The sequence below is a fragment of the Ovis canadensis genome, chromosome 2, assembly GCF_042477335.2.
Source record: "Ovis canadensis isolate MfBH-ARS-UI-01 breed Bighorn chromosome 2, ARS-UI_OviCan_v2, whole genome shotgun sequence".
NCBI classification, from domain to species: Eukaryota; Metazoa; Chordata; class Mammalia; order Artiodactyla; family Bovidae; genus Ovis; species Ovis canadensis.
The window spans coordinates 53,319,887-54,473,319 of record NC_091246.1 but is presented as its reverse complement, the minus strand read 5'-3'; the positions used below and the strand labels follow the sequence as shown (position 1 = coordinate 54,473,319).

General features: G+C 42.2%; 21 protein-coding genes, 3 long non-coding RNA genes, 2 other non-coding genes and 3 pseudogenes across 63 annotated transcripts in view; 11 read left to right on the top strand and 18 right to left on the bottom strand.

The window, feature by feature from the left end:
- Nucleotides 1-163,958: 163,958 nt before the first annotated feature.
- On the bottom strand, nucleotides 163,959-164,094 carry LOC138434897 (small nucleolar RNA SNORA2/SNORA34 family). Its single transcript, XR_011254955.1, has one exon. It is a non-coding gene; the product is annotated as a small nucleolar RNA SNORA2/SNORA34 family (small nucleolar RNA).
- Nucleotides 164,095-284,767: 120,673 nt separating this feature from the next.
- Nucleotides 284,768-292,182, bottom strand: LOC138433506 (protein SPATA31F1-like). 2 transcript variants are annotated; one of them, XM_069576281.1, is made up of 5 exons: nucleotides 292,042-292,182; nucleotides 291,331-291,376; nucleotides 291,007-291,067; nucleotides 289,941-290,039; nucleotides 284,768-286,682 (listed from the first exon to the last, which is right to left on the bottom strand). In XM_069576281.1, the coding sequence occupies exons 1-5, from the start codon at nucleotides 292,180-292,182 to the stop codon at nucleotides 286,277-286,279; spliced, it is 753 nt and encodes a 250-aa protein (XP_069432382.1). In that variant the 3' UTR covers nucleotides 284,768-286,276. The 2 variants fall into 2 exon arrangements, with proteins under 2 accessions (XP_069432382.1, XP_069432381.1); XM_069576280.1 differs by having other exon boundaries at nucleotides 284,768-290,039.
- A 32,944-nt stretch (nucleotides 292,183-325,126) lies between these two features.
- On the bottom strand, nucleotides 325,127-506,575 carry LOC138433503 (protein SPATA31F3-like). Of its 2 annotated transcripts, XM_069576276.1 has the most exons (7): nucleotides 506,376-506,575; nucleotides 403,030-403,075; nucleotides 402,706-402,766; nucleotides 401,636-401,739; nucleotides 329,307-329,367; nucleotides 327,846-328,390; nucleotides 325,127-325,657 (listed from the first exon to the last, which is right to left on the bottom strand). In XM_069576276.1, the coding sequence occupies exons 1-7, from the start codon at nucleotides 506,526-506,528 to the stop codon at nucleotides 325,206-325,208; spliced, it is 1,422 nt and encodes a 473-aa protein (XP_069432377.1). In that variant the 5' UTR covers nucleotides 506,529-506,575; the 3' UTR covers nucleotides 325,127-325,205. The 2 variants fall into 2 exon arrangements, with proteins under 2 accessions (XP_069432377.1, XP_069432378.1); XM_069576277.1 differs by lacking the exons at nucleotides 325,127-325,657; nucleotides 327,846-328,390; nucleotides 329,307-329,367; ... (1 more) ...; nucleotides 402,706-402,766; nucleotides 403,030-403,075 and adding exons at nucleotides 444,138-444,668; nucleotides 446,861-447,387; nucleotides 448,304-448,364 and having other exon boundaries at nucleotides 506,261-506,575.
- Nucleotides 506,576-506,629: 54 nt separating this feature from the next.
- On the top strand, nucleotides 506,630-529,200 carry PHF24 (PHD finger protein 24). Of its 2 annotated transcripts, none has more exons than XM_069576278.1 (8): nucleotides 506,630-506,840; nucleotides 519,560-519,941; nucleotides 520,586-520,771; nucleotides 523,494-523,572; nucleotides 523,870-524,075; nucleotides 524,423-524,583; nucleotides 524,901-524,996; nucleotides 525,313-529,196. In XM_069576278.1, the coding sequence occupies exons 2-8, from the start codon at nucleotides 519,564-519,566 to the stop codon at nucleotides 525,407-525,409; spliced, it is 1,203 nt and encodes a 400-aa protein (XP_069432379.1). In that variant the 5' UTR covers nucleotides 506,630-506,840; nucleotides 519,560-519,563; the 3' UTR covers nucleotides 525,410-529,196. The 2 variants fall into 2 exon arrangements, with proteins under 2 accessions (XP_069432379.1, XP_069432380.1); XM_069576279.1 differs by having other exon boundaries at nucleotides 506,656-506,840; nucleotides 520,586-520,723; nucleotides 525,313-529,200.
- Nucleotides 529,201-531,848: 2,648 nt separating this feature from the next.
- LOC138434803 (U6 spliceosomal RNA) lies at nucleotides 531,849-531,955 on the bottom strand. Its single transcript, XR_011254883.1, has one exon. It is a non-coding gene; the product is annotated as a U6 spliceosomal RNA (small nuclear RNA).
- Nucleotides 531,956-537,119: 5,164 nt separating this feature from the next.
- On the top strand, nucleotides 537,120-545,888 carry DNAJB5 (DnaJ heat shock protein family (Hsp40) member B5). 5 transcript variants are annotated; one of them, XM_069576272.1, is made up of 5 exons: nucleotides 537,222-537,378; nucleotides 538,231-538,372; nucleotides 540,696-540,940; nucleotides 543,726-544,327; nucleotides 544,467-545,888. In XM_069576272.1, exons 2-5 carry the CDS (start codon nucleotides 538,305-538,307, stop codon nucleotides 544,698-544,700), a joined length of 1,149 nt encoding a protein of 382 aa, XP_069432373.1. In that variant the 5' UTR covers nucleotides 537,222-537,378; nucleotides 538,231-538,304; the 3' UTR covers nucleotides 544,701-545,888. The 5 variants fall into 5 exon arrangements, with proteins under 5 accessions (XP_069432375.1, XP_069432373.1, XP_069432374.1 ...); XM_069576273.1 differs by having other exon boundaries at nucleotides 537,233-537,378; nucleotides 538,228-538,372; XM_069576275.1 differs by lacking the exon at nucleotides 538,231-538,372 and adding an exon at nucleotides 538,061-538,171 and having other exon boundaries at nucleotides 537,233-537,378.
- Nucleotides 545,889-551,701: 5,813 nt separating this feature from the next.
- Nucleotides 551,702-569,500, bottom strand: LOC138433501 (uncharacterized). 2 transcript variants are annotated; one of them, XR_011254334.1, is made up of 3 exons: nucleotides 568,915-569,500; nucleotides 555,644-555,683; nucleotides 551,702-555,121 (listed from the first exon to the last, which is right to left on the bottom strand). It is a non-coding gene; the product is annotated as an uncharacterized lncRNA (long non-coding RNA). The 2 variants fall into 2 exon arrangements; XR_011254335.1 differs by having other exon boundaries at nucleotides 552,235-555,121; nucleotides 555,640-555,683; nucleotides 568,915-569,479.
- Nucleotides 569,501-577,572: 8,072 nt separating this feature from the next.
- On the top strand, nucleotides 577,573-579,595 carry SPATA31G1 (SPATA31 subfamily G member 1). Its single transcript, XM_069573710.1, has 3 exons — nucleotides 577,573-577,719; nucleotides 578,191-578,973; nucleotides 579,536-579,595. Exons 1-3 carry the CDS (start codon nucleotides 577,573-577,575, stop codon nucleotides 579,593-579,595), a joined length of 990 nt encoding a protein of 329 aa, XP_069429811.1.
- A 6,946-nt stretch (nucleotides 579,596-586,541) lies between these two features.
- On the bottom strand, nucleotides 586,542-602,420 carry VCP (valosin containing protein). 3 transcript variants are annotated; one of them, XM_070292248.1, is made up of 18 exons: nucleotides 602,330-602,344; nucleotides 600,762-601,042; nucleotides 596,913-597,024; nucleotides 596,555-596,727; nucleotides 595,327-595,469; nucleotides 594,629-594,759; nucleotides 593,784-593,915; nucleotides 592,432-592,534; nucleotides 591,648-591,781; nucleotides 591,434-591,569; nucleotides 590,918-591,030; nucleotides 590,342-590,506; nucleotides 590,129-590,251; nucleotides 589,669-589,881; nucleotides 589,165-589,473; nucleotides 588,742-588,897; nucleotides 587,354-587,508; nucleotides 586,542-587,202 (listed from the first exon to the last, which is right to left on the bottom strand). In XM_070292248.1, exons 2-18 carry the CDS (start codon nucleotides 600,776-600,778, stop codon nucleotides 587,097-587,099), a joined length of 2,421 nt encoding a protein of 806 aa, XP_070148349.1. In that variant the 5' UTR covers nucleotides 600,779-601,042; nucleotides 602,330-602,344; the 3' UTR covers nucleotides 586,542-587,096. The 3 variants fall into 3 exon arrangements, with proteins under 3 accessions (XP_070148349.1, XP_069432368.1, XP_069432367.1); XM_069576267.1 differs by lacking the exon at nucleotides 600,762-601,042 and having other exon boundaries at nucleotides 602,330-602,420; XM_069576266.1 differs by lacking the exon at nucleotides 602,330-602,344 and having other exon boundaries at nucleotides 600,762-601,644.
- FANCG (FA complementation group G) lies at nucleotides 602,197-609,072 on the bottom strand. 3 transcript variants are annotated; one of them, XR_011254333.1, is made up of 15 exons: nucleotides 607,960-609,072; nucleotides 607,586-607,650; nucleotides 607,306-607,396; nucleotides 606,655-606,786; nucleotides 606,220-606,422; nucleotides 605,587-605,722; nucleotides 605,279-605,409; nucleotides 605,045-605,191; nucleotides 604,766-604,917; nucleotides 604,329-604,395; nucleotides 603,786-604,075; nucleotides 603,589-603,635; nucleotides 603,264-603,396; nucleotides 602,689-602,812; nucleotides 602,197-602,560 (listed from the first exon to the last, which is right to left on the bottom strand). XR_011254333.1 is itself a non-coding variant. In XM_069576268.1 (15 exons), exons 1-15 carry the CDS (start codon nucleotides 608,168-608,170, stop codon nucleotides 602,464-602,466), a joined length of 2,049 nt encoding a protein of 682 aa, XP_069432369.1. In that variant the 5' UTR covers nucleotides 608,171-609,072; the 3' UTR covers nucleotides 602,197-602,463. The 3 variants fall into 3 exon arrangements, 2 of the variants coding, with proteins under 2 accessions (XP_069432369.1, XP_069432370.1); XM_069576268.1 differs by having other exon boundaries at nucleotides 603,264-603,419; XM_069576269.1 differs by having other exon boundaries at nucleotides 603,799-604,075.
- Nucleotides 609,073-609,647: 575 nt separating this feature from the next.
- On the bottom strand, nucleotides 609,648-617,375 carry PIGO (phosphatidylinositol glycan anchor biosynthesis class O). Of its 2 annotated transcripts, none has more exons than XM_069576264.1 (11): nucleotides 617,320-617,375; nucleotides 615,789-616,329; nucleotides 615,071-615,214; nucleotides 614,759-614,882; nucleotides 614,288-614,447; nucleotides 613,765-613,944; nucleotides 611,992-613,516; nucleotides 611,246-611,449; nucleotides 610,821-611,035; nucleotides 610,146-610,216; nucleotides 609,648-609,994 (listed from the first exon to the last, which is right to left on the bottom strand). In XM_069576264.1, exons 2-11 carry the CDS (start codon nucleotides 616,297-616,299, stop codon nucleotides 609,733-609,735), a joined length of 3,396 nt encoding a protein of 1,131 aa, XP_069432365.1. In that variant the 5' UTR covers nucleotides 616,300-616,329; nucleotides 617,320-617,375; the 3' UTR covers nucleotides 609,648-609,732. The 2 variants fall into 2 exon arrangements, with proteins under 2 accessions (XP_069432365.1, XP_069432366.1); XM_069576265.1 differs by having other exon boundaries at nucleotides 615,789-616,300; nucleotides 617,320-617,372.
- Nucleotides 617,376-622,438: 5,063 nt separating this feature from the next.
- STOML2 (stomatin like 2) lies at nucleotides 622,439-625,686 on the bottom strand. 2 transcript variants are annotated; one of them, XM_069576263.1, is made up of 10 exons: nucleotides 625,523-625,686; nucleotides 625,147-625,284; nucleotides 624,580-624,679; nucleotides 624,404-624,462; nucleotides 624,220-624,321; nucleotides 623,943-624,077; nucleotides 623,648-623,792; nucleotides 623,449-623,528; nucleotides 623,092-623,220; nucleotides 622,439-622,717 (listed from the first exon to the last, which is right to left on the bottom strand). In XM_069576263.1, the coding sequence occupies exons 1-10, from the start codon at nucleotides 625,565-625,567 to the stop codon at nucleotides 622,580-622,582; spliced, it is 1,071 nt and encodes a 356-aa protein (XP_069432364.1). In that variant the 5' UTR covers nucleotides 625,568-625,686; the 3' UTR covers nucleotides 622,439-622,579. The 2 variants fall into 2 exon arrangements, with proteins under 2 accessions (XP_069432364.1, XP_069432363.1); XM_069576262.1 differs by lacking the exons at nucleotides 625,147-625,284; nucleotides 625,523-625,686 and having other exon boundaries at nucleotides 624,580-625,025.
- Nucleotides 625,687-626,575: 889 nt separating this feature from the next.
- ATOSB (atos homolog B) lies at nucleotides 626,576-637,835 on the bottom strand. Of its 4 annotated transcripts, none has more exons than XR_011254332.1 (10): nucleotides 637,731-637,835; nucleotides 630,548-630,691; nucleotides 629,332-630,301; nucleotides 629,133-629,191; nucleotides 628,857-628,962; nucleotides 628,580-628,738; nucleotides 628,218-628,286; nucleotides 627,959-628,134; nucleotides 627,385-627,822; nucleotides 626,576-627,234 (listed from the first exon to the last, which is right to left on the bottom strand). XR_011254332.1 is itself a non-coding variant. In XM_069576261.1 (9 exons), exons 3-9 carry the CDS (start codon nucleotides 630,223-630,225, stop codon nucleotides 627,669-627,671), a joined length of 1,617 nt encoding a protein of 538 aa, XP_069432362.1. In that variant the 5' UTR covers nucleotides 630,226-630,301; nucleotides 630,548-630,691; nucleotides 637,731-637,835; the 3' UTR covers nucleotides 626,576-627,668. The 4 variants fall into 4 exon arrangements, 2 of the variants coding, with proteins under 2 accessions (XP_069432362.1, XP_069432361.1); XR_011254331.1 differs by lacking the exon at nucleotides 637,731-637,835 and adding an exon at nucleotides 633,242-633,580; XM_069576261.1 differs by having other exon boundaries at nucleotides 626,576-627,822.
- A 12,244-nt stretch (nucleotides 637,836-650,079) lies between these two features.
- Nucleotides 650,080-877,521, top strand: UNC13B (unc-13 homolog B). Of its 3 annotated transcripts, XM_069576259.1 has the most exons (40): nucleotides 650,080-650,468; nucleotides 700,286-700,315; nucleotides 703,047-703,146; nucleotides 710,938-711,055; nucleotides 712,137-712,260; nucleotides 717,791-717,864; nucleotides 743,982-744,039; nucleotides 773,222-773,456; nucleotides 778,224-786,230; nucleotides 788,330-788,641; nucleotides 790,859-790,949; nucleotides 839,355-839,401; nucleotides 842,065-842,143; nucleotides 843,796-843,870; nucleotides 844,337-844,556; nucleotides 846,938-847,165; nucleotides 847,775-847,916; nucleotides 849,950-850,119; nucleotides 850,566-850,681; nucleotides 851,025-851,188; nucleotides 853,620-853,770; nucleotides 855,141-855,209; nucleotides 856,597-856,686; nucleotides 856,991-857,119; nucleotides 863,031-863,158; nucleotides 863,792-863,877; nucleotides 868,901-869,027; nucleotides 869,161-869,257; nucleotides 869,491-869,634; nucleotides 869,942-870,019; nucleotides 870,490-870,567; nucleotides 870,808-870,896; nucleotides 871,133-871,285; nucleotides 871,408-871,531; nucleotides 871,641-871,697; nucleotides 871,890-871,970; nucleotides 872,897-873,044; nucleotides 875,359-875,451; nucleotides 875,628-875,787; nucleotides 875,952-877,521. In XM_069576259.1, the coding sequence occupies exons 1-40, from the start codon at nucleotides 650,447-650,449 to the stop codon at nucleotides 876,235-876,237; spliced, it is 12,780 nt and encodes a 4,259-aa protein (XP_069432360.1). In that variant the 5' UTR covers nucleotides 650,080-650,446; the 3' UTR covers nucleotides 876,238-877,521. The 3 variants fall into 3 exon arrangements, with proteins under 3 accessions (XP_069432360.1, XP_069432357.1, XP_069432358.1); XM_069576256.1 differs by lacking the exon at nucleotides 778,224-786,230; XM_069576257.1 differs by lacking the exons at nucleotides 650,080-650,468; nucleotides 778,224-786,230 and adding an exon at nucleotides 684,100-684,254.
- On the top strand, nucleotides 699,551-700,023 carry LOC138433112 (glycine cleavage system H protein, mitochondrial-like; annotated as a pseudogene).
- Nucleotides 819,495-820,835, bottom strand: LOC138931478 (small ribosomal subunit protein eS26 pseudogene; annotated as a pseudogene).
- Nucleotides 877,522-877,744: 223 nt separating the features above from the next.
- LOC138433493 (phospholipid-transporting ATPase FetA-like) lies at nucleotides 877,745-1,002,508 on the top strand. Its single transcript, XM_069576255.1, has 29 exons — nucleotides 877,745-877,812; nucleotides 887,359-887,402; nucleotides 918,254-918,331; nucleotides 929,991-930,049; nucleotides 935,839-935,952; nucleotides 936,780-936,878; nucleotides 938,468-938,529; nucleotides 941,333-941,405; nucleotides 941,763-941,833; nucleotides 943,062-943,144; nucleotides 944,596-944,754; nucleotides 945,989-946,077; nucleotides 961,613-961,809; nucleotides 967,918-968,126; nucleotides 972,753-972,796; nucleotides 981,719-981,884; nucleotides 983,831-984,019; nucleotides 984,726-984,841; nucleotides 989,621-989,785; nucleotides 992,299-992,410; nucleotides 992,804-992,909; nucleotides 993,282-993,429; nucleotides 993,947-994,130; nucleotides 995,743-995,966; nucleotides 997,223-997,306; nucleotides 998,623-998,868; nucleotides 999,040-999,178; nucleotides 999,957-1,000,087; nucleotides 1,000,183-1,002,508. The coding sequence occupies exons 3-29, from the start codon at nucleotides 918,289-918,291 to the stop codon at nucleotides 1,000,372-1,000,374; spliced, it is 3,504 nt and encodes a 1,167-aa protein (XP_069432356.1). The 5' UTR covers nucleotides 877,745-877,812; nucleotides 887,359-887,402; nucleotides 918,254-918,288; the 3' UTR covers nucleotides 1,000,375-1,002,508.
- On the bottom strand, nucleotides 943,202-943,645 carry LOC138434558 (large ribosomal subunit protein uL15-like; annotated as a pseudogene).
- An 11,799-nt stretch (nucleotides 1,002,509-1,014,307) lies between the features above and the next one.
- RUSC2 (RUN and SH3 domain containing 2) lies at nucleotides 1,014,308-1,077,614 on the top strand. Of its 9 annotated transcripts, none has more exons than XM_069576187.1 (12): nucleotides 1,014,308-1,014,598; nucleotides 1,064,246-1,066,342; nucleotides 1,071,444-1,072,106; nucleotides 1,072,320-1,072,505; nucleotides 1,072,667-1,072,807; nucleotides 1,073,983-1,074,059; nucleotides 1,074,264-1,074,438; nucleotides 1,074,524-1,074,629; nucleotides 1,075,302-1,075,348; nucleotides 1,075,800-1,076,601; nucleotides 1,076,694-1,076,831; nucleotides 1,076,915-1,077,614. In XM_069576187.1, the coding sequence occupies exons 2-12, from the start codon at nucleotides 1,064,314-1,064,316 to the stop codon at nucleotides 1,077,114-1,077,116; spliced, it is 4,566 nt and encodes a 1,521-aa protein (XP_069432288.1). In that variant the 5' UTR covers nucleotides 1,014,308-1,014,598; nucleotides 1,064,246-1,064,313; the 3' UTR covers nucleotides 1,077,117-1,077,614. The 9 variants fall into 9 exon arrangements, with proteins under 9 accessions (XP_069432288.1, XP_069432294.1, XP_069432296.1 ...); XM_069576190.1 differs by lacking the exon at nucleotides 1,014,308-1,014,598 and adding an exon at nucleotides 1,040,830-1,041,130 and having other exon boundaries at nucleotides 1,071,477-1,072,106; XM_069576186.1 differs by lacking the exon at nucleotides 1,014,308-1,014,598 and adding an exon at nucleotides 1,041,059-1,041,130.
- Nucleotides 1,077,549-1,079,695, bottom strand: CIMIP2B (ciliary microtubule inner protein 2B). 2 transcript variants are annotated; one of them, XM_069576242.1, is made up of 6 exons: nucleotides 1,079,532-1,079,695; nucleotides 1,078,928-1,079,151; nucleotides 1,078,623-1,078,840; nucleotides 1,078,375-1,078,426; nucleotides 1,078,101-1,078,298; nucleotides 1,077,549-1,077,806 (listed from the first exon to the last, which is right to left on the bottom strand). In XM_069576242.1, the coding sequence occupies exons 1-6, from the start codon at nucleotides 1,079,591-1,079,593 to the stop codon at nucleotides 1,077,718-1,077,720; spliced, it is 843 nt and encodes a 280-aa protein (XP_069432343.1). In that variant the 5' UTR covers nucleotides 1,079,594-1,079,695; the 3' UTR covers nucleotides 1,077,549-1,077,717. The 2 variants fall into 2 exon arrangements, with proteins under 2 accessions (XP_069432343.1, XP_069432341.1); XM_069576240.1 differs by having other exon boundaries at nucleotides 1,078,623-1,079,151.
- A 1,308-nt stretch (nucleotides 1,079,696-1,081,003) lies between these two features.
- LOC138433491 (uncharacterized) lies at nucleotides 1,081,004-1,087,014 on the bottom strand. The gene is made up of 2 exons (XR_011254329.1): nucleotides 1,086,842-1,087,014; nucleotides 1,081,004-1,082,882 (listed from the first exon to the last, which is right to left on the bottom strand). It is a non-coding gene; the product is annotated as an uncharacterized lncRNA (long non-coding RNA).
- Nucleotides 1,087,015-1,088,803: 1,789 nt separating this feature from the next.
- TESK1 (testis associated actin remodelling kinase 1) lies at nucleotides 1,088,804-1,093,476 on the top strand. The gene is made up of 10 exons (XM_069576206.1): nucleotides 1,088,804-1,089,402; nucleotides 1,089,526-1,089,647; nucleotides 1,089,776-1,089,824; nucleotides 1,090,351-1,090,497; nucleotides 1,090,840-1,090,922; nucleotides 1,091,089-1,091,179; nucleotides 1,091,408-1,091,491; nucleotides 1,091,642-1,091,731; nucleotides 1,091,847-1,091,961; nucleotides 1,092,284-1,093,476. The coding sequence occupies exons 1-10, from the start codon at nucleotides 1,089,184-1,089,186 to the stop codon at nucleotides 1,093,174-1,093,176; spliced, it is 1,893 nt and encodes a 630-aa protein (XP_069432307.1). The 5' UTR covers nucleotides 1,088,804-1,089,183; the 3' UTR covers nucleotides 1,093,177-1,093,476.
- CD72 (CD72 molecule) lies at nucleotides 1,093,417-1,102,419 on the bottom strand. 2 transcript variants are annotated; one of them, XM_069576237.1, is made up of 9 exons: nucleotides 1,101,962-1,102,419; nucleotides 1,101,751-1,101,852; nucleotides 1,101,098-1,101,169; nucleotides 1,100,840-1,100,929; nucleotides 1,100,169-1,100,504; nucleotides 1,095,614-1,095,762; nucleotides 1,094,897-1,095,003; nucleotides 1,094,050-1,094,193; nucleotides 1,093,417-1,093,748 (listed from the first exon to the last, which is right to left on the bottom strand). In XM_069576237.1, exons 1-8 carry the CDS (start codon nucleotides 1,102,041-1,102,043, stop codon nucleotides 1,094,055-1,094,057), a joined length of 1,077 nt encoding a protein of 358 aa, XP_069432338.1. In that variant the 5' UTR covers nucleotides 1,102,044-1,102,419; the 3' UTR covers nucleotides 1,093,417-1,093,748; nucleotides 1,094,050-1,094,054. The 2 variants fall into 2 exon arrangements, with proteins under 2 accessions (XP_069432338.1, XP_069432337.1); XM_069576236.1 differs by having other exon boundaries at nucleotides 1,094,897-1,095,012; nucleotides 1,101,962-1,102,255.
- Nucleotides 1,101,124-1,106,289, top strand: LOC138433492 (uncharacterized). The gene is made up of 3 exons (XR_011254330.1): nucleotides 1,101,124-1,101,821; nucleotides 1,104,700-1,104,878; nucleotides 1,105,581-1,106,289. It is a non-coding gene; the product is annotated as an uncharacterized lncRNA (long non-coding RNA).
- Nucleotides 1,106,290-1,122,892: 16,603 nt separating this feature from the next.
- Nucleotides 1,122,893-1,125,186, bottom strand: SIT1 (signaling threshold regulating transmembrane adaptor 1). Its single transcript, XM_069576249.1, has 5 exons — nucleotides 1,124,035-1,125,186; nucleotides 1,123,781-1,123,916; nucleotides 1,123,635-1,123,693; nucleotides 1,123,480-1,123,541; nucleotides 1,122,893-1,123,391 (listed from the first exon to the last, which is right to left on the bottom strand). The coding sequence occupies exons 1-5, from the start codon at nucleotides 1,124,081-1,124,083 to the stop codon at nucleotides 1,123,158-1,123,160; spliced, it is 540 nt and encodes a 179-aa protein (XP_069432350.1). The 5' UTR covers nucleotides 1,124,084-1,125,186; the 3' UTR covers nucleotides 1,122,893-1,123,157.
- A 4,089-nt stretch (nucleotides 1,125,187-1,129,275) lies between these two features.
- CCDC107 (coiled-coil domain containing 107) lies at nucleotides 1,129,276-1,131,861 on the top strand. 2 transcript variants are annotated; one of them, XM_069576244.1, is made up of 6 exons: nucleotides 1,129,276-1,129,502; nucleotides 1,129,592-1,129,746; nucleotides 1,131,080-1,131,137; nucleotides 1,131,225-1,131,315; nucleotides 1,131,413-1,131,525; nucleotides 1,131,609-1,131,861. In XM_069576244.1, exons 1-6 carry the CDS (start codon nucleotides 1,129,397-1,129,399, stop codon nucleotides 1,131,854-1,131,856), a joined length of 771 nt encoding a protein of 256 aa, XP_069432345.1. In that variant the 5' UTR covers nucleotides 1,129,276-1,129,396; the 3' UTR covers nucleotides 1,131,857-1,131,861. The 2 variants fall into 2 exon arrangements, with proteins under 2 accessions (XP_069432345.1, XP_069432344.1); XM_069576243.1 differs by having other exon boundaries at nucleotides 1,129,289-1,129,502; nucleotides 1,131,077-1,131,137.
- Nucleotides 1,131,862-1,132,117: 256 nt separating this feature from the next.
- ARHGEF39 (Rho guanine nucleotide exchange factor 39) lies at nucleotides 1,132,118-1,135,958 on the bottom strand. 2 transcript variants are annotated; one of them, XM_069576238.1, is made up of 9 exons: nucleotides 1,135,566-1,135,958; nucleotides 1,135,331-1,135,425; nucleotides 1,134,824-1,134,944; nucleotides 1,134,449-1,134,567; nucleotides 1,133,811-1,133,881; nucleotides 1,133,435-1,133,563; nucleotides 1,133,033-1,133,262; nucleotides 1,132,693-1,132,781; nucleotides 1,132,118-1,132,509 (listed from the first exon to the last, which is right to left on the bottom strand). In XM_069576238.1, the coding sequence occupies exons 1-9, from the start codon at nucleotides 1,135,701-1,135,703 to the stop codon at nucleotides 1,132,494-1,132,496; spliced, it is 1,008 nt and encodes a 335-aa protein (XP_069432339.1). In that variant the 5' UTR covers nucleotides 1,135,704-1,135,958; the 3' UTR covers nucleotides 1,132,118-1,132,493. The 2 variants fall into 2 exon arrangements, with proteins under 2 accessions (XP_069432339.1, XP_069432340.1); XM_069576239.1 differs by having other exon boundaries at nucleotides 1,132,118-1,132,506; nucleotides 1,135,566-1,135,745.
- A 5,342-nt stretch (nucleotides 1,135,959-1,141,300) lies between these two features.
- Nucleotides 1,141,301-1,150,467, top strand: CA9 (carbonic anhydrase 9). 3 transcript variants are annotated; one of them, XM_069576219.1, is made up of 12 exons: nucleotides 1,141,301-1,141,594; nucleotides 1,144,784-1,145,018; nucleotides 1,145,820-1,145,849; nucleotides 1,146,091-1,146,261; nucleotides 1,146,386-1,146,528; nucleotides 1,146,610-1,146,702; nucleotides 1,147,740-1,147,806; nucleotides 1,149,018-1,149,175; nucleotides 1,149,330-1,149,474; nucleotides 1,149,603-1,149,629; nucleotides 1,150,042-1,150,123; nucleotides 1,150,251-1,150,467. In XM_069576219.1, the coding sequence occupies exons 2-12, from the start codon at nucleotides 1,144,913-1,144,915 to the stop codon at nucleotides 1,150,315-1,150,317; spliced, it is 1,089 nt and encodes a 362-aa protein (XP_069432320.1). In that variant the 5' UTR covers nucleotides 1,141,301-1,141,594; nucleotides 1,144,784-1,144,912; the 3' UTR covers nucleotides 1,150,318-1,150,467. The 3 variants fall into 3 exon arrangements, with proteins under 3 accessions (XP_069432320.1, XP_069432319.1, XP_069432318.1); XM_069576218.1 differs by having other exon boundaries at nucleotides 1,141,312-1,141,594; nucleotides 1,144,766-1,145,018; XM_069576217.1 differs by lacking the exon at nucleotides 1,141,301-1,141,594 and having other exon boundaries at nucleotides 1,142,259-1,145,018.
- Nucleotides 1,150,468-1,151,435: 968 nt separating this feature from the next.
- The window catches only part of TPM2 (tropomyosin 2), an 8,450-nt gene continuing 6,452 nt past the window's right edge, over nucleotides 1,151,436-1,153,433 (bottom strand). For 3 of the 5 annotated variants that reach the window (XR_011254328.1, XM_069576247.1, XM_069576246.1), the window contains exon 9: nucleotides 1,151,436-1,151,582. Coding sequence is in view for 4 of the 5 variants with exons in the window: in XM_069576247.1 (XP_069432348.1) it covers nucleotides 1,151,500-1,151,582 (83 nt within the window). In the remaining variant the exon portion in view is untranslated. Of the gene's footprint in view, nucleotides 1,152,669-1,153,433 lie in introns of all 5 variants that reach the window. The other 2 variants (XM_069576248.1, XM_069576245.1) reach the window with 1 other exon arrangement.

Sequence of the window (1,153,433 nt, the reverse complement as noted above, 5' to 3'; positions counted from 1 at the left end):
TGCTTGTGGGAGCAGTTTTTCCAGCATGGGAGTCTGTTAGTCCCAGATGTATAAAGAAAAAAAAGTGCCCATGCTGTACAATACTGTTTTCCTAAGCGGTGGGCAATTAAACTAAACAGTTTCAGAACTGCATAATTTATTAGTTCAAAACCAAAGTATATATCATAACAATCAATCCCAAATGATAAAGAATTTTATTTTCCAATTATTGGAATAATTCATCTCTTTTTACAGAATGCAATATGTTTCCATAATACAATAAACTCGTTACCCATCTGCTGTCTTCAAAGTGTAACACATATTTTGTAATCTCCAGTAGGTCAGACATTATGTCTCAAATCCTATTCTCCTGTGCCACACACAGCAAACAAATACTGTTTTGGCTTCTTAGTGGCAGTCAAAATTGTGATGTTTACAAGTTTACTATCTTATAAACTCTATGAGGCAGTTAGAAAGGAAAAACTATAAAATTCCTGGCCAAATGTCTCCAGGAGTCTATCTAAAGAAAATGTTAATTATCAAGTCACCTTGTGCTAATAGTGAGGAAAGGCTAATTCCAGCAACAACCATGCCTTCTTCCTGTAATTCACTCATAGCACACAAAAAAATTCCTAAGAATTAGAAAGCATTTTTGCCTTATTATGTTATTATGAATACTACTCAACAAAAATAAAGCTCAAGTATAGTACACCTACATTCAGGATCAGCTAAGGAATCTGCCAGGCCTAGTACAAACTGAAATTGAAGGGTGCCTGTCTATGTTCATGTGTCACCCTCTCACATGGGGGACACGTCAGAGACTACCACAAATCCCCAGTGAAATACTTTTCACCACTCCTCACTAGGCCTGTCCCTGAAACAGACGCAATGACACTATTTCCCTATCTCATTTCTTTTAATTCTGTATCAAGTGTTTGGGTGAACTCCTTCACAATCCCCATTTAGCCACTGTCAAATTAGACATTTTATCTTTAATTTATCCAAAATATCTGTTTTGCACAGAAAAAAAAAAAAAAGCCTTTGTGGGTCTTTTCAAACACCAGTCATGAGAACTAGCAGTTGGTTCACTTTTCAGGGCCAGTCACAAAGCTGGATGGCCCTTCATTTTCATGGACAAATTGGTGGGTTTGGGAAAGCAGGAATGAAGGTACATTTGAGATGGGCACAACTGTTCTACATAAAAGTGGGAGAAGAATTTGCTGTTTGAGGAGTAATTTAGGAAGGCTAGAACAAGGAGAAGAGAGGGGGAGAAGATGCAGGAAACAAGCTTTGTGATATGCTCTATGATTCTTTTTCTTAACCCCAAGGTTATCAACAAGATGTATGTGACTGGGTATTTCTGAAACTCAGAAGAAAGAAAACGCAGAGTGCTACCCTGGGTTTCTATGGCACAGAACAGTGGCAACTAATGCAGAAGAAACAGAAGGATGACTAAGGACTCTTAAGAGCAAGAGAAACTTCTGCCATTAGTCACTCCTATAAGGAAGAATGGGAATTTTGGACTTCTATGGGCCATGAAATTAAAGAACTAGAGCCACACTTTCTAGTTGCAGAGGTAATGGGTATTCCAAAGTCCCAAGTGACTCACATTAATAATCATGAGAGCTTTACTGTGTGCCAGCCCTCATGATCACAACCCCACACCCATCAGCTCTTCTACTCATTCAACAATCCTATCAAAGAGATACTATTTTGCAGACAATGCAAATAGGACACAAGGAGATTACAGAATTTTCCCAGGATCAGACACTTACTAAATATTGGAGATTAGACCAGAAAACAGGCAATCAACTTCCAAAACTAACGACTAGCCTAAAACTCTATCTCTTGTGATGTCCCATAGGGTCCAGGAAAGTAGATACTATCATTCAGAACTTACAAGTGAAGGAACTGAAGTCAGAAACATTAAGCACTTACTCAAGGAAGCTAGTCAGTGGCAGAATCAGGATCAAAATAGATGTGGCTGATTCCACACCTTTGCTTTTCCTCCCTTTTGGCTCGTCTGGACATAGTTCCAAGGTTTATCTTCTAGCCCTGTCCTTCATGGTCTGTGCAACCTGAGCAAATCACCAAGCCTGCTGGACTCTTCTTTTTCTCATCTGTAATGTTGCAATTATAACCACTTTGAAGTATTTCTTATAGGATATAAAATAAGACATGTGAGCAGGAATGTATTATGCAAATATATAGTATATTTGCTGCTGCTGTTTTGGAATGAGAGGACAGTACTTCCCATGATGCTTTTCACTCCCCCATTGCTCAGTATATACTAAGGAGAGAAGGAAGAGATATATCTTTTGAACAATGTTAATTTCATCCCACAGCTTTTGATTATTCATCCCTCTGAGTGATCCAGTCTCATTATATTCAGTCATTCTCTCTAAATGCTTGGCAGGCATCCAAACAGTTATTTGTTCAACTCAATAATCTAAGTTTATTGTCTTAAATAAATCACACCTGACAAATAACTCATGCTTCAAAATGATCTTTAAAAATGAGTACTAAAGTGACATTGTCAATTACAAAAATCACAGGTAATTTTAAGGCTTTTGACAAAACAACTTAAAAGCTTGACATTTTAATTTATTGCTATACTGCTTCCTATAACTGTACTTTGACTGGTTTTCACTACATACTAGGCAGTAATTTTTTTCATGTGAAATATAATTTACACTTTAAGAAGATATGAGCTATCGGGGGTGTAAGCACGAGCAAGGTAAACATAAAACTTTTCTTGAGGAGCCAATGCTTCACTTCATTTAATTTTCACATTTTTAAAATGTTAATATCAGAGGCCACAAATGTATAAAAAGCAGGGTATATCTAAGTTCCATAAAAAGATATTGGACACTCATTTGTATAATCTTGGAAGCACACTGAGGAGTGTGACAAAGTATCTTTCTCATTGTATGTTATAAAAATAAAAGAAAACCAGATTAATAATATGAATTGTCACACATATTGGACTTTAGAAGCTACACTAGGAACAGATAAAGTAATAAAATAACGTCTAACCAACTTGAACAATGTAAGGTTAAAATCAGGCTTCCTGATACACCACATTAAAAAGTTGAAAGATAAAAAACCGTAAGATTTCTTTCCTTCTACTAATTTTGGGTGTTTTTTCCTTCCTCTTTCTTCAGTTGCTTTAGGTGTAAAGTTAGGTTGTCTATTCAATGTTTTTCTTGTTTCTTGAGGTAGGATTGTATTGCAATAAACTTCCCTCTTAGAACTGCTTTTGCTGCATCCCATAGGTTTTTGAGTTGTCATGTTCTCATTGTCATTTGTTTTGAGAAATTTTTGGATTCCTTCAGTAACCTGTTATTTAGAAACATGTTGTTTAATCTCCATGTGTTTGTGTTTCTTACCGTTTTTTTATTGTAATTGATATCCAGTCTCATAGCATTGTGGTTGGAGAAGATGCTTGATATGATTTCAATTTTCTTAAATTTACTGAGGGTTTTTTTGTGACCCAAGATGTGGTCTATCCTGGAGAATGTCCCATGTGCACTTTAAAAGAAGTTATATTCTTCTGAATTTGGATGGAATGTCCTGAAGATATCAATGAGATCCATCTCATCTAATGTATCATTTAAGACTTGTGTTTCCTTATTAATTTACTGATTTGATGATCTGTCCATTGATGTGAGTGGGGTGTTAAAGTCTCCTACTGTTATTGCGTTACTGCCAATTTCTCCTGTTATGTCTGTTAGTGTTTCTTTTATGTATTAAAGTGCTCCTATGTTGGGTACATAGATATTTACAATTTTTATGTCTACTTCTTGGATTGACCCCTTGATCATTATGTAGTGTCCTTCCTTATCTCTTGTAATCTTCTTTAAGCTCCATTTTGTCTGATATGAGGATTGCTACTCCAGCTTTCTTTTGCTTCCCATTTGCATGGAATATATTTTTCCATCCGCTTATTTTCAGTCTCTTTGTGTCTTGAGGTCTGAAGTGGGTTTATTATAAACAGCATATATATGGGTCTTATTTTTGTATCCATTCAGCCAATCTGTGTCTTTTGGTTGGAGCATTTAATCCATTTATATTTAAAGTAATTATTGATATATAGGTTCCCATTGCCATTTTCTAATTGTTTGGGGTTGATTTTGTAGATCTTTTTTCATCTGTTGTATTTCCAGAAATAAATGAAAAAGAAATGAAAGAAACAATAGTAAAGTTTCATAAAACTAACAGCTGGTTCTTTGAGAAGATAAACAAAATTGGCAAACCCTTAGCCAGACTCATCAAGAAAAAAAGAGAGAAGAATCAAATCAACAAAATTAGAAATGAAAAAGGAGAGGTTACAACAGACAACTCAGAAATACAAAGGATTATAAGAAACTATTATGAACAACTATATGGCAATAAAATAGATAACCTGGAAGAAATGGACAGATTCTTAGAAAAGTTCAATCTTCCAAGACTGAACCAGGAAAAAATAGAAATTATGAACAACCCAGTTACAAGCACTGAAATTGAAGCTGTGACCAAAAATATCCCAAAAAACAAAAGCCCAGGACCAGATGGCTTCACAGGAGAATTCTATCAAACATCTAGAGAAGAGCTAATGCCTGTCTTTCTAAAACTCTTTCAAAAAATTGCAGAGGAAGGAACACTTTCAAATTCATTCTACGAGGGCACTATCACCCTGCTACCAAAACCAAAGAACACACAAAAAGAAAACTCTAGGCCAATATCACTGATGAACATACTTGCAAAAATCCTCAACAAAATTTTAGCAAACAGAGTTCAGCAACATATCAAAAAGCTCATACACCATGATCAAGTTTGGTTTATTCCATGGATACAGGATTCTTCAATGTATGGAAATCAATCAATGTGATACACCATGTTAACAAATTGAACCATAAAAACCATATGATCATCTCAATAGATGCAGTAAAAGCCTTTGACAAAATTCAGCACCTATTTATGATTAAAACTCTTCAAAAAATGGGCATAGAAGGAACCTACCTCAACCAAGGAAAGGCCATATATGATAAGCCTACAGCAAACATTATTCTCAATGGTGAAAAACTGAAAGCATTCCCGTTAAGATCAGGAACAAGACAAGGGTGTCCATTTTCATCAATATTATTCAAAATACTTCTGGAAGTCCTAGCTGCAGCAACCAGAGAAGAAAAAGAGATAAAAGTAATCCAGATCAGAAAGAAGAAGTAAAGCTCTCATTGTTTGCAGATGACTGACACAGTACATCAGTTCAGTTTAGTTCAATCATTCAGTCATGTCCAACTCTTGGACCCCATGAATCATAGCACGCCAGGCCTCCTTGTCCATCACCAGCTCCCGGAGTTTACTCAGACTCATGTCCATCGAGTTGGTGATGCCATCCAGCTATCTCATCCTCTGTCGTCCCCTTCTCCTCCTGCCCCCAATCCCTCCCAGCATCAGAGTCTTTTCCAATGGGTCAACTCTTCACATGAGGTGGCCAAAGCACTGGAGTTTCAACTTTAGCATCATTCCTTCCAAAGAAATCACAGGGCTGATCTCCTTCAGAATGGACTGGATCTCCTTGCAGTCCAAGGGACTCTCAAGAGTCTTCTCCAACACCACAGTTCAAAAGCATCAATTCTTCGGTGCTCAGCTCTCTTCACAGTCCAACTCTCACATCCATATATGAATACAGGAAAAACCATAGCCTTGACTAGATGGACCTTTGTTGGCAAAGTAACATCTCTGCTTTTCAATATGTTATCTAGGTTGGTCATAACTTTCCTTCCAAGGAATAAGCGTCTTTTAATTTCATAGCTGCAATCACTATCTGCAGTGATTTTAGAGCCCCCAAAAATAAAGCCTGATACTGTTTCCACTGTTTCCTGATCTATTTCCATGAAGTGATGGGACTGGATGCCATGATCTTTGTTTCCTGAATGTTGAGCTTTAAGCCAACTTTTTCACTCTCCACTTCCACTTGTATCAAGAGGCTTTTTAGCTCCTCTTCACTTTCTGCCATAAGGGTGGTGTCATCTGCATATCTGAGGTTATTGATATCTCTCCCAGCAATCTAGATTCCAGCTTGTGCTTCCTCCAGCCCAGCACGTCTCATGATGTACTCCGCATAGAAGTTAAATAATCAGGGTGATAATATACAGCCTTGACGTACTCCTTTTCCTATTTGAAACCAGTCTGTTGTTTCATGTCCTGTTCTAACTGTTGCTTCCTGACCTGCATATAGGTTTCTCAAGAGGCAGGTCAGGTGGGTCTGGTATTCCTTTCTCTTTCAGAATTTTCCACAGTTTATTCTGATCCACACAGTCAAAGACTTTGGCATATCAATAAAGCAGAAATAGATGTTTTTCTGGAACTCTCTTGCTTTTTCCATGATCCAGCGGATGTTGACAATTTGATCTCTGGTTCCTCTGCCTTTTCTAAAACCAGCTTGAACATCAGGGAGTTCACGGTTCACGTACTGAAGTCTGGCTTGGAGAATTTTGAGCATTACTTTACTAGCATGTGAGATGAGTTCAATTGTGTGGTAGTTTGAGCATTCTTTTGCATTGCCTTTCTTTGGGATTGGAATGAAAACTGACCTTTTCCAGTCCTGTGGCCACTGCTGAGTTTTCCAACCTTGCTGGCATATTGAGTGCAGCACTTTCACAGCATCATCTTTCAGGATTTGAAATAGCTCAACTGTACATAGAAAACCCTAAAATAGTATTAGAAAATTGCTAGAGCTAATTAGTGAATTTAGCAAAGTTGCAAGATACAAAATCAATACACAGAAATCACTTGCATTTTTGTATACTAACAATGAAAAGACAGAAAGAGAAATTAAGGAATCAGTCCTACTCACCATTGCAACAAAAAGAACTAAATATCCAGGAATAAACTTACCTAAGGAGATGAAAGAATTGTACACAGAAAATTGCAAGACATTAATGAAAGAGAAGAGATGGCTGGATCGCATCACTGACTCAATGGACATGAGTTTGAGCGAACTCCGGGATGGAGTGGGAGGCCTGGTGTTCTGTGATTCATGGGGTCCCAAAGAGTCAGACATGACTGAGTGACTGAACTGAACTGAATGAAAGAAATCAAAGATAACATAAACAGATGGAGAGATATTCCATGTTCCTGGGTAGGAAGAATCAATACTGTGAAAATGACTATACTACCAAATTCAATCTACAGATTCAGTGTAATCCCTATCATATTTCCAATGGCAGTTTTCACAGAACTAGAACAAAAAATTTCACAATTCATATGGAAACACAAAAGACCTCAACTAGCCAAAGCAGTCTTGAGAAAGAAGAATGGAGCTGGAGGAATCAACCTTCCTGACTTCAGGTTATACTACGAAGCTACAGTCATCAAGGCAGTATGGTACTGGCACAAAAACAGAAGTATAGTCCAATGGAACAAGATAGAAATCCCAGAAATAAACCCACACACCTATGGGTACCTTATTTTTGACAAAGGAGGCAAAAATAAACAGCCTCTTCAATAAATGGTGCTGGGGAAACTGGACAGCTACATGTAAAAGAATTAAATTAGAATTCTTCCTAACACCAAACACAAAATAAACTCAAAATGGATTAAAGACCTAAATGTAAGACCAAAAACTATAAAACTCTTAAAGGAAAACATAGGCAGAACAATTGATGACATAAATCAAAGCAAGATCCTCTATGACCCACCTCCTAAAGTAACAGAAATAAAAGCAAAAGTAAACAAGTGGAACCTGATTAAACTTAAAAGCTGTTGCACAGCAAAGGAAACTCTATGCAAGGTGAAAAGAAAACCCTCAGAATGGGAAAAAATAATAGCAAACGAAACAACTGACAGAGGATTAATTTCCAAAATATACAAGCAGCTCATACAACTCAATACCAGAAAAACAAACAACCCAATCAAAAAGTGGGGAAAAGACCTAAACAGATATTTCTCCAAAGAAGACATACAGATGGCTAACAAACACATGAAAAGATGCTCAACATCGCTCATCATTGGAGAAATGCAAATCAAAACTACAATGATATATCACCTCACAATGGTCAGAATGGCCTCATTAAAAAGTCTACAAACAATAAATGCTGGAGAGGGTGTGGAGAAAAGGAAATGCTCTTGCACTGCTGGTGAGAATGTAAATTGATACAGCCACTATGGAAGATGGTATGGAGATTCCTTTAAAAACTAGGAATTTAAAACACTATATGACCCAGCAATCCCACTCCTAGGCATATACCCTGAGGAAACCAAATTGAAAAAGACATATGTATCCCATTGTTCCCATTGCAGCACTATTTACAATAGCTGGAACATGGAAGCAACCTAGATGTCCATTGACAGATGAATGGATAAAGAATTTGTGATACACATACACAATGGAATATTACTCAGCCATAAAAAGGAATGCATTTGAGTCAGTTCTGATGAGGTGGGTGAACATAGACCCTATTATACAGAGTGAAGTGAGTCAGAAAGAGAAAGACAAATACTGTATTCTAACAAAAATATATGGAATCTAGAAAAATGGTACTGAAGAATTTATTTATAGGGCAACAATAGAGAAACAGACTTAGAGAACAGACTTATGGACGTGGGGAGAGGGTAGGAGAGGGTGAGATGTATGGAAAGAGTAACATGGAAACTTACATTACCATATGTAAAATAGATAGCCAATAGGGATTTGCTGTATGGCTCAGGAAACTCAAAAAGGGGCTCTGTGTCAACCTAGAGGGAGGGATGGAGAGGGAGGTGGATGGGGGGATATATGTATACCTATGGCTGATTCATGTTGAGGTTTGACAGAAAACAGCAAAATTCTGTAAAGCAATTATCCTTCAATAAAAATAAACTAATTTTTTAAAAAACACATGATTATCTCAATAGGTGTAGAGAAAGCCTTTGACAATATTCAATACCTACTTATGATTAAAAAAAGAAAAAAACTCTGGGGTGGGAGGTGGGAGGGGGGTTCATGTTTGGGAACACATGTACACCCGTGGTGGATTCATGTCAATGTATGGCAAAACCAATACAGTATTGTAAAGTAAAATAAAGTAAAAATAAAAATTAAAAAAAAAGATATATTTACAAGAAAGAAGAGGACTGGATTATTTAAATAAAAAGAAAAACAGAAGAAAAGCATCATAATGAAGAACTTATAAACTTCAAGATAGAAATGATTTAAAATTTTTTTTTAATTTCACAATTTCCAATGCTCTCTTAAAACAATTTTAAAGTTTTGGCATTGCAGCAGAAATAAAGAATGTACTCTGGATTTTGTTTAAAAAAAAAAAAACAACTCCAGAAAGCAGACAGGAACATACCTCAACATGATAAAAGTGATATATGACAAACCCGCAGAAAACATTATCCTCAATGGTGAAAAACGGAAATCATTTCCTCTAAAATCAGGAATGTGACAAGGGTGCCCACTCTCACCACTACTATTCACCATAGTTCTGGAAGTCCTAGCCGCAGTAATCAGAGAAGAAAAAGAAATAAAAGAAATCCAGATTGGAAAAGAAGAAAACTCTCACTGTTTGCAGATGACATTATCCTCTACATAGAAACCCTAAAGATAACACCAGAAAATTACTAAAACTAATCAGTGAATATAGTAAATTTGCAGGGTGTAAAATTAATGCACAGAAATCCCTTGCATTACTATATACTAACAATGAAAAAACAGAGAACAATCCCATTCACCATTACAATGAAAACAATAAAATACTTAGAAATAAATTTACCTAAAGAAACAAAAGACCTATTATAGAAAACTATAAAACACTGATGAAAGAAATCAACAATGACATATATAGATGGAGAAATATACCATGTTCATGGATTAGAAGAATCAATATAGCAAAAATGAGTTTACTCCCCCCAAAGCAATCTATATATTCAATGCAATTCCTATCAAGCTACCAATGGTATTTTTCACAGAACTAGAACAAATAATTTCACAGTTTGTATGCAAACACAAAAAAATCTCAAATAGCCAAAGCAATCTTGAGAAAAAAGAATGGAACTGGAGGAATCAACCTTCCTAACTTCAGACTATACTACAAAGCTACAGTCATCAAGACAGTTGGATACCTCATTTTTGACAAAGGAGGCAAAAATATACAGTGGAGAAAAGACGATCTCTTTAACAAGTGGTGCTGAGAAAACTGGTCAACCACATGTAAAAGAATGAAACTAGAATACTTTCTAACACCATACACAAAAACAAACTCAAAATGGATTAAAGATTTAAGACCAGAGCTATAAAACTCTTAGAGGAAAACAGAGGCAGAACATTCTCTGACATAAATCCCAGCAAAATCCTCTATGACCCACCTCCCAGAGTAATGGAAATAAAAGCAAAAATAAACAAAAGGGACCTGATTAAACTTAAAAGCTTCTGCACAATGAAGAAAACTATAAGCAAAGTGAAAAGGCAGCCTTCAGAATGGGAGAAAATGATAGCAAATGAAACAACTGACAAAGAATTAATCTCAAAATATACAAGCACCTCATGCAACTCAATTCCAGAAAAACAAACAACCCAATCAAAAATTGGGCCAAAGAACTAAACAGACATTTCTCCAAGGAAGACATCCAGATGGCTAACAAACACATGGAAAGATATTCAACATCACTTGCTATTAGAGAAATGCAAATCAAAACCACAATGAGGTATCATTTCATGCAAGTCAGAATGGCTACCACCAAAAAGTCTACAAACAATAAATGCTGGAGAAGGTGTGGGGAAAAGTAGGAATGTGAACTGGTACAGCCACTATGGAGAAGAGTATGGAGATTCCTTAAAAAACTGGAACTAGAACTGCCATATGACCTAGCAGTCCCATTACTGGGCATACACACCAAGAAAATCAGAAGTGAAAGAGACACGTGTACATCAGTATTCACTGAAGCGCCGTTTACCATAGCTAGGACATGAAACAATGTCCACCAGCAGATAAATAGATAAGGAAGCTGTGGTATATATACACAATGGGGTATTACCCAGCTATAAAAAAGAACGCAATTGAGTCAGTTCTAATGAGGTGGATGAAACTGAAGCCTATTATACAGAGTGAAGTGAATCAGAAAGAGAAACAACAATATAGTATATTAACACATATATATGGAATTTAGAAAGACAGTAAATACGATCCTATATGCAAGGCAACAAAAGAGACACAGATGTAAAGAACAGACTTTTGGACTCTGTGAGAGAAGGCAAGGGTGGAATGACTTGAGAGAGTAACACTGAGACATTTATATTACCATAGGTAAAATAGATGACCAGTGCAAGTTCAAAGCATGAGGCAGGGTACTCAAGGCCAGTGCTCTGGGATGACCCAGAGAAATGGGGTGTAAAAGGAGGTGGGAGGAGAGTTCAAGGATGGGGAAACACATGTGCACCCATGGGTGATTCATGTCAATGTATGAAAAAAAACACACAATATTGCAAAGACATTCTTCTCCAATTAAAATAAATTAATTAATTAAAATAAGTTGGGCTTCCCTGGTGGCTCAGACAGGGTTGGAAAAATCCCCTGGAGAAGGGAATGGCAACCCACTCCAGTATTCTTGCCTAGAGAATCCCATGGACAGAGGAGCCTGGAGGGTACAGTCCATGGTGTTGCAAAGAGTTAGACACAGCTGAGTGACTAAGCACAGTGCAAGATTAAAATCAATGAATAAGTAGATGTTTTTACTTACTCTTTAATCATAAAGAATGTTTATAATTTCAATAAGTGAAAGTTATCATGTCTTAGTGGAGGAATGTATTGGCATGAATAACCCACAAGAGGATATCATCAAAACAATTTATACTAAATATATGAGTTCTTTGCTCTTTATTTGGATGTAAGCTTTGGGCACAACCAATTTTGTGTGACGTTAGGCAAAACGGTTGTCTGCGGAGGTCTCACAAAAATCTCAGAAAAGAAGAGAGGTGAAAGACAAAGGAGAAAAGAAAAGATATACTCATCTGAATGCAGAGTTCCAAAGAATAGCAAAGAGAGATAAGAAAGCCTTCCTCAGTGATCAGTGCAAAGAAATAGAGGAAAACAATGGAATGGAAAAGACTAGAGATCTCTTCAAGAAAATTAGAGAGACAAAAGAACATTTCATGCAAAGATGGGCTCGATAAAGGACAGAAATGGTATGAACCTAACAGAACCAGAAGATAGTAAGACAAGGTGGCAAGAATACACAGAAGAACTATACCAAAAAGATCTTAATGACTCAGATAACCATGATGGTGTGATCCCTGACCTAGAGCCAGAATTCTGCAGTGTGAAGTCAAGTAGGCCTTAGGAAACACCACTATGAACAAAGCCAGTGGAGGTGATGGAATTCCAGTTGAGCTATTTTAAATCCTAAAAGATGATGCTGTGAGTGTGCTGCACTCAATATGCCATCAAATTTGGAAAACTCAGCAGTGGCCATAGGACTGGAAAAGGTCAGTTTTCATTCCAATCCCAAAGAAAGGCAATGTCAAAGAATGTTCAAACTACTGCACAATTGCACTCATTTCACATGCTATCAAAGTAATGCTCAAAATTCTCCAAACTAGGCTTCAATAGTATGTGAACCATGAATTTCCAGATGTTCAAGCTGGATTAAAAAAAGAAGAAGAAGAAGAAGAAGAAGAAGAAGAACCAGAGATCAAATTGCCTACATCTGTTGGATCATGAAAAAAGAGAATTCCAGAAAAACATCTATTTCTGCTTCACTGACTATGCTAAAGCCTTTGACTGTGTGGATCACAACAAACAACAGAAAATTCTTTTAAGATATGGGAATACTAGACCACCTTACCTGCCTTCTGAGAAACCTGTATGCAGGTCAGAAGCAACAGTTAGAACTGGACATGGAACTATGGACTAGTTCCAAATTGGGAAAGGAGTACATCAAGGCTGTATGTTTTCATCCTGCTTATTTAACCTATATGCAAAGTACATCATGTAAATATGCCAGGCTGGATGAAGCACAAGCTGCAATCAAGACTGCCAGGAGAAACATCAGTAACCTCAGATATGCAGAAGATACCACCCTTATGGCAGAAAGTGAAGAAGAACTAAAGAGCCTCTTGATGAAGATGAAAGAGGAAGAGTCAAAAGCTGACTTAAAATTGAACATTCAAAAAACAAAGATCATGGCATCTGGTCCAATCATGTCATGGCAAATAGATAGGGAAACAGTGGAAACAGTGACAGACTTTATTTTCTTGGACTCTAAAATCACTGCAGATGGTGACTGCAGCCATGAAATTAAAAGATGCTTACTCCTTGGAAGAAAAACTATGACAAACCTAGACAGCATATGAAAAATCAGAGACATTACTTTGCCGACAAAGATCCATATAGTCAAAGCTATGGTTTTTCCAATAGTCATGTATGGGATGAGATTTGTACCATAAAGAAGGTTGAGTGCCAAAGAATTGATGGTTTTGAACTGTGGCATTGGAGAAGACTCTTGAGATTTCCTTGGAGAGCAAGAAGATCAAACCAGTCAATTCTAAAGGAAATCAACCCTGAATATTCATTGGAAAGACTGATGCTGAAGCTCCAATATTTTGGCCACGTGATGTGAAGAGACGACTCATTGGAAAAGACCCTGATGCTTTGGGAAAGACTGAAGACAGGAGGAGAAGAGGGCAACAGAGGATGAGATGGTTGGATGGCATCACTAACTCAATGGACACGAGTTTGAGCAAGCTCCAGGAGATGGTGAAAGACAGGGAAGCCTGGCATGCTACAGTCCATGAAGTCACAAAGAGTGAGACTCAAGTGAGGGACTGAACAACAGTAACTAAATAATGGGTATAAACTGGAAATATCCAATTAAGAATAATTGGTAAAACTGGTACGATTTCCCATTGTTTTTCCTAGCTCATTAAGCTTCCTCTTCCATGACAGAACAGAGAACATGTTATGACTAATCCAAAGCGCTAACCTAAAACTAACCTGCGTTCTCCCCCTGACTGCTTAACTACTTTCTCATTCAGTTAGAAGAAGTCAATATAAAACTAGGTAGCTTAATTTAAATGGTCCTCCCTTTGGTCTGTCCTCAAGTAATCATCATCCTCATGTCCAAAAAAGACAGAAAGAAAGCAAATTAAGAGCCCATGTAAATATGCTGGAATCGAGATATGATGTAGTCCATGTTCCAGCAGATAACTGAGAACAGAATGTTTTGTGATTAAATATAACACATTCCATGCAATGTTATGTCTCAGTAAGCATAATTTTGTAATATAGTAACTAGATCCAAAAAGAGAGCCTTAAATTACTTAGATAGAAACCTATTTACAATGTTGAACTTTTCTGTCAGATTCAGATTGCGGTGAATTGACTTATAATTTTATTATTAGTTTAAAATATTAACAGAATAGGTTTTCAAATGTATTGCTCAACATTTGCCTCATATTAATAATTAAAGTAATAGACTGTTAAGTGCTTATGTAATAAAAATAACAATTCAGGGTTATTTTGAATACCACGTATTGACTGTTTAACTTGTTTTCATATTCAACCACCTACAGGGATGCCTACATTTCTTTAGGAGGAATAAATATGTTTCCTCCACATAGGAATATTTCAGGTCACCCTAAGGAAGTCAAACTCTAGCATATGACACAGTTACCTGGTACTATGGGGACTATCCACCAGAAAACCCAGGTAATTTAGACAAAGATATAGGCTTCTTTTTTTAACTTGAAATTATAGGGTCAGCAGAGTAGAAGGTCCTAAAGGCATCGGCTAATTAAGCAATCCTCTGCTGCACTGGGGCTATTTAGAGATTTCATTTTAAAAGTAACCCATGGATCAAATAGTGTAGAACTATATAGACACACACACACATACACGTGCATACACAGACACAGGTAGATGAGTGCATGTAAAGACTGGGGAAAAGAATAAGATCTGGAATCTAATTACTCGCATTGTATTAATGTCAGTTACCTCATTTTTATGTTGTAATGCAGTTACATAAGATGTCACCATTTAAGAGAATGTAGTCAAAGGGTACATGGGACTCTATGTACTGTTTTTGTAACTTTCTGTGAATAGACAATTATTTCAAAATAAGTTTTGTTGTTGTTGTTGTTTTATGAAGTATCTCCATAGACAATTCTGCCTCAGTGAACTGACACATTACTACATTTTGAATTCTAGATCAGTATCATGGGAAAAGATCTAAATGGAAATTATTAAAACAACAAGGCATTAATTTGCTGTCATTGCCACCACTTTTTGATCCAAAGACCTGGATTCAGTCCCTGGGTTGGGAAGATCTGCTGGAGAAGGGAAAGGATACCTACTCCAGTATTCTGGCCTGGAGAATTCCATGGACTATAGTCCATGGGGCCACAAAGAGTCAGACACAACTGAGCGACTTTCACTTTAAAAAGTAAACAACTAAATTTAGATTAAGATTAGCATCATAATTAGTGGTATGCTTTTAAATGTTTCAACAACCAGTTCTTGAGTAGGGAGCCCTGGGATTGTAGCATTTGTCATATGCCATAGTGTAAATGTTCCACCATGGCCAGCTGCAAACTACAAATGTAATAAGTGGCTCACAAATTCCTAAAAATTCAGCAATCAGTTCTCATATGAAAACTGCTTCATCAGGAAGGAGAATGAGCTCTTAGTAGGTATATATCCTCGGTTCCTTTGACTCTCTGTCCCACAGGGAGGGTCACAGCAGGACAAGGGCCAGAACTGAGCCTCTGTGACTCAGGTTCCCTCTTGTTTAGCTCTAAATCATCTTATAGAACAGCTTCATCTTGCCCAATCCTCTTCCGTCCATTTATTTTATATCTGAACCAGAATTCAGCCAAGATCAGAAGTATCTGATAAGAGTTATAGAGACAAGCTCATCATGGATTATTTACTGGGGCAATTTCTATTTCAATGGTTTTCCTACCATATCACATAGCAGAAACATGCCATGGGCTGTAACCAATTTGCTTATCACTGACTTTAAAGAACCAAAGCACCTTTTTATATTAGTACCCAGTACATTCCAGTAATCACTCTCACAAATGAAGAATGAGAGCTTCTTCAGAGATTTTGTGTTCTTGGCTGAAAATTCATTTCTCTTCTGTCAGAAAGAATCATGCTTTATGACAAAGCAGGTGTCTTTGCGGGATAGGACAGCAACTGAGCAGTGGGAGAGTCCAAGGATACTTAGCTAGGCAAACCAGATTCTTCTGAGCATTGCCATGTGGTGATTGGTGCCAACATCAACCTAATCATAACTGGCTAGTCCCATATAAAAAGTTTAATACACATACAGAAGGCTAATAGGCACATGAAAAGATGCTTGACATTGCATATTATTAGAGAAATGCAATCCAAAACTACAATGAGGTATTACCTCACATTGGTCAGAATGGCCATCTTTGAAAAGTCTACAAATAACAAATACTAGACAGGATGTAGAGCAAAAGGAACCTTTCTATACTGTTGGTGGGAATGTAAGTTGGTGCAGCCACTATGGAAAACAGTATGGAGGTTCCTCAAAAAACTAAAAATAGAGTTGGCATATGATTCAGTAATCCCACTCCTGTGCAAATATCCAGACAAAACTATGGTCCTAAAAGATACATGTTCCCCTCTGTTCATAGCAGCACTGTTTACAATAGCCAAGACATGGAAACAACCTAAATGTCCATCAACAGATAAATGGACAAAGAAGATATGTTACATACATACAATGGAATATCACTTAGCCATAAAACAGAATGAAATAATTCCATATGCAACTACATAGATGGACCTAGGATTATCATACTAAGTGAATGTAAGTCAGAAAGAGAAAGACAAATAATGTAGATCATTTCACTGTGGATTCTAAAACATGACACAAATGAATTTATAAAACAGAAATAGACTCACAGACATAGAGAACAGACTTGTGGTTTTCAAGGGCAGGGGTGGGGGAGAGTTGGATTGGGAGTTTGGGACTGGCAGATGCAAAATATACAGAATGATTAAACAAGGTCTTATTATATAGCACAGGGAACTGTATTCAATATCTTTTCATAAACCATAATGAAAAAGAAAAAAAAACTTCAATACAAAATGGACTAACAAAATTCAAAAAGAATGATTTGATACCACATTTTAAACAATGAGCTTCTCTGGTGGCTCAAATGGTAGAGAATCCACCTGAAATCCAGGAGACATGGATTTGACCCCTGGGTCAGGAAGAACCCCTGGAGAAGGAAATAGCAACCCACTCTCAGTATTCTTGCCTGGAGAATTCCATGGCCAGAGGAGCCAGGCTACAGTCCATGGGGTCACAAAGAGTCAGAAATGACAGAGTGACTAACACTTTAAACAATGACTCTAAATGTTAAGACAGCAAAATTGAAGGATAACTACCAAAACTCAAATTGATTTTAAATTATTTAGAGGGCTGATGTGCATTTAGTCTTTCCAAAAAGCATCTGCTTCATTGACTATGTTAAAGCGTTTGACTATGTGGATCACAGCAAACTGTGGAAATTTTTATTTTATTGTCTTTCATTGTCGCCTACTTGTTTAACTTATATGCAGAGTACATCATGTGAATATGCCAGGCTGGATGAAGCACAAGCTGCAATCAAGATTGCTGGGAGAAATATCAATACCTCAGATATGCAGATGACTCCACCCTTATGACAGAAAGCAAAGAACTAAAGAGCCTCTTGATGAAACTGAATGAGGAGAATGAAACTGGGGAAATCTGGGTAAAAGTTACATGGAATATTATATTATTTCAAACTGTTGCAGTTGAATCAACAGTTATCTTAAAACAAAGTTTAATGAAAACAAGTTTTCCAATGAACATAAAACAACACCCTATTTATTTAGAACTTTAAAATTTTTTCTCAGACATGTGTTATATTTTTTATGTAAAGGTTAGATTGCTAGGTGGCTGAGGTTTTAACAATACTGTAAATGATACCTTTTTTAAAAATTTATTTTCTAATTGCAAGTGTATACAACTGATTTTGTATGTCTATTTGTATATTCAGTAATCTTGCTAAATTTGTTTAATTGTAATGGTTTATTTTTACATTATTTTATATCTTCAATAAGCATAATTATATCTATGAATTATATAATTCACTAGAATTATATAATTCTATTTTTTAAAAGCATATAAGTTTTTCTTTCCTTTTTAAATTTTTTCAGTTTTATTGGGATATAATTGACATATATCATTCTATAAGTTTAAGGTGTGAAATATAGTGGTTTGACTAACATTTATTCTGAAATGATTACCAGAATATACTCAGTTAGCATCTGTCATATGCTAACTCACATAGATACAAGAAAAAATTTTCTTCATGTGAGAACTCAGGATTTATTCTAACATTTTCATATGTATCATATAGTACTGTTAACTATAGTTATCATATTATACATGTCTAGTACTGTTTATCTTATAACTAGAAGTGAGTAGCTTTTGACCTCCTCCAATTCCCATATCCTCATCCCTCCACCCCCATAGCAACCACAATCTTATGTTTTTTTCTATGCATTTGGTGTTTGGTTTTGAGTCCACATGTAAGTGAGACCATATAGTATTTTTCACTGTCTGACATATTTCACTTAGCATAATATCCTCAAAGTCCATCCATGTTTTCACAAATGGCAAGATTTCCTCATTTTTTACAGCTAAGTAATATTTCATTTTATATATATGTATACCATAACTTTTTTAGTCCTTTTCTTGATTCATTGTACTAGCTAAGATCGCCAGTAAAATACTGATTAGAAATTGTATTAGGACAGATCCTTGCCTTGTTCATAAACTCATGAGAACATGCTCATATTTTACCACAGCATGTTAGCTATAAGTTTTATCAAATGTTTTTATTCATCTTTTTATACTACGATATGATTTTTCTCATTATTCTGCTGCTGCTGAGTCACTGCAGTCGTGTGACCACATAGACGGCAGCCCACCAGGCTCCCCCGTCCCTGGGATTCTCCAGGCAAGAACACTGGAGTGGGCTGCCGTTTCCTTCTCCACATTATTCTGCTAGAGTGAGTGTTTCACAAGTGTCATATTCTACTCTTTCCATTTTTTTTCTCAGTGCAGTTCAGTTTGGATATTTCTTGATGACTAGTTTTTTAATTTGCTAAGCCTATCTTCTGCTCTATCCAGTCAACTCTTAAACCAATCCAATAAGTTCTTAGTTTCACAAATTACTTTTTCAGTTTTAATATAGTTAGTTTTTTCATTTAGACTTAAATTCTCTTTCAAAATTCTCCAAACTTTTACAGATTCTGTTCATGTTTTTCTCTGTCTTCTTTAATGTATATTTAATAGGTATTTTAAAATACTTGACTGCTAACTCCAAGATTTCAATCATCTTCCATTGCTTGTTTTCTCCTTTATCAGTTTTATTTTTCTCCCTTTTACAAACCTGGTCACTGTTTCATTGTATCTAAGAAATTGTGACTAAAGCAATCATGGAAGGATGCCAGGAATTCAGTCCCTGGTCAGGGAGCTATATCCCACATGCCCACAACTAAGAGTTCATATGCAGCAATGAAGGCCCAGTGAGCCAAGTAAATTAATTTTGAAAAAAAGAAAAAAAGGATCACAGAGACTGAAGTCGATGTTGTTTTCCCCCAGAGAGGGTTCACTCTTTCCTTTGTTAGGCAGATGGAGTGAGGAGCTGATCTGACTGAGGACAGACTGAAGCATAAGATACTCTCTCTACTTCTGGTCTCAAGCACCCTGAGCATGAGATCAGTCTTATTTGCAGATCTAACCAGAAGACCATGGGATGCTGGCCTTGTATCAAACACCCCATCAGGCCTTCAGTTCAGTTCAGTCCAGTCACTCAGTCATGTCCAACTGTTTGCAAGCCCATGAACTGCAGCACGCCAGGCCTCCTTGTCCATCACCAACTCCTGGAATTCACTCAAATTCACATCCATCGAGTCGGTGATGCCATCCAGCCATCTCATCCTCTGTCATCCCCTTCTCCTCCTGCCCCCAATCCCTCCCAGCATCAGAGTCTTTTCCAATGAGTCAACTCTTTGCATGAGGTGGCCAAAGTACTGGAGTTTCAGCTTCAGCATCAGTCCTGCCAAAGAACATCCAGGACTGATCTCCTTTAGGATGGACTGGTTGGATCTCCTTGCAGTCCAAGGGACTCTCAAGAGCCTTCTCCAACACCACAGTTCAAAAGCATCAATTCTTCGGCACTCAGCCTTCTTCACAGTCCAACTCTCACATCCATACATGACTACTGGAAAAACTATAGCCTTGACTAGATGGACCTTTGTTGGCAAAGTAATGTCTCTGCTTTTCAATATGCTATCTAGTTTGGTCATAACTTTCCTTCCAAGGAGTACGTGTCTTTTAATTTCATGGCTGCAATCACCATCTGCAGTGATTTTGGAGCCCAAAAAGATAAAGTCTGACACTGTTTCCGCTGTTTCCCCATCTATTTGCCATGAAGTGATGGGACCCGATGCCATGATCTACGTTTTCTGAATGTTGAGCTTTAAGCCAACTTTTTCACTCTCCACTTTCACTTTCATCAAGAGGCTTTTTAGTAAGCAGAAATAGATGTTTTTCTGGAACTCTCTTGCTTTTTCGATGATCCAGTGGATGTTGGCAATTTGATCTCTGGTTCCTCTACCTTTTCTAAAACCACCTTGAACATCTGGAAGTTCACGGTTCACATATTGCTGAAGCCTGGCTTGGAAAATTTTGAGCATTACTTTACTAGCGTGTGAGATGAGTGCAATTGTACAATAGTCTGAACATTCTTTGGCATTGACTTTGTTTGAGATTGGAATGAAAACTGACATTTTCCAGTCCTGTGGCCAGTGCTGAGTTTTCCAAATTTGCTGGCATATTGAGGGCAGCACTTTCACAGCATCATCTTTCAGAATTTGAAATAGCTCAACTGGAATTCCATCACCTCTACTAGCTTTGCTCGTAGTGATGCTTCCTAAGGCCCACCTGACTTCACATTCCAGGATGTCTGATTCTAGGTGAGTGTGAATGATCACACCTTCATGATTATCTGGGTCGTGAAGATCTTTTTTGTACAGTTATTCTGTGTATTCCTGCCACCTCTTCTTAATACCTTCTGCTTCTGTTAGGTCAATACAATTTCTGTCCTTTATTGAGCCCATCTTTGCATGAAATGTTCCCTTGGTATCTCTAATTTTCTTGAAGAGATCTCTAGTCTTTTCCATTCTGTTGTTTTCCTCTATTTCTTTGCATTGATTGCTGAGGAAGGCTTTCTTATCTCTCCTTGCTATTCTTTGGAACTCTGCATTCAGATGCTTATATCTTTCCTTTCCTCCTTTGCTTTTCACTTCTCTTCTTTTCACAGCTATTTGTAAGGCCTCCCCAGACAGCCATTTTGCTTTTTTGCATTTCTTTTCCATGGGGATGGTCTTGATCCCTGTCTCCTGTACAATGTCACGAACCTCCTTCCATAGTTCATCAGGCACTCTATCAGATCTTAGAACTAAGCAAATTTTACACAGAGAAAATTGGACATATACTTAGCGATTTTTTAGATTCTAGTTCGTAATGCCAGTCCACATAAAAATACTTGCTGGTTTTTCTTCCTTCCAATAAAGCATCTATGCCTATGGCAAGCTCAATCCTCAGCCAGTCCCCAGACCTGGCAGATGCCCCTAGGCATGCATATCTCAGCACATCAAAAAAAGAGCTCTTCAAACAACCCAACTTAAAAAATGGGCAAAAGACTTAAATAGACGTTTCTTCAATACACACACACACAAATGGCCAAAAGCACATGAAAAGATTCTCAACATCATTAGTCATTAGTGGTTTAGTCACTAAGTTGTGTCCAACCCTTGCAATCCCATGGACTGTAACCCACCAGGCTCCTCTGTCCATGGGATTCTCCAGGCTAAAGTACTGGAGTGGGTTGCCATTTCATTCTCCAGAGGATCTTCCTGACCCAGGAATTTAACCTAGGTCTCCTGCATTGTAGGCAGATTTTTTACCAACTGAGCTATAAGGGAAGCTCCATCATTAGTCATTAGAGAAATGCAAGTCTAAACCACAAGAAGATATCACCTTGTACCTGTTGTGAAAGTTGCTCATTCATGTCATACTCTTTGAGACCCCATGGACTATATAGTCCATGGAATTCTCCAGGCCAGAACACTGGAGTGGGTTCAGTTCAGCTGCTCAGTCATGTCCGACTCTTTGCCACCCCATGGACTGCAGCACGCCAGGCCTCCCTGTCCATCACCAACTCCCAGAGTTTACTCAAACTCATCTCCATTGAGTTGGTTATGCCATCCAACCATCTCATCCTCTGTCATCCCCTTCTCCTCCTACCTTCAATCTTTACCAGCATCAAGGTCTTTTCAAATTAGTCAGTTCTTTGCATCATGTGGCCAAAGTTTTGGAGTTTCAGCTACAGCATCAGTCCTTCCAATGAACATTCAGGACCGATTTCCTTTAGGATGGACTGGTTGGATCTTCTTGCAGTCCAAGGGACTCTCAAGAGTCTTCTCCAACACCACAGTTCAAAAGCATCAATTCTTTGGCCCTCAGCTTTCTTTATAGTCCAGCTCTCACCTCCATACATGACTACTGGAAAAACCATAGCCTTGACTAGACAGACCTTTATTGGCAAAGTAATGTCTCTGCTTTTTAATAAGCTGTCTAGGTTTGGTCATAACTTTTCTCCCAAAGAGTAAGCGTCTTTTAATTTCATGGCTGCAGTCACCATCTGCAGTGATTTTGGAGCCCCCCAAAATAAAGTCAGCCACTGTTTCCACTGTTTCTCCATCTATTTGCCGTGAAGTGAAGTTGGTAGCCTTTCCTTTCTCCAGGGGATCTTCCCAACCCAGGGATCAAACCCAGGTCTCCTGAATTGCAGGAGGATTCTTTACCAGTTGAGCCACAAGGGAAACCCTGTACCTGTTATGGTGTATATTATCAAAAATACAAGATATAACAGATGTTGATGAGTAAGTAGAGAAACTGAAGCCCTCTGACATGGCTGATAGGAATGCAAAATGGTTCGGCCCCTTTAAAAAATAGTTAAGTGATTCCTCAGAAAATTAACGTAGAATTACCACCATTTTCATTTCTAGGTATATAGCCAAAGAAATTGAAAATAGGTGCTCAAACAAATACATGTACATGTGTGTTCATAGCAGCAACATTCACAACCATCAAAATATGGAAACAATCCAAATATCCATCAATTAATGAATGGATAAACAAATTATAGTATATATACACATATATATGGAAAAATATTATTCAGTCTTTAGTATGAAGTAATGGTACATACTGTAAGACAAGTGAACTTTGGATTATTATGATAAGTGAAACACAGTGGGTGCAAAAAGACAAATATCATATAATTCCATTTATATGAGATAGCCTAAAGAAGTAAATCCACAGTGATAGAACATAGACTGATTGCTTCCAGGGGCTGGGGCCAATAGAAGAATGAGGAGCAACACCTTGGTGGACACAGGGTTTTCTTTGGGGATGATGAAAATGTGTTGGAACTAGGCAGAGGGGGCACAACACTGCAAACATACTACATGCCAGTGGACTGTTCATTTTTAAATGTTTAATTTTATGTTTTGTGAATTTTGACTAAAAAAAAAATGGGTTCTTCCCTCTAGGGAAGTTTAATTTGAATACCTCTCTATACTTCATTAACTCTACAGTGTCTTTTAAAAAATGATGTAAAAGTTTTTCCACATCTTTCTAGTTGGTGCAGTGAAAAGAATAGCCTACCCAGAAGTAAACCTCTACATGTTACCTTTTTAAGTGTTTTTAATCATTTATGACTTGGGGGAATTATTTTGTTGAGGTACTTATTTCCTTCTTTATTTTCTGTCTCTGATGATCCTTTGCACCCATGCCCTGATGCCCCTTCAGACTCTCTCAGAACAGGGACCTTGTGCATTTTCTTCATTGCTTTATCTGTACACCTAATGTGCTAAGTCACCTCAGTCATGTCCAACTGTATGTGACCCCATGGTCTGTAGCCCACCAGGTTCCTCTGCCCATGGGATTCTCCAGGCAAGAATACTGGAGTGGGTTGCCATCCTGCCTCCAGGGGAGCTTCCCAACCCAGGGATCAGACCCTTGCCTCTCACGTCTCCTGCATTGGCAGGCAGGTTCTTTACCACTAGCTCCACCTGGGAAACTCCCATACATCTAGAGCAAGGTTCAAGTCACAGCAGGCACTCAACAGACAATTCCTGAATACACAGAATGTTTTCAGGAGGAACAGCACCTTTCTCTTTTAATATTAGTTCATAAAGTGGTGGTTTAATTGCTCAGTTGTGTCCTACTCTTGTGACCCTATGGACTGTACCCCACCAGGCTCCTCATTCCATGGAATTTCCCAGGCAAGAATACTGGAATGGGTTGACATTCCCTTTTCCAGGGGATCTTCCTGACCCAGGAATTGAACCTGGGTCTCCTGCATTTCAGAGATTCCCTTGTAGCTCAATCGGTAGAGTTTGTCTGCAGTGCAGGAGGCCCGGGTTCAATCCCTTGGTCAGGAAGATCCCCTGGAGAAGGAAATGGCCACCCACTCCAGTATTCTTGGCTGGAGAATCCCATGGACAGAGGAGCCGGGAGGGCTACAGTCCATAGGGTTGCAAGAGTCGGACATGACTTAGTGACTAAACCACCGCCACCACCCCTGCATTGCAGGTGGATCCTTTACCAACTGAGCTACAAGGGAAGCCCATTAGTTCATATAAAACTCCTATTTATCTTTGTCCCTGAAATAAGTACACGGTTGTTAAGGGTTATATTTCTATTGTCTCTAGAGCAAAAGGGCTCAGCTGGTAAAGAATCTGCCTGCAATGCAGGGAACCTGGGTTCGATCCCTCAGTTGGGAAGATCCCCTGAAGAAGGGAGAGGCTACCCATTCCAGTGTTCTGGCCTGGAGAATTCCATGAACTGTATCACCAATGGGGTCGCAAAGAGTAGGACACAACTGAGTGACTTTCACTAGAGGAAAATTCAGAGGGGAAGAATGGAGAATAATTTTTTCAAGTCTTGGTCACAACATAATAAAAGGAGATTCACTGACACCAAAGATTCACACATGAAACAAGTAAGCTGAACAACTATCGAATGAAGCTGAAGTGAATGTAAGTTGCTACTGTTATCCTAGAGTATCATAAGATCGTGGCAACCTAGAAGCCTTCATATAAAAGACTGCTCTGCGGACAAGACTCAACATGAAGTGGCATGAATTAAAGCAGTCGGGTCAGGTGCTAGCTTGTCAAGCAGTTCTTGAGATCAGAGGGTGACAGAAAATATTTGCTTACCTGATCTCAACTGACTGACCAAAGTCTGAAGGACCAAAAAGAGATCTTTCCAATCAATGAACCCGCTCTGAGCAGTGGTTTTCAAGAGCTTCTCAGCTCTCCTTTAGCTCAAACTGCAACATGAAAACAGCTCTGAAGATATTCACCCAGCCTTGCTTCATTAAATGTTCTCGCCAAATTTAGATCTCACTTCAAGCGTGTGGGTGCTTAGGTTTCCAACCAACCTTGATTTTGGAATTTATGTAACAAGTTCCACTGAACTGGTGGGACACTGGATTTAATATTTCTAAATAAATTGGACTTAGCAGACAAGGAAATGGTTAAGGAGTCTTCTAAAAAATCAAATAGCTGTTTTGGAAAATGGAGACAACTTGAATACATTAAGATCACCCTTGAAAAAGTATTTAGGTAAAAAAATATACAATTCAAGTTCCTGGTGCTTACTTATTCCTCTGTCTTGTACTTCCAATGGAAGTTTAACCAGAAAGGTAAGAGTTGAAATATATCATTATATCTTCCAAGATTTTATTTCCATGTAGCTTGCACTGAATAAATCATTCTTTATTTTCATATGCTCTTAGGTGTATAATCTATCATCCCCCATGCCAATTCACTCATTTTGGGTTTGTTGTACCACAAACATCTAGCAACACATTCAAAACAGTCTTTAAATAGATTTCATATGATGTGTGTATTGCCTTATAGGTAGTATTTTATATGTGAAGTATCTTTAGTAGCTCAAATAAAAATATATACTAGCTAATGAGAACAGCCCTGGGATTTCTTTGGAAGGAATGATGCTAAAGCTGAAACTCCAGTACTTTGGCCACCTCATGCGAAGAGTTGACTCATTGGAAAAGACTCTGATGCTGGGAGGGATTAGGGGCAGGAGGAGAAGGGGAGAACAGAAGATGAGATGGCTGGATGGCATCACTGACTCGATGGACGTGCGTCTGAGTGAACTCCGGGAGTTGGTGATGGACAGGGAGGCCTGGTGTGCTGTGATTCATGGGGTCGCAAAGAGCTGGACATGACTGAGCAATTGAACTGAACTGAACTGAACTTGTACAGGCACTATGGAGAACAGAGTGGAGATTCCTTTAAAAAAATGAAAATAGAACTGCCATACAACTCATGCATTGCCGTGCATACACTCTAAGGAAACCAGAATGGAAAGAGACACGTACCCCAATGTTCGTGGCAGCATTATTTAATAGCCAGGACATGGAAGCAACCTAGATATCCATCAGCAGATGAATGGATAAAGAAGTTGTGCTACATATACACAATGAAATATTACTCAACTATAAAAAGGAATTCATCTGACTCAGTTCTAATGAGGTGCATGAAACTGGAGCCTATTATACAGAGTGAAGTCAGTCAGAAAGAGAAACACAAATACTGTATATTAACGCATATATATGGCATTTAGAATGATGGTAACAATGATCCTACATGCAGAGCATCACAAGAGACACAGATGTAAAGAACAGAGTTTTGGTCTCTGTGGGAGAAAGTGAGGGTGGGATGGTTTGAGAGAATAGCATTGAAACGTGTATATTACCGCATGTAAAATAGATGACCAGTGCAAGTTTGACGCATGAAGCAGGGCACCCAAAGTCAGTGTTCTGGGACAACCCAGAGGGATAGGGAGGAGAGGGAGTTGGGAGAGGGCGTTCAGGATGGGGGCACATGTATACCCATGGCTGATTCAAGTTGATGTATGGCAAAAACCATCACAATATTGTAAAGTAATTATCCTCCAATTAAAATAAATAAATATGCATATATATACACTAAAGTGTTCCAATAACATGTTTACCTTACCACCTTAATATCATTCATTATTTCTGAGAGTCTTTCTTAATTCTTGATAAAGCTTGGATTTTGACACATTGATAACATATATGATAATTTTATAAGTTCAACTCAGTGAGACTAAGTTCAATTTCTGTATAAACTATAGACCTGACATTCAATAAGTCCTTGGAATCTGAAAATAATAATAGAAATAATAACAGTATTAAATGATTTAGCTTTTTTCCTTCTTCTCAAGAAGGTCATGTTTAATTGCTTCCCAAAATGACCCCAAAGTCTTGGGATCAATAAATCTGATTTATAGATCATCTCAAAACATTCTTCAAAACAGAAGAGTACCTTCCTAACACTGGTGTGGCATTTTCCCTTTAATTCCTATTTTTGCCTGCTAATCTTCACTGTGTGAGAAAAAGTGGTATTGATTTTATCTACAGTTTCAAAAAGCACCATTTGCAGAATCCTTACAATTAACCTCTTTGGCACATATTTCTCATTTTATTTATGAATGACCTCTATTTGTGAATGCATTTAGTAGAAAGCAATCACAAACTCTGAATACTACTGGTGGCCAACAATAGAAATAGGTAACAAAATTATCCTTTTCATCCTTTGTAGGATGAGGGCTTCCCTGACATCCAGGAGTTGAAGAAATGCTCAGGACAGGCATTTCCATTTCAGATTGTTCCTGGGCGAGCAAGTACTGCAGGGCAGGAGCAGAGAGTACAATCTCCACTCATAGGGCCACCAAAAGACCACTGGGACAGAAGGAACAAACATTTCTACCAAAAAAATGTGGTAACATTGCATGGGTTGTGGGATCACTGGATCATTGCAGTGATTTTCTCAGTTGAAACTTGTGGTTTATAAAAACAAATGTGTCCTCTTGTTTGAAAAAAAATCACTTCTTTAATTTTGAGGGCAATGGGTGCTGAAAACTATATACTGCAGGCCCTAAGCTCTCTAGTCAGGGCCTCTGGTGTAGGCGGCTGGAAATTACCCCACCACCACCACCACCACCTTTAAACACATTCTGATTTTGTTTGTGCCTTTACTTCATTTACAGACTGTTTCCTTATCAAAATTCACTTTTTATAGAAATGAGATAGATCCAGAAACAACTCCTGTTCCCCCTCCAAAGTTTAAACTTTTTTTGTAATTTCACTTCCATAGGTTCTGTTCCTCCTTTTGGATCATCTGCTTTTTGGTGACTCTCTCTCTCTGTGCAGAAACAGCAGCGTGAGGGATAATCAGATGCTTCCCCAGATATCCTTGGAGGTGTTGAGTAACAGATCTGTTTGACAGATAGTGAATTATCTGTCTAAAATTGGAAAAATCATGAATACCAAAAGTTTGGGATAGGCAGAGGCTTCTGTTGGCCTATTTCAGCAATGAAGCCTGTGCGTGCATGCGTGCTCAGTTGTATCTGACTCTTTGCAACCCCATGGACTGTAGTCCTCCAGGCTCCTCTCTCCATGGTATTCTCCAGGCAAGAATACTGGAGTGGGTTGCCATTTCCTTTTCCAAGGGATCTCCCTGACCCAGGAAACACACATCTCTTGCATCTCCTGCATTGGCAGGCTGGTTCTTTACCACTAGCACCACCTGGGAAGGCTGGAGTCTGAATGAAGCCAGAGCAGTAAATAAACCTTTACCGTGTTCACTGAGACTTTGTTGTTCAGTCGCTAAGTTGTGTCTAACTCTGTGATCCCATCCTGGCTGATACGGCTCCCAATCAAAAAATCTTAATTTGTCAGAAAGGTGTCCCTTTTCATATACTATTAATCCATATAAATTAAATGGCATATGTTAAACAGGATAAAGTTTAAATATATCTGTAAGTTATACTTATTAAAGATGTATTAAATAAACCTTAAAATGAGTTATTTGAGATATCCTGATTCAACATATTTTTAATTAACAGAGTACATGATTTTCAGTTACTTTCAAGGAGGATTTCCCAGATTGTATATTACTGGGAAAGAGTAAGGGTGAGCCCATAGTCTCATCAGTTCCTTGCAACCCTGTTTTCTCTGACACTGTTCTTTGATGACTGCCAGGACAGAAGCTGCCCTCAGCTTTTATAGTGGCTTCTAATCAAAGGGATATAACAGAAGGGAAGCCTTGGAGCTGAAGCATCACTTTGGTTGAATCCTAATAACTTTCACTTCAGTAATCTGCCAAGGCTGTACAGTAATTTTGAAGGGATTACTTCAGCTGAAAACCAAGAATTGAGGCTTTTGAACTGTGGTGTTGGAGAAGACTGTTGAGAGTCCCTTGGACTGCAAGGAGATCCAACAGAGCAATTCTAAAGAAAATCTATCCTGAATATTCATTGGAAGGACAGAGCTGAAGCTAAAACTCCAATACTTTGGCCACCTGATGCAAAGAGCTGACTCATTAGAAAGACCCTGACGCTGGGAAAGATTGAAGGCAGAAGAAAGTGACGACAAAGGGTGAAATGGTAGGATGGCATCATCAACTCAATGGACATGAGTTTGAGTAAGCTCCAGGAGTTGGTGAAGGAAAGGGAAGCCTGGCATGCTGCAGTCCATGGGGTCACAAAGAGTCGGACATGACTGAGTGACTGAACAACAACAAATTTTGAAAAAAATTACTACCTGTCTCCCCTTACAGTGCATAGAAATTGTTTAGTAGTAGAAGAATTCAAAGAAAATTCTCTATGCAAAAATTTCATTGCTAGTACAAGATCTATTTATTAGGAAACATGATCATTTTTCAAATTTAACTACATCTTTTTAAAAGCTATTACCTTGAATTAGAGTTCCAGCTTCAAACTGCTTGATCAGGAAGATCAGGTATGTGGGAAAGAAGGTTCTTTGTATAAACAAAGTAATGAACTGTGAGATTGGGGTAGGGGGCGCTGTTTCTAGCTTCCTCCCCCCTGAAATCTGCACCACAGAGTTAAGTCAAATTCTCATGTGTTACATCAGCTCCTATTACTTCCCCAACCCTAAGTTAGTTGTTACAGAGATTGCCAAAAAACATTTAAAAGGCAAATTTTAATTAGGTGTCAAAAGTCAGAAATATTCAGAACTGCACTATTTCACTGCTAGAAATTTATTCAAATGAATTATTGATATACAAAAATATTTTTCTATCAAGATGTTAATCATAGTTTTTTCATTTTAATAAAATCAGTGAAAAGATGGTGATAAAGTAAATGTCCAAGAATAGAAAATTGTTTAAGTAAATTTTCATGTAAAACAAATGGAGTCAACAAGAGCAAGTCTTTGCAGTCACGTGTAGTAGGATTGGAATGACAGCTTCACTCTTGACCAATTCAATCTTGGGCAAGATACTTAGCTTCTTTAACAGCTATTTTCTTGTCTGTAAAATAGGGATAACATTTTATAAAAAAGCAATTAGGGGGAGTCAAATTATGTAAGTTAGGTACACTATGTACCACAGAGTCTAGCATATAGTAAGCACTCATCATATAATTAATATTTATTGCTGTAAAAATAAAACAGGATACAAGTATTAAAGTTATATTGTAGAAAATATTTTCCTATAAGAAAATGTTCACAATTTATTGTTAAAGTAGAAAAAAATATTAATGAAATAGAGTATAGTAAATGACATCTTTTTAAAAAAAACAAATTATCCGTTTAGACATAAAATAGCAGAAAAGATGCAACATACTTTAATAGTGTTTACTCTTAATGCTAGAATTATGGATGAATTTTGCTTTATATTTTTTAGGTGTTTTGCTTCCATAATTAGTTTATGTACTGCTTAACTGAGGGCTTCCCCTGTGGCTCAGCAGTGAAGAATCTGCCTGCAATGCAGGAGCTACAGGAGACACAGGTTCAATCCCTGGATCAGGAAGATCCCCTAGAGAAGGGCATGGCAATCCACTCCAGTATTCTTGCCTAGAGAATCCCATGGACAGGGGAGCCTTGTGGGCTACACAGTCCATGGGGTCGCAAAGAGTCAGACACCACTGAAGCGACTTAGCACGCATGCACTGCTTAACTGAATAAACATGTTTATGCAAACATAGAAAGATGACTACTGCCACAAAAAAAAAAATAAAGTAACTTGCTGTAAGGAGAGGAAGAGATTGCTTCCAGCCAGGGAGATTTGGCTCAGCTGGTAAAGAATCCACCTGCAATGCGGGAGATCTAGGTTCGATCCATGGATTGGGACGATCCCTTGGAGAAGGGAAAGACTACCCACTCCAGTATTCTGGTCTGGAGAATTCCATGGACTGTATAGTCAATGGGGTCACAAAAAGTCGGACACTACTGAGTGACTTTCATTTCGCTTCAGAGGGATAGGGAGGCTATCACATACGTAAGGGTCCCCAGAGTATATGTGGGATTTGGTCAGGCTTGGACTTGGAGGACACTTCCAAGAGAAAATAGAAGGAAGGGAAATGCAAAAGGGCTAAATGTTTAGGCTTGTTTAGGGAAGAACTCATTAAGTTTAGGTTGCATGAAATAAGGAAATGGTTTCCCACATCCAGATCAGAAAGAGTTTGACGGTCCGGATAAGAATTTGGACTTTATTCTAAATCTGAAGGTTCTAAGCAAAAGGTTAATAATGCTCCCGGAAAGAAAAAGAAGAGAACTGCAGTCAAGTAAGTTAAGGAAGAGCTTCACGTTTTACCCTCTGTAGATATTCCCAGTGTGATTTTAGTGTATTAAAAGCCTTGCCAAATTGTACCTTTAAGACAGAAAACCATATTTAACTTTGTTTAATTCAGTAGTTGTATATGGATCAAAACACCCTTTCTCTATGCCACCTGAAGAATGCCATCAAGTGCAGATGGACTTCGATAGAGAAGGAATGGAAAGATGGCTCTGAGTATGGGAGTCCTGTTCATGTGGGGAAATCATCAATGAAATGTTCCAGAGAGGCTTTTTTAGGACCCCAAGAAGCAGAATGTTGGAAAGGAACACACTAAGGGATGAAAGAGAGAAGGCAGAAAACAAACTTTGTCTCCTTACTCATCCTGCCTGAGCTGACCTCATCTGCAACATAATGACCCAAAGGCTCTGTCATGAGAAATAAGGTGGGAAATCTTTATGGCATAAGATGCAATGGGAATAAGTTCATTTGTACTATATTTTTTAGAGTCCACATATAAGCAATATCATGATATTTGTCTTTCTCTGACTTACTTCACTCAGTATAACAATCTCTGGGTCCATCGTTGCTGCAAATGGCATTATTTCATTCTTTTCTATGGTTGAATGGCATTCCATTGTATATATGTACCACGTCTTCTTGATCCACTCCTCCACTGATGGACATTTAGGTTGCTTCCATGTCCACTATTGTAAATATCACTGCAATGAACACTGGGGTGCATGTATCTTTTCAAATTGTGGTTTTCTCGATATATGCCCAGGAGTGGGATTGCTGGATCATATGGTAGCTCTATTTTTAGTTTTTCAAGGAAACTTCATACTGTTCTCCATAGTTACTGCACCAACTTACATTCCCAACAACAGTGTAGGGGGGTTCCCTTTTCTCCACATCCTCTCCAGCATGTATTGTATGTAGATAAATCGGAAGATTGAGATTGACGTACACACACTACTAAATGTAAAATACATAATAATAACCTATTGTATAGCATAGGGAACTCCACTCAATACTCTGTAATAACTGTATGCAAACAGAATCTTAAAGAGTAGATATATGTATATGTATAGTTGATTTACTTTGCTGTACAGCAGAAACTAACACAACATTGTAAATCAACTATACTCCAATAAAAATTATTTTTTTAAGAAAAAGATACAATAGAAGATGTCAAGAGGGTCAGTCTTGGAAAAAGCAAGCACTTAGCTCCTAGTCTAACCCACACTTTCCAATCCCTCATTAGACACAGTGACAAAGGGGAAGGTCGACAGCTCTCTGGCTGCTGACCAAGTGAAAAGGAGCAGCGATGAAGTCCCGTGTGGTTCTTCATGCCCTTTTCCAACCTGCTCTCTTCACATCACTATCTTTATCTGCATGGCACTATCCACATGTGTCATTTCATTAATAAACGTAACAACTCCATTGAAGAAAGTGGAGCAGATAACCTCCGTTCACAAGTTTGTTAAAGTTAAGACTATAATGAATACACTCCTAAAGAGGCCTCTACCACATGGCCACAAGGCAACAATTTAATCACAAAGTTCTGGAAGCATTTACTAACTGTGATTAATAAATACTAGCAATTATAAACATATAACATAAATATACAAACAGATATGCTAACAAATATAAATATTACTTAAGTCATAACTGTAAGATGAAAAATACCAGTATTACATGTGTAAAATGTCCAAAAACAGTGTAAAAATATGGGAGACTTTGGCACACAATGGGAATAATCAGAGAAAATATGCACAACCATCACATCAAAATCAACTGATTTCTAAAATGCGCTTAGTTGTGTCTTGAATAACATAAGGCACACTTAAAAGGACTGCTCTGGAACTATCCCAACTTGTTAAAGCACTTTATATATTTTACTTTTTTAAATTATAGCATATAATTTGTTAGCACTGTTTGTTAGCACTGTTCTAACAAACACATCTAGTTTCTTTCTCATTGATGACTTGATAGGGTCAAAATCAATTTTAGTGACAAATGTGGGGGCAGGGAGTGACATGAAAAACAACACAGTAGATTCTTATATCCCATGGAATTTCCTTCTCTAGAGACAAACACCAAGTTATCAGTCTAGTTTGTAAACTACAGAAAAATCATAGGTCCTCAAAGATCCCTTGTTGAACTTTTTTGTAGAATGAAGTTAAGGCAATATTGTTACTAAGTCATGGGAGAAAAGAGAGTTTAGAGTTTGGATTTGTTAAATTATTAGGTAATCGCTTGTTGTTCCACAGAAATTATGAAGTTGAACTGCAGCCAGTTACAAATTTAATTTAGCCAAATGTACTCCCAAAACTCTATACATTCGGGTTCAGGGCAAGTGCCTAAAAACTAGAAACACTTTAGTAATGCTTAAAGATAAGAAAATCAAATGTATTAGGTCTTGTCATAAGCACATCAAGCACATTTTGTAATAATTTTTATAAAGAACACACTACAGTTTAATGGACACTTCAGGGTATGACTAATTATCTAACTTTAGATATCTGAGACAAAGACAGTGGAAAGTTCTCTGAAAAAAATGAGATTCAGATGATTAGACTTTTTGTGTATGTGCAGGCAAAAAGCCTCTTGATGAAAGTGAAAGAGGGGAGTGAAAAAGTTGGCTTAAAGCTCAACATTCAGAAAACGAAGATCATGGCATCTGGTCCCATCACTTCATGGGAAATAGATGGGGAAACAGTGGAAACAGTGTCAGACTTTATTTTGGGGGGCTCCAAAATCACTGCAGATGGTGATTGCAGCCATGAAATTAAAAGATGCTTACTCCTTGGAAGGAAAGTTATGACCAAACTAGATAGCATATTCAAAAGCAGAGACATTACTTTACCAACAAAGGTCCATCTAGTCAAGGCTATGGTTTCTCCTGTGGTCATGTATGGATGTGAGAGTTGGACTGTGAAGAAAGCTGAGCACTGAAGAATTGATGCTTTTGAACTGTGGTGTTGGAGAAGGCTCTTGAGAGTCCCTTGGACTGCAAGGAGATCCAACCAGTCCATCCTAAAGAAAATCAGTCCTGGGTGTTCATTGGAAGGACTGATGCTGAAGCTGAAACTCCAATACTTTGGCCACCACATGCAAAGAGTTGACTCATGGGAAAAGACCCTGATGCTGGGAGGGATTGGGGGCAGGAGGAGAAGGGGACGACAGAGGATGAGATGGCTGGATGGCATCACCGACTTGATGGACATGAGTTTGGGTGAACTCCAGGAGTTGGTGATGGACAGGGAGGCCTGGCGTGCTGCGATTCATGAGGTCGCAGAGTCGGACATGACTGAGCGACTGAACTAATGCATGCATGTACATATGTACAAAGATATGGAGGGGGTGGTGAGAGAGAGTTGAAAAATAGGTGGGAACAGAGATAGAAATTATATTTATTTTCCTTAAAGATATTAACAAAAAGCAGCTCTGAAATATATTTAACTGATCATTCCTTATTCCAAATTTACTCCATCAATACTTAAAAACAGTTTCTTTGCTAGAATATTATAGTATCCATTTTTGCCTGAGTTTATAGAATCTCATGAGGTTTTAAAAACTCATTAGCTAATACAATTGCTCTAGATCTGGAGGTTCACTAATAAAATAAAATTCTCTAGTGTTTAACTAGCAAATTGTACTTGATAATTGGTTCTCTGTAAATTGCACTTTGATGGACCTTGTCCACAGCATATTTGATGGAGGGGAAAATACATATAATTCAATTAAAAAATCAGTGTCTCTATATTTATACCATGAATAGCTTAAATGCTATGTTTCCTGAACACATTAACTATTGAAATACAAGGGCTATATATACCACTCTATTTTACATCTTATATAAAAGTTTGTCCTTTAAATATTTGAATGTCATGTATTTCTTTTCTTGATTCATATTTTAGTTATTTGCATCTTGAATACTTTCATAAAGAGCCAAGTCCAAAGGATTGGATCATCTTGAATGAAGTTAACCCGACAAGATTCTCTCTAGCATACAGCCAACTTTCACGTGAAATTTGAGATTACTTCTAGAGATTTAACAAGTTTGGCTGATCTGGAAGGAATAAAGCTACATTTTGCTATTATAGAAAACTCAGTGTGGTCAAAACAGGATTTATACCAACCTGGAAAGTTTTTCTCTTTGGCCTCAACTCTTTAAGAAATAATGATATTTCTGTTTTTTTACTTTCCTACGATCCAGTCTTTTTTAACTTGACTGACTTATACACGTTTACCATCAAATATTGTTATTGATCTGCTTATTAAGAATACAATATTCTGATCATGAAAAGGGAGGCAATATTCCTCAGAATATGGACATTTAACAAAATTCATTTTCCTAATTTCCAAGTAATATAAGGAAATCCATTTGGAGAGAACACAACGTATGAGACAATCTATACTTAGAAAAAATGTGGCAGGATTCTCTCATTTATTAACATACATAGATACTTATACTTTAATAGTTATCTATGTACATGTATACAAAATGAATATAAATGTATTTACAATAATCAAATATACTTGTACTAATTTATTGGCAGTGAAATATTAGTTTATTTTTAATACTTTGGCAATTGCAAAGCTTTGTCAGAGAAAATGACCACACAATTGTGACATTTATGTTTTCTCTTTTTATCTCCTGTGTGCAAGTGATGTAGTAGGTACAGTTTGGGAAAGGAAGGGTGGTAAGATGGGGGCATTTGATAAGTATACTGAATTCAGTTCAACAACTTATCAAATGCCATCCATAATTAATATAGCAATAAGCTTCATTGTTGTAGAATATATGAAGGAGATTATATGAAGACTGGATATACAAAACTACTTAGGGAAGTAAATCATTCTTAACATTCAGGATGGCTATGGTTTTACCTGTTTAAACTCACAATTACCCTTTACATTTCTTACATTCAATGATTTCTCATATCTACAAATGAATGGATTTAGATCATTTAGTCTGCTCTTATTTCCATATCTTTACACCAACACCATGTTATGTAATTCAATACAATGTTATAATAATATTTTGAGATTTCATACAGCAGGCTCCTCTTTGTCATTTCTTCCTATTCAAATTATCTTATGTATTATTAAACATTTACCCTTTCATATGAATCTTAAAATTCTTTTCACAACTTGAGTGCAAAAAATTTGAGAACTTTGATTAGAATTTCACTGCCTTTATAACATAATTTGTATAGAATTGACATCTACTAAATACTAAAATCACTGCAGGTGGTGACTGCAGCTATGAAATTTAAAACACTTACTCCTTAGAAAAAAGTTATGACCAACCTAGACAGCATATTAAAAAGCAGAGACGTTACTTTGCCAACAAAGTTCTGTCTAGTCAAAGTGATGGTTTTTCCAGTAGCCATGTATGGATATGAGAATTGGACTATAAAGAAAGCTGAGCACCAAGGAATTGATGCTTTTGAACTGTGGTGTTAGAGAAGACTCTTGAGAGTCCCCTGGACTACAAGGAGATCCAACCAGTCCATCCTAAAGGAGATCAGTCCTGAATATTCATTGGAAGGACTGATGCTGAAGCTGAGACTCCAATACTTTGGCCACCTGATGCAAAGAACTGACTCATTGGAAAAGATCCGGAAGCTGGGAAAGATTGAAGGTGGGAGGAGAAAGGGATGACAGAGGATGAGATGGTTGGATGGCATCACCGACTCAATGGACATAAGTTTGAGTAAACTCTGGAAGTTGATGATGGACAGGGAGGCCTGGCGTGCTGCAGACCATGGCGTCACAAAGAGTCAGACATGACTGAGCAACTGAACTGAACTACTAAATATTTTTATCATAAAATATGGCATATCTCTCCATATATTCAGGTTTTACTTTGTGTTCAATAAAATACTATAATTTACTCATCAAATCTTATATGTGACTGTAAGAAGTGTTCTTAAAATCTCTGAAAGGTTTAATGTGGTGCTTAATAAATCCTTCCAGCCATATGAAAGGGCTTCTAGAAGTCTCAAGTTTATTGTCTCAAAACAACATGAAATATCCAGAACAAGACTAAGTCTAGATTAAGAGATATGTCTCAGAAACAACTATACATGTGGTTTGGCACATAGAGTGAAATAGATGCAAATATGTTGAAAATCCACTGGTTGAGACACCTCTAGGCAAAAGTTACCATCTTGTGGTAAAAGTGACTTAAGCTAAAAGGCTTAGGCTTTTAAAATGTAGAAAAGGCCTCTGGACTCTCAGTTTCCTACAGGCAGGAAGATGGTTGAAGAAAACATTGCAAAGGGTATATTCTTTAGTGTCCTCTTCACAATGGCCAAGGACAATTATGGAAAAGGAAGAAGTCCCAGAAAGCAAAGACAGGAACAATGGAGAATACTGGACTGAGAACCTACGTCAGGAAAGAGAACCACAGCCTAATCAATGAATGATTCCCATCCCAGAATAGAAAGACCTGCCAATATTTGACCAGTAGAATTTCAAATTTTCTATGGACCAATGTCTGTTAAAGTGCCTCATGATCTCCTTTTCAAAGGTGAGGGTTTATTTGGTTATTTTTATCCTGTCTTATTATTATATGTTGGATGTGTGGTAGTAAATAACTTATCTTTGAATTATAGTTCAAAAAATTTTTAATCAAAAGGAGCCACATGTGGACCCTATAAAAATCATTACACCCTAGACTTTGAGCCCAATGCCTTGAATGGAAAGTTTTGAGGTATCTGAGATAAGGATGAGACTATCTTGCATTTGATGAGTTGAGAATACTTGTGGTCATAGGAGTGGACAGTGGCAGATTGTACTCTGCGTACCCTTACATTTTGCCAAGTAACTTTAATACCTTACCTCCATGTGGGGGTAATCTACGACAACTCTTTTCATTGGGCTCAATCACCTAGACATGGTAATGAACTCAGCCAAGATTATTCTAATTGCCTAACCAATTACAGCTGACAATAGACACGTGTACCATAGAGTTTAATATTTTTGCCACTGAAATGAGTGTGGTGCTTTGTTATATGACACTATTATTTAAAAAACTAAGATCATTGCATCTGGTCCCAATGCTGCTGCTAAGCTGCTAAGTCGCTTCAGTCGTGTCCAACTCTGTGCAACCCCATAGATGGCAACCCACCAGGCTCCACCATCCCTGGGATTGTACAGGCAAGAACACTGGAGTAGATGGGGGTGAAATGGAAACAGTGACAGACTTCATTTTCTTGGGCTCCAAAATCGCCACAGATGGTGACTGTAGCCATGAAATTAAAAGACACTTGCTCCTTGGAAGAAAACCTATGACAAACCTAGACAGCATATTAAAAAGCAGAGACATCACTTTGCCAACAAAGATTTGTCTAGTCAAAGCTATGGATTTTCCATTAGTCATATATGGAAGGGAGAGTTGGGCCATAAAGAAGGTTGAGCACCAAAGAACTGATGCTTTCAAACTGTGGTGCTGAAGAAGACTGTTGAAACTCCCTTGAACTGCAAAGAGATCAAATCAGTCAATCCTAAAGGAAATCAGTTTTTAATATTCATTGGAAGGACTGATGCTGAAGTTCCAATATTCTGGCAACCCGATGTGAAGACCCAACTCATTGGAAAAGACCCTGATACTGGGGAAGATGAGAGCAAGAGGAGAAGGGGTGACAGAGGATGGGAAGGTTGGAGGGCATCACTGACTCAATGCACTTGAGTTTGAGCAAACTCTGGAAGATAGTTCAGTTCAGTCACTCAGTCATGTCCGACTCTTTGTGACCCCATGAATCGCAGCATGCCAGGCCTCCATGTCCATCACCATCTCACGGAGTTCACTCAGACTCACATCCATCGAGTCAGTGATGCCATCCAGCCATCTCATCCTCTGTCGTCCCCTTCTTCTCCTGCCCCCAATCTCTCCCAGCAATCAGAGTCTTCTCCCAATGAGTCAACTCTTCACTTGAGGTGGCCAAAGTACTGGAGCTTCAGCTTTAACATCAATCCTTCCAAAGAAATCCCAGGGTTGATCTCCTTGCAGTCCAAGGGACCCTCAATTCTTCGGCGCTCAGCCTTCTTCACAGTCCAACTCTCACATCCATACATGACCACAGGAAAAACTATAGCCTTGACTAGACGGACCTTAGTCGGCAAGGTAATGTCTCTGCTTTTGAATATACTATCTAGGTTGGTTATAACTTTTCTCCCAAGGAGTAAGCGTTTTTTTTAATTTCATGGCTACAGTCGCCATCAGCAGTGATTTTGGAGCCCAGAAAAATAAAGTCTGACGCTGTCCCGACTGTTTCCTCATGTATTTCCCATGAAGTGATGGGACCAGATGCCGTGATCTTCGTTTTCTGAATGTTGAGCTTTAAGTCAACTTTTTCACTCTCCTCTTTCACTTTCATCAAGAGGCTTTTTAGTTCCTCTTCACTTTCTTCCATATGCAGGTGGTGTCATCTGCATATCTGAGGTTATTGATATTTCTCCCAGCAATCTTGATTCCAGCTTGTTTCTTCCAGTCCAGCATTTCTCATGATGTACTCTGCATATAAGCTAAATAAGCAGGGTGACAATATACAGCCTTGACATACTCCTTTTCCTATTTGGAACCAGTCTGTTGTCCCATGTCCAGTTCTAACTGTTGCTTCCTGACCTGCATACAGATTTCTCAAGAGGCAGGTTGGGTGGTCTGGTATTCCCATCTCTGTCAGAATTTTCCACAGTTTATTGTGATCCACACAGTCAAAGGCTTTAGCATAGTCAATAAAGCAGAAATAGATGTTTTTCTGGAACTCTCTTGCTTTTTCCATGATCCAGCGGATGTTGACAATTTGATCTCTGGTTCCTCTGCCTTTTCTAAAACCAGCTTGAACATCAGGGAGTTCACAGTTCACGTATTGCTGAAGTCTGGCTTGGAGAATTTTGAGCATTACTTTACTAGCATGTGAGATGAGTGCAATTGTGTGGTAGTTTGAGCATTCTTTTGCATTGCCTTTCTTTGGGATTGGAATGAAAACTGACCTTTTCCAGTCCTGTGGCCACTGCTGAGTTTTCCAAACTTGCTGGCATATTGAGTGCAGCACTTTCACAGCATCATCTTTCAGGATTTGAAATAGCTCAATTGGAATTCCATCACCTCCACTAGCTTTGTTCGTAGTGATACTTTCTAAGGCCCACTTGACTTTACATTCCAGGATGTCTGGCTCTAGCTGAGTGATCACATCATCATGATTACCTGGATTGTGAAGATCTTCTTTGTACAGTTCTTCTGTGTATTCTTGCCACCTCTTCTTAATACCTTCTGCTTCTGTTAGGTCAATACAATTTCTGTCCTTTATTGAGCCCATCTTTGCATGAAATGTTCCCTTGGTATCTCTAATTTTCTTGAAGAGATCTCTAGTCTTTCCCATTCTGTTGTTTGCCTCTATTTCTTTGCATTGATCGCTGAAGACGGCTTTCTTATCTCTTCTTGCTATTCTTTGGAACTCTGCATTCAGATGCTTATATCTTTCCTTTTCTCCTTTGCTTTTCACTTCTCTTCTTTTCACTTCTCTTCTTTTCACAGCTATTTGTAAGGCCTCCCCAGACAGCCATTTTGCTTTTTTGCATTTCTTTTCCATGGGGATGGTCTTGTTCCCTGTCTCCTGTACAATGTCACAAATCTCATTCCATAGTTCATCAGGCACTCTATCTATCAGATCTAGGCCCTTAAATCTATTTCTCACTTCCTCTGTATAATCATAAAGGATTTGATTTAGGTCATACCTGAATGGTCTAGCGGTTTTCCCTACTTTCTTCAATTTAAGTCTGAATTTGGTAATAAGGAGTTCACGATCTGAGCCACAGTCAGCTCCTGGTCTTGTTTTTGTTGACTGTATAGAGCTTCTCCATCTTTGGCTGCAAAGAATAGAATCAATCTGATTTCAGTGTTGACCACCTGGTGATGTCCATGTGTAGAGTCTTCTCTTGTGTTGTTGGAAGAGGGTGTTTGCTATGACCAGTGCATTTTCTTGGCAAAACTCTATTAGTCTTTGCCCTGCTTCATTCCGCATTCCAAGGCCAAATTTGCCTATTACTCTGGATGTTTCTTGACTTCCTGCTTTTGCATTCCAGTACCCTAGAATGAAAAGGACATCTTTTTTGGGTGTTAGTTTTAAAAGATCTTGTAGGTCTTCATAAAACTGTTCAACTTCAGTTTCAACAGCATTACTGGTTGGGGCATAGACTTGGATAACTGTGATATTTAATGGTTTGCCTTGGAGACGAACAGAGATCATTCTGTCATTTTTGAGATTGCATCCAAGTACTGCATTTTGGACTCTTTTGTTGACCATGATGGCTACTCCATTTCTTCTGAGGGATTCCTGCCTGCAGTAGTAGATGTAATGGTCATCTGAGTTAAATTCACCCCTTCCAGTCCATTTTAGTTCACTTATTCCTCAAATGTCGACGTTCACCCTTGCCATCTCTTGTTTGACCACTTCCAATTTGCCTTGATTCGTGGACCTGACATTCCAGATTCCTATGCAATATTGCTCTTTACAGCATCGGATCTTGCTTCTATCACCAGTCACATCCACAACTGGGTATAGTAAAGGAATTGTAAAGCTAATAGAGCACATAAGTTAGAATACTGAAAAAGTTGTATTCTAAAATTACATTCCCAAATTTATACTCTATAAATTGGAATACAAAAAAAAAATCTTATGAACCAAAATTTGGTAGGAAAGGATGGCCAGAAGAACAAAAATGAAGAACAAATAGTAAGTCTCAAACTCATCTCTATCAAAAATAACATTAAATGTAAATACACTAAATACACTGAGGTAGAGAAATTTTCAGACTGAAAGAGTAATATCAAATGACATGCACCCTACAAAAAATATTTTTTAAATATAAAGACACTCAGAGGATGAAAGTAAGAGGGTAGAAAAATATACAACATGAAACCAGTAAGTATAAAAAAGTTTGTGTCCCTATAGAATGGCAAAGACTTCAAGAAATTACTAGGGGTAAGGAAGAATATGTCATAATGACAAAAAGGGAAATTTATCGGTAAGAAATATCAGTCCTAAACATGTGTAGCACCTAAATAATCAGCTTCAAAACATATGGGGAAAAAATTGATGGAATAACAGATAAAAATCAAAATACCCAAATTCATACTTGTAGATATTTAACACCCTTGTCTTAGTAATGGATATTAATAGAATAAATAAAAACTCAGAAAGGCTGTCAACAAGCCAAACAACAGAATCAGATAACTTAAGTGATATTTATAAAACATAACTCCAGCACCTGCAAAGTATACAATTATTTTCAAGTGCACATGGAATGGTCACTGATATAGACCATATGCTAGCCTACAAAATAACTCTTAGTAAATCCCAAGCCTAGAAATCTTGAAAGTATGCCCTCTGACCACATTGTAATTAAATTCAAAATCAACAAGTTGTATATAATAAAATTCAAAGTATTTTGAAATTAAGTGACAGAACCCTAAATAAACCATGGATCAAGCAGGAAATCATTACAGAGATTTCCCTGGTGAACCAGTGGCTAAGACTCAATGCTCCCAATACAAGAGGCCCAGGTTCAATTCCTGGTCAGGGAACTAGATCTCACATGTCACAGCTAAGAGTTCACATGCTGCAACTAAAGACTACCCCATGCCACAACTAAAAGATCCTGCATGCCACAAATATTCCACATGCCACTACTAAGAGATGGCAAAGCCAAATAAATAACTTTTTTAAAAAAATACTTTTAAAAGTAAATATTTTATATAAAATATTACTAAAAACACAACACTTCAAAATTTGTGGGATAAAGCTAAAATGTTGTATAAGAGAATCTTGATAGTTTTAAAAGACTATATTAGAAATACAAAGTTTAAAATAAATGATTTACATTTATGCTTTAGAAAACTAGAAAAATAAAAGCAAATTAAACCAAATAATTAGAAAGATCATAATAAATATAACAATAGAAATCAATGAAATAAAAACATACAAACAACAGAGAAAATAACATTTTTGAATCTTTGAAAATGTTAAGAAAATTAATAAAACCCATAAGTACCAGTCAAGAAAAAAAGAAAAAATTTAGTGCTAATAATAAAAGATGAGATATTACTATAGATCCCCATGTGACTGCAGCCATGAAATTGAAAAACGTTTACTCCTTGAAAGGAAAGTTATGACCAACCTAGATAGCACATTAAAAAGCACAGGCATCACTTTGCCAACAAAAGTCCATCTGGTCAAGGCTATGGTTTTTCCAGTGGTCATATACGGATGTGAGAGTTGGACTATAAAGAAAGCTGAGCGCTGAAGAATTGATGCTTTTGAACTGTGGTGTTGGAGAAGACTCTTGAGAGTCCCTTGGACTGCAAGGAGATTCAAACAGTCCATCCTAAAGGAGATCAGACCTGGGTGTTCATTGGAAGGACAGATGTTGAAGCTGAAACTCCAATACTTCAGTCACCTGATGTGGAGAGCTGACTCATTGGAAAAGACCCTGATGCTGGGAAAGATTGGGGGCAGGAGGAGAAGGGGACGACAGAGGATGAGATGGTTGGATGGCATCACTGACTCAATGGACATGGGTTTGGGTGGATTCTGGGAGTTGGTGATGGACAGGGAGGCCTGGCATGCTGCAGTTCATGGGGTCACAGAGTTGGTCAAGACTGAACAACTCAACTGAACTGAATATAAAAGGATAATAAATGAACAAAATGAACAACTTTTGCCAGTAAAACTGATAACTTAGAGGAAGTGGATATATTCTTTGAAAAGTATTATTTACTGTTAGTTCCATCCATAGGATTTTCCAGGTAAGAATACTGGAGTGGGTTGCCATTTCCTTCTCCAGAGGATCTTCCTGACCCGGGGATCAAACCAAGGTCTCCCGCATTGTAGGCAGAGGCTTTACTGTCTGAGCCACCAGGGAAATCCCACCAAAGTTAGCTCAAGAATAAGCAGAATAGAAAGCTTTAATATATTTATTAATGATATTAAGTTGAAAAGAAAAAATTTTCCAATAAATAAAACTCCAAAGTTAGATGGTTTCACTAGTGAATTTTATCATATATTTAATAAGGAAATAGTGACAATTTTACACAAGATCTTTCACTTACTAAAGAAAAGAATGCTTCTCAATTCATTTTATGAAGGCAGCATAACAATAACAGAATCAGACAAAGATATCAGAAGAAAACATTATTACAGACTATTATCTATTTAGAACAAAAATGCAAAAATTCCCAACAGACTCATATCAAATAGAATCAGCACTGTGTATCAAAGATAATACTTCATGACTAAGTAGGGTTTATCCCATGAATGCAAGGTTATTTAAACATTTAGAAACTGATCAGTGTAGTTCATCACATTGACAGAACAAAAGAAAAAGTCAAATTAATATCTCAGTGCTTTAAGAAAAAGCACTGGAAAATTCAGTTATTTATAATAAAAATCAGAAATAGAAGGGACTTTTCTTAACTTGATGAAAGGTGTACATAAAATACTTACAGCTAACCTACTTAAAGATCAGAAACTGAACACTAAGAGCAGAAATAAGGCAAGAATATCCACTCCTCCTCGAGATCAGGAACAAGGCAATGGTGCCCACTCTCACCACTATTATTCAATATAGTTTTGGAAGTCTTAGCCACAGCAATCAGAGAAGAAAAAGAAATAAAAGGAAATCAGATTGGAAAAGAAGAAGTAAAACTCTCACTATTTGCAGATGACATGATACTGTACATAGAAAACCCTAAAAATGCCACCAGAAAATTACTAGAGCTAACCAACAAGTATAATTGCAGGATATAAAAGTAATATGCAGAAATCCATGGCACTCCAATACACTACCAGTGAAAAATTAGAAAGAGAAATTAGGAGGGGGGGGGGGGAATCCCATTTACCATTGCAACAAAAAGAATAAAATAACTAGGAATGAACCTACCTAAAGAGACAAAGTGAAAGTGAACGTGAAGTCGTGAAGTTGTGTCCAACTCTTTGCAACCCCATGGACTGTAGCCTACTAGCTCATCTGTTCATGGGATTTTCCAGGCAAGAATACTGGAGTGGGCTGCCATTTCCTTCTCCAGACGATCTTCCCAGCCCAGGGATCGAACCCAGGTCTCCTACATTGCAGGCAGACACTTTACCATTTGAGCCACCAGGGAAGCACAGGAATAAATCTACCTAAAGAGACAAAAGATCTGTATAAAGAAAACTATAAGACACAGATGAAAGAAATTAAAGATGATGCAAAAAGATGATGCTTCATGTTCTTGGCCTGGAAGAATATTGTGAAAATGAATATACTACCCAAAGCAATCTATAGGTTCAATGCAATCCCTATCAAATTACCAACTGCATTTGTCACAGAATTAGAACAAAAAATTTCAGTTTTTATGGAAACACAAAAGACCCTGAATAACCAAAGCAATGGTGAGAAAGAAAAATGTAGGAATCAACCTTATTGACTTCAGACTATACTACAAACCTACAGTAATCAACACAGTATTGTACTGGCACAAAAACAGAAATATACACCAATGAAACAAGATAGAAAGCCCAGAGAAAAATCCATGAACCTATGGGCACCTTATCTTTGATAAAGGAGGCAAGAATATTCAATAGAGAAAAGACAGCCTCTTCAATAAGTGGTGCTGGGAAAAGAGTGAAATTAGAACACTTCATAACACCTTACACAAAATAAACTCAAAATGGATTAAAGACTGAAATGTAAGGCCAGAAACTATAAAACTCTTAGAGGAAAACATAGGCAAAACACTCTTTTAATAAGTTACAGCAAATCCTCTTTGACCCACCTCCTAGAGTAATGGATTTGAAACAAAAATAAACAAGTGGGACTTAATTAAATTTAAAAGTTCTTGTTATTTCAAAGGAAATGATAAACAAGATGAAAAGACAACCCTCAGGATGGGGGGAAATAATTGCAAATGAAACAACTAACAAAGGATTAATTTCCAAAATATAAAGCAGCTCATACAGCTCAATACCAGAAAAATGGAAAACTCAATCAAAAAGTAGGAGGAAGACCTGAACAAACATTTCTCCAAAGAGGACATAGAGATGCCCAACAAACATATAAAAAGATGTTCAACACTGCTGCTTATTCACTTCAGTTCAGTTGCTCAGTTGTGTCTGACTCTTTGTGACCCCATGGACCACAGCTCACCAGCCTCTCCATCCATCACCAACTCCTGGAGTCCACCCAAACCCATGTCTATTGAGTCAGTGATAGCATCCAACCATCTATTCATCTGTCATCCCCTTCTCCTCCTGCCCTCAATCTTTCCCAACATTAGGGCCTTTTCCAATGGGTCAACTCTCTGCATCAGGTGGCCAAAGTATTGGAGTTTCAGCTTCAACATCAGTCCTTCCAATGAACACCCAGGACTGATTTACTTCAAGATGGACTGGTTGGATCTCCTTGCACTCCAAGGGACTCTCAAGAGCGAGACAGCGAAAGAGACACAGATGTATAGAACAGACTTTTGGACTCTGTGGGAGAGGGAAAGGGTGGGATGATTTGGGAGAATGGCATTGAAACATGTATACTAACATGTAAGAAACGTATCACCACTCTAGGTTCGATACAGATACAGGATGCTTGGGGCTGGTGCACTGGGATGACCCAGAGAGATGATATGGGGAGAGAGGTGGGGGGGTGGGGGTTCAGGATTGGGAACTCATGTACACCCATGGTGGATTCATGTCAATGTATGGCAAAACCAATACAGTATTGTAAAGTAAAAAAAAAAAAAAAAAAAAAAAAAACTAATAAATTAGGTTGTGTTTTTTTTAAGAGTCTTCTCCAATACCACAGTTCAAAAGCATCCATTCTTTGGTGCTCAGCTTTCTATAAAGTCCAAATCTCAAATCCATACATGACCACTGGAAAAACCATAGTCTTGACTAGACGGACCTTTGTTGACAAAGTGATTCCTCTGCTTTTTAATATGCTACCTACGTTGGTCATAACTTTCCTTCCAAGGAGCAAGTGTCTTTTAATTTCATGGCTGCAGTCACCATTTGCAGTGATTTTGGAGCCCAGAAAAATAAAGTCAGCCACTATTTCCACTGTTACCCCATCTATTTCCCATGAAGTGATGGGACCAGATGCCATGATCTTTGTTTTCTGAATGTTGAGCTTTAAGCCAACTTTTTCACTGTCCACTTTCACTTTCATCAAGAGGCTCTTTAGTTCTTCTTCACTTTCTGCCATAAAGGTGGTGTCATCTGCGTATCTGAGGTTATTGATATTTCTCCTGGCAATCTTGATTCCCGCTTGTGCTTCTTCCAGCCCAGTGTTTCTCATGATGTACTCTGCATAGAGGTTAAATAAGTAGGGTGACAATATACAGCCTTGACATACCCCTTTTCCTATTTGGACCCAGTCTGTTGTTCCATATCCAGTCCTAACTGTCACTTCCTGACCTGCATATATATTTCTCAAGAGGCAGGTCAGGTGGTCTGGTATTCCCATCTCTTGCAGAATTTTCCAGTTTATTGTGATCCACATAGTCGAAGGCTCTGGCATAGTCAATAAAGCAGAAATAGATGTTTTCTGGAACTCTCTTGCTTTTTCGATGATCCAGTGGATGTTGGCAATTTGGTCTCTGGTTCTTCTGGATTTTCTAAAACCAGCTTGAACATCTGGAAGTTCACAGTTCACATATGGCTAAAGCCTGGCTTGGAAATTTTGAGCACTACTTTACTAGTGATGAGATGAGTGCAGTTGTGCTTCCTAAAGCTCACCTGACTTCACATTCCAGGATGTCTGGCTCTTGGTGAGTGCGAGTGATCACACCTTCGTGATTATCTGGGTCATGAAGATCTTTTTTGTACAGTTCTTCTGTGTATTCTTGCCACCTCTTCTTAATATCTTCTGCTTCTGTTAGGTCCATACCATTTCTGTCCTTTATCAAGCCCATCTTTGCATGAAAGGGTCCCTTGGTATCTCTAATTTTCTTGAAGAGATCTCTAGTCTTTCCCATTCTATTGTTTCCCATTCTATTGTTTCTAATGTTCTTTGCATTGATCGCTGAGGAAGGCTTTCTTATCTCTCCTTGCTATTCTTTGGAACTCTGCATTCAAATGGGTATATAGTTCCTTTTCTCCTTTGCTTTTCACTTCTCTTCTTTTCACAGCTATTTGTTAAGGCCTCCTCAGACAGCCATTTTGCTTTTTTGCATTTTTTTTTCCTTTGGGATGGTCTTGATCCCTGTCTCCTGCACAATGTCACGAACCTCCGTCCATGGTTCATCAGGCACTCTGTCTATCAGATCTCATCCCTTAAATCTATTTCTCACTTCCACTGTATAATCATAAGGGATTTGATTTAGGTCATACCTGAATAATCTAGTGGTTTTCCCCACTTTCTTCAATTTAAGTCTGAATTTGGCAATGAGGAGTTCATGATCTGAGCCACAGTCAGCTCCTGGTCTTGTTTTTGCTGACTGTATAGAGCTTCTCCATCTTTGGCTGCAATGGTTATAATCAATCTGATTTCGGTGTTGACGATCTGGTGATGTCCATGTGTAGAGTCTTCTCTTGTGTTATTGGAAGAGGGTGTTTGCTATGACCAGTGCATTCTCTTGGCAGAAGTCTGTTAGCCTTTGCCCTGCTTCATTCTGTATTCCAAGGCCAAATTTGCCTGTTACTCCAGGTGTTTCTTGCTGCTTATTAGAGAAATGCAAATCAAAACTACTATCACCTCACACCAATCAGAATGGCCATCATCAAAAAATCTATAAACAATAAATGCTGGAGACAGTGTGGAGAAAAGGGAACCTCTTGCACTGTTGGCAGGAATGTAAATTGGTACAGCCACTATGGAGAACAGTATGGAAATTTCTTTTACAATCTAGGAGTAAAACTACCACAATATCCAGCAATCCCATTAATGGGCAAATATATACTGAGAAAACCATAACTGAAAAAGACATATGTAGCCCAACATTCATAGCAGCACAATTTACAATAGCTAGGACATGGAAACAACCTAGATGTCCATCAGCAGATGAATGTATAAAGAAGTGTGGTAGATATACACAACAGAATATTACTCATCCATAAAAGGAATGCATTTGAGTCAGTTCTAGTGAGATGGATGAACCTAGGGCCTGTTATACAGAGTGAAGTCAAAAAGAGAAAATCAAATTTTGTATATTAACATATATATACAGAATCTAGAAAAATGATGCTAATGAACATATTTGCAGGGCAGGAATAGCAATGCAAACATAGAGAACAGACTTTGGATATAGTATGGGTAGGAGAGGGTGGGACAAATTGAAAAAGTAACATTGATATATATACATTACCATGTGTAAAATAGATAGCTAGTGGAAAGCTGCTGTACAGACACAGGGAGCTCAACCCAGTGCTCTATGACAACCTAGAGGAGTGGGATGGGGTGGGAAGTCACGGGGGGGTTCTGGAGGGAGGGGACATATTTGTATTTGTGGCTTATTCATGTTGTTGTATGGCAGAAGCCAACACAATATTGAAAAGCTCGTGTTGATATATGGCAAAACCAATACAATATTGTAAAGTAAAAAAAATAAATAAATAAAATTAAATTAAAATATCCCTAAAATAAATAAATAAAAATAAATTTTTAAAAAGAAAAATATCCACTCTTGCAGTTTCTATTTAATATTATACTGAAGGTCCAGCCAGTGCAATAAGAAGAGGAAATAAATGTCATAAAGATTAAAAACAAGTAAACCTGTTTATATTGTCAGATGATGTTTATCTTGTTGAAAATACCAGGGAATCTACCCCCAAAAAGTACTAAAATTAGTAAAGGAATTCAACAAGATCACAAGATACAAGATCAGTATATGAAAATCAGATATAAATTGGTTATCATTGAAATTTAAGACCTCTTATCTTCAAGAGAAATTGTTAAGAAACTAAAAAGCCATGTCCTACTGGAATAAAATATTCACAAAATATATGTGCATAAAAGACAAATAAAATATGGACAAGAGTCTTTTGCACATATTCCACAAGGGAAGATATAACATATATAATAAGCACATGAAATGACGCACAGTCATTAGTCATCATGGGAATCCACATTAGAGTCAAAATGAGATACTACTAGGGTGCTGTGCTGCCATGCTGTGCTTAGTCACTCAGTCATGTCCAACTCTTTGTGACCCCATGGACTATAGCCCACCAGACTCCTCTGTCCATGGGGATTCTCCAGGCAAGAATATTAAAGTGGGTTGCCATGCCCTCCTCCAGGGGATCTTCCCAATCCAGGAATCAAACCCAGGTGTCCCACATTGCAGGTGGATTCTTTACCATCTGAGCCACCAGGAAGGCCAAGAATACTGGAGTAAGTAGCCTATCCCTTCTCCAGGGGATCTTCCTGATCCAGGAATTGAACTGGGGTCTCCTGCATTAGAGGCAGATTCTTTCCCAGTTGAGTTACCAGGAAAGCTCTAGGGTTACCAAAATTAAAAGTATGAAAATTCTAAGTGTTGACAAAGATGTGGAACAAATTGATTTTCATACATCCCTAGTGGGTACAACTACTTTGACCATTTTGGGAAAGAGTTTGGTAGTTTTTAGGAAGTCAAATGTACATTTATCAGGACTTCTCTGGTAGTCCAGTGGCTAAGGCTCCACGTTCCCAGTGCAGAGGGTCCAAGTTCAATCCCTGGTGGGGAAATTAGATTTCATATGCCACAACTAAAAGAGTTCACATGCTGCAAATAAAAGATCCTGCATGCCACAGTGAAGATCAAAGATCCCACATGCCATGACTAAGACCCAGTGCAGCCAAGTAAGTAAAAATAAATAAATTTTAAATATATAGAGAGAGACATTTATCACATGATTTGGCAGCTCCGCTTCTAGGTATTTACCCAAAGAGAAATGAATATATATGTATACCTCCAAAAAATTTTCAAAAATGCTATTAGTTTTGTTTGTAAGAGTCCCAAATTAAAAACAACTCAATGTTTTCAACTCAATGTCCATCAAGGGAATAGATAAAAACACCATAGGATGATCATAAGGTGATGTCATAGTCAACAATTTTTTTTAATTACTGTTTTAAGCAGTAATATGGATGATTTTCTAAAACATATGACTAATGGAAAAGATCAGACAAGTCCTAGTACAAGCAAAACAGTTTCTAGTCAAAGAAAATCAGTGATAGGTGCCAAGAGAAAGATGGAGTGACTGACTGCAAAGGGACACAAGGAAACATTCTGGAACAACAGAAATCTATGTCATGAGTGGGGTGGTGGTGACATGGGTGCACATGTTTGTCAAAACTTGTTAAACTATTCGCTTGAACATATGTTTATAAATTATAGCTCAATACGTTTATTTAAAAAGGAATCACTCTGACAAGAACAATGAAGACAGTCACAGAGCAAGGATGGAAGGAAAAAATATCATGAGGTACGCACAGTAAGTTTACCTCTTTGAGGATAGAAAGACTTTTTTGTAACTGCAATAATGACTCCAGATAAAGACTAATGAGAATAAAAGCAGTTTCAAAGAACTCAATTCAGCCATTGGTAGAACAGGCTTTTCTTTCTTTCTTTTTTTTTTTTTTTCATTGAAAGATAATTGCTTTACAGTATTGTGTAGAACAGGCATTTTTAATGTGAAATAAGGAAAAGGACATTAAAGTGTAATGGGGACTGAGTCTTATTCCAGGAGGCACTCTAGCAGAAGCAGGGAAGAAGCATATGCTATTCAGAACATTGATATAACCCATTGGTTTCATAGAAGTAGAACTTTCCTGCTTCAGAATTATGAGGCTATATGAATATATTTTCTGTTTTCAATATGAGTTAGATTGAATTGTCCTGGAGAATAAATGTTTGTTCTTGGGAGAGATGCAAACATATGTCTTTAATTTTAAAGAAACAGATATGCTCACAAGTCAAGCTGCAGAGCCCTGGACACTCCATCCCTCTTCTGTGAACAGCAAAAGATCTTAGACACCATTGATCCTTTCTCTCAGAGTCCAGACCAAACACCCTAGATCTGAATCTTGGTTATTTGAATGTGGGATAAGAAATACTTTCAAGTACTTGATTTCCTTTGGGTTTTGGCATGAAGACCCCAGGCAGGTGGGTTACAATTATCAAGAGATGAGAAGGAACTGAAAAAAAAAAGGGCACAAACCTTGGATCAGAGGAGCAGGTTAACAAATGGCTTGAATCCTTAGGCAACTCCCTTTGGACTCCTAGGTACACCATATCTAGCAAGAAATTTAAACTCGACTCTCTTGTGTTATAATTCCCATGGCAAACTGCTATGTACCTTCAGTGAAAAACTAAATTTCTACAAAGCCTGATAAGATGATTTTGGGGACGCTCAAGCCAAGTTACAAAGGAGAAGAGAGTCAACCATTCTGAACTTCATAGGGCCTCTGATAGGGGCTTAACTTAGATCTGATAAAGTGTGTTGAATTCCATGAAAAGCAAACCTAGTTCACTGAGCCTGATAGAAAAAAATGAGTAATGGGGGAGAAGCAGAAGCTCCTTCTTTTGGAAGCAAAGTGCCAGAACGCTAAGAGAAAGAGGGAAGAAAGATATTCTCAAGCAATAAAAACCAAGAGTGACAAATATTTACTGTGTACTACAATGCACCTGGTACTGTTACAAGGCCTTAGGGCATAGCAGCTCTTAGAGGTTCCCAATCACATTAGAAACAGGTATTATTATTATTTCAGCAATAATGAAATTGATGTTCAGGGGATTCTAATAAATTACTAGAGGCTATATAACTAGTTAATGTTGCATGATGTCAGGTTTAAAATTCAAGTTTCTACAGCTTAGAAGTCATAATTTAAAAAAAGAAGAGAAAGTCACAGAATAGGAAAGAGAAATGAATCCAAACTCACATAGCAGAGAGTGCAGCAGGAGGAGGGTACACAATTTCTATGGTATTAGGCCAGGATAACACTGAAACCTCACTCTTCCTGGATGTGGTAATTAGCTAATTAGCCAGCAGTCACCACTCTTCTGTGAGATCCTTCACTCTGAAATCCTCAGACTAGCTGAAGCCTCTTTTTTCTTGAATCTTAAAATGTAGCTACAGATACCAGCAGAGGTATCATCTCCATCTGGAAACTTGCTAGAAATGCACATTCTCAGATCCATCCCCAGAGCAGAAACTCTGGCGGAGAGGTTCAGCAAATGCATTTTTAATATAATTTTGTGTTTTTTTGGTCTAAAACAACACAGATTTCTTATCTTGCAGTTATGTTGGTTAGAATTCCTAAATAGACCTCACTTAACTAAAGTCAAGGTGTCAGTAGGGTTGAGCTTCATTCTGGAGATGCTAGAAGAGAATTCACTTTCCTGCTTTTTCCAGCTTCTAGAAGCCACATGCTTTCCTTGGCTCATAGCCCCTTATTCCATCTTCACAGTCAGCAGCCATGAGTCAAGTCCTTCTCACATCACATCACTCTGACCTCCTCTTCTGCCTCCCTCTTCTGCTTTTAAGGAGACTAGTGCTGACTGGACCCACTCAGATAATTCAGGAGAGTCTCCCTAGTTTAAGATCAACTAATTAGTAACCTTAATTCCATCTGCAATTTTGTCTGGGCTTAGACTACAGACATCTTCAGCAGCTATATGTAGCCAGCTGGAAAGTGTGGCCACTCAAAAGTTTGAGATCCAGCACTTAGGCCTCAGCATTTGTCAAAGTCTTGTCCCCAGGTCTCCCCAAGCCACATGATTAGAGCCCCAGTTTCCAGAATCTGAAAGAAACTAGACCATAGCTAAAAGGCCCGGGTACAAATGATGTTATTAGGATGAAATCACAACCACCAGGCTGCAATGAACTTTTCCCTGCTACTAAAGCTTGTCACCTTTGAAATATCATCATTAAGAACCTGGATGGTATTCAAGAGCTAGTATAATTTACAAAGAATCTGTTAAACAAGCCAGGCCTGTGGAGTTGTTCCGCTACACGAGCATTTTTCACATTAATGATTAGGTTGAGAAGAAAAGGAACCAGCTCTCCTATCCAGATAGTCGAGCTGAGCTGTCTTTTCTTAGATCCTTCTATGTCTACGACAAAACTGTCACACTGAGAAATAATGGGCCCTGGTTATTGGGTCATTGAATATTCCTTTATTCCTCCTAATCTCCGCAGTAACAGAATTTGGATATATGAGTAGCAGAGAGAGATCACCGATAATGCTTTGTCTTGGTTGAAAACATTTTGCCAAAGATGCTGTGCACATTTCCTCAATTAGATTTTTTCATTAAATTTCTTCGTACTTTTCTTTTTTTTTCCCCTCCAAACTTGAACCTGACCTAATGTTCACCTTGATATTTAGTTGATGCTGACTGGCTTATTTTCTTTCTTTTTTAATATGCAGTGTTCATAAGAACGTGTTTTAAGAGTTACATGTGGGCAAAAAGGTTACTCGAGCTGAATTAAACCAAATTACAGTAAGTAACAATAGAGGAAATAAGATATTTCATTAAAATGATACATTCTTATTATGTATTATTATGTATTTAATACAGGACTTGCTATACATCACAAGTGTGTTATTACTATGCATATTTAGGGTAGGAAAGTAATGAAAACAATATTTCATTCTGTAATAGTAAAGTAGTTTTATGGGCAAAATTTGAATGGGAAGCAGTAAAATCAAAAAGTAAACCTGATAATCTCTGAAATAAGGTTGGGATGGGAGGGTAGGTTTGGGGAGAGGGTGCTAGAAAGAGATGTGGAAGGAAACAGATAACTGGGAGAGAAAATAAATTCCCATTTGTTCGGCAGTAGGTCTGTGTTTGTGAGTGCTAAAGTTAGTGGGGGCTCCAAGCTGTAGTGAACCAGGGTTCACTTTGATGGGGAAAGCAAGAAACAACTGAACCCCGTGGTCAAGAGAGTCACCATCATTTCTTGAGTCGGAGGAGACAGTTGAAGATGAAAAACGTGATAAAATAAAGCAATAAGGAAGTGGTCACAGTCTTAAGGGAATGAGGAGTAGGACAGCCAAAAACTCCAGACAAAATCAGGGTGCTGCAATAAATTTACCCCACACAAATACATCGTGGCGAGCCCATTTCTCCTTCTCGGGTTCAGAGGGTTATTTTCTCTGTGCACATCGAAATGGCCTGGAAAGTATTTAACTCTGGAGTTATGCTTCCAGATTTCTCTTTACTTGGGAACAGAAGCAAAAGAGTACACACTTAAAATGGTTCAGGAAACCATGATACAATCATTTCGAGGTATTTAAGAACCATGGGATGTGTGAGACACACACAGTGCCTTTGCGTCTTAACTAAAATCCAGTGGCATGGGCTTCCCTAGTGACTCAGTGGTGAAGAACCTGCCTACCAAAGCAGGAGACATGGGTTTGATCCCCGCTTCGAGAAGATCCCACATGACACAGAGCAGCTAAGCCCGTGCACCACAACTAATGAGCCTGTGCCCCACAACTAGTGAAGACCACAGGGCCTAGAGCCCATGCTCCACAGTAAGAGAAGCCACTGCGATGAGAGGCCTGAGCACGGCAACTAGAGAACAGCCACTGCTCACTGCAACTGGAGAAAAGCCCATGCACCAACGAAGACTCAGTGCAGCCAAAAACCACCACTTAAAAAAGTAAAAATCATTTTTAAAATTCCAGCAGCATGTGAATCCCACTTTGAGCACAGGGAAGGTATATTGCCTTCATTTGTTCGCTTTAAACGACCTGAGTATAATTCACACTGAAGTTGCTATGAAGGAGGAAGTAGGATAGATTAACCTTTCGGTGCCACACCTGGTCTCCGGATTTCCCAACGTGTTAATGAATTTCCTGAGATGGGAGCGTCAGACCTGCTGGCAGTACATTAATCTGAGGGAGCATGCAGCAATACATCCTCCAGACTCAAAGGTGGGTGAACCAATTTAGAAAGTGTTAAATCAAGTCCAAGCCATTCCCTAAAGACAGTACCAACTGCAAAGCCCAAAGACATCTGGAAAAGTTACTCTGGCACGGCTTACTCAGTTGCTGCTGAATTTCTAGCCTCCTTTCTTCATCTGCATCTAGAAAACAGGGGATTTGACCCTATGCCTCTCTGAAATTCCTTCAGAGTAAAGAGGAACTATAAACATAACAAGAAGCTATCTCTCAAATGTACCAACCCATAGGTCAGCACCTACTCTGTTCAATTAATGAACAGCCTGACTATAGAGATAAATATATGCTTTTAAAAAGATATCTTGTCATTGGAAGTAACTGAGGATGAGAATCTACTGGGAAGTAAGCATTTTTAAAGTAACTAATTTTTAGATTTTTTTTTTTTTCTGGTGGAATTCAAAAGCATGTTTAAGATGGGCTGGTGAAAATGATGAGCAGATAAGAAGACAACAAGGAATCTTCTTAAAGGGATTTACTAAATTTAAACTCCTGAGGCCAAATCCAGTGTGAACAAAACTGGAAAGCCCACTTGGGCTGTGTTCTGGAGGAGTCAGGCTAGGCCACACTTCACAGAAACCAAGGGGCATCTATGCTGATGTGTGCAGAGTAGGAACAGGATCCTGGGGATTCTTCAACCTAAGTACATAAACCCAAGGCATGGAGAGAACTGCAAATAAAATGGAGATTGTTCAGGGAGAAAGAAACTGGAAAGTAGCTTCCCCAGCCCCACTGAGGAGCCTGGACAGTGAGCTAAGCCGAGGGCAGACCTTGCTCTGTCCTGCTCCAAACGAATCCTTTGTCCAAATTCTCGCTTCCCCGGGATGAGGGCAGGGAAGACAGATTCTCTCTGTTATTCTAGCTCTAAAACTGAGTGGGATACCAGGCGTAGAGCAGAGGGGTTCATAAATGTGCAGACTGAATCAGTATGGCAACCATTCAACCCACATGTGAAACCACATGGTGGGATCATATCCCCGACACTTAATCTTGGCGTTCCCTGGGGTTTCCTGCCCCTCTGCCTTAAAACATACCCTGAGGGCTTGGCTTTTTCCAGGAGCCTGCATGGATTGGCAGAAGTTATATACTGTGCGAGCTGCCGTAGGCTATAAGACTGTAGCTTTAATTTTAGGAGATACTATTAGAGTACTTGCCAAAAAACTCTGCATCAATTCACATTTCAGAAGTTTATGAGTATACACTTTTCCCTGCTTTCCTACCTAAAATTATTATCCTCATTCTAGTTTTTGACAATCAGATAGGTATAAAGGGAAAGTTAATAACTGCTTTCATTTGTATTTTGCTCACTACTAGTCAATATGAGCATATTCTCATATATTTATTGGCAATTTGTATTTGTTCATCTGTAAATTACTTATTCATTTTTAATCTATTTTTCTATTACATTGTCTCTTTTGTTTATTTGGCTTTACCAATTTGTAAAAGTCCATTAAACATGATAGATATTAGCTCTGTTACACATTTTAAATTTGCTTCCATATAAAATTCCTCTGTTAATTCTGCTTATGTTATCTTTGTGTGCCCACTGTGGTGAATTTAAGCATAATGTTAGGCACCTCCCTGGTCATCCAGTAGCTAAGACTCCGTGCTCCTAATGCAGGAGGCCTGGGTTCCATCCCTGGTCCGGGAACTAGGTCCCACGTGTTGCAGCTAAGAGTTCATATGCCGCCACTAAAGATCCATGACAAAGATCAAAGATCCAAGTGCCTCAACTAAAGTCCTGGCACAGCTAAGAAAATAAAGAAATTTTTTTTTAAGAAAAGGGACATTAGCTGTTTTATATTTTGGTGGAGCAGTGGAGAAACTGACTCAGGGTTAAGAATCAAAGAATGCTGTCCAATCCGTGATGCAGAACCAACCCATCTGGGATTATTACACCCAACACACATGCCAGCAACTTGCTTCACTGCAACCACAGGGCTAATGTCCCCACGATCGGTGAGCAGGCCTCTCTCTCTTCAGTTGGACGTAATAGGGAAGTATGTCATCCTGACCACAAGTTGGCAGCTCCCTTGAGATCTGAGGGTCACCTGTCTTAGGATGTAGCTGAACATGGGATGGCAGAACAGGCAGACAGAAGCCAAGTGTGGCAACATTAAACCACTGCCTGAAACAATCTTGAAGTCAGTGATTCCTCTGTATTCCCTGTTCGATGAAATAACAACTATCCAGATCATTTAAGCTTACATCAGGGTTTCTGATGCTGGAGCCAAAAATGTCCTAAGAGATGCAGAAGACACCATGTTCTCATACTTTTGTTTGTGGTGGACGTTTAAAAACATTTTCTATGTTTCCGACAATAGATCAATTGATCTAGGAAACCACCCATTCTATTTAGGTTTTCTAATTTATGTCAGAAGAAGCAAGTAAAATTATTTTATGATGTGTTCTATGTTGTCCAGTATTTTCAAATACCTTTTAATTCATTGGTGCTGTTCTTTCAAAGGGAAACAGACAGAGTTATTTTGTTGAAAAAGGTGAAGAAAATACTAGAGCTCCACATTGCTCATATTTCTCAGTGGACCCCAAAGCAGTAAGGTTCCACAGAATACCAGGTGAGAAACACTGCTGTAATTCCACCACCACCACAGTCTAAGAGTAAAGTTCACCCTATAGTTTGCTTTTGGAGAAGGCAATGGCATCCCACTCCAGTACTCTTGCCTGGAAAATCCCATGGACGGAGGAGCCTGGTAGGCTGCAGTCCATGAGGTTGCACAGAGTCGGACACAACTGAAGCGACTTAGCTAGCTAGCTAGCTATAGTTTGTTTTAGTTCTATTTTGTGGTGCAGAGGTTAAAGCGTCTGCCTGCAATGTGGGAGACCTGGGTTTGATCCCTAGGTTGGGAAGATCCCCTGGAGAAGGAAACGGCAACCCACTCCAGTATTCTTGCCTGGAGAATCCCATGGACAGAGGAGCTGGGTGGACTACAGTCCACGGGTTGCAAAGAGTCGGACACAACTGAGTGACTTCACTTTCACTTTGCAGATTTTTAAAATTTATTTTTAGATACATAATATATTCATTTGGTTCAAACACCAAAAATATGAAATGTCATTTGGTAAAACATATCTCTACATCCCCCATACCACATTTACCCAGTTCCCTGTCTGGCCAGTATTATGTTTAATATTCCCATTTCCAGATAATCTTTAAATTAATATGAATATAAAAATTATATATACTACACAGCTACATATATTCACACACACCTATATATCTTATTTTTGTAGTGCTTTAGATAAATGGTAGCTTACTGTATACGTATATGCATATATGTATATGTATGATATGTATATGTGTGTATATATTTGTATTTGTCAAAATTTTTCCCCTGATAATGTATACCAGAGGCCTCTCTACCTTAGAGATAGATGACATGATGTTCTATTATAGATATAGAGCATGACTAATCAGTTCCTTGCTGATGGCATTAAGATGTTTCTGTGTTTTTGCTATTGTAAATCACTGTTGTGAATAATCTTGTACATGTGTCATTTCAAACGTACTTGAGCATATCTACAGGATACATGCTGAGACATGGAATTTCTGGGTGACAGGATAAACACATCTGTAAATTTGATATATACTTTCCAGTCTCTAATTGCACTAATTTGCATTCCCACCAGTTATGAATGTCTGTTTCCTCTACTGCCTCACCACTATCTTGTGTTATCAAATTTTTAGATTTCTGCCAATATTATAGAATAAGATTGGATCTCTGTGTTTTATTTCTGTTTTTCCTTTTATGAATGAGATTGCACATCACTGTCTATGTATAAGAGTTATTTGAAAGTCATCAGTCATCTTCTGTGAACTCCCATTCTCCTTCTTTGCCTATTTCGGTTTGTTGCTCTTTTTGTTACTTAGAGTTTATAGAAATTCTATGTTTGAGAAGTTAACCACTTAGCAGTGATGGCATTTGCAAATATTATTCTCAGTTTGTCATTTGTATTTACTTACAGCATTTTTGCCATGCAAAATATTGTATCTTAATCTGTGTACAAATTAGATTTGTTTACAAATATTTGATGGCTTTTTCATCTTGTGTCAGCTACAAAGGACTTTTCCATTTCAAGGCTAAATACTATTCTCCATGTTTTCTTTTTTATTTCTATGTGTTTCACTTTTGAGACTGACTTAACAATTTTCCAATTTTCATGCTAAGTGTTGTGAAATATACTAGGATATTCACCTACCCCAATATTATTTCCCTTATAGTCCATCTTTTCCACAGTGATTGAAATTAAACCTTTATCATACATAAGGAGTCCATTTCTTGATTTCATAGCATTGATTTGCCTATTCATTTTCCAGTGTCATAATGTTTAACACCTGGAGAAATATGGTCTAATTTTTAGGTGATAGCTCTGGTCTCCCTTCTTGCTTTTCTTTTATTGAGCTTTGGTTATTCTTAGTTGAAATGGATCAATTTCTTAAAAGACACAATCTACAAAAACTCACATGAGGTGAAACAGATTTTCTGAACAGGCATACCTATGTATCTTAAATAAATTGAGTCAATAATTAATTGCTTTCCAAAACAGAAAGTGCCAGATCTTGATGGTTTCACAGGTAAATTCTACCAAACACTGAAGGAAAAAATTATACCAATTCTCTACCATCTTTTGTAGAAAATACAAGCAGAAGAGACTGTCTTATGAGGCCAACATTATCCTAATACCAAAATCAGATTGTGGTGCTGGGGAAGATTCTTGAGAGTCCCTTGGACTGCAAGGAGATCAAACCAGTCAATCCTAAAGGAAATCAGTCCTGAATGTTCATTGGAAGGACTGATGCTGAAGCTCCAATACTTTGGCTACCTGATAGAAAGAGCCAACTCATTGGAAAAGACCCTGATGCTGGGAAAGGTTGAAGGCAGGAGGAGAAGAGGGAAACAGAGGATGAGATGGTTGGATGGCATCACCAACTCGATGGACATGAGTTTGAGCAAACTCTGGCAGATAGTGAAAGACAGGGAGGCCTGGCATGCTGCAGTCCCTGGGGTGGCAAAGAGTCAGACATGACTGAGAACTGAACAACAACAACATTATAATAAAATAAAACTACTGATCAATAACTCTTCTGAGCATAGACATAAAAATCCTCAACAAAATATTAGCAAATTGAATCCAACAATGTATATATATATACACCATAACTAAGTGGGATTTATTCCAAGTAGCCAAGGTTGGTTCAGCATTCAGAAACAAGTTTATGCAATCCCTCACATCAACAGGCTAAAGAAGAAAAATCATGTCATATCAATAGGTGCAGAAAAAGCATTTGACAAAATTCAACATGCATTGAAAGGGACTCAGCCATACATATACATGTATCTATTCTCCCCCAGACTCCTCTCCCATCCAGGTTAACATAACATTTAGCAAGATTCCCTGTGCTATACAGTAGGACCTTGTTGGTTATCCATTTTAATGAAGAACTGTATGTTAGCGCCAACTCACTGAATTTTTTTTGCTCTAGCCTTTTCTAGATATACAAACATATTGTCATAGATTTTTCTTTTGTTCACTTTTTATTACTTTTTTTTCTTTTCTGTTACATGAGAAAGTACCAAATTACAGCGTTAATTAATGGTAGTGAAATTCTTTGTCTTCTTCCTCACTTAGAGATATTTTGTCCCTGCTTAAGCCTGATACTGGATTTGGGCTGGAATATTATTATGATATTGAGTGCTTTTAATAAGAAAGCTTTTGATGTCAAATGACTTTATAGACCTAAAGATTTGATGATCTAATATTTTCTAATATTTATATAATAAACTATATTTATAGAATTCCTAATGTTGAATCATCCTTGCATTTTCAGAATAAATATCATTTGGACTCAATATTTTTTTAGCATGCTGCTAGATTCTGTTTGCTAATATTTTATTTAACATTTTATATCAATATTTATAACTGAGACTGTTCTTTAGTTTTCATTTCTAAACATTCTTTGTCTAATGTTGGTATTGACATAATGTTTGCTTCATTAAGAGAATTTGGAAGCTTTCCTCAAACTTTCAGTTTTTGGTTTTTTTTTTAGTTTCTTTTCAATTTTTTTTAGTTGGAATCTCTACTTATTAATAGCCATGACAGATTTCACCTATGAAACTATCATGTTCAGTAAATTGGGAAAGGAAGCATTTGCCAAGTTCCCTTATGTTTTCCTATGAAGTTCAATTTGTTTACATTTTACAATCTCATCTATGTATGTCTTGACAAATTATACTAGTTGAAAATCATCTATTTTGTCTATGATTTAAAAGTTGTCTTCTTAGAATCAAATAAATTCATTTCCTATGATTTTTTTGTTTTTGTTTTCAGAAAATCAGCTTTTAGTTTTGTCTGCTATATATTTTGTCTATTTTCTAGAGGGTTTTATTTTGATGTTATCTTCAATTTTAAAATTTTTTTCTTTCCTTTGTACCTTGGTTCACTTTGCTGTTTCTTTTCTGATTTTTTAAAATCAAACACTTCATACTTTATTCTCATTAATACTATTTTTGTTGATATTAATATTTAAATCAGTATACTCCTTGGTAAAAATTTAACTGTATCCCATGTTATTTTTTTAATTATTTTTTTATTGAAGGATAACTACTTTACAGAATTTTGGTGTTTTCTGTCAAACCTCAACATGAATCAGCCATAAGTATACCTATATCTGCTCCCTTTTGAACCTCCCTCCCATCTCCCTCCCCATCCCACCCCTCTAGGTTGATACAGAGCCCCTGTTTGAGTTTGCTGAGCCATATAGCAAATTCCCATTGGCTATCTATTTTACATATGGTAATGTAAGTTTCCATGTTACTCTTTCCATACATCTCACCCTCTCCTCCCCTCTCCGCATGTCCATAAGTCTATTATATATGTCTGTTTCTCCATTGCTGCCCTGTAAATAAGTTCTTCAGTACCATTCTTCTAGATTCCATATGTATGTGCTAAAATACTATATTTATCTCTGACTCACTTCACTCTGTATAATAGGTTCTAGGTTCATCCACCTCATCAGAACTGACTCAAATGCATTCCTTTTTATAGCTGAGTAATATTTCATTGTGTATATGTACCACAACTCTTTATCCATTCATCTGTTGATGGACATCTAGGTTGCTTCCATGTTCTAGCTATTGTAAATAGTGCTACAATGAACAATGGGTGTATCCCTTGCTGTTTTTTTTTAATTATTATCTTTTATCTGCTTCACAACTTTTTGTTTGTACTTTCCTCCTTAACTGAAAAGTTGTTCAAGGTTTCAAGTTGTTGTTGCTGTTTTCCCTAAAGGTAGGAATGCTGTCTTCTCTCTTTTTGTTATTTTCCCACTTTAATATGTTACGATCATAGTGTCCATACTATTTCTACTTTTTTAAGTCATAAAAATTACTTTGTGGCCAAAAATATGGAGCCAATCCCATATTCTTTTGTGCCAATCCCAGGGGCGTTTGGGGGAAAAAAATCATGCAGTCTCTAATTTTAAAATATTAGGTATGTGTACTATTCCACTCAGACTGTCATAATAAAACACCTTACATTGGGTGGCTTAAACAACAAAAATTCATTTTCTTACAGTTCTGGAGCTTGGAAAAGTTCAAGATCAAGATTCTGGCAGAGTTCAGTTTCTAGTGAGGCTTGTCTGGGAGTCTTGCCTTTGAACGTAGAAGAGGGAAAGATTTTCCTCTTTCTCTTCTTATAAGGCCACCCATCTTATTGTTTTAGGGCCCCACCCATATGACCTCATTTAATTTTAATTACCTCCTAAATTCTCCAAGCCAGGCTTCAGCAATACATGAACAGTGAAATTCCAGATGTTCAAGCTGGTTTTAGAAAAGGCAGAAGAACCAGAGATCAAATTGCCAACATCCACTGGATCATCGAAAAAGCAAGAGAGTTCCAGAAAAACATCTATTTCTGCTTTATTGACTATGACACAGCCTTCGACTGTGTAGATCACAATAAACTGTGGCAAATTCTGAAAGAGATGGGAATATCAGACCACTTGACCTGCCTCTTGAGAAACCTATATGTAGGTCAGGAAGCAACAGAACTGGATATGGAACAACAGACACGTTCCAAATAGGAAAAGGAGTACGGCAAGGCTGTATATTGTCACTCTGCTTATTTTACTTCTATGCAGAGTACATCATGAGAAACCCTGGGCTGGAAGAAGCACAAGCTGGAATCAAGATTGCAGAGAGAAATATCAATAACGTCAGCTATACAGATGACACCACCCTTATGGCAGAAAGTGAAGAATAACAACAGAGCTTCTTGATAAAAGTGCAAGAGGAGAGTGAAAAAGTTGGCTTAAAGCTCAACATTCAGAAAACGAAGATCATGGCATCTGGTCCCATCACTTCATGGCAAATAGATGGGGAAACAGTGGAAACAGTGGCTGACTTTATTTTTTGGGGCTCCAAAATCACTGCAGTTGGTGACTGCAGCCATGAAATTAAAAGATGCTTACTCCTTGGAAGGAAAGTTATTACCAACCTAGACAGCATATTCAAAAGCAGAGACATTACTTTACCAACAAAGGTCCATCTAGTCAAGGCTATGGTTTTTCCAGTAGTCATGTATGGATGTGAGAGTTGGACTATAAAGAAAACTGAGCGCCGAAGAATTGATGCTTTTGAACTGTGGCATTGGAGAAGACTCTTGAGAGACCCTTGGACTGCAAGGAGATCAAACCAGTCCATCCTAAACAAGATCAGCTCTGAGTGTTCATTGGAAGGACTGATGTTAAAGCTTGCCAGTAATGCCTAATGTGGCAGGAGCCATGTTAGGCATTACTGACAAAAGCTGAAACTCCAATACTTTGGCCACCTGATGCAAAGAGCTGATTCATTTGAAAAGACCCTGATGCTGGGAAAGATTGAAGGTGGGAGGAGAAGGGGACAACAGAGGATGAGATGCTTGGATGGCATCATCAACTCAATGGACACGAGTTTGAGTAAACTCCAGGAGCTGCTGATGGACAGGAAGGCCTGGCATGCAACAGTCCATGGAATCGCAGAGTAGGACACAACTGAGCAACTGAACTGAACTGAACCTCCTAAAGGCCTTGTCTCCACATATAGTCATGCTGGGGTTTAATGGCTTCAACATATGAACTTGGAAGAGAATTTAGTTGATTGCACTATATAAGAATCAAAAATCTGTCCTATTGATTGTGTTATTGGTGACTATTTTGTGATTGAAAAACAGATAAAAATACATAGGTACAAGTTTCCTTAATTTCAGACAAGACTTGTTAAATTACATCTTGGGGTTTTTTGGTCATTGTATCATTTCTTTCTTAATGATAATGCTTTTCTTTTGGGTCTCCTTTTCCTATCCTCTTTTGAATCCTTTTATACTCTTTAATAGGAGAAGGCAATGGCACCCCACCCCAGTCCTCTTGCCTGGAAAATCCCATGGACGGAGGAGCCTGGTATGCTGCAGTCCATGGGATCGCTAAGAGTCAGACACAACTGAGCAACTTCCCTTTGACTTTTCACTTTCATGCACTGGAGAAGGAAATGGCAACCCACTCCAGTGTTCTTGCCTGGAGAATCCCAGGGACAGGGGAGCCTGGTAGGCTGCCGTCTATGGGGTCGCACAGAGTAGGACACGACTAAAGTGACTTAGCAGCAGCAGCATACTCTTTATTTCATATTTCAAATATTTTAATTTTTTTCAGTTCTCTCTTCTTTATTTCTTACTGTACATGTTTTCTACAATGCATGACAGACAAGCCTTCCTCCAGTTTTGTCTTCCTCCATGACAATTTTTCTTTCTTCTACTTACTTCCTGAGTTCCACCAGCTCATATTTTATTTCTTCTCATTGCCTCATCATTTCTTCCCTGAGTTTTTGGTTTGATTTTTTGTACATGGTTTTGCTTCAAAGAAGCAGCTGGATCATAAAGTTTTTGGTCCATGTTGAACTATGTATTCATAATTTTCATCTGTCCCAGGAAAACAATTTTTGGTGAATATTACTTGTCAATAAATTTTACTGTTAATTCCTCCTATTTTGTAATATATTTTTATAGATGCTGTGCAAGCTCTATTATGGACCAACTATTTTCAAGGAATTTCTGTAGGTGGGGAGGACCAATGTAGGATTTCATATCACAGAGGGCTCTCTTCTCTTTAGCTGACACAGGTAACACAGCTTTTTGCAAGTAACTGGCCTGTGGGGTTTTGTTTGTAATAGACCCTCTTTCCCTCCTCTGAACCTAATTGCTTCTCCAGGGTGTGTTCTCTTTCTCATCTCTATCTATCTCTATTTCTAACATCTCTTTCCCCTCCTTCTCTTGCTCATGCCCAGGGTCTCTTGTGTGAAACTAAACTTATTTTGGCACCTTTAACAAATTATTTCACATTCTCTTTTTGAGTTTCTCAGAAAATGGCATTTGTATTTTTGTTTTTATGTCTCTTTGTTGATTGATTTTGTTTGGTTTCCTGGAAAAGATGGAGATTGCCTTATCTGTGTAGTGTTCATCCTAGAAATCTTCCACTAGAAATTATGCAATCTACAGTTAGGACAGACCATGTAGATTTTGTAAACCAGCTACTCAGTTGATGCCTGAATACAACCTTGTTTTATTCATTTCTGTAACTCTGGCACTACAGAAATGTGTCAGCCTAGGGTACCACTGGGTTTGGTACAGCTGAAAGAGCCGCAGGCCAGGAACATATATAAAAGATGTGGTGTTTAATATTTCCTTGGCCACTGTCCAAGGTAAAGCAAGACAATTTTCTGTGTGGGCCTCCAATTCTCCAACTGAATTGGGTGAAAGGATGACAATTAACCCTCCTTTTTAAGAAAGGTCAGCAATTTTTAATAAATATTTGGACAAATATATGATATCAGATTTCAGGATATATTCTACATTATAAAGATAAAATTTTATATTAAAAATACATGATTTGCACTGAGTCAAACTTCTGAAAATGTCCTCAGCCATGACACCTCCAGGAGGGAGATATCCCAGTATATCTTCATCATATCCTTACTAGGCTCAAACTTTTTAAATTTGGCTTTTCCAACAAACATAACTTAAAAGTGTGGGGAGATGTTTTCCCTTTTCCCAACACTTGGCATTTTAATTATTAAATGCTTTTCCAAGTTATATTTCGAGTGCACAAGCCATGCTGCTGTCTAATAATTTAATTTGGCAAACAAATTATATGTAATTTCCCTGACAATCTGAAATCTATAAACCACTAAAAGAGAGCCAAGTCATTGAGATGCATGATAATTAATGTTTATAATAAAATAATTATATTTTACATTGCAAAGGTCTAAAAATTCACAGTAATTCTTCATTTCTTTTTTTGCTTACTGACATTAGGAAAACAGAACGAGCTTGCTTCACTTCAAAAAAACTGAAGGTTTTAATATCTGCAAAAAGAATCATCTTTCATTATAAAACTGTGAAGATAAGACAGTTGTAAATGCTCTAAGTCAAAATGCTCTTCCACCGTAACCTAGAGATCTGCGGAGGTGGTTTAAATCCAGTCACCAGGGGACAATTTAGTAAGTATCTGCAACTTGGGCATTAGTTACTGTGGCCTTCTAATCTTTTATTTCCTAACAATCATATTTGTGTTCAATAAATCGGTAACTAAATATAAGCAGGACAGAATAACTAATGCCCAGGTCCTAGATACTAACTAGATTATTTACTTTTGTTTTTGATAAATAAAATGCTATCTTGGATTCTCCTTACAAAAAGTAGATTTGTTTTAAACTTTAAAATGAAAATATACTTGATAAGTATTCTTATCGTGACTAAACAACCTAACCTAAAATAAAAATGCAGACTTTCTCAGCTTGCCTTGCCTACTGTTCATTTTACAAACTCAACTTAATGTTTGATTTGCTTGACAAAGCAGGTGTGTAACATAAACTCTCTCAGCGTTCCTCAACATTGTTTCTAGTATTTTCAAGGTGTATGAACTGAATGTATCCCCCTCAAAATTCATGTTGGTAGCTTGCCCTCCAGTGTGATGGTATTAGGTCAGGAGGGTGGAGTACTTCTGAATGGAGTGCTTTTATGCCTTTATGAAAGAGACCTCAGAGAGTTCCCTTGTTCTTTTCTTCCACATGAGGACACAGCAAGAAGATGGCTGTCTTTAAACCAGGAAGCCACCACTTAACAGACACTAAATCTGCCAGAACCATGATTTTGAACTTCCCAGTCTCCAGAATTATAATAAGGGTTTGTTGTTCAAACTACCAAGTATATGGTATTTTTTTGTGCATGCTAAGTCACTTCAGTCACATCCAGCTCTTTGAAACTCAATGGACTGTAGCCCACTCTAGGCTGCTCTGTCCATGGGTTTCTACTGGAGTGGGTAGCCATTTCCTCCTCCAGGGGATCTTCCTGACTCAGGGACTGAAGCTATGTCTCTTATGTCTGCTGCTTTGGCAAGCAAGTTCTTTACCACTAGCGCCACCTGGGAAGCCCCATGATATTTTTGTTATAGCAGCCCAAACACAAACGAAATATAATTATCCCATTTTACAGATGTGGAATTCAATAACCAAAGAGGTGAGGCAGGAGACAGGAGTAATGGAGTGCAGACTCTACTCTGTTATCTGCCTGACTTAACCCCAAACCCCTGATCTCTCTACTCACCTTTGTGAACACACACTTAAACAGTCCATTAGGAGAACAGGAAAACACCATGTCCCAACTGCACTCCACAATCAGAATCCACAATTAACACACAGTTGGAAAAGGGACCTGGTGAAGTGAAAGATGCCACTCCCACTCACATTTTATTCAACAAGGCAAGTCACACAATCACATTTAACCACCCTGTGTTCAAAAACAGGGGAGATAGAAATACTTGGTAGGCAGCACTGATGACTGTGGTATTTAGTCTAGAGGTGGTGTCTATAGTTTATGAGGCTAATGAAGTCAGCTTGTACTTAATGCTGAAGGACTTTGAACTCCATGTTCTAGGACATCCGGAACCAGTGAAGGTTTTGAGCAAGAACATGACACCATAATGGATTGAGCAGCAATCTGAATTCCCATAAAAGACATGGGCTACTAGACTCTGAGACCTGCTCTCCAATTATCGTTTCAAACCAACCTAGTTCATGCTTTTTTCTCACTCATCAAAGCAGAACCTGGGGCATGCCTCCTCAGGCCAGCTTCTCCTTCCTAAGAACCGCAGAACGATATGATCTTTTAACACTAAAAGCAAAAGCTATTATCTGGCACAGGGTGAAGAGTCCTGCTGACACCACTTCAGGTGAATTGTAGTTGTATGTGGCAGGAAGGTGATCGAAGGCTCTCAGAGGAGAGCAGCCTGCCCCCAGGAGCAGGTACTATCACACAGCTGTGTAATTGAAGTTGTTCCTTTTATTTAGTGGCAAAACCTTAGAAGTTCCCTCTCTGAAAAAGAAAATGCATACAAACAGAGACACAGAAAATATAAGCCTTACTATGATTCATCTTGTTTTTTAGGGACAGATTCCAAGCTTTATGCTCATCAGAGCAAAAGGCGGTTGGGCCCATTTCCTCAAGTCTAGACAATTTGTGGCCATATTGTTGTCACTTCATGTACTTTAAGACTGACATTATTTACAAATTCCTTCTACATGAAGTTCTTTTACAATGTCTCAGATAGAACCATGTAAAATTAAATATTTAATACTATGAGACAATGTGTATACATATATATGTAGATATACATATATGACTATATGTAGCAACAGATTTGTATACAGAATATATAAAAAAGTACACAAATATACAAATAAAAAATTATTTATATATGAAATATATTTAAAAATTAAGGGTGTTAAATACAATAAATATGGACAAAAGACTTACACACTCCTCCAAGGAAGATATATGAATAGCAAATAAGTACATGAAAAATGCTCAGTATCACTAGTTATCAGGGAAATGTAAATTAAAACAACATAATCATACCATACCCACTAGAACAGATAACATTAAAAAGATACCAATATTAACTACCGTCAAGGATGTGAAACAACTGAAATTTTCATCCACTGCTTCAGGAGTGTAAAATTGTACAACTGATCTGGAAATGTAAGAAGTTTCTGATAAAGTTATACTTTCATTTACCCTATCACTGGAACATTTCACTCTCAGGTGACTACCTTAGTGAAATTAAAATATATATTCACAAAAAAGACACAAAAATATTCCACCTGCTTCATTCAAAACACCTGAAAAGTAGATATCAACCCAGATGCAAATGACAATATATTTATACAATGGAAAACTACTCAGCAATGTAAAAGAACAAGCAATTGCTTCTTCAAACAACATGCTTGAATCTGAAAAGCATTTTACTAAAAGAAGTTGAACACAAAAGTTCATACTATATGGTTCCATTTATATAAAGTCCTAAAATAGGCAAAGTTAATCTATGGCAACAGACCCTTCGACTGTGACCTATGGGTAGACAGAGCAAGTTTTGACTGCAGCGGATAAAAGGGAATTTTCTAGAATAATGGGAATGTTCAACATCTTAGTATATCAATAATGTAGGAAATAAGCATTTGTCAAAATTCATTGCATACTGCAATCAGTATCTGTGCATTTCACTATATGTTACTATATCTCAAAATATTAAAAATAGTTATTTAATAACCTGATCTAAATAATGACAGCTAGAATTTCTTAGAAATGCATTAGCCCTGATACATCTGCTATATTTAGTTCCTATTTTGGAAACTTCTAACATATAGCATGATAAAATATAGGAATCACAAAATTAAAAGTCTGCAGTAGACAATAGCCAACATAAATCAATAAAATGGTCTGGATAAAGCAGTAAGGAGTTGGCCCATGGTGAACTGCAGAGAGAATGCTACATTTTAGAAGCCTTCAGATATGGCTCCAGCCAATGTTTGCTTCTTGGATTTGCTGGCCCAGAGTTACTGTGTTTCCTGGTTTCTCAAAAGAAATCAGAAATATATATATATATGAAACATACCAGCATTTATATTTGCAAAATTAGTTTTAAAACTAAACACCAAGCAAGACAAACATTGTGTTTGATATAAATTTTAAGCAACATAAAATGACCCTAGCCTTCTCAGCCCCACCTAGATTCCAGTTTTCTCACTACAGAATTGCTTTCTAAGATCAAAAGGAAGCAAGAAGAAATAATCATTGCTCAGAAACTAAAATGTCAAGACATGCTTCCTTAATCCAATCAAACCCAAGTTCTTTCTGGATGGTAATGGAGGGAAACATCGTTTCCAACTCTTTCAGTATTTTCCTCCTTCTTGCTAATGTCCTTTGTCACCTCTCCATGGCAGCCCTAGGAGGCACTATTCACAGTTGAAATCTATGCCATATCACACGCACACACACCTCAAAAGCTGATGTCAGACTTAAAAGCTTAAACTCATCTTCAATAAAGTTTCTGAAGAAAAAAGAACATACAGAAAGATAATCTAATTTGTGAGACTAAGTTATCTCAATCTATTATGTTATCTTTCCCTTATGATGCCATGGCATTGACAAGTGGATTCTTTCCCCCTGCCTCACCTGAGAAGTTGTAGACCTCTGCATCTCTGACTAAATACTAGCCTGCATCCATGGATCAAAGGTAGATTAATCTCACACCCCATTTTTCTTGGGATAATCCTTGGTATATACATATTTTGTTGGCATAATTATTAATAGCTTCTCTTTAACTCTCAGAGTTGGCCTGGCTTGAAAGACAAATTTTACAGTCCCCCTCGTCAGAGGGCACCTTAAAACTGGAATAAGTATCATATCTAGACTTTGAGCCTATAACCAAGAGGGAGGGAAAGTTTCTTCTTGCCTATCCATGGCTCACCTTTTACATGCCAATTTCCTAGCAAAAGAACCTATAAATAACAAAGAATTCCACTTCATTTCTGAAATGATTTTAAAATTTATAATAAAAAAATAAGCATTGAAAGTCAATGGACATGTGGTTTGCTGAAACTAAGCATTATATGAAAAGATTATCTGAGTCCCTAAATCCTTGATTTTAATATGACTGTAGTACATAGATTTAATAAGAACTTTGGGAAGAAGACTTGATGGTGTAAAAGCAAGATCTCTGACCAAAGGAAATGGAATTGATAAAATGGAGGAGGAGGAATGAAAGAAAGAGGGCATAAATGGAGTCCTTGAGAAAGCATATCTTTTCCCACCTTAAAAGTCAAGATCCTGAGTGAAGTCAGTGGGTTAAAGTTAGTGAAGACTTTACGTGTGTTCAGGGGGGTCACCAGGTCAGAGGGTACCTGTGCCTCCTGTCTCAGCACAGAGTTGAAGGGGAGCTACAGGCCTTTAGACAGAAACCTCGTACCATCATGGTGTGAGAGCTGCAGGGTGTCAAAGGCTAAGTAAGGGGTACAAGCAGGCAGACGAGGGCAACCCATAAAGACTCAGACAATCCAGCTAGTGTGAACAGAACATCAGAAAACCTCTAGAACCTCATTTTCCCTTCTACTTTCTCCATGCAGACTAATTCACGGAAAACTTTTTGTAGACCACCAACCTCACAAGTTCTCAGACTTATCAGATGTGTTAATGTCATGACACTGGATATTGCAAGCCTAAAAACTAGATAACTTCACCTTTCAAATTCTGTAGCAGTTGTAAAATGTAATGCTTTTTTGAAAATATGTATATGTGCCTATATAATTGCATGCCTAGAAAGAAAAAGTATGCAAAAACCAGTGTTCATCTCTGAATGTTGAGATTAAATGTGCATTTTTGCAAAGAATTTGATTACTTTTTCCATCAGAAAAAAATAAGTAACTGTTTTTAAATTTTGCAGTAAGTGATTGATGTGTGTAGTATGAAATACAGAATTCATTACACAAAGGTAGAAACTGGTTACTTGTTTCTTTAATTTGAAGACATTATATTACAAAAAAAAGTCACATCATTTCTCAAAGTAGAACTAATGCAAACACTACTAAGCATCACCCTTTCTAACACGTGATTGTTTTTGCAACACATCTTATATGGTCATCACCAACACCAAGCCTTAGGAGGCATTACTATAAAGAATTAGAATCATGTTTCAATTGTTGGTCTTGTATAGGAAAATACATTGAAGGCCCTAAATTCCCTTTCTCTACTTATAGATTGATACATTAAATTGTTCATTGTATTTTAAAAAATAAAAGGGAACAAGAGAGTCTTTAGGACCCCACATGTGGGGCTCATATATGGCTGAGAAATGGGTTGTAGACCAGCCAGCCTTCATGAGTGGTTCAAAAAGGAAACAGATGGCCTGAAATGTTAGCCAGAGTCCTTGGCAGATGAGTGATCACAGAGGATACCAGTCGGTGACAGAGGACAAAGAGCAAATGACCAAGATGAGACGCATCTTTGCGGGTGCAGAGGACAACCATGGGCAAGTGGCCCTGCCCAGTACCATGAAGCCCAAAAGCCCTTGGAAGCTCAGTTGTTACACTGGGGAGAATGACCAAGAGGGTAAGAATCCTAGTTTCTGACCATGTTTATGTTGAAATGCCTGAAAAATGAAGTTGGTTGAGTTTATCTGGAATCAGGATAACTATGTTTTCAACTTTAAGTGAAAAAGGGGTATGAAATGAAAGCTACATTCTTGGTTTTTACACATCTGAGTCTGTGACCTGTGAATTTCTTACCCACTCTATTGTATTTCCCCAGGTACTCTATGGTTTTTGTTATTGCTTTCCACCTGGTAGCATAAAAAGCCTAAAAATCTTAAGGAAAAGCAAATTTGGTGACTGGATTGCATCAAAAATATATATATTTGAAGTTGATACAACACCCAGAGAAACCATAAATCTGACCTCTGCATGGCATTTCAAGTAGTGGACTCATTATCCATAATGTTCCCACAATCAGGAAATGTAATTTTTGTCATTTGTTTCAAACTCTGCCCCCACCAAAACCTGAACCTGAACTGCCAAGAATAACAAAATTGACAGATTTGTAATTCAACTCTCCATTTCCCCTTCCTGTTTGTTTGATGGATGTGTAGATTAGCAGTGAAATGGCCCAAGACTAGCAAGAAAATGAGGGGAAAATATCTGGTCGTGGTCTCATAACAGAACTTTACCACTGTAACCTGCCCACCTTCTGCATCTGTATCTTTGCTTTAACATGTGCACACAGAGAGGCATGCACACATGCACACACGCTCATCCTCTACAAACCTATTGTTCTTAATATTTCTAGAGCAAATACATCTTTAAAATAGGAATCCATTATTTGTACTTTAACTTTTTTTAATTTACATTGGTCCGCTTGTATTTTTCTTTAATCTCAGGGAGCTCCTTTTAAAGAAAAATTGTCCTTGGCCTCCAAAACTCTCTTAAACTAAGCCTCCACATTCTTCTCATAAACACAACATATGGAAGCCTTGTACCTTCCAAGCCCTGTACCTTCACACAACAACCTCTTGTCCTTCATGGATCTCCCATCCAATTTAGCCATCCTCTTCTTTTTCAAGCACCCAAGTCAGAGTACCAGCCTCAGACCTCTGCCATTGCCCTTGCACATGATGGTGGAACTTGGATGCAAGATTTGCATTTGACGCAAAACCCTCAAATGCCCTCCCTCCTCTCAGCCCCATGCACGGGCCCACTGCACATAAATAAATCACCTGCTATGTGGCCAGATCTCATTCACCATTACCCCTAGACATTGCTCTCCTCCAAGGTCTCCACTTACAGACATTTCTTTCTTCTGACCATAACTCATCTCTTTCCATTTTTTTTCTAAATTCCACACTCCCAATGACTGTTTTTTATGATCATTATGATCTCTAGATCCTTGAACTCTGTCATGCCTCTTGGATGTCCAAGGACCTTTTTCTGGACTCATTGACTCTCTAACTGTCCTGGACCCAATGGCAGTCATGATCACTAATACTCTACTACCTTTCTTTCAAAGATACTCCAACTTTTTGCTTTCCTCAATATGGCCCCATTACCCCCTGCCAAGCATCCATGAAAGATACTTCTAGAAAGACAAGTTTATTAACCTGAAACAAGTTGTCCTTTTGTGCCCTGTTGGATCTTTCTCATATTTCTTGAGCATGGTATCTAAACTCCTACCTCCAATGCCATCCAGGATCCCCCAACTTCAGCCTTACCAAGATCAATCAATGGATTATTGATCTCAAAATATTTCTCTATTTTGCTTGATTCCATCTCTTCCTGATTTGCTCCAGAATTTTTTTCCCTCTGTTTTGCATTTTCAATCTCTCCCCCTCCAAGTTCCTTCAACTAAGCTGAGCATCATGCTAAATTTTCCCACATCTTAAAACACTTCCCTCTGCTCTGACTAGAATGAGATGCTCATTTCATGTCTCTTATCTTTTTAATCACAATTTATTGAACAAGGACTCTAATTCTATTCCCCCTTCTGGCTTCCCACTCACCTCTTACCATTTAGGACCAGCCTTCCCTTCTCAGAGACCACATCTCAGTGCCTACCCTCCATCTTTTCTCTGAAATCTTTGACACTGCTAACCCTGCTGCTGCTGCTGCTGCTGCTGATGCTGCTGCTGCTGCATCGCCTCAGTCGTGTCTGACTCTGTGCGACCCCATAGACAGCAGCCCACCAGGCTCCCCTGTCCCTGGGATTCTCCAGGCAAGAACATTGGAGTGGACTGCCATTTCCTTCTCCAATGCACGAAATTGAAAAGTGAAAGTGAAGTCGCTCAGTCATGTCAGACCCTCAGCGACCCCATGGACTGCAGCCTTCCAGGCTCCTCCTTCCATGAGATTTTCCAAGCAAGAGTACTGGGGTGGGGTGCCATTGCCTTCTCCACTGCTAACCCTAGCCTCACTGAAATTTCTCTCTTGAATGTGCTGAAACTGGCCCTCCTCCTACCTCTCTGATCAATCTCTGCCCCATTTTTAGCTCTGCTTTATCCTCCTGCTTCCCCAAGTGTAGGCAGTTTCATGACTATCCTCAGCCAGGAGCTTTCTCTATATATACCCTTTTCTCCAGGGACTATCTCCCTCCTAACATTTTCAGTCATCTCCCAGACATCTTCATTTGAACATCCCATTTAGATCACAAAGTGAGAAACTGCAAATTTGAATGCGTCTTCTTTCCCCTATCTACCACTTTTCCCAGAATTTTCCATTTTTTGTTAACATTCTTTATCATCCTTTATGTCACACAGAGTTAAACCTCAAAGTAGTTGCCAAGCCATATATCATCTTTTGCTTCCATATCCAGGCTTTGTCTAATAGCCAGCATCTTCCAAACTTTCTGTCTCTATCTGAAGTCACATTTGTGATGACTCACCTTATATTTTAGTTTAAACTCTTGGTATCACACATTGAAACTCCTGAAATAGCTAAATTGCCTCCCCTCTCATTTCTTCCTTCTCTGAGACAACCCAGATACTTCTGTCAAACTAATCTTTTGAAGGCATAGATTTAACAATACAACTTCCCCTACTCAAAACAGTCAATGGCACCCCATTGTCGTCTTAGTTAGTGATAAATTCTCCATTCTGGCATTCGAGGACTTCTACAATATGGCCCCAGCCTGTGTTCCAGTCATATATTCTACTTATCCTCATGCTCTAATCATTTGAGTAAACTGAAGAAAAATACTGACAAGGGTTAAAACTAAAAAATTTCTTTTTCCCCTTACTTTGTATGTCCTCTGTAAGAAGATTTATCATTTAAATTATCTACTTAAATGTCCACGTACTCTAGTAAACTTTTCATCTTTAACCTCCTGTCATTCTGTGGGTGGATCTGGATAAAGGAGAACAACAAAGAAACATATTTCTCAAGGAGCCAACACTAAGGACTTCCCTGGTGGTGCAAGACTCTGCACTCCCAATGCAGGGGCTCCAGGTTTGATCCCTGGTTGGGGAACCAGGTCTCCATGCCACAACTAAAGATCCTGCATGCCACAACAAAGACCTGGAGCAACCAAATAAATAAAATAAATTTTTTAAAAAATGTTTTAAGCCAACACTTTTTTTTCCTAAATAGAGCTAGAACACTGAGTTAAAAAAAGTTTAACACAACACCAGCACTAGATAAATGATATTTATTATTATGGCTATGACTTAGTCTAAACTACATTTTTCATAACTCTGTAGAGATGAAGCCTAATACTTACAAACTTATAGCAATGCAATGAATTCTTGCCCATAGACAAGCAAATTAAAGTCCACCCAAACCAGTTTTGAAATTTCAAATTCATTTCCAACATTCCTAATCCACAAATTCATCTGTTCATTGAATTCTACTTTAAACTTATTGTAACATCTTTTTCCCTCATTTAATTAATGTGTTAAACAATGTCTTCGAGATATATTTATTTTATATATGTATGAGAGTCATGTACCTTCATCACTCTGACTACAACTACCACTGAGGATGTCAGATCTGCCAGCCACTCACAGAGCACACCAGCGGTCACTCCAATACTACAAACCTAAAGCCTTACTTAGCCTGCTGGCACCCATGGTGTTTTTGAGTAAAGGAGCTTCTACAGCTACCTTCATCTTTTCCCAGGGGTTATGGTGAGGCGGCATCAAGTTAGCTTGGGGGTAAATATGATATTTGGGCTTCCCTGGTGGCTCAGATGGTAAAGTGTCTGCCTGCAATGCGGGAGACCTGGGTTCAATCCCTGGGTTGGGAAGATCCCCTGGAGAAGGTAATGGCAACCCACTCCAGGACTCTTACCTGGAAAATCCCATGGACAGAGGAGCCTGGTAGGCTACAGTCCATGGGGTCGCAAAGAGTCGGACACAACTGAGCAAATTCACTCACTCAAATATAATATTTAGGACCCTAGCAGCACCCTAAAAGGCTATATGAGTTAGCACACCCTGGTCCTAAAGCCTCTAATATGTGTCAAGGGAATCTCTTAAGCCCTAGGGAAAATCCAGTTCATCATAAGGAAAGATTTTACAGATAAAGAGAACTGAATTGCAATCCTAGAAAGGTGAGTCTTGCCAATACCAATCAAAAAGCAAGTCAGTGTGAGAAGTGGGGTGGCAGTCTGTGGCCCAGAAGGCCCAGCACCATTGGAGTATTGCCGTGTGTCCAGGGCACATGCTCTACCTGAGCCATCCCATGGTCTCACTGAATTCAGCAAAAGACAGATCCCTTCTTGGAGGTGGGGAGGGGTGCATTTATCCTTCCCAGAAATCTGCTGAGAAGAGCCGCTGCTACAGCTGAGCATAAAACTAAGAGGTCTCACTCTTTCGAATCTGAGCAAAGGACAGTCTAGATCTAAGTGCTTCCCAAAAGTCAGTCAATTCATTATCACTTCCACCCCTTTCCTGAGAAGCTGGGGGACAAAGGAGATCTCTGCATATGATCCCTGAATGTCTCCAGCATTTCCTAAACATTTGGCCAGAAATAGACATAAGAGAGTGCTGTGTATTGGCCACTTAACCTGCTTCATCCCTACCCTATTAGGACAACAGTGCTCTGGGTGTAGCCCACACGCACGCCCCTTTCTAGCCTTGGACAGCTGCCAAGGATGCTGTCAGCAAGCCCAATTCCAGAGTTACCCCACAACAATAAAATCTGGCTCTTCTTCCACTGTGTATCTCTCAAAGTCACTTAATTTCCCCCTTTTTCCCATTAGTTGACATTATAAAAACATTGTTCTAGTTTAGGTGGAATTTTTTTCCTGCTTCATTACACTTGCTTTTTTTTTTTTTTTTTTTTGGACTTCCCTCCGCTATATCTGCAATGAGTACACACCACCTCCCTTGCAGCCTCTCTGCTTTTAGCAATAATTTGCACATAATGGAACAGCCAGAGGGGGTTTGATCAATGACCTCTGTCTCAGAGATGCTGTTCCTAGGGAAACACATCTGCCAACATAAAGTATTGGAGCAATCACAGCTCAGTGAACGCAGTAATAAGCAACTGTTACTCTGGCGCCATCAGTCATGTTCAGTTACAGACCTGAAAGGAAATGGCACCTCAGGGAGCAATGTCCTTCCATAAATTTGGGCAACAATGAAGAATGATTTGCAATCAAGTAATAAAAGGCCCAAAAAAGGTCCACCATGCATACTAACATCCAGTATAGCTGACAAAGGAAATAAAAAACCTTGGCATTGTTTGCTCGTTATGTAAACTACACAGCTGTCCAAGCAATTAAGATATGATTTTGGGAATTCTCTCGTAAAAATTTGCTAACAGTGCTTCCACTTGTGAAAGTGACATTCTTCTATATCAGTAAAGTGCATTTCATTAAGGTAATGCAATTTCATCAAACTTAATAGTAGGAATTGCTTAACCTTATGGCAAGAGTACGTAAACAACATAAAATTAATGTCACTCCTCATGTGGGAGAATAGATCTGCATCAGTGACAGTGCTGATCCAATAATAAAGAAAGCCAGTGGCAGAGCCTTCAGGTCCAGGGGCTCTGGGGACAAACAGCTGCTCCCTAACTCACATGTTAGAAATCTGCACCGGCAATAACACAGTTAAATGTTAACCTTCATGCACAGTGTTAAGCTGGAAGGAAAGAAACTACTGAAGATAGGTGAGAAGAAGGGGCTGACTTTAGAACAAAACAGGGCACTGATCTTACCAAGAAGAGGCACAGGCTTGCTAAGCAATCAAAAGAAATGGAAAGGAAAGTAACATTCCCCACCGAACTGAGTTGCATTAGTCCGAGAGATAAATGACCCCTTCAGTTTGTTGTAGACCCCACAGCCATTATCTCTTACACTGGAGGTCTTCTCTGGACACTGGATAGTGGATGGAAACAGGAAGTCCTTGCTAAGAAGAATTCCATTTGGACTCTTCACTTGCACCAATTCAAGCTAAGCTGAATTTCCCCCTCACAAAGCAAATGCTATTATAGAGTTCCCACAGGAGAGCTGGTACTTGAAAATCACTGTCAATAGAAGAAAGAGCCCTTCATCTTCTAAACAGAGCCCAAAAACATGGTTACCTTGAAAAGTTTCAGCCTTCTCCTCAATGTGTACTTTCATCAAAATTGTTTATGATAAACACAATTGATTCACTTCAAATCTCCTTCTCAAATTTCCGTAGTAAAGGAGTGGGGAAGTAGAAAAATGAAAGCAAATAATCTAGATTATCTCCAGATTATGCAATTAACAGCCAAATGATTAGATACTCATCCTGCAAGGAAGCTCACTCCTTCTCTACTGAATACATAGTCACTGCTCACTATGTGTTTCCAGATGTGAGAATGATGGAGGCCGTGCCTTCAGGAAGCAAGTGGTCTGATAAGGAAGACAAGCATGCAAATAAAGGGAAGGTTGAATGAAATGAGCGGCACTTTGATTTGGTATCAGCGGTAGAGAGGAGTGCAGGTTTAATTTTGACTGTGGGGTAAGGTTGTGAGTCTCCATGACCACGGTAGCATTTGTTGATGAGCAGGCCATCCCAGAAAACGATGCTATCATGGAGTCCTTTGAGAAGAGGGTAGAGATGGTTAATGAGACGCACTGACAGATGTGGCTGGATTGAGAACTGAGCCAGATCATGGAAAGCCTTGAATGACTCAGGGTTCTTTGGGAACCAGATGGCACATTCAGATGAGCTCATCAAGGAAAGGTTAATAATGGGATATTTACAGAAGTGTGGGCAGGATTAAGGGAAAGCAACAAGGGAAAGTGAAATAGTCTATAACTACCAAATACAGGGAGTCCTTATCACCCTGGAGGATACTGAAGATGGAAGAATTCAGAAACCTAAAGAAAAATTTATAGCTGTGGCTATAGGATTCAGTGTCCCAGAGAGCGCTGCTGTCTTAGAGGGATACATCCCAGCAAGGAGGAATGCACAGGAACAAATACTTTGATGACTCTCTCTCTCTCTCCCAAAGGGAAGCCAGAAGGCAAGGGAGCCCACAGTTTCAGTCAATAAATGCCAGTCTCAATGACAAAGCACAGGGGGAAAAAGAAAAAAGAATAGTGAGTTGGTCTAGAGAGGCACATGGTAAATATCCCGCAAAGCCTAATTACCATGATAAGAAATTTAGACAGGGTTTAACCACTTTGGTTATAATTCTGGTATTAATTCTATGTGAGTAGGACTGTAAGATTCTCATTTTAGATTATGAGCTATTTAAAAGCAAAGCACTGTGTCTTTATCATCGTTTTATCCCCTGCATCTCATGTAGGCAGGCACAAGTAGCAATGTGAGAATATTAGTGACTAGCAGTTAAACAAGACTGATACTGTCAAGCCTCAAATACCACAAAGAATTTTTGCTTATGGACTCTGGAAACTCACAATAGTCCCCTCAATAAGAACCACAGTAAATGGATGTCAAAGTTCATGGCATGCTACTTTTGCCGTACAATTTTAGGTCAGCCCTGAGTATATGACCAAATCCTGAATGGGCTAGAGTTTTACCCTGGCCAAGCATCTTCTATTGCAAAGGGAAACCAAAAGCAAGTCACTGGGCAATAAGGCCACCTAATCGTTAAACTCTGTATTGTATGCTGTGCTTAACATCAGTTTGGGTCCACAGAGAGGATGAAAGCACACTACACTGGCTCCCTCTGCCTGCAGAGAATGGGAGACAAGGGTCACTTTTCCCTGGAGATGAAAAGGGAAGGATAAGGGTAGCAGCCTTGTAGTACAAAGAGCCTTGGGCTTGTTATGAGCGGCCCCAAGTTTGGGGCCCAGAGCCACAGTATATGACTAACATGACCATCAACTCTCTGAACCTCACTGAGCTGGAGCTGCTCACAGGTCAGGTCAAGATAATTCCTACAACCAAGGTTGTAGCTAGCATAAATGAAATACCATGTAGAAAAGCGGTTTATAAACTGCCACACAGCATGCAAGTAGAAGGTATTATTCTGGCCACTGCTTCCTAGCATTCAACAATTATTCAGCCTCTGCAGAGGCATCCTATCAACTCCTCTTCCCCCAGTAATAAGTAAAAGGGTAAAACTAAACAATCTGGGGGTTAACAAGTTTTTCATGGACATTTCTTTTAAGACTTTTACAGCACATAGGAGAGAAAGTAATCAGACTTTTCAATTGTATTTTATTTATTCTACCTATAAATGAAGCCTGTTGTCTATTGTTTGATTGATTCAGGGTACTCTGTCAGTTTTGCTAAATTTTCCATCAAATCCACATGGGCAATGAATAGCTAGCTACCACTTTTAATTCGTCATGAATGCCCACAGAATGAATGAATGCTTCAATACCCTATACTAGGATTCTCAAGACAGTCAAATGATGGAGATGATAGACAATAAAAACATAGCTGTGGGAGATAACTGTACTATGGGAAGTTTCATCAAGTATGTCGTATGATCAGGGGCACCAGAGTGTTAAAGCAAAGGTAGTTCTTTGTCAGAAATGTTCAGTCAACTGCTATTTTTGTTTCTGTTTTCACTGAGATACAGCTGACATACGACATTGTATTAGTTTCAGATTTATGACTTAATGACTCAATATTTGTATATATTACAAAATGATCACCACAATAAGTCTAGTTAACATTTGTCACCATAACAGTTAACAAATTTTTTTCTTGCAATAAGAACTCTTAAGATCTACTCCCAATAACTTTCAAATATATAATACATATTAGCAACTATAGTAAATAAGCATGCTGTATATTAAATCCCCAGGACTAGTTGATTGATTTATACTTACTTATTTTATCACTGTAAGTTTGTATCTTTCGATCTCCTTCACCCATTTCACCCATTCACCCATCCTCTGTCCCAGCCTTTGGGAACCACTAATCTTTGTAGTTAAGAACTTGGTTTGGTTTTTTTAGGTTCTACAATAAGTGAGATAATAAAGATTTGTCTTTCTCTGTCTGATTTATTTCACTTGATGTAATGCTTTCAAAGTCCATCCATACTGTTGCAGGTGGCAAGATTTTATTCTTTTTTATGGCTGAAATACACACACACACAATTTCTTTATCCATTCTTCTATCAGTGGATACTTCTGTTGTTTCCATATCTTTTCTACTATAAATAATGCTGTGATGAGCATGGGGATACAGATGTCTTTCTGAGATACTATTTCTGTTTTCTTTGGAAAAATACTCTGAAGTGTTTTAAATTCTCTCCCCCTCATATGCTTCCACCACTATGACCATAGCTGCTGCTGCTGCTGCTAAGTCACTTCAGTCGTGTCCAACTCTGTGCGAGCCCAGAGACCATAGCAGTCAGCCTTTAATAATGGCCAAATCTGTTGATTTTGCTTTCATCTTGATATCTGTCTTTATGAGGCAGAATAACTTAGTTTTAAAAACCACTCTCTGGAGCCATATGGCCTGGGTTCAAATCCTGTCTCTGCCATTACAAGTCACATGACCACAGAAAAAAGTTATATAACCTGGTTATGCCTTCATTTCCTCAAATGTGAAATGGGAATAATAAGAGAACCCACTTCATAGGGTGTTACAGTGCCTGGCACATGGCTTTACAAGTAGTACAGTGCCTGGCACATGGCTTTACAAGTAGTTTTTATTTTAAAACTTCTTATGATTTCAAAAAATAAACGTTTTTGACAGTTTTCTGAATCTCTGTAAACAATTCCTTTATTTCTAAATAAGAACTTGGAGACCTTCTTTCTAAATCAGTGGTTTAATGCATAGTTCTCCAGGTATGTTGGTTTCAAATTCTAATGTTGCTAAAAAATTTGCTTCTAAAAATTTGTTCATGGACCTTAATGACCACCATGGAAAATTCTTTCACCAAATCCACCAACAACTCTGTCAAAAGACCTAGACTCTAGGCCAAGATCTCTGCCATAGGGAATTGGGTCACTAACTAGCATGTGTGAGAAATTCATTTAACTTTTTTGCATTTGAACGTCCCTAAATTCAACAACACTGAAAGAGGAGGTGCTGGGACTTGGAAACAAACCTATGAGTGCTTTCAGGGATTCAGACATGAACAGAAATGTTCAGAGATGACAATGGGTTTTGGATTCCCTCATTAGAAAGTCAGCAAGATCAACAAGGACCTACTGTATAGCACAGGAACTATACGTAATATTTTGTAATAACTTCTAAGGTAAAAGAATCTGAAAAAGAATACATATATATATACAGTTGTTTAGTCACTAAGTCATATATGATTCTTTTGCAACTGCTTGGACTACAGCCCACCAGGCTCCTCTGTCCATGGAATTTCCTAGGCAAGAACACTAGAGTGGGTTGCTATTCCCTTCTCCAGGGGATCTCCCCGACCCGAGGGTCAAACCTGCATCTCCTGCATTGGCAGGCAGATCCTTTACCAGTGAGCCACCAGAGAAGACCAAATATATATATATATACACACACACACATACATTCATAGGGTTGGCTAAAATGTTCATTTGGTTTTAAGTAAAAAAAAGACATACTTTGCATTTTCACCAAGAACTTGAGTGAACAACGTATTCCCCAACTGAACAAACTGTTTGGCCAATCCAATCATACATATGTGTATGAATCGCTGTGCTATACACCTGAAACTATCACATTGCAAATCAACTATGCTCCAATAAGTAAATAATTTTCCCTCCTCCCCTCCCCCCCAAAAAAGACAAGAAGACATTTCTGAATAGACTACCTAAATCTGCTAGGTAGAATCACTAATTCAACATTATTAGGCCCAGGAACTTCTCTTGCTTTTACATTTCAGAAAGGATGAGTAATATGGGATGGACAGAAGGGTGAGGAAAATAGCCTATGAGAGCAATTTGATTTGAAGGCCCTCATTCTTCTCTGCTTTTCAACAAGCAATGAGAAGTCATTCACTATGAAACACATAGCATGATACCCCTCTCTGGGTATCCCTGCAACCTAAAAGGATAGAGAAGATACCCAGCAAACTCTCAACTGCCCTTAATGATGGAAGCACCAATGTGGAAGGATGTTAAAGCCCAAACCTGAGGTTATCGGCTCATTTAGGACAGCAGCCCTTAAGGCACTCTCACCACAGGCTCCTGCTCCTGGGCAGCTCCAGTCCACCTAGAAGCAACTGTGATAGAATAGAAAGGACACTGGACAAAGACTCAAAAGACCTAGATTTGAAGCCAGTCTCACAAGTTCACACAACAGCAAGTATTTTTCAGAACTTTGGAGTCTAGAAAAAATGGATGGACAGACTTGGACATAAAAGCTACGCATCTGAGGGTCTGTGACAACCCTCAGATGACTCAACTTTATGATGATTGCTGCTGACTCAGCTTTACTCAGAGCTATCCATGGTATCATTGGGCTTCACTGGTAAAAAATCCACCTGCAATGCAGGAGACCTGGGTTCAATCCCTAGGTTGGGAAGATCCTCTGGAAAAGAGAGAGGCTACCCACTCCAGTATTCTGGCCTGAAGATTTCCATGGACTGTATAGTCCATGGGGTCACAAAGAGTTGGACACAACTGAGCAACTTTCTGTTCAAATTGATACTTTTGAATTGTGGTGTTGGAGAATCCCTTGGACTGCAAGGAGATCGAACAAGTCCATTCTGAAGGAGATCAGCCCTGGGGTTACTTTGGAAGGAATGATTCTAAAGCTGAAACTCCAGTACTTTGGCCACCTCACGTGAGGAGTTGACTCATTGGAAGAGACTCTGATGCTGGAAGGGATTGGGGGCAGGAGGAGAAGGGGACGACAGAGGATGAGATGGCTGTATGGTATCACTGACTCGATGGACATGAGTTTGAGCAAGCCCCAGGAGTTGATGATGGACAGGGAAGCCTGTGTGCTGCAGTTCATGGGGTCATAAAGAGTTGGACATGACTGAGCAACTGAACTGAGCGACTTTCACTTTCACTTTTCATGATACCATTATTCTCATTTCTTAATCAAAGATGAGAGAAGCACAGAGACAGGGCAAACAAAACGCAGGCTGACACATTAACATGTGTGGGGCATTAGAATCTGGACATCGTTGTGGGGCTATGATTCTTCCACACCTGTACTACATTAGGGTGAGGGGGATGTTTAACAACCTTTCACAAAAAGTGTCAGACTACCATTCAGGGAGGTCTTTCTGCGAATCAGGCTACTGGCACTAAACGCCTCTCCTCCGCAAGGAAATACCAAGGGTCTCTCCCACTCCCATCATCAGGACACTCAGAACTCAAAGCCAGGAATATCAAGCCAAAATAGAATTCGGAGAGATCAATGACTCACAGATAGTAAGTCAGGCAGCTAGACTTAGGAACACATATTGAGCTAAGCATCCATAAGTTCTAACTAACTTAAAGACTATCTCCTAGGAAGTGACATTAGACAAAATAATCTGGGAATATAAACCACCCCACAATGTCCTAGATTAATGTTAACCCCTTGACCACACTGTCAGTTTCATCACCCATTGCCTTGTCAACAAAAACCATAAAGTGATCACTGATATGAAATCAATGTAGTATCACTATAGTTCCAGAACTTAATATCCAACATAGAATGGATGCTCAACAAGCCTACAAAAAATAATGAATGGATGAATGCTATTTGGGGGCCTATTCTCTCATAGCTACACAAGTGATAATGTTTTATATGAGATTTTTTTTAATTTCTATAATCACACAATTTTTAATGAAGATCAACAACCACTGTGATGAAACATATGCTATACATTAATAAAGCTGTACGTTTACATCATGGGATAATGCATACATGTCTAGATGTGTGTCTGTGTGTGTGTGTGTGTGTGTGTGAGATTTCATAATGTCATTAAGGAACAGTTAAATCCTGCTCTGCTCTATAATAAATGACTAACATGCCTGCATATGGGCCAGGAGTTTTAAGATCACACACCTATAGAGGGCAGACAAGCAACAAAGGCAGGAATCAGGCAGGACAGAAAGCAAAGCTGCTAAGTGTTTACTTCTCAATCAGACAAGCTGGTCTCCAATAGCAATCACTTCACAAGGTTGTCAAAAGGATACAGAACCATATAAAATGCTTTGCTAAGCAACTAAAATAGACAACAGAACATCTCCCTGGACTCTGTAAACAATATAGCATAGTCCCTTGACTCAGACCAGGACAGGGGTATTGTCTGGGGTCCTCCCCAGACATCCTGTGATTCTAAAAAGAAAAGAGTTCTCCCTAAGTGAAAGCCAGCAGAGTAACAAGGGAAGCAGTAAGACAGGTGATTAATTCTTTTTAAAGCAGTAAACCGACAGATCTAGGGGAAAACAATCTGTAGTACCTAATGACCCTCCAAAAAAATGGTAGTGATCTATCGTCTATCAAGGGAGTAGAAGTGGAAAGTAACAGAACTTGTTTTAATTATGACAATTTAATTTTTACAAGGCAGTAAAGACTATAGACATAACAATTATTGAAGTGTAGTGCACACGGGCATGTGCCTGCACACACCCAATATCATTAATTTATATAATGATACAGCAATGAGAATTTTGTTTTTGAGGGAGGAGACATTTAAGTTGTTTTTTTCTCCCTGTAATTTTACAATTTAGGACATTAACAATCTAGGTTTTGAGGTAAAAATTTTAAATAATGGTCAATGCTACTATAAATTTTTCTCAGCCACTTATGCCATAAGTTAAGATATTGAATATTTGGGGAAAATTTGCAACTAAAGAGCAAAATCTTCCAAGTCTCTGTACCTAATGAAAGAAGCCGAATGAGAAGGGTTTTTATTAATCAAAACTTACCTCCAAACCATTTATTCATTCACAGTCAATTTTTTAGCTCTGACTTTGAGTATAGAATTTTTTGTAATTTTTTTTATTTTTAGTTGAAGGTAATTGCTTGACAGAATCATGTTGGTTTCTACCAAACATCAACATGAATCAGCCAATTAAATCAAAAGGTTGATATCTTCTCTCTTTACAGTATTAGCAATTTCACCCACCCCTGGGCCTTTGTATCAGAGACTATTTGGAGTATAGAAAAACTGAGGCCACTCATCTTAGTCATTCGATCTTTTAACAATGCAAATTAGTTTCCAAAGGATTGTCCTTTAGGGTACAATGCAGTGTTTTAATTAATTTGGTATCTACAGAAATTTGGGGACTGTTTGTTGCTTTTCCTATGACAAAATAACAAAGCTTTAAGTTGGAGAGTTCTCCTGCTAAGACCTCATTCCACACTATAGTGCTGAATGTTGCCAGTCTTTGATGTGCCATTAGTATTTCTTTCCCAAATACAAAGCTGTATACAAAGTACAGCCTTTATAAAATTTTCAAAAATTTTTTTCACTTTACCAGTAACTCATGACCCAGCTGATCCATGAAAAAAATGTCTTATCCTGGAAGAAACAACAAAAATCACAACAAAAACCAAGGTGGTTTAGAAAAGGCCGTTTCAAAGCCTGGAGTTTTAAAAAGAAAAAACGCACACACAAAACAAAACAATTAATACATCAGAGAATTCAGTCAGGGTTTTGTAGCATTACAAGTTTTCTCAGCTATAAAGAAACATATTGAATGTTTAGAGCACAGCCCATTCTTCACTGCTTCAGTTGTTTCCTTTTGTTTACAAGTCTCTGCCATCCTTCTTTGTGAATTGAATGCTAAACTATCTCTGGAGAGATGTTATATTGCTTACAGAATGCTTCAGCAGATGGTGCTTCCTGTTGCAACAGAAGGCTGTGATTATACCTGAACTCTTCAAGAACTCTAACACTGAAAAACAAGATAAATGAAAGTCTTGAAAAGTTTTATCTCTTCCCTCCCTAGCTATATAGATGCTCAGCCAACCACCGGTCCTTCTTTGTCAATTTACCAAATAGAAGCAACTCTCCCCACCTCATCCCATCTCCTCCAAACCAAGGAAGCCTTTTTTTTTTTTTTTTTTTTTTTTTTCCTAATGGCTTAAGTCCCCTATCAGCAGAATTTGTTTAAGAATTATTAAGAGTATTGCTGATTCAGATGCCTGGTCACTGTGCATTCGGATATTTGAACAACCCATTATAAACAATAAAGAAAAGGGAATAGGTCTTCATCAGGAAGTGTCTATAAAAATAAATCGAAATACTGAGAAGGCCACCTGGTGCCAAAAATTCAGGCCTATTGAGAAATTTATCTCCACACATTTTGAGAGAAATTGTCCTTTTCGAAAGACTCTTGTACTCATCCTTTGCAGTAATACCGTCATCTTTGAAACTGAACAGCACTTCTTGGTGAGTCTCAAGGACCTGTCACTTTACCCTTGAACCTCTTTTCTATTTTTCTCTCCCTAAATGTCTTTCATGCATTTCCTGCCATGATCCGTTTAGTTCACTGTCCAAAGTGAAGGGTAATTCCTAATTTGTCTTATCCTGTCTCTGCATTCAAAGGAAAAATGTCACAATATATAATAGAAGCAAGAGGAGAGAAACCACATACACACATAGTTACTTCATAGATATAATTTGGAAGATAGCAGAGTTCCTCTTTAGAACTCTGCTGATACATAGCATCCTGAAGCTTTAAGCCCTTTATTTGTGTGATGCACTGATCTGGCCTTCCGTTATCCCTGCAATTAACCCATGAGCCAAAACTCTTCCCTCCCATAACACAAAAAACTCACTCTTAGGGCTCTGCCTTCTCATATGACAATGGATGAGAAAGATTCAGGCAGGTTGTAGCCGAAGTGAAATGCAGCCTTCCAAGGAAATTCATCACGTGGAACTTCAGAGCTGAAGACTATTCAAACAATCATCTAATTCATACCCCTCATCTCAGAAATAAAACCCAAAATGTTTATTGATTTGCCCAACACCATAGAAAGAGCCAAGACTGTCCTAGAACTTAAGTCTAGTTATTAAACATATTACCAGCCCTGGTCTTAAATATGCAAAATTTCACAAGTGCTGGAATGAGTAAAGCATTAAAAATTTCAACTGATCTCTGGGTTTGGTGCATCAGTACATCTAGCTACCACCTTTATGCACCTTTAGCTGGAAAAATCAACCGGCAGACCCTTCTAGAGTGACGTCACTACCTGCTTGCATCCAAGGTCACTGTCAAGGTCAGGAACTGGGGACATAGTGATAGTCTATTTATATTCAAGGAGAATAACAATATTTATTAATACGGTGTACCCCAGTTAAGACTAGCAATATTTCAAGGACTCAATAGCCATATTTGTGTAGTGGCTACTATGTAAGCACAATTCTGTAGAGTTTGAATAACAATGTACAAAAGTTATAATGCTTCTTTCTGATACATTTCTTAGCTAATCATAAAAAAGTCAAAATATGCAATGTCTGTGCCTTTCTTTTTTCCCTGCTTATCCCAGTATGTCCTGGCCTTATGCCACCTCATCGTTTAACACCATACTCAGAGTATTTAGAAATGAAATCTTTTATTATTTTTGTGCTACAGAAGTTTTGCTTCCCTTTCATTATTGCAATAAAGTAAAAGGCTTTCCATTCCTGCTACCACACATCTTAAATCTTCTATCCCCTAAAAATGTACAGGCCCAGCGTGTGCATGTTGTCAAGCAGACTCTGTGCCATTACAGCCTGAGCCAATAAAAAGGAAGTTTATTAATAACAAAGGGCAACATGGCAGATGGGAGAATCTAGGTTCATCCAGCTTGGAAACTAAAGACCAAAAGAAATGTCTTATGGGGCATGTTGGAAAAATGTCTCCAAACTACGCCAGCTGACTTCCTTCTGTTCCCTGGTTCACCTGAGCTGCTGACTGAACGTGAAACTCGAGAGCTTCACGTTGGTGAGAAAGAGCTCAGGCTAAACCTTCTGCGTTCATCCCAATTGCAGGATTCTCAAACAAGAAACTGTTAAATATCACGGAATGAAGAGGAAGGGGCGATAAAGAATAGTGAGAAAGAATGAGAAAGAAAGGAGGGAAAATAACAAGAAAGGATATAGAGAAGTGACAAATTATGCAAAAAATACATCTCTAATCCAGAAAAAAGTTATCTTTGCAGTACTGGCCACCCAGCGTTCCAGGGGGCCCGCCACAAGCCCTGGTACTTAGAGGCCCCTGATCTGTAGGCTTTTGGCTGTAACATCCCTCATAGGAAATATCTGTGAGCCCATAAGGAGAGCCCAACTGAGACCCATCCGCCTTCCTCCTTCCAGATAATGCTGTGTGTATCCAGGAGCCTAGAAATCCCTGCCGACAAGACCCTCAGGTGCCTGGAGGGTTCGTGAGGGCCTTTCCTTCTGTCTGCACGATGGTGATGGTCCCTGGGGCTGCTCAGCAGTGGCCGGAGTAGCTGTCTGGGTGGAGGAAAGAAAGGGGGCTTGACAAGATGGGGGCATCCCTCAGTGAGCATGCAAAACAGCTCAGGATTTGGAAGGGACTCAGAAGCGGGAAGGAAAGGAATCTTCATGTTCTGGACACACAATATTAGGGCCTGGTGACCTTTTTCACATAAGGCAGTCGATCCAGTCATGCAGTATTGCTACATTTCTCATTGAGAGAAAAATATGCTGGATTAGACCTTCCTGTAATATTTTTCTTCATGGAAGGGTCTTTCTTTCGCTTATGGCATCTTACAATTACAGGCTGCCCACCTGGATCTGCTAGTCCTAACTTCAACACACGGGTGAAGCGTGGGCGCCAGTGTCTGTACCTCTCCTTCATTGTCAGTGTGTAGTTTATGCAGAAAAGGGTGAACCAAGCCAGGGAGCATTCCTGGTTTGAGAGCCTGAAATCATAATCAAAGAGCTACCCGAAGTCTGCATGAGTCCAATCACAGTAGTCCATAGACTGCACAGCTCCACTCAGAATGGAGCTAGAGGGGAAGAAAAGTTAGACATTTATGCGGCAAATCTGTAGGAACCACTTAAGAGATGCAAAAAGAGAGCTATCTGAATCAGACAGAGAAAGCTGAAAGACCATTTTTATTTGGTGAATTACTTTGGCTTTAGGGATACAAAGGTAATCAAAAAAAGATGGAGTCTTGGTGATTTAAGCATATGGAGTTCTCAGACATACATTCATTTTAGGGGTTTTTTTTTCTCCTCCCACATTTTTGGAAAATTTATCCTAGCAATTGCTTTCTTGATGGAGACATGAATTATGCGTTCTGAATAGTGATGAGTAAATTTAAAAGGGTTCAGGGCTGAATGCATGAATACTCAGTCAGCTCCTTCTTCTTAACTCATAATTCCAGCTTTCCCAACCATTAAAATCAAATGGATAAGCTTGTAAGAATAGGCTTGCTTAAAATACGGTCAGGACTTCAGTCCAATTTGGCTTAGACCAGGTATATCATAAAATTATAAAAGAAAGAATTAAGACAAAAGTGAACCTCAAAAATATCCCGTTTAAAAGTTAAGATGATTGGTTAAAAAATTTTAAAGTAGGACTGTTAATCTCTAAGAAATAGTAATTTGATCTGCATATTTAGTTTGTAGCAACTAAATATTATTCTGGTTTTCAATCACTTCTTTTCTCCTTCAAGTTTCATATGTAAAAGAGAAAATACTGCATATGAAATATTGTAGTATACTTGATATACTGCAGTATAGTAGTGTTAGTATACTATTATATATTAGAGGTACAAGGTAAGTGAGACACCAGTCTTTTTAAACACAAACTTGAGATTTTTAAACCGACTGACATTCAATCCAAATTGTTTACCTACCAATGACAATGAGTTCATCGCTTATTGGCAGCCTAAGGAAAAAACTTGAATATCATTTGTTACCTGTCTTTTTAAATTTTCTGGCAGCATATGTTTGTGTACGTTTGTGTGTGTTTATCTCTGTAATCACTTTTGTGTGTCTTTGTTTCCCTCAGAGTAACTCTGCATAAAGGTAAAGACCATAATCAGATCACCACTTGATCATTTTAAGTTCTACTTCATACCTTTACACTGACATGTCAATATGTGCTCAGTTGCTAAGTCACGTCTGACTCTTTGTGAACCCATGGACTGTAGCTGGCCAGGCCCCTCTGTCCACGGGATTCTCCAGACAAGAATACTGAAGTGAGTTCTCCAGAGATATTCTCTACCCAGGGATCAAACCTGCATCAGCAAGCAGATTCTTTACCAGCTGAGCCACCTTACACTAACACAGTTTCCCCTCATCTCTAAGTCTCCAGACAATCTAACCAGACTTGAGCTCCATCTTTATCAAGTTCCGGTAACTAACAGTAGATACATGGGTATCATTGTACGTGTGAAATGACTGACTCTAGTCTGAAAGAAAAGGGAAGTTCTCAATTTAGAGAACAGGGACAGAATTAAGGAGGCATTACACACTTCACGGCGTTTATTTGGTTTCATTATACAGCATCTACAGTTAGTCACACAGGAGAAAAGAATAAAAGAGGAGTGTGAGTTAGGTGTTTAAATTTGTTCAAGTATTACAGTAATGAGTTCCACAACTTACCTCCCCCCCACCCCAAGAAAAAAGTACAGTAAAACACTGCTCTAAAATAGCACAGCAAGCCCCATTAGTCACTGTGGGGAAAGCAAAGTGCTTTAATTCCTTCCAAACTGTCAAGAAGACAGTGAGGGATGGAGCGCTTAAAAGTGCCTTTGTTAAGGATGTTATTGCTAACCCATCTAGAAATAAAGGTGGTGCTGGGCTGGGGAAACATAAAAAAAAATCTTTTCTTTGTACATCATGTTATCTTTTCTCAACTGGGACACTCTTAGTTTCCTGGGGCTGCTCTAACACATTACCACAAACTTGGTGGCTTGAAACAACATACGTTTATTCTCTCACAATTCTGAAGGTCCTAAGTCACTTTCACAGACTTAAAATCAAGGTGTCAGCGGGGCCATGCTCCCTCTAAAGACTTTAAGGGAGAATCTGCTTCTTGCCTCGTGCAGCTCCTGGACGCTGATAGCATGCCCTGGCTGGGCTCACATCACTCCAGGTTCTGCCACCATTGTCACACTGGAAACGCCTCTATTCTGCACGTGCATGTGTGCGTGCGTGCGTGCATGTGTGTGTGTGTTAGATCACCCTTGGCCTCTCTCTTATTTAAACACGTGTGTATTTGCATGTAGGGCTCACCTAGAACATATAAAATACTCTTCCAGCTCAAGATACTTAGTGAATTGCATCTGAAAGAAAGTGAAAGTCGCTCAGTCATGTCTGACTCTTTGCAACCCCATTTATTGTAGCCTGCCAGACTCTTCTGTCCGTGGGATTCTCCAGGCAAGAATACTAGAGTGGGTTCCCATGCCATTCTCCAGAGGATATTTCTGACCCAGGGATCGAACCTAGGTCTCGTGCATTGCAGACAGATTCTTTACCATCTGAGCCACCAGGAAGCTTTTTTCTTTTTCTTTTCTTTTTTTGTTTGTTTTTGTGGGGTTTCCTTTGCTTGGTTGATTTTTTGGTCATGTAAGGTCACATTTACAAGATCCAGAAATTAGAATGTGGATACCTTTAGGGAGTCCTTTTATAGCCTACACAGACACCACTGAGGTGAATGGTAGTATCTCAAGTCCTTGAGGGTGGTCTCCAACACCCAGCATCAAAATACTAAAGATGACAGAGAATAATTCCCTTATCTCTGCCCCCCAGCAATTCCAATGAAAGGACAACATGGGCAAGGGTACAAACACAGATCCCTGTACCCACAGCCACCTTATGTGGCCCAAAACAGCATCTACTTCCTTAAGAATGTGACTCTAAAGGGTTTCTGACAAGCACAGGTTTTCCTTATCTTGACAGACCATCTCTTGTGATGATGCCTCTTCGCACGGCCATCTTATTTAAATCCTCATTCTCATGTCTACATTTTATCACCACCCACTCACTCCTAATTCTCTAAATTGTCTTCCATTTGTCTTCATCCCTCAACTGAAAGTTCCTTCTATGTCCTCTAAGAAAAGTGGCTGTCCTGGTCCCTGTCTTCCTCACCCAGTCCTGACCCTCCCCCTCTTCCATTTCCCCACTCTCCTCTCACTGGCCTTCCTTTTGAGCAGGAGCGTGGACCTCACACTGCTCTCATACCCTCTTGCCTCTCTCAGAACTCAATCTTTTGTGGCTCTCGAATTGATATCACCAACTGCTGTCCCTCATGTTCTCATCTGGTAACCCACAAGTGCCTCCCAGAAAGCCTGATAAAATGCATATTCCTGGATCCCATCCAAGTTTCTAGCTCAATAGATCTGAAAAGGAACTCAGAAATTCCATCTTACACGCACTCAAGTGATTCTGATGCATGCGGTCTGGAAGCCAATGTTCAAGAAACACTGTTCTGGAACCATATTGTTATTGCCTCATGAACCCACTGAGGTGTTTGTTCACCACCAAAAACTAAACTTACATAAAAAGCAAATATGACCTCACCAGATTGACCTTCCTGTTTTGTTTCCCTTAGTGACATTACCATACTTCCAGACATCCAAGAGGACGTCTTTGACTTTCTCCTTGGCCCCACTGTACCCAGATTCCAATCCACATCTAGAATATTACACTGAACACCCTGGACACCTCTCTTAGACTACAGAATCATAGGATTCTAGAGAGAGGAAGCTCTGAGAAGTAATCTAGCCATCCCAGTGCTTCCAACTGTCAGGACCTTGAAGCCCAGAGAGGTTATATTAGAAGCTGCAAAGCACCTGAAAATACCCCTGGGGTCATAGGTTCATAAAAGAGATCCTACAGCCCAGATTTTCTGAATGAGCATGCTCTCTAAAGCCAGACTGCTTGGACTTAAAGCCCCAGCTCGGCCACCTACCAGGTACATGATATATGACACAGAAAAGCAACCTAACTTCTCTGTGCCACCATCGCAAAATGGAGATAATAGTAATTCCTACTAGTTTGCTGTGAGGATTAGTGGGTCAACATATAGAAAATGCATAGAACAATATACGGGCTTAGTTGCTCAGTTGTGTCCAACTCCTTGTGACCCCATGGACTGTCTGTCCATGTCTGTTCCTCTGTCCATGGGGATTCTTCAGGCAAGAATGCTGGATTGGGTTCCCATCCCCTCCTCCGGGGATCTTCCCAACCCAGGGATTGAACCCAGGTCTCTTGCATTGCAGACGGATTCTTTACCAGCTGAGCTACCAGGGAAGCCCCATAGAACAGTATATAGGTAATGGTAGTTAAGTGTCAGCAATCACTATTGTAACCATAGAGCCATCAGGAGTATCTCCTAAATTAAAGTTTGACTTCTGTTTCCAATACCTGTCTGCTAACTCTATAGTTTTGCATCACACTTGTACTGCTCAGTCTAAAGGACATCATTTGACTGAGAAAAAGGTTGCAGACTCCCAGCTGTCACAATTTTACAGGAATGAAGAACATGCAAGCCACAGGTATCAAAAAAATGAGGTGTAGCTCCACCATTTGCCTGAAAAATAAAGGTTATCTATGACACATACTATATAGCTGGCATGCAGCTATTATTATAAAATATTCATTGGCACTACAAAATGCTGCAGGCACTGCACAAAATATAAAGTAACAATCTCTCCAGGCCCTAATTGATTATAGGCCATATATTTTTAAGGGAAGATGCTACTGAGTTACTTAACAGAGAATGAGACTCCAGGCTTTTAGGCAAAGGAAAAATCATATAGTCTTGAAGGACAATGACAATTTATGGTGTGTCTAGAGGGTGTATCTGTGTTTCCTCTTCAGCAGCAGCACATCTGAACTGCCCACAGGCTTTGTACAAAGCAAGTGCGGTGCTGGTCCTTACACTGACCTAAGCACAGCTTCCAGTTATAGGATTATCACATAGACTAAAGACCTCTCCGATCTGAAGTCAGACACAAGGGTACGAGACAACATTATGTGTTACAAATATCAGACCACACCCGCAGGAGCACAAAAGTTTCAATTATGTTTGCATGGGGCAGGTTGGAAGGCAAGAAAACTGCAGCTGAAACGAAATAAAATATTTGAAAATGAGTTTTCATTTGGGGAATTTCAAAGTCAAAATATTTTTACTCATTGTATCGTTACTACTCTGTTCTTTAACTGTGCTTTTCATCCCTATCCTTTTTCTTTCCTTTAAAAGAAGAAAATGCCCTTAAGATAAAACTTTGTGTAAATAACAGTAAATCTCAGGACAAGCCACTCAAGGCTTAATTTTTTAAAAAATAAAATCTCATGTCTTTTTCTACGAGGCCCCTGAACATATGTGCAAACAGCGCTCTTTTCAGCTATCCTTAAGAGACAATAATCCCCAAAGTCAGAGAAAATTCTTAGTTGACAACCTAGTCATTTGAAAGTGTATATATGCATGTGTTCCACAGTCTCAAAAATAGCCAACACTATGAAGAAATAAATGGGGAGAGGAATGCTGAATGTAAAACAGTGTTACCTTTTTCTCTTTTCCTTTTCTATTTTATCTTTCATTCAGTAGAAGTTCACACAGTGACACCTAGTGCAACTGGCGAGGCTATGACAGCCTAGAAGAGTGAATGAGAGAAGCTGCTTGGCAAACTCCAGGTTTAATTTCAGCTAATTCAGTAAAACCGAAAGGCTTGCCTTTCGTCTTAGACCCCAATATGCATGCATATCCTAATTATCATTTGAATCTATTTAAAAATGTATCATGCTTATGGACCATAATTCCAGCTCAGTTCATTTCCTAACAGTTAGAAATGCTGGATCATTACTATCCATAATGAAGTAGAACTGCAATTAAGGGACTCAGCAAAAAAAGCCCCCCACCTCTTTCTAAGAGGCTTGCCAAGATAAGCTCGGCGGGTTTTGAGGAATCTTCCTGAGCATTTCCATGGTGTTTTCTCCTTAAAGACCTCCCTTCCTCTGAGTCTGTTACAAGAAACCCGCCAGAGACCTGCAGACACTGTGTGCCACATTATGCAAAGCAGCCTTAAGACATTTGAGTCAACTGATCTCTGACTCAGATGACCTTCTATATCAGAACAATCCAGAAACTCCCTCAGTGAGGTTTGATGCTCTTCAAGTGTCAAGATCACCCTGCCCAGCCTTGGCATCCTCCCAACAGCTACAACAGCCTATAGCCTTACATACAATAAGTGCTCAATTAATTGTTGCTGAATGGATTTTCTTTTGTTCTGTTTAGAAACAGGGCTTAGGGCCGCCTCTTTAAATTTCTCTCATTCCTATACTTCTGTGTCACCCATGTGCATTATTTTCTACCAATTCTGTTTGGAGATTGGATAAGAGCTAAAAGAGAATCCAATGGTGAGAAATACATGCCACACACATAGCTTTAACTTCTGCACTTGGGCAGGGGCATTTGTCAAAGCTCCACTACTTACTCTGACAGAAGGTAATGGATGCAAGATGAAGCCATCTCCCCAACACTCAAGAGAGTAGGATTGCCTGAGGAATATTTATCAAAAAATTTCACTGTTACTCACATTAAGTTTGAGTCCATACGCTAAGCTGCCCCAAGACATAAATTCAAAATACCACGCCTTTCCACAAAGGAAATTCAACATCTCAAAACGAATTCTAAATAAAGGTATACATAAAAATAGGTCTACTCATTACAGCTGATTCATCATAGCAAAATCAAAAGGATACAACTTAAATGTCCAATATTATCCATCCATTTAATTAGTGTGGCTGATTATCTATCCCAGTGTCTTGCTCCAAGGCCCAGGCCTGCCCTTCCCACTAAGTTCACCAGCTGTTGATACAGAATTTCCAGCCCCTGGCAGTTTCCTATTTCCGGTGCCTCTGTCTCTCTTGCTTTTTTGTCAGACAGCTCTCTCTGGCACCAAAGAAGGGCCAGGGAGTCAACAAGCCCAGAGGGTCATTTCCAGGAGTGTGTGGTGAGAGACCGCGGACATTCCATGTGGTGTCTCTGTGGATCTCCAGCAGGACTGCCCTGCCCCCAAGCCCCGCTGGTGACCCTGTGATAAACCTCTCATCAGTGTACTCCCTTCCCTGCCTCACTTTTCCCGTTTATCAGCTGCGGTTGTTGGGATCCGCTATGAATACTGCCACACCCAAGTCCTTGTCTCAGGTCTGGAGAGCCCAAAGTCAGTCAATTAGGCTATATGCATAAGTGAATATGTAGTAATAAAAACTAATGCCTACGTGCCAGATTCACACTATTTCCAGAGCTCGAGTTGGTGACTGTGCCCACAGCTGAAAACCAAGGTACCATACACCCTGATTTTCTAAACGGACCACAGAGCAGCCACACAAAGTCAGAAGCCAGACGTCATCTTATCTGGTTTACACAGAGGCAGCAGAATCAGCCCTTCTCCTCCCAGCTTTTCCCTCCCAATGCTCCTATGAAGACAGCTGGCAAGGTGGGACCATCCTGAGCCTTTGGGTGAGGTGCTGAGTTCATGCTGAAGTGCTGTCTCCTCCCCTTCCGCAGGATGCTCCTTCCTGCCCAAAGCCAAGAGATGAAGCTCCAAAGGAAAACTTGTAAGGGTTTCAGGATGTCCTGAAGGAGGAGAATTGAGAACCTTGCTTCCCTGCAGGAAGGTTGCTGAGATGTAGCAGCCAACAGCCTCCATCTGAAGCCAGGGAGAACTGTGGGAGGGGTCAGCATGTGCTCTGTGAAGATCCAGACACAGCGGGCACTGGAAATGGTGCTGAGTCTGATGGGGAGACTTCTAAAGGAGGGGGTGCCTACTGGAGTAGCCAAGATAGTAAGGCTCAAAGAGCCCAAAGTGCAACCTCTTAGGGAAGCCAGCAGGGCAGGTCCACATATAAGAGTGTTCTGTGGCCTTGGAGAAGGCAAAAGTCACCCCCAGCAATTCCTATGACTCCTCATAAAGGGGATCAAGATTTGGGGAGGGCCTGGGCTCTTGAGAAAAAAGAGGCTTATCTAAGAGAAGGCATCTGAGGCCTGGATAGCTTAGAGATCAGGCCCATGGAGAAACTGTACACAGCTGTCCCTCTCAGTAGGCTCCCAGGGATGGAGGAGGGCACAATGAAGCCAAATACCACCCCAAGGAAACTATCCATAGCCCCTCACTCAGAATAGACACATCCATCAAATCAGATGGAACCGGAAAGTGGTGGAGACCATCTCGTCAACAGGCACCTGAGGACAGAACTCCTGCCCCAGGATCTAAGGTGACAGCCTGGGATTGGGCAGGGAACAAGGACTAGAGCCCGGTCATTCTCCCCACTGCCACTCCAGCTTCCCAGCACCAGGGTCAAAGAGCTATCCTGTTCTGGAGAGGAAATGAGCAAAGCTTTGAAACTTGAAGTGTTGAAATGAACACAATTCATTCAGCTTTAAAGAACTGAAAACAGGACTGCTGCAGTAAGAGATAACAATGGGAAAGTTGGAGAATCTGACCAGGATGTCATTAAGAGCTGACACCCCAGGAGGAGAGGAGTTTAAGCTAGAAACAGTGACGGGAAGTAAAACCATGTCACATGTACACCCAGAACACCGACTCTTCAGTAAATCTATTACTTTCATGAAAAATTCTCAAAGATGTCACAAAATACTTATGTCTATAGCAAAATAGAGAGATATGGATAGATAGTGAAGGACAGGGAAACCTAGCATGCTGCAGTCCATGGAGTGGCAAAGAGTCAGACGTGACTTAGCAATTGAACAACAACATATAGTAAAATATAAAATATTAAGTGAACAAGTATATAATATGCCATTAGAGGTGATGAGAAGGAAGGAGGGAAGGAAATAGATGGATTGGTAAAGAAGCAGACACACTCACAATTTTAAGCAAAGTTATCTTTGAAAATTAAAATTACAGGCGACTTGATCTTCTTTATAATACTCTATTGTCTATAAATTTCTTAAGGCAAGAACTTCTGAAATTATAACTTGTGAAATTAGAAGAAAACGTTAGAAGGATACATAAGAAAATAAGTACCAAGATACAGTCTTCTTTTAAAAATATAAACTTTAACTCCTGCACCTCCCTCTACTTGCAAACCAGTACCTGCCCAGGACTAATGACTGACCACAAGCTGCCAACAGCCCTGAACAATGCTCTTGTCCCCTGCCCACCTAAGTAATAAAATTCTCACGGGGACCACTATTCTATTACTCAATATGTATTAAATAAAAGGTTAAAAACAATAAATCAGTGGGGGAAAGAACATTAAAGGAAAATTCCTTAACCTTATACTGTATTTACATGAATAACATTTTGTAACTGTGGACAGTCCTAAGAGGGAGGGAAGAATTAGATAGAAGACCCCCACTGAGTAATATGTTTCAAACCACTGTGTTCCGAAACAAATTATCCTTTGTGTTTTAGAGAAAAACCACGGACCTTGAATACAACCCTAGACAAGACACCAAGGCAGAACAGCACAGTGCTGTGGACACTGCTCTGGAGCAAGGTCAGCCTGGGTTGATTCAAGTTCTGCTACTTCTTGGCTGTGTGACTTTGGGCAAATGACTTAACCCCTTTGTGTCTCAGTTTCCTTATTTAAAAAGGTGGGTTCTGAGGGTTAAATAAGTCAACATATGAAAAATTCTTGGAAGAGTGCCTGATGCTCAGTGAGTGGTCCAGTGAGCCTCATGGGGGTAACTGAACCACAGACTCCTATTAAGAAATGACAGCTTTCATTCACTTAGGAGTGTATCGACCGAACAGTGAAATTTCCAGCTTCTCCTTCGCCCATCTTTAGGAAGCTCCATGACTTCAGCAACTTTACCCAGAAAAACAAGAAATCACAGGTTCTGATGTCACACAGATAACACTTCACTGTCACACAAGTGGTAAAGTCACCTTTTAACTGTGCCTTGGTTTCCTCAAGAGTAAAATGACTGTTGTCATTTGCCCCACCAATTTCACAAGACTGTCAAAGAGCAGCAAGCCAAAGAATGTATGTGGAACTAGTTTGAAAAAGTAAAAAGCGCCATATAATACAAAAAATTTTAAATAGACCAACAATTAAAATATGAAGATAAGACTAAACTTGGGCCTTCCTGGTTCTTAAGAAGAACTCTCACAAAGGCTAAAATCTAAATTATGTCTAAATTTTATCATTCCAGGCTTTCTGGGGTTATTATTGCTATTTATTTTTTATTGAATATAGTTGATTTACAATATTAGTTTCAGATATACAGCATAGTGATTCAGTATGATTCATTTATATATTATGAAATTACACGTGTATAAAATAGATAAGCAATAGGATGTATTATACAGCCATTACCATGTCCATTATTTTGTAATAATATTAAATAGAGAGTAACTTTCTACTTTTTATATATGGCCACTAGAAAAATTTTAATTACAGGTATGGCCCACATTATGTTTCTATTGGGAAGTGCAGCCTTGGACAATAACAGGTCCATTTGTAAGAAGGACTTGGACAGTCTCAGTAAATGAAGTACCTGGAGGCACGTGAGATGGGAAACAGCAGGATTCTGGCAACTACCAGAATCCTGGTAAGTGTTTTGTACCACATCTTCCCTTTGTTACTAGTTGCCTGAACATTAAAGCATACTAGAAAGGTAAATAGAAACTCTAGTAGGCTGAAAAGAAACATTAAATTACATGACCCTTCTTAGACAAAGAGTTGCTATGGAAGAATCACAACCACAATCACGAGCATGCACTTGTGGTTCCATAGAAGCGCCCGCCGTGAGCCTAAGTAAGACCACAGAGCCCCCAGGTGCGTCCAATGTTTGCCTCAATTACTACAAAGCATGCCTGAACAGATGTGGGAGAACATTTGAGCCAGACATTCAGGGGCTACAGAAAGCACAAACCCCTGCGATGCCTTTTATAGACGGTGTGGTCTGAGAGATGTCAACTTCATAGAACAGAACGAGGAGATGCATGCCACATGCTGAGTTCTAAAAGAACATTTTGGAAGGACAAGACCAAGAGCAGCAGGAAAGGGCCTTTCTTACCTATTCAGCTCTGTATATATACACCAACAATTGTGGAGTTTCTGGACCATGGGCAAACAGAACATAAAAATAGTTTGACTTTAGCCAACAAAGATCCTGGAGCCAAAGAACCAGCCACATCTCCATTTCGGGTACAGTTCATGTTTGGTGCTGGTCACCTGAGTTCAAGGCACAGGCAATAACTAGACTGTAGAGGGCTTGGCTGCCTGCAGTGGATGCATTTGAGGCCAAATGCATGATGCATCAAAGAGAAAAAGATGAAGATTCATTACAATATGAATCAATTTAAAGTATATTTAATGTTCCATTGGTTTCCATAAAAAGAGGACCTAGAATTAGTAATGAATATTGATTTCCAATTATTGGAAGGGAAGAATTCAACAATTAAATGAGAAGTAAATAACTGTCCCACATAGACCTATTGTGAGCAGAAAAAAATAGTACACAGACCAATTGCAAATATCAATTCAGAGAAATGTATTGTAAATGTTCAGTATCAGTAGCCAATTCTTAAAAATTTATCAAGGCAATATCCTTCTTGCTTATAAGGAAACAGACAATACAATCTGAAAAGAAATCATACCTACAAGTATTTAGAATTGAAACAAAAAATGATTAAGTATCTCATCCTCAAAACATTGAAGTTTTATAAATATCTTTTGAAGAAATTCCAAGTGAAGTATCTTTAGTGCTCTTCTACGGGGCTTCCCTGGTGGCTCAGATGGTAAAGCATCTGCCTGCAGTGCAGGAGACCCGGGTTTGATCCCTAGGTTGGGAAGATCCCCTGGAGAAGGAAATGGCAAGCCACTCCAGTACTCTTGCCTGGAAAATTCCATGGACTGAGGAGCCTGGTGGGCTACAGTCCATGGGGTCACAAAGAGTCGGACACGACTGAGCGACCACATTCATTCTAACCTTAAATTCTTAGCTTTACATGAAAAGTAGATAAAAACAAACTTCAAATACTAGAGCACACAAGATGTCATTGCTGTAGAACTTGTCCACTAATAAGGAGAAAGGCTATGGGAAATTTGTTTGAATTCAGTTTTTTCTTTTTTTTTTTTTTAAGCCAGCCAGCTTGTCAGCTTGCCACAATTTTTTTTTTCAGAGTTTGTCTGTTTGGAATATTGGCAGGAATGGTCAACAAATTTCATCATGAAGGCTACCCAAGCTCTGTGTTGAGAAGGACTCCGAGGTCATGTCTGTGCTCAGGCTCAGCAGGAAGGAGTACGGCCATTGATTAGTGATGTGTGACTAGAGAGGAAGTGGCCATCCTTGGGCTATGTCTTTGCTTTCCCTCCAAAGAAAAGCACAGCTGTAGAAACACCTTTCCTACCTGCAATTCTGATCAGTGTCAGTATATTTAGATGAGATCATTTCAAAAGCTAGTGATTATAGAATCAGACCACTCCACCCAGAAAAGCAGGGTGCAAGAGATATTAATTCCTGAGCTCACCTTTCTACTCCTCTGACCCTCTTTTCTACAAAAGGCACTTGTACTTGCTCATTATCCCTCTTTTAAGGACACGTTAACCTCTTTCATCTCCAAAACAAAAAGTTCTTCTCCAACACATGAAAATTTCTTTGTTGTGTATAAACCAGGGAATGATAGAAATTCTGCAAAAGTAAAAATCTTCTGCACCCTCCCCCACCAACAAAAATCCCATTTATCACCAATATAATGTTCTCTTCTCAAATTATTCAGACCTAATTTTTTGACTTAATTAATGCCAGCACTGCCCTTTTGCTCACTGCCATCTGCCAGGAGTCATCTCCCAGGCAGAAAGGTCACAGTGCTGAGCGTGACACAGGCATCGGAGACACACGGGATCCAGGCTTCCCTCGCCTTGTCATTCACCTCTCCTGCACCAACACCAGCCAGCATCAATTATCACTGTCATTGTCGGACAGTCACATATCATCAATCAGGGGTGGCAAAAGCTCAGCAGCTTCTGAGCTCGCCTTAAGAAAGCATGCAGATGCTTGTACCCACTTGGCGAAACAACTAAAATGTGTAGGAAGGAAAGCACATCTTTTCCATTTAGAGTGCTATCTATTAATGCAGAGAGCACAGTCATAGATTGAGCCACATGGAACTGCCATTTTTCTAAGCCAGTGACAGTAAATTACTAGCAATTCCAGATGGTTCAGACTAACAGAGTACAGACGACTGCACCACTTTGGCAGGTACTTAACTAAGACCTGAACTGAGTTCGTTACCTGAGACATGTAACATTATAAGGAAATATCTTATTTCAGAAGCATTTCAGGCTGTTACAATTACCTAATGAAAGGAAATATGCTTCTATGAACTGAATACCTATGTCAGGCTCTGCAATGGGTATCCAGTGATACCCCTGTGCTAGTGGAAGAGACAGATATATGAGGAAGGATCTGTGAGAGGGAAGCCAGGGTTCATAGGGAATACATCAGAGATCCACCCAGACTCCTCTGGAGGGGTCCAGGCAGACTCTTGGAGGAGACAGCATCTTGGCTGGGTTTTCAAGGATGTGTCAGGAGAGCCAAACTGAAGTCCAAGAGTCGGTGGACTGAGAGAAGGGGGTGGTGAGGACAGAATCAACTTCTAGGCAGTCCCACTTCCAAAAAAGTTTGGCAAAGAATGTTTCCATTCACAGCATCTCTGGCTTGTTCCTGTTATTCTGATTCATTATAACTGTCTTTTCCAGCATTAACTCAGGCCAGTGGTTGCAATGAATAAAGAGCAACATTAAAATACCACCAGGAAAGATCCATCATTCTCAGCTTCTGACTGGGGAGAGAAAATGTCTTAAAGCTTCATAGGTGTTTCTGTTTAATCTGGGGACCCATGTCATATTAACTAACTAGATAAATACCTGGGGTACTCAATCTTGCTACTAACATTTTAATCCCTCCCAGTCCCATTAAAATTGTGCCTAATATCTGGTGACTACAAATAACATAAAACAGACCTAAAATTCATTTTCAGGGGGGAAAAATGTGCAAGGAGAGAGGTCCACCTCTGCAATAACCTTCTCATTACAGGATTGCCATTTGAGATTGCCCGGCTGGCATTTGATTCCTGCAGTGTGTGGAGTCCCCTCTCTTGCTAATTTAGCTGCAGGTCAGACCTCGCTCTGCTTTAGAACTGCATTAAGGGAATTGTCTTCTCTGGCTGGGAAAGACTGCTGGAATCCAGAGAAGGAAAAACAAAGGGCGCCCTCCTCAGAGAAGCTGCCAAACGCTCAGACCTTTCATGTTGAATTACACTTGTCACCCTGGGATCTGTGTTGCTGGCCTCTTCCCCCTCCCATTTGCAGTCATCAAACCCTCCCCATTCAGAATCCACAGTGAGCATTCAACTGCTTCAACCCAGGGAGAAAATCCAATACTTTTTCTACATCTCATTATTAAAGCAAAAATGGAACAGTAGCTGCCTAATTCAGCTTATGTAAGAAACTCAGTGAATTACATTGCCATGAACTAAAAAAATAAATCCAAATGTTAGCATCTCTGGGACTGAGACAGCAACAAGAAAGGTACCTTGGGCAGAATCATACACCTCTGCACATGGAGCCCAGCCTGGCATCTGAGTGATCCTGGCAAGGATCTTATCTGCCCCTCCTTTTTTTCTCACATGGTTCCTTTTGCAACTTTTTCAGCCTTTGGGACCTTGAATCAAGGAGCAGGCAGCTCTACGTTGTCAGCTAAACTGAGCTAAAATACCACACGCTAAGATGTACATGCACTCCTCCTTCTAAGCTAAAGATCTCCTTTAGGTGAGGAATGTGGAAGTTGAGGGAATAATGGGCAGAGTGTTATGTCATTCCGAACTGGGACAGTTACAAAAAAATCTTCTGACTAAGGCATAACAAACATACAAAGAAGGGCACAAATCATACGTGCTCAGTGACTACCCTTGTGGAAACTGCACCCAGATTAAAATCAGAACATTATGCCAGAAGCCCCTTCCTGGGATCCCACCTTGCTTCTCCCCATAGCCAGGGTAACCACTCTATTGACTGCTAACACTATTGATTTATTTGACCTCAAATTAGAATACTTTTAAGAGACCCATGCTGAAGCTCTGATACTTTGGCCACCGGATGTGAAGAACTGACTCATTAGAAAAGACCCTGATGTTGGGAAAGATTGAAGCCAGGAGAAAAAAGAAGGGGATGACAGAGGATGAAATGGTTGGATGGCATCACTGACTCAACGGATATAAGTTTGAGCAAGCTCCAGGAGCTGGTGATGGACAGGGAAGCCTGGTGTGCTGCAGTCCATGGGGTCACAAAGAGTCAGACACAACTGAACAATTGAACTGAACTGAATCATGCTGGGACAACAGCATAAACCAGGCTCTCTGTGGCCAACCCAGATGTATGTTGTATAAACATCAGTCACATCTGGTCTGTTTCCCAAGGCACTTTACACTGACCCCTGTTCTAACATGTGTCACATTCTGCATAGTTGCCAAGTTTTGCAACAAACTCCCTGTTTCTGGAGGTCAAGGTCAAGTCTGAGTCTTCTCTTTTTTCTACCAGTATCATTCAGTGTCTGTCTCATGCCACCTGATGAAGGATCCAACAGCACTTGGGTTTCCAAATTCCTATCCCTCATTAGCAGGTTGGGCAGAGAATATACCATTTTATCTCCATCCTGGCCTGATGATGGGGTCTTCTGGAGGCAGATTTTGCCTGAGGAAAGTTTCCTGTCAGCCAAGAGTCTGCCTGGCCCCTTCCTGCAATGAAACCATCATATGACCTGTGCTCTCAGCCTGCCCACTTTTTGTGCATACCCCACCCACCCTCCCACCTGTATGTGTGTCTGGCAGGGGAGGAAGGAGGCAGGAGAGAGGGGAGAAAAAGACCTTCTCCTTGATTATCAGGCTCCTCTCAGCCCTCCAGGCCTCAACCTGCAGTGTCCATCTTTGTAGGACTCACACTGCCCAGTTTTAGCAAGAATCTTGTTAGGTCAATCTAAAAAGAACACCCACCTTCAATACCTAACAGCTCTCAGTGTCTGATTAAATTCCTCATCCACCACCCTTGGTACCTGACCACCCCGGCCAGCCTTCAGCAAGCATCCCGTCCAGTCCATTTAGCCGCAATGCCCCCATACTCCTGATGTTTCCTCTTAGCAATTTTCCATCCATCACCCCCAGCCTTGCTCCTTTGCTATAAATCCCCACTTGTCCGTGCTGTACTTGGAATTGAGCCCAGCTCTAAACTGAGGTCTCTTTTCCCTGATTGCAATAATTCCTGGGTAAAATCTGTTTTATGCTTTAACTACAGTCGGACTCTGGTTGTCTTTGGGATGGAGGGCACATGCTGTGCACACATGTGCGTGTTTCTTCTTCTTGGTTCTGCTGCCACTGGTCTATGTTAAAACAAAAAGCTTCCTTTCCAGCCCCTACCCCTTCACTCCTCACATCCACCATTTGACCTGCAGGCAAATGAAGCCATTCAAATATTTGCTCATCATGTCATCTATTCCCATCCGACCTTGCAATTCCTGTCATGCCCCACATGTCAGTTTGAAGCATAACGTCATTAATACCTCCAGTGCACTAATGGATGCTTCACACATGAACGCATTAATGAAATGTGTTATTGTTTTCCCTCACAGGACATTAACAATCTACCTCACGCTGGGTCCCGGAGCCCCTCAGAGTTGCTGAAAACCACTAGCTATCAAATGAACCCTCAGTTCCGCCTCAGTAACTTTAAGTTCAAGTTTATCACTGAAGCGTCACTCATGTGAGAAGAAAATACAAGCCTCTGAGGGCTTTGGGGCCCAGCTTCAATTACCATAAAGAGTAACAGGCAGTGATGGCTGCAGGACGGGGTGGGGGGAGCCAGCGCCCCATGGAAACAAATCCTGTCAAAATGAAATAGGAAAGATCTGGGTGTCGCCGGCATGATTTGTTTCTTGTTCCTCCCCTTTGTCTATGGGCTGATGGTTTGAATAATGAAGACAGTATTGGTTTTCTTCCTGAGCTCGCTGGCACAGGAAGGAGGTCTGCTTTTCTGACGCACAGCTGACATATTAAGAGGGATTAAAGTTTCTGTACACAGGCAATGTTTAAATTAGCTTCCTTAAGCCCCAAAGAAATCTTTCCAGCTGATTTGCAAAATGAACCCCAGCACAGCCCGCAGCCACCCTGCACTGGTTGCCTAAACAGAGCCTCGGGTTTCTATTTGGCCAGCTGTTTTGCAAAATCGGAAGAAAAGGAAAGGTAATTCCCTTTCAACGTTGCCTCAGCCAGTATTTCTTCTGTAATTAAAATTGAAAGCTTTCCCCAACAGGTTCTCAGAGGCTCTCCTGGAGAAACAGATTTCTCTTTTCCTGTATAATTAAGCGCAAATTGTAAGGTGCGGGGCTTTGCCATTGCGGAGGGATGGATGGTCAAGAGGTGTTCCATGCAAGGCTGGGGGACAGCTTTTGTGTTTGGTTAGCTGTTAGGAAATGCTAATTGCCTTTTCTCTTGCCATTAGGCACTAATCCCCCGCTGTGCCAGAAATTTTTTGCAGGCTGGGGCCAGAAAGGTGGAGGGAGATGTATAGCACAAATACCACACAATCACCTGCACTGGGAAATTGCGGCTCGGCCAGGAAGGTGATTGTTCGCCCAGCGTTTGTGCCAACAACATGCCCCCAAACTTCTTTTCTTCTTGTCCTTGGGAGCAGGCTTAAGAGTAGGTACGAAATCCAGTCTCTGAATGTCTCAGGTCACTAAGCATGTACCCTACACTTAAAGCTTCCAACAGCAATTAAGCATCTAATCAAAAACTCCTGGCTCAGGAACAAAAGTCAAGGCTTAACTCTTTCCTGCAAGGAGATCCTTGTTGCCTGCCTGTCAGAGCTCTGTCCCTGAGTCCCCACATCTATCCTCTGAAGGGCAGACAGCACACAGCAAGCTCCCAGAGCCCCCCAGCACAGCCACCTAGAAAGCTCAGGAGGCCAGTGTGTGTTCCTACTCCCTCCCACAAATACAAGGCAAAATGGTCTGGACCCACATCACCCTAACACCTCTGCCCCTGCAGGTCTCATCCCAGAAATGCCCTTGACTTTTAAAGAACCAGAACTGTGAGCACAGATGACAATTTTTCTGTCATTTTACGTTAGCCCTATGCAAAAAGTCTCCAGGGCGGCCCTAAGACTCTGTTCCCCTGGTGTTGACACCCTGTATGGTCACCACCTCCCTCTCAGCATAGACAGAATCTGTGACTTTTTTCTAAACAATTGAGTATGGCGAAGGTGAAGGAGTTTGGCAGATGTTACGAAGGTCTCAAGTCAAAAAGGTATATCAACAAAGGAGATTATCCTGTGGGGCCTTGTCACATGAGAGCTCATCAAAGATGAACCAGGCCTTCCACAAGCCAAAGACCCTCCTTGCTGGCTGGCTGAAGGAAGCAGCCACACTGAAGAAGCCTATGGGGAGGAATTTCAGGGCCTCCAGGACCTGGGGGGCCTCCAGGACCTGGGGGGCCTCCAACAACAATCAGCAAAAAGCTGGGGACCCCAGTCTTAGAGCAACCAAGAAATGAATTCCGCCAACAACGTGAATGAACGTGAAAGTGCATTTCTCCCCAGGTCATTGTCCACAAGACAACGTGGTCCTCCCAACAGGTTTATCAGAACCTGGTGAGACCCCAAGCAGAGGACACAGTACCTGGACTCTTGACCCATAAAATGTGTAGTTATAAGCCACTAATTTGTTACCCAGAAAATAGATAACCAATACAAGTTGGATACATTCAGATTCAACATGTTTAAATGACTACTGATTCAGCTATATTGCAGCCATGGTTCTTCATCATTAATATCTTCAAATCACCAGGCAATTAATATGTTCCTTCTATGCACTGCCACTTGGGGGCATGGTGCATATTTTGAGACCACTGTGTGAGATATTCTATCAGTCATTTCTCATTTCTTCTCAACCTTGCCTTTTTAGTCCCTGAGACAGCCCATGTTGCAAAGAAAGACTTTAAAGCAAGTGAAAAATGACATTAAACAAAAAGATATGGATCCTATGCTTGACACACATATATTGCAAAGGTATATTCTTTTTCTTTCAAGCTTTCACTTGTACAAAAAATGAGAAAATCATATTTTATTCCTGTTTGTCTTAAGCCTACTAAGTCTTTGGTTCATAAGCTTCTGGACAACTTTCACTTCAAAGTTCTCAAAAAATAAGTTTTGTAGTTCAGATCATTTTAGAAATCAACTGCCTAGACTGGTGATTCATTTCTTATATGATATTATACATGTTTCAACGCCATTCTCCCAAATCATCCCACTAGGTTCGATGCAGGATACAGGATGCTTGGGGCTAGTGCACTGGGATGACCCAGAGAGATGGTATGGGGAGGGAGGTGGGAGGGGGGTTCAGGATTGGGAACATGTGAACACCTGTGGCAGATTCATGTTGATGTATGGCAAAACCAATACGGTACTGTAAAGTAAAATAAAATACAATATTTTAAAAAACTGAAAAAAAAAAAAAGAAATCAACTGCCATATACCAACAGGACTTTTTCCCCATGAAGCTTGACAAGCTAAACCTATTTATATAGAAAAGCAGACCAAGAAACATGAAGATACTTTTGAAGACTCTAAATATCAGATACAGTGATAATTTATGGTATATTACACAGTGTGATACTTGCACAATGATTTAAAGAAATAATAAACCAGCAGAATAAAAAGGAGTGCCCAACACAGGCCCATGAATGTACTGAAATTTGATATATAGAAGATAGGACATTACAAACCAGAGGGAAGCAATGTCCTGCATAGTAAATGGTACCCGATGATAGGTTTCCAATACAGAGGTGGGGATGACTAAATTCCTAAATGAAGGTTGCTTCCATTTTCTTCCATTTCATTTAACTACCAAACAATTAAAAGAGAAATAAAAAAGGTACAAGCGAATATTTTTAAACTATAACACAGAAAATAGTTATATAAATCATGTTACTTCACTGTATTTTGCAACCATTTCATTATTATCTTAAAATAATCTAAGATTCAGTGGAGCTGACTGACCTTTTAAAAAATATATTAATTACTGCCTATGATTCAACTCTTAACACACATGCCAAATTTGTGATTGAGAAAGGGGATTCGTTTTCTTAAAAAACAGTTTTAACATGCCTTTGGCCTAACAAAAGCCAAACATAGGATATATTTCAAAATCGTAGGATTATGAAGATTTGATAGGAGTATGAATGAAACAAGATTGGTCATAAATTGTTAAATATTGAAGCAAAATAATGGGCATCTAGGGCTTTATTATGCATGTATTTAACTTTTCCATAACTCTTTTTTTAAAGGAAAGAAAGAGTATTTGATAAAGCATCTCAAGAAAGTAAGCTATACAGAACTTGTGTGCTATGATTTTAAGAAAATACACATGTATATGTGTGCATATATATAATATGGATATATAGACATACTAAAATATATGTGCATAGAAGTTATGCTATATATACACATACATATATACATAAGTAACTTTGGGGAGTAGGCAATTCTGCATTCTTACGCCTTTATGTTACAGGTAAGGATCCTAAACCCTCCTGGGTGGTTATCTTCTGTTTGCCCTCCAGGTCCCCTCTCCAGCCTTCTCTGGTGATCTGCAAGGGTGAGGCTTACAGGATCCCCAACCCTCTAACTGGGTCTGAGCTATGAAGAGCCTGAGAGAGACATAGGGCTTCCCTGATGGCTCAGCTGCTAAAGAATCTGCCCACAATGTGGGAGACCTGGTTCAATCCCTGGGTTAGAAAGATCCCCTGGAGAAGGGAAAGGCTACCCACTCCAGTATTCTGGCCTAGAGAATTCAATGGACTGTATAGTCCATAGGGTCGTAAAGAGTCAGACATGACTCAGCAACTTTTACTCAGCGAGACATATGGGAGGGAGGCAGAAGGTAAAGTCACAGCATTTGTTACCCTGACTCTCTCCCCACCAGACAGCCTCCGCATGGGCTCTAACCTTCCACTAAAGGTTACCATACCTCTCAAGAAGACCAGTTCTACAAGACTGCTTTCTGCTGGGTTCCTGAAACTGATCCCTCTCTTTTCTCCTCTGGACATAGAATTTGCTTCAGCTCCGCTGCCACTATCCCCAGATTCCTGCACAATCGTTTGTATGGGGTTATACTCACACCTTCATAACAGTTTTGTGTGCCATCTGTTTTCTTTAAGGACCCTAATTACCATACTCTTCATTAAACAATAGATGGCACACAGTTATGATGAATAGAGATGGGGAGATTTTATTCTCTACATGTGCAAGTATTTCCAATACTGCAGTTATATTCTAGGTGATTCCCAGGCTGAACACAGCATAGGTAGGAGTAAATTTTAAAAGTTGTAGAATTGGGGGTATCGGCTAGATACTTACTGGTCCACAACCTAGTTCCCTTTGCTAACAGACATGAAAGGAACTAGAGAACAGTCCTTTCTCTGAAAAGCCCAAATTGTGAGAGTAACTCAGCTCTTCTAACTTTTGCCATATTCAAACCTAAACTCAGTGCTATAACATTATTAAAGCATAAATATTACACTATAATTACCTGAGTACATGTATTTATCTCCTCCAGTAGGCTGTCAGCAATTCAAGGAAGAGTCTATCTCATTCAACTTTATATCCTCACCATCTAGCATAGTGTCTGGCACATAACAGACACACAGTAAATGTTAATTGAATGAATAAATGTCTGCTTGAATAAATGAATGCCAGTGGGGCCTGTGTGTTCCATAGCAGGGCTCTAAACAGGGGCTCTTCTCACCTTCTAGTTGCCATCTGGCTTCCAAAAGCAGCAGCAAATCCAAATGTGACCTTCATACCATGGAATAAAGAATCTTTCTCATCTGAATCACTCCCATCTGCCTGGCTACAGTCAATGTAAGGTCTTGAGGCTGAGACACACCTTCATTCGTTAAAAGGGGATGAGGGAGCAGATGGCAAATGAAGGTACTAAAGCTCATTAATTCCTAATGGAGGCTTCCTCCTGGATGTAATTAGAACAAAAAGAAGGAAGAGCCAAAGGAGGAGTGTTTGGGAGATAAAGTAGGCAGCTGGAAGAGGTTTATGAAAGGTATAAACCCTCAGGGAGCTTTCCATTAGTGAGGAAAATAATACCCACACTTCACAATGGCATAGTTTTCCATAACCAGCAAAACATGTCTGCATACATTATTTCATCAGAGTCTCAGGAAAGGATTGTGAGACATCAAGGAGAGTTTTATTTTTCCAATTGCATAGATTTAAAAAGTGGTACTCAGAGAAGTTAGGCCACCTGCCCTGAGTAACATGGCTAGAAAGTGACAGAATAAGGATGGATTTAAATGACGCTGAATTTGGCCTCCATCCGTTTCATGGCTATAAATGGAAAGAGACCCCCAGACCAGTTCTCAAAAGCAAGTGACACTCCACCCAGTTCAGCTATTGCATACCATGGTCTTTTCTTCCATGCCCATTACCAATCGCTTAAAGACATCCAGTTGCCTTCTATTTATGATTGGCAAGTGAAACATAGGAGTTCTTATAGGCCCCACAGTTTTTATTTCTTTATGTCCCCATGGAAGACCAAGCCAAGAGAGAAAGGAATTCTTCCTGTTAGACCTAGTTAACTGACTCCATTTATTCCCATTGTTCCCAACGCAAAATAAAGGTATTCAAATATACAGTTGCACAGAAATTAAGAATTACATATTGTACTTTGATCTTAAGGAAAGTGTACAGCATAGGTCTGAGATACCAGCATTAAATGCAGAGACTTTATTATCAAGGGTTTGCTAATCATACTCAACATCAGTCTATCCAAAAAAGGATTACATTACTTGAAAACTGACTCTTTACATTAAAGTAAACTTTCCCCTTGAAGTGTTTTTCTTCCTCTCTCAAAGGCACACAGCTGACAGTTCAAAAGCAAGCGGAAGCGGAAAAGAAAAAGGAAGATGTTCTATTTAACCAGCATCAATTGCTTATAGCTATCCTGTTCTCAATATCCTTTCCCCTCAAGGAAGCATTCAGCCAACATTTTTATTGGACTGATGCCCAGATAGCTCCATTAATTCATGCAACTACCTTTGTTGGAGCGCTCCAGGCATTATTACTCATGAATCCTACAGAGCACAAATATATCTCTAGAAAAACTGTCATTTGTATTACATATGACCTTAAAGCATCTTCATAAATTATACCTTCAAAGCAAACTAGAGAGCACCGCAATCTTTTGCTATGTTAGTCATCTTAATTTCAGCAGACCTACTGTCTTTTATTTACATATACAATGTAATTAAATTGGTTTCAGTGAGCTAGGTCTTTCGGTTTCATCAATATCATAAGGTACTTTTGATGATGTATGATCTTTAAATCTGTAATGGTATCTTTCTACTCTGTGGGTTTCATTGGTTCATACTTGTCCTCTAATTATGCCGTCCTGTGATGTATTCTAGCTATGATGCGGACTTATAGGCTGTGGTTTAATTCTGATACTACATCTAGTATGTAATAGAACAAGAAAAATCGTACTTTGGCTTCATATACATTAGACTGTTTAGCATGAAACCTGTCCATTTTCAAAGATTTTTGGCAACAGAAATATAGTCAATTATTATATTAGTTACCTTATCCTAAAGTGTCAGTAGCCCACCATGGTAATAAGAAAATTCTTTCCCAAAATAAGTACCATTTTATTTCTAACTGATTATAAAATGAGCACTGTTTTTTACCCCAGATTTCCATGAAATCTTTTAATAAATATTCTTGTTTCACATTAGGAGTTTAAATGAATAAAGCGTTATTCACATAAAGGGAAGAAGTACTTTGACCTACTATACTATTTTCTAAAAGAAACTGGAATCACAGTTCATGTTAATATCCTGAAGATGATCTGGGACATACAAAAATTCAGTATTATCTGTGAACACTTTAGCAAAACTTTTTTGTCTGCAGATAGAAAGCAATGATTTCGTTCAGCTATTTGCATATGGCCCAGATATTAAAAAGGAACTGTTTCCTGCTCTCTGTGAAGGAAAACTATGAACTAATATCACTGGGGTCATTATCAACTGCACATGGTAACAGGTAGCTTGCAACAAAGTAGTGTCAGAAAAAAATGGATGTGGAGCAAGAAAATCTGTCTTAAGGCATGATTGGGGGTAAGAGATTAACTAAGGATAAATATTTGTGTTGCCTGGCAAAGTTCTCCAAGTGCCCAGATGAGGAAAGTTCTTTCACACAGATATGGAGTTTTCCAGGAGAGTTCTAGAACCTTTCAACCTCAGAATATATCTGGCCTGTCCTCTTTTCAAAAGTTAAACTGGTGTGATCTTGGAGAAATGGGAGTTGAACCAACTCTTAGAGCTCTTCAGAGAACAGGAATTCCTGCTTCCTGACTCAACCATGGTGCTTCCATCTAGTTTATTTTACATGGCCACATTTACCACACTTACAATGCAGCCCAAATCCACCTGTTCTGTTTTTTTTAAGCAGCATTCACTCATTTATTCAATAATTATATATTGAGCACCTCTTACATTCCAGGTACAACTTTAGGAGCTGGGATTAAACAAGAAACCAAATTCTTCCTCTTGGGGTCGTTATTATTCTAGCAATAAACTATTCAGTTCCAGTAACATCTATATTTCTTGCATGACACTGGGTCAACTACTTGGATCAAAACTAGTTTTGTTAGAATTCCTTTAACAAAAAAAAAACTCAGCGACATGAAAACCAACATTAGGTTTATACTCACAATTTGACCACATTTGGGGCTGGTTCTTTTATATTATTTGTCATCTTCATGTATCCTAGAGGTCTACCCTGAACTGAAGAGCTGTTTTCCCTCATTCTGGAAGGACACCCAGTTCAAACCTATATGCCTCTCTGAAGGAACACAGGTGGAATGTGGAGAGAGAGGGTGCCTAGCCAGCTACAGGCCCATTCAACCTTGGGAAAAATGGGATTGTCCCTACACCAAGTTTCCTAGGAGGGATACAAGGAAAGGCTGTACTGTAATTACTATTCCAGCTAATGTGTAATGACTACTACTACTACCACTGTGCTTTGACCTCACAAACATTAGAATACTTATGCAACTTAAATACTTAGCAACTCCATGAGGAACAGATGAGGAAACAGGCCAGATAAAGTTAAGCGACTTGTCTACAATCAAGAACTCTGGCAAATGGTGGTGCTGGGATTCAAACTTAAGTCTGTCTGATTTCAGGGGTCCCTCTCTTATGAAAAACCTATGAGGTTATTTATCTAATAAAACCACAGAAAGGAATTATCAAACTTTAACCATCACTATTTCACATCCTACAGAATGACATAACCCAAGATAAAAATACAGAGTTTAAACATCAGTCATGTATTTTCAGTTCCTTCTCTGAATCTTAGCTATGAATCTATGCTTATTTTGAACATTGTTTTGTATGCAATCTCATAAGAAGACCACCTATGTCTGTATCAATTAAAATATAAAAGAAACAAATATTCAGTGCAGATATCTGGTTCACTTACCTTGAACAAAGGAGCATCCACTTTTGAAGATGGGGAAAGATCAGACAGGAATGAAGTTCACTTTAGTTTGGTCCAGGAAAAACAAAGATTCACAGTTCTGGGAATAAAGAAAGAATCAGACCTTATCAGGACATTTGGTTCTAATTACTAGTGACAAAATGTTTCTACCAACTACATAAAAGTAGTTGAGTCATTTGAGCTACAGAAGGTCAAAAACAATGATTATGATCAAGATATGATTATTATTGCATATACTTTTGATTCTTAGGAGTGAGTCTTCCTTTCTCTTTTCCTTATTAAAATTAAGATTTTACGGTTTATCAGAGTAAAGTTGATAAGTAAACAAGATAATTTAATATTATTTTGATAATGAAGCATATTCCTTGTAAAACAAATTCTCTGGAGCCGTAGTCTCTCAATTCCCCTTGTTCTATCCCAACAAAGCTTCCTCTGTCTAGTATCTAGCCATAGCTTTGCTCAAAAAAGCAAAACAAAACACAAATCATCTAATGCTAGCCTTTAGAATGAAGACCTGGCCCAGAAGACCAAAAAAAATGCCATTTGACATAAAACAATAGGATGTCGTGGTCTAAACTACTCATCTGGCTTGTACCATAAATCCCTGAGTATCATTAGTTAGTTGTCTTTTCAGATAAACTCAATGAAAGCTTATTGAATAATTTTCCATGTGCAAGCACTGTACTAGATATTAAGAACAAGGAGGCAAATAGAAGATTTATCATTGAAGAAGGGGATATACGCAAACAATCCTGACATCAAGTGATAATTTCAGGGATAGACAGAAAAATAGCATACTTTTGAAGAATAATGCTAACTTGATATGATATTTTTTCTGATTTATTATATAAACCCTTGCAAACCATAAATCTGTATTTTCCAGGATCTTTGCGTTCATGAGTGTAAGGACAGAAATTCGGTATATTCTAAAGTACATGTGTAACCTGATATCGGCTTCAGACACAGGTAGATCAGGCTTTTTAAAGAGGACATAAGAATTTCTTTATCTACTCCTTGGCTCTGGATCTTAGCTTCATTCTTCAAAGATCCTCTAATAGTGGGATTAAAGATAGCCCCAGAAATACTGCACCTGGTTAGTAATCTTGGGAGAAAGAGCTTCTCTTCCCCACAGTTTAAGTCAGAAGTCATAGAATTCATTCCTAGTAGACTGCTTTATGTTGTATGTCCATCATCATACAAGCCACTGGGGCCAGAGGGATGGGATACACTGACTGGCCAATCTGAGTCATGTGCCTCCTGCCGGAGCTCCTGGAAAATCCCAAGCACATGACTGAGAGCTGTAGGGGGAGGTTCACCTAAGGGAAACCTAAGTGTAGTTATCATATGAAAGGGAAATGTCTCCTGAGCAAGGCAAACACCATGCACCCACCACAAAAGGTACTCAGCAAATATTTGTTAATTGATGTATTGATCAGTAAGCCTGGGATAAGTGAGATGATGATAAATACTATGTGTGAAAGGAAACAGAGCCTAGATAAATTGTGAAATGAAGCTACAGAAGTGGGCAGTATCCTGCAAGGCCTTTTGGAAATAGATCAACAAAAAGGAGCCGATCTTGACTGTTTTGCACCATTTGAGAATTAACTGAGTCTGTAATCAATAAACAATCCTGAGGGCTTGCTAAGGTGAGTGCTGCCTTCCGTGATATGAAAAACGTGTCATAGGTTTCAGAAGGTGAACATGGCTGTGATTGCCACAAAACAAGAAAAAATAATAGAAATCTTAAATGAGTCCTTGAATCACAACAGATACAATTATGAAAACTAGACTATCCATTTACCAGACTTTCATGTTATTACTTTAAAAGACTTCCCTGAAAAGCCACAAGGAAAAGATATCTCTTATTTGAATCAGGGAATGATCTGAAATGGCAACAAACCTTTGCTTCAAAAGAAAATCAATTAGTCCTATAAAAACAGTGTCTATAAAAATGCACATAACTTTGATAATACATTATATTTGCAAGGTAGAGGAACCTTTAAAAATGCATCAGTGACTTAAATGACTTTTCATTATTATACTACCTTAAACAAATCTTACTTAATGCATTAAAAGCTCTGTGCAGTTCTTACTTTATCCAACCAGGAACTAAAAAATGTTTCAAGAGGTCTTCAAGTCCAGCCACCTGCCTCCAAGAAAAGCTACACGTACAGTATCATAGACAATGGCCTCATGTGTCCATGCTGGCATCTCATAATTCATGCCACTTGCCTAGCTCTTTGCAAAAGCCCATTTTTACATAGAAATGATTCATTTAGTATAATTAGAAAGCCATAAGTTTTCACTTATTCATTCAGAAATGATTTTTAGTTCCTATAGACACTGTGCTAGAAAATAACATGTAAAAATGAATGAAATATGTCTCTTGCTCCTAAGGAACTCACAGGCTAAAGACACCAAGGTGAGCCAAAAATTACCATACAGTATGATGAGCACTGTGGAGAAGAAAATGACAACTTGCTCCAGTATTCTTGCCTGGAGAATCCTGTGAACAGAGGAGTCTGGTGGGCTGCTGTCCATGGGGTTGCATAGAGTAGGACATGACTGAAGCAACTTAGCATGCATGCATGCGTTGGAGAAGGAAATGGCAACCCACTCCAGTGTTCTTGCCTGGAGAATCCCAGGGACAGAGGAGCCTGGTGGGCTGCTGTCTATGGGGTCGCACAGTGTCAGACAAGACTGAAGTGACTTGGCAGCAGCATAATGAGCACGGAGACAGGGAGACATGAAAGGTAAAAGGGGCTACAAGCCCTCTCTGTACCTGGCCACACTATTTAAAAAGTTGGGGGGGGGGGGGAGTTGGCCATTCTGAAGTACATTATCTCCAAAGATTTATATGATCCTAATTTCTCCATCATTTCCACACTAAGGAATTTCCTAACTGTCCCAAAACTAGAGTGTCTTTTGTATGGAAAAACTGCTACAGGGCAATCATTAACAGCATTTACTAATATAATACCCAACCAGAGAAACCACTCTTTGCCATGATAAGTTTTTCAAACTATGAGGAGCAGTAGGGCTGAAATGAATCTAGTCATGAATGAAAACAAAATGATTGAATGAAAACAGTTTGTTTAAAAGTATACACTTGACATTTCCACTCCAGACATACAGATTAAGAGGCTGTCTATCAAGGTAAATCAATTTGAAAGTTGAGCCTGACTCTCTCCACCCTCAAGAAGTGATTTGCAGGTATTTGTGGTCTTTCATTTTGGTTTGACTGTTATTTCATGTTTTACTGGTAATTCTTCTTATGGAACACTAAGAACATTTATTTGTTCTTCAGTCAGGTTTATTGAGGTATAATTTATAGTCAGTAAAATGCACCCTTTCTAGCATACAGTTCTATGAGTTTTGACAAATGTATATAGTCATGCAACCACCACCACAGCGAAGATAGAGAATAGTTCCAACATCCTGAAAATTTTTCCCTGCACCTTGGAAGTCAACCTCTACCCCCTGACAACCATGGTAAATAAATAGAAGCCCCTGTTTCCCAACTTTTAGCTATTCAAGTTCCACCTTTCATAATTGTGCCTCTACCTGTGCATCACCCATATCATTATTTATTAACAATTATATGATTTGCAGTTTTATTGAGAAATTTATTTTCAAATGGAAATTTATTCTTTCCTATTTTAAATGAGAATCCCTTGCCATATATAAAACTATGAACAATATCCAACAATATAAAACTCTATCTGTATGAGTAGATGTGCCTCCCCAGATCCTGAGTTCTTGAATGTCCCTGGTGGGGGCAGTATACACACCTACACACGCTTTTGGAAACACACCAGTGATGGTAGCTATCCCATGTTCTAAATGCTTTCTCCTTGACTGTATATTCTGTGTATGCTCAAAGAGTCAGATTAGAGCTCAAGTAAAGCATTAAAACCTATTTAAAATTACAAAATTAAAAATCTATTTAAAATTTTAAAAGCTATTAAAATTGCTACATCTTTCTACCTACATCAGGCCTTGGATGCCTACTGCTTATTTGCCAAACAGGTTACCAAGGCTGGTTTTTATGGAAATACAGACCAGATGGACCTTTTTCCTCATCTCTTCAAAATGGTCCTTTCTAAACAAGACCAAGGCCAGTGTGATTCAGCAACACCTATTTTTGTCACACTTGACATATGGTATCTCCTTACTCTAGATGAAAAAGCGGAATAGAACCTTGGCCCCCAAAACACTTAGAGAATTTATTCACCAATTCTTATCCTTGTGTGAGTATTATCTTATATATCTGGTGATTGCTATAGGAATCTATGTAGATAATCACATTTTTAAAGGAAATACACTATTGAAATTTCTTCTAACCCATGGTCACTATGCTCCTTGACAACAATAGTTGATCTTCATGATATTAACCATCTCTTCTGTTTGAAAGGGACTAAAATGTTTGTTCTGCTTCCTGTTTAATAAAGCCATAAAAAGGATTAATGAGGGAAAACCTCTAGAATACTCCAAGCACTTTCCAAAAAGGCAGCAGTAAAACAGCAGGTGCCTCTTGTGAACACACATTTTTCTTCTTCCTGTAAACTCATCCTGAAGGACATCAGGCTTCCAGCTTATATTTAATTGGCTGATTATGTTGTCACTCTTGAGCTCCTTGCCAAGTTACAGGGAAGAGTTTTCTTGGAAACCGTAGTTCCCCAACTTTCTCCAGCTATGCAGTTTAATTACATCTAGCAAAATGACAACAGAGCTCCTAATTAGCCTGGAGATTAATTACTGCTGAATCAGTCCAAACACCACAGCTGCCAAATTCAACACAGGTGCTTAGATGAAGGGAAAGAGTTTTCTCAATACCCAACAGAAGGTGGACATGGAAGGTATGCTTTAGGACTCTCTTCCTGTGAGCTTAAACACACAACCTGTGCAAAATACCTTGTGTCTTTAGAGCCAGGATACCCTGAAGTATTCAAAAAAGAACTAGACTCAAAAACATTTCAAATACTGATATCACATATTCTGAAATGTGCATACTTTCTTGCTATACAAATTTATGCAAACTAGAGCTCCCTTTCCCCTTCTCATTTTACTGAGGAGTCTAAAAATCCTACATAATTCATCTACTTCTTCAAAACTATAAATGAGTGATATAGAGAAAATAAAAAGCAAGCAAAAAATCGTGCTGTATCTCATGTCCATCTTGTGACTTCTAAGAGTGTCTATAAGCCTGTAGGGTGGATACCACAATACCAGGGTGATAAATGCATTGTCATATCAAAGTCTTAAAAGCCAACCACCACGCAGTGGAAACTCCTATTTTCAACTAGAGAATTCCTGAAAGAGGAAAAGGCTAGATTAGCTAGGTAGAGAAAGGAAGGTGTTGATGCCACTTACAAATGCTATCCATTTCTTACTTCTTTTTATGTACAAGTCACTTGAGGTATGTTTAAATATATATACACCTAGAATCCAACAAACATGAATTAAACCCCCAAGTGATTCTAATATCTGGCCAGAGTTGAGACCAGCTGGTCTGGTGTAACCAAAAAGTTGCCCAGAGGGTATAACTGTATAAGACTTAGGAAAGTGACAAAACCAGAAAATGGAGAAATAGACCAGAAAGAATGAAGCTACAAATCAGAATTCCAAAAGCTCAGGGACTTCCCTAGTGGTCCAGTGGCTAAGACTCTGAGCTCCCAATGCAGGAGGCCCAGGTTTGATCCGTGGTCAGGGAACTAGATCCCACATGCCAAAACTAAGACCCCGTGCAGCCAAATAAAAAATTTTTAAGTTAAAAAAAAATTCCAGAATCTCATATTCAAAAGAAATTCAAGGCATGTGGAATTAGATGCATGCTTGATTCTTAAACCATGTAAGAAACAAGCAAACTATCGCCTAATTAGAAGTTGATGTGATAGTGTTGAAGAAGCACTTTTAATGCATTCAGTTCAGTTCAGTCACTCAGTCGTGTCCGACTCTTTGCGACTCCATGAATCACAGCACGCCAGGCCTCCCTGTCCATAACCAACTCCCGGAGTTTACTCAGACTCACGTCCATTGAGTCAGTGATGCCATCCAGCCATCTCATCCTCTGTCATCCCCTTCTCCTCCTGCCCCCAATCCCTCCCAGCATCAGAGTCTTTTCCAATGAGTCAACTCTTCGCATGAGGTGGCCAAAGTACTGGAGTTTCAGCTTTAGCATCATTCCTTCCAAAGAAATCCCAGGGCTGATCTCCTTCAGAATGGACTGGTTGGATCTCCTTGCAGTCCAAGGGACTTTCAGGATGCAAGCCTTTGTTGGTCTGATTTCCTGTTTGCTTCTTTGTGTGTTCAGAGGAGTTGTGGGATTTTGTTGGGAATTTTAAAAAAATAAATAATCCTGACATTGACTAAAAAGAAAAACTACTCAAACAACCCAAAGGGAAATCCATAGGAGGAAAGGCGGAAATGACGTCTGAAAAAGACTTTGTGGAAAGATTCAAGAAAGAGAAATGTACACAAATACATAGGCCTGATGCGTGTGCTTCACTTACACCAGGACTGGGCAAAGCTGCTGCAAAGCCATTTGCTTGCACAGGACTGGAGGAGAGAGTACATGGCTGCCAGGAGAGGAATGTTGTCAGAACGACTTCAGAATGAGCTCAGCCATGCTCTCCAGCACTGGGAAGCCCGACCACTGTGCAAGCAGCCGCCCCACCATCTGTACAGGGTAGCTCCTCGGTGCTGGGCCAACCCAAGCTGGGCCACAAGGCCACCTCCTGGGACAGCTTCTGTGTGTGGACACACACCCACATCCACACGTGGTAGGAAATGGCACTCAGAGACAGGTGTTCCCGTCATTCTCAGCTTCTGAAGTGGCACTGCTCACGGTGACATGACTTGAAATCCAAAGATACATGTTCAAGACTCAAGCCTACAGCTTACTTCCTGGATGACCACTGGCAAATCATTTCATTTCTGTGAACCATAGTGTCATCATTTTGTAAATGGACATAACATAGAATTTGAGAGTTCATCCAGTCTAACTGTTATCATTTCACAGCTGAAGAAATTGAGAACCAGAGAATATAAAGTGAATGCCCACCTTCAGCCAGCGGATGGATGGGTAAGCAGAATTCACACTCAAATTTTCCAGCCTGAGTTACCTTTCTTCCCTAACCATTGGAATCTTCTGCCTCAGTGCTTCCCCTGACTCGCAGGACTGTTTTAAGAAAGGAGGTTAGGAGGGTAAGAGCTTCTGGTTCGTGATGGTGAACTGAAACCACATCTCACTCCCAATGCCTCCCCAAAAGCCCACAGAACTTATGGAAAAGATTTTTTAAAGGAGAAAGAGGAATAAACAGATGAGAAGGGAGGAAAGGGCACCAGCAATGAACTCTGAATAAATCCTAGGAGATTGCAAGCACACTGGGATCGAATTGGTGGAGAAAATTTTTTTAAGTAATAAACCAGTTTCAGTTAAAAAAAGGGTGCTTCCATCAGTGAAAATATTTCCCTCTCCAGGGAATCTTCCCAACTCAGGTATCCTAACTGGGTCTCCCGCATTGTAGGCAGATTCTTTACTGTCCGAGCCACCATGGAAGCCCTTAAAAAGAATATATAACTTTAAACCTAATATTAATGCATTAAATATATTTATAAATATGCAATGTTAAATATATGTTAATTCATACATATGATAGACTACTACTGTGCAGCATTTGGCATTCATAGAAGTTGGGAAGACCTTCATATACTGACACGGAAAGGTAATAATGTAATGTCACATGAACAAGAGAGGCATCAAAACGATACAAATAACACAAACCTATGAGTGCATGTCATATATTCCTACAGTAAAAATAGAAAATGCCTAAGTGCTTGTCATGTAAATGCCTACCAGATTGTGATAAGCACCATTTTGTACATAAGGAAAATGAGAAACAGAGAGGTTAAGTAATTTGCCCAAGGTCACAAAGAAACAGTTGAGTAAATGATGGGGCTGGGACACAAATCAAGGTCATGTGGCTCCTGAGGTGATGTGTACTCCCCAGCAGCTCTCAGCCTGCAGAATTGCAGAGAGAGCTCTAAAAAGAGCTCTGGATTGAGTTAGGGAGGCAAGGAGTGAAAACTCCCCATTTTACTTTCACATTGCCCTATTGTTTAATAGTCTTCAGTAAGAATGTGTTTTTCACTTTAAAATTGGCTCTTTTTTGAGGTGCAGTTTTATGAATTGTAGCACATGCATGGGTTCATGTAACCACCGGCACACTCAGGATACAGAACAGTTTCATTACACCCAAAACCTCCCCATTGCTCTCCCCGTCTCAAACCCCTGGCAACCACTGACCTACTCTCCATTACTCTACAGTTGACCCTTGAACAGCAGTTACAGTTTGAACTGCACGGGTTCAAATTATACATGTGGTCCACTTATACATGAATTTTTTTATAGTAAATACTGTAGCACTACACAAGTTTGCTTGAATCTGCAGATGCAAAACCATGGGTGAGAAGGGCTGACTATAGTTATATTCTGATTTCAACTGGGAGGGGGTGGTTAGCACCCCTAATCCCTTGTTGTTCAGGGTTAACTGTAGTTCTGACTCCTTGAGAACACCATGGTGTATGTAGCCTTCTGATGATGGCTTCTTTCATTCTACAGAGTGCCTTTGCAATTGTGCAATTAATTACATGCATCAAAAATATGCTCCTTTATATTACTGAGTAGTATTCTATTACATAAATGCAGCAGTTAAAGCACATTTAGGCTGGTTCTAGTTTGGGGTGATTATGAATACAGCTACTATAAACATTTGTGTAGAGTTTTTGTATGAACACAGATTTTCATTTCTCTTGGGCAAACACCTAGGAGTACACTTGCTGAGTCTTATAAGTGTGTATCCTTCATAGAGAACTGCCAAGCCATTTTCTAGAGTTGCTAGACAATTCCCCATTTCATCAATAATGGATTATAGTCCCTATTGCTCTACATTCTCATCAGCATTTGGTACTTTCAATATTTTAATTTTAGCCATTCTGATAGGTGTGCAGTAAGAATCTATTACTTAAACTTTTTAAAAATGAAACAGAATTGAATGGCATAGGTAAATATAAAACAGATCTCCTCCTAAGCTGTTGGTAGGTAGAAACACAAATAAGAACTGTTTGGGGAAATTCCTTTCACCCATTAACTATTTCTTGAGCACCTAACATATGTCCACTAGACTCTTCATACACATGTTTCAAAGGCTTAGGAATTCTCATGTACTTTATGATTTTATTTTGTCATCTCTATCTTCTATTTAGTTATAATACCCATAGTCTGTGTCACATAACACTAAAATGTAGATTTAAAAAGTAGTAGAGCTCAAAAAAGATAACATTAAACTAAATTATTGTTTACATTAATAATTTGTAATTTTGGAAAACACTGTACTCTACAGATACACAAATAGAAGTTCAGCTATAGAATTTTACCTGTTCCTTCCACCCTGAATCTCTTTGTTTTGTCAAAACAGGTAGAAGAGTTAGTTTATTTCCTACCAAGGCCCTGTGAGTGCTTGACAATGAGAAATTAATTAGAGACGATATAAGCACCAATTGATTTTCTGTTTGCCAACTGTGGACACTCTGCAGATTATTTATGGAAGCCAGAAAATAAATAGAAAAAAAGGCAAAGATGTGTGCCTGGGTTGGAAAGCAGCAAGGGGCTGCCCAGGAATTCAATTACAGTAATCCCTGCTGGCTCAAGACTTCCTGCAACTTTGCCACGTCCTTCCTGCCAAACGTAGGCCACCTGGGCCAAAGGACTCCGAGTGTAATACATTAGCATCTCAAAGACCTCTTTCTCCTGGTTTGTATAGACTGTCAACAGCATCTTCAATAGTAGAGAGAGAACAGATGCAAGAAAGTCAGTTTGGAGTATAAAAATTCACTGTTACAAAGAGGCCAGACAACATGGCCCTGGACTGAAGGAAAATCAGGAAAAGAAATTATTCTCAGAAATTACTTTTAGCCAAAGAAAGTATTATATTCAGGGAAAAACTTGCATTTCTCCCCAGGGTAGTCTCATGTTGGTTCCTGACCCCAGTTCTCCTGTGTGTGCTTAGTCACTCAGTCATGTCCAGCTCTTTGAGACTATAGCCCTCCAGGTTTCTCTGTCCATGGGGATTCTCCAGGCAAGAATACTAGAGTGGGTTGCCATGCCCTCCTCCAGGGGATCTTCCCAACCCAAGGACTGAACCTAGGTCTCACATTGCAGTCCAGGAAGCCCCAAGTTTCCTAAACCAGATTAAATTTAACTAATTGGCTAGAAATGCTTTTCATAATTCTTTTGTATATGGTCCTAATCATGGAGACCTAGAATTTTAAGTTGGTTGAATATGTGATTCAAATTTTAGCTCAGATTTCACAGATGGGACCCCAAGCCTTGGAGGAGCAAGAGTTCAGCAGTGTCAGAGCAGAGCCATGACCAGAAGGAAAGTTTTCAGATACCGAGTCTAGAACACAGGTTAAACTTACTTTACATAATTGTTCTGCCTCTTCAAGGAGAGCTATTCATACGCATTGCTTTTGGATATTACTGTTATCACCTACCAAAAATGGTGCTCATAGTGACATTCCTTGCAGAAATGCTCCTCAAGAAAGGAAAAGGGGAAACAGAGGAGGAAAATCTTCAGAAAGAAACTATTGCAAATTAATGAGAATAACTTTCATTGAAGCTGGTTTTAAGCATAAGTAGCTCATTCTTAATGAGATTCAGTTGATCTTAAATATTGTACAGTTTTACCTCATCATAATTGTATTCCAGTCTTCCTGTCATTCAGATCAAGAGGCATGATACAGCTTCAAATTAAGTTCAATTTCTCAATTTTTAAGGACTGTGAAATTCAACCACAATACTTCAACTATCACTATCCAAGAACTACTAGTGTGGACTTGGCCGTCAAAGAGAGCAAGAATAAAAGGGACCCAAGAAAATGGATGAGATTTCCGGAAGCAAAGATAAGTAATGGATTTTCCATTTCCAGGGAGTTCATTCCTCAGGTATATAAAAATACATTTAAGTTATGCCTATTCAAATCCTATCTAACTTTTATGTTCTTACCCTTATTTAGGGGCTTCTCATATGGTAAAGAACTTGCCTGCCAATGCAGGAGACGTAAGAGACTCAATCCCTGGGTCAAGAAGATCCTCTGGAGGAGGAAATGGTAAACCACTCCAGTATTCTTGCCTGGAGAATCCCATGGACAGAGCAGCATGGTGGGCTACAGTCCATCAGGTCGCAAAATGTCAGACGTGACTGAAGCAACTTAGAACAGATAGACCCATATTTAAGGTCTAGAGCACCTAATATATCTGATGATGTGATCTGTCCTAGCAGAGTGATTGCCAATGCTGGTTAAATCCTCTTGGTTTATCTATCTTTGCTTAAACTACCTGAATGGATACTTTTATTTCAAGACTTTACAAATAATTATTAAGCCCTAACTATGTGTCAGGTGCTCTTTTTAACAAATAACATGTACTAATTCATTTAAATCTCAAACAAACCTATGAGATGAGCATTACTGTTATCCTCATTTTACAGCTGAAGAAACTGAGGCAATTGAGGCTAAGATACAGGTGATCAAAGTCACAGTGTATAAAAGCTGGGAAATAAGCCCACACTTGAAAAGCAAAACCCATTAATGAACAAAATATGTAGAGTTTGAGAGTTAATTTAAGTGTATGTGGGAATAGATAAGGATATATAGTAAATTATTAAGAATTAACATCGACGACCATGGTCTAGGTTTATTGTTAACTCTACTTCACTATATAAGCTATTAGCAACAAGCGATAAGCAGCAGATCTTTATCCTGAACTACACCCATCTCGCTGAGTGTCTCACCAGTTATATTACCTGATGCTGAGTGTCTCTTCTGTTTCCGGTAGCTCCACACCTCATACTCTTCCATAGTGCCCTTGCTTGGATCACCCAGTGCCTTTTTTTCATAACAAGTAAACATACTGCAAAGAGCCTTAACTCCTTTCCTACTATTACACCATTTCGTTCCTTAAAGCAGAGAGCTTTCTTGCCTTAACTATAAAAATTTCCTGTCTACAACACAAATGAACATATCTTTGAGACAGAGGCAGAGACAGGAGGTCGGTGAGGGAGGAAAGGATTGGGAGTTTGGAATTAGCAGATGGAAAGTATTATTTAGAGAATGGATAAACAACAAGGTCCTACTGTTTAGCACAGGGAACTTTACCCAATCTCCTGGGACAAACAATAATGGAAGATTTTTTTTTTAATGAATGTATGTACATGTATAACTGACTCATTTTGCTGTACAGCAAAAGTTAACACATTATCAACTATACTTCAATAAAATTTTTAAAAATAAAAATTTCCAGTGAAAGTCTATTGCTCTAGCTGTTGCTGTTTTCACCAGCACTGAATGTGTAATTCCTTCCACTGGCATGCCCTCTTTAAATGCCTTCTTAGAACCTGTTAATATCCCCTGGGTTGTATAGGTCTCCCTGGCTTTGACAGCACCCAGTTCAAGGACTGCCCATAGACAGCTTCTTAAACCCGAATGTTCATATGAATCAGCTGCCGATATTAAAATACAGATTTTGACTTAGTATCTCTGGGGTAAAGCCTCAGATGCTGCATTTCTAACAAGCTTCCAGGTGATACTTCTGTATTGTGGTCTTTGAAACAACAATCAGCAAGAACCTCATAGACTTGTCACCTCTTCCTTACCAGTTTCTTTTATCCCACCATTCAGTTCAGTTCAGTCACTCAGTCGTGTCTGACTCTTTGCGACCCCATGGACTGCAGCATGCCAGGCTTCCCTGTGCTTCACCATTTCCTGGACCTTGCTCAAATTCATGTCCATTGAGTCAGTGATACCATCCAACCATCTCATCCTCCGTTGTCCCCTTCTCCTCCTGCCTTCAATCTTTCCCAGCATCAGGGTCTTTTCAAATGAGTCATTTCTTCACATCAGGAGGCCAAAGTATTGGAGTTTCAGCTACAGCATCAGTCCTTCCAATGAATATTCAGGACTGATTTCCTTCAGAATGGACTGGTTGGATCTCCTTGCAGTCCAAGGGACTCTTAAGAGTCTTCTCCAACACCACAGTTCAAAAGCATCAATTCTTCAGTGCTCAGCTTTCTTCACAGTCCAACTCTCACATCCATACATGACTACTGGAAAAACCACAGCTTTGACTAAACGGACCTTTGCAACTATCTATTCACACAGCCTTTGGCATAAGCCCTCTTGGACCATTAACCCCACCATATAGCCACCAAGCAGACGACCCACAGACTGCAGAACAATTATACCAAAGAAGTTCTCGCACTGTTAAGAAAGTTCTACAACCCACAACAAATTTCCCAACCTGGGGATCTGGCAAAGGGACTGAGAACTCTCAAGAGAATTTGACTTTGGAGGCCGGTGGGACTTGATTACAGAATTGACACAGAACTGGGGAAACAGTCTCTTGGAGGACACAAACAAAACCTTGTGTACACCAGGACCCAGGAGAAAGGAGTAGTGACCTCACAAGAGACTGGCCCAGATTTGCCTTGAGTGTCCAGGAGTCTCCAGCAGAGGTGCGGGTGGGCGGTGGCCTATTGCAGGGTCGAGGCACTGAGTGCAGCAGCGAGTGCATGGAACCTTTTGAAGGAGGTCACTATTATCTTCATTCCCTCCACCATAGTTTGGGCTCAGGTCAAACAGGGAGGGAACAGGGCCCCGTCCATCAACAGAATCCCACCATTAATGCCCCAGTATCTTCCTTCCATCTCCCGCCTGAGCTGCAACACCTGGGTTACACATAACAAATGTCTGAGTTTTTTTCTTCCTGTTCCTATGGTCACTAAACATGTATGTTTCTCAGTTCTCCCAAGAGTATAATTGACCAAATAATCTAGAGATTTTCTCATTCAGGGCAACTGAAAGAATGAGAAAAACATCACCAGCACTACCCTTAAAATTTTAATTCATAAATAGATAGGCTGCAAAGCTGCCCTCTTCTTAGCTCATATTTATTCTCCTCTAGCAGCTGGAAGTCTAACTTATGAGGAAATGGAAAATAGATGAGAGGAGGGCTTTGCCCAAGAGAGCTTTCATCAGTAAAGTACCAAAGTAATTACTGCACCTGACAAATTCCTACTCCTTGTTTTAGCCCAGTTTTAATAAAAGAAAGATTCAACAATGGTTTATATTACCTGGCATTGCCTTTAATTTCATCAAGCTCCAGCATGAAGACTTGCCACATTTACACTAAACTTCTTTTTTCTCCTGAAGTTCATTTGTGAAGGCAGCTGCTGGGGCTTTAATCATCTTTTCTTCAATCTTTCATTTCTAACACACTGTGAGTGATAATGGCTCTCCCAGGCCCCCCTGCAAACTAGGCAAATTCTCCTTCATGTCACTCCCAGGTAGTCAGTGGTACAGAAAGCATCTACTAATTAAGAACTGAAAGGCCATTTCAAATGCTCTGGCTATAAAGACTTACCATTTCATATTCACGTTGGGCCCCATGCAAAGGTAAGGTCCTCCGACCTGCTGGACCAGGCAGTATTTCTCCTATCTTAGGAACAGCAGGCAGACTCTTGGCATTTCAGAGGTTCTGCAGAAATCTAGGGTAATGAAATGCTGCTCATGTTTGAGAGCACAAAGCCCTTAGAATAACCTTGTCAGTATTAAGTAGATCACAGGAGTTCAAATCTCAATCATTGAGGCCCTGATGTCTCAAGGAGCACTTAGAAAAACCTCGACAATGTTTTATGCCTCCAGGATCATTCTTTTCACACTGATGCTACTTTAAAAGTTTATTTCTTATGATTTTCTCTAAAAACCTGTAGGCTACAAGCTGTTGCATGATTTGAAGACTGTTTAAAACTCCATCTGGCTCAGACTGTAAAGCGTCTGTCTATGAGGGAGACCTAGGTTCGATCCCTGGGTCAGGAAGATCCCCTGGAGAAGGAATGGCAATCCACTCCAGTACTACTGCCTGGAAAATCCCATGGACAGAGGAGCCTTGTAGGCTACAGTCCATGGCGTTGCAAAGAGTCGGACACGACTGAACGACTTCACTCTTTCACTTTAAAATTCCATCTAGAAAAGTTACTGTTCAAGATGGCAACACAGGAAGATCCCAAACTGACCTCCTCCCATAGACACACTGAATTTAGAGCTACATATGGACAGGTTTTTCTCTTAAGAAAACCTAAAGTTAGGCTGAGTGGCAAACAAGAAGGAAACCATATGGAAAGAGACATACAGTCTCAATATAAACCCCTCTCCCCGCACAGCGAGCCACAACCAGAAGAAAATTCAAAACCCAGAATTTCTCCCCAAGAGGAAAAACTTTGAGCCCCACATTGGACAACTTACCTTTCAGTACCTGCACCTGAGAGAGGAGCCCCCAAAAGCTCTAACTTTGAAAGTGAACAGGGCTCACATCCTGAGACCCACAGGATGATAGCATCCTGAGAGCACGCTTTTAAAGGGTGCATGTGCTCAGCTCTACCCACTCCGGGACCCAGCTTGGAGGCCGCCAATCAAGCCCTGAGTTAAATGGAGACTCACCAGCTGATAAGAGTGTTGTCCCGAGGGGCAGGCATCTAATTAACACCCACCTCTAGGAGCCTGCTGGAACTCTACAGCAACGGAGGCTGGGGAGGGGGCCATCTTCACACTCTCCCTTTGCTCTGGAGCCCCAGCATCATCCAGAAGCGAGCTTTTACCTGCGTCTGGTGCCCAGATCTCTGTGACTGCCACCAGGGGCAGTGGGTACCTCTTGACTACCAGGCTCTGGAGGCAAACAGAGCTTGCATTCCTGGTCCTGTGGGACTGTAATAGTATTACCCAGAAAAGAGCTCATACCCTAATTTTTGCAGCTGCTACCAGAGGACACGTCTGTAACACCAGCCTCTGGCAACCAGTGGGGCTTACACCTGTAGGTCTCACAAGACTGTAACCAAAGGAGAAAGAGTTCTTAAGTAGCTACCACTCCTCAGGGCACAGCAAGAGCTGGCAGACCCAGAAGCCTGTCTCTGGGAAGAAGTGCTTAGTCATTCAGTCATGTCCGACTCTTTGTGACCCCGTGGACCATAGCCCTCCAGGCTCCTCTGTCCATAGGGATTCTCCAAGCAAGAATACTGGAGTGGGTTGCCATGCCATCCTCCAGGGGATCTCCCGCATTGCAGGTGAATTCCTTACCATCTGAGCCACCAAGGAAGCCCAGAAATACTGGAATGGGTACCTTAACCCTTCTTCAGGGGATTTTCCCAACCCAGGAAATAAACTAGAGTCTCCTGCATTGCAGGTGGATTCTTTACCAGCTGAGCTACCAGGGAAGTCCCCTGGGAAGAGGCCTATTAGCTTATCATCATGGTTGTGGCCTGAGGGGCAGGCTTCTAATTAAACACACATCCAGTGGCTGACTGTAACCCTTTGCAGAGACCTTGGAGGACAGGCACTGCCTCCAGGCTTTCCTGTTGCTGTGCTCCAAGGAGCCAGTGTCTCCTGGAGAGGAGCTTTCCGCTTGGCCCCAGCCTTGGCTTTTGCATCCAGTGCCCCCAGGTTTGCAGTTGCTGCCTAGGGGATGCCCTTTGATAGCCTGGTTCTGGTGGACAGGGGGCGGGGTGCTTGCATTCATGGATCCTACAGAATTGTGACAAATCAAAGAGCCGGTCCTTGGAAGGCAGCCAGCCCGGGGAATGTGCGGACAGCAGACTGACGCTGCCCCACCCCAACCCGCCAGTCTCTCTGTGAAGGAGGTTTCTTGGCTTGTCCTGGAGCTCTGGCCTGAGGGGCAGGTGTGAGACCCCCCGCCCCCCACTGCCATGCATCTAGCAGACTCTGGAGCGGCTCTCAAGCAACGCAGGCTGTGGGTACCACCTTGGCAATCTCCTTCTGTCTTGTTACAGCTCGCCAGTATCTCCCAGAGAGAGCTTCTACAGTTCTTTGGAGCTCCAACTGTTGTGACTGCCAGATCACCTGGCTAGCAGAGTATATGCTTATGATCCCACAAAAAAAAATGTATATATTTTCATACTTTAAAAAGCCACTGCCTGAGGGGTCTGGCTTCTAAACAGCCTAAATCTAGATGCTGAGATCTTCCCCCTAGAAACACTGACAGGTCTTGCCACATCCTCAATTACTGAGAGTTACTAAAATTATAATAGGCTGCTTGGATAAGCACAAAGGTTTGAGAGACAACAAAGCATTAGAGCAGGGTTGAACAACAAGGTTCATCTCCTACATGAGGCCACTCCTTCAAGGCTGGGAGAAGTGGTTGTTTCACCAACTGTATAGAAGCCAACACGGAGTGTCAAGCAAAATGAAGAAACAAATGAAAGAACAAGGTAAAATCTCGGGGGGGGGAAAGACCTTAATGAAATGGAGGTAATAGGAAAGAGCAACAGGATAAGCATCTCCAAATAAGGGGTGAAGATGACAGGGCCAGCTGACAAGAACCATCTTTTTTGACAATTTCCTCGTCATCCCCATCTGGAATGTGGGTAGTAATGTCCTGGGATAGAACTGATCCTGGGACAATGAAAAGCCCCGATCAGACTTCTACTTCTTTGAGACTAGCTTGCGGCATCATCTGGCCTGCTTTCCTGGGAGCTCTCTGGTTTCCACAAAGGAAAGCCAAGTGTATTGTAGAGGGAGCGGAGGGGAATTTTATAATAATGAGAGTCAATCCAACAAAAGGACCTAACATATGTACATATATATGCAGCCAACACAGAAGCACTTAGATATATAGGCAAGCATTAACAGATCTAAACAGAGAAACAAACAGCAATATAATGGTTCAGCTCAGCTCAGCTGCTCAGTCATGTCCGACTCTTTGCGACCCCATGAATCGCAGCACGCCAGGACTCCCTGTCCATCACCAACTCCTGGAGTTTACTCAGACTCACGGCCATCGAGTCCGTGATGCCATCCAGCCATCTCATCCTCTGTCGTCCCCTTCTCCTCCTGCCCCCAATCCCTCCCAGCATCAGAGGCTTTTCCAATGAGTCAATTCTTCGCATGAGGTGGCCAAAGTACTGGAGTTTCAGCTTTAGCATCATTCCTTCCAAAGAAATCCCAGGGTTGATCTCCTTCAGAATGGACTGGTTGGATCTCCTTGCAGGCCAAGGGACTCTCAAGAGTCTTCTCCAACACCACAGTTCAAAAGCATCAATTCTTCGGTGCTCAGCCTTCTTCACAGTCCAACTCTCACATCCATACGTGACTACTGGAAAAACCATAGAATTGACTAGACGGACCTTAGTCTGCAAAGTAATGTCTCTGCTTTGAATATGCTATCTAGGTTGGTCATAACTTTTCTTCCAAGGAGTAAGCATCTTGGCTTACTCCTTGGCTGCAGTCACCATCTGCAGTGATTTTGGAGCCCAAAAAATAAAGTCTGACACTATTTCCCCATCTATTTCCCATGAAGGGATGGGACCGGATGCCATGATCTTAATTTTCTGAATGGTGAGCTTTAAGCCAACTTTTTCACTCTCCTCTTTCACTTACATCAAGAGGCTCTTTAGTTCCTCTTCACTTTCTGCCACAAGGGTGGTGTCATCTGCATATCTGAGGTGATTGATATTTCTCCCGGCAATCTTGATTCCAGCTTGTGCTCCTGCCAGTCCAGCGTTATAGGGTATTTTAAAATCACACTTACATCAATAGATAGATGATCCACATGGAAAATCAATAAGGAAACATCAGCCTCAAATGACACATTAGATCAAATGAGATTAACATACAGAACATTCCATCCAAAAGCAACAGAATACACATTCTTCTCAAGTACACATGAAGCATTTTCTAGGATAGGTAATATGTTAGGTCAAAAAACAAGTCTTAATAAATTTAAGTGGGCTAAATTCATATCAAGTATCTTTTCTAGCACAATGGTATGAAACTAGAAATTAATTACATGAAGAAAGCTGGAAAAACATGTGGAGATTAAACAACATAGTACTAAAAAACCAATGGGTCAAAGAAGAAATAAAGAGAAAAATTTGAAAATACAAAAATGGAAATATACCAAAATTTGGGGGATGTTGCAAATGCAGTTCTAAGAGGGAATTTCATAGCAATAAATATCTACTTCAAGAAACAAGTCTGAAATAAACACCAAATTTTACATGTCAAGGAAGCAGAAAAAGAAGAACAAATGAAACTCAAAGTTAGTAGAAGGAAGGAAATAACAAAGGTTACATAGAAATAGAGACCACAATGACAGTACAGAAGTTCAAACTTAGAGCTGGTTCTTTGAAAAGATAAATGAAATTGACAAGTCTTTAAACAGACTTAACCAAGAAAAAGAGGACTCAATATCAGAAATAAAAAAGGAAATACTACAAATGATATAGCATAAATACAAAGGATCACAAGAAGCGGCTATGAAAAATTATACATCAACAAACTGAACAACCTAGAAGAAATGGATAAATTCACAGAAATATACAACCTACCAAGACAGAATCATGATTAAATAGAAAATGTGAACAGACCAATTACTAGTAAGAAGATTGAATCAGTAATCTAGAAGGATGTCAACATCATTAATCATCAGGGAAATGCAAATTAAAACTACAATAAGATATTACTGCAAATTAGAATGGCTACTATCAACAAGACAAGAAATAGCAAACATTGGTGAAGATGTGGAGGAAAGGGAACCTTGTGATTGTTGATGGGAAAATAAATTGGTGCCATCACAATGAAAAACAGTTGAGAGGTTCCTCAGAAAATTAAAAATATAACTACCATAGGACCTAGTAGTTCCACTTCTGGGTGTTTGTCTAAATAAAACACTAACTCAAAAATATATTTTCACCTCCATATTCATTGCAGCATTATTTAACAATAGCCAAGATATGGAAACAACTGAAGTGTCTATCAATGGATGAATGAATAAAGAAGTTATTGGGTGTGTTTACTTATATGCTGGGAATGCAACACTGACAGAAATAACTGAGCAATACACTCCATACCTTGACCCCTGCATAAGACCTATAGAGTCCTTCACCTCAGGTGGCTGAATCCATAGAATATGATTGGAATTCATTTATAATCTACCTAAAACAATCTAGAAGTTTTTTTGTTTTTTTTTTTAACGTATACAGCAAAGGCTAATGCCTAACTACTCTAATTCTACCACATGAAGATGCAGAGTGGTACAGAAATTTACTGTATGACTATTTCCACTTTGTGCCAGTATATAAACTTTTCATCTCTTCATTGATAGCTCATCATGAGACTACATGATCACTTAATACATCAGTTCTTCAAACGGGGCAATTTCAATTACATGGAAGCCTCCCAACATTGTCATTAACAAGGAAACATAGTAGGCGGCAAAATCCCAGGCTAGATGTTCATACGGAAGAACTAATGATTACCTCCAAAGTCCACATTTCCTTAATTATAGCATCACGTTCAGTAAAATTAAAGCTTTGTCAGCCATCTCTGTGTTTATGGGGGAAAGGAATTTGTATCATTCAAAATTGACATGTTGTACAAGGGAAGGTTACCATCAAAGCGGAATGAAGCAGACTGCACTGCAGTCTTCCTTTTTAGAACAACACATTCTCCCAAAAGAAAGAAAATGAATAGAAGGGTAAATCATCTCTGTTGTTACATTATTTCTAAATTTTGCGCTCTTGTGACACCCAAAAAAGAATGCACTCCACAGAGTGTATACTCAAACATGAAGCAGCTTGATTGCTAGTCCTGACAACTGCATAAATTAATGACAACTCTCCATCAAGAAAAGATCTAATTTGATGATGTTTCAAAACAAGTTTTTTGCAGTACCCAGATAAGATGTAACAAATAATTTCAGTTAGTGCTTCTTGGGCTAGATGTGACAAGCTATGACCTAAATGAAAGAAATACTCTTGTTTTCTGTGATTATTTCTCCTCTGAAGGATATAATAAATCTAAATCTAGATCTTTTACAAGATACGCTATTAAGCTGGACTCAATACTGCCCTATAAAATGAGAAGGATGACTCGTGGGGTTGGAAAGTAGTGAAGAGGTAGAAATGCTCAGTCACTGTAGTGGCTGACTCTTTGTGACCCCATGGACTATAGCCTACCAGGCTCCTCTATTCATGGAATTTCCCAGGCCAAGAATACTGGAGTGGGTTGCCATTTCCTTCTCCAGGGAGAAGTGAATGAGAAAGAGAAGGGAAATACATCCTACTGACAATGATGGGAGAGAAGAAATTATCCAATCTCTCCATGTTAGTACCAGGTGACCCGGTCAACTCAGCTGAACTATATTTCCTTTCCAGGTTTGTGAAGGGAGTGAGGAAGGAGAGAAATATTTGTCAGGGAAAGGATTCTAGCTAACATAGTCTTAGATAGTACAGTTCAACAGAAAATGAAATCAGCCTGAATCTGAGGAGTCTTGATTCCTATCCCAGCTTCACTACTGATTTTCTCCGTGGCTTTGGAAATGCGCCAGTGCCTCCAGTTCTCCATTTTATCACCTGTAAAGGGGATCATCTCTAAACTATTGCTCTCCAGAAAATGTACATAGTAGCACAAATGATTTATCGAAAATGCTATGCAAAGAGCTAAGTGATGCTCACCAAGAGAAAACTGTGTCCACATCTCTATTTGCATTTATGATTTGATCATATATTTTTAATAATAAGGTCATAAGTTAAACTGGCCAAGAGGCAAATGAGTCACTCTAAATGTTCCTAATAAACTTGTATCAGAATCAGTTTTTCAAGAGGGAAAAATCAAACAAGTTTTTCAATCCGTCTCAATTTCTCTTTCTAGAGTCCCACACTTTCCACCGTCTTCCTAGTTACAACAAGCCACTGTCACACCTCAAGTGTGAACCAGCCAGTATGGCTCATGCTAGTTTCTCTGCCCTCTTCATGACAGCCCTTGACAAAATACCTTTGGAGGGGAGACCTCATTCCCCACCTCCACATAATCTTAGAATGTGCTTCTTACGTCTGACTTTCCCCTCTCCCCAGATTCTTTCCCAGCTTCTCGTGCAGAATCCTCTTTCAGCCTTCCTTGGGATGTCACCTGCCCTCCCTCAGCACACACCAAACTATCCCCTTTGCTGCTCACCCCCAGAATGACAGAGTCCATCCCATGTCCTCTGTACAGAACTGTCTTTGGAGTCCACTGGTATTGATGGAGGCTTCTGCAGACATTCCATGGGGTTGCAAAGAGTCAGACATGACTGAGCGACTTCACTTTCACTTTTCTGCAGACTTAGTCTCGAAGAAAGAGTGTATTCTTTGTGGGTGGAAGGGTGCGATGAGCTCAGCTCATCTCTCTACAGCAGCGTTGCTGGGCTGGGGGCAGTGAGTCCTCTAACTGCAAATACAGCTGTTCTCCGTTATGAGTCATCATGTTCTGGAGGTCACCTGGGCCTGTGGATCTGAAGCCTGACCTCTCTACCTACACCCAACCTAGGAAGCAGTTCCTAAGACTGCTTTTACAAGGCCAACTCTAACCCAGCGGCCAGAGTATTCCCCCGGCCACATAATCCTGAAAGCGCTCTTGCTGCTTTCCAGGGTCACTTTCACCTACAGAAACTCATATTAACTCCTGGAGACAACACAGATGTGGACTAGTACACAGTTCACTCCAGCTCTCCTATCACCAAATTTCTGCCTCTGTGGTGGGGAAAGGAGCTTCAGTGCTTCCACCAATGAATCATGTGTGTGTTTCATAAGGAAGCAGATGACTCAAGTTACATGAATATATAAATTAATTCCCCCCAAAGACCTAAAATGGAAAGAAAAAAAAAATCTATGAATTCTCACAAGTGTACCTGGTGAATGGAGAGTCCCAGTGGGTTCAGCAAGGATGGGAATGGGAATCTCAGGACCCCACCTCCACATAATCTTTACGCCCTGCCTGCCTGAGCTCAGAAAAGACTCTTTCTTGCTAATCTTTCATCTTCCCCATCACCAAAATGATGAGTCAGATTCTCTGTCCCTAAGTTCCCTGCCAAGCCAGACACTCAAGGATTTCTATCATACACTTTTCTTCCATAAACAGTGAAAGCAACTGCTTCATTTTACCTTAGCAGCTCACTTTTTGGTAGTCAGATTTCCAATGGTAGCCCAGAATTATTTCTATATACACTAACTTGGGAAGCAAAGGAAACACTTACTTTTTTTCCTCATTATAAAAAATTGCACAATAAAATAATATGGAAATGTAACTTAGAGATAGTAACACATTATCTTACTTCTCTTGTGAAAATAAGTTGGTTACAGTTTCTTTCACAGTTTTATAAGACAAACACACCTTATTCTTACTGTTAATATTTTAATAAAAACAGATTTACATTAAATAGACTTATTACCAAATTGTCTTTGTGTTTAGAAGTCCTTTCTTGTCAGCAAGTATAAATCTCTCTCTTTCTTTCTTACCAACTGCATTAGAGTCCTCTGTGGGTGTGTACCATAATATGGGCATCCTTTTAATAAAATTTTTTGTCTGATTTCCTAATCACAAATTTTCTAAACCCATAGTATCTTTATACATATAAATGACTATTATAGAATAATTAAACCAAGACTGGAGCTTACCAACTTATTTCAGGTTGTGTTTTGGTTTATTCATAAACCAACATGTCAGCATCCATCATTTAGTCAAATATGGCACAACACAATGTCCTGGAAGGCAAATAAGAGGTACCCAGAATGTAAGTTATTATATATGATAAAATTTAATTAGCCATTTGCCTCAAAATGATTATATCTCTTTTAAAATGTCTGCCTCCTTTGTTTGCTATAAATATTCATTTAGATACATAAAATATACTAAGCAGCATTTTGTCTGCATCCCATCAAGCAAATCCACTGAGGCGTGAGGGCTATATAAGCAGTGGAGCAGAAGACCATGCTATTACATGGATAAATGCTCTGGAGTTACTGAAGCAAGACAAAAACAATCACGGGAACATGGATTTGGAATATGCAGAAGCAACCATGTTTGGGGGGATGGGGGAAAAAAGGAGAGTTGCTCATAAATAAGAAAATACAGATGTCATGATATTCCATAAAATTGAGTCTGTTTAGTCTGATTCAGACAGATTGTTACTGTTATGCTATCTGCCTATCAGATATTTTAAGTTCATCAAGAAGCCATGGTCAGTTAACAGACCTACATAATGGAATGTTTTATAAGATGATTTTCTTTTAATCACCCAGAGGTCTAATAGGGTGGTTGGCCTGCTTCCCTAATAAAATTTAAATAGCTTTGCCTCAGGTCAAAGTGAAGTCGGCCATCCTACAAGGAGTTCATCTGTGACATCCATAATAGCTGCCCAGTCTCAAGGGACCATTTGAGGTTACTGCTTCTGTCGGAAAATAAATAGTCACACACACACACACACACACTGCAAGCAGCAGTTTCCTAGCCAAAATGAATTTCAACCCATAGTCTATGTCTTTGTTTTCAAGGGCTGAGTAAGCAGACTAACCTCATTCTATATCTTCCTGGCCCAGCACACTTCATGACTTCCTCCTCACCTACCGCAGAGTTCCCAGACTCCCTGTGGAAGGTACCACAGCCAGAGGCCAGCAGTACAGCACCTCTCTGCAGGCCCCATTCTCATCCCTTGGGCTATAGGTGTGACTCTCTAGTGGTTCTGTGGCCTCACCCCGCACTTTCTGCCCCCTTGCTTCATCCATGCCTCTATTGTACTTTCTGCTTGACTTTTAGTGGTGTCTTCAGCCTTGGGCCCATTCTCTAATGCTGAGCCCAGATCCCAGGGCCTAAGGCACTTAAATGGGAGGAGATTGAACCTACGCAGTTGATAAGCCTTTAACTGGTAATTACACATGGCACACATGTGCAAGGACGCACACACACATACACATGTTAATAAATGTATCTAACCATGTATGGGTAGACCTGCCCAGTTACTTTTACAAGTGAAGCTCAGAAGGCTTCCCAGGGCTTGATTTCTCTCCCTACATATCTTTAGGCCCATTTTCTGTTTGTGGGCAACCTTACTGTGCACAAATGGTAGTAAGGGGAGAGGACCGTGGCAGCTCCAGTCCGCCAAGATCAAGCCCAGGGGAAAACATCTCTGCCTCGTCCTTGAATTCTCAGGCGTACATTTGATTGTATTTTACTGGCTTTTCAGTCTGTCTCATGACATTCCCTGAACCAAATGTTTTCTGGCCAGAAAATCGTAAACACTGATGCCTTCCAAATGCACCTGAAGCACAGGTTAAGGACTGGAGAGAACCCCCAGAGATTCTGAAGATTTACTGCTGGAATAAGAGAGAATGAATGTTGGGGTGAATGATCAAGTACCTGGACGTTAAGATAACCAAACCAATTGCTTCATATTTTTGTGCCAATTATATAAGTTAAGAAGCAGTTCAATCAAGAGTTTCAAACGACTCACAGGCTCAGATACTAAGACACCTTAGCAATCACATAGCTCCTGGCTGTTTAAATGTGCTTCCTGGACCAGCAACCATAGCATCACCAGTTTTAGAGCTGCAGCATCTCAGACCCCCTGGCCCTGCTGAATCAGAATCTGCAGTTTAACAAGATCTGCAGTATATATAGTAAGGTTCAAAATGAATAATCCAAATTTAACTCTCAGTTTACAGATAGGGAACCTGGGATGAGGCAGATGAAGATCCTCGCCCAAAGGCATACATCCAGTAAGTGGGATATTAGAATCCAGATCTCCTGTCATATATGGGAGGCTTTACTCCAAACTGACGCCACTTTGCACTGTCAATTTTTCAACCAATCACAATTATATTTTCAATGATGTATTTGTTAGTAAAACATACAAATCAGGAAAGAAGTCAGCATAGCATAATGGTTCAGAAGTACAACTCTGAAATCAAAGAGGTCTGGATTCAAATCTCAGCTCCAGCATTTATTACCTCAGAATTTTGGGAAAGTTATTTGACAGCTGTAAAATGTGGCTTCTCAACTACCTACCTTACAGAATTATTGTAGGAATTGAAAAAGGCGTATATATATATATATATATATATATATATATATACACACACACATACATATATATGTTAAAAATTTTATCAGTATGTCGAGCATGTGGAGCTTAAAATATTATTTTTATCATAGAATAACCTTTTCCACCCATTTATTCTTTTCATCTCTGTCTTCACAGGTATCAGCAATACAGACATGGATGAAAATGAGTGCCTGCCGTCAAGAAGACTACATTCTATCAGAGGAGGCAGAGTAGCAACAACTAGGTTGTGACAGATGCTAAACCATCAGCATGCACAAAGTGCCACCAAACCACAGAGAAGAAGCACTTAATTTTGCCTAGCAAAGGAGAACAGGCTCCTCAGAAAAAAAATCATATAGCTTGCACCTGAAGGGGGCCTAAAAGTGCATCAAGGTATTCAATTGCAGTGAGTTTTTGAGGAATTAACATATATGTGGTGTTGAGGGTTGAGGACATTAAAAAATTAATGAGATAACATCCCCAACAGCATCATAAGATCATCAAGTGCAGAACTATAAGTGACTGCTGCAGGACGCTGTGAGGCTCAACCAATTATCTCCCCACACCCTTGCCATTATATGGGGCCATGAAATTAGTTGTTACAAAGAAGGGGTAGACATAATGTGTATCTGATCCAGAGCAGAGCATGGGAGAGAGGGCCCAAGTACACACATTCCATCCGGTGCAGCTACAGGATGGTAGAGCTTTGTTCATTGGAAGGACTGATGCTGAAGCTGAAGCACCAGTACTTTGGCCACCTGTTGCTAAGAGCCAACTCACTGGAAAAGAAACCCCTGATGCTGGAAAAGATTGAAGACAAAAGGAAAAGAGGGTGGCAGAGGACGAGATGGTTGGATGACATCACTGACTCAACTGACATGAGTTTGAGCAAACTCCGGGAGATAGAGAAGGACAGGGAAGCCTGGCGTTCTGCAGTCCATGGGGATCACAAAGAATCGGACACGACTTAGCAACTGAACAACAACAAGAACTTTGTGATGGCTTCACAATAAAGTTTCCCGCTGCCCGAGTTAGTCATGCTGTGTGGGCTAGAAATACACTTTAGTGGAGTAAATCGCTCTGACTTGGGGGTTGCTTATTAGCATAACCCAGAACACCTGACTCACGTGGGATGATACTATTCATGAAGGGTGACTCCAAGGAAACTATGACTTCAGAAGGGGTAGAGGGAGGGAATTGGCTTCAAATCAAGTGTGTTTTGGGGGGTAGGGGGCTGCCGGAGGAAGTTTCTTACTGCTGCTGCTGCTGTGCCGCTTCAGTCATGTCCGACTCTTCGCGACCCCTTGGTCTGCAGCCTACCAGGCTCCTCCATCATGGGATTTTCCAGGCAAGTGTACTGGAGTGGGGTGCCATAATGTGTTACTAAGCAAAACCTGCTAATATTTCCCTGCTGAAATAACAGTATTTTTCAGAATTTCATCTTGAAATCCTCTTAAGGATGCACCCTCTCTCACAGCTAGTGAAACCACCATACGTCACCGGGTCACAGTGCATGTCAGTGTTACAAAAACAGTTATGAATCGCTTTAAGCAAAGCAAATCCAGCTGTCCGTCTTTCCATGCTACTTCAAAGCCGCCCGACCATCTAAAGTCAAACTTCTCTGGATTAAATAGGCTACAAGGCTGAAGTCCAGCAAGTGTCTCTTTTAACCTCTAGCAAATTTTCACAGCCCAGTGGCAAACTCCTCCCAAACAACATTTCTAATGGGAGGCTGACAGACTTCTAACTAAAGCAGTTCCAATGTGCCACTATAATAACCTACTTCTTTTGATTGCATTTATTTTTAATGATTATTTTCCCTGCGTGCCAATCCAACCTGTGCTTCCAGCCCAGAAAGATGGGGGAGGGGAGGAAGCCAGGAAGAGAACGTTGTCTTGGGCTGCACTGCCACCTAGAGGTACCGCGGCAGAACTGACGCATTGCTCTTCAAAGAGCCTTGGGCGCTGTTGAAATAAACAGGAACCTTTCTCCCTCTGCATAGGGTTGGGTAAAATAACTGAAATGAGCCCCTCAGTTTCGCTTAAACAAAATATAATAAAACAATCATAAAATTTATAATAATTTTTCACTTAACACACCCAAGGTGGTCCTAAAGAGGGAGATCCTGTAAGAAATGGTTCTGAGGAGCTCTTAGAAAAGAACAGTTTTCAGTATTACAACAGTTAGATTTGATTTGCAGCTTGAACTGCATAGATGGAAAAATCATTTGGAAATTGATTGTTACAAAAGTCTGAATAGGTCTATCTGGTCAGAACTACACCTCGATTGCAAAACTGAAATTTATTCAAAAGTTATTCAGGCTCAAATCAGAAGCCAAGGAGTATCATGAAGATAGAAAAAAGGACAAGGCTGATGATGTCTTGATTACTGAAGTTCTGCAAGTGACAAAATTAGACAGGTTCATTCCTAATTGTCATTATTTCAAGGGCAAAGTCAAAAGTTTGTTGTTGACAAGGTCTTTGACGTTCTCCTTAGGCAATGTCAGCTTGTACACAAACGCAAGCTATTTTAAATAAACCTGAAGAACTTGTATTTCAGGAGGATGTTATTTCCAAACGATTAGTACAATGAACACACAATTCAGGGAAAAGATAATTTGGGCATGCTTTGGGAGAGGTAATGATTTAGTCCACATTATTAATGGCACTTGCGATGAAAGAGGGGCAAAAACCTGAGATGAATCATTCAAGGGCTTGAGGATTTTCAGCTGCAATCTCTCTGTGACATTTTAAGCCAGGAATGATGGGCTGTTCTTTGAATTTAATGAGCACATGTACATTCAGGAACACATCCCAGGACCACAGACTGTGTGTTCCCTTCGTTTGCATCACTTCTCTGCGATCAAAACACTTGGGGTATTGAAGTTGAAAAGACAAGAAAGCAAAGAAACAAAAAAGGGGAGAAAAAAGTTATTTTGCAATGCAAAAAGCCTATTACCCTTACTAGTACAAAATTCAAAATTAGGCAAATTATCAGTTCCACTCACTGGAAGAGGGTTATTTTGGGAAAGTCAAAACAGCACAGTTAAAATAACTGTTTACATTTTTGAGTACTCACAGTGGTCCTGCTGCTATCTTTGGTCTTTACTCATTTAGTCCTCAAACTGCCATGTAGGGTGGATACTATCACGTCCCTATTTTACAAATGAGGACAGTGAAATCCAGAGAGGTAAAATAAAGATAAAAACTCAGGCAGTTATTCTGACTCCAGAGTATCCATTCTTAAAAACCATGCTATTAAGCTATCTCATTAAAGAACATTTTTTATAGGACAACACAAGAAACTACTGCTTTTTCCTGTGGGATGTTTCAAGACGGTGCCTCTTGATGACTTGATGAAAGTCATTGCCTTCCTGGACCATTCCAGCTGCCCCTCTGTAAGTTTCCTTTCCTGCTCAATGCCCATTCAGGTCAGATCACCTCACTAATAGAAGAGGCCATAACCCTATTAGTGTTCAGGGCCTGGTGGCTTTCCCTCTTGGACCCTTCTCTGGTTGGAGCTGAGCCAGCCCATTCTTCAGTCACCCCATGAGGAATTTCCTTTTCCCACCCAGAGTCCACATGTGCCCTCCCCTCCCAGGCCTTGGGTGAAGGTGACTTTTCTGAAGTCAATCTGAGGTAGGTGTTCAATAAACAGCTGAATAGGATCGATGGAGGTATTTCCGAAGCTTAATCAAGCTGGAGACGTTTTTCAATATTGATGGTGTTCCTGGCAGCTCTTCTAACCTCACCCAAGATCCCTGATGGCTACAGATAGACAGTGGTCGATGGTCTACAGACATTCCTTGCTTTCCCTAAGATGCCCTCTGAAAAAAACTGGAACACTGAAAAGCCTCGATAATAAGGATTTTTACTGGTTCAGGAAAAAAAAAAAAATCAGCCGAGAGAAATAAAACTTGCCTGCAAATGTCATTAAACTGAACACTTCTTGGTTATAGATCCTTTCCAGTGAGCATGAAAGGAAGGTCATTTAATTGTAACCCCCAGAAACTGCCTCTGTTAATGTAACATGTTCAGTTGGTTTAATTATTCAGTCTTATGCTATCAGAATGTGATAAAACCTAAATTATCCATGCAGTTGGGGAAAAGGAAAAGTAGAGGGAAATGAAATTCCCAGGCACATCTCTAATATTAATTCCACTGAACCATAGCTTGTTTCTCAGGTTCAGAAGTATTGAATGAATGAATGAACAAATGAACCAACAAATCAACCTTTGAAGAAACAAGTGAATGAAGAAACCAAGATGGCCCAGGCTAATCACAGGTAAAATGTCACCACAGAGAGCTCCAGTAATACATCTACACAATGGACAACCACATAGACCATTCCTTCCCTGTGCCTCGGTAGGCTCTGTGGCCAGGAGACGCCTGTTGTCTAGTGACCTGGCTGGCCTGGCCAGGAGTCAGCTGGCTCCAGAAGGCTGAGTCCCGCAGAGCCAGAGAACATGCATGGCATCGTGTCCAAGAGAGAGAGCACCAGAGATGGAAGCCAGAGGAGCCTGTCTGAAATGGGTTTTCAGGACAAAGGAGGCTGGTGGTGGGTACTGGGAGTCAGGAGAGAGCCAAGGTGAGGATCCAAGAGGCCAGTGAGTCAAAGGAGATTGGTCCAAGCACATTAGACTAGATGAGTGGGATCGCTGTTAGTGCCAGCACTGAAACCACAAGAATTTTATTTGTTTGGCTGGCCTTTCTATTTGCTTTGTGTTTATTTTTTCTAAATAGGAAATACATGTACATTAAGCAAATCTCCAAAAAGATTCCAAAGGGTATACTAAATGGTAATCTCATTCTCACCCTTGGCTCCCAGCTCTCCAATTCTCCTCCCCTGAATTTCTTCTGGGTCCTTCCATAGGTAACATGTACATATATACGCATAAATGTATTTATGTCCTATGTATCACAAATCATATCATATTATACTTATCAGTTCTTTATCTTTCTTTTACATTTACCAACACATCTTAGAAATGGTTCCATAAGTATATGGAGAGCTGGTTCATCTTGATGGCTGAGTAACATCCCTTTGCACAGACCCACCAAAATTAACCCTGTTAAAATGTCTATTTAGCTCCTTCGTAAACTTTACTATAACAGATAATGCTGCAGTGATGGACATGTTGGGTGCATGTGAATATATCTGTAAAAGTGAAAACAGGTTAATAAAGTTCATTTTAAATTTTGATAGGTATTGCCAAATTATTCTCCAAAGAGGTGACACCAATTAATATTCCAAACCGTACTCTAGTATCCAAGACATCTGGGTTTGGAGTCTGATGTTGATGGAACGGGGTTTGATGGAACACCTACTACATGCAGACACACTTGCCCCTCACAAGCAGAAACTTGCTCTTCCACAGTGCTATTGTTTATCAGAGAAAAGTTGGTTAAATGGTTTTTCTAAAGCTACATGACAAACCTAGGTGTGCCAATCTGCTACTCACAAGCTGTGCGACCTTGGGTAAATGGTAACTCACCCAAGAGAGGTCTCAGGTTTCCCAAAGAATTTGTCAAAAACCTGGAGTCATTATCTCCTAGTCTTCCAGTTCTCAGTCTGCAGTACCTTGTAATATGGCAAAAATTCAGATGTCCCATAGGGAAAAGAAAAGCAAAGGTCCTGGCTCATGAACATGCATTAACATAGCTGGCTCAAAAACCAGAGTCACTATGGGTCCCCTCCTCTCTTATGACCAGCTCAACTCTTCATATGAAACAAGAGCTAGGGCAATGGTCACAACTTAATTCAAGCCAACCCAGTAGGAATTTACCATGTACAAGAGGAGCTGGGAAGGGGTGACACTGGAGCCACGTGGGTCCTCAGAAGCTGGTGGCCTCTGCACATTTCCCCCTTGAATCCCAGCTAGAAGTATTTTCAGACAGAATTTTCTTACCCTCTACTCTCCGATTTCTTCATTTTGGCGAAGAACCTCAAAACAATTCCAAACAACTCTAAATACTACTGTTGTTCTTTCAGTGGTTGAAAATTCTGGCCTCAGTTCTCATTGAGGCTGATCTCAATGATGGCCTCATTCCAAAGACTCACTAACATCTCCTCTCCCCACAGTGTTTCTTGCTATCACTTCCTGCATAGAAAGTGTAACACACAGATGTCACGATGGATGTCACCTGTCCTCAACTGCTGTTCTGAAAAGTGGATAAACCAGTGAATGGGATGGGGCCATCACTAAGGTTCCTAACAATACTGCTGGACTCTGAGTGCCTGAAAGTAAAAAAAAAAAAAAAAAAAAAACTGTTCTCTGCATCTCTTTGGTCCTCTCTTCCCCACCATGCACACTTCTCAAAGCTTCTAGCTCTAGCAGGAATTCTGGAAATGTCTGAGGACTGTGTTTGTTTCCAAGGGTAACTGGAACAAATGACCACAAACTATGTGATTTAAAACAACACATATGAATGCTGGAGAAAGTGTGGAGAAAAGGGAACCCTCTTACACTGTTGATGGGAATGCAAACTAGTACAGCCACTATGCAGAACAGTCTGAACATTCCTTAAAAAACTGGAAATAGAACTGCCTTATGACCCAGCTATCCCACTGCTGGGCATACACACTGAGCAAACCAGAATTGAAAGAGACACGTGTACCCCAATGTTCATCACAGCACTGTTTATAATAGCCAGGACATGGAAGCAACCTAGATGTCCATTAGCAGACGAATGGATAAGAAAGCTGTGGTACATATACACAATGGAGTATTACTCAGCCATTAAAAAGAATACATTTGAATCAGTTCTAATGAGGTGGATGAAACTGGAACCTATTATACAGAGTGAAGTAAGCCAGAAAGAAAAACACCAATACAGTATACTAACACATATATATGGAATTTAGAAAGATGGTAACAATAACCCTGTATGCGAGACAGCAAAAGAGACACAGATGTGTAGAACAGTCTTTTGGACTCTGTGGGAGAGGGTGAGGGTGGGGTGATTTGGGAGAATGGCATTGTAACATGTATAATATCATATAAGAAATGAATCGCCAGTCTAGGTTCAATGCAGGATACAGGATGCTTGGGGCTGGTGCAGTGGGAGGACCCAGAGAGATGGTATAGGGAGGGAGGTGGGAGGGGGGTTCAGGATTGAGAACACATGTACACCCATGGTGGATTCATGTTGATGTATGGCAAAACCAATACAGTATTCTAAAGTAAAATAAAATTTAAAAAATAAAAACAAAAATATATAAATAAAAAAAAAACACATATGTATGCTCTCTCAATTCTGGAGGTCAGAAGTCCAAAATCAAAGAGTTGACAAGTCCAGGCCCTCTATAAAGGCTCTAGGGGTAAATGTGGTCTGTGCCTTCCTCTTAGTTTCCGGTGTTGCTGGCTATTGTTAGGGTCCCTTGACGTTGCAGCTGCATTGCTCTCATCTCAGAGTCCATCATCGCATGCTGTACCCCCTGCCTGCCAGTCTGCCTTTTGAAGCGCACGCCGGTCACATGGGACTAGGAATCACCCTAGTCAGGTATGACCGCATCTTAGTTTGAGTATATCTGCAGAGACCTTATTTCCAAGTAAAGTCACATTCACCAATACTAAAAGTTAGAATTTCCACATATCTTCTGGAGGGGATACAATTCAACCCACAACTGTGATTTAATGGAAAATGCAAGTACGTGAGCAAGTTCATGCTTCACAGAAAGAAGAAAGGAAGGAGGAAGGAAAAGAAGAAAGGAAAAAACTGAATTTTTCATAAGATATGCATGATAAGAAAGTATCATAATTTATGTATCTAAGTATCACATCAGGAGGAAAAAAGGCCATTTTAACTTGGTTTTCTGAATTTATGTCCTGCAGTCATTATGCGATTTGTAGTCCTTTATATAACTGAGGACACATGAACAGCTCTTTTCCTCTTAATTTCTTCTTTTGCCTACTAGCTTGCTTATTAAAAAAAAAAAAAAAGATTACCTGACAGTGAGAGCTTTGCATTACATACTGAGTATTTTAGGTTAAGGTCTTATTTTAAGGGGAAAAAAATTACTTCTAAGTTTAATAGGGGCTTCCCTGGAAGCCTAGTTGGTAAAGAATCCACCTGCAATGCAGGAGAGCCCAGTTCAATTCCTGAGTCAGGAAGAACCACTGGAAAGGGGATAAGCTACCCACTCCAGTATTCTTGGGCTTCCCTGGTGGCTCAGCTGGTAAAGAATCCACCTGCAATGTGGGAGACCTGGGTTCGATCCCTGGGTTGGGAAGATCCCCTGGAGAAGGGAAAGGCTACCCACTCCAGTATTCTGGCCTGGAGAATTACATGGATTGTATAGTCCATGGGGTCACAAAGAGTTGGACACGACTGAGCGACTTTCACGCACACACCCACACACGTGCTCAACAGAGAAGTCACTAATGATAGGGCCATATGCCTCTAGTTGTCATTCTTTCCTTATGGGGCTGAAACAAAGCCCCCACATGTCTTGTGCCTTTACCTCCACACTCAAGAGAAATGGAAGGAAGGAAGGGAGGGAAGAAGGGAAAAGCCAGCCCCCACTCTCAGCTCCCAGTCCTGCAAAGGAGGAATAAATGTGTCGGCTTGAAGACAGGAACCCTGAGCTCTCCATCTGGCTCTGAAACCACACCAGACCATCACAAGCTATCCAGTTACCTCACCAATTAAATACAAAGTGCTTAGGATGGATAATCTCTAAAATCCCTCTCAGCGGGGCATTTGTTCTATCCTGGGTATCCACTCACTGGATTAGGTCCATGGAGAGATGAGTATTTCTTCTGCTCACCATCCAGTTGAGAAAACATGAACTGGTTCTTTGAAGAACTTGAGAGCTTCCAATACTCAAGAGGGAGGGAGAAAAACCCTATGGAAACCAGTCGTTCTAAAACAAAAACAGCAAGGGACCTGGCCTGCCACAGGGCAAATGCCACTGAGATGACTCTGAATGTGAATCTGAGCAAGGGTCACATTACAGTCTTTTCCCTCCTTCCAAGGAGTCAAAACAACAGATAGATGTTTCCTATAATTTTTAAGACACACACACACACACACACACACACACATACACACATATATATACTTACTTAATAATAATTAAGTAGTAAAATATTTTCTTCTCCAAAATCATCTGGACTCAGTAAATCCAGTATTCTTTAACACATACATTGTCTGAGGCAGGGTGCTATAGTGGAAAGACTCAAACAGGCCTAGGTTAAATCCTATCACTGCCCTTCAGGCCCTCAGTCAACTGAGCTAAATCACTCACCCTGGTTAAGCGTGTTTCCTCTTCTGTTAAAACAGGAGTTCTTGAAAGGATACCATGAGAAGATCTGTAGAAAGTTTGTGGGACACAGTATTTAGGAAATACTCGTTTTTCTGACTAAAATAAGAAATATATGTCCTCGCCATACCTTGCCCAATCTAAGTGAGCCACAGTCTGGTTGATGCTCTGCAGTACCCTCTGGTATCAGCTCCCTTTATGATAGAGCATCTGCAAAAGGTCAGCCGAACATGCTGTGATGTGTATTTTCAGTTGTTCATCTGTGTGCTTGCCCAATGCTCCCACCAAAATCCCATCGAGTCTACAATCTCCAGAGTTATAAACTCCTCAAAGGACCATATCCATTTACAGCCATTTGAACAGCCTCTAAAATGATAAGAGGCGCAGAGTACACATTAACCCAGTGGCTAGTGGAGAAGCCCATGGGAACACACATTCTCTCAGTCACTACACAGCTGGAATTTATCAATGGCTCCATTTTCTCCAGCGCAGAGGAGATGGCCTCTTCTGGGATCTTGTCAACTAAATGATATGTTCCTCAGGAATAGGGAGCATACTTTTGTTTTCTTTCTGCCCAGCCTTTCAGAGAGCATTTCCTCTAATCGATGCTATGTAAGTGTGTAGTTGGCCAACTCTATGTCAGGTTGCATTTATTTAGATGAACATTATGTTTGAAATGATAAATGTTCATTTCCTATTTTCAAAAAGCATCTATGAATTTTTAAAAATCACTTCACATGCAAGTATTAAATAGGTCTCAAAATGTTTGGTTCTGTGCTTCTATTTAGGTTCTCAAAATCAGAAGATGAAAAGGCAAACTATGGAAGAGTGTAAAAGCATTCTTCCTTTACAACATTTAAATCACTTAGCCTACAAAGAAAAAAATAAAGGTACAAAATTATTGTGTTATGGCAGTAGTGAGACTAATAGCCCACCAAAGTACCAATCCACAGAAACTGTAATATGTTGTTACCTTATTGGCAAAAGGATCTTTGTGGATGTGACTAATGATCTTGAGATGCAGAGAGCATTCTGGATTATTCAGGTCATCTCAAGAAAATCACAAGGGTCCTCAGAAGAGAAGGAGCAAGGGAGGAAGTCAGAACCAGAAAGAGATATGAAGGCAGAAAAGGAAGTTGAATGATGTCACTGCTGGAGGGCAGGGGGAGTGATGTCATGCCAGGAGCCACAGAACTTGGGCAGCCTCTGCTGCTGATTCTCCAGGCAAGAACACCAGAGTGGTTTGCTATTTGCTTCTCCAATGCATGAAAGTGAAAAGTGAAAGTGAAGACGCTCAGTCATGTCCGACTCTTAACAACCCCACGGACTGCACCCTACCAGGCTCCTCTGTCCGTGAGATTTTCCAGGCAAGAGTACTGGAGTAGGTTGCCACTGCCTTCTCCTAAGGAGCTGGAAACAACAAGGAACAGATCCTCTCTGCAATCTCCAGAAGAAATTTCATCCTGTTGACATTGTGATTTTAGTCTTTGAGACCCACTTTGTACTTGTGGCCTCCGAAACTGTAAAATCACTTTATGCTGTTTTCAGTCATAGGGTTTGTGGTAATTTGTCAGATCAAGAAGAAAAACAGGACAAAATACATATAATATACTAATTATTGGGGTGGGGTGTTGATACCAAAATTAAGAGGTGTTACTTGTAAACAAACTAGAAAGATTAATGGATTAATTGTATTTACATTTTTTTAGTATTAGCAGAAAATAATCTTATCCATAGGCCTTGGGTAACTCATAGGAAGTGAGAAGGCTTAAGAACCAGTGCAGATTACAGATTACAAGCAGATATCAACCAAGGGGAGCTCAGTCCTGGGGAGTACAGCCACGGCCATGCCCCAGAGGGTCCAGGGTCCAGCCAAGACTGCCAGTGTAGCACCCCCTACCATCACTGTGGGGTGCGTGATTTAATAACTACCTTTAAGTCTGTAACATTCCTTTAGAGAGAGGTACTAAGAAGTCGAGGCTGTACACATAAGCCTGGGTTTTAGAAGATGAAGAGAGGAATGTTTGTTCCTTTAAGTTTCTCTCAGGATCTGTGGAGTTCTGCTTCCCACTAACATCCATGGTGTGGGATTCCAGCTAAAGAGGAAGGGTACTCAGATGCTGGTAGTATACAAAGTGACAAATGGCTGTCAGAGAGTCTGATAACCTGAATTATCTAGCACAGTACTTAATTAAGAAATTTAAAATTCTATCGTGAAGACCCATTTGTCTGTAGTAAGGAAAAACAGAGGCAGGTGAGTCAAAAACTTTAGAGTGAAATTCAAGTATCTAAATTAGAGAATATTTAAAAATTGTGTACCATGTAATACTAATCCACCTCTTCCATCCCTCCCTTCCTCTTTATTTCCTCCCTTTCTTCCTTTCTTCCTTCCTCCCTCCTTCTGGATACATCAGTTGAAAGTCCAGTGAGCTACTCTCTGGAAACAAGGCTCCCTAGAGATGCGCAGTCTGAGAGGCTCTCGGGAGAGCGGGCACGGGATGTCTGCGGCAGTATAGGCAGGGAGAGTGCACAGCGCTCTCTCTTTCCCTCCCTCTCCCCCTCCTTGCTTCCCTTCCTCCCTCCCTCCTTCTCTCTTTTGTTTTATAGTCCATGCAGTCTCCCACCAAGAAGCAGAAACAGAATAATCCTATGAGGCAGAATGAACAGCTAATCTAAGCAGCAGGGCAGGAAGGGAAGGAAGCAGGACCCTATTCAGCATGTGGAGGCAAGGACAGGAGAGCACAGCTGAGATAGAACTGGGGTCAGGCTCTCCCCACCTTCTGTCCTCAGATGAAAAGATGGTGTAATGGCACTTCATGATGACAGCTTTCTCTTTTTTCTTTTTATTTTAAATGGACTTTTGTGGGGGGTTTTCCCTTCAGTATTATTAAGATATAATTCACATTCATTGTTTAGGCTTGTGGTGTACAGCATAATGACTTGACTTACATATATCGTTAAAGTCTTATCACAAATTTAGTGAACATCCATCATTTCATTTATATAAAAATTTAAAAAACAGAAAAAAGTTTTTCTTGTGATGAGAACTCCTACACCTTCTCTGTTAACATTCATGTATAGCATTCAGCAGTGTTAGCTATATTTAGATTATAGCTTTCTTAAGTCATACGGGTCCAATTTGGACCAGTATCCTTTTGCACCTGGCAAAGTCTCCCATCCTGGGATCTCCCTTCAGTATCTTTCTCAGAATATTCCTATGCTGAGTTTCTTACTTCCTGTATTCTGTGTTACTTACTCTTGCTTTGTTGGAACAAGTTCTCCAAGAACTTCTTTTAAAAGCATGTAGAGTGTATGAAAGAGTTTTCTGAGATTGTGAATGTCTTGAAAATGTCATCATTAATGACATTTTACTTACTGACAGTTTGGCTAGGTATGGAATTAAAGGTTAGAAATTATTTTCTTTCAGAAATCTGAAAGCATTGTTTCACTGCCTTGTGCTTCTGATGTCTCCATTGCAATGTGCACAGCCATTCTAATCCTTGTTTCCTAATTTTATTTCTTCTTTTCTCTGGAAACTTGCAGAGACCCTAGGCATAGGATCCTAAGAACCTTGTACTCTATCTTCATTCCTTCTTCTGATTTCTAGATAGGCTGTTTCAATCTAGCAACATGTTTTTTGGTTCTGAAAGTTTTGTCTTGAGTATTTACGTCATCCTGATTTCTCTGTTGTTGCCTTCTGAAATAGCTATTTTTGAATGTTGGCCTTCCTTTCTCTCCTGGTTTCTCTTTGTGCTTTTCTTTCTGGAAGACTCCTTGAATCTGTATTCCAAACTCTGGTGTAGATTGTTTGCTTTTTGAAACTTTTACTGTCATATTTCTAAGAGCTTATTTTTGCTCTATGAATGTTCTTCATTGATAGTACCTTGTTCTTATTTCATGGCTGCAAAAGTCTTGTCTCTCTCTAAATATATTAATGATACCTTTTTTTCTCTGCATAAGCTCTATTCCCCTCACCCACCCCAGGTTGATATTTTTGTTTATTTGCTCTCAATTTTATATGTTAGAGCCTTTCCATAAAAATCCAGTGACCCTTCAATTGTTCAGAGGAGCTAAAATCCTGATTGAAAGCTCCAAGTAATGGGAACAACTTGCCAACTTTGAACTTTACTGTAGGGTGAAGAGGACAGGGCCTGTTTCTTAGAAAGGGGTCTTTCCTCTTAGCTGACCAGTATTACAGGGAAAAGTCTTTCAGTCTCTGAAAGATAAAGGCATCAGTGTCCTGAAAGCTGAGTGCATATTATCAGTTTTTAGCACTGAGCACTCAGATAGTGTCACTTAACTCCTGCTTTTTGGACAGTACAAACACAGTCAACAGTGCCCAGCCTAGTCCCTAATCTAGCATCCCTCCCTTTCACTCCAGAATATACACCTCCAGACTTTGGTCACAGTAGTAGTGGCACAGCAAGGGAGAATATTTAAGAATAGAACTGCTTCTCAAACTGCTTCCTCCTGCCCACCTTCCCTTTTAAACCCCATGCTTCCACCAACTCCTGAGCTTTGGGAGAAATCTGCATTGTAAATCTAGATTACTCTCAGCTTTCTCCTACTACTGGCTTCAGATTCAGCTTTCTTAGGCTGTTAGCTCATTTCCAAACTTTCTATCTGCTCTCCAGTTTCATAACTTAGTTGCTACTGTCTTCTTTCTTTGCGGGTTTGTACCTTTAAAAGAAATATCCATTTGACTCTAGTTTCAATGGAGTTTAGAGAGAAGAAAAATGATATACCATCTCACCCCAGAAAACATTCAATATTTCTGATTCTTAACCCAGTTATATTCAGTCTTTAAACCTTCCTTACTTCCTCAGCCCATGTTCATGACTGTAAGAGGGATGATTAAATCAGGTTAGTCTCAGAGCTCCAGTTTTAAGGCAGGAGTAGACTATACAACACATTCCTGCAAGGACCAACACATTTTATCCTTAAACTTCAGCACACTTGATGGTCAAGAACTACTGGCCACATGCATCTTTTTCTTCTGTGAGATTTAGCTTGCTAACATATGAAACAGCATATATGGTGTGAGCACCAGGCTCCCCTTGCTTGGAGCCTCAAGAGGTATCTATGTATTAGCAGTAAGCAGTAGATCAGAGGTGCAGGACAGAGCAGGAAACCAAGCCCTCCTTCCCACAGAAGTCTTCCAGGCTCAAGCAGCGCTGAATGAGAGCCTATAAAAAACTAACATCTCTAAGTCAAGTTTGGAGTTTTGATTACTACATGGGAATTCTCATCTGAATATACTACATTTGCAGTAGTATAAGAACCCCTACCCTTCTCACTTAGGGTAGGGGTTCTTATAATACTTAGAGTCATGGTCTCATTGGGTCTATGGATAAAAATCCCTATTTCTATCTCAGATGGGAAAAAAATTACGTTTTCGGTCAATGCCCACCAGAATGTAATCTGCTTGAGAATCTGTCTTACCCACTACACTTCCCCAGTGTCTAGAATCATATCCAGGACATGGTCAAGCTCAATAAACACAAGTGAATTAGTGAGGGAACAGTTAGGAGGGAGATCACCAAGGGCCTGAGAGATCATGCTAAAAAGTTTTGGAGTTTTATCTGAGACAAAATATCTATTTCTGGAATAACCAATCAAGAAGAGATGATATTTGTGGGACATTAATGGACATGGAACAACAGACTGGTTCCAAATAGGAAAAGGAGTACAGCAAGGCTGTATATTGTCACCCTGACTATTTAACTTATATGCAGAATACATTATGAGAAATGCTGGACTGGAAGAAGCACAAGCTGGAATCAAGATTGCTGGGAGAAATATCAATAATCTCAGATATGCAGATGACAAACACCCTTATGGCAGAAAGTGAAGAGGAACTAAAAAGCCTCTTGATGAAAGTGAAAGAGAAGAGTGAAAAAGTTGGCTTAAAGCTCAACATTCAGAAAATGGGACCAGATCATGGCATCTGGTCCCATCACTTCATGAGAAATAGAAGGGGAAACAGTGGAAACAGTGTCAGACTTTATTTTTTTGAGCTCCAAAATCATTGCAGATGGTGATTGCAGCCATGAAATTAAAAGATGCTTACTCCTTGGAAGGAAAGTTATGACCAACCTAGACAGCATATTAAAAAGCAGAGACATTACTTTGCCAACAAAGGTCCGTCTAGTCAAAGCTATGGTTTTTCCAGTGGTCGTGTACGGATGTGAGAGTTGGACTGTGAAGAAGGCTGAGCACCGAAGAATTGATGCTTTTGAAGTGTGGTGCTGGAGAAAACTCTTGAGTGTCCCTTGGCCTGCAAGGAGATCCAACCAGTCCATTCTAAAGGAGACCAGTCCTGGGTGTTCATTGGAAGGACAAATGCTGAGGCTGAAACTCCAATACTTTGGCCACCTCATGCGAAGAGTTGACTCATTGGAAAAGACCCTGATGCTGGGAGGGATTGGAGGCAGGAGGAGAAGGGGACAACAGAGAATGAGATGGCTGGATGGCATCACCGACTCGATGCACATGAGTTTGGGTGAACTCTGGGAGTTGGTGATAGACAGGGAGGCCTGGTGTGCTGCAATTCATGGGGTCACAAAGAGTCGGACACGACTGAGTGGCTGAACTGAACTGAACTAAAAGAACATTAATTTTACACCTAAAACCACACTGGAACTACTCATAAGACTCCCTGTTAAGAGATCTTTATCCAGCTCCTGAGTTGTATCCTGCTGCACAGCAATGGGATGATGTGCCAGAAAACTGGGGTTGAAAAGTTTTTAGAAAGCCAAAATCCCAAGAACAGCGTGGGACTCTACAAAAATATATTTCTAATGCCACGGAACATGGTTTATGCATTGCCAGCCTGCAAGGTCAAAAGTTAAAGGGTCTTACAACTAAATTTCCACTCTCTGAAAATATTTAAGAAACATAAATTCACAAATAAACCTGATACACAGATGCAGAAAAAAAAATTTTAATGAGTAATTATTCCTAGAATTTTGCACATGAAAATTCATCTTGCCCTGCAATTTCTAGTTGAAGCATTTATGCCTATTTTCCATTTTCAGCTATGAAGACATATCTTAACATCTAGATCTGGATAGAAGAGACATTATTTTTACTTTAAGGCTTGCAAAACAATATGCTTTGCTAGGGATGTATTCTCATTTTGTGGTGTTTTGGGTATATCGACTGGAGATCCCTGTTGACAGGCTACATCCTATTATTAACATAAAGGTTAGCGTCCATGTAGTTAGAAGTCACCACCACTACATTTACTGTCATTTAGATTCAAAATCTTGGTTAGAATTCTTGTATATTCTTAATCCCTTCATCTAATCAGCCCTTAATAACTGGAAATCCCATACTCCATTCACAACTTTACATTCTAATTCCATGGGCCTCATTTTTCTTTGTGATTTCCTTCTCTTTTAATCCACTCTACACAATATCCTATCCTATATGATATACCAACTTTGTGTCCATCAAAACACCAAAAATATATGTGAGAGGTTAATGAACTTATGTCTAAATGAATCCTCTACAATGCCCCATCCCCCAGGTAACATGGTAAATTTCAGGAGTTGTCATGTACTTATGGTAGTATCCAGGGTTCTGAACAAGATAAATGCAATCAACGGTGCTTCAGATTTTTCTTTTTTAATTGACTGATCAAAGTGCCAGATACTGTTCCAAGCCCTTTTCATACATTAACTCATTTAGTCTTCATAACAACTCTATGAGAAAGCTACTGTCATCACCCCTATTTTACCAGTGAAGAAGCTGGGATACACAGAGGTTATGCCCCTTGCTCATAGTTACCTACTGGTAAGTACATGGGGCCAGGTTCAAACTAGGCAGGCTGGCTGCAGAGTTCAAACCCATGGCCACTAAATATGCTGTCTCTTATTTATACTGTCCTTGTCCACTGTGTATGAGTGTCTCTGTGTATGTGTGCCTGCAATAACTCTGCAAATCCTGCCTTAAACAGTTAATTTTTGAAGGACTGTATAAAGCAGAGGGGAAGCAGTAACAAGCAAGGATAAAGCTCAGGGCATATGTCTAACTGAAGAAATATAAGAACAGTAAAGATATTGACCAGTTGGAAAGGGTGCTACGCAAAGATAGCAGGTGGCATCATCCTGGTTTGGGGTCAAGAGGGTAAACTTCCTGAAAGAAGTGATGTTTACGCTAAAGCAAAAGGGGACTTCCCTAGTGTTCCAGTGGCTAAGAATCTGTGCTCCCAATGCAGAGAGCTCAGGTCCAATCCCTGGTCAGGGAACTAGATCTCACATGCTGCAACTAAGAGCTCACAGGCTGCAACTAAGACCTGGCTCAGCCAAATAAAAAAATAAACCTTAAAAAAAATACTAAAACAAAAGGATGAATAAAAGCTATCTGGAGGACAGAGGGCAGGCAGTGAGGTCGGGGGGGTGGTCAGAGAAAGGAACTAACCCCTGAGATCATGAGGATGACCAGAGCACATCCTGAAAATTTTCTACAACAGCCTCACCATTCCTAACCATCACACTCCAAGCTGGTCAACTGGCTGAGACGACAAGGCTATGCCACAGCACTGCAGACCATATGTTCATCCTCCTCACACAGGCCAGAAAACAACAGTGTTTTAAGGCACGGTTTCCTGAAGGTACATCCGAGAACTAAAACTGCTTCAGGGATGCCTGAAGCCAGGCTGAAAGGGAACACCCTGAAGGCCCAAGTAAGCATGCTGTACTGAATTTACAATGCAGCAAACATTTGTAGTTCCTTAGACATTTGCATTGCTATAAAAATTATACTTTATGGGATAATTATTAATGGTTTGAAGAGACATAAACAGTACAAACGAAATATAGCTGATACTATGAAAATGTAAACCATGTAAATCAAAATCATAAAACAATTATTTAATACTCAGAGGCCTACTTAATATATACATATGAAATTTCTTACACACATATGCAATAAAAGCCCACAAAAACCATCACTCTAAAGTCATTCACTATAAAAATATGAAAATAAATCTTTATCTTTAACCTCAGTTTTATCTTCAGCAAGAGGGTTGTGCAGTTTGGCTTTATGCAAATCACATTTAGTATTAAATAATCAAATGTCACATATGTCATATAAAGCAGCAAGTGGAAAAAAATAAATTATGAAAATGTATGAGGCTAAAAGTTAACAGTGAAAAATGTCTCCATATTCAATGTTCTTTTCCATGATGAAACTAAAATATTATCCAATGTATCAGGATACATAAAAGAGTATAGCATAATTGTGATTTTAAAATCTCTCAAAGGAAAAATTGAGCCAAGATGAGTTACTTGCACAGAACTATGCAAATGTATTGAATTAAGCCTAAGTTAAAAACATTAGATACTTTTGTTCTTACCAAAAATATTATTTAAACTTGTGAACACCTTCATGAAATCAAATGTTGGTAATAATCTTGATTTCCATTGCAAAGCAACAGAAAGAGCTTTTGTTTAAACATGATTGCTAACTGGAACTTTAAGTCTCTAATTTGGATTTTGTTGCAAAAATATTTATCCAGGTTCAAATAGCTAAAGGTGACAGCTTTGTCTATCAGAGGTACCATTGTAATCTAATCAGTTTGGGTAAACTGGTGGTAAAACCCAGAAGCAAAGAACAAGATGATACTTCTATATCAAAGGTACATTCTTATATATAAATTTTAAGACAAATATTGACACTTTGATACATGGAACTGTTTTAATTCAACAAAAAAGGATGTTCTTAGATTACTTAGTACAATAAGTAAGAACTATTATTTCTGTTTTTCTCAGCAAGCTACTTGACCTGGCCCTATGAACCAAGGTAAATTCAAGTCTCTGTCTGGGAATTACTTGATTGGTTCAGGTCACTGAAAACCAAAACCTGAATACCAGGCCTCAGTGAGCCAGCCTGGGGTCAGGCGTTGACTCCTTCAGCTCTTAAAGACATTTTGGTAGGGAAGTCTGGGAGGCAACATAGCTTCCAGCAAGCAGGACCCACCAGGCTGTGTGCAAGAGTAAGTCATCAGTCACCTCAGACAAAAGACTCCGACTTGCCTGTCCCTTAACCACAAAATCCCTTAAGAGATGACTTTCCAAAACCACACAGAACATTTTACTCACCGTTCATTATTTAAGAAAGAGAATGCAGGGAGAGTTAAGAAATTTGCATTATATTAGAGATTATGCTTCTAAACCGCGGAGAGATTCAAGCATGCATACTTTCATTTGGCAAGATGTTAAATCATTCTAAGTACTAGTGTATTTTTTTTCAGTCAGTTCAGTTCAGCTGCTCAGTCATGTCCAACTCTTTGCAACCCCATGGACTGCAGCATGCCAGGCCTCCCTGTCCATCACCAACTCCAAGAGTATACTCAAACTCATATCCATTGAGTCAGTGATGCCATCCAACTATCTCATCCTTTGTTGTCCCCTTCTCCTCCTGCCCTCAATCTTTCCCAGCATCAGGGTCTTTTCCAATGAGTCAGCTCTTCACATCAGGTGGCCAAAGTATTGGAGTTTTAGCATCAACATCAGTCCTTCCAATGAATGTTCAGGACTGATTTCCCTTAGGATGGACTGGTTGGATCTCCTTGCAGTCCAAGGGACTCTCAAGAGTCTTCTCCAACACCACAGTTCAAAAGCATCAATTCTGCACTCAGCTTTCTTTATAGTCAAACTCTCATATCCATACATGACCATGGGAAAAACTACAACCTTGACTAGATGGAGCTTTGTTGGCAAAATAATGTCTCTACTCTTTTTTTCAACATTATTATAATTTTAATGAAAAAGTTAAACCAGGGATCTCTAAATTTTGGGATCCTAGTATTAATCAACTACAAATAAGTATAAGCCCCTATCACCAACGGCTGAGATGTTTCTTTCTAATGAATTGACCATTACATTTCTAAGATCTGAAATGGCCAACAGACCATAGAAAGAGACTTCTTTAGGCTCCTGTTCGAAACCAACAGCTTCAGCAAACAGCTGGCCTTGATTCAGGGCCAATGTCTCTGCTTTTTAATATGCTGTCTAGGTTGGTAATAACTTTTCTCCCAAGGAGCAAGCGTCTTTTAATTTCATGGCTGCAGTCACCATCTGCAGTGATTTTGGAGCCCCCAGAAAATAAAGTCTGCCACTCTTTCCACTGTTTCTCCATCTATTTCCCATGAAGTGATGGGACCAGATGCCATGATCTTTGTTTTCTGAATGCTGAGCTTTAAGCCAACTTTTTCACTCTCCACTTTCACTTTCATCAAGAGGCTCTTTAGTTCTTCTTCACTTTCTGCCATAAGGGTGGTGTCATCTGCATATCTGAGGTTATTGATATTTCTCCCAGCAATCTTGATTCCAGCTTGTGCTTCTTCCAGCCCAGCATTTCTCATGGTGTACTCTGCATATAAGTTAAATAAGCAGGGTGACAATATACAGCCTTGACGGACTCCTTTTCCTATTTGGAACAAGTCTGTTGTTCCATGTCCAGTTCTAACTGTTGCTTCCTGACCTATATATAGGTTTCTCAAGAGGCAGGTCAGGTGGTCTGGTATTCCCATCTCTTTCAGAATTTTCCACGGTTTATTGTAATCTACACAGTCAAAGGCTTTGGCATTAATGAGATATAATTCACATACCATAATATTCACCATTTCAAATACACAATTTAGTGGGTTTTAGTATATTCACAAAGTTGTACAATATTACCACGGTACAATTATAGAACATTTTCATCATCCTCCAAAGAAACTATACCCCTTAGTAGTCACTCTGTTTCTCCTTCACCAGCCCCTGGCAGTCACTTGCTGGTGTGTGCTTTTTAGTGAAATGTGACAATTTTCCTGCACATTATATTTTCAGTAGTGTGTTGCTTTATCTGTTCTCATCAGAACTTTTAACACAGAATTCAAACCATGAACTTTATAAGTATTCTGAGATTTAAAAATACCCTCTTCTATACACAAACTTTTTCTCTTGCAAAAATATTTTCATTCTTTATACATGGAAAATAGATTTTTCTGTCTCCACTGGAGTTTAAAACATTACTATTTTTCCTCTCAATTAAATTTTGTTCTTGTATAAAAAGTGAGACGAATCAATGCTCCAATATTTAAAAATCATGAAGGACAAGAGTCCTTATTAACTGTGGCCGTCATGTTCTCCTTCCCACTGCTATGAGCTGAGAGGGTCCAGGTCTGAGAGGCCATGCTGCCTGCTTACAGAGGAGGAAAATGGATCTATGTGGGCTGGTGATCACAAGACTAGTTAACAGTGCAGCTAGGATGGTAACCCCCATTTCCTAGTTTTCCAGTATTGAATGCTGGAAGTAAATGTTATAGGTTATCTACAAAGTCAGCAGTCTTCTATAGCTTTGATCTGAGCATATGATTTTTTAACCACTTTAAAAACATTTGCATGCCATCTGGTAAGATTTTGTAATGACAAGACAGGTATATTTAACCAGAGGGTCCAAATCATTCATTGAAACACAGAAAAAAAAAAAGCCAAGGTTCTGGAGGGACCCCAGAGCACTGCTCAGATTCCACACATGGTAACTCTGCACACGACAGTGTCCACGGGATGCACCCCTCTACATAAGAAGCACACAAGACACATGCATTCAGTTCTCTGAGAACAAAGGCTTCACAGGCCAAGGATGTTTGGGATTTTACCACTGCAACAATTCTTATCTGGGTTGATTTTTTGGAACTGGTCCCACTTAGATTGGTAATTGTCATCCTCATTTTCATCATTTTTTTTTCTTCCCTGGAGAGATAAAAAGACAGAGAGAGAAAGATTACTGAGGTATAAAACTGAACCATAAACAGAGAAATAAAATAGCACTGCTGAGCACTTACTATGTGCTACCCAGACAGCATTCTAAATCCTCTGTAGGTCCTGACTTATTCCTTGTAACAACTATGCGATTTTGTTGTGACCCACATTATATGTGAGGAAATGAAAGGAAAAAAGTGAAGAAATTTCCCTTGGGTCACAAAGCTGGAGAAGTGGCAGGGCTGGGATTCCAACCATGCAGGTGGGCTCCACTGCCTTCATTCTGAGCACCAGACTACACACTCATGCATGCATGCACACACACACACACCCAAATGCATACATACATGTGTACACACTCACATGCACACACAGGCTACTCCTGCCCTCTCTTGTGGTTTCACATGATTTATATATAGTCTGCCACACACAGCTCACTCCTTAGAACTCTGGAACATGGCTCCCATTCCAACCTAATGCTTATGATAAAACTCATTGCTTTATTACCATTTATGATCATGGAGATAACAGATGGTTAAAATCCAGGGGGATAAGTCTTCCTCTTGCCTCTTCCTAAATTTCTTGCAGCATTAACTGCTAGAGGCAATATTGCACCAAAAATATCCACAATCTTAAGAAAAAGAAGTCTCTTACCCCTGGGGATGCGTGGGAAATACACACTCAGAAACTGTCTCTGGGTGAGGAGAATGTGACAGCTCGTCCCCAAGAGTTCCACCTCCCTGCAGTGTCTGGCACTTCCCGCGAAGTGGTGAAGCTTGTGCTGCTCCCTCATGGCCAGTACCTACCTGCTCTGTGACTGTTCAGACCAGTAGAAAAGCGAGGAAAGGCTGTGCTGACACTTTCAAGCCAGGCATTAGTAAGGTCTAGAGACCTCCCTGGTAACCCAGTGGCCAAGACTCTGTGCTCCCAACGCAGGGGGCCTAGGTTTGATCCCTGGTTAGGGAACTAGATCCTGCATACCACAACTAAGACCTGGCATAACCAAATAAATAAATAAATGCTTTTTAAAAAGAGGTCTGGCTACTCTGAGCTGCAATAAAAGCAGCCCAGGGATCTTCACTGGAAAGAAGACAGCAGAGATGTCCCAAGGGCTGAGATGCACAGGGAGGAGCATCCCGGCAGCAGACAGCGAACTGCGTCTAAGTCCATGTTCATCTGACTGCAAACACATGAGGGAGAGGAACTATGGACACTCCAGTGAGATCCAGTCAACTCCAATAATTATAAAAACTAAAAAGTGGTGTTCTAGGCAACTACAGTTTGGGTGGTTTGTTACAGAGCAGTAGATGCTGATTCCCAGAACGGTGACACTGTTGAAGAGGAATAGACTGTAATCCACAAATGTCATTAAAACGCTTCAGCAGCCACATCCAAAATGTAAACAGAAATAGGTCAGATTAATTTTATTAATATATTTTAACTCAGTATTGCAAAGATATGATAATATCTTCAGCATGTTACCAATAAAAATATCAATGAGGCATTTTACAATGTTTATACCATCTTCAAAAGCCAGTATTTATTTAATACATTCAGCACATCTCAGCTTGGATGAGCCACACTTCAGGCAGCCAATGGCTGCTAAACTGGTCAGCATAGCCCAGGAAGGAGCTGATATGTGCTAATTTCACTGCCCTGTGAGTAGGGGAAAAAGGAAAAACTAGTTATTGCTCTTTTGAGTTCATAAACACAATGCTACAGATTTTCACATATTCCTTATTTAATACATGCAATGCACATCCACAAAATCCTGATGGGTAACAGACGAGCATCAGTCTACTTACTTCACAGATGAGGAAACAAAGACTCAGGAAAAGAAGGGAGTTGAACCTTCTTCACAGTTCAACCCATAAACCATATCAGACTCAGTTCAGAATTTTAACCTCCAGAACTGCATGATAATACATTTTTATTGTTTAAACCACTAGGCCAATGGGGATTTGTTACAGTGACAACAGAAAATTCATTCAACTTTCAAATGCAAAATAGCAACCATTTGGTCATTCAGCAAATGTCTGATTTATGCCAAGCTCTGGGACCCTCAACCAGTGAGCTTTGAGAGAGAGAGAGAGACAGCTGTCTTCTAAATAAATCATTAGCAGGTGCCTAAAAGAAAGTTGCTAACATACAAGCACAGCGTTTGCAGGAACACAAAATGTGCACTACAGCCATACTGGGGTAAGGGGAAGGCAGACTTTGTGGAGATGGAGTTTCATGGAGACTTTGACAGTGGGACAACCTCTTGGATAGGAATTCACCTCCATTTAATGAGGGAGATCCTAGGTGTAGGAAACAGCACGTATGAGGCAAAGAGGCATAAAAGAAAGTGGCCATGACAGGAAGAAAAGTTTGCTGTGTCTATAGATTATCAGTTACTTGGGAAGCAAGATAGGAGGTGCAAACAAAGGCAGGTGATGCTGGGCTCTGAGGGACTATTTGCCACTTGCTAGGGAACTTGCACTCTCTGGTGTAGGTAGAACACCAATGTCGGGGTGCAAGAAAAAAAGTATGAACTGGATTTTCACTTATAAAGATTACCCTGATTACAGGGTAAAGAATGAACTGATGTTGGAGAAACTCTGAGGCAGAAACTTAGGTGCCTCCTGAACTAACTGGGGTAGGAAATTCTCAGGCCTAAAGAAGAACAGAGAGAGAAGAGAAAACATGGACAGATTCAAGAAAGATTACAGAGAGGTCACTAAGTCAATAGGGACCCAGAACCCACTAAAGGTAGGTGATGGACAGCAGATGAATGGATAAGAAAGCTGTGGTACATATACACAATGGAGTATTACTCAGCCGTTAAAAAGAATTCATTTGAATCAGTTCTGTTGAGATGGATGAAACTGGAGCCGATTATACAGAGTGAAGTAAGCCAGAAAGAAAAACACCAATACAGTATACTAACACATATATATGGAATTTAGGAAGATGGCAATGACGACCCTGTATGCAAGACAGGGAAAGAGACACAGATGTGTATAATGGACTTTTGGACTCAGAGGGAGAGGGAGAGGGTGGGATGATTTGGGAGAATGACATTCTAACATGTATACTATCATGTGAATTGAATCGCCAGTCTATGTCTGACGCAGGATGCAGCATGCTTGGGGCTGGTGCATGGGGATGACCCAGAAAGTGTTATGGGGAGGGAGGTGGGAGGGGGGTTCATGTTTGGGAATGCATGTAAGAATTAAAGATTTTAAAATTTAAAAAATAAAAAACTAAAATTAAAAAAAAAAAAAAAAAAAAAGGTAGGTGATGGAGAAAGCCAGGAAGGAGTCAAGACTGATTCTGGGTGACTATCTTTTAGTGATAATGTTGGTAGTTTCTGAGAAAGGGAATGTAGAATGAGGAATAATTTTAGAGAAAAATTAACACATTAGATTTTAGATATGTTGGGGGCAGTCATGCCTATGGAATTTCCATCTGTTGGTGGGTGGGAATGTGATCATGGAATTTTTTTAAAAGATGGAGATTAAAATACAGAAAAATACAGAAATTGGAAGTCATCAGCTAGACAAAGTTCTAGAAACCATGAGGGTAGAAAACAGTCAGAGAGAGCGAGAGTAAAGAGGAAGAGAGAACAGAATCTTCAGATTACAACATTAAAGACAAGCCAGAGGTTCAGAGTGGCAAAAAGTTCCAATTTTGCCAGTTAGTATTAGGTTGGTGCAAAAGAAATTGTGGTTTTTCATTGTTGAACTTTGCTGTTTTGATATTGGAATACATTCTTAAATAAATGCAGCTCTGTTATACATCATTTTAATGTGCATTTCTCGCTTTATGTTTTTTACTAATGACTTATTACTCACTGTTTATTTTATATTTATTTTAGACTATAGAAATTATGTTAGACAAAAAGCAAATTCAAGGCATTTTCTTATTCGAGTTCAAAATGTGTCATAAAGCAGTGGAGACAACTTGCAACATTAACAATGCATTTTCCAGGAACTGCTAACTAGCATACAATGCAGTGGTGGTTCAAGAAGTTTTGCAAAGGAGTGGAGAGCCTTGAAGATGAGGAGCCCAGTGGCTGGCCATCGGAAGCTGACAACAAATTGAGAAGATCATCTAAGCTCATCCACTTACAATTGCACAAGAAGTCGCCAAAGAACTCAGTGTCAACCATTCTACAGCTGTTTGCCACCTGAAGCAAATTGGAACCGTGAAAAAGCTTGATAATTGGGTGCCTCATAAGCTGGCCGAAAATCAAAAAAAAAAATCGTTTTGAAGTGTCATCTTCTCCTATTCTATGCAACAACAACAAAACCATTTCTCAATCGGATTGTGACATGCAACAAAAAGTGGATTTTATAATGACAACTGGTGACAACCAGCTCAGTGGTTGGACCAAGAAGAAACTCCAAAGCACTTCCCAAAGCCAAATTTGCACCCAAAAAAGGTCAAGGTCACTGTTTGGTACTCTGCTGCCTGTCTGATTGACAACAGCTTTCTGAATCCTGGTGAAACCACTACATCTGGGAAATATGCTGAGTAAATTGATAAGATGCACTGAAAACTGCAATGCCTGCACCCAGCATTGGTCAACAGAATGGGCCCAATTCTTCCCCACGACAACGTTCAACCACATGTCACACAACCAACACTTCAAAAATTGAACGAATTGGGCTACGGAGTTTTATCTCATTCACTATATTCACCTGACCTCTCACTAACCAACCGCCACTTCTTCAAGCATCTCAACAACTTTTTGCAGGAAAAACACTTCCACAACCAGCAGGAAGCAGAAAATGCCTTCCAAGAGTTCAGTGAATCCTGAAGCAGGGATCTTTACCCTACAGGAATGTGTGTGTGTTCATTCACTCAGCTGTGTCCTGACTCTTAGCGACCCCATGGACTGTAGCCCACCAGACTTCTCTGTCCATGGGATTTTCCAGGCAAGAATACTGGAGTATTCTTCCTCCTCCAGGGGATCTTCCCGACCCAGGGATCGAACCTGCATCTCTTGTGCCCCTTCTTTGTCAGGTGGATTCTTTATTATTGCACCACCTGGGAAACCCAAACTACAGGAATAAATAAACATTTCTCATTGGCAAAAAATGTGCTGATTGTAATGGTTCCTATTTTGATTAATAAAGATGTCTTTGAACCTAGTTATAATGACTTAAACTTCACGGTCCAAAAGTAACCACGGTTACTTTTGTACAAACCTAAGGCAATGGCACCCCACTCCAGTACTCTGGCCTGGAAAATCCAATGGATGGAGGAGCCTGGTGGGCTGTAGTCCATGGGGTCGCTAAGAGTCGGACACGACTGAGTGACTTCACTTTCACTTTTCACTTTCATGCATTGGAGAAGGAGATGGCAACCCACTCCAGTATTCTTGCCTGGAGAATCCCAGGGATGGGGAGCCTGGTGGGCTTCCATCTATGGGGTCGCACAGAGTTGGACACAACTGAAGTGACTTAGCAGCAGCAACAGCCGTGTCAGTTTGAGCAAGCTGATTAAGCAGTCCAATTTCCCATTTTCTTATGTACAGTGGGTATAATAATCACAGCATCCTCACAAGACATCCTCACATCTCTCCCTTAGGCCTCTATCAGCTATATATCGTATGACTGCCTGGTCATATAGTTTCTTTTTTCTCTAATGTTAAATTACATGGCCTATCTTATATACCCCGATGTACAGGGCTTTCATACCACCTACTCATAATAATGGAGACATTACTGAACCTGAATGCAAACATTAAGAGAGAAAAGTACCCATATTGTTCACCTGGCCTTCAGTTTCTTTAATCCACCAAAAATACGGACACATTCCACTTTAAGGAAATCAGGAAGACACAATTCTAAACATCTAAAGCAGGTTTAAGGCTGAGAAAATTAAATTACCTCACCAAAAAATACCATATGCTTAACAATTGCATTTTAAAAGACTCACTCTTATGGACAGATTTATACCCAGTAGGGTCAGCAATCGGGAAAGGCAATGGCACCCCACCCCAGTACTCTTGCCTGGAAAATCCAATGGATGGAGGAGCCTGGTGGGCTGCAGTCCATGGGGTCGCTAAGAGTCGGACACGACTGAGCGACTTCACTTTCACTTTTCACTCTCATGCATTGGAGAAGGAAATGGCAACCCACTCCAGTATTCTTGCCTGGAGAATCCCAGGGTTGGGGGAGCCCAGTGGGCTGCCGTCTGTGGGGTCCCACAGAGTCGGACATGACTGAGGCGACTTAGCAGCAGCAGCAGCAGCAGCAGCAGGGTCAACAATGGAGCTCCACTGATACCTCGCCCAGATTTTTTTTTCTTTTTTTCAAATTTCAGGTCATTGATCAATTTAATGCCTGTTGAACTTGAATTTACTGCAAAATGTTGAATGTTTGTGGCTCCAGTGACAGCAAATGTACTTACAGTGGTTAGGATGAATGTCCTATTAGCCATACAGGAAACTGCATTTCAGGGAGAAACTTTTCCTGGGATTGAGAGGTTTTCCAGGAAAAAGCAGTGTTCAGGTTGTTAAGCAAACATGTATGGCTTTCCTTCCAAAATGAATTCTGTTTCAGACAGTGTAAATCTTCAGCTCTTTTAGTTCAAGTTTTTTATGACATGCTGCTGCTGCTGCTGCTGCTAAGTCGCTTCAGTCCTGTCCGACTCTGTGCGACCCCAGAGACAGCAGCCCACCAGGCTCCCCCATCCCTGGGATTCTCCAGGCAAGAACACTGGAGTGGGTTGCCATTTCCTTCTCCTGTGACATGGTAGGAATTATCTTATGAGATCTAAATAAAGAATTTAACATGTTTTCCATTATACATAAAGTTCTAAAGGCTGTAAAACTTTTAAATGGTAAAGTTATCTGTGGAAACTATATTGTTTTCATTTAAGATTTGGGTACTTTGCAAGTAAATCTGATGCCACAATAAGAAAGCAAATTAAAGTCTTTACATGACTATTTACTTTTAATTTTCATATTTAACACATTGTTAACATAACTTAGAGCCTCAAGTTAGGCCATAATACCATAACAACAATTTTTAAAACTCCTTGATAAATGGTTCACAGGAAGTGCTTATGTTACCAAAACACTTCTGCATAAGGTGTTTTAGGTAAAGAAATGTAAGCCTGGGTGGAAGCTACACTGTAAACAGCGTGGCTGCTGAGCTAACCCAGTTCACCCATAGGAGCAGGTGGGGGAAGGTCATAGATAGCCTCCAGCTCTCCTATCTTTATGATATAATAAAGAGGATTGATCCTGTACTCTGGGTGTGACCATGGCAATCTGGAGTCATTTAACTGTAATATGATTCCACAAGACAACTCAGCGTTAAATAGTGATTATGTTATTCAGTAGAGTCTAGGCTGTTAAACATACAGAAGCATACACCGTCAGAACTAGAAAGGGCCTTAGGCACCATCTTCTTCAGCCCCTTCCCTCACTGTACAGATTCAGTTCAGTTCAGTTCAGTTCAGTCGCTCAGTCGTGTCCGACTCTGCGATCCCATGAATCGCAGCACGCCAGGCCTCCCTGGCCACCGCTAACTCCCAGAGTTCACTCAAACTCACATCCATCGAGTTGGTGATGCCATCCAGCCATCTCATCCTCTGTCATCCCCTTTTCCTCCTACCCTCAATCCCTCCAAGCATCAGAGTCTTTTCCAGTGAGTTAACTCTTCACATGAGATGGCCAAAGTTTAGAGATACCTAAAAAAGACTAAGAGACTTAGTCAAAATTGCACAGGTGTTCAGGGTAGACTTAAGACTGGACTTTGAACCTCCTGACACCACACTCCTCCAATGTGCTGGGCAGAAGCCAAGAGCCACACAGAGGGCCTGACCTGCAGCATCTTTTCCTGCTCAGTAGGGCCAGCAATTCAGCAATCCCTGTTTGAGGCCACAGTAGCACTGAGCCCCTTATTCTACTAAAGTTAAGATTCTTATGAAACCAGAATCTCAGAAATAATCAGGGGAAGAACTACATGCCTAAAGTTACGTTTTTGCTTTGTCAGCAACTAAAGATCATTATGTACGGATGTGAGAGTTGGACTGTAAATAAGGCTGAGTGACGAAGAATCAATGCTTTCAAATTGTGGTGCTGGATAAGATTCTTGAGAGTCCCTTGGACTGCAAGGAGATCAAACCAGTCAATCCTACAGGAAATCAACCCTGGATATTTGATGCAAGGACTGATTCTCAAGTTCCAATACTTTGGCCGCCTGATAGGAAGAGCTGCCTCACTGGAAAAGACCCTGATGCTGGGAAAGATTGAGAGCAGGAGAAGGGGCTGGAAGAGGAAGAGATGGTTAGACAGTACCACTGACTCAATGGACATGAATTTGAGCAAACTCTGGGAGATAGTGAAGGACAGAGGAGCCTAGAGTGCTGCAGTCCATGAGGTCACAAAGAGTCAGACACAACTTAGCAACTGAACAAAAACAAAAAGATCATTAGTCTAGATTTTGTTAATGCACATTGTTTTAATATTTAATTCTTTTAGACCAGCAAAGACTCATCTTTTCATTTGTGACAGAAAACTGTACAGAAGAAATAAATTCAACGTAAAACATTGTTATTTCTTAAGAATACTGCAAGGATTAAAGTACAGTTAAATCCAAATTCCTCAATGATGCAATTTTCATTCTAATCCATATCTTAAAATGTTATTTATTATTAACACCATTGCCTTAGCTTAATAATTACCTGAGTAATAATTTAAACAAAGTGCTTCCAACTGGCATGATATACAATTTGCTTTATTCAGTTTTTCCCCCCTTTACCTTGAAAAATGTCATAATAGACAGTTATATTCATAATAGTCTCTTGTGTTTAAAATCCAGCTCCTGGAATTGATTCATACACATCAACTATTCGCTTTGTGATGACATTTGCAGAAATGTCAACGATTTCTCAGATGCACCTGCTTTGTTTGGCAGCAAAGGTATTATATTTTGCCAAAGTTCACAGTGAACAAGCAGCACTACCAGTTTTTATAAAAACTACATTTAATTGTTTCTCCAACTACTACTGAAAGGCTAGACAGTGTTTTCTGATGCAGACTCATGTTAGGGTCAAGAATCTTGGCACATGCAACAGCTAAGTGAAAATTCTATCTTGCATCCAGTTTTCCAAATATAAGGCAAAACTCTACCAAACTTCCACTATATTCAAATCATCTTTTAGGCTGTTTTACAAAATAATGCCCCACAGATCTATAAATACACATACACACACACACACACACACACACACACACCATTAAGTGAAGGCTTTGATTAGGTTTCCTGGAATGTTAGCTTTTAAAACTAATAAAAGAAAATAAAAATATTCCCCTGTTGAGTTTGGTAAAACAAATAGTTAAGAAACTGGATTCATTTTTTTACTTAAAAACAAAAAAAAAAAGGTTTGAGCCTAGTTATTCCAGGAACAACTCCTAACTAGATTTTTATTTGTATCCAAAAAAACCCAAAACAAAACCCTATAGTACAAAATTTCGTGATTTATGCTTCTTACTTCCAAGAGTCACCCAGGCTGCCAAGTGTTCTCTACCAATAATTTTAGAGAGAAAAATGATAGCTTAAGGTAAGCACTCAGTAATTAAATGTCCTTCAAAAGTGCATCTTCTCTTGGCCAGAAGCTAACACACTTCCCCCTTCACCCTATCATCCCTATCATCGTTTCCTACCAAGATTCAGCAGCCTATGTCGCTGCTGTCTGGTCCACCATATTTCAACCTCCCCCAGGGGTTATGCGCATGATCATCCATCGTACTACTCTCCTGCTTCAAACCCTTTAATGCTTCCCCCATCCTGCTCATGTTGAAATGCTTACCCAGCTGATAAGACCTCACTTGTATGTGGCCCCAGCCAACCTTCCAGTTTTATCTGCCACCTCTCCTCCTCACTCACAAGGCTCAAGTTACCCTGGCTGTCCCCCTATCTCCCCAATGCTCCAAATTCGCTGCCACCTCAGGACCTTTGTACCTGCTGTCCCCATGATCTAGGTTATTCCCTGCCCCCATTAACCCCCTTTACCAGGCTTCTACCTACCTTCTAGATGTTTAGGTAATCCTCGCTTGAAGTTCAGTGTTTTCTAACTCTGAAAAGTTGATATTAGGTTCTCCTATTATTAAACCTCTTGACTTACGTATTTTCCCAGCACGACTCTAACTGACAAAGTTATTTATGTGTGTTTTTGTTGAATAAGCTGGAGACAATTTCCCTTAGAAAAGGAGAACTGGATGTGCTGTGGGGCTGGGTGTGGCTACACAGTCCAGTGTGGGAGACAGGGAGAGTGTGGTAGATGTTCTGGAGCAGGGAAAGAGGGAAGAACCAGGTAACAGGGAGAGACTACTATGAAACCTCTACCCATGAGCCCCCAGATCCATAGAGAACCTTAAATGAATGTATTTCTAGTTGAATGGCTAGTGCTGCTGCTAAGTTTCATAATCAATATATTATGGGGTAAAATAGAGACTCCCTTTGAAGATACAAGAGGATGGAGGTCAAGAGATGCATAATCAACAACCAAATCTGAAAAATTGTGGTTAGGGGATAAAACTTGCATGTAGCCAGGAATTACAAGATCTCTAGGGGGGACATGTGCATTATGTGAGTTTAATATCTGTCTGCCCCTGAGAGCAAACCATGTGAGGGCAAGGACAGTCTGCTTTATTCTTTACCCTCTGCTCAGCTCACACTGAAGTGCTTTTCATGTGGTGGATACAATTAAATATGTGCTGAAAGAATCTGTTGTATTTCATTGCCTAGTTTTTGATTTTATTATATCAGGTTCACAGTTCTAAAGCTTAAAACAAGGAATAATTCTAACTTAAAATAGTGAACTCAGAACTTCCTTTTAAAGTTCATGTGTATATACTACAAAGCAGTCTTTTCATGGTGGCAAGGACAGACATCAATGATCACATCAGGTCAGACTGCTATATTATGAACTTCTTATTTGACCCATCTGGTTCCTTGCTCAGGTTGTTGTTCAGTTGCTCAGTCATGTCCAACTCTTTGTGACCCCATGGACTGCGGCACACGAGGCTTCCCTGTCCTTCACCATCTCCCAGAGTTTGCTCAAACTCATGTCCACTGAGTCAGCAATGCCATCCAACCATCTCATTTTCTGTTGTCCCCTTCTCCTCCTGCCTTCAGTCTTTCCCAGCATCGGGGTCTTTTCCAATGAGTTGGCTCTTCAGTCAGGTGGCCAAAGTATTGGAGCTTCAGCTTCAGCATCAGTCTTTCCAATCAATATTCAGGGTTGATTTCTTTTAGGATTGACTGGTTTGATCTTGCTATCCAAGGGACTCTCAAGAGTCTTCTCCAGCACCATAATTTGAAAGCCTCAATTCTTCAGCACTCAGTCTTCTTTATGGTCCAGCTCTCACATCTGTACATGACTACTATGGTTTATAGCTTTGACTATACATACCTTCGGAGAAGGCAATGGCACCCCACTCCAATACTCTTGCCTGGAAAATCCCATGGATGGAGGAACCTGGTAGGCTGCAGTCCATGAGGTCACTGAGTAGGACACAACTGAGCGACTTTACTTTCACTTTTCACTCTCATGCACTGGAGAAGGAGATGGCAACCCACTCCAGTGTTCTTGCCTGGAGAATCCCAGGGACGGGGGAGCCTGGTGGGAGGCCGTCTATGGGGTTGCACAGAGTCGAACATGACTGAAGCGACTTAGCAGCAGCAGCAGCAGCATACATACCTTGTTCAGGTAGGATAAGTCATAAGAGACCCACATAGCATTCTGACACAGTGCCAAAATAATAACAAGAGAATAAACACTGCTCACAGTAATAATGGGGACAGAAATGGTATTCAACTTCAATACAAACACATAGCCAAAAATAATACTATTCCAACTGAGTACGAATCCTGGAGAAAAGAACAATTTTTCCAACTCTCTTCACCTCTTCACCAAGGTGACACACTGCACCATCTACCTCCCCCTGGCACAGAGATCTTCCAGAATCAAACCCATCTTTTCCAAATAGAATATCCATTATTTTTCCTTTACCTGGATTCCAGGACAAGAAAAGAATTTCAGAAACAGGAAGAGTAAGGAGGAAGATGGAATAATTTTGCCTCCTCTTTGTCATTGATACTCAGCAGGGGGAAAAGCTCATGTGATGGTTTTATCTCTACAAGGGATTTAATTTTTGGTGCAATTACTTACCTTCACGGGGCAGAAGGGGGCCACTGGGATTACTGCCTGTATAAGAACAAAAGACCCAACAAACAGAGTGGAGGTTTGTCAAACAACCTCTTCAGCAAAGTTAGACAACAGTGAAAGACCCCTTCCAGTTTGGACCCACTCTCTCTCTTATCACAGCCAGTTTTCCTCCAAGGTATCCTGGGACACATTTTTGTCCCTTTGCTTCAGCAGCATCATGAAGATCAGCCTTGTTTCATGTCAACACAGAGGAATGCTCTCACGGGCTACCTCTTACCTCAAAGAGAAGAAGAAAACTGTGCACATGTCCAACATTTCGTAAGTTACCAGGATGATGATGACAACAGCTACCAGTTCCAAAAGCCCCTTATGTGCCGCATGATTTATAGACAATATCTTCAAACCTCAAACTATCTATAAGAGGAGCCAAACTTTTTCCCCCTGCCAGGTGAGGAGTTAAATAAGACCTTGTAAGGCCAGGACCAGGGTCTAAACTGACTCTATCACCCTTGCCACTGCACAAACAATACAAACTCAAGAGGCATGACCACAAAATTTTATTTGGCTGTGGCACCCACGTAATTTTGAACAATTTTCACTCCAGACAGTGGTGATTATGAGTCAACTTCATTATTCCAGATACAAAACACACAAGAATTCCCTTAGCTATGATGGGGCAAAATTGGAGTTTGAAAGTTCCACACTTGCTCTTATCTGGTTTATAACAAAAGCAAAATACAGAGGCCCTAAAGGTCAACTTTCTCCTTGTGAGGAGTCAATGAGCAATCATTCAAAGCTACAGATTCTCAGGATAATACTCCCAAATCAGCACAGCACTCCATGCCTCAGCCCTGGCATGCACAGAGGAGCTGGAAGCACAGTGGAAGATGTGAGAGGCAGAGTTAAGCTGGAGACCCCGCCCCTCCCACCACCTCACTGCTCACTGGCTGTGTGAAATCAGGCAGGTGTCTTCCTGTTTTTGCCTCCATTTCCCTACGTGTAAATCTAAGGAGTCAGTAAGGGCACATTCCCCGCTCAGCAAGCGGGATGAGAACAGAGGACAACTTGACTAGAAAAATAGGTTTCTGGTGTCTGAACAAGAAAGGCAGCAGTCCTGACTGAAATGTGGGGAATGACTCTTTGTGGTGCCGAAAGGCATCCAAGTGCTCATCTACTCCGGTGCCACACCTGAGACAGCATCAAAAAATAAGCCTCAAAAGCAATGAAACTATATTCAACTTCCTTTCTCTTCAGACCATTTTCCTTCAATGGTAGGCACCAGAGCAAAGTAAAAGCAAAGGGGAGAAGGAAATGAATGGCCTCCCCCAAAACTAGATCCCCTACCCGTTAATGTTTTAAGTAATTGCATTTGGTGGGGAACCACTCAGGATCCAAGGAGGCATCACATGGAAGCCATGAGTCGAATATTTACTTAAGTGAGCCAAAAGTCTGAGCGTCTAAATGACTTCCCACAGGCATACAGGTAAAACAAATACTGGCACCTTCTCCAAGTCCTGACTCAAATATCACCTTCTGGTGCAGCTACCCTGACCACACTATCTGTAGCCCACTGCCTCACTATGAGGCCTATCACCTTTCCCTCTTTTTGTTTTTATAACATTTATCACTTTCTATCATCCTATTTATTTTACTTATGTTTGCCCTGTGTTATGTCTCCCACACTGGAGCACAAGCTCCATAAGGGTAGGGCTCCTTGTTTTGTTAGTGGATATACTGCAAGCTGGTGACTGCAGCCATGAAATTAAAAGAAGCTTACTCCTTGGAAGGAAAGTTATGACCAACCCAGATAGTATATTGAAAAGCAGAGGCATTACTTTGCCAACAAAGGTCCGTCTAGTCAAGGCTATGATTTTTCCAGCGGTCATGTATGCATGTGAGAGTTGGACTGTGAAGAAAGCTGAGCACTGAAGAATTGATGCTTTTGAACTGTGGTGTTGGAGAAGACTCTTGAGAGTCCCTTGGACTGCAAGGAGATCCAACCAGTCCACTCTAAGGGAGATCAGTCCTGGGTGTTCATTGGAAGGACTGATGCTGAAGCTGAAACTCCAGTACTCTGGCCACCTCATGCAAAGAGTTGACTCATTGGAAAAGACTCTGATGCTGGGAGGGATTTGGGGGCAGGAGGAGAAGGGGATGACAGAGGATGAGATGGCTGGATGGCATCACTGACTCGATGGACGTGAGTCTGAGTGAACTCCAGGAGTTGGTGATGGACAGGGAGGCCTGGTGTGCTGCAATTCATGGGGTCACAAAGAGCTGGACATGACTGAGCGACTGAAGTGAACTGACCTGACTGATACTGCAAGCACTAGCCAGTACATGCACAAAGCAGGCATCCTCAAAATACTTTTGAAGATGTAAAAGTCAGAAAGATATCTCACATAAATATTCAAACAATAAATTATTCATGACAGGTAAGTAAATGGCCTTACTTTTATTGTAAGATTTTATAACTTGGTGGTTTTCAATCAAAGTGTATGAATTATTAATTCAGATGGTCCATTCACCACTGACGTTCGACAGCTGCTCAATCCTCTGGCCTATCCCAACAATCTCACCATGAGTTTTTACCCACTTATAGTGACCATATAAATCATCCCAGTACAACTGCCTCAAATCAGAAAATTTAAGCCATGACAAAGTTTCATCGTGGTTAGTGAAAGTCAAATGCCAAGTGGCATCTAATTTTTTCTCCGTAACAAATTCAAGAATTCATCCTGAATACAGTTTTCTTCCTTTTCAGATCATATGAAAGGTAATACAAATAGCTAAACAGGTCACTTATCACATGTAGATGCTTATTTAGCAAATTATGGCGGTGGGGCCCCTGGCACAGGCCACGACATCTGGTCACTCAGGGCTGTCTCAACCCAGGGGCTGACCCTGTCGTCTGTGCCTCCTTTCCTTGAAAATAATCTAAAGTCTTAAAATGAAGACCAAGTCCAACAGTTTCAGCAATAAAAGGTTTTGCTATAAAGCTGATATATCTGTGGGTATGAGTGAGCAAGAGTTATCCATTCTCACAGGGTTCTCTGAACTCACTGGTCTATCCCAGGAAGGTCTTCTGTCCCCTCGGGCAGATCCCTCTCAGCTACACACTAACTACCTTGGAGATCCTTTCTTGATAGCAAAATTTGTTCCTTCCTTAGCCTCCTGCATACTCGTGTTTAATCAAAGGAGCAACCAGTATTTATTGAATTAGGAGGTCAAATTCCCCCTTCCACCCCCAACCTCTTAATAAACAAACACCAGCATCATATACTTTCTATGCCTCAGGTTTCTCATAAAAAGAGCGAATAGTATTATATTTGCTACCTTCTTTCTCATACAGGTTACAGAGAAGAACACAACATGTGGAAAATTTTGTGAAATAAAATACAATATAAAAGTCAACACACTTTCATTGTATTTACAATCATTTTAAGTCATATTTCAGTTGAACAACATGCATTATTATTGCCTGAATCTTATCGTTAATTTCAACCAGTCTTTGCTTTCCTTTTTATTTTTTTTTTTAAATTGGCCATATCTCAGCATGTGGGATCTTAGTTCCCGGACCAGGGATTGAACCAGCACCCCTTGCAGTGGAAGCACAGTCTTAACCACTGGACTGCCAGGTAAGTCCCTGAACCAGTCATTTCTTACTTCTTTAGTTAAAAAGAATACACATTCCAGTGTTTCACAGGGTATGAAACAGGACCAACTGAAGAATCTAGAGGCTAGCTTGAGATCAGATAGCAATCAGTTCTCCGTTCAGCCACCTCTTCACTTAATGCCTGTTAAAAAATTACAGACAATAGACTTACTTGAAAAATTGTATTAGCCATGGGTTTTGTTTTTTTTTTCCAAGAGAGTATGATGAACCATGGCTTGAACTGTACTTTTATAGTGATTAATGACGGTTGGTAGCACACTAACTATGGTCAAAATCATTTCCTACTTTAAAAAATTATTTACCATGAAACCAAAAGATACGAAACCCTCTCAGATGAAAGACACCATCTTACTAGAGCAAAAGAAAGCACAGATACCCACATAAGCTAAAAATACCAAAGGTATTTCAGTGGTATCTTGGGATGTTTAAATCACCCAAACCACTACCTGAAAGAATAAGGTTGAAAACATGGCTCTTACGGAATCTGGACCTGGCACAAGCTCACACTCAGATGGTGTTCCATCTATGCTTCCAGCACATGTGGAAGCCCCAATTACACCTCCAATCACACTCCACACTCAGCTCCACTGCCCCCTTGTTTGTGAGAGGTGCTGCTCCTTCTTGGGCTGCCTGAATTTTTGCTTACTGCCAATGGGATTCTGATTTTATCTATAAGAAAATGAAGAAGTTTTTTCTTTTTTCCCCAGAAGCTCACTTTAGTAGTGTCCTTGGCTCTGTGGGAACTTGCCCAGCTACTAAGGCAGAGATCAATATTGCCAGATGCCACTGGGAACCCCCCTTCTCACACCCAGTTCTTTTTGATAGCCTGGATCAGTGGCTTGTAATCAAGTTCATTTTGACAAAGGAAAAAAATAGCATTCTCCAGGACAGCCTGTAACTCTCCAGTGTAACTTTTTTGCTTCTCTGTTTGATTTCTCACCTCAATCATTCTTGTGCATTAAGAGAGATTTTCTCACACATAACATCATACAGCAGCAAAACACCATCTGCACTTCTGAAGTAAGACTTGGCAATACTTATGAATCTGGAAAACAGAAAATCTCATTATGTAACAGTTCTAATCAATCAGTTTGGTGCTGCCTCATTCTTCATCTCTTTAATGCTCACTTTTTTCTCATCTTCTAAAATAAGCCCTGATTGAGAAGAATCTAATGGCAGCCTATTACTGTGATAAAGCCATCCCCAAGGCAGAGTAACCTGGTGAAAGGGAACAGGATAAGAATCTGGGCTACTGGTTTAGAAGAGCCATCATTCTCTCCACCAAATAATTCCAAGAATATCTACAAACCCCAAAGCATAACTAGAACAAGGCTGAAAGCACAATTTTTTAAAAAAGTTTCAGCCTCAGCAACAAGCTGGAGAAGGCAATGGCACCCCCACTCCAGTACTCTTGCCTGTAAAATCCCATGTATGGAGAAGCCTGGTAGGCTGCAGTCCCTGGGGTCGCTAAGAGTCAGACACGACTGAGCGACTTCCCTATCACTTTTCACTTTCATGCATTGGAGGAAATAGCAACCCACTCCAGTGTTCTTGTCTGGAGAATCCCAGCGACGGAGGAGCCTGGTGAGTGGCCATCTATGGAGTCACACAGAGTCAGACACAACTGAAGCAACTTAGCAGCAGCAGCAGCAACAAGCTACCAGATCCCGCATGTGGGACACAGAGAAAAATGGAATGAGATGCACATCTGAGACAGATTATTTAGGGGGTGGTGGGTAGGGAGTATTGTGGGTGGGGGGAAGAACTAACCATGTGGAAAACCACAGGGCACATGCACAGAGTATGGGACGGGGCGGGGGGTGGTGGCGGGCCTCACCAGTGGAAGGGCATATCTCCACCCACATTTCCTATCTCTAAACCCAGTGCAGCACTTCACAGGATCTTAAACAGGGCCATGTCAACCACATGTTTTGTTTTTTTTAATTGGAGGATAATTGCTTTACAATGTTGTGTTAGTTTCTGCCATACAACAATGTGAACCAGCCACAAGTGTGTGTGTGTGTGTGTGTGTGTGTATGTCCCCTCCCTTTCAAACCTCCCTCCCACCCATCATACCACCCCTTCTGTGTTGTCACAGAGTATGACATTAAGCTCCCTGCATCATATAGCAAATTTCTACTGGCTATCTGTTTTACATATGGTAATGTTTATGTTTCAATGCTACTTTCTCAATTTGTCCTACCCTCTCCTTCCCCCACTGTGTCCACAAGTCTTTACTCTATGTCTGCATCCCTATTACTGCCCTGCAAACTGATTCATCAGTGCCACTTTTCTAGATCCCATATATATGTGGTAATACACAGTATTTGTTCTTCTCTGACTTATTTTACTCTATAGGCATTAGGTTCATCCACCTCACTAAAACTGACTCCAATTCATTCCTTTCTGTGGCTGAGTAATAGTCCATTGTGTATACGTGTACCATGATTTCTTTATCCATTCATCTGTTAATGAACATATAGATGGCTTCCATGTCCTGCTGCTGCTGCTGCTAAGTCACTTCAGTCATGTCCAACTCTATGCAACCCCACAGATGGCAGCCCATCAGGCTCCCCCGTCCCTGGGATTCTCCAGGCAAGAACACTGGAGTGGGTTGCCATTTCCTTCTCCAATGCATGAAAGTGAAAAGTGAAAGGGAAGTCACTCAGTCGTGTCCAACTCTGTGCGACCCCATGGACTGCCTATTGTAAATAGTGCTACAAAGAACATTGGGGTACGTGTGTCTTTTAGAATTGCAGTTTTCTCCAGAAGGCAATGGCACCCCACTCCAGTACTCTTGCCTGGAAAATCCCATGGATGGAGAAGCCTGTTGGGCTGCAGTCCATGGGGTTGCTAAGAGTCGGACATGACTGAGCAACTTCACTTTCACTTTTCACTTTCATTCATTGGAGAAGGAAATGGCAACCCACTCCAGTGTTTTTCTCTGGAGAATCCCAGGGATGGGGGAGCCTGGTGGGCTGCCGTCTATCGGGTCGCACAGTGTCGGACACAGCTGAAGCAACTTAGCAGCAGCAGCAGCAGCAGCAGGGTATATGTCCAGTAGTGGGACTGCTGAGTCACATGGTGGTTTTATTCCTAGAGTTTTTAAGAAATCTCCATATTGTTCTCCATCATGGCTGCATTGATTACCTATTCCCACCAATAGTACAAGAGGTCCCTTTGTTCCACACCCTCTCCAGCATCTACTCCAATATTTATTGTTTGTAGATTTTTTGATGATAGCCATTCTGACCAGTGGTGAGGTGATACCTCATTACAATTCTGATTTGCATTTCTCTAATAATGAGCAGTGTTGAGCATCTTTTCATGTGTTTATCGGCCATCTGTATTTTTTCTTTAAAGAGTTGTCTGTTTAGGTCTTCTGCCCGTTTTGTAATTGGGCTGTTAGTTTTTTTGATATAGAGCTGCATGAGTTGCTTGTATATTTTGGAGATTAATCCTTTATCACTTGCTTCATTTGAAATTCTTTTCTTTCATTATGAGAGTTCTTTTTTATCTTGTTTAGTTTCCTTTGCTGTGCAAATCTTTTAAGTTCAATTAGGTCCCATTTCTTTATTTTTATTTTCATTATAGGTAGGTCAAAAAGGATCTTGCTGAAATTCATGTCAAAGAGTGTTCTGCCTATGCTTTCCTCTAAGAGTTTTCTAGTTTCTGGCCTTACATTGGGTCTTTAATCCATTTTCAGTTTTTTGTGTGTATGGTGTTAGGAAGTATCCTAATTTCAGTCTTTTACACGTAGCTGTCCCGTTTTCCCAGCACCGCTTATTGAAGAGACTGTTTTTTATCCATAGTGTGTTCTTTCCTCCTTTATCAAAGATAAGGCACCCATAGGTTCATGGTCAACCACATACATTTTTTAAATGGTTTGTCTGTCTCAACAGAACTCAAAGCATCTTGCCTCTCCTGCCCAGCAGTATCCCAGCATTGCAATATGGTTCCTCTATAATGAGAGTTTTCATTCGGAAATCAATTTCTAAAAAAATATTCCATTGGTTTTTACTTTCAAGCTCTCTTTGGATTAGACAAGGGCCAACAAGTCAAAGTTCAGCGAAGTAGAGAGGAATGAACCTGGCTTTCAAGAAGAGTGACCTTCACAAACTATATGTCAGATCACACATGTGCACACAGACACACATCTGCAGGCTGGCTGACTTAAGGAAGGAGTTGATCTACAGATTAAAGGAAAATCCATGTTCTATTTGTCCATGTAATTAGATGGACTCAGTTATATCTGTGTGTACATGCACATAAACATGTCTATGTGTATACATATAAATGTATATATGCAAGAATATTCTATGCATATATGTACATGTATATGATACATATATATGCCATGCTCTCTAGCAACTGAACCAGTATCTTTTCATGAATTAAATTGAAATGAAATTTCAACTTTGGTACCTTCAAGAATATAACAGGGAACCACAAATTTACAAAAATACCCATTGTGAAGATGGTAATCAATCTGTTCTAACATTTCTGGTTATCAAAATAAGAACTCTTTAGATGAGAAAAAATAAATGATAATTTTCATATTTTCAACTCCTTTTTCAGATTATGCAAATTTGGGAAGTCAAGACAGTACTTTTTCCTTGTTTTGAGAGGTATTACTCATATATCCCATTGTGAAGAAAGGGAAAGAAAATGCAGCTACAATTTTGACCATAATGGCAAACTGGGCATCAGTAAGATCACGTTACCAACAAAAGATGATACCTGATGACAAAGTCTTTCCTTAGGCACCCTGCGTAAAACTGTACCTCTCCCAAACTTTATTTTTTTAATTTGCTTTTCATCCAATTCCCTCCTTTGGGATGTAAGCTCCTTTCAGACTAGGATTTAGTCAACTTTGTTTATTGTGCATCCACAGTCCTATAACAGCATATGACTCACAGGAAGACTCAGGAAGTGCTGCTGCATAAATGAATCTGTCATCTCTGGCTCTAAATTTGGTTTGGTTGATCTCACTGGGTAAATATATATCTAAGTTATTTGTCAGTCTTCCTTTCCCAAATTTAGGCCTTAGCCAGAACAGAGGAGGACTACTCTATACACAAGGACACACACGCCCCTACTTATATGCACATGTATCATACCAAGAGAAAAAGCAAGACCTGTGTATGCATGCATGCTGTGCTTAGTCCCTGGGTCATGTCCAACTCTTTGTCACCCTGTTGGACTGCAGCCCACCAGGCTTCTCTGTCCATGAGATTCTCCAGGCAAGAATACTGGAGTGGGTTGCCATGCCCTCCTCCAGGGATCTTCCCAACCCAGGGATTGAACCCAGGTCTCCTGCATTGCAGGTGGATTCTTTACCATCTAAGCCACCAGGGAAGCCCATGTATCATAAAGAAAGAGCAAGACCTATGTGTGTGTGTATATAACCCCTAAAGAAAATAGAATCAAGCTAAAGAAAGTTTTCTTCCCATTACTCACTGAAAAAGGAACCGTACCCAGGGTGGCACCTATATTTCCTCAAAGCCGTCCTTGCAAGTCTCATGAGGAAACTTGGCTTCCCCACTGCAGCAGCCCCAACCAGCACAATCTTGTGAGGCTTCTGTGAACCACAGGATTTGTGATTATCATCCACCACCCATTTAGGGAAAGAAAGCCACCATCGATGACAAACGTAGTGTCAGCTTTCTTCCTAGTAAGTTATATGGCTCGAAAATTAAGTGTTCGTGAATACAAGTGCCTGCAAAACCAACTATCTGTGATGAAAGACCTAAGATGAGCTTTCATGAGGAGCTAACAACGCTGTCTTCACTGGCAGATCCCAGGGCTTCCAACCCAGGATGGAAGCTGCACCTTCTGAGCCATACATATCTTCATCCCTTATATTCAGGAAGCTTTTTTTTAAATTTTTAGTCAGCTATTATAAAACAGTCTTTCATTACACATATATATCACAAAGTAAAAAGAAGAAATATATGTACCTGAATCTACAGTCAATGATGTTATGGAACAAAATGGCCCCCAAAGGAAACCTGTGAGTTTTTCCTAACTTAGTAGAGAAAAACACTCTCCTGTGTTTCACATGTATAACCTTTAAAACAATGCCCATGACAGATAAAGGTCAAACAGGATGATACATGTTTTTCTACTGAAGATGGAGCCTAGGTGAGCAGTGATTTAAGGCCTTATGTCTGTGTCTCAAAATTGCCTTCAAAACTCTCCTGTAAACCCTGTGATCTCTGGAATCCCCTCTGGTGCTGGTATTCCACCTCTGAGTCCTACTCATTGTAGTCTCTCAGGGTAGACAGGCTACTGTCAAAGCAGTTTTTGGGCAGGGTGTCAATGCCACAATTCATCCTCTGCATGGGATCCCAGAGGGCCAGAGAGCCACAGTCCTCACCCATGCAGGGAGACAGGATGACCTGGTGACAAAGGAGAGGACCTTTGTACCTGAAGGCTGGCAATGTTCAAGACAATACAGCAGTGAAATCAGACAGCAAGGGAATCAAGAAGACTGACATTTTCATTCTTGCCAAGAGCCACAGTGTATTCCATGATTAAGCATCAGGGGAAATAAAATGCTCAGAGCAATATCAGTTCATTCCATGCAACAATCAATTAAGATAAAGACATTTAAATCAAACAATTAATAAAATAAACTATTTTTTAAATTACCTTCTTTATTTCCTGATACAAAATGAATTAGAATGCCCAGGACATAAATGTAATCTCAAATTGTGTTAAGGAAAAGGCACACAGAACATATGAACCTTTCTACTCTGATGTGATCAGACCATATTCTGAACAGCTATCCATTTCTGGATATTATTTCTACTGAGAAGCGATGCAGAGAACCTGGATAAGAAACTCACCTGACGACATGACACTTAAAACCCTCAGGTCAGTGCGCTGAGTTTAAATTGTAATGGTTTCTCTCTCCAAACACCTGAAGAGCTGACACAGAAAGAATATACTGCCTCAGGTTGCACAAGACAAAATAAGGGTCAACTTAACTTTTCTGGGAGTCACATCTCTAATCACCATAGTAAGAATAGCAGGCAATTAGAAATGTGGCTCTGGAATGGTTTGACATCTGAGATGAGTTTTCTGCCACTAAGTGGTGACATGTGTGGAAGACTCCTAAGGAAGAGACTTAACAGGGAGGTGCCTCACACAAAGGCTGGAACTCCTGACTTCTAGAGTTGGGAAATTCTAACATTTTATAAGTAAGAGAGAAATTAACATCAAGGAGGGGAATAAAAGAATCAAAGAAAATGCATTTTTAAATTTACTTTGGCTTTTCCATAATTAAGTTTATATTGAAATAAAAACAATGGCTACAACTTATTTAGTCCCCACTACACACTGGGCACCATCCTAATCACCTGGCACACATGACATCATCAGAAAGAGGCAGGGTGCACGGGTCTCCAGATACAATAGTAAGACATGGGTGTTCTTAGAGAAGAGAGGGTAAATTAGTTCCTTGGTATCTTTTCTTTTAGAATCCACACATAAGCGGTATCAAATGATATTTGTGTTTCTCTGTGTGACTTCCTTCACTTGACCCGATAATCTCCAGACTCATTGACTTAGGGAATGAACGTATGGTTACCAGGGAGGGGTAAGGATGGAGGGGAGGGAGGAGAGATAGACTGGGAGTTTCGGATTGATAGTACATACTGCTGCATTTAAAACAGATATACAGTCCAGGTTCTATGCATGATACAGGATGCTCGGGGCTGGTGCACTGGGATGACCCATAGGGATGGTATGGGGAGGGAGGAGGGAGGGGGTTCAGGATGGGGAACACGTGTACACCGTGGTGGATTCACGTTGATGTATGGCAAAACGAATATAATATTGTAAAGTAATTAGCCCCCAATTAAAATAAATAAATTTATATTAAAAAAAGAAATATTTTACTTCAGGAAGCTCTGGAAACAATGTTTTGATATTTTATTTCATTTCAGTTATTCTTCCCATGGACTATTTTTATACTTACTAAACTCAGAGTCAAAGAAAAAAACAGATATACAAAAAGGACCTACTGTACAGCACAGAGAATTCTGCTTAATATTCTGTAATAATCTAAATGGGAAAAGAGTTTGAAAAAGAACAGATACACATATATGTATAACTGAATCACTTTGCTGTACACTTGAAACTAACACAACATTGTCAATCAACTATACTCCAACATAAAATAAATTTTTTTACAAAATAATAAAGTAAAAATTGGCTAAAAAATAAAAGAGGGTAATCTTAAATATAAGCCATATAAATCTAAGTCAAAAGTGTTTTTGTGCCATTAGCTAATGTTTAAAATTAACTAAAAGGGTAATTTAACCACCAAGCTCGCTCTAAATATACTGTTCAATTTTAAAGTCTTCATCCCAGAACAGGAATTTCATATCATATCTCAATCTACCTAGCTAACTCCGTGTGTGTAAGTTTCTGTATATTTTTTCTGTTAGTCTCATCATTTATGAAACTCTCTTTCTGAAACTGATTTTAGATCAATCTGTAAGAAACCTAAGGAAGCCATTCGACTATAATGTAGTACAAATTTAGTTCCATGTCATTATTAGTCAGAATTTTATTTATTTTTTAATCTATTCATATTTTTGATAGGAAATGAAGGAGAAAAAATCCTGAATTGAAAAATCAACTCTATTAATATATAGAATCTAAATTAATAATATAGCTATAGATCAGATTTTCTCAAACTCAAATTATATAAATACCCTTTTAAAAGTAAACTATTCTTATCTGCCCAAAGAGTACTTTCATTACAATTAAATACGTAAAAACATAAAATAAGTTATATTTTTGTTAATGTTCTTAGAAAAAACACAAAACTAAAACAAATATACAAGTTAAAACCCAGTAAGTCCACAAAAGAAATAAAATTAAATTTACAAGATGCTTTTACATTTTTAAAAAATTTATTGAAGTATAGCTGATATATATCATATAAATGACAGGTATACAATATAATGACTCACAATTTTTAAAGGTTACTTCATTTATAGTGGCTTCCTTCATAGCTCAGTTGGTAAAGAATCCGCCTGCAATGCAGGAGAGCCCGGTTCTATTCCTGGGTCAGGGAATCGACCCAATAGCCAATAATTGTAAATATTGGCTATATTCTCCATGTTGTACAATATGTCCTTGTAGCTTATTTTATATCCTGCAGTTTGCACCTTTTAATCCTGCCCTATATTGCCCCTCCTCCCTCCTCTCTCCCCATGGGTAGCCACTAGTTTGTTCTCTACATCAGTGAGTCTGCTTCTTGTTACATCCACTAGTTTGTTGTATTTTTTGGATTTCACATATAAGTGATGTCATGTAGAATTTATCTTTCTCTGTCTGACTTCTTTCACTTAGCATAATATCCTCCAAGTCCATCCATGTTACTGCAAATGGCAAAATTTCATTCTTTTTATGGCTGAGTAATTTTCCATTCTATGTATATTTACATTCCCACCAACAGTATATCAGGGTTCCCTTTTCTCTAGATCCTAACATTTGTTATTTGTGGCATTTTTGATGACAGCCATTCTGACAGGTGTGAGGAGACATCTCATTGTGGTTTTGACTTGCATTTCCCTGACGATTAGTAATGTTGAGTATTTTTTCATGTGCCGAATGGCCATCTACATTTCTTCTTTGTAAAAATGTCTACTTAGTTCTTTACCCATTTTTTACCAGGTTGTTTGTTTTTTTGATGTTGAGTTAAATGAGCTGTTTATATACACTGAATATTAACCCCTTACACATGCTAAGTCACTCCAGTGGTGCCTAACTCTCTGTGACCCTATGGACTGTAGCCTGCCAGGCTCCTCTGTCCATGGGATTCTCCAGGCAAGAATACTGGAGTGGGTTGCCATGCCCTTATCCAGGGAATCTTTTCAACTCAGGGACTGAACCCACATCTCTTACGTATCCTGAATTGGCAGGTGGGTTCTTTACCACTAGAGCCACTCTTTATAAGTTATACCATTTCCAAATATTTTCTCTCCTTCAGTAGGTTGTCTGTTTGTTTTGTTTGTGGTTTCCTGTGCTATTCAAAAGCTTTTGTTTCTTTAAAAAAAGAAGAAGAAATCATTGGAGGCTTCCAGTTCAGTGTGGTGGATAGAACACATGAATTTGTCTTCTTTCCCTTTTGAGATCATTAATATAGAATTCCAAAGGAAATAAACCAATAAAAGTTAAAAGAAGGGGAGAGAAGTCCATCAGCAGTCAAGTAACCTAAACACCTTGCTAGAAAAAGGAAACTGGATGGCAATGTGCTAACAAAGGGAGGAGGGTTGGGGAAACGGAGATCCAAAAGATGTGCATGGAAGGTTCTGCTGTAGAGCAAAGAAGAAACAAATGGTCGTGCAGAACCCCAGAAAGTGAGAAGGAGGGTTGAAAATAGAGACTCACATTGTATAGTAAGGCACACTGCCTCTCCAGTCTGTACCTGCTCTTACTCTATAGAAGAGCAGATAAGCCAGAGCTGATTCCAAAAGAATTGATGCTTTTTTTTTTTTTTTTTTTTTAGAATTGATGCTTTTAAAATGTGATGTTGGGAGAAGATTCTTGAGAGTCCCTTGAACTGCAAGGAGATCAAACCAGTCAATCCTAAAGAAAATCAGTCCTGAATATTCATTGGAAGGACTGAACCTGAAGCTCCAATACTTTGGCCACCTGATGTGAAGAACTGACTCATTGGAAAAGACCCTGATGCTGGGAAAGATTGAAGGCAGAAGAAGGGGCCAACAGAGGATGAGATGGTTGGATGGCATCACCAACTCAATGAACATGAGTTTGAGGAAGCACTGGGAGTTGGTGGTGGACAGGGAAGCCTGGCGTGCTGCAGTCCATGATGTCACAAAGAATCGGACATGAGTGAGCGACTGAACTACTGATTTCAAAAGCAGTAAAACATTGTTTGTCTTTAAAAAAAAAAATAACTGAATGATTCCCCAAAGGAAAGCTAAGGCTTCTCTTTGAACATCTATGCCCAATGCACCTAGTAATCAAGATCACAGCTTCACGCACAGAGCTCTGAGGAAGATGATCTTTCAAGGAGACACCTTGAGCTAAAAAGATCTATTTGCCTACTTATACAGGAATCTGTATAGTACTTTACAGCCAATAAGAGGCTCTCACATAAATCATCTCTGACTTTCACGCAACCTATCAGGCAGGCAGGAAGTCTGGAAAAAGCAAGAAAGCACTAATAGTGTAAAGAGAAAGACAACCCATTGCTCATTAGCTGAGGGACTTTGAACAAGTTATTAAACCTGTAACTCAGTGTTTTCAGCTATAAAAGTGGAAAATTTGTACCTTCCTCAGGGAAAGTTTGAGAATTTGATTTTTTTAATTATGAAAAACAGCATAATTAACTACAGTCAATAAAATGTCAATTTTGGTAAGATAGGACAGTTTATTATTAATCCCTTTTTACAGATGAGATGTTAACAAACAGAATGATGAAAACAACTGTCTCACATGTTACAGGCAAAAATTAGCATAGTCTTAATAAGGACTCTGGTCTTGTCACCCCTGACTCTTACTGTTAAGTGCCTATATGGTCTTCATCATATGCTGTATCAAGGCAAGAAATTCTGTGTTCTCTTGCAAACATTTAGGATGATGTGGAAATAAGTAAAAACAGTGTCTAGTAGCATCAGTGACTCTAGCATAAAGCAAAGAATTGGTTCAAATTCTGTAATAAAAGCATAGTAAGTATAGTCTAATGACCTCTGGAAATCACATATAAGGTTGACATTGATAATTTTCCAAGGAGGATACTGGGGAGAATTCTTTAAAATTCCAGAGGTTTAAATGGCAATAGCCCACAAAATGTACTTAACTGTCAAAACTCCAGTATGAACACTGGAAAGAGCACTAAAGATTATCTTATGAACAACTGGAAAAGCAAAGTGAGGTATCCAAATTTTACAATGCCACTTTCATGGATGATTATTTTTTAAGCACCCATTTTCATTTTAGTTGAGATATTTCCATTAGTTATAGAGAAAATCCACATGCAGGAAGTGAATCCAGTTCTGTGCCAGAGCCAATGTGTGCCAGCAAGTGACAGCCTACTTATTTTAATCATCTCTTCCCCAACTCTGCATTCAGTGCTGTCAGCTTGGTAGCTTGAAATCAGAAATGGTGGAGTAATTATTCCGTGGAGATTGTCAAACACTAAAAATTCCTCCTTCCCTTCTCCGTCTCTGCAGAGCCTGTTGTTAAACACCTACCAGCACAGCAGAGTGAAACTGACCTACTCATCAGAAACCAAACAAAGCAAAGGCCAAAACTAATCACACTTTTGCTTTCACTTCAACAGATTCTCTCCCACTTCTTGCTGATCAGGGATCCTCTAGATCTGGAACTTTCACAGGGAAAAGAAATATTCTTTTCATTTAATAAATATTCACTGAATACATGTACCTTGCAGTAAGCTAGGTATAGGGCTGCATGACTAGGAAAGGCGGTGTCGCTGCTGTCATGAGAAGACAGTCCACTGAACACCTAGGGTTTGAGTTGGTTGGTAAAGACCAACAAAAGAAAACTGAGGTCTGAAGAACAACTGTTCAAGGGATCAGAAATATCTATTCAATTCAGTTCAGTTCAGTCACTCAGTCGTGTCTGACTCTTTGCGACCCCATGAATCACAGCACACCAGGACTCCCTGTCCATCACCAACTCCCGGAGTTTACTCAGACTCATGCCCATCGAGTCAGTGATGCCATCCAGCCATCTCTTCCTCTGTTGTCCCCTTCTCCTCCTGCCCCCAATCTCTCCCAGCATCAGGGTCTTTTCCAATGAGTCAACTCTTCACATGAGGTGGCCAAAGTATTGGAGTTTCAGCTTTAGCATCAGTCCTTCCAAAGAACACTCAGGACTGATCTCCTTTAGAATGGACTGGTTGGATCTCCTTGCAGTCCAAGGGACACGCAAGAGTCTTCTCCAGCACCACAGTTCAAAAGCATCAATTCTTCGGTGCTCAGCTTTCTTCACAGTCCAACTCTCACATCCATACATGACCGCAGGAAAAACCATAGCCTTGACTAGACGGATCCTTGTTGGCAAAGTAATGTCTCTGCTTTTGAATATGCTATCTAGGTTGGTCATAACTTTCCTTCCAAGGAGTAAGTGTTTTTGAATTTCATGGCTGCAATCACCATCTGCAGTGATTTTGGAAACCAAAAAAATAAAGTCTGACACTGTTTCCACTGTTTCCCCATCTATTTCCCATGAAGTGATGGGACCGGATGCCATGATCTTTGTTTTCTGAATGTCGAGCTTTAAGCCAACTTTTTCACTCTCCTCTTTCACTTTCATCAAGAAGCTTTTTAGTTCCTTTTCACTTTCTGCCATAAGGATGTTTGTCATCTTCATATCTGAGGTTATTGATATTTCTCCCGGCAATCTTGATTCCAGCTTGTGCTTCTTCCAGCCCAGCGTTTCTCATGATGTACTCTGCATATAAGTTAAATAAGCAGGATGACAATATACAGCCTTGCCGTACTCCTTTTCCTATTTGGAACAAGTCTGTTTTTCCATGTCCAGTTCTAACTGTTGCTTCCTGACCTGCATATAGTTTTCTATGACTGGTGCCCCGATGTTCATTGCAGCACTATTTACAATAGCTAGAACATGGAAGCAACCTAGATGTCCATCAACAGATGCATATATAAGCCATGGCATATGTGTGTGTCTGTGTGTGAATATATATATATATATATATATATATATATATATAATGGATTATTACTCAGCCATAAAAAGGAATGCATTTGAGTCAGTGCTAATAAGGTGGATGAATCTAGAACCTATTACACAGAGTGAAGTAAGTCAGAAAGTGAAAAAAAATATTGTATATTAATGCATATACATGAAATCTAGAAAGATGATACTGATGAACCTATTTGCAGGGCAGCAATGGAGATGCAGACATAGAGAACAGACTTGTAGACATGGTGCAGAAGGAGAGGGTGGGACAAATGGAGAGTATCATGGAAATATGTAGATTACCATATATAAAATAGATAGCCATTGGGAATTTGCTGTGTGAGTCGGGGAACTCAAACTGGGCTCTGTGACAACCTAGAAGGGTGAGATAGGGTGGGAGGTGGGAGGGAGGTTCAAGAGGGAGGGGAAAATTTATGACCAACCTAGATAGCATGTTGAAAAGCAGAGACATTACTTTGCCAACAAAGGTCCGTCTAGTCAAGGCTATGGTTTTTCCAGTAGTCATGTATGGATGTGAGAGTTGGACTGTGAAGAAGGCTGAGTGCTGAAGAATTGATGCTTTTAAACTGTGGTGTTGGAGAAGACTCTAGAGACTCCCTTGGAATGCAAGGAGATCCAACCAGTCCATTCTGAAGGAGATCAGCCCTGGGATTTCTTTGGAGGGAATGATGCTAAAGCTGAAACTCCAGTACTTTGGCCACCTCGTGTGAAGAGTTGACTCACTGGAAAAGACTCTGATGCTGGGAGGGATTTGGGGGCAGGAGGAGAAGGGGACAACAGAGGATGAGATGGCTGGATGGCATCACTGACTCGATGGAAGTGAGTCTGAGTGAACTCCGGGAGTTGGTGACGGACAGGGAGGCCTGGCGTGCTGTGATTCATGGGGTCGCAAAGAGCTGGACACGACTGAGCGACTGAACTGAACTGAACTGATGGCTGATTCATGTTGATATATGACAGAAACTAACACAATATTATAAAGCAATCATCCTTCAATGAAAAATAAATATTTTCTTTAAAGGTAGGCTTCCCTTAGAAACAGAAAAAGAAATTAGAGGCCTTTTAAAAATTTTTTCTTGCCAGGGAGTCCAATTTGATTCTGAAATCTGATCCATCCACTGCTTCAATATGATTACATATGTTTTAGGTTGCTAGTTATTCATACACACTGAAGTATCCTCAGAGTCCAGCTGCCCTGTACCTACCTTTTTGAGTTTCTTTTTCATCACTGTAGATATGTCAGTTGTGTTTTATACAGGTCACTGAGGGCTTCCTCAGCTTTGCATTTTTCCTGAGAGAAAAATATTTTTTTTTATTTAAATAAATTCTTCAAAACCATGTAGGTGAGAAACATATTGTGTCAAACTAAGGCTGATGCCAAGTCTCCTACAGTGATAGCTTCCAGTCTTTCTGTTTAATGCAAAGAGAGACCAAAAAAATATCAAACTAAAATTTAAAAAAAAAGAAATTTTCTTACAAATTTTCTTGAACACATTTCCCCTTTAAAACAAAATGCTGTTGATATCTTCAATTTTGACATTTCAATGGTTAAAACCCTTTGAGAGTGTCTTGGTCTCATTCAATGATGCCTGGGGTGTATTAATATTTTCCACAAGGTAGAAGTTTCCTGAGTTACACTTCACTGCTCATCAACTTTGCACTTCACTGCTTCCCCCAGAAACCTCCAGGAAAGTTTAATTACTTTTTCATTTGATTTTCTGAAGAACCGAAGGGTGATTTTCTGAAATGTTATTTAAAAGGAAGGTAGCCAAAAATCCTATTAAGACCTGACTTTTTCACATTATACCAGGATCAGTTGCCCTGAAAACTAGTCCACTTTTAAGCTCCCAGGGGTACAGCTCACTAAAAAAGCATATAGTCTTCAGATTTGCAAACACTATGTCCCGAAGTAATCTGACCTCAAACCTCAGGAAAACTAAGAAAAGAAAAGTCAGTCTTGGGCTTCCCAGGTGGCTCAGTGGTAAAAAGAAAAATCCACCTGCCAATGCAGGAGACACTGGTTTGATCCCTGGTCCAGGGAGATCCCACGTGCTGCAGAGCAACTAAGCCCATGCACCACAACTACTGAGCTTGTGCTCTAGAGCCTGGAAGCCACAACCACTAAACCCACATGCCACACCCTGGAGCCCGAGCTCCCCAACAAAAGAAGTCACCACAAGGAGAAGCCTGTGCATTGCAACAAAGAGTAGCCCCCACTCTCCGCAACTAGAGAAAAGCCTGCACAGCAGTGAAGACCCAGCTATTGAGTAATTAAATTATTTTTTAAGTCAGTCTTAATTGACTCATCACTTAACTCACTGGTTCATCAGATAAGGAAAAGGCAATTTCAATCAACTGTGTATTTACATTTACCTCAGTTTACATTTTTCATCCCAACCCTTTATTCTTCCGTGGTTTCCAGTTCTGGTTCCCTGAGGTATGAGTTGCCCTCTCTCACCTGTGTGGGTAACATCCTTCTGGGCAGTACAACTGGTTTAAAAGCTACCAATCAAAATAGAAATAAATGCAGAATGGTTTCTTTAAAAGCAAGTGGTGCTAAAGAAGGAGCTGTAATAAAGTTATTACAGTAATCTTCTTGAATGGACTAGGAGAACCTACAAAGTGGTAGTATCTGTTTCCCTCCATGAACAATTTCTGTAGCATTTTCTCAAGACTCAGGAGAAAAAAGAGCATTATAAATAATTTCAGTGACCAACCATTGAGCTGAGGGCCCAAGACACAGATGCAAGCCCGTATCTTGCCAGATTCTTGTGGCTTCATATCAGCATAATACTATGCCCACTCTTGGCCAGATAGCTACTTCTAACATGTATTAGTGATACTATAAATCCATGTTTTGTGTTGACCTTTTGAAATGGCATGATTTCTATAAAGGTAATTTAGAACTACAGTGTCTATTTTGGTGAACTTTCAAAATGAACAAAAGAGGGAAATGAGTTAAAATATACATCAAAATGGAAAAGGAATAAAATGGTTAAAAATAATAATAATGATTTCAAAATGACAGCAGTACTCCAGTCATCTGAAATTCACGTATTTGGTACCATGAAGAATCCAAAAGCAGACTGAAAATCAAGAAAGAATGAACAGCAGGATGTGAGATATCCCTCCTTGGCACAGGAATAACCTGTGCTCAAAACAGGTTAAAATACAATTCTAGTGTACCTGATCATTTTGCTCTCTGAGTTTTCAGGTACCCAGGAAGGAAGGAAGGATTGACCATCATAAATTGTAACACAGTAGCCTGACAGCAAGAACACAAATGAAAATGCACACAAGAACTCAAAAAGCCAAGCTGAACTATCATCCCCACAAATCCTGGGGATATCACTATACCACAGCCCAGGACGAAACTCAGCTTCATAATGATGACCCTGAGTTTACAAGGAAAGCTGAAGTTACTTCAACAGTTATTAAAAGCAAGGCATCGAGTGACTCCATATGTTTACCAAAAGATGTATGATGGACTGCCCATGGCAGCACTATATGCGACAACCAGAAAGTACCAAGTACCCGAATGGCCATGAATAGTAAAATGGGTAAATGAATTGTGGTATCTTCACCCAATGAATACTCTATAGCAATGGAAATGAAAGATCTACAAAAGCTCACAAGCAACAGTGTTGAATGCTAGAAGCCAAACCCATGTAGTAAGAAAAAGAAGGCAAGAGCTTGTGCGGGGCGGGGGACAGAGAAGGGCTGTAGTGATGGGAAGGGAGCATGGGGGCTTCTAGTAACATGCTTTTTCCTGATCTGGGTGCTGAGTATGCAAATCGAGTATGCAAATCTTTCCATCTGGAAAGATTAGGCAAGCTGTACACCAACTCTGCGTCCTTTTCCCTATGTGCATTTGTCTCTGAAGAACACATTCACAAAATATTACACAATATACTTGGAAATATAAATTTCATATCTTCATGGTAAATCCAATCATGAATACTTCACAATTCAGATTTCAAGTAACCAGAGGCAACCCTCTGCAAAATCTGAAGCACATAATTTATCTTTCCTACCTCAGTTCTACATTCTCTTTCTAGGGCTTTTCTACCTTTTGAAAAGCGACTCCCAACCAAATGTGGTCACACACCACACCCTCATTTCTCATTTCCTCAGGAGAGTTTAACATACAAATCTCCCAAAATGCTTCAGGAGGTCTGTGGCAGGACCTAAAGCCTGCATGCCTAGAAAAGCTCCCTGCTGCTGCTGCTGCCAAGTCGCTTCAGTCATGTCTGACTCTGTATGACCCCACAGATGGCAGCCCACCAGGCTCCCCCATCCCTGGGATTCTCCAGGCAAAAACACTGGAGTGGGTTGCCATTTCCTTCTCCAATGCATGAAAGTGAAAAGTGAAAGTGAAGTCGCTCAGTCATGTCCGACTCTTAGCGACCACATGAACTGCAGCCTACCAGGCTCCTCCGTCCACAGGATTTTCAAGGCAAGAGTTCTGGAGTGGGTTGCCATTGCCTTCTCTCAGAAAAGCTCCCAGCGGTGGCTAATATTACTGGTCTTCAGAGCCTGACAAAAGATGCAACTTAATACCAGTGTCTGCCAAGCTCCTGGGACCTGAGGAATGCCTCATCCCAAGAATCTGAGCATAGACGTTTTAGAACTCATATCTGTTACAACATTCTGGGCATCCCTTTGCCTCTCTAACTGCATCCCTGTTCAGTCAGTTCACTTAAGCCACTCAGTCATGTCCAACTCTTTGCGACCCCATGGACTGCAGCACACCAGGCTTCCCTGTCCTTCAACCATCTCCTGGAGCTAGTTCAAACTCAGTCAATCAAGTGGGTGATGCCACCCAACCATCTCATCTTCTGTCATCCCAATTCCTACTGTCATCCCCTACTCCTGCCTTCAACCCTTCCCAGCATCAGGGTCTTCTCCAATGAGTCAGTTCCTCACATCATATGGCCAAAGTATGGGAGTTTCAGCTTTAGCATCAGTCCTTCCAATAAATATTCAGGACTGATTTCCTCTAGGAAATCTAGACTGGTTTGATCTCCTTGCTGTCCAAGGGACTCTCAAGAATCTTCTCCAACACCACACTTCAAAAGCATCAATTCTTCAGCACTCAACTTTCTTTATGGTCCAACTCTCACATCCATACATGACTGCTGGAAAAACCACAGCTTTGACTAGAACTCTGTTGGCAAGGTAATGTCTCTGCTTTTTAATATGCTGTCTAGGTTGGTCATACTTTTCTTCCAAGGAGCAAGTGTCTTTTAATTCCATGGCTGCAGTCACTGGCTGAAGTCACCATCTTCAATGATTTTGGAGACCAAGAAAATAGTCTCTCCCTGTTTCCACTGTTTCCCCATCTATTTGCCATGAATTTATGGGACCAGCTGCCACGATCTTAGTTTTCTGAATGTTGATTTTACGCCAGCTTTTTCACTCTCCTCTTTCACTTTCATCAAGACTTTAGTTCCTCTTCACTTTCTGCCATAAGGGTGGTGTCATCTGCATATCTGAGGTTATTGATATTACTCCCGGTAATCTGAATTCCAGCTTGTGCTTCATCCAGCCTGGCATTTCACATGATGTACTCTGCATATAAGTTAAATAAGCAGGGTGACAAAATACAGCCTTGTCGTACTCCGTTCATTTGGAACCAGTCCATTTTTCCATGTCTGGTTCTAACTGTTGCTTCTTGACCCCTGCATCCCTGTTAGCATCCACCACCTCAAGGACAAAAACTAGCAGCTGGGGAGAGTAAAGTAAGAACCAGTTCCTTCTGGAGGGAGTTTTGTACTATTTCTCATTAAAATTTTACCTTTGGACTTGTTAGATAGTGTCTTTTCCACAGCATTTGCAGAGGGAAGGAGGGAGAAGGAGGGAAAGGAAATGAGCAAGCAAGCAGTTAGTCTGCCTGGGAAAGTGCAGCAAAGAAAAGTGCTGGCATGACTTGCCAGATGGCTGAGACTTCTTAAATTCAAGATGTCTCTTCTGTGAGGGGGCTCAGTTTGAAGTTAAGGATATTGTGATAAGTGAGATTGTAGAGTGAGAATGGAGGGGTAGACATTAAGATGAGTAAGCCCTCTTTTTCCAGGGCGGCATCTCAAAGTCATGAACACAGGTAGGCCAAGACTTTTCTTGACAGTTAGAAAAATGTTAATAACTTTACAGCCACCCCAGAAACTTGGTATGTGGTTCTGAAGTGTTTAGGCATTTGGAAGGGTGCCAGGGGAATATAACATATGTACAGGGATTTTTCCCAGATTCAAATAAATATTTGAAAATTTTCTGGTGCATATTTTATCAGATGGAAGCATTTTTTTTTAAATGCTCTCTGATCTCTCCAAAACTGGTTCCTATAACATAGGAAATCTCAAAAACAGAGTATCTGAAAAAAAAATTTTTAGCAGCGGCAAAGGTTAATTTTTTGTGTCACTTTAGCTAGGCTGCAATGCTTAAAATATTTGGTCATACATGTCTGGATGGTGCATGAGACTAATAGATTATACATGAAATTTATAGATTTTGAGTAAAGTAGATTACCCTCCATAATGTGGGTAGGCCTCTTCCAACGAGTGGAAGATCTTTAAATGAAGACTGGCCACCCACAACAGCAGGAATTCTGCCAGTCCACTGCCTTTGGACTCAAACTGCTATTATCAACTCTTCCCTGGGTCTCCAGTCTGCTGACCCACCCTGCAGATTTCAAACTTGCCAGCTTCCACAATCATATGAGTCGATTTCTTAAAATAAATCCAGCCCCCGCCTCTATATACTCACACCCACTCACATCTTCTTAGTTGTTTCTCTGGATAACCCTAACTAATATAATGAGTTATATATCATTGTACTTTCACTGGAGTTAATTACATAAACAAATGTACCAGCTTCACAGTGAATATATGTTAGCACTGCTTAAAAGAGTTGAGTAAGATTATTCAGCTTACTTACAGTTGAATAAGTTGAATTCAATAAGAACTGAATTCTTACTTGGCTGCTGAATGAGAATTTTAATTTTAAATATCATTCAACAGAATAGGTCACTTTTTAAGGGCCCAAATGCTTCACCTATAATGTAATATTTTAATTCTTGCCAGGGTTCATTAGGATTGTAACAGCCTGTCTAATAGCTATAAAGACTTTTGTGGACAGGTTTTATTAGCCTGAAGACAGCTTATTCTCTGTAATCTTTTAGGAAAGAGGCAATTCACTATCTGTTCAGACCAATATAAAACTTCCAGATCTGTACACACAGAATCAATCTAACTCTCATTTCTGGCTTGGTGCCATGCTTTAGCCTCCCATGAATTTGGACTGAAGAGTAGGACTGCTCAGGCACAGTGCATGTTCCTACAGCATCAATCAGCTTGTCCCCTAGGTCAACAGGTGAATGATACAGGAGTGGAAGTTGCATTTTCCAGCATGTCAATGCTCTGGGCCCAAGTAACAGCCACCCAATGCAAGCCCATTACTACAACTGAATGCAGTCAGCTGAAAGTGAACACACAGTGCTGGGCAAAATGCCCGCTCCCCGGGCACTTCCTCCTGGCACAGACTGTCCACATGCTTCGTCTTTGCGCATGCTATCCTTTTCCCAATGACTCGGTGGTCACAGTCTATATACCTCCATCCATTAAATTACCTTCACTTTAAAAAAGAACCCACGAAATCCTATATTTTTGCTGTTTATAACATCAACAGTTGAGGCTCGAACAAGATGGCGGAGTAGGTAGATGAATACATCTCTCTCCAAGGATACATCAGGAATACACCTTCAGATATAGAAATGCAGGCAGAACACCAGCTGAGAGCAGACAGGAGTACCTGACCAGCAGAAAAGAATATAGAGAACCACACAAAACTCAGTAGGACAAAGGAACTAGGGGGAAAAACAGGAGTGTTAGTAGGACTGAACCTGCCCTGGGAGGCTGGGGGAAACTGAAGCAGGGGTCCGATCCCCACACTGGGGCAATTGTCTGAGTCAGAGGAGAAACATTCAAGGCTGAGAGTGAAACAGCTGATCTGTGGAAGCCTAAATGGAATGAGAATCAGACAGTCCTTGCTGCAGCCATACATTTGCAGGACAGGAACGCTAGTCTCCTAGAAGGCACAACAGCTGGCAGCTGGAGTTTAGGGATTGTGGAGCAATCCCAGGACAAGCACTGCTGTTGACTTGGAGAGATAGATTGAGGGGATGTGAGGGAGGAGATCCTAGTGGGAAATGCCAGTGGAGGAAATCAGGCAGCCATGGAAGCAAGGCGATACCCCTGAGTCATGCATAGGGGATGCAACCATCACCATAGCCTCTCACTCCCCACACACACCAGCATCAGCTGCTGAACAATAGAGAGGCTGGTCCATTAAATGCCAGATGCACTGAACTACAGAGTAGGATCCCACCCAGGATGCTCCTTTAAGAGACTGATGCACTGTTCTACAGAGTAGGACCCCAGCCCAGGGGCCCCCATCTATGTACCTGTCACACCAAACAACAGAAGGACCCAGGCAAGGGAGCCCGCTAAATGCCTGAATGGGCAGAGCTACAGAAAAAGACTGGCCAAAGAGGCCTTCTGATAGCCAGCTACAAGAGGCTCAAAAAAAGACTCTGATAGGGCCATAACTCCTGCAGTAGCAGTCCATGTCCCTGCACACTTGGTGCTGCCAGGGTCCCCACAAACCAAGCAGCTGCGCCACCTTCATGCTCAACTCTCACTGGGGCAGAGCTGCACAGGCAAAAAAAAGGTCTTGCCATCTATGTGCACAGGGTTGCTTCAGTCATGTCTAATTCTTTGCAACCCATTAGACTGTGGCCTGCCAGGTTTCTCTGTCAGGGAGGGGGGTTCTCCAGGCAAGAATACTGGAGCATATTGGCCAATACTGGTTGCCATACTCTTCTGCTGCTGCTGCTGCTGCTGCTGCTGCTGCTGCTGCTGCTGCTAAGTCACTTCAGTTGTGTACGACTCTGTGCAACCCCATTGACCAGCAGCCCACCAGGCTCCCCCGTCCCTGGGATTCTCCAGGCAAGAACACTGGAGTGGGTTGCCATTTCCTTCTCCAATGCATGAAAGTGAAAAGTGAAAGGGAAGTCGCTCAGTCATGTCTGACTCCTAGCGACCCCAGAGCACTATATATCCTGCTGCCCTGGCTATCAACTCCCCTGAGCACCTGGTGCTGCCAGAACCCCTGCGACCCAAGAAGCTGCACCACCTCTACACCTGGCCTTCACAGGGGCAAACCCAAGTCCTGCAGGGCAGCCTCAGGAGCAAATCCCAGTGGACAAACCACATGTAGTGGTGGAAATAACACCACAATTGAAACTCAGGGGCAGTGTGCCTAAGGAAGAAAACGCAAAACCTTCCCACTAGCTGTATTAGCTGCAGATTAAATCCACACAATCTACTAGGCAGAGTCTGTATCTATAGAATATATAAAAAGTCATTGAGAGCTCCCACAAAAGAAAACTATTTAGATAGCTGTGGACATTGGAGGCAAGAACACATAGGAATAGGACCAGATTAGAATCTGAGTTGCCCCCACAGCAGCACCAGAGATCAGCACAATGTTGGAGGGCAACCTAGGGAAGTAAGGTGGACTGTGACTCCCAGTGAGGGAAAGGACTCTGACAGCAGTGACTCAAGAAAAACATTTCTCTTATTTTTTGACCGTTCTATAGATTCTTTTAGATTTTCCCTTCTTCCCCTACTCTGTTGTCATTCTCCATTTTATAGGCACTATAAAATCCAATTAAGCCTTTGAGGGGTTTTTTTTTTTCACAAACACATTTTTTTATTGTTGTTATAAACTTCTGACCCTGTGCTGGGCTTTTGCAGTTCTGTGGAGTTTTCCTTCTTTGTTTTCTTTTCTCTTTTTTTAATTTTAATTTTTAATTTTTTAACCTATTATTATTTTATCTACATGTATTCCTTTGTTAGTTTTCCTACTGTTCCTATCCCCTTGCAATTAATCTTTAACATATATATCTTCTTTATCTACCTCTATCTAACTTTGCATATCTATTCTTTCTTTTCTTTCTCTCCTTCACCTCAAAATATTTGTTAGTTTTATTTTCATTGCTTTATTCCCCAATTGGCACCTTGCTTTAGTTTTGTTTTCCTGTTTCTGCTTTAATTAGTTTTGCTCTGGCAGATATAATTTTTTGGTTTCCTTTGTTCGCCAGGTCAATCTATTGTACTTTATTTTTGTTGCACTATTTTGAAATTGATTATGGGTGTATATGTATACATGTATATTCAGTCACACTTTTTATTGTTTTTATAAACCTCTGTCTCTACGTTGGGCTATTGCAATTCTGTGGAGTTTTCCTTTTCATTTCCTTTTTTCTTCCTTCTGTTTTTTTTTCTTTCTCTTTTTTATAATTTCAACTTTTAAATTTTTTAAACCTATTATATTTTTTCTACATTTATTCCTTTGTTTGCCTTTCCTACTGTTCTTTTCCCCTTGCAGTTAATCTTTAATGTATATAAATCTTTTTCATCTATCTTTATTTAACTTTGCATACCTATTCTTTCTTTTCTTTCCTTCCCTCTCAACATATTTGTTGGTTTTTATTTCATTTCTTTATTCCCTACTTGGCACCTTGCTTTAGTTTTATTTTCCAGTTTGTGCTTAAGTTAGTTTTGTTCTTAACTCATAAATATAATTTTTTATTTCATTTGTTTGCTGGGTCAATCTACTGTACTTTATTTTTGTTGGACTATTTTGACTTTGCTCATGGATATGTAAGTATATGTGTATATTCCATTATTTTAATAATTATTTGTCTGATATTGTAATTGCCATTTGTCTGGGATTCGTCTTTGGTATCTTGATTTTAGATATCTGTTTTAATCTCACTTAATGCCATAACAAACCACTTGTGGAATCTTCATTCCTGACCAGAGATCAAGCCCTGAGCCTTTGGAGTGGGAATACTGACTCCAAGATCCTAGACTACCAGAGAACTAACCCTAGGGAGTATCAAATAGTGAGAACTCACACAAAAGAAACCACTGGAATACAAGATCCTGCATCACCCAACCATCAGTAGCACCCTGTGCAGGACGCCTCATCTAAACAACAACAAAACAAAAACACAAACTAAATCATCAACAGACAGGATTACCACCTCACTCAGCCTTGCCCATCAGAGGAAAAACAAACAAACAAAAACCTATATGAAGCTTACACAAACCACTGGACCAAACTTAGGAGGGCAGAAACCAAAAGGAAGAAAGAATTCAACCTTCTTTAAGGAAGGAATTCACCTTTCCCTGCAGCCTGGGGAAAGGAGACCTCAAACACAATAACTTTAAAAAAAAATAAGGAAAAGGCAGAGAAATACTACGTAAATGAAGAAACAAACTAGAAACACAGAAGTCCAAAGAAATGAAGAGGAAATAGGCAAATTCCCTGAAAAAGAATTAAGAATAATGATAGTATAGATGATCAAAAACCTTGAAAACAAAATGGGGAAAATGTAAGAATCAATTAACAAAGACCTAGAAGAATTAAAGAATAAACATACAGAGATGAACAACACAATTACTGAAATTAAAAATACTCTAGAAGGAATCAATAGCAGAATATCTGAAACAGAAGAACAAATCAGAAGGTAAAATGGTGGAAATAACTTCTGCAGAGCAGAATAAAGTAAGAAGAATGAAAAGAACTGAGGATAGTCTCAGAGACCTCTGGCACAATATCAAACACACCAACATTAGAATTATAGGGGTCCCAGAAGAAGAAGAGAAAAAGAAAGGATATGAAAAAATCTTTGAAGAGATTACATTTGAAAATTTCCCCAACATGGAAAAGGAAATAGTCAAGTCCAAGAGGCCCAAAGAGTCCTATAGAGGATACACACCAAGGAGAAACACGCCAAGACACACACTAATCAAACTAACAAAGACTAAACTCAAAAAAGAATATTAAAAAGCAGCAAGGGAGAAGCAACAAGTAACATACAAGGGAAACCACATATGCTTTACAGCTGATCTTTCAGCAGAAACTCTGCAGGCCAGAAGGGAATGGCAGGATATATTTAAAGTATTGAACGGGAAAAATCTACAACCAAGATTACTGTAACCAGCAAGGATCTCATTCAAAACTGATGCAAGAATAAAAAGCTTTTCAAACAAGCAAAACTCAAGAGAATTCAGTACCATGAAACCAGCTTTACAACAAATGTTAAAGGGACTCATATAGTCAAGAAATAAAACAGAAGAAAAAAGATCTACAAAATCAACCCCAAACAATTAAGAAAATGGCAATAGGAAAATATATATCAATAATTACTTTAAATATAAATGGATTAAATGCTCCAATCAAAAGAAACAAACTGGCTGAATGGATACAAAAACAAGACCCACATATTTGCTGTCTACAAGAAACCCCCTTGTAGAGACCTAAAGACACATATAGACTGAAAGCGAGAGGATGGAAAAATATATTCCATGCAAATGGGAAGCAAAAGAAAGCTGAAGTAGCAATCCTTTTATCAGACAAAATAGACCTTAAAATAAAGAAGATTACAAGAGATAAGGAAGGATACTACATAAGGATCAAGGGATCAATCCAAAAGGAAGACACAATTGTAAATATCTATGCACCCAACATAGGAGCATCTCAATACATAACACAAACACTAATAGACATAAAAGGAGAGATTGACAGTAACACAATAATAGTAGGAGACTTGAACACCTCACTCACACCAATGGACAGATCATCAAAACAGAAAATTAATTAGGAAACACAAGTCATAAATAATGCATTAGATGAGATGGATTTCATTGATATCTTTAGGACATTCCATCCAAATGCAGAATATACCTTCTCAGGTGCACATGGAACATTCTCCAGGATAGACCACATCTTGGGTCACAAATCAAACCTCAGTAAATTTAAGAAAATTGAAATCATATCAAGCATCTTCTCTGACCACAATGCTATGAGGCTAGATATCAATTACAAGAAAAAAACTGTAAGAAATATAAACACATGGAGAATAAACAACACGTTTCTAAATAACCAACAGGTTACTGAAGAAATCAGAAGGGAAATCAAAAAATTTCTAGAAACAAATGACAATGAAAACATGACAACTCAAAACCTATGGGATGTAGCAAAAGCAGTTCTGAGAGGGAATTTATAGCAATACAATCCTACCTCAAGAAGCAAGAAAAACATCAAAAAGACAACCTAACTTTACACCTAAAACAACTGGAAAAAGAACCACAACCAAAAAAAAGTAATAGAAGGAAAGAAATCATAAATATCTGAGCAGAAATAAATGAAAAAGAAATGAAAGAAACAATAGTAAACAGTCATAAAAATAAAAGCTGGTTCTTTGAGAAGATAAAGAAAATTGATAAAACTTTACCAAACTCATCAAGAAAACAAAAGAGAAGAATCAAATCAACAAAATTAGAAATGAAAAAGGAGAGGTTACAACAGACAATGAGGAAATACAAAGGATTATGAGACTATTATGAACAATTATATGACAACAAAATAGATAACCTGGAAGAAATGGACAGATTCTTAGAAAAGTTCAATCTTCCAAGACTGAACTAGGAAGAAATAGAAATTAGGAACAACGCAATTACAAGCACTGAGATTGAAGCTGTGCTCAAAAATCTCCCAAAAAAACAAAAGTCCAAGACCAGATGGCTTCACAGGAGAATTCTATCAAACATTTAGAGTATAGCTAATACATATACTTCTAAAACTCTTTCAAAAAATTGCAGAGGAAGGAACACTTCCAAACTCATTCTACGAGCTCACCATTACCCTGAAACCAAGACCAGACAAAGGCAACACAAAAAAAGAACACTACACACCAATATCACTGATGAACATGGATGCAAAAATCCTCAACAAAATTTTAGCTAACAGAATTCAGCAACACATCAAAAAGCTCATACACCATGGTCAAGTTGGATTTATTCCAGGGTTTCAAAGATTCTTCAATATACACAAATCAATCAATGTGATATACCATATTAACAAATTAAAAGATAAAACCCATATGGTAATCTCAATAGATGCAGAAAAAGCCTTTGACAAAATTCAGCACCCATTTATTGTTAAAACTCTTCCAAAAATGGGCATAGAAGAAACCTACCTCAACATACTAAAGGCCATATATGATAAGTCTAAAGCAAACATTATTCTCAATGGTGAAAAACTGAAAGCATTCCCCCTAAGATCAGGAACAAGACAGGGGGTCCACTTTCACTACTATTATTCAACATAGTTCTGGTTCTAGCTACAGCAATCAGAGTGGAAAAAGGAAAAGAAATAAAAGGATTGGAAAAGAAGAAGTAAAGCTCTCACTGTTTGCAGATGACATGATACTGTACATAGAAAACCCTAAAGATGGTATCAGAAAATTACTAGAGCTAATCAGTGAATTTAGCAAAGTTTCAGGATACAAAATCAATACACAGAAATCAATTGCATTTCTATATACCAACAATGAAAAATCAGAATGAGAAATTAAGGAAGCAATCTCATTCACCACTGCAACAAAAAGAAATAAACATCTAAGAATAAACTTACCTAAGGAGTCAAAAGAACTACACACAGAAAATCATAAGATACTAATGAAAGAAATCAAAGATGACATAAACAGATGGAGAGATATTCCATGTTCCTGGGTAGGAAGAATCAATACTGTGAAAATGACTATACTACCAAACACAATCTACAGACTCAATGTGATCCCTATCAAATTACCAATGGCATTTTTCACAGAAGTAGAACAAAAAATTTCACAGTTCATATGGAAACACAAAAGACCCCAAATAGCTAAAGGAGTATTGAGAAAGAATAATGGAGCTGGAGGAATTAACCTTCCTGACTTCATATTATACTACAAAGCTACAGTCATCAAGACAGTATGGTACTGACACAAAAACAGAAATATAGACCGATGGAACAAAATAGAAAGCCCAGAAATAAATCCATGTACCTACGGGGCCCTTATTTTTGACAAAGGAGGCAAGAATATACAATGGGGCAAAGACAGCCTCTTCAATAAATGGTGCTGGGAAAACTGGACAGCTACATGTAAAAGAATGAAATTAGAACACTTCCTAACACCATACACAAAGATAAACTCAAAATGGATTAAAGACCTAAATGTAAGACCAGAAACTATAAAACTCTTAGAGGAAAACATAGGCAGAACACTCGATGACATAAATCAAAGCAAGATCCTCTATGACCCACCTCCTAGAATAATGGAAATAAAACAAAAGTAAACAAGTGGGACCTGATTAAACTTAAAATCTTTTGCATAGCAAAGGAAACTATAAGCAAGGTGAAAAGACAACCCTCAGAATGGGACAAAATAATAGCAAATGAAAGAACTGATAAAGGGTTAATTCCCAAAATATACAAGCAGCTTGTACAACTCAATACCAGAAAGAAAGAAAAAAAATCAAAAAGTGAGAAAAAGACCTAAACAGACATTTCTCCAAAAAAGACATACAAATAGCTAACAAACACATGAAAAGATGCTCAACATCACTCATCATTAGAAAATGCAAATCAAAATTACGATGAGGTATCACCTCACATCAGTCAGAATGGCCCTCATCAAAAAGTCTACAAACAATAAATGCTGGTAGGGTGTGCAGAAAAGGGAACACTCTTGCACTGTTGGTGGAAATGTAAATGGATACAGCCACTATGGAAGACAGTATGGAGATTCCTTAAAAATCTAGGAATAAAACCATCATATGACCCAGCAATCCTACTCCTAAGCATATACCCTGGGGAAACCAAAATTGAAAAATACACATGTATCACATTGTTCATTGCAGCACTATTTATGATAGCTAGAATATGGAAGCAACCCAGATGTCCATCAACAGATGAATGGATACAGAAGTCACAGTACATATACACAATGGAATATTACTCGGCCATAAAAAGAAATGCATTTGGGTCAGTTCTAATGAGGTGGATGAACCTAGAACCTATTATACAGAGTGAAGTAAGTGAAGAGATAAATATAGTATTTTAACACATATATACAGATCTAGAAAACTGGTACTGAAGAATTTATTTGCAGGGCAACAATGGAGAAACAGACATAGAGAACAGACTTATGCACATGGGGAGCGGGGAGGAGAGGGTGAGATGTATGGAAAGAGTAACATGGAAACTTACATTACCATATGTAAAATAGATAGCCAATGGGAATTTGCTATATGGCTCAGCAAACTCAAACAGGGGATCTGTATCAACCTAGAGGGGTGGGATAGGGAAGGTGATGGGAGGGAGGTTCAAAAGGGAGGGGATATATGTATACCTACGGCTGATTCATGCTGAGGTTTGACAGAAAACAACAAAATTCTGTAAAGCAATTATCCTTCAATTAAAAATAAATATACTTTTTTTTTAATCAACAGTTTATTCTGCACTGGTATTCTGGATTGTTTCATGTCTCTATTAAGAATCTAACATGGGACTTATTATTGTGCTAACATCTTATTAGGATGGTTACTATTTTTTGAGTATTCTGGTTGCAAATCTATACAGATATGGAGAGACTTGCCCCATTCCTACTTTTTTCCCCATATGTCCTATGTGTGTTTGCAGAATATTAGGTTTTTCTGGAATGCATACACTAAATTAGAGCAGAAATTCATATACTGTAATTCATTCATTAACATCCCCAAGCTAACCATATCTGCCAGACTGAAGTACATGCTATGCCAACAGATCCCAAGAAGGAAAAGAAAAACTATTTGCATCACAAAGGCTAACACTAGTTTATGGCATGTTTTTCTGAAAACATGACCTATGAACATCCTAAAACATGGATTTTCTAAGCAAATGTCAGTTGACTCCTCACAAATTCTTATACCTCAGCCAGAGTAGACTGTAACTCTGTTTTACAGGAAAGAATTATGAGGTGACTGTCACATGAAGGGATGAACTGTACAGCCACCACACCTAAGGGACTGGCAACAAGCCAGCCCATGCTGCCACAACCTCCCTGACCCTCCACCTGGGGACCCTCCACCTGGGGACCAAGGAGGCTCCTGGCAGGGGAGACTTCTACCACTGCATTCAGGTTTCAGAATGAACAACTCACTTGCACTTTTTTGTTTTCTAGCCAGACATAATACTCTAGGTCAGAGATACCATTATGACAAAAAGGCCACTTAGGTAGGCTCCATAATTGTGTAGTTATAAATGATCACAAGCAGGTATCATGGCTCATATGTATGTATGTGCTAAGCCACTCAGTCATGTCCAACTCTTCGCAGCCTCATGGACTGTAGGCCACCAGGCTCCTCTGCCCAAGAAATTTTCCAGGCAAGAAGACTGAATAGAGTGCCATCTCCTTCTCCAGGTGATGTTCCCAGCCCAGGGATCAAACCTGTGTCTCTTGCATCTCCTGCCTTGGCATGTAGATTCTTTACCACTGCACCAACTGGGGTGCCCCCACCTCAAAGAAAAAAAAAACAAAACAGATGTATCTTTGGAGGGCAACCCTTGGGACTTCTCTGGTGGTTCAGTAGTTAAGACTGTGCTTCCAATCCGGAGGGCCCAGTTTCAATCCCTGGTCAGGGAACTAAGATCCCACATGCTACACAGTGAGACCAGAGAAAACAAAGGGGCAGCCCTTGGTGGAGCCTGTATTTGGTACTGACCCCAAAAGATACAAGACACAGATCTTTTGTGGCTATCCAAATTTCTTATCTCTATAAAAAAGAAATTTCATATGCCCATAATGTTTGCTTTTCCTGTGTCTAAGAAATATATAATGTGATACCTACCTTCTTAACAAACTTGCAAGTATACAGAAACATATAATGTTATAAGTTAAACTTACAAGTATAAGGTATTGTCACGTGTACCATCAATTCAGTTCAGTTCAGTCGCTCAGTTGTATTGACTCTTTGCAACCCCATGAATCGCAGCACACCAGGACTCCCTGTCCATTACCAACTCCCAGAGTTCACTCAAACTCACATCCATCGAGTCGGTGATGCCATCCAGCCATCTCATCCTCTGTTGTCCTCTTTTCCTCCTGCCCCCAATCCCTCCCAGCTTCAGAGTCTTTTCCAATGAGTCAATTCTTTGCATGAGGTGGCCAAAGTATTGGAGTTTCAGCTTTAGCATCATTCCTTCCAAAGAAATCCCAGGGCTGATCTCCTTCAGAATGGACTGGTTGGATCTCCTTGCAGTCCAAAGGACTCTCAAGAGTCTTCTCCAATACCACAGTTCAAAAGCATCAATTCTTCTGTGCTCAGCTTTCTTCACAGTCCAACTCTCACATCCATACATGACCACTGGAAAAACCATAGCCTTGACTAGACAGACCTTTGTTGGCAAAGAAATGTCTCTGCTTTTCAATATGCTGTCTAGGTTGGTCATAACTTTCCTTCCAAGGAATAAGTGTCTTTTAATTTCATGGCTGCAATCACCATCTGCAGTGATTTTGGAAACCAAAAAAATAAAGTCTGACACTGTTTCCACTGTTTCCCCATCTATTTCCCATGAAGTGATGGGACCAGATGCCATGATCTTTGTTTTCTGAATGTTGAGCTTTAAGCCAACTTTTTCACTCTTCTCTTTCACTTTCATCAAGAGGCTTTTTAGTTCCTCTTCATTTTCTGCCACAAGGGTGGTGTCATCTGCATATCTGAGGTGATTGATATTTCTCCTGGCAATCTTGATTCCAGCTTGTGCTTCTTCCAGTCCAGCGTTTTTCATGATGTACTCTGCATATAAGTTAAATAAGAAGGGTGACAATATACAGCCTTGCCGTACTCCTTTTCCTATTTGGAACCAGTCTGTTGTTCCATGTCCAGTTCTAACTGTTGCTTCCTGACCTGTATATATCACATGGAAAACCTCTAGAGCTTGTTCATGTTAAACAACTGAAACTATAAACTGCTGCTGCTGCTGCTGCTGCTGCTGCTAAGTTGCTTCAGTCATGTCCAACTCTGTGCGACCCCTTAGACAGCAGCCCACCAGGCTCCCCCGTCCCCAGGATTCTCCAGGCAAGAACACTAGAGTGGGTTGCCATTTCCTTCTCCTATGTATGAAAGTGAAAGGTGAAAGTAAAGTCGCTCAGTCATGTCCAACTCTTAGCGACCCAGAGGACTGCAGCCCACCAGGCTCCTCTGCCCATGGGATTTTCCAGGCAAGAGTACTGCAGTGGGGTGCCATTGCCTTCTTTGGAAACTAAAAACTACTGAACAGCAACTCTTCATTTCCCAATCCCCTAGCCTCTGGCAACCATCATTATACTTTCTAATAGCTGGCTACTTTAGATACCTCATATAAGTGGAATTACACAAGGTTGGTCCTTCTGTGACTGGTTTATTTCACTTAGTATAACGTCCTCAAGGTCCACCCATATTTTCATACTGAGTGATATTCCATTGTATGTGTACATCCCATTTTCTTCCTTCATTCGTCTGTCAATGAGTGCTTGAAATGTTTCCACCTCTTGGCTACTGTGACTAGTGCTGCAAATACCACAGGTGTACAGATGTCTGTTCAAGATGTTGATTTCAACCCTTTAGCTCTATGCATGCAGAAGTGAGATTGCTGAATCATATGGTAGTTCTATTTCTAATTTTTCTGAGGAATCTCCACATTGTTTTCCATAGTGGCCACACTTTTCATTCCCAGCAACAGTGTACAAAGGTCCCAATTTCTCGACATTCTCACTAGCACTTACTACTTTCTGTGTTTTGGTAACAGCCATCATAACAGATATAAATTATATTTCACTGCAATTTTGATCTGTACTTCTCTGATGACTAGTGATGTTGAACACCTTTTCATCCCCTAAAAGTTTTTTTTGTTTTTTTACCTGAAGGACAAAATATCCCAACAATGAAAGGATATACCACTGTGGTACCAGAAAACATAACTCTCATCACTAAATTTCCTTATTTTTAATCAGAAATAATGCCATTCCAATTGATTTTTAACATGTGACAGATAAGTACTTTTAGCTTTAAATGAAGATAAGGAAGACAGTGGGGTAAAAGGTGTTCTGGTCATCTCAAAGCTTTCAGAGCTCAGCCTTCCTCCCCCAACAACACACCTAATAGAGCAGCATAATCTGGAGGCAGAAAATACTGTACAGCAACATCTGTGGAGCCTGAACAAGGTAAATCTAAAAAGTACAAGAACATCCAAGAGTGAAAAAGAGAGTAAAGACAGACTACTTTTGGGTCAAAATACGATCCCGCAAAATTGGAAGGGGAACAAGTAACATGATTAAAGTTCTAAGTTAGGGCACCATTGAACCACAGGTCTTCAAACCAAGTTTAAACCACCAAGTCTTCAAAGTAAAGTCTTCAAAGCAAGTTCACAAGTGACACTTGAATTTACCAGGGCATGTTCACATGTAGGAAACAGGGACTTCAAACTGGAAACAGTATCTTTTCCACCTCACAAAATATGCAAAATTGGAAACTTATATGGAAAGGTTAGATGTTTCACCATGCTTCATAAGTTGGCATTGCTGGCAACACTGGGCATACATCCTGCATGGCAGCATCTGTCCCTGACCTCAGCAGATAAAGCAAAGACTGGCACTGTGCCCCAACTCCACTCTAACAAGTCAGTGTTTCCTGAATGACCCAGAGGTTTTGAGTTCCCCCTTCATGACATCACACAACCCATGAGATGGTGAAGATTAGGCGGAGGGGACCAGGAGATAATCCGACCAGGGCCTAAAGTCTCTCTTGCTAAACTATAACTCCACCACACAAGATAAATGAAGATAATTTCCCTACTGAAGAGAGGCAGAAACCCCCTGAATTTAGTTGGTCTGCTTGATTTCTGACCTCTAGTGAGAGCTCAACCCAGACTACCTACCTTGTGATTCCCATTCATTACATTCAATGGTGCCATCACCTCTAGAAAGAGAGTAACTGACCAAAAAACTTTGATCTTTGACTGGATATGATTTAAAGCACACAATTCTTAGTGTAGCCCTAGGCATGAGTAGATTTTAAAAAAACAACAACAACGTTTTTTAAATGAAGGAACTGAATGACAAAGGGAAAAGGCAAGAGGAGTTTCTTCTGTGGGCAAAAGACAAAGATGATCCTTAAGACTGGGACCAATTTAAAATGAACTTCTTTAACAATACCATGCCCTCAATTTAAATGACAGACAAGATCAAAAAGCAAGAAAAATGGAGAAAATAATGTTTTCAATCTTTTACAGTTGTTAAGGAGTTTAAGTTCCTTTAGAACAGTATTTTTCACACTTGAGTAACATACAGACCTTATTAAAGAAAATATTTCCCAAGGACTCTAGAAATGATGTAAACACTGTTTGCATCATGCTACTTAACTATGAACCAACATAAACCAGATGTAAGCTCCTTGTGGGCTTCCCTTGTGGCTCAGCTGGGTAAAGAATCCACCTGCAATGCGGGAGACCTGGGTTCGATCCCTGGTCTGGGGCGATCTCCTGGAGCAGGTAAAGGCTACCCCACTCCAGTATTCTGGCCTGGAGAATTCCATGGACTGTATAGTTATATATGTATATAATATGTAATAGTTTTTTTTTTAAGGACTTCCCTGGTGGCTGAGCTGGGAAAGAATCTGCTACTTATACTGATAACGCCAAAACATTTATGTGCTCAACACACATTTGCAAAACCAATGGAATGATAAGTAGCAACATTCATTTAATCTGATGAGGGATGCACCTCTGCTGAAATTACATCCCCACAGCTAATGTCAGCAAGTACTGGCAGCTTGAGAGCTGCACTTTTGAGCCACATTTATAGGACTAAAACCCCGTTCCCCCATCACTTTTCTATTGGGAACACAGACAACCCAACCCTCTGTGTTGTCAGTCACTTTCGATTTACATGGATACGCCATTTACACTAAGCCCATTGGTGTGTCTTCCTCATCAGCCCATGACAAAGAATGTAGTGCTGCAGGTGCCACACAAGCAATCTGAAAACCAGAGGCAGGTTTTGAAATGGTGTAGTCAAGTCTTTCACGTAAGAGTCATTCGGATGATTGCAAATGTTCTCAGATTAATTTGTTTTATATTATCATATAATGATAACATAAAATGAAAACAAAAATATTTAATCTTCTAAGACTCCCATGCTTACAAGTAAAGACCCGAAGGACCCCTGACTTGAGAAGCATTGTTGACATAGTCCGAGGATGTGCCTAGAGGTATTTTTCTATTTATTATATAGCATCCTAGATCCTTCAGGGGTCAGAAACTCCTAGGTATTTTAAAAGGTGAGACAATAAGCTTCTGAAAGGTCAGCGTCATTCTAGTGCCTGGGATACCGGCAGGCATGTGAATACTGAGGGAGTTAGAGAAAGAATTATAGAAAGATGCCTGAGCTACTGCCTCTATACATCTTTATATTAAGAAATACAGACTAAGGTCTTAAGGTTTAAAATTCACTTTTTTCTTTTTATAATTACTCTGACAAAAGCAATTACAAATTTGGAAGACCCCAAATATTCATGAGCTAAAGCAATGAAACTGTCCTTTTGAGGAACTGATTTCAAAGAAATCATATGTTTTATTCCACCATTACAACTTTCCTCAGTTGAAACAGTGCTTACTTCCCCTTTCACAATGTGGCGTGAGACTAATATAGCCAGATGGAAGCAGCCTGAATACCATGATAAAAATCTCTTCCCATTTCTTCCTTCCGACGACATACCACAGTCAGATGCCACCTAAGCTTTAACAAGCTACACATGAAGCAAGAAAATATATTGTATATACTCTCTCAGGAGAAAAAAGTAGACATTTGAATCGCTACAGCAACTTAACCTCTCCTATCATCTAAAAGGTCTCTCTGCCGTCAGCCACCACGCTTCCATTCAAAGCAGATTAGCCTGATTCAGCTACTTCTATTTTACAAATGAAATAAGCTCATGTAACCTGGGAAGAAATGGAGAAAAAGGAAAAGATGTTTATATGTTCAAAGTGACAGGAGTAGTATGACTATAAATTTGAACAGTGATTCAAGATAGCAGTAAATGAAAACTTCAGGCTAAAAAACAAGTCAGAAAAGAGTCTGTGGTTCTTGGAACAGTCTTCCAGTGACACCCCATTTTAAGCATTTCTCTTTTTGCCCACACCGTAAGGCAGAGTAAACAATCTCTCATCAAAACCTGACAACAAACTCACAAAAATCAGTGCGGTCTGAGCATCAGAGTCAGCCATTTTCCCAATGGCCAACACTGACAGTCCTCTAAGGATGGGAAAGCCAGAATACCTTTATGGGGCCAGGAGGCCAAAAAGAAAGTACTATCTTGAGATGTAACTCAAATATTAGAACCAGAAAGGGTCACCATCAGCAAGCAGAGCTCATAAAAACTAAGCCACAAACAGACTCCTCCTGGGTCCAGGAGCAAGGTTTGAAAGCTTCAAGATAGAGCTGTTGTCTTAACAGACATGTTTCTCCCACTCAGGAGTAGGGTAATATAATAATTGTGATAGAGGATATACTGAAGAGAGAAAACAAAAAGCAATATACCAGCAACAGTCAGAAAATAAAGATACATAGAGAGATACACAGATAAAGATACATAAAGATATTCAATTATCTATATCTATCTCTATATACCTCCAGTTCTGAATGCATAAAAGGCAGAGACTAACTGGAAAACTCATGGCTAGCACACTGACGGGGTCCAAAGCCAGTGCCAAAGGAAAGCATCACACACAGTCAAAAACACCCCTGAACTTCTTCCAGGACTGAGGGTCAAGCCACCATTATGTCTCAAGGCCAGAACAAATCTTTTATCTCCTTGGATGAGCATCAGACACTTCTGGCCATAGGAGTGAAAGAAATGTATTTTTATCCTCAAACACTAAAAACACACTCCAAAGCACCCAGATGCTCACATTGGGAAGATACTCAAGAGCTGAGATCAACCAGAGAACAGCCGATTTAACTCTCACATCAAAAGCTGCCTCAGGGCCATAACCTCATTGAGCAGGAAGAGAGGGGAAATTGAGGCCTCACTCCATATCTCCAACCCTCTCTCTGTGTTTATTTCTCTTGGCATCCACCTCTCTTCTCTCCCTTTCCCATCTTGCAAAGCACAATATCATGTAGGCAAAGTGGGAAAAGCCCTAAAGTGGAACCCAAGAAAGGGAAATGTAAAGGAAACCCTGACCGGTGCTGAAGCTATGCCTCTGCCCACTTGTAGCTGTGTGTGTGTTTAAAATCTCCTAGTGAAGTGGGTCTGGCCCTGTGGAACCTGTTGCTCTTCTCCTCTCTATTTTAGTCGTCATCTTTATAGTTATTCATCAGGCTGAAATAAACCATTTGACAGCCCATATCCAGGTCACACATGGGTAGGTTCGGTTCTTCCCAACTAAATTTCTTGACTCTAAACTATTCAGCAGAAGACTCTTCAACATTGTACATGCAGAAAGGATACAAATCATGTGAAACAGCTGACCACACAGGTTCAATTTTAGTGCCTGAACAAATCCCACCCCAGCCCTGTCTGGCAGGTCACCAGATCACACTAACTGCACCCACACTGGAAGCACCCACTCTGACTGTGGTCTGGTTGTTGGGGGGGGAAGTCAGTGCTCATTCACAAATGCACTGTGGTCCCAGTGCTGCTGGAACCCTGTGTTTCTGCTTCTGAGGATGTGGGATTCTAACTTAATTTATTGATGTGAATCAGTCCACAAATGACATTATCACTACAAATGAAAATGAGAAAAGTCTGAAAAGTTTTGGCTCTCACTCAGAGAGATGAACTCCTGCCATGCACCTGCCTCAGTCAAATGCTCAATATGCACGAGTGTGTGTGTGTAAGCACACCCATATGCACACACACATACACCCTATATCCTTCTCTCCTTGCCAATCTCAGAACATACCAGCTCTCACTAGGAACTGGAAAATACAGGGATGCATGTTCCATTGCTCAGTTGTATCTGACTCTTTGCAACCCTCTGGACTATAGCCTGCCAGGCTCCTCTGGCCATGGGGTTTCCCAGGTAAGAATGCTGGAGTGGGTTGCCATTTCCTTTTCCCAAAGTATAGAGAGGGAACCAACAAAAGAAATGAAGAGAAAGCAGGCAGCATGAGCTGCAGTCTCAGTATATGAAGCAAGGCATCAAAGAACACAGGTTTATTTGATTCATTCAGCAAATACTGAGTACATTTACTAAGTACCTACTAGGTTTAAACCCCACTTTCATCAAGATAATGCCCCTGGCACCAGAAATTGGCTAGCCTAGGTTATTACAGGTCTGTTCTCTGTTTCTCCCCAGACATTCTCCAACCACTGCATATACTTTTTTGGCCTAATACAATCCTCCTTCCAGAGTTCTCTTACATAACTACATTCCCTTGCCCATTCCGGTTTCACCTGTCAGTTGACCTCGTTCCAGCTTAATAGGAAGTGGTGATAGCCCAGCCTGACCCTGTTAACCATTTACACCGGCCCAGCTCAGGTCAACAGATTACATGCCTGCTCAAAACACTCCCTTCCTTGGCCTTCAAGGAAAAGAGTCCCTCAGTTTTCTAAGAAGAAATGAACTTAAGAATGTATTAACAACATCCCAGAGACCATTTTTATTCTTTCCCAATGCAATATTATTTTCTAATTATCACCATTATTGATGACTGAGGAATTTAACCCACATTTGCTTAATATTTTGATCTAAGAGCTTGAATTTATCTTTGAAATTGAAATCACCACTACATTTTGCCTTTACAGGAACCAAATGTTCTCATATTCTCCTCAAACTGTACATGAACACCTCCCAGGATAGGCATGGGACAGGGTGACCTGGGGGGAGATGGAATGCCAGGTGGGAAACTAAGTCACCAGATGAAATGGCACACCTTCCCAGAGAGACAATTTTCCCCTTGGAAGAAAATATAACATTTTAAGTTAAAACAAGCCCCAATATAGAGTAAAATGAACAAATACGGTACATGATTTTTTAAGATAAGAACTCAAGAAGACTTTAAAGAAAGTTCCTGTTCTGTCTGTTGGTCAGGCTATGGCCACAATATATGGAGCTTCCTGCAAGTAACTCTCCTGCCTTTACAAGCTCTTCAAGGAAATTTGTGAGAAATGTTTCATTCACACTATGAAATTCTTGAGAGCACAAATCAAAATGGAGCAGGACACTATGGTCCTTGCCCCTGAATGCCTCTTTTATCTTTGGAAAAGCTTTAGTCAAAGAATAAATTTAATCAGAGAAATAAGAACTCACAGAAATTAAAACAGTCCAAGGGGACCAAATAATAATGTACTCATTAAGCAAAGTCAATGGCCTTTAGCTCCTTCTCAAGGACTATAGGTAATATTCTGAGCCATATCCTGTGAGCTGTCTCGTAGAGACTGAAACCCCCACCAGGTGGAAGAAATTAACTACATGATAACCAGACTATAGCCATGAAATAAGCTGCCACAATTCTGAGATTTGGCCTCAAAGAAATGGAAAGGAATTGACCCTGGTATTGAAGATTCAGTTCAGTTCAGTTCAGTCTCTCAGTCGTGTCCAACTCTTTGCGACACCATGAATCGCAGCACGCCAGGCCTCCCTGTCCATCACCAACGCCCGGAGTTCACTCAAACTCACGTCCATCGAGTCAGTGATGCCATCCAGCCCTCTCATCCTCTGTCGTCCCCTTCTCCTCCGGCCCCAAATCCTTCGCAGCATCAGAGTATTTTCCAATAAGTCAACTATTCGCATGAGGTGGCCAAAGTACTGTACTTAAAACATCCAAGATGACACTGGTCAGACCACTGATGACCAATTTAAAGACAATCATGAGAGATGACTTTTTTTGCATGGTGCCCCTCCCTCTGTCTATAAAAGCTCTTACTTACCCCTGCTTCTGGGGGGTGGAAGGGGGTGGCGGGACTTGGCCTTTGGATAGATGTCCAACCCCCCACACCCATTGTCAGCATCTGAAATAAAGCAAACTTTCCACCAGCCTGGCCTCTTTATTGGCTTTTAAACATCAAGCAGCCAGACCCCTCTTTTGGTAACAAAACTACATATTCTCTCCCTCTTTGTCTCACAGGGACCTAGGACAGTGTGTGAGACAGTGCCTGGCACAAAACAGGCACTCTAATGTGTGCAGAATAATTTGGGTGAAATAATGGCAATAACACTGTCAATGATAAAAAGTTTTTCTTTTTTTTAATCACATTTGAATGGGAGGAAGGGAAGGTGAACAGCTGTATGAGAACATGGAATAGAAGCAACCCAATTTACCCAAACAGCTAATGGCTGCCAAGTAAGCAATCAGATGAAGCAACTCAGTTCAGTTCTTCTCTACTTGAACAAGTACAGTAAGGCAAATATCATACTTGTTAATTTCACAGAAAACAGTCGTAGGGCTTAGGACACAAGTCTACCAAATGACACTGGTGACATTAAGTTTAATAACTTATGAAGAGTTGGAAGAGCATTGTGATAATAATGTCTCCAATGATATTAAGTCCTGGTTTAACAATGACCTTAAGAAGGTTATTTTGATCATTTGAAAGTTATATCAAATATTTCCTGCTGAGACTTGACAACTCTGAAAAGTAATTCGGTGTGTGTGTGTATAAAATATGGTGTGGGCTCACCTCTCCTTATTCCTAATATCGTTACCTTTTTCAACCAGCTGGACCCAAACCAAGTTTTTTAAGATGAAAGATGATTCAAAGTATATGGCTTATAGCAAAATTTAAATTTTTCTACTTCCCTGGTGAAAGTACTGCATTTTCACTCATTTGTAAATAATAGAAAAGATGGGTATCACACACATACACATTGTCTACACAAGCCATCTTATACTGCAATGAGTCACCTTCCATGCCCAGTATACTCCAAACTTTCCAAACTGGAGGGAGAAGCTGGGCAGAGGAGGAATTGAGGACCCCCAGCCCTCAGGTCTAAGCTGTGAATGGTGAGCCAGACCACTACTGCCTTCTGCAGCTATTTCCTTTGCTAAGTCTTATGCCTCAAATACAGGAACTGTCAACCAAAATCATACCTTTCAGATCTTCCCAACAATGGCAGCCAGAGATCCATAAAATATCAACAGAAATCCAGAGAGCAGAAAAACATTTTCTAGTATTAACATGTTTGTAGCTCCTGAGGAAGAAGTGAAAATAGCTCAAGACCTACCATGACTCCAGGCAGAGACAGATACAAATTAATCTCAATAAAACCTGAATATCTTTCCCTCATGTATGTTATTTCTGTAGGAGCCACAGGAATAGAGTGTCTATTTTTGATGATTTTATCATTTTATTCTTGGTTTAAAAGAGAGATTTTGGTTTACAACATCTAGGAATCAAATGTTCTTTTATTAACTGGACAAGTCCCTTAACATTTTTAGGTCTAAAACTCTTCATCAATCAGAAATAAAGTGTATGACCCCATCTAATTCTGAAAATTAAATGAATGAACTTGTAAAATAGGTATCGATGAATACCTGTGTCTAGCAATATAAATGCACAATAATGTCTTGTTTTCTACACAGCAGCAGGAAAGCAACAAATACAAAAACTACTACAGAATGCCAAACTGGCTAACAGCGGGGCCACAGGACTGACGCTAAGGTGCAGCCTAGAGGCCTGGAGTAGAAGGTGACGTAACCAAGTCGCTGAGAAGCCGGGTCTCCTAAAACAAGTCGGGGAAGAATCTCCAGTCGCTGTATAACAACACTCTAACTACAGAGTGCCCTTTTCAGGGCCCAGATACAAGCAAGTAAAACTTTCTCCCCAAACTCGGACTCTGAACTTGCCCTTGCCCCCGAGGTGTGCCTGGAAGTCCTGTCAGGCCCGTCGGAGGTCGCCAGGTCCCAGGGGCAGCCAGAGCCACCTCCTCATCTTCATCATCCTCCTCCTCCTTGCTTTCCCCGGAGTCAGACCCGCCTGGTTCTTGGCAGAGAGCAATATTTGAACAAGAACCGAGGTAGCTTTTGTTTTTCCTTTTAACAAACCTTATAGGAATTATATGTCCAGATGCATGTTAACTTTTGATCTTAAACCCTTATTTCAACAGTGTTATTGTATTTTTAATACTGGCTATTTAACAAGTATAAGATCTTCAAAAGTGAGAAGGAGAACGAAAAAGTTGGCTTAAAGCTCAACATTCAGAAAACTAAGATCATGGCATCCCGTCCCATCACTTCATGGCAGATAGATGGGGAAACAGTGGAAACAGTGGCTGATTTTATTTTAGGGGGCTCTAAAATCACTGCAGATGGTGACTGTAGCCATGAAATTGAAAGACGCTTACTCCTTGGAAGGAAAGTTATGACCAACCTAGATAGCATATCAAAAAGCAGAGACATTACGTTGCCAACAAAGGTCCATCTAGTCAAAGTAATGGTTTTTCCAGTAGTCATGTTTGGATGTGAGAGTTGGATTGTGAAGAAAGCTGAGTGCGGAAAAATTGATACCTTTGACCTGTGGTGTTGGAGAAGACTCTTGACAGTCCCTTGGACTGCAAGGAGATCCAACCAGTCTATCCTAAAGGAGACCAGTCCTGAGTGTTCATTGGAGGGACTGATGTTGAAGCTGAAACTCCAATACTTTGGCCACCTGATGCGAAGAGCTGACTCATTTGAAAAGACCCTGATGCTGGGAAAGATTGAGGGCAGGAGGAGATGGGGATGACAGAGGATGAGACGGTTGCATGGCATCATTGACTTAATGGATATGAGTTTGGGTAGACTCCGGGAGTTGGTGATGGACAGGGAGGCCTGGTGTGCTGTGGTTCATGGAGTCGCAAAGAGTCGGACATGATTGACTGACTGAACTGAATTGAACTGATCCTTTTATTAAAAATTTTGTCTTATTTTCAAGAGACCATCACTCTGTCATACGGCTTATGTAATGTTCCTTTGGGATTCTCATACCTTGTGAATATGCATTTGGGTTGTTTCACTTTATTCACATCAATTCCCTCCACTTTTTAAACTTTTTATTTCCATTTCTTTTACTTATGACTGTATTACATTTATTCTCATTCTGGATTCTCTTTATTGCTTACTACTTTGCTTTTAAGATAATAATAATAGACGATTTGACTGACACATTTCTTCAAGTTGGTTTTCTTAAACAGAAAGCTAAATGCTAAACATCTGAAGAACTGTTTCTTCTTGCATAGTACAAATAAGGTCAACACTCACAGCATCTGTCAAGCTGTAAATGCCACTGAGATTTGCCATCTGTAAATTTAACTGGTAAATTATGAGAGGTGTTCTATTAAAAAGCTCCAGTCTTAGCAATCTAATTGCTAAGTGAATATAATTCTGTATAAGTAGAGAGCTAATACATTGAAATTAATTTTATTATTAGTGCAATATAAATTGTTATTAATTTTGAGTTTATGTGCTTTCCTGTTTATTCTAAAGATTGATTTTTCCACATAAAGTAAAAAGTAGCTACCTCAGTAATGCCTAAGCTTTACAAACATACTTATTAAACTGAATCTTTGAAACATTATCATTATCTGTTAGCAATTAATAAGTGTCTATTTTTCAAAATAGATAAGTTAATATTTTTAACTGTTTAGGCAGAAATGTCTTTTTCTTTTTTTCAGAAATGTTTTCTTGAATACTGCTAGTGCAATTTCCTTCCTTAACACACACTGACCTATATACTCCTTTTTAAATTCTTATATTCTTTTGACCTTCTTTGTCCTTTCAATAGGCCCCTTCACTGAAGAGTCATCAAGAAACGCGGATTATTCCAAATGTCTTATGTACACAACTTCTCATTTCCACTGATTTTAATCTACTTCAGACATATTACAACAGTTTCTATCACTTCATAACAACACAACAAAGTAATTCAAAACAGCAACCATTTTATTTGCATAATTTCATTGCCATCAACTTGGGTAGGGCTCAGGTAGGTGGTTTTGCTGGTGGCTTGCCTGGGATCATGTAGTCATGGTAGCTTTATTGTGGCTTCATAGTCTTAAAGTGCCTCACTCATACGTTTGGAAGTTGGTGCTGGCTGTTAGCTGGGCATATGTCTTCAGAAGGCTCACACTGGCTTTGTCACATAGTGGCAGTGTTTCAAGAGGTTTAGTAGTAGTGCACAAATGCTTTTTGAACCTCAGCACCTACCATATTTGTTAATATTCCATTGATCAAAGCAAGTCACACGGCCAAGCCCTAAGTCAACGGGGGAGGGGATTATACAAGGTCATGAACATAGGGAGAGGCCCTTACTATAGCAATACACCATGGTTGTTATTTAGCCACTAAGTTGTGTCTGACTCTTTCGTGACCCCATGGACTGTAGCCCACCAGGATCCTCTGTCCATGGGATTACCCAGGCAAAATACTGGAGTGGGTTGCCATTTCCTTCTCCTAAGGATTGAACCCACATCTCCTGCATTGGCAGGCAGATTCTTTACCACTGAACCACCTAGGAAGCCCAATAATATACCATACCTAGCCTCTTAATACATTCTCTCAGCCTCCTGTCCTAAGAAATTCCAGTTTATTCTATACAACCACAGCTGGACAGTCCTTCTTAAACACTAATTATTCTATCATTTTGGAGCTTAGTGTTTCTCAACCAGTGGTAATTTTGTTCCCCAGGAGACATTTGGCAATAACAGTTTTTAGTTGTCACAATCTGAAAAGTGGGAGATACCACTACCATCCATTAGAGGCCAGGGATGCTGCTAAACATCCTATGATACACAGGCCCAGCCACCCATAATGAAACAAATTATCTGGTCAAAAATGTCAGTCGTGAGACTGAGAAAACCTGCACCCTAGCTCATCAACCCCTGCTGATGCTGCTAAGTCGCTTCAGTCGTGTCCGACTCTGTGCGACCCCAGAGACGGGGGCCCACTGTCTCTGGGATTCTCCAGGCAAGAACACTGGAGTGGGTTGCCATTTCCTTCTCCAATGCATGAACGTGAAAAGCAAAAGTGAAGTTGTTCAGTCGTGCCTGACTCTTAGCGACCCCATGGACTGCAGCCTACCAGACTCCTCCGTCCATGGGATTTTCCAGGCAAGAGTACTGGAGTGGGGTGCCATTGCCTTCTCGGCATCAACCCCTAGAGATGCCCCAATAAAAAAGAGAATGAAGGGTAAACTCTGTCCAGACGTCCAAAATCTACAATCTGATCTCACTTTATATATACAAACATTTTTCCCTTTAGTCTCAATCAGGGTTCCTGCTGTTCTCCAAATATGCCACACTTGATTGCATGACTAACTTGATAGCTCGTCATTGTGACAAAATGTAAATATCAAATATCCTTTAGCTTTTTCCTTTCTGCCTAACCAAATCATTTCCCAGCCTCAGGGGAAGAGTTGGATCCTGCTTTTCCTACCAAAGTTTCCACAATTTCACTGTGACCTTACAAGGACATTGCATAGCATGTACTATGTCAGCTCAGGCCACAGAATGCTTTTTTATTTCTAGTCTTTTTCACAGTTTTATTTGTCATTTTAAAGCTCTGATTCATCTGGAATTTATTTTGGGTCAGGTGTGAGCTGAAAGATTCAGCTTTGTTTTGTCCTGAATTTCTACCTAGTTATCTCAACACCATTTATGTAACAATCTCGTCCCCTCAGATTTAAATACCACCTTTAGCATGTACTAAATTCTCGTATATATTTCAGTTTATTTCTGGACTTTCTAGTCTGTTCTCTTGAGTAATTACATTTTGAAAGGATTCTTCAGCTTATAAAAAAGATTCCTAAAGGAATCTTATTGGATTGTCTTTTGTATTTTTAACTGTTTAAAGTACTTCACAAGGTCCTAAGGAATGCTTTTGAATATTCCCAGCAATATTCTCAGGGGAATGCCAAGGTTACATAATCTGTCTCTTATATTTTTAATAATTAGAGAAAAGAGAGGAGGGAAAAAGAAAGAAGAGGCATTTCTTTTCTATTTTAGCATCCAGAAACAGCTAAAAGCAGTGCACAACTATCTCCTTGGCATAAAATATACTCTACTGTGACTTAAGTCTAAGGGTGTGGCGTTGTCTGCAATTTGTGAAAAGACCCTATGGAATACATGGGCTACCTGGAAGCCACTGCAGTGCCCTGACACAGGTCCTGCTGAAATCAACACATCTGACATTGTTGTAGTACACAGAAACCCAGAGTATATACAATTAAACATCTGAATTAAAAGAGAAAAAATATTCCTCCCAGAGTTATCCAGCTTACTCTTCTCTCATAATAAGTGACTGAAGAAAAGTAGATTGCAATGTACCATAGTAATGTCAAGTAAAAATTTAAATGCATTGCAAATAAATGATAAAAACAAGGAAATATAAATACTTAAAACATACTTTTTTTACTTTATCATTATTTAGAGGGGTAGATGGGGCAGAGATAGATGCAAAATGCATTGTTTTTGTATGAGATGCCAAAATTTCATATGCAATTACCCCTTGATTATCTCCATCTAAATTTGAAAAGGATTTATGTCTTACTTTAATAGGGAAATTTTAAAATAGGCTTATTTAAGTATATTTTCAAAGTCTTTGTTGCTAGAAATTCTATTTTCCTGAAAACATGAGCAGATAAGAGCAGACATATGAAATACTATGACTCTTTTGTAAGCTTCTTTTATTTTGCACAGGTCAGAAGTGATAGTACAGCCACAAAAATGGACAATCTTCAATATAAAAAAGGAAAGACAAGGCCATAGATTTGTGGCAGAGATACAATTGAGCCTGGATTCTAAGCATGATATATTCATGAAAAGTCTTTAAAGTAACCTTGACTTGTACTTTAGGTTTTTCAAAGGAGAGAGATGCCATCAAACTTGAGAATAACAGATACATTTTTTAAATCTGTCACATACGTGAAGGAATAGTGAGAATGTCTGAAGTTAAAGATCAGCTATGTTCCAAAGGAAAGGGTATTAGGCCCTGCAGTGCACTGTCCATAAAGTTTTTTTGGAACACAGTCAAACCTGTTCACTTTCACGCTATAGAAACACAGCTGAGTAGCTGCAACAGACACATATGACCTGCATAGCCTAAAATATTTATTCCCTGTCCCTTTACAGAGAAAGTTTACTAACACTGCTATCTATGAAGAAATGCATAGGCAAAGAATTTTCTTAATTTCAAACCATTCTACCCTGAAGGTAGTATCAGTGCTTCTAAAAATTCTTCAAACACAATAAAAACAGAATAATTCAACTTACAGGAGAATTAAAGTCATCACAAGGGAATGGTGATAGGATAAAAGAATAATGCAGAAATTCTACTAAAGATATTTTACTTAACATTTTTTAAAATAAGAAAATACCAGCTAACCAGAATCTTGTGCAATTTTGTCTGGTTGGTAAGTTTTTCTGTTCCTCAGCAATACAGAAGAATGATAAATTGTGCTTAGAATGCATTAATTTTCCCTTTAATGAAGAATTGCCAAGCCTCCTATTAGAAGGCAAAAAGGACCATGGTTTCATGGTATAATATTTCCCATCTTGTTTCCCTGCCAGTGGTTTCAATTTACATTCAGTGCTAAAATGCAGAACTTAAAGAGTTTGACCTCAATTCCATTGATGCTCTTTCTCTAGTTGGTTTCTGATCAAAAACATTCTTAGTTTAATTTTGAATTGTTCAGCTGTATAGATGTGTGTGTGTGTGTGTGTGTGCGCGTGCGCGCGCGCGCACGTAACTATAAAATGTCTCAAAGCCTTTTTGAAAGCAGGCAGTATTTATAAATTATAAATAATTGTAAACAACTATTAGATGATTATGTTCATTTTAATATTGGTAAATTTGGAATGATAATTATGTCAATATTTCCTTGTTAGCAATTTCCTATTTATTTTAGAACTGGTCAGGACACACACAACTTTTTCCCAAACTTGTATTCTAACAATAGGCAGATCATGTTCTAAGAACACAATGAATTTTTTCCTAGGGAAGCCTATATTTTATCTCAAAACTCAAAAATGACTTTTAGCTCTAGAGAATGCAATGTGTGCATTGTTAGATCAGAGATACATTTATATTCACCTAAGATAATGGAAAAATGTACATTTCTGTGTGACATGAAAGTTGTTCTGAATTCTATAATATGAAAAGATGTTAAAATATTAATCCCATTTTTTAGACCAAAAAAGATTATAGCTTCTATTCCCAGAAGTACAAAATGAGACAAACTATATCAGTCAGAAAGAGATCTATAAAATTCTAAAATCATCCCTATTCCTTTGGAAAGGATTATATAATTCAGAATACAAAGGCTGAGGTATTCAAATAAGGTTCTTTTCACCAAAACCCAAGAGCCTCAGCTTAGCAATGAACTAAGACACTCATTTTTTTTAAACTAATACAGTAACTGGAAATATAGAATCAGGATTTCTAATGTTGTTCTCTGTATTCCTTAATTTGCAACTCTTAAATGTTATAAAAGATGAGAGAATAACATGAAAGTTACCTTTAAAAAGAAAGTAACAGGTCACATTTGCACCATACAATGAGATAGAATTCTTGCCCACCAATGCATTTGTTGAGAATGCAATACCTTTGAAGATGATTTTTTAAAATATGTAGGTTTCATTATGTCTTTTATGCTCCCAATTCATATCTCCCAGTAATAAACAAATTATTAATCTTTATATTTACAGTTGTAAAAAGGAATTTCTTCAAACTATTTCGATTTTGTTTGTTTTGAAACCTAAAAAGTTCCAGGGCCCCATATACAAATATGTGTTCTGTGTATTCTGCAGTTTTTCTATGGATCCCCCCATTTCATGAAAGATTATTATAAACCTTAGATTTCATTTAAGAACTCAGATTTCACAACGTGGACTAGACCTAACAAAATAATTTTTGAAATATAGAGACTCTTGAAATGGGTAATTTCATCTCTGGTAACTCCTAAATGTTTTTCTTTCCTTAGTTTGTATAATTCTAGTAAATGGTGTTCTAAGGACAGAGGCCAAAATAACTGAAAGGCATTTCATTAAAGTTTTCCAAATTTTTCTTTCCAAACTTTTTAATGAATTCATAAGTACATTTGAGATGTCATGAAGACTTCCTTTAGTCTTTTCCTGTCTTTGTTTTCCTTTTGTCTTTTTTTTTTCAGGGCCTACATATATTTATTTTTTGACAAAATTTACTGACCCGAACCCCATCCCAGTACTGGGTTTCTCCTGAGCAGCTGTAGGCCTGTGCTTATGACATGAATAGCCCAGGAAGGGAGCCAATAGGAGCTGGGACCAACGGAGGGGAGGCCATAGCAGCCTGCTACAAGTCACCTTGGTTTAGCCTTAAATGAAGTTACCAGAAGCTATTTTGGGGGAAATATTTAATGATTGCCAGAACTCTCTGAATAAAATGGAAATGATGGCAAGGATTTATAAGGAAGCACAAATCAATGCACAGCTAATAGCAAGCTTCCTCTTCACTTCATGATGGCATTTAGGGCTGAAAGAGATACGGGTGGAAAACATCAACATTCTCTTACTGTCTACAATTTTTCCAAAGTTTTTTTTAACCACATCCAGGATGACATTCTTGCAGGAACTGAGTTTTACACATTCTAAACTAATATGACAATAATTATTCAAAGACCAAACCCTGGAAAAGAGAAAGAGGATGAAAGAGGACTATCTAATAATAGTTTATTAGAGTAGATCATGAAATGTACTTATTATGAAGTCTATGAAAATTCAACCCTCAAATTTACCTTACCCCTAAAAGTCAAAGTCGCTCAGTTGAGTCCAACTCTTCATGACCCACTGTACTATACAGTCCATGGAATTCTCCAGGCCAGAATACTAGAGTGGGTAGCCTTTCCCCTCTCCAGGGGATCTTCCTAACACAGGGATTGAACCCAGGTGTCCCACATCACAGGCAGATTCTTTACCAGCTGAGCCACAAAGAAAGCCCAAGAATACTGGAGTGGGTAGCCTATCCCTTTTCCGGGGGATCTTCCCAACCCGGGAATTGAATCAGGGTCTCCTGCATTGCAGGCAGATTCTTCACCAACTGAGCTATGAGGGGAGTGCCTACATATCGACTAACCCCACCATCCCAGCCCTCCTCGCCTCTGGTCCTGCCCTTCCAACCAGACTGAGGCTACAAATGGAACGTTCAGAAACACACACAATGACCACACCTAATACAATTTCTAGACCATAAAAATCAAGTAAATAAGTAAAAATTACAGAGGCAAAGATCTAAAGATGTCAAAGTTTCATTTTAGGATGCTTAGAAAAGCAGTAATAGTAAATAAATCAAGATAATGTTTTCATTTTTGAGTGTGTTTAATAATAATGAGGTTTCTACTGAGTGTTTTCTTGAGCACACGAATGGTGTTCCATATTTTCCTGAAAACAAATTCACTTATGTGAGAAATGCAATGTAAGGACAAGTTTTATATTTCTCTAACATGTTTTTCTCAAATTATTCAACCACCATTGGAAGCTCCCATTATCACTTTGAAAATATAACTTTTTTTTCTCTTATAATTGAGTAAATCTTGCTAAAATTAGCCAGGCTCTCCTCAAGAGATACCATTGTTCAAAGAATTGTAGTAGGAGAAGAAGATGGCAGAGGACTAGGTGGACGTAGAGTACATCTCTCTCCATGGACACATCAGGAATACATCACTTCAGACACAGAAGTGCACACAGAACACCAGTTGAGAGTAGACAGGAGTACCTGACCAGTGGAAAAGAATATACAGAACCACACAAAACTGAGTAGGATGAAGGAACTAGAGGGGAAAACAGGAGTGTTAGTAGGACTGGACCTGCCCTCAGCAGGGGGAGGAACTGAAGCAGGGGTCTGATTCCCACAGTGGGGCAACTGTCTGAGTCAGAGGAGAAACATTTAAGGCTGAGAGTGAAACAACTGATCTGTGGAAGCCTAAATGGAATGAGAATCAGACAGTCCTTGCCACATCCACACATACCCTGGACAGGAATGCTGGCCTCCTGGAAGGTGCAGTGGCTGGGAGCTGGAGTTTAGGGATTGTGGAGCAATCCCAGGGCAAGTGCTGCTGTTGACTGCGGAGAGAGGGATTGAGGGGATGTGAGGGAGGAGATCCTGGTGGGAAATGCTGGTGGAGGAAAGCCAGGCAGCCATGGAAGCAAGGAGACACTGCTTAGTCATGCATAGGGGATGGAGCCATCACCATAGCCTCTTGCTCCCCACACACTCCAGCATCCACAGCTGAACAATAGAGGCTGGCCCATCAAATGCCGGATGCCCTGAACTACAGAGTAGGACCCCACCCAGGGAGCGTCTTTAAGAGACTGATGCGCCAGCCCAGGGGCACCCATCTATGTACCTGACACACCAAACAACCGAAGGACCCCTGGCAAGGGAGCCCGCTAAATGCCTGAACGGGAGGAGCTACGGAGAAAGACTGGCCAAAGGGGCCTTCTGATCACCAGCTACAAGAAGCTCAAAAAAAACTCTGATAGGGCCATACCTCCTGTGACAAAGGCAGTCTGAGTCCCTGCACACTTGGTGCCACCAGGGTTCCCACAAGCCAAGCAGATGCTCCACCTTCACGTTCAACTCTCACTGGAACAGAGCTGCCACAGGCAAGAAGTCTTGCTGCTAGGCACTCTGGGTCGCTTTGCTCGTGTCTGACTCTTGACCCTGGAGACTGTGTCTTTTCAGGCTTCTCTGCAAGAGAGGGGGTTCTCCAGGCAAGAACACTGGAGCGTATTGGCCAATACTGGTCGCCATACCCTTCTAGAGCACTATATATCCTGATGCCCTAGCCACCAACTCCCCTGAGTACCTGGTGCTTCCAGAACCCCTGTGACCCAGGCAGCTGCACTACCTCCGCACCTGGCCCTCACAAGTGCAAACCCAAGCCCTCCAGGGCAGCCTCAGGAGCTAAACCCCAGGGGACAACCCACATGCAAATGTGGAATAAAACCACAGCTGAAACCCAGGGGCAGTGTGGCTAAGGAAGAAGACCCAAAACCTTCTCACCAGCTGTATTAGCTGCAGATTAAAACCACATGATCAACTAAGCAGACTGTGTGTCTATGGAATATACAAAAGGTCATTGAGAGCTCCCACAAAAGAAAACACACTAGCTCTGATAGCTGTGGACATTGGAGGCAAGAACACGCAGGAGTAGGACCAGAATAGAATCTAAGCTGCCCCCACAGCAGGTCCAGAGATCAGCACAGTGTTGGAGGGAATCCTAGGGAGGAGAGGTAGACTGGGACTACCAGCAAGGGAAAGGACTGTGACATCAGACTATGACTCAAGAAGAACATTTATTATTCTTATTTTTTGACTTATTCTGTAGATTCGTTTTGATTTTTCCTTTGTTTCCCTTTGCTTCCCCCTCTATTGTAGTTGTTGATTTTATTGGCACTAAGAAATCCAATTAAGCTTTTGAGTTTTGTTTTTTTTTCCTCAGTCACACTTTTAATTGTTGTCATAAACCTCTGCCTGTACATTGGGCTTTTGCAATTCTGTGGAGTTTTCTTCTTTTTTTTCTTTTTTTAATTTTAATTTTTTAAACCTATTGTTATTTTTTCTACATTTATTCCTTTATTTGCTTTTCCTACTGTTCTTTTCCCCTTTCAGTTAATATTTAACATATATAAATCTTCATTATCTACCTCTATTTAACTTTGCATATCTATTCTTTCTCTTGTTTCCTCTCAACATATTTGTTAGTTTTATTTTCATTGCTTTATTCCCCAATTGGCACCTTGCTTTAGTTTTGTTTTCCAGTTTGTGCTTTAATTAGTTTTGTTCTGGTAGATATAATTTTTGATTTCCTTTGTTCACCAGTTAATCTAGTGTACTTTATTTTTGTTGGACTGTTTTGATTTTGATTATGGGTGTAAATGTATATATGTATAGTCAGTCACACTTTTTATTGTTTTTATAAACCTCTTCCTCTATGATGTGCTTTTGCAGTTCTGTGGATTTTTCCTTTTCCTTTTTGCCTTCTTTGGTTTTTTTTTTTTTTCCTCTTTTTTTAATTTAAGTTTTTAATTTTTTTAAACCTATTATATTTTTTCCACATTTATCCCTTTGCCTCTCTAACTGTTCTTTCCCCCTTGCAGTTACTCTTTAATGTATGTAAATCTTCAGCTACCTTTATTTAACTTTGCATATCTATTCATTCTTACTTTTCTTTCTTTCCTTTCCTGTCAACATATTTGTTAGTTTTGAGTTCATCGCTTTATTCCCCACTTGGCACCTTGCTTTAGTTGGTTTTCCAGTTTGTGCTTAAGTCAGTTTTGTTGTTAACTCATAAATATATTTTTTTATTTCCTTTGTTCACCAGGTCAGTCTACTGTACTGTACTTTTGTTGGACTGCTTTCACTTTTCTCACGGATGTATATGTATATGTGTATATTCCATTATTTTAATTACTATTTGCCTGATTTTTTAACTGCCATTTCTCTGGGGTTCATCTTTGGTTTCTCATTATTGGAAATTTATTTTAATCTCAATACCACAAAAAACCACTTGTGGAATCTTCATTCCTGACCAGAGATCAAGCCCTGAGCCTTTGGAGTAGGAGAACTGACTCCAGAGAACTAACCCTAGGGAGTATCAAATAGTGAGAACTCACACAAAGAAAACCATTTGAATACAAGACCCTGCATCACCCAATCACCTGTAGCACCCTGTGCAGGAGGCCTCATCTAAACAACAAACAAAACAAAAATACAAACCCAATCATCAGCAGACAGGATTACTACCTCACTCAGCCTTGCCCATCAAAGGAAAAACAAACAAAAACTCAGCAGCAAATCTCACCCTATATGAAGCTCACACAAACCACTGGACCAATCTTACGATGGCAGAAACCAAAAGTAAGAAAGAATTCAACTTTCTTTAAGGAAAGAATTCAACTTACCTTGAAGCCTGAGAAAAGGAGACCTCAAACACAATAACTTTAAAAATAATAATAATAAAAGGTAGAGAAATGCTACACAAATGAAGGAACAAGCTAGAAACACAGAAGTCCAAAGAAATGAAGAGGAAATAGGCAAATTCCCTGAAAAAGAATTAAGAATAATGATAGAAAAGATGATCAAAAACCTTGAAAACAAATTGGAGAAAATGCAAGAATCAGTTAATAAGGACCTAGAAGAATTAAAGAATAAACATACAGAGAAAAACAACACAATTACTGAAATTAAAAATGCTCTAGAAGGAATCAATAGCAAAATATCTGAAACAGAAGAACAAATCAGTGAGCTGGAAGGTAAAATGGTGGAAATAACTTCTGCAGAGCAGAATAAAGTAAGAAGAATGAAAAGAACTGAGGATAGTCTCAGAGACCTCTGGCACAATATCAAACACACCAACATTCAAATTATAGGGGTCCCAGAAGAAGAAGAGAAAAAGAAAGGATATGATAAAAATTTTGAAGAGATTAGAGCTGAAAATTTTCCCAACATGGAAAAGGAAATAATCAAGTACAAGAGGCACAAATAGTCCCATACAGGCTACACAAGTCCAAGAGGTGCAAAGAGTCCCATACAGGATACACCCAAGGAGAAACATGCCAAGACACACACTAATCAAACTAACAAAGACTAAACACAAAGAAAGAATATTAAAAGCAGCAAGGGAGAAGCAACAAGTAACATACAAGGGAAATCCCATATGCTTAATAGCTGATCTTTCAGCAGAAACTCTGTAGGCCAGAAGGGAATGGCAGGATGTATTTAAAGTACTGAAGGGGAAAAATCTACAACTAAGATTACTGTACCTGGCAAGGATCTCATTCAAAATTGATGGAGAAATAAAAAGCTTTTCAGACAAGCAAAACTCAAGAGAATTCAGTACTACCAAACCAGCTTTACAACAAATGTTAAAGGGACTCATATAGTCAAGAAATAAAACAGAAGAAAAAAGATCTACAAAATCAACCCCAAACAACTGAGAAAATGGCAATAGGAAAATATATATCAATAATTACTTTAAATGTAAATGGATTAAATGCTCTAAGCAAAAGACACAGACTGACTGAATGGATACAAAGCAAGACCCATACATATGCTGTCTACAAGAAACTCACTTCAGACCTAAAGACACATATAGACTGAAAGTGAGCGGATGCAAAAATATATTCCATGCAAATGGGAAGCAAAAGAAAGCTGGAGTAGCAATCCTCATATCAGACAAAATAGACCTTAAAATAAAGAAGATTCCAAGAGATAAGGAAGGATGCTACATAATGATCAGGGGATCAATCCAGGAGGAAAACATAACAATTGTAAATATCTATGCAGCCAACATAGGAGCACCTCAATACATAAAACAAACACTAACAGACATAAAAGGAGAAATTGACAGTAACACAATAATAATAGGAGACTTTAATACCCCACTCATATCAATGGAGAGATCATCAAGACAGAAAATTAATTAGGAAACACAAGTCATAAATGATACATTAGATGAGATGGATCTCATTGATACCTTCAGGAAATTCCATCCAAATGCAGAAGAATATACCTTCATCTCAAGTGCACTTGGGATATTCTCCAGGATAGACCACATCTTGGGTCACAAAGATGACCCAAGAGAAAAATAAAATAAAATCAACAAAATTAGAAATGAAAAAGGAGAGGTTACAACAGACAATGCAGAAATACAAAGGATTATAAGAGACGATGATGAAAAAGTATATGGCAATAAAACAGATGACCTGGAAGAAATGGACAGATTCTTAGAAAAGTTCAATCTTCCAAGACTGAACCAGGAAGAAATAGAAATTAGGAACAACCCAATTACAAGCACTGAAATTGAAGCTGTGCTCAAAAATCTCCCAAAAAATAAAAGCCCGGGACCAGATGGCTTCACAGGAGAATTCTATCAAACATTTAGAGAAGAGCTAATGCCTATCCTTCCAAAACTCTTTCAAAAATTGCAGAGGAACACTTCCAAACTCATTCTATGAGGCCACCATCACCCTGATTCCAAAACCAGACAAAGACAACACAAAAAAAGAAAACTACATGCCAATATCACTGATGAACATAGATGAAAAAATCCTCAACAAAATTTTAGCTAACAGAATTCAGCAACACATCAAAAAGCTCATACATGATGATCAAGTTGGATTTATTCCAGGGATGCAAGGATTCTTCAATATATACAAATAAATCAATGTGATATGCCATATTAACATTGAAAGATAAAAACCATATAATAATCTCAATAGATGCAGAAAAAGCCTTTGACAAAATTCAGCACCCATTTATGGTTAAAACTCTTCCAAAAATGGGCATAGAAAAAACCTACCTCAACATACTGAAGGCCATATATGATAAGCCTATAGCAAACATTATTCTCAATGGTGAAAAACTGAATGCATTCCCCCTAAGAAAATTATAAGACACTAATGAAAGAAATCAAAGATGACATAAACAGATGGAGAGATATTCCATGTTCCTGAGTCGAAAGAATCAATACTGTGAAAATGACATACCCATAGGTGCATGGGTTTATTTCTGAGCTTTCTATCTTTTTCCATTGGTCTATATTTCTGTTTTTGTGCCAGTACCATACTGTCTTGATGACTATAGCTTTGTAGTATAATATGAAGTCAGGAAGGTTAATTCCTCCAGCTCCATTCTTCTTTCTCAAGACTGCTTTGGCTATTTGGGGTCTTTTGTGTTTCCATGGCTGCGAGCCGGTGCACTGAGCATGGCAGAGAGGAGCTACCCCACGTCCGAGGTCAGGGGCAGCACCTAGAGTGCCAGGCTGCGACAGCGCAGGAACGGCCAAGAGGAGCTACCCTGCTTCTGAGGTCAGTGGCAGCCAGGAGGAGCTACCCCGCGTCCAAGGTCAGGGGCGGCAGCCGGGAGGAGACACCCCGCGTCCGAGGTCAGGGGCAGCCAGGAGAAGCCACCTCGTGCCCGAGGCCAGGAGCAGTGACCCTGAGGAGCCATCCCGAGCCCGAGGCCAGGGCCGGCGGCCGGGAGGAGCAACCAGAGGAGCGGTGGCTACACAGGCGCAAGAGGGCCTAGAGGAGCTATCCCACGTTGAAGGTCAGGAACAGCGGCAGTAAGGAGATACCCCTCATCCAAGGCAAGGAGCAGCTGCTGTGCTTTGCTGGAGCAGCCGTGAAGAGATACCCCACGCCCAAGGTAAGAGAAACCCAAGTAAGATGGTAGCTGTTGCAAGAGGGCATCAGAGGGCAGACACACTGAAGCCATACTCACAGAAAACTAGTCAATCTAATCACACTAGGACCACAGCCTTGTCTAACTCAATGAAACCAAGCCATGCCCGTGGGGCAACCCAAGATGGGCGGGTCATGGTGGAGAGGTCTGACAGAATGTGGTCCACTGGAGAAGGGAATGGCAAGCCACTTCAGTATTCTTGCCTTGAGAACCCCATGAAAAGTATGAAAAGGCAAAATGATAAGATACCAAAGAGGAACTCCCCAGGTCATTAGGTCCCCAATATGCTACTGGAGATCAATGGAGAAATAACTCCAGAAAGAATGAAGGGATGGAGCCAAAGCAAAAACAATACCCAGTTGTGAATGTGACTGGTGATAGAAGCAAGATCCGATGCTGTAAAGAGCAATATTGCATAGGAACCTGGAATGTCAGGTCCATGAATCAAGGCAAATTGGAAGTGGTCAAGCAAGAGATGGCAAGGGTGAACGTCGACATTCTAGGAATCAGCAAACTAAAATGGACTGGAATGGGTGAATTTAACTCAGATGACCATTATATCTACTACTGCGGTCAGGGATCCCTCAGAAGAAATGCAGTAGCCATCATGGTCAACAAAAGAGTCCGAAATGCAGTACTTGGATGCAATCTCAAAAACGACAGAATGATCTCTGTTCATCTCCAAGGCAAACCATTCAATATCATGGTAATCCAAATCTATGTCCCAACCTGTAATGCTGAAGAAGCTGAAGTTGAACGGTTTTATGAAGACCTACAAGACCTTTTAGAACTAACACCCAAAAAAGATGTCCTTTTCATTATAGGGGAGTGGAATGCAAAAGTGGGAAGTCAAGAAACATCCAGAGTAATAGGCAAATTTGGCCTTGGAATGCGGAATGAAGCAGGGCAAACACTAATAGAGTTTTGCCAAGAAAATGCACTGGTCATAGCAAACACCCTCTTCCAACAACACAAGGGAAGACTCTACATAAGGACATTACCAGGTGGTCAACACCGAAATCAGATTGATTATATTCTTTGCAGCCAAGGATGGAGAAGCTCTAGACGGTCAACAAAAACAGACCAGGAGCTGACTGTGGCTCAGATCATGAACTACTTATTACCAAATTCAGACTCAAATTGAAGAAAGTAGGGAAAACCGCTAGACCATTCAGGTATGACCTAAATAAAATCCCTTATGATTATACAGTGGAAGTGAGAAATAGATTTAAGGGCCTAGATTTGATAGATAGAGTGCCTGATGAACTATGGACTGAGGTTCGTGACATTGTACAGGAGACAGGGATCAAGACCATCCCCATGGAAAAGAAATGCAAAAAAGCAAAATGGCTGTCTGGGAAGGCCTTACAAATAGCTATGAAAAGAAGAGAGGCAAAAAGCAAAGGAGAAAAGGAAAGATATAAGCATCTGAATGCAGAGTTCCAAAGAATAGCAAGAAGAGATAAGAAAGCTTTCTTCAGCAATCAATGCAAAGAAATAGAGGAAAAGAACAGAATGGGAAAGACTAGAGATCTCTTCAAGAAAATTAGAGATACAAGGGAACATTTCATGCAAAGATGGGCTCGATAAAGGTCAGAAATGGTATGGACCTAACAGAAGCAGAAGATATTAAGAAGAGGTGGCAAGAATACTGTACAAAAAAGATCTTCATGACCCAGATAATCATGATGGTGTGATCACTCATCTAGAGCCAGACATCCTGGAATGTGAAGTCAAGTGGGCCTTAGAAAGCATCACTGTGAACAAAGCTAGTGGAGGTGATGGAATTCCAATTGAGCTATTTCAAATCCTGAAAGATGATGCTGTGAAAGTGGTGCACTCAATATGCCAGCAAATTTGGAAAACTCAGCAGTGGTCACAGGACTGGAAAAGGTCAGTTTTCATTCCAATCCCAAAGAAAGGCAATGCAAAAGAATGCTCAAACTACTGCATAATTGCACTCATCTCACATGCTAGTAAAGCAATGCTCTAAATTCTCCAAGCCAGGCTTCAGCAATACGTGAACCGTGAACTCCCTGATGTTCAAGCTGGTTTTCGAAAAGGCAGAGGAACGAGAGATCAAATTGCCAACATCCACTGGATCATGGAAAAAGTGAGAGAGTTCCAGAAAAACATCTATTTCTGCTTTATTGACTATGCCAAAGCCTTTGACTGTGTGGATCACAATAAACTGTGGAAAATTCTGAAAGAGATGGGAATACCAGACCACCTGACCTGCCTCTTGAGAAATCTGTATGCAGGTCAGGAAGCAACAGTTAGAACTGGACATGGAACAACAGACTGGTTCCAAATAGGAAAAGGAGTCCATCGAGGCTATATATTGTCACCCTGCTTATTTAACTTCTATGCAGAGTACATCATGAGAAACGCTGGACTGGAAGAAACACAAGCTGGAATCAAGATTGCCGGGAGAAAATCAATAACCTCAGATATGCAGATGATACCACCCTTATGGCAGAAAGTGAAGAGGAGCTAAAAAGCCTCTTGAAGAAAGTGAAAGAGGAAAGTGAAAAAGTTGGCTTAAAGCTCAACATTCAGAAAACGAAGATCATGGCATCCGGTCCCATCACTTCATGGGAAATAGATGGGGAAACAGTGGAAACAGTGGCAGACTTTATTTTTGGGGGCTCCAAAATCACTGCAGATGGTGATTGCAGCCATGAAATTAAAAGACGCTTACTCCTTGGAAGAAAAGTTAAGACCAATAGTATATTCAAAAGCAGAGACACTACTTTGCAGACTAAGGTCCATTTAGTCAAGGCCATGGTTTTTCCTGTGGTCATGTATGGATGTGAGAGTTGGACTGTGAAGAAAGCTGAGGGCCAAAGAATTGATGCTTTTGAACTGTGGTGTTGGAGAAGACTCTTGAGAGTCCCTTGGACTGCAAAGAGATCCAACCAGTCCATTCTGAAGGAGATTGGCCCTGGGATTTCTTTGGAAGGAATGATGCTAAAGGTGAAGCTCCAGTACTTTGGCCACCTCATGCGAAGAGTTGACTCACTGGAAAAGACTGATGCTGGGAGGGATTGGGGGCAGGAGGAGAAGGGGACGACCGAGGATGAGGTGGCTGGATGGCATCACGGACTCGATGGATGTGAGTCTGAGTAAACTCTAGGAGATGGTGATGGACAGGGAGGCCTGGCTGCTGCAATTCATGGGTTGCAAAGAGTCAGACACGACTGAGCGACTGAACTGAACTGAACTGAACCCAGGAACATGGAATATCTCTCCATCTGTTTATGTCATCTTTGATTTCTTCCATTAGTGACTTACAATTTTCTGTGTACAGTTCTTTTGCCTCCTTAGGTAAGTTTTGGAGAAGGCAATGGCACCCCACTCCAGTACTCTTGCCTGGAAAATCCCATGGATGGAAGAGCCTGGTGGGCTGCAGTCCCTGGGGTCGCTAAGAGTCGGACACAACTGAACAACTTCTCTTTCACTTTTCACTTTCATGCATTGGAGAAGGAAATGGCAACCCACTCCAATGTTCTTGCCTGGAGAATCCCAGGGTTGGGGGAGTCTGGTGGGCTGCCATCTATGGGGTCTCACAGAGTTGGACACAACTGAAGCAACTTAGCAGCAGCAGCAGCAGCAGCAGGTAAGTTTATTCCTAGATATTTAATTCTTTTTGTTGCAGTGGTGAATGGGATTGCTGCCTTAATTTCTCATTCTGATTTTTCATTGTTAGTATATAGAAATGCAATTGATTTCTGTGTATTGATTTTGTATCCTGCAACTTTGCTAAATTCACTGATTAGCTCTAGTAATTTTCTGATACCATCTTTAGGGTTTTCTACATACAGTATCATGTCATCTGCAAACAATGAGAGCTTTACTTCTTCTTTCTGATCCTTTTATTTCATTTTCTTCTCTGATTGCTGCAGCTAGAACTATCAGAACTATGTTGAATAATAGTGGTGAAAGTGGACCCCCTTGTCTTGTTCCTGATCTTAGAGTGAATATTACTCGGTCACAAAAAGGAACTCATTTGAGTCAGTTCTAATAAGATGGATGAATCTAGAACCTATTATACAGAGTGAAGTGTGTCAGAAACATTGAACTGTGGTATTGGAGAAGACTCTTGAGAATCTCTTGGACTGCAAGGAGGTCCATCCTAAAGCAGATCAGTCCTGGGTGTTCACTGGAAGGACTGATGATGAAGCTGAAAGTCCAACACTTCAGCCACCTGATGCAAAGAGCTGACTCATTTGAAAAGACCATGATGCTGGGAAAGACTGAGGGCAGGAGGAGAAGGGGACCACAGAGGATGAGATGGTTGGATGGCATCACCAACTCAATGGACATGGGTTTGGGTAGACTCTGGCAGTTGGTGATAGACAGGGAGGCCTGGCATGCTGCAGTTCATAGAGTAGCAAAGAGTCGGACACGACTGAGTGACTGAACTGAACTGAACTGAACTGAATACATATATACGGAATCTAGAAAAATGGTACTGAAGAATTTACTTACAGGGCAACAGTGAGAAACAGACATAGAAAATAGACATATGGACATGGGGAGAGGGGAGGAGAGGGTGAGATGTATGGAAAGAGTAACATGGAAACTTACATCACCATATGTAAAATAGATAGCCAATGGGAATTTTCTGTATGGCTCAGGAAACTCAAACAGGGGGTCTGTATCAACCCAGAGGGGTGGGATGGGGAGGAATGGAAGAGAGTTTCAAAAGGGAGCGGATATATGTATACCTATGGCTGATTCATGAAGAAGGAAATGGCAACCCACTCCAGTATTCTTGCCTGGGAAATCCCATGGATGCAGGAGCCTGGTGGCCTACAGTCCATGGGGTCGCAAAGAGTCGGACACGACTGAGCGACTTCACTTTCATATGGCTGATTCATGTTGACGTTTGACAGAAAACAACAAATTTCTGTAAAGTAATTATCCTTCAATAAAAATAAATTTGAAAAAAGAATTGTAGTGAAACAATGACACACCAGGGTGTCCACATGCCTGTCAGATATTTACCTGTTTGATCACCTCTCTATATATTAAACTATTGAAGTACTGACTAGGGTACAATAAATAATGCAGTGTAACTGGTTTTGAATTCATATTTGAATTGACTGAATTGTTCATTTAAGACATGGAAGTAAAATATAAATGGAAGATATCAAGAAGGACTGAAGGAGATAATCCTCTAAGAGAGTGCCAGGAGAGCACTCCTAGAGGAAAATGGAGATGTTGCCATAGCTACCAGGAAACACAGTACTAGAATCTCAGTGTCAGAAGGAAATTGAAAATGTAGTAAAATAAGCTCAATTCAATGGTCATTTTTGCCTCTGTACTTTAATTAATGTGATCTTGGCCTTTGGAAGCAACCCAGAATAGGGGGATGGGGGGAGGGGGGCCACAGGGGCAGGGTGGGGAGTGTCTTAAATTCTTCCTATTGGCAACAATCTATTTCTGCCCTAGTTTTTAAGATTTCTTTCCTTCTACTAACCCTGGGGTTCTTCATTTCTTCCTTTTCTAGTTGCTTTAGGTGTAGAGTTAGGTTATTTATTTGACTTTTTTCTTGTTTCTTGAGGTATGCCTGTATTGCTATGAACTTTCCCCTTAGCACTGCTTTTACAGTGTCCCACAGGTTTTGGGTTGTTGTGTTTTCATTTTCATTCGTTTCTATGCATATTTTGATTTCTTTTTTGATTTCTTCTGTGATTTGTTGGTTATTCAGCAGCCTGTCAATACAATATTGTAAAGTAATTAACCTCCAATTAAAATAAATAAACATACTTTAAAAAAATTTTTTTAAAAGAAACAATCTATTCTTATGAAGCTCTCTCTCTGGAGCCTCTATTACAAATCAGTGTAATCAGAGACACAGCCTCCTTCTAAAATGATCTCCTGATTAAGGAATTGATCTGACCTGGAAACCCACCACAATCAGTAACCTAGGAAAACTGTGGTTCTAGTAGAATCACCCTTTTGTCAGTTTTATATCATCCATGGGAGCTATTTTTGTCTCATAGACAAAGTCAGTAGTAAAAATCTAATAGTTGCTTATCATTGGCCCCAGCATACACTATATTCACTTTTTTCCTCATTTTATTTTAGTAAGACTTATAAATGAAATTCAAATATTTATAGCAAGCTGATCAAAGGGACTATAATCACAATATTCACAGGTGAAAGACACAAAGAAAGGCAGAGAGAGGAAGAGAATTTCTAACTGTAACAAGCTTATACACAATAATAAACTAGGCCTAAAGTAAAATTGGGCTAGGGACTTTCCTGGTGGTCCAGTGATTAAGAATCCACCTTCCAATGCAGGGGTCATGGGTTTGATCCCTGGTGTGGGAACTAAGACCCCACATCCTGCGGGGCAACTAAGCCCACATGGTGCAACTACTGAGTCTGCACTCTGCAACAGGAGAAGCCCACAAGAGAAGTCATGCCCTCAATGAAGAGTCTATGCACCTCAACAAAGACCCAGGAGAGCTAAATTTAAAAAAAAGAAAGTTGGGTATCATGAAGTACATTTATTACGTCTTCCTATTAACTGATTTTTCTCATATAAAAGTTTGTAGGACTCTGAGAAGTCTACTCGGTCTACCAACTGCTACATAAATGATGGAGATTACAGATAGAAATATAATTAGAAAAAAGGACATCTGTGAAGTAACAAACAGGAAGGGAAGCATGCTAATGTTGGAAATCTAACAGAAATCAGTGAGCCCAGTGATCTGTAAGTGTAGCACTGTGTATCTGTGGTAAATGAGTGAAAAATACTTGAGTAGCTTGAATTCATGTCTATTCAATATCACCTGACTTTTCTCCATTCAGACCCATTTCTGGACCTTGTATCTCATATATGCAAAGCTCCACAGGAAGAAATCGAGTACAATCACTTTCTTCTAGAATATCAATAGGTTATGACTTAAATGCCATCTGAGAGCAGATGAGTTCCATAAAGAGCTTTGTGTGTGACTCTCCATAATTGGTAAATGATTGCTCATATATTATCTTTAATCAGAGATTTTCAAGTGTAAGAACTTTATATGCTTATCATTTTAAGTCATGTATATTTTGTACATAATATGTACTCAGTATATCAAAAAAACTCAAGAGAATTAACTGAAAAACTTCATATATTATATACTTGGATTAATTTGTACAAAATATTTTAAAGACTAAGAATTAGTATTATAATATCTCTAAAGAATATGTGAACAGTGAACTTCCAGATGTTCAGGCTAGTTTTAGAAAAGGCGGAGGAACCAGAGATCAAATTGCCAATATCCGCTGGATCATGGGAAAAGCAAGAGAGTTCCAGAAAAACATCTATTTCTGCTTTATTAACTATGGCAAAGCCTTTGACTATGTGGATCACAATAAACTGTGGAAAATTCTAAAAGAGGTGGGCATACCAGACCACCTGACCTGCCTCTTGAGAAAACTGTATGCAGGTCAGGAAGCAACAGTTAGAACTGGGCATGGAAAAACAGACTGGTTCCAAATAGGAAAAGGAGTACGGCAAGGCTGTATATTGTCACCCTGCTTATTTAAATTATATGCAGAGTACATCATGAGAAACACTGGGCTGGAAGAAGCACAAGCTGGAATCAAGATTGCCGGGAGAAATATCAATAACTTCAGATATGCAGATAACACCACCCTTATGGCAGAAAATGAAGAGGAACTAAAAAGCTTCTTGATGAAAGTGAAAGAGAAGAGTGAAAAAGTTGACTTAAAGCTCAACATTCAGAAAATGAAGATCATGGCATCCGGTCCCATCACTTCATGGGAAGTAGATGAGGAAACAGTGGAAACAGTGTCAGACTTTATGTCTTTGGGCTCCAAAATCACTGCAAATGGTGACTGCAGCCATGAAATTAAAAGACGCTTACTCCTTGGAAGAAAAGTTATGACCAACCTAAATAGCATATTGAAAAGCAGAAACATTACTTTGCCAACAAAGGTCCATCTAGTCAAAGCTATGGTTTTTCCTGTGGTCATGTATGGATGTGAGAGTTGGACTGTGAAGAAAGCTGAGCACCAAAGAACTGATGCTTTGAACTGTGGTGTTGGAGAGGACTCTTGAGAGTCCCTTGGACTGCAAGGAGATCCAACCAGTCCATTCTAAAGGAGATCAGCCCTGGGATTTCTTTGGAAGGAATGATGCTAAAGCTGAAACTCCAGTAGTTTGGCCACCTGATGTGAAGAGTTGACTCATTGGAAAAGACTCTGATGCTGGGAGGGATTGGGGGCAGGAGGAGAAGGGGACGACAGAGGATGAGATGGCTGGATGGCATCACCAACTCGATGGACGTGAGTTTGAGTGAACTCCAGGAGATGGTGATGGATAGGGAGGCCTGGCGTGCTACGATTCATGGGGAGGCAAAGAGTCGGACACAACTGAGCAACTGAACTGAACTGAACTGAAAGAATATGTACAAATCTACGAGATAAGATGTATGTTTAAATAGTAAAAGGAGGGGGGAAATCCACACATAAACACACACACACATAAGAAACCAAAAAATGCAAAATGCCATTAAGAATATTTTTTTAAATTAATGTCAAAAATCATCAAAGGACTTTTCTGGTCACCCAATGGATGGGAATCTGCCTTGCTGTGCCAGAGACACAGGTTCAATCCCTGGTCCAGGAGGCTACCACATGCACAGAGCAGCTAAGCCCATGCACCACAACTACTGAGCCTGTACTGAAGCCCGCCAGCCCTAGAGCCCATATGCTGCAACTACTGAGCCTGCGTGCCTAAGAGCATGTGCTCCACAACAAAAGAAGCCACTGCAGTGAGAAGCCTGTGCATTGCAACAAACAACAGCCCCTACTCGCCACAACTAGAGAAAGCCCACATAAAGCAATGAAGAACCAGTGCAGCCCCAAAAAATAAATAAATATAAGTAATCATCAGGAAACAATTTAAAATAAGATACCCTCTACATAATATTGGCTATATGGTTAACAGAGCACTGATGTTTCCAATGGTGTGGCAAAATAGGCATTTCCATACATCACTATTAGAAGAATAAATTATACAGTCTACTTGAGGACAGTTTAGCAATTTTTATTTGAAATCTTTTAAAATGTTCATTTTGTAACTTTTGAGCCAGTAATTCCATTTCTATGGCTTCATTCCAATTAAACAATAAAAAATGTAAACATTTGAGTGTAAGAACATTTTTTACTGTCATATTTCTCATGAGTGAAATTAGAAGCAAACTGTGCATCCTGTAGGTTCAACATAGGGTAATATTTAAATAAATTATATAAAATTTCTATAATGGAATAGCAAGCACGCATCTAAACAATGTTTTTTTAAAAAATGGATAAAAAGAACATCGTACAAATTTAGATGGAAAATAGACAGATACAAACCTATATTTACAGTATAATCCATACTGAAGTATGTTATAATAATCTTAATTTTTAATTATAAACATCTTAATTTCCTTTTAATAAACTAAAAATGTTTCATTTGATCATAAAGATACTAAATCAGTGATCAACACACTTTTTCTTAAAGGTAAGATCACAAATACTGATAGTTTAGGCATTGCAGGATTTAATTTGTATTATATTTTGTATGTGATCACAGGCTAAGAGGCAAAATCAAGGATATAATAGACGTTACCATATAACCATTACAAAACAACAACTTAAAGTTGTAAAATCATTTTCAGGTTGTAGGCATTTTAAAAATAACAGGCAGCTGACTGCAATTTTCCAACTCCCATCCTATATGGACAAACTTAGTAAGTTCTCAAGTCATTTTCTGGTTTAAAATGTCCTATTCAACAGGTGTGAATATTAATACCTGCCCTGGGTACCTCATGGATTGTAATAAGAAGGTGACGTGTAAAAAAGCTTTGGGCAAATATAATATTTTTAAAAAATCACAATATGGAAGAATTTGCTCTCACCTTCTGCCCACCTAAATCCTACCAGTCCTTCAAGGACTATCTGAGATTAAACCATTTTCCAAGAGGCCACTCCCACTCCTAAAGCTCCAGCAATCTCTTTCTTCTTCAGAGGATAACAATACCATTTAGATTTCTGCATGTGGTGGCACTAGTGGTGAAGAACCTGTCTGCTAATGCAGGAGACATGAGAGATGTAGGTATGATCCCTGGGTCAAGAGGATCCCCTGGAGGAGGACACAGCAACCCACTCCAGTATTCTTGCCTGGAGAACCCCATAGTTAGAGGAGCCTAGCAGGCTACAGTCCATGGGGTCACAAAGAGTCAGAAACGACTAAGTGACTAACACTTTCACTTTCATGTGTATGTGATATTAATTTTTTTCTCAAATTAGATGATACGTGTCGAGGAAAAACTTGTCTTGGACATTATTTTCTATCTCTCACTACAAATAACTAACCATAATCATTTTAATTTATTATACATTTAAAATGGGCTTCCCTGATGCCTCATCAGGTTAAAAAAATATCCACTTGCAATGAAGGATATGCAGGAGATGTGGGTTCAATCCCAGGGTCAGGAATATCCCCTGGAGGAGGACATGACAACCCGCTCTAGTATTCTTGCCTAAAAAATCCCATGGACAGAGGAGCCTGGTGGGCTACAATCCAAAGGGTCACAAAGGGGGGTCAGACACGACTGAGCAACAGAGCACACACACATGTACATTTAAAATATACCAATTAAATTAAATGACAGGAATTGTACTATTGCATCTGTTCAGAAATACTCAACTTTGTGATCCCAGGGAATAAGACTTAACTACAAAGCAGTCTTTTATTTTAAATTTTTAAAAGACATGTACCAATAAAAACAAACAGGTACAAAAACATTATTTAACTTTCCAGGGAAGCAAAACTGCTTCCAGTAAACCACAGCTACCACCATGATCTCCCACTTCACTGCAAACTGAAAACAGTAATAGTTCATGATCAAATATCTAGGACTAGGGAGTCCATTTACTTCCAATAATCATAGGGAATTGATTGTCTATATATTCAGTTATTCTAAGCTATTCTCATTTACAAATATAAAATCTCAATTTTTATGACATGAAATCATTATAAATATCATTAAAAAGAAGCTGCAAAACTTCAAATAGTGATTAATAATGTGCATGTGATGACCCTTCACACTGCTCATATTCCAAACCAATATCCCCTCTATGTTTATTTCATTACTTTTATCTTAAAAAAATTTTTTCAGGTATCTTTGGCAAGCTATGACAAACTTAGACAGCATATTAAAAAACAAAGACATCACTCTGCCGACAAAGGTCCATATAGTCAAAACTATGATTTTTCCAGTAATCATGTACAGATGTGAGAATTGGACCATAAAAAAGGCTGAGCACTGACAAATTCATGCTTTCAGATTGTGGTGCTAGAGAAGACTCTTGAAGGTCCCTTGGACTGCAAGGAGATTAAACAAGTCCTAAAGGAAATCAACCCTGAATATTTATTGGAAGGACTGATACTAAAGCTGAGGCTACAATTTTGGCCACCTGATGTGAAGAGCTGACTCACTGGGAAAGACCCTGATGCTGGGAAAGACTGAAGGCAAAAGGAGAGGAGGGCAGCAGAGGAAATGGTTAGATAGCATCACCAACTCAGTGGGCATGAACGTGAGCAAACTCCGGGAGATAGTAGAGGACAGGGAAGCCAGGCATGTTGCAATCCATTGGGTCGCAAAGGGATGGACACCACTTAGCAACTGAACAACAAATCTTTGGCAAAGATACTTTAAGCAACGAAGTATTATTTGGAGCTTATCCCTGAATGACCTAATTGTATGCTAAATGTGCTAGGTGTTATGAAGAATGTGAAGAAGTACAATTAACCTCATAAAATCACAGTAGACTGTGCTGTAAGGCCAGGGAACAGTCATTCTGGGTATACCATTTCTTGGCCTTCTGGAAGTGAGATAGATTTTAAACAAACAAAAGAAACTCTAGGAGATAGTAAAATCAAAAGAGATGCCCTCAAGGCCATCATTAAAAGGTCTACAAATAAAGATTTTTGGAAAGGGTATGGAGAAAAAGGAACCCTCCTATATACTGCTGATAGTAATGTAAACTGGCATAGCCACTGTGGATAACAGTTTGGAGTTTCCCTAAAAAACTAAAATCAGAACTACCATATGACTTTGCAATCCCACTCCTGGGTATATACCTGGAGAAAACCATACTTCAAAAAGATACATGTGCCCCAATGTTCATAAGAGCACTATTTACAATAGCCAAGACAGGGTAGCAACCTAAAAGTCCATCAACTGAGGAATGGATAAAGATGTGGTGTGTGTGTGTATAGATGCAGGGAAGGGTCAGCAAAGCCCCAGATGTCAAAATATCAGAATAAAAAGACATGTGTAATACACATCTCCAAAGGCCACTCTCCTCTGGTTATGCTCACACTCTTCAGTGGGTCCATAGGTGCCACAAGACCAAAAGAGGGAGCTTCTGCCCAGAGCAGTTGAAGTCAAATACCTAAGGAATAGTTTTTACAGGGCATAGTCACATCTACTACAAAGTGTAAAATGACTTAAAAATGAGACCCAGGCTTGAAACCCACTGCCTCTGAGAATGTCATTTAACCACTCAAAAAAAAAAATCTGTTTAAAAAAAAAATCTGCTCAATACTGGTGATAATATACATCAAATTTTTGTAATAATCTGATGAAGACAGGCTAGAACTATAAAGCACTATGTAAGTTTTAGCATTTGTAGTTATTTTAACAGCATAAAAATAGATTGACAGGATTGAATACTAAAGTATTTATGGTTGAAATAATATATGCAGAATTTTCTTGAAGTGATCCCAGAAAACAAACAAAAAAGTGGAGATTGATGATAGAAGATTGAAAAAAAAAAAGTAATTATTGAAGCTGAGTGATGTATATGGGAATTCATTACACAGTTCTTCTTTTGTGTATCCATGAATATTTTCATAGTAAAATATTTTAATGTAATTTGAGAGATAAAGAAAAGAAGCATTAGCAATCATTAGAGTACTACTATTTTATTCAAACCCAAACTCTACTGTACAATATTTATGAATCAAAAGCCAATCCTCTTTCTATAGATTCCTGGATTACTAAGATTACTTGATCTTTTTTCAATGGTTCCAAATATCTCCAGGCTAAAACTGACTTAGGTTAATCAAATTCTTATTATTATCCAGTTGTGTTAAGCAATGGAATTCCTAATGGTAAAACTATAATCAACATGTTATAACTGTTTCATGATGAAAGGTCCTATCCAATTAGGGAATTTCCCTTATCAAAGGCCCTTCACCCTCAAGAGAGCTTTGCTGAATAGCAATGGAGGTTGCTTAATTAGTGAGGTTAAAACATCCTTCAGAAACAAGGTCAAGATGACATTTCTATCTGTGCCAAGTAGATGAAAGAATCCTCCAAATACAGCACTCAGTCATCTTGGTGTGAACATTTCTTTAAGACTTAACCAACAGAAAGAAAGGGAAATACATTGATCTTAATGGTATCAACAAAATTTTCTAGCACATTCTAGGTATTAGAATTACGTAAGTATTTCCATGAAGTTTCCATAAAATGACCAACTTTTGCTTGAGAAAACTTTTCCCCAAGTTCATTGTTTTGTTTTAAGAAATAAGAATCTTTTAAAAACAACCATGAAACATAATTCCGTAACTATAAAACAATCAACAGAGGAAATTTAAAAAGAAGCAATTCTCTGAAAATCTTCTTTTCATGATATCTATAAAGCCTCTTAAAGAGACTGCAGGAAATATTGAGTTAGTCTGTGATTATCTCTCAGGAGATGAACAACATAAAAGACCCTTTAATCAAAATACTGTATTCAACAATACAGCACTTGATAATCAGTATCTGTTAAAGGAAAAGAGAGAGGATGCATCTACACAAATATACTTGGTGGTGTCAGACCATTCAAACTGCAAAGAATCATTTCCTTTTTCTTCCCACACACACAAAAAATCTCAATGACACACCCCCCAAAATTCTTTGCTACATCTGACCAAACAATTCTGTATTTTCTAAATGATTAAATTATTGGTAGACAGCATCAACTGTCAAAATTCTCATCAATTTTGTATACTTTAATATAGCTTTGTGTACTTTAATACAGTTACAATGATATAAAGATGTACGATGCTAAGTTTCAACACTTCATCCCCTTTCTACATCTTTTTGCTACTTCAAAGTCCAAACTGAGCTTCACATTACTAGCTAACTGTTCGGGATAGCTGCCACTGTCACCCAGTCTTGAAGAGTCACAAAGCTAAATGAGAAAATAGAGATTCATGCATTGAGGAACACTGTTAAGGTTTGACAGAAAACAACAAAATTCTGTAAAGCAATTCAGTTCAGTTCAACCGCCTAGTCATGTCCGACTCCACGAACCACAGCACACCAGGCTCCCTATCCATCACCAACTCACAGAGTTTACCCAAACTCATGTCCATTGAGTCAGTGATGCCATCTAACCACCTCATCCTCTGTTGTCCCCTTCTCCTCCTGCCTTCAATGTTTCCCAACATCAGGGGCTTTTCAAATGAGTCAGCTCTTTGCATCAGGTGGCCAAAGTGTTGGAGTTTCAGCTTCAACATCAGTCCTTCCAATGAACACCCAGGACTGGTCTCCTTTAGGATGGACTGGTTGGATCTCCTTGCAGTCCAAGGGGCTCTCAAGAGTCTTCTCCAACACCACATTTCAAAAGCATCAATTCTTCTGCACTCAGCTTTCTTTATAGTCCAACTCTCACATCCATACATTAAAAAAAAATTTTTTTAAGTGAAAAAAATGAAGAATGAAGAGAAGTCATCATCAAGTCTAGAAAACAGCATGAAGACCCACCTGCTGTAAGTTAGTTTCAACTTCATCCATTCAGAGTCACTGAAAATTGACAAAGGGAACATGTTGCCTTTCACTCTCCCCCACCTTATTTTTTAAATATTAACCCCCTTCAATGTGTGTTTTGTTTCTACTTGACAACCCAGTTAGTCTAATTGAAACTATTAACCCAAAATAAAATTCTCTTTTCTCAGCCTTAATTGTGAAAAAGCCATAAAAGAAAAGCTTTGTTTTTATGAAGACAAAGTAAAATGCATACTATGGGATCATTGAAAATTGTTCTAAAAGCTGTTAACAATATGGAAGTGTATGACTGCATTACTATAGATGCCAGCCAAATTATGCAAGCAACTATGATAGTAGGATACAAAAGCTGACCCAAATCATAGCCAGGAATTTGGGTTATAAAGTTGAATGCCCCAGCTGCAGGGTTGCAGTGTAGAAGAACAGCACCGAAGGCCAAGTGACTGCAGAAATTGAAGCTGCTCAGACCAACATCTTTTAAGAGAAGTCTCAAAAGTCCATTACCCCTTGCCCCCTCTTTTAAAAGAGATTAACTGAAAGCCTACTTTGCATGTTCTCCAGGAATACCCAAAGAATGCATCTCTGGCCATCCATTCTCTCCTCCACTCGCATCCCTTCTGCTTGGTACTTTGGGATCCTTGACCGTTCCCATCTATGTCCTATGCATTCTAAACACTGAACTGAGCAGTGCTCGTAGAAGCATTATTTGCAATATGCCAAAATTGGACAGCCTCAATGTCCAAAAGTAATAGACCTGATAAATACAAAAAGTGCAACATATCAATGATATGGGATACTAAACGTTAATTAAATTAATGCACCACAACCATATGCCTTACACCAGTGTAATATTAAACAAAAGAAGCAATTCACAAAGTAAGGTAAACAGAATGATTCCAGTCATAAAGATTTTTTAAAGAGGCAAAATTAAGCAATATTTTTAAGATGCATACATATGTGGCAAAACTATAAATAAAAACAGGATGATGGTTATCACAAGGGTCAGGCCATTTATGGTCTCTATTTTAGAAACAGGGTAATGTACTGAAAGGATTTTTATTGTTTCGATAATATTTTATTTCTTAAGATAATTGATAGCTATACGAGTGGTTTCCAGTTAGTCTCTATGCTTTATAATTATCTTTCGAATTGTCTATATGCTATAAATATCATTTACATATAAGAAATTTTTCACATACACACAATGTTTAAAAATATAAAACTAACAAAGACTTTTGTACTGAAAATGTTATTTGTGAAACATCTAAAAACAGGTCTTTGGAATTATAGAGAAGGGTAGGAAGGCTATAATGGGCAAAAGTGCTATATAAACTGTTACTACTAATTTAGGCTGTGGAAGGAATGATGCTAAAGCTGAAACTCCAATACTTTGGCCACATCATGCGAAGAGTTGACTCATTGAAAAAGACTCTGATGCTGGGAGGAATTGGGGGCAGGAGGAGAAGGGGACAACAGAGGATGAGATGGCTGGATGGTATCACTGACCCGATGCACATGAGTTTGGGTGAACTCCGGGAGCTGGTGATGGACAGGGAGGCCTGGCGTGTTGCAATTCATTGGTTCGCAAAGAGTCGGACACGACTGAGCGACTGAACTGAACTGTTATAAAATATGGGAGTCATTGGAATCATTGTGTAAATGAAGTCCCCAAATAAGTGGTATGTGTGTGTGAGCTGGGGTTCAGCAAAGAGGTAACACACACATGAACGTGAACTGTTATGAACAACAGTTCCTAGAGAGATAGTGGGCAAGCTGAAGTAAGAGATGAAAATCAACAAAGTCAGATGTTTTCATAAAAACATCTGTATGTTGGAGGAAGGTCAAGTTGCCATGAAGTAATAACCTGCTTAACAAAACAGCACTGGAAGATGCAATGGACCTAAGTCCATGTGAAGATGGTAGGCCCCAAAATGTGTTAACAATCTAAGAGCAAATGTTATGCCAACATTTACTGCATAAAGGTAGAGGTAGTTAGGTAGAATCATAAGAACTAAGCAGGTAACTATTATGACACAGAGAGTGCAGGACTTTCTTAAGAAAAATTTACTGTAAATCTAATAGAGGAAAACCTTGAAAGTCTAGACATAGGAATGGTGGAAAATATATGTTGCTCCAGCAGGAACCCACATTCTTAAGTTCCCATGGCTACAAAAAATTCAGGGGCAGAAGCAATCCAGAGCTGGATAATAATCTGGACAGGTATTCAGAGCTACCATCATTCACCTAATTTCATAAGGAAAATTCCTAGTAATCATCCTTGGTATCTTCTGTTCTTCATGTACTATTCCAGTTTCTCAGGAATTTCTAATCCATTTTAACTCACCAATATCTTATTCCTGAGTTTGTACTGTCACTGCCCTCGGATACCATCATCTCTGGTCTAAACCATATCAATAATGATTACTAGATGAGAGTCCTACTCAGAGTTTGTTTCACATGCAAGCAGCATTAGTGCTCTGTAGGGACTGGCCAGATATACAGAGTCTCAGGCTACACCAGGACCAACTGACTCATAATCTGCATTTTAACAAAACCCCCAGGTGGTTTGCATGCACATTAAAATCTGAGAAGCACCGGATTAAAGGGCATTAGACACTTCTTTAGGATTCTATGGACAAATGGCAGTATTAAGCCAAATTAGTTCCCACCAATCTGAGGGTAAAGAGAAACAAGAGCCTTCACTCGTTAATAATATGTCTAGACCTTTACTCTCTCCAATGACAAAGAATACTCAGAGCTCATGTTTCAATTTGTTGATGTAATCTGTTATTTGTAGCAGGTCTTGAATTGCAATTTTTGTTTTTGTGGTTTAACTCCAAGTGGTAGGAGGGTGGAGACAAGAATTCTCCTGCATCTTCTTGTGGCCCTTAGTCCAGTGACACAAACACCAAAAGGACCAAGAAAATCTTGCTATTTCAGCAAGAAGGGTCTTTTGGAATAACAATATTATAAATTAACCAGGACATCTAAACAAAAATTCTGTGTGTTCAAAAACAGATGAATCTCAAAACATTACATTGAGTAAAAGAAGCCAAACACACATACACAAATACATATTGCTCTACAATCTCATGTAAATGAAGTTTAAGGAAAGATAAAATTGGAGAAGGAAATGGCAACCCACTTCAGTACTCTTGCCTAGAAAATCCCATGGACGGAGGAGCCTGGCGCAGGCTACTGTCCATGGGGTCACAGAGTCGGACACCACTGAGTGACTTCACTTTCACTGATGTCAAGTGGTTAAGACTCCACACATCCTTTGCAGGGGGCACAGATTTGATCCTCGCTCAGGGAATTAATAATCCCACATGCATGTGGCGCAGTCAAAATTTTTTTAAAAAGAAAAGGTAAAACTAAGTTATTATGATAGAAGAAAGAAGAATGGTTATTTCTGGGGGAGGAAGAAGATTATGACTAAAAGGAATATAAGAGACGTTTCTGAAGTGATGGAAATATTCTATATTTTGATGTGGGTGGTGGCTACGTGGGTATTTACATATGCAAAACTTCACTAAGCTGTACATTTAAGAATTGTTCATTTTATTCCATGTAAATTATACTTCAATAAGAAAAAAACAAAATTAAGTAAATAAAATTCATATGTTAAATATGATTTTTTAAAGCAATTACAGTTAATTTACAATGCTGTGTTGTCAGTTTTATGTGTACAGCAAAGTAAATATAATTTATATAAAAGGGAAAACTTGAATGTACTTCAGCACAGAATTTTCAAAGTTCCATCTTAACAAATCATAGCCTAAATCAGAAGTGGGAAACCTAAGGCCCCTGGGCTACAGCCACACCCATCTGTTTACAGAGACAAAATGCTATTCAAAGCCTAAAATATTTATTACCTGTACTTTTCAGAAAAAAATTCACCAACCCCTGCTTTAGGCCAATAGTTCACAACTTTTTTAGGAATTCATTACTATCTTAGAATCCAGTGAAAGCTATAGATTATCTACTCAGGAAAACACACAGCTTCTTAAATATAGAATGTTATTCATAATTCCAGGAAATTCATAGATCCTCTGAGGCAGTCATCAACCCCAACTTAAGACTTCTTGTTTGAGGTTTTCATCACACATTACTAAACCACTCTACTGAGAACAGTTCACAGATTGGCTCTCTTTTCTTTGAACCACAAATAATTGAACTTCCATTTCACATTCTTTTTTGCTCCACGGAACTAATCACAGTTATAGGCAATAACAAAGTTGCCCAGGTCACACCATCTAGTCCTGTGTCAATCAAATTTTTTCTCCCTCTAGGTGACAGTCTATATACTGCTGCTGCTGCTAAGTCACTTCAGTCGTGTCCGACTCTATGTGACCCCATAGATGGCAGCCCACCAGGCTCTTTCATCCCTGGGATTCTCCAGGCAAGAACACTGGAGTGGGTTGCCATTTCTTTCTCCAAAGTATGAAAGTAAAAAGTGAAAGTGAAGTCGCTCAGTCGTGTCCGACCCTTAGCAACCCCATGGACTGCAGCCCACCAGACTCCTCCGTCCATGGGATTTTCCAGGCAAGAGTACTGGAGTAGGGTGCCATTGCCTTCTCCGGTCTATATACTACTTAGCCGTAAGAAGTCTTTCTGAAAATGTAATATAGTTTGGTGCCAAGGGAGACCAAAAATATCAGAAGTGAGGAACCAGCAGTCCCCAGCCTTTGTTTTAGGGGAAAAAAAGCACAAAACAAGAGTTTACAGACAGAGAAGTGAGAAGTGTCACATTCACATGTGAATAACATTGCATGTTTCCACTCCTGGGCATATACCCAGAGAAAACCATAATTCAAGAAGACACATACCCGCCAATGTTCACTATAGCACTGTTCACAATAGCCAGGACATGGAAACAACCTAAATGTCCACTAACAGAGGAATGGATAAATAAGATGTAATACATATATACAATGGATTATTACTCAGTCATAAAAAGGAACAAAATTGGGTCCTTTGTAGAGACTGTCATACAGAGTGAAGTAAGAAAGATAAAAATAAATGTATATTATTCTATGTATTTGGAATCTAAAAAAATTGTTATAGACTATCTTATTTACAAAGCAGAAATAGACATGCAGACGTTGAGAAAAGTATGGATACGAAGGGGAGAAGGTGGGGAAGGGTATAGAGAATGAATTGGGAAATTGGGATTGACATATATAAACTATTGATACTATTTATAAAACAGATAACTAATGAGAACGTACTATATAGCACAAGAAATTCTACTCAGTGCTCTGTGATGACCTACATGGGAAGGAAATCTGAGAAAAAGGGGATATGTATATACATATAGCTGATTCATTTTGCTGTATGGTAGAAATTATAACAACATTGTAAGGCAACTATAGTCCAAAAAAATTTTTTTTTAATATTGGCAGATGTATTCAATAGATCAAAAATGTGGAGGAAGACTATATGGGGATTCCTTGGTAGCTCAGAGATAAAAGAATCCGCTGCCAATGCAGGAAACATGGTTCAATCCCTGATCCTGGAAGATCCCACATGCCTTGGAGCAACTAAGCCTGTGTGCCACAACTGTTGAGCCTGTGCTCTAGAGCCCAGGAGCCACAGCTACTGAGCCCACCTGCAGCAACTACTGAAGCCTGCACACCCTAGAGCCCGGGCACCGCAACTTTAGAGGAGCTTCCCCTTGCCACAACGGGAGAGAAAGCCCTCTCAGCAATGAAAACCCAGTACAGCCAAAAATAAATAAATAAAATAAAATAAAAGAATATAGACAAAGTAAAAAATTGTGGACCAAACAATGGCACATATATGGATACTATAAACTCTTTTATAGCAGGGCCATTTTTGTGCATCCACATAGTCCCTGCAGTGCCTTACACATTGTAGGAACCTAGCAATAAAAAAATAAAAGCATGGATTAAATTAAACCAGTTTATAAAAACAAAGTCATTATTTTATAATTAGGTTTAAGCTTAAACCTATTTTATAATTAGGTTTAAGCTTCCTGGGAGCACTATGATAGTTCGATTTATTTTGAATTCCAGAAAAAGACAACCATGAGTGGGGAACACTCCCTATGTTTCTATAATTCTGAATTCTTATTCATGTGCTCATACAACATATATTAAATGTCTAGTTGGTAGGGGGCTGGCCAACTTATTAGCACCATTTATTTTTCTAAAAGAAGCACTTACAGAAGTCATTTGAGGAGGACAATGCATGTTTTGACCAATTTCAGAATAATTTAAAAAAAAAGTCGTCACACAAAACAAAGACACTGTAGCCAGCATGATCTCTGATCTAATGCTAGTTCTTCAATTTTTCATTACTGCCTTCCTCACTGCTGTATGAACAGTGGGTGGCATTCAGCAAAAGCTGATTAATGCAGGGATTTCAAATTGCTGAAAACTGAAGGAATGTGCCCCCATGCTGACAATTTGTTAATCAAAAATTGTCATTTCTACCACCATGCAAGCTCTAACTCATCTAATTTTCTTCCCAGATGCAGTATTATATATTCCCCTTTCAATGAGATTGAATGCTTTTTTCCTAACAGTAAAAAGATAATATGGGTTCAACAAGAGGCAAAATCTCTCCAAAAAAATCAATTTCTAAAGTGGAGGGAACACATATTTCGTTCATATTTGCTACTTCTTGTATCAAGCTGATTAAGAATCCATAGATTTGTGTGGACTCTGAACTCTTACAAGTTTATTTTAAAAAAGCATTTTCTTGATTATCAATTATATTTTTAAAGAAAAGTAGATATGTGTATTCATTCTAGTAGTTGGCAACCCACTCCAGTGTTCTTGCCTGGAGAATTCCAGGGTCGGCAGAGCCTGGTGGGTTGCCATCGTGGGGTCACACAGAGTCAGACACGACTGAAGTGAATTAGCAGCAGTGACAGAGGATGAGATGGCTGGATGGCATCACTGACTCGATGGATGTGAGTCTGAGTGAACTCTGGGAGTTGGTGATAGACAGGGAGGCCTGGTGTGCTACGATTCATGGGGTCGCAAAGAGTCAGACACGACTGAGTGACTGAACTGAACTGAGCATTATCAAGGCTTCAGAGCAGTTGGCACATATTAGCCTATACAAAGTGGCCATCTTAACATGGACACATGACAACTATCAGAACAACCATATTTAGGAGGCAGAATGGACTCAAGGAGGGCTTCCCAGGTGGCACAAGTGGTAAAGAACCCATCTGCCAATGCAGGTAGATGTAAGAGATGCAGGTTCTATCCCTGGTTCCAGAAGATCTCCTGGAGGAGGGCACGACAACACATTCCAGTATTCTGCTTGGAGAATCCCTTGGACAGAGGAGTCTGGCAGGTTGCAGTCCAAAGGGTTGCACAGAGTTTGACACACCTGAAGCAACTTAGAACACACATACACACACACAGAGACTCAAAGAACAGAAAAAGGACATAAGGTCCTGTGGCTCCTAAACTACAGGGGACATGGGCCAAAACTCTCCTAGTGGTTCTCATCACCCTTTCCTCTTGATGTGAGGTCAAGGACACTTCCCTTCCCCATAAGGATATACCAGTGACTCATTTCAAGATAGTCCCTCCCCCCAACTCCAACTTCCACTTCTCATACAAGCTGAGGGTAGGTGTTTGCCATTCTGCAAAACTAATATCACACTCCCTTAATATGCCCTATGTGGGTGGCCTAGTATCTTTTTTATATATACAAGTTAACTTTATTTCTTTGTATCAGCAATAAAAGATTAGAAAAAATTTTAATGGAAAGGTATACTTCATTTACAAATTGGAATTGATCTAAGCAATTCCAATAAAAAGCGAAGTAGGTATTTTGTTGTTGCTGTTGTTGTTGTTGTTGTTCAGTCACTAAGTCATGTCTGACTCTTTGTGACCCTGTGAACTGCAGCACACCAGGCTTCCCTGTCCTTCACTATCTCCCAGAGTTAGCTCAGACTCATGTCCATTGAATCAGTGATGCCATCCAGCCATCTCATCCTCTGTCATCCCCTTCTCCTCCTGCCCTCGATCTCTCCCAGCATCAGGGTCTTTTTCAGTGAGTCAGCTCTTCACATCAGGTAGCCAAAGTATTGGAGCTTCAGCTTAAACATCAGTCCTTTCAATGAATATTCAGGACTGATTTCCTTTAGGATTGACGGTTTTCATCTCCTTGCTCTCTAAGGGACTGTCAAGAGTCTTCTATCAATTATTTGGTGCTCAGCCTTTTTAATGGTCCAACTCTCACATCCATACATGGCTACTGAAAAAACCATAGCTTTGACTAGACGGACCTTTGTCAGCAAATGTTTATAAATGCTGACAATTCTTCCAAACTAACTTAAAGTTCTGCAAAGAATTTAAGAAGAAAATTCTAGAGAAAATTCCCATATTTCTTAGATGTGTTGCTATTTGCTTCTATTCACTGATCTGAAACTCAAAGAACAAAGCCAAGGAAAAGAGTGTCTACCACTACAAAGGGATTTTTTTGAAAAATCTAATGGAATTATATCCAACACTTCTTCTCTGCTCTGTAATTCATGTAAAGACAAAATATTTTCATTATGGAGGGCAGTCCTACGATGGCAGAGGAATAGGACAGGGAGACCACTTTCTCCCCCACAAATTCATTTAAAAAAAAAAAAAACATTTAAACGCTGAGTAAATTCCACAGAACAACTTCTGAATGCCAGCAGAGGACATCAGGCACCCAGAAAAGCAGCCCATTGTCTTCAAAAGGAGGTAGGAAAAAATATAAAAGACAAAAATAGAGACAAAAGAGGTAGGGACAGAGCTCCATCCCAGGAAGGGAGTCTTAAAAAAGAAAGAAGTTTCCAAACACCAGGAAACACTCTCATTGTTGAGTCTGTGGTGAGCCTTGGAACCACAGAGGGCAACATAACCTGGAGGAAAAATAAATAAATAATTAAAACCCATAGATTACATGCCCAATGGTAACTCCAGCGGAGAAGCAGCACAGATGCCTGCACCTGCCACTAGCAAGCAGGGGCTGGGCAGGGAGGCCTGGGCTGCTTTGCTTAGAGTAAGGACCAGGCCTGAATGCCCCAAGGGCAATCTGAGGGAACTAACTTGGGCCAGCAAACCAGACTGGGATAGCTACCATGCAAAAAGCCCTAACCTAAGACACCGCCAGGCCCACGCACAGAACAAAGGACTGAGCAGAGCTAGCCGGCTGCTGACCATCCCCCTCCGGTGACAGGCAGCCAGAGCCAGAAGGGGGCAATCGTGGCCCCAAACGGGCATTATCTACCAAACTGCAAGCAGGCTTCATCGCTAACTAAGACTTCTTGGGATTCTAGATGGTCAACATCCACCTGAGAAGGTGCACCAGTTGTACACCCAGAAAACCGAGCGGCAGGGACGGGGGAGGCGATAAGTTGTAGCGACCATGCTCACTAAACACCTGGTCACCTGAGCTGCTCGGATCTGGGAATGGCACAAAACACAGGCCCAACTGAGTCTGCTCCTCTGAGGACTACCCGAGTACCTGAACCTGAGGGGCTTAGACCTGGGAAGTGCATACAACCCAGGGCCAGCCTCAGACAGTTCCCAGCAGAGCAACCTAGAGCCTAAACAGTGTTGACAGGGAAAGCACACACGCCGTGAGTGGAGGCAAACCCAGTGTGGCTGAGACACTGCAAGCACATGCCAGTGTTATTTGTTTGCAGCGTCCCTCCCTCCCCAGAGCACGACTGAACAAGTGTCAGGGCAGAAATTAGACACTGAAGAGAACAGCAAACAGAAGAAGCTAAAACAGTGGGAACTTTCTTGGACATGACAGGTGCAATAGATTAAAACTCTGTAGTTAGTACTGACTAAATAGGAAGGGGCCTATGGATCTTGAGAAATATAAGCCAGATCAAGGAACTATCCAAAAATGAATTGACCCCACACTGCCCACAACAACACCAGAGAAAGTCCTAGATATATTTTTACTATTTTTACTATGATTCTTTATTTCTTTAATTTTTAAGTCCTACCCCTTTTTCATTTTTATAACCTACTATTACTTTGCAAAAAAAGAGAGAGACCCTATTTTTTAAAGCAAACTTCATATATATATATATTTTTTATAAATTTTGTGACTCTTTTTTTCTTTAATATTGCATTTTTTAAAATCCAACCTCTACTCTAGATTTTTAATCTTTGCTTTTTGGTATTTGTTATCAATTTTGTACTTTTAAGAACCCAATCTTCAGTACCAATTTTTACTTGGGAGCAAGATTACTGGCTTGACTGCTCTCTCCCCCTTTGGACTGTCCTTCTTCTCTACCAGGTCGCCTCTATCTCCTCCCTCCCCCTTCTCTTCTCTACACACTTTGTGAATCTCTTTGTGTGTTCCAGATGGTGGAGAACACTTAAGGAACTGATTACTGGCTGGATCTGTCTCTCTCCTTTTGATTCCCCTCTTTATCCTCCTGGCCACCTCTGTCACCTTCCTCCCTCTTCTCTTCTCTCTATAACTCTGTGAACATCTCTGAGTGGTCCAGTTGTGGAGTGCACATAAGGAAGTGATTACTGGCTAGCTTGCTCTCTCCTCCTTTGATTCCACCTCATCTCATTTGGGTCACCTCTATCTTCCTCTTCCCTCTTCTCTTCTCCATGTAACTCTGTGAACCTCTCTGGGTGTCCCTTACTGTGGAGAAACTTTTCATCTTTAACCTAGATGTTTTATCAACAGTGTTGTATAGATGGAGAAGTCTTGTGGCTACTGTAAAAATTAGACTGAAAACCAGAAGCAGGAGCCTTAAGTCCAAATCCTGAGAACACCAGAGAACTCCTGACTTCAGGGAACATTAATCGACAGGAGCTCATCAAATGCCTCCATACCTACACTGAAACCAAGCAACACCCAAGGGCCAACAAGTTCCAGAGCAAGACATACCATGCAAATTCTCCAGCAACACAGGAACACAGCCCTGAGCTCCAATATACAGGCTGCCCAAAGTCACTCAAAACCCACTGACATCTCGTAACTCATTACTGGACACTTCATTGAACTCCAGAGAGAAGAAATCCAGTTCCACCCACCAGAACACCGACACAAGCCACCCTAACCAGGAAACCTTGACAAGCCACCCGTACAACCCCACCCACAGCTAGGAAACTCCACAACAAAGAGAACTCCACAAATTCCCAGAATACAGAAAGGTCACCCCAAACACAGCAATATAAACAAGATGAAGAGAAAGAGGAATACCCAGCAGGTACAGGAACAGGATAAATGCCCATGAAACCAAACAAAAGAGGAAGAGATAGGGAATCTACCTGATAAAGAATTCTGAATAATGATAGTGAAAATGATTCAAAATCACAAAAACAAAATGGAATCACAGATAAATAGCCTAGAAGCAAGGATTGAAAAGATGCAAGAAAGGTTTAACAAGGACCTAGAAGAAGCAAAAAAGTGTCAATATATAATGAATAATGCAATAAATGAGATAAAAAACACTCTGGAGGGAGCAAATAGTAAAATAATGGAGGCAGAAGATAGGATTAGTGAGGTAGAAGATAGAATGGTAGAAATAAATGAATCAGGGAGGAAAAAGGAAAAATGAATTAAAAGAAATGAGGACAATCTCAGAGACCTCTGGGACAATGTTAAATGCCCCAACATTCAAATCATAGGAGTCCCAGAAGAACAAGACAAAGAGAAAGATCATGAGAAAAGACTTAAGGAGATAATAGTCAAAAACGTCCCTAAAATGGGGAAGGAAATAATCACCCAAGTCCAAGAAACACAGAGAGTCCCAAATAAGATAAACCCAAGGTGAAACAGCCCAAGACACATATTAATCAAATTAACAAAGATCAAACACAAACAACAAATATTAAAAGCAGCAAGGGAAAAACAACAAATAACACACAAGGGGATTCCCATAAGGGTAATAGCTCATCTTTCAATAGAAACTCTTCAGGCCAGAAGGAACTGGCAGGACATACTTAAAGTGATGGAAGAAAATAACCTACAGCCCAGATTACTGTACCCAGCAAGGATCTCATTCAAATATGAAGGAAAAATCAAAAGCTTTACAGACAAGCCAAAGCTGAGACAATTCAGCACCACCAAACCAGCTCTCCAACAAATGCTAAAGGATATTCTCTAGACAGGAAACAAAAAAAGGGTGTATAAACCAGAACCCAAAACAATAAAGTAAACGGCAACGGAATCATACTTATCAATAATTACCTTAAACATAAATGGGTTGAATGCCCCAACCAAAAGACAAAGACTGGCTGAATGGATACGAAAACAAGACCCCTATATATGTTGTCTACAAGAGACCCACCTCAAAACAAGGGACACATACAGGCTGAAAGTGAACAGATGGAAAAAGATATGCCATGCAAATAGAGACCAAAAGAAAGCAGGAGTAGCAATACTCATATTAGATAAAATAGACTTTAAAACAAAGGCTGTGAAAAGAGACAAAGATGGACACTACTTAATGATCAAAGGATCAATCCAAGAAGAAGATATAACAATTATAAATATATATGTGCCCAAAATAGGAGCACCGCAATATGTAAGACAAATGCTAACAAGTATGAAAGGGGAAATTAACAATAACACAATAATAGTGAGAGACTTTAATACCCCACTCACACCTATGGACAGATCAACTAAACAGAAAATTAACAAAGAAACACAAACTTTAAATGATGCAATAGACCAGTTAGACCTAATTGATATCTATAGGACATTTCACCCCAAAACAATGAATTTCACCTTTTTCTCAAGTGCACACAGAACCTTGTCCAGGATAGATCACATTCTAGGCCATAAATCTAGCCTAGGTAAATTCAAAAAAATTGAAATCATTCCAAGCTTCTTTTCTGACCACAATACAGTAAGATTAGATCTCAGTTACAAGAGAAAAACTATTAAAAATTCCACCATATGGAGGCTGAACAACACGCTGCTGAATAACCAACAAATCAAAGAAGAAATCAAAAAAGAAATCAAAATATGCATAGAAGCAAATGAAAATGAAAAGACAACAACCCAAAACCTGTGGGACACCGTAAAAGCAGTGCTAAGGGGAAGGTTCATAGCAATACAGGCATACTTCAAGAAACAAGAAAAAAAGTCAAATAAATAACCTAACTCTACACCTAAAGCAACTAGAAAAGGAACAAATGCAGAACCCCAGGGTTAGTAGAAGGAAAGAAATCTTAAAACTTAGGCCAGAAATAAATGCAAAAGAAACAAAAGAGACCAAAGCAAAAATCAACAAAGCCAAAAGCTGGTTCTTTGAAAGGATAAATAAAATTGACAAACCATTAGCCAGATCCATCAAGAAACAAAGGGAGAAAAATCAAATCAATAAAATTAGAAATGAAAATGGAGAGATCACAACAGACAACACAGAAATACAAAGGATCATAAGAGACTACTATCAGCAATCATATGCCAATAAAATGGACAATGTGGAAGAAATGGACAAATTCTTAGAAAAGTACAACTTTCCAAAACTGAGCCAGGAAGAAACAGAAAATCTTAACAGACCCATCACAAGCACGGACATTGAAACGGTAATCAGAAATCTTCCAGCAAACAAAAGCCCAGGTCCAGACGGCTTCACAGCTGAATTCAACCAAAAATTTAGAGAAGAGCTAACACCTATCCTACTCAAACTCTTCTAGAAAATTGCAGAGGAAGGTAAACTTCCAAACTCATTCTATGAGCCATCATCATCCTAATACCAAAACCTGACAAAGATGCCACAAAAAAAGAAAACTACAGGCCAATATCACTGATGAACATAGATGCAGAAATCCTTAACAAAATTATAGCAATCAGAATCCAACAACACATTAAAAACATCATACATCATGACCAAGTGGGCTTTATCCCAGGGATGCAAGGATTCTTCAATATCCGCAAATCAATCAATGTAATACACCATATTAACAAATTGACAAATAAAAGCCATATGATTATCTCAATAGATGCAGAGAAAGCCTTTGACAAAATTCAACATCCATTTATGATAAAAAAAAAAAAACCTCTCCAGAAAGCAGGAATAGAAGGAACATACCTCAACATAATAAAAGCTATCTATGACAAACCCACAGCAAACATTATCCTCAAAGGTGAAAAATTGAAAGCATTTCCCTTAAAGTCAGGAACAAGACAAGGGTGCCCACTTTCACCACTACTATTCAACGTAGTTTTGGAAGTATTGGCCACAGCAATCAGACCAGAAAAAGAAATAAAAGGAATCCAAATTGGAAAAGAAGTAAAACTCTCACTGTTTGCAGATGACATGATCCTCCACATAGAAAACCCTAAAGACTCCACCAGAAAATTACTAGAGCTAATCAATGAATATACTAACGTTGCAGGATATAAAATCAACACACAGAAATCCCTTGCATTCCTATACACTAATGAGAAAATAGAAAGAGAAATTAAGGAAACAATTCCATTTCATTGCAATGAAAAGAATAAAATACTTAGGAATATATCTACCTAAAGAAACTAAAGACCTATATATAGGAAACTATAAAACACTGATGAAAGAAATCAAAGAAGACACTAATGGAGAAATATACCATGTTCATGGATTGCAAGAATCAATATAGTGAAAATAAGTATACTACCCAAAGCAATTTATAGATTCAATGCAATCCCTATCAAGCTACCAACGGTATTTTTCACAGAGCTAGAACAAATAATTTCAGTTTGCATGGAAATACAGAAAACCTCGAATAGCCAAAGCAATCTTGAGAAAGAAGAATGGAACTGGAGGAATCAACCTGCCTGACTTTATGCTCTACTACAAAGCCACAATCGTCAAGACAGTATGGTACTGGTACAAAGACAGAAATATAGATCAATGGAACAAAATAGAAAACCCAGAGATAAATCCACGCACCTATGGACACCTTATCTTTGACAAAGGAGGCAAGAATATACAATGGAGAAAGACAATCTCTTTAACTAGTGGTGCTGGGAAAACTGGTCAACCACTTGTGAAAGAATGAAACTAGAACACTTTCTCACACCACACAGAAAATAAACTCAAAATGGATTAAACATCTAAACATAAGACCAGAAACTATAAAATTCCCAGAGGAGAACATAGGCAAAACACTCTCTGACATAAATCACAGCAGGATCCTCTATGACCCACCTCCCAAATATTGGATATAAAAGTAAAAATAAACAAATGGGACCTAATTAAAATTAAAAGCTTCTGCACAACAAAGGAAACTATAAGCAAGGTAAAAAGACAGCCTTCTGAATGGGAGAAAATTATAGCAAATGAAGCAACTGACAAAGAATTAATCTCAAAAATTTACAAGCAACTCCTGCAGCTCAACTCCAGAAAAGTAAATGACCCAATCAAAAAAATAGGCCAAAGAACTAAACAGACATTTCTCCAAAGAAGACACACAGATGGCTAACAAACACATGAAAAGATGCTCACCATCACTCATTATCAGAGAAATGCAAATCAAAACCACAATGAGGTACCAATTCACACCAGTCAGAATGGCAGCTATCCAAAAGTCTACAAGCAATAAATGCTGGAGAGGGTGTGGAGAAAAGCAAACCCTCTTACACTGTTGGTGGGAATACAAACTAGTACAGCCACTATGGAGAATAGTGTGGAGATTCCTTAAAAAACTGGAAATAGAACTGCCTTATGACCTAGCAATCCTACTGCTGGGCATACACACTGAGGAAACCAGAATTGAAAGACACGTGTGTGCCCCAATGTTCATCGCAGCACTGTTTATAATAGCCAGGACATGGAAGCAACCTAGATGTCCATCAGCACATGAATAGATAAGAAAGCTGTGGTACATATACACAATGGAGTATTACTCAGCCATTAAAAAGAATACATTTGAATCAGTTCTAATGAGGTGGATGAAACTGGAGCCGATTATACAGAGTGAAGTAAGCCAGAAAGAAAAACAACAACACAGTATACCCATGCATATATATGGAATTTAGAAAGATGGTAATGATAACCCTGTATGCAAGACAGCAAAAGAAACACAGTTGTATAAAAGTCTTTTGGACTCTTGGGAGAGGGCGAGGGTGGGGTGATTTGGGAGAATGGCATTGAAACATGTATAATATCATATGTGAAATAAATCGCCAGTCCAGGTTCAATACATGATACAGGATGCTCGGGGCTGGTGCACTGGGATGACCCAGAGGGATGGTAGTATGGGGAGGGAGGTGGGAGGGGCGTTCAGGATGGGGAACACGTGTACACCCATGGCAGTTTCACATTGATGTATGGCAAAACCAATACAATATTGTAAAGTAATTAGCCTCCAATTAAAATAAATAAATTTTTATTAAAAATATATTTTTATTATGAAACATTTAGCCATTCTAAACTCTTTAATAATGATGGTGACAGCTTCAATATAATGGTTTTTATTCCACATTATTTTATTATTTTAAATTCATACTCTAATATTTTGTTAACCACAATTTCAGCAAAATCAATGGGTTCTACCCCCTATACTCGTCAGTTACCTTTAAATAAAAATGAAGAGAAAAATCAAGTAGTTATCTATGTCAAACTATATACTCTTAATTCTTGTCAGATGATTTACAAATAGTGCCTTTGGGGACAAGATGGCTCAGGGTAAAATCAATAAAAATTCATCACTAGTATGGGAATGAATTTTAAGTACCTTGACTTACAGTCCATTCAAGGTAATTTTAAAATGATGTAGCTGCTTTGGAAAAGAGTCTATCTATTCCCCAGAATACAGAGTTCCGATATGACCCTGCAATTCTATTCCTAGGTACACAGCCAGGAGGAGTGAAAACAAATATATATTCATACAAACACATATCCACGCAAATGCTCATAGCAATATGATCATAGAATGTCCAGAGCCATGTTAGGCATTACTGACAAAATGGAGGCATGGCCCCAACGCCCTCTCCTCATCTTGCAGGCACAGCCCCAGGATAAAGGAGTTAGGCCTTGTGATTCTGACTTGTTCTTTCCTTTCTTTGGTTGAGTTGGCTGGAAAGAATGTTAAAGTGCTTGAGAGAAGCAGGAGAAAGCACAAAGCCTTCTACAGTTGTGCCCAGAAAATAATCTATAAAGTAACCATTGACATTTGTTCAAGGATCTTTATAAAGAATGTCCCAGGATGAGCACTAGGCTGCAGCTTGAGGCCATGGGAAGGATTGTTATCTGAGACCTGTTTGTGAGGGAAATATTTATGGCAAAAGAAGATTGTTGAGTTTAGGGTTTAGGAATAATTAAGAATAGCTAACGGGTGAATTTAACTCAGATGACCATTATATCTACTACTGTGGGAAGGAATCCCTCAGAAGAAATGGAGTAGCCATCATGGTCAACAAAAGAGTCCAAAATGCAGTACTTGGATGCAATCTCAAAAACGACAGAATGATCTCTGTTCATTTCCAAGGCAAACCATTCAATATCACAGTAATCCAGGTCTATCCCCCAACCAGTAATGCTGAAGAAGCTGAAGTTGAACGGTTCTATGAAGACCTACAAGACCTTTTAGAACTAACACCCAGAAAAGATGTCCTCTTCATTATAGGGGACTGGAATGCAAAAGCAGGAAGTCAAGAAACACCTGGAGTAACAGGCAAATTTGGCCTTGGAATGCAGAATGAAGCAGGGCAAGGCTAATAGAGTTTTGCCAAGAAAATGCACTGGTCATAGCAAACACGCTCTTCCAACAACACAAGAGTAGACTCTACACATGGACATCACCAGATGGTCAACACCGAAATCAGATTGATTATATTCTTTGCAGCGAAAGATGGAGAAGTTCTAGACAGTCAACAAAAACAAGACCAGGAGCTGACTGTGGCTCAGATCATGAACTCCTTATTACCAAATTCAGACTTAAATTGACGAAAGTAGGGAAAACCGCTAGACCATTCAGGTATGACCTAAATCAAATCCCTTATGATTATACAGTGGAAGTGACAAATATATTTAAGGGACTAGATCTCATAGATAGAGTGACTAATGAATTACGGAATGAAGTTCATGACATTGTACAGGAGACAGGGATCAAGACCATCCCCATGGAAAAGAAATGCAAAAAAGCAAAATGGCTGTCTGGGAAGGCCTTACAAATAGCTGTGAAAAGAAGAGAGGCAAAAAGCAAAGGAGAAAAGGAAAGATAAAGCATCTCAATGCAGAGTTCCAGAGAATAGCAAGAAGAGATAAGAAAGCCTTCTTCAGCGATCAATGCAAAGAAATAGAGGAAAACAACAGAATGGAAAAGACTAGAGATCTCTTCAAGAAAATTAGAGATACCAAAGGAACATTTCATGCAAAGATGGGCTCGATAAAGGACAGAAATGGTATGGACCTAACAGAAGCAGAAGATATTAACAAGAGGTGGCAAGAATACACATAAGAACTGTACAAAAAAGATCTTCATGGTAATCATGATGGTATGATCACTCATCTACAGCCAGACATCCTGGAATGTGAAGTCAAGTGGGCCCTAGAAAGCATCACTACAAACAAAGCCTGTGGAGGTGATGGAATTCCAGTAGAGCTAATTCAAATCCTGAAAGATGATGCTGTGAAAGTGGTGCACTCAATATGCCAGCAAATTTGGAAAACTCAGCAGTGGCAACAGGACTGGAAAAGGTCAGTTTTCATTCTAATCCCAAAGAAAGGCAATGTAAAAGAATGCTCAAACTACCGCACAATTGCACTCATCTCACATGCTAGTAAAATAATGCTCAAAATTCTCCAAGCCAGGCTTCAGCAATACGTGAACTGTGAACTTCCTGATGTTCAAGCTGGTTTTAGAAAAGGCAGAGGAACCAGAGATCAAATTGCCAACATCCACTGGATCATCAAAAAAGCAAGAGAGTTCCAGAAAAACATCTATTTCTGCTTTATTGACTATGCCAAAGCCTTTGACTGTGTGGATCACAATAAACTGTGGACAATTCTGACAGAGATGGGAATACCAGACCACCTGACCTGCCTCTTGAGAAATCTGTATGCAGGTCAGGAAGCAACAGCTAGAACTGGGCATGGAAAAACAGACTGGTTCCAAATAGGAAAAGGAGTATGTCAAGGCTGTATATTGTCACCCTGCTTATTTAACTTATATGCAGAGTACATCATGAGAAACACTGGACTGGAAGAAACACAAGCTGGAATCAAGATTGCTGGGAGAAATATCAATAACCTCAGATATGCAGATGATACCACCCTTATGGCGGAAAGTGAAGAGGAGCTAAAAAGCCTCTTGATGAAAGTGAAAGAGAAGAGTGAAAAAGTTGGCTTAAAGCTCAACATTCAGAAAACGAAGATCATGGCATCCGCTCCCATCACTTCATGGGAAATAGATGGGGAACCAGTTAAAACAGTGTCAGACTTTATTTTTGGGGGCTCCAAAATCACTGCAGATGGTGACTGTAGCCATGAAATTAAAAGATGCTTACTCCTTGGAAGAAAAGTTATGACCAACCTAGATAGCCTATTCAAAAGCAGAGACATTACTTTGCCAACAAAGGTCCATCTAGTCAAAGCTATGGTTTTTCCAGTAGTCATGTATGGATGTGAGAGTTGGACTGTGAAGAAGGCTGAGCGCCAAAGAATTGATGCTTTTGAAATGTGGTGTTGGAGAAGACTCTTGAGAGTCCCTTGGACTGCAAGGAGATCCAACCAGTCCATTCTGAAGGAGATTGGCCCTGGGATTTCTTTGGAAGGAATGATGCTAAAGCTGAAGCTCCAGTACTTTGGCCACCTCATGTGAAGAGTTGACTCATTGGAAAAGACTCTGATGCTGGGAGGGATTGGGGGCAGGTGGAGAAGGGGACGACAGAGGATGAGATGGCTGGACGGCATCACCGACTCGAAGGACATGAGCTGAGTGAACTCTGGGAGATGGTGATGGACAGGGAGGCCTGGTTTGCTGCGATTCATGTGGTCGCAAAGAGTCGGACACGACTGAGAGACTGAACTAAACTGCTAATGGGCACAGGGTTTCTTTAGTGGTATAAAATTCAATAGAGGGCTTCCCTGCTGGCTCAGTGGTAAAGAATCTGCCTCCCAGTGCAGGAAACATGAGTTTGATCCCTGGTCCAGGAGGATCCAGCATGTTATGGAGCAACTAAGCCTGTGTACCACAACTACTGAGCCTGTGCCCTAGAGCCCAAGAGCTGCAACTATTGAGCTCTCACTGCTCGAGCCCATGCTCGGCAACAAGAGAACCCACCACACTGAGAAGCCCACAGACCACTAAAGAGTGGTGGTGTGTGGTAGAAAGCGGTACTCTCTACCACAACTAGAGAGTAACCTACACTCTCTGCAACTAGAGAAAAGGTTGTGCGGCAATGAAGACCCAGCACAGCCAAAAATAAATAAATAGAATTATAAAAAATATTTTAAATTTGATAGAAGTGATAATTCTACAATTCAGTAAATATACTAAAAATCACTGCATTATACACTTTTAAGGGGTGCTGTAGTTTGTAAATTATATCTCAATAAACCAGTTATTTCTTTAACACATGTAAATCCAAGACATAAAAATAAGTACAGTTAATATTTTCAGTGTTGCAAATTATCTCCTAGTGGGTATCCACCAGTCAATCCATTCAAAAATGGCCCCATCAGTTGTTGCTGCAACTACAGCTTGGGATGCCTCTAAGCCTTGTTCTCTATATGCAGAAAACATGACATGCTTTCTGCTTCATAGGTCTGTTAAGGTAGACAATGCCTCAAGAACTTTTCTTCCAAGTTTCCCCTCAATCTTTAGTTGACATCACGCTTCCTGCTCTCTTGTAAATATTCATTAATGAGTATATCAGGCTTCCCTGGTGACTCAGTGGGTAAAGAATCCTCCTGCAATGCAGGACACTTAGGAGATGCAGGTTCAATCCCTGGGTTGGGAAGATCCCCTGGAGGAGAGAGCATGGAAACCCACTCCAGTATTCTTGCTTAGGAAATCCTATGGACAGAGCAGCCTGGTGGGCTACAGTCTAGGGGTCGCAAAAGAGTCTGACACAACTTAGTGACTAAACCATGACCACGGTGAATTTATCACTGGTGGAGAGCCTATTGGTCAGTAAGTAACAACTACAATTTCCCTAGGAGACCAACAGCTTTACTCAGTTCAGTTGCTCAGTCATGTCCGACTCTTTGTAACCCCATGGACCGCAGCAAGCCAGGCTTCCCTGTCTTCCCTGTCCATCACCAACTCTCGGAACTGACACAAACTCAGGTCCATCGAGTCGGTGATGCCATCCAACAGCTTTACTAGGCTCCTAAGAATGTAAATTAAATATACATAAATTTATGGAAATATATGGATAAATATTATATACAGAAACCATTTTATATTTCTTAATTAAAACTGATATTAAAAATATATAAAACAATAATAGTAAGACAAGTCCATAACCCACATAAAACTGATTTTATTTATACATGCATGCATGTCTTTTATGTGCTAATAGAATTTTTATAGTTGCAATCAGAACATAATAATATGCATCCTGTTTAATAATATTTGCGTGGTTTCATAACAAACCCTTTGCACAAAGTGAAAATGCAAGCAATCATTCTCCTAATATTAAATATTATAAAGTTAGATTGAATATCTTTAGCATATAAATATAGAGAGAATATAGAAATATTCACTATTTATATCTATTAATCTATACATATGAAATATTAATATTTAACCTTGGCTACTTCATTAGGATAAATTTATGCCTGAGGTATCATATGCCCTTATTACAAATTAACATGTTACCTCCAAAAGGTTACTAATTTAAAGAGCCGCTACAAGGAATATGTACCAATTCTACGATAACACTGCTGATACTGTATGCTTTTTTTGACTATTTTAGTTGGCATGTTTTAGCTGTCCAGAGTTATTTATTTCACTTATTCATCCATACAGTAATAAGACTTTAAGATCTTGCAGTAATAAGATTTTACTTTTTATTTGTGGCCCTCTAATCATTTATTTACTCAATACTGATTATATACCTATTATCTGTGAGTGTCATGTGCTCAGTCATGTCCAACTCTTTGTGACCCCATGCATTGTAGCCCTCCAGACTCCTCTGTCCATGAGATTCTCCAAGAAAGAATACTGGAATGGGTTGCATTTCCTTCTCTAGGGGATTTTCCTGACCCAGGGATTGAACCCACGTCTCCTATGTCTCCTGCATTGCAGGTGGATTCTTTGCCGGCTGAGCCATCAGGCATTCTCTGTGAAGTATCAGAAAATGTCCCTGTCCTCTCAGAGCTTACAATCTAGTGAAATGCATTGATACCCTCTTTTTTATTAATCCTTCCAAGTTTGAATGTCTTCTTTATAAATGTGAACTTTAAAAAATATTATATATATCAGCCCCTTTGGATTTTTTTAGTGGTACAGAAATCTCAAATACATATATTCTTGAAGCTATCAATCATCCATTTATACCTTTTTAACTTTCTTCCAAAAGGAATGTTATCCTCCTTCTAGATATTTCATAAATGATTTAATCTTTGTCAATTTCTATTATAATTTGGTTCAATGTTTACATTTTTATTCCATATGGATTGACTTTGAAACACAATAAAGGAGGGATTCACCTTAAACTACTGAAATGTTACCCTGTTTCTATAATACCCTATCTTAAACAACACTTCCTGAACCTCTCTAAACATACAGAGTTTTATATACATATAATTGTCTATGTTGGTACTCTCTAGTCTATTGTATTAATTGACATTCCTATTATTATTACAGTAAATACTATTTGGGAAATTGCAGGTTTATGGACTAACCTTGATAGTACACATAAAAAAAGAACATAAGTTAGTATGTAATGAAAAATAAGAATCATAAAAACTGAGTAAGTCGAAGTAGGTAGATAAGGGCTGTGAAATATTTGTCTTAAAAGTTAATATTGATAAATGTATTGCTAGGTCTGTCTTCAAGTGAGATTTCCTATAATAGTGGAACATAATTTAGTAGACAACAAAAAGGACAATTATGAATGTTCAGAAAGACTAGAGACAGCAAAATAATAACAGATGAGTTCATGCTGATAATAATAAAAATAGAGCCATACCAATAAATATTAAAAAAACTTGCTCCCTGAAGTCAGAAGCTAGATCTGCAGGGACAGGGTCTACTGGATAATGCTTTACAGAATGATATAGAAATTCATGAAAAGCTTAATTAGGTACAGTTTGGAACCCAGAAGAGTTAGGAGGCTGGAAATTCAGTAGGGAGTGTTGAAGCGGCCATAAGGGATTTTTTTATATGACGGGACTGAAAAGGAGAGCATTAAATGCTAAGAGGCAGGGAGGGAAGAAGGCAGGAAGGAAAGGAGAGATGGCTATAGGCTAAGGCAGCAACAAACTGCTTCTTAAAAAGTAAGATGAAAGATACTTAAAAGAATAGTTTTTGGTAGAGAATATACAAAACTAGACCATTATTGAACAGAGCTGACCTATTTTAAGACATATATGAAATTTAATTTTTAGTTATTTTATGAAACTTAAAGTACTAAAAACAACTATAATGAATTGTCCAAGGCTACAGAACTGGTGTCAATGCTACATGCATTAATTTGCTTTTCCCAAACATTTAAGGCATTTAAAGCTTCCAGGGCATGGTTGCTTTTCTGCCTGTATCCACTGACCAAACCACCCCAACAAGCTATTTTCAGGTGGTGCTATCACTGAAAACACCACCATTACCTTTCTTGTACATGAGATCAAGTTTACTCTTTGGGCATTTCTAGCTAAATGCCTTGTAATCCTGAGCTACAACATATAAACTGAAAATGCCAATCATGAAGATTCTCTAAAGAAAATATTATAACAAGAAAGTAATTACGTTGGAGGAGAGGTCTAGAAAACAGTGAACAACAAGCAGGGAGAGGAATAAAAGCAGTCTTATCCTGAAAATTAACTCATTTAAGTCTGACACCATGAAAATGCCCAAGTTGGCAAACAAAAGACTACACACTACGAGTGATTTGGGCCCCAAATCACAGTCAGAGCCTGCCAACTCTTCTAGCACAGTACTGCTCTTACCATCAGTATCCACATCACCAGGGATCTTGTGAGAACTGCAGAATCTGCATTTTAATAGCATCCCCAGGGGATCCATATGCACATGAAATGTTTAGAAGCACTGTATATTAAAATGTGATGTTTGCTGCTCTAGTACACACTCCTCCAAATATTTCTGTGCATAGAAACTATAGCAGAAAATGTATTTTTCAGGGATATAAGCTAAAAAGCTTATAGTATATGCATGCTCAGTTATGCCCAACTCTGCAACCCCATGGACTGTAGCCTGCCAGGATCCTCTGTCCATGGCATTTTCCAAGCAACAATATTGGAGTGGGTCTCCATGCTCTCCTCGAGGGGATCTTCCCAACCCAAGGATGGAACCCGTGTCTCTTTCATCTCCTGCATTGACAAGCAGATTCTTTACCCTTAAGGGTTCTATTAGTTAGCCAGTATTTGGATACTTTCAGTATAAGACAGCAGGTCATTAATTTCCCCCTCAAATTTAATACCGATGTGGTATGAAAATACAATAGCAGAGGAAACTAAAGATATAAATCAATGATATCAATGGTGTGTTTTAATCACTGGAAGGAATTAGTTCTGTTATGTAGATGGGTCATACTGAGAAATGATGGCCAGTGTGCTCATATAAGTGTCTCTGAAAGACATTAACCATCATATTAGAGACCTAGTTCCTGAGGGGAATCTTCCTCTCTAAGAGAATTCTCCCCTCAGGACTCTTCAGTGCTTCATTCCTAGATTCACTTTGGAGTCTTATAACATCCAGTAATTGAACTTGGCCCATCAGTATTATACCCTGTGGTGTCAAGGCATGAGTTGGGGGGCAGGGTGCAGAAAGAGAAAGAAATACACACTGGAGACTGGATTACCCATGCTCTACTTCCAACAAAGCAGAGTTACCATGCTGACTCAACGTTTTCAGTAGTAAATACACTAGTTCAGAGTTAGAAAACCAGGTAATGGGAACAAAGTCATGACTCAGTAAAGTAATGCTGAACTGGATAAATGTCTTCTAGACATTAAAAACTTAAATGCTGGGATGCGTGCATCTGCTTGGCTTTTAGCTTCTTTCGTGAAAGAGAATTGTAACAGTACACTGGTGAATGGTGAAAGAATCCAAATAGAATATGAGACCTATCAGCTGGCAAATATCAGACTAGATCTATCCTCTTTGTTCAAAGTTGAGTAAATTAGGAAAATTATATAAAATGAAGCATTTGAAAATCAAAGAATACCATTGTTCCAAAAATAGAGAAACAATTTTCTTACTAATACTATGAAATCAAATAAAAAACATGAAAGAAACTTTATAAAATTAAGAAAAAAAAATGATAAAAATAAACTGAGATGCCAGACTGATGTAAAGAGGTAGACAGCAAGGACACAATACAAACTTAAACCTAATATTGCAATAGTTAACTAAAGCCCATCTCAAAGACACTGCAGAGTAGAAGAAACAGAGATGATGATGATAAGATAAAGAGAGACAGCAATTAATTACACAGTTCCAACCAGCTGGTCACTGATATCATTGAGGAAAAAAAAAAAACAAACAAACATAGAAGTGAGCCTTCTAGCTAATGGCTGACTTAGGAAGTCAGCAAAGCATTTTCCTCAAAACAACTGCAAACAATAATCTGTGAAATATTTGTGCTTAAAAAAACAGCTGAACTTTAAGTAGGAACAGTGAGAGTCTGAAGCATTCTTGTCTGAAGCAGCTCCAATCACTCCCCAGCTCAGTAAGGTTCTGCCAGGGCAGGGGACAAGTTGTGCTAGGGTGGAAGGAAGTTCACCATGTGGAGTGATGGCAACACCCATGTCCAGTGGCATTGCTGGGAAGTGATGACCTCAGTGATGAGTGAATAAGGAGGGCCAATAACTGCCCAAGGTTGAGGTCATGACTGGGGCAAGTATATTTCTGGCTTAAGTTTGGCTAGAGCTGGGGCAGGGGGGTGGGAGTGGGCAAGGGGTGGTGTGGCTGGCAGCAGGGATCAACTGCAATTAAGAACAAAAGGACTTTGGGGGATGATGAAAATGTTCTGAAATCAAAAATCATTGAACAGTTTACCACTTAGCATGTGTAAATTGTATATGAAATTTTAAATTTAAAACTATATACCCAAAGGAAAACTTGCTAGGGTGAAAAAACAGTTTAAATCTACAGCTCTAATGAGCTCACCAAGCCCCTGGCAAAAATTAATTTAATGTTGCTCAGTTTTTAATTTGTCTTGACAACAGTTTCATTTTTGTGATTAAAAGCTATATAAAAAGAATTATCTTATCTATGCAGGAAGAGAAAGCCAAACAAAAAGATTACTTGTAAAGGAAGAACATTTACACTGAACTTGAACTTCTCCTGTGCAAAAGTAAATGTCATAATAATAAAATAAATTTTTACAGAATTTTAATAGGACAAATTGAGCTCTTGGAATTATATGCCAGGCTAAGAGGTAGCTCTTGTCAAGGAAATAGAAATATAATCCAATGTGCTCATTTGATGTACAAAAGAGTTAAGTGTATAGTTACAGCGGATTCCTCTGAATAGCAAACTACATACATCTCAGATGGAATTTGTCAATAATATTTTTCAACAATATTTCTTAGAAACACATCTGTTGCAAATCTGAGGACTCAAGTTCAGTTGTCTTCAGTGACCAGCAGGTAACACAAATACAGGAAAAAGGCCAGGTGTATTTCCATGGAATGCCAGAGTCACTATTTTGGGGGCTTAGTGCTGCTCTTAATACATAGTTTCTGCATCAGGGAAACTTTAGGGAATAATGAGGTCTGTGCTAAACTGGAGAAGGTTCCAGAAGATTGACACTTTTCAAGAATGAGAAACAAAAACCTTATTGCTGGGTCTTTAAATTTTTTCAAAAGAAATCAAATTACCTCGATTTTATATTAAAAAAATGTTCAATTCACTCATCCGAAAATAGCTTGTCCCCAGTCATTGGCTTTCATGCTGTGTTATGCCATGGAAGCCTTTCTTCAAATTAAATTCTCCATAAAACACAAAATATATGAGCCAGAACTAGATTATCTTTCAAATACCTGTGATTCTATGGAATCCTAAATAAGAGTTGTCTGAGTAATGAATGGTCTGTTATCTAGCTAGTCAGCATATTTACCTTATGCCAGTTTAATTCATTAGGTTAACTCAATTTAACACATATTAAGTGATTATTATGCACCAGACACTGTGCTTTTATGGATGCATGATCCCACCACTGAGAGTCATACATACCTATTTCAGGGCAGGGAAAGTAGAATAACACAGAGGATGTAGAAAACTCTGCTTCTAGAGGAAGACGTCAGCCAAGGGCACATTTCTACCATGTCTTAAAGGATGGGTTAAGTTTTGCAAAGTTAAAGTAGGACAGTGGGTGTCTGGAAAAGCCTGAAGAAACACACAGAGCTGTTAAAGTACATAGTACCTCCAGGGAAAACGAGACAGCTTGTACACAAAAGGAAGCAGCACCCAGAAATTAAGCATTAACCTGTTGAGTAACTGAGTTACAGTAAGCAGTCATCTTCTTACCGGATTTGCATGGAGGAGGAGAAAAAACAGGCCAGAGAGTGGTGAGGATGTAAACCCTAACTTACATGAATAAAAGTTTATATAATTATATACTTTAAGATAAAATAATAAGGATAATTTTATTTTAATTGTTTTCTTTTTGTATTAACAGATTTTAATCTTAGAAATTAAGACTAGAAATATTGATGAGAATCAAGCCCATGAGAGGCTGTGTTAAAATCTATACATGTACAAAAATGATGAGGCCATGCTCCCTATTTGCTAGGACTTGGCGTTTAACAGGAAAAGGGATTTTGTGGAGAAGCCATTCTTCTCCACTGCAGGAGAGGTCAGATGCCTTAAATTCTCTCTCCAGAATTCTGAAATGCTCTCTGCAGAGACCAAGAGAAGGACTCCAAAAGGTCAGAGCCTTTTGCCATGACAACATGGTATCTCAGAGGGCAGAGGCAAACTCCAAGTATCCCAAGCAAACGTTGATATATTCTTAGCATCTACCACCACTTATGGAATAGTGAATACTTGAGGTGTTCCCTGCCATGAGAGTTTTCATTCTCATTTTGCCTCTTGAGCTGAGGGGGAGCTGGAAGGTGGGGCCTGTGCTAGGGTTATAGGATGGGATGAGCAAGGCTTCATCTCCCTGCAACATCCTACATGAATCATAGGCTCTGACACTTCTCTCACCTCTTGACTCAGCTGAGACTGAAGAATCCTGAATGTCTTTGTTTCAGATCAACTCTCTGCCCCCAGCTCTTTGTTGCAAAACTTGGTCAGCACTGTGAATTCACGGTTTTCTAGGGCAGGCAGCTTGTAGAAGACCAAGGAAAGGACCTGCACCACGTCAGCCCAGAATGTGGGCACATTAAACTCAGCTTCCCACCTGTCACTGCTGTGACCCTTCTGAGTCACATTCTTTCTCCTGCGCATCCTCCTACGTGGCTCTCAGCCCAACTCCCACCAGGAAGGGAGGATCTGCCTGTCACAAGACCTCTTATGACCTTTGGGGATGCTTTTAGGAAAACTCTGGAAGATGTGGTTCAGCTGGCCTGGGCCTTGTGCCTCCTCGCCCTGGGGGCCACAATAGGGGCTGGGCTGCCACCCCTTAGACACAGAGTCACCATTCAGAGGAGGGACTCACTCATGCTTCTTCCCATCCTGCCTTTTCTGCATCCAGCTGGCAGTGGACACACTGTGCTAAGTACTGGGTCCTATCTGAGGAGACTCCCACCACCGCTGCTGGTTGTGGTATGTGGAGCCATCCTGAATTTCCTTCAGAGTCAGTGAGGCAGGGCATCCCACAGCCCTCATACCACACCATGAAGAGGCCACAGCCCTTTCTGCCTTTCTTCTTTCCTCTGGTAGGTCAGAGGTGGGGAATGCAGAGGTGCCGCCTTCTGAGAGAAATGAAGTGTCCAGAACAGAGCCCTCCCATCCGCTCAGGGCAGCCTTTTTCTGCTTCCTACTTCCCTCCTCCAGCCCCCAAAACTCCCTGGTCCCTGACTGAAAATTAGGATGCCACACCTGTTCCCACGTGACCACTCACCTCAACTTTGTCTTCCTGCTCACCAGGATTCACATGCTACTACCAATTCCGTAGGCCCTAACAAAAAAAAAAAAAAACTCCGCCATGGTAACTTCCAGAATTCCTCTTCATCTCTGGCTTTGGCTCTTGGTATCAACCCCTCCCCCAGCCATGATCTTTACCAGTTCCTCATTCACCCCTTTAGGTATTTGCCTTGCTCCCTTAATTGTAGAGAAACCATTCTTCACATGAGACACAGAGTCCCTCCTCACTACGGTTACTTTCTCTCTACTTACCACCAGTGAAGCATCTGTGCTTTTAGCCAAGGCCAACCCCTCAACCGGGGCCTTCCTCCTACCACGTCACACTTCTACACCACGACACTGCCTCTCTTGTAGTTCTCCCTTTCTCTCCTGCATCATGGTTTTCCTCCCACCTCACTGACTACTTCTCAGTCTCTGCTTATTGGTTCCTACTTTTCCCTCCAAATCCTTTATGTTGGGGTGTACCAGGCCTGGTCCTCAGACCTTTGCTTCATTAACAATCATTGTCTGGGTGATCTTATCCAGTCTCATGGTCTTACATGCCTTTCTTTCTCCTCCCCTCCTCCCTCTCCCCCTCCTCCTTCTTCTTCTTCATCATGATCATCATCTAACCTTAATCTATCTTTCTCTCTAGCTGTCTATAGTCAGGACTTCCCCTGAGGAGTATTAAGCTTCTGTGTTGAGAACAGACTGTTAGAAGTGTGGTCTCAGGCAGAAGGTGGGGTTAGTTATGATACTACTGCAGTAATCATAGCAGCAGAGTGAGTGAGAAGTGGTCGTGTTATGAATTCATTTCAGAAGGTAGAGACAAGAGAGTGGACTGGATACGCACAGTTAGGGGAACAATGTCAAGGAAGACATCAATGTTTTTGTCCTGAACAACTGCAAAGATGCTGTTGCCATTAACTGATGTTATGCATACTGTGATTAGAGCATGTTTCATACATGTAATGAGATAATGGATGGGCACAGGGAATCAAGAAGTTACTGTTCTATAGTGTGAGATGAGTATTAGACATTCAAGTATATGTGCTGATTAGAGAATCTGGGCATGTACACTGTCTATCCCATGAAATCACGAGTTCCACTTTTAAATTCTGTCTTTGCCATGTTAGTTATAACTATTTGCATACAGTAAAAAAACATTTTAGTTGAATGTAAAATAGTTCTCAAAGTTATTTTTTAAGTTTATTTCATCTTCCTTCCATTTTTGAGATATAATTGACATGCAGCACTGTGTGCGTTTAAGGTGCACAGCATAATCAAGGTTATCTTATTGCGGCCCTTCTGGGGTCCTTCTGAGCTGAGTACCCCGGTAATCCCATGGCAGGACTCCTTATTCCATAGCACTCAACATACTAATGTAATGATTTGTCTGCCTCCACAGCCCAGACTTTGTATTCAACTACCATTAAGGTATTATTATGCCAGCCACTATCCTAGGCCCTGGGCATATGAGACACTATTGTATTATTTAGGTAAGAATGAGTGAGTAATTTAACAAACAGAGACAGTAAACACAGACAAAAAGGGGGCAAAGTTGAGATATATCAAGATTAGAACACAATCACTAACTTCATGTTGGAGCTGAGCAAAAACACGGTTTGTAGGTATACCAATCCCTAAAACTGGACAATTTCGTAGGGTGGAGAGTGAGTGTTCAGAAATTTTAATTTGCATTGCCTTTGGACAACAAGATTCAACTCACTGCTCTTCATCACACTATGAACCACCAAAACTCAGTTTATTCATCCCCATCCCCTAAAAGCACATGGGCACTGGGTTGGATTCCTGGTTCAAGCAAACCAGTCTTTTCTCTTATTATGCCCTCTTCAGGACCATGTCAGCGTCTATCCCAAGTACTCAGACTTCCATCTACATGCTCTCCCTTCCTGCTTCTCACCTGCCTACCCTCGGGAGTTTCCATGTCCTACTGTGATCTTCATTCCCAGCGTCACTTATTCCATGCAGCTGATAGACAGAGGAGGTGGGATACAGGCAAGAGAACTAGAGCCGCCTCCCAGGTGAGCTCTCCAGAAAGACCTAACATAACCAGCAGGAGCAGAAGGGGAGATTCTATCATTCGTTTTTGGTATTTGTCATATTATCTATATGCTACTGATAGTATGAAGCACCACCTCAAGATTGGAACACTGGCACTCTCCTAAATATCTCCCCTCCAGATTGTGAGCATATATATAGAAGTCATCAGTGAATTTTGCCTGGGGCAAAAAATTCCTGGCCCCTCATTCTTGACAGTACTAACTTCCACATGGCTTCTCAGGGCCCAGGGACACGATGATATTAATCAAATTCAAGTCTGACCTTTAACTTCAATGTACCTTAAACAAGGGCCTTCCTTCTCTGCTCAAGTCCCTTTTATCCACAGTCCAGGGGGTTTGGGGTGGGAGGTGGGGTGTGGAATGCTGTCCCAGCTTAAGAGTGGGTTAAAGCTCCTTCCCTAGATAGGAAGGACATTTACCTCCATTATGCCTTCCCTGAGCACACCATGATGGAGAAAAGCAGCAGACACACACCTCTCTGCTTAGAGATATATAGTGTATTGGGGTGGTATTCTGCCCACTTGCACATTAATAAAATTGACAGGAGCAGTCCTCATCAAGGGATGCAGACACTGGGGAGACTACAAAGTCTTCTGACTGTGTTGGGGCTTCTTGAGCAGACCAGAGTTTCCTTCCGAGGTAAGAGCTGAGAGTTAGGGTGAGTTCTTTGGTTGGGTGGCACAAGCCCCTCGAGGACAGTGCCGAGGGCAGTGGCGGGGGGTGCCCAGGACTGAAGCCAAGTGGAGTTGATGGGAGCGGGAGTGGTGCCGGAGCTTACTATATGGGGAGTGGGTAACATCCATGAAAGCCAGGCCCATCTGCTTCTTGGCAGGTGGAAACTGGGCCTTGAGGTCCCCTCTTGTCTTCTCTGTCTTAGTTAGTCCCTTGGGACTTTTGGCTAGAGCCAAGCTTTTTTCCACATTTTCTTTTCTGGTCCTGGCCACTTTCTCAGATGCAGAGGATATGGATGCCTCATGCCCTTTGCCTTTTGTCTGGGGTATAACACAGTGCAAAAGAGATTTTATCTTATTTCTCAGGCCATATTCTGGAAGGCTGGGCCTCGTGTGAGTACGGCCTTGCACTACCTGCCTCTGAAAGACCTGACCTTGTAAAACTCGGCCCTCCAATGGCTTACCCACAGTGAGCTGGCCCAGGAAAGTCTGGCCTCGTGACGCTTGGGGCACCACAGGCTGGGCATTCTCAGGAACCTTTGCTGGTTTGAGGGTAACACTGAGCTTGGCTTGACTGTCTTGCAGGTCCTTTTTCTGAGAATCCTTCCCCCTAGGGACTCCTCCAGGAGGTAGCTCTGGGAGTTTAGGCTGAGGGCAATGCTTAGGATTGTGTTGACAGGAAGCATCAAGGTGAAAGCGATGTCTCCGTTGCCAGGGGCTGCGGGGTGTCCTATTCAGAAGTATCCCTTCTGGCCTCTGGCCTTCAACAGAGTGGCTTTTTCCTCTTGTGGAGGAGAGTGTGAACCCAGCATCCCCTTCTCCATGGTCCCCAACCAATATGGGTTTGCCTGGCTCCTCCCTCTTTTCTGCCAGTGTGGGGACTTGGGCTGAGTCCTTGCTCTTGTCAGGCATATGGGGCTCAGGGCTCCGGGGCTCAGGGCTCCAAGGCTCCCCCAGACTGGGGTTGTTCACACTGGCCTCCAGCTGAACACAAAGCACCTGGGCCTCTGTCATGTCCCCACTGACTGAGATACTGGAAGCCCCGTGGACAGAACCATGGGGTACTATGCTGCAACTGGGTTGCTTCTGTTTCTGGTGCACCGCCTTTAACTCAGTGGCCAGCTGTTCTTTGAGGTGGAGCCACTCTGGGTCTGGGGCACATGGCATATCTGGTGGGATGGGGAGTTCCTGGAGCAGTGGTTGTCCTTGGTTGTTTAAACTCTCAAGAGACTCCTGTGTACATACATCCTCTGACATTCCTGCAACTTGTTCCCTAGACTCTCTTGCCTTTATGGGAATTCCAATCTGTGCCTCTAGGATCTTCTTTCTCAGATGGAAATTCATTTTGGCCAAGATGTGCTCCCCAAGTGAAGAGGGCCTCTCAGGCTCTGTTTCGCTTTCTATAGGCAGCATCTCAATTACTCCTTCCACCTGCTCATCAGCCTGGAATTCTTCTGCAGTGTTTGAAAGAGCCTCATTGGCCTCTTGAAAGCCTGGCCCAGGACTTGGGCCCTGCTCTTCAGGTGAGGTCACCTGAGTCACAGGTTCTGTTGAGAATTGGACAGGCTCAGGCACCATCTCTGTGACCATGGCTGGGGACGTGATTGACGTGGTTGCTGGGGCCATGACCCTGGAGGGAGACACACAATAAAGAGCAGGCAGCCCTGACAAGAAGGCCAGATACTTGTGCCGTAAAGTCATCTCCAGTTTCTCAATGGCTGCCTCTGACAGGACTCCGGGCAGCTTGGGATGTTCAACGACAGCTTTTGGTGAGACCTGTTGCTGCTGATCAAGGGCCTCTGGCATCCCCGGTATAACTTCCTGTTGAAGGTCCTGGTCAGCTGCTGCCTGGAGTTCCAGGGGCTTGCTTTCCAGGATGCAGCTGAAGGGAGTCACTTCCAGGCCCCCAGGAATTATGCACTCCCAAGATCTATATACAGAGGCAGGGATGTTGCCCTGGTGAATTTGCCCACATCTGGAGGCGATATGGCCCTGCAATATTGCCTTGGCCTTGTCAAACAAGTGTGGCATGGGGACTGACAGTGGGTCCACAATAGGTGAGAATGGGTCATCAGCTCCAGTGGCCTCCAGAGATGTAGGCTGGGGGCCATTCACACTGTCTAGGGCTGTGCTGCTCCAGGGTATAGTCTGCTGGTTAGTGGGGGACCGGAGCAACTGGATGGACTGCTGGATCTTCTGGGGCAGGCCCCAGCGGTGGTGAATCAGCTGTCTCTGGAGGTGGTACTCCAGCAGCCTCCTGGTGTGCTGCGGGAAGACTGGTTCCCTTGTGAGGACTGAGACAGGCTGCCCCGACCAGGAAGTTTTCAGAGTCTCAGAAGACTGGGCTTTGTCACCGGGCTTACATTGCACGGGGCTCTGGACATGTTGATCTCTCTGAAAAACATCTGGCAAGTCCCACTGAAGCTGGAGCTGCCTCTGCAGCAGGTGCCACTCCAAGGCTTCACACTCGTCCAGAGTCAGAAATGGGACATTGATGTGAGCTTGTTGGTGATCAGATGGAGCAACACAATCTTGACAAGACAGAGAAGACAGTGGAGTTGACTGGGTTGGAGTTTTAGGCAGCAAAGGGAGGAAGGAGAGTTCCTTGGGATCCTTCAAGAGAAAGGGGTCCTTCAAGTGGGTCTTGGACATGCTCTCGTCGTTGGAGAGGCCTTGAGAAGCCAAGAAGGTGTCAACCAGCGACTCACTGTGCAGAGAAGGCAGGCCACAGAATAGCTGGCTGTATTTTGGCTGCACGGGGCCCACTGAGTCACTGGCCTGTTGCCCAGACATTAGATAGAGGCCACTTAATTCTTTAAGGACTGACGAGGGCAGGGCTAAAGCCTTATGGCTGGGGATTTGCTGGTAGAGGTGTCTTTGTTCTGGATCCGTAACGCACCATTCAGAAACCCAGAAGGCCTGGGTAGGCTGGCCGGCCATACCTGAACCCCAGTTCTGGTACAAAATGGTCCCACATTTCTCAACAGAGAAATGAGAAGTATTATTGTGGATGAAAGAAACTGGTTGGTTATATACAGTTTGGTAAACTAGTGGCGGGTTTGGCATCAGCTGCCTCAGGGACTCTTCTACACGCCTGGGGAGCCCCCACCTCTGGAAATGCATCCATTTTTTCACATGGACCTCAAGAAGTCTCAGGACTTCAGGACTCAGGAACGGCAGGTGGGCAGGGAGGACAGTGACCATCGGCAAGGCCACTGAATGTGTCAGGGTAGTAATTTCTTGTTTCAAAGGCAGCAGAGACACCTGGGGACTTAAGGGCTGCTGGACTTGGTTCCCACAGATGAGGCTGAGGTTGCTCTGCATCATCTCCTGCAGATTCACTAAAATTCTTGGCTCCTCAGTCCCTGAGGGAACCTCTGGCACTTGGAATCCCTGCCTTAGCTTGAGATGTTCAGCCCAGTAATCATGGATGCCAGCTGCACTAGGTGACTGGGCCACGGACTGGGCTAAGGATTTCTGTGACACTGTGAGGGTTGCAGACGGAACTGAAAGGTCTTTGGAGTGTGGGGAACGAAGTTCCAGACTCTGCTCAAAAGGCACAGTAGACATGGGCAGAACCTCTAGGCAAGAGGAGCCCTGAGAGGTGTCCCCTGAAGTTGGGGAAATCAGGGTGTTCTCACCCAACAACTGCTGAATCTCCAGAGCCATGGTGTTGCAGGTTTGGCAGCAGGGATCTGCACACAGGATCTGCCGCACAGCCCCCTCCTGAGGTAGCCAGCCCTGGCTGCGAAGGGAAACATAGCAAATGTTTGTTACTGATGGACAGTTTGTTACTGTTTGTTACACTTGGCCAGTGTGTGGCCTGGAGATTGGGCCTGCCCTCCCCTAGTCCCATAAACTCTGAGGCCTGCAACAGCTGGGTGTTTAAGTGTCTACTTTTCTTCCTAGGGAAATGCCATTTGGCAACTGTAGCGGGCTGGGCTGAGAGCCTGGAGCTTGTTGAGCAAGGTCTCAGAAAACTAGTGGGAACACCGGGCCTTGAGAAACTGGGAGGTGGGTAAGCTCTCTGCTGACCTGTGCTGAGAAGCTGAATTAGAAGGGAATCAGGCAGGTCGGGGAGCCAACGGTTAGCTGATGGGGCAGCACCAGAGACGTCACCAGGTAGAACCTGGAGTCAGCCTCGCTTCGGGCCATGGAAGTCCTGTGGGAGCTCTGCATTCTGGGGATTAGGAGATGCACACAACATCTCTCAAGAGCCAATTTCTCATTCTGCAGAGCTCTTAGGAGGGGATAGCATGACAAGCTCCTGCCTGAGGGTTGTCCCAGGAACTGGCCTCCCTCAAGACAGAACCAGAAGAGGTAATGTCAGCAGGGTCCAGGGGTCTGCCCTTGAAAGGGTGTGGCTATAAAGAGAATATGAAAATGATGACTTCTTTATGCACTTAACTATCCATTCTCCTGACTGGGTAACTTGTCTCATGGTTGGGAGAAAACCCACAGAGTTACATTCTGTCAAATCCTGACTTCCAGCACCTTTGTGAGCCTAGCCCAGAGCACAGCTGAAAGACCACTCTCCACTGAGACGTCTGACCCCACCCTCTCCTCCAGCAACTCTCACCCAGGGCTCCAGGCTCCCTGTGTCTGGCTCCCTCTCAGCCATTCTCCTTCTGCCCAACCCTGCCCCAGGCCAAACACAGAAATCACCACAGGCCACGCTGGGAGGTGGGAGACTGCAAAGAGCAAGAGATCACCTTCGCATGAGCGAGAGCAGCTCCCACGGCTTGTCAGCTTCTTTCCGGGAATGTCTCCTAGCTGAGAAAACAGGAGACAGTGTTACACAGAACAAGAGGGGATTCAGGGACATCCTACAGGAATCTAAAAGCCTTGAATGGCAGGAGACTGCAGACCCCTACCCCACCCCCTATAAAAGTCTTCTGGGAGAATCTGTCACCTTGGGGATTGGAGCCTTCAGCAGTTAGAGCACCTGGTGCCTGGCACTAAGGGTCACTGGGGAACAGGGTCCATGGGAACCTCACCCCCAGGGGAGGGAAGTCGGAGCCGAGACAGGACTTTACCTCTCAATGCTGCATCTCTAGCCCTTTGTCTGACTTTTCGGTGACGCTGAAAAGACAAAAAAGTTGGAGTGTGAAGTTGGGACACCATTTTCTTTTTCACGTCCAAACCAAGACCAAGCCAATATAGATTACCGAATCCTTTTTAATTTACCTGTATTTTATTTAATTTCCTAACTTTCCACACTCCTATTTTTTTCATCCCAATACTTGTCTTCTCTTATTTCTGGTTCATTTTGAGGCTCTTCTGTCCTCCACACCTCCCATTTATTTCCTAAGAGAAGTTCTGTATCAAGCTTATAATGGAACAAGAGAAAGGGTGGAACACAATAAAGTTGTGTAGATTTAATAATCAAAGGACTTCAATTTACAAATGCCTTAATGGACCACAAACCAGAAAAATCTCCCATAAAGGGAAGTCTTCTAAGATCCAGTGAGGCACAATCCATTTCATCTAAGTCTCAACCCAAGCCAGATAGAGATGTTCTTGATTTTTCAATTAGAATACATTGCGGATGGTCTGGTAAGAAATGATTTCTAGGTGCTGAGAAGAGAAATACCATATGAGTAACTAATGGATGGTAAAAAAAAAAAAAAAAAAACACATATGGGTGGGGCGGTAGACACATGGAGAGGAGGGATAAAAGGAGAAGGAGCTTAAAGCGGATTATCTAAGGCTTAATTAGTTCAGTCCTGGTCACAGTGTTTCCCTACCCGGCAGCAGCTCCTTTTATGTTCCGTTAATCCATGGTAACTCTTTTTCACTTGCCAGATAATTAGAATAATAACGAAGATGGAGCCATAGGTATATAAGGGATACCCCAAATCCCACAGAACAAAAGTCTGGCTCAGCATGGTCTAAACCTCATAATCGCGAGGAGACCAACCATCCCTATGAATGTAGGCATTCAGAGTTCTGGCACCTACTGACTTCCAGTGCTACATTGTCGTCTCCGCCTCACAGATGACGGAACCAAGCCACCAGACTGCATCACAAAGCCCTTCTGTTTCACAAGGTAGGTATGGTGTCAAAGAGCTTCACCTGTCTAGGAAGTCCCTGTGGGAATTCCGTCTGCAGATGAGGGGGTCTGCTTGTAAGCAATGAAGGTGCCACTCACAGGCAGTGTCTGTGTTCCCACTCTGTCTTCACTCTCCATACCCTCCGCCAGCCTGGTGGCCAGTCTGGTTATGGCTTGGAAATGGAGAGCTTTGATGTTACAGGCAGTGGGTGATGGGAAATCACAGGTGCATGAAGGGACCATGGCTGAAGTGGCAGGGACAGGTAAAAGTGGTAGCATCTTTAAAATGATACTGTGGGAATCAGAAAGGAATGCCTCCCAGACTGTGTGGCCTCAAGCTTGCGGATGAGTGAGAAGAGACTGTAAACGCTGCCTTCCCCTGAGACACACTAATGAGATTTCCTTGTGCATCTCCTTTAAGAGTTAGTTTTCTACAGCTGTTTGTAACCATGTTACAGAATTCTGTCTTCTCACAGAGATGCGTACCTGCAGAGATGTGTCAGTGACCACTTCTGACTTAAAGTCATAAAGTAGTTGCTGATTGTGGTGAGATCTACTCGTCTATTCTGGCTGTCTGCGGTTTGCCTAAAGGAATTTTGTTTGTTTGCTTGTTTTTTAACTAGAATTTTTGAAAACTTTAAGCAAGCCAGTTGTTTTCTAATTCATCACCAGGGCCCATCACTCCTATACGCTGACCATTTACTTACACATTTATGTTACCTACCTGACCTCTGTCGATATTGTCATAGTTCTCTAACACTCTAATTTTTTTAATTTTTTTATTTCTTTGAGGGAAAAAAACTCTTTCCCTGGTGACAGTGGTCTCACAGGCAAAAATCCTTCAGCTCAAAATCTCTGAAGATACTCCTTGGTCCTTCCTCCAGTATCTAATCTTTCATCCAAGTGAAGGCTGCTGCTGCTGCTGCTAAATCGTTTCAGTCATGTCCAGCTCTATGCGACCCCATAGACAGCAGCCCACCAGGCTCCTCCGTCCCGGGGATTCTCCAAGCAAGAATACTGGAGTGTGTTGCCATTTCCTTCTCCAATGCACCATGCAGGCTAAGTCACTTCAGTCATGTCCGACTCTGTGTGACCCTATGAACAGCAGCCCTCCAGGCTCCTCTGTCCACAGGATCCTCCAGGCAAGAATACTGGAGTGGGTTGCCATTTCCTTCTCCCAACTGGGGACTGGTGAGCCCTCAATCTATGCTCAGCCCTAAGCAAGACAGTGTTAAGAGTACAAAGACGTTTGAGTCATGCTGCCTTTTTGCTATCCAGACAGCCTATTTTCCAACATAAGACATCACACAAAGCAAGAGCCAACAATCCAAAACATATGGGATCATACACTCATTTGTGAGGCCCAGGTCACAAACACCCATTCCAGAGGAGAGAAAGCATAGTGAGGATCAGTGTGGTGAGACAGGGCTCCTGGGTAGAGTAACATTAGAGTTAGGTCTAAAAGTGCAGGCCACAGGCAAAAGGAGTGTATTCTAGGTGGGAAAGAAACTTGCTAACAAATGCAGAACACTGAGGAATGGGCCACTAGCACATCTGGCAGTTAGAAAGGTGGTCCATTTCTAGCAGAGGCGTAGGTGGGCAGACTGGGGAGGACTTATGGGATAAAGATTGGAGAAGTTGGGCTTCTTGATAAAGGATCAATGCATTTAACTGATTTCAATCACTCTTTTTTTTTTTTTTCAAGTAGACAGACATATACATGGTGGGCTTCCCCTGTGGCTCAGTTGGTAAGAATCCACCTTTAATGCGGGAGACCTGGGTTTGATCCCTGGGTTGGGAAGACCGCTGGAGAAGGGAAAGGCTACCCACTCCAGTATTCTGGCCTGGAGAATTCCACAGACTGTATAGTCCATGGGGTCTCAAAGAGTCAGCACAACTGAGTGACTTTCACACTTCACATATGCATGGTACAAAATTCAATAGGCAGAATAAGGTATGTAGAAAATATGTTTTCTTCCCAACCTCTTATCTCCCATTTTTCTTCCCTTGAGACAGTCATTTCTATCAGATTCTTGTGTATCTTTCTTAACTAGTCTAATATAGCCAAAACCAAATGGATTTGTATGTATTTCTCCAAGAACGGTAGTATAGACAGTTTTCTCTCTTATTTAATTTGATAATTAAATATATCTTGTGCATGTCAGTTTTTTAAATGGCTGTCATGTCTTCCTTGATATGACTATAACACAAGTCACCTTCAGTTCTCCATTCATGGATATTTACTTATGTACAGTCTTTTGCACTAAGTAAAAATCTCATATATATAAATCCTTATATACACATATGGGTATATATGTAAGAAAAATTCCTACAAGTGAACTGATATCTTAACAATATTGTCTTTCAATTCACAGAAATGGTACATCTCTCCACTTTTTTAGGGTATTTTTATTTTCTCCTAGAAATTTTTTAATTTCTTTGTACAAGTCTTGTGCATATTTTGTGAATTTATCCCTATGTCAAATCTATGATGTTATTCAAAGTGATATTGTTTTCTATTTCAATTTCTAATGTTTGTTGCTTGTATATAGAAATAGAAATTGAATATGTATCTTCTATGTTGCAGTCTTGCTAAATTCACTCATTGGTTGTAGTAGCTATGTTTTGTAAATTCTTTAGTATTTTCCAAATTGGTGATAATATCTGACAATTCTACATCATCTTTTCCAACCTGAATGCCTTTTATTTCTCCATTATTGCACTGCCTAGAACATTTGGTATAATGCTGACAAGAAGTGGTGAGAGCAGACATATTTGCCTTGTTATGGATCTTGTTACGGAGAGAAAACATTCCCTTTTGTTGCTCCTTAAGCTTGATAATTTCAAATCTCCTATCTTTAAGGCTGCTGTTCCTTTCTTCTGCCTGCATAAATCTGCTGTTAAATCCCTCTAGGGAATCTTTCCATCCACTTACTCTATTTTTTAGCTCTAGAATTTCTAGTTTCTTTTTATTTCTCTTTGTTGATAGTCTCATTTTGTTCATATATTTATTTCCTTTAGCTCTTTACCTGTGTTTTCATTGAGTTTCCTTCAGCATATTCCAGAGAGCTGTTTTCATGTCTTTATTTAGTAAATCTAATTAATGCCTGTGCTTCTTCAGGGATAGGTTGTGACAGCTTTTTTTCTTCCTTTAAATAGGCCATGATTTCCTGTTTATCGGTATCCTTTGGGACTATTTTGCTGAAGGTTGGGCATCTGTAAAAATAGCTACCTCTCTCCGTCTTCACAGACTGGCTCTATGCTGGAGTAGTCCTCTAAATAGTTGGGCATGCTGTTAGCCTAGTGATCAGCTCAATGGAAAAGTTTAAGTTCTTCTCAGGTCTCTTCTAAACAGGTGTCTTGCCTGGACATATTTTTGGCTTCTTCAATTCCCTCATACACATGGCTACTTTTCAGTGTCTCAGTCTCCCAAAGAATCTCACCTTAGCTTCTTCTTTGGGCCTTCAATGGTCTACTTTATGTCTCCATCTATAGTCTCTTACCCAGGAGGTCTGTAGTCCCCTTATAACTTTCATGGCACTATCCACCATTCCTCTGTGTCTAAGATCTGAATTAGAGGATATAGAGCCCAATGCCTTAGGCAGCCCTAAGATAGTCAGAACATTCAAATAAGGACCGCTCTGCTCAAGTCAGACATGACTTGGTAAATGAACAACTGCTCCCTTTGTTTCAAGGGAGGGAACTGTGTATTGGGCTGCCACTTCCTCTACACCAAAACTACACGGCACTGAGAAGGGGAGTGGGGCAGAAAGTACAAACATCATGAAATATTTTACTGCTTTGAATGTGACTTTTCTTGACTGAATATTTGCTTGGTTGTTATAGCCTTTTGACAATTTTCCATAGTTTTTATAAGGGTTTTATACCAGTTTCTGGTAGTTTTTTGGTGTTCCCATGGGAGAACAAGGGCTTAGAGATTCCCAGTCCACTGCTTTTCCCTATAAATTTCTTGAGCTTTGTTTTGCAATTCAGTTAAGTTACTTGGAAAGAGTTTGATTCTTTCAGGTATTCCTCACAAGCCTCATTAGTCATCAACATTTAGTCCAGGATTTTTACTTACTACTGAAGTAAGGCCTTTCTTGGTACCCTACCCTATGCCCTAGTCATTATGAAGTTCTCTATTTTAACTGTTGGAATAGGCTCTCTATCTGCCTCTACATGTGACCTCTGAGTACTATGCCCTTATATTTTTTCAGGAGTCTTTTTTAACCCTTCCTCTGGTACTTTTCTCAGATGCGTATTCTGACCAATCCTTGGCTGCACATTTGAGGCAGACCTTCTTCATATCCCAAGAGTTCTCTCTATATCCAGCCCTCTCTTCTCAGATAATCTGCACTGTGAATTCTAGCTGCCTTGGCTTCCTTTGACTCCTAGCTCCACCCTCTCAACCCAGAGACTGAAGTATGGATCACCATTTCTGAGCCATTCTGCACCTGTGCAGAAAAGCAGCATTGGAAATAGGTATCAGTTCACTTCAGTTCAGTTGCTCAGTCATGTACAACTCCACGACCCATAGACTGCAGCATATCACACCACCCTGTCCATCACCAACTCCTGGAGCTTGCTCAAACTCATGTCTATTGAGTTGGAGATGCCATCCAACCATCTCATCCTCTGTCGTCTCCTTCTCCTCCTGCCTTCAACCTTTCACAGCATCAGGGTCTTTCCCAGTGAGTTAGTTCTTCACATCAGATGACCAAAGTATTGGAGTTTCAGCTTCAACATCAGTCTGATTTCCTTTAGGATGGACTGGTTGGATCTCCTTGCAGTCCAAGGGACTCTCAAGGGTCTTCTCCAACACCACAGTTCAAAAGCATCAATTCTTCCATGCTCAGCTTTCTTTATAGTTCAATTCTCATATGCATACATGATTATTGGAAAAACCATAGCTTTGCCTACATGGACCTTTGTCGAAAAGTAATCTCTCTGTTTTTTAATATGCATTCTAGGTTGGTCATAGCTTTCTTCCAAGGAGCAAAAATCTTTTAATTTTATGGCTGCAGTCACCATCTGCAGTGATTTTATAGCCCAGAAAAATAAAGTTTCTCACTGTTTCCATTGTTTCCCCATCTATTTGCCATGAAGTAACAGGACCAGATGCCATGATCTTCGTTTTCTGAATGTTGAGCTTTAAGCCAACTTTTTCAGTCTCCTCTTTCACTTTCATCAAGAGGTTCTTTAGTTCCTCTTCACTTTCCGCCATAAGGGTGGTGTCATCTGCATATCTGAGGTTATCAATATTTCTCCTGGCAATCTTGTTCCAGCTTGTGCTTCATCCAGCCTGGAATTTTGCATGATGTACTCTACATATAAGATAAATAAGCAAGGTGACAATATACAGCTTTGACGTACTCCTTTCCCAATTTGGAACCAGTCTGTTGTTCCATGTGTAGTTCTAACTGTTGCTTCTTGGCCTGCATACAGATTTCTCAGGAGGCAGGTCAGGTGGTCTGGTATTTCCATCTCTTTCAGAATTTTCCAGTTTATTGTGATCCACACAGTCAAAGCCTTTGGCGTAATAAAGTAGTAGATGTTTTTCTGGAACTCTCTTGCGTTTTTGATGATCCAGCAGATTTTGGCAATCTGATCTCTGCTTTCTCTGCCTTTTCTAAATCCGGCTTGATATCTGGAAGTTCTCGTTTCATGTACTGTTGAAGCCTGGCTTAAGAATTTTGAGCATTACTTAGCATGTGAAATGAGTGCAATTATAGGGTAGTTTGAACATTCTTTGGCATTGCCTTTCTTTGGGATGGGAATGAGAACTGACCTTTTCCAGTCTTGTGGCCACTGCTGAGTTTTCCGAATTTACTGGCATATTGAGTGCAGCACTTTAATCACATCATCTTTTAGGATTTGAAAGAGTTCAACTGGAATGCCATCACCTCCACTAGCTTTGTTTGTAGTGATACTTCCTAAAGCCCACTTGACTTCGCATTCCAGGATGTCTGGCTCTAGGTGAGTGATCACACCATATCTAGGTCATAATCTTTTTGTATAGTTTTTCTGTGTATTCTTGCCACCTCTTCTTAATATCTTCTGCTTCTGTTAGGTCTATACCATTTATGTCCTTTATTGTGCCCATCTATGCATGAAATGTTCCCTTCACTTCAATTCAGTTCAGTCGCTCAGTCGTGTACGACTCTTTGCAACCCCATGAATCGCAGCACACCAGGCCTCCCTGTCCATCACCAACCCCCGGAGTTCACTCAGACTCATGCCCATCGAGTCAGTGATGCCATCCAGCCATCTTATCCTCTGTCGTCCCCTTCTCCTCCTGCCCCCAATCCCTCCCAGCATCAGAGTCTTTTCCAATGAGTCAACTCTTCACATGAGGTGGCCAAAGTACTGGAGTTACAGCTTTAGCATCATTCCTTCCAAAGAAATCCCAGCACTGATCTCCTTCAGGTTGGACTGATGGATCTCCTTGCAGTCCAAGGGACTCTCGAGAGTCTTCTCCAACACCACAGTTCAAACGCATCAATTCTTCAGCGCTCAGCTTTCTTCACAGTCCAACTCTCACATCCATACATGACGACTGGAAAAACCATAGCCTTGACTAGACGGACTTTAGTCGGCAAAGTAATATCTCTGCTTTTGAATATGCTATCTAGGTTGGTCATAACTTTTCTTCCAAGGAGTAAGTGTCTTTTAATTTCATGGCTGCAGTCACCATCTGCAGTGATTTTGGAGACCAAAAAAATAAAGTCTGACACTGTTTACACTGTTTCCCCATCTATTTCCCATGAAGGGATGGGACCGGATGCCATGATCTTCATTTTCTGAATGTTGAGCTTTAAGCCAACTTTTTCACTCTCCACTTTCACTTTCATCAAGAGGCTTTTTAGTTCCTATTCACTTTCTGCCATATGGGTGGTGTCATCTGCATATCTGAGGTTAGTGATATTTCTCCCGGGAATCTGGATTCCAGCTTGTGTTTCTTCCAGTCCAGCGTTTCTCATGATCTACTCTGCATAGAAATTAAATAAGCAGGGTGACAATATACAGCCTTGACGGACTCCTTTTCCTATTTGGAACCAGTCTGTTGTTCCATGTCCAGTTCTGTTGCTTCCTGACCTTGGTAGCTCTAATTTCCTTGAAGAGACCTCTAGTCTTTCTCATTCTATTGTTTTCCTCTATTTCTTTGCACTGATCACTGAGAAAGGCTTTCTTCTCTCTCCTTGCTATTCTTTGGAACTCTTCATTTCTTTTCTCCTTTGCCTTTAGCTTCTCTTCCTTTCTCAGCTATTTGTAAGGCCTCCTCAGACAACCATTTTGCCTTTTTGCACTTCTTTTTCTTGGGGATGGTCTTGATTGCTGCCTCCTATACAATGTCATGAACCTCTGTCTATAGTTCTTCAGTCACTCTGTCTATCAGATCTAATCCCTGGAATTTACTTCTCACTTCCACTGTATAATCACAAGGAATTTGATTTAGATCACTCATTGGAAAAGACTCTGTTGCTGGGAGGGATTGAGGGCAGGAGGAGAAGGGGACGACAGAGGATGAGATGGCTGGATGGCATCACTGACCTGATGGACGTGAGTCTGAGTGAACTCCGGAAGTTGGTGATGGACAGGGAGGCCCGGCGTGCTGCGATTCATAGGGTCGCAAAGAGTCGCACACGACTGAGTGACTGAACTGAACTGAACTGAGAATGGTCTAGTGGTTTCCCCTACTTTCTTCAATTTAAATCTGAATTTTGCAATAAGGAGTTCATGATCTGTGCTACAGTCAGCTCTAGGTTTATTTTTGCTGACAGTACAGAGCTTCTCCATCTTTGGCTGCAAAGAATATAATGAAACTGATTTCGGTATTGACCATCTGGTGATGTTCATGTGTAGAGTCATCTCTTGTGTTGCTGGGAGAGGGTGTTTGCTATGACTAGTACTTTCTCTCGGCAAAACCCTGTTAGCCTTTGCCCTGCTTCATTTTGTACTCCAACGACAAATTTGCCTGTTACTCCAGGTATCACTTGACCTCCTACATTTGCCTTCCAGTCCCCTATAATGAAGAGAACATTTTTTTTGCATGTTAGTTCTAGTAGACCTTGTAGGTCTTCATAGCACCATTCAAGTTCAGTTTCTTCAGTGTTACTCATTGGGACATAGACTTGGATTACTGTGATACTGAATGGTTTGCCTTGGAAACGAACAGAGGTCATTCTGTTATTTTCGAGATTGCACCAAGTACTACATTTCAGGCTCTTTTGTTGACTATGAGGGCTACTCCATTTCTTCGAAGGGATTCTTGCCCACAGTAGTAGATATAATGGTCATCTGAGTTAAATTTGCCCACTCTGGTCCATTTTAGTTCACTGATTCCTAAAATGTCCATGTTCACTCTTGCCACCTCCTGTTTGACCATTTCGAATTTACCTTGATTCATGGACCTAATATTCCAGGTTTCTATGCATATTGTTCTTTACAACATCGGACTTTCCTTCCATCATCAGTCACATTCACAACTGGGTATTGTTTTTGCTTTGGCTCCACCTCTTCATTCTTTCTGGAGTTATTTCTCCACTCCTCTCCCGTAGCCTATTGGGCACCTAACAACCTAGGGGTTCATCTTTCAGTGTCATATCTTTTTGCCTTTTCATAGTGTTCATGGGGTTCTCAAAGCAAGAATACTGAAGTGGGTTTCCAAGTGGAAATAGATATAGTGTGTCCATTAAGCCTCTGGTCAAAATGATAATCTGCACATATACAGGATGAGACTCTGTGAAATCTAGCTTAGGACAGCTGCTGGAGCTGTGAACTGAATGGAATTTCAGGAGGTTTCATGGCACTGTTAGATATAGGAACCCAATGGGTCAAAATGGAGAGAACTTACTGAAACATCGAGGACACTCAAAAGGTCTTCCAAAAAGTTCATGCTGTAGGATAAAACACTCTAGACCTTGATAAGGTCACTTTAATCCCACCCCAACAAAGGTTAGAAAAACCCTTGAAAACAAAATTTACTGATCTGCCAGAAATTAACTATCTGTCAGAATAAATATCAACATTTCTCTAAATGTGAGACTGAGGCAAAAGAAGTATAAGATTGACCTAAAGCATCTGGTGACAAAAGGTATGTTAAATCCTCAAAAATTCATGAAGACATATCAAAAGAACACAAGAGACAACTTAAAGGAGCTACCTCTGGCCAAGGAAAGGACAATTTGAGTATCAAAATAGTGATAATAATGGATAACATAAGGTTAAGAATCTATTAATCCATACTGATATAAATAATACAAAAGAGGGAAGTCCTTCCTTCTAGAAGAATGCCAACTTATAAATATAGAAGAAATAATGATAGAAAGTCTATAATGATTGCTACAAATAGTGACTGAATGTTTGAGGAGGAATAGAGTATTTTCAGAGTATCTTGCCATAAGTTAAGGCACCATCTTAATTCAATTTGACATCATTTATATTGGGACAAATCAAATCATTTGCTTCCCAATACAATGCACTGAAAAGAACACGATCACTTTTGGTTGCATAACTGTCAAAATTCCATAACTTGAATCTAATCATGAGGAAACACTGAACAAATGGATACTCTATAATATAAATAACTGGTCTCTATCCTCCCAACAAGAAGAGACAAGACAACTAAATGCAATGCATGAGAGAAAATTAGCTATAAAGGATTTTATAAGAGTAATATTGTCAGTTTTTACTCTTCAGAAAGATTACTTTGCTTTATAGGGGACAGACTTTAGGGGAACAAGAATTTTAAAAATGACCATTAGGATCACATTGCCTAGCTCAAGAGCATTGGGATGCTATATCTAGCCCATACTAGACACAGTTGGGGCTTAGACTGGGTTTCTAACAGTAGATTTGTTAAGAAGCTGTGCAATTTAGAACATATCTGGAAACACATCTACTGGTAAATTGAATGTTAGATGTGAAGGTAAAATAAAGAGTTAAAATTCTTAGTTTATTATTGGCCTGAGGGATTGGATGGATGGTACTGTGAATGATAAGGTGAAAACTTATGGAATATGGATTCTGGGAGCTCAGGAATGAATACTTCTTACTTGACTATATCATAATAGTCTGAGGTACATATTATATTTTCAAGAAAAAATATATAAGGAATTGGATGTACAGGTCTGGAAGTCAGGGTGTAGATCTCAGCTAGAACTATAAACTTCAGAGTCATTTCGTTGGTGGTGCTGTTTAGTCTCTAAGTTATGTTCGACTCTTTGTGACCCCATGGACTGCAGCACAACAGGCTCCTCTGTCCTCCACTATCCCCCAGAGTTTGTTTAAATTCATGTCCACTGAGTATCTGATGCTATCTAACTATCTCATCCATAATTGAGATATGTGGCCAGATAAAAAATAAAATTAGAGAAGAAAAGAAAATTAAGCAGTAATTGAAGTGTTGAAGTAATCCAGGGTTACTTCGACACTTGGGGTCTGGTAGGGGAGGAAGAGACAGCAAAGGAAATCAGAAAAGATGGATGGTGAGTTTAAAGAAAAGGAAGAGTGTGGTGTTCTTCTAGAAGTATTTCAAGAAAAAGGAAATGGTCAACTGTGTCAAATGCCAACAGAAGGTCTACTAAAGTGAAATATAAAATGACCATTGACTTTAGTAAAATATGAGTCATTGTGACGCTGACAAAGGTCCATTTCAGCAGAGCTGTGGGTACAAACAGAGAAGGCAATGGCAACCCACTCCAGTACTCTTGCCTGGAAAATCCCATGGACAGAGTAGCCTGGAAGGCTGCAGTCCATGGGGTGGCTGAGGGTCAGACACGACTGAGCGACTTCACTTTCACTTTTCACTTTCCTGCACTGGAGAAGGAAATGGCAACCCGCTCCAGTGTTCTTGCCTGGAGAATCCCAGGGATGGGGGAGCCTGGTGGGCTGCCGTCTATGGGGTCGTACAGAGTCGGACTTGGCTGAAGTGACTTAGCAGTAGCAGTGGGTAGAAAACCTGGTTAGAGGAGGTTCATCAAACAATGAAAAGTGAAAAAATAGAGCAAATGAGTATAAATATACAACACTTTCAGGAAATTTTACTGTGAAGGAGAAAAAAAGACTTGTATGGTAAACAGAAACAATACAAGATCAAGGTTGTATGTATGTGAACTTTGGTAGTCTAGCATATATTTGTGTGTTGATAAGAGTGATCTAGATATGAAGAAAATGATAGAAGGAGGGAAAGAATACTTAATGGCACTTTAGTTCAGAGAAAAAAATAACAGAAGGAGAAATATTGGCAGAATTTTATGGGAAATGTTGTTGTTGTCGAGTCACTCAGTTGTGCCTGACTCTTTGTGACCCCATGGACTGCAGCACACCAGGCTTCCCTGTCCTTTACCATCTCCTAGAGTTTGCTCAGACTCATGACCATTGAGTCAGTGGGAAAATGAGGACATTTCTTTTCCAACTGTACTTATTTTCTATACAAAATTGTAGTTGTTCCTCATCTGACTGTTAAGGGGGAGGGTGGCACAACTATAAAAAAAATGGGGGTGTGAAGTGGCTGGCTTAGGAGTGAAGAAAATGTTAGTACAAGTGACCATTTGAGAATTATAGTTAACAAGTGCAATGAATCCAGTCAGCACTGTTAAATGATTTCTCCTGTAAGGTTCAGTAGCTGTGTGAACTAAACAGATAATTTAGGTTAGCCAAGGTGTGAGTTTCACTAAGCAAGGATTATGGACAAAAAAGAGGAGCAATATGGTAGATAAGGAAATAGTGGAAACAGTGAGAGACTTTCTTTTTGGGGCTCCAAAATCACTGCAGATAATGACTGCAGCCAAAAAACTTAAAAATGCTTGCTCCTTGGAAGAAAAGCTATGACCAACCTAGACAGCATATTAAAAAGCAGAGATATTACTTTGCCAACAAAGGTCCATCTAGTCAAAGCTTTGGCTTTCCAAGTAGTCTTGGTGGATATGAGAGCTGGACTATAAAGAAAGCTGAACACCAAAGAATTGATGCTTTTGCACTGTGGTGTTGGAGAAAACTCTTGAGAGTACCTTGGACAGCAAGGAGATCCAACCAGTCCATCCAAGAAGAAATCAGTCCTGAATATTCATTGGAAGGACTGATGCTATAGCTGAAACTCCAATATTTTGGCCACCTGATGCACAGAACTGACTCATTGGAAAAGACCCTGATGCTGGGAATGATTGAGGGTGGGAGAAGTGGACAACAGAGGATGAGGTGGTTGGATGGGATCACCAACTCAATGGATATGAGTTTGAGTGAGCTCTGGGAGTTGGTGATAAACAAGGAAGCCTGGTGTATTGCAGTCCATGGGGTTGCAAAGAGTCAGACACAACTGAGCAACTAAACTGAACTGAACTGAAAAAGGCCATTTTTAGTACTAGACCATGGACTCCAGTCTGGCTAGGAAGAGAAGTGAACATATGATAAAGGTGTAGGACAGTGAGAGTTTATAGTCACTGAATTGAAAGTCATAATAGGCAAAACTGGAAACAGTCCAACTGTTTATCAGTTGATGAATGGATTAATAAAATGTCATAGGCATAAAATGGAATATTATTTGGCAATTAAAAGAAATAAAGTACTGATATATGCTATAATATGGATAAACCACAAAAACATTATGCTAAGTGGAAGAAGCCAGTCACAAAATATCCCATATTGTATTATTCTATTTATATACCAATAAAATGTCCAGAAAGGCAAATATACATAAATAGCATATTAGTTTCCTAAGCCTAGAAGCAGTGAGGGAAAGCAGATACAGCGTTTCTTACTGGAGTAAAAAAAATTCTGAAATTAATATGGTGATGGTTACACAATTCTGAATACACTAAAAAGCATTTAATTGTAAACTTGAAACTGGTGAATTAATGTGGTATGTGAATTATAGCTCAATAAAATTATTTTTTTCATAACTTTAAAGCTTGAGACATAAAAAAATTGAAAGAATCTGTCATCAGGAATCCACAAGGAATTTTAAAGGAAGTCATTTAGACAGAAGGAAAATTATATGAATTGGAAATAAAATCACAGAAAGGAATGAACTATAAATGGTAAGAACATGGGTGAACATATATTTTTCCTATTATTTATACCTCTGAAAATAATTGACTACCTGAGCAGAAATAACAACAACATATTATGTGTTTTGAAATATATGTATAAGCAAAATGTATGATAATACCATAAAGGCAGAGAAGGGAGAAACTGAAATATACTACTGTTAATGTCTCCTATGACATATGTAGTGTTATAGTATCACTTGAAGTTAGGTGTTAAAAAGTTGAAGAGTTAAACAGCAAACCCTAACACAACTATACAAAATATATTGTCTTCCTCTGACCATAATGGAATTAGAAATCAATTACAGAGATACATCTGGAAATCATCAACTATTTGGAACCAAATCAGTTCAGTTCAGTTCAGTTGCTCAGTTGTGTCCGACTCTTTGTGACCCCATGGACTGCAGCACGCCAGACCTCCCTGTCCATCGCCAGCTCCTGGAGTTTACTCAAACTCATGTCCATTGAGTCAGTGATGCCATCCAACCATCTCATCCTCTGTCATCCCCTTCTCCTCCTGCCTTCAATCTTTCCCAACATCAGGGTCTTTTCAAATGAGTTGGTTCTTTGATCAGGTGGCCAAATGACACACTCCTAAATAAATCAGTAAAAGGAAAAATTAAAAAAGGAAACTAAAAGTACTTTAAACTTTTAAAATATATTCTGAATGAAATTTGAATAAAATTTGTGGGACATAGGGTGAGAGAAATAGGCAGTACTAATCAGGTATATTTAAAAGAAGAAAACACTCAAATCAACAATTTCAGCTTTCATCTAAAGAAACAAAAAGAACAAATAAAATTCAAAGTAAGGAGAAAGAAGGGAAATCTGTAAAATAGAAAACAGAAAAACAATAGAGAAAATTGAGAATTTCAAAGGCTGTTTCTTTGAGATTATTAATAAAATTGATAAATTCTAGCCAGACTGATCAGGAAAAGTGAAGTGAAAGTTGCTCAGTTGTGCCCAACTTTTTTTGACCAGTCCATGGAATTCTCTAGGCAAGAATAATGGAGTGGGTAGCCTTTCTCTTCTCCAGGGGATCTTCCCAACCCAGGGATTGAACCCAGGTCTCCTGCATTGCAGGCAGATTCTTTACCAGCTGAGCCACAAGGGAAGCCCAAGAATACTGGAGTGGGTAGCCTATCCCTTCTCCAGGTGATCTTCCCAGTCCAGGAACTGAACCAGGATCTCCTGCATTGCAGGGATTCTTTACATACTGAGCTATCAGGGAAGCGATCAGGAAAAAGAGTGGATCAAAATTACCAATACAGGGAATGAGAGATGACATCACCAGCAATTCTAGAGATAATAAAAGAATAAGAGACTATGATGAGCAACTTTATGCCAATGAATCAACAACTTAGATGACAATGACAAATTCCTTGCAAAACACAAACTACCAAGGCTCACACAAAAAGAGACAACCTCAGTAGCCTTATATCTATAAAGGAAATTGAATTTTTAGTCAAAGACCTTCCCACAAAGAAAAATCCAGGGTCAAGTGTCTTTACTGGTTATTTCTACCAAACATTTAAGGAAGAAACAATAACAATTCTCTACAAACTCTTTTGTAAAATTGAAAAGGAGGGAATATTTCCCAACTTGTTCCATAAGGCCAGTAGTACCTTGATGCCAAAACCAGAAAAAGATATTTTTTTAAATGTACAGTTACGTATCACTCTTGCACATAGATACAAAACTTTTAAGAAGAAGTTTAGCAAATTGAAACAAAAAATTTATGAAAAGGATAATACATCATGACCAGGTGAGGTTATCACAGAAATACAAGGTTGATTTAACATTTGAAAAGCATCATATTGATGCAATGTATAACATTAACAAACTAAAAAAGAAAAATATCATTTCAACAGTGCAGGAAAAAACATTTGACAAAAAAATCCAACATGCATTCCTAAAATTTTTAAATCTCAGCAAACTAGGAAAGGAATTCCTTCACCTGATAAAAGGCATCTATGAAAACCCCATTGCTAAGGCCATACTTAATGGTGAGTATGATTAATCTCCTCTAAGATTAGTAACAATTCAAGGATACCTACCTTTGCAACTTCTATTAAACATTGTACTGAAGGTCCTAGCAAATGCTATGACATTAGAGGAAGAAAGGAAAGGCAACCAGACTGGAAAGGAAAATTGACTTTATTCACAAATGGTATGATTGTCTATGCAGAAAATCCTGTGGAATTTGGGGGAAAAAAGTGCTATTAGAGCTATAAGTGAATTTAGCAAGGTTGTAAGATATAAAGCAGATATACAGATTCAGCTGTATTTTGGTATACTGGTAATGAACAAATGGAAATTTAAATTTGAAAAAATCAATACCATTGAAAACAGTATAAAAACATGAAATAGGGATAAACGTAGCAAAAATATAAGGATAATAATAATACACTGCATCTTTAAAACACTCCTAAGATAACTTTTTTAATTACTCAAAAAATAGATATACTTTGTCCATGGATCAGAAGATTCAATATATCAACAAATGGTGCTAGATATCCAAGAAACTGGTTATCAGATATCCAAGAAAATGAATTTCAATCCCTACTTCACAGTATATACAAAAAAAGTATTAAAAATGGATCACAAACTGAATGCAAAGTCTAAATGTTAAAATTTATAGAAAAGCCATAAACATGAGTAAGGCAAAGATTTCTTAGAAAATAACTCCAGAAGTATGATCTATACAAGACAAAACAAGTAAGCTGTACTTACTTACTGTACTCAAACATTTAAGTACCTCTGAAAGACACTGTTAAGAAAATGAGAATGTAAGTCACATAGTGGGTAAAAATATTTGTATATCATACATCTCAGAAAGGATTCATATCCAGAATATATAAAGAACTCTCAAGACTCAATAATAAGAAAGCAAACAGTGCAATTTTAAAAAGAGGAAAGAATTTGAACACACACTTTGCCACAAAACTGGTGAAGCACAGCAATGCTGTGCCCAAGGCCACTGTCGTAACTGCAGTGAAGACATTGAGAGCCCTGGAATTTTCAGAGCTTCCCCACTTCCTCTCTCTATTAATATTGCTTAATAATAACTCACCGCAATACTTAGCGAGCTACAATAGCACATATTTATTGTCTCATGGTATCTGTGGGTCAAGAATCCAGACATACCTGGATCTTCTGCCTCATGGCCAAAATCAAGGTGTCAGCCCACCTTGATTTGGATGCAGTCTCATCCAAAGTTTCAACTGGAGATCTGCTTCCAAGTTCATTCAGTGGTTGTGGCATAATTCAGTCCCTCAGGCTCTTCTGGAATGAGAGCTTCTTTTCCTCATTGCTTATGTGTCCTGGGCCACCTTCAGTACCTTGCCAGGTGGGCCTTTCCAACATGGCAGCTTATTTCATAAAAGTATACACACACACCAAGAAGGCAATTGACAGTTGGCTAATAAGACACAAGTGACTGAACCATGGAAGGTGATACCCCTCAATGTTGCCATAATGTATTATCAAAAGCAAGGTACTGAAGAGGAGGTGGTCATACAGCGCTATGAGTATCAGGAGGCAGGGCTCAATGGGAATCATTTCAGAGGCTGCCTACCACACTTGGCCTCAGAAAATGCAATTCTCTGGGGCAACTTACTTTTAATTCCTGAAATCCAAGGACATTTCCTTCTAATCACTTTAACCATACTATTTTTAGTCAATTCTTTGAGCTGATAATTCTATGTGAAACTGGATTTCCTTGCTTATTTCTACCAGCATCCAGTCTGGTTTCATTCTGAGTCACAGTAGGGTCCCTGTTGATCTATGTGCCTGCTTTTGTGTGTGCTTCAACCTCCTTCTGGGATAACTCTTCCTTTATCCATTGTAGAAACTCTTGTCTTTCAAGATTTAGCCTACGCAAAAATACCTTAAAAAATTATCTAAAGTTGTGGTACATATACACAATGGAATATTACTCAGCCATAAAAAGGAATGCATTTAAGTCAGTTCTGATGAGGTGGATGAACCTAGAACATATTATACGGAGTAAGTCAGAAACAGAAAGATAAATATCATATTCTAATGCATATATATAGAATCTAGAAAAATAGTACTGAAGAATTTACTGGACAGCAATGGAGAAACAGACATAGAGAATAGGCTTATGGACATGGGGAGATGGGAAAAGAGGGTGAGATGTACGGAAAAAGTAACATGGCAACTTACATTTCCATATGTAAAACAGACAACCAACAGGAATTTGCTGTATAACTCAGGAAATGCAAACAGGGGCTCTGTATCAATCTAGAGGGGTGGGATGGGGTGGAAGATGGGGGGGAGGTTCAAAAGGTAGGGGAGATATTATATATATATACACCAATGGCTGATTCATGTTGAGGTTTGACAGAAAAGAACACAATTCTGCAAGGCAATTAACCTTCAATTAAAAAATTAATTTAAAAAAATCTCCACTAAGGCTCCCTCCATACACATATTCACACTGCATTCTATAGGCTGGGTGAGGTTCCACCTACTCATTTTACCAACATTTATTGAGAGGCTAATCTGTGCCTGTCACATACTAGTCTGGACTCAACAATATCTGCAGAGCCAGCAAACTAATGAATGGTGATAAAGATAAATGGAATGCAGAGTGCATTAAGTAGGGCTGAATCTGTGCTTCAGGGGACCAGAGCAGAAAACAAAGAGTGTCTCTCCACCTTGCTGAAATCTTCTGCTTCCTAAGTACAGTCATAGCAGTCAGTCACTGATAGTGTGATGGTCCTTCACTGCTGCTCTGCTTCTGTGGGAAGTCAGCACTCTTGCTTCTCATGAAGACTCCTTCCAGGCCTCTAGGGGCTAAAGATCATGCCATAATTTTGACCTCATGTTTATTAGTGCTTTGGGAAATGTCAGTTAGTATTAAACAACATCAGCACCTCCCTTGTACCTCATTCTCTTGAGCTGAGTCCAGGAAGACTCAGCTTCAATCCTTGGAAAACCCCAAAATAATTTAGTTAATTTAGGATGGCCATGTTTTCCTGGGCTGGCTGAAGCCAGTTCACTGTACTATATAAACAGGAGTGAACAGAGAGACACTGTATCTACAGAGGAGGAACCTAAAAGGCTAATGCTAGATGACTTTGGCTAGGAATAGGCTCCAAAAGCACCATGGTGGGGCACTTGATTCCTAAAGCAACAGTCAGTCACTAGAAAAAAGGCAGATCACTTAGGGCCTAGATTTCCTCAAAGAGCCGGAGACTCGAGGAAGAGTTAAAAAGACTTTTTCTTCTGGTTATGCTTAGAGCCTCATCTGAGTCCATAACACCCATTTGTGTAGTGGTGTTGTTATGTGCATTCTGCATTTCTTGTAGACCCTAAGTTCTGCTGGTTTTCCATTTTGGGTTAGGTATGTGGCTTTCCCTGAGGCTCTCACACTGTCTTTCAGGCGCATGCTTCCAAAAGCCAATTATCAAACAACTGGAAAATTTTCACCCTAATGTGGAGATGCTGCTCATGCTACATTTCCCTAGCTCAAACCCAGGACAGAGGAGATGCATTTTTAAGCTTCCTGCACATGTCTACAGGGTAGCTACCATCTTGTAAGCCAGGCCACAGTGCCTCAGAATTTACGATAAATGCAGGAAGCTTCTGAATTTGATAATTTTTGTCTTATCATTTAACTTTGTGGAAACAGGCTAAATTCCAAAAGTCTGTAGCTCTCCCTGTGGTCAGAGAAATCACCTGTAGCAAGTCTAGAGGTTGCCCCTTCTCCACTAGCCCTGACTCACCATTCAGGCTCCACCTCTGCGGAAGCCAAGTGGATGTGATGAGTTGGTGACTGTATTTTCTATAAGCGAGTTTTAAAGACTTGGTCTGATCAGTCTTTCTGCCACATTTTCAAGGAAAGGAAAAGGTACTAATGCCATGATCTCAAATTTCTCTGTTGCGGACTGATTGACGCAGCATTCATTCAATGAAGACATACAAAACACGTGCTCTGAGGAAGGCAGTGAGGGCCATCTAGTTTCATCTGCTTCGTTCCAACCTCAATGAAAACTTACAACTTCTTTGCCCACCTTTGAGACCCTGTTCACTTGTTTCCACCTATCCTCCCTTTCAGAGGTTTCGTTTCAGTTCAGTTGCTCAGTCCGTCCAACTCTGCGAACCCATGAACTGCAGCACGCCAGGCCTCCCTGTCCATCACCAAATTCTGGAGTGCGCCCAAAACCATGTCCATTGAGCCAGTGATGCCATCCAACCATCTCATCCTCTGTCGTCCCCTTCTCCTCCTGCCCTCAATCTTAGAGTATCAGGGACTTTTCGAATGAGTCAGCTCTTCACATCAGGTGGCCAAGTATTGGAGTTTCAGCTTCAACATCAGTCCTTTCAGTGAACACCCAGGACTGATCTCCTTTAGGATGAACTGGTTGGATCTCCTTGCAGTCCAAGGGACTCTGAAGAGTCTTCTCCAACACCACAGTTCAAAAGCATCCATTCTTCTGTGCTCAGCTTTCTTTATAGTCCAACTCTCACATCCATACATGACCACTGAAAAACCACAGCCTTAGCTAGACGGACCTTTGTTGACAAAGTAATGTCTCTGCTTTTTCATATGCTGTCTAGGTTGGTCATAACTATCCTTCCAAGGAGTAAGCATCTTTTAAATTCATGGCTGCAATCACCATCTGCAGTGATTTTGGAAAACAAAAAAATAAAGTCTGACACTGTTTCCACTGTTTCCCCATCTATTTCCCATGAAGTGATGGGACTGGATGCCATGATCTTGTTTTCTGAATGTTGAGTTTTAAGCCAACTTTTTCATTCTCCTCTTTCACTTTCATCAAGAGGCTCTTTAGTTCTTCTTCACTTTCTACCATAAGGGTGGTGTCATCTGCACATCTGAGGTTATTGATATTTCTCCCAGCAATATTGATTCCAGCTTGTGATTCCTCCAGCCCAGCATTTCTCATGATGTACTCTGAATGTAAGTTAAATCAGCAGGGTGGCAGTACACAGACTTGACGTACTCCTTTTCCTGTTTGGAACCAGTCTGTTGTTCCATGTCCAGTTCTAACTGTTGCTTCCTGGCCTGCATACAGGTTTCTCAAGAGGCAGGTCAGCTGGTCTGCTATGCCCACATCTTTCAGTTTATTGTGATCCAGCCAAAGGCTTTGACATAGTCAATAAAGCAGAAATAGATGTTTTTCTGGAACTCTCTTGCATCTTCCATGATCCAGCAGATGTTGGCAATTTGATCTCTGGTTCCTCTGTCTTTTCTAAAATCAGCTTGAACACCTGGAAGTTCACGGTTCATGTATTGCTGAAGCCTGGCTTGGAGAATTTTGAGCATTACCTTACTTGTGTGTAAGACAAGTGCAATTGTGTGGTAGTTTGAGTATTCTTTGGCATTGCCTTTCTTTGGGATTGGAATGAAAACTGACATTTTCCAGTCCTGTGGCCACTGCTGCGTTTTACAAATTTGCTGGCATATTGAGTGCAGCACTTTCACAGCATCATCTTTCAGGATTTGAAACAGCTCAATTGAAATTCCATCACCTCCACTAGCTTTGTTCGTAGTGACGCTTCCTAAGGATGACCTGACTTCACATTCCAGGGTGTCTGGCTCTAGGTGAGTGATCACACCATCATGACTATCTGAGTCATGAAGATCTTTTTTGTATAGTTCTTCTGTGTATTCTTGCCACCTCTTCTGAATATCTTCTGCTTCTATTAGGTCCCTACCATTTCTATCCTTTATTGAGCCCATCTTTGCATGAAATGTTCCCTTGGTATCTATAATTTTCTTGAAGAGATCCCTAGTCTTTCCCATTCTGTTGTTTTCCTCTATTTCTTTGCATTGATCACTGAGGAAGGCTTTCTTATCTCTCCTTGCTATTCTTTGGAACTCTGCATTCAGATGGGTATATCTTTCCTTTTCTCCTTTGCTTTTCACTTCTCTTCTTTTCACAGCTATTTGTAAGACCTCCTCAGACAGCCATTTTGCTTTTTTGCATTTCTTTTCCATGGCGATGGTCTTGATTCCTGTCTCCTGTACAATGTCACGAACCTCCATCCATAGTTCATCAGGCAATCTGTCTATCAGATCTAGACCCTTAAATCTATTTCTCACTTCGACTGTATAGTTATAAGGGATTTTATTTAGGTTATACTGAATGGTCTAGCGGTTTTCCCCACTTTTTCCATTTCAGTCTGAATTTTGCAATAAGGAGTTCATGTCTGAGCCACAGTCAGCTCCTGGTCTTGTTTTTGCTGACAGTATAGAGCTTCTCCATCTTTGACTACAAAGAAGATAATCAATCTGATTTCGGTGTTGACCACCTGGTGATGTCCATGTGTCGAGTCTTCCCTTGTGTTGTTGGAAAAGGGTGTTTGCTATGACCAATAAGTTCTCTTGGCAGAACTCTATTTACTTTTGCTTTTTTTTTGCCTAATGAAGTCTTCTCAGTTTTCATGAGATCACTGTTACTTAGAGTCTTTTCCCCAACAGCTGTCATTCTCATGTCAAGAATCAAATGAAAGCAAAGGCTCATCTTTTATGTTTGCATTTAACATAACATCTGGTTGCTATGGATTAGGAGGCTCCTCCTCAGACTTTCTCAGTAATTTTTCTTTATAGAAACCACATTCTGATTCTCTCTTTCCCTTCTATTGTGGCAGAGCAATACCTACCCACAAACTTCGCCATTAGAAATAAGCAAGTTATCTGCAGAGAATATACATGTTTCTTTTAATATACACTGCCATACAACCCAAGTTGCCATGTATACTTTACTGTCTTACACATAGGCAGTTTTTTGGCTAAAACATTAACAAGGGAAGATTCATGTTGTCATCTTATTTCCTCTACCTCATAACAGCCAGATAAGATGGCCCTGTTATACCTTTTGTCCCACTTTTTGCCTCCCTGGCTTTATTCTTCTTCAGAATTGGGTTAGCTATTCTGGGTCTTCTGTTTCTCCATTTAAGCTTTAGAATCAGTTTGTTGATATTCACAAAACAACTTGTTGGGATTTTGATTGGGATTATATTGACTCTATAAAACAATTGGCAAGAACTGACATCTTGATAACATTGAGTCTTCCTTTCCTTGAATATGGAATGTCTCTATATATTTGGCTTTTCTTTGGTATTTTTCATCAGAGTTTTATCATTTTCCTCATATATATCTTAAATTTATTCTGTTAGATTTATATCTAAGTAATTTTTAGAGGTGCTAATTGAATGAGTTTTTAATTTCAAATTCCACATGGTCATTACTGGTATACAGGAAAGCAATGAGCTTTCTATATTAACCTTATACCCTACAACCTTGCAATAATCACTTATTGGTTCCAGTTTGTCAATTCTTTAGATTTTCTACATAGACAACCATGTCATCTGTTGTCCCCTCACAATTTACTCTCAAAGTCTAAGCCACATCAATTTAAAATGACCTGAGGTTATTTGGATTGGGATGTATTTGTTTAAAGTTTTATTTCACATTTTCTGCCTTTAGAGGGAAAAAAAACTGGCCAAGAAAATGGAGCCATCTCAGGTAAAAGGAACAGAAAGGTTCTTAGAGCCTGTGGTCAGGGCTGGGAAATGTAGAGGTGTGTTTGTGTGTGTGTGTGTGTGTGTGTGTGTGTGTGTGTGTGTGTATGAGGATAGTTTGCTTTACTGGTGGATGGTGGCTCTAGTTCACCAAAATTCCTCTAAAAACAGATTTCTGAAGCCACTGAGTATAGCTAAATAGTGATTCTTGTCATACTTAGAGAATAATTGTTGCAGCAAGACTACAATGTATTAGGAAGTACCTGTGGTTAGTTTGCTGATACACTATTAATGAGTCAGTTCACTTACAGAATAACCCTCCTAATTGGTTGGCTGTTGTTCAATAACTCTTACTGTGCTGTATGAAAAAGTCAATAAGAACCAAATGCATATTTTATTGATTTTCTTCTAAGAAATCATTCTTAAAATCATTCTTAAAATTTTTTTTCAAGTATGTTTTCCCAGGTCTTTGAACAGTGTTTCTCAATTTTTTAACATAAGGATCTTACTGTCTATTTCCTAAAACTTTTGCTATAACTCCGGGAAGGGGCTTTCTGGAAACTATTTAAAAAGCTAGTAACTTCTATGTATCCCCTTCAAACCAAGAAGATACCATAAACCTTTGCTGTTTTGTAGTCTGTTACCAAAAAGGGGTGGGGAGGTAATGGCTTTTTAATATTTGTTTTCTAAACATAAACACACATAATATAATGGATATGCTTTTTCAATCCATTCATTTCTCCCTCTCTTCCTGAAGTTTCCTACATACACTTCCCACCTGCCTAGGATCCAGCCAGTACACCATTTCATAATCATTGTTCTACACTTCCTATTCCTATTGAGGTTGTTTTTTCCTTTAAATCACTAAAAACAATGCTCCAATAAATACGCTTTTACATATGTCCACAAGAGAATCAGCCTCTTATGCAGAGCAGGATTTTCTTCAGCCAAAGGCACATCAGTATCAGAACAGCTCTGCTAGAACTTCCAACCACACAGACTCTAAAAACAAGCTTGAGAATTCTGTGCTCACATCACTCCAGTCGAAGGGAAAGCATACCTTAGCCCACAGTGTTGTCCTTGTCTTTTAGAGGTAACTATATTTAAATCAAAAGACAAAAGTATAGTTCCCTAATCAAAAATATATAATGATCCTAAGGCTATGTTTTTCAAAGTACAAGTCCAGACCCATTAAGAAGTCATGAAATCATTTTAGAGAGTCACAATCAGGATTGTTTTAATGAACTAGGATAGAGAGGTTAGAAAATATCAGGGAAAATCACGTAGTAAAATTAGGATTGCTCCATAAAAAATTGAGTTCAGTTATAGATCTCTGAACACATGTTTATAACTCTGTAGAGAGGACCACATCATAAACTATATTTCTTACTGTGGGTCACAGTTTAAAAAATGTGAAAAACATATCACAGAAGGTTTCTGTGGAAAACATGGTGGCCGTGGAAATAGCAACTGATCATGAGAAAAGTCCACAGTGAAGGGCTGGGTTTTGCACTCTCTTTCTTGTGTGTGGAGTACTGGTTCCTTTTGCTGTAACTTGGGGGCTTTCACAGCCTGTGTGCATGAAGCCTGTGGGCAGTGTCTGTGGACTACAGGTCCAGCCTTTCACTTCAAGAAATTCCTACATGAAGTCTATAAAACATTCACACATATACCCATACTCCTCCACTGCCTCATGGCTAATGCCCTATCAATGGATGCTGCAATTAGGTCCATGGACTTTTAAATGAATTTTAAAATAAACATGATCATTCTAGATGTTTATGACAGACAGGGAACTTGGTAACTCTCTCTTCCAATATTCATTTCTAGACATGGAAACTGAACCCAGGGCAATAAACCAATGTCTTCTGAGTCACAGAATGTTATATGTAAAACTAAAAGAAGCCATCATGTTGCCAAACCTAAGATTTTAAAAACATTATATAATGAAGCATATAATTAATTTGTAATGTAGGAAAATTACAAAGTACAGATCACTGAAAAGATGAAAAACATAAATATATACAGTCAATATATCCTCCAATAGCTGAATGAATAATCAAACTGTAGTAAATCTATACAATGGAATATTACTCAGCATTAAAAAAGAAATGAGCTATCAAGCCATTTAAGACATGGAGGAAATATATATTGCTAAGTGAAAGAACAACAAAACAACATAATGATCTCTGTTCGTTTCCAAGGCAAACCATTCAATATCACAGTAATCCAAGCCTATGCCCAGCCAGCAACACTGAAGAAGCTGAAGCTGAACGGTTCTACGTAGACCTACAAGGCCTTTTAGAACTGACACCCAAAAAAGATGTCCTTTCCATTATAGGGGACTGGAATGCAAAAGTAAGAAGTCAAGAAAAACCTGGTTGACAGGCAAATTTGGCCTTGGAGTACAGAATGAAGCAGGGCAAAGGCTAATAGTATTTTGCCAAGAAAACACACTGGCCAGACATCATAGCAAATACCCTCTTCCAACAACAGAAGACAAGACTCTACAGATGGACATCACCAGATGGTCAATACTGATCTCAGAGTGATTATATTCTTTGCAGCCAAAGATGGAGAAGCTCTATACATTCAGCAAACACAAGACTGGGAGCTGACTGTGGCTGACCATGAACTCTTTATTGCAAAATTCAGATTTAAATTGAAGAAAGTAGGGAAAACCACTAGACCATTCAGGTATGACCTAATCAAATCCCTTATGATTATACAGTGGAAGTGAGAAATAGATTTAAGGGCCTAGATCTGATAGATAGAGTGCCTGATGACTATGGATGGAGGTTCGTGACATTGTACAGGAGACAGGGATCAAGACCATCGCCATGGAAAAGAAATGCAAAAAAGCAAAATGGCTGTCTGAGGAGGCCTTACAAATAGCTGTGAAAAGAAGAGAAGTGAAAAGCAGAGGAGAAAAGGAAAGATATACCCATCTGAATGCAGAGTTCCAAAGAATAGCAAGGAGAGATAAGAAAGCCTTCCTCAGTGATTAATGCAAAGAAATAGAGGAAAACAACAGAATGGGAAAGACTAGAGATCTCTTCAAGAAAATTAGAGATACGAAGAGAACATTTCATGCTAAGATGGGCTCAATAAAGGACAGAAATGGTAGGGACCTAATAGAAGCAGAAGATATTCAGAAGAGGTGGCAAGAATACATAGGAGAACTGTACAAAAAAGAGCTTCATGAGCCAGATAATCATGACGGTGTGATCACTCAACTAGAGCCAGACATCCTGGAATGTGAAGTCAACTGGGCCTTAGGAAGCATCACTATGAATAAAGGTAGTGGAGGGGATGGAATTCCAATTAAGCTGTTTCAAATCCGGAAAGATGATGCTGTGAAAGTGCTGCACTCAATATGCCAACAAATTTGGAAAACTCAGGAGTGGCCACAGGACTGGAAAATGTCAGTTTTCATTCCAATCCCAAAGAAAGGCAATGCCAAAGAATACTCAAACTACCACACAATTGCACCCGTCTCACAGGCTAGCAAAGCAATGCTCAAAATTCTCCAAGCCAGGTTTCAGCAATACGTGAACTGTGAACTTCCAGATGTTCAAGCTGGTTTTAGAAAAGGCAGAGGAACCAGAGATCAAATTCCCAACATCCACTGGATCATCAAAAAAGCAAGAGAGTTCCAGAAAAACATCTATTTCTGCTTTATTGACTATGCCAAAGCCTTTGACTGTGTGGATCACAATAAACTGTGGAAAATTCTGAAAGAGGTGGGCATACCAGACCACCTGACCTGCCTTTGGAGAAACCTGTATGCAGGCCAGGAAGCAACAGTTAGAACTGGACATGGAACAACAGACTGGTTCCAAACAGGAAAAGGAGTACGTCAAGGCTGTATATTGTCACCGTACTTATTTAACTTACATGCAGAGAATATCATGAGAAATGCCGGGCTGAGGGAAGCACAGGCTGGAATCAAGATTGCCAGGAGAAATAGCAATAACCTCAGATGTGCAGATGACACCACCCTTATGGTAGAAAGTGAAGAAGAACTGAAGAGCCTCTTGATGAAAGTGAAAGAGGAGAGTGAAAAAGTTGGCTTAAAGCTCAACATTCAGAAAGCTAAGATCATGGCATCCGGTTCCATCACTTCATGGCAAATAGATGGGAAAACAATGGAAACAGTGGCTGACTTTATTTTGGGGGGCTCCAAAATCACTGCAGATGGTGATTGCAGCCATGAAATTAAAAGATGCTTACTCCTCATATTCAAAAGCAGAGACATTACTTTGCCAACAAAGGTCCGTCTAGTCAAGGCTATGGTTTTTCCAGTGGTCATGTATGGATGTGGGGGTTGGACTATAAAGAAAGCTGAGCACCGAAGAATTGCTGCTTTTGAACTGTGGTGTTGGAGAAGACTCTTGAGAGTCCCTTGGACTGCAAGCAGATCCAACCAGTCCATCCTAAAGGAGATCAGTCCTGAGTGTTCATTGAAAGGACTGATGTTTAAGCTGAAACTCCAGTACTTTGGCCACCTGATGCCAAGAGCTGACTCATTTGAAAAGACCCTGATGCTGGGTAAAATTGAGGGCAGGAGGAGAAGGGGACAACAGAGGATGAGACGGTTGGATGGCATCACTGACTCAGTGTACATGGGTTTGGGTGCACTCCAGGAGTTGGTGATGGACAGGCAGGCTGGTGTGGTGCAATTCATGGGGTCGCAAAGAGTCAGACACGACTGAGCGACTGAACTGAACTGAAGATATATACATAAAGAAGAATATGACTCATCCATTAAATAGAAAGAAACAATACCATTTTCAGTAACATGGATGGACTTAGAGATTACGATACTAAGCAAAATAAGTCAGATAAAGACAAATATCATACGATATCACTTACATGCAGAATCTATCTACCTATATATATATATATATATATACACACACACACACACACAAATGACCTCATCTACAAAACCGGAACACCGCATAGACTTACAGAACAAACTCATGGTTATTGGGGTGAAAGGAGGTGAGGGATGAATTGGGAGTTGGGGTTGACATGCTATATTTAAAATAAGTAACCAACAAGGACCTACTGCATAGCACAGGGAACTCAGCTCGATAGTCTGTATTAATCTAAATGGGAAAGGAATTTGAAAAAGAATAGATACATTTATAACAGAATCACTTTGCTGTATACCTGAAACTAACAGAATATTGTTAATCAACTATACTCCAATACAAAATTAAAAACATTTGAAAGGGACCTCCCTGGTAATGCAATGGTTGACAGTTCGCTTTGGAATGCGAGGGACAGAGGTTCCATCTCTGTCTGGGGGACTAAGACCCCGCATGCCACAGAGCAACTAGGCCTCCATGCTACAACTGCTGAGCCTGTGTGCCACAACTAGAGAGCCTGCATGCCAACTCAACAAGAGATCCTACACGTCGCAATGAAGATCTGGTACACAGCAACTAAACGCCAACACAGTTAAACAAATAAATTTTTTCATTTAAAAAAAAAAGATCGATGGTTGCCAGGGTTTGGGGGGAAGGGAGAAACGGATGAATAGGTGGAACAAATGGAATTTTTAGGGCAATGAAACTCTCCTGATACTGTAATGCCGAATATATGCCATTATACATTAGTCAAAACCCATATCAGGTATAACACAAAGAGTGAACCCTAACATAAACTATGAATGCTAGTTTATAATAAAATCAGTATTGTCTTACCAATTTTAACAAATGTACACCGCTAAATGAAAGATGTTAGCAATAGGGGAAACTGCATATGTGACCAAGGATGAGGAGGTATAATATATGAGAACTCTCTACATACTGCTTCAGTTCAGTTCAGTTCAGTCGCTCAGTCGTGTCCGACTCTTTGCGACCCCATGAACTGCAGCACGCCAGGCCTCCCTGTCCATCACCAACTCCAGGACTTCACTCAGGCTCACGTCCATTGAGTCAGTGATGCCGTCCAGCCATCTCATCCTCTGTCGTCCCCTTCTCCTCCTGCCCCCAACCCCTCCCAGCATCAGAGTCTTTTCCAATGAGTCAACTCTTCACATGAGGTGGCCAAAGTACTGGAGTTTCAGCTTCAGCATCATTCCCTCCAAAGAAATCCCAGGGCTGATCTCCTTTAGAATGGATTGGTTGGATCTCCTTGCAATCTAAGAGACTCTCAAGTCTTCTCCAATACCACAGTTCAAAAGCATCAATTCTTCGGCCCTCACCTTTCTTCACAGTCCAACTCTCACATCCATACATGACTACTGGAAAAACCATAGCCTTGACTATGTTGACTATGTTGGACCTTTGTTGGCAAAGTAATGTCTCTGCTTTTCAATATGCTATCTAGCTTGGTCATAACTTTCTTTCCAAAGAGTAAGCGTCTTTTAATTTCATCGCTGCAGTCACCATCTGCAGTGATTTTGGAGCCCAGAAAAATAAAGTCTGCCACTCTTTCCACTGTTTCCCCATCTATTTCCCATGAAGTGATGGGACCAGATGCCATGATCTTCATTTTCTGAATGTTAAGCTTTAAGTCAACTTTTTCACTGTCCTCTTTCACTTTCATCAAAAGGTGTTTTAGTTCCTCTTCACATTCTGCTATAAGGGTTCTGTCATCTGCATGTCTGAGGTTACTGATATTTCTCCTGGCAATCTGGATTCCAGCTTGTGCTTCTTCCAGGCCAGCATTTCTCATGATGTACTCTGCATGTAAGTTAAATAAGCAGGGTGACAATATACTGCTTAATATTCTGCAAACCTAAAACTGCTCTTTAAGTCTATTCATATTTTTATATGAGACTACAGCATGGATATTTTTGTAACATGCTTTTTTCCACTACCAAGTCCATACGTTTTTAATCATCTTTGCAGAGATTGAGCCTGGACACAGTGGCGATGGTAAAGTTAGTCCAGGAGAGAAATGAGGCCATGGAAGGAGGATTCAGAGGATGTAGGAATTTAGGGGCAGGGGTATTTACTCAAAGACTCACAGAGGAGAGGGACTAGAAATTGCGTGGATGAACAGACATAACTAAGCCCTTGAGTCTGAGCGTCTCCAACAGACTGGGGATTTGAGCAGGGCAGGGAGTTTCAGCTCCAGTTCCGTGAGTCCTGGTCCCCTGCTGGCAAGAGGCTGGCATGACAGGACTGAGCAAGAACAAGATGAAGCCTCAAACATTCACTCTGGAGCTCAGCAATAACCTTCCTGCTAGGATGAAGCGAGCAGGTACAAGAGACACACAGTCATGATGGTCAGTTTTCTGAAATACCCATAACAGGAATTTGCTGAGGCACTAGGAAGCCTGCAGGGCACCAAGGGAAGGGCCTGCTCCACCTCAGCCAAAATGTGTGCACATTAACCTTGGCTTCCCACCTGACCTTTCCAAGTCACATTCTTTCTCCTGCGCATCCTCCTACGTGGCTCTCAGCCCAACTCCCACCAGGAAGGGAGGATCTGCCTGTCACAAGACCTCTTATGACCTTTGGGGATGCTTTAGGAAAACTCTGGAAGATGTGGTTCAGCTGGCCTGGGCCTTGTGCCTCCTCGCCCTGGGGGCCACAATAGGGGCTGGGCTGCCACCCCTTAGACACAGAGTCACCATTCAGAGGAGGGACACACTCATGCTTCTTCCCATCCTGCCTTTTCTGCATCCAGCTGGCAGTGGACACACTGTGCTAAGTACTGGGTCCTATCTGAGGAGACTCCCGCCACCGCTGCTGGTTGTGGTATGTGGAGCCATCCTGAATTTCCTTCAGAATCAGTGAGGCAGGGCATCCCACAGCCCTCATACCACACCATGAGGAGGCCACAGCCCTTTCTGCCTTTCTTCTTTCCTCTGGTAGGTCAGAGGTGGGGAATGCAGAGGTGCCGCCTTCTGAGAGAAATGAAGTGTCCAGAACAGAGTCCCCTCCCATCCGCTCAGGGCTGCCTTTTTCTGCTTCCTATTTCCCTCCTCCAGCCCCCGAAACTCCCTGGTCTCTGAACACTAGGATACCACACCTGCCCCCTTCCTGTGTCCCTAGGCCCATCCTTTTCCTCATGTTCTGGGCATCTAGAGTTTCTCTGTGATCTTTCCTCAGTGCTCGTGTTCCAAGAATATGTTCAACCACCACCACCTTTCCATATTCGCCTGGCCCTCAGTTGACCACCAGATCCTCAGGCCCTGACAGAAACTTGCTGCGGTAACTTCCAGAATCTGCCTCTACTCTACTTCAGCTTTGGCTCTCCATACCACTCCTTCCACCCCCAGCCACGGTACCTTTCCAGCTCCTCACCTACCCTCTTGAGTCGTTGCCCAAACTCCACTACATGTGACAGCAACCTTTCTCCTCTTAATACACAAAGTCTCACCTCAATGCTTCCTTCTCTCTACTAACCACCAGCAAAGTGCCTGTTTTCTCCAAGATCGTCTCCTGGACTTGGACATTCACTGCCATCTCCTCACCTCTACAACCACCTCATGGCTCCGGCAGTTTTCCCCACATCATCAGTTTATCTCTCCTTGATTTCATCCTTTCTCTCAACATCCAACATGTTATGTCTCTCATTTTTAAAAAATAAAGACACTCTCTGGGTTTATCTACAGCCTTCTCCCCATTTGTCTGCACCTCCATGGAACAAACCTCTTTGAAGGAACTGATTGCACTTGCTATCACCAATTACTCTTGTTTCATTCGCTCTTGAATCCACTCCAGTCATGCCTTCACCTCCATCACAGGTGAGTGTGCTTTTCTCAAGGCCATTAGTGTTGCTCTGATGGGAACTCTGCATCCTCATCTTACTTGGCCAGTTCACAACTTTTATTGCAGCTGATCACTTTCTCCTTGTAATATGCCAGGACGCCACGCTCTTCCAGATTTCCTCCTTCCTCCCTGGCTTCTGCTTTTCCGTTTCCTCTGTGTACTTGTTCCTCCTTTTCTTCCCAGTCTCCTAACACGGGACTATCCCAGAGCCCAGTCTTTAGACCTCTCCTTCATGTATACTCATTCCTTTAGTGACCTCACCTGGTCCCATCGTTATACATCTCTCTCCATTTCTCTCTCTTTCTCCAGCCAGGGCCCTCCATGTGCACTGTGTGGACAATAGACGGCTGGGGGTATGGTTTCAGGAAGAAGCAGAAGATTATGAAACTACTGCTACTGGTAGCAGCAGAGGAGACAAGAAGGAATTGTGTTTTGAATTTTGAAGGTAGAAACAACAGGATTTATTGATAGACCAAAAGCAGGCTTTTTAGAAGCAAAAGTCACGGATGGCACCAATATTTTGGCCTCAACAACTAGCAAGAGAAAGGTGCCATTAACTGATGTGGGAGCAGGTCTGGTATGTGTGATTGGGTGGTGGTGGTGGTATGAGGAATCAGTTCATTTCTGAAATAAATACTGGATATCCAAGTATATACAGTTCTGATTAGACAATTTGGGCATGTGAGACTGTCTACCGCATAAGATAATGATCTCCATGGAGGCGAGGCCTGTGTTTAGGTGACTGCTGTGTCTGACATTGTTTCTGGCATGCAGTAAGTACTCAAATATTTTAATTGTTGAATGTAAGATGATTCTCAAAGTCATTTTTATTGTGACTCTTTGGGGACATTATCATCAACTGATTTTCATTCTAGGAGGCATTTATTCCATGCAACTGAAAGGCAATGAGGGTCAAAGAGGCAAGAGAACTATAGCAAGCTCCCAGACAGGTAACCTCTTAAAAAAAAAAAACTCCAAACAATAACAACAAGGCGTAGAGAGGGGAGATTCTATAGTTTGCTTCTGACATCTGTCATATTAGCTATGTGCTTTTGATAAACACAAAGCACCTCCTCAAAGAAGAGGCACTGCAACACTCCTCTAAAAGTCTTCCCTCCAGATTATGGGAATATATAGTAGTTATCAACAAACTGTGCCAAAAATGCCCTGGATTCCCAGCTATCACTTCTTGTACTATCATCATGCACAGTTTGCTCCTCTGGGGCTCAAAGTCAGCAGGGAAGCCAGGAGAGAAGTCAAGCATGATCTTTACCTCCAGTGTACCTTAAATACGGGTCTTCCTTCTGTGCTCAGGTCCCTCTATCCACAGTCCAAGGTGGAGCTGGAAGAGTCAGGTGGAATGCTTACCTACCTGTGAAATGGGTTTAAGCTCCTATACTACATGGGGTGTATGATCTAATTCCTCTACTCTCTCCATCACATACCACACTGAAAACAAGGAGGCACAAACAGGTGGTTCTTTGCTTAAAGGTATAGAGTTTATTTGGAGAGAGTCCTGCCTCACCAGATTATTAATGGAAATGATGATGACAACCTTTTCAGGAGGATGCAGAAGTCTGGGAACCTCTGAGCTCCTTCTTCCTGGACTGGGTACTCTCCTGGGGCAGACAAGTGCCTTTTGCTGAGGTGCAAATTGAGACATGGGATGGATTTTCTGGCTGAGTGGCACGAGTCAGCACAGGACTGCCCTTGGAGCTGCCACTGGAGAAGGGCAGGAAACAGGACTGACCAGACTGCACGGACTGTTGCTGGAACTCACTGTCCAGGCACTGGAATGCGTCAAAGAGGCCCTCCTCCTTCTCCAACTTAGCTCCATTCATGGGGCGTTTGGTGGAAGGTGGACTCTTCTCAGCCTTTTTTGTCTTGGTTTTGGCCGCTTTCTCTTCCTTACAGCGGAGAATGCATTCCTTATGCCCTTGACCTTTCGTGTCAGGGTTAATCCCGTGTGTAAAATGCTTCAGCTTATTTCCCAGGTCGGCTTCTACAGCTTCTGGAAGGATAGGGCTCTTGTGAGTATGAGCTGTCTTTACCAGACCCTGCAACTCTTGCCCCTAGAATGGGTGGCCCTATAAATTTGGCCCTGCAAAGTTTGGATCTGAAAAATATGTGGGTCCTTTAAATGCAAACTGTGGAACAGTAAATTGGTCCTGCAAGGTCTGGCCCTTTAAGCCCTGAACACTTCCAGACATGGCATTCGCGGGAATGCTTCTTTGGGTGAGGTCATTCACCTTGCTCTAACAGCCTTACAGACCATTCTCATCTAATCCTTTGGTCCCAAGGAATCTTGGAGGATGCCCTAGGAACTCAAGGTAAGGGAGATGCTGGTGAAGGTGCGGACAAGGGGCACTAAGCTGAGAGTTTGGAGATGGTGGCTCTACAGATCCAGACAGAACCTTGCTAGTCCCTACTCACTCAAGGCAACCATCCTGGCCAAACTAAAATTTTACCTGAGAAAGATCCTGGAGATACATTTGAGAAGTCAGGGGCTCTTCGGGGTTCAACTTAAAAGTGTCCCTCCTAGAACCCTGGCAGAGCAAATGGTCTCTCTGGATGGAGAGAGATATGGTACTGCACCCTTTCTCTGTGGCTCTCTGAAGCTTTGAGTTTCCCTGTGTCCCTACTCTCCCTGCTGGTGCAGGGAGTTATCTAAACAAAGTGATTGGTAACAGCATCTGGGGAGGCTTACTGTTGCTGGTTCAGGCCTGACAGTATTCAGGGTATCATTTCCTGATCTGTGTAGGGACTGACTGCTGCCTCTGTGTCTAGAGGCTTATTTTCTGGGGTGCGGGGAACTGAGCTGCTTCCAGGGGCCCTGTAATTCTGTGGACCCAGTGATTGAGGTTCCAACCACTGCAGATGTTCCAACAGATGTGGGTAGGGACAATCCCCTAGCAGATTTTCTCACATCTTTAGGCAAGATGGCTCTACAACATCGCCATGGCCTGGACAAGCAACTATGGGCTGGCCCTGCTGGCCACAACAGATCAGAAGAGGTCACTATACCCTCAGGTCTCCAGGTCTGCAGGCTAGGGGACTCTCATGCTGGTCAGTGAGCTACCCTGGGACAGAGGCTGCTGGTCATCGGGGGAAAGGAGCAACTGGAGGGACTGCTGGATCTTCTGGGGCAGACCCCAGCAATGGTAAATTAAATTGCCAAATAAACCACTTCTAAAGGTGGCACTCCAGCAGCTCGGGGCATGCTCCATAAAAATACAACCTTGGCTCCTGAGGATTTTTAAAGGGACTTCTCCAAACAGGTAGGCCCCTGGGTCTCAGGACATAGCCTTCAACACATCTCAGGACTTAGGCTGTAGGGTTTGCTATATCTACAGAGATCTCTGGGAAACAGCTAGCAAGCCCCACGGAAGCTGGAGCTGCCACTGAAGCAGAAGTGCCAATGCAAGGCTTTCCACTTGACCACAGTCAAAAATGGGACATTGATAGAGGCTCACTGATAGAAAAATGAAGAAGCCCAAATTCAGGAGGGTGGGAAGAACGTGGCTCTAACTGAGGTAGAGGAAATTTCAGACAGTCTGGAGATTAATAAATCATTGGGGGAAAAAAAAGAGATCAGGCTCGCCTTTGGGGGCACGATGTTTAGGAGTAGACCAGGGACTCAATGTGCAGAAAAGAGGAACCAAGGAAAGACAGCTGTGTTCTGCTGTGGCCAGCACACTGAGGCCTCAGTGCATCCCCCAAGCAGTGGACAGAGACGACTTACTAACTGAAATGTGGAAGAGGGTAGAGCCAGGATCACAGGGTTTGGGATTTCTTTGCAGTGATATTTGCACAAGGTCCACAGTGGATCCTTCAAAAACAGAAAGTTTGGGTAGACTGGCTTACCTCCCATGAACCTCAGGTCAGGGGAGATAAAAGCCCATCTTTTCAACAGATGCCTTAGAGGTAGCATTCATGATGAAAGAAATGGTAGTGTTTCCACCCAGGATTGGAAAATTTGGGGGTGGTATGACATAAGCTGCCACAGGAATCTTCCAAAACCTCGGGAACCCTCAGATATAGACAGAAATGCATGCATTACATACAAATACTTAAAGATATATCAGCGACTGGGGGAGACGGGAACATTAGACGAAGGGAATCAAGGTAGTAGGGTATTTAAGTTTGTGAGCTTCGTGTTCAGGGAAAGAAACGGAAGCAGATTTTCAAGGGCTCCTGACCTTGTTTCTTCAGAATACCTTCAGATTTGCTCTTCTTCTTGACATGCTGGTTCACAGGAATCCTAGGCTTTTCAAGGCTCACAAAAGACACAGCTCCTGCATCCAAGGGCAACTCTGACCCTCGACATTCCTGCCTCAGCTGCTGGTGACCAGCCCAGTATTGGCGGATGCTGATTGCACTGGCAGACTTGGTAGCTGGCTTAGTGGCTGACTTGGCAGCTGACTGGGTTACAGATTTCTGATTTGTTACTTGTGACACTGTGCGGGTTGCTGATGGAAGTGAAAGCTGTTTGAAGGGCAGGGACTCCTGATCAAAAGAGAGACTGCTGCTGCTGCTGCTGCTGCTAAGTCGCTTCAGTCTAGACATGGACAAAACGTCTAGGCAAGAGGAGCCCTGTGATGGCCCCGATGAGGTAGCGGTGGGCAGCGTAGTCTCACACGATATCAACTGCTGAATCTCCAGAGCCACAGAATTGCAGATTTGGCAGCAGGGGTCTGCACACAGGAGCCGCCGCACACTCCCTTCCTGAGGAAGCCAGCCATGGCTGGGAAGGGAAGCATGGCAATCGTCTGTTACTGACGCAGTAACATCAGCCTCTTTGTCAGTGTGTGGCCTGAGACAGACCTGTCAGCTCTTGCTTTCTACCCCCATGCTGTTATTGCCACTGCTTTTCTGCAGAAGCATTCAGCAGGTCAGGGCTAGCTAAACTGGACAAAGTCTCAGACAACTGGTGGGAACACAGGGCCTTGAGAAACTGGGAGGTGGGTGAGCTCTCTGTTGACCTGTGCTGAGAAGCTGAATTGGGAGAAGGGAACCAGGCAGGTCGGGGAGCCAACGGTTAGCTGATGGGGCAGCACCAGGGACGTCACCAGGTAGAACCTAGAGTTAGCCTCGCTTCGGGCCACGGAAGTCCTGTGGGAGCTTTGCATTCTGGGGATTAGGAGATGCACACATCTCTCAAGAGCCAATTTCTCATTCTGCAGAGCTCTTAAGGAAGGGATAATGTGACAAGCTTCTGCTTGAGGGTTGTCCCAGGAACTGGCCTCCCTGAAGACAGAACCAGAGGAGGTAATGTCAGCAGGGTCCAGGGGTCTGCCCTTGAAAGGGTGTGGCTATAAAGAGAATATGAAAATGATGACTTCTTTATGCACTTAACTATCCATTCTCCTGACTGGGTAACTTGTCTCATGGTTGGGAGAAAACCCACAGAGTTACATTCTGTCAAATCCTGACTTCCAGCACCTTTGTGAGCCTAGCCCAGAGCACAGCTGAAAGACCACTCTCCACTGAGACGTCTGACCCCACCCTCTCCTCCAGCAACTCTCACCCAGGGCTCCAGGCTCCCTGTGTCTGGCTCCCTCTCAGCCATTCTCCTTCTGCCCAACCCTGCCCCAGACCACACACAGAAATCGCCACAGGCCACGCTGGGAGGTGGGAGACTGCAAAGAGCAAGAGATCACCTTCGCATGAGCGAGAGCAGCTCCCACGGCTTGTCAGCTTCTTTCCGGGAATGTCTCCTAGCTGAGGAAACAGGAGACAGTGTTACACAGAACAGGAAGGAATTCAGGGACATCCTACAGGAAGTTGAAGGCGTTGAATGACAGAAGACTGCAGACAACCCCCCTCCCCAGTCAGCACTCTGAGAGCACATCTGGGCACAACTTAACCAGGTATGATGTGCTCTCCTAGACCTACTCTCATTTATCTTCACAACCACACTATGAGTAAGACAGCGTCATCAGATGCCCATTTTATGGATAACAAGACTCAGAGATGAAATGACCTCTACAGGGTCATAAAACTAGTAAATGACACACTTGAGGATGTCTCCCCTACTTCCTCTTCACTCCCAGGGGAAAGGTGGAGAATTCTGGAACATTCCCAGGTTCTCATTTCCACCCAAAAAGTCTTCTGGGAGGATCTGTCAACTTGGGGAATTGGAGCAATGGTTAGAGCATCCAGCGCCTGGCACCAGGGGTCACTGAGGGCCAGGGTCCATGCAAGTCTCACTCCCAGGGGAGGGAAGTCAGAGCAGAGACTGGGACTTTACCTCTTGGTGTTTTCTCTTTAGCCCTTTGTTTGACTTTCTGGTGACGCTTAAAGACAGAAGAGAGTGTGAAGCTGGGGCACCCTCTTCTTTTCATGTCTAAACGGAGACAAAACCTGCAAATATTTCCCAAACTTCTTCTGTTTCAATTCTATACATTCTGCTACCTTTTTCCCTGCTCTACCTTTTTCATCCCATCATTTCCTTTCTCTTCTTATTTCTGATTCATTTCAAAGCTCTTCACACTCCATACCTCCACCCCCATTCCCTGAACAAGTTCTGTGGGAAATTAGAATAAGACAAGGGAAAGGGGGAAATGGAATCAAGGACGGGTGGTCTAGTAGACAAAGGACTTTAGCCACCCAAGGTTCTAAAAGTCCACCAGCTGAAAGGATCACCCAAATCTGAAGCTGTACTGGGATCCAGTCAGGAAACTTCCTCCATTTAAAACAAAAAAGCAGGGGTAAGGGTAAGGAGAGACAGTGAAGGGATAAAACCTTGTCTGAGGCGTAATTGGTTCAGTCATGGTCATAGCGTTTCCCTACCCGGCAGCAGTTCCTCTTAGGTCCCAACTTTACATCTTGGTGGGTTTTTTTCACTTGCCAAATAATTAATGCAATAATAATGATGGAGCCATAAGCGTAAAAGGGATATCCAACATCCCACAAAATAAAAGTAGGGCTCAACATAATCTAAACCTTACTAGTCATCCCTCTTCCTAGGCTTCCTAGGCTTTAAGGATCTTAGAGCCTAACACCTCCAAATTGTGGACCTATTGTCTCTGCCTCACAGAGCATAGAATCAAACCAGCAGACTGCATCACAAAGCCCTCCTGTTTCCTAAGTCAAGCATGGCATCACAGACCTTCACTTGTCTAGGAGAAGCTCATGTGACACCATGTTAAGGTGAGGGTGTCTGGTTGACTACATGGGTTGCAGAGCCTGAGCCTAAAGATGCCAAGTCACAGGAAGCAAATACTCCTTCATGCCCTCTCTATTCTCTCTATCCTGATGGCTCAGACTTCAGCTCTCAGATAACAGTCTGGCATCTATCCCCAGATAACTGAGTCTTTATGTACACTGTGTGCCCTAAAAGAGAGATAGTGGATTGGTCAGATGAACTCCATGAACTATATATATCACTGTTCTGAGAATATAACTAGGAAACACACAAGACGACAGTGTATACGTTATCCTATTAAGTCTTGGACAGTGAAGTTTGATGTCACAGGCAATAGGTGGGCAGTCATGAAAAGGACTGTGACTACTTTGGCAAGAAAAGGACATAGCTTCTGTTCCTTTAAATAACTTTCTGAGACTTAAAGGAGTCCTCCCAGTCTGTGTGATCAAGCTTTTGATGGATGAGAAGAAACTGTAAACAGTGCCTTCCAAGGAGAAACATCAATGAGGCTCACTTCTGGAGCTTGGTTCCCCAGAATGGCCCTTACAGATCTCAGTAGTATCCTGTGGAGTATCCACTCATGGAGGTGAGTTACTGGCAAGACTAAGGACCACAAACTTGGGCTCTTAGGTTGAATCCACTATGGCTGAAGTGGTTGGCTGAAATGTTTATGAAAATCTGAATCTGAACACCTTTAGGCAGGTCAAGCTTGTTTCTGTTCAATCTTAGTACCCACCAACCCCATGTCCACTGATTTGCATATTAATGTTAACCTCATGATCCCTGTCAACATTGTGATATGCCTCCAAGACTCCAGGATTTCTGAATTTCCTAAGAAGTTCTTGCCCTGATGAGAATGGTCCCATAGCCCCCAAATTCTCAGGCTCAAAATCTCCGAAGAAGCTATTTGGTCCTTCCTCCAGCATTCAATCTACCAGTGAATAGGTGTGGTGAGCCAACAATCTGTGTTCATCCCTAAGCTGCCCAGTCTCAAAGGTATAAAGACATTTGAGTTATATTACCTGCCTGCTCTCAAGTCACTTAAAAATCTAGTTTCAAAGACAAAAACTAATTCACATTCAAAAATCCACCTTATTAAGAGTTGAATCAGGACTTTCCTGGTGGTCCAGTGGTTGAGAATTCGCCTGCCAATGCAGGGACATGAGTTCAGTCCCTGGTCCAGGAAGATTCCATATGTCAGCGGGCAACTAAGCCCACGTACCACAACTACTGAGCCCATGTCTAGAGCCCAATAGCTGCAACTACTGAGTGCTCTAGACCCCATGCTCCACAACAAGAGAAGCCACCACAGTGAGAAGCCTGCACACCACAACTAGAGAACAGCCCCTGCTCATCACAGCTAGACAAAGACTGTGCCCAGCAACAAAGATCCAGCACAGCCAAAACTTTAAAAAAGGGTTGAACCAAGAACCAGCATTACTAGGAGCTGGGAAAGAAGGGTGTAAGGTGTTATTTAATGGGTATGAAATTTCTGTATGAGATGATGAAAACAGATACTGGAGACGGCTGCACAGCACTGTGAATGTACTTAATGTCACTGATGTACACTTAAAAGTGGTTAAAAGAGTACAGTTAAAGCTGTATATATTTTACCACAATTTTTTAAAAAGCTAAAAAAAATCATTAGCATGAGGAATTTTTTTGCTATCTATAAGGAAGAATATTCTGAAAATAATTTGGCAAAGAAACAGATTACTGAATATTTTTCTTCAATGTCCTTTTTCACAGAAAAAAATAAAAACAAAATAGATCCTTAAATTTAAGATAATTTAAGAAGTGTCTCACCCTGAAAATGGGATGAATTTGAGCCATTTCAAAATTTTTCCTAAACTTGTAAATTCCATAATACAGGAATGAGAAGACATTTCCAATTAAGGAGAACTGAATGACAGGTTGTGTATATGTGTTAGTCGCTCAGTCGTGTCTGACTCTTTGCAGCCCCATGGACTGTAGCCTGGCCAGGCTCCTCTGTCCATGGAATTCTCCAGGCAAGAATACTGGAATTGGTTGCCATTCCCTCTTCCAGGGGATCCTCCCCCCAGGGATCGAATGCAGGTCTCCTGCATTGCAGGTGGATTCTTTACCATCTGAGCCACCCAGGAAGCCCAAATGACAGGTTATCAATAATCAGTTAAAAAAGCAGCTTGCATCGGCTTTTTAGCAGCAAGTCAAGATACCTAAAAAGACACTTGAATTTTTTACAGTTGTCATTATTCCTCCCCAACCAAGCTCATGCGTCCTGCTCTGTGCTGCTGCAAGCGCTCTCAGTCTCCCGTTAACCTGACCCAGTGTAGCGCTGTGTGGTGCTCAGGGCCCTCCCCCACCCCGGGCTATGAACCTGGGTAATTAACAAACTTCTGTCAGGCTTATAGGTGCAGCGTCAGGTGTCACACTTTCAGACATCCCCAGGACCCAATGGGACAAAGAGGAGGTGCACACGACACTCCACCTCCTCCCCAACCCACTCCTGCTTCCTGCAGCAGCTGCTGCAACTTCGCTCGGTCTCCCATTAGCCTCTTTGCCCCAGACAAAATCATCAAATTTGGGAAACTTGGTACCAGCTCCAACCTGTATACTATTTACCTTAAAGATAATCCACGGCCACCATCATCCCACTAGGTCATTAAAACCATCTGCTACAGACTCCTCTACTGCAACTTAGCCAGGCCTTGCTCTTCCATCTCAGCGCTGAGGACGCAGAGCTGAAGACCACCTTATACCTTTCTGCAGACCAGACCTTTAGTACAGGCTTATTTATTGATCTGGTACCTACTGACAGAGGGTGCTTGTGTGGATGGGACAGAGGGATCAGCGTCTTCCTAAACAAGGGCATATTTGCATAATGAACACACAGTCATTTTTGATGATGTGGACATGGATCGTCACATTTGCCCTTCCTGCCACACGGTTTACCGTAAATGGCAAACAAGGAAGATGAAGTACCTCAAAGGCCTCTGTGGACTCTACACAGAGTCCTGTGGGGAGGGCTACACAACTGCAAAGGATTCAGATTTGTCTGTTTCGAAAAAACTTGCCAAAGCAGGACCCTGCTCTCATAATAAGCCTATAGTGCCACAGTTATAACAGTAGAATTTCTTCAGGAAACTGTTCGGGATTACTGATTCACATGCAACATGGGTCATATCATAGCCCAATAAAGAAAAATCCTCACAGGACATTAGTGTGATTTTGTCCCTCCACACAAGCCTTATGAAGGAGCTTTGCTGCTTCATTCTCAGAAAACACTAGTGAACATCTTTAGATGTCTCAGGTGATGGGGACAGAGAGGCACAGCTACTGCCATTCAGAAGCAACATTTTTAGACACTAGCATTTTTATTAATGCCCAAGCGTTGGACAGGGAGTTAGACAGGAAGCCTCAGAGAAGTATCAGCAAGACCACCAGTGCTCCACACCAGTCACTTCGCTATGCAGAAGTGTAGTAAGCAGATAGAGGCACCAGAGGGCAGCACTTGCCTACCCAACGTGTCCCAAGGATTCTGTGACAGAAACTTGAACCAGCCATCTGTTTCACTGCCTCCCAATCCTGGCCTTACATCAGAATTACTGGGAGGTTGTCAAAATATAGATTTCCTGGCCTCATCCCAGACTTGATGAATCAGAATCTCTATGAGCAGGGTCTTGCAACCTATGTATTCAATAAGGGTCAAAAATAATTCTCAAGCAACAGAACACTGGGCTTTGGGTGTGCATTTGGGAGCAACGGGTCTCCAGAGAGCAACAGTTCTTCCTCCTACCCCCGTTTCATTGATATACAACTGGCACATAACACTGTAGGAGTTAAGGCGAGGTCAGCAATACAATGGTTTGTTACATGCAGGCACTGGGAAATAGTTACCATAATAAGTTTAGTTAACATTCATCCCCTCACTTAGACATTTGTTTCCTGAAATAAGAACTTTTAAGATCTACTCTTTTGGCAACTTGCAGACACATAAAATCGTTAACTACACTCACCACACTATACATACATCAGAACTTATTCTATACTTATCACTTATTCTATACTTATCACTATACTTCCTCCAGAACTTATTAATCTTATAACAAATTCTGTACCTCTTGATCGTCTTCATCCATTTCCCCCACTCCCTCTCCCTGACCACCCATCTATTCTCTGAACAAGTCTGGTCATTTATTTTTAGATTCCATACATAAGTAAGATCACATAGTATCTGTCATTCTCTGTCTAGAGATATGGTTCACTCAGCCATTGTATTGTTGCAAATGGCAGGATTTCCTTCTTTTTTATGGCTGAGAAATATTCCGTGATATCATATTCTATATCCATTCACCTGCCAACAGATGCTTTAATTGTTCCAAGTCTTGGTTGTTAAAAATAATACTGCAGTGGACGTGGGTGTTCATATATCGCTGAGAGATAGTGATTTTGTTTCTTTCAGATATATAACCAAAAGTGGGCTTGCTGTGTCAAATCTAAAGCAACTCTTATTAAAAAAAGTCCTCCTGTAATAGGTGAGTTTGACCATCTCTGGCCATGACCTAACTTAGACAGTGGTCTATAAACAGAAGTTAAGAATTCAGGAACACAAGGAAGAAAGGAGAATCGATCCGGACAGAGAAAAATTACTATGCGCCAGGCCCTTTACACATCACCTCATTCAGTCCTTATCATCAACCCAGACCCAGGTATTATTATCCCAAATTATATATGAGGAAACTGAATCACCTATAAGTAAAGTAAAGTAACTGCAGATGGTGACTGCAGCCATGAAATTAAGACACTTGCTCCTTGGAAGAAAAGCTATGACCAATCTAGACAGCATAATAAAAAGCAGAGATGTCAATGTATGGCAAAACCAATACAGTATTGTAAAGCAAAATAAAGTAAAAATAGAAATTTTAAAAATAAATAGAAAATAAAAAGCAGAGACATTACTTTGCCAACAAAGGTCCATCTAGTCAAAACTATGGTTTTTCTAGTAGTCATGTATGGATGTGAGAATTGGACTCTTAAGAAAGCTGAGCACTGAAGAATGGATACTTTTGAACTGTGGTGTTGGAGAAGACACTTGAGAGTCCCTTGGACTGCAAGAATATCAAACCAGTTCATCCTAAAGGAAATCAGTCCTGAATATTTATTGGAAGGACTGATGCTGAAGCTGAAACTCCAATACTTTGGCCACCTGATGCACAGAACTGACTCATTTGAAAAGACCCTGATGCTGGGAAAGACTGAAGGCAAGAGGAGAAGGGGATGACAGAGGATGAGATGGTTGGATGGCATCACCGACTCAATGGACATGAGTTTGAGTAAACACCAGGAGTTGGCGATGGATAGGGAGGCCTGGTGTGCTGCAGTCCATGGGGTCACAGAGAGACGGACACGACTGGGCGACTGAACCAAAAGGAAAGTAACGTTTGTCTGAGGTCATATAGCAACTTAGTGGGGGATAGTTAGTTTCTAAACTCCGCTAAACCTTGCAACCTTCAATCCGTTCAGATTGAGAGAATAGACATACCATATGATTATAAGATATTTGAAACTGCAGTCTACTCACATGTCCAGTCATTTTTGAAAAGGGCCACCATAAATAAAAGGAACCTAAAACAAGAGCCGAAGGGCAAGTCTGGATCCAAAGGTGTCAGTGTCATCCAGATCATACCTGCTTCTCATCGGTTATGCCCCTCAGGCATCAGGCCGCCACAGCCCAGTGACATTAGCATCTGAGTGCCCCATTCACACTCCTGGTTTGATTACAGCCTCATCAAGTATCTTCTGACTAGAATGTAATTTTCAAAGTAGACAAACCTATACAAAGAGAATGACCTGACCAGCAGATGGGAGTATGCCAGGTCCTTTGCGATTATATTTCCCAGTGAAAACTAGTACATCAGCATGATGATTCATGCCTTAGATTCATTTCAATTTAATTATAGTTGATAATTCAGTTTACATACAGTGGGTTTCCCGAAGAGACCAACTGGCTCAGAGAACCCTGTTAAGATGTAGCCTTTCTACTTTACAGCTGAGGAACACTTGGCTCCTAGATCTCCTTCCTTTACATTTCTCTTGGTTACTCTCCACCCTGCTGACCAACTGCAGAGGTAGGCAGGGCCATTTTAAACATCAGGCTCCTGCAATGACAACAATCCCCAGCCTTCTCAGCTGCACAGGGGAGTGCAGCACCACTGCTTCTCAGCCTAAGCTGCCTTCCTCTTGTGTTTCTCCCACGAGTACAGAGTCAGGTCAGTCACTCAGTCATGTCCGACTCTTTGCTACCCCATGGACTGCAGCACACCAGGCCTCCCTGTCGATCACCAACTCCTGGCGTTTACTCAAACTCATGTCCATTGAGTCGGTGATGCTATCCAACCATCTCATCCTCTGTCATCCCCTTCTCCTCCTGCCTTCAATCTTTCCCAGCATCAGGGTCTTTTCAAATGAGTCAGTTCTGTGCATCAGGTGGCCAAAGTATTGGAGTTTCAGAGTAGTATCTATTACAGACTGTTTATAGAATAAAGCACTGGGTGGGGGCAAGAAAGTTTATCCAGAAGTGAATCCCGATAACTTTAAAGTAGGAAATAACAGTCTGAGAAGGAAATGACAACCCACTTCAGTATTCTTGCCTGGAAAATTCCATGGACAGAGGAGCCTGGTGGGCTCCAGTCCATGGGGTCCCAAAGAGTTGGACATGACTGAGCATGCCTGCACTCACAAAAATACTCAGAATAGCTCAGAATGTGTCTGGAACACATAAACTGCTATATGAGTCTCCTACAAAGAGGAGAGGGATTATATTTGGCTGAAGTGATCTGGGAAAGCTTCACGATGTAGAAAACAGCATTTAACTTGCTGCTTGAAGCAGAGAGAGGATTTTAATTCGTGAAACTGGAAAGAGAGAGTGATCCACATGCAGGAGTTAGCATGCATAAAACTGCTGGAACCTCTGTGCAACGGTATGTGGAAATAACAGAGGGATTTCTGAAATATTTATTTTACTCTGGGTACATTTTATTCAGTATATATCGGATCTTAATGAAGTGAGGTTTAGATTTCATGTTGTCTTTGTGTAGAAACTAAGGTTGCGGATATCTCTTTGTGGGTGTATTTTCCTGCATCACGTGGACATGAACTGCGGAGATGGGTCTCCTAAATCAGACCATATGTATCTCTAGGTATAAATGTCTGCGTGGGTGCATTTCTCTACAGATTTTCTGATCTTTGTGGGTGTGTGCACATGCAGTCCTGAGGGGAAGGGAAGGAAAGAGTAGAGGTGAGGAGGACAAGGAAGAGGGGAAAAAGAATGAGAGGCTGTTGAGGTGAATCTGTGTCTGAAGCCCAAATGTTAATCCTACCCATCATTAGTATTTTAAATAGTTGATAATTGATGGTCCCCTCATCCTTGGAAGTTCTTTTTCTAATAATAAAACATTTATTGGTAAAGGACAGCATCTCAAAATGCTATCTTTTATCCATCACATTCAATGTCTTTTCAAATGTCTTTTCATTTGTCCTTCCTTTTACCCATTTTAACCCTCTTTTTGGATTTTTTTTTTCTTTTGGTGTCTTCTTTCCTTATGCTCCCAGTCCTAGTAATTTCTTTATTGGAATTTTGTCTTTCTATAAGCTTTCCCCTTCTCCTCTAACTTAGAAACCTAATGCCATACCCTGGCTCAGAGGTTAAAGCGTCTGCCTGCAATGCAGGAGACCCAGGGAGACCCAACCTGGTTGGGAAGATCCCCTGGAGAAGGAAATGGCAACCCACTCCAGTATTTTTGCCTGGAGATTCTCATGGATAGAGAAGCCTGGTAAGCTACAGTCCACGGGGTCACAAAGAGTCAGATACGACTGAGCGGACTTCACTTTCACTTCACTTTCACCCACACCCCAGAAAACAAATGTTTTTAATTTGGGAAAGGGGTACTTCATGTTGTACCCCTAAAACATTTTTAAACATATTTTGGATTTGATCTTAGGTTTTTATCTTCACTGTCACTGCCACAGTTAATTCAACAAATTTTAACTGTGTGCTTTGGTGTAAGTCAACAGCACTGTTCTAGCTACTGAAGAAACAGCGGGAAAATGCCTAGCATAGTCAGCCAATTATATTCATGATCATCTTTACGTAACCAACTTTTCTTTTCTCCAGACATAGGGAGAAAACTAAAAGACAGAAAAGCAAGAATGATTTAGCTAGTTTTTCCAAGGGCATCTACTACATATCACCTTAAGAAAACTAAAGTAGCAAATAATCATCCAGTGAAATTGCATATTTTTTTATATTTGTTAATATATTGCCATTCCAAGAAATGAGGGTAAATCGAAATTATGTTTAGTGAGCAGTATTTTTGCATCTGTTTCTTAGATATAATTCTGGTATCCAAAGATGGTTTATTAATTAACTTAGTCATTTGCTTAATTATTAGGCTCCTAAGGTTAGTCACTTGCCTGGAGAATCCCAGGGACAGAGAAGCCTGGTACGCTGCCATCTATGGGGTCGCATAGAGGCAGACACGACTGAAGCGACTTAGCAGCAGCAGCAGCAGCAGCAAGGTTAGTCAAGGATCTGGAAATATAATTTTAGGTAATATATCCTTATGAATTCTAGAATTCTAAGGACTTCATAATAATATCAGAAACAATGGCTTGCTGCTGCTGCTGCTGCTGCTGCTGCTGCTGCTGCTGCTGCTGCCAAGTCGCTTCAGTCGTGTCCGACTCTGTGCGACCTCACAGACGGCTGCCCACTAGGCTCTGCCAACCCTGGGATTCTCCAAGCAAGAACACTGGAGTGGGTTGCCATTTCCTTCTCCAATGAATGAAAGGGAAAAGTGAAAGTGAAGTCGCTCAGTCCTCTTTGCAACCCCATGGACTACAGCCTACCAGGCTCCTCCGTCCATGGGATTTTCCAGGCAAGAGTACTGGAGTGGGTTGCCATTGCCTTCTCCACAGTGGAATACTAGTCAGCCATAAAAAAGAATGAAATTTTGCCATTTACAACAACTAACCTTAAGATGACTAACTTGACTAACCTTAAGACAGATTTAGAGGGTATTTATGCTAAGTGAAATAAGACAGAGAAAGGTAAATACTGTGTGGATCTAAAAAAAATAAAACAAACTAGTAAATATAACAAAAAGGAAACAGACTCACATATAGAGAACAAACTAGTGATTGCCAGTCAGGAGAGGGAAGAGGGGAGGGGCAATATAGGAATAGAGGATTAAGAGGTGTAAACTTATGTACAAACTAAAGCTACAGGATATATTATATAACAAAGGAAATATAGCCAATATTTTACAGTAACTATAAATGGAGACCTAAAACATAAATCACTGTTGTACACCTGTAATTTACTACATTGTACATCAACTATACCTTAATTTTAAAAGTATTACAAAATGAAGATGAACTAGAAACATTCTCATAAGAAAGAAAACTAAGATAATTTTAGCATTTCTTTCAGCTCGGAAAGAAATGCTAAAGGAAGCTCTTCTGGCTAAAGAGACATGATCCCAGAAAGAAATGTGGAACTTAAGATATCAAGGAAGAACAACAGAAAGGGTAAATGTCAGGAAAAACAGACTATTTTTCTACTCTTACGTACTTTAAAATACCTATGAATGTTGAAAGCAACAATTACAACACTGTATTTATAGATGTAATACATAAGATATTGACTGATAAAGGGACATGATAAATGGAAATTTGCGGTTATAAGTCTCCTGTGTTTTACTTTACGTGATAAAATATTAAAACTAAATAGACTGTAAAAGCTAAGTGTGTAAATTGTAATCACTGGGGAAACCACTGAAAAATGATGCAAAGCTACATGGTCAAAAACCAATAAATAAATTAAAATAAAACTTTTATATGCAAAAATTCCAAAAGAAGTCAGGTACGAGGAAAAGAGGAACAAGAGAGAAAACGGGAAAATGACATAATGCACAACTAAATCCAACCATTTTAATTATCATGGTGAATGTCAATGTCCATACATACCAATTAAAACATAGAAATTCTCACATTTAATTTTTAAAAGACCAAACCATATACAACGTGATAGTTTCAAGAAACCTACTTAACAGATAGTGCAAACTCTAATCAGAAAAAAAAACTGGATTGGCTTTTACAGTGTCAGAATAAGCAGACTTCAGAATAAGGAAAATCACCAGCAGTAAAGAGGACAATTATATAGTGAAGATTGGGGCAAATACCCAAGAAGACAATTTTAAATGCATATGCTCCTAAGAACCCAGAGCTCCAGAGTATATGAAGCAAAAACTGATAGGAAAGAAGCAGAGACAAATCCACAAATATACCTGGACGTTTAAACACTCCTCTCTCTATAGTAGGCAGGTGGAAAATTAGCAAAGATAGAGAAGACCTGAACAATACTATCAACCAACTTGACCACATGACATTTATAAAGCACACCACCCAAGAGGCGCAGAATACACATTCAAGTGCACATGGAATATTCATCAAGATAGGCCATATTCTGGGACATAAAAAAAAAATTAGCAATTTTTTTAAAAACTGAAGTTGTGAACTTCTCTGGTGGCTCAGCAGTAAAGCATTCACCTGCCAATACAGGAGACATGGGTTTGATCCCCAGTCCAGGGGGTCCCGGGGGCTTCCCTGGTGGCTCAGACAGTAAAGAAATTGCCTGCAATGCAGGAGACCCTGGTTCAATCCCTGGGCCGGGAAGATCCCCTGGAGAAAGAAATGGCAACCCACACCAGTATTCCTGCCTGGAAAATTCCATGGACAGAGGGACCTGGCAGGCTACAGTTCATAGGGTCACAAAGAGTTAGACACGACTGAGCGACTAACACCAGGGGATCCCACATACTGTGGAGAAACTAAGCCCATGTACCAAAACACTGCGTCGGTGCTCTAGAGCCTGGGAGCCACAACTACTGAAGCCTGCGCGCCCTAGATCCCATGCTCTGAAATGAGAGGTCACTGCAATGAGAAGCCCATGCACCTCAACCAGAAAGTACCCCCCACCCCAGTCTCTGCAGCTAAAGAAAAGCCCATGCAGCAATGAAGACTCAGCACAGCAAAAAAAATAACAATTTTTAAAAAGCAAATTACGCAGAGCTGATCATAAAAGCCTTAACCTGCAAGTCATTATTTAATGACTAGAAAGATTTCTGGAAAATCCCCAGATATTTGGAAATTACAAAACGCTGATGGAAAAAATTGCTCACAAAAGAAATCAGGGAAGACCCAAATAAAGAAAGAGTCATATTAAGTTCAAAGATGGGAAAAATTAATTTACTTAATGTCTCAATTTTCTCCCAAATTGATATGTATATTCCCAGAAGAATTTCTTACAGATTCCTATGGAAAGGCAAAGAAAATAGAATACCCCAAACAATTAAAGAAAAGAAGAGTAGAAGAGTAAAAGACTCATGTTATGTGATTTAAAGACTTACTACAGTAACCAATAGTATGGTCCTGGAGAAAAGAGAGACACAAAAGTCAATGGAACAGAATAGGGCAGGGATTGGCAAACTGAGGCCTGTGGGCCAAATCTGACTGATTGCCTGTTTTTGTAAATTATGTTTTATGGAATATAGTCATGTTCACAGTCATAGTCATTTGTTTACATATTGTCTATAGTCACTTTCATGCTACCATAACTGTGCTGCAACAGAAACCATTTGACCTGCAAAGCCTCAACTATTTAACATTTGGCCCTTCAAGGAAAAAATCACAATCAATTCCTGAAATAGACAGTCTAGAAATAAACCCAAAACATAAATAGCCAAATGATTTTTGATCAAAGTGAAAAGCCAACTCAATGGAGAAATGACAGTCTTTTCAACAAATGGTGCCAGGATAATTGGACATCCATTTGCACACACCCCCAATAAAGATCAGCTGGATCTTGACTGTACCTCACACTCCAAATTAACTCAAGATTGATCACAGACCCAAAGGTAAAGCAGAATACTAAAACTCTTTGAAGAAAACACAAGAGACTTTGAGTGAGGAATAGTCTTAAAACATACTATCCAAGCAAAATTCATAAAAGAACACATTGATAAGTTGTACTTCATCAAAATTCTAAACTTCTGCTCTTTTAAAGATATTGTTAAGAGAATAAAAAGACAAGACACAAATTGGAAGAAAATATTTGCAAATCAGATATTTGACAAAAGACTTTATCCAAAATATATGAAGAACTCTCAAAATTCCACAGTAATAAAACAGACAACTCAATCTTACAATGGGCAAAAGATATACAGATGGCAAATAAGCATATGAAAAGATGCCCCACATCATATGTCATCAGGGAAATACAAACTAAACCAATGAGATACCACTACATACCAATTAAAATGGCCAAAATCCAGAACACTGACAACACAAAATGCTGGCAAGGTTACAGAGGAACAGGAAATAATCTGTAATTTTTGTAATGGACAAAAGCCTTGGACAGCCAATCAAAGAGATACACAGATGACAAATCATCACGTTTAAAGATGTTTAATATTATTAGTCATGAGAAAAATGCAAATTAAAACCACAGTGAGATACTAATATAAACCTAATAGAATGCCTAAAAACCAAACCAAAACAACAAAAAACTGATATTATCAAGTGCCAATCAGGATGTAGAACCAGTGCTCTTTCTCAAACACTGCTGTTGGAAATGCAAAATGCTACAGTCACTTTGGAAAACATTTTAGTGATTTCTTATAAATTTATCAAACTTGCCATACAGCCCAGTTCCCAGTCCCAGGTATTTACTTAAGTGAAATGAAAGCCTCTAGTCAGGACTTCCCTGGTGGCTCAGATGGTAAAGCATCTGCCTACAATAAGGGAACCTGTGTTTGATCCATGAGTTGGGAAGATCTCCTGGAAAAGGAAATGGCAACCCACTCCAGTATTCTTGCCTGGAAAATCCCGTGGATGGAGGAGCCTGGTAGGATACAGTCTGTGGGGTTGCAAGAGTCGGACACGACTCAGGGGCATTTACTTTTACTAGTCACACAAAAACCTGTATCTGCTTTTTGTCTTGTTTCTCTCTTGTTATCCGCCTTGATCCTGCCACCAGGTGTATCTCAACTGCTTTTGGCTTTTCGGCTTCACTCTCTGTTTTTCTTTCTTAATAATTCTCTCTAATCATCCTGTTCCTTGCTGCCTCAATAAGCTCCACATCTCAGTAGCCCTTGGAACCTAACCCCTAGCACTGGCAAATGCTCCACCCAGGACTATCACTTTCAGTTATTAGCGTGATGTCATGCAAGCCCATTGCTCTGTTTTATCCATAAGCATTTTAGAAAGTATAATCATGTACTGAACTCTAGCTTTCCTCATCTATATCACTTTCTGAGCTCTTAATATTTATCATATCCCTAATGTTATCTAAGGTTCCAGAAAATAGAGTCCTGCATGTGACTTAATGACCAACTAGAGTCTCTTATTGAAAAAAAAAAAAAAAAAAAGCAAAGTGCCTTATCAAATAAAGCAAACAGCAAAGTCTGAAATAAAATCTGAACTCCAGTTTAGCTTCTTAATTGTATATTATTGCTTTTCTTGTTCTAATCTAAATATTTGATGTCCTCAGGCATCATTTAAACTTTTCTGTGAGGTTGGTCAAACCACCCACTCTCCTCATATTTTAGTCTCTACTTTGAGTACACCACCATTTGAGAGAGCTTTTGAACACTGTCTCCAAGAAGCCAGCAATTAGTAGATTTGACAACTATTTATTCTGCACTTAAGACAGCACCAGAAAAAAAGCCTCTGTGGGTGACCTCCCTGCATGGATGGCATAAACCTCTTCCTCCAAAATATTCTCTAAGAAAGACTATTTACAGATAGACTTGGTTTTGCAGTCAGTAGGGATGTCTTGCCTTGTGATTAGATTTTCTGGGCTAGTTGTATGATTTTGTATGTGCATGAATGAAAGCATTTATAACATGGGTGAGTGGGTGTGGGTCCAACCTGTCAATGACAACCTCAGCTAAGGGTTCTCAGGGAGAAGGAAATGGTCACTTCTTCTACCAACTTGGAACTCACAGAGTTTTCTGGGGAAAAAAGTTTGTTTAAGACAGTAGACCTACATGTTGAAATAATATATCTTTTTTCCCTTAGCTTTTTCCTAGCTAAGATTATAGGGATTCTCTCAAATTACAAAAGGTTACTTAGCCCAAGTCCCTCTTTTGAACATGGTTCAGCCTCTATGACAACCAGGGATGGTATGGTAGGTGCAGGGAGATATCTCGGATCATACACAATTTAAGCTCTTATGATCTGAAGGTTTCCTTTTTCTGACATTTCATCTTCTTTGTCCACCACAGTATCATGTAGTGCTAGCTCTTAAAATAAATGTGTCTGATGATGACTTTCACTGTCCTACAGGACTGTAGTCTGAACTCTTCAGTGTGAAAAATGAATGTAGGTATTGAGACCAAATGAACCCTCTCATTTTTCAGTTTGCCTTTAAAATGAGTATGTATCTTCTCAGTAAGTCATAGTATTTTATAATAGCTAATCAAATTATCTTTGATTGTGTGGATAACAACAAACTGAGGAAAATTCTTCAAGAGATGGGAATACCAGACCACCTTACTTCCCTCCCGAGAAATCTGCACGCAGGTCAAGAAGCAGTAGTTAGAACCAGACATGGAACAACAGTTTTTCCAAATTGAGAAAGGAGTATGTCAAGGTGGTATATTGTCACCCTGCTTATTATTTAACTTCTATGCAGAGTACATCCTGCAAAATGCCAGGTGGGATGAAGCACAAGCTGAAATCAAGATTGCCGGGAGAAATAACAATAACCTCAGATATGCAGATGACGCCACCCTTATGGCAGAAAGTGAAGAAGAACTAAAGAGCCTCTTGATGAAAGTGAAAGAGGAGAGTGAAAAAGTTGGCTTAAAGCTCAACATTCAGAAAACAAAGATCATGGCATCCGGTCCCATCACTTCATGGCAAATAGATGGGGAAGCAATGGAAATAGTGACAGAATTTATTTTGGGGACTCCAAAATCACTGCAGATGGTGACCGCGGCATGAAATTAAAAAGACGCTTGCTCCTTGGAAGAAAAGCTGTGACCAGCCTAGGCAGCATATTAAAAAGCAGAGACATTACTTTGCCAACAAAGGTCCTTATAGCCAAAGCTATAGTTTTTACAGTAGTTATGTACAGATGTGAGAATTGGACCATAAAGAAAGCTGAGTGCTGAAGAACTGATGCTTTTGAACTGTGGTGTTGGAGAAGACTCCTGAGAGTCCCTTGAACTGAAAGATCAAACCAGTCAACCCTAAAGGAAATCAGTCCTGAACATTCATTGAAAGGACTGATGCTGAAGCTGAAACTCCAATACTTTGGCCACTTGATACGAAGAATTGACTCATTGGAAAAGACCCTGATGCTGGGAAAGATTGAAGGCAGGAGGAGAAGGGGACGATAGAGGACAGGATGTTTGGATGGCATTACCAACTCAATGAACATGAGTTTGAGCAAGCTCCGGGAGTTGGTGATGGACAGGGAAGCCTGGCGTGCTGCAGTCCATGGGGTTGCAAAGAGTCAGATATGACTGAGCAACTGAACTAAACTGAATCAAATTATAAGGCAGTAAAAGGATTAGGACTAATCTTTTAGACATACAGTTATAGAGACAGTCCTCACTTGGCACAATTTCAATATACACAGATTTCAGTTACCACAGGTTAGTTAAATAATACCAATATGCACACAAATTTCAATTACCCATAGTATACACTCACTGTGAGTAACTGCATGAAACACAAACCTCATGTTTAAGTTTTTAGTCCACAAATCACTACATAAATAATAGATGAGCACCACAGTGAGTGGCAAATGTAACGCTTCTTTCAAATTGACTGGTCTCAGCACATGGGTTTATTCAGTTCACACACAGACAACAAAGAATATTGCTTTATTGTCTCCATATCTCTGGATATGTAGCACTTTACGAAAGAAGATACTCAAAAGAAGGAATTAGCCAACAAAGGTTGAGGTACAGTAAAGGATCAAAATGTGATAATGCTGAAGATGAATACTGAATCAAACATAAACGAAGTTACGGAAGAGATAACTGACCATGGGGGACACTGCCACCATTTGACAGCCCTAGAAATGCAGCAAGAGGAATGAGCCAAGCATAAATGAGCAAAGGGTGATCATGTCCCAGAGCACGTGATGCTGGAAAAATAGTTTACATTAAAGTAACCCTGAGATATTTTATATCATTGAAAAGAAAGGATAAAATGTTGGAACCTGATCTAGACTTGGAAGGAATATGAGAATTTGGAAAGGCATAGAAAAGATGCTCACTCCATACCCTAAGTTACATTATAAGAAGGCAAGCACTATTCAAACCATTCTTGATGAGTTTTTTCTTCTTTTGATAGAAACTGTTCTAATGAATCTTAGCAAAACAATTCAGATGGTGTGTGAGAGCATTATTTCCACTGCTACAATATGTAATCTTCTTTTAAAAAAAAAGTGTTTCAAAGAAGAACATAAACTTTCCATGTATATGGACTATAATATTGTAAAATGAAACCTCTTTTTTTCTTATACAAATTACTCCATACTTTTGAAACTTGAAAGCATCAGTGAGTAGTTTGATTTTAATACTCAGAAGCTTTTGAATAGTAGTGAACAAAAAATAATGGGGGATTTTTCATTTAACTAAATCAGTGAAGTACTCACACCTACATAACTCTTCAGTGTTGAAAGACTTACTGAAGAAGATATAAAACACACCCTCCAAAATATCTCACAAGTAAGAAAGACCACTCTGTATGCCTTAAGACATTAGTTAAGAATTTAGAGACAGAGGAAGGGAAAATCCTTAGCAGTAGTATCTTGGTAAGTGTTCATTACCAAAAAAAAAACGCAAAACTTTACATCTCAATATTTCTGATTAGAGTGTACTAAATATTAGCTTTACTGCTTTTTTCATTTCCCTATTCATTACCACTGACCATAACGGACTTTTTAATGTTTTGACAAATAAAATTTTTAAGTCACTAAACAACTGTAATTTTTCCCATTGATTTTTAAGATCACAATTTCAACCTATACAGTTCTTTTTATGGTCCCAGACAACCGTGCAAAGAACTGCCTGTGCTAGAAAATGAATTACATTAAGAATCATTTTATATTGATTACACCAGGAGTTTTCATGCTGTGCTCAGCAAAATCCTGGGTTTCACTGAAGTGTTTTAGGGCTTCCAAACATTTCAAAAGTGTTTGACTTTAACTTCATTTTTTAAATGTAGTTTATTTTTTAATTAATATAGTGTTTTCTAGAAGCTTTAGATTTATTGAAAAATGGAGACAGTGCTGAAAGTTCCCATTTACTTCCCTTTCCTCTCTCCCGTTTTCTTTATTAATTATTATTATATTAGCATGACACATTTGTTACCATTAATGAACTTATATTAATACATTATTACTGTTAAAGTCCACATTGTATTCAGGTTTCCATTGTTTTCATCCAAAGTTCCTTTTCTTTTTCTGGATCCCACCCAGGACACCACATATACTTACTTGTCATGCATGTCTGCTGAGGCTCCTCTCAGCTGTGACAGGACTTCCCTTGTTTTTGAGGCTGAGGACAACTGGTCAGGTATACTGTAAGATGCCCCTCTATCGGGATTTGTCTATTGTTTTTTAATTAGACTGGGATTACAGGGCTTGGGGAGGAAGATTACACAGATAAAGTGCCATGTTCATCTCACAGTAACTATTTTTTAAAAATATAATAGCCAGGACTTGGAAGCAACCTAGATGCAAATCAGCAGACGAATGGATAAGAAAGCTGTGGTACATATACACAATGGAGTATTACTCAGCCATTAAAAAGAATACATTTGAATCAGTTCTAATGACGTGGATGAAACTGGAACCTATTATACAGAGTGAAGTAAGCCAGAAAGAAAAACACCAATACAGCATACTAATGCATATATATGGAATTTAGAAAGATGGTAACGATAACCCTGTATACGAGACAGCAAAAGAAACACAGATGTATAGAACAGTCTTTTGGACTCTGTGGGAGAGGGAGAGGGTGGGATGATTTAGGAGAATGGCATTGAAACATGTATAATATCACATATGAAACAAATCGCCAGTCCAGGTTCGATGCATGATACTGAATGCTTGGGGCTGCTGCACTGGGATGACCCAGAGGGATGGTACGGGGAGGGAGGAGGGAGGGGGGCTCAGGACGGGGAACACGTGTATACCTGTGGCAGATTCATGTTGATGTATGGCAAAACCAGTACAATACTGTAAACTAATTAACCTCCAATTAAAATAAATATATATTTAATAAATAAATAAATAAAAACTAACTGCATAGTATTCCAGTCTATGATTCCCATTCAAGGCCATCTGTGTGTTGATAATTTTCTGTGATTGCAAACAGTGTTTCATTGGATGACTGAATATTTGTTGTTTTGTTTGTGTACAATATAGAAGCTATCCTATAGAGGATAAATTACATAAAATTGAATTTAGATTGATTTACAATTTTGAAAGATCTTGCCAAATTGCTCTCAATAGGTTAAGCTAATTTGTGGTCTTAGCAGTAATTTATGAATATCATTAATACAGCGTGTCAAAAATATTTTGGTCTTTAATAGATTAAAATGTTTGGGTTTTTTGGATGAAAAGCATATTGATATAGTTTTAATCTGCATTTCTTTTATAATAAAGTAAAACATCTCTTAAAATGCTTTAAAAAATAAAATAAAATAAAAATAAATACACAATATCACTCTCTAATGGGCCCTCTACAAAATTTTTTATACACTGGAAGCTACCAGACTATGAACTCTTAAAAAATTACTGTAAAATGTCTCCTCTAATGGCTCTGTTTGGGTTTCCCAGGTGGCTCAGATGGTAAAGTGTCTGCCTGCAATGCAGGAGACATGGGTTTGATCCCTGGGTCGGGAAGATCCCCTGGAGAAGGAATTGGCAACCCACTCCAGTGTTCTTACCTGGGAAATCCCATGAACAAAGGAGCCTGACTGGCCACTGTCCATAGGATCACAAAAGAGCAGGACATAACTCACTGACTAAACAACAAATCTACATGTATAAAGACTTTTCTAATGCTGTTCAAAACAAGTCAGAGATTCAAACAAAGCCCATTTCCTTCTCCAGGGAATCCTCCCGACCTAGGGATCAAACCTGCATCTCTTAAGTCTCCTGCACTGGCTAGCAGATTCTTTACCACGCCGCCAGCGCTTAATGTGCCGGCCCGCCGCTTCCACCGCTGCCTGTGCTTAGACCCCACGCCCAAGGTAAGAGAAACCCAAGTAAGATGGTTGGTGTTGCAAGAGGGCATCAGAGGGCAGACACACTGAAACCATACTCACAGAAAACTAGTCAATCTAATCACACTAAGACCACAGCCTTGTCTAACTCAATGAAACCAAGCCATGCCTGCAGGGCAACCCGAGACAGGTGGGTCATGGTGGAGAGGTCTGACAGAACGTGGTCCACTGGAGAAGGGAATGGCAAGCCACTTCAGTATTCTTGCCTTGAGAACCCCATGAAAAGTATGAAAAGGCAAAATGATAGGATACTGAAAGAGGAACTCCCCAGGTCAGCAGGTGCCCAATATGCTACTGGAGATCAGTGGAGAAATAACTCCAGAAAGAATGAAGGAATGGAGCCAAAGCAAAAACAATACCCAGCTGTGGATGTGACTGGTGATAGAAGCAAGATCCGAAGCTGTAAAGAGCAATATTGCACAGGAACCTGGAATGTCAGGTCCATGAATCAAGGCAAATTGGAAGTGGTCAAACAAGAGATGGCAAGGGTGAACGTCGACATTCTAGGAATCAGCAAACTAAAATGGACTGGAATGGGTGAATTTAACTCAGATGACCATTATATCTACTAGTGCAGGCAGGAATCCCTCAGAAGAAATGGAGTAGACATCATGGTCAACAAAAGAGTCCGAAATGCAGTACTTGGATGCAATCTCAAAAACGACAGAATGATCTCTGTTCTTCTCCAAGGCAAACCATTCAATATCACAGTTATCCAAGTCTATGCCCCAGCCAGTAACACTGAAGAAATTGAAGTTAAATGGTTTTATGAAGACCTATAAGACCTTTTAGAACTAACACCCAAAAAAGATGTCTTTTTCATTATAGGGGACTGGAATGCAAAAGTAGGAAGTCAAGAGACACCGAGAGTAACAGGCAAATTTGGCCTTGGAATGCAGAACGAATCAGGGCAAAGACTAATAGAGTTTTGCCAAGAAAATGCACTGGTCATAGAAAACACCCTCTTCCAACAACACAAGATCAGATTGATTCTATTCTTTGCAGCCAAAGATGGAGAAGCTGTAGACACTCAACAAAAACAAGACCAGGAGCTGACTGTGGCTCAGACCATGAACTCCTTAATACCAAATTCAGACACAAATTGAAGAAAATAGGGAAAACCGCTAGACCATTCAGGTATAACCTAAATCAAATCCCTTACATTTATACAGTGGAAGTGAGAAATAGATTTAAGGCCTAGATCTGATAGATAGAGTGCCTGATGAACTATGGAATGAAGTTTGTGACATTGTACAGGAGACAGGGATCAAGATCATCCCCATGGAAAAGAAATGCAAAAAAGCAAAATGGCTGTCTGAGGAGGCCTTACAAATAGCTGTGAAAAGAAGAGAGGCGAAAAGCAAAGGAGAAAAGGAAAGATAGAAGCATCTGAATGCAGAGTTCCAAAGAACAGCAAGAAGAGATAAGAAAGCCTTCCTCAGTGATCAATGCAAAGAAATAGAGGAAAACAACACAATGGGAAAGACTAGAGATCTCTTCAAGAAAAGTAGAGATACCAAAGGAACATTTCATGCAAAGATGGGCTCGATAAAGGACAGAAATGGTATGGACCTAAAGAAGCAGAAGATAATAAGAGGTGGCAAGAATACATGGAAGAACTGTACAAAAAAGATCTTCACAACCCAGATAATCATGATGATGTGATCACTCAGCTAGAGCCAGACATCTTGGAATGTGAAGTCAAGTGGGCCTTAGAAAGCATCACTACAAACAAAGCTAGTGGAGGTGATGGAATTCCAGTTGAGCTGTTTCAAATCCTGAAAGATGATGCTGTAAAAGTGCTGCACTCAATATGCCAGCAAATTTGGAAAACTCAGCAGTGGCCACAGGACTGGAAAAGGTCAGTTTTCATTCCAATCCCAAAGAAAGGCAATGCCAAAGAATGCTCAAACTACCGCACAATTGCACTCATCTCACATGCTAGTAAAGTAATGCTCAAAATTCTCCAAGCCAGGCTTCAGCAATATGTGAACTGTGAACTCCCTGATGTTCAAGCTGGTTTTAGAAAAGGCAGAGGAACCAGAGATCAAATTGCCAACATCTGCTGGATCATGGAAAAAGCAAGAGAGTTCCAGAAAAACATCTATTTCTGCTTTATTGACTATGCCAAAGCCTTTGACTGTGTGGATCACAATAAACTGTGGACAATTCTGAAAGAGATGGGAATACCAGACCACCTGACCTGCCTCTTGAGAAATCTGTATGCAGGTCAGGAAGCAACAGTTAGAACTGGACATGGAACAACAGACTGGTTCCAAATAGGAAAAGGAGCACGTCAAGGCTGTATATTGTCACCCTGCTTATTTAACTTATATGCAGAGTACATCATGAGAAACACTGGACTGGAAGAAACACAAGCTGGAATCAAGATTGCCGGGAGAAATATCAATAACCTCAGATATGCAGTTACACCACCCTATGGCAGAAAGTGAAGAGGAACTAAAAGCCTCTTGATGAAATTGAAAGAGGAGACTGAAAAAGTTGGCTTACAGCTGACCATTCAGACAACGAAGATCATGGCATCCGGTCCCATCACTTCATGGGAAATAGATGGGGAAACAGTAGAAACAGTCAGACTTTATTTTGGGGGGCTCCAAAATCACTGCAGTTGGTGACTGCAGCCACGAAATTAAAAGACGCTTACTCCTTGGAAGTTCTGACCTACCTAGACAGTATATTCAAAAGTAGAGATATTACTTTGCCGACTAAAGTCCATCTAGTCAAGGCTATGGTTTTCCTGTGGTCATGTATGGATGTGAGAGTTTAACTGTGAAGAAGGTTGAGCGCCGAAGAATTGATGCTTTTGAACTGTGGTGTTGGAGAAGACTCTTGAGAGTCCCTTGGACTGCAAGGAGATCCAACCAGTCCATTCTGAAAGAGATCAGCCATGGGATTTCTTTGGAAGGAACGATGCTAAAGCTGAAACTCCAGTACTTTGGCCACCTCATGCGAAGAGTTGACTCATTGGAAAAGACTCTGATGCTGGGAGGGATTGGGAGCAGGAGGAGAAGGGGACGACCGAGGATGAGATGGCTGGATGGCATCATGGACTCGATGGACGTGAGTCTGAGTGAACTCCAGGAGATGGTGATGGACAGGGAGGCCTGGCATGCTGCGATTCATGGGGTCGCAAAGAGTCGGACACGACTGAGTGACTGAACTGAACTGAATGCCACCTGGGATGCCCGGCAAACAAAAGGGCAGGGCTCAAAGGTAAGATTAGATCAGCTACTCAATAAATATTTGTAGAAAGAATGAAAAAAATATTATGAGCCAACCAATAAATAATGAGTGACTTGTGCTACTGGCACTAGGATGCATTCAAGGATTCTGAACAGAGGACTGAAGCAATCACAATGGCAGGTTATCAGATGTCTTTGTATGGACTAAATGTTTATGTCCTCCTACAAATTCACATATTGAAACCCTAACTTCAAAGTGATGGTATTCAGAAGTGGGGCCTTTGAGAGGTAATTTAGATTAGATGAGGTCATGAGGGTGGAACCCTCATGAATGGGATTGCTGTATATATACCCTTTAAAGGGTCACGATAGAGCTCACTTCCCCTCTGTTTTCCACGATCTCAGATTACAACAAAAAGATGGCCATCTATGAACCAGGAAGCAGGTCCTCACCGGACACTGAAGCTACTGACTGGCACCTTGATCTTGGACTTCAGTCTCTAGGACCATAAGAAATAAATTCTGTTATTTAAAAGCCACCCAGTCTACGGTATTGTTACAGAAGCCCAAACGTACCAAGACAGTCTTCAAGTTGTCACATAACCATAAGTAGTATTCTCCCAAGTAACCGTTACTAATTCTCAAATATATATATATACATATATTTCAGTGTATTCATTCCTGTAAATATTCAAATCTATGAACAACTTCCCCAGATGAGCTGAGGAGACGTCACAAACCTAAGACTGCCTCCTCCTCTTCTACATCCTTTATTTTTACCCTCTCCAATCACCTCACACAGTAGCCCTCTTAGTCACATGCACTAGCTAGCCACTGTAACCCTTCAGAGAATTTCAGCTGAGATCTGGATATCCAGCACACTCTGATGTGGAATTTGCATTTCATGCTTAATTTGTCTATAACATTACAAATTCCACACTCCTACATTTCACTGTTAAAATCATAATACTATTTTGGTACTTCTCTTTTGCAATGAAATTAGCATTTCCATGTAAAGTGGAAAAACTGTTGGTTGTCTCCCTAACGTGTCTAGGGGCATCATCCAAGCCTGAAGTTTCAATTCCCAGCACCTGGGATGAGCCATACATTTGTACAGGTTTCTCAGTGCACTGAAGTGCTGCCGTGGACTCCTGCCTAGGTCTCTTCATGGCAGAGGATGACCTGGCTGACTTCTCCTCTGCTAAAACTGAATGAACCTGAGATCAGAGATACTATATGGGAGTTTTCTACTGAAATGAATTTTCTCCTTACCCTTATAGGATTTTCTGACAGAATGACAGAGCATGTAGGCTGCACTGTTAAAGGAGGTACCAGGAATCCAAACAGCCTAGTGTCCAGAATAAGAAAGCTTAAGGGTTTGCCAACTAGTGCTCACCCCCAAGCCTGCACCCAGATACTCAATGGAGTGTCTCAGAAAGGGGCCTAGAAGAAGGCAGAAGAGCCTCCAAAACATTTTCATCAAGTTCGGGGACATTTACTCCTCATATTCATGAAGATTTCCAGGAGTTGTGTGACTATTGGTCTTAGTTTATGGAATCTTGCCATCAGAGAACTGACAGTTTAAGCAGGAAAAACAGACACACACACTTTTCAGACAGGGTCAGGGACGTGGAGAGAAACTTCCCAGATGACATTTTTGACATATTTCTCAATTTTATGACTCTAATTCTAACCTTAAAAATCTACAAATTGTTCATACACTCATTTCAGTGTCTGAAGAGTGAAGAATAAATTGGGAAACTGCATCCCAATTTAGATGTATCCAGGCAGAACCCAGACTGAGAAGACTTCGGTGCCAGCTGGAAAAGAGGGCAAGGGGCCAAACTCACAGCCTGTAGAACCCAAAACTAACTTGTTTCAGGGTTATCTTGGCAGTACTCTGGCTTGCATTTCCATCCATTGCCCTAAAACCCTAACAGAAAGAAAAGTGTTAAGTCTTTATGTTGTGGGGTAGAGGCAGCTATTTCCCCAGAAATCACCTGAGTTTTAGAAGACAAGTGAGAACCTGGAGCTCTTCTCTACCTCCAGAACCTTCTCTCTGATCTTCTGGCACCTGTCATGTCCCAGGGATTCAATCCTGACTCAGTCTACTCACCTTCACCTGTTCTTTTTCCGCATGGCCAATAGTCCTCTCCCTTTACTCCATCCCATCAAAGCAGGCCCTAAGGGAGTCACTCGCCATTATGTAATGTTCTTCCCTACTACTACCATCCCTCTGAGCTGTCTGCAATCCAAGCCATGCCCAAATGTCAGGAAACTGACCCTATTTTCCCTATGTTGAAGCAGGCAATTTAGAAGGAATAATATTGTAATGAAATTATGGATACTTTTTCTATCCTTAAAAGTTTCAGTATGGTGTCATTAGCATTGATATTATAATCAATGAAATAAGGCTTTCTGTAAATATTTTATAAAACCATAAGCATATTTGTCTTAAAATAAAACGTGTGTATTTGTCACTCAGTCATGACTGACTCTTTGTGACCCCATGGACTGTAGCCCACCAGGCTCCTCTGTCCATGAGATTTTCCAGGCAGGAATACTAGAATGGGTTGCCACTTCCTTCTCCAGGGGATCTTCCTGCCTCAAACCTGGGTCTCCCACATTGCAGACAGATTCTTTACTTTCTGAGCCACCAGGAAATTTAAATACTTCTATAAAAACGAATAGCTTACAAATAAATACTTAACCTACTGCTATAACAAAATAGTATTTTTACGTAAAAACTCAGAAATTTTTTCATAACATATCCCAAATATACCCTAATCATGCTTCTGTCATCTCCATGCCAGCCTAACTCCTCCTACAACATTTTCTAGTAGAAGTTAGATAATGTGAGTCCTTCCCCTCCTGCCAGAACATAAGCTTCACCACTGTTTAGAACTGGACACGGAACAACAGACTGCTTCCAAACAGGAAAAGAGTACGTCAAGGCTGTATACTGTCACCCTGCTTATTTAACTTATATGCAGAGTACATCATGAGAAACGCTGGGCTGGAAGAAGCTCAAGCTGGAATCAAGATTGCCAGGAGAAATATCAATAACCTCAGATATGAAGATGACACCACCCTTATGGCAGAAAGTGAAGAGGAACTAAAAAGCCTCTTGATGAAAGTGAAAGAGGAGACTGAAAAAGTTGGCTTACAGCTCACCATTCAGAAAACGAAGATCATGGCATCTGGGCCCATCACTTCATGGCAAATAGATGGGGAAACAGTCGAAAAAGTGTCAGTCTTTATTTGGAGGGGGGGGCTCCAAAATCACTGCAGATGGTGACTGCAGCCATGAAATTAAAAAACGCTTACTCCTTGGAAAAAGTTATGACCAACCTAGATAACATATTAAAAAGCAGAGACATTACTTTGCCAACAAAGGTCCGCCTAGTCAAGGCTATGGTTTTTCCAGTAGTCATGTATGGATATAAGAGTTGGACTGTGAAGAAAGCTGAGCACCGAAGAATTGATGCTTTTGAACTGTGGTGTTGGAGAAGACTCTTGAGAGTCCCTTGGACTGCAAGGAGACCCAACCAGTCCATTCTAAAGGAGATCAGCCCTGGGTGTTCTTTGGAAGGAATGATGCTAAAGCTTAAACTCCAGTACTTTGGCCACCTCAAGCAAAGAGTTGACTCATTGGAAAAGACTCTGATGCTGGGAAGGATTGGGGGCAGGAGGAGAAGGGGACGACAGAGGATGAGATGGCTGGATGGCACCCCCGACTCGATGGACGTGAGTTTGAGTGAACTCCGGGAGTCAGTGATGGACAGGGAGGCCTGGCGTGCTGCGATACATGGGGTCACAAAGAGTCGGACATGACTGAGCAACTGAACTGAACTGAACTGAACTGTATCCCTAGCTCGAAGCACAATGTCTGATAAACAGTAGTCACTCAATTAATATTGCTGAATAAGAGAATGTACACCTGCACGCATTTTTATCCAAGACAGGAACACTAAAGCAATCAAGTAGAAGCAATAAGAATGTATGTGTGGACTTCTCGGATGGTCCAGTGGTTAAGAATCCTCCTGCCAATGCAGGGGACACGGGTTGAATCCCTGGTCCAGGAAAATCCCACATGCTTCAGGTCAACTAAGCCTGTGAGCCACAACTACTGAGCCTGAGAGCCCTAGAGCCCATGCCCTGCAACAAAAAATGCCCTGCCACCTCAATGAGAAGCCCACACACCACAACTAGAGAAGATCCAGCTAGCTACAGCTAGAGAAAAGCCCACATGAGGCGACAAAGATCCAATGAAGCCAAAAAATAAATTTTAAAAAATTTGTATAGAATGCATATGTTACATGGCTCTTGTTGCAGTATTAATAATGGATAACACTTATTAAGTACTTATTAGGTACATATGTTAGGCACTATGCTAAGCACTTGATGTGTAAAAATATGATATAATGACAATTATTAATTTTTAAAAACCTGGAGGAAACAATTTTTGAGAAGTTAGTATTGTTACTGTATACCTACATATAATATCTCCTTTTAACTTAGCAAAGTACTAAATAATCTTCAGGTGTTATTCTTCATTACAAGATTACAGAATAATTTTAACAGTGTTCACATTTGCACTCGCAAAGTCACACAGGAAGTTAAAAGAGCTGCAATAAGGATTTTGATTCCCTAATTCTAGTATGTCGCCAAAGCAGCTCAAATTTCTTCCCAGAAAACAAATGCAAACATCTGTGGTACTGTTGCCCCTGTCACAAGGTTCTGGTGTGGGAAAGTTAATCAGCGATTACAAAATTCTTTGTAAATAGAAAGAGCCATAGAAATGCAAAACATCTACAACAACAGTAATTAGTTCTAATCATCATCTTTTTTGTGTGCAGCTGTCTCTCAAAATTCACTTTGGGAGTTTAATCACCCCATCTCCACAAATAAAGTAACAGCCCTTTTTCTCAGACCCTAATAAGAAGCTGTCCCTCATTCCTCCCCCCAGCCACACCCAAGCTACCCTCCATTCCCTACACATATCCTTCTCCCACATGAGAAAACACTGAATGCTGACATTAAGAAAAACAAGTTCAAATTAAACCTTGAGCCTTTTTCAGTTCAGTTTAGCTGCTCAGTAGTGTCCAACACTTTGCAACCCCATGAACCGCAGCACACCAGTCTTCCCTGTCCATCACCAACTCCCAGAGCTTGTGCAAACTCATGTCCATTGACTCAGTAAAGCCATCCAACCATCTCATCCTCTGTCGTCCCTTCTCCTCCCTTCAATCTTTCCCAGCATCAGGGTCTTTTCAAATGAGTCAGTTCTTCACATCAAGCAGCCAAAGTATTAGAGTTTCAGCTTCAGCCTCAGTCCTTCCAATGAATGTTCAAAACTGTTTTCCTTTAGGATTGACTGGTTTGATCTTCTTGCAGTCCAAGGGACTCTCAAAGAGTCTTCTCTAACACCACAGTTCAAAAGCATCAATTCATCAGTGCTCAGCTTTCTTTATGGTCCAACTCTCACATCCATACATGACTAATGGAAAAACCATAGCTTTGACTAGATGAACTTTTATCCGCAGAGTATTTTAAAACCCTTGAATTTTAAACAAAATTGGGCACAAGACCTTGGAGAAATATACACATTTCAAAATATAACTCCTCCCATCCCCTACACAGGTAGGAACCTTTTCCTCCATCTAAGCTCCAGTAATGCTCAGGTAATTGTGCTAAAAACAAAAATCATGGCATCTGGTTCTATTACTTCAAGGCAAATAGATGGGGAAACAATGGAAACAGTAAACAGATTTAAAAGACTCCTGCTCTAAAATCACTGCAGGCGGTAACTGCAACCATGAATTAGAAGACACTTGCTCCTTGGAAGAAAAGCTATGACCAACCTATACACCATATTAAAAAGCAGAGACATTACTTTGCCAACAAAGGTCCATATACTCAAAGCTATAGTTTCTCCAGTGGTCATGTATGGATGTGAGAGGTGGATCATAAAGAAGGCTGAACACCAAAGAATTGATGCTTTTGAGCTGCAGTCTTCGAGAAGACCCTTGAGAGTCCCTTGGACTAGAGGGAGATCCAACCAGTCAATCGTAAATGAAATCAATCCTGAATATTCATTAGAATGACTGATGCTGAAGCTGCAACTCCAATACTTTGGCCACCTAATTAGAAGAATCTACTCATTAGAAAAGACCCTAATGCTGGGAAAGACAGAAGGCAGGAGGAGAAGGGGACAACAGAGGATAAGATGGTTGGATGGTATCACTAACTCAGTGGACATGGGTTTGACCAAGCTCTGGGAGATAATGAAGGAGAGGGAAGCCTGGCATGCTGCAGTTCAGTAAACAGTTGGACATGACTGAGCAACTGAACAAAAACTATGCTAAAATACCAGGTTGATAAATATTGCTTATTTCGCAGTGTAAGGCTCATAATATGCACTGAATACATATAACAATCATGACAATCATCAACATTCTTGTTTGTACTGTCTATGGCTTCTTGAGTAGTTGCAAGAGATCATATGGCCCACAAAACCAAAAATATTTACTAACTGGTCCTTTAGAGAAGTAGTGTGCCAATCCTTAATAGGTTATGAATATAGGTAGAGAAAAGGGACTTCCCTGTTGGCTCAGACAGTAAAGCATCTGCCTGCAATGCAGGAAGACCCGGGTTCGATCCCTCGATCGGAAGATCCCCTGGAGAAGGAAATGGCAACCCACTCCAGTCCTCTTGCCTGGAAAATCCCATGGACAGAGGAGCCTGGTAGGCTACAGTCCACTGGGATGCAAAGATTCGGACGTGACTGATCAACTTCACTTTCACTTTCATAGGTAGAGAAAACGTCTGAGGCTAGAGTCCTAGGGCACTTCAATATGATAAGGAATATGAGAAGGAAAGCTTCATGAATATAGGCAGGAAACCAAGGGCGTGTGGTATCTCCAAAGTCAAGTGAACATCCATTTGAAGGTCCAAGGAAGTAATCGACTATGTTAATATTGCCTAGTGGACAAACAAGATGGGGACTGAGAATTAAATGCTGGATTTCATAACCTGGAGGCCACTGAGGACCTTCACAAGAGCATTCTCAGTGGAATGGTAGGGATGAAGGTCTAATTGATGTGTGGGTGCAGTAAAAAGTGGAGACAGATAACAATTATGCTAGAAAGGAGAACAGAGAAAAGAGTCATAAACTGAAAATGGTTGTAGAACAAAGTACATTTGTTCTGTGTTTTTTTTTTTGTTAAGATGGTATTAATGTATCACAGCATGCTTATGTGCAGATGAGAATATGGGAATGATCCATTAGAGATGAAAGTGATGATGTAGATGAAGATAGGTGAGAAGAAGGGGTTGAATTATGATATACTGTGGAAACTTCATCTCTACTGGAAAGAGACGAAGTTTCAGCAGTCAGATGAAATGATTCCCTGTGTTAAACATCTAGGGTGAGCGTGTGCGCGTGCATGCGTGCTAAGTTGCTTCAGTCATGTTTGACTCTTTGCAACCCTATGGACTGTAGCCTGCGTGGCTTTCCTGTCCATGGGATTCTCCAGGCAACAGTATTGGAGTGAGTTGACATGCCCTCCTTCAAGGAATCTTCCTGACCCAGGGATCAAACCCACATCTCTTATGTCTCCTGCATTTGCAGGCAGGTTCTTTTACCACTAGCACCAGCTGGGAAGCACCTAGGACAAGCTCGGGTCCTCAACAAAGAAAGGGAACAATTTATCTGAAACAGAACAATTAAAGTGGGCCCCAAGGCAGACAGCTATCTGGTCTCATTCCTGTAAAAGGCAGTGGTTTGGGAGGCCCACAAAGGGCCAGGAAGGGAAGATCTCGGGTGACCTGTCCATAGACGGAATGCATCCTGCAGACTCTAAAAACAAAGCTGACTTGCAAGCCATATCGCCTGCTACTGACAGACGGCACTCCCTAGGCTGGTTTTCCTTTTGTCATCCTTTACTAACGTCTCATTCAGATATTTCAGCCTGCAACAGGGAGTCTCCATAGAGCTGTATGTCCATGTGAAAATCAGCGTGGTAAAAGAGCATGGTCTCCTTGAGGCCAGGGCAGTGAGGGAAACTGTGACCAGGAATGGGTGAATGAATTCCACAGGTGGTGCTCGACCACAAAGTCCACACACCCTTGATTTTCATTCTTAAAAAGTATGTGTCTTATTTAATTAAGAAAAGGAAACCCTGGACTTCCCTGGTGGTCCAATGGTTAAGAATCCCCCTTTCAGGGAAGCAGATCTGGGTTAGATCCCTGGTCAGGAAACTAAGAGCTCACATGCCTTGGGGCAACTAAGCCCAGCCATAACTACAAAGCTCATGCGATGTAACAAAATATCCAACATGCTGTAACTAAAGCCCCACAGAGCCAAAAATAAATTAACTAATTTTTTTAAAAAAAGAAGAGGAAACCTTAAAAATTCATCAAAGAGTTTGGAGGAGGACAGGTACTAGTAAGATCACGGTTTAAAGTCATATAGTTATTCTTATAAAATAAAATTCTGAACTTCCAGCTTAACACTCCAGAAACACTCTCCAGGAGAGGAGGGGAAGTTCACCAACACTGTCCCCTGAGTTTCTCCTTTGCACGGGGGGCTCTTTAACCTCAAGGACTATAACTGATCCCAAGTGTACAATGTTCTTTCTTTCACATTGTGTTACAAGTGTACACAAAAGTCCTCCTGCCTTTGCAGGGTAGGGACAAACTAGAATATCCAAAAGCCTTTCCAGGAGGCTGGGAGTGAATGAAGGCAACAGAAACTGCAGAAGCAGGAAAAAAGGAAATATGAAATCTAGGCACATGGGCTTTGAAGCCAGATGATCTCGGATTTAGATTATGGCTCTTATTGACAGTATAACCTTGAGTAAGTCACTCAACCTCACTGAAGCACAGTTTCTTCATCTATAAAGTCAGTAAATTTCTACCTACCTGTGTTAGTTCAGAAGCAAGAAGCAGATACCAAGATCAGACTAGACTTCCAAGTAACTGGGGGAAGTGCCTGTGGGGAAAAAAAATGGGGAGAAAGCTGGAGAAGGCTGAGATGTGCCAGATAGTGACACACATCTGACCCAAAAGAAGCAGCGAGGGAAAGAAGGAAGACAGTACTGGAGGGGCCTCAGAATGCCACACGTTCAGAGTTTCTGCAAAGCTGATGTAGGATTCTCAGGCCAAAATCTTCTGTCAGAGGCGCCCTCTGTCTCACAGGAACGGGCCTGCTGTGTACCGTCACTGGCTGGAAACAGACCACAGGAAATGGGGCCTTGCAGCAAATTGTGGTACTGTTGTACAACACAGCAGCTGAGGACATCGATTATGCTGCCCACAGCAGGAGTTCTGAGACACATTCCTATGGTCACACACATCTCCCTCTCCACAAGGGCCTGGGGAGTAGCTCCTCCATGGTTCCACGGGACGAAGGGCCTGCTGAGTGAAACAGACTATCGTCCTCATCACCACCACTGATCTCAGGCCTGCAACTGGTACTCACATCCTGCCTCCTGCTTTCTAAATTTCCCTCACTGTCATCTGTCACCTTGGCTGGTCTTGATGACTCACCTGGTAGGGTGACCTTGAGACAGGCTGGGACCTGGGACCCTTTGCTGCAGTGCCAGCAATGCTTGTAACAGGACACACATCTCCTCCAGCAACAAAATACAAAGAAACTGTATGGGACTAAAAATAACTGCATGTATGCCACAGTTAGGGCAAATTCTGGACAAAGGATACAAAGAGACCAAAAACCCCAACTGCCACTTTTGAAGAGCCTGGAGCAAAAGGAGGAGAGTCAGGAGCAAAAGCAGGTCACTGTGCATGCTCCTTACACAAAACATCACCTAAGGGGTGGGCAAACCACCTAAGCCACTCCCTGCCAGACCTCCTGGACACACCCCTACGCTTACCCCATAGCACTAAGTAAAGCCTAAGGTCTAAATTTCTTGTCTGGCCTGTGGTCCATGTCTGTTGATTAAGGAGGCCAAGAACCCAATCGGTAATGTATTTGTCAGCCTGAGCCTTCATTCCTGAAGGGTCTGGTAATCATGCTGTGAGTAAGCACACCCTTCTCAGACTAGATCTGCTGCATGTGTCCAATCAAAAGGGCAAGGAAATGCCCCCACTGCGTCACAGAAATTCCACACTTATTCCCTCCCTGTTCACGCTGAGTAAAAACTGCCTTACCATCTCCTGCTGATCAGGGTCAATTACTTGTGCCAAAATGGGGGCTCTTCTCTCAGGCTAGTCCCTGGACACAGAAGTCCAAAACGCGCTGGCGGCAGCCAGTGCTTATAGCTCAGTAAGATCCTTGTTGTGTCCCCTGGCAAGATTACACCTTCTTTAGATATCAGAACCTCCAACTCTACAAAGCTCAGAGGTGTAGAGGCAGAAAGTAAAAAACCCCTCTCTGGGTCCTTGGGAGTAATGGTAAGTGGGGTTTCTCCTGTTTGCACCCCTTTCTTCCCAGGCCCATGTATTCCTCCCCCTGGGGAGCCAGCACACATAATGTTCACTCCACATATACTATATGCTGAAGGATGGTGCCCCAACCTTTCAGTGTTGCCACCACACTGGCACTTTCAGTTCAATTCAGTTCAGTCACTCAGTCATGTCCAACTCTTTGTGACCCCATGAATCGCAGCACGCCAGGCCTCCCTGTCCAACACCAACTCCCGGAGTTCACTCAAACTCACGTCCATCGAGTTGGTGATGTCATCCAGCCATGTCACCCACTGTCATCCCCTTTTCCTTCTGCCGCCAATCCCTCCCAGCATCAGAGTCTTTTCCAATGAGTCAACTCTTCGCATGAGGTGGCCAAAGTATTGGAGTTTCAGCTTTAGCATCATTCCTTCCAAAGAACACCCAGGGCTGATCTCCTTTAGAATGGACTGGTTGGATCTCCTTGCAGTCCAAGGGACTCTCAAGAGTCTTCTCCAACACCACAGTTCAAAAGCATCCATTCTTAAGCACTCAGCTTTCTTCACAGTCCAACTCTGCACCTTTAAAAGGCTGTTCAACATTTTCTGAGACCAGCTGCCCCTGGATGGTACAGTATGTGATATGACCAGTGGACCTATGCTCATGGGCTCACTCCACACATCCTTCACTCTGACAAGGTTCCCATGTTGGGATGCTAAGTAAGAATCCCTGCCTGAAGATCAAGCATATCCTAAGCCCCTAAATAGTGATGCTGACTGAGGCACTACAGGTAGTGCCCCAAAAAAGTCATATATCCTTGTGAGGATGAACCACTGGTCCCGCCATTGTGGGAGACACCCAAAACAGCTGACTTGCCACCAAGTAGGTGGTTGGTTGGTCTGCTCAAGGAAAAGTGCCCTATCAAGGGCTCAGCATTGGTCCCTATTGCTGACAGGTTGGATATTCAGAGGCAACAGAAGCCAGAATTCCAAGAGCTTACAGTGTGATTGTTCCACTGGAACTTAACATATGCTCCAAACTGCATCATTTCCTACCACTGACACTTCCAACAACATAGGATTCTCTAGATCCTACCGGCAGAGACTTTTCTTTTCTAGGTCTCACTCAAGGTGGGCAGCCCTTCTGTTACTCTATGTGAGCCACAGCAATGAACCTAGCTGTAGAAAATATTGCTTCCCAAACCCAAGGAGGCTGCTGTGCTTCCATCTTTGAGGTAGGGGATGCAAGATGCAGCGATTTGCTTTATACTTTGGAGAGCTATCCCAATATACTCAAGACACTGGACTTCTAAAATCGTCACTGAAATGGCAGATTCCTGAATCCCTGTAGGGTTTTACTCCCACCCTCTAGAGTACATCAGTATACCATCAATAAAATGGATTAGTGTGATGATTTGTGGAATGTCCAGTCACTCTAGATCTCAGCTGTATTATGACTGGACAGGAAAGCTGACATAGCCCTGAGATCAAAATGTAAATGAGTTATTGTTGGCCATCCCTTCTTTTCTGATTTGAAGTGAAACGAATGTTTTTCTCAGATTAATGGCCATATACCATAAGCTTAAAGCCTTATTGATCGGTTCTAGCAATTAGACCATATCTGGCTCAGTAACTGTGATGAAGGCTACTGCTTATTTAAGCCAGCAATGGTCTTCAGTCATTCTCCAGGGATGTGATATTGTTTCCAATTTAATATCTTGGCTCGGAGAGGAAGCAAGGTGAAAGAACAATTTCAAAGGTTTCTACTTGACCATCTTTACTATATCTTTAACCCAAAGTGAGCGTTACTCTAACACTGAAGTATATGAATGCGATCAAAAATAGGAGAAATAACCACTGAGGGTATCCACAAACCCAGCAAACCTACTTGGAGCCAGACGTTAGCAAGAACTTCATTTATTATTTGGTCTCTGTAGGCAAACTGGAAAACTCAGCAGTGGCCACAGGACTGGAAAAGGTCAGTTTTCATTCCAATCCCAAAGAAAGGCAATGCCAAAAGATGCTCAAACTACCACACATTGCACTCATCTCACACACTAGTAAAGTAATGCTCAAAATTCTCCAAGCCAGGCTTCAGCAATATGTAAACTGTGAACTTCCAGATGTTCAAGCTGGTTTTAGAAAAGGAAGAGGAACCACAGATCAAATTGCCAACATCTATCTGCTGGATCATCAAAAAAGCAAGAGTTCCAGAAAAAACATCTATTTCCGCTTTATTGACTATGCCAAAGCCTTTGACTGTGGATCACAATAAACTGTGGAAAATGCTGAAGGAGATGGGAATACCAGACCACCTGACCTGCCTCTTGAGAAACCTGTAGGCAGGCCAGGAAGCGACAGTTAGAACTGCACATGGAAAAAACAGACTGGAAATAGGAAATAGGAAAAGGAGTACATCAACGCTGCATATTGACACCCTGCTTATTTAACTTATATGCAGAGTACATCGTGAGAAACACTGGGCTGGAGGAAGCACAAGCTGGAATCAAGACTGCTGGGAGAAATATCAATAACCTCAGATATGCAGATGACACCACCCTTATGGCAGAAAGTGAAGAAGAACTAAAGAGCCTCTCAATGAAAGTGAAAGAGGAGACTGAAAAAGTTGGCTTAAAGCTCAACATTCAGAAAACTAACATCATGCCATCTGACACCATCACTTCATGGCAAATAGATGGGGTAACAGTGGCTGACTTTATTTTGGGTGGCTCTAAAATCACTGCAGATGGTGATTGCAGCCATGAAATTAAAAAACGCTTACTCCTTGGAAGGAAAGTTATGATCAACCTAGACAGCATATTAAAAAGCAGAGACATTACTTTGTCCACAAAGGTTCATCTAGTCAAGGCTATGGTTTTTCCAGTAGTCATGTATGGATGTGAGAGTTGCACTATAAAGAAAGCTGAGTGCTGAAGAATTGATGCTTTTGAACTGTGGTGTTGGAGAAGCCTCTTGAGAGTCCCTTGGACTGCAAGGAGACCCAACCAGTCCATCCTAAAGGAGATAAGTCCTGGGTGTTCATTGAAAGGACTGATGTTGAAGCTGAAACTCCAATTCTTTGGCCACCTGATGCAAAGAGCTAACCCATTTGAAAAGACGCTCATGCTGGGAAAGGCTGAGGGGAGGAGGAGAAGGGGACCACACAGGATGAGATGGTTGGATGGCATCACCAGCTCAATGCACATGGGTTTGGGTAGGCTCCAGCAGTCGGTGATGGACAGGGAGGCCTGGCGTGCTGTGATTCATGGGGTCGCAAAGAGTCGGACACGACTGAGTGACTGAACTGAACTGAACTGAGACTTAAACTGAAGAAAGTAGGGAAAACCACTATATCATTCATGTATGACCTAAATCAAATCCCTTAAGACAGTAATGGTCTTCAGTCATTCTCCAGGAATGTGATATTGTTTCTAAAGTACCATCTTGGCTCAGAGAAGAAGGAAGATAAAACAACAATTTCAAAGGTTTCTACTAACCATCTTTGCTATATCTTTAAGATAGTAATATACTTCCACTTTATAAAGTGGAAGTAACAAATAGATTCAAGGGAATAGATTTGATAGATGGAGTTCCTGAAGAACTATGGACAGAGGTTCGTAACATTGTACAGGAGGCAGTAATCAAAACCATCTCAAAGAAGAAATCCAAAAAGGCAAAATGGTTGACTGAGGAGCCCTTACAAATAGCTGAGAAATAGAGAGAAGTGAAAGGCAAAGGAGAAAACGAAAGATATATCCATCTGAATGTTGAGTTCCAAAGAATAGCAAGGAGAGACAAGAAAGTCTGCCTAAGTGATCAATGCAAAGAGACAGAAGAAAACAATAGAATGGGAAAGACCAGAGATCTCTTCAAGAAATTAGAGATACCAAGAGAACACTTCATGCAAACATAGGCACAATAAAGGACAGAAACAGCATGCACCTAACAGAAGCAGAAGATATTAAGAAGACGTGGCAAGAATACACAGAAGAACTATATAAAAAAGATCTTCATGACCCAGATAACCACGATGATGTGATCACTCACCTAGAGCCAGACATCCTGGAGTGCATGTCAAGTGGGCCTTAGGAAGCATCACTAAGAACAAAGCTAGTAGAGGTGATGGAATTCCAGCTGAGCTATTACAGATCCTAAAGGATGATGCTGTGCAAATCTTTCACTCAATATGACAGCAAATTTGGGAAACTCAACAAAGGCCACAGGACTGGAAAAGCTGTTTTCATTTAATCCCAAAGAAGGGCAATGCCAAAGAATGTTCAAACTACCACACAAGTACACTCATCTCACACACTAGCAAAGTAATGCTCAAAATTCTCCAAACTAGGCTTCAACAGTACATGAACCGAGAACTTCCAGATGTTCAATCTGCATTTAGAAAAGGCAGAGGAACCACAGATCAGATTGCCAACATCCGTTGGATCATAGAAAAAGCAGAGAGTTCCAGAAAAAAATCTACTTCTGCTTCATTGGCTATGCTAAAGCCTCTGACTATGTGGATCACAACAAACAGGAAAATTCTGAACGAGATGGGAATACCAGACCACCTGACCTGTCTCCTGAGAAAACTGTATGCAGCTCAAGAAGCAACAGTTAGAATCAGACATGGAACAATGAACTGGTTCCAAACTGGGAAAGAAGTATGTCAAGTCTGTATATTGTCATCTTACTTATTTAACTTATATACAGAGTACATCATGCAAAATGCTAGGCTGGGTGAAAGGAATCAAGATTGCTGGGAGAAATATCAATAACCTTAGATATGCAGATGACACCACCCTTTTGACAAAAAGTAAAGAGTTACTAAAGAGCCTTTTGATGAAAGTGAAAGAGGAGAGTGAAAAAGCTAGCTTAAAACTCAACACTCCAAAAACTAAGATCATGGCATCCGCTCCCATCACTTCATGGGAAATAGATGGGGAACCAGTTAAAACAGTGTCAGACTTTATTTTTGGGGGCTCCAAAATCACTGCAGATGGTGACTGTAGCCATGAAATTAAAAGATGCTTACTCCTTGGAAGAAAAGTTATGACCAACCTAGATAGCCTATTCAAAAGCAGAGACATTACTTTGCCAACAAAGGTCCATCTAGTCAAAGCTATGGTTTTTCCAGCAGTCATGTATGGATGTGAGAGTTGACTATAAAGAAAGCTGAGTGCCAAATAATTGGTGCTTTTGAACTGTGGTGTTGGAGAAGACTCTTGACAGACCCTTGGACTGCAAGGAGATCAAACCTGTCAATCCTAAAGGAAATCAGTCCTGAATATTCACTGCTGAAGTTGAAGCTCCAATACTTTGGCCACCTAATGCAAAGAACTGACTCTTTCTTTAGAAAAGACCCTGATGCTGGGAAAGATTGAAGGCAGGAGGAGAAGGGAGTAACAGAGGAAGAGTTGGCTGAATGCCACCACCAACTCCATGGACATGAGTTTGAGCAAGCTCTGGAGTTGGTGATGGACAGCCTGGTGTGCTGCAGTCCATAGGGTCAGCAAAGAATTGGACACAACTGAGCGAATGACCTGAACTGAACTTACTCTAGGTTTTATATACAGATGCTGGGAAAGAGATGTTTTCTTTCTTCTTTCCTCTCAGGGTGCTCAACTGGGACAACACAATCCCCAAAACATAATCCTGAAACCCTTCCCCAAGTTCCCACCATCTTCTTACTGTATTCAGGAAGCCAAGCTGCAGTAGGATTGAAAGTGGGAGTGAAAGGGGCCACACAGAGAGAAAAAACAGATCTAAGAGATGACATTTTTTACAAACCTATACTCAGCTCCACTTCTGACATCCCAGTTACATAAACCTTGTTTTCCTTTGCTCATATTTGTTAGAATTAGATTCCTGTCATTTGTGAGAGTTCAGGTGTATGAGGAGAGAACTCATTTGATAAATTCGAGATAATGGGAAGAAGACTAAAAGGAGTGAGTACAGACTTAGAGAATGAACTTATGTCTGACGTGGGGAGAAAGATGAGCGGAAGGGACAGTTAGGTAGTTTGGGATGGACATGTACACACTGCCATATCTGAAGTGGATAACCAACAAGGACTTACTGTATAGCACATGGAACTCTGTTCAGTGTTATGTGGTTGCCTGGATAGGAGGGGAGTTTGAGGAAGAATGGAAACATGTATATGTATGGCTAAGTCCCTTCACTGTTCACCTATAACTATCACAACACTGTTCATTGGCTATATACCAATACAAAAAAAAAAGTATAAAAAAAAATAAATAAAAATAAAAGGAGTGAGTCAATGGCAGAACAAAAAAGACTATTTCCAAGGAACTCCCTTGGGGTCTAGTGGTTAGGATTCTGTGTTTCCATTGAAGGATCACAAGTTCGATCCCTGATCACAGAACGAAGATCCTGTAAGCTGTATGATGCAGCAAAATAAATAAATAAAGATTATATTCCAACCACATACAGTGCATAAAAGTATATGCCATCCCTACTATATCCTTGTGGTTATAGATTTAAGATAACATTTTATAAAGGGCAAAGCAATATTTGTGAAATTTGAATTACAGAACCAAACAATTTTACAATTTGGGAAATATAATAACTGATATTTATTAAGTTCATACTTTATGCCAAGACCTTTATATGCCTTATTTTATTTAACTACCATTTCACATGTGAGAAGAAGACTAAGACTCAGAGATGTTAAAAGACCACCCCAAAGGCATAATCTACCAAATGCAGGTTTGGGATCCAAGTATAGATCTCTCTGACTCCAGAATCCAGCTCTTTTCCAGCGTAATATATGGCCTCTCTGGAGATCAGTGTGTGTCTACTACATGAGGCTAATATGCTTTAAGATTCTCAGATATCATTTTACTAACATTCATAATTCTTCTACTCACTGGAATTCTTAAAAACTGATGAATAAATATGACTGACTGTTTTTCAGATAATAAAATTCATGACTATATTTAGTACCTTTGAAGACTAGAATATGGGGCTTCCACTCTTGCTTAAGTCTAATATTGACTTTACACAGGCAGTGCAAACCGTTTTGATACAAATGGTAAATCTTATGGAGAGACACCAGAAATACAAAAGTCTGTTGTTATCTTCTGGAGAATGTATCCCCTGTTTTTCACCAGAATTCCCACCCATAAGCCTACAAAATAGATAGTCCCTCTTTCTCTGCCCTTTCCAATCATGTTGTCCAAGGTATCTAAAGGAAATTTATTTAAAACAAATGAAGGTACTCAATAGGTGAAAAGTGAAAGTGAAAGTGAAGTGGCTCAGTCGTGTCCGACTCTGTGCAACCCATCGCTCCTCCGTCCATGGGATTCTCCAGGCAAGAATACTGGAGTGGAGTGCCATTTCCTTCTCCAGGGGATCTTCCCGACCCAGGGATCGAACCCAGGTCTCCTACATTGCAGGCAGAAGCTTTAACCTCTGCACCACCAGGGAAGCCACTCAATAGGTAGAGTATGATAAAAAGTTCTTCATTTTCTTCTGTCTTCAAGACACTTAGTATAAATCTTCATTGTCATTTATAGTCTCAACAAGAGACATTTTCCATATGAGAATTCACTGGGCATATGGAAAACCTTGGCTGAGCATAATATGCTCACCAATTTCCTCTAACGGGGATATTTATCATGCTTCTAGGTATTGGTAGTAAACAGCTCAGAATTCCCCGTTACCTCCTAGAACCAGTCCAGTCTGGTTCCTTCCACCAATGCCTCCACTGAAACTGCTCTTGCTAAAACCCCAGCAACTCCCACATTGCCTAATCCAATGAGTACTTTTTAATGATTATCATTCTGGAACTCAGCAACAATTCCTAAGTTGGTCACTGCTTGCTCTGTTCTTCTGCCTTCCTCTTTTTCTGGTTTCATTCTCTGCCAATTCTTTCTTTTGTCTAGTCACTCCTTCAGTCTCTAAGACTTTCTTCTTTTTCTTTTTCTTAATTTGTCCCTGGTCTCCTTCTATGTTCTCTCTATTCACTCTCTCTGGATGGTCTCAACTGTATTCATGACTTCAGCAACTACCCCGATGACTCCCAAATCTATATCTCCAGTCCTTTCCTCTCTTGTGAACTCCCAACCCATATATCTCTCATCTCTCTCTGGATGTCCCACAAGTATCTCAAACCTAACAAAGCATAGCTGAACTCCTCTTCTCAGCAGTAGCTGGACCTTCACCTTCTGTCTCTATCTCCGTCAGTGTCTCCATGGTCCACAGTCATCTCACCCTGGCCTCAGGAGTCATTCCAGAGTCTTTCCTCTCCTTCCCCCATCTCACCCATATTCCTTCACTTGTCTAGCTTCTACTCATTCTTCTTGTTTCAGCTTAGACATCATTTCTATCAGGAACCTGTCACCAACCCCACAAGTCTGTGTAAGATATTCCTTCTATGTGTTCCTGTAATACCTTAAATTCCTCTCATAACACTTAACATAATACAGGTTTGTAACTGCCAGGTTACTTGTCTATGTCTTTCAGACTCTAAGCAGGAAACGTATGTAAACTGTTCACTGCTATTTAACATGTCCTCAGTGTCTAACACAATCCCTGGCACATAATAGGTGTTCATGATATATTTGTCAAATGAGTGAATCACTGAATCTTAAGCTGGATCCAAGAGTTCAAGAATCTTCACAGTTCAATATGTACTATGCTTATCATGTGCCATTTTATTTCCTAAATTATCACACTCCCTTAATATGCCCTATGTGGGTGGCCTAGTATCTTTTTTATATATACAAGTTAACTTTATTTCTTTGTATCAGCAATGAAAGATTAGGAAAAAAATTTTAATGGAAAGGTATACTTCATTTATGAACTGGAATTGATCTAAGTAATTCCAATAAAAAGCCAAGTAGGTATTTTGTTGTTGTTGTTGTTGTTGTTCAGTCACTAAGCCATGTCTGACTCTTTGCGACCCTGTGAACTGCAGCACACCAGGCTTCCCTGTCCTTCACTATCTCCCAGAGTTTGCTCAAACTCATGTCCATTGAATCAGTGATGCCATCCAGCCATCTCATCCTCTGTCATCCCCTTCTCCTCCTGCCCTCGATCTCTCCCAGCATCAGGGTCTTTTACAGTGAGTCAGCTCTTCACATCAGGTAGCCAAAGTATTGGAGCTTCAGCTTAAACATCAGTCTTATCAATGAATATTCGGGAATGATTTCCTTTAGGATTGACTGCTTTGATCTCCTGGCTCTCTAAGGGACTCTCAAGAGTCTTCTATCAATTATTTGGCATTCAGCCTTCTTAATGGTCCAACTCTCACATCCATACATGGCTACTGAAAAAACCATAGCTTTGACTAGATGGACCTTTGTCAGCCAAATGTTTATAAATGCTGACAATTCTTCCAAACTAACTTAAATTTCTTCAAAGAATTTAAGAAGAAAATTCTAGAGAATTTTTGATGAGAAAATTATTCTAAATATTGTGTAGAAAAGCAATCAGGGAAGGATGGAGAATAAAAAGTTTACAAATTAAATATATGAAAGGAATTCTTTCACATATTAGAATATTTAATAAAAATATATAGAAAAACAAGATATTAGCACAATAATTGACAAATTAATGTAATAGAGTGGATAGTCATTAAAGTGTGACCAGTTTTACAGGTGATCATGTATCTCCAAGCAGCCCTGAAACAGGACACTAACAGCAAAGATGTGGGAGACTTGGCATATCTATCAATATGTATACCTCAAGGCTGCAGGAGCCACGGACGAATAAAAACAATTCAGAGATGATTTCTCTAACTTTTCATGCATTTCAGCCAAAAGCAAACCTTCTTGTGATTTTCCCGTATTTCTTAGATGAGTTGCTATTTGCTTCTATGCACTGATCTGAATCTCAAAGAACAAGGCCAAGGAAAAGAGTGTCTACCACTACAAAGGGATTTGTTTTCAAATATCTAATGGAATTATATCCAACACTTCTTCTCTGCTCTGTAATTTATGAAAGTTCAGTTCAGTTCAGTTCAGTCACTCAGTCGTGTCCGACTCTTCGCGACCCCATGAATTGCAGCACGCCAGGCCTCCCTGTTCATCACCATCTCCTAGAGTTCACTCACACTCACGTCGATGGAGTCCATGATGCCATCCAGCCATCTCATCCTCGGTCATCCCCTTCTCCTCCTGCCCCCAATCCCTCCCAGCATCAGAGGCTTTTCCAATGAGTCAATTCTTCGCATGAGGTGGCCAAAGTACTGGAGCTTCAGCTTTAGCATCATTCCTTCCAAAGAAATCCCAGGGCTGATCTCCTTCAGAATGGACTGGTTGGATCTCCTTGCAGTCCAAGGGACTCTCAAGAGTCTTCTCCAACACCACAGTTCAAAAGCATCAGTTCTACGGCACTCAGCCTTCTTCACAGTTCAACTCTCACATGCATACATGATCACAGGAAAAACCATAGCCTTGACTAGATGGACCTTAGTCAGCAAAGTAATGTCTCTGCTTTTGAATATGCTATCTAGGTTGGTCATAACTTTTCTTCCAAGGAGTAAGCGACTTTTAATGTCATGGCTGCAATCACCAACTGCAGTGATTTTGGAGCCCCCAAAAATAAAGTCTGACACAGTTTCTACTGTTTCCCCATCTATTTCCCATGAAGTGATGGGACCGGATGCCATGATCTTCGTTTTCTGAATGGTCAGCTTTAAGCCAACTTTTTTCAGTCTCCTCTTTCACTTTCATCAAGAGGCTTTTTAGCTCCTCTTCACTTTCTGCCATAAGGGTGGTGTCATCTGCATATCAGAGGTTATTGATATTTCTCCTGGCAATCTTGATTCCAGCTTGTGTTTCTTCCAGTCCAGCGTTTCTCATTATGTACTCTGCATATAAGTTAAATAAGCAGGGTGACAATATACAGCCTTGACGGACTCCTTTTCCTATTTGGAACCAGTCTGTTGTTCCATGTCCAGTTCTAACTGTTGCTTCCTGACCTGCATACAGATTTCTCAAAAGGCAGGTCAGGTGGTCTGGTATTCCCATCTCTTTTAGAATTGTCCACAGTTTATTGTGATCCACACAGTCAAAGGCTTTGGCATAGTCAATAAAGCGGAAATAGATGTTTTTCTGGAACTCTCTTGCTTTTTCCATGATCCAGCAGATGTTGGCAATTTGATCTCTGGTTCCTCTGCCTTTTCTAAAACCAGCTTGAACATCAGGGAGTTCACGGTTCACATATTGCTGAAACCTGGCTTGGAGAATTCTGAGCATTACTTTACTAGCATGTGAGATGAGTGTAATTGTGCAGTAGTTTGAGTTTTCTTTGGCATTGCCTTTCCTTGGGATTGAAATGAAAACTGACCTTTTCCAGTCCTGTGGCCACTGCTGAGTTTTCCAAATTTGCTGGCATATTGAGTGCAGCACCTTTACAGCATCATCTTTCAGGATTTGAAACAGCTCAACTGGAATTCCATCACCTCCACTAGCTTTGTTTGTAGTGATGCTTTCTAAGGCCCACTTGACTTCACTTTCCAAGATGTCTGGCTCTAGCTGAGTGATCACATCATCATGATTATCTGGGTCGTGAAGATCTTTTTTGTACAGTTCTTCCATGTATTCTTGCCACCTCTTCTTAATATCTTCTGCTCTTGTTAGGTCCATACCATTTCTGTCCTTTGTCAAGCCTGTCTTTGCATGAAATGTTCCCTTGGTATCTCTACTTTTCTTAAAGAGATCTCTAGTCTTTCCCATTGTGTTGTTTTCCTCTATTTCTTTGCATTGATCACTGAAGAAGGCTTTCTTATCTCTTCTTGCTATTCTCTGGAACTCTGCATTGAGATGCTTATATCTTCCCTTTTCTTCTTTGCTTTTCGCCTGTCTTCTTTTCACAGCTATTTGTAAAGACAAAATATTTTCATTATGGAGGGCAGTCCTAAGATGGCAGAGGAATAGGACAGGGAGCACACTTTATCCCCACAAAGTCATCAAAAGAACATTTGAACGCTGAGTAAATTCCACAAAACAACTTCTGAATGCCGGGAGAGGACATCAGGCACCCAGAAAAGCAGCCCATTGTCTTCAAAAGGAGGTAGCAAAAAATATAAAAGACAAAAAAAGAGACAAAGAGGTAGGGACAGAGCTCCATCACAGGAAGGGAGTCTTAAAAAAGAAAGAAGTTTCCAAACACCAGGAAACACTCTCACTGTCGAGTCTGTGGCGAGCCTTGGAATCACAGAGGGCAACATAACCTGGAGGAAAAATTAATAAATAATTAAAACCCATAGATTACATGCCCAACGGTAACTCCCCCAGCGGAGAAGCAGTGCAGATGCCTGCACCCGCCACTAGCAAGCGGGGAATGGGCAGGGAGGTGTGGGCTGCTTGGTTAGAGTAAGGACCAGGCCTGAATGCCCCAAGGGCAATCTGAGGGAACTAACTTGGGCCAGCAAACCAGACTGGGATAGCTACCATGCAAAAAGCCCTAACCTAAGACACCGCCAGGCCCACCACAGAACAAAGGACTGAGCAGAGCTAGCCGGCTGCTGACCATCCCCCTCCGGTGACAGGCAGCCAGAGCCAGAAGGGGGCAATCGCGGCCCCAGAGAGACATTATCTACCAAACTGCAAACAGGCTTCATTGCTAACTAAGACTCCTTGGGATTCTAGATGGTCAACATCCACCATCTAGAATGGGCGCCGGTTGTACACCCAGAAAACCGAGCGGCAGGGACGGGGGAGGCGATAAGTTGTAGCGACCACGCTCACTAAACACCTGGTCACCTGAGCTGCTCGGATCTGGGAACGGCACAAAACACAGGCCCAACTGAGTCTGCTCCTCTGAGGACTACCCGAGTACCTGAACCTGAGGGGCTTAGACCTGGGAAGTGCATACAACCCAGGGCCAGCCTCAGACAGTTCCCAGCAGAGCAACCTAGAGCCTAAGCAGTGTTGACAGGGAAAGCACACACGCCATGAGTGGAGGCAAACCCAGTGTGGCCGAGACACTGCAAGCACATGCCAGTGTTATTTGTTTGCAGCGTCCCTCCCTCCCCAGAGCACGACTGAACAAGTGAGCCTAAAAAAGTGTCCACCACTGCCCCCTTGTGTCAGGGCAGAAATTAGACACTGAAGAGAACAGCAAACAGAAGAAACTAAAACAGAGGGAACTTCCTTGGACACAACTGGTGCAATAGATTAAAACTCTGTAGTTAGTACCGACTAAATAGGAAGGGGCCTATAGATCTTGAGAAATATAAGCCGGATCAAGGAACTATCCTAAAATGAACTGACCCTACACTGCCCACAACACCAGAGAAAGTCCTAGATATATTTTTACTATTTTTACTATAATTCTCTATTTTTTAATTTTTTTAATTTTTAAGTCCTCTATTACTCCTTTTTCATTGTTATAACCATTACTTTGAAAAAAAAGACCCTATTTTTTAAAGCAAACTTCATATATTTTTTTAATAATTTTTGTGACTTTTTTTTTCTTTAATATTGTATTTTTGAAAATCCAACCTCTACTCTAGATTTTTAATCTTTGATTTTTGGTATTTGTTATCAATTTTGTACTTTTAAGAACCCAATCTTCGGTACCCATTTTTACTTGGGAGCAAGATTACTGGCTTGGCTGCTCTCTCCCCCTTTGGACTCTCCTTTTTCTCCACAAGGTCACCTCTATCTCCTCCCTCTCTCTTCTCTTCTCTACCCAACTCTGTGAATTTCTTTGTGTGTTGCAGATGGTGGAGAACACTTAAGGAAATGATTACTGGCTGGATCTAGCTCTCTCCTTTTGATTCCCCTCTTTATCCTCCTGGCCACCTCTGTCACCTTCCTCCCTCTTCTCTGTATAACTGTGAACATCTCTGAGTGGTCCAGTTGTGGAGTGCACATAAGGAAGTGATTACTGGCTAGCTTGCTCTCTCCTCCTTTGATTCTACGTCATCTCATTTGGGTCACCTCTATCTTCCTCTTCCCTCTCCTCCATGTAACTCTGTGAACCTCTCTGGGTGTCCCTTACTGTGGAGAAACTTCACCTTTAACCTAGATGTTTTATCAACAGTGCTGTATAGATGGAGAAGTCTTGAGGCTACTGTAAAAATAAGACTGAAAACCAGAAGCAGGAGCCTTAAGTCCAAATCCTGAGAACACCAGAGAACTCCTGACTTCAGGGAACATTAATCGACAGGAGCTCATCAAATGCCTCCATACCTACACTGAAACCAAGCAACACCCAAGGGCCAACAAGTTCCAGAGCAAGACATACCATGCAAATTCTCCAGCAACACAGGAACACAGCCCTGAGCTTCAATATACAGGCTGCCCAAAGTAACTCCAAACCCACTGACATCTCATAACTCATTGCTGGACAATTCTTTGAACTCCAGAGGGAAGAAATCCAGTTCCACCCACCAGAACACCGACACAGGCCTCCCTAACCAGGAAACCTTGACAAACCACCCTCAGTGAGGAAACTCCACAATAATGAGAACTCCACAAACTGCCAGAATACAGAAAGGTCACCCCAAACACAGCAATATAAACAAGATGAAGAGAAAGAGGAATACCGAGCAGGTACAGGGACAGGATAAATGCCCATGAAACCAAACAAAAGAGGAAGAGATAGGGAATCTACCTGATAAAGAATTCTGAATAATGATAGTGAAAATGATTCAAAATCTCAAAAACAAAATGGAATCACAGATAAATAGCCTAGAAGCAAGACTGAAAAGATGCAGGAAAGGTTTAGCAAGGACCTAGAAGAAGCAAAAAAGAGTCAATATATAACGAATAATGCAATAAATGAGATAAAAAACACTCTGGAGGGAACAAATAGAATAATGGAGGCAGAAGATAGGATTAGTGAGGTAGAAGATAGAATGGTAGAAATAAATGAATCAGGGAGGAAAAAAGAAAAATGAATTAAAAGAAATGAGGACAATCTCAGAGACCTCTGGGACAATGTTAAATGCCCCAACATTCAAATCATAGGAGTCCCAGAAGAACAAGACAAAAAGAAAGACCATGAGAAAAGACTTAAGGAGATAATAGTCAAAAACGTCCCTAAAATGAGGAAGGAAATAATCACCCAAGTCCAAGAAACACAGAGAGTCCCAAATAAGATAAACCCAAGGTGAAACAGCCCAAGACACATATTAATCAAATTAACAAAGATCAAACACAAACAACAAATATTAAAAGCAGCAAGGGAAAAACAACAAATAACACACAAGGGGATTCCCATAAGGGTAATAGCTCATCTTTCAATAGAAACTCTTCAGGCCAGAAGGAACTGGCAGGACATACTTAAAGTGATGGAAGAAAATAACCTACAGCCCAGATTACTGTACCCAGCAAGGATCTCATTCAAATATGAAGGAAAAATCAAAAGCTTTACAGACAAGCCAAAGCTGAGACAATTCAGCACCACCAAACCAGCTCTCCAACAAATGCTAAAGGATATTCTCTAGACAGGAAACAAAAAAAGGGTGTATAAACCAGAACCCAAAACAATAAAGTAAATGGAAACAGAATCATACTTATCAATAATTACCTTAAACGTAAATGGGTTGAATGCCCCAACCAAAAGACAAAGACTGGTTGAATGGATACAAAAACAAGACCTCTATATACATTGTCTACAAGAGACCCACCTCAAAACAAGGGACACATACAGGCTGAAAGTGAACAGATGGGAAAAGATATGCCATGCAAATAGAGACCAAAAGAAAGCAGGAGTAGCAATACTCATATCAGATAAAATAGACTTTAAAACAAAGGCTGTGAAAAGAGACAAAGATGGACACTACTTAATGATCAAAAGATCAATCCAAGAAGAAGATATAACAACTATAAATATATATGCACCCAACATAGGAGCACCGCAATATGTAAGACAAATGCTAACAAGTATGAAAGGGGAAATTAACAATAACACAATAATAGTGAGAGATTTTTATACCCCACTCACACTTATGGATAGATCAACTAAACAGAAAATTAACAAGGAAACACAAACTTTAAATGATACAATAGACCAGTTAGACCTAATTGATATCTATAGGACATTTCACCCCAAAATTATGAATTTCACGTTTTTCTCAAGTGCACACAGAACCTTGTCCAGGACAGATCACATTCTAGGCCATAAATCTAGCCTAGGTAAATTCAAAAAAATTGAAATCATTCCAAGCAACTTTTCTGACCACAATACAGTAAGATTAGATCTCAATTACAAGAGAAAAACTATTAAAAATTCCACCATATGGAGGCTGAACAACACGCTGCTGAATAACCAACAAATCAAAGAAGAAATCAAAAAAGAAATCAAAATATGCATAGAAGCAAATGAAAATGAAAAGACAACAACCCAAAACCTGTGGGACACCGTAAAAGCAGTGCTAAGGGGAAGGTTCATAGCAATACAGGCATACTTCAAGAAACAAGAAAAAAGTCAAATAAATAACCTAACTCTACACCTAAAGCAATAGAAAAGGAACAGATGAAGAACCCCAGGGTTAGCAGAAGGAAAGAAATCTTAAAACTTAGGCCAGAAATAAATGCAAAAGAAGCAAAAGAGACCATAGCAAAAATCAACAAAGCCAAAAGCTGGTTCTTTGAAAGGATAAATAAAATTGACAAACCATTAGCCAGATTCATCAAGAAACAAAGGGAGAAAAATCAAATCAATAAAATTAGAAATGAAAACGGAGAGATCACAGCAGACAACACAGAAATACAAAGGATCATAAGAGACTACTATCAGCAATCATATGCCAATAAAATGGACAATGTGGAAGAAATGGACAAATTCTTAGAAAAGTACAACTTTCCAAAACTGAGCCAGGAAGAAACAGAAAATCTTAACAGACCCATCACAAGCACGGACATTGAAATGGTAATCAGAAATCTTCCAGCAAACAAAAGCCCAGGTCCTGACAGATTCACAGCTGAATTCAACCAAAAATTTAGAGAAGAGCTAACATCTATCCTACTAAAAATCTTCTAGAAAATTGCAGAGGAAGGTAAACTTCAAAACTCATTCTATGAGGCCATAATCATCCTAATACCAAAACCTGACAAAGATGCCACAAAAAAAGAAAACTACAGGCCAATATCACTGATGAACATAGATGCAGAAATCCTTAACAAAATTATAGCAATCAGAATCCAACAACACATTAAAAACATCATACATCATGACCAAGTGGGCTTTATCCCAGGGATGCAAGGATTCTTCAATATCCGCAAATCAATCAATGTAATATACCATATTAACAAATTGACAAATAAAAGCCATATGATTATCTCAATAGATGCAGAGAAGGCCTTTGACAAAATTCAACATCCATTTATGATAAAAACGCTCCAGAAAGCAGGAATAGAAGTAACATACCTCAACATAATAAAAGCTATATATGACAAACCCACAGCAAACATTATCCTCAAAGGTGAAAAATTGAAAGCATTTCCCTTAAAGTCAGGAACAAGACAAGGGTGCCCACTTTCACCACTACTATTCAACGTAGTTTTGGAAGTATTGGCCACAGCAATCAGACCAGAAAAAGAAATAAAAGGAATCCAAATTGGAAAAGAAGTAAAACTCTCACTGTTTGCAGATGACATGATCCTCTACATAGAAAACCCTAAAGACTCCACCAGAAAATTACTAGAGCTAATCAATGAATATAGTAACATTGCAGGATATAAAATCAACACAGAAATCCCTTGCATTCCTATACACTAATGGGAAAATAGAAAGAGAAATTAAGGAAACAATTCCATTCACCACTACAATGAAAAGAATAAAATACTTAGGAATATATCCACCTAAAGAAACTAAAGACCTATATATAGAAAACTATAGAACACTGATGAAAGAAATCAAAGAAGACACTAACAGATGGAGAAATATACCATGCTCATGGATCAGAAGAATCAATATAGTGAAAATGACTATACTACCCAAAGCAATTTATAGATTCAATGCAATCCCTATCGAGCTACCAACGGTATTTTTCACAGAGTTAGAACAAATAATTTCAAGATTTGTATGGAAATACAAAAAACCTCGAATAGCCAAAGCAATCTTGAGAAAGAAGAATGGAACTGGAGGAATCAACCTGCATGACTTCAAGCTCTACTACAAAGCCACAGTCATTAAGACAGTATGGTACTGGCACAAAGACAGAAATATAGATCAATGGAACAAAATAGAAAGCCCAGAGATAAATCCACGCACCTATGGACACCTTATCTTTGACAAAGGAGGCAAGAATACACAATGGAGAAAAGGCAATGTCTTTAACAAGTGGTGCTGGGAAACCTATCAACCACTTGTAAAAGAATAAAACGAGAACACTTTCTAACACCACACACAAAAATAAACTCAAAATGGATTAAAGATCTAAACGTAAGACCAGAAACTATAAAATTCCTAGAAGAGAACATAGGCAAAATACTCTCCAACATAAATCACAGCAGGATCCTCTACAACCCACCTCCCAAATATTGGAAATAGAAGCAAAAATAAGCAAATGGGACCTAATTAAAATTAAAAGCTTCTGCACAACAAAGGAAACTATAAGCAAGGTAAAAAGACCACCTTCAGAAAGGAAGAAAATAATAGCAAATGAAGCAACTGACAAAGAATTAATCTCAAAAATTTACAAGCAACTCCTGCAGCTCAACTCCAGAAAAATAAATGACCCAATCAAAAAAATAGGCCAAAGAACTAAACAGACAGTTCTCCAAAGAAGACATACAGATGGCTAACAAACACATGAAAAGATGCTCACCATCACTCATTATCAGAGAAATGCAAATCAAAACCACAATGAGGTACCATTTCACACCAGTCAGAATGGCTGCTATCCAGAAGTCTACAAGCAATAAATGCTGGAGAGGGTGTGGAGAAAAGCAAACCCTCTTACACTGTTGGTGGGAATGCAAACTAGTACAGCCACTATGGAGAACAGTGTGGAGATTCCTTAAAAAACTGCAAATTGAACTGCCTTATGACCCACCAATCCCACTGCTGGGCATACACACCGAGGAAACCAGAATTGAAAGACATGTGTGTGCCCCAATGTTCATCGCAGCACTGTTTGCAATAGCCAGGACATGGAAACAACCTAGATGTCCATCAGCACATGAATGGATAAGAAAGCTGTAGTACATATATACAATGGAGTATTACCCAGCCATTAAAAAGAATACATTTGAATCAGTTCTAATGAGGTGGATGAAACTGGAGCCGATTATACAGAGTGAAGTAAGCCAGAAAGAAAAACACCAACACAGCATACTAACGCATATATATGGAATTTAGAAAGATGGTAACGATTACCCTGTATGCAAGACAGCAAAAGACACACAGTTGTATAGAACAGTCTTTTGGACTCTGTGGGAGAGGGTGAGGGTGGGGTGATTTGGTAGAATGGCATTGAAACATATAATATCATATGTGAAACAAATTGCCAGTCCAGGTTCGATACATGATACAGGATGCTTGGGGCTGGTGCACCGGGATGACCCAGAGGGATGGTATGGGGAGGGAGATGGGACGGGGGGTTCAGGATAGGGAACACGTGTACACCCATGACAGATTCACAATGATGTATGGCAAAACTGATACAATATTGTAAAGTAATTAGCCTCCAGTTAAAATAAATAAATTTACATTAAAAAAAAAAAACAAAATATTTTCATTATGAAACATTTAGCCATTCTAAACTCTTTAATAATGATGATGATTAAAAACCAATATAATGGTTTTTATTCCACATTATTTTATTCTTTTAAATTCATACTCTAATATTTTATTCACCACAATTTCAGCAAAATCAATGGGTTCTACCCCTATACTCGTCAGTTACCCTTAAATAAAAATGAAGAGAAAAATCAAGTAGTTATCTATGTCAAACTATATACTCTTAATTCTTGTCAGATGATTTACAAATAGTGCCTTTGGGGACTAGATGGGTCAGGGTAAAATCAATAAAAATTCATCACTAGTATGGAAATGAATTTTAAGTACCTTGACTTACAGTCCATTCAAGGTAATTTTAAAATGATGTAGCTGCTTTGAAAAGAGTCTATCTATCCCCCAGAATACAGAGTTCCAATATGACCCTGCAATTCTATTCCTAGGTATACAGCCAGGAGGAGTGAAAACAAATATATATTCATACAAACACTCATCCACACAAACACTCATAAGCAAATGCTCATAGCAATATGATCATAGAATGTCGGGAGCTGCACTAGGCATTACTGACAAAATGGAGGCACGGCCCCAATGCCCTCTCCTCATCTTGCAGGCACGGCCCCAGGACAAAGGAGTTAGGCCTTGTGATTCTGACTTGTTCCTTCCTTGGCTGGAAAGAATGTTAAAGTGCTTGAGAAGCAGGAGAAAGCACAAAGCCTTCTACAGTTGTGCCCAGAAAATAATCTATAAAGTAACCATTGACATTTGTTCAAGGATTTTTACAAAGAATGTCCCAGGATGAGCATGTAGGCCGTAGCTTGAGGCCATGGGAAGGATTGTTATCTGAGACCTGTTTGTGAGGGAAATATTTATGGCAAAAGAAGATTGTTGAGTTTAGGGTTTAGGAATAATTAAGAATAGCTAGAAGCCTTTTTAGGAGATAGTGATCTTAAGATGCTAGGGGCAAACAGGATTTAAAAAGATAAGAAATAAACTGAGCAATGTAGCATAAATTACAATGTAATCACAAGTTAAGTACAGTAAATCTGGGTGGGGGAAACTAAAAAGTTGAACCTCTGACCTAATGCTTTTGTCAAAGTATAAAAGAGAACCTGAAGCTTGAAATAAACGTGTAATTCTGTACTATGAGTCAGAGGCTATATCAGGCTGATTCCCTGGCTGCTAGAGCTGGACTCCGGCAATAGAAGACAAAAAGCTGGAATAATCCAAATGCCCATCTATTGACAACTGGATAAACAAAATGTGGTATTATCACCAACAAAGGAATTATTCATCCATAAAAAATGAAACACTGATCCACACTACAACATTAAAACCTTAAAAACATTATGCTAAATAAAAGAAGACAAACACAGGGACTTTCCTGGTGGTCCCATAGTTAAGACTCCAAGCTTCCAATGCAGGGAGCATGTGTTCCCATCCCTGGTCGGGGAACTAAGATCCCACGAGATGTTTGGTGTGGCCAAAAACAAAAAAAGGAGCCGGACACAAAAGACCACTTAAATCATATGATTCCATTTATATGCAATGTCCTAAATAGGGAAATTTATACAGAAAGTACGACAGAGGATGAGATGGTTGGATGGCATCACCGACTCAATGGAAATGAGTTTGGGTAGACTCTGGGAGTTGGTGATGGACAGGGAGGCCTGGTGTGCTGTGGTTCATGGAGTCGCAAAGAGTCAGACATGACTGAGAGACTGAACTGAGCTGAACTGAACTGATAGAGAAAGTAGATTAGGGGTTACTGCAGGCTGCAGGGAGGAGAACTAGGGAGTGACTGCTAATGGGTACAGGGTTTCTTTAGTGGTATAAAATTCAATAGAGGGCTTCCCTGCTGGCTCAGTGGTAAAGAATCTGCCTCCCAGTGCAGGAGACATGAGTTTGATCCCTGGTCCAGGAGGATCCAGCATGTTATGGAGCAACTAAGCCTGTGTACCACAACTACTGAGCCTGTGCTCTAGAGCACAAGAGCTGCAACTATTGAGCCCTCACTCCTCGAGCCCGCGCTTGGCAACAAGAGAACCCACCACACTGAGAAGCCCACACACCACAACTAGAGAGCAGCCTACACTCTCTGTAACTAGAGAAAAGCTTGTGTGACAACGAAGTCTCAGCACAGCCAAAAATAAATAAATAAAATTATAAAAAGTATTTTAAATTTAATAGAAATGATAATTGTACAATTCAGTAAATATACTAAAAACCACTGCATTATACACTTTAAAGGGGTGCTGTAGTTTGTAAATTATATCTCAATAAACCAGTTATTTCTTTAACACATGTAAATCCAAGACATAAAAATAAGTACAGTTAATATTTTCAGTGTTGCAAATTATCTCCTAGTGGGTATCCACCAGTCAATCCATTCAAAAATGGTCCCATCAGTTATTGCTGCAACTACAGCTTGGGATGCCTCTAAGCCTTGTTCTCTATATGCAGAAAACATGACATGCTTTCTGCTTCATAGGTCTGTTAAGGTAGACAATGCCTCAAGAACTTTTCTTCCAGGTTTCCCCTCAATCTTTAGTTGACATTACGCTTCCAGCTCTCTTGTAAATATTCATTAATGAGTATATCAGGCTTCCCTGGTGACTCAGTGGGTAAAGAATCCTCCTGCAATGCAGAACACTTAGGAGATGCAGGTTCAATCCCTGGGTTGGGAAGATCCCCTGGAGGAGAGCATGGAAACCCACTCCAGTATTCTTGCTTAGGAAATTCTATGGACAGAGCAGCCTGGTGGGCTACAGTCCAGGGGTCGCAAAAGAGTCTGACACAACTTAGTGACTAAACCATGACCACGGTGAATTTATCACTAGTGGAGAGCCTATTGGTCAGTAAGTAACAACTACAATTTCCCTAGGAGACCAACAGCTTTACTCAGTTCAGTTGCTCAGTCATGTCCGACTCTTTGTAACCCCATGGACCACAGCAAGCCAGGCTTCCCTGTCCATCACCAACTCCCGGAGCTGACACAAACTCAGGTCCATCGAGTCGGTGATGCCATCCAACAGCTTTACTAGGCTCCTAAGAATGTAAATTAAATATGCATAAATTTATGGAAATATATGGATAAATATTATATACAGAAACCATTTTATATTTATTAATTAAAACTGATATTAAAATATATAAAACAATAATAGTAAGACAAGTCCATAACCCACATAAAACTGATTTTATTTGTGCATGCATGCATGTCTTTTATGTGCTAATAGAATTTTTATAGTTGCAATCAAAACATAATAATATGTATTGTTTAATAATATTTGCATGGTTTCATAACAAACCCTTTACGCAAAGTGAAAATGCAAGCAATCATTCTCCTAATATTAAATATTATAAAGTTAGATTGAATATCTTTAGCATATAAATATAGAGAGAATATAGAAATATTCACTATTTATATCTATTAATCTGTACATATGAAATATTAATATTTAACCTTGGCTACTTCATTAGGATAAATTTATGCCTGAGGTATCATATGCCCTTATTACAAATTAACATGTTACCTCCAAAGGTTACCAATTTAAAGAGCCACTACAAGGAATATGTACCAATTCTACGATAACACTGCTGATACTGTATCCTATTTTTAACTATTTTAGTTGGCATGTTTTAGCTGTCCAGAGTTATTTGTTTCACTTATTTATCCATACAGTAATAAGACTTTAAGATCTTGCAGTAATAAGATTTTACTTTTTATTTAACTTTTTATTTGTGGACCTATTATCTGTGAGTGCCATGTGCTCAGTCATGTCCAACTCTTTGCGACCCCATGCATTGTAGCCCTCCAGACTCCTCTGTCCATGAGATTCTCCAAGAAAGAATACTGGAATGAGTTGCATTTCCTTCTCTAGGGGATTTTCCTGACCCAGGGATCAAACCCACGTCTCCTACGTCTCCTGCATTGCAGGTGGATTCTTTACCCGCTGAGCCATTAGGCATTTTCTGTGAAGTATCAAGAAATGTCCCTGTCCTCTCAGAGCTTACAGTCTAGTGAAATGCATTGATACCCTCTTTTTTATTAATCCTTCCAAGTTTGAATGCCTTCTTTATAAATGTGAATTTTAAAAAATATTATATATATATCAGCCCCTTTGGATGTTTTTTAGTGGTACAGAAATCTCAAATACATATATTCTTGAAGCTATCAATCATCCATTTATACCTTTTTAAATTTCTTCCAAAAGGAATGTTATCCTCCTTCTAGATACTTCATAAATGATTTAATCTTTATCAATTTCTATTATAATTTGGTTCAATGTTTATATTTTTATTCCATATGGATTGACTTTGAAACACAATAAAGGAGGGATTCACCTTAAACTACTGAAATGTTACCCTGTTTCTATAATACCCTATCTTAAACAACACTTCCTGAACCTCTCTAAACATACAGAGTTTTATATACATATAATTGTCTATGTTGGTACTCTCTAGTCTATTGTATTAATTGACATTCCTATTATTATTGTAGTAAATACTATTTGGGAAATTGTAGGTTTATGGACTAACCTTGATAGTGCACATAAAAAAAGAACATAAATAAGTTAGTATGTAATGAAAAATAAGAATCATAAAAACTGAGTAAGTTGAAGTAGGTAGATAAGGGCTGTGAAATATTTGTCTTAAAAGTTAATATTGATAAATGTATTGCTAGGTCTGTCTTCAAGTGAGATTTCCTATAATAGTGGAACATAATTTAGTAGACAACAAAAAGGACAATTATGAATGTTCAGAAAGACTAGAGACAGCAAAATAAAAACAGATGAGTTCATGCTGATAATAATAAAAATAGAGCTATACCAATAAATATTAAAAAACTTGCTCCCTGAAGTCAGAAGCTGGATCTGCAGGGACAGGGTCTACTGGATGATGCCTTATCAGAATGATATAGAAATTCATGAAAAGCTTAATTAGGCACAGTTTGGAACCCAGAAGAGTTAGGAGGCTGGAAATTCAGTAGGGAGTGTTGAAGCGGCCATAAGGGATTTTTTTATATGACGGGACTGAAAAGGAGAGCGTTAAATGCTAAGAGGCAGGGAGGGAAGAAGGCAGGAAGGAAAGGAGAGATGGCTATAGGCTAAGGCAGCAACAAACTGCTTCTTAAAAAGTAAGATGAAAGATACTTAAAAGACTAGTTTTTGGTAGAGAATATACAAAACTTGAACATTATTGAACAGAGCTGACCTATTTTAAGACATAAATGAAATTTAATTTTTAGTTATTTTATGAAACTTAGAGTATTAAAAACAACTATAATGAATTGTCCAAGGCTACAGAACTGGTGTCAATGCTACGTGCATTAATTTGCTTTTTCCAAACTGCTGGGAGCCAGCACAGGAGAGCCCACCCATGACAAGGTCATGCAGGACTCGAGGGAATCCCTGGGCCATCTGACCCATGACAAGGTCATGCGGAAGAGTCCTGAAGAGCAAGGCCTCAGGACTCGACGGACCCCCTGGACCTGCTTGAGCATCTACCCCCGAACCAGAATCTGTCTGTTTTATTATTTTATGTCTTTCACCAGCTCTTCTGACATTAGCAAGGGGCTGTCTCTGACCAAAAGAGTTAACTTAGGGCTCTACCTGATAAATCTCCTGGGCATGAAAGGAGTGTTTCAAACCCTCTGTTAGCATTCTAGCTTACTTGGCAGATTTATCCAGACTCTTACAACATTGTTGAGCCTATGCTTACTGCCAAGTTCTCACATCCCTTATCCACTGTGTTCCTGGGAGTGCATATAGTCAGGATGTAGAAAAAACAAGTAATAGCCTTAGCATTAGCAACATTAGTCTTTGAGTTAATAAGTTCTTTGCTGTTACCTGCTGAATCTTTGCTCCATCAAAATGCAACTTTGTACTTTAAGGGTGATGCAGGCTAAGAATTTAAGAAGAAACACTTTAAGAAAAAATCATTGTTCTGGTGTTCTGGCTGACCAACCTTTATCAAAAGGAGGTCATGGAATATCAACAGGCCTCCGGAACAGAAGATGATGTACAGAGAATAAGACTCTTACAGAAGGAACCTGATATTGATAAAAGTTATTACTGATGGAATATTGAGTTGACTGCATTTTTCACCTTGCTGTATGTATAACTCAGGGTATAAAAGCCCAGAGAAGAATAAAGTAATGGGCCTCATTCGAAGAAGCTTGGTCACCCTGTGTCTCTTTCTTTATCTCTTTATCTATCTTTCTTCATTCGCCGACGTTGTCCATCCTGAGGATATCCCTGGACTCTGCTGAGGCTGGACCTCGGCACCAAACATTTAAGGCATTTAAAGCTTCCTGGACATGGCTGTTTCCTGCCTGTATCCACTGACCAAACCACCCCAACAAGCTATTTTCAGGTGGTGCTATCACTGAAAACACCACCATTACCTTTCTTGTACATGAGATCAAGTTTACTCTTTGGGCATTTCTAGCTAAATGCCTTGTAATCCTGAGCTACAACATATAAACTGAAAATGCCAATCATGAAGAAGATTCTCTAAAGAAAATATTATAACAAGAAAGTAATTACACTGGAGGAGAGGTCTAGAAAGCAGTGAACAACAAGCAGGCAGAGGAATAAAAGCAGTCTTATCCTGAAAATTAACTCATTTAAGTCTGACACCATGAAAATGCCCAAGTTGGCAAACAAAAGACTACACACTACGAGTGATTTGGGCCCCAAATCACAGTCAGAGCATGCCAACTCTTCTAGCACTGTACTGCTCTTACCATCAGTATCCACATCACCAGGGATCTTGTGAGAACTGCAGAAACTGCATTTTAATAGCATCCCCAGGGGATCCATATGCACATGAAATGTTTAGAAGCACTGTATATTAAAATGTGATGTTTGCTGCTCTAGTACACACTCCTCCAAATATTTCTGTGCATAGAAACTATAGCAGAAAATGTATTTTTCAGGGATATAAGCTAAAAAGCTTATAGTACATGCATGCTCAGTTATGCCCAACTCTGCAACCCCATGGACTGTAGCCTGCCAGGATCCTCTGTCCATGGCATTTTCCAAGCAACAATAGTGGAGTGGGTCTCATTGCTCTCCTCGAGGGGATCTTCCCAACCCAAGGATGGAACCCATGTCTCTTTCATCTCCTGCATTGACAAGCAGATTCTTTACCCTTAAGGGTTCTATTAGTTAGCCAGTATTTGGATACTTTCAGTATATGATAGCAGGTCATTAATTTCCCCCTCAAATTTAATACCGATGTGGTACGAAAATACAATAGCAGAGGAAACTAAAGATATAAATCAATGATATCAATGGTGTTTTTTAATCACTGGAAGGAATTAGTTCTGTTATGTAGATGGGTCATACTGAGAAATGATGGCCAGTGCGCTCATATAAGTGTCTCTGAAAGACAGCACAGAGCCACAAACATTAACCATCATATTAGAGACCTAGTTCCTGAGGGGAATCTTCCTAAGAGGAATCCTTCCCTGAGGATTCTTCAGTGCTTCATTCCTAGATTCACTTTGGAGTCTTATAACATCCAGTAATTGAACTTGGCCCATCAGTATTATACCCTGTGGTGTCAAGGCATGAGTTGGGGGGCAGGGTGCAGAAAGAGAAAGAAATACACACTGGAGACTGGATTACCCATGCTCTACTTCCAACAAAGCAGAGTTACCATGCTGACTCAACGTTTTCAGTAGTAAATACACTAGTTCAGAGTTAGAACACCAGGTAATGGGAACAAAGTCATGACTCAGTAAAGTAATGCTGAACTGGATAAATGTCTTCTAGACATTAAAAACTTAAATGCTGGGATGCGTGCATCTGCTTGGCTTTTAGCTTCTTTCGTGAAAGAGAACTGTAACAGTACATTGGTGAATGGTGAAAGAATCCAAATAAAATATGAGACCTATCAGCTGGCAAATATCAGACTAGATCTATCCTCTTTGTTCAAAGTTGAGTAAATTAGGAAAATTATATAATATGAAGCATTTGAAAATCAAAGAATACCATTGTTCCAAAAACAGAGAAACAATTTTCTTACTAATACTATGAAATCAAATAAAAAACATGAAAGAAACTTTATAAAATTAAGAAAAAAAATGATAAAAATAAACTGAGATGCCAGACTGATGTAAAGAGGTAGACAGCAAGGACACAATACAAACTTAAACCTAATATTGCAATAGTTAACTAAAGCCCATCTCAAAGACACTGCAGAGTAGAAGAAACAGAGATGATGATGATAAGATAAAGAGAGACAGCAATTAATTACACAGTTCCAACCAGCTGGTCACTGATATCATTGAGGAAAAAAAAAAAAACAACAACATCAAAGTGAGGCTTCTAGCTAATGGCTGACTTAGGAAGTCAGCAAAGCATTTTCCTCAAAACAACTGCAAACAATAACCTGTGAAATATTTGTGCTTAAAAAAACAGCTGAACTTTAAGTAGGAACAGTGAGAGTCTGAAGCATTCTTGTCTGAAGCAGCTCCAATCACTCCCCAGCTCAGTAAGGTTCTGCCAGGGCAGGGGACAAGTTGTGCTAGGGTGGAAGGAAGTTCACCATGTGGAGTGATGGCAACACCCATGTCCAGTGGCATTGCTGGGAAGTGATGACCTCAGTGATGAGTGAATAAGGAGGGCCAATAACTGCCCAAGGTTGAGGTCATGACTGGGGCAAGTATATTTCTGGCTTAAGTTTGGCTAGAGCTGGGGCAGGGGGGTGGGAGTGGGCAAGGGGTGGTGTGGCTGGCAGCAGGGATCAACTGCAAATAAGAACAAAAGGACTTTGGGGGATGATGAAAATGTTCTGAAATCAAAAATCATTGAACAGTTTACCACTTAGCATGTGTAAATTGTATATGAAATTTTAAATTTAAAACTATATACCCAAAGGAAAACTTGCTAGGGTGAAAAAACAGTTTAAATCTACAGCTCTAATGAGCTCACCAAGCCCCTGGCAAAAATTAATTTAATGTTGCTCAGTTTTTAATTTGTCTTGACAACAGTTTCATTTTTGTGATTAAAAGCTATGTAAAAAGAATTATCTTATGTATGCAGGAAGAGAAAGCCAAACAAAAAGATTACTTGTAAAGGAAGAACATTTACACTGAACTTGAACTTCTCCTGTGCAAAAGTAAATGTCATAATAATAAAATAAATTTTTACAGAATTTTAATAGGACAAATTGAGCTCTTGGAATTATATGCCAGGCTAAGAGGTAGCTCTTGTCAAGGAAATAGAAATATAATCAAGTGTGCTCATTTGATGTACAAAAGAGTTAAGTGTATAGTTACAGCAGATTCCTCTGAATAGCAAACTACATACATCTCAGATGGAATTTGTCAATAATATTTTTCAACAATATTTCTTAGAAACACATCTGTTGCAAATCTGAGGACTCGAGTTCAGTTGTCTTCAGTGACCAGCAAGTAACACAAATACAGGAAAAAGGCCAGGTGTATTTCCATGGAATGCCAGAGTCACTATTTTGGGGGCTTAGTGCTGCTCTTAATACATAGTTTCTGCATCAGGGAAACTTTAGGGAATAATGAGGTCTGTGCTAAACTGGAGAAGGTTCCAGAAGATTGACACTTTTCAAGAATGAGAAACAAAAACCTTATTGCTGGGTCTTTAAATTTTTTCAAAAGAAATCAAATTACCTCGATTTTATATTAAAAAATGTTCAATTCACTCATCTGAAAATAGCTTGTCCCCAATCAGTGGCTTTCATGCTGTGTTATGCCATGGAAGCCTTTCTTCAAATTAAATTCTCCATAAAACACAAAATATATGAGCCAGAACTAGATTATCTTTCAAATACCTGTGATTCTATGGAATCCTAAATAAGAGTTGGCTGAATAATGAATGGTCTGTTATCTAGCTAGTCAGCATATTTACCTTATGCCAGTTTAATTCATTAGGTTAACTCAATTTAACACATATTAAGTGATTATTATGCACCAGACACTGTGCTTTTATGGATGCATGATCCCACCACTGAGAGTCATACATACCTATTTCAGGGCAGGGAAAGTAGAATAACACAGAGGATGTAGAAAACTCTGCTTCTAGAGGAAGACGTCAGCCAAGGGCACATTTCTACCATGTCTTAAAGGATGGGTTAAGTTTTGCAAAGTTAAAGTAGGACAGTGGGTGTCTGGAAAAGCCTGAAGAAACACACAGAGCTGTTAAAGTACATAGTACCTCCAGGGAAAACGAGACAGCTTGTACACAAAAGGAAGCAGCACCCAGAAATTAAGCATTAACCTGTTGAGTAACTGAGTTACAGTAAGCAGTCATCTTCTTACCGGATTTGCATGGAGGAGGAGAAAAAACAGGCCAGAGAGTGGTGAGGATGTAAACCCTAACTTACATGAATAAAAGTTTATATAATTATATACGTTAAGATAAAATAATAAGGATAATTTTATTTTAATTGTTTTCTTTTTGTATTAACAGATTTTAATCTTAGAAATTAAGACTAGAAATATTGATGAGAATCAAGCCCATGAGAGGCTGTGTTAAAATCTATACATGTACAAAAATGATGAGGCCATGCTCCCTATTTGCTAGGACTTGGCGTTTAACAGGAAAAGGGATTTTGTGGAGAAGCCATTCTTCTCCACTGCAGGAGAGGTCAGATGCCTTAAATTCTCTCTCCAGAATTCTGAAATGCTCTCTGCAGAGACCAAGAGAAGGACTCCAAAAGGTCAGAGCCTTTTGCCATGACAACATGGTATCTCAGAGGGCAGAGGCAAACTCCAAGTATCCCAAGCAAACGTTGATATATTCTTAGCATCTACCACCACTTATGGAATAGTGAATACTTGAGGTGTTCCCTGCCATGAGAGTTTTCATTCTCATTTTGCCTCTTGAGCTGAGGGGGAGCTGGAAGGTGGGGCCTGTGCTAGGGTTATAGGATGGGATGAGCAAGGCTTCATCTCCCTGCAACATCCTACATGAATCATAGGCTCTGACACTTCTCTCACCTCTTGACTCAGCTGAGACTGAAGAATCCTGAATGTCTTTGTTTCAGATCAACTCTCTGCCCCCAGCTCTTTGTTGCAAAACTTGGTCAGCACTGTGAATTCATGGTTTTCTAGGGCAGGCAGCTTGTAGAAGACCAAGGAAAGGACCTGCTCCACGTCAGCCCAGAATGTGGGCACATTAAACTCAGCTTCCCACCTGTCACTGCTGTGACCCTTCTGAGTCACATTCTTTCTCCTGCGCATCCTCCTACGTGGCTCTCAGCCCAACTCCCACCAGGAAGGGAGGATCTGCCTGTCACAAGACCTCTTATGACCTTTGGGGATGCTTTTAGGAAAACTCTGGAAGATGTGGTTCAGCTGGCCTGGGCCTTGTGCCTCCTCGCCCTGGGGGCCACAATAGGGGCTGGGCTGCCACCCCTTAGACACAGAGTACTCAGAGGAGGGACTTACTCATGCTTCTTCCCATCATGCCTTTTCTGCATCCAGCTGGCAGTGGACACACTGTGCTAAGTACTGGGTCCTATCTGAGGAGACTCCCGCCACCGCTGCTGGTTGTGGTATGTGGAGCCATCCTGAATTTCCTTCAGAGTCAGTGAGGCAGGGCATCCCACAGCCCTCATACCACACCATGAAGAGGCCACAGCCCTTTCTGCCTTTCTTCTTTCTTCTGGTAGGTCAGAGGTGGGGAATGCAGAGGTGCCACCTTCTGAGAGAAATGAAGTGTCCAGAACAGAGCCCTCCCATCCGCTCAGGGCAGCCTTTTTCTGCTTCCTACTTCCCTCCTCCAGCCCCCAAAACTCCCTGGTCCCTGACTGAAAATTAGGATGCCACACCTGTTCCCACGTGACCACTCACCTCAACTTTGTCTTCCTGCTCACCAGGATTCACATGCTACTACCAATTCCTTAGGCCCTAACAAAAAAAAAAAAAAAACTCCGCCATGGTAACTTCCAGAATTCCTCTTCATCTCTGGCTTTGGCTCTTGGTATCAACCCCTCCCCCAGCCATGATCTTTACCAGTTCCTCATTCACCCCTTTAGGTATTTGCCTTGCTCCCTTAATTGTAGAGAAACCATTCTTCGCATGAGACACAGAGTCCCTCCTCACTACGGTTACTTTCTCTCTACTTACCACCAGTGAAGCATCTGTGCTTTTAGCCAAGGCCAACCCCTCAACCGGGGCCTTCCTCCTACCATGTCACACTTCTACACCACGACACTGCCTCTCTTGTAGTTCTCCCTTTCTCTCCTGCATCATGGTTTTCCTCCCACCTCACTGACTACTTCTCAGTCTCTGCTTATTGGTTCCTACTTTTCCCTCCAAATCCTTTATGTTAGGGTGTACCAGGCCTGGTCCTCAGACCTTTGCTTCATTAACAATCATTGTCTGGGTGATCTTATCCAGTCTCATGGTCTTACATGCCTTTCTTTCTCCTCCCCTCCTCCCTCTCCCCCTCTTCCTTCATCTTCTTCATCATCATCATCATCTAACCTTAATCTATCTTTCTCTCTAGCTGTCTATAGTCAGGACTTCCCCTGAGGAGTATTAAGCTTCGGTGTTGAGAACAGACTGTTAGAAGTATGGTCTCAGGCAGAAGGTGGGGTTAGTTATGATACTACTGCAGTAATCATAGCAGCAGAGTGAGTGAGAAGTGGTCGTGTTATGAATTCATTTCAGAAGGTAGAGACAAGAGAATGGACTGGATACGCACAGTTAGGGGAACAATGTCAAGGAAGACATCAATGTTTTTGTCCTGAACAACTGCAAAGATGCTGTTGCCATTAACTGATGTTATGCATACTGTGATTAGAGCATGTTTCATACATGTAATGAGATAATGGATGGGCACAGGGAATCAAGAAGTTACTGTTCTATAGTGTGAGATGAGTATTAGACATTCAAGTATATGTGCTGATTAGAGAATCTGGGCATGTACACTGTCTATCCCATGAAATCACGAGTTCCACTTTTAAATTCTGTCTTTGCCATGTTAGTTATAACTATTTGCATACAGTAAAAAAACATTTTAGTTGAATGTAAAATAGTTCTCAAAGTTATTTTTTAAGTTTATTTCATCTTCCTTCCATTTTTGAGATATAATTGACATGCAGCACTGTGTGCGTTTAAGGTGCACAGCATAATCAAGGTTATCTTATTGCGGCCCTTCTGGGGTCCTTCTGAGCTGAGTACCCCGGTAATCCCATGGCAGGACTCCTTATTCCATAGCACTCAACATACTAATGTAATGATTTGTCTGCCTCCACAGCCCAGACTTTGTATTCAACTACCATTAAGGTATTATTATGCCAGCCACTATCCTAGGCCCTGGGCATATGAGACACTATTGTATTATTTAGGTAAGAATGAGTGAGTAATTTAACAAACAGAGACAGTAAACACAGACAAAAAGGGGGCAAAGTTGAGATATATCAAGATTAGAACACAATCACTAACTTCATGTTGGAGCTGAGCAAAAACACGGTTTGTAGGTATACCAATCCCTAAAACTGGACAATTTCGTAGGGTGGAGAGTGAGTGTTCAGAAATTTTAATTTGCATTGCCTTTGGACAACAAGATTCAACTCACTGCTCTTCATCACACTATGAACCACCAAAACTCAGTTTATTCATCCCCAATCCCTAAAAGCGCATGGGCACTGGGTTGGATTCCTGGTTCAAGCAAACCAGTCTTTTCTCTTATTATGCCCTCTTCAGGACCATGTCAGCGTCTATCCCAAGTACTCAGACTTCCATCTACATGCTCTCCCTTCCTGCTTCTCACCTGCCTACCCTTGGGAGTTTCCATGTCCTACTGTGATCTTCATTCCCAGCATCACTTATTCCATGCAGCTGATAGACAGAGGAGGTGGGATACAGGCAAGAGAACTAGAGCCGCCTCCCAGGTGAGCTCTCCAGAAAGATGTAACATAACCAGCAGGAGCAGAAGGGGAGATTCTATCATTCGTTTTTGGTATTTGTCATATTATCTATATGCTACTGATAGTATGAAGCACCACCTCAAGATTGGAACACTGGCACTCTCCTAAATATCTCCCCTCCAGATTGTGAGCATAGGTATAGAAGTCATCAGTGAATTTTGCCTGGGGCAAAAAATTCCTGGCCACTCATTCTTGACAGTACTACCTTCCACATGGCTTCTCTGGGTCCAGGGACACCATGATAATCAAATTCAAGTCTGACCTTTAACTTCAATGTACCTTAAACAAGGGCCTTCCTTCTCTGCTCAAGTCCCTTTTATGTGGAATGCTGTCCCAGCTTAAGAGTGGGTTAAAGCTCCTTCCCTAGATAGGAAGGACATTTACCTCCATTATGCCTTCCCTGAGCACACCATGGTGGAGAAAAGCAGCAGACACACACCTCTCTGCTAAGAGATATATAGAGTGTATTGGGGTGGTATTCTGCCCACTTGCACATTAATAAAATTGACAGGAGCAGTCCTCATCAAGGGATTCAGACACTGGGGAGACTACAAAGTCTTCTGACTGTGTTGGGTCTTCTTGAGCAGACCAGAGTTTCCTTCCGAGGTGAGAGCTGAGAGTTAGGGTGAGAGCTGAGAGTTAGGGTGAGTTCTTTGGTTGGGTGGCACAAGCCCCTCGAGGACAGTGCCGAGGGCAGTGGCGGGGGGTGCCCAGGACTGAGGCCAAGTGGAGTTGATGGGAGCGGGAGTGGTGCCGGAGCTTGCTATCTGGGGAGTGGGTAACATCCATGAAAGCCAGGCCCATCTGCTTCTTGGCAGGTGGAAACTGGGCCTTGAGGTCCCCTCTTGTCTTCTCTGCCTTAGTTCGTCCCCTGGGACGTTTGGCTGGAGCCAAGCTTTTTTCCACATTTTCTTTTCTAGTCCTGGCCACTTTCTCAGATGCAGAGGATATGGATGCCTCATGCCCTTTGCCTTTTGTCTGGGGTATAACACAGTGCAAAAGAGATTTTATCTTATTTCTCAGGCCATATTCCGGAAGGCTGGGCCTCGTGTGAGTACGGCCTTGCACTACCTGCCTCTGAAAGACCTGACCTTGTAAAACTCGGCCCTCCAATGGCTTACCCACAGTGAGCTGGCCCAGGAAAGTCTGGCCTCGTGACGCCTGGGGCACCACAGGCTGGGCATTCTCGGGAACCCTTGCTGGTTTGAGGGTAACACTGAGCTTGGCTTGACTGTCTTGCAGGTCCTTTTTCTGAGAATCCTTCCCCTTAGGGACTCCTCCAGGAGGTAGCTCTGGGAGTTTAGGCTGAGGGCAATGCTTAGGACTGTGTTGACAGGAAGCATCAAGGTGAAAGCGATGTCTCCGTTGCCAGGGGCTGCGGGGTGTCCTATTCAGAAGTATCCCTTCTGGCCTCTGGCCTTCAACAGAGTGGCTTTTTCCTCTTGTGGAGGAGAGTGTGAACCCAGCATCCCCTTCTCCATGGTCCCCAACCAATATGGGTTTGCCTGGCTCCTCTCTCTTTTCTGCCAGTGTGGGGACTTGAGCTGAGTCCTTGCTCTTGTCAGGCATATGGGGCTCAGGGCTCCGGGGCTCAGGGCTCCAAGGCTCCCCCAGACTGGGGTTGTTCACACTGGCCTCCAGCTGAACACAAAGCACCTGGGCCTCTGTCATGTCCCCACTGACTGAGATACTGGAAGCCCCATGGACAGAACCATGGGGTACTACGCTGCAACTGGGTTGCTTCTGTTTCTGGTGCACTGCCTTTAACTCAGTGGCCAGCTGTTCTTTGAGGTGGAGCCACTCTGGATCTGGGGCACATGACACATTTGGTGGGATGGGGAGTTCCTGGAGCAGTGGTTGTCCTTGGTTGTTTAAACTCTCAAGAGACTCCTGTGTACATACATCCTCTGACATTCCTACAACTTGTTCCCTAGACTCTCTTGCCTTTATGGGAATTCCAATCTGTGCCTCTAGGATCTTCTTTCTCAGATGGAAATTCATTTTGGCCAAGATGTGCTCCCCAAGTGAAGAGGGCCTCTCAGGCTCTGTTTTGCTTTCTATAGGCAGCATCTCAATTACTCCTTCCACCTGCTCATCAGCCTGGAATTCTTCTGCAGTGTTTGAAAGAGCCTCATTGGCCTCTTGAAAGCCTGGCCCAGGACTTGGGCCCTGCTCTTCAGGTGAGGTCACCTGAGTCACAGGTTCTGTTGAGAATTGGACAGGCTCAGGCACCATCTCTGTGACCATGGCTGGGGACGTGATTGACGTGGTTGCTGGGGCCATGACCCTGGAGGGAGACACACAATAAAGAGCAGGCAGCCCTGACAAGAAGGCCAGATACTTGTGCCGTAAAGTCATCTCCAGTTTCTCAATGGCTGCCTCTGACAGGACTCCGGGCAGCTTGGGATGTTCAACGACAGCTTTTGGTGAGACCTGTTGCTGCTGATCAAGGGCCTCTGGCATCCCCGGTATAACTTCCTGCTGAAGGTCCTGGTCAGCTGCTGCCTGGAGTTCCAGGGGCTTGCTTTCCAGGATGCAGCTGAAGGGAGTCACTTCCAGGCCCCCAGGAATTATGCACTCCCAAGATCTATATACAGAGGCAGGGATGTTGCCCTGGTGAATTTGCCCACATCTGGAGGCGATATGGCCCTGCAATATTGCCTTGGCCTTGTCAAACAAGTGTGGCATGGGGACTGACAGTGGGTCCACAATAGGTGAGAATGGGTCATCAGCTCCAGTGGCCTCCAGAGATGTAGGCTGGGGGCCATTCACACTGTCTAGGGCTGTGCTGCTCCAGGGTATAGTCTGCTGGTTAGTGGGGGACCGGAGCAACTGGATGGACTGCTGGATCTTCTGGGGCAGGCCCCAGCGGTGGTGAATCAGCTGTCTCTGGAGGTGGTACTCCAGCAGCCTCCTGGTGTGCTGCGGGAAGACTGGTTCCCTTGTGAGGACTGAGACAGGCTGCCCCGACCAGGAAGTTTTCAGAGTCTCAGAAGACTGGGCTTTGTCACCGGGCTTACATTGCACGGGGCTCTGGACATGTTGATCTCTCTGAAAAACATCTGGCAAGTCCCACTGAAGCTGGAGCTGCCTCTGCAGCAGGTGCCACTCCAAGGCTTCACACTCGTCCAGAGTCAGAAATGGGACATTGATGTGAGCTTGTTGGTGATCAGATGGAGCAACACAATCTTGACAAGACAGAGAAGACAGTAGAGTTGACTGGGTTGGAGTTTCAGGCAGCAAAGGGAGGAAGGAGAGTTCCTTGGGATCCTTCAAGAGAAAAGGGTCCTTCAAGTGGGTCTTGGACATGCTCTCGTCGTTGGAGAGGCCTTGAGAAGCCAAGAAGGTGTCAACCAGCGACTCACTGTGCAGAGAAGGCAGGCCACAGAATAGCTGGCTGTATTTTGGCTGCACGGGGCCCACTGAGTCACTGGCCTGTTGCCCAGACATTAGATAGAGGCCACTTAATTCTTTAAGGGCTGACGAGGGCAGGGCTAAAGCCTTATGGCTGGGGATTTGCTGGTAGAGGTGTCTTTGTTCTGGATCCGTAACGCACCATTCAGAAACCCAGAACGCCTGGGTAGGCTGGCCGGCCATACCTGAACCCCAGTTCTGGTACAAAATGGTCCCACATTTCTCAACAGAGAAATGAGAAGTATTATTGTGGACGAAAGAAACTGGTTGGTTATATACAGTTTGGTAAACTAGTGGCGGGTTTGGCATCAGCTGCCTCAGGGACTCTTCTACACGCCTGGGGAGCCCCCACCTCTGGAAATGCATCCATTTTTTCACATGGACCTCAAGAAGTCTCAGGACTTCAGGACTCAGGAACGGCAGGTGGGCAGGGAGGACAGTGACCATCGGCAAGGCCACTGAATGTGTCAGGGTAGTAATTTCTTGTTTCAAAGGCAGCAGAGACACCTGGGGACTTAAGGGCTGCTGGACTTGGTTCCCACAGATGAGGCTGAGGTTGCTCTGCATCATCTCCTGCAGATTCACTAAAATTCTTGGCTCCTCAGTCCCTGAGGGAACCTCTGGCACTTGGAATCCCTGCCTTAGCTTGAGATGTTCAGCCCAGTAATCATGGATGCCAGCTGCACTAGGTGACTGGGCCACGGACTGGGCTAAGGATTTCTGTGACACTGTGAGGGTTGCAGACGGAACTGAAAGGTCTTTGGAGTGTGGGGAACGAAGTTCCAGGCTCTGCTCAAAAGGCACATTAGACATGGGCAGAACCTCTAGGCAAGAGGAGCCCTGAGAGGTGTCCCCTGAAGTTGGGGAAATCAGGGTGTTCTCACCCAACAACTGCTGAATCTCCAGAGCCATGGTGTTGCAGGTTTGGCAGCAGGGATCTGCACACAGGATCTGCCGCACAGCCCCCTCCTGAGGTAGCCAGCCCTGGCTGCGAAGGGAAACATAGCAAATGTTTGTTACTGATGGACAGTTTGTTACTGTTTGTTACACTTGGCCAGTGTGTGGCCTGGAGATTGGGCCTGCCCTCCCCTAGTCCCATAAACTCTGAGGCCTGCAACAGCTGGGTGTTTAAGTGTCTACTTTTCTTCCTAGGGAAATGCCATTTGGCAAACTAGTGGGCTGGGCTGAGAGTCTGGAGCTTGTTGGGCAAGGTTTCAGACAACTGGTGGGAACACAGGGCCTTGAGAAACTGGGAGGTGGGTAAGCTCTCTGCTGACCTGTGCTGAGAAGCTGAATTAGAAGGGAATCAGGCAGGTCGGGGAGCCAACGGTTAGCTGATGGGGCAGCACCAGAGACGTCACCAGGTAGAACCTGGAGTCAGCCTCGCTTCAGGCCATGGAAGTCCTGTGGGAGCTCTGCATTCTGGGGATTAGGAGATGCACACAACATCTCTCAAGAGCCAATTTCTCATTCTGCAGAGCTCTTAGGAGGGGATAGCATGACAAACTCCTGCCTGAGGGTTGTCCCAGGAACTGGCCTCCCTCAAGACAGAACCAGAAGAGGTAATGTCAGCAGGGTCCAGGGGTCTGCCCTTGAAAGGGTGTGGCTATAAAGAGAATATGAAAATGATGACTTCTTTATGCACTTAACTATCCATTCTCCTGACTGGGTAACTTGTCTCATGGTTGGGAGAAAACCCACAGAGTGACATTCTGTCAAATCCTGACTTCTAGCACCTTTGTGAGCCTTGCCCAGAGCACAGCTGGAAGACCACTCTCCACTGAGACATCTGACCCCACCCTATCCTCCAGCAACTCTCACCCAGGGCTCCAGGCTCCCTGTGTCTGGCTCCCTCTCAGCCATTCTCCTTCTGCCCAACCCTGCCCCAGGCCACACACAGAAATCACCACAGGCCACGCTGGGAGGTGGGAGACTGCAAAGAGCAAGAGATCACCTTCGCATGAGCGAGAGCAGCTCCCACGGCTTGTCAGCTTCTTTCCGGGAATGTCTCCTAGCTGAGAAAACAGGAGACAGTGTTACACAGAACAAGAGGGGATTCAGGGACATCCTACAGGAATCTAAAAGCCTTGAATGGCAGGAGACTGCAGACCCCTACCCCACCCCCTATAAAAGTCTTCTGGGAGAATCTGTCACCTTGGGGATTGGAGCCTTCAGCAGTTAGAGCACCTGGTGCCTGGCACTAAGGGTCACTGGGGAACAGGGTCCATGGGAACCTCACCCCCAGGGGAGGGAAGTCGGAGCCGAGACAGGACTTTACCTCTCAATGCTGCATCTCTAGCCCTTTGTCTGACTTTTCGGTGACGCTGAAAAGACAAAAAAGTTGGAGTGTGAAGTTAGGACACCATTTTCTTTTTCACGTCCAAACCAAGACCAAGCCAATATAGATTACCGAATCCTTTTTAATTTACCTGTATTTTATTTAATTTCCTAACTTTCCACACTCCTATTTTTTTCATCCCAATACTTGTCTTCTCTTATTTCTGGTTCATTTTGAGGCTCTTCTGTCCTTCACACCTCCCATTTATTTCCTAAGAGAAGTTCTGTATCAAGCTTATAATGGAACAAGAGAAAGGGTGGAACACAATAAAGTTGTGTAGATTTAATAATCAAAGGACTTCAATTTACAAATGCCTTAATGGACCACAAACCAGAAAAATCTCCCATAAAGGGAAGTCTTCTAAGATCCAGTGAGGCACAATCCATTTCATCTAAGTCTCAACCCAAGCCAGATAGAGATGTTCTTGATTTTTCAATTAGAATACATTGCAGGGATGGTCTGGTAAGAAATGATTTCTAGGTGCTGAGAAGAGAAATACCATATGAGTAACTAATGGATGGTAAAAAAAAAAAAAAAAAAAAAAAACACACACACATATGGGTGGGGCGGTAGACACATGGAGAGGAGGGATAAAAGGAGAGGGAGCTTAAAGCGTCTTATCTAAGGCTTAATTAGTTCAGTCCTGGTCACAGTGTTTCCCTACCCGGCAGCAGCTCCTTTTATGTTCTGTTAATCCATGGTAACTCTTTTGCACTTGCCAGATAATTAGAATAATAACGAAGATGGAGCCATAGGTATATAAGGGATACCCCAAATCCCACAGAACAAAAGTCTGGCTCAGCATGGTCTAAACCTCATAATCGCGAGGAGACCAACCATCCCTATGAATGTAGGCATTCAGAGTTCTGGCACCTACTGACTTCCAGTGCTACACATTGTCATCTCCACCTCACAGATGACGGAACCAAGCCACCAGACTGCATCACAAAGCCCTTCTGTTTCACAAGGTAGGTATGGTGTCAAAGAGCTTCACCTGTCTAGGAAGTCCCTGTGGGAATTCCGTCTGCAGATGAGGGGGTCTGCTTGTAAGCAATGAAGGTGCCACTCACAGGCAGTGTCTGTGTTCCCACTCTGTCTTCACTCTCCATACCCTCCGCCAGCCTGGTGGCCAGTCTGGTTATGGCTTGGAAATGGAGAGCTTTGATGTTACAGGCAGTGGGTGATGGGAAATCACAGGTGCATGAAGGGACCATGGCTGAAGTGGCAGGGACAGGTAAAAGTGGTAGCATCTTTAAAATGATACTGTGGGAATCAGAAAGGAATGCCTCCCAGACTGTGTGGCCTCAAGCTTGCGGATGAGTGAGACTGTAAACGCTGCCTTCCCCTGAGACACACTAATGAGATTTCCTTGTGCATCTCCTTTAAGAGTTAGTTTTCTACAGCTGTTTGTAACCATGTTACAGAATTCTGTCTTCTCACAGAGATGCGTACCTGCAGAGATGTGTCAGTGACCACTCCTAACGTAAAGTCATAAAGTAGTTGCTGATTGTGGTGAGATCTACTCGTCTATTCTGGCTGTCTGCGGTTTGCCTAAAGGAATTTTGTTTGTTTGCTTGTTTTTTAACTAGAATTTTTGAAAGCTTTAAGCAAGCCAGTTGTTTTCTAATTCATCACCAGGGCCCATCACTCCTATACGCTGACCATTTACTTACACATTTATGTTACCTACCTGACCTCTGTCGATATTGTCATAGTTCTCTAACACTCTAATTTTTTTATTTCTTTGAGGGGAAAAAAAATCTTTCCCTGGTGACAGTGGTCTCACAGGCAAAAATCCTTCAGCTCAAAATCTCTGAAGATACTCCTTGGTCCTTCCTCCAGTATCTAATCTTTCATCCAAGTGAAGGCTGCTGCTGCTGCTGCTAAATCGTTTATGTCCAGCTCTATGCGACCTCATAGACAGCAGCGCACCAGGCTCCTCTGTCCCTGGGATTCTCCAAGCAAGAATACTGGAGTGTGTTGCCATTTCCTTCTCCAATGCACCATGCAGGTTAAGTCACTTCAGTCATGTCCAAATCTGTGTGACCCTATGAACAGCAGCCCTCCAGGCTCCTCTGTCCACAGGATTCTCCAGGCAAGAATACTGGAGTAGGTTGACATTTCCTTCTCCCAACTGAGGACTGGTGAGCCCTCAAGCTATGCTCAGCCCTAAGCAAGACAGTGTTAAGAGTACAAAGACATTTGAGTCATGCTGCCTTTCTGCTATCCAGTTCAGTTCAGTTCTGTTCAGTCACTCAGTTGTGTCCGACTCTTTGCGACCACATGAATCGCAGCATGCCAGGCCTCCCTGTCCATCACCATCTCCTGGAATTCACTCAGACTCACTTCCATCGAGTCAGTGATGCCATCCAGCCATCTCATCCTCGGTCGTTCCCTTCTCCACCTGCCCCCAATCCCTCCCAGCATCAGAGTCTTTTCCAATGAGGCAACTCTTCGCATGAGATGGCCAAAGCACTGGAGCTTCAGCTTTAGAATCATTCCTTCCAAAGAAATCCCAGAGTTGATCTCCTTCAGAATGGACTGGATGGATCTCCTTGCAGTCCAAGGGACTCTCAAGAGTCTTCTCCAACATCACAGTTCAAAAGCATCAATTCTTTGGTGCTCAGCCTTCTTCACAGTACAACTCTCTCATCCATACATGACCACAGGAAAAACCATAGCCTTGACTAGACGGACCTTAGTCGGCAAAGTAATGTCTCTGCTTTTGAATATACTATCTAGGTTGGTCATAACTTTTCTGCTATCCAGACAGCCTATTTTCCAAAATAAGACATCACACAAAGCAAGAGCCAACAATCCAAAACATATGGGATCATACACTCATTTGTGAGGCCCAGGTCACAAACACCCATTCCAGAGGAGAGAAAGCATAGCGAGGATCAGTGTGGTGAGACAGGGCTCTGGATAGAGTAACATTAGAGTTAGGTCTAAAAGTGCAGGCCACAGGCAAAAGGAGTGTATTCTAGGTGGGAGAGAAACTTGCTAACAAATGCAGAACACTGAGGAATGAGCCACTAGCACATCTGGCAGTTAGAAATGTGGTCCATTTCTAGCAGAGGCGTAGGTGGGCAGACTGGGGAGGACTTATGGGATAAAGATTGGAGAAGTTGGGCTTCTTGATAAAGGATCAATGCATTTAACTGATTTCAATCACTCTTTTGTTTTTGTTTTTTTTTAAGTAGACAGACATATACATGGTGGGCTTCACTTGTGGCTCAGTTGGTAAAGAATCCACCTTTAATGCGGGAGACTGGGTTCGATCCCTGAGTTGGGAAAACCCCTGGAGAAGGGAAAGGCTACCCACTCCAGTATTCTGGCCTGGAGAATCCACGGACTGTATAGTCCATGGGGTCTCAAAGAGTCAGCACAACTGAGTGACTTTCACACTTCACATATGCATGGTACAAAATTCAATAGGCAGAATAAGGTATGTAGAAAATATGTTTTCTTCCCAACCTCTGATCTCCCATTTTTCTTCCCTTGAGACAGTCATTTCTATCAGATTCCTGTGTATCTTTCTTAACTAGTCTAATATAGCCAAAGCCAAACGGATTTGTATGTATTTCTCCAAGAACGGTAGTATAGACAGTTTTCTCTCTTATTTAATTTGATAATTAAATATATCTTGTGCATGTCAGTTTTTTAAATGGCTGTCATGTCTTCCTTGATATGACTATAACACAAGTCACCTTCAGTTCTCCATTCATGGATATTTACTTATGTACAGTCTTTCGCACTGAATAAAAATCTCATATATATAAATCCTTGTATACACATATGGGTATATATGTAAGAAAAATTCCTACAAGTGAACTGATATCTTAACAATATTGTCTTTCAATTCACAGAAATGGTACATCTCTCCACTTTTTTAGGGTATTTTTATTTTCTCCTAGAAATTTTTTAATTTCTTTGTACAAGTCTTGTGCATATTTTGTGAATTTATCCCTATGTCAAATCTATGATGTTATTCAAAGTGATATTGTTTTCTATTTCAATTTCTAATGTTTGTTGCTTGTATAAAGAAATAGAAACTGAATATGTATCTTCTATGTTGCAATCTTGCTAAATTCACTCATTGGTTGTAGTAGCTATGTTTTGTAAATTCTTTAGTATTTTCCAAATTGGTGATAATATCTGACAATTCTACATCATCTTTTCCAACCTGAATGCCTTTTATTTCTCCATTATTGCACTGCCTAGAATATTCGGTATAATGCTGACAAGAAGTGGTGAGAGCAGACATATTTGCCTTGTTATGGATCTTGTTACGGAGAGAAAACATTCCCTTTTGTTGCTCCTTAAGCTTGATAATTTCAAATCTCCTATCTTTAAGGCTGCTGTTCCTTTCTTCTGCCTGCATAAATCTGCTGTTAAATCCCTCTAGGGAATCTTTCCATCCACTTACTCTATTTTTTAGCTCTAGAATTTCTAGTTTCTTTTTATTTCTCTTTGTTGATAGTCTCATTTTGTTCATATATTTATTTCCTTTAGCTCTTTACCTGTGTTTTCATTGAGTTTCCTTCAGCATATTCCAGAGAGCTGTTTTCATGTCTTTATTTAGTAAATCTAATTAATGCCTGTGCTTCTTCAGGGATAGGTTGTGACAGCTTTTTTTCTTCCTTTAAATAGGCCATGATTTCCTGTTTATCAATATCCTTTGTGACTATTTTGCTGAAGGTTGGGCATCTGTAAAAATAGCTACCTCTCTCCGTCTTCACAGATTGGCTCTATGCTGGAGTAGTCCTCTAAATAGTTGGGCATGCTGTTAGCCTAGTGATCAGCTCAATGGAAAAGTTTAAGTTCTTCTCAGGTCTCTTCTAAACAGGTGTCTTGCCTGGACATATTTTTGGCTTCTTCAATTCCCTCATACACATGGCTACTTTTCAGTGTCTCAGTCTCCCAAAGAATCTCACCTTAGCTTCTTCTTTGGGCCTTCAATGGTCTACTTTATGTCTCCATCTATAGTCTCTTACCCAGGAGGTCTGTAGTCCCCTTATAACTTTCATGGCACTATCCACCATTCCTCTGTGTCTAAGATCTGAATTAGAGGATATAGAGCCCAATGCCTTAGGCAGCCCTAAGATAGTCAGAACATTCAAATAAGGACCGCTCTGCTCAAGTCAGACATGACTTGGTAAATGAACAACTGCTCCCTTTGTTTCAAGGGAGGGAACTGTGTATTGGGCTGCCACTTCCTCTACACCAAAACTACACGGCACTGAGAAGGGGAGTGGGGCAGAAAGTACAAACATCATGAAATATTTTACTGCTTTGAATGTGACTTTTCTTGACTGAATATTTGCTTGGTTGTTATAGCCTTTTGACAATTTTCCATAGTTTTTATAAGGGTTTTATACCAGTTTCTGGTAGTTTTTTGGTGTTCCCATGGGAGAATAAGGGCTTAGAGATTCCCAGTTCACTGCTTTTCCCTATAAATATTCTTGAGCTTTGTTTTGCAATTCAGTTAAGTTACTTGGAAACAGTTTGATTCTTTCAGGTATTCCTCACAAGCCTCATTAGTCATCAACATTTAGTCCAGGATTTTTACTTACTACTGAAGTAAGGCCTTTCTTGGTACTCTACCCTATGCCCTAGTTATTACGAAGTTCTCTATTTTAACTGTTGGAATAGGCTCTCTATCTGCCTCTGCATGTGACCTCTGAGTACTATGCCCTTATATTTTTTCAGGAGTCTTTTTTAACCCTTCCTCTGGTACTTTTCTCAGATGCGTATTCTGACCAATCCTTGGCTGCACATTTGAGGCAGACCTTCTTCATATCCCAAGAGTTCTCTCTATATCCAGCCCTCTCTTCTCAGATAATCTACACTGTGAATTCTAGCTGCCTTGGCTTCCTTTGAGTCCTAGCTCCACCCTCTCAACCCAGAGACTGAAGTATGGATCACCATTTCTGAGCCATTCTGCACCTGTGCAGAAAAGCAGCATTGGAAATAGGTATCAGTTCTCTTCAGTTCAGTTGCTCAGTCATGTCCAACTCCGTGACCCATAGACTGCAGCATATCACACCACCCTGTCCATCACCAACTCCTGGAGCTTGCTCAAACTCATGTCCATTAAGTTGGAGATGCCATCCAATCATCTCATCCTCTGTCATCTCCTTCTCCTCCTGCCTTCAACCTTTCACAGCATCAGGGTCTTTCCCAGTGAGTTAGTTCTTCACATCAGATGACCAAAGTATTGCAGTTTCAGCTTCAGCATCAGTCTGATTTCCTTTAGGATGGACTGGTTGGATCTCCTTGCAGTCCAAGGGACTCTCAAGAGTCTTCTCCAACACTACAGTTCAAAAGCATCAAATCTTCCGTGCTCAGCTTTCTTTATAGTTCAATTCTCATATCCATACATGACTATTGGAAAAACCATAGCTTTGCCTACATGGACCTTTGTCGACAAAGTAATCTCTGTTTTTTAATATGCTTTCTAGGTTGGTCATAGCTTTTCTTCCAAGGAGCAAAAATATTTTAATTTTATGGCTGCAGTCACCATCTACAGTGATTTTAGAGCCCAGAAAAGTATCTCACTGTTTCCATTGTTTCCCCATCTATTTGCCATGAAGTGACATAACCAGATGCCATGATCTTAGCTTTCTGAATGTTGAGCTTTAAGCCAACTTTTTCAGTCTCCTCTTTCACTTTCATCAAGAGGTTCTTTAGTTCCTCTTCACTTTCTGCCATAAGGGTGGTGTCATCTGCATATCTGAGGTTATCAATATTTCTCCTGGCAATCTTGATTCCAGCTTGTGCTTCATCCAGCCTGGAATTTTGCATGATGTACTCTGCATACTAGTTAAATAAGCAAGGTGACAATATACAGCTTTGACGTACTCCTTTCCCAATTTGGAACCAGTCTGTTGTTCCATGTGTAGTTCTAACTGTTGCTTCTTGGCCTGCATACAGATTTCTCAGGAGGCAGGTCAGGTGGTCTGGTATTCCCATCTCTTTCAGAATTTTCCACAGTTTATTGTGATCCACACAGTCAAAGCCTTTGGCATAATAAAGCAGAAGTAGATTTTTTTCTGGCACTCTCTTGTGTTTTCAATGATCCAGCAGATGTTGGCAATCTGATCTCTGATTTCGCTGCCTTTTCGAAATCCGCCTTGATTCTGGAAGTGCTCATTTCATGTACTGTTGAAGCTTGGCTTGAAGAATTTTGAGCTTTAGTTAGCAGGTGAAATGAGTGCAATTATGCGGTAGTTTGAACATTCTTTGGCATTGCCTTTCTTTGGGATAGGAATGAGAACTGACCTTTTCCAGTCCTGTGGCCACTGCTGAGTTTTCCGAATTTACTGGCATATTGAGTGCAGCACTTTAATTGCATCATCTTTTAGGATTTGAAAGAGTTCAACTGGCATGCCATCACCTCCACTAGCTTTGTTTGTAGTGATAACTCCTAAAGTCCACTTGACTTCGCATTCCAGGATATCTGGCTCTAGGTGAGTGATCACACCATATATAGGTCATAATCTTTTTCTATAGTTCTTATGTGTAGTCTTGCGACCTCTTCTTAATATCTTCTGTTTCTGTTAGGTCTATACCATTTCTGTCCTCTATTGTGCCCATCTATGCATGAAATGTTCCCTTCAGTTCAGTTCAGTTGCTCAGTCGTGTCCGACTCTTTGCAACCCCATGAATCGCAGCACGCCACGCCTCCCTGTCCATCAGCAACCCCCAGAGTTCACTCAGACTCACGTCCATCGAGTCAGTAATGCCATCCAGCAATCTCATCCTCGGTCACCCCTTCTCCTCCTGCCCCCAAACTCTCCAGCCTCACAGTCTTTTCAAATGAGTCAACCCTTCGCATGAGGTGGCCAAAGTACTGGAGTTACAGCTTTAGCATCATTCCTTCCAAAGAAATCCCAGGGCTGATCTTCAGAATTGATTGGCTGGATCTCCTTGCAGTCCAAGGGACTCTCAAGAGTCTTCTCCAACACCACAGTTCAAAAGCATCAATTCTTCGGTGCTCAGCCTTCTTCACAGTCCCACTCTCACATCCATACATGACTACTGGAAAAACCATAGCCTTGACTAGACGGACGTTAGTCGGCAAAGTAATCTCTCTGCTTTTGAATATGCTATCTAGGCTGGTCAGAAAGTAAGCATCTTTTAATTTTATGGCTGCAGTCACCATGGGCAGTGATCTTGGAGCCCCAAAAAATAAAGTCTGACACTGTTTCCACTGTTTCCCCATCTATTTCCCATGAAGGGATGGGACCGGATGCCATGATCTTCATTTTCTGAATGTTGAGCTTTAAGCCAACTTTTTCACTCTCCACTTTCACTTTTATCAAGAGGCTTTTTAGTTCCTACTCACTTTCTGCCGTTAGGGTGGTGTCATCTGCATATCTGAGGTTATTGATATTTCTCCCGGCAATCTTGATTCCAGCTTGTGCTTCTTCCAGTCCAGCATTTCTCATGATGTACTCTGCATAGAAGTTAAATAAGCAGGGTGACAATATACAGCCTTGACGTACTCCTTTTCCTATTTGGAACCAGTCTGTTGTTCCGTGTCCAGTTCTAACTGTTGCTTCCTGACCTTGGTAGCTCTAATTTTCTTGAAGGGATCTCTAGTCTTTCTCATTCTATTGTTTTCCTCTATTTCTTTGCACTGATCCCTGAGAAAGGCTTTCTTATCTCTCCTTGCTATTCTTTGGAACTCTTCATTTCTTTTCTCCTTTGCCTTTAGCTTCTCTTCCTTTCTCAGCTATTTGTAAGGCCTCCTCAGACAACCATTTTGCCTTTTTGCACTTCTTTTTCTTGGGGATGGTCTTGAGTGCTGCCTCCTATACAATGTCATGAACATCCGTCCATAGTTCTTCAGTCACTCTGTCTATCAGATCTAATCCCTGGAATTTACTTCTCACTTCCACTGTATAATCACAAGGAATTTGATTTAGATCACTCATTGGAAAAGACTCTGATGCTGGGAGGGATTGGGGGCAGGAGGAGAAGGGGACGACAGAGGATGAGATGGCTGGATGGCATCACTGACTCGATGGATGTGAGTCTGAGTGAACTCCGGAAGTTGGTGATGGACAGGGAGGCCTGGTGTGCTGTGATTCATAGGGTCGCAAAGAGTCAGACACGACTGAGTGACTGAACTGAACTGAACTGAACTGAGAATGGTCTAGTGGTTTCCCCTACTTTCTTCAATTTGAATCTGAATTTTGCAATAAGGAGTTCATGATCTGTGCTACAGTCAGCTCTAGGTGTTGTTTTTGCTGACAGTCTAGAGCTTCTCCATCTTTGGCTGCAAAGAATATAATGAAACTGATTTCGGTATTGACCATCTGGTGACGTTCATGTGTAGAGTCATCTCTTGTGTTGCTGGGAGAGGGTGTTTGCTATGACTAGTACTTTCTCTCAGCAAAACCCTGTTAGCCTTTGCCCTGCTTCATTTTGTACTCCAAGGACAAATTTTCCTGTTACTCCAGGTATCGCTTGACCTCCTACTTTTGCATTCCAGTCCCCTACAATGAAGAGGACATTTTTTTGCATGTTAGTTCTAGTAGACCTTGTAGGTCTTCATAGAACCATTCAACTTCAGCTTCTTCAGTGTTACTCATTGGGACATAGACTTGGATTACTGTGATACTGAATGGTTTGCCTTGGAAACGAACAGAGGTCATTCTGTTATTTTCGAGATTGCACCAAGTACTACATTTCAGACTCTTTTGTTGACTATGAGGGCTACTCCATTTCTTCGAAGGGATTCTTGCCCACAGTAGTAGATATAATGGTCATCTGAGTTAAATTCGCCCACTCTGGTCCATTTTAGTTCACTGATTCCTAAAATGTCCATGTTCACTCTTGCCACCTCCTGTTTGACCATTTCGAATTTACCTTGATTCATGGACCTAATATTCCAGGTTTCTATGCATATTGTTCTTTACAACATCGGACTTTCCTTCCATCATCAGTCACATTCACAACTGGGTATTGTTTTTGCTTTGGCTCCACCTCTTCATTCTTTCTGGAGTTATTTCTCCACTCCTCTCCCGTAGCCTATTGGGCACCTAACAACCTAGGGGTTCATCTTTCAGTGTCATATCTTTTTGCCTTTTCATAGTGTTCATGGGGTTCTCAAAGCAAGAATACTGAAGTGGTTTTCCAAGTGGAAATAGATATAGTTGTGTCCATTAAGTCTCTGGTCAAAATGATAATCTGCACATATACAGGATGAGACTCTGTGAAATCTAGCTTAGGACAGCTGCTGGAGCTGTGAACTGAATGGAATTTCAGGAGGTTTCATGGCACTGTTAGATATAGGAACCCAATGGGTCAAAATGGAGAGAACTTACTGAAACATCGAGGACACTCAAAAGGCCTTCCAAAAAGTTCATGCTGTAGGATAAAACACTCTAGAACTTGATAAGGTCACTTTAATCCCACCCCAACAAAGGTTAGAAAAACCCTTGAAAAAAAATTTACTGATCTGCCACAAATTAACTATCTGTCAGAATAAATATCAACATTTCTCTAAATGTGAGACTGAGGCAAAAGAAGTATAAGATTATCCCAGGGCATCTTGTGCCAAAAAGTATGTTAAATCCTCAAAAATTCATTAAGAAACTAAAGACCTATATATTGAAAACTATAAAACACTGATGAAAGAAATCAAAGAGGACACTAATAGATGGAGAAATATACCATGTTCATGGATTGGAAGAATCAATATAGTGAAAATGAGTATACTACCCAAAGCAATCTACAGATTCAATGCAATCCCTATCAATCTACCAGCGGTATTTTTCACAGAACTAGAACAAATAATTGCAAGATTTGTATGGAAATACAAAAAACCTCAAATAGCCAAAGCAATCTTGAGAAAAAAGAATGGAACTGGAGGAATCAACTTGCCTGACTTCAGGCTCTACTACAAAGCCACAGTCATCAAGACAGTATGGTACTGGCACAAAGACAGATCAATGGAACAAAATAGAAAGCCCAGAGATAAATCCACGCACCTATGGACACCTTATCTTCGACAAAGGAGGCAAGAATATACAATGGAGTAAAGACAATCTCTTTAACAAGTGGTGCTGGGAAAACTGGTCAACCACTTGTAAAAGAATGAAACTAGATCACTTTCTAACACCACACACAAAAATAAACTCAAAATTGATTAAAGATCTAAATGTAAGACCAGAAACTATAAAACTCCAAGAGGAGAACATAGGCAAAACACTCTCGACATACATCACAGCAGGATCCTCTATGATCCACCTCCCAGAATACTGGAAATAAAAGCAAAATAAACAAATGGGATCTAATTAAAATTAAAAGCTTCTGCACAACAAAGGAAACTATAAGTAAGGTGAAAAGACAGCCTTCTGAATGGGAGAAAATAATAGCAAATGAAGCAACTGACAAACAACTAATCTCAAAAATATACAAGCAACTTATACAGCTCAACTCCAGAAAAATAAACGACCCAATCAAAACATGGGCCAAAGAACTAAATAGGCATTTCTCCAAAGAAGACATACGGATGGCTAACAAACACATGAAAAGATGCTCAACATCACTCATTATCAGAGAAATGCAAATCAAGACCACAATGAGGTACCATTTCACACCAGTCAGAATGTCTGCGATCCAAAAGTCTACAAGCAATAAATGCTGGAGAGGATGTGGAGAAAAGCAAACCCTCTTACACTGTTGGTGGGAATGCAAACTAGTACAGCCCCTATGGAAAACAGTGTGGAGATTCCTTAAAAAATTGCAAATAGAGCTGCCTTATGACCCAGCAATCCTACTGCTGGGCATACACACTGAGGAAACCAGAACTGAAAGAGACACATATACCCCAATGTTCATTGCAGCACTGTTTATAATAGCCAGGACATGGAAACAACCTAGATGTCCATCAGCAGATGAATGGATAAGAAAGCTGTGGTACATATTCACAATGGAGTGTTACTCAGCCATTAAAAAGAATACATTTGAATCAGTTCTAATGAGATGGATGAAACTGGAGCCGATTATACAGAGTGAAGTAAGCCAGAAAGAAAAACACCAATACAGTATACTAACACATATATATGGAATTTAGAAACATGGTAATGATGACCCTGGATGCGAGACAGCAAAAGAGACACAGATGTATAGAACGGAGTTTTGGACTGTGAGGGAGAGGGAGAGGGTGGGATGATTTGGGAGAATGGCATTGAAACATGTATACTATCATGTAAGAAACGAAGTGCCAGTCTATGTTCGATACAGGATACAGGATGCTTGGGGCTGGTGCATGGGGATGATCCAGAGAGATGATATGGGGTGGGAGGTGGGAGGGGGATTCAGGATTGGGAGCTTGTATACACCCGTGGTGGATTCATGTCAATGTATGGCAAAACCAATACAGTATTGTAAAGTAAAATAAAGTAAAAATAAAAAAATTTTTTTAAAAAGCTCAATATTCAGAAAACTAAAAAAAAAAAAAAAGACATATCAAAAGAGCACAAGAGACAACTTAAAGGAGCTACCTCTGGCCAAGGAAAGGACAATTTGAATATCAAAATAGTGATAATAATTGATAACATAAGGTTAAGAATCTATTAATCCATACTGATATAAATAACACAAAAAGAGGGAAGTTCTTCCTTCCAGAAGAATGCCAACTTATAAATATAGAAGAAATAATGATAGAAAGTCTATAACGATTGCTCCAAATAGTGACTGAATGTTTGATGAGGAATAGAATATTTTCAGACTCAGAGTATCTTGCCATAAGTTAAGGCACCATCTTAATTCAATTTAACATCATTTATATTGGGACAAATCAAATCATTTGCTTCCCAATACAATGCACTGAAAAGAATACGATCACTTTTGGTTGCATAACTGTCAAAATTCCATAACTTGAATCTAATCATGAGGAAACACTGAACAAATGGATACTCGATAAAATAACTGGTCTCTATCCTCCCAACAAGAAGAGACAAGACAACTAAATGCAATGCATGAGAGAAAATTAGCTATAAAGGATATTATAAGAGTAATATTGTCAGTTTTTACTCTTCAGAAAGATTACTTTGCTTTATAGGGGACAGACTTTAGGGGAACAAGAATTTTAAAAATGACCATTAGGATCACATTGCCTAGCTCAAGAGTGTTGGAATGCTGTATCTAGCCCATACTAGACATAGTTGGGGCTTAGACTGGGTTTCTAACAGTAGATTTGTTAAGAAGCTGTGCAATTTAGAACATATTTGGAAACACATCTATTGGTAAATTGAATGTTAGATGTGAAGGTAAAATAAAGAATTAAAATTCTTAGTTTATTATTGGCCTGAGGAATTGGATGGATGGTACTATGAATGATAAGGTGAAAACTTATGGAATATGGATTCTGGGAGCTCAGGAATGAATACTTCTTACTTGACTATATTATAATAGTCTGAGGTACCTATTATATTTTCAAGAAAAAATATATAAGGAATTGGATGTACAGGTCTGGAAGTCAGGGTGTAGATCTCAGCTAGACCTATAAACTTCAGAGTTATTTTGTTGGTGGTGCTGTTTAGTCTCTAAGTTATATTCGACTCTTTGTGACCCCATGGACTGCAGCACAACAGGCTCCTCTGTCCTCCACTATCCCCCAGAGTTTGTTTAAATTCATGTCCACTGAGTATCTGATGCTATCTAACCATCTCATCCTCTGAGGATGACAGTCATTAGCTACACATAATTGAGATATGTGGCCAGATAAATAAGATTAGAGAAGAAAAGAAAATTAAGCAGTAATTGAAGTGTTGAAGTAATCCAGGGTTACTTCGACACTTGGGGTCTGGTAGGGGAGGAAGAGACAGCAAAGGAAATCAGAAAGGATGGATGGTGGGTTTAAAGAAAATGAAGAGTGTGGTGTTCTTCTAGAAGTATTTCAAGAAAAAGGAAATGGTCAACTGTGTCAAATGCCAACAGAAGGTCTACTAAAGTGAAATATAAAATGACCATTGACTTTAGTAAAATATGAGTCATTGTGACGCTGACAAAGGTCCATTTCAGCAGAGCTGTGGGTACAAACAGAGAAGGCAATGGCAACCCACTCCAGTACTCTTGCCTGGAAAATCCCATGGACAGAGTAGCCTGGAAGGCTGTAGTCCATGGGGTGGCTGAGGGTCAGACACGACTGAGCGACTTCACTTTCACCTTTCACTTTCCTGCATTGGAGAAGGAAATGGCAACCCGCTCCAGTGTTCTTGCCTGGAGAAACCCAGGGATGTGGGAGTCTGGTGGGCTGCCATCTATGGGGTCGTACAGAGTCGGACATGGCTGAAGTGACTTAGCAGTAGCAGTGGGTAAAAAACCTGGTTAGAGGAGGTTCATCAAACAATGGAAAGTGAAAAAATAGAGCAAATGAGTATAAATATACAACACTTTCAGGAAATTTTACTGTGAAGGAGAAAAAAAGACTTGTATGGTAAACAGGAACAATACAAGCTCAAGGTTGTATGTATGTGAACTTTGGTAGTCTAGCATATATTTGTGTGTTGATAAGAGTGATCTAGATATGAAGAAAATGATGGAAGGAGGGAGAAAATACTTAATGGCACTTTAGTTCAGAGAAAAAATTACAGAAGGAGAAATACTGGCAGAATTTTATGGGAAAATGTTGTTGTTGTCGAGTCACTCAGTTGTGCCTGACTCTTTGTGACCCCATGGACTGCAGCACACCAGGCTTCCCTGTCCTTTACCATCTCCTAGAGTTTGCTCAGACTCATGACCATTGAGTCAGTGGGAAAATGAGGACATTTCTTTTCCAACTGTACTTATTTTCTATACAAAATTGTAGTTGTTCCTCATCTGACTGTTAAGGGGGAGGGTGGCACAACTATAAAAAAAATGGGGGTGTGAAGTGGCTGGCTTAGGAGTGAAGAAAATGTTAGTACAAGTGACCATTTGAGAATTATAGTTAACAAGTGCAATGAATCCAGTCAGCACTGTTAAATGATTTCTCCTGTAAGGTTCAGTAGCTGTGTGAACTAAACAGATAATTTAGGTTAGCCAAGGTGTGAGTTTCACTAAGCAAGGATTATGGACAAAAAAGAGGAGCAATATGGTAGCTAAAGAAATAATGGAAACAGTGAGAGACTTTCTTTTTTGGGCTCCAAAATCACTGCAGATAATGACTGCAGCCAAAAGACTTAAAAATGCTTGCTCCTTGGAAGAAAAGCTATGACCAACCTAGACAGCATATTAAAAAGCAGAGATATTACTTTGCCAACAAAGGTCCATCTAGTCAAAGCTTTGGCTTTCCCAGTAGTCATGTGCAGATATGAGAGTTGTACTATAAAGAAAGCTGAGCACCAAAGAATTGATGCTTTTGCACTGTGGTGTTGGAGAAAACTCTTGAGAGTACCTTGGACAGCAAGGAGATCCAATCAGTCCATCCAAGAAGAAATCAGTCCTGAATATTCATTGGAAGGACAGATGCTATAGCTGAAACTCCAATATTTTGGCCACCTGATGCACAGAACTGACTCATTGGAAAAGACTCTGATGCTGGGAATGATTGAAGGTGGGAGGAGAAGGAGACAACAGAGGATGAGGTGGTTGGATGGGATCACCAACTCAATGGACATGAGTTTGAGTGAGCTCTGGGAGTTGGTGATAAACAGGGAAGCCTGGCGTATTGCAGTCCATGGGGTCGCAAAGAGTCAGACATGACTGAGCAAGTAAACTGAACTGAACTGAAAAAGGCCATTTTTAGTACTAGACCATGGACTCCAGTCTGGCTAGGAAGAGAAGTGAGCATATGATAAAGGTGTAGGACAGTGAGAGTTTAGTCACTGAATTGAAAGTCATAATAGGCAAAACTGGAAACAGTCCAACTGTTTATCAGTTGATGAATGGATTAATAAAATGTCATAGGCATAAAATGGAATATTATTTGGCAATTAAAAGAAATAAAATTTATGCTATAATATGGATAAACCACAAAAACATTATGCTAAGTGAAAGAAGCCAGTCACAAAATATCCCATATTGTATTATTCTATTTATATACCAATAAAATGTCCAGAAAGGCAAATATACATAAGTAGTATATTAGTTTCCTAAGCCTAGAAGCAGTGAGGGAAAGCAGATACAGCGTTTCTTACTGGAGTAAAAAAAATTCTGAAATTGATATGGTGATGGTTACACAATTCTGAATACACTAAAAAGCACTTAATTGTAAACTTGAAACTGGTGAATTAATGTGGTATGTGAATTATAGCTCAATAAAATTATTTTTTCATAACTTTAAGACTTGAGACATAAAAAAATTGAAAGAATCTGTCATCAGGAATCCACAAGGAATTTTAAAGGAAGTCATTTAGACAGAAGGAAAATTATATGAATTGGAAATAAAATCACAGAAAGGAATGAACTATAAATGGTAAGAACATGGGTGAACATATATTTTTCCTATTATTTATACCTCTGAAAATAATTGACTACCTGAGCAGAAATAACAACAACATATTATGTGTTTTGAAATATATGTATAAGCAAAATGTATGATAATACCATAAAGGCAGAGAAGGGAGAAACTGAAATATACTACTGTTAATGTCTCCTATGACATATGTAGTGTTATAGTATCACTTGAAGTTAGGTGTTAAAAAGTTGAAGAGTTAAACAGCAAACCCTAACACAACTATACAAAATATATTGTCTTCCTCTGACCATAATGGAATTAGAAATCAATTACAGAGATACATCTGGAAATCATCAACTATTTGGAACCAAATCAGTTCAGTTCAGTTCAGTTGCTCAGTCGTGTCCGACTCTTTGTGACCCCATGGACTGCAGCACGCCAGACCTCCCTGTCCATCGCCAGCTCCTGGAGTTTACTCAAACTCATGTCCATTGAGTCAGTGATGCCATCCAACCATCTCATCCTCTGTCATCCCCTTCTCCTCCTGCCTTCAATCTTTCCCAACATCAGGGTCTTTTCAAATGAGTTGGTTCTTTGATCAGGTGGCCAAATGACACACTCCTAAATAAATCAGTAAAAGGAAAAATTAAAAAAGGAAACTAAAAGTACTTTAAACTCTTAAAATATATTCTGAATGAAATTTGAATAAAATTTGTGGGACATAGGGTGAGAAAAATAGGTAGTACTAATCAGGTATATTTAAAAGAAGAAAACACTCAAATCAACAATTTCAGCTTTCATCTAAAGAAACAAAAAGAACAAATAAAATTCAAAGTAAGGAGAAAGAAGGGAAATCTGTAAAATAGAAAACAGAAAAAACAATAGAGAAAATTGAGAATTTCAAAGGCTGTTTCTTTGAGATTATCAATAAAATTGATAAATTCTAGCCAGACTGATCAGGAAAAGTGAAGTGAAAGTTGCTCAGTTGTGTCCAACTTTTTTCGACCAGTCCATGGAATTCTCTAGGCAAGAATAATGGACTGGGTAGCCTTTCCCTTCTCCAGGGGATCTTCCCAGTCCAGGAACTGAACCAGGATCTCCTGCATTGCAGGGATTCTTTACATACTGAGCTATCAGGGAAGCGATCAGGAAAAAGAGTGGATCAAAATTACCAATACAGGGAATGAGAGATGACATCACCAGCAATTCTAGAGATAATAAAAGAATAAGAGACTATGATGAGCAACTTTATGCCAATGAATCAACAACTTAGATGACAATGACAAATTCCTTGCAAAACACAAACTACCAAGGCTCACACAAAAAGAGACAACCTCAGTAGCCTTATATCTATAAAGGAAATTGAATTTTTAGTCAAAGACCTTCCCACAAAGAAAAATCCAGGGTCAAGTGTCTTTACTGGTTATTTCTACCAAACATTTAAGGAAGAAACAATAACAATTCTCTACAAACTCTTTTGTAAAATTGAAAAGGAGGGAATATTTCCCAACTTGTTCCATAAGGCCAGCAGTACCTTGATGCCAAAACCAGAAAAAGATATTATTTTTTTAATGTACAGTTACATATCACTCTTGCACATAGATACAAAACTTTTAAGAAGAAGTTTAGCAAATTGAAACAAAAAATTTATGAAAAGGATAATACATCATGACCAAGTGAGGTTATCACAGAAACACAAGGTTGATTTAACATTTGAAAAGCATCATATTGATGCAATTTATAACATTAACAAACTAAAAAAGAAAAATATCATTTCAACAGTGCAGGAAAAAACATTTGACAAAATTCAACATGCATTCCTAAAATTTTTAAATCTCAGCAAACTAGGAAAGGAATTCCTTCACCTGATAAAAGGCATCTATGAAAACCCCATTGCTAAGGTCATACTTAATGGTGAGTATGATTAGCAATCTCCTCTAAGATAGTAACAATTCAAGGATATCTACTTTTGCAACTTCTATTAAACATTGTACTGAAGGTCCTAGCAAATGCTATGACATTAGAGGAAGAAAGGAAAGGCAACCAGACTGGAAAGGAAAATTGACTTTATTCACAAATGATATGATTGCCTATGCAGAATATCCTGTGGAATTTAGGGGAAAAAAGTGCTATTAGAGCTATAAGTGAATGTAGCAAGGTTGTAAGATATAAAGCAGATATACAGATTCAGCTGTATTTTGGTATACTGGTAATGAACAAATGGAAATTTAAATTTGAAAAAATCAATACCATTGAAAACAGTATAAAAACATGAAATAGGGATAAACATAGCAAAAATATAAGAAGAAGAAGAAGAATACATTGCATCTTTAAAACACTCCTAAGATAACTGTTTAAATTACTCAAAAAATAGACATACTTTGTCCATGGATCAGAAGATTCAATATATCAACAAATGGTGCTAGAATAACTGGTTATCAGATATCCAAGAAAATGAATTTCAATTCCTACTTCACAGTATATACAAAAAAAAGTATTAAAAATGGATCACAAACTGAATGCAAAGTCTAAATGTTAAAACTTATAGAAAAGCCATAAACATGAGTAAGGCAAAGATTTCTTAGAAAATAACTCCAGAAGTATGATCTATACAAGACAAAACAAGTAAGCTGTACTTACTTACTGTACTCAAACATTTAAGTACCTCTGAAAGACACTGTTAAGAAAATGAGAATGTAAGTCACATAGTGGGTAAAAATATTTGTATATCATACATCTCAGAAAGGATTCATATCCAGAATATATAAAGAACTCTCAAGACTCAATAATAAGAAAGCAAACAGTGCAATTTTAAAAAGAGGAAAGAATTTGAACACACACTTTGCCACAAAACTGGTGAAGCACAGCAATGCTGTGCCCAAGGCCACTGTCGCAACTGCAGTGAAGACATTGAGAGCCCTGGAATTTTCAGAGCTTCCCCACTTCCTCTCTCTATTAATATTGCTTAATAATAACTCACCGCAATACTTAGCGAGCTACAATAGCACATATTTATTGTCTCATGGTATCTGTGGGTCAAGAATCCAGACATACCTGGATCTTCTGCCTCATGGCCAAAATCAAGGTGTCAGCCCACCTTGATTTGGATGCAGTCTCATCCAAAGTTTCAACTGGAGATCTGCTTCCAAGTTCATTCAGTGGTTGTGGCATAATTCAGTCCCTCAGGCTCTTCTGGAATGAGAGCTTCTTTTCCTCATTGCTTATGTGTCCTGGGCCACCTTCAGTACCTTGCCAGGTGGGCCTTTCCAACATGGCAGCTTATTTCATAAAAGTATACACACACACCAAGAAGGCAATTGACAGTTGGCTAATAAGACACAAGTGACTGAACCATGGAAGGTGATACCCCTCAATGTTGCCATAATGTATTATCAAAAGCAAGGTACTGAAGAGGAGGTGGTCATACAGCGCTATGAGTATCAGGAGGCAGGGCTCAATGGGAGTCATTTCAGAGGCTGCCTACCACACTTGGCCTCAGAAAATGCAATTCTCTGGGGCAACTTACTTTTAATTCCTGAAATCCAAGGACATTTCCTTCTAATCACTTTAACCATACTATTTTTAGTCAATTCTTTGAGCTGATAATTCTGTGTGAAACTGGATTTCCTTGCTTATTTCTACCAGCATCCAGTCTGGTTTCATTCTGAGTCACAGTAGGGTCCCTGTTGATCTATGTGCCTGCTTTTGTGTGTGCTTCAACCTCCTTCTGGGATAACTCTTCCTTTATCCATTGTAGAAACTCTTGTCTTTCAAGATTTAGCCTACGCAAAAATACCTTAAAAAATTATCTAAAGTTGTGGTACATATACACAATGGAATATTACTCAGCCATAAAAAGGAATGCATTTAAGTCAGTTCTGATGAGGTGGATGAACCTAGAACATATTATACGGAGTAAGTCAAAAACAGAAAGATAAATATCATATTCTAATGCATATATATAGAATCTAGAAAAATAGTACTGAAGAATTTACTGGACAGCAATGGAGAAACAGACATAGAGAATAGGCTTATGGACATGGGGAGATGGGAAAAGAGGGTGAGATGTACGGAAAAAGTAACATGGCAACTTACATTTCCATATGTAAAACAGACAACCAACAGGAATTTGCTGTATAACTCAGGAAATGCAAACAGGGGCTCTGTATCAATCTAGAGGGGTGGGATGGGGTGGAAGATGGGGGGGAGGTTCAAAACGTAGGGGAGATATATACATATATATATACACCAATGGCTGATTCATGTTGAGGTTTGACAGAAAAGAACACAATTCTGCAAGGCAATTAACCTTCAATTAAAAAATTAATTTAAAAAAATCTCCACTAAGGCTCCCTCCATACACATATTCACACTGCATTCTATAGGCTGGGTGAGGTTCCACCTACTCATTTTACCAACATTTATTGAGAGGCTAATCTGTGCCTGTCACATACTAGTCTGGACTCAACAATACCTGCAGAGCCAGCAAACTAATGAATGGTGATAAAGATAAATGGAATGCAGAGTGCATTAAGTAGGGCTGAATCTGTGCTTCAGGGGACCAGAGCAGAAAACAAAGAGTGTCTCTCCACCTTGCTGAAATCTTCTGCTTCCTAAGTACAGTCATAGCAGTCAGTCACTGATAGTGTGATGGTCCTTCACTGCTGCTCTGCTTCTGTGGGAAGTCAGCACTCTTGCTTCTCATGAAGACTCCTTCCAGGCCTCTAGGGGCTAAAGATCATGCCATAATTTTGACCTCATGTTTATTAGTGCTTTGGGAAATGTCAGTTAGTATTAAACAACATCAGCACCTCCCTTGTACCTCATTCTCTTGAGCTGAGTCCAGGAAGACTCAGCTTCAATCCTTGGAAAACCCCAAAATAATTTAGTTAATTTAGGATGGCCATGTTTTCCTGGGCTGGCTGAAGCCAGTTCACTGTACTATATAAACAGGAGTGAACAGAGAGACACTGTATCTACAGAGGAGGAACCTAAAAGGCTAATGCTAGATGACTTTGGCTAGGAATAGGCTCCAAAAGCACCATGGTGGGGCACTTGATTCCTAAAGCAACAGTCAGTCACTAGAAAAAAGGCAGATCACTTAGGGCCTAGATTTCCTCAAAGAGCCGGAGACTCGAGGAAGAGTTAAAAAGACTTTTTCTTCTGGTTATGCTTAGAGCCTCATCTGAGTCCATAACACCCATTTGTGTAGTGGTGTTGTTATGTGCATTCTGCATTTCTTGTAGACCCTAAGTTCTGCTGGTTTTCCATTTTGGGTTAGGTATGTGGCTTTCCCTGAGGCTCTCACACTGTCTTTCAGGCGCATGCTTCCAAAAGCCAATTATCAAACAACTGGAAAATTTTCACCCTAATGTGGAGATGCTGCTCATGCTACATTTCCCTAGCTCAAACCCAGGACAGAGGAGATGCATTTTTAAGCTTCCTGCACATGTCTGCAGGGTAGCTACCATCTTGTAAGCCAGGCCACAGTGCCTCAGAATTTATGATAAATGCAGGAAGCTTCTGAATTTGATAATTTTTGTCTTATCATTTAACTTTGTGGAAACAGGCTAAATTCCAAAAGTCTGTAGCTCTCCCTGTGGTCAGAGAAATCACCTGTAGCAAGTCTAGAGGTTGCCCCTTCTCCACTAGCCCTGACTCACCATTCAGGCTCCACCTCTGCAGAAGCCAAGTGGATGTGATGAGCTGGTGACTGTATTTTCTATAAGCGAGTTTTAAAGACTTGGTCTGATCAGTCTTTCTGGCACATTTTCAAGGAAAGGAAAAGGTACTAATGCCATATCTCATATTTCTCTGTTGCGGACTCACTGACGCAGCATTCATTCAATGAAGACATACAAAACACGTGTTCTGAGGAAGGCAGTGAGGGCCATCTAGTTTCATCTGCTTCGTTCCAACCTCAATGAAAACTTACAACTTCTTTGCCCACCTTTGAGACCCTATTCACTTGTTTCCACCTATCCTCCCTTTCAGAGGTTTCAGTTCAGCTCAGTTGCTCAGTCTGTCCAACTCTGCAAACCCATGAACTGCAGCACGCCAGGCCTCCCTGTCCATCACCAAATTCTGGAGTGCGCCCAAACCCATGTCCATTGAGCCAGTGATGCCATCCAACCATCTCATCCTCTGTCGTCCCCTTCTCGTCCTGCCCTCAATCTTAGAGCATCAGGGACTTTTCGAATGAGTCAGCTCTTCACATCAGGTGGCCAAAGTATTGGAGTTTCAGCTTCGCATCAGTCCTTTCAATGAACACCCAGGACTGATCTCCTTTAGGATGAACTGGCTGGATCTCCCTGCAGTCCAAGGGACTCTCAAGAGTCTTCTCCAACACCACAGTTCAAAAGCATCCATTCTTCTGTGCTCAGCTTTCTTTATAATCCAACTCTCACATCCATACATGACCACTGAAAAACCACAGCCTTGACTAGATGGACCTTCGTTGACAAAGTAATGTCTCTGCTTTTTCATATGCTGTCTAGGTTGGTCATAACTTTCCTTCCGAGGAGTAACCATCTTTTAATTTCATGGCTGCAATCACCATCTGCAGTGATTTTGGAAAACAAAAAAATAAAGTCTGACACTGTTTCCACTGTTTCCCCATCTATCTGCCATGAATTGATGGGACTGGATGCCATGATCTTGTTTTCTGAATGTTGAGTTTTAAGCCAACTTTTTCATTCTCCTCTTTCACTTTCATCAAGAGGCTCTTTATTCTTCTTCACTTTCTGCCATAAGGGTGGTGTCATCTGAACATATGAGGTTATTGATATTTCTCCCAGCAATCTTGATTCCAGCTTGTGATTCCTCCAGCCCAGCATTTCTCATGATGTACTCTGCATGTAAGTTAAATAAGCAGGGTGGCAGTACATAGACTTGACGTACTCCTTTTCCTGTTTGGAACCAGTCTGTTGTTCCATGTCCAGTTCTAACTGTTGCTTCCTGGCCTGCATACAGGTTTCTCAAGGGGCAGGTCAGGTGGTCTGCTATGCCCACATCTTTCAGTTTATTGTGATCCAGCCAAAGGCTTTGACATAGTCAATAAAGCAGAAATAGATGTTTTTCTGGAATTATCTTGCTTTTTCCATGATCCAGCGGATGTTGGCAATTTGATCTCTGGTTCCTCTGCCTTTTCTAAAACCAGCTTGAACATCTGGAAGTTCACGGTTCATGTATTGCTGAGGCCTGGCTTGGAGAATTTTGAGCATTACCTTACTAGCATGTGAGATGAGTGCAACTGTGTTGTAGCTTGAGCATTCTTTGGCATTGCCTTTCTTTGGGATTGGAATGAAAACTGACCTTTTCCAGTCCTGTGGCCACTCCTGAGTTTTACACATTTGCTGGCATATTGAGTGCAGCACTTTCACAGCATCATCTTTCAGGATTTGAAACAGCTCAACTGGAATTCCATCACCTCCACTAGCTTTGTTTGTAGTGATGCTTCCTAAGGATCACTTGACTTCACATTCCAGGATGTCTGGCTCTAGTTGAGTGATCACACCATCATGACTATCTGGGTCGTGAAGATCTTTTTTGTATAGTTCTTCTGTGTATTCTTGCCACCTCTTCTGAATATCTTCTGCTTCTATTAGGTCCCTACCATTTCTATCCTTTATTGAGCCCATCTTTGCATGAAATGTCCCCTTGGTATCTACAATTTTCTTGAAGAGATCTCTAGTCTTTCCCATTCTGTTGTTTTCCTCTATTTCTTTGCATTGATCACTGAGGAAGGCTTTCTTATCTCTCCTTGCTATTCTTTGGAACTCTGCATTCAAATGGGTATATCTTTCCTTTTCTCCTTTGCTTTTCACTTCTCTTCTTTTCACTGCTATTTGTAAGACCTCCTCAGACAGCCATTTTGCTTTTTTGCATTTCTTTTCCATGGCGATGGTCTTGATTCCTGTCTCCTGTACAATGTCACGAACCTCCATCCATAGTCATCAGGCACTCTGTCTATCAGATCTAGACCCTTAAATCTATTTCTCACTTCGACTGTATAGTCATAAGGGATTTGATTTAGGTTATACCTGAATGGTCTAGTGGTTTTCCCCACTTTCTTCAATTTCAGTCTGAATTTTGCAATAAGGAGTTCATGTCTGAGCCACAGTCAGCTCCTGGTCTTGTTTTTGCTGACAGTATAGAGCTTCTCCATCTTTGACTACAAAGAAGATAATCAATCTGATTTCGGTGTTGACCACCTGGTGATGTCCATGTGTCGAGTCTTCTCTTGTGTTGTTGGAAAAGGGTGTTTGCTATGACCAGTAAGTTCTCTTGGCAGAACTCTATTTACTTTTGCTTTTTTTTTGCCTAATGAAGTCTTCTCAGTTTTCATGAGATCACTGTTACTTAGAGTCTTTTCCCCAACAGCTGTCATTCTCATGTCAAGAATCAAATGAAAGCAAAGGCTCATCTTTTATGTTTGCATTTAACATAACATCTGGTTGCTATGGATTAGGAGGCTCCTCCTCAGACTTTCTCAGTAATTTTTCTTTATAGAGAGGTGTTCCTAAACCACATTCTGATTCTCTCTTTCCCTTCCATTGTGGCAGAGCAATACCCACAAACTTCGCCATTAGAAATAAGCAAGTTCCCTGCAGAGAATATACATGTTTCTTTTAATATACACTGCCATACAACCCAAGTTGCCATGTATACTTTACTGTCTTACAAACACATAGGCAGTTTTTTGGCTGAAACATTAACAAGGGAAGATTCATGTTGTCATCTTATTTCCTCTACCTCATAACAGCCAGATAAGATGGCCCTGTTATACCTTTTGTCCCACTTTTTGCCTCCCTGGCTTTATTCTTCTTCAGAATTGGTTTAGCTATTCTGGGTCTTCTGTTTCTCCACTTAAGCTTTAGAATCAGTTTGTTGATATTCACAAAACAACTTGTTGGGATTTTGATTGGGATTATATTGACTCTATAGAACAACTGGCAAGAACTGACATCTTGATAACATTGAGTCTTCCTTTCCTTGAATATGGAATGTCTCTATATATTTGGCTTTTCTTTGGTATTGTTCATCAGAGTTTTATCATTTTCCTCATATATATCTTAAATTTATTCTGTTAGATTTATATCTAAGTAATTTTTAGAGGTGCTAATTGAATGAGTTTTTAATTTCAAATTCCACATGGTCATTACTGGTATACAGGAAAGCAATGAGCTTTCTATATTAACCTTATACCCTACAACCTTGCAATAATCACTTATTGGTTCCAGTTTGTCAATTCTTTAGATTTTCTACATAGACAACCATGTCATCTGTTGTCCCCTCACAATTTACTCTCAAAGTCTAAGCCACATCAATTTAAAATGACCTGAGGTTATTGGATTGGGATGTATTTGTTTAAAGTTTTATTTTACATTTTCTGCCTTTAGAGGGAAAAAAAAACTGGCCAAGAAAATGGAGCCATCTCAAGTAAAAGGAACAGAAAGGTTCTTAGAGCCTGTGATCAGGGCTGGGAAATGTAGAGGTGTGTTTGTGTGTGTGTGTGTGTGTGTGTGTGTGTGTGTATGAGGATAGTTTGCTTTACTGGTGGATGGTGGCTCTAGTTCACCAAAATTCCTCTAAAAACAGATTTCTGAAGCCACTGACTAACAACTGAGTATAGCTAAATAGTGATTCTTGTCATCCTTAGAGAATAATTGTTGCAGCAAGACTACATTGTATTAGGAAGTACCTGTGGTTAGTTTGCTGATACACTATTAATAAGTCAGTTCACTTACAGAATAACCCTCCTAATTGGTTGGCTGTTGTTCAATAACTCTTACCGTGCTGTATGAAAAAGTCAATAAGAACCAAATGTACATTTTTTCTAAGGAATCATTCTTAAAATCATTCTTAAAATTTGTTTTCAAGTATGTTTTCCCAGGTCTTTGAACAGTGTTTCTCAATTTTTTAACATAATGATCTTATTACCTATTTCCTAAAACTTTTGCTATAATCCGGGAAGGGGCTTTCTGGAAACTATTTAAAAAGCTAGTAACTTCTACGTATCCCCCTCAAACCAAGAAGATACCGTAAACCTTTGCTGTTTTGTAGTCTGTTACCAAAAAGAGGTGGGGAGGTAATGGCTTTTTAATATTTGTTTTCTAAACATAAACACACATAATATAATGGGTATGCTTTTTCAATCCATTCATTTCTCCCTCTCTTCCTGAAGTTTCCTACATACACTTCCCACCTGCCTAGTGAAGGGTTAATAGGGTAGCAGAGATGTGCCTGCAAACGGGTCTCTCTGCTCAGGCTGAACGTCCTTGCAAACAAGGCGTTCTGCCAAGGAGTCTGGACACAGCCTTGAGTTTAATGGTCCCTTGCAAACGAGGGAGCATTCCCTTCTTGTGATAAGAAGGAAAAGAGGGCTTTGGACAGACTCTGCAGTAGACAGGGATTTCACTCCCCTTTGCTGTACGATAACATGTATGCACCTGCGCTGTACTGAAAAGGCTTATTCATGCAGTCTGGAATTCTGCCTAGGGGGCTTTTATAATAATAAACCGCAATTAGTTTTGCGCACCTCTGTTCCTCCGGCGGGAGTGTGTATTGTCTGTCTCTTGTGTGTCTCGTGTTTTGTCTTTGTGTCATTTCGCTCCCAACAGCCTAGGATCCAGCCAGTTCACCATTTAATAATCATTGCTCTACACTTCCTATTCCTATTGAGGTTGTTTTTTCCTTTAAATCACTAAAAAAAAATGCTCCAATAAATATGCTTTTACATATGTCCACAAGAGAATCAGCCTCTTATGCAGAGCAGCGTTTTCTTCAGCCAAAGGCACATCAGTATCAGAACAGATCTGCTAGAACTTCCAACCACACAGACTCTAAAAACAAGCTTGAGAATTCTGTGCTCACATCACTCCAGTCGAAGGGAAAGCATACCTTAGCCCACAGTGTTGCCCTAGTCTTTTAGAGGTAACTATATTTAAATCAACAGACAAAAGTATAGTTCCCTAATCAAAAATATATAATGATCCTAAGGCTATGTTTTCCAAAGTACAAGTCCAGACCCATTAAGAAGTCATGAAATCATTTTAGAGAGTCACAATCAGGATTGTTTTAATGAACTAGGATAGAGAGGTTAGAAAATATCAGGGAAAATCACATGTAGTAAAATTAGGGTTGCTCCATAAAAAATTGAGTTCAGTTATAGATCTCTGAACACATGTTTATAACTCTGTAGAGAGGACCACATCACAAACTATATTTCTTACTGTGGGTCACAGTTTAAAAAATGTGAAAAACATATCACAGAAGGTTTCTGTGGAAAACATGGTGGCCATGGAAATAGCAACTGATCATGAGAAAAGTCCACAGTGAAGGGCTGGGTTTTGCACTCTTTCTTGTGTGTGGAGTGCTGGTTCCTTTTGCTGTAACTTGGGGGCTTTCACAGCCTGTGTGCATGAAGCCTATGGGCAGTGTCTGTGGACTACAGGTCCAGCCTTTCACTTCAAGAAATTCCTACATGAAGTCTATAAAACATTTACACATACACCCATACTCCTCCACTGCCTCATGGCTAATGCCCTATCAATGGATGCTGCAATTAGGTCCATGGACTTTTAAATGAATTTTAAAATAAACATGATCATTCTAGATGTTTATGACAGACAGGGAACTTGGTAACTCTCTCTTCCAATATTCATTTCTAGACATGGAAACTGAACCCAGGGCAATAAACCAATGTCTTCTGAGTCACAGAATGTTACATGTAAAACTAAAAGAAGCCCTCATGTTGCCAAACCTGAGATTTTAAAAACATTATATAATGAAGCATATAATTAATTTGTAATGTAGGAAAATTACAAAGTACAGATCACTGAAAAGATGAAAAACATAAATATATACAGTCAATATATCCTCCAATAGCTGAATGAATAATCAAACTGTAGTAAATCTATACAATGGAATATTACTCAGCATTAAAAAAGAAATGAGCTATCAAGCCATTTAAGACATGGAGGAAATATATATTGCTAAGTGAAAGAACAACAAAACAACATAATGATCTCTGTTCGTTTCCAAGGCAAACCATTCAATATCACAGTAATCCAAGCCTATGCCCCAGCCAGCAACACTGAAGAAGCTGAAGCTGAACGGTTCTATGCAGACCTACAAGGTCTTTTAGAACTGACACCCAAAAAAGATGTCCTTTCCATTATAGGGGACTGGAATGCAAAAGTAGGAAGTCAAGAAAAACCTGGTTGACAGGCAAATTTGGCCTTGGAGTACAGAATGAAGCAGGGCAAAGGCTAATAGTATTTTGCCAAGAGAACGCACTGGTCATGGCAAATACCCTCTTCCAACAACACAAGACAAGACTCTACAGATGGACATCACCAGATGTTCAATACCGAAATCAGAGTGATTATATTCTTTGCAGCCAAAGAAGGAGAAGCTCTATACATTCAGCAAAAACAAGACTGGGAGCTGACTGTGGCTGAGATCATGAACTCTTTATTGCCAAATTCGGATTTAAATTGGAGAAAATAGGGAAAACCACTAGACCATTCAGGTATGACCTAAATCAAATCCCTTATGATTAGACAGTGGAAGTGAGAAATAGATTTAAGGGACTAGATCTGATAGATAGAGTCCCTGATGAATTATAGACGGAGGTTCGTGACATTGTACAGGAGACAGGGATCAAGACCATCCCCATGGAAAAGAAATGCAAAAAAGCAAAATGGCTGTCTGAGGAGGTCTTACAAATAGCAGTGAAAAGAAGAGAAGTGAAAAGCAGAGAAGAAAAGGAAAGATATACCCATTTGAATGCAGAGTTCCAAAGAATAGCAAGGAGAGATAAGAAAGCCTTCCTCAGTGATCAATGCAAAGAAATAGAGGAAAACAACAGAATGGGAAAGACTAGAGATCTCTTCAAGAAAATTGTAGATACCAAGGGAACATTTCATGCAAAGATGGGCTCAATAAAGGATAGAAATGGTAGGGACCTAATAGAAGCAGAAGATATTAAGAAGAGGTGGCAAGAATACACAGGACAACTGTATAAAAAAGAGCTTCATGAGCCAGATAATCATGATGATGTGATCACTCAACTAGAGCCAGACATCCTGGAATGTGAAGTCAAGTGGGCCTTAGGAAGCATCACTATGAATAAACGTAGTGGAGGTGATGGTATTCCAGTTGAGCTGTTTCAAATCCTGAAAGATGATGCTGTGAAAGTGCTGCACTCAATATGCCAACAAATTTGGAAAACTCAGGAGTGGCCACAGGACTGGAAAAGGTCAGTTTTCATTCCAATCCCAAAGAAAGGCAAAGCCAAAGAATACTCAAACTACCACACAATTGCACTCGTCTCACACACAAGTAAGGTAATGCTCAAAATTCTCCAAGCCAGGCTTCAGAAATACGTGAACCGTGAACTTCCAGATGTTCAAGCTGGTTTTAGAAAAGGCAGAGGAACCAGAGATCAAATTGCCAACATCCACTGGATCATCAAAAAAGCAAGAGAGTTCCAGAAAAAGATCTATTTTTGCTTTATTGACTATGCCAAAGCCTTTGACTGTGTGGATCACAATAAACTGTGGAAATTCTGAAAGAGGTGGGCATACCAGACCACCTGATCTGCCTCTTGAGAAACCTGTATGCAGGCCAGGAAGCAACAGTTAGAACTGGACATGGAACAACAAACTGGTTCCAAACAGAAAAGGAGTACGTCAAGGCTGTATATTGTCACCGTACTTATTTAACTTACATGCAGAGTACATCATGAGAAACACTGGGCTGGAAGAAGCACAAGCTGGAATCAAGATTGCCAGAAGAAATATCAATAACCTCAGATGTGCAGATGACACCACTCTTATGGTAGAAAGTGAAGAAGAACTGAAGAGCCTCTTGATGAAAGTGAAAGAGGAGAGTGAAAAAGTTGGCTTAAAACTCAACATTCAGAGAAATAAGATCATGGCATCTAGTCCCATCACTTCATGGGAAATAGATCAGGAAACAATGTCAGACTTTATTTTTTTGGTCTCCAAAATCACTGCAGATGGTAATTGCAGCCATGAAATTAAAAGATGCTTACTCCTTGGAAGGAAAGTTATGACCAACCTAGCTGCTGCTGCTAAGTCACTTTAGTCATGTCCAACTCTGTGCGACCCCATAGATGGCCTCCTACCAGGCTCCTCTATTCCTGGGATTCTCCAGGCAAGAACACTGGAATGGGTTGCCATTTCCTTTTCCAATGCAGGAAAGTGAAAAGTAAAAGTGAAGTCACTCAGTCATGTCCAACTGTTAGCAACCTCATGGACTGCAGACTACCAGGTTCTTCCGTCCATGGGATTTTCCAGGCAAGAGTACTGAAGTGGGGTGCCATTGCCTTCTCCATGACGAACCTAGAGAGCATATTAAAAAGCAGAGACATTACTTTCTCAACAAAGGTCCGTCTAGTCAAGGCTATGGTTTTTCCAGTGGTCATGTATGGATGTGAGAGTTGGACTGTGAAGAAAGCTGAGCACTGAAGAATTGATGCTTTTGAACTGTGGTGTTGGAGAAGACTCTTGAGCGTCCCTTGGACTGCAAGGAGGTCCAACCAGTCCATCCTAAAGGAGATAGTCCGGGGTGTTCATTGGAAGGACTAATGCTGAAGCTGAAACTCCAATACTTTGGCCACCTGATGCAAAGAGCTGATTCATTGGAAAAGACTCTGATGCGGGGAGGGATTGGGGGCAGGAGGAGAAGGGGACGACAGAGGATGAGATGGCTGGATGGCATCACCAACTCGATGGACATGAGTTTGAGTGAACTCCAGGAATTGGTGATGGACAGGGAGGCCTGGCGTGCTGCAATTCATGGGGTCGCAGAGTCGGACATGACTGAGCAACTGAACTGAACTGAACTGAACTGAAAGAAGCAAATCTGAAAAGCTACATTTTATATGATTCCAACTATATGAAGCTTGAATAAAGGCAAAACTATAGAGACAATAAAATTACTAGTGGTTAACCAACAACAAACAAAAAACCCAATTCAAAAATGGGCAATGGACTTCAACAGACAATTCTCCAAAGAAGATATACAAATAGATATTAACATGTTCAACATTATTAGTCATTCAGTTCAGTTGCTCAGTCGTGTCCGACTCTTTGTGACCCCATGAATTGCAGCACGCCAAGCCTCCCTGTCCATCACCAACTCCCAGAGTTCACACAGACTCACGTCCATCGAGTCAGTGATGCCATCCAGCCATCTCATCCTCGGTCGTCCCCTTTTCCTCCTGCCCCCAATCCCTCCCAGCATCAGGGTCTTTCCAATGAGTCGACTCTTCACATCAGGTGGCCAAAGTATTAAAGTTTTAGCTTCAGCATCAGTCCTTCCAAAGAAATCCCAGGGCTAATCTCTTTCAGAATGCACTGGTTGGATCTCCTTGCAGTCCAAGGGACTCTCAAGAGTCTTCTCCAGCACCACAGTTCAAAAGCATCAATTCTTCTGCGCTCAGCTTTCTTCACAGTCCAACTCTCACATCCATACATGACCACTGGAAAAACCGTAGCCTTGACTAGACGGACATTTGTTGGCAAAGTAATGTCTCTGCTTTTTAATATGCTATCTAGGTTGATCATAACTTTCCTTCTAAAGAGTAAGCATCTTTTAATTTCATGGCTGCAATCACCATCTACAGTGATTTTGGCACCCAAAAAAATAAAGTCTGACACTGTTTCCACTGTTTCCCCATCTATTTCCCATGAAGTGATGGGACCAGATGCCATGATCTTTGTTTTCTGAATGTTGAGCTTTAAGCCAACTTTTTCACTCTCCTCTTTCATTTTCAAAAAGAGGCTTTTTATTTCCTCTTCACATTAGTCATTAGAGGAATGCAAATCAAAGTCACAATGAGATACCATTCCAAACCCATGACAATGATGATTATTTTTCTTAAAAAAAAAAAAAAAGGAAACACATGTCGGTGATGATGTGGAAAAACCAGAACCCTTGTACATTGCTGGTGGGAATGCAAAATGGTGAATTTTTTGTGGAAAACAATTTGGTGGTAGTTTCTCTGAAAGTTAAATATAGAATTACTATATAATCCAGCAATTCCATGCCTAGGTATATACCCAAAGGAATCGAAAACAGGGGCCCAAACAGATACCTGCTCATCAACATTCAATCTCAGCAATTTTGCAGTAACAAAAAGGTGGAGCCAACCCAAACATCCATCAATGTATAAACAGATAAACAAAATGCAATATATACATACAATGGACTATTATTTCACATAAAAAGTAACTGAATTCTAATACTTGTTACAACATGGATGAATTTTGAATGCACTATGCTAAGCAAAAAAGCTAGAAACAAAAAAATATTAACAAATGGGACTTAAACTCAAAAGTATTTGCACAGCAAAGGAAACCATAAGCAAATGAAAGATCACCCACAGAATGGGAGAAAATATTTATGATGCAACAGACATGGAATTAATCTTCAAAATTTACAAACAGCTCATGCAACTCAATATCAACAAATTAACTCAGTCAAAAGATGGGCAGAAGACCTCAACAGACATTTCTCCAAAGAAGACAAATGAAAAGGTACTCAACATCACTAATTATTAGAAAAATACAAATCAAAACTACAATGAAATATCACCTCACACCAGTCAAAATGGCCATCATCAAGAAGTCTACAAACAATAAATGCTGCAGAGGGTGTGGAGCAAAGGGTACCCTCCAACACTGTGGGCAGGAATGTAAACTGGTATAGCCACTATGGAGAACAGGATTGATGTTTCTTAAGAGACTAAAATTAGAGGTACCATATGATCTAGCAATCCCACTCTTGAAAATATATCGAGAAAAACATAATTTGAAAGAATACATGCACCCCAATGTTCACTGCATTGCTGTTTAATATGGCCAATACAATAGCCAATACATCCACCAACAGATGAATGGATAATGATGTGCTACATACTAACATGGATATCACTAGATGGTCAACACCGAAATCAGACTGATTCTCGGCAGCCAAAGATGGAAAAGCCCTGTACAGTCAGCAAAAACAAGACCAGGAGCTGACTGTGGCTCAGATATGAACTCCTTATTGCAAAATTCAGACTGAAATTGAAGAAAGTGGAGAAAACCACTAGACCATTCAGGTATAACCTAAATCAAATCCCTTATGACTATACAGTCGAAGTGAGAAATAGATTTCAGGGACTAAATCTGATAGACAGAGTGCCTGATGAACTATGGATGGAGGTTCATGACATTGTACAGGAGACAGGAATCAAGACCATCGCCATGGAAAAGAAATGCAAAAAAGCAAAATGGCTGTCTGAGGAGGTCTTACAAATAGCAGTGAAAAGCAAAGGAGAAAAGGAAAGATATACCCATTTGAAAGCAGAGTTCCAAAGATAGCAAGGAGAGATAAGAAAGCCTTCCACTGTGATCAATGCAAAGAAATAGAGGAAAACAACAGAATGGGAAAGACTAGAGATCTCTTCAAGAAAATTGTAGATACCAAGGGAACATTTCATGCAAAGATGGGCTCAATAAAGGATAGAAATGGTAGGGACCTAATAGAAGCAGAAGATATTCAGAAGAGGTGGCAAGAATACACAGAAGAACTATACAAAAAAGAGCTTCACGACCCAGATAATCATGATGGTGTGATCACTCAACTAGAGCCAGACATCCTGGAATGTGAAGTCAAGTGATCCTTAGGAAGCATCACTACGAACAAAGCTAGTCGAGGTGATGGAATTCCAGTTGAGCTGTTTCAAATCCTGAAAGATGATGCTGTGAAAGTGCTGCACTCAATATGCCAACAAATTTGTAAAACTCAAGAGCGGCCACAGGTCTGGAAAAGGTCAGTTTTCATTCCAATCTCAAAGAAAGGCAATGCCAAAGAATACTCAAACTACTGCACAATTGCACTCATCTCACATGCTAGTAAAGTAATGCTCAAAATTCTCCAAGCCAGGCTTCAGAAATACGTGAAGCAGCAAGCTGGTTTTAGAAAAGGCAGAGGAACCAGAGATCAAAATGCCAACATCTGCTGGATCATCAAAAAAGCAAGAGAGTTCCAGAGAAAGATCTATTTTTGCTTTACTGACTATGCCAAAGCCTTTGACTGTGTGGATCACAATAAACTGTGGAAAATTCTGAAAGAGGTGGGCATACCAGACCACCTGACCTGCCTCTGGAGAAACCTGTATGCAGGCCAGGAAGCAACAGTTAGAACTGGACATGGAACAACAGACTGGTTCCAAACAGGAAAAGGAGTACGTCAAGGCTGTATATAGTCACCATGCTTATTTAACTTACATGCAGAGTACATCATCAGAAACGCTGGGCAGGAGGAAGCACAGGCTGGAATCAAGCTTGCCAGGAGAAATATCAATAACCTCAGATGTGCAGATGACACCACCCTTATGGCAGAAAGTGAAGAAGAACTGAAGAGCCTCTTGATGAAAGTGAAAGAGGAGAGTGAAAAAGTTGGCTTAAAGTTCAACATTCAGAAAGCTAAGATCATGGCATCCGGTTCCATCACTTCATGGCAAATAGATGGGAAAACAATGGAAACAGTGGCTGACTTTATTTTTCTGGGCTCCAAAATCACTGCAGATGGTGATTGCAGCCATGAAATTAAAAGATGCTTACTCCTCGGAAGGAAAGTTATGATCAACCTAGACAGCATATTCAAAAACAGAGACATTACTTTGGCAACAAAGGTCCGTCTAGTCAAGGCTATGGTTTTCCCAGTAGTCATGTATGGATGTGGGAGTTGGACTATAAAGAAAACTGAGCACCGAAGAATTGATGCTTTTGAACTGTGGTGTTGGAGAAGACTCTTGAGAGTCCCTTGGACTGCAAGCAGATCCAACCAGTCCATCCTAAAGGAGATCAGTCCTGAGTGTTCATTGAAAGGACTGATGTTTAAGCTGAAACTCCAGTACTTTGGCCACCTGATGCCAAGAGCTGACTCATTCGAAAAGACCCTGATGCTGGGTAAAATTGAGGGCAGGACGAGAAGGGGACGACAGAGGATGAGATGGTTGGATGGCATCACTGACTCAGTGTACATGGGTTTGGGTGCACTCTGGGAGTTGCTGATGGACAGAGAGGCTGGTGTGGTGCAGTTCATGGAGTCGCAAAGAGTCGGACACGACTGAGCGACTGAACTGAACTGAAGATACATACATATAAAAGAATATTACTCATCCATTAAATAGAAAGAAACAGTACCATTTTCACTAACATGGATGGACTTATAGATTTTGATACTAAGCAAAGTAAGTCAGATAGAGAAAGATAAATATCATATGATATCACTTACATGCAGAATCTATCTTGTGCACACACACAAATGACCTCATCTACAAAACAGAAACACACTCATAGACTTACAGAACAAACTCATGGTTCTTGGGGTGAAAGGAGGTGAGGGATGAATTGGAGTTGGGGTTGACATGCTATATTTAAAATAAGTAAAATTTAAAATAACCAACAAGGACCTACTGCGTAGCACAGGGAACTCAGCTCAATAGTCTGTATTAATCTAAATGGGAAAGGAATTTGAAAAAGAATAGATACATTTATAACAGAATCACTTTGCTGTATACCTGAAACTAACAGAATATTGTTAATCAACTATACTCCAATACAAAATTAAAAACATTTGAAAGGGACCTCCCTGGTAATGCAATGGTTGAGAGTTCACTTTGGAATGCGAGGGACAGAGGTTCCATCTCTGTCTAGGGGACTAAGACCCCACATGCCACAGAGCAACTAGGCCTGCATGCTACAACTGCTGAGCCTGTGTGCCACAACTACAGAGCCCGCATGCCAACTCAACAAGAGATCCTACAGGTCGCAACGAAGATCTGGTACACAGCAACTAAACGCCAACACAGTTAAACAAATAAATTTTTTCATTTAAAAAAAAAGATCAATGGTTGCCAGGGTTTGGGGGGAAGGGAGAAAGGGATGAATAGGTGGAACAAATGGAATTTTTAGGGCAATGAAACTCTTCTGATACTGTAATGGTGAATGTATGTCATTATACATTAGTCAAAACCCATATCAGGTATAACACAAAGAGTGAACCCTAACATAAACTATGAATGTTAGTTTATAATAAAATCAGTATTGTCTTATCAATTTTAACAAATGTACACCGCTAAATAAAAGATGTTAGCAATAGGGGAAACTGCGTATGTGACCAAGGATGAGGAGGTATAATATATGAGAACTCTCTACATACTGCTTCAGTTCAGTTCAGTTAAGTCGCTCAGTCACGTCCGACTCTTGCGACCCCATGAATCGCAGCACGCCAGGCCTCCCTGTCCATCACCAACTCCCAGACTTCACTCAGGCTCACGTCCATCGAGTCAGTGATGCCGTCCAGCCATCTCATCCTCTGTCGTCCCCTTCTCCTCCTGCCCCCAATCCCTCCCAGTATCAGAGTCTTTTCCAATGAGTCAACTCTTCACATGAGGTGGCCAAAGTACTGGAGTTTCAGCTTCAGCATCATTCCCTCCAAGGAAATCCCAGGGCTGATCTCCTTTAGAATGGACTGGTTGGATCTCCTTGCAATCCAAGGGACTCTCAAGTCTTCTCCAACACCACAGTTCAAAAGCATCAATTCTTCGGCCCTCACCTTTCTTCACAGTCCAACTCTCACATCCATACATGACTACTGGAAAAACCATACCTTGGCTATGTTGACCATGTTGGAACTTTACTGGCAAAGTAATATCTCTGCTTTTCAATATGCTATCTAGCTTGGTCACAACTTTCCTTCCAAGGAGTAAGCATCTTTTAATTTCATGGCTGCAATCACCATCTGCAGTGATTTTGGAGCCCCCCAAAAAATAAAGTCTGACACTGTTTCCACTGTTTCCCATCCATTTCCCATGAAGTGATGGGACCAGATGCCATGATCTTCGTTTTCTGAATGTTGAGCTTTAAGCCAACTTTTTCGCTCTCCTCTTTCACTTTTATCAAGATGCTTTTTAGTTCCTTTTCACTTTCTGCCACAAGGGTGGCGTCATCTGCATGTCTGAGGTTATTGATATTTCTCCCGGCAATCTTGATTCCAGCTTGTGTTTCTTCCAGTCCAGCGTTTCTCATGATGTACTCTGCATATAAGTTAAATAAGCAGGGTGACAATATACTGCTTAATATTCTGCAAACCTAAAACTGCTCTTTAAGTCTATTCATATTTTTATATGAGACTATAGCATGGATACTTTTGTAACATGCTTTTTTCCACTACCATGTCCATACATTTTTAATCATCTTTGCAGAGATTGAGCCTGGACACAGTGGCGATGATAAAGTTAGTCAAGGATAGAAATGAGGCCATGGAAGGAGGATGATTCAGAGGATGTAGGAATTTAGGGGCAGGGATATTTACTCAAAGACTCACAGAGGAGAGGGACTAGAAATTGCGTGGTTGAACAGACATAACTAAGCCCTTGAGTCTGAGCGTCTCCAACAGACTGGGGATTTGAGCAGGGCAGGGAGTTTCAGCTCCAGTTCCGTGAGTCCTGGTCCCCTGCTGGCAAGAGGCTGGCATGACAGGACTGAGCAAGAACAAGATGAAGCCTCAAACATTCACTCTGGAGCTCAGCAATAACCTTCCTGCTAGGATGAAGCGAGCAGGTACAAGAGACACACAGTCATGATGGTCAGTTTTCTGAAATACCCATAACAGGAATTTGCTGAGGCACTAGGAAGCCTGCAGGGCACCAAGGGAAGGGCCTGCTCCACCTCAGCCAAAATGTGTGCACATTAACCTTGCTTCCCACCTGACCTTTCCAAGTCACATTCTTTCTCCTGCGCATCCTCCTACGTGGCTCTCAGCCCAACTCCCACCAGGAAGGGAGGATCTGCCTGTCACAAGACCTCTTATGACCTTTGGGGATGCTTTAGGAAAACTCTGGAAGATGTGGTTCAGCTGGCCTGGGCCTTGTGCCTCCTCGCCCTGGGGGCCACAATAGGGGCTGGGCTGCCACCCCTTAGACACAGAGTCACCATTCAGAGGAGGGACACACTCATGCTTCTTCCCATCCTGCCTTTTCTGCATCCAGCTGGCAGTGGACACACTGTGCTAAGTACTGGGTCCTATCCGAGGAGACTCCTGCCACCGCTGCTGGTTGTGGTATGTGGAACCATCCTGAATTTCCTTCAGAATCAGTGAGGCAGGGCATCCCACAGCCCTCATACCACACCATGAGGAGGCCACAGCCCTTTCTGCCTTTCTTCTTCCCTCTGGTAGGTCAGAGGTGGGGAATGCAGAGGTGCCGCCTTCTGAGAGAAATGAAGTGTCCAGAACAGAGTCCCCTCCCATCCGCTCAGGGCAGCCTTTTTCTGCTTCCTATTTCCCTCCTCCAGCCCCCGAAACTCCCTGGTCTCTGAACACTAGGATACCACACCTGCCCCCTTCCTGTGTCCCTAGGCCCATCCTTTTCCTCATGTTCTGGGCGTCTAGAGTTTCTCTGTGATCTTTCCTTAGTGCTCGTGTTCCAAAAATATGTTCAACCACCACCACCTTTCCATATTCACCTCGCCCTCAGTTGACCACCAGATCCTCAGGCCCTGACAGAAACTTGCTGCGGTAACTTCCAGAATCTGCCTCTACTCTACTTCAGCTTTGGCTCTCCATACCACTCCTTCCACCCCCAGCCACGGTACCTTTCCAGCTCCTCACCTACCCTTTTGAGTCGTTGCCCAAACTCCACTACATGTGACAGCAACCTTTCTCCTCTTAATACACAAAGTCTCACCTCAATGCTTCCTTCTCTCTACTAACCACCAGCAAAGTGCCTGTTTTCTCCAAGATCGTCTCCTGGACTTGGACATTCACTGCCATCTCCTCACCTCTACAACCACCTCATGGCTCCGGCAGTTTTCCCCACATCATCAGTTTATCTCTCCTTGATTTCATCCTTTCTCTCAACATCCAACATGTTATGTCTCTCATTTTTAAAATATAAAGACACTCTCTGGGGTTTATCTACAGCCTTCTCCCCATTTGTCTGCACCTCCATGGAACAAACCTCTTTGAAGGAACTGATTGCACTTGCTATCACCAATTACTCTTGTTTCATTCGCTCTTGAATCCACTCCAGTTATGCCTTCACCTCCATCACAGGTGAGTGTGCTTTTCTCAAGGCCATTAGTGTTGCTCTGATGGGAACTCTGCATCCTCATCTTACTTGGCCAGTTCACAACTTTTATTGCAGCTGATCACTTTCTCCTTGTAATATGCCAGGACGCCACGCTCTTCCAGATTTCCTCCTTCCTCCCTGGCTTCTGCTTTTCTGTTTCCTCTGTGTACTTGTTCCTCCTTTTCTTCCCAGTCTCCTAACACGGGACTATCCCAGAGCCCAGTCTTTAGACCTCTCCTTCATGTATACTCATTCCTTTAGTGACCTCACCTGGTCCCATCGTTATACATCTCTCTCCATTTCTCTCTCTTTCTCCAGCCAGGGCCCTCCATGTGCACTGTGTGGACAATAGACGGCTGGGGGTATGGTTTCAGGAAGAAGCAGAAGATTATGAAACTACTGCTACTGGTAGCAGCAGAGGAGACAAGAAGGAATTGTGTTTTGAATTTTGAAGGTAGAAACAACAGGATTTATTGATAGACCAAAAGCAGGCTTTTTAGAAGCAAAAGTCACGGATGGCACCAATATTTTGGCCTCAACAACTAGCAAGAGAAAGGTGCCATTAACTGATGTGGGAGCAGGTCTGGTATGTGTGATTGGGTGGTGGTGGTGGTATGAGGAATCAGTTCATTTCTGAAATAAATACTGGATATCCAAGTATATACAGTTCTGATTAGACAATTTGGGCATGTGAGACTGTCTACCGCATAAGATAATGATCTCCATGGAGGCGAGGCCTGTGTTTAGGTGACTGCTGTGTCTGACATTGTTTCTGGCATGCAGTAAGTACTCAAATATTTTAATTGTTGAATGTAAGATGATTCTCAAAGTCATTTTTATTGTGACTCTTTGGGGACATTATCATCAACTGATTTTCATTCTAGGAGGCATTTATTCCATGCAACTGAAAGGCAATGAGGGTCAAAGAGGCAAGAGAACTATAGCAAGCTCCCAGACAGGTAACCTCTTAAAAAAAAAAAAAACTCCAATCAATAACAACAAGGCGCAGAGAGGGGAGATTCTATAGTTTGCTTCTGACATCTGTCATATTAGCTATGTGCTTTTGATAAACACAAAGCACCTCCTCAAAGAAGAGGCACTGCAACACTCCTCTAAAAGTCTTCCCTCCAGATTATGGGAATATATAGTAGTTATCAACAAACTGTGCCAAAAATGCCCTGGATTCCCAGCTATCACTTCTTGTACTATCATCATGCACAGTTTGCTCCTCTGGGGCTCAAAGTCAGCAGGGAAGCCAGGAGAGAAGTCAAGCATGATCTTTACCTCCAGTGTACCTTAAATACGGGTCTTCCTTCTGTGCTCAGGTCCCTCTATCCACAGTCCAAGGTGGAGCTGGAAGAGTCAGGTGGAATGCTTACCTACCTGTGAAATGGGTTTAAGCTCCTATACTACATGGGGTGTATGATCTAACTCCTCTACTCTCTCCATCACATACCACACTGAAAACAAGGAGGCACAAACAGGTGGTTCTTTGCTTAAAGGTATAGAGTTTATTTGGAGAGAGTCCTGCCTCACCAGATTATTAATGGAAATGATGATGACAGCCTTTTCAGGAGGATGCAGAAGTCTGGGAACCTCTGAGCTCCTTCTTCCTGGACTGGGTACTCTCCTGGGGTAGACAAGTGCCTTTTGCTGAGGTGCAAATTGAAACATGGGATGGATTTTCTGGCTGAGTGGCACGAGTCAGCAGAGGACTGCCCTTGGAGCTGCCACTGGAGAAGGGCAGGAAACAGGACTGACCAGACTGCACGGACTGTCGCTGGAACTCACTGTCCAGGCACTGGAGTGCGTCAAAGAAGCCCTCCTCCTTCTCCAACTTAGCTCCATTCATGGGGCGTTTGGTGGAAGGTGGACTCTTCTCAGCCTTTTTTGTCTTGGTTTTGGCCGCTTTCTCATCCTTACAGCGGAGAATGCATTCCTTATGCCCTTGACCTTTCGTGTCAGGGTTAATCCCGTGTGTAAAATGCTTCAGCTTATTTCCCAGGTCGGCTTCTACAGCTTCTGGAAGGATAGGGCTCTTGTGAGTATGAGCTGTCTTTACCAGACCCTGCAGCTCTTACCCCCAGAAAGGGTGGCCCTATAAATTTTGGCCCTGCAAAGTTTGGATCTGAAAAATATGTGGGTCCTTTAAACGCAAACTGTGGAACAGCAAATTGGTCCTGCAAGGTCTGGCCCTTTAAGCCCTGAACACTTCCAGACATGGCATTCGCGGGAATGCTTCTTTGAGGTCATTCACCTTGCTCTAACAGCCTTACAGACCATTCTCATCTAGTCCTTTGGTCCCAAAGAATCTTAGAGGATGCTCTAGGAACTCAAGGTAAGGGAGATGCTGGTGAAGGTACGGACAAGGGGGAGTTTGGAGATGGAGGCTCTACAGATCCAGACAGAACCTTGCTAGTCCCTACTCACTCAAGGCAACCATCCTGGCCAAACTAAAATTTTACCTGAGAAAGATCCTGGAGATACATTTGAGAAGTCAGGGGCTCTTGGGGGTTCAACTTGAAAGTGTCCCTCCTAGAACCCTGCCAGAGCAAATGGTCTCTCTGGATGGAGAGAGATATGGTACTGCACCCCTTCTCTGTGGCTCTCTGAAGCTTTGAGTTTCCCTGTGTCCCTACTCTCCCTGCTGGTGCAGGGAGATATCTAAACAAAGTGATTGGTAACAGCATCTGTGGAGGCTTACTGCTGCTGGTTCAGGCCTGACAGTATTCAGGGTATCACTTCCTGATCCATGTAGGGACTGACTGCTGCCTCTGTGTCTAGAGGCTTATTTTCTGGGGTGCGGGGAACTGAGCTGCTTCCAGGGGCCCTGCAATTCTATGGACCCAGTGATTGAGGTTCCAACCACTGCAGATGTTCCAACAGATGTGGGTAGGGACAATCCCCTAGCAGATTTTCTCACATCTTTAGGCAAGATGGCTCTACAACATCGCCATGGCCTGGACAAGCAACTATGGGTTGGCCCTGCTGGCCACAACAGATCAGAAGAGGTCACTATCCCCTCAGGTCTCCAGGTCTGCAGGCTAGGGGACTCTCATGCTGGTCATTGAGCTACCCTGGGACAGAGGCTGCTGGTCATCAGGGGAAAGGAGCAACTGGAGGGACTGCTGGATCTTCTGGGGCAGACCCCAGCAATGGTAAATTAAATTGCCAAATAAACCACTTCTAAAGGTGGCACTCCAGCAGCTCGGGGCATGCTCCATAAAAATACAACCTTGGCTCCTGAGGATTTTTAAAGGGACTTCTCCAAACAGGTAGGCCCCTGGGTCTCAGGACATAGCCTTCAACACATCTCAGGACTTAGGCTGTAGGGTTTGCTACATCTACAGAGATCTCTGGGAAACAGCTAGCAAGCCCCACGGAAGCTGGAGCTGCCACTGAAGCAGAAGTGCCAATGCAAGGCTTTCCACTTGACCACAGTCAAAAATGGGATATTGATAGAGGCTCACTGATAGAAAAATGAAGAAGCCCAAATTCAGGAGGGTGGGAAGAACGTGGCTCTAACTGAGGTAGAGGAAATTTCAGACAGTCTGGAGATTAATAAATCATTGGGGGAAAAAAAAGAGATCAGGCTCGCCTTTGGGGGCACGATGTTTAGGAGTAGACCAGGGACTCAATGTGCAGAAAAGAGGAACCAAGGAAAGACAGCTGTGTTCTGCTGTGGCCAGCACACTGAGGCCTCAGTGCATCCCCCAAGCAGTGGACAGAGACGACTTACTAACTGAAATGTGGAAGAGGGTAGAGCCAGGATCACAGGGTTTGGGATTTCTTTGCAGTGATATTTGCACAGGGTCCGCAGTGGATCCTTCAAAAACAGAAAGTTTGGGTAGACTGGCTTACCTCCCATGAACCTCAGGTCAGGGGAGATAAAAGCCCATCTTTTCAACAGATGCCTTAGAGGTAGCATTCATGATGAAAGAAATGGTAGTGTTTCCACCCAGGATTGGAAAATTTGGGGGTGGTATGACATAAGCTGCCACAGGAATCTTCCAAAACCTCGGGAACACTCAGATATAGATAGAAATGCATGCATTACATACAAATACTTAAAGATATATCAGCGACTGGGGGAGACGGGAACATTAGACGAAGGGAATCAAGGTAGTAGGGTATTTAAGTTTGTGAGCTTCGTGTTCAGGGAAAGAAACGGAAGCAGATTTTCAAAGGCTCCTGACCTTGTTTCTTCAGAATACCTTCAGATTTGCTCTTCTTCTTGACATGCTGGTTCACAGGAATCCTAGGCTTTTCAAGGCTCACAAAGGACACAGCTCCTGCATCCAAGGGCAACTCTGACCCTCGACATTCCTGCCTCAGCTGCTGGTGACCAGCCCAGTATTGGCGGATGCTGATTGCACTGGCAGACTTGGTAGCTGGCTTAGTGGCTGACTTGGCAGCTGACTGGGTTACAGATTTCTGATTTGTTACTTGTGACACTGTGCGGGTTGCTGATGGAAGTGAAAGCTGTTTGAAGGGCAGGGACTCCTGATCAAAAGAGAGACTGCTGCTGCTGCTGCTGCTGCTAAGTCGCTTCAGTCTAGACATGGACAAAACCTCTAGGCAAGAGGAGCCCTGTGATGGCCCCGATGAGGTAGCGGTGGGCAGCGTAGTCTCACACGATATCAACTGCTGAATCTCCAGAGCCACAGAATTGCAGATTTGGCAGCAGGGGTCTGCACACAGGAGCCGCCGCACACTCCCTTCCTGAGGAAGCCAGCCATGGCTGGGAAGGGAAGCATGGCAATCATTTGTTACTGACGCAGTAACATCTGCCTCTTTGCCAGTGTGTGGCCTGAGACAGACCTGTCAGCTCTTGCTTTCTACCCCCATGCTGTTATTGCCACTGCTTTTCTGTAGAAGCATTCAGCAGGTCAGGGCTAGCTAAACTGGACAAAGTCTCAGACAACTGGTGGGAACACAGGGCCTTGAGAAACTGGGAGGTGGGTGAGCTCTCTGTTGACCTGTGCTGAGAAGCTGAAATGGGAGAAGGGAACCAGGCAGGTCGGGGAGCCAACGGTTAGCTGATGGGGCAGCACCAGAGACGTCACCAGGTAGAACCTGGAGTCAGCCTCGCTTCAGGCCATGGAAGGCCTGTGGGAGCTCTGCATTCTGGGGATTAGGAGATGCACACATCTCTCAAGAGCCAATTTCTCATTCTGCAGAGCTCTTAAGGAGGGGATAGCATGACAAGCTCCTGCCTGAGGGTTGTCCCAGGAACTGGCCTCCCTCAAGACAGAACCAGAAGAGGTAATGTCAGCAGGGTCCAGGGGTCTGCCCTTGAAAGGGTGTGGCTATAAAGAGAATATGAAAATGATGACTTGTTTATGCACTTAACTATCCATTCTCCTGACTGGGTAACTTGTCTCATGGTTGGGAGAAAACCCACAGAGTAACATTCTGTCAAATCCTGACTTCCAGCACCTTTGTGAGCCTTGCCCAGAGCACAGCTGGAAGACCACTCTCCACTGAGACATCTGACCCCACCCTCTCCTCCAGCAACTCTCACCCAGGGCTCCAGGCTCCCTGTGTCTGGCTTCCTCTCAGCCATTCTCCTTCTGCCCAACCCTGCCCCAGACCAAACACAGAAATCACCACAGGCCACGCTGGGAGGTGGGATTCTGCAAAGAGCAACAGATCACCTTCGCATGAGCGAGAGCAGCTCCCGCAGCTTGTCAGCTTCTTTCCGGGAATGTCTCCTAGCTGAGGAAACAGGAGACAGTGTTACACAGAACAAGAGGGGATTCAGGGACATCCTACAGGAATCTAAAAGCCTTGAATGGCAGGAGACTGCAGACAACCCCCTTCCCCAGTCAGCACTCTGAGGGCACATCTGGGCACAACTTAACCAGGTATGATGTGCTCTCCTAGACCTACTCTCATTTATCTTCACAACCACACTATGAGTAAGACAGCATCATCAGATGCCCATTTTATGGATAACAAGACTCAGAGATGAAATGACCTCTACAGGGTCATAAAACTAGTAAATGACACACTTGAGGATGTCTCCCCTACTTCCTCTTCACTCTCAGTGGAAAGGTGGAGAATTTGGAACATTCCCAGGTTCTCATTTCCCACCCAAAAAGTCTTCTGGGAGGATCTGTCAACTTGGGGAATTGGAGCAATGGTTAGAGCATCCAGCGCCTGGCACCAGGGGTCACTGAGGGCCAGGGTCCATGCAAGTCTCACCCCCAGAGGAGGGAAGTCAGAGCAGAGACTGGGACTTTACCTCTTGGTGTTTTCTCTTTAGCCCTTTGTTTGACTTTCTGGTGACGCTTAAAGACAAAAGAGAGTGTGAAGCTGGGGCACCCTCTTCTTTTCATGTCTAAACAGAGACAAAACCTGCAAATATTTCCCAAACTTCTTCTGTTTCAATTCTATACATTCTGCTACCTTTTTCCCTGCTCTACCTTTTTCATCCCATCATTTCCTTTCTCTTCTTATTTCTGATTCATTTCAAAGCTCTTCACACTCCATACCTCCACCCCCATTCCCTGAACAAGTTCTGTGGGAAATTAGAATAAGACAAGGGAAAGGGGGAAATGGAATCAAGGACGGGTGGTCTAGTAGACAAAGGACTTTAGCCACCCAAGGTTCTAAAAGTCCACCAGCTGAAAGGATCACCCAAATCTGAAGCTGTACTGGGATCCAGTCAGGAAACTTCCTCCATTTAAAACAAAAAAGCAGGGGTAAGGGTAAGGAGAGACAGTGAAGGGATAAAACCTTGTCTGAGGCGTAATTGGTTCAGTCATGGTCATAGCGTTTCCCTACCCGGCAGCAGTTCCTCTTAGGTCCCAACTTTACATCTTGGTGGGTTTTTTTCACTTGCCAAATAATTAATGCAATAATAATGATGGAGCCATAAGCGTAAAAGGGATATCCAACATCCCACAAAATAAAAGTAGGGCTCAACATAATCTAAACCTTACTAGTCATCCCTCTTCCTAGGCTTCCTAGGCTTTAAGGGTCTTAGAGCCTAACACCTCCAAATTGTGGACCTATTGTCTCTGCCTCACAGAGCATAGAATCAAACCAGCAGACTGCATCACAAAGCCCTCCTGTTTCCTAAGTCAAGCATGGCATCACAGACCTTCACTTGTCTAGGAGAAGCTCATGTGACACCATGTTAAGGTGAGGGTGTCTGGTTGACTACATGGGTTGCAGAGCCTAAGCCTAAAGATGCCAAGTCACAGGAAGCAAATACTCCTTCATGCCCTCTCTATTCTCTCTATCCTGATGGCTCAGACTTCAGCTCTCAGATAACAGTCTGGCGTCTATCCCCAGATAACTGAGTCTTTATGTACACTGTGTGCCCTAAAAGAGAGATAGTGGATTGGTCAGATGAACTCCATGAACTATATATATCACTGTTCTGAGAATATAACTAGGAAACACACAAGACAACAGTGTATACGTTATCCTATTAAGTCTTGGACAGTGAAGTTTGATGTCACAGGCAATAGGTGGGCAGTCATGAAAAGGACTGTGACTACTGTGGCAAGAAAAGGACATAGCTTCTGTTCTTTTAAATAACTTTCTGAGACTTAAAGGAGTCCTCCCAGTCTGTGTGATCAAGCTTTTGATGGATGAGAAGAAACTGTAAACAGTGCCTTCCAAGGAGAAACATCAATGAGGCTCACTTCTGGAGCTTGGTTTTCCAGAATGGCCCTTACAGATCTCAGTAGTATCCTGTGGAGTATCCACTCATGGAGGTGAGTTACTGGCAAGACTAAGGACCACAAACTTGGGCTCTTAGGTTGAATCCACCATGGCTGAAGTGGTTGGCTGAAATGTTTATGAAACTCTGAATCTGAACACCTTTAGGCACATCAAGTTTGTTTCTGTTCAATCTTAGTACCCACCAACCCCATGTTCACTGATTTGCATATTAATGTTAACCTCATGATCCCTGTCAACATTGTGATATGCCTCCAAGACTCCAGGATTTCTGAATTTCCTAAGAAGTTCTTGCCCTGATGAGAATGGTCCCATAGCCCCCAAATTCCCAGGCTCAAAATCTCTGAAGAAGCTATTTGGTCCTTCCTCCAGCATTCAATCTACCAGTGAACAGGTGTGGTGAGCCAGCAATCTGTGTTCATCCCTAAGCTGCCCAGTCTCAGAGGTACAAAGACATTTGAGTTATATTACCTGCCTGCTCTCAAGTCACTTAAAAATCTAGTTTCAAAGACAAAAACTAATTCACAATCAAAAATCCACCTTATTAAGAGTTGAATCAGGACTTTCCTGGTGGTCCAGTGGTTGAGAATTTGCCTGCCAATGCAAGGACATGAGTTCAGTCCCCAGTCCGGGAAGATTCCATATGGCAGCGGGCAACTAAGCCCACGTACCACAACTACTGAGCCCACGTCTAGAGCCCAATAGCTGCAACTACTAAGTGCTCTAGAGCCCATGCTCCACAACAAGAGAAGCCACCACAGTGAGAAGCCTGCACACCACAACTAGAGAACAGCCCCTGCTCATCACAGCTAGACAAAGACTGTGCCCAGCAACAAAGATCCAGCACAGCCAAAACTTTAAAAAAGGGTTGACCAAGAACCAGCATTACTAGGAGCTGGGAAAAAAGGGTGTAAGGTGTTATTTAATGGGTACGAAATTTCTGTATGAGATGATGAAAACAGATACTGGAGATGGCTGCAGAGCACTGTGAATATACTTAGTGTTACTGATGTACATTTAAGGTGGTTAAAAGAGTACAGTTCATGCTGTATACATTTTACCACAATTTTAAAAAAGCTTAAAAAAACAATCATTAGCATGAGGAAATTTTTTGCTATCTATAAGGAAGAATATTCTGAAAATAATTTGGCAAAGAAACAGATTACTGAATATTTTTCTTCAATGTCCTTTTTCACAGAAAAAAATAAAAACAAAATAGATCCTTAAATTTAAGATAATTTAAGAAGTGTCTCACCCTGAAAATGGGATGAATTTGAGCCATTTCAACATTTTTCCTAAACTTACAAATTCCGTAATACAGGAATGAGAAGACATTTCCAATTAAGGAGAACTGAATGACAGGTTGTGTATATGTGTTAGTCGCTCAGTCGTGTCCGACTCTTTGCAGCCCCATGGACTGTAGCCTGCCAGGCTCCTCTGTCCATGGAATTCTCCAGGCAAGAATACTGGAATTGGTTGCCATTCCCTCCTCCAGGGGATCCTCCCCCCAGGGATCAAATGCAGGTCTCCTGCATTGCAGGTGGATTCTTTACCATCTGAGCCACCCAGGAAGCCCAAATGACAGGTTATCAATAATCAGTTAAAAAAGCAGCTTGCATCGGCTTTTTAGCAGCAAGTCAAGATACCTAAAAAGACACTTGAATTTTTTACAGTTGTCATTATTCCTCCCCAACCAAGCTCATGCGTCCTGCTCTGTGCTGCTGCAAGCGCTCTCAGTCTCCCGTTAACCTGACCCAGTGTAGCACTGTGTGGTGCTCAGGGCCCGCCCCCACCCCGGGCTATGAACCTGGGTAATTAACAAACTTCTGTCAGGCTTATAGGTGCAGCGTCGGGTGTCACACTTTCAGACATCCCCAGGACCCAATGGGACAAAGAGGAGGTGCACACGACACTCCACCTCCTCCCCAACCCACTCCTGCTTCCTGCAGCAGCTGCTGCAACTTCGCTCGGTCTCCCATTAGCCTCTTTGCCCCAGACAAAATCATCAAATTTGGGAAACTTGGTACCAGCTCCAACCTGTATACTATTTACCTTAAAGATAATCCACGGCCACCATCATCCCACTAGGCCATTAAAACCATCTGCTACAGACTCCTCTACTGCAACTTACCCAGGCCTTGCTCTTCCATCTCAGCGCTGAGGACGCAGAGCTGAAGACCACCTTATACCTTTCTGCAGACCAGACCTTTAGTACAGGCTTATTTATTGATCTGGTACCTACTGACAGAGGGTGCTTATGTGGATGGGACAGAGGGATCAGCGTCTTCCTAAACAAGGGCATATTTGCATAATGAACACACAGTCATTTTTGATGATGTGGACATGGATCGTCACATTTGCCCTTCCTGCCACACGGTTTACCGTAAATGGCAAACAAGGAAGATGAAGTACCTCAAAGGCCTCTGTGGACTCTACACAGAGTCCTGTGGGGAGGGCTACACAACTGCAAAGGATTCAGATTTGTCTGTTTCGAAAAAACTTGCCAAAGCAGGACCCTGCTCTCATAATAAGCCTATAGTGCCACAGTTATAACAGTAGAATTTCTTCAGGAAACTGTTCGGGATTACTGATTCACATGCAACATGGGTCATATCATAGCCCAATAAAGAAAAATCCTCACAGGACATTAGTGTGATTTTGTCCCTCCACACAAGCCTTATGAAGGAGCTTTGCTGCTTCATTCTCAGAAAACACTAGTGAACATCTTTAGATGTCTCAGGTGATGGGGACAGAGAGGCACAGCTACTGCCATTCAGAAGCAACATTTTTAGACACTAGCATTTTTATTAATGCCCAAGTGTTGGACAGGGAGTTAGACAGGAAGCCTCAGAGAAATATCAGCAAGACCACCAGGGCTCCACACCAGTCACTTCGCTATGCAGAAGTGTAGTAAGCAGATAGAGGCACCAGAGGGCAGCACTTGCCTACCCAACGTGTCCCAAGGATTCTGTGACAGAAACTTGAACCAGCCATCTGTTTCACTGCCTCCCAATCCTGGCCTTACATCAGAATTACTGGGAGGCTTGTCAAAATATAGATTTCCTGGCCTCATCCCAGACTTAATGAATCAGAATCTCTATGAGCAGGGTCTTGCAACCTATGTATTCAATAAGGGTCAAAAAAATTCTCAAGCAACAGAACACTGGGCTTTGGGTGTGCATTTGGGAGCAACGGGTCTCCAGAGAGCAACGTTCTTCCTCCTACCCCCGTTTCATTGATACGCAACTGGCACATAACACTGTAGGAGTTAAGGCGAGGTCAGCAATACAATGGTTTGTTACATGCAGGCACTGGGAAATGGTTACCACAATAAGTTTAGTTAACGTGCATCACCTCACTTAGACATTTGTTTCCTGAAATAAGAACTTTTAAGATCTACTCTTTTGGCAACTTGCAGACACATAAAATTGTTAACTACACTCACCACACTATACATACATCAGAACTTATTCTATACTTATCACTTATTCTATACTTATCACTATACTTCCTCCAGAACTTATTAATCTTATAACGAATTCTGTACCTCTTGATCGTCTTCATCCATTTCCCCCACTCCCTCTCCCTGACCACCCATCTATTCTCTGAACGAGTCTGGTCATTTATTTTTAGATTCCATACATAAGTAAGATCACATAGTATCTGTCATTCTCTGTCTAGAGATATGGTTCACTCAGCCATTGTATTGTTGCAAATGGCAGGATTTCCTTCTTTTTTATGGCTGAGAAATATTCCGTGATATCATATTCTATATCCATTCACCTGCCAACAGATGCTTAAATTGTTCCAAGTCTTGGTTGTTAAAAAATAATACTGCAATGGACATGGGTGTTCAGATACTGCTGAGAGATAGTGATTTTGTTTCTTTCAGATATATAACCAAAAGTGGGCTTGCTGTGTCAAATCTAAAGCAACTCTTATTAAAAAAGTCCTCCTGTAATAGGTGAGTTTGACCATCGCTGGCCATGACCTAACTTAGACAGTGGTCTATAAACAGAAGTTAAGAATTCAGGAACACAAGGAACAAAGGAGAATCGATCTGAGTCGGTGATGCTATCCAACCATCTCATCCTCTGTCATCCCCTTCTCCTCCTGCCTTCAATCTTTCCCAGCATCAGGGTCTTTTCAAATGAGTCAGTTCTGTGCATCAGGTGGCCAAAGTATTGGAGTTTCAGAGTAGTATCTATTACAGACTGTTTATAGAATAAAGCACTGGGTGGGGGCAAGAAAGTTTATCCAGAAGTGAATCCCGATAACTTTAAAGTAGGAAATAACAGTCTGAGAAGGAAACGGCAACCCACTTCAGTATTCTTGCCTGGAAAATTCCATAGACAGAGGAGCCTGGTGGGCTCCAGTCCATGGGGTCCCAAAGAGTTGGACATGACTGAGCATGCCTGCACTCACAAAAATACTCAGAATAGCTCAGAATGTGTCTGGAACACATAAACTGCTATATGAGTCTCCTACAAAGAGGAGAGGGATTATATTTGGCTGAAGTGATCTGGGAAAGCTTCATGATGTAGAAAACAGCATTTAACTTGCTGCTTGAAGCAGAGAGAGGATTTTAATTCGTGAAACTGGAAAGAGAGAGTGATCCACATGCAGGAGTTAGCATGCATAAAACTGCTGGAACCTCTGTGCAACGGTATGTGAAAATAACAGAGGGATTTCTGAAATATTTATTTTACTCTGGGTACATTTTATTCAGTATATATCGGATCTTAATGAAGTGAGGTTTAGATTTCATGTTGTCTTTGTGTAGAAACTAAGGTTGCGGATATCTCTTTGTGGGTGTATTTTCCTGCATCACGTGGACATGAACTGCGGAGATGGGTCTCCTAAATCAGACCATATGTATCTCTAGGTATAAATGTCTGCGTGGGTGCATTTCTCTACAGATTTTCTGATCTTTGTGGGTGTGTGCACATGCAGTCCTGAGGGGAAGGGAAGGAAAGAGTAGAGGTGAGGAGGACAAGGAAGAGGGGAAAAAGAATGAGAGGCTGTTGAGGTGAATCTGTGTCTGAAGCCCAAATGTTAATCCTACCCATCATTAGTATTTTAAATAGTTGATAATTGATGGTCCCCTCATCCTTGGAAGTTCCTTTTCTAATAATAAAACATTTATTGGTAAAGGACAGCATCTCAAAATGCTATCTTTTATCCATCACATTCAATGTCTTTTCAAATGTCTTTTCATTTGTCCTTCCTTTTACCCATTTTAACCCTCTTTTTGGATTTTTTTTTTCTTTTGGTGTCTTCTTTCCTTATGCTCCCAGTCCTAGTAATTTCTTTATTGGAATTTTGTCTTTCTGTAAGCTTTCCCCTTCTCCTCTAACTTAGAAACCTAATGCCATACCCTGGCTCAGAGGTTAAAGCGTCTGCCTGCAATGCAGGAGACCCAGGGAGACCCAACCTGGTTGGGAAGATCCCCTGGAGAAGGAAATGGCAACCCACTCCAGTATTTTTGCCTGGAGATTCTCATGGATAGAGAAGCCTGGTAAGCTACAGTCCACGGGGTCACAAAGAGTCAGATACGACTGAGCGGACTTCACTTTCACTTCACTTTCACCCACACCCCAGAAAACAAATGTTTTTAATTTGGGAAAGGGGTACTTCATGTTGTACCCCTAAAACATTTTTAAACATATTTTGGATTTGATCTCAGGTTTTTATCTTCACTGTCACTGCCACAGTTAATTCAACAAACTTTAACTGTGTGCTTTGGTGTAAGTCAACAGCACTGTTCTAGCTACTGAAGAAACAGCGGGAAAATGCCTAGCATAGTCAGCCAATTATATTCATGATCATCTTTACGTAACCAACTTTTCTTTTCTCCAGACATAGGGAGAAAACTAAAAGACAGAAAAGCAAGAATGATTTAGCTAGTTTTTCCAAGGGCATCTACTACATATCACCTTAAGAAAACTAAAGCAGCAAATAATCATCCAGTGAAATTGCATATTTCTTTATATTTGTTAATATATTGCCATTCCAAGAAATGAGGGTAAATCGAAATTATGTTCAGTGAGCAGTATTTTTGCATCTATTTCTTAGATATAATTCTGGTATCCAAGGATGGTTTATTAATTAACTTAGTCATTTGCTTAATTATTAGGCTCCTAAGGTTAGTCACTTGCCTGGAGAATCCCAGGGACAGAGGAGCCTGGTAGGCTGCCGTCTATGGGATCGCATAGAGGCGGACACGACCGAAGCAACTTAGCAGCAGCAGCAGCAAGGTTAGTCAACGATCTGGGAATATAATATTAGCTAATATATCCTTATGAATTCTAGAATTCTAAAGACTTCATAATAATATCAGAAACAATGGCTTGCTGCTGCTGCTAAGTCACTTCAGTTGTGTACGACTCTGTGCAACCCCATTGACCAGCAGCCCACCAGGCTCCCCCGTCCCTGGGATTCTCCAGGCAAGAACACTGGAGTGGGTTGCCATTTCCTTCTCCAATGAATGAAAGGGAAAAGTGAAAGTGAAGTCGCTCAGTCCTCTTTGCAACCCCATGGACTACAGCCTACCAGGCTCCTCCGTCCATGGGATTTTCCAGGCAAGAGTACTGGAGTGGGTTGCCATTGCCTTCTCCACAGTGGAATACTAGTCAGCCATAAAAAAGAATGAAATTTTGCCATTTACAACAACTAACCTTAAGATGACTAACTTGACTAACCTTAAGACAGATTTAGAGGGTATTTATGCTAAGTGAAATAAGACAGAGAAAGGTAAATACTGTGTGGATCTAAAAAAAATAAAACAAACTAGTAAATATAACAAAAAGGAAACAGACTCACATATAGAGAACAAACTAGTGATTGCCAGTCAGGAGAGGGAAGAGGGGAGGGGCAATATAGGAATAGAGGATTAAGAGGTGTAAACTTATGTACAAACTAAAGCTACAGGATATATTATATAACACAGGAAATATAGCCAATATTTTACAGTAACTATAAATGGAGACCTAAAACATAAATCACTGTTGTACACCTATAATTTACTATATTGTACATTAACTATATCTTAATTTTAAAAGTATTACAAAATGAAGATGAACTAGAAACATTCTCATAAGAAAGAAAACTAAGATAATTTTAGCATTTCTGCATTTAGCAGCTCTGAAAGAAATGCTAAAGGAAGCTCTTCTGGCTAAAGAGACATGATCCCAGAAAGAAATGTGGAACTTAAGATATCAAGGAAGAACAACAGAAAGGGTAAATGTCAGGAAAAACAGACTATTTTTCTACTCTTACGTACTTTAAAATACCTATGAATGTTGAAAGCAACAATTACAATACTGTATTTATAGATGTAATACATAAGATATTGACTGATAAAGGGACATGATAAATGGAAATTTGTGGTTATAAGTCTCCTGTGTTTTACTTTACGTGATAAAATATTAAAACTAAATAGACTGTAAAAGCTAAGTGTGTAAACTGCAATCACTGGGGCAACCACTGAAAAATGATGCAAAGCTACATGGTCAAAAACCAATAAATAAATTAAAACTTTTATATGCAAAAATTCCAAAAGAAGTCAGGCACAAGGAAAAGAGGAACAAGAGAGAAAACGGGAAAATGACATAATGCACAACTAAATCCAACCATTTTAATTATCATGGTAAATGTCAATGGTCCATTCATACCAATTAAAACATAGAAATTCTCACATTTAATTTTTAAAAGACCAAACCAACGTGATAGTTTCAAGAAACCTACTTGATAGATAGTGTAAACTCTAATCAGAAAAAAAACTGGATTGGCTTTTACAGTGTCAGAATAAGCAGACTTCAGAATAAGGAAAATCACCAGCAGTAAAGAGGAAAATTATATAGTGAAGATTGGGGCAAATACCCAAGAAGACAACAATTTTAAATGCATATGCTCCTAAGAACCCAGAGCTCCAGAGTATATGAAGCAAAAACTGATAGAAAAGAAGCAGAGACAAATCCACAAATATACCTGGACGTTTAAACACTCCTCTCTCTATAGTAGGCAGGTGGAAAATTAGCAAAGATAGAGAAGACCTGAACAATACTATCAACCAACTTGACCAGATGACATTTATAAAGCACACCACCCAAGAGGCGCAGAATACACATTCAAGTGCACATGGAATATTCATCAAGATAGGCCATATTCTGGGACATTAAAAAAAATTAGCAATTTTTTAAAAAACTGAAGTTGTGGACTTCTCTGGTGGCTCAGCAGTAAAGCATTCACCTGCCAATACAGGAGACATGGGTTTGATCCCCAGTCCAGGGGGTTCCGGGGGCTTCCCTGGTGGCTCAGACAGTAAAGAAATTGCCTGCAATGCAGGAGACCCTGGTTCAATCCCTGGGCCAGGAAGATCCCCTGGAGAAAGAAATGGCAACCCACACCAGTATTCTTGCCTGGAAAATTCCATGGACAGAGGGACCTGGCAGGCTACAGTTCATAGGGTCACAAAGAGTTAGACACAACTGAGCGACTAACACCAGGGGATCCCACATACTGTGGAGAAACTAAGCCCATGTACCAAAACACTGCGTCGGTGCTCTAGAGCCTGGGAGCCACAACTACTGAAGCCTGCGCGCCCTAGATCCCATGCTCTGAAATGAGAGGTCACTGCAATGAGAAGCCCATGCACCTCTACCAGAAAGTACCCCCCACCCCAGTCTCTGCAGCTAAAGAAAAGCCCATGCAGCAATGAAGACTCAGCACAGCAAAAAAAATAACAATTTTTAAAAAGCAAATTACGCAGAGCTGATCATAAAAGCCTTAACCTGCAAGTCATTATTTAATGACTAGAAAGATTTCTGGAAAATCCCCAGATATTTGGAAATTACAAAACGCTGATGGAAAAAATTGCTGACGAAAGAAATCAGGGAAGACCCAAATAAAGAAAGAGTCATATTAAGTTCAAAGATGGGAAAAATTTAGTTAATGTCTTAATTTTCTCCCAAATTGATATGTATATTCCCAGAAGAATTTCTTACAGATTCCTATGGAAAGGCAAAGAAAGTAGAATGCCCCAAACAATTAAAGAAAAGAAGAGTAGAAGAGGAAAAGACTCATGTTATGTGATTTAAAGACTTACTACAGTAACCAATAGTATGGTCCTGGAGAAAAGAGAGACACAAAAGTCAATGGAACAGAATAGGGCAGGGATTGGCAAACTGAGGCCTGTGGGCCAAATCTGACTGATTGCCTGTTTTTATAAATTATGTTTTATGGAATATAGTCATGTTCACAGTCATAGTCATTTGTTTACATATTGTCTATAGTCACTTTCATGCTACCATAACTGTGCTGCAACAGAAACCATTTGACCTGCAAAGCCTCAACTATTTAACATTTGGCCTTTCAAGGAAAAAATCACAATCAATTCCTGAAATAGACAGTCTAGAAATAAACCCAAAACATAAATAGCCAAATAATTTTTGATCAAAGTGAAAAGCCAACTCAATGGAGAAATGACAGTCTTTTCAACAAATGGTGCCAGGATAATTGGACATCCATTTGCACACACCCCCAATAAAGATCAGCTGGATCTTGACTATACCTCACACTCCAAATTAACTCAAGATTGATCACAGACCCAAAGGTAAAGCAGAATACTAAAACTCTTTGAAGAAAACACAAGACTTTGAGTGAGGAATAGTCTTAAAACATACTATCCAAGCAAAATTCATAAAAGAACACATTGATAAGTTGTACTTCATCAAAATTCTAAACTTCTGCTCTTTTAAAGATATTGTTAAGAGAATAAAAAGACAAGACACAAATTGGAAGAAAATATTGGAAATCAGATATTTGACAAAAGACTTTATCCAAAATATATGAAGAACTCTCAAAATTCCACAGTAATAAAACAGACAACTCAATCTTAAAATGGGCAAAAGATATACAGATGGCAAATAAGTATATGAAAAGATGCCCCACATCATATGTCATCAGGGAAATACAAACTAAACCAATGAGATACCACTACATACCAATTAAAATGGCCAAAATCCAGAACACTGACAACAGAAAATGCTGGCAAGGTTACAGAGGAACAGGAAATAATCTGTAATTTTTGTAATGGACAAAAGCCTTGGACAGCCAATCAAAGAGATACACAGATGACAAATCAGCACGTTTAAAGATGTTTAGTATTATTAGTCATGAGAAAAATGCAAATTAAAACCACAGTGAGATACTAATATAAACCTAATAGAATGCCTAAAAAACAAACCAAAACAACAAAAAACTGATGTTATCAAGTGCCAATCAGGATGTAGAACCAGTGCTCTTTCTCAAACACTGCTGTTGGAAATGCAAAATGCTACAGTCACTTTGGAAAACATTTTAGTGATTTCTTATAAATTTAACAAACTTACCATACAGCCCAGTTCCCAGTCCCAGGTATTTACTTAAGTGAAATGAAAGCCTCTAGTCAGGACTTCCCTGGTGGCTCAGATGGTAAAGCATCTGCCTACAATACAGGAGACCTGGGTTTGATCCCTGAGTTGGGAAGATCTCCTGGAAAAGGAAATGGCAACCCACTCCAGTATCCTTGCCTGGAAAATCCCGTGGATGGAGGAGCCTGGTAGGATACAGTCCATGGGGCTGCAAGAGTTGGACACGACTGAGGGGCATTTACTTTTACTAGTCACACAAAAACCTGTATCTGCTTTTTGTCTTGTTTCTCTCTTGTTATCCGCCTTGATCCTGCCACCAGGTGTATCTCAACTGCTTTTGGCTTTTTGGCTTCACTCTCTGTTTTTCTTTCTTAATAATTCTCTCTAATCATCCTGTTCCTTGCTGCCTCAATAAGCTCCACATCTCAGTAGCCCTTGGAACCTAACCCCTAGCACTGGCAAATGCTCCACCCAGGACTATCACTTTCAGTTATTAGCATGATGTCATGCAAGCCCATTGCTCTGTTTTATCCATAAGCATTTTAGAAAGTATAATCATTTACTGAACTCTAGCTTTCCTCATCTGTATCATTTTCTGAGCTCCTAATATTTATCATATCCCTAATGTTATCTAAGGTTCCAGAAAATAGAGTCCTGCATGTGACTTAATGACAAACTAGAGTCTCTTATTGAAAAAAAAAAAAAAAAGGCAAAGTACCTTATCAAATAAAGCAAACAGCAAAGTCTGAAATAAAATCTGAACTCCAGTTTAGCTTCTTAATTGTATATTATTGCTTTTCTTGTTCTAATCTAAATATTTGATGTCCTCAGGCATCATTTAAACTTTTCTGTGAGGTTGGTCAAACCACCCACTCTCCTCATATTTTAGTCTCTACTTTGAGTACACCACCATTTGAGAGAGCTTTTGAACACTGTCTCCAAGAAGCCAGCAATTAGTAGATTTGACAACTATTTATTCTGCACTTAAGACAGCACCAGAAAAAAAGCCTCTGTGGGTGACCTCCCTGCATGGATGGCATAAACCTCTTCCTCCAAAATATTCTCTAAGAAAGACTATTTACAGATAGACTTGGTTTTGCAGTCAGTAGGGATATCTTGCCTTGTGATTAGATTTTCTGGGCTAGTTGTATGATTTTGTATGTGCATGAATGAAAGCATTTATAACATGGGTGAGTGGGTGTGGGTCCAACCTGTCAATGACAACCTCAGCTAAGGGTTCTCAGGGAGAAGGAAATGGTCACTTCTTCTACCAACTTGGAACTCACAGAGTTTTCTGGGGAAAAAAGTTTGTTTAAGACAGTAGACCTACATGTTGAAATAATGTATCTTTTTTCCCTTAGCTTTTTCCTAGCTAAGATTATAGGGATTCTCTCAAATTACAAAAGGTTACTTAGCCCAAGTCCCTCTTTTGAACATGGTTCAGCCTCTATGACAACCAGGGATGGTATGGTAGGTGCAGGGAGATATCTCGGATCATACACAATTTAAGCTCTTATGATCTGAAGGTTTCCTTTTTCTGACATTTCATCTTCTTTGTCCACCACAGTGTCATGTAGTGCTATCTCTTAAAATAAATGTGTCTGATGATGACTTTCACTGTCCTACAGGACTGTGCTCTGAACTCTTCAGTGTGAAAAATGAATGTAGGTATTGAGACCAAATGAACCCTCTCATTTTTCAGTTTGCCTTTAAAATGAGTATGTATCTTCTCAGTAAGTCATAGTATTTTATAATAGCTAATCAAATTATCTTTGATTGTGTGGATAACAACAAACTGAGGAAAATTCTTCAAGAGATGGGAATACCAGACCACCTTACTTGCCTCCCGAGAAATCTGCATGCAGGTCAAGAAGCAGTAGTTAGAACCGGACATGGAACAATTTTTCCAAATTGAGAAAGGAGTATGTCAAGGCTGTATACTGTCACCCTGCTTATTATTTACCTTCTATGCAGAGTACATCCTGCGAAATGCCAGGTGGGATGAAGCACAAGCTGAAATCAAGATTGCTGGGAGAAATATCAGTAACCTCAGATATGCAGGTGACACCACCCTTATGGCAGAAAGTGAAGAAGAACTAAAGAGCCTCTTGATGAAAGTGAAAGAGGAGAATGAAAAAGTTGGCTTAAAACTCAACATTCAGAAAATTAAGATCATGGCATCCATTCCCATCACTTCATGGCAAATATATGGGGAAACAATGGAAATAGTGACAGAATTTATTCTGGGGGCTCCAAAATCACTGCAGATGGTGACTGCAGCCATGAAATTAAAAGACGCTTGCTCCTTGGAAGAAAAGCTGTGACCAGCCTAGGCAGCATATTAAAAAGCATAGACATTACTTTGCCAACAAAGGTCTATATAGCCAAAGCTATAGTTTTTACAGTAGTTATGTACAGATGTGAGAGTTGGACCATAAAGAAAGCTGAGTGCTGAAGAATTGATGCTTTTGAACTGTAGTATTGGAGAAGACTCCTGAGAGTCCCTTGAACTGAAAGATCAAACCAGTCAACCCTAAAGGAAATCAGTCCTGAACATTCATTGGAAGGACTGATGCTGAAGCTGAAACTCCAATATTTTGGCCACTTGATACAAAGAACTGACTCATTGGAAAAGACTCTGATGCTGGGAAAGATTGAAGGCAGGAGGAGAAGGGGACAATAGAGGACAGGATGTTTGGATGGCATTACCAACTCAATGAACATGAGTTTGAGCAAGCTCCGGGAGTTGGTGATGGACAGGGAAGCCTGGCGTGCTGCAGTCCATGGGGTTGCAAAGAGTCAGATATGACTGAGCAACTGAACTAAACTGAATCAAATTATAAGGCAGTAAAAGGATTAGGACTAATCTTTTAGACATACAGTTATAGAGACAGTCCTCACTTGGCACAATTTCAATATACACAAATTTCAGTTACCACAGTTTAGTTCAATAATACCAATATGCACACAAATTTAAGTTACCCATAGTATACTCACTGTGAGTAACTGCATGAAACACAAACCTCACGTTTAAGTTTTTAGTCCACAAATCACTACATAAATAATAGATGAGCACCACAGTGAGTGGCAAATGCAACGCTTCTTTCAAATTGACTGGTCTCAGCACATGGGTTATTCAGTTCACACACAGACAACAAAGAATATTGCTTTATTGTCTCCATATCTCTGGATATGTAGCACTTTACGAAAGAAGATACTCAAAAGAAGGAATTAGCCAACAAAGGTTGAGGTACAGTAAAGGATCAAAATGTGATAATGCTGAAGATGAAAACTGAATCAAACATAAATGAAGTTACGGAAGAGATAACTGACCATGGGGGACACTGCCACCATTTGAGAGCCCTAGAAATGCAGCAAGAGGAATAAGCAATGCATAAATGAGGAAAGGGTGATCATGTCCCAGAGCACGTGATGCTGGAAAAATAGTTTACATTAAAGTAACTCTCAGAGGTATTTTATATCATTGAAAAAAAAAAGGATAAAATGTTGGAACCTGATCTAGACTTGGAAGGAATATGAGAATTTGGAAAGGCATAGAAAAGATGCTCACTCTATACCCTAAGTTACATTATAAGAAGGCAAGCACTATTCAAACCATTCTTGATGAGTTTTTTCTTCTTTTGATAGAAACTGTTCTAATGAATCTTAGCAAAACAATTCAGATGGTGTGTGAGAGCATTATTTCCACTGCTACAATATGCAATCTTCTTAAAAAAAAATAGTGTTTCAAAGAAGAACATAAACTTTCCATGTATATGGACTGTAACATTGTAAAATGAAACCTCTTTTTTTTCTTATACAAATTACTCCATACTTTTGAAACTTGAAAGCATCAGTGAGTAGTTTGATTTTAATACTCAGAAGCTTTTGAACAGTAGTGAACAAAAATAATGGGGGGTTTTCCATTTAACGAAATCAGTGAAGTACTCACACCTACATAACTCTTCAGTGTTGAAAGACTTATTGAAAAAGATATAAAACACACCCTCCAAAATATCTCACAAGTAGGAAAGACCACTCTGTATACCTTAAGACATTAGTTAAGAATTTAGAGACAGAGGAAGGGAAAATCCTTAGCAGTAGTATCTTGGTAAGCGTTCGTCACCAGAAAAAACACAAAACTTTACATCTCAATATTTCTGATTAGAGTGTACTAAATATTAGCTTTACTGCTTTTTTCATTTCCCTATTCATTACCACTGACCATAACGGACTTTTTAATGTTTTGACAAATAAAATTTTTAAGTCACTAAACAACTGTAATTTTTCCCATTGATTTTTAAGATCACAATTTCAACCTATACAGTTCTTTTTATGGTCCCAGACAACCGTGCAAAGAACTGCCTGTGCTAGAAAATGAATTACATTAAGAATCATTTTATATTGATTACACCAGGAGTTTTCATGCTGTGCTCAGCAAAATCCTGGGTTTCACTGAAGTGTTTTAGGGCTTCCAAACATTTCAGAAGTGTTTGACTTTAACTTCATTTTTTAAATGTAGTTTATTTTTTAATTAATATAGTATTTTCTAGAAGCTTTAGATTTATTGAAAAATGGAGACAGTGCTGAAAGTTCCCATTTACTTCCCTTTCCTCTCTCCCGTTTTCTTTATTAATTATTATTATATTAGCATGACACATTTGTTACCATTAATGAACTTATATTAATACATTACTACTATTAAAGTCCACATTGTATTCAGGTTTCCATTGTTTTCATCCAAAGTTCCTTTTCTTTTTATGGATCCCACCCAGGACACCACATATACTTACTTGTCATGCATGTCTGCTGAGGCTCCTCTCAGCTGTGACAGGACTTCCCTTGTTTTTGAGGCTGAGGACAACTGGTCAGGTATACTGTAAGATGCCCCTCTATCGGGATTTGTCTATTGTTTTTTTAATTAGACTGGGATTACAGGGCTTGGGGAGGAAGATTACACAGATAAAGTGCCATGTTCATCTCACAGTAACTATTTTTTAAAAATATAATAGCCAGGACTTGGAAGCAACCTAGATGCAAATCAGCAGACGAATGGATAAGAAAGCTGTAGTACATATACACCATGGAGTATTACTCAGCCATTAAAAAGAATACATTTGAATCAGTTCTAATGACGTGGATGAAACTGGAACCTATTATACAGAGTGAAGTAAGCCAGAAAGTGACACCAACACAGTATTCTAATGCATATATATGGAATTTAGAAAGATGGTAACGATAACCCTGTATACGAGACAGCAAAAGAAACACAGATGTATAGAACAGTCTTTTGGACTCTGTGGGAGAGGGAGAGGGTGGGATGATTTAGGAGAATGGCATTGAAACATGTATAATATCATATATGAAACGAATCGCCAGTCCAGGTTCAATGCGCGATACTGGATGCTTGGGGCTGCTGCACTGGGACGACCCAGAGGGACGGTATGTGGAGGGAGGAGGGAGGGGGGCTCAGGACGGGGAACACGTGTATACCTGTGGCGGATTCATGTTGATGTATGGCAAAACCAGTACAATATTGTAAACTAATTAACCTCCAATTAAAATAAATATATATTTAATAAATAAATAAATAAAAACTAACTGCATAGTATTCCAGTCTATGATTCCCATTCAAGGCCATCTATGTGTTGATAATTTTCTGTGATTGCAAACAGTGTTTCATTGGATGACTGAATATTTGTTGTTTTGTTTGTGTACAATATAGAGGATATCCTATAGAGGATAAATTACATAAAATTGAATTTAGATTGATTTATAATTTTGAAAGATCTTGCCAAATTGCTCTCAATAGGTTAAGCTAATTTGTGGTCTTAGCAGCAATTTATGAATATCATTAATACAGCGTGTCAAAAATATTTTGGTCTTTAATAGATTAAAAATATTTGGGTTTTTTGGATGAAAAGCATATTGATATAGTTTTAATCTGCATTTCTTTTATAATAAAGTTAAACATCTCTTAAAATGCTTTAAAAAATAAAATAAAATAAAAATAAATATACAATATCAATCTTAATGGGCCCTCTACAAAATTTTTTATACACTGGAAGCTACCAGACTATGAACTCTTAAAAAATTACTGTAAAATGTCTCCTCTAATGGCTCTGTTTGGGTTTCCCAGGTGGCTCAGATGGTAAAGTGTCTGCCTGCAATGCAGGAGACATGGGTTTGATCCCCGGGGCGGGAAGATCCCCTGGAGAAGGAAATGGCAACCCACTCCAGTGTTCTTACCTGGGAAATCCCATGAACAGAGGAGCCTGACTGGCTACTGCCCATAGGATCGCAAAAGAGCAGGTCATAACTCAGGGACTAAACAACAAATCAATTTGTATAAAGACTTTTCTAATGCTGTTCAAAACAAGTCAGAGATTCAAACAAAGGCCATTTCCTTCTCCAGGGAATCTTCCCGACCTAGGGATCAAACCTGCATCTCTTAAGTCTCCGGCACTGGCAAGCAGATTCTTTACCACTAATGCCACCTGGGATGCCCGGCAAACAAAAGGGCAGGGCTCAAAGGTAGGATTAGATCAGCTACTCAATAAATATTTGTAGAAAGAATGAAAAAAATATTATGAGCCAACCAATAAATAATGAGTGACTTGTGCTACTGGCACTAGGATGCATTCAAGGATTCTGGACAGAGGATTGAAGCAATCACAATGGCAGGTTATCAGATGTCTTTGTATGGACTAAATGTTTATGTCCTCCTACAAATTCACATATTGAAACCCTAACTTCAAAGTGATGGTATTCAGAAGTGGGGCCTTTGAGAGGTAATTTAGATTAGATGAGGTCATGAGGGTGGAACCCTCATGAATGGGATTGCTGTATATATACCCTTTAAAGGGTCACGATAGGGCTCACTTCCCCTCTGTTTTCCACGATCTCAGATTACAACAAAAAGATGGCCATCTATGAACCAGGAAGCAGGTCCTCACCGGACACTGAAGCTACTGACTGGCACCTTGATCTTGGACTTCAGTCTCTAGGACCATAAGAAATAAATTCTGTTATTTAAAAGCCACCCAGTCTACGGTATTGTTACAGAAGCCCAAACGTACCAAGACAGTCTTCAAGTTGTCACATAACCATAAGTAGTATTCTCCCAAGTAACCGTTACTAATTCTCAAATATATATATATACATATATTTCAGTGTATTCATTCCTGTAAATATTCAAATCTATGAACAACTTCCCCAGATGAGCTGAGGAGACGTCACAAACCTAAGACTGCCTCCTCCTCTTCTACATCCTTTATTTTTACCCTCTCCAATCACCTCACACAGTAGCCCTCTTAGTCACATGCACTAGCTAGCCACTGTAACCCTTCAGAGAATTTCAGCTGAGATCTGGATATCCAGCACACTCTGATGTGGTATTTGCATTTCATGCTTAATTTGTCTATAACATTACAAATTCCACACTCCTACATTTCACTGTTAAAATCATAATACTATTTTGGTACTTCTCTTTTGCAATGAAATTAGCATTTCCATGTAAAGTGGAAAAACTGTTGGTTGTCTCCCTAACGTGTCTAGGGGCGTCATCCAAGCCTGAAGTTTCAATTCCCAGCACCTGGGATGAGCCATACATTTGTACAGGTTTCTCAGTGCACTGAAGTGCTGCCGTGGACTCCTGCCTAGGTCTCTTCATGGCAGAGGATGACCTGGCTGACTTCTCCTCTGCTAAAACTGAATGAACCTGAGATCAGAGATACTATATGGGAGTTTTCTACTGAAATGAATTTTCTCCTTACCCTTATAGGATTTTCTGACAGAATGACAGAGCATGTAGGCTGCACTGTTAAAGGAGGTACCAGGAATACAAACAGCCTAGTGTCCAGAATAAGAAAGCTTAAGGGTTTGCCAACTAGAGCTCACACCCAAGCCTGCACCCAGACACTCAAGGGAGTGTCTCAGAAAGGGGCCTAGAAGAAGGCAGAAGAGCCTCCAAAACATTTTCATCAAGTTCGGGGACATTTACTCCTCATATTCATGAAGATTTCCAGGAGTTGTGTGACTATTGGTCTTAGTTTATGGAATCTTGCCATCAGAGAACTGACAGTTTAAGCAGGAAAAACAGACACACACACTTTTCAGACAGGGTCAGGGACATGGAGAGAAACTTCCCAGATGATATTTTTGACATATTTTTCAATTTTATGACTCTAATTCTAACCTTAAAAATCTACAAATTGTTCATACACTCATTTCAGTGTCTGAAGAGTGAAGAATAAATTGGGAAACTGCATCCCAATTTAGATGTATCCAGGCAGAACCCAGACTGAGAAGACTTCGGTGGCAGCTGGAAAAGAGGGCAAGAGGCCAAACTCACAGCCTGTAGAACCCAAAACTAACTTGTTTCAGGGTTATCTTGGCAGTACTCTGGCTTGCATTTCCATCCATTGCCCTAAAACCCTAACAGAAAGAAAAGTGTTAAGTCTTTATGTTGTGGGGTAGAGGCAGCTATTTCCCCAGAAATCACCTGAGTTTTAGAAGACAAGTGAGAACCTGGAGCTCTTCTCTACCTCCAGAACCTTCTCTCTGATCTTCTGGCACCTGTCATGTCCCAGGGATTCAATCCTGACTCAGTCTACTCACCTTCACCTGTTCTTTTTCCGCATGGCCAATAGTCCTCTCCCTTTACTCCATCCCATCAAAGCAGGCCCTAAGGGAGTCACTCGCCATTATGTAATGTTCTTCCCTACTACTACCATCCCTCTGAGCTGTCTGCAATCCAAGCCATGCCCAAATGTCAGGAAACTGACCCTATTTTCCCTATGTTGAAGCAGGCAATTTAGAAGGAATAATATTGTAATGAAATTATGGATACTTTTTCTCCTTAAAAATTTCAGTATGGTGTCATTAGCATTGATATTATAATCAATGAAATAATGCTTTCTTTAAATATTTTATAAAATCATCAGCATATTTATCTTAAAATAAAATGTGTCTATTAGGCACTCAGTCATGACTGACTCTTTGTGACCACATGGACTGTAGCCCACCAGGCTCCTCTGTCCATGGGATTTTCTAGGCAAGAATACTGGAATGGGTTGCCACTTCCTTCTCCAGGGGATCTTCCTGCCTCAAACCTGGGTCTCCCACATTGCAGACAGATTCTTTACTTTGTGATACATCAGGAAATTTAAATATTTCTATAAAAATGAATAGCTTACAAATAAATACTTAATGTACTGCTATAACAAAATACTATTTTTATGTAAAAATTCAGAAATTTTTCCATACATATCCCAAATATACCCTAATCATGCTTCTGTCCTCTCCATGCCAGCCTAACTCCTCCTAGAACATTTTCTAGTAGAAGTTAGATAATGTGAGTCTTTCCCCTTCTGCAAGAACTTAAGCATCATGCAAGCAGGTACTCCTTTTCCGTTCACCACTGTTTAGAACTGGACATGGAACAACAGACTGGTTCCAAATAGGAAAAGGAGTATGTCAAGGCTGTATACTGTCACCCTGCTTATTTAACTTATATGCAGTACATCATGAGAAATGCTGGGCTGGAAGAAGCACAAGCTGGAATCAAGATTGCCGGGAGAAATATCAGTAACCTCAGATCTGCAGAAGACACCACCCTTATGGCAGAAAGTGAAGAAGGACTAAAAAGCCTCTTGATGAAAGTGAAAGAGAAGAGTGAAAAAGTTGGCATAAAGCTCAACATTCAGAAAATGACGATCATGGCATCTGGTCCGATCACTTCATGGGAAATAGATGGAGAAACAGTGGAAACAGTGTCCGACTTTATTTTTGGGGGCTCCAAAATCACTGCAGATGGTGATTGCAGCCATGAAATTAAAAAACGCTTACTCCTTGGAAGAAAGTTATGACCAAACTAGATAACATATTAAAAAGCAGAGACATTACTTTGCCAACAAAGGTCCGTCTAGTCAAGGCTATGGTTTTTCCGGTAGTCATGTATGGATGTGAGAGTTGGACTGTGAAGAAAGCTGAGCACCGAAGAATTGATGCTTTTGAACTGTGGTGTTGGAGAAGACTCTTGAGAGTCCCTTGGACTGCAAGGAGATCCAACCAGTCCATTCTAAGGGAGATCAGTCCTAGGTGTTTTTTGGAAGGAATGATGCTAAAGCTGAAACTCCAGTACTTGGGCACCTCATGCGAAGAGTTGACTCATTGGAAAAGACTCTGATGCTGGGAGGGATTGGGGGCAGGAGGAGAAGGGGACAACAGAGGATGAGATGGCTGGATGGCACCCCCGACTCGATGGACGTGAGTTTGAGTGAACTCCGGGAGTCAGTGATGGACAGGGAGGCCTGGCGTGCTGCGATACATGGGGTCACAAAGAGTCGGACATGACTGAGCAACTGAACTGAACTGAACTGAACTGTATCCCTAGCTCGAAGCACAATGTCTGATAAACAGTAGTCACTCAATTAATATTGCTGAATAAGAGAATGTACACCTGCACGCATTTTTATCCAAGACAGGAACACTAAAGCAATCAAGTAGAAGCAATAAGAATGTATGTGTGGACTTCTCGGATGGTCCAGTGGTTAAGAATCCTCCTGCCAATACAGGGGACACGGGTTGAATCCCTGGTCCAGGAAAATCCCACATGCTTCAGGTCAACTAAGCCTGTGAGCCACAACTACTGAGCCTGAGAGCCCTAGAGCCCATGCCCTGCAACAAAAAATGCCCTGCCACCTCAATGAGAAGCCCACACACCACAACTAGAGAAGATCCAGCTAGCTACAGCTAGAGAAAAGCCCACATGAGGCGACAAAGATCCAATGAAGCCAAAAAATAAATTTTAAAAAATTTGTATAGAATGCACATGTTACATGGCTCTTGTTGCAGTATTAATAATGGATAACACTTATTAAGTACTTATTAGGTACATATGTTAGGCACTATGCTAAGCACTTGATGTGTAAAAATATGATATAATGACTATTATTAATTTTTAAAAACCTGGAGGAAACAATTTTTGAGAAGTTAGTATTTTTACTATACACCTACATATAATATCTCCTTTTAACTTAGCAAAATACTAAATAATCTTCATGAGTTATTCTTCATTACAAGATTACAGAATGATTTTAACAGTGTTCACATTTGCACTCGCAAAGTCACACAGGAAGTTAAAAGAGCTGCAATAAGGATTTTGATTCCTTAATTCTAGTATGTCGCCAAAGCAGCTCAAATTTCTTCCCAGAAAACAAATGCAAACATCTGTGGTACTGTTGCCCCTGTCACAAGGTTCTGGTGTGGGAAAGTTAATCAGCGATTACAAAATTCTTTGTAAATAGAAAGAGCCATAGAAATGCAAAACATCTACAACAGTAATTAGTTCTAATCATCATCTTTTTTGTGTGCAGCTGTCTCTCAAAATTCACTTTGGGAGTTTAATCACCCCATGTCCACAAATAAAGTAACCGCCCTTTTTCTCAGACCCTAATAAGAAGCTGTCCCTCATTCCTCCCCCCCAGCCACACCCAAGCCACCCTCCATTCCCTACATACATACTTCTCCCACATGAGAAAACACTGAATGCTGACATTAATAAGAAAAACAAGTTCAAATTAAACCTTGAGCCTTTTTCAGTTCAGTTTAGTGGCTCAGTAGTGTCCAACACTTTGCAACCCCATGAACCGCAGCACACCAGGCTTCCCTGTCCATCACCAACTCCCAGAGCTTGCGCAAACTGATGTCCATTGACTCAGTAAAGCCATCCAACCATCTCATCCTCCGCCATCCCCTTCTCCTCTTCCCTTCAATCTTTCCCAGCATCAGGGTCTTTTCAAATGAGTCAGTTCTTCACATCAAGCAGCCAAAGTATTGGAGTTTCAGCTTCAGCATCAGTCCTTCCAATGAATGTTCAAAACTGATTTCCTTTAAGATTGACTGGTTTGATCTTCTTGCAGTCCAAGGGACTCTCAAAGAGTCTTCTCCAACACCACAGTTCAAGAGCATCAATTCATCAGTGCTCAGCTTTCTTTATGGTCCAACTCTCACATCCATACATGACTAATGGAAAAACCATAGCTTTGACTAGATGGACCTTTATCCACAGAGTGTTTAAAAACCCTTGAATTTTAAACAAAATTGGGCACAAGACCTTGGAGAAATATACACATTTCAAAATATAACTCCTCCCATCCCCTACACAGGTAGGAACCTTTTCCTCCATCTACGCTCCAGTAATGCTCAGGTAATTGTGCTAAAAACAAAAATCATGGCATCTGGTTCTATTACTTCAAGGCAAATAGATGGGGAAACAATGGAAACAGTAAACAGACTTTAACAGACTCCTGCTCTAAAATCACTGCAGACGGTAACTGCAACCATGAATTAGAAGACACTTGCTCCTTGGAAGAAAGGCTATGACCAACCTAGACAGCATACTAAAAAGCAGAGACATTACTTTGCCAACAAAGGTCCATACAGTCAAAGCTATTTTTTCTCCAGTGGTCATGTATGGATGTGATAGTTGGATCATAAAGAAGGCTGACCACCAAAGAATTGATGCTTTTGAGCTGTAGTATTCGAGAAGACACTTGAGAGTCCCTTAGACTACAAGGAGATCCAACCAGTCAGTCCTAAATGAAATCAATCCTAAATATTCATAGAAGGACTGATGCTGAAGCTGCAACTCCAATACTTTGGCCACCTAATTAGAAGAATCTACTCATTAGAAAAGACCCTGATGCTGGGAAAAACAGAAGGCAGGAGGAGAAGGGGACAACAGAGGATAAGATGGTTGGATGGTATCACTAACTCAGTGGACATGGGTTTGACCAAGCTCTGGGAGATAATGAAGGAGAGGGAAGCCTGGCATGCTGCAGTTCAGTAAACAGTTGGACATGACTGAGCAACTGAACAAAAACTATGCTAAAATACCAGGTTGATAAATATTGCTTATTTCGCAGTGTAAGGCTCATAATATGCACTGAATACATATAACAATCATGACAATCATCAACATTCTTGTTTGTACTGTCTATGGCTTCTTGAGTAGTTGCAAGAGATCATATGGCCCACAAAACCAAAAATATTTACTAACTGGTCCTTTAGAGAAGTAGTGTGCCAATCCTTAATAGGTTATGAATATAGGTAGAGAAAAGGGACTTCCCTGTTGGCTCAGACAGTAAAGCATCTGCCTGCAATGCAGGAAGACCCGGGTTCGATCCCTCGATCGGAAGATCCCCTGGAGAAGGAAATGGCAACCCACTCCAGTCCTCTTGCCTGGAAAATCCCATGGACAGAGGAGCCTGGTAGGCTACAGTCCACTGGGATGCAAAGATTCGGACGTGACTGATCAACTTCACTTTCACTTTCATAGGTAGAGAAAACGTCTGAGGCTAGAGTCCTAGGGCACTTCAATATGATAAGGAATATGAGAAGGAAAGCTTCATGAATATAGGCAGGAAACCAAGGGCGTGTGGTATCTCCAAAGTCAAGTGAACATCCATTTGAAGGTCCAAGGAAGTAATCGACTATGTTAATATTGCCTAGTGGACAAACAAGATGGGGACTGAGAATTAAATGCTGGATTTCATAACCTGGAGGCCACTGAGGACCTTCACAAGAGCATTCTCAGTGGAATGGTAGGGATGAAGGTCTAATTGATGTGTGGGTGCAGTAAAAAGTGGAGACAGATAACAATTATGCTAGAAAGGAGAACAGAGAAAAGAGTCATAAACTGAAAATGGTTGTAGAACAAAGTACATTTGTTCTGTGGTTTTTTTTTTGTTAAGATGGTATTAATGTATCACAGCATGCTTATGTGCAGATGAGAATATGGGAATGATCCATTAGAGATGAAAGTGATGATGTAGATGAAGATAGGTGAGAAGAAGGGGTTGAATTATGATATACTGTGGAAACTTCATCTCTACTGGAAAGAGACGAAGTTTCAGCAGTCAGATGAAATGATTCCCTGTGTTAAACATCTAGGGTGAGCGTGTGCGCGTGCATGCGTGCTAAGTTGCTTCAGTCATGTTTGACTCTTTGCAACCCTATGGACTGTAGCCTGCGTGGCTTTCCTGTCCATGGGATTCTCCAGGCAACAGTATTGGAGTGAGTTGACATGCCCTCCTTCAAGGAATCTTCCTGACCCAGGGATCAAACCCACATCTCTTATGTCTCCTGCATTTGCAGGCAGGTTCTTTTACCACTAGCACCAGCTGGGAAGCACCTAGGACAAGCTCGGGTCCTCAACAAAGAAAGGGAACAATTTATCTGAAACAGAACAATTAAAGTGGGCCCCAAGGCAGACAGCTATCTGGTCTCATTCCTGTAAAAGGCAGTGGTTTGGGAGGCCCACAAAGGGCCAGGAAGGGAAGATCTCGGGTGACCTGTCCATAGACGGAATGCATCCTGCAGACTCTAAAAACAAAGCTGACTTGCAAGCCATATCGCCTGCTACTGACAGACGGCACTCCCTAGGCTGGTTTTCCTTTTGTCATCCTTTACTAACGTCTCATTCAGATATTTCAGCCTGCAACAGGGAGTCTCCATAGAGCTGTATGTCCATGTGAAAATCAGCGTGGTAAAAGAGCATGGTCTCCTTGAGGCCAGGGCAGTGAGGGAAACTGTGACCAGGAATGGGTGAATGAATTCCACAGGTGGTGCTCGACCACAAAGTCCACACACCCTTGATTTTCATTCTTAAAAAGTATGTGTCTTATTTAATTAAGAAAAGGAAACCCTGGACTTCCCTGGTGGTCCAATGGTTAAGAATCCCCCTTTCAGGGAAGCAGATCTGGGTTAGATCCCTGGTCAGGAAACTAAGAGCTCACATGCCTTGGGGCAACTAAGCCCAGCCATAACTACAAAGCTCATGCGATGTAACAAAATATCCAACATGCTGTAACTAAAGCCCCACAGAGCCAAAAATAAATTAACTAATTTTTTTAAAAAAAGAAGAGGAAACCTTAAAAATTCATCAAAGAGTTTGGAGGAGGACAGGTACTAGTAAGATCACGGTTTAAAGTCATATAGTTATTCTTATAAAATAAAATTCTGAACTTCCAGCTTAACACTCCAGAAACACTCTCCAGGAGAGGAGGGGAAGTTCACCAACACTGTCCCCTGAGTTTCTCCTTTGCACGGGGGGCTCTTTAACCTCAAGGACTATAACTGATCCCAAGTGTACAATGTTCTTTCTTTCACATTGTGTTACAAGTGTACACAAAAGTCCTCCTGCCTTTGCAGGGTAGGGACAAACTAGAATATCCAAAAGCCTTTCCAGGAGGCTGGGAGTGAATGAAGGCAACAGAAACTGCAGAAGCAGGAAAAAAGGAAATATGAAATCTAGGCACATGGGCTTTGAAGCCAGATGATCTCGGATTTAGATTATGGCTCTTATTGACAGTATAACCTTGAGTAAGTCACTCAACCTCACTGAAGCACAGTTTCTTCATCTATAAAGTCAGTAAATTTCTACCTACCTGTGTTAGTTCAGAAGCAAGAAGCAGATACCAAGATCAGACTAGACTTCCAAGTAACTGGGGGAAGTGCCTGTGGGGAAAAAAAATGGGGAGAAAGCTGGAGAAGGCTGAGATGTGCCAGATAGTGACACACATCTGACCCAAAAGAAGCAGCGAGGGAAAGAAGGAAGACAGTACTGGAGGGGCCTCAGAATGCCACACGTTCAGAGTTTCTGCAAAGCTGATGTAGGATTCTCAGGCCAAAATCTTCTGTCAGAGGCGCCCTCTGTCTCACAGGAACGGGCCTGCTGTGTACCGTCACTGGCTGGAAACAGACCACAGGAAATGGGGCCTTGCAGCAAATTGTGGTACTGTTGTACAACACAGCAGCTGAGGACATCGATTATGCTGCCCACAGCAGGAGTTCTGAGACACATTCCTATGGTCACACACATCTCCCTCTCCACAAGGGCCTGGGGAGTAGCTCCTCCATGGTTCCACGGGACGAAGGGCCTGCTGAGTGAAACAGACTATCGTCCTCATCACCACCACTGATCTCAGGCCTGCAACTGGTACTCACATCCTGCCTCCTGCTTTCTAAATTTCCCTCACTGTCATCTGTCACCTTGGCTGGTCTTGATGACTCACCTGGTAGGGTGACCTTGAGACAGGCTGGGACCTGGGACCCTTTGCTGCAGTGCCAGCAATGCTTGTAACAGGACACACATCTCCTCCAGCAACAAAATACAAAGAAACTGTATGGGACTAAAAATAACTGCATGTATGCCACAGTTAGGGCAAATTCTGGACAAAGGATACAAAGAGACCAAAAACCCCAACTGCCACTTTTGAAGAGCCTGGAGCAAAAGGAGGAGAGTCAGGAGCAAAAGCAGGTCACTGTGCATGCTCCTTACACAAAACATCACCTAAGGGGTGGGCAAACCACCTAAGCCACTCCCTGCCAGACCTCCTGGACACACCCCTACGCTTACCCCATAGCACTAAGTAAAGCCTAAGGTCTAAATTTCTTGTCTGGCCTGTGGTCCATGTCTGTTGATTAAGGAGGCCAAGAACCCAATCGGTAATGTATTTGTCAGCCTGAGCCTTCATTCCTGAAGGGTCTGGTAATCATGCTGTGAGTAAGCACACCCTTCTCAGACTAGATCTGCTGCATGTGTCCAATCAAAAGGGCAAGGAAATGCCCCCACTGCGTCACAGAAATTCCACACTTATTCCCTCCCTGTTCACGCTGAGTAAAAACTGCCTTACCATCTCCTGCTGATCAGGGTCAATTACTTGTGCCAAAATGGGGGCTCTTCTCTCAGGCTAGTCCCTGGACACAGAAGTCCAAAACGCGCTGGCGGCAGCCAGTGCTTATAGCTCAGTAAGATCCTTGTTGTGTCCCCTGGCAAGATTACACCTTCTTTAGATATCAGAACCTCCAACTCTACAAAGCTCAGAGGTGTAGAGGCAGAAAGTAAAAAACCCCTCTCTGGGTCCTTGGGAGTAATGGTAAGTGGGGTTTCTCCTGTTTGCACCCCTTTCTTCCCAGGCCCATGTATTCCTCCCCCTGGGGAGCCAGCACACATAATGTTCACTCCACATATACTATATGCTGAAGGATGGTGCCCCAACCTTTCAGTGTTGCCACCACACTGGCACTTTCAGTTCAATTCAGTTCAGTCACTCAGTCATGTCCAACTCTTTGTGACCCCATGAATCGCAGCACGCCAGGCCTCCCTGTCCAACACCAACTCCCGGAGTTCACTCAAACTCACGTCCATCGAGTTGGTGATGTCATCCAGCCATGTCACCCACTGTCATCCCCTTTTCCTTCTGCCGCCAATCCCTCCCAGCATCAGAGTCTTTTCCAATGAGTCAACTCTTCGCATGAGGTGGCCAAAGTATTGGAGTTTCAGCTTTAGCATCATTCCTTCCAAAGAACACCCAGGGCTGATCTCCTTTAGAATGGACTGGTTGGATCTCCTTGCAGTCCAAGGGACTCTCAAGAGTCTTCTCCAACACCACAGTTCAAAAGCATCCATTCTTAAGCACTCAGCTTTCTTCACAGTCCAACTCTGCACCTTTAAAAGGCTGTTCAACATTTTCTGAGACCAGCTGCCCCTGGATGGTACAGTATGTGATATGACCAGTGGACCTATGCTCATGGGCTCACTCCACACATCCTTCACTCTGACAAGGTTCCCATGTTGGGATGCTAAGTAAGAATCCCTGCCTGAAGATCAAGCATATCCTAAGCCCCTAAATAGTGATGCTGACTGAGGCACTACAGGTAGTGCCCCAAAAAAGTCATATATCCTTGTGAGGATGAACCACTGGTCCCGCCATTGTGGGAGACACCCAAAACAGCTGACTTGCCACCAAGTAGGTGGTTGGTCTGCTCAAGGAAAAGTGCCCTATCAAGGGCTCAGCATTGGTCCCTATTGCTGACAGGTTGGATATTCAGAGGCAACAGAAGCCAGAATTCCAAGAGCTTACAGTGTGATTGTTCCACTGGAACTTAACATATGCTCCAAACTGCATCATTTCCTACCACTGACACTTCCAACAACATAGGATTCTCTAGATCCTACCGGCAGAGACTTTTCTTTTCTAGGTCTCACTCAAGGTGGGCAGCCCTTCTGTTACTCTATGTGAGCCACAGCAATGAACCTAGCTGTAGAAAATATTGCTTCCCAAACCCAAGGAGGCTGCTGTGCTTCCATCTTTGTGGTAGGGGATGCAAGATGCAGCGATTTGCTTTATACTTTGGAGAGCTATCCCAATATACTCAAGACACTGGACTTCTAAAATCGTCACTGAAATGGCAGATTCCTGAATCCCTGTAGGGTTTTACTCCCACCCTCTAGAGTACATCAGTATACCATCAATAAAATGGTTTAGTGTGATGATTTGTGGAATGTCCAGTCATTCTAGATCTCAGCTGTATTATGACTGGACAGGAAAGCTGACATAGCCCTGAGATCAAAATGTAAATGAGTTATTGTTGGCCATCCCTTCTTTTCTGATTTGAAGTGAAACGAATGTTTTTCTCAGATTAATGGCCATATACCATAAGCTTAAAGCCTTATTGATCAGTTCTAGCAATTAGACCATATCTGGCACAGTAACTATGATGAAGGCTACTGCTTGTTTAAGCCAACAATGGTCTTCAGTCATTCTCCAGGGATGTGATATTGTTTCCAATTTAATACCTTGGCTCATAGAGGAAGGAAGGTGAAAGAACGATTTCAAAGGTTTCTACTTGACCATCTTTACTATATCTTTAACCCAAAGTGAGCATTACTCTAACACTGAAGTATATGAATGCGATCAAAAATAGGAGAAATAACCACTGAGGGTATCCACAAACCCAGCAAGCCTACTTGGAGCCAGACGTTAGCAGGAACTTCATTTATTATTTGGTCTTTGTAGGCAAATTTGGAAAACTCAGCAGTGGCCACAGGACTGGAAAAGGTCAGTTTTCATTCCAATCCCAAAGAAAGGCAATGCCAAAAGATGCTCAAACTACCACACATTGCACTCATTTCACACACTAGTAAAGTAATGCTCAAAATTCTCTAAGCCAGGCTTCAGCAATATGTGAACTGTGAACTTCCAGATGTTCAAGCTGGATTTAGAAAAGGAAGAGGAACCACAGATCAAATTGCCAACATCTGCTGGATCATCAAAAAAGCAAGACAGTTCCAGAAAAAACATCTATTTCCGCTTTATTGACTATGCCAAAGCCTTTGACTGTGGATCACAATAAACTGTGGAAAATGCTGAAGGAGATGGGAATACCAGACCACCTGACCTGCCTCTTGAGAAACCTGTATGCAGGCCAGGAAGCAACAGTTAGAACTGGACATGGAAAAAACAGACTGGTTCCAAATAGGAAAAGGAGTACTTCAAGGCTGTATACTGTCACCGTGCTTATTTAACTTATATGCAGAGTACATCGTGAGAAACACTGGGCTGGAGGAAGCACAAGCTGGAATCAAGACTGCCAGGAGAAATATCAATAACCTCAGATATGCAGATGACACCACCCTTATGGCAGAAAGTGAAGAAGAACTAAAGAGCCTCTTAATGAAAGTGAAAGAGGAGACTGAAAAAGTTGGCTTAAAGCTCAACATTCAGAAAACTAAGATCATGTCATCTGGTCCCATCACTTCATGGCAAATAGATGGGGAAACAGTGGAAACACTGGCTGACTTTATTTTGGGGGGCTCTAAAATCACTGCAGATGGTGATTGCAGCCATGAAATTAAAAAACGCTTACTCCTTGGAAGGAAAGTTATGATCAACCTAGACAGCATATAAAAAGCAGAGACATTACTCTGTCCAAAAAGGTTCATCTAGTCAAGGCTATGGTTTTTCCAGTAGTCATGTATGGATGTGAGAGTTGCACTATAAAGAAAGCTGAGTGCTGAAGAATTGATGCTTTTGAACTGTGGTGTTGGAGAAGACTCTTGAGAGTCCCTTGGACTGCAAGCAGATCCAACCAGTCCATCCTAAAGGAGATCAGTCCTGGGTGTTCACTGAAAGGACTGATGTTGAAGCTGAAACTCCAATTCTTTGGCCACCTGATGCGAAGAGCTGACTCATTTGAAAAGACCTTCATGCTGAGAAACATTGAGGGCAGGAGGAGGAGGGGATGACAGAGGATGAGATGGTTGGATGGCATCACCGACTCAATGCACATGGGTTTGGGTAGACTCCGGCAGTTGGTGATGGTCAGGGAGGCCTGGCATGCTGCGATTCTTGGGGTCGCAAAAAGTCGGACACAACTGAGTGACTGTGCTGAACTATTAGTACTATGGTCATGCTTTGGGTCTCTGGGTAGCAAAGTCAACTCAGACTGTGGCTCTAAAAATGTTTGAGTAGTTCCCCTTCCCAACATACAATCACCCAAGTAAGCTTCCATGGGTGCCTTTGGGAAAAGAACTAGGGGAATCATCATAGGATATACTTGCCATGCTGCGCTACCTATTTTTCTCCTAGAAACACCATGCTCTACTGCTACTGCCACAACTCATGCAGCTCAAGTCCCTTGCTGTTCCCTTAGACCTTGAAGGTCATTACAATTATTGTGGCCTCTATTACCTTAAACAGGCTTCCCAGGTGGCACTAGGGGTAAAGAACCTTCCTGCCAATGCAGGAGATGCAGATTCAATCCCTGGGTCAGGAAGATCCCCTGGAGAAGGGCATCGCCACCCACTCCAGTATTCTTGCCTGGAGAATTCCATGGTCAGAGGAGCCTGGTGGGCTACAGTCCCATAAGGTCGCAGAGTTGGACATGATTTAGCACACACAAACTATTACCTTAAAGCTCCTCAACCCATGGATACTTGAGCTCAGCTCTGTGACCACCTCTCCTACAACTGGCCCTGATCTGTAGAGAAGAGCGACCACTATGATGTTGGTGTTACTCTCAACAGTGCTTTCCTGATGGCCTTCGTGAATGGGTTGTCTTCTGAACTCTCTCATGGAATATAATCAATGGCTATGTTTGGTGGCCTCACATAATACAGCCATTACTGCTTGGCCACTTTCTTTAGCCTTCTACTATCTGCCAAGATAGCTCACGCATTTCTACTTTACTCAACACTGCTATCACTTTGCTAAAGACTCTAAGAACTATCCCAGCCCTTAAGGTTAGTGCTAGGGTGGTAAATCCTATTATCCCCAAAACTGTCCAGAAGTGTATACATTCTCGCTTACCTATTTCAGGTCCCCAGACAAAGCACCATCAAAATACAATCCCATGTACATCACCTTGCTTCTGCCAGTACATGCTAGCTAATTCCTGCAGTTCCTCCAGTATATGACATCTTTTCTCCCTTATCAGCAAGTTGTGCTGATATTTGACTCTAAGTTACTGGCCTGGCAGCCTGGAGAGGAGGTGGGGATTCTTATGGGTGTACTTTCTGCATTATGGGAGGAGGGATTCTACATCTTATGTCTGTCAATACAGAAGTGCTAGCTCTGTTACAGAGCAGTTCACTTAGGCAGATTGTTATGGTTGAGAGGGATCTTCAGAGCCATATCCTTAGAAGCATCCATCCAGATGTCCCTACCTCACAAGTCAGGGTCCCAGGTTTTCCCAGCCAGGACCCTGAACTTAGCATAACAGACCTGACTTTACTGTTTTTAAATGTCTCTGGAGCTCTGCCATCCTAATCAGATTATCTGTTTGCTATTCAGTTACATCCTCTCTTCCCCTGCAGTAATAAGGGATCTCATACCTAGACTTTTAACTATTTGTTAATAGCTTTCTGATTCTCATTGTCTCTCTGCCAAGTGAGCATCAATTCAGCTTAGCAGTAACCAGCCAATTCCACTGTCTTCATATACATTGTCCCCCTCATAACTTCTGCAGTTGGATCATCACATGAGCAAAGTCAATCCCCTCAACAAGGAAGATTTCCCAAGCCACCTCCAGTGAACTCTTCAGCTACTGGAAAATCACTGTGTGCTAGGGACTACTTATGCTTCACAAACCACCCAGGAGGGAATAATCTTTGCCCTCTGGGAAATGGGTGAACCATGCCCAGAACCCCACCTTACCACCTGTTTTCTTGGATCATGTGTACTGGTTGAATTATCTAAAAAGCAGATATCAAGATGAAAACAAATATACAAGAAATTTATGGTGGGGGCAGGGTGAGCTCCTGAGAGAGAAAATGGGAGAGCTATCAGAACGTGATGCAGGTCTGACCCCTGTGTAGGAAAGAGGGAAAGAAGGAGAGTTAGGCAGAAAGAGTCTTAGACTGTGACGCCATTCGAAGAAAATTTTGCCAAGGCCAATGGGAAATCCTCAAGCCAATGTAGCCTGTCAAAGGAGTCCTAATCTCCAAGAAATGGCCTGCCTTTGCAGCCCTGCTGTGCTCAGTCATAGGCTGAGAACAGTCCACGGAAAGTGTGGCTTTTGTGCAAATACAGTGGTGGGTTCAAAGTGCAGCAGCTAGGGCTGCCAGTTAATTAAAGTCTGCAGTAGGAAATATGAGAGGCACAATCTCATGGCCACCATAACACCTTATAGGATTATTATGAGAACAAAATAAAATATATAAAGCCTTATTAATATATCTGCTGCTGCTGCTAAGTCGCTTCAGTCATGTCCAACTCTGTGCGACCCCATAGACAGCAGCCCACCAGGCTCCGCCGTCCCTGGGATTCTCTAGACAAGATATCTAGTATATAACAAATGCTTAACACGTGCATTTTGTTAGTTCTTGTTATAATCATTATTATTGGTAGCTGGTTCTTGGCCTGTCTCATTAAGAGGTTTAAGAAGTTGCATTTAGCTACAGAATTAGGGGAACCCTTACAGAGAGAGGGCAGGGAAGTCAATTTGGAATTCATTGACACAAGCAGGTGTGAAGTCACAAAAATCTGAGCTAGGGAGATGGCATTTGTAATGGACAGGAAGAGAAACATGAGAAATATTTAGAAGGAAAATCATCAGAAATTAGCAATTAATTTGCTCTAATGAATGAGAGGGAAATTAAACAAAGAGAAATCAACAGCTCCAGGCTCCTAAGGAAAGAGGTGGTTCAGTTGACAGGGTGGAGTGGACATTTGTTTTTATTTTTGATCTGCCTGACATTCCTTTCCCCCTCTTCTTCACAGAACTTCCCTTCCTTCACTCCATGAGTTCTCAAGGGACTGTCAATTATAGATTTCTACTTCCTGGCCATAGGGCAGGCAGGAGACCCAGACCTAGCCAATTATAGAGTTTTATACTTCTGGCCACAGTGGTTGTCACAGTACTGAGAACATGACACAGGCATTTCAATCCGCTAACTCTGAAGCAGGGCAAAGGCTAACAGAATTTGGCCAAGAGAACTCACTGGAAATAACAAACACCCTCTTCCAATAACACAAGAAACAACTCTATACGTGGAATCACCAGATGGTCAATACCGAAATCAGATCAATTATATTCTTTGTAGCCGAAGATGGAAAAGATCTATACAGTCACCAAAAACAAGACCGGAAGCTGACTGTGGCTCAGATCATGAACTCCTTACTGCAAAATTCCAAAATCACCTCAGATGGTGATTGCAGCCATGAAATTAAAACATGCTTACTCCTCGGAAGGAAAGTTATGACAACCTAGACAGCATATTAAAAAACAGAGACATTACTTTGCCAACAAATGTCCGTTTAGTCAAGGCTATGGTTTTTCCAGTGGCCACGTATGGATGTGAGAGTTGGACTGTGAAGAAAGCTGAGCGCCGAGAAATTGATGCTTTTGAACTGTGGAGTTGGAGAAGACTCTTCAGAGTCCCTTGGACTGCAAGGAGATCCAACCAATCCATCCTGAAGGAGATCAGTCCTGGGTGTTCATTGGAAGGACTGATGCTAAAGCTGAAACTCCAATTCTTTGGCCACCTCATGCGAAAAGTTGACTCATTGGAAAAGACTTAGATGCTGGGAGGCATTGGGAGCAGGAGGAGAAGGGGACGACAGAGGATGAGATGGCTGGATGGCATCACCGACTCAATGCACATGAGTTTGAGTGAACTCTGGGAGTTGGTGATGGACAGGGAGGCCTGGCGTGCTGCGATTCATGGGGTTGCAGAGTCGGACACGACTGAGCGACTGAACTGAACTGAACTGAGACTTAAACTGAAGAAAGTAGGGAAAACCACTATATCATTCATGTATGACCTAAATCAAATCCCTTAAGACAGTAATGGTCTTCAGTCATTCTCCAGGAATGTGACATTGTTTCTAAAGTACCATCTTGGCTCAGAGAAGAAGGAAGATAAAACAACAATTTCAAAGGTTTCTACTTAACCATCTTTGCTATATCTTTAATAGAGTAATATACTTCCACTTTATAAAGTGGAAGTAACAAATAGATTCAAGGGAATAGATTTGATAGATGGAGTTCCTGAAGAACTATGGACAGAGGTTCGTAACATTGTACAGGAGGCAGTAATCAAAACCATCTCAAAGAAGAAATCCAAAAAGGCAAAATGGTTCACTGAGGAGGCCTTACAAATAGCTGAGAAATAGATGTGAAAGGCAAAGGAGAAAACGAAAGATATATCCATCTGAATGTTGAGTTCCAAAGAATAGCAAGGAGAGATAAGAAAGTCTGCCTAAGTGATCAATGCAAAGAGACAGAGGAAAACAATAGAATGGGAAAGACCAGAGATCTCTTCAAGAAATTAGAGATACCAAGAGAACACTTCATGCAAAGATGGGCACAATAAAGGACAGAAACAGCATGCACCTAACAGAAGCAGAAGATATTAAGAAGATGTGGCAAGAATACACAGAACTATACAAAAAAAGATCTTCATGACCCAGATAACCACGATGATGTGATCACTCACCTAGAGCCAGACATCCTGGAGTGCATGTCAAGTGGGCCTTAGGAAGCATCACTAAGAACAGAGCTAGTAGAGGTGATGGAATTCCAGCTGAGCTATTACAGATCCTAAAAGATGATGCTGTGCAAGTCTTTCACTCAATATGACAGCAAATTTGGGAAACTCAACAAAGGCCACAGGACTGGAAAAGCTGTTTTCATTTAGTCCCAAAGAAGGGCAATGCCAAAGAATGTTCAAACTACCACACAAGTGCACTCATCTCACACACTAGCAAAGTAATGCTCAAAATTCTTCAAACTAGGCTTCAACAGTACATGAACTGAGAACTTCCAGATGTTCAAACTGCTTTTAGAAAAGGCAGAGGAACCACAGATCAAATTGCCAACATCCGTTGGATCATAGAAAAATCAAAGAGAGTTCCAGAAAAAAATCTACTTCTGCTTCATTGACTATGCTAAAGCCTTTGACTATGTGCATCACAACAAACTGAGGAAAATTCTGAATGAGATGGGAATACCAGACCACCTGACCTGCCTCCTAAGAAAACTGTATGCAGGTCAAGAAGCAACAGTTAGAATCAGACATGGAACAATGAACTGGTTCCAAACTGGGAAAGAAGTATGTCAAGGCTGTATATTGTCATCTTACTTATTTAACTTATATACAGAGTACATCATGCAAAATGCTAGGCTGGATGAAAGGAATCAAGATTGCTGGGAGAAATATCAATAACCTTAGATATGCAGATGACATCACCCTTTTGACAAAAAGTAAAGAGGAACTAAAGAGCCTTTTGATGAAAGTGAAAGAGGAGAGTGAAAAAGCTAGCTTAAAACTCAACACTCAAAAAACTAAGATCATGGCATCCGGTCCCATCATTTCATGGCAAATAGATGGGGAAACAATGGAAACAAAATAAAGTGAGAGACTTTAATTTCTTGGGCTCAAAAATCACTGCAGATGGTGACAGCAGCCATGAAATTAAAAGACGCTTGCTCCTTGGAAGAAAAGCTATGACCAACCTAGACGGCGTATTAAAAAGCAGAGACAGTACTTCGCCATCAAAGGTCCATCTAGTCAAAGCTATGGTTTTTCCAGCAGTCATGTATGGATGTGAGAGTTGACTATAAAGAAAGCTGAGTGCCAAACAATTGGTGCTTTTGAACTGTGGTGTTGGAGAAGACTCTTGACAGTCCCTTGGACTGCAAGATCAAACCTGTCAATCCTAAAGGAAATCAGTCCTGAATATTCACTGCTGAAGTTGAAGCTCCAATACTTTGGCCACCTAATGCAAAGAACTGACTCTCTTTAGAAAAGACCCTGATGCTGGGAAAGATTGAAGGCAGGAGGAGAAGGGAGCAACAGAGGAAGAGTTGGCTGAATGCCACCACCAACTCCATGGACATGAGTTTGAGCAAGCTCTGGAGTTGGTGATGGACAGGGAAGCCTGGTGTGCTGCAGTCCATAGGGTCAGCAAAGAATCGGACACAACTGAGCGAATGACCTGAACTGAACTTACTCTAGGTTTTATATACAGATGCTGGGAAAGAGATGTTTTCTTTCTTCTTTCCTCTCAGGGTGCTCAACTGGGACAACACAATCCCCAAAACATAGTCCTGAAACCCTTCCCCAAGTTCCCACCATCTTCTTACTGTATTCAGGAAGCCAAGCTGCAGTAGGATTGAAAGTGGGAGTGAAAGGGGCCACACAGAGAGAAAAAACAGATCTAAGAGATAACATTTTTTACAAACCTATACTCAGCTCCACTTCTGACATCCCAGTTACATAAACCTTGTTTTCCTTTGCTCATATTTGTTAGAATTAGATTCCTGTCATTTGTGAGAGTTCAGGTGTATGAGGAGAGAACTCATTTGATAAATTCGAGATAATGGGAAGAAGACTAAAAGGAGTGAGTACAGACTTAGAGAATGAACTTATGTCTGACGTGGGGAGAAAGATGAGCGGAAGGGACAGTTAGGTAGTTTGGGATGGACATGTACACACTGCCATATCTGAAGCGGATAACCAACAAGGACTTACTGTATAGCACATGGAACTCTGTTCAGTGTTATGTGGTTGCCTGGATAGGAGGGGAGTTTGAGGAAGAATGGAAACATGTATATGTATGGCTAAGTCCCTTCACTGTTCACCTATAACTATCACAACACTGTTCATTGGCTATATACCAATACAAAAAAAAAAGTATAAAAAAAAACTAAAATAAAAGGAGTGAGTCAATGGCAGAACAAAAAAGACTATTTCCAAGGAACTCCCTTGGGGTCTAGTGGTTAGGATTCTGTGTTTCCATTGAAGGATCACAAGTTCGATCCCTGATCACAGAACGAAGATCCTGTAAGCTGTATGATGCAGTAAAATAAATAAATAAAGATTATATTCCAAATTAAAGACAACCACATACAGTGCAAAAAAGTATATGCCATCCCTACTATGTCCTTGTGGTTATAGATTTAAGATAATATTTTATAAAGGGCAAAGCAATATTTGTGAAATTTGAATTACAGAACCAAACAATTTTACAATTTGGGAAATATAATAACTGACATTTAGTAAGTCCATACTTTATGCCAAGACCTTTATATGCATTATTTTATTTAACTACCATTTCACATGTGAGAAGAAGACTAAGATTCAGAGATGTTAAAAGACCACCCCAAAGGCAAATGCAGGTTTGGGATCCAAGTATAGATCTCTCTGACTCCAGAACCCAGCTCTTTTCCAGCGTAATATATGGCCTCTCTGGAGATCAGTGTGTGTCTACTACATGAGGCTAATATGCTTTAAAATTCTCAGATATCATTTTACTAACATTCATAATTCCCCTACTCACTGGAATTCTTAAAAACTGATGAATAAATATGACTGACTGTTTTTCAGATAATAAAATTCATGACTATATTTAGTACCTTTGAAGACTAGAATGTGGAGCTTCTACTCTTGCTTAAGTCTAATATTGACTTTACACAGGCAGTGCAAACCGTTTTGATACAAATGGTAAATCTTATGGAGAGACACAAAAGTCTGTAGTTACCTTCTGGAGAATGTATCCCCTGTTTTTCACCAGAAGTCCCACCCATAAGCCTACAAAATAGATAGTCCCTCTTTCTCTGCCCTTTCCAATCATGTTGTCCAAGGTATCTAAAGGAAATTTATTTAAAACAAATGAAGGTACTCAATAGGTAGAGTATGATAAATAAAAGGTTCTTCATTTTCTTCTGTCTTCAAGACACTTAGTATAAATCTTCATTGTCATTTATAGTCTCAACAAGAGACATTTTCCATATGAGAATTCACTGGGCATATGGAAAACCTTGGCTGAGCATGATATGCTCACCAATTTCCTCTAACGGGGATATTTATCATGCTTCTAGGTATTGGCAGTAAACAGCTCAGAATTCCCCATTACCTCCTAGAACCAGTCCAGTCTGGTTCCTTCCACCAATGCCTCCACTGAAACTGCTCTTGCTAAAACCCCAGCAACTCCCACATTGCCTAATCCAATGAGTACTTTTTAATGATTATCATTCTGGAACTCAGCAACAATTCCTAAGTTGGTCACTGCTTGCTCTGTTCTGCCTTCCTCTGTCTTTTTCTGGCTTCATTCTCTGCCAATTCTTTCTTTTGTCTAGTCACTCCTTCAGTCTCTAAGACTTTCTTCTTTTTCTTTTTCTTAATTTGTCCCTGGTCTCCTTCTATGTTCTCTCTATTCACTCTCTCTGGATGGTCTCAACTGTATTCATGACTTCAGCAACTACCCCGATGACTCCCAAATCTGTATCTCCAGTCCTTTCCTCTCTTGTGAACTCCCAACCCATATATCTCTCATCTCTCTCTGGATGTCCCACAAGTATCTCAAACCTAACAAAGCATAGCTGAACTCCTCTTCTCAGCAGTAGCTGGACCTTCACCTTCTGTCTCTATCTCCGTCAGTGTCTCCATGGTCCACAGTCATCTCACCCTGGCCTCAGGAGTCATTCCAGAGTCTTTCCTCTCCTTCCCCCATCTCACCCATATTCCTTCACTTGTCTAGCTTCTACTCATTCTTCTTGTTTCAGCTTAGACATCACTTCTATCAGGAACCTGTCACCAACCCCACAAGTCTGTGTAAGATATTCCTTCTATGTGTTCCTGTAATACCTTAAATTCCTCTCATAACACTTAACACAATACAGGTTTGTAACTGCCAGGTTACTTGTCTATGTCTTTCAGACTCTAAGCAGGAAACGTATGTAAACTGTTCACTGCTATTTAACATGTCCTCAGTGTCTAACACAATCCCTGGCACATAATAGGTGTTCATGATATATTTGTCGAATGAGTGAATCACTGAATCTTAAGCTGGATCCAAGAGTTCAAGAATGTTCACAGTTCAATATGTACTGTGCTTATCATATGCCATTTTATTTCCTAAATTATATATTGAATATGTTCCCTAATATTACTTATAATCCCATTGTCTTGGCTCAGATTCCAATCATTTCCTGGCTGGGCTACTGCAGCAGTTTCCTAACTCAAACCTCAGCCTCCTCTGCTATGTTCTCCACACAGCTTCCAGAATGATGTTTCTAAAATCAAATTAGATCATAGTACTCTCAAGCTTAAGGACTTCAGTGGGTTCACTATAGCCTACAGGACAGTCTCAATATTAGGCACAGTATAACAGAAACCTCACGCTTTGGCTCTTGCCTATCTATTCTCCAGCCACATCACTCACCACTCCCCAGCAGGTACCTACACCTCCCACACACTATCCCCAACTGTCTACCCCAACCCACTCTTATTCTTTCAACAAAATGTCTACTGACCACTTAATATGTGCCAAGCAATGTTCCAGATAGTAGACATTATGTGACAAAAGACAAAAATCCCTGTTCTCATGGTACACAAATTCTCTTTCTACTCAAATGCCACCTTAAGCAAGATGCCTTTCTTTAGCGCTTCCACAGAACTATATGAATATCCTTATGGTGCTGGAGAAGACTCTTGACAGTCCCTTGGACGTCAAGGAGATCAAACCAATCAACCCTAAAGAAAATCAATCCTGAATATTAATTGAAAGGACTGTTGCTGAAGCTGAAGCTCCAATACTTTGGCCATCTGATGTGAAGATCTGACTCATTGGAAAAGATCCTGATGCTGGGCAAGATTGAAGGCAGGAGGAGAAGGGGGCAGCAGAGGATAAGATGGTGAGATAGCATCACCAACTCAGTGGACGTACATTTGAGCAAACTCCGGGAGATACTGGAGGACAGAGGAGCCTGGGGTGCTACAGTCCATGGGGTCATAAAGAATTAGACACAACTTAGCAACTGAAAAACAACAACATTACATTAGCACAACATGCTGTAATTACTGATGTACCTGAATGCAAGGATAGATTGAGATTTTATGAGCCCTGAAGCTTATGCAATTTGGTTCTGTGTGTGAGAGGGCATCTTTAGGGAAAACAACTACTAGTCTAATATTGCTGTATCTTTTCCAGGGCCTTTCATTTCTATACCTCCCACTCTATAGTCATACTCTATGCCAGCTCAGAGAGTCCTTTCTCCCAAGTCTATTATCTTTGTTTACTGCTTGCTCACAAAGGCCAGTACAGAACAAGAATCTTGTCTAAGAGCTCTATCTACCTGTCTTCTTTCAGGGATGACAATGCCCAGGAGCTTGCTCTTGAACTAGTGGATCACTAATTATAACACTTCATTCCAATTCTTACATGCTTTACGGGAAATAGGAATCATCTCCAAGCACCACTCACTGGCTCTCTGGAGGCTTCCAGACACTTCAATTAGTTTTCAGTCTATTCCCATCAGACACAGGACCTCTTAAAGCAGATTAAGAACCTGTACAAGAGTGTTCCCAACAATCACCAAAGAACTTCAAAACTATTTACAACAGGGGCTGTCACATGGACAAAGAGCAGACTGAGTCCAGACTTAGAAAAATTCTTTCTGGCTTCCTCAGTCAGTTTATATAAGACTTTAAGTCTACCTAAATCTGCAAGCTTCTTGGTCAAAAATTACTTTGTCTGCTTCCTCTGGAAGTATATATATATATATATATATATATATATATATATATATATATATATATTCTATTGATATTTATTATATATATATATATATATATTTCCTGAGCTGCCTCAAATCAGAAAATCAAAAAATTTTAGAGTAATAAGGGATGCAGAGTAAAATATATATATATTAATGTTTATTTATTTTTGGTTGTGCTGGATCTTCATTGCTATGTGCAGACTTTCTCTAGTTGGGGCGAACAGGGGCTTCTCATTTCGGTGGCATTGCTTGTTGAGGAAAATGGGCTCTACAGCGCTGGCTCAGTAGTTGCGGCACACAAGCTTAGTTACTCCATGGCACGTGGAAACATCCTGGACCAGGGATTGAATCTGTGTCCCCTACATTGGCAGGCAGATTCTCAACCACTGGACTACCAGGGAAGCCCCTCAAAATATGTATTTTAGTATATATATTATGTGCAAGCTCTTATGAGGAATACAAAGAGTAATACATGATACCAGTTCTCAAAGAACATACAAAAAAGTATTTCCATGGCCAGATTTTTCTTACATATATTGTTATTTTTTTTCCCTCCTTTCTCCAGCTCTCAACTGGATCTTAAACCCGTTTCACTAATAAGTTACATGCTTCTGGCACAAATTAGAAGTAAATGTAGGGGGGAAAAAAAAGCATACTTATCAACTAATCAGGTCAGGAAGCAACAGTTAGAACTGGACATGGAACAACAGACTGCTTCCAAATAGGAAAAGGAGTACGTCAAGGCTGTATATTGTCACCCTGCTTATTTCACTTAATATGCAGAATACATCATGAGAAACACTGGGCTGGAAGAAGCACAAGCTGGAATCAAGATTGCCAGGAGAAATATCAATAGCCTCAGATATGCAGATGATACCACCCTAATGGCAGAAAGTGAAGAAGAACTAAAGAGCCTCTTAATGAAAGTGAAAGAGGAGACTGAAAAAGTTGGCTTAAAGCTCAACATTCAGAAAACTAAGATCATGTCATCTGGTCCCATCACTTCATGGCAAATAGATGGGGAAACAGTGGAAACACTGGCTGACTTTATTTTGGGGGGCTCTAAAATCACTGCAGATGGTGACTGCAGACATGAAATTAAAAGATGCTTACTCCTTGGAAGGAAAGTTATGACCAACCTAGACAGCATATTAGAAAGGAGAGACATTACTTTGTCAGCAAAGGTCCATCTAGTCAAGGCTATGGTTTTTCCTGTGGTCATGTATGGATGTGAAAGCTGGAATATATAAAGAAAGCTGAGTGCTGAAGAATTGACGCTTTTGAACTGTGGTGTTGGAGAAGACTCTTGAGAGTCCCTTGGACTGCAAGCAGATCCAACCAGTCCATCCTAAAGGAGATCAGTCCTGGTGTTCACTGAAAGGACTGATGTTGAAGCTGAAACCCCAATACTTTGGCCACCTGATGCGAAGAGCTGACTCATTTGAAAAGACCCTGATGCTGGGAAAGATTGAGGAGAAGGGGATGACAGAGGATGAGATGATTGGATGGCATCACTAACTCAACAGACATGGGTTTGGGTGGACTCCAGGAGTGGGTGATGGACAGGGAGGCGTGGCATGCTGCAGTTCATAGGGTCGCAAAGAGTTGGACATGACTGAGCGACTGAACTGAACTGAACTATCAACTAATTTCCTAAATATTCAAACATACTCAAAGAGAGAAAACTGCCTTTTTAATATCTTAGAAACAGGCCACTCATCCTAGAAATTAGCTAAGTTTCATTTGCTGGAATTTAAGCAACTGAGCTCTAAGGAATGACCAAGGGTTTCTGCGGGCTTCCATGGCCTTAGCAGATCTGAATAACTGATGAGTCCAACACTGCAAATAATTCAATTTTGAGGCAAATAAAGAATTTCAGGGCATAAAAAAATATCTACCAAATATTTATGTTTGTGCCTTTGAGTACCCAATAGTCTCAAACATTGAGAATAAAACATGGTCTGTGTCCTTAAGAAACTCATGGTCTAGTAAGAGGCAGAAATCCAACAAATAATGAGATTATAAAATAGCAGAAATGATGACAGGAATAAGCACAGGGTGCTGCTGCTGCCGCTAAGTCGCTTCAGTCATGTCCAACTCTGTGCGACCTCATAAACGGCAGCCCACCAGGCTCCCCCGTCCCTGGGATTCTCCAGGCAAGAACACTGGAGTGGGTTGCCATTTCCTTCTCCAATGCATAAAAGTGAAAAGTGAAAGGGAAGTCGCTCAGTCGTGTCCAACTCTTAGCGACCCCATGGACTACAGCCTTCCAGGCTCCTCTGTCCATGGGATTTTCCAGGCAAGAGTACTGGAATGGGGTGCCATTGCCTTCTCCAAGCACAGGGTACTACATAAACCCAAAGGAAGAGTACTAACCTAACTGATGTGAAGGAAATAATATCTGGCCTAACTTTTAAAAGAAGGTTAAGTTTTAGACAACAAAACTGTAAGACAAGATAAGGCAGCATGCATACAGCAGTCAGGCTAACAATCAACAGAAAACAACTTTGGCTGATTTAATTAGAAGAGGAGTCTGTTGAAAAAATACTGTGTAGTTCAGTAAATACCTGGAAAGACTGATGATCCTAGATTTAAAAACAGATAGAGGTGGAGAAGGAAATGGCAGCCCACTCTAGTACTCTTGACGGGAAATCCCATGGAGAGAGTAGCCTCGCAGGGGGACATAAAAGAGTCAGACATGACTTAGTGAGTAAACAACAACAAAAATAATAGTGCTTAGCAGAATAAAGCTTTAATAACAACAGGGAAAAAAAAAAAAAAAACAGAGGGCTTCCCTGGTGACTCAGTGGTGAAGAATCCACCTGCCAAATGCAGGAGACACAGGTTCCCTGCCTGATCCAGGAAGATCCCACCTGCCATGGAGCAACTAAGCGCATATGCCACAACTACTGAGCCTGTGCTCTAGAGCCCGGGAGCCACAACCACCGAAACCTGCAAGACCTAGAGTCTGCTCCACAACAAGAGAAGCCGGTGCACTGCAACTAGAGAGTAGCCCCCGCTCACCACAACTAAGAGAAAAGCCCGAGCAGCAAGGAAGACCCAGCACAGCCAAAAATAAATAGATTTGTTTGATTAAAAAAAATTCCAGCATTAACCTATTAAATAAGAAAACAGATGAAAACAAAAGGATACTTCACAGAGTAAACATAGCCAAAATCACACATAACCAGTCCAATGAAGAGGCTGGTGCTGCTGTCATTGAACCCTGGATGCTTCAGCTAAAATTGCCAATGTTGCTGTACTAAATACCATACATTGGAAATGGACAGTGGATGCTAGTAGTGGATACTGGATGTCCAGCTAAGCATTGGTTGCCCTATTGGCAAAGTTCAAGACTCATAAAACTGGTGATTCCTAAACCATAGGAAGGAGGTTTCAATGCTGATTATTAAAAAAGAGTCACTATAGGACTTCCCTATAGTGGATAGGAATCCTACTGTCAATGAAGGGGACACGGGTTTGATCTCTGGTCCAGGAAGATTCCACGTGCCTTGGAGCAACTAAACCCCTGCACCACCACCAAAATAAGAAGCCCATTCACCACAACCAAGAATTGCCCCAGCTCATCACAACTAGAGAAAGCCCATGCAAAGCAACACAGACCCAGTGCAACCAAAAATAAAATAAATAAATAAATTCTTTTAAAAAGAGTCACTACAGCAGCATTCTAAGGAGATGAGAAGGCAAGAGAAAAGGCACAGGTAAATGCTTGTACTGGAAAAGAATGATCCTAAATCAACACCCTAAGTTTTAAACTCAAGAAAATAGGAAACAATGAGCAAACTAAATCCAGAGCTAGCACAAGAAAGGAAATAAGGAACATAATAGAAATCAATAAAATAGAAAACAATGAAGCAAATCAACAAAATCAAAAGAACAAAACTGACAAACTGTCAACTAGATTCACCAAAAAGAGGTAAGGAGAACAAATTTCTAAAGTAGAAATAAAAGAGATGTCACCAGCAACCTTAGAGAAATTAAAAGAATTATAAGGGAATGTTATAAACAACTTTATGACAATAACTTGGACAATTTATACAAAACAGACAAATTCCTAGTAAGATACATATTATTAAAAAAATCACTCAAAAAGAAATGGAAAGTCCAAATAGATCCATAACAAGTAAAGAAATTGAATAAATAATTTAAAATCTCTCAACAAATAAAAGCCAAGGCCCAGATAAACTTTCAAATGTGAATTCTATCAAAATTTAAAGAGTAAATATCAGTCTTTCCCAAACTCTTCAGAAAATAGTAGAGGAAAGATCACGTCCCAACTTATCGTGTTAACTCAGCATTACCATGATAGAAATACTGGACAAAGACATCAAAAGAAAAATAAATCATAAACCAACTTTCCTCATAAATATAAAAATTCTCAACAAAATAACAGGCAACTGAATTCACCAAAATATAAAAAGGATTAAAAAACACGGTCAGGTGGGATTTATCTCAGAAATATGAGATTTATTTAACACATAAAGTTAATTAATGTAATATCCCATTGGGGCTTCCCTGCTGGCTCAGATGGTAAAGAATCTGCCTGTAATGCAGGAGACCCAGATTCGATCCCTGAAAATGGAAGATCTCCTGGAGAAGGGAATGACTACCCACTCCAGTATTCTTGCCTGGAAAACTCCATGGACAGGTAGGCTACAGTCCATGGGATCACAAAGAGTTGAAGAGTTGGACATAACTGAGCGACTAACACACACACACACACACACACACACAGCCATTAATTGAATAAAGAACAAAAAACTACATGATCTCCTTAACAGACACAGAAAGAACATTTAACAAACTCCAACCCCAATTCATGAAAAAAATTTTCAACAAACTAGGAAGAGATGAGAATTTCCAGCCATGAAATTAAAAGATGCTTGCTTCTTGGAAGGAAAGCTATGACAAACCTAGACAGTCTATTAAAAAGCAGAGACATCACTTTGCCAACAAAGGTCCATATAGTCAAAGCTATGGTTTTTCCAGTAGCCATGTACAGATGTGAGAGGTGGACTACGAATAAGGCCGAGTACCGAAGAATTTATGCTTTCGAGTTATGGTGTTGGAGAAGACTCTTCAGGGTCCCTTGGACTTCAAGATCAAACCAGTCAATTCTAAAGGAAATCAATCCTGAATATTCATTGGAAGGACTGAGGCTGAAGCTGAAGCTCCAATATTTTGGCCACCTGATGCAAAAATCTCACTTACTGGAAAAGATCTTGATGCTAGGAAAGACTGAAGGCAGGAGGAGAAGGGGGCAACAGAGGATGAGATGGTTGGACAGCATCATCAATTCAATGGACATTAGTTTGAGCAAAATCTGGGGACAGTGAGGGACAGGGAAGCCTGTCACGCTGCAGTCCATGGGGTCACAAAGAGTTTGACACTACTTAACAACTAAACACCAACAACAATAAATGGCAGTTTTCCCAAATGACGAAGTGGTAAAGAATCTGCCTGCCAATGCAGGAGATAGAAGAGACACAGATCCCTGGGTCTGGAAATGGCAACCCACTCTAGTATTCTTGCTGGAAAACTCCATGGACAGAGAATTGACAGAAGAACCTGGAGGGTCTACAGTCCATGGGGTTGCAAATGAGCACACACAGCACACAGGATAAATGGTATCTGTGGAAAACCCATAGACAATATCATCTTTATGGCGACTATGAAATACTGAATAATTTTCTCCTAAAATCAAAAGCAAGGAAATGTCTGCTCCCACCACTTCTGTTCAACATTGCACTGATGATTCTAGCCACTGCAACAAGGAATAAAAAGAAATAAAAAGCATCTCTATAGGGAAGGAAGATGTAAAACTGTCTTCATTCCCTAATAACATGACATTGTATGTTAAAAAAAAAAACATGGAATTAAAAAAAAAACCACACACACATACAAAAACTCATAGAACTAATTAGTTCAGAAGGTCATCAGATTCAAGATTATACAAAAATCAACTGTGTTTTTAAATACCAGCAATGAGTAATCCAAAAATTAAATTAAAAACACAATTCTTAGGATTAAACAAAATAAATACAAGAGCTATACACAGGAAACTACAAAATACTTCTGAGATAAAAATCTAAATAAACGGAGAGACGTTTCATGTTCACAGATTAGAAGACTAAATACTATTATATATCAATTCTCTCTAAATCTATAGATTCAATGCAATTCCTATTAAAATACAAGCTGTCTTGTTTCAGAAACTGACAAATTGATGTTAAATTTTATATGGAAATTCAAAGGACAGAATAAACAAAACATGTTGAAAAAGTACAAACTTACATTTTCTAATTTCAAAACAACACAAAGTAACAGTAATCAAAATAGCACGATACTGGCATGACAGTGACATAGATCGATAAAAAAGAACTGAGAGTCTAGAAATATATCCTTACACATATAGCCAACTTATTTTTGACAAAGGTACCAAAGCAATGTAATGAAGAATAAACTGTCTTTTCAACAAATGGTGCTGGGACAATTGGATAGCTGGAAAATTGGAAAAGATGAGTTAATATCCTTGCCTCACATAATACACAAAAATTCAACTTGGACCACAGACCTAAATAAACAACGTAAAGCTATAAAATTTATAGGAGAAAACCTTCATAACCATGGATCAGGTAAAAAGTACCTAAAATATAAGCATACCATAAAAACGCCAAAAATATAATTCAGAAGAAAAAATATTGCTAAAGTGGACTTAATCAAAATTTAAAAGTTATATAATAAAAGTTAAGCAATAAAACAAGGAAGAGACAAGCCATAGTCTGACAGAAAATATCTGTAAATTAGATGCCTGACAAAGGACTTGTATCCAGAATATACAAAGAACTCAATAAGAAGACAACACAATTTTAAAATGAGCAAAAGATTTTGTTTTACATTTTGGAAGATGTATATATATGGCCAATAACTACATGAAAGAATTCTCAACATCTTTAGTAATTAGGAAAATTAAAGTTAAAACCACCATAAGACACCACTTACCATCTATTAAAATGTCTATAGTCAAAAAGACAACAAAAAGTGTTGAAGAATATGCAGATAAACTGGAATCCTCAAACACTGCTGGGGAGAATGGTATAGCCATCTAAGAAAAGAGTGTGCAGTTTCTTTAAAACTTAAATATAAATGTATCTTGGGGTACAAGTCGCTCAGTCGTGTCCGACTCTTTGCGACCCCATGGACTATACAGCCCATGGAATTCTCCAGGCCAGAATACTGGAGTGGATAGCCATTCCCTTCTCCAGGGGATCTTCCTAACCCACCAATCGAATCCAGGTTATCTTATGTCCCAGTAATTCCACTCCTCATTATCCATCTAGGAGAAATGAAAATATATGCCCACACAAAGACTGTATTCATAGCAGCATTATATTCATAATAGCCAGAAACCTAATATAAACCAACTTCCATTTGCTGGTGAATAGTTAAACAAAAAATAGGGTGTATGCAATTGATTACTAGGAAATAAAAAGGAAAGAAGTGATATGTTATAACATGCATGAACCTCAAAAACATGCTAAATTTAAAAAGCCAAGTATAAAACATCATATATTATATAATTACATTATATCAATTCCATTATATCAAATGTTCAGAAAAGGTAAATCTATACAGACAGAAGGCAGATTTGTAGTTGACTGGGGGTAGTAAATCAGATTGATTATATTCTTTGCAGCCAAAGATGGAGAAGCTCTACACAGTCAGCAAAAACAAGACTGGGAGCTGACTGTGGCTCAGATCATGAACTCCTTACTGCCAAATTCAGACTTAAATTGAAGAGAGTGGGGAAAACCACTAGATCATTCAGGTATGCCTAAATCAACTCCCTTATGATTATACAGTGGAAGTGAGAAATAGACTTAAAGGACTAGATCTGATAAAGTACTTGATGAACTATGGACAGAGGTTCATGACATTGTACAAGAGACAGGGATCAAGACCACCCCTAAGAAAAAGAAAACAAAAAAAGAAAAATGGCTGTCTGAGGAGGTCTTACAAATAGCTGTGAAAAGAAGAGAAGTGAAAAGCAAAGGAGAAAAGGAAAGATGTACCCATTTGAATGCAGAGTTCCAAGGAATAGCAAGGAGAAATAAGAAAGCCTTCCTAAGTGATCAATGCAAAGAAATAGAGGAAAACAATAGAACGGGAAAGACTAGAGATCTCTTCAAGAAAATTAGAGATACCAAGGGGACATTTCATGCAAAGATGGGCTCAATAAAGAACAGAAATGGTATGGATTTAACAGAAGCAGAAGATATTAAGAAGAGGTGGCAAGAATACACAGAAGAACTGTAAGAAAAAGATCTCCACAACCCAGATAATCACAAAGGTGTGATCACTCACCTAGAGCCAGACATCCTGGAATGTGAAGTCGTGGGTTTTAGGAAGCATCACTATGAACAAAGCTAGTGGAGGTGATGGAATTCCAGTGGAGCTATTTCAAATCCTGAAAGATGATGCTGTGAAAGTGCTGCACTCAATATGTCAGCAAATTTGGAAAACTCAGCAGTGGCCACAGGACTGGAAAAGGTCAGTTTTCATTCTAATCCCAAAGAAAGGCAATGCCAAAGAATGCTCAAACTACTGCACAATTGCACTCATCTCACACACTAGTAAAGTCATGCTCAAACTTCTCTAAGCCAGGCTTCAGCAATATGTGAACCATGAACTTCCAGATGTTCAAGCAGGTTTTAGAAAAGGAAGAGGAACCACAGATCAAATTGCCACACCACTGGATCATCAAAAAAGCAAGAGAGTTCCAGAAAAACATCTATTTCTGTTTCATTGACTATGCCAAAGCCTTTGACTGTGTGGACCACAATAAACTGTGGAAAATTATTCAAGAGATGGGAATACCAAACCACCTGACCCACCTCTTCAGAAACCTGTATGCAGGTCAGGAAGCAACAATTAGAACTGGACATGGAACAACAGACTGGTTCCAAATAGGAAAAGGAGTACGTCAAGGCTGTATATTGTCACCCTGATTATTCAACTTTTATGCAGAGTACATCATGAGAAACGCGGGCTGGAAGAAGCACAAGCTGGAATCAAGATTGCCGGGAGAAATATCAATAACCTCATATATGCAGATGATACCACCTTATGGCAGAAAGAGAAGAAGGAACTAAAAAGCCTCTTGATGAAAGTGAAAGTGGAGAGTGAAAAAGGTGGTTTAAAACTCAACATTTAGAAAACTTAGATCACGGCATCTGGTCCCATCACATCATGGCAAATAATGGAAACAGTGAGAGACTTTATTTTCTCGGGCTCAAAAATCACTCCAGTTGGTGACTGCAGCCATGAAATTAAAAGACGCTTGCTCCTTGGAAGAAAAGCTAGGACCAACCTAGACAGCATATTAAAAAGCAAAGACATTACTTTGCCAACACAGGTCCATCTAGTCAAAGATATGGTTTTTCCAGTAGTCATGTATAGATGTGAGTGTTGGACTATAAAGAAAGCTGAGCACAGAAGAATTGATGCTTTTGAATTGTGGTGTTGGAGAAGACTCTTGAGAGTCCTTTGGACTGCAAGGATATCCAACCAGTCCATCCTAAAGGAAATCACTCCTGAGTATTCATTGGAAGGATTGATGTTGAAGCTGAAACACCAATACTTTGGCTACCTGATATGAAAAACTGACTCATTTGAAAAGACCCTGATGCTGGGAAAGATTGAAGGTGGAGGACAAGGGGACAACAGTGGATGAGATGGTTGGATGGCTTCACCAACTCAATGGACATGAGTTTGAGTAAGCTCCAGGAGTTGGTGATGGACAGGGAAACCTGGCATGCTGTAGTCCATAGGGTCACAAAGAGTTGGACAAGACTGAGTGACTAAAATGAACTGAACATGCAGAGCAACTTTGCAGGTATGATTAAATTAAGGGTCTTAAACTGGAGATTATACTGGATTATCTGGGTTGCTGCTGCTGCTGCTGCTAAACGGCATCAGTCATGTCCGACTCTGTGCGACCCCATAGACAGCAGCCCACCAGGCTCCGCTGTCCCTGGGATTCTCCAGGAAAGAACACTGGAGTGGGTTGCCATTTCCTTCTCCAATGCATGAAAGTGAAAAGTGAAAGTGAAGTCACTGAGTCGTGTCCAACTCTCAGCGACCCCATGGACTGCAGCCTACCAGGCTCCTCCGTCCATGGGATTTTCCAGGCAAGAATACTTGAGTGGGATGCCATTGCCTTCTCCAGATTATCTGGGTTGGCCCAGTGTAATCACAAAGGTCTACATAAGAGAAAAAAGCATGCAGGTGAGTTAGAGAAGGAGCTGTGACAATGAAATAAGAAGTCAGAATAATGCAGTATGAGAAAGAATTGTCTAGCCATTGCTGGTTTTGAAGACAAAGGAAGAAGCCAGAAGCCAAAGGATATACATGGCCTCCAGAAGCTGGAAAAGGCAAGGAATGGATTCTTCCCCATATCCTTCAGAAGGAATATAGCCCAGCTGACCTCAATGTTTAGCCCCACAAGATTCATTTTGGATTCATCCTCAGAATTATGAGATAATAAATTTGTATTGTTTCAAGCCAATAAGTTTGTAAAAATCTGATACAGCAATAGAAGACTAATACCATTGAGGAAAAGCATTCTCCCTAAGTCAGACAAAGACAGGTAACAAATGATATTGCTTACTTATAGAATCTTAAAAAAAAAAAAATGGTATAAATTTACAAAACAGAAATACAGTCACAGATGTAGAAAAAAAAAACTTATGGTTACCAAGAGGGAAATGAGGGGAGGATAAATTGAGAGATTGGGATTGACACATACATACTACTACACATAAAATAGATTAACTAATAAGAACCAACCTTATAGCACAGGGACCTCTACTCAATACTCTGTAGTGACCTGTATGGGAGCAGAATCTAAAAAAGAGTGGATATACGTATACCTATAACTGATTCACTTTGCTGTACAGCAGAAACTAACACAACATTGTAAATCAACTAGATTCCAATAAAAATTACTTAAAAAAGAAAGAGAATACACTTCCAAGCTCACTCAGACTATTGGCAAAATTTATTTCCTGTGGGTATAAGGCTGAAGGCCCTGCATTCTTGCTGGCTATTGGCTGGAGGCTATCCAGCTCCTAGAAGCTTCCTTAAAATGATAAAGAACTTCTACACAAAACCTACAATTAACATACTTAATGTTGAATAACAAATCACTGCAGATGGTGACTGCAGCCATGAATTAAAAGACGCTTGCTCCTTGGAAGAAAAGCTATGACAAACCTAGACAGCATAATAAAAAGCAGAGACATTACTTTGTCAACAAAGGCCTATCTAGTCAAAGCTACGGCTTTTAGAGTAGTCATGTATGGATGTGAGAGTTGGACCATGAAGAAGGCTGAGCGCTGAAGAATTGATGCTTTTGAACTGTGGTGTTGGAGGAGATTCTTGACTAGATCTTGGAGGGGATTCTTGCAGTCCCCTTGGACTGCAAGGAGATCAAACCAATCAATCCTAAAGGAAATCAACCTTGACTATTCATTGGAAGGACTGATGCTGAAACTGAAGTTCCAATACTTTGGCCACCTGATGCAAAGAGCCGACTCATTGGAAAAGACCCTGATGCTGAGAAAGACAGAAATCAGGAGGAAAAGGGGGTGACAGAGGATGAGATGGTTGGATGGCATCACCAAGTCAATAACATGAGTTTGAGCAAGCTCCAGGAGATGGTGAAGGACCAGGAAACCTGGCATGCTGCAGTCTGTGGGCTGCAAAGAGTCAGACACTACTGAGCAACTGAACAACAACCCTCTTCCACTGGAAGTCACCAACAGGATATAGAAAGGACAAAAATTGTTCAGTGGCATTCTCATCACTTCCTCCTCCTCCACCAGTCTCTTTAATATTCCAACAGGTTTTTTATCTACAGCTAAGGAGAAATTACCCTTATTCTCATGCTTATATTTCAAATTTTCATTTAAACTAGTGACAAAGGTCATATGCACTCTCACCCAGTCCTTTATCTAGATAGACAGTACCTCTAAATGCGTGGGGTGGTCTTTAACATGCTACTTCCTGCTCAAAAACTTGTAGGTATTTTTCCTATTACCTAACACATTAAAGCATCTGAGTATTTTGAGTTCCTTCCTTATCAAATAGCCCCTTTCCAACTTTTGCAACTCCTTATTTATTAAACATTTGCTGAACATACAATGATCTCTACTTTCTAGATAATAACATGAATATGATGACCGCATTTGTCAATCTCATTGACAAGAACTTGTGGCCATAATGAAATCAAATATTTGAACTCATACCATCCCAGAACACTTGCGGCATGTTTGCCACAATTAGATATCTCACATATGCACACAAAGTTAAAACACCATCTCTGTCTTGCAAGAGTAGGTCTGTGTGGTACAGGCTACTCCACAGCAACCTCTGACCCTGCTCAGAGTCCTGTCTGCCTCTAGACCTATCTTGTTCAATCCCACCTTGCTTTCCTTTGGCTATTCCTTTGACCTTGAAAATCTTACCTTGTGCATCATCATTCTATTCTGTGCCCCCCACTTCGGAGATAAGGTAAACATCTTCAGAATGTCTGTGCTCACCAATGTGCTCTCCTTTCTCTAAATAACTCTTGCAACATAACAAAAAGTTGTCTCTTCCGAATATGAGAACTTTGCATGTAATTGTTCCCCCTTTTTTTTTCCTTTCTACATAAAATTTTCTTTTAAAACTAAAGGAACTTTATAAACTTTTATACTGTCTGTAATACTTTAATATCAACAGTAAGTTAAATGAAAATTATGAGTTTTCCAGGGGGCACTAGTGGTAAGTAAAGAACCCACCTGCCAACGCAGGAGACGTAAGAAATGAGGGCTGCATCCCAGGGTTGGGAAGATCCCCTGGAGAAGGAAATGGCAACCAACTTCAGTATTCTTGCCTAGAGAATCCCATGGACAGAGGAGCCTGGCAGGCTACAGTCCATAATATCTCAAAGAGTAGGACAGGACTGAAGCGACTGAAGGAAATACACAAGTGTTTTCCTTAACCCAAGCACTTCCATTCACAAGGTAATCTGTCCCACTAATCCTTGGAACTTTCACTGCATTTCATTCCTCTACTGAGCATATCGTATTTTTTGTTTTGCATTATGGTTCTCTGTCAATTATGTTTCCTCTGTGCGATCACATCTCCTTGAAAGAAAGAACTGTGTCTTACTCTAATTTACACCCCTTCTAGTTCTCAGCAAGAGACACTTTTTTCTTAAATGAAGGAAGGAATGAACCAACAAAGATTTATATAGTGATACTATTACAGCCTCATCTCCCATTTAAGCCTGTCGAACTGCCTAGAAATAAAACACTTACTGAAAACTGTTCAGAGAACCCTATCTGTGAAATCACGATTACAATGTAATTCTAAAGAAGGTTTGGGACCCCCAGACTATATGTAAAGCTCTCTTCTCTTTCATGTTACCAAGCAAAAAAAAAAAAAAAAAGAGAAACAAGTACTAATTTTAGAATTCTGTATATTAATGATTAGCAGCCAGTTCTTTCTTAGTGGCAGTACAGTTAAATAGTGAGGAATTTGGGGTCTGATGTCAGAATACCTGGATTTCAATCTCACTTCTACCACATATTAGCTAGGGGACCTTAAGAAAGTTATTTAACATCTTTGTGCCTCATTTTCATCACCAGCAAAAGGCAGAAACAATACAGAATCTCAAAGGGATGGTGTGAAAATTAATGATTTAATATATTTAAAGAGTTTAAAATAGTATCTGGCACTTTGCTGAAAAGTCATAGCAATATGTAGTACTTTTTTCTTTTTTTAACTTTTTATTTTATACTGCAGTATGGTTGATTAACAATGATGTTTTAATTTCAGGTGTACTGCGAAGTGATCCATTTATACATGTATCCTTTTTCAAGTTCTTTTCCCATTTAGGTTGTTACATAATATTGAGCAGAGTTGCCTGTGCTCTAGGGTCCTTGTTGGTTACCCACTTTAAATATTTATCTTATATTCCCTATTGGTAAGTTTCATGACATTAAGAACAAACTGAATTCTTTTTTGGAGGGTCTCCTACAGTACATAACAGAACGAAACAAACACTAGATGTTCAAAAAATGTGAATTGTATTTGAGATGTAGAGAGTCAATGCATACGAAAATGAACGTAGGTTAAAAATGTAAACACAATTTAAATTAAAAGTTTTGGCATTTCATTTGCATATTTTCAGTTATTTTTTTACAATTAGTGCTAGGGGCTTTATGACTCGGTTTTTTCCTTGCGCTCTTCAGAGCGTGGTGTTTAGTGAAGTACATGTCAGAACTGGCCTCCTGACAAGCTGTATATTCAAAGAGTCTGAGGTATGAGGTTGCTGCAGCAAAAACTGGGTTACATTAAAGTACATTACTTTGGGGCTGGAGATGAAAGGCCAATAATCTCAGGAAACAGCTCACAGAGAGGGGCCAGTCGAGCACTTCGTGAAGGCTCATTTGGACCCTTCGCCGTAGGGTACTGCGCAGGTGACTGCCCTGATGCCAGGGGTCGTGGGCTCCGAGACCTGAATGGGCAGCTGGCCTCGGTAGGAAAGACAGAGCCCGGCGAGGCCGCTGGTTGAGGCATTCTCACCTCCCCAGGCAGGTGCGGGCGGCAGGACGCTGTAGCCACTGCGCGGGCGGGACTGGGGGCGGCCGCATTCCCCGCGGAGCCCCCTCCCGGGCCGCCTTCTCCGACGGGCACTGACCTTGCCGCGGGAGTCCGGGCTGCCGCAGTCCGGGCGCCTCAGAGTCTGGCGCTGGTGGAGGGCGACCACTGGCACCCGGACCCACAGCTCGTCGGGTCGGGCTGCGGAACCCAGGGGGAGCCGCGGCCCTCTCGCCATCCCTCGGCGCCTCATTCCCGCGCGCGGTCGCCGGCTGAGGCGCGAGGGCCGCGCGTCTCAGCGCCGGAGGGCGGGGCGGGGCGCGCGCCCCTCAGCCCGAGGAGGTCGTCTCGCGCGGGCGCACGCGCCGCAGCCGCGCGAGGAGGGGAGGGTGGGTGTGCTCGGTGCGCGCGCGCCGCCGCCGCCTCAGCCTGCTGTTCCGCCCGCGCCGCCTGCTCCGGGCGCTCGGTCCCAGCACGCCGGCTTCCGAGCGGCCATGGGCGACGCGGGGCCCGCGGTGTAGAGTCCGCCAGCCCCGGACCCGTGTCCCGCACCCAGAAGGTCTCGGTAAGCGGGGGCGGGGGCGGCGGGGACCCGGCAGGCACCGTGAGGGGCGGGTCTGCAGGCAGCGAACAACCCTCCGCGGACTCAGAGGTGTTGTGTGGGAGCCGTCCCCGAGGGGTCCCTGTGTAAGTGGATGAACCCCGAGTTTTCCTGCCTCTACCTTTGGACGAGCCCTGGAGGCGGTGTGCGGAACCGCCCCCATGGAAGACCCCTGCGCTAGTGGAGGCTCCCAGGGCTCTCTCTGCGTTTGCTACAAGGGGAGGCCCAATGTGGAGGACACCATCCCCAGAGAGACCGTGCTCTGAGTACCTACGGGAGGGCAAAGGCGGTCTCTAGTATTGTCTCGGTGGAAGACCATTTGGGAACGGAGGGGAGCCGTAGGAGCCTGCACCTGGTACGGACCCCACAGAGGAACCCAGCATACAAGAGGACCCGAGGCAGTACCCTAGAACTGCCTGGAAAGAGCCGCTGACTGGGAGGAGAGGATCCTGGCGTGGAATCCAGGCCAGGAGTAACTTCCCATATGCTCAGAGGTCTTTGGCCTTGACCTCCGTCAGGGCTCAACGTGCCCTAACTTGTGTCCCTCCTTCACGGTCGAGAGTCAGGGCTCCTGTGGGACTGCGTCTTTGCCCATTCGTCCCCCACCCGATTAGAATTCGTGTTCTCTGTGGTAGTCCAATTGGCTCCAAGTTGGAGGCAAGAACTTCTGTAAGAGCACAGGGTGAAGAGAGGAGAGAGGACCAACGATGCCTCTGAAGCAGAGAAAGGAGATTTGAGGCCCTGGACTTGGCCCTCAAGATTTAAAAAGCAGTAAAATCAGGTAGAACAAGTGACTCAGCCAGGTCCTATAAAGACGATCCTTTGACAGAAGAAAAAAGGATATGTAAGATTATTGAGCACCCACGTGCCAAGTACTATACCAGGGAAGCTTAACATCTGATATAATTCTTACAACAGCATTATGAAATTATCCCCTTTTAAACATTTGGCACTTTAGACTCAAGAAAGGTTTAGCGATTTGCCCAAGGTCACAAAACATGGGATCTTGAAATCTGTTTTTCTAAGTTTATTTGGGAAAAAGTATCAAGGAGAGGCAGAAGCAAGAATATTTATTTGTTAATAAGTTGCATTAAGATACCAAGCATAGGACTTTGCAGTGGTATAAACACTCAGTAAATGTGATGATTAATTAAGTGGATGAAGACAGTTTAATTGGGGATGAGACTACTGCAGGAATTGATTTCCACTGAATCCCCAGATTTCAGGGTGTGGCTCCTTCACTGACAGCCCCACTGTAATGATGCCTCTGGGTGGCTCTGTACTTAATTGGGTTTGGGAGAGGCCTCTGGGTATGGTCTTTAATGGAATTTGCTCAGGGGGACTAGTGGAACATTTCAGAGGATGGAGTATTCTGAGACTACCCTCCCAGCTTGCAAAATCCTTGAGGAAGAGGACAGAGAGTGTGATTACTGTTAGAAAGCATGACCCACAGTGTCTTTGTGGCCATCTGACTACATGCACTAGCAGACATTGGTCCACAGATACCACTCAGGACACCTGACCAGTAGTGCCTCTGTGTGATGAGGGGGAGGCAGAAAGGCTTAACGCCAAGGAAGGCATACTGGGAGTCCATCGTCTGAGGAATGCAAAGGGTCTGTGCTGGACATAGTGATTCACCCTCATCTCACCGCCTGGGCTGTGGTAGCTTTCATTCCACCTGAATCCTAAGGGTGTGAATTTGAGACCAAGGATAGACTGTGGTTTCTTGTCCAAAAATGGAGTGGTGAGGGCGCTAAGCAATAGAATTCACTGCTGAGCCATTCTGGAAGAGTTTTCCTATCCCTCTTCCTTTCTACTTCCACATAGCCAAACCTAGTGACATTCTCCTTTAATAGAAGAGAGTTCCCTGGGCTCCTGGGGTTACATAATGAGAAGAGAGATCAGGCTTGTGAGACAACAGAATAACTTGGGTGTGGCATCTCATGCACTGCTCAGTGAAGTAAACTGACAAAGGCTGATATTGGTTAAGCACCTCCCCATTAGAGAGTTGTTTATAATCCCCTTTCAGTTCAAACCCCTCTCATCAGTTTAACACACCAGAAAATCAGAACAAGCCTGCGAATATGGTCTTTGCTCTGATTCAGAGATTTATCACTGGAGTTTTATTCCTAAACTTGTATCACACCTACTCATGACCCTGGAAAAACTGTTAGATGGCTCCAGGTGCTAGATATCACTTCTTTAATGTCCAGCAATGGGTAAACATTAAGATTATAAAATTCTAAGAATATCTCTCCTCTAATTGCAATATGAGTCTGCAGATCAAATCGTTCCACAATGGGTATGAAGGATGTCACCAGGTGGCCTTAATCTTCTTTAAAAAAAAAAAAAAAAAGCTCTAAAGAGAAATAAAAGAGGAGAACATGGCTGACACAATTTCACTTAAGTGCACACAAATGAGTCTGGACTTTTCAGTCTTTAATCTTCCTCATCTTCTCTGACCACATTCCTATGGTTTTCTTCCTCTACATTTGCCATCTCTAGACAATGCTTCCTTTTTCTCAAACATATGAATAGTAGGACCTTTCCCAGCCCATTTCTCATACTCCTTGTATTTTTTCCAGTACACCTGTTCTGAAGTGGATCATATTTATGCAAATATTTCTTTTTAGCTACAGAATCTATTATCTTCTAGTTCTACATGCTTTTTTCCAGCAGTGCTCTTGGTTTCTGCTGTCTTCATTTCCCAAATTGCTTTATTCATTTCTAATGGGAATATTATTATCCACTCCAACCCCTCAATCTTAATGACCACATTCTGACAGAAATGCTTACCAGCTTTGGACCAAGAAACCATTATAAAATCTCCTTTCATTCTTCCTCCTCTTCCAGCAATCCCCTCAGAGACCCATATACATTTACTAAGTGCTACCAACTGCCAAGCACTATGCTAGATAAATATGAGAGTTTCTAGCCCTTGAGGAGTTCAAATAGGATCAGTCTGCATTTCTCTAATCATTTAATATAACAAGAAGAGAGAGAGAGAGAAGTACAGCTTTACAGAGTATCTATAGGAATTATCATATAGTATGTCTTTTCCCAGGCATCACTGAAACACAACTGCTGTTCTGTGCCTCCTCTGGCAACCACATCCTCAGTCCCCATGCCATTGCCCTGCCAGAATATTTTTTTGCCCATATGCTTTGAGTGAACTGGCCACACTCTTGGCTCTCTCTATGATAATGACGACAGTACCTTAGAGTTGGATAACTTATAAAGCCCTGTTATATACATGATCTTTATTTGGTTTTGAGAAGTATTTCATCTTACTGGGGTCTTCTTACTAAAACAGTGTGCTGGATAGCTGGATGGCTTTCTCTCCATTTTTTTTTTGTTGTTGTTGTTGTTTTGTTTCATTTCGTTTTGTTTTTTGAGCTCCTTATAAGACTTACAGGTCTCCCAGAGGGAAAGCCCCAGAGATTCACTACAGTCACTATGTATCAGCTCTTAGGCCATGAAGAGGAGTTTCCTCTTGGGCCAAAGTCCAAGCAGTGTACTTACTGGTCAACCCTGGGATTTATCAGGGCTATCCTACTACCTGGCTTCAGAAAACCCAATTCTCTGGTTTGGGTTTCCCTGAGATCCAAATACATATTCCCTTCAAACAGTTTCAGCATACTACCTCAAACCAGTTCTTTTGGCTAATTCTTATGTGAAGGCAGGTTGCTTTGCCTATTTCCCTCCAGCACCTGGCTGGCTTCATACCATCTAACCCATGATGGAGTCCCCGTATAGCTCCATGCCTTGGCGTGTGCTTTTTTTTTTGTTTTGTTTTTTGATTTGTCTTTTTGGCATGTGCTTTTATCTCTTCCTGGAATGCTGTTTTTTTTCTTTTCCACTGGGGTAACTCCCACTCATATTTCAAAATTTAGCTCAAGCAACACTTTTTTTTTTTTAATCCTAAACTTATGCCCCCTACACGCACACATACTCACACTGCTTTCTCACAGGCTGAGTAAGGTTCCATTTATTCATTTTACCAATAGCTACTAAGCACCTAATTTGTTCCTGACACATAGTAGGCTGTACTCAGCAAATATATGTAGAATCAACAAATAAGTAAGTCGTGATAATTAAGGTGTAATGAGTACATTAAATGGGGCTGAATCTGTGCTTCAGGGCCCTAGAGCAGAGAACAGGGAGTGTCTCCATCTTGCTGAAAAGCTCTGCTTGCTAAGTGCAATCACACCAGCTAATCACTGATGGTGTGCTATTCCTTAACTGTAACTCTGCTTCTGTGGGAAGCCAGCACTGTAGTTTTTCATGAAGACTCATCCCAGGCTCCCAGAGGCTAAAGAGCCTCCCATAATTTTGTCTTCATGTGTATTAAAGCTTTTGGACTTTCAGAAAATATTAAACAACAGCACCTCCCTCATGTCTCATTCTCTTGAACTGAGGCCTAGAAGACATTTTTACTCAGTCTTCAGCCCTTCTGCTCCTTGGAAACCCCAGAAGAGCCCTGTGCAGTTGGGGGTGACTGTTTCTTCCTGGGCTGACAGAAGCCAGTGCTGTTGCACTGGGTAAATATTTAGAAGAGAATGGAAAAAGACAGGGAGATACTAGTTAGACCCCTTCAGGATCTGTAGACATGAAAACTAAAAGTAGTCTGTAGACTGCTACTGCCCCGCAACAGAATGGCCGACTAGAAATAAACTCCACGAGCACTATGGTGAGGTGCTGGATTCCTAAAGCAGCACCCAGCCACTGGAGATCAGCCAGGCTATTTCAGGCTTGAATTTCCTCAAAGACCAGCAGAGGGTAAGAGGACTCTGATTGCTTGTGTTTAAAGTCTCAAGGTTGATGATGTGCACAGTGAGCTTAAAGAGTCTATGCTGTGCATTCTGCATTTTGGAGACCCTGGTTCTACTGGTTTCCATATCCTTATGGCTAGTCACCTTCTGTGTTCGGTGTGTGGCTTTCCCTGAGGCTCTCAGACAACTTTTTAGGCACATGCTACCTGGAGCCAGTTGTCAACAACCTTGAAATTTTTCACCCTTATTTGCAGATGCTATTCATGCTAAATTTCTCCATCCCAAGCCGAGGAGGGAGGAGATATGTTTTTAAGTTTACTGCACATGACCTCAGAGCAACTGCCACCCTCTAGGCCGGTCACAGTGCCCGGGGATACAGCATAAATGCAGTTGACTTTGGTAATACTAGTCTCTCTCTCTCTTTTTTAAATCACTGTGGTTATGGAAACTGGCCAAATTCTAAAATTCTGTAGCTGTCTCCTGTGGTCAGAGATCACCCACAACTACTGTATGATCACTTGTTCTCACCCTGGCTAGCCCTGAGTCAGCAGTCACGGTCCCCTCTGAGAGAGCAGAGTAGATGTGATGAGATGAGCAGGTGACCGTATAGCTTCTAGAACTGAACTTTGAAGATTTGGCCTGATCAGTCTCTATGGCCAACATTGAGGATGTGAAAGGATAGTGATACCATGATCTCAAACTTTTTCTGTTGCCTAGTTAACATGCTCTGTGGAAGGCAGTGAGAGCCACTTAGATTTTTCTCCCTCTCAATCTCAGTGAAAAACTGAGATTCCTTTTAATATCTGCTAAAGCCACTCTTGGAGAAGGCAATGGCACCCCACTCCAGTACTCTTGCCTGGAAAATCCCATGGACAGAGGATCCTGGTGGGCTGCAGTCCATGGGGTTGCTAAGAGTCGGACATGACTGAGCGACTTCACTTTCACTTTTCACTTTCATGCATTGGAGAAGGAAATGGCAACCCACTCCAGTGTTCTTGCCTGGAGAATCCCAGGGACGGGGAGCCTGGTGGGCTGCCATCTATGGGGTCGCACAGAGTCAGACACGACTGAAGCGACTTAGCAGTAAAGCCACTCTGGTTGTTTTCCCTTGTCCCCCAACTCAGAGGGGAGTTTACCTTGTTCCTGCCTAGGAAAGTCCTCATAACCTCCAAACAATCACTTTTAGTTACTTTTGAGCCTTTTTCAAATAGCTGCCATTCCCATACAAGAACCATATGAAGACAAGTAAATGTACTTGACATTTAGCATGCCTAGTGAAGAGACTCCTGCCTGTGGAGAGGGCTATTTCCCAGGCTCCTCAGAGCTACAAATCTTCATAGAGAACTTTGGAAGAGGTTCCCTCACCATCTTCCCTTTTATTTCTCCACCAGCTCTTGCTATGGAGCAACCCCTCCTCCCCTTACTCCTACCACTTTGCCCTTATAAATAATCCCACTGTGTTGTAAGCATGTGCTCTGCAGAGAATGGGTGTGCTTTGCACGCACACATTTAAGGCTGCCCATGTATGTATTACTGCCTGACAAATGCATGTAAAGACTTTTCTTCCCTGAAGAAAGGTTCTGGTTGTCATCTATTTTAGTCTTCTCCAGATCATAGACTAACACACCCCTGTTCTACCTTCTTGTCCCTCTTACTCCCACCACCTGCTCCTGCTCCCATGAGGTTTTATCCCAAGCCTTCTCTAAGTACACATCCTCTGACAGTCACATCATTCTTGGGACAATATCTTTTTATCCCTCCTTCATCCTTGTTAGGAGGCAGAAAACCCCAGTTTCACCATCAGCAAAAGGAGTAATCATTAGATATAATTTATGGTATTTGTGCAACTTGATTTCCTTTTAACTCTTCTTCCTAGGACTCCTTCCAGCACCGGAGAGGCCAGGTTTTTCTCACCAGGCATTTGTTTTTACCCATCACTAATCACCGCCACTTGTTTCTCTAGAAATTAGGACTGATTCTGTTAATTTCACAAACACCCCAGGTGCACATCATGGATATTTCAGAATACTTGCTTTTAATCAAGGTGTCTTTTGTGTATAGTTTCGATCCTTCTCCATTAAGCATTAAGGGTTTCAGCCTCACTCTTGAAGTCTAATTCTGTTGCATCCTCACAATTGACTCTCAAAATTAAAGCCATGTCAAGGCAAAATGACTTGGGCTCTTGTTTGGATTTTTAATACTTCTTTTTAATGCCTCTGCCCTACATTTTCTGCCCTTGTGGGCATAAGGTGGCCTAGAAAACTGAAAGGAATAGCAGTCCTTGAAGATCCTGTGGTCAGGACTAGAAAGTGTTTATTTATTTTTATGTCTGTCTGTCTGTTTTGATGGTGGATGTCATCTTCAGTCTCCATTGAAATTCCTTTAAGGACAGACTTAAAAATCCACTGCAGAGACATCATTAACAGTTGAGTAGCTTAATAGTGATTCTTAACATCCTTACAGAAAATAAAGGTTGTGCAGGACTGCAATGTGTTGGGATATGCTCATTAGTTTGCCAATACACTATTAATGAGTTGGGTCACTTACAGACTATAACCCTCCTAAGTGGCTGGACTTTGTTCAGAGTTCTTATTATCTAAAAAAGCCACTAAGAATCAAATGCACACCACTGATTTTTCCTCCAATGAATCATTCTTGAAAACATGAATTTGATATGGCTATTCCAGTTCTCCAAATAAGTTTTTATCAACCTTTTTTTTTTAACTTGTGCCTTCTTGCTGATAAACACTAATGTCTTATGACTGCTTTTGGAATCTTCTACTACAACTTCTGGGAGGGGTTTACCCCCAGCCGTTTAGAGAAATAGCACCTTTTATATCTTCCCAGGAACCAGGAGAATACTGTCAAGCTCTGCTGTTTTGTAGTCTGTGTTACATACCCCCCAAAAAAGGTGATGGCTTTTAATATTTGTTTTCCAAATATAAATATATTACAATTGATATGGTTTTTCAATCCACTATTTCTTCCCTTTTCCTAGAGTTCTGATATATACCTCTATATGCCCAGCCAATGAGAGTCATTGCTCTGAAACTGTTTGTATTGGATTAAACCAGTTTTTTTCCTCTTTATTTTTATATCATGAATATATCACAGGTTATCTAATAATTCTCCCACTAAGGTAATTTTCACCTTTTTATGGCTGTAAAAATAAATGCTCTGATAAATATTCTTTTACATATGCCCACAGGTCAGAGGATCAAACTCTTGTTATACAGTATGGTTTTCTTCAGTCAAAAGTATATTAGTATCTGGAGAAGGAAATGACAACCCACTCCAGTATTGCCTGAAAAGTCCCATGAACAGAGGAGCCTGGCAGGCTGCAGTCCATGGGATGGCAAAGAGACAGAACTGAGCACGCATGCATGAATCTAGAATTATTTCAAAGGTTTTTTTTTTTTTTAACTATGTTAGTACCGTCCAGATTTTCTAGACCTTCCAGCCACACAGACTCTAAAGACAGGCTTGAGAATTCAATTCTTACATCATTCCAGTCAAGGGAAAAGCATACCTTGTACCCCACAATGTTGTCCTTGTCTTTCAGAGGTGAAAAGTGAAAGTCGCTCAGTCATGTCAGACTCTTTGCAACTCCATAGACTATACAGTCCATGGAATTCTCCAGGCCAGAATACTGGAGAAAGTAGCCTTTCCTTTCTCCAGGGATCTTCCCAACCCAGGTAACCATCTTTAAATCAAAAAACAAGAGCGTAGTTCTCTAATTAAAAATGTATAATTATTCTATGGCTGTTTTCCAGATTGCAGGTCCAGACCTGTTATGAAATTATCAAATCATTTTAAAGAGTCACTATCAAGATTGCCCTTTGAACTAGAATAGAGAGGACAGAAAATACCTGGGAGCATGACATGTAGTAAAATTAGGATTCTTTACAAAACTTTGGGTTCAGTTATAGGTCTATGAACATGTGTTTATAACTTTGTGTATACAGGGTTACATCATAAACTATATATCTTACTGTGGGCCACAGTCAAAAATGTGAAAAACATACCATGGAAGGCCTCTGAGGAAAACACTGCGGCCTTGGAAATAGTAATTGATCATGAGGAAGGTTCTCAGTGAAGGGCTCAGTGTTAGTTTTGCATTCTCCTTGCCTGTTCCTCTCATTGTAAGTTGGGGACCTGCTTTTCCACCTAACTGTAGAGCACAGTAGTGTGCACAAGGCATGTGAGCAGTGTCTTTGGACTACAGACCAAGCCACTCAGGAGCCCCCTGGGGGCTTCCCTGGTGGTCCACTGGTTAAGACTCCTCACTTCCAATGCAGGGGGCATGGGTTCGATGCCTGGTTGGGGAACTAAGATCCCATATGCTATGCTACACAGCCAAAAAAAAAAAAGACGGATTCCCTGGGTCCACAGCCTCAGCAAAGCTCTAACATACACACTCTCCTCCACCCATAGCCGTACCCAAGCTGTGTAGCCTCATATGCTCAAGAGCTCACATGGACTTTTAAAAGAATGTAGAAAAGAACATGAGCATTCTAAATGCTTAAGACTGCATATTCCGAACATACGCATTAACAGATAAAGAGCTGAAGCCCATAGTGGTAGAATAACATGTCCTAGGTCACAGCAGGTTCAGAGCTAAAACAAGGCACCAAGTTGCCTCTGTGACTTTTTAAATTATAAAATGTTCAAGGTAGGAAAATTAGAAAAAACAGATTAACAAAAATGTGAAAAACATGCATCCTTTCTTAACAAAGATTAGATAACATGAGCATTTTTGTAACTTGCCTTTTTCATTAATGTTCATATATTTTTAACATCTCTCCACATTACTTTTGCCTCAATGACTTTCATATTGTTCAGTCTTCCATTGTAACATAATTTAACCATTCTGCTGTGGTCTAATATTTGTTTACAACTGAGGGAAAAAATTAGTTTTTAATCACTTTAAACAGTTTCCTGACTTTGATCAATAAATCTTGCCTCAATAAATCTGTTGCTACCATCCTGTAAATGACACTTATTCACAACAAATGCTCTTTAATCATATTTTAATTTTAAAAACAAATTTTATAAAAGGGGAAATGGAATCTTTCCTTTCTTATCAGTAAATTTATAAATTTTAAAAAATGAGCTGAGTTCCTTTAATAACAAGTGATAGCAGGGCAAGCAGCTAGGCAGAGTAGGAATTTGCACTATTGTGGCACATAAAATAGTTGTTTCTAGAAAGAAGACATAGCTGTCATCAGATTTTATGTGTATTAAGACGTCTCTGAAAAATGAAAGACTTATCCACAATTAATTAACTGGAAAATGTTATTAAATGCCTTTTCTCTTTCAGATACTTGGCTAGTCAGTAAAGGTAGATACTACACAGGATGAAAACAAGCTAATAGAGGAAACTGACATTGATTAAATAATCATCCTATTGAATATGTAATGACAAAGATAAGTGTTCTCAAGCAGAAGAGCACAGTGCTGTCAGCACTCCTACGTGGATTGGGGAGTTGACAGTGACTTCCAGTAGTTGAACTGAGCTCTGATAGATGAAGCACTAGCCAGGAGGAAGGAATCATCAAAGGTCCAAAATGGAGAGAGCATGGCAAAAAAAAGACTAAAGGAAGACCAGTGTGGTTAGAACAGAATAAAAAAGGAAGACCAGACTGAGGAGGGCCTTACAGACCATGGTAAAGATACTGATTTTGGCATCTTTCATGATGGTCCAATGGCTAAGACTCCAGTTCAGTCCCCAGTCAAGGAATTAGATCTCACATGCCACAGCTAAGAGTTCGCATGCCACAGCTAAAGATCCCATGTGCTGCAACTAAAGATAGAAGATCCTGAGGGCTACAACTAAGACCTAGTGCTGCCAAATAAATATTTTGGTAAAGAAAGAAACTGATTTGGGGCACTTTATCCTGAAAGCTTTAGAAAGCCATTGAAAAGTTTTAAGCTGCAGATAGCATAACACCTGAATGTCCCAGAGATATCTTTCATTCCACATGTATAAATTCCAGCTTCATCATCCCTCTTTCTTATTTCCCAATTTCCATAAATGGCACTACCCTTCTTGTTAGTTTTAAATTTAAATTTAAAACTTCCATCTCAATAAGTCAGGTGGGAAAATCCTAAATAAAATACTGTATGACTTCACTTGTGTGTGGAATTTAAAAACACTGAACTCGTAGAAACAGAGAGAAGAATGATGGTTTCCAGAGGCTGAGGGGTGAGGGAAATGGGGGATATTGGTCAAAGGGTACAACATTCACTTATAAGATGAAAAGATTCTGGGAATCTAAGGTACAGTGTGTGACCATAGTTAACAATTCTATATTGTGTACTTGAAAGATGCTGAGTGTAGACTTTAACATTCTCATCGTAAGAACAACAAAATGGTAATTATGTGAGATAAAGAATATACTAACCTTATTGTGGTACACACTTCACAATATGATTATCAAGCCATCACATTGTACAGTTTAAACTTAAGCAGCGTTATATGTCAATAGCATCTCAATAAAGCTGGGAAATAAATATAACTTGCCCTCTGGCCCTTTCCATTGATCTAATCAAGTTATCAATTATTCCTAAATTTCTGTTTCCATAGTATCGAATCAACTCAGTTAGAATCATTCCTGCTGCTACCATTTCAGTTTAAACCCTCTGCCTCTTGCCTAGACTATTATAGTAGCCTTCTAATCGGCCTGAATCTCTCCTCCTTCCTTCTGTCACCTTTTTCCCCACGCTGAGGATAACTTCCTACCCATCTTTCAAGGTCCACTCTGACTCCCAGTTGTATGGTCTCACCTTCCTTTAGGCATTTCCAGAACTCTGTCTTATTTTTCTTTGAGTTCTGGTATTAAGTATCTTGAGTGGTGAGACCCTGTTCCCCCACCTTCTATTTCCAATGATAAGCTGTCAGTGTCTTGCACAAATTACTGTTCAATAGGCCTGATTATGATGGATTGAGAGCAAGTGGACTCTTTGTTCCACTTAGAACAGACGTTCCCCAACTGAATTCCACTAAGACACTTCAGGCTAGGAAATAGCAGACCACTCTGCAGTGTGCCATGTTGTGCCCTCACTTTCCAATGCCCTGGTACTACAGAGGAAGAGCAAGAATAATGTACCTTTTAACCTGTAAAGAATATAGACCTTTGTTCAACAGTTCAGAGAATCAAAGCAGAAAAGGTGGGCATGATACTAGTGAAGGCTTACAAGTGTAAGAAGCACTGTAAAGCTTGTAATGGGCTGGTTGTCTGTGTTTGACAAACAGACTCATAACCAGGCATAGCTACTAATTAAAAAGGGCAAAGGAAGTGTTTGAGACCTTGACCACATGTATGAGGTGGCAGAGTTTCCTGAATGAGGCATTCAGTCCTCCAAAAATAGGAGTTCAAAAAGTAGGCATTTGATGTGGACTGTTGTGTATAGCACTTGTCAGAGGAGCATTCCTTCAGTCCCAAGTCTGAAAGGTGTAGCTGCAGTCTTGCTTTATGCCTTAGATCATCTTTGGCAGACTTGGGTTCTTTGGTTTCCAGCTATCTCAAAGTAGCAGAGGCCTGGGGCCCCTAGACCTAATTGGCTTTGGGACAGGAAGGGAGACAGAGATACCATCTCACATTTGTAGAATGCTTTCTAGTCTACATAAGCCCCTTTTCTAGTGTTAGTCTCATATCTCTGTAAAGTGTGCTGAGTAGATCACCCTCATTTTACCAACAGGAAAACCGAAGTCACAGGGCCAGTCAGAAATAGAACCAAGGTCTTCTGACTCCTTAACAAGTGCTCTTGTCCACCCCACCATGCTACTGAGTTCTAGAAAAGGGAAAAGCTGTTTAACAGCATTTGCCACTTAGATGAATGGTTGAAATGCATTGGCCTAACATGACAAGCCATCAGCTGAGTCTGGGCCCCTCTGCTTTCTATCCACAGAGCCATGGGGGTATTGATGTCCAAGCGGCAGACGGTAGAACAGGTGCAGAAGGTGAGCCTGGCTGTGTCTGCCTTCAAGGATGGGCTGCGGGACAGGCCTTCCATCCGACGCACAGGTGAGCTTCCAGGGTCTCGCCGTGGCACAGTAGAGGGCTCTGTCCAAGAGGTCCAGGAGGAGAAAGAAGCAGAGGCAAGTGCCCCAGCACTCCAAGAAGAGAGCAGTGTCAACCGTGCCTCCTGGGAGAGACTCCGGGATGGGCGAGGAGTGGAGCCTGAGGAGTTTGACAGGACCAGTCGTTTTACACCCCCTGCCTTCATCCGCCCCACCCGGAAGCTGGATGACGACAAGCCTCCAGATATCCGCCTGGAGCCCAGAGAGCCTGTGAGTGTCCATAAATGGCAGAATCCTCCAGTTTTAGACCTTCTGAGGATCAGAAAGCAGGACAGGGAGGCCTGGGTATGGTTAAAGTAAGACTCAAAACCAGAAAGATGGAGCTGAGTCAGAGTAATCTTTGAATTTCTTTCCCAAGAATAAAAATGTTATATCCTGGATAGACTTAGTGATAAAACTTGAGGACACAGGTGATAAGGAATGATACCATGGGGGGCGGTGGTCTTTTGCCAGCCCTCGCACCTAAGAGATAATATTGCTCTCTATAGGAGGCATTTGGAAATTTGGGTGGGGTAGGGAGAAGGTCACCAAACTAGAAGTTGCTCTTGTATTTGGTGCCAAGAAACACAAGGATGCTGATGGTCCTGCAATGCCTGGGACAGTCTTTCACAAGAGATTATTCTTTCCAAAAATGCTAATAGCATCCCTGCTCAGAAACATAGTCACAGAGGCCTGGGCAGCTGGAAAAACCTGCTGGTTCTTATCTTCCAGGGAGAAAGCTCTATTGCCTTAACAGTGGCTTCAGTTTGAGTTGCTCCTCTAGGCTACTCCAGGGACACTCAGCCCCATTCAGGTAGCTCTGTGCTTGGTGGCCTAGGATCTTGCTGCTGTTCACTGCTGCCATCTTTCCCCAGGTTGTTAATGATGAGATGTGTGATGTCTGTGAAGTCTGGACGGCCGAGAGTCTCTTCCCGTGCAGGGTCTGCACCAGGGTTTTCCATGATGGCTGCCTACGCCGCATGGGCTACATCCAGGGAGACAGTGCCGCAGAGGTGACTGAAACGGCCCACACGGAAACAGGCTGGAGCTGCCACTACTGTGTGAGCCTTGGCTGCAGGGACGGTGGGCTCCTGCACTTCTAAGGACTGGGCACTTTCCCTGGAGGCCCAGTCTTACAACTCTGGTTTCTGGGCAGTGACCTGAAGAGTGTTCCAATAATGCATACCAGGGCTAGGACAGGCTTTCCCTAGCTCAGTACTGTTGACACTTGGTGCACAATAATTCTTTGTTGTGGGGGCTGTGTGCATTGTAGGATGTTTAGCAGCACCCCTAGCCTCTACACACTAGATACCAGTAACCCCCACCTGCAGCGACAACAACCAAAAATGTCTCCAGATATTACCAAATGTGTCCTGGGGGAACAGGACATTCCAGCTGAGAACCACTGAGCTGGAGAACAGAATGCATAGGATGAGACCTAGTTATTCAAAATTGATTCTGCTTGGAGCAGTGGTGGTTTAGTTGCTAAGTCGTGTCCAACTTTTCCAGACACATGGACTGTAGCCTGCTAGGCTCCTTTGTCCATGGAATTCTCCAGGCAAGCATACTGGATATGGATTGCCATTTCCTTCTCCAGGAGATCTTCCCGACCCAGGAATCAAACCCAGGTCTCCTGCATTGCAGGCAGATTCTTTACTGACCGAGCTATGAGGGAAGTCTTGCTTGGAACAGTACTTAATCTAATAGTTGATAGTTGTCATTCATTGTATTCATCTGGAAAACCAACCTGAAATCCTAACTGGCTTGCTTTCAGTAAGGATAGATTTTACCTCAGGAAAAGTTCTTAGTCCTGAGATCCTTATTTGGCCTTCTACGTAACTCTTTGGAGCCTTTCTCTTCATCTCTGAAATAATCATTTTGTGAATTAAATAACAAAGATCTGTTGATTCAGAACTTTGCAAATTATACATAAATGTCCTCTAACCTTTGAGAAAATAAAAATACAGATTCATGTCTATTTCTCAGTAAATCTGAGTAGAGTTCAAGTCTTGCTTTATGGATCTGTTGCCCTGCAGATCTTCATTATTCACTGATTTCAGAGTAAGGATTATAAGCTGATCCCCTCTTCTTCCTACCACCGAGGAGAAAGTAAAGATGTTCTACTTCCTAACAAATAACACATTCTCCATGGCTTGTCCATAAAGTGAAGTATAGAACAGTTACTTCTAGTCACATAAATATCTTCTCCCCAGCTGCAATATGACACAGCAGAGCCTCCTCTACAGGCAGTGTCTCCTAGTCACCACTCCTCCAAATGCTTTTTCACTTACAGCAACTCTGTTTGGCAGTGCATCTCCTGTGATTCCCCAGCCACCTGTAATTTGGCTTGTGTATCCATCATTCTGCTGAACTGGCTCTTCTAAGGTCACCAGTGACTTAACTGTCAAGTTCAGTGACCTTTTCTCAGGAATCTTTTACTTGACCTCTCTGATGTATTTAGCACCTCTTATTGCTCCATTTTTTTTCTTTTAGGGTATGAATATTTTTGTGAGAATCTTTATACAAAATATGGATATCAGAGAAAATAGAAAATAAGTAAAATGCCATCTGACTTGTATAACCACTGTTAACATTACCTGTACATTGTACAACTCTCTTTTCTTGGCTTCCAGTATCCTCTACTGATTCTCTTCCCAACTTCCTTCTCTGACCATTCTTCCTAAGTGCCCTTAGTTTCTTGTCCCAGACCTAAATGCTGGTGTCTCTCAGGGTTCTTTTCCCACTATATTCTCTCTCTCTGGATCTTCATCTACTTCGGTGGCTACTCCACCACCTAAATACTAATAATTCCCAAATCTGTGGGTCCAGACCTAAATTTCCTGTCTCTTAGACTTCTATCCATCTAATGTCTCACAGGTACTTCACACTCAACATGCCCAAAAATGAATTCACCTTTTTCCCCACACCCATTATTCCCTCCGTTCCTTGCCTCTGTAAATAGTAACACCACCACCACCCCCTAGTTACCAACCCCTACTCATTTCTCTCCCTCACCCCTCACATCCAGCGGGTCAGCAAGTCCTATGAACTCTACCTCCCAGCCTCTCTTTACTGGTATTTTAGAGAGGAAATGATCTACTGTAAAGAATCTTTGGTAGTTTAAAAACTGTAAGACTATAAATTAATGCTAACGAAATAACATATCAGTGCTCTTTTGGAATTAAAACTTCCATGGCACCACTAAAAAGAAAAATTCATTTGGTTTTAGGAAATTTTTCATGATGGCATCTCTTTCAAAACCATTCTGGAGTGAAAGTGATACAACTTTAGGATCAAACAGTTTTACCAAATATGGACACTAGAGTTAGAATTAAACTTTTTAAACTAAAATACTGTTTGAACACAGTCTAACACAGAGGCCAGATACGTAAAATAGATAAAGATGGAGTTACTCTGGTTGATGGAGCTGAGGATTCACAACCCTACCCACTTTCCCCCTTTTCGCTTGCATCAGCTTCCTGAGGCACCACCAAGGAGCCCCTAAGCTATCTTGGAGAATAATCCAAAAGCCACTACTTTAGTAAAAGGGACTGGAGGGTGGAACCAGGATAACTGGGTTCTGGGGATGATCCCGGTCAGAGCTGGACAGCTCTGAGCAAGTCCTTTCCCCTTTCTGGGGCCTCAGTGTCCTTGATTGTGAATGGGATGCTGGGATTAGATGATCCCATAATTGCCTTCCATCTGAAATACTGTTTCACCCTTCTTGATCCTTGGCCTTTCTTTCTGGCCTATATGGCCATTGATTTAGCTCTTCTTTTTCAGGACAATCTCAACTTGCTGCTAACTGAGGAGGAAATGTACAGCCTCACAGAGACCTTTCAGCAGTGTAAAGTTATCCCTGGTAAGGCTGGGTGGTACTGCCAGTGGAGAGGGCCAGGCAGGTTTCTCCCTCATACTTTCTAGGATGAACCATGAAAGGAATAATCTGGAATTTGGAGGGCAAGGGTGTTAAATGGAGCCCTGTTTGCAAGCTGTTGGCCCACCCCTGGTCACAGCCTGTGTTATCCTGGCTATGGAGACAAAGACTGGACAAAAGCTGTGGGCGTAGGGGCTCTGGAGGGTGCACTTGAGGTGAGTCAAGGTACTCCAGATGCTGAGAGAAGGGTGGGTATGGCTAGCATGCAGTGCCTCCCCACAGACTGCTCCCTGACGCTGGAGGACTTCCTGCGCTACCGCCACCAAACAGCAAAGAGAGGGAACAGTGACAGGGCTCTCAGTGAGGAACAAGAGGAGCAGGCAGCCCGCCAGTTTGCAGCCCTGGACCCTGAACACCGAGGACACGTCGAGTGGCCTGATTTTTTGTCCCACGAGTCCCTCCTGCTTCTACAGCAGTTGCGTCCCCAGGTAAGGGCCAGCTGGGATGAATGTCTGTGGGATATTGGGTGACAGAGCCCTGGGAAACATGCCAGGCAGGTTGGGGGAACACTGGGTACTCTCTGAGCAGGAACCAGTACCAGGAAAGGGCTCAGGTTCCAGCCAGTGACAGGTGATCCAGTGCCTGGGCTGGGGAAACTGCCCAAGGAAGACTGATTTGCGCTGGACCTCACTGCAAATGTTGGTGCTACCAGAAAGGCTCCAGGCAGCTTCAAAGGGAGGTTGCAGAGATGATAATGGAGGTAGGATTCTCTATGGCTTGACAGTTTACAAAATATTTTCATCTCCAAGGTCTTAATTTGTCTCTTCTTTCACAGAACTCTCTGTTAAGGCTTCTAACAGTCAAGGAGCGGGAGCGAGCCCGAGCCACCTTCCTGGCCCGGGGCAGCGGGAGCACTATCAGCGAGGCCGAATGCCACCGTGCCCAGCACTCTTGGTTCTGCAAACACCCCACTGAGGCTCCTTCCTGCAGTGTCAGGTCCACTCCCTACCAATCTCTGCCCCAACTCACCTACCCTCCTCCTTTGTCTCTTGGTGGGAAAGTTACCTGCCTCGCTGTTTCTTCTGCCCTTTCATCCAATAGCCAGGAGAGGATCCTTCTGTGAATTAGATAGTGGCCAGTGACTCCTACTGGCCAAGGCATAGATCAGCCTTGACTCCAGACTCTCTCACCCATGTCAGAAAAGCCTGGATGTGCATATCCATGGGTTCACCAGAGCTTTGGATTCACCAGAATATGGGAGGGGCAGACCTTTCACAGTCCCACTTCTAACCACATGTCTTTGTACCCAACAGTGTCAGCCATGTGGGTCCCATAGCAGACAGCAGCCCAGCCAGCAGCAGCAGCAAGAGTCAGGACAAAGCCCCACTGCCCACAGAGCCTGAGTCCAGGTGAGTGACACCTCCTTACCTGGCTGTCTACACCCTGACCCCCACACACACAAGTAAGATTGGGCATTACCCACCATCACCCCAAAACAACAAATGCCCACCCCAGAAACCAGACTTCAAGAGTACACATTTGACCCCAGATCCATAGGGCTAGAGGGCTGTCAGCCTGGAAGCACAGTCTGCCAGCACCACGTCAGGCACAAGCCAGGACTTCCCTGAGTTTTGCCCAGCTCAAGCCTTGCTGCTGGGATCAGATCTCCTGAGCCTCCAGACTCAGCAGCCAGCCTCACAAATCTGTTCTTTACTTCTCCTCCAGATTTGTGGATTGGCCTACCTTCCTGCAGGAGAGTGTCATCTACATCTTGGCTGCTCGTCCCAACAGTTCGGCCATTCACCTGAAACCCCCAGGATAGCATGGAGCAGAAAAGCTCAGTTTGGGGACAGTGGCATTCTCTCCCTCCTTTCATTTCTCCCCTTCCCCACTAACCTCTGGTACTGAGACTTCTGGGGGTGGAGCACCATCCACATCTCAGTTTATCACTAAGCTTTATGGCACTGAAGTCACCATTTCCCTCACAACAGAGGTGATAAATGCATTGCCACATGGAGAAGCCCTGGGAGCTGTGGCAGCATCTGCTGCAGGACCACCCCCTGCCCTCACACTACAGACTGGACCTGCCACTGCACACGTATATGTGTGCACACACAAACACACACACCTAGCTATACATGCCATCAGAGACCTGAGACTTCTTTTTTTTTTTAAGAAAGACCAAAGTTCTTTTGTGAAGCCCCTGGTATAGATTGGCGGGGGGCGGGGGGGGGTGTCTCTCTATTGGCCAGTTTTCATTTACAGTAGATCAGTCTCTGGCCAAGTGATTCCTAATAAGGGGGCATATCAGACTTACATACTCTGCTAGAGATGCTGACAGACTCCCTCTTCCCACACTGAAAATCCCTTCTGTGATGAACCACTGTTCTAGTAGGTGTGTGCTATGTCCCTCAGATTTGTTGGGGTGGGGAAAATGGTTGAAGACCACCACTGCACTTATTATTTATTTATTATTTATTTAAATTCCAATTCCTGGTGACAGAGAAGGCAGCTAGTCTGTGGAGTGCCAATTAGAAAAAGGGGAGTCAGCCCCTCCCAGGGACCCAGAAATCTAGGACCCTCTCATCCAGGTCATTTAAGTCCAAAAGTCTTTATTTAGCAGACCAGTCCAAACCCAAGGTGAGCCATCCTGACCTCTGTTTTTTAGGTGGGTGCTCATGGCCCAGAGCCCAAGGGCCAAATGGAACAGGTATGATGGCAGTAGTCACAGCCTTCTGGGTTACATGCTTCACCCAAGTCAGCTACCACAGAGACCCAAAGCCTGAGCTCCAGTGAGGGCAGGCCTGGATGAAAGAGGAGAGAAGGCTCATTTTTTCCCATTCTTTAGCTTAACTGCAGACATAGAAAAGTATGCCGTGGTATGGCATACAGAGCCCTAAACAGGGGCTCCTTTCAAACCACGTGACAATGAGCATAAGAGGCTGGAGCCAAGAAGAGGATTTGAGGATCTCAGCTCTCTTGAACAGAGAAAGTCTCAGCAGAGCCTCACAGAAGGAGGAGGTGTTCCCTTCTCCCTGTTACTAAGATATTGCCTGAGTTGCTTCTTTTCCCCATTGCTCACTACATGTTCTTCCCCACAAGCTTAGGGCCTGGACCTGGCAAGGGAGGACTTTGGAGGCAAAAAGATGCTGCCACAAGGCCACCAGTCTGGCCTCTCAGCCGCAACTGTTCTTCCTAAGTTCTTATCAAGCTCTCCAGTCAGCATATGCTATGGATAAGCATAGGCCCTGAAGTTCAAGCTTCTGTTTCCAACCTCATGACTTAGGTTTAGCAAGGTCTGACTTGGTACCAGGAGTTATTCGAGAGGGGCTTGGCTCAGTCACAAATAAACTAACACATCCCCATTCCTTTAGGCACTTCTACAGAAGACAGCATACAACTCAGTGTTGCTCAGGGGATAGGGGAGAGCTGTAACTTGGGGCATGGCAAGAGCACTATATGGTCTCCTCCTATAGAGACAGCATGACCTGAAAGTTAAGTAAGAAGCTTCTGGGGTTGGATTCTTTAGAACGGAAAAGCAGCAGACAGAAGATGAACTGGGTTCATGTGTATGGCTCCATTCTTTGTAAATACTCCATAGCCACTCCCAAAACTAACCAGTAGGAGGGGCCATTATTTAGTCCAGCCAAAAAAAGAGAAAGCACATGACTCTTGGGCCCAAGGACTGCATCTGAAGCAGCCCGGCCTGGGGTTCTGCACTAAGATTAAACCACATTAAGCACAAGGGCTCTTGCTTACTCTCCTGGCAAATCACCTTTTATGTCAATGGCCTTGGGCTGCTTGATCTCAGGACAAGGCATTTTGAGTAAAAGCAAACTCTAGGCTTTGAGAGCTGAACAGCTTTTTTCTTCTGCCTCATCATCAGTCACAAGGATTGGAAGTCCATCTTCTTGTTCCCTGATCCTTCATAGACCAGGGTGATGCCTACCTCTCTGGAGCAGCAGCTTCTAGCTTTCTGTGGGTGAGTGGTAAAGACTGGAAGCCACTAGAGCAGGCCAACTGTATCTCAGGGCCTGGCAAAACAGGCCCCAGGGTTCTTCTACAGTAGGATCTGACCCATTTGGGACTACCCCTCCCTATTTTGGGACAGCAAGCTTCCTTGGTGGGGACATGCTGCAAAGGGCCCAGGGCAGACACTGCCCTCATGAAAGGATGGAGTGCCAAGTCACAGGAGTCCTAGGAAGCAGAAAAGGACGGAAAAGCAAGCAGTCTCTTCTCCATAGGCGTTTAACTTTTTACCAAAGGAAAGAGGAGAGGTTCCATTGCTCCCTCAGTTAAGAGTTATAGAAGCTCTGTCCCAACCCGCCTTTCTGAGGTCTCCCCTTGCAGTGTCCTAATCCACTGGGTCTCTCTCCAGGATGTATGGAGACATTCAAACTTTTATACACCTCAGTTCAGTTCAGTCACTCAGTCATGTCTGACTCTTTGTGACCCCATGAACCGCAGCACGCCAGGCCTCCCTGTCCATCACCAACTCCTGGAGTTCCACCCAAACCCAAACCTAGTGAAGCTCATTTCCTTTCCTTTTCAAGCCCTTTCATCATTGTGACTGTCTGAAATTCTGCCAAGTACAGAAATTAGTGTTTGACTGTAATAGGAGTATGAGAAAATGTTTCCATCTTAGCTACCCAAAATTGCAGAGATCAGTTCTTTTCCCAGTCACCCCCAACTGCACCACCACCCCCAGTCAAGGGAGGCTGAGGTTACACAGATGCTCCTCTGAAGACTACTTGCCCTCAGTCTGTTTTTAACCCACAGTCCTCTTCTCCATGCTCAGATATAAAGGCAGGGACGTCTGGATGATGTCGTGGAACTTTGGGACTGAGTCAGCTGAGGCAATAGCTGTGGCCACGTAGCCTCCTCAGATTTGTCCTATGGCTCCTCTCATGAGATCAGCCTTTCCCAGTAGATGGAGGCTCTACACTTTTGAGCAACAGGCCCCTTTGATCCCAGGGATGGAGCAGTTTCCTCACTCACAGATACTGATCCATTTCAAGAGCTCTTCTTAGAGGATAGCCATGGCTGAAGCCATGAGCACGTTGCCTCTTTTTGTCCTCAGCCTAAGTAACTGTGACTGCAGACCAGACACTGGCCTTTCTGGCCCTAGTGCTCCCTATGGGATGGCCTTGTTAGAGTGACCAAATATGGGGGTCCCCCATTCCTATCAACAATATGGGAAGCAGAGAATCAAACCACCTGGGAAGAGAGCACCTCCCTGAGTGTTGGGTTCAGGATTGTGCCTAGGCTGCTGAGCCTCAACCTCAACCATTGCAGGTCTCACGGCTTAAGTAAAAGTAGTGCCAAGAAGCCTAAAGGCAAGAGAGAAGCTCAAAAGAAGCTGTCTGGTAGGGCCCCAGGCCAGCCATGAATACCACAAAGCCAAGAGGAACCTCAAGGCAGGACTGGTAGCAGGCTCTGGTGATCCTGCAGGTCCCATCAAACCAGCAGAGTAAAGACAGATACATACTTGGCATTTTAAAGGCAAAACACTACTGATGCCAGAATTTCAGGACATCCCGGCAGCACCTGTAACTAAACCCCTTTTTACCCCTCTGTTTACAGTGAAATAAAATAGTTGCTTTCTCCATACCACTGGGTTTCAGCTTGCCCAGAATCTCTCTCTGGGCCCTTAGCTTACAGCCCAGACCACAGAGGCCTCCTTGAGTGGGGGGTATTAATGTGTCATGCCTATTCTCGATGGTTCACCCTGGAGTGGGGTAGGACTAGGCATTTTCCCTGCTGTTGCTTTCTTGCTGCCACTGCTTTAGGCAACCTTGAAAGGAAAGAAAATGAACAGGTTACAGAATCTCCAATAGACCCCACTAGCACTAAGGAAAAACTTTCTTTCCTCTGGGCCACATGCCCCAATGACTCAGATGAGAGAGGATGTCAGGTCTGCTCACGTCAGTGACTAAGAAGCCCAATAACATTCCAGTTTGTGTAGCATGGGTTGGGATGACCACAGATAAGAACATCAAGGTATAAGTAGCAAGGCCTTTCCATATCCATGGTGAAAAAAGGCCATCAAGCGTAGCCTCCTGTGAGAGATGGCCTCTGATTTGTCTTGTGGCCAAACACAAACTTGTGAGAGTGGCTCTGAGAGCGCTCACGTAGTAATGGAGGATCCAATGCTGTTCTTCAGAAGGTAACTTGACAGTAAGCTAAGGGGAACATCCCCAAGCCCTGTCTTCCCATCACTATAGCTGCATGCTCCTCCGCATGGCTCAGCCTTCACTCCAGAAGGAGCCTAATATTCCCAGAGGCTGGGCACAATGGAAATCATAATAAAAAGATTGTGATGTTATTTTGGCTTCTGTTTTCTGTTCTTCAGGGCACCTGCCGAGTTCCGGTTTGGTTTCCTATCATTGGCCAATTCCTGAATCTAAAACAGGAGCAGCTATAGCCTCCAGGAAGCCCACAGCTAGGTTGCCAGATGGAGGGGCGGGTGGGAGGAGGCAGGGGCTCCACCATGGACACAGAGGAGACGGGGGCACAGAAGAGAAAAGTCAGTTTTTGAAGAAATTGAGGAAGAGGTAAGCCCTCTGAGCCTCCTTGCTGTGTGTGGCCCCCAAACACACACCACGGGCCAATATTAGACATTCCCTTCCCAGTTTCTGCTGAACTACAAAGTGTGGACTACTAGTTGGCTGTTTTCTCCTGGTCTGGGCTCTCCTTGGTCTGAGAGTTTCCTCGCCATCTTTGCCAATTGTTTTAATGTGATATGATAGGTTGGATAAACTAAGATCTGGAAAAGCTTTCAAAGGACTATGGAATCCCCAATTCATCCCTTTTGCCTGGGAAGAACAGAGCCAGTCCCTGTAGACATGAAAGCATCTCTAGACTTTGGATCAGAGGCAGATATTCTACTCTGAAACCATAGGAGCCCCAAAAACAAATACAGCTAACTCTCTAGGAACCAGAGGCCGTTAAGTTGCATGGTCCAACTATATGCAGATTTTTTTTCAATAAATAGGTGACAACAGTACCACACAATCCTCAGTTGAATCTGCAGATGTGGAACCAAGGATATGGAGGCCCAATTATAAAGTTACAAGAGGATTTTTGTGGCAGGGGCATCAGCTCCCCTAATTCCCACATTGTTCAAGAATCAACTGTAATTGCTAATATTTTAGCACTTACTATGCACTGGGCAGTTCTAAGTACTTTGCATAAGCTAATCTTCAAAACAATCCTATGTGATTTGTATTACAGATGAAAAAGTGAAAGTGAGGTTCCATAGTCACAAAGCTAGGAAATAGGGGAGTCAGGCAGTCTGATTTCAGTGCCCATGCTCTTAATTGATTGTGCTCCCTGTCAAAGTACACCTCAAAGAAAGTTGCTGTCTGGTCCAGCACCTTCTGTTTCCACCCCCAGGGAAGAGGCATACATAGGTAGCCAGTTACATACAGATGTAGCCCACATCAGAGGATTTCTTACCACCTGCACAACTCACCCTCTTCACTCACAGACTCCCACACCACTCCCTGGAATTTTCCCACAGAAGTCCATCAGGCTCAGACACAATAACATCCTACACATCCTTTCTCTTGTTTCCAGGCTCAGTGAAGTCAAGCACTGGGACAGAGAAAAAAGGCATGAAAGCTGGACCTCTGAGCCCTCATGACAAGAAAGGTTTCCCCACTCTCATTCAGATAATCTTGACGAACTTCAGACCCTCCCAGCTCTGTTCCTCATACCAACTGCCACTTGTTCCCAGGGTTGGCTGGAGCTTTGGTTCCACAAAAACTTCCACCCACTCTGACTTTCCCTAGAGATAAATAGAAGTGCACTTGAGCCAGAGTAGAGCAGTGATTGCTAAATTTGCTAAATATGGAGTAATTAGTGTTCTCTCTCCCACCCCACTCATAGGGTTGTTTAGTCTGGCCTTGCTAAACTTCAGTTTCCTCATCTGGAAAACACTTCATTTTGTCTGCCTCCTAGGCTGATAGTTGAGTGAAGACAGGATAAAATTGGTAATCGAAAAGAGCTTGGTACACTGTAAGACACTGAGTGAACAGCAAGAACTTCTGGCCCCTGAAGGCTGCGTGTGTATCATTCCATGCACCAACCGCCTCCCAGGCATAGCTGGGGATACTTCCATTGGCCTCTGTCCACAGTGCTGAAGTCACAGCCAAGACCATTAGGGATTTTCAGTCCCTCTTTTTTAAAAAAATATATATACTCATGTATTCATATACACAGTCACTTTACATTATTACATTTTAATACTCATCAAAGACAAAAATATAGAATGCTCCATGAATTTGCATGTCATCCTTGTGCAGAAGCCATGCTAATCATCTCTGTAATGTTCCAATTTTAGCATATGTGCTGCTAAAGTGAGCACTTAAATCCCTCCTTGTCCCATCTAAGGAAGCATCATATACAGAGACTACCAAACCCAAAGACTGCCCTAAAACTCAGAAGGTATTGCCAAAATGTTTTTTTATTTCATTACTTTCAAGTATCTTTATTTGTTTTTTAATAAACAATAACATTCCTTTAAAATTATAATAGGTTCAAAACAGGCAGGATGTGATTTAGCAGGTCAGGGAGAGCAGAGGATGCAGTCTTCACTTGATGAAGATGTAACCTGAGGCTACATGGAATGAAAGGGTCAGAGGAGGGACGTGGGCTGGCTAGTATGCTGACTGGCACCCCTGGAAAAAGCTAATCTGAGCCAGGCATCATGAACTGAACCACAGCCAGGGGAACATGGTCTTAGTAGCTGGAACTGAACAAGGCAGAGGAGGAACCCATGAAGGCCTGAGAGGTGTTCACCCTATCGAGAAGCAGATTTGAGGGATGCAGATGGCTGATGTCTGGTAAATGGGACCAGTGAGGTTGATGAACAGAGCTAAGATCAAAGGTGAAGGAGGGGCAGATTTCTGCTCAATAGGACCAAAAGACAACTGAATACCAGGGAAGGTAGCAAAGCTGTACATGCATATGACAGAAATATGACATTGAGGGTGAAATGCCTTCCCAGGTCTCCAGTTCTCTTGAGGCCTGCAATGCCAGTAAGTGGTTAGGCACCTTCTACTGTTCATTGGAAGGACTGATACTAAAGCTGAAACTCCAGTACTTTGGCCACCTCATGTGAAGAGTTGACTCACTGGAAAAGACTCTGATGCTGGGAGGGATCGGGGGCAGGAGGAAAAGGAGACAACCGAGGATGAGATGGCTGGATGGCATCACTGACTCGATGGACGTGAGTTTGAGTGAGTTGGTGATGGAGGAGGGAGGCCTGGCGTGCTGTGATTCATGGGGTCACAAAGAGTTGGACACGACTGAGCGACTGAACTGAACTGTACTGTAACCCCAGCCTTGAGGCCTGCTGAACTATGGGGAGATCCATGCTTGTACAGACCCATGTGACCCCAAAACATCAGCACTGCTGAGCTGGAAGCCTTAATTTCTTTAGTTCAACCTCTTAGACCAACTGCTGTGCCTCCAGCTCTGAGCCCTGACCTGAGAGAAGAGATCCAATATCACTATTCGCCTATTATCCCCTTTCCAGGTGGGCTCTGAGAAGCATGTGTTCAGAACCTGATGTTGCACGCCCTCTGATGGTCATTCCCAGTACTGTTCTCTCACCCCAAAGCAAAAACAAAACAAAACAAAACAAAACAAAACCCTGTGAACTTTTATGGTACTAGTCATTGCAGGGTTTCCCAGTGGCTCAGTGGTAAAGAATTCACCTGCTAAGCAGGAGAGATGGGTTCAATCCGGGTCGGGAAGATCCCAACCTTGAGATCCTCCCTTGAGAAGGAACTAGCAACCCACTCCTGTATTCTTGCTGGAGAATCCCAGGGACAGCGGAGCCTGGCAGGCTACACTCCATGGGGGTCACAAAGAGCCTGACACAACTTAGCGACTGAAAAGAGATGGCAACAACTAGTCAGTGTAGGTTCAGAACAGGCAGGGAGACACTACACAAGTACCTGGGAGTTGGATGACTGGTCAGTGTTCAAGTATCAGTGTCAAGATTAGGGCTCATCTGAAAAGATCTAGGAGGAGGCTTAGACTGAGGCTGGATGGGAAAACTACCTGATCCAATATCAGTGTCTCAGGCTGAGGCCAAAGTTGGGGCTCCTTGGGGGACTGAATTCTGGGCTAAAGTATCAGCATGAAGTGTGTATCCAGGTGATATGCAAAGAGTCTGACTACAGGAAGGAGTCAGTGGATAATGGGGTCAACATGGTATTCCTATACGAGGTGAAACATCAGATAAGTACCAGCCATTGGAGATCTTAAGAAGAGATATTGCCAGGGGAGAAGTACAAGTGATGGTGGACAGAATAAGGAAGTCACTAATTTCTAAGAGCCTCCCAACCTTAAAGATAGGAATAGCCAGGCTAGAGCCCCTTTTCTCCTCAGAATGTGAATTTCTGTATTCTAGTTCCAGCTTCCTGTTAAAGCCCCCCACCAACCCTAGTACTGCCACACACAAATTATAGGAACAATTTTGGGACACAGGAGAGGTCCAAGAAACAGTCCTGTCACTGCATAAAGCCGGCAGCATGGGGGTAGTCTTCCTTTCCCCCAGGATTCTCTGTTTCTACTGGCAACAGTGCTGGCAGCCTCCCACACCCAGATCTTAGCAACCCTGGGAGCCCCTGGCAACTGCTGCCATGGTGACAAGACAGGGAACTGAGAACAGGCTGGGGGGAGCACTTCCTCTGGAGCCTTCAGGATATACATGAGAGAGGTCTCCCCCTCCCATACACAGTCTGGGGGGGAACATGTGCTCCTGTCTAAACACCTCCTCACTGGCACCCACCCCCGCCCCTGCCCCCAGTTCCGGTTCTCTCAGGGTGAGGAAATTAGGGACATCTACGGTTGTGACGTCTTCAGAGGGAGAGAGGGTGAGTGGGGGTGTTTGGAACTGACAAGATCACAGATGCATGCATACAAAGGCAGACAGTGTCAGCGTACCAACAGCCATGAAGCCTTATTTCATCCACTTTTTGTCATGTAGACAGACACAGGCCTACACTTAATCATATATGTACAGTAACACAAAATCACATACCTACAATAAATAACACAGAATCAAGCACACTACCACACAAAAATAATTAAACAGATACACTTTCACTCATAAATCGCATGATAAATACAACACTACAAATAATTTCCAGACTCTGACGTTTATAGATGCACTCACATATCCAGATGTCTGCGAACATACAGAATAAGTTACCTTTCCTGAGCATTAACTGCAGGCCAAGCTGTCAGCACTGCATGTGTCACCTCAATTAACCCTCACAGTAATCCCATGAGGTATGGCTGCTTTCTATCGCCATTTTACAAAAGAGGAAATTAGGCACTGATATGGCAAGCAGCCTCACAAGGTCAACAGTCTGCCCTCAGAGCCTACTTCCTCACACCCTTTGCCACACCCTGAGGCACCCCTGGTTCCTCTCACACACACCTGATACCCAGGACAATGGGACACAGGACAGCAACTGCAAACTTGGCAAACAACAGAATCTGTGCCACCAATAACTGAAGGCACAGCTCTGCCCCCTTGAAGGTCTAAGCCTACACTTTAGCATTAGCTGGGACCAGGTAAAGGCCAGTGACTAAACTCTGCCTCCGTGTTGGCACAGGCAAGGCTGGAGGAGGCAAAATAGACAGAACTGGAATAGGAAGAAGCAGAGCCTCCCACAGTCCAGGCCCCCATGAATCTGGAGGTGGAAGATTGAGTGGCCTTGGATACAAGGAGCCATTACCAGTCCTGAGCCCCCTCACCCTCCCTTTCCCACCTCCATGTCACACTATTTCATTTACTCACCACCCAACCTCCCCTCCCTTTCTCATGCCTTCTCACCTCATCTGTCTATCCCATCCCTTTGCTACTCAACCCATTTCCCCCCTTTCCTATCCCCTTTCCCTCATCCATCTCCCCTCCCTCCACTCCCTCACCCATCTTCCCCCCTCCTTTCCCCACCCCCCACACCTATTCTCCCCTGCCTCTACTCCTCTACTCCCTTACCCCATCTTCCCTCCCTCCTCTCCTATCCCACCCTCACCCTGCCTCCTCTTACCACACTTCCTTTCCTTCCTTCGCACCCCTTTATTCCTGGAATACCCATCATGATAACCAGAAAGCCAGATAGTAGAGAATAGGCAGACCTGATCTTAGGACCCCTATACTCCCCTCCTGTTCTGTTCTGTGTCCTAGATATTGATGCTCTCCAAGCTTCAGTTTCAAGCTCCATCTAGTTTGCATGACTTCATGGGTGTCCATACTCTGCCTCTGGGAAACCACAACGAAAGAGAAGTGACAGCTTCTGCTCTGGCCCTTTCTTTGTCCTCAAGGCCCCCAAGAACTCCTTCCCTCTCTTCACCCCTGGATTACCCCCTCTCCACCCCCGCTCCCTCTAGCACAGATGGGCCTGGGAGACAGTGACGTGGGCGCCAGGCACCGTGTCTGCTCAAGCGCCGGCTTCCGCTGGCAACCGCCTCCGCAGCCCTGCCTGCTCTGAACATCGGGGACACTGGGGCTGAGAATTAATGGGGGTGGGGATACTGAAACGGGAGATTATGAGGGTGTTAAGAAAGAAGAGCATGTGGAACTGAGATGAAGAATTAAAAGGGGGACTAGGATAGGGGAGCTCATGGGAATAGATAAGGATTAAGAATAGAGTAAGGCAAAAGATCACGGGCGAAAGACAGGAGATCCTATGGGGCCAAGAAGGGAGGAAAGTCAAACGGGTCTTAGGGGAAGTAAGATGGGAACTCAAAGGGGAAGTAAGATGAAAGATTATAGGAAGAACTTTAATGGGTATCATGGGGGTTGCTGAGAAGGGGTTGCTGAGAAGTGGCTGCTCATGAGGGAACACGAATGAGGGAAACATACAGAGTAAAAAGGGGACTCAGAAAGGGAATTATGGAGGTGTTAAAATTGTGGAGAACTACCAGGTTACAAAGGAAAGAGCAGAAGAGTACTATGCACATCTACCGTGTTCTATTTTGAGATTCAGTTGGGTCACATCAGGTCAACTCCAGGTCACGGTAAGGGTAAAGCTAAATCAGGTCAGGGCTAGGTAAGTTCACGGTTCAATGGAAGACAGGTAAGCAAGAATGACCTTTTGACCCTGGTCCAGGGACTACACCTCCCAGGGTGCACTATTCTCTCCCCTACTCTCTTAAATGAAGAAAGGAAAGAATGCCCAGTGTCACCGCCAACTGGTAGGTGCAGTTTTCCTTTAAGGCTGCCTTTGACGTTGCAGGGGTTCCAGAAGGTTCTCCCGAGATTCGAGCAGCGGCCAGTACGTCCCACCTTCTCAAACCGGAGATTGGACTAAAATAGTTGTCCCCCAACTCGGGTCTAAGCCCCACTGACCAACCAATAAAATCAAAGGGCGCGAAGAGTTGCCGCCCTCTGTCCCTTTCACCAATGACATGACCAGATAGCGAAGAGGTGTGGTTGATTGATTCCAGAGTGCACCAATCAGACTCATACCAATCACTGCCCGGAATGTGTGCGCGTGTGGCCGGGTGACAGGGGCGGAGGAAGGGACGGCTACCACAGAGCCACTCGTTGAAAGCTGTCCAATTACAACAGAAGCTGAGCTGAGTGACGGGCAGACCGCGCAATGGGCAGTACGGAGGCGGAGCTGTGGGGGCGGGTTCCCGGGCCGGCCGTCTGCCGCCGGCGGGCGGGCGACTCCTGTCCCTAGTGGAGGCGGCGGAGCCAGAGCCGGGGGAGGGGGCAGCGGCTGTCTGACGGACCGCGGCGGCGCCCGCAGCTCCTCACCGGTGAGGGCGCCGAGCCAGGACTCGTGGGTCCCGGGGGTGGGGATGGGGGCGTCGCGAAGCCAGGGGTCCTAATGTCCGGGGGAGAGGGGATCGGGACACTGAGGGCCCATCGACTCTTCCGCCGCGGGGGTGTGGGGACGCGGAGTCTGCAAGGTGCTTGATGTCCGGGACCCTCTTACAGGGGGCAGCCAGCGTCTGAGCCGGGGGAGGGTCGGGCCGGGTCGCATTGGGTTCTGCGGAGGCGTTTCTGAGCCAGCCCAGTGAGCCAGCGCCGGTGACATCACCGACCACCCTCCTCCGCCGGAGCCCCCTCCCCTCTCCTCCCCTCCTCTCCTCCTCTCCTCTTCTCGCCGCGCCTTTTGTCCCAGCCGAGCTCTGTCCCGCCCTCCCCGCCCATCTGCGAGGGAGGAGACTCCCCGTCAGTGACTTCATTGAGTAGATTCTTGGGGATTGGGGTCTGCTCCTCCCCAGGAGAAGCGAGAACACACTGCCTCTAAGGCCCTCACAGACAATCACACCTGTCACAGGTACGCACGCTGCCACTCACAAGCACTCGCTCTTCGCACTGCCAGCCTTACTGTCACACTGGCATACAGCCATTCACAATCAGCCAGACCTCGCTGCACCTGAGAGCAGGTGCTCGCTGGACCCTACCCCTTCACTCTCCACACCTGGGGATCAGGTCCAGCTCCTGCTGCACCGGACAAGGCTTGCTGGGCAAGTGCCCGAGACCCTGAGGAGGTGGCTTCCAGAGCTTCAGCTTTCCGAGCGGGCTCCGGTGGAGCGATCCGAGGTGAGGGGCTGGGCTGGGCATGTTTAAGCGCACAGTGCTCTCCTGCCCATCCCCAGCAGCACCCCCACTACAGGCCCGAGGAGCTTTCCGGAGCTTCCCACACTTCTGGGGAGAAGACTTCTTAGCCAGCTTGATGTTTAAAATTCAGCTGGAGCCCTTAAAACTTCGAGCGTGGACGCTGAATGGGTTTGTAAAGTTTCGGTAAGTCCCTCTGGAGAAGGGCACTCACCCATACCAAGTGAAATTCTTCATGTCATATCCCCCTCCATTGCCTATCTGCTTCCTCCATCTCATCTCATCCCCAACTACATATAAGAATCCCCCTCCATCCCACTCTTACATTTGAATGAACTGCACCCCTTGTCATTCATCTCCTATACCAAACCATTCGGGCATCCATCTTCCACAAATACCTCCTCTAGTATTTCAACTCTTTACATCCCATTGGTAACCCATTTGCCACCTCAGACATTTCCATTTGTCATCCTTCATCCCCCTCCCTCAGTACTTCATTTTCTGTATCAATCATTCCCCTTTCCTGGATGAGTCCCCCTTGCTATTTCTCATTTTTCATTCCTGCCTGTACATTAACATTCTCTCCATCCAAGGCAGTGCCACGCCATGGGATTCCTTTGTCATTCCAACATGTGGCTCATGGGTATGGGAGGGAGGGAAGGAGGGAGGAAAGAAAAAAGGCAATTCCTGAAAGAGCTTGCCCTATGTCTGTGGAGGCAAGACAATTATAGGTCTAGAACAGCAAGCAGGTGGTTGCCAGGGAGGAAACTGGCCGTACGAAGAGGTAATGCAGGGTCATCGAGGGGAGGGTGAGAGCAGTACCAAGCCATTCCCCTCACTCTCAGCCTAAAAGGTGCTATAGTTCTCTGGGGGCACCCTCTTGGTGTGATACGGTTCCTTCCCAGTTTCAGGGGAAAGAAAGTGTGGGCGGAGGCAGAGATGGTGGCAGACCACCCCCAGCTCCCTCTCAGACAGCTCTTACTGCTGCTTCCGAAAATGGCTGCCCTCCCGCAGATGCTCTTTCTTTTCTGCCTCCCCCAACTGCAGCCTCCCCCCACCAGGCATGACATGCTGGTAGGGAGAAGGGGGAGTACCCGCCTTACTGGAGCATTCTCTTCATCAGAGTGAGATGACTCCCAGAACCATGAGTCAACCCAGCCACCTGTAACAGGCCCGGTGGAAGCAGGAGTTAGGGCTCTTGTCCTTGTGTACCTGAGGCCTTGAGGCCTCCCCTTACCCATTATAACCCTTACTCCTGCCAGAAAACTCTGTATACCTCTCTGAAGCAAGCAGAGGCAGAAAAGCAGGCCTCAGCTGTGGCTGCCAGCCCAGGACATTGCTAGAAAGACTCTGGGCTTTGGCAGGGGTTGGCCAAGTCTTGGGTCAGAGAATGGCTTCTGGCCATTCCCCCAAATAGCTCTAGCTACAGGAAAATGCCCTTCCTTCATATCCACCACAGAGACATCGATGGAGGGAGATTAGAGTGAAAGAATTAGAGTCCTGTGTTTCTCCCTCATATAAATAACAAATGCCCTTGCACCCAGCATGCAAGGGACTATCAAAGGAGTGTGGGCCTGGCACTGGGCCAGATCCTAAACCATGGGGCAGGTGAGAGAGAAGAACAGGTAGAAAAGGTATTGAGGAAATGTTGGTTAGTGCCCAACTGTCTCCTAAAAACTAAGGTTAAAAAGACCCTACCCTAGGATGCTTTTGTTCACTAACACTGATGCTTAGGCAGCACAGATATGTCTTCAAACACAGTTTAGTGTGTAGACACTGGGAAATGAGTAAAGCAAACTGTTGCCCTGGTTAGGAGGGCAGTGTCACCCCCCTGCTAATGAGGGAGTTAGAAACAGCAGTTTCCAAGGCTGTTAGCCATCCTCTGATCTGAGTCACACGTGAGGCTTAGCATAGTTTGGGGAGTGGGGGTAGGAAGACCTGGGGTCTCCAATGACAGAGAGGAATTCAGGCACCCACACCTGACTCAGCCTGGCTGGCCAAGGCATCTGGCTGAAGACCCAGGCCCGTCCCCAGTCCTGGGCCACTGCCCCAGCTGCCCTTAGCCTGGGCACCATGCCTGAGGCATGGCGTAGGAGACCACGATGCTCAGGTGACCTCACCCAGTATGCTGATTTTGGCCAGCTCCTGTGTGTGGATCTGTCTGTCAGTCCATGGTACCGCCGCACTCAGCTGTGCTCGTGGGGGTCCTCAGTCTGGCCCAAGAACCTAGGCCTTAGAATAGCCCCAAGACTTGGGCCACAGCCCCCAGCTTCCTGTTGGGAAAACCCAGGAACTAAAGAAAGAATCACAGAATCCTAGAATGTCAGAGCTGGAAGAGATCTTCTAGTCCAAACCTTTCGTCATACTGATGGAGAGACAGAGGCCCACAGAACAGGCATGACCTGCTGAAAGTTACACAGTGAGTCATTTAGGAACTTCAGGATCATCAGGAATAGGACTAGGGTAGAAGGGAACAGTGGCGTCAAGGATCAGCCCTGGTTTCTTTCAGAAACAAGGAGACCAGTGCCGGTCCAGTGGCTGTAATGGGAAAGGATTACTACAAGATTCTTGGGATCCCGTCTGGAGCCAATGAGGATGAGATCAAGAAAGCCTATCGGAAGATGGCCTTGAAGTACCATCCAGATAAGAACAAAGAACCCAATGCTGAGGAGAAGTTTAAGGAGATTGCAGAGGCTTATGATGTGCTGAGTGACCCCAAGAAACGGGGCCTGTATGACCAGTATGGGGAGGAAGGTAAGAGGGCAGTGCCCCAGCCTGATACTGGATGTCTGTCCTTGTTGGGGTCCCGGGTGACCTAGTTCTCAAGGCAGGGAACTAGGGACTGAGAAAAGGGTGAGAGGCACAAACGTTCCCCACACTGACATCCAGAGGAAAAAAGAGACCACCCACTCCCCAGTCTCAGCTCTCCATCCCTCTCCCTGCCTTTCTCTGCCCCTCTCCCTCCTCAGGTTCAGGCCTTAGAGAAGCTAGAGCCAGAGGCCTTCCCCTCCCTTCTTTCCCTCCCAGCCTTATTAGTCCTGCCTGAAGTCCCTGCTGCTTCATTGGCTGATGGGGAAGGTTAGGAAAGGGAGTGTGTGGCTCTCTGAGGACAGAGCATTTACAATCATCAGCATAAAAGTTTGGCCCTTAAGCAGCCAGGGAATTAACCACTGGAGCTCTGAGCTAGAGATGGTTGTCCCCTTCCCTGCCCCATTCCTGCCCACTTCAGGCCAGCAGAACAGAGTTAGGGTTTCGACTCCCTGAGGAAGTGGCAGGGATCCAAGAGTGGAACGGGAACTGCTGCTGGCAACTTGCCCCCTCCCTGAGGTAGCTGGTGGCCACGCACAGGGTGGCAGGAAAGGTCCAAATAAAGCCTCTGAGAGGGCGGCTCCTCCCAGCACATCCCACGGGCATGATGTAGCTGCTAATTCTGGGCCTGCCCCTCAGGGCCGCCTGCCACCCGCCAGCCACAAGCACCTGTCAGGCTATATTAAGAGACATTGTCACAGCTGAGGACTCTCCTTTACGGGAGGAACTGCCCTTCCTCCCCAGTGGCATCCACCTTTCTTCCACTTTCTCCTCAGTCTCCCCATTCTAGTCTCAAAATTAGATGGGCTAATGATATGTACTGTACCTGACACAGAGTAGGTACTCAAAAGAATGTTCTTTTCCTCTCCCCAGCCCTTGCTTTGTGTTGCATGACCCAATCTTCTGTACACCCTAGTCCTCCCAACCCTCTCTTCTTATTCTCCATGCCAAAGTTCCTTCCATTATTCCCTCCTCACCTATTAGACTTGCCAATTCCCAGATTCACCAGGCAGTTGCTGAAATCCTCAGTATTCTTTCAGCTAAGAAATGTTTCTCTCTGGGGTAGAGAGATGGGAGGGGTAGTGGTGGGGAAGAGGAAAGCAGTGCAGACACCATGCCACCATGTGACCTGTCTAGGAATTGCATTCATTCCTCTGCTTGGCCTCATCTTGATTAGGAAAAAGGTGGAGATCAGCCCTGGGATTTCTTTGGAAGGAATGATACTAAAGCTGAAACTCCAGTACTTTGGGCACCTCATGCAAAGAGCTGACTCATTGGAAAAGACTGATGCTGGGAGGGATTGGGGGCAGGAGGAGAAAGGGACGACAGAGGATGAGATGGCTGGATGGCATCACTGACTCGATGGACGTGAGTCTGAGTGAACTCCGGGAGTTGGTGATGGACAGGGAGGCCTGGCGTGCTGTGATTCATCGGGTCGCAAAGAGTCAGACACAACTGAGCGACTGATCTGAACTGAACTGAGGAGCTGGGTTATTTAGTCGCCAAATTGTGTCCAAGTTTTTTGTGACCCCATGGATTATAGCCAGCCAGGCTCCTCTGTCCATGGGACTCGGCAGGCAAGAATACTGGAGTGGGTTGCCATTTGCTTCTCCAGGGGATCTTCCCAACCCAGGGATTGAACCCCTGCATTGCAGGCAGGTTCTTTACCATTGAATCATCAGAGAAGCTGGTAGACTTCTTTCTGCAAGACCAAACCTAAGTGAAGGGCAAAGCTTGGGCCCTAGGTCCAGACACTGGTTCTAACACAGATCTACACCCCAGGAGGGCTCCTGGGGATACAGAACAACCTTAAGGAGACATCCAGGGCCTGGGAAGGAAGAAGCAGCCTTGGAAATGCGGGTTGTATTTCTGTCTGCCCTGACCCCTCCCCAGGAGGCAGCCAGAACAGTTGTGAATATAGACTCTGTGCACCTTGGCTGGGGACAAGTTGTTCCCAGCTTGAAAAGGGGGTAGTAGTGGTACAACAGGAATCCTTGCAGAGAAATTACCCCCTCCTGTCATCATCAGACCAATTTCTCTCACTGAGCTCTGCCAAGCTTCTTGAGTTCACCTGACAATCAGACCCCCAATAGAAGGAAAGAACAGACTTTGAGTCTTAGGAAGGATGAGAGGCAGCTGTTACAAGTCACTGAATTGCTTGCCTCTTGGCCTCTTCAATGAAACCCAAATCTCCTCTTGTGGGCCCAGGAAATAAGAGGCTAATTCAGGCTCAGGCTTCCAAGGTGCACTGAGAGGGGACTTCCTCCTTGATGATACCCCTACCTTATTTGGGACAAGTCACTTACTAGCTCCCTGGATGGTCAAATTCTTTGTGACTGCCTCTTGCCCTGTCTTTGGAGATAAGTAAATCTGGGAGCCAGGTATGACTTGTAATATGACCCCAGGCCAGCCATTCAAGGCTTAGTGAGACATCTTTGGGTCACAGGTAGATGGAAGAGATTATAGCGCTAGAGGCTGCATCCTACAAGTCTTCTGGTCTTAGCTTTTCAGCCTCTTTGACCCTCAGATGTGCCTTATTATTATTAAGCATATAAAAAAGTAGAATTAATCTTGCCAGAGATTTTTCTTACTCCATTAGGCCAGCCCTTTCTGTGGGAGTTAAAGTTTGCTTCTTTCTCTAGGCTGATGAACTGGGAGCTAGAGAGCAAGGGGAGGTGACTAGGGTGGGGCGGAGACCAGCCGCACTGCCCCTAACTTCTTCTCCCTCCAGGCCTGAAGACTGGCGGCGGTTCCTCAGGTGGCTCCAGCGGCTCCTTTCACTACACCTTCCATGGAGACCCCCATGCCACCTTTGCCTCCTTCTTTGGAGGCTCCAACCCCTTCGATATCTTCTTTGCCAGCAGTCGCTCGGCTCGTCCCTTCAGTGGCTTTGACCCAGATGACATGGATGTGGATGAAGATGATGACCCATTTGGCGCCTTTGGCCGTTTTGGCTTCAATGGGCTGAGTAGGGGTCCAAGGCGAGCCCCAGAACCATTATACCCTCGGCGCAAGGTTCAGGACCCACCTGTGGTGCATGAGTTGAGGGTGTCCCTGGAGGAAATCTACCACGGCTCCACTAAACGCATGAAGATCACAAGGCGGCGCCTCAACCCTGATGGGCGAACTGTGCGCACCGAGGACAAGATCCTGCATATTGTCATCAAGCGTGGCTGGAAGGAAGGCACCAAGATCACCTTCCCCAAAGAGGGCGATGCCACACCTGACAACATCCCTGCCGACATCGTCTTTGTACTCAAAGACAAGCCCCACGCACACTTCCGCCGAGACGGTACCAACGTGCTCTACAGTGCCCTGATCAGCCTCAAGGAGGTGGGGCCTGGATCAGATCATGTTTTTACTGGGAAGTGGGTGGGAGTGATGGAAATTTTTTTCTTCCCCACTTTTACTTTTCTTCCCTTCCAATCACTCTACCCTACATTCTCCTCATTCTCTGTCTAATTTTCCCTAGGCACTGTGCGGCTGCACCGTGAACATTCCCACCATTGATGGCCGAGTGATCCCTTTGCCCTGCAATGATGTCATCAAGCCAGGCACCGTGAAGAGACTCCGTGGGGAGGGCCTTCCCTTCCCCAAGGTGCCCACCCAGCGGGGAGATCTCATTGTCGAGTTCAAAGTTCGGTTCCCAGATAGATTAACACCACAGACACGGCAGATCCTTAAGCAGCACCTACCTTGTTCCTAGGCTCTGCCCTAGCCAACCCAGAGTCTACCACAGCAATACCCCCCACACTCACCCCATCCATTGTGCACCCAACTTGATGTCCACTGGACACTGGCAACGTTTTCTAAAGTGCAAAAAAAAAAAAAAAAAAAGCCACTGGTTTTCAGGGGAAATGTTCCTATCCCTGACCCCTTTCAAAGCTGGGCTGCCCTGGGGGAATGGGAGGGAGGTGGGGATAGCTAGCCCAGGCCAGGGGTCAATTTTCATGTCACAACCTTTGAATCCAGTTCCCACTCCAGTGGCTGGAGAATGACCTGAGTGCTACTTGAAGATATAGAGATTCCTTGTCCACACCTGTAAATAGCATGTCCTCCTTCCCCTCTCAGCTTTGCTAATACCTCTCCTTTCCCTTCCCTTCAGCTTCCTCCTATTGAGGGAGGAAGAGGATAAAATGGACACTGCTTTCCCACCCCAGCCCCACCCTCAAGTCCACAGTGTCCAAGGTTATCACACACCTATTCATGCACACAAAACATACACCTAGAGCTGTGTGTGCCTCTCCAGGGTTGAGATGGGAAGGGAAGGTCTGTAGCCCATGAACCGGGCCATTGAGCACGAGACACTTTTCATTTGGGGCAGGGAAGTGAATGGGACCCTCAGCCTTCTTGACAGCTACCCTGCCCAGACCCTGCAGAGCTGGAAGTTCTGTCCTCCCTGCAGCTCCCAGGAATGTGCAAGGGTAGAGGAAGGGGAGGGGGCCTGCTGTATTAAGGCTAAGAGGTGGAGGGCACGGTCTGTCTTCCAACCTTCATCAGGAAGGGAAAGGGCTTTGGGGTCAGGTGGCAGCTATTCCCCACCAAGAGATTCAGGGTCACAGGTTTCTCCCCACACCTCTGAACTCAGGGCCTAGCCACCCCTAAACTTCCAAATCCCATTTTTGTGATATATGAAGCTACTTATTTCTTACCCTTCATGGAGGCTGCGTGGGGAATTTCTAGCCCTTTGATGCCTGTGTGACCCCATCCCACTCCCACAACTGTATAAAGGTCAAATAGTGAAGGAGCTAGGGTAAGACTGCTTCAGCCAGGTTCTGGGATGGGGTTTTTAGGTTTTCTCACTTTGACAAGCCCTTGAATGTTTTTATAGTAGTTTTTTTGTATTTTTTTGTAATGACAGTATTATGAAAAAAAATAAAGTATTTTAAAAATATGGCATCTGAGTAAGAACAGTGAAGCTGTGATGGGGTTGGATGTTCACTGTCGGCCTCCCTCCTGAGCCTTGCTCACCTCTGTGAAGCCCAAGTAGGCCCTCAATATAAGGTAAAGCTGACTCCTTCCTTCCTTCCTCTAAGCCCAGATTCCCAGAATTTGCAAAATGTGGACCCAAAACTCAGCAAAGACAGAAGATATCACTCAGCTATCAGAAGAAACAAAGATTTGAAAAGAATAAATATCCTGCATTATAAGAAATAGAAACTATCCTCCACAAAGGATGTGCTAGCCAGAGAACAAGGATCAGGCCCACGATGACCATGCCCTCCTGAACTTCAGTATCCCAATGCCATGAAGACAACCCTGTCTTCACCTGAGCCTGGGCTCCACACAGAGTCTGACAAAGTGTAGGCTTTTAATAGGGACCTTCCTGCCCTTGCTTTTTATCCTGGGACAACACCTATGAGAAAAGCTCATTCTTTTATTCGAGGTATTTTTGGTGAAGACTATTCCTTCCAGTGCAAAAACTGAGGGGCTTCTGTTTACAAAATGTCTGCTAATATCCCATCCTGGGCAGGCAGAGCCTTAATCCCATATCCCCTACTTAATGCTTTCCTATTCAGATCTCCTAGTGTTGTCCATCTCTTCACCCAGGGCTAAATTCTTATTCTAGCTCTTTCCTGAAGCATTGGCATCCAGGTCTCCTGAGACAGACTGCTCTCTCCCACCTCCCTGTGGACATGGAGGATCTGGGATCTCAGAAACTGTCATGTCCCCACTGAGTACTCTCTGGGGATAAACTGTGACACCTTAAAAGCCAGGCTATCTGAGGTCAGGGGCACTTAAATGAGAAAGCCCTGAAGCTGGCCTTGCAGCTCTGCCTACAACCTGAGCTTTGCCATTCTTGGAAGTTACATGAGGGATTTGTGGTCATTCTTAGATCATCACTATTTTGGCCTATCAACACTGAGGACTGTGAAAGCCTATGATCATTCCTTCTGAGATTTGTCTGTTAGTTGCCTTGAGGCCACATCAGTGCCAGAGACTCCGATCCTACAGGCCCAGACCCACTAGTGTTAAACATGGAATTCTTTCAAAGGTGGTGTTTTAGTTAGTTCCAAATATTATTTATAGGAAATTCTCTAAGAAAAATGGAAACTGAAATATAAGGCTGGGTACCCAGACCATACTGAAAAAGTTAAATCCCACAAATTTTCAGTCTGCTTCTGTAGCAGGTATTGTTTCAGTTGGAGTGAGAGACTGTGCCTTATACTGGGTCAGAAAGGTTACTCCAAAGGCCTTAGTCTGGGGTTGAGAAGAAGGTTGTAAGAGTGGGAGCAAGGACTGAAGGTAGGCATTATGTAGGGGGCTGGAAATGAAACAGGGTTCAGGACTGGGGAACCAGTGGGGAATATTTAGCCTGCATTTAAACTAGAGGGGGATAGAGGAGCAGGTATTAGAAAATCCACTGAATAAAACAAAAGGGGACCCCAGTGGGGAGCAACCACCAGAAACCAGGACAGCAGCTACAAGGGATTCACTGTGTAGAGAGGAGAAACCCTAGAAAAGCTGGCTCCATTTATGCTGCAAAAGGTCCTCCCAGGTTTGAGGATGTAAAGGAGCTGCTGAAGACTGCACAGTTGATTAGGTTTGTCATCAGTGTTCCATAGAAGTTGGGAGTGGGTGTCCTGTGTGTCAGCAAGTGACTCTAAAATAGTCCTAGAAGGGGACTTCCCTGGTGGTACAGTGGATAGGAACCTGTCTGCCAATGCCAGGGACATGGGTTTGATCCATGGTCCAGGAAGATTCCACATGCCACAGAGCAACAAGCCCTGTGTGCCGCAATTATTGTGCCTGTGCTCTAGAGCCCAGGAGCGGCAAATACTGAGACCACGTGCCACAACTACTGAAGACTCCATTCTGTAATTACTGAAGCCAACACACCCTAGAGCCCTCATGCCACAACTACTGAGCCAGCATGCTGCAGTCACTGAAGCCCATGTGCCTAGAACCTATGTCCCACAACAAGAGATACCACTGCAATGAGAAGGCCATGCACTGCAACAAAGAGTAGCCCCAGCTTGCTGCAAATAGAGAAAACCCATAAGCAGCAACATAGACCCAATACAACAAAAATAAATAAATAAAAATAGTCCCAGAAAGATAAGCAAAGACTGGGAGATCTGAATTGGTGAAAGAAAAATCATCAATTCTGAAGATAAGTCAATTGAGATTATCCAATGTGAGGAACAGAAAGAAAAAGAAATGAAGAAAAATCAACGGAGCCTAGAAGACCTGTGGGACAACATCAACTATACAACATACAAAGAGTGGAAGTCCCAGAAAGAGAGCAGAGAGAGAAAGGGAGAGAAATGATATCCAAAAAAATAAACTAAACTTTTAAAGTTAAACTTTCCAAGTTAAATGAAATACTAGTCTATACATTCAAGAAGCTTAACAAGTTCTAGGAATGATAAACACAAAGAGGTCCACATTTAGACACACTAAACTGTCAGAATATATGACAGACAATCTTGAAAAAGGCAAGAGAAAAGTGACTCATCATGTATAAGGGATAAGATTAACAGCTGATTTCTCATCAGAGCTATGAAGGCCAGAAGGCATTGGATGACATACTCAGTTCTGAAAGAAAAATTCTATAATCAAATCACCAAAAATATCCACAAAAATGGGAGAAAAGTTAAGACCAGATAAGCAAAACTCAAAAATCCATTGCTAGCAAATCTTCTCTACAACAAATACTAGTGGAGTCTTTTAGGGTATATATATGTGTGTGTGTGTGTGTGTGTGTGTGTGTGTGTGTGTGTGTGTGTGTGTGTATCCTATTATTAGGAGATCCTCAATTCAGTTCAGTTGCTCAGTTGTGTCCAACTCCTTGCGACCCCATGAATCGCAGCACGCCAGGCCTCCCTGTCCATCACCAACTCCCAGAGTTCACCCAAACTCATGTCCATCGAGTTGGTGATGCCATCCAGCCATCTCATCCTCTGTCGTCCCCTTCTCCTCCTGCCCCCAATCCCTCCCAGCATCAGGGTCTTTTCCAATAAGTCAACTCTTCGCATGAGGTGGCCAAAGTATTGGAGTTTCAGCTTCAGCATTGGAAGGACTGCCTTCCAATGAACACCCAGGACAGATCCTTTAGGATGGACTGGTAGGAGATCCTAGACTCCTACTAATATGATCCTGATCCTAGATTTTATATATATATAAATATGATGCATATATATATATATATATGATGCATGCAAGCAAGCGCAAGCTAAGTCACTTCAGTCATGTCCAACTCTTTGTGATCCTATGGACTGGAGCCTACCATGCTCCTTCATCCATGGGATTCTCCAGGCAAGAGTACTGGAGTAGGTTGCCATGCCTTCCTCTAGGGGATCTTCCCAACCCAAAGACTGAACACACATCCCTTATGTCTCCCACATTGGCAGGCGGGTTCTTTACCACTAGTACCATCTGGGAAACACAAAGGAAGATCCCCTAGAGGAGGACATGGCAACCTAGTCCATTTATTCAACAACTCGTTCCTGCCTAGAAAATCCCATGGCCAGAGGAGCTTGGCAGGCTCCTATCCATGGGGTCACAAAAAGTTGGACATGACTGAAGCAACTTAGCACACACACATATGCAATATATATATATATATATATATATATATACACATACATATATATATAGAGAGAGAGAGAGACAGACAGAGACAGAGACAGAGATAGACAGAGAGACAGAGACAGAGAGTCAACATAAGAAAATCAATCAATGTAAAACATCATATTGATAAAACACACAGGGAAAAAAAACACATGATCATCTCAGATGAATTTTTATGCCAGAAACTCAGAAATAAGGAATAGCAGGAAAATTCCCCAACATGACAATGAATATTAAAAAAAAAAATCTCAGTCGTGTCCAAGCATTAAAATAACCCATAAGCTTATGGGTTATTTTAAAAAACCCATAGCTAGGGACTTCCCTGATGGTCCAGTGGTGAGAACTTCACATTTCCAATGCAGGGGGTGCAAATTTGATCCTTGGTAAGGGAAGTAAGATCCCACATGCTGCACAGTACTGCCAAAATAATAAATAAATATAAAATAATATTTTAAAACTCACAGCTAGCATCATACTCTGTAGTGAAAGACTGAAAGCATTTCCCCTATGATCAGGAACAAAACAAAGATGTTCACTTTCACAACTGTCATTCAACATTACACTGGAAGTTCGCCCTGATAAGAAAAAGAAATAGAAGTCATTCAAATTGAAAAGGAAAGGTGAAACTATTTTCCCTTCACAGATGACATGATCTTATGCATAGAAGATCTCAAAGAATCCACAAGAAAGCTAGTAGAGCTGTAAATGAATTCAGGAAAGTTGTAGGGTACAAGATTAACACCAAAAAATCAATTGTGTTTCTCTATACATCACAAATAAATATTTTTTCCAAAAAGGAAATTAGCAAGCAATTCCATTTTTAATAGCATATACAGTATCAAATACTTAGGAATAAATCTAACCAAGGAGGTTAATAAAGTATTTGTTGAAAACTACACAACAATGGCTGAAAGAAATTAAAGAACTATATAAACAATCCTGTGTCCATGGATCAGAAGACTTTAATATTGTTAAGATGTCAGTATTGCCCAAAGTGATCTACAGATTCAGCATATCTCTATTAAAATTCCAACTACCTTTCTCATAGAAATGGAAAGACCATTCTTAAAATCATATGGATTTTTGAAGAGTCTCAAATAGCCAAAACAGTCTTGAAAAAGAAGAACGAAGTTGGAGAACTCACACTTCTTGATTTTAAAACTTATCACAAAACTATTGTAATTAAAAGAGTATAGGGCTTCTCTGGTGAAAAAGAGAAAGTGTTAGTTGCTCCGTCATGACCAACTCTTTGCATTCCCATTGACTATAGCCTGCCAGGCTCCTCTGTTCATGGAATTATCCAGACAAGAATACTGGGATGAGTAGCCATTCCCTTCTCCAGGGGATCTTCTCCACCCAGGGCTCAAACCCAGGTTTCCTGCATTGCAGGCAGATTCTTCACCATCTGATTCTCAAATAACCAAAACAATCTTGAAAACAAAGAATAAAGTTGGAGGACTCACAATTTCTGACTTCAAGACTTACCACAAAACTACATTAATTAAAATAGAATGGGGTTCCCAGGTGGCTCAGTGGTAAAGAATTTCCCTGCCAATGCAGGAGACACAGGTTTGATACCTGATCTGGGAATATCCCACATGTTGCAACTAAGCCCAAGTGTCATGACTATCAAGTCTGTGCTCTAGAGCTCAGGACCTGCAACTACTGACCCACAAGCTGCAACAACAGAAGTCACCGTGCTGCAATTAGAGAGTAGCCCTTGCTCTCTGCAGTTAGAGAAAGCCTGAGCAGCCAAAAATAAACAGTAAAATAAATTTTTAAATAAATAAAATTTTAAAACCACAATGAGATACCACTTCTACCAAATAATAGGATGACTATAATAAAACTTAAAAAAAAAGAAAAGAAGAAATGTTTATAAGGATATGGAAAAATTGGAACCCTTGTGCATTACTGATGGGAATGTAATAGTGCAGCCACTGAGGAAAACAGTTTGGTAGTTTCTTAAAAAGTTAAAGGTGGGGACTTCCCTGGCGGTTCAGTGACTAAGACTCCATTCTCCCAATGCAGGGGGTCTCGGTTCGATCCCTGGCCAGGGAACTAGATCCCACATGCTGCAACTAAGACTCAGTGCAGTCAAATAAATAAATAAAAATAAATATTTTTAAAAAGTTAAAGTTGGAACTACCATATGACACAGCAATTTTATTCCTAGGTATATATCCAAAAGAATTAAAAGCAGGAACTTGAACATATATTTGTACACCAAAGTTCATAGCAGCATTATTCACAATAGCCAAAAGTTGCAAACAACCCAAGTGTTCATCAGCAGATGAATGAATAAACAAAATATAGTATATATACACACAATGGAATATAAGTCAACCAAAAGAAAAATGAAAATTTTCATATATGCTATAACATGGGTGAATCCTTAAAACATGTGAAATTAACTAGACACAGAAGGGCAAATATTATATAAATCTACTTATAAGAGGTACCTAGAGTAGGCAAATTCACAGGGATAGAAAGAATAAAAGCTACGAGAAGCTAGGGTTCTAAGAGGGCTAAGAGAGTTATTATTTAATGGGTACATAGTTTATATTGAGGAAGATGAAAAAGTTTTAGGAGTAGATGGTAGTGATCATTATACAGCACTGTGAGTGTATCTAATTCCTGAATCTGAATTGTACACTTACAAATGGTTAAAATGAGAAATACCATGCTACGTGTATTTTATTATAATAAAAACAATGAAGTCTACATCTAAAACTAATACAATGTTGGACTTCCCTGGTGGTCCAGTGGTTAAGACTCTGCACTCCCAATGTAGCATGCACAGGTTTGATCCCTGGTTGGTGAACACTACACAGAACAGCAAAATAAATAATAGTACAATTTTATGTGTCAATTATATCTCGATAAAAATTAACTAATTGACTTAAAAGAAACAATAACATTAAACATCAAACAACAATGGATCAAAGACCTAAATGTAAGAATTAAAACCATAAAACTCTTAGAAAAACTCACAGGAGTAAATCTTCATAATTTTGGATTTGGCAATGGATTCTTAGATATGACAACAAATTTTTGAGCAATCAAAGGAAAAATAGAAAAGTCGGACTTCAAAAAATTAAAAACTTTTGTGCTTCCAAGGACACTATCAAGAGAGGGAACAGATAACTCATAGAATGGGATAACGTATTTGCAAATCATATATTTATAAGGGTTTAGTATTCAGAATACATAACATGCTCTTAAATTAACAACAAAAAGGCAATCTACCCAATTTTAAAATAGACAAAAGACTTGAATAGAAGTTTTGCCAACCTATAACATATTTATGTAGGCCAACAAACACATGAGAAGTGTCAACATCATTGGTCAAGAGGAAACTCTTGTACGTTGCTGGGAAACGCAAATGTTTTGGTGGAATATTATTCAGCCATAAAAAAGAAATGAAGTAGTAGTACATGCTACAACAAGGATTAATTTTCAAAATCTTATGTTATGTCAAAGAAGCTAGACACAAAATTTCAGTTATATATTCCACTTATGTGAAATATGTAGGACAGGCACATCCAGAGAGATTGAAAGTATATTAGTGATTGCCAGGGGCTGGGAGAAGGGAGGAATGAGCAGTATGTCAATGGTATAACTCTTGTTGAGATGAAGAATTTGTTTTGGAATTAGTGGTGGTGATTGCACAACCTCGAGAATATTAAAAAAAACAACAACTATGAATTGTACACTCCTTAGGATGAATTCTATGCTATGGGAACGATATCTCGATTTTTAGAAATAATATTTTAAAAAATGAATAAGAGAGATTCATGTGTAAGAGGTTAATATCCTGAGTCAGGAGTCAGGTGAGGTAAAATAGTCCAGACACAAAGTCTAGCTAGAAAATAGGACCTGAGTGTGCTCTGAAGGAAGAGGAGAAAAGGCAAATGTTAGAGGTGGAAGATAATCCAGTAAGAAAGTAGGAATCAGTGGCAAAAAGTTCTGGTGGCCAAAAGGTGGTGAGAGTAATGAAAAGAGCCAAAAGGTGGTGAGAGTAATGAAAAGAGAGTCTCGATCTTGAGAGTTTGAGGGGAAATAGGGTCTAGTAGGAGAGATCCTGGAACAAAGATAAAAGTTAGGGGTGGAGTGAAAGAACATTAAGTGAATAAAAAGGCAAGGAGGGTACCCAGTGGCCTGGAGATAAAGTTTCAGAGGATGAGAAAAATCGATCGGCAAAAATATGCGGCAAATGTCAGAGTGACTTCTAATGACAGAAAGAAGGCCACTGATGTGAATTATAAGGGTGATGTAGGCCTGAGGTGATGTAGCCCAACATCGCAGTTGTAGCCCTTCCTTAAAGGAAGGGAGACAATGAACTAAGATGGGTACAGTGTGGGAAGATGGGTTTCTGTAGGTCCTCAGGCTGACGGAGGGAGAGGGGCTCTTAATTGGTTTTCAAAAGGGTCTGGTGAGAGAGGGGATGCCGCAGAAGGGGAGAGAAGCTGGCTCAGGCAGAGAACCAGGGGATATAGCCAAAGGGACACAGAAGACACAACAGCTTCCCAACCTACTTAAGCATCAGAAGATCAGCTTCCATGGTCACCCTATCATGATCCTCTCAGCAGGGATTTTGCTACAAACTGCTCTCATCAAGTTTTCCCAGATGGCTGCAGAAGACAGGATGCACAAACTGAATGGGGATTTATTCCTCAAGGAAGGGTTTCTCTCACATTCCCTTCCCTATAGGATTACCTTCTCATGTCAACCCCGGCTGCATGGGGGCCCTGCAACCACAAAAGACCATGCTAGGAAGAAGGGAACAGAAGAGATTCATCAATACCTGCTTTCCCAAAGAGCAAGCAGGTCTCATGCCACATGCACACTTTATGGCAAATTCTCCTAGGTAACCAGGAGACTTGGTCAAATGTAGTGAAGGTAGAAGCAAAGGATCTTATAGGAGGCTCAGCAAAACTGTTCTCTGGGGGAGGCTCTTGGGAGACTAGACTCCAAGAGCCCCAAGCATTAGTACACAAGGTCAAAGAGTGACAACAGTAGACAGGCTCAAGTATGGAAGAGTGTTTTGTACTTTATCCCATCCTCATAACCACACTGTGAGGGATGAAGATAAAGTGTAACTCAAGGAGGAATCTGAGCCTTCAGTTCAGTTCAGCCGCTCAGTTGTGTCCGACTCTTTGCGACCCCATGAATTGCAGCACGCCAGGCCTCCCTGTTCATCACCAACACCCGGAGTTCACTCAAATTCATGTCCATCGAGTTGGTGATGCCATCCAGCCATCTCATCCTCTGTCGTCCCCTTCTCCTCCTGCCCCCAATCCTTCCCAGCATCAGGGTCTTTTCCAGTGAGTCAACTCTTTGCATGAGGCGGCTAAAGTACTGGAGTTCCCAGCTTCAGCATCAGTCCATCCAATGAACACCCAGGACTAATCTCCTTTAGAATGGACTGGTTGGATCTCCTTGCAGTCCAAGGGACTCTCAAGAGTCTTCTCCAACACCACAGTTCAAAAGCATCAATTCTTCAGTGCTCAGCTTTCTTCAGAGTCCAACTCTCACATCCATACATGACCACTGGAATAACAACACCCTTGACTAGATGGACATTTGTTGGCAAAGTAGTATCTCTACTTTTCAATATGCTATCTAGGTTGGTCATAACTTTCCTTCCAAAGAGTAAGCATCTTTTAATTTCATGGCTGCAATCACCATCTGCAGTGATTTTGGAGCCCCAAAAAATAAAGTCTGACACTGAGCCTTAGGAAAGTTAAAACAGTTTGTCCCAAATCAGGACCCAAAAGGCCTGCCTATAGATATCCATTCCACTGTGTCTCACACTGCCACCTGGTGGACAAGACCCACTGGCCAGCTCCACCATTCTTCCACTTTCAGGACGGACCTAGAAGGGAACCAACCAAGTGTGCTTGGTTCTAACTCCTTCCCATGACTCTCTCTGAGGAGAGCTTGTTTTCTAAACGGGTTGAGCTCTAGCAGGTGACATCCTTAGAGACTGTGGATGTGGACCTGGGTCATGAAAAGGAGAGATTAAGGTTAACCCTTGAGTGCTATGGACTGAACAGTCAGAACCTTACCTACCAAATGTTCCCTCCTTGCTCCTCTTCCTTTTGGACTGATGCTGAAAAACAAAAAGGAATGAGGAGCTTGGACTCAATTCTTATTCTCCTCTCTCTAGGCAAGTTGCAGACATTTATTATATATGAACCATATGATTTTCTACATTGAATTAGTGAAATTCTGAGTTCTTATCCAGAAATCATTTTTTTAATGATTAAAGTATTTTCTATTGTTTTTTCCTTTGAAAAATCTCAAACAAATGTTTTTTGTATGTGATCCTCAGTTGATTTTTTAGTTAGTAGTCCTTAATGATGGAGAAGGAAATGACAACTCACTCCAGTATTCTTGCCTGGAAAATTCCATGGACAGAGCAGCCTGGTGAGCTACAGTCCATGGGGTCACAAAGACTGCCACGACTGAACACATCACTACAATCCTTAATGAAAAGGGTAAATAATCTCAGATCAACAAGGGCATGAATGTTTCCATTCGATAGGATTTTACCCCCTGATAGAGCTTAGTCTCTAGCATCTCAGCACTGCTCTCCAGATCAGCTCAATCACAAAGGAAACATGTGAACCAGAGATATCTGAGGTGTGTGATGAATGAGTGTTGAAAGACTGTTCTCCTATAAGTATCCTGAACTATCTTCATAATTTAATCCTGTGTTATCACATACAGTAGCTGCTAGCCACAATGGCTGAAGCACTTTGAAATGTGGCTAGTCTGAACTAAGATGTGCTGTAAGTGTAAAATATACACTGGATTTTAAATACAGTACCAAATAAGGATGAAAGATGTCTCAGTATTAATTTTTTATTATTGCTTGCATGTTGAAATAACTGTTGAAAGGAAATTTCTGATCAAATTTACTTTTTTTTTTTTTTGCAGGTTTTTTGATGTGGACCATTTTTTAAAGTCTATTGAATTTGTTACAATATTGCTTCTGTTTTATGTTTTGTATTTTTGGCCCTGAGGCCCGACATGGGAAATTAGATCTCCCACCAGGGATTGAATTTGCACCCCTTGCACTCGAAGGTAAAGTCTTAACCGCTGGAACACCTGGGAAGTCCCTCAAATTTGCTCTTAATGCCTCTTAATATTTGCTCAAGTGTCTCTTAATATTGTCAATTGAAAATTTTGTATGTGACCACCAGCTTTTTCATTTTTCTCTGCTGTACAGCATTTTTTAATGCTTATTACTCAGAAACACTCTTTCACAACAGACCTTTGCAGCACTGGTGATGACCCTCATTGAACCTCAGGTCGCACTATGTAGTCAACCGTTAGGATTCATTTAAAAGTGAATTTCCTCTACACAATATAAAGGAAATCATTTATCAAAGGCAATTTCAGTGCACATATTACACACAATATTATGGGGACAATAATGGCATAATAACTATTAACATGTCAAAGAATACACAAATAATTGTGTTTGTTGTTAAAAACTTGAGATTTCTATATAAATACTTCAAAATATTTATGAAAAATAGATCATGTCCTGTAAAAAAGAAAAAAAAGATGTGAACAATGGAAAAAATAGCCAAAAGAACATATAGTTGTTACCTCGGATAAGCAAAGCTTGAGGTAGAAGAAGGTGGGGGAAAAAAAGAATCTCCCCCCACCCCCCGCCACCTTGGCCACTCTGCTTGGCTTGTGGGATTTTAGATACCCAACCAGGGACTGAACCAGAGCCCAGCAATGAAAGCATCAAGTCATAACCACTGGACCACCAGGGAATTCCCAAGCCTGCTTTTTGTTAAAAGAAATTACTACCTGACTTTTGAAACAATATGCATACATTACTTTCATTTAAAAAAACAACTAATTTTAAATCCAGGAATCAAACCCAGGTCTCCTGCACTGCAGGCAGATTCTTCACCATCTGAGCCACAAGAACACAGATACTAGTTCAGTTCAGTAGCTCAGTCATGTCTGACTCTTTGCGACCCCATGAATTGCAGCACGCCAGGCCTTCCTGACCATCACCAACTCCCAGAGTTCACTTAAACTCACATCCATCGAGTCAGTGATGCCATCCAGCCATCTCATCCTCTGTCATCCCCTTCTCCTGCCCTCAATCCCTCCCAGCATCAGAGTCTTTTCCAATGAGTCAACTGTTCTCATGAGGTGGCCAAGGTAATGGAGTTTCAGCTTTAGCATCATTCCTTCCAAAGAACACCCAGAACTGATCTCCTTTAGAATGGACTGGTTGGATCTCCTTGCAGTCCAAGGGACTCTGAAGAGTCTTCTCCAACACCACAGTACAAAAGCATCAATTCTTCGGCACTCAGGTTTCTTCATAGTCCAACTCTCACATCCATACATGACCACTTGGAAAAACCATAGCCTTGACTAGACGGACATTTGTTGGCAAAGTAATGTCTCTGCTTTTGAATATGCTATCTAGGTTGGTCAGAACTTTTCTTCCAAAGAGTAAGCGTCTTTTAATTTCATGGCTGCAGTCACCATCTGCAGTGATTTTGGAGCCCCCAAAAATAAAGTCTGACACTGTTTCTACTGTTTTCCCATTTATTTCCCATGAAGTGATGGGACCGGATGCCATGATCTTTGTTTTCTGAATGTTGAGCTTTAAGCCAACTTTTTCACTCTCCTCTTTCACTTTCATCAAGAGACTTTTTCGTGCCTTCTTCACTTTCTGCCATAAGGGTGGTGTCATCTGCATATCTGAGGTTATTGATATTTCTCCCAGCAATCTGGATTCCATCTTGTGCTTCTTCCAGCCCAGTGTTTCTCATGATGTACTCTGCATGTAAGTTAAATAAGCAGGGTGACAATATACAGCCTTGACGTACTCCTTTTCCTATTTGGAACCAGTCTGTTGTTCCATGTCCAGTTCTAACTGTTGCTTCCTGACCTGCATATAGGTTTCTCAAGAGGCAGGTCAGGTGATTTGGTATTCCCATCTCTTGAATAATTTTCCACAGTTTATTGTGATCCACACAGTCAAAGGCTTTGGCATAGTCAATAAAGCAGAAACAGATGTATTTCTGGAACTCTCTTGCTTTTTTCATGATCCAGCAGATATTGACAATTTGATCTGTGGTTCCTCTGCCTTTTCTAAAACCAGCTTGAACATCTGGAAGTTCATGGCTCACATATTGCTGAAGCCTGGCTTGGAAGGTTGCCCTAAAAACATGCCCAACCCACAAATCTAAAGCTTTGTTGATTATCAGTCCAAAAGAAGAATAGTGTTCAGAACTGACAAAGTATGGGGAGCTGAATCTGAGGACTGCACATAAAACCAGGCAATCAAAAGGGCTATATATTGAACATGTGAACAAATCTGCCTGTCGGAAACCAGAGCCAATTTTAAAAAACCAATCTGTCTCTGGTGACACTAAGAATGTGAAACCAAACAGGACCCTATGTGGCTCCTGGGCAAGGAAGTTTTTCTGTTTCCCATTTCCTGTTTGTAGGAAATAGGCTTCAGCCTCCTTGACCTCTCCTGAGTTCCAAAGGGCAGGTTCAAACAGTTGCTAATCCGGGAAGGGAAGGGATGCAGAGAACAGGGAGGAGCAGTGAAGAAACAATAGTGCAGCCTCCAGACAGGATCCAGGTTTTGCCTCAAGGGATACACATATAACTGTTTTTGAGCTCTTCTGCAAAACTAATGACGTGTGTGTGCTCAGTCATGTCCAACTCTTTTCGACCCCATGGTCTGTAGCCTGCAAGGCTCTTCTGTCCATGGGATGTTCCAGGCAAGAATACTGGAGTGGGTTGCCATTTCCTACTCCAGGGGATCTTCCCGATCCAGGGATTGAACCTGCATTTCCTGTGTCTCTTGCATTGGCAGGCGGATTCTTCACCACTGCTCCACCTGTGGAAGATGATAACTACCAGATGAAGCATTTTCATTCCAGAGAAGTCAGTTTGATAACCTTCAGAATCCCAGAAGCTCATCAGGAGAACACCAAAAACCAGATTAAGGAATGCAGGTCCTGCACACACCCTGATCCTTTTCAACAACCCACCCTTGATCATTGCATAAAGTTCAGTTCAGTTCAGTCCCTCAGTCCTGTCTGACTCTTTGTGACCCTGTGGACTGCAGCATGCCAGGCTTTCCTGCTGGGGTACAGCCCCACTGGATCCAGGGAATTCGAAGCAGGGATGGAGTCAGCAAAGAAAAACTTATGTATTTAGAAATATCACTTCCCTGATGGTGCAACGTTAAAGCGTCTGCCTGTAATGTGGGAGACCTGGGTATTTAGAGATATAGAGAGATTAGGAAAGAATAGTGTAGTAGGAAAATTAGGGGAGAAAAGAGGCTGAATAACTTGGTTTACGTGGAAAACCAATGAAGTTCCAAGACAGGTAACTTGCACCGTCTACATAGGCCACCGGGGCCCGCTTGAATAGCAGAGGGTGCCCCGCCTTGGGCTCCCTCTCGCGGGGGTCTTAGAAGCCAGGGCAATAAGTAGACTCGGTGAGCCTCCACGTTCCAAGCGATCAGCCTGAAAAGGAGAGGGAGGGAGAGGGAGAAAGAGAGAGAGAGAGTCGACACTGGGGAGGCCAAGCTTGTGCAAAACCCCCATAACTTTATTTTTAAAAGGTGTTTATATACCCTAACTATTACATAATGGAAGATACAGAGTCATGCAGGGGCAGCACTCCTGACCCTTTCTGTATATCTTTTTGTATACACAAGGTCTCAGGTGATTTACATTATCTTCTGGCCAAGAGGCCTGTTAACACTTTATGGCTCTCTTCCTTAATGAATGTTAATCTCATTTCCCATGAAGTGTTTTTCTTTAATCTGCATCACCCTTAGAGCACTAAAGTTACATCCCTATAGAACAATGGTGCGATGGGTTATAACAAAGAAGGTACTTAACTCAAAGATTTATGTTGCTACTTGTTCTTTTTCTATATACCAACTATATCAACTAATAAAAGATAGGCAAAATTATAGAATACTGAAAGAGGAACTCCCCAGGTCAGTAGGTGCCCAATATGCTACTGGAGATCAGTGGAGAAATAACTCCAGAAAGAATGAAGGGATGGAGCCAAAGCAAAAACAATACCCAGTTGTGGATGTGACTGGTGATAGAAGCAAGATCCGATGCTGTAAAGAGCAATATTGCATAGGAATCTGGAATGTCAGGTCCATGAATCAAGGCAAATTGGAAGTGGTCAAACAAGAGATGGCAAGGGTGAACGTTGACATTCTAGGAATGAGTGAATTAAAATGGACTGGAATGGGTGAATTTAACTCAGATGACCATTATATCTACTACTGCAGGCAGGAATCCCTCAGAAGAAATGGAGTAGCCATCATGGTCAACAAAAGAGTCCGAAATGCAGTACTTGGATGCAATCTCAAAAATGACAGAATGATCTCTGTTCTTCTCCAAGGCAAACCATTCAATATCACAGTTATCCAAGTCTATGCCCCAACCAGTAACGCTGAAGAAGCTGAAGTTGAATGCTTTTATGAAGACCTACAAGACCTTTTAGAACTAACACCCAAAAAAGATGTCCTTTTCATTACAGGGGACTGGAATGCAAAAGTAGGAAGTCAAGAAACACCTGGAGTAACAGGCAAATTTGGCCTTGGAATGCAGAATGAAGCAGGGCAAAGACTAATAGAGTTTTGCCAAGAAAATGCACTGGTCATAACAAACACCCTCTTCCAACAACACAAGAGAAGACTCTACACATGGACATCACCAGATGGTCAACACCAAAATCAGATTGATTATATTCTCTGCAGCCAAAGATGGAGAAGCTCTATACAGTCAACAAAAACAAGACTAGGAGCTGACTGTGGCTCAGATCATGAACTCCTTATTGCCAAATTCAGACTTAAATTGAAGAAAGTAGGGAAAACCGCTAGACCATTCAGGTATGACCTAAATCAAATCCCTTATGATTATACAGTGGAAGTGAGAAATAGATTTAAGGGCCTAGATCTGATAGATAGAGTGCCTGATGAACTATGGAATGAGGTTTGTGACACTGTACAGGAGACAGGGATCAAGACCATCCCCATGGAAAAGAAATGCAAAAAAGCAAAATGGCTGTCTGGGGAGGCCTTACAAATAGCTGTGAAAGAAGAGAGGCGAAAAGCAAAGGAGAAAAGGAAAGATATAAGCATCTGAATGCAGAGTTCCAAAGACTAGCAAGAAGAGATAAGAAAGCCTTCTTCAGCAATCAATGCAAAGAAATAGAGGAAAAGAACAGAATGGGAAAGACTAGAGATCTCTTCAAGAAAATTAAGAGATACCAAGGGAACATTTCATGCAAAGATGGGCTCGATAAATGACAGAAATGGCATGGAACTAACAGAAGCAGAAGATATTAAGAAGAGGTGGCAAGAATACACGAAGAACTGTACAAAAAAGATCTTCACGACCCAGATAATCATGATGATGTGATCACTCATCTAGAGCCAGACTTGGATCTTGGAAAGTGAAGTCAACTGGGCCTTAGAAAGCATCACTACGAACAAAGCTAACAGAGGTGATGGAATTCCAGTTGAGCTGTTTCAAATCCTGAAAGATGATGCTGTGAAAGTGCTGCACTCAATATGCCAGCAAATTTGGAAAACTCAGCAGTGGCCACAGGACTAGAAAAGGTCAGTTTTCATTCCAATTCTAAAGAAAGGCAATGCCAAAGAATGCTCAAACTACTGCACAATTGCACTCATCTCACATGCTAGTAAAGTAATGCTCAAAATTCTCCAAGCCAGGCTTCAGCAATATGTGAACTGTGAACTTCCAGATGTTCAAGCTGGTTTTAGAAAGGCAGAGGAAACAGAGATCAAATTGCCAACATCCACTGGACCATCAAAAAAGCAAGAAAGTTCCAGAAAAACATCTATTTCTGCTTTATTGACTATGCCAAAGCCTTTGACTGTGTGGATCACAACAAACTGTGGAAAATTATTCAAGAGATGGGAATACCAGACCACCGGACCTGCCTCTTGAGAAATCTGTATGCACGTCAGGAAGCAAAAGTTAGAACTGGACATGGAACAACAGACTGGTTCCAAATAGGAAAAGGAGCACGTCAAGGCTGTATATTGTCACCCTGCTTATTTAATTTTTATGCAGAGTACATCATGAGAAACACTGGACTGGAAGAAACACAAGCTGGAATCAAGATTGCTGGGAGAAATATCAATAACCTCAGATATGCAGATGACACCACCCTTATGGCAGAAAGTGAAGAGGAACTAAAAAGCCTCTTGATGAAAGTGAAAGAGGAGAGCGAAAAAGTTGGCTTAAGGCTCAACATTCAGAAAATGAAGATCATGGCATCCGGTCCCATCACTTCATGGGAAATAGACGGGGAAACAGTGGAAACAGTGTCAGACTTTATTTTGGCGGGCTCCAAAATCACTGCAGATGGTGACTGCAGCCATGAAATTAAAAGACACTTACTCCTTGGAAGAAAAGTTCTGACCAACCTAGATAGTATATTCAAAAGCAGAGACATTACTTTGCCGACTAAGGTCCGTCTAGTCAAGGCTATGGTTTTTCCAGTGGCCGTGTATGGATGTGAGAGTTGGACTGTACTGAGCACCAAAGAATTGATGCTTTTGAACTGTGGTGTTGGAGAAGACTCTTGAGAGTCCCTTGGACTGCAAGGAGATCCAACCAGTCCATTCTGAAGGAGATCAACCCTGGGATTTCTTTGGAAGGAATGATGCTAAAGCTGAAACTCCAGTACTTTGGCCACCTCATGAGAAGAGTTGACTCATTGGAAAAGACTCTGAAGCTGGGAGGGATTGGGGGCAGGAGGAGAAGGGGACGACCGAGGATGAGATGGCTGGATGGCATCACAGACTGGATGGACGTGAGTCTGAGTGAACTCCGGGAGATGGTGATGAACAGGGAGGCCTGGCGTGCTGCAATTCATGGGGTCACAAAGAGTCGGACACGACTGAGCAACTGAACTGAATGAACTGAACTGACAGCAAGTATTGGCTCAACAAAGGAAACCCTTAATCAGTCCTATTCTAATGATTTTGACTCCTCGGAAGTCCCTACATTTTAGGATGTTTTGAGCTTCCTGTGCCTCTCGCAGTCGGAACGCCGCAAACAATCACATGCGCTGCTGTAAGAGTCCTGTAGGCAGGCTAGAAAGCCATCAGAGGGGTTTTTGGATTGAAATACTTGTATTATGCCCAGGAGATTTATTATCTAAAAGCTCTAAATTAACTTTTTCCATAAAAAGGTTTTTGGGGGACAGCCCCCTGTTAATGTCAGAAAAATAGGCGAAAAGCATAACGCAGTATGGCAGGCAGACTCTGGTTTGGGGGAAGATGAACGAGCAGATTCAGTGAGGCTCCCTTAAGGCCGGACTTGCCTTTGTCTGTCGGACCCCTTAACCTCATGATCTTTGCCACGGGTGGGACTCCTCGTGCTGGCTCCCAGCACTTGCCTGTCCATCATCAACTGCAGGAGCTTGCTCAAACTCATGTCCATTGACTCAGTAATGACATCCAACCTTCTCAACCTTTGCCGACCCCTTCTCCTCCTGCCTTCAGTCTTTCCCAGCATCAGGGTCTTTTCAAATGAGTCAGTTCTTCGCATCAGGTGGCCAAAGTACTGCAGTTTCAGCTTTAGCATCAGTCCTTCCAATAAAAATTCAGGACTGATTTTCTTTAGGGTGGACTGGTTTGATCTCCTTGCAGTCCAAGGGACTCTTAAGAGTCTTCTCCAACACCACAGTGCATCAATTCTTCAGCATTCAGCTTTCTTTATGGTCCAACTCTCACATCCATACATGACTACTGAAAAAACCATAGCTTTGACTAGATGGACCTTGGTGGCAATGTAATGTCTCTGCTTTTTCATATACTCTCTAGTTTGGTCATAGCTTTTCTTCTAAGGAGCATCTTTTAATTTCATGGCTGCAGTCACCATCTGCAGCAATTTTGCAGCCCAGGAAAATAAAGTCTTTCACTGCTTCCATTGTTTCCCCATCTATTTGTCATGATCTAAGTTTTTTGAATGTTGAGTTTCAAGCCAGCTTTTTCACTCTTCTCTTTCACTTTCATCAAGAGGCTCTTCAGTTCCTCTTTGTGTTCTGTCATAAGGGTAGTGTCATCTGCATATCTGAGGTTATTGATATTTCTCCTGGAAATCTTTATTTCAGCTTGTGCTTCATCTAGCCCAGCATTTCGCATGATATAGTCTGCATATAAGATAAATAAACATGGTGACAATATACAGCCTTGATGTCCTCCTATCCCAATTTGGAACTAGTCCATTGTTCCATGTCTGGTTCTAACTGTTGCTTCTTGACTTGTATACAGATTTCTCAGGAGGCAGGTCAGATGGCCTGGTATTCCCATATCTTTAATAATTTTCCATAGTTTGTTGTGATCCACACAAAAGACTTTGGCATAGTCAATAAAGCAGAAGTAGATGTTTTTCTGGAACTCTTTTGGAGTGGATGTTGGCAATTTGATCTCTGGTTCCTCTACCTTTTCTAAATCCAGCTTGAATATCTAGAAGTTCTTGGTTCACATGCTGTTGAAGCCTCACTTGGAGAATTTTGAGTATTACTTTGCTAGTGTGTGAGATGAGTGCCATTGTACAGTAGTTTGAACATTCTTTGGCATTGCCTTTCTTTGGGATTGAAATGAAAACTGATCTTTTCCAGTCCTTTGGCCACTGCTGAACACATGGCACTCAAATTTGCTGGCATATTGAGTGTAGCACTTTCACAGCATCATCTTTGAGGATTTGAAATAGCTCCACCGGAATGCCATCGCCTCCACTAGCTTTGTTCTTATTGATGCTTCCTAAGGCCCACTTGACTTCGCATTCCAGGATGTCTAGCTCTAGATGAGTGATCACACCATCATGGTTATCAGGGTCATTAAGATCTTTTTTGTATAGTTCTTCTGTGTCTTGCCACCTCTTCTTAATATCTTCTGCTTCTGTTAGATTCATACCGCTTCTGTACTTTATTGGGCCCATCTTTGCATGAAATGTTCCCTTGGTATCTCTAATTTTCTTGAAGAGATCTCTAGTCTCTTCCATTCTATTGTTTTTCTCTATTTCTTTGCGTTGATCACTAAGGAAGGCTCTCTTATGTCTCCTTGCTATTCTTTGAACTCTGCATTCAAATGGGTGTATCTTTCCTTTTTCTCCTTTGCCTTTAGCTTCTCTTCTTTCTTTTTTCAACTATTTGTAAGGCCTCCCCAGACAACCATTTTGCCTTTTTGCATTTCTTTTTCTTGGAGTGGTCTTGATCATTACTTCCTGCACAATGTCACGAATCTCTGTACACAGTTCTCCAGGCACTGTGTCTATCAGATCTAATCCCCTGAATCTATTTGTCATTTCTACTGTATAAGCATAAGGGATTTGATTCAGGTCATACCTGAATGATCTAGTGATTTTCCCTACTTTGTTCAATTTAAGTCTGAATTTGGCAATAAGGAGTTCAAGATCTGAGCCACTGTCAGCTCCTGGTCTTGTTTTTGTTGACTGTATAGAGCTTCTCCATCTTCAGTCACAAAGAATATAATCAACCTGATTTCGGTATTGACCATCTGGTGATGTCCATACATAGAGTCATCTCCTGTGTTGTTGGAAGACGGTATTTGCTATGACCAGTGCGTTCTCTTGGCAAACTCTGTTAGCCTTTGCCCTGCTTCATTTTGTACCATTGCATAAAACTCCTCACCATTTCCCCCTGTGTTAGGACATACAGGTTTTGTTTTTGCCATGTAAATATATGTATTTCAAAAATAAATAAAATTCACATTTTTAAAGACTTAGTCCTAACATCAACTCTTTATCATGTCAACATTAGCTGAATCAAATACCACAAAATAAACACCAAAGTTTTCTCCAAAAAATCATATTTACCCAACGTTTTACAATATATGGAAATGCTTATTCTACAGTTAGTTTTCAAACACAAAATTTGATCTGATATTGTATGTAAGAAATATGCAGAACTTCCCTCATGGTGCAGTGGATAAGATCCACCTGCCAATGCAGGAGACATGGGTTCAAACCCTGACTGGGGAAGATACCACACTCCTTGGAGCCCACAGGTGGTAACTACTAGAGCCCATGGTGTGCAAAAAAAGAAGCAACCACAATGAGCTCATGAACCTCAACTAGACTGTGGCCCCTGCTACTGCAACTAGAGAAAGCCATGTATCACGAAGACCCAACACAACCAAAAATAAGTGTCAACTACAAATTGACTGATCTTCCCTGTAGCTCAGATGATAAAGAATCTGCCTGCAATGTAGGAGACCCAGGTTTGATCACTGGATCAGAAAGATCCTCTGGATAGGGGAATGGCAATTCACTCCAGTATTCTTGCCTGGAGAATCCCATGGACAGAGGAGACTGGCAGGGCACAGTCCATGGGGTCATAAAGAGTCAGACACAACTGAGTGACTAACACTACTACTACTATAAATTGGCACTTGCCAAGAGCATTTGCTAGTGACTAAACAACAGACTGGCTCCAAATAGGAAAAGAAGCATGTCAAGGCTGTATATTGTCACCCTGCTTATTTAACTTCTATGCAGAGTACATCATGAGAAACACTGGGCTGGAAGAAGCACAAGCTGGAATCCAGATTGCTGGAAGAAATATCAATAACCTCAGATATGCAGATGACACCACCCTTATGGCAGAAAGTGAAGAAGGAACTAAAAAGTCTCTTGATGAAAGTGAAAGAGGAGAGTGAAAAAGTTGGCTTAAAACTCAACATTCAGAAAACGAAGATCATGGTATCATGGTATCACTTCATGGGAAATAGATGGGGAAACAGTGGAAACAGTGTCAGACTTCATTTTGGCGGGCTCCAAAATCACTGCAGATGGTGACTGCAGCCATGAAATTAAAAGACGCTTGCTTCTTGGAAGGAAAGTTCTGACCAACCTAGATAGCATATTCCAAAGCAGAGACATTACTTTGCCAACAAAGGTCCATCTAGTCAAGGCTATGGTTTTTCCAAGTGGTCATGTATGGATGTGAGAGTTGGACTGTGAAGGAGACTGAGCACTGAAGAATTGATGCTTTTGAACTGTGGTGTTGGAGAAGACTCTTGAGAGTCCCTTGGACTGCAAGGAGATCCAACCAGTTCATTCTGAAGGAGATCAGTTCTGGGTGTTCTTTGGAAGGAATGATGCTAAAGCTGAAACTCCAGTACTTTGGCCACCTGATGAGAAGAGTTGACTCATTGGAAAAGACTCTGAAGCTGGGAGGGATTGGGGGCAGGAGGAGAAGGGGATGACAGAGGATGAGATGGCTGGATGGCATCACCGACTGAATGGACGTGAATTTGAGTGAACTCCAGTAGTTGGTGATAGACAGGGAGGCCTGGAGTGCTGCAATTCATGGGGTCGCAAGTCATACACAACTGAGCAACTGAACTGAGCCGAACTGAAACAACAACAAGGGCATTTGCCATCTACCTGTGCTGCTGCAGCTGCCAACCATCAATACCCCCTAAAGGGAATTCAGGGTGGAAAGTGAGGCACTCTGTGCTCCAGGGAAACTGATGGAATAGGTCTTTAGATAGTTAGGAACTTATTTCATGATCCCAATTCTTACATCTCTTCATATTTAGAAAAGTTCTAAATCCCTTCACAGTGAGTAGCAAAAAACCTTTTGTAAAGTAAGGACTTGATTACGTTAACTTTCCCTTCACCAAAATTTTATACACTGACCTTCCCCTACTGCCTCTTTGAATCAGTCTCTCAGAGATATCTGAGGTGCTGTATGCTACACTGCAGTTCTCATTTTACCCCAAATAATACTTAATTCACAGCTCTCATACCTTGTGTATCTTTTTAGTGGACATAAGTAAATAAATTCTTTTTTTTTTTTTTCAGTAACATTTCTGGGGACTTCCCTAGTGGTCCAGTGGTTGAGAGTTTGCCTTGCAATGCAGGGGATGTGGGTTTGAGCCCTGTTCAGTGAACTAAGATTCCACAAGACTGGGAGCAACTAAGCCCTGCAGTCTGGAGCCACTCGGTGCCACAACTAAGATGTGAGATAGCCAAAATTTAAAAAATAACATTTCCTCCTATCTCTAGTAGGACATAGCTAGAGTGCCTATCAAATACAGGACCTGACACATAGAAGCCCCCCAAAAAAATGCAGCATGAGATTTGAAGGTAGTTGCTTCGGATTCCCCTCTAGAAGCCTGCGGGGCCAGCCCCTCAGGATGGGCTCTCACCTCTCCGCGCCCACACCAGTGTTAACGGCTGGGGCCCGCCCCGCCCTCTGCTCCCACTGCCCGCCGCGCCCGGGGCCTCCCCACTTCGTCCTCCCACCTGAAACAATCCTCCTGGACATGAGCTTCACCCTCCCGAAGACGCCAATCCCTCCCGGAGGGGCGGTTCCTTCAGGTTTCACAGTTCAGACCAGTCCTGACATTTTTGGAACACTGGGCCCCTCAGGTGCAGGGGAATAGAGCGTGTCGATCCCGCGGTGCTGCAACTGAAGCTGGGTTGCTGGCCCTTCACTAGACACATCCTTCTGGATGCGATGGGAAGGGGAAAGAGGAGGAGGAAGAGGAAAGAGGGGTCGGGGAAAGGGAGAGGGAAGGCAGAGGGAAAGGGAGAAAAACGAGTCGGGCAGTTTTAAGACGCCAAAGATACGGCCGCAAGTCGAAGATGGCGCGCTCCGCAGTGGGACCTGGGCGCAGCCGCCACACCCAGAGGCCTCGAGGATAGAGTCCTGCCCGGGAATGGGCCCTGAGGCGTCCGAAAAGCCTTGCCGTATCTTGGCTGTGCACTCTGATCGCAAGTATGCTTACTTCAGCGTCCTGAGCTGTTGTCTGCTGGTGGCCTCCAAGAAGCCTGAGAGGACAGTCCTGAGGCGGCCCCGCCCAGCCCCGCCTCCAGAGGGCCCCGCCCCGTCCCGAGCAGGCCCCGCCCATGAGCAGGCCCTCTCCGGAAATCTCGCCCTTTCATTCATTCACCCTTAGGGTACTGAGCTCCAACTGTGTAGTAAGCGCCTGAAAGTGAAAGTTGCTCAGTCGTGTCCGACTCTTTGCAACCCTCTGGATAGTAGTCCATGGAATTCTCCAGGCCAGAATACTAGAGTGGGTAGCCTTTGCCTTCTCCAGGGGATCTTCCAAACCCAGAGATCGAACCGAAGTCTCCGGCATTGCAGGCAGTTTTTTTACCGGCTGAGCCACAAGGGAAGCCCAAGCTAAGGGCCTGATGCTGAGGTTAAAACAGTGAACTGGGTAGACAAGGTCCCTGCCCTCAGATAATTAAGACACAAGTTACAGTCTAGTGTGGAAAGTGCCTGTGGAGGAGGAGAGGATGAGGGCACCCGTCCTAGCTTGAGGGTGTCAAGGAAGGGGAACACCTTTCACTATAGCAGGAAGAAAGGAGATTGGAGGCAGTGATTTGGGATGATGCAAAGTTCTCATAGGATAGCTCCTGGTTTCTTTGAAAAGTAGAGCTCTGCCATATATGTTAGGGGCCGGGAGAGAAAGAAGTGGAGAAAAGTAAAGAAGGTTTAAACTGACTTTGAGTAGAGCGGGAGAATTTACTAAGAAATAAATCACATAAGCACCATGGTCAAGAAGCTTTTCCTCCTGTTGTGTGTGTGTGCCGCATGATGGGGTTTGTGGGGATTTAGTTCCCCGATCAGGGATCAAACCCCTCAGAGTCCTAATCACTGGACTGCCAGGGAAGCTTTGCCTGTTTTGATCACCCATATATCCCAAATACTTAGAACAGTGCCTAGCACATAGCAGGCCCTTAATAAATGGAATGCATGAATAAATGCATTTCAAATAATGATGGGTTTGACCGTTAGTCATAGGCCATGAATTTCTGGTGCCACCAACTTATCTAGATGTGTGATTTTATCCAATAATGCTGAGCTCTGCCTTCTCAGAGAGCAGCTCTGGCATCAAGCTGGGATTTTCCCAGATTGAACTGATGAATGTTGATTAGGTGATGAACCATGAAGTCTGTCTTGGAAAGGGAGGAAATAAGCAAGAGGTTGTTTATGGACAGGGAGAAAGTGGAAAGATCAATGGACTAGATATCCTGAGAAGGTTGAAGAGTTGGTATTTTAGGATAAATCTGGAGGTTGAAGTTAGAGAGTGATATAAGACTATATTATTTCAGAAAGTAGAGTGTTTCCTGGTGATGATGCTTCAGATATGGCCATAGTTGGATAGAAGCAGAGGTAAAGGACTCTGAGATGAAAATGTCTAGGAACTGAGTCTATGTCATTGAATAGGGCTATCCACACTGATGTTTGGGTCTCCCATAGATTTCCCTCCTTCAAGATCTCTGCTCTATGCCCCATCCAAACCCTTCCCCAACCTCAGAGGATCTGCATTGCATTCATGTTTCAATTTAAGCCTCAGATCTCAAAAGATCTGGCATGGCTCTGAGCCAGAAAACAGAATGGGATAGTTAGAGAGAGCTGTAGTGGACATCTCTTTTATGCCATCTTGTTTTGCTGCCAGCAGGCATGCACCTTTCCAAAAACAGTATGTCTGTGTCTCCTAGAGGAATGACCATACCCCTGCTTCTTTGGTCTCAGTCCACATGCAGGTGGAGTGTCCTTCCCTCCACACCCTTACTCCAAGAGTGAGTGTATGATTCAGACCTGTCAGATGAAGCATTCTATTTCCCTGTGTGCAGTTCAGTGAGTAGTTCAGTGAAGGGTACATGACCAATTAGAATCCGTAAGCACAATATTGTCACAGCAACACCACATTTTCAGCTTCACTTGAACTTGCTACCACACAACACCTGAAAATAGTCAGCAAATAAGAGAGAGAGTCAAGAAATGGAAACGGGGGAATTCTCTGGTGGTCCAGTGGTTAGGATTCCGAGCTTCCACTACAGATGGCATGGGTTCAATCCCTAATCAGGGAAGTAAGATCCTGCAAGCCATGCAATGCAGCCAAAAAAAAAAGAAAAAGAGAGGAAATAAATGAAAATTGAATCCTGATGACATCAAATTGAATCCCTGCATCAGTCCTATTACCTGAAGCCACCCCTACCCCTGGATTGTTCAGATATGAATCATACATTCTCATTTATTTACACTGGTTGGATTTTAATTTCTGTCATATATACCCAAATGATTACTCACAATACAAGTTGGTTCTCAATCTCTAACTCTGCCTTTTGGAATATCTATATACTATGAATACACAGAAATATAGATATAATAATAATAATATATATGTTAATTTATTTGTGTCACAGATTCTCCTATGTTGAAAGAATATAACAATACCTACTTTAAAGGGTTATAAAGATTAAATGAGATAGTTATGTTAGAGTATAAATTTATCCCACAACTGAGGCACAAGAAACATTACATTACTTAATTTTTCTAAATTAAACTAAATCTGGCTCGAAACTCTTATTTATCAGGCTTGTAAGATATCTAATATTAATCATGATTCGTGTGGGAGCAGGGTTTTTCCCCTCTTTAGTGTGGTATATACATTGACCAAACAAAACAAAAAACATTTAGGAAAGAACCTCGGGTCTTGAGTCTGTCATGGTTTCCACTGGGATGTGCATTGTCTAAACTCATACAGTCCACACAGAGGCAAGTGACTCCACGGCATCTCTGCCAAGTGTGTACATCAGCATCTTTTGCTACATTTCCCCAGGCTATGTACTAGATATTTAGTGCCCTAACCATTAAATCAGCTCTCCCTATGAGAAGTCCTGCTACCTCTTAACTGACTTTTTATTTATTTATTTATTTTTATTTATTTATTTTTGGTTGTGCTGGGTCTTCCTTGCTGTCCTCAGGCTTTTTCTAGTTGCAGAGAGCAGGAGCTACTCTCTAGCTTCAGTGCACAGGCTTCTCATTGTGGCAGCTTCTCTTGTTGCAGAGCACGGTTCTAGGCACAGGGGCTTGAGCAGATATACCACTGAGGCTTCAATAGTTGCAGCTCCCAGGCGCTAAAGTGCAGCTCAGTAATTGTGACACATGGGCTTAGTTGTTCCACAGCATGTGGAATCTTCCTGGCATGCCTGCTCAGTCAATCAGTCATGCCCAACTCTTTGACACCATGGACTATGCCCATGAAGCTTCTCTGTCCATCAGATTCTATAGGCAAGAATGCTGGAGTGGGTTGCCATTTCCTTCTCCAAGGGATCTTCCTGACCCAGGGATCGAACTCAAGTCTCCTGCATTGGCAAGTGGATTCTTTACCACTCTACCACCAGGGAAGTCCAACCTCCTAATTGACTTCTGTCACTCATGGAGCCTATTGCAACATCTCTTTTCCCTAGTCCCTGAACACATGGCTATCCTTGGGCAACTCCTCTTCTTTCAACTCAGCACTTCCTCCGTCTTCTTCTTAAGAGCACCTTAAATTTTCATCCCACACAAGAGCCTGGATAAGGCTGTAGAACAGGTGTATTGCAACTTTAATTTGGGACTAGAAAATTCAAACCCATTAACTATTCCATAAGATAAGAAACCTATAATTCTTAGAAGAGAGGAGAGCAAAGTTACCTTTTCTTCCTACTGAGTATCTCTTTTAACAATAAGTAGCACACAGCACTTGGGAATTATTCTGCTGTAAATGTAAATAAGCTGGCCCAGAATAAGTATTCAGTATTGTGGGGAGGGGGGAGTAATATGTATACCTATGGCTGATTCATGTTGAGGTTTGACAGAAAACAGTGAAATTCTGTAAAGCAATTATCCTTCAATAAAAAATAGATAAATTTAAAAAAGAGAGATGTGGGTTTGATCTCTGGGTTGGAAAGATCCCTGGAGAAGGGAATGGCTACCCACTCCAGTATTCTTGTCTGGAGAATTCCATGGACAGAGAAACTTGGCAGTTCACGGGGTCGCAAAGAGTCCCGACTGAGCAACTGTGCATGTGTGCAAAAGTTACAAAAAGGAAAATAAGAAACAAATTCCTGGCCATGTTGTCTGGGCCAAGTCTTATTATGAGTATGTGTCTTTAAGCCTTTTTATGATTTTTGCTGCTATGTATATACTGCTAGCTGTCAAATTTATATACCCTATATAGACTGTTTTACCTGCCACGTTACCTGCATCCTGAGAAATCTGTATGCAGGCCAAGAAGCAACAGTTAGAATGGGATATGGAACAATGGACTGGTTTCAAATTGGGATAGGAGGACGTCAAGGCTGTATATTGTCACCCTGCTTATTTAACTTTTATGCAGAGTACAGCATGCAAAAAGGCAGGCTGGATGAAGCACAAGCTGAAATCAAGATTGCCAGGAGAAATATTAATAACCTCAGATATGCAGATGACACCACCCTTATGGCAGAAAGTGAAGAGGAACTAAAAAGCCTCTTGATGAAAGTGAAAGAGGAGACTGAAAAAGTTGGCTTAAAGCTCAACATTCAGAAAACGAAGATCATGGCATCTGGTCCCATCACTTCATGGCAAATAGATGGGGAAACAATGGAAATAGTGACAGAATTTATTTTGGGGGCTCCAAAATCACTGCAGATGGTGATTGCAGCCATGAAATTAAAAGACGCTTACTCCTTGGAAGAAAAGTAATGACCAACCTAGACAGCATATTCAAAAGCAGAGACATTACTTTGCCAACTAAGGTCCATCTAGTCAAGGCTATGGTTTTTCCAGTGGTCATGTATGGATGTGAGAGTTGGACTGTGAAGAAGGCTGAGCGCCGAGTTGGTGATGGACAGGGCAGCCTGGCGTGCTGCACTCCATGGGATCGCAAAGAGTTGGACACAACTGAGCAACTGAACTGGAATTGAATAGACTGCTTTCCCAAGCTTCATTGCATGTATCTAACTGCCTCCTGCCTAACAAACATATTCTTGTCACAAGAATCTCAAATGCAAACATCTAAAATGGAACACATTGCCCCGTCATCCTAAATTGGTCACCAGGTTTGTGTTACTTATCTCAGTAAAATGGCACAAACATATACACCCAGTCCCCCCAAGTCAGAAACCCTGGAGTCCTTCTCAACTCCTGTTAGGGAAATTAAATGAATAGTCTTGTTTAGGCTTCAGAGAAAAAGCAGAGCAAGCCTCTGACCTTGCTTCTAACCTGCCTAGCCGCTGCTCTGACTGTGAGTGACTACCTGCTGTGAGTGCAAGCCTTGTAGCACCATAGATAAGATGAGGGAGAAATCTTGAGATTGATGAGACCCTAGAGAGGGCCTTGCCAACCAAGACCCAGGCTTAACTATATTCCAGGTTTTACACAACAAAACAAACAGCATTAATATGAAACCAGAACCGCAATTTGGTCACAGATTGTCCTGGGATTATAAGCGGGAACTCAAACTGCAATCTTTGAAGTCTCACCCACTGAGTGGACGTGCTGCCTGGGACCCTTTCCCATTTGGGACTCCAGATGTACTGTGACATGGGAGTTCCCAATGATGATTAAGTCTGGATGTTGATCAAAACCCAATTTGGTGATGTATTCTCTGCTCTTTCTAGTTCTCTTTTCTTTTAATGTTAGTATGTTGAAAGTAAGCTAGATAATTCTCTAATAAATATCTGTATTATTTATTTGTATATAACAAGTGATTTATTTTGTTAACAAATCCTTTGAACCTGAGACGAAAGTGAAAACTTTCAGCAAAACAACTCCTCATTCCACTCCATCCCACTGGTAACCAAGTCTAATCAATTATAACTTTGGAATTCTACTTGACGGTCATTCTCCACTCCCACCATCACTGCCTTGGTTCAGGCCTCATCTTTTGCCCAAACTAAAGCAAAGTTTCCCTAGCCAATCTCTTGCTTTCAATCTCTTTGCCCTCACTATAGCCAGAGTATTCTTTCCAAGACACAAACTTGATCTTGTCTCTTCCCTGCTCAAAATTTCTCAATTATTTCCCATCACCTTCAAGATAAAGTTTCAACTTCTTAGTCTGGTATTCAGGGCCCTTTGTGATCTCATCTGTCCTACTGCTTCCCTTACCCCCGCCTAATATAACAGATGCACTGAAACACCTTCAGTTTCCCTAATGGGACATGTATTCTCTGCCCCACCACTTTTACACAGGCTGTTCCCACTGCTTGAATTGTCCTCTTGCTTCCTACACTCTCATTTTCTTGACTCTTCAAACCAAGCACTGATCTCTTCTGGGAAGCACCCTCTGACAAGCCATCCCGTTCCCCAAGCTGGTTAGATGTCCTCCTCTCACTTAGTACCCTGTGCATATCTCTATTTAACTTCTATTATTTGACTATTTCCCTCACTGAAATGGGAACTACTTTAGCACAGAGACCCTATCATCTGCCTCCTCAAGACTGAGCATAATGCCTGATCCACAGGAAGCACTTAATAAATATATGTAGACTGAGTGAATGAATAAATCTAGGCCAAATCATGGTACCAGTGGAGAATGCTTTCTTGCCCAAGATCACATGGCCAAACAGTGGCAGAGCTAGAAAATCCGTCTCCTCAACTTCAACTCACGGTCTTTCTACCAGACTAAGCTGGCAGCTGATGGGGTAGGGTGAGAAGAGAGGCACTGAATTGTATTGCAAAGGCAGATATTGAAGTTTGATCCAAAAAAGAGGAGTTGAAATGGAACAGAGTGGTGGTTTTAGGGGAAAGAGGAGCAAATTAAAAAAAAAAAAAAAAAAAGATCAAGCACATTTGATTTACTGTCATCCTTAACATGAATGCTTGCAAAAAAGATCTCAGGCAACCTAAAGACATGAGATATAAAAGAGGAAACAGACTACCTATTAAAGATGGAATGAGCCTTATATTAATAATTAGGAACTTTAAAAGTGATGAAAGATGACTTCTCTGGTTCCCAGTGGTTAAGAATCTACTTGCCAATGTAGAGTACACAGCTTTGATCCCTGGCCTGGGAAAATTCCACATGCTGCAGGGCAACTAAGCCCGTGTGCCACAACTACTGACACCAGTGCACCCTAGAGCCTGTGCTCCACAACAAGAAAAGCCACAGCAATGAGAAGCCCACTCACCACAACTAGAGAAAGCCTGCGCACAGCCAAAAATAAGTAAATAAAAGTTTTAAAAAGTAAAAGTGATGGAAGACATTTTCACATATTGAGGTATGGGGAAGTCATTCTGGCTTATAAATGATTTGACTTGAGCTTTATACTAGCTACAAGCCTGTCTTGTAGTCTATCAAACACACATTGTACATCTGATTTAACCATTGAAGAAAAGGGTGCATTGTCCAGAAGTAAAGAATATCTGTTTTGAAGTTAGAGATAAATGCCTCCCTTCGTGGAAGGCCAATGTCAGTACTCCTTTGACGATAAGGCTCCCTTCCCAGGTACCAAGGCCATACTGACTTCCTGTGTACCAACTAATCTGTCTTTTTTTGAAACATGGAAGAAATGTACCCCTGTTATGTTTGATGTCCTTTATTCTGACAAGATATAAAGCTGTGCTGGAAACCAGGCTTCATGGGAGCAGTTCCTCAGAGCTATGAGAGTCTGTCTCCCGGGTTACAGTCTTCAGCTTGACTCAAATAAAACTGTTCTCTATTCTAATTTTACTTTAGATTGGTTATTGATCATTTATGGCAACAAAAGAAAATTTTAACACAGCATATACTATGTACTACTCTAAGCATATAAATATTTTCTTTATTTAATCTTCAAAACAACTCTATGTGCTAAGTAATAATATTATCCCCATTTTACAGGTGAGAGAATTGAGGCACTGAAAGATTGAGTCTTTTGAGACTTCACAGGTAAGAAGTGGCAGAGCTAGGATTTGAATAAGGCAACTTGATGCTAGAATCCCTGTCCTCAAACACAATGCCTGAAGGTAATTCTGATCTTAGGAATCAAGACAAAAGGGGATCACTCAGGTTTCACTGAATGAAGTATGAGTTGTCTGGTGGGGGCAATTTTTTGGCCCTAAATTCAGACAGACTGTTGTTAGGTATGTGGGGGGATGGGAGTTCTTTGTTCTGTGATGCAATGATGACCTCAGGGTAAACTGCCACTAGGCTGAGGAAAATGGAATGGTTGCCAGAGGACCTGCGTGGGTCTGAGGGAGTCATAGGGCTTCTCTGGAACCAGCTGACTTATGCCCTAGCCTGCAGACACTGTGGCAGCAGCTGCCTCCAGAGTCCAGGGAATCTGATAATACTGTTTTTGTTCATGGTTTGGCAGATCCAGAGGTGGTGGCAGTTTGGGAGATGGCGGCAGCTTCAGCCCTGGTACTCTGGGGACAAGATGCGAGGCAAGGTGAGTGACACAGCAGTGCAGCTGGGTTAAACGAACTCACCACATGTGAGTTCAAGGGAGGAGTCATTGGCATCAATGTGGGCCCAAAGAGGTGACCATATAAGCCTTAAGTGTGAGGCCGGGTGAGTTTTACCATTAACACGACATTTGAAGCCAGGTAAATGCTCACTGACCCTAGATGTTGAGCTATGTAAGGGAATACTGGTCTCCAAATGTGGCTGGGTAATGGCCATTAACACCAGATGGGTAAGGGACTCTTGTCCCCAGACGTGGGCCCTAGTGAGTGACTGTCCACTCTGGGTGTGGACCAGAGACTGAGGGCTTCATGATACACTCTGTGTCTCTGGAAAGCCTTCAGGCTTGACTGTATCTTTCTCCTCTCCCCAGGGCCTACCACTTCTGTACCATGTGGCTTTCCTTGATCGCCTGTGGAAGCAGAAGTCAGAGGAGGAAGAGGAGGCATTTCTGGATCCACTGAAGACACGTTCTCTTCTTAAAGAAGCTCCTATTGGAGAGCAAGTCACTACAGCCCCATCTCAGCCATTTTATAATTCTGAAGGCCTCCACAAGGCCGCTGGCACACTAGAGCAAGGACTCATGCAGGCCCCAAACCCTCCTCGATCCTTCCCCACCTTTCAGATCTTGACCAACCTGCCTGTGAGGCACACGACAACATCAGGGGGCTGCTCACAGGAGAGAAAAAGCCAGTTCTTCTGGGGTCTGCCCTCTCTGCACAGTGAGTCCTTGGAGGCCATCTTCCTGAGCTCAGGTGGCCTCTCTCCCTTGAAGCTATCTGTTAGTACCTCTGTCTTCTTTAACAAGCTTGCCTTCCTGCCTAGATCCCCAGTATTACTGCTTCCCCGGTATGGCTTCCCAACCCCACTTCCCACCCAGGAAGCCCATACTGCAGAGGGTCTGGAAAGGATGGCCTCTGATCCTCAGCAACTTCCCTCTCCATCTTCCCCTCCTGTCTCATCACTTCCCCTTCATCCTAACCCCTTTCCCATGGACCATAATACAGTCCTATCTGGCACTGAGGCAAATACACAGTGGCTTACACGGCAGAAAGAGATCCCTTGGGTCTCCGGGGATCAAGCTCTGCACCAACAGCCTAACTTTCAAAGAACCAGACCCTCCAAGCTCTTCAATTCATCTGAGGTCTGGTGGAAGGTGCCATGGGATCCTAGCCTCCAACAACACTTTCCAGACTCACTCTCTGTCTCCCTAGCAGAGAATCCCTCTAGTCTCCTGGGAGCCCTAACTAGGTCTGAGACTCCATGGCAGACCATGGGGCAAAAGGAGGACCCCAAAATTCCTGAGCCAGCAATGGCAGCTACCAGCCTAACCCAAGCTTCTCTGCCAAAATGCCAGGGAGTCAGCCCTCTTGGAGGTCCTTCTGGATCTGAGGCCCTCTGGGAAACCATGAGGCAAAGAGAGAAGCCTCAGATCCCTGAGCCTGCAGTCTTGGTCCCTTGCCAATCTGTAGCCCCCTTGATAGAGCCTCAAGGAACTAGCACCCTGGGAGTTCCACCTGCAGATAAGACTCAGTGGGGAACCACAGGACATAAAGAGAGTACTCAAGCCTTTCAGCCCCCATTGCCAGCCCTCTGCCAGCCCCCAGACCCTCTGTCAGAAGCCCAGGAAATCAACCCTGAAGGAGGACCTTCTGCAACCAAGGATTTCTGGGGATCCTTGGGACACAGAGTGAACCCTATGGCCTCTGGGTCTCCAGTGTCAGCCTTCTGCCCTTCCCCACATCCCCTGCCAGAACTCCTGGGAGGCAGACTCCTGAGAGAGTCATCTGGATATGAGCCCCAGTGGAGATACAGAGAAAACTCAACAAAACCTTGGGCCTTGGAGCCTCCAGCCTTTGACCTCGACCCAGGACTCCACGGAACCAGATCTACTTGTGTTCCATCAGAATCTGAGACTCCAAGGAAGGGCATGGAGAGTAAAGAAAATCTCTGGGTCTCTGCAGACCCAGTTTCACCTCCTAGCTTCCCCTCAGCTTCTCTGGAGTCCATAGGCACAGGTGTCCAGGCAGTCTTGTCTGACTCCAACGCTTTGAGGGGGGCCAAGAGGCAGAGAGACAACCTCTGGACTTCAGAGTCCCCAGCCCCTGGCCACAGCCTATCTCTTGCTCCTGTTCTAGAACACCACAGAATCAGTCCTGTGGGAGGCCTCACTGGGTCAGAAACTGCATGGAAGGGCACTGATCATTCCAGGAATTCCTGGGCTTCTGAATCCCCATCTCTGGCCTTCAGCACACCCCCAGTTCTTGTACTGGATTCCCTCAGAGCTATGGGGGTCCCGTTTGAATCTGAAGCTAGATGTGGGGACCTAGGAGGGAGAAAGGACTCCCGGACCTCAGAGCTCCCAGACTGCAGCTTACCCCAAGACCCACATGGAGCCAACTCCTTGGGAGTCCAGCCTGACTCTAAGCCTATTCGGGGGGACGTGGAGCAGAAAGAAATCTGTTGGGTTCCTGCGTACCCAGTGTGGAGCCCCAGCCCACTCCCAAACTCCATGTCCAAGTCTCACACGAGTGAGCCTATTGGAGACAAATGTGACTATAAGCCTGAGGAGGAAACAGTGAAACATACAGAGAACTGCAGGACCACTGAACTCCCAGCCGCAACTCCCAGGTTCTCTGCTCTTCTACCAGATCCACACATTGATCTTGAGTTTGTGAGAAGGAATATGCAATATCTCAGAGGGATCCTCCAGGACCCCAATCCTCCAGCAGTGGATCCCCTACAGCCAATACCCTGGTCTGCTGCCCAAGCTCATGCTCTGAAGATTGAGTCCAACCAACCTGGCCTACCCAAGGGAGGGCTGTTAACAGGGGCCAACGCAGAGACCCCCTCCTCCCGGGGTGAGGCTATCCCAAAGGTACCCACCTGCTCTGGGATCCAGGTCTGGCACTGGAGTAAGGAGTTGAAACTCAGGCTGGAGAAACTACAGCAGAGCCCTGCTTCCAGATCTCCAAGTCAATCATTTAGCAGCTCCCTTACCCTGAGCTCCACAACTCAAGCCACCCGGAAACTCTCTTCTTGCCCACCACAGCAGACTCATCCCCCAAGTCTGTGGCCCCACTCTTCAAGCTGCCATCCCCCCAAAGGTCAGAGCACAGTAACTCAGCCTATCCAGGTCCCCTACTGTTATCACTCCCACTTCTCTTTCCAACCTCAGACACTAAAGTCTGGCAGGGCAGAACAAGGGTCTCAGAAAGAGCAAAGAAAGAAAGCAAAGACAGTGTACCAGATCTCACCCCAAGAGTCATGTGTTCACATGGAGGCTGGTGAGAACTGCCTGGGCCAGGAAGAGCCCTCGAACCCTGCGGTTCCAGCCTCAGGCAAGAGAGAAGACAAAGCTTCAGCCTTATCTTCAGCCAAAAATAGAGCCAGCCCCAGGAAACCCAAAGAAGGAGACTATGGAGAAGCGGATGCAAGTTTGGGGTCATCCACAGTTACAGAGGAAAGCCACCCAGCTCAGGCCAGAAGATTAGCAGAGAACCCTGTCAGCAGACTTTCACGAAGATCTCAGCACAGCAACCAGTGCTCTCCACACACTGCTTTCTCCCCCCAGCCTCACTCCAAGTATGTAAGTTCCCAAGGTCAGAGAGGGGCAAGGCTGGGAACTCCTCACATTCTGGCCCCTAGGCACTGTAAGCCCTGCCCTTGGGCACGTAAGCATCTTTCCTCCTTACCTCCCGCTCCCCTTACCAGCAGTCTCCAAAGGATATTATCCAAGTTTCTGGGTACCCATGGATCCATGCCCACCAAACCCATCAGCAGAGGAAAGCCTGGTAGTACTGGAACCCAATATAAGTAACCCAAGAAATGAAGCCAAACCAGTTGGGGGGCGGGGAGACAAAGGAAATCCTAATAAACTAGCTGAACTAGAAAAATCCCACTCAGGTCTTTTTTTGGAGTCTTGGGTACTGGGAATGTCAGTTCCCTATGCTGCTGCAGCTGTTGTATCCTCAGGATCAGGGTCCCACAAGTAGAGAGCTTGGGATTCTATAGGCTTAACTTTCTTTTCTAGCTATTCACATATGATCAACCTGGAGTCCTCTGCAGAGTGAGACTGTTAAGGTCAGGAAAGCACAGACCAGTGCTGCCCTTGAGAAAAACTCTGCAGGAAGTCAACAGAAGAAAAATATACACAAGAGCACAACTGATCTGAGGCTAGGCAGCTGTTATTGGTCCTGAGCATGATTGCCTTCTTTACTTAATCCACAAATCTATCTTTCTAGCCAGTTCTTGTCAGCCCTCTGCTCTTTCTCAGGTTTAGCTCATGCATCCCAAGGTCACAAAAGTTTAGTCCCTTTTCCTGTTTAGTGGTCATCTAGATTGCTATCATATCTTATATCCATTTTTTGATTGCAGTTTGTAATACTGTTATTATTTTTCTACTGCTGCCATAACAAATTACCACAACACAAAGTTTGTTAAGTCTGATATATGTCTCACAGGGCTAAAATCAAGAGGTTGGTAGGGCCATATTTCTTTCTGCGGGCACTGGGTGGGTTCATTCCTTGTTTTTCCCAGCTTCTAGAGGCTGCCCTCATTCCTCAGCTATTGACCCTCCTCCTCCATTTTCAAAGCTAGCAAAACAAAGTTAACTTCTCATATCATGTCACTTTTTCTTCCCTCTCCCACTTTTAAGGGTACTTTTAATTACATTGGGCCCATCTTGATAATCCAAGATACTCTTCCTATCTTAGTCAGTTGCTTAGCAACCTTAATTCCATTTGCAACTTTCTCTTTGGCCATATAGCATAACATTCATAAGTGCCAAGGATTAGGATGTGGACACTGGGGGTGGGAGACAGGTGGGCTTGGGAATGGCATTATCCTGCCTATCACAGATATTAATTCAACCTGTTATATTTGCTGCAAATATTTTCTCCCAATTTATGTAGCTTATTTCCTAGTTTTAAGGTGATTTTTACCATGCCAGAGTTTAAATCTACCAACATTTTTCTTTATGGCTGCTAAATCACTTTATTCTAGCACTTTCATGGATGTATACTTGTCTACTTATTTACTTATGGCTGTGCCTCACAGCATGTGTAATTTTAGTTCCCCAACTAGAGATCAAACCTGTGCCCTCCTCAGGGGAATGGGTGCAGTCCTAACCAGTGGACCACCAAGGAATTCCCACAGATGTACATTTAGATTATTAATGTAACTTTTGAGTAGGGTATGGAGAGAATCTGATTCTCCCAGCCCTGCAAAAAGATGTCCAATTTTATCAATAGCATTAAAAAAATTTCTTCAACCCATCCCATTAGGTGCTATATTTCAAAATAGGCTCACTTTTAAATCATCTCTAGGCTTCAGATCTGCATATCTAACCACTTACTAGTACTGTCGCATATTCAACTTGTACAAAACCTACTCTTTCTCCCTTTAATCTTTTCTTTCAATGTGTGCATTCCTATTGAAGGAGTGTACCACGTCCACCACAATACAAAGCCAGATGCCTGCCATCCTTGATTCCTTCCTTAATCCTCAAAAAAAAAAAAAAGACTATCTCACGGTTTTTTGGGGGGGAGGCCATGTTGCAGATCTTAGTTCCTCAATCAGGGATCAAACCCAGGCCCACAGCAGTAAACATACCAAGTCCTAACCACTGGGCCACCAGGAAATTCCCCAAGTTTTTTTTTTTTAATGATTTATCAGGAAATCCCTGGTGGTCCTGTGGATAGGCCTCAGTGCTTTCACTGCGGGAGCCCAGGTTTGATCCCTGGTCAAGGAACTGCGTGGAGAAGGCAATGGCACCCCACTCCATACTCTTGCCTGGAAAAGTCCATGGACGGAGGAGCCTGGTAGGCTGCAGTCCATGGGGTCTCTTAGAGTTGGACATGATTGAACGGCTTCACTTTCACGCGTTGGAGAAGGAAATGGCAACCCACACCACTGTTCTTGCCTGGAGAATCCCAGGGATGGGGGAGCCTGGTGGGCTGCCATCCTTGGGGTTGCACAAAGTCGGACACGACTGAAGTGAATTAGCAACAGCAGCAAGGAACTGAGATCCCATAAGCCATACCAGGCAGAGGCAGAAGGGGTGTTAGTGAATTGTCTACATAAAACAGTGTGACAATACTGTACTGTACATTGGAAATTGTTGGGTGAAATTTATTATGCCACAACAAAAAAAAGTAGGGGGAAATGTGAATTGTCTGGAAATCTGATGGCTACTTTCTGCCTAAACCCCCAGAGGACTCATGACATCTTTTAAAGTTCACACTTGGCATTTGAGGTTCTTCATGCGGTTTGGACTCTCAGAATTCACTTCCTTGCTAGTCAACCTAATGCTTGTTAAGCTCTGACTCCATGAAGCCTCCTACCTTCCTTTAACATCCAGCTCAGACTACCTCCAGAGGCTTCTGAGATTCCCTTTTCTTGGTATGGTTTCCCCTTCCTTGCTGCCCTAACAATTTATGCCTTGTTGATAGCACTGGTTTTGTGGCTTTGTATATTTAAGCTCTTCAAAAACAGTGAGGTTCTGTGAAGTCAAGTCCACACTCCCACACCAGTGCTTTTTTCACTCTGTGTATCTGGTTGACAAAAACAGCCAGTTGGAAGTCACATACAGCTTCTGCCTCCTCATTAATGTTACTATTCTGTTCTGAAGCTTTATTTAGCCCAAACTTATATATACAGGCTGAGATCAACTCACCACCTGCTGGCCAACAGTAGAACTGAAGGTCCTTTCCTTCTCACCTATCCATCCTCAGAAAGTCTCAGTCTCAAAGATAGTGCAATTTTTAAATTTCCACTTGCCTTTGGGCCATTTAATGAGTCTATGCATCTCTCAATTCGCTTTATGAAAAAATCCACATCCTATGTTCTGAAGTCTTTTTAAACCCTCAGTAGTTTGTAGGGCTGGGAAACATTAACAAACTATTTAAGATCCCCTGGAGAAGGAAACAGCTACCCACTCCAGTATTCTGGCCTGGAGAATTCCATGGGGTCGCAGAGTCAGACACAACTGAGAGACTTTCACTTCACTTAACATTTGGTCAGCTCAAAGCAATGATCAAACCCCTGTGTTCCTCCTGGGCATTATGTAACCACTAGACTCTCAAGGTTACTTGCAGGATTAGTATCTTAGAGCCCAATTCATCTCCAAATGTTAGATATATAGTTCCATCTTTGCTTTTGCCTCTGTGGTAAACTGTTGGTCCTCTATGATCTAATTTGACATCATATTCTTGATTAGAAACCCATCTTCTAATCAAAGAACTTGATCTGCTATATAAGACTACATTCCAATTTCTTCCTGAGCAACTTGTGGGGGACAAGAGGGACTTGCTTTACAGTTCACCCATTGGTTTAAGTATACAGAATTCTGCAGGTGCATGTTGACAATAAACTGTCCCTCACACTGCCTTCTACAGTTTATGAGGCACCGTCAATCGTTTTATCAGACTAAGAAATCTTGAGGCCCCAGAAGAGCTAAGTGCCTGTTTGATGCTATAATGCTATGAGCACACGTGTCAGAAGCAAAACCAGGCCTCTCATAAGTCTGCTCTTGTTTTTTTCTAAAGAGTCTATACAGTTCCAACCACCTTCCCTATAGGTATACTTTGTGTTATAAGTGAGTGCAAAGCAATCATTCTAATACAAATTTTTGTAATGTATTAATTACTAGTACCCTTCGCGTATTTTGTGGGATCTTATTTTCCGCTCTATTCCCACAGCCTGATGCAGAGGTACCAAATGTCTTTTCTCCAAAAGACCTTGCCTTTGGTCTCACTCAGGTTAGGCTGCCACAGGGATGAGACGGTGCAACAATGTAAGAGTAAGAAGACTGAAAGCTGAGCCACCAGGATACCTAAATGGTGTGAAAACCAAAGGAGGAGCAAAGACAAGATCTGGCAGAGAAAAGTGTCACATTTAACAGGGAGAGTCAAAGCAAATCACAAAAGTGTAAGAATATCTATTTCATAGCACATGAGTTCAAGATGCCCCAATTTAATCAGTCTATGTAACCATCTTGAGTCCTTGCAGATTACCTACCTATAAAGGTCAAACTGGATGCTGGTGTAAATACTAGAATGACTAGCTTGATTCAGTAGATTATTTTCTCTGCATCATATTCTTCTTCAGTAAGGCATCACAATACGGATCCCAGAAATACTAAGGGATTACGCTGGTACATGTTGAACAAAGAAGACACACTATACCTCAACAAAACTATGCAAGCAATCATCTGAAAAACTAGGAGCAGGGGAGGATGTTTAGTTTAGAAAGAAACACATCCAAAACTAGAATTTTATATTAGAAAAAAAGCTATGTTTTTATAATACAAATTACATAAAGGTGGACATAATTGTAAGTGATCCTCAACCAGAACATGAATATATGAAAATTTTTAGATGCATCAAGAGAACATCCATCTCCAGAGACTAAACCCCAACCCAGCCTTGGTCAGGAAAAGGGGACTCTACAGGCCTAGTCTCACCATCCCCATCAAATATAGGTAGAGGATGCCACACTCACCACTTCTGAAGTTCCATCAGGCTGCGCCCTGCCCTCCGCTGCAGTCCTATCCAGTGAAACCGCAGACACTGGGCGAGGCAGCAGTACACCAATGTTAATCAGGAGGGGAAGAGGGTGCAACCTCACTTCTAGTATTTCACATTTGGAAGAGTGCCTTGGCAGTGAGGAGCAGCCCAAGGCCCTTCCCAGGAAAGAAGCAGGCACAGGGGCCAGGACTCAGGCTCCATTTTGACCCAACGTTTATTGTCCTTTTACAATATGTCATTTTTGGTTTAGAAACTGCTTGTGATTAGTTTTCCAACATTAACTCAAAAGCATGTAAAATAAAAATCAACCTACTCTCTATATAAACACCCAGCAACTGTAGCCCTTCACCCTCCTGCCCAGGTTGGGCAGGGGAAAGGGAGGGCTTGGGCAGCATTGAGTGAAGTGCAGATGCTTTGCTGTGGGGACTGGTGATAATGCCTTTTTCACACCCACAGAGGTTCCCTGCACTGCTCTAAACTACAGCAGAAATGGTGTAGGCCCCAGGCCCAATTCCTTGTTGGTAATTCACTCTCCGCCTCCCAAATGAAAATCGATTTTATTTTATCACTTTTGTTTTTTTTTTTTTTTGCAACAGTAACCCCCTGTCCAGAGTCTGACTGTAGCTGAACTGTTCAGACTGAGGAATGGAGCAGGCTGTGGGCGCACGCCTGGTCCCTCCTGGGCGAGCGCCCCCACCCTCAGGGAACAAGGTCCAGCCAGGCCAGCTCACTGCTTGCTGGCCACCACCACTTAGCCATACAGGTCATCATCATTATCTTCCGTGTACACACTGCCACCTGTGCCACCGCCACTGCCCTGACTGGGGCCAGCTCCACCCTGGTTTCCTGAAGGGAATCTGTATTAAGAGCAGAGGCAAAAAAGAGGGTTAGGATAGTGCTTGTGTAGGATTTTCACAACTACCCCTTCTAGCATCCTTAGGGCTCCCACCGCCTTGGTTGTACAGTTCCCCAAGACGACTTAAACATAGCCCACTGAAGCCTAGTTACCTGAAGCTGCCAAAGCCCCGACTCTGCTGAAGGGTCTGAGCAAACATTTCATACTTCCGGATGTCATTATCACTGACAGAACGGCGGGCAAAGCGCATGGCTTCCTCAAAGTGATCTCGGCGGATCTCAGGCACTGGATCATCCTCTTCTACTTCCTGTAGGACAGGTAAACACAGACCACCAGGGCTGGTTAAGGCTCTGCCTGAATTCCTTCCCTAGCCTTCCTGACCCCATTTTTGCAGCAGCAGATTGGGCCTCTCCTATCCAACTTGAATATGCTGCCAGGCCAATATTCCTAAAACCGAGTCACTGCTTTGCTTAAAAACCTGCCAATGTATTCGGGAAATGGTAAAACTGGAGGGACAGATTTCACTACCAAGAGCTTATGGTGGGAATAAAAAGCTGATTAAAGTGACATGAGAGGGATTTCCCTGGCAGTCCAGGGGTTGACACTCTGGGCATCCAGTGCAGGGGGGATGGGTTTGATCTCTGATTGGGAAACTAAGATTCCGCATGCTGCAACCAAAGAAAGGGGAAAAGGTGGCCTGAGAGAACTTTTTGGGATGACAGAAATTTGTCCGTCTCAACTGTGGTAGCAGTTACAGCAATTAAAATATATTTGTTAACAAGCACGGAAATAGTATACTAAAAATAGTGAATTTTACAATATATAAATTATACCTCATAAGCCTATATTTTCAAAAAGAAAATGTCAATGGTTCTCAGTGCTTATCACAACTGAATTATACCTTACTCACAGGCCTCACTTCCAGTAACACACAACCTCTTTAATGTATCCAGGTTCTCCCAATTCCTGCAGTTCTATTCCTCAAGCAATCTACTTGGGTGACTTACTTCCTTTACCTAACCTCTATTCTCTTTATAGCCCCGGCTCACATCCTATCTCTTCTACCAAGAAGCCACTCAACTGCTGTGACTTTGGATAGTTTATAAGCTTTTATGAGAGGGAGAGAAACATCACTAATGGTAGAGAAAGCCAATCACTTATTTGCTTATTAAGTCAGTTTCCAACACTGTGCCATGCTACAGTGGGAAACAAGTGAGATAACAAAAATCCCTATCTTTATTGAGCCTATATATACATACATATCAAATTCTGCATTTAATTCAGGGGGTCCATGGAACACCAAGAAAAGGTCCATAGATCCTAGCTTCTCAGCCCTGCTCTATTTGTTTCTATGCTCATTTCTTCTCAGCCTTTGTAATTCCCAATTGACATGGTTATCTGAGTACTCAGCATTTTCTCTTCCATGGCATGCTAAACATCTGATAGATGACCTTTCCAAAACTGTACACTCTAGGGCACTGTGGAGATTGTCCCCTGGCTCCCTAAGACAGGCACATCTGGGTTAAGGATGCAGACTCACCATTGCTGATGGGTTGGTCTGCCGCTCCCGTTCTCGCCTGATTTCACTCTCGATCGATTCACGAATGGCCAACTTGCAAGCACGTTGGCAAATCTCGGTCAAATCAGCTCCAGAGAAGCCATTAGTCATTTTAGCCAGGAACTCTAAATCCACATCCTAAAAGAAGCAAGAGAGCTACCTTAGCTTTTAGCCTCTTTTGATACACTGATCTTTGAGCCACCAAAGCACTCCCAATTCCACTTTGTTCCATCCTCTGCCACCAGTTTTATTCCTTATTCTAGATATCTTAATACCCTCAAATCTTCCATCTTTCCTTTTCAACCATAACCCCAGGAATCCCCAATGGAACCTTGTCCAGGAACCAAGGAGCATTCCACACAGCCTGCAAATTCACGACCCTGCAACCCAAGACCTTGCACCTGCCTTGGCAACTGGGGACTTGCGCAGGTTGGCCTTGAGAATGGCAACACGGGACTTCTCGTCGGGAAGTGGGATATAGATGAGCTGATCAAGGCGGCCAGGTCGCAGGATGGCAGGATCAATGATGTCAGGTCGGTTGGTAGCGCCAATGATAAATACATTTTTCTTTGTGGACATGCCATCCATTTCTGTCAGGATCTGGTTGATGACTCGGTCAGCAGCCCCACCACCATCTCCAATGTTGCCACCACGGGCCTTGGCAATCGAATCCAGCTCATCAAAGAACAGTACACAGGGGGCAGCTTGGCGTGCCTGTGAGAGACAGATGGACTTGAGCATTAGCACAACTGGGTCTCTCAGACCTGAGGAAAAATGGAAAATAAAGTGACCTTCACTGCCCTAACTGAGCTGTCAGAACGGGATGGTCTTAACTCTCCCAAAGAACAACCTCTACCCCTAACTTGTTCCCAAGCAAGTGAACTGATAGCCCAGCCACTTGTAGCTCACCTTGTCGAAGATTTCCCTCACGTTGGCCTCAGACTCCCCAAACCACATGGTGAGCAGCTCAGGACCCTTGATGGAGATGAAGTTGGCCTGGCACTCATTAGCAATGGCTTTGGCCAGCAAGGTTTTCCCACAGCCAGGAGGTCCATAGAACAGTACTCCCTTGGAGGGTGTCATGCCAAACTTGAGGAATTTGTCTGGGTGCTCCACAGGATACTAGGAAGAAAAAGAAAGAGGATTCAGGGCTATCTCCCCCAGTTTGAGAGAAACCCAACCTAACAGAAGCATCCTCCCACACCATCTCATGGTGTAAGGTGACAGGATTCTTGGTGCTTCCAACCTCAGAACAGCAGGTTCCTGAATCATGCTCATAATTTCTGCAATCAATGTGTCAACACCCCAATACCACCAGCTCAATGACAATGTGCTGAAGCAGTGACCCACCCTGGACCAAGCACCCTACCTGGACCAGCTCCTGAAGCTCACGTTTGACATCCTCCAAGCCCCCAATGTCCTCCCAGGTCACCTGAGGCACCTCTACCACAGTTTCCCGCAGTGCTGATGGGTTGCTCTGGCTCAGGGCCCACTAAAAAGGGAAGAAAAATTGGGGATAAGAATTGCCAGGCAAGAGATCAAAGTGCATGTGTGTGCACCTGAAATGGAGAGCGGCCCTTACTCGGAAGTCGTCCATAGTAACTGCCAGGGAGTTCATGACCTCAGCATCAATGGTCTCATCTTCTAGGTCAATGAGGTCCATCTTCTTGCGGATGGCTTGCAGAGCAGCCTCAGAGCACAGGGCTGCTAAGTCAGCTCCCACGTGCCCATGAGTCTCATTAGCTACCTGCAGAGAGAAGATCCACTTACTCTCCTGCCTCTGAGACCTAGCTTAGATGTCTCTATTCTGCCTTAGATAACAGAACCCTGCCCTCTTCCTCTGACTCCTATCTCTGGGTCCTCCATTTCCCTAAACTCATACCAGCAGCCCTTTCATTAGCTGGACTCTAAGTATTCAAGCCTGCACTTGGGGCCTGGAAATAAAGCTGCCCCCAATATTCTGGTTCACCCTAATTCAGTAAACCAAGAAAAATGCCAAACCTAGTTTCCTGGATTCAATCTCAGATCACTTCCCTTTCCCTGCCCAGGAATTAAAATCAATCGCCTCACATCTGAAGCTTCTGTCCCTAGTCAGTTCCCTTCAACTGTCTGGCAACAAGACATCCGAACTTCTGGCCAGCCCTCATCAACATGCCACCTGTTCAAGGTCCACATCATCTGCCAGCTTCATGTTCTTGGTGTGGATCTGAAGAATTTCCAAGCGTCCGGTAGCGTCAGGGATTCCAATATCCACCTCTCTGTCAAAGCGACCTGTGAGATGACGCATAGACAGGGATCATTTCTGGTGCATAGGGAAGAAGGGCCCAGGCCTAAGGCATCCAACCATTCCACTGTGACCAGGAAATGTCTGGTGTTAGCACTGAAAGCCCCATAACTTGGGAAATCCCTCAGTCTCAGGCAAACCAGGATGCGTGGTTACCCTGGACATGACATGGAATAAGGGAAAGAAAGGACTTTACTCTTTGCCTAACTGCAAAGGGCTTCATGAAATCCTCAAAAAAAAAAAAAAAAAAAGAAAGAAAGAAAAGAAAGAAATCCTCAGGATTAGGTGACTTAGATGAAGGACAGATATGGGATCAACAGGATTAAGCCCACTGGAGACATAATCTCCACATGAGCAAAGACAGCAAGAAGAGTTATTTGGGGTCCTTACCAAATCGCCGTAGGGCTGGGTCAATGCTGTTGGGTCTGTTGGTTGCTGCCATAACAATGACATGTGCTCTTTGCTTTAGGCCATCCATGAGGGTCAACAACTGTGATACAATACGTCGCTCTACCTCCCCATGGGTCTGTCAGGACAAAATGTCTGGTCAGAAGTGAAGTCAGGACCTTTTACAACCCTACTATCCCCTTGGTTAAGTTCCTACTTTCTCTCTTTTGGGAGCAATGGCATCCAACTCATCAATGAAAATGATAGCAGGAGCATTCTTCTCAGCCTCTTCAAAGGCTTTACGAAGGTTGCTCTCAGACTCACCGGCCAACTTGCTCATGATCTCAGGACCTGAAAGCAAATAGAATGCATGCAGTGACAAAAATATATCCTTCCTCAATCTCAAAAAGTATTCGGATATCTTGTCTGTCTAGCTCAGAGACAGGTCCTGGGTGAGAATGTGGTAACATCTGCCTACTTTCTCACAGCCCCTACCAACAATTATCCCAGGGTAGCCACCAAGCCAGGATAAAAGGATGTCAAGGGGCTCAATACACTTATCTCAGTTGAGCTGAAAGGTATGAAGATGGTGACAGCAGATGCTGCGGGACCTCTGGCCAGAGCAGAAGCAGCACCGGTTGGACCCCTACCAGTGAAATATCATTCTCAAAGAGATAGTTGATCTCAGCCAGTCTTCCCCCAAACCCTCTCAAATAAGTAAGCATAGACATTTTGAGTTCTCATTCTAACTTACTCCTCTTTAATGTCTTTAGCCTGTTAACGCTCTTTCTCAAGGTGGGATAGATCAAGGGACACCAGAGTAACACACCCTCCCCTTGCTGCTTATCTGTCTGCAATGGACTTTAGAATACAAACACTTAAGTATACATGAGGCTATGTACACAAATGAGCATGTCCATGATTTCTCCTGCTCATGAGACTGGGTCATGCTTAGCTCAAAGTGGAGTCCAGCCAAACACAAAGTGAACCAAGTCTCCTACCATTGATCAAAAAGAAGAAGGCGCCAGTCTCATTTGCCACAGCTCGAGCAATCAAGGTCTTCCCTGTCCCAGGAGGTCCATAGAGCAGGATTCCTCGAGGAGGCTGAGGACCAGTACAGAGGGTTGATTAGGTTCAGATTCTCATCTTCTCCCAACCCCAGGTACCCTAAAATGGCCTAAGAAGGACTCTATTTAAACAGGATGAGAATTAGAGCTCAACTCTGAATGAGCCCTCAAATAGCAGTTGTCAGGAAGACACCTTACTTCAGACCATACTCCCTCCTCTTTGCAGCAGAGATAATAATGGCAGAAAGCTGACAATATTTATGAATACACAGGAGACAGACAGCAGAGAAACCACACTAAGAAACTCTTAGTATGAGTGAGTCTGAAGATCCGGGATCTAGGAAAAGTAAGAGGGCATTAGGCCAAGGGCCTGACTTTAAACAGGACTAGCTCAGCCATTTAAGAGTGTTGGCCAGAGGCTCATTCACTGCTATAATCACAGCCCTCCAGGATTTACTATCATGTTGGAATGCCTTCTCCTACCAACAGCCACAAGTTTTCCTCTTTGAAGCTGTCTTTTCTCTGGCTTCATCCACTGGAAGGATATGGAAAAGTACCCCCCAAAAAGATAAATTTATTTACACAATGTACACTAGGGAAAGGGATAGATGCAAACTTCATCTTCAGGGTGTCCTATGATACAGGAACAACTGGGATGTTACATTTTAGACCAGCAGTTCTCAAATATTCTGGACTCAGGATCCTTCACACTGCAAATTTGCTTTACTGTTATCGGGCAACACTTGGCTTCCCTAGTGGCTCAGAGGATAAAGCGTCTGCCTGCAATGCAGGAGACCTGGGTTCGATCCCTGGGTTGGGAAGATTCCCTGGAAAAGGAAATGGGAACCCACTCCAGTATTCTTGCCTGGATAATCCCATGGACAGAGGAGCCTGGCGGGCTACAGTCCACGGGGTCACAAAGAGTTGGACACGACTGAGCGACTTCACACACACACATTCTAGACAAGCTGGCAAACTATGGTGAGACTTTAAATAATAAATATTTAAAACAGACTATTTATATTTATAGGGCCCATTAGATAAAAACAGTCTTTACATTTTGAAGGTTGTAATTAACGAAAAAAATTCAACAGAGAACTTAACTGACCTACTCTGTTCTAGACCATTAGTAGCTATAACGAATTTAGAGTGTTTTATAAACCTGAATATAGTACTTCCTCTTGAATCCAAGGCAATGATGAAACAGATATGAAAACAGGTCCTAGGATTAGATGGTGAGTAGTTGTTAATCACCACCCTAGGCTAACAGAGCCCAGAATACTCACCTTCACACCAATGGCTTTAAAGAGGGCAGGATGTCTCAGGGGCAACTCCACCATCTCCTTTATCTGAGCTAACTGTTTCCTGCAGCCACCAATGTCATCGTAGCCCACTTCATTCAAGGATTCTTCCTCATCCTGAAGATGGAAGAGAAAAAGAAAAGAAGATAAGAATGCTACTATCAGCAAAAAGAAAAGGAGAAGATAAGAATGCTACTATCAGCAAAAGGTGAATTTCTCTAAAGCTGGTTTACAGAATCTGCTGTATGAGAAGATTCTGCTCTAAGGGGATCATGCCTCAAAAAACAATTCAAAAAACCCCAGGGCAAGAATTTATTTATTTATATGGCCATGCTGTGCAGCTTGCGGGATCTTAGTTCCCCAACAGGGATCAAACCCACACCCTAAGCAGTAAGAGTGCAGAGTCCTAACAACTGAGCTGCCAGGGAATTTCCAATCTTTGCTTTTACTTTATATTTGTTTATTCATTCCATGACAAAGATTTCTAGCATAGCCTTTCCTTATTACATTGTCGTTAGTCTTATTGTGGTGGGCTCCCCTAAGACCTGAAGCTAGAAAGTGTGGGAAACGGGCAGGGATCTAGATGTCATATCAGCATCACTTCTTCAAAAATTATTTCAACCACTAGACTCATTAAGCTCAATCTAGATTTTAAAAATTACTGATATCAGATACTTCTAAAAAATACCTATGTCCAGAAATGAATAGCTATGCTTTCCACCTCTGGGAAGTAGCTTAACCATCAAGCCTGAGGATTCTTTGGAACTACCACACTACTGCCTTGCTGAGCACTCACAAAGTGGGATACTGGGATCAGGAAGAGAACTCACCTCTCGTTTGATAGGCTCCCCTTCACAGTGGATCACTGTGTCTGGCGCAACAATGCAATAAGGACTGGGATCTGTCTCCACTACTTTGAACTCTACAGCACGCATTCCACCCCGGACAAGGAAAATGTCTCCTGTGAGAGCAATCAGCACAAGAGCAGTCAGAGGTATCTATCACCAGACCAAGCTAAGAACTCCCCATCAGAACCTGGGATCTAGAATGCCAAGTTCACTAGATACTGTCCTTTCTCCTTCCCATCCACATCTTATTAAGCATCAGGCAAAAAGAGAAAGCTGAATTGTGAAAAGTCTCTCTGCCCCTTAAAAGACAGTGAATAAAACCTGATGTGCCAGGAAGAAACCCATAAGATTTTTGACTTCTGGGGTATAGATAACCCAAGCTTGCACAACCACCACCAGCAGAACTGCATTAAGTATTAAATACACTGTGGACTGTGATACACCCCAAATTGCCCACCTCTTCCTTCAGAGATACAAGAGAAGATAGCTTACTGTACTGGAGCAAACAGTGGGAATGGGAAAAAGGGAAGTGCAAGGAAGCAGGGAAGGACAAAGTACACATGTACAGAATGTGTATGTATGCACACATGTATGAGAATAGACAAAGATGGACCAAGGTTTACTTTTGGGTATCCCTACAACAATTGCCCTTGAGTTCAGTCCTTAGAATTATTTCTCACCTTTCCGGATGGGTCGATAAGCTTCCAGGAAGTATGGCTTAAGGTAAACCTCAAAGAGATTGCCAGTGATGCCTTCCACCGTGTCATCGATGGGTAGTACATGGATGCGTTTGCCGTACTTCACATCAGGGCATGGCTGGATGCTGAGGATGACAAGCAGACTCCACATTACCAACCACATCGCAGCCCCAAGCTCTGGGTGTCCAAAAGGGCCTGGCACAGAGAGCTGATGGCGAGCGAAAGAGAAAAGGCAGGGATGGCTTTAGGTGAAGAGAGGCAAGAGGGTAGGGTTGGAGTGAGGGCAAAGCAACAGCCAAGCAGAACAGGTCATATGCAGGGTAGAGTGATAGGGGGAGCCTCTAGAAGAAGCTGCTGAGACTGCCCACTCACAATTGGTGAGGCAAAAGAAAGACCCACACATCTGGAATCCCCACGAAGACACAGAAGGGAAGGTCTTCAATGAGACATATCCAAGGATGACCCATTCTGGTTACTACTGGTAACCCAACACTACAAAAGGGGACCTTAGTCTGACAAGTGTCAGGGTCAGAGAAATACATGTGAAAAAATCATCTCAGTCAGGTGGTCAGAGCACCTTGAGAAAGTGACTAAGCACTTCCAGGAAGAAGGCTCCATAAAACCTAGAATCCCCCCCAAAAGAATCTGAAGCCTGAGATGTTCCTGGCCAGGTGACAGGTAGCAGTGGCCTGGGTAGCAGTGGCCAGGGATGACTTCAAGACGGAGAAACCTCTTGCCTAAAGTCTAATCACTCAAACTGGAACTATCCTAGGCCTGGCTCAAACTATGCCTCTCACCTCGATTAGCTTGGATCTTTATACAAACCTGCTAGGAGTCCACCTTCCATGCCCATACTCCCATCTCATTCTAGCCCTGACAAAAGCCATCAATGCAAGGCTATAAGCTTATTTGGCAGATACAGCCCTCAAATGGCATCCTAAACCAAGTTCTATGGTGTGACCCCTGGCAGAAAAAAATAAAGGTACCAAGAAAGTCAAGAAATGCCAACCTGTTCCAAGGATCATGAAGAGGCAGATTTTGAAGTCCCAGAGGCAGACCCAAAACCTAAAGACAACCTAGAAACCTAAGCCTTCCCATGGCCTATAAGCTCCCAATATCTGCAGTTGCCAAGGCCTTTATGGGGGTACTGCCTGTAAAGCAGGCAGTCTCTGGCCTCCCATCCCCGAGGGGCCAAGAACTCCACACACACCTGATAACATCCCCCAGGTGTACGCGAAGGTTATTCCGAACAACTCTATTCATTCGAATCTTCTCATCAGAACATGTGTCATCAGAAAGCACAATGCACACAGCTTCCCGCCTCTTCTTTCCTTTCAGCAACACTGTGTCACCTCGGAACAACTGGAGTTCATCCATCTTGGGCTGAGGAAAGAAGGTTAAGGCCTTTGGGTCATTGGGCCAGGGGATAAGCAGCAGCCCTGGAGGTTGGGATTCCCAGTAAACCCCATTCTATCTGTGGTCACTGCAAGAAAAATGAGAAAAGAAACCTGGGAAAAGCCCTCAGGTTAAATGCAATAAGCAAAGATTGGACTGTGGACCCAACTTACCTGGGACAAGGATACCACACTGTTGTCCTCATTGATGGCTTCATCAACAATTAACCGATTGGGACGGTTTTTCTGTTTAAGAATGGCTGTTGATAAATCATCGCCTTTTGAACTAGAAAGAGAAAAAGAAGTCAGTTCCAAAACAAATTCCAGCAACGTCCCCACCAGTCTCTAAAACTCACACTTAAGAATGAAATAGTGCATTGATGAAGTTATCCCCACATAGAGCTCAAACAAAAAGAAAGTCAGCCAAGATCAAGAATGCTTATCAAGTACATATTACAATTCCTATTTCAGCAACTCTTGGTATTCCGAGTAATGGTATCCCTGCTGTAATGCCCAGGTGATCTTGCCTAGGGTCAGGAAACTAAGAAAACAAAATAAAAGTGGAGGCTGAGCAGTAATTAGACAAATGGAAATAGTCTTAGACAGTATAGAATAGTGATTAAGAGAAGGGGCTCTGCAGTCAGACCTGTTGGGTCTGAATTCCAACCCTGCCACTTAGCTGTGATCTTGGGCAAGTGATTTGACCTCTCTGGAGGCTGATATAAAATGGAGACTACAGTAGCACTCATCTCAGAGGATTACTATCTTAAGATAGTGAGATGCTGAATGCAAAATGGACTGTCTTAAGTGAGATATGATTGTCTGGCATATGGTATCTGAGGTTTAGAATGATTAGCATTGTAGAACATAGCACAAACTCTTTCTTTGCTGATCTTCTTGCAGTAAGATGACCTCCCATGGGGCTTGGAGAGGCCCCAAGCCCCACAGAGTAAGCCTGGAAGCTATGAAGAAGAATCATTAGAAATTGCCCTTCCTACTGGCTAAACCTGCTGAATGCCAGAGCATTCTGTGCACCACAGGAATGCAAAGCATAAAGACCACCATATTTGAAAAAAGTGAACAGAAAACACTATCAGATCTGGAATCTTCACCAGAAAGAAGCTCAAGCTCAAATGGAGTTTCAAGGTTATCTCTGCGAAGATACACAACTCCATGGAGTTGGTTCAAAAAGTTAAAACCAAGAAATGCTAAGACATGGGACAAATCCAAATCCCTCTTGTCTACATCAAGGTTGCCTGAGTCTGAACTCAGTTTAAACTACCTAAATAAACTACCTAAACCACTTCCCAACACCAATTTCTCTGCGGGCTCTCCCTTTAAAGAGAAAGTCTTATCTTGTCTTAGTAAGGCTCAGGAAAACATACGCATTAACCCAAATAAGGAGGCCAGACAATGGAAGACACCAAGGAATAAATAAAAAGAAACATTTCCCATGGATTATTTCTTCACTCAACAAACTAACAAGGGGTGTGTCTGTGCGTGTGTGAGCTTCCTGGCACTAGTGGTACACAATCTGTCTGCCAATGCAGGAGACTTGGGTTTGATCTCTGGGTCAGGAAGATCCCCTGGAGGACATGGCCACATACTCTTCAGTATTCTTGCCTGCAGAATTCCACGGACAGAGGAGTTTGGCAGGCTACGGTCCATAGGGTTGCACAGAGTTGGACATGATTGAAACAATTTAGCATGCACACATATATTATGGTTTTTCCTGGTGGCTCAGATGGTAAAGAACCTACCTGCAATGTGGGAGACCTGGGCTTGATCCCTGGGTTGGTAAGATCCCCTGGAGAAGGGACTGGCTACCCATTCCAGTATTCTCGCCTGGAGAATTCCATAAATACACCAGGCACCATTCTAGGATTTGGGAATTATCAGCCAGCAAAAGACAAAATAGTATTCCTACCGGAAATATCTTCACAATTTGCAAGAAAAAAAGATGTCTGTACTCTAGAATAACAGCTAGGAAGTTAACAGGATTTTTTAACATCTTTTGGTCCTGATACGTTCAAAAGTAATATTACACAAATCCCATTCATCTAAAAATGCTATAAGTTTTCTGCTGACCCTCTCACATAGCCTGGATCTTTATCCATTCCCTTTAAACTAATTTCCAAGAATGGAGTTTCCTTAGCTTAAATTTGCCTCCCCCAACCCAAAAGTCTGCTGGAGAAGGAAATGGCAACCCACTCCAGTATTCTTGCCTGGAGAATTCTATGGACAGAAGAGCCTGGTGGGCTACAGTCCATGGGGTCACAAACAGTCGGACACAACTGAGTGACTAACTTTTTAAGCCAAAAGTGGTGATCACAATGCTGCAGAGGCATACTCTTCCAATGCTTATAAACATCCTGGAAAGCAACCATGATCAATATGAGAGGGCAATTTAAATCCATCAATTCTCCCTCTCTCCCATGCATCAAAATATCCTTCAAGGGCTGCCCATCTTCCTGTCTGCTGTATAGGACTAGGGCTAGAAAAAAATAAAATATCAGGTGCCTCTAGCCATAACTTTGTATTTTAACCCCAAAGCTGCATTCTAGGAAAATCTCCATTCTGCCTACATTCATGACCCTGGCACTGGCAAAGAGTGGGATGCTCTTAAAAGACCTTTAATTCCACATCTATCTACTGAGATCAAAATAACCTCTACATGATGGAATTCAGTTTGATTCCAGGCCAACAGTCCTGGAGAACTGTTTTGGGGGACATCCTCCTGGTCTTCGGCATGATTCAGGCCCTTTTCAGAACCCCAACGGGCCACAGGAGACTTGGACAGAGTTCAGGTAAGAGTCATCAAGATGACATAGAGATCAGAAACTGTCTTATGATGCCAGGTTCCAAGAATTCTGGACTTTTACTTTCAGTCTTGGAAACTAAAGACTAAGAGATTACTTTAATTATTAAGTAGTTCTTTTAAATAGGCACCTGAATAATACTTCATCTCAATTCAGAAACCTGAAAAAAGGAACACGTCTTAAAAAAAACACCTAAACTCTCAAGTCAGTAAAGTGATTTGCATAGAAGGGTTTCCACAGGATGGCAGTGTCTCCCCCTATACTCCTAGAATTTAAAGCTCTTGATTCTAAAATGGGCAGAGGTGGTCAGGTTTTATCTGATGCTTTCCTGAGCAGAGGGCCCAGGATTTCTCAACATAGCTGCTTAGGGAAAGGAATGTGTGAGTTTAAGGGAACTCTAACCTTCACACCACAAAGGCTGAAATCTAGAAAGGCCGATAAAAAACGACCTGAGATTTGAATTTTATCAAGAACTCAAAGAACTGCATTTCACAACATCAAGGAAAACTGACGAAAGCCTTCTCGTATAAATAACAGGCCTCAAGTATTAATATGAAGGCGGCCAGAACCGAACGGCTGGGCCCGCCCTCTACTCAACAGCCTCTCATCACTGAGGTCTTCAACTACTGGCCACGCCGGCCCAGCTCTAAAGGGCTTTCGTGAGCTTCCCTGCGCTCCCAGGCCTTTCCCAGCTCCAGCCTCCGCCTCAGTCTCCGGGCTAAGGCCTTCACGTGGCTCAAAGTCCACGCCCACCGGGCCCAGTTAGGGCGTTGGGCCCGCCGCGGGGCCTGCGCTCTCTTGGGACCAAAGGCCCAAAGCGGGTGGCAGATCAGATCGCAGGTGGGCGCCGCAAGGCCCCGGGGCTCGGCGCCGTCAGTGTGAGCCCGCAGACCTCACTAGGCCGGGACGGCCCTTCCAAAGGAGCCAATCAGGCCGGCCCGGGCCTGCATGACACAGCACGATCTGGCCCAGGCCCCGACCCAGGCCCAACGCAAGCCCTGCCTAGGGGGCGCGCGGGTGCGCAGCTGGGCCCGGTGGGGTCCGCGGCTCCTCATTCGCCCCCTTCCTCTTCTTCCCTCTCCCTCGTTCCCTGTCTTCACTTCCAAGACGCGCCCACAGCCAGGCCCGGCTGGGCCTACCCAGCGCGGTGGGTCCCCCGGTGCGCGCACCCACAGGGGGCGGACGGGCGCGCGCTCACACTCACTCAGCTCCGGAGGCCATGGCGCGCGCTTCACCCAGCCGGCGGCTGTGGCGGACCGCAGGTAACGGCTCTGAGGGGTGGCAGGCGACAGCCTGGGCCGGGACTCGGCTCTCCCGGAGTGGGGGTGGGGGGCAAGTGGCGGCGACAAACCCGCAGGCCTCCCTCTCGTTTCCTCCCAGCGGCACTAGGGCGGTGGACGAGCGGGCGGGCGACGCTGGCGCCTGATCCGCGAGGGGGTAGCGGCAGCGACGACTCAAACGACGGCAGCAGACGCTTCGCTAAGACTGAGCGGAGAAGAGCCGAATCATCGGAAGGAGAGGTGCTCTCACCCCAGCCAATCAGCGTCTGCCCTGGCGACTCCCGCCCGCCTCTCCGTGCCTCTCCCCAGCAACCCGCAGACCGGAGCCAATCAGGAAATTCGTTTGTGGCCTGGCTCCCGCCTCAAGGGCGCAACACGCCTAGTAACGCCACGTCAATTGGCCGCAACGCTACGCTTCCTCGACGGATTGGGATTTCCGACCAATCAACGAAAAGAATAGGGCCAGATTGACTGGCGACAGGAGAGCCTTTATTCCTGGGAGGCAGACTCTCCCACTTGGCTCCAGTTCATTGGCTCCTGAGTTTACCCTACTAGAAAAACCTGGCACAATGGATTGAACCCTAGTCGGGTTGTATTGATAAACTACACACCCGTCTTCTACCAAAACCTGAATATCCACTCTAACCCCTCTCCTTGCTCCTTCAGGCCGCCGGCTCCAGCCACCTTTATTCTGGACTCTTAACACCCCAGCTCTTAATCCACTCTACCCTATCGTCATTACACCCTTTGGTAATCGTAATCCCATAGGCTTTACAGTTTCTCGGAGCTTGGAGATACATGCTTCCTTTCCACTGGCTATTAATATTCATGGTTAAAGGAGGAAGTGGACTCCGGTCCAGAAAGGAGTCAAAAGCAGCTACAGAACATACAGCAGATTCAACAAAGCCCAAGGCAGCAAGAAAATTGTACAGTCTTGGAAGTCCTTAGGCCCAAAATGCCAGGTTGTTGCTGTTAAATCTTTAAGTCATGTCCGACTCTGCAACCCCACAGACTGCAGTGCGCCAGTCTTTCCTGTCTTTCACTATCTCCCAGAGTTTGCTCAAATTCATGTCCAAATCGCCAGGTAACCCTAACTATATTCAGTAGACAGCTTTGGGGGCCCCTTGACTGAATTCACCCTTCACCCCTTATTGACACAGACATATTTGACTCAAATAGTGGAAATTCAAATTTGGGATTAGGGTGGGGGTGGGAAATTCTCTCCTCTAGAATTTTTGCTTTCAGATAACAAGGATTAAAGGCACTGCTTCTTGAATAAGGATTCCCTTAGCCCTTTCTCGAGGCTCATAAGGTAGATGAGCCTTCCCACTCAAGTATATGTAGTAGGCAGACAACAGATAGATATGAAATTTTACTCAACACATGAAAAGGGAAACAGGATAAAAGGTGCTACGAGCAAGTCAATGCCTTGTTGGTGGAAGCAGGGCTTCTCTGGAATCAGAATACCAAATTTTGCAGGACTACCACCAACCTCTCCAATGCCAGACATATACTGGAATGGTCAGCTCCAGCCACATTTCCCAAGGATGGGATGGCAGAAAGTCCTCCCTACAGATGGCCCACTGAGGACCCAGTTCTGGTTCTTTGAAACATGGCAGCTACAGGTCACAAGTCTCCAGATGTCTGAAATTCCTCACGAAGGGTTTCACGGTCAGGGGGGCAGATCCAGCCCAAACAGGTTTCTAAGTACAGGGGAAGGGACCTGAAAGCAAAAAGGGTGAAGTCTAAGGGACGATAGGCAGAAGACTGAATAGCCATTCACTCCCTTGATTCACCACTACCCCCAGTAGGCCTAAGGACTCTAGAAGCCAGCTGTCTCCTTAACCTTACCGTGCAGTATTCTCCTGTGGCAACTCAGTTTGGGCCTCCAGCCTCCGCCAGAGAGCAGTGGCCTCATCCCTCCGATCCAGCCTCCTCAGAGTCTGAAGCAGGTGATAGGAAGCATCTTGATTACCTGTAGCCCCACCCCAGAGCACAGGGCCTTAGAACTTGACACAGACAACATCATTTTATAAAAGGGGAAACTAAGGCCTAGAGCAGGGATGTGTTTTGCTTACATGGAATCAGGGGTACATCACTGCCAATAATGCCTAACCCTGGGTACTCCCTGCCCAGAACAAAGGGCTCAGTTGACCCTGCTCCTGCCCAACATACTCTCAGCACAGGTATGGTCTTTGTGTCTGAAGACATTAGGAAGCCTAGAGAACTCCTGGGAGGCCTTCACACATGCTTGTGTCTTGCATATGTCTGCACAACTGTTATGTATCCCTACATATATACAAGCACAATCCCATTCACCCCTCCGATCAAGGAACATCACTCTTACACTAATCCCCAAGTACCTCCCCATGGCCCTCTCTGTCCTTACACATCTGTGCATAGCTGATGCCTGCATATGTACATACCTGGGCACATCTGCACACTGAGAAGGAAGTCCTGTAGGGCTTTGGTATCCTGGCCAAGGGCCACCCATTCCAGTCCACGACTAATCAGGGCAGCTGTCTGAAGCTGTTGTAGTGCCATATCTGACGTACACCCCTGCTCACAGATGGAAGCAGGCCCTGGGGACCTCTCCAAAAATCAAGACATTTGTTTCCAGCCAGACCATCCCCAAAACCTCAATACCATATCTCTTATGTTTGGAGTCCCTTTCTCTTAAATCTCTTGGTGGGCTAGGACACATGGAAAGGAAACCACCACTACCACAGAGAAAAACTAAGTCTAGCTCACCTTGTTCTTTATCCTTAGGTGTGGCCCGGAAGAGCAGCTCAAGGCACCTGAAGTTGGACAGAGAGCAGGGGTAAAGAAGAGTTAACCTCAGAAACTGGGGTGAGTAGTTTAAGAATAGAGCTCACCAACTCAGGTCCCAATTACAAAATTATCCCTCCACATTTCCCCTAGGGTCCCGGTTGGCTTCCTGGACTCACCGGCTATACTCACTAATTGCCTCCTTTTGGGCCCCCAGTTGCACCCAAGCTTGGCCCTGAAGCAGATGGGTAGCAGAGACCCAGGGTGAGCAGTGTGGTGACTCTTTGGTTCTTCTTCTGGCATCTTCCCACAGCCGAGGCCTCTTGGGAAGCAGAAATGATGTGCGGCTAAGCAGCTCCTCACATACGGTCAAAGCATCCTGGGCTCGGCCTGCCTGGATCAACGCTGCTGCTGCCTCCAAAAACAACTCAGGCACACAGGGCCCTGGGGGGCAAGGTGGTGGGGAGAACTGGGGTGGGAAGAGAATGCAATGCAGTGTCTTGAGGAGACATGAACCACTACCTCCAAGGCTCTAGTACCATGCAGGGACCATCCACTGCTTGCTGCCCTGGATCTCCCTTGCTCTGGGAACCTTCCCAGTCTGGTCTCCCAGAATGAACAAAAAGAAGAGCAGAGGAAAAGTCAGAAAAAAGCACTCCCGCTCTACTCCAAAGGAAACTCCAATTCTCCCACCCCACTACACAGAAACGTGGCATACCCACCTTTGGCTCTGAGCCATCCAGCAACAGGGCGAGCAGGTCCAGGTAATGTTCTGCAGCGTCCACTGCCCTGAAGAGTCATAACCCACGAGCCTCACCTTAGGCCATAGCAGGGCCCTCCAAAAGCTCTTAGCTAAGGGCCCTGGGGTGATGGAAGGGTAAGGTGTGGGACTCTAACATTGGCTCAGTATGGATCTACACTATTTACAGACTGGATCTGGGAGAAGACTTTATAGAATTTTCAAGATACAGGAGGTTAGTGACAGGGTAAAGAGTCCTCAGCTCAGGTCCAGCAGCAAGGCAGGAAGCTGATAGTGGGGACCCGTGTCCCACCCTTGACTTATTTATCCTCTCAATTTGCAAGAACAGAAGCAGAGTCACACCACAGGGGAGGCATCAGAAGTGGGAAGGGGAGCTCAGGTGAGCAAGATGGACCTCACCTTCCTGTCTGTAGGCATCGGCTTGCTAGCAGGTACTTGGCCTGGCTCTGTGTGCCACAGTGAAGGGGTGAGGCTGGGTCAGGTCGTGGGAGTAATAACTCTACTTCAATGAGAAGCTGATGGGCTTCAGGGATACGAGTGATACTCAAAGCCTAACAAAAAGAAGAAACTTATCTATAATCTCCGGGAACTATACATCCTTCTACTTAAACCTTGACTAGTCACACCAGCACAAGCATCTCAGCATTTCCCGCATCTTCACCTGGCATAGTTCCTTACCTCAACCAGCAGCTCCAGACTCTCAATTTCTGCTGCTATGTTCCCCAGTTGCTGATATAGCCTGGAGGCCTCCAGAAGTGGGGGACCCCAGGTTGATCCCTCTTTCAGGGCTGCAACCAAGTAGAGTAGAGCTCTCTGTGGACTGCCCTAGGGGGTTGAAAGGACACAAGCCTCAGCTACGCTCACAAAGTAGAAAGCTGTGGTTTCTCCAACTCACCCTAGGACGGTCTTTACCATCTTACGAAGACAGGTCCCCAGGGCTGTGTATACCTGGACCAACAGAGACCGTGGGCACAGACCTGAGGCCGCTTCATGCAGGCTGCTCAGTGCCTTGGGCAAGCTCCCTGTGATCAGCTCCTGGAGGCCTGTGGGCAAGCAGGGTGTCAGCTTAGAGAGGCCAACAAGGCAAGCGGGTCTGATGGGGAAGAAGAACACAGAGAAGTTCCACCAAGCTGAATGGTACAGGACAGAAAAGACATGAGCCCAGAGGACTTCTTAAGACAGAAGTGGAGAGGAAGGGACAAGTCAGATTGTTAACTGGCCTTGACGATAGGCAAACGCTGTCAGAAGGACATCCCTCAAGCCTCGAGCATTCTGCAGGGTCAGCGGAGCATCTGACTCCTCAGTTGGGGGTCTCCAACTTTTCAGAAGCAGCAGCATATCCTCAGAGGCGCTGCTCTGGGGAAGAAGGATGATGAGAGGTTCCAGGCTTGTAATGACCCCTTCTCTATCTCAGTCTGCCCTGACTGGACTTTAAACTCAAGGATCCTCTTGGTTCTTGTTCCCTCATTTCTAAGAGATTAATAGCTGTGAGGAAAGGATACAGGTAGGAAGAAAAATCTGGGGCAGTGATATTCTTAATGAGTCTTCTCACTCAGGATAAGTCCACGAGGACACAGAGCAGGGACCATGTTTGGGTTACTGATGCAAAGACTGAAGCAGGGAAGTGACTTCAGCAAGGTCACAAGAGCCCTAATTCTACCCAAGATAATCAAGCTCCCAAGAAAATCTCTCCAATGAGGAACAAATCAGAGCAAGGTCACCTAAGAGTCCTGAGAGAACCGGGGTCTTCTGAACACCAACCCAGCAGCCTTTCCAGCACATAATGATGATACTGCAGCCGGGAAAGGTGGAAGGAGGAGAGACCCTTAGATCCAGATCATTATCTGAATTACCTGGCTAACAGTCAGGGTCTGCAGCAGCAAGGTCAGGTCCCCAAAACGGTTTGTGGTCAGCCAGAGGGCAGCCTGCAGGCCCGCAAGGTGGTGAAGGGCAGGGAGCAGCTCCGGCAGAAGGGAGGAAACACGGAGGGCAGCGTCCCACAGCCCCCAGAGCTCATGTTCCAGCCTGGCTTCCAGCTGCCCCTGCGTCTCCAGCACTGTAGAGTATACACACACATAGAGCTGAGGTGCAACTTCATCTCTAGCTTTCCTTCTCTGCAGGAGCCCAAAGGTCACAAAAGTGCTCCTGGTCTGAGGAACACATGGAGGATCAAAGAAGGGCATCTCTGCGGAGGTGACAGATTATGTTGTTCCTCCTATCCCCCCCTGCAAGAACTTAAGCCCAGACTGAGGCTGGCAGGGGCATGAAAGGCAATCTCTGGCCCTCACCTCTCTCTAGGCCCTGCTGGATATCCTGCGCCAGGTCCTCAGTGAAACCCTGCGCCAGGTTTGCCCTCAGGGTGATAAAGTTGCAGATGACAGTCAGTTCCAAAGGGAGAACAGAAACGGTCGCAGGGAGCCCTGGAGCAACAAATGCTGATCTCACTCTCAGGTGAAAGAGATCACCCCACCCCAACCAAAATAGCCTCAATAAAGAACCCACTCTGGTAGATTATAGAATGGCCAGAATGTTTTCCAAACAGGCCATCTTGGAAACTGTTTCCTCAAATGCTTCCGTGTGTGTGTGTGTGTGTGTGTCTGTGTGTGTGTGTGTCTGTGTCTGTGTGTGTGTGTGTCTGTGTGTGTGTGTCTGTGTGTGTGTGTGATGGAACAGCCAGAATGTTTTCCAAATAGACCGTCTTGGAAATCACTTCATCAAACGCTTCTGTGTGCTTATGTATGTATGTGTGTGTGTGTGTGCATAAGGAAGAGAGAGATTCACCTGTACACTGTGAATGGAATTCCATTCCAGTCCTGTCTGTGTCTTAAACAGGACCCCTTCCCCCCTGAGCAATCGCCTCAATTCTAGACATGCCGGAGAGGAACTGGCCTCTGGATGTGGAGGGCAGGAGTGGCCATCCTGGGGAGGGCCCTACTCACCCTGCAGACTGCAGAGAAGTCCCCTGAGCCCTTCCAAGGCATCCTGAGCCAACTGCTGTCGCCTCAGAGGCAGACTTGAGTCCTGAGCAACCTGTCAAATGTGGGATGGGGTAATAGTACTTTCCTTGCAGCTGTGGCAAGGGGTTTCATTCTCCAGCCATTTCTGGTTCTTTAGGGGAGGTCAAGCTCAGCCCCTCCCCACTGGCAAGTCTAAATCCACTGCATACCCTTTTCCTGGTATCTGGGGGCTGCAAAGCAAGGGCCCCAGCAACCGCGTTACCTTGGCCTGTCGAACTAGCTGGTCATTCTTTTCCCTCCACAGGTCCAGGCAGCTGACGTGTGAGGCTGAAGAGCCCAGAGGAGTCTGGTGAGCCATGATAGCCAAGGCTGGGCCCAGACACCTGAAGGGGGCTGCTGAAGGGTAAGCCTGAAGCCCCCACTGAGCAAGGAAGAAAGGGTTCGTGCACTTCTGCCCCCAGCCAAGAATCCTTTGCTATTCTTGGGGTTCCAGTCAGGACGGCCTACCGTTTCCGGGAGAAACGGACTCTCCCCTGCTTGGCGGGGATTCCACCTCCGCCTTTTCTACCCGCGCTTCTGGTTGGCCCAGTTGGCAAAATGCTAGGCGGCGGTTGGTCGTCTTCAAGGGTTACTTACTCCTCGCGGGAAATTGGAAGAAGAAATAAGAAGAGGCCAGACCAGAGAGGGAGGCAGAGACGGGCCAGAGACCGGAGGCGTGTCGGAGTGGGTAGGTCGTAGGGCTCGCCGTCCCGCTGTTCAGCCATCGAGGTTGCCAAAGCCTTGGGAAGTTGACCTCAACACTCGGAAACCGCGGCGAAGTCTCTCCCTCCCAGCTAAAGGCCCACATCGGCCAGGAACTTCCCCCGCCGCGGCAGGCTAGCCCGCCCTATGCATGCTGGGAGTTGTAGTACCAGTGGGAGCCGCCAGGAAAAGTCCAGCCCCAGAAGTCTCTTCAAAAAGAACTGACCAGGACTTCCTGGTGGTCCAGTGGTTGAGATCTCCAATGCAGGGATCACGGTTCGATTCCTAAGCTTGGAGGATCCCACATGCCTCGGGGCAACTAAGCCCAGGAGCCACAACTACTGATTCTGCCAGGTGCAACGAAAGAAGTCACCCAAGGAGAAACTCGCCCACCATAAGGAAGAGTAGTAGCCCCTGCTCCTGGCAACTAGAGAAATTTTAGGTGCAGCACCAAAGACCTAGCACAGCCATAAATTAAATAAATAAGAACTGACTGGAGACGGAGACCTTTGGTAATCAGCACATCCTATCATCATGAAGCACCAACATGCTCACCAGTCTGTTCAACCACATGCAGTCCGACTAGCTGGCAGTGCAGCCCCATGCCTGTGCACCCTGCACTGCTCAAATGTACCTGCCCAATCCTTTCAACAAATGGAGAGAACAGAACTGGAGCTCCATATGCAAAGAAGAAACAAACTGCAACCCTTGTCATCCACAAAGTCAACTCAAAATGGATAAACTGGACTCGATTAAAATTAAAACCTCTTCTGCCACAAAGGCACTGTCAGAGATGTAAGTCAAACCATTATGCTGTACACCTTAAACAGTGATGTCAATTATATCCCAATAAAACGGGGAAAAAATTCAGAGATGATTTCTCAATAGAAAATAAATATAAGAAAATTCAAAGAAAAGTCACAAAGTGGGAGAAATTATTTGCAAATCATATACCTCATCTCTTCAAGTGGTCACATCTCTTCCTGTTCTGGGCACCCTCAAACTTCAAACCCCAGTCCTGACCCTTCTCCTTAGAAACTGCTTCCCATTTTTTTGGTGGACATTTCCATGAGGATTTCATGCCAGCACTTCAACACAACATAGAGGGGCACTGGAGACATCTGAGGATCTTCAGATTCATATGGTTTTGGCCCCAAGTCAGGAATAATCAATGGGACAAGGTGCATTAGATGGGCAAGTAGGTCTGATCCAGGGAGGCCTCCACAGGAGAGAAGGGCAGAGTGTTCTGAAGTGAGAGTACACATCGAGGAGACACAGCACTACTGGGGCTTTAGACAGTGAAAGTCGGTGCCCCACAATGCGGCTCTGTTATTAGCCAAAGCAAAAGAATTTAGTAAAATACATCCCATGGCAAAGCGAAATGGCAGGTGGAATAACAGTAGTGATTTGCAAAGAGTGGGGAGAAGTGAATTCAGACAACTCTAACCACTTCTCAAAGGGTCTTAGATGCAGCCAGGTCTGCGTAAGACAGCTGATCCTATCTGTGCCTGGATAAGGGAGACAGAACTTCCTCATATCCCTTACAGGACAGTCAGGGCTTCCCCACACCTCAGACACATATATTTACATTATTATTTTATTCCACTTTGGAGACAGCCCCTCAGTTGCTCAGATGTATCCAATGCAGGAGTTAGGAATTAGGCTCTACTATGATCTTGAATTATAAAATAATGAAGTCCCAGATGCCAGTCGGTCCTGGCTGCATGGTGGTAAGAGGTGTGGCTGAGCCTTTCTTGCAGATGATCCAGCACCCGTATAGACCAGGCTAGATTGTTCTCCAGCTTTCTGCTGGGTCAGAACTAACTGCCTGAACCAGGAGCTCACAGCACCATCTACTCGCATCACCAAAGCTATGCCTAGACAAAGTCCCACGCTGCTCACAATGAAGCCCATGGCCTCAAAAATGAACCTGCAAAGAAAGGTAGAGAATCTCAAAGGACACAAACAGTAGATCTAGAGTCTTTTCCCCACTGAGGCAAAACCTGTCCATTCTCGATGTTCACTGTTTAATCCAAGGTTCACCCTCCCCACAGCAACATTTCTCAAGCAAATCCACTTACTTGGGGGCAAACACCTTCCAGACCAAGAGATGCCTGCGGAGGATGGAGGCTGCCAAGACACAGGCCAGAATCTGAAGGAAGAGAGGAGGGGTCAAATTATTGGGAAGTGGAGGAGGAAGTGGGTTAAGTAAAGAGTTGCTGTAGACCCCTGTGAAGAATGGAAGGGGAAGGAAAGCAGTACCTGTCAGTGGAAAGAAACCTGGGCTAAGAGTTAGGAAACATAATTCTTTTCTTGGCCCTACTATGACTTGCAGTGTGACCGCGGACAAGCACTATTCATCTGTGTCTCTTAACACTCAGGCTCGGCTTCTCAGGGTGGAGGGAATGTCAGAGTCATACACTCTGCCTCTGAAGGAAAGGAAGATTAATTATCACAGCTTGGGAAAGAATCCTGATCATCACCTAAGCTTTTCCAGTCTGTCCAATGGAGTAATCCCCAAACGCAACCATCAAGTCCAGATCTAGCCTGTAGAGAGGAAACAATCCAAGACTAGGATGGAGACCCAGGTTAGAGTCTCAGCATTGCCATTTGAGGTCACTGGCCTTTGGGCAATCACTTCACTTACCTAAGCCTCAATCAAGGCTCTCTCCTAGGGTTTTGGCAAAGTGTGAAAGAAGGTGATGTCCATGCATGTGAAAAGATCACTAACTCTATGATCTGTCCCTTGCACCCACCTGAATACCAAGGACAAAGAGGTACTTGAGGCCCAGCTGCAGCAGTGCTGCACTGAAGTGGTGGGGTGCATCCCGGAGCCGCATCTCCATCCGTGGCTCCTGCTCCTCCTCAGGCCTGACTCTGGCCTCAGCTTCATTTCCTGGGGGCTGCTGCCTCTTCCGGGATCCTTGATTCTCACACAGAAAGGGCCAGAGGAGGAGCAACGGGCAACCTACTGCCTCAGAAAAAGGCAAGGCTAGAATCAAGGGAAGACCCATGGACCAGGTCACCCTGTCCCCCAAGTACTCTAGCTGGCTCAGCCTCCAATCACCACAGGCCAAGGGGTGCCAAAGATCTAACAAAATGACCTTTCCCTACTCAAATGCAGTGGCTTCCTTTCCTTTCACAAAGCCACAGTGGAAGCAAGGGAGGAATGAGGAGGTACCTGCAAAGAGAATATGGGAGGCAAAGGTGTTGGCTCCCACCAGGAAAGCAGAGAGCCAGGTAAAGTCACGACTCTCTGAGACTCCCACGAAGGCTGCATGCCACTGGATAGCTGAAAAGACAGACTGGTGGCCAGTGGTATAGAAGGTCTGTGTGGCCATGAGGGCCCAAGCAAAGACTGCATGCCACGGCACAATAAAAGGACCTGGGGGAACAGATATGCCTCTTTACAGTCATGTCCCACTCCCTACCCCACAGCCCACTGCCCCGAGATCACACACAACTACCACCTCAGTGCTAAGTCTCCTACACACACACATCCCCAACACCCCAACCTTCTAATAATCAACACTCTGTTATTCTAATTCCCTCCCTAGCACAAAGCCCCACTGCTCTAATGTGTGGTCAACTTCTTTCTCTCATACACACAGTTCACTATCTCTTATCACTGGAAAATCAGGAAATGCACTCATGAGGATGCAGCATTTCCATAAAAACTGAGTCTTAGAATACTGTGTATCTATCTCCTCCATGAATTCTGCTGGCCCTGAAAGTCAATGTAAGGGGTCAGTTAGCTTGGCCACAGCCGATGAGAGAGAGGACATCAGGAAGACCCTCTTGACTGGGGGGTGTGAGACCCTGTATCAAGGTGAAGATCCTGAGGAGCAACACCTCCCTAAAGATAAGAGGGGCCGAACTTACATCCCTACTGTCCGTGGATGAATCAGGGCTGAGACATGTATTTACCAGGGGTGGTGATGGGTATCCCGGCAGCAAGCAGATGCAGGAGAAGGAAGCTCTGCAGAAACAGAAGCAGGAACACAAGGCTAATGCGCTCTGCATGCAATAGCAGAAGTGGGAAGGCCAAGAGGGTGAGGGCCGTGACCACAGCAGCTGAGTAGACACTCCCCAACTGACAGGCAGCCACCGTCAGCAGACCCTGAGATTTGGTCCTCTCTAGCCGGCCCCGGAACTCCTCTTGTATGTGTCGGTAGATTTGAGGAACCACATAATCCAGGTCAGCCTGAGAAGTGGGGGGACCTGAGAAGGGAGTGAGGACAGTCCTGGTCCTTGGAGCACCTGTTGTGGCCTTCACCAGCACTGTCACAGGCCTCCAGAGCAGCAGCATGAGCCCTGAAGCGGCCAACCCTGCCACAGCCCGAGGCAACATAACTAACGCCCCAGAGACCAGGGCCCGGAGACGTGGGGGTGCTTCATCTGCCCCTGATGCCAATGCCCAGTAGGCAGCAGTGCCTAGTCCCATTAGGGGCAGCCCCCAGCGCACAAAGAGCACAGGGGGCTCAGGGCTCTTGAGATTACCATAGCAGCGAAGCCATAGCCGCACAGAGGCTAACAGGGCCACCAGAGCCCCGACACAAGCTCCATACCACAAATTCTTGGCTCGACCATCCACTGTGGATCGCAAGGGACTCAGCAAAGGAGAGGAGCTGCAAACAGGTGTCTCTTCATGGCAGCGATAAAAAAGTCCAGCTAGCCTTACACATAAAAGCAACCCAACTCCAAGTCCCATGGCATGCATGGCACTGTATTGCGGGGGGCCTGTTGGAGTCAAAAAGCCAAGGCGAGGTATTGAGAGTAGCTTAGGTGGCAGCAGCTTGCCCTCCCAGTGAAGTCGAGCAACCAGGAGCAAGGTGAGTGAGATCAAAAGGAAGGGGGCAACCCTGGCCTCGGTTATAACATAGCTATCGGAGAAGAAACCAGCAAAGCGAATGAGCAGGAGTAACAGGACTGGCCCGGGCATGGGAAGGAGAGATGCCAGGGGACTTTTTGATCCCCAGCTCGCCCAAGCTTTCCACAGAAAAGGGAGGAGTGAGCCCACTGCAGCCATGACCCCTAGAACCACGGAATCCAGCTTCAGCCCAGTAGATCCCAGGAGTCCAGCACACACCACGGCCCCACTCAGACCCGAGGCCATGGGTTTTAGGAGAGGGCTGAAACGGAAGGCTGGGGATGATGCCCACTGGGATACCAGCAGGCAAAGAAAGCAGGTAGCAGCCAGAAGAGCAGCACCCCCTGCCATGCGGAGCAGAGAAAAACGAGCCCAAGACTCGATGCACATGGCCCGAACTCCCCGCAGGAACTGCTGCAGCTCAGGAATCACAGTCTGGAATGCGGCCTCAGCCCCCTGGGGGCTCTGCAGAAGTCGCTGGTAGTCAGCAGAAGCCTTGGAGAAGAGCTTCTGCAATCGATGCAGCTCGTGAACTTGAAGGTCCTGAGCAGTGGCTGAGTAGGTGTGAAGAAACCGGGACACCTGGCAAAAAAGATCAGAGGTTAAGGGGAGAAGCTCAGAGACATAAATTGGGACACGGGCAAAGATAGGTACTACCAAAGAGGGTACCTGGAAATCAAGATCCCAAAATCTTTCTAGGACAGAGGGAGAGGGAGGACATGGCTATGGAATGTGTGATTAAGACTGAACAAGGGATAATCAAGTGGGTCATTATGCTTCTCCCATGCCCAACCTAACTCTGTCACCTGGAAGCCCAGCCCATTACTTACCTGCTGGGCATTGAGATGCAGAGCTGAGGCTTGGGCCAGAGCAGAGGAGCGAGGCTGGGAGTCTTCAATCTCTGAGAACACCTCAGCTATCACCTCCCCGATGTTTCCAAATGGGATGGGCAGGCCCAGCAGCAGAGCCAGCGTAGGCACAAGGCTGATTTGAGGAATTATCTCTGGCTCCTAGAGAACAGGGACGGGGGTCAATGGCTTCACCAAAGAGGTGAGGTCTGGGGACTTCCTGGTCCAGTGGTTAAGACTCTGTGATTCTACTGCAAGGAGAAAAGGTTCGATCCTTGGTCAGTACACTAAGATCCCTCATGCCATGTAGAGCAGCCAAAAAAGAAAAAAGAGGTAAGAGCAGTGTTTGGAGTGGAAGACAAAGGGGACTTAGGCAGGAAACAAGAGTGGAGGATGCCCAAGGTCATGAATTTGGGGGATTAAAACGGAGGGATCCACAAGAATGCTATGATCATGATGTAAGTTGAATAGTAGGAAACCACACAAAGCGTATCTCAGGACTTACCTCTGCAGGAGCACTGGGGAAGAGAGCTCTGGGACTATATAGAAAAAGCGCAGCTGAGGTTTCCAGCTCACTGTCTCCTCCATGGTTCCCACTGATGGTCATCCCATGGTCGCCAGTCACCACCAGCAGTGTGTCGTTCTTCAGACGCTTTACGAGTCCCCTGGGGGAATCAAGACATGTGCCGGGAGGTAGGGAGAGAGAAATATTTTTTTCAGGGGCCCATTTACCCCCGGCCATAACTTCCATTAGTGGGGCCTAGACATCTGGCAAAAAGTCACCTCTTTAGTACCAACCCTACTGCCCAAAACCACACCCTGAGTTACTCAAAATGGATGAGACCCCTAGTGTCAGAGAAAGGCCTAAAGACAGAATTCAACCAAGAAAGGGACCCCAAATAAGGATTTTTTTCTTTTGGGACCACATATCATCTCAGACACAAACCCACTCCCCCAGCCAAAACCCCACACTCACTGTATCATTTTATCCATTTGGGTAAGTTTTCTAGCCATTTCAGGATGGTAAGGGTCATGCTTGTGGCCACAGTGATCCACACCCAGGAAGTGAGTAATCAGCACATCCCATTTGTCGCTGTCCACTGTGAAGGAGAGAACCTAAGCACATGGGATTAAGGCTCACTCTTCAACCCCAGCCAGGCTCTCATGTTCCTATGTCCAAGGACACAGGCCCAGGCCACTGCATCCATGGTAGGTTCAGAATTTGTAACTGACACAGCCCTCCCCACCGCCCAGTCTTGGTCAGGCCTGCCTCAGACCCCGTGCTCACTGGTTGGGTAGAGGTGTTTCATGATGCCATCGTCCACTGTCTCCAGGTCTCTGACATCGAAGGATGGGAAGAATAAAGCTTGGGAGAAAACTCCAGGGAAAAGATCATTCCAGGTTTCATCTCCCATGAAGACCACACGTTTTCCTGCAGGGACATAGGAGTCAGGGGAGGAGGAAGAGGAGAGGCCTTTTAAAGATCTATCAGAATTCCCAACCGTGCACTCTAAGGCACAGCAGTTCATTCAACAACTCTTTATCCTTCGAGGCCTACCATTTTCTACCAGGAAGCTTTCCCTAATAATACTCCACCCAGATCTCTTACTACTTGTTCCTATAAAAGGCTCTGCTAGTCCTCAGACCCTGGGCTCTATCTTGGCTGTTCTGTTTTTCCTGGGTGCATCTTGCTTTTTCCCAGTCAATGAGTGGACAGGGCCTGGATTCTCTTTCTCCTCCACACTTTGTGAGGGTACCAGACCCACAACTCTTCATCTCTCCCATGCCCCTTGACCAAGAGCTGCCCAAAAGTAAAATCAATACCCCGTGCAGATTAGAAACTCCGTGACACAGCCTGCACCTGTGCTCCCTGCAAGCAGGGCTGTGGTCTCTTTCTCCTTCCTGTACTAGCTAGTCAAGCATGCAGCTGGGCACCCAAAGTTCTGATTCTCTGACTTGCAAAGAAATTTGCCAAGTTTTACTCCTGGCCACCAAAGAGGACTAACCTGTACTGGAAAGCTGCTTAATGAGATTATCTTCCACTATGGCGCTGCTGGCAAAATTACTGCCAGCATCAACAAAGGTAGGCAGTGAACCGGTGGTTAAGGCCTTGAGGCGCTGCATGGTGGTGGTCGGGGGATCAGCTTTGGCTTGGTAGAGCCTGGCATGGTGAGGCTGACTTTCCAGGAGCCTCTGCAAGAAGCCCATTTTACCCAGGAAAGGCAGGGAGACAGGAGGCTCCCCAGAAACAGGTGAGCGTTGGGGCTGGGCAAAGTCAAATCGCAGAGCATCTATCACCACCAAAACGAGCCGAGAGAATCGGGAAGCCATCCAGCAGGCCCCCGGTTCCCCTCGGCCCCCCCATGGCAGGGCTCCAGGGCCTGGGGGCTCTTGACAGCTGCTATGGTTGGTGAGCTCCCAACGGGTGAGCAGGAAGCCACTGGTGAAGAGAGCAATGCCGGCGTAGAAGAGGAAGCTCACCCAGGCCAGGAAAAGCAGCACTGAGATCTTCTGCATCCTGGTAGTGGCAGGAGAGGGAATTCATAACTGTGAGGCAAAGAACCAGTAGATATTCTAGTCTCTCAGTACAAAGCCCTGTTAGAATCACTTCCTCTTGGAAGCTCTCCAGAAGATAAACAGTCCCATAACCAACCCAATGTAGTATTCCTCTCCATCAGTTATATGAGAGTTTCTGAAAGTGAGGTGTGCAGACTACCGGCATCAACCTGGAGTGGGTGTTTTAAAAATGCTGACTTTCAGACTTCCTTGATGGTCCAGTGGTTAAGAATCCACGTGTCAACACAGGGGAAATGGGCAGGATCCCTGGTCGGGGGAGATTCCACATACCGTGCACAACTCCTGAGCCTGAACTCTAGAGCCCAGTGCTCCCTAACAAGGGAAGCCACCACAATGAGACCAGGCACTGCAAGGAAGAGCAGCCCCCACTCACTCCAAGGAGAGAAAGCCCACGCAAAGCAAGGAAGACTCAGGGCAGCCAAAAGTAAAATAAAAAAACGTCACCCGAGATCCCCGGAATCAGGATTTTTGAGGGTGGAGCATAAGAATTTGTATATGTACTTCAGGAGATCCTAATGATGGAAAACACAATCCAGGGGAAAAGTTATTCCAAGTGGTAGACTGCTTTCCGACAGCCCGCTTCTCCTCTCTGCTCGCCTATTTCAACGCCCCTGGGGTGGCCAAGGCTCACAGCCACAGGGGAATCCAGGCCAGGCTGACGGCGCCGCCTGGCGGGGACTTAGGAATCGTACTCCGCTTCCGGACACCCAGGATAACCAGACGAGAAGCGCGACCTCCCCGGCTCAGCAGGGCAGAGGCGCGAGGTCTTAAGGCGGTTGGGCCTCGCTGGGACCCAGACGTCCAGATGGCTTTGCCTCCTCCGATGGCTGTCCGGCCTCCGGCTGGAAACCTTGACAGGGTACTGGGCCCGCCAGACTGCCAGCTCTGTGAGTGGGGTAGGAAGGTCCCTAATTTCTGGGAAAAGCAAGAGTAAGGGGGTTTAGGGAGCCCCTGCCTCACCTTGAATGGCGCCCGGAAGTGCAGCGACGGCGCCTGCCGCCCGACACCACAGAGGTGCGTGCGACGGATAGAGCGACCCGCAGGGGTCTTCGTCGCCATCTGCTGGCGCCTCCGAGGAAGTTCGGCAAGAAACGCAGGGCTAGCCTGAGGAGTTTAATGGGAGATGAGTAATTTCGTATTCTTGCCTGGAAAATCCCTTGGATGGAGGAGCCTGGTGGGCTACAGTCCATGGGGTCGCTAGAGTTGGACACGACTGAGCGACTTCACTTTCACTTTTCACTTTCATGCATTGGAAAAGGAAATGGCAACCCTCTCCAATGTTCTTGGCTAGAGAATCCCAGGGACGGGGAAGCCCGGTGGGCTGCCGTCTGTGGGGTCGCACAGAGTCGGACACGGCTGAAACGACTTAGCAGCAGCAGCATAGTAATTTAGAATCGGGGGCAAGGCATTAAGCTAGAAGAGTTGAGGGAACCACTGTCCATTCTTGGTTAAGACTAAGATCTAGGCTTCTGAAGCCAAACAGCTTGAATCCTAGCTCTGCCACTGATTGTCATTATTGGACATTATCTCGTCTGTAAAATAGGGATAATATTTATTTCCCCTTTTTTGCCAAGCTGACTCCAAATGATAGCTTTTATTATTCATCCTTCCCAAGTTTTTTCACTGAATTTTACAACTCAGTAATAAAAAGACAATCAATTCAAAATTGAGCAAAGAATCTGAATAGACATTTCTCCAAAGAAGATACATTAATGACCAATTAACACATTAGAAGATGCTCAATATTATTAGCCATCAGCAAAATGTTGGAGATATTACTTCAAACCCAGGAGGATAGCTATAACAAATATTGGTATGGGTGTGAAGAAAGTTCAGTTCAGTTCATTTCAGCCGCTCAGTCGTGTCCAACTCTTTGCAACCCCATGAACCGCAGCACGCCAGGCCTCCCTGTCCATCACCAACTCCTGGAGTTTACCCAAACTCATGTCCATTGAGTCGAGATGCCATCTAACCATCTCATCTTCTGTTGTCCCTTTCTCCTGCCTTCAATCTTTGCCAGCATCAGGGTCTTTTCAAATGAGTCAGCTCTTCGCATCGGGTGGCCAAAATATTGGAGTTTCAGCTTCAACATCAGTCCTTCCAATGAACACCCAGTACTGATTTCCTTTAGGATGGACTGGTTGGATCTCCTTGCAAGTCCAAGGGAGTCTCAGGAGTCTTCTCCAACACCACAGTTCCAAAGCATCAATTCTTCGGCACTCAGCTTTCTTTATAGTCCAACTCTTACATCCATATGATTATTGGAAAAACCATAGCCTTGGCTAGACGGATCTTTGTTGGCAAAGCAATGTCTTTGCTTTTTAATATGCTGTCTAGGTTGGTCATAACTTTCCTTCTAAGGAGTAAGTATATTTTAATTTCATAGCTGCAGTCACCATCTGCTGTGATTTTGGAGCCCCCAAAAATAAAATCAGTCACTGTTCCTACTGTTTCCCCATCTATTTGTCATGAAGTGATGGGACCAGATGCCATGATCTTCGTTTTCTGAATGTTGAGCTTTAAGCCAACTTTTTCACTCTCCTCTTTCACTTTCATCGAGGCTCTTTAGTTCTTCTTCAGTTTCTGCCATAAGGATGGTGTCATTTATCTGAGGTTCATTTCAGCCACTGAAATGAGGTTATTGATATTTCTCCCAGCAATCTTGATTCCAGTTTGTGCTTCTTCTATCCCAGCATTTCTCATGATGTACACTGCATGTAAGTTAAATAAGCAGGGTGACAATATACAGCCTTGACGTACTCCTTTTCCTACTTGGAACCAGTATGTTGTTCTATGTCCAGTTCTAACTGTTGCTTCCTGACCTGCATACAGGTTTCTCAAGAGGGAGGTCAGGTGGTCTGGTATTCCCATCTCTTTCAGAATTTTCCACAGTTTATTGTGATCCACACAGTCAAAGGCTTTGGTATAGTCAATAAAGCAGAAATAGATGTTTTTCTGGAATTTTCTTGCTTTTTTGATGATCCAGTGAATGTTGGCAATTTGATCTCTGGTTCCTCTGCCTTTTCTAAATCCAGCTTGAACATCTGGAAGTTCACGGTTCACATATTGCTAAAGCCTGGCTTGGAGAATTTTGAGCATTACTTTAGTAGCATGTGAGATGAGTGCAATTGTGCAGTAGTTTGAGCATTCTTTGGCATTGGCTTTCTTTGGGATTGGAATGAAAACTGACCTTTTCCAGTCCTGTGGCCACTGCTGAGTTTTCCAAATCTGCTGACATATTGAGTGCAGCACTTTCATAGCATCATCTTTTAGAATTTGAAGTAATTCAAGTGGAATTCCATCACCTCCACTAGCTTTGTTCGTAGTGATGCTTCCTAAGGCCCACTTGACTTCACATTCCAGGATGTCTGGTTCTAGGTGAGTGATCACAGCATCGTGATTATCTGGGTCGTGAAGATCTTTTTTGTACAGTTCTTCTGTGTATTTTTGCCACTTCTTCTTAATATCTTCTGCTTCTGTTAGGTCCATACCATTTCTGTCCTTTATAGAGCCCATCTTTGCATGAAATGTTCCCTTGGTATCTCTAATTTTCTTGAAGAGATCTCTAGTCTTTCCTATTCTGTTGTTTTCCTCTATTTCTTTGCACTGATCACTGAGGAAGGCTTTCTTATCTCTCGTTGCTATTCTTTGGAACTCTGCATTCAAATGGGTATATCTTTTTTCTCCTTTACGTTTCGCTTCTCTTCTTTTCACAGCTATTTGTTAAGGCCTCCTCAGACAGTCATTTTGCTTTTTTGCATTTCTTTTTCTTGGGGATGGTCTTGATCCCTATCTCCTGTACAATGTCACAAACCTCCGTCCATGTTCACCAGGCACTCTGTCTATCAGATCTAGTCTCTTAAATCTATTTCTCACTTCCAACTGTATAATCATAAGGGATTTGATTTAGGTCATACCTGAATGGTCCAACTGCTGTTGGAATTGTAAAATCATACATCAGCTTTTGAAAAGTTTGGCAGTTCTTTAGAAGGTTAAACAGAGTTACCATATAACCCAGCAATTCCACTTGTAGGTATATACCCAAGGGAAATGAAAAACATGTGGCCACACAAAAACTTGCACATGAAGGTTCACAGTAGCCTTATCATAATAGCCAAAAGGTGAAAACATCCCAATTGGCCTTCACTGATGAATGGATGAACAAAATATGTTTTATCTATATAATAGAATAGTTTGCCAATTAAAAAAAGAGAGATAAAGTATTACAAGTGGCTACATGCTGCTACATGAATAAACCTTAAAAACATGCTAAGTAGGAAAAAAATCGATCACAAAATAGCACATATTTTTCCATTTATAAGAATACATAAAGTTACAGACACAGAAAGTAAATTAGTGGTTGTCTAGGGCCCAGGGGAGAGAGGCATGACTGCTGATGGGCACCGGGTTTTGTGGCAGGGTGGGAATGGGAGAGCAGTGATGAAAATGTTCTAGATTGTGACAGCTGCACAACGTGTGAACATATTACACATTACTGAATTCACACTTGAAGCAGGTGAATTGCAGTATATGTGAGTTATCTCAGGAAAACTCCCATTTAAAACAAAACAGAAAACCTCTCCAGCGGTTTCTCATCTCAGAGTTGAGCCCAAATGACTTTAGTGGCCCTAGCAATCAACATACCCTCTCCACACCTCCTTATCTGATTCATCTAGCTGCCCTTTATTTCCCAAACTCTGTCCCATCCACTGTAGCTCCTAGCTCGCCCCAATAAGGCAGCCACTCTCTGCCTTAGGTGTGTCTGCAATCTCCTGTTAGCTTTACTCCCAAGTAGCCAAGTGTGTCTTCCCCTCATCTCCATATCTAAGCTTCAATGCACCATCAGTGAGGCTTCCTGCAACACGCTACTTAATGTTATAGCCCCATCAAGTTCCCCATCTCCCTTCCTTTAATTTCCTCTGTAGCACAACTCATCAGCATCTTATTAACGATTTGTCCCTTCCAAATAGAATGTAAGTTCATTGAGAGTAGGAAATTTTATTACTGTATCCTCTGTTCCTGGCATATAGTTGGGATTCAATAAGCAGTTATTAAATGGATAAGTAAATTCTAATTCAGAAATATGTTGAAATATCCCTCTGCCTTCATCCCCAAAGCCCCTTATCTCTGTTCACCCTCTAGGACCAATGAGGCAGCCCTCTTACTGTCCTTCCAGCCTCCCATCTCTTTTTCAGATCCTCTGACCACATAGCAGCAGGACAGCTCTATCTAAAACACCGATTACCTTAATTGTCTTAAAATTCTTCATGGGAAGGGGAAAAAACCCTTCACGCCCCTGCATCAGCCTCCCCTCGATAAAGTCCAAACTTTCAGGACCCTATCTCCCTGAGGTTTGGCCTTTGCCACACAGTCACATCCCCTAACACCCCACCCTTCAGCCACGACAAGAAACAACTCTGAATGTTCTAATTTCTCTGGAGCCATGGGTCTTTGCATATCTTAGTCCCAAACCATCATCTGATGAATCCATCAGTTTTTCCAGCCTGAGCCCAGTGGCAGGGTTAGTAACCTTGCTGCCCACAGTGACATGCTCCTCCCCACAGGATCCCTCAGCCAGAACGTTCCTCCACCTTGGCATGCATCACTTTGTACCTCAGTCTGCTTCCTGTGAAAACGGGGATGACTGGGTTTGGGTTCTTTTGTAACCTATATCTAACATTGAGCCTGGCAGATGGTAGACATGATTCAATGTTTTTGAATGAATGAATGAGTGTCCTCAGTCCCTGAGGACCCAATGAGCATTCAGCAGCATTACTCCACCAGGGCAGTCCTCTTTCCCTTTAATAAAACCCCAACACTTGCTCTAATTCACAGCCCCACACTTAGCAAGAGGGGGCACTACTCTCCCCAGCTGGCAGTTTGGTAGACATATGGCTTAATCCTTCCACTATATCCCACAGCTTCTCCTGAAGACAGGCAGGATGACTGATACGAGGTTCATTCTTATTCACGAAGGAATCGGTTCCCAAGACCTGACAGGACTAGAGGCTGGCAGAAGTCATCCAAGGAAAACACTGGTGACTTTCCCAACTTCATTCCCCAAGCAAAGAGAACAGTATCAGTTTGCCATTGGCCAGTTTATTACATGATTAAAGTTCAAATAAAAAAATAATAACCAAAATCTTGGCAGGAAGGCTAAAGCCAGAGTCTGTCAGCGCTGCTTCCCTGTCCCCCACCTCCCTGCCCAAGCTCAGCTCCATTAACTCATCTTGACTCGATCAAGTTCCTCATCGAGACTTGCATCTGTGCTCCGGACATCTCTGCTGCTCCTGCTGGAGACTGAGTCCTGGGCTTCCGGTACCGGGGCTTTGGTGAGGGCCCCGTACACACCCATGGCCTGAGGGGAGGGACAGAGAGACAGCCATCAGGACACATGGCAGGAGGCATAGCCCACACACCAATGGCTCAAAGGAAGAAGGGAGAGCTAGGGCCAGTAAACTTGTTTTTCCTTTCTCTCTCTTAAGCCTCAGTCTTAAAAGTTTTGGAGTCTGTTCTAGGAATGTTACACACTCCCAGCGCAGGGTCACCCTCAAAATGCTAATGCAGGTATCTGCAAGAAAAAGGATGTCTCAAGGGGTTTCCTTCCATCAGGGATGAGCGGAATGCCTCATTCAGGGGACTCTAAAAGTCTCTATGGTGAAAGTGATGATGGTGGCAGGATGGTCTTGCTCTCTGGCTTGGTGCTGTGCTGGGTCCTCAGGGCACTCTAACCTGAGCCACCATACTGGTGACGTCGCCAGGGTTGGAGGGCAGCAGGATGGTGTTGGAGTCCTTGGCCAGTTTAGAGAATGCGCTGACGTACTGCTCGGCCACAGTCAGTGAAGCTGCTGCATCTCCGTTCTGTGGCCACAGGGAGGATAAAAATCAGAGATCACAGACTTGGAGAGGAAGGAAAGAAGAAAGTGGAGAGAAATCAGGTTCCCAGAAAGAGGACACGCAAATCACAATACAAGAGATCACGGAATGTGGCTCAATGGAACCAAAAAGGCAGGAATTTCCCCCAGGGTAGAAGACAGAACCCCTTCTACTGCCAAATCCCGTCCCTACTCCCACCCAGGGGCCTCTCACATGTTGTGTCAGAGCTGCAGCCAGGATGCGAATAGCTTCAGCTTTAGCCTTGGCCTTGGCCAGAACTGCACTGGCCTCTCCTGAAAGAAAAAAGAGACAGAACTTGATCTATGAGGTCAGGGTACCCCAAAGCTTCTGTCCTTACCAACCTTCAAAGACCCACACCCTGTTCATCTCTCAGCCTCTACCCTCTGCTGACCTGCTGCCTGATTTATTTGTTCAGCCTTTTCTGCCTCGGAGGCCAGGATCTGTGCCTGCTTCTTTCCCTCTGCCACGTTGATGGCTGACTCTCGAGTCCCCTCAGACTCTAGAACTGTGGCCCGTTTCCGCCGCTCTGCCTCCACCTAGGAAGCCCCAAGCAACGAGAAACCAGAGTAAAAGAAAGACCTGACACTGATCTGCAGCTGGACCCTTTTCAGTAGGGAAGAGCGTCCAGGTTTCCCATGCAACTGGAGCCTCCTCAAGTACTCCTCCCCACTCCCCCTGTTCTCCACCTGCATCTGCATGGACTCCTTCACCCGGGGCGGTACATGGATATCCTTGATCTCGTAACGGAGGCAGCGGATGCCCCAGCAGTCGGCAGCCTGGTTGATGGCATCCACGATGCTAGCATTGAGGGACTCCCGCTCCTGGAGGATGAGAGGTGGAAGCTCCATGGCCTCAACTCACCTATCAGGAGGCTAGATGAAGAAGGTCCCGAGACTGATCCCAGAAAGGACTGAATGCCAGGTATGAGTCTTCAAACCCTAACTCTGGCTCAGATCCCCTTACCCGGAAGACTTTGTCCAGAGAGAGTTTGCCGAGCTCTGATCTCATGGTTGTCTGAGCTAGCTGGGTGACAGCATACTCAGGGTCTTCCACACCATAGCTTGCCTGAAAGGGGCATGGAGACTGTAAGTGGCTTGGGGCAGGATTTTAGGAAGGAGAGCAACTCAGGAGCTGCAAAGGTAGATACCTTATAGGGGTCCATGATGCGCAGGTAAAGGACTCCATCAATTTGCAGAGTTACATTGTCTGTAGGTGTGGAAGCAGGAGAGAAAGAAGGTCACGTCCCTGGGTTCCAATGAGCTCTTTCTCCTGCCACCATGGCCTAACGGCCTCAGAGAACCCGTGTCACCCTGCACCCCTCACCAAGTGTCACAGCAGACTGCTCAGGCACGTTGATGACAATTTCCTTGAGACTCTGCACATATCGGATCCGGTCTAACACAGGGATGAGGATATTCAAGCCCTGGGAAGAGGAGTCACAGGTCTTCAGAAGGACATGGGACTGTAGGGTTGGAATCCAAGCTAGGCCTGGAGTGGGTAGGCAATCAATATAGATTCTGCCCAGAAAACATAAGACTTGGGATGACACTGATAGATAGGAAGGTAAGGGTAGGAATGTCAGGCTGGATCTCTGAATGGAAGGGAAAATCAAGGGAACAGGAGCCAGAAGAATAGCCTTCTCCATGCAGACAGGTGGAACTGAGAGGGTGAACAGAAGAGATTCCCAACATGGGGCCTGTGGGATGCTAGGGCAATAGGAAAAGGCAGTAAGATGGGTATGACGGTCAACAGTCTGGGCCCTGTCGGGTTTGGTCTAGGGTGCCAGAACCCAAAGGCGAAGGCAGGCCCCACCAAGTCTCACCCCATCCCCCCAAGTCGTGAGGGAATTGGGATTCAGGCTGGCCCGTGGTGGGCAGAAGAGGTTCTCACAGGCTCCAGGATCCGGTGGAATCGGCCCATTCGCTCCACCACCCAGGCCTCCTGCTGTGGCACAAACAGGACCACGGTGTTTCGGGGCAATCCAGACGAGGCGCGGCGCGGAGCGCGGGCAGAAGCCTGGAAGGAGCCCTGAAGGGAAGAAGAGGATTTGCAGAGGCCCAGCCAGCCAGGCACCCCGCCCCTCTCGGCGCCCGTCCGGGAGTTAAGTCCCTAAACCACGACCCTAAAGGGTTCTCGGAGAGGGACTCATGTGAGTACCATAACCTCCGACCTCAGTTCTCTCCCAAACTTAGAATCTGGCCCATTCCCAGTTGAAGACCCAGGTGGTCTCTGGCCTGATCCTTAGAGAAGGATGCCTCGCACTCACCTTCAGCAAAAGGGCCCCAGTCCCCCGCGCCGCGCGCGCCAGCATTTCCCACGGCCACAGGGACCTCCGGAACCAACGAGACGCGTAGCGGAGCGGTCGCTCTAGATGTCCGGACCTGAGCCTTTCCTCCTGTATTTCCACTCCCCCGGATGTACTTCCGGTCTTCCTCTTTCCCCGCCCCCTCCCATACTCAGCCAATCAGCGTTACTTGGCAGAAGCGTGAGTCAAGTTGCTCCCGGTGAGACCCAGATCTTTCAGAGAGCGCCCAAGGCCGAAGGTTCTTGTTCTGTGTGAACAAGCGCAGGCTTCCCAACACAGTGACCAACTGGAGGCTATTTTCCACGTGTAGGTGGCCCAGAAAAGCCTCCCAGAGTTCTTTACCCCCACTGGAGACTCAGTTTACCCTTCTGAGCGTATAATCGCCCCATCTGTCACCATAGCGACCGGGCGACTGGCGCTGTCTCAGAGCCAAGGTTGCCATAGTGACATTCGCTGGTAGTCCTGCTGTGTTGTACCCAGCCCTCCCACTGGGGACTGACCCCATTCCCGTTGCCATGGTGATTGGGCCTAACATTGCCCAGTGATTGGACTGAGATTTCTCCCTCCGGTCTTTTCCCAAGGAACTATAGCTTTTTCTACCTCTACCCCGTCAGGGTCTATTAGGCCAGGTTCCTTGACACACATAGTCCAGCACACAGCCCCAACATTCAGTGTTCACCCTGCACACATCTCTGATGCTTTGGCACATAGGACTTGCATAATCATCCTCATTTTACATATTGGAGTGCTGAAACTCAGAGGAGCTAAAATCATCAGTAGAACCTGTATAATAATCCAGATCAACATTCAAAGTTCAACTTTTATGGCAGAACATTCCCCATCATGCCACCCCATTATGTGAAAAGAGCTAGACCAGACCCTAAGAATCATGGGGGTCTCCCCTAGACCTCCTGGCCTTACACCTTTTCCTTGGGAAAGGGCAGAGTCCCAGCTCCAGTTTGGTCCTCCCATCCCCATTCCCATGCTGTCCCCAACAGAATAAGTAAGGCTTAGTTCAAGTTTCCAAACAAGAATTTATTCTTTCTTTTTTTTTTCCTTAAAAAAAAAAAAAAAGTACCAGGTGCGATTTTTTTCCTGGGTTGTATTTTTTTTCAAGTTTCAGCAAATGCTTGTTTCCCTCAGCCCAGCCCCAGGCATCAGAGCTAAGGCTGGGTCAGAGTCTAGACTGGGGAATAGGGTAGTTGGTAACTACATGACTGAGTTTGAGGGGTGCCCCTCACCCCAACTGAGGTAGGTGGGTCAGAATCTGGCCAGGAAAGAGGAGGCACCCTAGTCCTTGGCCCTGACTCTGTACCCTGAACACCTTCCTCAGTCAGGGCCCTGAAGCAAAGAGACACAGGCAGAAGAAGGAGAGGGACAAACGGAGTCTGGAGTCCTAGATGTGTGCACAACTGCATGCACACACTCTCTCTCACGTACAAACCACACACACAAACACACACACAAACACACACACAAACACACACACACAAGTTGGCTTTCAGGAGGGGTGAGGTCAGGGAAGTGAAAGGTATTGGGAAGGATGGGGGAAGCTGAGCCTTTGGCTGGTGACTCAGTTCTTCTGGGATAACTTCTCTGCTCTCGGCTGAGGGAGAACACTTCTCCCACAGCCCCCACATCAGCCTCTTCAACTCCTGAGGTTGGAGCAATATCTGAGAGTGGGAAAGGAGGGGGGGCAATGCCAATTATCAGGTTTGGGAGGTTACCAAGGCAATCCAATTTGAATAAATTATAAATTAAAAATAAATAAAATAATAAATGGCCCCTGCCCAGGACAGGGAAGCAATGCTGGCATGACTTGCCTGGGAACTTAGGACAACCTCAGGGTAGCTCCAGTTCCTCCCCACCGTCGCAGCCAGCCTGGGAAATCCCAAGGGAGGGGCCAGCACGTGGAGGACCCAGAACAGGGCAGAGTGTGGTAAGATCAGAAGCTTTAAACACCCAAATGGTCAATTTGGGCATGAGCATGGCGAGGGCTTTAATTCAAGCCTGAAAGGTCTCTCGCCACCTCTCCAGGTGTTCACTCTGTCCAGGATGGAGCAGGATGGGCAGGTCCTTGGCCCACAGGGGTTCAGGGCATTGACAGTCAGGGCAAAGGTGAGTAACGTGGATTGTGAGGGGCCTCAGTCACAGCCTGCAGTTCGTAGGGGAGCCCTGTGTCCAGTTCCAGGCTCCGGCGGGAAAAAAGCAGGCGGATGTCGCCATGCAGGCTTAAGCGGCCTGAGCGGGAGCTCCGGAACCTGGGGGAGGACAGGGTGATCAAAGTAAGACTCCAGACTGATAAGCGAGAGGAGATCCTATTCAGAGAGGACATACCTGGGTTGTGGAAAAGATACCTGGGCCTCCTGCCCAGCAGCCCCAGGGCCCTGTCCTCACCTGAGGTGCAATAAGTAGCAGAGGAGGCGGCGGGTGGGGCCAGCATTCCCCTCCTCACCCACAGGCACCAAAAAGAGGCGGTGGCGCAGGAAGGTCATGTGGGCAGCAGGCATGTCCGAAAAGTCAAAGGTCACGAGGAACATCTTCACCACAGTCTGGTTGGGGTTAAATAAGGTCTGGGGACAGGACATGCAAGGTTGGTAGGGTCAAGGGGATGTTTTCCACTCCCCACTCCCACTCCCCCTCAGGGAAAACTCACCACTTGGATGGTGCCCACCTTGGGCACACTGTAACCCTTCCTCCCCAGGGGACTCAGGTCCACAATGCCCTGGGAAGGCCAAGGAGTTATCAGTCAAGTAGGGTGTGGGAGACCCCAGACCACTCATCCATCTCCACCATCTCTCATCCTGGGACTTGACCCCTGCTCCATACAAGAGTTCTCTCCCACTAGGCCCTGATTCTTAGGTAAGAACATCTCAAGAATCCCTCCAAAGCAGTTCAACTACTGCTCTCCACCTGAATGCCTTTTCCCAATAAAGTCTTTTGCATTGTCAATTAAAAAAAAGAGAATACCTCCTGCCTCTAACCCCTCATGCCCTTTGGGTTGAGGTCAGGTCATACCAGGAAGGGAGCCGGGGCATTTTGCTCAGAAACGTCAAAGAAGGTGACAGTGACGGGCAGCGTGACATGCTGAGGGCAGTAGGATCCACTAGCTCCAATCTCTGCGGTGAAGCCCTCAATGCGGCCGGACGGTGCGAAGCGTCCTCGCAGCAATGATTCCTGGGGTTAGGGTAGGGAAACGTGAGAAAGATGCTATCTGTTCTCTTTATCTATCCAAGCCACATACCACCATCCCTTCCTGCAAGACCCACCAATCCAGGAATCCAAGGGGAACTACCTCAAAGTTGCCCAACAAGGTACGGCTGACAGCAGGGGTAGGAACCGGGGAGGCACTGGGAGGGCTCAGCAGACCTGGTCCCTTCCGGAGGCTTCGAAAGGAGCTCCTGGTAGGGCAGAGGACACACGAGTGGGCTGGTTGACTTGAGATGTTCTGGGATGTTTGCTATTGTCCTTGGGCCCCACCTAAGGCCCCTTCCCTGAGGTCCCCTTGCCTGGTGTTGGAAAGAGAACTACAGACTTCTGCCCCTTTTTCAAGGAGAAGCAGGACACTTACAGCTTCAGGCGACGGGCACCTTTCAGCCTCCGCCCCATGGGACTACAGTCTGTTGGGTCCTGTGGAGAGGAAAGATTAGGTAAGAAGACTAGATGGAAGCCAGGCTCATCACGAGCTCTCACAGGAACATACCCCACGCCATCAGCTTTCCCCACACAGATATCCACATAAGTGCAGACCACTTCCTCTCCTGGCTTACCAGCACAGGCTCCTTGGGCCCAGGCAGCAAGTGGCTCCAGAAGGGTGTGGCTTTGGCATCAGAACTGTTGGCAGCAGGAGGGTGGCCCAGTGTTCCCCGGCGCCTCCGAGGGGCTGGCCCCTCATCCTCAGAGCTGACATCCAGGGCTTCTCCAGCAGGAAGCAGCCTTCGCTTGGTGGGGCAGGGGCCTGGAGGTCCGGGGCCAGGGGGTGTGTGCTCGGGGCTGCACCCATTGGCAGTGCCAGGGGACTCCCTAGGCCAGGGGCTGCCCCCATTGCCCACCCCAGACACTAGGCTCTTACCCCCTATTTGTGCAAGACTGTGCAAATCAGTGTCAAATGTGTGCAGCTGGCCTGGAGGGGCTGGCCCCAGGGACGCCCCCAGAGACCCCTGTCCCCTTGGATCTGGGGAAGCCCAGTCTCTGGTGTGCAAACTACTGCAGGAAGCATTTGATGGGGGCAAGGGGGAACTTTGGGCCCCCGAAGTCCAAGGTGAGGTGGAGCTACCTCCTTGTTCCACAACACAGAGGCCGTGATGGCAGAAATGTTGGCTGGCCACGCCCAGTTTCAGCCCCAGTCCCTCTGGGCCCAAGAGCCCCACAGTAGGTGGCTCTTCAGGGGATAGTCCCTCTCTGGCCCCTAGTCCGGGGCCTCTCTTCAGCTCCCTGGGACACTCGGTAGGTGGGGCTGGCCGTTTCAGGGCCCTAGGAGGCTCAGAGGCACCAGCTGGAGGGGAAAAGATGGATACCTGGTAGACCCCGGGGGATGTCGCCCCCCCCGCTGGGCTGTAGCCCATGAGCAGGCCACCCTGGAGGGCCCCCTGCCTGACTGCAGGCTGCGAAGGGCCAGCCTCTGGCTCTGAGGATGGAGATGTCTCCGCCTGCACGTGGCGCATGAAGCCCCGCCTTCAGTCAGGGGGGACCCCCCCCACAGCCTTTATGCTGGGCTTGGGCTGGGGGGCCTGGGGACATCTGTGCAAGAGAAGAGAAGAAAAGATGGTGAGAGGAATCCATGAATCATCTCCCTCCCAGATGAAATTCAGATCCTCCCCTGGACTATAGAGGTGACCTTGTGAGGTTCCAGCAGGGTGAAGATAACCAAACGCCCCAGATGGATTGATGGAATACAGAGGGCATGCTCAAAACTGCTGAACAGGTGACCCGTTTCGCTCAGGTCTCTAACTCAATCTGCTCCCCCCCTCTCTTTCTGGCACTCACCCCGATGAAGAGGCCTCAAGCCTAGCTGTGTGTTCCCTCTTCCTGGCTGATGTCTTGCTCTCCTAGCTTGCAGTCTGGTCCATGCCTGCTGCACTGGTAAGGTGACTGCCACCATTCCGTGCAGCTCCTAGGCTCAGCTGGACTCTGAGGAGAGAAAAATGGGAAAAGCCTGGCATAAGCCAGGATCTCTGGAGCCAGTGGAAGGGCTGCACTCACAGAGTATACCCCAGGACATCCTCCTCCAGTTTATAGAGGACATACTCCTTCACAGTACCCCTGCAGAGATGGAAGCAGTAGTCTTGGGATCCAGAGCCTAGAGGGCAGAACTGGGTTATACAAAGAGTCACAGAGTGGCAGGTCTTAGCTCATTGTAATACGATGTGACAAGTAAGTTGAGGGAGGAAAACTACTTGTCACAGCCACCAGCTGGGGGACTCCTGCCCTGAATGAGATGGGGGATGAGAAACCCCAAGATCCAAAAGACCATGACAACTGAAAGGTGGCCAAGGCAAGAATTCAACTCTCCTAGTCAAGGCCACTGAGTTGCACAACTCCTGCCCATACACCTATCTCTAAAGGAACAAATGCCACTCCATAATTCTCAGGGCAGAGGTCTTACAAAAATATTCCTCCCCAGTCAGGGCTCCTTGGAAGTACAAACCTCAGGCTAGCTCAAAGTGGGTCTTTCAGAGTTAAACTCCCAATTGTCCCCAGCAGTCTGTCCCTTTAACAGGAAGCAACAAATCTAACCAAAAACAAGTCTAGAGGGGGCAGGGTGTGGAGGAAGCACTGCTAGAAGACACTCTCCAGGGCCTGCCCCTCCCCCAGGCTCTGCAAACTAGAGATAAGGCAGTGACAGCCAGACAGCTGGAGTGCCTCGCTACTCCTCCCCAACACATCCAGCACCCCAAAACTCAAACTACTGCTTTTCTGCCAGGGTACAAGATGGTCTTCCCTAACTAGTCCACCCTCAGGAGCCCATATTGGGTGAGGGGATGTCAAATCGAAGGCTCTCTTCCTTCACGGGAGAAAACACTGCATGCAGGATCAAACTTATGCTTTGGTTAGTAGCCTTTGCTGCCTGCTATCCACAAAACACTTTCCTTTTCAGGGGGGAATGTCCCCTTATGCCTATCCAAGTCTTACCCTTCCTCCTTGGCTAGGCCAAATGCCATCCTCTCCATAAAACTTCCTCTGGCCTGGACCATAAATATTTATCTCTTCTGAGACCTCACTTATGGCAGTGTCACTGTCTCCTGTAATCCTGCAACAGTTTTGCTTGCTCTGGTAGGTAAGACTGACCATGGGGTTCTTGAAGACAGGTTGTACTTGAATCCTCTGCCTGACTCCAGGCACAGGGTAGGAACATAGCAGGGCTCAAAAAAGTAGAATGCAAGCCCCAGAGATCTGGGCAGCAGACAGTGCAGAGAAGAACTCCCAACATGAGAGAAGCAGGGAGATTAATTGTATGGGGAGAATCAGCGACAACAGAAACGGGGGCGGGAGGCAGGGGAAAAGGGAAGCTTTGCATCCAGGGACTGAAAAGCTTTCCTACACCAAGTTCCCATCACTGCACCCTACACTATCCTGTTTCACCAAGTTCTCATTAGAACTAGAAGCTCTAAGAAAATTCTGATTCCCTGTGGTGGGTGGGGTGTCTGGAAAGGGCAGGATGCCAATGGCAGCATTGTCAGAGGGTACAACCTGTACTCAACTCTTCCCTCCTTGCCTCTACCCACGCTGTACAGATTCAGGAAGGGCCTTTTCCTTAGCACGCCCTAGGTCATCCCAGTTGACCTCTTCAGCCCTTGCCCTGGGGAAGCATCATGATGACATGATGCCCTACTTGACCCCAGCATGACTGGCATCTGCTCTTTACCCCAGAGCCCTCTCAGTTCCTGCCCTGTCAATGAAAAGCTCTAAGACTCACTTCCCTGCCACCCAGCCAGTCTGGCTCTAGTCCATGGCTTCAAGCTGACTCATGGGGCAGGACTTGGGGAGGGGGAGGGGCAGGATAGGCCAAATCTCACTCTGGGAAGGGGTGGGCAGCAGCTGGCATCAAACAGCTGTGCCAGGCTGTGGCTGGCAAGGACTACAGCTCCCAACATGCCAAGGGAGCAAGGCCAGCAAAAACAACAAGTCCCAGAATACCATGGGGTCTGTACCTTCAGACACCTGCTAGGCCTGAGAGGTGGGATAGGTGGGTGTTGAGCTCCCAGGCTTACGCTCCCTTTCCCTTTAGTATTAAAGATATCCATTTCTACCCTGATCAAGGAGGGTGGCAAGAAGAATTCCTCTCCATGTGCTTTCCACATTCACCCAGTTCAGACAGGACTGCTACCAGCTGCTCTACATTTTGTCCTCACAAGCATCTACAAACTAGGGAGGCCATTCCCAAGGACTACTACTGTGGGTAGGCAGGTTACCCTCTGCTATCTCACCAACCCCTTGCCTCTGGCCTAGAGCCCTCCACCCTTCCTGGAGAGGAAGCAAATCTTAGCACCTCCTCCAAAATGAGCCCAGGAGACTCACTCCAGCACCCGGGCTCTAAGACTCCTTGTTCTGACCGATTCCCTCTCCTCCTATTTAGCCTCCCAGGTCCTGCTTCACCTTTCTCCTCCTCACAACCTGGGACAGGCCCCATTCCCTATTGGAGCTTCGGAGATTTTCTATTTTCCCCTACCACAAACTCACCCCGTTCCCAAATTGGCTCCGCCGCGGCGCCGCTGCTCCGGGCCCTTCCGTCCAGTCCCGGTCCCTCCCCTCGAATGCCCGGTCCTCCCCGCCTCGGGCCCCCAACCCAGACAAAGGGTGGCTCAGGCTGAGTCCTGCACTGCTAGGTTCTTCCCTGTTCAGTTTCTTGGGCAACACTAGCGGGTCCTGGCGCCCGCAGCCCCCAAGCCGCTGCCGCGCCCCTCCCCGCGACTGTCCCTCTCCGTGGCCGCCCCGGCTCCGCGAAGCCGACTCCGCTGCCCCTCTGACTCACAGGCCATTTCCTACCAGCTGATGGGGCAGCCCGCCCCGCCCAGCTCCCCTCACACCCCCGCGGCAGCCTTCGAGGCCGCCACGCCCCCCTCAAGCTACGCCCCCATCGCAGCGACCATACTCATTGGCCTAAAGGAGGCCAGCCTCCACACGGCCTCAAGCGTGAGGCACGCCCCCTTCAAAAGATGCCTGTCCATTGGTCCATAAGGGGGCAGGCCTACCTAGGGTTGCCCCGCCTATTTTAACCCCTCAACTGCCCGAGTCCAAAGCAGCTCTCAGCCCTGCCTTTTAACCCTTTCAAAGACGTCGGGCTCCCACTTCTCACCGCGCCCTTCCTCTTCAGAGGAAGGTTAATAGGACGGCCTAGGGAGTTCATAGACAAATTTCGACAATCCCCAAAGTCAGCTTGCTCTTCCAACACTAGATTCCAAATATCCCCACTCCCATCATCTCTCCGTGCCTTGCAAACCAGAGACCACAGGGCTGCTGAAGCTCAGGAAGCTTCCTTCGTGCCAGGATAAAAAGGTCTTGAAGAGGGATCTCATCTCCTTCCATTGAGAAATGGTATTTTTCCTTCTTTTACTCTATATTGATGTTGTTTTGCCTACATTAGAAGGCTTCAGGGGCTCCTGAGATAGGGATACATTTTAGTTCAGGAACCTAGACATCATTATGTCTTTAAACTTTCATTTTGAGATCAAACTGCTTCAGTCTTTCTGCCAGTACTCTTTCTATTCATAAGCCCCTGTTCAAGGAGGCAGAGCACCCAGGGAAAGTGAGATCGGAAGGCTTCTGCCCAAAGTAAGGGGAAACATGCCCAACTCTTGTGACAGAGCTCACCCCCATGACTCACAACTCCCTCGAAACTCCCCACCCTCCTCCTGAGTCACTGGGCCCCAAGCCCAGCTTAGACCCAACCAAATTAAGTGGCAGCAGAACCAGCATTCCTAATTCATATTCTCTTATTACTATAGCTCGCCAGGCTCCTCTGTCCATTGGATTCTCCAGGCAAGAATACTGACGTGGATTGCCATGCTCTCCTCCAGGGTATTTTACTGACCCCGGGATCTCTTATGTCTCTCCTGCATCAGCAGGTGGGTTCTTTACCACTAGCGCCACCTGGGAAGCCCTGTTCTTTAAATGAGCAGGATGGAAACCTTTGCAAGGATTAGACATTAAAACACACTTTTTAGAGGGGCTGATCTATGGGCAAGCTAAGAAAAGAAACAGTCCTGTCTACTTTTCCCTCTGCACTTGTGAAGTCAGACAATTTGGAACTTAAGAGGTTGCTAAGACTGGGGTCTTCCATAGGAAAAAGAGCCAAACACCAGAGCCAAAGAAGGGAAGACCCAAACTGAGGCCCTGGAGAACTGGCATTAGGCAGGGCATGCTCCCTGGCCATATCTTTGGAAGAGCGGAGTGAATTCTTTTGTAGTTCAGATGCCACCAAAGCCCCAAGGTCCTTGTTTCTACCTTGCCTGTAGTGCAGGCCCCAAGGGCCCTGAAGTTGTCACTGAACAGTAGAATGAGGCTCTCTTCACCTACTTCCTCACTGTGCCCTGGACTTAGGAAGGACAAAAGAGTAACAATTCCTCTAGCTTCCTTTCTCTTCATCTCAGACCAGGGGGAAAACCCTGAAAAAGAAGTTGCCATGGATTGACTTCCTTGCTGGTTCCCTAATGCTAAGGAACAGGATTTAGGGAATTTTCAATAACCTGAACTAAGTTGCAGAGTAGCAATCTAAGAGCCTACCTACCTTAGTAAAAGCTTACTGGGAAGACAGGTAGACATACAACACTGTAGGAAAGAAGTAACCCCTTGGTGACCCCACCTTGTTCTATCTAACTGCCAAGACCATAGGCCCAGACCTTAGTCATCTGCAAAAGTCTAGGGGCAGTAGTTCAGGGGGAAGGATCAAAGACGTCCTAGGCCTCAGTGTGCTCTGGGAGAGCAAGCAGCGTTGTACAATCAAGAGGCTTTACCTAGCTGCCCTAAATTCTTACTCTGCTTTATTTTTCTTCATAGCAGTTATCACCAGCTGGCACTTCTCTTCCTCTTTCCCCCTCCCTCTCCTTTCTCTCCCTCTGCAGCCACACACACATTTTTTTCTCCCTGGGTTAGAATACAAGCTCCATGAGAGCTGCAACTCTGTTGTATTCATGCTAGTACTCCCAGAATCAGTATCAGTGCCTGGCACATAATAGGTGCTCAATAAATGTTGGCTCAACGAAACATTGACCCCTGGGCTGAGTGAAGAGTATTCAGAAGACCTGGGTCCCAATGCCTGGTCTTTCACTATGAGACCTGGAGAAAATATCAGTCTCTTCTTTCTTAATTTCCAAATCTGTAAAATGAGTTTGTATACACAATTACCACTGAGGCCTCTAGAACTCTGACCTTATACTGCTATCATCCTAATGGCTATTGTTCACTCTTACCCATTTTCAGAGGATGGGTCCAAGCATCTGGATGCTCTGCTGCTTGTAAGGAAGTAGAAAGTCTATATACTCCAGCCCCTGCATAGCAAACCAATGCCCTTTCTCTTCATGCCCCACCCACTCAAACAAATGCCACAATCTTGAGGAAGCTGGAGTGAGTCCGCCCTAAGCCCGCCTCTCTGAGAGACAATCTGGGAAGCTGTGTTGCCATAGCAATCAGCTCCTCCTCAAAAGGCTTCAGCCTGCCCTTCTTTACCCCACCCTACCCCACGGCTTTGTCTGGCTTTGGCACCCCCTCCCTCCCCAGCCAGTCTCTCAGCCAGAGGAGACTGGCTTGGGGCCCCTTTCAGCAACACTGTCACTCTCTTTCAGCCACTGTGTGGAAAGCAGGGCTTTCTCACCCTCTTGCAGCCTGCCCAGGGGCAAAAAGAAGTCTGGCGCTAAATCAAGTCGCCTCAGGGAATCAGAGACTAGGCCCTAGTCTGGTTCAGATAGTCAGATTCCAACCCAGGAGGGTGGGGAGCCATTCCCTGTCCCTCCCCCAGTGGAAACTGGAACCTCCCTTCCCAGTTCAGCCAACAATAGTGGCTCATCTCTCAAAGCATGCATCGCAGACCCTCAGTACTTCTGACCATTTCCCTCTCCCACAGAAGCCCAGAATTTTTGAGGGAATTAGGGTTCCCTACCCAGGAGAAGGAAAAGTGTGCAGAAATCAGTTTGTGGCAAGTGGTAAAAATGTATCTACCACTCACTTGGGGGGCTGTGGGGAGAGACCTTGGTAGCAGTGAGGGTGAGGTCTGGGCCTTGCTGCTGGTTACCTAGGTCTCTGGCCACTGAGTACAAAGTCTGGGGCAGGGCACAGCTCCTAGACAGGCAAGGACCAGGCCAGGCCCCAGGCGAGGAAGGAAGTGGGAAATGAGCACACCCAGAGCATAAGGGCAGGGCAAACTGGGGGAGGAGGGGAAAGACAGGGACTAAGGCAAGCTTCTAGGAGGAACAGGAACTACAGTGAGGGGTACCCAGAACCTAAGGGGGGAAGGGTCCCCAGGGACACCAGCTAAGGGAAAAATATCCCAGTCTCAGCCAGACAGATCCACAAGCTGACTGAGACAGTCACACAAGCTCTAGTAGCAAGTGGGGCCTGCATCCTCTCTGAGTGCTCAGGCCTGAAGGTGGAGTTAGGAGCTGAGGAGCCAGGAACACTGCAGACTGGCTTCTTCACCCGAGTAATCCCATCACCCTCATCCCTGAGACACAGTACAAAAACCTCTTCCTGGAGTCTCTACAAAGCCTCCAGACTTTCTCAAGGCACTAGGGGTTCTCCCCTCCTCATCTGGGGCCTGTAACCCCTTCCCCTCACACAGTGCCCACAGCCCCCACACCTTCTTCCTCCACACAGTCCCTCCCACACTCTGGACCACTAGCCGATCTCCATCACACAACGCCCCCTCCACTTTCCCCTAAAGCGCCTTCATATCCCCTCCCCCTCAAGTATCATCTCCAACCCTTCACTTCACCTCACCCCCTCACATTGTACTTCCCAGCCTCACAAAGCACTCCCGCCCTTCCCCCACAAGGGGTACCGGAGAATGCACCTCTTAGCCCAGTGAGCCCCCCTCCTCCTCCTCCAGCTGTTTTACTCCATCCCCACCCCAGCATTTCTCCAGATCTTTTCCTTCCCTGACATGATCCTCCCGCTTCACGTCTACCCAAGCGCACCCCCGTACTTGTCCATTCTTCCACGCGCACCCGCCCCACACCTGTAGTTCCGCGAGTCCCGTTGCAACTGGGGAGGTAGTGGATTGGAGCAGTTACATAGCTGCCCTAGCTGCAGCCTCGGCCTGCAAACCTCGCCCCTTTGGTCCGAGCCCCGCCCCCGCAACGACACGACCCACCCTCTCCGTTGTCCCACCTCCCACCTTCCCCTGGCTCGTCCCCTTTCCTAGATTCTTTAATTCCTGGGGCTCCTCCCCTGTAATTCAGGTCCTGCCCCTTTCTGGCTCCTCCCCTTCTCGTCTTCTTGGCGTCTCCACAGAGAACCTCTGCTTGTCTTTCGTCCCACCCCGGTCCCCGCCCCATCCTTGATCCCCGCCCCCTTCTGGTCTTCGCCTTTCACTAGGATCCGCCCCCTCGGATTCCAGGCTGGCAGAACCGGTGCCAGGCTCGCTTCCACTGCTAGCCCCCTCCCATCTCGGAGCCTCTCCTCCCCCCGCCCCTTCTCTGGCTGGCCTCACCCCGGCGCTGGCGCTGCAGCCCGGAACCGCTGGTTTTGATTGGCGGCGGTGGCCCCAGTGGATGGCGGAGGAGACAAAGTGATGGCTGCAGGTCGCCTGAGGGCCCACCCCGGCCACGTGCGGCTTCTGTGATGACAGGTCTAAAGGGGCGGGGCCTCAGTCCGCAGTGTGCGGCCTGGGCTGACCGGATCCGGCCGGAGATGGGGAGCCAGAACCTGCGCCAAAGCGCTAGCTTGTGGGCGCCCGAACCAGGTTGGAGCCCTCCCAGGCTTTCGAGCTGGTGTGAGCTGCCTGCGGAACTTGAGCCTCTTAGTGAAGGCGTCTGGGTTAGCGCGCGTATTTGCCCTAATGGGGGAGATCTGTAGGGTTTGCAAAGTAGTGCAAAGAGCTTCAGAATTCTGTGAAAATGCGGGAATCTGGTTGGCCGGGGTCTCAAGTCTGTGAGGAAGAGCACTTTCTGTAGCCTACGGCGTGTAGGAGACAGGCAGTAAGAGTTAGGTCTATAGCTGTGGAGGTAGGTCGGCGAGAAGTCTGTGAATTTTATGAGCCAAAGTAGAGCCTTTGCTTTGTTCAGTCGACTGAACCTGTATGACTGTTACACACGTTCTGTAATTTAATTAGCGCTTGAGTCTTCAACTTCCCGGGAGCCCCACGAGTTCCCAAGATATGTCCAGGGGAGAGCGACGCTTACGAGCCACCGGTAGATGGCATCCCAGGTCCCTTGCAGAGCCGAGTGGCTCTGAGCCCAGAGCCTAGTGAGCTTCTCGATGGAGTCGGAGGTATTGATGGCTGTGTGATGGACTGGACCTGGTAAAGTTATCTCAAAGTCTCAGATTCTTTAGATCTCTGTGACTTTCTTTCTGTGAGTAGTTAAGCGGCTTTACTAAACACCAATGGTGCGCTAGGCAAAATGAAAACAGAAAAAGAAAAAAATGTTCTGCTCTTACGGAACTGCTCAGATTGTCTTTCTAATACTTCTGTAATGCTCAGTTGCTCAGTCGTGTCCGACTCTTTGCGACCCCGTGAATCGCAGCACGCCAGGCCTCCCTGTCCATCATCAACTCCCGGAGTTCACTCAGACTCACATGCATTGAGTCGATGATGCCATCCAGCCATCTCATCCTCTGTCGTCCCCTTATAGAGGGTAAAATTGGAAGAGTTTTGTGTCGTGGAAAAAGCTCAAATTTGAAGTCATTTGGTTTGGTAAGGACACTATACTAGCTGTATTGGGCAAATTACTTGATTACTAGCTAAATTTGGGTAAATTACTAGATTAAAAAAATAAATTTTTAAAAAAGTTTTTTATTATCGGGATCATTTTAAAAGTCTTTATTGAATTTGTTATAATATTGTTTTTGTTTTATGTTTTCGATGTTTTGGTGGGAGGCATCGGAATCTTAGCTCCCCACCAGGGATCCAACCCACACCCCTTGCATTGAAAGGCTAACGGCAACCACTGGACCACCAGGAAAATCCCTAAAAATAAACTTTTCATTTTAGAATAATTTTAGATTTACAGAAAATTTGTGAAGATAGTACAGAAAGTTTCTGTGTACCCCACACTCAATTCTCTGCTTTGTTCTCCACAATTGTTTAATAACATCTTACATTAGTATGGTACATGTGCTATAATTAATTAACCAATATTGATACATTATATATATCAATACATGTAAATATGTATTTAGGATACATCCTAAAGGAGATCAGTCCTAGGTGTTCATTGGAAGGACTGATGTTGAAACTGAAACTCCAATATTTTGGCCACGTGATGAGAAGAGCTGACTCATTTGAAAAGACCCTGATGCTGGGAAAGATTGAGGGCAGGAGGAGAAGGGGATGACAGAGGATTAGATGGTTGGATGGCATCACTGACTCAATGGACATGAGTTTTGGTAAACTCTGGGAGTTGGCAATGGACAGGGAGGCCTGGCGTACTGTAGTCCATGGGGTTACAAAGAATCTGACACAACTGAGCAACTGAACTGAACTGATACATTATCATTAAAGTCCATACTTTATTCTGATTTCCTTAGTTTCTACCTAATGTCCCATCCAGAATAACACATTAGGTTTAGTTTTTATGTCTCCTTAAACTCCTCTTGGCGTTGATATTTTCTCAGACTTCCTTGTTCTTGATGATCTGGGCAATTTTATAGACAATTTTATTGATCAGATATTTCAGATATTTTGTAGAATGTCTTTCAGCTGGAATTTGTTTGATGTTTTTCTGATGAGGAATCTATTGCAAATCCATTTTCCCATTCTGTAGCTTGACTTTATTCTCTTAGTGGAGTCTTTCAATATGCAGAGCTTCTTTAACCTGTCCAGTTTACATCTTTTTGTTTATATTCAATGGTTTTTATGCCCTATTTTAAAAGTCTTTGTCTACTTGGAAATGAGTGTATTATCTTAGGTTATTGTCTAGGAACTTTATTATTTTACCTCTTATTTAATCATCTGGAATAGATTTTATGTATAGTGTGAAATAGATGTCAAGATTCATTTTTCCCTCATATGGTTATTTAGTTGAACCAGAAACTTTTACAAAAACTGTTATAGTACAATTTCCAAAAAGTTAAGAGCAAGATTCTTACAAGAAGCTAGAATGAACATATATCAAAGATAAGCAGGTAAAGCATGTGTAATGAGCAATTGAGGAAATTAGGGATTATATTAGTCAGAGTTCCGGGTGTGTGTATATGTAGATACACAAATGGAGAGGTTTTATTATAAGGAGTTGGCTCACAGTATTGCGGAGGCTGACAAGTCCCAACCTGTCAAGCCAGAGACCCAGGATAGCTGATGGTGTAGTTCCAGTTCCAGTCCAAAGGCCTGAGAACCAAGAAAAATGCCAGTATAGTTACAGTCTGAAAGCCGGCAGCCTGAAGACTCAGGCAAAACTGATTTTTCAGTTCGAGTCCACTGGTAGGAAAAAAGACTAATGTCTCAGCTCAAAGGAAGTCAGTCAGAGAGAAATTCTCTTCTTCAGTTCTTTTGTCTATTCAGGTCTTCCACTGATTAGATGAGGACCCTCCCCTGCCCCACCACATTAGGGAGAGCAATCTGCTTTACTCAGTGAAAGTGAAAGTTGCTTAGTCCTGTCTTACTCTTTGGGACTCCATGGACTATACAGTCTATGGAATTATCCAGACCAAATACTGGAGTGGGTAGCTTTTTCCCTTCTCCAGGGGACTTCCCAACCCAGGGATCAAACCCAGGTCTCCAGCATTGCAGGCAGATTCTTTACCAGCTGAGCCACAAGGGAAGCCCTTCCTGAGTAAAGGAAGCTTTACTCAGTGTGCCTATTCAAATGTTAATTTCATTCAGAACCATCCTTATAGACATATCCAGAATAATGTTTGACCAAATATTTGGTACCCTGTGGCCCAGTTAAGTTGACACATAAAATTAACCATCCTGGGTATTCACAGGCATTTGAAAAAAGAGTGCTAAAATGAGATTTTAGATTAGATATAAAGGTAGTTAGTGTCTACAGGATAGTAACACCATAACGTTTTCTAATAATCAGAAATCCTTTGCATCATCACCAGACAAAAATCTATTCGTTAACATATGACTTCACAGAATTAGCCTTTAATTTTTGTTTGTTTATTTATTTGGGGGGTGATTTCCTTTTTAAATTTTATTATTGGAGCTTTACAGTGTTGTGCGTCTGCTGTACAACAAAGTGAATCAGCTGTATCTATACATATATCTCCTTCCTTTTGAGCCTCCCTCCCACCCTGCCTCCCCTTCCGCCCCTCTTGGGCATCACAGAGCACCAAACTGAGCTCCCTGTGCTGTATAACAGCTCCCCACTAGCTGCCTATTTTACACATGGTAGTACGCAGAGTTAGCCCTTAATAACACATCATGAGTAAAGCAAAAGTTTGTTGCCTGGGTAATCTTTGGCTGCCCCTGATGTTTTTTCTTTGCAGCATTTCCAAGTTTTGGGTGATTTTTATGAACAAAACAATCCTTTCCCCCTTTTCTATGCAATGTCTGTTTTTCATAAAACACATGTTAATAATATATGATATGTTCCTGTCCCTCCTTGCACCATTGTCTCACTGTCTTAATTACTGCGTTGATATGTGGTGGTGTATATCCTCCAACTTTAAGATCATAAGATTATATTGACTATTTTCAGCCCATTCCATTTCTGTATAAATTTTAGGATCAGCTGGCCAGTTTTCATAGACACACATACACATGCATATCTTCTAGGATTTTTATTAGGATTGCATTAAATGTACAGATAAAACAGGTTTTTTATAATTGTTTGTTGTTCCAAATAATGTCAACATTCCCTTATTTAGTAAGAGTTGTGAATCTTTACAAGAACCTTTTTACTTTAGGACCAACAGAAAAATAATAATTTGGTGACTCTAAGCACACTGATCTTTTAAAACAGAACAAGGAGATTTTATTTTGTCAAGTAGACTTTCTGGGTGAAGAAGTAGAATATATATTTTAAGGCATTCCAGTGGTTTTAAATTTTCACATACTGAGTTTGAGTAACAGAGTGATATTCAAGTAGAGAAACCTCGTGGGTTATTAGACATATAGGTCTGAAGCTGAGGAGAGCAGTCTGAACTAAAGATAAAGATTTGGAACCTACTGACATATATAGATAGCTGTGGGCAAGGTTTAGAGTTTGAGGAGGAGGAAAAACAAAGGCCACACATGGAGACTTGAGGTTCTACTTCACATCTATATTACATAGTTTGAAGAAGAAAATGAGTCAGAAATAGTAAATTAAGGAGGAAGAGGGCTCTAGATCATATGTATGCGTGTGTGTTGGACATGCCAGCAGGTCTTGGTTTGTGCCAGAGAGCTCCTCATGGTGCTTATGACCACTGGGCAGGTCTTTGTCAGTCCTGAGTTCCCTCTCCCCACCACCCGCCCCTTCCAACTCCACTCGCCCCCACCCACTTACTCCCCCTCTCCCCAGCATTACTAAAATCTTTGTGTGTTTTGGCTCTTGGAATTGATAACTGTTCTCTTTTTGCCAGATGGGGTTGATTATCTCCAGAGGATGAGTTTGCCCATCTGTTCAGGTTCATAAAGATGTGAATTGAATTTTGACTTTCTCTTAGGATTTTCTCCTGCCGTACCCTGTGTGCTTGGCAGCATTATGCCGTGTGGATTAGCCTTCAGCCCCTGACAGCCATTCCTTCTCTTTCTGTCCACACGGCTAGGCCCTGGGAGCCCTTGGCTCAAAAGACAGATCTTTTGGGAATTCTCTGGCAGTCCAGTGGTTAGGACTCTGTCCTTCCACCGCAGGAAGCCTGGTCGGGGACCTAAGATCCCTGCAGCTGTGCATGTGGAAAAAAAAAGATGTTTTGTATAGTATATTTGCAGCTTGTTCCTTTAGCAACAGATTGTATAAACTTTTGTCTATGCACAGGGCCTATTGGAGAAGGTGATGGCACCCCACTCCAGTACTCTTGCCTGGAAAATCCCATGGACGGAGGAGCCTGGGTAGGCTGTGGTCCATGGGCTCGCAAAGAGTCGGACACTACTGAGTGACTTCACTTTCACTTTTCGCTTTCATGCACTGGAGAAGGAAATGGCAACCCACTCCAGTCTTCTTGCCTGGAGAATCCCAGGGACAGGGGAGCCTGATGGGCTGCCGTCTATGGGGTCAGACAGAGTCGGACACGACTGAAGTGACTTAGCAGCAACAGGGCCTATTCAAATAGCCCTTCTGCTTTTATAGATAAAATCTCAGTGATGAAACAAACTTTCCCTATTTCAGTTGAAACTGAGATGGTAGTTGGGGTTACCCTTTCCTTTGAGATTAAATAAAATTGCATCTAGCTCTTTACTCCATATTCAGTGGGAAGTCTAGTGCCATCCTGGAGCCTTCTGTGAATTCCAGGAGTGGGGAGGACGTTGACTTCTCATGACCATTCTGGGCCTAGGGTCCCTGGCCCTTGCTGAATTTGTAATTCACTCATGTTTCACCTCCCTCAGCTGATCTTTCTTTTTTTTTTTCCTAACCTAGACAGAATTCTTTTTCTCCCCCAAACCCCTTATGGGAAGCATTTGTGAATGGCAGGCTTTACTGAAGCTTTGGGGGTGATGTAAGGGGTAGAAAGATATCTACCTAAATAATTTAAAATTGAATATTTGAACCTCCCAGTTCCTTAAATATTCTTAAGAGACCTTCAACCATCTAAGGATGTTTTATTGACCCTCTCTCATATTCCCCTGCACATCTGTCTATTCACAATGCTTTATTAAGCCAAACCATTTTTCTATAGCCATCTCTTCTGGGAGTTTATATTTGCATATGAAAAGGCTTATTGCTATAGAAGACAAAATCCTTAAAGAAAACCTTAGGCCCTCTGACCCTAATCCTGAAGGAATGTGTTCTTTTTTGGTAATGAGAATACATTGATAGATCATTGGAGCATTATTCTTTGTTTTAAAGCAAGTTACTTTAAGTTCTGTGTTCCTCCTTTCTCAGAAGATAGGTCATATATTCTAAGAACAAAAAAGAACATTTAATATTTACAAATGGTTGGAAGCCCTCTGTTTTGAGATTATGCCAATTTGATTTTTATCTTTCTGTTAAAGAATAGTTTCCCAAATGAAGTATGAGAATTGTAAGTGTATGTCACTGAGGAGACCCCAGTTTTGCCTCAGGAGAGACTGTAAAAGGCCTGACAACAGTTGACATCTGCCTTGCTGTCCTATCCCCTGATTTGTAGTAGAGACCTCTAGTTTACAGGGCCCAGGTTGCAAGCATACTCTTCTAGAGATCATTTGCCTCCAAACAGCAGAAAACATCAATTTAGGATTCAAAATGGTTTGGACAATTAACAAATCCTTTAGTGTTCCCTGGTACTTCCACCACTCCCTGGTATTTCCACTGCAAAGAAATGTTTGATTGTAGTAGTTTAAGAAGTAAGTCCAAGAAAAGAAAATTGCATCTGTTCACGTTTTAAAATTTATTTGGCTGCATTGGGTCTTAGTTGTGGCGCTTGGGGTCTTCGTTGTGGCAAATGGACTCTCTAGTTGTGGTGCATGGGCTTAGTTGCCCTGTGGCATGTGGGATCTTAGTTCACTGACCAGGGAGCAAACCTGCATCCCCTGAACTGCAAGGTAATTCATAACAACTAGACCCTCAGGGAAGTCCCTCTGGTTCCCTCTAATCACCTTTTGGTGAGAACATTTGCTTGGAGAGTTGAGGACTTTGAAAGTATTAAGGATAAATCAAAATTATTTTCTCCATTTATTAAGGGCAAAGGGACTGTTTACCCTCTCCCCAATTCCTAGAGTGTTTTATTGGAGACATGGTAAATCTGAGTCCTTATTCTAACCTTAGGAATAAAGATAAGTCTCTCTAAGGATTAAGTCTAGTCCCCAGTTTTACAATATAGAGTTATCTCCTAGGTTGTGAACTAAATGAACTTTAGATATTCAAACAAGGGTCTCTTTGGAGATGTACAGGAGATTATTGGGATGTGCAGCCTTTTGTCTCTTGAGGAGATACTGTTTTTTCTTCTGTTTTGCTGTATACATTCATGAGATTTTTATCCTAATTTTGCAGTCATTTTCAGGCTATCTTTTATTGCAGGAAAATGGAGAACAAGAGAATGGTCATGTTCCAGGTCTTGGGCGAGTTGTTGGGATTGGCCACCAAGTGAGGGTCCTTGATGTTGCTCAGGAAAGAATTTAGGAGTGAGCCATAGAAAAAGTGAAAGTGGATTTATTTAGAGAGATACACATTCCATAGGCAGAATGTAGTCCTCAGAAGGTGAGAGGGCCCAGGGCTGTGGGAGTGGTTAGTTTTTATAGGCCAAGTAATTTCATGAGCTAATGAATGGGAGGATTATGCCAACTATTATTGCCTCATTTTCTTTATCAACAAAATAGGGATTAAAATAGTCATATCTTTATTGACTGAAATCTCTATCTCTAGCCTGGATTGCTTTCTCAGGGTCAGTTATATCTTACATACTGTCTAATGTGACTATCTGAAGGTTATCCCAGCACATCTCAAACTTAATATACATGTCCAAGGGACACATCTTTGTCCTCAAAACTACATTAACCATAACATCATCTTCTTAGCCAATCTGACTTTATTTATTTATTTTTAAAATTTATTTGGCTGCACCATTCAGTTTGTGGAATCTTAGTTCCCCAACCAGGGATTGAACCTGGGACCTTGCAGTGAAAGCACAGAGTCCTAACTACTGGACTGCCAGGGAATTGCCTAATCTGAGTTTAAAACTCTCTCCTTTGCCCTCTCACCCAGTTGTTGGCTATGAAAGAAAGGATCTTCTCTACTATATTCGTAGTCATTGTGTGCCAAGTTCCATCACTTTTGGCTCCTTAACACTGATGGAAGGGTTAGGGGGATTGTCTCTTTCCTTCCCCCTCAGTTCTATATTTACCACCCTAGTTTAGTTCCCCCTCATCTCCCATAGATCTTTCCTATCACTTATAAACTATTTAAGGATAAGAACTGTGATTACTATGTTACTTTTGTATTGTCTCTCTATGCCTGACTTAAAAGGTGTTTAATAAATACTTGTTAAATTGAGTTATTTATCTATTGTTTATTTATGGTTGCACCATGTGGCATGTGGGATTTTTCATTGCAGCGCATCCTTCAACTAGTTGTGGCACATGGGCTCAGTAGTTGCAGCATGAAAGCTTCCAGAATGCGCAGGCTTCAACAGTTGTGGCACACAGGCTTAGCTGCTCTGCACCATGTGGGATCTTAGTTCCCGGACCGCAGAATGAACTCCTGTATCCCTCATTTCAAGGTGAATTCTTTTTTTTTAAATTTTAATTGGAAGAAAATTGCTTTACAGTGTACAAGGTGGGTTCTTAACCACTGGACCACAAGGGAAGTCTCAGGAAGGGTAAACTTTTAGTGGTCTTGGAGCATGACTTAAGGATGATCATGAAGTTGGTAGAGGGTTCCCCTAGAACAGGGTTTGTATTCTGCTCCTTCTGCCTGAGAGTTTCCAAAAAGACAGCAGCAATGCCAGCCCTTGGTATTTTGGCTTTACTGTCTTGAAATTTTTGGGTTTCCATTATTACCTATTTTCTTTGATCCTTCCCTCCTTCCTCCTCATCTCCTGGATCTCAGAAAGTCTTAGTGCTCAGCTACCTGCCAGCTAAATCTAAGTGTCAAATCCATGCAAATGCTGAAGAACTTTCAAGTACTGTGCTGTAAAAATTAATGTAAATAGTGGGACAAGAAGGTTCTGGCTTTTTATCCCTGTTTGAGTTGCTTCTGAAGATACCCTAAGCTTTCTTATGAGCATAATTGTTCCTGGTCAAGTGCCTAGAGAGCAGAGGACCTTAGTGCTTTCTTCCTCTGAACTTTTAACTGGGAAACTGGGATGCCTCAGCATCTACATCACAACCTTCAGACACTGACTGTTGCTCTGCTTAGTGTCTTTTCACCTCCCAGCTGCATTCCCCCATCATGTTCACAACCTAAATAGTAACAAACATGTATTGGGCATGTAGTATGCACCAGGTATTTATTTATTTATTTTTGTCCATGCTGCGAGCGGGCTTTGTTTAGTTGGGATGTGTGGGCTTCTCTTGTTGTGGAGCACATGCTCTAATGTGCATGGGCTTCAGTAGTTGCAGTGCATGGCTTTGGTATTTGCAGCTCCTTGGCTCTAGAGCACAGGCTTATTAGTTGTGGAGTATGGGCTTAATTGTTCAGAGGCACATGAGATCTTCCTGGACCCAGGATTGAACCGGTGTCTCCTGCTTTGGCAGGCGAATTCTTTACCATTGAGCCACCAGGGAAGCCCTAATTTAAAAGCATTTTGTCATTTGAACTTCAAAACCCTCTTATGAAGTAGATACTATCATTATTTCCTGGGAAATTGAAGTCATGTAGCTTGCCCTAGGTCACAAGTACCAGAGCTATGATTCAAATCCACTTATGGTAGGCAGATTTCTAAGATGGCCCCCAAATGATCCTACCTCCTGGTGGTATTTATGTCCTTGTGGAATTCCCTTTTCCTGAGTGTGACTGCTTCTGATGAAAAAAAATAAGGAGATATCACTCTATTATTAGATTAGAAAAGATTGTGACTTCCCTCTTGCTATTGGACTTTATTGCCTTCTTGGTTTGCATGCTTTGAGAAAGCTACCTGCCATTTTGGAGAGGTCCACATGACAAGGAACTGAGACCAGTCAATGCCGACAAGGAGCTGAGGCCCTCTGTTCAAGTGCCCAGGAGAAATTGAGACCTGCCAACAATCATATGAGTGAGTTTGGAAGTGCATCCTTTTGCAGTCCAGCTGGAACTTTGCTTGCAGTCTGTAAGAAGCCTTGAACCAGAGGATCTGATTAAGCCATACCCAGATTTCTGACCCACAGAAACTATGAGATAATATTGAAAATTTTTTTAATTGATAAAGATTTTTTAAATGTTATTGTTCAGTGTTACAGAGTACATATTAGTATATCACTCCCAGTTTGCTGATGGGAAATATGCTTATGTAGACTTTTGAAGTCAACTTGGTATATATATTGATAGCACTAAAATATTTTTGTTTTTTTAAATAAAAAAATTTTAATTGAAATAGTTGATTTACATTGTGTTAATGATTTGTACAGCAAAGTGAGTCAGTTATAGATACATATATCTTCTTTTTTAATATTCTTTTCCATTATGGTTTATCATAGGATATTGATAGTATAGTAATTATTATAGTAGTAATATTGTTCTCTGTGCTGTACAGTAACTGTGAGATAATAAATGCAGTTTTAAGCTACTAAGTTTTGGGGTAATTTGTTACATGACAATAGGTACTATACCAGGTGAATATGATTGGCTTCAAATTTCATGCTCTTCACGATTTTATTAGGTTGTTTCCCACTACTCTATACTTTTTCCAAGTGCAGAGTGACTTTCCATCCTTTGTTGGATGGCCTCTGCATCCTCTAGGAGAATCACTGGTTCCATAAGAGTTTTTTTGTTTGTTTTGTTTTTTGGTCTCTATTCTTAGTTCCAGAACCCAGAAGTTCAACATCTTTTTAGTCCCTTGCTCTTGAGGTTAGGACAGCTGGGCTAAAGAGCTAGATATTTCAACCTCCAGAAGTCCAGAGAATGCCCCTCAGGCATCTTTGTTGTCTAGGCTTGTGGAGTTGCTTTGCTCAAAATCTTTCTTTGGATATTTCTCTAAATTTGGACAAACCCTGGATAAATCAAGTCTTCCCCTTTCCTTCTCCAGGCTCCTACTTACAGCTAGCTAGGTTTGCTTTTAAAGGGCAAAGACCCTGTTAGATTAATATAGACCCTCCCTGGGTCTGACAGGCAGAATCCAGCTGTGCCAACGGCTTGCAAACACAGAAACTTGAGGAGGGCTTAATGAGGACTCGGAGCTTCCCAGGTGACTCATTGTAGAGAATCTGCCTGCCAATACAGGCGATGAGGGTTCAATCCCTGGATGGGGAAGATTCCCTGGAGGAGGAAATGGCAACCCACTCCGGTATTCTTACCGAGGAAATCCCATGGACAGCGGAGCCTGGTAAGCTACAGTCCATGGGGTCGCAAAAGAGTCGGACACGACTTAGCGACTAACCAACAAATTAGTTTCAGTGTGGTACTTTCTTGTTAATGTTACAGAGGGATAGACTCTTTAAGGAAGTCGGACAGAAATTCTCAATGAAAAGAATCTGTTCCTGGGTAGAAGCCCCGCCCACATGAAAGGGGCACAAAGCTGCAATTCCCGCCTCACACAGGTGCCGGGGAAGCCCGCCCCTCCCGGCCCTAAGCCTCGTTAGTGGGCCGAGTTGCCTTCATTCTTTTACTGAGGCAAGCGGAAAGGGACCCCGCCTCCTACGTGCCCTTCGGGGGCGGGGCGGCGGACTGGGCGTGAGTTGATTGGCTGGGAGGCGGGGCGCCAGGGCTTGGCTCCATCCCGGCGCTCGCTCGGATCCCGGGTGGAGTGAGGGAGGGAGTCCCGATCGCCTTTACCTCCCAGCGATGGCGCCGTGGTGCCGCGCCCAGTCCCCCGCCTGCCGGCCGGTAGTCCCCACTATCGGGAGCCCGCTCAGACGGTGAAGATTGGAGCGGGTCAGACGGAGCGGCGGGACGCTGCCTGCGACGGGGACCATGAGGAGCGGCGAGACCCGTGGGGTCGATAGCGGGAACTGCCGCGGCACCTGCTAAGAGGGAAGAGGGAGCGGCCCGGCGCAGCGGCGGGGCGGGGGCGCGGCGGAGGATCGCCGGCTGCTCGGCCATGTCGCTGCTCTGCGTGCGCGGTGAGTGCACGGACGGGGTGGAGGGACCGAGGTCGCTCAGGGATCTCCACGAGCTTCCAGTGGGCGTCGGGTTACCACCTTTTCCAAACTTCACGCCCCGCCCGTGTCTCGGGGAACCATTATGTTGACTCCTTTATGAACATCTTGAGTTCTTTCCACTCTTGTTTTTCCTCACGCTCCTGTGAGGGACTGTTACCTCTCCGTTCCGGTGGCCATGTGACAGTGTTGTTGGCTGGCAGGCCCAGATCCTATTAAATAATATCTAGAGCTGTCCTCTAGTGAGAGTGGACGAGCTAGGGACCACGGATAGCGGGCGTCAATTGAGCGGGCAGCCTCTATTCTTTTCTTCCTTCTCACCGCACCGTAAAATCTCAGTCGGCTTAGTAGCAGGTTCTTTCTAATCATGCTTTGAAGGAGTACAGCTGTCATATCCCTCCCAATGTATTTATTGGCGTTCCACCCCCCTGTTGCTTGTCTTTGTCCCCTGCTTCTCCTGTGTAGTCCAGGCTAACTGTATGCTCATATTCGACTTGAAAAGGTGTGTCGGCTTCTCTTCTTTCAGAGCAGAGCATAAGAAGTATGATTTACTTATTTATATTTACTTCTCTCACACTAACTAAAGGTGAAGTCCTTTATTGCTTTTCCACTGAGGACGCTTGACCCACCTGAGACGATATTTTAACTCAAGAGCTTTGGGGTTTAAGATGAGGCAAGGTGTGTCGACTAAGCTTCATGAGGGTAGAGGCTGTTTCTTAATGGTTTTTGTGTTCTAGGCGCCTGATATAGTAGAAGCGCAGGGCTGGTTTTGAATGAGTGCAGGGACTGTGATTTTAGAGATTATCAGATCAGGAAAAGCAGGGTTTGGATTACCTATTGAATTTGATCTTGGGAAATTCAAGTTACAGCCTATCGTATCCGTGTTGAACAAGGTGGGATAAGGTGGCTCAGTTGTGAGTGAGGGAATTTATCTATGAGAACCTTTTCCCAGCACCCTTCATTGGATAGAGTTCATGTTTCTTTTGATTCTGTGGATTAGAAGCATTGTTGGTTGTGATCTCTGTTAAGTGTTTCCCCCAGCTTCTGGCAAATGAAACTGCTTTCCTCTGTTCTCTCCCACTGTTTTGTTAAATCTGTATTAACCCAAAATGGATTTGGTTATTTCTAGGGATTATGAGACACACAGAAATTTTCTTCATGGTTGATTTTTCATTAATGAGAATTTTGCTTTGCTTTTAGTAAGACATTTTCTCTCAGCAGCTGGGAATCTATTTATTCCTTTAGATCCCTGCTGTTGAGTAGCAGGATTTGGGAGAGGTTGGGGTTTGCAGTGTCCCTTGGACAGTTTTAATTCTCTACTGCCACACTGTATTACAGAACTATCCCTTATGAAAGATTCTTCAGCCAGAAGCACTATTAAACCAGAAATTCCTCTTTAATTGAATTGATGCTTCAGAGAAGGAGCTGCTGCTTTCAATTTGTTCTAATATCAGGCAGCTTTCACTTTCAAGGAATTCTGTTCAGCTAACTATGCTCTTTCTCTCTGTAATTGAAAATAATCTGAAAAATAATGCACAATATATGTTAAAACTGAATCACTTTGCTGTATACTTGTAACTAATACAACACTGTGAATTAACCATAACTCAATTTAGAAAAAAAAAATTCAAACAGTATTTAATCTGATGTTGAATTTGACAAACTGATATTGATTTAATCATTCCAAATATCTCAATCAAGAAATCAATTTCTTGGTTTAAACCCTTTAATCATGCCTTATCCCCTGGAGGTTAAGGGTTCTCGGTAGTATGACTCTAGTCCTCCTTTTGGCCCTATGTTCTTGCCCATCCTTACGCAGATATTTTGCTCAGCACTAGCTTTGTTCATTCGCACCATGGCAGCGTTCTGTTTTCTGCTTGTTGAAAGTGTGTTCTTCCTTTCCTAGCTTATAGTCTACTTTTGTTGTTGAAAATGTCCTCAGTTCCTCACTCCGCAGTGATCTTTCTCTTTTAATGCTTTAAATTCCTTAAAACATAAATTACTTATGATCTGAACAGTGCTGCTGATTTGGCGATGAATTGTATACCGCCTAGCAACTACTCTTGCTCTGTGTTCATGGTGACCCAGCCTAAGGAGATAAAAGCACTGGTCAGATCAGTTCTGGAATTCTGTGTTCAATTAGGGTATTTGATTCTAAGAGGCAAACTGAGAAATTAGTTTGTTCAGAGGAGAATAATTAGAATAACGAAGGGTGTAGAAACCATTTGAGGAATTGGGAGGTTTTATTCTTGCAGAAGGATCATAATAGTAAATGAAAATTGTCTAAACTGTTGCTCAGAGAGAACTAGGACAAGTCAGCCAGTGTTGAAAACGATAGACATTTTAGCTTTTAACATAAGAAAGAACTTAGAGTTGTTAACAAATGGAATGGACTACTTATGAGAATTTTTAACATAGGATACTTAAGCAGAGATTGAATGAGTGGTAAAAGGAATTTCAACGTTGAGTGGGAGGTTAGACTTGAATTTTGAAAAAAAAAAATTCTTTTATATAATTCACTTAAGTCTTTCAAGTATCTGGCACAGCTTTCCTCACAATACTGGTATCTTTTGCTTCCATAGGAGCCTGTACCACCTAAACAACTCCAGTAAACTAAATCAAGGATTTTCTTTAACTTTTGATGTCTTGATGTTCATGACAGTTTTCTCCAAATAAATGAGCACTTTGAGAATTGAGTCTTTCCATATTTCCTTGTAATTGCTATAGTGCTTATAACGGAGCTCTGGATTTTTCTCCCTAATTTGAACTAAAAGTGACCATACTTATTAAAAAATCTAAAACAAAAAAAGTTTTGGGGGTATAAGAAGCAATATATGCTAACATACTGTTAATCACAGAAAATTGAGAAAATCCAGAAAAGTGTAAAAAGGAAACTAAAAATCATCATGGTCCTATCACTTGCTCAGCATCGTTCAGTTTTTTGTTCATTGCTTTCATTGTTTTGTTTTTATTATAGAGGTGATATATATGTATGATAAGAGATTCAGTTTAGGATGTGACGTGAAAGGACAAAGTTCTCCTGTCTTCATTCCCTATTCTTACTCCCCAGAGGTAACTACTGTTTACTCTTTCTTATCCATCTTGGAAATTTTCATTACATTTAAATATATAGATTCTACAATTGGAGGTATATTTAACTTTTTAAAAAGCTTAATGATTTATTTTCCTATTAGCTTTTGTGAGTTTAAATTGTTCCTTTTAATGGCTGTGGAGTACCGTTTCATTTTATGAGCATGTGTAATTTGACCAGTTTCATATTGATGAACAATCAGAATTTTTTTTGCTATTATAAATTTTGCCTTTATAAACAATATAATTTTGCTGTTATAAACAATGCCACAATGAACATCGCTATAGATAGTTTTATTATGTTTGGAGATCGCCAGTCAGCTTTCCATCTGTCTTTTCTGTGTGATTTGCTCATTGCTGTTCTCTTGGCATAATAATTATACTTACCTGGACTCATTAGCAAACCAGCTACCTCAGGAGCTCTCATATCAGCAATCCTCTATTAGAAGCAGGTCCTTTACCAGTGGGTAAAACTTTATGTTTACCAAAATCCTGAAGACCTCAGCTCTTTTAAGTTTGACCTGTGATTTTCACGTACTTGTTTATCTTCTTTGATTATTTAAAAATTTATTTTCTGTGTGTTAGTCGCTCAGTTGTGTCCAACTCTTTGCAACTCTATGGACTGAAGCCTGCCAGGCTCCTTTGTCCATGGAATTCTCCAGGCAAGAATACTGGAGTGGTTTGTCATTACCGTCTCCAGGGGATGTTTCCAACCCAGGGATCCGAACCTGAGTCTCCTGTACTGCAGGCAGATTCTTTACTGTCTGAGCCACCAAGGATGCTGAATATTTATTACTTGTGTTTTTAAAACAGAACAAACCAATATCACTAGTAATGAGAACTATATCAAGTCAATGTATGTTGTGACTTGCCCTTAGAAAAACTTATATTTTATAAGCACATATCAGTCATCTAACTAACTGAGCAGATACTACTGGGAAATTCTTAGAAGGTAGACTCTGATGGACACTCAGGACACCTGTTGATTGTGGGTTAATTCTAGCCTGAGAAGACTCCAGAGATATATTTTGATTTATTATCACTCTGAAAAGTAGGAATAATAATGATTTTAGAGTTTTCAGGTATAAGAACAGGTTGGTCAGGGGTTTCTTCTCATCTTATTTCTGCAACATTGTCATCTGCCTCAGCTAACTCCTTGCTGCTGGGTTTTCATCACATCAAGTAAAGTAGTTTCTGCCCTCATGAACAGAGTTGCTGTTGGGTTCCTTTTGCTTAGCTGTGGCAGCAGGAAGTTGATTATGCCTTATTTGAGCCAGGCAGCAGGGAAGGGGAAAAGGACCAATTTCCTCTGCCAAAGAGAGTTGTCACAATTGTGTTCTTCCTTATAAGCAGTACATTCTGTAATTTTTTTAGTTTTTGGAGGTTAAGTTTCTAGAAGTTGCACTCTTTAGGCCAGCAGGCTGAGTGTTGATCCTGTTTTACCAGTGCAAGGTATTTCAGACTTTGCTATGTGAATTTGTTTAAAGTTTGGGATGTGTATCATTGGTAAATATTTGTAGAGTACCTTTTTTATGCCTGTTTATGATACATATCTGTAGATAAGAGTCCAAGCAATCTACATAGGTCTTAAAATGTTAATATCTCCTTTCTTAGATAAACTCAGAATCCATTAGGATTATTAAGTCTGAGTTGGGATAAGTAGAATAAGTTAAGTTCCTGCTAGAGTGGGGAAATACTGCACTATTTTTTCTAAGTTTTAAATAAAGCACTATTCTTTAAGTTGGGGTGTTCTATACATATATTAATAGTGGATTGTCTTTAATAAAGTTCAGAAAAGAGTCAATATTTATATATTAAAATTTTTTTTGATTTATATGTATATTAAAGTAACAAGTCTTTAAGTATATGACTCACTGAATTATCACAAAGTGAACACACTCATGTAATCACCACCTTGGTCAAGAAATAGAATACTACTAACACCCCAGAAGCCCACGTACTCTTCCTTTCAGTCAGTACTTCCACCCATTTCCCCCAAAGGTAATGTTATACTATTCCAACACTACAGAATAGTTTAGTATTTTTTTTGTAACTATTAAACTTCATTTATTTATTTTTTTAAAATAAACTTTATTTTTTAAGAGCAGTTTTAGGCTCACAGCAAAATATAATATAGTTTGCCTGTTTTTGAGCTTTTAAGAATTGATGTATTATTGACATATTGGACTTCTCATAAATGGAATTATACAATATTTTTGGGGGGAATGCTTCTTCTGCTTAATCTTATGCTTGTCAGATGCTTCCACTTGATGGATTTTGCAGTAGTTTATTTATATTGCTGTGTAGCAGCTCAGTGTATGAATATGCCACAGTTTATTTACCTTTGCTGGATATATTTCTTTTTCTATCTTGGACTGTGATTTTATAATGCCACTCCAAATGTTTTTGTATGTTGTGTCTTTTGGTCTTACATTCGTATGTATTTCTGATGGGTGTGTGTATATATGTGGGATCAAAATACTTGTTATGTTCAACTATAAGTTGATAATGTAAAACAGTCTTCTAAGATCTACCAGTTTACCCTCCTAGTAACTGTATTTCTGATATTCCTCAAAAAGAAAAAAAAAAAGGAAATTTGGCCAGGTTATCAAACCACTTCATAGGAATTAATACATACTTTTTGCATGTAAATCCTATAGGCTTGGTAATGTCTTTTTTTTTTTTTTTTAATGACCTGACCATTATGCTCAAATTGATGCCTCACATTTAAGACTGAAATTTGTGGCTCTCATTTTTTTGAAAGAAATATTGAATTCTTGTTTATCATGCTGAACAAAGATAATAGCTTAGCCCTGAACTTAGTGGCATTACATACCTTTAAAAAGGAATATCATTTTTCTAAAGAGAGAAGTTACATATTTTTATATTTGCAACTTTTTTGTAAGTCTGAAATTATTTTTGGGGCTTCCCTGGTGGCTGAGAGGTTAAAGCGTCTGCCTGCAATGCGGGAGACCTGGGTTCGATCCCTGGATCGTGAAGATGCCCTGGAGAAGGAAATGGCAACCCACTCCAGTATTCTTGCCTGGAGAACCCCATGGACAGAGGAGCCTGGTGGTCTACAGTCCACGGGGTAGCAAAGAGTTGGACACGACTGAGCGACTTCACTCACTAAGTCACTAATTATTTTTAGATGAAAAGTTTTAAAATAAATTACTGACATGAGAAAATGCATGTGAGCATGGAGCTCAATGAAAAAGGGGATGAGGAGAAAGGTCAAACGGTAGGTAACTGTAGAGGGGAAAAGGCTGAAAGATACATATCAAGATATTAACAGTGAGAAGCTCCTAATGGCCAAAGATGGGCAATTTGCATCATCAATAAGGATAAAAGCCACAAGGTTGAAGTACATCAGCTATGTTTATATCTATGACTTCGTCATATTGAAAATAACAGCAACTAATTGGTCACTGTTGGAGGACCACATATTTTGATAAGATTTGAACTGTCAGAGAAGGGCGGTGAGATCCATTTTCTTAGGGCTATATAAAAATAACTTATTTCCTTTTGTATAGAATACTTAGGTGTAGCTGCTCCTGATGAGGAAGATCAGGCAACCAGCTTTGTATTTCCTCCTTTGTTGTGATCTTTCTGTGATTACTGAGAAAGAAAAGAAAAATGTAGGTATTGGTAGAATTTTATGTTCAGCCTTATAAAGGAAATTGTCTCATTCTTCCATTTGTCTTCTTCAGTAAAAATAAATTCTCAGGTGTAATCTCCAAAAGCAACTATTTGAGAGAGGCCCTGACATCAAAGGAAAAAGTCATCAAGGCTTCCTTTTTGGTGTGTGCAGTGAACCCCATAGTGATAAAATATGTGGTCAAAATATGACAAGAGAAATTTCATGCTAGGGTGTATGTATACAAATTGTTTCCTCCTAAGCAATTATAGAAAATAGGAAAAATAAATTCTTAATCACAAGAAAGTACATATTTCCAAAAAGGAAAATCCTTTTTTCTATTACTTCTTTCTGTGCATTTAGTTCTTAGTACTTTTTTGGGACTGGAGAACAGATAGGCCTGTGGACTGTGTTAGGCTATTAATTTTCTCTTGCAGCTGTTTGCCTTAATAATTTTCATAGTGTTTTACTATAAATGGTATTGAGAAGAGGCTAGAGGGCTGTGAATGAGGAAGATTCACCTAGCAACTAAGGGACTGGACAGTGGGAAGGTAATTGCTTTTATATGTGATTCAGAGTGGGACAGAGATGATTCAAAGGGCTAGCTCACTGATGTTTCTGTTAGTTATGAGCCAAATTTGTAGAGCCTTTATCTGCAAATGGATACAGAAAATCTGCTTGCCAAGGAGAGGATGGTGAATGATACAGATATCTCTGTCTACCTCATTTCAGCCATCCACACCTATGATCACATCCTAGAGTATGTCACTCCCTGGAATGGTGCTCTGCTTTTATAATTTTAAACTTCATCATCTGACTATTTGATGATGCTCTCCAGTCTGTCTTTCTTGCTTTTACTCTTACTATGCTTTACTAGTGTGATATGGGGTAGATATTAAAAGTTTTGGTTTTAGGCAGATCTGAGTTAGAGAGTTGACTCATTGGAAAAGACTTTGATGCTGGGAGGGATTGAGGGCAGGAGAAGAAGGGGATGACAGAGGATGAGATGGCTGGATGGCATCACTGACTCGATGGACGCGAGTCTGAGTGAACTCTAGGAGTTGGTGATGGACAGGGAGACCTGGCGTGCTGCGATTCATGGGGTCGCAAAGAGTCAGACACGACTGAGCGACTGAACTGAACTGAACTGAGTTAGTGAATATATCAGCTCCACCACTTATGTTGTATATCCTTACATGTTACTTAACCTTAATTTCTACATCTTTAAAATTTACACATCTATTCAAACTATTTATGAAGCTCCTATTAAAGGTAGATACACAAGTAAAGAATATGATTTCAGGAACTTCCCTAGAAGTCTAGTGGTTGAGACTCTGCGCTTTCAATGCAGGGGATGTGGCATGGGTTTAATTCCTTGTTGGGGAACTAAGCTCCCACATTCCATGCAGTGTGGCCAGAGGGAAAAAAAAAAGATATAAACAATACAATAGAAAGGATTAACAAGTTAAAGGTTAATTAAATCCAAATTCTAATAAAAATAGAAACATCAGGGCTGGAAAATGGATCATGCCTGAAAGATACTGCCAACATTAAAAAGTACTGTGAACTCAGTTCAAGATGGAGGAGTAGAAGGATGTGTGCTATTCTCCGCCTGCAGGAGCACCAAAATCACAACTAGCTGTTGAGCAGCCATTGACAAGAGGATACTGGAGCCCACCAAAGAAAGATACCCCATGTCCAAAGACAAAAGAAGCTGCAACAAGGTGGTAGGAGGGGTGCAAACATGATAATATCAAATCTCATACCCCTTGAGAAGGTGACCCACAATCTGGAGCACGGTAATACCAAAGAAGTTCTCCCACTGTTATGAAGTTTCTGAGCCTCATGTCAGGCTTCCCAACCTGAGGATCCAGCAAAGGGACCGGAAATCCCCAAGGAATCTGACCTTGAAGGCCTATGGGTTTGATTATAGGACTTCCCACAGGATGGGGGGAAACAGAGACTCCACTCTTTGAGGGAACAAACAAAATCTTGTGCACTCCAAGACCCAGGGAAAAGGAGCAGTGACCCCACAGGAAACGGAATCAGAACTACCTGCTAGTGTTAGAGGGTCTCCTGTGGAGATGTGTGTTGGCAGTGGCTTGCCATGAGGATGGGATACTGGCAGCAGCTTGTACTGGAAGGGGCCCCTTGGCATTAAGTCCTTTTGGAGGTTACCACTAACCCTACTATGGAGCTCAGTAGACCTCAGGGCTAGGTCACTCAGACCAGACAACTAACAGGGAGGGCACAACCCCACCCATCAACAGGTAACTGGATTATAGTTTTACTGAGCATAGCCCTGCCCACCAGAGCAAGACCCAGTTTTTCCCACCACCAGTTTCTCCGATCAGGAAGCTTATACAAGCCTCTTAGCCTTCTCCATCAGAGGGAAGACATAAGAAGCAAGAAGAACCACAGTCCCACAATGGCTAGAACCAAAAATCACACCACAGAAAGTTAACCAGGATGAAAAAGTAGGAGGTTTTTGTTCCAGACGAAGGGACAAGATAAAACCCCAGGGAAACAACCAAATGAAGTGGAGATAGGCAACCTTCCAAAAAAATAATTCATAATGCTAGTGAAGATGATTCAGGATCTTGGATAAAGAATGAAGGCAAAGATTGAGAAGATGCAATAAATGTTTACCAAAGACCTAGAAGAATTAAAGAACAAACAGAGAGGAACAGTACATTCAGATCAGTTCAGTCGCTCAATCGTGTCTGACTCTTTGCAACCCCATGAATCACAGCACGCCAGGCCTCCCTGTCCATCACCAACTCCTGGACTTCACTCAAACTCATGTCCATCGAGTCGGTGATGCCATCTAGCCATCTCATCCTCTGTCATCCCCTTCTGCTCCTGCCCCCAATCCCTCGAAGCATCAGGGTCTTTTCCAATGAGTCAACTCTTCGCATGAGGTGGCCAAAATATTGGAGTTTCAGCTTCAGCATCAGTCCCTACAATGAACACCCAGGACTGATCTCCTTTAGAATGGACTGGTTGGATCTCCTTGCAGTCCAAGGGACACTCAAGAGTCTTCTCCAACACCACAGTTCAGAAGCATCAATTCCTCGGCGCTCAGCTTTTTTCACAGTCCAACTCTCACATCCATACATGACCACTGGAAAAACCATAGGCTTGACTAGACCATTACTTTGTTGGCAAAGTAATATCTCTGCTTTTCAATATGCTGTCTAGGTTGGTCAGAACTTTCCTTCCAAGGAGTAAGCATCTTTTAATTTCATGGCTGCAGTCACCATCTGCAGTGATTTTGGAGCCCCCCAGAATAAAGTCTGACACTGTTTCTGCTGTTTCCCCATCTATCTGCCATGAAGTGATGGGACCAGATGCCATGATCTTAGTTTTCTGAACAATACATTAGAAGGAATCAATAGCAGAGTAACTGATGCAGAAGAACAGATAAATGACCTGGAGGACAGAATGGTGGAAATAACTGCTGCAGAGCAGACTACATAAAAAAGGAATGAAAAAAAAAAATGAAGACAACCTAAGAGACCTCTGGGACAACATTAAATGTACCTACATTCACATTATAGGAGTCCCAGAAGGAGGAGAGAGAGCGAGAGAGAGAGGACCCAAGAAAATATTTGAAGAAATAATAGCTGAAAACTTACCCTACATGGTAAAGAATCTGCCTGCAATGCGGAGACCTGGGTTCGATCCCTGGGTTGGGAAGATCCCCTGGAGGCAGAAATGGCCACCCACTCCAGTATTCTTGCCTGGAGAATTCCATGGACAGAGGAGCCTGGCAGGCTATAGTTCATGGGGTTGCAGAGTTGGACATGACTGAGCAACTAATGTATATGTATACCTAACATGGGAATGAAAATAGTCAAATGAGTCCAGGAAGCAGAGAGCCTCAGGCAGGATAAACCCAAGGAGGAACACTGATACACATAGTAATCAAAATGATGAAAATTAAAGACAAAATATTAAAAGCAACAAGGGAAAAACGACAGATAACACACAAGGGAACTACCATAAGGTTACCAGCTGATTTGTCAACAGAAACTACAAGCCAGAAGGGAATGGCATGATATATTTAAAGTGATGAAAGGGAATAACCTACAACAAAGAGTACTCTACCCAGCAAGACTCTCATTCAGATTTGATGGAGAAATCAAAAGCTTTCCAGGCAAGCAAAAGTTGAGAGAGTTCAGCACCACCAAACCAGCTTTACAACAAATTTTAAAGGAATTTCTTTAGGTAGGAGACACAAGAGAGGGGAAAAATCTACACAAAATAAACCAGAAACAATTAGGAAAATAGTAATAGGATCATACATATCGATAATTACCTTATCTGTAAATGGATTAAATGCACCAACCAAATAGACTGCCTGGGCAGACTGAGAACATGTGCATGTATGCACTTCCGCTTATCACATCACTCTGCTTGACCCCTCAAATTGTATGTAATTATTTTATATTGTTAGGTTAATCATGTTTCCATTGTGGTTTGCAACTATAATTATCTTCCATTTTTTTGTCTGGCTATTAATTGTGAAAACATAAACATTTGTTACTATTTTGATCATGGTTTTAATACTGATTATTTAATAATTAATTTTAGTAAATTTAATATTAAATTTAATAATTTCATAGCGATTATATATTTAATACCATTGTATCATGATTGGTCAATAGGAAATCATAGCATTCTGTATTACTAAAACTACCATTTAATAGAAAAGCAGTTTTTAAAATCCAGATGTGTAATAGAATTATCTTGTAATTTTTTGAAAAATGCAAATCCCCAGGTATTGCTCTTCTTCTCCAAAGCTCCAGATGTGTTTCTAATGAGCACCCATGTTTAAAAACATCTGGACTATGTGATCATCTTTTATCTAGTTTGTTTCATTTTTAAAATTTCATATTTAGTGCTCCCATATCATTTAGTTTATGTTTTCCAATTTCTCTGCCTCTTTTTTTCCTGTTGTACTTTCTCAAGCCTTTAACAAGCATCATAGAAAAGCTTATGTATGCATATATATAATATGTATAATATATACATTTTAGAAAATTTATGAATTTTTGCCTAGCTGAAAAAATTTATGACATTTTGATTCCACTATATTTCTCTATATAGAGAAATACTATACTATATGTTTAACAACATATATAATATGTTGTTAAAAAAACAAGAAATTAACACGTGATACAGTATTTTAACTAAAGTACAGATTTTGTTCAAATTTCACAAAATTTTATGCTAGTGTCCATTATTTGTTTTTGTACCTTATTTAAGACTCCGCATTGTATTTGACTGCATTGAGCAGCTGCAACGAATTCTGGTAAATTCTGTTTTCATTTTTGTTCTATTACAAATATTTCCTAATTTTCCTTGTTATGGCTTCTTAGTTATACCCCTCATCTAAAAGTGGACATTTAATTTCCAAATGTGTGGGATTTTATTTAAAGTATCTTTAATATTAACTTCTCATTTAAATGCTTTCTTCTCTGCAGTCACCCCTGTGGCTTTTTTTCAGTCTAATTTTACTTAGGCTTTCAATGGCTAAGTTGAAGATATCTCTTGGTAAATGTCACATTGCACTTAAAAACATGTGGATTATTTTCAAATATCTTTTGATATTGATTCTACTGTAATTCCACAGTGACAAGAGAATAGGCTCTGTATGATTTCGATATGTTTAGACCATGACATTTTTGCACCTTGTTTGATGTCCCTGGATATGTTCCAGTGTCTCCTAGCTTCTCGTCTGTGGGAACTTTGAATAGAATTTATATCCTGCTGTTGTGTGAAAATTGTATAAATTTTAATTATGTTGAATTGGTTCACAGTGCTTTTCAGGTCTACTATATCCTACTTCTCTGTATCTTTATTCTGTTAATTTTGAGTTTGATATTGAAACGTCAACTAAAAATCTTAATTTATGTACTTAAAAATAATTGTAATATGCAATGGAACTATATGTAATATTCTTCTGTATTTTCCAAGTCACCTGTAAATGTGTTATCATACATACTTTAATAATTAAAAAAATAAAAATTAAAAAAGATACTGTAAGATTCAAGTCATATACATTAAAATGTACAAATATCAATCATACCTCAATAAAATATTGTTTAAAAGTAATATGATTTCAGGTAATCATAAATACAGTGACGATAAGAAAGTAGGATAAAGAGATTGAGAGTGATCTGAGTGAGAGCTAATTGAAGTAGGATTTTCAAGGAAGGCCTCATTGACGAGGTAACATGGGAGCTGAGACCTGAATGAGGAGAAGGAACCATCAGAGACCTGAGGTAGGTTTTTCAGGCAAAGTGAATTAGAAGCAGATATTTGAGGGGAAGGTGAAAAAGAAGGGGTTACTAGAAGAGTGGTATATAGAGAGGTAGGCAGAGGCTAAGTCATATGAGGTCCTGTAGTTCATACCAAAGAGTTTCAGTGTTACTGTGAACAGCATTGGAAGCCACTGAGTGGTTCTAAGCGAAAGTGATGCTTCGATTTACAGCCAATTTGCGGTGAATGGACTGGAGTGGGTAGCCAGTGGAAGCATGGGGTCCACTTGGAGTGTCCAGTGAGAGATGGATAAATGCTTGTAATAAGGTAGTAGTACTAGAGATGGTGAAGATAGGTATAGCAAAGTATCACTGAGATGACTGTGAAAGTGATTAGCAATATCCCAGGATTGAGTGAGCACTTCCTTCAGTATAAAAATAGTGTTAATCATCTTCATCCGGCTCTGTGACATCTGTTTATCTAAGTCAGGAAGTCATCCTAGACTTCTCAGTTGAGGAAAGAAACTTGTTAGGTTCACTTGAGTTCTTGGTGTCTGTAAGATAAGTTTCATGTAAAATATGTTGAGTTTAGAAGTATTAGTCTTGTTGCAGGTGACCCTTCAAAATGGTACCTAAACATGTAGAGCCATAGCTTAGTAGAGAAGCCTGTGTTAGAGATAAATTTTGGAGTTGTAGGTATTTGGTAGTAAAATCATTAGCTTGAGTGAAATTGTTTATGGAGGATAAAAGAGGAGAAAAATGAGCTAATGCTGTACCTAAAGGGTTGGGTAGAAAAACTCATAGGTGTGGTCAAAACTGTAGGAAAAGGGAGGTGCTGTGTCAGTATCTGAAGCCGAGACTAGAAGCAGTTTCAAGAGGGAATGATCAGATGATCGAGATGAATGACACTGGTTGAGGATAAAGAAAAACAAGGTCATTGAATTTGAAAACGAGAACAGTTTCATTAGAGGTAGTGTGAGAGCGGGCTTCCCATGTGGCGCCAGTGGTAAAGAACCTGCCTGCTAACTGCAGGAGACCTAAGAGATGCAGGTTCCACCCCTGGGTCCGGATGATTCCCAGGAGGAGGGCATGGCAACCCATATCAGTATTCTTGCCTGGAGAATCCCGTGAACAGAGGAGCCTGGTCGGCTACAGTCTGTGGGGTCGTAAAGAGTCAGACATGACTGAAGCAACGTAGCATGCACACATGTACGCAAGTAGTGTGAGAGTAAGCATCATATCAACGTGGTTGAAGAGTATCAGGGAGGGGAATAAATGGAATCAGGAGGTGTAGGCTACTCATTTAGAAGTTTTGCAATGAAGAGAAGGGTGGCAGCCCAGTGGTTAAGACTCCGTGCTTCCAGTGCTTCCACTGCCAGGGGCGCAGTTTGATCCCTGGTCCAATCAAGAAACTAAGATGCTGCATGCCTATGGGTATGGCAAAAAAAGAGAGAGAAGCATTGAGAGTGGTCTTAAGAGTAAGGAAATTTGAATGTTTGGAACTCAGATGAAAGGGATCTATAAGAAGTCAAGACGAGTTGGGGGGTAAGTAGAGAAAATAACTGATTTCTATGTAAAGTAGAATGCAAGATTATTAGCTGAAGGTGGGGCGGTTGAGATGATTTAGCAAGCTCGAGGAGTGCTAAAGGATTCATTCATTCATTATTTCAGTAGCTTATTATGCCACATACTTGGGGCAGAATTGTGATTTTTAAAAATCCCTTGCCTTCTTAGAAGTTATATGGACTAGTGAGGGAGCTAGACATTAAGTAAATAAAAATCATACAAGTTAATGTAAAATTACATCTAGAAAAAAAAATACAGCCATGATTTGTGCTATAAAGGAGAGAATGTTATGAGACCATGTGCTCAGAAAAGTTTCCTACTCAAGTCAGAGAAGGATTACCTAATGAAGTTAAGGTTGAACTGAGATCTGGAAGAAGAGGAAGCCTTAGTGAGACAAGGGAAGAAAAATATTCTAGGCAGAAGAAATAATATGCGTAAAAGGCTTTGTGGTGAGGAGGAGGAGCTGAAAGAAGGCAGCTACAACTGGCATGCAGAGAGGGAGGGAAAACAGGTCAAGACAAGGGAGATAGGGCCTTGTAGGTCATGTTAGGGTGGAAGATTGGTGGGCATGACACTGAGGGGGAGAGGCAGAAGGATAAAAGTTTATAAAGCATGGGGTTTGGAGTTGGCTTTAAGTTTGAACTCTTTTTTCCTACCATGGAAAACTTTTGGCAAGTGTCTTGACTATGAAGCTTCAATTTATGAATGAATCTGTTCAGTGTACTTAGGAGTTTAGAATTAAACCCTAAATGAGATCCTGTGATGAACAGGAGACAGGGATCAAGACCATCCCCAAGAAAAAGAAATGCAAAAAAGCAAAATGGCTGTCTGAGGAGGCCTTGCAAATAGCTGTGAAAAGAAGAGAAACCAAAAGCAAAGGAGAAAATGAAAGATATACCCATTTGAATGCAGAGTTTCAAAGAATAGCAATGAGAGATAAGAAAGCCTTCCTCAGTGATCAGTGCAAAGAAATAGAGGAAAACAATAGAATGGGAAAGACCTGAGATCTCTTCAAGAAAATTAGGAATACCAAGGGAACATTTCATGCAAAGATGGGCTCAATAAAGGGCAGAAATGGTATGGACCTAACAGAAGCAGAAGATATTAAGAAGAGGTGGCAAGAATACACAGAAGAACTGTACAAAAAAGATCTTCACGACCCAGATAATCACAATGGTGTGATCACTCACCTAGAACCAGACATCCTGGAATGTGAAGTCAAATGGGCCTTAGGAAGCATTATTGCGAACAAAGCTAGTGGAGGTGATGGAATTCCAGTTGAATTATTTCAAATCCTAAAAGATGATGCTGTGAAAGTGCTGCACTCAATATGTCAGCAAATTTGGAAAACTCAGCAGTGGCCACAGGACTGGAAAAGGTCAGTTTTCATTCCAATCCCAAAGCAAGGCAATGCCAAAGAATGTTCAAACTACTGCACAATTGCACTCATCTCACATGCTAGTAAAGTAATGCTCAAAATTCTCCAAGCCAGGCTTCAGCAATACGTGAACTGTGAACTCCCAGATGTTCAAGCTGGTTTTAGAAAAGGCAGAGGAACCAGAGATCAAATTGCCAACATCCGCTGGATCATGGAAAAAGCAAGAGAGTTCCAGAAAAACATCTATTTCTGCTTTATTGATTATGCCAAAGCCTTTGACTGTGTGGATCACAATAAACTGTGGAAAATTCTGAAAGAGATGGGAATACCAGACCCCCTGACCTGTCTCTTGAGAAACCTGTATGCAGGCCAGGAAGTAACAGTTAGAACTGGACATGGAACAACAGACTGGTTCCAAATAGGAAAAGGAGTACATCAAGGCTGTATATTATCACCCTGCTTATTTAACTTATATGCAGAGTACATCATGAGAAATGCTGGGATGGAAGAAGCACAAGCTGGAATCAAGATTGCTGGGAGAAATATCAATAACCTCAGATATGCAGATGACACTACCCTTATGGCAGAAAGTGAAGAAGAACTAAAGAGCCTCTTGATGAAAGTGAACGAGGAGAGTGGAAAAGTTGACTTAAAGCTCAATATTCAGAAAACTAAGATGATGGCATCTGGTCCCATCACTTCAGAAAACTAAGATCATGGCATCTGGTCCCATCACTTCATGGGAAATAGATGGGGAAACACTGGAAACAGTGTCAGACTTTATTTTTGGGGGCTCCAAAATCACTGCAGATGGTGAATGCAGCCATGAAATAAAAAGATGTTTACCCCTTGGAAGAAAAGTTGTGACCAACCTAGACAGCATATGAAAAAGCAGAGACATTACTTTGCCAACAAAAGTCCGTCTAATCATGGCTATGATTTTTCCAGTAGTAATGTATGGATGTGAGAATTGGACTACAGAGAAAGCCGAGCACCAAAGAATTGTTGCTTTTAAACTGTGGTATTGGAGAAGACTCTTGATAGTCCTTTGGACTGCAAGGACATGCAGCCAGTCCATCCTGTCCATCCTAAAGGAGATCAGTCCTGGGTGTTCATTGGAAGGACTGATGTTGAAGCTGAAACTGCAGTACTTTGGCCACCTGATGTGAAGAGCTGACTCATTTGAAAAGACCCAGATGCTGGGAAAGATTAAAGGTGAGAGAAGAAGGGGATGACAGAGGATGAAATGGTTGTATGGCATCACCAACTCAGTGGACATGAGTAAACTCCCAAAGTTGGTGATGGACTAGTAGGCCTGGAATGCTGCAGTACATGGGGTTTCAAAGAATCGGACACGACTGAGCGACTGAACTGAACTGAGATCATGTGTGTGAAATAATTTTGTAAGCATTTACTCTAGGATAGTCCCCTTTTCTCTTCATAAAGGGCTTAAATATCCTGAAACCTATAGACAAAGAGTTTATAAACATTTATTGATCACTTCCATAAACATTTACTGAGCAATTAGCTACAGGTGAGGCATTGAACTAGTCATCCTGGGTATATAAAAATGAGTAAGAAATGGGCCTTGCCCTCAAGAAACTGAGAGCCAAGATGGGGAAACAGCTATATGTACAACTAAATATGTTTCAAGGTACAGTTTGGTAATTTCTAGAATTGGAGAAGGAAATGGCAACCCACTCCAGTATTCTTGCCTAGAGAATCCCAGGGATGGGGGAGCCTGGCGGGCTGCTGTCTATGGGGTCGCACAGAGTTGGACACGACTGAAGTGACTTAGCAGCAGCAGCAGCAGCAGAATAGAAGTAGAAAATAAAATGGGTGCAGAGATGGAGTGTTTGATTCCAACTGAGAGACAGGAAAGGCCTCAACTGGGAGAGTGAGAGGAAGGAGGTAAAGGTGGAGTTGGGTTTTTCTTCTTCTCTTTTTTTAATTTGTAGAAACATTTTAAATATTTGAACTTGTTAGTATGTAACAGTATTTGTAGGCTAGTCCGCTGGTTGATTGATTGATTGAAGTATAGGTGATTTACAAAGTTTCAAGTGGGAGTTTTTCTTTAAGGTATCATTAATTTGGATCAGGAACAGAATAACAGCTTCTGAGGAGCTGATTTTGATTTTGAACTTGTTAGAGGTGCTGCCAATCTGTCCACATGTCACAGACGGAAACATGTCTTGGGAGAGCAGGGGTAGAGATGTAGATTGGGTGCATTGCTTGTGAATCTTTTGAATAGAAGAATGGTGGCAGGGTAAGTGTTTGCTCAGCAGCATCTTATATTTCATATAATATTATATTTCATCAACTATAAAATCTCTTGCCAGAGATTGCAAGAAGCATCATTTTGTGTATCATTAAGAAAAAATACTATTGATTGAGCTATGATGCATCATTGATTATAAAATGGATTTTTTTCAGAGTTGTTAAAATATAAGAAAATGTCCCACCATCTAAGAATCAGTGAAATATTAAAACTAACATTTAATGAGCCCTTACTTTTGACCAAACTCTCTTACTAATAAACAGATAAGGATTAATAATTTAATTCTCATGATAACCTTGTTAGTTTATTATTCTCATTTTACAGATGAGGGCAGTGGGCCCACAGAAATTAGTACTTTTATGTATTGTATAGCTGAATTTAGATTTTTCTGCCTAACTGTAAACTACAAGATCAAACCAGGCAATCCTAAAGGAAATCATCCCTGAATATTCATTGGAAGGACTGATGCTGATGATGAAGCTCCAGTACTTTGGCCACCTGAAGCAAAGAGCTGACTCACTGGAAAATACCCTGATGCTGGGAAAGATTGAGGGCAGGAGGAGAAGGGGGCACCATAGGATGAGATGATTGGATGGCATCACTGACTTGATGGACATGAGTTTGAGCAAACTGCAGGAGATAGTGAAGGACAGGGAAGCCTGGTGTGCTGCAGTCCATGGGGTCACAATGAGTCGGGCACAAATGAGCCACTGAACAACAAGAACTATAAACTATAAAATACAAAATTAATATATAGGATAGTGCTTTGGAACAAAAAAGTCTTATTTTATGAATGTTTAGGGGAAAATGGTTTTGTGCATTGTTGCCTGTGAATCAGTCTCACTATAGCAGTGGTTTCTGTTTCCTTAGGATGTATTCAGGGGCAACATTATAGCAGGTGTTTGTTGACTGCTATAAAACACCTGCTGTAATATATATATATATATAGACACTGTATGTAGGGAGTTCATTATGGCTGTCATTTAATAGAGTTTACAACTTAAATTCCCATTTCCCTCTTGGGAGAAAATGTGGTATAATGGAAAATCCAGGATTTTGGATTCAGGAGAACTGTTTTGAGTCTCACTGCATGCGTGCTAAGTCACTTCAGTTGTGTCTGACTCTTGGCGACCCCATGGACTGTAGCCTGCCAGGTTCCTCTATCCATGGGATTCTCCAGGCAAGAGTACTGGAGTGGGTTGCCATTTCCTTCTTTATTGAGTCTCACTAGATAGTGACTAAAGTTTCATCTCTCAGTTTCTTCACTCAATCATCTTTTGTCAAATGGGAAAGATAATACCTGTGCTAGTCTCAGCTGGAGTGAGGGGCAAATTGACAGTAAATATGAAAGTACTCTGCAGTTAAAAAAGAAACAATGCAGAGTGGTACATATAACTGTGTGGAAAAATTTAGGAGCTGGAAGCTATTCATAAAGTCTGACCTAAGATATATCTGGGAATTTATTGGTCTTCCACTGAAATACAGCCACTCTTGGGATATCATATGCCAAGTCAACTTAAGACATAAAACTGTAGACTTTCTTTCCTGGCTAGGTCAGGCAAAGTGCTGGGCTGTTGTTCTTAGGCAGTTGATACTTGAAAATTTTAACATCTACTAGTCTTGAATATGGGAGAAGGAAATGGCAACCCACTCCAGTACTCTTGCTTGGAAAATCCAATGGATGGAGGAGCCTGGTGGGCTATAGTCCATGGGGTCGCAAAGAGTCGAACACAACTGAGCAACTTCACTTTCACTTTCATGCATTGGAGAAGGAAATGGCAACCCAATCCAGTGTTCTTGCCTGGAGAATCCCAGGGACGGGGGAGCCTGGTGGGCTGCCGTCTATGGGGTCGCACAGAGTCAGACACGATTGAAGCGACTTAGCAGCAGCAGCAGCAGTCTTGAATATATCTGATTAAGAGAACTATCATGTTGGTATATGCATGCATTTAGTATATGTATTTTTGTCGTGGATTCAGCAGGAGTTTATTCAAGAGACTAAAGTTCACTGTTTGTCTTGTGCTCTCTATGAAGTTAGCCTAATATGCCTTACTGTTTTCATCTGAAGGACGATACAGCCTTAACCCATATAAGGCATTATTGTATACACTATATTATGTTGCTTACAAAGATAAACAGATGTGGTCTATTTGTCAACTAGTTTGCAGTCTAACAAGGAAGACAGATATGAGAGAATATAACTATGTTACAGAACAGAATATGATAAGTGACATTATAGATTTCATCTGGGTGATGGTAGGGAAAGCTTTGACAATTACTTTTCCTCAGTTTAAGAGCAATATATGCTCACTTTAAAAATTTTGGAAAGTACATCGAGAGAAAAATTAAAATTATAATTCTACTGTCTCTGTAGTGTGTGTGTGTATAAACTTTTTTTTTTACATAAAATTGCATCATACTTTATATACAACTTATCCTGACTTTTTGCTAGTGAAGTATTAGCATTTAGAATAGAATTTGACAAAACCTTTCTGGGTTTTTATCTTTAATTTTTGGAAACTGGAAAGAATCTTGTAGAATGTTTAAGAGGTGCCAATGTAATGATCCATTTGAAATTATGATGGCAGCTTATAAGCTATTTGAAAGTATATATGAAAAAACAAGCAAAATAGACAAGGAAGGGAATATATTACTGTGTTAATAATGCTGATGTGCTTACAGTTAAGAGATCACTGTGTGTGCACGAATGCTCACTTGTGTCCGACTCTGTGACCCTATGGACTACTCCTCTGCCCATGGGATTATCCAGGCAAGAATACTGGAGTGAGATGTTGTTTCCTACTCCAAGGGATCTTCCTGATCCAGGGATCAAACCTGTGTCTCTTGTGTCTCCTGCATTGCCAGGCAGGTTCTTTACCATTGAGGAAGCCCAAGCGATCACTGTAATGACATCATAATAAATCACTGACAAGACATTATACCAATATTTGATAATTGAGGATTGGTTGCCAAATGTGTCTTTGTGATGTCAGTAGCTATTGCTTTCCTTGGAATGGTCCGGCCATTTCTGGCAGAAGTCTAATCTAAAGTCACTTACAGCCTCTGTTCTCCTTTTAGGATGCTAACTGCTGTTTCTTGCTGTGATCTGTAAATGCTATTTATGTAATGTCTAAAAAACTTGCTGTCTACCTTTCTTGAGATCTAGGTCTGTACTTTTTGTTGCAACTGTAGAAGGGACTTAAGTTACTAAAAACTACACCACACACGTAGACATACCCATCCACACACATATATTAATGATGAATTCTAGCTTATAGCTACTTTGAGATATCTTCAACAGGACCACAGACTCTTTCATATAATAAGTGCCTACCAGGCTCCTCCGTCCATGGGATTTTCCAGGCAAGAGTACTGGAGTGGGGTGCCGTTGCCTTCTCCGCATATAATAAGTAATGCTCAGTAAACATTTGCTTTGATTTAATGTGTATATGTATCAGTTGCATATCAGCAATTAATAACCTGTGGGCTTCCCTGTGGGATATTTAATGGATTTTTAATAAAGACTAAGAAGTAGTTGTGATTTACATGCAAGATAAGAGATTTGATTATAGTAGTTTTAGGTATTGAAGTGAAAACATTAAGCTGAATGAATCAATAATGTTCTTAGTTTTCTTTCCATTCTACTGTAGTCTGAATGAGCTGCCTAAGGAAGGAATTAGGTGGATAGATGGCTAGACTGACCTTGTGCTATGTGTGTATAACTAAGCTGGAATTATTTCTGATAAATAGTAACCATAGAAATCTGGTTGTGTATTAATCTAAACTATTCCAACTGAGGTTTGTTTATTTAGAAAACATTGAAAAAGATACACTTGAGCACTTGCACATGGTCAGTTATAACCTGGACTGTATTTACTTTAGAATTAGTCATCGGCTTTGTTAAAGTTTGACGTAAGTAAGTTGTTTGTCTTTTGGTTTGAGAAGGAGCTCATAGGTAGTACATTTTTGATTCTTTGAGAAATTAAGCCTTTTTTTCCACAAGGACAGGGTAGCATATTTATACTTCATCAGTACTTAAGTTATGATAAATAGCATAGTAAAGTAGAGGATTAGCACTGATATTTGACTATTTCAGAAATGTAATCCTTGAATGAAATCATATGTATATTACTGTTTGCAACTATTGTTTAGTCACATCACCATATTTTTACAGGATTTATTTTTCTGTGCTTTTGTTCATGTGAACATAAACTGAAGCATTAGCTATTTCAGTTGGCGTGGATTTAGTACAAATAGTGTATTGCAAGGAGAAAGCTGTGAACTGCAAGAAGTGTGGCTTTTGAAACTGGGTTTGAATTTCAGATTTCACTGTTTATTTAAATGTGAGACTTTGGATAAGTTACTTAAACTCTCTGTTTTAGTTAATATGTAAAGTGGAAAGTTGTACACCCTACTGTAGTGTTTTTTCCAAACTGTAGGCACAATTAATTAGTCTTGAAACCAGCCAGAAAAGTATTATTTTGTGAGACTTTTGTTTCATAGCTTCAATTCTTTGGCCACCTGATGTGAAGAGCCAACTCTTTGGAAAAGACCCTGATGCTGGCAAAGATTGAGGGTAGGAGGAGAAGGGAACAACAGGGGATGAGATGACTGAATGAACATGGAGTTCATGAACATGGAGTTTAAGCAAACTCCAGGAGATCATGAAGTACAAGGAACCCTGGCATGCTGCAGTTCATGGGATTGCAGTCATTTAGCAACTGAACATACATATATACAAATGGATGTAAGCAGATGGGAACTTTGTTGCAATGTAAGACATGTTTCTTACTATAGGCTGGGTTAAAAAAAATTGAAAAACATTTTTCTATAATGTTGTTAAGATTAAGTGCCTACCATAGCTCCTGTTTTACAGATAGGCATTGAAACAAAGATGGCGTTGGAGAAATTCTAATGGAGTATTTTGGCTTTGTTGGATTTTGTTGTATTCATACAAATTTGGTCTTTATTCCAAGAGCTATGAAATTGAAAGCTGGTTTGCTACTTCAAAATTGTTATTGAGTATGGACAATTATTTCTTATTTAGTAAATTATTTGACACGTGAAGTTTTTTGACAAGTATTATTTTGGGAACTTATATGAACTATGATGCTGGAGAAGACTCTTGAGAGTCCCTCAGACAGCAAAATCAAACCAGTCAATCCTAAAGGAAATCAACCTTGAATATTCATTGGAAAGACTGATGCTGACAATGAAGCTCCAATACCTTGGCCACTTGATGTAAAGAGCCGACTTGTTGGAAAAGATCTTGATACTGGGAAATGGGGGTGATATAGGATGAGATGGTTGGATAGCATCATTGACTCAGTAGACATGAGTTTGAGCAAACTCTGGGAAATACTGAAGGACAAGGAAGCCTGGCGTGCTACAATCCGTGGGGTCGCAAAGAGTCAGACGCAACTTCAGTTCAGTTCAGTTCAGTCGCTCAGTCGTGTCTGAATCTTTGCAACCCCCTGAATCGCAGCACGCCAGGCCTCCCTGTCCATCACCAACTCCCAGAGTTCACTCAGATTCATGTCCATCGAGTCAGTGATGCCATCCAGCCATCTCATCCTCTGTCGTCCCCTTCTCCTCCTGCCCCCAATCCCTCCCAGCATCAGAGTCTTTTCCAATGAGTCAACTCTTCGCATGAGGTGGCCAAAGTACTGGAGTTTCAGCTTTAGCATCATTCCTTCCAAAGAAATCCCAGGGCTGATCTCCTTTAGAATGGACTGGTTGGATCTCCTTGCAGTCCAAGGGACCCTCAAGAGTCTTCTCCAACACCACAGTTCAAAAGCATCAATTCTTTGGTGCTCAGCCTTCTTCACAGTCCAACTCTCGCATCCATACATGACTACTGGAAAAACCATAGCCTTAACTAGACGGACCTTAGTCGGCAAAGTAATGTCTCTGCTTTTGAATATGCTATCTAGGTTGCTCATAACTTTTCTTCCAAGGAGTAAGTGTGTCTTAATTTCATGGCTGCAATCACCATCTGCAGTGATTTTGGAGCCCCCAAAAATAAAGTCTGACACTGTTTCTACTGTTTCCCCATCTATTTCCCATGAAGTGATGGGACCAGATGCCATGATCTTCGTTTTCTGAATGTTGAGCTTTAAGCCAACCTTTTCACTCTCCTCTTTCACTTTCATCAAGAGGCTTTTTAGTTCCTCTTCACTTTCTGCCATAAGGGTGGTGTCATCTGCATATCTGAGGTTATTGATATTTCTCCCAGCAATCTTGATTCCAGCTTGTGTTTCTTCTAGTCCAGCATTTCTCATGATGTACTCTGCATAGAAGTTAAATAAGCAGGGTGACAATATACAGCCTTGCCGTACTCCTTTTCCTATTTGGAACCAGTCTGTTGTTCCATGCCCAGTTCTAACTGTTGCTTCCTGACGTGCATACAGATTTCTCGAGAGGCAGGTCCGGTGGTCTGGTATTCCCATCTCTTGAATAATTTTCCACAGTTTGTTGTGATCCACACAGTCAAAGGCTTTGGCATAGTCAATAAAGCAGAAATAGATGTTTTTCTGGAACTCTCTTGCTTTTTTGATGATCCAGTGAATGTTGGCAATTTGATCTCTGGTTCCTCTGCTTTTTCTAAAACCAGCTTGAACATCAGGAAGTTCACGGTTCTCATATTGCTGAAGCCTGGCTTGGAGAATTTTGAGCATTACTTTACTAGCATGTGAGATGAGTGCAATTGTGCAGTAGTTTGAGCATTCTTTGGCATTGGCTTTCTTTGGGATTGGAATGAAAACTGACCTTTTCCAGTCCTGTGGCCACTGCTGAGTTTTCCAAATTTGCTGGCATATTGAGTGCAGCACTTTCACAGCATCATCTTTCAGGATTTGAAATAGCTCAACTGGAATTCCATCACCTCCACTAGCTTTGTTCATAGTGATGCTTTCTAAGGTCCACTTGGCTTCACATTCCAGGATGTCTGGCTCTAGATGAGTGATCACACCATCGTGATTATCCGGGGTGTGAAGAACTTAGCGACTGAATAATAACAACAGTGCAGTAGGTGGAAGTGTATGTTTATATGACCACTTGGAGTGCAATCTGGCAATACCTAGCAAAATTGAGACACATATACTTTATAATCTGGTGAATTCAAGTCCATGCATTTGGTCAGAGGAGACATGCAAGAGAATGTTCATTGCAGCATTATTTGCAATGGCAAGAATTTGGAAAGAATCTGAAAGTCTCACAGTAGAAGTCTGGATAAATAAATTATGATATGTTCATGAAATAGAATGCTAAACTAAGTTACATGAGTAAATCAAGCTTCACTATCAATAATGATAAATCTCAAACCAAAAAGTATAGGAAAGCAAGTTTGCAGATTCATTCAATATAATGCCATATGTTTAACATTTAGAAACATCCAAACAGTACTGTGTATTATTTATGGACACAAGTATATGTAGTAAAAAGTTTTTTGGACTGGAATGACACGTATTACTGTCAGGATAATGGATATTTAAAGGAAGGGAAGGAATAGGATTAAGTAGGTATTTTAATGTTATCTGTAATGTTTTATTAAATATTGAAAAGAAGATCTGAAGCAAATATACCAAAATGTTGAGATCTAGTCAGTCTAGCTGTTATGTATAGGTGTCGTCATAATTTGTTTCTGTATATTTAAAATATTTAAATAATACCATATTTCTTTATAAAATTTAATATACAATTCATGGTACATATTAAATACTCAATGGTATCTATTAAAAAATAGTACATTGTTTTGAGGTCCAGAGAACAATGAATCTTTTAGGAATTAGGGCTTAACCTACTTAGATGATTTTCCAGGATTTCTAGTAAAATGAAAATTTAGTTAGGTGTAGACATAGGTTTAAAAAAGCATAATTATTATGGTGGAATTATTGAGTGTTTCTATAATGCCGAGCTAGACATTTTTCTTTGTAAGCATGAATCTACCAACTTACTGTGCATGTTATTTGCCCATTGTAATCTAGGGTGAGTCACAGTGTTTGTGAGTACCCTTGAGAGGCTCCTGTGGTCTCTCAGATGGACTTTGTTGTAATTATGCTTCAGTGTGTCTCACCTTGGCTCCTGCCCTTATTGTGTTACAGATGTCCGCTGCTGAATCATCATGAGCAATTTCTTGAGGAAATTGCTTGAGGATCCTGGTTAACCAGTTTTAGCACTTATTCAAAGATCTGTCGTGCCAAGCATTGTGATCCTGCATTCCAGGTCCTCAGTGTGTGCTAATGCAGTGATATTGCATAGAACTTTTTGTGATGAAGAAAATATTCCACGTTGGTGCTCTTCAGCTTGGTGACCACTAGTCACCATGTAGCTATTGAGGTTTTGATTGTGGCTGGTACAACCTAGGACTGACTCCTAATTTTACTTAATTTTGATTACTTTAAATAATCACATATGGCTGTAGGCTATCGTATTAGACAGTTCATCTCTAGTCTTTTGAAAAGAATGCTAGGTTTGATTACTAGCACTGAATTTCCTGAGCCAGTTTTCCTGGATGTAAAAGGGGACTAATATTTCTTGTCCTAACCATCTCAGGGGATCCTAGAGAGAAGTTAAAGAATATATGAGACCATGTAAAGGAAAGATCAGTCATATGGGATTTTATGTGCAGTTGACCCTTGAACAACACAGGTTTGAACTGCTGGGGTTCACTATTTGTGGACTTTTTTTCAGTAGTGAATAATGTTGTACTACATGATTCACAGTTTTTATTTTCTTTTCTTTTATTTTTTTTGCCACACAGCATGCAGGATCTTAGTTCCCTGACCAGGAATGGAACCCATGCCCCCTGCAGTGGAAGCACAGAGTCTTCAGTGCTGGACTGCCAGGGAAGTCCCCACAATTTAAGTCCATGGATACCAAAGCACCCATAGAGACTGCAGACAGAACAACTGCATATGGGGAGCAATCTTGACTGTGCAGAGGGTCAGAGCCACTAGCTCTGGTGTTGTTCAATGGTCAGCTATATTAGGAGCCATAAAACTGCTGCTTATTTGACTGCAGTTCCACTTCTAGGGCTTTATCACATGAAAATACATTAAAAATTTTTATTTATTTATTTAGCCATGCCAGGTCTTAGTTGCAGCATGCAGGATCTTTAGTTGCAGCTTGTGAACCCTTAGTTGCAACATGTGGGATCTAATTCCCTAACCAGGGATTGAACTCAGGCCCCCTGCCCTGGGAGCCTGGAGTCTTAGCCACTGGACCATGAGGGAAGTCCCCAGGAAAATATATTTTTTATACATTCCTTATTATCTTTAAGGGTATCAGAGATTTTTACAGTTTTATTAGTTTGCTAGGGCTGCTGTAAAAACGTACTACAAACAAGGTGGCCTGAACAACAGAAGCTTGTTTCACGGTGTAAGTAGTAGATAACAACATGGTTCCTGCTTTCATGGAAGGCATAGACTAGTGGGTGAGGAGATGACAGGTGATCGGAAATAAATATGTAAATACAAATCGTCATAAATATTATAAAGAAAAAGAATTGGGAGTAAATAAGAGTTTCATTTTTGCAATGAATGGTTGAAGAAGGCCTCTCTGAAGTGTGGAGATTTCAACTAAAACTTAAAAGGTGAGAAGGAGCTATCTATAATCAGTAGACTGTTGGGATAGGATGGAAGAAGAGCCTTTCCAATAGAGGAAATGGACCTATTGGAAGGTCCTGTGGGTGAAAAGAGATTATAATATTCTAAGAATTGAAAGAAGGCCCAATGGTAGGCTAGAACAGAAGAGAATAAAGCTGCATACGTTGAAAAGTAAGCAGGCCCAGATCAGGCCACATTTTGATTGCCAATGGGCAACCATTGAAGGATCTAATTTACATTAAAAAAAATTGTGAGGTAGAGAGTACTCCAGTAGCATAGTGGTTGGGATTCTGGGCTTTCACTGGTGTGGATGGAGTTCAGTCCCTGGTCTGGGTCAAGAGGCGTGGGCCCCCCCAAAAAATCATGGGGAGAAGGCAATGGCAACCCACTCCAGTACTCTTGCCTGGAAAATGCCATGGACAGAGGGGCCTGGTGGGCTGCAGTCCATGGGGTTGCTAGGAGTCGGACACGACTAAGCGACTTCACTTTCACTTTTCACTTTCATGCATTGGAGAAGGAAATGGCAACCCACTCCAGTGTTCTTGCCTGGAGAATCCCAGGGACTGGGGAGCCTGGTGGGCTGCCGTCTGTGGGGTCGCACAGAGTCGGACACGACTGAAGCGACTTAGCAGCAGCAGCAGCAGAATGGGTGTAGAATACTTTAAAGAGGACAGGATTAAAAACTGGAAGCAAATTAGTAGTCTACTGCAATATACCAGGTGATATGAGGATGGCTTAGGCTAATGGAAATAGAGATCCAGAATAGTGGATTGATTTGCACACTGTTAAGTAGGTAAGATTGACAGGACTTGATAGGAAATGGAGGGTGACAAAGAAGGGATCCTTGAGGGTTGGTCCACAAATTTCTGTCTTAAGCAAGTGGATGATGGCAGTACTGTTTACTGAGGTACCAAAGATTTGGTGAAAGAACAGCCTTGGTGGGAGGATTAGTCAAGAATTCACTTGCAGAAATATTAGGTTTGAGAAACCTGGAAGACTGGTCTGCAGGTGGGCATTGGGAAATTGTAACCACAAAGATGGTATTTTAAAACCATGAGAGTAGATGATAATCATTTAGCGAGTGAGTGTAAAGCAAAACAAAGTATGAAAGCAAGTTCAAGGGAACTCCAACAATCTGAGGTCTTGGTAGAAATGATGACAAAGGAGACTGGAAAGGAGCCACCTCATATGCGGATACAAATCCACAGATGCCACGAAAGTCAGGATGAATCTGTTTCAAAGAGTGAGGAGTTAATGTGCAGTAGAGTCAGATGAGAACTGGAAAGTGTCTGTTGGGTTTGGTGGCATGGAGGTGACAGGCCTTGTTGAGAGCAGTTTCAGTGGGGTGGTGAGAGTAGAAGCCAGATTAGAATAGTTAAGAAGCAACGGGAGGTGGGGAGGCAGAGATGAATGTGTGTTGACAGTTCTCTTGTAGCACTTGTTCCCTGTTTGGATAATATGGCTGCTTCTCTGCTAGACTCAGTTCTTTAAGGGCACTGGTGATGTCATAGTTACTTTTCTGACCTCTCTTAAGACTTCCTCTTATACATAATTGACCCTCAATAAAATGTTGAGTGAATAAAACACCTTGTAGTTTCCACAGCATACTATCCATTTTACTTTATAGTTTTAATCTTACACTTTTGATTCTATGTATTATAAACATTTCTTTTGTAATGTGTAAATAAATATTTATAATATATGGATCAATATAATTTTGATCCTTCATGGCCTCTTATGATGTACATTTTTGGTTATTAAGAAAAATTTTTCATGTCCTATAGATTTTTTTTGGAGCATGCTCTTTTTCTTTTTTCATGAAACAGTTAATGATTTAAAAAAAGTATATACTTGCTATGTTCAGTTTATTCTACATTTGTGTAAAGCTGCTTCTTAGCCATCATTTCTAAAACTTGAAAGGGTAGGAAATGAAGGTGTTTTTATATTGTCATACCTATAAATGTTCTCTACCTTTCTAAGAATCTTGTCTAATTTTTTTTCTTGTATAGCCTCCATGATAACACTTAGCGGGTGTCTTTATCAACACAGTTATTCCTTTTCCACAGTCACTATTTTCTCTAAGCTGAATTCAAGTTTTGAGCTTTTGCTAGTTATTCCTCCATTGTAAGTATCTTCTCCTAAGTTTTGCCCACTTTACTCTTTTCCTTTCAGTGTTCTTTTGCTTTGAACATTTCTGTGCTCTCCCTTTATATGCTTTTCACTGTATTTAGGGATATTAAGAGAGTCACATCCAGCAGATTATTCAGGTTAATTATTGTTGAGTTCATGTCCGAATCTGTGACCCCATGGACTGCAGCACACCAGGCTCGTCTGTCCTCCACCATCTCCTGGAGCTTGCTTAAGTTCATGTCTGTTGAGTCAGTGATGCTATTTAACCGTCTCATCCCAGTAGCATGTTGGACACCTTCTGACCTGAGGCCTCATCTTCTGGTGTCATATCTTCTTGCCTTTTCATATTGTTCATGGGGTTCTCGTGACAAGAATACTGGAGTGGGTTGCCATTGTCTCCTCCAGTGGACCACAGTTTGTCAGAACTCTTCACCGTAACCTGTGTGTCTTGGGTGGCCCTGCACGGCAAGGCTCAGCTTCGTCGAGTTCTGCAACCCCTTTGTCACGACAAGGCTGTGATTCATGAAGGGGATACAGGTTAATACACGCTCTTTGTTCTTAGCCAGGGCTTCTGTCCTGATCCTGTATCTACTTTCTGCTTTCCTTTTTCAGTGAGCAAAGTAGGGAACTGAGGAAGTCTCAGCAACTGGTTTTTATCTTGCACCTTTAAATCCTAGAGCAGATCCAGGTGTAAGAAGCTACCTTGATTCCTTTCTTCTGGCGTTAGCACTGCTTATTTCCCTAGGACCACAAGGACTTCCTCCGAAAGAGGCATTATCAGTGCGATCTTGAAAGAGTACAGAGAGAATTACTGTTTTCCAGTCTCATAATTTTGTAGTTCCTTCAGTCTGCCTTCTTAGAAAAGCAGCACCAACCATCAAGTTGTGGGGATGAGTTATGAAATTAAGTCCATGAAAATAAAAAGTGAAAGCTAAGGAGCTCAGTTATAGTTTGGGAAATTGTGTTTAAGATGAGCCGAGGCAAACATCTGGGGGCTGAGCTGAGAATATCAGATCTTTTGCTGGTTTTGATTTTTTTTTTTTTTTTGAATGGTGACTACTGTAACCCTTCAAGGTCCTGGATACAAATTACATTGTTGATTTGATCTTAAAATTGGAGAATGTCATTCAGCTTTGATAGAGTCAAACAGAATCAGAGGCATTGACAGCACATTGGCTGGTGCAGCCATTCTAATACTAGATTGAGACTGAGACCCTTGAGGGTAGAGAGGGTATCTATTTCTGTGTTACTCGGCAAAGTGCCTGACAGTAGTCCCTCAATAAATATTGAAGGAATGAACCTGAAATGTAAAAGCATCTGTGTACCAGAGACTACTAATGCTCATCTACTCTGCCTTGGCTTTGGAAACTAATTCTTAATCCTTCACATACTTTATTTTCCCAGATCTTTTTCACCATCTCTGCATTGTAGTCCATGGGGTCACAAAAAGTCAGACATGACTTAGTGACTAAACAACAACAGCAACCTGTACTACTTAGTGCAAACACCATCATCTCTTGTCTAGACCATTGCAATAGCTATCCAATACACGTATTTTCTCATCCGTTTGTGCTCCCCTGAGGTACATTCTCCAAACAGTAATCAGAGCTGTCTTCTAAAAATGTAAATCAGATCATGTCACCCTCTACCCTGATCTTCCAATGGCTTCCCAGTGTGTATCTGTTGCTTTTTATTTGTTTCATTCTTGAGTTAGGAGAGCTGGCATTCTGATAACAAGAAATTCTTTTATATAATATTTCTACTCCCCCCTTCCCAGTACACACACACACACACACACAGAGGACATCATTAGCAGCAGTCAGAAAAGCTTCAAAAGAGAGGTACAAATACATTTTAAAAACCCAGATCCAATTAAAACATCCGTGTAAAGTCAGTAAACCTTTCCAACCCTCTCATCCTCAGTAAAGCCCTCTAGTATATACCTGTCGCATAATGGTGCCACCTACTGAACCCTTCCTAAGCTTCTTCCATTCAAAATGGAGGAAGCTAACAAGGACACCTTCTGGAAAAATACCTGTACTCTCCAGACCAGGAGAATGACAACCTACCATGGTGATAAAGAATATAGATAGGTCTTTAAGTTGAACTGCCTGAGTTTGAGCCCCTGCGCTTTTACTTACTATGTAACCTGAGCAAATTGGCTAAACATCTCCAAAACACTGTTTCCTTATGTATAACATGAAAATAATACCACTGCTTATCTCACAGAGTTTCTGTGGAGATGAAGCCAGCATTTAAGGGATTAAGTGGCACTGTGTTTTCAAAAAGTGTTAGTTGTAGTTATTGTTTTCACTGATCTCACTGTCATCACTATAATCCTATTCTATTCCAATGTCTTGTATTTATCGCCATTGTAGCATTTGTGTTGTAACTATTTCTACATCTACTTTCCCATAGACTTTAAGAGACCCATTTTTATTATTTGTGTATTTAAACAATTTATTTTTAGTTGGCTGTGTCAGGTCTTTGTTGTGGCGTGTAGGAGCTTCGATTTTCTTTGCGGCATGTGGGATCTTCAGTTGCAGCATGTAGACTCTTAGTTGTGGCATGTAGGATCTAGTTCCCTGACCAGGGCTTGGACCCAGGCCCCCTGCGTTGGTGGCGTGGAGTCCTAGCCACTGGACCACCAGGAAAGTGCCAATAGACCTGTTTTTAAATTTATATTCCACTTATATATAAAGGAGATCAGCCCTGGGATTTCTTTGGAGGGAATGATGCTAAAGCTGAAACTCCAGTACTTTGGCCACCTCATATGAAGAGTTGACTCATTGGAAAAGACTCTGATGCTAGGAGGGATTGGGGGCAGGAGGAGAAGGGGACAACAGAGGATGAGATGGCTGGATGGCATCACCGACTCGATGGACGTGAGTTTGAGTGAACTCCAGGAGATGGTACTGGACAGGGAGGCCTGACATGCTGCGATTCATGAGGTCGCAAAGAGTCGGACACGACTGAGCAACTGAACTGAAAGTGAAAGAAAGTGAAGTCACTCAGTCGTGTCCGACTCTTTGCGAGCCCATGGACGGTAGCCTACCAGGCTCCTCTGTCCATGGGATTTTCCAGGCAATAGTACTGGAGTGGATTGCCATTTCCTTCTCCAGGGGATCTTCCTGACCCAGGGATCGAACCCAGGTCTCCCGCATTGTAGACAGACGCTTTACCATCTGAGCCACCAGGGAACTGAACTAATATATACTAGTGCCAAATATACTTGATGCACAATGTACATTTGGGTTAATCTGAATAAAGATTAATGTTTGAGAGCCTCTAAATTAGTGGGCCTTTGTACAGAGAACACAGGCTTACAAAGTCTGGATAAAACATAAGCAACTTCTAATACTGCCTCCTAAGATCTAGTGGAATAAAAGGGGATGATTCCTTTGCCATCTATGAAAATGGAGGGTTTTGTTTTGTTTTGTTATATATGTCAACCTCAAAGAAGGATGGGTAGAATTCTTCCCATAGCTTTTGGGTCCCCAAAGAACCTCAGTCCTTCAACCGTTAGTTCTATTGTCTCTAACTGTCCCAGAGAAATGGACATTGATCCTTCTGTTTTACGGGGCCAAGTAGATGTGGCCTTTACCCTTTTTTTTTGTTTGTTTTGGACCATGCTGTGTGGCATGTGGAGTTTCCCAACTAGGGATTGAATTCATGCACCCTGCATTGGAAGTGAAGAGTCTTAACCACTAGACCACCAGGGGAAGTCCCTGGAGTTTACTCTTTAACGTGTTTATGCATCCAAGGATTGGGCACGGATAACCCATTACTCCTAAAAATATGTAAGTAAAAGCCAATACCATGTTTATATTTTAGGTGTAGCCCTGGGTCGGGAAGATTCCCTGGAGGAGGAAATGGCACCCCACTCCAGTATTCTTGCCTGGAGAATCCCATGGATGGAGGAGCTTGGTGGGCTACGTCCATGGGTTGCACAGAGTCGGACACGACTGAGCCACTTCACTTCACTTTCACTGGCATCTAAACTCAAAACTGCCTTATTACAATTACATTGCATCAATCAATTTTATATGTAAGGCTCATGTTTTCTAATTATGTGAAAGAATTGGTAGTTACCAAATTGGTTACCAAAGAAAGTCTTGTTGCAAAGAAGTACTTATGGTATTTGTTTGGGGGAGGGGAGTGTATGTTTCAAAAAAGGAATTGTCTCATGAGCTAAAAAAGAATTTTGGCCTTAAAGAGTTTTTGCCCATTATAGGAGTTAAGATTTTGGTGTGAATAACTCCCAAGGGGAGATAGAAAGCAAGAGGTGAATATAAACTGCTGTAACAATTTGGAGCAAGGATGCTATTTTTGACTAACAGTATGTTGGAAAAAATTTGGGAAATTTAGTAAGAGATAGTATTAGTGTTTGATGTTGAAGAATGAGTATTTAAACATGTGGAAATGAAATGTTTTGTGAATGTCCTTATTAAGGACAAGAGTCATATGTTTATTAACAGATTTTCTTTTTTGTACAATTTACTTTCTTCCATTTTTTGATAATAGTATTAACAGTCATCATCTTAGCTAACATTTATTGACTGCCTACTATGTGCCAGAATCTAAGTGTTTTACCTTTATTAACTTAATCCTCATATATCTGTTATCTGTATTTTAACTTTTTTCTGCTTTGCTCATTCCTGCCAGACATTGCTTCTTTTTTTAAAAAAAATTTGATCAAAATTCTATGCATGTATAGTTTAAAGGGTCAGGCAGTAAGGTACTATACATTTTGTTAGGGCAAACAGCAGTCTCCCTTCCTTCCCACTAGAAGTTTCTTTAAGGAGACCTTATTTTTTAAGGTTTTTAAAATTAAAAAAAAACTTTTTTTTGGCCATGTTTTGCAGCATGCAGGATTTTAGTTCTCCGACCAAGATTTGAACCCAGGCCTTCACTGTTGCTGTTTTCTGTCCCCACTCTTTAGCTTCCAACCGTAATCAAACTACCAGAGATCCCTCAAGTGCGCTGTTTTTTCCCTCACTTCTGAAGATGCATAAAGAATAAAGATATGAAGATAAATCAAATGTAAGCTTAGCCTTGTGAAAACCAGCCAAGCCACACAACTAGGTTTCCTGGGAAGAAGAGAAATCAGTTCCTCAAGAGAATAGAGTTTACTTGGGGAACTAAAAGATTCAGGATGCATGCAGTCATAATAAACAGGCCATCTTGTTACTGCTTGAACCTCAGAAATTTGTCAGTGTGGAATGGAGACATAATAATTGTTTGGTTTTTCTCTTTATTTATTTATTTATTCTACTTTTGTTCTCACTTTTCTCAGACTTGTCTGTGTGTTCACATTTCTCTCCTCCAAGTGAGATGCTGATTGATTTGGTCAGTCACTATCCCTTATGCTTACTTCTAGCATAGTTTTTCTTTCACAACATCTGTTGAACAGCTAGCTGTGTAGTTTACTGATTGACTGCCCTTGGGGCTGATGATCACTATTTAATTAAAGAGGGACAGGATGATGGAGTCATGTTGTAGATGTAGGTACTTAAATACATGAAGAACTGCACTGAGTTGCTTTCCTTTGCTCAGGGTCAGTGATACAGTGTTTATTTTAGCAAGGCACCTAGAGCAGGATGGACTCCTTTTCATAGGTGAATGCCACGTAGCTGGGTATAGAATCCTTGGATTGCCATTTTTGGGGTCATTTTGTCTTGAGAAGAATGTCAATAGATGGTGCTTTTCACTAAAATATTTTTAGGTACTCATCCCTTCTTTTTTCATTAATCTTATCTGATAACCTTGAGCTCTTTCTTCATCTGAAGAAAACTTTCTTCTGTATTTGAATATTACTTCTGTTCCATTTGTTCCTGTATCATTTTTTAGGAACTCAAGTTATTCATGTGTTAGAGCTCTGCTACTGTCTATCTCTCCTTTCCCCTCACCTCTTACAGTTTTCTTAATCTTTCATTTTTTTTTCTTTTTCATTCATGGAGAATTTCTTAAATTTCTTCTTTAAATCATCATTTCAGTTTCTTCAGTGTTGAAAGGCCTCTTCTCTGTATATGTCTAATGAATTTTTTGGTAATTTCCCTCTTTCTTTTCTTTCAGTTTTAATTTTTATTATTACTTTATTCTTTTTCTTTTTCTGGCTACAGCATGGCTTGTAGGATTTCAGTTCCTCGACTAGGCATCAAACATAGGCCATGGCAGTGAAAGCCTGGAATCCTAACCACTAGGCCACCAGGGAATTCCTGATAATTTTTCTTGTTTGCCTTAATATTCTTATCTCACTGAGCTGTTTTTTTTATAGATCTGTCTCTTAGGAGACTTCCTTATTATTTTAGTCTTTCATTTTTCTTTTGTGACTCTATGTTTTAAATACTTAGAAGCTGTGAAATACTGCCTATTTTTTTTTTTTTTTTGCAATACGTAATTTTAAGTGTTACTTTTGAGTGCTGTTTTCTTATTTTTCTTGTTTTAGAATCATTTCATGATCTTCTTAAAAACAGTTAAAAATTTGTTTCCACCCAAGAATAATGAGATAGTCATTCATATGTAGCTTTTTTCCCCCTCTAGAAACAGGATATTTCCTAAATGGCCTCATTCTCCATTTCCTGTTAGAAGCCTCCACTTAGATTTTCACAAAGGGCCCTGGTTGCCAGTTAAGTGAGCCAGCACCCTCAGGAAATGAGGAGTAGCCTTGGCTGGAAATCATCCTAGTAGGGGAAATTTCTCATTGTGTAGAGTTTTTATTTGGCAAAGCTGCTATATCAGGTTCAGATCTGGTATGGCCACACTGCTGCTTTGTATCAGAATAGTCCTGGCTTCTCCTAAAGAATGGGTCTGCTCCTGTAGCTACCTTTGTTGCACTAGAAAATGGTCTGCCACTTGATAGTTGGTCATAAAGGAGAGGGAAGGAAAAGGACATCTTGCTAACCAGTCAGAATGCCTGAGTCAACTCCTGTGTTTAGTTGTTTGAGAGCTGACACGGCTGGTGCATCTTTACATCCAGTTCAGTTCAGTTCAGTCACTCAGTCGTGTCCGACTCTTTGTGACCTCATGAACCAAGCATGCCAGGCCTCCCTGTCCATCACCAACTCTCGGAGTCTACCTGAACCCATGTCTATTGAGTTGGTGATGCCATCCAACCATCTCATCCTCTGTTGTCCCCATCTCCTCCTGCCCTCAATCTTTCCCAGCATCAGGGTCTTTTCAAATGAGTCAGTTCCTCACATCAGGTGGCCAAAGTATTGGAGTTTCAGCGTCAACATCAGTCCTTCCAATGAACACCCAGGACTGATCTTTAGGATGGACTGGTTGGATCTCCTTGCAGTCCAAGGGACTCTCAAGAGTCTTCTCCATCGCCACAGTTCAAAAGCATCAATTCTTCGGCACTCAGCTTTCTTTATAGAAGCTCTCACATCCATTCATGACTACTGGAAAAACCATAGCCTTCACTAGACGGACCTTTGTTGACATAGTAATGTCTCTGCTTTTTAATATGCTTGTCTAGGTTGGTCATAACTTTCCTTCCAAGGAGTAAGTGTCTTTTAATTTCATGGCTACAGTCACCATCTGTAGTGATTTTGGAGCCCCCCAAATTAAAGTCAGCCACTGTTTCCACTGTTTCCCCATCTATTTCCCATGAAGTGATGGGACTAGATGCCATAATCTTAGTTTTCTGAGTGTTGAGCTTTAAGCCAACTTTTTCACTCTCTTCTTGGCTCTTTAGTTCTTCACTTCATAAGGATGGTGTCATCTCCATATCTGAGGTTATTGATATTTCCCCCAGCAATCTTGATTCCAGCTTGTGTTTCTTCCAGTCCAGTGTTTCTCATGATGTACTCTGCATATAAGTTAAATAAGCAGGGTGACAATACACAGCCTTGACATACTTTTTTTCCTATTTGGAACCAGTCTGTTGTTCCATGTCCAGCTGTAAACATATAATACACCATAATAATTGCAACTATATTAAAAATACATACTGTACCAGATTGAAAACAGAACAGTAGGATTATATGATTTCTGTCTTTTAAAATGTTAAAGAAAGAAAGAAAGAAAGAAAGAAAGTGAAGTCGCTCAGTCATGTCTGACTCTTTGCAACCCCACGGACTGTAGCCTACCAGGCTCCTCTGTCCATGGGATTTTCCAGGCAGTAGTACTGGAGTGGATTGCCATTTCCTTCTCCAGGGGATCTTCCCGACCCAGGGATCAAACCCGGGTCTCCCTCATTGTAGACAGGCACTTTACCATCTGAGCCACCAGGGGTATTTAAAGTGTTAACTTTTTAGCAAAAAGGAAATGGTGGTTATCATATTTGACAAGTGACACTTCTTTAATGCTAGATTTTAAAATAGGAGGTTGCAAACAGGGGAACTAGTGCTATAAGGCTTTGGGAATTATTTCATGAGAAGGACAAAGTAGAACAAGGCAGGTTAGCCATTCCCAGTGCCTGCGGAACCAGGTCAGTGGTTGTAGAGTCAGTGTGAATAGGATTATTTCCTATAATCTCAAGAGTGCCAGTTGTAGATTTGATTCTTCAGCAAGGTCAGAGAAACTCAGGAACTGAAGTTCTAGTGTTTTTGAGCATTAAGCATGGTGCAAATAAAAAAAGAAACACTCTCTTATTTTTACTTTTAATTGTAAACATCCTGGAGCCAAATGCTCTGCCTGTGCATTCTCTCTCTCTCTCTCTCTTTTTTTAAATTTATTATTTATTTATTTGGATGTACCAGGTCTTAGTTGCAGCATTTGAACTCTTAGTTTCGGCATGTGGGGTCCAATTCCCTGACTAGGGATTGAACCCAGACCCCTACATTGGGAGCACAGAGTCCTAGCCACTGGACCACAACGAAAACCCCTGAATTTTCTGTTATCTCTGACTTCCAGAATTTTCATATTGGTGGAGTCTTAAAGAGCTTGTGTTCAATTATGATTATCTCTTTTTTGCACATTTTACTTTTTGCTTTTCATACCTATTAGTATCGTGGAATTAGATGATAAGGAGGGATTGTGTGCTGTAGCTGGAGCTCCTCTCAGCTTTGACTCTGAAAAAACTACCTTGAAATTAACTTCATATTTAGACAGGTAACAAGTTTGTTGATCAGTCTGTTATGTTTTAACATCGCTTTCAAATGATGTGACCAACAAGGCCTTAATTTCCAAAATATAAAACAGGTAATACAACTTAGTTTAAAAAAAACAAAAACAATCAACCAATAACACAATAAAAACAGGCAGAAGATCTAAAGAGACATTTCTCCAAAGAAGACAGGCACATGAAAACATGCTCAACGTCACTAATTATTAAAGAAATGCAAATTAAAAGTACAATGAGGTATCACCTTACACTGGTCAGAATGGCCATCATTAAAAAGTCTACAAATAACAAATGCTGGAGAGGGTGTGGAGAGAAGGGAACCTTCCTGCACTGTTGGTGGCAATGTAAATTGGTGCAGTCGCTATGGAAAACAGTATGGAAATGGCAACCCCCTCTAGTATTCTTGCCTGGGAAATCCCATGAACAGAGGAGCCTAGCTGGTTACAGTCCATGGGATCTCAAAGAGTAGGACATGACTGAGCTCACACACACACACACACACACACACACACAATAGCCTGTCATGAAAAAGAATATGAAGATATATATATAACCTAATTACTTCACTGTACACCAGCAACTAACACAACATTGTAAATCAACTATACTTCAGTCAAAAAAAGAGCACCTGGGGTAGGAGTTAACTTCACTACTTTTAAAGTCATCTATTGAGTTTTTAAATTTTGGTTACTGTAGTTTTTAGTTCTAAAACTGACACTTGGTTCTTCTTTATATCTTTCATTTCCTTGCCAAGTTCAGTTCAGTTGCCCAACTGTGTCTGACTCTTTGCCACCCCATAGACTGTAGCACGCCAGGCCTCCCTGTCCATTGCCAACTCCCAGAGTTTACTCAAACTCATGTCCGTTGAGTCGGTGATGCCATCCAGCCATCTCATCCTCTGTTGTCCCCTTCTCCTCCCACCTTCAATCTTTCCCAGCATCAGGGTCTTTTCAGATGAGTCAGTTCTTCACATCAGGTGGTCAAAATACTGGAGTCCTAGCTTCAGCATCAGTCCTTCCAATGAATAGTCAGGACTGATTTCCTTTAGGATGGACTGGTTGGATCTCCTTGCAGTCCAAGGGACTCTCAAGAGTCTTCTGCAACACCAGAGTTCAAAAGCATCAATTCTTCAGCACTTAGCTTTCTTTATAGTCCAGCTCTCATATCCATACATGACTATTGGAAAAACCATAGCTTTGACTAGATGGACCTTTGCTGGCAGAGTAATATCTCTGCTTTTTAATATGCTGTCTAGGTTGGTCATAACTTTTCTTCCAAGAAGCAAGCATCTTTTAATTTCATGGCTGCAGTCACCATCTTCAGTGATTTTGGAGCCCAAGAAAATAAAGCCTGTCACTTTATTTAATAAACTCTTTGCCAAGAGTTTCCAGCTTTTCATTTATTCGGTTCAATTACAGATATGTTCGTAAGTATTCATTGAAGCATCTTTATGATGTCTGTTCTAAAATCCTCATCAGATAATTTCAACCCTCCTGTCATCTCAGTTTTAGCACCTGATTTTATTTATTTATGTATTTTTTAAAAATTGGTTTGCTTAAAACTGCAGGTACATTTTGGAGAAAAGAATTGGTCAGAACAGCTAAAGAAGCCTGGAAAGCAGAGAGCTCCTTTTGTTTCACTTAGTTTGTTTGCTCCTAATCTTTTCTTGTTTGCAGTGAAGTCAACCCCTACCCCAGGTGCTCTTTTTTTTTTTTTAATGAAGTATCAGGAATATTATAACATTATAGAGTATTTGATATTTAAGTATGCACATATATTTTTATTACAAATAAGAAATAAAATGGGTATCAAATTTAGTATAGTATTCTAAGGTTAAAGTAGTGACAGCTGAAACAGTCTTTGTTACTCTCTAGGTATTAATATAAAAATTCAGAATAAATTAGTAAAACTAGGCCTTCAGAATTCTGAGGATTTTATTTTTCAAGTAACACCAAGCACAATTTGATGTTTCTTTAAAAGTGAATTTCCATGTTGTTTTTGCCAAAATCTGTTGCATGTAACTTGATCATCAGAACACTGCAATTTATGAAAATAGTTAATTTTTAAATGGTAATTGGAATATTTTATGTCTCAGTGTCCTTCCACATCATTTCTTTTATCTCCTCTTCACCTCATTTTACAGAAACTGGCATCCGGTTCCATCACTTCATGGGAAATAGATGGGGAAACAGTGGAAACAGTGCCAGACTTTATTTTTTGGGGCTCCAAAATCACTGCAGATGGTGATTGCAGCCATGAAATTAAAAGACGCTTAACTCCTTGGAAGAAAAGTTCTGACCAACCTAGATAGTATATTCAAAAGCAGAGACATTACTTTGCCAACTAAGGTCTGTCTAGTCAAGGCTATGGTTTTTCCAGTAGTCATGTATGGATGTGAGAGTTGGACTGTGAAGAAGGCTGAGCACCGAAGAATTGATGCTTTTGAACTGTGGTGTTGGAGAAGACTCTTGAGAGTCCCTTGGACTGCAAGGAGATCCAACCAGTCCATTCTGAACGAGATTTCTTTGGAAGGAACGATGCTAAAGCTGAAACTCTAGTACTTTGGCCACCTCATGCGAAGAGTTGACTCATTGGAAAAGACTCTGATTTTGGGAGGGATTGGGGGCAGGAGGAGAAGGGGACAACAGAGGATGAGATGGCTGGATGGCATCACTGACTTGATGGACGTGAGTCTGAGTGAACTCCGGGAGTTGATGATGGACAGGGAGGCCTGGCGTGCTGCGATTCATGGGGTCGCAAAGAGTCGGATACGACTGAGCGAGTAAACTGAACAGATCGACAAAAATCTTCATTTTCTAGAACAAATGTAGTTTTCATTTCTATCTGAAAACCTTGAGGCCTAAGGTTTTTATGCTTTTTGTCTAAGGGTCTATTTAATGAACCGGATAAGGCAATGGCACCCCACTCCAGTACTCTTGCCTGGAAAATCCCATGGCCGGAGGAGCCTGGTAGGCTGCAGTCCATGGGGGTTGCTATGAGTTGGACACAACTAAGTGACTTCACTTTCACTTTTCACTTTCATGCATTGGAGAAGTAAATGGCAACCCACTCCAGTGTTCTTGCCTGGAGAATCTGAGAGACGGAGGAGCCTGGTGGGCTGCTGTCTATGGGGTCGCACAGAGTTGGACACGACTGAAGTGACGTAGCAGCAGCAGCTATATAATGAACAGTGTCAAAGCCAAGTCTAGAATCAAGAACTCCCAGTTCCTAGACATTAGCAGCTGTGGCTTTTGCACCACTGCTATCTAGGCTTAATGTTGCTTTTTAAGAGATATCATTGAAATATTGGAAAACACTGAGTTTTTAGGTGCTGTATATTCATAATGATAAACACTTAAAAAAACACATTTTCCTCTGACTGTGATTTCTCTCAAAAGCCTAGAGAAGACCCTGAATTAGCAATATTTCCATCCAATTCCTGAGATACCTGTTGAGCAAAGACCATATAGTTAGTCTATTTAAATAGACAAAATAAGCTTAAGACAAATGAGTAAAAGCAGAATTTTGCAGATATAAAGTAGGGGAAAAATGTACATCCGTTCAGTTCAGTCTCTCAGTAGTGTCCAACTCTTTGCAACCCCATGAATTGCAGCACACCAGGCCTCCCTGTCCATCACCAACTCCCAGAGTTCACTCAGACTCATGTCCATCGAGTCAGTGATGCCATCCAGCCATCTCATCCTCTGTTGTCCCCTTCTCCTCCTGCCCCCAACCCCTCCCAGCATCAGAGTCTTTTCCAATGAGTCAGCTCTTCGCATGAGGTGGCCAAAGTACTGGAGTTTCAGCTTTAGCATCATTCCTTCCAAAGAAATCCCAGGGCTGATCTCTTTCAGAATGGACTGGTTGGATCTCCTAGCAGTCCAAGGGACTCTCAAGAGTCTTCTCCAACACCACAGTTCAAAAGCATCAATTCTTCGGTGCTCAGCTTTCTTCGAAGTCCAGCTCTCGTATCCATACATGATCACTGGAAAAACCATAGCCTTGACTAGACGGACCTTTGTTGGCAAAGTAATTAATAAAACAAATTCAGTGAGAACAACAACATTGGTAATGTTAGGAAAAAGCATTTTTATTAGTAGATGATCTAACCTGCATGAATTTCCCTTTGATATGCACAGTGTTTTGCAGATGTATGTGCATTTTCTGGAGAGCAGGTGTGTAGCTTTTGTTAAATTATCAGAGGAGTCTGTGATTTTAAAAAGGTGGACTTTCTTATAATACAGTGATGGGAGAGAAGGCATATTGGTGCAGTTTCCTTGAGGAGTACATGATGATAAAAATGATGTGCAATGCCTGGGCGAAATTAAAAAGGAACAAAACATGTCCATCTCATTTCTGGACTTTCCTGGTATCCTCTCTTCTCCCTTAGGCTGTTTTTCCAAAGCAGAAGATCCAGAAAGATTTATTCTTGAAGAACTTAAATAGGAAAAGTTCTGGATTTAGGATACTGTTAAGTCCCTTGTTTTAGCCTTGTGCCCGACCAGCCCCCAGGACCTGGTACTCAAACTCTTAGAGATTTTGTGGTCTAATGGACTCTGCCTCTCATTGGACTGAAATACTGCTCTGTGCCTTTTTAGAAAATGTTGTTCCTTCTTTTCTTTGCTTGTCTATGTTTTATCCATTTCCTTAATCTCAGTTCTGCTTCTGTCTATTTGATAACGTCTTTGATTATTAATCCCAGCCTTACTCATCTGTCCTTTCTCTTTGGCACATTTTATCTTAACATTACATTTTGGTTTACATTACATTTATATTTACGTTAAGTTGAGTTACATGATTAGCACTTTTCCTCCATGTGCTTGCATTGTTTTTGCTGTTTCTCTCACCTGCCTTAGGGTATGGATGATGTTTTTTTCTTTTTTCTTCTCCTCTTCCTTCTCCTGTAGCTGCCTCTGTGGCTGCATTCTTGTGAAATGGAAAGAACTAGACACAGAGTCAGAAGACCTGAATCTTTTATCTGGCTCCATTATTTAATCCATGTGATGTTCCCAGTTGATTCTTAATGTGACTCAGCCACATAATCTCTCTGAGCTCAAGTTTCTCCTTACCTATAAAACGGAGATTAAAAGGGGAAATTGACATAAAACCCCAACATCCGTTAACAGGAATGGTCCATTTTGGTGTTCTGATATAATTGGATGCAAACGGTTGTCTTTCAGAACTCTACTACTTTGAACATTCATGCTCTTCTACTGCAGAGAAGGCAATGGCAACCTACTCCAGTACTCTTGCCTGGAAAATCCCGTGGATGGAGGAACCTGGTGGGCTACAGTCCATGGGGTCGCTAAGAGTTGGGCACAACTGAGCGACTTCACTTTCACTTTTCACTTTCATGCATTGGAGAAGGAAATGATAACCCACTCCAGTGTTCTTGCCTGGAGAATCCCAGGGACAGGGGAGCCTGGTGGGCTGCCGTCTATGAGGTCACACAGAGTTGGACACGACTGAAGCAACTTGGCAGCAGCAGCAGCAGCTCTTCTACTGGAATCCTAACTTTTCTGCAACTTTCTCTAACCAGCCATGCATCTTTGTTTCAGCCCCTCAAGATTCAGGTTGGGAGCGTGTGATTGCTATACCTCTATCTGTTGTCTTTGACTTCTTTTTTTCCCCTCCCCCGTTCTTTTTTATTTTTGTTATTTATTTATTTATTACCCCCCTGCCCCCCACCTTTGACTTTTGCAGTGAGTTGTAAGGTTCTGCTTCCCCCCTCTTTCAGGATTTCTTCAGAAGAGGGAGAGTATTTTGATACTAGGGAGCCCAGAGGACAAATAGCCACCTCATGCATTTAATGCGGTATTTGTTTTTCGTTTAACACCATTTTGTGCATAGTTGTTTCAATCTATAATTCCCTGATGACATATGATGTTGAACATCTTTTCATATGATTACTTGCCATCGGTGTATCTTTTTTGGCGAGGTGTCTGTTAAGGTCTTTTGCCCATTTTAAAATCAGATAGTGTGTTTTCTTATTTAGTTTTGAGTTTTTTATATATTTTGAATAACAGTCCTTTATCATATGTGTCTTTTGCAAAATACGTGTCTATAGCTTGTTTTCTCATTCTCCTTGTCTTTTACAGAGCAGTTTTTAATTTTAATGAAGTCCAGCTTATCAGTTATTTCTTTCATAAATTATTCCTCTTACAACTAAAAAATCCATCACATGCCCTAGATTTATCTAGATTTTTTCTCTTATGTTATTTTCTAGGAGTTTTATGTTTTACTTTGTGTCTGTGATCTGTTTTGAATTAACTTTCATGAAGGTCTTTGTCTAGATTCATTTTTTTATATGTTAATATCCATTTGGCCTAGCCCCATTTGTTGAAAAAACTATCATTGCTCCGTTTTATTGCCTTTGCTCCTTTGTTTAAAGATTGGTTGATTACATTTTCATGAGCCTATTTCTAGCTCTCTATTCTGTTCCATTGATTTGTTTGTCTCTTCTTTTCCTAAGACTATATTGTCTTAAATACTATTAACTGTATAAAAAGTCAGTGTTGGGTAGTGTCAATCCTCTAAATTTGTTCTTTTACTTTGATATTAAGTTGGCTATTCTGAGTCTTTTTCCTCTCCATATAAACTTTAGAATCAGTTTATCTGTATCTACAAAGTAACTTGCTAGAATGTTGATTAGGATTCATTTCAAGTTAAGTTTTACATATGGCATGAAGTAAGGATAATATGTGTTATTTTACTATAATTTATATCATTACACAGTATATTTTATGCTATTCTTGGATATATTTCTATTTTATTCCATTGGTCTTTGTCTATTTTCCTTGTAGTGCCACACTGTCTTGATTACTGTAGCTTTTACAGTAAGTTGTGAATTAAATGAAATTGAAGAATAATTAAGAGAAATTAACACAAGACTAAAAGGGAGAGTCCAGTGGGAGGCATACCTTGAATGAAAAGGAACAGATTTTGGCACTAATAAAATAGAGAAGGCCTTGTAAAAGGTGCTGAATTACCCATCTGTTGGAAAAAGCAAGGCTTGAATGTCAGCTAAGGTGAAGCTTGTAGTTGTAAATGCAGAACAAGGATAATGGCAGATCTGTACTCTGAGTCCCTAAGTAGCATTGTGTCTTAGAATTTCCTTTTATCTTTTTTCCCCCCTGTGGCATTTAGGCGTAATCTTCTTTGACAGAAAGATAGTTGATGGTTTCTGGAGTTTAGCAGTTTTCCTGCTTGTGTGGTCTTTGATCTTTCCTAAGAGCTGGCACGCTACAGTCCCAGCATGGGATTCTGTCTTAGGCAGTTCTCCACTGATGTTTTAGAAAACAAGCTTTGTGTGATCATTTGGACTGGAACACTCTCTCTCTTTCTCTCTCTTTTTTTAAAATACAGTTTATTTTATTGAAGTATAGTTGACTTAACAAAGCTGTGTTAATTTCTGAAGTACACTAAAGTGATTCAGTTATACATACATATACAATCTTTTTCATACTCTTTTCCATTATGGTTTATCACAGGATATTGAATATAGTTTCCTGTGCTCTACAATAGGACATTGTTGTTTATCCATTCTCTCTATATAATTGTTTGCTTCTGCTAATCCCAAATTTTGAATTCATCCCATCACCACCACCTGCCCCCTTGGCACCCACAAATCTGATCTCTATGTCTGTAAGTCTCTGTTTTATAGGTAAGTTCATTAGTGTCATATTTTAGATTCCATGTATAAGTGATATCATATGGTATTTGTCTTTCTCTTTCTGACTTCACTTAGTGTGACAATCTCAACATCTATCCTTGTTGCTGCATATGGCATTATTTCATTCTTTTTATGGCTGAGTAATATCACTGTATGTATTGTACCACATCTTTACCCATGCATCTGTTGATGGACATTTAGGGTATTTCCCTGTCTTAGGTATTGTAAATAGTGCTGCTATGAGGATATGAGTGCATAAATCTTTTTTAAAAATTAATTTTTATTGGAGTATAGTCGCCTTACAATGTTGTGTTAATTTCTGTTGTATAGCAAAATAAACCAGCTCTTGCATGTATCTTTTGAATTATAGTTCTTCAAATATATGCCCAGGAGTGGAATTGCAGGATCATATGGCAACTCTATTTTTAGATTTTTAAGGAACCCCCACACTGTTCTCCATAGTGACTACACCTGTTTACACTCCCATCAACAATGTAGAAGAGTTCCTGTTTCTCTGCACCTTCTGCAGCATTTGTTGTTTGTAGACTTTTTAGTGAAGGCCATTCTGATACTTTATTTTAGTTCTGATTTACATTCCTCTCTAATAATTAGTGTGTTGAGCATCTTTTCATGTGCTTGTTGGCCATCTCATTGTCTTCTTCAGAGAAATCTCTCTTTAGAAAGTCTTCTGCCATTTTTTGATTGTGTTGTTTGTTTTTTGTTATTGAGTTGTGTGAACTCTTTGTATATTTTGGTAATTAAACCTTGTTGGTCATAAAATTGCTGTGTTTTCTCCCGTTCTGTAGGGTGTCTTTTTGTTTATGATTCCTTTTGCTGTACAAATGCTAATAAGTTTGATTGCATCCCATTTGTTTATTTTTTGCTTTTACTTCTATTGTCTTGGGAGACTGACCTAAGAAAACATTGGTATGATTCATGTCAGAGAATGTTTTGCCTATGTTCTCTTCTTGGAGTTTTATGGCATCATAACTTATATTTAAGTCTTTAAACTATTTTGAGCTTATTTTTGTGTAGAGTGAGGCAGTGTTCTAATGTCATTGATTTACATTCAGCTGTCCAACTTTGCCAACACCAGTTGCCAAAGAAACTCTTTTCTCCATTGTATATTCTTGTCTTCTTTGCCAAAGTTTAATTGCCTGTAGGTATGTGGTTTTATTTTCTGGGCTCTCTATTACACTTATCCACACATCTGTTTTTGTGGTAATACCACACCGTTTTGATGTAGCTTTGTAGTATTGTCTGAAGTCTGGGAGGGTTATGCCTCCTACATTGTTCTTTTTCTCAGGATTGCTTTGGCAATTCCATATAAATTTTAGGATTATTTGTTCTAGTTCTGTGGAAAAAGTCATGGGTAATTTGATAGGGATTCCATTAAACCTGCAGATTGCTTTAAGGTAGTATGGCCATATTGACAATGTTGATTCTTCCAATCCAAGAGCATAAGGTATCTTTCCATTTCTTTAAATCTTCAGTTTCCTTTGTAAGTGTTTTATACTTCTCTACCTATAAGCCTTTCCTCTCCTTGGTGAGGTTTACTCTTAAGTTTTGTTTTGTTTTTTAAAAATGTTTATTTATTTGGCTGCACTGGGTCTTAGTTTTGGCATATGAACTCTTAATTGCAGCATATGGGATCTAGTTCATTGACCAGGGATCAAACCTGGCCCCCCTGCATTGGGAGCATGGAGTCTTTAGCCACTGGACCACCAGGGAAGTACCTTAAGTATTTTTTTTTTTTGAATGTGATTTTAAAAGGGATTGTGTTTTTACTTTCCCTTTCTGATATTTCATTGTTAGTGAAAAGAAATGCAGCCAGTTTCTGTATGTTAATCTTCTATCCTGCTGCCTTGCTGAATTCATTTATCAGTTCTAGTGGTTTTTGTGTTGAGCCTTAAGGGTTTTTGATATATAGTATCATGTTATCTGCATATAATGACAGTTTTACCTCTTCTGTTCTAGTTTGGATAGCTTTTACTTGAACAGGAATTCTTTTGTTATCTGCTTATTTCCAGAAAAACAGTTACTTTTCACTGTTGTTTAAAACTTGTCCCAGATTTAGCCTATTAGCTCTTATTTTGGCATGAATGGAATGGAGGAGTTCCTATGATGGGTTTTAAATAAAGAATATAAATAATTTAAATCTTAGAAAGTTATCTGACATGAATTTGGGTGCCTGCCATAGGAATAATTTAGTTCCCTTGACCTCTTTGTCAGGAGGCTGTAAGAGATGTCTTCTTGACCCCGCCTCACCCCCACTGGCTGGGATGCTCTGGGATGCTCTGCGAGGAGACACTCTGCATCCCTGCAAACATGGCGCTCCGAGGGGTGCCTAAACTTGCGGGCTGCGGTCGGCACCCAACGCGCCCTGCTCACTGTGGCCCTGGGGACTTCGAGCAGGCGCTGTGCACTGGTCCTGCTCAGTTGTCGGGTCCAGAAATTCACAGAATAATAACACGAATGGGTAACAACAGAAAATGGTGTTGGAACAGTGGGAATCAGCAATTTTGCACAGGAAGCTTTGGGAGATGTTTACTGTAGTCTGCCTGAAGTTGGGACAAAATTGACAAACAAGAAGAGTTTGGTGCTTTGGAAAGTGTGAAAGCTGCTAGTGAACTCTGTTCTCCTCTATCAGGAGAAGTAACTGAAGTTAGTAAAGCTCTAGCAGAAAATCCAGGACTTGTCAACAAATCTTGTTACGAAGATAGATGGCTGATCAAGATGACATTCAGTAACCCTTCAGAACTAGGTGAACTAATGAGTGAAGAAGCATGTAAGAAATACATGAAATCTATTGAGGAGTGAAAATGGAACCCCTAAATAAACTGGTTTGGAACAAAACAAAAAGATGTTTTCTTGGAGTATGAGATTAGATTGGATGACTTTTAAGGACCCTTCTATCTCTCTGCATTCAAGTTTTGATTGGAAGTTTCAGCTTTTTTTCTCTAATGACTTAGACTTAAAAATCTAGTCCTAACTCTAATCTTGGCACATACTAATTTACTAAAGAAATGCTGGTTAAATAAATTAATTTGCAGGAATTCTTCATGGTGTCCTCTTTTTTTCTCTTGCAGTTAAAAGAGCCAAATTCCAGGGTTCACCAGGTAAGGCCAGCCTTTAATTCTTACATACTTCTCCCCTACTTGCTATGATTTAAAAACATTCTTTCAAAAAAACATAAATGTCATTTGATTCATTGTTAAATTAGTTAAACTCACTAAGTTCATTAAATTAATTAAAAAGTCAGTATGGAAAGATGTTGGTCAAGAGGGTGCAAAGTTATGCAAAATGAATAATTTCTGAAGATCTGATGTATAATAATGTGTCTATGTTTAACAAATATTATATACTTCAAATTGCTAAGAGGATGGATCTTAAATGTGCTCAACCCACACAAACAGAGGAAATGGTAATTATGAGGTGGTGAGGAATGTGGATATTCTTGATTATGGTGATTATTTCACTTTATATTCATATACAAAATCATCAGATTGTATACCTTAAATATATACAATTTTAAATTGCCAGTTATACCTCAAAAAGTTGAAGGAAAAAAAGCGATGCTTTTATAAAATATCAAAGAAATCTCTATCAATCTAGTGAAAAGTTAGTCTCCTTACCTATTGGCCAACTTAGTTCTACTTCTCAGAAGTAACTGTTTTGAGGTTTTTATACACCTTTTCAGAGTTTTTCTGTGTATGTGCATGTATACACTAATGAATCAGCTACACATCTTTGTGCAACCTGCTTTTTTTCCAACAATACATAAAAGTTTTTTCTTGTGTATGTGTGTGTATACATATGGTTCTTGCTTTCAAAATGTTGTACACAGAATGTTATATTTAAAGCAGATAACCAACAAGAAACTGCTGTTAAAAAAAAAAGTATACAGAATGTTGTTGTACCTTAGGTCCCTGATTGAATATTCAGGTCATTTCAGTTTTTTTTTGCCATAAGCAATACATCTTCTTAATGCATTTATTATTGCCTGCTTTTGAAAATGTATCTGTATGCTGGAGTCCAAAAGTAGAGAATTGCTGGGCCAAAGGTATGTATTTTAAACAAATTAAGTAGCTGCTGCCAAAGTGTGGCTCTGAAAGGTTTGCTAGCTTTTAATCAGGCCAAAAGTGTATGAGTGTTTATTTTCCCAAATCCTTACCAACATTAAATAGCATGAAATTTTTTAATCTTTGCTCATGTGAAGGTGAAAAGGGTATCTCCTTATTTTAATACATATTTTCTTAACTGAATATCAAGTTAGTTACAAAGACTTACTCTGGTTACTGCTGGGGCCAGAAAGAGAGTACTATGGATTATGGGGGAAAAGAACATACTGGGAACCCAAGAAAAATCTGAAAACCCAAACCTGGATGTAACAGGAGCTAAAACAGTTTCTGAGCTTACTGCTCTCTCCAGTGGCTGCAGATTAGGGCTTCTCTTTCTGAAAAGCTTTTTTGCTCTCCTTTGTCTTCCAGCAGGTTTTTTATGCTTACCTGTTTTGCACATACCCCGTAATAGCTACTCCGATGGAATTTATGTGCCTCTCCTTTGAGCTTCTTCACCAGTCATTTGTCACTATTTCTCTATTTTCTCTATTGAAAATCTTTTGCGAGGGAATCATATTGGTCTCAGCTTTTGGTTAGCTTATTAATTGACTGCCTGCTTTTGGGTGGCATCTCCTTTTGATCCAGCCAGCTGTGGTTGAATATGGGGAATGGAGTACAAAATCCTATGCTAGAAAACAGCTCATTGGTATACTGCATAGCTACTACCAAATATGGATGGGAATTCCCTCATGTGGGTGGGCTTGTATCCTCATATACCTTTGATATAACTGTAGTTATAATTATGGGTATAAAACTCCATAGTTTTTTATGATGCTTAAGAGAAAGATTTACCTTCTAATACAAGTACATGACAGTGCCCATTTTCTTACACCTCTAACACTGGTAGTTGCTTTAAGTGATCTTTGACAATTTGATGAGTCAAAAATGATAGTCTTTTTTTTTTCATGTTATAAAGTTACGATTAACTTCTTACACAGAAAAGTGAACTCTCAATTCAGTGTCTCTAATCATGGCTGATGCAAAGGAAACAAAATGTGCTGTATTAAGTCAGGTCAGATTTCTGAGTTTTGAGATCCAGGCCACCTACCTTTGTTTGGTACTCAATTTATACTCTCAGGTTAGAGAATTTCATTTTCTCGAATCTGTGATAATATTTCTTTTTATGTAAGTTGTGCTCTAGGCCAAGGTGAATAGATCGACTTTGAAATCCATTTCCTTTATGAGGGTTTTTCCTCCATGTTTGTCACTGTAAACAACTAGAGGTAACTGTTTGCTCTTCTGCCTTCTTTTAGTACTTTTTCTCTGTGGTACTTACTTCTTTATATATTAATTTGCATAACATCTTTTCTGTAAGATCAATTAGAGTATTATTTTTCAAACTGCAAGTGGCTATAAAGTCAACCTAGGTGGTTATGATTAATATTTTAATTAAATTAGAATAGAAAATACCAAGGTATCACATCTTACATTTCATAAAGCTTTCGTTTTTGTTTATATGTGTGTGCATGTGTGTCTGTTGGAAAAGGATAAAGTAGAGTCCTTAAATTTGAAAAACACTATTATAGCTTATGCTTTTGAGAATAGTATGTGTTTTATAAGTTTTTCATACCTCTATGTTTAAAATGATACTATATTGTAGAATATATAATTTCAATTTTTCCTTACATGTAATACTATAATTTGGACATTACTTAATTCCAGGGACTTTGTGAGATTGGATAACCATCTGAGCACTAAGTATTATATCTTTGTTTTGCATTTTTCAAAGAAAAATTTAACACATATGTGACCCTGAAAGTGCAAAATGTGAAGAGTACAACTGTAGCAGTTCGTGGCGATCAACCTTCCTGGGAACAAGATTTTATGTTGTAAGTACTTTGCAGTAGCAGCATGCCTACAGTATTTGATAATATTTCCAAGGTAATCACATTGGATTAAACAAGTAGAGGCTGAAGATTTTGTGTATATATAAGATTTATAAAACATATTAAATATTAAAAAACACGTTTTAATAGCATGTTGAGTATTCTTTTTGAAAACAGAAGAGAGGAACAAGTGAGGTGTGTAGTAGGGACACACACCTACTACAGTAAAGTGATCTGCAGTTTTGTTCTCTCCCAGATTTATAATATATTTTCAGAGATGAATTACGAATTCGAGTAAACTCTCAGTTTATGTGGGTGAAAATATACCTAGTCAGATTTACCTACTAGTCAGAATTAGCTGTAGTATAACATACTTAGTATGATATTAAACCTAACTTAATGTTTTTTCAGTTCTCCAAAGGCTCCTTGAAGGAATGTGGTTATGCATGTGAGGACGGTGTTTGCGTTTCTAAGTTACCTGCTCTTTTAAAATGCTCTATTCAAACTGCTGTTTTTTTTAATTAAAAAAATTTTTTTTCAATTTATTTTTTAATTGGAGGAAAATTGCTTTACAATGTTTTGTTGGTTTCTGGCTGTCCAATAACACAAATCAGCCATAATTACACATATATCTCTTCCTTCTGGAGCCTCCCTGCTTAAGTCACCTGCTTTTGAAGATAAAGACATGTGCTTTTAATCCTTTTTGTTCTATGGAGTAAAATATTCTACCTTTATCTAATTAATAATAAAAATGAGTAAATGTTAGTTGAATTGCTTGCATATGACACAGAATTTAGTATATTATGATTGTGACTTTAAAAACTTGCTATTTCCCTTTTTCCTCTTAAATTTAAGCAATTTTTTTTTTCTGATCTAGGAAAGGAAAGTAAAATATAGGCTATCATTTCTGAAAGACTGAGCCAATCACTTAGCTTCTCTGAATGTCAATTTCCTTATCTGTAAAGGTCTACTCTCTCACAGGGTTATACTTATTTTTGGGGAAGGTAGATACAAGTTGGTCAAAAAGAAAATATATTAAAATTTCTGTGAAATTTGTGATTGAAGTGAAATTGTGAGTTTTATAGTGCATCTGAGACATATGATGACTCTTTTTATGGGGAAACATTCCAATCCTCTAGGCTTTTAATATGTTGCTGCTTATAGTACCACTTAGGAAACTTTATTATAATACTTAAAGGTTAAGATTATGAGGGTTTGGGCTAAGACAGTAACAGAAGGATAGATGGAAGATATTAAGGAGGTAGAACCAATACTTGTCTTGGATGATTGGATAAGTGGTGTGCTACTCAATAGGACAGGACATACTATATCAGTTACGAACAAGCTTATACTTGAAGTTCTTACAGGACAGGTAGGAAGAACATTACAAAAGATAGAAACTTGAACCTGGTACTCATGGAGGAAGCCTAGGTTGGAGAAATATTTTGGTTAGTTGAAGGCATATGCGTAGATGAGAAAGCTTAGGGAAAATGTGTAGGGTGAGAAAAGGGGCTGGGGTAGGGCCCGGAGACCACCAGTATTTAAAGAGAGGACAAAGGGGACTAAGAAGGAGTGAACAGAGAAGAGAAAGGAGAAATGAGATAGTGGTGCAAGAGCTAGTGGTGTCAGATTTCTCACTGGTTGCCTCTCTCTCAAGATTATAAACCTCATTTATTCCCTCTCTGTTGTACTGACATCAGAGTGAGATCATGTGTGTCTTTCTTCACTCATGCAAAGTCAGCTATAAACAGTTTTTTCAAGTCTCTTCCTTGTTTGCCATACCATAGTTCTGGCTGTGGTATATAAACCTAGCAATCCTTCATTCTTTTGACTTCCCTGTGGCTGTCATAATCACTAAAATTATAACTGTTCCCAGCATGAGAAATGTAACAATCATCTACAGTCTCTCATTAGCATTATTCTTGTTTATTTTCCAGTTTCCCATAGCACTTCCTCTTTCAGCCCTACTGTGATATGTGTGACTTTTCTTCTGTCTCCCACCTGGAGATACTGTGTGGATTTTCTCCCCTCTCCTTTACATGGGCTTTATTAGCCATATTACCCACCTTTCTGCTCCTGTTCCTTACTCCTCTATCCTGCTCTTCTGTCACTGGCAGCTCCATTGCTGGTCACTTGTCTCCCTTTCTCCTTTTCTTTTTTTTTCCCTGATACATTATGTGATAGTATCTAATGTTCGTTTTGGTGTTTCTCGTCTATCTTTAGTATTTATCTTATTTCCAGGAATAGACTGTTCATTCCTTAAGGGTAAGGAGGGCATCTTCACTTATTGTGAATTTTCTAGCCCAGGATCTTGTGTACATGTATGTACATATACTGTCAATTGAGTACTATAGAGAAAAGAAGCTTCCCCAGAGCACTGGGGATGAGGCAAAACAGAGCTCTCAGACTTCTCTTAGTTGAGCCATCTGAGCAGATGTAGATAAGAGGCTTCTTATAGAAGATATCTTCATTGTTTGGGCCTTATTCCCCAGAGTTCCCTGAAGAATAGATTTTCTTTTTTATCTGCTCCAAGTCAAGCTGTAAAGACCTCTGGCTTTTTTTTTTTTTTTTTTTTAGCTGTTGGCTTGAAATGGGGCTTCCCTGGTGGCTCAGATGGTAAAGAATCTGCCTGCGATACAGGAGACACAGGTTCTATCCCTGGATCAGGAAGATCCCCTGGAGAAGGGAATGGCTAACCACTCTAATATTCTTGCCTGAGAAATCCCATGGACAGGGGAGCCTCGTGGGCTACAGTCCATGGGATAGCAAAAATTCAGACACAACTGAGTGACTGACACCAACTTTTCACACACTTGAGATGCTATTTAGGACTTTCTCGGAGGATATTATATATATCCCTAAGTAAGTTTTCTTTTTTAAATTCAAAAGATTTGGGATTGTTAGATTTATTTTCCAAGGCTGATCAGCTAATTAGGCTGAATGAAATGGTGTGCAAAAGCTACCTTTCCCCATGGTGAATGCCCTAACATAGTAACTGGGTATAGTCACCTACTTTTTGGTTTTGAACAGCTCTCCAGATAGCTTGGAAGTTTCTCGAGAGAGGAACTGGGTCCTGTATTGTGTGTCTTTCCCAAAGTACCAAGGCATATGTATTGTATATGCTCAGGGAAATTATATTAAATGAAAAAATTGAACTCAGTTCTTTTCTATTCTGTTCTATTTACATAAAAAGGGCAAATTTTCTCTGCTTTACTTGTCTTCAATATGCTTGATATGAATTTTACAGCTATAATGCCACATCCCAAACTAGTGAATCTAAGAATATGTATCTTAATAGTACAATAGGGAAGCCAAGCTCTCTCTCAAGCACACACTCAAAACTTCACGTGATGATGGGGAGGGTGGTGGGAAGGGGGTTCAGGGTTGGGAACTCATGTACACCTGTGGTGGATTCATGTCAATGTATGGCAAAACCAATACAGTATCGTAAAGTAAAAAAATAAAAAGTTAAAAAAAAAAGAAAAACTTCACTTGATGAATAGCTGTTGTTTTTCTAAGAATTCCATTGTGCTTTTCCTGCTGGAATTGGCCTTTTCTCATCTTTCTTACATTTCCCCCGCAAATAAATCTGTGCTTCCATAGGAGCTTTCTAGAGAATGTTTTTTAGTGTTAACATAAGGGTTTGCTTGTTTCATCTTAAGTCCGTAATTATTTTTGAGTTAGCCTTTCCTAACTGATATTCTTCCATATATGACGCTTGCTTCTGCTTAGTTATCGTCTGGCTCTTTCTAGTTTCTTTTCAAATAGTTTTTCCTAGTTATTATTATAGGAAAATCATTGTGTTTATTGTTATCTTGTGATCATTTCATTTATAAGTAACAGTGCCTGCTTTAACTGATAATGACTACTGGGCTCTGCAGGGACTGACTAGTGTGAGCTAGCACACTCTAGCGTCCCTCACTTGCCTCACCCCATGTTCCCAACAGGATTAGATGTTCTCAGGGGCCCTTTTACTTTTTCTTCGACTCCCGTTCATATATCTGGTAAAGAAGCCTTGCTTTTTCCTCAAAGATTCCTGTCAGTTCAGTTCAGTTCAGTCACTTAGTCGTATCCGACTCTTTGCGACCCCGTGGACTGCAGCAAGCCAGGCCTCCCTGTCCATCACCAACTCCTGGAGTTTACTCAAATTCGTGTCCATTGAGTCGGTGATGCCATCCAACCTTCTCGTCTTCTGTCGTCCCCTTCTCCTCCCACCTTCAATCTTTCCCAGCATCAGGCTCTTTTCCAATGAGTCATTTTTTCATATCAGGTGGCCAAAGTATTGGGGTTTCAGCTTCAGCATCAGTTCTTCCATGAACATTCAGGACTGATTTCCTTTAGGAGGGACTGGTTGGATCTCCTTACAGCCCAAGGAACTCTCAAGAGTCTTTTCCAACATCACAGTTCAAAGGATCAATTCTTCAGCGCTCAGCTTCCTTTATAGTGCAACTCTCACATCCATACATGACTACTGGAAAAACCATAGCTTTGCCTAGACGGACCTTTTTTGGCAAAGTAATGTCTCTGCTTTTTAATATGCTGTCAAGGTTGGTCATAAATTTTCTATCAAGGAGTAAGCGTCTTTTAATTTCATGGCTGCAGTCGCCATCTGCAGTGATTTTGGAGCCCCCCAAAATAAAGTCTGTCACTGTTTCCATTGTTTCCCCACCTATTTGCCATGAAGTGATGGGACTAGATGCCGTGATCTTGTTTTCTGAATGTTGAGTTTTAAGCAAACTTTTCCACTCTCCTCTTTCACTTTCATCAAGAGGATCTTTAGTTCTTCTCTTTCAGCCTTAAGAATGGTGTCATCTGCATATCTGAGGTTATTGATATTTCCCCCAGCAATCTTGATTGCAGCTTATGCTTCCTCCAGCCCAGCATTTCTCATGATGTACTCTGCATATAAGTTAAATAACCAGGGTGACAATATACCACCTTGATGTACTCCTTTCCCTGTTTGGAAGCAGTCTGTTGTTCCATGTCCAGTTCTAACTGTTGCTTCCTGACCGTCATAGAAATTTCTCAAGAGGCAGGTCAGGTGGTCTGGTATTCCCATCTCTTTCAGAATTTTCCACAGTTTGTTGTGATCCACATAGTCAAAGGCTTTGGCACAGTCAATAAAGCAGAAGTAGATGTTTTTCTGGAACTCTCTTGCTTTTTCTATGATTCACTGGATGTTGGCAATTTGATTTCTGGTTCCTCTGCCTTTTCTAAATCCAGCTTGGACATCTGGAAGTTCACAGTTCACGTTTTGCTAAAGCCTGGCTTAGAGAATTTTGAGCATTACTTTACTAGTGTGAGATGAGTGCAATTGTGCAGTAGTTTGAGCATTCTTTGGCATTGCCTTTCTTTGGGATTGGAATGAAAACTGACCTTTTCCAGACCTGTGGCCACTGCTGAGTTTTCCAAATATGCTGGCATATTGAGTGTAGCACTTTCACAGCATCATCTTTCAGGATTTGAAATAGCTCAACTGGAATTCCTTCACCTCCACTAGCTTTGTTCGTAGTGATGCTTCCTAAGGCCCACTTGGCTTCACATTCCAGGATGTCTGGCTCTAGGTGAGTTATCACACCATCGTGATTATCTGGGTCGTGAAGATCTATTTTGTATTTTTTTGTTTTTCTGTGTATTCTTGACCCCACTTCTTAATATCTTCTGCTTCTGTTAGTTCCATACCATTTCTGTCCTTTATTGTGCCCATCTTTGCATGAAATGTTCTGTTGATATCTCTGATTTTCTTGAAGAGATCTCTGGTCTTTCCCATTCTATTGTTTTCCTCTATTTCTTTACACTGATCGCCGAGGAAGGCTTTTTTATCTCTCCTTAACTATTCTTTGGAACTCTGCATTCAAATGGGTATTTGCTTTTTGCTTCTCTTCTTTTCACAGCTATTTGTAAGGCCTCCTCAGACAGCCATTTTGCTTTTTTGCATTTCTTTTTCTTGGAGATGGTCTTTATCCCTGTCTCTTGTACAGTGTCACGAACCTCCATCTGTAGTTCATCACGCACTTTGTCTATCAGATCTAATCCCTTGAATCTGTTTCTCATTTCCACTGTATAATCGTAAGGGATTTGATTTAGGTCATACCTGAATGGTCTAGTGGTTTTCTCTACTTTCTTCATTTTAAGTCTGAGTTTGGCAATAAAAAGTTCATGATCTGAGCCACAGTCAGCTCCCAGTCTTGTTTTTGCTGACTGTATAGAGCTTCTCCATCTTTGGCTGCAAAGAATGTAATCAGTCTGATTTCAGTATTGACCATCTGGTGATGTCCATGTGTATTCTTCTCTTGTGTTGTTGGAAGAGGGTGTTTGCTATGACCAGTGCGTACTCTTGGCAAAGCTCTGTTAGCCTTTGCCCTGCTTCATTTTGTACTCCAAAGCCAAATTTGCCTGTTACTTCAGGTGTTTCTTGACTTCTTACTTTTGCATTCCAGTCCCCTATAATGAAAAGGACATCTTTTTTGGATGTTAATTCTAGAAGGTCTTGTAAGTCTTCATAGAACCATTCAATTTCAGCTTCTTCAGAATTATTGGGCAGGTCATAGACTTGGATTACTGTGATATTGAATGGTTTTCCTTGGAAACGAACAGAGATCATTCTGTTATTTTTAAGATTGCATCCAAGTACTGCATTTCAGACTCTTTTGTTGACTATGATGGCTACTCCATTTCTTCTAAGGGATTCTTGCCCACAGTAGTAGATATAATGGTCATGAGTTAAATTCACCCATTCCAGTCCATTTTAGTTTGCTGATTCCTAAAACATCGATGTTCATTCTTGACACTTTCTGTTTGACCACTTCCGATTTGCCTTGTTCATCGACTTAACATTCCAGGTTCCTATGCAGTATTGCTCTTCACAGCATCATCGGGCTTTGCTTCTGTCACCAGTCCCATCCACAACTGGGTGTTGTTTTTGTTTTCGATCCATCTCTTCATTCTTTCTGGAGTTATTTCTCTACTGATCTCCAGTAGCATATTGGGTACCTACCAACCTGGGGAGTTCATCTTTCAGTGTCCTATCTTTTTGCCTTTTCATACTGTTCATGGTGTTCTCAAGGCAATAATACTGAATGGTTTGCCATTCCCTTCTCCAGTGGACCACATTTTGTCCAGAGGTATAACTTGGGGGCAGTGCTAGTATTATAATAAAACATATGAAATTATTGCTTAAGTTCAGAGACTGTATGCAGATACTGCTGGCAGTAATGCTCTCATTCTTCTTGTGAAACTGTGTTAGTCTACCCATGATTGTAGCTCCAAGGGAGGAGGGACAGATTGACAGAGGAAACTTTCTGTGCATACCTACTTATGTGTCTAGGACCATAGAGGATGGTTGAAGCATCTGGGACATTTTGATTTTTTTCCTGATGACAGGATCCTGATGAGGTTTAGCAAAACAAGAATACTGAATGGTTTGCCATTCCCTTCTCCAGTGGACCACATTTTGTCCAGAGGTATAACTTGGGGGCCGTGCTAGTATTATAATAAAACATGAAATTATTGCTTAAGTTCAGAGACTATGCAGATATTGCTGGCAGTAATGCTCTCATTCTTCTTGTGAAACTGTTAGTCTACCCATGATTGTAGCTCCAAGGGAGGAGGGACAGATTGACAGAGGAAACTTTCTGTATGTATGTGTCTAGGAACATAGAGAATGGTTGAAGCATCTGGGACATTTTGATTTTTTCCTAATGACAGGATCCTGATGAGGTTTAGCAAAACAGATATCACTATTTCTTTTATATTACTTGGTTTCTAAAAAAAGGGCTTTCTTCTTTCCTTTAGTGAGATTAGTCGCCTGGACCTGGGTCTAAGTGTGGAAGTATGGAACAAAGGACTGATCTGGGACACCATGGTGGGAACTGTGTGGATTGCACTGAAGACGATTCGTCAGTCGGATGAGGTCAGTCAATGCACTGCCCCTTTGGAGGTATGGCTCTAGCCCTTGCTTCTCCTCACCCTAGCTCCATTCAGCTAATGTTTGTCCATATATTTCAGATTTTTCTGTCCCGTTTCTAACCAGGACATAATACCTGCTTATTCCTAACGTCACCCAGAGGTTCAGGAGATTTTATTTCAGTCTGGCCTTCCCTCTGCCCTGTGACTGAACTCAGGGATGCCAGAGTACCTTTTTAGCCTTGTCAGGTAGTTCGCCCCTCTGTGTACTCCGTGCATGGTGGTAGGGGTGTGTGTGGGATTGGCAGGGTGAAGGAGGGGAGTGCGAGGGAAGGGGAAAAGGAGAGAGAGAGAGAGTGTGTGTGTGTGAGAGAGAGAGAATGAGAGAGCGAGAGATTGGTCAATCTAGGAAAACTGTGGCTTCTGAATTTCTTCTAAGACACTGTTCTGCGAAGAGTCCCATCAAACTTTGTTAGCCAGCTCTTTGAGTCACCGATTCTAGGGACCTGATTTCAGTCTTCCTCCTTCTACTTATTGACCTAATAGAGTTTAAGGAACTACAGGTTTGGCAATTGGTATTCACACTTGACTTCATACAGTGTTTTCAACACTGAATTTCTACCGCATTTCACCAGATGAGAATGTAACTCAGCATCATTTCCTGTGTCACTGACTTTGAATATTTTCACTGTGGCCCCAATTCAGGTCAGCTTAACTAGTGATGTTACTAGCTCTTTAGCAATTAGAAGTAGTGGTACATTAAGTGACATAGTCATTAAGAATCATACAAATTAAATATTGATCCATGGGGATGCCTTGTTTTTGAGTTTAGTGCTCTGGAAATTCTATCCCTGGTGGGCTGGCAGAAGGCTGAGCACAGTGAAAACTGCCTTCCCACCAGAGAGGGTGGGACAGAAGCCACCCACAGCAGAGGCAGGTGGTGCGACTCTGGTGTGTTTGCCTCATTAGGATATGTGAGTGGCCCTCAGAAGCTCTCTGACAGGGAAAATGAGAGAAAAACACTTGGGCCTTTAACCAAGAGAGGGTCCTGAAAGAGTGAAGTTTAATCTTAGATCTCTATTTTCTAGGAGGGGCCTGGGGAATGGTCCACATTGGAGGCAGAGACATTAATGAAAGATGATGAAATCTGTGGAACTAAAAACCCAACTCCCCATAAAATTTTGCTTGATACAAGATTTGAGTTGCCTTTTGGTGAGTCCGATTTAAAAAACCATTTGATACTTTTTACATTTAAAGCTGTTTGAAGTTGTTTCTAGTTGTTTTATTACTGTGTCTTTTGTCAGCTGTTCTCCTTCAGGGCATTCTGTTTTCTGTTCTCTTCCCTGTAACACCGAGCTCGGGTATGTGCGAAGTAAAGTCTAGAATGTTGCTCATTAAAGAGTCCACACTAAAAGCATTCTTTTCAAGTCATCTAGTTTCTTATTAACTGTTTCTTATGATGACTTATGAAATACTTGTCAGAGAATATCAGTGACTTATTCTTTTGATAATATTTTCACATTTATTGTCTTGAAGTTAATATATACCCTATGATTTGTCAATTTAAATGTTAAAGTAGCACTAATAGAATAGTAATTTTAAAAAATCACATAAAAATACATATTCATTGTAAAAATTTAGATAGTATGGGAATGTATATGGATAAAAAGTTAAGTCTCTCTTCCTGCTTCCTTTGACCTCTTTTGCATTCCCCAGAAATAAACTGTTGACTTGCTTGTGTCTTGGTCTAGCCATAAGAAATTTCTTCTCTAGAAATTTAGTTTGACAAATTTCGGTCATACTTTATGTAGTATATATACTAGTGATAGTGATATATCACACTAGTGATAGTGTTGTATAAAGCATGTTATCTTGGACATCATTTCATGTTATACTTATCTATCTTGCTGATCTCAGTAGTTTCTTTATATCATAAATTAAGCAGTCCTTTTTCTTTTGTAGTCATTTATTGATTGACATGTAGGTGGTTTCCAGTTTTTTTTTAAATATATATGCTGCTATAATGAACAGCTTTATCTGTACCCATTTATGAGTCTAAGAGAAATTCCTTAAAGTAGCGTTTAAAGAATAGATAAAAAGATATGTTCATTGTTACTTTTCATAGTACTGCCAAGTTGCTTGTGTTAAACAAAAAAGGATTGTGCCAGTTTATATTCCTACCAACTATGTTTCAAGTGTCTTTTTTCTGCACATCTTTGCCAGCATTTTGTAACTTCCCAATTTTTAAACATTGGTATCTTGTTTAATTTAATTTTAACTTTTTTCAGTTTTAATTTTGACTGTTTACTGATATTCATGTATACTCTTGTTGTTGCAGATATCATCAGTCTGTTTTTATCTTGTACCTTCTGGTGATTTGAGCAAAAATGGCATGATTTTCCAATAAGCTCAGAAATAATAAACTCAGAACAACTATTACTTTACAAAAAACAGAAAGGAAGACTTTCTTGCATATCTGTAGGCCTAGTTTCAGGTGAAGAGAAAAACAGTTGGATTCTTGCTTATAGCTTAGTTGCTTGTATTCTTAGTGCTGTGTTCTTAGCTGTACCCAGTCTGGAATGGAGTTTGTCATGTTGAATTGGGAGCGGGGTGGGTGGGGAGGGATCTTGGTTCAAATACACCACTTAAAGTTGTAGTTGATTTTCTTGAATATCTCTTAGGACCATTTCTAGAGACTTTCAGTTCAGTTCAGTTGCTCAGTCGTGTCTGACTCTTTGTGACCCTATGGACTGCAGCATGCCAGGCCTCCCTGTCCTCCAACTTTTCCACTCTCCTCTTTAAGTTTCATCAAAAGGCTCTTTACTTCCTCTTCACTTTCTGCTATAAGGGTGGTATCATCTGCATATCTGAGGTTATTGATAATTCTCCCTACAGTTGATTGCAGCTTGTGCTTTATCCAGCTCCACATTTCGCATGATGTATTTTACATATAAGTTAAATAAGCAGTTGTACTCCTTTCCCAATTTGGAACCAGTCCATTATTCCATGTGCAGTTCTAACTGTTGCTTCTTGACCTACATACAGATTTCTCAGGAAGCAATTAAGGTATTCCCATCTCTTGAAGAATTTTCTGCAGCTTGTTGTGACACACAGTCAAAGGCTTTAGTGTAGTCAGTGAAGCAGGTGTGTTTCTGGAATTCTCTTGCTTTTTCTATGATTCACCAGATGTTCTCAATTTGATCTCTAGTTCCTCTGCCTGCTCTAAATCCAGCTTGAAGATGTGAAAGTTCTCAGGTCACGTACTGTGAAGCCTATCTTGGAGAATTTTGAGCATTACTTTACTAGTGTGTGAGATGAGTGCAATTGTGCAGTAGTTTGAGCATTCTTTGGCATTGCCTTTCTTTGGGATTGGAATGAAAACTGACCTTTTTGAGTCCTGTGGCCACTCTGTGTTTTCCAAATATGCTGGCATATTGAGTGTAGCACTTTCACAGCATCATCTTTTAGGATTTGAAATAGCTCAGCTGGAATTCCACCACCTCCAGTAGCTTTGTTTCTAATGATGCTACCTAAGGCCCACTTAACTTCACACTTCAGGATGTCTGTTCTAGGTGAGTGATCACACCATTGTGGTTATCTGGGTCATTAAGATGGTTTTTTTTTTATAGTTCTTCTGTGTATTCCTGACTTCCCTGGTGGCTCAGATGATAAAGTGTCTGCCTACAACGCGGGAGGCCCGGGTTCAATCCCTGGGTCAGGAAGATTCCCTGGAGAAGGAAATGGCAACCCACTCCAGTATTCTTGCCTGGAAAATCCCATGGACGGAAGAGCCTGGAAGGCTACAGTCCATGGGGTCGCAAAGAGTCGGACACGACTGAGCAACTTTCTTTCTTTCTGTGTATTCTTGCCACCTCTTTTTTCAGTTTTAATTTTGACTTTAAATGGTATTTTTAAAAAGTATGTTCAGTTTCTCTAGATCTGTGGAGCTCCTCACACTGTCATGGTAGAAATTGGTCAGTCCAGTTCTCATTGCATTTTAAGCAAGCATTCCTCTTTCAAAACTGCATCATTATATTGTGTCATAGGGAGAAATATACATTTCTTTCTAGATTTTATTTCATGAGAACACTTGGATAGTTTATTTTGGTATCTATAGTATTTGCTTGGCACATAATAGGTGCCCAATTAATTTTTTTGAATAAACATTAAGGTAGAATCTCAGATAAGTGTCTTTGTGAGTTGATGTAAATGTGCTAATACGGTTTTGTCTCTGTGATAACCATGTTTGGGATATAGTTTTTAAAAACTTAAAGGGTCCTTCTTAAGGAAGAGTTTGGCTTGTAGCATGCCATATTTCAGCAAAGGAATTTTCCTTTGGATAATTCAGAAACCTATGAAATATTCTATTAAATTTTATACCATCATCTTTTAAAAATGCTAACTTTTAGTTTTTAAAATCATATTGTAAGTGCAGAAAATACAGGTGTACAAAAAGACAAAGATTTCTTACAATCTCATTTACTAGATTTTTTTTACATATTGTGTTTTTTCAATATAGGTATACAGTTTTTCCTATAAAATGGCACTGTATATTATTTTGAGCTGTTTTATATACTAATTACATAATTATAATATTAATGTTATATAAAATGTGTTTCAGTGTATGAATGCACAATAATAGTAAAAATAGCATTTGTTGATCAGTAACTGTGTGCCTGTGGGTGTATCCTGCTGCTGCTGCTGCTGCTAAGTCACTTCAGTCGTGTCCGACTCTGTGCGACCCCAGAGACAGCAGCCCACCAGGCTCCGCTGTCCCTGGGATTCTCCAGGCAAGAACACTGGAGTGGGTTGCCATTTACTTCTCCAATGCATGAAAGTGAAAAGTGAAAGTGAAGTCACTGAGTTGTGTCCAACTCTCAGCGACCCCATGGACTGCAGCACACCAGGCTCCTCCATCCATGGGATTTTGCAGGCAAGAGTACTGGAGTGGGGTGCCATTAAGCATTTACATATGTTATCTCATTTAATCTTCACTTTAGTCCTCTGAGGTAGACCCAACTATTAGTTCCATTTCAGAGATGAGGAAACAGAGGCACAAAGTATTTAAATCTTTTGCCTGAGATCATTTGGGTAGTTAAGTGGTAAAGTTAATTTTGAGATGATTTGGCTCCAGAGCCTGGGCTTTTAATTTAAACTAATATATATTTAACCACTCCTCTTGTTGGGTACTTTGGTTGTTCTAAGTTTGTACTATTAAATAGTACTGCAATAACCATCCTTGTAGCTCTATATTTGTTCTTCTTAAAACTATTTTGAGCAGTGAGGCAGTAATACATGTACCATGGTGTAAAAACTACCCAGTAAAAATTAGGTCTCCCTCACAAATCAGTTACCTTTCTTCGTTATAGGCTACTACAGTTAATACTTGTGGATCTTTCCAGGCTCAGTCTTTGAATCTATAAGCATATATTTAAATCCCATCTCCTTTTGAAAACACAAATAGTACATATTCTAACACATCCGCTGTCCTTTGCTGTTTTCTACTTAGCAGTGTATGTATCGTGGTGAATTGTTTTACATCAGAACATACAGACCTGCAGCACAGCAGCCCTGCCTCCCCCTCACTTCCTTTTAACGCATGCAGAGTACACTATTTTATGGATGGGGAGTGCTGAACAAATTAGGTAGTAAATTACTTGAAGGTTTTATTGTAAGACTTTGAAATAGTGTCACCAGTTGCTGAAGAGTAAGTAGTTTGAGGGGAAGGAGGTGAAATTTTGCCTAGGAAGGACAAGGGCTGTATTTGATTCCTTCTTGTGGACTACTAGAAAGTGTACCTGTTTAAATGTCACCAAAGCTGACCTGATCCATATTTTGTCTCAGACTGGTTTCTCTTTTGTGCTGAATATATGGATATTTGATGTTTTTAAAAGATGTTTCATTTTTTGGAAGTTGTTATATTCAATCTTAAATATATAGAAAAAGGCTATGTGTATCATTTTTCTTTGCTCTTTTTTTTTTGTTGTGGTAGAATACACATAACATAAAATTAAGTACCTCAGCCATTTAAATTATACAGTTCAGCAGTGTGAATACATTCATAATGTTGGGCAGCTGTCACCACTATTCATATCCATAGCTCTTTTCATCTTGCAAAACTAAAGCTTTCTGCCCAGTAAACAATAACTCCCCATTCTCCTCTGCCCCTAGCCCCTGGCAACTGCCATTCTTTTTGTCTCTGATTTGACTACTCTAAGTACCTTGTATAAGTGGAATCAAAGAGCACTTGGCTTTTTTGTGTGTAACTGGTTTATTTCACTTAGCCTAGTATCCTCAAGGTTTACCTATGTTGTAGCATATATCACAATTTCCTTGCTTTTTAAGGCTGAATAGTATTTCCTAGTATGTGTATATCACATTTTGTTTATCTATTCATTCATTGATGGATACTTGGGTCGCTTCCACATTTTAACTATTGTGAATAATGTTGCTATGAACATTCGTATTTCTGCCAAAAAAACTGGGATTTTTAATAGCAACTATGTTGAATTTATAATTGCTCTGGGTCTTATTGACATCTGCATGATTTTAAGTCTTCTGATCCGATGGGAATAATGATATATTATTTCAGCTTTTGTGAAGATTCAAGATAATGTTCATGGCAAGAACATGTAAAATTAGTCCATCACTACCACCCTTCTAACTTAGATCATTTAATAAAGTATTATCTACCTATGATTAAATTATTAACCTGGTAATGTGGCTTCTTTTTTTCTGATAGATATCCCAGAAGAGGAAGCTAGATATTGGACCTACAAATTGGAGCAAATCAATGCCTTGGGACCTGACAATGAGGTAGGAATTGTTTTTACAATGTGAAAGTGGAAGTCACTCAGTCGTGTCTGACTCTTTGTGACCCCATGGACTCTACAGTCCACAGAATTCTCCAGGCCAGAATACCGGAGTGGGTAGCCCATCCCTTATCCAGTGGATCTTCCCGACCCAGCAATTGAACCAGGGTCTCCTGCGTTGCAGGCAGATTCTTTACCAGCTGAGCCACCAGGGAAACTTACAATGTGAAGAGTGTCTGTTTAGAACACTTCAAGGGAGTGACTCGGGAACATACTAAAGAATGAAAGAATTTAAACTGTATTAAAGAAAACAACGTAGCTAGAAGATTGCCTGTTATTGGAAAGATCTATCCATTTTTTCTTTTCTTCCCATTGTTCCCCAGAAGTGGCTGAATTGGCACTAGTCTGACTCTAGACTGTTGGGGAGCAAGCTTATACTAGGGAATCTGTCCTCTTGCGACACAGATGGGGAAGGCTTTTTTCCAGCTCATTCCCAGATTTTTGGATATGTATCCTTATTTACGTGCTGCTGTTTGGACTACCGCATTGCTTAGTTCCGCTGTCCTAACTTATTTCCAGAGATGAGTTTGGTGCACAGAATAGAACACAGTCAGCTCAGTCTGGGCCATTAGGAACGGGGAATGTTTTTGTTGGTGGTAGTAGAGGGAAAAGGTAAGTTTTTTACTTAGGACATGCTGGGCTGTTAGAGCATTTGTCTTATTAGACAGAGGTAGAATTTGGAGTTGTTGTTGTTTTTGAGTCTCTAAGTCAATTCCGACTCTGAGACCCCATGCACTGTAGTATGCCAGGCTTCCCTGTCCTTCACCAACTCCCAGAGCTTGCTCAAACTCATGTCCATTGAGTTGGTGATGCCATGCAACTATCTCATCCTCTGTTGCCCCTTCTCGTCCTGCCTTCAATCTTTCCCAGCATCAGGATCTTTTCCAATGAGTCAGTTCTTCACATCAGGTGGCCAAAGTATTGGCATTTTAGCTTCAGCACCAGTCCTTCCAGTGAATATTCAGGGTTGATTTCCTTTATTTTATTATTATTTTTTTGTATTTCTTGTTTAAAACTTAAATTTATTTATTTTAATTGGAGCTAATTACTTTACAATATTGTATTGGTTCTGCCACACATCAACATGAATCCACCACTAGCGTACACATGTTCCTCATCCTAAACCCCCCTCCCACCTCCCTCCCCATACCATCCCTCCGGGTCGTCCCAGTGCACCAGCCTCAAGCATCCTGTATCAAACCTGGACTGGCGATTCATTTCTTATATGATATTATACATGTTTCAATGCCATCCCCCCAAATCATCCCACCCTCTCCCTCTCCCACAGAGTCCAAAAGACTGTTCTATACATCTGTGTCTTTTGCTGTCTCGCATATCGTTACCATCTTTCTAAATTCCATATGTATGTGTTAGTATACTGTATTGGTGTTTTTCTTTCTGGCTTACTTCACTCTGTATATATACTCCCTGGTGGCTCAGACGGTAAAGCGTCTGTCTACAATGCAGGAGACCCGGGTTCGATCCCTGGGTTGGGAAGATCCCCTGGAGAAGGAAATGGCAATCCACTCCAGGACTATTGCCTGAAAAATCCCATGGACAGAGGAGCCTGGTAGGCTACAGCTCATGGGGTCGCAAAGAGTCGGACACGACTGAGCGGCTTCACTTCACTCACTCTGTATAATAGGCTCCAGTTTTATCCACCTCATTAGAACTGATTCAAATGTATTCTTTTTAATGGCTGAGTAATACTCCATTGTGTAAGCTTTCTTATTCATTTATCTGCTGATGGACATCTAGGTTGCTTCCATGTCCTGGCTATTACAAACAGTGCTGTGATGAACATTGGGGTACATGTGTCTCTTTCAATTCTGGTTTCTTTGGTGTGTATGCCCAGAAGTGGGATTGCTGGGTCATAAGGGAGTTCTATTTCCAGTGTTTTAAGGAATCTCCACACTGTTCTCCATAGTGGCTGCACTAGTTTGCATCCCCACCAACAGTGTAAGAGGGTTCCCTTTTCTCCACACCCTCTCCAGCATTTATTGCTTGTAGACTTTTAGATCACAGCCATTTTGACTGGCGTGAAATGGTACTTCATTGTGGTTTTGATTTGCATTTCTCTGATAATAAGTGATGTTGAGCATCTTTTCATGTGTTTGTTAGCGATCTGTATGTCTTCTTTGGAGAAATGTCTGTTTAGTTCTTTGGCCCATTTTTTGCTTGGGTCGTTTATTTTTCTGAAATTGAGCTGCAGGAGTTGCTTGTATATTTTTGAGATTAGTTGTTTGTCAGTTGCTTCATTTGCTATTATTTTCTCCCATTCTGAAGGCTGTCTTTTCACCTTGCTGTAGTTTCCTTTGTTGTGCAGAAGCTTTTAATTTTAATTAGATCCTATTTGCTTATTTTTGCTTCTATTTCTAGTATTCTGGGAGGTGGGTCATAGAGGATCCTGCTGTGATTTATGTCAGAGAGTGTTTTGCATATGTTCTCCTCTAAGAGTTTTATAGTTTCTGGTCTTAACATTTAGATCTTTAATCCATTTTGAGTTTATTTTTGTGTATGGTGTTAGAAAGTGTTCTAGTTTCATTCTTTTACAAGTGGTTGACCAGTTTTCCCAGCACCACTTGTTAAAGAGATTATCTTTTCTCCATTGTATATGATTTCCTTTAGAATTTGGAGTGCGAGGGTATATTTTTGTGGAAATGACTGGTAAGCAACCTCCTGACAGAATCTGAAGCTCAGGATTGGATGAAGTCAGGCATAGAGTTTGGATTTATTAACATATTTGTAGCAATTGAAGTCATAAGAATAGAAAAACAGACTCAGGTAAAGTATGTAGAAAGAGTATTGAAGAATGGAGACAAAACTTTGGGAAACATCAAAGATAGAATCTTGAGAAACAAGGAAGTCTGAGGAAGAGCTGCCTAAAAGAGAGTGCGTGCTGTCACTTCAGTTGTCTGACTCTTTGCGACCCTATGGACCATGGCCCACCAGGCTCCTCTGTCCAAGGGATTTTCCAGGCAAGAGTACTGGAGTGAGATGCCATGCCTTCCTCCAGAGAACCAGAAAAGGTTTTCAGAACAAAGAAAAATAGTTTTAAGGCGGAAATTCTTGACAGTATGAAGTATCACCGAGAGTGATTTGATGAGTCTGTTGGTTTCCCAGGGCTGCCAAAACAAAGTAACACATACTGGGTGACCTACAATAACAGAAATATATTTTCTCATGCAGTTCTGGAGGCTGAAATTCTGACATCAGTTTTGGTGGGATCAATTTCTCCTGGAGGCTTTGGGAAGAAGCCGTTCCATGCTTCTCTTCTAGTTTCTGGTGCTTCCTAGCAGCCTTTGCTGTTCCTTTGCTTATCAAACACATTATTTCAGTCTCTGTCTCCATTGTTACATGCCTTCCTGTGTTGTCTGCCTGGCCTCATAAAATAGTCTCTCTTTTTGTATCTATATTCAAACTTCCATTCATTTTTTGGGGATAGTAGTCATTGGATTAACTTGATTACATCTGCAGGGAGTCTATTTCCAAATAAGGTTGCATTCGTAAGTACTGAGGCTTAGGAGTTCACAAAATATCTTTCTTTTAAAAAAATATTTATTTGATTGTGCCAAGTCTTAGTTACTGCATGTGGGATCTAGTTCCCTGACCAGGGATTGAACTCAGGGCCTCTGCATTGGGAGTGTGGAGTTTTAGCCACTGGACCACCAGGGACGTCCCCACAACATGTCTTTTTGAAGGACACAATTCAACCCACAATGAGTTAACTCAAAGATGAAGAAGTGGGACAAGTGTGAACTACTCTTTTCAGGGTTTTTCTTTACCTTATCTAAATCCTTAGTAGGCTTTCTGTTATTAAAGCTGCATAACTTTTCTCATATCCAAGCCAGCACCCTAAATTTTCTTCATTGAAAGCTTCAGTCTGCCTTCTCCCCTTGGTAAATGCCAAAATCCACTCTATCGTTATATTCACTTTACCCTTTGTATTTCTCTTTTCCCAAACCCTGCATGTGGAGTACTATACAGTTTTCAAAACTTTGATCTTTGTTTTCCTAGTAAAGAGATGCATTGCATTTTTTATTTTACAGGCTTTACTTTATGTAGAATCAGATGAAGGGGTTAAAACGATTAAAAAAAAAAAACCCCAAAATGTAGCATACACAATTGTAGAATTTTCCAAGTTGTAGAAATGATGGTTCTTGGTCTATAGTTTCAACTCTTGAGTTTTTTGCTTTCTGCTTCTCTTCTAGTATATGGCGCTCACTGAGTTTGTTTTCTTCATCTGTTCCTAGGCCTCCCTGTTTTTTTTTTTTTTATAAAATGCAGTTCACATAGCATATAGTTACCACATTTAGTAGATTTTAGTATATTCAGAGTTGTACATTTATCACAATTTTAGAGCATTTTCATTGCCCTGTAAGAAGCCCTGTGCCCTTAGCTATTATACTCTAATCCTGGGAGTATCCTTCTCAGACCTAGGTAACCACTAATCTACTTTCTGTCTATGTACATTGGCTTATAATAGATATTCATATAAATGGAATTATACGATATATGATCCTTTGTGACTGTCTTCCTTTACTTGACATATTTTCAAAGTTTCTTCTATCTTGTGGCATTTAACAGTACTCTGTTCTCTTCCATTGCCAAATAGTGTTCCCCTCTATAGCTATGTACTATGTTTTATTTATCCATTTGTCAGTTAATGAACACTTGAGTTGTTTCCATCTTTCTATTAATATGGATAATGCTTCTGTGAACATTCAGGTGTAAGTTTTTGTTTGGACATATACTTTTAATTCTCATAGGTATATACCTGGGAATAGAATTGCCAGAAAAGATGGTAACTTATAGTTAACAGTTTTAGAAACATCCAGATTGTTTTACAAAGTAGCTATACCAGTTTACATTCCCATCAGGGCTTTATAAGGGGTCTAATTTCTTCATATCTTTGCCAACATTTATCTGTCTTTTTGAACAGCCCTTCTAGTGGTTAAAAGTGGTGTCTCATTGTGATTGTTAGTTTGTTTAAAGGCTGTTTTTATTATCAAAAGTTTTGAACATGAAAAATATATAGAAATAACTCTTCCCTCTTTTAATGGAGTATTTTAAAACAGATCCCAGACATCATCTTCTCTCACCCACAAATACATAAGTGTCGCAGTATACATCATTAACTTAAGAAATAATTGCAGTGCCTTTAACACGTTGAATTTAACCATAATTTCTTACTAGTTTGAGTTCAGTTTTCCATTAGTGTCTCAAAGATGTCTTTTCACAGTAGATATATTCAATTCAGGATGGTTTCCTCTTCTCTCATTTGTTCTATAGAATTCCACACATTCTGGATTTGGCTGATTATGTCCCCGAGATCTTATTTACCATGTTTCTCTATCCCTCTTATTTTTTTAAACTGAAGAACTATATCTAGTAGTTTGAGGATTAGATGGAGATTTAGATTGACGTTGTTTTTTGGTTTGTTTTGAAGGCAGATTGTGTCTTGCCTCAGTTTTAGTGATGGTAGAATTAAACAGTGGATTCCACTTGATGTGAGTCTATTTCATCTGTTATAAAGTGATCCCACCAGCCTTTTACCTAATGGTTTTAGCAACAAATAATGATGATTATTTTATTAGGGTTGCACAGTGATGTTTTTCTAATTATATCACCTCTTCAACATTTACTAGCTATGATTTGTCTATAAAACAGAACTTTCTCTCACCTGATATTTGGTTCACTTGAAATAAAGTCTGTGTAAGAAAAACATTCCCTTTAGCAGTTTTCAAATTAATGAGCTGGTGCATAAGCGGCTTCTCAAGGTGACCTGTGCATTGTTTTCCTTTTTCTAATGGCATATCATTATCAATTTATGAATTTTTATGTATTTCTGTTTCAACCCATTGCAGTCTTTGCTCTTTTTGATACTAAACTTGTCTCATCTTTGATTATTGGAAGCTTCTTCTTTTCTTTTCTCTATATTTATCATGAAAAAGTTTTAAAGGAAAATGTAAAAGTTGTAGGAGTGGTAAAATGAAACCTATACACTTATCTCCAAGATTCAGTGATTATCAAAATTTGGTCAAACTCACTGCAAAATCATTTTAAAAACACAATGTTGAATCTTATATTTTTTCCCCTATGGTGTGCAACAGTTCCCATGCACAGCAGGGAACTCTTGGGTCAAGACTGGCCCTGGAATCTACTACTTGAGCTTAAATGCGTCACTGTTTATTACTTTTTCTACTCATGGAAAATTAGGTTTTCACTATTATAAATGCTTCTGTAAACATCTCTGAGTCTGTTTCTCTATGCTTATGTAAGGGAGATTCTCTGGGTATATACCTGGAAATAGAATAGCTCTGTTGGGGCGTGTGCTCTATGCAACATTATTAGATGTTGCTAAATTGTTTGCTAAAGTAATTGTGCCCATTTATATTCTAGTTTTCCTCTTCTCTATATTTTTACTAATACTTATTATTGTCAGATTTTAAATTTTTGCTAATCTGCTGGGTTTAGAGGTTTATAATTTAAATTTGCATTTCTGTCTTAACTTAAAAAAATATATTTATCTATTTTAAATAGAACAAAGGTGAATATTTTTAATGATAAAAGGTACAATTCACAAAGAAGATAGATATCATAAACCATTAGACACCTTAACAACAAAGAAACATACATAAAGTAAGTATCATAAGAAATAGAAAAGAAAAAATATATGATCATAGTAAGACATATTTACATTTCTCTGAGAATATTTTACCAAGTGCAGAAAAAATAAAAATAGGAGCATCTTGAATGATGCCATTAATAATTTAAATATAATAGATTTATATTTAATTAATTTATATTAACCATATCCTATAAAAATATATTTAAAATTTTGTATCTCATAGGTTGTTATTAGATGTCCATAGGACATTTAGAAAAACTGGCAAAAAGATAAACATTACAAAATTTCAAACAGTAGAATTATTTTTGTGTGTGTGTGATTCAGTTATACATATTTTTGAAATTATTTTCCATTATAAGTTATTATAAGATATTGATTATAGTTCCTGTGCTATACAGTAAACTTTTTTATTTTTTTATTTTTTATTTCCCCCCCCCCCGGGAAAGTTTTTTTTTTTTTTTTAATTTTAAAATCTTTAATTCTTACTTGCATTCCCAAACATGAACCCCCCTCCCACCTCCCTCCCCATAACATCTTTCTGGGTCATCCCCATGCACCAGCCCCAAGCATGCTGCATCCTGCGTCAGACATAGACTGGCGATTCAATTCACATGATAGTATACATATTAGAATGTCATTCTCCCAAATCATCCCACCCTCTCCCTCTCCCTCTGAGTCCAAAAGTCCGTTATACACATCTGTGTCTCTTTCCCTGTCTTGCATACAGGGTCGTCATTGCCATCTTCCTAAATTCCATATATATGTGTTAGTATACTGTATTGGTGTTTTTCTTTCTGGCTTACTTCACTCTGTATAATTGGCTCCAGTTTCATCCATCTCATCAGAACTGATTCAAATGAATTCTTTTTAACGGCTGAGTAATACTCCATTGTGTATATGTACCACAGCTTTCTTATCCATTCATCTGCTGATGGACATCTAGGTTGTTTCCATGTCCTGGCTATTATAAACAGTGCTGCGATGAACATTGGGGTACATGTGTCTCTTTCAATTCTGGTTTCCTCGGTGTGTATGCCCAGCAGTGGGATTGCTGGGTCATAAGGTAGTTCTATTTGCAATTTTTTAAGGAATCTCCACACTGTTCTCCATAGTGGCTGTACTAGTTTGCATTCCCACCAACGGTGTAGGAGGGTTCCCTTTTCTCCACACCCTCTCCAGCATTTATTGCTTGCAGATTTTTGGATCGCAGCCATTCTGACTGGTGTGAAGTGGTACCTCATTGTGGTTTTGATTTGCATTTCTCTAATAATGAGTGATGTTGAGCATCTTTTCATGTGTTTGTTAGCCATCCGTATGTCTTCTTTGGAGAAATGTCTATTTGGTTCTTTGGCCCATTTTTTGATTGGGTCGTTTATTTTTCTGGAGTTGAGCTGCATAAGTTGCTTGTATATTTTTGAGATTAGTTGTTTGTCAGTTGCTTCATTGGCTATGATTTTCTCCCATTCAGAAGGCTGTCTTTTCACCTTGCTTATATTTTCCTTTGTTGTGCAGAAGCTTTTAATTTTAATTAGATCCCATTTGTTTATTTTTGCTTTTATTTCCAGAATTCTGGGAGGTGGATCATAGAGGATCCTGCTGTGATTTATGTCTGAGAGTGTTTTGCCTATGTTCTCCTCTAGGAGTTTTATAGTTTCTGATCTTACATTTAGATCTTTAATCCATTTTGAGTTTATTTTTGTGTGCAGTGTTAGAAAGTGATCTAGTTTCATTCTTTTACAAGTGGTTGACCAGTTTTCCCAGCACCACTTGTTAAAGAGATTGTCTTTACTCCATTGTATATTCTTGCCTCCTTTGTCAAAGATAAGGTGTCCATATGTGTGTGGATTTATCTCTGGGCTTTCTATTTTGTTCCATTGATCTATATGTCTGTCTTTGTGCCAGTACCATACTGTCTTGATGACTGTGGCTTTGTAGTAGAGCCTGAAGTCAGGCAAGTTGATTCCTCCAGTTCCATTCTTCTTTCTCAAGATTGCTTTGGCTATTCGAGGTTTTTTGTATTTCCATACAAATCTTGAAATTATTTGTTCTAGTTCTGTGAAAAATGTGGCTGGTAGCTTGATAGGGATTGCATTGAATTTGTAAATTGCTTTGGGTAGTATACTCATTTTCACTATATTGATTCTTCCAATCCATGAACATGGTATATTTCTCCATCTATTAGTGTCCTCTTTGATTTCTTTCATCAGTGTTTTATAGTTTTCTATATATAGGTCTTTAGTTTCTTTAGGTAGATATATTCCTAAGTATTTTATTCTTTTCGTTGCAATGGTGAATGGAATTGTTTCCTTAATTTCTTTTTCTACTTTCTCATTATTCGTGTATAGGAATGCAAGGGATTTCTGTGTGTTGATTTTATATCCTGCAACTTTACTATATTCATTGATTAGCTCTAGTAATTTTCTGGTGGAGTCTTTAGGGTTTTCCATGTAGAGAATCATGTCATCTGCAAACAGTGAGAGTTTGACTTTTTCTTTTCCAATTTGGATTCCTTTTATTTCTTTTTCTGCTCTGATTGCAGTGGCCAAAACTTCCAGAACTATGTTGAATAGTAGCGGTGAAAGTGGACACCCTTGTCTTGTTCCTGACTTTAGGGGAAATGCTTTCAATTTTTCACCATTGAGGATAATGTTTGCTGTGGGTTTGTCATAGATAGCTTTTATTATGTTGAGGTATGTTCCTTCTATTCCTGCTTTCTGGAGAGTTTTTATCATAAATGGATGTTGAATTTTGTCAAAGGCCTTCTCTGCATCTATTGAGATAATCATATGGTTTTTATTTTTCAATTTGTTAATGTGGTGAATTACATTGATTGATTTGCGGATATTGAAGAATCCTTGCATCCCTGGGATAAAGCCCACTTGGTCATGGTGTATGATCTTTTTAATGTGTTGTTGGATTCTGATTGCTAGAATTTTGTTGAGGATTTTTGCATCTATGTTCATCAGAGATATTGGCCTGTAGTTTTCTTTTTTTGTGACATCTTTGTCAGGTTTTGGTATTAGGGTGATGATGGCCTCATAGAATGAGTTTGGAAGTTTACCTTCCTCTGCAATTTTCTGGAAGAGTTTGAGGAGGATAGGTGTTAGCTCTTCTCGAAATTTTTGGTAGAATTCAGCTGTGAAGCCGTCTGGACCTGGGCTTTTGTTTGCTGGAAGATTTCTGATTACAGTATCAATTTCTGTGCTTGTGATGGGTCTGTTAAGATTTTCTATTTCTTCCCGGTTCAGTTTTGGAAAATTGTACTTTTCTAAGAATTTGTCCATTTCTTCCACGTTGTCCATTTTATTGGCATACAACTGCTGATAGTAGTCTCTTATGATCCTTTGTATTTCTGTGTTGTCTGTTGTGATCTCTCCATTTTCATTTCTAATTTTATTGATTTGATTTTTCTCTCTTTGCTTCTTGATGAGTCTGGCTAATGGTTTGTCAATTTTATTTATCCTTTCAAAGAACCAGCTTTTGGCTTTGTTGATTTTTGCTATGGTCTCTTTTGTTTCTTTTGCATTTATTTCTGCCCTAATTTTTAAGATTTCTTTCCTTCTACTAACTCTGGGGTTCTCCAACTCTTCCTTTTCTAGTTGCTTTAGGTGTAGAGTTAGGTTATTTATTTGACTTTTTTCTTGTTTCTTGAGGTATGCCTGTATTGCTATGAACTTTCCTCTTAGCACTGCTTTTATAGTGTCCCACAGGTTTTGGGTTGTTGTGTTTTCATTTTCATTAGTTTCTATGCATATTTTGATTTCTTTTTTGATTTCTTCTGTGATTTGTTGGTTATTCAGAAGTGTGTTGTTCAACCTCCATATGTTGGAATTTTTAATAGTTTTTCTCCTGTAATTGAGATCTAATCTTAATGCATTATGGTCAGAAAAGATGCTTGGAATGATTTCGATTTTTTTGAATTTATCAAGTTTAGATTTATGGCCCAGGATGTGATCTATCCTGGAGAAGGTTCCATGAGCACTTGAAAAAAAGGTGAAATTCATTGTTTTGGGGTGAAATGTCCTATAGATATCAATTAGGTCTAACTGATCTAATGTATCATTTAAAGTTTGCGTTTCTTTGTTAATTTTCTGTTTAGTTGATCTGTCCATAGGTGTGAGTGGGGTATTAAAGTCTCCCACTATTATTGTGTTATTGTTGATTTCCCCTTTCATACTTGTTAGCATTTGTCTTACATATTGTGGTGCTCCTATATTGGGTGCATATATATTTATAATTGTTATATCTTCTTCTTGGATTGTTCCTTTGATCATTATGTAGTGGCCTTCTTTGTCTCTTTTCACAGCCTTTGTTTTAAAGTCTATTTTATCGGATATGAGTATTGCCACTCCTGCTTTCTTTTGGTCTCTATTTGCGTGGTATATCTTTTTCCAGCCCTTCACTTTCAGTCTGTATGTGTCCCTTGTTTTGAGGTGGGTCTCTTGTAAGCAGCATATAGAGGGGTCTTGTTTTTGTATCCATTCGGCCAGTCTTTGTCTTTTGGTTGGGGCGTTCAACCCATTTACGTTTAAGGTAATTATTGATAAGTATGATCCCGTTGCCATTTACTTTATTGTTTTGGGTTCGGGTTTATACACCCTTTTCGTGTTTCCTGTCTAGAGGATATCCTTTAGAATTTGTTGGAGAGCTGGTTTGGTGGTGCTGAATTCTCTCAGCTTTTGCTTGTCTGTAAAGCTTTTGATTTCTCCTTCGTATTTGAATGAGATCCTTGCTGGGTACAGTAATCTGGGCTGTAGGTTATTGTCTTTCATCACTTCAAGTATGTCTTGCCATTCCCTCCTGGCCTGAAGAGTTTCTGTTGACAGATCAGCTGTTATCCTTATGGGAATCCCCTTGTGTGTTATTTGTTGTTTTTCCCTTGCTGCTTTTAATATTTGTTCTTTGTGTTTGATCTTTGTTAATTTGATTAATATGTGTCTTGGGGTGTTTCGCCTTGGGTTTATCCTATTTGGGACTCTCTGTGTTTCTTGGACTTGGGTGATTATTTCCTTCCCCATTTTAGGGAAATTTTCAACTATTATCTCCTCAAGGATTTTCTCATGATCTTTCTTTCTGTCTTCTTCTTCTGGGACTCCTATAATTCGAATGTTGGAGCGTTTCATATTGTCCTGGAGGTCTCTGAGATTGTCCTCATTTCTTTTAATTCATTTTTCTTGTTTCCTCTCTGATTCATTTATTTCTACCATTCTATCTTCTATTTCACTAATCCTATCTTCTGCCTCCGTTATTCTACTATTTGTTGCCTCCAGAGTGTTTCTGATCTCATTTATTGTGTTATTCATTATATTTTGACTCTTTTTTATTTCTTCTAGGTCCTTGTTAAACCTTTCTTGCATCTTCTCAATCCTTGTCTCTAGGCTATTTATCTGTGTTTCCATTTTGATTTCAAGATTTTGGATCATTTTCACTATCAATATTCGGAATTCCTTCTCCGGTAGATTCCCTACTTCTTCCTCTTTTGTTTGGTTTGGTGGGCAACTCTCCTGTTCCTTTACCTGTTGAGTATTCCTCTGTCTCTTCATCTTGGTTATATTGCTGCGTTTGGGGTGGCCTTTTTATATTCTGATAATTTGTGGAGTTCTCTTTATTATGGAGCTTCCTCACTTTGGGTGGGGTTCTATCAGTGGCTTGTCAAGGTTTCCTGGTTAGGGAGGCTTGTGTTGGAGTTTTGGTGGGTGGAGCTGGGTTTCTTCTCTCTGGAGTGCAGTGGAGTGACCCGTAATGGGTTATGAGACATCAAAGGTTTTGGGATAATTTTGAGCTGCCTGTGTATTGAGGCTCAGGGGAGTGTTCCTGTGTTGCTGGAGAATTTGCGTGGTATGTCTTGTTTTGGAACTTGTTGGTCCTTGGGTGGAGCTTGGTTTCGGTGTAGGTATGAAGGCATTTGATGAGCTCCTATTGCTTAATGTTCCCTGAATTCAAGAGTTCTCTAATGTTTTCAGGCTTTGGGTTTAAGCTTCCTGCTTCTGGTTTTCAGTTTTATTTTTACAGTAGCCTCTAGACTTCTCCATCTATACAGCACCGATGATAAAACATCTAGGTTAAAGATGAAAAGTTTCTCCACATTGAGGGACACTCAGAGAGGTTCACTGAGTTAAAAGGAGAAGAGAAGATGGAGGGGGTAGTTAGATGTAACTGGAATGAGATGCGGTGAGATCAAGAGAGGAGAGAGCAAGCTATCCAGTAGTCACTTCCTTATGTGCGCTCTATAGTCTGGACCACTCAGAGGTATTTACAGAGTTATACGGGGAAGAGGAGAGGGAGGAAGTAGACAGAGGTGACCAGGAGGATAAGAGAGAGGAATGAGTAGGAGAGAGACAAATCCTGCCAGTAACCAGTTCCTTAGGTGTTCTCTACCGTCTGGAACACACAGAGATTCACAGAGTTGGATAGAGAAGAGATGGGGGAGAAAAGAGACAGAGGCCACCTGGTGGAGAAAAAGGAGAGTCCAGAGGAGGAGAGAGTGGTCAAGCCAGTAATCTCGCTCTCAGGTAAACTTGGGTAGTGAAGTTTGGGTTTTTAAATGTACAAAATTGACAACAAAAACCTAAGAGCAAAGATTAAAAATCTGGAGTAGAGGTTGGATTTTCAAAGATACAATATTAAAGAAAAGCAGAAGGAAAGAGGAAGAAAGAAAAAAAAAGAATTATTAAAAAACAAACAAACAAAAACAAAACAAAACAAAACACCAACAACCATCCAAAGAGTATATATGGTGTTTGCCTTAAAAAAAAAAAAAAAGTCTTTTTTTTTTTTAATAGTAATACTAGGTTATAGAAATAAAAATTAGAGGAGAAATAGAAGACTTAACAATTAAAAAAAAAAGCTCGGAAAAAAGAAAAAAAAAGCAAAAAGCAAAAAAAAAAAAGAATGATTTTAAAAATATTAAAAAATTAAAAATATATCTGGCTCTTCTCTGATGTTATGGGCCGTGTGGGCTCACTTCCAAGGTGGTTCCCTCTGTTTAACTTCTTCTGTTTGCTGGTTTTTAGGCTCACTAGTTCAGTCGTGCTGTGGGGAGGGGGGATGCTGCAAACAAATAGCACTGTCGTGTGTACACAGTATCTCTGCCCCGCTTGACCTGTCCTTTCTCGCGGCGCACAAACCGCTCTGGCTCTACGATGCTCAGCCGGGAACCGTCTGGGGCCGGCCCTAGGCTGCGTGCACTTCCCCGGTCCAAGCCGCTCAGGTTCGGCCCTCAGGCAGCCCTCAGAGGCACAAATGCGGCTGGGACTTCGCTTTGTGCCCTTCCCAGGTCCGAGTAGCTCAGGAGTTTGGCGAGCGCGATCGCCGCGGCTTGTCACCTTTTCCGCCGCTGCTGCTCAGCTCTCTGGGTGGACCGCTGGCGCACCCCTTGAGGCAGACTGTGACTATCCAGCACCCCCAGAAGTCTTAGCAAAGAAGCCTGCTTGCAGTTAGGTAAGTAAAGTCTCTCCGGGTCTGCAGTTGCCCCTTTCCAGTCCTTACGGCTCTGGCTGCCTGTCCCCGGCGGGGAATGGTCTGCAGCCGGCTTTTTCCGTTCCGTCCTTTGTTCTGTGCTGGGTCCTGGCGGTGTCTTATGTTCGAGCTTTTCGCGTGGTAGCTATGCCACAGTCTGGTTTGCTAGCCCAAGTTAGGTCGTTCTGGTTGCGCGTGGGGCATTCCTGCCCGATTCTTACAAAGCACTGCAGCCCGCGCCTCCCGCGCGTCCCTGCCCTGCCCCCACTTCCCAGTGGCGGATGCAGGCGTCTGTGCCGCTTTTCCGCTGGGGGACTTACTGGTGGGCTTGTAATCTCTTGGTTTTAATTATTTATCTATTTTTCCTTCCTGTTATGTTGCCCTCTGTGTTTCCAAGGCTCGCCACAGACTCGGCAGGGAGAGTGTTTCCTGGTGTTTGGAAACCTCTCTTCTTCAAATTCCCTTCCCGGGACGGGCTTCCCTTCCCGGGACGGAGCTCCCTCCCCACCTCCTTTGTCTCCTTTTTCGTCTTTTATATTTTTTCCTACCTGTTTTTGAAGACAATGGTCTGCTTTTCTGGTTGCCTGATGTCCTCTGCCAGCCTACAGAAGTTGTTTTGTGGAGTTTGCTCGGCGTTGAAATGTTCTTTTGAGGAATTTGTGAGGGAGAACATGATCTTCCCGTCCTATTCCTCCGCCATCTTTCCCTCCAAAAAAAGTATACAGTAAACTTTTGCTGCTTGTTGCATGTTTATTTTCTTAAGTTAGAAATCTAGCATTCTATTCCTACAAGTGGAATCAAAATGTCATACATTTTTTTACTTAGGCAAAAATTCATGTTTCTAAAATATATATTTTATACATATTATATATATGTATACAAAAGCTTTTCTACTGTGCTTGATAAAGGCTTGAGAAAGAACATCCCAAAAAAAGTGAAGAGATGGAGAAATTGGAGAAAATAAACTAAATGAAATGGAAGCACTGAATATGAAATAGAAAATGTGAAACAAACTAGATAAAAGTAAAAGATCCTCATTAAGTCCATTGTTTTTAAACATGGCTGCTCATTAGAAACATATCTGGAGCTCTGTCAAAAAAAAAAAAAAAGCAGTACCTAGACATTTGTATTTTTCAGAAAATTCTAAGATAATTCTGATATGCATATGAAATTTAAGAAGTGATTACAGATTTTTCTGTTAGGCGGTTATTTTGGTGATATAGAATTCTATAATTTTTCTGTTGACCAATCATGGTACAATGGTATTAAGTGGGTGATAATTACATAATCACAATAGTAAAAGATATTTATCAGTTTTAACAATCAATAGGAGAAGGCAGTGGCACCCCACTCCAGTACTCTTGCCTGGAAAATCCCATGGTTGGAGGAGCCTGGTGGCCTGCAGACCATGGGGTTGCTAAGAGTTGGACACGACTGAGCAACTTCACTTTCACTTTTCACTTTCATGCATTGGAGAAGGCAATGGCAACCCACTCCAGTGTTCTTGCCTGGAGAATCCTAGGGACGGGTGAGCCTCGTGGGCTGCCATCTCTGGGGTCACACAGAGTCGGACACGACTGAAGTGACTTAGCAGCAGCAGCAGCCAGAAAAAAATAAAAGATAATTACAGTTGCAAGCCATAATGGAAACATGATTAACCTAACAATATAAGATAATTACATATAATTTGGGGGGTCAAGCAGAGTGACGTGGTAAGTGGACGTGCATACATGTACATGTTTTCTTCTGCTCAGCCAGTCTGTGTCTTTTGGTTGGTGCATTTAATCCATTTACATTCAAGGTAATTTTTGATGTGTATGATCCTATTACAGTTGTCTTAATTAAAAATAAATGTTTTGAGGTTAGTTTTCTGTAGGTAAGGCTTTTCCTTCTCTTGTTTTCTGACTAGAGAAAACATTTGTTGTAAAGCTGGTTTGGTGGTGCTGAATTCTGTTAACTTGCTTGTCTGGAAAGCTTTTGATTTCTCCATCAAATCTGAACGAGAGTCTTGCTGGGTCAAGTATTCTTGGTTGTAGTTTCTTCCTTTTCATCACTTTAAGTATATCATGCCATTCCCTTCTGGCTTGTAGAGTTTCTGTTGAGAAATCAGCTGATAGCCTGATGAGAATTCCCTTGTTTGTTATTTGTTGTTTTTAGTATTTTATCTCTGTCTTTAATTGTTGTCAGTTTGATTACTATGTGTCTTGGTGTGCTCCTCGTTGGGTTTATCCTGGCTGGGACTCTCTGTACTTCCTGGACTTTGTTGATTATTTCCTTGCCCATGTTAGGGAAGTTTTCAACTATTATCTCTCTCCAAATATTTTCTCAGGTCCTTTCTCTCTCTCCTCCTTGTGGGATGTCTATAATGTGAATGTTGGTGCATGAAATGTTGTCCCAGAGGTCTGCTAGTCTGTGTTCATTTCTTTCATTCTTTTTTTTCTGTATTCTGTTCTGTGGCAGTGATTTCCACCATTTTGTCCTCCAGATCATTTGTCCGTGCTTCTGCCTCGGTTATTCTGCTATGGAATCGATTCCTTCTAAGGTATTATTTATCTCTGCTTGTTTATTCTTTAGTTCTTCTAGGTCTTTGGTAAACATTTCTTACATTATCTCAGTCTTTGCCTCAATTCTTTTTCCAAGATCCTGAATCATACTCACTATCATTATTCTGAATTCTGTTTTTGGAGGGTTGCCCATCTCCACTTCATTTAGTTGTTTTTCTGGTGTTTTATCTTGTCCTTTCATCTGGGGCATAACTTTCTGCTTTTTCATGCTGATTAACTTTCTATGGTATGGTTTTGGTTTTAGCCACAGTTCGCCCGAGGTAAGAGAAACCCAAGTAAGATGGTAGGTGTTGCAAGAGGGGATCAGAGAGCAGACACACTGAAACCATACTCACAGAAAGCTAATCAATCTAATCACACTAGGACCACAGCCTTGTCTAACTCAATGAAACTAAGCCATGCCTGCGGGGCAACCCAAGACGGGCAGGTCATGGTGGAAAGGTCTGACAGAATGTGGTCCACTGGAGAAGGGAATGGCAAACCACTTCAGTATTCTTGCCTTGAGAACCCCATGAACAGTATGAAAAGGCAAAATGATAGGATACTGAAAGAGGAACTCCCCAGGTCAGTAGGTGCCCAATATGCTACTGGAGATCAGTGGAGAAATAACTCCAGAAAGAATGAAGGGATGGAGCCAAAGCAAAAACAATACCCAGCTGTGGATGTGACTGGTGATAGAAGCAAGGTCCGATGCTGTAAAGAGCAATATTGCATAGGAACCTGGAATGTCAGGTCCATGCATCACGGCAAATTGGAAGTGGTCAAACAAGAGATGGCAAGAGTGAACGTCGACATTCTAGGAATGAGTGAATTAAAATGGACTGGAATGGGTGAATTTAACTCAGATGACCATTATATCTACTACTGCAGGCAGGAATCCCTCAGAAGAAATGGAGTAGCCATCATGGTCAACAAAAGAGTCCGAAATGCAGTACTTGGATGCAATCTCAAAAACGACAGAATGATCTCTGTTCGTTTCCAAGGCAAACCATTCAATATCACAGTTATCCAAGTCTATGCCCTAACCAGTAACTCTGAAGAAGCTGAAGTTGAACAGTTCTATGAAGACCTACAAGACCTTTTAGAACTAACACCCAAAAAAGATGTCCTTTTCATTACAGGGGACTGGAATGCAAAAGTAGGAAGTCAAGAAACACCTGGAGTAACAGGCAAATTTGGCCTTGGAATGCGGAATGAAGCAGGGCAAAGACTAAGAGTTTTGCCAAGAAAATGCACTGGTCACAGCAAACACCCTCTTCCAGCAACACAAGAGAAGACTCTACACATGGACATCACCAGATGGTCAACACCGAAATCAGATTGATTATATTCTTTGCAGCCAAAGATGGAGAAGCTCTATACAGTCAGCAAAAACAAGACCAGGAGCTGACTGTGGCTCAGATCATGAACTCCTTATTACCAAATTCAGACTTAAATTGAAGAAAGTAGGGGAAACTACTAGACCATTCAGGTATGACCTAAATCAAGTCCCTTATGATTATACAGTGGAAGTGAGAAATAGATTTAAGGGCCTAGATCTGATAGATAGAGTGCCTGATGAACTATGGAATGAGGTTTGTGACATTGTACAGGAGACAGGGATCAAGACCATCTCCATGGAAAAGAAATGCAAAAAAGCAAAATGGCTGTCTGAGGAGGCCTTACAAATAGCTGTGAAAAGAAGAGAAGCAAAAAGCAAAGGAGAAAAGGAAAGATATAAGCATCTGAATGCAGAGTTCCAAGAATAGCAAGAAGAGATAAGAAAGCCTTCTTCAGTGATCAGTGCAAAGAAATAGAGGACAAAAACAGAATGGGAAAGACTAGAGATCTCTTCAAGAAAATTAGAGATACCAAGGGGACATTTCATGCAAAGATGGGCTCGGTAAAGGACAGAAATGGTATGGACCTAACAGAAGCAGAAGATATGAAGAAGAGGTGGCAAGAATACACAGAAGAACTATACAAAAAAGATCTTCATGACCCAGATAATCACGATGGTGTGATCATTCATCTAGAGCCAGACATCCTGGAATGTGAAGTCAAGTGGGCCTTAGAAAGCATCACTACGAAGAAAGCTTGTGGAAGTGATGGAATTCCAGTTGAGCTATTTCAAATCCTGAAAGATGATGCTGTGAAAGTGCTGCACTCAATGTGCCAGCAAATTTGGAAAACTCAGCAGTGGCCACAGGACTGGAAAAGGTCAGTTTTCATTCCAATCCCAAAGAAAGGCAATACCAAAGAATGCTTAAGCTACCGTACAATTGCCCTCATCTCACATGCTAGTAAAGTAATGCTCAAAATTCTCCAAGCCAGGCTTCAACAGTACGTGAACCATGAACTTCCTGATGTTCAATCTGGTTTTAGAAAAGGCAGAGGAACCAGAGATGAAATTGCCAACATCTGCTGGATCATGGAAAAAGCAAGAGAGTTCCAGAAAAACATCGGTTTCCGCTTTATTGATTATGCCAAAGCCTTTGACTGTGTGGATCACAATAAATTGTGGAAAATTCTGAAAGAGATGGGAATACCAGACCCCCTGACCTGCCTCTTGAGAAATCTGTATGCAGGTCAGGAAGCAAAAGTTAGAACTGGACATGGAACAACAGACTGGTTTCAAATAGGAAAAGGAGTACGTCAAAGCTGTATATTGTCACCCTGCTTATTTAACTCATATGCAGAGTACATCATGAGAAACGCTGGACTGGAAGAAGCACAAGCTGGAATCAAGATTGGCAGGAGAAATATCAATAACCTCAGATTTGCAGATGACACCACCCTTATGGCAGAAAGTGAAGAGGAACTAAAAAGCCTCTTGATGAAAGTGAAAGAGGAGAGTGAAAAAGTAGGCTTAAAGCTCAACATTCAGAAAACTAAGATCATGGCATCTGGTCCCATCACTTCATGGGAAATAGATGGGGAAACAGTAGAAACAGTGTCAGACTTTATTTTGGGGGGCTCCAAAATCACTGCAGATGGTGACTGCAGCCATGAAATTAAAAGACGCCTACTCCTTGGAAGAAAAGTTATGAGCAACCTAGATAGCATATGAAAAAGCAGAGACATTACTTTGCCGACTAAGGTCCGTCTAGTCAAGGCTATGGTTTCTCCTGTGGTCATGTATGGACGTGAGAGTTGGACTGTGAAGAACGCTGAGCACCGAAGAATTGATGCTTTTGAACTGTGGTGTTGGAGAAGACTCTTGAGAGTCCCATGGACTGCAAGGAGATCCAACCAGTCCATTCTAAAAGAGATCAGCCCTGGGATTTCTTTGGAAGGAATGATGCTAAAGCTGAGACTCCAGTACTTTGGCCACCTCATGGGAAGAGTTGACTCATTGGAAAAGACTCTGATGCTGGGAGGGATTGGGGGCAGGAGGAGAAGGGGACGACCGAGGATGGCATGGCTGGATGGCATCACTGAATCGATGGACGTGAGTCTGAGTGAACTCTGGGAGTTGGTGATGGACAGGGAGGCCTGGCGTGCTGCGATTCATGGGGTTGCAAAGAGTCAGACACGACTGAGCGACTGAACTGAACTGTTGGATTGTTGTTCTTCCTTCTGCCTGCCCTCTGATGGAGGAAGCTAATCTGTGAGCTTCTTGATGGGAGAGACTGGTGGTGGGAAAAACTAGGTCTTGCTCTGGTGGGCAGGTCCTTACTCCGTAAAGCTTTAATCCAATTATCTGCTGATGGGTGGGGTTGCTCTTCTTCCCTATTAATTTTTTGGCCTCAGCCCTCATGTCTAAGGGTTTCTCTCATAGCTGAGATGGAAACAAATCTGCCTGCAGTGCAGGAGACCTGGGTTTGATCCCATGGTCGAGACCATCCCCTGGAGAAGGAAATGGCAACCCACTCCAGTATTCTTGCCTGGAAAATCCCGTCGACAGAGGAGTCTAGTGGGCTGTAATCCACGGGGTCGCAAAGAGTCACAACTGAGCAACTAACACACAGACACACTCACGTTTATGGACTCTGTGGTTGGGTTATTGGTGACCTCCAAGAGGGTTTATGCCAAAGGGGACCTTCCCAGACAGCTGCTGCCAGTTACCCCATCCCTTGGTGAGCCCGTGCCAACCCAGTCCTCCATAGGAGACCCTCCAACACTAGCAGGTAGTTTTGGTTCAGTTTCCTATGCAGTCTCTGCTCCTTTCCTCTCAGTCCTGGTGTGCTCAAGGTTTTGTTTGTGCCCTTTAAGATTGGAGCTTCTGTTTCCCCAGTCCTGTGGAAATCAAATCCTACTGGCCTTCTAGGTCAGATTCCCTGGGGATTCCCAGTCCCTTTGATGGGTCCCCAGGCTGGGGAGCCTCATACGGGGTTCCGAACCTTTATGACAGTGGGAGAACGTCTTTGGTATTATTGTTCTCCAGCTCGTGGATCACACACCAAATGGGTATGGGATTTGATTTTATCATGATTGTGCCCCTGCTTCTGTCTTGCTGCAGCTTCTCCTTGTCTTTGAACGTGGGCTGTCTTTTTCTGGTAGGTTCCAGTGTCCTCCTTTTGTGGTTGTTCAACAACTAGTTGTGATTTTGGTGCTTTTGCAGGAGGAGAGGAGCACACGTCTTTTCTACTCTGCCATCTTGAACCGAAAGGCACATTTGTCTGTTTATTGGTGACATTTGTCACCAATTTATTTAGTCATTTGCTCACCAAATAACTTTTTGAGCACTGTGTACCAGGCACTATTGTACATGCTTCGTATACATCAGAAGTTAAAACAAAGACCAGTGTCCTCTTGGATCAACTAGGAGGAGATGTGTAATAAATATAGTTAAACTTCAGAAGATCAGAAATGCTATAGGAGAAAAACCCATCTTCTCCATACAGGGTTCTTTTCTTTTAAATTATTTATTCATTTATTTTTGTCTGTTCTAGGTCTTCATTGCTTAGAAGGGGCTACTCTCTAGTTGTGGTGTGTGGGCTTCTTATTGCAGTGGCTTCTCTTGTGGAGCACAGGCTGTAGGTGAGTGGGCTCAGAAGTTGCACCTCCTGGGCTGTTGAGCACAGGCTCACTAGTTGGGGTGCTAGGGCTTAGTTCCTCTATGGTTTGTGGGATCTTCCCAGATCAGTGTCTCCTGCATTGTCAGGCAGATTCTTTACCACAGACCCACCAGGGAAGCCCCTCATGAAGTTTTGTGCTTCTTTTGTTAGGTTTATTCCTAGTAATTGTGAATGGTATAATTAAAAATTACATTTTCTAGTAGTTTATTGCTATCTATATAAGGCAGTGCTGTTCAATTTTATTTTTAGCATTTGTCTTATTTACCAACTCATTATTCTACTAGTTTAGAAATTCCTTTGGGTGTTTTAATTTTTGTATTTTTGAATAGTAAGTTTTTTTCTTTCTCATCCTTATGTCTTATTTTTTAAGTGAAATATTTTGCACATTTATTTTTATTAACAGAATTTATTTTTTACAGCAATTGTACGTTTACAAAAATATTAAGCAGTTGTAGAGGAGGTTTCCATATCACCTCTTATCCGCCCCCTCCCTCTAGTTTTCCTTATTAGTAACATCTTACATTAGTATGGTACATTTATTACAATTCAGTTCAGTTCAGTTCAGTTTCAGTTGTGTCCGACTCTTTGCAACCCCATGGGTCACAGCATGCCAGGCCTCCCTGTCTATCACCAACTCCTGCAGTTTACCCAAACTCATGTCCACTGAGTCAGTGATGCCATCTAACCATCTCATCCTCTGTCATCTTCTCCTGATGCCTTCAATCTTTCCCAGGATCAGGGTCTTTTCAAATGAGTCAACTCTTCGCATCAGGTGGCCAAAGTTTTGGAGTTTCAGCTTAAACATCAGTCCTTCCAATGACCACTCAGGACTGATCTCCTTTAGGATGGACTGGTTGGATCTCCTTACAGTCCAAGGGACTCTCAAGAGTCTTCTCCAACACCACAGTTCAACAGCATCAATTCTTCAGCGCTCAGCTTTCTTTATAGTCTAACTCTCACATCCATACATGACTACTGGAAAAACCATAGCCTTGACTAGATGGACCTTTGTTGGCAAAATAATCTTTCTGCTTTTTAATATGCTTGTCTAGGTTGGTCATAACTTTCCTTCCAAGGAGTAAGTGTCTTTTAATTTCATGGCTGCAGTCACCATTTGCAGTGATTTTGGAGCCCCCAAAAGTAAAGTCAGCCACTGTTTCCATGGTTTCCCTATCTGTTTGCCATGAAGTAATGGGACCAGATGCCATGATCTTAGTTTTTTGAATGTTGAGCTTTAAGCCTACTTTTTCACTCTCCTCTTTCACTTTCATCAAGAGGCTCTTTAGATCTTCTTTGCTTTCTGCCATAAGGGTGGTGTCATCTTCATATCTGAGGTTATTGATATTTCTCCTGGCAATGCTGATTCCAGCTTGTGCTTCCTCTAGCTCAGCATTTCTCATGATATACTGTGCATATAAGTTAAATAAGCAGGGTGACAATATACATCCTTGACATATTCCTTTTCCTATTTGGAACCAGTCTGTTGTTCCATGTCCAGTTCTAACTGTTGCTTCGTGACCTGCATACAGATTTCTAAAGAGACAGGTCAGTTGGTCTGGTATTCCCGTCTCTTTCAGAATTTTCCACAGTTTGTTGTGATCCACACAGTCAAAGGCTTTGGCATAATCAATAAAGCGGAAACCGATGTTTTTCTGGAACTCTCTTGCTTTTTCCATGATCCAGCGGATGTTGGCAATTTGATATCTGGTTCATTTGCCTTTTCTAAAACCAGCTTGAACATCTGAAAATTCATGGTTCATGTATTGCTGAAGCCTGGCTTGGAGAATTTTGAGCGTGACTTTACTAGCATGTGAGATAAGTGCAATTGTGCGGTAGTTTGAGCATTCTTTTGCATTGCCTTTCTTTGGGATTGGAATGAAAACTGACCTTTTCCAGTCCTGTGGCCACTGCTGAGTTTTCCAAATTTGCTGACATATTGAGTGCAGCACTTTCACAGCATCATCTTTCAGGATTTGAAATAGCTTAACTGGAATTCCATCACTTCCACTAGCTTTGTTAATGGGCTGATTGATATGTTATTATTAACTAAAAGTTAATATTTTATATTTTATTTTATTAATCACTAAAATCCTTAGTTTTTGAAAAACTTTTAAAGACTTTTCTCTCGTTGTTTTTCAGTACCGTTATCCCATACAGAACACTGTATTACGTTTAAGTGTCATGTCTCCTAGCCTGCTCTTGACTGTGATATTTTTTCAGACATTCCTTCTTTTGATGACCTCTTATTTTAAAAATGTCATTGTGTAAAACATTCTGTGTAATTTTTAATAGAGAAAGTGGGGAAGCTTTGTCTTTTTCCTGACTGTAAAGAGAATACTTCATGAGTCTTGAAGTATGATATTTGCTGTAGATTTTGATGGATACCCTTTATCAGATTAAGGAAAATCTTATTTTCCTTCTGATTTTCTGAGGTATTTTATCATGAAAAAGTAAGGGATTTTATCAAGATTTTTTTCTGCATTGGTAGATCATATAGTTTTTCTCCTTGAATCTCTTCATGTGGTGATATTGAAGTATCCTTTAAAGTCCTTTTGGTCATGCTACATTATTTATATGTCAGCATTCTTACATATGCATACATATACATAACATTCACATGGAAATATTAAAGACATATATGACAAATAAGCGACATATGATTTGGTTTGATAATCTAGGATTTTTGCATCCATTTTCATAAATGAGATTGGCCTTTAATTTTCCTTACTTATAATACTTACATTTTCTGTAGGTAAATATTATGGATATTTTTTCCTTAGATCTCTTAATATTATTAATTAGATTATAGGTGGTCTTTAGCTTTCTGCTGGACCTTAAAGAGATTCATTAAACATGTCTTCTGGAAATATCTGCTTCATCTATTAAGTCTGAATTCTTCTAGTCTAATGCTTAAAGTTTTATGATTTCCTCACTGTTATACCTGTCTATAAAAATCATCATTATTTATACTAGTTATTATAATCAGGTCCTTTTGTTACTTTGGAGTGGGTTGCTTGGCCTCTAGGAAGTTTTGAATTTTTTATGATTGACAGTTTTACTAATACTATTATATTGTTTGAACTGCGCTTGACTTCTGCTCCTTACTGTAATGGAGGTAGTAATAACATTGTCTGCCTCTGGTATTCGTATTGTAGTTTGTTGCTTGTAAAGTACTTTATATAGAAAAGTATGTTTATATACGAAAAGTGTTTTGTGTTTTGTATCCAACCACTTGACATGCCCTTCATCACTAACATTCATATGCAAGCCACTAATCAACTTTCATCTGAATAATTCCAGTAACTAGTCTTATTTCCCTGTATTTCCCTACAGTTCTTCTCACACAGCAGCCAGAGTGATTTTTAAAGTGTAATCAAGTCATATCCCACTGGTGTTTAAAACTTCACACAGCTTCTCAACAGACTAGAGTAATGTCTAAACTCCTTACCGTGATTTTTATTCCCCCAGTGCCTGGAACAATGCCTTACACATAATAGGCACTCAAGAAATATCTGTTGAATGGATGACACCTTCAGTGTTTGAGAAGCTCTGTCTTGCCCAGAATCTATAATTTATTAAGAAATGGCAGAGTCAGGATGAAAACTCACATTCCCAACTTACCTTTATAAATTGCTGAACCATGTGGACTTACATTTTTCCATTTCTCCAGTGGGCTCTGAACCAAACCCATTTTACCTTCCAGACTCTCTGTACCTGTGTTAATTTGTTTATGCTTTTTTGTTTTGCCTTTCTAAATCTTGCCCATCTTCAATACATGAACTTAATTTGGCTTCCTTTTACAGATCTTTCTTTTTATGGCTTCAGTGGTCTGTTTTTTTGGTGGTGATAGTGGTGAATTGTGTTGGGGAGGTTAGAGTATAACTGGGAAGGAGACTCTAGTAAATACCAGATGTTGTATTGCATGCTTATGTAAGTGATTTCACTTCCCACGGGATCTTGTGAGGGAAGAACCACTTTTTTTTTTTCTTTCTAAAGATGGAGAAAATTCAGATCTCAGAGAGGTTTTCAGTTCCACCACCCAGATGGGGAAATCTATATACATTATCTGAGTTTTCTAAGTCCTCTAAAACTTCTAAGACTAAAGCCTTCCACCACTGCCTGGCAGAGCTAGAATGATGCCCAGCTGACCTTGATCAGAGCCGACTTTCTGCTCTCCTGGTTTAGCTTGTCACACTGGGCCAATGCCGTATCTGATAGTCTGGCCTGTATGTGATGATCACACAGGAAAATCAACAGCAGGATGATCTGTTTCTGTTTGATAAGAAATCTGACTCCAGTCAAATGCTAAACCTTTTTATAGGTAGCTATGTTTCCCCCCACCCCCGCTTCCTCTTTACTTGGGCCTCTTACTATGTTTTGTTTTGTTTTTTCTCCTTTCTTCCTCTAGTATTCTAGTCAAGAAGAAAGCCAGAGGAAGCAATTGCCTACTGCTGCCGCCCAGTGTTGTAAGTGAGAAACTTGTCTCTGAATCGCTTCTTAATCACAGCTTTCTGTCAGTTCTCCAAATGTGGCTTATTTTGAGTTGGGGCGGTTGGAGAGATATGGTGTGTATAAACAGAAGATATTCCAGAAATACACCTTATTCAGGCCCATCCTCCCAATGGCTATCTCCTCGTTACCTTTAAGAAGAGATCTTTTGGTTTTGTGTGGCTATAGGTAGGGCAGTGAGGCTTTTTTTCCTCTGTTTACCAGCTTTTACCCCTGGAGGAATGATTTTTCCCGCTCTGTCCCCATTTATCTGTTATTGCCCTTTAAGAGTTTCCACCTCTGGAAACTCTTTGTGCTGTTTCCTTCTTCTCCCCAGTCTAGTTTAGTTCTTTCCTCTGCTCCCATTGTGTCTTGTATATATATAGCCATCATATGTTATAATATATATATATATATTTATTTGACAAGAATGCAAAATATTTTAAAGGCCAAAATTTGTATTCCTAGCATCTGGCTCAACACCTGATAACATGTGTGTGTGTGGGCTCAGTTGCTTCAATTGTGTCTGACTCTTTGTGACCCCATGGACTGTAGCCCACCAGAATCCTCTGTCCGTGGAATTCTCCAGGCAAGAATATAGGAGTGGGTTGCCATTTCCTCCTCCAGGGGATCTTCCCTACCCAGGGATCGAACCCATGTCTCTTGTATTTCCTGCACTGGTAGGCAGGTTCTTTACCTACTAGTGCCACCTGGAAGGAACTCAGGTAAGCCTCAATAAAGGAACTCAGTAAGCCTCAGTAAAGTTTGATAAATGATTAACTGAGTGAGAGAATTTGTTATTTCCTTTGAGGTTAACTTATCCAGACCACACAAATTCCTTTTTGAAATGAACTGTACATTGTTGGTATATTGGTATCTTTTCAGTTTCTCTCAGAATAGTTTGAGGAGACACCAAAGGATTGACTTGAAATTGGTTCCCTTTCACTTTTTTAACGCGTCGGGGTGGCCATGTCTGTGTTTTGTTTCTTTTGTGTTGCTGTAGTGTTTCTGAATCACTGCCAAAATCTTACCAATGGCAGGTTGATAGTCCTGGTAATAGTGGTAGTAGTTATTGTAGTAATGCTACTAATAATAAGAACCATAGCAGCTAACATATTTTGAGGTTTTATAGTATGCCAGATGCTGCTGTAAGAGCTAAAATGTAGTAACTTATTTAATCTTCACAGCAACCCTACGACATAGATTTTACTGTTTTCATCATTTTTAAGATGAGGAAACTGAGATTGAGTTATTTGCCACAGATCACATAGCTAGTAAGTGGTGAAGTAAATACTCAAACAGTCTAACTCTATAGTCTAACTCTATAGCCCATGCATTTAGCCACCATGTTATACTGCTTCACACTGTTTCTGAGAAGAAGAACCTCTATCCATGGTTTATAAAACCATTGGTTGTCTTCTATTCTATTGGCTACTTACTTTCCTGATAAAAGTGAGACCACTGGCAGAGGTCAGTACTTTTTCTTAATTTAAATAACACCTATTTTACATATGATTTGTTACTTTCATTTTTCCCATTTGGGAACTAGTATTTATCAAGCATTTAGAGTCATGGGAGACAAGAATCTGAATTGAACACCAAGTTGTGAATTAAAGTCTGTAAGTCATTTCCAAAACTCATTGTAATGAGATAATTTTGAGTTTTTAATCTTTTAAGTCTTTTTCCAAGATGGCTAATGCAAGTGAAATGGAATAATTGAGCTTTCTCTTCCATTCCTTCTTGGTTCCATTTCATGAAATGCAGTTCAAGTGATTAAAGAGCAAATGCTTAGAGGGCAGGAGGAAATAAGAGAATATAAATAATCAGCATTTATGAATTCTCTTACTTTTTTAATATGTTTACCAGCTAATTTGTTTTATGTGAAGTAAAGTGAAAAGTCGCTCAGTGGTGTCTGACTCTTTGTGACCCCATGGACTGTAGCCTGCCAGGCTCCTCTGTCTGTGGAATTCTTCAGGCCAGAATACTGGAGTGGGTATCTGTTCCCTTCTCCAGGGGATCTTTCCAACCCAGGGATTGAACCCAGGTCTCCTGCATTGCAGGTGGATTCCTTACTGTCTGAGCCACCAGGGAAGCCTAGTTTATTTTACATGCATAGCTTATCCCTGTCTTTTGACTACTCTCTAATATATTTTTATTTGGAAAAATTTTAAACTTATAGGAAGGTTGAGAAAACAGTACATTGAATACCTATTTACCTTTTACTAGATTCAGTGATTAACATTTTACCAAATTTACTTCTCTTCCTCCCGACTGATTACATAAAAATATACATGTGTGTTTTCTGGAATCATTTGAATATAAGCATCAAACTTTATGACACATCAGCATGTGTCTCCTAAGAGAACACTTTGTATAACCAAAATACCATTATTAGAATCAAGAGATTTAACATTGATTATATATATTAATAATATATATAGTTAATATTAAGAATTCCCCAGTTGTCCCCCAAGTGTTTTCATAGGCCTGCCTTGCACCAGCATATAATTTAATCAAAATCGCACATTTTTACTCAGTTGTCCTGAATCTTTAATCTCCTTTAATAAAAAACTTGCCTTTTTAGTCATTTATGACACTGACTTTTTTTCAGTTAGAAAAATATTTTTATTCTAATTATAATATCTACTGCAGATGGCAGTATATACTAGTATAGGTTTGTGGGAAGCCATTTGATAATATGTACCAAGAGGCTTTAAAAATCCATAACTTTTGACTCAGCAGTTGAATTTCTAGAAATTTGTTCTAAATAATCAAGAAACTGACAATGATTTGTATAGAAAGATGTTCATTTCAAAATCTTTAAATAGCAAAATTTGAAAATGAGTTAATAAGCAACAGTAAATACAGTAGTCATAAGATTTGAATATTATGCTTTGAATAATAGGGAAATTTTCATGAAACTAAATTAAAATATACAAAACTCTTACTCTCTGTATGTGCATATGCATATACATCAGTTCAGTTCAGTTCAGTTGCTCAATCGTGTCTGACTCTGCAACCCCATGAATCACAGCACGCCAGGCCTCCCTGTCCATCACCAACTCCCAGAGTTCACTCAAACTCATGTCCATCGAGTCGGTGATGCCGACCAGCCATCTTATCCTCTGTCGTCCCCTTCTCCTCCTGCCCCCAATCCCTCCCAGCATCAGAGTCTTTTCCAATGAGTCAACTCTTCACATGAGGTGGCCAAAGTATTGCCATCAGTCCTTCCAGTGAACACCCAGGACTGATCTCCTTCAGAATGGACTGGTTGGATCTCCTTGCAGTCCAAGGGACTCTCAAGAGTCTTCTCCAACATCGCAGTTCAGAGGCATCAGTTCTTCAGCGCTCAGCCTTCTTCACAGTCCAACTCTCACATCCATACATGACCACTGGAAAAACCATGGCCTTGACTAGACGGACCTTTGTTGGCAAAGTAATGTCTCTGCTTTTCAATATGCTATCTAGGTTGGTCATAACTTTCCTTCCAAGGAGTAAGCATCTTTTAATTTCGTGGCTGCAGTCACCATCTGCAGTGATTTTGGAGCCCAGAAAAATAACATCTGACACTATTTCCACTGTTTCCCCATCTGTTTCCCATGAAGTGATGGGACCAGATGCCATGATCTTTGTTTTCTGAATGTTGAGCTTTAAGCCAACTTTTTCACTCATAGGTATGTATATATAATTTATATATATATAATTTAAGAGTTTTTGCTATATACCCCAAATTGCATACCCCTAAAATTCATATGTTGAAGCCCTGGCCCCTTACGTGACTGTATTTGGAGATAGAACCTGTGAGCAGATGAGAAAGGTTAATTGAAAATGTAAGAATGAGGCTCTGATTTGATAGGGCTGATAACCTTAGCGATTTCTTTGGGGCAATGGAGCAAGAAGGTAGCCATCTGCAGGCAAGAAAGAGAACTTTCATGAGGAACCAAATCAGCTGGCACCTTGAGCTTGAATTTCCTACACTTCATACCTGTGGGATACAAATTTCTGTTGTTTAGACCTCCTAGACTGTGGTATTTTGTTACGGCAGCTGAGCAGACTAGTATAGGTTTTAGTACTGAGAGTCGGGGTGCTTCAGTAACAAATACCTAAAAATGTGACAGTGGCTTTGGAAGTTTGGGTAATGGATATAAAGACTGGAAGAATTTTGAGGTGCAAACAAGGTTGTTGTGCAGGGACTGTTTGGGAGAAATGGATATTAAAGGATGTTCTGGAGAAGTGTCAGATGGAAATGAGGTATGGTTTATTGGAAACTGGAGGAAAGGTGATCTTTGGGGCAATGAAGTTAGCTAAATTGTGTGAGGTTTTGTGAAAGGTACAGTTTATAAGTGATCAAATTGGATGTTTAGCAGAGGTGATTTCTAAACTAAATAATGAAGATATGCTTTGGGTCTTCCTTATTGCTTATAGTAAAATGCCAGAAGAGAGGGTTGAATTGAAGATGAAATTATTAAATAAAAAGGAACTCGAATTTGGAGATTTGGCAATTCTTAGCCTATCCTTAGCCTATATTTTGTGAAAAATGAAAAATCTTGTTCTGAAGAAAATACTAAAGAGATCATGGTCTGACTCATGGATTTAACCAGCCATCAGCAGAAGCCAGGAATAGAGATGGAATTATACCAGCAGAGACATTGCCAATTTCAACGAAAGGGGACAGAGAAAGAGGGATGGAATGAAGGAAGGCTGTTGGATTTCTTGAATTCCTCAAGACTCAATCATAGAGTCATTTGACTGTAAACATGTGCTGTACTTGAGGAAAGGCAAAAGTGACCTGGAAGGTGATTTGGAGAATATCAGAGCTGCCACTCTTAGCACAGGCCCAGGGGACAGAGATGTTTCCTTTTGTTTCAGAGGGTGGTCACCACTGAGAGCTATGGGGCCAGGGCCCTTCTGCAGAGCTGTGGGAGTGACAGTGCCACTCCAGTGGAGGATGGGTCATGGAACCAAAGAGAATTATTCTCTAGCCTCATGATCTAATGGAATTTGCGTTGCTAGGTTTTGGACTAGCTTGAGACCTGTCACTTCTTTCCTATCTCTTGCTGGTGGAGTGAGGTTATCCTTCTGTCTCATCATGGTAATTTGGAAGCACATATTTGGTTTCACAGGTTCACAGCTAGAGAGGAATTTTGCCTCAGGATGAATCATAACTGAATTCTCACTCATATCTAATTTAGTTGATATTTAAATGAGTTTTTGGACTTTAGAATTGATGCTGGAATGAATGAATGCATTTTGCATGTTTTAAGGATGTGAATTTTGGGGGACCAGAGGCAGAATGCTAGAGCTGAATTTTGTCCCCCTGAAATTCGTATATTGATGCCCCAACTCCCAATGTGTTTGTATTGAGAGAGTCATTTATGACTTTAAATGAAGTCATAAAGACGGAGCCCTAATCTGATACGTCTGTTACCTATTTAAAAAGAAGAGACAATTGTGCCCTCTGCCATCTGAGAATACATCGCAAGAAGGTGGCCATTTATAAGCTGGGAAGAGAGTTCTCACTGAACTCTGCTAGAACGCTGATCTCTAACTTTTCAGCCTCCAGAGACTGAGAAAATACGTTTCTGTTGTTAAGCTACCTAGTCTATAGAATTTTGTCATGGCAGTCTGAGCAGGCTAATATACTTATTATAAATATATCTGTACAGTTAGGGGGAGAATATCTAGTGAGACACTAAAATACTAACCAAACTTCTCTTTGACATGTGGGGACTTTTTAAATCCCTTTTTGCATTTCTTTCATTTTCTAAATATTTAGCAACGTACTAATTTTAATAGTTAAAGATTATTAACAAGAGGAATGGAATAACTGGATCCTGTTCTAGGATCCAGTCTCTCTGAGTGATTTTGAAAGTCTTTCCGTTTTCTGTTTCAATATCTTGATGTATAAAATGGGAACATTGGTCTAAATAACCTCTGGAACTCTTAGCTGTAATATCATGTGACTGTAGCTTCCTAATCCTGAGAGTTCTTCATGTGGATGGTCCCTCTTCTGTTTTCTCTGCTAGGGTCAGTTCTCTGTAGTCACTGTGACATGTCCACAAAATATTTTCAGAAATCCCTGGGCTACTACTCTAAAGAAACCCCTTTTCTTATCTTTGATATAAAAGTTCCTGTGGCCCCAGTTATGTCTTTAAAAATTTGGAGGTGAACTATATTTTTTTTCCAATGTTTTCTTTCCAAACTTTTCTGATGGTGAGTTTAACATTCAGTAATAACAGTTTGCGTTCACTTTTATCTTAGGGTATGTCATTCTCCTTTGGTGACTGTGATATATGTAGATATGTCATATGGGGATTATTACATTATGTCCACATATCTTTTATCCCCTGTGTTATTGTCAGTTCTTGTTCCCATTACTTCAGGGAAAGATATGGAAGGCAAGAACTGAAGAAATGGTGTTCCTGACCTTAGTAACTGAAAGCCTAGGATTTGAGGGGAATGTTCAAACTGTTTTGAACAAATATTATGGGAGGAAGTAGAGATTCACCTTAATCTCCCTTTTCTTGAATAAGAGAAGCCTTGCTCGACTCGAGAGAGAAAGAAGGTGACCAGAGTAGACATCTTGGGACCTTATGTTTACTTTCTGGGTGTACTAGTGAACAGCAGCAGCAGCAGTGAACAGTGGGACCCTGGAAAGGGAATGGACCCTGGAAAGGGAATGGCTGGGTGCTGTGTCTAGGCCAGTGGATGCTCACTGAGATTGCTGTGCTCCAACAAGTTGTACATGCTGCAGAAGGAATCCTGGGCTCTCTGGAAGTAGCAAGTGAGACTCTGGTTCCAGTGATGCCACTTGAGCAGGATTAAGAGGAATCTCAAATGTTTTCTGTGTACTGGAGGTGACCTGGGATATTTCAGTGAATGCTGTTACACAGACATACAAGAACAGTCATATCACTCCAGTGTCTTATTCTCACACTGTCAGTATTTGGAGCAATTTTCCTGGACAGGTAAGACTTATACTAAGATTCTCAAGATATTTGTGTTTTCTGAGAACGATAACATCTGTCCTCCTCGAAGAGGTCTTGAGCCTCTTTTTGTTGGTTGTTGTTGCCTATCGGGTTGCTACTGCTTGATTCTTCCTGTCTTCTCTTGGGTAGGTGAATGCCTGCTCTCTTATTGGGGTCCATTTGTGACCCCCCAGAAGTTATCTCATTGTACCCTTCAGGGTCCAGTTCCTGGATGCGAGAGATTGCTTAGGTTTAGCCTCTTTCTTACACTGCTGACTTCTGCCAACAGTAGTCATACTTAGCTTGCTGCTGCTGGGATCCTACCACATAGAGACTTTTAAATGGGGAGAGTAACAGGACAGCTCAGGCCCAGTCACCACCAGCAGTAAAGAACCTGCCTGCCAATGCAGGAGACATAAGAGATGTGGGTTTGATCCCTGCATTGAGAAGATCCCTTGGAGGAGGGCATGGCAACCCACTCCAGTATTCTTACCTGGAGAATTGCATGGTTAGAGGAGTCTGGTGGGCTACAGTCCATGTGGTTGCAAAGAGCTGGACATGACTAATCAACTTAGCATGCACACAGGCCCAACCATATTCCACAAAATTTATTTGACTCTCGGGGAGCTCACTTATTCTTGATCTGAGAAACCGAGGCAATTTCCTTCTATTCTCTGTCTCCCAGCTCTGCTTCCTCTTTTTAGTCCTCTTGTCTTCTTAGGTAGGTACAGGGTTCAGATTAGCAGTTCTTCCACCCACATAGACCTGTCTGGCTTCCCTTCTGCAAGCACCTCTAGTCTTTGTGGATCTTAGAACTTCTCCTCACTTGAATTCAGAGAGGAGAAACAATTGTTCTCTCCAAAAGTTGTTTATTTCCACATCAACATGGCCATTCTGCTGGACAGCTGACAAGGATCCAGTTAAAGTGTCTTTCAGAATTCCCTAAAATTTGGATTGATCTGATTGTTTCTTCATAATTAGTTCTGGTTACTACAGACCTGATGTGAGTTTGTCTCTTTATTTGTGATGCTTATGTTAATTGTTCAGTTAAGTTTAGTTTAGTCGCTCAGTCGTGTCCGACTCTTTGCGACCCCATGGACTGCAGCATGCCAGGCCTCCCTGTCCATCAGCAACTCCCGCAGTTTACCCAAACTCATGTCCACTGAGTCAGTGATGCCATCTAACCATCTCATCCTCTGTTGTCCCCTTCTCCTCCTGCCCTCAATCTTACCCAGCATCAGGGTCTTTTCGAATGAGTCAGCTCTTCACATCAGGTGGCCAAAGTATTGGAGTATCAGCTTCAACATCAGTCTTTCCAATGACCACTGATCTCCTTTAGAATGGACTGGTTGGATCTCCTTGCAGTCCAAGGGACTCTCAAGAGTCTTCTCCAACACCATAGTTCAAAAACATCAATTCTTCTATGCTCAGCTTTCTTCATAGTCCAACTGTCACATCCATACATGACTACTGGAAAAAACAGAATTATTAGTTCAGATGATGTTCTCCAGATTTCTCCACTGCTAAGGTATTTTTTTTCCCTTTTGTAATTAATAAATAAAGTACTAGGGGTAGGTATGTAGTACTTTGAGACTGTGTGTATTTAACCTATTTCTTCTTCATCCATTAATTTTATTTTATTTATTTTTTAACCATTCATATTTTTAATTATTATTATTTTACGTTACAATATTGTATTGGTTTTGCCATACATCAACATGAATCCGCCACAGGTGTACACGTGTTCCCCATCCTGAACCCCCCTCCCACCTCCCTCTCCATACCATCCCTCTGGGTCATCCCAGTGCACCAGCCCCAAGCATCCTGTATCCTGCATTGAACCTGGACTGGCAATTCGTTTCTTATGTGATATTATACATGTTTCAGTGCCATTCTCCCAAATCATCCCACCCTCTCCCTCTCCCACAGAGTCCAAAAGACTGTTCTATACATCTGTGTCTCTTTTGCTCTCTTACATACAGGGTTAGCGTCACTGTCTTTCTAAATTCCATATATATGCGTTAGTACACTGTATTGGTGTTTTCCTCCTGGCTTACTTCACTCTGTATAATAGGCTCCAGTTTCATCCACCTCATTAGAACTGATACAAATGTATTCTTTTTAATGGCTGAGTAATACTCCATTGTGTATATGTACCACAGCTTTCTTATCCATTCATCTGCTGATGGACATCTAGGTTGCTTCCATGTCATCCATTAATTTTAGAATCTATTATGATTATGGCCTAAATTTATTATTACATCGGTGGTCGCAAAATGTTGGTTTCCTAATTCTATCATTCATTTACATTGAGTAACTGTCGGTGTTCTGTAAAGCTTTCCCTCCTCTCTTACCGTCCTGTTTTACGACTATCACTATGGACTTATGAATTCACTTCTGTCATTCTCTTTGCTCAAATTGTCCCAAATTTGGCCTGTCACAGTCCCCTTAACTCAGACCTTTGTCCTTTTGATGTGACCCCATTATTTATTTATTTATTTTACCATTTCCTTCCTTTCCTGATATAAGCTGTTCCAGGCTCACCTTGTCCTTTCCTGCTTCAGTTATAGAATAGGTCATTTCTTCAGTGAGCCCTGGCTTCTTTTAGTGGGGGATTGTATTTAGAAATCAAGGTATTCAAACTTTAGTCTTCAGTAAGGATGTTTATACCTGTGTCTTGTCGAGGAATGCAGTAGCACACTGTGTTGCCACACCAAGTGATTACTAAGTTCTACAGCTTTCTGCTATATTCAGTTTTTACATGTCTGCTTTGCCCACCCACTGTATTATCAATGACAGTATCACTGGCTGCAACTGAGAAATGAATCAAAAGTGAATCAGCATCTGGCAAGGACTTGATGAGATGAGTACTCATATATTCTGTCAGGGTGTGTAAATTAGTACAACCTTTCTAACTCAGTAATTTCACTTCTAGGAATCATTCAGGGAAAATAACTTGAGATGCAAAGAAACATATGAATAGGTTTTAGTTAAAACGGGGAAAAATTGCAAAATTACTGGAAGAATGGGTAATTGTGGCAAGTTTCATATAATGGAATAATATGTTTGTAAGTAATTTTTTTTAATGCAGGAAACATTTATGTGAATAAGTTTTTAGAAAAGCAGGATCCTAAACTGATGAAGTAGTAGGATCCCAGTTATCTGAAATACAAATTACTCATAAGCATAGGGACAAAACCTAGGAAATAGTTTTAATAGTGTCTCTCAGTGGTAGAATTGTGAGTAATATTTTTTCTTTATCCTTCTTTATACTTTCCCTGGGCTTCCCTGGTGGTGCAGAGGTTAAAGCGTCTGCCTGCAATGTGGGAGACCTGGATTCGATCCCTGGGTCGTGAAGATCCCCTAGATAAGGAAATGGCAACCCACTCCAGTATTCTTGCCTGGAGAATCCCATGGACGGAGGAGCTTGGTGGGCTACAGTCCACGGGTCGCAAAGAGTCGACACGACTTAAGCGACTTCACTTTCACTTATACTTTCTAAATTTTCTCCAAATGCATTTATTTCATGATAATTTAAAAGCTAATAAATATTTATTAGAAAATGGTCCCAGCCCTGACACTATAGAGGTAGGCCATTGTAGATTTATTTTTTTAGTTTGTATTTGAGACTTAATTGAATGATGGTTGTTGGTTGATGGTTGAATGATGCTGGTTGTTGGAATTGACAATGTTTAGCTAAACAATACTAGTGGTTCCTTGATTGAGAGTTTTAAGTAGCTCCTAAAGTTGTCTCTTCTGTTGGTTACATCTCTGAGGTCTCTCGTAATAAATTACTATGGTTGAAATAAATTTGGGGGTCTGTTTTTTAATATGGAATATGACCTCTATGCAAGCTTGAAACTTTGAGATACAGGCCCGCCATTGATGTTTCAAAGAGATTTTCTCTGATTGTCTATGAAAGGTTTGTTTCACTGCTTTTGTTACAGTGTTGCCTATAAATAGTGCCTTATCAGATCCTATACTGAAATCTCCTGAGTATGAATCAGTCTTTTAAATTAGCAAAATAGCACATAACTCAACATATTGTTTAAAATTTTTCTTAAAGAATGAGTCAGTTCAGAGCAGTTGGGTGTTAGTCACATGTATGAAAAACAGTGACCAACATTCAGAGGCATCATCAGCAATGCAATTTGCCTACCAATTTATGACATCTTATTTGATCACAATGACTTCAAAAGGGTTTCTTTTACCAACATGCCCAGAAGTGACATGTTTACATAAAAATGTCTTTCCTTTTTTTCCCTTTTCAACTGTTAGTGTTATATTTCCTGGTGATCCATCATGCTGATATTACTGATCCTTAAGAAGCATGAGGTATTAGTGCTTCCCACTACGCTTAAATCATCAGGCTTGACGTACTATATCCCTTGTCTGTACCACACTCAAATGTTCCTCTTACATTGTCTGATTCTTGGTCTTCATCTGAAACTGTCCAGTGCCATGCTGTGATTTCTCTTATTTTTAATATTCTACATGTTTGGAGAGGCAGGGAAATAGGCTATTATATATGTGTAACCAGATATTCCTCACCTGGAAGATTAGATTACTGCCTATTACTGTATAGATGATGGTATAATTCCCAAGCAAGACTCAGCCAAACGCAGAAGTCTGGGCAGATACTGCCAATTCTGTTATTAGTTCCATTTCTCTAGCTACCACAAGCAAGACTAGATTTACACTGTACTAATGAACTTACTCGCAAAATAGAAGTGTTAATACAGTCATGGATGTAGAAAACAAACTTATGGTTACCAGGGGATATGAGGGGCAGGGACAAATTTGGAATTGACACGTACACACTACTATATAAAAAGTAGACAGCTGATAAGAACTGGCTATGTAGTACAGGGAACTCTACTCAGTACTTTGTAATGACCTATATGGGAAAAGAGTCTGGAAAAAAAGAGTGGATATATGTATAACTGATTCACTTTGCTGTACAGCTGAAACTAATATTTCATTGTAAATCAATTATACTAAAGAAACATTGGTGGCTATAACTAAAGATGTATTTCTGTGAACAGTGGAAGCAGAAAAGTGAAAGTGTTAGTGCTTAGTGGTATCCAGTTCCTTGGGACCCTATGGTCTGTAGCCTGCCAGGCTCCTCTGTCCATGGGATATCCCAGGCAAGAATACTAGAGTGGGTGGCAGTTCCCTTCTTCAGGGGATCTTCCCAATCTAGGGATCGAACCCTGGTCTCCTGCTTTGCAGGCAGTTTCTTTTTTGTCTGAGCCTCCAGGGAAGCCTGAGAGCAAGCTTGGGTCACTGATTAGAGGCCATTAGCATGTGTGCTCAGACGTGTCCAACTCTTTGCAACCCTTTGCACTGTAGCCTTCCAGGCTCCTCCGTCCATGGGATTTTCCAGGCAAGCATACTGGAGTGGTTTGCCATTTCCTCCACCAGGGGATCTCCCTGACCCAGGGATCTTCTGTGTCTCCTGCATTGCAGGTGGAGTCTTTACCCGCTGAGCCATCACTTACTTTCACTTATTTATCGAGGACTACATGCCCTGCAGGAAAGCAGGACTGCATTCGCACCTGGCCTCTATTCTGCAGATTCTCCCACCTCATCAGTTTCCCTTACCCCCTTCTTATTTCTCAGATCCCAGGAAGCTGAAGTCTAGCTCATATCCATTCTTTGCCATTTTTCTTCCACTACTTACCACTTTATCTGAGGAATAGTGATACCTTGAAAATAGAGAGGGAAATATTAAGGAGGCAAAGAAGCAAATGGTTAAGAATGACATGTAGTTTGTTCAGGAAGACTTTCCAGAAGAGATGAGTTTAGAGATGACTTTTGAAGAAGCTAATTGGAATGTACTGATATATCGTACTAAGATATTCATAGTAGGATAAATGAAAATTATGAAGGGGAAATTCAAAACAGAGCCCACTCTATTCCCTCAGTCCTAGCTGAGGAACCTCTTCCTGGCTGGCATGTCGTCTGTTCTGGGTAGTGGGAGTAAAGGATCAGTCCATAGCTTCTGGTACATCTAGTTCAGGACTAGGACTCTCAGACAGGGAAATATGCTAGTTACAGACTCTTAGAGTGTAGGGAGTCTTATTTTAGTAGTAGGGCAGCACAGTGGGCCTAGGACTTCTGTCAGTAAGAGTGGGTGATGAGTTTTACATTGTACATGTGATATTGGTGGAAGCAGTTGATACTGATGCTAATTATAGGTGTTGGCAAACTAACAAAGAAAAGAGACAGACTATAACAATATGGTTTGGCTGATAAAAATAATGTTAATTGCAGCCTTCTGACTCGCTTATTTATTTCTAAACTGCCATCTTCCAGAAAAAATTTGATGTGGCTAATTGCAGTCAGTACATCAACTTATTATCATTTCTGTTCAATTGCTGTGTTAGACAATTATGCAGGTTAAAAATGTCAGGTTAGTGTATCAAAGTTTTATTTGATTAAAACATCTAAGTGCCTAATCTGGGCATAAATTAGCTGTTATATGTTAATTGCATAACTGTTATTCCCATAAAAGCATGGTCATCTTATGGCTTTTTATTATAGATTTTATTGGTAAAAGTGGTAAGAAATGAATTTGATTGATAAAACATGATTGACAGAATTATGGTAGATATCAACAATTGATAGAATTGTTCATTACACTAACAGTTATTGGGCACCTCTTCCTCATGTGAAGAATCATGCTAGGCACCAGACGGTATAGAAATGGAAGGTCCTTGATCTTAGTGAACCCAAGTCCAGAGAGGAGGAAACAGGTAACTAGTACCATGTGATATGTAAATGGTAGGGGAGTATAGAGAAAGAAAACTTAATCCACATTTGGGATGGTTAGGAATATCTTCCTAGAGGAAATATCTAAATTGAAAAAAAAAAGTTTAAGATCAACCAAAGTCCATATGTTTCATTATGATTCACCCTTTGGGTTGTATATTCGATGGGATTATTCCTTTTTTTTTTTCTTCCAGTTTTAAGATAAAATTGACATACAGTACTGTGTAAGTTTAAGGTGTACAGTATAATGATTTGATTTACATACATCATGAAATGATTATCACCATAAGATTGGTGAATATCATTTTGTATAAATACAAAGTTAAAAAAAGTTTTTTGTGAGGAGAACTCAGGATTTACTGTTAACCACTTTCATATATGACATACAGTAGTGTTACTTATGGAAAAGGCAATGGCAACCCATTCCAGTACTCTTGCCTGGAAACTCCTATGGATGGAGGAGCCTGGTAGGCTGTAGTCCATGGGGTTGTGAAGAGTCAGACATGACTGAGCGACTTCACTTTCACTTTTCACTTTTATGCATTGGAGAAGGAAATGGCAACCCACTCCAGTGTTCTTGCCTGGAGAATCCCAAGGACGGAGGAGCCTGGTGGGCTGCAGTCTACGGGGTAACACATAATTGAACATGGCTGAAGCGACTTAGCAGCAGCAGCAGCAGTGTTAATTATATTTTTCATGTTGTGCATTACATCGCTACATATTGTATGGGTTTTGACAAATATGTAATGACACATATATCCTAATAGTATCATACAGAATAATTTCACTCCCTACTATTCTGTGTTGTAGCTATCCATTCCCCACACCCCACAAAACTCCAAAATAAACTGAGTTTTGAAAGATGAGTAGGAGTCAGTCAAGGAAAGGAGGAAAGAGTTTATGGTATTAGGATATCAAGATGAAAAAGCATCACTTAAAATCCAGTTGCCAATGCAGGGGACACAGGTTCGATCCCTTGTCCAGGAAGATCCCACATGCCATGGTGCAGCTGAGCCCCTGTGCCACAACTACTGAGCCCACACTCCGCAACCAGAGAAGCCTTCACAGTTGAGATGCCTCACACCGCTCTGAAGACCCAGTGCAGCCTAAATAAATAAATAAATAAATAAAACATACTAATAGTTAAGAAAAAACATCCCTTAAGTATACTATATTCTGAATGGCTTGAAGGCAGGAGATAGAGTAAGGAAGGGGTCAGAGAAGAGGCCAGAGAGGCACAGAATGCTCCTGTCAGGAAGAGTTTGAATGTCACAGCAAGCTGTTTATATTTTTATCTTGAAGACAATGGGGAGCCTTTAAAGACTTAACGCAGGAGAATGAAACAATCAGATGGTGGTGGTGGTTGTGGTGTGAGCATTTTGCTTGATGCAGTAAAAAGAAAAAAAACACCTAATTATGGAATATAAGTAAAATAAGCTTTTGTTTTATGAGGTTATATATATATATATATATAATGTTATATATATAAATAAATGTATTTTATGTTATATTCTACAATTACAACGTTTATATGTTATAATCTAATTGTAGAATATAACCAGCTGAGCCACCAGGTAACCCCATTTACATATATAACATATATAACACATACATCATAAAACAGAAAGTTTATTTTATTATTTTGAATTTATGATCATAACTTCCTCAATTCTCTGAATGTGCACATGGATCTCCCCTCCCCTACTATATATTCTTTTATGAACCTCTGTGTATTTACCTTTCCTTTATAACTTACTTGGAACTGTGATTATTTGCTTAATATTTATTTTTATCTCTAGGTCATAAATTTCATGAGTAGGGAAAACGCTTATCTGTATATCCCCAGTACCTTTGCTCAATATATATCAGTTGAATTAATGTGTTTCTATTAAGTGGAATCGCTGAGTTAAGGAATATGCACATTTGAAATTTTGTTAGATACTGCCAGATTATTTGCTAGAAAGATTGTACCTGTTTATAAACCCTGTTGTTTATACTCCTTTTCTTACATCCAGCCATACTGCCCTTTCACCCTCCCCTCTCCTGTCTGCTTGTATCCCTCAATCCTTTTTTTCTACAGACATTTTTCGGCACATTCTAGGTTCTTTTCTATGTGCTTAGGACATATCAGGAAGCAAAACAGACAAAGATCCTGGGTGGCAGGATATAGATAATAAACATACTCAATAAGGAAATAATATAGGATGTTAGAGAGTGGACCAATAAAAGAGTAGTTGGTGAAAAGCAATTGGGAATGCTAGAACTGAAATGGAATTATAATTTTAAATAAGGCGGTTAAGTATATAAGCCACAGTGAAATGACTTTTGCGTAAAGACTTGGAGGAAGTGAGAGAAGTAGCAGTTGGCTCTCTGGGAAAAGTGCGATGGGCATCAGCTGGTTCAAAGGCTAGTTGAGTGACTGAAAAGAGGTAGGAAGAGATCTGCTGGGGTGCTGCTAATACTGTTTCTTGATCTGTGTGGTGGTTACTTGAGTGTGTTCACATGTTCACTGAGCACTACACTTATCATTTGTGTACTTCTGTGCATTTTATTCCCCAGTAGTTTTCACATTAACTGTGAATATGAATGGATGTTGAACGTTTCAGAATGCCTTAATTGGGACTCCCTGGAGGTCCAGTGGTTACCTTCCAATGCAGGGGCAGTGGGTTTGATCCCTGGTTGGGGAGCTAAAGCCCGATATGCCCTGGGACCAAAAAACCAAAACAGAAGCAGTATTCTAACAAATTCAGTAAAAACTTTAAAAATGGTCCACATCAAAATAACCTTTAAAAAAAACTTAAACCAAGAATACCTTAGTAGTTGTTGTTTAGTCAGTAAGTCACATCTGACTCTTGTTGACCCCATGAACTCCTCTGTCATTTCCCAGGCAAGAATACTGGAGTGGGTTACCATTTCCTTCTACAGGGAATCTTCCTGACCCAGGAAATGAACCTATGTCTCTTTGTCTCCTGCATTGCAGGAGGATTCTTTACCATTGAGCCACCTGGGAAGCCCTTAATAATATCTATCCAGTAATTCAAGGGTATTTTCCTTTGACTTACAAATAGCGATGAATGTACTAGTCAATTTCTGTTAATCATTTTGCCTTCCTTCAACATTCTCTACTTGATTATGGTAAAAAAACATTCTTTTTTTTAAAAAAGTATTCTTTTAATATAATGCTGTGTTTAATTTGCTTATATTTTATTTTGGATTTTTATATCTATATTCACAAGGAAGTTTGGTCAATAGTTTCTTTTTGTTATTTGCCTATGTTAGGTTCAAAGTATTCGATACTTTTCTTAATTATAGATTCTTTACTGTTTTTCCATGAAAAGAGAAGCTCTGTGGTATTCATCTAGTCTACTGTCTCGAGAGAGGAATTTCTCATGTTTGACTTCATTGTTCTTTGTGAGCTACCTAGTAATTACTACAATTTAGTAATTGATAGGTGAGTCCTGTCATTGCTGTTCTAGACAGATGGCTGTCCACTTGAAGTCTAGGACTCAAATCTCTTGTCATTTCACTGTCATAGAAAAATTGACCAGCACTGGACTATTCATTGGTGATATAATAGTTGTCCAGAGGTGTTTTGTTGGGTAATTATAGACCTTATTTTCTTTAATGTATTTCTGATTTCTTACACTTTCCACTAGAAACAGGATGAAGTAGGCAGAAGCAGCTTGTGAGTATGTTATAGCATAGTCAACAGGAATAAGTGCAGAAGCTTTGCCTTCTGGTAAGAGGATTCATTTTTAATTATTAAAATTAATGGAACCAGTTATTTGGTCCTGGACTTGGTAGAATTTTTTCAGCTACCTGTGTGATCACAGTGAACTGGTCTTCAAGCCCAAGGGAGAGCTTATCTGGCTGCTTCCTCCATCCTTCAGCACAGGAGCACTGTGCTGGAGTGCTCAGCCTGGAGACTGGTGTTTTTCATATAGGAGATTCTGTAGCCGTGTTTTTCAAATTGTTATTCAAGAATCACTTGGCATTAGAGTCCAAGTTGCTTATTGAAAAGGCAGTTACAACAACCAATGCAGGTTCCCATGCCACTCAGGCATTTTAAATTAGAATTTATGGGAATATGGACTAGGAATCTGCATTTTAAACAAGAGTCTCAAGTAATTCTTAAAATTTAAAGACAGCGCTTTCTAAGATTAAGCAGAACTTGATTTTATTCACTTGTTATCTCCTTCAGTACAGGATTTCTGTGCTGAGCATTGGGAGGAATATAAAGGGAATATAAGATTGGATCTTGCTCTCAAGAACTTAAACCTAGGCTAGAGGTGGGATTCACTGGAGGAAGGCAAGCAGTAAAATACGTCACATTCTAAAGCAAGTGTTCTTAAAAAAATCAACTTTGTTGAGATATAATGTACATGCAAAAGAGTCACCCATTTGAAGTGTAGAGTTTGATTGCTTTTGACAGATGTATATACCAGTGAAACTACCACCACAGTCAAAATACAGAACATTTCCATTATCTCTAAACAGTTCCTTATGCTCTTTGCAGTTCATCCTTCTCCCCACCCCTGGCTCCAGGCAACCACTGATAGGCTTTTTTATCGCTATAGATTAAATTTGATTTCCTAGAGTTTTATGTGAAATGGAAACATATAACATGTAGTCCTTTGTGTCTAGCTTCCTTCACTCAGCTGAAGAATTTGAGATTGTTCCATTTTGTCCAGTGTATCAGTAATTTGTTTCTTTTTATTGAGTAGTCTTCTATTACATGAGTATATACATTTTATTTATCCATTCAGGTGTTGATAGACATTTGGATTGTTTCCAGCTATTATAATTAATATGAACATCCACATGATCATGTGTTTTCATTTCTCTTGTTAAATACCTAGGAGTGGAACGGTTGGATCATATGGGTTGGTGTATGTTTAACTTTTTAAGAGATAAACAGATGGTTTTTATTTTGATTATTAACAGAGACACTGTACTAAAGTCATTGAGCATTGTTTAAGGAGAGTTGTTTAACAAAGACACTGTACTGAAGTCATTGAGCATTGTTCAAAGAGAGTTGTTTAAGTAGAACTTAAGGATGGGTTCCAACTATATACAAGAGGATAGGGAATATTTACTGAATAATTACCATTTGTCTAGCTCATGGTAGTAAAATGCTACATATGTGATTTTCAATATTTCTGCAAATCTGAGTAGTATTACTCTTCACTCTTTATGAATGACAAATAGAAGTATAGAGAAGTTAACCAGCCTAAGGTTACACAACTAGTAAGCGATGGCTTTGAACCTAGGTTTATTTGATTCCAGGCTCAAATCATTTTCATTATACCAACAAGGAGTAGAAGTGAAGGATAGTCCAGCCTCAGAAGTTAGGGGATGGGTCAGGGAAATTGGACTCATTCCTTTTTCTATCTCCTGAGTACAGCAAGCATAGGAACTTTGACAATCTGTTTGCCAGTAACAAAAACTTTGTTTTGGGGGACTGGTTAACAATGGGGTTTCATATTTATTTGATACCAGAGCCAGGAAGATAAATATACTTATTTGTAAAGACTTGTATATTGTTGAAAGGATAATGAAGTGATTAGAAGCTAGATTTAGGAAAATTAATCTAGATTCAGTCTGCTGAATAGATTGAATGGAACAGGGATTAGAAGGTCTTGCTGCTGTGCTGTGCTTAGTCGCTCAGTCCTGTCTGACTCTTTGTGATCCCATGGACTATAGCCTGCCAGGCTCCTCTGTCCATGGGGATTCTCCAGGCAAGAAGACTGGAATGGGTTATCATGCCCTTCCCCAAGGGATCTTCTCAACCCAGGGACTGAACCCAGGACTCCCACATTGCAGGCGGATTCCTTACCATCTGAGACACAGGAAAGCCTTAGAAGGTCTTCAGTTCAGTTCAGTCGCTCAGTCGTGTCCGACTCTTTGCAAACCCATGAACTGCAGCACTCCAGGCCTCCCTGTCCATCACTAACTCCCGAAGTTTACCCAAACTCATGTCCATTGAGTTGGTGATGCCATCTAACCATCTCATCCTCTGTCGTCCCCTTCTCCTCCTGCCTTCAATCTTTCCCAACATCAGGGTCTTTTCAAATGAGTCAGCTCTTCACATCAGGTGGCCAAAATATTGGAGTTTCAGCTTCAACCTCAGTCCTTCCAATGAACACCCAGGACTGATTTCCTTTAGGATGGACTGGTTGGATCTCCTTGCAGTCCAAGGGACTCTCAGGAGTCTTCTCCAACACCACAGTTCAAAAGCATCAGTTCTTCTGTGCTTAGCTTTCTTTATAGTCCAACTCTCACATCTATACATGACTACTGGAAAAACCATAGTGCTGACTAGACAGACCTTAGTCCAATCAAAATCTGTAATAATTCAAGCATGAGATAACAAGTTCTTCGATAAGAAGAGTGAAACCTATCAGGAAGGGACAGTTGGAAGGAGACTTCAATGAACTTAATTACTAAGCTTGTTGGCAGATTGGACATGGGAGATAAAAATAGAAAGGAATTTTAGGAATAGTTTTGAAGTGTTGGCTTTGAAATGAACCAGAACCAGAGTTCTGTGGTTTTGGACTTGATGTATATACTTGGTATGCTAATATATATGAAGAGAGCTCATAACATTTTAAATAAACTGTCGCTGACAGTGGAGGCTCTAGTTTTCTAGTCTGCCTTACTCTTATGAATGTGAATGGATGTCGCTGAGTCGTGTCCGACTCTTTGCGACCCCGTGGACTGTAGCCTACCAGGCTTCTCCATCCATGGGATTCTCCAAGCAAGAATACTGGAGTGGGTTACCATTTCCTTCTCCAGGGGATCTTCCCGACCCAGGGATCGAACCCAGGTCTCCCGCATTGGAGGCAGATGCTTTAACCTCTGAGCCACCTCAGGCAACACTGAGCTAGAGGGTAATTGGTTATTCATTTGTCAAGTATGTGAACTTGAAGACATTCGAAGCTCTAGGGAGGTGGGAAACATTAGCCTGTTCATTAAAATTGTCAGTTTGATACTCATTTGATGTGTGAATGCCCAACATGAGGATGTTACTGGTTTTCTAATAAGCTTTTACCATACTTGAAGGTTTTTCTGTAACACGTGTGGCCAGTGTCTTTTCTCACTTTGCTTCGTCTCGAATGTCCTTTGATAAGTGGTACCCTCAGCCTTGCTCATGTTGCACATTTTACGCATGAATTGTGGAATCTCTTGATGTCTTTTTATTCCACTACTTGTGTTTCCATTTGCTTCTGAACAATCTATACTCTAGCTTTCACTCATTAAAATTTCTGTCATTAAAATTACTGTGACTTTTTTGTTTCTAAATTCAGTAGCACATTCTCAGTTTTATTTTGATCACTCTTTAGCACTGCTACTTGTTAACCACTCACTCCTTTCTTGAAAACTTGTTTTCCTGACTTCAGGGACCTCATTGTCATGGTTTTCTTCCTTTCCAGCTTTTTTGCAGGCTCCTTTGTGGACTCTTCCTTTTTTTAAAATTCAGATTTATTAATGTATAATTCACATATAATAAAATTCTCCCTTTTAGTGTACAATCTTATGAGTTTTTTCAAACACATACAGTTATGTAACCATAACCACAGTCAAGGTATAGAGCAGTTCCATCAACCCTAAAAATTCCCTTAACCTCTTTACAGTCAGTCTCTCCCCTTCTTGGCCCGTGACAACCACTAATCTGTTTTCTGTCTCTATAGTTTTGCCTTTTCCAGAAAGTTATTTAAGTGGAATTATATAGTGTGTAGCTTTGGGTCTGGCTTGTTTCACTTATTGTAATGCATTTGGAATTCATTTATGCGTGTCATTAGTTTATTCCTTTTTATTCCTGAGTAGTATTCTGCTGTATGGGTGTACTGTGGTTTATTTATTCATCAGTTGAAGGACACTTGTTTCCAGTTTTTAGTGAATATGAATTAAGCAGCTGTAAACATTTGTATATAGGATTTTTTATTTTTCTTGGGTAAATATATAGGAAGAATATTGCTGGGTTGCATGGTGTGTGTATAACTTCATAAGAAATGCCCAGATTATTTTCCAGGGTGGCCTACCACTTGGCATTCTTGCCAGCCACATGTGAGAGTTTTGGTTGCTCCACAGCCTCACCAACACTGTATTGTCAGTTCTTTGTTTTTTTTTATGTTTTTTTAAAAAATGTGTCTATTCCATAGATTCCCTCTTCTCCTATATACAGTTTTTTTCTTGTCCTATCCTCTCTACCTCATTGTTTTATTTACTTATATTTTAATTTTATCTATTCAGTTACAAATATTTGTGGAGCTTCTGCTTTGTGCCAGACACTGTTTAGGCACTATAGATATAACAAGGGACAAAGAAAAGTTCCTGTAACTCATGGGATCTTGTGCTCTGAAAACATCCAAGTCTTTTGTTCCACATCTCTTTTCTCACATATCCAGCTGTCTATCATTCATACTCATTTGAGGTGTCTCATAGATACTACAGAGCCAATAAATGTATCTAACACTGAATTCATCATCTTTCAACCTTCCTCTCTTTTGTATTTCTTTTAATGAATGATGTCATATCCACCCAGTAACTCAAGATAAAAACCTGGGCAATATTATTTAGGCTTTATTTTCTCCACTCTCCACATTCAGTTACCTATTAAACCCTATTGACTTTACCTCCAGCATATCTTATAAATGTATCTACTTCTCTCCACTCCCTCTGCTATTTCCCTAGTTCAAGCCTTTGTCAGGTCAGTGCAATAGCCTCCTTACCAGCCTCCCTGTCTACCTGCTGTACCAACCTCTGGCCACACTGTACCACCATTCTCTTTCTAAAATGAGAAATCTGATCCTGTCTCTCCCCTGCTCAAAAGCTGTAATAGCTCTCTATTACCCTCCAAATAATTCTAAACTAGTAACATTACTAAATTTTTAAACATACATGTATTAATACTTAAGACTCACTTTGTTCAGGTTCTTTCATAACCCTGCAGAGTCTCATTCAGACATGCTAGAACTATCCTCAGTTTACCGAATGGGCCTTTGCATGTATAATTTTGGTTTCCTGGAACCCTTCAGTCCTCCTTTTCTTGGTTCTTATGCCTAGTACAGCAGAGACATTGCTTTACCAACAAAGGTTCATACAGTCAAAGATACGGTTTTTCCAGTAGTCATGCATGGGTATGAGTGTTGGACCATAAAGAAGGCTGAACACCAAAGAACTGATGCTTTTGAACTGTGATGTTGGAGAAGACTCTTAAGAGTCCCTTGGACTGCAAGATCAAATTAGTCAATCCTAAACAAAATCAACCCTGAGTATCTATTGGAAGGACTCATGAAGCTCCAATACTTTGGCCACCTGATGTGAAGAACTGACTCATTGGAAAAGACCCTGATGCTGGAAAAGATTGAAGGCAGGAGGAGAAGGGGATGACAGAGAATGAGTTAGTTGGATGGCATCACTGACTCAATGGACATAAGTTCATGAGTTTGAGCAAGCTCTGGGAGATGGTGAAGGACAGGGAAGCCTGGCCTGCTGCAGTCCATGGGGTTGCAAAAAGTCAGACATGACTGAGCGACTGAACAACAATGCCTAGTAAAATCTAATTCTCCACAGTAATAGTTCTGTTGGCTAGTGTGATGTTTTAGTGGTTTTGAGGGGTGGAAAGGAAACTTGGCCTAATTAAACTAGTGTTGTTTCTCTTACAATGGTACCAGGCTGAAGTGAGAATAGGGAACTGGATAGTCAGAGAACATAACTGTTATTTTCATGGTTTAGAGATGGACTCAGTAGATGGGATTGGGTCATATGTCGGATTTATTTGCATAAGAAATATTTATTGAGCACCTACTATGTACTGCTGCTGACCATTTAAGAATGAGGCTATGCAATGCAAGAGAGCCTTCTGTGAGCCCAGAGTTTCAGTGAGAAGCAGCCTGAAGCAATCTAAGTTGATAGGCATATTCGGAAGTTCCATGTGATTATTTTTCAGTTTTCTTTGGAAAAGAAACACAGTACTTATCCTGTTGCAGTTGCTATGGCAACTACGCTATAGCCTGGGAGAATTTTTACCCCCACTTCATGGTTAGAAAGTTAAATTATTAAAAATTTTTAAATCACACACTAAGCTGAGAAGAGACATAGGTGGTAGGAAGAAGGTAAGTATGTAAGAAGGAAATTGACCCTCAGTGTATGAACACCCTGTGTCACACGCATAGTCTCATTTCCTCAGGATTGGGAATTAATTCAAGTAGTAAAACCAGCCTATGTTGGCATCATTCAGTGCTTCCAGAATTTTTAGTCTTGTGGCAAGCAGTTAAGATAGCTGCACCCTCAGAACTCTGGGGACTTTTAAACCTAGATGTCATCAATCCCTTAGTGGACATTACAGCTGTTGAAGTGTGCTGATCTTCCTGCTATCTATTACCATTTGTTAGGAACCTGTAAAGCAAGGCAAACCTGGCAACATGACAAAACAACAAGAAATGTGAATTGCTTATCATTTTTCAGGACCCTGTGCTAAGTACCCTACTTGCATTTTCTCTTATAATCCTTATAGAAACCAATGAGACTCATATTATTATCGTTTTCATATTACAGATGAGGAAGCATCTATAATAACTTTTTCAAGATATACTAGTACATGGAAGAGCCACAAGAATTTAACTTTGATTTCGATGTCCATATTCTTAACTATGAAGCCGACTTGTTCCTTGTTTCTTGGGATTGAGGCCCATTTTTAGTGATTTCTTTGTTGCATTTGAGTTGCCTCAAATTCAGCTTGGATGTGGGATAGGATTTACATTTAATTAATATTGAATTTTTTAATCTGGAAAAATGCGTAGGAAATGTTTTCAGTTTTCTTTGGTTGAAGCTTCTGTGTTTTAACAGACTCTATTAAAAATTTATAGGAAATTCAGAAAAAGTGGCTATATCTGAGTGCCCTGCAAGCTACAGAGTTTTGTTACATATTAGAAGACTAGAGATTAATACCATCCTTTGGCTTTTTAATTTTCAATAGAAAGCAGGAAAATTAGATGTCATTGCTCCCGAATAAGGGAATTGCTGTCTTTCCCAGAGTAACCAGGTCTGAGTTTCTTGTGGATTTATTGTAGTAGGCTCAGGTTTGGTGAACATAGAGATAAGGAAGGGTTTCTTAGAAGCAGGTCAAATTTTTCTCATTTTGAATATGGAAGGATATATTAACTCCTCGGTGATGATGTTCTGAGAGACACCTAGGCCAGAAGGAGATTGTCTTATGCTCTATAGAAGGCAAATGCTGTCTATATGTTATGAAAAATAAATGGAATACAATAGGGTAGACTCAAGTCAGATAGGTATATACTAATTGGTGAGATGGGAAATGATCTTTGAATTCTTCCTAAAATTGTCTCTGTCACTCTTCTTCTTTGTTACCACTTGTGATTTTCTTAGGTCACTGGACCTATTTGGGCTGGGGAGACCAACAGAGTACGTAAGAATTTGAAGACCTTATAATTTTCTTAATTTTACCCTTTAACATACTCCCTCTGACTGAGGCTGGATATTCATGCATATAAGCATATATAATGCCAATCCCTCCTCTTCCCCTTCTTGGAGCCCAAGAGAGAATTTGCTGCAGTGGAAAGTTATATCCTTTCAGGGTGATTTCCTGAAGACTTTGTCTGTGCATGTGCATGCATGTTTGTGTATGTGTGTGTGTGAGTGTGAGAGACACACAGAGAGAGATGGAGAAATTTCAAAGTTTCAATTATAATCCTGACAGGACCTCCTGATTTATCTTCCACAGAGACAAGTGCCATCAGCCCCTCCTTTGGCCTTTTAGCTAAGGGGCACAATGACTAGCAGGAGAAATTTCATTCTAGGAGAGGTCATTGGTTTTGTGATGTGAGCAAGAGGCTGGGGACATGATTTGACTTTCCTTGAAGCAGTCTAGCTAGGCTAGAGGCCACCTTTGTTCTTGAGCTTAGAGAGTGGGCTCTCTCTAAGAACTTAAGAGAGTTCATTCTAGCAAGAGTCACAGCCCTAGGCTGGCATTACTGGCTGTGTTACCTGGGCCGACAGGAGGTGGACAGGTTGATTGAGTTTCAGTGATTAGGTACCCAGTAGTTGCTAAGAGGGGCCAAATTTTGTTCTGCCACTATAATTTCTCATGGAGTATGTACTTCCTATGATTTGAATCCTGAGTATTTGCACCAGGAAACTATGCAAACACAGCCTGAGAGAGCTTGGATTATTAAGGTTTTCGAGTAGAAAGAAGTAAGCCATAAAAAAAAAAGTTTGAATTTTCACTCCTTCTCTGATAAAGTTTTGCCTATATTCTGGATTTAAAGATGGGGACTCAATCCAGGAGCACCACATACTGGAGAACCTCACTGTTCAATACATCATTGAGTTTTGAGTGCCTACTCTCTGCCTGAGGCTTATCTCTGTCCCAGCCTACTCTTCCATGTTTATTTCTGTCATTTCCCTTTCATGTCCTTTTATGTACTTGCTAAATGAGCTATAAAATGTTTCATAAAAATATATACATAGCCTTTAAAAATATATATGACCAAAAATATATATGACCTTTTACATATATATTATATCTCCTTTCCCATCATTGGACCTTTACTCATGCCATTGCTTTTCTCCGGATTCTAAAAGGTATTTCCCCTCACCCACATCTTCACCTGTTAAAAACCCACCAGTCTTTCAGAGTCATAACTTCCTTAATGATTTCCCTGTTCATTTTAACAGGAAGTGATGCAACCTTCAACTCATATAGCATTTGGTTTATACTGTTCTCATGATAGATACTTCCTTGTATCTGTATCCATATTTTCTCTCTCCTATTAGACTGACTCTATAATCCAAGTCTTCTGTGTTGTTTAGCCTTGCAGCTGGTGGACGTTCAATAAATATTTGAATGAGTAAAATTTCCCAGCCTTTAATTTCAAAGGGCTTTTCAACTGTTACCCTCAGACTAGCTCGCAAGTCCTCCATAAGCTGAATAACCAAACCTGTTCTCAGTGTCTCTTTCTCAGGGAAACCAGAAGTTTTCTGTTCTAGGTGAAATGGTTCTGTGCAGTAGCAGGTAGATCCAGTAAGAAATCATTGCTGGGGCACTGAAAGCACGATGCTTTCACTCAAGTCTTCTCCGTAATTTCCCTTTTCAGTTTCTAATCAGCTTTGGTGGTGCCAGGATATTTCCTTTCTAAGAAAACTGGGGACGGTGTAGGGGGAGAAAAGCTAGCTTTTGCCCTTGACCACCCTTTTTTCTGCTCCTGTTCTTTGTCTCACCTCACTTCCTTGTATTGCCTTTCTCCAGTCTCCTCCTATTTTTCATACCCTCTTTTCTTCTGCTCCCGGCTTCTTCTTTATTTGCCCTTTATTCCTTCAGCACAGAAATGTGTCAGACTTTAGGGGTGTTTTGGAATACCCCTCCCCTTAGCTTAGCAAAATAAAGCCGATCATTATTAAGGAGTCATAGGTCAGGAGTCATAGGTCAGATGCAGTGAGGAAGGGTCTCTCCACATAGTTTCTGGCTCAGGATACTGGGCTCCTAACTCTGGCTGAGCTACCCTCTCCTGGCCTCATAGTCAACAGGATTGTCTATCACTGTGCTGCTTTGGAGACTCCCATCTTGAGTCTCTGGATGATATGCTAATAGCACAACCACCTGCCGGAGTTTAAGTAGACTTTTGGCTTTGTCTCCTTGGTTGCCTCTGCCCCCTCATCTGTATGCATGAATAATCCAGCACTGAGTTCTTCACACTTACTCCTTCTGTGAGTTCAGAAAGAATACATCTGAATGGCACACTGGTTTTTGCCCCTTGATCCTTTCTAGTCGTCAGCACAACAGATGCATCAAGGTCTAAAACCAGTACCTCCAAAGTCTCTTTTCCCTAACGTGTAATCAGAGTGATTTGTAAACAGAGTGTTTTCTCTCCCCGTGTTTGACTGGTATTTTTCCTGACCATTTGAAGATAGCCTTTCTCATACTGATTTTTTTCCCCCTGAAGTTCTGCTCACTTCCCTGTTCCTTTTGTTACCTTAAACTCAAGTGGGCAAAACTCAGAAGATCTTATTACTCCTACTCCCAGCTGTAACCCCGAGCGATGTCTGGAACCCACATGTTCACGTTCCCTGTCTTTTAGTGGGATTATCTACCAAGTTGTCTGATGTAGAAGCCAAGGGGCCATTTCCCTCTTACCTTCCGTTTGTCCCCAACTGTTATCATTTCTGTCTTTTTTCTTCCTCTAGTTCATTAACTCTCTTCTGTTTCCATTGTGTGGATATATCTTATCTCCTACATGAGCTATTGTAAAAGCCTCATTTTATGGTCATTAGGAGGCTTCTGCTGCCCACATTGCTACCAAGATTTCTTTTTAATTACTAAGATGAGTCCATCATCTGCTTAAAGTATCTACATTTTGGGATGGTTGAATGTTCCTTTTCCTTATTGTGAGCCAAATAGAAACTTGGCAAGAAAGAACATATGGGACCTTATTAATTATACACATATGGGTATCGTGTCAGAAATGGCTTCTGTGGAAAATAAACTACAAAACACTGTTAGGTTGAACTCCCCTTTCCAAGCACAGTGTTGCATATTTTTATTTTTGCTTGGAGCAAGATTTGTAACTCTGGTCATTTTAGCTGACACCAAGAAAAAAATGGCGACCAGTCAGGTACTAACTGGAAAAGCGGAAATAAGTCTACGAAATTGTAGTCACTGCTATTAGATAAATTGGCTGCTTTGTTAGTAAGACCCCATTGGCAGTGAATGTGTTTTCCTCTTCTTCTGAGGAAATGGGATGAAGGCTTGGGATGGGAATTCTGAGCCCAGGGTATGGGTGCTCAGTAGAAATTATTAGAAAAAACCAGTGTCACAGCTAGACAGTAAGACTGCTGCTGTTCTCGGCTGCATACAGAACTTGACTTCTAAGTCTTGACTTTGACCTTCTTGATTTCCTGTACCAGTTTTCAATGGTGGACCTGCTTATTTGACTCAACAATGTATTTTTAAAGTCTGAAAAACATCATGCTAACTTTAAACAAAAATTTCGCTTTTCCAAGAGATGAAGAAACTGTTTCTTCTCCTTTTGCCCTATTTTGATAATAGTGGAGCACCAGAATCTATTTAAGACATTTAAAAGCAGGTTTTCATTAGGGTTACAATAGCTTAGAGAAACAGAATTCCAAAAAATTCTGCATTGGGGAAATGCCGCTTGGAACTCCTCTGAGAATCAGCACTAAAATTAAACCAGTTGTCTTATCTTGTTAGAGGAGAGAGACTTGTGGGTATTGAGACAGTTTTTTGCATGACTTTAAGGTCACTACGCTCATGGGCAGCTCAGCTTGCTCTTGTTCTCAAGGCTCGGGCTTTTGGCTCCCTATGTTGGAAGCAGAAAAGCATTCTAGAGAACCGAATCAAGCTGGGATATTTTGATTGACTGTGCTTATTCCACAGCTTTCGAAGATCCTGACAGTGCCGTGGATGACCGAGATAGTGACTATCGCAGTGAGACCAGCAATAGCATCCCGCCTCCTTACCATACAACTGCCCAGCCCAACGCTTCTGTGCACCAGTTCCCAGTGCCTGTGCGATTGCCACAGCAGCTGCTGCTTCAGGGCAGTTCCCGGGACTCTTGCAATGACTCTGTGCAAAGTTATGACCTCGATTATCCAGAGCGGCGGGCCCTCAGGTGGGTGTTGGGAACAAAACGCTTTCTCTTCCTAGTATGCAGGTCCCAGGATGCAACTGACATCAAGGATTTGGGTACTTGAGGTGATAGAGGAACTTTAGCAGTATGGTGGACCAACCTACAGCCATTTTATGTAGAATCTCAGTCTTTTTTTCCCCCTCTTCTTTATAAAATTCACATTTATGCATGGGATGGTAGCTTAGTCATTAAGTTTTGTCCAACTCTTGCGACCCCATGGACTGTAGCCCACCAGCCTCCTCTGTCCATGGGATTTCCCAGGCAAGAATACTGGAGTGGGTTGCTATTTCCTTCTCTAGGGGATCTTCTGGACCCGGGGATCAAACCCGGGTCTCCCACATTGCAGGCAGGTTCTTTACCTTGAGCCACCAGGGAAGCCCACATTTATGCATATCCATCAGTAAGAGTTTTTCTTTATTATTAGCAGGTGAGGGCAGACACACTTGGGGTAGATGGCTGAAAAAAACCTGCTCACCTCTCTGCCCAGCCCAGTGACTTTGATATACCTTTCATTAAGATTGAAAAAAAAAAATCACAGATGTTAAATGCTTGGGTAATTCATCCTACCTAAATATTTCCCTGGGAATGTCAGAAGAAAACCAATATAATCTCACTATAGCAGATTCAGTGCTTTTGCTGGAACTTTAAAAAAAAAGCTTTTTATTAATTTCTTAAATACATAAAACATTTAATGTAAAAGTATGTTGCTGCTGTAAGCTGCTAAGTCGCTTCAGTCGTGTCCGACTCTGTGCGACCCCATAGACGGCAGCCTAAGTATGTTAAGGTACAATATAATACACAGCAAAGAATAACCCACCCACACCTGTTTGTCTTCCTCTATTGCCTCCTCTTCTTGCCTCCTAGTTCTCTACCACCCTTGTTTCTTATGCACACTTCCATAGACCATTGTCATATACTTAAAAGCATAAAAGCAAATACATACATATATGCTCCCTACTCTTCCCCAAACTTAAAAAAAATCATACTTAAAATTTAGAGAAATAATATATACTTCTCATATATTCACATAGCCTAGATTCGTTAGTTGTATTAACATTCTGTCATGTTTACTTTGTCTCATTCTCTCTAATGTATATTCATATACACGTACATTTTTTTGTTTTTTGGCCAAGCCTTACAACTTGTGGGATCTTAGCTCCCCAACCAGGGATTGAACCCATGTGCTTGGTAGTGAAAGCATGGAATCCTAATTGCTAGACTGCCAGGGAAGTACCACACATACATTTTCTTTTTTCCTGAACCATTTGAAAGTAAGTTGCAGATACCAAGTTACTTTACCAGGAGGTACTTCAGCACATAACTCCCAAGAAAAAGGACTTTCTTTTACATAACCATAATATTATGATCACACTCAAAGAAATGTAAAGATACAATATTATTTAACATCTAGACCATATTTAAATTTTTTCAGTTGTCCCAATAATGTTCTTTATGCTGCTGCTGCTGCTAAGTTGCTTTAGTCATGTCCGATTCTGTGCGATCCCATAGACAGCAGCCCACCATGCTCCTCTGTCCCTGGGATTCTCCAGGTGAAAATACTGGAGTGGGTTGCCATTTCCTTCTCCAATGCATGAAAGTGAAAAGTGAAAGTGAAATCGCTCAGTCGTCTATGACTCTTAGCAACCCTATGGACTGTAGCCTACCAGGCTCCTCTGTCCATGTGATTTCCCAGGCAAGAGTACCGGAGTGGGTTGCTATTTCCTTCTCCTATATATATATTTTTTTCTTTTTTTTTCTTTTTGATGCAGGATTCAGTTAAAGAGTGTGGTGCCTTACATGTGATTTCCCTATTTCTGTAGTCTCCTATAATCTCAAAATTCCTTTACTTTTTAATTTTTAATCTTTTGAGACACTAACATTTTTTGAAGAGTCCAAACCAGCTTTGAGAATGCCTCTTAATTTAGTGTGGTCTGATTGCTTTTTCAAGTTTATAATCAGGTTAAATATGTTTGACATAAACACTACATAGACGTTTCCTTCACAGTGCATCAGCAGTCACATTTTACGTTGTCTCATTATTGTTGACATTTAGTTTGATTTCTGGATTAATCTGGTATATATACCAGATTTCTCTAATGTAAAGTTACCTTTCTTCTTTGTAATTGTGGATCTCTGGGATGATACCTGAGATTGTGAATATATTCTTTTTTTTCAACAACCGTTTATCTGTTGATTTTAGCATCCATTGATAATTGTTTCCTGAATCAAGATTTCACTGGTTGGAGGTTAGTTTTTTGAAAAACCACTCCAATTTAGCTCATAATTTTGGCTGCTAAAATTGACTATATTATAGGATGATCTGAGAGTTTTCCCCACCATTTCAGACTGGTGAGTAAATATTCTGAACCTCAGATGGTCATATACCTGCTAGACAACATCTAACTCTGTTTACTGTCATCTCTGAGAGTATTTTCAGTAACACTTTATCATGTAGAATTCTTACTGTTCACAATTTAATTCTGAAAAGAAGTGTGGCAGGAATCCTACTGAAGTTGGTCCCTACTTCTTGCTGGTTTATTAATTGCTTATTTTATTCATTTGGTTTTAGTTATTTATATTTTATTTAAGAAAAAACAATAGCAAAAACAAAATTGTTTTGGCTCTCTTTCCCCTCTGTATTAAGCGTTGAGTGTGCAGGCCAGCAATAATAATGGCACATCAACGTGAATTATGACTGCAGTTGCCCAGAAGAATATGTAGTTTCCCTGATCATTACCTTGTTATCACTGCTGTAGTAACACTTGGAAGAGCATTAGTGCTGTACTTTAAGTTGTAAATTTTTTTCCTAAAATTTTTCTTTAATTGATCACATATAAATTTGATTAGTTTCCTATATCAGTATATGAAATGAGATTAAAGAGTAAATATTTTAGCATCTCCAGCAAAGGAAACATTAACATGATTTTTAAGTCAACTTGTATTACAGACATTTTTAACTTAAATTTTGACTTGATTTTTCTTTAAAAATTTTTTGAAGAAATTGTACCACTAGTTTGGTTTTTAAACTTCTATTACTGTAAATACTAAGTTCTTAGAAATAGTCTAAGACCTTAAGTTAAAGCTTTTAAGGAAGAATTTAAAATCCTTGATTGAATCAACAGTTTGTAGTACCTTCCAGTAAGTTAGAAATGTAAAAATAAATAGTTTCTATTACCACAGACTAATGGCTATTGACTAATTTATGTTGCAATGATAAAGACTTCTTCTAGGATGGAGTTAGTTTGACTTTTTGAGAATATCTGAGAGTAATGAAACTGCATATTTTATGTGTGTATATATATATATACACACACACACACACACATATATATGTATGTATAAATTGGTTTCCCTCACTCAACCAAATAATGGGAATAACCAGAATAATGGGAAATGTATGAATATTATGTAAAAATGCATAATTGGAGGTTTGACAATGGTGTTGAACTTTGTGAGCTTATTAAGCATATCTCTAGTGTTGAGGGGTGTCAAAAAAATATCTGTCTCACTCTTGATGGCTCTTTAGTGGCTAAGTGACACTTTGATGTGGTTTGTTTCCTAAATAAATGCTATCAGATGTTAGATCTATAGAAGAATACATTGAGCTGACAAACTCCTAGTCTGCAGGCCTTCTCTACACCCCCGCCTCGATACACAGGAAATAGGCAGTCTTTAACTTAAGTGAAAGAAAGGTCGGCTGTCTTCTGTATTCACTGACTGAAGCTGAATGTGTAGCTTCTGATTCTGTAATCAGTATGCAAAATATGTTTGTTTCACTGTGATCCTCAATGCATATAGCCTTTAGGTTTCACAAATGACAAATTTTGATACTTTAAATAATTTTCTCTTTTTGGTACTGTGACAAGGTTTGACTTATGGTAGTCAAAAAGTTTTATTCTATTTTCTACATATTTTTCTTTTTAAAAGTACTATGTTTGACCATATTCTTGGCTATACTGCCTAAAATACAACCTTCAGCAAGTTAACAGCTTGGTGGCTTCTCAGACCCAAATTCATCAGCAAATTTAGATTTCTTGATATCCCTTGATATATGGTCATGGGATATGTAACAGCTCTAAACTTTGGCATTATAAATACATTCTAAATATTGATGGAACATATTCTTATTATTTGCCTATTTCTTTCTTAGGAAACAATAGGATCCTAAGTAGCAGGTGAAGTATTTTAAAGTTGTTATAGGTAGTCTTTCTCTGATGTGGAAAAAACTTTTTGACTATGTTGTTATAATGCTGAATTAAGAATGTATGGATTTCCTTATATCTTTTCAGTCTGAATGGTTTTTATCACACAGATAATTTTACTAATTTTAGTTTTCTCATTGAATATGCACTAAATCTTACAATTTTTTTTTTCTTTTCCCTGTTTCTCCTTTTTTTTTTTTCTTGCCTTACTATTCCTCCATTTTTCTCTTTACATCAGACAAGGCTTTCAGGCTCAAAATGACAAAATTAGAATTATTTCATCTTTCTCTGATGTTGACTATGAAGAGCAAGAATGTATATATGAGGAGGTAGAGGGGGAAATGTCTCAAGAGTTTCTAGAAGACAGTAACATAAACTTAAAGGAAGCAGAGGTAAAAGAAGTGAGAACTCTTTTGAAAACTGATAAATATTACAACCAACAAATACAACCAAAGTACAAGAATTCAAAAAGGGCACCATCTCAAAGCCAAGAATTCTCTGCTGCCTTTAATTATGATGTTAAGTTTGAAATGCCTGCTTTCTCCAGATATCCTCAGAAATACGATACAATAGATAGGAGAAGGAAAAAAACACCCTTGTATAGTCATTTTGAAGACAGTGAAAGAAGACAATATGATGATAATTCAGGAACTAAGACTAACTTCCAAAGTACATATCCTAACACTGGAAATTGTGACTTTTGCCACACTGAAAAGGAGGAACAAAACTTCACAGTTTTACATCCCTACAAAAATGGATTTGTGGTTAAGAGTGGCAAATGGGTCACTGACTTAGATAATCATGATTTTGGTCTTCCTGGTTGTTTGAAGAACTATGAAAAGTCATCTGATTTAAACCAGCATGTTACTAATTTCACTCCATTAGATATTCTTGAAGATTCTACCAGCAGTACTTCTGATGAACTTCTGGGTTCTCCTGTTTCTGATAAGCAGGAAGGTTTACTCTCACCAACATGTCATCCATCCAATGTCCATCATATTGGAGGTTTTCCAGAAGAATATTATAGAGCGAATCCTTCATTCCCATCCCAAAGGATGAATTGTGATACAGACACACTTGGAGATGTGTCTGAGTGCCCCACGAAAGAGATGACCTCTTCCTGTGTTGAGGAACCCAAGGAGGGCTATGTTGATACAATGGATGAGCTTCAGTGTTTGGTAGAAACAGTGTCAGAATATTTAGCAGAGAAGGAAGAGGAGATTAATAAATTTAGTTCCCTTTCAGAAACTAAAAAAACACTTAAACATAATAGTACTATTAATAATGCAGAAAAGAAAATCCCTGAGGATCAAATACCATCTTCAAACCTTGTCAAGAACGATAAGGACAAGGCCATCTCTTTCCGTGAGCTGAATGGAGTGAAATGTGCTGTTGGTTCTTTATTTAGTTCACTCTCAGAAAAGGTGGGTTCAGGCACAAAGCATCTAACAACCTCTGTGGAAAAGCTGGTTCATTTAGTTCCAGAGAAAACAGAAACTCTCAATCAAACAGGGGTGAGTAATTCGCCATCTAGACCCAGAGCCAGGTCAGTATCAGAGAATGATCTTTCCATACGATCTCCGTCTCTGATATCTTCTCAAACAGTTGACAATAAGGACTTTTGCAAAGTGGACAGAACTTCTGAAAATGAGCACAAGGACAGTACAACTGGAAATCTAAACTCTCAGGATCCAATGGAAACTATTGGAAGGGACTCAGCTCCACAGAGTCAGAGTTCGGTTATAAAGTCTGTTTTCAGCATGCTAAATCCATTAAAGATTTTTTCAGAAAAGGATGAAACCAAAAACGATGATGACCAGAGCAAGTCAACAAGAAAGGAAAACTTTGTTGCATGTGATTTGGGGTCAAATCAAAGGGAAGACACCCTTGGCAATGACAGTAGCATTGTCACTTTAAATAGGAGTGATGGAGAAACTCCCCACCACCAAATGCCCCTAAGTGAGGATTTGTTGTCTCCTAACTCAGCCTTTGAACCTTCTAACTCAGCTCTTTCTGCAAGTAAGAAAGATGATGTTGTGAATCTATTGGAAAGAGAACCCGGTACAGATCTGTGTGTGTTACCAGAGCAACCAAAAATATGTGTCAAGGATACTTTGGCATATCCCTGTGTAGCTGGGAGTAGAACTGTAAATAAAGAGGCATCTTCAGAGCCATTAGAGGGGAAGAAAATTGCTGGTGATGATTTCCTGGAGCCACTCAGAAAATCTTTTAGCCAGTTTTTGCTCACTTCCCCTGAGGCCTGTTCAAAGGAGACTTTGTCAGACTCTATGAAAATTCACCAGTTGGAAGAAGATGGATGGGAAAGGGACCCTAAGAAAGATGGATGTTCCTTTCCCTTTAGTGGAAAATTACATATTCCATTTCTCAAAGTTCTTAGTCATTCTGAAAAGCAGCAGGATTTAAAAGAGAAAGGAAACGTGTTCCCTTTGTTTAAATTTTCTTTCACTGACAGCCATAAAACTGTCAATGACCAGAGTTTTCGTGGCTCAGCAGTAACCACTGATGAAGAAGTCCAAAGAAACTGCCGTGCAAATGCCAAACTTAGTTCAATAAAATCTAATTCAGTTCCAGATATTCATAGTAATCTAAGGAAATTTGGTGATATAAAGACATCTAATGAGAGTGACCAAATAAATACTTCTGAAGATGCCACACTTACTAAAATAAAGTGTGATTCGGCTCCAAATATTAATAGTAACCTTGGGAAATTTGGGAGTATAGAGGAATTAAACTCAAGTAACCACACAGCAGTAGAGAACTGTGAGAGAGATACCTTAAACATTCCTGGAGATGTGTCCAAAGAACATATACCTTTAGATTCTTTAGAAGAAAGTAAGGCTCTTACACAAGTGACATCCTTAACAGTACCAGACTCTTCATTAGCATTTAGTTCTACCATTTCAAAACCCACCTCGGTTAATGAAACGAGTGATGCCAAACTTGTAGACAAAGCTTCTGAGAAAAGAACCCAAGGAGGACTCTTTTCTAGCCTGTTTAACAAGTTTTCTTCTTTAGAAAACTTGTCTAATCAACAAGAATTAAACGTGAAAAAAGATGACTCTCCTCACAGGAGTAATACCTCAAGCTTATTCTCTGGAATATTTAACTTGATATCCAGTAGCAGTATGATTGATTCTAAACCAGATGAAGCAAAGTCTATGTCTTTAGGTGACCTAAAAGGTTTGAATGGAACTAAACGTTTATCCTCGGATGAGATCCCTGTTACTTCATGTGTGATTTCTGAAAACCAGAGGAATCATGAAAAACAAGAAACTTCTGGCTTTATAAAAAGATGCTTGACTTTACCTAAAGAAGACATTCCATTATCTGATGCTGGGGTTGACGATCATTGCCCTCCTACGTGGAAAAACCAGCAAAGTGAAAAGAATTGCCCCTCTTCTGCAAACAGTGTACTTCAGTGCACTCCAGTTGCACAGCAGGACCTATCAGAGAAATCTTGGCCTATGAGGCAAATACCACATCATGTTCTTGAGGCAAAACTACATGAGAATTCTAACAAGTCAACTTCACCTATATTAAATACTGATATCCTTAGTCATTCAAACCACTATCAGTCTTTTGAAGACATGGACAGTCCTTTCTCTTATGACTGGGATTCTGATATAAAAGATTTCTCAAAGAATTCCAAAAAAATTCAGCCAGTATATTATGTGTTGAATCAAAATACGTTTCCACCAACCGATGATTTCTTGTGGCCTGACTCAGAAAACTCAGCAATAAACTTTTGCCAAAAGGATCAAAATGCAAATATCTCGGAGGAGAGAACAAATCCAAACAGTGTCATTTGGTATGACTTACCATATGAATCATTCAACCAGTTAGCATTTAATGAAGATTACTTATTAAGAGGTGATATGTGGGCAGCTAATTCATTATATGGAAGTTCTTGTTATTTTCCAATTAATGAGACTAAGAATTCACTAGAAGAACTACCCATTGACTTAAGTTGTTCTTCAGGTTATGAGAAGAGTACACGCCCCATAGTTGATCTAGATTCATCAAGAATGGATGAAAACTTTATTTTTTCAAGTGTTGGTTATGAATATCAGGAGTGGTTGTCATGTCTTGAAAATGGAATGTGGTGGCCATCAGAGGATGGTGATTATGGATATTTTATGTTTCATGATGGCCAATATATCTATTTTTTCCTTACTGATTCTACTGGGCAGTATGCATATTTATTTATACCTGATTTTTCTTATGAAGACTGTTTGAATTGTGACTTACAAAATGTAACAAATGATCTGTCAAGTATTATGTTGGATGATTGTACTGTTTCTGCTTACAGTTTTAAAGTGCTTGACAAGGAAGATGAATTACTGTGGTATGTTGAAGAGGAACCAGATGATGACCCACTTGATTTATCTGTAGTTTTGCCAAGAAGTGAGGGACCAGTGTATCTAAATTTAGGAACCTTTTCACAAGTACTTGAGTCAAATTATGACCAAAGGAATCAACCATTAGATTTTTCAGGCTATAATCAAAAGTCTAAAGGAAATTTTGTAGCTTTTAAAGAAAGGCCATGTGGTTCTGAAGACTCTGAATGTATATTGGATCTCAGAAATCAGCGCCAAACTATTGGTAATCATGTCTTAAATAAAAATGAAATTATAAAGGGAGATAAACATCAGCCTCTCTCTAAGGATTCATCAGTTAACCTTCCTAGTTTCCATTGGATCCAGTCTTCTGAAGAAGCTTCCTCTTCAGAAGGTAAGACTAACACATTTCCTAAAAATAAGGCTAACATCCCACAGCAAACAGAAGAGATGTCATCATTAAACAAAGTGACTTCATTATTTTCTGCTTTGGGTGCTTCAATTGGAAATACTTTGAATTTTGAGAAGAGTGAAACCTTAAAGTCATCAGCCACAGAGAAAAGAGATCAGCAGTCAAACTTAGCAGAGATAACAAATGACAGTCTTCAGTTATTAATCTCAAGTAAGCAACTAGAGAGTAACTCTCAAAATGAGGAAGAAAGTCTTCTCAAGAAGGATTTAGAGAGACAAATAGTATCCAGTGTTCAGCAACTAGAATTCACTAAAAATATGAAGAAAGAATCCCCTTTAAATAAAAGCATGCATGTGAAAAAGCAAAGTTTGTTAAAACCTGTTTTTCAGGTAAGCCAAACAACTCCTCAGGATAATTCAGATATAGAAGATGACAAGATGATTACAGCTGACTCTGTTTCAGTTTCCCGTGTATCACAGCTTAGCAGGGATGAACACAAGAACTATAAGCCTCCCCAGGACCAATCTTCCAAAGAGCCTGAGAGAACTTTATTTAAAAGCGCACTGAAGCTCTTTGGCCGGGAAGAAGACCCTTCAGTAAGTGCAGCGGCAAATGAGAAGCAGTCATCTGGATTTCTGAACCTGTTTAAAACCCAAGTAAATAAAGAAGGATCACCAAGTTTAGAAAAGAATAATGATAAAAATAGAAAGATATCATCTCAGGAAAAGAATGAATCTCCTGGTGTTTCAAATTTTTTTGGTACTCTAGGGGATTTCTTTAAAAGCAGTATGTCTCCTATACAAACAACGGAAAATGTGGCTGTTTCTTCAGTGACTAATAAGGAAGAGGTCAAGTCTAGTCCTGATGCCACACATCTAGCTAGACAGGATATTGGGAACTTTCCTGCTGCACCAGTTTCCTCTAAAGGGAAAGTTCGAGTTAGAGGTCTGAACAAGCAGACTACCATTGATGACAGTGAGCTAAAGGAACCAGCAATTAAGGACATCAAGGGTGATCATTTGACTGAAGAAGAGGTACCCTCCAGAAACCACCTAACCTACAAGTCACCAAATTCATCTTTCTCAACAGGTTTCAAAGACTCTTCCAAAGATTCTTTAGTAGAAACCAGTGGTGGGTCTATAGTGACAGAAGTCCCAAGAAGTGATAAAATATCTTTAGATATTCCGAGCAGAAGAAATTCAAATGAACAAGATCAGTTTTCTGACAAAGACCACAGTTTTTCAACTGCTACAACATCTCCCTCCCAACCAGAATTGCCAACAAGAAAGAGTATATTTTCTTTCCTGACTGGATCTGAAAAATCTGAGAACAGAGCCTCTACTGCTCTACCCAGAACCAAATCTCAAGCAGAAGGGCTATTCACACTTCCTTCCTTTTTCCCCACTGCTAACTCAGGCAGCAAGAAGGATGCCTCTCCTAAAAGCTCTTTCAGTTTCTTCAACTTGTCTTTTTTGGATGAAAAGCAGCAGAGTCCTGGGAACAAACAGAACCTTTCAACTACTGCTCCAGTGACTTCCCAGCCCTGTAAGAAGCCAAGTGTTTTTGTGGACATGAGTGGTACAATAACTAAAGAAGGTTCTAATGGCAATGGAGATAGCATGGTCCAGGAAGTAGTTCATGAACAGCAAATGGCTTTTTGTGTTTCCATTAGCAACACCACTGAGATGATCTCCCTTGCAGATGAGCTCAATGTAGAGGAGAAAGATCCAGGAAAACTAGGTTCCAGTAATGGACCAAGGACATCTTCAGATTTCCAGACAAATCAGTCACAAAAAGACATTGTTCCTCATTCACCAGGATTTCAGGCACAGACTGAAACACTGCTCATTGGTCCAGAGAACCTTGAGATATCTACCCACGAAGAAGCTTTTATACAAGAAGCATCCATGAGTGACTCACTGACCAGCTCTTTTTCCCATGATAGCCATTTGGTTGAAAAGTTCAACAATTTAGACACTTGTACTAACTCCCACCAAAATGAAAGATTTACTAGTGATCCGTTGAATTTGCCATTAGAAAAGGCCCCTGATGAGGTCTTAACAAAGATCCTGGAGCCAACTTCTTCCTCTGTGGAGTCAGGAGGTACATGGCACCTCCAGAGTCAAGGTGCAGATAAAGAGGAAGACAAATCAGTGTTGGACTCTTCAGTAGAAATGCTTTCAGGGTTTGTGACCAAAGTGAAATCTTTCTCTGGGTCCTTAATTGAACCTCCCAAAACGTTCTCCGGACTTTTCTCTTCTCCTAAACCTCCAAAGAAAAATTCTTTTTTCTCTCTTTCTTCTGGTACATCATCCCAGCCTCTCAAAGGTGAGTTATTTGGAATTTTTAAAAGTCCCAAACCAGAGACATGCAAACAAGAATCATCTGTTGCAGCTACTGCATTGCTTCAAAATGGTAGTCTCAAAGATACTGTAGCATCAGTACCTCCAGAAAATTTATGTAAAGAAGTTACCTTGGGAGCACTCAATTCAGAATCTATGGTCAGTGACTGTGGAATGACAGTGGTTAGTGCAGAGTCAGACTTGGAGACCTTGACAGATGATCCTAAGTTAACAACTGAAATGGAAAACAATAATATTCCAGACAATATTCCAGAACCCCAACATTCTGAAACAATTGAGGGTACATCTTCTGTCTCAGGGGATGATACTGGGCAAGGAGTATTGTCTCTGAGCGATGAAGGAGACATGGGGATGCTGCAGGCTACAGACACAGAGGCATCATTGGAAGCAGAGCATATCCCATTGCCAATGCAGTTGCATCCAGATCCTACCTGGATTGCCAAAGAGCTTCCTCCTCCAGTTCAGCCACCTCTTCCTCTTGAACCAGAGCCAGATATGCAATCCATCTCCGCAAACCAAGACTTCTTAGAGCTACAGGCAGCCAGTTCACTAGAAACAGTGCTGTTCAGTGAGGCAAGTGTCAGCCAGAGTGCCACACCGGAAACCCAAGGGTACATTTCTCACCCTCCACTGGAGGAACCTGTGCTTTGTGCCAAAGAACATTGTGAGATACTTGATGCCCAGAAAGACTCACCTGCAGTCCCTCAGGAAATGGAGCAGCCAATCCCAAACGTGACCAGTTGGCCAAAGCTCCATTTCCCATCTTCTGCTGCTGACTATGGGAAATCACTGAGCTCTTTCTTTTCCTCACCTTCCTCCACTGGCAGTAGAGCAGCAGAGACTGGTTTAATGTCCAGTTTTAAGAAGTTGTCAACTCTCTTTGAGGGAGGTAGTGAGGGGAAGGGGAGTAGTGTAGTGGCAAGCGATTCAAAACTAAGGTTTGGAAAGAAGCTGGATCTTTCATTTCCATGGCCGAAAGAGAACAAAGGGGACTCTGAACAAATGCCTGCAGAATCCTCCTCTCCAGGTTTGGTTATAAGCAGTGATCAAGACCTTAAATCTGGTGAGACTGACAAAACTTTGGAGTCTTTTCAAATGTCCGGGGCCTGTGCTGAGCCAGCTAAGGCTCAGCCCACTGGGACCTTCGAGCAGCTGGGGGCTGGGCAACGTGTATGTACTCAGGAGCTTTCAAGGCCTGGAGAAGTGGAAAACCAGCAAGAAATCCCAGCATCTGGAGAAGACAAGGATACCAAAGATATCTGTCCTTCAGAGAATCATGAGGAAGAACACTGCACTGTCTCTGAGCTACTTCAACCAGAAACACATGAAGAGGAGGCAGAGCCTGCTAGCACTGGCTCTGTTTCAAATGTACAGCAGCCAATTACTCTGCTGGACATCAAGGAACCAAAGACCAGCAAAAGGCCTGTTCTCAACTAAAGCATCATAAATGATTTTAAGGAATTGACCATTTATGATGCAATGACTTAGTGGTAGCTTAACCATAGCCTGCTTTTTATCCTCCTTGTGTCTTTCCCAGCACCTGAGCTTCATGTTAGGCATTAAGTAACAAGAAATAATATGTGGATATTGTCATCTCTTCTCTCTACCAAATATAATTCACTTATTGGAACAATGCGCTTCCTGCTTAAAGGAGAGGCTAAATTCTGGGATTTACTTACTCTGGCTTGCTCTGCCTTGAATAATGTAGAAGGGAGAAGGGAGGGCAAGAAGAGGCAGCAAGTCATTGAGTGGCATATATTATTAATAATTATAGCCATGTGATAGGTTTGAATGCTTCCTTGGGCCTTGAACACCTGTATCTGTAATAGCTGGGAGAGACCTACTTTGCTTTGCTTTTCCAAGTCTTCTAAGATGCTTTCTCCAGTGGCAATGAGATTACTAAGTAGAATATAAAATGCAAAGGATGGCTTGGAATAATCTATACTGTATATCCTATTCCATATGGATTTGCCTAGCTTCTTGCAGTTTCTGAATTTTATCACCCATGAGACTGGTGTTTGTTAGGTGTTTTTGGTAGAGTCTCCCAGGAGCTCAGGGCTATCATTTGCTGTGGAGCATTGTGCTCTATGGTAGAGCAGTGTACAGGGTCCAGCTGCAAGTTCAGTTCAGTTCAGTCGCTCAGTCGTGTCCGACTCTTTGCGACCCCATGAATTGCAAAGCGTACTATTATTTCTCCTAAGAGGAAGCACCATACAGGACAGTTTGAGTGCTGCCTTGAACACTGGCCCAAAGCAGTCCAAAGAAGTTGGTCAAATACTTTGGAGATTGTGTGTTAGGAACTACTCAGCACAGTAGCCTGCTACCTCTCCTGCTATGGGGTGAAAAATCAGAAATCAGCCTGGAAACACCAGATAATTGGGAGGAACCGGAGGGAAAATAACACTGGAAAACAATAAACATTAGCCCTTTAGTTAAAGCCTGACTCTTTGGCAAGGGAATTCCTGTCTATTGTCCCCGCAGAATTAAAATGAAGGGCCCCTGACTTGGGATGGAACTATCTAGATGGGGCTAGGATAGGTCATGTAGATCATCCCCAAGTCCCTCTATTTTGAATAGGACTGAATCCTTAAAATTCAGTACATGGCTCAAGGGAGTAACTTCTGAATGCTATTCTTTCTATACAGTCACAATTCACTGCCACTTTCTCTATGCCTCTTATACCAGGAGAACAAATTTCCTTTCCGGGTATGGGAATTCAGGTGGTTGAGAGAGGGGGTTGTTCTGGTCTCTCTTCAGGAACAAAAATGCATTAATGTGGCCCTGACTCAGATCTTGGAGTTGGACTGTGTCCATTTTGTCCAAAACTGAGCCATGACCCGAGAAGAACTCCATTATAGATGGCTCTGGGATACTTCCTATGCTGCCAGGTATACCACGGTAACATTCATGTCAATGAGACCATTCTCCCTGAGGAATTTCTTTGTCCTAGCCTCTATTTGGCTTCCATTACCTTGTGCAGATGGTGGAGGGACAGTTGAAGGAACATGTTCACTTTCCTTTGCACATTCTGAGGAACAGACCTTTATATTTCCAATTGGAGAGGAAGAAAAGAGTTCTCAATTTAATAGGTAACAGAAAAAGGGAGTAGAGTTCATCCACCCATTTTACTTTGTGAAAATTAGAAAACTTTGATTACAGCCACTGGACAGGTTTTAAGAAGTTCGAGCAGGGAATTTTAGGCATAAACAGACTATTTGAAAAATTCTTAATCCTACTTAGAAAATAGCAGATTAAGATAAAGAATTCTTCAAGTCAGTTGCAGGGTTGGGGCTAAGTGCTGTTGGAGAACCCAGCATGCTGTGTTGTTTTTCCTCGTTGTGATTTTGCTGAATAGAGCCTAGTTCTTCTAGAATGTGAACTTTGCTCCTCTCTTCCCAGGAACCTCCTGTTTGTGATCCTTGCCACTGATAGAATCATTATTTCCTGGATTCATCCATTATTTTGTTCCGGTCTTTAGTTTGTATTTATTTACTAATCTGTCCTCCTCTCATTCTCACAGCCCCACCAGCAGTAGTAGGTATGGCTCCTCCTGTAACGTGAGTCAAGGAAGCTCTCAGTTAAGTGAACTGGACCAGTGTCATGAACAAGATGATGACCGTCGGGAGAGGGACTCCATTCATTCCTGCCACAGCTCTAGTAGCCTCTCCAGAGATGGCCAAGTGGGTTTTGGAGAACAAGAGAAAGCCTTGGAGGTGACAGGTGAAGAGGAGAAAGGGGGAGTGTGTGAACCCAAGATGAAAGAAGATGCCACAGCCCATCCACCCCCAGATATGGTGCTACACAGAGACCTTGTCCGAGGCCCCCAGGAGAGGTAGGTCATGGCTACCTTGGGGAGCTCATATGGTTTCCTCAGTACCTGCCCTATGGTACTGCTGACAGAATGCAATTGCTGTTTGTTTCCCTGCAGCTGGGTATGGTTGTGATCCGGATACTGAGGCTTACCTCTGCACTGCTTCCATTGTTTTCTGGTGTAATTACCAAAGTATTTCAAGGATCTCTGAAGAACATTGTAGCTGCAGTGTACCAGGTCTTCTAGAGTCTGTAGTTCTTGGCTTACTAGTTGACCCCATATATGACAACCTCTGAGTCTGGAACTGACCTGAGCCCTGCAGATTATTTCATTCAGAGGAGCTGCTTCAAATAAAACAGGCTTCCTAGCCTATTAATGTTTTAATTTTTTATGGTGAACAGTGTTTTTCATTTTTGTTTTTTTCCTTGACTAATCTGGGAGACAGTTAAAGAATCGATCTAGAAGCCAAATCTAAATCACCTTTCTGTCTCCCTGGGGCCTAGCAGTATGTCTGGCAGTTGATACCCAGAAGAAGGAAAATTTTAAATTTGTCCTTTTAATAGTCACATAATGAAGCTTAGTACTGAGTTTGAGTATTGTTATTGTTGAGCTAAATCGGTCAGTGAGTTGCTGATAGGTTGGGGCAAAGCAGGGTTTCTCCGTCTTGGCACTATTAACGTTTTTAGCCAGATAATTCTTTCTTCGTTTTTTTGTTTTGTTTTGTTTTTGATATTTTAGCTACATTGTTCAGCATGTGGTATGGTTCCCTGACAGGGGTCAAATTCAGGCCTCCACAGTGAAAGCACTGAATCGTAACCACTAGGCCATCAGGGGACTCCGCGAGCCAGATTATTGTTTGTTATGGGGAGCTACTGTATGCCTTGTAGAATGTTTAGTGCCATCCCTGGCCTCTGCACACTACATGCCTGTAGCAGCTCTCGGTGTGACAACCAGACATGTCTCCAGATATTATTGCCAGAGTTCTCCTGAGGGGCGAAACTGTCCTTAATTGAAAACCACTGGAGTAGAGTGACAAGAGCTAGGTGTGACTTAAATTCTCAAATTTCAAGGTCATGGGAAGATCAGAGCAGTGAACACTGATTATATGGTAAAAGTTAGAAAACAGTTGATGCCTCTACTGTACCACTCGAAGGTAGAAACTTATTTTCTGTTTGTTTTCCTGATTTTTAATCATCTCTGGTGGCTCATCTAGTAGACAAGACATCAGAGAGACTGAGTTCTGGACCAGCTTTTTTTTTTAACTGAATTGACAACTCACTAAAAGATAGCTCTTTGTAGACCTTGGACTTTAAAGATGCTATTGTCTGGGTAGAGTTCTTGGTCAAGCAGCAGAAGTGCCCATCCTTCTCTCAGGCTTTGTCATCCCAGATCCTAGCTGTGCAAGTGACATCCAGGCTGGTTTCAGAAGGGCCCGCAGATGCTTTAAAACAACTGACGCAGTGAAGTGGCATCAGTGCCTAGCATATATATTGTGTGTCTGTATGGTGGTTTCTTGTTTACTGCCTTGGCAATAGATGCCAGTGAGCGAGGGGAGAAGCATCATCACCAAGAATGAACCGCTATTCCACAGGCAAAACCTAGATGATTATTTGTTTAATATAGGCTAGTGTTTCTGCCTCAGAGCTCCTTTGTTATGTGTATTGTTCCCTGCACTTAGGATGTTCCTGAGGCAGCTCAAGGAACAAGATCACAGCAGGAGGAGGGCTCTGCCTTTTTCCTTAGCGCTTTGATGTAGACTAGGAATTGATAGGCCTTCCAAAATACTTAGTGGAGTAGGAAGGGTTTGCAGGAACACAGTTCTGCCCCAAGGATGCTATGTAGAGCCCCTAAGGGAGAGTGGCGATCCTGAGAGGCTGGGAAGAGGCCTACTCCATGCCCCTCTGCACCGTTTCCATGTTAGCCACCGACTTAGGGCCCTTGTCACTGCTTTTAGTATCCTGACCCCTAACTGTTCCAGTGAGCTGCCTCGTCAGGTGAGTGGAAAAAGGGAAAGAAAGAAAGGGAACAGATGAAAAGCTAAAAGCAATTGTCATTTTAGAGAAGAATTTTTTTCATGTTGGATGTTCAGGATATGCTGTTTTAGTGGCTTGAATCACTAGACAAGTATAGGCATGAATGCAAACCTTTTAATTTTAGGTATTTGGCAGTTTTGACTTGAGCACTGTCATCCTGTGGCCTGGGCTTATTCTTAAGGAACATTCTTTTCTCTGTTACAAGTTTTCCTGAGGAGACTGCATCTTCGCCATTTACCCAAGCCAGAGCGCACTGGATCCGAGCAGTTACCAAGGTTCGACTCCAGCTACAGCAGGTAGGAAGTCTGTTGTTCCAGTTCTAGCTGGGACAGTTTTTCCTTTGAAACTGGGAGACATATGGTGCTGGAGAAGCAGCCAGTGATTAGTCATATTATAGTGTGCTTCTGGGAATGCATGACAAGTAAGCTAGAGCCTTAAGAGATGGGGAGGTAGCTGTTGACTTCCTTCTACCCTAAATAATGGAACTCAAATAGACCTGGTGGGTCTGTTTAATTTGCTACTACTATCATCGGTGAGGCTATTTCGAGTTTAGGATAGGAGACTATTTCAGGGCCTCTTAGGGTTAGTTGTTGTTTCCTTTGGCCAGCCAGTTCAAGTGCCACTGGCTGACTTTTACAGGGTTGGAAATTTTACTCCAGAGTTTCTGTGGGGTCCCCTCATTTAAGGTCCAAAACATCAACACATTAAACTAATGTAAAAAAGTAAAAATAGAAATATTTTTCATTTTCAATGTTACAAGTTTGGAGTATCTTTATCTGTGTTTCAGTAGTCAGTCTTCAGGCAGAAAGGTGGTTTTTAAATGATGACAAGTGGCTGTCAGTAGTATAATACCTGGCAGCTGTTAAAAATGAAAGCATGCTTTCCTGTGTAAACACACTTTAAAAGTAATTTATTTTGAAATAACCTAAAACTTAAGAGAAAAGTTGACAAAACAGTAGTGTAAAGAACTCCCATATCCTGCTCACCAAAGTGCCCCAGTTGTTGACATTTTGTATTATTTTTGCTTTATCACCCTGCATCCATAATGACTAATCTTTTGCTGAACCATTTGAGAGAAAGGGAGAGGCATGATGTTTTCCTTTTTGTATTTTCCAAAAAGGCAAGGCTACTCTCCACTGTAACAAAGAAATCCACAGTGACAACGCTGTCATCAAAACCCCATGCAAATTTTGCTAACTGTCCCAACAATATCTCTTCTCTGGTCCAGGATACAACTCAGGCTAACATGTTGCATTTAATAATCTTGTCTCTTAATCTCTTTTACTCTGAAATAGTTCCTCTTGTTTTTGACAGATACTATAGGCCTTCACTTTGTATTCTTCACTTTGGGTCCGTCTAGTGTTTCCTCATGTCCAGACTCAAGCCATACTTCCTTGGCAGGGATTACACAAAAATGGTATATTGGACTCTTTTTAGTGAATTGCATCAGAAAGTACATGTTGTCAGCCTGTCCTACCCCTTGTAATGTTAACCTTAATCACCTAGTTAAGGTTGTATCAATCAGATTTCTCCACTGTTAGGCACCATTTTTTCTTGGCAATTCATAAGTGTTTTGTGGTTCAGTACTCTGAGATGATGCCAGTATCTCGTTCTCATCAAATCTCCATGTACAGGCTAAGGATCCGTGTATGACTTCTGTCTGAATCTACCACCACAAACGCTGGTTGCCAAATGGTAACTTTCTATTATCCTTTCTACATTCGTTAGTTGGCATACTACTATAAAGAAGAGAATTCTCTTTTTTTCATCAGTTTTTTATTACTAATTTTTTAAAAGTAAGGGTCTTATAATTATAATAAAGGAAAATAAAATAAATAACCTCCATGTAGAAGAAGAGTTCTGAATGAGAAAAACAAGAATGTATTGGAGCGGTTTGTTAAGGCCTTTTAAGAGGCAGTTCAGAGTCTCTCAAGGATAGCTAAAAGCAGTTGCCAGAGCTTGGAATCATCTAGAGAAAAGCATGCTTTATTTAAGAGTAACCAAGAATGATTGCAACTTAATGAATACTGGAACAGTAGTAAATATATTCTTAACACAGGTCATGTAACTGAAAGCTGATTAGGTGTGGCCAAGAGGAGGAAGGGGAGCCAGAGTTTAAAGAAGGATCTGATAACAGCTGAAGATAGAGGCAGAAGTACACCATTTATACTTAAGATGAGATTTGCTGGCAGATTGATTGAGGTTTTGAGACAGTAAGAAGTTAAGTATGGCACCAAGGACTTTTTTTTTCTGAGTAATTGAAAGTTCTACCCATCTGCCCTAAGATAATTTTTTGTTAGTTTCTTTTTCTTATAGAATTTCCCTATGCAGGTATAAGTAAATATGAATTATATTCTAATCCCCCCTTTTTTCTTTACCCCCCCCCAAAAAAAAGGTATGTTATACACATAGGGAATATCTTGTTTTTTCACTTGGATATTCTTCCATATTAGTTCTAAGAGAACTTCTTTCTTTTTAAGTGGTTGCATAATATTTCATTGTAGAATGAACTACAGTATTTAATTAGTCTTCTGTTGATGTTCCTTTGGTTGTTTTGGGCCATTTGCTGTAACAAACCATATTGCAAATGATTACCTTTTACATACATCATTTTGTTTGTGTTCAAATATATCTGAGAGGATATATTTATAATTTCAATAAATATTGGTCTCCATTTATCAGTGTCTTAAAACAACAAAGGTTTATTTTACTCATGCTTATCATCCTGTATGTTGAGGAGTTCTACTTTGTTATCTTCTGTGCAATCCAGGGTAAGTGATCAGCCAGCTTCTAGAACATTGCCGATATTGATGGTGGAGGGAAGGAAAAGATAACAAATGAAAGAGAACATAGCAGATTACTCTTTGGCCCAGAAGATACAGTATGTCACTTTTGCTCACGTTTCTATGGCTTAACCAAATTATATATATAATCATATATAACTTCAAGCAAATGGTATACCTTGAAATAGATAGATTGGGATATTTGTGGAAAACTTTAATAACTAGCTCAAACTGTATCTGCCTTCCACCAACTTAAACTCTTACCAGTAATGTCATGACATATTGGGAATAAAGAAACCAGATCCTTTGCAGAAAGAATTTGAAAAGCAATGATATAGACTATATTCCTTTCCAGTGCTACTTCTTTCCGTACTCTGTTTAGTCAACATTTCCAATATGTAAAATCTTTTGTTCAAAGTACTTACTGTTTCCAGGCATGGAATAAATACTCTGTCTCCTTCTCCGTGTCTCTAACTGTTCATCCACATCTTTTATATCCAGTCAGATGTCAGTTTTTGGATAAAACTTCCAGACTCTGTGCATAGAGTAGACCCCCACCTGTATGTTTGGTTTGCCTTTTGCAGTTTTGTTTACGTATAGTTAGCCACAGTCCAAAAATAATAAATGGAAAGTTCCAGAAATAATTCTTAAGTTTTAAGTTGAATGCTTTTCTGAGTAGTGTGATGAAATCTCGTGCTGTCCCACTCCTTCTCATTCTGCATGTGAATCATCCCTTTGTTCAGCATATCCCACCCATTAAACACTTAGTAATCATCTCAGCTCTGATTGACTGTCATGAGATGGCAGTCCTTGTGATCAGATAACCATTATTTTACTTAATAATGGCTCCAGAGTGCAAGAGTAGTGATACTAGCAATTCATTACTTCTTTCACCTTTCCTCTTTTATTTTTTTATTAATTTTTTATTAGAGTACAGTTGATTTGCAATGTTGTATTAGTTTCTGCAGTATAGCACAGTGAATCAACCATACATATACAATATATCCATTCTCTACACTTCATTCCCATATAGGTCATTCAGTTCAGTTCAGTCGCTCAGTCGTGTCTAACTCTTTGCAACCCCATGAATCGCAGCACGCCAGGCCTCCCTGTCCAACACCAACTCCCGGAGTTCACTCAGACTCACGTCCATCGAGTCCGTGATGCCATCCAGCCATCTCGTCCTCGGTCGTCCCCTTCTCCTCCTGCCCCCAATCCCTTCCAGTGTCAGAGTCTTTTCCAATGAGTCAACTCTTCACATGAGGTGGCCAAAGTACTGGAGTTTCAGCTTTAGCATCATTCCTTCCAAAGAAATCCAGGGCTGATCTCCTTCAGAATGGACTGGTTGGATCTCCTTGCAGTCCAAGGGACTCTCAAGAGTCTTCTCCAACACCACAGTTCAAAAGCATCCATTCTTCGGCACTCAGCTTTCTTCACAGTCCAACTCTCACATCCATACATGACCACAGGAAAAACCATGGCCTTGACTAGACGGACCTTTGTTGGCAAGGTAATGTCTCTGCTTTTGAATATGCTATCTAGGTTGGTCATAACTTTTCTTCCAAGGAGTAGGTGTCTCTTAATTTCATGGCTGTAGTCACCATCAGCAGTAATTTTGGGGCCCCAAAAAATAAAGTCTGACACTGTTTCTACTGTTTCTCCATCTATTTCCCATGAAGTGATGGGACCAGATGCCATGATCTTTGTTTTCTGAATGTTGAGCTTTAAGCCAACTTTTTCACTCTCCTCTTTCACTTTCATCAAGAGGCTATTTAGTTCCTCTTCACTTTCTGCCATAAGGGTGGTGTCATCTGCATATCTGAGATTATTGATATTTCTCCCAGCAATCTTGATTCCAGCTTGTGCTTCATCTAGTCCAGCATTTCTCAAGATGTACTCTGCATATAAGTTAAATAAGCAGGGTGATAATATACAACCTTGACGTACTCCTTTTCCTATTTGGAACCAGTCTGTTGTTCCATGTCTAGTTCTAACTGTTGCTTCCTGACCTGCATACAGATTTCTCAAGAGGCAAATCAGGTGGTCTGGTATTCCCATTTCTTTCAGAATTTTCCACAGTTTACTGTGATCCAGTCAAAGGCTTTGGCATAGTCAATAAAGCAGAAATAGATGTTTTTCTGGAACTCTCTTGCTTTTTGCATGATCCAGCAGATGTTGGCAATTTGATCTCTGGTTCCTCTGCCTTTTCTAAAACCAGCTTGAACATCAGGAAGTTCACGGTTCACGTATTGCTGAAGCCTGGCTTGGAGAATTTTGAGCATTACTTTACTAGCATGTGAGATGAGTGCAGTTGTGTGGTAGTTTGAGCATTCTTTTGCATTGCCTTGCTTTGGGATTGGAATGAAAACTGACCTTTTCCAGTCCTGTGGCCACTGCTGAGTTTTCCAAATTTGCTGACATATTGAGTGCAGCACTTTCACAGCATCATCTTTCAGGATTTGAAATAGCTCCACTGGAATTCCATCACCTCCACTAGCTTTGTTCATAGTGATGCTTTCTAAGGCCCACTTGACTTCACATTCCAGGATGTTTGGCTCTAGGTGAGTGATCACACCATCGTGATTATCTGGGTCGTGAAGATCTTTTTTGTACAGTTCTTCCTTGTATTCTTGCCACCTCTTCTTCATATCTTCTGCTTCTGTTAGGTCCATACCATTTCTGTCCTTTATCGAGCCCATCTTTGCATGAAATGTTCCCTTGGTATTTCTGATTTTCTTGAAGAGATCTCTAGTCTTTTCCATTCTGGTTTTTGCCTCTATTTCTTTGCATTGATCGCTGAGGAAGGCTTTCTTATCTCTCCTTGCTATTCTTTGGAACTCTGCATTCAGATGCTTATATCTTTCCTTTTCTCCTTTGCTTTTCACTTCTCTTCTTTTCTCAGCTATTTGTAAGGCTTCCCCAGACAGCCATTTTGCTTTTTTGCATTTCTTTTCCATGGAGATGGTCTTGATCCCTGTCTCCTGTACAGTGTCACGAACCTCAGTCCATAGTTCATCAGGTACTCTATCTGTCAGATCTAGTCCCTTAAATCTATTTCTCACTTCCACTGTATAATCATTACAGAGCACCAAATAGAGTTCTCTGTGCTCTACAGTAGGTTCCTATTAGTTATTCTTATGTAAAAGTAGTGTGTGTGTATATGTCTGGCAATTCATATATACCACTGAAAAGCAGTAAAGTGCTTCCTTTAAAAGAAATGGGTGAAAGTTCTTGATTTTTAAAAGGCAAGAGGGATAGTTAGAGAGTTTGGGATGGGCATATACACACTTCTATATTTAAAATGGATAATCAACAAGGACCTACTGTATAGCACATGGAACTCTGCTCAATGTTACATGACAGCCTGGATGGAAGGGGAGTTTGGAGGAGAATGGATACTTGTATATGTATGGCTGAGTCCCTTCACTGTTTTATCACCTGAAACTATCATAGTAGTGTTAATTGGCTATACTCCAATACAAAGTAAAAAGTTTTTTAAAAAGTAAATTTAAAATAATGAAAAAAAAATGATATACTGAGGTGGCTAAGATCTATAGTTAGGATGAATCTTCTAACCATGGAATTGGTAAGAAGGAAAAAGAAATTCATGCTAGTTTTGCTGTCACACCTCAAACTGCAAAAGTTGTGGTCATAGTGTGTGATAAATGCTTAGTAAAATTAGAAAAAGCATTAGGTTTTTACAGTTTTAGAGAGAGCAAGAGAGACCACATTCACATAAATTTTATTACAGTATGAAGTTGACCTTTGAACAATACAGATTTGAACTGCATGGGTCCATTTATATGTGGGTTTTTAAAAATAAACACTGCAGATCTATGCAATCTCTGGTTGAATCTGCAGATGCACAACCTTGAATACCAAAGGCCAATTGTGGGACTTGAGCATCCTTGGATTTTGATATTCATGGCAGGTCCTGGAACCAATTTTCTGTGGATACTGAGAGATAACTGTATTGTTATAATTGTTCTATCATTAATTATTACTGTTAATTTATATATACATACAGGCATCCATTGGGGTCTTGGAACATAGCCCCGGAATAAGGAGAGACTACCGTACTTTGGCTAAATTTGCGTTTAATGGAGTTACTTGTTTACTGTTACATCTATCCTGTGTACTTGTAAGATCTTTGAATGCCAGGGCTATGCTTTTTATTGCTGCTGTTCTAGAGCTCAATATAGAACCTGGCAGAGTGTTTAGCCAGTCTTTTATGGATGCTTAAGTCGTCAGAAAAGCCCATTAGCATTTCCACAGAAATCTCCCTGTACTTCTTTATCTTCTCGTAATTCTTTAAAAAGAAAGTTTCCCAAGGCCTAGCACCTAAAGGCAATAACTGCAAAATACTAACTATTGAAGTTAGCTATGTTATATGATTTATATATACATTAATATAAAGTTAACAGAGTTTATATTTCTCTGTGTGAATTTAGAATTTTCCTCCCTTAGGCATTGTCTTGTAAGCTTTATTCTGAGTTATTAAATATTTTTCAAAAGCATGTTTTAATGATTATTGGTAGATTACAGTATTCCATCATGTAGATGTTCCTTAACAATTCCTCTTATTTCTTTACTGTTGTAAATAATGCTATGATGAATATCATTATACATAAGTTTCTTCTCATTTCTGATTATTTAACTTAGCTTTCTCAAAGTAGTCAGATAAATTGCGGAGTTTAAAAGTGCACACCTTTTAAAGGTTTGTGATAAACTTCTACCCATGTTTTCAGAAAAGTTTTTCCAGTTTATACTTTCAGTAATTGAATGTCTTGCACCAAGATTGAGTATTACTGTTTTAGAAATTTTTAGTCAATTTGGCAGAAGAAGAATGGTATCTCATTGTTTTAATTTGCATTTTTTGATTACTTGTGATTTGAGTATTTCCCATAGGTTTGTAGATCTTTTACACTTCCTTAGCTGATAGTGCATTCAGTAGACTTTAAGAAAGTGCCATATGGACCTAGCTACCCTTATGCCATTCCTATAAGCAACTTAAGGGAAGAGGTCATATAGGTCATGTCTGTATCTGGGCTGACTGAGTACCTGGCCATATGTACTTAATGAGTGTTTGACATTGCTAATGCTGTTGAGGCAGTAATGTTGGTAGTGTGGGTGGAATGGATGTGATTCTGTACCTTATTTGGCTTAGCTGCAGAAAAATCTGGGGGAGGAGGTGAGACTTTTTAGCTCTAGAAACAGAGACTGCGGTGGCAGCAGGTGGGTGGGTGTTCCAGGTGGAAGGGACAGTGAAGGAGATGGCATGGAGGTAGGCCATGAGGAAGACTTGACAGAAGTTCTTAGGTTGCTAAAGAAAGCTGATGGAGGAGAGTCAGTGGCAGAGATGGAACTGAGCAAATAGATTAGAGGGCTCGTGTTTAAATGGAGCCATCCCAAGAGGTCCAAGATTGCAGCTGGTTAGCTTGAGGGATGAATCAACATTTTCTCAAGAAAGATCATGAAGACAGAACAAACTGACTCTCTCCTGCAAAGTTCTCTTCTGACTGTGACTCTCTCCCCAGCAAAGAGACATGCACCTTGTGCTGCTGCTGAAGCCCTAAAAAAATAATTCCTCTTCAGAAAATAGTGAGGTTCAAGGGAGGGCCTTTGAGGACCCCATGTCTTAGGCTTAGTTGCACAAGGAAAGCACTTTTTCTGTAATTTTAAACTCTGGGAATTTTGCTCATGTCTGCCTATCTTAACTTTTCTTACCTCAGCTTTTTGCCCTCATGGAGACCACAGTTATCCTTCCTTTTTCTCAAAATCTCTCAGCCTTCTCCCTAACAATTGCTATTGTAACACTAAAAAAAATAAAACAAAAAACTAAAGAATGACATGAATCAGTAATAAATAGAAAAATGTAAAGTTACATGAAAAAGATATGTATAATGTCAAGTTTTCCTCCTGCTTCAGACTTCCAGGCCATCTCCCCCATCTCTTTGTTACCTGTGTCTTATGAATCAGTCTGGAGGTAAACTGCGTTTATAAGCATGTGTCTGTGTGTATTGCATACATTGTCCTTCGCTTTTTATTCGTTTATTGTTGCGTCTTGACGATTTCTCCCTATCCTAAAGAGCTACTGCGTTTTAAAAATAGCTGCATAGTATTTTTTCTGTGGATGTATTACAGTTTGTGTACTGTCTTCTCTATTGATGGATCTCAATTAGATGGTTGTTTCTGACATTTTGCTGCTTCCACAATGTTGCAATACAAGTCCTGTAGTAAACCCCAATACCTTTGGATCTCTCTTAACCACAGCTTTTAGCACCCCACTTCAGACTTACGGTAAGCCCTACCTAAGAACAGGCCCTACTGCCGCTTCACAGATTAGAGAGACCTCTCTTAGACAAGAGCCCTCCAGGCCCTGTCTGTCCTTTGGAAAACTGTGGAGTCCTTACCTGATATCTGAGACCAGTACAGATACATTCTTTACTGCCTTAAACCTGACAGTTCATTAAAGCCCTTTTGTGTAGAGACTATGCCTTTTTGAAAATGCCCCATGTATTACCAGATCAGGAATGAGGTTTGGTTTTCTCTGGCTTTCTCTGCCACTTCAAGGCCATTACTAGATCCTTGCATAAACTGTTCTCACACCTGCCTTCCTTGTTGAAATTAGACCTCAACTTTTGCATAGCTCCCCATTCAGTCATTGAAAACGTTAGTATATACATCACAGTCTTCCTTCTTATCTCAATTACTTTCCATAGTCCTTGCATCATCATTATCATAGTAATCATTATTGAAGACTATTATTTTAAGTGCTTTCCATGCATTATCTAAGTGAATCCCTACAATAATTCTATGAATTAGGCTTATGTTATTAGGCCTATTTGTAGATTAAGAAACTGAGGTTTAGAAAGAAACTTGTCCAGGATCACCTGTGTGATAAGAGTTAGAACCAGATTTGAATCCAGACTTATTTAACTCCAGAGCCTTCTTAATACTAGTATCTACCACCGTCATCTTAGAACCCTGTTTTCCAAAGTGTGTTTCATAGGACTCCATTTTCTAGAAATGTTAGTAGATTCTTTATCATTTGATAAAGAGTTTTATGGTCAAAGACATTTGGAAAACACTGAGTTCCAATAGAGTGCAACATAAACAGATGGCTTTATCACAGGACTTCTCAGAAACTTGAATATATTTAGGTTTGTTGTGATTCTTCAAGAGGGGGAAAAATACAGAGCATTAAACTTTTTAAACTATGAAACTCTGATTTGAAAAAGCATCCTGTAGGAGTTATTTTCCAAGGCATACACTTGAGGAAAGGTTTTCCCAGATTATTTCATTGTCAGTTCATTAAATCTGTGTTTGTGAAGGTCCGTAGCTACCTTATCCTGTGGTTTTCAAGTCTTTATCTTATTGGACTCACTGCAGTATTTGATGTGCCTACACGCTCCTTCTTGTTTTTACATCTAAGAAACCATCTCTAGTGTTCTCTGGTGTCTCTTCAGTCTCCCTTTTCTGAATTTTCTCTCTGCTCACTTCTTAAACGTCTGTGAGGAAATTGGCAATATCACCCAAGCCTCTGAAGCAGTAAGATGTTGTCTGCTTTTACAGGGTGTGGAAGAAACTTGCCCAGTTTGTTAGTAATAAAAGCATGCCCTTGAGCTGCTAGGTCTTGCTACAGCCTGATAGTCTCAGCACCTCCTGTTCTGTTATTTTAATATACAAATCTAGCTCAGTCTTTGGAATTTAACTGTTTTGGTAAAAACTAGGCAGAGGGAAGTTCCAGAGAAGAAGCTGAATGGGTAATAGTAATGACATCCTTAAGAAATTAAGCTGTTACGTATTCCTTTATACACAGAGAAAAGCCCTCTACCCTTCTCCCATCTGCACTGAACTGAGCAGAAATATCCAGAAAGGACTCAAATGGTCCTTCTGCTCATGTACTCCATGTCAGGTAGGCAGCAGGCCAGAGAAGGGATGAAAGCTGAGATTGGCTTAATTCTTTTTCTCTAAAGCCAACAACTAGAATGTTCCTTCTACTCTAGTCCAAAGACTCTTGACACAAGAAAGGAAAACACCAGGGTGCCTGGATTTTGGTTCTAGATTGTAGCCTTTATTCCCCTGCCTTTTAAATTCCTGATGAATTTTCATTTTAAATTCTTGAAAGCTCTGATTTTACCTTTTCTACCTGTTATGGGCTGAATTGCCCTCCACTCTCTGGTTCCTATGTTGAAGTTGTAATACCCAGTGACTTAGAATGTGATTGTATTTTGTGACAGGGCCTTTGAAGAGATAATTACAATAAACTGAGGTACTTTGGATGGGCCCTGCTAAAATCTGGCTGTATCCTTGTAAGGAGAGATTAGGACACACACATACACAGAAGGAAGGTCTTGTGAAGACAGAGAGGAGATGGCTGTCTACATAAGCCAAGGAGAGAGGCCTCAGAAAGAACCAGCCTTGCTGACACCTTGATCTTGGACCCCTAGCCTCCAGAACTGTAAGAATGAATTTCTGTTCCTTAAGCCACCCAGTCTGTAGTAGTATGTTATAGCAGCCCTAGCAGACAAAAACTTGGGCAGAAGGGGAAAGAAGATGGCTTAGAAGCATCAGTGTTTCTCAACTGAGAATCTTTTATTTCCCAAGGTCTAGTTGGTGGGAAATACGCTCTCTGGGCTGCTGGATGCAGACCCATGCATGATATCCAGTGCCTTTTGTATTTGTTTACTCTTATCCCTATTACTAATAAAATTTAGGACTCAACTAGAAATACAAAGAACTAGGTCCTTGCAGTAGCTTAGTCTCGAAATCTGGGAGAACAAAGTACTTCCTATTTCTTAGTCTCCTTAGCTGTAAAGTTAGGAATAATAACTGTCCCCTCTTAGAGTTTTGGTGAGATCATAGAAAAATGCATTTTTGAGGGCAGAGCTTTATACACAATTGCCTAAGTCATCAGTGGGGTTCTGATTACTGAAGTGTTGTCAGGACTTTCTCATGACCTCCCTAGCCTAGGCCTTAGCGACCCGCCAAAGATGTTGGGGAGCACAGCTGGAGGCTTTGCTGCCAAATGGGAACCCGGTGAAGCTGCTTCCGATGGTTGAAGTGGCATGGAGCCAGTCCCGAGGATTTCAGGCTCTTACAGGGCTCTAGACTACAGATGGCGTGGTGTTCCTGGGATAACTTGCTATGCAGATCTCTCAGATGAGGCTGTCTATATATGGTGCTTCTCTGGGACCTGCAAGGAAAAACATCTGTGGAGTGCTTTACCCTGAGGAGCCTGGGAGAGCAGGCCAAAGGCTACCCTGGGCACTGTGGAAACACTTTCCAAGAGCTGCTTTTGTGTACTTGTCAGGCGAAATGCTTAACATTTCTCTGAAATATTCTGGACCCATTTATGTCCTGGATCTGGGTGATTATCAGTGATTGTTCTTCTGCAAACCTTAGATCTCATTCTAAACTGTGAGTGAACCTTGAGAATTGTAAGACGTCACATCTGGGACTGGGGTTTGGGACGCCTTGTTTCAAAGGATGGAGTTTGGCTCTGGTTTCTGAGGAGTATGTTGGAACATTTCTGAGGAATGCTGTCATATCATTAGCCCACCTAGAGTCAGAGGAGGGTGTCAGGTTCTGGTAGCAGGCCTTCACTCTTGCTGGTGGTATTTTCTGGACATAGTGTCAGCAAAGAGAAGTACTTTGTAAATGTGTATGGAGTAAGTAACAAAGCAGCCCTTCTTGCTTTCTCCTGCTTTCTCTGACTCTTGCTACTTATGTGACTATCCAGCGACTGGGAGCATTTGTTCCTGTCTGGGAAGGAATTCTTGCTCTGTAAGACAGAATTCATCTGCAAAAGTTATTTAAAAGGAAGCAGCTAATATAGTTATTCTATTTAAAAAAAATCAAGTCAGCTAATAAGTAGGTACACTGGGTACTGTTGGGGCTATTTGTAAGATATTTTCTTTTTAAAAGAATTTAAAAAAAATGTTTGTCTGCTCTGGGTCTTCCGTTGCAGCACACAGGCTCAGTAGTTGGGGCATGTGGGCTTATTGACCCACAGCATGTGGATTCTCAACCACTATACCACCAGAGAAGTTCCCAGCATTTTCCTATTATTTAGGAGCTTGTAGGCCAGAGAGTACATAGAAATATTAATCATTAAGTTAAATATTAAACACTTTTTTTGGTCAGATACTTCAGTCTCTATTCTCATTTTACTCTGTGGCATTCCTCAGTAACTTTTGAAACTCCTTACTCGTAGCTCCCTGTTTTCATGGGTTCTTCTAGTTCTTTGTTACCTTGCTCACCTCCTTTCCTGTCTGTGTCGGTCTCTTCTTTCTACACTCTCCTCCTCAGGCATCTTTTTTAATCTCAAATCTGTATCTCCTCAGCCTCTAATCCAGTCATTAATTGATATACACTAATTGAACTGCTCTATGGCCAGTACTGTGCTTGATCCTGGCTTCCATGCTGGGCAGCCAGTAGACTCCCAACAAGCCTTTCAAGCAGATGATTCCCAAATATATACTTCTCACCCTCCCTTTTCCCCTTAGGTTCTATCCTTCATATCTACTACTATTATCACCACAATATCTCAATGTTTGAGGCTTCCATTTTGGGCCTGTTCCTCTTCCTTTGTTCTCTGTTTGTATTAACATCACCATCATTTTGCTAGTTCACCCACTCAAAATTATGGTGTCATTCTTCCTTCTCTCTTACCTCCCACATTAGATCACTTGCCAGATCTTGCTCTTTTTCTCTCTGTGACATCTTTTATCAGTCCCCTCTCTGTTCCTCTCTGCATTCATGTTCTCTTTAGTGCTTAGACTATGGTAATAGTCTTCTAGTTGTTTTCTTGATTTTATTTATTTTTCTTGGAATCTGTTGTGTATTCCACTACCAGACTTATCTTTCTGAAAAAGAGCATTAGTCATGGCTACTGCTTGTGCTCAGGGTTCAACTTAAATGTCACATCCTTTGAAGCCTTCCTGAAAGTCCCCATTTAGAATTAGATATACATTTTTCTCTCTTTCTATAGCATTTTATATAGAGTCAATTTTGGTATTTATCATACTGTCCTGGAATTGTGTGAGCATTTGACCTCAAGATTATATATTTCTTAAAAGAGTATCTATTATGTGACTCCTTTTGTATTAAATTCAGAAACAGGCAAAAGTAATCTGTGGTGTCAGATTTCAGGATAGTGATTATTTTTGGCGTAAGGGGGTAGGTAGTAACTAGATATAAGTATAGTGGGGCTTCTGAAATTCTGATGATGTTCTGTCCTTGATCTGAATTCTGTTTACATTGGTGTACTTTTGGTTTGTGTACTTTTTTGTATGTATGCTACAATTCAATAAAACGTTTAAATAAAAGCTAGGTGAAAAGAGCATAGCAATACAAAATACAGACTGTGTCTGTTAAACTTTATATCCCTGATGCCTGGCATCCAGCAAGTCTTAACAGATATATGTGACTGTGTGAATGAATGAATGAAAAAATTTTTTCTTAAAAAACGTTAGTTTTTCTTTCCATTGGTAGTTAAATTATAATCTCAACTTTTTAGCTTGATATCCATGACCATCATGAATTGGTCCAACCTCCTTTTCTAACCTTTGTTAATCCAGAGGACATATCATACAGTTGGAAGAAATTGAGCCTTGGAATCAGCAAGAGCCTGAATTTGAGGTATGGCTCCACCACTTACTGACTATGTAACCGTAGGCAAGTTGCCCAGTCTCTTATAAACTTGGTTTTCTCATTTCTGAATTGGATAGTGTTTGCCTCCGTGAATAAATATGGATTAAATAAGATAATACATGTAGGGTAGGAACTGGCATGTTGTTAACATTTAGTATATGTTACTTTTCCTTCCTTTCCAACATCACTCCTTCCTTTTTGTCCTTTTCATATCTTTGCTTATCCTATATCCTCTGCCTTGAATGTCTTTTCTTCTCTTCAGTTTTGCCTGTTTCACAGAGCCTTCCCTGATTCTCATCCAAACCAACACCTTGAAAGATGGAAATATTTACTCTTACAAATTCTCATACATTTCACCTGTGTCTTTTATGATACATATTACTCCCTCACATTAACCTTTAGACATTGCCAAAGGCTGCCCTCTCATTCCAGGCCCAAAGAATAGACATTCCAGTTGTAATGCTGGAGGCAGGAGCTCTTCAGTTGGAAATAAATTGGGGCATGAAAAGGCAGGTGAAAAAAACTGATTTGGGCCTTTGATTTTTTTTTTTCTAGTACTTCCTTCTGCACAGGGAGAAATTCAGATGTCTAGTCAAGGATATGGACCCAGGAGCAAAGGGGTCAAGTTGCAGACTGCTTGACTTGTTGCTGGAATTGTTCTTCTATTCAAGATGTCTTTATGGCACAGCCTGATATAAGTTAGAAGGCCTTGCAAGACTTTGAGTCAGAAGTCTTAGGAATTGAGTGAATTTTCATGTGGAGTGGGCTTCCCTGTTGGTTCAGACGGTAAAAATCTGCCTACAATGCAGGAGACCTGGGTTCCATCCCTGGGTTGGGAAGATCCCCTGGAGGAGGCAGTGGCTACCCACTCCAGTATTTACCTGTTTAAAATCCCTTGAGGGCCTAGTACATGTAGGTTTAAAAAAAAAAAGAAAAGAGTTCAGGGATTCAGAGATCCTATTCCTGGCCACTTATTTTCTTGTTACTTCTGCTTTCTATTGGCATTATCCTTGTACATATGGAGGTTTAACTCCTTTCCTAGATCGTACTTGAGGTCAGGAACGAATTATCCCTATAATTTTTGATTCCTTAGGCACTCAGCAAAGTTTTGTGGGAAGATTGCTTAAAAGTATGAAGTGGTATTGCAAGACCATAGGTAATTAGTTCAAAAGGAATGAAAAGTTTTATAACGAAATAATTGCCATAAGACTAAAGTAAGGAGTAATCCCTTTGAGTTAAGGTGGTCAGAGAAGTCTTGTCAGAGGAATTCCCAGAGGGAGCTAAATCAACAATTGTTATTAAATATCAAGAAATAGCCAAGAAATAAAATAATGAGCTTAGAAAGAAACCAAGGGATAACTTGTTTCCTTAAGCAAGTCATTAAGGAGATCCATGACTCCTTGTAAATGGCAAGTTGTGTTCTTTTCATAAACAATGTAGCTGAGATTTACCACCATTCCAAAGCAGGCATATCCCGAAGTACAGTCAAATATATAAAATAAGACATCTTCAAGCCAAAGGGAAGAGGTGAGTTGTAGCAAATAATCTTTGCCAGTTCTGAGGGTGTCTACTTCCCTTTGCTGGTTGTCATCTTCAGGCATGCTAGGGAAATGTGTTTATTTGGTCCACACCTAAGGACATTCAGACATAAATAGCCAAAGATGACAAATTAGGAAGGGCATTCTAGATGAAAACCAACACCCTAGAGCATTTCTTATGACAGGTGAGACAAAAGCTGTTGACTGGTTTCTCCCAGAATGTTCTTCCGTCTTGGCTTTTGCCATATCTGTCCCTTGAAGTCCTTTTTTTATTTCTGACAGTTCCATCTTTGTTTCCCTTTCAGCATTTCTTTTTCTCTGCTTGCCCCTTAAAACTTGGTGATTTCCAGGGTTCTGTTTCCTATCTCATGCTTTTCTAAACTCCACACTCATGACAAGGTGCCTGTGATATTGTCACCAGAAATTTCATAGGTACCTGATGCAGCATGTTCAAACCGTATTCATTGTTTTCTCTTTCTTCTCGACCTCCTTTCATGTATGTGCTTTATCGGTAAATGGCACTACCAGTCTTCCAAGCACAAGCGCTAACACTCCTCAGAATATGGGTATGTGTAGCAGTGCTCCATATCATAACATTTCCTCTGTTAGGTTATGAACTCCCTAAGGGCAAGGATTGTATCTTTTCATCATGCCTGGTATTATACCCAGGTACCTAGTAAGTATTCATTCTATTATTTATTTATTTTGGTGAAATTGTATTCAGTTCAGTTCAATTGCTCAGTCGTGTCTGACTCTTTGTGACCCCTAATGTTCAAAGATACTGTACTAGTCTGTTAGGGCTGCCATAACAAAGGATCACAGACTGGGTGGCTTACACAACAGAAATTTACTGTCTCACAGTTCTGGAGGCTAGAAGTCCAAAATCAAGGTGTAAAGCAGGGTTAGCTCCTTCTGGGTACTGTAAGGGGAGGATCTATTCCAGTCTTCTTCTTGGTCTGTAGGTAGTCGTCTTCTCCCTGTGTCTCTTCATACTGTTTTTTCTTTATGTATATCTTTATGTCCAGACTTTTTTTTTATAAGGATACCAGTCATATTGGATAGAACTCACCTTAATGACCTTATTTTAACTTGATTATATCTCTAAAGACGCCTTGTTTGTCTCCAAACAAGGTGGTACACTGAGGTACTGAGGATGAGGACTTCAACACAGATTTTGAAAAACACAGTTCAACCCATAACAAGATACCAAAGTAGTTTTTGCTGTTTGGGCTCCAAGTCTTGTTTTCTGACAAGCATTTGTAAGGTTTTTTAGCATCCTCAGCATACTGGTTTTTACTCTAATAGCACTCTAGACTGGAGAAGGCAACCCACTCCAGTACTCTTGCATGGAAAATCCCATGGACAGAGGAGCCTGGTAGGCCGCAGTCCAAGGGGTCGCTAAGAGTCGGGCATGACTGAGCGACTTCACTTCCACTTTTCACTTTCATGCATTGGAGAAGGAAATGGCAACCCACTGCAGTATTCTTGCCTGGAGAATCCCAGGGATGGGGGAGCCTGGTGGGCTGCCGTCTATGAGGTTGCACAGAGTTGGACATGACTGAAGTGACTTAGCAGCAGCAGCAGCAGCACTCTAGACAGTATCGTATGGAAAGAACAAAGGATGGGATGGCACATTCAGTGAGTGTAAGGAGTTTGGTTTGATCAAACTTAGGGAATTGGGGTACTTTAGATTCCTCTAGACATGGACAGGTCAAGAAAGAACTTTGATAATATGCCAAAGACTGAGCATGGACTTTTTCCTGAGAGCAGTCACAGAAGGATTTTAAGAAAATGAGCAACAAGTCTATCTATATTTTAGAGCTATCCCTCTAACAAATTGTCAGGAATGGATTAGGAGTAAGGAGGGGTGAAAGGGAGGTGGCTCTGGAGGAAGAGCGACTAGGGAGGATGGATATTTTAAAGCAACTTGAGTGAGAGATAAGCATAGACTATGGGTTGTAGAAAAAGGAATGACTTTATAGGTAAGAAGGTAAATTGATTAGACTTTGTGACATAGCGGGGGGATAAAGGATTTTGCAAGAGGATTCTGTCATTGAATAGAGAATTAGAATATAGGGGGTCTAAAGATCTTGTGTCTGAGGAGAGAGATTATTTTTGGGTGTGATTTGTATGGGTGAGCTGTCAGCATAGGGTTCCAATGCCTGTACCACCAACAGGGTTTCCCTTGGGCATTCCCTGCTTTGAGGCTAAGTCCAGTGCTTTCTCTCTTCTGCTTTACCTAGTTTGGTACTTCCCTTTCTTCTGTTTGTGTGTGTGTGTGTTAGTCGCTCAGTCGTGTCCAACTCTTTGTGACCCCGTGGACCCACCAGGCTCCTCCATTCATGGAATTCTCCAGACAAGAAGAGTGGGGAACCCCCCTCCTTTTCTAGGGGGTCTTCCTGACCCAGGGACCAAACCTGGCTCTCCTAACTTGCAGGCAGATTGTTTACTGTCTGAGCCACCAGGGAAGCCCTTTCTCCCCCATGCATCCCTAGTAATCTGTCAGAGATCCCCAGCTAATAATATAGGTATCCCTTAAGTTTTCTCTTCCTTCTTTGAACATTAGCTAGTTTTCTATAACTCAGTGCCTCAAACCAAATATATTTAAATATATAGAAAATCATACAGGGAAAACCCCTCCTTTTGGGGAGTCCCTTCATTGAGTCCCAAGACACTTGAGATTTGTTTGTTGGCTAGGGACATATTTTGAAGAGCTTATAGAAACAGGAGCCTATACCAAGAGAATTTTCCAGAATTGGGTTCACTCAGGTAGATCTCAGAACAAGCCACGAAGAATTGAAGGGATATTTGATCAATATTAGACAGTCAGAACATAGTGCTAGAGGTTTACTTCCCCCTGAAATTTTGAATTTTGGGTTCCTACTAGAGAATTCTCAGCATATGGACGCTTGGCTCCTTTGGGGTACAGAGACTAAGGCAGGACCAGTTCACTTTGTGGACTAGACCAGGAAATACATAATCAGATATATAGGTCAGCACCAGCCTTAGTCCTAAGGAGCCCTCACCTGGGAACTGTGACTTTAACTAAGTTTATTTAAGAGGGCGGTGGACATGTACACAGCTTTGCTGTGTATATTTTGTGTATATTTTTGATCATTAGTTCCAGGAGTGAAAACAGGACCACACGCTTCAGAAGTCTAGACTGGAAACCTGTTTAGCTGGGCAGTCCTGAAGAGTTTATCAGCTTTTAAAAATTTTGCTAATCAGAGCTTGACCTGATTATAGAACTGAAATTTGTCAGCAGTTTGTGACTCCTTAGGCCTGCCTTGCAGCTTGTCAAGTCTGATTTAGACTGTGCAGCAGCTGTGTCTTAGCACATCAGTAAAGTGAGTGTGTCCCTGCCAGGCTGCTTACTCCTTTAACGGGCATGTTCTTATGGGAAGGAGAACCACCTCCCGTCACCCATCATTCTCTGCTGCATGTAATTTCTGAGTAGTCTATAGAGGACAGGGGAAAAAGAGACTTTGCCACCAGAACAAAGTGTTTTCCTCATGAAACAGATCCAGGTTGTCTGACCATATACCAGCCTCTTCATATTGCTCCTGGCTTTACTTAGTGGTAGAGAAAGAAGCGTCACAAGCTTATTCCTGCATAAGTCAGGCTTGGGTCAACCTATCCTTTGCACCCTGTGTATGTGATTGTTAACACTGGAAGAAAAGGCAGGCACGTGTTGGTTCTGACCCAGCCACTCTATGGTAGTGACATCTGAAAAGGCAGGCCGGGTTTGGAGCAGACGCATTCTTTGCTTCCGAGCCGATTGTATTTAGCCCCAAGGAGACGTAATTTGGTTTGTATGAGAGGAGAGAACTGCGATTGGTGAGCCCCTCCTCTGGTCTTTGTGTGACAACTCTCAGATGCATTAGCTGAAGATGAGTTTTGTGCACCAGGTGGTCTTCTGACTAACCCACCCATTTGGTTCTCCTTTAGAGCTCCTGCAGCTCTGAACCTTCCCACAACTCTGCGTGAGTGTCAGTGTCTCATGCTGAATTTCCATCTTGACTCATCTGTCTCTAGGCGAAGATCCCTGCAAAGATTTAAATTGGGAACCAGTCCTTGAGAATGTCTGTTCAGAGCATTTCACAGCTTCTGGATAAATGCATTTTCCTTCTTAACCCAATCTGTTTTCCTAATTCTGTCCAGCTGGTTTTTGAACAGCCCTGCTTTGAGGAAGCTGCCCAGCTAAGGTGGGTGCTTGTACTAACTCTTACCTCTACAAGGCACTCCTATCCTTTTCTGCCTGCCCAGGATTCCCAAGAGAGAGAGATCCACGGTGAGAAGGGAGCTGCAGTTTGCTCACATGGCTCAGGAAACAGAAATTATGTCCATCCCCAAAGGGGCTTCCCAGGTGGCTCAATGGTAAAGAATCTGCCTGCCAGTGCAGTAGACACAGAAGATGTGGGTTCAGTCCCTGGGTCGGGAAGATCCCCTGGAGGAGAAAATGGCAACCCACTCCAGTATTCTTGCCTGGAGAATCTCATGGACAGAGAAGCCTGGCGGGCTACAGTCCAAAGGGTTGCAAAGAGTCGGACACAGTTGAGCAACTGGGCACACACAAGACTAGTTCATTGAGGAGGTCTGATTGTCCTTTGGTCACATAATGTCTGGCACTCTCTGGGCTCTGTTGAACAGTGACAAAAGGAGCACTGCTTTTTTACTGAGTTGGCAGTGACTGCTGTTTACCACTTTCTCGCTTATGCCCCTTGTTTCTTTTGCTGAACCTTGAGAAGGAGGAAAGATACAAAAGTAGTTTATGGACAGAGCCACATGAGTGCTCTCGTGAAGACTAGAACTAGAGATAGCAGATTTGTTACGCCTCATGTTCTAAACACATTTTCTCTTGTCTGAGCCTTTGTTTTTCTGGAAAACTCAGACTGCTTAGAAGATGAGCTGAATGTGTTTGCGTAGGCATATGGGCAAGACGGACACATCAGCCTCAGTTACAGCCTCTGGAGGTCCTAGCCCCTGGTGGATATGCTAGGAAGAAGTAGGTTCTATGGGTGGTGTCCTACCTCTGAGGGTCTTTCTCAGTCTTGAGAGTTTGATCTTCTCTTGAGTGTAGGAAGCTCAGACCCAAATCTGGTCACGACAGCCACTGCTCTGACCTCTTTAGGAGTGGCTACAGATCTGGGGGAGGGAATTCCAATTTCATCAGTCTTTGCTATATTTCTTGTGTTAATAAACCCTTTACCTCTTTCTCCTGGCTGAAATATGAGGAGCTCCACAGTAAATTTGCCATGACTTCCACTGAAATTTGACAGTTTTCAAGTTTTTTTGTTTTTTTTTTTTTCTTTCCATATTTAGATGTGGTTATGGTTGCACTGTCAGCCTTATCTCTTCTGTCATCCAGCCAGCTCCCAACTGGGTTAGGAGGTATTTGCTTTGCTGTCAGTGTTCGCTGCATAATGAGGTGGATGGTTAAGAAATGGGTTGTGTAGTGTCTCTGGAAATCTAATTTTTTTTTCCTTGGTTGAGGGGGAAGCAGTATTATTGGAAGAAGGCAGTAGGGAGGCAAATGTTGGCTCTGGCCTCAACGCTTTCTCCTCAGGATCTTGGATAAGCCGAGGAAATCATTCTTAATTTAAAAGCTTGTTTTATCTACTGTATAGGGCTGCTGTTCTGTAATGACAGATTCCAAGGTAGCCCCCATAGACTGCCTGCTTCCTGGCCAGCAGGGCCTCATTTTGTTGTGCATGGTCATGAGGAAAGTTGCAGGGCAACAGAAGTAGGAAGGCTTGAAAGCCTGGTTTGGGCATAATGGGTGAATCCAGTCTGCCCACCTGCTGTTAACCTAGGAGGAGGAGATTATTTTATTAGATTAGGCTCAGAGGAGGTAGAATAGGAATGGCTTCACTGGATTGTTACTGGCTGACTAGGCACTATTTTGAGAAGAATTCTGAGGTTCTCTGGGCTCAAACAGTGTTTTTCCTGTCCTGTGGTTGCAGAGTAGAAAGAGGTATCATGTGTTTCACGTTTTTGTCATTAATGCTCCAGAGCTTCAAGGGTCCCTGGATTATGCTTGGCGTTGTGTTGCAGTGAACAACTTGAGTGCTCTTTGAAGGTAAGGTAATTTCCTGATGAAATTTAGCTGGAATTTCCTGATAATTCCACTAGAATTGTTGAATTATTTGGAATTAGGGCCATGTGAGAACCACCTGACTAGCAAGTCTCCAGGGAGGTGAGGCTGCCACTGGCAAAGGTCCAGGAAATTTGGGACTGTGAGACCAGGGTCCTAAACCTTATGCACTTTAGATCAACATGATATTACTTTAGGTATATTGTTCAGTCACTTGGTCATGTCCGACTCTTTGCAAACCCATGGACTACAGCACACCAAGCCTCCCTGTCCTTCACCATCTCCCGTAACTTGCTCAAACTCATGTCCATTGAGTCAGTGATGCCATCGAACCATCTCATCCTCTGTCGCCCCCTTCTCCTCCTGCCTTTAGTCTTTCCCAACATCAGGGTCTTTTCCACTTTAGGTTAGCTAGTTTCTAATTTAGGTTAGTTAGTTCCTGATTCTAGATTCCAAAACAATCTGTGGTCCTGACTTCTGCAGTAGAGCGGGCCTTCCTCAGCCCACCTTGTTTCTCTACTTCTGTCTAATCATTGCCTTGGCATAGCCTAAGGGAGTTCTTGTTTTCTGGTTGGTTCTTTTGCTGTGGCCATTCAGAAGAACTAGACTAGGTACCTACTTTGAGAACGTGGTGTTGTTTGATGTTAACTGCCCTTGGGACTTTACTTGTTCTCCAGCTTTGCCAAAGGCACACACAGATTATATACATAGAAAACCAAAACTAAAAAGCAACCAAACAAAAAAACCTAGAGCTTATCTCAGTAGAAGGGACAACTCCTTTTGTATTATGCTTTGACTGTTTTTGCTGTGTTCTGTCTTCCCTCTGAGGCTGGGATCTCCTCCGAGCATAGGGCTCTGTCTTCTGTCTCTCTGTATCCTCTAGCCCAGACATGAGCGAGGTGGATAGGCAGAGGAAAAGAAAGGAGGGGGAGAAGAGGTGGGGGGAAGAAATGGGGGAGGGGAGAGAGTAACATCTATATTTAGGGAGAGGGAGAGACACTCACGGAGGGTGTGTGAGTGAGCTTGCTGGTGAGGTCTGTGTGTGCGTGAGTGTGCTGGGAAAGGGGGTGTGTGCGCCGGGAACGTGTGAGGAGGGCTGGTGCCCTATGGGAGGTTGCAGGCAGGAAGCAGCTGGAGAGGAGGAGGAGCAGCAGCAGGAGCAGTAGCTGCCCTGCTTTCTGTCTCTGTCTCAAAGCCCGGAATCGATTGAGTTAGAATTCCACGTCCAGTCAAAGTTTGGCTGCTATAACCTTCAGCAGGCTGGTCGTCAGTATTCCCCCCTCAGCAGAGAGGTGTGGACCAGATTGGATTTCTAGATTTGCAGCCAGCAAGACTCCTGCCCAGCCCATCACTGAGGGAATTTCTCTGCCGGGTATTGTTCCTACCTTCAACTTTGCACCAAGGAGCCAGCCAGCTGGGTGCAGCCGGGAATAATTGCTCCTCAGCTCTCTGTTTATTGGGTGGGCAAGCAGCTGTGCTGTGGCTTACAAAGTTCATCCTGTGGCTTCTCTGTCAAACCAAGGAGTGCTTCTGAATGGATTTCCTTTTAGAGACAGCACTTGCATTCTAAAACTTGAGAATTTGTGGTTCTCATGTGTTTTTTTCCCCCCTTTTCATTTCTTTAACTCTTATTTTGATTGCAGCAGCAAGGTAAGTGGTGTTGAGTGTATGACTGACTCTGAATGAGAAGCAGGGACAAAAGCAAAGCATTTGTGGGTGGAATATGGAACAGCTACATTAATTACATAACTGCATGAGCCAACTTGCTGGTGGGGGGTCATTATAAGGAGTGGAAAACAGCATACTCAGCACTGAAGGTAGAATCTTCACGTGCACGTGTTTATATGCTGATAACCTGACTGTCCATTCCTCCTTGAAACTCTCCTGTATGTATATAAATACCATCCACCCTTTTGTATATGTGCATACCTATATATGAAGAATCTATATCTCTCTCTTGATATGTTCATATGTTTATAAATAACCTGTCCGTTCCTCTCTTGTGTGTTACATATATATATATATAGAGAGAGAGAGAACTCATTCATTCACCTTACATAAATATACACAAGCCATCTTTCCTTTCATGTGCATGCATATATATGTTCTTTTATATCATACATGTATGCATATACCTACATAACCTTCCTATTTTTGGATATGCCTATGTATATTCAGAAACCTTTCCATTTTTCCAACGTGTGAGAGTGTGTTTAAGTGTCTATACTGTGCTTCTGTCTAATGTGAGTATTAATTCATCCTCTTGTTTTTACTCTCTCTATACAAAAGTCATCTTGAGTTTTCTCAGATTTAAATGTGGACACACACGGGTAACAGATAATATGTCCACTTGTGTCATGCTTGTAAGATGAAAAAAGCACTAACTTTGTAGATTGAGGACCCTGTTTTAAATCCCAGCTCTACTCAGTGACCTTCGTCAAGTCATTAAAACCCTCTGAACTTTATTTTCCTCATTTATGAAATCAGAATAGTAATTCTTACCTCTTACCTCACAGAATTGTTGTGATGATAAAATGGGAACCTTGTAAACTGTAAAATTTTCAACAATTTTACTACTGCCGTGTTTCCCTCTAGTGTGAGTTGTGTAGGATTGCATACCTTTGACCAAGCTGCATTGAGACTACCTACGCTCTGTCTGTGAGAGGTCTCTAAGTCTTCCCTGCGAAGGTGTAGCTTCTGTTGAAGTTACTGTATTTTTCTTGTAAGTTTGCCCATAGTATTGGACCTAAGCTACACGGAGTTGCATGGTCTCTAGAAAGAATCAGGTTGAGAAAAGGGTCTCATTCCCTGCAGGTTTGGGCCTTTGTTCTTTGTAGCCTTGGGGAGGATCAAGCCCGACAGCAAATGAAAATATGCTGCTTGGAGCTAGGATCCGAGTGAGCAGGTTAAAGGGAGAGTGAAAGAACAGAACATTCTACTGCCCCTGAGATGACAGTCTCTTCTTGGCAGTGAGCATCCACTGCCAGGTTTTAAAGGTTCTCCAGAGTGTCCCCTGCCCTACTTCTAAAACTATGCAATTCAATGTAGTAGCCACCAGCCACATGCGGTTGTTGAGTGCTTGAAGAGTGGCTAGTTTAAACTGAGATGTGCTGTAAATAGAAGATACATACCAGAGTTCAAGGACTCAGTATGAAAAACAGAATGCCTACATGTGATGATATTTTTAGATTGATTTTGTGTTGAAAGAATAATATCTTGGGTAATGGGTGAAATAAAATAATTAAAATTAATTTTACTTATTTCTTTTAATTTGTGCAGCCACTAGAAATGTTTAAAATTATATATGTGGCTCACATTCTATTTCTGTTGAACAGTGTGGTTCTAGACCCACCATCAGCACAAGGATGAAAGCAGCTCTTCCAGCTAGAGGGCAAGTGGAAGCCCCATGACGGCATCCCTGGGGAAGACACACAGGGTCTCTTTCTACCAGTCTTGTATTCTGGAGAGATACCAGCTAACTGACAGTCTGGCAGAGGCTGGTGCTGCCAGTACTCTGTTTATTTGTACTGAATGAGTGCCCCCCCACACCAAATTGTGAGCAAGTATATTTGGGGAGAAGTTTCCAGCTTAGTTTTACAATGGAAGGGGATTGTAAGCCATCAGCCTGTAAGAAAATGTAGAACTCAAAGGCAGTATGTTTTTGTGGGAACATAAAAATGGACTAGGAAATGGACTAGGAAGCAGAACACTTGGATTCTAAATCATTTCTGCCATCACTTACTTATTCCTTCCATGGCACTGAGCTCTCACTGTGTGCTGGGCTATATGCTTGGCATAGTAATGCCCTGTGCTAGGCATTAGGAATTAAAACACAAACAAGGCCCATTTTTCAATGTAATGGAGTTCACACTCACTTAAGCAAGAGCCCCTCCCACTTAGGTGTCTGCCAAAGTAAAATAGATTAACAACAAGGGTGTCATTCTAGGTCAAGTCTTACAAACTTGGGTAATTGGGCTTTTGAGAAGCCTGTATATTCACTGTTCTGCCTAAAGCCTTTCAAATTTAAAATTCAGAAAAATGTGTGATAGCCAAACAAAACTAGCCCATAGGCTAGATCATAATGTGAGATTCCAGGCCTTGATAAACTGTAAAGAACTCTTCCAACTCTAGCATTTTTTGCTTTTGTGTCCTGGATCCATTTATTATAATGGCAAGATTTATTTTGTTTTAGTTTGAGCATCATATATGCCAGGCACTGTGTACTAAGGCTGCAGCAATGAACAAAACAGAGTCCTTGCTCACATTCTAGGATAGAAGTTGGGGAGAAAGACAGATGATAAGCAGACAGATATATGATCTATCAGGTGGTAGTATCAATAAGTTCTGTGAAGAAACTAGAGCAGAGCGAAAGGATAAAGAATGTGGGGGTGCCGGGGGTGGATAGAGTGTTCAGGGGCTAGATTCCTACTCACAAGCCATCTTCAGTTTACTCACAAGAGTCTTAGGTAGTAAAGAAAAAGAGAACATGATGAGTGCTTAAGAAAAAAGTTGTTCTGTTATTTGATAGAAATGGTAAGACAGACTTTATTCAGGGGGGCTATTATTCTGCAGTACTGTAAGGGGAGAAAGATTGAGCCCAACTGAATGCAAGTGATAATTTTTAGCCAAGGAACAGGGTGAGGGTCAGTGGATGGAAAATGACTAAGAGGAAGCATCAGGGGAAGAGAGGCATCTGGTTAAATGGACTTGACAGGGTTTTTGCTGGCATCAGGCCAGGGTGAGGGATAAGGAATTTGGTCTGATATCAAAGGTGGGGAATTTTCACTAAACTGACCTGGTAAGATGCTTGCTAAAATTGGACTAAACAGAGTCCAAGGACAGGGGCCTAGTCACAAAGAGGGCTCAAAGGAGCCTGACTCAAGTTTGGGCAAAGAGTCTTTGTCAAGAGCATCCGAGTCTAGGTACATATGTATTTGTTTTAGGGTTTGTTAGACTCTTCGGTATAATAAACCCTGGTAGTGCTGGCAGGGCACCCTGGGAAGGGCACAGAATACCCAGCTCTCCTGACTGCTATTCAGTCTTCATTCTGGGGTCTTGATGTGCCAACCCTCAGAAGGCAGCATCCTTTTCCATGCTGCTGTACACCCCCTGAGGGTCTGTCTCCCTTCTTGGATACAGTGCTTGAAGTTTTCTGTCCTTTACCGTGTTCGGCTTCCGGCCAATAAATGGAGGGCCTCCTGAGGCAGGTGAGGAGGGGGGCAACTGCAGTACAGGGACCTTTGTTGTTGTTCAGTCGCTAAATCGCGTTGGACTCTTTGCAGCCCCGTGGACTGAGTGTGCCAGGTTTCCCTGCCCTTCACTATCTCCCGGAATTTGTTCAAACTCAGGGACCTTGCTACACATTTGAGGAGCATTCTTCGTTCCCTTTGGCTAATCTCAGCCTTTATACCTTGTGACTCTGATCATTGTGTCTGACAAGATTCTCTGTGAGCATTGATAATTTCTCAAAGATTAACATCATAAGAGTACCCCTATCTGCCTTGGTCCTAGAAATTCATTTCCCATCGTATTAGCCATACAGCGTTATTGGTAAATGGCCCAGGAATGATCTGACTTCCGTGGGTGATATGGGAGAGATAGGTAGGAGACTCAGAGCTCTTGGCTTTTGCCTTCTGTGCTTGTTTCACACAGAATGAGAGGCTGCTTGATATATGTGCAGAGAGTCCTGGCCTATTCCCAGAGGTCTCCCCTTTGTTTCCTCCAAGCCAAGATTTGGGTCAGAAGCAATTTTACAAGGAATACTCACATTCCTAATGACATTTATTTGATAAGGCAGAGAGAGATGAAAGAACCAGGCATTTCAGAAAGCCGAGAGCTTTTTTTTCTTGACTCTTTGTGGCAGGCTGGTGCTGATGCAGTGTGATATAAGGGATCTCCTCCCGGACACTGTTCTCAGCTTTCCATCATTGAAACTTTGTTCCTTTTGATTAATTCATTTTGTTTTGGTATGTTCCTTTTTCAAAAGCAGGTATTCCTTGAAAGGGCCACCTTATTCTTCCCAGCCTTAGGCATTCCTTAGGAAAAGACTACAGAAAGATATCATTTTCAAGGGTGTATGTATGAAGTTTGGAGAGTTGACTTGAGTGGATAGGCCAAGCGGATAGGACAGCATGACAGCACTATATACCTCGAAGGAAACTAGAGGGCTGGCTTTGAGCTGGTTGGGCCCCAAGGCCTCCTTATGCCTTTCCAGTTCAAGTATTACTTCTTTTCTCCCCCCCCGAGTATTACTTCTTCTTGGTGGCCTTTCCTGTCCTGCTTTTGCTGGACTTCCCATCAACTTCCCATTCCCCACCCTGGAATTAGGTGCTCGCTTTTCTATTACAACTTCTATTATAACATGTATCACTTTGTGATAGTTTATTTGCCTAACTCTGTTTCCAAACTTTAATATATTAGAGAACAGGAACTGTCTTATATTCCTAGCACGTAGCTTAGTGCCTAGCACATTGGTTGAATTGATTTAAAGATCAACTGTTTTACTCACACTTTGGCCCCAGTTATCCCATTCCTGTGGACAGAAGTAGCAAAGAAAGGCTGAAGAAGGAGGGGGCCTTGAGCTGGATATCCTGGCTCTTCTGGTTGCCCTTTCAGCCCATCCTGTCTCCTGGTATCCTATGGTGTTCTGAGCAGAGTGATTGGTTAATCCTCTGGGCATCACAGTGAGCTCTGTCCCGTTTCCTAAATAGGTGGACAACTGGGTGGCTTTGGTGCCTTTACAGAACCCATATCCCTAGGAGGTGATTCTTTTTTTTTTTTTTTTTTATAATTTCCATTTTATTGTCTTTTCAGAGACACCAATATTTCTTCAGTCTTTAAGGACTTGGATCCTTACATGGGCTTTGGTGGAGGACGTGGGGCAGCACCCGCAGGTCTAAATCGGGGTGGAGGTGTTTGGTCCTTACGGGCTTCCCAAGAGCGATTCCTGACTACCTTGCTGTGAATGGCACAACTCACGCAGTAATGTAGTTTCACATACAGCTTGGGAAGCACGTAGGCGTCGAAAACACTCGCTTCAGAAATGTCCCTGACGGCTGCCGCCTCTACGATGTTCCGAATGACGAACTTCTTAATGGCCTTATCCTTGGGCACGCATCGGGCACAGTTGGTGCAGCGAATAGGCTGCACGTGGCCGCAGCCCTTTTTGGCACGACCATTGTTCGTTCTTTTCTTGGTCACCTTGGAAGCGCCGAGGCGAGAGAGGCTAGGAGGTGATTCTTAAGTTCAGAGTTCACCTGGGAGCTGTGGCTACCAATTCAGAAGAAGGTTTAGAGGGTTTTGTTTGTTTAGTATGAACATAAGCATCTTTGTTTGAGCCCAGGAGGAGCTACTCTGGGAGCTCTAGCTGGAAAATGTATTAAATAGGGAAGCAGGCAGCTCTGCCTTTAGACCTTCAGGATACCACAGGAAAAGGCTCTGGATGGCAGCGGCTGTGCCATTGGTCCCCTGTGTGGCTGGCCAGCCGGTGGTGTAGGCACTGCACTCTTGGACCTGGCAAGACTGTCCAGGAAGTTAGGCCAGGCCCACCTGGAATACTGATCTGATGGGTAGAAGTAGATAGGCCCAAAGTTAACCTGGCCTGCACTGAAGCAATAACATGACAGTCAGCTTCAGTGTTGTTCCTGGAAAACTGCCTCTAGGCTGGAGTGGGGCCAGCCGTGGAGGGCCTGGCAGTGCGTTCTGGGCCGTGCCAGCATTAGAAAGGAAGACTCGGCCCATGCAGCTTCCTTGTGCTTTCAGGCTGCCTGAGGGAGGGTGGCAAGCATCCTGTCACCTGAATGAAATGTTGGGAGTGAATATTTTGCTCTTCCCTTTTCTTACCTTAAAAAGAAAACTTCTAGAAGAAAGACTGACAAAAAGGCACACTGTAATGGTTGTCATCCAGGCCTTGCTGCAGACCGTTAGAAGACACTGGGAAGACTAGGGGTCTGGGGCTGGGATAGAAGTCATGGTTCGCTCAAATCATACTATTTAGGCAGCTGCACATTAGGCTTAGACACTGGTCTCCCTGCATCTTTGTTTCAGGGTCTTGCCACGTCAGTAATAATAACTGTGCTCCGCTGCTGTACAGCTTACCAATTACCTCATTTTATAACATCTCCATGATGAGCTCCCCCACTTTACAGATGAGGAAACTAAGGCACAGAGCGGAGAAGTGTTTAATCCAAGGTCACTGGTGAAGCAAGACTCAAACTTAATGTCTGGGGATTCTCAGCCTAGTACCACTTGCTTGTGGCGTATACACAGAGTTTCCATCTTGGTTTAGTAAACGGTCTTTCTCTTTTGAGAAGAGCTTGAAAGGCAAATTGCCAGCTCTAGTCCATCAGGCTGGGGACATGGTTTAAAGCTAATACCGAGCACCAAGACCAAATCAGGGTATCCAGACCTTGCACCTTAGGGAGAAAAGAGGAGTGGCTTTGGAAATGTAGATTTTGTTCTTTTGGAAGGAGAGAAGTAAGAATTTGACTCATTCCCGGAATTGGGGGCTTTGATGGCTAGGCAACTGGATCTCTAAACCTGAGACTCAGGAGTTCAGATTGTGCATGTATTGTCTGTCTGTCTGTGTATCTGTCTCTCTCTCTCACACACACACACATACACACACACAGAGACTAGGCTGAGTAAACCACATTATGGGTATGGCTGATCCTGACCCCTTGAAACATTGAAATAAAGCAGTAATGCTTAAAAAGCAGTAATTAGGCCTCTCGAATGCCTCACAGGATGGTTAAGAGTTCTTAAATGAAGAGTTCCTTGATGAAGTAAGAGTTTTTACATGAACTAGAGAGAAGGGAAGAATGAAAAGGAAATTAATCTAGTCTCTTGATTCTTGGCCTAGTTATTTCCAGTAAAAGAGGTCAGCTTCATCTTTATTTCAAGTCTTGGGACTTGTTCTTCTGGTTCTTCGTAGTCTGGAGAAGTCCAGTGCTTTTAATTTTCAGACCCACAGACTCTAGTTGGTGGTCTTCCCGACAAATGATTGCTGTGGGAGCAGTCAGCTTGTGTTCTTCACAGACAGGTTTCACTTTTTAGGGTTAACTTGAGTTAGGAGGAGGCAGGGGTGTTAGAAGATATAGAAATCTAGGTCAGATCTAGAAAATAGAGAAACCATCTCCAGTTGAAGAACGGGAAGGATAGCATGTCTCCCACCAACCTATTTGAGCCATCCCCAGCTGACCTAGCAGAGCCAGAGTACTGGCAGTCCCGTGCACTCCTGGGCTCTCTGCTTCACGCTTTGTCCTTTCCACTCTGCTCCTTCCCTACATTCTGCATTTTTCCAGTAAAAAGGGAATGGATTCCCACCCCACGCCCCACCCCCCAGAAGGTAATAGTCATCTCTATAAGTTACAGTCACCGGTAGCTTAGTATTTAGGGGCAAGACTGGTGGCAGGTCTTTTTTCACCTTTTTGGAGAACAGCAGAGCACCCTGCAACCCTCTCCAATGTACTCCAACTCCTTACCTGCCACATGTATTGTTCTCTCCAGGCAATTCAGCGGGTTAGAGCAGCACTCTGTTACTCCAGCAGTAAACAGACAGGAAATCACTTTCATGTCATGGTCCTCTCTCCAAGTTGCTGTCACTAAGCAGGGGGAAAACACTTTGTGCTATAAGCATAGGCAGGAGCAAACCTTTAAGTAGCTGAGTCTTCACCAGGACAACAAACTGGAGGGGAAAAAAAAGAAACATTCCATGTCTTATCTGTTACTTGTGTGTGTGATTTGAGGTTTGGTGGTTAAACATCTGTGTGTTCGTTGCTGAGCCTCATGTTGAATTTGTAAAGGTTCAGTCTCTGTCGAGTTCATCCCACCTGTTTCCCAGGAGTCTGTTTCAATCCTGATGCCTTTGGCATCAGCCCTTGCTCACAACACAAGGGCTTGATCTGATTTTACATCAAAACTCTGATGGGAAGCCAAGGAGAGAGAGAGAAGTGACTGCCTGTAACCTTTAAGGCTAGCCTTGGGAGGCAGGTCACTGTTGACTCCTAGAGTGTTAGAAGGTAATGTTCTTATTCCTGCTTGACGGCTTGATTCATATTACCATGCTGCCTTCTGATCCAAGCACACTATTTTCCTTTTTTGCTAGCTGCAGGGTAAGAGTCAAACCAGGATCCAGGGACATGTGCCAGGTTTGAGACCACACATGGGACCATTCCAGGCATCACTGTGGGCCAAGCCCCAGGCATCAGCCATCAATAATTGCTAAAAATAGACGGAAAAGAGCAGGTCAGGATATTGCCTTCTAACACAATCTCTATTGATCGTCCTGACCAGAAACAAGAGGAACAAGCTTGAGAATCCCTCAGACCCTGAGGGAGAAAATGAAGCGATTGTTGCAAGAGTCAGAGGAAGAAATCATGGTCACCTTGGGATCCTCCTCCAGGCTTTCCCCAGATAAAAAGGCAGAGACTCTGTGTGGCATCAAGAGCAAGTCCTCAGGCCCTGCCGGAACCTTGCCAGAGGACAGCTTCCCACCCCCTCACTGTGGGCCTGTAGCCTCCGCCATTGGTGGGGATACAGATGGGGGCCTGGCCCAGCGTTGCAGCTTTGGGCAGCAGGCCAGCAGCCAGCTTCCTCTGGGCTCCACAGCCTGTGTTTCAGGGTCTGCCTCTCAGGACCTCTCATCTGCCAGCATCACCACAAGCTGTCCAGAGCCCTCAGAGAGGGATCAAGCCAAGCCCCTCTTGTCCAGAGGCCTTGGCCAAGGCTGTCGCCATGAACAGCAAGAACCTTTGGGGGATGTAGTGGACTACATCATCAGAGAACTGCAGGGCATCAGCCGTCTCCAAACTGAGATTGCTGAGTTGCGGCAGCACTTGAGCCAAGTCCGAGGTTCAGTGGATGAGGTCTCTAGCTGTGTAGATTCAGTTCTGAGTGAAATAGAAGGCTTGCATGTGGGCAGCAGTTCCCTGGCCAAAGGGTGTGTGGGGGGAAAGGCCCAGGAGCCCCATGTGGACAGACCCAGCGAGGAAGCCATTCTGTATCTGTATGGACTTCCTGAGCAAGATGGGGAAAATACCATGGAGCTGGCTCACAACTTCCTGGCCAAGCACATGTATGTTAATGGCATGCAGTGCAATAGGTTCATTAAAGAGGCTTACCGAGCTGGCAGAGCCCCAGCTCCCAGGCCTACTGTTGTGAAGCTTGCCCATCTAGAGCATAGGGACCTCATATTGCAGAAATCCATCCTCTTGCAGAGTTTAGGGGTCCGGATCACCACCAGAGAAGAACCAAGCCAGCCACCGTGCTCTAAGAATCCCCCAAAGGGGTCTCTCTCATCTTTGGAACAACAACTCCAGCATCATAATTTGAATTCTTTACACCTGGATGAGCCAGTTTTTCAGGTGGAAACAGGGGACAGAGGACCAATAACAGGAGCACATCAAATGAGGGCTCAGAATCAACACAGAGAACCCCAGACCCCTGAAGAGCAAGGCCTTTGCTTCCCACCCAAGAATGATTTGGCAAAGCCAAGCAATGAGTCTAAGCCAGGGGGTGAAGTCAGAGGAACATTAGGAAACCCCCAGATTCTCAGGGGCTCCTGCAATGAATTGACAGGAGGAGAAGCTTCTTTGTCTACCCTCCATCAATGTGAGGAACTTTCCCTAGTGTTAATCTCGAAAGAGGAGGATTCTGGGAAATCCCAGGTTTTCAAACAGTGTAACCAAGGACTTGAAGCATATAAAACAGCAAAAACAGAAAACAATTGCAGTGACAAAAGTGAGACTGGCAGTTGCCTATCACTGTCTGGGTTGCTGAAGACAGAGGACAAACTCCTGGCCTGTGAAGCTGGGTTGGATATTCTGAGCTCAAAGCAGCTAGAGGACCTCTTGACAGACAAGTCCAGAAGGTTTGCAACTCTGAGCTGTGACAGCCTAATGGAGGAAATCAGCATTGGGCCCGAGACTTTCAATGACCTGGTTCATATTGACTTGAATGAGGAGGAGGAACATTCCGCTCAGGTCCTCAAAGATGTCTTGGAAAAGTCCTCTCGCCTGGGTGGCTCGCAAGAGGATGAAGATGTAGAGATCAAGTTTTACACAAGTAAACTGGGCCGAGCAATTGACCACTTTCGTTCAGCTTTGCAGGGAGTGTTTCAGAAGCTGGAGAACAGTGGGTCCATCACCCCTGAGGACCTTGAAAGTATTGAGAGTGGCTCCCGGTCCGAAAACAGTGATAGACTTCTTGGCACAGTGAGTTCAGAGGGTGCTCAGGATTTCTCACTAGGGAGCCCCGGGAGTCAGGGGAGTGAGAGCATACTCAGCGTGGTGTCTGGTGGAGTGGGCATCTCTGCCCAGGGAGACCAGACCTCTCAGGATCCCAGCAACTCCTCTCTGGCTTCCAGTAACTTGCCTCTTGCATATTCATCGCCAGGGTTTGCTCTGGCTCCGTGTCTGGGAAGTGAAAGTTGTTCCAGGCCTGAATCTCCCAAACAGGGCAGACTAAGCCTAGAGCAAGTGTGCACAGAGACCATCTACCTCAGCAGATGCATCAGCAATTTTAAAGATGTTCTAAGAGAGAAAAGACTGAGGCAGAAAAAACTTATACACGAGCTAGTACAGAAGACAGACCATCTCTCAGTAGAAGACACGCACCCAGGTATTTCACGTCTCTGGTGAATGGGTTTGGAGCTGGCTGGGTGTGACCTGCATCAGGCCAGCATGAGATCCAACTTGGTGGTGAGCTTCACAAGATGATGGGGGAGGTTCACATCTTCAATCAGTCTCAATTATTGGGGTATAGATTTGTAAGTTGATCCTGTGGGAATTGAAGTGACAGAATTGAAAAGCAACAGAAAAAGAGTTCTTATCCATAGGGAGCTCCCAGTTTATTGGCAAGAGCTTTAGAAAGTACCTTTTCAAAAGAGGAAAAGCATTTGAGCAAAAATAGTTTATAGCTGCAGAACTTTAGGCTATCCTGGTATAAAGTAGGTGTGGGGTAGGAGGCAGGAATGGGGGAAAGAGGCATGTTTCTCATAGAAGCTAAGATGCTGATGCAATCCTGTGTTGCATTTTAAAATTATTCTCCATGAGCTTCTTGCTGAGATAAGATTGCCATTTCTACAACAGCTGATGGGGATTCTCCACCTTGTGGGCCACTGTGGGAATTTCCCTTATCCTGACCTGTCTCCTTCCCAGTACTGGAGTTGACAGTACAGAACCTTAGTTCTAACTCGGAGCTGTCCAGAAACTTCTTGCAGCGCTGACCCTGCCCAAGAGCCTGACTCTGCTCCGCACTGGTCATATTCCCTTTCTTCCATCTCCAGTTAAAGGCTGCTTACCTAACATTTAGACAATGAAATGGTTTTTGGCTACAAAAATTGAGAAAAGTATTTTCTGGGCAGCATGGAGATGACATGTAGCTTTAAAATTACCTCTCCCAATCAAAATTATAATAAATTTATCCAAAGAGCATATGCTTTATTCATCTAATTTTAAATGTAAATGAGGTTGTCCTCTTATGCATATAACCTGATTAATCTTTCTAAGGCAAGATTAAAATTATGAAACATATTGTGTTGGCAAAGATGTGAGAGAACAGGTACTCATCTATTGCTGGTGGCATGGGAGTGGAAATTGGTATAACCTCTGAGGAAGGCAACATTCATCAGAATTGTGTATGCCCTTTGAGGCCTAGCACTGCTTCCAAGAATATATCCTGCAGGTACATTTTCACATGTAGAAGGGACATCTGTTCAAGGCTATTTCTGAGGTATTGTTTTTAATAGTGAAGATTGAAAACAACCTAAATATTCTTAAGAAAGCCTGGTTAAATAACTTACTGGGACATCCAAACAATGAAATGCAGTACCATGCAGCTGTAAAAAGAAAGAGGTACCTCTTTGCTGAAAGGGAAAGATACATTGACATATTTCAGAAAACAAGGTGCAGAACAGTATGTGTAAGATGCTTTGTTGTTGTTTAGGCTCTAAGTCGTATCAGACTCTTGGAACCCCATGGACTATCAGGCTCCTCTGTCCATGGGATTCTCCAGGCAAGAATAATGGAGTGGATTGCCATTTCCTACTCCAGGGGAATTCCTGACTCAGGAATCAAGCCCGTGTCTTCTGCATTAGCAGGCTGATTTTTTTTTTTTTAAACTACTGAGCCACTAGGGAAGCCCATACATTTGCATAAAAAGGAGAGATGAAGAATACATATACAAACGCATAGTGTTTGTTTGTATATATGTATAGAATATTTAACAAAGGAGTTCCCTAGTGACCTAGTGGTTAGGATTCTGGGCTTTCATTGCTGTCACCCAGGATCAGTCCCTGGCCAGAGAACTGAGATCTTGCAAGCCACATGGCATGGCCAAAAAACAACAATAACAACCCAGTTAACCAACCAAACAAAAAACCATTAAGATACATAAGAAACTGGTTATAGGATTGCCGGTGGGAAAAGGTATTAGGTAAAAAACTAGAGAAATGAGATTCTTTTTTACTGTATATACTTTTTTCTAATTTTTAGAATTTGAATCATGAATATGTCATTGTAAAACTAAACTGAAAAATTAAAATCATGTTCCTTTCAAATATCCCTAGAGCTACTGTTTATACCCTATCAAGAAGTCTCAATTTCTTCACTTGGCATTCAAGGCCACTACACCTGGTCTCTAGTTTACATTTCCAGGCTTATCTTCTCTTGTCCCACGGTCCTCCACCTGGGAGGAATCTTCTGTCTCACAAATTCACCTTGTACTTTGTTTTCAGCATATCACATATACATGCTTCCTTCTAGCTTGAGGTGTTATGTTTGCCACATCAACCTAGGAAAATTTACTCAGTTCTTCAACATACAGCCAAAGTTTCACCTCCTCCAGGAAGCTTTCTATAATTCCTCAGATAGAAGGGGTTTTGGTCTTTGTTTAACTTTGCAGCCCCTTTTCTTTCTTCCTGGGCACTTAGAAATTTTTATATTGGATTGGCCAAAAAGGTCATTCAGGTTTTTTCCATAACATGTTACAGAAAAATCCAAATGAACTTTTTGGCCAACTGTTTCTACTGCAGCAACAGTAGAAACAACTCTGTGGTGGGAGTCAATGTTAGCCTGAGGATCCAGAACTCTGGGGCTCAGTTCTTCAAGTTGCAATGTTTCTCTTCTGGGCTGACATCCTACTGCACCATGCAGGAACTTATGACAGCAGCAGAAATAATGAGAAGGAGGTGTTCTGAAACACCAGTAAGAGATCAAGCCAGAATTCTGGGTGCTTTCTAAGATCCACTCTGGTCTGTGGGCTACAGGTGGGATGGTAGAGAGACTGTCAGGCAGTGGCAGCATCCCTTCAGTGCTAGATCCAGCCTGACTCCAGCACCATTCATCAAAGCACAAGCAGTAGAGCAAGGTAAACGAGCACACAGGCAGGCCTCTGGCCAACACTCTGGCTGTAGAGTCCACGAGAGAAGCCACGCCAACCTGGTAAACTGATTCAATACAACAGTGACTGCTACCACAAGAAAGATTTGAAAAAGCTCTCTTCACTGCTCTGCTTGGGACCTTTTACAGTCTAAGCTTACTCAGACCAATGTTTTCAAAACTGACCAATGTTGTAGCACGTATGGGTGCTTCATTTCTTTTTGTGGCTGAATAATATTCCATTATATGGAAATAGTACATTTTGTTCATACATTGATCAGTTGATGGACATTTTGTTGTGCCCTTTTTTTTTTTACCACGTTTTTGGCTATTATGAATAATGTTGCTGTTTTCATGTGGACATATATTCTGATTCTCTTGTGTATATACCTAGAAATGGAACACTGGGTCATATGGTAACTGTTTCACATATTTTTGGAACTTCTAGACTGTTTACCACTGTGGTTGCACCATTTTGGATTTCTGCCAGCAGTGTATGCAAGTTCAAATTTCTCCACATCCTAGCCATTCTGTTTTTACTAGAGCCATCCTAGCGAGTGTGACTGGTATCTTCTAGCTTTGATGTTCATTTCTCTAGTGGTTAATGACGTTAAAACATCTTTTCATATGCTTATTGGCCATTTTTATATTTTCTTTGAAGAAATGTCTATTTAAATCCTTTATCCATTTTTAAATTGAGTTGTTTGTCTTTTTCTGTTGAGTTGTAAGAGTTGTTTATATGTTCTGGACATCAGTTCAGTTCAGTCGCTCAGTCATGTCCAACTCTTTGTGACCCCCTGGACTACAGCATGCCAGGCTTCCCTGTCTATTACCAACCCCTGGAGCTTGCTCAAACTCGTACATTAAGTCATTGATGCCATCCAACCATCTCATCCTCTGTTGTCCCTTTCCTCCCGCCTTCAATCTTTCCCAGCATCAGGGTCTTTTCCAATGAGTCAGTTCTTCACATCAGGTAGCCAAAGTATTGGAGTTTCAGCTTCAGTATCAGTCCTTTCAATGAATATTCAGGACTGATCTCCTTTAGGATGGACTGGTTTGATCTCCTTTCAGTCCAAGGGATTCTCAAGAGTCTTCTCCAACACCACAGTTCAAAAGCATCAATTCTTTGGCCCTCAGCTTTCCTTATAGTCCAGCTCTAACATCCATACATGACTACTAGAAAAACTATAGCTTTGACTAGACAGACCTTTGTTGGCAAAGTAATGTCTCTGCTTTTTAATGTGCTGTCTATGTTGGTCATAGCTTTTCTTCCAAGGAGCAAGCATCTTTTAATTTCATGGCTGCAGTCACCATCTGCAGTGATTTTGGAGCCAAAAAAAATAAAGTCTGTCACTGTTTCCCTTGTTGCTCCATCTATTTGCCAAGGAGTGATGGGACCGGATGATCTTAGTTTTTTGAATGTTGAATTTTAGGCCAGTTTTTTCACTCTCCTCTTTCACTTTCATCAAGAGGCTCTTTAGTCCCCCTTTACTTTCTGCCGTAGAGTGGTGTCATCTGTGTATCTGAGGTGTATCTGAGGTTATTGATATTTCTCCCAGCAATCTTGATTCCAGGTTGTGCTTCCTCCAGCCCGGCATTTTGCATGATGTACTCTGCATATAAGTTAAATAAGCAGAGTGACAATATACAGCCTTGACATACTCCTTTCCTGACTTGGAACCAGTCTGTTGTTCCATGTCCAGTTCTAACTGTTGCTTCTTGACCTGCATACAGTTTTCTTGGCAGGCAGGTCAGGTGGTCTGGTATTCCCATTTCTTAAACAATTTTCCACAGTTTGTCATGATCTACACAGTCAAAGGCTTTGACATAGTCAATAAAGCAAAAGTAGATATTTTTGTGGAACTCTCTTGCTTTTTCGATAATCCAACAGATGTTGGCAATTTGATCTGTTTCCTCTGCCTGTTCTAAATCCAGCTTGAACATCTGGAAGTTCTCATTGCATGTACTGTTGAAGCCTGGCTTGGAGAATTTTGAGCATTACCTTGCTTGCACATGAAATGAGTACAGTTGTGCAGTAGTTTAACATTCTTTGGGATTGCAATGAAAACTGACCTTTTCTAGTCCTGTGGCCACTGCTGAATTTTCTAAATTTGCTGGCATATTGAGTGAAGCAATTTCACAGCAGCATCTTTTAGGATTTGAAATAGCTCAACTGAAATGCCATCACCTCCACTAGCTTTGTTCATAGTGATGCTTCCTAAAGCCCATTTGACTTTGCATCCCAGGATGTCTGGCTCTAGGTGAGTGATCACACTGTCATGGTTATCTAGGTTGTGAAGATCTTTTTTGTATAGTTCTTTGTGTATTCTTGCCACCTCTTAATACCTTCTGCTTCTGTTAGGTCCATACCATTTCTGTCCTTTATTGTGTCCATCTTTGCAAGAGATGTTCCCTCAGTATCTCAAATTTTCTTGAAAAGATCTCTAGTCTTTCCCATTCTGTTGTTTTCCTCTATTTCTTTGCATTGATCGCTGAGGAAGGCTTTCTTATCTCTCGTTGTTATTCTTTGGAACTCTGCATTCAAATGGGTATATCTTTCCTTTTCTCCTTTGCCTTTTGCTTCTCTTCTTTTCACAGCTATTTGTAAGGCCTTTTCAGACAACCATTTTGCCTTTTTGCATTTCTTTTTCTTGGGAATGGATGGTCTTGATCCCTGCCTCCTATACAGAGTCACGAACCTCTGTCCCTAGTTCTTCAGGCACTCTGTCAATCAGATCTAATCCCTTGAATCGATTTGTTACTTCCACTGTATAATCATAAGGGTCCAGATAATAATGACATAAGGACATAGGTCCAGATAATTTGTAAATATTTTCCCCCAATTTGTTGGTTGTCTTTTTACTTTCTTTATGGTATGCTTTGAAACATAAATGTTTTATTTTTCAAAAAAATTGTTGTAATATAAAAAATATAAAATTTAACATTTTAGCCATTTAAAATTCATTCACATGACCATCCCATGTGGTCATCACCACCATCTAATCCCCAGAACTTTTTCCGTTTTCCCTAGCTGAAACTCTGTACCTGTTAAATTAACTCCCTGTTCTTGCCTCCCCTCAGCCATTGGCAGTCGCCATTGTACTTTCTGTCTCTCTAAATTTGACTGCTCCAGGTACCTCATATAAGTGTATTTGCACAATATTTGTTCTTTTTTGACTGGCTCATTTCACTTGACATAATGTCTTTAAAGTTCACCGTGTTGTAGCATATATCAGAATTTCCTGCCTTTCTAAGGGTGAATGACATTCCATTGTATATCCATTCATCCATCAGTGGACACTTGGGTTTCTTCTACGTTTTGGCTATTGTGAATAATGCTGCTATAAATAGGGGGGTACAAATACCTGTTGAAGTTCTTGCTTTCATTTCTTTTGGGTATATATGCAGGAGTGGCATTGTTGGATCATATGGTAATCCTGATCTTTTTTTGAGGCATTGCTGTGTTGTTTTCTACAGCAGCTGTCATTGCACATTCCTAACAATAGTGCACATAGGTTCTAGTTTTTTGACATCCTTGCTAAATAACATTTGTTATTTCCTGGTTGGCTTTGTTTGGTTTGCCATCGTAATATGGGTATCAGAGCACAAAAGTTTTAAATTTTGAATGAGTTCTATTTATCTATTCTCGTGTTGATTTTGCTTTTGGTTTTATAGCTAAACCATTGTCTAATCCAAGGTCACAAAAATTTACTCCTACTTTTTTTCCCTAAATGTTTCATAGTTTTATTTAGTGCTTATATTTAGGTCTGTGATTCATTTTGAGTTAATTTTTGTGAATGGTGTGAGACAGGGGTCCAGCTTCCTTCTTGAGCATGTGTATGTCTAGTTATCTCAGCACCATTTATGAAAAATAATATTCTTTATCTGTTGAATGGTCAAAATCAACTGGCCATAAATGTAGGAGTTTACTTCTGGACTACCAGTTCTAGTCCATTAATCTTTAGTCTATTTTTATGCCTCAATTTCTTTCTTTCCTTTTTTTTTTTTTTTTTGGACATGTGTGATGTGGGATTCTTAGTTCTCTGACCTGGAGATTGAACCTGCATCCCGTATAATGGAATTGCAGTCTTAACCACTGGGCCACTAGGGTAGTCCCTAGATTCCTTCTTTTTGAAATACTTTCTTCACTTGGCTTCCAGAATACCTCTCTGTCTTGTATCTCCTCCAACATTATTGACTGTTTCTTCTGGAGTCATTTTTGCTACTCCCGCCTTATCTTCCCACCCTTGTAGTACCTCCCAATTCAATCCTGACCACTATTTTTTATTTATACTCACTTCCTAGATAATCTCTTTCAGTCTCATGATTTTCATAAGCATTCCCAGATTGATATCTGGCCCAGATATCTTCTAGGAATACCAGATTCCACATATACTTAACACCCACATTTCCGTGTGAATAGACATCTCAGATTAGACATACTCAATCTGAATATATGGTAAACCCTGCCAAACCTACTTTCCCTATAGTCTTCCTTACCAGTAAATGGCAACTCCATTCTTGCAGCTAGCTGCTCAGACCCAAATCCATAAGTCATTCTTTTTTTTTTTAAAAAAAAAAAAGCACATTGTTTTGTTTTTTATTTGCTTGTTTGTTTTCGGCTGTGCTGGGTCTTAGTTGCGGCATGTGGGATCTAGTTCCCTGACCAGGGATTGACCCTGGGCCCCCTGCATTGGCGTGGAGTCTTAAACACTGCACCACCGGGGGAGTCCCCATAGAGTCAATCTTGACTTCTGTTTCTTTTATAAGCCGTATCCAATCAGTTATTAAATTCCACCTGCTTTGCCTTTCAAACATATTCCAAACCTTAGCACTAACATCTCAGTATCAGTCACCGCTTTCTCTCGCCTAGATGATAGTGGCAGTCTTGCTGATCTCCTGGCTTCTGCCCCTGTCCATCTGCAGTCTATTCTCCCCAGCCATAGTAATCCGCATAAAAGACAAGTCAGATCATATCACTTCTCTGTTCAGAACCTTCTGGTGATTTTTTCTGTCTCACTCAGAATGAAAGCCAAAGTGCTTAGGAGGGCCCTATTTGAAATGATCCTCTAAGGCAGACTTGTTCCTTCACACCAGCTATGCTGTCACCTCAGACTTCACACTTGCTGTATGTTCTGACTGGAATACTTTTCTCTTTGCACTCTGAATAGCTTCTTTACTAATTTTTCTTCATATCTCTGCTTAGATGTTCTTTTAGCGATGAGGCCTCCTGACAATCATTTATAAACTTTTCATAGCATAACATCACCACTGGGGACAATATCTTTTCCCCTTACCTGGATTTTTCAGCTAAGTCCCTATCATCTGTGATCAGTTCAGTCACTCAGTCGTGTCCGACTCTTTGTGACCCCATGAGCTGCAGCACACCAGGCCTCCCTGTCCATCACCAACTCCTGGAGTTCACTCAAACTCATTCCATTGAGTCAGTGATGCCACCCAGCCATCTCCTCCTCTGTCATCCCCTTCTCCTCCTGCCCACAATCCCTCCCAGCTTCAGAGTCTTTTCCAGTGAGTCAGCTCTTCCCATCAGATTACAGTATACATAGTTCCAGATTCTGGAACCAGAGTACCTGTTTCAAATTTTGACTTTGCCACTTGCTGTGACTTCAGGCAAGTTTCTGAACATCTCTGTGATCTTCATTTTAATCAATAGAAAAATGGAGATTATAACAGTATTTACTCAGTAGAGTTGTTGTGAGATGTAAATGAGCTTACTCAAATAAAATGCCAGATAACTATTGTGTTCACTTGGTGTTCGCAGCTGTCATCATCTTCACCATCATTATTAGTTGTCTGTTCCTCCTACTAGAATAGAAGCTTCTTAAGATCACAGTTCACTGCTCTAGAACCATAAGAACAGCACCTAATGTGAAGTAGGTTCTCAGTGAGTATTTAAGGAATGGAAGTTGTGGTACATATATACAATGAAATATTACTCAGCCATAAAAGGAACACATTTGAGTCCGTTCTGGTGAGGTGGATGAACCTATAACAGAGCCTGTTACACAGAGTAAAGTAAGTCAGAAAGAGGAAAACAAATATCTATGTATTAATGCTTATATATGGACTCTAGACGGAGAAGGCAATGGCACCCTACTCCAGTACTCTTGCCTGGAAAATCCCATGGATGGAGGAGTCTGGTAGGCTGCAGTCCATGGGGTCGCTAAGGTTCGGACACGACTGAGTGATTTCACTTTCACTTTTCACTTTCATGCATTGGAGAAGGAAATGGGCAACCCACTCCAATGTTCTTGCCTGGAGAATCCCAGGGACGGGGAAGCCTGTCTATGGGGTCACACAGAGTCGGACATGACTGAAGTGACTTAGCAGCTTAGCAGCATGGACTCTAGAAAAATGGTACTGATGAACTTATTTGCAGGGCAGGAATAGAGGCTCAGACACAGAGAACAGACCTGTGGCCACAGCAGGGAAAGGAGAGGGTGGCATGGATTGAGAAAGTAGCATTGACATACATACATTACCATGTGTAAAACAGATAGCTAATGAGAAGTTGTTGTATAACACAGGGAGCTCAACCTGGTGCTCTGAGACAGCCTAGAGGGGTAGGATGAGGTAGGAGGGAGGTCCAAGAGTGAGGGGACATATATACTTATGGCTGATTCATGCTGATGTATGACAGAAACCAGCACAATGTTGTAAAGCAATTATCCTCCAATTAAAAATAAATAAAAATTTTTAAAAAGAAATGAATCCTCACAATAACTCTGGGCAATCGCTAGTCTTATCTTCTTTTTAAAGATAAGGAAATGCAGGCTCAGATAAGTTGAGTGCCTCAAATCTTTGACTCCTAAGTAATGGAGTTAAGATTGTTTTAACAGTGAGGAAGTGTGTCTTTTCCTTATCAGATGGACTGTCTGGAAGAGTGAGATTATTCTTAGGGATCAGGAATTTTCCTGCAAAGCAGGTGTTATATAGACATGTATCACTTAAACTGAAAACTAAATCTGAATGGAAAAATCCTAAGGCATTTTAAGAAGTTAGGAGGCACAAAGTGTTTGATTCCTAACAAGAAAAGATGTTTTTAAGTTATTAATAAGAAAATGTTTGGCCAGTGGTTGGGACAAACTGAAGGGACTAGTACAATAGTTCTTTGGGGTCTGGAAAATGGTACAGGCTAAGAGGCCCATCTTTTCTCTTAGGCAAGACACATGTCCTTAGAAGGCTGTTGTTTTCTAAGTTCTGAAATTTCAAGTTCCTTTTACTACATAAAAACGCCAGATGTGCTAAACCCTCAGACTACAAAGGTGAAATAAAATATATCTATAATTCTTCCTCTCAAGAAATTCACAATATGTAAAGAGAGACTTTTATACAGACAATTAACAATGAAACATACTGACAACAAACTGTCATAGAAGTGTATACACAAAAGTGTGTGTACCACGGACACATAGTAGAGAAGCACCTAATTCTGTTTTTGAGAGGAAGGCAGATAAATTTTCAGAGACATTAATATTTGATCTAAATTTTTAAGAATAAGTCTGAGTTCACCCAGTCAGTGCAAGAGGCCAGGTCATGACAATATATTGACTTTTCTTCTTTAGGCATCATGGGGAACTCTGGGAATAGAAGGACACAACTGAAGTAACTTTGACATGATGTGTACAATATATTTAAGATAGTGGAGGAAGAGAGAAACCTTTTCAGCTTGAATCACGGGGTCAGTTTGTTGCTGAGCTTTCTTTTTCAAAGGGAACAGAGTGTTCCCAGGAAGTAGGGAGTAGATGTAGTAGAAGAGACAGTTCCCTCTCCCAGAAATGTTTTTTTAATCTCACCCATTTTTCTGCACTGTTTTGGAAGATTCCTATTCCTGAATCTCTTCTGTCAAGTCAGGTGACCCATTAGGTAATCAGACATAGCTTGAAAAATTGAGAGCTTGTTAGTTACCATGACTCTCCCTTCTACTTGTTATGTAACATCAGTGATTCTTTATTCAAAGGGATGGGGAAAAAAGAAAAGAGGGGCTAATGGGCCCAGATAATGGAATTTGCTTAGAGAAGGAAGCCTCTGTCAAGCAAGTGTGGCCTAGAAGGCTATGTAGCGTCTGGCAAATAGGAAAGGAGTAATTTCTGGACTTTATTCTTCCTCTCCTGTGGTTTGCTTGGGTCCTTCTGGAAGTGTCAGTTTGTTTTGACATATTGTTCTAAGTTTGGTAAATAATCAAACCTGGGATTGCAACCATGGTTTTATCATTCAGATCATAGTGACTTAGGTCACAGTGACTTGATAAGGACTTGGTGCCTCCAAATTTATGGCCACTGAACATCCAGGTCCTGGCCTTACTTCCAGGCTCTAACTTGGCCTAACTTAACATAGGCTCTGGGAAAACAGGCCAAGGCTTGTGGGGCAAAACGTAGCCAGCTGTGTTAGAAAAGGGAGAGGGCTCAGCTACCCAGCCTTTGGGGTTCGCAGACTTAGCCCAGATTCAGATGAGCTCTTGTAGCTCATCTGAGGAATGAACCTGCTCTGTGTTCAATCAGTTCAGACGGCCTGTGGGAGTGGCCCTTGGTAACACAGCTGGCCTTGTGGCCCTGGTGGCCCTGACCCTACATACAGACCACTTTGGAAAGGGGGGAAAGGGTGGCTGAAATTCCCAGGCCGACTTGGTCCTTTGGCTTTTGTAGCCAAACCTGTTCTAAACTAAAAGGCAGGGGCAGCGAATACAGGTGAGGATTCCGGGAGCCAGGCTCTGTTAACTGCCCAGTTGTCAGAGGACTTCTCTGAGCTCTCCTCCGTGTCCCATGAGGTTAGCTCTACCTGGTTTAGGATGAATCTACTAACCTCTCTGCCCTTTTTTTTCCTGCTCTTTCTCTCCTTGCAGAAGGAAAGCGAGGAGCCCTTCAGGTTGTGCTCTGGCCCTTTGGGGCCCCTTTGTTGTTGGTTCTCTCCCCTCCCTGCTGAGTACAGTGTGTGTATGTGTGTGTGTGCACGCATGCGTGCTTATGAGCTGTGGCTCATGCAGCCGGTGTGTTTGTCCTGACAGCAGTTTGTGTGCATGCTCCATGCCTGTGTGTGCTCCTGCAGACACCCGTGGAGCCTTGTGAGGATGTGTGTGCCTGCATGGCACACGTTCAGTGTAGCATGTGTGTGCTTACCCCTGTGCTCAGTTTGACTCCCCCAGGTACTGACTGCCTTCCTCTTTTCCTACTTTGCGCAGTGTGTGTCCATTTTCTACTTGTGGCTGCCGACTGGCATATGCTGTAAACCCTCGCTGAGCCCAGCATGCATACACACTTTGTATTTGAGAGCAGGAGTTTTTGTAGGCTTTTCGTGCCTCTTGCTTGGGGCCTAAATGTGAAAGTGCTTTGTGCCTGTGGGCAGGCTTCCTGGCCTCTCTGTGAGCACAAGGGTCTGCAGACCTGTGGTGTGGTTTCCCCACACCATGAGAATGTGTGGTGTACTAAAGCTCTGTGCCTACAAGCACTGGTTCCTCAAGATAGTAAGGGTGCGCTTTGCCGGTGATTTGAGCCCTGGTGAACACCGAGTCCTCCCCCAGATGGGTGTGTGCGCATGCTCTGTATCTCTGTGTGCAGGATCCGTGCTCACCTGTGGTTCTTCAGGTAGAAGTTGTGTCTATGAATGTACCTCCTATAGGTACTTTGCTGAGACCTGCTCTCATTCCCCTAGCCCTCCTTCTGTGCCCTGTGTGTGCATGCTCTGCACTGTGTCTTCAGGCTTCTGCAGACCCACTGCCCCCTCTAAGCACAGGAAATGTGTATGATCTGAGCCTGTGAACCCTGGCTACCAAAGATGTTTTGTGATTTTGTTTCCCTAAGCCCAGTGGCTTCTGGCAACCACCTAATTCTAGGTAGGAAGTAAAAAATCTGCTGAGTGCAGTGACTGTTTCTAAAGGGAGGATAAGTTGGTTGGTGGGATATGGAGATTTAGGGGTGGGCTGCCCCTCACAGGAACCTTAGGAGACTTGATTCAACCTTCTCACTGCCTTTTGCGCCTGGCCCTCCCTCTACCATTTCATCCCACTCATAGAACCAGGGTAGGAGGCAGAAGCAGTGAAGTGTGGTCATGAAGGGCCTCAGGCAGTAGGCAGCTAGGCTTGATTAGTACACAGGCAACCTGAAAAGGATCTTATATCCAAAGTGCATCTTGAGCTTCCTGCTGGTCCAGGGTCACTCTTACCCACTTTTACATCACCGATTAGCTTGTCCTACCTCTCTTTTTCACTCTCTTGCCTCATTTTGTCTATAACTCCTCCTATCTTTAGCCCTCCCAAAACTTTACCCCCTGTCCAGAGCCTAACAGCTACCTCTGCCTCCCTTGATCTGGAGCTCCTTTGCTCAGGATGGCTAGCTGGAATCTAGATCCCAGGAGTCAGGGAAGTCATTGAGGGTGGAGGGAACAAGGAGGAACAGAAAGCCCCAGACCCACTAGTACTGTCTGTTGCGCCTAAATAGCAGGTGCCATTGGTCCTCTGAGAGCCCTGGCAGCTTTGGAACTCTCTGTACTCTGCCTGAAGGATTTGCTTTGGATTTTTTTTTTTTTTTTTACAAAAAGCTTTAAAAAGTGTTTTCTAGTAGTTCCTTGCTTGAATTATTTGGTGCTTCAGTTTTCAGCTTCTTATTGTAGAGTTCATAAAATTCACAAGAATGGTAATCCAAGTATCTAATCTGCCCTGGATTCTTTTGTTATATCGAGTTTATCAAATGTAGAGCATACTCAGTGTCAATGAGTTATAGCTTCAAGGACCCTAGGCCAAGTCAAATCACAAGATGAGACAGGAATCCAGAAAGACCAGGTCTGACTCTAGGACAGCCAACAGAACTTAAGAATATAGCTGGAAGACTGGACTCTATATGAAGTTGTCCTTTTGCTTTAGTGAGGCCTGGAAGCCTACATGGGCCCTCTCTTGGCCCATGCTTCCTGTTCTATACCAGTGGATGTGTGCGGGGGCTCTACATTTTGGCAGCTCTCACACTCCCAGTGGATCTTAGTCCTGGGTTCTCTGTGAGCTTATATCCTCCATGTTCACTGGGGAGAAGGGAGATGAAGTACCACTCACTTCAGCTGCGTGCTTGTGGCCCTGGCTGATCAGGGAACTGGCTTACACCTCAAGTCGGCTATGTTACCACATGGTGTATGTGACCTATGCTGCTCTGAGCTTCCTACTTTACTGCTCACTGCCTGACTGAAGAAATATGGCATTCTCCCATCTTTGCCAGGAGCTAACTTCTCTCTCTTTCTCTCTTTAAAGATTCCAGATGATGGTGATCCCTGTTTGCCCCAGTGGCTTCCAGAAGGGTAAGTGTGGCACTTCAGGCACATACAGAGTCTCGTATGCTGCTTTAGCTTTTCCCTTGGGAAGCAGGAGAAACAGCTTCATCAGCTGGATTCTAGAGAAGGAAGAGGTTCCACTGTCGAGACGGTTGTTTCTCCCGGGCAGAGGAGAGGACTCTGCAGGCTGATTCCCCAGAGACGGAAGAGAGAGCTTTGCAGAATGGTTTCCCTGAAGCAGGGGAGGGAACTTTGGGGCTCCCCATCCTTACTTCTGGAATTTCTGCTGTATTGCATCATAGTGGTGGTATGCCTTTTATGTATAAGGATGAGAAAACTGGAAAAATATCTGCACTTAGAGCTGGTTTCCTTCTATTCCACTGTTGATAGTGTAACTGCTTAGCTTGCTGCTGGCCTCAGCTGTTGTGAGTCACTCCCTTACTCCATTCTACTATAGTGAAGACATAAGTAGCATCCTTTATGAGCTCTGTGTGTTCTGTCTGTGTTTCTTGTCTGAGAGTTTCAGACCCATGTGATTGCACCAGAGAATCATTTTAAATTGTTCAACTGCTACGACTTACTGTTATTAAGAGAGGAAAGTGTTTAAGTGCCCGTGCCACCTCTGTCCTCCACATACAGTTCTCAAGACCGCTAGGCTCTTCCTTCTCTCCTTGCCCCTCAAAGTCCTGGCGTCGAAATTCTCCGTGGCTGCCTCCTCTTCCTCATCACCAGGGAAGAAAAAAGATTAGATCGGAAAGTTATCAACTATATTTTTAAATGCCTCTTTTTCTTGCTATGTCTTTTTTATAGCAAGAGTTAATCATGTGAATGAGCCACTCTTCTTTTGTCAAAAGCTCATTTGTGTTGCCAAAAAAAGATACTTCTTGGCTTAAGGTATACATTTTATAGTTTTCAGAATTAGCCACAAACTTGTGGCATCGGTTGCTTCTTCAACAGCCCTTCTTCAGGGCTTTAGCATTTTTCTTCAAATAATTTTAAACTTGATACATACCAACGCAACATAACCAGGCTATTTTTAAATGGAGCCATGCAGGGATTTTCTAAATGTCTCCCTGTTGTCATCTTTCCCTTCCTTCAGCTTAGTCCTTAGAAACTGTCACACGTTTCAAACTTTCATAGGTGTGGTGGTCTCATTGAGAACAAAGCTCACTGCCCATATTCAGGAAGCTAGATGATTAAAAATCAGCATATAGGGTTGCCTGCTCCAACTCCTAACCTTGACCTAATTTGTGGCTCCGTTTTTTGCCCTTATAGCTAGCAGTATGTACTTATTCTTCTGTGATATTTCTCTTTTCACACCAGCTATGGTGTACAACCCAGCCACCCTTCTTTCCCCACCTCATTGCTTACATGAAAACCAAATACCTGAGTTAATTTAATTAAAGCTCAGAAGGATAGTTTCCGAAAGGTCAGAGAGGATTTTATAGTTCCTCTCATTTTATGGAAGTGACACCAACATCCAGAGAGAGGAAGGAATTTTGGCAGAGGATATGTAGTGAATTAGTAGAAGAGTTGGGGATAAAATCCAGATTATCTTAATGTAAGAATGATGTTCTTTTTAGGAAATTCTCTGTATTTTTATTGTGCGTTGTTATATGGAATAAGAGGCGAAGAACAGCAAAGTTAATAAGTATAAAAAAAGTATAAGAATTTTAGAAATCCCAAGTTGCTCATAGGCTTCTCCAGTGACACTGATGGTAAAGAATCCGCCTTCAGTGCAGGAGACCTGGGTTTGATCCCTGTTTGGGGGAGATCCCCTGGAGAAGAGCATGGCAACCCATTCCAATAACCTTGCCTGGAGAATCCCACGGACAGAGGAGCCTGGCGGGCTATAGTCAGTCCATGGGGCTGCAAAGAGTTGGGCATGACTGGGTGACTGACACTTTCACTTCACTTTCAGTTGCTCTAGCTATATTTTTTTTTTCCTGGTTTCTGTTGATGTGACCATAGGGCTAGGCCACACTCTGAGTCACTTTGCTGTTTCCTTCTTAAATGGTCTTTTTCCCCTCTAAAGGGCTTCCCTGGTGGCTCAGACGGTAAAGCGTCTGCCTGCAATGCAGGAGACCCGGGTTCGATTCCTGGGTCGGGAGGTTCATCTACTTCTCCTGCTTCCATTTGATTATGCAGGCTCCCCTTTCCAGAGACTCTGTTTTCTTCAGGAGGCTTGGATAGAAGAACTGGGGACTCTTCCTCAGGAGGGAGAAGGTCTGCTTCTACATGTTCTTGTTTGTCAGTCTTGCTCACCTAGGCAGCACCTCTTCTGTAGAGCTGTTCCTGGGCTCTATTCTAGCACAGGTCCAGAAAGACTTAACTTTAGGCATCAGTGTCTCTGGCCTGAGTGTAGGGAGAAGCTATCTTAAGCATCAATTCCCACCTGGAGCACAGGGGTCTTCAAATAAACAAAGGTACCTTGGACTGGCATAGTGTGATAAAAGAGCTTTCAGTCCTTGGCTAACACCTTAGAAGGAGACTGAGAGCAGATTCCATTGTTTGTCATCCCATGGCTTTATTTCCCTCGCTTTCTGTCCTCCTTTCTCCTCTTAAAGGCCCATGATGAGGGTCAGTTCATCCTTCTTTGGGGAGAGGATGAGCAAGGAGAATGGAACATTGAACCTGCCAGTAACTCAAGAGGAGACTAATGGTCCTGACATATTTTCCTCTCTCCTCAGGCCAGCTGGAGGGCTCTATGGCATTGACAGCATGCCGGATCTACGCAGAAAGAAGCCACTGCCGCTTGTCAGCGACCTGGTGAGTGAGCGATCTTAGTGAGCTGTCAGGAATGGAAGTGGGGCCTTCAGCGGCAGGTATTAGTCTGATGATCAGTCATTTAAAGCCTCATTTAAAGACTTAGTGATGGCTTCAGTAGGACCTTGTATGATCTCACTGGGCTTAGAGTGGCACCCAGGTACCCTAGAGTCCCAGAACCACATGTTCAGTAAGACTTGAACCCTTTTTCTATTCCTGGTTTTTTTCTCCCTATTCAATCTATTTTATATTTTTTTGTCCACTCCTTTTTTTATTTTTCCTCCATATTGTGCTCTTTTTTCCCTACCAGTTTCTCCCTTCTTAACTGACTGAATACAAGTATCCTTTGCCATTTTATTTTCATCATTTCTTTCTTTCCTTCCCTTTCCCGCTGCTATTGATACGTCTTTCCCTGTCTCCTTTCTAGTGCACCTCTTATCCCACCAGTGCTTCATCTAGCTGGCTGGTTGAAGATGATGTCAACTCTTCTTGATTACCTTCTTTCATTGTCTTTCATCTCCTCTTTTTTCTCTTCTTTCCTTCTTTTCTTCCTGCTTTTTCTCACTTTCTCCCTCCTTGCTCACCAGTTTTTTTTGCTTAACCGAGTGGATGGCAGTATCTTACTCATTTCTTGTTTCCCATCCTTTGTCTTTTAACCTTGTCCATATTTCACTTTATGGCATGACTCTCCTTCTAGGCCTTGGGCCCTGGGCAGCTGTCTGGGTTGGAACAGTGGATAGAGAATAGAGATGGGGGGGTTGGGACATGTGTCCTGCTTTAGACTTCAGGGAAGAACCTCTCAGTTGTGTCTGAAAGCTTTCATGCCCTTGTGGGGCTTTTAACATCATGTTATTCCTTTCTCTGCTGTCCTCTGCACAGGCTATGGTGAGTGTCTCCAGAGCCCTTTTCCATCCTTTATAAAAGCCCGAATCTCGACCTCCCTGGGCACGTCCCCACTATTCTTGCTGCTCAGGCTGATGTAATGACTTCCGTCTACCTGGTGTCCACTGCCTAAGGAAACCGTGTGCCTCTCTGGAGGCTGCCCCTAAAGCTTGGCCTTGGCAGACTCATGGGCCTTTCTAGCAGGGCATCCTAGACCTCATGTGAACCCCTTGCCCTGCGTGATTTCAGTGAGGCTACATTGCCCCCTTTCACTCAGTGCCCTGCTCATTTGGGCTGTTGGCCTCCACAGCCACCTAGGATAGTGTGGGCATGGGCTGGTGCTCAGGACTGGAGATTTAGTATAGCATCATTGTTCCCCGTGATGGTTCTTGAATGTGACTCTGACAGAGTTTTGTGTCTGTCCTGTTCTTAATGACCTGTTTCATACTGTAATTCTAGACTTTTCATTTTCCTCTGCCTTCCTTTGAGGTAGATACCTAAAAATATTAGAGGAAGGAGAAACTCTTTGGATGACAGGTACCCTGAGAGAAGTGCTATTCTATCATTGTTAGAACAGTTCCCTGAGGGCCTTGATTTGAATCTTAACCTCAGGTGCTTGTTACCCATTACCTGTGGAGAGTCCCCTGTGAATGACAGTAAAAATAGAAAGTAGTAAGTTATCCTCAGATAGCTTTGGTCACTGAAACTCCCTCCCCAGGACTTTGCCCAGCCCTTGGTAGTAGCCAGGGCTGACAGCAAGTCTTCTCTCACAGTCACTGGTCCAGTCCCGGAAAGCAGGCATTACTTCTGCGATGGCTACACGCACCTCTCTCAAAGATGAAGAGCTGGTAAGTGACCCCATGGGCTTTCATGAATTCACTTGCCTATGGCCCAGTGATCATCTCTGTAGCTATACACTGGGAATTCAACAATTTTGGGCGGACTCTGTTAATGAAACAGACAGATATTATAGCATCCAGTTTTCCACATTGGGAGAAGCAAAGGTCCAGACCAGGGGTAAACCTAAATCTCATGTTGGAGTACGTGACCACTCATGTCAGGGATTTATGGTGAGCCTAGTACTGTGTTTCCCTAAAAAGCCTGAATGCTGGGGCAAGGCTCAAATCCAGCATTCAGGTCATGGATGTGCTCCTTGGATGACCAGGAGCACATGATGTTGGGGGCTTCTTTCTGCCAGGCTGAAGCATCTCCTTGATTGCCAGAGGTCTTGATAGCCACACACTGGGCTTAGTAGTGGTATCTCTCAGCAGAGAACTAAAGTCACTGATGGGTGATGGGATATGTGTTTTTCAGAAATCACATGTGTATAAGAAAACCCTGCAGGCCTTAATCTATCCCATCTCGTGCACCACACCCCACAACTTTGAGGTGTGGTCAGCCACCACTCCCACCTACTGCTATGAGTGCGAAGGCCTGCTCTGGGGCATTGCCCGGCAGGGCATGCGCTGCAGCGAGTGTGGAGTCAAGTGCCATGAGAAGTGCCAGGACCTGCTCAATGCCGACTGCCTGCAGCGTGAGTACACCTGTGGGGTGACAGGTGGGGGAGGGGGCTTGTGGGCAGCAGGGCCTCTCCAACATAGCCTGACAACAAGGAACCAGGATGGCTGAGCCATCATCCCTCCAATTTACCTGACTCTGAAGCTCTTTCCTTTTTAGAGAAAGTAGGTTCTTAAGTCAAGAGACATTGCCTTTCCAAATAACAGGTCTTGTAACACTTGCTTAAACACCTTTAGAAAAAATTCATTGAGCTTCCTATGGCACTTAGATGGAGTTAGAATTTCTTCCAGGATTCAGGTGATCCCAAAGGCTCTACTTGGGTATTGTACACACCATGATGGCTATATTGCCCAAAAGACTAGAGCATGTTTAATCAGGGTCCAGAACTAATAGGAAGAGAGAGTTCTGGGGTTCTAGGCCTCAGAGAGGAGCCTCCTAAGGTCTAGACCTCCAGATTCAGGGAAGGTAGAATTTACTCCTTGCTTCTAGGTGGAGATTTTAGACATCAGTACCAAGAACAGAATCTTCAAATGGATGAGGCAGAGGTCCAGAAGGAGAATGTGTGACTCCCAAAGCCCTTGCTAAACATGTGACTTATGCCACCATCTGAGTGGGAAGAACAGGGAAAGCAGCAAGTCTTGGCACAGGAGGTGGTAGTGCTCCAAGTTCTTATCTCCTTGCTCCACTCCTGCTCGGCTTGCACCGCTATGGTTAGACCCTGGGAAGAGCAGGGGTGGGTGGGTGGGAAAGTATTCTCTCACCCTCCAGGTCTTTAGGTGTTCATCATTGCCACGCCACAGCAATGAAAGCTTCAAGAATTATGGTAGGAGAAAGGAAGGTCACCTTTAGACTCACAAGCGCTTCATTATCCCAAGGAAAGATATGAGACCTAAAAGGGCCTTGAGGAAGTGTTGACTTAAAATGTCATTCTCTGAAGAATGCTAGACTGATGCCAGTGACATGGCTGTAATGGACATGAAGAGACAGGCTGAACATAGCAGAAGAGTTAGGTGCTGGCGATGACTTTGCCCAAACCCATCATGAGAGGGTGACAAGGACAGGTGCCAGCAGCACCCTGCTTTAATTGGGAGAACTAGCAACTGGCTGCATAGGCTGCTTCCTGGAAGCCTCTAAAGTGGTGCTCTATAATAGCCAGGGTGTCTTATCTTCTCTTTAAGAGCCTTTCCGAGATCCCCTTCCAGGGAAATAGCAATTGCATGGGATATGCTAAATGCAAGAGTAGATGCAGCCCAGGTCACTTTTCATTTATCTAAGTCTTCCATGAAGTACAGAGTGGAATTAAATGCCATTTTGTAGACCCCTAGACAGAAAATCTGCTTTCCATCCTCTCAGGGTTAGGAGATGAATGTTGACCTTTCTTCTTTGCTCCAAGTTTTGTAGTTAAGGCCTGAGCCTTTGGAGACTGGAGAGAGGTTAAGAGCCAATCTGCCAGTAAAGAAAGGATGAATCCTTTGCCTGAGAAGCCTGGTTGGTGAAATACGCTGGAGGTAATCTCTGTTCCTCCATAATCCTTAGGACAGCAGAGATGAGCTGGCTGGGGTCATGGCTGGTAAAAATGGACCTTGACCTTGCCAGGATAATACTGATGGTAACAATAGTAGAGTGTTTATTACTCAATAAATAAAGCACCTAGCCCAGGATCAGATGGCAGGCACTGGGCTGGATGCTCTATGCTAATAAAATGCTTACTACAAATCTTGAGAGATAGGTGCCACATTCTTCTCATAGAAGAAATGTATTTACCCAGCAGGGAGTAGTAGAGTCAGGATTGGAACCCAAGTCTGTCAGATAACAAAGCCATAATTTTCTCACCATACCACAATGTTTTGAGATTTGAGACACTGGAGCCACAGGGTAGGATGTGCCCAGCTACATGCTGTGATGAATTCTGAGATCTGTATCATGACTTGTCATTTGGATGAGTTTGGTGGAGTTTTGCCTATCCACAACTGTTCCCTGATAACTGGGATACCCATTTTGATATTTTGGCCTTAGACTTAGAGGGTATCTCTCAACAGCCATGTGGATGGAAGAAAGACAAAACCAACTGCAGACTGAGCTACCTTTTTTTTTCCTTTTCTCATGAAAAACTCAATATGTTTCTAAATAGAATGGACTAATATAACATTAGTTATATTGTTAACATACAACAATGATCAACTTTTTGCTACTCTTTGAGTTGCCTTTTAAACTCCACTGGCCAGGCATTAAACTCTAGCAGGCCCACAGATACCAACTTTCCCCAGAAAAATACCAGTCTTCCTAAGCTTCTCTCACTGCTCAGTGACACCTCCTACACCCCAGTCTTCAGCCTGATCCTTGATCTGGTAGGTGACCTGTTGGTTACCCTACTTTCTGTCTCTGGCCACTCTTCAGGGGCTGCAGAAAAGAGCTCTAAACATGGAGCGGAGGACCGGACCCAGAACATCATCATGGCCATGAAGGACCGCATGAAGATCCGAGAGCGGAATAAGCCGGAGATCTTTGAAGTGATTCGGGATGTCTTCAATGTGAGCAAAGTCGCTCATGTGCAACAGATGAAAACTGTGAAGCAGAGTGTGTTGGATGGCACCTCCAAATGGTCAGCCAAAATCACCATCACTGGTGAGTAGGCCAGAGTTTGAGGGGACAGGAGGGCCTCAGCTATGGGGAGGAGCCTGGGGAGGAAGCATCCTGAGCATGAAGAAGCAGGGACTTGCGGGGAAAGAACACAGAATGAAGCCCTCATTGTTCATCACGCCTCCTCTTCTAGACTCCAATGCCAGTGGTGCTGGGAGAGGCAAGGCTGACACTTGCAATCTGAATGATAATGCGAGGGTTTAGTAACAATCTGATATTACAGACTTGGTTAACAGTTTGATGTTATAAGACCTGGGAGGCTGGGGGAATGGGGACAGGCAGGAGATCAGGGAATAGTTAACCAGTGATTTATTAGCTGGGTGCATATGACTGAAGCATGCATGTATCAGAACAGGTAAGGACCTGTCTGGGTAAGTGGTCAGTTAGGGTCCAGGGAAGAGGTAGGATTCTTGGGCTAGGCTTTGAGGGAAAAGCTTAGGGCTAAGAATAGAAGTGGAGGAGTGAGGAAATCTGCTCCTGTACAAGGAGCAGATAGAGGATGCTCTAAGATGGGAAGTATGAGTCGTTCTTTGGAGGGCTCATGATTTCCGGAGTGTACTCTGAAGCCTTCTTCTATGTGTGTCTGGGTTGCAGTGGTGTGTGCCCAGGGCCTACAAGCCAAGGACAAGACAGGATCCAGTGACCCTTATGTGACTGTGCAAGTGGGTAAAACCAAGAAGCGTACCAAGACCATTTTTGGAAACCTGAATCCTGTTTGGGAGGAGAAGTTCCATTTGTAAGTCGTAGTGAGAAAGTCATCTTTCCTGGGACTGTGTATATTTTGGGAACAGTATTAAATCCTGTTATTCTGGACTTGGACTCTAAGAGAGATGGGGTAGAGGCAATGGAGAAAATCCATTTCTCACTTGCTTTAATTGGCTAGCATTCATTTTCCTAGGTCTCCTTCTCATAGACTGTTGTATCAGGGTTACTGCACTCAAGTCTTAACTCGGGCTATTAAAGGGGCCCCTGGGCAAACCATACTGCTTTTTCTAGTGCTGGCAAGATTTTACTACAGCTGAATGACAGTTCCAGAGACTGCCATGCAACTGTGTGCCTTGCAGCCCTGCCATCCTGTAAAGCTAGACTTTGCATTTTCCTAACCCCTAGGAAGAGTTAGTCTCTTCTAGGGAGTAGGGCGGGAACAGCTTGTCCTACAAGTGGGTAGACTTGAAGATAGAAACCTTGGATTTGGACAGTTTTCCATTTCCCTTAAAGGGCTCTGCTTTTCTTTCTGCCTCAGCTTCCACTCCCTTCTCCTTTATTCAGTATCTCACTTTTGTACAGGCTATTTCATATGACAGCAAGGGATGACTGCTGAAAAATGGCAAGCTGTAGCCTAGAACTTGGACTGCTGTCTGGTGAATCCAGATGCTTTATCACACCCCCGTTAATGCCTAGGACCAGGACTTTGAGTCTGAATCAGCCAAACAAGCAGCTTATGTAGAGACCTTCTGCTCTTGGCTCCTTGGAAGGAGATTGGGAAAAGGGATTGGGGCCTATAAAAGCAATCTCCAGTCCAGAGGCAATAGTTACTGAGGGGAGCACCTGTTTTTCAAGAAGCTAACTGGTTCCTGCTTGAATATTACTTATGGTTAATTCTACACTCAATCTTGGCAAAAGGCCAAGAAGTGATACTTACAGTTAATTCTAAATGAATTGGCTCTATAGTCAATTTTGCCCACTTTTCATTTAGTAAGCAATTTGTATTCTGTATGGGCTTCCCTGGTGGCTCAGATGGTAAAGAATCTGCCTGTAGTCTGGGAGACCCAGGTTCAATCCCTGGGTTGGGAAGATCCCCTGGAAAGGGATACTTCCACTCCAGTATTCTTGCCTGGAGAATTCCACGGACAGAGGAGCCTGGTGGGCTACAGTCTGTGGGGTTGCAAAGAGCCAGACATGACTGAGTGACTAACACACACTTGTATTCTGTATAAGACACTCAACATGATATTGTCTATCTAAAAATGTATAAGACAATGCCTGGCTTTAAGAGGCTTATTGATGATTTGTCTGTTATTTTTCAGTAGACCAGTAGTTATCCTATAATATCTTAACAGAATGTACAAAGACATTATGAGAACATAGGGTAAGGAGCAGCAAACTCTGCCAAGTACAACTTTTAGATAAGGCAACGGGGATCCAAAAAGCAACTGCTGGGGATGGAGAGTGTGAGGGAGGTACCTGGCAAACTACCCTTCCAAAGCAAGCACCATAGAGAAAATGACAAGTCAAGTGGATATTAAAAAATGATAAAAAAAAAAGAAGAAGGAGAATGAGAGAAGTTCACCAAGCATATTCCCAGATATATGGGGATGTTAGGTAGAAAACTAAAGCAAATATGACCAGATGGGCTTACCATGAACATTTAACATCTTTATGGACTTCATATAGGACTCTGGGGAGGGAACTACCAACTGCTTCCTAGGGTTCTGTGGCATCTGTCAGGCTGTTTTCTGTTGGTTTTGTTTATATAGCTAGCTGGCAGGAAATCAACATTGTCCCTAATTACTCCTCTCCTCCCCACTTCTGTCCAGCACAGTCAGGACTGGACAATAGCATGACGAGGGCTACCCAGGCTAAGGGCTGGAGAGCCATTTGCTCAGATAGCCCAACTCACTGGGGACTTGAGTACCAGCATTCTTTGACTCCTCCTCTTCCTCTGTCAGCCTCAAGTGCAGCTGGTAGAGCTTTGGGAAGGAAGTGGAAGTCATAAGAGAGAAGGTTGTTGGGTCCGTCCATAACAGAACCTGCCTGACTCTCTTATAGTGAGTGCCACAACTCTTCTGACCGCATTAAGGTACGTGTGTGGGATGAGGATGATGATATCAAGTCACGAGTAAAGCAGCGGCTAAAGCGAGAGTCTGACGATTTCCTTGGCCAAACCATCATTGAGGTTCGAACACTGAGTGGCGAAATGGACGTCTGGTACAACTTGGGTGAGGAAGCAGGACCAGAGAAAGCTTCTGGGAAGGGAGAGCATGACTGGGGAACCTGAGGAAAACCCTGTCTACCGAGTCCACCACTCAGTCCCCAGAGCATTCACATCTCCATACAGAGCTTGCTTTCCCAGCAGAGAACCTACCACAGATAGAGACGGGGACAGAGGCCTGGGGGTGTCTGGGGCGCACTCTGGCTGAACATTTTTTCCAGCTTTCAGAAAGTGAGATCTCACCCCTAGTGCCTTTAGCCCACCGGGCACTTCTTTTCTCCCACGCAGGCAGTTCTGGGGTATTTGTGAAGTATACGGTCACTGCAGTGAGTTCGCCTGTTTGGTGAACGCTTGTGTCGGTGCCCCCTTTCCTTTGGGTTAAGCCGGGATGGGAGCTGTCGGTGCTGTCTGCAGATGCATTGTAGTCAGTCTCTAGTCTTCTTTCCTTCCTAGAGAAGAGGACAGACAAGTCAGCCGTCTCGGGGGCCATCCGACTGCAAATCAGCGTGGAGATCAAGGGGGAGGAGAAGGTAGCCCCATATCATGTGCAGTATACGTGTCTCCATGAGGTGAGCCAGCTCTTGGGAGATGGGGTGCCAGAAAGCTAGGTTGGGAGGTGCCTTTGACAATAAGTAGGATGGCTTGCTACTTGAAGTTCTGGAGCCCATTTTTATTTTATTCTTGGCTCACTGTGTGTGGCAGACAAGCCCAAGAAACAGTCCCAGCCTCAGTTCTCTTTTACTAACACGAGAACAGACTACTGGGGCCATAGGAGTTACCGAGCAGTGACTTGAAGGACAGAATTTCTGTTGAACCCTATTCACGCTCTCCTGGTCTTTACCAACAGGGTTTTTTCCTAATATATAGTTTAACTCTTTAATATCAATATATATTTTACTGTGTCTCCTACAGAACCTCTTCCATTACCTCACGGACATTCAGGGCAGTGGAGGAGTCCAGATCCCTGAGGCTCGAGGAGATGATGCATGGAAGGTGTACTTTGATGAGACTGCCCAGGAAATTGTGGATGAATTTGCCATGCGCTATGGCATTGAGTCCATATATCAGGCCATGACGTAAGGCTCCCCTGGGGCCCTGGGAAACGGCTGCTAACTCTTGAAATAGCTGATGGAGGTACACTGATGGAGTGGACAGGTCCCTAGTTGGGTAGTATGCAGTGATTCATTGCTTTCCCTCTCTGAGCTGAGTGAGGTGGATCTGTTCCCCAAGGCAGATGGAGTATATGTATAAAGGGAGTGTGTTTATCAGTAACTCAGGGAGAGGGGAGTTGTCTGTCTACCCCAGAATTCACAGAGCATGGGTGTGTATACGAGAACAGACTTGCCCAGTCATTACAGGCCTGAGCATACAGGGTACACGTGCTATGACAGAAATCACCACCGTGAGAAGAGTTACAGGCTCTGTGTCAGAGGGGCTGCAAAGGAAACAGCGCTGGGAAAGCAGAAGGTAGCTAGAGCCCTGGCTGTGCTGCTTTTATTTAGTTTGACTTAGTTCTTTGTATGTGTCATATGTTGTGCCACATGCTGAGAACACGAAGATGAATAAGGGGGCCTCTGTGTTTGGGGAACTTGGTGGAGCAGGAGAGCTGCTGCTGCTGCTAAGTCGCTTCAGTCATGTCTGACTCTGTGCGATCCCCATAGACAGCAGCCCACCAGGCTCCACTGTCCCTGGGATTTTCCAGGCAAGAACACTGGAGTGGGTTGCCATTTCCTTCTCCAATGCATGAAAGTGAAAAGTGAAAGTGAAGTCGCTTAGTCGTGTCCGACTTTTAGCGACCCCATGGACTGCAGCCCACCAGGCTCCTCCATCCCTGGGATTCTCAAGGCAAGAATACTGGAGAGACAGACCAGTAAACAAACAATTGCATTATAATGTGATAATTGCTATCGAGAAGTAATGAGAGCATCTAAATGATGAGAGCATCTAAATTTGAGGGGAGGCCTGTGAGGGAAGCTGTTGAAGAGCTGACACTTGAAATACAGAAAAGAGGGAAGGGCATTTCTGGTAGAACATGTGCAGAGATGCTAAGATTCAGCAGAGCATAGACTATTCAAAGAATTACAAGAAGTTTAGTCTAGAGGGAGAAACATGTTGAGGAATGAGGTTAGAGAATGGCCCCTCTGCCTTTCTTGCTCTCTTCACGCTCCCTGGATGACTTCATTCAAGCCTATAACCTCAACTACTACTTTTGAGCTTAGGACTCCCAGATCTCTTTCTCCAGACCAGATCTTTTCCTGAGTTTCAGAACCATTTTGATTTGCTTTCTGGGTATTGCCACAGGCATTGCAAACTCAATATGATCAAAATCCAAATCAATGTTGTCTCCAGCAAATCTGTTCTGTTCTTCCTGTATTTCTGATTTTAGTAAATGGAATAGTTTATTACACAGTTATCCAAACAAATTCAGATGTCAGCTTAAACTTTTTTTTCTTACTACCACCATGCAATCAGTCTAAAGCCTCTAGATTCTACCTCCTAGAAACATTTTTAATCTATCAGTATTGCTATAGCTCAGTAATAATGATAATAATAACAACTTCTATATACCATTTCCTTACGTGCCAGGCACTGGTCTAAGTAATTTATGAATGTTAACTCATTTCATCCCCAGGTCATTATTATTTCCGTTTTGTAGGTGAAAAACAGGCATAAGAAGTTGAAGTAATTGATCGAAAGTCCCTGAGTGGTAGAGCTGTGACTCAACCCTAGAATCTGGTTATTGGGTCTATGCTCTTAACCATTTCTTTGTTCCATTTGGTGCCTTGTTGCTTCCTTTCTGAGTGATTGCAATAACTCTTCAATTGGTCTTTCTGTCTTAGTCTTACCTCTCTCCAAGTTTTCTTTTCTGATTTTTACCATCAGGGTGACCTTTTTGAAAAACTAATCTGATCACAGTAAGCCTTTGTTTAAAAAGTACCATAGCATCTCAGATAAACTCCTTTTACTCTCTGTTCTCTGTCTGCTGCTCCTCTGTCATTCCTTAGTATTTGTCTATCAAACACTTGCACAAGGGCTATATGGAAGGTTTCCCGAATGAACGACTTTATCCATGAAGAGATTTGGTTTTGAAATACAGTTTCCCTTTGCCCGCATACTTCTCCAAAGATTAATTCTTACTATCTTTTAAGACTTGTTTCAACTATCTCTTCTTTGAGAAGCCTTTTTTCTAGTCTGTTCTAGCCCCCAGCCATTCTAATTTAGATGACCTTCCTGCATGTTCCCACAGAATTTTTGCATAGCATGCCTTAAGTTACTGACTTACCTTCTGACACTTGCCAGGCTATCACCTTTTTGGATTCTGGAACTTAATATAGGGCCTGGCACATAGTAGGTATTCATTGAATGTATATTTGAATAAATAAATTATGAAAGTCTTTGTTTGCCAAGGTGATCATAAGCTTCATACACAAGAGTGGGATCTTTTGATTACTTGGCTTTTACCACAAACCCTGAAGAGTCTTTGAGGCTGAAGATGCTGTTTTTCAGGCATTTTGCATGTTTGTCATCCAAGTACATGTGTCCTGGTGTGCCAGCGGTGATGAGCACCTTACTGGCCAACATCAATGCCTACTATGCCCACACAACTGCCTCCACCAATGTCTCTGCATCTGATCGTTTTGCAGCCTCCAACTTTGGGGTGAGTGTGATATTAAGACATGTTACCTGATTGTTATCAATTAACAAGTGTTTGATTTTTCAATTGGTACTGCTGATATGCCTAAAAATTCAAATATATAGTGCCACCTAGATAGTGAACTTGTTTCCTTATGGGTATTTAGTCTATACCAGTAGACTCTCCTCAGATATGGATAAATGAGAAAAGGTGGAATAGCACCATGGTGGTTTGGTAGGGGCACAACGTGGGCTGAGGGAGAACTTTCTGGGCGGAAAGCTTGGTTGAGTCACCATGTTCCTCAGCCCTGCAGGTTCACAAAGGAACCTTCTTATTATTCAGTCTCTCTCTGACAGATTCGTACCACTTAAGTTCATATGGTCTGACATCTAAGCAAGAATACCAGTACATACCTGAACTTAACCCTTTCTTAGTGTCTGGACTGTTTTCCTGATCCAGGGTATACCCTTTCCTGTTGTTAAAGTATTTGAGAAGTTGAATCATTGCTCGTAATGTCACCTGATGTAAGTTCAATATAAGCTGGATGGAATATTTCTGATCCACCACAAAGACTACTCTTTAGAGATAATATTACTGATACTCCCAAATCAGTATCTCTGATCTCTGAGTGCTTTTCCTTGGTAGTAATCACTTTTTTGATGTTGATAGTCTTTTTGTAGACGAATTAGTGTCATTGATTAAGCCAGTCAAATATCTGCTCCTTTCTGTCTCTTGACAGTATCTATTTACTTAATATCTAATGTTATAATATTATCAATATGTGAGTTCTAGGACCACTGTATGAATAGCCTGTAGGAACGTTATTCCGTATTTAATTATACTTTTATAAAAATAAACTATCAAATAGTATTCGTTATTTATTTTGACATTTAAAATGCATAAACTAAGGGAAATTATGTGGAATGTGGTTCCACCTTCCAAATGTATCACTATTTCTCTCTCCCCTTGTCACTGCCAGGCTGTGGCTGTTTCACTGTTAAGAGCTATCCCGAGATAAGTTAGGACACCACAGACTCAGGAATAAGTTGGAGACTGTGCCTAGAGTTTCCTGAGATGAGTTAGCATCCCAGCGGGATGGAGATGCACTGGTCATCTCCTCTTGATTTGTATTAAGCGCTGTTTCCAGTCCCAGAAATGTATCTCCTTTTGTCAGTGTGAGAAGAGTCCCCAGTCTGAATGCTAAGAGATGGAACAAGAACGACCTATCCCATTTCTCCTTTGCGTGGTTTGTAGTTCTCTTTGGCAAATACGAGACCCGATGTGTCCCCAACTCAGTGTTTTCTCCTCACCTCAAGATGGTGCTGTTTTTGCTACAGTCTGAGGGCTCAGGAACTGATCTTTTTTCTTCTCCATTATTTGTTTACCACCCTCAGAAAGAGAGATTTGTGAAACTCCTGGACCAGCTGCACAACTCACTGAGGATTGACCTCTCTACCTACAGGGTGAGTGAAGACATGGCTGTGGGGTAGGATGAGGATAATATCAAGATCAGTCTAGAGAGACTATGGGCCAATCACAACTATAAAAATTGAAGGCAGGAAAATTAGTCCTTTTCATCACATTTGAGTATGGCCAACATAACTGACACCTGTGGGTCCTCCAACTCCAGGGACCATGCAGTGTTTAAACAGTAGCAGGTGTGGTTGCTCTTTATAGATAGTTGGCTTTCTAACCCCACACATGTCACTCTACCAAACTCTCTGATGATATTCCCATTAGGGAGTCTCCTAAGGATAATCTCTTCCAGAAATGCCCTTTAAAACATAGATAGTTATGTTTTCTTATTGTGTCTTGCCATATTCTCCTCATTTTCCAGGCAAGGTGTGCGAATCTGGCTAAGGGAAGAGAGAGTAGCTTGGCCTGGGCAAGTAATTTGTAGCAGATATGTCCATTTCTAGAATGGAGGGAGGACAGAGATATACCAGGAAGGTGAGTGTCTAGATCAGGACAGGGAAATGGGCAGTTTTTTTGTTCTTCATAAGTTAGGCCTTAGAATGACTTCATTACTTGCTTTAAAGTGTTGTGAATTTCCAGAACAGGCAATATACCCACATTAAAAAGTAAGTATAAAACAACCTCAAAGTCAAGAAGTGCAATTTTAATTATCTGCACCTTCAGTGCCCTCCATTTGCACGAATAATGGAGAGTTGACTGTATATCTTATATTTGGCATATAAGTAGCCCTTTGAAGGTTTAAAAAAAGCAACCCTTAAAATGGAGAGTGGTGCAGCATCTTCCTTAAGCTCTCTTTGGCAGCTTCTCCCTAAAACTCATGCCAAAAGGAAAGAAAGATCCTAAGGTGGAAAGAGCCTAAGGAACTCACTCCAAAAGCAGTTCTGCTCAGAGCTTTGCCATCTGCTGGCTCCAGAATGGTAGAGTAACCAAGATCCACTGTACAGAAAGTATATGTCCTGGATCCCAGTCTTTTCTGTAGTGTGGCTCCACTTATATTCCATGATATACAGTTAGATTGTAACTTCTGAAGAACTCATTGTTTGGGTGTAAGATTCTTCACCCAAGAAAAAAGTGTGTGTGTGTGTGTGAATGTCTGTATGTTTATTTGTGCAAATACTCACACGTTGCATGGGAAGTAGGGTTGGGGGTAGGACGTGTTGCTTTCTGGGCCTGGGGTTATTAACACCTGCTTTTGGCAAGGGCCTGAGTCCATGGAAAAGAGAGAGAGAGATGTAGTCTTACAGCATTTTTGTTCTGCTTCACTAGGAGAGATCCCTATGGGTGGTCCTTAGGAAGCTTCTGATCCCTTGCTTTTGGCAGGGAAGGCTTTCATATTCTTCTGTTCCTCTCTTACATTTTCTTGATTTGCAACAGAATAATTTCCCTGCTGGGAGCCCTGAGCGACTTCAGGACTTAAAGTCCACAGTGGATTTGCTGACCAGCATTACTTTCTTCCGAATGAAGGTAAGAGATGAATTTGGGCTGGGTGGTGCTAGGCTGGGGACCTGGCCTCAGGACATGGAAGCTAAGACTCATTGAGTATATAGTCTAAGGCTATAAGATCCATCACCTCTAAACTTATATTTCCATACATCTGTTCCTGAGTTACTTCCAAGAAGATCATAGATCATGAAAGATGGACTAGGTAGTTCTCTCCGTCAGCTATGCTGACAATTTCATCTCAGGGCAAGTTTGGGGGCACTTCTAGGAAGAAATCTCACTCAGGTCAGCAGGACCCTGGACCCATATTTTTTTAATTAATTGGCAGGTTCAAGAACTTCAGAGCCCTCCAAGAGCCAGCCAGGTAGTAAAAGATTGTGTGAAGGCCTGTTTGAACTCAACATATGAGTATATCTTCAACAACTGCCATGACTTGTACAGTCGCCAGTACCAGCTGGTAAGAGGATCGGACTCAGGTGGGGCCGGCTGTCAGTGGTTCTTGAAGCCTCAGCTTTCTTTCCTATGATTGTGGTGGAAAGGAGCTCAGGAAAAGTCCTTGATGTTCTCGGGAGTGAGTGGGTTGTGGAGTGGGGCCCATCTAGATCATGTGAGACATTTGTAGATGGATAGGAACCATTGGATAAGATGTTACATAACTGAGTTGAACAGAAACAGCAACAATAAATTTTACTTTGGTATTGAAGAAAAGGACCTAAATTTGAACTCAGTTCAGGGAGTGAGTAGGTGAATTCTTAGTCCTTCCTAGAGTCTGCTTTCCCCCTGAGGTTAATTTTATTCTGACTCATGTAAACACCTCTGTGTTCCAGGCTCCCTTCCCCTGAGATCTGAGCTACTGGAGCCTTTGTTTAGCTTGCCGCACTCAAGGCTTCGCCATCCATCTACAGATTCTCTCTGTTGGGGAAAGAAACTGTTTTTAGCTTTTATCTTTCAGTTATGCGGGAGTCTGTCTGAATACTTGGTCTCTATTCCCTAGGTCTTCCCTAGTGGCTCAGTTGGTAAAGAGTCTGCCTGCAATCAGGGAGACCCAGGTTCAATCCCTGACTCAGGAAGATCCCCTGGAGAAGAAAATGACAACCCACTCTACTATTCTTGGACAGAAGAGCCTTTTGGCTTCAGTCCGTGGGATCACAAAGAGGAATCTGACCTAGTTTTAGATAAATCTAGACTTTGAAAGAGGCCTTATAAACCATTCAAGGACTTTCTTTAGCTTTTTTATTTTGCTGTTGTTTTTTTTTTTAACTTTCTCTCACTCTTATTTTCTCATTATTTGTACTGAAGTAAATCCTCAGTGAAAGTGAAAGTCACTCAGTCGTATCTGACTCTTTGTGACCCCATATATAGAGTCCATGGAATTCCCCAGGCCAGAATACTGGGGTGGGTAGTGTTTTCCTTCTCCAGGGGATCTTCCCAACCCAGAGATCGAGCCCAGGTCTCTCATGTTGCAGGTGGATTCTTAACCAGCTGAGCCACAAGGGAAGCCCAAGAACTCTGGAGTGGGTAGGCAATCCCTTCTCCAGCAGCTCTTCCTGACCCAGGAGTTGAACTGGGGTCTCCTGCATTGCAGGTGGATTCTCTACCTACTGAGCTCTCAGGAAAGCCTGAAGTAAACCCTTGGTGTTGTTCATTTCCCTCTTCTGACCTTCAGTCCTTGATTCATTCATCTATCTGTTCTTTGAACAAGATCAAGTGCTAGGGATATAATCTGCATCTCACTCACATTTATCTCTTCTCTTTTTGATAAAAGCCATTCTAACAGATATGAGGTGATATCTCATTGATTTGCATTTCCCTACTGATTCAGTTCTGCTTTTGAACTGTGTTGTTGGAGAAGGCTCTTGAGAGTCCCTTGGACTGCAAGGAGATCCAACCAGTCCGTCCTGAAGGAGATCAGCCCTGGGATTTCTTTGGAAGGAATGATGCTAAAGCTGAAACTCCAGTACTTTGGCCACCTCGTGCAAAGAGTTGACTCATTGGAAAAGACTTTGATGCTGGGAGGGATTGGGGGCAGGAGGAGAAGGGACGACAGAGGATGAGATGGCTGGATGGCATCACTGACTCGATGGACGTGAGTCTGAGTGAACTCCGGGATTTGGTGATGGACAGGGAGGCCTGGTGTGCTGCGATTCATGGGGTCGCAAAGAGAGAGTTGGATATGACTGAGCGACTGAACTGAACTGAACTGATTCATGAACTGACCGGATGCCATGATCTTAGTTTTCTGATTCAGTTCAGTTCAGTCGCTCAGTCTTGTCTGCCTCTTTGCAATGCCATGGACTGCAGCACGCAAGGCTTCCCTGTCCATCACCAACTCCCAGAGCTTCCTCAAACTTCTGTCCATTGAGTGGGTGATGCCATCCAACCATCTCATCCTCTGTTGTCCCCTTCTCTTCCCTCCCTCAATCTTTCCCAGCTTCAGGGTCTTTTCCAATGAGTCCGTTCTTTGCATCAGGTAGCCAAAGTATTGGAGTTTCAGCTTCAGAATCAGTCCTTCTAATGAACATTCAGGACTGATTTCCTTTAGGATGGACTGGTTGGATCTCCTTGCAGTCCAAGGGACTCTCAAGAGCCTTCTCCAACAACACAGTTCAAAAATATCAATTCTTCGGTGCTCCGCTTTACTTATAGTCCAACTCTCACATCCATACATGACTACTGGAAAAACCATAGCCTTGATTAGACAGACCTTTATTGGCAAAGTAATGTCTCTGCTTTTTAATATGCTGCCTAGGTTGGTCATAACTTTTCTTCCAAGGAGCAAGTGTCTTTTAATTTCATGGCTGCAGTCACTACCTGCAGTGATTTTGGAGCCCTCCAAAATAAAGTCTGTCACCGTTTCCATTGTTTCCCCATCAATCTGCCATGAAGTGATGGGACCAGATGCCATGATCTTAGTTTTCTGAATGTTGAGTTTTAAGCCAACTTTTTCACTCTCCTCTTTCATTTTCATCAAGAGGCTCTTTAGTTCTTACTCGCTTTCTGCCATAAGGGTGGTGTCATCTGCATATCTGAGGTTATTGATATTTCTCCAGGCAATCTTGATTCCAGCTTGTGCTTCATCCAGTCCAGCATTTCTCATGATGTACTCTGCATATAAGTTAAATAAGCAGGGTGATAATACACAGCCTTGACATACTCCTTTCACGATTTGGAACCGGTGTGTTGTTCCATGTCCAGTTCTAACTGTTGCTTCTTGACCTGCATACAGATTTCTCAGGAGGCAGGTCAGGTGGTCTGGTATTCCCATCTGTTGAAGAATTTTCCTCAGTTTGTTGTGATCTACACAGTCAAAGGCTTTGCATAGTCAATAAAGAAGAAGTAGATGTTTTTCTGGAACTCTCTTACTTTTTCGATGATCCACCGGATTATAGCAATTTGATCTCTGGTTCCTCTGCCTTTTCTAAAACCAACTTGAACATCTGGAATTTCATGGTTCACGTATTGTTGAAGCCTGGCATGGAGAATTTTGAGCATTACTTTGTTAGCATGTGAGATGAGTGCCATTGTGCAGTAGTTTGAGCATTCTTTGGCATTGCCTTTCTTAGGGATTGGAATGAAAACTGACCATTTTCAGTCCTGTGGCCACTGGTGAGTTTTCCAAATTTGCTGGCATATTGAGTGCAGCACTTTCACAGCATCATCTTTTAGGTTTGAAATAGCTCAACTGGAATGCTATCACCTCCACTAGCTTTGTTCATAATGATTCTTCCTAAGGCCCAATTGACTTCACATTCCAGGATGTCTGGCTCTAGGTGAGTGATCACATCATCGTGATTACCTGGGTCATGAAGATCTTTCTGTATAGTTCTTCTGTGTATTCTTGCCACCTCTTTTTAATATCTTCTGCTTCTGTTAGGTCCATACCATTTCTGTATTTTATTGTGCCCATCTTTGCATGAAATGTTCCCTTGGTATCTCTAATTTTCTTGAAGAGATCTCTAGTCTTTCCCATTCTGTTGTTTTCCTCTATTTGTTTGTGGTTTATCACTGAGGGAGGCTTTCTTACCTCTCCTTGCTATTCTTTGGAATTCTGCATTCAATGGGTCTGTCTTTCCTTTTCCCCTTTGCCTTTTGCTTCTCTTCTTTTCACAGCTATTTGTAAGGCCTCTTCAGACAACCATTTTGCCTTTTTGCATTTCTTTTTCCTGGGGATGGTCTTGATCACTGCCTCCTATACAATGTCATGAACCTCCATCCATAGTTCTTCAAGCACTCTATCAGATCTAATCCCTTGAATCTATGTATCACTTCCACTGTATAATCATAAATGATTTGATTTAGGTCATACCTGAATGGTCTAGTGGTTTTCCCTACTTTCTTCAATTTCAGTCTGAATTTGGCAATGAGGAGTTCATCATTTGAGCCACAGTCCACTCCTAGTCTTGTTTTTCCTGACTATATAGAGCTTCTCCAGAGCTTCTCCATCTCCGATTTTGGTATTGACCATCTGGTGATATCCATGTATAGAGTCTTCTCTTGTGTTGATAGAAGAGGGTGTTTGCTATGACCAGTGCGTTCTCTTGGCAAAACTCTATTAGCCTTTGCCCTGCTTCATTCTGTACTCCAAGACCAAATTTGCCTGTTACTCCAGGTATTTCTTGACATCCTACTTTTGCATTCCAGTCCCCTATAATGAAAAGGACATCTTTTTGGGGTATTAGTTCTAGAAGTTCTTGTAGGTCTTCATAGAACCGTTCAACTATAGCTTCTTCAGCATTACTGGTCGGGGCATAGACTTGGATTACTGTGATATTGAATGGTTTTCCTTGGAAATGAACAGACGTCATTCTGTCATTTTTGAGATTGCATCCAAGTACTGCATTTTGGACTCTTGTTGACTATGATGGCTACTCCATTTCTTCTAAGGGATTCTTGCCCACAGTAGTAGATATAATGGTTATGAGTTAAATTCACCCCTTCCAGTCCATTTTAGTTCACTGATTCCTAAATTGTTGATGTTCACTCTTGCCATCTCCTGTTTGACCACTTCCAATTTGCCTTCATTCATGGACCTAACATTCTCCATTCCTATGCAGTATTGCCCTTTACAGAATCGGACTTTACTTCCATCACCAATCACATCCACATCCCTAATGATTGGTGATATTGAAAACCTCTCCATGTACTTGTTGGGCATTTGCGTATTTCCTTTGGAGAAATGTCTGTTTAAGTCTTCCCCCATTTTTTTTGCCAGATTGGGGTTTTTTTTGTTTGTTTTGTTTTTTGCTATTGAGTTATTTGAGTTCCTTATCTATTTTGGGAATTAACCCCTTATCAGATAGGTGGTTTACAAATACTTTCCACCCTCTGTAGGTTGTTTTTTTTATTTTGTTGATTGTTTCTTTTGCTGTGTGGAAACCTTTTAGTTTGATATAGTCTTTTTGATTTTTTATTTTGTTGTCATATCCCAAATGACTATCAGGGAGCTTTTCCCATGTGTTTTTTTTCCAAGGAGCTTTATGGTTTCAGGTCTTACATTTAAGTCCTTAATCCATTTTGAGTTAGAGTACTGGAGCGGGTTGCCATTTCCTTCTCCAGGGGATCTTCCTGACCCAGGGATCAAACCCGAGTCTCGCACATTATAGGCAGACGCTTTACCCTCTGAGCTACGTGGCCTCTGCATAACATATGGGTCCAATTTCATTCTTTTGCTTGTGGCTATCCAGTTTTCCGAACATCATTTATTGAAGAGAATATCCTTTCCCCATTGAATATTCTTGGCTTCCCAAGGCCTTTTCTTATCCAGCTAGGCAAATAACTTCCAAATGCAGTTCTTTTCCCTAATGATTTTCAGGGGGCTAAGGGAGGTTTTGCTTCCCTGAGGGCTGGGCCAGCCTGCATGCTGCATCTGTTCTGTAGCTCCTGTAGAACTTGAAGGAACTTCTCAGTGCTGAGATGTACTTATGTGTGGTGGGGCACTGGGTAATGTTAGAGGAGGGCCACCACTAGAATAAAAGAACTGCCAGTGGGGATCATGGGGATCACAGGGAACTAGACCTATTTAGACTGATGGGGCTGTTTACTTCAACCAGGAATTCACTATGCTCTTAGCTACTGGGAGAAGAAGGAAGGGAGACAGGCATCTTTATGTCTCCTGGACTGGTCAAGCTTATTAGAGCAATGCTCTGGAGCTTGGGAGAGAAGTTCTCAGGGACAGATTCTTTCTGTTCAAGGACCTCCCAGTGGTCACCACTCTGATAGAACGGGTGGTGGTATCTTGTGGAAGACAGGGTATAGGAAAGGAAGGGTGCCTGATTCTAAAGGAAGGGCCACAACATCGGGAGGGAGAGAGGAAGACTCTCCATATTCTCCTCTGACTCTCACTATCTAACCATCTTCTCGGGAATAAGAATCAGGAGCTGCCTCCAGAAGAACAGGGGCCCAGCATTAGGAACCTGGATTTCTGGCCCAAACTCATCACACTCATTGTGTCAATCATAGAGGAAGATAAGAATTCCTACACCCTCGTTCTGAACCAGTAAGTATCACCTCAGTTGGCCTTTCTGTTTGGTGGTTGGTTTGTCCACCCGTCTAACAGCCTCTTTCTTTCCTGTCTCTGTGTGTTCACAGTGCCACCTCTTCCTCCTGTTCGTCCATCTGTCCCTCTGTCCCTTGTATCTGTCTGGGTAACTGTTTCTGGGGACAGGTGTGGAAACATAATGAGGGGCCCCACCCAGACTGAGCCAGCCTCCCTGGAGAGTGACCTCTGGGAGTGGCTGCCCTCAGAGTCCCTGGGGATCCAGAGGCCAGGCGTGTATGTGTCCATCTGCTGTGAATAAAGAGGGCCTTCTGATGCCCAGCTTCTTGCTCCTTCTGCTCTAGCTTGTTTAGCCTGGGCTTGTCTTTCAGCCCTTCTCCTCTTGGCCAGAGTTCCCTGCCTTCTAGGCATCATCTCCCCTAGGGCCACCTTGCCTGAGGGGATCCTCTGCCCCAATGTGTCCCTCTGCCTACCGCTGGCCCTGGGTCCTTATTCTACAGTTGGAGCCTAGCCCTGTTTCCTAGGCTTCTCCTCTCTTCAGTCTGACCTCAGATTGAATTAATCAAATCAAAGAATTAATCAAATCAAATGCCTCTGCCTTCTTCTCTGACTGTGTCTCCTTCCATCATCCAGGTTTCCCCAGGAGTTGAATGTGGGAAAAGTCAGCGCAGAAGTGATGTGGCAACTCTTTGCCCAAGACATGAAATATGCACTGGAGGGTAAGGGTGTGCCCATGGCAGTGGGCTGCAAACCCCTAGCCAAAGCACCTGCTTGCCATCCCTTTCTTCTCCCAGACAACTATACGTTCTAGGTGAACAGTGCAGTAAGAAACTAGAGAGATTCTAGGCATAGTGGGTGATAGGCCTCAGGAGACCTTGGGTGGGCAAAGCTTCAGCCAAAGGAGTAATGGAAATTGCTGTGTGGATGTAGGTTCCTCCTTCCAGCTCCAGAGCAAGTACCTATTTCACACTTTCCCAGCCCAGAGATCAACTCTTCCCGTGCTGGGTGTTCTCAAGTGGCCCACTCCCTAGAGAATGGCCTTATGACACTCGCCTTTACAGTTTTACAGAGTCATGGAACTTTAAATACATACATAAGGTTATTTTCTCACACCATAGACTGCTTGGCCTGACTTTCTTTGAAAGTTGTTCTAGATTGGCATGACAAACCCAGAAAGATGCTTCTCTTCTCACTTCTTCCATGAAACCAGTTATTACTCATCTTGTTCATTCTGCTGTTCTGCTCATCTTGCACTTTGGCCCACAAAGATATCACTCCCTATCCGACCTTCCTGTGTCAGACCTTCCTGTTTCTACTCATCTGCGCTCACTCATTCAGTTGCATTTCCTGTTGCTGTATGTTATGTTAGTCATCTCCTCAGTCTGTTAAAGTGGACCTAGATGGATGGGAGCAGTCTGGAGCAAGGACAGACCAGAGTCTGCCTGTGTTATTTGGGTAGGGTGGTAGGAAATGGGTAACCCTCTCAGACTTTTAAACTTTTGAGGTTTAGGAGCAGTAACTTTTGAGGTTGAAAGAAACCTTGCAGATCTGTGCTTAGTTTGAGACAGTCACGTCCTGTCCGTGCACACTCTGTAATTCTTCCCCAGAGCAGGCTGCCTCCTGTCCGCGCTGGGTCATGCCTGGGGCTGTAGCCCATGCCTTAGCCGGTCAGGCCTCTGACTTGGTCACCTGTCCCTTTCCCCCAGGCAGCACGTGGTGAGTGCAACGAGGAGTGTTGCCCCAGTTCTTAAAGAACTCCAGCTGTAGTGAATTGGGGCAGGGGGCAGGGTGGCGGGGGCGGGAAGACAAGTACCTGTGAAAAGTGTATGGATTCCACAAGAGGAATAGTGTAAGGTTGGACAGAGGTTTTTCAAACAGAGGAAATAAGTAAAAAGGGGAAACGGCAAGAGGAGGGTGGAGGTGGGGGCAGGAGAGCGGCGTGCAGGGCTAGAACTCCAGGACTTCTACTTGCTGCCTGCCAAGGCAGCTCTGCTTTTATCAATTTTATATGAGGCTTTAAATGAAATTTCTTTCAAAAGGGGAATTCTGCTGATGTTTAAAAGAAACATAAAAGAGTTGAAAACTGCTTTAAAGAAAGAACTCATGTTGACCTGGTTTCAAATCTCAGTTTTACCACTTACTCCACAGTGTGTTCTTAGACTGAGCTACTTAATTCTTGTGAGCTCCCATTTTTATTCATCTATAAAATGGGAGTGATGATGGCATCTATTTCATTGAACTAATGAAGCAGCTGAGATGTATGTGACATACTTAGAATACTGCCTGACATTTATTAAAGGCTCATGAGCAGAGATGCAGTGTTAACACAATAGCATTTTTATAAGATTTTACCTCAGTGGAAAATGGGGGCAGGCAGAACAGGGAGAGACTGGAAGCTGGGTACAGACAATGTGATAGTTTATGGCAGGGGGATAGGCTAGAATTATAGCAGAGAACTTAGAGGAAGAATGGGCGTGGATAGACATTGGAAGGAAGCTGTGACAGGGCTTGGTGATTGTCAGGATGGCGAAGGGCAAGAGAAAGGGAGGGGTTTGGAGACCTGGTTGATAAAAGGATAGTGTTGACTGCTGCTGTTAAAATGCTACCATTCACTCAGCCTTTTTAAAGTCAACTTTATTGAGGTATAATATGCATAAAATAAAATAACACTCCAAGAGTACAATTTGGGGAGTTTTGACAAATACATACACCTGTGTAACTACTGTCCCAGTTATGATACAGAACAGAAAGTTTCTTCAGTAAATCCACACACTGTTCACCAAGCATATTGAGTACGTTCTTTGTGCCACATACTGTGCTAGTTGTTGGAAACCCAATGAGATACATGAGACATAGTCCTAGCTGGTGAGAAGCTCAGATCAGCCTAGATAACAAACCTATAAATTGGCAGTTACAATTCAAACTTAAGTGCTACCAAGGGAATAAGCATTGGGTGCTGAGAATCGTATAACCCAGACCTGGAAAGAGCACCTGGGAGGGCTTTCTCTAGGAGGTGATATACTGACTGACACCTGAAGGATGATAGAACTTAGCTGGTGGGGAGGGAAGGCATTCGTGACAGGAAAGGGAGAGACAGACGTTTTAGGCAGAGGTTACAATATGTTCAGAGACTTGGGTTCTAGAGAGAGCTGGCATGCTTCGGGAACTGGATACAGTAATTCAGTGTGATTAACACTTTAGCGTGTAGGGGAAGAGATGCGTGAGAGGTGAAGACAGAGAAGCAGGATAAAGCTAGATCATACAGGAAGTTTTAAGCCATATTTAGGATTTTGGACTCTATCCTGAGGCAGTTGAGAGTCATTGAACAGCAACCCAGGTTAAACAAGGGATTAACATGACCACATTTTTAATATAGAAAAGCCACTTACTCTGGCTACCATATAGAGAATAGGTTGGAGGAGGACCAGATTGGAGACTATTATAGTAATACAGGTTGGAGATGGTGGTAATGAGACCTAGACAGGTACAAGTGTGACTATACAGAAATGGATAAATTCCAGAGAAGTTTTAGAGATGAAATTAACAGGGATTGGTGGGTTAAATGGATATGAATAGATAGGAAGAAGGAAGACTTGAAGATGATGCTCAGTACTGAACAAGAGGTGAAGATGTTAAGATAGCAAAAGATGGTGACTAGAGTTAAACCCAGGCAAAGTGAGATGTTTCATCAAAGACTTGAACAGACATTACCAGAACCAGAGAGAAATCTGGGGGAGATGTCAGCAGTCTGATAGCTGAAATCACGAGGCTGAAAGAACTGTCCAGGGAGAAAGATGAATGGAGGGAGGAACATGGAAGTCTGGGGCAGGAGAAGGTTTAGATACTCAATTGCCCCTTTTTAACAGATCAACCATCCTCTAACACCCCTGGCCCCCAACAACAGCCTCAAGTAACTACTGGAGCATGACTCCATGAGACTTGTTAAGTGTGGCCAGTGTTTCATCCAGAGAAGGCAATGGCAATCCACTCCAGTACTCTCGCCTGAAAAATCCCATGGGCGGAGGAGCCTGGTAGGCTGCAGTCTATGGGGTCGCACAGAGTGGGACATGGCTAAAGCGACTTAGCAGCAGCAGCAGTGTTTCATCATTCATCCTGTTAGGTTTTGTACCATAGAAGTTAATTAGAAATTAGGGATTGAGGCCAGAGTACAGATTATGGATTGACAGAGAAAGTGAGAATTCTCTGCAAACGCAGTAGCTTGAAGGTCCCTAGAAGAAAAGAATCAGGTAGCTCTGAAGGGATGGAGCAGCACTGCCCCTTCTCCCAGTGGGTTGTTGACCAGAAAGGAGAGAGGGCCCTCCTGGTGGTTCCTTCTTATGTTTCTAGGTTCTTGGCCTGGTTTAAGGACAGCAGGGTGGGAGAGAAGGGGGAGGCCCTGGGAGGGTCTCTTTGGTGTCCCTGACTTTTTCACTTTCTGTGTTGCTCATTGGCGTCTCTGCTCTGTCACAAGCCTCCACTGTCATTCGTATACGAAAAGTCCTCTTTCTGGGTGGTAAGCACTTTTGGTTGTTGTCCCTATACCTCTAGTCTTACTCCTTTTTCCTCTTCTCTGGCTCACTGCTTCATAGAAGAGTCTGCAAATGCAACCTCGGGTTGAGGCGGTGCTGCCTTCAGTGCCGGGAGATGACATTCCTGGGACAAAGGAGCCTTTTGAGGCTGAATCCCAGTCTCCCGTTTCCTCCTTGGGTGTCTGCTGTACTGATTGACAAGGGCAGACTGGCTGTTCTATCTTGACATGGAGGAGCATCACCCGTGGCAACTCGGAGTTGAGCAGTAGTGTTCCCGAGGACAACGACCTTCCCCTCCCTGTCACTCAGTACTCTCCCCATTTTGCTTGCTTTCACCATTATGTTATATGTAGGCACAGAGTTGGCTTTTATTATTCAAACAAAATTAATGCTTCATCTCTAAAGGGGGTAGGTGAAGGAAACCTGTGGGTATGGCCAGTGCTCTAGACTCTCTGGGCAAGCTGTTGGTGATCTTTATCCTAGATATTCCAGAAGCCTCTGCAGACTTGGCTGTATAACCTTTCACATAAGCATCCCATTTCCTGTAGCAGGATGGCTCTTTCATCTGGCTGTGTTTCCATGGTTTCCACACTGACTGATTTCATACTTCTCCGAGAGTTCATTTTCCAGTGTTTCAGCTCTGCTCTGGCACCGTCCAGTTTACCTCAGGATTCTGTTACGCTGTGGCTGCTCAACTGCTCTTCCTCTTAGCTTGGGCCCACTTTGGTTTTCCCTGTCTCTGTGTGGCTGTCAGTAACCCATGTATGTCATGTATGACTGCTCATCTCTGCATTTAAGTCCATCTGAGGAAATGGCTCAGCTACTAGGATTAGTAAAGCCCTGGAAGATAAAGCGTAAAGTAAAGTGTCATCCCTCTCATGTCCTGGGCCGTTTCCCCAGGTCAGCCTTAGCGCCCATATCCTTTTCTCCCCTTCTTCACCAGTGGCCGGTATCTCGCTTGTACTTCCAAAAGCCAGCACAGGAAGACTGTGGGCCTTATCTGGGTGTCTGACTTAGCCTCTAAAGGAAGATTTGGGTCAGGCTTTTAGCAGAATACTCACTGCTAGGGGGAGGTGGCTGTGGGGAGGTGCTGGGAAGTCACCCTTCTTCTAAGACATCTGATAGCGCCACCCAACTGGATCCGCCTTGGGAAAGCTCAGGAAGCATGGCCTGCACTGCTGGTACCTGACCCCGCCTCTCTCCCCCCAACCAGAGCATGAGAAAGACAGGCTGTGTAAGAGTGCTGACTACATGAACCTGCACTTCAAGGTGAAGTGGCTCCACAATGAATACGTGCGGGATCTGCCTGCCCTCCAGGGCCAGGTGCCCGAATACCCAGCGTGAGTCATCATGTGGGGGGCTGCAGAAGGAAGGGGGGCTCAGGGGCTGGGCACTGCCAGTATCCTTGCTCTCAGGCACATGGCAGCTGCCAACCACTAGCTCCAACCCCTCCATCTTCCTGCCTGGCTGCAGATGGTTTGAGCAGTTTGTCCTGCAGTGGCTGGACGAGAATGAGGATGTGTCTTTGGAATTCCTGCGTGGGGCCTTGGAACGAGATAAGAAGGATGGGGTAAGTCAGGGGCTTGAACTTCACAGGTGTCTAGCCGGGTCTCCCAGCAATTAGCTGTCAGCAGGGGTTCCTGGGCTGTAGCCGGGATGGCTGTCCCTGCCTGGTGGAGTCCATACGGAGAGCTGTCCAGAGCCATGGAGCCACCCTTGCTGTGCAGAGAGCCCTTCAGAGCCATACATACTTGGGACGAGGTAGCAGCTGCAGATGATGACCCTGTGTGTGGCCTTCCTTAGTTCCAGCAGACATCAGAGCACGCACTCTTCTCTTGCTCTGTGGTGGATGTCTTCACACAGCTCAATCAGAGCTTTGAGATCATCCGGAAATTGGAATGCCCAGACCCCAACATCCTTGCGCACTACATGAGGAGATTTGCTAAGGTACCATGACCCTCCTACCCTTTTCCCCTTACTCCATGACACTCACAGCCTATCTACAGACATGAGATCAAGCCCTCTTTGTGATGGCCTTTGGGTACAGCCTGGCATCACCCCATGCTCCTTTACTTGAGTCTGGGGCAGATAGGTGGGTTTGTTTCAGTGGGATAGAGAGGGAGATTGGTCCCCTACTTTGAGATTCCTCTTTATGTACATGTTGTTACTGTTCTGGGAGAAGTGTGACCCCAGGTATGATCCTCATGGGGAAAGCTAAGGGTCCCCTCTCCTTCTTCTTCCCCTTTCTTCTCAGACCATCGGGAAGGTGCTCATGGAATATGCAGACATCTTATCAAAGAACTTCCCAGCTTACTGCACAAAGGAGAAAATGGTGAGGGCCAGGCTTTTTGCTTTTGAAACTATCCTCAGGGCTGAGAATGGGGTGATGCTCCTGACTTGTGACTCCCAGCAGGGCTGTGCTTGAGATTATGCCACAAAATAACAAGAACCTGATAAGGAGTTCTTTTGAGCCTCCATTTGGTAATTTATCCTCTACTGAGCTAGAGACCCTTTGCTTAGGCTTTTTTTTTTTTTTTAATACATTCAGAGAGTTATAAAGGGTAATCCCATGAATACCTGGGGCCCCCCTATTCAGGGTTAGAGCAGAAACATTTGCTTCTAGTCTTCCTTTAAGGAGAGCTGTCAGCATTGCTTCCAGATCTCAGTGCTTAGGGAGAGACAGGTATAACATGTGCTATAAATTCCCTGTGGTTTTTGGAGCCATGTGATAGAGGCAGGGGCCCTAGATTGAGTTCTGTGCTGAATGGAGCTAAGACTTAACACTTCTGTCTGTCCCCACAGCCTTGCATCCTGATGAACAACATGCAGCAGCTGAGGGTGCAGCTGGAGAAGATGTTTGAGGCCATGGGAGGCAAGGAGGTAGGTCTGAGGTTCAGGGTTGCTGCATTCTCCCTTTGTTCCCGAGCTCCTCAGCCATAGAACTCTGCCCTCTCCTGACTGGGTTTAGACCTGAAGTTTAGCTTGGGATTTGGACTGGTTTTAGCTGAGAGATTTGAGTAGGCATTGGGGTAGAGGCCCCAGGAGGGAGGGGTTGGGGCACAGGAGGGGAGAAAAGCCTAAGAGAACCAGCTTAGCCAAGCCTGCCTCCTGTGGATATAGCTGGACCCTGAAACTGCAGACAGTCTGAAGGAGCTTCAGGTGAAACTGAATACAGTTTTGGATGAGCTCAGCATGGTGTTTGGAAACAGGTCAGTGGCCCCAGAACACACAGCCCTCAGAGCCAGGTGTGGTGCCTGGCCAGTCCCGGAGCCCCTGCCCCACTGGCCTCCGCCCAGCGCACCTTTGTGCATCTTCCTCTCTTCCTGCCGGCCTGCCCTGTCGGGGCTGCACCACGTGTGCACTTGGGTGGGACCGAGCAGCTGGAGCTGCTTAGAGCCCGTGTGTGTGGGGGTCGAGGAGGGCTGCACTGTGGGCACATGTGTAGTTTCCAGGTGCGGATTGACGAGTGCGTGCGACAAATGGCTGACATCCTGAGCCAGGTGCGGGGCCCAGGGAACGCGTCCCCCAACACAAGGGCCTCGGTGACTCAGGATGCAGACAGTGTGCTCCGGCCTCTCATGGACTTCCTGGACGGCAAGTGAGTATAGCACCCAGCACAGTCCTGTAGGGACGAAGCAGGTAGAGGCAATCAGAGGAGCTGCTCAGGGAGGGGGCCTCTCGAGCACTCACCCCATCCTGACCTGTGGCCTGGCCCTGCAGCCTCACACTTTTTGCCACTGTGTGTGAGAAGACGGTCCTGAAGCGGGTACTGAAGGAGCTCTGGCGGGTGGTAATGAACACAATGGAAAGGATGATTGTTCTGCCTCCACTTACTGACCAGACGGTAAGGACAGCTCCTTTCCACTTCCTCCTGCTGTGTCTCCCTTACCCAGTTCCCTGCTTCCTGATGGAGTTTGCAGTTCTCTGCTCTGAATGATTCTCTCTCTGCCCAGGGCACCCAGCTAATCTTCACTGCTGCCAAGGAGCTGAGCCAACTTTCGAAACTCAAGGTACTCTGGATACCTGGGGTCCTTTTGCAGTCAGATGGGAGGGGCAGGGGTTGCCTGGGAGAGGGGAAATCCGAGCTCTGAAGACTGAAGAGGAGAAGAAGGAGAGGGGCATGCAGCTGTGGGCTGACAAGTGGGGGACTTTCATGACGGCCACAAACTGTCCTGATGTTGTTGCTTTCTCTGGGGCTCCAGGACCACATGGTGCGAGAGGAAACACGGAATCTGACTCCAAAGCAGTGTGCTGTCCTTGACCTCGCCCTGGACACCATCAAGGTGGAGGACCCCCTCCTCCATACTGCCTTCCTACCCTACCCTCTTGGTCCTGGCATTCCGCTTGGCCAGATTAGGGGTCCCTCAGGCTGTTGCCACCCCGCATCCAGGAGAGAGTGGGTTTTCTCTGTTACGTCCACATTCCTCTTGGGAGCAACCAAATGGTACCTCTTGTGTGGCCTCAGGTGAATCACCAAAGACCTGGAACATTTATTCTTGGCTTCTGAGGACACATCAGTTCACTTAGTAACTTCATTGTCATTCTGGAATATTTCCCACTGGGAATTAATCTTCCAGATCCAATATCCCAGATCGGGCTAACCTCTTCATTTATGTTTAAAATAATTTGGGTTTCAAAGGGTATTTTTTTCCCCTACAATGCATTCATTTATTAACCAGACAACATGTGTTTAGGCACTATACACTAGGAAGGATGCAGAGAAAATCAGATATGGTTCCTGCATCAGGATACTCTGGTATAATTTGATGATAACCAGACTATCATCTGGTATAAGGTGGTAATAAGGCAGGTACACATGGGCTGTGATTCAGGGCACTGGGGACAGACGTAGGTCATAGGTATAAAGTGCTCTAAGGGTTCCCAAGGGTAAAGCACCACTTCTGACTGAAAAGCTTCTGCCTGAAAAGCTTCTGTCCCGTATCTGTGCCTGTCCATATAGATTCATCCATCAGACAGCACATCCAGAAGTATGGCTATCCGTTACCACTCCTGCTAGATACTCACATAAGACTCTGCACCTGAGAGACTGTGACCCTGGCTCTGTGTGGCATTCCTGATCTTGTTTATTGAATGACTCCCTGTCCTCTTCTGGCATCTTTGCTGGCCTGTGCTTGGATGTCCTTTCTCTGAGGATATTGTTGGGGAGCTGCCTCTCTGAAGGGCAGTAGCAGTTATTCTTGTCTTTCAGCAATACTTTCATGCCGGAGGCAACGGGCTGAAGAAAACCTTCCTGGAGAAGAGCCCAGATCTGCAGTCCCTGCGCTATGCCCTATCTCTGTACACACAGACCACAGACACCCTCATCAAGACCTTTGTGCGCTCACAGACTGCCCAAGGTAAGGCCCAAGGATTTGGGGTCCCCACTCTCCTCCCTGCTATGTCTCTGCCCCTAGGGAGTCAGTCTCCTGTAGCCCTCAGGGAGGCTCCAGGTACTTCTTCAGAAAGCCCTTCACATATAGACATCAGGATTTTCTTGATGGACCCCAATACTTACCCCTACCTACCCCAGACTCATACCAGATAGGAATCCCAGAGATCTGGGAGATGTGCCTGAGCTTTCATTTCCCAACATCACCTGGCCAGTGCATGTATGTTGACCTCAAGCAGGATACCTTGTTTGATAGGGAAAATGTGTGAGGAAGCCTTGAGAATGAGTGGTTAAGATACTCACGAAGTCTTATAGCTTTGGGAGCCAAAGATTTCCCAGATTCTCCAGTGTGAATGAGAAGAAGACTAAGAGGGGTGATCTGTGGGAGTACTTGAAAGGAGGGTACGGATCACAGGGCTGTACAGACCTGAGGTTCCAGCCTCATGTATGATGCTAGTGCACGGGGCACCCAGGCAGCTGGTTCCCTCCCAGTGATTTTCAGTTCTCAGAACCCCTCCCTGTCTCCAGGCAGGCCCATCCATAACAAAACACATCTGCACAAACACGGCTCAGACTGAAATTTAGACCCTGACCCTGAGGAGGTCCTCCTGGGAAGGACCTTCAAGGTGCAATCATTAATTGCTCCTTCCAGGGAAACCTAGGCATGCTGCCTGGAGGAGTGAACCTGGCAGGGGCCTGGGGGTGGGAAGGCTTAAGCCTTACTGAACTGTGAACTGACCCAGATTGGAAGAGGGTGGGAATCTAAGCAGTTAGGATGGGGTTGATGGAAGGTGAAAAAATGCAGGGGAACCTGCAATACTATTTCATTTTCCACGTGTGTTCTTATTTCAAGCCCAGAGTGAGAAGAAAGAGCAAAAGGAGTTATGAGCCTTGCTCAGCAAGATAGGGGGATCTTTCACAGAGATGAGTATGTGTAAAGGCCCATAACATCAGAGAGGCTAGGAGTTAATCTAAAAGGTTTTTCAGAGACACTGAGCTTTGAGCTAGATAGAAAGATGAGGCGAGGCTGGACTGGGCACATAGGAAGTAAGACCAGGCAAGAGTGGTGACCACAGGGAGTCTGCAGTTGTGTGTGTGTGTTCTACCCACTGCTTTGTCATTTAAAGCGTAGGAAATTAGAGCCTACAGCTTTCTCTATTGTGTTCTGCCGGTCTCAGAAACTTGCTGTATTTTCTACTGCCTCTGTCTGTGATTTCATTGATGTGCAAACTGTTAAGTATAATTTGGAGCATTCACTGGCCCCAGTTCTTAGACTTCTCTCTGCACTCTGCTCCATCTCTGTGCTCCCTCAGAATATGTGTAGAGCTGCTCTGAATGCCTGTGAACTTCTTAGACTCTAACTGATTCTTCTTTCTCTGTCCTACTGCTGCTACCTCTTGACTTGCCTGTCCTCACTCAGTGCATGGTGGGAAAGGTATTAGGTTTACTGCTAATGAGGACATTCAGCCGGAAAAGGGTATGTTATACACCGTGCAGATGTGAATCTAATACGGGCTAACACTGTCCCCTGTGAACTTAAATGAGCTGCTTCAGGTGGGGCTGAGGGAACCAGATATCAAAGGTCAGAAGTTCTATCCCAAGTCTCAGAGATAGGCAGTGTATTTGTACAGTCCGAGATGGGGTTAACAATAGTTGTCTTCAGAATTCCCCCACCTCTCCATCTGAGGACAAAAAAAATTTTATCTGGGGTACAGGGTACTGGGGTTTTCCCAAAATAAAGTGAAGCCTCTACTAAGGGGAGCCTGCAGATTGGCCAGGGGGCACGGGAGAGCTGTGTGTGGAGAGGTCCAGGTTTGAGTAAGAAGAAGTCACTGTTTGCAGGGCAGCCCATAGGTGGGAAGGTGCTGCATTGGGCTAGATGGGATCCGCATTGTTCTGCTGAGAAACCATGGGGTGGACACAATTCTCAGACTAAAATATAGGATGGCAGCACTGTCCTTTCCCAACATCTTTCAATGAAAAATTCTTCAGCCCAGGAGATAAGAGAAGTTTGGAGAACCTGAGAGATTCCAGCTGTAGTTTTGGAAGAAGTTTCACCAAAAATGTTGTCACCCTGACTTGTATTTTTATACACAGCCTCATTCTTCATCCCCTTTCTTTTCCTTTCCCTGTGGCTCGCATCCCCATAGCTTCTGTGGGTGACTGCTTCTTGCTTTAGGGTGTAGGATAGTAGCCTCCCAGCTCTTGGTTTTACCTGGAGTAACTGGGCCTAAAGTCTTCAAGTTCTCCAGTAGGGAACCATCTGTCCCTCTGCCTGCCAGGGTCCGGTGTGGATGATCCTGTGGGAGAAGTCTCTATTCAGGTGGACTTGTTTACACATCCTGGAACTGGGGAGCACAAGGTCACAGTGAAAGGTGAGTGGCATGGATGCACAGGCTTGAGACCTTTTCTTGCCCAGTGGCCCTATCAGTCAAAGGCACTGCTTATCCCAGTCCTTCAGCTTAGCCCTCCTCCAAGGGGAATCCCACTTGGGGGCTCAAGAACTGGGAATGCGTGATGGGTTGCCTCACAGGTTTCCATGTTTGTGTAGTGGTGGCTGCCAATGACCTCAAGTGGCAGACAGCAGGTATGTTCCGGCCCTTTGTTGAAGTCACCATGGTTGGCCCTCACCAAAGCGATAAAAAGAGGAAGTTCACAACCAAGTCAAAAAGTAACAACTGGGCTCCCAAGTACAACGAGACGTTTCACTTGTAAGTTATGGTTGGGGGATCTAAAGAACTTTGGGATGGGAGTGATCTGTGGAGTAAGAATTAAGAGAGGAGAGAAGGGATGGGCTGGATGGTGTCTGGGGTGAATTCATTTGAGGACGCCCTCATCTCTGGTCTCCTATCTTCCATCTGCCCTGTCCTCACAGCCTCCTGGGAAATGAAGAGGGGCCAGAAGCCTATGAGTTGCAGATATGTGTGAAGGATTACTGCTTTGCCCGGGAGGACCGTGTGCTGGGGCTGGCTGTGATGCCTCTGAGGGATGTGGCAGCCAAGGGCAGCTGTGCTTGCTGGTGCCCCTTGGGCCGGAAGATCCACATGGATGAGACAGGCGTGACCATTCTCCGGATTCTGTCTCAAAGGAGCAATGATGAAGTGGCCCGGGAGTTTGTGAAGCTCAAATCGGAGTCTCGTTCCATGGAGGAGGGGAGCTGAGCACCCAGGCTCCTGTGCCAACCAGAAGGCACCAGTTCCACAAGCCAGGGATAATGGGAGTTACTACATAGTCATCTTAGATCCTCAGTCAAGAGGCTGATTCATTCAGTTAGGAAAGTGTAAGGGAAAATCTGGTGGTGCAAGTGTGGCTTTTCACAGAAGGGGTCTGAATCCCTGACCAGCAGGTCTGTGGTGCTAGGAGCTGGGCTGTGGGGCTTACCACACAGGGAGATTTTTTCATGGAGGGGAAGACATTTCCGAGAGTGTCAGCCATTCTTGGTAGAGATCCTTCCACTCCCACACCCCTTTTCTCCCCCTCTCCATACCACACCTAATCCAGTTAGATCCATATGTACCAATCATTAGAGGAACACGTTTAGAGGGCCTGGAGCTTTTGCCTAATTAGGTAAGTAATCCGTTGAGTCTACAGGTAATTGCTGAGCCCTGTAGTCTGAACTGGAGTATGGCCAGGGCAGGAACACACAGAATAGAATGCAGACCATCCCTTGAGCAGAACCCAGCAGTGTAGAGTAGCTCAAGTGAGTACAGGGCATTGAGACTGAACAAGATACCTTTCAGCAATGAGCTATGCTAATCCCTTCCCCCAGATTAGCTCTCATGAGTAGAACCAGGTTCACATGGTGCTTCAGAGGCCTGAGCAGAATTTCTTTGGAACCCAAGCACCAGGGGCCACCTGCCCAGGAGTCTCCCTACCTCACTCCTTTAGGAAGGGGAGTGATGCTTCAGGACATGAGAGGCTGTTAAGTATACATATCTGAGAGCTAGCCAAAGAATCCAGGAGAGAGGGCTTCTTCATAGATAAGCCCTGAACAAAGCCAGAAATTGTGGAAATCAGTCTAGAAGGAGTCCTATTCAGCTATGGCCACTGCCTTCTGGTGGTCCTTCCCCTCGCAGACAGAATCCAGCCTTTGTCCTCACTCCGTTTCATTTAGGTCAGCTGCTGTCCCCCTCATAAACCATTCAACTCTACAGAAGGAACTTAGACTGTGATCCCTCTGTACAGGCTAGATTGGGGGTGGAGGGATGGGGAGCAGAGGGGGAGGGGGGCTCAACACTCCCGGGGAGTTGTGGACTTCCCAGGCCCTTGCCCACAGATGTGACATGATCCTTCAGTATCCTCCTAGCAGCCTTTTGGACTTCTCGAGGACTCTGCATTAGCCATTACATGAAACAAGAAACGAAGCATCTTTGCTGTTTTAAATTGTATGTGCCATTGTCACAAGAAATTATTGACTAGTCTGTAATAAATTATCTTGTAGCAGCCTTTGGGATCTGGTAATTCCAGTAAAGTGTGGAAAGCTGTAGAAATGACTTTCTAATATAATGATAGATTTAGACCAGCGGCTCTTTCCTCCTCTCTGCAGTCACAAGCGGAGGAGCCTAACACAGCTAGGGGAAAGGACAGATTTCTGAGAAAGGGGGCGTGGTGGGCGGCGGAAGTGAGGAGGAGGGGTGTGGCGGGAGGCGGGGCTCTCTCTCGGCTCCCGGGCACCTGCGCAGAAAGGTGCGTTAAGATGGCGGTCGTTCCCTGGAGTCGACGGCTGCGGAGCGATGGTGAGAAAGAGGCACCCGAAGGTGGCGCCCGAGGAGAGGTTATCACCTTCTCCCTCCCAAGACTGAAGAAATTGTACCCCTCATATCGTACTCTGTATTTCCCAGTAGCTGTCTGTCTTTATGCTTTCTTGTAAACTGTTCTCCCAATCCTCCACATCCCCATACTGGAATATGGGTTTCCTAGATGCTTCAGAGACTTATCTGCCCAGATACCTAACAGAGGGGATCTTACCCCACAAATTCCTTCCAGAGGGTATCTGTTTGTATAGTTAATAAAGCAGATATCCCCCAGTCAAGGTACATTCCTACTAACTCAAGGAGTTTTCTGTCCACTTTTCCCGCACTGTCCACAGAGTCTCTGAGAAGGAAGCCGTGAATCCTATACCATATTTGACTTGAAAGTGGGACGTTTGCTATCATTTCTCTCTCATATGGAGCAGGAAACCTACCCCGTAAGGAAAAGTACAAACTCTGGCTGATAGCCTACAAAAGACTTCCATATTTGAATTAGTAACTAACTTTTAAAAAACATTTAACATTTTAAAAATGCATATTTCCTGCTTTGGGGGAAAAACTGTTAATTCATGTACCCAAAAAGTGACAGGTGGTTGGAGCTCAGAAGCAACTAGCAAATTAGTTTTCTACAGTTTATGTAGACTCCAGGGACTTCTCTGGTGATCCAGTGGTTAAGACTTTGCTTCCAATGCAGGGGGAATGGGCCCAGGAACTAAGATCCTGCATGCCACAAGTAATGCTCGCCCCCTGCCTAAAAGCACTGAGTAGACTCCATTATTCCTTATTTTGTCATACTGGATTTTACATTATTTACCTGGTGCCTGGGAGGCATTTGAGTTTATAATCCCTGATGTAAGACTTTGGGTAATTTTCTGTACCCATACTCTACTCTGAGCTCTTAATGGAAACTAAAATCCAAAGAGGCTGCATATATGTTTAGGTTATCTTTGGTTTCTGTGATACCCTGATTAGTATCAGAGATCATACTAGTAGTTAAAACCCAGGGTGAAATCTGTATTAAAGAGTTCTTCATAAGAGAATTCAGTCAGAAAAACTGCAGATGGCTTCTTGGTGCATTTAATCTTGAAGAAATCATGTGACAGCTCCTCTCTGGTGGAGTCAGGCTGAGAAACAAGATGCTGTTTCTCTGAACACCTGGTTTTGAAAGGGCCTGACTGGTCTGTACTGAAAGTGATGTCTCAAAAGTGCTGTCTCCTTCACTCCAGACCACACAGATGGTAACTGTCCTCTCTGTGGAAAATACCAAGCCTTGTAGTATTAAGAGTTGGAGGTATTCTGCAGACTGTATCTAATCAGAAGTGGAATAGAAGTACCTTTAAGTGGATTTTTTTAAAAAAAGCAAAATCATTTCTATCAGCATAAGTGTGTAATTCATCTAGTCATTGTGACTATTTGGGCTAGCTCCGTGAATGAACCCTGCCCCCCCCCCTTTCTTGAAGCAGCATGGCTAAGCTAAAGAAGCAACAGGGAGTAGTGGAGGGAAGTGGGAGTCAGAAAACTTGAACAGGAGCCTCCACTCTGCAACATACTAGTCAGGGGACCTTGACTTTGAACCTTTCAGAGGCTGTTGCTTGCATCTGTTAAACAGACTATGCATCCTGCTGTGTTTACCTCAGAGGGAACAAATGGGCTTTTTAAAATTGGAAAGCACTTTGAAAACTATACATTTTCTTTGTATAAGGGATTATTATCATTATTACAGATGATCCTCTGAGCTCTGATAACTTCCAAGGAATTTGTCTTTCTGTGTCCTGGATTCAAAATCAATAAATATGTGCTGTGTGTATCATATGTACCAGGTACTCATCTAGGCATGGAGCCTAGTATTGAACAAAGCAAAGCCCATATGAATTTAGGAATGAGTAATCATATTGAGTGCCTATTAGGTACCCAGTGCAGTATCACAGCCTGGTGGAATAGTAGGCAGAGTTTAGATGATGAACCTAGGTCTGCAGCTGTATAGCTGTGAGAGTGTTTCCCTGTGTGAGCCTGAACCTTCCTATCTGTAAAGTAAGGTGGTTAGACAAGGTAAAGTCTTCCCTGGTGCCTCAGTCGGTAAAGAATCTGCCTGCAATGTGGGAGACCCAGTTTTGATCAGTGGTTTGGGAAGATCCCCTGGAGAAGGGATTGGCAACTTGCTCCAGTATTCTTGCCTGGAGAATTCCATGGATAGAGGAGCCTGGTGGGCTATATAGTCCATGGGGTCACACAGAGTTGGACATGACTGAGTGATAACATGGCTTCTCTAGTGACTCAGACAGTAAAGAGTCTGCCTGCAGTGCAGAAGACCTGGGTTCAATCCCTGGATCAGGAAGATCCTTGGAGAAGGGAATGACTACACACTCCAGTATTCTTGCCTGGAGAATTCCATGGACAGAGGAGCCTGGCGGGCTACAGTCCATGGAGTTGCAAAGAGTCAGACATAACTGAGTGACTTTCACTTCAGACAAGGTAAAGTCTAAGGTTCTCTTGAGCTAAAATTTGTTTGTTTGGAGATTAAAATTGCTCACTTTCCCTGCAATGAGTTTATTGTCCTGCCAGGATGGTCAGACTAACAAAGCCAACCAGTCTTAGAACTACAAGAACAACAGAGTGCCAATGTCACTTGAGATTCAGCAGAATAGTAACAGCAGTGTTGCTCTGTGGGTAATAGAATGCTTAGACTTCTTGGGACACCATGTAGACATGGAAAGATGGAAAGCTTCAGAAAGAGGAGAGGAAGGAGACTTGATTGAAGACACTAGAAATTTAATGAGTGGAAGAACAAAGGAGAAGAACATGCCATTTGTTGTTTTTCTAGTGTATCAGTCAGGAGTCCTTGTAGGAAAATAATTGGTGGTTTCAAAAGAATTTAATTGAAGAAGAGTTTAACCAAAGGATGATTTACAGACGTGTGATCATTGTTAACAAAAACTAAAAAGAAATGATGAAACCCAACAGTGGGAATCAGTAGCACTCCTAGGCCTCAAGGGTAAGAAAGGGGAGTGTTGTTGCTAGGGCCCAGTGAGACCTACAATTTGGGAGACTGTCTGACAGGAAGCTATAGCCATAAGTGTTACGCAGCTGTTATAAGGACTTAGACAAGGCAGCAGGAAAGTAGAGAAATAATCCCCTAACCTTTCTCTTCTTGGCCTCTGGTCTCCAGCTGGTACCTGCAATTGACAAAACCCGGACAGAAGCCAGGGGCAAGGTAGTTTGGATAATGTAGTTCATTGAGGTCAGCTTCCCAGAGCAGAGCAGAGGGAGTTGGCTGGAAGGAGGCCCAGCAAACAGAATAACCAGCATACAAGATATCTAGGGGAGGAAAAGTCACCACTATGGACTCTTTCCAAGGAAGTTATCCCTCTGTTTAAATTCAAAATCTACTCTTAGGCTTAGTCTGTTTCGCTGTCATTGTCCAATATTTCACTCAGTCCATGGAAATGGCGGTAGTATTTCCTTTGTCCTAGAGCGATTGTGAGGGGCCTGTGATATGACACATGCAAGTGCCTAGCACATGCTGGAGGCTCAGTGTTTAGTTCCTTCCTTAATGCATGTGCCTCAGTGGCTCCTTGGCTGAAGTGCTTTTCCAGTCAAGGCTTCAGAGGGTTGCTGGAACTGAGTGAATGAAGGGGAGAATACCAGGAGATGAAGTCAGAACACTGTAGCCCATTGTAATGACTTTGGCTTTTAATCAGAGTAAGGTAAGAAGTCATTGGGAAGTTGTGTAACTTCTGATATCAGGATTCCTATTATTCACTAGGGCATCACTTGTTCATTTAAAAATATTTATTTAGAACATACCACATGCTATGTACTGTTTTAGGCACTGGAGATGCATTGATATGTAGTCCCTACCCTCAAGCATAATGTGGTCTTTAAAGGAGACAGATGACTTTAACTTAAATATAATATTAAGATATGAGTAAACATAGAAGCTCATAATAAGGACATCATCTTTGGGGCATCTGAAAGGCTTCCTGAGCATGATGATGTAAATTCAATCTTTCCTGTAGAATTTAGCCAAGTCTAAACAGAGGGAAATGAAGTGCTAGGGGTTTGGAGTGACATGTGCACTTGGGTTTAAAAAAAAAAAAAAGCTGGTGATGAGCTAGAAATTGCAGGAAGCTTATATCACTGCATTTTGGCTTTGTGTAGGACAATGGTTAGAGATAAAACAGAGAAGTAAACAGAGGCCAGATCATGAAGAATTTATCCTAAAGGCAATGGTGGGTTTTTAAGCAAAATGATATAAGTCACTCTGGCAAGATGAAGAAGAGTCAGTTGAAGTGGGGTTTAGATGGAAGGTGGGAAGGTGCAAAACTGCTGGAGACTATGAGGCCAATAATGGTGGCCTGAACTTAAGTAGAAGCTTTGGGGACAGTGATAGAGGACTATTCCAAGTTAACGTTTTATTAATGAGGGAGAAAGTACAGAGCTTCATGATTGATTGTTAAGTGGGAGAATGAAAGAGCATTGTCAGAGATGACTCGGATATCTGGCATGGGCTACTAGGTAAATAATAAGACTAGTAATAAATGTCCAAAGACAGGAAATATAAGAGAAAGCACAAATTTGGGGTGCGTGGGAGGTTGAGAATAGAGGTGATAATATCAGTTTTGTAAATGTAGATTTTGCATGGTAAAATGCATGTTATGTTACGTATACCATTTGAAAGTGTACAATTACATGACACTAAGTACATTCAGAAAACGAAGATCATGGCATCTGGTCCCATCACTTCATGGGAAATAGATGGGGAAACAGTGGAAACAGTGTCAGACTTTATTTTTGGGGGCTCCAAAATCACTGCAAATGGTGATTGCAGCCATGAAATTAAAAGACGCTTACTCCTTGGAAGGAAAGTTATGACCAGCCTAGATAGCATATTCAAAAGCAGAGACATTACTTTGCCAACAAAGGTCCGTCTAGTCAAGGCTATGGTTTTTCCAGTAGTCATGTATGGATGTGAGAGTTGGACTGTGAAGAAAACTGAGCACCAAAGAATTGATGCTTTTGAACTGTGGTGTTGGAGAAGACTCTTGAGAGTCCCTTGGACTGCAAGGAGATCCAACCAGTCCATTCTAAAGGAGATCAGTCCTGGGTGTCCTTTGGAAGGAATGATGCTAAAGCTGAAACTCCAGTACTTTGGCCACCTCATGTGAAGAGCTGACTCATTGGAAAAGACTCTGATGCTGAGAGGGATTGGGGGCAGGAGGAGAAGGGGATGACAGAGGATGAGATGGCTGGATGGCATCACCGACTTGAAGGACGTGAGTTTGAGTGAACTCTGGGAGATGGTGATGGACAGGGAGGCCTGGTGTGCTGCAATTCATGGGGTCTCAAAGAGTCAGACACAACTGAGCGACTGAACTGAACTAAAGTATATTCACACTGTTTCACAACCATCATTACTGTCTGGTTCCAGAACTTTTTAATATAATTATATTTATTTATTTTGGGGTGTACTGGTTGCTTTGTGTGGGCCTTCTCTAATTGCAGTGAGCAGGGGCTACTCGTCGTTGTGGTGCTCGGGCTTCCCATTCCCACGGCTTCTCTTGTTGCGGAGCATGGGCTCTAGGCACACGGGCTTCACTGGTTGTGGCACACAGACTCAGTAGTTGTGGCACTTGGGCTCAGTAGTTGCAGCTTGTGAGCTCAGTAAGTGCAGACTCAGTTGTTATGTCACAGGGGCTTAGTTGCTCCATGCCGTGTGGAATCTTCCTGAACCAGTGATTGAACCTGTGACCCCTGCATTGGCAGGCAGATTCTTGTCCACTCCATCACCAAGGAAGTCCCAGAACTTCTTCATCTGCCAAGAAGGAATGCCATCCCTATCAAACAGTCACTCCTCAATACATGTAGATTTTGAGGCAATTGTATGACATCCAAATACAGATGTTAAATAGATATTTGAATATGTACTACTGAAGCTCAAGATAAAAATTCAGGCTGAAGATACATATTTTTGAAGCATTAACATACAAGTAAGGGGTTCTCAACCTGGGGCCTATTGTCTTGAGTGACATATGCATATCAGTTCAGTTCAGTCGCTCAGTCGTGTCCGACTCTGTGACCCCATGAATCGCAGCACGCCCGCCCTCCCTGTCCATCACCAACTCCCAGGGTTTACTCAGACTCATGTCCATTGAGTCAGTGATGCCATCCAGCCATCTCATCCTCTGTCGTCCTCTTCTCCTGCCCCCAGTCCCTCCTAGCATCAGAGTCTTTTCCAGTGAGTCATCTCTTCGCATGAGGTGTATTTCTGCTCTAGAACAGATTGTCTCGTTAGGTGACTAGCCATAACTTCTCTCTGAGTAATCTTTTTTGGCTGTTAGATGGGTAAAGAGAGTATCATTTACAAAGTCAACGATAGGGAGTTAACTAACTTGCCATAATTTACAAGTGTGTGTGTATCCAGTATAATGTAGAAAGTGTGAAAATGAAAGTCGCTCAGCCGTGTCTGACTCTTTGCAACTGCAACCCCATGGACTTCTTCAGGTCAGAATACTGGAGTGGATAGACATTCCCTTCTCCAGGGGATCTTCCCAACCCAGGGATCAAACCCAGGTCTCCCACATTGCAGGCAGATTTTTACCAGCTGAGCCACCAGGGAAGCCTGGGATGCGTAGCTGAGCCACCAGGAGTACTGGGATGGGTAGCCTACCCCCTCTCCAGCAGATCTTCCAGACCCAGAAGTCAAATCAGAGTCTCTTGCATTGCAGGTGGATTCTTTACCAGCTGAGCTATCAGGGAAGCCCGGTATAGTGTAGACCTTCTGATACACAAGCAGTTCTCAAAATATTAGATCTGAACAGCATCAACATCACCTGTATTTGTAAGAGAGATAAATTCTTGGGCACTACCATAGACCTGCTGAATTAGAATTTGTGGTCAAGGGCTAGAAGAGGGGGGAAAGGGGGGCACAGCCACCAGGTGGTTCTGATGCATATTAAAGTTTGAGAAAAACTGTGGTGGACTATTCCTGGCCACTTCTTTCAGTCCAGTAATGAAACATGAGTTCCTGGTTTTCTCATTATCTTATATGTAACAAAATCTTCATGGCAACATTTTGCAATGGCTGATGAATTCCTCATGAAAAAGTTTTCTTTGAGTATTCTTGTCCATCTGTGACCTTCTCTGTCATCCCGAATCATAGATACAAATATTAGTACCTTCATGCTGTTTCCCCCTTTAGTATGCAGGAGTTCTCTTCAACAACTGTAAAGATTGTTTATTTATAGATAACTGTGTCTATCTATAAATTGTAGACTGTTCAATTACCTAACTGCTGTGGAAAGGAAAATATTTTTGTGAATACCCTTTATTTTCTACCTAGTCCTTTGTCTTGGAATCTCCCAGTCTTCTGCTGAGTCATATTCTTGGCTTTGGAGAATATGAAATGAATCTCACTGAAATTGCACCATTCTTTTTTCTCTACCCCTGTCAAGGAATATTAAGCTGCATGGCCATGTCTAGAGATGCAGTAGCTATATTCAAATCCTTGTGTCCCCTGGAATAAATAGCCATAGTCAGGAACAAATTAAAAGCCACAGACTGATTCTGAAGAGAAATGGACTTTGTCATCAAGGCCAGTCAAGGAAAGTTTTCAATTTCTGCCAATCCAAGGGTTAAGTCAGGCAGTGCAGTATTTTAGTTGTCTCTGTCTTTCTAAGAATACTGTATACTAATTGAGGGCATGGATGATATTTTTTTGCATTTTTGACCATGTCTTGAAGAAGGAAATGGCAATCCACTCCAGTACTATTGCATGGACAGAGGAGCCTGGTGGGCTACAGTCCATGGGGTCACAAAGAGTCAGACACAAAGAGTCACTTCACTAGCTAACATGTACTAGGTACTCAGTAATCACTTGCCAAATTTAATTTACTTAATCTAGAAGTTAGAATATAAAGATTTAAATTCTGGCCCTACCTTTAAGCCACTGAAAGTTAACTTAATTGACCTTTGATTTCCCCATCTCTAAAACATAAGTTTTGCCCTGCCTACTTCCCCTGTGTAAAAATCTAAAGAGAAAATGTATATGAAGTACTCTTTAAAAAAATACAGAGAGATCTGAAAATGTGAACTTACATAATAATTTGATTGGTGTGCTCTTACCTTAGAGGAACAGTTGGTTCATTCTGATTGAGGAGAGAGAATAATATAGAATGGTGAGCTAGCACTCGAGAGATACTGGTTTGAATCTTGATCACCTTTCAATTCTTTGGGTCTTAGTCTCCTTTTATCTTGAATGACAGAGCACAGATCAGATTACTGCAGTGGTTCCCAGCTTTGGATATATATAGGAATCCCCTGATACTGAAAAATACAACTTGCATAGACTTGATTTAGTTGGTCTAGGATGTATGCTGGGTCTTGAGATTTTTTTTTCTTAACTCCCCTTTATTTTAAATCAGCAGAGCTGTTTACTCAGATTAAATTTTATACAGGAATCCAGGTTACAAAACATCTATCAGTAGGGCTCCTGTAGTCACTTTTTTAGGACTTTAAACTCTGACTACTGGTTCCTTTTTCTGATATCCCATTTTATAACTCCTAAGGCTACAAGGAACACTGATAGAAAACCATTGAAATAGACAATTTCCAAGATCTTTTCCAGCTCCCAAAGTAGATTTTGGCTCTAGGTCTACTCACAAGATCTCTGTCCTTTTTCTTAACACCAGCCTGACTTGGAGGTTAGCTTTCCATTTACTTCCTTTTCATTACCCTGGCTCTTTTGCTCCGAGGCGATGAGTAGTCTAAAATTCAGTAGGCAAAAGCACCTCTAGGGTATCTTGTTGTCATACCTCCCCTGATCCAATACATCCGGGGTGGGGGCCAGATATCTTATTTTCTACAAAGATTTTTCAGTTGTCTTTGAAACAACCGATCCATGAATGATACTTTTGGGAAAGATTGTCTTAAGAGATTTTGGGTCAAATGTAAAGCAATAATGAATGATGAAATGTGGGGTCATAGTAGAACACTGGATTTCATCCTGAACTCAGTGCCAGATCTATCAAAGAGGAGCATCTGGGCATTTAAGGCTCTGTTTATACTTCTGAACCAGGCATGTGACCAGAATTCTCAGTAACCGCCACAGATCCCTACTTGACAATCACCTCTTTTTTAAAATCACTTACTAAGTTTTATAGAAAAAACACAGCTGAGCATCATTCTGTTGGACAATTACCTCTTCATTTGGGGCCGTGTGTATAAGAAGGATGATACAGAATCATGGTCACCAGGGGTCAGGCAAGCAGGATTCAAATCTCTATCACTGTGACTCTGCCACTCTCTAATTGTATGTCCCTGAGCACATCTTAACCTTAAACCTCGGATTTTTCCTCTTTTAAAAAGAATAATACCCTCTTCTTAGGCCTAGATTTTAGTAAAAATTAAACAAGATGATCTACCTAAAGCATGTAGGAAAGTATCCAGCACACAGTAAAGTTTGTCAAATTGTAGGTATTATTCTATCAGCAGGGCCTGAGCTAACTGACAAGGAGTTTTTTGTTTTATTCTTAGGTGGTGTTTCTCTGAGATTAAATATATAAAACCTTTTAATTCAGGTAAGTGCTTAGCTCATATCTGCTGAGATACCCAAAGTTCAGTAATCAACAATAGTATTTACTTAGTACTGCACTGTACCACGTTCTACTTAGAAAGCCAGGAAATTGGCAGCTTGTGCTCTCAGAGCACTCATAGAATTGAACTGAAGCCCACCAAGAAGCTTCTTACAATTTTATATTTCCAAGAAACTTCTTGATGCAAGACTCAGACTTGACTTCACTCTGACCTGGCTTGAGACTATTTTTGGCTGCGAAGGTGGGAGGAAAAAAATTATAGAGTTGAAATTATTATAGAAAGTTTTTGGTTTTAACCACTGATGATATTAACTCACATTTGAGAGGAGTGTTTCAGTGTTCTTTTTAGAGGGCAATGAGAGGGATATTCTACCTATAGACTTGAGGCAGACAGGTAAGTGCTTTAGTTTTGAAGGCATTTAAGAGAGAACACCAAAAATCTGCTGTGATAACCATGGTGGAAGTGTCTTTAGCAAAAGCTAAAGATGAGAAAGTGTTTTTCATATATGAACTTGCAAGGGGAAATAGAAATAGACCAATAGGAACTTTCACTGGGCTAATTAAATTAATTTGGATTATTAACATTCTATAAAATGAATCATGATTTGAATACTCCTCCTGTCATTAGTCCTTTGTCCATGTCAGTTTAAGGTAAGATGACTGAAGGGTTTTGTTGAACTTGTTTCTCTTTTTATAGAGGCCTAACTTAATAACTAATTTCTTCAAAACTGGACCATGTACTTTGCATTTTTAGTGTGATAATTTGTCATATTAATATCATTTTCTGATATGGCTATTTTGGAGAAAGCTTAGATTTTCTACCAAGGTTTGGAACTAAACTCTTGACATAATTCCAACCAAGGATTCTCTCTAACAGAAGGAAAATCTTCTCTTGTAGTTCTTTGTAGACATACACGCTTTAAAAGAATTTGAAAAACAGTAAAAGAGCTATGGGATTTCCAAATAGTGTGTGTGTGTTTGAGGAAGAGAGGAAGTTATTTTGGGTTTGGTAAAACCAAATCAGTTCCATTTGAACTACACTTGTTATAATTTTAAAAGCTGAGCTTTGAAGGATGGGTGGATGGATTTTAGCTAAATAGAGGAATATGAGGGTTGTATAAAAGAGAATTATCCTGAGATTGAGAAGGGAGAGTTGTTTAATATTTCACATGCAACCTTATGTAGTTTGAATTCTTTTTAAGCTTATGTATTTGATTTGACTCTAATTTTCTTCCATAGGGAATTTCACTCTTCTTGGCCTATTCATAATCTGTTTTTTTTCTAATGATGGCGTCAGCATATTTGTGCCTTTATAGACATACTATCTGGTTAAGATCTATGCCCATCTTTGTCTTGCTCTGTCTTTATGAGAGCCTATAGTATTTACCTAAACACATTTTTAGGCCTGAAGCTGTTTTCACTTAATGTCCTGTAATATAGGCTGTTGGCATAGTGCCAAAGCATTGTTTCATAAAAGCCAGTCTGAGTTTGGGGGAGAACAATGAGATTGAGGTAAAGCTTTGATTGTCTGTCTCAATCCAAGGAAGAACAAATTTCACAGTCCATAAAGAGTCTTAGCTCTTTAAAAAAAAAAAAGCATATTAAGCAAGTTTTAAAAGCTTAGGACCTCTCCCCAGAAGAAATGCACAGGTATAGACAATTTTAGAAGGTTCACAAAGTTTCTAGAGTTCATCTGTCAAGCCTTGGCATTAAAAAAAAAACTAACTCATACTAAGAAGTGGACAAGGTTGTATATCCTTCAAGTAATTCTGCATAAATATTGTATCTGAAGCTTTTAATATATATTGAACATCATTAAATTTAGAGTTATACCTGAAGTAAAGAGTCTATATTCTAGAATTGTGTGCTTTGTCTATCAGATCTTTCTTAGAAGGGACCATTGGCCCAAATTGAGGGTTTTAGAAATAGGACTGAATTAAATTAAAAAAAAAATACCCGTCCTCTGCATTTCAAGAACTCCTAATCATAGGACCACCAGGGAAGTCCATCTTTTCATCTTTAAATCTGAAACTATGTACCCATTGAACAATAACTCCCCTTTCTCCCAACTGCCAGCCCCTGGGATGGCAGCCACCACTCTTCTTTCTGTCCCTATGAATGGGACTACTCTAGGTGCCTCATAAAGGTATGATCATACAGTATTTATCTTTCTACGACTGGCTTATTCACTTAACATAATGTTCCGAAGCTTCCTTTATGTTGTAGCATGTCATAATTTCCTTCCTTTTTAAGGCTGAATAATATTTTGTTATATACATATGTGTGTGTGTGTTGTTTAACATGTCACATGTTGTTTAACTATTTGTCAGTGGATATTTGGGTTGCTTCTGCTCCTTAGCTATTGTGAATAATACTGCCAAAAGCATGAGTATACAATTCTCTTTAAGTCCCTGCTTTCAGTTCTTTTGGATATATACCCCAAAGTAGAATTGCTACATTGTATGCTAATTCTGTTTTTAATTCTTTTAAGAACCACCATATTGTTCTCCATATCAGCTGCACCATTTTAAATTTCCACCAACAGTGCACAAGGATCTAATTTCTAATTGCATTCTAATTTCTCCACATCTTTTCCAATAGTATTTTTTTTCTCTTTTAAAAAATAGTAGCCATCCTAATGAATGTGTTGGAGTAGGTTTTGCATACAAAAACCTAGGAAGACATCCTCAGACTGTGGTACATTTTAAGAACCTTTGAAGGCACCAGTGTATGAGGAGGGCGCTGTTACAGACACAGGGCAGATTCAGATACCAAAACCACCTAAGCTGGGGATAAAGTTGATAGCTCCTCATGAAAATTAAGGGACCTCTAGGTATATAATCCAGAGAAGGCAATGGCACCCCACTCCAGTACTCTTGCCTGGAAAATCCTATGGACGGAGGAGCCTGGTAGGCTGCAGTCCATGGGGTAGCAAAGAGTCGGACACGACTGAGCGACTTCACTTTCACTTTTCACTTTAATGCATTGGAGAAGGAAATGGCAACCCACTCCAGTGTTCTTGCCTGGAGAACCTCAGGGACGGGGGAGCCTGGTGGGCTGCCGTCTATGGGGTTGCACCGAGTCGGAAACGACTGAAGCGACTTAGCAGCAGCAGCAGCAGCAGCAGCAGCAGGTATATAATCACTATACAAAAATCAAAAGTTTTCTTACTCAATAGCATTATCAATTAGAAAATATAATAGAAAGATTCCATTCACATTAGGAACAAGATCTTAAACTGTCTAAGAATAAACATAAAAAGAAATGCAGAAAACTTAACTGTAAGACTTTATTGATAGACAAAAAGATGGCCTGAATAAATGACAAAATATAGGCATGTTTGTAGATGGAAAAAAAATCCTGAAACTATGTACCTTATTTGTATAAATATGCATAAATGCAAAGTAAAAGTATGGAAAGAGGAATAGCAAGCCATTAACAGTGATTCTAGAAAGGGAAGTGGGATGTAGTGGTGGATATTATGAAAAGGGACTTTAATATTTTACTTTGTGTACCTCTGTCTTATGTGAGTTTTTAAAATAAGAATGTACTAATGTATTATTTGTGGGGAAAAAACCTTTCTTAAAGAAATGAAAATAACTTGAAATATTTCATGGCCCTTTATTTCTGCATGCTGCTGCTGCTAAGTCACTTTAGTCATGTCCGACTCGGTGTGACCCCATAGACAGCAGCCCACCAGGCTCCCACGTCCCTGGGATTCTCCAGGCAAGAACACTGGAGTGGGTTGCCATTTCCTTCTCCAAAGCATGAAAGTGAAAGTGAAAGGGAAGTCGCTCAGTCGTGTCCGACTCTTTGCTACCCCATGGACTGCAGCCTACCAGGCTCCTCCAGCCATGGGATTTTCCAGGTCAGAGTACTGGAGTGGGGTGCCGTCACCTTCTCCGTATTTCTGCATAAAGATGGGGTAATCTAATTCTCACTGTGTGTACAGCCCAAGTCCCTAGGCTTTTTGGAAGGTATTCAAAGGGAAAGAAAATACAATTCCCATACCTCAAGATTATAGATTAATAAGGAGTTAAGACTCCCAAGCATCACTGACTCAATGGACATGAGTTTGAGTAAACTCTGGGAGTTGGTGATGGACAGGGAGGCCTGATGTGCTGCAGTCCACGGGGCTGCAAATAGTCGGCCATGACTGAGCGATTGAACGGAAGACTCCCAAAGAGTGGAATGGCAGAAGTAAGTACATAAACATCAGTAAGTAAACATTACTGGAAAATAAATGATTTTTTCAGATAACAAAATTTATTTTCTGTTCAGCAATGTTTCTGTTCTAACCATTTTAGACAAAACACTTTCTAAAATTTCTTAGATGTTTTCTCCCTTTCTTAAATACAATATACTAAACAAATTTTAACCTTTATTTTGATGATTCAGTGATACATGTTATGAAACTATTATTTCTAGTGCCTTCTGGAGCTATTGAATTGTATGTGGCTTTTGTTACTATCGTTTTTAAAATATTTATTTATTTATGACTGTGCTATGTCTTCATTGCCTTGTGGGCTTTTCTCTAGTCGCAGCGAGCAGGGGCTCCTCTTCGTTGCAGTGTGTGGGCTTCTCATTGCAGTGGCTTCTCATGTTGAGCACAGGCTTTCAGGTGCAAGAGTTTCAGTAGCTGCAGCTCCCGGGCTGTAGAGCACAGGCTCAGTAGTTGTGGTACACGGGCTTAGTTGCTCCGCAGCATGTGGGATCTTCCCCAACCAGGGATCGAACCCACATCTCCTGCTTTGGCAGGCAGATTCTTTACCACTGAGCCACCAGGAAAGCCCCTTTTGTTACTATATTAAATAGCCCCTCCTTGCTTGAATTAAAATACTTTAGTGCATAAATTTCATGTTGTCTACATTGGCTGTTCAATGGTTAGTTGTTGCTTACCACCAGCTCTCTGCCAGATATGAATATTATGGATAAGGGGCTGCTATAATACAAAGTGACTGCACTTCAGGGAAGACAATAGAAGAGGGCTTCTTCTCTATTCATATCTCACAGTTTTTCTCCCCACATCTTCCCTGCCATTCCTGGTTATCCCCTAGTTGTTGGTATACATTTTTATATTAATCATAATAATGTGGTTAAAAGCACAGGCTTTGAAATCAGACTATCTGTGTTCCGTACTGGCTTTGCCACGTACTAGCTGAGTGATTGGAGAAGGAAATGGCAACCCACTCCAGTACTCTTGCCTGGAAAATCCAATGGATGGAGGAGCCTGGTTAGCTGCCATCTCTGCATTGGAGAAGGAAATGGCAACCCTCTCCAGTGTTCTTGCCTGGAGAATCCTAGGGATGGGGGAGCCTGGTGGGCTGCCATCTCTGGGGTTGCATAGAGTCAGACATGACTGACGCTACTTAACAGCTTAACAACAGCTGAGTGATATTGCTCTTTACAGCATCGGATCTTGCTTCTATCACCAGTCACATCCACAACTGGGTGTTGTTTTTGCTTTGGCTCCATCCCTTCATTCTTTCTGGAGTTATTTCTCCACTGATCTCCAGTAGCATATTGGGCACCTAGCGACCTGGGGAATTCATCTTTCAGTATCCTATCTTTTTGCCCTTTTCATACTGTTCATGGGGTTCTCAAGGCAAGAATACTGAAGTGGTTTGCCATTCCCTTCTCTAGTGGACCACATTCTGTCAGACCTCTTCACCATGATCCGTCCATCCTGGGTGGCCCCACATGGCATGGCTTAGTTTCATTGAGTTAGAGAAGCTGTGGTCCATGTGATCAGATTGGATACTTGTCTGTGATTCTGTTTTCAGTCTGTCTGCCCTCTGATGCCCTCTCTCAGTGCCTACCATCTTACTTGAGTTTCTCTTACCTTGAACATGGTGTATCTCTTCACGCCTGCTCCAGTAAAGCACAGCCGCTGCTCCTTAACTTGGACGTGGGGTAGCTCCTCTCGGCTGCCACCCCTGACCTTGGGTATGGGGTAGCTCCTCTCAGCTGCCCCCACAATATTGCATAAGAACGTGGAATGTTAGGTCCATGAATGAAGGCAAATTGGAAGTGGTCAAACAGGAGATGGCAAGAGTGAATGTTAACATTCTAGGAATCAGCTAACTAAGATGGACTGGAAGGGGTGAATTTAACTCATGACCATTATATCTACTATTGTGGGCAGGAATCTTGTAGAAGAAATGGAATAGCTATCATAGTCAACAAAAGAGTCTGAAATGCAATACTTGGATGCAGTCTCGAAAACAACAGAATGATCTCTGTTCGTTTCCAAGGCAAACGATTCAGTATCATGGTAATCCAAGTCTATGCCCTAACCAGTAATGCTGAAGAAGCTGAAGTTGAACGGTTCTATGAAGACCTACAAGACCTTTTAGAACTAACACCCAAAAAAGATGTCCTTTTCATTATAGGGGACTGGAATGCAAAAGTAAGAAGTCAAGAAATACCTGGAGTAACGTAAATTTGGCCTTGAAGTACAGAATGAAGCAGGTCAAAGACTAATAGAGTTTTGCCAAGAGAACGCACTGGTCACAGCAAACACCCTCTTCCAACAACACAAGAGAAAACTCTACACACGGACATCACCAGATGGTCAACACCGAAATCAGATTGATTATATTCTTTGCAGCCAAAGATGGAGAAGCTCTATACAGTAAGCAAAATAAGACCGGGAACTGATTGTGGCTCAGATCATGAACTCCTTATTGTCAAATTAAGACTAATTCAGCTATGACCTAAGTCAAATCCCTTATGATTGACTATACAGTGGACGTGAGAAATAGATTTAAGGGTCTAGATCTGATAGAGTACCTGATGAACTATGGAGGGAGATTCGTGACATTGTACAGGAGACAGGAATCAAGACCATTCCCATGGAAAAGAAATGCAGAAAGCAAAATGGGTGTCTGAGGAGGCCTTACAAATAGCTGTGAAAAGAAGAGAAATGAAAAGCAAAGGAGAAAAGGAAAGATATACCCATTTGAATGCAGAGTTCCAAAGAATAGCACGGAGAGATAAGAAAGCCTTCCTCAGCAATCAAGGCAAAGAAATAGAGGAAACCAATAGAATGGGAAAGACCAGAGATCTCTTCAAGGAAATTCAAGATACCAAGGGAACATTTTATGCAAAGATGGGCACAATAAAGGACAGAAATGGTATGGACCTAACAGAAGCAGAAGATATTAAGAAGAGGTGGCAAGAATACACAGAAGAAGTATACAAAAAAGATCTTCACAACCCAGATAATCACAATGGTGTGATCACTCACCTAGAGCCAGACATCCTGGAATGTGAAGTCAAGTGGGCCTTAGGAAGAATCATTATGAACAAAGCTAGTGGAGGTGATGGCATTCCAGTTGAGCTATTTCAAATCCTAAAAGATAATGCTGTGAAAGTGCTGCACTCAATATGCCAGTAAATTTGGAAAACTCAGCAGTGGCCACAGGACTGGAAAATGTCTGTTTTCATTCCAATCCCGAAGAAAGGCAATGCCACCGAATGCTCAAACTACCGCACAATTGCTCTCATTTCACATGCTAGTAAAGTAATGCTCAAAATTCTCCAAGCCAGGCTTCAGCAATACGTGAACCGTGAACTTCCAGATGTTTAAGCTAGTTTTAGAGAAGGCAGAGATCAAATTGCCAACTTCTGCTGGATCATCGAAAAAGCAAGAGAGTTCCAGAAAAACATCTATTTCTGCTTTATTGACTATGCCAAAGCCCTTTGGCTTTGTGGATCACAGTAAACTGTGGAAAATTCTGAAAGAGATGGGAATGCCAGACCACCTGACCTGCCGCTTGAGAAATCTGTATGCAGGTCAGGAAGCAACAGTTAGAACTGGACACGGAACAAACAACAGACTGGTTCCAAATAGGAAAAGGAGTACATCAAGGCTGTATATTGTCACCCTGCTTATTTAACTTATATGCAGAGTACATCATGAGAAGTGCTGGGCTGGAGGAAGCACAAGCTGGAATCAAGACTGCTGGGAGAGATATCAATAACCTCAGATATGCAGATGACACCACCCTTATGGCAGAAAGTGAAGAGGAACTAAAGAGCCTGTTGATGAAAGTAAAAGAGGAGAGCGAAAAAGTTGGCTTAATGCTCAACATTCAGAAAACTAAGATCATGGCATCCAGTCCCATTACTTCATCGGAAATAGATGGGGAAACAGTGGAAACAGTGGCTGATTTTATTTTTGGGGGCTCCAAAATCACTGCAGATGGTGACTGCAGCCATGAAATTAAAAGACGCTTGCTCCTTAGAAGAAAAGCTATGACCAATCTAGACAGCATATTAAAAAGCAGAGACATTACTTTGTCCACAAAGGTCCGTCTAGTCAAGGCTATGGTTTTTCCAGTAGTAATATATGGATGAAGACTCTTGAGAGTCCCTTGGATTGCAAGGAGATCCAACCAGTCCATTCTGAAGGCGATCAGCCCTGGGATTTCTTTGGAAGGAATGATGCTAAAGCTGAAACTCCAGTACTTTGGCCACCTCATGTGAAGAGTTGACTCATTGGAAAAGACTTTGATTTTGGGAGGGATTGGGGGCAGGAGAAGAAGGGGATGACTGAGGATGAGATGGCTGGATGGCATCACTGACTCGATGGACGCGAGTCTGAGTGAACTCTGGGAGTTGGTGATGGACAGGGAGGCCTGGCGTGCTGCGATTCATGAGGTCACAAAGAGTCGGACACGACTGAGCGACTGAACTGAACTGAATATGTGGATGTGAGAGTTGGACTATAAAGAAAGCTGAGCACTGAAGAATTGATCCTTTTGAACTGTGGTGTTGGAGAAGACTCTTGAGAGTCCCTTGGACTGCAAGGAGATCCAATCAGTCCATCCTAAAGGAGATCAGTCCTGGGTGTTCATTGGAAGGACTGATGTTGAAGCTGAAATCCCAGTACTTTGGCCACCTGATGCAAAGAGCTGACTCATTTGAAAAGACCCTGATGTTGGGAAAGATTGAAGGCAGGAGGGGAAGGGGACGACAAAGGATGAGATGGTTAGATGGCATCACCGACTCAGTGGTATGAGTTTGGTGAACTCCAGGAGTTGGTGATAGACAGGGAGGCCTGGTATGCTGTGACTCATGGGGTTGCAAAGAATTGGACATGACTGAGTGACTGAACTGAACTTGTTATGCCCAGAGTCCGAGTCCCCAAAACTGAGAGAATAAGACGTCTACAGCAATGCAAAAGCATAAAGGGGTTTATTGCTAGCTTGAGTTAGGGCCCAGGTCTCATCCAGCACAGTGGAATCCAACAGGAGCCCCAAGCTCTGAATCACATCTACTTTTATACAGACGGTTCTTTGTACCTGTAACAGCATAGCTGATTGGCTAAACCATAGGCGCTCACGGGACTTTTAACCTTGCATCCCTATCCGGATTGGCTCAGGTCTGGTGTGGGCGGGGGACTACGGGGATTTTTCTGATTGGTTGAGCTACACTGCCTGCAGGAGTTCCCAGTGCCTCAGCTTCCCTAGAGACTAAACCTCAGGCCTAGCCTGCCCCTTAGAGCCTGTCCTGGCTCCAGTTTGGTCCTAACAAACTGATACTGAACTGAGTGATGTTGGGCAAATTACTTAGCCTCTCCTTTGCCTTAGTTTCATCATCTGTAATTTGGAAATAATAATACAATGGTATTAATAATACAGTGGTATTCATGGTTGTAATACTAATCATAAGATTATTTTAAGGGTTAAGTGAAAAAAAGATATGTAGGTGTTGACAACATAATGAGGTCTGAATTAATGTTACCTCATTTATTATTTGGAGAAGGCAATGGCAGCCCACTCCAGTACTCTCGCCTGGAAAATCCCATGGACAGAGGAGCCCAGTGGGTTGCAGTCCATGGGGTCGCTAAGAGTCGGACATGACTGAGCAACTTCACTTTCACTTTTCACTTTCATGCATTGGAGAAGGAAGTGGCAACCCACTCCAGTGTTATTGCCTGGAGAATCCCAGGGATGTGGGAGCCTGGTGGGCTGCCGTCTATGGAGTCACACAGAGTCGGACACAACTGAAGTGACTCAGCAGCAGCAACGGCAGCATTTATTATTCAGAGAAGGCAATGGCAGCCCTCTCCAGTACTCTTGCCTGGAAAATCCCATGGATGGAAGAGTCTGGTGGGCTGCAGTCCATGGGATTGCAACTGAGTGACTTCACTTTCACTTTTCACTTTCATGCATTGGAGAAGGAAATGACAACCCACTCCAGTGTTCTTGCCTGGAGAATCCCAGGCAAGAGCCTGGGACTGAAGCGACTTAGCAGTCACAGTAACAGCAGCAGCATTTATTATTGGGCTTCCTGGTAGGTTAGATTGTAAAGAATCTGCTTTCATGCAGGAGACCTAGCTTCAATCCCTGGGTCAGGAAAATCCCCTGGAGAAGAAAATGCATTTCCTTCCTTCCTTCCTTTCACTCCAGTATTCTTGCCTAGAGAAACCCATGGACAGAAGAGCCTGGTAGGCTACAGTCCATAGGGTCACAAAAGTTGGACATGATCGAGCGACTTAGCACTTTTATTATTAAGTTTAATAATAGAGCTCTCCTCTTGCCTATTTATGTAAAATGCCTAAGCTTTTAGCTCGTAGACACTTTGTCATTAGTTTTGGCTGCCCGGTGGTCAACATGCCTTTAATATGTTAGCTTTCATTCTCAGTTAAGTCCATAAGGAATTTCAAATTCAAATACTTTTGGCATGAGCTAAGCCCAGCATAATTAGGAAACTGAATCTGCTACTAAAAAAAAATCACAGATCCAAAGCTACTTATGTATAATCTTTCATTTTGCATGCCACTGTCTTCTCTCCAAGCCTGACTTCTTAAGAGTTTGCCGCACTGTCACTCAGTGACCAAGTACAAGATAGAAATTCAAGTACAGGCCTTGTTAGCAAGTATTAGAAAAGTCCATACCAGTATCATGACATTATACAACTCCAGGGACACAGTTCCCACTGTGGTCTGTGAATGGTAACCACTAAAGATATGCAGTGTACAACCTGGGTGGCCACATATGTTGCCTCAGGCAAGGTAGCCAAGGAGATTAGACCTTCATTTTCTTGAAAAAATGGGAGACATTCTACACAACAAAAAAGAATCCCTGTGGTTTAAAATGGAGAAATGTTCACCCAAAGGATAGGAACGGGCCTTAAATTCAGGACTTAGAATCAAAAAGCATGATTCCCAGGTCTGTTTTTTTTCCACTTAATATTTCTCAGAGCCTTAGTTTTCTCAGCTGTAAATGGATAATTACCTTTCCCTATATCTCAAGCGTAATAAGATAATTTTTATAAGCCATAAAACCTAAACAAATACAAATGATGAATTTCCCTTATTTCTTGTTATCATTTTTGTGCTAAGGAAAAACAGTCTTCAGAAGGTTTGTGATCTATCATTTATTCATGGTTCAGAAACTTAAAGGAATTTTTTTTTTAAGCAATGATTGATGTAGCTCTGATGATCAGATGCAAAGAACATTGCATAATGTTCTGTATAATGAGGAGTGTTTCTGAGAATATAAAATGAAGAGAGATGAAACTGATGGGGGAGAAAAGCATAATAGTTAACGGATTTTTTTACTCCTTTAGTTACTGTTGTAGTGAATTGTGTATTTTCCTACTAAAATAAAAGATCCAGTAGGTTTAAAACAATAAAATGAAGCTTAATGAATAGTATAATTATAAAATTCTAAAATCCATGGGTTGATAAGACCAAGTATACCATTTTTTTTTAATTGGAGGAAAATTGCTTTACAGTCTTGTGTTAGTTTCTGCCATACAACAACACGAATCAGCCATAATTATACATATATCCTCTCCCTCTTGAGTGTCCCTTCGCTTCCCCCATCCCTTCCCTTTAGGTCCCAAATATACCTTTTAAGAAAAAAAAATTCTTTTTTCATCTCTTGGTCATCCCTTTGAGAGAGCCCACTAGTAAGAAAACTGCTTGACCTCCAAAAGAGCCAAACAGGAAATTTTTTTAAAATTAATTTTAATGAAATATAGTTGATTTATAAAATTGTGTTAGTTTCTAGTATACAGCAAAGTGATTCAGTTATACATATATATAATAGTTTGCATCTGCTAATCCCAAGCTACCAATCCATCCCTCCCCCACCGCCCCCTCCCTTTTAGAAACCACAAAGGCTGTTCTCTTTGTGAGTCTGTTCTGGTTCATAGATTAGTTCACTTGTGTCATATTTTAGATTCCACATGTAAGTGGTATCATATGATATTTGTCTTTCTGACTTACTTCATTTAGTATGATAACCTCTAGGTCCATCCATACTGCTGTAAATGGCATTTTTTCATTCTTTTTTATGGCTGAGTAGTATTCCATATCAGTTCAGTTCAGTTGCTCAGTTATATTGGACTCCTTGCAACCCCATGGACTACAGCACGTCAGGCTTCCCCATCCATCACCAACTCTCAGAGCTTGCCCAAACGCATGCCCATTTTTGATTGGGTTGTTTGTTACTGAGTTGTATGAGCTGTTCAAACAAGGAAATATTGAGTAACAACAAAACCCTGGGGCCACAGAGGCCTATGCACAATTACTAAGCTTTGACACCTTATTTACTTTTCTGTTTAGCTTTTCCCTTTGTATCTTCCATTTTTTAAATGTATATCTAATTATATCCATAAAGTTTTTCATAACTGGCTATAAGTATTAATAAATAATGATAAAATTTTAATTAATATGACATATCTTTGATTTTAAAGGTTATTTGATTATCAGTGGAAAAAATTACTTGAATCTGTTTTTATCAAGACTTTCACTGCTTCTGTAAGACAAATGCCACTTTTTCTTGACTTCTCCACCTAGAATAACTCCTCCTTCAGAACTATTTTGGCATTTTGTTTCCTATCTTCTCCAAATCTCCTTAAAGCATTTATCATTTTTGCATTATATCTGTTTGTACTTTTAGATCTCATTATCTTCCTCATTCACAATCTTATTCATTTTGGAATTTCACTATAACATGTACACGATTGCTTCTTTTTTTGTTCCCAACTTTATTGAGATATAATTGACATTTAACACATTGTACAATGTAATTATTCAGTATACATATGTGTGTGTGTTAGTATGACTGATTGTAACCCCATGAACTGTAACCACCAGGCTCCTCAGTCCACAGGATTCTCCAAGCAAGAATACTGGAGTGGGTTGCCATTTCCTACTCTAGGGGATCTTCCCAATTCAGGGATTGAACCTGGGTCTCCTGCATTACAGGCAGATTCTTTACTGTCTGAACCACCAGGGAAGCCCATATATAAGTTGCATATGTATTTAATTTGTTTGAGTTGTGAAGTTTTATATATCCAGCCTATGGTTAATTGCCTTAAGAACCATCTCTTTGTAAACTACATTTTGTTTGGATCCTACTCATTTCCCTCCTATCCCATTGTCTTTTTCATCTTTTGCTTGGATTGTAGGCTGTAAATGGTGACGAAGAAGTCAGTTGTTCTTCCACTTTCATTTCTAAGATCTTGAAAATGAGGGAAACTAGATTTACAACTGAAAATTAAATTGTAAATTCAGCACAAATCAAGGCAAAGCTACCCAAAAATCACCCTTAAAAGACAGCCTGGGCAGATTAAGAGTTGACTAAATATATTTGTCTAAAGAATATTCATAAAGTGCTATTAGTTAACAAAGATGACATAGGAACACAAGAGTGAGAAGCATATTTTGGTTGTGCCTGTGCAAGTACTGTCCAGGGGAGAGAAGGTAGGTAGGTCACAAACTTGAACATTTCTCTTGCTGCTTTGTGGCCTGATGTTATTAAATGTTTAAAGCACACAATTTAATTTCCCTATTCTCTAATTCTGTGTTGATCAAGCAATCTTCTGATAATGATTGGTTTTTCATATATATATATCTTTTTCCAAGGAGAAAATATCTGAATGTGCCAAAATAAAAGTTATAGTCACTGGGACAATTAATCAGTTTCATTACAAATAATCATCTGCCATTCTGGTCTTAATTAGCCTCTAAAACCTTATCAGTGTTAATGTGAATTGTGGATTCAGTCTCAGTGAACAGCCAAAACCAAGTTTCTGAGTCTAGAAACTGAAGTTCACATCCTAGACTTTATAGTGAATCACAAGGTAAATTCCACTTCATGGATATTTTACCTCATATAGAAAACCTGTCAAATGTCACCCCTTCTCCCATCCTCATTACAAATGCCTTAACTCATATATTCATTATTTTTTCCTCTCAATTACAAATAGCAGCATCTTAACTCATTTCCGGGCCATCAGTCAAGCTAGATTCCATTCTGATGCTGTATCTTTCTGAATCACAAGTCTGATCATGTTAACTAACCTTTTAAAGTATTCAGTGGCATTCTGCAATGTACTTCACTTCATGCCATTTCATATTTTGTGCCTCACTCCTGCCTGGAAAACTCCCATCCACCATGTTCACTAAGCTAACATAATATTTATTCTTGAAGACTCAGCTCAGGATCTGCTCGAGAAACATTACCAGATCCCTGCAATCTGGTTCAGATGCTTCGCATTTACACTTCTGTAGCACCCTGTCCTTAGCTCTCTCCTACTACCCACCACACTGCAATTTTTCCTTGTATGTCTCCCCTACTATCACTTCAAGGCAGTGATAGGGGTAGTATTTGATCCTGTTCTGCAACCCTTCAGTTCAGTCGCTCAGTCGTGTTCAACTCTTTGCAACCCCATGAATCGCAGCACGCCAGGCCTCCCTGTCTATCACCATCTCCCGGAGTTCACTCAGATTCACGTCCATCAAGTCTGTGATGCCATCCAGCCATCTCATCCTCTGTTGTCCCCTTCTCCTCCTGCCCCCAATCCCTCCCAGCATCAGAGTCTTTTCCAATGAGTCAACCCTTCGCATGAGGTGGCCAAAGTACTGGAGCTTCAGCTTTAGCATCATTCCTTCCAAAGAAATCCCAGGGCTGATCTCCTTCAGAATGGACTGGTTGGATCTCCTTGCAGTCCAAGGGACTCTCAAGAGTCTTCTCCAACACCACAGTTCAAAAGGATCAATTCTTCGGCACTTAGCCTTCTTCACAGTCCAACTCTCACATCCATACGTGACCACAGGAAAAGCCATAGCCTTGACTAGATGGACCTTAGTCGGCAAAGTAATGTCTCTGCTTTTGAATATACTATCTAGGTTGGTCATGACTTTTCTTCAGCCCTAGTGTAATACTTGACACATTTGTTAAATAAAATTATGAACCTTTCTATAACCTTACTCATTTCATTTAAACTTCAAAAAGTTTCTGCAGTCTCCTTTCATTTCCCCAATCTGTATTTTCTTCTTGATCTTTGACCATTCGTCCCTAGCCACTTTTGTTCCCACTTTGAACTTGTCGTGTTCTTCATCTGCATCTTCAGAGCCCTATGGCCAACCACCCATCGTGTGTGAGTGTGTGTGCATGTATCCATTCATGAAAAGATTGTCAGGTGTCATAAATTTGTGAATGGCATTGTAATGTATAATTCTTCCTGTTGTTGTGTTAGTTGGTCAGTCGTATCTGACTCTTTTGAAAGTATAATTCTTCCTGTAGAATGAAATGTAACAAAATAAAAATAAATTAATATTAAAGAAAATATAATTGAAAAGGTAAGTAGCTTCTTCTGCTTGACTATGCCAAAGCCTTTGACTGTGTGGATCACAGTAAACTGTGGAAAATTCTGAAAGAGATGGGAATACCAGACCACCTGACCTGCCTCTTGAGAAATCTGTATGCAGGTCAGGAAGCAACAGTTAGAACTGGACATGGAACAACTTCTGTTGCTTCCCTGGTGGCTCAGAGGATAAAGCGTCTGCCTGCAATGCAGGAGACCAGAGTTCGACCCCTGGGTTGGGAAGATGCCCTGGAGAAGGAAATGGCAACCCACTCCAGTATTGTTGCCTGGAGAATCCCATGGACAGAGGAGCCTGGCGGGCTACAGTCCATGGGGTCACAAAGAGTCGGACACAACTGAGCAACTTCACACAAACACACGTGGAACAACAGACTGGTTTCAAATAGGAAAAGGAGTATGTCAAGGCTGTATATTGTCACCCTGCTTATTTAACTTATATGCAGAGTACATCATGAGAAATACTGGGCTGGAGGAAGCACAAGCTGGAATCAAGATTGCTGGGAGAAATATCAATAACCTCAGATATGCGGTTGACACCACCCTTATGGCAGAAAGTGAAGAAGAAATAAAGAGCCTCTTGATGAAAGTAAAAGAGGAGAGTGAAAAATTTGGCTTAAAGCTCAACATTCAGAAAACTAAGATCATGGCATCCAGTCCCATCACTTCATGGGAAATAGATGGGGAAACAGTGGCTGACTTTATTTTTGGGGGCTCCAAAATCACTGCAGATGGTGATTGCAGCCATGAAATTAAAAGACACTTGCTCCTTGGAAGAAACGCTATGACCAACCTAGACAGCATATTAAAACTTAAACTTAAAAAGCAGAGACGTTACTTTGTCCACAAAGGTCTGTCTAGTCAAGGCTTTGGTTTTTCCAGTAGTCATGTATGGATGTGAGAATTGCACTATAAAGAAAGCTGAGGGTCGAAGAATTTATGCTTTTGAACTGTGTTGTTGGAGAAGACTCTTGAGAGTCCCTTGGACTGCAAGGAGATCCAACCAATCCATCCTAAAGGAGATCAGTCCTGGGTGTTCATTGGAAGGACTGATGTTGAAGCTGAAATTCCAGTACTTTGGCCACCTGATGCGAAGAGCTGACTCATTTGAAAAGACCCTGATTCTTGGAAAGATTGAGGGCAGAAGGGGATGACAGAGGATGAGGTGGTTGGATGGCATCACCGACTCAATGGACATGGGTTTGGGTAGACTCTGGTAGTTGGTGATGGATAGAGAGGCCTGGCGTGCTGCAGTTCCTGGAGTCACAAAGAGTTGGACACGACTGAGCGACTAAACTGAAATGAACTGAAGTAGCTTCTGGGTCTTAAATGAAAATTACTACATAAATGATAGCTCGTAGAATACACACAAAAATCAACCTCTTTGAGATGCAAATTCTAGGCAGTCAGCTAGGCTCACTCACTATTTTACTGTACACTGACTTAACACAGCTCCCAGTTCAGATTTATGCTTCAGTAAAAGCGGTGTATAGTATGAGCTTTCAAGGTTGCTTATGAAAGCTGACTTTATACAGCTATTAAATCTAAGAATGCCAGGTTCACAGTACTACATGTATGTTCTAGGCTTGATGATGTATTAAAGCAATGAAAAGTGGGGATTTTGCCTTCAAAAAGTATACAAGACTTTCTTTTATACAAAGAACTTAGAAACTTGTACCTCCTCTAGGAAACCCCAATTGGAAAGATACTAAATGAGTGCTCTCTTTACATATACATTTTTTAATTATTCAGTTTCAAAAAAGTTCCATTGGTTGTGATTGTATTGAAATTGTGGCTTAATCTGGGGGATAGTGTATATTTCTGCAATGTTGAGTCTCCCTATCAGGAACATGTTATTTCTATGTTAATTCAGGTCTTCTTCTACAGACCTCAGTAAAATTTTGTGACTTTTTGTATTGATCTGTACATTTATTGTTAGGCATATTCCTAGTTGTTTTAAATCTTCTTGCCCTATGAAAGAGTTGGACATGACTGAAGTGACTTAGCATGCACACACACACACACACACACACACCCTATGTAAATGGCACTTTTCCCATTTTTTCCCCAACTGCTTATTTTAAGTATCTAGAAAGGCCGTTTAGTTGTAAATTTAGTTTGTAACTAGGCACCTTACTGAAATCTTGTTATTTCTAATAGCAAGAATAATTCTAAGACCGGAAAGGGCAGTAGAAATTATCTTGTCCAACCTTCTTATGTATAGATGAGAAGACTCAGACTCAGGGTTGAGTTAAAATGTTAGAGTTCATGAATCTCTAATCATTGCATTTTATAAATACCATATTGTTGTGGGAAAATGAGGTAGTGAGACTGAGACAACAAACTACTAAGGTTGGGCCTCTCAAATCTATACCCTGCTGTAGTTATCACCAATCCAGGGCTTACAAATTTAGTTCAATTTATGGCTTATCCTAAGACTAATCAGGTCCTAGGGGATCAATTCACTCTTTTCTTCTTGGAAAGAATAATTTATCAACAAAACACCTAATTTACAAGTTTTACCATGGGAAATCTTGTAATGTTTAGGTCATTGCTTTCAAGTGGCCAGCTCTACCCAGGAAACCAAATTCAAGGTCCCAGAATTACAACAAAGAGAACTGGATGTTTCTATATAGTAGTTACATTAAGATATGGTATTCTGGTAGTCTGATAAACTGTTCTGTTCTAGTGATACTTCTTTCCAAATAATTCTCATTGGCATTATTATCAGAGAAACTTTTCCCCAGGCAGTGGTTGAAATAGTGGTTGAATAATTTTTATTCTAAAAACAGCCACTCCTTCACTCTCTCATGACCAACATGTTGGTGTTAATGAGTAGAGTTTCTCTTAGATTAATTCTATTTTAATTTCATGCCTCCCTTTTTAGAGAGGGACCTAAGCCCCATGCTGAGATTTATTTAGGCTGTACTTTAATCTTATCAGCACATTTGTAAATCATCTCTTAAGCAGATTACTTCAGAAAATATTTCCATAGATGGTTAAACATTCACGAATATTGAGTTCTTGTTAACTTTCAAGGGCGTGGGTGAGCATGTTTAAAATCTGGTTCCCAAATTTTTACCATATTTGTCTTTTTGGATCCTGTAGCTTCCTTATCAAACACCCCACAGCTTCCTGAGATCAACCATACAACTGACCACTCAGCATAACCCAGAAGAAGTCCATCAGAAGTTACTGAAATTACGGGAGTGTAGGGATTCTCCATTAATTGGAGTTGCTGAGGAAGCCTGTAAAATAAATAATTGTGTCCACCTGCTCAATCTGTTGTCAGGACTGCAATGAGCAGAACTATTACTCTAGCTTTACATCGCATTTGTCTGAGTAGGCCCAACCAGTTGAGCTAGCACATGATTTGAATTTGTTGGATTGGAATTGTTTGGGAACACATGTAAGAATTAAAGATTTTAAAATTTAAAAAAAAAAAAAAACTTAAAAAAAAAGAAATATATAGAGTTAGGTTATTGGAAATCTCTGGGAGCTAAAATAGAGAACTGAAATCTCTAAAAGGATTTGAGGTTGAATAAGATTGGAGTTGAGTGCATTTAAGAATTAGGGCAAGCAGCAAAGCTAAGATGTCCTAGATCTGTGCTGAAAAACAGATAAGGTGCTCATAGTTCATTTTATTGGCTGCTGCTTTTGTAGTAGGTGGATCAGCCAGATTTCAGGGCTCACAGGTGACCACATTGCCACATGATGGAAGGTGATGTAGGTGAAGGGTAAATATATAAAGGAGCACCCTCAAGGTCTGCATGCTTGTTCATCTCAGTGCTCACAAGCTAGGATAAGATAGAATTCAGGCAGGCCCTATTGTTGGCGCTTGCTTGCCTCCAGGGCTTAAGGTGAGGAGAAATCTAATGAATAAAGGAATTTATAAATAGAGTTGTCTGAAAATGTAGAGGCTATCTTAAGAGACAGTGATTTCTTCTTCACTGGAAGTATTTAAGCAAGGTGGTCAGGGTTGCTGGGGATGATTGCTCTGAGTGGGAGAATGAACCATTTATCTCCCAGTGCTTTTCCAATTGTGGAATTCTATAATTTTCAGAACCAAAGTGACCGTGAGAGGCCACGCAAGATCCAGGATGGCTCCCAGCTCAGACATGCCTGGTGGGAGTGGAAGGCGATGTGATTCTTCTCATTTGGGCTTAGTTTGATTGAGTCTGATCCCCCTGTGGCTCACTCTCCTTAGACCGAATAAAACCCCATTTGCAATGAGAAAATGACTTGACAGCTTTAGTTGTCAACTGCCAGTTTAGCCTCAAAGCCAGTGCTTCCTGGGGATATGTGGGCACCAGGAGCCTCATATGGGAGTTACTTGAACTCCCACAGCTTGTTGACCTGGTAGCATTAGAAATGTTCTGCCTTCGGCTATGAAGTAGAGTAATGGAGCATAGACCACCAGCAGAGAAGTGGCACGTGGAACCAGAAAATCCCTTAGAGTCTAGGATTTGGGGTTATGTAAGTCACAGATTGTCCCCACTTTCTGGCTGCCACATGTGTATCTAATGAAGTAGTTCAGCTAAGAAGAATGTCTCTTTGGGATGGTTGTAACTGAGATGTACAGATCCCGGATAAATCATCAGATAAAATGTATTCTTGATGGCAGTTGTCTTGATGAAATTATTAGAAGGAGACATCTTATAACATGTATTATTCAGAAAGGATTTCCTTCGTCTGATTTTCTTAATGAACTCACCAATTGCTGGTCTTTATTCAAGTTCACAATTTTTTTTTTTTTTTTTTTTACATCTGATCTCCTATTTAGAAGCCAAGCCCTTTGCTAGGGCTTTATAGGTTACAGAAATTATGTAGGCATTTTCACACTTGCCAAGAGGGATGAAGTTGAGAAAAATAATTATAGTGCAAGAACAACTATTAGTTTTAGGGAAATGATGTCAACCAAGTGGTATGGGAGTTGGAATGGGAGAAATATTATTTTTGGATCAGGGAAGCAGAGAAACATCATTGAGAAGTTCATGGGATTTGAACAGGCCTTTGTAAGTTAACCTTTGAAATATTTTGACTGATACAGAGTAGGGCATTAGCCTTGGAAGGAACAGTGTGAGCAATGGCATAGGTGCAGGAAAGCATGGGCCATATAGAGGGAAAAGTACATAGGCCATTTTGAATAAAGGTAAATAGTGGAAAAGAAAGATAAAAGAACAGTTTGTGTTCAAACTAGAGCATCTTGTATGTGTGGCTGAACTTCATTCAGTAACCCATGGGAAGCCACTGAAGGCTTCTGAGCTGGTAAGTCATGACCACTGTCTGCTCTAGGGCAGCAGTGGACAGTTTATAAAATTGGAAGCAAATCACAAGAAATTGAATCCAGGAGTAAGAATCTGATCTATTAGAAGGATTACAAAGGAGTTAATAGCTTCAGGAGACCCTCAGATGGAATTTCTAGAATCTGACAGGTGATCAGAGAAGGGAACAGAGGGTAACCCTTGTTTTACAAACAAGTTACAGAATAATAAGGCAGAGGAACAGATATGCTAACTAGCAGAGAAGGTAAGCAGTGTCATTTTGGAATATATTTATCTTGAGATGCAAGTGACCACCTAAGAGGAAATGTCCAACTGTTTAAGTTTAGTACTAGAGTTAGCTTTAGGAGCCAGCGCTAGAGATGCAGTGAGGAGATATGATATCATACATAACTCAGGGAAGAACCCACACAAAAAACAGGGATAAGAACAGTGCCTTGGAGGAAGCTCACCTAAATATGTGCAAGACACTATAAAAAAAAAAATACTAGACCATCCCCATGGAAAAGAAATGCAAAAAAGCAAAATGGCTGTCTGGGGAGGCCTTACAAATAGCTGTGAAAAGAAGAGAGGTGAAAAGCAAAGGAGAAAAGGAAAGATATAAGCACCTGAATGCAGAGTTCCAAACAATAGCAAGAAGAGATAAGAAAGCCTTCTTCAGTGATCAGTGCAAAGAAATAGAGTAAAACAACAGAATGGGAAAGACTAGAGATCTCTTCAAGAAAATTAGAGATACCAAGGGAACTTTTCATGCAAGGATGGGCTCGATAAAGGACAGAAATGGTATGGACCTAACAGAAGCAGAAGATATTAAGAAGAGGTGGCAAGAATACACGGAAGAACTGTACAAAAAAGATCTTCATGACCCAGATAATCATGATGATGTGATCACTAATCTAGAGCCAGACATCTTGGAATGTGAAGTCAAATGGGCCTTAGAAAGCATCACTATGAACAAAGCTAGTAGAGGTGATGAAATTCCAGTTGAGCTGTTTTAAATCCTGAAAGATGATGCTGTGAAAGTGCTGCACTCAATATGCCAGTAAATTTGGAAAACTCAGCAGTGGCCACAGGACTGGAAAAGGTCAGTTTTCATTCCAATCCCAAAGAAAGGCAATGCCAAAGAATGCTCAAACTACCACACCATTGCACTCATCTCACATGCTAGTAAAGTAATGCTCAAAATTCTCCAAGCCAGGCTTTAGCAATACGTGAACCGTGAACTTCCTGATGTTCAAGCTGGTTTTAGAAAAGGCAGAGGAACCAGAGATCAAATTGCCAACATCCGCTGGATCATGGAAAAAGCAAGAGAGTTCCAGAAAAACATCTATTTCTGCTTTATTGACTATGCCAAAGCCTTTGACTGTGTGGATCACAATAAACTGTGGAAAATTCTGAAAGAGATGGGAATACCAGATCACCTGACCTGCCTCTTGAGAAATCTGTATGCGGGTCAGGAAGCAACAATTAGAACTGGACATGGAACAGACTGGTTCCAAATAGGAAAAGGAGTACATCAAGGCTGTCTATTGTCACCCTGCTTATTTAATTTATATGCAGAGTACATAATGAGAAACGCTGGACTGGAAGAAACACAAGCTAGAATCAAGATTGCTGGGAGAAATATCAATAACCTCAGGTATGCAGATGACACCACCCTTATGGCAGAAAGTGAAGAGGAACTAAAAATCCTCTTGATGAAAGTGAAAGAGGAGAGCAAAAAAGTTGGCTTAAAGCTCAACGTTCAGAAAACTAAGACCATGGCATCCAGTGCCATCACTTCATGGGAAATAGATGGGGAAACAGTGGAAACAGTGTCAGACTTTATTTTTTTGGGCTCCAAAATCACTGCAGATGGTGATTGCAGCCATGAAAATAAAGGACGCTTACTCTTTGGAAGAAAAGTTATGTCCAACCTGGATAGCATATTCAAAAGCAGAGACATTACTTTGCCTACTAAGGTCCATCTAGTCAAGGCTATGGTTTTTCCTGTGGTCATGTATGGATGTGAGAGTTGGACTGTGAAGAAGGCTGAGCGCTGAAGAATTGATGCTTTTGAATTGTGGTGTTGGGAGTAGACTCTTGAGAGTCCCTTGGACTGCAAGGAGATCCAACCAGTCCATTCTGAAGGAGATCAGCCCTGGGATTTCTTTGGAAGGAATGATGCTAAAGCTGAAGCTCCAGTACTTTGCCACCTCATGGGAAGAGTTGACTCATTGGAAAAGACTCTGATGCTGGAGGGATTGGGGGCAGGAGGAGAAGGGGATAACAGAGGATGAGATGATGGTGATGAACAGGGAGGCCTGACATGCTGCGATTCATGGAGTCGCAAAGAGTCGGACACGACTGAGTGACTGAACTGAATTGAACTGATACTTTATCTTACATAGAGGGCTTCCCAGGTGGCGCTAGTGGTAAAGAATCTACCTGTCAGTGCAGGGGATGTAAGAGACCTGGGTTCGAGCCATAGGTCAGGAAGATCCCCCAGAGGAGGAAATGGCAACCCACTCTAGTATATTCTTGCCTGGAAAATTCCATGGACAGAGGAACCTCTCAGGCTCCTCTGTGTTGCAAAGAGTCCTTGCAACCAAGGTGAAGTGATTATGCTCATGTGAGAGATAAGGAGAAGTTCAGACTGATTATCTCACTAGACCAAGGTCGTACATTTGATAGTGCTGCCTCCAAGGTTTAGCGAAGGAGATCAGTCCTGGATGTTTATTGGAGGGCCTGATGCTGTAGCTGAAACTCCAATATTTTGGCCACCTCATGCAAAGAGCTGGCTCATTGGAAAAGACCATGATGCTGGGAGGGATTGAGGGCAGGAAGGGAAGGGGCTGACAAAGGATGAGATGACTGGATGGCATCACCAACTCGATGGACATGAGTTTGAGTGAACTCCGGGAGTTGGTGATGGACAGGGAGGCCTGGTGTGCTGTGATTTATGGGGTCGCAAAGAGTCGGACACGACTGAGCGACTGAACTGCACAGCCTAATTCTACTACATCACACTGTTGTTCAGATGCTAGTTCAGTTCAGTCGCTAGTTCAGTTCAGTTGCTCAGTCATGTCTGACTCTTTGGGACCCCATGAACCGCAGCACACCAGGCCTCCCTGTCCATCACCAACTACCGAGTCTACCCAAACCCATGTCCATTGAGTTGGTGATGCCATCCAACCATCTTATCCTCTGTCGTCCCCTTCTCCTCCTGCCCTCAATCTTTCCCAGCATCAGGGTCTTTTCAAATAAGTCAGCTCTTCACATCAAGTGGCCAAAGTATTGGAGTTTCAGCTTTCAGTCACTAAGTCATGTACGACTCTTTACGACCCCATGGGCTGCAGCATGCTAGGCCTCCCTATCCCCCACTGTCTCCCAGAATTTGTCCAGTCTGTTATCTTCTTCTCCTGCCTTCAACCTTTCCCAGCATTAGGGTCTTTCCCAATGAGTTGGCTCTTCGCATTGGGTGGCCACAGTATTGGAGCTTCAGCTTCAGCATCAGTCCTTCCAGTGAGTATTCAGGGTTGATCTCCTTGCTCTCCAAGAGACTCTCAAGAGTCTTCTCCAGCACCACAGTTCGAAAGCATCAGTTCTTCAGTGCTCTGCCTTCTTTATGATCCAGCTCTCACATCTGTACATAACTACCACATCACACTGCAGAGCTGTCAAAGAGGCATGGAGGAAAACCAAATTAATTGTCATGTAAACAAGGGAAGAGAAGACTAAATGTCTTAATGAACTGTGGTGTGACTGTGGGAGTAGAAAAGATGAGGGTGAGGAGGTGAAATATTTTCCGTGGTTCCCAGTAGTTCCAGCTTTTGTTGGTAATTTGTTTAAGACCACATAGATGCCAGTGTTAGGTACACTGAAAGAGGCTGTTTAAGGAATAGCTAGAGGTTAAGTTCCATCTACAAACATACATTTTCACTTGCTCAAGTAAGCACTTACCCTAGAAGCACCACCTGATCTTCTAACATTTTTTTAGCAGGAGAAACTATTTTTTCCATTTAGAATATAGAAAAATCCCAGATAAAGTCAGAGTTATTCAAGTTGAAGAAGAGGAAGTCCCTTCTCCTTTCTCCCCTCTAACCTTAATCCAGTTCAGAATAGGGTTCTGAAACCTCCTTGCTCTACATAATAGCTTTTGAAAAAAAAACCTGCTTTACATTAAATTTTGGTGGGACAGGGAGTGATAAAGGGAAATGACAGGTATTGCCTTTTATTATAGATGAGAAAAGCTAGAAAGCTGAGGGGAAGTATCATTTGTTTGTGCTATGCTGTGCTTAGTTGCTTCAGTCGTGACCGACTCTGCGACGCCATGGACCGTAGCCTGCCAGGCTCCTCTGGCCATGGGATTCTCCAGGCAAGAGTACTGGAGTGGATTGCCATTTCCTCCTTCAGGGGATCTTCCCGACCCAGGGATTGAACCCAAGTCTCTTATGTCTCCTGCACTGTCAGGTGGGTTCTTTACCACTAGCCCTACCTGGGAAGCCTAAGTACAGATAATTTAGAAATCCAGCTTAGAATAGTACAGGGATGTCCAAGCTCCCCAATAGTCAGCACTCTTTCTATTATCTCACTCTTGCTCCCAATTTTAAAACAAATAAAATTTGTTTAAAAAAGAACATAGCATTTAGTTTCTAAGATTCCATTGAACAGATACTTGTGACTACATGTATGTGTGAAATAGTCAAGACCAGCTTAGTAAAACACTGACTCACTTTTATAGACTGAAAGAAAGGGAAAATTAATTATCCCAAAGCCCCAGTGTTACACTACCTAATAAGGAACTTTCTCTGCAAGACAGCAAAATTACAAGTGCCAGGAGATTATGTGGACTCCAACATTTGTTCAGACCCAAATTAAAACTCTAGGCAGAAAAGAGGGGGTTCTGTAGTACACAATTGCTTTACAAAGCCTGTCTTATAGGCTGAGCAGATAACTCCTGGGGAAGACCATGAGTTTGAAAGTACAAGCAGTGGCTAAGAAACTGTTCTGTTTTGCAGGATTTTTTCTGTTCCATTGTGTTTGAAGTTTTGTTTTATATTCATCCTATATTCTTTTTGCTTTAAACCACTTGAAACCAAATCCAAGTTAATTGGAAGGTTATGAGGGATCCATGAACCACCTTTGGAAGAAGCAGATTGCAGACAAGGGTTTTGAAACTCTGTTCATTTTCCCTATTTAAAGGAAACAGTTTTAAAATACACACAGAAACACGTACACAGAATTTGACAAGTTCCCAGAAGCCAGGAATCAGACACAGGAAACTGAAGGAGATCTAGCCATCTAAGTGACCTCATAGACTAGTAGGTATTTCAACCTCTTCCTTCCCCAACCACAGGTTTAAAGTTGCTAAGTTTAGAAGATCTTTGTTTTCGTAGAGTGTTTTCCTGTCAGAAAGAATTTATGGTTGAAATAAGGGAAGGGTAAGGCAAGGACTCCCACTAAGAAGAGAGGTGTAGTGTGGAGTTCTGGCAGTTTTCAGGCTGTGCCTTTTAAAAGCCTTTCAGGGTAAGACTTGCTTTTGATTTTTTTTTTTTTAGTATAGGTGCAGTTGCTCAGTCGTGTCCAGCTCTTTGTGACCCTGTGGACTGACTATAGCTTACCAGGCTCCTCCATCCATGGGATTTTCCAGGGAAGAGTACCAGAGTGGTTTGCCATTTCCTTGTCCAGGGGATCTTCCCAACCCAGGGATCAAACCTGTGTCTCCCGCATTGCAGGAAGATGCTTTACCCTCTGAGCCACCAGGGCAGCCCTTAGTATAGGTGCTTCTGTTGAGTTTTTTTAAAAAAGAAGAAAGAATTAAGCAGAAACTTTCTATTACCTTTGCTGAGATTCATGGGGGTGGGGATTGAGACAGAGAAACACTGATTTCTGGGGTAACTCTGGGGATTTGTGCATCAGCTATAATAGCTAACACAGAGAAACCTTAATGGAGTAGACTGGAAGCATCCATGGTTTTACACAACTGTTTGGGGGAAATGTAGCTCTTCTTTTAATCCAGGGATGATGGGCACATCTCTTCTATGTGAGAGTCCTTCCCTCAGATTCTCATAAGCATTCAAGTCAACCCAGGGTTTGTTCCTTCGTTGGTAAAGAACTCTCTTCTCTGGAAGACAGATTTGCTTTTTGAAAGTCAGTAATGACTGTGTGCATGCTGTCTGTGATATTCTAGTACTGAGTCATTGGCTATGTTTGTATCACAAATATGCCCTTGCTAGACTACACTGTGTTTTAGTTTATGCAGTTTTCAGACTATGCTAATTATAAAGACTTTCTCTAATACTTTGCAGTTTGTAAATTCACTAGTTTTTATATATAAGTGTAGGGAGGGTACTGTATGCTGGCAGTACAGAATCACAGCTGTGGCTTGGGGGAACATGAAGTTGGTTTGCAGTGTGATGCCAGTTGGAACTCTAATCTAATAGACTGGTAGATCAGTACTCCACCCTCCACCCCATTTCTATGTTAGACAGTTCATTTCAAAGTCTAGGCAGCTTGGAGGTTATCAGTTCAAGGTGGGACCTTTCATTTCTACCATTAGATTCCCATGTCTAAATAAAAGAGCTTTTGTTTCTATAACTGTCTTATAAAGGCTGGTATTATTATTTCTTGACTTTTCCTTGATGACTTATTTATGACTCTGTTTTTCAATCTTCTTTTTAAAATGTTTTTATTTCTCCCTCCCAAATTTTTAGTAATTGTAAAGGGAAAAATAGTAAGTTTGCAGTGGGAAGTTCTGGCAGACACCAGCTTAGCTAAGCATTCCAGGTTCACATCACTAGGAGTGCATGTGACGACATGTACCCCCCGATATGACACAATGAGAAGGGCACACCAAACTCAAGTTGGGGCACGTTCTGTAAGAGAGTTGGCCAGTACCCTTCAACACTGTCAAGATTATGAAAACAAGGAAAGAATGAGGAACACTCACAGGCTGAATAAGGCATACAAGTAAATGTAACATGGGATCCTGGATTAGGTCCTGGAACAACAACATGACAACATTAATGGGAAGAATTGTAAATAAATAAATATTTTCTATACTTCAGTTAATAGTATTACACTAAGGTTAATTTCTTAGTTTGTTCATTGTTTTAAGGTTATATAAGATATTAACATAAGAAGGTGGGTGGAGAGTGTATGGAAATCCTCTATATACTATTTTTGCAGCTCTTTTGTAAGTTTAAAATTATCTCAAAATAAAAATTTTAATGTAATAACCTGAATTGGGCCTACTCTTTTAATAAGTGTTATTTAGAAAATGACTTTCCTGAGTAAGAGGGGAAGAGTATTTCCTACCTGATATGTTCACTTTCCTGGAGAGGGAAATGGCAGCCCACTGCAGTGTTCTTGCCCGGAGAATCCCATGGACAGAGGAGCCTGGCAGCTGCAGTCCATGGGGTCACAGGAGTTGGACACGAATGAGTGACTCAGCCACCACCGCCATGTTCACTTTAATTTTTCAGTTCTTTTGTTATTATCATATATTGAATAGATATAAAGTTTATAACAAATTGTAAGTTCTAAAGAATAACACTGTGAGTACGAGTGTAGCTTGAAGTGCTCAGTATGCTTTTTCCATTCCACTTCCCCTCCCTTTCCCTACCTCTGTCCTAAATTTTGTTTTTCATTCCCTTGTTTTTCTTTATAGATTTACCTTGAACGTATTTATCCCTGATGATATAGTTTTGCATGATCTTTATGTAAGTGGAATAATACTTTATGTATTCTTTCACAGTTTGTTTTTTCCCTAAATATTATATTCCTGAAATTTAACAATGTTAACATGTATAACTTTGCTCACTCGTTTTCACTACTATGTAGCCTTCCATTTTATGAATATACCGCAAGTTACTTCTCTCTTCTACCATTATAGCCGTTTGGTTGGTTTCCAGTTTTGCTGTTGAGCGCAGTGCTAGTGGCATACATCCTTGTATGTGATGTATTATGACAGTTTCCCTTGGGTATATTCATAAGATGAACTAGCCAGGTTATAGGGTAAATGCTCCATCAGCTTTATGGGATAAGGCCAAATTGTTTTCCAAAGTAGCTGTCCAATTTTTAACATCAGCAACAGTGTGTAAGTGTTCCAGTAGTTCCACTTTCTCTCAGACACAGTATTACTAGACTTAAATTTCTTTTCACCAGCCTGGTCAGTCAGTTCAGTTCAGTTGCTCAGTCATGTCCAACTCTTTGCTACTCCATGAATCGCAGCACGCCAGGCCTCCCTGTCCATCACCAACTCCTGGAGTTCACTCAGAGTTGCGTCCATTGAGTCAGTGATGCCATCCAGCCATCTCATCCTCGGTCGTCCCCTTCTCCTCCTGCCCCCAATCCCTCCCAGCATCAGTCTTTTCCAATGAGTCAACTCTTCACATGAGGTGGCCAAAGTACTGGAGTTTCAGCTTTAGCATCATTCCTTCCAAAGGACACCCAGGGCTATAGGCATGTATATTAAAATGTTAAAATATTGATATTTATTGATTGACTACTTTTTTACTGTGGGAAATGCTGTCATATGTTATTTAATCCTCTCACAGGTCATCTTCTTAGCCCCCTAATGGAAACTAATGTTGTATTTAGTTTGTCATGCATAATTACCCCTAACCCTCTCTCTGGCAAATTTATTCCTTATCAAGTTTTTCCTCCATCTTGTATCTGCTTAATTTATTTTCTGGGTGTTTTTTAAATAGTCCCATTGTAGGAGAAATTTGAGACATGAAGTGGTTAATAACTTGTCTCAAGTCACATTGTTATTTTTTATTTTTCAAGAAAATGTTCTTTATTACTAATGCAGTAAAGACCTCAAACATGTTGTTGATTAGTACCAGACTTTGATATGAAACCCAGTTCTCTGGCTCCTAATCTTTTTTTTTTTTTTGCTCATCTCTTCCCTTTTTCCTCCCACATTGCATTTCTTCTTCCCTTCCCTCACATTTTTCTACTCCTTCTCTGAATTTAACAGCTTAAATGTACTTTTCAGTTGGCTGCTATATTATGTGATGTGCATGCAGAGAGCATCAGAGGATTGGGTGAATGCCTGGTTCTAGCTAAATACTCATTAGTCAGGTCCCTGGCTGGCTGTTAAATGTCATAACCATTTCACATTCCGAGCTGAACTGCTTGTGTGCATTTAGCCAAGCTACCCTCTCAAAGCTGCTGATGGCCCTGTGGAATTTGAACCTACTGTGGGGGTTCCTGAGATTTCTTAGGGTGCCTCAAGAGTGGTGATGCTAGAATAGCGAATGTTGGTTAGGAGCACACAGATTCTGCTGGCAGAAGAAACAGATCTTAGGTTGGGGTACAAAACTTGCAGCACATATGAGTTTTTTTGGCATACACAATATTTCATTTTACTTTTTAAAAATTTTGGATACTTTTATAGAAAGCATGCACTGATCAATTTGTCACAATAACCAGCACTTCATTTCTCATTTTACATCCTACTATTATTAACTCACTGGCACCTAAAGTTAGTCCTAAATTTTGGTATTATCTGTTTCACTAGACATAAAATATTTGTATCTATGTTAGATGAAAATCCATAAGTTAACTGCTGCCCGCTGGAATTATAGAATACTCCAGTCAGTAAAAAACTAATCAAAGGTATAGGCCCAGAACTTCACTGAAAGATCACCTAATAATTTCTTTTTCCTGTTTCCAAGTTTCAGCTAATTTTTTGACAGATTATAGTTATCAGCTTAGATTTGGTTGCTAGAAAGTAGAATTTATTTCCAAGTTTTAAAACTATAACTTTATGATAAGGATGTTTGAAATGAATTCTAAAATTTAGCATATGTATTTTTAGAGGTAGATTTATTTTGGATTTTAGAGGTCAAGTTCCACGTTTCTTAAGTATATGTTTAAGTCAAATGGTATCGGCAATGAGAACTTCTCATTCTAAATGTTTTTATTTCCTTATAGAAATTCCGGGGAATAATAACTGAAACTACCCTGCGATGTCTGTATCTGAAAAGGAAAGTGAGGACAAACAAAATGGAGGTAGGGGAACTCTTAAATCTGTACATCATTATTGCCTCTAAAAAGTGCACACATGCTTGCACATGTGTGTGCACTCACATATAGGACAAATAAATAGACTGCCAGCCTACCAAACTACCAGTTGAGCTAACTGACCAGGAAAGGAAATATACTTTGCAGAAGTAAATCCTTTGTACTTAAAATGAGAGGCTCCACCATTTTGCTTTTTGAAAATTTTATTCTAAGTAGTTACAATTGCTCATCTTTTGTACTTTTATTGGAAGTTGAACAGGAAAACATGTGTTCCTTTTCCTCTCCCCATTGTTCACAACTGCCTCTTGCTAAAAGAGAAGCGGTCAATGTGAAAAATCAGTTGCTGAAGCAGATAAGGTCAGCTTTTGTAGACTTTTTACAGACAGGGCTAGTGAATCTGGCTATGGTGTGAGAGAGGATTTCTGTACCACTTTCATGCTTTCCTGTGGTGAATATAAGTACTAAAAGGAGCTGGGGTTATCACAGCCAAGGCATCTTTAAGGATAAACCAGCCTGACATGAAAAAAAAAAATCTTTTCCTGACATAGAAATTTTGAGAAAGCAAACCAGCCTGTAGTTCTATGTTTAGGCTTCCTATTGAGGAATGGAGACGATACAGAGAATGAAATTAGGTCACTGATTTAAGGCCACACTACACCTTCTTTACTTTCTGTTATTAACACAGTTGTCTGATTCCTGGAAGTAGCCCATGACAAGGACAGAGGCCCTAGTTCCAGGAAGAGGAAGTCAGGCAACTCCCAACAGAGGGAAAAAGAAGCGAATCTGCTTGTACTCTCAGAACTGCTGAAAAAGAGAGGGCTGAGGAAAACAGGCTAACTGACCAATTTCTCCTGCATCTTCTTACGAACAGAAAACATGCAGGATAGTGTAAATCAATAAAATCAGAACATACCCTCACACCAGTACACAATAAACTTAAAACGGCTTGAAGACTTAGAAATATGACACCATAAAACTCCCAGAAGAGAACATATTAAAAACATTCTGATATAAACTGTAACAATGTTACAACAATGCCTTTGGTCAGTCTCCCAAGGCAATAGAAATAAAAGCAAAAATAAATTGTACCTTATCAAACCTACAAGCTTTTGTGCAGCAAAGGAAACCATAGGCAAAATGAAAAGACAACCTATGGATTGGGAGAAAATATTTGCAAATGATGTGACCAACAAGGACTTAATTTTTAAGCAGCTCATACAATTCAGTAACAGCAACAGAAAAGCCAAACAACCCAATCAAAAAATGAACAGAATACCTAGACATTTCTCCAAAAAAGAAGTGCAAATAGCCAGTAGGCACATGAAAAAGGTGCTCAACATTGCTAATTATTAAAATGTAAATCAAGTTACAATGAAGTACCCACCTGACACTTGTCAGAATGGCCATCATCAGAACACGCACCCCTTATGTTTTCAGCAGCACTGTTTGCAATAGCCAAGACATGGAAACAACCTAAATGTTCACAGGCAGATGAATGGATAAAGAAGATGTGGTGTGTGTGTGTATTTAGCTCCTTTTATCTCAGCTCCTACACACACACACACACACACACACACACACACACACACGCCCTAAATGGAATATTATTCAGCCATAAAGAGATAAATGTTTGTCCCCTTGAATTCCATAGCCATGACTACTTCAACTAGACCATCTCCTAGACTCTCCTTGTCTAAGCTAATTTTCAATCTTCTATAGTTCCAACTTCTCATCTGTAATTCACATTTTCTCACTCTTGTTTCAGCCAAACACAAATAAACTTTGAATTAACATGCGATGGGGAAAACACTTGGTCATCCCAGTCTTTTCTTAACAGTATTCACAAGCCCTAGGGAATCTTGAATTAATCTTTTATTGTCTCATCTAAAACTTTTTTTCCTGCCTTTAGCATCTCAAACATGACTGGCTACTCTCTTTCCTTAAATTTGTCTTCTTTTTCTCAGACTTTTAGTTTCTTCTCCTAGATGATTGTGCAAACTGAAGTTTTAACCACTCTTCTCATTGTTCCAGCTTTTCCTTTTTTCAGAGGCATCTTAAGAAATTCAACTTTCTAGGCCTCATTTTTTCTTTCCTTCATGGTGAAAATCCTACTCTTCTTTTTCATAGCAGGTCTGGGAACAAAGAGCCAGAACTAGGTGTTGGTTAATCCCATTACCCACTTTGAAGTCTCAGTCTGTCTCCACCAACTCAGGCTCTGAACTTTGGGATCTGCCTGCTTTATTTTATTCGTAAACTCAAAGAGGGAGGTATGTATTCAGTTGTTGTCCAGAGCCTCAACTCCATGTATCCCTTGGGGCTGCTACACTTAGATGGAATAGCTTGCTACACCCAGATAAGTTGCTGGAAAAACCTGTTAGACCTTTATTAAGTTAAAAACATAGTTAGTATGGGGGTGAGGGAACACATGTATACCTGTGGCCGATTTATGCTGATGTATGGCAAAAACCATCACATTACCATAAAGTAATTATCCTCCAATTTAAATTAATTATAAAAACATAGTTATATCTAGGATTAAATTTAATAAGAAATGTGAAGTTTAATAAGAAAATATTAGAAACTTATTGAGCAGCACAAAATAATATTTTTGAAAAAATTTAGAGGCTGTGCTGTTGTGTCGGGTTTGGTTGGAGAGGCAAACACCAGAGAAGAGACTGATTTTATTAACCAATGCCTGAGCAAATTGAGAATGAACATAGTAGAAAAGCAACCTGCTCATGGACTAGATCACCTTAATACCGTAGAAACACTAGTTCTATCCCGGTACTCTGCTTTAATCAGGCAGCCATCTGGGTCCCTGAGAAAGTTCCTGTACAAGGAGCATAGGCCATGCAGCACCTCTAAATCCTAGATGCATCTAAGTTATCTGAGCCATACATGTTCCATTGCTTTGGACAACCTAAGTTATAATGGTTAACAGAAGCTCTCATATCATTAGGTTGTAAATAAGCCACTAACTAGTCAAAATAAACTGCAACCAAACTTTCTGTCAGTCCCATCTCAAATTCCCCCACCTTTATTAAGCTAATCCTAGTAACTGCAAGAATGAAACAATAAGAAAGAAACACTAGTCCAGAAGAACAAACTATAAGCTACATAGCTGGGTGGCAAACTAGCCCAGCAAAGACTTATAGCCACTTGTTTATGTTGTTCAGATCAGTTCAGTCACTCAGTTGTGTCTGACTCTTTGCAACCCCATGGACTGCAGCACGCCAGGCTTCCCTGTCCATTACCAACTCCTGGAGCTTACTCAAACTCATGTCCATTGAGTTTGTGATGCCATCCAACCATCTCATCCTCTGTCGTCCCTTTCTTCTCCCTCCTTCAATCTTTCCCAGCATCAGGGTCTTTTCAAATGAGTCAGTTCTTTGCATCAAGTGGCCAAAGTATTGGAGCTTCAGCTTCAGCATTAGTCCTTGCAGTGAACATTCAGGACTCATTTTCTTTAGGATGGACTGGTTGGATCTCCTTGCAGTCCAAGGGACTCTTCAAGAGTCTTCTCCAACATGACAGTTTAAAAGCATCAATTCTTCGGCCCTCAGCTTTCTTTATAGTCCAACTCTCACATCCATACATGACTATTGGAAAAACCTTAGCTTTGACTAGATGGGCCTTTGTTGGTAAAGTAATGTCTCTGTTTTTTAGTATGCTGCCTAGGTTGGTCATAACTTTTCTTCCGAGGAGCAAGCGTCTTTTAATTTCATGGCTGCAGTCACCATCTGCAGTGATTTTGGAGCCCCCACAAAGTAAAATCTGTCACTGTTTCCATTGTTTCCCCATCTATTTCCCATGAAGTGATGGGACCAGATGCCATGATCTTAATTTTCTGAATGTTGAGTTTTAAGCCAACTTTTTCACTCTCCTCTTTTACTTTCATCAACAGGCTCTTTAGTTCTTCTTTGCTTTCTGTCATAAGGGTGGTGTCATCTGCATATCTGAGGTTATTGATATTTCTCCCGGCAATCTTGATTCCAGCTTGTGCTTCCTCCAGCCCAGCATTTCTCATGATGTACTCTGCATAGAAGTTAAATAAGCAGGGTGACAATATACAGCCTTGACATACTCCTTTTCCTATTTGGAACCAGTGTGTTGTTCTGCCAGGAGCCAGCATGGGGAATCCCGTCCGTGGCAAAGGTCATGAGGAAGAGGCCTGATAGGCAAAGGCAAGATCAGGCCTCGAGGAAACCCCCCTGGGCCTTCTCGAGCATCTACCCCAAAGCCAGAATCTGTCTGTCTTATTATTTTGTGACTTTCACCAACGTTTCTGACATTAACAGGGGCTATCCCCGACCCCCTTTCTCTGGAAAAAGTTAACTTAGAGCTCCAGTTAACAGTCTCCTGCATATAAAAGGAGTGTCTCAGCTCAAACCCCTCTGATGGCTCTCTAACTTGCCTGACAGGTTTACCCAGATTTTCACAACTACCCATGTGATTGTTTACAGCCCCCCAACTGTGAGAGGCACGAGCTTAAAACAACATCTTAAAGATATAGAGCCCATTTTAAGGAGCTAAGAATTATATTGGTGGAGGGTTTTCATTGTTGAGTTAATGACTGCCACCAGGCCTCCATATCCTTTATCTTTTAGGCACCTGGAGGATATTAATCAATGTAATTGGGATGTAAAAAAAGAATATAGTAGTTTTGATGTCAGCAATACTAGACTTTTGAGTTAATGAATTTTCTCTTTGTTATAAATCACTGTACTCCTCTTTCTTGTTGTAAATTGTTGTATCCTTGCTATGTAAGAATGTAACCTTAATTAGTGCTTTCTGAGAGTGGCACCAGACTTTAGTAAGAACAACACTTTAAGGGCATATAAGTTTTCTGGTTGACGGACCCTTATCAGAAAAGGGCCATAAAATGCTAATAGGCCTCCTGGCCAGAAGATGATGTAAATCACCTAAGACCTGTGTATAAGGCTAGGTATGCAGAGATAAAGCCTGGTCTTGATAAGGGTCAGGGCTGCTGACCCTGCATGACTTTGTATTATCCATTGATCTCTATGTACAAAAAGAGTATAACAGCTTTCCTGGAAAATAAAGGATGAACCAGTTTCTAAGAAATCTGGCTTCCCCCGTGTCTTCTTTTCTTTCTTACTCTATTTTCTGGCTGATTCCCATCTGGAGCATAGAGGCTCATCATGTCTACTTATTTGCCTGGGCTTATAAGACCCACTCGAGAGGGAGCCCAAGATGGGGCACCCTCCACTATTCAAGCGGGCGCCTGTGGCCTTACACAGACGGTGTATGTCTCTTGTCTGAGGCTTGATGGCTTTCTATGTAAACCAAGGAATACAGCCTCTTTCTCTCCTCTATTCTCTTAACTGCAAACTCTTTCCTTATCTCTCTCTAAATCTATATATCTCTCTCGCCACACCATCCCCACTTCGAATTACCCTGGATCCACTGGGGCTGGACCCTGGCATTGTTCTATGTCCAGTTCTAACTGTTGCTTCTTGACCTGCATACAGACTTCTTAGGAGGTAGGTCAGGTGGTCTGGTATTCCCATCTCTTTCAGAATTTTCCTCAGTTTGTTATGATCCACACAGTTAAAGGCTTTGGCATAGTCAATAAAGCAGAAGTAGATATTTTTCTGGAACTCTCTTGCTTTCTCAGTGATCTGACAGATGTTGGCAATTTCTCTCTAGTTCCTCTACCTTTTCTAAATCCTACTTGAACATCTGGATGTTCTCAGTTCACATACTGTTGAAGCCTGGCTTGGAGAATTTTGAGCATTACTTTACTAGCGTGTGAGATGAGCGCAATTGTGCAATAGTTTGAGCATTCTTTGGCATTGCGCTTCTTTAGGATTGGAATGAAAACTGGCCTTTTCCAGTCCTGTAGCCACTGCTGAGTTTTCCAAATTTGCTGGCATATTGAGTGCAGCACTTTCATAGCATCATCTTTTAGGATTTGAAATAGCTCAACTGGAATCCCATCACCTCCGCTAGCTTTGTTCATAGTGATGCTTCCTAAGGCCCACTTGACTTCGCATTCCAGGATGTCTGGCTGTAGTCCAGTGATCACACCATCGTGATTATCTGGGTTTTGAAGATCTTTTTTGTACAGTTCTTCTGTGTATTCTTGCCACCTCTTCTTAATATCTTCTGCTTCTGTTAGGTCCATACCATTTCTGCCCTTTATTGGGCCCATCTTTGCATGAAATGTCCCCTTGGTATCTCTAATTTTCTTGAAGAGATCTCTAGTCTTTCCCATTCTATTGTCTTCCTCTGTTTGCATGGATCACTGAGAAAGACTTTCTTATCTCTCCTTGCTATTCTTTAGAACTCTGCATTCAATGAGTATATCTTTCCTTTTCTCCTTTGCCTTTTGCTTCGCTTCTTTGCACAGCTATTTGTAAGGCCTCCTCAGACAACCATTTTGCGTTTTTACATTTCTTTTTCTTGGTGATGGTCCTGATCACTGCCTCCTGTACAGTGTCATGAACCTCCGTCCATAGTTCTTCAGGCACTCTGTCTATCAGGTCCAATCCCTTGAATCTATGTATTGTTAGCAAGGTGATTGTACAGATGTGATCACCATGTACAAAGAAGTGGTTTCCTGGGGGCATACCAGGCTCCCTCCAGGGATATAGTATGCTACTGAATGGGGGACTGACTAATAGTGCAAAAATGTCATCTGTTTCCAAATTCATAGTAGTTTTGAAATCTATATATGTAAATCCTTGGGTAAAAGGAACTAAACACCCCAGTTTCACTTTTCCTGCAATTTGTGCAAATTCTGAACTTCATTACCCAATGTGCAGACTTTGGCCCCTTAGATATTTTCTATAAGAAATTTAGTCTTGTTCTGATTTCATGATCTTGAGTAATTTTTGCTGATAACCGGAGGATAAATAAAGGAAATTACATGAAGAACCATAAAAGTCCCTGTCTTATCACTGGCTCTCTCCTCAGCTTTCAGAAGCATATTATCTTAGCCCCCTGAGAAATGCAGTGTGATTTTCCAGACCAGAATGTACTTCCCATGGGAGGGAGCTCTGCATTTTCTAATAACCCACTTACACTCCATCCCCAGATTCTCAGTTCAGTTCAGTTCAGTTCAGTCGCTCAGTCATGTCCAACTCTTTGCGACCCCATGAATCACAGCACGCCAGGCCTCCCTGTCCATCACCAACTCCTGGAGTTCACTCAGACTCACGTCCATCGAGTCCGTGATGCCATCCAGCCATCTCATCCTCGGTCATCCCCTTCTCCTCCTGCCCCCAATCCCTCCCAGCATCAGAGTCTTTTCCAATGAGTCAACTCTTCGCATGAGGTGGCCAAAGTACTGGAGCTTCAGCTTTAGCATCATTCCTTCCAAAGAAATCCCAGGGTTGATCTCCTTCAGAATGGACTGGTTGGATCTCCTTGCAGTCCAAGGGCCTCTCAAGAGTCTTCTCCAACACCACAGTTCAAAAGCATCAATTCTTCAGTGCTCAGCCTTCTTCACAGTCCAACTCTCACATCCATACATGATCACAGGAAAAACCATAGCCTTGACTAGATGGACCTTAGTAGGCAAAGTAATGTCTCTGCTTTTGAATATGCTCTCTAGGTTGGTCATAACTTTTCTTCCAAGGAGTAAGCGTCTTTTAATTTCATGGCTGCAGTCACCATCTGCAGTCATTTTGGAGCCCAAAAAAATTAAGTCTGACACTGTTTTCACTGTTTCCCCATCTATTTCCCATGAAGTGATGGGACCAGATGCCATGATCTTCGTTTTCTGAATGTTGAGCTTTAACCCAACTTTTTCGCTCTCCTCTTTCACTTTCATCAAGAGGCTTTTTAGCTCCTCTTCACTTTCTGCCATAAGGGTGGTGTCATCTGCATATCTGAGGTCATTGATATTTCTCCCGGCAAACTTGATTCCAGCTTGTGTTTCTTCCAGTCCAGTGTTTCTCATGATGTACTCTGCATATAAATTAAATAAGCAGGGTGACAATAGACAGCCTTGACGTACTCCTTTTCCTATTTGGAACCTGTCTGTTGTTCCATGTCCAGTTCTAACTTTTGCTTCCTGACCTGCATACAGATTTCTCAAGAGGCAGGTCAGGTGGTCTGGTATTCCCATCTCTTTCAGAATTTTTTTTTATTTGTTTATTGTGAGCCACACAGTCAAAGGCTTTGACATAGTCAATAAAGCAGAAATAGATGTTTTTCTGGAACTCTCTTGCTTTTTCCTTGATCCAGCAGATGTTGGCAATTTGATCTCTGGTTCCTCTGCCTTTTCTAAAACCAGCTTGAACATCAGGAAGTTCACGGTTCACGTATTGCTAAAGCCTGGCTTGGAGAATTTTGAGCATTACTTTACTAGCATGTGAGATGAGTGCAATGGTGCGGTAGTTTGAGCATTCTTTTGCATTTCCTTTCTTTGGAATTGGAATGAAAACTGACCTTTTCCAGTCCTGTGGCCACTGGTGAGTTTTCCAAATTGCTGGCATATTGAGTATAGCACTTTCACAGCATCATCTTTCAGGATTTGAAACAGCTCAACTGGAATTCCATCACCTCCACTAGCTTTGTTCATAGTGATGCTTTCTAAGGCCCGCTTGACTTCACATTCCAAGATGTCTGGCTCTAGATTAGTGATCACATCATCATGATTACCTGGGTCGTGAAGATCTTTTTTGTACAGTTCTTCTGTGTATTCTTGCCACCTCTTCTTAATATCTTCTGCTTCTGTTAGGTCCATACCATTTCTGTCCTTTATTGAGCCCATCCTTGCGTGAAATGTTCCCTTGGTATCTCTAATTTTCTTGAAGAGATCTCTAGTCTTTCCCATTCTGTTGTTTTCCTCTATTTCTTTGCATTGATCGCTGAGGAAGGCTTTCTTATCTCTCCTTAACTATTCTTTGGAACTCTGCATTGACATGCTTATATCTTTCCTTTTCTCCTCTGCTTTTCACCTCTCTTCTTTTCACAGCTATTTGTAAGGCCTCCCCAGACAGCCATTTTGCTTTTTTGCATTTCGGTCTTGATTCCTGTCTCTTGTACAATGTCATGAACCTTATTCTGTAGTTCATCAGGCACTCTATCTATCAGATCTAGGCCCTTAAATCTATTTCTCACTTCCACTGTATAATCATAAGGGATTTGATTTAGGTCATACCTGAATGGTCTAGCGGTTTTCCCTACTTTCTTCAATTTGAGTCTGAATTTGGTAATAAGGAGTTCATGATCTGAGCCACAGTCAGCTCTTGGTCTTGTTTTTGCTGACTGTCTAGAGCTTCTCCATCTTTGGCTGCAAAGACTATAATCAATCTGATTTCGGTGTTGACCATCTGGTGATGTCCATGTGTAGAGTCTTCTCTTGTATTGTTGGAAGAGTGTGTTTGCTATGACCAGTGCATTTTCTTGGCAAAAGTCTGTTAGTTTTTGCCCTGCTTTATTCGATATTCCAAGGCCAAAATTGCCTGTTACTCCAGGTGTTTCTTGACTTCCTACTTTTGCATTCCAGTCCCCTATAATGAAAAGGACATCTTTTTTGGGTGTTAATTCTAAAATTTTCTTTGTCTTCACCTCTAATTAAAACTCCAGTCTTAAGCAAATTGGCCAAAATGATTCTGAAGTTTACCTAGAAGAGAAAATAGACAAGAATAGCCAAGAAGAAACATCTCTGGGGATCCAGTGGCTAAGACTCTGCGCTCCCCATGCACCAGGCTCAGATTCGATCCCTGGTTAGGGAACTAGATCCCACATGCTGCAATTAAGAGTTCACATGCCACAATTAAAGACCCTGCATGCCACAACTAAGACCCAGCACAGCCAAATTAATTACTTTTTAAAAAGAGAATAGCCAAAAAGATGTTAAAATAGAAGACTCTCTATCCTATAATACAAGTTACATAATTTAAGAGTCAAATGGAGGGAGGGATAAATCAAGAGTATGGGATTAAGAAATAAAAACTACTATACATAATATAGATAAGCTGCAAGGATTTACTGTATAGCACAGGGAACTATATTCAGTATCTCATAATAATGTATAATGGAAAATTATCTGAAAAAATCATATATATATAAACAACTGAATCACTTTTCTGTACACCTGAGACTAACACAATATTGTAAACCAACTGTACTTCAATTTAAAATTTTTTCTTAAAGATGGATAGACTAGAACTTAATAGAAAACCCATAATTAGGGCTTCCCAGGTGGTGCTAATGGTAAAGAACCTGTCTGCCAATGCAGGAGGCTTAAGAAAACCCATAATTATATTCAATATGTTAGAATTTGGTACATTATAAAAGTGACATTTAAAATAAGAGACAAAATATTTGCAAGTCACTTATAACTGATTTCTATTCAGAACATATTAAGAACTCATAGTTCAGTGATAAAAAGATAATTAACCCGGTTTAAATATGAGCAAAGGATCTGAATAGACATTTCTCCAAAGAAGATATATAAATGTTCAATAAAATACATGAAAAGATACTCAATATCATCATTAGTCAATGGACTAATTAGTTCATGGAATTCTCCAGGCCAGAATACTGGAGTGGGTAGTCATTCCCTTCTCCAGGGGATCTTCCCAACCCAGGGATTGAATCCAAGTCTCCTGCATTGCAGGCAGATTCTTTACCAGCTGAGCTACCTGGGAATCCCTCATTAGTCAATATGGACATGCAAATCAAAATCACAATGAGACATTACTTCATATCCACTAAGATAGTTAAAATAAAAAAGCACAGTCTTTTACAAGTGTTGGCAAGGATATGAAGAAATTGGAATTCTCATACATTGTCAGTAAGAATGTAAAATCATGCAACTGCTGTGAAAACCTGTTTGGTAGCTTCTCAAAATGTTAAAACCAGAGTTACCATATGACTGAGTAATTCTACTCCTATGTATATACCCAAGAGAAATAAAAACGTCCACACAAAAACTCGTACATGAATGTTCATAACACAGGGCTTAATACCTGTCAAGAACTCAGTAAATGCTTGTTGAACCAATGAAGAATTTAAGAGGCTATAGGAATGTTTTATTCAGAAAGATCTGTTGATAATTTATATTTTTGAGATGTTTTATAACACAGTAAGGAGCTATCTGTAATAGTTTGTGACATATATGTGTTTTGATGTGATGTTGTTATCAGGCCGACTCCACTAAATCCCAAGTCCCTTGAAGTAAGGACTCTGCCTTACTTATCTTTTTATCTCCTCACAGCATCCAGCACACTGGTTTCTGTGCAATAGATACTGGTAATGATTTATTAATTTAGAGCAGATTTAGGAAAGGCTAGCCTTAGAAAGAACCTCAGATATCTAAACTATTGCTGTAATTAACTTCTGAAGGAGAATTGGGTTTCTGTGTTTGGCAATAATGTTGATGCAGGCCAGCCTGTTGTCTGTGGAAACATAGTCTAGGGTTACTAGAAGCATTAATGGTAGAGAGCTCCTCAGAAGTTACTTGTCCCCTTGCCTCCAGAAGGCTCGAACACTTGAGGATTTCCATTTTTACCGTATTGCTTGATTCTTTGAACAAAGAGACAACACCTGTTTGTGGACAGGTATTCTTGGTGAGAATGTGTGAGATGCTAGTGAAGTCACTGGCAACCAGCATCCCAGGCTCATCTCAGAGGGGCATCGTGCTCATCATTTCTCTCGTCTTTTTCAGCACCCGAGAGATATCTGCAAGCCAACAACAGAGAATTTAACAGTCTGTTTGGATACCCGGTGAGTATATGGTCTCTAGCTATTTCAAGAGGGGGCTGATGTTTTCCTCTAATATTCCCCATTGTCAGTGAGGCAGGAAATTCCTTGTAGATGTAAATCCTACAACATAGGTTCTACTTTCTTTCAAGCTCCTGTACAATGAGGGCTGGTGCAGTGAGGGCTCAGAAACCAAATTAATCCAGTGACCTAGGCTCAGGGGAGGATGTGTCTCAAATTTTGGTTTTATATATAGCTCCTCGAAAAGAAATACTGTAGCTTGAACAAATGAAAGCATAGTTTCATAGTTTTTTTTTTTTCACTTAGACATCTCTCTGTGATAGTACATGTAGACCTTCCTAATTTGTTTAATCAGTTCAATTCAATCGCTCAGCCATATCTGACTCTTTGCGACCCTTTGGACTATAGCCTGCCAGCCTCCTCTGTCCATGCGTTCTCCAGGCAAAAATACTGGAATAGGTTGCCATGCCCACTGAATCTACTTTTTTACTAAACTAGGATATTTGAAATTCTGAATGGGAAAAAAAATTATACTTCTGTTAGTAAACTACTAAATAAATATATACCCGAATGAGTTCCATTAATATATTCAACTGAATTACCTTTTGCAACTGAATAATATGAAAACTTTTACTTCATTTTATACTTACAGCTTCTAAGCTCTCTTTTTTCATATTCATTGAATCTAGATGTTGTTTAAGTGTATCTAATTCCTAAGAAGAAGGGGAAAAAGCAAATAAATATGCAAATTACAGTAAGAATAATCTATTTATCATTTCAAATACGCATGTGTCAAAGTAAATTTTGTAAACACTTTCAACCCATATCTTACGATTTGACTAGAATTTATTAACATTCATTATTTCTGTTTTGCAAATTTATTTCATCATTATTAAAAATCTTACATGATCAACCTTTTAAATACTTTATGAGTTTTTAAAAGGGAGTCAGAACTTTTCACAGTGAATCATCGTGTTCTGAGAATATCAAATATCAGAAGACTTTAAATTAATGACATTACTATTTAAAGTTATAATTTTTATTTGATTTTTTAACCACATTTCCATATTTTTTTATTATTTTCTGTTAAGGCCAAGACCTATAACAATTTACATGGTACACTCTTAGGGATAAGACTCTTCAACTGTTTACCATTGATCCTTGAATATAACAGGTTTGAACTGCATGGGTCCACTGACATACAGATTTTTTTTCAAGAAATATGTACTATGGTACTACTCAGTCCAAGGATGGCTGAATCAGTGGATGTGAAACCCCAGATACTGAGAGCCAACTATAAATTATACACAGATTTTAAACTGCACAGGTGTTGCTGTGCTTAACACCCGAGTGTTTCAAGGGCCAAGTAGACCCAATTCAAAAACCCTGTGCAATATTAGCTATCAGTTCAGTTCAATTGCTCAGTCATGTCTGACTCTCTGTGACCCCATGGACTGCAGCAAGCCAGGCTTCCCTGTCCATCACCAATTCCCAGAGCTTACTCAAATTCATGTCCATCAAGTTGGTGATGTCATTCAACCATCTCATCCTCTGTCATCCTCTTATCCTCCTGATATTAATTCATTTAATAGCAACATAGTTTTCCATTGTATCAATATACCTTAATTGATTTAACCAGTTTCTTAATGATTAACATTTTAAGTGTCTCCGTTTATATCCAGGTGCCCCCTCCAAAAAATATTTCTCCAATGTTTTGCTGCAATAAATGGTCCTAAATGAACACCATTTTAAATGCCATATGCTTTGCTACATTTGTGTAAATATACTTTAGGAGAGTTTCCTAGAAGTGAATTGGCCAGATCAAAAATGAAACACATTAAATATTTGATACATATTGCCAGATTGCCCTCTAAAAAGGTTATATCTATTTATATTTCTATCTATAGCAAAGACTTCTACTTCTCCATATTCCTGCCAAATTGGTATTGTCAGTCTTTTTATCTATACCAGACCCTTTCGTGGAAAATGACATTTCATTACCTATCTTTCCTTAATTTTGAGTCAGAGCAATAATTTTTATGTTAATTAGCCTTTGTACATCTTTTTATGGAAATGACTGTTAATGGTATTTGCCCATTTTCTATTAGATTGTTCATTTTCACTTATTTATTTGTTTATAAATAAGTAACTCATAAAAAGATACATGTTTAAAAGTCATGCTCCAATACCCCATCCTTGTCCACATCTCTGCTCCCTAGAATAAATCACTTTTATTAGTTTTTCATATATTCAGCAGTGCTTCTTTGTGCAAATAAAGCAAATACACACACACACACGTACACACACACACACACGCATGTATATATTATCATTTTCCCACTTTCTTAAACTAATCTGAACCTTAACATTATGTCCTGGAGATGTTTTCATAATTATAATTTCATAGTAGCATTTTCCTTCTTTTTTCAACTGCTTCCCTGGCAGATAGCATAATTTATGTAACCACTTTCTTACAAATTGACATTTTGATTGTTTCCAATCTTTTACAATTATAAGCAATTTTTACATATATGTTACTTTATGCATATGTAGATATATTAATATATAGTGTTGTAAGTATGTAATATATATGTGTATATATACTATATATGATATATATGCATGTGTGTATATATATACTATGTATATAGTATATGTCTATATGCATGTATATATATATATATATATATATACTATATACATACAGTAGTCCTATAGGATACTAGTTTATGATTTATGAGTTACAGAGGCTCTGGATAATAACAATATTTAGGATATGGCTGTGAGAATAGGTTTCCCCTTCTCTACCTTTTCCGCTCTCTAAACTTTTTCTAAGTAACTCTAAGGTGCAGGTTTTGGCATCACTCTGAGTTTGAACATTGCTCTACTCCTTACTAACGTTGTATCCTTAGGCACATTATTTATTTTAACTTCTTTGATCTTCAGTTCCCTCATCTATAAAAAGAACATAATAATGTTCACTGTACATGGTGGTTGTTAGAGTTAAATATGGTTGTGAAAATGTTAGTTCTCTTTCACCAAAAAACTGTTACCCCTTAACAGAAGGGTACAAATTTCATTCATCTCTGTAACTACTGTTCCCATCACAGTATCTGGCCCATAAATGAAATTCAATAAATGTATGCAAATAATTGATGAACAAGCAAACAGATTTGACTGATTCTTATGTACTTAACAACCATTGCATCTCCCTGGCCCCACCCATTGCTCATTTTTTCCCTATTTCTCTAATTTCTTCCCTTCCTACTCCTTTTAGGCTTCCCCGGTGGCTCAGTGGTAGAGAAGCCATTTGTGATGCAGGAGACTGCCTGCAATGTAGGAGACCCGGGTTTGATCCCTGGGTCAGAAAGATTCCCTGGGAAAAGAAATGGCAACCCACTCCAGTATTCTTGCCTGGGAAATCCCACAGACATCGCAAGAGTCACACATGACTTAGTGACTAAACCACCACCGCCACTGCTCCTTTTCCTCTTTTCAACCCCCTAACTACTGATTCTCATTATATCCTTGGCCTTCTGTTTTCAATTTTCCACTTTAGCAGTCAGTCGGGTGCTGTGCTTAGTCACTCAGTCATGTCCGACTGTTTGTGACCCCCTGGACTGTAGCCCACCAGGCTCCTTTTTCCCTGGGGATTCTCCAGGCAAGAATACTGTAGTGGGTTGCCATACCCTCCTCCAGGAGATCTTCTCAACCTAGGGATCAAACCCCATTGTCCAGCATTGCATGCGAATTCTTTACTGTCTGAGCCACAGGGAATATCCCTGCCCAAATAAATAAATACCCGAAACCCAAATCTAGCATCTCTATCATGTCAAAAGAATTAAACACAAGAATTCTGTAGTTAAGCAAATGTTCTACATCCTCAAGATCTTGCTTCTGGCTTGACATTTAAGAGTAAGACAAAACACTAGTTGCCAAGTTAGTAAAGAAGTACTGATTTGTCTATCTTGGGGCAGAATCAGCATAGCTTTTGTCTTTGTTTTCTAAAAAAAATGCTACCCAAATAAGTAGAAACCAAAATACATTAACTGTAAAGTCAAATGGAAAATTTACTAAAGCCAGCTGCTTTAGTAAGGTAAAAGATCAAAAGATCTTTGGGTCCAAGTATCAGAGTCATCTGGACTTAGACACTAAGAAATTCAGGGTATCTTAAAATCAAAGAAAACCATTTATATGTTAGAATAACTTACCCTCAGGGTTGGGAGGGGCCTTAGAGGTCATTTAGTTAGAACTCCATTCAAGACATACCTGTGAACTTTACAGGACAGATTTTAACTGTTTTTCAATCTCTACTAGTATAGCCCAGTATAGAGCTGTGAACAGAACAAACCTTTTGAGAAATGTGTAGTGTTTGATTGATCATTAATTGAAAAGTCATGGAGAAACACCAAGGAAATCTTAGGTTTAACTTGGATCTCTAAACTCCTAAGTGCTAAGCTATTTGACCAGCTTCTCTTCCCTAGGGAAATAGACCTTAAGCAAGACTTGACTGGATTGCCTGTCTAGTCTTCCAAGGCCAATTTTAGCCTTAGGACAAAAAAATATTAGTTCTCCAAGAGTATTCAGATGTCTTCCCAAGGTAGGACCCAGAAAGAGATTCGTCATGGTTAAGCAATGTCTGTTTTCCAGGACTGCAGGGTAGGTTTGTTCTTTTGTTTGACCCTATAGATGGAGGAGGTGGGAGAGAAGCCTTGTCCTTAGGGGATTATTTGGTCTCATTCTCCTACTTTTCTTAAGCTCATAGATTCAAACCCTTATATCTTAGGTCAAACAACTGAAGATCCAAAAGTAGAAAGTAAGATGGTCTTGTCAACATCTTGAGACTAGCATTGAAGAGGTAGCAAGTTCCCATTTTTACTCAGCAAAATGATAGCTTAGATGTAAGCCAAAACTGTTCAGACCTCCCCCAGGACAATTAAGGGGCAAGTGATTCTCCAGTGCTGAAAGCAACCAGTGTAGGAACCTTCAGTGGGCTAAGGGTGAAAGACAGTCATTTGCTTTTGGCATCTGACACCTTTCAGCACTGAAAGCAAAATGTAAAGACACACCGAAATGGGTTTGCCAGACTTAAGAGAAGCTTCAGTAGAGAGCTCTGAGTAGAGTGAACACAAATAGCAAACTTGCCTTCTGATTGGCACTGAGAAGGACCTTGAGTCAGAGGATAAGATGAAACAGAAAGATTTCTGATTCCAAGGAAGGAAAGCATTTGGATGGTTGCACAAGTGAACTGGGGCTCAGGGAACAGTACAATCTCAACTCCACAAGTAACTAGATGGTCTTCGGCAAATAAATTAACCTCAGGGCCTAGGTTGCCGCATCCTGAAAAGGTGAAATTACTCCCTTCTTAGGGTTGTTTTGAGAATTAAATAAGTTGCTTTTTCTAAAATACTTAGAATAGTACTAAAGTACTCAGAATACTACTTTACACATAGTAAATATTTAATAAGTTTTGATTGTTGTTGATTTTATTATCATCATTATTATCAATAGCATCAATAAACAAAGAATTCTACTCAGGGCATAAATACATCCAGCCCCTCCTAAAAATGTCCCATATTTATCAACCATGCCATCTTTGGCATACATACATAGGCCTCTCTAGGCCTCAAAGAAAAGAGTCTGGAGCCAAACACTTCTTCCTTCCTTCCCTCACTATGTTGGGAAGCTATTTGCTTTTTCCTATTTTATGAAGTGGTCTTGGTCCTTTTTGTTAAGACTTGGAGGTGGAGTCTTTTGTTACTCTAATTGTGCTTGTGTTCTTTTACTAACAGGATAATAGCGTCAAAACCTCAAAATATAATGCCTTAAACTTCTTGCCTATGAACCTGTTTGAACAGTTCCAGAGACTTGCAAATGCGTATTTCCTCTTTTTGCTTTTTCTACAGGTATTACCTTTTAGGACCTTTTCCACAGAATATTTTATCAACTTCTCTGGGGTCAGGTTATGTAATCAGTCCTTCTCCTCCTTAAACTGAGAGATGTTTTCTCTCTTCAGACAATGGGTGAATGGATGGCTGGAGTCTCAGGCCAGTTTCCTAGAACAGCAGTGGTCAGGATTAGCCAGGGTGAAACAAGCCTCTATAAGAGGAAGGAGACAAGGTCGCCGAGTCCCAAATAAGGGGACTCCCTCACCACGACTGCATGACCACAGTTCAGCTTAACGGTGAAAGGCCACAGACTCGATTCTACACCCCCGCCTCAGCTGCAGCCCCATTCCTCCTTCTTGTCCCAGCCTCCCCGACAGAAAGTTAACAAATGGGAGCACCAAGGGAGGAGAATGGTTTAGAACATCAGCACAGGGCACGGAAGCTGGGCAGGGTAGGCACAAGTTGGGAGAGAGAGACGGGTCATCTCATTTCCCCTTGTGCTGAAGGGGTGTAGGCGGTTATGTGGTTCTCCCATGCCCACACTTAATGCCCTACCCCCCAGCACCTTCGTTATCAGAAGAGGAATGGCTCTTTGCCATCAAGACAAAGATACTAGCGTTCAGGGAAGTACCTGGCAATTTATCATCTCCTCTTCTTTCATCTTTAGGAGGTGTTTGCTTATAATGGGGTGGCTATTTGGAGGTTATAACAGTGGAAAGCAACTAGGATTGTTGAACTTATTATGAATCTAGGGAGGTGGAAATGGTGGTATAGTGGGGGTTGGGAGGAAATACATTGTCCTTTAAGCTTTCTGACCCATGTTTCTCTCCCCTTCCCTCTCCCAGTTGATTCCTCAGATCTCCTCCTTGGCATGGTACACGACTGTGGTACCCCTGATGGTGGTGCTGTCCATAACAGCAGTGAAAGATGCCATCGATGATATGGTGAAGTGGCTTCCAGGGCCTCTCTTCCCTCGCTGTACCAAGTCAGGCTGGGGAGGGAGGGAGTGTGAAGGACTCCCCAGAACTGCCTAATACTAGAAGGAAGAAGGAAAGAGGTGTTTCCTTTCCCTATGTCCTTATCTGTGCCAGAGGAATATGAGATTCCCTTAAGCCCAAGATTGGTGAGCCATCCATGGCCAGAAAGGGGTCACGCAAGGCCTTTCTCTGTCTTCTTACTGCCGTCTTTTCCAGGTTTCCTTCCCTCTCCTTCATAACCCACCTCTGCCTTCACTTAGCTCTCTCTGGGTTTGCTCTCACCCTTCTTTCTCCATTCACCCTTTCTCCCATTTCTATATTCCTCTTCCCTTCCTCCTGTCCCCCTTGCTTTCTCCAGTCTTATCTCCCTTTTCTGCATTCCCATTCTCCTCTCCAGCTCTCCATATTGCCCTCTCCAGCTTTCGGTTCTATCAGGTGCACACAGCTAGGAACCCTCTGGGTTTAGAGAGCATCATGACTCAACAGAGGCTGGCTCCTTCCTGGCCTTGGCGGAAGAAGCTGGCTTTCAGCGAGTGCAGCGTGGCTTCCTGCATGCTCCTTTACAGCAGGGGGTGGAAGGGCAAATGTGGGGAACCAGTGCTATGCCTACCAGTGGGATTTGGGAAGCCCACCGTGTTGACCTGTTTGGAGCTTCCCAAAGAGAGTCCTTCTGATTTTTATATCAAAGTTTAAGAGCAGAGTGTTTCTCCAGCTCTTCAACTCTGTGACTCTTTAAACCCAGAATTAACATATATAGTGGTTTAAATTTCAGGCACAAATCAGATGTGCAAAAATATAACTTAATTTTCCATAACTAAACTCAGTGTAACTCATAACCACCACCTCACCATCTCAGCCCTTTTTTAATGAGAGCCGAAAGCTAAACTTGCCAATTCAAGATAACCCACGCAGTTCCTTCTGGTTTAGAATTCCATGTCTTTAGGAGAAAATATTCTGACCAATTCAGGATTCTTTCTACCCTCTTCCCAGGGAGTAATCTCAACTGAAAGGAAAGGGACTCATGTGACTCTTAGCATCAGGACATACCCTTATTTGTCACCCTCTTATTTGGGCTTTGAATAGACCTCTATTCCTCTTTCCTCATTGCATCCATGGTAGAAGCTTCTTATGCTGACTGTGGTTAAGGGTAGGGGTATTGGTATGCTTGTGAATATATAACTTCCCTCCACCTACCAAGGTGTAGCCCCATCATTTTGCATTCTCTCCTCTGTGGCTTTCAACATAAGTTATTTGTTCTTATCACCCCAGGCTTTGGCTCTTGATATTAAAACAAAGAGTTTATCTCTTTCTTCTCACTTGAATCTTTTTCTGACGTCCTTTCCCAGCTTCTCAGAGACAATCAGCTTCTTGGTTTGGTTTTAACAGTGGAAGAACTTGGAACTGGCCAGGGGCTGGGGGGTAGGGTGGTGAAGAAGTGGGGGTAAGGGAGAATTACAAAGAAGAGGAACTACATTGAATAATACTTCAAAATATTAATCTTCTAAATATGGTTTGCTCTATGTCTATTTCCTGAACATTTTCTTGTATGATTTTAGAAAAGACACCAAAATGATAATCAAGTCAACAATCGTTCTGTTCTGGTGCTGATGAATGGCAGGTAAGTGCTTCTTGGGAAGCCAGTTTAGGTTGGATCGGCTCTGGGAGAGCACTGACCTTGCTAAAACTTGATGTGTTTGGAAAGGTGATTTAAGACAGTGAAAAGAGCCTCGGGCTGGACATGGGAAGAGTTTGTTTCTAGTATGCCCTGAAGTTGCCTCTCTGGACCTCATATTTCTTATCTATAAAATGAAAATAATATTCTTTACCTTAGAGGATGCTTACAAAAATGAAAACAAAATAATATATATTAAAGAAATTAACAAATTATGACATGATATTAGTATGCAAGTGGTTATTACCAGTACAGTGGTCAGCATGGAGATGTCTATCTTTAGTGCATCAGTGGATTCTACATGACTTATTGACCATTCTACTGTAGCCTTTGGTTAGGACATCTTTTTGTTAACAGTCTAAAGAAAATATTGGTGTTGACCTCATTGCTGTAGTGTTTGGTCTTATCTATCTAAAGTATGGGTAAATGCTTATGTTTTTTGTGGGGTCCTGCAAAATTGGAGCAATTTAACTTTGGCAGGGATAGAGGGAGACTGGCATAATTTTATATAAAGTACAATATGAAGAATATCCTAAGAGGTACAAAAATTATCATAGGAATTAATAAAAAATAGGCAATCATAACTGGCTAAAGAAATCAAGGAAGATTTTCTAGAACAGATGATGTTTGTGGTTAAAAGATGGGGAAGAATTCAACAGAGATGATATGAAAGGAGAAGTGACCAGTGTTTGCAGAAGCAAGATCACAAACAAGTACAGATCTGAGGAAATTCAAGATTGAGGTCCAATCCTTTCTCATGGTGACCTTACACAACACCCTGTAGCTATAGTTTTATATATTTATATTTATATTTAAAAAAAATTTTTTTAATTACAGTTGATGTTCAACATTATATGTTATAGGTATACAATATAGTGAATCACAATTTTTAAAGGTTATACTTCCTTTATAGTTATTATAAAATGTTGTCTATATTACTTGTGTTGTACAGTATATCCTTGTAGCTTATTTTATATGTAATGGTTTTTTACCTTAGAGGATGCTTACAAAAATGAAAACAAAATAATATATATTAAAGAAATTAACAAATTATGACATGATATTAGTATGCAAGTGGTTATTACCAGTACAGTGGTCAGCATGGAGATGTCTGACCCCCTTCTCTGACTCCATTGGTAACCACTAGTTTGTTCTCTATATGTGTGAGTCTGTTTATTTTTTGTTATATTCACTAGTTTGCTGTATTTTTTAGATTCCACATATAAGTGATATCATACAGTATTTGTCTTTATATGTCTGACTAATTTCACTTAGCATAATATCCTCCAGGTCCATCCATGTTGTTGCAAATGGAAAATTTTCATTATTTTTTATGGATGAATAGGATTTCAAGAGACCCTGGTTCAATTCCTGGGTCAGGAAGATCCCCTGGAGAAGTGATAGGCTACCCACTCCAGTATTCTTGGGCTTCCCTGGTGGCTCAGATGGTAAAGAATCCACCTGCAATGCAGGAGACCTGGGTTCAATCCCTGGGTTCAAAAGATCCCCTGGAGGAGGACATGGCAACACACTCCAGTGTTCTTGCCTTGAATCCCCATGGACAGAGGAGCCTGGCAGGCTGCAGTCCTTGGGGCCAACAAAGAGTTGGACTCATCTTGAGTGACTAAGCACACACGTATCAAGAACTATAGTTTTAATCATAGAATTCTAGTATGGGAAGTTGTTGGGCATCTGATTCTGTTATTTATTGTGTTTGCTGATTCTTACTCATGATGGATTATTTCCTCAAGTGTTTTGATCTGTTGAAGCCTCTCATAAGATATCACTAAAAAAGTTAGTTGTGATTAAAAAGAAAATTAAAAAAAAGAAAGCTATAGAAATAAAAAGATAAAACTGAGTGTAAGAAATTTGTAAAGCTAGGAGTTACTGAATGAATTTAGTCAAATGAACTTCCCAAGGAGCTTGAGCACTTGGGTTTTATAAAACTATTACAGAAGAATTTGTCATAGAGTGGTTTTAGAGTAGGAGTTCACAAGCAGGGCACTAATGGTTAAACTTTGTAAGCCAGTGAATGTCTGATTTATTTAACACTTGAGGTGAATTGTCTATATTCCAGAAAGTGGCGTCCTTTTTGTAGAGCACATGTGTTTGAACAGAGTTATTAATACCTTTGAAAAATTTTGTTTTTTGAGTTGTGATTTCTGTCATTGTAGTCAGTAATTCTGGCTACAAGCACATCTTTAGTTAAAAGCCACATTTTTTTAGCTATCAAGGGTAATGAGCCACACCTCTGTTAGTGTTCTCTCAGATATATTATTAAATGAAAAACACAAAGTACCAGAAAATTATGTATCTGGTATGTCATTTTTAAATGTATATCTTGTATGTGATTGTATGGATTGACATTTTCTCAAAAGAAATGCAAAAAAATTGCTCTAAGTGACAAAACTATAATCTGGGGAGACAGGAGACTTTACTTTTTCTTTTTCTATATTTTTAATTATTTGAACTGTATTTTTACCATATGTGTATGTTGCTTTTCTTAAAAATTATGTGCGTGTATATCTACATATACCATTATAGAGTTTTAGAAAACTCTTATAGCCTGATCAAGAGAAATGGGCCCCATTCTTGATACTGCTTGGGCAAGGAGTATCCCAAAGCAGTTTGGTCCTCCTCTGAGCTTTGAGTTCATCTCAGCTTTTATTCCCCCCTCGATTGTCAAAATAAGACTGTAGTGAAATTCTCAGAGCTGGCATGCAGGCATTTAAGGTTCACTTTCTTGCAGGATAGTGACAGAAAAATGGATGAATGTCCAAGTGGGAGATATAATTAAACTAGAAAACAATCAGATTGTCACGGTGAGTACCTCTTTGGGCTGTGGCTTTTTCTCTTTGGGCTTGAGTAGAAACCTTTTTAGCACTTCTGTGACCACTCCTTTTGGTGATATTCACCTGCTTCACTGTGCATCTAGAGATCACCAGCTCCTGTGGTAAGAAGTTTGTTCTTACCCACTTCTCACCACAACCCCAGGTAAAGTATGACTGGCTTTGAGAAAGGAGGTGTGTGTTACCAGTGATGGGTCTTGAGACAAAGAAAGTAAACCAAATGTCTATAAAATTCTTAGACTGAATAGCTGTTCCTGAGGTAATTGCTTTCGCCGCACTGTAATTTTAAAAGTCTGCCTTCCTTATCTTCTCTGCCTTTCCTGACCACAGGCTGACATACTATTACTCTCGAGCAGTGAGCCCTACAGTTTGACATATATAGAAACTGCAGAACTGGATGGGTGAGTGTTCCTTCCTCATAGTCCATTAAGATGGTTGAGTCAGCTTAGAGTGATTTCTCATTGAGGGAGGGCATGATGCAGAGAATGAAGTGCTAAAAGCTAGAAATATCCAGGTAAGATAGGAGGCCTCAAGTCTAAGGCTGAGCTCTTGACAGAGAGTTGAGCATCCAACTGGGTGCAGAATCTAGGCAAATATTCTCCATCTTCAAATTGGAAACATTCAGTCTGACTATATTCAATAATGCTGAGTGGTAGGAAAGAGGTTAACCAAACTATGAAATTTCAGAATATAGTTCCAAAGTTTCTTGGGGTGGGGGAATGAATACTGAGATAATTATGTACTGATAAACCATGTTCTGGAAAGGATTTAAGGTAGAAATTCATTAATGTGCAAAATCTAAGATCTTTGGAAGACAGAGGCCATCTTCAGAGAGCTTGTCCTGTGGAGTTTTATGTTAATCTGCATCCTTACAACTCTTCCTCTTAGTACCCACAAACTTTTTGAAATATGGCTTCTTTTTTACTTCTATCTCTGCATTTCTGTATCAAATAATGGTTAAGTGGGATCTCTTCATGGGTCCTATAAACATTTGTGAGACGAGGAGTACGTTTACTTGGAAGTGTTCACAGGTTCTTACCAGGACCTTACTCTTGAAGGGAGTAGGTACCACCTTCAGGTTATTTTGTGATGTTTCTTCAGCTTTTCTAAAGTAGCTCCACCAGCAAGATCGCATAGGTTGGTTAAAGTAGTTGATATGTGTTTCAGGGAGAGAGGGGAGCAAGTGGGATAATATTTAGCTTCCTGGAGAAGGCAATGGCACCCCACTCCAGTACTCTTGCCTGGAAAATCCCATGGACGGAGGAGCCTGGTAGGCTGCAGTCCATGGGGTCGCTAAGAGTCGGACGTGACTGAGCGACTTCACTTTCGTTTTTCACTTTCATGCATTGGAGAAGGAAATGGCAACCCACTGCAGTGTTTTTGCCTGGAGAATCCCAGGGATGGGGGATGCTGGTGGGCTGCCGTCTGTGGGATTGCAGAGTCAGCCATGACTGAAGCGACTTAGCAGCAGAACCATTCCACCTCAATACTGTCTTTGAGAGACGATGACAATAGGAGTGACTCTGACAACTCCAGTCTGAAAGCCAAGCTCTTTTGGCAACAGCTGTTTTCTAAAGTAGGAGAAACTGGACCTGTACTGCTGTTACGTATGTGCATTCTTTGCTCTAGTGAAACCAACTTGAAAGTGAAGCAGGCCATCTCAGTTACCAGTGAGATGGAAGATAACCTGAAGCTTCTGTCTGCTTTTGATGGTGAGTTTTTTTTTTTGAAAAGCACTTAACATTTAATGAATTTCCCAGCATGTGGCTTCAAGCCACCAGGACACATGTCCCACCTACACCCTTAATCTTCTCAGCTCTTCTGCTGAAGAATTTGGCCTTCACGATGACGGGCTGCTTTGGGAGCTTTCCTTTCACCAGAACTTTGTAGTAACCTGATCACACCACATCAATGATAGGAGCAGCTCCTGTCTTGTACTTGGCAGCATTTACTCGTGTCTGCTCACTAACCAAGGTCCACAATTTATCAAGGTTGACAGTCGGGCAGAAACTCTGGTTCCTCTTTAAGTGGTAATGCCTCATACCAACTTTCCCAAAGTATCCTGGGTGATATTTGTCAAAGTTGATCCTGTGATGATGCATGCCACCAGTATTACCTCGGCCTTCTGGGTGCTTATGGTGTTTGCCGATGCGGCCGTGGCCGTGGCTCACATGGCCCCTAAGTTTCCAGGTTTTCCTTAGTTTGGATGGCATGTCAGCAGCCTAGACGAAAGAGCAGATGGTGAGTTTTGAAGTAGATTTGCCAACCCAAATTTTTATCAGTAGAGGTGTGGTTAAAGTTTGATACAGCCATATAGTGAATTCTATATAACTCATAAAAAACAGTATACAAGTTGATATTTACTTATATGGAAAAATATTCACAACATATAAGGTAAAAAGATTACAATACACTATGCATAGTATAATGTAACATAAATTTGTCTTTGGAAATATATATATGTTTATGAGTATATGTATAGAAAAAATCTTGAAAAGATATACTATAAAAGATATACTTATTTCTAGGCAATGAGTAAATTTTACTTTCTCCTTTTTAATGTTGTATATATATATTTACAAAAGGCATATTTTAGTTTACTAATCATGAAAAAATTAACTTATTTCCATTTAAAAAAGAAGTCTAGGTTTGCTTTAGGTAGTTTCTGAATCTATTCAGATTTAGCTCATTTGATCTGGAAGTACTAATGGTAATAAGTTATCGTGTGGGTTGTTCTCTTTCTGGATAACCCATGTCACAGAATTACTCTTCTCTGAGGCCCAGAACCCTTTGTCTACCTTTCTAAAGGGAGCTGCTGAGAAATGGGCAGTCGCTGAGAAAGGATAGGAAAAAAAGATGTATGTATATTTTGAAAGAGGCTTGTTCTTTCCTCTTTTCTATTAAGCCACCTCTTTGCTGGGAAAGATTGAGGGCAGGAGGAGAAGGGGATGACAGAAGAAGAGATGGTTGGATGGCATCACCAACACAGTAGCCATGGGTTTGGGTGGACTCCGGGAGTTGGTGATGGACAAGGAGGCCTGGCATACTGCAGTTCATGGGGTCACAGAGTCAGACACTACTGAGTGACTGAACTGAACTTCCTGTTCGGAAATAATTAAGATTACAGAGTCAGGACTCTTATTCCTTTTTTTTTTTTCCTCAGGAGAAGTGAGGTGTGAGTCTCCCAATAACAAGTTGGACAGATTCACAGGAATACTCATGTATAAGGGAAAAAACTACATCCTGAATCATGACAGACTGATTCTCCGAGGCTGTGTCATCAGGAATACAGACTGGTGCTATGGCTTGGTGATTTTCACTGGTACGTCTTTCTGGAGTCACAAACCCCCAGCCTGCTGGCTTCCATTCATAGCCACATTGTGGGCACTTAGTTTTCATGATGTAGATATGATGCTCAGATATATACCAGAACACTATGGCTTTGAGGAAGGGAGGCAGGGAGATAGATGGATGGATAAAGGAATTAAGAAAAAACGTTTTTTTTAGGGGAAAAAAAATGACTTTTTTTCGAAACACTGAGCTGCCAGCATATCAGCCCCGCCTTTGATAGTGGAAGGCTTTGTGTTGCAAGGCCACAGAACATTCATGAGTCTTTCTCACCACATCTGGACACTAGACAAGGTACACACATAGAAGTATACATAGAATTAGCGTTTGAAAGGGGAACAGTGTGAAAGGGGAGGGTGTACATGTGGATTACTCACATGAGGAGAGAATAAACATGGTGCTCATTATGGAGAAGATAAAATACAGCGCGAAGTGTTCATGCCAGAGAAGATGCACATGTGGCTCCTGAGCAGCGGCCCATCCTGAGATGGCATTTAGAACCATAATCCTTTATACTTAGTGAGGGATTTTCTGGAGTTATAATGTAGTGCCCGAAAATGAAGGAGGCTTTTGTGCTCCCTATGCGCTCGGTGACGGTGAGTATTGGTGGCAACAACCACAGTAAGGTAATAATTTCCAGCTCTAGTCCCAGTGTGTCATTAAAAGTCCTTTATTTCTACTTATTGTTTGTCCTGTCATGAAGTTCAAAGTCTCTATCGCTCAGCTTCAGAGAAATCTCAGCTCCCACCTCAGAAGAAATCACTTGCCATTGCCTTTTACTTTCTCCATTTCCTAGTTAGAAACTTTAAATAGAGCCTGGTCCAGCTATGGGTTTCCTCAAAAGAAGGTGAAGATCTCCTTGTCAGAAGACCCTTTTTCTAAGCTAAATAAACCAGATGGTGATGAGAGAGAAGCTTGAGGCCCCCATTCTGACTTATCAATGAAAAACTAGACTGTCTAAGGTGCTGCAAAGAGAGGGAGGTATCAGCATTGATGCAGTTTGCAGAAGTAATTGGGATTATCCTAAGAAATAAATTTTCCATTCTTTGAGTTTGGGGCACCAACCACAAGTCTTTCTCCAAGGCTTTATCCTTTAGCATTGGAAAGAAGTTTGATAAAGTGATCATAAATGTGTATTTTAACCCAATTTCAGTCCTCTTGAGAATATGTAGTGATTCTAAGAGATGATGTCTCCCTGTTTAACTTAGGACCAGACACCAAAGTAATGCAGAACAGTGGGAAGTCCACCTTTAAACGGACACACATAGACCACCTCATGAATGTCCTTGTGCTCTGGGTAAGTTAAAGACCTCTTTTCTGTATTTTTACAAACAGGCCTTCTTCTCTTCCTTCTACAGCAGTAGCTGGTATTTTCAAGTCAGAATTTACTTGTCTGAAAGTCTCAAGCAGTTTTAGGACCCCACAAACTTATATCTGGACCAGATAAGAAGAAAACTCATTGACACTTTTTTCCCTTTTTCTTCATAGCCAATTTGACTCATGACCACTTCAATAAGATCTTACTTAAATTAATAAGATCACCTCACTTAAACTGATGATTTTCAAACTCTCTTTCCTTAGAGGAGGCTAAGGTCTGCTGCAGGGGAAATAGAGAAGATCAAGAGTTTTGTTCTGACCTCTTCATTCTGAAGTTCCTGCTTCAAAAAGAGCAGTCTCACATTTATCTGTTCTGTAAAATTTCAGTTAGAGAATAGAGAATTCTACTGCTAAGAAATGAAATTTGAAAAGCACTCAGTACATACTGATTATATGTGAAATCGTAAAAAAAAAAAAGAGTACAAATGAACTTATTTACAAAACAGAAATAGTCACAGATGTAAAAAACAAATTTATGATTACTAGGGGGTGAGGGGAGAGAGATAAGTTGGGAGATTGAGATTGATATATACACACTACTACATATAAAATAGGTAACTAACAAGGACCTATAGGACAGGACTGTATAGCACAGGGAACTCTACTGAATACTCTGTAATGGCCTATATGAGAAAAGAATCTATAAGAGTGGATATATGTATAAATGATTCACTTTGCTGTATACCTGAAACAACATTGTAAATCAGCTATACTCCAATAAAAATGTTTTTAAAAAGCACTCAGTAGATGATAATCAGCTTTGAGAATAAAAGTTTAAATTGAAGATTAATTAGTTAATTTCCATGCTTATCATATGTGTGTGTGCATGTTCAGTCATGTCCAACTCTTTGCGACCCCACAGACTGTAGCCCACCAAGCTCATCTGTGCATGGGATTTCCCAAGGAAGAATATTGGAGTGGATTCCCATGCCCTCCTCCAGGGGATCTTCCCAACCCAGGGATCGAACTAGTGTCTCTTGCATCTCCTGCACTGGGCAGGCAGATTCTTTACCACTAGCACCCCTGGGATTTTAGAAAATTAGGAAGGTTCATTCATCTTTGAGACCAGAGATTAGTATTCACTATCTTTTTCTTTCCAATACTGTCTGCATAGCTTTCAGCAGTTGAAACAAAGTGACATTTCCTGGTTTTTTAATGAAGAAGATAATCATAGTTGAGAATTCAGAAAGGCAACAGAGGTAAATATGCCTTTGACAATATCAGAGAGTATATCATTAGGGAATAAGCTAGGTACTTAAGCCTAGGGTTGTCTTTTAAAACAAGGTATCTCCCATATGCCTAAGAAAGCTCAACTACCTGGTAACCTATCTGAAAGGTAGTGATAATACTTGACACCTGTAGAAGAGTTTTAACTTTTTAGAATATTTTCACATTCACTTACAGCAGCTTCACAACATCTATGAACAATAAGTCAAGAAATATTTTTCCCACTGACAAATACACGCAAGTCATAGTAAAGATAAATAACATAAAGGCCCACAGAGAAATAATGTCAAAGACTCATTGTCAAGTCATATTTTTTTATTAAAGTGTAGCTGATTTAGTGTTATGTTCATTACTGCTATACAGCAAAGTAATTCAGCTATGCATATATATACTTCCTTTTTTAATATTCTTTCCCATTATGGTTTATCATGGGATATTGACTATAATTTTTTATGCTGTTCAGTAGGACCTTGTTGTTTATCCATTCTATATATAAAAGCTTACATCTGCTAACCCCAACCTCCCACTCCATCCTTCCCCCTTGACAACCACCAGTCTGTTCTGTATGTCTGTGATTCTATTTCTGTTTCATAAATAGGTTCATTTGTGCCATATTTTAGATTCCACATATAAGTGAAATCATATGATATTTGTCTTTCTCTTTTTGACTTCACTTAGTATTAATATGACAGTCTCTAGCTGCATCAGAGTTGCTGGAAATGGCATTATTTCATTCTTTTTTATGGCTGAGTAGTATTCTGTTATATATATGTACCACATCTTTATCCATTCATCTGTCAGTGGACATTTACTTTGTTTTCATGTTGTGGCTGTTATGAATAGAGCTACTATGAACCTAGGGGTGCATGTATCTTTTTTAATTATAGTGTTGTCTGAGTATGTGACCAGAAGTGGGATTGTTAGATCATATGGTAATTCTACTTTTAGTTTTCTGAGGAATCTTTATGCTATTTTCCACAGTGGCTGTACCAATATACATTCCCACCAACAGTGTAAGAGGATTCCCTTTTCTGCACACCCTTTCCAGCATTTGTTATTTGTAGACTTTTTGATGATGACCAGTTAACATGGTACTTCATTATAGTTTTGCTTTGCATTTCTCTAATAATTCGTGATGTTGAACATTTTTTCTTGTGTCTAGTAATCATTTGTGTATCTTCTTTGGAGAAATGTTTATTTAGGTCTTCTGCCCATTTTTAGATAGGATTGTTTGTTTTTTATTGTTCATTTGTTTATGCTGTTTGTATATTTTGGAAATTAAGCCTTTTTCACTTGCATCATTTGCAAATAATTTCTCCCATTCTGTAGGTTGTCTTTTCATTTTGTTTATGGTTTCCTTGTCTGTGCAAAAGCTTGTAAGTTTGATTAGGTCCCATTTTTTCATTTTTGTTTATATTTCTATTGCCTTGGGAGACTGACCTAAGAAAACATCAGTACAATTTATGTCAGAGAGTGTTTTGCCTATCCTCTCTTCTAGGAGTTTTATGATGAGGTCTTTTGTTTAAGTCTTTAAGCCATTTTGAGTTTATTTTTGTGTATGGTGTGGTGAAGTCATTTTTATTGAAAATCTAATATGTGCCAGGTATTATGAGGACCATAAGGATTTATAAGTCCTGGGTCCAGCTCTCAAGTATATACGTTCACTTTGGGGAGATAGAGTATCAATATGTGCCAGATGCTTTACATACATAATTTTATTCAATAATCACACCTATCCATCTAGGCATAACTTTTAAGAGTCAATTCTTTTTCTGCTATGCTTGCTATCTCCCTGTGGAGAGAAAATTAAAACACGTGATGAGTCTATTTAACATGGAAATCTGACCACATGTGAAGAAATTATAAAATTTTTAAAAAGATCCTAAGAGCTTTCAGAGAGAAATAAAAGGTCATAAACAAGAATCAGAATGGCGTTGACCTTCTCAACAGCAACAGCAGAAGGTAAATGTTGTTGCCTTTGAAAGTCTGCCAGAAAAATATTTGCATCTTCTAATTCTAAATCCATTGAAACTGTCAATAAAATGCAAGTATAAAGAAATTTCAGTATGGGCAAAGACTCAAAAAAAATTTACTCCTTACGTATCTTCTCTTAGGAAGTTTCTAAAGTATACTCAAGCAAAAGAAGAGAATAAACCAAGAAAGATTTGGAAGCCAGGAAACATGCAAACACTGAAAGGAAGTCCTAGGATAGTAGATGAATAGCAGGCCTAGAGCAGATTAAAGCAGAGGTATCCGGGTTTCTGAGGTGGTACCAATGCAGGAGACTTAAGAGATGAGGATTCCATCCCTGGATTCCATCCCTGGAGGAGGGCATGGCAACCCTCTCAAATATTCTTGCCTGGAGAATCCCCATGGACAGAGGACCCTGGCGGGCTACAATCCATAGGGTTGCAAAGAGTTGGACATGACTGAAGCGACTTAGCATGCACGCCTGCGTGGAGAGATCTGCAGTGAAAGTCTTCAAAGAGAGAATGTAGTTCTCTATTCAAATTCCTACAAGGTGGATTCAGCAGAGAAGTGGTGTAGATGCCCAGAGTAACTACACTAGCCAAGTAGCTGCTATGAATTCCTACATTTGTGAGCTTTCATGCAATCTTTCCTTTAGAAAATAGGGAATATTATCTTGGGTCACATGCTTCCTCTTGGGCATCTAGTTTAAGAAGGATGTTGCTGTTCGAGCCCAGTACAATGACTGTGAGAAAGTACAAATAGAAAATAAATTCTCTGACAGAGGATGAAGAACCGTCAGCAGACCCAAGAAGTTGATGGGCTTTGGGAAAGCAGAAAATTGCTAGATTGTACTGATAGGTAAGCCAGAATAGTGAAAGCTTTGGTGGCAATGCATTCCTGTTCAGCAGCAATGCATTCCTCAAGAGTAGTTCCAAGCTTGAGAGAGCAGGAATGGAGAGCAGGAATAAGATATGTGGATATAATAATCAGGACAACTAATTTTAAAAGTGCCCATAAAACAGCTTGGACAACCATTGGCCCTCTGTACCATCCTACCACCCCTATAGGCATCCATATAGCAAAAATAAATGCATTTGACTTCCAGTCTCAAACGAGAGAACTGCTTTCTGAAGAAATTTAACAACCTCTGCAGAGGGCTAGGGCTTCTGATGTGAGTGTCATCACTTCTGAGTAACACCCATTTTATTTTAAATTTGGGGGATTCAAGTTTGCCTGCAAGTTCCTTTTATATCCTTGGGTAAAAGCAGTGAACTAACACATTCTGCCTACCTACACAGACCTTGTGGTTCCATCTTCCCATTCAGGGGAGTGGCCTGCTAGGGAAATAAAACTATCCAAAGGAAATAAAGCCAACCTATAATGGTCAAACTACTCTTTTACTAAAAACCAGGTGCACAAAAGAAGAGGATGAGGATAAATAGAATAACTGACTCTGAAAAAAACATTATAATTCAAAAGAGAAAAGAACATTCTAAAGAATTTCACTATTCTTAGAAGAAACAATTGCACAAATAAGAATAGACTGAATTTTTTGGGGGGCTATGCTGTGGCTTGGGCATCAATCCTGGGCCAGCAGCAAGAGTGTGGAAACTTAACCACTGGACTGCTAGGGAATTCCCTACAATTTTTTAATCAAAGAATAAAATAAGCAATCTAAGAACAACAAAAAAGAATTTTGGAAAGTAACAATTACTGAAATTAAAAAATCAATAGAAGGGCTGAAATAAAGAGTCAAAAAATACTCCTAGACCTTAAAACTAAAAATCTAAGAGATAAATAATTTTTTTAATTGGAGGACGAACCAAGAACCCCCACAGGATCTCCCAGGAGTATCAGAAAGCAAAAATGGAGGGAACTGTATTGTCAAAGAAATAATAGAAGAATATTTCCTATAATTGAAGAAGAACATGAATTTCAGATTTAAAACATCCATTAAACATCATGAAATTCTAGAGCTCCAGTGGTGTTTAGAAGTACCTCAAAGTTTTCATAGAGATAAGAGTAAGATACGAGCAAACAATGAGAATTAGATTGGCAGATTTCTCACCAGCACTACTGAGTCCTGGAAACCAGGAGGTTCATACCTTCAAAGTTCTTAGTTTGACCTAGAAATCTACACCCACGCAAACTACAAATCAAGTGAGAAAGCAGACTTCTTCCTCTCATGGGAACTTTATTCTGGCTGGCAAAGGCTGCCTAGGCTTTTGCATGGCTTGCTTCTTTTCCAGGATTTAATGTCTCCCTTTCAGAGAAGCCTTCTCTACCACCCATCTAAAGTGGGCACCACCTCCACCGAGACCTTTTTTATTCTGTTAACTTGTTTTATTTTCCTCACAGCATTTAGCACTAGTTAACTTGTATTTTTCATTTCTTGTTTGTTTTCCACCTATATCCACAGGATTACAAACCCCCTGAGAGTTAAGACATTGTCTTTTATCACCACTGTATCCCAGTCCCTAGAACTGTGTTTAACATAGAATCAGTTCAGTTCAGTCACTCAGTCGTGTCCGACTCTTTGCGATCCCATGAATCGCAGCACACCAGGCCTCCCTGTCCATCAACAACTCCTGGAGTTTACTCAAACTCATGTCCACTGAGTCGGTGATGCCATCCAGCAATCTCATCCTCTGTCGTCCCCTTCTCCTCTTGCCCTCAATCTTTCCCAGCATCGGGGTCTTTTCAAATGAGTCAGCTCTTCGCATCAGGGCGCCAAAGTACTGCAGTCTCAGCTTCAGCATCAGTCTTTCCAATGAGTATTCAGGACTGATTTCCTTTAGGATGGACCAGTTGGATCTCCTTGCAGTCCAAGGGACTCTCAAGAGTCTTCTCCAACACCACAGTTTAAAAGCATCAATTCTTCGGCCCTCAGCTTTCTTTATAATCCAACTCTCACATCCATACATGACTACTGGAATATAACACATAATAGAAGCATCATTATTCTGTGCTGAGTTAGTGAGAAAGACAAATGAGTGCCTGAGCTACCAAATTATGAGCCTCTAAGGTAGAAATTATATCCATCTCTACATCCTTGGGAGTGTCTTGTACAAAGCTGTTCTCGGGAAGTATCTTTTGAATGGTTACTAAATGAAGAAATGTTCTTGAATTAGCTAGGTTCTTATCAGCTCAGCATTTTTGTTTATGTGGTATTTTTGCCAAGACATTGTCAGTGTAGTTAGATATAACGCACTCTCATTTCTCAAGCTGAAGCAGAAATTCTTCCCCATTTGAACACTTCATTTCTTCCCCATTTTTAGAAATGATTCTTAGGGGAAATTCTGACAGAGACAGGAAGCAAGATGAGTAAAGATGCTTCTTGATAAACCCATAGCTGAGCTGGAGTCTCGTCCTTTCCCTGTGCCCAGAGCTCCCCAGAGCTCACAGTGACAATGCTTTGTGAACCCTAGTCTCTTTAAGTAGGACTGTATTTGTGGGGCAAAGAAAAAAAAATCAATGTTTGAAATTTAAATGATGCCAGAAATCCAGGCTGTACTTCTGGAGTGAAGGTACAGTGAAAAGCACAGAAGTGAAGGGCCCAAGGACTGAGGAGTATTCTTTTTACAGGCTGCCTATGACTGTGATCAGCAATGGCCTTAGTTCTTGACAGACTTGAGAATCTCTTTCAGCCTTTACTGGAGACATAGTGCAAAATGGGAGGTTATCTGCTCTTCTTGGGTCTGACTGGCCCTATAATAAACAAAGTAATGTTTGGGCTTTGTAGCAACAACCAATTTCTTATTTCTTTCTTCCTATACAGAGGAAGCACTGTGAAGCTTTAGAGACTAAGCACCAATAAACCCCATCACAGCATGAATGTTTCTTAAGAAAGACACCATCTGCAAGATTTTAGAAAGTCTCAGGATGGCAGGAAAAGCTCTAGGAATGAGGAAAGAGCAGATTGTGTACTGCCCCTGCAGGCCTTTCTGAGTGGGAGAAGCCCTGCCCTCCGGGGCTTGGTCTGATACAACTGATTTCCTTTCTGGTTGAGGGGAGGGCACAGCCCTAGAAATGACTGATGGGTCATTAACAGGGATGGAGCAGAAGCAGTGTTGAAGGTCACTCTGTAATTTTCTCCCACAACTTTAGAGGGTGTCAAATTATTTATTCTAATAATTTAAAATAATAAGAAATAAATTTATATTTATAAGTAAGTAATCACTTTTCACTTTGATGCATTGGAGAAGGAAATGGCAACCCATGCCAGTGTTCTTGCCTGGAGGATCCCAGGGACGGGGGAGCCTGGTGGGCTGCCATCTATGGGGTCACACAGAGTCAGACACGACTGAGTGACTTAGCAATAGCAATAGCAACAGTAATTTAATATCATCACTTTACCTTCCTTACTTTTTATCAACTGGAGTTGATAGAGTTGGGGCAGGAGAAGTGGCAAGTAGAGGAATATGCTTTCAAATTTAATATTGGGAGGTTCGTGACATTGTACAGGAGACAGGGATAAAGACCATCCCCATGGAAAAGAAATGCAAAAAAGCAAAATGGCTACATGAGGAGGGCTTAAAATAGCTATGAAAAGAAGAGAAGTGAAAAGCAAAGGAGAAAAGGAAAGATATAAGCATCTGAATACAGAGTTCCAAAGAATAGCAAAAAGAGATAAGAAACCCTTCCTCAGCGATCAATGCAAAGAAACAGAGGAAAACAACACAATGGGAAAGACTAGAGATCTCTTCAAGAAAATTAGAGATACCAAGGGAACATTTCATGCAAAGATGGGCTCAATAAAGGACAAAAATGGTATGGACCTAACAGAAGCAGAAGATATCAAGAAGAGGTGGCAATAATACACAGAAGAACTGTACAAAAAAGATTTTCATGACCCAGATAATCACGATGGCGTGATCACTCATCTAGAGCCAGACATCCTGGAATGTGAAGTCAAGTGGGCCTTAGAAAGCATCACTATGAACAAAGCTAGTGGAGGTGATGGAATTCCAGTTGAGCTATTTCAAATCCTGAAAGATGATGCTGTGAAAGTGCTATACTCAATTGCCAGCAAATTTGGAAAACTCAGCAGTGGCCACAGGACTGAAAAAGGTCAGTTTTCATTCCAATCCCAAAGAAAGGCAATGCCAAAGAATGCTTAAACTACCGCACAATTGCACTCATCTCACATGCTAGTAAAGTAATGCTCAAAATTCTCCAAGCCAGGCTTCATCAATACGTGAACCATGAACTTCCTAATGTCAAACTGGTTTTAGAAAAGGCAGATGAACCAGAGATCAAATTGCCAACATCCGTTGGATCATGGAAAAAGCAAGAGAGTTCCAGAAAAACATCTAGTTCTTTATTGACTATGCCAAAGCCTTTGAGTGTGTGGATCACAATAAACTGTGGAAAATTCTGAAAGAGATGGGAATACCAGACCACCTGACCTGCCTCTTGAGATATCTGTATGCAGGTCAGGAAGCAACAGTTAGAACTGGACATGGAACAACAGACTGGTTCCGAATAGGAAAAGGAATATGTCAAGGCTGTGTATTATCACCCTGCTTATTTAACATATATGCAGAGTACATCATGAGAAACTCTGGGCTGGAAGAAATACAAGCTGGAATCGTTTTCCAGGAGAAATATCAATAACCTCAGGTATGCAGATGACACCACCCTTATGGCAGAAAGTGAAGAGGAACTAAAAATCCTCTTGATGAAAGTGAAAGTGGAGAGTGAAAAAGTTGGCTTAAAGCTCAACATTCAGAAAACAAAGATCATGGCATCCGGTCCCATCACTTCATGGGAAATAGATGGGGAAACAGTGGAAACAGTGTCAGACTTTATTTTGGGGGGCTCCAAAATCACTGCAGATGGTGACTGCAGCCATGAAATTAAAAGACGCTTACTCCTTGGAAGAAAAGTTCTGACCAACCTAGATAGCATATTCAAAAGCAGAGACATTACTTTGCCGACTAAAGTCCATCTAGTCAAGGCTATGGTTTTTCCTGTGGTCATGTATGGATGTGAGAGTTGGACTGTGAAGAAAGCTGAGCACTGAAGAATTGATGCTTTTGAATTGTGGTGTTGGAGAAGACTCTTGAGAGTCCCTTGGACTGCAAGGAGATCCAACCAGTCCATTCTGAAGGCGATCAGCCCTGGGATTTCTTTGGAAGGAATGATGCTAAAGCTGAAACACCAGTACTTTGGCCACCTCATGCGAAGAGTTGACTCATTGGAAAAGACTCTGATGCTGGGAGGGATTGGGGGCAGGAGGAGAAGGGGACGACAGAGGATGAGATGGCTGGATGGCATCACGGACTCGATGGATGTGAGTCTGAGTGAACTCCAGGAGTTGGTGATGGACAAGGGGGCCTGGCGTGCTGTGATTCATGGGGTCACAAAGAGTCGGACACGACTGAGCGACTGAACTGAAATGAACATGGAAGATGACTCTACACATGGACATCACCAGATGGTCAATACCTAAATCAGATTAATTATATTCTTTGCAGCCAAAGATGGAGACGCTCTATACAGTCAGCAAAAACAAGACTGGGAGCTGACTGTGTCTCAGATCATGAACTCCTTATTTTCAAATTCAGACTTAAATTTAAGGAAATAGGGAAAGCCACTAGACCACTCAGGTATGACCTAAATCAAATACCTTACAATTATACAGTGGAAGTGAGAAATAGATTCAAGGGATTAGATCTGTATGGCAGAGTACCTGAAGAACTATGGGTGGAGGTTCGGAGGTTCATGACATTGTACAGGAGGCAGGGATAAAGACCATCCCCAAGAAAAAGAAATGCTAAAGGGCAAAATGGTTGTCTGAGGAGCCTTACAAAAAGCTGAGAAAAGAAGAGAAGCTGAAGGCAAAGGAGAAAAGGAAGGATATACGCATCTGAATGCAGAGTTCCAAAGAATAGGAAGGAGAGATAAGAAAGCCTTTCTCAGGGATCCATGCAAACAAATAGAGGAAAATAACAGAATGGGAAAGACTAGAGATCTCTTCAAGAAAACTAGAGATACCAAGGGAACATTTCATGCAAAGATGGGCCCAATAAAGGACAGAAATGGTATGGACCTAACAGAAGCAGAAGATATTAAGAGGTGGCAAGAATACACAGAAGAACTATACAAAAAAGATCTTCACGACCCAGATAACCACAATGGTGTGAATACTGGACTAGAGCCAAACATCCTGGAATGTGAAGTCAAGAGGACCATAGGAAGCATCGCTATGAACAAAGCTAGTGGAGGTGATGGAATTCCAGTTGAGCTATTTCAAACCCTAAAAGATGATTCTGTGGAAGTGCTGCACTCAGTATACCAGTAAATTTGGAAAACTCAGTAGTGGCCGCAGGACTGGAAAGGGTCAGTTTTCATTCCTAATACAAAGAAAAGCAATGCCAAAGAATGCCCAAACTACCACATGATTGCACTCATTTCACACGCTAGTAAAGTAATGCTCAAAATTCTCCAAGCCAGGCTTCAACAGCATGTGAACCGTGAACTTCCAGATGTTCAAGCTGGATTTAGAAAAGGCAGAGGAACCAGATATCAAATTGCCAACATCTGCTGGATCATTGAAAAAGCAAGAGAGCTCCAGAAAAACATCTATTTCTGCTTTATTGACTATGCCAAAGCCTTTGAGTGTGTGGATCACAATAAACTGTAGAAAATTCTGAAAGAGATGGGAATACCAGACCACCTGACCTACCTCCTAAGAAATGTGTATGCAGGTCATGAAGCAACAGTTAGAACTGGACATGGAGGTACACACTGGTTCCAAATTGGGAAAGGAGTACCTCAAGACTGTATATTATCACCCTGGTTATTTAACTTATGTGCAGAGTACATCATGAGAAATGCCGGGCTGGAGGAAGCACAAGGTGGAATCAAGATTGCCAGGAGAAATATCAATAATCTCAGATATGCAGATGATACCACCCTTATGGCAGAAAGTGAAGAAGAACAAAAGAGCCTCTTGTTGAAAGTAAAAGAGAGTGAAAAATTTGGCTTAAAACTCAACATTCAGAAAACTAAAATCATGGCATCTGGTCCTGTCACCTCATGGCAAATAGATGGGGAAACAATGGAAACAGTGACAGACTTTATTTTGGGAAGCTCCAAAATCACTGCAGATGGTGACTGCAGCCATGAAATTAAAAAACGCTTGCTCCTTGGAAGAAAAGCTATGACCAACCTAGAAAGCATATTAAAAAGCAGAGACATTACTTTGCCAACAAAGGTCCATCTAGTCAAGGCTATGGTTTTTCCAGTAGTCATGTATGGATGTGAGAGTTGGACTATAAAGAAAGCTGAGCACTGAAGAAATGATGCTTTTAAATTGTGGTGTTGGAGAAGACTCTTGAGAGTCCCTTGGACAGCAAAGATATCCAACCAGTCCATCCTAAAGGAAATCAGTCCTGAATGTTCATTGGAAGGACTGATGCTAAAGCTATAACTCCAATACTTTGGGCCACCTGATGGAAGAACTTACTCATTTGAAAAGACTCTAATGTTGGGAAAGATTGAAGGCAAGAGGAGAAGGGGACGACAGAGGATGAGATGGTTAAATGCCATCATCGATTTGATGGACATGAGTTCAAGCAGGCTCTGGGAGTTGGTGATGGACAGGGAATTCTGGTGTACTGTAGTCTGTGGGATTGCAAAGAGTCAGACACAACTGAGTGACTGAACTGAACTGACATGGATGGTTCAAAAGGAAAGCACAGCCAGTAGAACTCATCATTAAAGTTTAATCTGAGCCATGAGGATAAGCCATTCTGTCACATAACTCAGTGAAGAGAAGCAGAACAAAGAGGGAGTAAGATTAAGAAGAGTTTTATGACCCCAGAGAAATCTGCATCACAAAGAATGGAACTACTCAATATGAATCTGTACTAGGCTAAGAATAAAAGCAGATTTTGTTCTTTTTTATCTTAATGCTCCTGCTTTATTCTCTTTCATCCCTCATTCAACTCTCAAATCTCAAATATTGAATGATATTGAGGGTTTATTACTAACTTTTTAAGTGATAAAGGTATCATGATTTTGTGTTTAAGTAAGATCCTTTAAAGATATATATTAAACAGTTTGCAAATAAAATTATATAATGTGAGAAATTTGCTTAAAATAAAAGAGAGGACAGAGGAGATTTGGAATAAAATAAAACCGGCCATGAATTGATCATTGATGAAGCTGGGTGATGGATACATAGGGGTTCATTATAGTATTTAATATCTTAATATGTGTTTGAAGTTTTTATAATAAAAAAGATTTTTAAATCTCATTTTTTGAGAATGGTCCTAGTTAGATCTGCTTCTTCTGACTTCATACTCTTGTCTTCAAAGACTTTCTATTAGTGACTCAAAGTTGAGACCTGCAGTTTTCTACCAGTAGAGATGGGTTACTTTGAACAGTTCACACCTTGTGACAAAGGGCATAGGTTTGAAGACCTCTGAGTAGACTTAGAAGTTCACAGTAACATAATACATGTCTTCTTTGTAGATATGTGGGCATATGATGCTGATGGAATGTAAAATTGTATAACCACTTTGGAAAGCATTTGGCAGTTTCTTAAAGAGTTGGGCACTTATCAAAAATTACAGAATTCCCTTTTTCATAGCTGAATAATGTTCCATTGTAGTGTGTGTGTGTTTGTGTCTGTGTGTGTGAGTGTGTGTGTATCACATTTTCTTTATCCATTCTTCTGTCGATAGACAGATTGTTTCCATGTCTTGGCCGTTGCAAATAATGCTTCAATGAACATGGGAGTGGAGATATCTCTTCAAGATAGTGATTTAATTTCCTTTGGATATATACCCTGAGGTGGGTTATATAGTAGTTTTATTTTTAATTTTCTGAGGAACCTCTGTACTGTTTTTCAAAGTGACTGTACCAATTTACATTCCCACCAAGAGTATCATGATAGTTAGTGATGTTTATCTTTTCATGTACCTATTGGCCATTTGAATATCTTCTTTGGAAAAATGTCTGTTCAGGACCTTTGCCCATTTTTTAATTGATTTTTTTTTTTTTGCTATTGAGTTATTTTCTTAAATATTTGGGATATTAACTCCTTATCAGATACATAGTTTGCAAATATCTTCTCCTGTTCAATTGATTGACTTTTTATTTTGTTGATTGTTTCTTTTGCTGTGCAGACACTTTTTAGTTTTATGTAAATCCCACTTGTTTATTTTTGCTTTTGTTGCTGGTGCTTTGGATGTCATATTCATAAGATCATGTCCAAGACTTCTGTCGAGGAGTTTTTTCTCCCTGTTTCTATGTTTTCTTTAGGAGTTTTTTGGTTTGAGGTTTCACATTTAAACCTTCTGATTCATACCAAGTTAATTTTTGTGAGTCGTATAAGATCAGGGTCCAGTTTCATTCTTTTGCATGCATATGTCCAATTTTTCCAATACCATCTTGTCTCCCTTTCAAATATTAATTGACTAGAAGTGCATGGGTTTATTTGGGGGCTCACAGTTCTGTTCCATTGGCCTATATGTCTGTTTTTATGCCAGTACCTTACTGTTTTGATTACTATATCTTTACAATATAGTTTGAAATCAGGAAATGAGATACATTCACCTTACATCTTCCTCAAGATTACTCTGACTGTTTGAAGTCTTTCATGCTTTCATATAAGTTTTAGGATTGTTTTTTTCTATTTCTGTAAAAAAAAAAATTGCCATTGAAATCTTGATAGGGATTGTATTGAATCTATAGATAGCATGAATAGTACAGACATTTTAACAATGATTAACTCTTCCAATCTGTGAACATGAGATATCTTTCCATTTACTTGTTTTCTTCAGTTTCTTTCATTAATGCCTCAGTCCTATTTGATTATGGTGTATGATCATTTTAAAATGCTGTTATATTTGGTTTACTATTGGGAAACTTTGCATTCATCAGGGATATTGGCCTGTGTTTCCTTTTCTTATAATGTCCTTGTCTGGCTTTGGTACCAGAGTCATGCTGGCCTTGTAAAATGAGTTCAGGATTATTATCCCCTCCTCCTCAAAGTCCTTTTCTAAACATAGTTCTCAAATCCGTCTTATTTCTTTGCAGCCTTTCCCCTCCATGCCCTTTCTCTCAACCTAAGAGTCAGACACAACTAAGTGACTTCACTTCTTGACTAATGGCAAGAAAGTTGATGTTATCTAGAAAAGAACAGTAATCTTAGTTCAATAAGAAGGTATCATCTTTAATCTGAATATTACCCCTAGGCTGATTCATTTTATTCAGTTAGAAAGAATTATTGGGCCTTGTTTGCTTAAGATCTCAATCTTATCTCTTTTTTCCTCTTTAGTGTCTAAAAGTAAAGGCTTTTCCAGTTCTTTGATGACCCAAGTGAAAGTGAAAGTAAAGTCATTCAGTCGTGTCTGACTCTTTGTGGCTCCATGGACTGTAGCCCACCAGGCTCCTCAGTCCATGGAATTCTCCAGGCAAGAGTACTGGAGTGGGTTGCCATTTCCTTCTCCAGGGGATCTTCCCGACCCAGGGATTGAACCTGGGTCTTCTCCATTGCAGGCAGATGCTTTACCGTCTGAGCCACAGGGAAGCCTCAAATTTCACTCTATTCCTCTTGCAGTTATTCGCCTACTTCAAATCTTTCCTTTGTCAAAGTCAGCCCACACACACTAATATTCTAATTATTTCCAACCACTTCCCTTAGAGCTCTAGGCTCAGTAGGCACATGGTCTGCCTTCCTATTTTACCATCTTCTTTCTGTAAACATGATTGCCATATTGTCAGCCTTTTACATCCATTTCCTTCTCACCTCCCCACCTGCAACTGCTAATCCAGTGTGACACTTTTTATACTTTTGTTAAAGCAGAACCTCACTTCAATAATGGAGTAATTAAGAGCTTGGGTTCTGGAACTGGTCCAAAACCTGTCTCTCCTGGATAGTAGCCAGATAACTTCAGGCAAAATACTTTTCCATTCTTAATATCAAGTTTATTATCTATTATTAAAAGACAAGAATAATATTAAATAATACACATAGAGTACTTAGCACTGTTATTGGCACTTAATATTTAATGCATTTTAGTTACTGTTTTGTCCTATCAAAATCCCAAGGACAGCTCCTGCTGGGCTTTCTTTTCTGTCTTGTAGGCTGCTGCCTAGAGACTATGAGCTTCAGGAGGGACCTCCCCACCCCGCCCTCCAAGAAAAGAGAGAAGCTTTGTTGAGAGAGAGACTCCAGATGGTAGAACTAAAGCAGTACATCTTGGATGAAATGTTAATTTAATTCTTTTTTTGATTTCTAGATTTTCCTGTTTTTAGGCTGCATGTGTTTTCTCCTAGCAGTTGGTCATTACATTTGGGAAAACAACAAAGGTTACTACTTCCAGGATTATCTGCCGTGGAAAGACTATGTCTCTTCATCAGTTTTCTCTGCCACCCTTATCTTCTGGTCCTACTTCATTATCCTCAACACCATGGTGCCTATTTCCCTCTACGTCAGGTAGGCTTCTTTGACAGCTGAGGGAGGAGCTGACTTCTTCTGGGGGAGGATACTTCCTTCTTATTCCCCAACTAGACTATGAACTTTCAGGAAACACAGATGCTGTGCTCTTTAACTCTTTACTTTCCAGAGTGCCTGGTGCACAAAACACTCTGAGAAATATTTAGAGTCTCCATAAATGCTTTCTATGTCCAGAATACTGTGCTAGATACTATGTGGGTTATATAATAAAAAAATTATTCCTACCCTCAAATAATTTATAATGTACATGACTAAATAAGTCATAAAACACATGAAATAATTAGAAAACAATGCACACAAATTTTGTGTTTAGGTACAAGCTAGGCAGCCCCTAGTTTATCAATGACCCAAATTCTAAACAGTCATTTGTAAATGACTCAGAACTCAGAATGCTTTTTCCCCCAGAAACAATGTAGCAAACTGCAGGTGGGTGTGATTATGACTTAAATTCTGGTTCCTAAAAATTGGAGAAGGGATTTCTTTGGAAGGAATGATGCTAAAGCTGAAACACCAGTACTTTGGCCACCTCATGTGAAGAGTTGACTCATTGGAAAAGACTCTGATGCTGCGAGGGATTGGGGGCAGGAGGAGAAGGGATTGACAGAGGATGAGATGGCTGGATGGCATCACTGACTCGATGGACGTGAGTCTGAGTGGACCCTGGGAGTTGGTGATGGACAGGGAGGCCTGGCGTGCTATGATTCATGGGGCCGCAAAGAGTCGGACATGACTGAGCAACTGAACTGAACTGAAAGGATGTTTCCTTCCCCTTTTCATGAGCACCTTGGACAAAAATTTGAAATATAGATAAAATAAGTTTTTACTGTATTTTAATCTCCTTTTTCGAGTTCCAGCATTCCCTTTCACATAAACGGACCCAAACACATTTTCTGCATCCTTTTCGGGTTTTCTAAACCCTACATTGTGGCATCCCAACCCTAAAAGCACCCTATATGCGTGTGTGCTAAGTTAGCTAAATTATCTTACTAATTAAACATTTATTGAACACCTACTGTGTTACCAACAAAGGTACCAACAAAGGTCCGTCTAGTGAAAACTACGGTTTTTTCAGTAGTCATGTATGGATGTGAGAGTTGGACTATAAAGAAAGCTGAGCGCCGAAGAATTGATGCTTTTGAACTGTGGTGTTGGAGAAGACTTTTGAGAGTCCCTTGGACTGCAAGGAGATCCAGCCAGCCCATCCTAAAGGAAGTGCCTGAATATTCATTGGAAGGACTGACTGATGCTGAAGCTGAAACTGCAATACTTTGGCCACCTGATGCAAAGAACTGACCCATTGGAAAAGACCCTGATGCTGGGAAAATTTGAAGGTGGGAGGAGAAGGGGATGACAGAGGATGAGATGGTTGGATGGCATCACCGATGCAATGGACATGAGTTTGAGTAAGCTCCGGGAGTTGGTGACGGGTGGAGAAGCCTGGCATGCTGCAGTCCATGGGGTCACAAAGAGTCTGAACAACTGAGTGACTGAACTGACTATGTGCCAAGCACTATATTAGGTTACAGAGAAAGATACATGAATAATAAGACAGCCCTTCCTCTAGATAAGCTTACACCATAGCCATGGAAACAGATACTTAAGTAAATAATTAAGAACAATATGAAGAATGATGTAATAGAAATTACTATGGGAGCCTAGAAAAGGAATAGGTTGGTTCCACCTATAGAGTCTTAGGGATTTACAGAAAAAAGTAATCATCAAACTGATACATGAGAAAAGAGGAGCATTTACCAATAAGAAAATACAAAAATAATATTACAAGCAGAAAGATCAGTATGTACAAAGATTAGAGGTTTGTAAAAGCTTGATCTGGTCATAGAACAGTGAGTGAGCCTAGACTGAGGTGTTGGATGGTAATTTAGGATTAGATTCAGGAGAACCTTGAATGCTAGGTCAAGGAGTTTGGGCTTTATCCTAAAAGCAGCAGAGATCTTTCTAAGGAAAGAAATGTCATTAAGTGTCTGAGTTTAGAGAGATTGCTATGGTGACTGGTATGGTGAAGGAAGAGAGGGGTCAAAACTCAAAACATGAGGACTAATAAAGTCAATAATGAGGGCATGAGCACCACCTCCCTCACCTCAAACAAAAGATTCGTGTTGCTCAATGCAGCTGTCTCAGACAGGGGTTACTAATGAAGCAATGAAATAACACACACTAAATATGAATGTATTAAAAGGCAAAATGATAGGATACTGAAAGAGGAACTCCCCAGGTCAGTAGGTGCCCAATATGCTACTGGAGATTAGTGGAGAAATAACTCCAGAAAGAATGAAGGGATGGAGCCAGAGCAAAAAACAATACCCAGTTGTGGGTGTGACTGGTGATAGAAGCAAGGTCCGATGTTATAAAGAGCAATATTGCATAGGAACCTGGAATGTTAGGTCCATGAATTAAGGCAAGTTGGAAGTGGTCAAACAGGAGATGGCAAGAGTGAATGTCAACATTCTAAGAATCAGCGAACTAAAATGGAATGGAATGGGTGAATTTAACTCAGATGACCGTTATATCTACTACTGTGGGCAGGAATCCCTCCGAAGAAATGGAGTAGCCATCATGGTCAACAAAAGAGTCCAAAATGCAGTACTTGGATACAGTCTCAAATACGACAGAATGATCTCTGTTCGTTTCCAAGGCAAACCATTCAATATCATAGTAATCCAAGTCTATGCCCCAACCAGTAATGCTGAAGAAGTTGAGGTTGAACGGTTCTATGAAGACCTACGAGACCTTTTAGAACTAACACCCAAAAAGATGTCCTTTTCATTATAGGGGACTGGAATATAAAAGTAGGAAGTCAAGAAACACCTGGAGTAACAGGCATATTTGGCCTTGGAATACGGAATGAAGCAGGGCAAAGGCTAACAGACTTTTGCCAAGAGAACGCACTGGTCACAGCAAACACCCTCTTCCAGCAACACAAGAGAAGACTCTACACATGGACATCACCAGATGGTCAACACCAAAATCAGATTGATTATATTCTTTGCAGCCAAAGATGGAGAAGCTCTATACAGTCCACAAAAACAAGACCAGGAACTGACTGTGGCTCAGATCATGAGCTCCTTATTGCCAAATTCAGACTTAAATTGAAGAAAGTAGGGGAAACCACTAGACCATTCAGGTATGACCTAAATCAAATCCCTTGTGATTATACAGTGGAAGTGAGAAATAGATTTAAGGGCCTAGATCTGATATATAGAGTGGCTGATGAACTATGGACGGAGGTTTGTGACATTGTACAGGAGACAGGGGTCAAGACCATCCCCATGGAAAAGAAATGCAAAAAAGCAAAATGGCTACATGGGGAGGCCTTACAAATACCTGTGAAAAGAAGAGAAGTGAAAAGCAAAGGAGAATAGGAAAGATATAAGCATCTGAATGCAGAGTTCCAAAGAATAGCAAGGAGAGATAAGAAAGCCTTCCTCAGCGATCAATGCAAAGAGATAGAGGAAAAGAACAGAATGGGAAAGACTAGAGATCTCTTCAAGAAAATTAAAGATACCAAGGGAACATTTCATGCAAAGATGGACTCAATAAAGGACAAAAATGGTATGGACCTAACAGAAGCAGAAGATATTAAGAAGAGGTGGCAAGAATATACAGAAGAACTGTACAAAAAAGATCTTCATGACCAAGATAATCATGATGGTATGATCACTCACCTAGAGCCAGACATCCTGGAATGTGAAGTTAAGTGGGCCTTAGAAAGCATCACTATGGACAAAGCTGGTGGAGGTGATGGAATTCCAGTTGAGCTATTTCAAATCCTGAAAGATGATGCTGTGAAAGTGCTATACTCAATATGCCAGCAGATTTGGAAAACTCAGCAGTGGCCATAGGACTGGAAAAGGTCAGTTTTCATTCCAATCCCAAAGAAAGGCAATGCCAAAGAATGCTCAAACTACCACATAACTGCACTCATCTCACATGCTAGTAAAGTAATGCTCAAAATTCTCCAAGCCAGGCTTCAGCAATATGTGAACCATGAACTTCCAGATGTTCAAGCTGGATTTAGAAAAGGCAGAGGAACCAGAGATCAAATTGCCAACATCCACTGGATCATGGAAAAAGCAAGAGAGTTCCAGAAAAACATCTCCTTCTGCTTCATTGACTTTGCCAAAGCCTTTGACTGTGTGAATCACAACAAACTGAGGAAAATTCTGAAAGAGATGGGAATACCAGACCACCTGACCTGCCTCTTGGGAAACCGATATGCAGGTCAGGAAGCAACAGTTAGAACTGGACATGAAACAACAGACTGGTTCCAAACAGGAAAAGGAGTACATCAAGGCTGTATATTGTCACCCTGGTTATTTAACTTCTATGCAGAGTACATCTTGAGAAACGCTGGGGTGGAGGAAGCACAAGATGGAATTAAGATGCCGGGAGAAACATCAATAACCTCAGATATGCAGATGACACCACCCTTGTGGCAGAAAGTGAAGAGGAGCTAAAAAGCCTCTTGATGAAAGTGAAAGAGAAGAGTGAAAAAGTTGGCTTAAAACTCAACATTAAGAAAACAAAGATCATGGCATCTGGTCCCATCACTTCATGAGAAAACAGTGGAAACAGTGGCAGACTTTAGTTTTGAGGGGCTCCAAAATCACTGCTGATGGTGACTACAGCCATGAAATTAAAAGACACTTACTCCTTGGAAGAAAAGTTATGACCAACCTAGATAGCATATTCAAAAGCAGAGACATTACTTTGCCAACAAAGGTCCGTCTAGTCAAGGCTGTGGTTTTTCCCGTGGTCATGTATGGATGTGAGAGTTGGACTGTGAAGAAAGCTGAGCACTGAAGAATTGATGCTTTTGAATTGTGGTGTTGGAGAAGACTCTTGAGAGTCCCTTGGACTGCAAGGAGATCCAACCAGTCCTTTCTAAAGGAGATCAGCCCTGGGTGTTCTTTGGAAGGAATGATGCTAAAGCTGAAACACCAGTACTTTGGCCACCTCATGCGAAGAGTTGATTCATTGGAAAAGACTGATGCTGGGAGGGATTGGGGGCAGGAGGAAAAGGGGATGACAGAGGATGAGATGGCTGGATAGCATCACCGGCTCGAAGGACATGAGTTTGAGTGAACTCTGGGAGATGGTGATGGACAGGGAGGCCTGGCGTGCTGTGATTCATGGGGTCACAAAGAGTCGGACACGACTGAGCGACTGAACTGAATTGAACTGAAATATGAATGATGATAGGAAGGATGGCACTTAAAAAGTCTGCACTGTTTTAAAATGAAGATGCTTGTTAACCATGTTGTTTTTTAGTTGCTAAGTCATGTCCAGCTCTTTTGTGACCCCATGGACTGTGGCCTGCCATGCTCCTCTGTCCATGGGATTCTCCAAGCAAGAATACTGGAGTGCGTTGCCATTTCCTTCTCCAGGTGATCTTCCCAACCCAGGAATCAAACCCACATCTCCTGCATTGGCTGAGCCACGAGGGAAGCCATAGGGAATCCATAAAGCATGTTATGTCGAATAAAAGTGGAATGTGACTCACACAACTGGGAAAATTCAGATAAAAATGGAAAGGAAGCTGTTTTAGTAAAAAGCTACCCTACGGGCAGGCTGGGTCTGCCGAGAAATTTATCAGAGGATCAGCTCCTGTAAGCTGTTTCTGAGTCTCGCAGATCTTCCCCTTCCTCTTCTGAAACAAAGAAGCACTGTCTCCAGTCTCAAGTATCTCTCCTCCCCATCAATGAGTTTATGTGATAGCAGCAATACCCCTCTAATTAAGCTTTGGTTGCCTTTTATAAACTAGCTTAATTCTGTCAGGCCTTGCATTGTTACAGAATTTTTAAAATTTTGAAAGAAGTAGTATAAAGGGAATATGCTTCAGCAAAGTTAATCAGTGTATCTGGTAATCAAGTAAAGACTTGAGTGATAATGATCAAAGTAGAATTACATTGGATTGGCTAGTATGAAGGGTCCTTCAAGATTGTAGGTTCTGAGAGAAGGTATTCTGATTTTCATTTCTACCACAGGACTGGAAAGAAGGAAACCAGGGGGATGAATTTACTTGCCCTGCATTGACCCAGGACCCTTCTTTTCTTGCTTTCTCCTTAGTGTTGAGATAATAAGATTGGGCAACAGTTTCTATATCAACTGGGATCAGAAGATGTTTTATGAACCGAAGAACATGCCAGCACAGGCTCGTACCACCACCCTTAATGAGGAGCTCGGCCAGGTCAAATACGTGTTCTCTGACAAAACAGGGACCCTGACTCAAAACATTATGATTTTCAACAAGTGTTCAATTAACGGGATGTTATATGGTATGCATATCTTTCTGCTTTCCCTTAATCTTGGGGAAATTTTACTTTGCAGGTTGTTCTCAGGAATAATCTATCTCTAAATTTATATGTCTCTAAATTTACATTTTCTTACTCTTACAACTTGCTGTCCACTAAGCAAAGATCACCTAGTCCATTCAGTTCTAACCAAAAAACACTTATGTAGCACATTATAGATGCCATCCATTGTGTGGGACATTGGAAATATAAAGATGTATAAGACTTAATCTCTGTCTTCAGAGAATTGCCAGTGTCTTGGGAATGTTAGTTACTCACATTAAATCAGATGGTGCAACCAGGATGTTACTGAAGCTGCTATTCTCCTGATTCTGCCTCAGTCCAATAAACAGTCTAGAAAGAAGCCATCAAAGGGTGTTCAGAATTTGATCAGTGTCTCCCATACCCAGTTGTTCATTTATTTCCTGTGTTAGAGGTGCTTGTTTTTGTGATAGTGTTAAGTGTTCATATGTATGAACATTATGGCAGTAACTAGCAAAGGAAAGCAATCACATCGAAAAAGCTAGAGCACATGGAATATTCTTCTGGGGTGATGAAAAAGCTTTGAAGCTAGAAAGATGTGGTGGTTGCAAAACATTGTGAACGCACTAAATGCCCTGAATTGTACACTTTAAAATGTACGATTTTTTTAAATTTAAGAATTAAATTTAAAAATTAAAGTTAAAATATTTTTAAAAGCTAGAGCATTCTAATATTTTCTATTACTCCTGCCAAACAAGTTTTCACATGTATAAACTCTGAAAGCTTATTTTTGGGTGGTTGATTTGGGTGAGGATCTTAATTTTTAACTCATTGTAAGACCTGATCATATGCTAGGTAGGGTTGCAAAGGGTCTTGGGTGTTTCTGCACTTGGCATCAAACTGTCTTCCACCCCCAATCTGTCTATGCTATCTAGTGGTCAAGAACCTAATTCCAAGTGAATTCAAGTTCCACAAGAATCCACCTTCCAATTCTGGAGACTTGAGTTTGATCCCTGATAGGGAAACTGAGATTCCACATATGGTGAAGCAACTAAGCCCTTACACCACAACTACTGAGCCCACACCCTCTGGAACCCAAAAGCCACAACTTAAGAAACAGGCACGCTGCAACTAAAACCCAATGAAGCCAAATAAATAAATATTTTTAAAGTCCTACTTTAAATTACTATGAAAAAAAAAGTAAAAGTATTCTCTCAGTAGTGTCCAACTCTTTGTGATCCCATGGACTGTAGCCAAACAGGCTCTTCTGTACATGAAATTCTCTAGACAAGAATACTGAAGTGGATAGCCATTCCTTCTCCAAGGGGCTCTTCCCAACCCAGGGATCAAACCCAGATCTACTGCACTGCAGGCAGATCCGTATGACCCAGTAATTCCATTCCTAAGTATATACCAAAAAGAGGAAAAAGAAAACAAGGATTCAAACAGAGAGATGTATGCGTGTTCATGGCAGCAGTATCCACAATAGCCAAAGGTGGAAACAACCCATGTTTCCATCAGCAATTGAATAGGTAAACAAACTGTGATATATCCATTTAATGGAATATTGCTGTTAATCAGTCACCAAGTCATGTATGCCTCTTCGTGATCCCATGGACTGCAGCAAGCGAGGTTTCCCTGTCCCTCACCATCTCCTAGGGTTTGCCCAAGTTCATGTCCACTGAATCAGTGATCATTGAATCAGCCATCCAACCATCTCATCCTTTTGCCCTCTTCTCCTTCTGCCTTCAATCTTTCCCAGCATCAGGGTCTTTTCTAATGAGTCAGCGGTTTGAATCAGGTAGCTAAACTATTGGAGCTTCAGCTTCAGCATCAGTTCTTCTAAAGAGTATTCGGGATTGATTTCCTTTTAGATTGACTGTTTTGATCTCCTTGCTTTCCAGGGGACTCTCAAGAGTCTTCACCAGCACCACAGTTTGAAAGCATCAATTCTTCAGCGCTCTGCCTTCTTTACTGCCCAGCTCTCACATTTGTATATTCCAATGAACACCCAGGAATGATCTCCTTTAGGATGGACTGGTTGGATCTCCTTGCAGTCCAAGGGACTCTCAAGAGTCTTCTCCAACACCACAATTCAAAAGCATCAATTCTTCAGTGCTCAGCTTTCTTTATAGTCCAACTCTCACATCCATACATGACCACTGGAAAAACCATAGCCTTGACTAGGTGGACCTTTGTTGACAAAGTAATGTCTCTGCTTTTTAATATGCTGTCTAGGTTGGTCATAACTTTCCTTCCAAGGAGTTCAGTTTAGTTCAGTCACTCAGTCATGTCCCAACTCTTTGCAATCCCATGAATTACAGCATGCCAGGCCTCCCTGTCCATCACCAACTCCCAGAGTTCACCCAAACCCATGTCCATTGAGTGGTTGATGCCATCCAACCATCTCATCCTCTGTTGTCCCCTTCTCCTCCTGCCCCCAATCTTCCCTAGCATCAGGGTCTTTTCAAATGAGTCAGCTCTTCACATCAGGTAGCCAAATATTGCAGTTTCAGCTTCAGCATCAGTCCTTCCAATGAACATTCAGGACTGATTTCATTTAGGATGGACTGGTTGGATCTCCTTGCAGTCCAAGGGACTCTCAAGAGTCTTCTCCAACACCACAATTCAAAAGCATCAATTCTTCAGCCCTCAGCTTTCTTTATAGTCCAACTCTCACATCCATACATGACCATGGGAAAAACCATAGCCTTGACTAAATGGACCTTTGTTGGCAAGGTAATGTCTCTGCTTTTGAATATGCTATCTAGGTTGGTCATAACTTTTCTTCCAAGGAGTAAGTGTCTTTTAATTTCATGGCTGCAATCACCATCAGCAGTGATTTTGGAGCCCAGAAAAATAAAGTCTGACACTGTTTCCATTGTTCCCCCACCTATTTGCCATGAAGTGATGGAACCAGATGCAATGACCTTAGTTTTCTGAATGTTGAGCTTTAAGCCAACTTTTCACTCTCCTCTTTCACTTTCATCAAAAGGCTCTTTAGTTCTTCTTCAGTTTCTGCCATAAGGGTGGTGTCATCTGCATATCTGAGGTTATTGATGTTTCTCCCAGCATCTTAATTCCATCTTGTGCTTCCTCCACCCCAGCGTTTCTCATGATGTACTCTGCATAGAAGTTAAATAGCCAGGGTGACAATATACAGCCTTGACGTACTCCTTTTCCTATTTGGAACCAGTCTGTTGTTTCATGTCCAGTTCTAACTGTTGCTTCCTGACCTGCATATCGGCTTCCCAAGAGGCAGGTCAGGTGGTCTGGTATTCCCACCTCTTTCAGAATTTTCCACAGTTTATTGTGATCCACACAGTCAAAGGCTTTGGCATAGTCAATAAAGCAGAAATAGATGTTTTTCTAGAACTCTCTTGCTTTTTCCATGATCCAGCAGATGTTGGGAATTTGATCTCTGGTTCCTCTGCCTTTTCTAAGTCCAGCTTGAACATCTGGAAGTTCATGGTTCACATATTGCTGAAGCCTGGCTTGGAGAATTTTGAGCATTACTTTACTAGCGTGTGAGATGAGTGCAGTTATGTGGTAGTTTGAGCATTCTTTGGCATTGCCTTTCTTTGGGATTGGAATGAAAATGGACCGTTTTCAGTCCTGTAGCCACTGCTGAGTTTTCCAAATTTGCTGGCATACTAAGTGCAGCACTTTCACAGCATCATCTTCCAGGATTTGAAATAGCTCAACTGGAATTCCATCACCTCCACTAGCTTTGTTCATAGTGATGCTTTCTAAGGCCCACTTGACTTCACACTCCAGGATGTCTGGTTCTAGATGAGTGAGCACACCATTATGATTATCTGGGTCATGAAGATCTTTTTTGTACAGTTCTTCTGTATATTCTTGCCACCTCTTCTTAATATCTTCTGCTTCTGTTAGGTCCATACCATTTTTGTCCTTTATTGAGCCCTTCTTTGCATGAAATGTTCCCTTGGTATCTCTAATTTTCTTGAAGAGATCTCTAGTCTTTCCCATTCTGTTGTTTTCCTGTTTCTTTGCATTGATCGGTGAGGAAGGCTTTCTTATCTCTCCTTGCTATTCTTTAGAAGTCTGCATTCAAATGGGTATGTCTTTCCTTTTCTCCTTTGCTTTTCACTTCTCTTCTTTTCACAGCTATTTGTAAGGCCTCCCCAGATAGCCATTTTGCTTTTTTGCATTTCTTTTTCTTGGGGATGGTCTTGACTCCTGTGTCCTGTACAATGTCACGACCTCCAACATAAAATGTAATAAAGTTCTGACACATGCTACAACATGAATGATTCTTGAAAACTTTATGCTATGTGAAATGAGCCAGACAAAATAGGAAATAGTGTATCATTCTACTTGTATAAAACATCTAGAATAGGCAAATTTATAGAGACAGAAAGCAGATTAGAGGTTACCAGGGGCTGGGAATAAGGGAAAGTAAGGAGTTTCTGTTTAGGATGCTGAAAAAGTTTAGGAAATATATAATGGTGAGTGTTGTACAACATTGTGAATGATACTAATTGTTTAACTGAAAAATGGTTAAAATGAAAAGTTATGTTATATATCTTTTACCACAATAAAAAGAAATGTAAATCCTTCTTTAAAACCTTTGCCAAGTGTGTCCTCTGTTTCCTTAACCAACAGGTGATGTCTGTGACAAAAACGGACCTAGGACGGAAGTCTCGAAGGTGAGTGTTTACAGCTCCCTGTGAAGTGCATGCAGGAGCTGAGCGAGGCTGTGCTTTACAGCATCATCTTCAGTACAGACCAGGACTCACCAAGCCCCTGAAATACCCCAGCTGTTATTGGCCCTGTAATGTCAGAATGCATAATGGAAATAACCTCTGTTTATTTGAGCAGATTTAGTTTTGTGTTTTTAAATGAAAATAGCTTTTTATAAGAAGGTTATTATGTATATAATTACATACAAATGATATATAAATATTTTTAAAGTCAAGAATGTCTGAAGAAGCCAGCAAAGGGATAAATCCTTAAGCTCATAAAAATGATCTAGGACAGCAAATGAATAGTGGTTTAAGATACTTTTTTGGAAGACATTACATTACTCGAGAATAAATTCTAGTTCTGCATATAAATATTACTCGTTTTCTCAATAGTACTATTAAAATTCCTTCAAAACATTTATTAGTAAATAAGTAAATAAATTGAAAATAGCTTTATTGGGTTTTTTTCTGTTTAAAAAAGTTATCTGTGCTCATAATAAAAGAAATTCAAACAATATTGAAATGTATGAAGAAGAAAGTTAAAAATGATTTAGTCTCATTTAGATAACCAGTGTCAAATTTGGGAGTATTTATCTTTTCAGATGCTTTTCATGTGTATATATACACACATATACATCTGGTCTGATAGGTAGATAAGTAGGAAGGAAGGATGGATGGATCATAGCATCCATGCTATTTTCAGCCTCTTATTATTCATCAGACACAGTATATATTGTGGCCCTCCTTCCATGACCATATATTTAGGTAAATTTATGTCTACATCTATATCATTTTGAATGACTGTCATATCCAGATATATCGATGTATCTGTTTTTTAAATTTTAATTGGAGGCTAATTACTTTATAATATTATATTGGTTTTGCCATACATTGACATGAATCCACCACGGGTGTACATGTGTTCCCAGTCCTGAACCCCCTCCCACCTCCCTCCCTATCCCATCCCTCTGGGTCATCCCAGTGCACCAGCCCCGAGCATCCTGTATCATGCATTGAACCTAGACTGGCAATTTGTTTCACATATGATAATATACTTGTTTCAATGCCATTCCTCCAAACCATCCCACCCTTGCCCTCTCCCACAGAGTCCAAAAGACTGTTCTATACATCTGTGTGACTTTTGCTGTCTTGCATACAGGGTTATCATTACCATCTTTCTAAATTCCATATATATGCATTAGTATACTGTATGGGTGTTTTTCTTTCTGGCTTACTTCACTCTGTATAATAGGCTCCAGTTTCATCCACCTCATTAGAACTGATTCAAATGTATTCTTTTTAATGGCTGAGTAATACTCCATTGTGTATATGTACCACAGCTTTCTTATCAGTTCATCTGCTGATGGACATCTAGGTTGCTTCCATGTCCTGGCTATTATAAACAGTGCTGTGATGAACATTGGGGTACATGTGTCTCTTTCAATTCTGATCTCCTCAGTGTGTATGCCCAGCAGTGGGATTGCTGGGTCATATGACAGTTCTATTTCCAGTTTTTTAAGGAATCTCCACACTGTTCTCCATAGTGGCTGAACTAGTTTGCATTCCCACCAACAGTGTAAGAGGGTTCCCTTTTCTCCACACCCTCTCCAGCATTTATTGCTTGTAGACTTTTGGATAGCAGCCATTCTGACTGGCGTCAAATGGTACCTCATTGTGGTTTTGATTTGCATTTCTCTAATAATGAGTGATGTTGAGCATCTCTTCATGTGTTTGTTAGCCATCTGTATGTCTTCTTTGGAGAAATGTCTATTTAGTTCTTTGGCCCATTTTTTGATTGGGTCGTTTATTTTTCTGGAATTGAGTTGCAGGAGTTGCTTGTGTATTTTTAGGATTAATCCTTTGTCAGTTGCTTCATTTGCTATTATTTTCTCCCATTCTGAAGGTGGTCTTTTCACCTTGCTTATAGTTTCCTTTGTTGTGCAGAAGCTTTTAATTTTAAGTAGGTCCCATTTGTTTATTTTTGCTTTTATTTCCAATATTCTGGGAGGTGGGTCATAGAGGATCCTGCTGTGATTTATGTGGGAGAGTGTTTTGCCATTGTTTTCCTCTAGAAGTTTTATAGTTTCTGGCCTTACATTTAGATCTTTAATCCATTTTGAGTTTATTTTTGTGTATGGTATTAGAAAGTGTTCTAGTTTCATTCTTTTACAAGTGGTTGACCAGTTTTCCCAGCACCACTTGTTAAAGAGATTGTCTTTTCTCCATTGTATATTCTTGCCTCCTTTGTCGAAGATAAGGTGTCCATAGGTGCGTGGATTTATCTCTGGGCTTTCTATTTTGTTCCGTTGATCTATATTTCTGTCTTTGTGCCAGTACCATACTGTCTTGATGACTGTGGCTTTGTAGTAGAGCATAAAGTCAGGCAGGTTGATTCCTCCAGTTCCATTCTTCTTTCTCAAGATTGCTTTGGCTATTCAAGGTTTTATTGTATTTCCATACAAATTGTGAAATTATTTGTTCTAGTTCTGTGAAAAATACTGTTGGTAGCTTGATAGGGATTGCATTGAATCTATAGATTGCTTTGGGTAGTATACTCATTTTCACTATATTGATTCTTCTGATCCACAAACACAGTATATTTCTCCATCTACTTGTGTCCTCTCTGATTTCTTTCACCAGTGTTTTATAGTTTTCTATATATAGGTCTTTAGTTTCTTTAGGTAGATATATTCCTAAGTATTTTATTCTTTTCATTGCAGTGGTAAATGGAGTTGTTTCCTTAATTTCTCTTTCTGTTTTCTCATTGTTAGTGTATAGGAGTGCAAGGGATTTCTCTGTGTTGATTTTATATCCTGCAACTTTACTATATTCGTTGATTCAGTTCAGTTCAGTTGTTCGGTCATGTCCGACTCTTTGCAACCCCATGAATCACAGCACGCCAGGCTTCCCTGTCCATCACCAACTCCCAGAGTTCACTCAAACTCACGTCCATCGAGTCGGTGGAGCCATCCAGCTATCTCATCCTCTGTTGTCCCCCTTTCCTTCTGCCCCCAATCCCTCCCAGCATCAGTCTTTTCCAATGAGTCAACTCTTCACATGAAGTGGCCAAAGTACTGGAGCTTCAGCTTTAGCATCATTCCTTCCAAAGAAATCCCAGGGCTGATCTCCTTCAGAATGGACTGGTTGGATCTCCTTGCAGTCCAAGAGACTCTCAAGAGTCTTCTCCAACACCGCAGTTCAAAAGCATCAATTCTTCGGCACTCAGCCTTCTTCACAGTCCAACTCTCACATCCATACATGACCACGGGAAAAACCATAGCCTTGACTAGACGGACCTTTGTTGGCAAAGTAATGTCTCCGCTTTTGAATATGCTATCTAGGTTGGTCATAACTTTTCTTCCAAGGAGTAAATGTCTTTTAATTTCATGGCTGCAGTTACCATCAACAGTGATTTTGGAGCCCAAAAAAAGATCCAGTTTTGGAGCTATTCATTGATTAGCTCTAGTAATTTTCTGGTGGAGTCTTTAGGATTTTCTGTGTATAGGATCATGCCATCTGCAAAGAGTGAGAGTTTTACTTCTTCTTTTCCAATACGGATTCCTTTTATTTCTTTTTCTGCTCTGATTGCTGTGGCCAAAACTTCCAAAACTATGTTGAATAGTAGTTGTGAGAGTGGGCACCCTTGTCTTGTTCCTGACTTTAGGGGAAATGCTTTCAATTTTTCACCATTGACGTATATCGATGTACCTTGATGTAGCCAATCCCCTGTTTTTATTCTGCTGTCTTTTGCTGTTATAAATAGCATTATGATAAGCACCCAGGTACATACATTTTTGTCTCCTCTTCTGATAATTATTTCCTTAGAATAAAGTCCTGTAAGAAGAATTAGTTGCTGAAAGGGTGGCTAGAGTTTTAATGCATTTAATAGTGCCATATTGCCCTCTGGATAGACTGCATCAGTTTATAATCCCACCAAAATTATAGGAAAATTCCTCTTTTATCATGTCCTTGTCAGTACTAGGTGTTAATATTTCAATCTTTAGAAATTTAATTGGTGAAAATTATATCTGATTTAATTTACCTTTCTTTGATTACTAATCAGATTGAATCATTTTTATATACTTAGTTTCTTTCCTCTTCCCAATCACTTTATTGCCTATATATTGTTACTTTGTGAATTGCATGTTCATATTCTTTGAGGTTTTTTTTGTTATTTCCAAGGGGTCTTTATTCAGTAAAAATATCAACTTTTCCTTTGGTATATATATCACAATTATTTTTTCCATTTTTGTATTTTGTTTGTAAATTTTTGTTTAGAAGTATTTAATTTATGTAACCAATTCTATCAATCTTTTTCTTTTATAAGTTCAGGATCTGTGACATATTCAAAAGTCCTAACCCACACAATTGTAAAAATATTTTCCTTTTCATTCTTCCTGTCTCAGGCTGGTTCATTTTTACTCTTTTTTTCCATTATTGGATCTTGGCTATTTATGAATTTGAGTTAAACCTTCTTTCATAAGGCTTCTTTCGTTACATTCAGGGTACTCTTCACCCTATTCTTTTCCTATCAGAACCAATTCCAAACCCTTAGCCACTTGATTTACATACTGAACAGCTAACTCCAGCTCCCAACTAATGCCTCACCCTATCCATCCAGAGAGATTGGAAATGGGAAATAAAGTAAGTATTTGCCCTCAATCCTCTGGCAGGGACTCTGCTAATGACCTTGGCAAAATCAACAAAGATTGCTTCTAGGGAGTAAGCTGTTACCGTGGAGCATCCTTTCTCTTCCTCTTCCTTTCACTACTGTGTGACCATAACACATTTTCCTCTGGATCAATGGAATCTTTTCCTAAAAATGCTTTCTTCTTCCTACCTTGAATGAAAGATAACTTTCCCTGAGAGTATTCTTTTTCCTCCATCTCTCACTCTCAGCATACCAAAATCCCAAAGATATTGTCCTCATTATCCTGTGACACGTTTTTCTCTTTTGGCTGCACTGGGTCTCCATTGTAGTGCATGAACTTCTCTTCTTGCAGTGCACAGGCTCTAAATGTGTGGGCTCAGTAGTTGTGGCATACAGGCTTCTCTAGTTGCAATATACAGGCTGTTGCCTGGCAGCATATCTTAGTTCCCCAATCAGGCTTCAAACCTGGGTCCCCTGAATTAGAAAGTGGAATCTTTTTTTTTTTTACTTTAAAATATTGTATTGGTTTTGCCATACTTCAACATGAATCCGCCACAGGTGTACACATATTCCCAATCCTGAACCCCCCCCTCCCTCCTCCCTCCCCATACCATCCCTCTGGGTCATCCCAGTGCACCAGCCCCGAGCATCCTGTATCCTGCATCGAACCTAGACTGACGATTCATTTCTTATATGATATTATACATGTTTCAAGGCTGTTCTCCCAAATCACTCACCCTCTCCCTCTCCCGCAGAGTCCAAAAGACTGTTCTATACATCTGTGTGACTTTTGCTGTCTCGCATACAGGGTTATCATTACCATCTTTCTAAATTCCATATATATGCATTAGTATACTGTATTGGTGTTTTTCTTTCTGGCTTACTTCACTGTGTATAATAGGCTCCAGTTTCATCCACCTCATTAGAACTGATTCATATGTATTCTTTTTAATGGCTGAGTAATAATCCATTGTGTATATGTACCACAGCTTTCTTATCCATTCATCTGCTGATGGACATCTAGGTTGCTTCCATGTCCTGGCTATTATAAACAGTGCTGTGATGAACATTGGGGTACACGTATCTCTTTCAATTCTGGTCTCCTCAGTGTGTATGCCCAGCAGTGGGATTGCTGGGTCATATGACAGTTCTATTTCCAGTTTTTTTAAGAAATCTCCACACTGTTCTCCATAGTGGCTGAACTAGTTTGCATTCCCACCAGCAGTGTAAGAGGGTTCCCTTTTCTCCACACCCTCTCCAGCATTTATTGCTTGTAGGCTTTTGGATCGCAGCCATTCTGACTGGCTTGAAATGGTACCTCATTGTGGTTTTGATTTGCATTAGAAAGTGGATTCTTAACCGCTGGACCACCAGGAACATTCTTTCCTGTGCCACTTATAAACTATTACTTTTTCTCCCTCATATAATCTTTCTTCCTGTGATACAATGTGTTGTGATGCCTTCTGGCTATCCTCCTCTCTCTTCCTTTCATTGACATTTACAGATCTCCTGGCTTCTCCACTTCATCCTGAGCACTTTGAACCTTTTTCATTTTTTCCCTCTCTGCCCAGTCCCTGCTGTCATCTTGGTGGTATTGGTTTCTTTATGGGAGATCTAGCACCATAGATGCTTTCAGGTGTCTGAAAGAATTTATCTTTCAGATTACTTCTTGGACTCAAAAAAAAAAATCTGTATCATCCATTTCTGGGTCATCATGTCACCATCCAGAACTGTACTATGAAATTGTAAACTCCCTTGTCGTAATCTCTGGTCACAAACCTATTCCTCCAGTTTTCTTCGTGCTTGACTCCTAGTATACCTACTTTCTTATCCTAGGAAGATTTACACACTCTCTGTTCTCCTTTTTCTCCAGTCTGTCAATCCCTTGTGACTTTGCTTCCTTTCCCCCATCTATATCCAAGATCATGAGCATCTTCAACACCTCCCTTTTTTCCCCCTCTTTGATCTCCCAATAAATTTCAATCTTGAATTAATCAAGCCATCTATGCTTCTCTGTTTCTAATCTCAGAATGCCAAGTACTTTTTGGAGATCACAAAACTTTTGCAAATTCAGAGACTCCAACTTCTTTTGGGTTTCCAGGGCCACTTGGATAATTTTTTAATCTATTTATGGTCAGTTTAATTCTTAATTCTTTTTATTAGCTATTCCCAAATTCACCACCCTCAGGCTTTCTACTACATCTCACTCCCTTCTCCCCCAGGGCTCTATTATTGTACCTCTTTTTCCATCTTTATAGTATCATGTTTTTACTGACCTTACTGCCTACTTACTAATGAACTCCAAATCCACGTATCCAGGGACCCTTTTTATCTCCTTCTCCTTTCATGACCAAGGCTAAAGATATCCTATGATAACTATAGCTGTGTCACAGCATCTCAAAGAGCTTCCTCAATTCATTACTGTATCATCTACCCTCTATTCTATATTCATTTCCTCTTATCTGGTTTCCATCCTTTTGTCTGGGATTTGGATTTGCCATTCAGTCTTATTCAACTGAATGTTTGACTTCCAATTTCAGAGTAATTCATGAATAATACCTCTTAAATCATGCTGTACTGCAGCTCCAAACCATCCCTGCCTCAGTCTTGTACCCAACTAGGTCTGGTGTTCTCAAACATTACTTGTCTGTAACAGGAGATTAGAAACTAGCTCAGATCTCTTACCTGAGCTTCAAAACTATATGTACCTGCTTTTGTTACTACCTGTATGCCCTTCAGGTATCCCCAGGTCAATTTGTCAAAAACATTTTCAAACCATGACCTGAATTTAATATGTATTTTGTCACTACTTCATGATTTCTTTTGTGAATTACTGAGTGGCCTACTAACTGGTCTCCCAGCCTCCTGTCTTGCTACTCCCAATATATTCTTCATGGTGCTACCAGAGGTGCTATCTGATCATATGACTCTCAGCATAAAATTGCTGTGGTTCCCTATTGCATATAATATGATAATGCAGGATCTGCCTCATACCTACCTCTCCAACTTCTCTCTCATCACTCACCAGCTTCTAGTCTCAAAGAATGTACCAGTACAAGAGCCCAGTTCTAGAAAAGCCTCAGAGGATGCTATGTAATGAGTTATCTTAAATTACTGAACCCACAAACTTACCAGAACTCGCAATTCTGTGTTTGGCCAGGTTTAGAACTTGGCTCTGGATCTGACCATTCTCTCTCACTGTCATGACAAAAACCCCTCTAGATGGGACAGAGAAAAGAGCCAGTATAGACCACTACAGACTACTGTTTCCCCAACTTATCACCAAGCAGGACAATTGTGTCTGTACTTGACACACTGGGGCCAAGCCCAGTTCTGGTGTAATAGTACCACAACTACAAAAAACTGGTTATATATCCTTGAGAGTTCTGGTATGGCCTGGAGAAGTCTGTTAACAACACTGCATTCCAGGATAGGCATAAGAGAGTCTTGGGACCAAACTGAAGCCAGAAAAGAATGTCTACCCAAGGTGGCTACCAGCAGCCTACCTGAAATGAATGACAGTCAACATTTAAAGGAGCCAAGCCCATAGCCAAGAAAATGGTAGTGAATATTAGGTCTAAAGATTGAGGCAAGATCAATAACCTTGAGGACTAGAGGCAGGAAGGAGTCAGGGGTGCTGATGGGTCAAGTCAAATGGTTCAAAATTAAGTGTGTGAGTGAGAAGTCTATACTGAAGCTTCCTTGCTATACATCCTTGCCTCTATCTTGTAATGTTCCTCTCTAGCCCTTTTGTGGGCTAAAATAGGAATAGTGCAACACAGGGATATCATTGTACCTTACTCCTTCCCTCCCCAGCTCCCCAAATCAGGTAGAGGACAGCTAGAGACAAGACTTAACCATTTACTCATAGGGAACAGTTACCCTCTTGTATCCTTAGGTTTGATTTGTCATGGATTTGGGACTTGGAAGAATAGAGCCTGAAGATGCCCATTGATCATTTAGGACAGCTGGAGTTGAAAGGGGGCAAGAAGGGTCTGCCAGGAAGTGCTCAGCTTCTCTCCTGTGTGATGGATCTTTTCTGAGTGAATGGATGGTCCAGGTCAGAGTACAAAGGCCTCAGAAACCAGCACAGGATCTCTCTCACTTATCTTGCTTTTCTTTTCCCATCCTCCTGAGAGTTCTCATCACATCCAAGAAATTGCCCCTAAATCAGTTAACCTTCTATAAAGTATCAAGCTGCTGTTGAGAAGTTCATTCTGGCTTATGTGTTCCAGAAAAGAGAAAAGGTTGACTTCTCCTACAACAAACTGGCTGATCCTAAGTTTTCATTTTATGACAAGACTTTGGTTGAAGTGGTGAAAAGGGGAGATCACTGGGTACATTTGTTTTTCCTGTCACTCTCATTGTGTCATACCGTGATATCAGAAGAGAAAGTAGAAGGTGAGTAATCGTGAGGCCTCATTGACTGAGAATGTCGAGTCTAGGCTGATTTGGGGGTGGGGGTTGATATCATTTGTAATGGCTTAATCTAAGAAAGAACTTTGTAATAGGGAGAGTTGTCCAGCAATGGGATGGATAGTCAAGGAAAATAGTGAGCTCCTAGTCCCTGGATATATTCAAGTTAGAAAACAACCTCTTGATCTTAAAGAAGATTCAGTCATTGGATAGGGATCAAACTTGGTGCTATCTGGGGAACTTGAAATTCTCTAATGTTCTGTCACAGAGTTTGACTAATTTATTGCCCAGATCAACTCCACTACCTCTGACAAGACTTCCTAAAGGATGAGTTGTCATCCTCTTGTTGCTTCACAATTTAAATGTATCCCCATATACCCTAATTTCTTCAGTCACCAAATACAACGTCATCCATGAATTTATTGAAATCTTTTTTAGAAATAATGAGAAATGACTGATTTTTAAATTTAAAAGACTTTTTTCCTTAACAAACAAGAATTTAGGCAGCCAAGTAAATCACATCTTTTAAAGTCAATATAATTGACTTAATAGAATACTACCATGAGTAACACCTTATATTTTTACATCACTTTATAATTTTACAAGTTGCTTTCATTTATTTTACATCTCACAGTCTTCACGACAGCCCTCTGCAGAATAAGAAGAATGATCCTTGTTTTATAGCGAAGTAAGCTGAAGCTAAAAGAAATTAAGTGACTTGACTAAAATCCTATAGCTAAGAAAGGCAAACATGGGATAAGAACCCAAATCTTGTGTCATCTGGCTCCATAAGCTCCCACCCCACCAAGGCCTCTCCAGGTCTGAGGATATAGCAATAAATTGCTATGACTTGAAGCATATTTGGTCTTACCTTTGTTTACTTCCTTGAGTGACAAGGTAGGAAACACACAAGAAAATAGTCTTGTTATCCCATGGACACATTTTATGTCTGACCTAAAATTATACTGCCTTATCTACATCATTCTCAAGTATAGTATTTTGGTGGTGCATAATTGTTTTTCAAAATTAAATTGGCCTTCAAAAGAGAAATAATCCAAAATATAGCTCAGGTTATGGAGGTATTCTAAAAGAAGAGTTCCAGAAATGTCTTGAGTAATATCAGGTTGAAAGATTGATTCAACAGAGTAAATCATTTAGCTTCCCAGGATGAGAGTTTCAAAGGCGACAATACTCATTCATTTCCCAGGATGAGAGTTTCAAAGGCGACAATACTCATTCATATATATTTTTTAATTGTATACTAAACCATCAGTCTTGTTACCTGTAGCAGTGTTCATCAAAGTGCAGCCAGTCTTATGCAGAGGCACTTTACATAGACCCATCTGCCTGAGACTCACTCAGGAGATTTGTTAAAATTCAATTTCCTGGGCTGTCCTCCCAGATTTTGTGATTCTGGATTCAGTAGTTTGGGTCAGACCCAGGAACCTTCTTTTGTTTTTAATTTAAATTTATTTATTTTAATTGGAAGCTAATTACTTTACAATATCATATTGGTTTTGCCATACATCAACAAGAATCCACCACGGGTGTACACGTGTTCCCCATCCTGAACCCCCCACCCACCTGCCTCCTTGTACCATCCCTCTGGGTCATCCATTTTTAACAACCTCCTGAGCCACCTTTACCCTCTTAGAAAGTAGCTACCTGTTTTGTTTGTGTACATGTACTGTGTACCTCTATAATACTAACTCAGGTCTGTGAAATGAGGTGAAAATATTAGAAAGAAAAAAGAAACTGACCTGTTCTATGCAACCTGGCCTTTTAGGGCCAGACCTATGAGGAAATTTTGAAGAAAGATGCCCCTCCTGGGCTCCATCTTTGTGTCAGCCACTTGGAAGACAGTCTAACTTCTGGGTGGACTTCATCCGCACGTCTCTATGGGCTCTGGCTCCCCTCTTGTCTCCTGCCAGGTGAGCTGGTTTACCAGGCTCAGTCCCCAGATGAAGGTGCCCTGGTCACTGCTGCCAGGAACTTTGGCTTTGTATTCCGTTCCCGCACGTCGGAGACAATCATGGTAGTCGAAATGGGGAAAACGAGAATCTATCAACTGCTGGCTATCTTGGACTTCAGCAATACGCGCAAGAGGATGTCAGTTATTGGTGGGTGCCCCTCCTTGTCAGTCTTCTCCCCTTCTCTGTCTTTCATATACATTCATACATTGATTTTTCTTTTCTGTCTGCACACAAATATTTTCTCTCACCCACATGCCATTTCCAAGGCACTCTTGCCACAAATACAAAAACAGTCATTCCCACTTTCTCTCTCATAATTCTTTATATTTCCTTCTATACACATATATAAGCTTAACAACCACATGCTAAGCCCCTTATTTAGTGATCCTGAATAGTGACTTGTCATAACTTTCAAGGCCAAGATAAGAATGGAGAATAAACTCATAAAGCCTGAACTTGGAATGATAAATGGGGGTGGACATTATGGGGGAAATTCATACTATCTTGCTCTTTGTTTGGGCCTCAGACTGAAGAGGAAGGTCACTTTTATTCCCTGGTCCTCACTAGATATGGGCAGGGTCTGGAACTTGGACTTGAGAAGCTAAATGTGATTCTGTATCAGTCTTCCATAGGTGATGTTGAACCCATGGAAAAACTGGTTCCAAAATATCTTCTCTCACATCTCACCAGCCCTCATCATTCACCCTGTGTGACCACTCACTGAGTGCTTAGCCTCCCGTGGTATCAGAAACAAACATCATGGGAACAGCCTTCTGCCATCCCTCAGTGGCTCCAACATGTTCTTGTGACAATGGACCCATGTGGTTACTTTGCTTACTTTGCTTATTTTCAGTGAGAACACCTGAAAATCGCATACTGTTATTCTGCAAGGGTGCAGACACGATCCTCTGTCAGCTCCTCCATCCATCCTGTAGATCCCTCAAAGACATAACCATGGACCATCTAGATGTAAGTGTTCAGGTTGCGGGGCAGGAGAGCAGCAGGTGGCTCTGTGTATCTGGATGTGTGTCCGCATGTGTGTCCCCGTGTCAGCGTGTTTCAGTATGAGGTGGATTGGTATCTGTGTCTCTTTAATTGAGAGAAGAGTAAAAACTACCTCCTTCTGTGGGATTCTCGTTGACCAAGTTGCCAGCTTCTGCAGTGAGGAGTTGAATGGGCCAGGATCCCAGGGGGCATGATGAGAATGTGTTGTAGGAACATTTACTACAATCAGGACAGTTCACTCTGTGATTCCTGGCCCAGTCATGACAGGAACAGACTGCTTTTAGGTATGGAGCAGAAATCACCAGGCCTGGACTGCGTAGGTGACTGTGTGACACCATCCTCTGTTATTTATAGGGTTAGAATCCCCACGGGTACCTACCTGCCCCACTCCACTTGCACCTTCTGGGATTTGAGATGTAACAGAGAGAATAGCTCCAGTTTGCTAACATTAGAAAGGAAAACCATATTCATGCTCACTGAGGTTTCTACCCCTAAACCTGGATATATCAAGGGTTGGAGGGGGGGATAGGACAAGGGATGTGATGGGGAAAGAGGCAGATCAGAGAAGTATTTTAAGGAAGAAATAGTTTGGAGGAAATGCTATTTTATTAGGACATTTTGGCATGGTCCTATATTAACACATAGTCAGAAATCAGAGAACAAATGGTCAATAGGCATATGAAAAGATGTTCAATGTCATAGCCATCAGGGAAAAGCAAATCAAATCACAAGATGCTACTTCACATCACTAAGGCAACTAAAATCAAACAGATGACCAGATAATAATGAGTACTGCCAAGGATATAGAGAAATTGTAACCTGCACACATTGCTGATGAGAATGTAAATTGGTGCAGCCATTTTGGAAAACAGTCTGGCAATTTTCCTGAAAAAGTTAAGCACAGAGTTGTCATTTGACCCAGCAGTTCCACTCCTAGGTATATTCCCAAGAGAAATGAAAACTTACATTCACACAAAAACGTGTACACTAATGCTTATAACAGCATTATTCATACAGAAACCACCCAGATCCCCATCAGTGGATGAATGAGTAAATAAAATGTGATAAATCTGTACAGTGAATGCTATTCAGTCACAGAAGGGAATGACATACTTAATACATGCTACAATGTGTAGCATGATAAATCTTGGAAATATTATGCTAAGTGAAAGAAGCCAGGCACAAAGGGCCAGTATTTTATTATTTCATTATATGAAATGTACAGAATAGGCAAGTCTGTAGAAGAGAAAGTAGATTAGTGGTTACCAGGGGCTATAAGAAAAGGGAATGGGGATGACTGCTAATAGGTAATGGGGTTTCATCATCTCAGAGATGATGAAAATGTTTGGGATTAAGATAGTAGTGATGGTTGCACAACTTTATCAGTATATATACATATAGATACATAGAAAGTGAAAGTTGCTGAGTCGTGTTCAATTCTTTGTAACCCCATGGACTATACAGTCCATGGAATTCTCCAGGCCAGAATACTGGAGTAGATAGCCGTTCCCTTCTCCAGGGGATCTTCCCTATCCAGGGATCGAACCCAGGTCTCCCACATTGCAGGTGTATACATATATATACATATACATTATATTATACATAATTGTGTACTTAATTGTATACCTGTATATTACACTTAATTATGTACTTTAATAGGGTGATTTTTATGGTACATAACATTGCATCTCCAGTTTTTGAAAAAAACCACTGACGTGTCCCTCATAGTACAACTCTCATACTGGTTTCCTGAGGTTACAGTTTTGTTTCTTCAGTGTGTGTGTGTGTGTGTGTGTGTGTGTGTGTGTGTGTGTGTTATAGGCTACTCTGAAAACCTCCCTTATCTTTTAACCATCCAGAGCTACATGAATTAGGGTATCTTCTCAGCATTTCCACAGACTGGATTCAAAGGGGAATCATAAAACCATTTCAGATCTTTTGGAACTTTTTTTTTTTTTTCAGATCTAACCCACTTTTGACCAACCTTAACAGATACCCATAGTGGAGCCTGACTACATTAGTCTATTAACCACAGAATATTCTGTAAGAGTCAAGTTCCAGAAACCCATTCATGCAGAAGCACAGCTCCAAGCTCTCTAAGACAGGAATCCAGCAAACAGATCACACAAAACAAGCAGCAGTCAGGACCCCAGAACCCCAATTTGCCCCCCACAAGGGAAAAGAAAAACATACAAGTAAGAGATATGTAGGAAATAATGTTAAGGATAGACTGCTAAAGTATTTGTTGAACGGATTAAGAATCTGTCAATGTATTGTTAAGCTTGCCAAGTCCTCTTATCAGTATACCATGTAAGATCAATTTCTGCCATATCTCTTCCTTCTTTTTTTAAATGGCTGATGTATACTTTTAATTCCTGAATATATATGTGCATATATGTACTTATATTATTGAGGTAAAATTTGTATGTAACATTAAATAAGTTTTAGGCATACACCATTATAATTTGATACTTGCATATACTTCAAAGTGATTACCACTTTGTCTTGTTATCAGCCATCCCTGTCAGTTGACCCCCTTTCACCCCCCAACCCCTTTCCCCTCTAGTGACCCCCAATCTGTTCTCTTTATCTTGAGTTTGTTTTTGTTTTGTTTGTTCATTTGTTTGTTTTTTAGATTCCACATATGAGTGAAATCATATGGTGTCTGGTCTTTATCTGACTTATTTCAAACAACATAATACTGTGAAGGTCCATCCATTTGTCACAGATAGCAAGATTTCTACTTTTTATGAGTGTGTAGTGTTCCACTCATCAGTGGACACTTAGGTTGTTCCATGTCTTGAGTGCTGTAAAAATTGCTGCAGTGAACATAAGGGTGCATGTATCTTTCTGAATTAGTGATTTTGTTTTATTTGGATAAATATAAATACCCAGAAGTGGAATAGCTGGATCTGGATCATATGGTAATTCTATTTTAAATTATCAAAAAGACAAGAAATAACAAGGGTTGGTGAAGATGTGGAGAAAAGGGAACCTTCATACACTGTTGGTGGGAATATAAACTGGTACAACCATTAGGAAAAGCACTATGAAGATTGTTCCTTTGTAAGAAATCTCTTGAGATCATCTCTCAGCCTTCTTTTTTATCGCTTCACCTGTCAACAGTAAAGAGATTTAAGAGAGAGGATTCTTGGGACTTCCCTGGTGGTTCAGTGGTTAAGACTCTGCGATCTCAGTGCAGGGGACCAAGGGTTCAACCCCTGGTCAGGGAACTAGATCTCACATGCTGCAACTAAGACTAGGCGCAGCCAAATAAGTTAATTAATTTTTTAAAGAGATAGGATTCTCTACAGATATTCCTGGATGTTATTTTTATCTGACAGCTAACTTGAAGTACTCAGGAGTTATACAGAGAACTAATAACAAAATATCAAGGTGATAAATTCTGTTTCTATTTGGTCTTATGATGCCAAAGTGAATTATTTTAAAGCTCAAATTGTTATTCATTTGCCGTTCTCAACACACAAAGTCTGCTTCTAACCCACTTTCAGTTAGATATGGATTGTTCCCCAAACTACCCACACTGTCACCTTGCTTTCCTTGTAACCAAGGGTATACTTCTGCAAGATAGTTGTGGTTTGTTAAGATACATTAGGAGAAGGCAATGGCACCCCACTCCAGTACTCTTGCCTGGAAAATTCCATGGACGGAGGTGCCTGGTAGGCTACAGTCCATGGGGTCGCAAAGAGTCAGACACGACTGAGCGACTTCACTTTCACGCATTGGAGAAGGCAATGGCAACCCACTCCAGTGTTCTTGCCTGGAGAATCCCAGGGACGGAGGAGCCTGGTGGGCTGCTGTGTATGGGATTGCACAGTCACACACAACTGACGCGACTTAGCAGCAGCAGCAGCAGCAGTAGCAGGATACGTTGGTGGCCAAAGAACAAAAGGTACTAACTTACCCAGAGGGCATTTCAGCAGTGGCCTTATTAGCATTCTTGGCTGTGACTAATCAGCTGAGCCAACCAGCTATAGGTGATGGTGATGGTTTAGTTGCTAAGTCATGTCTGACTCTCTGCAACCCCATGAACTGTAGCCTACCAGGCTCCTCTCTGTCCATGGGATTTCCCAGGGAAGAATGGGAGTGGGTTGCCATTTCCTTCTCCAGGGCATCTTCCCAAACCAGGGGATGAACTTGCATCTCCTGTTTGGGCAGGTGGATTTTTTACCACTGAGCCACCTGGGAAACCAACCAGCTATAGACAGATACACAAATTTGCTATTTAAGATGCCCACTGAATACTTGATGAAGGAAGGCAGGGAGAAACGAAAATAAATGAATGTATGCTTGTAAAAAAAAAACAACAGTAACACCCTTATTTTTTATAAAATTCCTTTTTACTTTATTACTCCCTTCTTTCTCATATTATAAACATCATTATCTTCTGTGTGGAGGGTGAATTAACTATCCCAATTTTAGAAGAAATCTGAAGGCTTCATTCTTTACCATGGTCACAGCAAACTACCTAACCATAGGAAGAAGTTAGAATCTTCTGTCTCTCAGAAGTATTCTCGGACTTTATACCCAGCTATGCTGGCCTTATCTTTAGGACATCAGACTAAGAAAACAGGTGTTTTCTGGTTAGGCTAGGTAGTAGCCCTGTGATACTAGGCAATAAACCCTCTCTTGCGGGCAGAGGGAGCCTGTGGGGCTAGTCTGTTATTCCTTGACTCAGCCCTGTCTCAGCCCAAGTCCACTCTGCATACACATGTCTTCCAGGATTTTGCCAGTGATGGCCTTCGCACCCTCATGCTGGCCTACCGAGAACTGGACAGTGCATTCTTCCAGGACTGGAGCAAGAAGCACAGTGAAGCCTGCTTGTCTTTGGAGAACCGGGAAAATAAAATATCAATTGTCTATGAAGAGATTGAAAGAGACCTGATGGTTAGTGTGTGAAAATCAGGGACAGATTGGGGGCAGGGGAGCAGTTGGGAGACTGAACAGAGACTCTGAGAATGCCTTCCAGCAAATCATAGGTTCAGGCTGTCTCTGGATACTGGAATCCAAGCTGACTCAGGATATCATGGATCTTTGTAATCCATAAATAATGAAAAATGCATTGGTTGTAAATTTCATCTTTCTGGCAGTGTTTCTTATCCCAAAGATGTCCACAGAATCTAAGTAAGCTGGAAGAAATCAAAGTCTGATGATGTACAAATTAGATAATCCAGAATTAATTGATGGAATAATCAAGACAATAGTATTCACTCTTTCATTCAACAATATTTTATTAAGTGCTGTGCCAGGTACTGTTTTAAGCCCTGAGCATGTAGTAGTAGACAAAACAGACCAAAAAGTAATATATATACATAGTATGTTAGGTGGTGACAGTTCTGTAGAAGAAAATAAAGCCAGGAAGAAAGATTGGGAGTATCAGCACATGCATGTGTGTGTGTGTTATAGAAGACAGAGCATAACTGCTATTTTTAAAAAGGCACTTGGTCTTCACTATGAAAAAGACATCTGAGCAGAGATTTGAAGAAGGTGCAAGCCAAGCAGATCTCTGGGGAGTCAGTTTTCCAGAAAGAAGGAATAGTAAAAGCAAGGACCCTGAAACAGGAGCAGACCTAATTTGTTAGTTGAAGAGCAAGGCAGCTGATGTGACTGATACAGTGTAAGCAAGGAGGAGAGATTAAAAGGACCTGAAACAGAGAAGCAGTAGCAGGTCTTGACAGGCTGGTATAAAGACTTACATGAGACATGGAAAACCATTGAAGAGCTCAACCAGAGGAGTGATGTGATAGCTTTTACAATGATTAGTCTGACTGCCATGTGGGGATTATGCTGTAAAGGAGCAAGTGCAGACACAGGGAGACCAAGTAGAAAGTAACTGCAGTAGTACCAGAGAGAAATGATAATGGCTTGGATCAGATAGAAGTAGCGGAAATGGTGAGAAATGGTCAAATTATGTACATTTTTAAACAGTAGAGCCAGCAGAATTTGCTGATAGATTTATCTATGATTTATCATAGAATATGATTAAAAAAAAAGTTAAGTGGGAGGTGAGGGGGTGGATTCATGTCAATGTATGGCAAAACCAATACAGTATTATAAAGTAAAATAAAGTAAAAATAAAATTTTAAAAAATAATAAATAAATAAATTTTAAAAATGAAAAAAAAAAAGTTAAGGATGACCCCAAAATTTTTGACCAGATTGATACAGGCTTTGCTATAAAAAGAGAAATTGCTGTGGTCTAGTGGTTAAGAATTCATCCGCCAGTGCAGGAAACATGGTTTCAATCCCCGATCAGGGAAGATCCCACACTCCATGGAGCAACTAAGCTCCTGTGCCACAACTACCGAGCCTGTGCTCTAGAGCCTGGGAGCCACAACTATTGAGCCCATGTGTTGCAACTGCTGAAGCCTGCCTGCCCTAGAGGCCGTACTCCTCATCAAGAGAAGCTGCCACAGTGAGAAGCCTGCGCATCACAACTAGAAAAAAGCCCAGACAGCAATGAAGACCCAGCACAGCCAAAAATAAATAAATAAAATTAGTTTCGTAAAAATAAGAGAAATTGCTGTTACTAAATGGGAAAATTTAGAGATGCCAAAGGTCACAAATCTCCTTCCATTGTTAGCTCTGTGGTGAGTGTTTCTAGTCTGTCCTTTTAGAGGTCCAGCAGAAATCAGTCAGTAGTTTGTCCGTCTGTCAGTTCCTCAGACTCAGTGTTGGTGCCCATCCCTGTGATCAGTAGGATATCACGGAGAAGAAGGCATGGTGTGGACCAACATGCTTTTGATCTAGTGTGGGAAAGGCCTTGAAAACCTTAGAAACTCTCAGTAGATACAAACAAATGAAGTTCATCCGAACTCTTTTAGAGCTGGAAAGCTAGAGTTGGATTTGGGCGTCCCTTGTCTGAGACATACCACTTTTGGAGACCAAAGCCGGGAAACATGCTCTGAAAGCAAGGAAGAGGGAAAAGTGTGTTGAGAAACAGAGGGTTTAGAAGTGGCACAAAGCTTCATGTACGACTTAGTCTTTTCCCTCTTTGATTCCTTATGTTCTGTTTCTAAATTTGATGTCAGTGTGTGATTGAAGAAGTGTGTCTGTTGAAGGGCAGAAGGTCGTGAGTTTTATGCCATTGAGGCCCTCGTGCCAGGACAGAGCCAGCTTACTAAAGAGGATACTAAGGTGCTAGTCAAGTTGTTGGGTACCACTAAATGCTAGGAAGGATTGAAGGCAGGAGGAGAAGGGGGTGACAGAGGATGATGGTTGGATGGCATCGACTCAATGGATGTGAACTGAGCAAACTGTAGGAGATAGTGAGGGACAGGGAAGCCTGGCGTGCTACAATCCATGGGGTCACAAAGAGTCAGATATGACTGAGCGACTGATCAACCACAAAATGCCATGAGTCTCTTCCTTTCCCTCTCTCACTGATATCTCTGTTTGAAGCTGTTAGGGGCCACAGCCATAGAAGACAAGCTGCAGGAAGGAGTACCTGAGACGATCCTCACCCTGAACAAAGCCAAAATTAAAATTTGGGTTTTAACTGGAGATAAGCAAGGTAAGGGGAGTTCCTTGCCTGACCAATGCTACAGCCTAAATATATCTCAGTCCCCCATAAAATCTAGCATAGAAATGGGCACAGTACTATTCAAGGAAGTATATCCAGATTGCCTGGAGAAGTGAGTACAGACTGGAATTGCTTTAAGTAATAAGGAAAGCTTCCTAGAGGAAGCTAAGCCAGAATGATCCTAGTTATTGATTGATAACTTACAAGTGTGTCCTGTGGATGTTTGACTATAGTCTCTACTGACTCATGAAAAACACGTTCAAATGCATCCATGGCAAATGTGGACACATGGGGTCTGCAGCCCGTGTGTCTGCACCTTATGCCTGTGAACTGTAAAGACCCCATCCCAGCCAAATGCGACCTGTGTTCCCCCTTGCCCTGCAGAGACTGCTGTGAACATTGCCTATGCCTGTAACATATTCGAGGATGAGATGGATGAGATATTTATCGTGGAAGGCAACAATGGTGAGACTGTTGGAGGAGAACTCAGGTATGAGGGACGAACTGCCACAGCCTGTCACTGGAACCAAGATTTCCCACCCATCTCTTCCCTCAGTATGCCTCCCACAGTACCAGAAGGGACAGAGAAGAAGTGGGGGAGGGCAAAACAAAAATCCTAAAATGTCTGAGAGAATTGTGTGAAGAAGCATTAGAGCTCAAGGAGTGCGCGGAAGTGGAGAAGTGTCATGTGTAGATAACACCAAGGCGGGGGCGGGTCTCAGAAGATGGTTGCGTCTGAGGCCCTGGGAGGTACTCTGCAGAGATTCTGCATCCATCTGGCCCATTTTCACTTTGGCACACCTTTTCCTTCCTAAACTCTAGGGCTTCTGGTCAGACATTAATCATCACTCTTGGCTTACAGGTCAGCAAGGGAAAAGATGAAACCTGGCTCTCTACTGGAATCAGACCCCGTAAACAGTTACCTCACCACAAAGCCCCAGCCACCCTTCAAAATACCTGAGGAGGTGCCCAATGGCAGCTATGGCTTAATCATCAATGGCTACAGTCTGGTGGGCAACACAGATCTACAACTCTGTTCTCTTCTTCCAAGGAGCTCTTTTCCTAGGTCCAACCCACTTCAGGGAAATTTCAAGATCCTTTTGCTATTCCTTGAGTTACCCTAGTCCCCCTCCCTGTCAGACACCTTTCCCTGGCCTTCTCTAGGCAGGAGTAATGAGGAAAGAGAAGCCAAGGGCTTATTCCTTCCTTCTCCAAATTCTTCACTGCTGATTGGCCCATTACTTGAGGAAGGGGGGAAGTGAGCAGAACCAGGTCCTCCAAAAGGTCTCTGGGCCTTATAACCCAGTCAACCAATTTGACCCAGTGAGAGACTCTCATGGTTTCCCACTGGAAGCTGGGTCAGGATGCCTAGAACTGACTTGGGGGCTTGGCTTCACTGGGAATGGAGCATCTTGGGAGCAGCTCTGCCTGAGAGGGGAGAATGGAGGGGAAAGAGAGGGCCGAGGAAGGTTCTGTCCCAAGAGCTTTTGGGGCAGCCTGGAATGTAGATGTGTCCTGGCGCTGCAGGCCCACGCTCTAGAAGGAAACCTGGAGTTGGAACTGCTGCGGACGGCGTGCATGTGCAAGGGGGTGATCTGCTGCCGGATGACGCCCCTCCAGAAGGCCCAGGTGGTAGAACTGGTGAAGAAGTACAAGAAGGTGGTGACGCTGGCCATCGGGGATGGGGCCAATGACGTCAGCATGATCAAAGGCATGTGAGGGCTCGGGGGCAGTAGTGCCTAGCCATGAGCTCACCCTTTCCTTCTTCCATGGGCAAAACGGATGTGCGTGGCACTGTGCTTCTGGTTCATTCTCCTGCATATCTCCTGTATGTATTGTACATTTATACTGTTTTGCAACTTCATTCATGTTCCTCAGCACCTGAATACCCACTTATTTATACAGCATTACATACAGTCGTGCACACACATTCAGACTCATGCATCTAACTCATGCACTCAGATACCCATGGCTCCAACAAGAACACAAGCACATACTCAGAGAACAAGCTGTGCAACCACAACACCCATCTTGTTGAGATGGCATCAAAGCCCACAGAAAGGACCCTGGGACCGGAGTCATGGTTGGTTCCTTTCTTGAAGGCTGTAGAGTTGAGCAGTGTTAGGCAGACAGCAGGGCTGCCCAACCAGGGAATTAGCTGTGCAGCCTGATCCAGGGATCTTTTCCTCTCTGAGGCATTATTCCCAAGAGCTTTCCCTGACTCCCCTGGCTGGAGAAGAATAGCAAACTTACTGATGCTTCATAGTAATAGAAGCAAATGGCTGAAACTGGTGTTAATTTCAGCTGAACACTGTTAGCCTCCAGCAGCTTATAGTTCTGTGAGCTATGATCACACCTAGGGGTCCTCTAGCCCAACCTCTCTCCCATACTAAAGACACTAGCATATATGCCAGCCTCAGTTTCAACACTAGGAAGTGTTCTTGCTCTCTTTCTCCAGTTTCTAGAACTTCTTTAACTTTTAGGGCCTCAGAGGTTTTAGTTTTTCTGTTAAGCAGTGTAATAGGTATGTACCAGAAGATCAAAGCATTTAATCTATACTACCACAGGTCAATTAAAACTTTTAGAAATTTAGGTCTTATCTTCCATCAAGCATAAAAGTGAAAGTGTTAGTTGCTCGACGTGTCTGACTCTATGCAACCCCATGACCTGTAGCCCACTAGGCTCCTCTGTCCATGGAATTCTGTAAGCAAGAATACTGGAGTGCATAGCCATTCCCTTCTCCAGGGAATCTTCCTGACCCAGGGATTGAACCCGAGTCTCCCTTGCTTTATCCAGAAAAAGACACCTTAAGCTTCCTGAAGAACTAATTTCTTACTAACAAAGTATGTCCATCACTGTTCTCCCAACAGTTGAAGTTTAGCTCCTTAGATAAACTTAGATAAATAAACAATGTGTTAGGCTGATATCCATCCTGAATCTTTAAGTGGCCTCAGGAGATAACAAGAAATTTTTTACCTGAGGATCTTGGCAGTAGGGGAGAGCCCAGATGGCTATAGTAAGTACGAAGACCATCAAGGACAGACTTCTACAATAATGCTAGCCATACCTGGTAATCTCGAGGGGCAGCATCCAAAACAAAGTGTGAATGAAGGGGCTGTTTTCTGACTTGTGGGGGAAGGGAAATCCACTAAGGAGAAAAGACTCCATTAAGTAAATACCGCTTCAGCTGGGCCTACCAGTGTTTTTCAGGTGTAAAATAAGAGGTACATGAAACGCGATCTCAGCCTGAATCACACACTTCCCAGGCAGGGAGCCCAGAGAGCAAGCTCTTAGGCTGAGAATTTCCCGGGGTTCCTTTGCAGCTGCCCACATTGGGGTCGGCATCAGTGGCCAGGAGGGGATGCAGGCCATGCTCAGCAGCGACTACGCCTTCTCCCAGTTTCGCTATCTTCAGCGTCTGCTCCTGGTTCATGGCCGCTGGTCCTATAATCGCATGTGCAAGTTTCTAAGCTACTTCTTTTACAAAAACTTTGCCTTCACGCTGGTGCACGTCTGGTATGCCTTCTACAGCGGGTTCTCTGCACAGGTAAGTGCTCAAATGGCATTCTCTACTCTGTTCAAGTGGGTCTTCTCTAATCTTCCTCCACTTCAGCCAGTTCAGACCCTTTTTCACTTCTAGAGACCTGTGTATGACGTGGCACCATCCATCCTTTCTACTCCTCACCCATGATGATCCCATCTCCTAATCCTGCACTTAACCTTAGACTTCTAAACTCTGTCCTGGCTCTGACTCAGCCTTGACTTCTACCCACAGAACTCTCCCAGAAGATATTTTCATCTTTCCCATGACATAGAGACCTAGAATTTCCAAACATATGTAATGGAGATGGGGGTGGTGGGGGTGAGATTCCTGGATCTGAGAGTTTTTTAGGATCCAGAATAATCTTTATGGAACAGGCTAAGCCTCAGGAGGCCTTTGGGTCTTGCCAGACGGGCCAGTTCTGGCATTTACCTGTAGCCACACTTGGAAACACAGCTTCTCTTTACTTCTCCTTCCTCACCCAGACATACCACCCTGCCAAACACTGCTGTTGCTCTAATGAGTGTGAAATCTCCACAGAAGTGGGGAGAAGCAACCCTTGGATGTTGATGTTTTATGAGAATTCCCTTTTTCCTATAATTAGTTTCTCAGGATTCCCAAAGAGAAACAACCTCAGAAACGATCATCTTGGGAGATCCCTATTACCTTTGTGACCTTAGGCTCCAGGAAAACAGACCAGTCAGCAGACAATAGTGAGCTTGTCTGCCCCTAGTGTCTAGTAACACCAGTCTGGCTTGTGGGAGGTGTATGTATATGTACATGTTACTGCTGACCTCTTGTGGCTAGGAAAGAAAGTAGCCTACTGTAGGCTCATGGGTCTGTTCTGCTTGCCAGTGTTAGAAGGTGTCCAGGGTTATAGGAGCTACTGAATGCCGTAAAGCAGATAAAGAACACAGAGGCTTACATGCCTGGGAGTGCAGGGGTACACTCAGCGTTCCCTAGCAGCCACTCTGGGTCCTTTCCATGCAGAGAGGAGCAGTACAGGTCATGGTAGAGTTGGTCTAAATCAGCCTCATCAGATTGGCCAAACAAGTGTAATGTGGCCTTGCCCCAGCCTAGGGCCCAGGGACCAGAGTCTGCAGTCAGCTTTCTCAGTCAGATTTCAGAAATCCAAACCATGTTCTAGGTTATCACGGTGGTGGGCAGGTGGAGGGCAGAAGGGGTTCTCTTAAAGCTGAGAGGTAGTGCTGAGACTTTGGAAAAGAGAAACCTCCTAAGAAATCTCCTTGGTGTTCTTCCAGACGGTTTATGATACCTGGTTTATCACTTTCTACAACCTGATCTACACCTCCCTCCCTGTCCTGGGCTTGAGTCTGTTTGATCAGGTAAGCAACAAACCTCTTAGTCAAGGCTGAAGCCCCTGGCCCCTTGAAGAATATTCCCTGGAATGAAGAGGACAGCAGCAGCCAAGAGATAGGCTCCAAAGTCAAATGTAAATAGAATCATTTCTAGGGCAAGGGAGGGAGCTCACCACCTAGAGAGGTATCGTTGGACAAAGTAAAGTATCCTCTGCCACAGAGAATAATCATCGGCTGTGGAAACCCAAATTCTCCTGTGTCAAGTTTTTCTTCATAGAGAGAAACACAGACATTGTGCTGTGCAGTAAATGGAGTCTGTACAAAAGTGGAAGGAAATAGTCGTTGGGGCAGGACTAGGTAAATCAAGGAGCTCCAGAAAGGATAGACCCATAAAGAGATAATGGGATAAGCCAGTGCAGTGAGGCCTAGGCGAGAATCCTCAAGGCCAAGCTTGGAGTATGGGTATGATTCCTCAAATCGTAGGGAGTCAGCCTGGGGGGTACTGCCTAGTCCTCTTGGAAATTTCCCTGGGCATCGAGGGTCCTGGTGCCCTACCCCTCCCTCTTCTACCCAACCTCCAGTCCTGGGTACCTGGAACAAAAAGGGAGCCTCCAAAGAGAAATAAAGTGGCTGAAAGAGGACATCATGGGATCATGGTTCCTGGTTTCCATCAGGGTAGGAAGGAAACTCTCCGTGAAGTAGCTGCCAGCCTCAGAGCAGCAAGACGATGAGTTCTGTCATTCAGCAGTCCCGTATAGCTTCAGTGATCTAAATCTAGGGATCCACAACCTCTCAAAACAAGCCTCAATCCTTGTTACCCAGAGTTTTAGATTTAGGAGATGAAGATGGTCCCATGTCATCCTCATAGACAATTCCCTCAGCTGAGTTCCCCAGTGGCTATGGGAATGGGAGGAGCATCACAGAACAGAAATACCTCTAACGGGCTCACTGAATGCCACTGGCCTCCTCTTGCCTCCCACTGGCTTTTGACAGAATACTCAGCCAAAGGAGCACTTACAACTAGGGACTCATGTCCCAGGTACCTCCCCACCCAAGCTCCAGTCCTTCCTTCCCTCTACTCCCAATCCTAACTGCCCCCTTTCTTAACTCCCCGTCTTGACCTTCTAGCTTTCTTCCACGGTGTATATCCCTGCCTAGAGAGTAGGGCTTTAGAAAGGTTCTGGTCACTGCTCTGTTCTCTGGTTCCACATCTCAAGTAATCCATAAGGAATCTCCTAGGCAGCCAAACAGCAAACTCAGTGAGGGGAGAAGCCTCTACTCTGCTGGAGATGGGACCTTTGGAGAGACCTTGAGCCTTCCTCCTTACCCTCTGGTGCTTCCAGGACGTGAATGAAACATGGAGCCTACGCTTCCCAGAGCTGTATGAGCCAGGCCAGCATAACCTGTATTTCAACAAGAAGGAATTTGTGAAGTGTTTGTTGCATGGGATCTACAGTTCCTTTGTGCTGTTCTTTATCCCTATGGGGACTGTTTACAATTCAGTGCGCCAAGATGGGAAGGAGATCTCCGACTACCAGTCCTTCTCCCTGATAGTGCAGACCTCCTTGCTCTGTGTGGTCACAATGCAGGTGTGGCCGGTGGTGGGGTAAGGGGATTGCGTGGGGAGCCTGTCTGGAAGAGAGGAAGGGAAGGAGGGAGGGAAGGCAGGAAGGGAGTGTCCCCTTTTATGAAATGGGAGAAGGGAGGTGACTGATAGATCCTGAGTTGTAGACTAATGTACATAAGAGGGTGCTTTTCAGATTTCCCTGGAGACAACCTACTGGACGATGATTAGCCATGTCTTCACCTGGGGTAGCCTGGGTTTCTACTTTTGCATCTTATTCTTCCTGTACAGCGATGGCTTATGCTTATTGTTCCCCGACACCTTCCAGTTCCTAGGTAATATTCTGCCCAGTGTGGCAAGGGGCTGGGGCTGGGGGTGGGAGTGTGAACCAAGTCTATTTGTTTATTAAATGTTTGCTGAGCAGCTACTGCTATGTATTAGACTCCATGGATATAGATATGATTGAGACATGATCTCAGCCCTAAAAGGACTCAAAATCTAGCTAGGGAAAATACTTTACCTTATTAGAGTCTCTAAGATATTTTTAAGTTTCTTACCTAATTTGAGCATTACAAGCAGACTGAGAGATAGACAGGGCAAGAATTATTGCACCAATTTAGAGACTGGAAGTTTTTTTTAATGACTCAAATCTAGGCCTCCTGATTCCCAGTCAGATGTCCTTCCTACTATGACATAATGCCTTCTTAGCTCCTGTATTAATTTTCCCCTTGTTAATCTCCACTCTGATGAGGACAAAATAACAGACAGATGTTACTCTATGTAACTGGTTCCTGTTTTTTGTCAAGCCACTCATTTTTCCCTTCCAAAACCCCCTATCCCATTTTTGTGTCCCGGTCAGTGCTCTAGGACTCCTAGAACCTACCCTCACCGCTGCTGCCTTGCCTGGCCTTTAGAGGGAGACAAAGACATGTGAATTCACAGTGACTGGCTACACCAAGGACCTCAGTACAGTCCTTTAGCACTTATATTATTTCTCAGGAGACTAAACTGTTTCCAAATCAGTAACTTCTTTCTTTGGACTGAAGTTCAGGCTGGCAGCCCCCTCCCTCTAGGCTCTGGTCCCACCTTCCCTTTGTGGCTCTTTGTTTACAGGTGTGGCCAGGAACACTCTGAACCTGCCACAGATGTGGCTGAGTGTTGTCCTCAGCATAATCCTCTGCATGTTGCCTGTGATTGGGTACCAGTTTCTCAAACCGCTGTTCTGGCCCGTCAGTGTGGACCAGGTGAGTGCAACAGGAATCTACCCAAATAGAATTCATGACCCTCTTAGCCTTTGCCTCTGTGGATAAAAATCCTGTCCCCCATGCTCTGACTGTAGATTATTGACAGAATTCATCACTGCATGAGACATCCACTGCCATACCCAATCCGGACCAAACTGAAACACACAGCCTCTCGACGCTCTGCCTACGCATTTTCCCACAAACAGGGCTTTGGAGCCCTCATCACTTCCGGCAAGACCGTGAAGGCCAAATTGCCCAAGAGAAACAGCTCTCATTATAAAAAATAGAGGTCTTTGGGGAAGCCCCAAAGGAGGCAGTCATTGCTCTTCCTCTCTTGGATTCACGAAACTTAATAAGGAGAGACTAGAGCCCCTGGAAACCAGCATAAACTTACGCTCCCACTCTCACTGCAGGGGCTCAGCCTCTTCATTCCCTAGAAGGCTGTGCCCAAGTAAGGCAAGGCAAAGTAAAGAAAGAGCCCCAGACATCTGTCAGAGTTACAGCATTTCAAGAAAGTCATGTCAGGCCTCCCCCTACCTTCCAAGTTCTAATCTGGACAAGCACATATGGAGATACTGAGTGAAGAGGGGCAATGAGAGGAAGGGAAAAGAAAAGTAAGATCTAACAATCTTTCCCATACCCAGAGCAACCATAAAATTTGCCAGGGCCCCACACAAGCATATTCACCCAGGCACCTTTACTGGGTTTATCTGAGGGATTCAGAGTAAATCTTTTGCTGGCCTGGATACCAAAAGGAGACAGCTATGAACAGTTGGTCATAAGAAGCCAAAGGAGAGTTTCTGGACCAAAAAAAAAAAAAATGGAGATTGTTCCTGCCTTGGTAGGACAGCTCAAGATTTTGCCACTCTCTCTTCTCTTTGACCCAAGAACTGACACCTTTTCAGGCATCAGAACTGGGACCGGGGAAATGTAGGGGATTTAAAAAATCTTTTCTTGAGGAACATAAGCCATAACTGGTGAACATTTGTCTTCATTCCATAAAATTATTTTGAGAAGAAATTGTATGTACTTGAGAAACTGTTTCTAATAAGTTTATAGATGAGTAATAAACTGCTTATTTTGGAGTGGAAAGATTTGCATGGTCTCTTGGGGCCCCAGTGATAGTAACTCAAGCCAAGCAATAGCATCAGTCTGTAGACTTCTAACACCTGCCCCCTTTCAAATGAGACCAGTGTTTCCCTTCCCCCACTCTTTTTCTACTTCTTTACTTCCATCCCACTTTTCTTCCCCCTGTTAGTAAACTCTGTCTTGGCCTCAGCATCTTTTAACTGTATATATATATCCTATTTGCACACCTTAAATATTCGTTCCCAAAGCTCAACCCTAGGTTCTCTGCTCATTTTTCTCTGTACACTTTTGCTGAGTGACTTCTTACAACGTCATGGTTTTATTTACCAATAAAAAGAAGATTCTCAACTCTCTTTCTATCCTAGGTCTTTCTTCTGAGGTCCAGATTCATTTATCAAACTGAATCTCAGGAAGCTCACCAACCTGTACTAAATATATTCCTCCCAAACTTCACCCCAGGATGTCATTACTGTCATCCGAATCACCCAAGGCAGAATACTGTGCTCTTCCTGTATAGTCTGATGTCTAATAAGTCATCAAGTAATATAAATTCAGCATCTCCATTGCCTTGCTTTCAGTTCCCTCCTTTATTACCACTGCCCTTGTTCATATTTGGATCGTCTCTCACCTGGATTACTGCAGAAAATCTCCCCACTCATCTTTCTGGCTTTCCCCTGTCTAAAGTATCACCAGTACCATTTCCAGAGTCATCTTTCTGAACTGCAAACTTGATTATGTCAAGCCCCAGCTTAGCATCCTGTAAGAGTCTTGCACGCCTCAGGATCTAGGTAGAATTTGCATGTTTTATTATTGGGCCCTCTCCAGTGTTGTCTTCTACTTCTCCCCCATCTGCATTCACTCCAGTCATGCTATTTCTGGCCTCCTTGTCATCAGCATACTGTTGTCATATCCTAATATGCTTTCCCTACTCCCTTCTTCATCTAGCAAACTTCTAGTCACCCTCCAGAAACTCAGAATAGTTGGAACTAAATAGAAGTAATGGTTGAAAAACATTGTGAATGTACCGAGTGCCCCTGCATTGTATACTTAAAAAGTGTTATGAGAATGTTTTGTGTTAGAATTTTACCTCAATTTTTAAAAAATAAATAAACACTCAGATTAAGCACTGTCTCCTGTAAGAGCTTACCCTAATTCCTCAGTGTGACTTTTATATGTCTGTCCGATGTATCCCCTGTATATAAATGTCACTATCAGTGATATTTATCACAAGGCATTATAATCACTAATTTACCTGTCTGTGCACAATATATAATGGGTCTTTAATAAATATCTGTTGAATAAATGAATAAATAAAATGAAAGTATATTGAAATTTGCTTTTCTATTTTTGTTTCCCTGATAGCACTAACAACCAGTTACTCAAACCAAAAAACTTGAAGTCTTTCTAGACAGCTCCCTTCCGTTCCTCTAATCCAATCTATCCTGTTACCAAGTTCCATACACTTTGTCTTAGAAATATCTTTAAGTCTTTCTCCTCATATTTGTTCCCAATCCCATAGATTTCATTGTTCCTTGTCTAGACTGTGCCAACATCCTCCTCTCAGATCTCCCTGCCTCTGATTCTGCTTATTCCCAATCCATTATCCACACTACAGAGAATGATCTTTCAAAAATCCAAATCAGATCATGTCATTTGCCAGTTTAAAGTCCATTAGTGAATCATCAGAGCTTTCCTGCCTTGGCATGTCTACCTCTCCAGCTTTCGTTATCACTTTGGGCTGCATGTACAAAATTATTTGCAATTCCCCCAAAGGTCCCACTATCTTCAGCAGCCACTGTGCCTTGGCCCTTTCTGTTCTCTCCTCTTAGAATACATTCTTTCCTTTGTCTAGCTAAGGTCTATCTGATCTTCAACCTCGGTAGCTTTAGTTACTTCCTCTGGGAGCCTTCACTGACACCCAATTCCCTACTCTGAGTTGTATGCCTCTTCCTTACAAAAGACCACCTTGCACATTTTTCTTATTTTTGGTTCCCATGATTTGACTGTGTATCATTTACATGCCTATTTTACTGTGGTTTTCTCCTCTGCTAGGCCATGATGATCGCCTTGAGGATAACAATTGTTTCATTTTTTAATTTGAATAACTAAGCAAAATGCTAACGCTTGGATTATTAATGTTTTTCAATTAGTAAGTAAATGAAATCTGCTACCTTTTATTTTTCCTAAAACTGTCTTTTACCTGTCCCCTCAATGTGAATTTTATCCTTCAGGATCTAGTTTCCAGTTATACTTTGCAGGCCTCTTTTTATGAAACACAGTCACTCATGGCCTCCTGATTAGAGGCCATTAGAGCCTCTTCCTCTCTTGGATTTATGCAACTTAAGGAGAGATCAGAGCCCCTGGAAACCAGTGTAATACCACACTTCCACTCTCACTCCAGGGGCTCAGCCTTTTCATTCCCTAAAAGGCTGTGCCCCGGTAAGGCAAAGCAAGGTAAAGGATAAGCCCAGACATCTGTCAGAATTACAGCATTTCAAGAAAAAGTCATGTCAGGCCTCCCTCTACCAACCCTTCCAAGTTCTAATCTGGACAAGCACATGTGGAAGTGAAACTGTTTACCACAGATTTCTACTCGAACCCATGTGCTGGGACTCGAACCATCCAAAACCCAGTTTGGGACTTGAACCCACATGGCTGGGACTCAAACACAGCCAAAACCCTGCTTGGGACTCAAACCCAGCCAAACCCACAGTACCTGGTTTCTGGACCTAATGAAGTTCATTCAGGTTCTTGATATCTCATCGCAGAAAGAATTTGTTGAGAGACAAACAAAGTGATAGGTAAGAAGTGGATTTATTCAGATACAGAAAGAAGCAAACTCCACAGACAGAGTGTGGGCCACTGCAGAAGATGAATGGGGCCTTTAAATGTGGCATGGTTAGTTTTTATAGGCTGGGCAATTTAATATGCTAATGAGTGGGAGGATTCTGACTATTTGGAGGAAGGGTCGGAGATTTCCAGGGTTTGGGCCACTACCCTTTCCTTGATCTCTCAACAGTGCCTTGGAACTGTCATGGCACTTCTGGGTGTGTCATTTCACTTGCTGATTGAGGATCAAGATCTAGTTTTGCCTGATCCCATTTGATTCTAATTGGTTTATGTTATGTGAACTCTTTCAAAAGTTGTGCCCTGCCCCTTTCCCTCCTGTTAAAGAAGTAATGGATGAAGAGGGGGAATGTGAGGAAGAGAAAAGAAGGACCTAATAATCGTTCCCATACCCAGAGCAACCATAAAATTTGCCAGGGCCCGGCACAAGCATATTCACCCAGGCGCCCTTACCAGGTTTATCTGAGGGATTCAGGGTGAGTCTTTCGCTAGCCTGGATACCAAAAGGAGGAGGCAGCTGTGAACAGTTGGTTATAAGAAGCCAAAGGAGAGTTTCTGGACCAGAAGAAGAATGGAGATTGTTCTTGCCTTGGTAGGACAGCTCAAGATTTTGCTGCCTTCTCGTCTCTTTGAAGAGTGACTTTGAGGAGATACCCCACATCCAGGGGCAGAGAAGAAGCCACAGCAAGATGGTAGGAGGGGTGAAATTGCATTTTGAATCAAACCCCATACCACCAGAGATGCTCAGAAAGCTCAAACATACTTTGTGTGCATCAAGACCCAGAGACCTCACAGAGACTGAGACAGAACTGTGTCTGAGTATCTCCTGAGGAGGTATAGCATGGCCATTGATGACAGTCCCCAGGCTGAGGACTTCCCTGGTGGCACAGACAGTAAAGCATCTGTCTACAATGTAGGAGACCCAGGTTCGATCCCTGGGTTGGGAAGATCCCCTGAAGAAGGAAATGGCAGTCCACTCCAGTACTGTTGCCTGGAAAATCCCATGGACAGAGGAGCCTGGTAGGCTACAGTCCATGGGGTCGCAAAGAATCAGAGACAACTGAGCCTCAAACCAGCAACTCCTTAACCCCTAAAGCTTCTAGTCAAGTTGAAGTCCTCAGTATTCTTGACTTGAGAACCCCATGAACAGTATGAAAAGGCAAAATGATAGGATACTGAAAGAGGAACTCCCCAGGTTGGTAGGTGCCCAATATGCTACTGGAGATCAGTGGAGAAATAACTGCAGAAAGAATGAAGGGATGGAGCCAAAGCAAAACAATACCCGGTTGTGGGTGTGATTGGTGATAGAAGCAAGGTCCGATGTTATAAAGAGCAATACTGCATAGGAACCTGGAATGATAGGTCCATGAATTGAAGCAAATTGGAAATAGTCAAACAGGAGATGGCAAGAGTGAACGTCGACATTCTAAGAATCAGCGAACTAAAATGGAATGGAATGGGTGAATTTAACTCAGATGACCGTTATATCTACTACTGTGGGCAGGAATCCCTCCGAAGAAATGGAGTAGCCATCATGGTCAACAAAAGAGTCCAAAATGCAGTACTTGGATGCAATCTCAAAAATGGCAGAATGATCTCTGTTCGTCTCCAACACAAACCATTCAATATCACAGTTATTCAAGTCTATGCCCCAACCAGTAACGCTGAAGAAGCTGAAGTTGAATGGTTTTATGAAGACCTACAAGACCATTGAAAACTAACACCCAACAAAGATGTCCTTTTCATTATAGGGGACTGGAATATAAAGGTAGGAAGTCAAGAAACACCTGGAGTAACAGGCAAATTTGGCCTTGGAATACGGAATGAAGCAGGGCAAAGGCTAACAGAGTTTTGCCAAGAGAACGCATTGGTCATAGCAAACACCCTCTTCCAGCAACACAAGAGAAGACTCTACACATGGACATCACCAGATGATCAACACTGAAATCAGATTGATTATATTCTTTGCAGCCAAAGATGGAGAAGCTCTAGACAGTCAGCAAAAACAAGACCAGGAGCTGACTGTTGCTCAGACCATGAACTCCTTATTGCCAAATTCAGACTTAAATTGAAGAAAGTAGGGGAAACCACTAGACCATTCAGGTATGACCTAAATCAAATCCCTTGTGATTATACAGTGGAAGTGAGAAATAGATTTAAGGGCCTAGATCTGATAGATAGAGTGCCTGATGAACTATGGACGGAGGTTTGTGACATTGTACAGGAGACAGGGGTCAAGACCATCCCCATGGAAAAGAAATGCAAAAAAGCAAAATGGCTGTCTGGGGAGGCCTTACAAATACCTGTGAAAAGAAGAGAAGTGAAAAGCAAAGGAGAAAAGGAAAGATATAAGCATCTGAATGCAGAGTTCCAAAGAATAGCAAGGAGAGATAAGAAAGCCCTCCTCAGCAATCAATGCAAAGAAATAGAGGAAAACAACAGAATGAGAAAGACGAGAGATCTCTTTGAGAAAATTCAAAATACCAAGGGAACATTTCATGCAAAGATGGACTCAATAAAGTACAGAAATGGTATGGACCTAACAGAAGCAGAAGATATTAAGAAGAGATGGCAAAATACACAGAAGAACTGTACAAAAAAGATCTTCACAACCCAGATAATCATGATGATGTGATCACTCACCTAGGGCCAGACATTCTGGAATGTGAAGTTAAGTGGGCCTTAGAAAGCATCACTACGAGCAAAGCTAGTGGAGGTGAAGGAATTCCAGTTGAGCTATTTCAAATCCTGGAAGATGATGCTGTGGAAGTGCTGCACTCAATATGCTAGCAAATTTGGAAAACTCAGCAGTGGCCACAGGACTGGAAAAGGTCAGTTTTCATTCCAATCCCAAAGAAAGGCAATGCCAAAGAATGCTCAAACTACTGCACAATTGCACTCATCTCACATGCTAGTAAAGTAATGCTCAAAATTCTCCAAGCCAGGCTTCAGCAATATGTGAACCATGAACTTCCAGATGTTCAACCTGGATTTAGAAAAGGCAGAGGAACCAGAGATCAAATTGCCAACATCCGCTGGATCATGGAAAAAGCAAGAGAGTTCCAGAAAAACATCTCCTTCTGCTTCATTGACTTTGCCAAAGCCTTTGACTGTGTGGATCACAACAAACTGAGGAAAATTCTTCAAGAAATGGGAATACCAGACCACCTGACCTACCTCCTGAGAAACCTATATGCAGGTCAGGAAGCAACAGTTAGAACTGGACATGGGAAAACAGACTGGTTCCAAACTGGGAAAGAAGTATGTCAAGGCTGTATATTGTCACCCTGGTTATTTAACTTATATGCAGAGTACATCATGAGAAATACTGGACTGGATGAAGCACAAGCTGGAATCAGCATTGCCGGGAGAAATATCAATAACCTCAGATATGCAGATGACACCACCCTTATGGCAGAAAGTGAAGAGGAACTAAAAAGCCTCTTGATGAAAGTGAAAGAGAGTGAAAAACTTGGCTTAAAGCTCAACATTCAGAAAACTAAGATTATGGCATCTGGTCCCATCACTTCATGGGAAATAGATGGGGAAACAGTGGAAACAGTGGCAGACTTTATTTTGGGGGCTCCAAAATCACTGCAGATGGTGTTTGCAGCCATGAAATTAAAAGACGCTTACTCCCTGGAAGAAAAGTTATGACCAACCTAGACAGCATATTAAAAAGCAGAGATGTTACTTTGCTGACAAAGGTCCATCTAGTCAAAGCTATGGTTTTTCCAATAGTCATATATGGATGTGAGAATTGGACTATAAAGAAACCTGAGCGCTGAAGATGCTTTTGAACTGTGGTGTTGGAGAAGACTCTTGAGAGTCCCTTGGACAGCAAGGAAATCCAACCAGTCCATCCTAAAGGAAATCAGTCCTGAATGTTCATTGGAAGGACTGATGCTGAAGCTGAAACTGTAATACTTTGGCCACCTGATGCGAAGATCTGACTCATTTGAAAAGACCCTGATGCTGGGAAAGATTGAAGACAGGAGAAGGAGGGGACAACAGAGGATGAGATGGTTGGATGGCATCACCGACTTCATAGACATGAGTTTGAGTAAACTCCGGGATTTGGTGATGGACAGGAAGGCTTGATGTGCTGCAGTCCATGGTGTCACAAAGTTGGACACAACTGATGGACTAAACTGAACTGAACTTCTCTTTGACCCAAGAACTGACACCCCTTCAGGTCAATAATATCCCACCAAACCCCTGAACATTTGGCACCCTCCCTGATGGCTCATATGCATCTTGGGAGAGTTGAGTCTTGGTCTCTACTAAGGAGTCAATGGCAATCCACTCCAGTATTCTTGCTGGGAGAATTCCGTACAGGAATTCCTATTCCATAGGGTAGAGGAGCCTGGTGGGGTATAGTCCATTCAGTCACAAAGAATTGGACATGACTTTTTTTCAAGGATCCAAAACAGCAGATGCTTCTTTCCAAGGTGAAGTTTTAGATAACCATGTAAGACCTGCCAAAAAATGGGATATGAAAAGTCTCAAAGTCTTAATTCCTTACCCTCCTTGAGAAAAGGGCCAGAAATTCAGACATTGGGAAAGTATCCTTGGAGAGAATTACTAGTGGGCTTTGAGTCCCACCCTAGTTCAGTTTTGAAAGAGTATAAGGAAATAACTTGCCCACAGTTAATGGGTGGGGGGAATACAGAGAACTCATGCCTGACTCATGCCTGGAAAATCTCAAAAGTGAGAGAAGAGCTAGCTATCTGTTCTACAGCAGAGCAAGAGGAGATATTAATAGTGGTGGTAAGATTGGCATTATTTTTCAGGACTAGTGGTTCATGAGTGCTCCCCATAGACCAGATATGAGCTATAAAAGAAACCTAGTTAGGGTTTCTTTATCTTGTCGGAGAGACTATCTGAAAGGTTGAGGAGACTTCCTCAGAAGGAAGCAAGAGATATGGTGTCAAATGCCTGGATATTTCTAAATAGATAGAAGGTTGCCTGAGGGTGGGATTGATTGCCTGTCTAAGAGCATGAGGTAAATTTTCTATATCTTGATTTCAGAGGTGGTTACATGGGTGTATGTATACATTTGTCAAAACTCATCAAACTTAAAATCTGTGCATTTTATTGTGTAATTATATTTCAATAAAGTTGATTTTTTAACTGCCTAGAGATTTCTACGGAGAAGGCAATGGCACCCCACTCCAGTACTCTGGCAAATCCCATGGACGGAGGAGCCTGGTGGGCTGTAGTCCATGGGGTCGCTATGAGTCGGACACACCTGAAGCGACTTAGCAGCAGCAGCAGCAGAGATTTCTAAAGGAGCTATAAGTGATCAGCTAGCTAGAGGAGCTGAAATACTTTGGCCACCTCATGCGAAGAGTTGTCTCATTGGAAAAAACCCTGATTCTGGCAGGGATTGGGGGCAGGAGAAGGGGATGACAGAGGATGAGATGGCTGGATGGCATCACTCGATGGACATGAGTTTGAGTGAACTCCTGGAGTTGGTGATGGACAGGGATGCCTGGCATGCTGCGTTTCATGGGGTCGCAAAGAGTCGGACACGACTGAGCGACTGAACTGAACTGACTGAGGGAAGCTGAATTCACTTACCTTAAGTAAACTGGTACAGGAGAAATATCTACACCAACAAAGAAAGAATTCTCTGTCAAAAAACAAATGATTTTAGATACCTGACAAACACTAAAACTAGTTTGTGACAGTATTAGTCAAGTAAGAACCTTCTTCTCCCTCCACCCTGCTCAAACACTGGAGAAAGAAGATTAGCAAACTAGGGCATGGAAAAGAGATAAGTGAGGAACGATAGACATCTACTAAGCCCCACTGAACATGCACCATCTGCAATAGGGCCAAGCTGAGAGATAAGAAAAACTTTAATTTTAAAGTATGAAATTTAAAAAATATTTTCATTACCTCAGGCATCTTAAATATTCAAAGTAACAAGTACTGATTGCTACCTTAAAATGACCAGAAAATTCATAAAGTCTCATACAATAGGTTAAAAGAGTAGGAGACAATATAAAATGGTTTCATGGTTATGGGCTTCCTTGGTGGTTCAGACAGTAAAGAATCTGATACTGACCCCACAAATGCCATTCTTTCAAAGTTCCAATTACACACACACACACACACACACACACACACACACACACACTGCCTTCTATCACATTCATCCAAATACAATTATTTATTGAGTGTCTGCCATGTCTGAGCACTGTTCTATATGCTGCCCGTAGAGTGAAAGACGACAAAAAAGATTTCTACTATCATGGAGCTTACCTTCTAGAAGAAGAGACAGTATCAAAGTAACCAAGATCATTCAGATAGTAAGTGCTATGAAGATACGACAGTGGCTGTTTAACAGTGAAAGACTGAGTGGAGAGGGGTAGCTAACTTTCTGACCACCTTTTCTGGTGGTCAGAAAAGGACTTTCTGAGGAAGTAACATGTGACATGAGACTTGAGTGACTAAAAGGACCTAGCTTTGCAAAAATCTAATGGAAGGACATTCAAGTCCCTAAGATAGGAGCAAGCTTTGTATGTAAGAAACATAAGTCTAATGTGGATAAAACATTGTGAGCAAAGGGGAGAGTGGTTGGAGAGGTATGATAAGATGCAGTGGATGACTTTAAAGCCAGTTTGAAAAGATTGTTTAAGCCATTCTATGGGCAACAGACTGTAAAAGTGACATCAGAGAGACTATTTAGGAGGAAGTTACATTGTCTAAGCATGGAATGGTGGTGGCTTAGACTATGGAAGCAGTGAAGAAATAAGTGGATGAGTAGAGGATACATTTTGAAGATAAAACCAAAGGACTCTGTGGGTTAGCTGCAGAAGATGCAGGCACTGGTTTGTCAAATAAGCTCCTTGATTTACTCAACAGTGCTAAATCCATAGATTACTGGCTTTTCCCACTCAGCTGTTGGTGGGAGTCGTGTCCATGCCAGTTGACTCCACTAGTCCTAGCCACAGTCGGCCAAGAGTGGATATGTGACCCCAATCTATGTTATCTTTCTTGTAATTAGAATTCTGAGAAATTAAGTCAGTGATGAGAATAGTTGCTAAAAGGTCATACAGTTTCGGAAAGAGAAGTGGTCATGACTTGCTGTAAGTATGAAGATGAGTGAGGCAATGTGTCTGGTTTTTAGAGAGAATAATAAAACATAAAGAGAAACAGATGAGACATTATTTCATTTCAGAAGAGCACCCCTTGAGGGGTTTTCTGAAGTTGGATGGGTTATGAGATCTTTTCACTTGCGCTAGATGGAATAACTGCCAAAGGCAAAACCAGACAGGTGATTCTAGTGTACATAGGTCAGGTTTATATTTGTTCCTCATCTACAGTGTCTCAGGAATAGGGAGAGATCATGGGACGATTTGGCTCATCCTGCATCTTTAAGAACTTTTGGGGAAAGACCATATTTACCACTGCCAGAAACAGAGAAACAAGGGAGCATTGTCCTAGATCCAACATTTCCCTGTAATTCTAGCTCCAAATCTTCTAAGAGGTGTACAAAGGGTTTTGGAGAAAACTCAGCATTTGGAGGAGCCTGGGAGTCATCTGAGGCTATTTGCTCTTCTTTACCTCCAACCCCCAGTGACACATTAAATTAATTGTTAAGTCCTATAGAGTCTATACCCTTAATGTCTCTTGAATCTATATCCTCACATCTAACCCCTCAGTCACTGCCCTAATTCACACCCTCCCATTTCTCATCACAATTACCACAGTCTCCTAACTGGTCTCTTTCCTCTAATTCAGTATCCACACTGTGACTGGAGTGAGGTTAATAAAGTTCATATCTGTTCAAATACTCATAATATTGCAGAATATTTCTGCCTTTAACAATGCAAATAATTCCTTCTCTCAGTGATGCAAATTAATTTTGTCTGGAAGAGAATTTACATTTCTAAAAGTCAAATACCCTTGTGAACCAGTCTTACTGGTTCTCTCATTAATTAGTGAATTAAATAAGGCTTTATTTTATATTTGTATAAGATTCATGATTTTAACGTTTTGAAAATTATCCCATAACACAAATAACAGGAAGTAACCCACATTTGCTGAGGTCAAAAATAAGACTGTATGAATGGATAGAAGGATGCATCATCAACCCAGGGTAAGAGTTAAACGGCCTCAGTGAGAAGTGGAATCAGCTACTGTAGGCCCCAAGAACCTGGGGAGTAGTCTCTTTGTGTCTTCAGTTGACTCCTCTCTAGGCAACAAACTGATACTTCTCAGCAAATTGTTTTTTTCTGCAACTCAAGCCATTTGACAAGTAAAATTTGACACCACTCTCAAACTTCCATGGTAAGTCTAACCATGAGTAAAAGTGTAATTCTCTCTCCCCCAAGTCCAAATTCTCAGGGAAAGGGTTCCAATTGGCCTAGCTTAGGCTAAGACCCCACCCTGGACCCTTTATCTGCACAAACATGCAGTTTTTCACTGGTCTCCGTGACTAAAGCCCTCTCCATTTTGCCCCCAGAATTGTAGTTCTAAAATTCATATTTGATTTACCATCCTGCCTCCAGATAAAGTATTTCTCCACTGCTTACCAGATGAGTCCCATCTCCTTAGTTTGTCATGGAAGGTTCTTCATTATCATAGCCCTGACCATCTTTGCTATACTCTCTGCATCGGTCCCACATCTCGATCATATCAGTTGCTTTGCCCCATTTTTCTTATGTACATGCTTCCCCCATACCTTTTACCTCCCACTCATTATTCAAAGCTCAGCTCACATGACTTTTGTGAGGCCTGAGGATGTATTACACAATATGACATTTATCTGCTTCCTTGACTGTGACCTAACAAGCCTGGGAGTGCCTAGAGCACAGGGTCTCAGACTCTCTTTCACAGAGGATGGAACCTAGTGAGGATCTAATAACTATCTATTGAAAGACCACCTGCCCCCACCCCCCTTTGGATACAAGAAGACAACAGTCTTCAGTGTCTCACATACACCTTGCCTGGGAGCAGGAAGCACATGAGTTCTGATAAAGAAAAAAATATTCATTACACTTGTTAAAGATGGTAAGGCAAACTTTATTTGCAGGGGCAGGGCAGGGGGGAGGGCAGGGAGTGGGCCGGGGATCATGGACTTGCTATAGGAACCACCGCAATGAGGTGCTGCAGTGGGGAAGAGATTGAGCTCAACTCAGATCCCAACAAAGACAAGTGATAATTTATTAGCCAAGCAGCAGGGTAGAGGTCAGTGGCTGGAAAATTACAGCCTTCATCTATTCTGGCTGCTATAATAAAACACCACAGGGACTCCACTGGTGGTCCAGTGGTTAGCCTTTGTGCTCCAAAGGCACAGGGCCGGGGTTTGGTCCTTGGTTGGGACCGAAGGTCCTGCATGCTGCATGCCATGGCTAAAAAACACATCACACTACAGACTGGGTAGCTTATAAACAAATTTCTCAGAGTTCTAGAGCCTATAAGTCAGACCAAGGTGCCAGCCTGGCCACTAGGTGCTCTCTGGTCAGCTACTTCCCCATCTGAAGGACTGGGCTAGGGAGCTCCATGAGATATCTTCTGTGACGCTACTAATCCTAATCATGCAAGATCCTCATGACCTAATCACCTCTCAAAGGCCCCCCCTACTAATGTCTGGGGGTTAGGATTTCAACATAAGAATTTTGGAGGGACATGAGCATAGCAACTACTAAGAAGAAACATCAGAGGAAAGGGGGATTCTTGGTAGATCAACTCAACAGAATTCTTGCTGAAAGCAGGCCAAGGTGATAAATACCAAGGACGGTCAGATATCAAGAGCAGAGAATTTCCAATAAACTGATTTAATAGGATTCTTGCTTAAACTGCATTCTACAAGGACAAAGAGGGAAGCCCAAAGTCAAGCCTGGTCCAGGGCCGACTCAGAAGAACCTGATTAAATTTTTGGCCAAAGGAGACAGTCTTTGTTCCGTTCTAGACTTTACCAGGCTTATTCATCCTGGCTATGCTGGAGTGCTTTTAAAAATATCAAGGCTGGGCACCACCCAACCCCTACTCCACCCTACCCGTGCTTCTGGGTCAATTGGTCTCTGCTGAGGTCAGGCTTTAGTTTTGTTTTGCTATTTTTCCCAAGAGGTTCTACTGCGGTGTCAGGCAGAGAATCGCCCCGTTAGGCGATGGCGGATGCGCAAATGCACCTGCCTTCCACACGCCAGTTAAGCCGCGCGCGAGGATTTTCTGGGTTCCAGCACAGCCCAGCCACTTAGCCGGCACCACCCCGAAGGGGCGGGGCACAGGCCGCAGAAGGCGGGGCCACGGCAGAAGCGCCGCGGCTCCACTCTCGGGAAAGCACTGCGCGTGACTCGCCGCGCTCAATGCAGAGGGTGCCAGGAGGTGGCCGAGCACCCCCACTGGCACAGCGGGCCGAACGACGGGCCATCCCAAGGGGCGGCATGAGGGCATTTCAGATCGGACCATCGGCGCCACAGCTGCAGGGGAGGACCGGGCGTTACCAAGCTGTCTGAGAGAAGGGGGACGACTGCTTGTCCCGGCTGCAACGCGGCCCCTGCAGGGCGCGAGACGCTGCCGCTTCCTGCGCGGTAGGACCACGCCGAGGCGAGAAACCAGGTAGGACGCGTCTTTGGGGCAGGCGAGGTCCCGGAGATCCGCTGTCCTCGCGTTCCAAATGATCCCTTGGGAGAAAGGCCCTCAGTTTGCTCACCTATCCAGTCCTTAGCGCGCCCTCCCTTCCCTTCAGCCCTTCCCCCTCGTCCCGTCAGCCCCACCCTTCGGTCTTGCTTGACCCTCTGGACCAACCTCATCTTCAGTCCTATCCTTTCAGTTCCGCCATCCACTGAATCCTCAGTCACCCAGGACAAGCTATCATTTGGGGCATCACCGCAGATCCACCCTAACCGTCTCCTCAAACTGTCCCTTGGAGACACCCCCTCAGCTGACTCGCGCCCAGGGGTCATCGTTGTCCCCACATCTCCTGTGACGGCCGTGGAGGAGCGCGCGTGGCCGCTCAGCACCCAGCCCGGCGACTGCGGCGGGAGTCCTCTGCACGCCGGGTCGTTTGCACCCTCCGCCCCTTTGGCCCCTGGTTCCCACCTTGATGCCTGTTTGAGCTGGGCTGGGATCGCTCTCTCACATCCAGTTTTACCTTGGGAAAACCTGTGGCCTGGCATTTTGCCAGCCCCCTGCTACCACACTTACCTGCTGCAAAGGGTACCGTGATCCTGTTGCCCAGGGCTGCCTTGGGATGCCAGGCTGGCCCTGAGGACACCAGGGGGCTGCCCTGGAGGCAAGGACCGTACACGATTCGTTTGTATCTCCAGTGCCCAGCACAGTGTCTGGCACATGGTAGACTCGGTAAATATTTGATGAGTGAGTGAATGAATGAAACCAGTGCAGAGGCTGTGAGGCAGTGTTTCATGGGAAGACGTGTCACCAGTTACATGAATGGGGGGAAAACGAAGGGCGTCTGGGGATTACTTGCGGTGCTCATGGTGGGAGCATAAAACTGAACATACTCAGTCTCTCGGTTCATGCATCTAATTTCATTTACATAGAAGCTTCTTTTTATTAGCTGTTTTACCTTTATGTTATGCTTACCAAAAAGAAAAAATTAAGGTCCAAGGCTGCAGAAATTTTTATTGGTCAGTCCTTCAGTGGCTGCCCAGATAATCTTTAAAGAGCTTTACCCAGGTGACCCCCCTCCTCTTGCCCTAGAGACTATCTGCTCCCTCTAGGGAAAAATTGTGGAGGCTAGCTACATCCTTCAAACCTGATTCAGTGTACCTGATCAGCTGGTGCTTCAGGACAGGTTGGAGGAATGACCTCAGTTACTTTACCCTTTTAATTCTTGGATACCTCCCCTCCCTCCTCCTCTCCACTGGAGAGGGGAGACATCCCAGCCTGGCCTAGTATTAGACTTATCAAAGATTCCTAAATACTACTATAGTATGATCAGGCCATATGAGCCATTTATATCTCAGGAGACCAGCATCAGGCAGGGATTACCACTATCTGTATAGTGTCAGTAATAAACAAGAACACAGGCCTTTTAAAGATGGAATTCTCAAAGAACAGAGAGCCTGAAATCTGTTTTTGTTGATTGCTAAGAGGATGACATGAACAGATTCAAGTTTCTGAAGCTAAGACGGGGTTCGGCGATCTCAGTTTTGGCCCAGGGTCCGTGGGGAAATAGATGATACTGCTGACTGATGAAACAATGGCTGGAAAGCTGCAGGAGTTTATAAGAAGTAGTTGCCTGACTACTAGAGGCATTATGGTCACCGGGGCTCAGAGTACTGTTGTTGTTCAGTCACTAAGTTGTGTCTGACTCTTTGCGACCCCATGAACTGTAGCACACCAGGCTTCCCTGTCCTTCACTATCTCCCTGAGCTTGCTCAAACTCATATCCATTGAGTCAGTGATTCCATCCAACCATCTCATCCTCTGTGACCGCCTTCTCCTCTTGCCCTCAATCTTTCCCAGCATCAGGGTCTTTTCCAATGAGTCAGCTCTTGGCATCAAGTGGCCAAAGTATTGGAGCTTCAGCATCAGTCCTTCCAATGAATATTCTGGGTTGATTTCCTTTAGGATTGACTGGTTTGATCTCGTTGCTGTCTACTCCAGAGTCTACTCCAGCACCACAGTTCGAAAGTGTCAGTTCAGAGTATTAGTAGGTAAAAATTGTGACTAGAGTTTCTTGAGGGGCTCCGTGGAAATTACTAATGGTAATGGTTTCAGGGAATTGGGAGATCGCACCGCTGTCTCTGGTGTTCTGCTATGCCAGTCCCTCCTCACTCACATATGTGCTCAGTCATGTTCGACTCTGCGTGTCCCTCCTACTGTATGGCTGTAGGGCATTTACCATCATTGTTTCTCTTCTGCTCTGAGCCAGGTCAAAATCTGAATTCCTCTGATTTTTATGTTAAGTGTCTAAGGTCCCTTTTTGAGGCCAGTCCTTCCTGACTGGGAGCTGAGTATGCTCTCACTCATTTCTAGCTTTGGTTTATCCTTCTCTACTTTTTCTTTCTCCCATTCTCTGACTTTGTAACTTTAGAAAGTAAGTCTTGGATCACAGATACTCAAAGCAGGAAGGGGCTCCTGAGCAGAATTAAGCATGGAGTCTAGAGACCAGTACTTTTTTTTTTTTTGGTTAACCAATATGTCTTCTACACTACTCTGTCTAGGTCCCTGTTAAGACCTCAGTATCCCCAAAACACTCTGGATAATTTATTTTCTCTTCACTTCCAATATGGCAGAACGTTGCCAGATAAAATACAGGATGCCAAGTTAAATTTGAATTTCAGATAAATAACAGAGTATCCTGTATTTTTATTTGCTTCCCTAGTTCATGGGAAGGTTTATGTATTCTATTTTTCTCTGTGTAACTTTAGGACAATAACTCACCCTTTTTTTCTGTTACTCATACACAATGACTGAGCACTTATTAAAAGTCAGTTGACTGAGATGGCTCACTGACTGCATGTTAGGGTAAGGGCAGGCTCTGTAGAGATAGTCCAGTCGATCAGTGTTGAGGTTACCCAGAAAGCACCCACTCAGACATTGACAGTAGTTCCTGTCAAATGAGTCTGTCATGCAAAATGAGTGTATTGTTTTGAATGACCACATATAAACATTGCTCCGAGATTGACTTCAGGGGGTGAGGGTGGAGAATGGGATGCATGCTAATGAAAAATTATAACTCATAGCAGAGTCTCTCTGGTATTACATTTATTCTTTTTTACTTAAGTTGTGGTAAAATATATATAACATGAAATTTCCTATTTAAACAATTCTTAAATGTACAGTTCAGTGTCATTAAATATATTCACATTGTTGTTCAATCATCACCACCATCTAGCTCCAGAACTTTTTTTTATCTTCTCAGACTGAAACTGCATACTCATTAAACGGTAACTCATTTCCTCTTCTCCCAGCCCCTGACAACCACTATTCTACTTTCTTTCTCTATGATTTGACTACTCTCGGTACTATGTGTAAATTGAATCATACAATATTTATCTCTTTGTGACTGGTTTATTTCACTTAACAAAATGTCTTCAAGGTTCATCCATGTGGTAGCTTGCATCCCAATTTCCTTCCTTTTTAGGGCTGAATAATATCCGTTTTAAGTATATATCGCATTATTTTTATCCACATAAAAGCTTGGGTTGCTTCCACTTTTTAGCTATTGTGAATAAAACTGCTTTGAACATTGGTGTACAGATATGAGTCCCTGTTTTCAATTCCATTGGATATATATCCAGAAATGGAATTGCTGAATCATATGGTAATTTTACATTTAATTTTACATTTGAGGAACTGCCATACCATTTTTCACAATGGCTGTACCATTTTACATTCCCACCAGCAATGTGAAGCATTCCAGTTTTTCCACACATTTGCCAACACATATTTTGTGTTTTGTTTTTTTAAATAATAGTCAGCCTCATGGGTCTGAGGGCTTCCCTGGTGGCTCAAATGGTACAGCATCTGTCTGCAATGCTGGAGTCCCGGGTTTGATCCCTGGGTCGGGAAGATCCCCTGGAGAAAGAAATGGCAACCCACTCCAGTACTCTTGCCTGGAAAATCCCATGGACAGAGGAGCCTGGTAGGCTACAGTCCATGGGGTCACAAAGAGTCGGACACTACTGAGCGACTTTACTTACTTTAATGGGTCTGAAGTGGTGTCTCATTGTGGTTTTGATTTGCATTTTTCTAATGGCTAGTGATGTTTAGTATCTTTTCTTGTGCTTATGGCTGTTTTTATATTTTCTTTGAAGAAAAGTCAATTAGAAATCCTTTGCCTGTTTTAAATTGGGTTATATCTTTCTATTGTTGAATTGTAAGGGTTCTTTATATATTTAGGATAGAAGTCCCTTATAATGATATTATGATTTGAAAATATATTCTCCCATTTCATGGGGTTGCCTTTTCACTCTTTTGTGATTCTTTGATACACAAAAGTTTTTAAATTTTGATGAGGTCCTGTTTACCTATTTTTTCTCTATTTGTGCTCTTGGTGCGATAGCCAATAAATCATTGCCAAATTCAATTCTTTATCCGTTCATCTGTCATGAAGCTCTTTCCCTATGTTTTCTTCCAAGTTTTCTTGAATAGATTTATCTCTTATGGTTAGGTCTTGATCTATTTTGAGTTAAATTTTGAAAGGGGTGTAAGAAAAGGGCCCATTCTTTTGCATGTGGACATCTAGTTTTCCTAACACCATTTGTTGAAGACTGTCCTTTCCCCTTTGAATAGTGTTGCCATTCTTGTTGAGTATCAATTGACCAGAAATGCCAGGTTTATTTCTAGGCTCTCTATTTTCTTTCTTTGGTCTCTATGTCTGTCTTTATGCCAGTACCACTCTCTTTGTTTTTTTTAATTTATTTTTTATTGAGGTATAGTTAAATTACAGTGTTCAGCAAAGTGACTTGGTTATACACATACATACTTTCTTTTTCATATTCTTTTTCATTATGGTTTATTACAGAATATTGAATATCGTTCCATGTGCTATACAGTAGGACCTTGTTGTTTATCCATTCTGTATATACCAGTTCAGTTCAGTTCAGTTCAGTCGCTCAGTCATGTCCGACTCTTTGCGACCCCATGAATCCCAGCACCCCAGGCCTCCCTGTCCATCACCAACTCCTGGAGTTCACTCAGATTCATGTCCATCGAGTCAGTCATGCCATCCAGCCATCTCATCCTCGGTCGTCCCCTTCTCCTCTTGCCCCCAATCCCTCCCAGCATCAGAGTCTTTTCCAATGAGTCAACTCTTCCCATGAGGTGGCCAAAGTACTGGAGTTTCAGCTTTAGCATCATTCCTTCCAAAGAAATCCCAGGGTTGATCTTCAGAATGGACTAGTTGGACCTCCTTGCAGTCCAAGGGATTCTCAAGAGTCTTCTCCAACACCACCATTCAAAAGCATCAATTCTTTGGCGCTCAGCCTTCTTCACAGTCCAACTCTCACATCCAACTCTCACATGACCACAGGAAAAACCATAGCCTTGACTAGACGAACCTTAGTCGGCAAAGTAATGTCTCTGCTTTTGAATATGCTATCTAGGTTGGTCATAACTTTTCTTCCAAGGAGTAAGCGTCTTTTAATTTCATGGCTGCAGTCACCATCTGCAGCGATTTTGGAGCCCAAAAAAATAAAAAGTCTGCCACTGTTTCCACTGTTTCCCCATCTATTTCCCATGAAGTGATGGCACTGGATGCCATGATCTTCGTTTTCTGAATGTTGAGCTTTAAGCCAACTTTTTCACTCTCCTCTTTCACTTTCATCAAGAGGCTTTTTAGCTCCTCTTCACTTTCTGCCATAAGGGTGGTGTCATCTGCATATCTGAGGTTATTGATATTTCTCCCGGCAATCTTGATTCCAGCTTGTGTTTCTTCCAGTCCAGCATTTCTCATCATAGAAGTTAAATAACCAGGGTGACAATATACAGCCTTGACGTACTCCTTTTCCTATTTGGAACCAGTCTGTTGTTCCATGTCCAGTTCTAACTGCTGCTTCCTGACCTGCATAGAGATTTTTCAAGAGGCAGGTCAGGTGGTCTGGTCTTCCCATCTGTTTCAGAATTTTCCACAGTATATTGTGATCCACACAGTCAAAGGCTTTGGCATAGTCAATAAAGCAGAAATAGATGCTTTTCTGGAACTCTCTTGCTTTTTCCATGACCCAGCAGATGTTGGGAATTTGATCTCTGGTTCCTCTGCCTTTTCTAAAACCAGCTTGAACATCTGGAAGTTCACGGTTCACGTATTGCTGAAGCCTGGCTTGGAGAATTTTGAGCATTACTTTACTAGCAGGTGAGATGAGTGCAATTGTGCGGTAGTTTGAGCATTCTTTGGCATTGCCTTTCTTTGGAATTGGAATGAAAACGGACCTTTTCCAGTCCTGTGGCCACTGCTGAGTTTTCCAAATCTGCTGGCATATTGAGTGCAGCACTTTCACAGCATCATCTTTCAGTTAGCATCTGCTAATCCCAAACTCCCAATCCACCCCTCCCACTCCCTGCACCTTGGCAACCACCAGTCTATGCTCTATGCCACTGATTTGGCTTCTGTTTCTTAGATTCATTTGTATCATATTTTCGATTCCACATACAAGTGATATCATACAAGTGGTATTTGTCTTTATCTTTCTGACTTACTTCATTTAGTATGATAATCTCTAGTTGCATCCATGTTGTTGCAAATGGCATTATTTTGTTCTTTTTTATGATTGAGTAGTACTTCATGGCATCACTGACTCAGTGGACATGAGTTTGAGAAAACTCCAGGAGATAGTGAAGGACGGGGAAGACTGGTGTGCTGCAGTCCATGGGGTCACAAAGAGTCAGACACAACTTAGCGACAGTGCTTCATAGTATGTACGTACCGCACCTTCTTTACTCATTCATCTGTCAGTGGACGTTTAGGCTGTTCCCGTGTCTTGGCTACTGTGAATGGTGCTGCTATGAACATAGGAATGCATGTACCTTTTTGCATTATAGTTTTGTCTGGGTATATGCTCAGGAGTGGGATTGCTAGATCATATCATGGGCTTCCCTGCTGGCTCAGACAGTAAAGAACCTGCCTGCAATACAAAAGACCCAGGTTCGATCCTGGGTCAGAAAGATCCCCTGGAGAAGGAAATGGCAACCCACTCCAGTATTCTTGCCTGGGAAATCCCATGGACAGAGGAGCCTGGTGGGCCACAGTCCATAGGGTCCCAAACAGACACAACTGAGCGACTAACACTTTCAACTTTTGTGGTAATTCTATTTTTAGTTTTCTGAGGAACCTCCATACCATTTTTCACAGTGACTGCACAAGCTTACATTTCCATTAATGGTATAGGAGGGTTCCTTTCACCATTTGCTAGCATTTGTTACTTCTAGACTTAAAAAAATTTTTTTTTCAATTGTTTATTTGGCTGCACCAGGTCTTAGTAACAGAATGTGAATTCTTAGTTATGGCATGTGGGACCTAGTGCCCCAACCAGAGTTGAACCCTAGCATCCAGCACTGGGAGCATAGACTCTCAGCCACTGGACCACCAGGGAAGTCCCCACTTTTAAAGATGGCCATTCTGACCCTCATGAGTCAGTACCCTCCTCTTTGGATGACTGTAGGCTGCGTGGTAAGGAAGTATGAATCCTACAACTTTGTTCTGTTTTTCAAGATTTTTTTTTAACTATTCAGGATCTCTTGTGATTTCATTCAAATTTTAGAATGAATTTTTCTATTTCTGTACAAATTATCATTAGGATTTTGAAAGGGATCTCATTGAATCTGTGGATTGCTTTGGGCAGTTGACATCTTTTCATTATTATAGAAAGAACACAGTGTTATTTGCTTAGTCATGTCCAACTCTTTGCTACCACATGGACTGTAGCCCACCAGGCTTCTCTGTCCATGGGGTTCTCCAGGCAGGAATACTGGAGTGGGTAGCCATTCCCTTCTCCAGGGGATCTTCCCAACATAGAGACTGAACCTGGGTCTCCCTCATTGCAGGCAGATTCTTTACTGTCTGAGCCACCAGGGAACCCTCACATGAGATCTACCCTCTTCACAAATTTTAAGTTTACAATATATTGTTGATTGTAGGTATATTGTTTTACAGCATATCTTTAGAGCTTATTCATCTTGCTTGACTGAAACTTTATACCCAATGAGCAACAACTCCTCACTTCCCTCTCCCCCAGTCAACAGTCATTCTGCTCTTTGATTCATGAATTTAACTATTTTAGATTCCTGACATCAGTGGAATTGGGCAGTATTTGTCATTCTGTGATTTTAGCCTATTTCACTTAGCATAACGTCCATCCATATTGCAGGCGTCGCATATTGAAGGTATTGACATCTTAACAATATTAAGTCTTATGATCCATGAACACATGATATCTTCCCACTTACTTCTTTAATTTCTTCCAGTAGCATTTTATAGTTTTCAGTGTGCAAGCCTTTACCATCTTGGTTAAGTTTATTCCTAAGTATTTTATTCTTTGTGATGCTGTTGTAGATAGAATTATTTTCTTAATTTCCTTTTCAGATTGTTCATTATTTTGTCTAGAAACACTAAACTGATTTTAAAATTTTTTTCTCTCATCCTTATTTGTTTATTTTTAAACTATTTATTTATTTACATTAATTTACTTATTTGGTCTCAGTTGCAACACATGGCATCTTTAAGTTGCAGCTCTCAGACTCTTGGTTGTGGCAGGTAGGATCCAGTTCCCTGACTAGAGTTTGAACCCAGGTCCCCTGCATTGGCAGCAGAGTCACCAAAGAAAAGTTAAGTTATAGTCTATATACTGTGTGTAAAACAAAAGTGTGTAAGTAAAAGTGTACATTTTAAAAGTTCTACTGAAATACCTAAGTTTTTAAAAAATTATTCTTGATACTTAAAACAGAAAATTGCTGTTCTCTGGAATTCTTGGAAGATGAGACTTTGAGCTCTGAAATGTATGCTGTTTTTGGCCTCTTGTGTGAAAATCCTGTGGTCAAGGACGACAAGTTGATAACTGGGTGGAGAGGGAAAAAGAGTCAGCCAACTTCTGGCTAGATTTAGTTATTTTAGGATCCAAAGTTTATACTTAAGTTTATCTTAGGATCCTAAAATCTATGTTTAACTTGTTTATCTGTTTTTATACTTTTGTACTTCCTTTCTTTTCTTGTATAATTATTTTAAGAAAGAAAATAGAACCTTATATTTAGTGTCCTTAGGGAAAAATAGAAAATTTGTTTTTACCCATATTCAGGTAAAAGAAAGATCAGAGTATTCCTAAAGTCAGTATAGATAGGATTCATAAGATCCCAAGGAAAAAAGCAAAAACTCCAGATGGGAGAGCTGGGAACCCAACTCTCTCCCAGATGGGAGAGTTGTTTCACTTCCAAAATGTTATTTTCTTGTTATCTGAAGGATAACAAGGATCTATTTATTTAAAGATACAGCCAGGGACTTCCTTGGTAGTCCAGTGTTTAAGAATCCATCTTCCAGTACAGAGGATGTGGATTTGATCCCTGGTTGGGGAACTAAACCCATACCCCACAGCTACTGAAGCCTCACACTCTAGAGCCCTAGAGCCACAGCTAAAAAGAAGCCTGAGCACCACAAAATAAGATCCCGCGTGTGCCACAACTAAACGTGAAGCAGCCGAATAAATAAATTTGTTTAAAAAGATACAGCCAAACTGTTATCAGATCAACCTAGTCTCTGAAGGTTCTAGATAGCTAGAGTTTTTCTGCAGGGCTAATCATTTCCTTTTAAATATCCTCCAGATCAGGGTCCCTAACCTCTAGGATCTAATGCCTGATGATCTGAGGTGGAGCTGATGTAATAACAATAGAAATAAAATGTACAATGAATATAATGCTCTGGAATCACTCTGTAACCACAGCCACCACCCCATCCCCCGGGTCCATGGAAAGACTGTATTCCATGAGACTGGTCTCTGGTGCCAGAAAGGTTGGGAACCATCTTTTTATCTCCTGCTCCAAAAGGATAGTAATTTAAACATTTCTGTCTCGCTTATATATTACTGTTTAACAAACATTCCACAACTTAGTGGCTTACAACAATGACTGATTGTATCCAGTTTTGTGAGTTGACTAAGGGTTTTTTCGCAGTTCCAAAAGATGAGTTCTTGAAATGTTTTGAATAGGAGCATTGAGCATTGCTAGGTGAATTGTCTCCCAAGGAGATTACTTTGAAGGACTTCTCTTATTTGGTGGGACAGGGCTATTCTGCTTCTATTCAAAACATTTCCAGAACCCATCTTTTGGAACTGCAAAAAAAAAAACCCTTAGCCAGCTCACAAAACTGTGAAATATAATCAGTCATTGTTGTAAGCCACTAAGTTGCGGAATGTTTGTCATACAGTAATATGTACATGAGGCTGCAGATGGTGACTGCAGCCATGAAATTAAAAGACGCTTACTCCTTGGAAGAAAAGTTATGACCAACCTAGATAGCATATTGAAAAGGAGAGACATTACTTTGCCGACTAAAGTCCGTCTAGTCAAGGCTATGGTTTTTCCTGTGGTCATGTATGGGTGTAAGAGTTGGACTGTGAAGAAAGCTGAGCGCCGAAGAATGGATGCTTTTGAACTGTGGTGTTGGAGAAGACTCTTGAGAGTCCCTTGGACTGCAAGGAGATCCAACCAGTCCATTCTGAAGGAGATCAGCCCTGGGATTTCTTTGGAAGGAATGATGCTAAAGCTGAAACTCCAGTACTTTGGCCACCTCATGCAAAGAGTTGACTCATTGGAAAAGACTCTGATGCTGGGAGGGATTGGGGGCAGGAGGAGAAGGGGACAACAGAGGATGAGATGGCTGGATGGCATGACTGACTCGATGGACGTGAGTCTGAGTAAACTCCGGGAGTTGGTGATGGACAAGGAGGCCTGGCGTGCTGCAGTTCATGGGGTCGCAAAGAGTCGGACACAACTGAGTGACTGAACTGAACTGAACTGAACTGAACTGATACATGAGACAGCAATGTTTACATTACTGTTATTTGGAACAGCAGTCCCCAGTCTTTTACTCCTTAGATAGTGTAATGTCAAGTTGAGTTTATAGGCTGATTTATGTAATATGCTTAGCCTCACATCCAACACAGCAACTTGAAACATTATTAGTTTATTCATCCCTAATGATAGTGGTTGGAGAAGGGAGTCCTGGAAGCAGGACCACCTGCCCATTATGCATTGTGAGTCCTTTTGACAGCTAGGTGGTGGTGATAGATAGTTAACAAGGAGCACTAACAGCTCCTTGTTAAGCTATGGCTTTTTATTGGGTTGTTGAGAATATGTAGTAAAGAATAGAAATTTTCAAAATGTTTTTTTAGAGGGGAGATCTTTGTTCAAGTATATTCCACAGATAAGTGGACACAAAAAGGTAAAGGCTGAGCTGTTTGGGTTGAAAGCAAGGGGTTGGGAGAAGTAGAGTCTATCCTGTTCATCTCTCCTTCCTTTTCTCTCCATCCCATTCACTTCCCTTTCATTGTCATTGGAAGGGCTCTGTAAAGCACACTTTAAGCCAGTCACGGTGACTACTGAGTTTTGCCTACTGAGTCATGACTCCAAAATGGAAAGAGGTTGAAAGAAGTGAAGATCCTATCATCTTCAGCTGATCAACTGCCAGCAACCAATCATGGTTTGACAGAAATATAGCCAAAATATTTACTGCATACATACCTAAATTCCTATGTGAAATACTTAGCTTTAACTTAATGAGCTGTCTGGAACCAGGAATGAATTATAGATTCTTTTTACCCTTTGATCCAAGACCTATGCTAATTTGTCAACCTTTTTTAGTCCAAATCCAAGAAAATATTTTCTAATCATAACTTCTAGTTTATAGTATGGAAAAAGTTTGTTTTTAGAATATTTTATAATAATGTACATGCTTTAAATATATGTATATACGAGGATGAGATGGCTGGATGGCATGACTGACTCGATGGACGTGAGTCTGAGTGAACTCCGGGAGATGGTGATGGACAGGGAGGCCTGGCGTGCTGCGATTCATGGGGTCGCAAAGAGTCGGACACGACTGAGCGACTGAACTGAACTGAACTGAACTGATATACATTGAACACTGGATGGGCTCTGTACCTCCCTCCCTTTTCCTACTGTTAGCCTCTTTGCTTAATTTCCTCTAGATATGTGTTAATTCTTAAACTTGAGGCTGTATAAAAATCACTTGTCACTCCTCAAATTCTGATTCAGTAAGTCCAACCATTTACCAGTCTAATAAATTCCCAGGAGAGGCTGATTCTACTGGTCCATAGACTACACTTTGAGTAGAACTACTGTTAGACCCAAACTCTAGTCTCAGCTTCTGGATAAGCGGTTCTCAGATTTAATCAACATAAAGGTTTTTGTTTTTTTGAAAGAATTGAAAAGACTCTAATGCATAAGACCCAGGAATCAAAGGCCAAATAGTGCCACTAAGAGTGTGATTTATGGCATATCATTTCCACACTGTGTTTTCTTCCTTAAGAGATTAGGTTTATAAACCTATTACTCATTTAAGATTAAGAGATTGTGGAGAATACAGTCCAAAGAAATGCTATTCACTGCTCAGATTTTAACCTAGAAAATGTTTAAACTCAACTGTGTTTTTATGGAGACAGACGAAATGAAGGATACTATGATATTTTCCTTTGAAACAAATAAATCTTGTCTGTTTTGTTTAAAAATATTTTCTGAGAAAGTGTTTGTCTCTTTCTGTAATTATAGGTGAAATATATTTTCACTGTTGAAAATCTAGAAAAATACAGACAAGTATAAAATGACAACATATCATTGAACAGTTTTTGGAAACCAAATTTTTAATAATTGGGTAACAAATCCATTGTTTGAACTTACCATAATTTACGTAACACAAATGTTAGACATTTGAGGTTTCTAAAAACAGCTTTCTCTTTTCTGAAAAATGTTCAGATTAATAACCTTATAAAAAAATCATTGATAATTTCTTTAGTATAGAATTCTGGAGGTGGAGTTAGAGGATTTGAATATTTTTAAGACTGGATATATATATAAATTTTCCCCCAACCTCAATATAAAGGTACCCAAATATGCTTTTATTGACAAAGTGTGAAAATGCCTGTTTTAGTTGTCTTCACCAGGATTAACTGTTACTATTTTGTTTGATAATTGATGAACAAAAGCAATATTTTAATAGTGTTTTAAATCTTATTGTATGCTTATTAGCTATATTCTGTTCCCTCTTCTATGGAATGTTTGCTCATATCCTGCCTATTTTCCTATTATGATCTTAGTTTCAAGGGAATAAGTCAGTCTCAGAAGGACAAATACTGCATGATTCCATTTGTATGAGGAATCTAAAATAGTCAAAGTCACAGACATAGGAAAAAGAATAGTGGTTGCCAGGAGCTGGGAGTGGGGGAAATGAGATGCTGTTCAACTGGTATAAAGTTTGAGTTATGCAAAACGAATAAGTTCTGGAGATCTGCTGTACATTATGCTATGGTTAGCAATATTGCCTGTATACTTTAAAATTTTTTAAGAGAATAGAAATATAAAAATTTGAGCGCCTAACTACTTCTCAAGGATGTTGCTTCATCGTTTAATTCCTCTCTTTCTAAATCTTTAATGTCAGTGGAGACAAAGTTACGAAAAAGAAAAGAAAGAGTAAAAGTGTATTTCCCAGAACTGAAGAAGAGTCTCCAAATCAAAAGGGCCCACTGAGTGCCCAGCACAACCAATAGAAATACCATACCCTAGGGGAACTCATCATGAAAATTTAGAACACTAGGGATATAGAGAAATTTTAAACCGGCGTTTTTTTTTTAAGTTACATACAAGCATCAGAAATCAGAATGGCACTGTACTCAACAAGGATGGAATCTAATTAGTAAGCAGTGAGCAGTGTCTTCAGATTCATGAGAGGAATTGATTTCTAACCTAGAGTTTTATGCTCAGCCAAATTATCAACTGTGAGAGTTTAAAATATATACTTTCAGATACTCATTACAGAAATATTCCTACTATGTATCCTTTCTTAGAAAGCTATTACAGAATATGCTTCAGCAAAATGAGAATATAAACAAGAAAGAAGAAATCATGGGATCTAGGACATGGGAACACAGGGCAACTAAGAGAAGAGAGGCAAAGAAAATTCCTAGGATGAGGATAAAGAGATGTCCAGCATGACAGTGGTGTTGTAAACTGTAGAGGAGAGTCAGTTCAGAATGTATCAGGAGAGCAGAAAGTTCCAGGATTATGGTCCAGGAGAAAAAAAAAAGGAACTATGTTTGACCTTTTGGAAAATTAGATTGAGAGCAATTTTTACAGTTCTGCTAGAGAATTTGGGAAGAATTAGGGATAAATATAAAGAAGGCTGAGCGCCGAAGAATTGATGCTTTTGAACTGTGGTGTTGGAGAAGACTCTTGAGAGTCCCTTGGACTGCAAGGAGATCCAACCAGTCCATTCTGAAGGAGATCAACCCTGAGATTTCTTTGGAAGGAATGATGCTAAAGCTAAAACTCCAGTACTTTGGCCACCTCATGCGAAGAGTTGACTCATTGGAAAAGACTTTGATGCTGGGAAGGATTGGGGGAAGGAGAAGAAGGGGACAACCAAGGATGAGATGGCTGGATGGCATGACTGACTCGATGGACGCGAGTCTGAGTGAATTCTGGGAGTTGATCATGGACAGGGAGGCCTGGTGTGCTGTAATTCATGGGGTCGCAGAGTCGGACACGACTGAGCGACTGAACTGAACTGAACTGAACTGAAACTAAAGAGAGTCAAGTATTAAAGTTACAACCCATCATTTCATGGCAAACAGATGGGGAAGCAATGGAAACCATGACAGGCTTTATTTTCTCAGGCTCCAAAATCACTGCAGATGGTGACTGCAGCCATGAAATTAAAAGATGCCTGCTCCTTGGAAGAAAAGCTATGACCAATCTAGACAGCATTTTATAAACCAGAGACATTATTTTGCCTACAAAGGTCCATATAGTCAAAGCTATGATTTTTCCAGTAGTTACGTATGGATGTGAGAGCTGGACAGGAGAAAAGTGAGTAAGTGAGTGAGTGAGTGAAAGTTGCTCAGTTGTGTCCAGCTCTTTGCATCTCCACGGACAGCAAAAAAGGCTGAGCACCAAAGAATTGATGCCTTCAAACTGTGGTGCTGGAGAAGACTCTTGAGAGTCCCTTGGACCGCAAAGAGATCAAACCAGTCAATCCTAAAGAAAATCAACCCTGACTGTTCCTTAGAAGGACTGATGCTGAAACTGAAGCTCCAATACTTTGGTCACCTGATGCGAAGAGCTGACTTATGAGAAAAGACCCTGATGCTAGGAAGATTGAAGGCAAGAGAAGAAGGGGACAGAGGATGAGATGGTCAAATGGCATCACTGACTCAATGGACATGAGTTTGAGCAAACTCCGGGAGATCAAGGACAGGGAAGCCTGGCGTGCTGCAGTCCACGGGGTTGCAAAGAGTCGGACATGACTAAGTGACTGAGCAACAACAAATAGACTCTTATTTGCTATACCAAGTCATAGCAAACACTGGATATTAATTAAATCAGAAATTGTGAGGAAGGTGGATGTAAGGAAGTGAAAAAAGAATGTTTAAAATTAAGAAATAATTAAATATGCATGTGATTTATAAACATGAACATAAATGCCAGATGAGACAGCTAAAAGATTTGAAAGTAGTGGAAAATGACACAGAGATAGAAGGGGATTGGAGCTGTGGATTTCTACTATTCATCATAAGCTTTATAGTACAGTGAATACTGGAGTGGGTAGCCTTTTCCTTCTCTAGGGAATCTTCTCAACCCATGGATGTAACCCAGGTCTCCCAAATTGCAGGTGGATTCTTTACCAGCTGAGCCACAAGGGAAGCCCTTTCACATTTAACTTTGTAACCATGTGCATATATTTATTTGATACAGTCTTTATTTTTTAAAATAAATCCCCTGACACCATATCACCCTCTGGGTAGTAACTGTCTCAGTACTGTAACAGCCAACCTTTGTTGACCACCCAACCAATCTGCTTGATTTTCCATTCACTTTTGCACCCTCTGGAGTCTAATTTCATTTCCACTAACCACTTTCCTGAAATTGTTTATGTCAAGATCATCATTGGACTCCTGGTTGCCAAATATGATGGACAGTTTGGATGACACTTTTTTCTTTCAGTTTTTCTAAGACACCAACCACTTTCTTGCCTCAGGGCTTTTCACACATGTCATTCCCTCTGCCTGGAATGTTGTCTCCACCTTTTCACCTGTTTAACTTCCTTTCAGCTAACCTTTCAAGGCTCAACATGTAATTTACAGAGAGGCCTTCACAATTTACCAGAAGGGCCTTCCCTGATCTCTTAATCACATCTATCATCAGTCTTAATCAGATCTTCTTAATACTCTGCACTTTATTTTCAAAACATTTATCACATTTCATAATTGTATTTTTATTTATGTGATTGTTTGCATTCCTCCACTAGATTGTAAGCTTCCTGAGGGCAGGGATAATATCTGTTTTGTTTAGCACTGTATTCCTAGCAATAGTCTATTCCTAGCCAATAGGAATCTTTAACCAAAGATTGAATAATAATCCTCGAAAGAGGTATTTCAGGAGGGCCTAGAAGTAGAGCACTGATTTTAGGAATTAAAAGAGAGGATAGATTAGAGACGCTTTTCTACAGCAGAAGGTATGGGACTTGGATAGGGTCTCCTGGGGTACATGTTTGGAAATAATTAGACCTTTTAAAGAGAATCTTGTCAGCCCATTAAGTTATGTAGAGGACTCGCCTTTACTGTCTTCTGCTAACAGGTAATTCAGGTAGTCATGTACCTGTATTCATTGGGTAGGAAAATCTTGATTCATAGATAAATTGCATATTCACTCTGACTTTCTCTGTATATTATCTTGTGATGTTTCCTGGGATTGAGTCACTTTCCAGCTTCTAGGGGACAAAGAATAGAGCCATGAGGGTTAAAGACTTCGAGGTGGCATGCCTGTTGAAAGGCACTGGGTATGACAGTGACTAGATTCTCTGCTGTTAATTGGTAAATTGAACAGTAGTGCAGCCTCAGAAGGCAATGGGAAGGATTTAGAGTCAAGGAAAGAAGGCATTCCTGATTCACACTCATTATAATTATTTACTGAGCCTTCAGTTCAGTTCAGTCGCTCAGTCATGTCCGACTCTTTGCGACCCCATGAACCGCAGCACGCCAGGCCTCCCTGTCCATCACCAACTCCTGAAGTTCACCCAAACCCGTGTCCATTGAGTCAGTGATGCCATCCAGCCATCTCATCCTCTGTCGTCCCCTTCTCCTCCTGCCCTCAATCTTTCCCAGCATCAGGGTCTTTTCAAATGAGTCAGCTCTTCACATAAGGTGGCCAAAGTATTGGAGTTTCAGCTTCAACATCAGTCCTTCCAATGAACACCCAGGACTGATCTCCTTTAGGATGGATTGGTTGGATCTCCTTGCAGTCCAAGGGGCTCTCAAGAGTCTTCTCCAATACCATAATTCAAAAGCATCAATTTTTTGGCGCTCAGCTTTCTTCATTGTCCAATTCTCACATCCATACATGACCACTGGAAAAACCATAGCCTTGACTAGTGGGACCTTTGTTGACAAAGTAATGTCTCTGCTTTTTAATATTCTGTCTAGGTTGGACATAATTTTCCTTCCAAGGAGTTAACGTCTTTTAATTTCATGGCTGCAGTCACCATCTGTAGTGATTTTGGAGCCCAGAAAAATAAAGTCAGCCACTGTTTCCACTGTTTCCCCGTCTATTTGCCATGAAGTGATGGGACCGGATGCCATGATCTGTTTTCCAAATGTTGAGCATTAAGCCAACTTTTTCACTCTCCTCTTTCATTGTCATCAAGAGGCTCTTTAGTTCTTCACTTTCTGCCGTAAGGGTGGTGTCATCTGAGCTAAATGCCAATCACTGTTCCACATGTTTTCTATACCTTTTAACTTCCTCCAGCACCCTGTAAGAGGAGGTATTATTAGCCCCATGTACAGGTGAAGAAAGTGAGGGGAGTCAAATAATTTGCCTTTAGACTTTTTGATGATGGCCATTCTGACGTGCACTCACCTTCTCCTGCAAGAACACCAAAATCGCAACTAGCTGCCAAACAGCCATCAACAGGAGAATGTTGGATCCCACCAGAATTAGTCCTTAGGAGCAGAGTTATATACCAGCCGTTTCTTAGCTCCCTTCCAAGTGGCACAGTGGTAAAGAATCTGCTTGCCAATTCAGGAGACACAAGATACATGGGTTCGATCCCTGGGTTTGGAAGATCCCCTGGAGGAGTAAATGGCAACCACTCCAGTATTCTTGCCTGGAAAATTCCATGGACAGAAGAGCCTGGCAGGCTACAGTCCATGGGGTCACAAAGAGCTGGACATGACTAAGCATGTGCACAAGTCAAGGTCTATGTTGACCAGAAGGAAACAAAAGTGCTTGGCCTAAAGCTGGAGAGAGCAAATCAGAGTTCAGTTTCTTTATTGTAAATGAACAGCAGTTTCTTGGTTGAAGTGAGTTCTTATGCCTTAAACAAAGTGTTTAATGTAAATAGGGACTGAACTCCTGCAGAATAAATGGGAATAAAAATGGGGCTCAGCTGAGAGCAAGTTATTGATAGATTCTAGTGACTACTTGGGAGAGGGCAATAGCAACCCACTCCAGCATTCTTGCCTGGAGAATCCCATGGATGGAGGAGCCTGGTGGGCTGCCATCTATGGGGTCGCACAGCATCGGACACAACTGAAGCAACTTAGCAGCAGTAGCAGTGACTACTTGAAAGGCCAGATTTTGTGGCAACACATAATTTTGGTTGCCAATTCAGCATAAACTGGTCCCTGATTTAATAAATATGCTAACTGCCTTCCATGGACAGAGACGGCTTTTATAGATTAACTGGGTATCCTTTGAATATAGCACATTCCAAAGGCCTACTTCATAGTTTGTGTGGTCATAATTATTTAGTTGTTTGTTTAGTCTCCCCAGGCGAACTTATAAGCACTATATGAAGGCCAGCCCCAGATCTGCTTTGTTCACGTAGTCTAGTGCCTTGAAATTCATAGATGGTTGGTTAATGTTTATTGGCTCATTCATCTAGTCCTTGGACAAGACTGGCATCTGAGGTTCTCAGGGCCACAAACAAATTCTATACATCTGCCCAAAGCAGGGGAGGAAGGCCTCCCAGAGCCTTGTGCTTCTGGGGTGAGCTATTAGAATTAGACTCCCTAGGTTCTGCCTCCTTTGGGTGGAGCCTCAAAGACTTGATGCCACTGGTTTTAGCAGTGGGGCTCCAGTTTCAGTAGTGGGGCTCATCTTTATTCTGAGATGTTAACTGTAAACAAATTGTGCTATTTCCTGTCCCCTGGGGAACTCAAAGGGGCCACAGTTGAGGGGCAGCGAGAGCACAAGAGTTACAGTGTTCTCTGCTGGAACCTCCCCATTGCTACCCAGAGATGGCTCCAATATAGGAGGCTAGCCAATCAGGAAATTCCAAACCCTTTTCCTGAACTCTAAACAGCTTGAGGAGTCTCTTCAGCTGGAGTTGGAAAAGCTCCCAGTGAGGAGAGCCGAGTCTTATGTAACTTTTATGGACTGACCGATTTTAGGAAAAAAACAAACAGTTCCTCAGCTAGTGCTGGACTTTTTGAGGCACATCCTGCATTCTTTCCTAGAGTCTCAGCAGCTCACAGAACAGAGCTGAAGACTGGAGAGGTTCAACGGGGACGGATGACAAGAGACAGAGAGGACATCTGTTGGGCGTTCTGGCTGGAATGTGCTATTTTGGTTTTCATGCTGCAGCTCCTACTAGCAGTGAAGGGTTGGGGTGCAGGGAGAGGAGCCGTACCTGGGGATACTCGCCCTGCACATTCCAAGGCCAGCCACTGTACCAGCTTTGTCCTCTCAGCACCCCGCATCCCACTAGGGAGGAGTAGAACTTAGTGAGTATAAGTACATCCACAATTGTAATGAACCAAATTCTGCTCTGGAAAAAGAAATTTTCCCAATTTAGTTTGGTAAAGATTCAGTTCCTCTTTAGTTCAGTTCAGTGAACATTTTAAACCATGTGCCAGACTCTAGGCTAGGTTCGGTTCAGTTCAGTCGCTCAGTCGTGTCCGACTCCCTGCGACCCCATGAATCGCAGCACACCAGGCCTCCCTGTCCATCACCAACTCCCGGAGTTCACTCAAACTCACGTCCATCAAGTCAGTGATGCCATCCAGGATAGGTTACATGACTGCAAAGATGAATAAGACCGTCTTTGTCCTTAACATGCAATCAAGGAGGAGAGAAAATGTATATAAACAGTTATAATATACTTCCTTGCCATATAGTCCTGTGTTTTTTATGTATTTCTTTTATTCTTAACTCTTATAAAGGTAACCATCAGTTTTATGTCTACTTGTGAACTTAGGGGCCTGCTAATTTATGACAAACAAAAATTTAAGAAAATCTGCCTTTTTCAGGTGTGACCATTATATTTCTAAATTATACATGAAATAGACAGGCACAACTTTCAAGAATATTCTTATATTAATTGTTCTTATTTCCATAATTTCCTCAAGCTGATACGAGGCATTTTAGAATTTTGAATGTAACTTGAATCTTTCAAAATAACGAATAGCTTTTCACTGAATTAGGATTTGCCTTAGACAAGTATTTGCCCTGTACCTTTTGCTTTTTCTCTCAAATGAAGTATTAGGCAAACATCTAGCACAGCAGTAGCTTGGTGGATTATTATTGTTGTTGTTTAGTTGCTAAGTTGTGTCTAACTCTTTGCCACCCCATGAACTGTAGCATGCCAGGCTTCCCTGTCCTTCACTATCCCCGGAGTTTGCTCAAACTCATGTCCATAGAGTCAGTGATGCCATCCAACCATCTCATCCCTTCTCCTCATGCCCTCAATCTTTCCCAACACCAGGGTCCTTTCCAATGAGTCAGCTCTTCACATCAGGTGAGATAATAAATATCACAAAGATAATAAGTAATGGCTACTGTCAATGTAAGTATTCTTCTTTAGCTACAAGTCATCCCCTTCCAGTCCATGCTGTGTGGTAAGCTAGTGAAAGTGCAAGTCGCTCAGTCATGTCCAACTCTTTGCAACCCCGTAGACTATACAGTCTGAGGAATTCTCTAGGCCAGAATACTGGAGTGGGTAGCCTGTCCCTTCTCCAGGGGATCTTCTCAACCCAGGGATCGAACCCCAGTTTTCCACACTGCAGGCAGATTCTTTACCAGCTGAGCCACAAGGGAAACCCAAGAATACTGAATTGGGTAGCCTATCCCTTCTCCAGCATAACTCTGGTAATTCCTGACTCTTTACACATTGTCCTTAGGTTGCTTTTATAGTAGTTTAAGCCTTGTTTACAAAGCTATTTTAGCTGTTAGTAATAGAGCCTAGATTTACAGCTCTATGTCTTTGCTCAAAATAAGCTCACCTCTCTCCTCATGCCTTTCATCCATATTTACTATATCAAAACTGATCTGACTGTTGATAATTCCCTTGCTATCTACAACCATACCACATATAGAAATGGGAGGGGTAGGTGAGAGAGAAGGCTTGAGACCCAGGTCAGTTCAAGTGTGGGTTTGGAACCTGAGGAACAGGAGAAGAAAGGAAAAAGGCCTGGTAGAGGCATGGGATAGTGTTATTAACTAGGAACAGAAAGATAGGGGCTGTGTATGGCTCAGTCCTCACTCCAGAATGGTAATGCAATAAGCTAAATTCCACAGATGTTTTTGAAGCACTTTATATGAAGGGAATTAGCCAGTCTGTCAGCTCCAATACAAATAAACTCAGAATTCTTCTTTCACATTCCTCAGTGGCTCCTTACAGGGGAGCTGCCTCTGAAATATATGCAACAACCATGTGGGAAGAGGAAAGAGGATCCCTAGGCAGGCCCAGCAGAGTCAGAATTTTGAGAAACAGACTTTGAATAGAGAGGCCTTTAAAGTCCAGAATAGAAATCAGCAAATTATGGTCCATGCCAGAATAACTTTATATGGTTTTTACATTTACACTAAGAATGGTTTTTACATTTTTAAAGAATTGTTTTTTTAAAAAAGGAAGAAGGGAGTATATGGCAGAACTTTACAGCCACAAAGCCTAAGGAGTAACTGTCTGGGCCTTTACAGACAGTGTTTGCTGAAAGGAGGGTTTCCTGAAAGCTCACCAGAAGCTGGAGGATGCAGGAAAATCTGTTTTGAGCCCTAGGGTAGGCACTTGCAGAAAAAAAAGGTATCAGCATCAATGACAAATAAATTTCTATTTCTACTTTCCAAAAGTGCTGGGGACCTGGCAAACTAATGATTGCTGGGCCAGAAAGAGTGAAGCCTTGTATTGGGTTTAGAATACACTATTGCCTTTGTTCTAACAGAGCAGTGGAATATATCCTTTCATTGACACTGCTTTATCAGGGCTTTAGATGGAGCAAGTGGGTGAGTAGAGGCGTTTCTTTCTGTTTGCATTTTTCTACTTTCTCTATTACACATTAGTGGAAATTAATAGCTTGTATCTAGGTAAGCAGATTCCTGACTGTTTCAACTGTTCCTCAAGCCAGTGGTGGGGATTATATCCCTGAAAGAAAAGAACTGTACCTCCAAGTACAAGCCAGGTTCACTTCCCAACATGGCCTTTGTGACCTAGAAGAAGAAAAATACACAAGACCAGGCCTCTCTATTATATGCATGAGTGACAGTCATAGTTTTAAAATACTTTGGTCCAAAGAATTTATAGCATTTATATTTCTTGCTACTTATCTTTTATTGAAGTATAATTGATTTACAATGTTTTAATTTCTGCTCTTTAACAAAGCGATTCAGTTTATATGCATATGTGTTTATATACAGTATGCTGTGCTGTGCTGTGCTGTGCTTAGTCACTCAGTCGTGTTCGACTCTTTGCGACCCCATGGGCCTGCCAGGCTCCTCTGTCCATGGGGATTCTCCAGGCAAGAATACTGGAGTGGGTTGTCATGCCCTCCTCCAGGGAATCTCCCCAACCCTGGGATCGAACTCAGGTCTCCCACACTGGAGGTGGATTCTTTACTATCTGAACCACCAGGGAAGCATAAGAATACTGAAATGGGTAGCCTATCCCTTCTCCAGGAGATCTTCCTGACTCAGGAATCGAAGCAGGGTCTCCTGCATTACAGGCAGATTCTTTACCAGCTGAGCTACCAGGGAAGCCCATATATATGTATATTCTTTTTTAAATATTCTTTTCCATTATGGGTTATCATAGGATATCAAGTATAGTTCTTTGTGCTATATAGGAGGACCTTGTTGTTTATGCATTCTATATATAAAAGCTTACATCTACTAACCCCGAAATTCTACTCCATTCCTCCTCCCCCTTACCCCCTTGGCAACCACCGATCTGTTCTCTACACATGTGATTCTGTTTCTGTTCATAGGTAGGTTTGTGTGTGTCATATTTTAGATTCCCAATATAAGTGATATCATATATTTGCCTTTCTCTTTCTGACTTACTTTACTTATATGATAATCTCAAGTTGTATTCTTACTACTTATTATTTGATTGTTCAAATATTTTCTTACCATCTCACCAAAAGGTGGATACAATTAGCTTCTTCTCTAAATGGTAAACCTAGAAGTTGGAGAGGACAGGTACCCTGCCCCAAGATGACCCAGCAAGTCAAAGAAAAAGCCAAGAATGAAAGCAGTGTTCCTATCCGGGCATCCTGCCACTATCCTAGGCATGAGTAGCTTCCAGATGGAGCTGAGATCAAACCACATATCTTGAGTCATCAAATCTGGTTGATTCTGAGGCTGCATTGTTGTTCTGATGACCAGGTAGATAAGCCTTGAATGGCAGGAGAAAAAATGTACTGAATGGGTGGTTCACCAGCCTACCTTCCTACTCCTCAAGATGTTGCTATGTTGTGTCTCTGACGATGGCTATGAGTCAGCCTTAGGCAGGAAGATGATGGAGTCACTGTTATTGTGCGCTTGGCTACTGCTTTCTTTGCACTTCAGCATTCCTACCTGGTGCGTGGTACATTTTTGTCATTCCACAGCAGTCTGCTGTGCACATGACCCTTCAGTAGCCCAGACCCATCTATTTACATCAGCTGTCCAGCTGCCAGCCTCCTCACCTCCCTGTCTGCCAGATGGGACTAGATGAAATCTGTGTTAGGACTGCCTTTCGGGGATATCCACAGAGTCCCAGGTTCTGTGTTCAAAGTATAAGGTCCCTGGAACTCCACCTCTATGCCTTGGGGGAGAAGGAGGCTTTCACAAAAGATTTTTCTAGGCACTGACTCCTGGCCGGATGAGAGCTGGTTTCTTGGTATTTCTATCCCATTGTGTCATTTCTAGGAAAGAAGCTCTAGCCAAATGATTTTTCAAGGGATTCAATATACCTGCTGAAAATGCTGTGCAAATCAAATAATGACCAGCCTAACCATCCTTTCTTTGAAATATCCTATAAAACCTTCCCAGGTGGGGTTTTTCTTTTTTTGCACAAGGTCAGCACTCATAGCACTAATCTGGGACTTGTGACTGATGAGGCGGAGCTTCTGCTTAGTTAAGTAACAGTCTTTCCTTAATTTTATTCAGATCATTTCAGTGCAACCAGGGTGTGTGTGTGTGTGTGTGTGCACGCACGCGTGCACACGAGTGTGCATGCACACATACACCCACCCTTCCAAAACAATGTAAATAACATATTAGGTCCCTTGTCCAGGGCCTTCCTGACTCAGGAGGATGCTGTGAACAACAGCTCTCAATTGAGGTCCACCTGGTACCAGAGATTTGGGACCAGACAGCTGGACCTATGACAGCTCTGTTTGTTCCTTTTCCCCTTCCCTGTCCCTGTTAGTACTAAACTGTTTTCAACAAGGCTCATTTCCTCCAGAATGCAACTCAGCATCCTGGAGAAGACTGAGGCCACTCTTGTAGCAGGAAGCTGCCCTAGATTTGGGCAGTAACCAGTAGAACTTGATACTGACGCCAGAGTGTAAAAATAAACACCTCCTACAGTGCTGTCTTAATCCATTGGCATCAGAGTTGCTATTATTAACCCATAGGCCTCACAGGCAGCTGTGATGGGCAGACAACAGCCTGGCCGGACCTATCCTGCCAACTTGGGATCAGACTGTTTCTTTCCTACATCTACTGGAATCTGATCTGGGGCCCCTGGAGAAGCACCATCAGTCTGGGAACATGCCCCACAACAGGTAACACTAGAGATGAATTAGTATCTTTGGTTTGGGAGAGCCTTAGGTTCCTAGGGGTGGCCGGTGAGTCTAGAGTGTAATGGGCACAGGCTTACTAATTCAGTCCTAGTGCAGGGGAGGGAAAAAAAAATGACTCTTTTCAGTTCCTTTGGCTCTTTTGAAGAGGTTTTGTCCTGCCAGTTCCCTAGATCTGGAGCCTTTAGGTTTTCTGGGAAATTGGGAAAGGAAAGAGAGAGGTAAGGACTCCACTGGTCATCTGACAAAGCTCTAATAAATAGTAACCATGCCTGTGCGCTCACCTTGTGTCAGGCACTTACGTGTAATATCTTACTCAATTCTCCCTCAAGCCCTTGAGGGAAAATATCATGACAGTTTTGCAAATGAGGAAGCTGAAGTTTAGTGAAGTTGAATAACTTCCCGAAGCCCACAGCTGGCAGGAAGAGTGTCCAATTTGAATCCAAACCTGTCAATGCCAAAATCCATGCTCTGAATCATTACAGAACCTAGTCTCCTGAATATTCTGGGCCCAGGCAAGATTCTTGCCACCTGCTTTAAAAGGTTTTAAAGTAAATGTCAGTTTGCTCTCACTTTAGTCTTATAACCAAAGCAAATACAGTGTTGGGTACGCAGGAATGGTCTTCACTGCTGCCTGCTTTTACCAAGCATTGGGAGCTGGACTTGGAGACTGTCATTTCAAGTCTATTGGAAAGTAAGTCACATCTGGGAAAAGGCTTTTGACTTGACTGAGGTGTCTCAGGGACTATGATCCCTCTGCTGAGACTGGGGTGAGACTGGAACACAGTTTCCTGGGAAGCAAGGCTTTGATGGTTTCTAGCAGTCCTGCTGAGGGTGGAGTGTGCTTGAATTTAAATATTTCCTTGAAGGGCAGCTAGGCGTCTCTCTCCTCTTTCTCCTGCCTCCCCCACCCTGGCTCCACAACTGGCTTGTGGTAATTCAATCTAGATTCTTCTCATAGCCTACTTCACTGTGCATATGTGGCCTTTTATTTACAGCTTTCAAGAGTTTGATTGGATAGCAGCTTACCCGCCCCGCACGACTCAGTCCACTGCCTTGGGGGAGGGGAAGCAGAAAACATTCTGGCTTTGCTTCCTAGAGGCTAGAAGCCAAAAGGAGCAGCCAAAGGAAGAGCAAAGGGTCGACCACACTGAACAGTGGAGCAGCATAGGGCCTTTTTGTCCCAGCTAACTTGCTTCTGCAAATATATACTTGAGAGCTATCCTCCAAGTAGAGCGGCCCACGCTGGACCTTTGAACACTCACCCCTGGTTCACTGTCTCTGTCCTGGTGGTTTCCTGCTCCTTGCTGCTCTCCTGCACCAAGTGTTAGGAGGCTCTCTCTCTGTCTGTTTATCCACTGCTGCATCCTCCACCCCCTCCATCTGAAGAACTCAACCTGTCAAGGTAGGAATTGACTCCTAATTCTCTGTAGTCCTCCCCTCTCTCCCTAACCTACATCCTCAAAAGAGGCAGATTTACAGTAAGTTCTCAGTCCTTAGAGACTTCTAACTGTGGCAGTTAGAAGCCAGGCACTTGGAAGTATAGGGGTGTGTGTGTGTGTGTGTGTTTCTTTGTGTGTCTTTCTCTGTGTGTGTATATCCATATATTTATGTTGAGAGGGAAGGCGTTTATTAGCACACTGCATAGGGACCTTCCCTTGGGCCCAAGGTTTTAATTTAGCTTAATTTATAATTAGAGTTGAAAGGTACCTTAAGAAGTTATCTGATTTAGCCTCCTGCCTCCAAACAGGTGCTAAGAGTTGAGCTAAGAAGGGAATCAAATGATTGATCTAATGGAGAAGGGCATGCACCTGCTGGCTGGATTACTGGAAGAGAATATTTTTCTAGGTGTAATCCCATTTGAGCAGAAGGAGAAACTGGAACAAAGCTGAGTTGATTATCATGGTATTTCTATGGAATAAAGGAGAGACCCTTTACAGCTCCATGAGGATCAGTGGCTTCTAGATTATTCTTTTCTTGGGTATAATTCCTAGTGCTGCACTTTCCTCATAACTGAGCCTGAGATGTAAAAGGCTTGGAGCTTGTTGCGGGTTTCACCCCAACATATTCTGTCTGTGATTTTTGGTACCACTAAAGGTGCCTACATATTTCCAGATCATAAGGGAGGAGATAGACTTTTGGCCACCTGATGCGAAGAGCCAACTCATTGGAGAAGACCCTAATGCTGGGAATGATTGAAGACAAAAGGAAAAGAGGGCTGCAGAGGATGAGATGGTTAGATAGCAACACTAACTCAATGGACATAAGCAAATTTTGGGAGATAGTGAAGGACAGGGAAGCCTGGCATCCTGCAGTCCATGAGGTCACAAAGAGTCAGACATGACTTAGCAACTGAACAATAATAATACTTGGGGGAAAGGAGATAAACCCACACCAGGTAGTCCTAGGAAAGAGCCCATTCTGTTGTACTTCAGAGTCAGGCCTCTTCTAGAATCTATTTGATTTTGGGGGGGTAGACTTTTAGCTGAACCTTTCTGTAACATATTTGAGAAGCCAAACACAAAGCAAGTTCTGTGCTTCGAAAGAAGACTGTACATTAGGGAGGCCTGATAAGGAAGCAGCTGGGTGTGTCTGGGACAGCCTTTCAGGCTAGGCCTCTTCCAGCACACACCCAGCACACTGGCTGGCCTCACTTGGAGTCCAAAATAACTTAATGCCAGTTCAGAACAGTGGCCTCCTCAGCTCGGAGCAGCTACACGCAACCTGGAGGGAAGACAGATGTGCTTCTGGGCATTGGCTGCTGTTCCATTTGTGGAATCGGACTCCTGATGTCACAGCCTGGTGCTCTCAGGCAGCTAACAGCCTGTTTATCCTCTCCTTGCAACTCAGCCCAGAGACTGCAGGCATCACTATTATCACCAATTCTTAAATCTCCGAATTCTTTCAGCATCTCTCACACATTTCAGTGAGAAGTACTTGTCTTAGAGGAAATTCAGTGTGCATCAAATCTCATGGCCTATAAAGACATAGAACCTTAGTAGGCATGGGAGTAATTACACAAACTGATTTTTCTGAATTCACTTAGTGCCGGGGTCCAGCCTCGGTGGATCCAGGGTAATTCGAAGGTGGGGACGGAGTTGGTGTCCTGGAAAAAACTTATTTAATTACAGATATAGAGGGAGGTTAGAAACAGATTGTGTAGTAGGAGAATTAATGGAGAAAAGAGGCTAAATAACTGGTTTACATGGAATACTAATCACCACCTACGAAGGCCACAGGCGTCTTTCCATTCTCCCAAAGGAGAGGAGGCACTGAGGCCTCCCCGGTCCGATCTCAGAAGCCCAGGCAGAATTAGCAGGCTTGGTGAGTACCCACATTTCAGATGGGAATACAGCCAGGAAAACGGGGAGCGAGAAAGAAATGACACGGGGGAATCAGTCTTTCCAGAAACTGATCCGATTTCTTTATTTTTCAGGTTTGTTTATATACCTTTTTGTTATACATAGGGATGAATACAGAGTCACGTGGGGGTCAGCAGACCTGACCCTTGTCACAATCAGGTGCTTCATATAAAATTATACAAAGGTCTTATGAGTTTCATCATCTTCTAGCCATGAGGTCTGCTGACATTTTATGGCCCTTTCTGATACCGGTCAGTTAACCAGAAAACTTATTTTTCCAGGGGTGATTTTTTCTTAAATCAGGCGCCACCCTCCAAATAAAGTTGCATTCCTATAGGGTGAGGGTGTAGTGAGTTACAATCAAGAAAGGAATTTACTTAACCTAAGGTTTAACATGATTAATCTTAAAGGTTAATACTTATTTCTCCTATATGCTAGTTATATTCATTATAAGGGCAGGAATATGGAGATTTAGCAGCAAACATTGGCTCAACAAATGTAAACCCTTCACCAATGTTTCCCTTAAGATCTATTTTGTCTTAAGATAGTGATAAAGTTACATTTTTACATAGCATAGTGATTTATAGTGATTTATAACAAAGTACAGTGATCTATAACAAACGAGAAGATTCATTAACTCAAAAGTCTAGTATTGCTAACATCAAAAACTACTATATTTCCTTTTCTATATTCCAAATACATTGATTAATATATTCCCAGGTGCCTAAGGATATGGAGGCCTGATGGCAGTCATTGACTCATCAATGAAAAAAGCCCTATGCTAGTACTCCAAACTGTGCTGTTTATGGTTGAGAGGTTGTAACACGAGCTAGTCTGTCAGCAGAGAGGTTTGACCTGAGACATCCTTGTCACACCCAGGGCAGGGAATTAGCAATAATTATTGGCATGACAAATGAAAAAACCCTTCACCAATATAGTTCCTAATCGACCCACTAATACTATACTAATGATCTTCTAACTTCTCAAAAGAGTCTGTATTTAGAAAGTTTTAAAACATCCCGTGCCTCTCACAGTTGGGAGGCTGTAAACAATCACATGCGGCCAGATGAGCCTGATCAGGCAGGCCAGAGAACCTTCAGAGTTCTTAAGTTGAAACACTCTTGTCACGCCCAGGAATTTTTATTAACTGGAGCTGCAAGTTAACTCCTTCTCTGAGAGAAATGGTTATGGGGGAGAGCCCCCCGTAAAGTACTCTGGTTTTGGGGGTAGATTCTCGGGAACAGGGGGTTTCCTGTGGCTTGATCACGCCTTTGTGTATGCCAAGCTTCCTTCCTCATGACCTTTGCCATGGGCGGAGTTCCTCACGCTGGCTCCCAACGACTTAGAAAGTTATTTTCTGTACTGTGAAGTAAGTCTGCTGCTGATGCAGTTAATTGACATCATTTCCCAAGCATATATGATTTGAGAGTCATGAAGTAAAAAAGATGATCTCTCTCAGTTTTTGTTTCACTCCCCATTTCCCCGATCCCGACCAACCATACTCAGTCTTGCCTTTGCCCAGAGATTTTCAGAATTTTTTCATCTGAGCCCTAGGGTCCCCTGGAAGTGCCTTTGGGGGGCCCCTCTGAAGTGGAGAGAGGGAGGTGGAGTGTATGGGGCTTTAGGCCCTCCCTGCTTCAACCAGAGTTGTTCAATGTATTGGGCCCTAAAAAGTTTGAACCCACTGCTCTGACCCTTATCTTACATCCTGAAACATCTCTCTTGCTTCCCTAGCCCTCCACATAGGCATGTTGGCAATGATTTTAACAAAATTATGAGCCCCTCAAGTTGAGCTCTTACCCCTAAACACCCAGCGCAGTGCTTTGTACACAGCAGAAGTGTGTACAGTGGATACTTATGACTTATTTGATTGATTGATTGACTCTTGAGATGATGTTAATTCATGGCCTTGGGATGCTTCTCCCTCTGAGAAAAGAGTATATGGTAAATCGTTGTTTATTTTTATTCAGTATGATTTGGGCACTTCTGACCTTTCCTATTGGAATCACTCATGCAGTCTGAGGCAAAAACATGGCCAAAAGGAGTTGCCTAACATAGATGGTTTCTGGTGTAGAGGATACCTGACTAGGTCAACACAGGCAAGTACTTCTTGCTAATGTCCAAAGAAAAGTGTCCTGAGGTGAAAAGTAAGCAGAGCGATTGGGAAAGGCTAGGGACAGAAATGTATTCGGATCACATTGTCTTATCTGTTTTTCAGTACTACTTTCACTGAAAGTTACCTGCCTGATAGTTTCCAAAACTACTCGACGTATTGATTATGGGAAATACAGATCTTTTTATTTGCTAAACTATACTTAAAACACTGTCCAAAACTGTTTATCTATAGCTTCCAGTATATATCTACCTATCTTTTGAAAGGGAGAAGGAGGGCTTTATTTTGTTTTAAAACAATTTACATTTTATAAAAGTTATATACATGTGTATATACATGTATGTGTGTGTGTATATATATGTGTGTATATGTGTGTATATATATATAGGTTTTATATGTGTATATATATATAGTTTTTATATATGTGTATATATATATAGTTTTTTTAAAGCCAAATAGAAAAAAAAAGAACGTTAGTGGGACAACTGGCAAAATCCTCACAATCTGCAACTTCAGATAGTAATACTGTACTTAGTGTTGGTTTCCTTGTTTTGGCAAATGCACCATGACTATATAAGATGGTGACATTAGGGGGTGCTGGTTGAAAAGACATAGGGATACACTCCTAACTATCTTTGTTACTTTTCTAAAAATTATTCCAAAAATAAATAGTTAATTTGGGGACTTCCCTGGTGGTCCAATGGTTAAGAATCTACCTTCCAATGCAGGAGATGCAAGTGTGATTCCTGGTCAAGAAAATAAGGTTCCACATGCTGCGGGCCAACTAAGCCCACATGCCACAACTAAGACCTGAGGCAGCTAAATAATTAAAAAAATTTTTTTTAATGATTAAGTTTAAAAAGTTTGTATACAACAATAAAAATCTTCACACAAAAAAAAGCCAAATAGTGCCAAATCTGAGATAATGACCATCAAAATCAATAATACCCAGCAAGAGATTATGACCCACTGAATGTTTTTTAAAAAGCCAAGAATCTATACAGATACCAAAAAAATAAATAGGAAGGAAACAGGAAATCTTTCTCGTATTGGAATGCCAGCTAATAAATGTAGGAGGAATAACAGAAAGAAAATCATCATTTTTCAACCATCACAGTAAACAACTATTAATAATTCAGGTAAAATCTTCAATGGATGCTGATATTTTTAAAGAGTAACAACAATGCATTACATTTCTGTAAAATGTTTATAATTTATAGAGCATTTTCACATAGTGTTTTGAATAGGCTGCCATTCAGATCTACAGCAAGATGTTTATCTCCCCTGAGCCTCCATATCCTTTTTTTCACCTGGCAAGTCCCTATAACATAGCCTGGTCCAGGCATAAGAATGCTCAGCAGTCAATGATTATTTTCAGATATGTTTTATTTTCACCTCCCCTGGATCTTTCTAATAATCTCTTACTAACTGCTTATCTGTGAGAATTTATCCTTGATTTAAAGCATTTTACCCATAGCTGATTTGTGTTCTGTCTCAGATGTTCTTAATATTTGAAGTTCTTGCAGTTTAAATCTATTATTTGTTGTTTTCTTTTATTCATTCATAGTATCTTGTTTCCATGTATATTTGTGATCTTTGATGCAAATTAATTTTTGCATACTCCTTAATTTTGAGAATCCTGTCGACTTAAGTTGGAGATATTTTTCTTCAAAAGTTTGGAGGAACCATCAACCCTGGATCACATGAGCTTGCTTCAAGGGTCTCAGCCTAACTTGGGTTTAGCTATCCCTTGCCTTTCTAGTGGTCCAAGGCTTGCCATTCTGACCACAGTAGAAATGCTTGTGCAAACCACATAAAATCTGTCAACATACAAGATGTGACCACTAGGCTCTCACTTAGGATCATGACTGTGGAAATAAACGGTAGTGAAGTACTGACTGAAGACATGGCTGCTCAGTCATCCTTTCCATCCTTGGTATGAAAATGGAAAGAAATGAGGGGTTAAGAGAGATCTTGGCCTTGAAGATTTATTTACTAAGCACTTTGCTAAGGCTTAACTTTTTGGTTTTCATCTTCCTTCCTTCCTTGCCTCTTATCAATCAAATATGCTATTCTCTTACAAACAAGAAATGTCAGTGAGGGTGTGCAGAAAAGGGAACCCTCTTACACTGTCGATGGGAATGTGTATTGATACAGACACTATGGAGAACAGTTTGAAAGTTCCTTAAAAAACTAAAAATAGGACTACCATATGACCCAGCAACCCCACTCCTGGGCATAGCCCTGGAGAAAACCATAATTCTGAAAGATACATGTAATAGCCAGGACCTGGGAACAGCCTAAACATCCATCAGCAGAGGAATGGATAAGGCAGATGTGGTACGTATATATAATGGAGTATTACTCCGCCATAAAAAAGGAATGAAATTGTGCCATTTGCAGAGACATGGATGGAGCTAGAGACTGTCATCAGAGAAGGCAATGGCACCCCACTCCAGTGCTCTTGCCTGGAGAATTCCATGGATGGAGGAGCCTGGTAGGCTATATAGTCCATGGGGTCGCTGAGAGTCTGACACGACTGAGCGACTTCACTTTCACTTTTCACTTTCATTCATTGGAGAAGGAAATGACAACCCACTCTAGTATTTTTGCCTGGAGAATCCCAGGGACAGAGGAGCCTGTTGGGCTGCCGTCTATGGGGTTGCACGGAGTCAGACATGACTGACGCGAATTAGCAAGCAAGCAAGCAAGCAAGCAAGCAAGCAGGAGACTGTCATACAGAGTGAAGTAAGTCAGAAAAACAAATATTGTAGATTAACTAATATATGTGGGATCTAGAAAAATGGTGCGGATAACCTGTTTACAAGGTAGAGATGGAGACACAGATGCAGAGAGCAAACATATGGACACTAAGAGGGGGAAGGGGAGGTGGGATGAATTGGGAGACTGGGATCAACATATATACACATGTATAGAATAGATAAACTAATGAAAACCTACTGTATAGCACAGGGAACTCTACTTAATGCTCTGTGGTGACCTAAATGGGAAGGAACTCTAAAAGAGAGGGGATACATATATACATATAACTAATTCACTTTGCTGTACAGCAGAAACTAACACAACATTGTAAAGCAACTATACTCCAATGAAAATTTAAAAATAAATAAATGAATAAAAGAAACGACTTTAAAAGTTAAAAAAAAAAGCTATTCTCAGGCTAAGCTAACCTTCTGAAAGCTGACTTGAGTCCAGCTAGCCCACTGGGCTTGCCATTCAGTAGCTTTACCAAGCAAACATCAGTGGTGCCTTACTGAGTGCCAAGACTCTAGGCTCAGAATTACTTATCAAGACATAAGACAATCCCACTCTTCAAACGTGTGCTGTCATCAAGAGATAAATAACAAAATAAAATGGCCAAGACTTGGTACCAAATGAGTTGTGCAGACAGTTGATATTGAAAAAGTTCAGAATAAAGACTTTCATGATAAAGAAAAGCTTCCAGACATGGTAGAATTTGAGCTGGATCCTTTAAAAAGAAACAAAGGCAAGGAAAATAGAGCATTCCAGATATCTTCCCAGTGGAGTGAGCCAAAATTCAGAATAAATTTGTCATCTGATGGAACATGGTTGGATAAGTGGGAAGGAATTTTGAATACCACATTAAGGAATTTGGATTATCCTGTAGGCAGTGGGGAGCCACTAACAACTTTTTAGTAGTAAGGTGAGGGTACCAATATTGAGGCAGTACTTTGGGGAAATTAGTCTTGTGTCAGTATATAGGATAGCTGGGAGGAAAGAGCCAGAATGAAAGCAAGAAAACTGATTAGAAGACTGTATGATAATTCAGAGGAGGGGTGCCTGCAGATCTGAACTCGGATGATAGAAGTAGTGACGGGAACTCAAAAGTCAGTGTAACAAGCAGTGAAGAACACTGACTTTGGAGTCAGACGGTTCTGTGTCTGGCCAGATCAGACATTACTGACCGAGTTACCTTTTGTTGTTGTTGTCCAATTGCTAAGTCGTGCCCATGGACTACAGCACGCCAGGCTTCCCTATCCTTCAGCATCTCCGAGAGTTTGCTCAAACTGACCAGGTTACCTTAGAAAGATCATTTAATATTCTTGAGCCTCAGATTTCTCATCCATAAAATAGAGATAATAATACTTATCTTAGAGAGTGGTTATATGTATAAAATGAGACAATGTACGTGCTTAGCATGTTGGCTTCCCGAGTGGCTCAGTGGTAAAGAATCTGCTTGCCAAGTAGGAAATGCAGGTTCAACCCTTGGGTGAGGAAGATCCCCTGGAGAAGGAAATGGTATCCCCCCCAGTATTCTTACCTGGGAAATCCCATGGACGGAGGAGCCTGGCAGGCTACAGGCTTGTTCAGTCATTTAGTCGTGTTTGACACTGCAACCCCATGGACTGCAGCATGCTTCCCTGTCCTTCACTATCTCCCAGAGTTTGCTCAAACTCGTGTCCATTGAGTCAGTGATGCCATCCAACCATCTCATCCTCTGTTGCCCCCTTCTCCTGCCTTCAGTCTTTCCCAGCATCAGGGTCTTTTCCAAGGAGTTAGTCCTTCACATCAGGTATCCAAAGTATTGCAGTCTCAGCTTCAGCATCATTCTTTCCGATAAACATTCAGGACTGATTTCCTTTAGGATTGACTGGTTGGATCTCCTTGCAGTCCAAGGGACTCTCAAGAGTCTTCTCCAACACCACAGTTCAAAAGCATCAATTTTTCAGTGCTCAGCTTTGTTTATAGTCCAACTCTCACATCCATGCATGACTACTGGAAAAACCATAGCTTTGACTAGATGGGCCTTTGTGGACAAAGTAATGTCTCTGCTTTTAAATATGCTGTCTATGTTGATCATAGCTTTTTTTCCAAGGAGCAAGCGTCTTTTAATTTTATGGCTGCAGTCACCATCTGCAGTGATTTTGGAGCCCCCAAAAATAGTCTGTCACTGTTTCCATTGTTTCCCCATCTATTTGCCATGAAGTGGTGGGACCGGATGCCATGATCTTAGTTTTCTGAATGTTGAGTTTTAAGTCGGCTTTTTCACTCTTCTCTTTCACTTTCATCAAGAGCCTCTTTAGTTCTTCTTCGCTTTCTGCCATATGGGTGGTGTCATCTGCATATCTGAGGATATTGGTATTTCTCCTGGCCATCTTGATTCCAGCTTGTGCTTCATCCAGTCCAGCGTTTCTCATGATGTACTCTGCATATAAATAAAATAAGCAGGGTGACAGTATACAACCTTGATGTACTCCTTTCCCGATTTGGAACCAGTCTGTTGTTCCATGTCCAGTTCTAACTGTTGCTTCTTGACCTGCATACAGATTTCTCAGGAGGCAGATAAGGTGGTCTGGTATTCCCATCTCTTGAAGAATTTTCCACAGTTTGTTGTGATCTACACAGTCAAAAACTTTGGCATAATCAATAAAGCAGAAGTATATGTTTTTCTGGTCTTCTCTTGCTTTTTCAATCATCCAGCGGATATTGGCAGTTTGATCTCTGGTTCCTCTTCCTTTTCTAAATCCATCTTGAATATCTGAAAGTTCACAGTTCACATACTGTTGAAGCCTGGCTTGGAGAATTTTGAGCATTACTTTGCTAGCATGTGAGATGAGTGCAATTATGCGGTAGTTTCAACATTCTTTGACATTGCCTTTCTTTGGGATTGGAATGAAAATTGACCTTTTCTGGTCCTATGGCCACTGCTGAGATTTCCAAATTTGCTGACATATTGAGTGCAGAACTTAGGATCATCTTTTAGGATTTGAAATAGCTCAATTTTGTATAATGGTAGTTTAAAGAAAGCTGATTTGAAATAGAAAAATCAATTTGTTGTTTGTTTGTTTGTTTTGATTGGTTGTTGGTTTTTGTTTGGGGGGCCACACCACGCTGAGTGGAAGATCTAAGTTCCCCAACCAAAAATCTAACCCACGCCCCTTGCCATGGAAGCTCACAGTCTTAACCATTAGATCACTAGGGGAAGTCCCTCCATTTGAGGGCGTAAGAAGTACCTAATGGGCTATTGGAGATTTGATTCTGGAAATTCAGGAAGAATGAAGATTTGGAAATCAATAGAATACTGGGAAGGGCTAAACACTTCTCAGGTTGAAAAGATTTCAGGTCTGAGCCCAGCTGTGAATCTATATTTAAATATAGGTCAGGTATTGTGGTATTAAACAATGAAGAAAGAATGATCTACGAAGAAAAACTAGGAAGCCAAAGGAAAAAGAGGGTTTCAATAGGAGAGGGTGGATAAGTGTCAGGCAATTTAAATATTATGAGCTTAAAAGTTAGAACTGCTTTTAGATAGTTCAGCTATTAATAAAAAGAAGACAGACTTCTGATTGTTTAAGAAATAATTAAGGAGAAAGATAACATAGTCCATCCTTCTAAGAATTTTGGTATTGAAAAAAAAAAAACAGATGGAAGAGGGAATTGTCTGAGATCCTTGGGTTGACATGGCAGTGATACCCTCTATTTTCTAGTGCACCTGAGTTCCTGTCACCCCTACGCCCACCCAGTTACTGAGCCTGTAAAGACTTCTGCCTCTGTGGTGCTAAACAGCATTGTTCACTGCTGCAGCTTCTTTTTTTAACAGCTTTGTTGAGACATAACGGATATCTGTTTCATCATTTAAAGTATACTATTCAATTGCTTCCCTGGTGGCTCAGATGGTAAAGAATCTGCCTGAGTCCAGTCCCTGGACTGGGAAGATCCCCTGGAGGAAGGCATGGCAACCCACCACCGTAACCTGATTTTAGAACTTTGCATCATCCCCCCTAAAAATCCCATACCCGATAACAATCACTTGCCGTTTTCCCTTTCCCCAAGTCCCTGGAAGCCACTCCAGTAATCTACTGTTCATCTCCATAGATTTGCCTAGTCTGGGCGTTTCATATGAAAAGGGCTTCCCTGGTGAAATGAAGTCAAACAATACATGGCCTTTAGTGTCTGGCATCTTCCACTTAGCATGTTTTCAAGGTTCATCTACACTGTAGCATGTTTCACTGCTTCATTACTTTTTATTACCAAATAATATTACATTTTATGAATTTACCACATTTAATTTAATCCATTCATCTGTTAATGGATATTGGGTTGTTCCTACTTTTTGGCTATTATAAATAATGCTGCTGCTACTGCTGCTGCTAAGTCACTTCAGTTGTGTCCGACTCTGTGCGACCCCATAGATGGCAGCCCACCAGGGTCCCCCGTCCCTGGGATTCTCCAGGCAAGAACACTGGCGTGGGTTGCCATTTCCTTCTCCAATGCATGAAAGTGAAAAGTGAAAGTGAAGTTGCTCAGTCGTGTCTGACTTCGCGACCCCATGGACTGCAGCCTACCAGGCTCCTCCATCCATGGGATTTTCCAGGCAAGAGTACTGGAGTGGGTTGCTGTTGCCTTCTCTGAAATAATGCTGCTAGGAACATTCATATATAAGCTGTTGTGTGAAGATAGATATGTTTTCATTCCTTTAGGGTATATATCTAGGAGTAGAATTTCTGGGTCATATGGTAATTCTGTGTTTAATGTTTTGAGAAACTACCAGACTGGTTTCCAAAGTGATTGAACTATCTATGGTACAATCCTCCCAGCAGCATATGAGGGTTCTAATTTCTCCACATCATCATCATTTGTTATTGTCTGTCTTTTTTATTTATCCTTTCTAGTAGGAAGAAGTGGTATCTCATTTTACTTTTGATTTGCACTTCCCTAATAACTGCTGATATTCGGTATCTCTTCTTGTGCTTATTGACTGTTTGTCTCCTTTAGAGAAATGTCTGCTCAGATCCTTTGCCCATGTTTAAATTGGGTTATATATCTCTTGTTGAGTTATAAAAGTACTTTATGTATTCTGGATAGAAGTCCCTTATCAGATATACGATTTGCAAATGTTTTCTTCCATTCTTTGAGTTGTCTCCCCCCCTTTTTTTTTCTTTTCACTATCTTGATTGTGTTCTTTAAAGCACAAAAATTTTAAACTTTTATGAAGTCCAACTTATCTATCTTTTCCTTTGTCATTTGTACTTGTGGTATCATGTCTAAGAATGCATTATGTAACTCAAGAAAGATTATGAAGGGTTATTCCTTTTTTGCTAAGCTTTCTTTTAATAGACCTTCCCCACCCCCCCTTATGAACAGCAGGGGTCTTCTCTGTCAGCCTTTTGAGTCAGATCTGCCCACCACTTACTTTCATTTACACTCTCATTCTTTTTGGACTACTCTAATTCAACAAGACTTTGACTCACCACCTTCTACAATGTAAACACTGCTAGTATTACGGGAAACACAAAATAAAAAATGATACTATCTTAAACTCTGGATATTGGGAATACAAAGAGGAGTATATCTTGGACTTTGCTATCTAAAAGAGCCTTTAAAGCGGATATGCAAAAAAGGAGCATAATCATGTCAAGTAACAAGTGATTTACTTGATTAAAACCTCTCATGAACTGATATTAGTTTCCAATGAAGTTTGCATCAGTATACGATGAAATGAGAAAAATAATGACTATGTTTTTTTGATGAAATGATGAAAATAATTAACATAAGGGTTTTTGTTGTTGTTGTTATTGTTTTAATGATCTTACTTGGCAGTATAAGAAATTGGCAGCCCGTATTGACCCCCTGGCTTTTGTGGGATTTTTCTCTTGTCTGTAAAATCAACAATCTGCAACCACAGTTCAGTAGACAAAGATCACTTCTGGCTTCAGGGTGATCAGTGAAGACGTGATGCAGGAGTTGATCTGGGCCTTGTAGGTTCTGGATAATTCCTTGTAGGTTGAGTCAAATGTAACAGGCAGGAGAATCTGAATAAAGACAGCTGAGTGGAAAGAGCTTATGAAACAGGTTTGAAGGACTACATGAATGGAGGATGGAAAGTAAGGTTGGATAGAAAGTCAGTAGACAGACAAGATGGAGGGAACTTGAAAGCCAGAGTGAGGAGTTTGAACTTGATTCTCTAGGAATTGGATACCACTAAAAGCGGCAGGAGTGAATGCTGAATAAAGATAAGACTTCAGGGTAATAAATCTGGCAGTACTAAGTAGGAAGTAAATTGCAGGTGAGAAGACTAGTTAGGAGGCATTGTGGTTCGTTTCTAGTCAGAAAAAAAAATTGATCTTCTCATCAAAGCCCTATAGATCTTTGGCAGTAGTTGGTGGAAAGTAGGTGATGATATAGTCTGTGATGTGGTGAAGTAAGTTAAGCTACCTGCTGTAGGCAACTGGAAACACTTCCAGAGTAAGTAGCTTTCCAGTGCACAGCTTAGCCTCACAGAAATTTCAGGGACAAAGACCCTGGGTCCAGAGCTCTAACTGCAGCTCTAAGCACTGGTTGAGATTGACTTTGCCCCTGTCTACGGCTGCTTATCCAGCCTCCTTTGAGGTCTGTTCCAGCTCGGGGAGAGGGAAGCAGAGTGATGATACCTTCCAACATCCCAGAGGGGACCACTCATGGCTAGTTTTATGAACAGCAGCCTCCCTCTCTCCTTTTTTCTGCTTTGTAGGATCATGGGGCCATGGCCCCTCAAACAGGTCAAGGTTGGAGATAGGTTTGGGGGGGTCTTTAGCCACTTCTCTCTAACTCAGCTCATCTCAGCATAACATCAGTGGGCACTTGATTCCCCTCATAGGGAATAGAAGCAACAATAAAGGGCAAGAAAGGACATCTCTTCTGGATCCTGAGTGGTGCTGACGTGGTCTTGGCCAGTAGACCTAAGCCTTCTTTTTAGGGCCTGAAAATCCAAGGGCTTGGCTGTGGAGTCCAGATAGTGGTCCATATTGGAAGGAGCCCTGTGACGGCTAGTGCTTGAGGGCCAAGCCCAGCTTGAGACTGTCCCTGTTCGGGGATGCCCGTGGGCGGCCCTGGCACGAACTGGCCAGAGACACGCTGCTGCTCATAGGGTGCCTGGCTCCGGCTGTGGCTTCTCCACTGTTTCCTGATTCCCACAGAACTGGCCCAGAAGCTGACAAGGGTGGAGTAGGGAAGCGGTGGAGGGCTCTGTAGGGCTTCAGATGGAATTGAGGTCTCTCTCTGGCCTGGGGGAAACCACTCCTTTCTCTTAGCCTTTCTTTCTCCAAGAAAATAGACTTCCTTCTCCCTGGCCTGACCAAATGGATACCACCTCCCCGCAGGCCTGGCTGGTCCCTGCTCAGCACTAACCAAAAACTGATGCAGGTGAGAGGGGGAAGGATTCTGCTCCAACCACACCAGCAGACCTTCTGAAGATCCAGGGAGCTGAACTGGACCCTGTGGCAGGAAGGGGCCTGCAGACAACTTGACCCTAAGGTTCACTACCACTCGTTGTATAGAAGCCTACCAATGGCCCAGTCTCTCTCTCTCTTTTTTTTTTTTCCTGATTCAGATCCCATTTCTCTGAAGAGGCACACCCTAGATAGCCTAGTGTCAAGTCTAGGAACTTGGTGTTACTGCTGGTGGAATGATGACTGGTGCCCACAGCCTCCCTCGGGGCCTGCAGGAACCCCCCTCCCCGGCTGGCTGCTCCACCCTGAGGCTAGTCTGGAATCCCAGTGAAAGGAAAAGGCTGGAAAACAAGGAGTCATTCAGAGTGGGTGAAAAGAGGAGGGAGAGGTTTTCTGGCTGAGATCTAAAAGGAGGGGCCTGAGGAAGGAAGGAAGCTCCCAGTCTCCTCCCAGACCTTTTCCCTGAGACTCCTAGGAATGGGAGTGGAGCCGGGCCCAGCTCACTAGGCTTCTCTTTGCCGCTGGGAGAGTTCTCGCCTTGCAGCACTGCCTGCCCTCTGAGGCTGACTCCCTTCTCTACCCTCCCCCTTCCCCAGGCTAAAGGGCCCTCAGGGACTGACAGGGAGGGAGGCTGAGCGGCTGCACTGTGGGCATGCCTGTTCCCTTCCCTTCCCCCCTTCCCGGAGCAGCAACGTCACCGCAGCACCAGCGGCAGCGGCAAGGATACTGGGCTGGGATTGCGCAGCCTCCCTGCATTAGCAACGATGCCATTGTATTAGCAGAAATCAGATCTTAGGAAATCAGCCCACTTGCCCCTGTGCGGGCCTGTGGAACAGTGCCTCAGCTCCAACTGTCAAGATAGAGCTTGGTCGGAGTGCCGCGGAACAGAAATCTCGGGATTCAGCTAAGGCACCTTACAGAGGTATGGCTCAGAGGAGCTGGGGGGAGGGGCAGGACAGGGACGCTAGAATAACTGATCAGCACATTTGGGCCCTGGCTTCTGAGGATTGGCTTTGTCTTTCCGAGAGGGAGAGAGAGCGACCGAGCCAGCGAGCAGGAGAGCAAACGTTAGACAAGCTCATCCATGCATACTTTTGGGCTGTGGTGCAGAGGTGGGAAGAACAGAGGCTGGGGCTGATGCTATTTTGTCGAGAAGATCCCCTTCTCCCTTTCTGAGCATTTCTAATGAAGCTGCTATAGTGTGGGTCAGGAGGGAGAGAGTCAGAGCTAGACACAAAGGCTTAATGGGAAGAGACACCCGTACAGCTCCTGTAAGTTCATGATGGAGACCTGCAGGGATCCACTCAGCCTTCATGAGCAGGCACTGGGAAGGGAAGCATCGAGCCCATCTTGTCCCTCCATGCACATACATACATGCACACAGACACACATACCACGTCTTCTGGTGCTGCAGAAGCCACAAGACTACAGATGAGGATGGAGTAAGAAAGAATGTTGATCAGGAGGCTCCACATTATAGCGAGAGAGAGGATATAATGCCTAGGACACCTGGCCTGTTATCACTGGCCTTCTTATACAGGCTTAAATTCCTAACAGGAACAGACCTAAGGATAAGTTGATACACCCAAATCCACCCTCCTGCTCTCCCCCCTTCAGTCCTGTTCAAGAGAGAACCTGGACAGGAAAAGGCTTAGCAGTCCTACTGAGGCTCCCCATCAGACCTCAAGTCAAGGTCAGATTGCTGGAGAATAACAATGAGTATCACTATCTTCCCCTCTTCCTTCAGGAGGCCAAAAACGAGGGAAGGGGCTCTATGACTGGCAGAAAGATGCTGATGGCCAAAGACAAGGGAGACCTTTCTCTGGAGTTTAAAACTTCTTCCTGCCCAGAATTACCTAGAATTCTATTGCTGAGAAGATAGAAAGAATTCTTGAAATTTCCCTCTCCATTGATCACCTGGGTGGAGGATTCAAAAACATACACTATTAGGAGTCAGTAGTTCCATGTGCAAAATGTGATTGGGTAGGGCAATACATTGGGAAATTGTGGGAATGTGTTAGTTCCCAGGAAGCATCTAGGAATGTGAACTATGGTGCAAGGGAAAAGGGCATTGAGGACTGTGAGTGGGACAGGGAGATGTGAGCTGGAAACTGGAGCAGGAGGTAGGATTAAAGAGTGTTATTAGAGCCTGGGGCATTAATATGAAAGGGACTCTGGGTTCAGAGACTAGTAAAGTGGGTAAATACAAACTGTAAATGGAAACTGTGCGTCCCGGTGGCTCAGATGGTAAAGAGTCTAGCTGCAATGCAGGAGACCTGGGTTAGATCCCTGGGTCAGGAAGACCCCCTGGAGAAGGAAATGGCAACCCACTCCAGTATTCTTGCCTGGAGAATTCCATGGACAGAGAAGCCTGGCAGGCTACAGTCCATGTGGTTGCAGAGTGAGACACGACTGAGCCACTAACACTTTCACTTTCAAGTAGAAGCTGGAGTGTGAGCCTATCCAGGAAAAAGTAGGACGTGTCTGCGTTGGTAGCAGGGTAAATGCAGGGACTTTAGGAAGAGGGTGTGACCCTGATCATTTTCTGAGAGGCAGTTGTAGTGGAAAGTATTAAGAATTGAGCAGACCTGGGTTTGCGTCCATCTCAGCCATATAATTATGGCAAACTGTTTACACTTACTAAGCTTCAGTTTTCTCCTCTGTAAAGTGGGGATGATTATATCTATTTTAAAGGATTATAGTAGAATTAGAGATGCTGTATGTCAATCACCTTGAGTGTAAATGCTCAGTAAACAATCACTAATAAATAGCATTATGATGACTGGCCAAGAGAGACCTGTTTGTAATGAGAACCAAGAAGAGGGCTCTTGTGGAAAGCTTTCCCTAATTTAAGGGATTCTAGACCTTGTGACGTTGTTGAGTAAGCCCACCACTTCTCTGTCCACCTAAGCTGAGTGCTTCTTCCACTTTCTTCTGGGTTCTCTATTCCCCCACCTCCATCTCTCATGTCTCTCCATTTCACCAGGTTACAGAAAGAGACTGGGATGCACTCTCCCATCTCACTGTTTTCTCTTCACCTTTCTTAGAGCTCATGGGCCACGGTATTAAACTGGTCTTCTTACAGAGCATGACACTCTCAGGGGAGAAGTCTAAGAGAAATGCTCTTAGTAAATGTGTTCTGTAGTAATTGAAATCAAGTCATATATACCATATACTCTCATTACATTCCTAACTGATGGAGAAAAAAGGTCAAAAGTTAGGATTGCTGACTCCTGTCTTAATTCTGTCATTTATCTCCTGAGAGTTCTTGGGCAAGTCATTTCTTTTTTCTAGGTGTTGATTTCCTTATTTTTTAAAAAAATGAAGTAATCAACCTGCTCTAGTGTATTGTCAGGATCAATGAGATGATATACATAAAAAGTGAAGTTGCTCAGTCATGTCCTACTCTTTGAAACTCCATGGACATGAGCCTACCAGGCTCCTCAGTCCAGGGAATTTTCCAGGCAAGAGTACTGGAGTGGGTTGCCATTTCCTTCTCCAAGGGATCCTCCCAACCCAAGGATCAGACCCAGGTCTCCCACATTGCAGGCAGACACTTTACCGTGTGAACCACCAGGGAAGCTTTTGATATACATAAAAACTGCTTTGTAAAAACTGTGAAAGTATGGGGCCAAAGCATGAGTACTGAGACTTGTGAGATGCCTGTAGAACTTTACCTTAGTTGGCTGAACTAGAGTTATCTGTGGAGAAACTATTGCCAAGATCTCCCCTGGTCATGTGGAGATCAGGAAAGAGCAAGACTTTCTCTGAGATACAAAAATGTAAAATAAAATGGAGTCAGCCAGTGAAAGAGCTTTACACTTAAAATAGAATGCAGCACAACCTTAATATAAAAGTGAAAACTATACAACATTTATTTAAAAAAAAAAAAAACAGGAAAATTTCTTGGGATAGGCAAAGATTTCTTAGAACACAGAAAGCTTTAACTATAGAGAAAAAAAAACAAATAAATGGAACTTCATAAAATTAAAAACCAATTAATTAAAAATACCATTAAGAAAACAAATAGGCAAGCCACATTTGAGAAGAAGCCACTTAAGAAAATATTCTCAAGATGTGTATTTGACAAAGGACTCATATCTAGAATAAATTTAAAAACTGCTACAACTCAATAATAAAAAGACAAGCAAGTCAATTTTTAAAATGGGTAGAACAGGAGTCAGTAACTAACCTACCGTGCCTACTGTGTTCCAAGCACTGTGCATGGGTTCTAGGGACCAGGGGTTGACTATATCCCAGTTTCTGACCTCAAGGAACTGCACTCTAGTCTGGGGACCGATACGTAAATATAACATAATAAACTGTCAGTGCCCTCCTGCCTGAGGTTCTCCATTGCCCTCCACACCCATTTGTGCTTTATCCATGATTCAGAGAGAGTCAGCTTTCCAGGCTCTGTGAGTTGCTATGTTTCTTTATTTGAATGCATATATGACACCCAGTCAGTGGTTTTATGGGTCAAACACATTCTTCTGTGTATATATTTGAAAATGGTGCTTTGAAAGAGGAATGGTGGGGGTGGGGGATGGAATTCCCTGGTGGTCCAATGGTTAGGACTTTGCACTTTCACTGCTGAGGGTGCAGGTTCCATCCCTGGTCAGGGAGCTAAGATCCCACCAGCCATAGTGCAGCCAAAAAAATTAAAAGGGGATGGGCGTGGTATTCATTGAAGAGCAAGTGATGGCCATAGCCCATAGGTACTCCTAACATTACTGCTGTGTGTACAAGAAAGTTCTCTGTGCCCCATTTAGTCTAGGCCTCAAATTATGGCCCGGACCCTGGGACAGCCTAGTACTCTAGTTAGGGGGATGTCCCCTCCCCTAGCCCTGACCAACAGTATCTGTAGTGCTTAAAGGAAAAAAGCGCTTTAAAAACTGTTCAAATTGTGTACATAACACACACTTATTTTTAGAAAATACAGATGAAACAAAAAGAATAAAATTTAAAATAATCCAGAATCACCCAACAGCAATAAGCATTGTTAACATTTTGTTGTCAAGTCCACAGGTTGTGCATGCATAGATTCAACCAACTGGGAATCAAAAATATTCAAGAAAAAAGCATTCCAGAAAGTTCCAAAAAGCCGTACTTGAATTTGCCATGTTCTGGCAACTATATAAGTAGCATTCACATTAGGTATTATAAGTAATCTGAAGATGATTTAAGGTAAACTGGAGGACAGTTGTAGGTTATATGCAAATACGGCACCATTTTGTCTAAGGGATCTGAGCATCCTTGGCTTTTGGTACTGTGTATGCTCTCAAGTTTTCTTCCGTACATATTGCTCTGGTTTGAATGTCTGTGTCTCTCCTCCACCAACTCCACATTAGGTCTTGAGAGTAGAGCCCTCCTAAATGAGATTAGTGCTTTTATAAAACAGAAAGATCCCTTGTCCTTTACAATCTGTGTAGAAGGTGCCCCGTATGAACCAAGAAGTGGGCTTTCACCAGAATGCAGCCATGCTGGCACCTTGATCTTAATCTTGGACTTCCCAGCTTTCAGAGCTATGAGAAATACATTTTGCTGTTTATAAGCCATCTGGTCTGATGTATTTTGTTATAGCAGCCTGAAGACAGATACAGACATATACTTATTCACAATAATGGTGTCATCTGTACATATTGTTTGTAATCTGCTATTTTTACTTAATCTTTTGTGAATATTTTCTCAAGTCACTAATAGGGAAATTAACACAACATTGTTTTAATGATACTATGTTCTCTACTTTTCAAATTGATTATTATTGGAATTTTAGGGTGTTCCTAACTTTTTGTTATCCTTGTGGCTTATATTAATATATTGGGTTGGCAAAAAAGTTCATTCAGGTTTTCCCATAATGTCATATGAAAAACCCTAGCAAACTTTTTGGCCAACCCAATATTTGAGCCCTAAGTTTTCCTGGCAAAGGAAAAGAGAGATGGGAAAGAGTGAAGGGGAAATTATCTCATGTACCTCATAGCAAAATTTCCTAAAAATCCTCTTTATCCCTCTCTACAAAAATCCCAATACTTCAAGGTAGCTCTTCCTCTCTTGTTCTCATCGGTGCAAATACGCATTCCTTTCCACTGCTAATACTGGTTCCCTTCCTTCCCTCTCCTTCAATCTTTCTGTAAACCTTAATCTTTTTTCCTGTTTAAATTTTTTAAAATAACAGCTTTATTAAAATATAATTCACATACCCTAAAACTCACCCTTTTATAAAATTGAGATATAATTCACTTTCCATAAAACTTTGGAGTTTGGGTTTTATTCACAGACTCAGGTAACCATCACCACTGACTGATTTCAGAACATTTTCCTCACTCCCAGAAGGAACCCCCACCCTCACTAGCCGTCACTCCCCATTTTCCACTCTCTCAGTCCCTGGCAACCACTAATCTACATTTTGTTTCTGTGGATTTGCCTATTCTGGACATTTCATGTGAAAGGAATCATGTAACATCATGCAAAGAATCCTTTTATGACTGGCTGTTTTCACTTACCTTTTTGCAGTTCAGACATACTGTATCATATATCAGTACTTCACTCCTTTTATTGCCAAATAATATTCCAGTATCTATGCCATGGTATATCTGTTCATCACTTGATGAACATCTGGATTGTTCCCACTTCTTTGGCTACTGTGATTGGTGCTACTGTGAATATTTGTATACAGGCTTTTGCGTGAACATATGTTTTCATTTCTCTTGGGTATATACCCAGGAGTAGAACTTCTAGGTCATATGATAACTCTATGCTTAACATTTTGACGAACTACCAGGCTGTTTTTCCAAAGTGACTGTCCCATTTTACAATGTCTTAAGCAATGTTTGTGGGTTGCAATTTCTCCACATCCTCGCCAGCATTTGTTATTGTCTTTTAGTGAAAGTGAAGTAGTATCTTGTTGTGATTTTTATTTCTCTAATGACTAATGATGTGGAACCTCTTTTCGTGTGCTTATTAATCATTTGTGTGTATTCTTTGGAGAAATATCTATACAAGTTATTTGCCCAATTTTTAATTGGGTTACATAGTTTTTATTGTTGAGTTGTATATTGTTTATATATTGTGGTTCTAAGTCTCTTGTCAGATACACAGTTTGCAAATATTTTCTCTCATTCTGTGACTTGCCTTTTCACTTTTTTGATCATGTCCTTTGGAGACGCAAAGGTTTTTTATTTTTATTAAATCTACCTTATCTAGGTTCTCTTTTCTCACTTGTTCTTTTGGTATCTTATCTAAGAAGTCATCCAATACTAACCCTAACCGAAGATAATGAATTTACTCCCATATTTTCTTCTGTGACTCTTTGTCTTGTGGCTCATTTAGCCTCTCTGGTTTCTGCCCTTCTGCCTGTCTACTCCTTACCCTAGTCAACACACAAAGGCTTGGAAGTCCAACAGAGGAGCCTTCCTCTCAGAAAGGAAAGGAAGAAGAAAGATGGTAAATACTTGCTTTTTAATTTTAATGTAATTTAACTTAACACAAATAACATATTTTAATAGTGTCCCTCACACATATATTTATTAGCCATTTGAATTTTTTCCTTTTATGTGTTGCCTGTCTGTATCCTTAAACATGTGTGGCTTGTCTGGCTCTTTACTGTACTCCGTGTGAAGAGCTCTGATCCTGTGATCTAAATGAGTTACACTTTTAAAAAAAATTGGTGGTATAAAGGTTCAGCTAAATGATGAAGAACTTAGGCAATGAGGGATTTGGACTCACTGTAGGTAGAGGAAAATGACAGGGATGATAAGGGAAAGAAGAGAAATGAATGAATTAGAAGAAATTATGTATGAGAAGTCTGAGCAAATGAAGGCTTTGAGGACCTGACCTTGAGGGCACCGGAGACTAGAACTTGAGGGGGGCCATTCTGCCATGGTCCAGCCAAGAGACCGGAGAAGCTCAGAATGGGCTCCGTGTAGAGAACTTGACCTTAGCCTATCCGAGGTGAAACCAGGAAGAGAAGACTTTTTAGGGGACCCTCATAGGGAAAGTTCTAGCTAAAACTAGACAGAACTGGGGCACTTTAGAAGATCTGTTCCCTGAGCTAGCTAAATATTAAGAATATATTATGCCTCGTGTTTGCCAGGCCTTACCTGATGTGGTGCTGGAGTAATACAAAAACTATAAAAACAGACCTCACACTGGGAAGGAAGAGGATGGCATCAGCCATACTAGAAGTCTGCTGCCTAACTCAGTCGCTATTCAGGAAGCTCTAATACAGTAGTAGGAAGAGTGAGGATCCTTGCCCACAGCCAGTCAGAGTGGGACAGGTATTCTGGGGCTCAGGAGGGGAAAGGGGTCCAAGATGACACAGGGACCAAGTGATATAGTACATTAAAAATTACCTTTCTTGCAAAATTATAGCTTATTGCTGTGCATACCTGACGTATTATTGGTGATGTCCCCTCATCTGGAAGTGTGTATGTTGTAGCTGTGTGTAAGACAATTCCGTGGCTCCTTTGCCTAGCACCCTCTCAGGCATCTTAGGTGGTTTTTTCTTAGTTATGTCATCATTCATAGTTTTTTTGGACTCAGGACTGGTCGTTGTTTACTGCTAAGAAAGAGGAGAAAGGGCTGTCCCTGAGATTCCCCAGACCTTCAGAGATGGCATTAACAGGGGCCTGGCCTTTTGTTGGAGTGGATGCATGGTGAACTTACAGAGAAGGGGGCACTCGAGAGCTGGCCCTGTGTGGTGAGGCCGTGTACCCCATTGGGCTGAGTCGTCCAGCTCCATGTTGACCTAATCTTTCTTCCTCTTGGGCTCTTCGCCATCTGCAAATGACATGGGTAGGGGCATGTCCCTGACTTCGGGGAGGTGACATTAGGTTCCCTTTCTTTCCCTCTCTTTCCAGGTACCAAGGTCTCCTGATGAAATGTGTTCTGCCCCACTGGGCTCCAGGGGCAGTGTCTGGTGCTGTTGATGCCCTTGTTCGAACTTTCCAGAATGGATAGTCCCCCAAAGCTGACTGGAGAGACCCTCATCGTCCACCACATCCCCCTGGTGCACTGCCAAGTCCCAGACAGGCAGTGCTGTGGAGGGGGAGGTGGAGGTAGCGGGAGCACAAGACCCAACCCCTTCTGCCCACCGGAGCTGGGCATCACCCAGCCTGATCAGGACCTCGGACAAGCCGACTCTCTGCTGTACAGCAGCCTGCAGTCTGCTCCAGGGGGCTCTACACGGTCTGCTGATAGTGCCAAGAGCAGGGGTCGGGATGGAAGAGGCCCCGGGGCCCCTAAACGACACAACCCCTTCTTGCTGCAGGCAGGCGTGGCCGAGCCAGGACTTGGTGACCTATATGAGGATAGCATCAGTGACAGTGCCACCCAGCAGTCCTTCCACCTGCACGGGGCTGGCCAGCCCACCTTCCATCTCTCCTCTTTCCAGCTGCCACCGCCTGGCCCCAGAGTGGGCAGGCCATGGGGGGCAGCGCGTAGTCGAGCCGGAGTGGTGGAAGGGCAAGAACAGGAGCCAGTGACCGTCTTGGATGCCCCGCACGGCAGCACTGGCCGCTGCTGCCGGCCAGAGCCGGAAGCTGAGACCATGGAGCTGGATGAGTGTGGGGGGCCCGGCGGGAGTGGCAGTGGGGGTGGAGCCAGTGACACCTCTGGCTTCTCCTTCGACCAGGAATGGAAGCTCAGTTCCGATGAATCCCCAAGGAACCCCAGATGCTCAGGCTCAGGCACCCAGCACTGCCGCTGCAGTAGCACCTCCAGTCAGTCCGAGGCGGCTGACCAGTCCATGGGATATGTGAGCGACTCCTCCTGCAACAGCTCAGACGGCGTGCTGGTCACCTTCAGCACCCTCTACAACAAAATGCACGGCAACTCCCGTGCCAACCTCAACTCTGCCCCGCAGTCCTGCAGCGACTCTTCCTTCTACAGCCACTCGGACCCTGGCGCCTTCTACCTGGACCTGCAGCCCTCCCCAGCTGAGTCGAAGATGTCTTGTGAGTCCCACCACCCTGACAGCGGAGGAAGGGAAGGTGGCTATGGTTGTCCTCATGCCTCATCTCCTGAGCTTGATGCCAACTGCAACTCCTACCGCCCACACTGTGAGCCCTGCCCAGCTGTGGCTGACCTCACAGCCTGCTTCCAGAGCCAGGCCCGTCTTGTTGTGGCCACACAGAATTACTATAAACTTGTCACCTGTGACCTGTCCTCCCAGTCCTCCCCAAGCCCAGCTGGCTCTTCTGTCACCAGCTGCTCGGAGGAACACACCAAGATCAGTCCTGCCCCTGGCCCTGGCCCAGACCCTGGCCCCAGCCAGCCCTCTGAGTATTACTTGTTCCAGAAGCCAGAAGTCCAGCCAGAGGAACAAGAAGCAGTGGGCTCTGAAGCAGAAGCGGAGGCTCCCATGGGCCGCACTGTGATTGAGGGGCAAGTGTACACCAACACTTCACCCCCCAACCTCAGCACTGGACGTCAGCGCTCTCGAAGCTACGACCGCAGCCTAGAGCGCAGCCCTCCTGTCCGCTTGGGCTCTCTGGAACGCATGTTGAGTTGCCCAGTGCGCCTCAGTGAGGGCCCCACTGCCATTACTGGGCCTGGTTCCCCACCTCGGCGGGTCACCTCCTTTGCCGAACTTGCCAAGGGCCGGAAGAAAGCTGCAGGCTCTGGCTCCCCTCCACTGCGAGCAAGCACTGGGGACTCCTCTCAGGAGTTTTCACTCATCCAAGAAGCCCAGCAAGACAGGGTGGGCCCCCCAGATGAGGGCACTCACTGTAGCCATAGCCTCCCACCCATGCCCTTGGGGCCAGGCATGGACCTGGTTGGCCCAGAGCCCTGGTCTACCCAGGTCTGTCAGGGCCCCCAGTCCAGTGAGATGCCACCTGCTGGCCTCAGAGCTGCTGGGCAGGGGCCCCTGGCCCAGCTGATGGATCCAGGGCCTGTTCTCCCAGGGAGCCCAGCCAACAGCCATACCCAGAGGGACGCAAGAGCTAAAGCTGACGGTAAGAAGCCTAGTGGCTGGAGAGTAGCAGGTTGTATGCATGGCCTCCTATCAGTAATAGGTCCTGCCAACCACCCCACCTCTACCACTAGAGGTTTCTCAGCCCAGACCCATCATCTTTCCAGTCCAGAGCATGTCCTCCAGTTATAATAGGGGATGGAGGATAGGGAATCAAGCATACACCAAGGAGATGAAATCAGCAACTGAGAGATCGATGTATTGGGATAGCAGGTACTCAGAAGATTGTGATTCTAAGCCCAGGTGACTGGAAAGATGATGATACATGGGTAGAGACTGCAAACACAGATTTACTGGGAAAGCAATAAGGCCTGAGCTCCATTTTGGACATCAAGGAATTTGCTGTGTTTAAGAGAAATGTCAAATAGACAAACCACACTGGGTGTCAGTAAGTTCATTCTGTGGTCAGTGATTGTAGCCACTCTTCAAAGAACCTGAGACCTGACACTTAACCTTTGAGCCTCCCAGGCCAGCTCTTCCCTGTTTATTTCATTTCGCTTAAGTGATTATTTTATAAAGGCTCTGTGTTGAGTGGGTGCTGGCGATAGACGAGAGGGACAATATCTGTCCTCGAGGAATTCTGATGAAGGATGGAAACAGAATAGGAAGCACAATTAAACTGTAGAGGTGGCAGTTGTACGGCACTGGCCTTTGAGAGGAGCACCTAAACAGAGCAGAATGTCAGAGAAGGAGAGCTAACACAGTGTACATTTAAGCACAGTCTAGAAAAATGTTAGAGGAGTAGGCTTTGTGGAGACTTGTAAAAAGAACATTGTAGGCTCGTACAATAGTCTGTACAAAACCGCAAAGGCACAGAGTATCTTGATGCTTTCCAGAAACTGCAAATAATTTACTATAGCCATTGTAGAACATGGATGGAACCATTAAAGGATTTTAATTAGGGAAATTGCATTTTTTGGTTTGTAACGGGCTTGTTTTGATTTGCATTTTAGAAAGATCACAGGTTGTTTGAATGGAAGGTAGATTAGAAATGCGCTAGGTCAGGAGACCACCATGATCAGAGTCATTGGAATAAAAATAGTAGTTGAAGCTATGACTGGGTGAGAACATCCAGGGAGAATGTGTAGAGTTATAAAGGGAACAAGGGACAGAGCCCTGGGGATACAGTGATTGAAGGGTGAGCAGAGCAGTCCTCAACGGAAACTGAGAAAAATCAGCCAAGAAAATAGAGGAGAAACCAAGAGAGAGTGAAGTCATAGGAACCAAAGAAGGAGAAAGTTTCAAAAAGAGATTCAACAAATGAGTTCTGAAAACAAATCACTAGGATGAAGGCTGAAAATCCCCAAAGCAGCATTTGGGAGTGATGAGGGCAGAAGGCAGAGCTCAGAGGGTTTGGAAGGAAAGGGGCGATAAAGCAGAGGAGAGATCGATTACGGGGGAATTTGCTGCCTGTGGCCGTAGGGCTTCCCTGGTGGCTCAGGCAGTAAAGAATCCGCCTGCAATACAGGGGACCTGGGTTCCATCCCTGGGTCAGGATGACACCCTGGAGAAGGAAATGGCAACCCACTCCAGTATTCTTGCCTGGAGAATTCCATGGACAGAAGAGCCTAAAGAGTCCGACAGACTGAGTGACTGACACTTTCACTTTCAGCCTTAGGTTGGTCCTTTGGCTTCTCAAAGGGGTTGCTGCTGCTGCTGCTGCTGCTAAGTTGCTTCAGTCGTGTCCGACTCTGTGCGACCCCAGAGACAGCAGCCCACCAGGCTCCCCCGTCCCTGGGATTCTCCAGGCAAGAACACGAGTGGGTTGCCATTTCCTTCTCCAATGCATGAAAGTGAAACGTGAAAGTGAAGTCGCTCAGTCGTGTCCGACTCTGCGACCCCATGGACGGCAGCCCACCAGGCTCCTCCATCCATGGGATTTTCCAGGCAAGAGTACTGGAGTGGGGTGCCATTGCCTTCTCCACTCAAAGGGGTTAAAACCCATAAATGGTGTTATACGTGCTGTTTGGGAGATGGCAGTATATCAGATGACTTCAGGCTCCTAAACACACATGGAGGAACTGCCCCAGAAATGCAAGAAGGTCTCTAGGGCAGAGGGGGCTCAGAAATGGCAGGGATTAGCCAGAGTCTTCTGAACCCACCCTCTTCTCAGACTGCAGTGCCTGCTGGGTATATCTGGGCCCAGACAGTACTTGGCTGGCACTCTGAGGACAAGGTCAGTCCTGATCAGATATGGGAGGAGAGGCTTTAAAAGTGTTTTTGCTATCAGATAAGACTTTTCATAATAATATAAGACTTTTGTTCCATAAATCTCCAGTGACCTATCATAGGGCTTTTCTTTTTGTTCTGCACAACTTTTTTGTTTTCAATAAAAAAATGATGAATTCATGAATGACAAAAGAAGTGAGATCTCTTTGAGATTCTGAGCAGCAGAATCTAGATTTTGAAAGGATTTTGTCTAGTCTGGAAAAAAACGTTTTGTTCTTTCAAGGACCAATATGAACTTTGATATGTAAGTGCTCTTCTTGATTTGGGATATTTATTAATAATTGATTGCAAACTCAGAATGAGTCAGCAGTTAGGAAGGTATTCTAAAAAGTTAAAATGGCTGGATTCATTTGTAGACTCCAGAAGGGAGGAGTTGATAGTCCCCTCCGCTCCTGTGAACCTTAGGGCCCACCTGGGCTTCTGGGCGCTCCATTTTAAGAGGGCACTGAGGGACTGGGGCTCTGTTGCCTGCAACATGGACTTGAGTGAATTCGATCTCTATCTCCAGTGTTTCTAAGGGCTGTCTCAAAGAACAGGAGAAACCTTGTCCCCTGTACTCCCAGAGGGTAGAAATAACACCCGCTCCCCACTGGAGTCACCCCTCCCCCTTCCCCAGTCTTCCTCCTCTGCCTCAAACCTACCCTGAGAACTCAGCAGGGAGGATTTTTAAAAGAGTAGGAATAGATAGTCTAATTCAAACGTACTCCGTATAGCATGTACAGTAAGGCTGAGGTTGGGAGGGCCTAATCTGACAGCCAGGGTCAGCTCAGGCTTGAAATTTGATATTTAAATAAGTGGAGAGGATGAAGGCATTCCCAGCCAGAAAAGCAATGGGAAAGGGGTGGTGGGAAGAGCCGTGTCAATGGGGAGGGTAGCGCATTTGCCACAGGTGTGGCCACCAACTTGCCTGAGATTAGACTTTGTTCTATGGGCTGCAGAGCCACAGGAAATAGAACTGGTGTTCTAGGAAGTGAGCTGGTCCGTGTAAGATTTGGATGCAGCGAGACCATACTGAACCAAGGGTGACAGTGAGGATTCATTCATGTCTTTTATTCAGTACCTACCTTATACCAAGGTCTATTCTAGGCACTGGAGATATAGCAGGGAACAATTTAAAAATCCCTGCTTTTCCAGAACCCTAATAGGGAGTAATGGACAATAAACAAATAAGATAATTTCTGACAGTGAGAAATGGCTGAAAAGGAAATACAACAGGGTGTTGAGAGCATGACTTGCCCGAGGTACTGGGGCAATCAGAGAAGGTCTTGAGGAGAAGGTGGTGCTTGAGTTGATGCCTAGCTGATTTCAGGCAGAAGGAACACAAGACCCCAAGATGTTAATGAACTTGACATGTTTAAGGACCGAAGAAGGTATGACTGGAGCATAGTGAGCAAGGGAGATTGACAAGGGCTGTTCGCTAAGCCCTGACTGCGACTGGCAGGAGAGTATAGTCTGAAAATGTCTCCTGAGAGTGGTTCTGAAACACCTGCCTTATGGGGTTGTGGTCCCCATCCCCTTAAGACTCGCCGAAGTAAATAAATGTGGAAAGACAAGGAGCAGGAAAACCCAGCCTGATACCATTTCCTGTGTGGTGCGATGTGGCAGAGAGAACATTAGTCCCAAAGCCAAACTCTGACTTAGGCAGAATTCTAGCTGTGTCACTTCCTAGTTGTGTGACCTTGGGCAAACGACTTAATCTCTAAATTTCCAATACCCAGGTCTTTTAACAATGGATACTAATTCCTGCTTCAGAGCTGTTGAACCCAGGGTGCCAGTGAGCCACACCCAGGGTTTCAGGTGATTGGGTGGTTATAGCGCCACCTTGTGTTTATTCGGGTGTTGACAGTGCGCGGTGTTTAATTAGAAGCACAGCCCATACGCAAAGACTTTGCCTCTGTGCGGTGCTGTGGAGTGTTGTGTTTAGTTCTGAGACACATGTTTTGTGGGACACTGACTAGAAGATTGGCTGAAAGAACAGGAGAGGACCAACCTTGGGAAACACGCCTCTGTGTGGAGGGAGCAGATATGGACTCTGGGGTTCCAATGCTAGGATCAGTGAAAGAGTATGATTGGGGTAGATTGGGTGACAGGAAGCTGATTCTGGCAGCAAGTAAAGAAATATTTTATTATGGTTAGATCTGATCAAGAATGAAATATGTGGGCTGTAGTTGAGGAGGGGATGATGGGTGAAAGCTTGAAGTAAATTAACATCTTGACACTGAAAGTATGTGACTGACTCCAGGCCTTTAGACCTTAGATACAGAGGAGAAGGAAACAGTGACCCACTCCAGTATTCTTGCCTGGAGAATCCCAATGGACAGAGGAGCCTGGCGGGCTACAGTCCTTGGGGGTCACAAAGACTCGGACATGACTAAGTGACTGACGCTTTCACTTTCACAAAGAAAATGGTGGTTCTGTCATTGGCATAAATGGAAATCATCAGGAGAATGAATGAGGTATTTTAAATAGCAAATTTTAATTGGAAACAGAAACCTAAAGCAGAATGATCTAGAGATCAAGAGAAAGGTTGAGGCTAAAGCCATGGGTTCAGAAGTCACCTATATGACTGTCTGAATAGAACAATGCAGGGAAGAAAGTGTAAAGGCAAATATAAGAAATGAGCCTTAAGATGCACCCACATCTGAAGTCAAGAAAAAGAAGAGAGGGCTGAACAGCCAAGAGACAAGTCAATGTTATGAAAACACCAGGAGAAGATGGAAGAAGCAGTGGCACATTCCACAGTCAATTACCCCTACCCTACTCAGCTCCTCCAGCCCAGGTCCTGCCCCTCTCTTACTCTCCCTGGTGAGCATCATCTCCTGACTGCTTCTTTGCTTCCTCTCATGTGATTTCAGTGTTTGATTCCTTCTCCATCCCTGTTGCCACAGGGGGTGGTGCTGAGAGCCGACCGGTCCTTCGCTACAGCAAGGAGCAGAGGCCAACCACGCTGCCCATCCAGCCGTTCGTGTTCCAGCACCACTTCCCCAAGCAGCTGGCCAAGGCCCGGGCCCTGCACAGCCTTTCCCAGCTCTACAGCCTCTCGGGCTGCAACCGTGCACCGCAGCCTGCCCCCGCAGCTGCCCCCGCTGCTCAAGGCCCAGGCCCAGCTCCTTCAGGGGAGCCACAGGTGCCCACCCACAGGGGTGCCAGGAAAGCCAGGCCTGAGCCAGAGACCTCGCGGCCGTCGCCCCTGGGCAGCTACTCCCCCATCCGGAGTACTGGCCCCTTTGGGCCCAGCACCGACTCTTCGGCCTCCACTTCGTGCTCCCCTCTCCCAGAGCAGGCCACAGCCACAGAAAGCCCACCTCCATGGGGCCTTTCCTGTCCTCCTGCTGTCCGGCCTGCTGTCTCCCAGCAGCCGCAGAAGGAGGATCCGAAGATACTGACCTTGGCTGAGTACCGGCTCCATGGGACAGGAAGTTTGCCTCCTCTGGGCTCCTGGAGATCTAGCCTCAGCCGAGCGGAGAGCCTGGTCCGGGGAGGTGGCGAGGGCAGCATGGCTTCCAGGCCCAGTAATGGTATGAAGCTCACTGCCCATCCCCCTTTCCTACCCTAGGCAGTCTACCTCCCCTTTGAATGATTTCCTATACTCCACATGGGGTCACAGGTTACAGTTTGCCCATCTGTAGCTAATATCCCAACCCTGGGTTTTATACAGGCCCACTGGGTGGGTATGAAATGCTGTCTTTTAACTATTTCCTGTCTCTTCTGCTAATCTCTCCTGATTTCAGCCAACCATCTATCCCCTCAAGCACTCAAGTGGCGAGAATACAGGAGGAAGAACCCTCTAGGACCCCCTGGTTTGTCAGGGAGCCTAGACCGAAGGCCACAGGATGCTCGGCTGGCCCGAAGGAACCCCATCTTTGAGTTCCCCGGCTCCCTCGGTGCTGCTGGCCATCTGAACTGCCGGCTGAATGGTGTGTGGGCCAGGTCCCCAGAAAACCCAGGGCAGGCTCTGCTACAGCCGGGAGGGAAGGGGTCAGTCCCAAAAGAACACATCTCAGAGGACATGAGGCACAGAATTGAGCTGCCACTCAGGGAGACAGTTGCTTGGGATTGATTTTTCTCTTCTTTCCAGGTCAAGTAGTGAAGCCGTTACCACTAACCTGCCCTGACTTCCAAGACCCTTTCTCCTTGACTGAGAAGCCCCCCGCTGAATTTTGCCTGTCCCCAGATGGCAGCTCAGAGGCTGTATCCATTGATGTGCTTCAGAAAAAAGGTGAATATCATTCCTAGCTCAAGACTGAAAATCTGCTGCTACTACCTTTTTATGCCTGTGGCCCAACTATCTAGCCCTTCAGAATATTTCCCTGTCTTAGAACTCCAAGTGCTGGGAGGGCATTAGCACAAGCTAATTTGGGGCAAGAGGCAGAAGTCTGTACTATGGATCATGAGTATCTGCAAGTGAACAACAGTCATTTATCAGATGCTTAAGACTCAGTCTCCCTTCTCTTCCCTCAGGGAGCTATGTGTAGGGAGGGAGACTCCTGTGTGCTATACCAGGGGAGCTCAAGTGCTACAGGACAAGGTGGCTTGGATAAGCCTGATCATAACATCTAATCTGATAAGGACTGACAGAAAACCAGTCTATTTAGCAGAGCCATTTAAATGAGATGATAAGGAGAAGATTGAGCATAACTGTGGGCTGAAGAGAAGGAGCTTGTGAAAGGGAGAAAGATGAAGCTGAAGTCCCTTGCAGAGGCAGAGCAGAGGACTCAGAGCATCGAGAGGGAAGAACCTTAGGCAAGAAGGGGAATGGCCACCTTCCTCCAAGATGGAAAGGGAGTAAGGGAGGGCAGGTAGGAAGGAGGATAGATGTGATGTCTTTTGGATGGAGAGGGAAGTTGAATTCATTACCAGTGGCCTCTGTTCTCTGAGTGAAGTAGAACCAAGGGCTTGAGAAGAGGGATAAAGATTTGGCATGGCAACCTGAGGGCATAGCAGAGGGTGCTGCAAGGCACACATCAAAGAAGTGCCCTTCCCAGGCCCTAGGTGAACAGCTTTGGACTTTCTCCAACAGCAGCCAATAGCCTGGTTTCTCAAAGTGGAGAGGATGGAGAGTTAGACTGATCCAGGCTTGAAGTAAAAGGGCAAGGAAGTGAGTACTTTGAGTGTCTTAATGGAATCATTGGGGTGGGTCTTGGCAGAGAGGTTAAAACAGGAAGGACTTGAGAACTGAGCAAAACCAGGAAGAAGCCAAGGCCTGTGGTACCTATGCAGGGACAGAGAGAGAGAGAGAGAGAGAGAGAGAGAGAGAGAGAGAGAGTGTGTGTGTGTGTGTGTGTGTGTGTGTGTGTATGTGTGTGTGTGGGCCCTCCCCGCTGAGGGCCCACTCCCAGCCAGCTTGCTTGGGGACTCACTTAGGGACCTGGTGCATCAAATTCTCACTTGCAGGGCTGGTGAAAGCTGTCAACACTGCTGTGGACCTCATTGTGGCCCATTTTGGCACAAGCCGGGATCCCGGAGTCAAGGTAGGCGAGAGACTGGAGAGCTGAGCTCCGTCCTGCTGACCGTCACCTATCCTGTGCTGCCCCCGTCCCTTGCTCTCCTGCCCCCAGAACTCAGAGCTGGGTCCTCAGGGACGGGGACCACAAGAGAAGTACTGTAAGGACTAAGGCAGTCAGAAAGGACCCAGGTTGCAGGTAATTCCCTGTACTTCCCTGCTGCATCCACAGGCAAAGCTGGGGAACAGTTCTGTGAGCCCCAATGTGGGCCACCTGGTTCTGAAGTACCTGTGCCCTGCGGTGCGGGCTTTGTTGGAGGACGGACTCAAGTCTTTTGTGCTGGACGTCATCATTGGGCAACGTAAGAACACACCGTGGAGTGTGGTGGAGGCCTCCACACAGCTAGGTCAGTGCTGGTGGCAAGGGAAGAAGCCCAAACTGAATTTTCAGGGTTCCAAAGATGGTGACCTCCAACTCTGGCTTCCTCCCAGGCCCATCCACCAAGGTTTTGCATGGCCTGTACAACAAAGTCAGCCAGTTCCCAGAGCTCACCAGTCACACCATGCGCTTCAACGCCTTCATCCTCGGCCTGCTCAAGTGAGTGTGTGGAAATCTGCAGCCCACCAGCCCCCTCCCCTGGGCCCCAGCACCTCTGAAGAGCCAGCGCCCTAGACTGAGTCAGAAAGGGTGAATCTGCAGGATCTGTGGCCAGGCTCAGGCCCACTTTCTCCCCACCTTGCTACAGCCTCTCTTAGTGGGTCACAGGCTTCCCACCAGACCCATGACTCTGATCACCAATACAGGCTTCTGCTTTTATAAATCTGTAATCTGGCTCATTTGGAAATTAATCTGGTTCTCAGTCTCCATGGGTATTGTAACCCTGAATCTCTCAGTTCCAGCAGTGCTTCTGAGTCCTGCTTGACCCAGTCCACCTGGGCACGTATATCATAGTATCCTTCTTTCTCGAGTATGAGCCAGGGTCATCCCCTCTGGCCCTGAGCTGCCCTGTCCTCTCATCAGTAGCTGCCCTGACTTCTTCAGTCATGGGCAAGTCAACTCCATTCTAAGAAGTGATTGGCTTGTGAATCACCCCCGCCTGCATCCCCTCTGAGTTTCTAGAACCATGTAACGTGAAACTAGCCCTGACATAGAAGGGAGATGTTCACCTGTACTTCTGCTGTATGTCTGACCCCCCGTATCTGTCTCCTTTGTACCTCACGGTCTGGCTATAGCCGCACAAGACTCAACTCTTCACCTCTCTCCCTGCAGCATCCGGTCCCTGGAGTTCTGGTTTAATCACCTCTATAACCACGAAGGTAACACTCAGAACCCTGCTCTGTCTTGCCAACTCAATACAGGCCAGTCCTAGGAGGATCAAAAGGGGGCGGTGGCACTGCTGTCTTTGCAGAATCTAGAGGTGGGGAGGAGAACCACACAAGCTTTCATCTTGAGGCTTGGGCTTCTACCCGAGTCCTTTCCCAGCCTCTGCTATGTTAGAGCCTGGGAGCCAGGAGGATACTCAGGCAATCTGGAAGTCAGGGTGGCGAGGAGCTTCTCCTCTGAACTCGAGGTTGCTGCTTAAGCTGATGGAGCGTGTGCACCGCACAACTTCCAGAGGCATTGTTCACACCACAGTGCAGCTCAGTGCGCAGTACACAGCCTGCCCAGCAGTATGCGATGGCTCTGCCCAGCTTGCCTTTCCCAGGCCCACCCCAGGCCAGGCTCTGCTTCTCTATGTGGCTCAGTCCCTCTCTCTTTCTCCCCCAGATATCATCCAGACCCACTACCAGCCGTGGGGCTTTCTGAATGCAGCGCATACAGTGTGCCCTGGCCTCTTCGAGGAGCTGCTGCTGCTGCTCCAACCCTTGGCCCTCCTGCCCTTCAGCCTAGACCTGCTGTTCCAACACCGGCTGCTGCAGAGTGGCCAGCAGCAGCGGCAGCACAAGGAATTGCTGCGAGTGTCCCAAGACCTGCTATTGTCCGCCCACTCGACCCTGCAGCTGGCCCGCTCCCGCGGCCAGGACGGCCCCGGAGATGTGGACAGGGCGGCCCCTGGGGAGCGGGTGAAGGGTGTGGGTGCCCCAGAAGGTGGAGAAGAGGAGGAGGAAGAGGGGGAGACAGAGGCGGCCGGGAGCTCAGGGCGCAGCAGGTGGGCCCGAAGTGGGCAGGCTGGCTGGTGGTACCAGCTCATGCAGAGCTCCCAGGTCTACATCGACGGCTCCAGCGAGGGCTCTAGGTTCCCCCGAGGTAGCAGCACTGGTAGCAGCAGCGAGAAAAAGAAAGGGGCAGGAGGCGTGGGGCCACCCCCCCGAGAGGGAGTCGTGGAGGGAGCGGAGGCCTGCCCTGCCCCTGAGGAGACCCTCGGCCGGGAGAGGGGCTGGCCTTTCTGGATGGGGAGCCCCCCTGATTCTGTACTGGCGGAGCTGAGGCGGAGCCGGGAGAGGGAGGGGTCTGCTGCCCCCACAGCCGAAAATGAGGAAGGATCATCTGAACCTTCACCAGGGGGCATCAAGTGGGGACACCTCTTTGGGTCCCGGAAGGCTCAGCGGGAGGCCCGACCCACAAATAGGTAAGAGGTGGCCCCTGGTGGGGACTAGGGAGTGGAGAGCCTGCTCTAAAACTGGCACAGATGGAGCCAGAGCCCTGGCCACTGTCCCCTAGGCTGCCCTCGGACTGGCTCAGCCTGGACAAGTCTGTGTTCCAGCTCGTGGCGCAAACAGTGGGTGCCCGCCGGGAGCCAGAGCCCAAGGACGGTCTGCAGGAGCCACCCTCTCCAGGCCTGCCTTCCAAGCCTCCATGGTGAGACGGGGAGACCGGAGGGTTGAGGGGCTGAGGCTGGCTCGGGATGGGCTTTCTCTGACCTCCATTTGTTGTCTCCCCAGTGAGGTGAAGGCGCTGTGCCACCATCTGGCCACAGGCCCTGGACAGCTGAGCTTCCGCAAGGGAGACACCCTGCGGGTGCTGGGGCCAGCCGGGGCGGACTGGCTGCGCTGCAGCCGCGGCTCAGACACCGGCCTGGTGCCCCTGGCCTACGTGACTCTGACCCCAACTCCAAGTCCAAGCCCTGGAAGCAGCCAGAACTGAGGCCCTGTGCATGCTGGCGGCCTCAGGGACCCTCACAGCCCCCAGGCTCATTGCCTAAGAGCGCTTCCCAAGCCGTCTGGCCTGGTTACACAGAGTAGACCGAGAGCTGGGGGCCACATATCCCTGTGCTCAGTATTAATTACTCCCCATTACCTGTCCCAGTGACCTCGTCAGGACCTTCCCCCAGGAGAGGAGGGAAGGGATGCAGCACTGGGCTGCCAGAGTCTCCCCAGCCAATCTGGCCAGTCCTCCCATGGGTGCAGACAGGTACTTCCCTGTGGAGGGAGGTGACCAGAAGGCCCACTTGCAGGGTTCCCTCAGCCAGGTGGTTAGGAGGTTATGTGACAGTATTGGGGCCAGTTCCCTAAGCCCCCAGCTGTAAATAGGCTGTGGCCAGTGCCTGGCGGTCAAGGAGGGAGGAGGAGCCCAGGCTTCTGTTTATGTATTTATTTATTTATTTATTACACCTATTAATAAAAAAGGTGCTCGGCCTCCAAACTGTTCTCTCTTTGTGCTTCCTCCTGCCAACCTGCCTTTCTTCTTTCCAAAAGGATGGCTGGGATAGGATGACAAGGGAAGAGAGAACTTAAATGCCAGGTACCTACACCAGGAGCTGCTTCTGGAGGGCGCTGAGAGCCAGAGCATCCTGGGTGAGATGCCCATACGTGCGGCCGAACTGGAACTTATACCCTGTGTGGCCGAAAGAGTCTGTCATCTGTAGCCAGAGGCACAGAAAAGTTATTTCTCAGCCAGTTACCCAGAAGTTATCCTCCAAACTCTGGTCCTCACTCCCCACTAGGAGCTATGTCAGTTCCTTTTCTGCCAGTGATAAAGCCAAACCTCATGATCCAAGGACCCCTCCCTGTATCTACTAGTTCCCATCCCCCAAACCACCTCCATCTATCACTCACTCACACTCACACACACATACACATACACACAAATATCCCAGTCCCCAAAGCCTCCCTCCTGGGCCATCCTCACCTGGGACATAGCCCCCGTATTTAGGTAAAAGGCCCAGGCGCTGAGGGTAGGTCCGGGACAGTGCGGGGAGATGCTTAGGATCCTTCTGGGACCTGCCCGGTGACTTCATCTTTCCAAACTCCTGCAGCGCCTGGTTGCTGAGCACAGGAAAGCTGGAGCCGAAGAGGAAGCGAGCACGGGGCACATAACCAGTGAAGCCTGGGGGGCGGGAACACTCAGTCGGTACCTTCTGGGCACATCCCCAAGCCTTTGGTCATTGCCCACATCCTCTCACCTGACATGAAGAACTTGCGAGGGTCTCTGTCATCCATGGAATAAGGCGAAGCCTTGTGAGGAGATTGATAGAGGAGAAACGGCAAACAAATTCAGCCCCTGGGTTATGGGGCTCCCAGGGAAGTGGGGCTAGTGGTCTGGCCCTGTACCCACAGCCAGCCTACACATGGCCACTACAGGCCTGGCCACACAGAGGTAGGGGCTCCCCGCTCCCACCACTGGATTCTGCCTCATCCTTCTCCATCTCACTTGTTCCGCCTCCTGCCCCAGCTCCGGCTCCTTTTCTGCCTCCAGCTCTGCCCCCAGCTTTGGCTCTTGGTCTTTCTCCACGTCTTTTTCTCCCTTGGCCTCTTTGGGCAGCTCCTGACTCCCCTGTCCTCCGCTCCACTGAGTAAAACCATTCAGAGCCTCAGCCCAGACCTGGCTGCAGTTCTTGGCAAAGATGAACTGTGCCTGTGGCACAAAACCTAGGTGGGCAGGGGACAAAGGAGATGCATTAGAGCGTGGGGCCCGTGTTCTGGGATGGGGGACCCTGTTCATACCCGTATCCGAACCTGTGTACCCGGGGACCATGCTGGAGCTGAGCCTTTCGTGTCCACGCCTGACAGGCAGGCTTCTCCTGCGAGGCTTGGGGGATCTTGGAGGCCGAATGGGAGGCAGAAGTGTGCGGTGGGCGGGGGGCCAGGCGAGGCCAGGAGAGCCGCGAAGTAGCTGCCCAGTCATCTCTCCGTAGGTCTGGCCCATGCTGAACCGAAGTAGTGGGCAGTGTCCAGTGTACCTGCAGCACAAGTCTCACCTGCTCACCTCCAGAGTCCCCCTGCCTCACCATCCCCAGACAGAGGAGCAGAGACCGCTGAGGCCCTGATCATTGCTGGACTCTGCTGTGTGTATATTTGGAGCAGGCATTTCTTAGTTCTCTGTCTGGGTTTTCAACCTTCCCCTCGGCTGTTACCCTGTTGCCATGGAGAGTACAACACAAAGCTTCACAGCAGGCCTGGTTCCTACTATTCCTTTGCTTTTCCTTTTCCATCCAACATCATAGATAACCCATCCATAAGTCCCCCATACCACAATGTCCACTTGGTCCCCAAGGCCGAGGTGGCACAACTCTATATCCTTATTACCCCTCCTCCCAGAAGCAAACGGGTATGCTCTTACCCTGGGATATAATGAGGGTTCTGGGGGTTCAGTCCTGGTATGAAGGTGCTGGCCATAGCCATGGGGACCCTGGCAGTTCCTTTTGTTTCTCCTTGAGCTCAGCCTCTGGGCTGTGTGTACTGACGGTGTCCAGGGCTGGGAGGCTGAGCCAGCGGCAGGAGGCGGGGCTCAGAGGGGAGAGGGGGGCGGGCCCTGGTGTGATGACGGCCAGGGCCAAGACCAGCAGACCAGGAGAGCAGAGGCTCGCTGGTCTGTCTGCTTCTGAACAAATGCAGTCCTGCCACCTGGGGGCAGGGAGAAGGCTGAGTACAGACAGCCTCCCCGCTGCAGGACGGAAGGAAGCCCTCGAGTGGGAGGCAGGGGAGCAAAACCTGATAGATCCATTGCGCCATTCCTAAGCCCCTCTCTGAGCACCTCTCTGAGGAGATGTGGATTCTCCTCTCTCTCAGTCTTGGTTGAAGGTGATTTCCTAGGAAAGCCCAGAGGGGAGGTGATAGGGGATAAAGGAACCAAAAGACCTCTAAGCAGTGACATTTAGTACCTCTGAAGCCTATCCTCATTTATAAAATGCAGGTACTACTACTCACCCTGCCACTGTTGCGAGCCTCAGATTAATGTATACAAACGTGCTTTGTAACAATAAAAACCATGAAGCCAGAGTGGTGGGGTAGGGGAAAGGGCATGGGTGTGAGGTCAGGCAGCCATGAGCTCCTAATAGTTAGCGGCCTTTAACTGTAAGCATGTGGCTCCCTCTGAACCTAAAATCCCTAAACTCTTAACAGGAAAGCTAAAATAGTCTAGCCTACCAAGATGCTGTTAAGAATACAGTCAGTCACCGCAGCACTGTTGACAATAGCCAGGACATGGAAGCAACCTAGATGTCCATCAGCAGATGAATGGATAAGAAAGCTGTGGTACACACACACGATGGAATATTACTCAGCCATAAAAAAGAATGCATTTGAATCAGTTCTAATGAGGTGGATGAAACTGGAGTCTATTATACAGAGTAAAGTCAGTCAGAAAGAAAAATACTGATACAGTGTACTAACACATATATATGGAATTCAGAAAGATGGTAATGATGACCCTATGAGAGAGCAAAAGACACAGATGTAAAGAACAGTCTTTTGGACTCTGGGAGAAGGTGAAGGTGGGATGATTTGAGAGAATAGCACTGAAACATGTATATTATCATATGTGAAATAGATCGCCAGTCCAGGTTTGATGCATGAGACAGGGTGCTCAGGGTTGGTGCACTGGGATGACCCTGAGGGATGGGATGGGGAGGGAAGTGGGAGGGGGGCTCAGGTTGGGGAACACATGTACACCCGTGGCTGATTCATGTCAATGTATGGTAAAAACCACTACAATGTTGTAAAGTAATTAGCCTCCAATTAAATTAATTTTTAAAAAAAGAACACAGATAGTGTGTGTGAAAAGACTTACCCCATCACCTGGCACACAGCTTCTAAAACTTAATTTCTTTTCCAACTGTTTAGTATTATCTCTAAATTTCTAATACAAAGGGGAGATCAGTGAATGGTTAGTAAATTCAGTGGATACAGGTTTCCTCAATGTGGGAGTTCAGGGGAAGGAGATATGAAGGTAATGTTAAAACTAGGAGGCAAATTAGAATTTGTTACCAAAACCATTCAGATTCTAAGAGAAGTACAGACCAAGAAAAAGGGATCTGGGGGATGCTACCTTTCCAGAAGGCAGAACCTCTGCCCTCCTCCCCTCCCCGCCCCCACTGCCAGTGCCAGGGCTGACGAAGCACGTGTCACTGACTTCTTCGGCTTGCACAAGAGCACTGGGCACCAAAGAATAAATTTCACGTTCTTCACTGTTCTGCCAAGGACAACCTTGGTATGTGTCATGAGAGCTAGAATTGTAGGGGGCGTGGCTCACCGGAAGTATGCTGGAGTGAGGGAGGGAGCTGAAGGCAGAGCCTAGAATAGCAGAAGTATGTCAAGGCTAACAACCTGGATTCTGTAACAGACACTGTTGGTTGCACACTTCATACCTATTCCCTATCCCCATCTCCCTTCTTCCTAACAGGACTTCAATTTTGTTCTGCCAAGCAGTCAGGAGCTTCAGGGAAGCTCAGAACCAGCCATAGGAATGAGTCTTGGGAGTCTTGATTAGTCTAAGCCCATCATAGTGGTCCCATTTCCCTTGCCAATGACTGGTTAGGTTTGGGCTTGTGGCAATCTGAACAATATGAGGGCAAGTCTGCTGGGATGAAGGAAGGTCCTAGGGAAAGTTTCTTTGCTCTTAAAAAAGATGCACAACAAATTAGAGAAAGAGAGATGGACAAAAAGGAATGTCTTTTCCTGCCTTGAGAAATTCTGTGAATATGATGTTGGAACTTTGGCAGGAATCATAAATCTTGCGGAAAGCTAAGCTAACCTCCAGATAAAGCCTTAATCCATCCAGGGTGGATGGTAGAATAGAAAGGCCTAGATCCTTGATGGTAATGTAGAGTCTCAGAATTAACCATCCTTCTTATGAAGTGATTTCATTATTGTTAAGGCCACTTCCAACTTCTCTTTCACTTAGAGTCAAAGGTATCATAATATAAAACAAAACGAAAACACTAGTTCAAATCCTAGTCACTAGAGATACAGACCCTGGCTAAATTCATTTCATCAGACCCCAGTATTCTCATCTATAAAATGGTAAGCTAATGTTACTACCTCATTGAGTAGGATAAGGTAGCTGAATCATGCATAATGAAAAAGAATCAGCAAAAGAGCCCCAGAAGGAACCAATAAAATAGGAGAATGAAAAAACTAAAGGAAGGGGAATTCCCTGGTGGTCCAGTGATTAGGATTCTGAGCTCTCACTGCTAAGGGCTTGGGTTCTACCCCTGGTTGAGGGGCTAAGATCATGCAAGTGCACCCCCGAACCCCACAAAAAAAAAAGAAACTAAATGAAGAAAGTAATTCAAGATGGGATAATGGTATTATGGTTACATAGAAAATTACCTCAGAAGATAACACTAATGAAGTGTCATAATGCCTGCAATGTACTTTCAAATGGTACAATAAAAAAATCATACTAAATAGTACAGTATAACCATACTATATCAAATACCACACCATACAATTTTTTATCAGAGAGAGACAGAACAAACATAACAAAATAACAATTGTTGAATTGAGCTGAGGGTATACAGTTATTCAGACTTCCCTGGTGGCTCAGCGGTAAAGAATCCACTTGCAATGCAGAAGTTGCTGGAGACGCAGGTTTGATCCCTGGGTTGGGAAGGTCCCCTGGAGGAGGGTATGGCAACACACTCCAGTATTCTTGACCGAAGAATCCCCATGGACAGAGGAACCTGGCAGGCTACAGTCCATGGGGTAGAAAAGAGTCAGACACGACCGAAGCAACTTAGCATGCACATACAGATGTTCACTGTGTATTCCTTCAGCTTTTCTGCATGTTTGGAATTTTTTCAAAATAAAGAGATAGTGGAAGAGACTATTTTAAAAGGAATAGGATATGAATATATCCATTTAACTGCTCTTCCTAAGGTCACACAAAAATTACCCATATTGAGGTTTCTAAATACCATTTCCAATGAAAAGGAATCATGAATCATTGGAAAAAATAACTGATAGCAGCTCCAGTCTAGCAATTCACAAAATGAGACTAAAACATTTTATTATATCAAAGAGCAAGAAACCTTAAGAGTCATGTCAAAAGGACTCAGAAGCCAACTTGAATGTGTCCAGTGGCCAAAATAGGACAGTTTAAAAATCAAAAACATTTTTTAATTGCCAGTGATTAAGACACATCATATATGTATTAAATTATGAGTTTATGATGATTCAAAAAAAAACACCTCATTGGGCACTGTTGGAGGATGCTAGAGAACCAACTCACTACTTTAAAAGCTGGTAAAATAAAAGGGAAACAAGCTTTTTTATTTTTATTTTTTGCCTTTCCCATATGAATATGTCTCTGAGTAACAAGTAGTTTAATGAGGAAAAGTTCTCAATCAGGAACAATTTTGCCCCCAGGGGGACAATGTCTAAATGACATTTTAGTCATCACAACTGGAGGAACTGCTACTGACATTCAGTGGGTCGAGGACAGGGATGCTGCTAAACATCCCTACAGTGCACCAGGACAGCCTCCTACTATAAAGAATCTCTACAGTCCAAAATGTCAATAACAGCAATTTTCCTCCAATTAAAAAATAAACTAATTATTAAAAATATCAATAGTGCCACGTTTGAGAAACCCATCACAAAGACCACCACTGTATCTGTGTGTCTGCTCAGTCACTCAGTCAAATCTGTCTCTTTGGGACCCCATGGACTGTAGCCCGCCAGGCTCCTCTGTCCTTGGGATTCTCCAGGCACGAATACTAGAGTGGGTTGCAATGCCCTCCTCCAGGGGATCTTCCCAATCCAGAGATCAAACCCAGGTCTCCCACATTGCAGGCAATTCTTTACCATCCGAGCCACTAGGGAAGTCCAACATTGTATATACATCATGATAAAAGTGTTAAAACCACCTACAAATTAGTTTTGCCAAAATAATAAAATATAAATCTAATTGTCTCTACACCTTTACTGGAAATACAGGGGACTGAAGAACATGCTAAAAGCTTAGCAAAATTCAGATTCTGAGAAACTCAATAAGGACAAATGACCCGGTTTCTTGGAAAAAAATGGAGGAGGGGAGATAATGGATGGAGTTAAAGGTTTAAGAGACATCAGCCTCAAAGTATGGACCTTATTTAGATTTTGATTCAAATTAACAATTTGGGGAACTTCCCTGGTGGTCCAGTGGCTAAGACTCTGCACTCCCAATGCAGGGGGCCCAAGTTTGATTCCTAATCAAGGAACTAGATTCCACATGCTGCAACTAAAGACACGGCACACCTCAATGAAGACTGAAGATCCTGAGTGCCACAACCAAGACCTGGCACAGCCAAATAAATAAATATTTTTTTAATTATTTTTAAAAAACTAAATTAATTCAATGAGGAAAATATGAAAAGCTAGATACTTGATGGTATTAAGTAATTTTTTTTTAAGTATGACATAGTACTGTGATTTTGTTTTAAAGAAGAATCCTTATCTTTTAGAGGTAACACACTGAAATATTTATTGATTAAAAGACAATGTCAGAAATATGCACCAAATAACTAGGTGGGGGAGAAAAGCAGTAGTATAGATAAAACAAGATTGTCCATGAACTGATTACTGGAGAATCACTGGCATAGAAGATACAAAAAAGCAGATATTTTCACTTCTACCCAGTCATTTATGGCAACAGTATAACTGAGGCATGGGTAAGTGATTTTGAACAATGTTTCGCCAACAAAATGGTCTTACCCAAGGTAAATAAGGGTTCATTGTTCTATTCCTTCTTTTTTTTCACATTTGAATTTTCCACCTTAAAAAGTTTGAAAAATGACAACAAAAGGATCTTCTAGCAGCCCAATTCAAGGAACATTTCAAGCTCATCTTAGCACACCTCTCTGCACTATTTAATACTGTTCATTATTCCACTTTTCCTAAACTCTCCATTCCTTGGATTCCACTTGCCACTATTTGTTATATCATTGGCAGCGAAAAGTATTCAGATATTTAGATGAATACACAGATATAGTGCTAGTTCAGTCACAGACTAGAGTTTCACATTATAATGTAAATATATGTCAGCTCTATTCTAAACAGCTTTATTATGACTTTAATTAAATAAAAAAGGCAAAATGTGTTTGTGTATACCCTATGTGTACTTCTTAAAATAGGTAAAGGTCCTGACCCTTTTATACAGAAGTTTGAAACTGAAGGTGGCTCAGATGGTAAAGAATTCGCCTGCAGTATGGGAGACCTGGGTTCGATTCCTAGGTTGGGAAGATCCCCTGGAGAAAAGGAACAGCTACCCACTCCAGTATTCTGGCCTGAAGAATTCTCTGGGCAGAGGATCCTGGCAGGCTAAAGTCCATGGGGTCGCAAGGCAACTTTCAGTTTCACTTGAATTTGAAATTACATTATAAACACTTATACTTTATTCTAAATAAAGAATTTTATGCACCCTCAAAAGAATTATCTTCCTATATTTCAGCATGTTTCTTCTGTTTCCTTCACAGACTTCTCTTCGTCCACCTACACTTTATTACTATTGGTGTTCCCTAGCAGTCCATTATCAGCCTACATCTCCCTCCCTACTGGGATAATGGCATCCCCATTCATAGTTTTCTTTTCCATCACATGACCCCTTTGTTTATGACAATTACCTACCGCCCCCCAACCTGTCCTCCTCCTGTATTCTTTATCTCAGTTGATAGTCATCTAAGCAAGAAACTTTAAAATTATCCTGGATGATGCTCTTTCCCTCCCCAGGACTGACTGACTTTGGATACTAGTCTGTCAGCAAGTTTTCCCATTCTAGCTGAAGGTTTCTTCCTCCCCTTTTCTATTATCCCCATCCTAGTTCAGTCCCTCATCCTCTCCTCAATGAAGCATCATCAGCTCCTCCTTGTTAATCAGTCTTCCTGCCTCCATACAACCACCACAATAATCTGTCTAAATGGGCAACCTGGCTCCTCTGATTGGAATTACTATTACCAACTACGCATATTCTCAGACTTGGGTAAAGGGTCAGACGCGAGTAGATTAAAATATTATATTGTTTAAACAAAAGGAAGCATAAATTCCTAGTGTTTATTGGGCTTCCCTGGTGGCTCAGACGGTAAAGAAGTTGCTTGTAATGCTGAGACCGGGGTTCCATCCCTGGGTTGGGAAAATCCCCTTAAGGAGGGAATGGCAATCCGCTCCAGTATTCTTGCCTGGAGAATTCCATGGACAGAGGAGCCTGCGGGGCAGGCTACAGTCATGGGATTGCAAAGAGTGGGACACGACTGAGTGACACACTTTCACTTTTCACAGATCTTAACTACAGAAAGCAAACTTACAAATGAAATAGGTTAGATGTTAACATTTAACGTGACAAATGAGCTTGTTTTGCTGAGACAAAATTGCCTCTGGAGGAATGAATATGATGCATATGGCCTGTCTATACTGGCAGTGGAAGGGCTGTGAATCACTCTGGCTCTTTCTCCCACTTTGTGCGAAAACTTCCCTTGTACCGAGACAGCATCTGACCTTCTTTCGATCCTCCTGCACCGTTTATAATTTAAGGCTGCTTTATTCTTTTCTCATTGGCTCTTAACAACTAAGTAGTACGAGGCTCTCACTCCATAAACATGGGATAAGACTCTGTTAGAAGGTAGTCACCCACACGGATGCCGACTGTGCAATTAATTAATTTTCTTTTTAGCTTACCACAGAAATAAAAATAGTACTTTAGAGTTTCTGAAAAGAATTCAGACTTGCTCCCTCAAGCTCTGTCGCAGACTGTTTCGCCCCAGGCCGGCAGCCTCCGCTCCTACCGGACTCCACTCCGCCGCTAGGTGGCAAGCGGCTCACCGACGCCCATCACCACTCTTCCCAGACCTGTCACCGGGAACGTGTGACGTCACCCAACCCCGGCGATGATTGGTTATACCGCCGATGACAGTGGGGAGGAGCCAGCTGAGAAGAGAAGCGTTGGGTACGGCGAGCGCACCGGGTCCTGGAACGGTGCGTGCGCACTCGAGACCTCGCGCCGCTCTAGAGGCCGGTGGCAGAACTTCCTGCCGCCTGAACCGGCAGACCCGATTCCTACGTACTGGGGGCGGTACCTGTCTAGAGGGGTCACACTGATAAGGGCCACACTGAGGGGAGGAGTCACGTTGAGAGGCGGGGTCACAATGGCTGGTGGAGTCACTCTGAGAGGTGGGGTCTCTCTGGGCAGAAGGAACACACAAAGGAGGGTTGTCACACTGAGGGGTTCTGGTACACACTAACAGTGGAAACAGTTTCAGACTTTATTTTGGGGGGCTCTAAAATCACTGAAGATGGTGACTGCAGCCACGAAATTAAAAGACGCCTACTCCTTGGAAGAAAAGTTATGACCAACCTAGATAGTATATTCAAAAGCAGAGACATTACTTTGCAGACTAAGGTCCGTCTAGTCAAGGCTATGGTTTTTCCAGTGGTCATGTATGGATGTGAGAGTTGGACTGTGAAGAAGGCTGAGCGCTGAAGAACTGATGCTTTTGAATTGTGGTGTTGGAGAAGACTCTTGAGAGTCCCTTGGACTGCAAGGAGATCCAACCAGTCCATTCTGAAGGAGATCAGCCCTGGGATTTCTTTGGAAGGAATGATGCTAAAGCTGAAACTCCAGTGCTTTGGCCACCTCATGCGAAGAGTTGACTCATTGGAAAAGACTCTGATTTTGGGAGGGATTGGGGCAGGAGGAGAAGGGGACGACAGAGGATGAGATGGCTGGATGGCATCACTGACTCGATGGACGTGAGTCTGAGTGAACTCCGGAAGTTGGTGATGGACGGGGAGGCCTGGCGTGCTGCAATTCATGGGGTCGCAAACAGTCGGACACGACTGAGCGACTGAACTGAACTGAACTGATGTTGGTTGGCAGTGTCATACTGAGAGGTGTCACTGAGAGAGGTCTCCGAAGGAAAGAGTTCCTTGAGGGGCGGGGTTTTGCTAAGGGGTGGGATCTTGAGCTTAGAGGGGCGTCCCTACAGGTGAAGTCTTCTCTTTTGACCGAGAGGGGCATTCGGACTAAATAGTAGAAGGAAGGTGCAGGCTGGGTGGTCACTTGAGGAGGCTCTGGAATCTGACGAGGGAGGCGGGATGGATGAGGAGTCGGGGCCACACTTGGAATGGGCTGACCGAGGGCTCGCTGCAAGTCTCGGGGCATCACCATCCCCTGAGAAGGTAGAAAGTGTCAGGGAGTCCGGAGGTGTAAGGTGTAAAGGTCGAGACCTGGTAAATGGGAAGGCTGGGCCAGGGCGGAGGCTGGGAAGTTAGGTAGGTTGCTGGGCTGCCTCTGATTGTGGCTGGGCCTGACGGATCCATTTTTCAGCCCTGCGGGTCCTTTGAGCCCAGGAATCGTGCGGCTCCCTGAGCCGAGTAGTCAACCGCCAGTGACCTGAGGGAGGGAGAGGAGAAAGGACTCCCAGGGCAGTTAAAAGACGTTTGACCCGCGCGTGCGCACAATCAGCCCTTAATTCCTTTCAGTTATTCAGCTCAGGCCTGACCTCATTTGACCCCGACGCCCCAGACCCACTCGCCTAGGGCATACTAGCTTCAGGTTGCGGGGTGCGCACCTGAGGGGGCGTGGCCGCTGCCCAGAGACCAGGCTCGAAGGAGTTAATCAGAGGCCCGGCTCAGCCCCGCCCCCGGCAGGCCGCGGAGCCTGAGCCCCAGCGGCGAAGCGGAGCGGCCGCCGCCCGCCCGCCCGCCCGCCCGCCTCCGCCTGCGGGGAGCCTGCCCGCCTGCCCGCAGGCGCCCGGGAGCGCCACTTCCACCGCCCGGCCCAGGCCCAGGCCCAGGCCCTGCGCAGAGCGGAGCGGAGCAGCGTCCACCCGGGCCCAGCGAGCCGGTGAGGCGGGGGCGGGCCCAAGATCTTCGGCGAATCCTCTATTCTCTAGGGCGGGAGCGGGAGCGGGAACCCGGGCGCCCCTGATCCGTCTGGGCCCGCTCCCATGGCGAGCGCGGCCTGCCCGGGGCCGGGGGACCCTGCCATGTGAGGCAGGCCCCGGCCTGGGGGCCCGGCCATGGCCGGGGAACGGCCCCCACTACGGGGCCCTGGGCCCGGGCCTGGAGAGGCGCCGGGGGAGGGGCCCCCGGGGCCGGGGGCCGCAGGAGGAGGCCCGGGCCGGGGCCGCCCCTCCTCCTACCGGGCTCTCCGCAGCGCCGTGTCCAGCCTGGCACGCGTGGACGATTTCCACTGCGCCGAGAAGATCGGGGCCGGCTTCTTCTCTGAGGTCTACAAGGTAGGACCAGCAGAGAGGGCAGAGGGGCGGGACCGAGCCTCAGACGCGAGGCTGGAACTAGGGGCCTGGACCCTGGCAGTCTTCCCAACCTGCTCGGGACTGGCCATCCGCTACCTCCCGCAGGTTCGGCACCGACAGTCAGGGCAAGTCATGGTGCTGAAAATGAACAGGCTCCCCAGTAACCGGGGAAACACGCTACGAGAGGTGCAGCTGATGAACCGGCTTCGGCACCCCAACATCCTAAGGTGAGCGGGCCCCAGCCGCTTGCTGGGAAGCTTGCTGGGGGGAGGGGAAAGATCCCGCTGGAAAAGTGGGAACTGTGGAGAGGCCGAGGCTCTTAGCCTACCCTGCTATCTTTCCCATCCTCCTCCAGGTTCATGGGGGTCTGCGTGCACCAAGGGCAGCTGCACGCTCTTACAGAGGTGAGGATGGGCCAAGAAGCGGGGGGACCCCCTCACCACCAAGGGGAGAGGGAGTCAGCGGCCCCAAGCATCTGCAGAGGAGTATTGGGAGGCGGCAGGACCCAGGGGAGGCTTCCCAGAACGTCCCTTTAGGCAAACCACAAATAAAAGGCGTCAGCTGGTCCCATCCTTGATACTCTTTAGAAGGGTGCTGTCCAACAACAGATCTTTCTGCAGTGATAAAAATGTTCCGTATCTGTGCGGTCCAAAACCATAGCCACTAGCCACAAGTTGCTGAGGAGCACTGGAAATGTGACTATTGTGACAGGAACTGAATGTTTAATTTTCTTTAAACTTAATAATTTAAATTTAAATAGATGAACATGTATGGGTCCAGACAGCCTTAGGATATGAATGGGGGCGCTAGAGCACAGACTCACCCTATTGACCTATGTGATTCTCCTGAGTGTCCCAGGCTTAAAAGTGGGAGACCTAGAGAGCAGACTGAAACTTTGATATTCGTTCCCCTTCTCCTCCCGTGTCCCAGTATATGAACGGGGGGACCCTGGAACAGCTGCTCAGCTCCCCCGAGCCCCTATCCTGGCCTGTCAGGCTCCGCCTGGCTTTGGACATCGCCCGTGGCCTGCGGTACCTGCATGCCAAAGGGGTATTCCACCGAGACCTCACATCCAAGGTAGGCGGGCCAGGTGGGTGGAGGCATGAAAGGGGATTTGAGATTCATTCGATTGTAACTAGCCCATGGATACTGGAAAGTGGATAACAGGCAACATTAGGATGTTGGGGTAGCAAGACACTGGAGTATGGGGGACTGGGATGAGGGGGAGTGCTCTGAGGGACTGTGAACCATTCTGTTTAAACCAAGAGATGGGTGATGCTGCAAGATTGGGGTACATTGGAGAACTGGGAGATCAGAGAAGATGGGTTTATTCTGGAATGACAGGTCTTTGAGGTGCATAGTGGGAGATCAGAGAACAGAAGGTGATGGGTATGTGGGGATGCTATATGTATATGTCAGAACTGTCTGATCCGACGGGAAGACCGAGGCTTCACAGCTGTTGTGGGTGACTTCGGGCTGGCTGAAAAGATTCCTGTGTATAGGTGAGGTGAATGCCCCATCCCCCTAAACCTCCCAGAAGGCCCTTATCTAAGCAAAACCCATAGGCACATTTCCTTTGGGGTGTGGGTGGGGAGTGGGCTGACCTCACCCCCTTTTTTTTGGGAAGGGTGTTTGGATGGGATATTCCTGACCACTCTGCCCCTGCAGGGAAGGGGCAAGGAAGGAGCCATTGGCTGTGGTGGGTTCCCCATACTGGATGGCTCCTGAGGTATTGCGAGGCGAGCTGTATGATGAGAAGGTAAGACATCAACCCTTGAGGTCCCCAAGGCCTTCCAGAGACCCTGGAGATTCTCTTGTAAGGCCCCATCCCAAGTTCCTCAGCAGCTCTGAGAGATACTCAGAAGACCCAAGACCTTACCCCTCTTACCCCCTCTAACACATGGCAACTGTCAAGACTCCCCCGAATTCTGACATATTCTGACATGAAACTGTCAGTGCATCCCGCAGACGTTCTTTCCTACCCCAGGCTGATGTCTTTGCCTTTGGGATTGTCCTCTGTGAGCTCATCGCACGAGTACCTGCAGACCCTGACTACCTACCCCGGACCGAGGTGAGTGATATGCCCAGGTTTAAAAGGACACACTCCAGACTGTGCAGTTCAGAACCATGGAGGGTTCCCAGAAGGTCAAGGCCCTAACTGGGGGCAGCAGGAAAACTGGAGGAAGGCTGACTCGGAGGCGTCTCATCTTTGTCCCCACAGGACTTTGGGCTGGATGTGCCTGCTTTCAGGGCCCTGGTAGGGGGCGACTGCCCATTGCCTTTCCTGCTCCTGGCCATCCACTGCTGCAGTGTAAGAGCCCCACTCTCCCCGCTGCCCTGCACCCCCGGCCAGCCCAGGCGATGGGAGGAACACTCAGGGACATGCTTTTGGAGCTCTGAGTGAAGCTGCTCTCTCTCCCTATCAGATGGAACCTCGCACTCGCGCTCCCTTCACTGAAATCACCCAGCACCTGGAGTGGATCCTGGAGCAGCTGCCTGAGCCAGCCTCCCTCCCCCGGGTCTCCCTGACACGCGGTCAGGGTAAGTGAGCATGACTGAAGTCCTTTTGCTCCTCTCTTCCTTAGAACTCGGAATCATCTGAGGAGACTGAGTGTTTTATTGAGAAGGCTGGGGGTGGGGGTGCAGTGAGAGGCCCTCTCTAAGCAGATAGTTTTCTAATTCTAGAGCCTGAGGGAGGGGAACAAGGGAAAAGGAGATACAGGAGGCTGGCGGGGATATCCCCCTCTTTCCGGTGCACTCTTTTCTTAGCTCTGGTCCCACCAGCCTCCCAGTCAGTTCATGAGGCCCTCAGGGAACTCTGATGAGTGCTGAGAACAGTGACCACAGACTTCTCTGTCTACAGGATCTGTTCCAAGAGGGGGTCCCTCTGCCACACTCCCCAGGCCAGACCCCCGGCTCTCCCGAAGCCGGTCAGACCTCTTCCTACCCCCATCGCCAGAATCACCCCCCAACTGGGGGGACAATCTGACTCGAGTCAACCCCTTTTCACTACGGGAGGACCTCAGAGGTGGCAAGATCAAGCTCCTGGACACGCCCAGCAAGCCAGTCGCCCCTCTACCCCTTGTACCACCATCGCTACTGCCCTCCACCCAGCTGCCCCTGGTGACCACTCCGGAGACCTTGGGCCAGCCTGGGACACCTGTCCGCCGCTGCCGCTCACTACCGTCATCCCCTGAGCTTCCCCGACGGATGGAGACAGCACTGCCGGGTCCTGGCCCTCCTGCTGTGGGCCCCTCAGCCGAAGAGCAGATGGAGTGTGAGGGCAGCAGCCCTGAGCCGGAACCCCCAAGACCAGCCCCGCAGCTGCCGCTGGCCATGGCCGTGGCCACAGACAACTTCATCAGCACCTGTTCTTCGGCCTCCCAGCCCTGGTCCCCTAGATCAGGACCTCCCCTTAACAACAACCCCCCGGCCGTGGTGGTGAACTCCCCGCAAGGCTGGGCAGGGGAGCCCTGGAACCGGGCCCAGCATAGTCTGCCCCGCGCAGCAGCCCTGGAGCGGACAGAACCCTCGCCGCCCCCTTCAGCTCCCCGGGAGCCTGAGGAGGGGCTGCCCTGCCCCGGCTGCTGCCTCGGCCCCTTCAGCTTTGGCTTCCTGTCCATGTGCCCCCGCCCCGCACCAGCTGTGGCCCGCTACCGCAACCTGAACTGTGAGGCAGGCAGTCTCCTCTGCCACCGAGGGCACCACGCCAAGCCACCCACCCCCAGCCTGCAGCTGCCCGGGGCACGCTCTTAGCAGTGGGGCCTGTGGTCTCTGGCTTCCACCTTGGCCTTCAAGATGCCCCGTGAGGACAGCGAGCACACGCTGGCCCACGCCAGCCCTGGACGGGCTGAGCAGCTCTTGCCCCTGTACAGGGGAGGCTCAACATGGACGCGAGGAACAGAACATTTCCTTTCCAACCCCTGGGCTTGCTCTCCCGTGGGGATCACTGAACCAGACAATGCATTGCTGATACACGAGACTAACACGTGCAAATTATTTAAAAATATTTCAATAAAACTGCCTGGCTGGCTCCGGGCTGCCCCCATCCGCTCAGCCCGTGCGCCCTCCCCACCCATTCTACTATGAGAGGTTTTGGGGCAGGGGAGGGGGCGAAATCTCTTCTAGAAGCTTCTTCCCCGTTCCCTGGGAACAGTCCAGTTTCTGGGACAGGATCTCCAGCAGGCTTGCCTAGAGATGCTGGGCCTGGGTCAGCCCTTGGCAGGGCCCTGTCTGGGCAGAGTGAACACACACTGGAGGAAGGCAGATCTTAGGACCCGCAGGCTACAGGTTAGGGCTGAAGGGCACAGGGTCCTGTTGTTGAGTACCTGGAGGATTAAAGCATCAGTGAGACCTGGAGGATTAAAGCATCAGTGAGCTCCACGCTTGACTGCCACTGAGAATCCTCATCCAGCTCACCCCACCTCCTCCCCAGCAACCTGGACAGCAGCATCACCAGCCTCCCTTCAGTTCCAGGCCTTCCCTGCCCAACACTCCCTTCCATAAGCAGACCAAGCCCCTGGAGGCTGTGACATGGCTGCCGCCTCCAGAAACAAGTTTTCCCCCTGCCCTCTGTGTGAGACCCTCTGCCCCCAGGCTCCATGCCTCAGTCCCATCCCCCACACTTACCCAGCTCAGTGCAAAGAGTGGTCCCCGTCTGGAGACCTGAAAGCTGACATCTCACAGATGGAAGGAGAAGGAAGGTGACACGCCCCTGTCGTCAGGTCCAGATCCTTCCAGTTGATTTCTAGCTTGGGACATTTTGGGGAAGGCCTAAAGGGTAGTGAAGTAGCACAGGGTTAAGCTCTGACCCCTCCTATCCCATCCTCCCTTCTCTTGCCCTGAACAAACCTAACCCAAGTCCTAACACCCTGCCTGCTGTGTGTGGGAGGGTTCAGGGATAGGTGTCTGGACTCCGACCCAAAGAGGCTATAGGACCAAGGGAGGGAGAAAATGCCCAAGTTTTCAAAGATGGAAACTTCAGTTAGGTAACTACCCTGCTTCAAGGTCCCTGGGGTTGGTCCTCAAAGTTACCCCAGTTACTTCCTTTCTCACTTCTCTGGGGCAACTCTGGTGCCCCAAGTGGACTTGACTGAAAAAGTACAACTTCAGTTTGGGTAGCCTTGTTGGCTGTAAAGTTAGAAGACCCAAGGTTCTTCATCAGCTGTAACCCCTAGCTAAATCCTCAACTTATCCCCCTGAAAGAAAGATGATACAGGTCCCAAACTAGTTGTTTTTTTTGTTTGTTTGTTTGTTTGTTTTTAAGTAAAGCATGTGCCAGGGACTGCTGGGTACTGGGGACAGAATACAGAGCATGCCTGCCCTGAGAGTTATTAATCAAATAGAAGAAATGGACACATGGGCGATTATAACATCCAAAGTTTTGAGAGGATGACCTGGAGGGAGAGTTCATTACCATGTCTTTATGAAAGGATTGTAGAGCATTTTTGTTGCCCCAAAGTCCTAACAAACTTACCAAGTGTATTTTGTATGAGCAGGCTGCCAGAACGGATTTCTGGGGCCAACCCAGTATTCAGCTGAACCACCTTGTGGCACCACCTTCTGTAAGTTTTTGATATAAATCTGAGAAATCTGAAGGGAGATTAAGAGACCAGAGGTGTGTGAGGAGTGCTGGGAAATATTGGAATGAGGGAGAGAGGGGGTGTCAAGAGGAGAGGAAGGAAATACTAGAGAGGCTAATGAGCTTCAGCAAGAGGACTGTACCCAACCTTGGTGCATGACATCGCCTCATTGGTGACCATCCCCGCACCCTTCAAGTGCCACCCTGCAGATACAAGCTGACCCCTCATTACACATGCATGCATGCATACCCACACGCACATGCTGGGTAAGAATTTCTGCCAGCCTGTAAAGAGTCATTCTGTGGACGGTTCTTGTCACAAGGAGCCATTCCCTACAATCCAGTGCGCCAGGTATGGAACCTGTCTGCCTGGGAGACCATGAGAGTCAAAGAACCTGTTGAGCAGCCCAGAACTGACCAGAAAGCTGGGATGAGAAACAGGTTAAAGTAAGGATGGCTTGTAAATTTCAACTCTCATGCCAGCCCTAATCAGTAGGTAGGGCCTCCTGGAGCTCTGTGCTGAGAGGCTGCACAGTGCCATCCCTGACTCAACGACGTATGTCCCTTTGCCCAACAGTACCCACTACAGTCTTTGAATAGGGGTTTGCTTACTGCATATGGATGAGAACTGTTGCTGGTTTTGGCCAAATAAGAAGACAGAGATTTACAGTGGCTTTGGCTTTCCGTCCAAGTTCTCTTAGTAACTGAGATGTAAAAGCAACTCCTCTCATTCTGTATCCATCCCAGGGGACAGCAGGAATCTAAAAGCAGAAAGAGAGTGACAGCACTGCACTGTCCAGACCCCGGAGGGGGATCGCAACGCTCAGCAACCCGGTTGCTAACAATATTCCCTGGAGTGGAACCTCAGTGCCTTCACTGGTCTGGTCCTTAAACTTCATAATCTTTTTTTCTTCGATTACCCTGGAAATGCCATACCTGTGCATACTTAGTGAGAGCCTTTAACATTCAACAATTTTACTCCTTAAAACCTGGGAGGTTTGGATTTCCCTGGTGGCACAGTGGAGAAGAATCTGCCTGCCAGTGCAGGGAACGTGGGTTCAATCCCTGGTCTGGGAAGATTCTGCATGCCACAGAACAACTAAGTCCATGCCCTAGAGCCCACAAGCCCTGAGCCCACAACTACTGAGCCCACGTGCTGCAACTACTGAGGCCTGAGAATACCTAGAGTACATGCCCCGCAACAAGAGAAGACACCGCAATGAGAAGCTTATGCAATGAAGAGTAGTCCCCGGTCACTGCAACTAGAGAAAGCCCACACAGCAATGTAGACCCAGCACAGCCAGAAACCAATCAATCAATTTTTTTTCAATCTGGGAGGCTTATTTGAAAAGGGCTGGTGGTACTATCCCCAATTTCTGAACAATTGCAGTCTACCCCTCATTTTGGTTAACTTTACCTGGGTCCCCAGTAAAGAAGTGATCAACGGACCTCCCATTCATCTCATTGTCTCATTAGCTCCCTAACGCATTCCCCAGCGCATATTCAAAACTTGCCCTCATTCCTCAAGCTGCTAGCCACTAGCTTCCCCTCCAGTCTTCCACAAGTTGACAACCTTGCTTTGTTGAAGTTGTCAGACACTTGACGTGTGAACTCTCTCCATTTTCCTCCCCTCCATCTCAAAATTTATCTCTTTTCTCTCCTCCTGACTATTGGTCAGAAATAAACCTCCCTCTTTCTTTAATATCCGACACCCCAGTCTGTGCTCCTGATCCCAATCCACCTCTCTCTGCTGCTTTGCCCCATCCATCCTACCTCCCCAAAAATCATTCCTTCCCCTCCAATTCCCTCTCTTCTGGCCGTATTTTCTCATCCCCACCCAGCTACTCCCTTGAGTTACTGTCCTACAGGAACTTAAAGGAACATAGAAGTCAGTGTGGCCAAATGAACAAGGGTGAAGGGATGAGCGGCACACTGAAAGGTAGGTAGGGGCAGTGGGGACCAGACTGAGAATTTTTTATTTTTAGATTATGAGGCATTTTGTTCTCTGGCTGTATCCCAAGTGCCTGGGCACAGTGCTGGACACAGAGTATGTATTCCATAACTTTTGATGTAATTAATTAACTGACATGATCTTAACTGGAATGACATGATCAGATTTTTGTTTTTAAAGGATCACCCTGGCTGCAGCATTAAAAGTGGATTTGGAGGAGGGATGTTTAGAGAAAACATTCAGCAAGCTGTTGCAGGTATCCTTGCAAGAGATGAGGATGGACAAAAATGCAAATGGATACACAGAACTGGTGGTGGAAAACAGAGGAAATTCCTCTCTGGCAGAGTAGGGCCATCTGCTGAGAGTGAGAGAGAGGGTAGTGGAGTACAGAGAGCTAGTAGTGTGGGGTCCCACCAGACGTTGAGACTAGAGTTTTGTGGCACCAAGCAGAATGACTGCACAGCTTGTCACCCCTGGGTGCAGGCGTGTGTGTTCATCCAGAGTTGAGATATTGCCAACCAGATATACCAGGACACTGGAACCAAGGAGTGAGTTGGGTGGCTGAAGTAAGGGGACAGGTCCTCAAATCAAGATGGGTAGAGAAAGAAGTGAAGACAGGTGATGGCTGATGAGAAGGGAGGAAACAGGGGAGCCAGCAGGTAGAAGGCCTCTGTAAGATTGAAGAAGTGTGGGGGCCCGTTGTGGTCACAGTGAAGATCTGAACCGTCCTTTCAGTGGAAGTGTGGTTTGGGATGCTGAGGTCTAGGTTCAGCTGTGGGAATGGGAGATGGCAGTGGGGGTGGGCAGTATTGGCATGAAAGTGAGGCTTGTAGAGAATGAGAAGGTTAAAGAAACCAGGGCTGCAGGTGTCTGTACATAAACACTTTGTTTAAAGCTTTGGGAGAGTATCCAGATGCCCATGACCTAGACAGAGCCTAACCTCTAGACAACCAGTCCACAAGCAGTCCCCTCCTCTCAGGCAGGAGACCCTCCCTCAACCTCACCCTACTTTGGCAGACCTTCTGTGTGTCCCCCTCCTTCAACCCCACATACTGCTGCACTCCTCCTTTCAAAAGGGATGAGCAATTCCACCCTAGTTCACTGCCCTCCAAGCTCTCTGAGAGAACCTCAGCTGCCTTGCCCCAACTCCAGACTGTACCACAGTTCAGTTCAGTTCAGTCGCTCAGTCGTGTCTAACTCTTTGCGACCCCATGAATCGCAGCACACCAGGCCTCCCTGTCCATCATCAACTCCCAGAGTTCACTCAGACTCACTTCCATCAAGTCCGTGATGCAATCCAGCCATCTCATCCTCTGTCGTCCCCTTCTCCTCCTGCCCCCAGTCCCTCCCAAAATCAGAGTCTTTTCCAATGAGTCAACTCTTCGCATGAGGTGGCCAAAGTACTGGAGTTTCAGCTTTAGCATCATTCCTTCCAAAGAAATCCCAGGGCTGATCTCCTTCAGAATGGACTGGTTGGATCTCCTTGCAGTCCATGGGACTCTCAAGAGTCTTCTCCAACACCACAGTTCAAAAGCATCAATTCTTCGGCGCTCAGCCTTCTTCACAGTCCAACTCTCACATCCATACATGACCACAGGAAAAACCATACCCTTGACTAGACGGACCTTAGTCGGCAAAGTAATGTCTCTGCTTTTGAATATGCTATCTAGGTTGCTCATAACTTTTCTTCCAAGGAGTAGGCGTCTTTTAATTTCATGGCTGCAGTCACCATCTGCAGCGATTTTGGAGCCCAAAAAAATAAAGTCTGACACTGTTTCCACTGTTTCCCCATCTATTTCCACTGTTTCCCCATCTATTTCCATGAAGTGATGGGACCGGATGCCATGATTTTCGTTTTCTGATTGTTGAGCTTTAAGCCAACTTTTTCACTCTCCTCTTTCACTTTCATCAAGAGGCTTTTTAGCTCCTCTTCACTTTCTGCCATAAGGGTGGTGTCATCTGCATATCTGAGGTGATTGATATTTCTCCCGGCAATCTTGATTCCAGCTTGTGTTTCTTCCAGTCCAGCATTTCTCATGATGTACTCTGCATATAAGTTAAATAAGCAGGGTGACAATATACAGCCTTGATGTACTCCTTTTCCTGTTTGGAACCAGGCTGTTGTTCCATGTCCAGTTCTAACTGTTGCTTCCTGACCTGCACACAGATTTTTCAAGAGGCAGGTCAGGTGGTCTGGTATTCCCATCTCTTTCAGAATTTTCCACAGTTTATTGTGATCCACACAGTCAAAGGCTTTGGCATAGTCAATAAAGCAGAAATAGATGTTTTTCTGGAACTCTCTTGCTTTTTCGATGATCCAGTGGATGTTGGCAATTTGATCTCTGGTTCCTCTGCCTTTTCTAAAACCAGCTTGGGGAAGCTCAGCTATAGCAAGAATTAAGTAAAGCTATAGGTCCTCTCTCGGAGAAGGCAATGGCACCCCACTCCAGTACTCTTGCCTGGAAAATCCCATGGATGGAGGAGCCTGGTAGGCTGCAGTCCATGGGGTCGCAGAGTCAGACATGACTGAGCAACTTCACTTTCACTTTTCACTTTCACGCACTGGAGAAGGAAATGGCAACCCACTCCAGTGTTCTTGCCTGGAGAATCCCAGGGATGGGGGAGCCTGGTGGGTTGCCATCTATGTGGTCTCACAGAGTTGGACACGACTGAAGTGACCTAGCAGCATAGGTCCTCTCTATAGAAAAACGTGAACAATCAATTTCACATCCAAATTCAGGGAGTTTCCAGATTCTTGACACTGATATGCCCCGAGCCCTGAGATGAGCCAGATGAGCCCTGAGCTTGCTGCTCTGTATCATTTGCGCTGCTGGCTGCCAACGTCTTCTCCCCAAGAGGACCCCACCTTAGAGCTGGGTGAAAGTGAAAGTTGCTCAGTCGTGTCCGACTCTTTGCCACCCCATGGACTATACAGTCCATGGAATTCTCCAGGCCAGAATACTGGAGTGGGTAGCCTTTCCCTTCTCCAGGAGACCTTCCCAACCCAGGGATCAAACCCTAAATCCAGTAGGTGGCTAGACCCTTCCCCCTGCTGGCCAAGGATGCACAACTCGCGTCCATGTCAGCCAGCACTCTGGTTCACCACCCCTTTCCTGAACAACCCAGTGGTGCTCCAGTAGATAGACAGACCGACCCCTCGCTTCAATCCATCCCTCATGGCAGGCCCTCCCATCTCTCCTTTCCCAGAGCAGATACCTGGAGAGGAGCACCTGAAGAAAGACTGTAGTCTTTCCCGCATACTGTTCAGCCTCTGCTCCAAGTTCATCATCTCTGTCTCCTTATTTCTCAAGGCCTCTTTCATCTTCTCTCCGTCGGACTGGCAAACCTGCAACTGCTGTCTGGTAGCCTGGCCAGCCTTCTGTTCCACCTGTAGTGTTTCCTGACTCTGGGCCAGCTTCATCCTGGATCCCTGCAAATCCTCTTCCCTCTGCCCCAGCTGGGTTATCTTCTGGCTCAGCTGCTGTCTCAGGCTGCTGTTGGTGGCTTCCAGAACCCTGTTCATTTGCTGGAGCTGCCGAGACACTTGCAAATCTGTTTGGCCATAAAGAGAGATTCAGGACATCATCAGCCATGCCCTGGTAACCCGAGGCTTTAGCGTCAGTCCCTTTTCTGCTTCTTGCAAGTTTGCCCTAACAGGCTGGAATGGAATATAAAATCTGACCACCTAAAGCTTCAGGGGGCACTGGGTTAGGTCAGGACAATCTAGGAAGTCACTGCGCTCTGAAAACAGACCTGGCTAGAAACCAGCCCAAGGCTGAGGCTGTGGTGGTAGTGACTCCCGCCCTGCTGAGGAAGGGCAGCTGTTGGGGAGAGTGGGGGAGAACATTGTTCCAGGTAAGTGGAAAACTAGGGGCAGCCATACTCACAGCGCACTCCCAGGCAGGTGGCAGCCACCCCGCACAGCAGGCAGATGAGGAGCAGGCCCAGAACCAGGTACCGCATGCAGGCTGCATGGCCTTAGGGAGACAGCGGGTTGGGGGGCGGGGGTGCAGTGAGCCCCACGAAAATTGATAGACCGAGGGGTGGGGTGTGGAGATTCGCGGGAAAGAGCATCCCGCGAAGGACGTGGAACGCTAGCTGGGCAGCGGGAGGCGCGCGCGGGGCTGGGAGCATCGGGTACTCACACCAGAGAATCCGCCCGGCAGCTGGTGACGTCACGGGGCTCCAGGCAGCAGTTGGCTGCTCCGACTGGGCCCCTGCGGAAGGGAGAGACTCCTGTGAAGGTGGGAAAGCCCAGGAAATGCCCTCTTCTTCCCACTCCTACCCCCTCCACCGCGCCGAGACTCCAGTCTGTCCTAAGGTGCCCTCAGCCGCCGCTCGGGGCCACCCTTAGCGCTCTCCGGAGCTCCTCATCTCCCCAGGGGCTCCCGTGCCCCTCGTGGGTCTTACCTTATCCTTTCCCCGGGGACCCTCTGTAACCCTTCAGGGTCTGGCTTGATCTTTCCCTCTGGGGCCACTCATCTGCCTGCCAAAATCCTCTCCCCAGAAGTGCTCTCCCTTCCTCCTCCTTTCCTCTCTTCTCGTCTCTCCCCTCCCCCTAGGGACTCCCATTTCTCACTGGAGCTCTGCACCCCAACAGGGCTGCCCTGATTCCTCCATAGAGCCCTCACTCCCCACTGGAAGCTTTATTCTTCCTTGGCTCCCGTGATTGGTCCTCATTCTCTTCCTGAGAACCCCCATCCTTTCTCCAAGGATACTGTCCTCCCAAGAATGCTGTGGACTCCCCCAACTCAAAACACAGCCCCTCACAAACACGCATCCCCCAGGCTCCCCAGACCTGCTTTATCCCGTAATCCAGAGGAAGCCAAGCTCGAGGGTCCTCCTGTGCCTGGGGGCACATTCTCATAGGTGAGTTCGCCATCTTCATCAGCCTCTGGGTCTGGAGAGGAGAGGAAAGGTGGGATCAGGATGGGGGTCTGTGGGGTGGGAGTGGGATCTCGAAGGAGGATGGAGCTGCAGAATCAAGGAGCCGCTGCAGCTGCCCTTACCGTGTCCTAGCCGGCTGGAGTTGCTCTTCTTCAGGGGAGCCTTCACAAACCGCAGGTCCGCATAGGTGATGGCCTCAGCCATGGTCCTGGGCACCTCTGCTCCCACTGGTCCCCCTCCTCGTCCACCGGCCCCCCGGGGCTACCCTGCCGCTCTCCCCTCTGCCCCCTCCCCTCAACCCCTTCAAACGATGAGGCTCTGTGTTACCTCTGTGACTGACGGCTTCACGCCTTGCCCTGTGACTTCCAGTCACAAAAGAGGAAGATGTGAACCCGTTTCAGATAGATGGGCTCAGTGAAGCAAATGGCATCCCTGAGCCCTGGGCAGAGGGGCAGGGGAGGGGAGACTGACGCCCAAAGCAGGGGGTCAGGGCTGAGGGGGTCAGAGAGCCAGTACTCCGGCCTGGCCTTGCATCTTGCCTGTGCCCCTTCTTCTTGCATCCCAGACCCGCCTTGACAGTGCTGGGCTCCAACAACCCACCCTGGTCACCTGATTTGCCCCACACTCCTTTCGTGGCTGCCCAGTCCCTGGGCTTTCTACGTGCATTCAGAGCTCTGTTATGCTCAACTGACCGCAGAGGGTCTCCTAATCACCGCTCCAGGCTGGGGCTCTACCCTCCCATCAGATTGGGGGGTCTTAGTCTGGAACCCTGGCTCTCCCTCATCCTGGGATTCCCAGCAGATCTGAGTTCCTGCAGGAGACCCCAGTTCGATTCCAGAGTTGGGAAGATCCACTGGCGAAGGGATATGTTACCCACTTCAGTATTCTTGGGCCTCCCTCATGGTTCAACTGGTTAAAAATCTGTTTGCAATGAGGGAGACCTGGGTTCGATCCCTGGGTTGGGAAGATTCCCCTGGAGAAGGGAAAGGCTACCTACTCCAGTATTCTGGCCTGGAGAATTCCATGGACTGTATAGTCCATGGGGTCACAAAGAGTCAGACACGACTGAGCAACTTTCACTTTCACTGAGTTCCCAGAATGGGGTTCCCTTACTTGGTGGGCATTTTCTCTCCATCAGTTTGAGGGGTTTCAGGGTGGTCCTGGCTCCCTTTCTGCTGTCGTCCTACAGAGCTGCCAGGAATCCCCCACTTGGGGAAATTTTCACTCCAAGCCCTTCCTGAAGATGTGGCAGCCCTTTGGAGGATGCAGAGGATCTGGGACCAAACTGCCTCTCCTGTGTAAACACCCTCCAGACTCTTACTCCATAGTCTTTCTCTGGCCTCCTCCACCTTTGGTGCCCTACTAGTCTCCCTTGTGGCCCATCAGCCCCTTCCTTGTCCCATCCTACTTGGCAGCCTATGTGACCCTTGTGTTCTGATATCAGCTAGATGGAGCAAGCTGAGTCCAGGAGGCAGAAGCTCTGGGACAAGCAGGGCTAGGGGTGAGGGCAAGGGACACCCCTGTGTGTGTGTCCACACCACTGACTGTTCATGCATCTTGTTGGGAGTCAAGGAACAGACGGACAAAGGACTTCATAGGGATGAAGATGGACTGCAGCTTCTCAGAGGGAGAATGGCTGGGTTCTGAGCGGGAAGACTTTGGACCAACCAAGGTTTTACTATCTTCTTAGTTGCGTACTGGCATCTCTCTTATTTTCCTAGTAGAATCTTCCTTTAAAAATCCCTGCAGGAATTTCCCAGTGGTCCAGTGGTTGAGGAGGCTTCCCAGATGGTGTTAGTGGTAAAGAACTCACCTGCCAATGCAGGAGAGGTAAGAGACTCAGGTTCGATCCCCGAGTCGGGAAACTTGGAGAAGGAAATGGCAACCCACTCCAGTGTTCTTGCCTGGAGAATCCCATGGACAGAGGAGCCTGGTAGGCTACAGTCCATGGGGTCACAAAGAGTCGGACATGACTGAGGTGACTTAGCACCCACACCAGTGGTTAGAACTCCATACTCTCACTGCCAAGAGCCCAATTTCAGTCCCTGGATGGAGAACTAAGACCCCACAAGCCAAGTGACATGGGCAAAAAAAGAAGCCCCTATATTGTTTTACACACAGCTCCAATAAAAAAGGGGGGCAGTTGTGGGGAAAGACCAGGGGCTGAGAGGCCTGGCAGATGGAGGACAGGAAATGGGGGGGTTGCTGAGCAGAGTGCTCCCTAAAGTTCTTTTACCAGGATGTGACCCCCCTAAAAGGGCCCACTTGGCGGGTGAGAAGAAGCTGGGACAAGATAAGGTACAGAATCGGGAAAAACCCACCCCAAGTGGGTGATGTCCGCCCCCTCAGAACCCCCCTCCCCCATCACCGCAGCTGTGAGGAGGAAAAAGGAAGGGGAAAGAGGTCCTCGCCACACGCTAGCAGCTTGCAGTGTATGGTTAGTGGTGTGTGGAGGGGCGCTGAGATGGGCCTGTGGGTCTGATGGGAGCCGTGCCCAATGGTGACACCCAGGTTGCCCCAGAAAAAGTGCCGCTGACACAGAAGAATACATTTGTCACCTGAGAAACGTCGGCGGGGGGGCGGGGGAGGCAGACGTCCACAGGGGTGTGAGTGTGAGGCACGCATACACATCCCCAGGCCTCTGCAGTCTGTCGGGGTGTCTTGTGCGGGGTGACCATCTCTGCCCAAGCCTGTCGCGGGGTGAAGCCCGGAGGAGTCTGTGGCCGGAACAGTGCCTGTGATGGCTGTGGTTTTTTCCCAGGGTGGGAAATGACTGGCCATTTTCGGAAGACTTTAAAGGTCATGGGGACAGATTCTACAAGTATTTCCTTCTTTTAAGGCTCATGGTTTCTTTCCTAAGGTGTTTCCCTGCATCTGTTAACCGTCCCTGCTTGATTAAAGTTTCCAACAAACCAGCCCCCTCCCCTGGGGGAGGAACGCGGTCAGGGCCTCCCCCAGACAGCGACAGTGGCGCGTGTTGTGACTTCCTGGGCCCTCGGGGGCCTGTGAAAGCGAGTGGGAGTGTACAGAGCAGCTGCGGTAAGTAGGGGCGGTCAGGGCACTTGAATCTGTGGAGCACAGGGCTTAGGGGTGAAGACAGCAGGTGTGTAAATCAATTGCAGGAACACTTGCAGGAATGCTGTAAACTGGAGATAATGTTCCAGTTTTCAGAACCTGTATGGAACAGGGCCTGGGTGCCAGGTAAAATGTCAAAAGCAAGCTACCACTATGTGCTCAAAAGAGAAGTCAATGGGCATGCTGCCTAACTCGCCTATTGGAGAGGCTTCAGGAGGCAGGGTGCCCAAATGGGGTTGAATGAGCTTCACGCTCATAATGCTTTGGATGTCTTAGGCCACCTGGCCTGTGTCTCTGTCCTCTTTAGCTCTTTTAGTGATGGATACACATCTCCTTATGACTCTCTGCATTCCCTCAGTCCTAGATCATCGTATGGAAGATGGTTATGAGAGCAGAGTCTGTCTCCTTTCCCAAATGTGTCACGTGGTATCTTTGTGATATTGACACACATATTTCCCTTTGAGGCTGGACGTCAGAAAGGACATCTGAAAGTCTGAGCCGCACCTGAACTGCTCAAATGTCAGGAATGCCTGGGGGCTTCTCAGAGCTGAGGGGCCAGTGCTGTACATTTCAGCTTTTCCAGGATCATAATTTCAGCTGAGATCCTAGAGAACAAACATCAGAGCCCATTTTGTGTCCTCTCCTGATCCTCTATGCTCATTTCAGGGAGTGGTTCTACAGTAGACAAGAAGAGGCAGCCAAGCTAGGAGCATCGGGACGGAATTTGCTGTGTGGAAAAGGGCTTGGTGAAGTGCAGCCAATATCAGGAAGTCAAGGAAGTCTCCCAAGACTCTGAAAGCCAGGTTCTGTCCACCTTCAGTAGCCTAACCCACTGACTCCAGGAGGCCCTGATCTATGGACAGGGTGTGATAGGCGAAAAATGGCCTCTCCCCAGTGCTTACAATCTTAACCCCCAGAACCCGTGCATAGGTTACTTTGCCTGATGAAATTGTTAATGTGACTAACTTGAGAATCTTTAGATGGGGAGATCACCCTGTTTTACCCTGAAGGCCAATCTAATCATAAGTCCTTGAAAGGAAGACGTTTTCAGGGTCATGGGAGGAAAGAGGCTCGACCTTGGAAGATGGGGCAGAGAGATGTGACATGAATAAGATGCTGCAGGCAGAAGAAGGGGACCACGAGCCAAGGAATACGGGCAGCCTCCAGAAGCTGGGAAAGGCAAAATAACAGACCCTCACCTCTAGAAAGGAACTAGCCCTGCGGACACCTTGACTTTAAGCCAGTGAGGCACGTCAGAGCTGTAAGATAAGAAACTTGTATTTTTTTTTTTAATTTTTGCTGGAGGATAGTTGATTAACCATGTTGTCTTAGTTTCAGGCGTATCAAACAGTAAATCATTACACGTATACATATATTCCCTCTTTGTGAGATTATTTTCCCATATAGATCGTTACAGAGTATTGAGTCGAGTTCCCTGTGCTATATAGTAGGTCTTTATTAGTTACCCATTTTATATACAGTAGTGTGCATATGTCAATCCCAATCTCCCAATTTATCCTTCCCCACTGGTAACTGTAACTTTGTTTTCTACATCTGTGATTCTATTTCTGTTCTGTAAATAAGTTCATTTGTAGCTTTTTTTGATTCTACATATCATATCACATGCTATATCATATGATATTTGTCTTTCTCGGTCTGATTTACTTCACTTACTGTGACAATCTCTGGGCCCATCCATGTTGCTGCAGACAGCATTGTTTTGTTCTTTTTTATGGCTGAGTTATATTCCATCGTATATATGCACCACATCTTATCCACTTCTCTGTCAATAGACATTTAGGTTCCCTCTGTGTCTCGGTTATTATAAATCGTTGCTGCAGTGAACATTGAGGTGATGCATGTCTCTTTTCAAATTATGGTTTTCTCCAGATATATGCCCAGGAGTAGAATTGCTGGATCATATGGTAATTTTATATTTAGTTTTTTAAGGGGTCTCCATGCTGTTCTCTATAATGGTTGTACAATTTACATTCCTACCAACAGCATAGAAGGGTTCCCCTTTCTCCACACCTTCTCCAGCATTTATTAGAAACTTGTATTTTTTTAAGCCACTGAGTTCATGGTAGTTTTTTTTTACAGCAGCAGGAGATAAGTTTCCTGAACTGTGGAGGAAGCATGACGTAATGGAAAGAACTTGGTATAGATAAAGAAGCCAGCACAGCCGGAGTGTGTCACTTTGGGCAAGTCACAATTTCCTATCTGTGAAATATGGGGTTGTCTAGATATCCGACATCAGTTAAGAGGATCCCGTCTGGAGATGTTGTAGATGTCGATTTTAGCAAAAGTGTCACTGAGTCTGTTAAATCGCTTCAGAGGCAGAAGAGAGGACAGCATCATTAAGAGGGTTTGCAGCCCTTTGATCACGGAAACCAGGGTGCCAGTAGGTCTCCAGAGACTACCTTAGGCTTCTGCTTGGCCCTGTCTTGAATGGCGACCCAGAAAGCACATTCATATACAGTGATGGCCCAGAGCTCTACAGAAAAGCAAATACACCGAAAGGCAAACATTGCAGCAGAGCAAGATGATGGCTCCAACCACAGAATGAGACATAATAAAGATGAATAATAACAGCTAGCATATATTGAAGAAATGAAATTTGAGGCTTAAAAATTTATGTAAGCATCGGTTGGAGGCAGTCCTGGCTTAACGATAGTTTATGTTAAATGTTTGAGGCAAGAGGCAGTTATCAGTCGCTTTGGAGCTTGAAGGAATCTTAGTGAGCTCAACTCACTTATTTTACAACTTCGGAACTGCACTCAGTAGGCTATAAGTTCATTATGAATTAGCCGTATGACTAGGAGGGCAGGTGACAAAAGGCTGCCCTGTAGGACTACAGCTGCTTTACGACGTATGCCAAATATTGAGCCGGCCACACCTACAGCCCCTTCTAAGGGGTCAGACCCCTACTGATGAGGCAGCCTAGATCCCCAGTGTTGTATTATGGACCCTCCTCCCAACCCCTCTGACGTCAGTTGATTGAGATAACCAGGTGGCAGCAGATTCAAGGCTGGTCAGTCCAGAGACCACCCCTCTGGGGTGGCTTGGCCTAGAAATCAGGGAGGATGTGAGGTTATCAGATGCTAGCTCTCAGGAGACTTCCCTGGTGGTCCAATGGTTAAGACTCCAGGCTTCTACTGCAGAGGATGTGAGTTCTATTCCTGGTCAGAGGTGTAAGATCCCACAAGCCACGCTTGTGGTATGGCCAAAAACGAAAAAAGAATTTAGTTTTCAAGAATTTAAATGGGAGAATGTGGAGATGAGTACTTAGGTAGCAGTGGGAGCAGAAAGTGAAAGGAGGCAGAGCGAGGGACTATGTGCTACCCAGAGCCCTCCACGCTTAGCAGTTGTGCCTGGCTCCTCTCTCACACACTTAGACCTGAGTGATTATTCCCTGGGTAATCCAACCTAGATAGGGCTGCTGCAACCTAATGGGAGCAGGTAGAATGCATCAGCACCCAGGAGGTTCATGGGCACCCCTCGGGGCTCTGTGCCCTGTGCCTGGTGAGACATTATCCACACATGGGCAGTGATGGCCACCACAGCTCAGGCCCCTTGGAAATGACAGTCTGGGTTACCCATGGGACAAGCCATCCAGACCACCTTCAGTGCTGCTTGAGAGCAAGGGGGAGTCCAGAATGGACGGACAGGAGAAAGAATCTCAGCTTCAGCCTTAGCACCAACCACAGCATTGTAATTTGTCCCACTGTCCCACTGATCCTCCTAGAGTAAGTTTTTCTTCCTCTTTTTTTTTACCTTAAAAATTATTTAATTATCTGCTCAGGGCTTAGTTGTGGTGGACAGGATCTAGTTCCCTGACCAGGGATCAAACCCTGGCCCCTGCATGCGGAGCATGAAATCTTAGCCACTGGACCACTAAGGAAGTCCCATCTCTTCCTCCGCTTGTGAGAAGCTGTGACCTTGGAGACGTGGTCACAGTGTGACCTCAGGAGGGGCATGAATGGACCTGAGCTATGCAGGGGGAGGCACACAGAGCCTCAGACATCCCCGGTCCCCAGGCCTTCCCACTGGGTGCACTTCTTCCAACTTCGAGGATCTTTGCAGCTTTTTATTGGCAGATGGTGAGAAGCTGCTGGAAATCAGTGCCTCTTGCCAGAAAAGCTCTTAACTGATGACTGGTGGGAACTGGTGTACATCCTAGCAACTCACCCTGGGGGGCTAACTCGGGGGGCACATAGTCTACCCTGGCTTTCAGAATCCTCCAGTAACTGTGAGCCCCAGTTTTCCACTGGGAAAATTTCCAGAGTGGACATTAAGTGGTATCTCCTTATTAAATTGCATGGCCCTGACTCCTAACAAATTTGGATATATTTCAAGTTTGCTAACCAGTTGAATTTGCTCTTCTATTAATGTTAGATCCTTTGTATTTCCCTCCCCCTGAGAATTTTATTTTGAAAATTTGAGGCCTAAAGGAAAGTTGAAAGAATAATACAGTGAAAGCTTATACATCTTTCATCTAGTATGTCAGTCAAAGCTCAAACTGTTCTCACCACATAAAAGAGATGTTAACTGTGTGACATAATAGAGGTGTTAGCTAACTATGGTGGTAACCATAATGCAATATATAAATGTACCGCATCAACACATTATATGTCTTACACTTATACGATGCTGTATGTCAATTATATCTCAATAAACAATGGCACAGACAAGCAGACCATTAGGATATGCGTATACATGCATATATATATATACACATATATACGTATATTTATATGTATATATGGTAAAGAATCTGCCTACAACGTGGGAGATGTGGGTTTGGTCTCTGAGTTGTGAAGATCCCCTGGAAAAGAGAATGGCAACCCACTCCAGTATTCTTGCCTAGAGAATTCCATGGATAGGAGAGCCTGGGCTACAGTCTATGGGGTCACAGAGTTGGACACAAGTGAGTGACTATCACATACATATATGCACATAATTTTTTTTCAATTAAGAGATTTGTTACATGGAAAAGGAAATGGCAACCCTCTCCAGCATTCTTGCCTGGGAAATCCCATGGACAGGGGAGCCTGGCGGGCTACAGTCCTTGGAGTTGCAAAAGAGTTAGACACAGCTTAGTAACTAAACAACTCCTGCCTTTATCTTTACCCTTTAAACTTAAATGCCTCTCCCCAAGTGGATGAGAATTTGATCTGTGGACTTAGCTATTGCTTCTCCATTCTCTGGCCACTAAATAAAGCTTGCTCTGTGTCCAAAAAAAAAAACAAAAAAAAAAAGGAAAGAAAATTGATTTGTGACAGGAAAGTGAAAGTGCAAGTCGCTCAGTCGTGTCCAGTTCTTTGCAACCCGTGGACTATACAGTCCATGGGATTCTCCAGGCCAGAATACTGGAGTGGGTAGCCTTTCCCTTCTCCAGGGGATCTTCCCAAGCCAGGGATCAAACCCAAGTCTCCTGCATTGCAGGTGGATTCTTTACCAGATGAGCCACAAGGGAAAGCCCTACAGGAAACTGCCCTTACTCAGTAAGGAAATGGCAACCCATTCCAGTATTCATGCCTGGGAAATCCTGTGGACAGAGGCACCTCGCAGGCTATATGGTCCATGGGGTCACAAAGAGTCAGAAACAACTGAGCAACTAACTATAAGAGCTAAACAGTCTATGGAGGCTGTTATCTTTGCTCCAGATGCCGGAGTGTGGGGTCTGCAGGGCAGGCAACTGGGAAGCAGGTGGATGAAAAGTAGGGGAGAAAGGATAGACCAGAACCCACAAGGACAGCCTGGGACCCAAGTCAGTGTCTCAGTACCTCAGTTTTGATGCTGTGAGTGTCCTGCAAGAGAAGCTGTGTTCTCTCCCCACGAGGCACCACTGCTTTGGAACAAAAGCCCAGCAGGTACACAGTCCCAGCCGGGCATTGGCTCTCAGTAAGGACAGCCGCCTGTTCCAGGGCCATGTCTTACGGCATCCTTACTTTCTCCAGTGAACTGAATTGCCATGTTCTGATGTACACAAATACCTAATTTTTGATTCCTGTTTACTTATTGATTCCCTTCTACTTACTGATTTGATTAACTAGTCTTTGAGCATGTTCTGATCCATTTGGTAAGACAAATCTCTCTCTTTCTTTTTAAAAAGACATTTGTCCTTGACTGTTCTTTGAGATACAAATTGGAACTATAGTAACTAACAGTGTACGTTAATTTGGGGAGAATTGACTTTTTTCTGTTTTGTAAAAAACATTTGTTTCTTTCTTTATTCGGCTGCGTCAGATCTCAGCTGTGGCATGTGAGATCTTGGTTGAGTCCTGGGGACCTTTTTTGTTGCCCTGGTGGCATGTGTGATCTCAGTTTCCTTGATCAGGGATGGAACCCACTTCCCCTGCATTGGAAGGCAGATTCTTAACCACTGCACCGCCAGGGAAGTCCCTTCTTCTGATACTTTATCTTCCTTTCCAAGGAGATGGTTGACAGAGCCCTAGTGGTCTAGTGGTTAGGACTCAGCACTTTCACTCCTTGGAAGATGGTTGATTTTCTGTTTGTCCCACGCTCACTTTGTATCTTATAGTTATATTGTATAACTCATTGTATACATATGAGTATGTATGAAGTCAATTCTTGACTAAATTTATACACTATAAAACTTCCAGTCAATTAAAAAAAAAATTAGAGACTTCCCTGGTGGTCCAGTGGTTAAGACTTTGTCTTTCAATGCAGGAGGGGAGGGTTCAATCCCTGGTCAGGGAGCTAAGATCCCACATGCCTAGCAGCCAAAAAAAAAAAAAAAAAACATAAAGCAGAAGCAGTATTATGACAAATTCAATAAAGACTTTAAAAAGAAGTCCTGGGAATGTAAGGTACAGCATGATGACTATAGTTAATAATATTGTGAGAGTGTTAGTGGCTCAGTCAAGCCAGCCTCTTTTCATCCCCATGGACTGTAGCCTGCCAGGTTCCTCTGTCCGTGGAATTCTCCAGGCAAGAATACTTGAGTGGATAGCCATTCCCTTAACCAGGGGATCTTCTCAACCCAGGGATCAAACCTGGGTCTCCTGCATTGCAGACAGATTCTTTACCGTCTGAGACACCAGGGATACTCTATTGTATATTTTAAAATTACTAAGGTTTTTTTACAGTTAATTTTTATTGGAGTATAGTTGATTTACAATGTGTTAGCTTCTGCTGTACAGCAAAGTGAATCAGTTATATATATGCATATATGCACTCTTTTTTAGATTCTATTCCCACATAGGCCATTACAGAGTATTGAGTAGAGTTCCTAGTACTAAACAGTAGGTTCCTATTAGGAGAGTAAGTAGAGCTTATAAGTTTTCATCACAAGGGAAAAAAAGCTGTGTGCAGTGATGGATGTTGACTAGAGGTACTGTGGTGATCATTTCACAATATATATAAATATCAAATTATGTTATATACCTGAAACCAATATAACGTTATATGTCAATTTTTAAAATTAACATACAGTATTATAGTGGTTACAAGGGTTGTCTCAGTGCCAGCTACTAGAATTCAAATTTCAACTCTTAATGCATTACTAGCTAGTGATATAGGGTAAATCACTTAATCTCCCCATTCCTCAGTGTTCCTTTCTGCAAATCAAGATTGGCAATAAATAGTAATCTATCTCAAGAGAGTGTTGTGAGGATTGCTTAGAAGAGTGCATGGAATTATGATGCTGACTATAATTGTTATTATTCTAAGAATTTGATAATTTTATTACTATAAGTTGCATATTTCCCCATTTTCAATTTGAGCTGTTTATTGCTAGAGTAGGAAAAAAGCATATTAAAAAGCAGAGACAGTATTTTGCCACCAAAGGTCTATACAGTCAAAGCTATGGTTTTTCCAGTAGTCATATATGGATGTGAGAGTTGGACCATAATGAAGGCTGATCATTGAAGAACTGATGCTTTTGAACTGTAGTGTTGGAAAAGACTTTTGAGAGTCCCTTGGACTACTGGGGAGATCAAACCAGTCAATTCTAAAGGAAATCAACCCTGAATGTTCATTGGAAGGACTGATGCTGAAGCTGAAGCTCCAGTACTTTGGCCACCTGATGAGAAGAGCCAACTCTTTGGAAAAGACCCTGATGCTGGGAAAGATTGAGGGCAGGAGGAGAAGGGGATGACAGAAGATGAGATGGTTGGATGGCGTCACTGACTCAATGGACATGAGTTTGAGCAAGCTCTGGGAGATGGGGAAGGGCAGGGAAGCCTGGTGTGCTGCAGTCCATAGGGTCACAAAGAGTCAGACATGACTGACCGAACTGAACTGAGGGAAAAAGCAATTTGTTTTCATTATTTTATCTTGTATCCAGTCAACTCTCCTAATTATATTGTCTTTATATATATATACACACACACTATATATGTATATAAATACACACATATCTACCTTATTCACTTATTCATTTTTGGCTGTGCCGGGTCTTCGCTGCTGCGTGTGGCCTTCTGCTTAGTTGCAGTGAGGGAGGTGAGGCGTGCGGGCCTCTGATAGCGGTGGCCTCTCTTGTTGTGGAGCGAGGGCTCTAGGCACGGGTCTTCAGTAGTTGCAGCTCGTGGGCTATCAAGCACAGGCTCAGTAGTTGTGGTGCATGGGCTGGGTTGCTCCGAGGCGTGTGGGCTCTTCCCTGACCAGGGATCAAACTTGTGTCTCCTGCATTGGCAGGCGATTCTTAAGCACTAGATCACCAGGGAAGCCCCTGTATTGTCTTTTTACTAGATTTTTTTTTACTCATCTTGAAGTTTTTGATAATACAATCATATCAGCAAAAATGATAGATAGCTTTATAATTTTTCAGATAATCATAATAATCCATTCTCTTGTTTTACTGCATTAGGTAAAACTTCCAAGATATGATAAACAACAAGGGTAATAGCAGGCATTTCTGTCTAAATTTTTATTTCAATAATGTGATTTTAGTGTTTCACTATTAAGAACAGTATTTGCTGTCAGGGCTTCCTAACAGCAAATACTTTTTACTTAGAGTTTTTATTGGGGATGGTATCAAGTTATACTGGCTCTGTTTATTAAATATGGGAGACTTTCTTTTTTTCCATAATCTTGACTATGGAAATGGCATGGAAATTACTCTTATTGATGGTTAGATAACACTCAGTTGTGGCATCAATTAAATGCAGTCTTTTTCAAAGGTAGATCCCTAATCACCTTTCTATTCTAGTTTTTTCTAAGATAAATTGAGCTTTTCAAACTTTTCTCTTTTGGGTTAACTTTGCTAATTTATATTTTCCTGAAATGTATCCATTTCCTCTAAATTTTCAAATTGGCTGTTGAGGAATATCAAGTTGCACGTAATAAATCTTCCTCTCTTCTATCTATAATGTTTTCTTTCTCATAACTAATCTTTTCTATTTTTAACTCTCTTATTTTCTCTTTACTTATGCTTGCAAGATGTTTTTCTATTTTATTAGCCCTTTTAAAGAACCTTTTAAAAAGTGTATACTTTTTAGTATTTTTGTTTATTTTCCATTCCATTCATGTCAGCGTTTGTTATTTCCTGATTACTTTGGTTTCTTTTCTTGTTATTTTTCTAATTTCTTGAAATAAGTAATCCCTTTATTTTTCCTCTTTTTTTAAAAAAAAGCTTGGTATCTTTATGGTATTTCAGGGATAGACTGAATAATATAGGATACAGGGTAATTGAGAAGGTTTCTGGCATTACACTATTTTTTCATTCAGCATTTGTTCTTTTTTTAAAGCCAGCTTTATTGTACTGCAATTTACATATGTTAAAATTTTTCACATACATTAAATTTTATCAGTTTTTAAGTGTACGAGCCTATGAGTTTTACCATATGTAACCACAACCAAGAAACAGAAGAGTCCTATCACCCCAAACATTCTCTCCTACCACTTTGTGGGCAGTCTTCACAGCAATTTCAGCCTGAACCTCAATTCTCTTTGTTGGAGATCAGCATTACCCTCGCTTTCTGTTTATTTGCTTACTATCCCTTTCCCAGTGGCACCCCACTCCAGTACTCTTGCCTGGAGAATCCCATGGATGGAGGAGCCTCGTAGGCTGCAGTCCATGGGGTCACTAAGCAACTTCACTTTCACTTTTCACTTTCATGCATTGGAGAAGGAAATGGCAACCCACTCCAGTGTTCTTGCCTGGAGAATCCCAGGGACAGCAGAGCCTAGTGGACTGCCGTCTGTGGGGTCGGACACGACTGAGCAACTTCACTTTCACTTTTCACTTTCATGCATTGGAGAAGGAAATGGCAACCCACTCCAGTGTTCTTGCCTGGAGAATCCCAGGGACAGCAGAGCCTAGTGGACTGCCGTCTGTGGGGTCGCACAGCGTCGGACACGACTGAAGCTACTTAGCAGCAGCATCCTTTTCCCACATCTTCATTTTTAAAGTTTCTTTACCACTTTTTTAAAGTGTGTTTATTTTAAATAATATGAATTTGACTTATAACAAAGTCTGGCAGCCTTTTAATGGTGGAATTCGGTCCACTCATATTAACTGTAATGAGTGATGTATTTGATTTATCATTTCCATCTTCCTTATTTTACATTTCTTAACACTGTCGTGAACTCTTCTTTTCTTTACCTTTGCTGGATTGAATGAATGCTGTTCATTTTCCCCCTTTGTTATTTGGAGTTCATCCTTCTATTAATAGTTATCATCCCTTGCCCTGGTGGCTCAGCAGTAAAAAATCTGCGTGCAATGGTGGGTTCCATCCCTGGGTGGGGAAGATCCCCTGGAGAAGGAAATGACAACCCACTCCAGTATTGTTGCTTGGGAAATCCCATGGACAGAGGAAACTTGCGGGCTACAGTCCATGGGGTTGCAGAAGTGTCGGACACAACTTAGCAACTAAACAACAGCAACAACAATTCCTGCCCTGCCCTCTATATAGGCACTCATTCCTCTTCAGTGTGTGAACCGAGAACAGCTATTTCCATCCTACTCGGTTTATCTTCCACTTCCTTATTTTCCCTGCCCCCTCTCTCCCCCTTTCATCCTCCCAACCCCTCCCCCTTTAGGTACTATAACACTTACCTTCCCCTTATTCCTACCACCTGATTCCAGAGTTTTATTGATGTAATTTAGTCCTTATTAGAATTTCCCTCACAGTGTGTTCCACAGTGTGCCCCTCACATCTGTTCCAAGAGTCCTTATTTAGCAATTTATTACATGTTATAAATACACATATAGGTATAAATAATATAGGTCATGGTTCGTTGCTCCCCACTGCTTTCTTTCCTCTTCATCTTCCTCTATCTTGAAGTCTCTGTTCTGATTCATTTGTTGTTTCATTAAAATCTTAAAAGTATTTCTCAGATAAGATACTGAGTGATTTTTGCAAATTTTCAAATACTTTTCTTTCTTCCTTGGCTGGTTCTGGATTTCAGGCCTTTTCTTTAATTAGCTCACATTCAGTTTTGCTGTCTTTTAACTTCCAAAGAAGCAGATAAGAAGAAAGGAACTTCTTTCTGCATGAAAATGTGTATGAGTTCCCATATCCTTAGAGCTTAGAAATTTTAAATTGTATACGACTAAGTGTGTGGTTTTTCTCCTAGTTTTACTGAGATATAATTAACATTATAAGTTTAAGGTGTACAAATAAAGATCTTATGTACATACATCATGAAATGATTATTACAATAAGTTTAGTGAACATTCATCATCTCATATGGATACAAATTTAAAGAAGTATTTAAAAAATGCTTTTCTGTGATAACTCTTAGAATTACTCTGTTAACAACTTTCATATGTCACACACAGCAGACTTAATTTTATTTATCATGTAGTACATTATATTCCTAGTATTTATCTTATAACTGGAAGTTTGTGCCTTTCAACTGCCTTCATAAGTGTGTCTTTTCCTATCGATCCAGTCTGTAACTTAAGTCTTTCTTCAGCTCAAGGATATTTCATCTATTATTTAATCATGCCATAAGGGTGGTGTCATCTGCATATCTGAGGTTATTGATATTTCTCCCTGCAGTCTTGATTCCAGCTTGTGCTTCATCCAGTCCAGCATTTCTCATGATGTACTCTGCATATAAGTTAAATAAGCAGGGTGACAATATACAACCTTGACGTACTCCTTTCCCAATTTGGAACCAGACTGTTGTTCCATGTGCAGTTCTAACTGTTACTTCTTGATCTGCATACAGATTTCCCAGGAGGCAGGTCAGGTGGTCTGGTATTCCCATATCTTTAAGAATTTTCCACAGTTTATTGTGATCCACATGGTAAAGGCTTTGGCATAGTCAGTAAAACAGAGGTAGATGTTTTTCTGGAACTCTTTTGTTTTTTCGATGATCCAATGGATGTGGCAAAAAGCGGAGAACTAAAGAGCCTCTTCATGAAAGTGAGAGTGAAAAAGTTGGCTTAAAACTCAACACTCAGAAAACTAAGATCATGGCATCTGGTCCCATCACTTCATGGCAAATAGATGGGGAAACAGTGACAGACTTTATTTTGGGGGGCTCCAAAATCACTGCAGGTGGTGACTGTAGCCATGAAATTAAAAGACACTTGCTCCTTGGAAGAAAAGCTATGACCAACCTAGACAGCATATTGAAAAGCAGAGACATTACTTTGCCAACAAAGGCCCGTCTAGTTAAAGCTATGGTTTTTCCAGTAGTCATGTGTGGATGTGAGAGTTGGACTATAAAGAAAGCTGAGGGGCGAAGAATTGATGCTTTTGAATTGTGGTGTTGGAGAAGATTCTTAAGAGTCCCTTGGACAACAAGGAGATCCAACCAGTCCATCCTAAAGGAAATCAGTCGTGAATATTCATTGGAAGGACTGATGCTGAAGATGAAACTGCAATACTTTGGCCACCTGATTTGAAGAACTGACTCATTTGAAAAGACCCTGATGCTGGGAAAGATTGAAGGCGGGAGGAGAAGGGAAAGACAGAGGATGAGATGGTTGGATGGCATCACCCACTCAATGGACAGGAGTTTGAGTAAACTCCGGGAGCTGGTGATGGACAGGGAGGCCTGGAGTGCTGCAGTCAGTGGGGTTACAAAGAGTTGGATGTGACTCAGTGACTGAACTGAACTGATTTAATTATAACCTCTCCTCTCCTGTTCCTTTTTCTCCAGGAACTCATAGAATTTGCAGTTAACTCTCCTGGGTCTGTTCCAGTTTCCCATCTTTGACCACATGATTTGCATCCACATGTTTCTGTTACATGTTTTGAGATATTTCATCTATTTGATTTTTCTACACCTGTTTTTGAGTTTTAGCTTCACCTTTGCTTTATCTGTGAACATTTTTAGTTTTGATAACATATTTTCAGACTCAGGGAAATCTTTTGTGTTTGAGTTTCACACACATCTCCTCCAGGATCTCATTTTTTCAGTAGGAGGTTCGTCTGTTTCCTGTAGCAGGTCTCTCTGCCCTCTGGTTTGTTTGCATTCTCCCAGCCTCAAGGACAGAGAAAGTTGATCCATCAAGAGTTTTTTGGAGAGTGAGGGAAACTCAGCAAACCTATTCGTTGTTCTTGGGAAGCCGACTGTTCTGAGACTTCCTGCCGTCCTGAGGCTGCTCTCCAGAAACTTGTCTGCAGGGAATTCTCGCAGCCGGTTCAGGAGAGCCCATGTAAAGTTTATCACCTGTAGCTGGGAGTTGCCAGAGAAGTGTGGAAGCTCCTGTAGGGTTGCCATATGCCCAGAATCTCCTCATTCTGGGTAGTCTAAGTGTAATTGACATACAGTGATATTCAGGGTTTCCCCGGTGGTGGCTCAGTGGTAAAGAATCCACCTGCAGTGTAGGAGCCACAGGAGACGTGGGCTCAGTCCCTGGGTTGGGGAATCATCTGAAGAAGGGCATGCAGCCCATTCCAGTATTCTCACCTGGAGAATCTCATGGACAGAGGAGGCTGGCGGGCTACATTCCATAGGATCATCAAGAGTAGGCCATGACTGAAGCAACTTAGCACACATGCACAATGATATTTGCCAAAGACTTAAACATAGAAGTCACTAACAGTAGGTACCTCTGGGAAGTTCAACTGGGTGTAGGAATGAGGTGGGCGGGGGATGGCCTTTTACTTTGTTTTTTTTTCCCCCTCTAGTAGGAGTTCTCAACTTTGGCATTTTTAACTTTGGGGGCCAGAAATTGTCTGCTGTGAGTGACTGATCTGAGTGTTTAGCAGCATCCCTGGCTTCCACCCACTACAGACTGATAGCACTCCCTCTCCAGCTGTGACAACCAAAAATGTCTCCGGATATTGCCAAATGTTCCCTGGGGCTGTCACAGTTACTTCTGATTGAGTACCACTGTTGTATACCTTTTAGATCTATTTTATTTTTTTAATCATGTGTTCACATTATTCCTATAATTAAACATGTAACTGAGATCATGAGACAGAGGAGGAAATATAAAACTGTTGTGAGGAAGCAGAAGCATGAAGTAGAGAATACACATTAAGGGACAGGAAGCAGGTTAGCAAAGTGGTAAGAAATTTGGGGAAAAAATAAAAGAAGCAGAAACAGAGTGATTCACAGAGCTGGAGGAAAAGGGGTGTGAAGACCCACATCCTCCTGTCACCAAGGTCCCCAGTGATGCCAGAATCAGAGGTAATAACAGTCTGCATATGCCCAGTCAGATCACAGACACTGTTATGGGATTCCCATTCCATCCAGCCTCTTAAATACCCAGGTGTCCTTACAATAAACACGCTTTACTTAAGCTAGGCTAAATGAGTGTGTTCCTTTCCAACAAAAGTCCTGTGGATTAAGTGCCCAATAAAGAGATAGGCCCCACTTCTTAGGATGAGTAGGCTGCAAATATGGTCTATAAAAGAACTGTAAAAGGAACTTTAGAAAGCTGTTCCTGGGAAGAAGTGGTGGTGGAGGGGGGAGACCTCGGCCATCCATCAAGCCTGGCTCCAAATTCCTCCAGGGCTGTCATGTACAGGAGGGAGAAGACGGTATAACTCTAGCTCAGGAGGCAGAACTGGTGACAAAAGTAACAGGGAAGTAGTTTCTGCTTAAAAAAAGAGGTTATAACAATAAGAAAGATTGGAAAGCAGTGTTTGGTAAGGAAGTGAGTTCCCAAACTCTGGAAGCTCACAGAGTGATTCCTGCAGTGAGTATAAGTTTTGTTCAGGTCTGTCAGCTTCCTTCACATCTAGAAATGTAAAAGCTTGGCAAGAGAGAGACTAGATTAACTCATATCATATGCAGAAATCTCTTAGGCTCAAATGGCATGATAGAATATTTAGTTATTAAATCAGAGGAGGGTAGTTGGTGGAGTTAAACAATAAGGAAAGATCTCAAAGGTTTAGCATCTTCAGTTGGCCTTGATCAGCTGGTTTTTCCCCACAGAATTAGTCAGAACTCGTGGTTGCAAGAGAGAAAAAATCTAACAGTCTGAATTAAGCAAAAAAGGGAATTTATTAGCTTACATAACCAAAATGGAGAAGGAAATGGCAACCCACTCCAGTACTCTTGCCTGGAAACTCCCATGGATGGAGGGGCCTGGTAGGCTGCAGTCCAAGGGGTGGCTAAGGGTCGGACACGACTGAGCGACTTCACTTTCACTTTTCACCTTCATGCACTGGAGAAGGAAATGGCAACCCACTCCAGTATTCTTGCCTGGAGAATCCGAGGGACGGGGGAGCCTGGTGGGCTACCGTCTATGGGGTCGCACAGAGTTGGACACGACTGAAGCGACTTAGTGGCAGCAGCAGCAGCAGCAGCAGCGGCATAACCAAAAAGTTCAGGAGGCTGGTCTAGCTCTAGGCATGGCTGAATCCAAGGCTTCAAATGAAGTCATTAAGACTTGGTCTGTCTCCGTGTCTCAGCTTTGTTTCCCTTCCTTTGTAGCCAAAACTAGCTTGTAAATTTAGCGTTATCTTGACAGTGCAGAGCAAGGCCAACGCTGGAGGGGCCTTGGCTGAGGGGCTTCTGAGGCCCTTACCCACCTAGAAGTAATTCCTTTGTTGTTCAGTCGCTAAGTTGTGTCTGACTCTTTGCCACCCCATAGACTGCAGCACGCCAGGCTTCCCTGTCCTTCACCATCTCCCAGAGTTATGAAGATTATTGCGCCTTTGATTGTCCCAAAGACCCTGCCTCTTCCCATCTTTAGCGCAATCCTATCCTCCCAGCTGGAATCTCAGAAAGAGGGGGAAAGCCCTCCTGCCACCACCACCTCCCCACCCCACTCCACCTCCCCACCCCACTCCACCTCCCCACCCCACTCCACCTCCCCACCCCACTCCACCTCCCCACCCCACCCCCCGCAACACGCACCTCCTTCCCCCACCCCCAAACACACACCCACCCACCCCAGTCCTGGTGACTTCCCTGAAGACTCCACCCCTGGGAATTTGCGTAGAACAAGACTCTCCTTCTGGCTGGAAACAGACACCAGAGAGGGAAGGGAAGCTGCTAAGGAAAGCACCTGGAGCTGTAGACGGGGAGAGAACTGTCAGGTATTTCATGATCAGCTAATGAGACGTGGCAAGGGGTGGAGGTGGCGGGGGGGGGGGGGGGGGGGTGGCGGGCCGCGGGCTACCTTAGAAGGTGTCGGAGGCGGATCTGGCTGCCCCACTTATTTCCTGGATGCAGGGATCAGTCAGTAAGTTGCCACAGTCCTGGCGTTCAGGCACGAGGACCTAGGCTAGGGCACGAGCCTCGGTGATAAGCGAGATGAGAAGGTAAGAAAAATCCAAGAGTTGTAGAAGAAAGAGAAGGCAGAGAGGATCCAGGCTTTGGCAACTGGAAGGAGAACAAAGTTCAAACAGCACCCAGCTTCAGAAGGACGGCCACCTCTCTGAGACCGCATGGCCAGAGCTCCGCGGAGTCCGGGGAGAGACTCGGAAGGGCAGTCCCGCACGGTCGGGACTACATCTCCCAGCATGCTGTGGGCCGAGATGCCATAGGTCTGAGCAGAGGTGGTGGCGAGGCCACGTCGCGTCGGGAGGGGGCGCTCTGGGCTTAGTTCTGAGCGAGCCGAGACCGTGGACGCTGTGTGAATCCCGTGAGGAGAAGGGGTCTAGGGGCCGAGGTTTGCGGCCTGGATCGAAGGCGCTTGAGGCCTCCGCCGCGGTTCCCGGCTTGTCCCAGGAGGTTGGCTGGACCCCAGCCCTTGCGTCTTCCAAAGTCACGGTCTCATGTCTCCCGGGCCTCGGGCACATTAGTTATGTCGTCTTTAGCACAGCAGCTCTCAGAACCCCACATCCCACTGCCGGCGGTTCCCCACGTCCGGTACCCGCCCCTAAAGCCACCTTCCCTCCTGCGCAGCCCCAGCTGCCTGCTGTTAACCGCAACCGGGACCTCTTCTGGGGAGGCCCAGGTTGGGGTCCTCAGAGGTCCAGGAACCCTAAAAAACCTACTCTGTGGTTTTCTCTGGGGCTCTAAGTGTAAAGGAGAGAAGTTTGGAAGTAAAAGCCTCAGCTTCTCCCTCTTTTCCGCTCAAACCTCAGTAAAGTCTGTCAGGAGATAGACAAAGGCTGAAGGGGGAATGGCCCAGACCTCAGGTCGTGGGTGATGGCCCTGGGCAAGTAGGTCAGAGGCTGGGAAGCCTGAAGACCCCAGGTGATGGGAGTGGAGAGGCTCTGTGTGCAAATCCTGGGGACGGTCTAGTAACTGGACTCGGGCCCTCACCTGTAACACCCACCCCTGCATCATTGATGCTGGAGCTCCTCTTTCCCAGGTAGATGCTCCCAGAAGTGCTCTGCGCAGAGAGCAGATTTCACATGCCCACCACGTGGGGCCTGTTGCAGGTGTGTGTCACTCTCTAGGTCAAATCGAAACACTTTTTTCAGAAGTTTTATTTTAAAACTTTGGCACATGACAGAGGCGGCAGGATGGAGACTGGTGTTCTGCTAGGCTTCTCAAGTCAGAGACCAGGCTTGGCTTTCTCAGGTCACCGGATTCCAGGACCTGTCCAGCCTGTGGGCTCCTGAGGAGGATACCCCTCCCCTACTGCCCACTTCTGGTGTCTGAGGAGACACGGAGGTGTCAGGGGTAGACTAAAAGGTGTGGAATGGGAAGGATCTGGAGCTTGGGGGTTGAGAGGAACAGATTGAGGGGGGAAAAAGAGGTGGAGGGAGAGGCCACTGCCTTTTCTTCCGCCATCCTCAAAAAATGGGGCCTGCCATTCCTCTGAGAGGTCTCCCTCACAGCTCAGATAGGAAATTCAGGGACCATCAGTCCTGTGACTGAGGAAGGACTGCCTGTCTTCAGGGGGTGGTTGGGAAACAGTCATGGCCCCAGACAGGATAGCAGTAACCAATGCAGTGGCCCCCTGTCTCAGCTGGGTGCAGGATGGCTGTTGGCATAGGCCTGGTCTGGAAAGGAAGCTCGGGCTCTGCGCCCCTGGGCACACACTGAGGCGTAGAGCTCTGGCTCAGGGTCTGAGGCCTGGGGCTTTGGCTCGGAGTCCAGCACCACCTCCGAGTACTTGATGGGGCTTCCAGGGCTGGGGACCCGGCCCTGAGGAGGCCGCAGATGCAGGCTGGTATAGCACATCACTTCCTCTGCAGCCTGGAGATGCAAGGCTGTTAGAAGCTCACGGGACCCTTGAGAAATCCCCCATTACCTGCCCTCCCCTCTTCAGCCACAACTGACTCACCCTGGCAGGGCCTCCAGGGGCTGAATCCTGTGGGTCTGGCCCTGGTTCCTGAGACAGCCGTCCTGGGCAGGGAACAGGAGTCTGGTCACATCTAGTTCTTCCCCCTGCACCCAGGACCTGGCCACTTGCACCCCTCCCCTTGGCCAGCTTCCTACCTGTCTGCAGATAATGCAGGTTCCCATACAGAGGGACGTCTTCCACAGACTCCCCAGAGCTGCAACACAGAGTTTAGAGGATGAGAGATGACTTGTTGGTAAGGGGGGAACTCTCCATCAGCCCATCTTTCCTGCCCCCTACTCACCGCCCATGTCCCGGATGGCTCCTGCTCCGGCCACTGGTCCACTGGAACAAGTGCACACCCAGTGAGATGAGGAGCAGCAGGGTCACAGCCCCTGAGAGGGCCCACAGCCCCCAGCCCTCGGTCACAGAGGGGATTCCTGTGGGTGTGAGAGAGTGGGGAGGGAGTGTTACTGCCCAGCCTAACCCTCCAGGGCCCAGCAAGTGGAACACTGGGCCACGTGACCCCTCCCCCTGCCCCTGCCCCGCCCAGCTCACCGGGCAGTAGCTGATCCGTGCAATTGCAGTGTCCACCTGCTGCAGACATCCTGCCCTGAGCCAAAGGATCAGCCTGATTTATGATCTGACAGCTGTGGCAGCCCCGTTTACTCCCACCCCTCTCTGGGCCTGACCCCCACAGCTCAGCATCTCCAATACCGGTGGTGGCAAAGTCGCCGATTTCCGGGGAGGAAGGGGGAGGGGAGCAAGGGGGAGGGGAGGGATGAGTTAAAGAACAAAGACACCGCCCTGTGCCTGCACCTGCACCACCCAATAGCTCTTAAGCTTCCGCCCCACCCCCATCCTTCCCCTGTACCCATTTCAGTCAGAAGAGGCAGGCCTGAGTTTACGGAACACTGGGCACCTGAGCTCATGAAGACCCCAAGTCAGGCAGAAGTGGCATGAGGCAGGACCTACAAGACAAGCCAGGCCTTATGATGGAGATTACTTTCTGCCCCAGGGTGTCTGCCTTTTCCCTCCAGCGCTGAGTCCCTTGACAGAATAAGGAGAGGGAGGACATAATCCTCAATGGGCATGCTACAAAAGTGAAAATGGGATGAGGAGGCCCCCTTCTGCCTACAATCCCACCGCATGCGGAGGCTGCCCCACAACCAAGGGACAGGGGTTAAGAATGACTTTTGTTATTATTAATGGTATAATAGTAATAGATTTAGAGGATAGAGGAAGCTTGACTCCCTCCTCTGGTCCACTTCATCCAAGCTGTCCCTAAGAACTGTGAACCTCAAAAGTCAGTTGAAGTAAAGAAACCTCTGCCCCAGTCCTGTCCTGGGAACCAGCCCAGTGTTTGCACTTGTTCACTCCAGGGAGCGGCCAAGTACCTGCCCCGCCCAGAAACAGCCCAGCCACATGGGAGGCTACTGATGTGAGAAGAGGGATTCTAAGTGCCAAATATAAACAGACCAGAGGTCAGAGATCTGTTTTGTCTGGCCCATATGATGGTGTTTTTGTTTTTTTTTTTTTTTCCCAAAGATTTAAAATCATTGTAGCAGTGTGCCTGGGGTGGGGATGGTAGCAGAGGTCCTGCCACTCTAAGCAATAAGAGGGTATTGTTTGTAAAGAGTTTAAAAACAAAACTCACTAAAAGTCAGTGTCCTTTTCATTATCACCATGTTCCAGCAATTCTAAAAAAAAAAAAAATCAATGATAAAATATTCCTTTCTGAAAAATGTATTTAAATTATTTTTTGGCTGTGCTGGGTCTTCGTTGCAGCACAGGGTCTTTATCTAAATGTGTTGCTCAGGCTCCTCAGTGCGGCGCCTTCTCTTGCTGCCGGAGCACAGGCTCTGAGGGGCTTCCGAAGTTGCAGCTCTCGGGCTGTAGAGCGAGGGCTCAGTAGTTGTGGTGTGCTGGCGTAGTTGCTCCGCTGGCATCTTCCTGACCAAGGATTGAACTGATACCCCTGCATTGCAAGGCTGATTCTGAACTACTGGACCATCAGGGAAGCCCTCTGAAAAATATTTTGTAGATATATGTTCTAAATTGTTGTGGTTACTGATGAGTTTTAATACTATGTAAAATTCAGATTTCAAATATGTAAAATTCATGGGGAGGACTGATGCTGAAGCTGAAACTGCAATACTTTGGTCACCTGATGCAAAGAACTGACTCATCTGAAAAGACCCTGATGCTGGGAAAGATTGAGGGTGGGAGGAGAAGGGGACAACAGAGGATGAGGTGGTTGAATGGCATCACTGATTCTATGGACATGAGTTTGAGTAAGCTCTGGGAGTTGGTGATGGACAGGGAGGCCTGGTGTGTTGCAGTCCATGGGGTCACAGAGTTGGACACAACTGAAACTTCAAATTAGCACATTTGTGTTACTTACTCTTTAAAAATATTATAATCCACAACTTCCCTGGTGGTCCAGTGGTTAAGACTCCATGCTTCCAATGCAGGGGGCTCAGGTTCCATCCCTGGTGAAACTAGATTTCACATTCTGCAACTAAGAGTTTGAATGCTGCAGCTAAGACCTGGTACAGCCAAATAAATGTGTTTTTTTTTTTAATGTATGTATTATAATCTGCATGGAAGTTAATCTGTAGAATCCTAGTTATACAGCTGTATAATCCTAGGTATACAGCTGGCTCCTGACACAAGGTTGAGCTACATGTGTTTATATCCAGAATTAGTTCTTAACAGTTTTTAATTGTTCTTTGGTTTGGGCACAATTTCTGTGTCCAACGCCTATGATATTACATATTCCTGCATCTAACCAATAGATTTAAAAACAAACAATGATAGCACAGTGATTGAAAAGTCAAATAAACTGAGCTTGAGTAGTTTAATTCTGTCATTCTAGGTGACCACTTAGTTATTTTTTATATTGAAAATGTCTGGAATTTACTGCGAAGTGGAATTTTTATGAATCTCTGCCAAACATCCCTTTGTTTAAGACTTTCTTTTCCCATTTGTATGTCTGTTGCTTCATATGAAAGAAACTTTATTGAAATGAAAATTAATAAAAGGTATTCTTTAATCAACTATGGGTGGAAATTGACAAATGTAGCTATACTCTCTATTGAATATGAATATGCCAAAATTATTTTTGACAAATTTTCAGAAGTTAACTTTAGAAAAAGAAATTAGAGTTATTAATTACTCAGCTAACTATGTAGGTACAAGTTTTTTACCCCTTTCTCAAAAAACACAATAATGTAGCCAAGAAATTCATTACCCTTTCTTGTTCTGTAATGTAAATTCAATTTTAACTCTTTTTATATTGTCATGATTGCCTGGAAAATCCCATGGGAGGAGCTTGGTAGGCTGCGGTCCATGGGGTTGCTAAGAGTCGAACACAACTGAGCGGCTTCAGTTTCACTTTTCACTTTCATGCACTGGAGAAGGAAATGGCAACCCCTTCCAGTATTCTTGCCTGGAGAATTCCATGGACAGAGGAGCCTGGCAGGCTACAGTCCATGGGGTCGCAAAGAGTTGGACATGACTGAGGTGACTCTCACTCATATGCCACTGATTCATTGTCAACCTTTAAAAACTAGAGTTCCAGTTTTTTGAAATCCCGATTCACTGATCTATTGGAAAAAAATCAGAAGGGCAATAGTGGGCCCGAATACCCTAAAGGCAACAATCAGCTGGGGGCCATTTATCATATTACAACCGGCCTGAATCACTTGTTTACATTGATTATGTCAACTGGCTTAGTGTCAGGGTTTAGACTGCCAAGCCAGGTTGCCTCTGGGTATTCCACCAGACAGGACAACTGTCCTGAGTGAGGGTCTCTCTCTGCCCTGCCCACTCCCTTTCTGGAAGGACAAAAAGATATACCTGTATTTCATTCATTTATTTAACACACCTATACCTCATTGGAAGAAAAGTTATGACCAACCTAGATAGTATATTCAAAAGCAGAGACATTACTTTGCTGACTAAGGTCTGTCTAGTCAAGGCTATGGTTTTTCCTGTGGTCATGTATGGATGTGAGAGTTGGACTGTGAAGAAGGCTGAGCGCCAAAGAATTGATGCTTTTGAACTGTGGTGTTGGAGAAGACTCTTGAGAGTCCCTGGACTGCAAGGTGATCCAACCAGTCCATTCTGAAGGAGATCAACCCTGGGATTTCTTTGGAAGGAATGATGATAAAGCTAAAGCTCCAGTACTCTGGCCACCTCATGCGAAGAGTTGACTCATTGGAAAAGACTCTGATGCTGGGAGGGATTGGGGGCAGGAGGGAAAGGGGACAACAGAGGATGAAATGGCTGGATGGCATCATGGACTCGATGGACATGAGTCTGAGTGAGCTCAGGGAGGCCTGGCGTGCTGCAATTCATGGGGTCGCAAAGAGTCGGACACGACTGAGCGACTGAACTGAACTGATACCTTATTTGTTTAATACATACATACTGATTGTTTGCTTATATGCCAAGGTCTGGAGATACAAATGTGAGTGGGAAATGGTTTCTTCCCTCAAAGAGTTCTTGGTCTAATTAGGAATAGGGCCTTCTGTATCCTAGACAATTAAAAGACAGTGTGGAAAGGAGAACGATTACTCACCTGACTGGAGAAGGAGCGGGAGAGACTGGATGGGTGGTGATGAGTGGCAGATCTTATGCAGACAGACAGAAAAGGGTTGAAATCTCTGCCAGCCTCTTACCTGATAACAAACTTAACCTCCCTGAACCTTAGTTTTCTTATTCTTTAAAAACTGTAATTATATTTACCTGTTGGGTCGTTTTGAACACATTAATTTCATTTAACAAGGATTCATTGAGTGCCGGCTAGCATCAGGTGCTGTGCTAGGCTATAGGAATGACATGGTAAAGAAAAAGAGATATGGCCCCTGCTCTCATGAAATTTACAATCTAGCTGTGTTTTGCTTTTTTGTAATTAATGTTAGCTTATTAATTTTAAGTAATTTAAATGGTTTATTGAAATATAATTGACATACAATAGTAGTCTGAAGAAAGTACAACAGCTGCACTAATGAATAAGCCAGAAGTTAAGGGTTCTGTATATAGTCCATGGGGTCGCAGAGTCAGACACGACTGAGTGACTTTCACTTCCACTTACGAAGGGAACACGCACATACAGGAGGAAAGTGAGATCTGAAAGTTGTATATAGATGTTAACTGTGCAGAAACAGAGTGACTTGACTTCGAAACGTCCCAGAGACAGTTAATGTTATTTTGTTGTCTCAAGTTAAAATGAGATGCGCTTATCTAAATAAGATGCAAAAGCAGCCGTGCTGAGAATGAGCCCCGTGAGGTTGGTGCGCGTGGAGGCGCACTGCCTGCGTAACTATTAGAAGGTGACGGATGACACACCCGCAACACGCCGCTCGGCTTTCCTACCCCTAGGGTAGGTTCGCTTCTTGGCGGGCTTAGTCGTGAGAAGCGGGCGAAGTCTACGTGCAGGGGCACGTGGCACTCTCTGCCCAAGGTCCGGGGACTTTCCCCTAGGCGCAAGTAAGGAACTAGTCCTCCGTGTGTAGCCTAGGAAACAGGCCTTCAGCACGAACCTCGCTTCTAGTAGCGCGTTCAAGCCCTATATAGCTCGAGGAGGAAATTTATTTTATAGTTAGGGTGAGGAGATTGGTGGCGTGGCACATAAAAACCACTTCCCTGTATAACCTTCTAAGAATGTAGTCTTCTGGAGACATTCTGGCTAACAGAATACCTATATAGAGATAAGAAATGAACTAGTTTCACAAATGAACTCAGCTAAGCCCACAGTCCTATGCAAATAAGACCTGGCCCCGCCCACACGCTAGGTGGGCGTGACCTCCCTGGGAGGCCCGGAGTGGGAGTAGCTGGGGGACGCGCCTGCGTGCGCGTGCACCGGTGCGTCCGGAAACGCCGGCGTCTGGCGTTCTCCTGGTGTTGGCCTGCGATGGCGAGCGTGGTGTCGCTCGCGGGTACGCTGGGGCTGCTGCTTGTGTCTGCGCTGCCCGAGGTGCTCGGAGACGGCCGCAGCCCCGACCACCGGGCACACCCAGGTACCAGCGAGGGCTGCTGGAGGGAGGCTGGGACTGCCCCTGGGCCCCAAACGCCAGCTGTACTGACTCGCCTCTGCCCTCCTCCTCAGGCGACGCTGGCCAGGTCGGCCCTGGGGCCGCGGAACCCCGGCGGCAGTCGCCGCCGTCCAAGAACCAGCGCGAGCGGGCTCGGTCCGGGGCGCTGCCCTTGGGGGCGCTCTACACCGCGGCCGCCGTGGCTTTTGTGCTGTACAAGTGTTTGCAGGTGCGGGACGACCAGAGGTGGGGATGCCCCGGCCCTGAATCTCGATGAGGGCGCCATGGTACCAAGAACAAGACACGTTTTCCCGACATTCTGTAAAATGAAGACAGGAGTTCCCTGACTTTCCAACATGATGGGGTTAGTTAAAGCATCCAGCGAGGTAATGGATGTGAAGGGCCCTTGGTTAATTTTAAATAGTAACCATCACATTTAATCCTTCCAACAATCTAGTGAAGAGGTTGTCACTTGCTCAAGGTCACTCAGAGATAGTAACTGGTGGCCCTAAGATTTGAACCCAGCAAATGTGTATACTATAGTAAGGGTGGTTCCTAGTGAGTTTCCAGGCTTGGCACGAGCAGTTGATTACTGTAGCCAGAGTTTTTAAGAGCTCAAGGAACTAAGCAGTCTCAAGTTATCCTCGGGAAAGAGGCCCTGAAATGTGAACTGACAGTACATTTTGTTGGATTAAAACTGTTGAAATGGAAAGTAGTACCTCCCAGGGCTTTCTCTTGCCCTATCACTCACGTTGGGAAATAGAGGACTGAGCCAATTTAGAGACGACATGAAACTAGGAGGGCTAGCTAATCATGATCCATAGTAGACTTAACAGGCTAGGATGAGGGGCTGAATTTAATGGTGAAATTTAACAGGGATTGATAAATTTATTCTTGGACCCAAGTATAGCTTGAAAGAAACTTAATTCTCAAGGGCACTGTTTTAAGAGGATTGTTGTGGTTCAGTCACTAAGTTGTGTCTGACTCTGCGACCTCATGGACTGCAGCGTGTCAGGCTTCCCTGTCCTTCACCATCTCCCAGAGTTTGCTCAAACTCATGACCATTGAGTGGGTAATGCCATCTCTTAAACCAGAGTAAAGCACCCAGAGAAAACCATGTCAAATGAGCACTGACTGAAAAACATTGGTGCTATTAAATCAGAGAAGACAGGGAGTACAACCGTTGCCTTCAAATTCCTGAGGGGCTGTCATGTTGAAAAGATGATTTGGGAAGGCTCTGCTCAGCACCATGGAAAGAAGATAGCGATGGACTGTGTCTGGATTTGTGTATAAACTAAACCAGAGCTTTATCAAACAATAGAGCTTCTCCTTCCTGGAGGTGTTTTAGTAGATTGAACAGCAACCACTCATGGGGTGTACTGACATTGCTTCCTGTCCTGAGTGAGAAGCTGTAATAGATATGATTGTGATTCTCTGAGAGTAAAAAAAAACCCACTAGTTTTGTCTATCTGAAATTATCCTTGGCCTTTATCTGGCTTTGGAGACTGAGGTTATTGAGGTCCTTGTTGCTGCAGAATCCCCCTTGCCTTTTTCCACAGCAGGGGAAAGATGAGGCTGCTGTTCTCCAAGAGGAGGCAGGCAAGGATTCATTGCAGTCAGGTGGGTTTTGCAGAGGTCTGTGCTTGGTTGGGGATTAAGGGACAGCAGAAAGTAAGTAACCGTTGCTCTTTTCTCCCATATCCCCAGAGCAACAGCTGGCGCAGCTGACACAACAGCTTGTCCAGACAGAGCAACACCTGAACAGTCTGATGGCCCAGCTGGACCCCCTTTTTGAGCGGTAAGGACAGCAATGGCCCTGTGGCTAGAGAGAGCTTATGGTAGGTGGAAGAGGTGGGGACAGAGATTGGGCAGCCTCTGAATGGACATCTTTGCAGTGTGACTACCTTGGCTGGAGCCCAGCAGGAGCTTCTGCACATGAAGCTACAGACCATCCACCAGCTGTTACAAGACAGTAAACCGAACAAGGGTGTGGAGGTTCCAGAACCAGGTACAGGGTTGGGAGGTGAGAGTCTGCTGGAGGTAGAGACAAAGCCTCTGAAACTGGAATATGCCTGATCTCCCCCTTCACAGAGGCCAGCATACCCTTTCCCGAGGACTTCCGTATAGAGGAGGATGAGGAAGAGGCTGGTGACAATCAGGCCTGGGAGGAGCCCCTAAATTGGAACACAGGGACAAGGAACTTAACTCCTCCCAGGGAAATGGAGCCCGCGCTAAGGAGAAGATGTAGGAAGTCTGCAGCACAGGGCCTCAGTCACAGCCTCCATTGGAAAGAAGGAAAAACAGTGGATGGTTTAGTAAAACAGAGTCTGTTCCTGTGACTGGATGCTCCTGTGTGCTTTTTCCATTCCAGCTGGACACACACGGACACACACACCCACCCCCCCTTACTAGGTGCCTAAGAACAGCCAGGCCTTCTTGAAAAGCTTCCCTTATTAGGACATAAAGAGGCCGCCTTCCAGTGCAGGAGCCAAGAAGATAGAGGGAGCTCCAGTTCTTCTATTTGTATTCCTGAGGCCACAGTGGTGCCAGCCTTAAGGGCACAAAAATCTCTTTTCTCATATTGCATAGCTGAGACAAAATGGCTTCTCCAAAAAAGAAAAAACTTTACTAAAATCCGGTGGGGAAATAAATTATAGAAACTATATACAACATAAAAACAGCCACACTTGCAAAGCTGCCAACTTGATAGATAAACATCTGTCCACAGACACAGCACCATACCTATCAGTCCCAAATCCCCTCCTCTGTATTGGCAGAGCTGGTTCAGCTGAGTCGGACTTGAAGTCCTGATTCTTTAAGAGCTGGTTAAAGGACATGGTGTGTCTTGGTCTCAGGCAAACACAAAATGATTCTTCTCAAACCATGAAGAGTCTGTTTTGTTAGTAAGATTCCTTTGTACCCCTGATGCTGACCTATCCCCACAGTATCCTGGACTCTGGAATTTGTAAGATTCCTCTAGTTCTTCTGGCTGCTGTGGAGAGAAAACAGTTCAGGCACTGGCATGAGCACTCTATTCTGACAAAATCACCTGGGGTGTTGGACAGGGGTGTGCTTGGGGGGTGGGGGTGGGTTCCAGACAGGAAATAGGCTCAGAAATGCCATCTCCAGCTCCTGGGCCTCACCACAGCACTCTTCCTGAGGGAAAACAACTTACCTGATGGCCAAAGTCAGACTGTGGTACCAGTGCGACAGCTCCTCCTGGTCTGTGGACATAAGCAGTAGCTTCTCATGGGGAAAGGACAGCTAAAGAGAGATCACCTCTTAGCACATGGCTCAGAAAGGTCCAGCCTTAAGCCAAAGGCCTTGCTATTTCCATGGCAGTGATTTAGGGCTGAAGTGAGAACCAGGTATGAATCCCAAGCCCTGGTATGCTCTGAATGCAGGTGGCTCAGTTCCTATGAGGGGGGCTTAGGCCAAGGAGATGAGTGGTACGCAGGCACTTGGTATATCTTGGGCCCTTCCTACCCTGCCAGGGGCTCTTGCCTGTTACTTACACTGAGCAGTCCACCACAAGGGCCTCCTGAGTGGCCAAAGACCCTGTGGAGTTGACACTCGGCCATTGGGTAGAGGGCCTGGCAGGCAAAGGTGCCACTCTGCAGCAGATGGAATGGGGGTCGAGGCTTGGCCATGAGGAGTGCATCAGAGAAGAGGAAGAACATTCGGGGTCGAGGCTCCCCTCGGGGAGGCACCACCAATAGCCATCCTTGGCGTAGGAACCAGCGACCTGAGAGGTGGGAGATCCGTTATTCTGGTACAGCTTCAGGACTACAACCCACAGAATAAAAGGAAAGGGAGGCTGAGAAAATGGGAGGCAGGTGGTATGTGCTGGCAATAGAGAGGATGGGGGTGAGAAAAGGGCAGTTTGCAGATTGAGGTGAAGCATGCCCATGGACTACCTGAGATAAGCCCCTTTGCTTGCCGTCCACTGAGCAGAGCCTGGATGCGCTGGAGATGCTGTTCATTCTTCTGTTTCTGACCGATGGTGTAAACTCTCTGGGCAGTCTCACTTATCAGCTGGGCAGCCCCTAGAATGATATTCCACGCCCCACTCCCAGCACAACTTTGACTTTGGGTGAATGGTGGTGGTGAAAGACAGGCTAATCCAGACAGGACTAGGGTCAGAGTCTAATCTTGAAGAGTAGAGGTAGGGCAATAGGAACATTGTATACACATCACTGGAAGACTGGGGCATATCATACATGGTTAGAGGTCAGAACCAGAAAGGGAACAGAAGCAATCTCCAAGAAATGCTGTGGAAGAGCAAGAACATACTTGTGAGCTGTTTGTGTTCAGGGCTGTTGGGGCCTGTGTTTTCAGCCAAAGCAACAGCAAGATTCTCATACCTGAAATTAGAAGTCTATGAGGGGAAAGTAGAGCTGGGTACAATTTTCTCTGCCTGGCACAGATCACCCCCTGTACAAACTTCAGCTGGGGAACCAGGAAAGACCTGCCTGTGGCTGTTTTATCCCCCTCTTCCATCTGGGACTCAGATCCAGGTTCACTCCATATGGCCCTCTTCCATCCCACACTGAAGTCAGGGAGGCAGACCAGATCCCCAGGTGAAAGTTAACCCAAGGAGGATGCTACAGACAACTGACTATAAGTTCTTAACTCATTCCCAGGGACAGAAATTCTAAGCCTTTCATCTTCAAAAACCTTATTACTAGCCTTATCACAGACCCCTCACTTCACCTAAGTCAGTCAAACAATCCCAGCTAAGGGCCTGAGGCTGCACAGCCCAGGTACTCCAATGGGTTCACATTTACACTGGCAGAAAACTTTGAGGAGCAATTTGTCCCAGGAGAGAGACAGTGGGACAGATCCCATGAAATCCCACAAAGATTGAGAGCAGCCATCGTACAGACGCAGAATTGTAAGGAAGTTAGCTGAGTCAGGGTGAGTTCACGCACTGCTGGAGCCTCTGCAGAGGCAGAGGGAGCAGGTCCTGGAGCTGAAGGCCCCCAAACTCAGGGCGACCTTCCTGAAGTCGTACAAATCTCCGGAAATGTTTGTTCTTCTTTAGTTGCTCCTAGAATGATGAGGAAAGGGTTGGCAGCAGGGAGAGAAGCCGCCTCCTTATGTTGCATTCTTCTGTGTACACATCCCAGGCCCTCAGGAAGCTGTATGCTCCTGAGAGAACCCCATCTCCCTACTGGAAACTTAACATAGGGCTGGGCACCTACAGGGCTCTATAAATGCAGGAACAATATGAATGAAGTTTGGGTCTCCAGATAAAGAGGAAATGTACAAAGGAGGAGGGGAAGGATTTGAAGTTACCAGGTTACCTGCAGGATGGTCCGGGACCTCTCAACATTGGCAGCAAATTGGGTGTAGAGCTCCAGGTGGTTGCAGAAGCCCTCCAACCCCTGTCCCCAGCGCCCTCCTTCGAGGTAGGGAAGCAGCTCTCTGTGTGGGTCAGGACAATAAAAGAGCAGCTCAAGAACTACTCAAGCACCCCCTCTCTTAATTCTCCTAACCCTGCTTCGGAGGTAGTACGGCCCCATTTTGTGGGAGGAGACTCAGTGGATATGAATCTGAGCAAACTCGGAGATGGTGAAGGAAGGGGAGCCTGGCCTGCTGTAGTCCGTGGGATCGCAAAGATTCCCACACGATTTAGCGACTGAACAGCAAGTGGCTGGAGAACTGGGGCAGATTAAGGCACTGGGCCAAGACCACAGGGGAGGTAACTGGCAGACTCTGGATGTGAATCTGGATCTCCTCTACACTGAGTTCTCTGCACTGCCAGAAACCAGGTCTCCCTCCTCCTCTCTCCCCACTTCCCTTCTACTCACTGGCTGGCGCCGTAAATGAGTTCCCAAGCACCAAAGAGGGCCTGGCGCTCTGGTGGTCGCAGGGTGCCTTTGGCTCTCAAAATTGCCACGAAGTACTGCGGAAGGAGAGAATACCGGTACGTAGTCCGCAGAGAGAGGAGGCTGGTGCCAAGGCGCCGCTAGGTCACCGACCTAGTAGGCACCCTCCCACTCCCTGGGGTCCCCACCCCCCTACGGGAGACTGTGGGGTTCGCACCGTGGCCACCAGCCCCAGCTGTTCCTGGTAGCGCCGCTCTGTCTCCAGCAGCTCCCGGGCAGTGCAGGCGCGTTTCCGCTCCCAACGGGCACGCTGCTCTTGCACCGGGCACCGGGCACCGGGGGCCGGGCTCTCCATGCCGGACTGAGGGGTTTCCACTTCCGGACGCAGCCCGCCGGAGATTCAAATCCAAACGGACCCGGGGGCGGGGCTGCTGGAGCGGGCCCTTGAGGGGAGTGCGCCCCCTGGCGCCTGGAGGCTGTGTGCAGGCGAGGGCATGCGCAGCGGCTCGCTAAACCGCATCGGGTCGGCGCCAGCGAGGCGCTACAGGTAGGCGGCTCCAGCCAGGGCCGGACAGGGTGCGGCAAGTGGGTGGCCCTCCTTTGAGTGGCACTAAATTGGAGCAGAGACATTGTTTTGCCAACAAAGGCCTGTCTAGTCAAGGCTATGGTTTTTCCAGTGGTCATGTATGGATGTGAGAGTTGGACTGTGAAGAAAGCTGAAAGAATTGATGCTTTTGAACTGTGGTGTTGGAGAAGACTCTTGAGAGTCCCTTGGACTGCAAGGAGATCCAACCAGTCCATTCTAAAGGAGGTCAGCCCTGGGTGTTCTTTGGAAGGACTGATGCTGAGGCTGAAACTCCAATACTTTGGCCACCTCATGGGAAGAGTTGACTCGTTGGAAAAGACTCTGATGCTGGGAGGAATTGGGGGCAGGAGGAAAAGGGGACAACAGAGGATGAGATGGCTGGACGGCATCACCGACTCGACGGATGTGAGTTTGAGTGAACTCCGGGAGTTGGTGATGGATAGGGAGGCCTGGCGTGCTGCAATTCATGGGGTCGCAAAGAGTCGGACACGACTGAGCGACTGAACTGAACTGAAGTTGGGACAGCAGCCTGGACTTTGAGTCAGGATACTTGGGGGTTTAGACACTGGCAAGGTCGCAGTGTCCCACCTGTAGAACTGAGCTTCTGTCGTGGACCCGTGCCAAACGCTGGGGTCCAGCTGTCCCCAGTCTTTCATCATTAAGAATCCTCACGGGTCACCAGGTTTTGAATATTTTGGCCGCTGGACAGAAGTTCCTCGGTTTTAAGTCACTAACTCGTTTTCTCCTTTCATACTGATCCAAAGCCCGATAGCCAGTTAGCTTCCCATCAGCAAATGTCAGTAACTAACGTGGTGGGTCGGAATTGCTGTAATTCTGGCCAAAGGTAAAAGCTTGGAGCTGATTAATCTGTGTTACCTAGTCAGAGTTAAAAGGTACTATATTTTCCTTACTTAGTTAGGTCTTTTGGAAAACTGGCAATAGCCCTGGAGGGTAAATTAGCAGTGCCATTTTGTCAGTATGTATGAGATATCTTAAAATGTGCCTACTCTTATGACCCAGCAATTCCACTTCTAGTAATGCATCCTAAAAAGCAGATATGAGGACAAAAATATATATACTAGGATGGGTGGCAAAATGTTTGTAACAACAGAAAACTGGGAGTCACTTAAATGCCCAATGGTAGAGAATTAGCTAGGAAAATTATGGTACAGCCATTTGAAGGAATAATATGAAAGCATTGAAGATGATGTAAAAAAGCCATTAATTTTGGGAAACACATAGTATATTTCCAAGAGGAAAAAAGCAGGCCATAAAACTGTATAATACGATCTATTTAGGTATAATCAGGGAAGCCTGGCATGCTGCAATCCATGGGGTCACAGAGTCAGACATGACTAAGCAACTGAACAACAACAAAATATATGACTGGAAGGATAAACAATCGAAAGGTAGTTGTGGTTTTTATCTCTGGGTGATGGGACCAAAGGTAATTCATTCAACAAATATTTATTAAGCACCTAAGATGTAAGAGGTACTGGATCACTAAGGTTAAAGGGGTGGATGGGATTAAAAGGGTGATTTTTTAAATTTCCTTATACTTTTTTGCTTTTTCCAAGTTTTCTGCTTGAGCATGCATGTGTTACTATGTAAATTAGGGGGGGGAAGTGCTATTAAAAACCACAATGTTAGTTAGAAACCTTAGGCCCCATTACTACCACTGAGGACTCATAGGAATCCAGGCCCAAAGCCAAAGACCAGGGTATTGTCAGGGTTCTGAGGTCACCTCTAGCTCTCTGACATTCTAAGAATTCTGAGGAAAGAGAAATGCTGGACTTAGATCAGGGAAAAACAACTTGAAGGGCTTGGTGGAGGTAAGAGAGTTTGGGTCAGACTGTACCTTGGACAAGTCACAGGGGAGCTGGTGATACCATATAGGTGGAGCACTGGTTAGACTGCCTCAGGTGAATGTCGGACAGTCCACACCAAGAGCTGCAGGGTGGAAGGGTCATCTCATGATAACTGGCATCACCATGAGCCCAGGTGATGAGAACAGAGCATAACTCCTGGGGGCGCAGTCGGTGATGAGGGTGTCTGGGTGTCCTGCCAGTGTGTGAGTGTACTTTAGGTGGATGGAAGAGGAGATGGGAATAGAGTCAACTGTAAGCTCAGGTGGGGAAATCATTCAACTGTTGAGGCAGAGGAGGGCAAAGCCGAGCAAGACACACTGAGGACACTTGGAGACAACTGATTCCCTGGGGACCAAGCGTCCCACAGAGCAAGTCAGGCACAGCATAGTCTGCCTGGAACTAATTCCACCCACAGTCTCCCCTAAAGCTAAAGGAAGGGGCAGGGGACAAAGAGGAGGATCAGAGGGCAGCCAACAACCTATCCTTTAAAATTTATTTTTAAAAATAAAATCCTGTGGCATGTGGGATCTTAGTTCCCAAACCAAGGATTGAACCCACATCCCCCTCATTGGAAGGTGGAGTCTTAACCACTAGACCACTGGGAAGTCTATTCTTAAAAATATATATATATATTTTTTTCTTTATTTAAAAAAATAAAAATAAAGGAGTGAAGGTGATTCTTTGGCAGTCCAGTGGTTAGGACTCAGCACTTTTACTGCTGGAGCCCAGTTCAATCCTTGGTCAGGGAACTAAGATTCTGTAAGCTGTGTGGCACAGCCAAAAAAAAAAAAATTTTTTTTTCCCTCTATCATTTAATTACCCTTAACCTCTGCTTTCAACTAACTGGCTGCTAGAGAAGCTCTCAGGATGCCTTAAACAATAACCACCAGTCATTCCACAAAAATCAAATGCCTTGGGACTTCCCTGGTGGTCCAGTGGTTAAGAATCCACCATGCAATGCAGGAGACGTGGGTTTGATCCCTGGTTGGGGAACTAAGATCCCACATGCTGCAGGGCAACTAAACCTGAGCACCGCAACTGCAAAGCCTGCACACCAAAACTAGAGAGTTCATGGATCCCAACGAAAGATCCTACCAGAGGCAGCAAGGATCCCACATGCTGCAACTGAGACCCAAAGCAGCCAAATAAATCAATATTTAAAAAATATTAAATGCCTCTCATGCCTCAGGTCCTATGCTAGGCATGAAGATGGGGAGTAAGAGAAATGTGACCCATGCCCTTATGAATGCTTTTAGTCCAGCACGACAGACATGGTAAGGAGTCACCATAAAGTGAGATACACATTACAAAGGAAATACAGGCTTCTAAGCATGCAGGAGGAAGGGACTGACCCTAATCTAGGGGTCAGGGAGGCTTCTCAGAGGAAGTAACATGTGAACTGAAGGATGCCAGGAGAATAAACAGAACAAAACTTGACTAGGCGGAGCTGGCAGTGTGGGTGAGGTAGACAGAAAAATAGCATGGATAAGGGATTAGAGATAAAACACACACACACGTGATGCATTCAAGAAACTGCTAGAAGTTTAGTAAGACTGGAGCACAGATTGCAAAGGTACATATGATGAGAAAGGAGACTGGAGACATAGACACAGGCTATAGAGGGAATTTATATCAGTAAGACTATGTCACAAATAATCAATTCAAAGTGGCTTAACAATAATTTATTGGCTCATGTAACTGTAAAGTCCAGATACAGGCTCTAGGGTTAGTTTAGCCCCAAGGACTGCTTTCCACAGTTCCTCTGTCTTTCATGGTTTTATCTTCATCTTAAGGCTGGCTTCCATTCGGGTTACAAGGTGGCTGCCCACAGTTTCAGAGGTTGTTTGCTTCCTTATCCATGTTTGGACAAAGTGAAAGTGAGTTCCCTCAGTCATCAAATACTGGAAACACAGAGCTTCATTCTGATTGGCCCCACCTAGGTTCAAACCCATCAAGGAAAACAAGGCAACGGCAGGCCTCTGAAGGCCATGTCAAATACTATGGACTTTATCCTAAGGGCAACAGGAGACATTCAAAGGTCTTAAGTAGAGAGTGAGATGATATGTGCATTTTAGAGAGATCACCCTGGCTAGCTGGACTCAGCAAGACCCATTAGGAGGCAGCTGCAGTTATCCAGGTAAGAGGTGATCGAAGTGTAGATTAGGATGAAACACAAGGATGAAAAGTTTAGAAGGTAGAATCCGTAGGGCTTGATAACAATGTCAGAGGTGAAGGAAAAAATTAAAGAAAAGATGGTACCAGGTTTCTGACTCACACCACTTGGTAGAGGGTGGAAGAAGTAGTTTTGGGGACAGAGGAATTTGGCTAGAGGCCTGTTGAATTTGAGATACTTGTGGGAGATCCATGTGGGGACACACATTAGGTAGGTGGTTACATATCTGAAATGAGCAGAGTCCAACCTGGGGATACTTGGCTGTCATCAGTTTACAGAAGCCATGGGAATAGATGAAATTGCCTACAACATGAAGAGAGAGAGAAGGCAGAAGGCACGAAGGTCTCCAACACATCACCCTGTGTGTTCAGTTCCAAAACAGCTGATGGTACAGCGGGCTAAATGGTGACCCCCATAAAGATAAGTCCATGTCCTAACCCTTCAAACCTGTGGATGTCACCCTATTTGGAAAAAGGGGTTTTGTAGATGCAGTTAAATTAAGAATCTTAAGATCATCCTGGATTATCCTGGTGGGCCCTAAATCCAATGATAAGTGTTCCTATAAGAGACAGCCAGGGCTGCTTTCACGTTCTGAGACGGCCCACACTCTGTGGAGTGTGTTCCTTCTAAATAAGTCTCCTTACCCGTCAAAAAAAAAAAGCGACAGCCAGTAGAAGACGCACGGACAAGAGAAGGCCATGTGAAGTCGGAAGCACAGATTGAAGTTAGGCAGCCACAAGCCAAGGAATGCCTGGAGCCACCAGAAGCTGAAAGAGGCCTTTGAACCTTCAGAAGGAACAGGGCCCTACCAACACCTTAATTTCAGACTCCTCACTGCCAGAACTGTGAGAGAATAATCTTGGTTGCTTTAAGCCACCCAGTTTGTGGAAATTTGTTACAGCAGTCCTAGGAAAATAATATAGATGGTGAGGTGGGCTCGAACTATAGGGCAGTCCCCAGCACCCCAGAAGGGCTGATTTGTCTTTGCTTCTGGTCCATGTCTGGGGAATAGGGGGATTTTTCTTCTGCTTCCCTGGTACATAGCTCCCTTATCTGCAGCCATGGGATAAGCAAGAGACATGGCTCTCGATGTCTTAAGACACAGACCCTAATGACAAAAGTCTTGGCCCTAAGCAACCACAGAGAAGTGTGTGCCAGGCCAAGACAGGAGAAGGGGGGTGACCTAGTCAATTAGCCCTGAGTACACTCTGTCCCAACCTAGGGAGACCCAGGAAACAAGACTCTGGGAGCTCAAACCTGTTCTAGAGTTTGGCAGACTCCCAGTTGCAAAGGCCAGATCAGAGTCCACATTCCCCACCCAGACCAGAGACATAGTCACACAGAGACGGAGAGCTCAAGAGACAGCACCCATGGAGAGTGGCACTTGGGAAATTAGGGAGCCGGAGCACAGAGCTGCACCTCGATGTAGATCTGGACTCTGAAATACTGAGGAAAAGCAGCAGAGACAGAGGGGAGACGTGTGGAAACACCACAGAGAAGTGTTCAAGGAGACCCTGACACAGATCTAAAACAGAAAAAGATGGAAACATTCAAAACATTGGAATAAAACTAGGATTGGTGTTGGAGAAAGTTCTGGACATGCAAACTCCAGACTTCAGGTAGCACGGTGTTCCTGTTTTCTGTCCTTCCCATGACCTCCCCCGTCTCAATTAGATTAGTCATTATCTCCTTCTGTCTTATCCAGGCCTATCCAATTTAGATATTATCATGTACCTTCCATGTGTCTGGGTCCAACCAAGGTTCTGACAACACAGCTGCCCAAGGCAATGAGCTGACCATCAGGAGTGCCTGCTTGGATTGCCATGGATGGCTCTTAATTTAGCTCCAGAAATGGCAACCGAGATTGGTAGACTGACTGACTCCTAAGATGACTGCTTGCAGCACAGCTGTTGTTGAACCATACAAGTTTTGGCATACAGTATGACAGTCACTCTGACAAGGCACACAGTTTAGGGTGCTGTATAAATGTGATGCCCTACTCCTGGAATAATTGTGGTTTGACATACACAGGTCATTGTCAATGGGCTCCCTGAAGGCAGGGAAGCTATCTTAGTCTGGTTTTTCTTAAGCCCTGGCACAGTGATCTGAAAAGAGAAAAATGATCAATAATAAAAGACAGTTGAATATAAGATGGACTCATTCAAATACTGGACCCTGTCCTTATGAACCTCGAGGCTATTAGAGCAGATATAATGTCATAAATCACCTTAATATGAATTGGATGGTAAGCAAGATTATTAGGGCAGGCAAAGAACTGTGGTGGTTCAGTCACCAGATATCTCTTCCTGTGGTGTAGAGTTGGTCAAGCAAGACTTCCTGGAGATAGCCTTTGAGGTGAGTCTTTTTTTTAATATTTGGAGTATAGCTGATATACAATGTTTTGTTAGTTTCAGATGTACAACAAAGTGAATCAGTTATATATACACATATATCCATCCTTTTCCATGTAGTAGTGTTCATATGTTAATCCCAACCTCCTATTTTATCCCTCACCTCTACCTTTCCCCTTTGGTAACCATAAGTGTCTTTTCTAATTCTGTGAATCTGTTTCTGTTTTGTAAATAAGTTCATTTGTATCTTTTTTTTTTTTTGGATTCCACATATAAATGATATCATGATATTTATTTCTCTGACTTACTTAACTATGACAATCTCTCGATCCACCCATGTTGCTGCAAATGTTATTGTTTCATTCTTTTTTATGGCTGTGTAGTATTACACACATACACACACACCCCACATCTTCTTTATCTACTCATCTATCAATGGATATTTGGGTTGCTTCCATGTCTTGGCTATTGTAAATAGTGCTTCAGTGAACATTGGGGTGGTGCATATATCTTTTTGAATTATGGTTTTCTCCAGACATATGCTTAGGTGTGGGACTGCTGGATCATATGGTAGTTCTATTTAGTTTTTTAAGGAAGCTCCATACTGTTCTCCATAGTGGTTGTATGAGCTGAGTCTTGAATAATAAAAGGGATTTACACAGAGGAGATAGTAAAACTATATAACACGGTAATGGGTATATAAATACTGATCCAGAGTGGAAACTGGGTGGGACACTCAAGTGGTGTCCAGAGCCTGTGTTGTGCCAAGCATTACTTCTTTAGATAAGAGGTCATGAGGCTAGGAGGGTCCCCAGAGGGGAGTGGGGTAGCAGGAGCACCCTGGAGTTAGGGGCTAGTTACAAACCAGATTGTAAATGTTCAACGTATTTAATTAGCCTACACAACCGTAATGGTGTACATACCTACTGAATATGAGCCCCAGGGAAGAATCTCCTGAGATGGCCTTACTGTCTTCTGGTTTGTCGAAGCCACTGGGGCCTTCCTAGAATGTGAGCTACCGAACAGCAGAGGCTGTTCTCCAGGTGAGCGCTGCGTCCCTACAGCCTAGAACCATGCCTGGAGGACTGGAGGGGGCTCACCAAATGTTAAGTGAATAGGCAGACTGGGAACCCCCAGCCCATTCTTGGGGTCCTCTCACTCTTCACCTCTTTGCACCCACTTTCCCCCTCCAATCCGTGCTCCACACCACCCCTCAACATAACCTAGTGTGAGATACAAATTCTGTCCCTCTCCTGCTCAAAGTATTTGATATCTCTCTTTTGCCCAGGATCCCATTTCCCCCACTTCTTTTTTTTAACCAATTGAACTGCTACTTCTTTAAACCCTGACCAGATTTTGCCAACTTCTGTGTTACTTTCTGAGAATTCATCTCTCTCCTCCAAATATTATGATAGTTTTGCCCTCACTCACCAGACAGTGAGCTCCTCAGGACAGGGACTGGGTCTTGTTTCCATACCTCTAGCCTGACATATGGTAGATGCTGAATAAACAGAAGAGTGAAAGAAAGAAATAGATGAACAAAGGTTTGGATAAAAACGAATAGTTTAATTTTGCTAGAATATGAGGGAGAGTAGTAGGAGATAAGATGGAAAAGTCTCTTGGGTAAGATTTTGAAGGGACTTGAAGTCATCTGGAGGGAGAAGATAGGCAGATGGAAGATACTTTGCAGAGTGTGGGAAGCCAGTGTAGGTTTTTGAGCAGAGGTGTAATATGATGAATATTACATTCAGTTTTAACCCATCAGAGACTCATGAATATATGCAGCTGTCCATTCATATTCAAATTCACATCCCACCTATTCATCCATCCACTCTCCCACCCCCAGACTCCCCCAGGAGCCTTCCCTACCCCTTTACCTGCTCCCTGGCCCAGCCAGGAATGTATATATGGGCAGCTTTCCTCTCAGCCAGAGGATGTGGGGGCCCCAGCTGCCTGGGGCTGGGAAGCAGGCCAGGGTTAGCTGGAGCTGGCTGACTAGCAGTCGGGCAGTGCCAGGGAGAACCTGTATAGTGCCAGGTGGTGCCTTGGGTTCCAGGCTGAGCCCATGACCCCGATAACCTTCTGGCTAGGCACATACCTGCCCCTCACTCCACCCCATTCCCACCTTGCTATCGGAGAGGGGGCACAGGGCCAGTAGACCCACAGGACTTTGGCTCCATCTCCAAAAGGGCCTTCTGTGAGTCAGCCTGCTCCCCTCCAGGCTTGCTCCTCCCCCACCCACCTCCTGTTTCCGATGCACGTACAGCCCGTGCACTACAGCCCCAGCCCGTACACACCGTGTCCCAGGACACCCCAGTCAGCCGCATGGCTCCCCTGGGCCCCAGCCCCCGGCTCCCTCTGTGGATTCCGGCCCCTGCCCCAGGCCCAGCTGTGCAATTGCTGCTGTTACTGCTCCTTCTGGTGCCTGCCCATCCCCAGAGCCTGCTCTGGATGCAGGGTGCTCCCACCACGGGAGGAGATTCATCTGGGGAAGATGATCCACTTGGTGAGGAGGACCTGCCCAGTGAAGAGGATATACCTGAAGAGGAGGACTCACCTGGAGAAGAGGACCTACCTGGATTGAAGATGGACCCAGGAGAAGAGAATTCTCTGAAGTTAGAGGATCTACCAACTATTGAGGCACCCAGGGACACTGAAGACCTCCAGAATAACGCCCACAGAGACGAAAAAGGTAAGTGGTCATCAGCTCTGCAAACCTAGGCTCCAGGAGGTTGGTGCTTCCGCCACATTAAACCCCAGCCCAGGGAGGGATTATTCAGGGAAGAAGAGGAGCCTGTGCTCTGACAGTGATTTTTCCCAACCCCAGGAGCTCCCTTGCCACTAGCCCCTTACCCTCTTTCAGAGCTAGACGAAGAGACAATAAAAAGGGACACGGAGAGAGGTAAGCAGGAAGAGACAGAAAAGAAAGGGGGAGGTTGGAGAGGAGAAGAGATCGGAATGTGGAGAGCAAAGTATGAAGAGACAGGAGAGGAAGGAAGGGGGCTGGTACCAGAGGAAGAGCAGGAAGGGTTTGTAGAAATCACCGCATCTTCAGTCTACAGATGAGGAAAGTGAGACCTAGGAAGAGGGAAACAGCAGGTAGAGGAACCTGGTATCTTGACCCTCAAGCCAGGAACTTTGGAAAAGGAGATGGAGATCAGAAAGGAATCAGGGAGAGTGGGGAGGAGGGATTTCTAAAGGAGAAAGATGGTCTACTAACCTGGGCCTGGGAACTGAGGTCTCCACCCATTTTACAGACCCTAAGACAGTGGTTGCAAGCAGGGCTAGTAGAATCTTTGTGTGGCCCATCAAGCTGTGGCGTTTTATTTGGCTGCAACCTATTGTGCCTGTTTGTGGTGTTTCTGTTACCTGCTATGCTTTTGTAAGAATCTGAGTTTGTGAACGCTGCTAGTGAGGATGACCCACCTCTTTTTGGCCGCCGGGGAGGAACTGGGCTCAAAGATCAGCCTCTTCATTCTTCTCATTTATGCAGGGGATGGCCACAGTCATTGGCGTTATGGAGGTGAGACACCCACCCCCTACAGAGACCCAATCTGGGCACCCGGCTCTGCTGATGCCCGTACACGCATCCCTCACCCCGCATCCACGTCTGCCAGTCCCCCGCCAACCCCGACCCCCGCATCCTTTACCTCTGTTTCCCTCCCGGATCCCTCCTGACTCGACCGCATCACTTTTTCTACTCCACTTCCCTAAAAGTTCCTGATCTTGTCTTCAAACTTCCTGTACACACTTGCCCACTCCAGGCGCTCCGCCATGGCCCCAGGTGTCCCCAGCCTGCGCTGGCCGCTTTCAATCCCCGGTAGACATCCGCCCGGAGCTCACTGCGTTTTGTCCAGCCCTGCAACCCCTGGAACTCCTTGGCTTTGAGCTCCCGCCACAACCAAAACTGCGCCTGTGCAACAATGGCCACACCGGTGAGGCGGTCTCGGGGCGGAGCCTCAGGGAAGGGGCGGAGTCTACCTGGAGATGAGGGGACGGTCATTGGAAGTTAGGCTGAGGGTGGGGCGGGCCCCGGCTCACCTGCCTCTCACCACACAGTGCAGCTGAGTCTGCCTTCTGGGCTGAAGATGGCGTTGGGTCCCGGACAGGAGTACCGGGCCCTGCAGTTACATTTGCACTGGGGGGCCGCGGGTCGCCCGGGCTCGGAACACACGGTTGATGGTCACCGTTTTCCTGCCGAGGTGAGCGCGCAGCTGTCCGCGAAGTGTCAAAGCGGAGTGCCGGGTAAGGGACCTCGCCCACTCCTACCGTGTCTTCTCCAGATTCACGTGGTTCACCTCAGCACTGCATTTGAGGAATTTGACGAGGCCTTGGGGCGCCCAGGGGGCTTGGCCGTCTTGGCAGCCTTTCTGCAGGTACCAGCCCTGGACACCCCCCACCTCTGCTTTCTTACGCCCTCGGGCTCAGAGTATCTTGCCCCAGAAACTCCCATCCCCGCACCTGACTGTCATCTTCATTCAGTTCTTTCGTTAACGCCCACTGTGAGCCAGGCTCTGGGCCACAGAAAAAAGATCCCGAAACAGTTGATCCTGTCTCCCCACAGCCAGTGAGGGAGGCTAACAGGGTAGACATATACACAGGACACATAGTCAAAGAGGTAGTCAAGGAAGGCCTCACAGAGGAAGTAAAACTTGAAGCCTTTGCTAGTGGGAAAGAAAAAGAGATATTCCATGCAGAGCGAACAGTACACGCAAAGACTCAGAATATGGCCCATTTGGGGAATGGCAGGTGTGGGGAATGGTCAAAAGGAAGAGTCATTTCTCTAATACCTTTATAACCCATAATTTCCCCTTTGCAAAATGCACTGAGTCTAGAGAAGCATTTGACTTCTTTGGACAAACACAATGATTAGAAGAGGCTAATAGGAAGGAAGGGTGGTGAGACACCTGTGGATGGTGAAACACCTGTTAGACTCACTGCCTCCCTGACTCATTAACACCAGCCTCACAGCACTGCAGAGAAGTACCTTGGAAATAGCATGTCCTGGATCCAGAAGTCAAACTCATGAATTATTAAGGTGAATGCAGAGGTACCATGGATACAAAGGTTATTGGGGTTGTCTGTGGCAGGACCATGGAATATGTATAGAGTTAGTGATAAGTGAGCCTGGAAAAGTAAGTAGAGCCCATTGTTGACAGCCTTGTATCCTAGTAAAATGGCCCAGCATCCTCCTCTTCCTCCAATTTGCCACTGAAAATGAGTCCACCTAGTTAGGTCAGTTTGCAAAGAAGAAGTAAATGGACCTTGAGTAATAATACGTAAGATTTTGTGTTTCCCCAGCATTCTCAGAGGTGGGGAATGGGGGAGGATTATGGGAATCCACATCACCTACAGGCCGCCAGCCATGACTCTAGATACATGTATTTATCTGTCTTGCACGGTCATCTCCTAGGAAGGCCCAGAAGAAAACAGTGCCTATGAACAGCTGCTGTCATGTTTGGGAGAAATCACTGAGGAAGGTCAGTTTGTTGGTCTGGCTCCTACCCTTGATACCCTTGTCATAAAGAACCATCCTTGGGGAGCCTCAGGTCTGAGGATGGAGAAGGGCTCCCTCCCACAGAGAAGGGGATTGCAGTGTGAACTGGCTTACTGTGACCTTGATAATAACTATGAAGCTGAACACAGCAAACAGGCAAAGCAAACTGCTGCCCACAGATTTTTTGTTTAAAAACCAAACAGAAACCAAGATAAGATGAAAACCAAATAAAACCAAAAAACAGTGTTTGGAACTCCAGGGTTTGAGTCTGGAGAGCTAAAATTTTTCTGAGAACTATTACTCCTTCAAAGCATCAAATATTTGACTTTAAAAAAAAATAATTTTATTTATTTTTGGCTGTGCTGGGTCTTCACTACTGTGCAGGCTTTTTCTAGTTGCAGCAAGTGGGGGCTCCTCTGTAGCTGCAGTATGCAGTCTTCTCATTGCAGTGGCTTCTCTTGTTGTGGAGCACAGGCTCTAGGGCATGTGGGCTTCAGTATTTACTGTGTGCAGGTTCAGCAGTTGCGGTTCCAGGCTCTAGAGCACAGGCTCAGTAGTTGTGGTGCACGGGCTTCGTTGCTCCGCAGCATGTGGGATCTTTCCCCGGCAAGGGATTGAACCTGTGTCCTCTGCATTGGCAGGCATTCTTTTACCACTGAGCCACCAGGAAGCCCAGCATCAAATATTTTAAATTTGTAAATAATGTTGGAAATCTTCTTTTCCTTCTTAGTCACTCTAGGTCATTTTAAACCTCACCCAGCTGGATCCTACATTTTGCTAAACTGAAGAGAACTATGCTTTTTGAGTTTTTGTGTCTTTTACAGTTATAGGTATTACAAATTATTCAAATTACAAGCTATTCAGAAAATTACTCATTTTCTCTTTTGATTCACTCTGGGCTTACATCTGCATTCCAGCATGTTATCACAGTATGCAAAGTAAGAGTGAAGACCCAGAAGAAGGGCCAGGGTAGCAGTTCTCTTACTCTGTGAGCCCCAAAACCTTTTACTTTCTACTGAGTCATGTCCTGTGCTGAGTTATGGGAAGGGATACACTCAGTGAATAAATAGTCTGAGGGAGTTGGGTCAACTTGGTTTCTGGGATTTAAAAATGTATCCCTCTACCCCTGAGCTTTGGTGTGTGTATGAGGGGAGGTCAAGATAGGTTGGACTTCAGCACACATCCTCTCCACAGACTCTGAGACTTGGGTCCCAGGACTGGATGTATCTGCACTGCTGCCCTCTGACCTCAGCCGCTACTTCCGATATGAGGGGTCTCTCACCACACCTCCCTGTGCCCAGGGGGTCATCTGGACTGTGTTCAACCAGACAGTAAAGCTGAGTGCTAAGCAGGTGACACTGGGGATGAGGAGGCAGAAAGAGATGAAGGGGCCGTGTGGGGGAAGTGGCGGACATGGACAGTGGAGCCCTGAGGTACTGGCTGTAAGCCTCTGACACTTTCGCTTCTGTGTTGAGCCCACCCCCCACTCTCTGCTGTCCTCCCCAGCTCCACACCCTCGCTGACTCCCTGTGGGGACCTGATGACTCCCGGTTGCAGCTGAACTTCCGGGCTACACAGCCTTTGAATGGGCGAATAATTGAGGCCTCCTTCCCTGCTGGTGTGGATGGCAGCCCTAGGACTGTTGAACCAGGTGCCACTTTGTCTGCTGATGCTGGGACCCCCTCTCCAGCCACAGGGCCCTCATCTTCTCTTGTGTCCTCACTTGTCTGTCAGTGGTGGTCACAGTCCTCAGCTCTAACATTTGCTTTTTCTCTTCAGTCCACCTGAATTCCTGTCTCGCTGCTGGTGAGTCTGTGCCCCCACCCTTGGCACTGTTCAGCCAGGGGCTAGTCAGGACCACCATTGCTACCTCTGCGTTTCTGTAGAACAGATTCCAAGCCCAATAGGATAGTGTTGGATCAAGGTGGGGCTTACCCTGTCATCCCCAGAGCAAGAGTTGGTCAGAATGAAGCTCAAAAAAACTCCTCCAGTCCTCCTTCCCAAGCCACCTCTTTTGTCTTTAAGAAGGAAAAGGGTGCTTATCTTACCCCTCCTTGTGGACCCACCCCCTTCCCTTAGCTGGCCCCAGCTGGAGACGCAGGGAGTGGCAGAACTTCGGACAGAGCTGGTGGGGTGGGGTGCAGGTGGAAGCAGCTCTGAGGGAATCCTACAGGCTCCTCTTCACTCCCTGAAGCAGTCTCTTTCTTCCTCCCTCCAGGCGACATCCTGGCCCTGGTTTTTGGCCTCCTCTTTGCTGTTACCAGCATCGCCTTCCTTGTGCAAATGAGAAGGCAGCAAAGGTATTATACTGACCCTCTCCCTCAGGCCCAGCCCCCACATCCCCGAGTCCAGAGCAGCTCCATGCAAATTGCATGCAAATGAGCTCATCCCTGGTGAGATTTCTGATTAGGCTTCCCTGTTGTGTAGACACCCAAGTGAGACCAAAGGGAGTGTTAGCTACCACCCAGCAGAGGTCACAGAGACTGTTGCCTAGAGGCCTGCCACTTGGAGAATACTTAGAGAAGCTGGTCAGAGGAATCCGAGGGGCAGCTGAAGACTGTCCTGTTCATTACACCACTTCCTTTTAAACCTCCAAAGATATTTTTAAAAATAAATATTTCTAATAAAACCTGTGGAAAGCAAATCCTTGTCTCCTAATCAAAAGGATGGTGCGTTCATTTCCTATCACTGCTGTAACAAACTACCACAAACTTAATGGTAATGGAAATTTATTCTCTTAAGAGTTCTAGAGGTCAGATGTCCAAAATGAATCTTATGGGCTAAAGTTTGGGTGTTGTCAGGGATGGTTCCCTCTGGACACTCTTGAGGAGAGAATATTTTCCTGCCTTTTTCAGCTTCTAGAAGCCAAGCATTCCTTGGCTTGTGGCCCCTTCCCTGCATCACTCCCATCTCTTGCTTCCATTGTCACATCACCTACAACTGCGTTGAAAGGGCTCTTGTGATTATGTCGGGCCCACGCGGATAACCTAGAATAATCTCCCCATCTCAGAATCCTTAACGTGACTGCAAAGTCCCTTTTCCCATGTAAGGTGACGTTTCATAGGATTAGGATGTGGACATCTTTGATGAGGCAGCAGGAGTCTGCCTAACATAGATGTCTGACACTAAGCGGGCAGAAATGACCTATAGTGCTAGAATGACCGTGTGTGTGTGTCTGTGTCTGTCTATAGTGTTGGAATGACTGTGTGTCTGTCCCTCTGTCTATAGGGCAGGCTCAGTCTCTAGGCTTAAAATCAGTGAGGCTTTTGGGCTTTCACCCTGCTCAAGTGAAACCAATGTAGTTTTGTGGTTTTGCCTTCCAGTTGTGTTGTGCCCAGCCACTTGCTGGAATGGGGCAGTGCCGCTGACAGTTCCTCTGCCCTGTGGGTAATAAGGGCCAGAATGCTCCTCCAGCCCTGCCAGGCTTCTCTGCTCCACACAGCCCATTCACAACCCCTCCTTGGTGACCCTAGTGCCCCCATCCCTCTGGCTCACTCAGAGCTCCTTCCAACTCTGCTCTTCCCCTGAGGCATCCTCTCTGCCTTCTCCACTTTGGAAAATTACCACCACCACCACTGCCAATACCCAAGAAAGGCTTAACGGGCCCCATAATGCTGGTAACATCCGTTTTATTGGTTGGGGTGGCAGCTAGCCTGGCTGGGGGCAGGGCCAGCCCTCAGAGGTTGTTGAGCTCCAGCAGTGTCTGGTCGAGGGTCTGGTGGATCTCCACGTTCTCCTCCTTGGCACTGGCCAAGGTCTCTGTGAGGGGAAGCAACCCGTGAGCAGGGGTGGGGTGGGGAGGCATGGACAGGGGGTGTAACAAACAGACACGGAGTGGGTTGGAGGCATACAAAGACACAAACATTCAAGGATCTGAGGACCCCTTGGGTGGGACAGACAGATAGACTGACCAAGACAGGGATGCCTCACTCAAGGCTTCAGGGCCATGGAGGTGTATGGGAAGGCTCAAGTCATAAACTAATTTACCCTCCTTCTTTAGAAGGTTCAAGAGAGTTGGAAACAGGAGGAAAGACAAAGACTGAGCCAGGAAAGGGAGTGTCAGACAGATAGACAAACTCGAGGCAGAAAACAGACCTGCAGCGAAAGCCCCTACGTTGCTGGCATCCAGTGTCATTCCAAACGTCATCCTGGACCTTTAACAACCTTGCACCCCTCCCCTACACCTTACCAGCCCACTCCCCTTCCAGTCATTCCTTTATATCCTGGAATCTCAGCTGAGCGCTCCAAGGGCAGTGACATGCCTGGGTTTGCAGAAGGGCGTGTATCTCAGAGGCACCAGAGGGCCTGTGGTGAATGACACAGTCATACGTGCCCACATGCGGCAGAGAGTCATGCAGAGGGGGTTCTGGGGTGGGCCTCAGTGTCCTGGGGGTGAGCTCAGTGGGGGAGGGAGTCACAAGATTAGGGGTGCCCATAGGAGCCGGGGTCTCAGCAGTGAACCAGTGCTCTGTGGGGGTGATGGCAGTGCTCTTTAGAGGGCAGGAAAACAGCATGGAGACCAGATGGAGTTTATTAAGCAGCAGAGAGTGGTGGAGGCCGGCGGGTAGAGGGAGGAGTGGATGGATATAGAAGGATGAAGCAAGTGCCAGGATGGGCAGCGGATGTGGCGGGGGCTCTCCTAGGCTGCACCCAGCCTGGCTGTGCAGTGTCGGCAATTTCTGCTCCTCCTGCTGGCCCTGCTTCCCATAGAGAAAATGGAAAGGAGAAGAGAGAGGGGCCGAGGGCCACGCTGGTAAGGGGCTCAGAGGGAGGTGATGTCATTGAGCGCGTTGTCCAGCTCCTCACTGATGGCCTTGTACTTCATCTTCTGTGCATAGACTTCATCTGGTGGGGGGTCCAGGAGAGGGGGGCCAGGTGGGAGTGTGGGGAGAAGGAATGGAGGGAAAGAGGAGTGGAAGGAGAGAGGGTAATAGAGAGAACAAGAATCAGAGAGAGGTGGATGAAGATGGAATGAGGGAGACAGGCCAGAGAACAGGCTGGACAGCCATCAGGGGCCCCTCATCTCCTCTCTGTACCCCTATGTCTTTTATCCTTCTCTGTACCCCAAGTTGGTGCTTCCCCAAGGAGCTCCTGCCTCCCCCCAGGGGCGTGGGGGCACAGTGGTTTGCCCAAGCAGAAGTGCTTGCTGCAAGGGGAGGACACTCAAGCTAGAAAGGTCTAAAGTTGGAGAGAAAATTGAGGCTTGCCTGAGAGGGCTGGAAGCAAGAGATGTGGGAGTTATGAAAGTAAAATAAAAGGGAAAGACAGTTTTAGGCACAACGTTGTTGATAAGAGTGAGAAGTAGCTACAGACTAGCAAATACCTGGATATTTGTTTTCGTCAAATCTAGCTTAGAATAGTATTTTCCATTAATGTTTTCATGAAAACCTAGATATTAAAGCAAACAGCTCTCTATTTAATAAAGAGGGTGCTGTACTTGGAGACAGTGTTATCAGATCAGTGCTACTCAGAGTCTGGTCTGAGGACCAGCAGCATCTGCATTGTCAGGGCACTTGTTAGACACAGATTCAGTCCAAAGTCAGCATTCACTTCAGAGCAGGACCCAGGAATTTGTATTTTTAAAAACTCTCTGAGGGGATTCTCAAGTTT

Excerpts from the sequence above, each read along its gene's own strand:
- VCP (XM_070292248.1), bottom strand. Across the intron at positions 590,507-590,917 it reads ATGATGTGGACCTTGAACAG|GTAGCTAATGAGACTCATGG; the intron begins GTGGCATGTTGA and ends TTCTCTCTGCAG. Across the intron at positions 590,252-590,341 it reads TTACTATGGACGACTTCCGA|TGGGCCCTGAGCCAGAGCAA; the intron begins GTAAGGGCCGCT and ends TTCCCTTTTTAG.
- ARHGEF39 (XM_069576238.1), bottom strand. The coding sequence starts at position 1,135,703 with ATGGAGAGCCCGGCCCCCGGTGCCCGGTGCCCGGTGCAAGAGCAGCGT. Across the intron at positions 1,134,568-1,134,823 it reads GGTCCCGGACCATCCTGCAG|GAGCAACTAAAGAAGAACAA; the intron begins GTAACCTGGTAA and ends TCATCATTCTAG. Across the intron at positions 1,133,263-1,133,434 it reads AGCAAAGGGGCTTATCTCAG|GTCGCTGGTTCCTACGCCAA; the intron begins GTAGTCCATGGG and ends CCCACCTCTCAG.
- CCDC107 (XM_069576243.1), top strand. The coding sequence starts at position 1,129,397 with ATGGCGAGCGTGGTGTCGCTCGCGGGTACGCTGGGGCTGCTGCTTGTG. Across the intron at positions 1,129,747-1,131,076 it reads TGCTGTACAAGTGTTTGCAG|CAGGGGAAAGATGAGGCTGC; the intron begins GTGCGGGACGAC and ends CTTTTTCCACAG. Across the intron at positions 1,131,526-1,131,608 it reads TGTGGAGGTTCCAGAACCAG|AGGCCAGCATACCCTTTCCC; the intron begins GTACAGGGTTGG and ends CCCCCTTCACAG.
- FANCG (XM_069576268.1), bottom strand. The coding sequence starts at position 608,170 with ATGTGGGCCTTTAGCTGGGAGGGAGAGACTTCGCCGCGGTTTCCGAGT. Across the intron at positions 607,397-607,585 it reads AGCTAGTTCGACAGGCCAAG|GTTGCTCAGGACTCAAGTCT; the intron begins GTAACGCGGTTG and ends CACATTTGACAG. Across the intron at positions 605,410-605,586 it reads AGCGTTTGCCTATCGTCAAG|GCCTCCAGGAGCTGATCACA; the intron begins GCCAGTTAACAA and ends GCTTGCCCACAG.
- LOC138433503 (XM_069576276.1), bottom strand. The coding sequence starts at position 506,528 with ATGAGGCGCCGAGGGATGGCGAGAGGGCCGCGGCTCCCCCTGGGTTCC. Across the intron at positions 403,076-506,375 it reads GCCCGGACTCCCGCGGCAAG|CGTCACCGAAAAGTCAGACA; the intron begins GTCAGTGCCCGT and ends TTGTCTTTTCAG. Across the intron at positions 401,740-402,705 it reads CTGCTCTCGCTCATGCGAAG|CCAGGGCTGGCTACCTCAGG; the intron begins GTGATCTCTTGC and ends TTCCCTTCGCAG.
- LOC138433506 (XM_069576280.1), bottom strand. The coding sequence starts at position 292,182 with ATGCTGAGCCAGACTTTTGTTCTGTGGGATTTGGGGTATCCCTTATAT. Across the intron at positions 291,377-292,041 it reads ATAAAAGGAGCTGCTGCCGG|CGTCACCGAAAAGTCAGACA; the intron begins GTAGGGAAACAC and ends TTGTCTTTTCAG. Across the intron at positions 291,068-291,330 it reads TAGAGATGCAGCATTGAGAG|CTAGGAGACATTCCCGGAAA; the intron begins GTAAAGTCCTGT and ends CTGTTTTCTCAG.
- CIMIP2B (XM_069576240.1), bottom strand. The coding sequence starts at position 1,079,593 with ATGGCTATGGCCAGCACCTTCATACCAGGACTGAACCCCCAGAACCCT. Across the intron at positions 1,078,427-1,078,622 it reads TGGGGCAGGAGGCGGAACAA|GCTTCGCCTTATTCCATGGA; the intron begins GTGAGATGGAGA and ends TCTCCTCACAAG. Across the intron at positions 1,077,807-1,078,100 it reads ATACGGGGGCTATGTCCCAG|GGTATAAGTTCCAGTTCGGC; the intron begins GTGAGGATGGCC and ends TCGGCCACACAG.
- ATOSB (XM_069576261.1), bottom strand. The coding sequence starts at position 630,225 with ATGCGCCACGTGCAGGCGGAGACATCTCCATCCTCAGAGCCAGAGGCT. Across the intron at positions 628,963-629,132 it reads GGTGCCCGTCGCCTGAAGCT|GAGCTCCTTTCGAAGCCTCC; the intron begins GTAAGTGTCCTG and ends CTGCCCTACCAG. Across the intron at positions 627,823-627,958 it reads TGCTACTTATTGCACCTCAG|GTTCCGGAGCTCCCGCTCAG; the intron begins GTGAGGACAGGG and ends GTCCTCCCCCAG.
- TESK1 (XM_069576206.1), top strand. The coding sequence starts at position 1,089,184 with ATGGCCGGGGAACGGCCCCCACTACGGGGCCCTGGGCCCGGGCCTGGA. Across the intron at positions 1,089,403-1,089,525 it reads TCTTCTCTGAGGTCTACAAG|GTTCGGCACCGACAGTCAGG; the intron begins GTAGGACCAGCA and ends TACCTCCCGCAG. Across the intron at positions 1,090,923-1,091,088 it reads GAAAAGATTCCTGTGTATAG|GGAAGGGGCAAGGAAGGAGC; the intron begins GTGAGGTGAATG and ends CTGCCCCTGCAG.
- PIGO (XM_069576264.1), bottom strand. The coding sequence starts at position 616,299 with ATGCAGAAGATCTCAGTGCTGCTTTTCCTGGCCTGGGTGAGCTTCCTC. Across the intron at positions 613,517-613,764 it reads TGCATCTCAATGCCCAGCAG|GTGTCCCGGTTTCTTCACAC; the intron begins GTAAGTAATGGG and ends CTTTTTTGCCAG. Across the intron at positions 609,995-610,145 it reads TGGAAGGTGTTTGCCCCCAA|GTTCATTTTTGAGGCCATGG; the intron begins GTAAGTGGATTT and ends CTTTCTTTGCAG.
- DNAJB5 (XM_069576271.1), top strand. The coding sequence starts at position 538,191 with ATGTTTAAGCGCACAGTGCTCTCCTGCCCATCCCCAGCAGCACCCCCA. Across the intron at positions 538,373-540,695 it reads AATGGGTTTGTAAAGTTTCG|AAACAAGGAGACCAGTGCCG; the intron begins GTAAGTCCCTCT and ends GGTTTCTTTCAG. Across the intron at positions 540,941-543,725 it reads TGACCAGTATGGGGAGGAAG|GCCTGAAGACTGGCGGCGGT; the intron begins GTAAGAGGGCAG and ends TTCTCCCTCCAG.
- SIT1 (XM_069576249.1), bottom strand. The coding sequence starts at position 1,124,083 with ATGTCTGCAGCAGGTGGACACTGCAATTGCACGGATCAGCTACTGCCC. Across the intron at positions 1,123,542-1,123,634 it reads CCTGCATTATCTGCAGACAG|GACGGCTGTCTCAGGAACCA; the intron begins GTAGGAAGCTGG and ends TTCCCTGCCCAG. Across the intron at positions 1,123,392-1,123,479 it reads CCCCTGGAGGCCCTGCCAGG|GCTGCAGAGGAAGTGATGTG; the intron begins GTGAGTCAGTTG and ends TTGCATCTCCAG.
- CA9 (XM_069576217.1), top strand. The coding sequence starts at position 1,144,652 with ATGGCTCCCCTGGGCCCCAGCCCCCGGCTCCCTCTGTGGATTCCGGCC. Across the intron at positions 1,146,529-1,146,609 it reads GTCACCGTTTTCCTGCCGAG|ATTCACGTGGTTCACCTCAG; the intron begins GTGAGCGCGCAG and ends TGTCTTCTCCAG. Across the intron at positions 1,149,630-1,150,041 it reads GAATTCCTGTCTCGCTGCTG|GCGACATCCTGGCCCTGGTT; the intron begins GTGAGTCTGTGC and ends TCCTCCCTCCAG.
- RUSC2 (XM_069576187.1), top strand. The coding sequence starts at position 1,064,314 with ATGCCCTTGTTCGAACTTTCCAGAATGGATAGTCCCCCAAAGCTGACT. Across the intron at positions 1,066,343-1,071,443 it reads CGCAAGAGCTAAAGCTGACG|TGTTTGATTCCTTCTCCATC; the intron begins GTAAGAAGCCTA and ends ATGTGATTTCAG. Across the intron at positions 1,075,349-1,075,799 it reads TCACCTCTATAACCACGAAG|ATATCATCCAGACCCACTAC; the intron begins GTAACACTCAGA and ends TTTCTCCCCCAG.
- UNC13B (XM_069576259.1), top strand. The coding sequence starts at position 650,447 with ATGTCGCTGCTCTGCGTGCGCG. Across the intron at positions 703,147-710,937 it reads TGGGAACAAGATTTTATGTT|TGAGATTAGTCGCCTGGACC; the intron begins GTAAGTACTTTG and ends TCTTTCCTTTAG. Across the intron at positions 790,950-839,354 it reads TTCGACTCCAGCTACAGCAG|ATTCCAGATGATGGTGATCC; the intron begins GTAGGAAGTCTG and ends CTCTCTTTAAAG.
- STOML2 (XM_069576262.1), bottom strand. The coding sequence starts at position 624,901 with ATGGAGAAGGCTATTCTTCTGGCTCCTGTTCCCTTGATTTTCCCTTCC. Across the intron at positions 623,793-623,942 it reads AGGAGTCCATGCAGATGCAG|GTGGAGGCAGAGCGGCGGAA; the intron begins GTGGAGAACAGG and ends GGGGCTTCCTAG. Across the intron at positions 623,221-623,448 it reads CTGCAGCTCTGACACAACAT|AACGGAGATGCAGCAGCTTC; the intron begins GTGAGAGGCCCC and ends CTGTGGCCACAG.
- LOC138433493 (XM_069576255.1), top strand. The coding sequence starts at position 918,289 with ATGTCTGTATCTGAAAAGGAAAGTGAGGACAAACAAAATGGAG. Across the intron at positions 930,050-935,838 it reads ACAGTCTGTTTGGATACCCG|GATAATAGCGTCAAAACCTC; the intron begins GTGAGTATATGG and ends TTTTACTAACAG. Across the intron at positions 941,406-941,762 it reads AAAACAATCAGATTGTCACG|GCTGACATACTATTACTCTC; the intron begins GTGAGTACCTCT and ends TCCTGACCACAG.
- SPATA31G1 (XM_069573710.1), top strand. The coding sequence starts at position 577,573 with ATGGAATGGTTGCCAGAGGACCTGCGTGGGTCTGAGGGAGTCATAGGG. Across the intron at positions 577,720-578,190 it reads TAATACTGTTTTTGTTCATG|GGCCTACCACTTCTGTACCA; the intron begins GTTTGGCAGATC and ends TCCTCTCCCCAG. Across the intron at positions 578,974-579,535 it reads CATCTGAGGTCTGGTGGAAG|TGTCAGCCTTCTGCCCTTCC; the intron begins GTGCCATGGGAT and ends CTGGGTCTCCAG.
- PHF24 (XM_069576278.1), top strand. The coding sequence starts at position 519,564 with ATGGGGGTATTGATGTCCAAGCGGCAGACGGTAGAACAGGTGCAGAAG. Across the intron at positions 524,076-524,422 it reads TACAGCAGTTGCGTCCCCAG|AACTCTCTGTTAAGGCTTCT; the intron begins GTAAGGGCCAGC and ends CTTCTTTCACAG. Across the intron at positions 524,997-525,312 it reads CCCACAGAGCCTGAGTCCAG|ATTTGTGGATTGGCCTACCT; the intron begins GTGAGTGACACC and ends CTTCTCCTCCAG.
- CD72 (XM_069576236.1), bottom strand. The coding sequence starts at position 1,102,043 with ATGGCTGAGGCCATCACCTATGCGGACCTGCGGTTTGTGAAGGCTCCC. Across the intron at positions 1,095,013-1,095,613 it reads ACAGTTCTCATCCATATGCA|ATTTCTCAGATTTATATCAA; the intron begins GTAAGCAAACCC and ends ATCTCCCTTCAG. Across the intron at positions 1,094,194-1,094,896 it reads GCTCATACAAAATACACTTG|GCCTTCCCCAAAATGTCCCA; the intron begins GTAAGTTTGTTA and ends ACTACCCTTTAG.